This window comes from Chlorocebus sabaeus, chromosome 3 (assembly GCF_047675955.1).
Source record: "Chlorocebus sabaeus isolate Y175 chromosome 3, mChlSab1.0.hap1, whole genome shotgun sequence".
In the NCBI taxonomy this organism is placed as follows: Eukaryota; Metazoa; Chordata; class Mammalia; order Primates; family Cercopithecidae; genus Chlorocebus; species Chlorocebus sabaeus.
Genome location: NC_132906.1, coordinates 51,547,303 through 52,700,735, shown reverse-complemented (window position 1 = coordinate 52,700,735; position 1,153,433 = coordinate 51,547,303). Strand labels below are relative to the sequence as shown.

The window sequence follows — 1,153,433 nt, the reverse complement described above, 5'->3', positions numbered from 1 at the left end:
TGGTTAAGAATATTCCTCAGTTGATAGTTTGTTCTTCCTAAAACGTTGCCTCTAGAGAAATGCCTAATGACAACCACTCTTCTAAGCACTTTATTACAACTGCTTATCAATTAATTAATGAACAGAGGAATATCTTTAATGAAGCTTCTCACCTTTTTGGGAAGGCCAAATTAAAATCAGAAATCCCCTCTAGTGTGAAATAACAATTTTCCACTTTAAACTAAATGATGTTATCAAAACCAAAGCACCAACTGGTGTGTTTGCATTTACTGGCATGTTTTTCAGTGTCCATGATTTCCAAAAAGTATGGCACCGTGTGTATGAGTGTGTGTGTGTGTCTGTGTACATATGTATACCCATACACATATATGTTTGTGTATATATATATGTATAGAACAATTATATACGTATACACAAACACATATGTGTGTGTGTATGTATATATAGACATATATGTACACATACGTGTGTGTGTGTATATATATATTTTTGGTCTAAACACTTTTCACATAACTCACTAGAGTAAAATTGCAAACCATAGAGAACATGGTTCTTTGCCAGTCATCATGGAATAGAGATAAAAAACAAATCTCTCAGTATAAAGAATTTCATCTCACAAGTATATAGCTACCTACAAATTTTGTATGGTAAGGAATTAACCAGATGGTGTAAAAATTGCAAAATTAACAAGGAATTTCTGTTCTAATATAGAATCATATTTCCAATAAAATGTATTGTTTTCTGGCTTTCTTTCAAAATAATTCTGATTATTATATCAACATTTTATATTGTCTACCAGGACAATTAATCAGTCAATTAATTTAATTAACAAAACTTATCAATAATTTAGGATTGAAAAGCACCCCTTAGCCATGTGCAAGAGGAAAAATACAGAATAAACTTCCCAGTATCTTTTTTGAATAGACAAAATAACATTGGTTTAGTCAGTACGGTTTTCGACATTCACTCAAATATAAATTTATTTTTAGTTAAAACGAAACTAAGCTTCATAAGTGAAGGATAAATTCACTTTTAAAGGATTACTCTGTATCCCTAAATTAAATATAACATTCTTTAAAATGCATACATTTAATAGACACTTATTTGTATTATTAATATTCCTCTTTCATAAATAAACTGTGACCAGAGAGGGTCGCTCCCAACAAGGAGACAAAGAGAAGGTAAACAGCAAAGCTGAAGCTGTTTGAGTGCAGATTGAGACTTTACTTTTTTACCCCTCATGCTATGCTGCCTATTTTGGAAAAAAAAAATCTTTAAAGCTTTCCATCTGATTACTTTTTAAGCCATGTTTCACTATCATTGTCATCAAAGCATCAAAATTATACAATCTGTTGTATAAAAAATTAGACACATGGTCTTCCTTCTAAGAGGTTCCAGTTAAGAACGGCCCTGATTTATCCAAATGTAACATATGACAACACTCATACTATTTTTGAATTTTTTTAGTTTGCTAAGCATCTTCCCACTGTAAAGAGAAAATTATTAAGAATACTGTCCAGTATATTTTTTTCCTGTACCTGTAAAGGAATTTCCATGTCAATTTTCTTTACTCTTTCTTTTCTTTAAATATGTGATGTGTTTTTTCCTGTGGCTAATGAAAAATTGAAGATTCTTGAATGTCACTTTTGAGAGTTCAGATAGTATTTACTGGAAATCAGTAGTTATCAAATATGTTTTTAATCACAAGAACATCAAAAAAATCTGCTCTTTTTTGGGCAAATCATAATGCACTGGAAAATATAATTAAAGTGACTTACTCTAAAATCAAATGAAAAACTGCCCTTTTGAGATTTATCTTTAAAAGCAGTGACAAACTAAGGGCAGTGAGTATATTAACAATATTTATAATCTCGAACTTATTTTAACACATTTGAAATTTTGTTTCTGATAAGAGCTATTGCTTTCTTGCTTAATTTCCTGATTAAAGTACAGTAAAATATGTATATAACAATAAAATTGTGTTGTATTAAATATTTCTTAGGCATAACATCCTTTTTATTGATTAACATTTATGTGTGTGTTAATAATACCAGAAGTATTACTGAAGTCACATTTGAAACTATGTGAAATAATTTAAAATTCTATCAGTAAATTACTGAAAAAGAGGAAGAAATTCGATATTTAAAGAGGGGTTGGATTTTCCAAGGTTTCAGGATGCTGTTTATCCAAGAATCCATTTGGAAACTATACCTCTTTATTCGGGATTCTGCCAAAACACTTTTGTTGAAGCTTCTCATAATGTCTCTGTATGTTTGTGTATTTGGGCTAGCTAAACTAATTTTCATTATTAAATTTTAATCACATCATTTAAATATTAATAATATATTTTACCCACTTAAGTTAGCTACACTATTTTTCTGTCTTTGTTGTCTTCTCATAAAACTGAAATACTTGAAAGTAGTGGCAAAAAGTAGATTTGATCAAAGCTTTTCCATATCTTTATGCTGTATTATTTTGGGGATATACAGATAAATCAGTCTTTGCCTCCCAAAAACCACAAAATTAAATGGAAAGATGAATAAATAAAACTAAGTAAATGTAATAAACGCTCCAAAAGACATTCATTCAGAATGAGTTATTATTTTTGACAATCATGTACCTCCTTTTCAAAATTCTACTTTTCATATTTTGTTTTCACAAGTCCATATGCAAATTACACATTTATTAACAAAATATTTCCTTTACTATTTCATTTTTATTAAGAAAATAATTATTTGCTTACAAGCAACACATAGCAAAAGACATTACAAATTTGATTTTGGATGTGAAATATGCTGTTGACTTTTTTGTTGATACTAATGGTATTTAAATACAATATTTGGATGGTTCTATTTATAACAGCTAATAATTGCTTATTGAAATTAATGAAATCTGATCTACAGCAAACATTCCATTGAAATGTTTTGGTAATGATTCATTTCTACTAGAATGGACAGCATGTGTAGTTTACAGATCACGTCGTTAGAGAAGGAAGGGACCTATTAGATCAGTAAGTCTAGACTGCCTGCCTTAGTCCCCAAATAGAGGACAAAGCATTTGATCTTAGCCAAAAGGCCATGAACAAAAGCTATTTTAATTTATTGCAATTAAAATGAATGGGATTCAATCTAACACATTTATGAGGATGCGATAACTATCGAATCACATTCATTTCAGTGGGGTGTGTTAGTCATCCAATTCTATTCATTTCCATGGGGATCCATTATTTATCAAATCACATTTATTTAAATGGGGATTCATTAGCTAAAAAATCTAATTAGTTTCCATGTGCATGCATTAGCTATCATGTCATCCTTCCTTTCAAAGACAATTCTCTAGTTATCAAATCCCATACACTTATGTTTGGATTGGATTCTAGAGTTTGAAAAAGCTGTTACTCTTAATTAAATGGTGGCAATAAACTGTTATTGTTATTATACTGTTGAATATTTAAGAGTATTTTCTAAATATCCAAAGACATAGTCGCCCCAATTTTCAATAGCTAAATGAAATGTTCTTTCAAACAATAAAGCATTTAATTTAGCAGGTGTCCAAAGGACTGGTATGATTTTATAAAGACATGGTATTATCTTTTCAGCTAAGGGTGTATCACTTTTTTTTTCTGAAGTCTAGCCATTAAGTGAAGTTTTCATGTTCAGAGGGATTTGCAAAACGAAGGAAAAATGTCAGCCTGCTAAGACACCATAAGATTAGGTCAATAGATTTATGAATTACGTACACTAAACCCATGCAATAGTATATGTGTCACTATAATTATCATTAGATTGATTCTATTATTATTTATTGGCCACAATTTCACCTTCTCAATTTTTTTTAATTCATGCTTTGGGAAAACCAGAACTTTCTTACATCAGGTTTCCTCGTACCAAGTTAAAAAAATCACGGGATATTATCCATTGTTGAGATAGATTAAGTAACAAATTAAGTTACTTAGGCCAACATATATGCCTTTCTTAAATTATCCCAAGAAATCTCCAATATATGCAGACAACTATAGATTTCTTTGGCCTTAAAATAAATTATCTTTCAAGTAATAAAATGATTTAAGTTACTTTAGTTTATAAAAAGTACATAAACTTACTATAATGTGAAAATATTATGAGTAATATCTTCAGCTTGTGTTAATGCAAGGAATCCCTTGGATTATTATGTGTTTACAACTTTGAGGTAGTTATTGAATTATTTAGCTCTTTTTCAGTTGTAATACCATATTTCACTAATTGGAGGACTGTGAACACTTTATTTCATTTACTTTAAATATAGCAATGCCATTATTTTCTTGAAACCAGTTTCTTTTTTAGAAAAATACATGAAAGAGGTAAGAATTATAAGTAGGTATAGTAGGTACTTCTTTATATAATAAGCATAAACATAAAATTTTGTGTGCCAGCTACTAATCATTTTAGATTCTTTTTCAAATTCAATCTCTTTATAGTGAAAATTTATGTATTTCTGCATATTTATTTAATGCTAATTTAATATTATAATTTTATATTAACCATATTTTAAAAGTAAAAACAATAGAATGAAAAACAAATTAAAAATAAATTTATATTGACATATTGAAATGTCAGAATATATAGAATTGAATTTCACTAATGCCATTTGTAATCTGAGACCTTGACAACATACTTTGCTGGAGTTTCTATTTCTTCATCTGTAATACAAAGGAGTAAATCAAAGCTACGTCCTAGATTGTTGTAAGAATTGCATGACATAATCCTTGTAAATTGCTGTTGAAGCTCAGAAAATGATACCCCAAAGTATGGTGCATTGGCATGCTGAGTATTTTTAATTAAAGGTAATTGAAAGGCCTTAGAAGCTCCTTCAGAATCAATGTTTCTCTGTGAACTTCTTTTCTTTTTCTTCTTCCAAACTCAAGGAAGCACCCTCTCTGATGTTCCCTTTTCTAACTGAGGAAATTTCTTCCAAAAGGAATGCAATTGTCTTGAGCTCCATTACTAGGAACCTCATCAAAAAACAGTGAAGATTAATCACCAGAGGAGAGATTGAAAGTCATCATTATTCTCAGATTAAACCATTGCCTATTATTCAGGAGGCTACCCCAACACAATTTTATTAGCTGAGGAAATGTATCTGCATAATACAGCAACATTTCCTTGTCATGTAGTTTGTCCGGTTTTCCTCCTGTGACTTATCACCACCTCCCCCCAAATCCTCAGACTTCTATTCCTTTATGCTATATAATCAACAATCTGGCCCCTCCTTTGAGTGACGCATTCTGTGAGGCTCCTCTGCACATGCATGTAATTAAAAGGGTTTTTTTTTTTCCTGTTAATCTGTCTATTGTCAGTTTATTTCAGCAGACTCAGTTACTGAAACTTCAGAAGGAAAGTTTAAACTTCCCTACACTGCTTAATGTAGTACTTGTATGCATGCCCCCATAATACCTGTATAAATCTGTAGTACCTTTAAGAATATAGTACGTGCTTAATATGTTAGCTATTTTATTTCTAGTAAATTTTTAAAAGATAAAAAACTCAATTAATAATCAACCATAAGCCAGGAAGAATTTTTTCATTTTTTCTTATGTATAATAGATAAGATCAGTCATATTTTAAAATGTAATATCATTATAATTCAGCAATATATCTTGGCAGGATTATCAATATTTTATATATTCACTTATGTATGTGAAATGAATATTTATTTTTGTTTGTTTGTTCATTTTGGGACTGAGTCTTGCTCCATCAACCAGGCTAGAGTGCAGTGGCATGATCTCGGTTCACTGCAACCTCCACCTCCCAGGTTCAAGCAATTCTCCTGCCTCAGCCTCCCAATTAGCTGGGATTACAGGTGCCTGCCACCAGGCCCAGCTAATTTCTGTATTTTTAGTAGAAATGGGGTTTCACCATGTTGGCCAGGCTGGTCTGGAACTCCTGAGCTCAAATGATCCACCTGCCTCGGCCTCCCAAAGTGCTGGGATTATAGTTGTGAGCCACTGGGCCCAGCTGTAAAATGTCTATTTGTAACTGAAGCAAATAAAGATAATACCAGGCTTACCAATAAATTACATTCTACAATTATTTTGAAATGTAGAAGTTTTCTTCTCATAGATATAATATTCAAATTGTAGTTGCAATCTTCATCTCAGTAAAACATGGCATTGATGGGAGGATATTGAGTGGCTGTGGAAACCATGTAGATAAATTAGCATATGAATGATGCCCATGGGACCTTAGGTTTTCTCCTTTCTTGTGAGTAAACATGGAGGTGCTAAAAGGTTTAATAAGCTTACAGAAGTCTTGAATTGGAGTAAAATGTCTCTTTATTCAGACAATTCAACACTAGAGTGAAATGATCAGTGTCTTGCTCTAAGGAAGTAGGTACAACCATGTTTCCTGATGGACTATTTGTCCACATATGGTCAACTAGTGATTTTAAAGAGCATCCTCCACTAAGTCTCATAAGCCACATTTATCCTTACCACCTATCTTTTAAATTTATTACCTAAATGTTATGTTGAAAAGAAACAGAGAGGGCAGAGTGCAGTGGCTCACGCCTGTAATCCCAGCACTTTGGGAGGTCGTGGTTGGTGGATCACGAGGTCAGTTCAAGACCAGCCTGGCCAACATGGTGAAATTCCGTCTTGACTAAAATTACAGAAAGTAGCCAGGCGTATTGGCACGTGTCGGTATTCCTAGCTACTCAGGAGGCTTAGGCAAGAGAATTACTTGAACCCGGGAGGCAGAGGTTGCAGTGAGCTGAGATCATAAAACTGCACTCCAACATGGGTGACTCCATCTCAAAAAAAGAAAAAAGAAAAGAAAGGAAAAAAAGAAAAAGAAAGAAAGGAAGAAACAGAGAAGAGATGAGATTTTGAAAGACTGAGCCTTTCAAGCACCTGAATTTAAAGGGGAAGTCTAAAGTATTGAATCTAGTGTAGATCAAACTTCATCAGATTTGATTTTCTTCTCTCCCATGCCTGTGAAGTATAAGATTAATTGTGGAAAAATACAGAAGCTTTATTTTATTTGAACATCATGGGGTTGAACATTGATCTTAATCCTACAATACTTATTTAACTAATTATTATACCTTACACATTGGTTTGGCAAACTTGCATTCCAGATATCACGAGCTTTAAGGTTACACAACCTTTAAGCTCAAGTCCCACTTTAGTAAATGGTGGGAGTTGACTATTTTGTTAGATTTTTTTACTCCATCTATTTTTAGGAATCCTCAAACAGGAGACTTTGAAATTTGCAGATTTATCCACAGGGTAACTTGTCTCATCACTATTTTTCTTTCATAAAATCATCTATTTTATTTACTGTTTGCAATTTTCTCCTATATTTAATATTCACTAATCAATACATAAAATTTAAAAACGTTCAATCAAGATTCAATACCAAAAGGGTCACAGATCACATTGACCAATAGAGCCTTACATTCCTCTTACCTTAATTGACAGTCAATAGATTTCTCCTTGATATGGACCTATAGGGCTTCTACTTTCTTGGAGCACTTACTTTAACTTTCCATTGTAAATTTTTTCTCTACTCCTTTAAGATGTAAATCTTCTTCCAGTCTCTTGCTAGTTTTCCAACCCAGAATATTTTCTCTAGGACTTGAGAGCCATCTCTTTGAAATGTAACCATCAACAATGATAGATTCCCTATTTCTCAGTCTCTGTGGGAGGGTAGAAACCTAACTTTGATAGTAAGCAATTAGTCAGCACAAAGGGCCTGATCACAGCGACTAAAGTCCCCCCTCAGGCTGTCTTCCTGTGTTTTCCCACTAGCTCAACCTAGCACTTAAAAACGTCCCTAGTTTTTGCTTAACACAGTTCAGTCTCTCTACCTTATTGCAGTAGTCTTGAAGAAAGTCTTCCTAGTCTAACATCATCCAGTGTAATTTTTCTTTGGTGGTGTTTGTCTTATTCATGACTGTGTACCCATTAGTTAGCAGATTTTATTAATGAGTACCTCTTCTGTACTACACTAGAAATACAATAACAAGATATAGGCCTATTTCTTCTCTCAAGGATCTCACTGTCAGCTGGAAGTTACAGTCCCATAAACCATATAGAGAATAGTGTCACTACTTTACCTGAATTAACCTATGCTTTCCCTAGATATTAGTGATTGACCCACTAAAGTTCATGGAAGAAACGCTAAAATATAAACAGAAACCACAGCCAGAGATCCAGAAGCCTATTTGAGAGAATTACAGGGCACACATTCACTGTCTTTTGGCTTCCCTGTTAGGAGAAAGGCAGCTATTCTAAAATATGACCGTTTAAGTTTTTCTGGAAGAGAAAAAAAAAAAAATGGTGATGAGCAGACAAGGAAATATCTCTGGACTTAACACAGCTCCATCTTTGGGGCAAAGACAAATTTATAATTCTGGGACAGTGGGAAGATCAGACTTTAGTTATTTTAGTCTGTATCACGGATATAATACTTTAAAGACCATGTTTATATTGCATTCAAGTACTTATTTTTAGCCTATTTCAGAAAAGAAGGCAGAATTCATAGTATGATGGAAAATTATAAAGTTATAAGATCTGCGTTCTAGTCCACGTCCTTTCAGGAGTAACTTTAAGACACTGGGAGAATCCACTATCTATATGAATTTCTCAATATTCTCAGTTATGAACTGAGAAATGTTGAAGTACCTAAATACAAGATTCCATATATACTAAAAATATTTAACTATTTGTGATTCCAGAAAACAGATGCATGTGAAATATTTTACTATATTTCTGGTGACTAGTTTTTGTTTGTATTTTAGTGATTTTCTTTAATATTAATTATTTGGCCTCTTACCCTCCACTGCCACATAAAACTCTTAAAATTCTAGTTCTAATCTATCTCTATAGCTTCCTCTCTGTCAACAGTCCTCTCTTATTCCCTGTGATCCATTCATGCTGAATTTTTCATGAATGTCTCACATGCCAGGGCCTTTTATATTCCCTGTGATGGAACTCTCTGACCATCTTTTTTTTTTGCCTGACAAAACTCTTCTACTTCCTGACACAACTCAACTTCTCTCTCCTCTGTTAATCAGCCCTGACACTACTCCTCCAGGCAAATGCCAGTGGCTGCCTTTCTTGTCAATTGTTAAACAAAAACTATGGGAGTCTGTTGTTTTGGACTGCGTTCCTACACTAGGTCCCAATAGATCAGAACAAACCAAAATGGAGTCACTCATGCTACATGCCACACAAAGAGACTGAAATTGGAAGGCAGCAAATAAATCTCCAAACAGATCAGTTTGTTTTTTCCTGAAAACAGGAGATTCCAGTTTACCTGAGTCAGTGTAATAAGGAACTCCCCTTTGCTTGAACCCTTAGGAAAAAGTAGCCTGAAGTAACCTGATGTTAACAAGGAGCTTTTGGCTGATGTCCTGTTGCCTTGTTCCCACCTTTCAAAACCCATTGTTCTACTATTGCTCAATGGGAGCGCTAATTCTATTTTGCAGAAGGAAGGCTTAACCATTTCATGAATTGCAAAAAAAAGCCCATTAGATCTGTATTTTTTCTTTTGACTCTTTGTTTCCACATAGTTGGATCATACCTCTATAAAAACACCCTGTAAAACAAGATAAAGTTGTAGCATCATGAAAATAGTTAACTCTAGTCAGAGAAACCCAATTCCCAATTGGAGCACTGTGTCTTTGTGCTATGCCTAGGAGGCCAATTTATTGAATCTCTCTTAATCTTAGTTTCTTAACATTCAAAAGGAAATGCATATTTCTGCCTCACAATGTTATGATTTTAAAACTATATATAATGGCTCTAACACACAGTAAATGCCCAATAAATGATGTTTTTCAAAATGTCTGACAGTAGAAGAAAAAAAATTATCTTATTCATGCTTTGTAATTTAGGTAAACAAAATTCTCTTGTGTATCTTCTGGATCACAGAGTCTACTTTTATGTTTTCATCATGCAAACTAACTAGAGTTCTAATGTCATACTCCGTCTTGGTACAAACATGGTAATTGTAACCTGTCAAGGTATTTGCCACTTAGCTTATGCAAGAGTCTCCGTTGTGAGTTCAGGTTAAACCTTCTTCTACCTCATCTTCTCTATTCCAATGCTTGGACTGAGAGGGATCATTTATGCCCTCAGCTATTCCAAAAGTGACAGTCTTCACTCCACCCTGGGGTTTCCTTCATCACTAGAATTGGCTCATTAGATAGCATTAGAATTCATGGTGGTGGTAACAAGGAATCTTCAGCAATTATCAGGAATAACCTCCATTTGGTAAGGCATCCATTGTAGAAAATAACTTTTCACTGAAAAACCATTAAATAACACATCATGTAGATATTTTACCATGGAATAAGAGATAAAGAACAATGGTAAAAATAAGTGAAGACTGAAACCCCAAATTCAAACAGTTTGTGTAACAAATGTGTTGAAACATCAAGTAGTCATCACTAGCAACATGGAAACGTGCAATCTATATCTTAAGGGGTTATGACAATAAAACACCTGATCTGTTGATGTGTTTTGGTTATGAACCCAGTAACAGTTTTAATTGTCTTATAATTATAGGAGGAGATATGGAATTAGAAAAAAAGGGTCTCTGTTACACATCTGTTGACTATATAGTACTGCTAGGAAGGGCTTTCATTTTTAGGACAAAATACTACAGTTCAATTATCAATAATTACTTATTAATTAACAGTAAATTTAATATAATAAAAAGCTAACACATGGGTAGGAGCAATGAAAGGCTTTGAAATATAATATTATTCCCTACAATGTTAAAATATATATTTTATATATATATATACACACACACACACTTTTCTCTGTGTGTGTGTATTCAACATATATAGTATCATGATTTTATTATATAGGTATTTTTTGTCAGCATATTTGTCATAACAAAATTGTAACACTTATGCATATAGCAACAAATCAGAACGCAAAAATAGACCTTAATTTCAGAGTCAGAATATTTCTGGCTTCTATTGATAACAGTTAGATATTTGCAAAAGAACCATAGCCTATATCTAAATTCTCAAAGACAGAACCATATGAACTATAGTGTTATATGCTTTTAATTGGCAATTTTTAATACCTCGTACTGTAATGATGACTTTTTTATGCTAGAATACCTCCTCCAATTTTTCCTCCTGAGAAGGTGCACCACATATCATATGGCTGATTCCTGGCATTTTAATTTCAACCAATTGGCTTTTGAAAAACACTGTACAACTCACAGTTTCTGTTTTGCTATCACTGTAACAGCTTTTTGAGATATGCAGCCATACACACTAGGCATTTTAGATTAGAATCTGTCCTCCACCACCCCAACACCCTCCCCTACCACCACCATTTTTAATCATTTAGCTTTCTAGGAGCTTCATCATTTCTGTTAATGGAGAGAAGACATTTAAACATGTATGTAATAATTGTATTTGCAGTTTTATCCCTACGCTAACTCTAGTACAAGGACATTTGGTCATACATATTATGCCACCTTCTTTACAGTATCCCTTACTATTCGTTAAACAAGAGAGATTATTTTTTCATCTACAAGATGATAAAATAACACACTTATATTTGGGAATTAAATTACTTAACATATCTGTCTCAGAAATAATTTCCTTTAGATAGCTGTGCTATTTACTTTCTAGTGATTAACAACTCATTCAGAAAACACATTTTGTCATTTGAATTGATGATTTTATTTTTGCCAGAGATTTTGAAACCAGCTGAACAAATTGACTTGAAATAGTTTTGTATTTTTCCTTAACAGTAAAGTCTCAACCTTTCCAATTGTTTTTAAAGTGACAAAGGACAATTATAAAATTCCGCTAATATTTTTGTGTTGGTTATTTTAATAAAGATTACGCTTATTTTTTCACTCAAAGTAACAAGAGGATTCAAAATAACAGTAAATGATCATGATAAAATCAGTTTTCTAAAAATAATTCCTTATGTAACTATACCCCTCCAAGTAACATTTCAATGTAGATATAACAAATATAGGTTATTTTCCCTTGACATCATTTTGGGAGATAATTTTTAAAAATTAATGTTTCACACAATGTTCAATATGAATCTTATGTTTTAATTCAACTGAGTAGCTGTTGTATTCAAAAAGAAATAATGCAATTTTTAAAGCTTTTACTTTTCAAAAGATTAGTTTTCAAAAATAGAGAGTAGTTTATCCTTTCTACAAATACTCACTGCCATCATCACCTTTTAATGCATTAAAAAATTGAGATATTTTGGTACATCTTAATCTATAGATTAATTTGAAAAAAACATATAAATCTATTTCTAATACATATTTGTTTTAATGCATATATGAGGAGAATTAGAGTGATTCCTCTCCCAAATTTATAAAAATTTAAAACCTAAGCATATGACCAATACATAATTTGAAATTTATGCCAAATCTGTTTTCAAATACATTTTCTCTGCGCATTTTTCTGATCCTGTTAGTTTTATTTCGTCTGAGAGGATAATGCAAAACAACTTGGAACTTACTGTTGATTTTATTTTCTATGTGTTACTATAAATATATACATGTCGAACTGATAACATGAAGTGAATATATTTTTTTGGTCTAGAAATGAGTTTCACAGTAAGAGAAAAAATACTGGGCCGGGCGCGGTGGCTCAGTCCTGTAATCCCAGCACTTTGGGAAGCCGAGGCAGACGGATCATGAAGTCAGGAGATTGAGAACAACCTGGCTAACACGGTGAAACCCCGTCTCTACTAAAAATACAAAAATGAGCCGGGTGTGGTGGCAGGTGCCTGTAGTCCCAGCTACTCGGGAGGCTGAGGCAGGAGAATCACTTGAACCTGGGAGGTGGAGGTTGCAGTGGGCCGAGATCGCACCATTGCACTTCAGTCTGGGTGACAGAATGAGACTCTGTCTCAAAAAAAAAAAAAAAAAAAAAAAAAACCAAAAAATATTTAAGGACAATTTCTCAATCTGTACTACTGGATTGGTGAAAATATATTTATTTAGAAAAACATGTGATTATGGCAAATTGTGGAATGGTGAGATGGAAAATATAGGCCCAAATTTAAAACTATGGCAAAAGGAAAACATTTTAAAATTCATTTCTAGCAGACTAGAATTTAGTCTTCAAAGACTCCAAAGTCAAGTCATTAAATAATAAAGTAGTTTTTATTGAGTAGAAATGTGGGATATCCAATATAATTAGGTAGTAGGCCCTGGAGGATTTACAGGATTGAGGAATTTTTTAGCGTTAAAGAGCTAAATAAGTCAGTACTAAACGACCTGCCCCTAATATGAATAAATCCCACATCTGTAAGCTGTTTTGGAATTTTGCTTTGAACCTTGTGAGATGCTGAAATGCAACAGTCCTTTCCTTCCCGTGGGTTTCATTTGTCTTTAGTTATATTGGACAGTTGTGTGGTGGGTCTTTCCACTCTCCCTCTCTCTTTATATATATTTTTAAATGTCTCTGTCTTTAAATGTATGTATAATTCTCTCCAAATCATTTAAATTAAGTCCTAACATATTTTCAATACCAAGAGGTTATTTTCAGATTTTAAATGTTGCATCATAGAAATTTTGTACCACTTTCTTTCTCATGATTTAAAATGACAATATATTTCTTTCACAACTGTATTCTCAACATAGGCATAATTTTTCAAAGTATTTATGATGAACTCTTAATTTAGGAAGGGAAAACAAAAACAATCTGATTCAACATGTGATAGGGAATTGTATAGGCAGAAAATTCAATAGCGGACCAAAATACGTTTTGTACTCTGATAGGCATTCTGAGGCATTGTTTAGATTTATTATATTTCTCTCCAGTTCAATCTCATCTTGTAGCTTTTCTTGTCTCCCGTGGGCCCATTTCTCTTGGTTTGCTTTGTCTTTAGGTCTAGATCTGGAAATTTCCTTTCTTTATTTTCCCCTATTCTTTCTTTACAAGAGATTTCTCTATTTAAGTGCTTTCTAGTCATTTTAATTTTTTTAAACAAATAAAAGAGGGCTGCATGCATGTATTAATCCACTTTTAATAGCCACTACTGAAAGACGGGGGCATTTTCTTGGTATTGTTTTGAATTGCTATTATCTAAAAACAGGTTTATTTTTATCAATATCTATTGTGACATCCAGTTAAAATGACAAAGACTCCCATGCTGAGCAAACTGAAGCAACCCTTTAGTTCACTGAATAAAAGCCTGAGACTGGCAGCGGAGGATTTTTAAAATATATTTTTGTTCATATTCTACTGATGCTATGGTTCCCCTTAAATAATTTTCATGTACTATTAAGAGAACATGGTATTTAGTATACAGATAAGTTTTTCACAATGTTATTAAGTTATGTAAGATTTGGTGCGTTGCTGCCATCTATGGATAGAAAAGTGAATATTAATTTTAACTTTAAATGTGTGACATTTTTACATATATGTTCGTAACCTTTTGTAAACCTCTAGGGAATAATTATACATTTATTAATACATGTAGAGAGAGTCTACTTACTAACATCTATTCAAATTCTGAAAATAGTTAATCCGAGAGAAACCAATTCAGTGAGCACAGGTACCAATATCATAGCACTGTATGGCTATAGTGTATTAGCTGACAAATATTTTCATATACCCATCTTTCAAGATTATAGATGAAAGAAATACAATTATTTACTAGCCTCACTTTAGAAATCAAGAAGCTGAGGCTAAGAGAGTGTCAATGATTTGCTCAAGTCACTGAACTGATCAAGGAAAGAATTTGCTTGAAAGTAAGTCTACTGGTCCATTCTCTGGGATCTCTTTTCAATCTTTCACAGTGCTTGGGCTTTCAGAACACTTATTCCTTAGTCCTTGCTCAAGTAAACTATTAAGTGTTGGCCATTATTACATAATCAGAGCTCTGTTCATTCAGTCGCAAATATTTGAGGGTCTACTCTGAAGCAGGAAATGTTCTAGGAATTGAGAAACTGCTGGGATCAGGAAAGACAAGGTCCCTGAATTCTTTAAGTTCATGTTTTAGTGCAGAGAGATAGAACGAAAGTGTGTACATAAATGGATAGTCAAGATCGCTTCAGAAAGTGGTAAGAAGTATAATTGAGTGATATGATAGCAAAGATTGGGTATTGCTAATCATTATGGAAATATAAAAGAAATAAAAGTGCAGTCAATCCTTTTAGGAAATTATAACCTAATTATTAAGACAAAACAAATGATGCTATAAATTATGGTGCAATACAATGATGTGAATATCAGAAAATAGTTTGAAAAGGCACGTCACTGTATTTATACCTCACCCTGTGCTTTACGGGTACAGAATTAATAAAGCTCAATACTGGCTAGAATGTTAAAGGATGGCTTCATAAAGGTCAGAAGTCTCAGCAAAATCACAAAAATTGTTATGACTACATTACTGAGGCAGAGGAAACATTTTTTGCAAAGGCATGAATCTGGGGAATAATGAACAAGTGAACCTTGTAGGATAAAGATACAGAAGCATATATAGTTTCCAACATGGGCATTTAGAGCAACCTCAGGCTTTTTTAGGTATTGTACTTCCAAAATCTTGAAGGTTTCTATTTTTGGCCTTGGCTCAGTTTCCAGAACCACATTTCTAAAATAATCTTATTTTGATCAAATTTCGTTTGTCTTTTTTTAAAAAACAAAAATCCTACAATGTTGATTATTTTTATGTGTGTATTCTGATTTACATTCCTGAAATACTTAGGAAGTACTGATTGAAAAATATAGCAAGGAAATTAGCATGTAAAAGGAAATATAATGTAGCAAGGAAAAAACAATTAGTAAATTAAGTAAATATTTGCTAATATGTGGTGGTCGCTGCATGTGGTGGGAATTTCTTACTGAAATATTTCACCCTTATGTGTTGTTTTTGTTTTGTTTTGTTTTGTTTTGTTTTGTTTTTGAGAGACGGAGTCTCGCTCTGTCGCCCAGGCTGGAGTGCAGTGGCGCGATCTCGGCTCACTGCATGCTCAGCCTCCAGGGTTCACGCCATTCTCCTGCCTCGGCCTCCGGAGTAGCTGGGACTACAGGCACCCGCCACCACGCCCAGCTAGTTTTTTGTATTTTTAGTAGAGAGGGGGTTTCACCGTGTTAGTCAGGATGGTCTGGATCTCCTGACCTCGTGATCTGCCGGCCTCGGCCTCCCAAACTGCTGGGATTACAGACGTGAGCCACCGCGCCCGGTCTCATCCTTCTTATATTTGAATGTAACTTTCTATAATATGGCATAAAATATCTTATTTTTGTTTATTGATGAATTCAACTTAAACTCCCATAAGAATAATTGATTACTTAGAAAAATATATGCACAGAGTATCTGTATTCTAGGACACTGTAAACTAATTTGAGAAATTAGATATTTTTTGGAAATAAAAGATACAATTTTATTTCCTCCTTGTTAAGGGCTCCTCATTCCAGTTCTAAAGTGCATCACTGAGGAATGTAACACCTTTCTAAATGTGAAGAATTCAGATCAAATAGCCGTAAGCAAATACATGGTAACTTTCTTCCTCTTTGTTATGTTAGGTATGAAGGTAGGCACATAGATGTTTGAGATAGCGCCAATAGTTTTAAGTGATTTGTAGATATATATTTACTTTCAAGTTACGTTCACAGAGTAGACATTTATCATTGAACTGGTTAATTGGTTCAGTGTAAATAATCCACCCTGAATCTAAAACTCAAAGTGGTTCTTTGGGTATGTAATTGAGCCAATGAATTGACAAATTGTCAGTTCACCTCTCTATGCAATTTGGCTGCACTTGACTCTGTATAAAGCAATGATACTAATTGAAAGCACTAGTACATTTAGCCGTTACTCAGACACGACACACAGCAATAAAACAAATTTTCTAGTTTTATTCATCTATCATGCATAATGTTATTACTATGAAATGCATTATGCAAGCTATGTTCTATTTTCTTCAAAAATTGCATAAAATGAAATCTGAACCGCATATACAGCACACACTATAATGAGTATTTTTTATTCAAGTCCTTTCAATGTTTTGCCCTGCTATTGAGTCCTGACTGTTTTTTTACTCCATTACTAACTTAAAATGATTGACATTGTTAAGAAAAAGACTATAATATACTGCATCTGACCTTTTTTCATTTAAGTATTACTGTAAATAATGCTGGGCATGCCCGTGAAGCATGGATAACACCTCCTTCAATTCTGTTTCTAATTTTCTTAAAATACCAGGAGATGCTCTGCATTTTGTTCCTCCACATCAACTTTGTATCCATTATTTCCCCTTGCTTTTCTGCATATGTCTAATTTCTTGTAACATTTGTTTTCTTATAGTTTTTGGATATACACACATACAGAGACACAGGTAAATCAGTTTAAGAGTAGGGTGCAGTAAAAGAAAGTTTTCTCATAGAAGGTATATTTCTGCTTTGAGGATTATTTATTGAAGTCGAAGATATTATATATATTAAAGTCTAATATAGTTTACATATATATATATATAGAGAGAGAGACAGAGAGAGAGAGTGAGAGAGAGACTATATATTAGTCTAATATATTAAAGATAAAGGGCAGGAAGGACGGGAGGCAGGGAGTGAGGGAGAACGTTCCAGGACAAGAAATGAAAAATGAGAAAGAAACATATGCAAAAATATAAAGGCATGGATAAGTTTAAGGTCTTATAGCAGTATCAATTGATATCAATTAATTTCTGGATCAAAAGATGCATGAAGAAAAATACAGAAATATGATCCCATAGAGTGAGATGGACTCTGAATCATGAAAGTCATTGAATGCCATGTTGAGAACTATAGAGTTTATTATTTTTCAAAGTCATGGAGAGAAGAGAGGGAAGGAAATACTTTGAAATATTTTATCGGAGAAATTATGAAATTGTTAGATTCTACTTTAGAAAAATCTTTTGATTGAAGTGTGGACAACGGATTGAGTGGAGTCAGATAAATTAATAGTCCAGGTTATGATGACCTAATGTACTATCTTTAGGTATTTAGAAGAGGAGATAGAAGTGTGGAACACTTAGATGACACAATTATCCAGGCCTGTTTAACAAATAAATGTGAGAGCTAAACAAGGCAGAAGGTTTCTAGGATAATCTCGTATGTACTGGCTTGAGCAGTTAGATGGATGATGATATCCTTAACTATAATAAATAATATGAAAAAGGAACAGATCTGGAGGAAAAAAAGATTAACTCCTTTTACAATATGTCAAATGTCCTAAATAGGAAAAAATATATATACAGTTAATTTTATCACCCAGGGAAAATAACAACTAAATGTGTACACAAATATCATTTTGAAACATATAATGTGTTAAGCACCATGAGAGAGGTCCTGGGTCAGGGGGTATTAGCAGTGTGATGAAGAGGGCTTATATATTTTCTGACCACATGTTAGGTTCCTCATCTACATTTGTTGAATAAATGATCAAATAAATGACGTGCAAGTACTGGTTCTTTGCTAAGAACCATGGAGAAGACACAGCACTTCCTTTTAATAAGTTTGTGGTTGATTGGAGGAAATAGAAGTACAAATAGATAACTACAAAACAGAGTGATTAACGATATAGATGTGATTAGTTGTACTAGAAGATATACTCAAGGTCATCTGAGAGGAAAGTACATATGATGGATCCAGGAAAACCACTGGGCGATTCACCTAAGGCTTACAGGAGAACCAGGTTCAGTACAGGCAAATCTGCTGCAATATCAGGAATGGACAGAAAGGGACTAAGATGGCCTCAGCGTTCCCTTCAGCCTGACCAAACTTTAGACATATTTCTATCTGACTGTAAGTTCCTGACCTCCACCGCTTGTTTTTTTATTTTCAAAGCATTTACTTTAGAAAACTCAAAATTGTAAATTGTTTATCTTACTCTTTGAGATATAAATCTTCTAGAATCCAGGAATGTCTTTCTGGAAGAGTTGGAAGCCATCTTTCAAAATATAATCAACATAGAGCCCCTATTTCCCAGTTTCTGTGAAAGTGTAGTAATCTATCTTTAGTAAGTGCTGGTTAGCAAACACAGATGGCCTAATCACATTGACCAAGTTACCCTTTGACTCCTTCATTACTTTTTCACTAGCTCACCCTGCACGTAGAAACTTTCCTGCCTTTTGTTTCAGCCAACTTGACTTCGATGTCTTTCCACTATTGCAATAGTCTCTCTCCCCTTAAATCAATATTGTTCTGATTTCCCCGATTTTACTTGTACTCATTTGTGTGGATGTATATGTGTGTAATTAATTCTATACAACTTTATAACATGTGTAGATCTGTTCATCCATCACACAGTCAAGATACAAAACAGCTCCATAACTATCAGGATCCCTTGCATTGCCTTTTTATAGTCACAACAACTTCCATCTCACCTTCTTCCTCCCTCCTGCCAAGTCCTTAACTTTTGGCAACCTCTGATCTGTTTATTATTTCTATAATTTTGTCACCTTGAGAATATAATATAAATAAATTCATATGTAACCTATTGTAGTTGGCCTGTAACCTGTTGGAGTTGGCCTTTCTCTTTCAGCAAGATTCTCTGAAGATTCATACAGGTAGTTACACGTAAGTAATTGCTTTTCATTGTGGAACAGTACTCCGTGCTATTGATATACCACAGTTTGTTTAACCATCCAACCATTGAACAACATCTGGATTATTTTCAGATTTTAGCAATAACGAACAAAACTACTATAAACATTTATGTACAGATTTTTGTGTACATATAACCTTTATTCCTTATTGATAACATAAAAGGCCAGGAGTGCAATCTTTGGGTTCTAAATTAGTTGCATGTTTAACTTTTTTTTAATTTTATTTTATATGTTTGCCGGTAATGCATGGGTGATCCAATTTTTCTGTATCTTTATCAGCATGAAGCATTTTCATAGCTTTTAATCTATTTTTTCAGGATGGTCATGCCAAAGATTCACTTTTATTTCATTAGGATGCAAATGTACAGTGACCACTGTCACAGAAAATATTCAAAAACCTTACAATCTACCTAAAACAATATAGCATGAAAATTATTTTTATAGGGCTTTTAGGATGTTTTCTAATTAATTTTATTTATTTATTCATTTTTAAACATTACAGCTGTTTTTAGATATGGGGTCAAATGTGCAATCATCTTCCATGAGAATACTGAATGAAGTTGAAGTTTGCGGGTACGAATCCCAGCAACCAGGTAGTAACCATAATACCCAATTAGTAGTTTTTCAAACTATGCCTCCTGCCTCCCTCTCCCCTCAAGTAGTCTATAGTGTCTCTGCTCCCATAATTATGTCTACGTGTGTTCCAATTTTAGCTCCCACTTACAGGTGAGAACACATCCAGTTTGGTTTTCTGTGCCTGTATTAATTCACTCAGGATTGTGGCCTCCATCTGCATCCATGTTGTTGCGAAGAACGTAACTTCATTATCTTTATGGCTTCATAGTATTCCATGGTGTGTATGCACCACATTTTCTTTATTCAATATACCATTGAGGAGCACCTGGTTGCGCTCATGTTTTTGCTGTTGTTGATAGGGCACCAATGAACATATGAATGCATATGAGTATCTTTTTGATAGAATAATCTATTTTCCTTTGGTTACATACCCTGTAATGGAATTGCTGGGTCAAATGGTAGCTCTGTGTTGAGTTCTTTGAGAAATCTCCAGACTGCTTTCCCCAGTGGTTGAACTAATTTACATTCCTAGCAATATTGTATGAGCATTCCCTTTTCTCTGCAGCTTCTCCAGCATCTGTATTTTTTTTTTCTTTTTTTTTTCTTTTAGTGTAGCCATTCTGACTGGTGTGAGATGGTATCTCATTGTGGTTTTGATGTGTATTTCTCTGATGATTAGTGATGCTGAGCAGTTTTTCATATATTTGTTAGCCACTTGTATGTCTTATTTTGACAAGTATCTATTCATGTCCTTTGTCCATTTTTTAATGAAGTTATTTTTGTTTTGCTCACAGCTTTTTATTTAGTGATTATGACAGGTTTAGTCATGTACTATGATTTTTATGTTTCTCTCCTGGTAGATAATGTTAAACATATTTTCATGTACTTATTTGCCATCTGGTTTCCTCTTCAGTAAAATGTGCATTCATGTTTGGAACTTTTGGGGACTATAGAAAATTTATATTATTGCAGTAAACCAAAGGGAAGAGGATGGCAGCCAATACTAGAAAAAGATTAAGGGCAAGGAGGAAAAAGATTCAATTTTAATATTGGTTCTTTGGAGGTGAGAATGTGAAGATGAGTAAATTCATGTATGACATCCAGGTTTCTGATCAACTCATTATAAACTGAGTGGCCAATTCAGTTGGTTGAGGAGAAAGTTTAAGGGAAGGTATAAGAAGAAGAGAATAATCAAGAGATTTTAAAAAGAAGTTTGACATAGCCATGGAGATACGTGAGGGCATTTTACTATTGTGTTCAAGAAATCTAAACATCATTTTAGTATGTGATTCAATTTATTCATTGGATTTGGTTATTTCAATTTTTCAGTAAAGAGTGACAGCCTAGGAACTGGTTGAGCTTTTCTGGAAAGGTGATTTAAGATGGAAAAATAAATGGCTAAAAACAAGAAACAAAAGCAGATAATCCACATAGGAACATTTGAAAATATATTGTACAATAAACACTTTTATCCCTTGTAATCAAAGAATAGAGCTTGATAGTCAGTCGATCAATACATAATTCCCCATATTTATTACATGGATTACTATACAATTGTAAAGCCCTCTTCAAACACACAAACATAAATCACATTTCTACATGTAAAATGACATAGAAAATAAAAAGTACTTCTTTCCAATTTCATTTGCATATTTCTAATAAGAGTACTGTGAGGCTACAGTATCTAGATATTTGAAACAATTCTATGTAACAACTGGGGAAATTAGAGTCTTCTATACAAAGAAAGTGGAATACTATCCACTTTTTTGGCAACTTTGCTATATAAGACCATGTAGTTTTGGGTCCTTGAATCATAGGAAAATAAGCTACAGATTAAAAGATCATAGACACTAAAAGACAAATAAATACTTTCATAGATGAATCCTTCCACGGTGAACCCTGCCACAAAGTCTGCAAGATGCTAATGATTCAGTTGATGTTAACTTGATAACACTGGGCAAATGATTGTACTCAGGAGGAGTCGAAAAAGGTTTAAAGGTTAATGGCTGCTTGCATAAGTATGCACATTGTATTTATATAGACATCAATTCTCTTTATAAAGAATTGTTCCGGTGAGACTAGTAATTTCTAGTTACCAGGCTTCAAGCCTAGTCCTAGGATAAAAGGTAGGTCAGAGTATCATAAGAAATGTTCATACCATATTATCTTCAATGATGTTGGTGCCTGTTTATGTGTTTAACAAATTTCAAAGTGAAACAAAATTTATACAATTCTAAAATACTTGTAAATTTCAAATATGCAAAACATCAACTAAAACCCTGTGGGGTGATAAAAATAAAATACTGCAATGAAAAATAGCAAGGCTTAAAGACTAGTGTGTTCTCTATAGCAGAGGCTAATTTAAATCTGCTAATTACTCAGAATAGTGAACAGTAGTTTGTGCAATGTGCATTATTATTGAAATATGCTATGGAAAGCAAAACTATACAAGTAATAAATTAGCAAAAAAAGAAAAAGAAAGAGAAATTCTAGTACTCTGATCCATGAATGATGACCAATATTTGTATTTGCTATACATTTAGTCTTTAAAATGTATCATGTAAATATCATTCCCCTTACAATGCACTGTTAGGGTGCCTATCTTATTTTAAAAGTTTGTAAAATTTTATATTACATATAACAAATCTCAAGAGATAAATATTTCAATACTTTTCATTGACAGTTGTTTCAAATATGTTTTATATTTTTTCAACATGTAACTTTTATGATCTGTCGATTTTTGTGGAAACGTTAAACTCTTCGGCATCCTTGCTTTGAGTTGCACAGACCCACCCCCAGCCAAAAGTTCAGCTAATGACTTTAGAATGGCTGTGCTTATTTGCATGAAGATATTGATATGCCAGGATTCTCTCAGATACTGATCTGTCAGTCAAACCGTTTATCTTGACTTCCACAGTATAGAAAGCTGTCCATTTATCTAAGGCAGTCCCAGGCAGGCATGTGCTGTCTTGAACTACATTCTTTCCTTAATATATAACCCATGTCTCTTGAATTGTCAGGTAATTTGAAAGGAAAAGTATCACTGTACATCTTTCTCATTCAAATTACATTGTCCATCTTCTTTCTCGTAGCCTGTACTCTGCCTATATCTCCAGGAACTCTCTCAGCATATAAAATTAACTAGGCAAAAAATAGGAAAGTTACCTATACCAGTTATTGAAATATGAACCTAAATTGTCTGTCCAATTCTTTTTGATAGTCTGACACATCATAAGAGCACATAAGCAATTTAACTATCCATTATCGTATATTCAGGGAGTGTGGAATTTATAAGAGAAATGCTTATTTGCTAAAAATGCTCAAATGTTTAACTCTCTGAAGCAGAGAGTAGAACAGAAGGAAATATTTTGCTTTGGTTATCAGAAAAGCAGTGTCTCAGTTAGTTAGTGATGGGCAGGGGGGTGGGCCTGGAGCATAAAGATAGTGTTTATAGTGAAGTGGGAACAAATTATAGGAAGATCCAGGTTCGAGTGCCCCAGACTGTGCTATAATGAAGTGTGTTCCCATAAATGCATTATGGGAACAACTTGAGTTGTGTGTGCATGTGTAAAACAGGCATGCACAGTTTTGAGTAATGTTTTTAATTGAAAAAGGTTATTGAGAAAATGAAAGAGGTAATGAATTCATTGAAAATTCATCTTGTAGCTAGTTAGGGAATTTAGGTCATAGTTTTAACTTGGCTTGGGCTATTGGATTCTTCAGAAAATTTTAAATGGGGGTTTTTCTTGGAAAAAAGCATCTATAGTTTAGTAAGATATGTGGAGGTTTGTGTGACCATGATAACATAATGACCTCTGATTTAGTGAAAATAGAGACAAACCAAAATTATCCTGGACATGTTTTGGGGCCTTCTATTATCTAACAGAATTCATAAAAGTCATACAACAAACACACAATATGAATTTCGGGCAATTCTTGCTTGTTTGACTGGATTACTATTTGTTTGACTGGGTGTTGGAGTTAGATTGCCAACAGTTTGAGACTGATTAGGAAAGCAACAGGAGCATGCAGTGATTTGACACATAGGGAGGAAGCCAGGATAAAATAGAAAGTTGAAGGAACTCACAAATGTCTCTTGGTAAACTGCTCATTTTTTTTTTTTTTTTTTAATTCACCACTTCCTTCTCCTATTACTACTTAAGATAGAAGGTACCTTGTTCTTGCTGCCTTAGGCGGTATTGGCATCATCTCTACACATTGGGAGAAGCCCTCCACGCGTAACATAAACAGTTTTTTTTGTGTGTGGTGTGTTTGTGTGCACGCGTGTGTGTTTTGTTTTGTTTTGTTTGCTTGTGTTTTGAGACAGAGTCCCATCAGTTACCAAGGCTGGAGTGCACTGGTACGATCTCTGCTCACTGAAACCTCAGTCTCCTGGTTTCAAGTGATGCTCTCACCTCAGCCTACTGAGTAGCTGGGATTACAGGCACGCACCATCACACCTGGCTAATTTCTTGTATTTTTAGTAGAGATGAGGTTTCCCTATGTTGGCTAGGCTGTTCTGGAACTTCTGACCTCAAGTGATCCACCCGACTCAGCCTCCCAAAGTGCTGGGATTACAGGCCTGAGCCACCATGCCCAGCCTGTAAACATTTTTTACATATCGTTCTAAATATTGTTTCCAAAGACAACTGGAAAGTAACAAAGTCTTAATTTTGTTGTGTGTTTATATGTTGGCAGTGGTGGGGTACTTCATTTGTTTCCTATTTACAATGAGGAATTAAAAATACCTTAAAGGCGTTTGGTCTCAGTACTGGCCTTAAGAAAAAGACTTCAAATAATACTTAATAACTATGGAAAGGCATAGATTTTGGAGGAAATTACAATAGAAAAATGATTTACGTAGTCCAAATTATACCTTATAGGATCCTTTAGTATTTTTCATTAAATTGATCAAGCTTGGAGAATACGTGAAAATGAACACTTTAACATGTTTGATAAACGTGATATAATATATTTAATTGGGAGACATCTGTTTACTAGACTGGTGTTTGTGCAAATTATTCCGTAAGCTGCTCTTTTATCAGAGACTCACATAGTTTGGACATCTTATCATGGTCTTTAAAGACGATTCTAGATATTGGATTATACATATTCATAAATATCAATATGCTTTTAGAATGTGATATTTTTCAGAGTGGATTATAGCCAGCTAACAGAGAGATGCGAGCAAGCAAGTGAAAAAGAGAAAGTATAAAGAAGAAAGAAAAATAAATCGAACTTGGAATCTATAGAAAGAGCAACAATGAGCTCTAGTGGCAGGATGTTATCATGTCAGGCACGGGTGAAATTCAGCCATGATAGAAAGTTTTCCCTTCATGCATTTAGTAAAGATTTCTCAGTCCTCAAAAATGAAGATTAATTTGTAGAAATAATCATTCCTCTAAATCATAATCTCATTAACTTCTACATAATATTAACTACCTGGGTTGTATGTTTATAATTTAAATATTGCATATAATTTATCTGTTATAGTTTTTTTTTTTTTTTTTTTTTTTTTTTACAAAACAACACCAACACAATTATTCTATTAACAATATATTTTATGTTTGAGGTGACATAACTGATAGTGCATCTCATCAAGTCATTCTTAAGTTTAACTTGGATTTTAAAAGACTATTGATTTATGTGCTAAGCACTTGATAATATATGTGTACCATCTCCTCCCTCTGCTCTACCATCTGCTCTCTTCATGCACAAAGGCAAATTTTTAAAACAAGAAAAATGCTGCTTCTCTCTCAATCTGACAAAACTATATTTTAATTCTTTAGTTCAAGGCAATGGCAATGTTCAAATATAACTTACTACTTATGCACCAGACATCAGTTCAAAGAAGGCCTGAGTTTTATCCGCTCTTACAACTTTGGACAAAAAGGAGGTTTTATTTATTTGTTTTTAGTGAAGTCTTTTTATCTTCAAGTTATTTTAATTCCAAGTAGTTAATCATAGGAGCAACTAATGTCTCTACCTTAATGTAGAATTTTCAAAACTCTTTATTCATGGAATACTTATTAAATAACCAACATTTATTAGGAACTATGATAGATGTTAGATGACGTTCACTCAGTGTTTTACAGAATTTTACCTGAACAGCAATGATTATTTTATTCACATTAATCCCACTTTCCTTAAAGAATACTAAAGTTTGGAGAGTTTCAGTGAAACACAAAGCTTGTACATTTTAGATCTAGGCTTTGAACTCAGATAACCTGTCTTCAAATCCGACTTTTTTCTACCATACCTCACTGCTACTATCTTAGTTAATTTTTTTAAGGCAATTTATCCTAATAGATACATCAAAACTACTACCAAATATACTGCTCTATTAGACTTTACTCTTTATAACCTGTTCTATTATTCTTTTTAATCCTATCAGAATAACCCATGAACGTAAGGTAGGAATGTTATTTCACTCATGAAGTTCTCATTGTGAAATGTCTACCACTGTAAAAGGATTTTTGAACAACAAAAAGATGCATATGTTAATTAGCTATATTTAGTCATTCTGAAATGTTGTATACTTTAAAACATCATGTTGTATGCTGTAAATACCTACCATTTAATTTGTCCATTTGTAAATAATAAAAATAAAAAATAAAATACATTAAAAAATGCATCTGATCTTAACGAACACACAAAATGAAATTATCACTACCTTAATCCTGAAACAGAATGTGGCTAGCTATGCTTATGTGAACTAGAGAAAATTAGGGGATGAAGGGGGGACGCTAAACTCAGGTATGATATATTGTTCACATTTTTTACAACACTTTCAATTGCAAGTCTAAATTAATCAGGGATTTTTATCAGATCCAAACGGAAGGAATTTTGAACATGGGCAGTTCTACCATATGGGATAACAGCATGGGGCACATGACAACCGCTTCCCACTGGACAAGAGAGTAGAGGTTTGCTTAATACCTGCTAAATACATCAATTAAAAATCCTCACTACTGGTAAGAAAATGGCATTTAAGAATCACGTTATTTCACAGCTGTTACATTACTTTCCCTGCAGAATTATAAAACTACAAATCCCACTTCAGTCCAGTCTAGAGAGATTACCTGTCATGTTTTACCCAACAGGCATATTGTATCTCAGAAAACCTTCTGGACCACATTTGTACGTTAGTCTCGAGTTAGCTTCTAAATCAACATACTTCAGTAATTTTGCCTAATCAAGTTTTGTGTAAATAAAATAAACACACACACAAGAATGATAGTAGAATCTATACAGCTCAGTTAATGTGATGGGGTTGGGAACTTTCAATTCTCACACAACCCCTTTGGATTCTTACTTTGAAGCTTTCATTTGAATGTTTCATTAACAAAATACAGCTGTGACATGTTAAGATCAGCAAGGAACGTTCCTCTATGTAGAAACCATTCCAATTCTTCCCGTTTTCTTTTCCTTGCTCACCATCAAACAGTTTTGAACACCGCTAAGTGCAGGGCACAGAGGGCGGTGGCAGAGACAGCCTGACACCATTTCCCTTCACATTTTCGGTAGCACCGAGAAAGACTGAATGCAGTGGAGAAAATAGTTGAACTAAAACTTCGAAGACTTCTCGGTGTGGCAAAGCTGTAACTGTTTCCCATTAAATAATAAAAATAAACTTAAATGAATTATTTACTTAAAAATTCTACAAATCTGTGTTCAGTGTTAAGGCTTCCTTTAATTTATTTGTGCTTTTTAAATTTGAAACTAGATATCATTGTTGTCTAATATCAACATTATTTCTTATCAAACAGTTTTATTTAAGCTCTGAAGGATCACATAATTGTCAATATAATTACATTTCAGAACAAGAAAATAATTAGGACATTTCGGGTTAAGACTACATCACCATCAAACAGCATTTCTTTATGTAAATCTCTCTCTCACTCTGTCTTGCTCTTGTCACTCTCACGTTCATTCTCTATCTCATTCTTTCTCTCTCATATTAGGACACTGAAGTACCTACAATTCAATACACTCTTTCATAGTTAAGTATTTGGATTCATCAGATTCTAATTTTTTATTTTTATTTTTTATTTTTTATTATTATTTTTTGAGACAGAGTCTCACTCTGTTGTCAGGCTGGAGTGCAGTGGCACAATCTTGGCTCACTGCAATCTCTGCCTCCTAGGTTCAACTGATTCCCCTGCCTCAGCCTCCTAAATACCTAAGACTACAGTGCACACCACCAGGCCAGGCTAATTTTTGTGTTTTAGTAGAGACAGGGTTTCACCATGTTGACCAGGATGGTATCAATCTCCTGACCTCGTGATCCGCCCGCCTCAGACTCCCAAAGTGCTGGGATTACAGGTGCGAGCCACCGCACCAGGCCCTAAATTGTTTTCATATTTAGGTAATTCTAAACACATTCACTGTTAGAGAAGGTCAAACATTAATTCTTTTGAATTGTATGACTTTAGCTCCTTCATTAGCTTCTCCTTTAGCATCTGTAATATATTGCATCATTTATTTTCAAACTACCATCATTTAGAAAGTCTATGAGCTTCTAAGTCTTGTCAAAAATTTTTTATTTATAAATTTTTAACCAATAGACTGCTGTGTTTAACATGAATATCTTTCAGAAATGCCTTAGCCTATCAAATACAGAAACATAATGACATTTCAAGGACCCAACATTTACATAGTGCAAATCAATATTGTAAAAATACATTTAAAATGTGTTATTGAGAATATTTTCTAATGGACATTAGTGTTGTACTGTTTTATCATTAAATTCTTAAAATTACATAAAACTGATAGAAATAAATCATTACAAAAAGATAATATGCCCAGTTCCATTTATTTAGACAGTGATTCACGTAAGGCGATTAGATACTCAACAAGTTTTTCTTCACTTGCACTGACCCTGCTTTAAATCAATTTATTCTCACAAAATAAAATTGATATTAGCAAACCACATCTACTATGTGCTGACCACAATGCTCTTCTCTGCTTACTAACAAAACGTTTTAATGAGAAACATGGTAGATCCAATGAGACTGGTTCATTGATTTATTTTGGAATACTAGGCTGCGTCTCTTCAACTCTTCCCACAGCAAGGAATGAAGTGATACTTTTTTCTTTTGGAAATCTAAAAAGCCTTCAGGGTGGATCCCTAGGTTGACTTTCAAGGAATTGCTCTGGAATTTTGATTCAGACCCTTCTATTCTGTGAGATATGCCATTGCAGCTGGTCACAAATAAAATTACACCAACTTGTTGCCCATCATTTCTAATATCAAATAATGAACATACCTCAGTGTTACCTCATAATTCCTAGCTAAAAACAGAATCTAGAAATAGATATAATCAATATTCTAGCTACAGGAAATATAGTACCCAGGATATGTATTTATTTGTCTTTAAACTTTTCTTTAAGCCCGCATAGAAATAATTGAGGCAAGTCCTCAATTGCTATTAATAATTCAATAGTACTGACTGTGCAAGTAGTGACATATCGAGCAATGAAAATCTGGCAATTCATATTAATTGATATCCTCTAATAAGCTTCTCCAGGGCATCTTTAGTAGTTTGTACCACCTTTCAGCCAGACCATTTGCTTGAGGGCATTGAGATTTAATAGTAAAAGTCTGAATATATATTTCCTTTTTATCTCAAATGAAATCATTGAAGACTCATTTTCAGGAAGAGTAGAGACTACCAACTCATTTAATGCTAATAAGAGGTACAGATCTATAATTAGAGAAGTTGAATTTTAAATTAAACTGGAAACACATTTTTTTGAAGAGGTTGTTTTCTAAGATTAAAACAACCTTTTTAAAAAAGCCATTCTGCAAACTTCTTGAATTTCAATGGCAAATAGGATGCCTACTGTAAGATCACCATGAATATCAGTATTCTTTTTTTGAGGTCATTGTCATTACACAATTAATTTAAGACAAGTGACAAAACTTCTTCCTGAAGAGCGATAGTGAACAATTCTTAAACTTGACACATTGAGTGCGTCAAGATAACGTGAGACTATCATCTGAAGGAAAACTGTGTTTTCATCCAAACACAGAAACTCCACAGCTAAATTGCTCATGTTAAAACCTAAAAATTGTTTTTATTTCCTCAAGTATCTTATATGCCAATTAGCAGCTTCACATTCAATGTGACATTTCCTTTTTAAGAAGTGGCCCACTCTAAAATCCTGTATCGTTACAATGTGATCTGTTCGGCCTGAAAGGGTAGGTCAAAGAAGACTTCTTATATAACTCCCAGGGAAGTTGACCCAGTACAATCTGAGAATGTCAGTGGCAGATGGCTCATAGAGTCTGCCTGAGCTATTACTCCCTCAGGCTTTGAGACAGGTGTCTGGTGATAAGCATTGAACAACAACAACAACAAAAATCTACACTGAATGCATAGTACCACAATTAACGGTTTAAGCTTAGAAAATAATTCTCAAATAGAATTACGATCCATCTATGCTAGAGGCAACTGTAAGTACTGGTTGCTTTTTAAAGAAAGAGACAAAGATAAGTAGTTCTTGATTTTGGGATTCTTGATAATATCAATATTCTCACCCTTGAAAAGTAAATCGATCTTCTGTAGCTGTCATGGGTCCTTAGTGGAATGCATAAGTTGATGTCTCAGTGATGGCTCTAGGGAATGGTTGAATGTAACTGAATTTGGATGTTTAAGTGAAGGACTTGATGAATTTGTATAACTCGTAAATTATTTGTCTTAGAGTCTTTTACTTAACCTGTTTATTTTTCTTGGTTTTCTTATCTGTAAAATGGAGCACAAATAGCATGTCTGTCCAAGGGGGATGTTAAAGAAAAAAAGGATGTGGAAACTTACCTTTAAACTTACTCTTAAAAGAGTACTTCCTGTAATAAAATGTAATCCGTATGTATATTTCTTGAGTTAGCTTCAAAAGTATTGTTTTATAATTCTAGAAATTTTGAAATGGTCACTCATTGTTAGGAAAAACATTATTCACCTTTTATTGCACAAAAGTTTTAAGGTCTTTCTAATGTTATAAGTATATAATATTTATAGTATCGTTATAGATGTTAGATAAATGGAATTCAGATGAGAAAAAATGAAGACAGGTAAGAATGGCCTACAGATTTGTATGCCCAAGACTCTATTCATCCCTACGTCCCAGCAGAAGTTTGATGCCTTTAGTAGTTAAATAAAAGAGAACAATGTTTTCACAATATAACGTTCATAAACATAAAATCATAGATATTTAAAATAAACAGTTTTCTTATTGCTGAGACATTTTCATAAAGACTTCAGAGTAATTAGTTAAAAGTCCTTGAAAACATTTTCACAAGACATGCAGTAAAGGATTTATGTGACTCTTAACAGAGCGTCTCTAATGCATGTAGATAATATAATAAGGGAACACTTTTAGGATATAAAATGTTGTGTTTTATTTTCTGTTTATTGAGATGTCACATGTTGGCACTTTTATAATCTCTTGTGACAACAATGGTGACTAAGAAACCTATCATTGCCATCTTTATGGTGTTTAAAATTTTGTGGAGTGAGATGAAAATTAAAATACAGGTAAGTCAATAATGTAATTCTAAATTGTGATCTGTGCTGTGAAAGAAATTTGAAAAGAGACATGAGGTCAGATGCAACTGAAACTATCCAAGTGAAAGGTGTTTGGTGGCTGCATTAGCCAGAATGGTAAAAGAAAGTTTTTACAATTAGGTGAAACAACCTGAGAACCAAATGATTAGTATAAGCATTTAGGTCTGGACAGGGTAAATCCAGAGGTAATGCCTTCAAAGAGAAAAAATGGAATGCTCAAAGGACCAGAGCAGAAATGAGATTGGTATGTTCAACAGAGGAAGAAGGGCAGTGTAGGCAGACACAGCAGATGGTGAACAGTTCTTAAACTTGACATATTGAGTGCAATCAGTGTGAGAGGAGGTTGAGGAAGCAAATTAATCAGGCCATGTTTGGTCTTTTAGGCTAGATTAACATATCTAAATTTCATTTTAATTTGCAGTAAGGACTTATTGTAGATCTCTAAGAAGAAAAGGGGTGGCACACACATTTAGCTTGATAAAAATTTTAAATTAAAATTATAAAATATAAGAGAAGTATATTGACTATTTTTACTCAATTCTTCCATACAAGTTACTTCTTTTAACTTGGCTTTTGTCAAGGATTTGAAGGTATATTCTTAAATTTATAATACGAATAATATTTGAAGAGTAGGAATATATTTTCTTGCTGACCAAAATTAATTTTCAATTCATATATTGCAATTTATTGCAAAGTTACATGTTGCAATTCATAGAGTTTATGCCAAACACGAATAATACTCTCTCTGGTGGTGAACGAGCAAGATACCATAACAATCAACAATCTTCAAAGCAAAACAATGTTTGAAGAATAAATTTTTACAGTGCACTGAGAGGAGAAAAATGTTAATACATCCAAAATAGTCTAGAAAGTATCCTCATATAGCTAAGTATAATGTAGTATCATTCATCCTTCCAGTAAGCAATGAAGGAGCTAAGAAATCACTGCATTTATTCAGATGTGGTAGACATTAGATATCCTATTGTGTCTTAGGAAACTTGCTTTGCTAAATTGTTTCTGAAGTACACTCCCTGTGCTTTCATACAATTTCTTTTGGAATCTGGTGAATAGCAATAATATTAATACTGAAGGTTAATAAAGTTACAGTGAACATATATTTTCAATACTCTATAGCTGACCTTTTTTTTTTTTTTTTTTTTTTTTTTTTTTTAGATGGAGTCTAGCTCTGTCGCCAGGCTGAAGTGCAGTAGCGTGATCTTGGCTCACAGCAACCTCCGCCTGCCGGGTTCAAGAGATTCTCCTGCCTCAGCCTCCTGAGTAGCTGGAACTATAGGCACGTGTCACTACCCTCAGCTAATTTTTTTTTTTTTTTTTTTTTTGTATTTTTAGTAGAGACGGGATTTCACCATGTTAGCCAGGATGGTCTCGATCTCCTGATGTCGTAATCTGCCCGCCTTGGCCTCCCAAAATGTATATCTTACTTTTTCACTCTACAGGATGCATGAAGATGGCATGAGTTTGCATGTAGATGTGTGTATCATCAGAACATCAGTAAAAAGAAAACATCCTTCTTATACAATCAGTGTATGTTTATTTATATGAATATTCTTATTTTGAACAACTTCATACTTTAAACAGCATTTGTACTAAAAACTGTGTCTTTAATTTCTGTGACACCATGTAACTGCATATTTTCCCTCATGGAAAATTCAAATCTGTTAATATTAACTGTCCATTGTCAAACTACTCTCAACTTACCTCAAATAACTCATTTGCTCATTCCTCACATTTCAGCAACATAGGCCCTTTTTGTTGTTTCTTTCTTCTTTTCTTTTTTGCTGCTGTTTGTTTTAAAGCCATATTGTTTTTCATTTTGTAATCCTGTGTCTGTAACTTAAATGTTCCCTGCTCATAAAGTCTTTTGCTAACACAACTTTCCTTCAGACCTATTTCTTTCCTTTACAGTTTCCACCTTATTTTAATTACATAATGTCACTCATTTAACTTTGTTCTTATATTGTTTTTCTCGTTTGATATCTGCCTCTTGCTCCACTCCTCAACTGCAAATATAAGTGTGTAAGAACCACATAGAAGTTTATATTGTCCATTCTGGAACAGTGCCTGGCTCATGTTAGATATTCAGTACATTTTGCTGAATGAAGGGTATTGTAGATGGAAACAGAGTTACAACAATCCAAGTTCACGGTTCTTTAAATTGTCTTCTCTTTAGTGAAGAAAAGGGCCTGAGTGACCTTACTAAGATATATTTCGGTCCCATAAACTGATGGGTGTTTTTGCTTCACACAGAATGAAAATTGCTTAACCTTTAACCCCGGAAGCTATTGAAGTCAAATAAATATAGAGACTCATCTTTAAAATGAAAACATTTTATTTAGGAAGAAAGAATGGCAATTTGTGGCATGCACGCACACGGGATGGTCTTAAGTATGTCTCAATAATAAATAAAAGGCTAGAGCTTTTATTTAAAAAAGAGAAATATTATGCTTTGTTCTTTGAGAAAATTCATTGCCATTAGTAAAGTCTTGGGGAGCTGGCAGCTTTTGACTGGCAAGTGAGGGCCTTAGATAAAATATTCAGGGTTGTTTCAGTGGTTGTTAGATAAAACTGGTTTCAGGTTACAACAGGCAATTTCAGCAAGTTGATTTGTAGGAAATTATCTTCCTGGAGCAATGCTATGTGCTCTGAGTGCTTTCTCCCCCTGGCTTTTTGACTCTGTTTTAATTGGGTATGACAAAATGATCTAATTTGTATGACCAAGTTTCATAAAGCAAATTGACTAATGTTAAGTGTCTGTAACAGATTCCAATGTAGCCATTTTAAGCACTGAGTATGCTCAAATACTAAGTTAGAAGTCAGTAAGACTTGCTCACCATTGGCTAAGTATAATTATGCTGTCTCCTTCTTTTTTGACAATTCCTTACCCTTACCGACAACAGATTATGTTTTGGGAAATTGTGAAGGAACACAGGATGAGCAGACTTTCGTTAAACAGCCTTTGTTTACCTAAATGAAAATCTAAACAATAAACAAATGAAAATCTAATTATAACCTATTTCAAACTTTTGAAAGAGAATATAGTGAAAGCATAGTATACGTAAGTATACCTTACAGTTCCACGTTTGCCTTTTCTTTTTAAATTTTCTTTCAGGTTAAAGGGTACATGTGGAGGTTTGTTACATAGGTGAACTTATATCACACCCAGGTACTAAGCCTAATAACCAATAGTTATTTTTTTCTGATCCTTTCCCTCCTCTCACCCTCCACTTTCAAGTAAACCCTAGTGTCTTTTGTCCTCCTCTTTGTGTCCATGTGTTCTTATCATTTAGCTCCCGCTTGTAAGTGAGAACATGCGGAATTTGGTTTTCTGTTCCTGTGTTAGTTCTCTTAGAATAATGGCCTCCAGCTCCACCTATGTTCCTGCAAAAGATATGATGTCTTTTTTATGGCTGTATGGTATTCCGTGATATATATGTACCACATTTTCTCTATTTAATCCACCATTGATGGGCACCTAGGTTGATTCCCTGTCTTTGTGATTATGAATCGTGCTACAGTGAACACACAGGTGCAGGTGTCTTTATGGTAGAGTGATTTACATTTCTTTGGGTACATGCCCAGTAATGGGATTGCTGGGTTGAATGGTAGTTCTATTTTCAGCTCTTTGAAGAATTGCCACACTGCTTTCCACAATGGTTGAACTGATTTACACTCCCACTACAGTGTATAGGCATGTCTTTTTCTCCACAACCTTGCCAGATTCTGTTATTTTTTGACTTTTTAGTAATAGCCATCTGACTGGTGTGATATAGTATCTCATTATGGTCCTTATTTGCCTTCTCTAATGATCAGTGATACTGAGCTTTTTTTCATGTGCTTGTTGGCTATGTATGTCTTCTTTTGAAAATTATCTGTTCATGTCATCTGTCCACTTTTTAATGGGGTTGTTTTTTTCCTTGTAAATTTTTTTAAGTTTCTTATAGATGCTGGATATTCGACTTTTGTCAGTGCATAGTTTGCAAATATTTTATCCTATTCTGTAGGTTGTCTGTTTATTCTGTTGACAGTATCTTTTACTGTGCAGAAACTCTTAAGTTTAATTAGATCTCGTTTTTCAATTTTTGCTTTTGTTGCAATTGCTTTTGGCATCTTTGTCATTAAATCTTTGCCCCTGCGTATATAAAAAATGTTATTGCCTAGATTGTTTTTCAGGGTTTTTATAGTTTGGGGTTTTACATTTATGTCTTTAATCCATCTCCAGTTAATTTTTGTATATGGTGTAGAAAGGGGCTCAGTTTCAATCTTCTGCATATGGTTTGCCAGTTATTCCACCACCATTTATTGAATAGGGAGTCATTTCTCCATACATGATTTTTGTCAGCTTTGTCAAAGATCAGAAGGTCATATTTGTATGGTCTTATTTCTGGGTTCTCTATTCTTTTCCATTGTTCTATGTGTCTGTTTCTATAGCAGTACCATGCCATTTTGGTTACCGTAGCCTTGTAGCATAGTTTGAAGTTGGGTAATGTGATGCTTCCAGCTTTGTTCTTTTTGCTTATGATTGCCTTGGTTATTTGGGCTCTTTTTTTATTTCACATGAATTAGAAAATAGCTTTTTTGTAGTTCTATGAATATCATTGGTAGTTTGATAGGAGTAGCATTAAATCTGTAAATTGCTTTGGAGAGTATGGTCATTTAATTTATTGATTGTTCCAATTCACATTGCTTGTAAAAATTGACTTCATTCTCAAATCAAACTCAAATAAGTTGAGAAGTTGTGTATATGTAAATAATTAATACTAAAAGAGACTCTGTGCCTTAAGCATTATGCACATGGGTTTAGGAATCAGAAACTGAACTTGAATCATGGTTTTGTAATTTACTAGTCTATGACTTTGGAGAAGTTATTTTAATCCCCTGAGGCATATTTTCATCTGTGAATTGAATGTAATATTGTTTGCACAGAGATTATTGTGAGGATTATAAGAGATCACCCTTACACAGTGCCTGGAGCATTGTTTGGCACATAATAAGTGCTCAATAAGCAGTAGCTTTTATTGTCATTATCTTGAGTTATTGATATGCTGAAAATTTCAACTTTTAGAGAAAATCATTATAACATAAAATAATTTAATAATATAAATATTCATTGTTATATGTAAACAAGTTAAAATTCAGAGATATGCTCTAAAAATAAAAGCCCCATCAAAAGCCCCACGGAATTCAATTTCTCAATAAGAATAGAGTTTTGAGAGTCTAAATTAGGAGCTGTGCTATATAACAGTGCTTAGAATGACTCCACACTAAAACATGTTGTCAATATCAAAGACATTGACCCTAAGAGAAAATCTTACACCAAACAAAATTAATCTTCAAATCCTTGCCACCAAATAAAGTCTTCTCGTATTCCCTAAATAAACACAAGTGGAATGTTTGCATATCAATATTGATTGATTTAATATTACATCATAGGACATAGTTTTTCAATATGATTTTTGAATATAAGAGTATCACTATGAAAGAAAGATAAAATTTGTTTTAAGAAAATATATCTTTTTTTTAAATTTATTTATTATTATTAAACAAGAAAATATATCTTAAATACTACACACAATAAAATATATAAAACTTATTCTTTATTTAGTGATTCTGGTATTCAAAGAAAAATTAGAAATAAACTTTCATCCCTGATTTTTAAATTTTACCTCCTAATCTGTTCTAGTTGCAACTTTTGTTTCTTCCTAAGCCTCTCTTTGCTGTAAAATATATAGCATAAAGTAAATGGAAACATTAGACAACCCAAAACCCAAACTAAAATTTCCTCTTTTTCAATGTCTCTCTCCATTATATATGCATTTAATAATGCAGCTAATTAAGGTTAATGCCATTCAATCAATTGTAGTCCAATCAAGTCAACATATTCTTTTCTCATACTGTGTTTTTATTTTAGAGTTGATCAAATATTCTGTACTGAAATGTGAAAAGGTTGTTAAAAATATTGTGTTTGAATTATTTGGATATTCAGGAATATCTATAAATCAACCTCTAGTTTGAACCACTAACACTGGAATGAGAAGGTGAGTACCCAAAAATATTCAGTGGAAATGTTTCATGTATAGTAACAAAATTGGTAGTGCATTGGCAATATCCTTTCTTGTGATGGCAACATACTTCACAGTGTCACAATTAACTCAGAAGATTCATACAGGTAGTCACACATACGTCATTGCTTTTTATTGTGGAACAGTATTCCGTGGAAACAAACATATTGAGCCTGCCTTATTATGCTGTACAAATATAATTGTAGATTTTGCATGAGCCTATTCATGCATTCTTTGGCTCATATAGACAGCAACCTACTCTTTCCTTTGCTCAGTTTATTAATTTTAGAAAAAAGGAGTCTTTAGGGCTTTCATCTCAAAGCAACTAGAATAAGCATTAAAGAACTGGCTATACTCTTGAGTCCACTAAGACCAAAAACAACATGGTCAAGGTTCAGGAACTACTTTTAAACTCCAGTTACAAACACTTTGTCGATTTTATACTGATCATCTTAGCAAAAAAATAAAATATGTCTCTCTAGGCAGAAATAGTTTTACAAAGTGCATAGACCTTGTGTACCCAGTGACAAAATAGATGATAAATATGGAACAGGCCCAGGAGAAAAATCCCCCAGCTTCCCTGCACCAGTGTATCCATTATGCTAGCATATAGAAAAGGCCATGTACTCTGGAAAGTAAAATCTAAATGATCCATTCTTCATTGTACTCTTTACCATTCATACGTCGTGTGAATATTGTTCTACCAAGAAATGAAGAGCTCCAAATGTGCATTTAAAAATTCAATTTGACTGGCATTTATTAAGCATTCACTATGAACTTTGCCAGGCATGGAGAATTATAGAGATAAAGATGACAAAACTTTGAAACACATGCATTCTCAAACTAGAAATAAGGTAAAATATTTTATTTTTAGTTAATCATTAAAGATATAAACCTCATTTCATAAACTTTGGGCCTGAATTTATGAAATGTGAACACCACTACTCTCTTCACTTATGTAAGTCTTTTCACCTTCAAGTATTATATATATTTATATATTATATTTACATAATGTATAGGTATAAATTATATGTATAAAATATACACTATGTACATATGCTGAGTAAATATTTCCCTTCTCATAATGTTTTATTTATTTATTTTTAAACTTTTTCCTCATTTTATTTTTATTGAAGGACTGATTGATTTTTATTTCAATAGCTTTTGGGGGAACAGGTGGTTTTTGGCAACATGGGTAAGTTTTTTAGTGGTGTTTTCCCTTCTCGTAACCCTTAATGTCACTAAGCATCTAGTCAATTTATTGGAAGATGCATAGGAAAGGGTTTTTGTAAAAAGTAGAAATATTAAGGCAAAAATGCCTTTTTAATGGGCACATTTGCAACAACACTGTACAGTTTCAGATTATAAGCATTCTATAATTATTCATCCTATTGCCAAAGTTTATTTTTAAATAAAATATTTTTATTTAGAAAAATAATTTCTTTTATATTTATAGTTTGTCTCAGTAGAATAAGGCATTTAGCTTTCACAAATGACCATAAATGATCGAAAATGTGAACAATTTGGGCAAAAAAATAGAGTTTATCTTTACAGCATGTATTATTCTCTATGCTAAAAGCATGTAACCTAGAAATGAATTTTACATATGGTATTGTATTTTATAGAGAATTTCGTAGTTTACACATTTTAGTGACATATTTTCTTCAGATTACTTTCTCAAAGCTGTTAATTTGAAACCTATACAATTTCTGAATTTAAAAGATTGCTCTCAAGAATTTGTCCAAAAGTTGAAAATAATTTAGAAGAAATCAATTCTTTAGCAAATATTATTTTACAAATTAAATTCAGAGGAAAGAGTATAGAAGAGGGAACAGTGGGCTCCCCTAGAAGACACAAACGTTAATTTATATCATTGGTCTTTTCTATGACCTTAGGAAAACCATTTAATATTCAACATACTTAGTGTTATTATTGTAATTTGACTGTTCTCTAGCAACATTTTACAAGTTGTCTATAGGAATTCTGAAATGCTTACTGTTTGTAAAAGGAAATATATTAGGGAGTATGCAATCTGCTCAAATCTTGTTCTATAATGACAATTCACTAAACATGTTCCACAAAACCCAAGAGTTCCATACAGACTTTCTGGGGGATTCCCTGTAGTTCACACTCTTTAAAATAATAGTGCGGAACATCATTTCTCATATCTACTGAGTTGATATATTCACTGGTCATGCAAAAGCAATGAAGGGTAAAATTGCTCATGCCTTAGTATGATTCAAGATACTAAAGCTTGGTCTAACTAGTAGTTAGTCTTTACCAGCACACACTAACAATAATAGTAATGCTAAAAAAAAAAGAAGCCAAATTTGATTTACGAATGCCCTGATGAAGCAGCAAAAAGTCACTTTTATAAATCTCGATTTTTGAATACAGCTCTTTTTAATAAAATATTAGATAAATAAAAACTAGATATATAAAAGACATTAAAAGGGTGTGAAAAATGGAAAGTACAAATGAAGTACTTCTGCTGCATATGCCACTGCAAATTATTGTCTCAAGCAAAAAGCATTTACATGACTGTGAAATTTAGCATTTAACTGCTACTATTTTCATGAAGAGTTCTTTTTACTTCGAAGAACATTGATAAACTATGGTTATTTAGATATTGGTATTTAGTAGATGCTTCTCAAAAATTAATGAAATGATCCTGCCACCTCAACAAAAATAATAGTGTTTTTGTCAATGATAAAACTGAAATTTTCAAGTGCAAGCTAGGATTTTGGAAAAATAGCACCCTTCCACGTAAGCTTAACATCTTCCCAATGTTAAATATTTTTCTCATGAGCTATGGTAATATTAACAGATGTGATTTTAAAAATATATTGTATATTAAAATGTTTAAGTATTGTGGTGGCTTACACCTGCAATCCCAATAATTTGGGAGGCCGAGGTAGGAGGATCGCATAAGAGTTCAAGACTACCCTAGGCAGCATAGAAAGACTCCATCTCGGTACAGTGGCTCATGCCTGTAATCTCAGCACTTTGGGAGTCCAAAGTGGGCAGATTACCTCAGGCTGGAAGTTCGAGACCAGCCTGGCCAACATGGTGAAACCCGTCTGCACTAAAAATTTAAAACTTAGCAGTCTGTGTTGGCACATGCTTATAATCTCAGCTACTTGGTAGGCTGCGGCACGAGAATCACTTGAACCTGTGAGGCAGAGGTTACAGTGAGCCAAGATCACACCACTGCACTCCAACATTGGTGGGGGGCGGGAGGGGAAATAAAATTCAAAAAACAACTAGCTGAGCATAGTGACACACAACTGTGGTCCTAGCTACTTGAAAGGCTGAGGTGGGAGGATTGCTTGATCCTGGGAGGTCAAGGCTGCAATGAGCTGTGATCATGCCACTGCACTCAAACCTGGGCAAAAAAGTGAGGCCCTGTCTCAAAAACAAATTTTAAAACACCTTCAATAAATGCATACATATATTTGTAAGTAAATATTGGTAGATGTGTATAACTCAGTGAACCAATACTTTTTAAAAACAGTATTTTTCAAAATATATTGCCTAAGATTTTGAAATCATGTATGGGTAAAAACTGCATTCAATTGGCAAGATAGAATACTGGATAAATGTAGTAGAATACAGTAAATTCATTTATGTGGTTTAAGATTCTACATTGCAATTTATATTAAGGAAACTACCACTTGTCTGTTTAGTGGAGTTTCAAAAAGAAATACTCATAATTATCAGAAAAGGCTTTTAAATTCACTTTCTGTTTCTGAAAGGATATAAACATGAGGCCAGATTTTCTTTTCATATTTTAGCCAAAACATATATATTATAGATACAGTGCAGTAGAATATATGAAAATCTAATTGTTTTCTAAAAAGACAAATTTGCCAAGATACGTTTCTCAATAATAATTGCATGGGAAAATATGTTTGTTTTTATAAAAATATGCCATTTTTATTTAACTGTAATAGATTCATTAATGTTGGTAAGTGAATTAAAAATAAGTATTTTAAAAAGTATTGGGTATAGTATTTAATTTAGTAAATATTACTAGATAAAACTCAAAGGAACAAAAGGGTTTTGGGTCTCCTTAATAATTTTTAAAAATGTAAAACAGCTGTGGAAACCAAAATGTTTAAGACACTCTACTTCTAAGGAACACAATTTTCCCTCTCAGTTTATTATCAGTCTCATGTGACCACTGCGTAATGCCATTAATACTAGATAATATCTGTAGCAAAAAGAATGAAAAGTCCACATTAAGAGAAACATACTCCAAATTAAAAAAGAGTTGTCTGGTAATATTGATGTTGCAAACTTTTTCTGGTGTAGTATTCCTTGTAAATATACAATTACTTTTCAAAAACTTAGAAATCAGCTATTTATGTCTTTGTCTGTTAAGGACAATAATTTAGAAAAGATAAATATTCTATAGAATATGGAAATATTTGAAATAATTGTAGAATAACATACATATTTGAAATATTGATGGAATAATGATGGAATGAAATAGTGATGGAACAATGGTGGAACAAGTATATTGAATTGTTTGATAGTAATTTTCTTAATATCAAATATATAAAGGATGTCAAATTTAAGACTTGTTAGTTCCATTTAATATTTTGCTATAAAATAGAATAGAATTTTTTGAAACATAAATTAGTATAGTTATAGTCAAGAAATGTATATACACACACACATATATATATATGCATATACATATGTAGAGAATAATATTTCATTCCATTCTGTATTTTTTCTCACATACATATGGAAAATGCACAAAGCTCTTAATGAAAACAAGGAAATTTTCTAGGGAAATCCAATCTGCCTGTTGCATTTCATAGGTTGTACAGAGTATAAAAATACACATTTGATTCTGAAGGTGATAAATGAGAAGCAGTAAAATGTGCTAGCACTAACATTTACACACATACAATATGTAATGCTGTGTAGAGCAGCATTTTAATTAACACTTCATGAATTTAATAGGAATTATAATTTATGTTGGTATCAATATTCACTCAGAGGAATACCATTAGTTTTGATTTGTTTCTGTTCATGCCTGTATCTAGGGGTTCCTGTGCTGTCACTTTGAATCATACTAATTTATTTTATTTATTTTTTATACACATTCAATTTGACATTTTTAAACACTCTGTAATAGTGTGAGATGGGTAGAAATAGTATTATAGACGCCATTAATTAAATCCTTTTTACATCCTAATACTTTTTCTTACAGGTTTCTATCACTTTTTGCTGATCATTTAATTTGTTCTAGCAGGAAGAATTTAATTTCCTGAAAGATAAAAAGATCCAGGAGTTACTTGTGATTTTTCTGTTGCCACATTTTATGTAGCTCAGATTGTCATACGTAGGTTGTGAGCTTTTCTAAGGCACAACTTTGAGTTACAGTTCATATGTACTCCAGCCAGACCCTGGTATGAAGTTGTTTATTCATATGTTGTGTGCTCTGTGGGGGTGCTCTATCAGGCTTTATGTTAACTACCTAGTAAACAGATATAAAACAAAAAATTCTTCCCTTAGAAATTCATGGGCTACTGTGTAGATTAAAAATCTACATGCAATTAAAGTGAAGTGTAATCAGTGCTCTGAGGTTAAGTACAATATAGTGGTATGAAGGAAACAGGCAATCCCCCAGACACAAAATTTTTGGCATTTATTGAGACCAACTGATTGAAAAATGTTTTCCAAGAGGGGAAAAAAACTAAAAGAAGTTTGTCACTCTCAGCGTTTCTGATATAGGCCAGTGACAGAAACAAGGAAATATGGCCCGTGAAAGTGATGAGGCGTTATGAGTTGTTATGGTAGATAGTAAATTTGAAACTGGGAGGATATCACTAGCAAATTTAAATTTAGATGTTGATTTACTCAGGTTGCAATTTCCAGGGACTGTCCAAAGGACTTCAAAGGCCAAATATTGTAGCAAGTGAAGAGGAAGACCTAGTGACTCTCATAGGTACAATAAGATTCAAGTATAGGGCAGAAAACCTACTTCCCTACTTTTATACAATGCACTTTTACTGAGTCTCGATTTTATCCTTCATGTACATGTAGCACTATTAGGTCTTTGAGGTAGGGGCACTGCAGAAGAAAGGGAGTCACCTGAATGAGTAATAAATAGCCCTTGACCTCTAGTATGGAACAAAGACAAATACACCAATATGGACCATATATCAGAATAAATACTTTAAAATTGATATATATCAGCTATGGAATTTTAAAGAAAAGATTCTTAATGTTGGCTCTAGATGATTAGGGAAGGCTTGCAAGATAGAACGTTTTAGAGGTGTACTTTTAGGATAGATAATTGTTAGTAGTCTAGAATTAAGGGGGCAATGAAATTATCTACACATATGTGATGAAATTAACATCATAGTAGAACACAGGATTTCAGAACTCAAGAGTTTTTAGAGGTATCTTAATTCAAGCTCCTTGATGGACAGATGTGAAAACTGAGACCCAAAGAAATAAAGTGACTTACCTAAGGAAAACCTAGTGAATAAATAAGAGTCATAGGACCATTACTCACATTTCCCAGTTGTCAGAATTGGTTTTTTTCCCCACTATTTTCTTCTTTTACTTCCTTTGCTGATGAATTCACAAATATGCAGTTTTTCATGAACAACCATTCAATATTATGTACCTCTGAGGTCTTTTCATGGGTTATGAAAACTCATAACTTACAACTTATAAAATAAAATATTCATAAAATATTAAGACTGCAGACTCAATGCTTAAAAATATACTATACTCTAGAGTCATATAACACAGTCCTAATGATTTTGAACTACACTACACAGTGACCACTATTAGCTTCAATTTATAATAAGGATTTGATTCCTCCCAAGGCAATGAGAGTAAATCCCCACACAATTTCTTACTCTAACTTGTTCCAAGCAATTTTGAGGGGTGGATTAGTCAATGAAATGTTGCATGCTTTTGCTGCATTGTATGATGTGACTTGAAATGAATTGAAACAAATAGGTTTAATTTGCCATGGAAAAAGTGCCATTAAATGGCTGAGAGCTTGTGTTTTACCACACAGAAGACATGTAAAAAAAATAAGCACTAAGGAAAAATAACTTAAGCATCATGATGTAGTTTTGTCTCCCCCAGTCTTCTCAGGTATAATAGCTTTCACTTGATTTACTTTTTGCTTGTAGATTGACTGCCAATACTATCTATGGTATTGACTAAAGTGACACAGGAAAGCATTATCAAGAAATTGATTAACTTTTAATGTGTTGTTCCAATGTATGAATGTTTTGGTTAGATTAACACATCTTAATTTTAAAATAACAACAATAGTCCTAATAGACCCTGGAGTTTATCTAAGTTATTTTAAAAAACTGCATTCATGCCAAAATATTACCTTTAGTAAGAATTCCAAAATAAAGTATTATTCTTGAATAATCTGGGCTTACTTAAGTTACTTTTAAGAACATGTATGTGTTTGCCAACAACTTTGTGTGACACAGTAGTGTACTACTTCAATTAATAGAGACTAATGAGAAAAGAAGGTAGATATACTACATAAATGATGATTAATTTTAGCCTGGGGAAAGGTGTAGATAATAATGAATTATTCAAATGATCACGGTATATGTTAGTATAGAAATGCTAGCCTTCATGGAACTATTGTCAGTAGTGGCTACTGTCATAGTGATGTTGAAAGAAGCTTATTTTGTTTCATCAAAACAGCATCATCTATCACATGAAATCGATGACGTTTTAAATGTGGTATTTTGTAGTTAATTAATTTGGATTTATGTTTGTTAGAGTCAGAAGAATATGTAGTTTACAAGTACTTTTAAATTTGCTACATGATGAAGTATATTATAATAAAATAATTTAATTAAAAAGTAAATGTTCATGTGAATATTTTACTAGGTTTATACAATCCTCACATTTTGAGAAACAAATATATATTCATCTTTAAATATATTTAAAGACATTCTAAGTGGTATTAATTATGTAATAAAATTTCAAATTCTAATAGCATATTTTTAGTGTTATTCAATTAGATACTATTAATCATAATAAAGAGTACCTCATTTTATACAATATTTTAGGAGAATAGAAGTTGAATTTTACCAATTTATTTTCAATCCCTATTAGAATAAATTTTAACCACTTTATTAAACATTAAATATTTTCATTGAACATTATAATTGATTGTACTAATTGACTTTCTAACTTTTTTATTACCCTGAAAAGACTCTTATTTGTCTATGGTTATCCATTATTTTATTTTACTACTGGATTAAGGTTCTAGTGCTTTTTCCTAATATTATTTGCTATTTTTTCTAATATTATTATTTTCTAATATTACTTTTATAATGTTATTTGAATGAATGCTTATTTCAAAATTATGCTATTTGAAATATATAATCATAAATTTAATAGAAAAAAGTTTTAGTCTTTTGTTTATATTGAACTAGATTACTGGACATGAAAATGATCAGCATCTTGAGAGCCTGAGAGAATTTTTGTGATGCCATCTTTAGATGTAGTTCTTTAAAATAATTAATTTCACAATATCGTATTTATTGTATGCATACACTTCGCATATTCTATTTTCTCTGAAAATTTTAATCACGTTTATAAAACAAGTGCCATTAATTTTAAATGAGACTATATTGCTCTGTCCTGCATCATTCATGTTTTTACTTTTTGTCCCTTGATTAGATTTTAGGTTAAATTTATTTCTTTTGTATTGCTTATTTTATCAAAATGCACTTTTTCAAATGTAAAGTATTATATTAAATTATTATCCATGTTTTATCCATGTTTTCCTGTTTCATTAAAATTGTTTATTTGATTTTTTTCTTTAAATTCATAAGTAATATTTAATCTTTTGTTGATAAAATATATATGGTATAATGTGATTCAAAAATGAGCAAAATAATAATGATAATCCTATAGACCTTACATGTATTTTCTTGTTATATTTTATTTTCTATTTTATTGAATGTTGTTTTGGTGCCATATTCTACTTTTTCTTTTCCTTTCAAATGGTTACTTTATTTACTTATTTATTTTCACTTCTATCACTATTATTTGAATTTACTATGTCATTTGCAAAAAGTATAGACTGAGTAATTTCTAATTGGGGAAATTTATCAAAGTTTTATTTAAGATTATTGTATGTTTACGTAAATTTTACACAATTTCACTGTTGAAGAAAAAACGGAAAAGGAAACATTATCTGCCTATAGCACAAATTGTTAAAGTTCTAGCTATTAAATATATCTTAGTGATTTTATTGTTTTAGTTATCTGTGTTCTTTCCTTTTGTCTAACTTTTCCTTCAAAATGAAAGCTAATATTTTGTTACTCTCACATTTATTTATTTTGATATTATAATATTACTTAGAGTGCTATATTGTCAATCACGGATGTTAAAAATAAATGATCTTCCTAAAATAAATTAGAAAAATTGATCATTTTTCTTTATTCTGGAATATATTAAACTAAGTATGTGGTGAGTAAATATTTATTCATTGTAAACATTTGCAATAAAATATTTTATTTATCATGAATATTACCTTCTCAACACATTTATTGTAAAAGTATTTTTTATATAATATAAAATTTGCATTTGTTATGGATTTTACTTTAAATCCTAAGACATAATTTGTCATTTTAAAATTTTTTAATAAATACTCAGCTCAATGAGTGGGAAAACCATGCGTAAGAACAAAGGAATATTTTTTACTTGCTTATGATTTCCTTTTCCTAGGATGATGGGTTACAGAAACTCATAAATAAAGTGGCATATCTTTAACTACAAGCAATAAAAATGAAAAAAAAAAAAAAATAGAATGCAGATGAATGGAGAGTAAAGCAAGACCTGTGCTTGCCATCATGGCCTATGCAGTATTTTACATGAGTCATCAATTTGGCTCCAGGATTTCTGATAGCTAGTGTGGAAAGAGAAACTCTGGCTATCAAAATACTTTTGTCCACAAGATAATAAATAAATAAACAATTTAAAAACCTACTTACTCATGAGAATTAAAGCTGTTCTTGGTACTTACAGCAGTGGGGAAGTAATCTAAGGTGCCCTAGTTAGGGGACATTAAATAACTACGCGTTTTTGAATGAGAAACATTATCATCTTTACAGTGCATTTTATAGGATTCTTTTCAGAGCAGACTTCAATATTACTCAGTGACTTCAAATCAAAGTAAAAATAATGAAAGGCAGCTGAATGGGAAGCAAATACAATATGATCAAATGTGAGTGTGAGGATGCTGTAGAATGTTCTGGTCAGGAAAGCTGTCGGAGATTTATAAAACAAACAAGAACAACCAGCTGGTCTCAGTCTATAAAACTGAGAGAACTTGATTGCCCAGGGGTGAATCAGAATCTAATACTCCAAAATTGTCTTCCCTAGCCTCTTCCTTCTGGTAACATTGATATGGAATCTAAAGTCAATTTTATTCCTTTTCAGAAGGAAATTAATGATTCTTGTCCAAAATGACACTGACATGTGTGATCTAGACTATCTCATCTTTGGAAAGCTTATTGGTGAAACACTCAGAGAAGGAAATTCAGAAATTACCCTGGAACAAGATAGGTGACAGAGGACTGCAGATTGTCCTTGCTTGACTGTAATGACGAATCAGTATTAGATATAAAGTTGCGATTGCTAAGCAGTTTTCTTCCTTTCTAAAGTTAATTTACTCCTAAAATGTTTCTATCATATAGATTTTCATGTGGACATTTCCTGAAATGTAGACAGCTCCTCCTTAAAGAATTCTTGTGTGCTGGGCGCGTTGGCTCACCCCTGTAATCCTAGCACTCTGGGATGCTGAGTGGGGTGGATCACTTGAAGTCAGGAGTTCGAGACCAGTCTGGCTAACATGCTGAAACATTGTCTCTACAAAAATACAAAAAAAAAAAAAAAAAAGAAAAAAAAAGAAAGAAAGAAAGAAAAAAAATTAGCCGAGCATGGCGGCGCGCGCCGGAGGCTGAGACAAGAGAATCGCTTAAACCCAAGAGGCAGAGGTTGCAGTGAGCCGAGATGGTGCTATTGCACTCCAGCCTGGGAGACAGAGCGAGACTTCATCTAAAAAAATAATAATAACAATATTAATAATAATAATTCCTATCACGGAACCCCATGCGTGGGTTTGCAGAAGGAAGAATTGCCAGAATTATGAGCAGTGTGTACCAAATCTTGTAAGAATAGATTGTGATAAGGTATTTATGGCTCTGATATAGATGAGTATGATTGTTGGTCTGGAGTTGTCAAATGAAGATGTGGTAGCACAGTGATTTTGTGGTTTATTGAATTATTTTTATTCCAATTTTAACTCCTATTTGATAGTCTTTAAAATACTTCAAAAAGTATTGTTTTCCACATTAACAATGACCTTGGAATTTTCCTTAGGAACTTGTTTAAATTCTACCATTTGTTCATTTGATTTTACATAATTTTTTAACAGTCTCTAAATTTTTAAAATTTATAGATTGGTTTATTGGATGCTAGAAATCAGGGACTAATTCTTCCTATGACAGATTTTACTAAATTTTCATTAAAATGTAAAAAGCTGTTTGAATACGTCTTATGATTATTAACTAATTCATAACTTCAAATTAGGAGTCTGTAAAGAAAAAATAATGAAAATATTTTGTGTAAAATTAAGTAAATAATTACATAATAAGTGAATAGAGAAATTATAAGTAAAAGTATAGTCTATTCTCCAAGGAGGGTGAAAAATATATAAGAAGAATACTTTTCCTCATTTTCTTACATGGTGATGTTTTCTTTTATCTTTACAAACAACAGATTACTTTATTTTTGTTATCTACTTTGACAAGAAAAATTAGTTTAAAAATGTAACACATATGCAAAAGATACATAAATGTACATCTCAATGCATTATATCACAACAAATAGCGATGTAATAATGTTAGTACTCCAGAGCAGGCATTGCATGTTCTCCTTGAGTCATTGCACAGTTCTCACCCAAAATAATTATTGACTTCATGGTAACATTTTTCCATGTCTTTCTTTTGTTGTTTAGCAACTAAGAATGTATTTCTTAGTAGTATAGTTTAGTTGTATAGTTTAATTTTTAATGAGGGAAATATTTTATACATTCATAGAAACATTTGTATATGTATTAAGGCTTATGTTATATTATATTATAGAACTAATCATCTATATACATAATTTTGTGCATACATAACTTTGCACACTTTCTTGATGCACATGTATTTCTATTTCAATGTTACTACCTCTAAAAGTAGAATTGTTGGCTCATCTCATAGGCAAATCTCCACTTTTAAAATATAATGCCTAACTGATTTCAAAAATATTTGCCAATTATACTTCCACCAGCTAAGACGAAAGGCCCTTTTGTTTCAGGTTCTCAGCCAAACTTTACAGTCAAGTTTTAATTATAGCTACTTGGCAGATGTGTATTAGCACTCCATTGTCTATCTGCTTTCTCAAATGTATCAAACATTGTTTTTTACTGAATGAGAATACTACATAAAAGTACTAATTCAAAAACATAAATATTTAGCAATTACAATTTTACATAATTTCATTTATTTGATTTGAACACAGTTATTTATTTTTCTCTTATGAACAAAGATGTCAATTAGCAATGAATAATGTTAATTGGTTAGTAATATGCATAACAAAACTCATTATTGAGTCTATTAACTAGGAAAAACTTTGGTATTTCCCAATATAATAGAATGGTTTACACAACGTCTTTTTTATAGTATCTATTTTATATAATCATTTTCAGCATGTTATACAATTTTGGCATTTCAACATTATCATATTTAGTGTCCCATAGTTTGGTACTTTATATGAACCAATTCCATTTATGAGCCTTAATTTATTTTCATATTAGTTGAAAAAGAAAATCAAATGCTATTAAATCATTTTTGTAAAGTTTGAAATTAGGGAACAGTTTTTGTTTTAATCTGAAACTCTAAAATTATTGGAATGTACCTTAGATCATCACTTTTATTTTCAAAAGCTGCTTTCAGTGTAGCATACTCATTTAAATTGTTTTTGTCAAATCCAATTTCTAAAGATACATTTTTGCTAATATTAAACTAATAGAACAAACATTTGACTAGTCATGGAAGCCCTTCCAGAGAAATGTGCAAAGTGTTAAAATGTTTTGTAACATCAACCAAAAAAAAAAAAAAAAAAAGAAAAAAAAAGGTAAACCTTAGTGTGCAGATGTCTTATAATGGCAACCCCAAATGGCTAACCCTTGGAGGAAATAACAAATTCCATTTCTTTTCAACAGTTCAAAACACAAAATTGGTATCGTGTTCATATATCCTTCTGTAGTATAACACTCTCGTGCTGTCTTATTCTGTGCTACTATAACAAAATATAAGTAACTTTTTTAAAGGGAAAATTTACTTTCTCACAGTTCTGGAGGCTGGGAGGTCCAAGATCGTAGCACTTGTAGTCCTCACATGGCAGAAAAATGGAAGAGCAGGCTAGCAAGCTAGCTGAATGTGGTATGAAACATCTGTCATAAGGACTTTCATCCCATTAACAAGGAAGACACTTCACAGCTTGATCACCTCTTCAAGTCTCCACCTCTTAATACTATTACATTAGCAACATCTGAATTTTGGAAGAAACACATTCAAATCATAGCACATGTCATGCATGTATTTGATCAAGGAGAGCATTAAACTTTTTGTGGTTCAATGCAGTAAGTGAAACAAACAAACAAACAACAACAACAAATCTAACCCAGCCATTTATAACTTTTTGAAGAAGTGTGGTGTGCTATCCAGATTTTCTCCTTCAGGAAGGAAGAACTCATTGTCCTAGATGCTGGGAGTACTGATGGTTGAAAGTTCTCGGCTGAGTTACCTCTTTGCAGTTGGCTTGGACTCAAGAGAGCTTCCTTGCCCAAACTTTTGCTCACCGTTTCCGGGCCAGGCTGAATCCAGTGATAGCGCAATGTAATGTATAAATGTCCTGATCCCCTGACCTTACTTAGAGCAATTTTGTAAGCCTAACTCAGCTCTAGAGCTCCTTGAAGAATTAACTAAAACTTTTACTCTTACTTCAGTACATTTCAACTTTTCCCTCTTTCTCATCCTACAGTTCATCCTAAGAACATCCATTAACTTCTTGCATGACTCTCTCTTAGAGTTATGCTTTCAAAGACATTTACCCAACCAACTAGAGTCATTGCCAGGAGAGGTCCAAAAGAACAGACTCAAAACTAAGATTTTGGAGTTAGATCATTGTTAGCAGGCAACGAGAACCCCATCAGTGTTTGTAGATGGACTATTCATAGTCCTTGGCATGTGGTAGCAGTACAATTGTTAAAAATTTCACTCAACTAAGGTTACGTACTGGAAGTAGAAAATGAAATGCCTGATGCAACATATTAAGAATTCAAGATGTAATGGAGGAATCAGAAAACATAATTGTAAGGGAAACAGAATTGGATAGCTGTTGCTTGGGTGTTAAACACTTTAGAGAAAGACAAGAGAAGTGTGAGCCCAGAAGGTCCCCTTAAAAACTATAAATAGACTCTTATCTCCTAAAATCAGTGGGCAGAAAATCCAAAGACTAGGTCTAGGACTCAATATAGGAGTAAGCAGGAACCTAGAGAAGGTTGAATGATCAGTCCTAGAAGATACACCACACTAACATCAGGTTGAAAAGTAAGTGTGTAGGATAAGTGATGGGAAGATCTGGTTGAAAATTTTGAATTTCTGGATTTCCCTGAGAATCAAATTTCTCTGAAGTCATAGCCTACATCCGGCTATTAAAGGCTAGCACTCTCCCTGTTTTGGAAGATAATGCAAAGGGCTCTTCATCACAAGACAGGAACTACCCTAGGTATCTGGACAAATAAATAAGGACGTAAAATGTAACTTAGCCAGCATAGTGCTAGACATCCTAAGGAAAAAAACATAAAACTATATCTAAACCCAAATACCCAGTAAGTAAGTATTCACATAACCCAATAAAATAAATATAGGACTGCATTCTGAGGGTACTGAATCAAGAGAAGATATGTAGATAACAAGGTCAGTTAAAAGAGAGTTTATCAATATGGAAACATTGTCTTATGATACAAAATGTAACATCCCGGCAAGGACACTGACATGCTCTTAGGATGGCTATTAGAAGCATAAAGACATAGCTGTAAACATTGAGTTAAAATGCCAAAACTGCTCTGGTAGATGGTAACAGAAGAAATCAAAAGGTTCAGATAATTGGATATTGTAGAGTGCATATATTCTGTAAGTTTGGAAAACACACGAAGTGGACATTCTGTGAAAATGTGTGAACATGGCATTATAAAATCAGTAAGTGACTCTTTTTTTTTTTTTTTGAGGCAGAGTCTCGCTCTGTCGCCCAGGCTGGAGTGCAGTGGCCGGATCTCGGCTCACTGCAAGCTCCGCCTCCTGGGTTTACGCCATTCTCCTGCCTCAGCCTCCTGAGTAGCTGGGACTACAGGCGTCCGCCACCTCGCCCGGCTAGTTTTTTGTATTTTTTAGTAGAGACGGGGTTTCACTGGGTTAGCCAGGATGGTCCCGATCTCCTGACCTCGTGATCCGCCTGTCTCGGCCTCCCAAAGTGCTGGGATTACAGGCTTGAGCCACCGCGCCCGGCCCCAAGTGACTCTCTTAAGACAGGCACCAACATCACCAAGAGAATCAGTGGAGGTTGTGCTTGTAGGTTACATTTAATGATGGCAAAACCATCTGTGAAAGGGCACTCTAACTGTACTCAGGCTTTTATAGTCTGTGCCAGGCTGCCGACCTGTGTGAATGCCTCCTTACCAAACGTAAGCTTTAACACCTCATGCTTGTTTGCTTTATTTTGCCTGTGTATTTATTACCCAACATGTGATGATCACGCACTTTGCACTTGTCCATCACCCTCCTGCACAGATATTCTTCTTATCTCGCTTGAGTTTAAACAACCTGCTTTAGACCACCAATACTCAACACTCCACACACACACACACACACACACACACACACACACACACACTCATGCAGACACCAGCTTCTGTCCTACTTAATGGATTTTCAACGGATCTATTCAGGAAGCGAAAGCTAAGGGGAAGAAAGGCAAAAGTGAAAGATGCAAGAAAAATGGAAGAAGAGATACAAAGAAAAAAAGAAGACTTTACATTATTGTCTGAAATCATATTGTTCTTGCTTTTACATTGTTGATTTCTTTGTGCTTTTAAGTAAGATCAAGTTTCAGCTTTTTTTCTAATTTAAATATTTGCTATTGTTCTAGAATAATGTATGAAAGGTTTCATACTTTCTTTCTACTTTGGAGACCACTTTTATTCCAATATGTCTTATATTAATCTTTCTTTTTTAAATTTTCTTTTTATTATTATACTTTAAGTTCTAGGTTACATGTGCACAACGTACAGGTTTGTTACATATGTATACATGTGCCATGTTGGTGTGCTGCACCCATTAACTCATCATTTACATTAGGTATATCTCCTAATGCTATCCCTTCCCACTTCTCCCGGCCCACAACAGGCCCCAGTGTATGATGTTCCCCTTCCTGTGGCCAAGTGATCCCATTGTTCAATTCCCACCTATGACTGAGAACATGTGGTGTTTGGTTTTCTGTTCTTGAGATAGTTTGTTGAGAAGGATGGTTTCCAGCTGCATCCATGTTCGTACAAAGGACACAAACTCATCCTTTTTTACAGCTGCATAGTATTCCATGGTGCATATGTGCCACATTTTCTTAATCCAGTCTGTCACTGATGGACATTTGGGTTGATTCCAAGTCTTTGCTATTGTGAATAGTGCCACAATAAACATAAGTGTGCATGTGTCTTGATAGCAGCATGATTTAGAATCCTTTCGGTATATACCCAGTAATGGGATGGCTGGCTCAAATGGTATTTCTAGTTCTAGATCCTTGAGGAATCGCCATACTGTCTTCCACAATGGTTGAACTAGTTTACAGTACCACCAACAGTGTAAAAGTGTTCCTATTTCTTCACATCCTCTCCAGCACCTGTTGTTTCCTGATTTTTTAATGACTGCCATTCTAACTGGTGTGAGATGGTATCTCATTGTGGTTTTGATTTGCATTTCTCTGATGGCCAGTGATGATGAGCATTTTTTCGTGTGTCTGTTGGCTGTATGAATGTCTGCTTTTGAGAACTGTCTGTTCATATCCTTTGCCCACTTTTTGATGGGGTTGTTTGTTTTTGTCTTGAAAATTTGTTTGAGTTCTTTGTAGGTTCTGGATATTAGCCCTTTGTCAGATGAGTAGATTGCAAAAATTTTCTCCCATTCTGTAGGTTGCCTGTTCACTCTGATGGTAGTTTCTTTTGCTGTGCAGAAGCTCTTTATTTTAATTAGATCCCATTTGTCAATTTTGGCTTTTGTTGTCGTTGCTTTTGGTGTTTTAGACATGAAGTCCTTGCCCATGCCTATGTCCTGAATGGTATTACCTAGGTTTTCTTCTAGGGTTTTTATGGTTTTAGGTCAAATATTTAAGTCTCTAATCCATCTTGAATTAATTTTCGTATAAGGTGTAAGGAAGTGATCCAGTTTCAGCTTTCTACACATGGCTAGCCAATTTTCCCAGCACCATTTATTAAATAGGGAATCCTTTCCCCATTTCTTGTTTTTCTCAGGTTTGTCAAAGATCAGATGGCTGCAGATGTGTGGTATTATTTCTGAGGGCTTTGTTCTGTTCCATTGGTCTATATCTCTGTTTTGGTACCAGTACCATGCTCTTTTGGTTACTGTAGCCTTGTAGTATAGTTTGAAGTCAGGTAGCGTGATGCCTCCAGCTTTGTCCTTTTGGTTTAGGATTGTCTTGGCAATGCAGGCTCTTTTTTGGTTCCTTATGAACTTTAGAGCAGTTTTTTTCCAATTCTGTGAAGAAAGTCATTGGTAGCTTAATGGGGATGGCATAGAATCTATAAATTACCTTGGGCAATATAGCCATTTTCACAATACTTATTCTTACTGTACATGCGCGTGGTATGTTCTTGCATTGGTTTGTGTCCTCTTTTATTTCACTGAGCAGTGGTTTGTAGTTCTCCTTGAAGAGAAATGGCTGGTACTGGTTGTTCCTTTCCATGTTTAGTGCTTCCTTCAGGATCTGTTGTAGGGCAGGCCTGATGGTGACAAAATCTCTAAGCATTTACTTGTCTGTAAAGGATTTTATTTCTCCTTCACTTATAAAACTTAGTTTGGTTGGATATGAAATTCTGGGTTGAAAATTCTTTTCTTTAAGAATGCTGAATATTGGCCCCCACTCTCTTCTGGCTTGTAGAGTTTCTGCCAAGAGATCTGCTGTTAGTCTGATGGGCTTCCCTTTGTGGGTAACCCGACCTTTCTCTCTGGCTGCCCTTAATAATTTTTCCTTCATTTCAACTTTGGTGAATCTGACAATTATGTGTCTTGGAGTTGCTCTTCTCTAGGAGTATCTTTGTGGCGTTCTCTGTGTTTCCTGAATTTGAATGTTGGCCTGCCTTACTAGGTTGGGGATGTTCTCCTGGACAATATCATGCAGAATGTTTTCCAACTTGGTTCCATTTTCCTCCTCACTTTCAGGCACACCAATCTGACATAGATTTGGTCTTTTACATAATCCCCTATTCCTTGGAGACTTTGTTCATTTCTTTTTACTCTTTTTTCTCTACATTTCTCTTCTCGCTTCATTTCATTCATTTGATCTTCAATCACTGATAATCTTTCTTACAGTTGATCGAGCCAGTTACTGAAGCTTGTGCCTTTGTCACGTACTTCTCATGTCATGGTTTTCATCTCTATCAGTTCTTTTAAGGTCTTCTCTGCATTGATTATTCTAGTTATCCATTCATCCATTCTTTTTTCAAGGTTTTTAGTTTCTTTGCACTGGTTATGTAGTTCCTCCTTTACCTCTGAGAAGTCTGATCGACTGAAGTCTTCTTCTCTCAATTCGTCAAAGTCATTCTCCCTCCAGCTTTGTTCCATTGTTGGCGATGAACTGCATTCCTTTGGAGGGGGAGATGCACTCTGATTTTTTGAATTTCGAGCTTTTCCGCCCTGCTTTTCCCCATCTTTGTGGTTTTATCTGCCTTTGGTCTTTGATGATGGCGACGTACTGATGGGGTTTTGGTATGGGTGTCCTTTCTGTTTTTCAGTTTTCCTTCTAACACTCAGGACCCTCAGCTGCAGTTCTGTTGGAGTTTACTTGAGGTCCACTCCAGACCCTGTTTGCCTGAGTATCAGCAGCGGAGGCTGCAGAAGATAGAATATTGCTGAACAGTGATTGTTGCTGTCTGATTCTTGCTCTGGAAGCTTCTTCTCAGGGTGTACCCACCCTTGTGAGATGGGATGTGTCGGTCCGCACCTAGTAGGGGACGTCTCCTGGTTAGGCTACTCAGGGGTCAGGGACCCACTTGAGCAGGCTGTCTGTCCTCAGATCTCAACCTCCATGCTGGGAGAACCACTCCTCTCTTCAAAGCTGTCAGACAGTGACTTTTACATCTGTAGAGGTTTCTGCTGCTTTTTGTTTAGCTATGCCCTGTCCCCAAGGTGGAGTCTACAGAGGCAGGCTGGCCTCCTTGAGCTGCGGTGGGCTCCACCCAATTCAAGCTTCCCGGGGACTTTGTTTACCTACTTAAGCCTCAGCAATGGTGGGCGCCCCTCCCTCAGCCTCGCTGCCACCTTGCAGTTAGATCTCCGACTGCTGTGCTATCAATGAGGGAGGATCCGTGGCCATGGGACCCTCTGGGCCAGGTGTGGGATATAATCTCCTGATGTGCTGTTTGCTAAAACCCTTGGTTAAGTGCAGTATTAGGGTGGGAGTTACCCTATTTTCCAGGTGTCGTGTGTCTTAATTTCCTTTGGCTAGGAAAAGGAATTCCCTTCCCCCTTGTGCTTCCCAGGTGAGGCGATACCTCACCCTGCTTCAGCTTTCACTGGTCTGGCTGCACCTGTGGACCAGCATCAACTGTCTGACATGCCCCAGTGAGATGAACCTGGTACTTCAGTTGAACTATACTACAAGACTAGAGTAACCAAAACAGCATGGTACTGGTACCAAAACAGAGATATAGACCAATGGAACAGAACAAAGCCCTGAGAAATAATACCACACATCTACAGCCATCTGATCTTTGACAAACCTGACAAAAACAAGAAATGGGGAAAGGATTCCCTATTTAATAAATGGTGCTGGGAAAATTGGCTAGCCATAAGTAGAAAGCTGAAACTGGATCCTTTCCTTACTCCTTATATGAAAATTAATTCAAGATGGATTAGAGACTTAAATGTTAGACCTAATACCATAAAAACCCTAGAAGAAAACCTAGGTAATACCATTCAGGACATAGGCATGGGCAAGGACTTCATGTCTAAAACACCAAAAGCAACGACAACAAAAGCCAAAATTGACAAATGGGATCTAATTAAAATAAAGAGCTTCTGCACAGCAAAAGAAACTACCATCAGAGTGAACAGGCAACCTACAGAATGGGAGAAAATTTTTGCAATCTACTCATCTGACAAAGGGCTAATATCCAGAACCTACAAAGAACTCAAACAAATTTTCAAGACAAAAACAAACAACCCCATCAAAAAGTGGGCAAAGGATATGAACAGACAGTTCTCAAAAGCAGACATTCATACAGCCAACAGACACACGAAAAAATGCTCATCATCACTGGCCATCAGAGAAATGCAAATCAAAACCACAATGAGATACCATCTCACACCAGTTAGAATGGCAGTCATTAAAAAATCAGGAAACAACAGGTGCTGGAGAGGATGTGGAGAAATAGGAACACTTTTACACTGTTGGTGGTACTGTAAACTAGTTCAACCATTGTGGAAGACAGTATGGCGATTCCTCAAGGATCTAGAACTAGAAATACCATTTGAGCCAGCCATCCCATTACTGGGTATATACCGAAAGGATTCTAAATCATGCTGCTATCAAGACACATGCACACGTATGTTTATTGCAGCACTATTCATAATAGCAAAGACTTGGAATCAACCCAAATGTCCATCAGTGACAGACTGGATTAAGAAAATGTGGCACATATGCACCATGGAATACTATGCAGCCACAAAAAAGGATGAGTTTGTGTCCTTTGTAGGGACATGGATGCAGCTGGAAACCATCCTTCTCAACAAACTATCTCAAGAACAGAAAACCAAACACCACATGTTCTCAGTCATAGGTGGGAACTGAACAATGAGAATACTTGGACTCGGGAAGGGGAATATCACACACCGTGGCCTATCATGGGGAGGGGGTCGGGGGAAGGATTGCATTGGGAGTTATACCTGATGTAAATGACGAGTTGATGGGTGCTGACGAGGTGATGGGTGCAGCACACCAACATGGCACAAGTATGCATATGTAACAAACCTGCACGTTATGCACATGTACCCTAGAACTTAAAGTATAATAATAATAATAAAGGCACTTAATGAAAAAAAAATAAAAATAAAAATGCAGAAATCACCCGTCTTCTGTGTCGCTCACGCTGGGAGCTGGAGGCTGGAGCTGTTCCTATTTGGCCATCTTGGGCCATATTAATCTTTCATAAAGTCATGGAAGTTTCTGCACTCTCAATTTTACCTCTTTTGCTATTTATCTTCATTACTGTAGTTTTATTATATTTTTTGACATTTATTAGACTAACTTCTCCCAGTTTGTTCTTTTCATTAAATGTCTTTAGATATTCTTGGTCCTTTGCATTTCTGTGTACATTTTATAATTAGTTGCCTAGAATTCCCTTTATTATCTGCATTTGTCATTATCAGAAGTGGAACATTTATTTTATTTTTAGTATTCTCCAGGCAAATAACTTTAAAGCCATTCTCTTGTAACCTAGTGCAATGCAGAAAACATTACATTTCCTGAAAAAATTATTAAGTGCAATATTAATTTGTATTCTATACTTTTAGTAGTTCAATTTGTCTCTAAATTTAATGCAACTTAGCTAACATAAAATTTTCCTATACTTGAAAAGGAAATTAGTTCCTTATATTCTTTCATTTAGGTCTTTCAGATTTTACCTTTCTTTGATTCTAAGTGGTGACTAGAGTGTTTTCTAGAACTGTTTTGGAATTTATTTGTAGGGTTATCTATAGAGTTTGTTTATTTTTGAATAAAACAAATGCCTATTACTGTAAAATTACCTAAAAGTTCCTAATTTTTATCTCACTATTTATTCATGTCCATTTCACCATACCCTTTTCAACTCTTAATACAATAGAATGCTTTTGATTAATAAACACTGGGTTTCTTGGCATTTTACTGTTGTACCTGCATGTTGGTGAATTCTCTCTGTCTGCTATTTTCACAGTCAGGTTTCCTTATGGAGATACATAGTTCTGATTTTGTTATTCCTAGGTTTGCTGCTTATTACCACTTTATACATATATTTTAAAAACTTCTGAAAATACCCTTCCAATAATGTACAATTGTGAGGGTCATTTGACATTAAGCAAAATTCTCAGGCCACTGATCAAAGTGTTAAATATGAGATCTAGGAGTATCCCCCACTGGATATTTTAAAAAATTGTTCTTCAGTTTGACATTGATTAACAACTATGTAAACAAGGAATACAGTGTCTTGTGGTGTGTAGGAAAGAGTGAAAATTTATGGTATTGATTTTGTTCTAATCGCAAAGATTTTTTATGGAATGAGATGTTTACTTATTATAAATACCAATAGTGGTGTATTCAAATAAAGTAATTTATTTACATTAGTGTTACTTTGTCATAATGTAATTATTCAAAATATAATCCATGTGTAAATCAAATTAATTAATATCATAAAACAATAGACACAACAATTCCAATTTTTGCAGCAATTGCAATCAATAATATGAAAATGAGAAAGTAAATGTAAGTACAACACCAGCCTCTGTTGAAAGTAAATAAGCACAAGCAATGCAGAAAAATCAATTACAATATTAACTTGATTTATTCAGTAGGTGACATTTTATTATTATATTTGCTTAACTACATAAAATTAATAGTAATTATAAGCAGAGTATTTGAAAATAAAAATGAAAAAACATAAAATGGTTTGTTATTGTCTAAGTTCTTAACTGCTTTTTGGAAAAAAGAAAGTGGGGGGATGTATAGGGAGAAAAGAAGGAAAGAAGAGAGGAATGAAGGAAAAAAACAGAAATTTCACCTAGGATTTAAATGAATTCTGTACTTTCACTGAAACTATTTCCAGTTCAACTACTGTATAGATGATTTTTCTTTAAGATTCTTTGAGATTCTCAATTAATTTGGATTAGAAAATAATACTAATTTTTTACCACTTTAGTCCATTTTATGTAAAAGCCTATGCCTTATTTAAGGAAATATTAATAATGCCCCAAATTAAGAGCCTATATGAAATTTCACTAAGTAGACCTGACCAGCTTCTCATCATAATTCTGTTTGCTAGTTATGCAAGGGGAAACATTTTCTGAGTTCTTTACATGTTCCATAACATGTTCATGCCTGAATTTAAAAAAAAAAAAAACACCAGTGCATGCTATTGTTAACTAATAATTATAAATTATCTTTCATGTAAATGAAGACATTCGTTGTTCTACTGAATGTTTCCTATTCTAATCCAATTTGAGGTAGTATTAATGTAAGAAGTGTATTTCACCCTAACAAAAATAATTTGTATTTTTATAGTATTTTTAATGAATCTTTCAAACTGCATCATGTGTTTTATTTTACTTATATTATTTAAAGCAATTTTTCCATTTTGGTATATAAAAATATCATAGAATTAAATAACACTAACTTTGAATGTGTGTTTTATCAAAGATGAAGACACAGCTATATTTCTAGTGTTAAAGAGAGGCGATCTTATATTTAAACTATATTTTATATCTTCATGAGTGTTCAGAATGGATTGAATTTGTTTAAAAATATGTTAGGAAGGGCCAAGCGTGGAAGCACATGCCTGTAATCCCAACACTTTGTGAGGCCGAGAGTGCAGGATTTCTTGAGGCCAGGAGTTTGAGAATAGCTTGATCTATATGGGGATTTTTTGTCTCTAGAAAAATAAATAAATATAAATAAATAAATAAATAAATAAATAAATAAGCTAGTTTTGGTGGCATGAGCCTGTGGTCTCAGCTACTTGGGAGGGTGAGGCAGGAGGATCCCTTGATCCCAGGATGTCTAGACTGCCATGAGCCAAGATCACTCCAGCCAGGGTGAAAGAGAAAGGCTCTGTCTAAAAAAAATAATAATAAAATAAATAAATAAATAAATAAATAAATAAGGAAGAATTCAAGCACTTGATTGGTGGTGTTTGTGGTATCTTAGTTAGAATGTATTTAAGTTATCTGAGAAATAGTAGTACATAAATATTTGATTTAATGCTTATGTGCAAAATACTAAGAGATAAAAAGAAATATAAGGTTCCATCTTAAGTAAAAAAATTCAGAGATTATATGGAAAGAGAAGATACATGTACATGTATATGTATAAATTTATGTAAGTAACACCCTGATTTTAGTTTGAAGAAAGTTAATGATTTACCAAGTGAAAGTTACAAAAACTTAGTTTATTGATTTTAAAGTGAAATAGATCATGCTTCCACCTGGGGTGTTCAGTAAAAGTTTCACAGAGGGAGAGAAACCTGAATTTCCCAAAGACTAATTAGATCAGATCTGGCTTAGTTTCTTCCCAGATGTTTGATATGAGAATCACATCCCTAAGATCAGATGTGGGTGGGGATGTGTAGTTACTTGAACTGGTGAAGAGTGGACATTGTCACATGGCTTAATCATTGCAAAGCACTGATTGCATAAGTAAGAATAACATTTCTGGCACAACAAAGGGTTCACAAGACAAGGAATGATGACAAAAACAACAGGTCCAGAAGAGGTACTAATACAAAGACAGAGGGGATACCAACAGAAATAGGGAAAACAATAGACTGGGTCAGATTACAATAACAACGACAAAAAATAGTGCTGGAGAATTGAGCATTGTTTTTGATTCTGACCACCTATACAGTAATTTCGTAGAGAAGGATAGGGTTTTTGTTGTTGCCGTTGTTGTTTTTTAAGTAACCATTTTACTTACATAGATTTCACGTTTTCTTTAAAACTTTGTCAAGTATCTGCGAAAAACAATTTCATGACAAATTTCTGCGGCAGTGTGGTTTAAGTCTAAAATGATAGGTGTTCAAATGAACATTGAATTATTAGATATATTTTAAATTTTAAAGATTAATTTGAAAGATTATATTTTATTCCTTTGGCAGTATGATTTCTGTACCTGCAGTTGCCCAATTTCCCTCATAAGTGAGATATTATAAAATTACAGGACAATATTACAATCAGGAAATTGACAGTGACAAAATAAAGATACAGAATATTTCCATCATTGCAAGGATCCCTCATTGTGCCTGTTTTTGTTTTGTTTTGTTTTGTTTTGTTTTTTGTTTTTTGAGACGGAGTCTTGCACTGTTGCCCAGGCTGGAATGCAGTGGCACTATCCAGGCTCACTGCAAGCTCCACCTCTCGGGTTCACTCCATTTTCCAGCCTCAGCCTCCCCAGTAGCTGGGACTACAGGCACCCACCACCACGCCTGGCTATTTTTTGTATTTTTAGTAGAGACGGGGTTTCACGGTGTTAAACAGGATGGTCTTGATCTCCTGACGTAATGATCCGCCCACCTAGGCCTCCCAAAGTGCTGGGATTATAGGCGTGAGCCACCACGCCTGGCCCATTTTGTCTGTTTTTGGCCACGTCAAATTCCCATCTCCATTCCTTGCTTAAACCCAGACAACCATTCATTTTTTCTCTATAATTCGGTCATTTAAACAACAAATGTTATGTTAATGCAATCATACAGTATGCGACCTTTTGGCATTGTTTTCTTTTTTTTTTTTTTTCCACTAAGCATAATCCTCTGGGGATTCATCCAGGGTTTTATATGTACCAATGGGTGATTGCTTTACATTGCTGAGTAGTATTCCATGATATGGATCTACTACGGTTTGTTTAGTCATTCACCCATGTACAGACATCTAGGCAGTTTCTAGTTATTGACTACTGTGAATAAAGCTGCTATATTCAGTCATGCACATGATTTTTGTCAACATAAGGCTTGATTTCTTTGGGATAAATGTTTAAGAATGTTATGGCTGAATTATATGGTAGTTGCATATTCAGTTTTATGAGAAACTGCTAATTGTCCACAATAACTTTACTAATTCACATTCCCACCATCAGTATATAAATGATCCATTTGCTTTTCATTTTCTCTAGTATTTAATAGTATCATCCATTTTTAATTATATACATTCTTACAGGTGTGTGCTAATATCTCATTGTGGTTTAATTTGTATTACCCTAATGGGAAATGATGAGGATCTTCATGTGTTTATTTGTCAGTAAAATGTCTGTTTGTCTCTTTTGCCCATTTTCTAATCAGATCCTTCATTTTTTTTTAACTCATGAATTTTGAGGATTGTTTATTTATTCCAGATACTAACATTTTGTTGAATATATGATTTGCAAACAATTTTTTCCAAGACGTAACTCTTAACAGGATCTTTCTTAGACCAAAAGTTATTTTTTTGATTAAGTAAAATATATCTTAAATTTTTTTTATTTATGAATTATGCATAGTATCAAGTCTAAGAACATTTTCTGCCTAAACATAGGTCCAAATATTATTCTCTTATTCTTCTTTCTGAAATGTTTATATTTTTAATTTTTCATTTATAGTGCATGGTTTGACTTCTTATAACCAACAGACATAACTCATTTTGAGTTAATTTTTGCACAAGTCTTAGAATTTTTTCTTTAATTTGGCTATGGATATCTAATTTTTTAAGTAAAATTTGTTGAAAGGTCATATTTTCTTTATGGAGTTACTATTGTTCTTTTGAAAAAATAAAACAGGCATATTGTACAGGTCTATTTCTTCTTTCTCAGTTGTGTTTCATTGATGTGTGTGTCTCACCTTCTAATAAAACAAGTCGATTGAGTAGATTATTCCTCTTACTTTATATTTCTTTTTCAAAATTATTTTGCCATTTCTGGTTCCTTTGCCTTTCTTTACACGTTTTAGAATAATCTTGTCTATAGTATATTTGTCTATTGCATATTTATGTACAAAAATTAATCTTCCTGGATTATGATAAGAATTGCATTAAACTAAAATATCAACTTGGGGAAAACTGATATCTTTATTAGGTTGATTGTTCTAATCCATGTACACTATTTGTCTCTTCATTTATTTAGATAATCTTTGATTTCTTTCATTGACGTTCTAAGTTTTCAACATGAAATTCCTGGGTGTGTTTTGTTAGATGTGCACATTAAGTGTTTAATTGGTTTAATTATTGTAAATGCTATTGCATTTTAAATTTCAATCTCCACATGTTTACTGATAGTATATAGAAATACAAACTGAATTTTAATTTTTATTATATATACACAATATATTTTAAATTTGCCATGTTGACCATTTTAGCTATACAATTGAGTAGCATTAATTGGATTTACAATGTTAACAAACATTTTCATTAGCTATTTGCAAAACTTCTTCATCATCACAAACAGAAGCCCCGTAACCATTAAAAGGCAATTCCCAATTCTTCTCTACAGCCAATGGTAATCATTACTTTATTTTGTCTCTATAAATTTGCCTACTCTGGATCCTTACTTCGTACAATTGGTATTAAACAATATGTGTCTTTTTGTGTCTGGATTACTTTACTTAGCATGTTTCCAAAGTTCATCCTTATTGCAACATGCATGAGAATTTCATTCCTGTTTGTGGCTGAATAATATCCCATTGTATGTATCTACTACATTTTGTTTTTTATTTATCTATTGACAGAAACAGGAGTTATTTCCATCTTTTGCCTGCTGTAAATCATTTTGCAATGAACTGTGGCCTACAAGTATCTGTTTGAGTCCTTGTTTTGAATTATCTTGTGTATATACATATAAATGAACTGCTGAGTCATATGCTAATTATAATTTTAGTTTTCTGAGGAACCACTAAAGTGTGTTCCACACTGGCTGCAACATTTTTCCTTCCCACCAGCAATGCATTAAGCTTCCAATTTCTCCACATCCTCACCAGCACTTGTTATTTTCTGTTTTTATTTAAAATAATAGCCATTTTAATGTGTGTAGTATGATATCTCATTGTGCTTTTGATTTACATTTCCCTAATTACTAGTGATTTTTCTTCATGTACACATTGGTCATCTTTATATATTCTACAAATAAATGCCTATTCCGATTCTGTGACCATTTTTTAATTCGAATGTGTGCTTCTGTTGCTGAGTTTTGGGGTTTTCATACATTCCACATATTAATCACTCACCAAGCATATAATTTGCAAATACTTCCACTCATTCTGTGGGTTGCCTTTTTACTCTACTGATGGTGTCTTTTAAGCTGGTAATTTTAATGAAGTCTAGTATATCTATTTCTTTTTGTCTTGTTACTTATGTTTTAGGTGTCATCTCTAAGAAATAATTGCCAAATTTAATATTCTGAAGGTTTTTCCCCAGGTTTTTCTTCTAAGAGTTTTATAATTTATTTCTTACATTTAGGTCTTCACAATAGGTTTTTACATATTATCTTATATGTTACCATCTTGCTCAACTAACTTAGTTCTAGGAATTTCTGTGTGTGTGTTTTACAAAACAGGAACTTCTATGTAGAAAATCATGTTATGAGCAAGTAGGGACAGTCTTTTATGTTTTTTTTTTCTAATTTGTATGTCTTTTATTTCCATATTTCTTATTGCACTGGTTAGAACTTCCAGCACTATATTGAATATATAGAATGAGAGATGACAACTTTGCCCTATACCCATCTTAGAAGAAAACCATTTAATCTTTCACAATTAAGCAAAGGGTAGGGTGTTCATATTTCTGTACATTACATGCTATTTTATAGAGTTGGGTAAGTTCCTCTCTCTCTTTTTCTAAGAGGTATTTTTGTTTCATTTAATGTTGTGTGTGTGTGTGTGTGTGTGTATTTTTTGTTGTTATTTTGCATTATGAATAGATGTTTAATCTTGAAAGCAAATTTTCTTCTCCATCAATTAGTGTGACCATCCATTTCCTCTTTTACTGTTAATATGGTGCATAATATTTATTGACTTTCAAATGTTGAACCAGCCTTTGATGACTAAAATAAACCCTATTTGTTCAAGAGGTATAATTATTTCTATATGTTGGTTTACTTTTTGGCTAATATTTTATTAAGGATTTTTATGCCTACATTTATGAGAACGTATTGGTCAGTAATCTAATTTTTGTGTATTCCCTTTGTCTGACTTTGATGTCAGAGTAATACTAGCTTTATAAGAGAGATTTTGAAGCTTTATTTTCACTTCTAATTTTTCAGAAACATTGTGTATAATTGGTGATTTTCTTTAACAACATTTGAACTGGAGAGTTTTTTTCGGGGGGCAGGAGGAGGTGGGTGGTATTAAATGATAAATTTACTTTCTTTAAGAGTTATAAGGCTATTCATGTTATCTATTGCACAGTGAGAGAGCTGTGGAAGTTTCTTTTTTTTTTTTTTAGGGAATTGTTTTATATTATCAAAGCTGTCCAATTTAACTGTCCATATTTATTCAAAATATCCCGCTATTCTTTTAATATCTGCAAAGTCTATAATGGTATCCCCTATTTCATTCCTGTGAGTTTTCCTACTGTAGCATGGAGAGTTACTGTCTAGAAGTTTTCTGTGTTTCCAGCTGGCTCCTTTCCTGTTCCTTTGGCTAGAGAGAGGAGATCTTTGTTAAGACTACTTTTGCTTGTGCCTTTGGTTCTTTCCAGCTTGCTCACTCCTTGTTTTAAATCTGGGATATATGGGAAAAAGAAAACTCAGAAAATTCACCACCATACCATTCTTCAAACTCTCCTTTTTAAAGAGTTTTCTTATGTTTTTGTTGTATATAGTGTCTAGGATTTTCAGTTGTACTTAGTAGAAATAATAGACAACAGTTCATCTTCATCTTCCTGAAGCGGCATTTCCAGAAAGTTTTATGAGCAGTTTTTTGGTTGATTCTACCTGAGATTGTAACCTAATAGGATTAACCCAGTAGAACACTGTTGGAAAAATAAGTATCACAATTCTGATCCTTAGTCTATCCTTTGACAAATTATCTTCTATGGCGTTCAATTTGTTTATTTGTCCTTTATCGGTAACGTAAAATATACTACAATATAAACGGATTCTAGAAACATTAAGATAGTTACTTCTTGGCTCAATAAATGCAATTTCACTGATAATTCCTTTTTCTTCTCACTGAGATGGCCCAAGAGGAGAATTTTCCACACAATTTAAACTGCATCAGATTGCATCTCTAGCCTTGCCACATAGATTTTGTTCAATATCTCTTTGCTTATTCCATGGAGACCTACTTGTATCCTGCTCCATTATTAATGAATTCAAATGGAAACTTCCCATGAAGTGTGAATAACTGATCCTATTTTAAAATTTTGTTTCTTCTATCATCTTGACTACCATCCTCAATTTTCTTCATATCCCTGTCATTTCTTGCTGCATCTTTGCTGCTCCAAGATTGCTATCCTGTGACAATATCCTTCAAGAAGGGAGAAATTCATTCTTAGATAAATGAAACCTACTATGGTTTGAATGACATCCAAAGTTCATGTGCCAGAAACTTACTTTCCAGTGCAACAGTGGTGAGAGGTGTGTCCTGAGAGGTGCTTATGACATGAGAACTCTGATCTCATAACCGCATTAATTTTGTTATGGTGGAAATGGGTTAGTTATTGTGAGAGTGGCTTTCTTATAAAAGCAGTTTTTGCCACTTCTTGCTCTCAGACTTCTTTGCCCTTCAGCCATGGGATAATGTAGCACAAAGGCCCTTGCCAGATGGTGGTGCCATGCTCTTAGACTTTACAGCCTCCAGAACTGTGAGCCAAATAAATGTCTGTTCATTATAAATTACTTAGTCTGTAGTATTCTGTTTTAACAACACAAAAGAAACTATGACAAAGTATAAAATAATTTTAGACATCACACATGCACTAAAAGAAAATGCTGAATTATGTTCTTCAGAAAGAACAGAAGTTATACCAGAAGAAACAAAAAATATTATAAATAAAAGAAGAGCAGCAGAATGGTAAATATTTATATAAATGTAAAAGACTATTCTCCTCTTGAGTTTTTAAAAAGTTTTATGGTTTAAGGCAAAAAAATAGTATTATTGGATGAGTATTTCAATAAATGTAGATGTATTACACAAAATGTTATAGCATGGATGGGGTGGAGGAAAATCTCTATTGTTGCAGTAAAGTTTCTATATTCAAAAATGAAGTTGTAAACTACTAATTCTAGTTAGATATTGAGAAGTTAACTACTACTATTTAATCACTAGAACAACCATTAAAATATATAAACAGAGATATTTTCAAAGTCATGATATATCAATTAACATAGAATCCTAAAACATTCAAATAACCCAAAAGCTGGCTAGAACCTCTAAAGAGGGGAAACACAAGCAAATAAACACATAGAAAACATGTGATGAACTTATAGACCTATATCCAAATATATAAGTAATTATATTAAATATAAATTCTCTAAATACAACATACTGTCAGATTAGACTTTTAAAAATGACCCAACACTATGATTTCTACAAAAAATTCAAATGTAATAGTATGTTAAAAAATAAAAATTGAAGAAGATATATCAAGCAAGTATTAACTAAAAAAAAATAGAGTGACTATGTTAACATCAGTTAAAGTGGACTTCAGAGTTAATAAAATAAACACCCAGGGATAAAGAAGAACATTACCTACTGATAAAATGATCATTTCACGAAGAAGATTATGATGATCCTAACTGTGTGTGCACCAATAACTGAACTTCAAAATATGCAAAGCAAATAATGACAGAAGCAAATGAAAAAACAAGTAAACTTATATACAAGTCTACAGTTATATTTTGTGACTAAAATTATATTCTATCAGTAGTAAATAAAACCAATAATGGAGAATACCATCAACAACAACAGAAAGAACTAATACCACCAATCAATAAGATTTAATTGATATTCATAGAAACTCCATCCAACAATAGTAGAATATACATTCTTCACAATAACAATTGACCCATTCATCAGCTTGCCTATATTGTGGGTCATAAAACAAACTTGAATAAATTATAAAAATTGAAATACTTAAAAATACTTGCTGATTATCATAAAATTAGATTAGAAATCAATAACAGAAAGATATCAGGGCAATAACCAATCATTTGGATATTAAACTACATCATACTAAATAATTCATCAGTATAAAGGAAACTTCCAAAGGAAATTGAAAAATATTTTTAAATTGTGTCCCCACTGAAATTTCAACTCGAATTGTATCTCCTAGAATTCCCATGTGTTGTGGGAGGGACTCAGGGGGAGATAATTAAATCATTGACACTGGTCTTTCTTTTGCTACTCTCGTGATAGTGTATAAGTCTCAAAGATCTGATGAGTTTATCAAGGGTTTCCACCTTTGCTTCTTATCTCATTTTTCTCTTGCCACCACCATGTATGAAGTGCTTGTCACCTCCCACCATTATTCTGAGACCTCCCCAGACATGTGGAACTGTAAGTCCAATTAAACTTCTTTTTCGTTCCCAATTTTGGGTATGTCTTTATCAGCAGCATGAAAATGAACTAACAGAATAAATTAGTACCAGGAGTGGGGTGTTGCTGAAAAGACACCTCAAAATGTGGAGCATCTTTGGAACTGGGTAAAAGCAGAGGTTGGAACAGTTTGGAGGGCTCAGAACAAGACAGGAAAATGTGGAAAAATTTGGAACCTCCTAGAAACTTGCTGAATGGTTTTGACAAAAATGCTGATAGTGATATGAACAATAAAGTCCAGGTTGGGGTGGTCTCAGAAGGAGATGAAGAACTTGTTGGATCTAGAGCAAAGGTGACACTTGTTATGTTTTAACAAAGAGACTTGTGGCATTTTGCCACAGCCCTAGAGGTTTCTGGAACTTTGAACTTGAGAGAGATGACTTAGGATATCTGAGGGAAGATATTTCTAAGCAGAAAAGCATTTAAGAGGTGACTTGGGTACTATTATAAACATTCCATTTTAAAATGAAAACAGAGAATTAAAGTTTGGAAAATTTGGACCCTGATGATGCAATAGAGAGAGAAAAAAAAAAAACATTTATTTTTAGGAGAAATAGAAGCCACCTGCTGAAATTGCATAAGTAATTATGCATAAGTAGCAAGGATCCTAATGTTAATCCCCAAAACCATGGGGAAAATGTCTCCAGACCATGTCAGAGAACTTCCCAGCAACCCTTGCCATCACAGGCCCAGAGGCCTAGGAGGAAAAAATTGTTTCATGGGTTGGGTTCAGCATCGCATACTGTATTCAGCCTAGGGACTTGGTGCCCTGTATCCCAGCGGCTCCAGCCATGACTGAAAGGGCCAATGTACAGCTCAGGCTGTGGCTTCAGAGGGTGGACGCCCCAAGCCTTGGCAGCTTCCATATAGTGTTGAACCTGAAGGTGCACAGAAGTCAAAAATTGAGGGTTAGGAACTTCTGCCTGGATTTAAGAAGATATATGAAAACACCTGGATGCCCAGGCAAATGTTTGCTGCACATGTGGGACCCTCATGGAGAACCTCTTCTAGGGCAGTGCAGAGGGGAATGTGGAGTCAGAGCCCTCACACATAGTACCTACTGGGGCACTGCCTAGTGGAGCTATGAGAAGAGGGCCACCATCCTCCAGACCTCAGAATGGTAAGTCCACCAAGAGTTTGCACCATGTGCCTTGAAAAGCTGCAGACACTCAACTCCAGTCCATGAAAGCAGCCTGAACGGATGCTGTACCCTGCAAAACCGCAGGGTAAAAGATGCCAAAGACCATGGGAACCCATCTCTTGCATCAGCCTGACCTAGATGTGAGAAATGGAATCAAAGGAGATCATTTTGGATCTTTAAAATTTGACTTCCCAGCTGTATTTTGGACTTGTACGGGCCCTGTAACTTTTTTGTTTTGGCCACTTTCTCCTATTTGTTATGGCTGTATTTACCCAATACCTGTACCATCATTGTATCTATGAAATAAGTAGCTTGATTCAATTTTACAGCTCATTGGTGGAAAGGACTTGCCTTCTCTCAAATGAGACTTTGTGCTATGGACTTTGGATTCATGCTGAAATGAATTAAGACTTTGGGGAACTGTTGGGAAGGCACAATTGGTTTTGAAATGTGAGGACATGAGATTTGGAGGGGCTGGGGCAGAATGATATGGTTTGGCTGTGTCCCCACCAAAATCTCAATTTGAATTGTATCTCTCAGAATTCCCATGTGTTGTGGGAGGGACCCGGGAGGGCGGTAATTGAATCATGGGGGGCCATTCTTTCCCATGCTATTCTTATGATACTAAATAAGTCTCCCAAAATCCGATGGGTTTATCAGAGGTTTCTGCTTTTGCTTCTTCTCTCATTTTTTCCCTTGCTGTGGCGATGTCAGAAGTGCTTCTCGCCTCCTGCCATGATTCTGAGGCCTCCCCAGCTTCTTCTCTCATTTTTCCCTTACTGTGGCCATGTAAGAAGTGCCTTTCTCCTCCCACCATGATTCTGAGGCCTCCCCAGCAATGTAGAACTATAAGTCAAACTAAACCTCTTTTCGTTCCCAGTTTTGGGTATGTCTCTATTAGCAGCATGAAAACAAACTGATACAAGCACTAAATAGCAAAAATTGCAAGACTTAGCCAAGATATTGTTTCAAGAGAATGTATAGGAATAAACACATATACAAAAAAAAAAAAAAAAAAAAAAAAAAAAAAAAAAAAAAAAAAATTAAAATATTGGTAAAAAGAGTGGAATAAATCCAAATCAACCTAAGAAAATAAATAATTAAGATAATAAATATATTAAACTGAAAACAAAAGAATAGTTGAGAAAATAAATGAAACCGAAAGCTGTTTTGAAGGGGTGGCCTGCCCCTCCACACCTGTGGACGTTTCTCATTAGGTGGAACGAGAGACTTGAGAAAATAAATGAGACACAGAGACAAAGTATAGAGAAAGAAAAAGTAGGCCCAGGGGTACCCACGCTCAGCATACAGAGGACCCACGCAGGCCCAGTCTCTGATTTCTCTCAGTATTTATTGACCATTATCTTTACCATCTTAGAAAAAGGGAAGTGGCAGGATAATAGGATCATCATAGGGAGAAGGTCAGCAGTAAGACATATGAATAAAGATCTCTGTGACATGAATAAGTTTAAGGAAAAGTGCTGTGCCTTGATATGCATATGCAAACATCTCCATAAACCTTTTTAGTGCATAAAGAGCAGCACTGCCGCTAGCACATCCCACCTTCAGCCCTAAGGCAGTTTTCTCCTTTCTCAGTAAACAGAATATACAATCAGGTTTTACACCGAGATGTGACACCTTCTTTCCTCTTATACTAGTCCTCTTCATCACAGACCCTTCACAGATGTCAGGCTGGGGGACGATCAGGTCTTTCCCTTCCCATGAGGCCATATTTCAGACTATCACATGGGGAGAAACCTTGGACAATACGTAGCTTTCCTAGGCAGAGGTCCCTGCGACCTTTGACAGTGTACGAGTCCCTGGGTACTTGAGATTTAAGAGAATGATCATGACTTTTCATGACTGCCTTCAGGCACTTGTTTAACAAAGCACATCCTGCACAGCCCAAAATCCTTTAAACCTTGAATCACCACAGCACATGTCTCTTGCAAGGACAAGGTTGGGGGTAGAGTCACAGATTAACAACATCTCAAATACAGAATAAAATGGAGTCTCTTATGTCTACTTCTTTCTATATGGACACAGTAACAGTCTGATCTTTCTTTTCCCCACACTGTTTATTTTAAAAGATAAATAAAATTGGTAAATCTTTAGCAAGACTGACAAGACAACGACTCAAATCAGCAATACCAAATATGAAAGATAAAGTATCTCTATGGACACTGCAAACATTACAAGAATAATGAATGAATACTGTGAAAGCTGCACACATAAATTCAATAACCTACATAAAATGAAGCAATAATTGGAAAAGCATGAACTACCAAAGCTAACCCTAATGAAATAGAAAAGTTAAGTAATCCCATAGCTATTAAAGAAACTGAATTGATAGTTAAGATTTTCTGAAAAAGAAAATCTCTAGGTATAGAGCATTTCACTGAAAAATTTGCCAAACATTTAAAGAAAGAATAACGCCAATTCTGTCCAATCTCTTCCTGAAACTGGAAACTGAAGGAACCTTTCCAAACACATTTTTGAACCCAGCATTACCCTGAAACCAAAACCAAAATAATTACATAAAGAAAATTTTAGACTAATACTCTGAGAGAATATAGACACCAACATTCTCAACAATACATTAGCAAATGCAATTCAGAGATATATAAAAAAAATACATCATGGCCAAATGGAGTTCTTGCAATAATGTAACATTGGTTCAGTTTTCAAAAATTAATCTATGTAATTCACCATGTTAATGATTTAAAGAAAATAAAACATAATTGTATCAATAGACGTAGAAAAAACATTTAACAAAATTAAACACCCACTTATCATAAAAACTCTAAGCATTCAAGTTTAAAAAGAAAGAAACTTATTTAACTCAATAATTGGCATCTGCAGTATACTTGCAGCAAACACCATTGTTAATAGTGAACGTGAGAATGCTTTTTCTAGATCAGGAACAAGCTGAGAATATTCAGTCTCACTACTCCTATTTATCATAAGACTCTAAGTCTTAGTCAAAACAATAAACAAGAAAAAGAAATAAAATATGTAACGTTTGCAAAGTAGAGATAAAATTGCTCCCATTAACAAATGACATTCTTTTCTGTAGAGAAATCTCAGGAATATACAAAGATTTTCCTAGACATAATAAGTACTTTTAGTAAAGCTACAAAATACAATGTGATCAAACTAAAATTCATCATATTTTCATATTGAAGCAAAAAACAATTGGAAACCATACTTTAAAAAATACCATTTATTGGCCAGGTATACTGGCTCATGCCTATTATAATCCCAGCATATTGGGAGGCTGAGGTGGGCGCATTGCTTGAGCCCTGGGCAACATGATGAAACTCCATCTCTGCAAAAAAAAAAAGTTACCTGGGCATGGTGGTGAGCACCTGTGGTCCTAGCTATTTGGGGGTCAAATGTGGGAGGATAACTAGAGCCCAGGAGGTCAAGGCTGCAGTAAGCTGAGATCATGCCACAGCATTCCAGCCTGAGCGACAGAGTGAGTCTGTCTCAAAATAAATAAATAAATGAATAAATAATAAAATAAAGTACCATTTATAACTCCAAAAAATATAAAATAAAATATTTTGAATATTACAGAAGGTTTATATAAACAGAGATAAATACTATGGAAAATTCAACACAATGAAGATGTCAGTTCTGCCCAAACTAATCTTTAGTCTTAATACAATACATGTCAAAATCCCAAAATCCCATGTATTTTTGTAGACATATAGAAACAGAATCTAAACTATATAAGGAAAAGAAAAGGAATTAGACTAGTGACAATAACTTTGAAATACAACAGTGTTTGAAAATAAGCATTACACAATTTTAAGAACATTTAGTATTAAACCTACAGTCAACAAAAATTGTATATTTGCAAACAGATAGATAGGCACATAGATGAATGGACCTGAATAGAATCCAGAAAGAGACCAACACAATTATGACTTTTTCATAGCGCTCCATTTATTCTCACCCCACTGGTCTATGAAGCACATCTTCAGTGTTGTCCAACTTGTCATCTGTCAAGAGTCCGGAACCGGCACGTCTCTAGTTAATGTCTCTAAAAATGGTCCTGAGTGATAATTTTATATCCTCAACAGCCTAAGGTTAACACTCAGATAATCCAGAACTTCCTAGGTGATTTGTAGAGGTAACTCAGAGTGCAGAAAGAATCTTCAATGGAATGGCCTAAGGTTGGAGATAATGAGATTCAAATTTGAGAAACCTCATGAATAAAGACTCCATTGGGGGTGGGATATTTCAGTAGCAGTTCCCATCACAATGCTCCCATGTTAGGCAAAAGGTGTTGCCTTTAGTCATATTAGCACAGGACACATACTGATATAGTTGCAAGAAGCATATCTTAGCATTGTGTGTTAATCTGCTCTCACACTGCTAATAAAGATATAACTAAGACTGAGTAATTTATAAAGGAAAGAGGTTAGATTGATTCATAGCTCCACATGGCTGGGGAAGCCTCACAATAATGGCAGAATGCTAATGAGTAGCAAAGTCACATCTTACATGGTGGCAGAAAAGAGAGCTTGTTTAGGGGAACTCCCATTTATGAAACCATCAGATCTTGTGAGACTTATTCACTGCCACAAGAATAGTATGGGAAGAAACTTCCCCCACAATTCAATTGTCTCCCACTGGGTCCCTCCCATGATACATGGGCATTATGGGAGCTACAATTCAAGATGTGATTTGGGTGGGGACACAGTCAAACCATATCATTCTGCCCCTGGTTTCCCCAAAATATCATGTCCTCACATTTCAAAACCAATTATGTCTTTCCACCAGTCCTCCAAAGTCATAACCCATTTCATCATTAACTCAGAAGTTCACAGTCCAAAGTCTCTTCTGAGACAGGGCAAGCCCCTTCTGCCTATGAGCATGTAAAGTGAAAAGCAAGTTAATTACTTCCTAGATATAATGGGGGTAAGGCATTGAGTCAATACCAAGATAAATTGGCCAAAACGAAGGGACTAAAGGCTCCACACAAGTCTGAAATCCAGTGGGGCAGTCAAATATTAAAGCCCCAAAATGATCTCCTTTTATACCATGTCGCACATCCAGGGAACACTGATGCAAGAGGTGGGCTGCCATAGCCTTGGGTAGCTCTGTCTCTGTGGCTTTGCAGGCCACAGGTCCCCTCCTGGCTGCTTTCACTGGCTGGCATTGAGTGTCTGTTGCTTTTCCAGGCACACAGTACAAGCTGTCAGTGGATCTACCATTCTTGGGTCTAGAGGACAGTGGTTCTCTTCTCACAGCTCTACTAGGCAGTGCCCTAGTGGGGACTCTGTGTGGAAGCTCCAACCCCACATTTCTCTTCTGCACTACCCTAGGAGAGGTTCTCCATTAGGGCCCCACCCCTGCCGCAAACTTCTGCCTAGACATCCAGGTGTTTCCATACATCCTCTGAAATCTAGGTGGGGGTTCCCTAACCTCAGTTCTTGACTTCTGTGCACCTGCAGGCTCAATATCATATGGAAGCTGCCAAGGCTTGGGGCTTACACCATTTGAAGCCATGGCCTGAGCTGTATCTCAGCCCCTTTTAGCTATGGCTGAAGCAGCTGTGATGTAGGCACCAAGTCCTTAGGCTGCACAGACCAGGCAGACCCTGGAACTTATCCACGAAACCATTTTTTTTTTTTTTTTCTCCTAGGCCTCTCAGTCTGTGAAAGAGGGGCTGCTATGAAGTTCTCTGACATGCCCTGGAGACATTTTCCCCATTGTCTTGGTGATTAACATTAGGTTCCTTACTACTTACGCAGATTTCTGCAGCCTGGTTGAATTTCTCCTCAGAAAATGGGTTTTTCTTTTATATCACATCATCAGCCTGTAAATTTTTCTAACTTTTATGCTCTACTTCCCTTGTAAACATAAGTTGCAATTCCAAACCATATATTTGTGAATATATGTAACTGAATACTTTTAACAGCACTCAAGTCACATTTTGAATGCTTTGCTGCTTAGAAATTTCTTTTGCCAAATGCCCCAAATCATACCTCTTAAGTTCTAATTTCCACAAGTCTCTAGGGTAGGGACAAAATGCCAGAAGTCTTTTTGCTAACGCATAACAAGAGTCACCTTTGCTCCAGTGTCCAACAAGTTCCTCATCTCCATCTGAGACCACTTTGGCCTGGGTTTCATTGTCCATATCATTATCAGCATTTTGGCCTAAGCCATTCAGCACATCTCTTGAGAGTCCCAAAATTTCCCAGTTTCCTGTCTCCTTCTGAGCCCTCCAAACTGTTCCAACCTCTGCCTGTTACCCAATTCCAAACTTACTTCCCCATTTTTGGGTATCTTTACAGCAGCACCCCACTCTACAGGAACCAATTTACTGTATTAAACTGTTATCATGCTGCTAATAAGGACATACCCAAGACTGGGTAATTTACATAGGAAAAAAATTTAATTGACTGACAGTTCCACATGGGTGGGGAGGCTTCACAATCATGGTGGACAGCGAATGAGGAGCAAGATCACATCTTACATGGCAGTCTGCAAGAAAGCTTGTGCAGGGATACTCCATTTATAAAACCAACAGATTTCATGAGACTTATTCACTACCATGAGAACAGTGTGGGAGAAATCGCCCCCATGATTCAATTATCTCCCACCAGTCTCTCCCACGACATTTGAGGATTATGGGAGCTACAATTCAAAATGATACTTGGGTGGGGACACAGACAAACCATGTCAGAGAGGCCAATGAAGACTCTGAAAACACTAAACAAAAAAAGTAGATTGTTCACTCCTCTCCTCTCTCCCTGTATAATCTACACACATTTTCTCACGAAAAATTGCTACCTGGGAACCTGACCAATAAGGAGCAAACGGAGAAGATCTTTTAAAGCTAAAAGAATATCATTGAGAAGTTTGAATTTTGTATTTATGTTTTCTCAACTCCTGCTTGAATTAGAGTTGCAAGGAATCAGAAAATATGATGCTATAATCATATGCCTGCTGCATAATATTTACAATCCATTTCTTTTTTTTTTTTTTTTTTTAATTTATTTATTATTATTAAACTTCAAGTTGTAGGGTACATGTGCACAACATGCAGGTTTGCTACATATGTATACTTGTGCCATGTTGGTATGCTGCACCCATCAACTCGTCATTTACATCAGGTATAACTCCCAATGCAATCCCTCCCCCCTCCCCCCTCCCCATGATAGGCCCCGGTGTGTGATGTTCCCCTTCCCGAGTCCAAGTGATCTCATTGTTCAGTTCCCACCTATGAGTGAGAACATGCGGTGTTTGGTTTTCTGTTCCTGTGATAGTTTGCTAAGAATGATGGTTTCCAGCTGCATCCATGTCCCTACAAAGGACACAAACTCATCCTTTTTTATGGCTGCATAGTATTCCATGGTGTATATGTGCCACATTTTCTTAATCCAATCTGTCACTGATGGACATTTGGGTTGATTCCAAGTCTTTGCTATTGTGAATAGTGCTGCAATAAACATACGTGTGCATGTGTCCTTATAGCAGCATAATTTATAATCCTTTGGGTATATACCCAGTAATGGGATGGCTGGGTCATATGGTACATCTAGTTCTAGATCCTTGAGGAATCGCCATACTGTTTTCCATAATGGTTGAACTAGTTTACAATCCCACCAACAGTGTAAAAGTGTTCCTATTTCTCCACATCCTCTCCAGCACCTGTTATTTCCTGACTTTTTAATGATTGCCATTCTAACTGGTGTGAGATGGTATCTCATTGTGGTTTTGATTTGCATTTCTCTGATGGCCAGTGATGATGAGCATTTTTTCATGTGTCTGTTGGCTGTATGAATGTCTTCTTTTGAGAAATGTCTGTTCATATCCTTTGCCCACTTTTGGATGGGGTTGTTTGTTTTTGTCTTGAAAATTTGTTTGAGTTCTTTGTAGGTTCTGGATATTAGCCCTTTGTCAGATGAGTAGATTGCAAAAATTTTCTCCCATTCTGTAAGTTGCCTGCTCACTCTGATGGTAGTTTCTTTTGCTGTGCAGAAGCTCTTTAGTTTGATGAGATCCCATTTGTCAATTTTGGCTTTTGTTGCCGTTGCTTTTGGTGTTTTAGACATGAAGTCTTTGCCCATGCCTATGTCCTGAATGGTACTACCTAGGTTTTCCTCTAGGATTTTTATGGTATTAGGTCTAACATTTAAGTCTCTAATCCATCTTGAATTAATTTTCGTATAAGGAGTAAGGAAAGGATCCAGTTTCAGCTTTCTACTTATGGCTAGCCAGTTTTCCCAGCACCATTTATTAAATAGGGAATCCTTTCCCCATTTCTTGTTTCTCTCAGGTTTGTCAAAGATCAGATGGCTGTAGATGTGTGGTATTATTTCTGAGGACTCTGTTCTGTTCCATTGGTTTATATCTCTGTTTTGGTACCAGTACCATGCTGTTTTGGTTACTGTAGCCTTGTAGTATAGTTTGAAGTCAGGTAGCGTGATGCCTCCAGCTTTGTTCTTTTGACTTAGGATTGTCTTGGAGATGCGGGCTCCTTTTTGGTTCCATATGAACTTTAAAGCAGTTTTTTCCAATTCTGTGAAGAAGCTCATTGGTAGCTTGATGGGGATGGCATTGAATCTATAAATTACCTTGGGCAGTATGGCCATTTTCACGATATTGATTCTTCCTATCCATGAGCATGGTATGTTCTTCCATTTGTTTGTGTCCTCTTTTATTTCACTGAGCAGTGGTTTGTAGTTCTCCTTGAAGAGGTCCTTTACATCCCTTGTAAGTTGGATTCCTAGGTATTTTATTCTCTTTGAAGCAATTGTGAATGGAAGTTCATTCCTGATTTGGCTCTCTGTTTGACTGTCACTGGTGTATAAGAATGCTTGTGATTTTTGCACATTAATTTTGTATCCTGAGACTTTGCTGAAGTTGCTGATCAGCTTAAGGAGATTTTGGGCTGAGACAATGGGGTTTTCTAAATATACAATCATGTCGTCTGCAAACAGGGACAATTTGACTTCTTCTTTTCCTAACTGAATCCCCTTGATTTCTTTCTCTTGCCTGATTGCCCTAGCCAGAACTTCCAACACTATGTTGAATAGGAGTGGTGAGAGAGGGCATCCCTGTCTTGTGCCAGTTTTCAAAGGGAATTTTTCCAGTTTTTGCCCATTCAGTATGATATTGGCTGTGGGTTTGTCATAAATAGCTCTTATGATTTTGAGGTACGTTCCATCAATACCGAATTTATTGAGCGTTTTTAGCATGAAGGGCTGTTGAATTTTGTCAGAAGCCTTTTCTGCATCTATTGAGATAATCATGTGGTTCTTGTCTTTGGTTCTGTTTATATGCTGGATTATGTTTATTGATTTGCGAATGTTGAACCAGCCTTGCATCCCAGGGATGAAGCCCACTTGATCATGGTGGATAAGCTTTTTGATGTGATGCTGAATCCGGTTTGCCAGTATTTTATTGAGGATTTTTGCATCGATGTTCATCAGGGATATTGGTCTAAAATTCTCTTTTTTTGTTGTGTCTCTGCCAGGCTTTGGTATCAGGATGATGTTGGCCTCATAAAATGAGTTAGGGAGGATTCCCTCTTTTTCTATTGATTGGAATAGTTTCAGAAGGAATGGTACCAGCTCCTCCTTGTACCTCTGGTAGAATTCAGCTGTGAATCCATCTGGTCCTGGACTTTTTTTGGTTGGTAGGCTATTAATTATTGCCTCAATTTCAGAGCCTACTATTGGTTTATTCAGGGATTCAACTTCTTCCTGGTTTAGTCTTGGAAGAGTGTAAGTGTCCAGGAAATTATCCATTTCTTCTAGATTTTCCAGTTTATTTGCGTAGAGGTGTTTATAGTATTCTCTGATGGTAGTTTGTATTTCTGTGGGGTCGGTGGTGATATCCCCTTTATCATTTTTAATTGCGTCGATTTGATTCTTCTCTCTTTTCTTCTTTATTAGTCTTGCTAGTGGTCTGTCAATTTTGTTGATCTTTTCAAAAAACCAACTCCTGGATTCATTGATTTTTTGGAGGGTTTTTTGTGTCTCTATCTCCTTCAGTTCTGCTCTGATCTTAGTTATTTCTTGCCTTCTGCTAGCTTTCGAATGTGTTTGCTCTTGCTTCTCTAGTTCTTTTAATTGCGATGTTAGAGTGTCAATTTAAGATCTTTCCTGCTTTCTCTTGTGGGCATTTAGTGCTATAAATTTCCCTCTACACACTGCTTTAAATGTGTCCCAGAGATTCTGGTATGTTGTATCTTTGTTCTCATTGGTTTCAAAGAACATCTTTATTTCTGCCTTCATTTCGTTATGTACCCAGTAGTCATTCAGGAGCAGGTTGTTCAGTTTCCATGTAGTTGAGCGGTTTTGATTGAGTTTCTTAGTCCTGAGTTCTAATTTGATTGCACTGTGGTCTGAGAGACAGTTTGTTATAATTTCTGTTCTTGTACATTTGCTGAGGAGTGCTTTACTTCCAATTACGTGGTCAATTTTGGAGTAAGTACGATGTGGTGCTGAGAAGAATGTATATTCTGTTGATTTGGGGTGGAGAGTTCTATAGATGTCTATTAGGTCTGCTTGCTGCAGAGATGAGTTCAATTCCTGGATATCCTTGTTAACTTTCTGTCTCGTTGATCTGTCTAATGTTGACAGTGGAGTGTTGAAGTCTCCCATTATTATTGTATGGGAGTCTAAGTCTCTTTGTAAGTCTCTAAGGACTTGCTTTATGAATCTGGGTGCTCCTGTATTGGGTGCATATATATTTAGGATAGTTAGCTCTTCCTGTTGAATTGATCCCTTTACCATTATGTAATGGCCTTCTTTGTCTCTTTTGATCTTTGATGGTTTAAAGTCTGTTTTATCAGAGACTAGTATTGCAACCCCCGCTTTTTTGTGTTCTCCATTTGCTTGGTAAATCTTCCTCCATCCCTTTATTTTGAGCCTATGTATGTCTCTGCGTGTGAGATGGTTCTCCTGAATACAGCAGACTGATGGATCTTGACTCTTTATCCAGTTTGCCAGTCTGTGTCTTTTAATTGGAGCATTTAGTCCATTTACATTTAAGGTTAAGATTGTTATGTGTGAACTTGATCCTGCCATGATGATATTAACTGGTTATTTTGCTCGTTAGTTGATGCAGTTTCTTCCTAGCCTTGATGGTCTTTACATTTTGGCATGTTTTTGCAATGGCTGGTACCGGTTGTTCCTTTCCATGTTTAGTGCTTCCTTCAGGGTCTCTTGTAAGGCAGGCCTAGTGGTGACAAAATCTCTAAGCATTTGCTTATCTCTAAAGGATTTTATTTCTCCTTCACTTATGAAACTTAGTTTGACTGGATATAAAATTCTGGGTTTAAAATTCTTTTCTTTAAGAATGTTGAATATTGGCCCCCACTCTCTTCTGGCTTGAAGAGTTTCTGCCGAGAGATCTGCTGTTAGTCTGATGGGCTTCCCTTTGTGGGTAACCCGACCTTTCTCTCTGGCTGCCCTTAAGATTTTTTCCTTCATTTCAACTTTGGTGAATCTGGCAATTATGTGTCTTGGAGTTGTTCTTCTCGAGGAGTATCTTTGTGGCGTTCTCTGTATTTCCTGGATCTGAATGTTGGCCTGCCCTACTAGGTTGGGGAAGTTCTCCTGGATGAAATCCTGAAGAGTGTTTTCCAACTTGGTTCCATTTTCCCCCTCACTTTCAGGCACCCCAATCAGACGTAGATTTGGTCTTTTTACATAATCCCATACTTCTTGCAGGCTTTGTTCATTTCTTTTTCTTCTTTTTTCTTTTGGTTTCTCTTCTCGCTTCATTTCATTCATTTGATCCTCAATCGCTGACATTCTTTCTTCCAGTTGATCGAGTCGGTTACTGAAGCTTGTGCATTTGTCACGTATTTCTCGTGCCATGGTTTTCGTCTCTTTCATTTCGTTTGTGAGCTTCTCTGCATTAATTACTCTAGCCATCAATTCTTCCACTTTTTTTTCAAGATTTTTAGTGTCTTTGTGCTGGGTACGTAATTCCTCCTTTAGCTCTGAGAAATTTGATGGACTGAAGCCTTCTTCTCTCATCTCGTCGAAGTCATTCTCCGTCCAGCTTTGATCCGTTGCTGGCGATGAGCTGTGCTCCTTTGCCGGGGGAGATGCGCTCTTATTTTTTGAATTTCCAGCTTTTCTGCCCTGCTTTTTCCCCATCTTTGTGGTTTTATCTGCCTCTGGTCTTTGATGATGGTGATGTACTGATGGGGTTTTGGTGTAGGTGTCCTTCCTGTTTGATAGCTTTCCTTCTAACAGTCAGGATCCTCAGCTGTAGGTTGTAGCTGTAGGAGATTGCTTGAGGTCCACTCCAGACCCTTTTTGCCTGGGTATCAGCAGCAGAGGCTGCAGAAGATAGAATATTTCTGAACAGCGAGTGTACCTGTCTGATTCTTGCTTTGGAATCTTCCTCTCAGGGGTGTACTCCACCCTGTGAGGTGTGGTGTGTCAGACTGCCCCTAGTGGGTGATGTCTCCCAGTTAGGCTACTCAGGGGTCAGGGACCCACTTGAGCAGGGAGTCTGTCCCTTCTCAGATCTCAACCTCCGTGTTGGGAGATCCACTGCTCTCTTCAAAGCTGTCAGACAGAGTCATTTGCGTCCGCAGAGCTGCTGCGTTTGTTATTATTTACTGTGCCCTGTCCCCAGAGGTGGAGTCTACAGAGACAGGCAGGTTTCCTTGAGCTGCTGTGAGCTCCACCCAGTTCGAGCTTCCCAGCAGCTTTGTTTACCTACTTAAGCCTCAGCAATGGCGGGCGCCCCTCCCCCAGCCTCGCTGCTGCCTTGCCGGTAGATCACAGACTGCTGTGCTAGCAATGAGGGAGGCTCCGTGGGTGTGGGACACTCCCGGCCAGGTGTGGGATATGATCTCCTGGTGTGCCTGTCTGCTTAAAGCGCAGTATTGGGGTGGGAGTTACCCGATTTTCCAGGTGTTGTGTGTCTCAGTTCCCCTGGCTAGGAAAAGGGATTCCCTTCCCCCTTGCGCTTTCCAGGTGAGGCAATGCCTCGCCCTGCTTCAGCTCTCGCTGGTCGGGCTGCAGCAGCTGACCAGCACCGATCGTCTGGCACTCCCCAGTGAGATGAACCCAGTACCTCAGTTGAAAATGCAGAAATCGCCGGTCTTCTGTGTCGCTCATGCTGGGAGTTGGAGACTGGAGCTGTTCCTATTCGGCCATCTTGCTCCGCCCCCCACAATCCATTTCTTATAAATGACGCCCCACTAGAGAAGGTTAATGAGAAATTAAAGGCAGTATTTTCTTCAGGTTAAATTAACTATATATTCTACACATATTTAGCTAGTAGCCTATTGTATTATGTTTTAAAACTCTCATAATAATAAAACAAATCAAACAAACACAACTTATTTTAAGAGTGCCTTTGTCTTATTAAATGATTTATCGATTATACAGTGTTTATTAACTTAGTTGTGTTTCAAATGAATTGAAAAAACAATTATTATTTGGACAGTATGAATGCTATTAGTTTATCCTATATATATAACAGTTGGGTACATCTTTTGTCCCACTTTCTGAAACTTAAAAATCAGAAAAACATTTGAGGTTAAAAAAAGTTAACATTTCCATAATAATTAAGTTAAATAATCCATTTAAAATGTGCTTGTAAATTGAAATTTATTTGTACCTTAACACACTATCTTCTTTGGCTCATACCACAGATCACCACCAGATGGTGGTAGAAGACTGACTGATACTTTCAATATTATCAATGGGCAAGGCATAGGTGCTTGGCTTTTTTCAGTCTTCTTTTCCACATACAAATAATTTCTTAATTCTTTACTATTACAGCTTTATTCTATGTATAGGACTGAGGCTATTGGGACCTGAGGGTTGCTAGGATTATACCCATCTAAATTTAAGACAATGGAACTCTCAGGAAGGAGATTAAAAGATTAGGGAAACATTTGTTAAATTTCTTATTTTCAAATAATTTTAGAAAAATATAGAATATATTTTTCTATATATAAATACTATATTTACATATTCTGTAGATTCTTTATACTATGTACATATATAGTACAGGTATTATATTGTAACATGTATAATACAACTGTTCATAAAAATAATGAAAAACATCTACTGTGTAAAACCTACTACTTCAGCGTGTACATGATAAGAAGTTTAGAATTCTTTTAATGTTCTATTATTGTTTCAGTATCTAGCACCACAAAAATACTAGAGTCTTACTTTCAAAAAATATAATTGACCTTGTGGTACTTTCGTATTGCACAACACACAAGTGTGGCTTTGTATATACACAGGGAAGACACATGACGGAAAATAAAGTAAGAGTCAGGCTAATCTTTCATGGTAGAACATTGTCCACACTAAAAACGAATTTCATATTTTTTAACTCTTCCAATCTCTTTGAATTATTTCTCAATTTGACCCATGACCTAAAATTCTTAATCCATTAACTCCACATTAATTTTAATTTTTTCACAGATATGTTCATACAGAATTTTAAATGTTTGAAATTCCTGTGTAATGTGAAATCTAATCTTCATGAGAGGTATTTTTTCATTTTCCAGTAAAAATTCCTTAAAATGTGTTTTTATATTATTTTCAAGAATAAAATAAAATGTATAACAAAAATATTTTTTGTTATTTTAGGATTCCTAATACATTCTAGAGTAAAGGATTATTTTTGTTCTTTTGCTCTTGTATTAAATACTTTAACAAATCACATCTTTAATATTTTTATCGCAGATTTTAATGTTTTTTTCATGTTTTCCATAAACAAGCATATTCACAAACCTATTCACTTCAGCCAAAGGTCACCTACAATAAAAGTTGTGGCATGACGTGATTAAAAAATAGGATATATTTTGAGAGTTTAGCAGTATATGATTTAACAAATGAAAATAATTTATGCATTTATATGACTCTCCTGATAAATATTGCATTTGATTTTAATAAGAATGTGTCTCAATTTATTTTATCTCAAATTAACAAGTGGAAAAACATGCTTTTTTCATTAATAGACATTGTTCTACATTTCTGAGAAAAACTTCAAGAAAGCAATAGATGCTAACATATAATATTACATTTTAAATGTTTTTGTTTTGGTAGTTAGCTCACTGAGGACTTGACAGAAATATTGCACACAATGATCTAGGTAAAATGAGATGGGTTTTGATTGAGTTAGTTCTTATTGCATAAATGTGGAATACAAGTTACTAAAATTTGACAATATCAATCATATATAATTCTTATTTTATTTTCCTTTATTCTATTTTGGCTTCTTCTGTGACTACCTTCAGATACTTTCAAGACAGCACAATGTTTATTTCAGTTTCTGCAGTAATGCCCTGTGGACATTTCAAAACTTGAATGATCAGCCTAAAAGGCAGACTACTGGACTTACTTAAGTTCATTTTTAAATACTTGGATTTAAAAAATGTAATAGTTATTATTCCTCTTTTTTCTCTAAAATATTATATAGGGAAAAAGCTAAGTCTGTATATCTGTTGGGCAGCAATCAGCTTAGAGTTGAGGGTTGGCTGAGCTGTTTAGACTGAGTGTGTATGTCCAGTTCCTCAAAGTTTATATCTTTACCTTTTGGATTCCTAAAAAATTGTTCTTAAATGTCAGTTATCATTTATTATCACATTACTGCTGTTGTCTTTACTAGAATTGTGAAACCTTTTTTATGTCATTGTGTCTCTCTCAAAGATGAAAAATAAAAGTTGGTCAAGAAACGCGGCAAGAAATATGAGATAAAGTGTATAAACTGGTATGAGTGAACATTCTTTCTTTGCATTTAGTTAATAACTCTTAAGCTCCTGTAGGAACAGAAATTTGTTACTTCCATTTGAAACCTGTCTGAAATAATACCATGCCTTAAAATTTACCTGTTCCAAGAAAAGTTATATGGCTACATTTTCATCACCAAAAAATACAATGTAACAAATAGTTTCTAAATTGTTGCTGGATAACTCTGGCATTACCAGAATACTTCTGTATGCCTATGAGAATTCTTGGACATCTATCTTTTTCCTTTGTTATTTCAGGTAACATACATTTTTTTAAGCAGTAGCTTTTTGGAATAAATTGTGATCAGCTTTCTATAGTTACAACTATAATGGAAGATTTCAGATAAATAGCAGGCAGATGAGCTGTCTTGTTAAAAAAAAAAAAATGATGCTTTGTCATTACATTCAAGATATTCCAAGCAATTTTGAATAAAAAACAGGATTCTTTATCTCAGTTTATCGCTTCAGATTTTCAGAAAGTACCTCTCCTAAGCATTCTGAGCTTTAGCCACAGAAAATTACTAAATAATCCTGTCATGTCATATGCATATATTACCTTCAATAATTTTTTTGTCTTATTCTTGAATTCAGGAACACTTCTGAATTTCCATCAATTTTTCAAAATCTTGTTCAATGGTTATATATTCTCAAAAGTTGTTGGTCCCTAGCTTTCAAAGATTAGTTATTTTCATATTATTTTCTTCCTAATTCTAATTAGAAAACTTTTTGTAATATAATTACTTATTAAAATATCAATTATACATTTAATTCATAATTCCATAGCACTGAATACAATATATGGCACATAGTAGGGTTTAATAAATTTGAGCCTTATTAAAATAATAAAAAGATAAAATTTAAATATCAAAGTAGATGTGAAAAAGAGAAAAGTTTAAGTATATATGTTAAATCCAAATTCTCAAATTTTCTGCTCCTGTTGGAGGTACAGACTCTGGAGCCTAACTGCCTCGGTATAAATATTGATCACTTTGTAGCTGTATTCTCCAAGTCAGGTTTCTTAACACTTTGTCTTTTTCCATCATTGTTGAAATGAGGATGGCAATAGTTTTTATTTAAGGATTGTAATCAGGGTTAAAGAAGTCAATATATACAAGGGCTTAGAAAAATGCCTAGCAATAATGCATACTCTGTAAGTATTTATTATAATTAATATCATTGAAAAGTCAACATTTTGAAGCACTAAACATTTTTTCTGACCACTTAAAATATTAATGCAGACATTTAAAAATACGGTTTCATGAATGTTCTGGAACACAAAACGGGATATTTAAAAAGAAAAGAAGTATCATGAAATAATAATAATAAAAAAGAACAAGCTACTATGCAGGCAACAACTTGGTTGAATTTTAAAGAAATTGTGCTGAGTGATAAAAACCAGTCTTAATAGATTGAATACAGTATTATTCCATTTGTTATAATATTATAGTAATGGAGAGCAGATCAATGGATACTAGGCTTAATGAAGTGGGTGGGATGGGGAATGGTTATAAAAAGGCAGCGTATGGATCCTCCTGGTGACAGAACAGTTCTGTATCTTGAATGTAGTGTTGGCTACACATACATGGACCTAAATTTGATTAAAATGCACAGAAATAAATGTACACACACTCTCTCTCTCTGACACACACACATACATACACATACACACACACACACACACACACACACACTCTAAACATAATGAGAACAACTTGGAGAAGCAAATTTGAAAATGATACAAATGTAATCAGAGATGTCCTTACAATGACTATGCATATATCAACTACATGAATGAAAAGAATGCTAACTTCAACAAAAACTTGGAAAGATTCTGTGGGAAATATACTTAAATTTAACAAATTTGGCAAGGAGAAACAGCTGTCTGATTTGCTTCAGGAATTACTTTCACTGCCAAATTGTACCAGGAAACCTGACTCTGTCTATACCTTTCTACTTGAAAACAAGTACTCAGTGAATATCTGAGCATTTCATGCTAATATATTTCTTATTCCCTTGTTTTAGAAAATGTCATGTCATGTCTTTCTGTGGATAAAGAGAAGACATAAAAATAAGTATAAGTAAGGCTTGGGACATTTTAAAAAGTTTGGCTGCTTGAATCAATACCAGCATCCTGGTTGTAATATTATACTAAGTTTTGCAAGATACTATCTTTAACAAAACTGGGTAAAGCATACGTGAGTTCACTCTATACATTAATTTTACATCTCCATGTGAATCTATAATGATCACAAAATGTAACATTTAATTAAAATTTATTAAGGATCAGGCTCATGATTGGTTCCAAAATGTTTCAGTAATAGTTAATCGTCTATTTCTATTTAGGGATTAAATTAGGTAGTTACATGTACTATAAAAGAGTAGGATCAAATGTTGATCTTATTACCATCTCCTTTTGCTTTTGTTGCATTTCATGAACAATAAAGAACAGAAGAAGTAAACTTAATGGTATTTATATATTTCATACAAGCTGTTATTAATTAAGCAGCCCATATTTATTAAAATATTAATTAATTCAAATCTGAAATGATAATCTTCTCTTAATGGTTATCCAGCTGATTAATTCTTTTACATGTACTTTCATATAAGAAATCCTCATCTTTGAAGATTAAATCCTCATCTTTGAAGATTAAATATTTTCCCCACCTTTCACATTTGAGGTAAGGAATATCTAACAAAACCTAATGCCAGGCAATTTCTGGGTAGTACTGATCAGACAATTATTAACAACTTAGAAAAAACAAAAGATTTATCTGGAAAAGGAGTGATTTATTACTAACACTGCTTGAAACTACCAAGCCATAGTGAAAATACAAAGCAGTTCAGCTTTTAGATGATTCGATTGCTATTTCTGAACTCTGGATGGATAATGGAATAAAGACCCTCCCCTAACACCCCACGTTCACTGTCTACCCTTTCTCACCCCTCATTAGGCCTTGGTCTTTAACAATGTTTCTCACTTCCTTACCTGCCCTTAGCATGGTATATGAATCCTAGACCAAAACAGAAATCATATCTATCCTAGAGTCAGCCCAATCATGTTGTAGAATTCAGAAAAGGCATAAAAAATCTAGCAACTTCCTGGGATATGTCAGAAGAGGTGACTGAAGGAGATGGCCATGGAAAGAAAAGAGAATAATATAAAGAGTTAAATAAAATGATGTTAGAAGTTATCTGATAAGGTAATAAGATCATAGGCCATTTTATCTGCACCTTTCAGAGGGTTGCTAGCCTTAGATTTTTGAGTACTACATATATTTTGCATACTGGACTTGGGGAGGTTAAATGACACACCTGAATTCATATTGGAATTCATATTGAATGAATTGCAGACCAAAAACTTAGACTCAAGTCACTTGTTGACTCATCGATGCACAGCATATTAAGTGCATAGAACTTACACCTTGTAAATAAATACTATCTTTACGTTTCATATAGTTTGCACATGATAAAACAGAATCAGAAAAATCAGGGAAAAAACCACTTTATGAATTAATATATTTTATTGTTGTTTTAGTTACTTTTATAAGCACGTACTATCAATAACTGGAGAAAGGGAAGCCCACTTACCTTTTTTGTTCCTAATCTTATTGTACAGCGCACCAAGTCAAGGCCCATTACCATCCCTGGAGTGCAGTGGATTATCTTCTAAGCAAGCTCACACTTGGACATTTTACCCTTTGACCTCCTGCATCTCACTGATCTGGGTACCATACCAGAGACTTTCCTATAAAAAAGGTTTAAGGATTTTAAGATCCATAGTGACATAAATTAAATGAGAGCTGTCTCTGTGGAACAGTAAAACAAAAGCCATTTAACTCTTACATTTACTGACCTTTTGCTCCTGTATTTGCAAAGAAAGTACTACTCAATCAGGTTCCTGGTTTCCATGAAACTGTTGAAATGGGCCCGCTAAAGCTTTTAGTATTTTATTAGAACATTTTGCTACCTATTCTTTGTATCCATCTCTCAAGGGGTGAGAATTTGTTTATGAGTGATTTTTAGAAGTATGTATATAAATATGTTTTTTTCTAGCTTTAGTTTTCTTCAAAGTGGTTTTATTTTCCCTTGGGCTTGATGATAGTACATTAAGTTCTACTTGCAAGAGGAAAGGTATTTGTATACTTAGATTGGAAACAATATTTCTGACGTTAAATAAAATTCCAAGAAAAAGTTGACTTACCTTTATTGATATAAAATATTAAAGCATTTATTTTCAAGTATTAAACTTGAAACAAGGTCACAGGATTCCAGGTAAGGTCACTTGAGATTGATTTGGTTTAGAAAAATATGTGGTAAAGAACTGCATCTTGGGATAGCCTGCCCCCATGATCAAATTTTTAGTCATTAAAACAAATGTTTTCAGACTCTTCTCTTGATATTTTTATAAGAATGTGGGCAGAACTGACAAATAGAATAAAACCTTAATGCAAAATTTTATAAATAATTTTTAAAGAAAAGTATGTATACCAGTGTGTTAAAAACATTTTAAATATTAGATTGCAAACACCATGAAAGCAAATTAAACTTTTGTAAGGTCATTCAGTGTTATTGTCTACCATGATTGAATGGCCATACCCCTAGTTCAGATAACCAACTTAAAAAACTTCATGAACGGTATAGGTTTCTGCAAGACGATGCCAGATTTTTTAAATCATTTTTTCTAGATCCATTATTTCTGTCTCAAAGTGACATATATTACCTAGTGCATAACTAAATACTAATCTTCAGTACAACAATACAAACTAGAGCATGTATATAGCTCCATGTCACAAAATAAATTATTAATGTAGTCAAATTCAGAAAGGCTCATTTGATTTATAGATAGATCTTAGAGAAATAATTGCACATGCTTTTATTTTGTTTTATTTTCTCCCAAATTGGACACTCTGCTATTCTGTAAACATTTAATAAACATTTAATATAATACAATATTAAAGATGGCAATTTTAAGAAAAAAAAAAAACCTGGTAAACTTTTCTAATTTTTCTCATTGCTTGTGTTATGCTATTTTTCAGTAAATATATTGAAATCACATGATTATTGCTGACACTATTCAGTTAAGTTGGCATATGTAACACAATTGTTTCCTATGTTGATCTTCATTTATTCTTCCATTTACTTTTCCATTAATTCATTCAGCACCTATATCTTGGGTAATTTCTGTGATTCACAACTAGTGCCAAACACTGTTGAAACACACAAAAAAGTATAGGCTGTCAGGGCCTATTTTTTTCATGGAGCTTGTCTTTGTTTCATGTTGCTGTAATGGAATACCTGAGATTGGGTAATGTACAAATAAATTAGGTTTATTTGGCTTATGATTTTGGTGACTGGCAAGTCCAAGTTTGGGCACTTGCATCTGGTGAGGGCCTCATGTTGCTTGCACTCATGGTGGAAAGCAGAAGGACAATGGGTGAGTGCAAAGAAATCACACGGTGAGAAAGAAAGCAAAGAAAGAGAAAACCAAGGAAGCCTTTTTTAACAACCTACACTGGAGGAAACCAATCCTTTGGTTCCAATCCTCTTGGAACCTTCTTTAGAACCAATCCTCTTGCTTTCTGTGAAACCAAGAACTCATTCACCCTCTCTGGAAGGCATTAGTCTATTCAAGAGGGATCTGCTTCATGATCCAAACACTTCCCATGGGGCCCTGCCACCCAACACTACCACATTGGTAATCAAATTTTAATATGAATTTTTGTGAGGCCAAACAATATTCAAGCCATAGCCAAACTCATGGCTAAAAGTGTTAGCAAAGCAAACAAGCAAGTGCTTTGCTGCATATGAAAAATTCGATGGTGCTTTAAAACAAATAGGCAAAATGACCGTAGAGGATCAAAAAAAGCTGACAAAAGGATTTGGCAGCTAAATTGGCACCTGTATGAGAAACAGGAGTTTAGATGGTCAAAAGTGAGAAGGGTGTTTCTGGTAGAAACAAACCAACAACAACAACAAAAAAAAAACAAAAAGGCAAGACGGAGGAAGCAGAGGAGGGTAACTGATAAGTATGGCTTAAGAGTTTTTACAAAAGGAGTGGTAAAGGCAATGACCAGGGGCCAGATCATAATTGGCTCATCTAAACTTTGATCTGTTGAAGAAAGGAGTAATCGAATATGCAGGAATTGAATGGAACATGTCCAAATAACAGATTAAAATGTAGAATTATTCTGTTCAGATAACAGATAAAAATGTAGAATAAAATTATTTCTGTTTATACTACACACATAGTATTTTGGATATCATATTGAAATTTAGAGAACACATATTTGTCCATCATTCTTTGTCAGAAAAAATAATTCTTTCAGGACCCTGGATCTAGGTTGATTTTTGAAAGTAAAAAGTTACATTTAAAAGTGCAGAGTGAAAGATAGAAACAATAGATGAAAATTCAGAAAAAGAGCTGGGCATGCTAATATCAAGATCAGTAACTTTATTTCATATTTTTAATATAATTATTTTCTTCTGCCAACAAAAAGACAATTAGAAAAGTGGCCTGTTCTATCTCCTGATTTCTGTTTTCTCTGTGAACTCTACATTTCCATTTTCATAGGCACAGAGCGAAATATATATCCCTATCTATATATGGCTATATATGTATAAATAGATACGGATGTGTGCAGAATTCTATAGCAATATATGATTCAGAAAGGACTGATAAGAAACAAAATATTAGAGAGGTATTTAAATTGTTTTGAGGAATAAAATATTGTAATTTTAAACACATTGATTTAGAAACTGTTTATTTTCTGAAGTTTATTTATAATGATAAATCCAGCATTAATGACAGTTCAGTGTATAGTATCAGAAGGCTGTCTTTATAAAGGTTTTAGAGTTTATGTGTTTTATGACTTACAACTATTAATCAGGGTTATTTTCAGTTTTTTTTTTTTTTTTTTTTTTTTTTTTTGATGGGGTTTTTAACTCAAGGCTGCTTCTAACCTCTGTTTTCAAGACAACTGAAATTAGGCAATTAACAACATTAGTGTATTGATGGTCTTGTCTGTAGGAATGGTAATAGGCTTCAGAAGATTAATAGCATGGGTATAGTTTCATAATGGAACATCTGCAGAATAACCATTAGGCATATTTTTCATGGTGATTTTTATTGCGGCACCTATAACAGAATTCATGATATTCAGCTAATAATGTAAACTCACCAAATATGTATGTGAAAATCTTGTTCCCCCATGGATACAGGCTATAGAATGAGGGCATTAGTACTTGGGTTATGAATAATTCAAATATAACATAATTGACCAATAACATTACAAATTCAATTCACCTGTATTGTGCCTTGAGCTGAATATTAAACAAAAACCAATAAACTTAACTAGCTAATTAATATTTTCCATCAATAAGAAAATTTCATACACACATTTATTCATTATAAATACTAACTGAACCAATTTTTTTTAAAGTTTTCTGATTATTTTAACAAAGGAAATACACTTGCAAAGTGAATTATATTTTTCTTTTTAAATTAGGAATATACATAATAGCCACATTAATTATAAACATATATGCAGCTCATACGATCCTTTCAAGCTCAATAGGGTACAATAATGCACACTAACAGGAAACATGAAGAAGCAAATCCTCCATTTCTGTCTATCCAAGTAATGTCTGATGAATCCATTGCGTATATCCATCTTAGTTGAAAGGTCTTCCTTTTACCTAAACCCATTTTTTTTTCTCCATTTCAGATCCATATGGGAAGCTTATTCAAAGCAAGCAGAGAAAAATGACTGTGTGAGTACAGTCTCCTGTATGAACACAAATTATTGTTTTTGGCTTTCATCTTGCCTTGTGTTCACATTTGTCCCCAGAGGAAATATGTACCATTTGCCAGTACCTTCTTAATGTTCCTGGTAGAGTAATAAAAGGTATCATTTAGAAGGACATATTTAAGCTGAGTCAAGCTCAGCAATGATAGGTCAAGAATCATGAAGTAATTGGGAATTTTGTGGGGATGATGAGAAGTTCAGTGTCATGGGGTGATTCCATGAATTGTAAATTAAAGACAGGATGGTGATAGGGCAAGAGTTTACGATAAAGAGTTTATCTGAGTTTAGGTTATAAGCATTGCTGTTCTCCACATTAATGTGATTTGATATTAACCTGGAGATAATGAAAATAATTAAAAGAAAGAGCATTACCCATTCTGGTGGCTATGTGAATAGTAGCTTAGTTGAGAAAGGATCACCAGAAAAATTTTAGGAGGCTACAATCACTACATGATTGTAAATAGGAGATGATGAAGGACAATGAAGGCCTAATAAATAGGGACTAAGACATAAATAAATAAGGATTGAGAAATTTGAAAACTCTAACTGAGGTAGATTAGACACATTTGATAATAGACAGTGCAAAATAGCAGGGAGTGAATGGAGAGTCTAAAATGGTGCCAAATTTTCCAGTTTCGGAGACAGGGAAGTGATTACTCTATTACAACAGAAATTAAAAATTGAAGCAAATGCTTACCTGTGAGAAAAAAAAGTTTGACTTTTGATTTCAGTTTGAAATCCCTATATATTTAAGTAAATAGGATCAATTCATCCTATATGGACACAAAATTTGGAAAGAAAATTTGAAGCTCAAGATAATAATCATAACAATGGGAACAGATTACATCATCTGGGGAGAAACAATAAAGAGAAAACAGAGGAGTGGAAAATCTCAGCTTAAAGGAAGAGGTATTTTTGTTTTCTGTTTCTACCAAAAATGGCATTGGAAATTTGATAGTGATTGTATTTAATCTGTAAATTGCTTTAGAATATTTTAGCAATTAATTCTTCCAGTTCACACATATGGAATTTCTTTCCATTGACTTGTGTCTTCTTCAATTGCTTTCATCAATGTTTATTGTTTTTAGTGAAAAGATTGTCACTTCTTTTGCTAAATTTATTCCTAAGTACTTTATTTTTTTGATGGTATTATAAATGGAACTGTTTTCTTGATTTCTTTTTCACATAGATTTTTATTTATGTGAAGAAATAATAATGATTTTTGTATGTTGTACCCATAACTTTACTGAATCCATACTTCTAACAGCTTTTTAGTGAAGTATTTAGGGTTTTTTACATATAGGATCTCTGACATCTGCAAACAGGTATAACTTTACTTCTTTCTTCTGATTTGGATCCTTTTATTTATTTTTCTTGTCTCATTGTTTTTGTTAGTACTGGAAGAACTGTGTTAAATACAAATGGTGAAAGTGGGCATTTTTACTTTGTACCAGCTCTTAGAGGATAAATTTTTGTTTCTTTTCCCATTGATTATGGTATTAACTATGGGCTTTTTAAAATGACTACTTTAGTGTTGAGAAAATATTGTTCTATACCTACCTAATTAGAGTTTTTATCATGAAAATATGTTGACCTCTGTCCAATGTGTTTTTTCTTGCATCTATTTAGAAGATCATGTATTTTATACATTATATTTCTTTAGTGTGATACATCACATTGAAGGCTTTGCCTGTAAAATATTAAACCCTGCATCCTAGAGAAAATAATGAATAGCCAAAACCACCTTGAGAAAGAAAAACAAAGTTGGAGACATCATATTATTTATTTCAAATTATTAAAAGTAATAGTAATAAAAAGAGGCACACAGACCACTAAAACAGAGTAGAGAACCCAGAAGTAAACCCAAGCAGTAATTTTTTACAAGGTCGCAAAGAAGGCACATTGGGGAAAGGACGATATATTTCAGGGTTAGAAAAATTGAATACCTAAATGCAAAATAATAAAACTGGACCCTTATACCATACATAAAAATTCTCTCAAAATGAATTAAAGACCTAAATGTAAGATGTGAAACCATAACCTTCTAGCAGACGTAGGGGAAAAGCTCCCTGGTATTGGTATTGGCCATGATTGTATAGCTATCTCACCAAAAGCACAGGCAATAAAAGCAAATAAATAAATAAATAAATAAATAAATAAATAAATAAATAACTGGAACTATGTCAAACTAGAAAGCTTCTTCACAGCAAAGGAAATATTCAACAAACTGAGAAGCCAACAGATTTGGAGAAAACGATATGTGAACCACATATCAAATAAGGATATAATATCTAAAATATATAAGAAACTCATAAGTCAAAAGCAAAAACACAATTTTCCGAACAAAGCATGAAACATATCCAACAGGTGTATTAAATGGTGCTCTAAATCAGTAATCATCTGGGAAATATACATCAAAACCACAATGAGACATCAACTCACATATATTAGAACAGCTGTGATAAAAAAGACACGAGGTAAGTATTAGCAAGGGTGTAAGAAAATAGACAAAATTTGTCCTTTGCACACTGTTGGTGGCAATGTAGACTGTTGCAGCCATTGTGGAAAACAATATAAAGATTCCTTAATCAATTAGAAGTAACACTGCCATATAATTCAGCAATCTCACTTATGGATATATACCCAAGAAAATGAAGTTATCACCTTGTAAACATATCTGCACCCTTATATTCATTGCAATATTATTCATAATATCTCAGCTATGGGGAAAAATCTGCATCTACCAGCAGAGGAATGGATAAAAAAAAAATTGTGATATACATATACAATGAAATACATTGGCCTTTTAAAAGGAGATCCTGCCATTTTTGACAACACAGATGAACCTAAAGAACATTATGCTAAGTGAAATAATCTAGACACAGAAAGACAAATATTGCATGATCTCATTTGTATGTGGAATTAAAAAAATAAACAAAACAAACCCAAAATAAACAAACAAAGCAAAACTTGAATACATAGAAACAGAGTACAACAGTGGTTACTAGGGTCTGTGGGTGATGGGGAAGAAATGAAGAGATGGAGGTTAAAGGCCACAGAGTTACAATTATGTGGAATTAGTAAATCTAGAGTTTTAGCGTACAGCATGAAGTCTGTCATCAATAATACTGCAATGTGGCAGGGCGCAGTAGCTCATGCCTGTAATCCCAGCACTTTGGGAGGCCAAGGTAGGTGGATCACTTGAGGCCAAGAGTTCAAGACCAGCCTGGCCAACATAGAGAAACTCCATCTCTATTAAAAATACAAAATTTGCTGGGCGTAGTGGCCTGTAATCCCAGCTACTCAGCTAGCTGAAGCATGAGAATCACTTTAACCCGGGAGATGAAGGTTACAGTGAGCAGAGATCACGCCACCACACTCCAGTCGTAGGAGACAGACCCTGTCTCAAAAAACAAACAAAAAAAGGATGAGTTCATGTCCTTGGTAGGGACATGGATGCAGCTGGAAACCATCATTCTCAGCAAGCTATTGAAAATGTGGCACATATACACCATGGAATACTATGCAGCCATAAAAAAGGATGAGTTTGTGTCCTTTGTAGGGACATGGATGCAGCTGGAAACCATCATTCTCAGCAAACTATTGCAAGAACAGAAAACCAAACACCGCATGTTCTCACTCATAAGTGGGAACTGAACAATGAGATGACTTGGACTCGGGAAGGGGAACATCACACACCGGGGCCTATCATGGGGAGGGGGTGGGGGGAAGGATTGCATTGGGAGTTATACCTGATGTAAATGATGAGTTGATGGGTGCCGAGGAGTTGATGGGTGCAGCACACCAACATGGCACATGTATACATATGTAATCAACCTGCACGTTGTGCACATGCACCCTAGAACATAAAGTATAAAACAAAAAATGAACTAAGTAGAATAAACAAGGAAAATCACACACACACACAAAAAGAAATAAATAAGCATTATGATTATCCAAAACAAACAAACAAACAAACAAACAAACACATTACATTGTATACTGGCAATTTGCTAAGAGAGTAGGTGTTAAGTACTTTTATCACAAAAATGGTAACTCTATGAAATAATCAATATGTTAATTTGCCTGACTATAGTACATGCATATCAAAACATCATGTGTATACCTTAAATATATACATAATTTTTTGATCTAATGTGTTTATTAGCACATTGAATAAAAATGCACAGTAGTCAAAAAGTGGAAACAACTCAAATGTATACTAACTGATGAACAGATAAATAAAATGTGATATATTTAATTTTATATGAAGTTAGGCAGAAGTAGAATATCAGCATTGGAGATCATGGTAAAATGTCAGAGATATTGGAGAAGCAAAGGAGACAAAAGCTGCATTGAGGCCAACAAAAGGTATATAAAACGGTATTCAGAAATAGAGTCAGTCAGCATTGCTAGAAGGCATGAAGTCCTTTAGGATAATTAATAAAAGATAATGTTAGCCTTTGGTTGTAATAATTAGCAGGCAATTAGTTATCTTAAAAAGAAAATTTTCAATAAGTGGTTATGGTAGTCATTTAGTATTTATCTAACTCACCAACTTTTAACTACTTTTGCATCAAAAAATAGAAAAATTAATTTTTCGAAGAGCTATTTTTTATTTCAAAGCAGACAATGCAAATCTACCCACTCAAATAAAGTATTTGAGGTAGTTTAGATAGACAGTGGAATAATTATTACCCTGTAAAAGATTTTGTTTAAATTTACCTATTGACTGTCTAGGACAATAAAAATTAGTTAAATAATAATTAAACCTTTTGTGTATTATTGCTGATCTGATATTCATAAAGCAGGAATGACAGAAAATATAATTAGGTCATTCCCCATGTCCTTATAATATGGCAAAGCCAAGTGATTTGTATGCACATTACATCGCCTTTGAACCTTGCAAAATTATTTAGCACCTTTATCAAATTGACACATGAATATACTATATTAAAAGAAGCTAGACTTTAAAACAAAAAGAGAGAATCCTAAGGAATAAAGGGAGTCTGCAAAATCACCTCCTCCAAATTCGCAAATATCAGGCTCCCAAAGTTTAACTTACTTAAGGTAATATATTTAATCATGAGATGGCTAAACCTAGAACCCACATGACCATCTTTCATATGCTTTTATTCCTTTCAAAAGGAAGATGCAAAGCTTGGGGTACTGATCAAATATTTAACTTTGTTACAGGTAGTTAGATAGGCATGAGCAGGGCAGGAGAGGGCTCTCCTCACAACCACTAGAAATGCTGGGGGATGATTAGGCAGTTATCTCATTGCCTCTGTAAACATGATAATACAGTAGCCAGGGAGAGAAAATCTCCTGATGGTCCACACTTGTTAACATTAAAAATGTTAACCGAATGCATATCCTGGGGAGAAACAGCTTCCTAGGCATGCGCATTAAGAGACAAAAATGGTGAAGCATGATCTTTTGGGTATACTCCACCAGAAAAAGGAAGAAATCCTCAGGTGAGTATGTGTATAACTCCCTAAACATATTGCACGTGTTCACTTCCCAAGGGTAAGGAGGGTTCTGTGCATACGGGCAGCCCACCCTAAGAGAAGAATCATAGGAAAGAGAAAAGCTTATAAAAGTCCTAGGATAATGGTTAAACGGGGCACTTGACCTTCTCTCTTTAACCTTCACATGCCCAATTGGGTCTCTTCCAAGTGCACCTTCTCTTCTTTCATGTTCTAAGGCCTTTTTAAATAAACTTCTATTCCTGCTCTGAAACTTGCCTCGGCCTCTTTTCCTGCTTTATGCCCCTCAGTCGAATTCTTTCTCCTGATGAGGTAAGGACTGAAGTTACAATGGACCCATATGGATATGCCACCGGAAACTCGGTGTAACTTGGATCTCTTCCACCAATAACAATTTAACATGAATCATTTTATTCCACTCATTTGCACAAATGTGTATTATTTGTCTTAAAAATGCTTTAAAGGTTTATATTAACTTTCTCAAATTACTTCCACTTTAAAAAATGCTTTAATCTCAAGATGTTATTTTAAAACAAATTTAGATTACAGGACTGATCAGTAATTAAAGATTATCATTGGATACAATTTACTTAAACTAGTATTATAGTCATAGGATTAGCTCTATTATGCTAAGTCTTCAGATGTATGGGGCTGGAGAATTCATTAAAAAAGATTAAGGTACAAATAACAACGCAAGGTCTCCCTAGAGTACAGTGCTTGAGTCACAAGCCTCCAAGAATAGCAAGAAGACTATACAATTTGCCCACCATCTCTACCAACCCTTTTTCAATTATAAATTTGTGTTCCCATAGCATTTATGATGTCTTGAGGGGAAAACTAATACAGCTCAAGTCCATCTTAAGACATATTATAGTGAAGTAAAAGTGGCAACTGAATTAACAGACTAATAAATCATTTTCAAAACCAAGAATTTTCTCATCTCATTTCTGTTCCAGTATAACAATAGATTGTCTTTGTTGTAATGAATCATTGATGCTGGAATTTCTACTTAGTAGTGTCATATTTGCTAGATGAGATCTGAGTTCAGTTGGCCATTAAGAAAGTAGTAATTAGGTTTTGCCAACCCTATCATACTAAGCATCACCATTGTAGATGCAAGTCAATGCAGCTTAGGAATGTGAGAGTTTGGCTGATACTTGTAGACTTCAAGCCTCTTAAACAGTGAGAGCATAGGTTCTATATTTGAGGCCCAATCCTTCAAAAGTTACCAGTAAACTTTGTGAGCACTCTTCAGAACCATACTTGGCTTTGAGATGCCCACATCCCTGTAGACAAGATCCTAACATGATTTTGTAATCATTTCCTTCAGTTTACATACAGACACTCACCAGTGAAAGCTGGTGAAGTCTTGGACCAGAACTGGTCCTGTATCTACCAGTGCACAAAATCCTAAAGGTGATTTTTGTATTCCTCCCAAAAGACCACACAAGACAGCCAAGGAATGTATGATGTTTTTAAACTTCTTGAATCATAGAACGACTTGTCGCATACATTCATCCCAGAGGTACATCTATGTAAATATAGAACAAGAAATTTTTCTCAGGAAAGGCAGCTTCTGCTTCACAGTGATTTTCCAACTCTAAACATAAAGAAAGAAAAATATAAGAAAAATAATTTTTCAACAGACATTGCTTCCAGAGTCTTCTCACCCCAGTTCTGGAGAGATGTGCAAACCCACATGCAAAAAGAAAAAGAGTAGTAGACATCCAACATCAGCAAAGTTTGTGAATAGATTCTACACAGTATCGGTGCTAGTATAAGCTTTCTTATTATGGGACTGAACCTTGGTTTATCTATTGTCTACTTTGCTGAGTAATTTCCTCTAATTCACAGCTTTGTTTTTTGATCTATGTCTTCTTTTCCCTCTAATTTGCTTAAACTAAAGTATTAGCAAAGGAATTGACTTTTTTCTCCAAATCCCCATCCCAATCTAGGAATATTTTAAAAAATACTTGAAAACATTCTAAAATGCATGAATTGAGTTGAACACTTGCACAGTTAAAGTATTAGAATCATTCAAATCTTATAATAAATTGCTTCCTTAGTCCTGCTTATTTGGAATTATATGTGTAGAATTCTGCAAATGAAGGGGAAATAGTTACTGTAAATGTTCTATTAAACCCAATTTGTTACGGATAAAATTTCCTTTCTTCTCCGTGCCTTTATTCTTATCTCTCTTGTTTTTCCTTATTTCTTCTTTTTCTACCTTCCTTTCCTTTTCATTTTGGTATTGGTTTCGTTTTTACCATCTGAGAATTTTGGCATACAATTATATTTTGTACTCAGAAGAAGAATGCAGCGGTAGAGTACTATTGTTACTATGTTGTGTTTGGGGGTTTGGAATGGTTGCAGGATATTAGCTTGTCCAGGAGCAACTTTTCCCCTAGAGTTGAATTTGCATCAAAGATGGATATTAGACAAAGTCTGATGTACAAGCAGTTTATTCTGGCAGTCCTCTTACAAGCCGGATAGCAGGAACAAGCTGGCATGGGCTAGATACAGTCAGGGAGTCAGATGATTACCTGACCAGGAGGGTCTCCATCTAGAGACCATACTGAGTTTGAGAAGTTCTTCCTCCTTTTTTGTACTCTTGTTCAGCCTGGATCAGTTACCAGGTGTCCTTTCAAAAAGGGAGTTTTAAGTTATACCTGTAAGGGTAAGCTCTGTTTTAAAGGTTCTAAGAGCTGCATCTTTGCTGAGGTGGTCTTGTCTCCTGGAAACCTCCAGATCAGGTGGCTTCATATTGCTGAGTGACACGTAGTGTTGGCCCTGTGATATGCATGAGTGAACCTTATGGCTATCATCAATCTTATAGTCACATTACCTCCGTAGTAATAGTATCAAGATCAACACAACTATTATCCTTTTCTTTACTATGATCATTTACATCTTAACTCATGCAAAAGTTGCCTGATTTTATTTTATTTTATTTTATTTTATTTTTTATTTTTTTATTTTTGCAAGCTCCGCCTCCCGGGTTCACGCCATTCTCCTGCCTCAGCCTCCCGTGTGGCTGGGACTACAGGCGCCCGCCACCTCGCCCGGCTAGTTTTTGTATTTTTAGTAGAGACGGGGTTTCACCGTGTTAGTCAGGATGGTCTCGATCTCCTGACCTCGTGATCCGCCCATCTCGGCCTCCCAAAGTGCTGGGATCACAGGCGTGAGCCACCACGCCAGGCCAAGTTGCCTGATTTTAAATGTTAGCATCATGTTTCCCTAGATGTGTAGTGAAAGTCTCTTTCCTAATTTATGAAAATGCTACTGTGGAATTAAAAGCCCAATGATGCAATTTAGGAATGATCAATATCTGTATAAAATAGGAAATTAAATACACAGTGAGAACTGGTATATATGTTTTTAAACATGGTGACAGAAAAAAGGCCCTCAATATTATATGCTAGATTTTAGAAAATTAGGAGATCTAATAAATTGTATTTTGCAGGAACTTCATTTGAAATGATTCCACTTCTTCAATATAGTAGAAATTAACTAGAATTATAGCTTGTCTTGAATTTTTATAAAATGTCTACATGATATAAGGTTAAGTTTATATGGGCTGAAGGCTGTATATTACATTGATGGATAATTTAAAATTAGAATAAAAGGTAAGTTCAAAGTATCAATTTATTTGTACTACTTTCTTTGATTCTCATGTTCACTTTAAATATATGAAATGAATTGCTAATTCAGTAATAGATGCAATCAGGCTCTAAATAAATAATTCAGATATCCAGAAATAAGGAATTTAATTATTTCACTTACAAACTTCCCTGCTTTGAAAATATGTCATGATAGATGATGGATGAAATATATTCACAATAAAGGAAAAGCTTATCGTATTATAAAATTGTAGAAATATATTCAAGGAAAAGTATATAGTAAACATAAAGAAACTGGAAGAATATTTTATAAGTCTACTGTGCTCTGCTCAAAGATTGAAATCTATTGTGTTTTGGAAAATTCTAGATATCAATCTATCAGATTTGCATGAAATTAAATTACAAAGTATCTTTTAAAAATTAATGATGCATTAAAAAGATTTGATTTTAGATTATAAAATGCAATTTGAAACATTAATTGAGGACTTATAGATACATACAAAAATTTAAATATTTATACATATGAAAATCAACTTTATTCACATTCTTTCAAAGACATTTCTAAGATCTATCTTTTTTTCAATTTTCTTCTATAATTTTAGAAAGTATAAGTGTACTGGCTATATATATTTATATGTATACAAATATAACATTAGCAAAATTAATCTAATTTTCACAGAAACAGACAAAATTTTGTTTTCATGCTACACATACAAGAAGTGAATCTTCAGGGGCAAATGGACTCAAAATTTTAATTGGGCTTATTTAATTAGAGCACTTTGTCCTTTGATGAATTTTGATACCTATTAAAATCTCCCCCAATGATAAACTTCTACTAAAAAGAAAAAAAGCTGAAAATTTCCTATGCATTATATAATAAACTTTTAAAATAGAATTTTAACAACAAGAACAACAAAAGAAATGCAAATTGCATCATTAAAACAGATATTCTGGTCTATCTGGAAAGATAGCAAGAATAACTTTTCAGCATCAATTTAGGAGACATAATTTCCCTGTCTAGTCACTAGCTTTCAGTTGCTAAATTATAAATGTCAATTAATGTTCTATGGGTGGAAAAAAAAAAAACCCTCCAGAGTCACATATCTAAAGAGTTAGTGTATTTTAAATGCCACTAACATATATGGCATTAGGTGATTTTGCAGGAACTTCATTTGTAATGATTTCAATGGTGATTTATGAGATTTTAGTGCCCCCATCACCCGAGCAGTATACACTGCACCCTATTTGTAGTCTTTTATCCCTCAACCCCTCTCCCACCCTTCCCCTCAAGTCCCCAAAGTCCATTGTATTATTCTTATTCCTTTTCGTATTCATGGCTTAGCTCCCACATATCAGTGAGAACATGTGATGTTTGGTTTTCCATTCCTGAGTTACTACTTAGAATAATAGTCTCCAATATCATCTAGGTCACTGTGAATGCCATTAATTCATTCTTTTCTGTGGCTGAGTAGTATTCTATCATTCATATATACATATATGTATAATGTATATATGATGGAATATATATCATATGATATATATGATGAAATACTACTCAGCCACAAAAGGAATGAATCAACGGCATTCACAGCGACCTAGATGATATTGGAGACTCTATCTATCTATCTATCCCATAGTTTTTTTATCCACTCATTGATTAATGGGCATTTGGGTTGGTTCCATAATTCTGCGATTGTGAATTGTAGTACTATGAACATGAGTGTGAAGGTATCTTTTGTGTATAATGACTTATTTTCTTCGGGGTAGATACCCAGCAGTGGGATTGGTAGTTCTACTGTTAATTCTTTAGGGAATCTCCACACTGTTTTCCATACTGTGGCTGCACTACTTTACATTCCCACCAGCAGTGTGGAAGTGTTCCCTGATCACCATATCCACGCCAACATCTACTGTTTTTTTTATTTTTTAATTATTGCCATTCTTGCAGGAGTAAGGTAGTATTGCATTGTGGTTTTGTTTTGCATTTCCCTGATCATTAGTGGTGTTGAGCCTTTTTTCACATGTCTGTTGGCCATTTGTATATCTTCTTTTGAGAATTGTCTATTCACATCCTTAGCCCATTTTCTGATAGAATTTATTTTTTCTTGATGATTTGTTTGAATTTGTTTCAGATTCTGGATATTAGTCCTTTGTCAGATGTATAGATTGAGAGGATTTTCTTCCACTCTGTGTGTAAAATCTGTAAAATCTGTTTACTGTGCTGACTGTTCCTTTTGCCATGCAAAAGCTCTTTATTTAAATTCCCGCTATTTATCTTTGTTTTATTGCGTTTGCTTTTGGGTTCTTGGTCATGAAATCCTTGCCTCAGTCAAGGTCTAGAAGGAATTTTCCACTGTTGTCTTCTAGAATTTTTATAGTTTCAGGTCTTAGATTTAAGTCCTTAATCCATCTTGAGTTGATTTTTGTATAAGGTGAGAGATGATTATCCAGTTCATTATTCTGTATGTAGCTTGCCAATTATCTTGGTACCATTAGTTGAAAAGGGTGTCCTTTCCCCACCTTATGTTTTTGTTTGCATTGTCAAAGATCTGTTGGTTGTAAGTATTTGGCTTTATTTCTGGGTTCTCTATCATATTCCATTGGTCTATGTCCTTTTTTTTTTTTCTTTGACAGAGTCTTGCTCTGTCGCCAGGCTGGAGCGCAGTGGCGTGATCTTGGCTCACTACCTCAGCCTCCCAGGTTCAAGCGATTCCCCTGCCTCAGCCTCCCCAGTAGCTGGGAATAAAGCCACGCGCCACCACGCCCTGCCTAATTTTTTGTATTTTAATAGAGACAAGGTTGCACCTCATGATCTGCCCACTTTGGCCTCCCAAAATGCTGGGATTACAGGCATGAACCACTGTGCCCGGCCTATGTGCCTATTTTCATATGAGTAACGTGCCATTTTGGTGACCATAACCTTATAGTGTAGTATGAAATCAGGTAATGTGATACCTCTAGATTTGTTCTTTTTGCTTAGTCTTGCTTTGGCTACTCAGGCTCTTTTTCAGTTCCACATGAATTTTAGAATTGCTTTTTCTAAATCTGCCAAGAATGATAGTGGTATTTTGATTAGGATTGCATTGAATTTGTAGATTGCTTTTGGCATTATGGTCATTTTCTCAATATTGATTCTACCCATCCATGAGTATGGGATGTATTTCCACTTGTTTGTATCAACTACGATTTCTTTCAACAGTGTTTTTTAGGTTTCCTTGTAGAGGTCTTTAGTCACCTTGGTTAGGGGTGTGTGTGTGTGTGTGTGTGTGTGTGTGTATATATATATATTTGTTGTTGTTGTTGTTGTTGTTTTTGCAGCTATTGTAGAAAGGGTTGAAGGGTTGAGTTCTTGATTTGATTCTCGACTCGGTTGCTGTTGTTGTATGGAAGAGCTACTGATTTGTGTACATTAATCTTGTATCCAGAAACTTTGCTGAATTCTTATGTCAGTTCTAGGAGCTTTCTGGAGGAGTCTTTAGGGTTTTCAAGGTAAACAATCATATCATCATCAAACAGTGACAGTTTGACTTCTTCTTTACTGATCTAGATACATTCTATTTCTTTCTGAGAGCAAGACACTGTCTCAGAAAAAAAAAAAAAAAGAAATATGCATTAAGTATTTGTTTTTGTTAGGCATTGTTTTGGTTTGTGTGGACTGCTATAACAAACTATCACAGACTTACTGGCTTATAAACAACAGAAATTCATTTCTTACAGTTCTGGAGTCTAGAAGTCTGAGATCAAGGGGTCAGAGTGGTAGGACTCTGCTGGGATTCGTCTTCTGGGTTGCATTCTGCTGGCTTCTGCTTGTATACTTAGATGGCAGAAAGAATGCAATGTAGCTCTCTGGTCTCTTTTTATATGAGTACTACTAATTCCATTCATGGGGACTCCACACTCATAATCTAATTACCTCGAGAAAGCCCACATTCAAAGAGTATCACATGGGGCTTAAACTGGGGTTAAGAATTATATAATAGAAGGGCACACACACTTATTCCATAAGCATTCCCTGAACCTGAGCTTCCTAAAAACTACTAAAATCATTCTAATATTTGTAAAATGTTACTTTGTTACCGTGGTGTATACAGAGGTGGAAGCTTACATTTTATTTTAAATACTCTGTTTTTGCTTAAAAATTTACAAAAATTTGCATTTCATATTATGACAAATCTGCATTTCCCTGAATATAAAATAAAAACTCCCTAGATATTTTAGCAAAATTGATTCTCCACGAAAATGCACTGTTTGGCTTATATCTTTAAATTAAGCCTTGGACTTGAGTAGTCCATCTTCAAATCAAGCAATATAAATAGGCTTGTGGCTTGACGGTTTAATTCATAGACTCTGGAGCCCAACTGCTTCAAATCACTGCTCTTCTACTTACCTTGGGCTCCTTTTGAAACTTCTTTAAATGTCAGCTTTGTAATCCGTAAAGTGGTTTGGGTAATAATACTTCTTTTATAGGGATATTGTTAGAACTATTGGAGTTAGTCTGTTCATAATGCTTATACAAAAATATTAGTATTAGTATCATGTGGAACTAACACTCTCTCTTACATTACTGCACAGATGTCACATATTTAGGGAACTCATCAGATCCTTTCAAAAACCATCTGGCATATAGGAATTACTTAATGTGCAGTTCTTATTCTGATTATTATTGGCCTTTCAAAGTCCAGAGAAGAAACTGCTTATCTCTAAAAATCACAAGTAAAATGATTTACCAATCAGTTACACCATTGATTAGTCCATATGTATTTTTATTTGAGGGAATTATAAACAATTTATAAAAGTTATTTCCTTTCCCTTCTGAAATATGTGAATAGAATGTATCACCTTTTTCGCAAATAATGAACATTTTCTATTCGAGTATTTTTATTGTTTGAATTATGTTCTTATACTTAATAATTTGTGAATAATTAGAACATTAGTCAAAACATTTCACATATATATAAATAATATATTATTTCTTATGTAGTTACATTTTCTTTAATTCACTCCATAGTTCAAAATTTGGCATGTTTTTCTGTGAGAAAAGGTTAAAACTTAGAGTTTCATAAAATGGGACAGCTGATTTGAATTTCTGGCAGAGAAATTCACAACTTGATGTTTAAAATGCTGCTTTGCAAAATTGACCACTCTAGTTTTAGCTGAAATTATCTTTTCTCTAAGCATTTTAATTTTTTCCTGTCCTGGTATATGTCTCAAATTTGGAGTATAAGACTAGTACCCAGGAACTACTTAAATTCATAAAATTTATATAGAAAAACAATTTAACATTTTATGCATATTTTGCTGCACTAACATGTATTCATAAATTAAAATACCCTTATTATTCTGCCTAACAATGAACCTGTCTGGTTAAAACATGTTGGTTAAATATGATATTGCAGGTCCTCCTTTAATTGAAACTCCAGAATTTCATTTTGGGCTCCAGTGAACAATTCTAAGTGCCACTCAAAATGACAGGTCAAGTCTGCTATTTTTGGTCACCCAAATCTGCAAAGCTTCCATGTTTTGGAGATGATCTTCAGAGAGGAAGAGGGTAAATGGGGTGAAGTCAACTGCTTGCTGGCTGTGACAATACAGTAGCTGTCCACATAGATTTCATGGTCCTCTAACACATATCCTGCTTGTTTTTTAAGCCACTAGACTAATTAATGGAGTCCATGAAGTTCCACTAGAAACAAAAACTGCAACTAGTATGTGTAAATCAAGGCTTGATAAGCCATAAAAAGCATGTGGCGTCTAGGTTATAGCACAGGCTTTAGAACTCAGCAGAACTGGGGTCAAATCTAGGTCCTCATCACTTAAGGTTTCACTTTTGAGATTCTAAGACTTGGCTCCATTTTCTTCAGTTGTAGAAGGGCAACAATAAAAATTATCTCACAAAATTTGAGGACAGATTAAATAATCACGTATTTGTACAGTGTCTGAGGCATATTAGCACCAAAAAGTAATCATTTTATAAAATGTGCTGGTACTGGCTGGTACTGCCACAGGTGGTAGAACCATTCAGGCTAACAGCTCAACTCAGACCATTCATGGCAGAATGAAAGCCATGTCTAGATTTTATTTTAAGAAATTCTGTCCTTATTAGTGGGATAGGACAGTGGTTTATGTTTTCTGCCTCAATTAAACCCACATTGCCTCTGACTTCAGAACCTCACTACCTGTTCTCCAGCTGTGCTGCTGGAGTACCTTGCCGCATTTCCAATGTGGGCTAAGAGAGTCTTCTTAGATATGATTGGTGATTGGTCAGGACATGGGTTTGAGTTCTCTTGAGTAGGGCTTTGACAGATGTCTTGGTTTAATTATCTCTCATTTTGTAGCAGACCATTCTTTAACTTTTTGGCTCAGCTGTTGGCTAAATTCTTGTTTTCACTTAGGTTTATTATACTACCTGGTCACCAAAATCTTGCCCTAGAACTTGGGTGTTGCTACCACCCTTCTAAAGATGAACACCAGCAAACCCATTAGAACTCTGGATCATAGCCCTCAAATCCTGGAACTAAGTCTCAGACTCTCTTCTATCCTCAAGTCAGTTCTCTAGTTTGCCTCTTTGATTCTTGTTCATAGCTGTTGCCCCTGTCTAATATAGATGTGGGATCTCTGTATCAGAGCAATAACCCTTTCTTCACTACTACCATCCTGCCTTGGTTGTGAATTGTGATTGGCAGACCCCATTATACTAACCGTATTCCCTTCAGTAATGGTTGATTTAGGTGTGCTCATGTAACCTAGATTTCACCAATAAGATCTAAGAGGAAAACTAATGAGAAACTTCTAGAAAAATTAATCATCACAGAAAAAGATTTTTCTGAAAGAACAAAACTCATTTTCTCTTACTACCACATTTTACTATTTAGAATATTGTTATGTAAGAAGATCCAAGACTTAGAGCTGAGGCATTGATCTTTCAAACATTAGATGACAAATCTGGTGATAAAAGTCAAGGCCATGATAAAATAGAGAAAGCAGGCAAGGGTCTAGGTCCTTGAAGACATAACTGATGTATCAAAGAGCCCAGTGGCTGCCCAACTGAAGGTTTTCTGTTTGCATAATTTGACTAAACTATGAATATGACCTTCAGTTGCTGTTAGCTATACTATCCCACTGACTTAAACAATATGCTTAGTAATAATGTCGAGTTCAATTTTAAAATTGTATTAGAATTTAAGTAATCTAAACCTTCTTTTTTATTCAGTGAATCAGAAATTTTCTACTTTTTCATGAACAAGTCACTATGCAAAAAAGTATTCAGAGGATTGTTATTTTATTGTATTTCATTTCACTTGATTATAACTTCAGTATTTTTCTTTCCATAGGGAAGAATGTTCACTCATTCAAGAATCTTATCACATTCTTAGTGTATTCTATGTTGTGTACAAGGCATGTAACAAAGAAATGCCCTTAAGGAGCAGATAATTGACCAGAAGAGATGAAAGTTGCTCATAAATAACTATAATACAAAGCAATATGAGATACATATTGCTGAAAAAGCAAGATATGGGTTGTTGTAAAGTAGAAAGATTACTTCCTTTAAGTTCATTCTAAACCAAATATATTAAAGAAGTAAAATGGGAATCTTGAAGTAATGAAAAAATTAAAGGTTTTGAAGTGGGGAAAATATTTGAATTCAGTCTGTAAGAGCTTACCAAGTGAGCGATTCTGTACATGTTAATTAAACTCTCTGTTTTAAAGTTTACATATTTGTAAATTGAACATAATAATACCTTTATTTAGGGAATTGTTAATAGATTAAATGATGCATATAAACCCTCTGGGGCATTGCTGTGACACTATATATTTTAATTTTCTCATTCACTTTGGATATATAGAACAATTGTTTTAGGATAAGGAATGTCATTTTTTTTTATATCTCTATTTTGCACTGATATGTATTCTTATACATTCATTAGCTTTTTTTCTTAAAACAATCCTAAAAAGTAGGCATTAGAGTTAGCATCATCGATAATTTTATAAAAGGGATTTATATTGAAGGGATTTTGTATTGCTTTGTGAAAGGCCAACAAACTGGGAACCTACATGACCTATGATCCAGTCTCGTTTTTTCAGTAATCTGTCCAATGACAATGGGTGTAAGATATAACCTCTCATGTCCACATTTAACACTTTATAAACAAGAAATATTCATCTAGATAATCTCCAATTTCCTTGATAACTCTTTAGCTACTAAAATGATGTAGCCTTCAAAAACAAGAAACCTGGGCTTGAACTTTGAGTCAGGTTCAGTTTTTTTTTTTTTGGCAGTACATGCTAATAATTGAACTGGTAATTAATAAAAATTTAGTCCACTTCAAAAATAATAGTTTAACCTCACTTTCTACCTTCAATGCCTCTGATACACATTTATTACTATTAAATCATTCAGAGTTTTAGTTTAAAAATGATTTACTGTTATATATACAAATATCAGATAAGATGCTTTGAAAAAGAATTTTACGGGAGCAAGATGGCCTAATAGGAACAGCTCCAGACTCCAGCTCCCAGCACGAGTGACACAGAAGACAGGTGATTTCTGCATTATCAACTGAGGTACTGGGTTCATCTCACTGGGGAGTGCCGGACAATCAGTGCTGGTCAGCTGTTGCAGCCCGTCCAGTGAGAGCTGAAGCAGGGTGAGGCATCGCCTCACCTGGGAAGCGCAAGGGGGAAGGGAATCACTTTTCCTAGCCAGGGGAACTGAGACACACAACACCTGGAAAATCGGGTAACTCCCACCCCAATACTGCGCTTTAAGCAAACGGGCACACCAGGAGATTATATCCCACACCTGGCCGGGAGGGTCCCATGCCCATGGAGCCTTCCTCATTGTTAGCACAGCAGTCTGCGATCTAACCGCAAAGCAGCAGCGAGGCTGGGGGAGGAGCACCCGCCATTGCTGAGGCTTAAGTAGGTAAACAAAGCCCTGGGATGATCAAACTGGGTGGAGCTCACAGCAGCTCAAGGTGGCCTGCCAGTCTCTGTAGACTCCACCACTGGGGACAGGGCACAGCTAAACAACAACAACAACAACAACAACAACAACAACAAAGCAGCAGAAACCTTTGCAGATGCAAGTGACTCTGTCTGACAGCTTTGAAGAGAGTGGTGTATCTCCCAACACGGAGGTTGAGATTTGAGAACAGACAGACTGCCTGCTCAAGTGGGTCCCTGACCCCTGAGTAGCCTAACTGGGAGACATCCTCCACTAGGGGCAGACCGACACCCCACACCTCACACGGTGGAGTACACCCCTGAGAGGAAGCTTCCAAAGCAAGAATCAGACAGGTACACTCGCTGTTCAGTAGTATTCTATCTTCTTCAGCCTCTGCTGCTGACACCCAGGCAAACAGGGTCTGGAGTGGACCTCAAGAAATCTCCAACAGACCTACAACTGAGGGTCCTGACTGTTAGAAGGAAAACTAGCAAACAGGAAGGACACCCACACCAAAACCCCATCAGTACGTCACCATCATCAAAGACTCTGCAGAGGCAGATAAAAACACAAAGATGGGGGAAAAGCAGTGCAGAAAAGCTGGAAATTCAAAAAATAAGAGCGCATCTCCGCCTCCAAAGGAATGCAGCTCATCACCAGCAATGGATCAAAGCTGGACGGTGAATGACTTTGACAAGATGAGAGAAGAAGCCTCCAGTCCATCAAACCTCTCAGAGCTAAAGGAGGAAATACGTACCCAGCACAAAGAAACTAAAAATCTTGGAAAAAGAGTGGAAGAATTGATAACCAGAATAATTAATGCACAGAGGCCATAAACGAATGGACAGAGATGAAAACCATGACATGAGAAATACGTGATAAATGCACAAGCTTCAGTAACCAACTTGATCAACTGGAAGAAAGAGTATCAGTGATTGAGGATCAAATGAATGAAATGAAGCGAGAAGAGAAATCTAAAGAGAAAAGAAGAAAAAGAAATGAACAAAGCCTGCAAGAAGTATGGGATTATGTAAAAAGACCAAATCTACATCTCAGTGGGGTGCCTGAAAGTGAGGGGGAAAATGAAACCAAGTTGGAAAACACTCCTCAGGATATCATCCAGGAGAACTTCCCCAACCTAGTAGGGCAGGATAACATTCAAATTCAGGAAATACAGAGAATGCCACAAAGATACTCCTCGAGAAGAGCAACTCCAAGACACATAATTGCCAGATTCACCAAAGTTGAAATGAAGGAAAAAATGTTAAGGGCAGCCAGAGAGAAAGGTCAGGTTACCCACAAAGAGATCAAACTAACAGCACAAAGAGATCAGAAAAACAGCAGATCTCTCGGCAGAAACTCTACAAGCCAGAAGAGAGTGGGGGCCAATATTCAGCATTCTTAAAGGAAAGAATTTTAAACCCAGAATTTCATATCCAGCCAAACTAAGTTTCATAAGTGAAGGAGAAATAAAATCCTTTACAGATAAGCAAATGCTTAGAGATTTTGTCACCACCAGGCCTGCCTTACAAGAGACCCTGAAGGAAGCACTAAACATGGAAAGAAACAACCGGTACCAGCCATTGCACAAACATGCCAAAATGTAAAGACCATCGAGGCTAGGAAGAAACTGCATCAACTAATGAGCAAAATAACCAGATAATATCATAATGACAGGATCAAGATCACATATAACACTACTAATCATAAATGTAAATGGACTAAATGCTCCAATTAAAAGACACAGACTGGCAAACTGGATAAAGAGTCAAGACCCATCAGTCTGCTGTATTCAGGAGACCCATCTCACATGCAGAGACATACATAGGCTCAAAATAAAGGGATGGAGGAAGATCTACCAAGCAAATGGAGAACAGAAAAAAGCAGGGGTTGCAATAGTAGTCTCTGATAAAACAGACTTTAAACCATCAAAGATCAAAAGAGACAAAGAAGGCCATTACATAATGGTAAAGGGATCAGTTCAACAGGAAGAGCTAACTATCCTAAATATATATGAACCCAATACAGGAAAACTCAGATTCATAAAGCAAGTCCTTAGAGACTTACAAAGAGACTTAGACTCCCACACAATAATAATGGGAGACTTCAACACCCCACTGTCAACATTAGACAGATCAACGAGACAGAAAGTTAACCAGGATATCCAGGAATTGAACTCATCTCTGCAGCAAGCAGACCCTATAGACATCTACAGAACTCTCCATCCCAAATCAACAGAATATACATTCTTCTCAGCACCACATCACACTTATTCCAAAACTGACCACATAATTGGAAGTAAAGCACTCCTCAGCAAATGTACAAGAACAGAAATTATAACAAACTGTCTCTCAGACCACAGTGCAATCAAACTAGAACTCAGGACTAAGAAAATCAATCAAAACCGCTCAACTACATGGAAACTGAATAACCTGCTCCTGAATGACTACTGGGTACACAACGAAATGAAGGCAGAAATAAAGATGTTCTTTGGAACCAATGAGAACAAAGATACAACATACCAGAATCTCTGGGACACATTTAAAGCAGTGTGTAGAGGGAAATTTATAGCACTAAATGCCCACAAGAGAAAGCTGGAAAGATCTAAAATTGACACTCTAACGTAACAATTAAAAGAACTAGAGAAGCAAGAGCAAACACATTCAAAACTAGCAGAAGGCAAGAAATAACTAAGATCAGAGCAGAGCCAAAGGAGATAGAGACACAAAAAACCCTCCAAAAAATCAATGAATCCAGGAGTTGGTTTTTTGAAAAGATCAACAAAATTGATAGACCGCTAGCAAGACTAATAAAGAAAAAAAGAGAGAAGAATCTAGTAGACGCCATAAAAAATGATAAAGGGGATATCACCACCGACCCCACAGAAATATAAACTACCATCAGAGAATACTATAAACATCTCTACGCAAATAAACTAGAAAATCTAGAAGAAATGGATAATATCCTAGACACTTACACTCTCCCAAGACTAAACCAGGAAGAAGCTGAATCCCTGAATAGACCAATAGCAGGCTCTGAAATTGAGGCAATAATTAATAGCCTACCAACGAAAAAAAGTCAAGGACCAGATGGATTCACAGCTGAATTCTACCAGAGGTACAAGGAGGAGCTGGTACCATTCCTTCTGAAACTATTCCAATCAATAGAAAAAGAGAGAATCCTCCCTAACTCATTTTATGAGGCCAACATCATCCTGATACCAAAGCCTGGCAGAGACACAACAAAAAAAAAAGAGAATTTTAGACCAATATCCCTGATGAATATCGATGCAAAAATCCTCAATAAAATACTGGCAAACTGGATCCAGCAGCAAATAAAAAGCTTATCCACCATGATCAAGTGGGCTTCATCCCTGGGATGCAAGGCTGGTTCAACATACGCAAATCAATAAATGTAATCCAGCATATAAACAGAACCAAAGACAAAAACCACATGATTATCTCAATAGATGCAGAAAAGGCCTTTGACAAAATTCAACAGCCATTCATGCTAAAAACTATCAATAAATTTGGTATTGATGGAATGTATCTCAAAATTATAAGAGCTATTTATGACAAACCCACAGCCAATATCACACTGAATGGCCAAAAACTGGAAAAAATTCCCTTTGAAAACTGACACAAGACAGGGATGGCCTCTCTCACCACTCCTAGTCAATATAGTGTTGGAAGTTCTGGCTAGGGCAATCAGGCAAGAGAAAGAAATAAAGGGTATTCAGTTAGGAAAAGAAGAAGTCAAATTGTCCCTGTTTGCAGATGACATGATTGTATATTTAGAAAACCCCATCGTCCCAGTCCAAAATCTCCTTAAGCTGATAAGAAACTTCAGCAAAGTCTCAGGATACAAAATTAATGTGCAAAAATCACAAGCATTCTTATACACCAGTAACAGACAAATAGAGAGTCAAATCATGAATGAACTTCCATTCACAATAGCTTCAAAGAGAATAAAATACCTAGGAATCCAACTTACAAGGGATGTAAAGGACCTCTTCAAGGAGAACTACAAACCACTGCTCAGTGAAATAAAAGAGGATGCAAACAAATGGAAGAACATACCATGCTCATGGATAGGAAGAATCAATATCGTGAAAATGGCCATACTGCCCAAGGTAGTTTATAGATTCAATGCCATCCCCATTAAGCTACCAATGACTTTCTTCACAGAATTGGAAAAAACTGCTTTAAAGTTCATATGGAACCAAAAAAGAGCCTGCATCTCCAAGACAATCCTAAGTCAAAAGAACAAAGCTGGAGGCATCATGCTACCTGACTTCATACTATACTACAAGGCTACAGTAACCAAAAGAGCATGGTACTGGTACCAAAACAGAGATATAGACCAATGGAACAGAACAGAGTCTTCAGAAATAATACCACACATCTACAGCCATCTGATCTTTGACAAACCTGACAAAAACAAGAAATGGGGAAAGGATTCCCTATTTAATAAATGGTGCTGGGAAAATTGGCTAGCCATAAGTAGAAAGCTGAATCTGGATCCTTTCCTTACTCCTTATACGAAAATTAATTCAAGATGGTTTAGAGACTTAAATGTTAGACCTAATACCATAAAAACCCTAGAAGAAAACCTAGGTAATACCATTCAGGACATAGGCATGGGCAAGGACTTCATGTCTAAAACACCAAAAGCAATGGCAGCAAAAGCCAAAATTGACAAATGGGATCTAATTAAACTAAAGAGCTTCTGCACAGCAAAAGAAACTACCATCAGAGTGAACAGGCAACCTACAGAATGGAAGAAAATTTTTGCAGTCTACTCATCTGACAAACGGCTAATATCCAGAACCTACAAAGAACTCAAACATATTTACAAGAAAACAAACAAACAACACCATCAAAAAGTAGGCAAAGGATATGAACAGACATTTCTCAAAAGCAGACATTCATACAGCCAACAGACACATGAAAAACTGCTCATCATCACTGGCCATCAGAGAAATGCAAATCAAAACCACAATGAGATACCATCTCACACCAGTTAGAATGGCAATCATTAAAAAGTCAGGAAACAACAGGTGCTGGAGAGGATGTGGAGAAATAGAAACATTTTTACACTGTTGGTGGGATTGTAAACTAGTTTAACCATTATGGAAAACAGTATGGCGATTCCTTGAGGATCTAGATCTAGAAGTACCATATGACCCAGCCATCCCATTACTGAGGATATACCCAAAGGATTCTAAATCATGCTGCTATCAACACACATGCACACATATGTTTATTGCGGCACTATTCACAATAGCAAAGACTTGGAATCAACCCAAATGTCCATCAGTGACAGATTGGATTAAGAAAATGTGGCACATATACGCTATGGAATATTATGCAGCCATAAAAAAGATGAGTTTGTGTCCTTTGTAGGGACATGGATGCAGCTGGAAACCATCATTCTTAGCAAACTATCGCAAGAACAGAAAACCAAACACCGCATGTTCTCACTCATAGGTGGGAACTGAACAATGAGATCACTTGGACTTGGGAAGGGGAACATCACACACCGGGGCCTATCACGGGGAGGGGGGAGGGGGGAGGGATTGCCTTGGGAGTTATACCTGATGTAAATGAGGAGTTGATGTGTGCTGACGAGGTGATGGGTGCAGCACACCAACATGGCACAAGTATACATATGTAACAAACCCGCACGTTATGCACATGTACCCTAGAACTTAAAGTATAATTTAAAAAAAAAAAAGAAAAAAAAGAAAAAGAATTTTACACCCAGCAATGAACACAAACAATGCCCTGAACTTGGTTTCTAATGTCATGCTCTATAAAAAGAATAAGAGTTCTGTGGATGATTGTCTGGATTTAAAGATTGGTGAGGAAATACAATATGAGGTTGGAGCACCTTTTCGTCACAAAAAATGTAAAAATGTTTCAAAAATAAAAATGCAGAGCCTTGTCTAAAGGACATAAGTATAAACCTGAAAGAGCTTCCAATGCCCAAAGCTGAAACAATTTGAGCAACAAAATAAATAGCATATATTTTGAATAGCATTTATAATGAACTAGATTATAGCATGAAGCATAAAATACATAGTTATGAATCCATATTGATATAAATGAAGAATCAAATAAATAAATGTGGTACAACAGATAAATCTTCCATGTAGAAATATTCCACATAATTTATATAAGTGCACCTCCAAGCAGTGGAGTTAAATCCTCTCCCACTCCACCAGCATGGGCTGTATTCAGCTACTTTCTTCCAAAGAATAGTGCATTCAAGGCATGGGAGGGTGAAGGTGGAGTAGGAGCTGGCAGTAATTTCACAGAGGAGAAACCTGGCAAACACTACGTAAGTCAGTGACTAAGGTTTACATCGACCATGTTAAGTCATGTTATGTCATGTAACCCTGATAATCATGTAATCAGAAGGGCATTTTGTCTAAATGGTATTTTTCTCTCAAACCTTAAAGCCCAATATAATCAGAAAAATCTCAAACAGACCAAAATTGGGAAATATTCTATAAAATATCTGAGTCCCACTCATCAAAATTGTTGAGGTTATGAAAAAGAAAAAATGATGGTTACAGGCCAGAAGAGCTTAAAGAGACATGATGACTAAGTGAATTAATGCAATAAGGTAACCTAGAAAGAAACTTGAAATAGAAAAAAAATCACACGAATGTAAAAAACTATTAAAAAATAAAAAAATAAAGCAGGGATATACCTAAGAGTAGCATGCTAAAGTTGGTTAGTTGTGACAATTGTACCATAGTAATGTAAGCAACAGTGTAAGCTTGGTAAGGAATACACAGGAGTACTCCATAAATCTTTCTGTAAATTCACAGCTATTTTAAAATTAAAAGTTTATTGAAACAAAAAGAGATTTGGGGTTATTATAATTCTTCTTATATTTTAATTTGTGATAAAAATATAAGCATGAAAATGAATTGTCCTGTATGACAGATGATGAATTATACCCTTCAGTGACCTTTAATAAATATCTTTGACTTATGGAAAATTTGCACTTTCAGCTCAAAATGTGTTGTGTGTATGTGTATTAAAGTATTTATGTATGAGTTTGTATATATTGCAATTATCCAAGCATTTTAATTATTGTCACTCTGGATTTCCTGGTCACTAGTGTCACAGATGAACATTTTTTTTTCAGTTACAATACATTAACAATGAAAATCTAGGGCTGACAGAATTTATGACATGAATTCTCATTAATGATGTATTTTCCCCTAGCAATATAATTAGTGGAAAAGTAAAAAACAAAAGTCAAAAATAATTCTATAAAAAATGAAATATTGTCAAAAGGAAACCTAACTAGTGTAGAGCAAAGGGTTTGAGGAAGAGCCCTTAGTCTCTATTTCTTGGTGTTGACAGGAACCCACAGTTCATCATGGGATAATCTCATTTTATGCACATTTCTTTGCAGGGACATCACCTGGATTTTGCACCAGGAGTATCCTGTATCCCAGTTGCTTCCCTCTTGTTTTGGGGTAATGTGTATGAGTGACCTTTCAAGTAGAGGAGGAAACATTCTAAGCCTGAGTACCAACTGCTTGGGGAAATTGCACACCAAAGCTGGGAATATCAGCTGTCCCAAAACTCAGACATGGAAGATTTCTTCATCCTTTATAATTAAACACAATTCCTACCCCTATCTTATCTACTTTAAATATAAGTCCTACTTTGTGGGGAGGCCTCTTGGCTTGGATCATATCAGGTTTCAGGGAATAGTGTCAAGTGCAATTGGAGATAAGACCAATATATATGACTATCACATCATATGTTAATGTTATCATTTGCATTGACCAAATCTTTAGGCACATCCAGGTCTGAAATCCTCTGCTGCTATATAATGATTTTTCAAGGATTCTTTTGCAAGCCAACCTAGATTTTTCTTTAAGATTTTTATCTTGCACAAGTTCTGCTACTCACCTCATAGACCAGTCAGAATAGCCAGAATTCTAAGTATCTAAAAACATCACTATCTTTGTATATCTAGTCTTCTGAGGAATCTCTTTACAGTCCATCAACAATAGACTGAAAATGTAGAATTACTTTATTGCTTCTTCAAAGGCATTTCTCTATGTCCAAAAATGCTTTTGTCCTATCATTTACTTTCTTAAAATATTTCTAATAAATGTTAATTTGGTCCTTCCAAAGACAACAGCTATAAGGGTGTACCCTAATCTAGTCTGTCTGCCATAAAGTAACATCTAAAAACTCTTACCAGATTGAGAAGTGACAAGGGACTAGAAAAAAATGCTTCTAAGAAATGAAAAAGACAAACACACATAAACACATAAACTAATGTCTTGGATGTGTACTTTAGTTACCCATGTTAAAGCCTTTATGTTTGGAATCATGGAACTAGGAAGCACGAGACAGCCTGCTGGCCCAGGGAGGGTTAAAGAACACTGTAAAGTAACTGAGCAACACATTTGAGAGACCGTGATAAACACCAGAGTTTCTCATATATGTTGTGACTCCGTATGGACAGATAAACACCTTTGTCTTACATGATAATGTCCTGATTTGTAGGAGGCATTTCTAGACAAATGCATCATTTTGGACTAAAAATGAATGCTTTTCACTAGCTGTATCTAATGGCAAATATCAAATTCAAGAATATATTGGGTTGAATGAACTTTTCATTTTGTAATTTAGGAGAAGTACAACAAAACCTACCATTACAAAAAAAGGTTGAAGATTTTGAGAAGAATATAATTACTGGAAGGACAACAATTAGGTATTAACATAGTATTATTTTAGTGAAAAGGAAAATGGAACAAGAAAAAACACATCAAACTTTTGCATATCATAAAGAAAGAACAAATATCTATGCAATAAGATAAATCGGCATCTTAAATTATTGACAGAGGAGGGCTGAGCATGGTGGCTCAGGTCTGTAAACCCAGCACTTTGAGAAGCCAAGGCAGGTGGATCACCTGAGGTCAGAAGTTCAAGACCAGCCTGGCCAACATAGTGAAACCCTGTCTCTACTAAAAATACAAAAAATTAGCTGGATGTGATGGTGCGCACCTGTACTCCCAGCTACTCAGGAGACTGAAGCAGGAGAATCACTTGAACCCAGGAGGCAGAGGTTGCAGTGAGCTGAGATCGTGCCATTGCACTCCAGCCTGGCCAAAAAGAGTGAAACTCCATCTCAAAAAGCAAACAAACAAACATTTAAAATAAATAAATAAATATTGACAGAAAGTGAAAAAAAAAAAAAAAAAAAAAAGCAAAAACACGCTATGACAAATTCGAGGGTTAAAATGTGTAAAAACAAGAATAAAACAAATACTGACCGATGATGGGAACCCAAAAACACTGGCAATGAGTGAATGCCCTGTGCAGAAAATGTTAGGAGGTTATTTCCTTGAAATAGAAATTTGAAAACCACAAATTAAGTTGCTGGATCCAAATTGTCAAGGTTGCCCAAGTAGGATCTAGGCAGTGAAAGACATGTTATGTTTGAAAATTTAGTGGTCCTAGAGAGAGTGCTAGTGACATTGGTTTTTAAAAAGATACGGTTTAATTAGAGTTTGGTGAAAAGAACGAAACTGAAAGGACATGGCATGGGAAGAGGCAAGAAGATGATGCAGTGCGTGCATAGACTGCACTTTCAGGAGGTTTGTTCATGAATGGAAGGAGAACCAGGGCTTCTGCTTGAAGGCGATAAAGGTCTAAAGATGCATTTACCTAGAAACTTTTGAACATTGCTGTAGGTCAGAGAATCATCAGTGCCAAGGCGAAAAACAGAAGCAGAAAACCAATGAAGACTGATACGAATAAAGCCCTCGCCGATGTGGTATGGGACAGGGAGCTGCAGTTCTTTTTGAAAGGGTCAATATGAGGACGAAGAAAAGCTGTAAGTTTAAAAGTAACCACAAAAGAAGCACGGAAAATTTTTCTGTGAGACATCTATTTTCTCTTGGACTTGACTGTGTGGGTGTATACATTTATTTGCAACAGAGAATCTGGCAACAATTTGTTCTTTGGGAAAACAATTTGTAAATATTGGCAAATATTTGAGAGTGAATTCTTGAGAGTTTTTTCTGAGTCCTGATACTTTAAGTTTTTTACTTTTAGTAATTTTAGTTTCTTTTGGATCAATATTGATATCCTTTCAGGATATCTCTGCATACGAAGTTAAAATGAAAGTATGTGGGATAAAAAATAGAGTTTTCTCATAATTATATACCACTGAAATGATACAGATTTGTATTTCAACAAAATAGCTAATATAAACAGGAAAAATAGGAGAAATGAGAATATAAAATCTGCAACCTACTACTGTTAGTTCCATTTTCATGCAATACTAAAATGAAAACATTGCAAATGGAAAATAATTATAATAACCAATATCACAAGTGAGCTTCAGATTATCAAAAGCCAGTGGTTTCATTACAGGAAAATGTCATGAGCTTTAAAATGTTAAAGTAGTCAAATAAATGGAAAGACAATAACCAAAGGTATGAAATTTGTGTTTCCAATTCAACAGTCCTTATGCTAAGTTCCTATTTAAATTTTCTCTTTAGTGTTTACTATCAAATCAAACAAACTAAAACAATATAAATGTGAAGCCATGATAATCAATACAGGATTGTTATTTCTGGCATCTAGCTAAGAGTTTAGAAAGTCACACTGAATGTGTGTTAGAATTTAAAATTACATGTGTGTTATATGTTAAGTGTCTAGTTCAATTGCTATATTTTAAAAATAAGGTAATTAAGTCCAGGCAAGTAACTAACTGTTAATATGAAAATGAATGTTAGACATTGTGGCTCACCACTTCTGGGAACATGCAGGGATGAAATTTATTCACATCATTGAACTTAAATGTGGCCACGTGGTTGATTTGGCCCATAAAATTTAAGCAGAGTAGATAGATATCCATCCTTTTTGCCAGGAGGCATTTAGGAGGCAGTGCTTGGGTTTTCACTCCCCTTCCTTCTGTTATTAGTCTTAGAAACACAGGCCTATATATCTGAGGCCTCCCTATGAAGAATAAATAAACATTTAAGGTGATGAACTGATGAGATTATGGATTATTTTAGAATATGCCAGCACATCCTAACTTATCTTAAATTATATAAGATGTTTAATTTTTTGTCAAACATTTTGATATCAATTTATATAAGTGAAGTGTAACTGAGAAGATTCCACGAGATAATATAAAAGAAGACCTGGCTGAATAAATTTTAAATAAATGTTAATTACTTTCTATTCATATATATTTGATGCATATTTGATAGAAGATTTAATTTTATAATGTTTTAAATATTTTTATTATCTTTCTATGTACTTACAGTGTGGTTAATATAGATGGCATCCAATATTATCAAATACTGTGTCAAAATATTAGATTATAATATAGATACTCTGCAGTTTCTCATGGGGGTATGTCCTGGTAATCCTATCATAAATTAAAAAAAATATTGTAAATAAAAAATGCACTTGATGACTGGATAAACCCTTTGTAAAATCAGTAAGTCATAAGGTGAACCATCATAAGTCCTGAGGCTCTTTGGCCTACAATAGGGTTACATCCCAATAAGCCCATTAGAAAGTTGAAAACTACTAAGACAGATCATCATTAGTTGGAAAATGTATTTCTTCTAAGGAAGCAGAAATAATTTATATGAATGAGCGTATTGTTTTTATCATATACGTACATAGTGTTAGCATGTAATTTATTAGTATAATTTTAGCCTGTGTTTCAGAGAAATAGCCAAAAAAGGATATTCATATTTTTATAATTGTGTTAGAAAGCTGAGTGTTTGAAAGATAAGTTGTGCAGATATAACCTAAATATCATCCCTGTGAAAGAAAAATTGCACTATACAAATTTAAAAGGTAAGGTAGACTTTATTCAAGATTATTACAGTGGGGTAGAGGGATTGACCTCAACTCCACAGAAACAAAAGGCAGAAGGATTTTTAAAGGCTGCAGAGAGCTGATGGAAAAATACTGGAGGATTCGTGGGGAGGGCCATCAGTGTTTGCTGATTAGTACTTATCAATGGTAGAGCCCTATCCTTCCACAGAGCCGGGGAGACAGTGGCACTGTCTTTCTTGACGATTACATTTTGAGGAGACGAATCCCAGCAACTCGAGAAAGATATTCCTGGGGTGTAAAACTGACAAGATGCTGGAAAAATATTTACATCTCAAATGGACAGAGAAAAAAATTACAATGCAAGTTTTCTAAAGTAAATGCCATTAGAAAAGGAGGTCAGTGGCCTATGGTCAGGGAGAAACTTGTCTAAAATTTCGTCAAACTGAGGGGAGTGTTAAGGTCATCCTGGTCAGCACTTATCTCATCATTTTTATTATTCAGTCATGATCTGTCTTCATGGAGACACTTCACATACCTCACAGTATGAAGAAAATATTTTCACTCCCTGAAACCCAGCCTCAGCAATGTAACCTTTGTATATAATGAGGTGCTTGGACTATATTAGTGGGAAGAAAAGAATCATTTACATGAAAAATGATGAATGCTTTTTCTATCAAATTAATAAATGGCTATATTTGAATTAAAATAGGCTTAAGGGATTCAAATTATCTGAAATGCTCTAGTGTTAACAATTTGTATAGTATTAGTGTTCATAAAAAGAGAAACAGTCATGTAATAGATACATCATTGGAGGTATTTTGTTTCTTCTTCAAAGGCAGGAACAAAATTCATCATTTGAATCATTATTTAATTTATTGAATCAGACTTTCTTCGAGCATTTTAAAATGTCTCAGTAGTGGCAGGCATTTTAAAGTTCCTCTGATTCGCAAATACAAATTATAAATCTGAAGACAATATAGTAAACTCTAGAACTTAGTTTATCAGACAAGCAGAAAAGCTAAAAAAAAAAGAAAAATGAGATTTTAACTTTCAATTTTATTGCTACTCAATTTCTTTTGCTCTGGAGGGAGGCTCCTACGACAAGCCAGTCAAAATAGTAAAAGAATCTGGCTCCAGTACAAAAGTAGCCTTGTCATTTTTTTACACATTACGTACTCTTCACCACCAGTTTTTCCCTGTCATGTGCTGTCATTTAAACATCCTTTAAATTTCACTCCAAGGAACGGTTCCTCATTTCCATGGTTAATGTATTTTTACCAAATATGAGCAACCCTTTTTTAACCAATGAGATGGAAAATATTTCACAGAGTTCTGCTGCTCTTTGCCATTAATTTTGGTGAATCCTTTTGGTGAACTGTGCTGAACTTTTTCATAGAACCTTGTAAATATCTACTTTCCACTTTAAAAAAGTTAAAAATAGGAGTCCTTGAAGTATTGAACTAGAGAGGTGAATTAAATACAGTCACTGCCTTCAAGGACAGTAGAGTCTGAATGGGGTGGGAGGATCAGGCAAACAAATTAAAATATGATATAATATTGATTATAAAGATATGTACGTGATGATGAAGAAGCAAAGAGGAAGAATGCCTAACAGTCTGGTCATCTGAGGAAGATACATATTTTATACCGTATAGTTGTAAATTGGTCATTCTTCCATGAGCCTGCATTGATGAGTGACTATGTATTAGAGATATTACCACTCCCTTCAGGCTCCAACTACCAAATAACAATTAACAAGTAAAATAAATTAAGTATGTATCTTTGTGGTGTTAACTCACTAATATATGGGTGTCAATTTTTTACCACAGCATAACCAGCCTATACTAACCAATACAGAAATTGTGACTTAACATAGGGTGGTATATTAGTCCATTCTCTCGCTGCTAATGAACACATACCTGAGACTGGGTAATTTATAAAGAAAAGAGGTTTAATTGACTCACACTTTAGCAGGGTTAGGGAGGGCTCAGGAAACTTACGATCATGGTGGAAGGGGAAGCAAGCACATCCTTCTTCATGTGGCAGCAGGAAGAAGTTCTGAGCCTAAGGGGGAAAGCCTCCTTACAAAATCATCAGATCTTGTGAGAAGTCACTCGCTCTCAGAGGAACAGCATGAGAGTAACCACCCCCGTGATAAAATTACCTCCTTCTGGGTCCCTCCCACAACACCTGGAGATTATGGGAACTACAATTCAAAATGAGATTTGGGTGGGGACACAGCCAAACCATATCAGGTGCCATCTTAAAGGTTAGCTAGTAGCTATTGAAGATTCATAATGAATGTTTTCCAGAAGGAGCAGTACTCATTCTAAGTTCTGAAATTCAAATAGATGTTAATCAGATGGAATGCAGAGAAAAGTCATGCTATTTAGACAACAATATTATGTAGAACTCTTTGATAAGAAAGAACAGATAATATTTAGCACACTCTGAAGAGTAGTACAGGAAGGTAAATGGATGGAGATAAGATTATTGGTAGGGGAGCAAACTGGATAGGTAGGTATGTTATGTATTATAACTGATATTATATTCTGTGAAAATAATCTCAGATTTTTATCCCAAGTATTATGTGGAATGTTTGCACATAATAAGTGTTATAAATTTTAATAATTATTAAATTAATTTTATATGTGTCATTACATATGAATTAAATTTAATTTAGTAGTCACTCTTCATAAGTTACTTTCTAATACATTGTCTTCTTTTTCTTAAAAATAAAAATAGACGGGTTGAATGTGTTTGATAGTGAACTTTCAAATCAATTTCATTTTAACTATGGGAATTCCATTACATTATGTAAGGTTTCTATAATTTTAAACATTTACTTTAGGTTCCATGGGTGAAAGTGGAAATCACTGTGCTAATAGAGCATCACGGCGGTTATTCTGTCAGCCATGAAATATAATTATTAGAAAAATGAGGAAGATAAATACAAAATATCAGTTCCTTAAATGAAAAGGCTAAGCAAATTTTAAATTCATGAAGTCCCATGGATATTATGCTGCTTGGAAATAGTAATGTGAATATTATGGTGTCCAAGTTTCATGATAAGTGGTTACTGAAAAGCTGGGTTGCACTGTTAGCCAGTTTTTGGCATGTGACTACATTAATCTTGAATGCAGGGCTGTATGAATCCATCTTACTTTCTTCTCAGCAAAAATAAGAAATATGTCCTCCTAGAAACAAGCCTTTAAACAGGTCAGCATGAATTTGAAAGCACATTAACATCAATGAGGAGGAACAAGAAAAAAATGTGTCCCTGTAGAACATGAAGATGTATTGTGGCAGAAGGAGAAGTTAAGGCACCTAGAGAAATGAGTTGCTGACTGCGTGTTTGTGTAAATAAAACATTGTTGTGTAGAATTCATTTTGTAGAGTTGATATGAAGTTACAAATTAGTAACTCACGTCAAGGCCAACCATATAAGGAGATCTTTATAGTTACAATAAATTTTATGTTCTCTTCTCAGTTAAAAATCTGGATATACTTCAATGAAATATGTAAGAGTAGAGAATATCAATATACATATTTTTAAAAAATAACCATGAAACATGAAAAAACACATTGAAAAAACTTGAAAAGCGCAACCAACTAATTATGCTAATGCTCAAATATCGACTTTGGAGTGCTTTCGAACTATGTGTATGCTATATGAATCATTATTGTAGAATACTTGTCCCATGTAATCTATTGAACTTGGATACCATTTGTTCTCATTTGCTTTACTTTCAAAAATTTAACTTTCTAGGTCTTAAAGAAGATGTAATTGAAATTTAGCCCTGCTGTTAGTAGTTGCTAAATTAGACCAAAAATTCATGCAACAAAACTTAATGTATAGGCTTATTTTCTGAGTTATAGTATGATTTTCTTAAATAATTCTATAAATTTTATAGAGTGCCAACAATATGGAAGGTACTCTTCTAATCTAGGGGTGTACAATTTTAGAAAACATAATTATTATGCTTATTGTGTATCTATTGCAGTAAAAGATGACTGATTAGTTATAAATAAATACAATTCTGATATGTCAGGTGACAAAAGATTTATGGAGAGACATAAAATGTTCATTGTATTGGGGGGTACTTCTGATCAGATAATGTTTCAGCAGCAACAGTAAATGTATTTTGATTACAAAGTTAAAAGATATGACATTCAGAAAATATACAATTAACATGATAAAGAAGTTAAAAATATGGCTTTCAGAAAATATATAATTAACATATGTCAATGCTTTTATTCAACCTACTAATTAGAGAAGGGAAAAAGAAGATGGTAACACTGATTCCAAAAGTATTTTGAGAATATGATCTTTTATAGTCATATTGAAAACAAAACATGTTAGAATAAAACTTTTAAACTAGATGCAAACCTTGGTTAATATCCTTTACGACAATAAAGCACAACTTGTGGGATCATCTTTTCATCTAAACAGTACTTTACAAGTTAACATGTAACGTAACTGGAGTTTATCTCTGTCAAATAGGAAATAACAGAAAATTTACCCTAGGCAATTAAAGAATCCTTAGATGAGCTTCTTAATCTGCAATGTCCAATATCCCTTTGATAGGACAGAAAGTACTCTTTTTGATTTCCATGTTTCTGATAATTTTTATTAGCAATTCTCTACCAATATTGATTTATAATCATGTATTTTCCTTAGTCGAGGTATATGACTATTTTTGGCTAATAAGATAAGGGTAAAAATTATGATAACTTTCTTACACTGTGTTGCTGTACTAAAAGTCACTTGTGACGTTTTAACATCTTCCTTGCTCTGGTATGCCAGCTGAAGAAGATACGTATTTTATACTCTGTGACTGTAAATTGGTTGGTCCTCCATGAGCGTGTATCCCTGAATGACTGTGTATTTGAGATATCATCACTCCCGTCAGGCTCCAACTCCCAAATAGCAATTATCATGTGAAATAAATTAAGTATGTAATTCACTAATGTGTTAATGCACCAATATTTGTGTGTCAATTTGTTACCATAGCAGCACTAGCCTGTACTGATGAATACAGAAATTGTGACTTAAAATAGGGTGGCATCTTAAAGGTTAACCAGTAGTTAATAATTAAGATTAATAATTATAAGAAGTTGAAAAAATGATTTTCTAGGTACATAGTCCAAAATAGTTAGTCAAATTCTCGTCTGAGTTTCCTTGGAAGGCAAATCACATATTCTATAAAACTGTATTTCTAGAGAAATAGGTTGGAACAATGATAATAGTACATGCTTGTTGCTGTTATGGTCTGAATTGTGACTGGCCGATCCACCCCCAAAAATTTATGTTGAAGCACTAACCCCCAATATGACTGTATGTGGAATTTAGGACTTTAAAGAGATAACTAAGGTTAAATGACATCTTAGGATGGGTCTCTAATCCAGTATGACTGCTGTCCTTATAAGAAGAGACACAAGAGATGCACACTCGCAGAGAAAGGGTCATGGGAGGACACAGAGAAGTGAGCCACCTGCAAAACAAGGAGACAGGCCTAGGGAGAAACTAAACTGCTGTTGATCCTGGACTTCTGGGCTCCACAACTGCTGGAAAATAAATGTCTGTTGTTTAAGCCACCCAGTCTGTTCTGTTTTGTTATTACAGCCATAGCAAACTAATGCAATTTCTACTGATGTCATTTGGCAAAGGATTACAAGAAAAACATTAGCTCAGAAAAAAAAAAAAAAAAAAAAAAAAAAAAAAAAAAAAAAAAAAAAAAACCACGACTGGTTTACTCCCTCAATTTGACCTCAATTTTTCTAAGGCAGAGAGAGGACTGAGAAAACTGTGTGTCTCTCAAGGAAGGCAAAGAAGTCCCCAAGCACACTTCATATGTAACCAAACAGGATAAATGCAGAGGAAAAAAAGAATCTCCCAGAAGACAGTTCTAAGAGCAACATTAGAAATGACAATTCTTCCAGGGAGCAAAATCAATGCCTAGTTAACACATATTTAGCATTCCAAGGGTAGAACTCTCATAATTGCTAGAGTAATTGCTGGATATCTTCCAGTCATTTCCTTTTCAAATATTTGTTATTTCTGTTTGTATTTCTAAATTATGCATTATTTGGAATTGGGGAAATAAAAAATTTTTCTTTTTCAGTTTGAAAGAAACCCAGCTGGACTGGATGTAGAGTTTACCACATATCACAATTGAATCCCAGGCTATGCCATAGATTCAATGTCCGGATGGAATTTTTGTTTACTTCCACTGGGAATAAGTTGATTATTCTAAATGTGGGAGAAAGGAAATGATGGGAAATTTGATGCACAAAGAGGATCGCAGTAGAAACAGTGATGCTGATTTATTGCTCTCCTTTATTTCAATTATTATTTAAGTTAGAATGGAGTAGATGATAAGTACTAGAAACAAAACGTGATTGGACATGTCAAATAACATTATTAGACTAAGGCTATAAAATTTGGAAGTTCATTCTTAACACATCATAAACTAATAAATAGAAGCAGAAACATAAAGGAAGCTATAGATTAGCTTATGCAGATATCTGGGAAAATAATGTTCCACACAAAGAGAACTAGGTTTGTACAGTCTCTGAATTAAGAGTATGATCAATCTTTGTGAGGAAATTTCCATCCTTACATGCGATGCTTTGGTATTGTGAATATATTTATCAACATTATAACCTCATTTTACAGCTTAGACTAAGCATTGAGTTATTATGCCATTATCGAATATTTTTAGATAAATATGAATGTAGATTAATTTGAACCTTTTGTAATTAATGTTAACTATTTTCTATCCAACCACATTAATCATTAACTCATAGACATCTGAAGATGTGTTCATAGCTTTTAGTCTGGTTCAAATATTATAATATTAAGACCCTAGCTACTTTTTAAACATCTTAAATACTTTCTACCCATTTAAATAAGAGCTTATTAACTCTGTCTAGAAACATATTGCAAAAATAGAGGAAACCTTGATTTGTTTTTCTGATCCTACCATTCTTACTATTTATAAAACTTTTCTTTATTTACCTATATGACAAAGAAAAAAATAAAATTTAATTGGGAGATATGCTTTATAAGGAAACAACCCATTACATATGTTACTACTAATATTTTTTTATTTTCTCAAGATGGGGTCTCACTTTGTGCCCAGGCGGGATTGCAGTGGCACAATTACAGCTCACTATGTCCTTGAATTTCCAGGTCGTGTACCCCTCCTGCCCTGGCCTCTCAAGCAGCTGGGTCTATAGGTGTGCACCACCATCTCCAGCTAAGTTTTTGTTTGTTTTTCAACTTTTGGTAGAAATGAGGTCTCACTGTGTTGCTCTGACTAGTCTCAAACTTCTGGGCTCAAGTGATCTGCTTGCCTCAGCCTCCCAAAGTGCTGGGATTATAGGCATGAACCACCACACTCCGCCTATTACTATTTAATACTCTTTTTATAACATGAACAAAGCACCAACAAAAATACATTTCTACTATAAATATTCAAAGATGGCTTTTTTCTTACCAATTAGAATGTCATTTTCCTATTTTGTTTCTATTTTGTCTTATGGTATTTAACTCAATAGCTGAGCAGTTGATTTGTATGAAATTCTGTTTCTAATGTCCTAGTGTTATTAGGGATGAATTATTTCAAATATCTAAGAAGTTAGAAAAATTTCTCAGTGGGTATTTAATCTTGACAAAAATAAAGCATTTTAAAATATCAATTAAATTTTCATTTTTAAAAAGTATTTTAAAACAAATTTTATGCTATATATTTAAGATATACAACATGATGTTATAAAATACATACAGGTAGTAAAAAAATTATTATATGGATGCAAATTAAGGTATGCAGTATCTCATATAGTTATCTATTTTTGTTTGTTTGTTTGTTTTTTGTGGCAAGAACAGCTCCAATGTACTCATTGAGCATGAATCCCAAATACAGTTTAATTGTATTACCTGAAGTCCTTATTGGATTCTAGACCTGTTTAATCTAAATAGCTGTTACATTGTGTTCTTTGATCTACAATCTCCCCATTCTCCCCAGAACCCACCCCTAGTAACCATTGCTCTCTGTATACCGTTGACCTTTCAACAACACAGGGTTGAACGGCATGGCTTCACTTATATGCAGATTTTGCATCTGGCAGCAACAGAACACTGCTAATGTGCACTCGCTCTAGTGTGCCACACGCTTGGCGTCTGTGGGAAGCAGGGCACTGCCTTGGCCATGGTGCCGGTTGGGTGGGAGTGTGACTGCTCTGGTTTGTAGGAGGCCTGAAGTCCCTTGGTGTCTATCTTAAAATATTTTTTAAAAAACTTTTATTAAACTATTAAGGCTATTCTGAAAATTTATTTTCTTCTAAAACTAAGGTTAATCCACTTGTCATCCTATAAATATCCAAACAGAATCAAAAGATTCATTACTTATTGCACATAAGTATGTTCACGAGTCTGAAAGCACCTCAAATTTTTAAAGTTAATTACAGTAGACTATCAATGTGGATTGGTTTATATTATGATTTTATTTATTATCATACCACTGAGGAAATCAGACACTCCAATGGGATATTTATTCTGATAGCAACAGAATTATCAAACAGTTATGGTCAGTACACACAACAGATTTTTAAAAAATATTCTGATTTTTATGACCCCTTTTTCATGTTTGTGTGTATATGTGTATACCTGTGCTTGTGTGTACATTATAAATCCTATTTAATGATCACGATGGCCTTATGAGGGATTATTATAAACCTTCATATTACAGTTGAGGAAACTGAAACGCAATGAGATTAAGTAACTTTCTTGTTCTTTTCTATTTCTGTGTAAAATCTCTCCACAAACCTAGTGACTTAACATGAATACTCTGTTTTGCTTACGAATTTGCAGATCAAAAATTTGGAAACGTCATGGTTGAGTAACTCTCTGATCAAGACAAAGTTTATAGGCAACTGTGGCTGGAAAATCTACCTCCAACCTAAAATGTCTTCGCTCACATCCTAGATGCCTCACTGCCTCTGTGCATCTCTTTTTATATATGCGCAGTATCCTTGCAGGTTGCACTTATCAGAACATGACAATCTCATTAACAAAAGTAAATAATGAGAAGATAGTGAAACCTTCAATTACCGTCAATAAAGGAAGTCAGAGATATTAGCATAACGAGAGTTTCAGATCATATAAGAACACCTTTATAACTTACGTAAGTCTTTTTTAACCTCTATTATTTTAAAATGAATAGCAAAATAATCTTAAGATACGTTTATTTTCAAGACAATAAAAGTAGAAGTAATAAAAGACACCATCACTTCCCTACGCAGAATTTTTGGGAGTAGAAAATATGTAAAAAAAATTTAAGATGAGGGAAAATTCCTGTGTTCATAGGAACTGTTTGGGAGGTGGGGAAGCTAATCAAAGCAGTGCGCTAAGCAGTCTTTCCGCAAAATTAACATTTAGAGTTTTGTAAATTCCTCAAATACACGAGGAAAATTTGATTTACTGTTAATTATAGAAAAGATTTACAACAGTCTTTTCTTACAATATTCTATGTCTTTTACCATCTTGTAAGCGGAAAAGATCATACAACACATATAAAATAATTTCTTTCAGCGTTCTTTCACATTTAAATTAGTATCATCGTTCCTTTCTCTTTGACAAAATTTATCACTTTAAGAACCTGTATAACAAATTTGTGTAAGGAGATGGGCTTTGCTGCTAAGTATACTTTGACAGTAGTGTGACTGGAATTTGTGGGTTCTTCGTCTCGCTGACTTCAAGAATGAAGCCGCGAACCCTCACAGTCAGTGTTACAGCTCTTAAAGATAGCGTGTTCACAGTTTGTTCCTTCAGACATTCAGATGTGTTTGCAGCTTCTTCCTTCTGGTGGGTTCCTGGTCTCTGTAAAAGTGAAGCTGTATACCTTTCTGGTGAGTGTTACAGCTCTTAAGTACAGCGCATCTGGAGTTGTTTGGAGTTATTTGTTATTCCCTGGTGGGTTTGTAGTATCGCTGGCTTCAAGAATAAACCTGCATACCTTTGTGATGAGTGTAAGACCTCACAAGGGCTACATAGACCCAAACAGCGAAAAGATAAACCTCCCACAGCTTCGAAAGCTACTGGAGAGGACTGAGGCTGGCTGGCTCAGGCAGCCTCCTTTTATTCCCTTATCTGGCCCCACCCACATCCTGCTGATTGGTTCATTTTACAGAGAGTTGATTGGTCCACTTTACAGAGAGCTGATTGGTCCGTTTTGACAGAGTGCTGATTGGTGAGTTTACAATCCTTGAGCTAGACACAGAGTCACAGAGTGCTAGTTAGCTAGATACAGAGTTAGCTAGATACAGAGTACCAATTGGTGTATTCACAAACCCTGAGCTAGACACAGAGTGCTGATTGGTATATTTACAAATCCTGAGCTAGACACAGAGTGCTGATTGGTGTATTTACAAACCCTGAGCTAGACAGAGTGCTGACTGGTGCATTTACAATCCTTGAGCTAGACAGTCACAGAGTGCTAGTCCTCCAAGTCTCTGCTAGGTTAGCTAGATACAGAGTGGTGATTGGTGCACATATGATCCTCCTCCGTGTAGATATAAAAGTTCTCCAAGTCCCCATCCAGTTCAGGAGCCCACCTGGCTGCACCCAGTGGATTCTGCACCAAGGCTGCAGGCGGAGCTGCCTGCCAGTCCTGGGCAGTATCTGCACTCTTCAAGCCTTGGGCTGTCGATGGGACCCGCAGCCAGGGAGCAGGAGGCGGTGCCCCTAAGGCTCAGACCGCGTGGGAGCCCACCGCAGGGGCGGAGCTCAGACTTGGCGATCTGCGGGTCCCGAGCCCTGCCCCCCGCCGCAGCTAAAGCCTGCTAGAATTTGAGTGCAGTGCGGAAGGGCCAATACTGCTGGGGGACCCGGCGCAAACTCCACAGCTGCTGACCCTGGTGCTAAGCCCCTCATTGCCCTGGGCCAGCGGTGCCGACTGGCTGCTCAGTGTGCTGGGCCCGTGGAGCCCGCGCTGGCGCCCGCCGGAACTCGCACTGGCCCGCGAGCGGCGCGCAGCCCCGGTTCCCACCCAGGCCTCTCGCGCCTCCCGCTCCACACCTCCCGGCAAGCAGAGGGAGGAGGCTCCGGCCTCAGCCTGCTCAGAGAGGGTTCCCACGGTGCCGTGGGGGGCTGAAGGGCTCCTCAAGCGTTGCCAGAGTGGAAGCCGAGGCCGAGGAGGCGCCGAGAGCGAGGGCTGCTAGCACGTTGCCACCTCTCAGTAGTATCAAGTTCCCTGTGGAATGAAGAATATACTCCACTTGATAAGAGAAAAGAGGCGCAGGGCAAGGTGGCTCACGCCTGTAATACTAGCACTTTGGATTACTAGCACTTTGGGTGGCCCAGGCGGGCGGAATGCCTGAGCTCAAGAGTGGGAGACCAGCCTGGGCAACAATGGTGAAACCCTGTCTCTAATAAAATACCAAAAATTAGCCAGGCATGGTGGCATGCGCCAGTAGTCCCAGCTACTCTGGAGGCTGAGGCAGGAGAATCGCTTGAACCCAGGAGGCAGAGGTTGCAACGAGCCAAGATCGCGCCACTGCACTCCAACCTGGGCAACAGAGCAAGATTCCGTCAAAAAACAAACAAACAAAAACAACAAAAACAACAAAACAAAACAAAACAAAACCAAAAAACACAGAAAAGGAAGAATGGCCCTAAGACTGGGGTTTGGGAATAAAGACTTGAATAAAACAAGTCCAATCGGAAACTTTCAGTGAAATGCTAAGACCTGGGTCATGTCACCCTTCCCAGTCATCACCTGCTCTTCTTCCACTCCACCAATTATGTAACAAAATTGCAAAGTTATATTATGCTTGATTTGATTATATTCATTGTGAAAGCTCAATCAACAGTATGTTTATATCCACCTTGATACCTGACTGAAAACTGTAAATCGGAGGAAATTATAGATGGGTTACTATCTGCCTGAATATGTAGCAGAAAAGTGTATGGAAGAATTTTAGTTAATCAATTACTACAACAGGATGTCAGATATTTCTAAACTTATAAATTTTTAAAGACTTTCTTAAATTTTAAAATATTTAAGATAAATTATAAAATTTTAATGTTAGCTATAGTCACCTTGTGGTGAAAGAGAGCACCAAAATTGATTCCTCTTTTCTAATTAAAATGTTGTACCCTTTGACCAACATTTCTTTCTTCCCATCCTCCTGCCATGCCCTGGTAACCACCATTCTACTCTCTACTTAGGTAAGTTTGAGTTTTTAAGATTCCACATGTAAGTGAGATCAGGCAGTATTTGTTTGTGCCAAACTGATTTCACTTAGCGTAATGTCCTCTACATTCATCCACGTTGTCAACAATGACAGAATTTTGTTATTTGGAAAGGCTTACTAGTATTCCGTTGTATATATATACCACATCTTAAAAACCCATTCATCTGTTGATTCTGAGAACTTAGGTTTTTATTCACATTTTGGTTGTTGTGAATAATGCTGCGAGTAATATAGTATAGCAGACATCTCTATAATTATTAACAATAATGTATCGTATATGCCAAAACTGGTAAAAGAGTAGATTTCAATATTCTCACAACAATGGAGTGATAATTATGGGTGGAGATGTGTATATTGATTAGCCTGATTTGCTCATTCTACCATTCACACATGTATTGAAACATCACGTTGGACTCCATAAACATATACAATTATTATTTTTCAGTCAAAAGTAAAATATATTTGTTAAAATACTTTAATATTGGAATTGTATATGGATTTTTAAAATTTATACATTGTAGTTTCTATTTCCTGAAATAAGGGGAAATAAAGCGTGGAAGTACTACATTGTGTTGATAAAGGTTTTGAATAGGAATAATGCATATTATTTCTACACATACTTCCATTGCATGCCCATATGTAACTGCATGTGAGGCTAGGATATGTAGTTTTGCCAAGTGACTGGAAAGAAGAACAGGTGTTAGATTAATAGCTAGTGGTCTCTACCCCATGTGGTAAGAAACCATGGTGCCTGCCTTTTTATCTTATATGATCTGGCCATAGGAATATATCTGCACATGTCTGTGATCATGTGCACCACTTTTAACCAAGATGATTTTGAAATGATTGTTCATTGCTTTAATTTTATAATAAATATGAATTATTTTAGAACAATAAATATTTAAACAAAGAAACAAAACAGCCATTTTGTCAAATGTCTAATACAACCCAGACACTTTTCTAGGTATTAGGACTTTGGAGATAAATGTTGATGTTCTTTCACATTTGTAACACAGAAAACTATCTAATAAAGTATACACAGAATTTTATGAAAACAAAAAAATACAAACTTAATACATCTAGAACATTCAAAACTAGTTTCTTGGAGACGATAATGTCTACTATGCATCATGAAATACAAATATAGTCACAGTCTGGGGGTGTGAGGACAGGAGAGCACTTACAAATTCTCCCAAAATGTGTAATCTATATGTTACATAGAGGATATACAAATGCCACCATGTTCTAATTTGGTCACAGAAAATAAAATGATAAATTTTCAAAATGTGGGTAGAATGAATATAACTTTATCATATTTGTCTTCAAAAAGTTCATGGAAAAATGCATATTATGATAAAACACTATGCATCGGTTTAAAATTTTCTTTTGTACCAAAATAAACTCATATTAACTTGTTATAGCGTGGCTGAACAGGGTCTAGTTTGAGGCACTGAGAAAGATAACACATTAGTTTGAAAAGAACCCTTATCAGAACAACATGGATTATGCTAAAATTTAAGCAAGAACAACATCAAATTTATGGTAAAGCTTGAGTAGAAGAATGGTGAAATCATGTATGCTTTCCAAAATTTGTGGGAACAACATCCTGAAGAAATTAGCAGCCTACAAATGGATAATATGATTTAAGTAGAAACGAGAAAATGTTGAAGATAAAGCTAATAGCAGCAGACCATACACATCTATTTGGGAAGAAAAAGTTAATCTTGTCCGTGCCCTCGGTAAAGAGGACTGATGATTAGTGGCACAAACAATATCCAGTACCACAGACATCTCACTCTGGTCATCTTACATATTTCTTAGTAAAAAATTAAAGGAGAGCAGATGTTCCACTGGATAGGTGCCCAAACCACTCCTTTCAGATAGCTACAGAAAAGAGAAGACTTGCTTTAAATTGTAAACAAGTGGGATCAAGATCCTGAATCAAATCTTCAAATAATTGTGACAAGAGGTAAAACATAGTTTTACCATCCTGAAGACAAAGCATAAGCAAAACAATGGGTACTAAAAGATGAAAGTTATTTAGCAAAGCAAAAGCAGATGGTTTAAGAGCAAGGATCATGGCAACAGCTTTTTGAGATGCTCAAAGCACTTTGCTTGTTGACTTTTTGGAAGGCCAAAGAATGATAGCACCTGCTTATTATGAGAATGTTTTGAGAAAGTTAACCAAAGATTTGTGAGGAAAACTCCCAGGAAATCTTCACCAGAGAGTTATTTTCCACCATGACAATGCTCCTGCTCATTCTTCTCATCAAACAAGGGCAAATTTCTAACAGTGTCAGTGAGAAATCATTAAGCATCCACCTTAAAGTCTTAATTTGGTTATTTCTAGCTTCTTTTTATTTCTTAATCTTAAAAATTCCTTTAAGTATGTAGCATTAGTATCCTATCATCCCTTACAAATTGGCTTGAATTTGGTTGAGAAACAAAGTTTATATTTCTTATTTTTATATTTTCCTTCCATTTTCCATGTACTTTTTGAAGTCCCCTATATGATAGTGTAGTATTAAATATAGTAGCATATATAATTTGTATATAATATTAAAATACACAGAGAGTATTTACAATATAAATAGTAGTTTATATTATATATATTAGTATACATATATGTATCACTTTATAGTGTAATGTTACAGGTAGGTTATTTATACTATGTATTACATAAAATATGTTATATGTGCTGATATTTAGTAAAACTCCATTCTTGTTATTCGAAGTTTCAAGAAGAAAAAAGCAATCTAGGAATAATTTTTAAGTATTTTAAACAAGAAACATATAATTACAAAATAATGTTATTAAATACAGGGATTTTAATTATACTTTTCACCTATATTTTTTCAAAGGTAATGACATATTAGTAAGTTTCTATTAAAATTGGTCAAAATAAGTTAGTATCATCATACTTTCTCCAACATTCCTTTCCTGCATCCTAATTTTAAATATGTAAGTACATGTTATATGCTTTATGTGTGTAGTATATGTATTATGTATGCAATCTTTATATACAGTTTATATTGTGTATTTATTCTTTAAATGTTTATGTCATTTATATTTTATAAATCCACAAGGTGGATAGCTTTAGTTTCACAGTTAAGTACATTATTCACAATCAGTTCTCTTTCCCAAACCTTTCCCATTTCTTTTCCTTCCTTCCTTCCTTCCTTCCTTCCTTCCTTCCTTCCTTCCTTCCTTCCTTCCTTCCTTCCTTCCTTCCTTCCTTTTTTTTTTTTCTTTTTTGAGTTTTGCTCTTATTTCCCAGACTGGTGTGCAGTGGCACAATCTCGACCCACTGCAACCTCCTCGCTGGTTCAAGCGAATATCCTGCCTCAGCCTCCCAAGTAGCTGGGATTACAGGCGTGCACCACCACTCCAAGCTAATTTTTTGTACCTTTTTTTAAGTAGAAACAAGGTTTCACCATGTTAGGCAGGCTGATCTCAATCTCCTAACCTCAGGTGATCCTCCCCCCTCAGCCTCCCAAAGTGCTGGAATTATAGGTGTGAGCCACCACACCCAGCCATCCTTTTCCATTTTAAGTCTTTTGAGTTATTTTTTTGGTTTGCTGAATTTTTTACTTAGTAATAAAGTTTATATTTAATTTCAAAAAAGTTAATGAGTACTCTATTCCTTAAGATCTTGAAAGTGTTAATTTGTCTGCTTTCTACGTTTATAACTAAAGGAAAATTTTATTGACATGAAATTATTCATCATACATTCATTTCTAAATTTTTAGACATTTTGCCAATATATACTGTCATAAAGAATTGCTCTGAAAAGTCTGAGTCTAATCTCTATTTCACCCAATCCCATTCATGACTTTCTTCTGTCTTGATTTTCAAATATTTTTAAAACTTTGAATCATTTTTTTAGATCACAATATTCTCTTTCAATCTCCAAAACAGGTATTCTTGCATGTCATAATCTATATCTTTGATGTTTTAAAATGTATTCTATGTGTTGTTCACTTTTTAAGAAATATTCATTATTAATATATCAGTCTAACATTACACATCTATGGTCTTTTTTGTATTTTATGCTTGTTTTTGTTTTCCACAGTATATATTGTGTAAAACACAGTTTTAATTCATGTTTATTTGATTTTTCTGCTATTTCTAATATGGCTTTTATGTTTTCATTGTTTTCTTGAAATTTGCTCATGTAATCATTTCACTTGGATACCTAAAGATTTTGTCTTTGACATCCTATATTTCTTCCTTGATCTCTTCAAAAAATCTGACAAACTCCTTAGATGCCATAGAAACTATTTTCTTACTTCCTTTGAAAATTCTTGTCAGTTTTTTTCATTTTCCTTGATTTATTTTCTTGATCTTTTTCTCTCTGTGTCTTCAAACAGACCTCGTATGCTTTCTTTTTCTCTATTCTTTCTTAATTTTGCATGTAAATATCATTTATATACTATTAAGAAGAAGTGAGGCAGGCTATTATTTATACTTGATTCTTACAGAAACCCCCTTCACTGAATCCTTTACACTACAATATTTCTCCCCTTGATTATTGACATTTATGGGTCTGTGGCTTACAGCAAAGTCCTCTAATTACAGTCTATCTGCGATGAAATCTTGGAATGATCTTCTTATTTCATTGCTTTAGCCTATATAACTTTTGGGAATATCTACAAGCTGCAGTTTCAAAAAAAATATAAATTAACTTATCCTAAATAGCAAAACTCTGTTAGCACTGAAAATGGAACTTAAGCAAAATTTTCTGATACTGTGTTAAAAGAGAGAGAGAAAAAAAAAAAAAAAAAAAAAAAAAAAAAAAAAAAAAAGACCAAGAAAGCAAACAACTTAGCTGATTGCTGCAGAAAATGCTTTCTGAGAAAGACAATACTGTATCAGGTTTTTTTTTTTTTTTTTTTTTTTTTAAACATGAAAACTAACAGCTCACTCAAAATAAAGTTCCAATAAATAGCCTGCTTACCAGGACTGCTTAAAGATCTTTGGTTTCCTATGCCTTTAGAGCCAAAGCAATGATGTCATAAGTTCTTCGACATCTCAGTGAGTTCTCCACCTTGTCAAACTCACTCTACCCAAGCAACTCTCTGCCAATGTTACTTTAGCATCTTGTCCCCTTTTGTTTGACCTCTTTTTGAAACTTAATGGGGTAGAATCAAATCTACCTCAGTAATATTTCCCTCCTTCAAAACCTAATCACACTCTTGTACCTCCATTTAGGGGCCAAATAGAGAGGGCTGCTTTATGAACAAAGCCTGAAGAGATGTGTGTTTGCTTTTAGGGTTCTTTTATTTATTTTTTTTCCCTTTTCATTTTAGTCTACATTTCACTGCACTGTTATAGAAAAATATACATTACAGTTTTATTGTTTGAGAATTGGGCTTTTTCCTGTTTGCTTTTCTATTTCAGGCAGGATCTTACTCTGTCACTGAAGCTGGAGTGCAGTAGCTGGATCAAGGCTCACTGCAGCCTGGAACTCCAGGGATCGAGTTATCATCCCATTTCACCCTCCCTGGTAGCTGGGACTACAGCCAAGTGCCAACATGCATAGCTATTTTTTTTTTCTTTTCTTTATTTTCTTTTTTTCCTTTTTTGTTAAGACGGGGTTCCTTCATATTTCCCAGGCTGGTCTCAAACTCCTGCGCTCCAGCAATCCGCCTGCCTCGGCCTCTCAAAATGCTGGGATTACAGGCACGAGCGACCACGATCACCCTGTTTGCTTGTTTTAATAAAAATGGGGCTGTTTATATGTTTTTTCAACAATGCAATGTTATTGCATTGTGTCTTTGAAGATGTAGTTGTTTCTCTGAATCCTTTTTTGTTGGAGGGAAATGAAGAACATGTATACTCACCAATTTTAATTGGAATTATCTCAGTAATGCATTATTTAAATAAACTAGGCATCAGTATGTTGAACAAGAAAACAAGATCACTATTTCAAGATTTTTATTATTTAGATGGAAATCCATTGTGTGTGTGAATATATGAAAATCCTCAGAATGAATTTTCACACTTTATCATTTCACAGATGAGGAGATTGAGTTTAAAATTGCATCTCTTCTTAAAGTTTACATTTCCAATAGCCCTGGAAGCACTAGGTTTTAGTCTCTGTCCCATTTGCTTATTTTGGTTGTCAGAGTTCCTGAATTCCAACCAGAAGAATTAGTTTCTATGGCAGAATTAGTTTCTGTTGATCTCCATGCCTCCTCACTGACTAAACTATGGTTGGTTATAAAGTTTCATTTTCTTACTATTAGCTTCTATATGCTAGAAGTTTTTCTTTTTATTGTGTTCTTGAATTTTTTTTTTTTTAAAGGGAAATAGGATTTTGCTATACACATAAGTATTCTAAATTTTCTCTGTAATCAGAAAACAAGCTACCTTGCTGGGTATTCACACATTGCTTATTGGATCCAGTTATTTATTATAATTAAAATACATGAAGAAAGGTTTTATGATGAGGGATTGTGTAGTTAATCACTGACCATGGCATTCTTGAAAAGGAAATCGTGAAACATCTTTACAAATTACTTCTTTGGGATAAAAATACAACCAGTTTATGGACAGATAGCCAATGCAAATTTCTCAGCAGTGACAGAAAACATACTAGAGTTAATTACAAATCTGGATTTCTTAGCCTAGAATAAAATAGCCTTTCTTAAGTCTAAAATTAGTTCAAACTAAATGTGATCTAATTCCCTTTCTTTCTTTCTCTCTCTTTCTTTCTTTCTTTCTTTCTTTCTTTCTTTCTTTCTTTCTTTCTTTCTTTCTTTCTTTCTTTCTTTCTTTCTTCTTTCTTTCTTTCTTTTTCTTTTCTTTTCTTTTCTTTTCTTTTCTTTCCTTCCTTCCTTTACTGTTCAATTTTAAAACTCAGAGTAAAAATTGGGATATTTTATAATGCTAAATATTCACTATTTTTATGTGTTTCCCTTTTTATGTTGAAAACAAAGCTTTACATTGGATTATGTACTTATTAAGTACATTTACTTACATAAATGAACATAGTAAAATGATTATGTCTTGGTATATTAATTAAAGAATAGCTTCTGATGTGAAATATTTCAAGTAGAATCAGATTGTATTTACCAACATTAGGTTTGATAAGAGAAATAACCAGGATGAATGAAAGAAAATTAAATATTTTTCTCTTTTAATTGATTCAGTTTTACTAGACCTGGCATTGATACATAAATAAATATGGAGAAAGAAGGCAACGCTTATCCTTTGTCAGGACTGATATCGGAGATACATGTTCTTGTCTCCCCATTTCCCTGCGCTGAACTTTGCATCCACTGACACAAATACATTTTGTTTATGGGATGAATAGTAGCTCTAAGTGCTTTCGATTTAAGGAATAGAAAATAAGACTTTCAAGTGGCCAGCTGATTTCCTGGATACACTTAGAGATATATTTAATAGAAAATGACAAAGCTGTTGACTAAATTGTTATATTAGAATATATTTAGCTGTCAGTGACTGAAAATTCAAAGTAATAGTGGCTTATCTAAAAGAATTTTATTTCATTTTAATATAAGTAAAACACACCAAGTGATATGTTGTCCAGGTCTAATGTTTTTGGACCGTGGTATCAGAGATATTTCTTTCTATTTTGTTCTCTACCATTCACATATTACAGCTTTATGTGAAGTGATACAGCTCTCACCATCATAATCTTACCCCAGACTCCAGAAAAGAGGAGAGAAAAGGGAAAGGAATAAGGGAAAAATTCTCCTGAAAGTGCACATTCCACTTGCTGTTAAATCCCGTTACATAATACTCACTCATTTTTCTATATCTAGATGCTAGGGATGTCAAGGTATGTAAACGTTATTTTGGGTGTTCATAGCCCAGCGAAAACATGGAGAGTTTTATTACTGAATAAGGGGGAGAAATTGATTTTGAAAGACAACCAGTGATCAGTTACACTGTTACATATACTAAGCTTTTAGACTCAATTAGGAAATATACGGTAACATGTAAATTAGAATGTAAGCTTCTTGAGAGCAAGGACTTCTACTTCTCAGTTTTGTAGGTGCTATATCCCCAACATGTAGCAGCCTATCACATCATAGGTAAGTAACAAAAATTTGGTGTTTTAACTGCTTTACTGAGATATGATTGACATAGTAAGACTCTATATATTTAATGTATATAATTTGATGAGTTTGGAGATAGGTATAACCTTTGAAATCATCATCACAATGTATGTCACAAAACTACTGTAACCTAAAAAAGTTTTCACTCATCTTCTTTATTTATAATAACAATTATTCTTTGTATCATTATTTTGTGATATGAACACTTAACATTTACACAAAAAATTTGTTGAAGGAATACATGTCCTAATAAAGTGGAATAAGCTCAGAAATGATGAGACTTAGATTTGAATTTGGGTTCTTAGATTTTTTTTTTTTTTCTTTGCTTGAATACGTGCCCATTACTTAGTGTCTCAGTACCTTAGTTTCCTTTTTTTCAGTAGGGTTTGGTCCATTTATCCCAGGAGACTTTTTATAGCACTAATCATGACCTGAATTATCTAGAAAAAAAGGCCCAACCTGGATTCCTAGAATTTTTTAAATTGTAAAGAAAATGTTTAGAAAGAATATTTTTTATTAAAGTACTTTTTGCTTATAGACAAGTACACATAAACGCATAGGGAAAATTTTCACAAATTAAACAAGTCTCTTTAACCAGTAGACAGATTAGGATATAAAATATTTTTGACATCCTCAAAGTCTTATTATCCCATCCAGTCACTACATTCCAAAGTTAACTACTAAAATGACATTATCACCATAGATGTATTTAAAAAATTTTAATATGTTTGGCTTTTTTCCATTAGGATGATGTTTTTGACATTCACGTAATTTTGCATGTAGCAATATCTTCTTTATTCTCATTGTTGTATTCATTGACCATATATCTATATAGCACTGTATATCTTCTCTATATTATTATATACATATAATAGCTATATACATCATATATGTATCTATATATAATATATGTCAGTTATTTCATATATTTATATATCTTTATATATGATGTGCATGTGTATTCATACACACACACACACACACGCATTCTAGTGTTGATAGAATTGTGGATTATTTCCAGTTTGAGCTGTAGATATATACATATGCATTCTAGTGTTGACGGAATTGTGGATTATTTCCAGTTTGGGCTGTTATAAAAAGTGCTGCTGAGAATATTCTCATAGATAATCTTCTGGTGGTGACTAGAATTTCTGCTAGGAATTATTTCTGTATCATAGGAAATGAAACATTTTAACAGATATTGCCAAACATTTTCTCCCAAAAGTTATACGATGTGTACTCCCATTATCATTACGTGATAGTTGCTGTTGCTCTACGTGATTATCAAAAATTGATCTTAACTTTCAAACTTTTAGCCATTCTGGTAGGTATGCGGTAATATTTCATTGTGCTTTTAATTTGCATATCCCTGCTGAGTCGTGCTGATGGGATTTTTATAAGGTTTTTAGACATGTGATTTTTTTCTTCTGTAAAATGTGCAGTCTTTAATCATTTTATTTTCTTAATTACTGAGACTTTAATATTCCATGTAGATACCAGTCATTTGTTAGATATATGAATTATAAATATCTGGTGCAGTTGTATAGTTTACATTTTTATTCTCTTAATGTGGTACTTGAGTGAGTAAAATTTAATAAGTCAAATGTACATCAATTTACATTTTTTCTTTATACTAATACTTCTTTAAAAAACTTTGACAATAACAGGTTCATAAAGATATTCTTATATGTCCACCCCAGAAGCCTTATTATTTAGTCATTTTCATTTAAAACTGTACTCTATTTGGAATACATATTTTTATATGGTAAAATACGTGGGTTAGTATTCAGTACATGTAGTGTCTTAATCCATTTTGTGCTGTTATAAAGAAACACGTGAGTTTGGGTCTAAAGAGGTTTATTTGGTGCGTGGTTCTGCAGGCTATTCAAGAAGCATGGCACCCGCATCTGTTTCTCATTAGGGCTTCAGGCTGCTTTTACTTATGGCAGAAGGCAAAAGGAAGCTGGTATGTGCCAAGTTCTCATTTCAAGAGAGAAAGCAAGAGAGAGAGAAGGGAAGGCACCGGGCCCTTTTTTTTTTTTTTTTTTTTTTTTTTTGTAACCAGCTTTCTCAGGAACTAATAGAGCAAGAACTCACTCGTCAGGCCTGACTCCAGCACATTAATTTATTCATGAGGCATCTGCTCCATGACCTAAACGCCTCCTATGAGGTCCCACTTCCAACATTGGGGATCAAAAGTTAACACAAGATTTGGTGGGGCAACACCCAAAATATACCACATTGTCAGCTAACTGATCCAGCATATTTGTTCAGGAGCGTATGCTTTTCCCACTGCACTGCAGATAAAGCTTTGTCATGTGTCTTTTGATGTGTGTATATGGGTCTCTTTGGGCACTTTTGTTCCATTCCATTTGTCTATTTGTTTTCTTGGTGTCAAGAGATACATATTTCTTGTTATATTTAAACATAAGTTTTGAGATCTATTAGTTAAGGTGTTAATTTTTTTCCTTCCTCAATATCATCTTGGCTATTCATTTTTACATTTTCTTATAAACTTAAGAAACAATCTGTGAATTTTCATATAAACAGATAATAATAATAATTATTATTACTGCTATTCTTATTATTGTAACTATTATAAACCTTTAGGGTTTTTTTTTTTTTTTTTTTTTTTTGAGATTGAAGTGAAACTGTAGTTTAATTTGGGTACAATTGACATCTTTAAAAATAATTCAAAAATATTGAAAACTCCAGTACATTGATATGGTTTCTGTGTATGTATCTACGCCTCCTTTAATGTATCTCATTCTTGCACATACTTTACTTTTAATTATACATTTGAGATTTAATCTCAAGGATTTTAACCTTTCAAGTATTGTTGTCTTGACAATGTAAAACTCTGTTTTGTCTCTCCCAAGTTTTTGTTTTTAATTTGCTTATTTACTTACTTGTTTTCCATATATTATATGTTATAAATATTATGATGATTCAGGAAATAAACATACACAATCATTTTTTTCTATCAAAATGAATACTATCTTTTTTTGGTATTTTAAATATACATTTTAAATAGTTATGATGTATATACAACTCACCATCCTAGTTTTTCATTTTACCTATGGCAAATATTATATAATATATCTACATATTTTCTGTTACTATCACTTTTTAAGATTGGATAACATTTTTCTCTAGTGAACGATGCACAAATTTTATAATAGTCCCCCTGTTAATAGATATAAACATGTTTTATTTTTTATCAAAAGAAACTGAAGATTCTGCCCATAAGCATTCATATTTCAGATAAATTTCTTAAGGCATATTTTCTGAAGTACAATTATCTGGTCAAAACTATGAGCACTTTGATATGATACGCATGATATATCCTGCTATCTGCTATGAAATGGCTTTTACCTACTCACAGTACCAATAACAGGATGCAAGAAAATAGTCATTTCTGTACGCTCACCATCTGTATGCAACACTATTTAAAAAGCAGTAACAAAAGACCTAATATATCTTTGATTATCTTTTATTTTGCTTGTGTTTACATTGAACATTTTAATCTATGTTTGTTCACTGGTTATGTTTCTTCTGTTGTGTATTGTCTGTTAACCGACTAAGAGTCAGAGAGAAACCTTGACTAAATTTGTGCATGTTGGTAACCTTACTGCCATTGCTTTAGGAAAAATAACCTTTGACGGAACAATAGTGTTTTTATATGCAGCATTGCAGATCAATGCAGATATCTGCTCCCATGAATTTTTTTTTTTTTTTTTTTTTTTTAAAAAAAAAACACTTTAAATTTTTTGAGTTTGGAAACTGGGCGACCTGGAAGCTGACACTATAGATAAGGAACCGATGAAAGAAGTTCAATCAGAGCTTCCCTGGAGTTGAACTTCTCTCTAGGGCTTGGATATCATTGTTTTCTATAGAAATGAGGACACCGACATTCAGAAGGTAAAGACAAATTCTGGGGACCTGAGATGGGTAGTATTGACTGTTGTGTATCTTCCTTGATGCTAAATCCAGTGTCTTAATCTTCTCAGTATCATTGGTCCAGTCAATGCCCAGACGTAGCACAGAGATTTCCTCGATTTTCTCAAACTTCATCACAACCCACGGATACCCTTGGGTAAGTATAACGGATTGTGGCTTTAAATGTCATATCAAGAGGGACAAATGCTAATGACCCAAACATGCTCTGTCTATGGCATGACCTCTTCACATTATATGGTATATTCTCCATAATGTGCACTGTGTCTAGTATCTCCTCACGTAAATAATATATTCATAAATACTCTTACACATGCTCTCCTTACATGTTACTTTGTTACATGATAGATGCATGTATATTTCTTCCATGTACTTATTATCCCCAGAGTGTAGAAGTAATTAGGCAGACTTATGAATGCCCTGTGGTTTTAGAACACAAATCCAACAAAGATAGAACTAAAATGCTAGCAGCTTATTTCTTTGCTTGCAAAAAAGAAGATATTCTTTTATCTGAAAGAATTTTTTTATACATCTTTCTATTATCTATTTCAAAGCCATGACATTCTAATATACATCTGGGTGCCATATATAGTGCCTGCAACTGGGTCATAAATGGAATTCAGCATACTGGGGACTGACTGTGGCTCCAGGGAAATGTACTAGCATAAGTCACCAAACCAGCTGTAAGTCACCAATCTGTATTCTTGATAGGACAGCCTTGGAGCAACAGCAGCTTCTCATAATCCTGGAGGTGCTTATTCCCCTTATAAGTCAGTGTTCTTGCAAACTTGTCTACTTGTTATTAGAAGGCTCATATGTCACCTGTTCTGGAGGAAAATTGAAGCATAAGTGAGAGAGTTTTGGTTTTGTCATTGTAGACTTTTCCTAAGAGGATGGAAGGAGGCTTAAGAGAAAAAAAAGAGATAAATCCCCCTTTTCTAAATGCACATACATCCTTTCTATCTTCTCTCAGATACTACCTATCCTTTGCCAGCTCTCTGCAGAAAGGCAGACAATGGTTGCTGGGCATCAAAGGAGAGTAATTCTGCATGTGACACGAATCATAGTGAGAGAAAAATCCTACATGGTAACTCATCCCCATCCTTACTGCCAGATCACAGGAGCTCTGAATCTGAAGTGACTTAAAAACTACCTAACATTAACAAACCTACTATTTTGTTTCAAAATTAAATTATATTGGCTTTTCCTAATTACCTACTTTAGTATTCCCTTTGTAGAAATGAGTATAATACAAAAAATATAAAGAAGAAAGTAAAAATTAATATTTTGTCTAAAGATAATGGCTATTAACCTTCTGAAAAACATAAGTCCAAGTGTTTGTTCTCTACACATACTATATATATTTCATTCATAAAATAAAATAACATGCAATCTTTTGTAATGTGCATTCCTTACTTATTAATGTGTTGTGAGTATTTATGGCAGTAAAACGTACTGTTCTGCTTTCAGTAAGTTGTATAAAATTCACTGTATGGATGTATCAAACTTTATATTACCAGTCCTAGACTAGCAAAAATTTATAAGGGCAAATTCTTATCTTAATTCACCAACATAAGTGAACAACAATAGGAGCTCCAGTTGTCTTCCATGTCATTGGTGATTAAATGGCCTACTTCACTTGCAGGTTCTCCTCAAAGGTGTAAAGAACACACATTCACAATACTGAAAAATAAATACACAACATTTAGCACAAGTGCCCAAATGCACCAACCCTCTCCTCTTTCCCTCACTTATGTGGGCTACTCTTCTCTACCAAAACTCGAGAAAGATTAGACGTTTGTCTCATTGATGTGGGGCAGTGTCTGTTTACAGTCTTAGAAAACAAAAACTGTGAATGTCATCTGCAGACAAGAAAACAGAGATTTAGGATTCAAAAAGAGGAACTTTTTTTGCGGCAAGTGGGCAGAAAAAAACAATTGAACCTGCAGGAAATTATCCAGCACTGAATAACACACACACACACACACACACAAACACACACACAACACAAATTAACCATTAAATGAATTGTCCTGCCAAATGAGGCCAAAGTAGAGATGCACTTGGGGACAGAAATATTGAGAGCTCTTAAAATAAGTGTATTCTGAGGAGGTAAGAGACTATGCTAAGAAAGAAAAAGGTGAACCAGTTCAGTATCCAAACCTCAGCAAACCAGGGATTCACAGTTCTAAGCTTGTCTACAGCAACACAAGGGGAAGTTGACTTTCAACAGTGAAGCTGACAAAAACATCTTACTAAAATCTTTCAAGGAGTAGGGCAAGATCATACAAACATTTCTCGGTTTAAGACTTTAGGAATTTCTGTTTTCCAGCCAAAGCCAAGTGATCATTAAAAAAAAAAAAAAAAAAAAAAAAAAAAAAAAAAAAAAATTCCTACTCTTGAAGAAGCCCTAGGGAAGGCATTCTGCAATGGGCTTTACAGAGCAACTTCTCACTGAAACATCACCTAAGAAAGTTCCTGAATTTGCATCAGTATGTACACTGGTAAAAAGGAACACAGGTAGAGCAATAGGTTAATAACATGTTTATTTTAAATAATTCCCATTAGTTAATTTGAGAGGACTTATAATTCACTGCAATAATTTTATCAACTCTGATGCACAGGAGTAGTAAATCTAAATTTAATTGACTAATCATAAACAAATATGAGATATAAATTGTTTAATAAATCTTTACTGCTAGAGTATTGAGAAAGTAACATTCGAGGACACTGTTTCACAGACTGAAAGTATAAAAATGTACAAAACATGCAAAACCTCTGCATTTGGGAAATACACCTTCTGTTGAGGAGAGGGGCTGGGCAATGGTTTCATGAGCTGCAATACGTATCAGCAATCAGTGAGAAGCAGGTATGTTGGAATGGGAAACAAGCAATTATTCTCACTTAAGGATTTTTCCTAGTGAAAAGAGACTGCCAGATAGCAAGTTTTACCATTAGCAACTGTGATAGTTAATACTGAATGTAAACCTGATTGGATTGAAGGATGCAGAGTATTGATCCTGGGTGTGTCTGTGAGGGTGTTGCCAAATGAGATTAACATTTGAGTCAGTGGGCTGGGAAAGGCAGACCCACCCCTAATCTGTGTGGGAGCCATCTAATCAGCTGCCAACTTGGCTAGGATATAAAGCAGGCAGAAAAAAACGTGAAAATGTTAGAATGGCTTAGTCTCACAGCCTACATCTTTCTCCTGTGCTGGATGATTCCTGACCTTGAACATCGGACTCCAGGTTCTTCAGTCTTGAGACTCAGACTGGTTTTCTTGCTCCTCAGCTTGCAGATGGACTATTGTGGGACCTTGTGATCATGTGAGTTAATACTACTTAATAAACTCCCCGTTATGTATATATTGATCCTATTAGTTCTGTCCCTCTAGAAAACCCTAATTCAGCAAGTATATAATTTATAATTGTGCACTAATGTACAATGTAATGAAACGAATTATATTTAACCTATATTGTAATTTTTAAATAATTTTTAATACACTTTTAAATGTCTTCAGAAAGTAAATTTCCCAGGTAAAACTATGAGGTGGCAAACTAGCCAGCCTCTACTGAATTTGATATTTAGACTTTAAGCCAGGGCAGACTAAATGATAACCTGCAATGTAATAATGCCTGGATGGTCCTCTGTCATTTTTGGGTGAATTTCCTCTTCCATAATAAACTGAAACTTGTTAATAAATATTGAACCATAAAAATAAAATAATTTTCAATTGAAAATCTAAATTACAAGCATCTGAAAGCCTTTGTATCATAAAACAGATTATGCAAACATGTTACATAGGATGTAAACTTTCTGCAAATATTTTATTATTTGAGCTGTTGATTCTGAATAGATATGCTAAATTTGAACTATCTGTGGGAAGAAATATGGTTCATTATCTGATGTGAATGAGTTGACAATCTGCAAATGAAATTTAGTCATTTGTGGATAATTGAATTTCTTTGTTTAATAGTTATCTATTCTAAGTTCCCATTCCCCTAATTATCCAGCCTTTATTATTTATCCAGCAACTTAAGACAGATTTATGTTCCTTTGGGAAACACAAATGGTCAATGTCTTTTGTTTTTTTCCAGCATCACCATTACTAAAACAATGAAAATGCCCATTCTCTGCCTCTTTCATACATACCCTGATATTCAAGGTTATTTGTTCAGCAAATATTTAGTGAGTCCCTGATTTATTTAAATTTTTTGTAGCCACAGGGTCTTGCACTATTGCCCAAGTCAGTCTTGAACTTCTGTGTTGGTCTCCCAAAGTGTTGGGATTACAGGCTTGAGCCACAGCACTGGGCTGAGGCCCTGATTTGATCCAGCTTTTGCCTTCTCTACTTTTTGGTGGAAATACAAATGAAGCAGTGTTTCTTCCTGAGGCCTTAAAAAATTCACAATGGTAGAATATATAGGAAATTCAATACATAATAATGTTAACACTGGGATGATGTCTTATACAACTCTAAAAGTCATATAAGCTAATATATAGGGGAACAAGACAATTGGCAAAGAAAAGCTGATGTTTGACTTACATTTCAGTGGGGCTCACTGGCAGAATATAGATGAGAACAAAAAACCTCAAAAAATTTCCTGGCAGAGAAAACAACATAAAATAAGGAAAATGTGTCTATGGTCCAGGATATAAAAACGAAGACAGAGATGATATGTAAGATACTCAGATTTCTGAGGACTGTGAATACAACAATAACAGAATTGGATCTGTTATTCCCTAGAGTACCTGGCATTGAGACTGGTACAAATCGTTTGCTCAATTTAATGTCTGCTTTCATTTGTTAAAACTAAATTATTTCTCTTGAAGTTTCAAGATCTCAGATTGAATTGATCTTTCTTGTTTTACTTCATTATTTTATTTGGGATATTCTTATTCTATTCATCAATTTCTACTACTCATCCTTCCTTTATTTCTTCTTTAGTATTCATGATTCGATATCAGTACCTTAAAAAAAAATTTATATTTACTCTCCTGGCATGGTGGCTCATGCCTGTAATCCCAGCACTTTGGGAGGCTGAGGCAGGTGGATCAATTGAGGTCAGGAATCCGAGACCAGCCTGGCCAACATGGTGAAATCCAGTCACTACTAAAAAAAAAAAAAAAAAAAAAAAGAAAAGAAAAAATTAGCCGGCATAGTGTTGCGCACCTGTAATCCCAGCTATTCCACTGGCTGATGCACGAGAATTGCTTCAACCCAGGAGGCAGAGGTTGCCATGAGCCTCATGAGATTGGGCCACTGCACTCCAGCCTGGGCAACAGAGTGAGACTCTGTCTCAAAAATAAAATAAAATAAAAATAAAAAATTAATTTATGTTTTTCCTCTACATTCCTTAATCTACATTATTTTATTTCAACTTCTTAATTTGCTATATCTTTGTATGCATATTGTCTCTCTTAGACAAGTCCATTCAAAGCCTTCAGGTACTGACAAGGACTCCCTTCCTGACCAAACTTTAGTGAGAATCATTTGAGCGCTCTACTTCAATAAGTCCCAACCTTCAACCTGCTGTCCCGCCCTTGGCCTGCTGAGTGCAGTTTTAACAAAGAATTCTGCTAAATTAGCACGTATTCTCCCACTGTTGATGTTGATATCTGATGATATCCTCATTCCCTGTCCTTCACATCTAAGTTCTTGGCCTAATTTTAGAAAGAATCCTGTTAAGCAAGTTTAGAGAATCCCTCTATCCTTGACGTCTAGTCACATTCCTCATAGTAATTTTCTATCCACTCACTACCTCACTCTACTGGTTGGCCATAAATCTCCAGCTTTCTTTGCTGTAGTCAGAGGTGAGTTTGATCTCTCTTCTCTACTGCAATATTATCTTGTCTATTGCAATAGTCTTATACAAAGTCTGTTTGACTGCTTTAAGCATGAGTCAGAATAATTTTTCTATTACAATTCCACCTCCATATGAATAGCTATCACATAATTATCCCAGGCTTGCATTACTACCTGCTCTCTTTTTGAATACAAATTATCTCAGTCAGTTCTCAGATATATCATTATATTCCACCAGATCTCTTAAATGGACTCAGTGTTTCTTAAAGATATCATCTGTTTCCTATCTCAGGCTTGGAATCTTAATATCATTCTGGAATCACAATTCTACCAACCTTTCCCATCACGTTCCAGTTATGTGCATTATTTATTATACGTATCTTCTACATTCATTCACCCCTCTCCTTCTACCTGCTAGCTATCTAATTTAAGGTGTCATCAATCCACGTCGAAACATTTCAAAAGCCTACTTATCAGTCAGTCTCTTTCTACTGTTTCTCACTTTTAATATTCTTATAAAATACCATCAGCTTACTTTTCACAAAATCAAGCTTAAATCCTATTCAACCTTGCTCGAATGTGTTTATTGCTCTCAGTGCCTAAAGATGTTGTGCTTCCCAAAGACTGTATGCAAACATCTGGTGACACCTAAAATAACCTAATGTAGCTAATAAGCATAAATTTATAGAAATATTATTATTACATATTAATATGTTATATTCAGATAACAATTATAATATTATAAAATAACACTATTTTATGTGCATCTCAAATTTTTTTCTTAATAATTCACTAATTGAGCACTACTAGTAGTTAACAGCTGTCTAGTAGAAAAGACAGATATAGGACAGTGAAGGAGATCATGAATCCCTGGCTCAGAATCACAGTTCTTTTATTTATATGCCCTTTGCTCAATTATTTATATCTTATATTTCAGATTTCTAGTTTGTAAAACAAGAATAATTATAGAATGTACTTGATTTGGTTGTTGTGAGAAATGAGTAAGATAGTGCTCACAGGTTAGAACAATGCCTAGTAATTAATGGATAATTCAAATTAATGTCAGTTGTTAGTATTGTTATTCACTATTAAGAATCCATAATTGTATATTAGAATTTGCATTGTGATCTGTTTCTGTTTTGTTTGGTTTTCTTCTTCTCTCTCTTTTGTTCAACATCTCGTGGGCCAGAACTGAAAAAATAGGATTTTCAAATTTATATATATATATATTTTTTAAAAACAACTCACCTTGGCATATAGAGAAAGCACTTGTCACAGCATCACAAATGAAGATTTAAGATAAGTACTTAATAATGCTGTTATAATTGTCAATCATGTTAAGATTAGGTTAATAAATTTGATTTTCTTTTAACTTTGTGAAAAGATAAATAGTACTTCCACACAACGTGTCTTTTATTATAAAACTTGTTGACTTTCATAGAGAAACATCTTCACTTACTTATTAAGTTGTGGAAAGGAATTCATCTTTCAAGATAAGATATTGAGCCCATGATATAGTCCACAGAGCTGGGGCAGGCTTTGCAGATTAGCATAAATAATTTGAACCAATTAAACTTCTCACAAAGCAAATTTATGACAGGCATATTATCATGAAGAGGAATGAGTATGATAATTATAAAACTCAAATTATGTGATCAAAACTGTGATAAGAATGAATCAGGTGCATTATGTTATCTAAAATGTAAGATTAGGAGTTTATCTGAAAAATCATAGAAAATATTTTAAACGTTCTGAAAACCCTTTAAATTACCTAATTAAAAATTGATAACAGGTATAACTAGAAATAGAACACTTTTATAATATTTTGTGAGTATTCCCAAATAAGTAAATAAATTTAGCAGAAAATATAAATCACTAACAATTTTCATAGTTGTATCGAAACAAATGTTTGTTTACGAATTATTTATATAGTTTTGGAAAAATTTTCTAGAATTCAACTCTATCAAAAAAGCTATTTTTAAAAATGTTTTATTTTGAAACCGAGGAAATGTAAAGATAATGCAGAAAGTTCTAGTATGCCTTTTACCCTGCTTCCCCAATATTCACATATTACATAACCATGGTATAAATATCAAAAATAAGAAATTGACATCTTATGTTATTATTATACATGTTATTATTATGTTGTTATTATTATTATTATACATGATTGTTAACTAAACTACAGATTTTACTTGGATTTTCCCAGTTTATCTACTAATTTTATACAATCCATTTAGGAGTTGGCTGTCACTTAACAAAATGAATTTATGATTCATGTTGTTACTTGAACGAAGTTGTCCCTTTTCTTTGTCGAGTAATATTTCATTTTATGCTATGGTTAGTCCTTCATCTTTGGTTCATTTAGTCCTTCATCTTTGAGACACACTTGACTTGTTTCATTTTAGGTTTGGAAAGATATATAAATACTCATCGACAGCTTTTGTCTGTGAAATCCATAGTGAGAAAGCAAACATCTTAATTGAAAATAACTTAAAGAATTTGAAGAGTCACAGCTAATGTATGTAGGGCTTAAAACATAGGTGATGAGTTGATAGGTGAAGCAAGCCACCACGGTACACGTATACCTGTGTAACAAACTTGCACATTCCACACATGTATCCTGGAACTTAAAGTAAAATCAAATAAATAAATAAAAAGTAACAAAACAAAATAAGTAAAATAAAAAGGAATCTGAAGTGTCAACTTAGCAGAGAAATACAAAAGGCAACAAGCATTACTCAAAAATTTTCAACAGTGTTAGTCACTAGGGAAAAGCAAATAAAGCAAATTAAAACCACAATGAGATCCCAGTACATCTTTTTTGTTGTTGTTTGTTTCTTTGCTTTTGTTTTTTCTTTCAGACAGAGTCTTACTCTGTCACCCAGGCTACAATGCAGTGGCTTGATCATGGCTCACTGCAGCCGTAACCCCTCAGACTCAAGCAATCCTCCTGCTTCAGTCTTCTGAGTAGCTGAGACTACAGGCACATGCCACTACACCAGCTACTTTTATTTTTTTCCTGATTTTTGTAGATATGAGGTCTCACTATGTTGCCCAGACTGGTTCAAACTCCTGGGCTAAAGTGATCCTCCAACTTTGGACTCCAAAAGTGCTAGGATTACAGGCAGGAGCCACTGTGCCCAGTCTCACCACACCTCTTAAAGTGATTTTTTATTTTATTTTATTTTTTGACAGAGTCTTGCTCTGTCACCAGGCCAGAGTGCAGTGGTGTGATCTTGGCTCACTGCAACCTCCGCTTCCTGAGTTCAAGTGATTCTCCTAACTCAGCCTCCCAACTAGCTGGGACTACAGGTGCGTGCCACCATGCCCAGCTAATTTTTGTATATTTAGTAGAGACGGGGTTTCATCATATTGGCCAGGATGGTCTTGATCTCTTGACCTCATGATCTGCCTGCCTCAGCCTCCCAAAGTGCTGGGATTACAGGCGTGAGCCACCGCACTCCGCCATTTTTTTTTAAGCTGACAATTCAAGGTGCTGGTCTGTATGGTGGTATACATAAATATAACTGACCTCTGCATGTTAATCATAGTAGCTAAAACTTCCACTATGATGTAGAATAGGAGTGGTGAGAGAGGGCGTTTTGCCTTGCTCTCCATCTTAGGGTGAAAATATTAAATCTCTCATCATTAAGTATCATGTTAGTTGTACCTTGTGTTTGGATGATCTTAATAGATTAAGAACATTTTCTTCCATTGCTAGTGCGCAGGAAGAGAGTTGTGTTTTTCTTTTTTTTTTTTTTTAAATAAAGTTCACTGACTTCAAATGTTGGACTAACTTGCATCTTAGATAAACTCCACTTGGTCATAATGTATTTTCATTTTTACATTTGTAAATATTGCTGAGTTTGATTTGTAAATATTTTGTTTAGAATTTTTGTGTTTAGGTTCGTGAGAACTATTGGTTTACAGATATTTTTAAAAATGTTTATGTCTTATTTGGGGAAATATCTATTGAAATATTTTGCCCATTTTTAATTACATTATTCATTTTTCCACTATTGAGTTGTATGAGCTCTTTATAAATTTTGAATATTAACCCCTTATCAGATATATGGTTGTAATTTTTTTCCCAGTCTATCGGCTTGCTGGCTTCTGAGTAGAATTGAGAAGTGTCTACTAAAACTTAAATTTTCTTAGTAGATATATTATTCTTCACATTACCATTTTTTGAGTGAGTCTCTGTATGTTAATACAAGTGGTCAAGCTTTCTTTTGTGTAGTGTTTGCTTGATATCTTTCCCTATCCTTTTACTTTTAACCTACTTATGTCTTACATTTAAAGTGAGTTTCTTGTAGACAACATATAGTTGAGCCTTGCTGTTCTTTTTAATACAACCTGAATATGTCATCACATTTTTATTATTGCTTGTTTAACTTGAAATATTTTTCAACAGGTAGTAAATTTCTTAAGAAATATGTTTTGTATTTTCACAATTTTATTCTTAAGAAGCAGCATATTTCCTTGAATATAAAAATGTCAACAAATATTTGTATAATAAATACATCACTGGAGAATTATAAGTACACGTTCTTTTAATAAGAGTTAGGAGAGGTGGCCTTTGGGTCTAGTTCAATCATTAACTAGCCATGTGAGTTGAAGTATATCACTAAATTTCTCATCTAATTTTCTCACCCTTTAACCGGTTTTTTTTTTTTTTTTTTTTTTTTTTTTTTTTTTTTGAACAATCTGATATACAAGTTGAGTATCCACTATTAAAATGTTTGGCACCAGAAGTGTTTTGGATTTGTTTTTTTTTTTTTTTTTTAATTTTTATTTTGGAATATATTTATATATAGAATGAGATATGATGGAGGACAGAATCCAAGTCTAAACCCACAATTCATTTATGTTTTACATTCACCTTATTCACATAGCATGAGGTAATTTTGTACACTATTTTTAATAATTTTGTGCATGAAACAATTTTGTGTTGAGTATTTCATGTGTGCAGTTTTCCACTTGTCATGTCATGTCTATGCTCAGAAAGTTTCAGATCATTTTCTTTGTGTGGGAATGATAATCTATCACTGGAAATTGAGGTTAACTGAAATAATAATATTGGAAAAATTTCAAGTGTGACATTGCAGAAAAACCAAAATATATGTTAAATTTTTAAAAAGCAGCTATTAAAAACTGTCAATTGAATATCTGTAGAATGATTTTCAATTAGCTAAAAAAGAAACCACAAGTATAGGAAAGAATCCCAGTATAGATTAAGTGAGTTACAATCAAAATGGGAAGATTTCTGAATTCAATCAGCTCAGTAGAAGCAGCAAAAGTTTTGTTAAGAGTTGACTATAAAGCTTATAAAAACAGGCTCTTAGAAGGACTTGCACAAAAAAAAAAAAAGTTGTGATAAAAATAAAAGTAACATTGGTTGAAAATAAAACTTAAATACTTAACAATGCTCAATGAGCACATGACACACTGGGTTTCAAGAAATTAAGTGGCAAGACTGAGGGATCCTAGGATCCTAGGTTGTCACACTGCTGTACTTGGCAAACATGGCCTTAGTAGAGCCACTCCAATCATTAACTGTTTGTGGTCGACTCATGCTGCAAGTCACATTTAGTGCCATATCCTGGTCACCAGTATCAGATAATATTGAAATATCAGGAGTCAAGTTGGAAAATTTTCTCTCCTTCATTAAGTAAGTAAATGAGTAATACTGAAATGAAGAATTTAATTAAATAGGTATTTAAGTTGTGTTAGTTTTAAAGAAAATATTTTAACTATTATTGTGCTGATGTGTGTGTTTGTTGTATTATTTCAGATTTTTGAAACATTTAGGGAACTAACATTTTAGACTTATGCTTTTAATTTTAAATACTGAAGAGAATTTGAGCAATTAAAATGTTACATATTACATTTGTGTTTGAAACAATATTGTGCATGAAACAATTTTGAGTGTAGTATTTTATGTGTGTGATTTTCCACTTGAAAGTGTTACAGGAGGGGTGGAGCAAGATGGCCGAATAGGAACAGCTCCAGTCTCCAACTCCCAGCAGGAGCAACACAGAAGAAAGGTGATTTCTGCATTTTCAACTGAGGTACTGGGTTCATCTCACTAGGGAGTGAGGGACAATCGGTGCTGGTCAGCTGCTGCAGCCCTTCAAGCCAGAGCTGAAGCAGGGTGAGGCATCGCCTCATCTGGGAAGCGCAAGGGGGAAGGGAATCCCTTTTCCTAGCCAGGGGAACAGAGACACACAACACCTGGAAAATCAGGAAACTCCCACCCCAATACTGCATTTTACCAAGGATCTTAGCAAATGGGCACACCAGCAGATTATATACCACACCTGGCCGGGAGGGTCCCACGCCCAGGGAGCCTCCTTCATTGCTAGCACAGCAGTCTGTGATCTACTGGCAAGGCAGCAGCCAGGCTTGGGGAGGGGCGCCTGCCATTGCTGAGGCTTAAGTAGGTAAACAAAGCTGCTGGGAAGCTCCAACTGGGTGGAGCTCACAGCAGCTCAAGGAGTCCTGCCTGTCTCTGTAGACTCCACCTCTAGGGACAGGACACAGCTAACCAACAACAACAACAACAACAACAACAAAAAGGAGCTGAAACCTCTGCAGACGCAAATGACTCTGACAGCTTTGAAGAGAGTAGTGGATCTCTCAACATGGAGTTTGAGATCTGAGAATGGACAGACTGCCTGCTCAAATGCGTCCCTGACCCCTGAGTAGCTTAACTGGGAGACATCCCCCACTACGGGCAGACCTACACCCCACACCTCACACGGTAGAGTACACCCCTGAGAGGAAGTTTCCAAAGCAAGAATCACACAGGTACACTTGCTGTTCAGCAATATTCTATCTTCTGCAGCCTCTGCTGCAGATACCCAGGCAAACAGGGTCTGGAGTGGACCTCAAGCAATCTCCAACAGACCTACAACTGAGGCTCCTGACTGTTAGAAGGAAAACTATCAAACAGGAAGGACACCCACACCAAAACCCCATCAGTACGTCACCATCATCAAAGACCCCACAGAGATACAAACTACCATCAGAGAATACTATAAACACCTCTACGCAAATAAACTAGAAAATCTAGAAGAAATGGATAATTTCCTGGACACTTATGCTCTCCCAAGACTAAACCAGGAAGAAGCTGAATCCCTGAATAGACCAATAGCAGGCTCTGAAATTGAGGCAATAATTAATAGCCTACCAACGAAAAAAAGTCCAGGACCAGATGGATTCACAGCTGAATTCTACCAGAGGTACAAGGAGGAGCTGGTACCATTCCTTCTGAAACTATTCCAATCAATAGAAAAAGAGGGAATCTTCCCTAACTCATTTTATGAGGCCAACATCATCCTGATACCAAAGTCTGGCAGAGACACAACAAAAAAAGAGAATTTTAGACCAATATCCCTGATGAATATCGATGCAAAAATCCTCAATAAAATACTGGCAAACCGGATCCAGCAGCACATCAAAAAGCTTATCCACTATGATCAAGTGGGCTTCTTCCCTGGGATGCAAGGCTGGTTCAACATATGCAAATCAATAAACGTAATCCAGCATATAAACAGAACCAAAGACAAAAAGCACATGATTATCTCAATAGATGCAGAAAAGTCCTTTGACAAAATTCAACAGCCCTTCATGCTAAAAACGCTCAATAAATTCGATATTGATGGAACGTATTTCAAAATAATAAGAGCTATTTATGACAAACCCACAGTCAATATCATACTGAATGGCCAAAAACTAGAAAAATTCCCTTTGAAAATTGGCACAAGACCGGGATGCTCTCTCTCACCACTCCTATTCAACATAGCGTTGGAAGTTCTGGCTAGGGCAATCCGGCAAGAGAAAGAAATCAAGGGTATTCAGTTAGGAAAAGAAGAAGTCAAATTGTCCCTGTTTGCAGATGACATGATTGTATATTTAGAAAACCCCATTGTCTCAGCCCAAAATCTCCTTAAGCTGATAAGAAACTTCAGCAAAGTCTCAGGATACAAAATTAATGTGCAAAAATCACAAGCATTCTTATACACCAGTAACAGACAAACAGAGAGCCAAATCATGAATGAACTTCCATTCACAATTGCTTCAAAGAGAATAAAATACCTAGGAATCCAACTTACAAAGGATGTAAAGGACCTCTTCAAGGAGAACTACAAACCACTGCTCAGTGAAATCAAAGAGGACGCAAACAAATGGAAGAACATACCATGCTCATGGATAGGAAGAATCAATATCGTGAAAATGGCCTTACTGCCCAAGGTAATTTATGGATTCAATGCCATCCCCATCAAGCTACCAATGAGTTTCTTCACAGAATTGGAAAAAACTGCTTTAAAGTTCATATGGAACCAAAAAAGAGCCTGCATCACCAAGACAATCTTGAGTGAAAAGAACAAAGCTGGAGGCATCACGCTACCTGACTTCAAACTATACTACAAGGCTATAGTAACCAAAACAGCATGGTACTGGTACCAAAACAGAGATATAGACCAATGGAACAGAACAGAGTCCTCAGAAATAATACCACACATCTACAGCCATCTGATCTTTGACAAACCTGAGAAAAACAAGAAATGGGGAAAGGATTCCCTATTTAATAAATAGTGCTGGGAAAATTGGCTAACCATAAGTAGAAAGCTGAAACTGGATCCTTTCCTTATTCCTTATACGAAAATTAATTCAAGATGGATTAGAGACTTAAATGTTAGACCTAATACCATAAAAACCCTAGAAGAAAACCTAGGTAATACCATTCAGGACATAGGCAAGGGCAAAGACTTCATGTCTAAAACGCCAAAAGCAATGGCAGCAAAAGCCAAAATTGACAAATGGGATCTAATTAAACTAAAGAGCTTCTGCACATCAAAAGAAACTACCATCAGAGTGAACAGGCAACCTACAGAATGGGAGAAAATTTTTGCAATCTACTCATCTGACAAAGGGCTAATATCCAGAACCTACAAAGAACTCAAACAAATTTACAAGAAAAAAACAAACAACCCCATCAAAAAGTGGGCAAAAGATATGAACAGACATTTCTCAAAAGAAGACATTCATACAGCCAACAGACACATGAAAAAATGCTCATCATCACTGGCCATCAGAGAAATGCAAATCAAAACCACAATGAGATACCATCTCACACCAGTTAGAATGGCAATCATTAAAAAGTCAGGAAACAACAGGTTCTGGAGAGGATGTGGAGAAATAGGAACACTTTTACACTGTTGGTGGTACTGTAAACTAGTTCAACCATTATGGAAAACAGTATGGCGATTCCTCAAGGATCTAGAACTAGATGTACCATATGACCCAGCCATCCCATTACTGGGGATATACCCAAAGGATTATAAATCATGCTGCTATAAAGACACATGCACACATATGTTTATTGCGGCACTATTCACAATAGCAAAGACTTGGAATCAACCCAAATGTCCATCAGTGACAGATTGGATTAAGAAAATGTGGCACATATACACCATGGAATACTATGCAGCCATATAAAAGGATGAGTTTGTGTCCTTTGTAGGGACATGGATGCAGCTGGAAACCATCATTCTCAGCAAACTATCGCAAGAACAGAAAACCAAACACTGCATGTTCTCACTCATAGGTGGAAACTGAACAATGAGATCACTTGGACTCGGGAAGGGGAACATCACACACTGGGGCCTATGATGAGGAGGGCGGAGAGGGGAGGGATTGCATTGGGAGTTATACCTGATGTAAATGACGAGTTGATGGGTGTTGACAAGTTGATGGGTGCAGCACACCAACATGGCACACGTATACATATGTAACAAACCTGAACGTTATGCACATGTACCCTAGAACTTAAAATATAATAATAATAATAATAATAATAATAATAATAATAATAAAATCCTAACTGAAAATAGTTTTTCAATAAATGATTAATTTTTAGACTGGATTAATAGACATAAGTGCTAAATAAATACTATTTTCACTTGTTTTTTCCCCAGGTGGGAACAATAAAAGGAAATGTCAGTCAAAATGTTACTTCAGTTGAGTCTCAAATATGTCATAAATTTTAAAATTACAAATTAAGATTAGACAAAACATCAAGAATCCAAAAAATATATTTTACTGCAAAGGGAAAAATAGTTTGATAATTGTACCTGCAAATTTCTATGTCAGTAGAGAGGCAGTAAAACAGTGGTATTACAATAAAATATTCTAAAGCAAAGCATACTTATATTTTAATCCAGTTTATACTTCTTTACTAACCATTAAGTTTGGGCATTTTACTTCAAATATGAGTCTTCTTCAAGAACCATATAAATAAGGTAACAAAAATATGTGAGTGTATACTACATCTCAAAATGGCCATTTCAAGCAGGTACAATTATATTCATCCCCATTTCATACTTAAGAAATTTGAGAAACCAAATAATTAAAATTTTGTTCATGATTAGCTAGGTTTTAAATAGTAAAGCTAGGTCTCAGCCTTAGTCTGATTCCAAAGTCCATGCTTTATACCACAACTATACTGCCTTTAATAAGGTGCTGTATGATTAGTGGAATAATTATATAAGATAGTGCTTTTAAATTGTGTACAGTTATTGCTCAATAAATATTGCTTCTATTTTTGTTCTTAAACATAAAAAAAAGAAAGTGTTGCATTAGTGTTCAAAAACATCTGACTTGTTTGATTAAGTATTTGATCAATTACATATTAATTAAAGCACAAGCAACAATAATTATTCTTATTATTGATTATCAAAAGGTGCTAAAATACATAATTGTCAATGAAACTAGCATAGAAAATAGAGATTGGATGATTTTATAAAACTTACAGTAATTATAAAAATTAATTTAAAAAATTATAAACAGGAGAGACAATAAGATTTCCTTATAAATAAAAGTGAAGCAAATAAGGATGTTGTTAAAGACTTACTTGAACCACCTGTATAATTCTGCTTCTAAGAATAAATGTTTGATTAGTAGCTATTGCATATAAAATTTAAATAATTACTGGCTAATATATTATTGTGAAATTTATGACAACATTGGTTGAGGAGGTCATTTTGACAATGTATGAAATGGAACTTGGTGGAAAGAAAAAAGACTTTTAACTTTTTTCTAATATTTTTGGCCTTTAAATCTAACAATGATCAAAGGTAGATTTCTTCAGTATGTACTGTGTCAACTGACATATTTTTTAAAGTAGTAAAAGTATTGATTATTATTTCATACTGTTACTATTTTAGGTCTTGGACTGTGACTTACAGTTTAAATGCACCATCCCTCTAAAACATATAGCCATATTTGCACAATTAGCTTTTGTTTAGCTGAAGGCAGATAGCCAATCCTAAACACAGGAGGCATAAAAGTTCTGGGGACTGAAAGACTTTTAATTGGACCACATGCAGAGTAGATGTTCAGTCAGTGCCGAATTATGTCTAAAAGCTTTTACTTGGTACAAGCAGTTATCTTTTGCTGATTTGTAAGTAACTGTTCTTCCACCATCCCCGTTGCTAATTTCCTTTTCTACCTTCTTTCCAAGACATTGTGCTCTTTCACCTCTCTCTTTCTCCTCTCTTCTCTAGCAGGCTGGCTATGTTATTTTTCTAATTGCTAATAAAATTTGTTTATAAATGATACAAAACTGTGTGTGTGTGTACTTGCTTTTGGGTTTGGTTGGGAAGATTAATTTGACTGCCCCTGGATGTTTATTATTGCGATTATATGAGAGCACACAAATCTGTTAAGATATTAGAGGTATTGTTTGGGCACAGCTTTACTAAAGGAAAAATGTTACTTTTAATCTTGAGGGTCACAGAGCTGCTACCTAAGTATTCTCCTTCCATCTTGACCCTTATTCTTTTACTTTCCTTGCTTCAGCATACAAGATTCTGTCTTCTGTCTCAATTCTCAGCTCATTGTGAACCAAAAATCTTGGTCTTCTGTGTCTTATGCAATGTCACTGCCTTAAACTAGTCCTTTGTCTTATAGAGGATGTGAGTGCTCATGAATGCACATTAATACCTATGTGAGTAATTAGTAGACATGTAATAGTACAGGATATTAGGAACACTGTGAAGCCTGACATTATTTATAGAAATTAAATGTAGGGGCAAAAAAGGAGGAAAGAGAAATGTCATTTGTGATGCAGAACTTTTTTTATATTTAAATTTCAATACAATGCTAAACTCATTTCAAGGTTTTCAGTTTAAGTCTTCACTAATCTGAGCCCTTGGTGCTCATAAAGCAATTTTAAGAGCAGGGAGGGAGATAGGTGGAGGTCAGATGGCAAATGGGGATACATTCTGAAGGTTCCCATTATAACTAAGAGATTTCTAATGATTCACTAAAAATGTGTTTATTTTACATTCAAGTCTATTTTATGAATACCAATGCTTATCATTATGACAAGCTTTTTTTCTTTAAAATTGGCCACCATTCCAGGAAGATTCTGAGAATTTCTGTACATAAGTACATTTATTTAGTCAATGACATATACCTCCCTAGGAGTGGATTTATGTACCAGTTTAAAAATCATGAGTGTATTCCTATGCAGAAGTTTAGCCATGTTCCTACAGGTAGTACTTTAAGTTATAACCTAAGATATGGGTGCTCAAATGCTGAAATTATAAGCATCTTGGCAAGGAAATTCTTCCAACACATCCATTTATAAGAAAGCCTTAATTATTCCATTCATCTTTTTTCTAAATAACTGAATAATTTGAATCTACGATCAGGAAGCCAAATAGTGACATTCAACTAAGTGTGGTTCTTCAAGGGTGGTTAAAAACTACATTGCCAGAGAAAATGAGTTGGGAATAAGACATTTCAGATAGCAGATCTGAGACCTCAAAGAAGTAAACAAATTGTTCAGTAATTATACCCACATTCTATAAGGAAACATGCATCTATCAAAGAAAATTATAGTTCCTCTATACAATTTCAAATGAATGTTAAATGGTATGTGAAAAATATAAAGGCTGTATTTAAAATATATACCTTTATTCTAATAAAAACATAATATGCACCTTTTTTCCTTTTATGTAAGCAATTTAAATCGAGGTAGTTTTGCAAAACACACACACTATTAGTTATATTTCCATAATAGGAGGAAATAAGATTCAGGATGCTTTTAGTTCACATGAGTAAAGATTAAAGCAAATATCAATGCTATTGACAATGCAAGCGTTCTGGCTGAAGACTAAATGTTTAACATTTGAAAGGTGCATAACCAACTAGAGAATAGAAAATAACTTAAAAAAAAACTGAACTTGATACATTTAATATTTGTTCTAACTGTGTTTAGAAGTTTAGTTGTTACTTTGCATTTATTACATCTATGCCTCTCAAGTACTCTCTCTGAAGCTACAGATAACATTAAGTTTTAATATTAACAGAAGAAAAATAACTTTCCTCAAACAAACTCATCACAGACAATGGAAGATCAATGCCAAAATGAATTGTTTCACAGTTCAGCTTGCTGTACTAGTTATAGCATTGCTGTTGACATACAAACACATTGATATAACTGATAATCATCTCTTCTTATGCTTCTAGCACTGTCTACCTTGTTTGTCAACTGCAAAGGCCCTATTGATTTATATGGGGCTAAGAAATTTGGGACTATATTTTCTCCTCCTTTGAGTTACAGAATTAGTTTTGAGCACATTCACCAGAAAGAGAAAGAGATTCACTCCACTAAACATACATGCTGAATGACCTAGATGTTGAGTTAATGAGTCAATCAGAGGAAGCAAGGCAAGAGTTTCCCATATCATTCCCTGGGATACAGAAAGACCTGCTAGCAAGACTGGGAAAGTCTTGCTTTTTGCCCAGCTCACTCTGTAGGCTTCAGTTCATCTTATTAATATGCATTCAGGGGAACACTGGGTTAAGTAACAAGGTGTCATACTAAAGTGTGAAGAAAACATGCTATGCTACATTTATTCACAGGAGAAACAGAGGACCAAAGGTTTTCCCATTTGTCTCACAAATGGAAGGCATTTGTAGGTACTGGAAAATATTTACAGATAAAACTGATATGTTGTTATAATTTTGCTTCCATACTTTAGCTTTTTTAATAGATATAAAGAAGCGGGGAGGAAATGAAAAGCAGTAAGTTACAAAGCATATACTTTTGAGGGCAATGAATCCTGCTCCATCAGGCCTTCCCTTGCTAAAATACTTCAAGAATTTAACTTTAAAATTTTCCAAGAAAGTCTCACAGAGCCACCCACCAATGAGAAAATAATTATTTATTACAGCTTTAGTTGTTAAATAAACAAACATAAAATTGAGTCCCAGATATTTCTATAGTTATCAAATTTTATATTGCCAAATTACACCCACTGCTTCATATTAAGAAGTGCATGTGTTAATTAGCATGGTGGTGTAACTATGCTATGCAGCAGCTTGTCCAAGTAAGCTATAATTGGCAAATTTATCTTTGCCAATTACAGATTACTTTTTTCATACATAAAGGTAAAAATAATTATAAAATACATTATATTTTTTCAAGCATATTGCCTATTATTCAGGTAACAGTAATTTTTGAAGGGAAATAATCAATTTGAAAAATTATACATGGATTCAATTTTCTTGAGGAATAACATGTGTTTTCCCCAAAAGATCCTGATGGTGAGATTGTAGGACAGCTGCAATATATTCATGATGTTTGTTATAACAGACATAAATACCAGACCCCCTGAGTATCTGAAGTATAAGAATTCAGAGGGAATTTGGCAACAATTAGCTGCCGGATAATTATTCCATTGAATAGTAATCATATCCTTCCATTTTCTTGATAGCCCTAATTGTTTTTCCTAACCTTTTAAAAATAAAATGATAATAATTTATTTCTACAAATCTGAACATTCTACAAAAAGTTAAAAACTTCTTCTTCAGATTCTCTAGCAAAAATTTCAGTACAAAAGTTTTGTAGATAGAGTACTGTATTAGTCCATTTTCGCACTGCCATAGAGAACTTCTCTGAGACTGGGTAATTTATAAAGAAAAGAGGTTTAATTGACTTCCAGTTCCACATGGCTTGGGAGGCCTCAGGAAACTTACAAACATGGTGGAAGGGGAAACAGGCCCCTTCTTCACAAGGTGGCAGGGGAGAGAAAAGTGAAGGAGGAGCATCTAAACACTTATGAAACCATCAAATCTTGTGAAAACTCACTCAGTTCATGAGAACAGCATGGGGAAACTACACCCATGATCCAGTCACCTCCCTGCCTCACACATGTGAATTACAATTAGAGATAAGATTTGGGTGCGGATACAGAGCCAAACTATACCATTTTGCCCCTGACCCCTCCCAAATTTTATATCTTTTCACATTTCAAAACCAATCATACCTTCCTAACAGTCCCCCAAAGTCTTATTTCAGCATTAACTCAATTGTCCATAGCCCATAGTCTCATCTGAGACAAAGCAAGTCCCTTCTGCCTATGACCCTGCAAAGTCAAAAACAAGTTGGTTACTTACTAGATACAATGGGGACACAGGTTTTTGGTAAATGCTTCCATTCCAAATGGGATACATTGGCCAAAACAAAGGGGCTATAAGCCCCCTGTAAGTCCAAAATCGAGCAGGGCAGTAATTAAATCTTGCAGCTCCAAAGTAATCTCCTTTGACTCCATGTCCCACATCCAGAACATGCTGATGCAAGGAGTGGGCTCCCACAGCCTTGGGAGCCTCCTTCATGAGCTGACATTGAATGCCTGAAGCTTTTCTGGGAGCACAGTGAAAGCTGTTGGTGTATCTACCATTCTGGGATTGGAGGACTGTGGCCCTCTTCTCACAGCTCCACTAGACAGTATCCCAGTTGGGACTCTGTGAGGGGCCCCAACCCCATATTCCCTTTCCACACTGCCCTAGCAGAGGTTCTCCATGAGAACCCTGACCCTGCAGAATATTTTTTGTATATAATACAATTAGATATACTTTACCAGTTTTGATTAACATTTTAAATAATCTGACATACACAATGAACTGTGTCAAGTATTGGTATTCTAAAAATTAAAAAATATATATTATTTATATATACCAGGACTATCTATCTATATATATGTAATATATCAGGACTATACATTATATATATCAAGATTGTATGTATAAAATATAAATAGGACTATGTATATTATATAATATATTAAAACTATATATAACATTTAAGTCAGGGCTCTGTGTATATATATATATGTATCTCTCTGTGTATATATATTTAAGAGACATAGTTTACAAGAAATGGATTCATAAACATAATTTTGGTGGAATAAATAAGGAGTAATACAGGGGACACTAAAGAGTAAAGATCCAGGTTTTCATATTACACAAACACTCTCTCTCTCTTTTATTCAACCTTACAGTAATACAATGATGAATGGATTGAGCAATTTTTTGTATTCCCAGGTTTATGATGTAAATAGCATTAAAATTTCTACCCCTTCAGTTGCAGCAAGAGAAAATCCAGCATAAATCCTACTGAAGGTTCATATTTCAATTTTAAATGCAGGAATTTGAGCTGTAGTGACTTACCTGAGAGTAAGTTATTTGTTCTGGGAATTCTCCTGTTACTAGTTTAAGACAGATGTTGGTACAAACCTTTATAAGACATTTCTAAGAATCTCTCTTACCTCTTGCAAATGTCTTTTAAATACTTATGGAAAAGAGGGAGCACATCTTACAATGGACAGGAATGTTTTGCAATTCCCAGAAGTGATTTTCCATGTTTTCTTATAACTACTTGAATCTTTTTAGACAATGACTATAGATGTTAAGGTCCTCCTGACCCACTTATTTCTTTCATGTTGTAATTATAATTGAAAATTCAGATTTATAAACCCAAAAGAAAGAAAAGGTAATCTCTTTTGGCACACCAATGTTGAGTAGTCTGCACTGGTTGGCTGAGGTCATCTTCCACGACAAATATACAAATCACAGCTGGCCTCAAGTGTAGATTTATTTTATGGCGAGCGTTCCTTGGTAGGAATTGTTATAACTTATATCTTAAAAAATATCTTTAACTATTATATAACTGAAATAGAGGATAGTGGAAAATAGTTTAAGTCATTTTCCTTATAGCAAAACCACAGAGGACAAAGCACTTCCTTTAGTCACTTTGACTTTATTAAGAATTCTCCAAGTATGCTTGTAATATAGAAATGGCACTTCTCATGGCATTGGTTTATTGAACAATATGAAATGAATATATATTTTTGAACTAAATCCCTCAAAAGCATTCTTTCTTAGTAAGTACACATTACAGATTTTCAGTTATGTTGAGGTATACAGTTAACAAATTAGAAGAGCATTGTAGGAGATTGTAGTGGACTAGGAGAGATTTATAGAGTGAGCTGACTTTAAGAGACATCAGGTTTATGAGTTTTCTTGAGAGATAGAGTGCCTTTTTTATTTACTCAGAGGGACAAAAACAATCACACCATAATATCGGACCAATATTACCAATGGGAAAAGAGTAACTGCGGTAAAAATGCACTTTGCTGCATGAAACAAAATGTTTATATATGATAAAAAAATTGTCTTAGGAAATGAAATGAGAAGCCCCAAGGGACTCAGAAATAAAAACACTGAAAACCAAATATCACATACTAAAGTCCTTTAATTACTCTTTGTTCACTGAAAGGTATCTTGCAGTAACAGTTTTATTAAAACAGACTTTTAAAAATTGTGTTCTAAACATGAAATAAAATAGTAAATACTTGACATGAATATAACTCAATATGACACATCTCCCTGACCAAAAACTAATTTAAGATCTATTTTATTATTATGGAAAATCAAATGTGTGCATCTTTAAGTAGCATAAAATAGCAAGCCACAAAATTCAAGGTATCATTTCACACGTCTTTTCAGAGCCATATGCAAGTTAGTTCTGGCCCACAGGGAAGAAATGTACTGTTAATATTACTATAACTGTGAGTTAGTGAAACAAATGCTTTATGGAAGCTTTTTAAAACAGTTCTAGCTCTAAGATTTATCATTTACTGGCTGTTTGAGGGCATATGCTCATTGATTTAGCCCCTAGAGGAATTATTTTCCTTTTCCGTTAAAATAAATAGTCTAGTAACAGCTGTCTTACATTGTTGTATCTGGAAAAAGAAGTGTTCTATGTAAATTGAAATAGTGCCCCAGTTGACAAAAATACCTTGTATTTGTTCAAATAAGTTTATAATTAAAATTTAGTTTCACTTACTACTTTCTTGCCTAGTATCTCCACCACAGCACAAACCATGGAAATGTAAGATTGTATTTATGGTGGAAATTCATTTTGTCAAGCAAAGTACTCCAAAATAAGTTAGAGACATAGGAAATGAAATAAAGACCTGTGACAATTATCCAGGTGATTCATATTAGAAAATAACTATCAATTCCTTTTAAAAAACAAGAAGTAAAAAGACTTTTTTACTGGGAATTAAACATTCATCACCTCCTGTTACCCATATGTTTTTGTTTATTGCTATAGTTATAGAAATACACACACATGTACACATATGTATATAGTAGATGTAGGAAGATGGCTTTCAAAAATTATGGCAGGGTAGGTATTTGTCTCTCACATAAGCAATCAGTCACTTTGTCTTTCAATCTTCTAAATTTCTCCTGATTTCAATCCCTAACATACTTCCTTTTCCAAATCCATTACAGTTCTCTGATTTCTGATCTGAGATATCTCTTACATGAACTGCTGTAATACATTTCTAACTTGATATACAGACTCTGGGTCTCACTCTCTTCTTACAGAGTCCTCAGAATTTCAGTTAAGCATGACCATTTAAAAAGTGTTCTTACCACAATAAATATAAACATAGCATTTTATGTTTAATAAACCTATACCTTTAATTTCATTATGTGATTTCAAATTATTTTCCCAAATGAATATTTACTTAACAAATAACAGTTCTCAAATGGTTTTGTGCTCCACATACTCCCCAATATGAGGTATTGCAGACTTGCTAGTATTTGCAAAATTAATGAATGTAAAATGGTACCTTTTTATGGTTTTAATACAAGATATCTGATGAGAAGAAGTAAAATTGTATTAAAAATGAATGTATACATATGTACAAACACACATACATACATAAAAATAAAATATAATGCTTCTTATAAAATGCCTCTATTTAACAAGAATTTCCACTAAGGACTCTGAGGAATATGTTTAAAGATCCTAATTCAGGTTCTTTTAAAATGTGAGCACTTTCTAGCCACAGGGATAGCATCCTTGATTTATATCCTGTGTGCCAGTCATATGAATTGTTTCTTAAACACGCATGCTTGCCTATATTCATCTTCATTACAAGCATGACCTTTTCCATTTTGGTGTCCAGTGAATTTCAACCCATCGTTCAAGGCCAACTTCATGGTAACATCTCCTTTTGAGCCTTTCGAGTTCTCACTAACTCTCCCTCCTTGAAGCAAGTTTTATAGTTCTGTATCTGATGTTGAACAGCATCTTATTCACAACCAGTTGGTAAATCATTCTATCACACTGAAATATGGGGAGATACACACTATTTCCATTTCCAATTTGTGTGTATGTGTGTTTTAAATCAGGCACTATATGCTATATATTCATCTGTGTATTCTTAATCCTTAGCACAATGTCAAGCATAGCAGATGCTCAATACATTTGAATTGGATTCATTTTGGAATCAATTTTTCTTAATGAATCAATATGTGGTTAGGCAAAACAGGCTCTGGGCAAACACATAAAATATACTTAGTTCTCGATAGTTGCAGGTCTACTTTAAAATATGGGTAGTTTAATTTTTTAATTGCTATTACAATGTTTATAGTGTAATAAACCAAAGAGGAATTGTATTTTTTTTATTTTTTTAGTGTACAGTATTGTTTTAGTGTGTATATTTCAATTGTATAACATGATAATATTTTTGTTTGTTCATTTTGTTTTCAGAGACCAGGTCTTACTCTGTCACGCAGGTTGGAGTACAGTGTCTCCATCACAGCTCACTGAAGTCTTGCGTTCCGGGGCTCGAGATCCTCCACCCTCAGCCTCCCGAGTACCTGGGTGGGACTATAGGCATGTACCCCACCTGCTAATGTTTTTGAAAACTTTTTTGTAGAGACGAAGTCTCCCCATCTTGCATAGTGAACTGATTATTAAAGTCAAGCAAATTAACATATCCTTCATCTCACATAGTTACGTTTCTTTTATTGAGTGTGATAAAGCGTACTTAAAATTTACTTTCTGAGCAGATTTCCAGTATATGATACAATATTATTAACTACTGTCTTCATCTTGTACATTAGAACTCTGAATTTATTCATCCACAGAGGATGTTTAAAACATATATCAAAAATTGCCAAATAATTTAAGGAAGGCTATCAAGTATACTTTATTAAAATATATTGACTATTTAAATGCATTTACATAGTATAAATATACACAGAGATGTGATAATGTTAATCTAAGGCTATTTGTCTTCCAGAGAGGCACATGATTTATATTTCTTCAAATCTAAGACACAGTATTAAGAAGGTTCATTATTGATATAGCAATAAGTAGAAAAAAAACCTTATGCAATGTTATCATCTATAATTTATCATATTATATGTTATAATAAGTTATTCAATAAGTTATACTTAGTTAAATGCAGATTTGATATTATCCTAAAAAAACATAAAAATGGAAACATATAAGCAAACTAAATTGGATATTTCCCCAGCTATTTTACATTTAGAGTCAAATGCTTCTGAAACACTGCTACTCTGAGTCATTGATGTCAATTTTTTCCACACAAGACAATTCCATCAAGAACATTGGTGTGACAACACTCTATGGAATCTCTAAAGAACTAGTAGCCATTGAACTGCATTTTCAAGCTTATTAGCACTTACACAGAGTGTAATTACACACGTTTGATTCTCGTTTCAGGAATATTTTTAAATGGATTTCTGTATCACCACTTCCATCTCTTCCTCCTCTGACTGTTTTTCTCCCTGCAGTTAATGCTCTGCTATTGTCTTGAGGATTTTGCTCAAAGTCACTGGTATTCATTCTGGGTGTCTTCATGTTTGCAGTTTTGAAAAGTTGTACAATCACTGAATCTACTTCATAATTGTTACATAGATTAAAAACTACTGGAAGATGCCACTGACTATAAAACATATCCCAGCTTGTGATCTGAAAATATGCAAAAAAAAAATTGTGACATACAGTTTGAGGAATATAGCATATTTACTTATATTAACTGCAGAATTTTACATTTTGTGTTGGATTAGGTATTAATATATTTTATAATGTTCTCATTTTCTGATTATTAAACAACTAAAAGGTCTCAAGCATATACATAAATCTCATTTTTTTTATAACAACAGTATTGTTGTTATCTTTTCATGAATTAAGCACAATATTTTTTCCTCAAACTGTCATTTAGGTCAGGAATTGAAGCAGAAAGTTCAAACGGTTTCAAAGCTTTGAATCATTTCTTTCTTTAAACAGGAAAAATACATTTTATTTAGCCAAGATATCGCTCAAAAAAAATATTTTTTACGGAAGTACCTCCCCATCAACGGAAGATCTATCTACATTTGAGTAACTTCACCAGGAAGACATTTCTAAAAATTAGTCAAAATCAAAGCAATCAGAATAAGGTACAGTGAGTTTCCTAAACTAAGCCATGTATTTAGTTACTTCGGTATATATCTATATAACATTCAGGGGTTCTGAGGTCAATATACTGACTACAAGAACTGATAAATACTCCTACAATGCTACTAGAGTTGTAATGATTAAAAATGTCTGTTTTTTTTTTTTCATGGAACATTTTTGCAATTCTTTAATTACTAAAACTATGTTAGCTCACCTGATTCAATAAGTCTGTTAATCAGAGTAGCTTCTTTATAAAGGAACATTCTGCTAGCCAAGAAGATAACACTTAGAACCGTACCGAGGCTGTTAATTTCTTATACCCTTCCACTTCTCTGCCTAGCAAAGTCTTTGCTTCTGAGTTCCTCAAACTTACTACATCATTTTAAAAGGTTAACTGGGTATGATTCTCAACTATGCAGCATGTACAACATCTTTCAATTTTTAGAGAAGTTAAATTAATATAGATTTAGAGCCATTTTTTGTTAAGGCAGTGTTTAGGGGAGTGAGGATGGGATGTTGTGCTAGTCCAAGTCATCGGTTCACAGAAGTAAGATGTTAAGTTGCTTCATTTGCATCTCTTGGCTTCTTCCAGTCCCTTTTCGTTTCTCCTGGCTTATCCAAAATATCTATGGGGTATGATTACCTTTGTGTTGCTTTTGTCGTGCTACATAATTGAAATCTGTCATAAGCATAGACGAAAAATCTAAAAGTGACTTTTTGTGGAAATCAGGGATACGAAGTGCATTTTTGCTTTACGAGAATTTTGTCCAAGAACTAAAACAAGGAAACCTCCATATGAAACTTACCAGTCTTATCATTTGCATCTCTTTCCATTTCTTCTGATACTAAATATCTACTATAATTTCCATAAATATCCCAGGGTCATTTCCTGTTTCTTCTTTCCACCTTTCTTATTTTCCCTCCTGACTTATTTCTTCTCCTTTTTTTTTTTTTGTCTGCTTCCCTCTGATCTTTCCTCCTCCCTTTCTTTCTTTCATTTCCTAAATGAACTTCTCTCTTTCCTAAGACAATTAATATACAGCTTATTGTCTCCTTACTAGTGGGTAGAAAACAGAAAATTTTGAGAACAATGAACTCTGGTGAATATCATCTAAATACTAGCCTGCCACCCCTGCTGTAGCACATAACAGAACTAGAGCCTGAGTAAGAGGAGATTTGAGAACAAATCATAAACGAATGAAACAAATACATAAAGCTAATATTTTCACTGTTTTTCTAGATTCTTAGAAAAGATCTTCGTCTAGAGATCGAGAAAAGTTGTCTTTTGGGATAGGAAAGGTAAAAAGCAAATAGAAGAGAAAAGTATATAAAGGTAAGTACAGGTAATGCTCACTACATACAAGGGGAGTTGAAAGAGTGTTAAGCAGAACATGGAAGCTTGCTACTGAAGAATGCACCCTGGCCATACTTTCACCCATGACTCCAGACCTGAAGGTGAGCCGAATCTGGAAATCCTTGTCTTTCCTTCCCCACGTATATTCTCCAGGTAACCTGAATTCTGTAACTAGTACAACTATTTTATGTGTTTTGATATGTGGAGGGTGGAATTTGAAAAGTTCATCCCTTTCAATCTAATTGTTCTTTGTGGACTCTTCTTCCTTTGCATGCACCAAGAATATGCTACATCAATAGCATATTCTTTCAAATAAATTAATTGTACTCAAGTTCTTCTGAAAGAGAGAAACCAAAAGATAGGCATTGTGGAATTTAGGGTAATAGAATACAAATATTCAGATGATTATTCCCCCCTCAATATTATGGTGAAATGCATACATTTAGTCAGTTTAGCTATTCATTAGACATTTAACACCTACTGTGTGTCCAGTATGTTCCTAGGTGCTAAAACTTGGAAAATCGCTTCCAAAGTCAAAAAGATCTGAGTTAAAATCTGAAAAGATATCCAAATACATATGCGATTCCTCATCTGTGAAATGACAATAAAGCGTGTGTTATAGAGTTACTGTGAAGAGTAAGTATGATAATGCATGCAATGCTTAGCAGAGTGACTGGTTTATAAAGGACTCTCTACATTTACTAGGTTCAATTTTTCTTATCCCACCTCTGATGGAAGAGACTCATTCATTGTTCAGGGTATAGGAATACTCAAAGAGATTAGAAAAGGCTTCATAAAATAAATTATGTTAAAACTAAACACTGCATGTTCTCATTTACAAGTGGGAGATAAATCATGTGAACCTAGGAACACGAAGAAGGAAACAACAGACACTGGGGTCTATTTGAGGGTGGAGCGGGGAAGTGAGAAGGGGCAGGAGGGAGAGGGGCAGAAAATTTAACTACTGGGTGCTGGGCTTAATTTCTGGGTGATGAAATAACCTGTATGACAAACCTCCATGACACAAGTTTACCTATGTAACAAATTTTCACATGTACCCCAAACCTAAAGTAAAAGTTTAAGAGTATATAGTCAAGCTGAGTCTGTTTGTTTTTCTTCAGATTTTTAAATCAATTTCACAATTTTTTATAAAATAGCTTTTGATTATTAGAAACGATATATGTCCAGTGTAAAAAACTGCAAAGCTATAATATTAAGAGCTAATATTGATAGAAGGTAATGTTGTAATCCTATAAGTTAAAGTTTTATTATTATGTAAGTATTCTAACTTGAGAGATAATAAAACTAAAGTATATAATTGTTATATAAATAGTTCTGTGACACAGAGGTGCCAAGGGAAGAAAGTAAAACTCAGGCAAAATCCTACTACAAGGAAATAACCATTGACACTGACGGGCTAATTCTATGTTTAGATTAAAATATAGTGGTATGCTTAATAAATTGTATATAGTAGTCTGTGCTTATAAATAAAGTGCTCTCTTATGCATTTTTCTCTCAAAGATATTTCCAAAAGTACCTTTAATTTAAATATAGTTACAAGTAAACAAGATCACTTTTAGTGGCTGTATGATATTCATTATATATATCACTCATTTACTTAAACAAATTCCTAATGATAGAACTGCAAAATTGTTCCCAAATATTCACTTTGGTAGAAAACAAATGAAATTAATATCCTAGTGTCAATACTTTCCCTCCACCATTTCTGAAGTAAATAGATTTGCTGGAGCAAGGGTTTTAACTTGCTGATACATATTGCTAAATACCCTCTACAGCATTGGAACTGATTTACAAAAGCTTTTAAAATAGCCATTCCCTTTATCTTGGTGAAATCTCTGTATCATAATTGTTTGGTCTATTACCAGTAACATTAAAAAGAAAACTTCATCCTGACTCTGGACTATTATTTATTTTTTAAGGATAATTCTGTATGTATTTTGCAGGTGGACTATAGAAATTTTTTACCACATACAAAAATATGCTCTTTTAAGATTTTTTTTCCTTTGGTTTAGCATTGATTTAGTATTTAAGGAGAAATACATATTTATAATATTGAATCTTATCCAATAACATTTGTAGATTTTTCAAATTTATGCAGCATTCATTTGAATCTTTTAACAGAGTTTTATCTTTCTAGAGTACAAATCTTACACATTTCTTACAAGCTTTATCACTAGGTACACAAACACCAGGCTAGGATGGAGGGTAGGTCTGAAAGTTATGAAGAGTACATTCTAAACTAAAGAAACACATATGTAGATCATGTGCAAATTCTTAGCCGAACATCATTATGGGATATTCTAAAAGCTTCATATTGGTGAGCATGACTGTTGGACAGGGAAGTTAAAGAGAACACCCTTTCTTTTCTTGTGACTATGTTTTAAGAAAACTATATATTTTTTATTTTTACTTTGCCCATCAAAGTTGTCTAAACTGGTTGCTGTTTGGATAATTATAGCCTAGTGTATTATAAAGGCCAATTTGGGCCAGGCATGGTGGCTGACACCTGTAATCCTAGCATTTTGGGAGGCCAAGGCAGGCAGATCATCATGAGACCAGGAAATCGAGACCATCCTGGCCAACATGGTGAAACCCCATCTCTACTAAAATACAAAAAATTATCTGGGCCTTGTGGCACCCATCTGTAATCTCAGCTACTTGGGAGGCTGAGGCAGGGAAATCACTTGAATCTGGGAGGCAGAGGTTGCAGTGAGTTGAGATCACACTGAGAGGTGAAGCCAGTTGGACTTTCCCAGAGGAATGGAGAACTTTTCTGTCTAGCTAGAGGATTGTAAATGAACCAATCAGCACTCTGTGTCTAGCTAAAGGATTGTAAAGGCACCAATCAGTACTCTGTAAAACACACACCAATGAGTGCTCTGTGTCTAGGTAAAGGATTGTAAATGCACCAATCAGCACTCTGTAAAATGGACCAATCAGCACTCTGTAAAATGGACCAATCAGCAGAATATGGACGGGGCCAAATAAGGGAATAAAAGCTGGCCACCCCAGCCAGTAGTGGCAACGCATGGGTCACCTTCCATACTGTGGAAGCATTGTTGTTTTGCTTTTCACAATAAATCTTGCTGCTGATCACTCTTTGGGTACACACCACCTTTAAGAGCTGTAACAGTCATCACGAGGGTCTGGGGTTTCATTTCTGAAGTCAGTGAAACCACGAACCCACCAGGAGGAGCAAACAATTCCGGGGGTGCCATCTTTAAGAGCTGTGACACTCACTGTGAGATCCGCAGCTTCTTTCCTGAAGTCAGCTAGCTGGAGAACCCACCAAAAAGAAACTCTGGATACAGTGCCACTGCACTGCAGTCTGGTGACAGAGCAAGACTTCATCTAAAAAGAAAAAAAAAAGGCCAATTCTGGCTGGGTGCTGTGGCTCACACCTGTAATCCTGGACTCTGGGAGGCAGAGATAGGTAACAAGGTCAGGAGATCAAGATCATCCTGGCCAGCATGGTGAAACCTTGTCTCTACTAAAAAAGTACAAAAATTAGCTGGGTGTGGTGGCATGCACCTGTAATCCCAGCTACGCAGGAGATGGAGATTCCAGTGAGCCCAGATCACACCACTGTACTCCAACCTGGCAAGAGAGCGAGACTCCATCAAAAACAAACAAAAAAGTCGAATTCCATTTTTGATGTTTGGGAATTGATGGTTTTCAATTCTCATTCTTCACAGCATGCACATCAGAGTGACTAAACAAGGCCCTCTCACTTTTCGCCTCTATAGGAAGGTGGGAATATCAAGCAGAACAGCATCTATCCCAAGGGCAGGACATCCCTACCCTGGCTCCACCCCGACTACAACAAAAGCTGCAAACAACCCCCACCCTTTACTGACCTTCTCGCTAGAGCCCTGCTTGAGCTCTTCCCTCTTTCCCTTTCTGGGACTTTCAGGCTTGTTATAAGTATTAAATACACTTTATTCATAGTCATAGATGAGTATCTTAATGACATCTAAATCAATATCCAAATAAATTCCTGGTTGGGCAATCTTCTGCCTCCAGTTACACTGATCAGTGATTTGCAGCTTAGAATAATTGTTTTCCTTCCCGTATTTAACATGATGAAGTTTGGGTCAATGGTGTAGGTCAAGATGATGCATTATACTTCCAGACCTGGCTCAATCTTTACAGCTTCGTCTTAGGGAGTATTTTCTTTTCCTTTTTATGAGATGGAGTTTCACTCTTGTTGCCCAGGCTGGAGTGCATTGGCATGGTCTCTGCTCAATGGAACCTCCACCTCCCAGGTTCAAGCGATCCTCCTACCTCAGCCTTCCAAGTAGTTGGGATTACAGGTGCACGCCACCACACCCAACGAATTTTTGTATTTTTAGTAGAGATGAGGTTTCACCTTGTTGGCCAGTCTGGTCTTGAACTCCTGACCTCATGTGATCTGCCTGTCTCAGCCAAAGTGCTGGGATTACAGGCGTGAGCCACCACGCCCAGCCTTAGGGAGCATTTTCTTCTAAATTCTTACTGGTGAGATGCTGATAGCACAAGGTGTAAGGATGTGTAGATGATGGAAGCTCCTGTTATGCTGAGTCCGCAAAATTAGTGATTGAGCCCAGCCTATTTTCTATCTCTGCTACCAGTTGTGGTACTTTATGAGATTTTGGAGTTTGTCACAGCAGCTAGCATTGTATTAACTAGTATGCTTCTCATAATATACAGTTAAATAAATTATAACAAATGTTATTGAGGACAAGTATTTTGCCTCTTCACATTACTGGAAATTTTCCAACATTATTTTACCAACAGAACTTGTGAGTGCCAACTCAAAGAATGTGGACTTTTAAATAAGTAATATCAAAATAGATTGAAGCATTTTAGCTATATTAAATAATGTTTTTATAACAAACTCATTCATAGATATTCAAATTTACCTTTACTTAAATTATTCATCTGTAATTACATAATTGCATCACTTAATTTTGAATATTTAAACTTTTCTTCAGAGTCCCAAGCATTATAAGAATGCAATGGCAAACCAGACTCATGATGATTATTTTCCTCTGAGTATTGCGTTGATAGAAAGATGTAGAAAGACTGACAGCTGTCTGAGCGTGGTGGCTCAGGCCTGTAATTTCAGCACTTTGAGAGGCCCAGGCAGAAGGATCACTTGAGGTCAGGAGTTCAAGACCAGCCTGGCCAACATGGTGACACCCCATGTCTACTAAAAATACAAAAATTGCCTGAGTTTGGTGTTACACACCTGTAATCCCACCTACTTGGGAGGCTGAGGCCCAAGAATCGCTTGAACCTGGGAGGCAGAGTTTGCAGTGGGCCAAGGTGCAAGGTTGCAAGATTGCGCCACTGAACTCCAGCCTGGCCAATAAAGTGAGACTCCGTCTCAAAAACAAAAACAAAAACAAAAACAAAACAAAACAAAAAAACACTGATGGTTGAAAAGGAAGATTGAAACCCATCTTTCAGGAAGCAAGCATCTCAATAACCCTCTGATCCATTGGGATTAATTATTTTCTATTATTATTAACAGATTTACCACTTATAAAATACTCTTTATCAAAACACACTTTGGCTGGGCCTGGTGGCTCCTGCCTGTAATCCCAGCTACTCGGGAGGCTGAGGCAGGAGAATTGCTTGAAACCAGGGGGCAGAGGTTACAGTGAGCCAAGATTGCACCACTGCATTCCAACCTGGGCGACAGAGCGAGATTCCATCAAAACAAAACAAAACAAAACAAAAACAAACAAACGAAAACAGTGCATATAATAGAAAGAGAAGTAATCAGGAGAGAATTTCTGTTTTTTTTATATGTTGTGTCACTGAGTTTAAGAATAAACAGCTGAGATAATTCAATGAATTCTAGCTGAACGTATGCTTTAACATAAAAAAAATACTTTTCTATTTAAAAATATATTCTGTATATATTCTGGTGAGTTCAGTGAGAGCTAAGCTCAAGTAATGCAAAGGAATACTCAGATTTTTGTTTCTTGTGATGTGTCTTTGGTATTATTTCCTAAAATGTTAGATAACAAGTAGTGAAAAAGTTTACAGTAAGCATTAGCTTATTCTATTACTAATCGTCATAAAACTTCATTAAATAAAATAAAAAAAAATTAAGTGTAAGTTAGCTGGGCACGGTGGTTCACATCTATAATTCCAGCACTGTGGGAGACTGAGGTGAGAGCATTGCTTGAGGCCTGAAGTTCAAGACCAGCCAGGGCATCATCATGAAACCCCATTTCTACAAAAAAAAGAAAAGAAAAAAATGAAATTATCCCGCTGTGTGATGTACAACTGTGGTTCCAGCTCCAGCTACTCAGGAGGCTGGCGCTGTGGTGATCCCAGGAGGTTGGCGCTGTGGCGATCCCAGGAGGTGTGGCGCCAACCAGGAGGTTGGCGGTGTTGGCGCCATTAAAGCCTAGGCAACAGGGTGAGACCCTGTCTCTAAAAACAAACAACAAAAAATACCAAAAAAACCCACTTCAGATCAAGGGAGAAAATTATACTTATGAGGGTTGAATGAGCCTCAGAGTGTTAAAGGGTTTGGGTTTAACTTGCCAGAAACTTACGTTTTTATCTTCAAAATTACATGTTTTACCTTTATGAGCCTCCTTTTTCCGTGAAACCTCTTACATTTCTAAAATTCTATTATGTGATATCTTAAACAATACTTAATAACAAAAATATATGAATGAATCTGGAAAAATCTTTCCGGTTTTCTAGAGTTAGCTTTCATCTCTCACTCTTCTTCATATTTCCTAAGTGCTCTTAAGTGAAAAATACAGTACTGTCTTTAAATGGCCATTGAAAAGATAATAGTATTCACCACGAAGTTAATTTTTTAGGGAACATGTAAAAGAAACCTAGATGCCAGGATTTTAAAGATAAACACTTGGGATTTTTGAAACTGTACGCAGCATTTTATGTGACTGCATAAAGTCTGAGAATTATGTTAGCATATCTTTTGTGCTGAGAAACTCCAGTTTACAATGACAGCTCTTGATAATCAGTTTTGGGATAAACATTATTCTGGATCCTTATATTTTTAAATGGTGCTAAAGTCAACATAAATAGATGAAATACGCTATAGCAAGGCATTTTCTAATTATTTTCTAAAGATTCTTGATGCAAAAACAGACTTCCAAGGGAATATTAAAATAAAAAGACTTGTTTACAAATTTAAAATATGAGAATATATGTAAATCCAGAGAAAATATAATAAATCTCTTCTAACCTATCCTCAGTCCAAACCTATTTTTAAGTCAAGACTTAGCTTATTTTTTTCGAGGATAGCATAAATATGCATGAAAAATGCAAGACCTTGATATTTCAGATTTTGACCTTTTTGAATATGCCTTATGAATTTATTTCCACATATTGCCTTTTAAGTTCACTTTCTTGTGTCTTAAGTACACATATTTACTGACCACTTAAATTACTTACCAACACTTATCCCTGAGAGTGTATTTACTTTTCATCTTTATCTATAACTGACTTTGTAACTGTTCTCGTTCTAGAATATATTATTCCCTGACCATGCTTTCCTTTGGATCACATTGAAAATCAGTTTCAAATACCTAGAATTCTGGCCTTTTCTATTCTCCAATATTATCCTAAAGTTCAGGTTTTTGTTTTGTTTTATTTTGGCCTTTGTTTTGCTTTTTTTTTCCTCAGTATTTTTGCCAAGTGCTTTAGTGTTAGGAAAAAAATCTTTTCAATTCTGGCTCTGTCACTTATCATCATATGAAATCAGGGAGATTTAAGGCTTTGAAAATTGTACAAAAGCTTTCCTTATCTGTCAGTATAGCAAATGAAATAATGACAGTATGGAAGATAGTGTGGTGCTGTGCTGCAAAATAATAACTATTATTATTTTCTTATTATTATTACTCTCATTTTTATCCAGTGATGTTTGCATTAGAATTATTCCTAAATCCAATGAAAAAACTATATCACTAGGATCACTGATGAAAAAATAGAAGACTTTGTAGTTTTAGAATGAGGTCGGAGCAGGAAATTGAAAAAACTGCCCTAAAGATCCATGCACCCAACCATGGGAGACCTGCAGAAGTAGCTGGGAACCCTGTAAAGATGTGAATTTCTATAACCTTACAGAATTAATATAAATGCCATTTTATTGTTTCAGTAGCTCTATGGTAAACCTGAGCATAATGGTTAATCAATACTATTATCAATTTCATTTTTGCTGTATATTAATATTGCCATCATTGCAATTGGACAAGGTATCGTTGGTATGAAGATAAATCCTTATTAAAGCACCACAAAGAACACTTTCTCATTAATAAGCATGATTAATAAATGTGATTCTACCACTCAAGTGAATGAAGGATGGAAAAAAGGAAGGGAGATAACACGTGGGGGTATTTTATCTGCTCTATTGGTATTTTCACTTGTATTACATCATCCTCTCAATACTTCTTTTTTTGTGGCACTAATACATACTGTCTTCACAATAAACTGCAAAGTTTCATAGTAGCTTTCCAGATAGTGATGAAAGCACAAGGGTATCTTGCCTTCTAATACTGGTTTGTGATATAACTGAGTTCCTCTAACTGCAAAGTCAATACCATTCTATTATACCATATAGTGTGGATATAAGTCTAAGTAAATGTCAGCTATTATATGAGATAATTATTTCAATGAAAATAACATAGAAGAAATTGTCCCAATAATGCCCTAAATTAATTATCTCAATTTCTGTGTAGATAATATTTCTGTAGTTTGTTATGGAGTATAAAGCTTTATAAATTTTTTATAAATTCAGCAAATATTAAAAATAAATTATAGAAGAGTTTAATATATTATCTTTAAATTATAACACTTTTTCACTCATGTTGTAATATTACTTCACGTGGAAACTATAATTTAGAAACTATCTAGTTAGTAGAGTTTCTTAAAATGACCTAGGAACTTTTTATGCTTTTGTAAGAAAGAACTCCAGACTAAGATATTAAAAGGTACACTAACTTATTTGCTAAGTTACTCTGTTTCAGGCATTTAAAAATTCTGGAAACTAGAAATGTTTGTAAATTATTTTTCCCTTTATTTTGAATTATCAGTCTGTTATTAAATTTAAGATATTTAAGAATAAAATCAGAATATTTGTGTATGTTTTGACTCTGGATGTACAGACAAAGGAATGCGCATGTATATATTTTCTGATCAGATTGATAACCTGAAAGATAACCACAAGTTAATGAATTACTTTATTCATACAACAAATTTTAATTTAACATTACTATATGCCAGTAACTAGATTAGCAACCATGACTGTGAGTGGAACAGTCAGAGTCCTTGTTATGAAGCCTAAAATCCAGCCTGGGCAGTAGCTGTTAAAAAAGGAAGTTGTACCATTACATATAAATTACAAGTATAAGACATGGCACATATTGCGAAGAAAGAGAAACTTCTAGTCTCCTGAAAACCCACCCAGTGTAAGTCTTTTGTGCTAATGCCTGATATAATTTATGAGCAATTCTCTCACTTTTAAAAATGTCTTGGTTTGAAAATACGTATAACAAGAACTGTAAGTAACTTTCAAACATCCTATTATTACTGAAATGAACCGTTGATCATGACATATTTTTGTTGATTTGATATTGTCTTCTGCTTGCTAGTGTTTTGTTTAGAATTTTTGCATTGAATATGCATAAGCGAAGTGATTGTTTAGGATGTTGTGTGTGTATGTGTGTGTGTGCAGTCTTCATAAGATGAAAGCAGTAAAGTTATATTTGCTTTTTCTATTCCTTTAAGTATCCTTTACATTGCTTGGTTTGGAATTTGGCTTTTTTTTTTTTTTTTTTTGGTAAAATCACTTTTTGAGGGATCTTTGATAACATTCTCTATTTGTTTTCTGTGGAATTAACTCTTAAGAGTTTTTTTTTAACTGGGGTAATATTGATAAATTATAGTTTCCTAGAGAGTTATCAGTTTCTTCAAAAATATTTATATGACGATGTTAAACTGATATCCTAAGTGTTTTAAGTTTTTCTCCTTTGATGATGATTCTTTTAGTTCATATTTTGTATATTAATGATTTATATATTAATATTTTTAAAATTAGGTTAGTAAGATATGGTTTGTTATTTCTAAGTGCTTTGTTTTCTACTCATAAATAAATGTATTTTATACTGAACAGATTTCTTTCTGTTCCCTTTATTTTGTTCTTTTTCTAAGTTTTTAATTTTTAAGGAAAATTCTTCTTTTTACTTTTTTTTTTCCATGCTGAGGCTTATTTTGTGGCATACTATATGCCAACTCCAGCCATTGTTTATTGTTATTCTTGCTGTTTTTCTTAACACTGCTGTGTAAACTGATTTTTGTGTGTAAGTATGTACAAAGTCAAAGGTGTCATAAGCCAAGTCATTCACTTAACCCCTCCACAAAGCAACGTTGGACTCTTCAGTAGTTCTCTTTTCCAGGTGACATTGAGAGTATAATAAAAGACTTCACTTCGATGAATTTAGGCACCAAGAAAATCTATAATGTAATTCAGCAGCAGTGCTCAATATATAGAAAACGGTATTTCCCAACAAGACACTTAAAAGTAAAACTTGCTTTAGAAAATTTGTCACATTTAAGTCTGAAAAATCAGGACAAGTGTGATCCACTATATAATGATTTTCTATTTTAATTTATGTATGTTAATTTCTACATCACTTTTCAGAATCTATGGAGTTAATTAGGACAAAGTATGAAATCAATTTTGATAACCTTTTCTTCTTAGTCACTAATATTCGTTCTATCTTCATGAACTTCCACTTCTATCCTATTATAAAATTAAGAGTAAAATCACATAACTTGGCATCCAGTGTCATTGCCCTAGTGCAAAAACCATTGTTTTTGGTCTGAGTAATTGCAATATACCCTTAGTTATTCTCCGTGTTTTCACATTTGTTTTACTCAATTCATTCTTTCATTGTAGCAAGAACAATCTTTCAAAACATAAATCTGATAATTCCACTTCAAATTAAAACATCTCAATGGCTTTACATCCTCTTAGAGGTAAATCTGAAATCATTAATATGAACTGCAAGGCTTGTGATGAAGAGAACGCACCTATGCCTCTAATTTCATCAGATTCCACTTTTTGCCTCCCTTACTTTGGCTTTTATATCAATTCTTCACATATGACAAGTTCTTTTTCCATCTAGGAACCGTGTGCACTTGATTACTTTCACCTATAATAGTCACATCTTTAATTATTTCTCTTTTTCTAGGTATACATCTTTGTGTCATTTTTCTCAGAGAACCATATCATAGCCATTCAATCTGTAGCACCTCATTTTTCTATCATTTATCACAAGTTGTAATTAAAGATTTAATGATATGATTATGTACCTTCTGCTTTCACTATTCTCTTAATTCCAGCTGCATGAATTTTGTCTGTTTACCAATGTATATCCAGAATATCTTAGCATAGTGGCTAGCCGTAGTCCCTTGAAAAATGTTGTTTTTGATAGATGGTTTGAATATTACCTTACTTCTAGTAAATATCTTTTATATCGCTATCTTGTTCTATGACAATCAGGACTGGCAGGTTATCATTATTTATATGTTGTATATTAAAAAAAGTGAATATTAAAAGGCACTCTAAATCCCAAAGTCATATAAAATCAGAAGATAAGCTTATTTAAATTTCCATTTCCCATTAACTACAGTGGTGTTTATTTATTTCTCTTCTTGTAATGAGCTATTTAATTGGACAAATCAAGAAGGCCATGAAACTCCATAACTGGGCTGACCATAAAAATTATTACATTTTAAAAAATAATTGTTCTGAATTTTATCGTGAATGACATAAAAACTAACCTTTGAGAACTTCATATGTAAAATGACTGTGCATTTATTAATGATGCTGCTGTATTCAGACCACAATACTAGAGTGAAAAAAATTATACTATCTACCTCATAATTATTTTGATATAAATTTTCAATTATAAAAAAGTTTGAAATGCTCATAGTTGCTCAAAAAATATGAAAATAGAAAATTGAATAACAGCACATGTTAAAGTACAAAATGCATATTAGAAGTGAACAGAAGATTAAAACAGAATTCAAGAGAAATTAAGATTTTCCCAGCCTTGAAACATAAGAAACATGGCTCTCCTGAGTCAACATAAAGAGAACATCATGCCAATTAATGTGTGGCATCTTTAACAATGGTTCCATAGTAACTACCATAATGAGTTTCCTAGGGGTGTGTATTCACTATTCCTCAATATAGCCAGATGGAATAAAAGCAAAAATTAGGTCTATGTGGAAATAACATGATAGAGTCTTAATAAATTGAGACAAAACCATCATTGGGTTTTTTTGTTAAGTCACCTTATTTGAGAAAACGGAATTGCAAATTAAATACAAACAAGCTTATTGTGGTTATTTAGAATATGTTATGTCAAGCAATAAGTCTATTCTAAAAAGAAGTCTCAAGTATCAAATTTAAATAGTTATTTCTGCTTTTAAGTTAATCATTTTTGTTCTCTGTGTATACTCTAGTGAGTGACAAGAACAGCTAGCAATAGATAGACCAGTATTACTCTCGGGAGGTTGATATGACAAATACAAGATTGTCTAGGAACCAATCATACCATAGCTCTTTCTTCAGTTTTAGTATATTGAAAAGATTCCTTTGTAGTTGATTTTAACCTTTACATATAGCCTGCCATGTTTGATATTTCAGGTAAACTATTCTAAAAGACTATTTGAAATATCAGTATTTTTATTTAATATTAAGCTTGTTACGATGGCCATTTTGTCATCTGTCAGGTAACAAAGTTGCATTGTCCTGCAAGGTCAAAACTAGGGCATGTAATCTGAAAAAATGTAGCTTTATTTTTTCCCTTGGATTCTCAAATTTTGTTACGAAGAGTATTGTAATATATATTAGCAGTTAAATTCACATGCTTAATTTGAAGTCAGATACAACTCTATTATATGACTATCTTGAGGATTACTGACTAGAGTAGTGAATTTAGCAGATAAGATTAGATGATATCATGAACTATCTGAACAAGTTATAAATTCTATGACTCAGTAGCCTCATTAGTTTCTGTATCAAGGGCTCAGAGGCTAATGATCTCACACATACCTAAAATAAGACAGAGAAAGCAAAACAGTTCTTTACAATTTTGTCACCCTGAGACAATGTATATTATCGTTATCTGGTTATTTATTGATGAGAAATGTTAAAAACTCTAGTTAAATTTATGCATTCCCTCCTGAAGTCAGATTGTTAAAAACACTAATTTTATGTATTACCTCCTAGAGCCAGATTGATAAAACTTGAGGTGTTTTAGGTTGGAGTGCATAAAAATATTCCACAACTATTAAAACACTGAATGAAAGCTGTTTTTGATCAAAGTTAAGTTTTATTTTATGAAACATTTAGCTAGAATTTGTCACAGTAGATTGAATTTGGTTTAAACAGAATGTTATATAAGCCTTTAATAAAGATTTAAATGAAGTTTAGGAACAAGGCAACCAAACTAAAGCTAATTTTAGTTTCTCTATCATTTTAAGTTATTGCTTCCTAGAATAAAAGCCTGTAACCAGTAAGGCTTTTTTATGTCTTATGCAAACGACAAATAGCAATGTTTTCAAACGTGTTTGCTAACAATGACAAACAATAAAGACGACTTCCTATAATCCTAAAGCCAACAAGGAAGAAAAATTGTTTCAGCAGCATATGGTAGAAATAGGGTTTTTGTCACAGCAGAAAAAATAAATGATTGACAACAGGTTCAATTTATGAATATACACATGGAAAATGTGTGATAACTCAGTAATTAAATTGTAGACAATAGCATATCCCCAAGTGTAAGGTGGCATAAAATGTTATCAACTGCTAGGTGAAATTATCCAGCTTAACACATCATCCAGAATATGATAAACTAGGTAAGGATAAATTACTTTTTTCAAGCTGCATAAACAAAGGATAAGGAGCAAAATAAGAGAATATTACTGTTAAATAATTACTGATATTTTTAATTTTCAATTAAGAGATTTAGTCATCTGTTCATTCTAAGAATCATAAATTAACATAATATCAAAATAATATTTTTTCTGCTTATCTGTATATACAGAATAGTTTAATAGCTAGAAAATTAATTTGTTTAATTAGTTAAGATTACTCAATGGAGACTTTCTAGTGGAGTGAAATTGGCTCTTTAAATATAAATTCTACAGTGTGTTATATATAGTAAACTAAAAGCAAACTACTTAAATCTAGCTAAACTCTATGTATAGTTTTTTCACCATAATAGTGAGATAGCAACAAAAATGGACATAAATTTATAGTTAGAACTAAGATATCATATATAAAAAACAAAGCCAACAAACAAAAATCCAAATTATTTGAACATTAGTCACAAAGTGTTATCTGTGAACTGAAAGATTTAACCAAATATAATTCGTATTTATTCCTTTTTTGACAGAGTAGTGTATTTTGAGCCATTCTAATTGAAATTTTTCTTAATGAGCTTCTTTTACTTGAAATTTTGGAAAAAGTAGAAATAGTTCATAAAATTCAGAACCACTATATATGGATGACTTATACACAGAGTTACTATTAGTTGATTTTGACATATACATTCATTCCAGTAATATTATAATTGTGCTTCTCATTTGAAAGTGAATCTAACCTCATCATTAGAAATTTCATTTACTCTACACATTAAGAGCATCTGTCTTAGTATTACCTTGTTAGCTTTCACAAATATTCTCAATTAATTGATTGTCTTTTGAAGTATACAAACTACAGACGGTTCTGCAATGACAATTTCTCACATATAAACTATGCTTTCAACAAAGGTCTAATATCCAGAATCTATAAGGAACTTAAATTTACAAACACAAAACAAGCAACCTCATCAAAAAATGGGCAAAGGACATGAACAGACACTTCTTAAAAGAAGACACACATATGGCTAACAATCATGTGAAAAAATGCCCACATAACTAATCACTACAAAAATGCAAATCAAAACCATGAGATACCATCTTACACCAGTAAGAATGACAATTATTAAAAAGTAACAAAATAACAGATGCTAATGAGGTTGCAGAGAAAAGAGAATGATCATACACTGGGGATGGGAATTAAATTAGTTCAGCCACTGTGAAAAGCATTCTGGAAATTTCTTATGAAACTTAAAACAATTACCATTCAATCCAGCAATCCCATTACTGGATATATACCCAAAGGAATGTAATTCATTCTGCCATAAAGACACATGTGCTTATATGTTATTCTCATCACTATTCATAATAACACAGACATGGAATCAACCTAGAAGCTCATCAATAGTGGACTGGATAAGGAAAATGTGATACCTATACTCCATGGGATACAGTGTGGCCATACAAAGGAATGAAATCATGTCCTTTGCAGCAACATAGATGGAGCCAAAGGCAATTATTCTAAATGAACCAATGTAGGAACAGAAAATCAAATACCACGTTTTCACTTATAAATGGGAGCTAAACATTAAGTACACATGGATACAAAGAAGGGAACAATAGACACCAGGGCCTACTTAAGGCTGGAGGGGAGAAGGATGAGGATCCAAAAACTACTTATTGGGTACTATGCTGATTACCTGGGTGATAAAATAATCTGTAACCTCAACCTCTGCAACATGCAATTTACCCATGTAACAAACCTGCACATGCACTCCCAAACCAAAAAAAAAAAGTTGGAAAGAAAAAAATAAGTACATTAATTAATTAAAACAAAATAAAAATAACATTAAACACAGGTCATATTACATCATTCTTCTGTAGTCAAATCAGTAATATTATCATGAACATTAAAAATATCATGTTTTAATTTTTAAATTTCAACTCACACTCTGGTACTTCTTTTACTTAGAAATGATAATTTCTAGACGATTTCTAAGTTTCCTTCACAGGCCACTGTTTTTTCAATTCTATGTATGTGAGTATTTCAGGTTATGTCTTACATTTGTTAGAAATAAAATAGAGCAATTTTACAATTTTAATAATACCAGAAGCAGAAAGATAAACTATAAAAATAATTTTTAAACCATGTTTTGCTCTCTATTTTACAGAAAACACAGGATAGAGATAAAAATAAAAGACTCCTACATTTGAAAATAAACATGGATTTTAAATGTAATCATCATAGGCTTACAAATATAGAAAATCCTAAATTTAGAGTTTATATGTAAAGCTGCTGTGTTTTTCAACATTATTCATGGGACTCATCATGTTAACATAGTAAAGTCTATGAATCCAAAATATAAGCTAATATTATTATATGTGAGGAAATTAATCAATATAAATATATCTTGGAAGCTCATGTACAGCAAAAAAAAAAAAAAAAAAAACAATATTAAAGAAAATGTAAAGATAAAATACAATCTTTTCCAATCTGCATACTTTCAAAATGCTATAGAAAAGTATTTCCAAAGTGATGAGGCTCTGTTCACTTCTGGCTCAAGTCAGGTTCACAACTCAAGCCTGTTTTGTCAGCCTCTATTGAAATACATCATGTCAAATAATTCTTCTTTGAAAAGAGGTTCATTAAATATTTATGTTCTTGCCCCATAGGAAAGGTTTTTTTTTTTTTCTATTTGCATTTAATCTAATCACACATTCAAGTAAAACTTCCCATGATAGTAATCTGAACAATTTCAGCTTCATTTTTCCTTCAGTGTGTATGGTGAGGCATGAAATTCACAAAAGCAATGCTATTGCTTATGGAAAACATATATATACACACATATACACACACATACATGTATATATGTATACATATGTACATATATACACATATATATTGAATGTTGAAAAACACAGCAGCTTTACATATAAACATACACATATATATGTATATATACACACAAAAGTGTATATATGTATGTGTGTGTGTGTGTTTCTGATTTTCTCAATGCCTTTATATTTTTTCTGGCTTGCAAATCCCTGAGGTTAAAATCCTATTTAAAGTTCACATTTGAGTTTATAATGACTCTGTATGTGTACTGATTTAGATTTAATCAGAATGCAAAATAAAAAGAACACATAACATTTTACATCTAAAATGGACTACATAACATTTATAATTAATAAGCATTACTCCATGGGTAAATGGCATTCTTCAAGACAATTTTATAGCATCATTAATATCAATGGAAAATGTCAAAGTACCTAAATGTCAAAGCATTTTATTTACCTTGCGAATATTCTACTTAGAAAAAAGGGTGTCACACCTGTGAATTGATAATAAAGTTATCACTGAATTTGGGAAACACTTTACAGGCACATAATGAAGGAGTTAAATCATTACCTAAAATTATACGAGAACTCCATGAATACTGTGTTTTTAAAAGCTGAATTTTTAGCTGAGTTTGTAATGTCAATTTAGAATTAATGAAGGTATTGTAGTGTGCAAACATGTGATTTTCCAGGGAGAAATAAGAATGATCCAACAATTTGCTGAATATGGATTCAAATCAAACTCTTAGGCTATGGTAATTGTAACTGAAAGCTTCCTGAGGCCCCACCAGAAGCCAAGTGAAGGCTGATGCCATGTTTGCACAAACTACAGAACCATGATCCAAATAAACCTCTTCTCTATAAGTTAGGTATTCCTTTATAACAATGCAAAACAGACTAACACAGTTCCTAAGTTCTAGATTTCTTACCTATAACACCTAGCTGTCCATTGTACTGTCCGCATTGGATTCAGGAGTGGGGCAGTAAGAAAAAATGTGGATATTAAAGTTCAGGCTGTTTCCTCCTTTGTGGATAAAACAGTCTTTTGCCTCTGACCAAGGTTTCTCAACGCATTTGTGAAACTGAGACACTCTCACTCATTAGTTTTAAGTGAATATAATTTCAGACCCAACACTGTTCTTGATACATCCTTCTAGAACAAAAGCCTTAATTTACAGAGAATAGGAAATATTGCTTGTTGCTCTTAGATTACTGGAGTAAACACCGTGTAGCTGAGGGAAGCAAATAAAAGAAGATTTTAGTTTTGAAGGAGGATCAGGAATACATGTTCTGCCCAGAACTTTATGTCAGGAAGAGTCAGGGCCACTGAGAAGGCCATATCTCTGATACTCAGGATCCCAGGGCTTATCTAAGTCTGAAGCTTAATCATGACAGAGAACTCCTTCACCACCCCATCATCAAGCTAACAAGCATCAAATGACAAGCAAAACACTTAAAGCTGAAGGAGGGGATGATTAAGAATAATCTCTGGCAAATGAACTCCTACCTGAAAATACATAGTAAACTAGAAAAAACATGAAGCCTGTGCTGCACTGAGGATACCATAGCAATAATAATGCCCAAATCCAGTCGCATTTCTTACTAGATTGATTACAACCCTCACACGAAAAATACTAACAGAAGAAAGACATGTTCATTTTGAGGGCATAAAATATAATAATCTCAGGTTTTTTCTGTCTAATACAAGATGTCCAGGTTAAATTTTTTTAAAATGACAATTAAAAGGCAAGAAAACCCCCTGCCAAGAGACAAAGCAATCAACATAGCAATACCTATATATAAAATATTTGTGTGCCTATAGAGAATTTTAAATAGCTATCATTAATATGTTAAAGGCTCAAATGGAAAACATGGGCTGTGTGTAAGATAGATGAATAATTTTGACAGAGAGATGAAAATTATAATAACAAGCTTAACAGAAATGCTAAAAATAAAATTATTTAAAAAGATAATAGAGATAAAAGATACCTTCAATGAATTACTCGACTAATGTTAAAGAAATAATTAGTCAAGCTTGAAGATAGGTCAGTAGATATTTACCAAGTTGAAACAAAACAAATAAAAGAACAAAAAAGTAAAAACTCATAGTTGTGGGACAATATCAAACAGCCTAATATATGTTATCCAAATTCCAGAAGAGCAAGAGAGAGAAAGAATTCAGCAGAAGAAGTATTTGAAATATAATGGTTGAAAATTTGCAAACATTAATGAAAGACAATTATCATAGATCAAATATGTTCAGAGAACACCTGGAAATATCAACAACAAAATATATGCATGGGTATTGTATTAGTCCATTCTCATATTGCTATAAAGAAATGCCTGAAACTAGGTAATTTATAAAGAAAAGTGGTTTAATTGACTTATGGTTCTGTAGACTTTATAGGAAGCATAGCGGCATTTGCTTTTGTAGAATCCTCAAGAGAGCCCACACTCATGGCAAAAGGTGAAGGGGGATCAGGAGTGTCATAGGGCAAAAGCAGGAATGAGAGAGAGGAGGGAGATGCCACAGACTTAAATGACCCAGTCTCATGAGAATTCATTGACTATTGCAAGGACAGTACCAAGGGGAAGGCAGTAAACAATTCATGAGAAATCACCTCCCATGATTCAATCACTTCCTGTCAGGCTCCATTTCTATCTTTGGGGGTTACATTTCTATATGAGATTTGGGTGGGGACAACATTCAAACTTTATCATAAATCATATTCGAATTCCTTTAATCCAAACAGTAACAGAAAATCTTCAAGGCACACAGGGAAGAAATACACATTTACAAACATATAAAAAAAAGATAATAATGACAAGCTGGCTTCTTATCATAGCCCATGCAAGTCAGAAGACAGTGACATGTCGTCTAAAAATTCTGAAACAAATGAAAAATACTGTCAACTCAGAATACCAGGCAAAAATATATTTCAGAAAAGTAGGAAAATGTAAGACCTCAAACAACCAAAAATCCGAGAAAATCCTTTGCTAACAAGTGTGTACTACAAGAATATTTATAGAAAGGTTTTCATGAAAATACAATATTAAATAAAAAATAAATCTTGGATCAACATGAAGAAATGTAGAGCACTAGAAATGGAATAAATAAAAATAAATTATGTATAGTTTAAACCACTCCAAAAGGTAAGTAATTGTCTAAAGCAAAATCATTAGAATCATAGTGCTAGTTCATGTCATTTGTTAAAGTAAAAATATATGATAACACTAGCACTAATAATGAGAGATAGTAATTGTCAATATAGTGTTATAAGCCCTTTATGCTATATATCAACTGTTATTAAGATAGACACTGACTAAACAAAGATGTATAAACTCAAGGGCAACCATTAAAATGATATTTGAATGAGTAAAATAACAAGTCTATAATGGAGATAAAATTGAAACATAAAATTCTCATTTACCCTATGAAAAGACATAAAGAAGATAAAATATATAAAGAACAGATGGAAAAATAAAAACAGCTGGCAATTTGAACTTAATCCAACCATATCAATCAACACTTTCAGTTAGAGTGGTATGAATATACTAATTAATAGAGTTGTCAGATTTGATAAAAAAGAAAAACAGCAAGACCCATATACGTACTGTCTAAAAGAAAGCTGATTTAAATGTAACTATAGGTCAAAAATATAATGATGGAGAAAAATATACCAAATTTGACCAGATGAAAGCTGGATTATCTATGCTAGTATCAGAAAAATTGGACTTTAGAACAATGAAGATTTATCACGGATGAAAAGAGGTATTATATAATCACATAGAAGTTAAATCTCTAAGACATAGCAATACTAACAGGTATTTACCTAATAACAGATTTTCAAAATAAAAACAGCAAAAACTGTTAGAACTGGGAGATGAATCGACATAGCTGCAATTTTAGCTAGAGACTTTAACATTCTTCTCTTAGTAATTGATCAAATAAGAAGACAGAAAATTATTGTGTAAACATAGAAGATATAAAGATTATCAAACAACATAACCTAATCAATATATACAGAGAACTTCAAGAAATATTATTTCAAGAGCACAGTGAACATTTTTTATAGGGACACAAAAAATACACACTAAAATCGACCATGTATTTTAAAAACAACTTAGAAATGTTAAAGGATAAATATAATAGTAGGTATATTAGTCCATTTTCAAACTTAATTTCATGAAGAAATACCCAAGACTGGATAATTTATAAAGAAAAAGAGGTTTAATGGACTCAAAGTCACACAAGGCTAGGGAGGCCTCATAATCATGGTGGAAGACTAAGAAAGAGCAAAGCCGTGTCTTATGTGGTGGCAGGAAAGACAGCTTGTGCAGGGGAACTCCAATTTACAAAACCATCAGATATTTAGAGACTTACTCACTACCATAACAGTAGTGAACAGTATGGGGGAAACTGCCCCTATGATTCAATTATCTCCACCTGGTCCCCACCCTTGACATGTGTAATTCAAGGCGAGATTTGGGTGGGGACACAGCCACACCATATTAGTAAGGTTATTCTCTGAAAATGATATAATTAAAATAGAATTCTGTAATTAGATGTCTTGAAAACTCAAAAATATTTGAAAATTTAAAATTATTCTAAATAACCCCTGAGTCAAAGAGAAAGTGTCCAGCAAAGTTGTAACACATGAACTACATGAAAAGAAAAATACAGCAGCAGGTTCTTAAATAGTTGTTTTGTTCAAAATCCCGTGTTATAATGTTGATTAGAGGAAAAAAATTGATTCACGGTCTGTGTAGTTTGCTCATTCGCCCCATGTCTGCGTTGTTTTTTTCTGGGTACTCTGGTTACCTCTCACTTCCTAACGATCTGCACATTAGGTGAATTTTCACTTCTTGGAAGCATTCCAGTGTGAATGTGTGATGTGTGTGCATGTGTGTGTGTGTGTGAGTGTGCCCTGTGATGGGATGACATCCTGTCCAGGGTGGTTCTTGCCTTGTACCATGAGCTGAAGGGATAGGATAAAGCTGCTTACTACCCTGAACTGAAATAACTGGGTGAATAATTATCTTATTTGTTTTAATTAATCTTTTTTTTTTAACTGCATGTGTAGCTCACATTTATTTGAATGATTAATATTAGGCATATTTTGGTCTTTATTCAGAAGTTTACAGATTTTTTTGCGACCAGAAAACATATATTATAGGAACTTAACTCTTGTTTGTATAAATTCGCCTGTGGTAAAACTGGTTTCCTTATACATCATTTTGCCGAAATGTGCAGTTTTAAAGAACCTATAGGAGATGTTAAGTGATGACTCACTGTGCACAGTATCAGAACTGGTAGGATATAGCTAAATCACTGCTTAGGTGTAAATTTATAGAATAGATGCTGTTAGAAAAGATAAAAGTCTCAAATCAGTAAGTTCAATAATATGAACTCTTATCCTAATAAATTAGAAAAAAAGAATAAATTATACCCAAAGAAAGACTGATTCAAGATTTGAAAACCAATTATTATAATTTATCATATAATGGACTAAAGAAGAAAAATACGACCATGTCAAAAGATATTAAAAAATAATCTGGTAAAAATGAACATCCATTCATGGTAAAAACTCTCAGCAAATTTGGAATAGCAGGATATCAGACTTAATAGTAAAGATGGATAGTTTTCACAATAAGATCAGAAACATAATAATATCATTCTTACTACACTGATTTAACACCCTACTGGAATTCCTAGTCAGTGCAACAAGGCAAGATAATAAATGGTATAAAAATATGACATGAAAAAGCAAAAACACAAAACATGTCTCAATTCACAGACAGCATGAATATCAGAATATCCCAATGTTTATATTAACAGAATCAATTCCCAGAAAGTTCCCTAAATGAAGCCGTCACTTAAAAAGGTAGTATGTTTAGTCATGTTTGCTATTTATTCCATGGTCTGAATGGTGAGAGGTGTTGCATTTAGAATCAGTCAAATCTACTGAACACAAAGAATCATCTGAAAATACACCTTTCTGGAAAACTTTCCTACTAAAATCTAACTTTTATTAGAATCTATTAAAATTTGGTTTGGTTATTTCCCTTATAAAGCAAGGTCTGTAGAATTTCATGGCATTCCTTCCTATGTTTCTTGAAACAGGATATGAGCGCCGAATGAATCTTTTTAAGTACGAATTACTTTTTAAATAGTTTTTCCCTATGCAAACCCTTTGACCATGGAGACTTGAACAATCACTGCTTTCCAAGGATCATGATAGTAGTGATGTCTCACCTTTATGTGGAAACCTGGATAACCACTAGAATACGCTTTCTCTTTCTGAAAAACAAATGATATATACACATTGATCGTCTCAATAGTCTGAGGGAAGGAATGTAATGAAACAAGATTCCTCAGAACCAGTAAAAAAGGAAAGGAGTTCTTATTATTTCTACACCCCTGAGCACACCACACCCAACTGCAGCCTCAGCAATACCTTGAATCTGTGTCCTTTTAGTCCAGGCCACGCTCTGACAAATGGAATATTTTCAGCTATTAGGAACTTCCCTGACACGTTTTCTATGCTTTGAGCTTGCATGCAAAGCTTTCACTTGAGATATAATGAGCAAAATGGCAGTAAGGTGTCAGCAATTGGAAGGTGTTACTTAAGGGATGACTTTTCCTACACATCCATTGTAAAGGTGTGTTAACTATATGGCTTTAAAAATAGATCCACTTCCCCTTTTGTCTGCTTAGATTTGATCCTATTACATTCAGGAGAAAAATATATTCTCTATAGAATGCAAACTGTAAAATGTTACCAAATCTTTAGATTTGAGGTATTACATGTAATAATGAAAAAATCATATGGAAGTTTATGAAGTCTTTTTTAACACATAGAGAAATATACCTAATTGAGAAGCATACACACAGAAGCAAGAATATATAAATCTTAATTTAAGTATTGTCTTTTAGGTCAACCTTTTATTTTTCACGCTTTGTCGTTAAGAGACAGATGAGAGGAACCCACCGAAGATATTTATTCAGTCTGCCATGCTGGGCTTTTGGTATCTAGAACATACAAATGATTTTGACAGCTATCATTTATTATTTTAATAAGGATATAATTAGACAACTAATGGATAATAAAGGATAGAATAAACGATTGCATTTTAATAAGAAAAAAATTACATAGCTAATTTTTATAGGGCCCATTAATAGATTCTTTTAACAAATAAGAGTTTCAACATATTATTTAGAGAAAAAGTGAAGTCTCTACACACATTTACAGCTTAACATACATACTCACACACACATCCTATTTTAAATATACCCACATACAAATACATGTAATGAATTTCTCTGTTTCATTCCACCTAGAGGGCAGTTCAGCCTCATCTTCCATGCCAGCCCTCCTCTGTCATGCTCCTCGCTGCTTCCTAGCCTTCATTTGTGATCTTTTTTTTTTTTTTCATCTTTACATCGCTAGAGTTCAAATTCAAAATCATTTATCAAGGAGCTATTTTCTTACTTTTTAACTTAAATTTTATAACTACCCTCCTTCCCTTATTCTTATAATGGTGGTAATTACTTACTATCTGTCTATTATTAAATACCAGTCTCCCTAGCTAAATTGTGAGTACTATCATGATAAGATTATTGTGAGCTTGGTTAATCATTTTATGTCTAGGGTCTAGCAGAATGCCTGGCACAGAGAAGATGCCATCGTCAACAACTGCTTCTTCCCTAATTTTTCTCATTTTTGGAAAGAGGATAAGGGCTAAAGATGTGCTTCCTCTCTTTCTTTCTCATTTCTTAGCCAAACCATTGGAAAACCCTACCCAATCTTCTTTAAATGTGCACTATCTTAAAATATGCTCTATAAATTATACATCTGAGTACTTTTCACTCCCTTTGCCACTGACAGACTCATCCAATCCTTTATAATCCACTGCCTGGGTTGCTGCAATAATATTCTAAATAATTTATCTGCTTTTCCGCTTGTTCCCAATCTCTAGAATTTTTTTTCCCAGTAACAACAGGAATTACATATAATAAAAAGATAGATAGATAGATAGATAGATAGATAGATAGATAGATAGATATGTATATCTGCATATATAAATAAGATCATGTAACTTCTTTACTCAAATCTTTCCAATGTCCTTCCTTCACATTTAGAACGAATCCAATGTTCTTCTTGCAGTTAATAAAGTTCTTAATGATTTGCTCCCTAACCTGCCTCATCTCTACCACCCTTGTTTTTGCTCTCCCCCTCCAAATATGCTCCTGAAACCAACCAATGGACATGTCAGCGCCAATATTCTTATGGTTCTTATGTGGAACCATAAGAATATTGCATGCCACGCCTACTGCATGCTCCTTCCCTCGTTGGCCACGCCCGCCGTCTATGCTTCGCTCGGTTCTGGCCACGCCTGCTGTTTGCTCACTCCGGCGTTTTCCACGCCCACCGTCTAATAATATGTGAGTATACTACGCACCATACTCATGTGTTCGTTGCATAAATGTAGCATCACAGGAAAGTCTTAAGTGATCATACTCTCCCAAATATTTCCTTTCACAATCATTTTCTATTAACCATTTTTTAATGTAGTGCAACCTCATACTCTCTAGCATTTGAGTATTTATTTTTTGTCTTCTTTTCACTGAAATACAAGGTTTTAGGAGTATGGACTTTTTAAAAACTTGACTTAATTTTCAAGTAACCATTAGATTCTCAACAAATAAGTTAAAGTGAATAAATAAAACTTTAACACATAGTTCTTTGAAACAGGAATGAGTAAATAAGTAAAATAATGAGTGCATGAATGATAAGTTGGGACAGACAAATCAGGTTATGCAAGGAGACATTCTCTTTTGCAAGCAATAAGCTATACTCAAGGAATATCAAACTTTCAGGTTTTAACACTGTTCTCATATATTAAACATGCATTACTCATCAGATTTATTTATTACATCCATGATATGTATTAGTTATGTTAGTCCATGTTTTTATGATGTCACTTATCTGCTTCATAAAAAAGACCCTGAATTTTTATAAGCCATCATATTCCATCTAATTTATTTTGATGAGTATTCAAGTTTATTTATAATCTGGTTGTAATCTGCTTCATTGATCACATTATCAATGTCACTTGCTGTAAAAATCTCTCATACCTCTTTTGTATCCTCCAGTGTGTTAAACATTTTGCTGACACCAATAACCCATATCCTGGTTTCTATACTATTCTCCAATACAAGAAACTGGAACCCTTTGGGGACATGGCTAATTCTAGGGTTAGATAATGGAACATATAACATGATTCTGGAGCATTTTCTAATATCAGAAAGCGGCACTGTACTCAATTAAAAGAAAAACACAGTAATACCAGTATGACAAAAAGCACAAGAGCTATCCAAAAAATTTCCAGCGGCCAAAGCTGGAACAATGAGAACAAGAACAACAACAAAACAAGTAGAATTGAATTAAAATGCCATGTATAAAGTACATATCCATATGTCCACACTGATACAAACAAATGATTGAATAAAAGTGAGAGAATAGCCGCATTGTTTATGCAAAAGAAATCCAAAAAAATCCATCTATTTTCTCTGCCCTCAAGAGGGTGGAGCATGACTCCCCATTCCTTAAGTGTGGGCTGTACATAGGGACTTATTTTCTAAGACTGCAGTAGACAAAGGGAAAAAACTGTAACTTTACAATGGAGAAACCTGACAAATACTAATGTAGCTAGATGATCAAGGTCCACATCAACAGTAATATGTCATATTGCCAGTGTGTACCCTTAATATGCTGTGATGAAAATGACACTTTATCTCTTTGGCCTTCCCTTCCAAAATATGTAACTTCTGTCTAATCATGAGAAAAAAAAATCAGGCCATTCAAAATTGAAGAATATTCCCAAAATATCTGGCCAGTACTCCTCAACTTGTCAAGGTCATCAAAAGAAAGGAAAGCCTGAGAAATGGCTCAGAGGAGGCTGAGAAGACACAATGACTCAATATAGTGTAGTATCCTGGATGGGACATTGGAATGCAAAAAAAAGGACATTAGAAAAAAAAATGAAAGATACCTAAATAAAGCACAGACTTCAGTTAATGAAAGTATATCACTATTTGTTCATTAATTGTGATAAAGTTACTATGTTAATCTACTAATAATGGGTGAAGTTAGTATTGCATATATGATAACTATACTAACTACAACTTTTCTATACATTAAAGAATCTTATTAAAAATATTTATGCTGATCTCCAAAGCTGGTACATGATTAATTGCTAAAGCTAGAATTAGAGTCCAACATTTTATCTATAAACAAACGGAGGCCAAAGAACTTCCACAGCTACCTAGACATTTTAAATATATCTTTCATTTTTAAGCATCTCTATGTCATGTGCACTTTTTGTTTTGAGTTGTATTTTTCCATGTCAATTCCAAAGATGTTCCCTAATGAAGGTATACTAGGGACCAATCTTGTAAAAGTGATATGAAGCTGGAAAAGTTAGAACATTGATCTAATAGTTAAGATTTGGGAAAATATATCTACCGTATATTTCTGTGAGTGGTATTCACTTGCTGACTAAAATCATATTCCTTCTTCCACTCTATTGTTACACAGTAATTTTGCAAGATTTGTTAATGTTTCTTATTATTTTGAAGTAGTAGAATACAATTTCCTAGTTTGTATTGGGGAACTTGATTATTTCTCAAACTATGCCTATAGAAAAACATACTTATTTTGTAAAGTCCAATATATTTTTCTACTGAACTCTCTTTGATTCATGTCACTGATATGAGCCATTAGAAAATTGTTTCTGTCTTTCACAGCTTTGTATCAGATGTCAGTTTTACTTTGACAATGGAGACCTGACCACAATGTAGCATGTGACTAAGGAAACAACTTGCCATTTTCTCCCCCTTCTTTAGGGAATTGCTTTGTTTTCTTGTATTGGCAGAGGAAGAGAATGCTGACAAGATGATATTGAATCAGACTCAAGCCAGCTAGTTTGGGTCATTAGCTTATGTGCCAAGCAACAACTTCACATTTGGTCTGCAAACAAAGTCATTTTTTTAAAACTCCTAGTGCCAAATATCTTTAATAATGTATTAACCTTATCATCATCATTACTTTAGCACTGCAGAAATGCCACTATCATAAGCCTTCATTTTCATGTTATGCTTTAAAATTTTTGAATCTAAATAAAAGTGATGAATCAAAATAAATACAATTAAGTTAAAGAGATATCTCTAAAATTTTTTCCATAACTCCTTTTAAAAAAGTTTCATCTAGTGCCTGTAATTTGTTTTCTCATGCAGACTTTTAAAATTTAATATATATTTATAAAATTTTTGGCTGGCTGCAGTGGTTCACACCTGTAATCGCAGCACTTTGGGAGGCCAAATTGTTAGGATTGCTGGAGTCCAGTAGTTTGAGATAAGCTTGGGCAACAAAGCAAAACCCAGTTTCTACAAAAAAATTGAAAACTAGGCTGACATGGTGGCATGCACCTGTAGTCCTAGTTACTCAAGTGGCTGTAGCAGGAGGATCCCTTGTGCCCAGAAGTTCAAGATTGCAATGAGCTATGATCCCACCACTGCACTCCACCCTGGGCGACAGAGCAAAAATCTGTCTCAGAAAAATGAAATAAAATAAAATAAAAATAAAATAAATTAATAAAATAAGATAGCCTTAAATAAAGTAAAATAAAATAAAATTATTGAAGACAACAAGGAAGACATTTTGAGTGATAATAACAAAACTTTCAGGCACACTTCTATTTCTGCCAAGATTGTCCTACATTGATTTATGCATTTATTTTCAGCAGCATACTGACCTATGCCAAACTACAAGTCCAATAATTTTTAGGTCTGAGAAGTTAACTCTTAGTTTTTATATGAAGAACTTAGAATAAAATGTTACAATTGACACAATAATTATAACTCTTGGCAAACAATGTATTATTGTTTGGCAATATACCAAATTACATCACAACCTCCACACCAGGATGTTAATGCTTTTGTGCCTGTAGTGATGTCTTTTAATTTGTCATAATGACAGGTACAAATATGTTAGCATTTGATGGTTCTCTACTATGTAATAGACAGTAGTGTTCTGACTTTGCTCTTTGTGTCTGCTAACCCATCTATAGTGACTCATCCCTTCTAATCAGGTCATTGGTTTTTGCAATGATATGATACTATACAGGAATACAGACATCACAAGATGACTTTTAATGTAACTGAAATGTTCAATATTCATATTTCATTATAGTTGTTATTATCTAGCCCCCTTGGCAGAGGTCTTCTGACCAGAGTGACTCTATCTTGAATAGGGGCTAAATAAAATGAGGCTGAGACCTACTGGGTTGCATTCTCAGGAGTTAAGCATTCTTAGTCACAGAATATTTACCGCTAAGGGAACAGGTTAATAATGTTTACTGAACAGATCCAGGAAATACCTGATGTCCTCATATCTTAAGAACAAAAGCATTCTTAGTTTAAGAATAATTTTGCTTTAAAGATATTAATAGAGATTCTTGTGGAAGATGATATTTACACAAAGACTCCGTTGATAAAACAGGATGTAATAAAGAAGCCAGTAAAAACCTGTCAAAACTAAGATGGAGACAAAAGTGACCTCTAGTCATCTTCACTGCTCATTATACACTATTTATAATGCATTAGCATGCTAAAAGACACTCCCGTCAGTACCATGACAGTTTTCAAATGCCATGGCAACCACCGGAAGTTACTCTATTTGGTCTAAAAAGGGGAGGAACCCTCAGTTCCAGGAATTCCCTGCTCCTTTCCCAGGAAACTCATTAATAGTGCACCCATTCTTTAGCATATAATCAAAAATAATTGTAAAAAAAATTGTAAATATACTTGGTCAAGCAGCCCATCCCGCTACTCTGCTTGTGGAGTAACCATTCTTTTATTCCTTTACTTTCTCAATAAACTTGCTTTCACTTTACTCGGTGGACTTGTCCTGAATTCTTTCTTGTGTGAGATCCAAAAACCTTCTCTTAGAGTCTGAATCAACCCGTGATATGGTTTAGCTTTGTGTCCCTACTGAGATCCCATCTTGAATTTTAATGCCCAGGTGTTTAGGTAGGGACCTGGTGGGAAGTGATTGAATTATGGGAGTGGCTTACTTCATGCTGTTCTTGTGACAGTGAGTGAGTTATCACAAGATCTGATGGTTTTCTTTTTCCTTTCCTTTTAGTTTTTATTTTACTTTAATTTCTGGAGTACATGTGTAGAATGTGCAGGTTTGTTACATAGGTATACATGTGCCGTGGTGGTTTGCTGCGCCCATCAGTCCATTATCTAGGTTTTAAGCCCTGCATGCATTAGGTATTTGTCCTAATGCTCTCTCTCCCCTTGCCCCCTACCCCGCTACAAGCTTTGGAGTGTGATGTTCCCCTCCCTGTGTCCATGTGTTCTCATTGTTCAACTCCTACTTATGAGTAAGAACATGCAGGGTTTGGTTTTCTGTTCCTGTGTTAGTTTGCTGAGAATTATTGTTTCTAGCTTCATCCATGTCCCTGCAAAGGACATGAATTCATTGTTGTTACGGCTGTATAGTATTCCATGGTGTATATGTGCCATATTTTCTTTATCTAGTCTATCACTGATGGGCATTGAGATACCATCTCACACCACTTAGAATGGTCATCATTAAAACGTCAGGAAACAACAAATGTTTGCAAGGATATGGAGAAATAGGAATGCTTTTACACTGTTGGTGGGAGTGCAAATTAGTTCAACCATTGTGGAAGACAGTGTGGTGATTCCTCAAGGATCTAGAACTAGAAATACCATTTGACTCAGCAATCCCATTACTGGGTATATCCCCAAAGGATTACAAATCATTCTATTATAAAGATATATGCACAAGTATGTTTATTGCAGCGGTCTTTACAATAGCAAAGACTTGGATCTGGTGGTTTTATAAGTGTTTGACAGTTCCTTCTTCACATGTTCTTTCTCACCTGCCATCATCTAAGACGTGCCTGCCTCATCTGATAAGGTGACTGTAAGTTTCCTGAGGCCTCCCTAGCCATGCTGAACTGTGAGTCAATGAAACCTATTTTCTTTAGAAATTGCCCACTCTCAGACATTTCTCTATAGCAGTATTAAAACAGACTAATACAGAACCCTTTCTGGTAACACCTTGGTTTATACTGATTTGTACAGTGTTTCAAAGACATGCAATATAATTCTTCACTGATTAAATACCATTCAATGCCTTTAGTTCTATTTTTCAAAACTCTATTAATTCATTAAATAGTTATAATGGAAGCCTTAACACACTCATACTTCTTTTAGGGTTTATTTTTATACATGACTAATAAAGTATGTGGCATTTTTTTTAAATGAAGGTTAAAATTATTTGTTTATTATTTTAATCCTTCATCACCAGCATCACCTATGCTTCTGTAGTGCTTAAGAGTTGACAGCTTTCAATATCATTTTACTCATTTTGTCCTCACAAAATTTTCATAGCCAAGTGGCAGTGCAGGAACTGGGCCTCAGATTGCCTGAATTTCAGTCTTTTCACTATATAGTACCTCTTTTCAGAAAAATCTTCGAAATATGTGACATATATCATTTTCTTATCTAGGATATAATTGGGGGGCATGGTAAACTAAAACAAACCTTATATACTTGTTACACGTAGTTAGGCATGAGCAAGGGCTCTCCTCCAACCCACTAGGAATGTCAGGTTATGGTTTGGCAATTATCATATTATCAGTTATCATATTGCCTCTCTAAAAGTGATAAATTGGCAGCTGGCACCAGGGAGAGGCCATTTCCTGGTGGTTCACACTTGTTGCACTACTAAAGTGTTAATTGAACACAGATACCAGGGATAAGCAACTTCAAGGCTGTATGCATTAAGAGACAAAATGGCAGAGTATGACCTTCCAGGGGCACTCCACCGGAAAAGGGAAGAAAGCCTCAGATGGGCATGCATACAACTTCCTAAACACACTATGTGTGCTCACTTCCCAAGGGTAATGAGGGCTCTGCACATGTGGGCAGCCCACCCTAAGAGAAGAATCATGGGAAAGGGGCCAACCTATAAAGTCCTAGGACCAAGGTTAAACATTGCACTTGATGTTGGTGCCTGCTTGGGTCTCTTCCAAGTGTACTTTCCTTTTGTTTCTTTCCTGTTCTAAAACCTTCTATGTAAACGTTCACTCTTGCTCTGAAACTTGCCTTGGCCTTTTTTTCTGCCTTATGCTCCTCAGTAGAATTCTTTCTTCTGAGGAGGCAAGAATTGAGGTTTCTGCAGACCCATATAAATTTACCACTGGTAACTCAGATACCTTCTACCAGTAACATACTTATTCCTTATAATACACCAGGGACTTTATGAATGCCTGCATTCAGTAAAAAGTTTCCTCTAGCTTGAAGTTGCTGGTTGGCATTTCATACATAGCAGAACATGCTTACATTCATACTATACTTATAAAGCATGAAATGCGTATGTATCTTTACCCAGCATATTTAAATTTTTCTAATGTATAAATCAATGTTTGGCCAACCTAGATACTCACCAGAACAAGTGTAGAATTTTTAAAAACACACAGATGACCAGATCCAGTCCTGTGGAGTTAAAAATTTGAGGAAGAATTAGGCAGTGGTGTAGAAAGACAGTGTCAAAGCAAAAATTGCAACTGAGTTAAACAAGTAAAAAAATACTTTATTCAAGGCTATTTCAAGTTAGGAGGGAAACTGAACTCAGCTTCACTAAAACAAAGAACATATTTAAGAGCTGGATCCAGAAGAACGGTAAGCCACCTAATGGTTGTTAATTGGATTTACCCAAAGGAAAAGTAAATTTCCCATATATGTATGACAGAATGTCATAAATTTTGTAGCAAAGAAACTCACCAAAGTTAATCTCCTATTCTCCCAAGGGTACTAGGAAACAGACACTATCTTCCTAGGTGATTATATTTTAAAGAGATGGCTCTTAAGGCCTTGAGAACTTAAGTCCTTGATACTCCTGAGTTGTAAAACTGTTGAGAGACTTTAAAAAGGATTTGTATGTCAATGGGACAGGGAAATAATTTATAACTGCAAGTTTTCTAAACATGCCATATGAAAAGGGAGTTCAAGGGCCCATAATCCAAAAGAAACCTCTTCAAAGTTTGGTAAAGATAATGAATAGATAAGGAGATACATAGACAGACAGATAGATGAAAAGTTCTCAGATGATTTTGGCATGTGATAATTCTGGAGCACTACTGTTCTAGAGCAACTTCATTGGATGGTTTCCTAAGAATAGATTTAGAGTATTCAGGGGAAAAAAAACTGATAAACAACCTGAGGTCAGGGAAGAGATATTTAGAAAGAAGATCCCTTCTCTATTCCCACTGCTTCACTTGACTAGACTTAAAAGAAAACATAACATTAAGTAAACAATAAAAAGAGAAGGTTAGCTAAGCAATAGGCACATTTCACCTTTTCTTGAAGGTGGGGTAACTTAGGGAAACTAGAAACTGGAAATGATACTTTGCTGTCTGATACGGTTTGGCTGTGTCCCCACCCGAATCTCATCTTGAATTTTAGCTCACATAATTTCCATGTGTTATGAGAGGGACCCTATGGGAGGTAATTGAATCATGGGGGGCAGTTTCTCTGATACTGTTCTCATGGTAGTGAATGAATCTTACAAGATCTGATGGTTTTATAAGGTGTTTCCCCTTTCTCTTGGTGCTCATTGTCTCTTACCTGCCACAATGTAAGACATGCCTTTTGCCTTCTGCCATGACTGGGAGACTTACCCAGCCACATGGAACTGTGAGTTCATTGAACCTTCTTTTCTTTATAAATTACCCAGTCTCAGTTATGCCTTTATCAGCAGAAGCATGAAAACGCACTGATACATTGCCATCTAATACCTCCTATGTAATTCAACTTTCTGAGGTCCTGAAATCTCACAGCCATTTTTTTTTCTTTTCCTCACCTCAAACCCTTCTCCTTCTACGATTAAGTGTATGATTTAAATGATTATATTATTACTGAGATAGGATTTGATGAAGTAAATATAGAGAAATAATAAAGTTTGCCAAAGGTTTCCCAGGTAGGCAAGACAGAACACACTGGAATGAGGAGTAGAGTACCCAAAGATGAGGCTAATAAATTCCATAGATAGATTTTATGTTTTCTACATATGTACTAGCATTTGGGTTGGGTGTTTCTGCTTGTTTTGATAATATTACCTCATAGCAACCAAAGGTGGTTGAAGAGGTGAAGATTCTGCAACCCAAACCCCTTTGTCACACCCACTGTGACAGAATCCATTTATCAAAGTACATGATCATTGGGCGGGCATGGTGGTTCATGCCTGTAATTCCAGAACTTTGGGAGGCTGAGGCGGGTGGATCACTTGAGTTCAGGAGTTTGAGAGCGGCCTGGCCAACATGGTGAAACCCTGTCTCTACAAAAAAAATACAAAAAAAGTAGCTGGGTATGGTGGCACATACCTGTAACCTCAACCACCTGAGAAGCCGACTCAGGAGAGTCGCCTGAACCTGGAAGATGGAGGTTACAGTGATCCAAAATGGCGCCAATGCACTCCAGCCTAGGTGACAGAATGAGACGTGGTTAAGAAAGAGAGAGAGAGATAGAGAGAGAGGAAAGTAGGAAGGAAAGACAGAAGGAAGGAAGGAAGGAAGGAAAGAAAGAAGGAAGGAAGGAAGGAAAGAAAGAAGGAAGGAAGGAAGGAAAGAAAGAAAGAAGGAAGGGATCAAAACTTGCTTTTTACAATTCCTATAGCTTCATTCACTAGATTTATGGTCCAATCAGTTCTTTCATTCTCCCATCCATTTGGTACCTACTGGAGGTTAAGAACACAACGATAAAGAAAATAGAGTCCCTTCTTTTCAGGTTCCTTTGGGAAAACACATTTATAAATGAATAATTATTACTACATTGTGATTACACTATAAAAAATTATAGGCAAAGAGAGCAAGGAAATAAGATTTCATTTTTTCAGTTAAGAATTTGCTTTATTAAAAACTCAAACTGGTACAGACCTTCAATTAGAAGTAAAGGAATATAGAGTATGATAATAAGAAGATAAAAATGGGCAGGCCAAATGAAGAAATGACGTATTCCCAAGGAATCCAGTGAAGTAGTTCATTTTGGCAGAATGTTTGTCTTACAGCATTTTTATTACAATACAGTTAAATCCTGTCCTTTCGTGCTTTGGTTATCAGTTATACACTTGAACAGGATTAGCAGAAATAAGATAGAACTGGTGAACCACAAAGCAGGAAAAAGTGCACAGGTTTTGCATTTACACTGTTGGATTGGTTTCTCTATCACGTGTAGGCAGATGCCTTTAGATTAAACTGATTGTTAATTTTTTCTGTAAAACGTGAATATTATAATTTAACCATTATAATTTAATCATCACAGGTGTGTGATGATTAAATGTATATATGTAAAGTTCTCAGTAAGGTGATTGCTAACAGAGCTAAGTTGATTTGGGTGCTATACTTACAGGTATTGAATAACTTGGAGTCCTGTAGGCTTGGATGCAATCTTAAATCCTATGAAATTTAATAAACTGACCATTTAATTGTAGTAAATTAAACATCAGGACTCTAATGTGATGGAATAGCTAATGTCTTTCTAATTAAACGATTTATTAATCATGTGACTCCCTCAATCTGGACAGACATGCAGATGTCTAATAAGGTGATCACATATAAATGAAGTATAAACATCATTAATATTTGAAAGATTCAGTCAATATCAGGAATTTTATGGCAATATAAATCTGCTCTTCCTCTAAAGCTATAGCGGCTTTCAAAAACAAGCTTTCACATTTATTTATTGTCCTGGTAGAGTCAATGTGATCAAATATACTCTCTCTCATGTGTATAATGTTATTTATATACAAATGTGATGATCCAGGATCCACAGTATAGGTTCTTTACATTATTTCAGTACATAGATATGTTTTCTCCTACTACCAACCATGAAAATGAGAGGGAAAAGGAAGGCATGCTTTTTATTGAAAAACTGAGCCCCTAATAGCTCCTACTTGGCTACCCTATTCATTAGAGCGCCTCTGAGGAAACTAAAGAGTATTCGTGAATGTCTCAGGAAACATTTTACATGTAAGAATTAAAGATAAATCACAATTAGAAAGTCTTATTTTCATGAAGTGACTTTTTAATTGGAGGGAAAAAAACAAGCTCTCAATCACAAGTCAGTGAATAAACAACTTTCACAGACCTCCTTTCCGTATCCTCCTTGCCTCTTCTAAAGGCTTATTTTTTAATTATTATTTTAAGGAGAAAACATGTTGTTCATCTAACACTAGATGTGATTCCTATATTTACCATCCTCTATTTTCTTTTTAAACCAATATTTTAATTGTGTCTGTACATTTAATTTATGGCTGGCTTTGAAGGTTTAGGAAACACACACATACACGCACCCAACAGAAAAGGTTTATTCTACATTCTGGAAAAAAGAAAAAGAAAAGAAAAAGAAATAAATGAAAACCAAAAAACACAACAGCAGCTAAAAAAAATTTGACAAAATATATAAAACAACAATGTTTAGTTATTGCATATCAGGCAACACAGGGGAATATTACCTCAGAGGGAAGAAACAAGAAACAAAATCAGTTCTGTTAGTTGTACTACTATACTCCTTGAAGAAAGATTACAGACCTAAGCCATAAAAGAGAGTTGGCGGAGCCCAGTAAACTGCCTGAAATGAAGAAATGGAAGGCTAAAGGAGGAGTAAAGGAAGGCCAGCGTGGCTAGAAATTCATGAGGCAAAACAACAGAGAAAAGAGAACTGCACTGGACATCTGCAAAGTGTTCCCTCGGAGTCCTCAGCTAGGTACTAATCAGCACTTGTGGTGAGGACGATACCAGGTGTTGGGGAAAGAACCACCTAAAAAGAGTAAGGGAAAATGTCCTCTGAGCTCAGAGAGGATTGTAAAGTGTTCATGTTACCGTAAACCAGAGGGGAAAGCCCCAATTCGTGAAGCATTAAGGATGCTCACCGGGAGGATATAATAGTCCTAATGATTCAGGCAACTATTACAAACATAAAACAGGTGGAGTAAAAACAGGTGAAGCAAAACCCTATATAACTGAAAGAAGAAATACACAAATCCACAACCATAGTTAGAGATGTCAGCATACATTTCAATAATTGCTAAAAGAATTATAAAATTAGGAGGGATGTATAAAACTTCAACAACACCTTAAACCAGGCTAAAGTATCATTTTGATAAGGTATTTTGTGTCTATATTCATTAGGGATTCTGGTCTCAGTTTTTCGTACTGTCTTTGGCTTGTTTTTATATCAAGGTAATCTTGGCTTCATGAAGTAAATTGGGAAGTTAATATGTTTCAGCTGTGCTCCCACCCAAACTCTCATCTTGAATTGTAATCCTCTTAATCCCCACAGGTCAAGGGAGAGAGCAGGTGGAGCTAATTAAACCATGGGGGAAGTTTCCCCATACTGTTCTCCTGAGAGTGAGTGAGCTCTCACGAGATCTGATGGTTTTGTAAGTGTTTGGTAGTTCCTCCTGAGTTTATTCTCCTTTCTTCTGCCTTGTGAAGAAGATGCCTTGCTTCTCCTTAAACTTCTGCCAAGATTATAAGTTTCCTGAGGCCTCCCCAACCATGCTGAATTGTGAGTCAGTTAAACCTCTTTGCTTTATAAATTACCCAGTCTCATGCAGGGTTTTATAGCAGTGTGAAAACAAACTAAGATAGAATGTTTTCTGCTTTTCCAATACCTGAAGAAATTATGTAGACTTGGTGTTAATTCTTGTTTAAGCTTTAGATATAATTTTCTAGTGAAACTAAGCCTGTGGAATTTTTTTTTTTTTTTGGAGTCAAATGAAAAATTCATTTTCCTTTTATTGTACTAAAGGCTATGCAAACTATTTTATATTGTGTGAAGTGTGACGTTTTATGTTTTTCAAAGAATAGTCCATTCTAAGTTGTCAAATTTATGTTTTGAGAGTTATAGTATTTTTTTTTTTTTTATCATTTGATGTCTGCAGGGTCTATAGTGAAATCCCATTTCATTTCTGATAATGGTAATTTATGTCTTTTTTCCTGTCAGTCATGCTACAAGTCAGTTTTGATTGAACTCTTCAAACAGCCAAATTTTTATTTTATTGATTTTTCTCTATTATTTAACTGCTTTAAATTTCAATGACTTACTTCATTACTTATTCCTTCTGCTTTCGTGGTTTTTATTTTGCTCTCTTTTTCCCTCAGGTTGGGGATTAGATTGATTTAAGAGTTTTTCTATTTTTCTAATGTATGTAATGCTATAAAATCCCCTCTCAGCACTGCTTTTGCTTTATCCTATAAATTTTGAAATGTTGAATATTCATTTTCATTCAGTTCATTGTATTTTTTTCAATTTCACTAGAGATGTCTTTAAACTACAGATGACTTAGAAATGGTTTGGTTAGTTTCTAAGTGTTTGGAGAAATTCTCATTGATTTGCTTGATTGTCTGCTTGTCTTTGTTGGTTTTCAGGTGGTTCCATTGTGATTGAATGATTTCACCTGTTTTAAATTTGGTATTCCATTCTGTAATGTGTACCATGGGTACTTGAAAATAATGTATATTCTTCTGTTTTAGTGTAAATTTGTGGATAAATGCTGACTAGATTCTGCTGGTGGATTAGATTAACTTCTATACCCTTGCCAGGTATCCGTATAATTGCCTATCAATTATTGACAGCTGAGTGTTAGTTTCTACTGATAATTGTAGATTTGTCTATTTATGCTTTCTGTTCTATCAGTTGTTTTATGAACGTTTTGCTTTCCTGTTTGGTGGATACATATTTAGGATTGCTATGTTTTCTCGGTGAAATGATTCTTCTATCATTATGCAGTGCTTTTTTTATACATGGTAATTTATTTTGTTCTTAAATCTACTTTATTTGATATTAATATAGCCACTTTTACTTTGATATTTGCATGATATATATTTTCCAGCCTTTTATTTTCAAACTACCTATACTGTTATATTTGAAGTGTTTCTTATAGACAACATACAGATGGGCTATGTTGTTTAATCTGTTTTGTCAATCTCTCTTTTGTTGTGGTATATTTAGAGCATTTACATGTAATCATTGATATGTTAGGCTTACTTTTGCTATTTCATACTTGTTTTCTGTTTTTCTTTTTTAATTTCCACTTTTTTCTGCCTAATTTTGGGTTACTTGAATATATTTTGGAATTCCATTTTCACTTATTTTTGGATGTTTTCATATAGCCTTTTAAGTGGTTTCTCTAGCTGTTAGATTAGATTTACATTCCTAATCACAGTCTGCTATTTCATCAGTTTGAGTCATCTCACTACATTCCCTTACCTTCTCCCACTTATAATTGTGTTCAGCACTTCTTCCACAAACATTTCAAACCACAGTGGTGTTATAGTTTTCACTTTACCCTTAGTATATGATTTAGAAAAATCAAGAGAACAAGGAAATTCTATTTTATTTACCTATATTGCATGTGTTTGTCTTTGTTCCTTTTTAGTGTTCCAAACTTTCCTTTTTATTGTTTCTTTTCTTATTAGAGAACTTCCTTTAGCCATTTTGTTTTGTTTTGTTTTTGTTTTTGTTTTTGTTTTTGAGATGGAGTCTCAATCTGTGGCCCAGGCTGGAGTGCAGTGGCACTGTCTCGGCTCCCTGCAACCTCCACCTACTGAGTTCAGCCAATTCTCCTGCCTCAGCCTCCCGAGTAGCTGGGACTACAGGGGCGTGTCACCATGCCTGGCTAATTTTTTTGTATTTTTAGTAGAGATGGGGTTTCACCATGTTGGCCAGGCTGGTCTCCAACTCCTGACCTCATGATTTGCTCACCTCCGCCTCCCAAAGTGCTGGTATTACAGGCGTAAGCCACCGTGCCTGGGCCCTTTAGCATTTTTTAGAATCAATCTGCAAATAAATTCTCTTAGGTTTCCTTCATTTAAGAAAGTTTTAATTTCTGAGTGTACACATTCCATCTTCCCCAGGACTTGAAAAATAGTTATTTTCTCAGGCAGTAGTTTCTATGGGAAATCCAGTCATTCTAATTGCATTTCCCATTATAGATAGCGTGATGCTATTCTCTGGCCGCTCTTAAGACTTTTTGAACAGTCTTCCATTTTCAGAAATTTAAATATTATAGACTTCCTCAGTAATTTTTTTTTTTTTAATTTGTGGCAGGGTCTCTGTTGCCCAAGCTGGAGGGCAGTGATGCAATCAAGCTCACTGTAGCCTCAGCCTCCCAGCTCAAGTATTCTCTCTCCTCGGTCTCCTGAGTAGCTGGAACTACAGGCACGCGTGCCACTACACCTGGCCTTTTTTTTTTTTTTTTTTTTTTTTTTTTTTTTTTTTTTTTTTTTTTTTGAGACAGGCTTGCTCTGTCTCTCTCAGGCTGGAGTGCAATGGTATGATTTCGGCTTACAGCAACCTCTGCCTCCTGCTTTCAAGCGATTCTCCTGCCTCAGCCTCCCGAGTAACTGGGGCTACAGGCACACGCCACCACACCCGGCTAATTTTTGTATTTTTGGTAGAGACAGGGTTTCACTATGTTGGTCAGGCGGGTCTCCAACTCCTGACCTCATGATCTGCCCATCTTGGCCTCCTAAAGTGCTGGGATTACAGGCACGAGCCACAGTGCCTGTCCCACCTGGCTATTTTTTTTTTTTTTAATTAGTAGAAACAAGGTCTTACTATATTGCCCAAGTTGGTCTCAAATTCCTGGGCTCTAAGTGATCCTCCCAAGTGCTGGGATTACAGATGTAAACCTCTACTCTTAGCCTTAATTTCCTTGATATTATTCTGAGATTTGCTTAGCTTTGTGAGTCTGTAGGTTTATTGAATAATTGATTGATTTAGTCCAACCTGGAGCGGTTTCAGCCATCATTTTCTTAAATTCTTAACACCTCCCTCTTCCTTTCCTTCTATGATTTCAATCACATAAACACTGGATCTCCTGTTAGAGCCCCACGAGTTCAAGAGTCTCTGTTATGTTTCAGTCCATTCTCCTCCAGATTGGGTAATTTCTATTATTCTATCTTCCAGTTCATTAATCCTATTCTTTCTCTCCTTTCTGCTATTAAGCTTACCCATTTTATTTTTGTATTTATTTTGTATCTTATGTTTCAGTTCTATAATCTTCATTTGGTTCTTTATGTCCTCCATATATTTGCTGAAAGTTTTTCTTTTTTCCTTTTCTTTTCTTTTCTTTATTTTATTTTATTTTTATTTTATTTTATTTTATTTTATTTTGAGATGGAGTCTAGCTCTATCGCCAGGCTGGAGTGCAGTGGCTCGATCTTGGCTCACTGAAACCTCCGCCTCCCGGGTTGAAAGGATTCTCCTGCCTCAGCCTCTCAAGTAGCTGGGACTACAAGCACCTGCCACCACATCCGGCTAAGTTTTTGTATTTTTAGTAGAGATGGGGTGTCACTGTGTTAGCCAGGATGGTCTCCATCTCCTGACCTCATGATTCATCTGCCTTGGCCTCCCACAGTGCTGGGATTACAGGCGTGAGTCCCTGCGCCCGGCCGAAACTTTCAATTTGTACTTTTGCTTCAAGTATATTCATAATTGTTCCTTGAAACATTTTAACATTGCTGCTTTTAAATTACTCTCATATAAATCTAATACTTCTATCATGTCAGTGTTGGCATCAGTTGATTTTTTTCATTCAGTGTGAAATCTTCCTTCTTCCTGTTGTTCGTATAATGAATGATTTTCCATTGTGGGTATTATAGTATAAGAATATAGACTTCATTTAATTTTCTGTTGTACCTTACTTTCCCTGACACCATTTTCACAGGAGAAAGGAGTGGGGCACTCTATTACTGCCAGTTGAAGACAGTAGTCTAAATTCTCTACTTAGTTTCCATTGTCATACAAAATGGGAGAATTCCTCCTTGCTACTGGACAGAAGTTCCTATTGAGACTTCTGGTCTCTATGCGGGCTCCATGATGGAGATGGCTTTATTAAGTCTGAGTGTTGAGAAGAGTCCTGGCTCTCTACCATCTTCTGACACAGCCCAAGTAGAGAGGAGCAAAAGTACCTTATTAGTGCTAAAAGGGATAGTAGTCCAGGCTTCCCCTGTTTATCAACACTGACATCACACATGTGGTACCCATTGCCAGTCAGTGAAAATGAAATTCCTAAATTCCTACTTGGTCTTATGACACCAGGCTTGCAGGAATTAGGTGAAGCTTTTTGTGGCCTCGTGTGAAATTCAAGGCTTCCCACTTGCCGTTTGCTGATGTAGATGACTGTAGAACCACAGATTTTCTGTGATGTTTAGCTGGATCACAGCAGTTACTATTTAAAGTTAATGTCTTGATAGGCTGTCTCTTTGGGCTAGAGATAACCTCTTTTGTCAGGGAATTTTTGTCTGTTTTTATTGCCATCTTCATCTTCTTCAACTCCAAATTCAAGATTTAGGAGGCAAAAACAAAATACAAAAGACAGTCTTCCTTCTCTCTATCTTTCAGTGTCTTATGTTTTCTCCTTAAATTTTAACACCAATATTTCACAATTTTAAAATAATACAAATTTTTGAAGATTGCTAAAATACTACAACTTTATATACTAGTACAGTAGTCTCTGCTTGTCAGTGGTTTCACTTTTCAATTTCTATTACCTGCAATCAGTCAAGTTCTGACAATATTAAATGGAAAATTCTGGAAATAAACAATTTATGATTTTAAACTACACACTTTTTTGAGTAGCATGATGAAGTCTAACATGTTCCTGCTCTGTCTTGCACAAGATGTGAATTATCCCTTTGTCCAGCATATCCTTGCTCTCTAAGTTACCTGCCCATGAGTCAATAAGCAGCCCTTTGGTTTACAACATTGATTGCTACAATATTATAGTGCATGTGTTCAGGCAACCCTCAATTTACTTCATAATAGCCTCAAAGTGCAAAAGTAGTGATGCTGGCAATTTGGATATGCCAAAGAGAAGCCACAAAATCCTTTAAGTGCGGAAGTAAATGTTCTTGCTATCATATGGAAAGGAAAAAAAAAAAAAAAAAGAAAATGCTGAAGTTGCTAAGATCTACAGTAAGAACAACTCTTCTGAGAAATTGTGACAGAATACTTTTATAATTGTTCTCTTTTATTGTTAATTTTTACTGTACTAAATTTATAAATTAAACTTTATCATAGATATATATGCATACAAGAAAACAGTGTATATAGGGTTTAATACTATCCATGGTTTCAGGCATCCACTGGGTGTTTTAGAACATATACCATGTAGATAAGTGGCAACTAGTGTACCTCCAAACTACTTTTCTACTTTATTATAACATATATCAGTTGGCCAATGATATTTTAGGTTGAGATATATATATGGAGATATATATATGTATGTGTGTATATATATATACTGCTAATGTACTCTTGAGGGGTTAGAGAGATTAAAAATTTTCAGTAAGCTACCAAAAACAATTTGTAAAAAGCCTTTTTATATAATAAGCAATAAAAATTAAATGGAAAATAAAGATGCAATATATTTATATATAAGTGATAGCTATGACTCAAAGCAATGAAAGTAACACTACTTTTTTTTAAAGTCAAGAAAATTAAGAGAACAGACTGAAGGCAAACGATGAATAAAAGCGGAGACAGTTCAATCATATTAGCAACCAAAGTCAACAATAGTTGTTCACCAGATGTTTGATAAGTTTGTACATGATGCTGATAGGTTGCCCTCTGATAACATACTCATGTATTGCAAATTGGAATGAAAACCTATGTTTTACAGCATTTTGCCAATATAAGACCCCTAAGAACTGTTTATACATTAGCTCAGTATATCCATTGATATATCAGAATATATATATCATATATATATCAATTATCAGAATATAACATCAGCAAAAAAATGCATATATGTTATAGCATTTTTCCATGATACATCAATTGAAATAGACTGCTGTCTAATAAAATATTTACGTTTTTTCCTCTGTGATGTTTAGCTGAACCACAGCAGTTACTATTTAAAGTTCATGTCTTGATAGTCTGTCTGTTTCATGGTCCTTTGGGCCAGAGAGAACATCTCTAGTCATCAGGGCATTTTTCTGTTCTTACTGGCATCTTCAGCTTCAGCTCCAAGTTTAAGACTTAGGGAGCAAAAATAAATAATAATGTTATGAGATATATGTGGTATCTATTATTGAAAGTAGTGCTTATCAAAATATTTAGTGGCAAGGAAATAGAAAGGAAAGATTAGACTATAGAATAGTAGCTACAGAATGAACTCAGCAATGTAAAAAGTATTATATCTATATACTGATTACGTACAACCATTAGTTTCCTAATAACAGTTTTAGAAAGATTGAGAGTAATAAAAACACAATTAATGCCATACTAAACTATTACAGATCTATATGCTTTATTTTTGGTCCTGTTACATTTCTAAGTGTTTTTTGTTGCTCTTTTCCATAGGTCTCTTACGTTTTAAATTTCTTTCTGCTTTTTAAGAGCATTTAAATCACTTTATTTTAATACATCAGTCACATTTCATGAGATTTTCTTTTAATCCAATATTTTTGTGAGGGATTAAACAAATGTCTTTCAATATATAATAGTTCTCACAAAGCAAAGTCCTTTGGGACATGCACAAGTTTAAATACAAAGTAAGAAAGCAACTTTAAGTAGGAAAAAGCAGGCCGGGCACAGTGGCTGACACCTGTAATCCCAGCACATTGGGAGGCCGAGGCAGGCAGACCACCTGAGGTCAGGAGTTCAAGACCAGTTTGTCCAACATGGTGAAATCACGTCTCTATGAAAAATACAAAAATTAGCTGGGCATGGTGGTGGGTGCCTGTCATCACAGTTACTTGAGAGGCTGAGGTGTAGTGGAATCACTTGAACCCGGGAGGCAGAGGTTGCAATTAGCTGAGACCACACAATTACACTCCAGCCTGGGTGACAGGGCTAGACTCTGTCTCAAAACAAACAAACAAACAAACAAAACACCTGAATAAATACCGATTGAAAAGAAAATTAAGCATTTTGGTGTTAGTTCAAAGTTAATATTTACTTTCCATTTTAACATTTTAAAAAGTGTTTATTGATTATGAATGTTGATATGTAATATTTCTAAGTCACTTTAAAAAGTAAATATTTGACTAGTAAGGAATCTGCAGCAAAATGATGAGAAACAACAAAACATAAATTTTTAAAACTGAGTGAGCAGTGATTTCTGCATATTCCAACATATCTACATTTTCTAAATTTGAAATATAGCCTACTTACTAATTTAAAAATTACAAAAACTAATAAAGTTAACTATAAACAAATCATTTGAAGGGTACTGATCACTGTAGACTAAGATGAACTTGAAGGATCTATGCAGATGTGTCAGTGAATGATGCTAAGCAAATTTAATAATGCCTCTTTTGGTTAATCCCTGATAACCCTTCAAACAATTTTGTGGTAGGCTCACTAGTGATGCCCCTGAACAGTAGTCTTCAAATCAATCAAGATTTTACTTCACTTTATTAATTCCTATTACTTACAGAACTTCCCTTAAGAATAGTCTTCTGTAAAGACTCTCTGCCTGATCTTTCGGCTATAATGATAACCTTTAGTATAGATTGTCAAATTTTGTATTCCCTGGATGTTAACGACAGAAAATTTAGATTCCCCATCTCACAAGAAGAAAACCCATACACAGAGCTTACTAACAGTAAAAATGAAAACAAAAATTGACTTTGTCTACATATGTATTTAAAGAAAATCTACATGGCTATGCATTTTTAAAAATCATAAAAATGTTGTTAGGGTACTCAGAGTCATAGTTTTCACATATATATATATATATATATATATATATATATATATATATATGAAAAAATATATATATATTGAGATGGAGTCTCGCTCTGTCGCCCAGGCTAGAATGCAGTGGCTCAGGCTCAGCTCACTGCAACCTCCACTTCCCGGGTTCAAGTGATCCTCCCACTTCAGCCTCCTGAGTAGCTGGGATTACAGGGGCCCAGCTAATTTTTGTATTTTTAGTAGAGATGGAGTTTTACCATGTTGACCCGGCTGGTCTTGAACTCCTGACCTAAGGTGATCTGCCCGCTTCGACCTCACAAAGTGCTGGGATTACAGGCATTAGCCACCATGCCCTAATAATTATATTTTTATGTTATTCTTCAGAACACATTCACATAATTATGGTGCTTGATAGATGGAATCATATTTAAAAGGAATGTGTTTTACAAAGGCCTTCTAGGACACATTTTAATAATTATTTCAAAATGCAACATATATTACTTTGAGCTAGATGTCAAAGAAGCAAAAATACAATAGTAACATGAAGAAACTGGAAAATACTGGACAATTTGACATCCAATGACTAATATATCTGAGATCAATATTTTTCTATAAAAGCTTTGTGAATATATTAAATGTTTTTCTTAGCCCTGTATAGTTTGTACACATTTAAGGACTGAATGATAACATAAAAAAAAAGCACACAAATTTTTCAAATTAAAACACAAATTACTTGAAGTTATACCTTTAAAGTGTATTTCTATAAAATGTATAAAAAGAATATATGGTGGTTTAGAACTTTTAATTTAGGGTGAGAGTTATTTAATTGATATTCTGATTTCTACACTCAGACAATTTTGTTAATGTTATAGAAATGGACAACTTTAAAACTAAAATATTTTCAAATGTCCTTAATTGATGACAAATTTCTGATATACATCTTTCAAACAAGATTTTGATTATAAATAGAAAAAACTGGAAAAAAGCCAAGTTCTTTGTAACTTTTTATTAGTATTTTTGTGATTATTCATATGAAAATTTTAAGATGGGTGATATGGTTTGGCTCTGCGTCCCCATCCAAATCTCATCTCAAACTGTAATCTCCATGTGTAATTCCCATGCAATACCAGGAGGGACCTGGTGGGAGGTGACTGGATCACAGGGGTGATTTCTGCCATAACATTCTCTTGATAGTGAGTTTTCATGAGATCTGATGGTTTAAATGTGTGGCACTTCCCCTCTCTGACTCTCTCAAGATGTGCCTTGCTTCTCCTTCACCTTCTGCCATGATTGTAAGTTTCCTGATATTTCCCCAGCCATGTAGAACTGTGAGTCAATTAAATCTGTTTTTCCTCGTAAATTACCCAGTCTCAGGTAGTTCTTTATAGTAGTGTGAAAACAAATGAATACAATAAGTGAAATCTTACATAAATTAAAACAATATCAACATTTCTATTATAATTTAAAGGTATTTCAAAGTTTTCCTCCAGGATTTTAAGGGTTATTTATATGACATACGATAAGCAAAATTATGGAGTAAATAAGCAGTAGCCTAAGCATGTGCCCATGGAGTTATGCAGTACAAGATAAGAATAAGGAAAAGTTGAAAAGAGCATTGTATATACACCACTCCTGTATGCAATGAATCAAATCAATTCTATAATTTCTATATTACTAAATATCACTAAAAAATTTCAGAGTACCTAACTATGTCTTTATATGCATAGGAGGAAGAGTCTTTTGGAAGTAGCGTATTGCTTCAAATAGAGAAACTTTTGATAGAAGTGGAAATAAAATTCTATTATATATACAGTCATCAGCCAATTGCAATATTCCAATAATTTGCTTAAAATATATACCATTACTATAGTCAACTATACATGAGAAGAGTGGATGCATATAACATTTCTCCAAACATTGTGATAATTATTTTGTGATGCTTAAATACAGAGGTAAATAATTCAAACTTCCCTATTTAAAACTTTTTTTTTTGAGATGGAGTATCCCTCTGTCACCCAGAATAGAATGCAGTGGCGCAATCTTGGTTCACTGCAATCTCCACCTTCTGGGTTCAAGTGATTCTCCTGCCTCAGCCTCCCAAGTAGCTGTGATTACAGGCACCCGCCACCATCACTAGCTGCTACTTACATTTTTAGTAGAGATGAGTTTTCACAATGTTTCCCAGGCTGGTCTGGAACTCCTGACCTCAAGTGATCTGCCTGTCTCAGCCTTCCAAAGTGCAGGGATTACAGGCATGAGCCACTGTACCTGGCCAAAAACATGTTAAAAACAGACTAGATTATAGGCTTTTCAAATATATTTCTGGTACAGTGTTTGAGTGCTAGCAGGCTCTCAATGGATGGATTTTGAATAAATGCTGCTAGATTGTGCAGATTGGCTCATTTGGCACCCTCTCTGAATCCTTTCTCCTTAGCATTCCTCTGTTATTGTGGTTGAAATCCAGGAGCAAAATTATCTATTTTTTCACGGCAAGGACTCGCCATATGACCTCAGTTAGGCCAAACAGATGTATTATATCTCTATAAAACTTGGGAAGCAGAAGTTAGTAATGTGATATGGTAGCTCTATATGAAAACATAAATACAAGTGTTTAGTTCTCTTAGGGAAGATCTAGCAGACATTTTTTTTTTCCCCCCAGGAAATGATTTAATGGTATTTCCCAGGAAGTGATTTAATGGCGTTTCCATTAGGACAATCTCATTTACATTTGGATACTGTTTCTAGTCATATTGTTCCAGCGTTGCTGCGTTACTGTATAGGTTTATGGCAGGCAATAGTATTTATCATGCTGTATACCCTTACTAAGCTATGTATTCAAAGAGTTTGTTTAGAAGGAAATATTTTTCTAATTCATACAAATTTGCCCTATGGGCTTGTTGCACCAACCTCATTGCTAACAATGTAGTATTCAACCTTGTTTTGTCTTTCTAGAAATTTTGTAGGCAAACTAATACAAGATTCCCTTTTCTGTTTAAAAGGATTACATTGGACTCTGTTTGCAACTTACAAACTCTAACTGAAATGAAGTTCTTACTTCATTACCCTCTTACTGTATAACTGGTAATTATACTATTTATACTATTGCAATTATACTATTATACTATTATAATATATACTATTATAATATTATACTATTATACTATTATACTACTATTATACTATTATACTAATTATACTATTGCAATTAAATGAAATTCTTTTTCATGTTTCCTGTTTACATACTTACAACACCTACATTAAGGGAAACATTTGAACCAATAGTCTACGATATTGGAAATGCTTTTCTTGGTAGGTATTCTCTTTCACAGCTCACCAGGGGAAAACTATTCAGTATAATAGATTGTATGAATGCTCACATCTTATTTTCTTACTTTTTTTTTTCTAATTTATCTTACATTCTTTGAATTGAAACCAAGCATAAAATCCTATGTATGTGAAACTAAGCAAAAAATGACTTGTTTGCTTCAGGAAATACTTGTTACTGTAAGATAATCTAGAAAACATCTAAAACCACTTCCTTACCAAGACTACAGTTTCTTCATTAGAACTATAGTCACACATATCTTAATGTTGGGAGAAATGTGTTCTCAGAAATGTGTTTGTAGATAATTTTGTCATTGTGTGAACATCACAAAATGTACTTACACAAACCTAGATGGTATAACCTAGTGCTCCTAGGCTCCAAACCTGTAGAGCATGCTACTGTACAGAATACTGTAAGCAATTGTTAACATAGTGGAGAGTATTTGTATACCTAAACATTGAAAAGGCCAGTAAAAATACAGTACTGTAATTTTAGGAGACTACTATTGTATGTGTTGTTCATCACTGACTGAAATGTCATTATTTGGCACAGGACTGTATTCTAGTAAACTTCTACTTCATCAAGATTTGCTTCAAAACTCTTATATTCCTTCTTTATTAAGAGCTATTATGTCTTTAGTTTTGCTCAATCTTAGTGATTCAGAAGCTAGACAGAAATTATTTAGGCAGATAGTGAAGGTAAAGAAGTCCTTGGCAAGGCTTCCCTTTTAGTAAAAAGCAGCTCCCCAATCATTTTCTTTTTCTAACAAAGAGTAGCCTGAAAAACTGAGCTGCAAATATAGATAAGCAAGCTGGAAGCTTGCATGGGTGAGTCCTAGCAGCTGTGCCAATAGAAAAGGGCTTTCTGGAAGCCAGGTATGTTCAAAATGGAGGCTCCATCTTCCCTTTTGTTACCATGTGTACAGTAAAGAGGCAGGCAACATGATGCTGGCCAGTGAAGAACCTATCTGCAAAATAAAAGACTAGGGGGCCGGGCAGCCAGCTTTGTGCACTATGCAAATAGCACAGCTTTTTCAACCAATCTATCTTGCCCTGTGTAAATCAGATACTGCCCCCTCAAGCTTGCCTAAAAAACCTGGATTTCACCATGGAAGTGGCAACCCATTTTCTCTGGGACTCCTGTCTGCTCCCAGAGTTCTTCTCTTTCACCTATAAAACTTCCACTCTTAACCTCACTCTAGTATGTCCATGTCAGTTTTCATGTCTGGGGTACTACCCAAGGTTTGATGACCCACAGTCAACAATGTGGCTTCATTAGTACATTCTCTGCCTTTCAATGCCTTAAAATCACCCAGTCCAAGACTTATTTAATTAAACTTAAAATTCCCTTGGGAAAATTTTTTTTTGGAACTAATGAAATCATAAAACAATGTTTACAATTCCTTGTTCCTAATACATTCATTATAACTTAAATATAAAGTTTACATTAGTAAATCTTTAGCAATAAATCTTATAAGTTTACTTATTTTCTTTTCTGTAAATGATTACTGACTGGACTTCTGGAGACAATTTCTTGACATATAGGATTTATAATTTATTAGCCGACTGATTTTTAAGTCAACAAAGTAAAATAAAACAAAACTAATAATGTCCTATGAAGATACAATTTCTAAAATTTCCCCCATTAACACATGTTTAAACCTGACTACATACTAATTGCTTATTTAATTTTAAATAAAAATGTTTATTGTCTTAATAGTCCTCATTTGAATGTTTTGTTCTCTAATATTTCAACAATCAAATATAGTTATATGTGTGTGTGTTTATGCTGAAATATAACCTAACTTCAAAACACTTTCCTACGAGAATCCAAAAAAAAAAAAATTAAAGACAATCTACAAAATCAAAGAGTTGCCAATAACCATCAATGACTGTAAAAATACTATGAATTATCCATTTCAAGGGTCTTTGGATTTACAACAAACTGAGTAGTTCATTTTCAAATATTTCTTTTAATTCAATTATCTCAATCACCCTGAAGCTCATACAGCTGGCATGGTTTTTCTTGAGTTAATTATCAACTTCATACAAACCTAAAATGGTATCCTTCACCTGAGGTCATATCTCTGGACAGACATAGAAATCATTATTGTTTCTGTTACACTTAAAACATCTACATGAGTTAGTAATAGAGAAGTTTCCTTAAACCTAGTGTAGGGTTGCAGGCATGAACAAGGCATTTAAGTTTCCTTAAAAGAAAAGCATTAGGAATTTATTAATGTACTTTAGGAAAGCTGACTTCATCATTTTCAGGGGAAAAAAAAAAGCCCTTAGCTCAAAATAAAAATCATTTACGGCGGACCTTAAATTTTTTATTTAAAAAAGGAAAATAATTCAATTCTCAAGGAAAAAGTGAATAAATATGTCTCCAGGAAAAGAGTTCATGTGTTTTGCTGGAAAGATATAATTGAAAAGAAAATCTCTCAACCTTGAAAATCTCTCCACAAAGGCAATCAAGAAAACAATTTTATTGTTGAACAAGCATTAAACCAGAATGTAATGTGCAATACAGTTAATCTGCTAAAAGAGTTCAAATACACAAAGACCTCTCACCATCAGAAATTTTTATGAAATAACAAATCATTTTTAAAAAATCCTTCAGCCTCTACCAACTTAGGTTCTGTTCCCTCTCTCATGTTTCTCATTTACACTCTTGTAACAGAAAAACCTTTGTACATTCACATGCATCCATAAGCAAGTTTCCTCCCAGATTAAATAAATGTTTTTATTAATCTCATTTTTATATAACTTATACATATTTAAATCAACACTATAAAATGTATTTTTTGCAGTAATCACGTGTTGAATATTTTAGAAACTAAACCTTGGTGCAACCCTGTCTCTACAAAAATATTACAAAAATTAGCCACACCTGGTGGTGTGTACCTGTAGTCCCACCTATTCAGGAGGCTGCGGTGGGAGGATCACTGGAGCCCAGGAGTTTGAGGCTTCAGTAAGCAGTGATCCTGCCACTGCACTCCAGCCTGGGTGACACAATACGACCCTATTTCAATAAAAAGTAAATTTAATTTAAAATTAAACCTATTCTTCATCATTGTAAAAAAAAAAAATAAATAAACCCTGTTCTTGTAAAGATGCTAAATACATTTACTAAATGATTAGGTAAGGTTTCCATGAAAAGACTTTTTTAGATAATTTCCAAAATTATCATTACATGGCACAGTAAAACATGAAATACAGGAAAAGAATGTCTTTGACAGACTAGCCTTTATTCTTTGCCTTGAAATATTTTCTTACAACTTTCCTTGGGGAAAATGTGTCCTTGTTGAATATTCCTGTTTTAATGTCCTATAAAATAGTTATGTTACTTACTATAGAACAATTTGACTAGTTTATGCTCGCACAAATAGAACTGTAGTGTTGGTATATCTAAGATCTGGCAAAATGTTCTTGCCTACTACACTGAAAGTGCCCATGATCTTCTATTGTTTTTCTTTAAATATTTTACGCTCTTGACAGAAATCCAATAGTGCTTGCATGGTTTGATGTTTTGGGTTTTCAAGGTCATTTCAGTGGTTGATAGAGCATGATATCTATAAATACACATGTTGCAGCTCCGTATCTGGTGACCTGCCACTGTATAAAATTAGAAATTGTTTTCAGCATAATCCTGCTACTACGGCTGATCCTTCTGATAAACAATTATAGTTTTTTATGAATGTATTTCCATTTTGAATTTTACTGTGAAGTGGCAACTTTTGTCATTTAAGATATCAAATTTAGTAGTTATAAAACAGACTATTACAATGGCTCAAGAAAATATTTGAAATAAATGAAGTAGTAGGTATTTCATCTTCAATGAGGGTGGATAGGTATCTATAGGTGTGAAAATATATGCTTTTAACAAATACTTAAATGATGATTTACAGATCAATGAATGTAAATCAAAGGAACTTAAAATTCACTTTGCTATTAGCATAAACTTCTTTGATATTGTTCAGTGAAATATACTTTTCCCATTATAAAACCAACATCCTATTTTATTCTTCAATTTATTTCATTCAAATACCTTTGGTCCCTTCTTGTGTGGGACCATTCATACTTTGTGAATTCTGTCTGTAAGACCCTCTTAAAAATATAGCAAAGATAAATCAAAATGTCTCTAAGGACCAACTAGAGTCAAGAAACATCTTGGCACTTGGAGCAGATCATCAAATTCTAGAAATATTTCCCACGTTACCAAGTCTGACAGCTAAAATACAATTTTAATGATACATTTTAAGAATATACAGCAACTATTGCTTGTTACCTGTTTTTAAACTTCAGTCTCATTCTACCTCCCTACTACCCTACTTTTCCAATCTAAAAACAAAGCAAAAGAAATTGCTTTTACAGGAGTTCGACATTCTCACATACCTACCTCAAAACATTTTGTGTGGATTTGCGGTGGGTCTTTTGAAATCTCCAATATCTTGTTTCAGAAGAAAAGATATGCCAAATAAAATGCTCAAAAGTGCAACTTTCTTAGAAAGGAGGTATTCCAGACTTGGTCCCAGTGATTCAATAGTATATTACCCTTGGGTGGACAAACGTTTCTGTTGTAGGGTGGTCTGTTTCCTGCCCGTGTGTGGAAGTGTTTGATGTTTGAAAAGGCAATGCATATTATAAAGAATTAAAATCTTGTCCCCAAAAAGGATTGAGACTAGGGATATGAAACAAATAATTCAATTAAATTGATTCTGAAAAATCTGAGAAAATCTTACACATGGATATGGACATATATTTGGTACTCCCAAAAAACATGAACATGATTATCACATGGTAGAACAAGTTTTTAATTAAAATACAGGTTTTAAGAAGTATTTCAATATTGAAATGCCTTGTCACTCAGTTTTAATGTCTATTACAGATGTCCAATGAACATACGCAATATCTATAAAACTATATGTAAATAAGTGTTTAAAATATAAATGCATTTTTATCTCTTTTGGAATATAAAATGTGAAATTGTTAAGTATTTTACAAAAGTGTCCAAAAGCCCAACTACTGTTAAAAAGGAAAGAAATAGCCTATTAATATTTTACATTTCTGTGCTTAAAAGGGTTATTTTTAAATATAAACAGAAATATATGCAGAAATTGTAAATGTAGGCACCTCAAACAGTAGCACATTGAGGCATTTAAAATATACATTGTTCCAAACAAAAGATGACAGTCGGCTCTTCACTGCTATGTACATGTGATTGAGAGGTAAGATGTGTGATCAGCCAATGGACTCAGAGAGGCTATAACTTGCTTTGTTGTCAGACTATCTAGTGAGCTCTAGTTTGGAGCTATTTGCAATTGCTAGTTTGTTTTGCAAGCTGCATAATGCTTTTATTCCAACTAAGGAAGGTATTGGATACTCAGGATCTAGCTTTCTCTTGAGGAAGACTGACAGAAACATTTTCTGTACTCTGCACCTTGAGATAGTGTCTTAACTAAATGACATCATTCTCCCTTGAAATATTTTTGTATAAATATCATACATATACATCATTTGGCCTCAATTAGTATTAAAGTAGTTATTAATAGATGTTTCTATTTTAGCTATGTACCAATACCCCATCCATTACCAATGAAAAAATTTCAAATTCTTGGTTTAAATTCTGTTAGAATACACTCTTAGTAGTAAATTCCAAATATATTATTGGCTTACAAAGACTTTCTTCATTAGAAGATTCTACTTGGTAATATCTAGCCCAGCTAGTAAGTTTTATCAGTTTATAAATTAGCAGTTGTCACTGCTTTGAAATATATAATTTATTGTTATTGCATTAAAAAATTCTTGGAATATTGGTTTAGGTCATTTTACACTTATGCACTTGACCTTTTCAGTACTAAAATCCCTGATTCTTTGGCAGACTCTCAACAGGCTGTATAGTGCTTAATTTTTGTTCTCATAAATTGGAATATAATTCAGTAATATAAATTACTTATCCAAAATTGATCTGACTCTGGAAGCTAACAAATTAAGCACATCATTTAAATGAGTTACTGCCTATTATGTCAGAAAATTTCATTCATTTTCATGATCTAATTACATCAATCAGTTGTATCTGATAACTTTTAAAATAGGCTTGCTATAAATCATAAATATATGAAGAACAAAATCACATCAACTATCAAGAGATCCAGTTTTATGAACTAGTATGCCAAAGTTATGTCATAGCTATTTTACTTAATATGTAATTAATACTGTTTAAAGTTTGCCAATGTACATTGAATTTTAAAGGCTGTACAATTATAACAACAAAGAAGAATGCCTTTAACAACATTCTCTGAACATCGCTTTGTACTTTTAATCCTCGAAACCAATAATTTAAATTGAAAAATATCTTGATATCAGGACAAATGAAATAAAAATAATTCTTCATTTAAATGCCTTTGTTATGCTCTATTTCAAAACTCCCTTTTACTTCTCTGGAAATCTCTTCATTCTGAATGGATTTATGTGATATTCCTTCTAATATTAGTGTGAGTTACACCTATCTAATTTGCATTGTTTCAAAATGACTTGTAGAAGCAAGGCTATTAGAAAGGATGCTGATAATACAGCATGAGCCCTCAAAGGTATATTTTTGGAAGAATCATTTCCAATTATCCTGGAATCATTTTCCCTCACTGTGATTCCCAAATAATTTTATTGTTACTGGACAGTTTTCTTATTTGTCCCCTCATTAATTATTCATGAATTATCTTATTTTCCTTTTTCAACAGCTAGACCCTAAATTTCTTGTTATCTTTTTCAACAGCTAGACCCTAAGTAAGTTTCTTGTTGACAAGAATAGTATATTTCATCTAAGTGCTCATCACAGTGTTTGGACATAGTGAGCCTTAAAATTACCTGTTGCGTTAAAATACTTTCTATGTAAGCATACCTTCATTTATTTTTTCAGTTCCAGCCTACAGATTTCAGATGAAATATCTGAATTTTTAAACAACATTTTTTCCACTTTTTCCATAGTCTGGAACCTCAATTCCATTATGGAGATACACTATGGATTAAGAATGTTATATAATCCTAACTTTTTTTTTCTTTTGGGAGTGGAGTCTTCCTCTGTCACCCAGGCTGGAGTGCAGTGGTGGAATCTTGGCTCACTGCAACCTCTGCCTCCCAGGTTCAAGCAATTTTTGCCTCAGCTTCCCAAGTAGCTGGGATTACAGGTATGCACCACCATGCCCAGCTAATTTTCATATTTCTAGTAGAGACAGGGTTTCACCATGTTGGTCAGGCTGGTCTCAAACTTCTGACCTCAAATGATCTGCCCATCTCGGCCTCCCAAAGTGCTGGAAATACAGGCATGAGTCACTGCACCTGGCCATATAATCCTAGCTTTTCTATCCTCACTGTGAAAGGGACAAGTGTATGTTAGTTAAGAAGTTTATCATGGCAACTTTGGCATAGGTTGCTTGTTGTGTTATTTATTTATAATTGGTTTTTAGCAAAATTAAAATACAGAGACAAAAATGTGGATGAAAGTAATGCAAAACAGAGCAACTGTAATTTAAAAATGAGGCAAGAGCTACAAACAATGAGGAGGCTGTAATTTGCCATGGAGAGAGTATTGTTTGCTACACTTATTCTGTGAGTACACTCTGTTTCCTCGTTGCTGAGCTTTCTGAGAATCTTGATGTTTTTACATTACTAAGGCATCTCCCTTGACTTGTATTCCCAATGACATTCTCTCACGACCCTAATCTAAACTAAGTTTCCTTTAGTATGAAATCTACCTAATTAAACAAAAACACTCACTGTCTTACTATAGTGAGATTTCAGGAAAGCATTTGGAAATATAAAGGTATAATATATGTAGCATATTAGTATCCAAGGTTGCTCAATATGAATGTTTTATTGAATTTGTTTTTAGAGCAGACTTCAATCATCGATATATCTGCTGCAACTCTTTTTAGCTAGTGTGGAAGAATATGTAACTCTCTGAGAAAAGATACACCACCCCACCATGCACAGTTTTGGAGAGGAAATCAAGGCTCTGTCTTTTAAAATCTTATAGTGAGAGAGTCATTGTTAGGCTAACACAAAACACAAAGCTTATTGGAGGAAGCTACCTTCCTTAGCATTTCAGTATTAAATAACACTTAGAAATACCTTGTGGAGAAAAATGCACTTAGACACTGAGAATCATCTAAAACAAGAAATTGATTATCCAACACTAGATATGGAATATTAAACCTAAGACATGCAGAAGAAGATATATAGACCTGAAAGAAGTTTCCAGGTATAGTAGGAAAAATTCTAAGGATGACTCTCCCAACATTCTCATAACCTGGGTTTTACAATCAAGCATAAATCTAGGTACTAATTTGAAGAGATTTTGCACGTGGAAATAAGGTTACTAATTAGATTTGCTGACCTTTAAATGGAGAGATTATTCTGGGTTCTACTAAACTCATTGAACGCTGTTATCTAATTATCCTTTAACTCTTTGAAGTATTTGCAACTATTGATAAATATTACATTTTTCCTTTCTTTGGTTTCATTTGTCCAATTTTTTTTCTGTTCTGAAATGTCTTTTTGTGTTTTCTTCACTGTCTTCTATTCTTTACATCTCTCTCTCCCTAAAGCTATGCCCTATACTTCTATGTGTTTACCCCTCTATCTCAAACAATTTTTAGTTTCATGCAATTCTGTGTCTTTAACTATTACCACTTCTAGCTACATATATCCAATACATATTACAAAATTAATGGAAGCCAAATTACACTGATGTTTTGAATTTTTACTGCTAAATCTAAAGATGTGTTTCATCTGCTTGCTCTATATTTTCCTCCAGATTTTCCACTAACGTTGTCAATTACACATGTCCCAAATCTCCTTTCCAATACAATCAGTTCTTTTTCTTTACTATATCTACAAAAGAACTATCCCTTAAGAAAAAACAGCTAAATTGCTTTGCATGGTCTTTTACAATTTGAATTTCTTTATCCAATTGTTTTCAAATTGATGTAGCATCTACCTCTACTACTTCTCTCATAAATAATTCCTCCTTCCCATTCTGATTATTCTCTTGCCATGCTTATTGCAAAAGTATTGTAGATAATTCCACATTTTTCCACATTGTCCTGAATAATGCTATAGCTTTTAAAACACATCACTACTTTGGCCACTCGGCCAAAATATTTCTAACCACATTGTATGCAAATTCTCCTTTCTTCTCTTTGTCCCCACCTAAAGTATCATTTTAAACTTTTCTGCCCTCTGATTTCCTATATAATCATCCATATAAGCATGTCCTGTATCTTCCTGCCTGGAGGAATTTCCTAATGTGTTACTCTCTAACAGAAATTCCAATCTCCTGGTATTATTAGCCCCTGGCCCCATTCTGTCTTTTTATAAATTTCTTTTGGATTTCAAAACTACATGATGCCTATTTTTTTTTTTTTTTTTTTTTTAAATATCCACTGGGCCTCGTTTTTTTCTTTTGGTCTGTCTCTTCATCCAGGCTGGAGTTCAGTGGCATGATTATGGCTCACCACAGCCTCGACCTCCCTGTGCTCAGAGGATCCTCTCATCTCAGCCTCTGGAGTAGCTAGCACCACAGGCACTCCCCACCATGCCCAGCATGGTTTGTGTGTGTGTGTGTGTGTGTGTTTTGTATTTTGTACAGATGGGATTTCCCTATGTTGCCCAAATTGGTCTCAAACTCCTGGGTTCAAGTGATTTGCCTGCCTCAGCCTCCCAGTGCTGGGAATGCAGGCACGAACCACTGCGCCCGGCCCGCTGGGCTTCTTTAAAAATGTTGACTTTACTTTGCCTTACCTTGAACTTTCTCATGTTTATACCTCATGTTCTCATGTCAAATTATATTTTTATATGCAGCCCCCAAAACATTGCCTTGTTCTTAGAACATATTTAAGACATTTCTTTTTATTTAATTTATTGATTTGAATGAATAATTGAGTAAAATAAACTGCTAAATTTACCTTAAGAATAAATAATGCATTTAAATTTCTTTCAAAAATATTTTGCCTTTCTCTCAGTAAGTGTGACAAGCCATCTATTCATTTACATCATCCCATAAAAACTTCAGAAGGGCTTCAGGAAAAGTGACAGAACTATTGGCATGTCTTGACTTCTGCAGTATAGAGTAGTACAAAGTTTATTACTCTGTCAATTATTTCCCAACAATGATCATTCTTTCCTTGTACTGGTGAATGTGTACTCTAACAACTCTAATACAAGCTGACACTAAATGGAATTAAATGACAGAATAAACTAATATTAGAAAAAGACAGTATGTTTTTGTTGACCTGTACACTGAAACTGGCTCAAAAATAAAATGCAAGAGCTGGAATTGTCTTTCCACAATGTGATATTTATTTTGATTACCACTTACCACTTTGGGGGAAATTTTCTATAAGATAACATAGAAGTGTATATATAGCAGCAGTAGTATATATGTATGTATATATATACACATATAGTGTGTGTGTGTCTATATATGTATATTCAACACAACTGAAAACATTAACATACCCTTATAAGGTATTTTAAAACTCTTTTTTTTTTTTTTTTTTTTTTTTTGAGACGGAGTCTTGCTCTGTCGCCCAGGCTGGAGTGCAGTGGCCGGATCTCAGCTCACTGCAAGCTCCAACTCCCGGGTTCCCGCCATTCTCCTCCCTCAGCCTCCCGAGTAGCTGGGACTACAGACGCCCACCACCACGCCCGGCTAATATTTTGTATTTTTTAGTAGAGACGGGGTTTCACCGTGTTAGCCAGGATGGTCTTGATCTCCTGATCTCGTGATCCGCCCATCTCGGCCTCCCAAAGTGCTGGGATTACAGGCTTGAGTCACCGCGCCCGGCCAGGTATTTTAAAACTCTTGTTAGTCATTTTGATTCCTCACGTATCAACTTCATTTGGTTTCTGTCAGATTTTTAGTGTGCATATTATACAGGGTTTCTTAGTATATAAAGTGCTCATGTATCATGCAAGGTTATTGTGAGTATTCGGACACTGTAGCTCTGGGATAGGATATGAAATTCTGGATTTTTAAGATGCTTTAATACGCTACAATTAATTGAATTAATTGGCAGTTAATGCTAGTGTTGTTGATATAAAAACTGCTTTTAGAAGCAAGAAAATAAGCAGTTTAACCTGTCATTTCTTTATCAGCTCTAAAAAACTCAAAAATTCCCAAATCTATCTCTTGAGGGAATATGAAATCTGATAGAATTTAAAGGGATGGCAAGAAAATTAATGTGTCTCTGGGTCACATTTTTAAATAATAGAAAGTCTTTATATTTTGAAAGAAAGTATATCCTGATTTATAGAGTGATCATTAACTCTGGAACAACATCATAATCATGTAACAAACTTTGAAAGAACAATACTTTTATTTTCTCAAAACAAGACTTTTGTTCTTGCAATGATGTAGTAACAAGTAATAGATGAAACCTTTCACCTTATTCTAGAAAATTGGACAAAACGTATGAAACAATTTCCAATCATTAAGGTATAGGAGCACAACATCATGAACCCTGAGAGAACTCGGGAAACAGAGGCTTATGAGTTCTTTGATTTCTGCCAGGAAACATACATGGGTATCTCAAGGGAACTTGGTGGACTTGGTGAGTTGGGGACACAGAGACTAGTGTTCAAAAAGTCTAAGTGGATCGAATTTGTGTGGAAGAGTTCTTGATATAATGAAACATGTCCCAAAAGAGTTCCAGAAATCTGCATGAAGGGATTTGAATCTCTGTTTAAAAATAAGATGTGGGCCGGGCGAGGTGGCTCACGCCTGTAATCCCAGTACTTTGGGAGGCCGAGGTGGGCGGATCAGGAGGTCAGGAGATCAAGACAGTCCTGGCTAACACGGTGTAACCCTGTCTCTACTTAAAAAAGAAATACAACAAATTAGCCAAGCATGGTGGCGGGCGCCTGCAGTCCCAGCTACTCCGGAGACAGAGGCAGGAGAACGGTATGAACCCGGGAGGCGGGGCTTGCAGAGAGCCAAGATCGCGCCACTGTACTCCAGCGTGGGGGACAGAGCGAGACTTCGTCTCAAAAAAAGATGTGTACATATAGGACATAACCCCATAGTCTAATGAAAGTGTGACTGAAGAGTTATAGGCTAAACAGTTCCAGAACACATCAGTTAGAGTGATGTGTCCTTGTTGAACACATGGGATGCTCTAGATGTTCTAGAAGGGCCACACGTTGGTGGAAGGGGTAAACTCACAGAAGTGAAAAATGCTCTGAGTAAAACCTATCCCTGGCACATGCCAAGAAACGGGACAATATAATCCAAAGCATGCTCCCGAAACAGGCACTCAGGAAAGATAAACCTAAATGTGACAGAAATGATAAAAATAGTAGACAAGGAATTTGAACAGGTATTATAACTATGTTCAAGATTTAAAGAAAAACATGGGCATAGAAAAAAATGAGGCTATATTAAAGAATCATATGTAAATATAAAAATGAATAATATATCTGAAGTGAAAAATAAATTCCTAGAGGCAATTAGCAGCTGATTAGGCAAGAGAGAAGAGTTGATTAATAGAGTTGAATATATAACAATTAGAACAATTCAAAATGAAGCCAAGTTAGGAAAAAAATATAAAAAGTAATTAACATATTCTCAGTACTCTGTTACAGTAACAAGCAGTCCAAAAACTTGTATTTGAATTTCCAATAGAAAACAAAAACAATAACAAAAGAAAAACAATGAGAGAAAACAATAACAAAAAGAAATAATGACCAGAAAACTGATAAAACTGGAAACCTAGTGATCCAAGACACTCAAAACGCCCTAAAAGAATAAACAAAACCACATCAAGACCTATTGTCATCAAATTTGTGAAAACAAATGATAGAAAATCTAAAAAGCAGGAGAGAAACAATATCATACTAGGCACAGAGAAACAAATATAAATAAAACTGCAGATGTTTTCTAGAAACCAAGCCACAAGACAACAAAAGAATATATTCAATTGCTGAAAGAAATGTAACCGGTCAACCTAGATATCTATACTCAGTGAAATTTATTTTTCAGAAATAAAAGTGAAATAAATACTTTAGAATGAATGAAGACAAAATTTGTTCTCATCAGGTTTTGACTAAAAAATGCTACAAACTTCTTACAGAAGAAGAAATATGATAGTAGAAGACTTGGATATATACAAAGATATAAAATTTTCATTGAATAGCAATAAATATAACTAGTTATTTTCTATTTTTATTCTATTATGAGACATTTGACTGCTTAAAGCAAAAATATCTTGGACTTCATATGCAGAAGTAAAATAAAAAAGAGGAAGAGGAAATAGAATTGTGGAGTTTTCACATTATATGAAATAAAATACTATGTGAAGGTAAATTTGATGGGATAAATATGTACATGTTATACCTTAAGGGTCAACTAAAAAATAAAATACGTGTTTTCAATAGATCAACTTTGGATAAAATAGAATACAATAAAATCTGTTATTCCAAAGAAAAGAAAGAAGAAACAAACAACACATGCGAAAATTTGGTTATTAAGAGAAAGATAGTATATTTATACCTAACAGAGATTATAACATTGAAATAAAATTGTCTATACACTGCACATAAACTTTCCAATTCTAATTAACAAGAGGAGATTGTCAGACTGGATTTAAAAGTAAAGCATCACACACTATATCCTGTTAAAAATAACACTTTACAACCAGACATAGCGGCTCACACCTGTAATAGCACTTTGGGAGGCCATCACTTTGGTGACGTACACCTGTAATCCCAGCTACTGGGGAGGCTAAGGTGAGAGTGTAGCTTAAGCTGGGAGGTCAAGGTTCAGTGAGCCAAGATTGTGCCACTGCACTGCAGTGTGGACAAGAGAGTGAAACTCTGTCTTAAAAAAATATTAAACTTTAAAGGCAAAAGTAAAATAGAAATAAAAGAACAAAAACATGTACCACAAATCACTAATCATATTAGTGTTTGAGTGGCCTTGTTAATATCATGCAAAATATATTTTAGTAAAATAAATATTGTGGGAGATAAAAATGGATATCTGATAATTGTGTTTGCTATTTAAGAAGGCACAAAAATCTAAAACGTATACATACCTAGGAAAAGCTTCAAAACACAAAGCAAAATCCAATAGAACTGAAAGAAGAGAGAAAAATTGACAATTACATTCATAGCTTTCATCCCTTTACATTTAGTAAATACTAGAAAAATTAGACAGAAACCAGTAAGTATATAGAAGACCTGAACAACACTATTAACCAACTTGACCTAATTGACATTTATAGTACCCTCTAGCCAGTAACAGTGGAACACATATGCTCAGTGCACATGGAACCAATATACAATATAAATGTATTTAATTTTCTTATATATTACAATAAGTCTGTTCAAATGGGAGAGTATTCATATACTTAGGAGTTGCATGTTTGAGAATACAGGAATACAATGCCTGCCACTACAACCCAATGCATATGTATATAAAAGATTATAATCACTTGATCTATTATACTGACTTCTTAGAATGAGAGACTCAGTCACACAGTCCTGATACACAAGCACTGTTAGCCAATAAAAAGAAAACTATACATGTTAATCATTGTTTCATGCAAGCACTTCCAACTCATTCTTGCACTCACACACATACTATCGCAGACACATACTATCACATAACATAGCTAGCCCCCACTGTCACTCAACTACCTTCCTGGACTCTGATCACACACAAATAAACACACACATTCAGACTCTAGTCATGACATTGGGGTTTTAGCATTACTGAAAACTTTTGGCTTTGCTAGTCTTGGTTCTTTAGCTTTTGGTAAGGACTCTCTGTTGTAATACATTGTACCACTGCACCACTCCACATGAACTAGAACTTTGCTACCCACTATATGACTCTAGGACCAGTAGCATTAGAATCACCTAGAAGCTTGTAAATCTCAGAACCCAACTTCAAAGAATCTACATTTTAGCAAAATCCCCAGTAAATTCTTATATACATGGCAGTTTGAAAAGCACTAGGTTAAAATATAAGCTTCATAAAAGTGTAAGTTTGTGGCTGGGCACAATGGCTCATGCCTGTAATCCCAGCAATTTGGGAGTCCAAGGCAAGTGGATCACCTGAGGTCAGGAGTTCGAGATGAGCCTGATTAACATGGCGAAACCACATCTCTACTAAAAATATAAAAATTAGCTGGGTGTGATGGCGGGTGCCTGTAATCCCAGCTACTCAGGAGGCTGAGGCAGGGAGCATTGCTTGAACCCGGAAGGCAGAAGTTGTGGTGAGCCAAGATTGTGCCACTGTAGCATTCCAGCCTAGGTGACAGAGCAAGACTCTGACATAAAAAAAAAAAAAAAAAGTGTGAGTTTGTATATATTTGTGTGTGTTGGTGCTATGGTCTGAATATTTGTGTGTTGGTGCTATGGTCTGAATGTTTGTTTATACCACTAAAATGTATCTGTTAGAATCCTCACTGCCAATGTGATGGTCCTTGGAAGGTGATTAGGTCACTGGGGTACACCTTCAAAAATTGAACTATTGTTCTTATAAACGATGCCCAAGAGAGACTCATCACCTCTTCCCCCATCTGAAGATGTAGTGAAAAGACTGCTGTCCATGAAACAGTAACTGGGTCATTCCTGGACATTGAATCTGTTAGCATCTTTTTCTTGGAATTCTAGATTCCAGATCTGTGAGAAAAATATCTGTTTTCTACAAGCTACACAGTTTATGGTATTTTGTTATAACAGTTTAAATGGACTAAGAAAATCAGAGAATGTATCTTTTTATTATTTTATTCCCATAAGATATTAGAGTTATCATTATATAGTCATACTCAATAATCATGGGGAAAGTGAATGTATAAAAAGAGGAAGGAATAAATAAATACATTTAAGGTAGCTGTAGGCTATATATATAGTCAGAGAAGTAAAGGAGCCTGAGAAATTTTATTTAAAATGACTGAATTTGTAGAAAGGCTGAAACTTATCAAATCAAACAAAAGTGAACATGATTTTCAGTGCAATTTTTTAAGCAAAGCCTATGAAACATAGCAGGATTATTATTATTATTATTTAAGATGGGGTCTTGCTACATTGCCCTAGCTGGACTCAAACTCCTGGGCTCAAGTGATCCTCCCATGTCAGCCTCTTGGTGAGAGCGTAAACACTCACCACCAAGCCTGGCTGAATTATTATCTCATGACTAAAATATCTTTATTTAACTGTTACTTATGTGCTTAATAAAACTACAAATCTAGTTTATATTTTATATGTGTATGCTGTATACATAAATGCTAATTTTATGCTATAATTTATTTTTCCGTGATAAGGAAATTTAGAGCACTTGAAGTATGATTTTTCTCTTACTTTGTTAAAGAGCTATCATGAGAAAAAAATGAATGATTCCTGCCGATATTATAAGTCACTCAAAGTGTTATTGGAAAAACTGAACAATAAAATGTCAAATCTTAATTTCATTGAAGTTGTTTAATAGTACAATGTGTTTAACCACTATAAGTTAAATAGTTTTTTTTTCTCATAATTATATTTTGATATGTATTCTGGAGTCAAATACTACTCTAATTCATTGTGAAACTGCATTGATGTTCTATTTGCTGACCCGTTTTCCAGCATGAGTCATCCACTTATTACAATTCTCTTTTCAAATTATTTCTATCAGGTTTCATCTATATCACTCTTTCAAACAGATCCAGACAATTGTTCTTGAGTAGCCGATGTAGTATAAGGTAATTCATTTGAGAATGAAGATGTGGATCCTATACTTAAAGTGGTACACTGTTTTGGACTCGTAGGGAAGAAACTGTAACACCAACACATTTTTTTGTGTCAGTAATGAAAACAAAAAAGAAGGGTTTTCTTTAAAAATATTAAAATATAAACATATTATAAATATACTTTTTTAAAGTATAAATATATTTATAATATATAATAATCCCACATGTTACTTATTTATCTATAATAATTCTTCTTTATTGCTTTTCAACCCTTTGAATCAACCTATAGTCAAAACACAGATTAGCTAATTATGATAAGAGAGTAAGGAAAAATCTAGAAGAGATAAATAAGTTTCAAGTACATTATTTAAGGGCATACAATAGAAGATATAATAATACTGCATTGCTGCACATTTTAAGAAAAGGGAAGAGAGAAAGTGGAGGCAGTATAAGTCTGCTAAATCCTCATCTTTCATGCAGATTCCATAGACAACCACTACAGTTAAAATAAAATGTACTTGAAAAAAATTTTAATCATTCTACATTATTTTATTCTTACTAAGTCTGTGACATATTACAAATATCTATAACACATAATAAAAATGTGCCACTTATATAATGCTAGCTAAATCAAATTAGTTTAGAAATATCTATAAGTAAGGACATAAATGAATATCAAAGCGTTTGCGGTGAGAAGTATTTTAGAGTTATAGTTATGTTATTTGAATTTCTTCTAATACTCTATCAGTCTTAGGACTAGATGTAGTTTTACATGAAAGCCCACTGTCAAATCTTTCCTGTGTGCTAGATACTGAATAAACATTTCCTAGATGAACAAAAGAATGCATGGATAGAAAAAAGAAAAAGGAAGTGAAAGTAACAGAGAAAAAAGAAGCAAGCAAGAAAGACAGGGAAAAAGGAATCAGATAGGCTTGGAGAATTCAAGATAAACTTTCTTATTTTGTAATTTTTTTCACTGTTATATAGAAGAAAATAATTTAAAACCTAGGTGAGGTGAGGAAGGACACATTTGCTGCTTGTAGCGTCTGGCAGCAGAGCTCCGTAATGAACACATATCTTCTCACTGCTCCTAAATGTTTTAAACATAAACCTTAGAATGTTCATACACTTTGTACATGAATACATTTGTTAAAAATGCTAAGCAAAATTTACTGAATCGGACCATGTTCTCATGCTGCTTACATCCATCAGTTTGAATTGCTTTATTTCCTCACCTCAAAATTCCTGTTAAATCTGTGACAACTGAGGTGAATAGTTTCTTCATTCTTTACATTTTGTTGCCTAGAAAATGTTCACTTGATTTCTCATTTGAGTAAAAACCACAATGACTTCAGTGAAAAAGTAAACATCTTTATATAGATAGTATATTAGTCTGGGTTCTCTTAGAGGGAAATAACTAATAGGATACATATATACTAGTATACACACAAACACACATACACATATATGCACACAAGTATGTATATATGTGTATATATATGGAAGTTTATTAAATATATATATAGGAATCTATTAAGTATTAACTCTATTAAGTATTAACTTACACGAACAATCACAAGGTCCCACAATAGGCTGTCTTCAAGCTGAGGAGCAAAGACAGCCAGTCTGATTCCCAAAACTAAAGAACTTGGAGTCTGATGTTCAAGGGCAGGAAGCATCCAGCAAAGGAGATAGATGTAGGCTAGGAAGCTAGGCCCATCTCTTCGCTTCGTTTTTTTTTTCCCCTGCTTTATATTCGCTGGTGGGTGATTAGATGGTGCCCACCCAATTAAGGGTGGATCTGCTTCCCCAGCCCACTGACTCAGATGTTAATCTCCTTTAGTAACACCCTCACAGACACACCCAGGATCAATATTGCATCCTTCAATCCAATCAAGTTGACAGTCAGTATTAACCATCACAGATGGAAGGCTTTTATCAACTTACATTGTCAAAATGAGAAATTATTTTCAATATAGAAAGCCAGAGAAAATAGTATCTTTCAGAATTCTTTCCCCTTTACTCGTCCTAGAAGTTTTAGTTTATTTAATTGTATTTGTGTTGAACTGAAGCCATCATTTACAATGATTTTCTACTTGTTTATGTCCTTAATCCTAAGCCTAGCCTAGTGTATTTTCTTTTATTATTATGATTGGATTTCAGCCACATCAAAGATGGTTCAACACCCAGAATAAGTACTTTGTTGCTATAATAGGGCTACATTGATTTGGTATTAAATACATTCACTTGAATTAGTTTGTACAATTTATCTTCTATCCTGTGTATCACCTCTTCCTTAACCACAAGTTTGCAAATAAAAAGCCAAGGGAAAGACAAAATCATTGCTCTGTACTTATATATTCTAAGTATTCTTAATTTTTCTTATCCAAATTGTTTGCTTATAATTCATATGTACATTAATTTATGAATTTTTATATGTAGGCTCTTGAATATGTGAATTGACTCGCATTTTTATGTTTATATTTAAGCACCTGTAATGTGTTTGAGAGATGTAGAGGCTGATCCCTCAAAAGGAAAAATACATTGCCACAAGGAAGCCGTAACACATAACAAGCTTTAGTTAAGCATCATGTTGACAGGATAACATGAAGGAGCAGAAGAAAGTCTTACCACAGCACAAAAACTTCAAGAGGCATCAGTATGGGGCCATGATCCAGAAGGCGAGGAGAACTCACAGGTAGAAAGATTGGAGCGAGAGCTCATGTATTACGATAGGGAGTCTTTGGGTCAGAGTATTCCAAATGACATATAAAAGGCTTAGGTCTATTACAACAACAGGAATTATTTTATCTATGGCTAGCAGATGTTGGGTGCAGTTTGGCTGAGTATACAAAGCAGGCAGACTCTAATGGCTTAAAAAATTTGTTTATAGAGGCTACGTTTAACACAACTGGATTGTTGACATTTGAGTTTGGTATCGGTAGGCTTTTGAGCCTACTGTAAACAACAGAAGGTCACATCTTTAAACCATTTCTATAACTGTACACATAAAAGTAGTTGGTAGATAATAAAGCTTCAATATTGCTGTCAAAAGTAAATTGTTAATTATAAATCAGAAAATCATAACTATGCCTTTTGTAACTATAGAAGAATCTGATTTTATTCAATTGAGTTCTTTTCAGCTATAATATTACAAAGGAAAGGAAACTATTAGGAAAAGAAAAAAGTATGAAATGTAAGTATCATTTTAAATGGTTTAGGTCTTTGAGAAATGTGTAAGTTTCAGACCTTGTTTACCATATTTGTTCTTACTGAATGAAAATGATGCAAATAGCATTGTATTCCTGTGCTTTAAAAAATTAGGTCAGAGGCTTGGCATAGTGGCTCATGCCTGTAATTCCAGCACTTTGGAAGGTCAACATGAGAGAACTGTTTGAGCCCAGGAGCTCCAGACAAGCCTGGGCAACATAAGGAGGCCCCATCTCTACAAAAAATTAAAAATTAGCTGGTGTGGTAACACAAGCCTGTAATCTCAGCTACTCAGAAGGCTGATGTAGGAGGATTGCTTGAGCCCAGGAGGTCTAGAATGTAGTAAGTGGTCACTACTGCACTCCAGTCTGGATGGCAGAAAGATCCTGTCTCAAAAAATAAAAATGAAAATAAAAATTTAGGTCAAACTTTCATTTCCGAAGTGTTTAATACTTAGATTTCTCAAAGAACTAAACATCCCACTACTATCTATCCAAAGGAAAACAAATTCTTTTATTAAAAAGATACCTGCACTGGTAAGTTTATCATGGCACTATTCACAATACCAAGTCATAGAGTCAACCTAAGTGTCCATCACTGGTGGATTAGATAAAGAGAATTTGGGACATAATGCATCTAGGAATACTACACATCCATAAAAAATGAAATCCTGTTCTTCACACCAACATGGATGCAGGTGGAGGACATTATCCTAAGTGAAATAACTCAAACAAATCAAATACCACGTTCTAACTTATAAGTGGTAGCTAATCAATGGGTACACATGAGCAGAAAGATGGAAGCAAAAGACCCAGGGAACTCCAAAAAGGAAAAGGTTGGAAGGGGTATGGGGGTTAAAAAACTATGTAGTGGGTGCTATGTTCAATATTTGCATGATGGGTTAACTAGAAGCCTAAACTGCAGCATTACATAATATACTCCCTGCACGTGTACCCCGTGAATCTAAAAACAACAAAAAACAATAAAAAAATTATCATCAATGGAAATTAAGATCACAAATCTTTAAGTTCCAAATCATACAGATAATTATACAAGATTACTATTAAAGATATTATGTAAAGATAACTGTTACAACCTTTTTTTTTTTTTTTTTTTTTTTAAGACGGGGTCTGGCTCTGTCGCCTGAGCTGGAGTGCAGTGGCGGCATCTCAGCTCACTGCAAGCTCCGCCTCCCGGGTTTACGCCATTCTCCTGCCTCAGCCTCCTGAGTAGCTGGGACTACAGGCGCCCGCCACCTCGCCCGGCTAGTTTTTTTGTATTTTTTAGTAGAGACGGGTTTTACTGTATTAGCCTTTTATTTTATTATTTTTTGAGACGTGGTCTTGCTCTGCTGCCCACGCTGGAGTGTGGTGGCGCAATCTCGGCTCACGGCAAGCTCCGCCTCCCGGGTTCACGCCATTCTCCTGCCTCAGCCTCCCGCATAGCTGGGACTACAGGCGCCAGCCACCTCGCCCGGCTAATTTTGTTTGCATTTTTAGTAGAGACTGAGTTTCATTGTGTTAGCCAGGATGGTCTCCATCTGCTGACCTTGTGATCTGCCCGCCTCAGCCTCCCACAGTGCTGGGATTACAGGCTTGAGCCACTGTACCTGGCCTACGATACATATTTTTTAAAGATTACATATTTTTTAAAGATTCAATAAAATGTATGGCTAAATTGCTTTTCTGTATATAAAGATTCATCTGCTTACAACAGTTAAGGGTTTTTGGTCTATCAAAATGTTGTAACATTTATTTCATCAAAATTTTTGTTCTTTTGTCCATTTCAACAATGATGAGTCTGTTTTCAAATATAATTTGAGGGATTTAACTTTAATGCTAACATAAACTTTGGTTCTATATGAAGGTTTTCTGTCAACTGTCAGTTTTTCTTCTCTACCCTTCAAGCATGTCTTTGTATTTAGTGGAATATGAAATTCATAGCCTGTAGAGTATCATTCTTTACAATTTTTTTTTTTTTTGTATTTGTTAGGTAAGAACTTGTTACTACCCTTTTATTTATTTTTTTCTGGTGGTTTTGTTGGTCCTCTTCCTTTCCCTCTCTCCTTCCTGTCTGTCTTTGAGTAAAAGTGATTTTTTTTTTTTTTTTTTTCTGGTAGTATGTTTTAATTTCTTTTTATTTTTTGCTACTAACTGCTATATATTTTTTGGAATTTTTATAGGAAGAATATAATTAGAAATTCTAATTTTTATAGGAAGAATATAATTAAAATTTTTAATTTTTATAGGAAGAATAGAATTATTTTTATTTTAAAAATAAAAAATTTTAATGTCAGAATTTTTTTCTATTTCTAGGTCAATGGCAAGATATTACAATATTAAATACCATTTTAGGTTTCCTTGATGTATTTTTATTAAAAATATTAATCCATAGCACTTTTACATGTATACCTAAAAGATTTCTTTGACATTTTAACTCCTAAGAAAATTATATAATTTTATTTAAATAACCATAATCTTCATATTTCTTAAGAATTTTAATGACCTAAGATGTCATGCAAAGTGACTTTGCAATAATCTAGTCCAATACATTTTATCATATTTTGAGAGGACTTACTCTAGTTTTCTGGATCCTAATATAACATGGACTCTTGTTCAATCTAAAAAAATTTAGTCATAATGCAGGGCCAATCGTGTTCATTCAAAGTGAAAATAGAAATAAAACATTCATCTTGATTCTTGGTTATTTTAATCTCATGGGTTGTGTAAGCCATTTTCTGGTCTTTTTTATGGTGATGAATCAAATTAAAAATTTATGTTATGGAAGTCCATAAATATGTCTGACTCTTTTTGGAGTTCACTATATCACATTTGAGTCTATAGGATCCCTCAAATTGTTCTAAAGATATTTCAAAGATGTTCCTTCTCTCTGTATGTACTCTACCTAACAGTCCTCCAAAAAATAATCTGATAAAACCAAATACATACAAATTTGGACATTTGTAAATCTACATGTTTTCGATTCAAAGAAAAAAAAGTAACACTATAATCTCCTGTTATATTTTATAAAGCTCTCCCAATGATAAACTCTATTGAGTTACTTTATAAAACTGACTATATAGTATCTATAGTTTAAAATATATAATACATATTATTTAAAATGTTTTATAAATTTATTTTTGTCTATCTATATAAAATATGCATGATATTAAAATCCACTTGTGATGGAACACACGTTTTCATGTACTTTAATTTTTAATTTTTGTGGGTACATAGAAGGTATATATATTTATGGGATACATGAGATATTTTGATACAAGCATACAATGTGTAGTAATCACATCAGGATAAATGGGGTATTCATCACGTCAAACATTTAGCGTTTCTTTGTTTTACAAACATTCCCATTATAGTTTTAATTAAAATATGCAATACGTTATTAACTATTGTCACCCTGTTATGCTATCAAATACTAGACCTTATTCATTTTTATATAATTATATATTTCATGAGAACACATGCAAATCTCTTCTACCAGAAACAATCAAAACGGTCAAAAGGGGGAATATTCAATAATTAACTTGTCTCAGTGAGGATGTATTCAATTCAGGTTGGGCCTTCTTTTACTTAGAATAGCCGATACATTTTTTATTTAAAGTTCTTGGCCTTATTTTTAAAAATTAGTATTGCATTAAATATATTCAATAGTTTTTATGGCATAGCTGCTATAATAAAATGTTTTTTAATTAAGCATAATTGGCTCTAAAAATCAAAATGCAATATTGTCAATACCTATGAAGGACATCATATATAAAATGAGAGTAATATAACTTCTATGTGTAGAAGGGTATAGTAAGATGAAAAAGTATAGTTGAGATTTTACATTCTTCTAATGTAAATAACTGTTCTTATTTCTTTATGATCCATGAGTCCTTAAAATACACTCTTTTGCATGTATTTTATTTATTTCATTATTCTCTCACATGTTCTCACAGTATTCTCTCACATTACTAACAACCAAAATATAGATTAAAAATAAACTCTGTGGTCTAACACCTAATGCATTGTTTATGCATAAAAACTTGAATGGAGATGTGTTAGTCTATATCATTCTAGATTTACATCCCACTTGAAGTGATGGCATATAATGGGAATACATTCTCTGATTCTTTTTTACTAAAGAGAAATATGTTGCCAATCAGCAATATGCTGCATAAGCACTCATCTAACAAAAATTTTGGAAAATAGGTGTCAATATTTTGTATGTTAAAAAAAAGTAGAAAAAGGCAAGTAAGAAAAATTGTAGTTACATTTCAATGAAAATCTTGTTCAATATTTCCTTCCTAGGAAAATACTGTTTGTAACTTTTGATTACACAATGAGAAAAATATTCAATTTTATTTGGTAATTGGGCTGCACAAAAGTCTGCTTCCTTACTGATTTTTTCTAATTTTATAACTTGATGAATGTAAATTTTAAAACAACCTGATCTATTCTCAGAAATTTGATTGAAGTATTGTTTCCTTTTCCAATAAAGGATGTGAATTTTCACAGTGCTCTCCTCTGCTCTTCTATATGTCATATTTAATTTCATTTCTGTTTTCTATTTCCTTGACTGCCTTTATCAGTCCAGTGCTTGATACAGGCAAACAGCCCTGACATTTAAAGTAGAAGAACTTGAATACCATGAACTTGGCATTCAGAATTACATTTTCCCGGCTGGAAATTGCTGACCCTAACATCTTTCTAAGCACTAAACCATTTATTTAGAAAATCTTATCAGAAAGCAATATTTACTTCTTTGAATCCTATCCTGTTTTCAACCAGTACAAACTATCTAATACCAATGAAATATTTTATTTATAGCATTATTTAAACAGATTTATATGGTTCAAAACAACAAAACATTCATTTTCATTTCGTTAACTCTGTACTTGCAAAGATATTACTATTTTTTCAAGTAAATATAAAAGTACAATATGCCTAGTTTAAATTAATTCATTTAAGAATATGCACATTAAGGGTATTGAACACTCTCAAAATTAAAGAAACTATTCTATTGTTTTTGCCACCATGTGATAATATTAGATATTATAACCCAATTTTATATGCCACAGTCAATGCTATGTTTGCTGTTTAAAATTATTTAAAAGATCCAATTATGAAGAAACATATTATGTTCAATAGGTGAAATGAATTACTTTATTTTGCTAGAGATAACTAGTTTGTTAAGCACTCTAATCAAACAAATTCGTGCTTTAGGTGAGAAAATGTAAAATGTAATAAACATGAAGGAAAGCTTTCTCCCATCTGTTTGTACTTTTTGTTGTTGTTATAATGTGTAAATGTAAGAGATCTGTCTAGTGAAATACAGAAGAAAGTATAAAATTTGTGGCTGCATTTATTTAAAATTACTAAATTAATTTTACTACATACCCCAGACACATTATGAATGCATCTTATTTAGAATTACTGAATGTATTGAAATAATGTATATTCAAAATCAAAATGAATTATTTTATATAATATGCAAGCTATATTTATACTACACTGAGGGAACAAAAGCATTTTTAAACAGCAAGCTTTAGTTTTAAAGATAGTACATTTTCTTCTGCTGGGTGGTAATACATTTATTCCATTCTTAATGTTTTCTGGAATCCAAAGCAGTGCTTATATATTTAGATCCTTTACAGTAAATTAGAGTACCAGCTTAAGAATTTAAGTATAATTAAAAGTTTGTCATAATCAATAATAAGATAATATCACCCAAATCCTACTCCTTTTTCAGGGATCTCAAAACAGTAGTAGGACCAGATGACTATTTCTATGATGTGTCTGTCTATTCAGGTGTCTTGTTACCTCCCAAAGTAAGGTCCCTAGCCCAGCAGCATCAGGTCACCTGGGCACTAGCTAGAAATGTGAGATTTTAGGTCTCAGATGATTGTGATACATGCTAAATTATGAGGACCACTGGCCTAGAGCAGTTTCTACCATTTTTCTGTAATCAATTCTAAATATAGCTATAAAAATTTCCCTAAGACATGTAAACAACCACAACTTACTTAGAATAATGGCTTGTCTTAGAAAAACAAAACAAAACAGAAAAAGCTTAATGGTCTCAAAAACTAATTTGTTACATGTTATGATATGCCTACACGTGAGTTTTCATTTTGTTTTGTTGTACTTCATATGCTAGTACAGGTTCATGCCATGTGTCATAGAACATGATCTTAGTTTTTATTTATTTACACTGAGATTCAAGCTATGATACTCTATTACCAGTCTGATCTGAAAGCTCTCCTAATAGTACTTTTCCAACTAATAGGAAATGATATCCAAGGGTTTTTTGAAAATTAATTCTTGCAAATTGTTTGGAACAATACAGGTGACCAATATGTGATTGTCTTTTTCCTATGTTTTTCTACCTATAACTTCTCCTTTTTCTTGCAAATATTTATATTTAATTATAAGCTGAACCCCATCTTTCTAAAAGGTATAGCTTAATTCCAGCAGCTTTCATAAGTATAAAGTATGCTCTTGGTTATCGACCTCTGAATATGTAGCACTTCCTCAAATTTTCCTATTTTATCCAATTATATTCACACATGTGTGCAACTTTGCCCAATCTATGTTGTCTTTCTATGGAAGTATCAGAACTTGAGAGTAGGAAGTATTATTAGCTTTCACTCTTAATGCCGCATTGTCTAGTTAAAAGCTTCGCAGGTGTTGGTCAACATGTTGAAAATAGACTATGTCCTCTTACCTGTACAACATTCTTTTCATCTTGGAAGAAAAAAATACTTAGGCGTTGTCATAATTGTCCTTCACTTAATTCTACAATAATACAATCTCCAAATACCAATTTTACTTTTCAAATTTTAATTACTACTTTCATTCTGCTTTCACAAAGATCAAAGTTATTTTTCTTACCTTGGTTTAAGTTTTAGTAACCGTGAGCAAGTTATTAACCATACATTTTTTTTCTTTGTGTTCTACCAAAGCAAAAAACTTTGCCACTATAACTTTTTTATTTCCTGTCACATATACTTGAAGATATTTTATTATTCTACAATTTTCTGAAGTCATATTTTATATTGTCAGTGACCATGTAATCTAACATTCCCTTTTTCTCTTTAGTTCCAACTTCACATTATGTTCTACAGGACTTAATAGTAAAATGGTTTTCTGTCTCTTATTTCCTAATGTCTGTTTTATTTCCTTCAGGATCATTTTTATGGCCTGGATTAACTCACTATTTCAGTCATCTCCAATAGATATTAAAGCAGAAATCCATTAAATAAGTACTGAGGACACTAGAGAGGGTATGACTTTGTTTTCTTGAATTTTATGATCAAGAAAATCATGTCTAAAATTTCAAGAAACATATTCTTGTGAAATGAATCCAGGTACTATGTTCTGTGATGAAATACTTTTTCTTTTGCAACATTATTCTGAGTATATAATTAAGAACATAAAAGCAGATACAGGTAATCATCACATGATTAACAAAAACAAAAGAAATATATGTAATATATTTCTCTAAAAAAAGCTAGAGAGCATATTGGAAGATCGCGTTCTTAATTACATACTAATGATGAAGATTTATCAAGAATTACATAAAACAAAATATTTCAAATGATTTGGACTGTCACTATATTGCTCTTTTATATCAGTCAATACAAACTTCTGTAATATGACACTTGAACAGATTCTGAAGGAAGTGTGCGATCGAGCCATGTGAATATCTAGAACGAAAACATGCTGGGTGAGGGGAGAGCAATTGCAAATACCCTGAATGGAGGTATGCCTGTTGAAATTGTGTAAGTACAAAGAGGCAAGAGTGTCTGAAAGGCAGTGAACAAGTGATGAGGATATTGGGAAATGAGATTCAGCAGATAGCAGGTTCTACCTCATAAAATTCCTTGAAGACATAAGGACTTTGGAATTTGACTAAGATTCAAAACTATTAGAAGGTTTTGAGTAGAGCAGTGGCATGATGATACATAAATCTTAGTAAGAATATATTAAGAGAGAATAGGTTTAAGGGCAAACTGGAGGCAAATGGACCAGTTATGGAAACTGATTCAAAAGTAAAGAGAAGATGATCGTGGAAGAACCTGGTGTTCGTGATGTAAACTGTAGGTAGTGACTAGTTTTTGAATAAATTTCAAGGAAACATCAACAGGATTATTTTGTGGAACGGATGCAAAATGAGGAGACTCAAATATGACTATAAGTGTTTGGCTCAAGAAAAATATGGACTTATTCACAGAGAAGAATCCAGGGAAGGGAAGTTGTTGATCAAGATGTGGGGGGTTGGGCAGGTGGTAAGTGTTCAAGTTTTTTATATATTCTGATAGGATGCCTATTTTACATATATTATAAATAAAGATGTATAGTTTTCAATTAGCTATGTTAGTGTGGACTTGTGAAGTAAAAGCTGATTCTTAGGCTGTATGATAGTTATTTTAAACACAATTATTAGACCTCCATTATTTAAATGGGTTACCAATTTAGAATATTTATTTTTAGGGCTTAGGAGTCCTGAATTTTGGATATAAAATTATTTTGCATATCAAGACATCCTGAGAGTTCTTTGCAAATGCCAAGTGAATGGAATAGGAACCCAATTAGTCCCTCAGTGTGACAGACACATAGAAGTAGGCCCTCCCTAAAGAAGCTGTCACATTTTTAAAAAATGAGAAAAGACCCATCATACCGAATATTTTTTTTTTCTATTTTTGTACAAATTCTGAAAGCAGAAAAATGTGCACTAAGTCAAAAATAAGTTAACAAAGACAGGTCTGTTTATTCTACCGCTGTATCTACTATTATAAATGAAACCTGGTGAGTAATTAATGCACTTAGCAGAATGATTATTTATGTTCTGAAGCAAACACATTTCAATGTTTTTAAATAACACACAGAAAAATCACATGATTTCTCTCTCAAATGCCACCTTTCTGATATCAAAATAGTTAAATTTTTATACAAATATGTTTATTTTTTCTTTTTAGAAATATTTCCAAGTTCGTATGCCACTTTGTACTAGATATGTATAAGCTCATTCTATAAATTTTACGTATAAATATGTAATTTTCTAAAATATATTCATAGTATATCTTTGATGAGTGTAAATGTGGAGTTATCCTCTACCAATAATTCCATTGTTACCTTATTCTTATCTATAAAACTTATTAAAATTTGTTTCTCCAAGTGCATGCAGCTAATATAACTTCCATAATAAGATAAATATTGTCAGTCATCGACCCATCATGTTATAAATTACAGTGGCAAACTTCAAATGGTGTTCCTTACATTTTTCAGACAATGTCGTTAAATTACATTGAATAAATATTCTACTTAGCTCCCTGGAAAAGTGGTACAGAATTTTTAAGTCTACTTATCTGTTTTATACATTATGAAAAGATTTTTAAAGGTAGATACATTTTGCTTTGACTTAATTTTTGAACATGCATATCTAGATATAAAAGATACCTAAAAAAGAATATATACATTTGTATATGTAAACAATACCATAATCCTGATATAACTTGCATTTCAGCTTATACTCATGTTGTGTATCTTTTACTGAACTCTAAAGTATTGCCTTAGAAGATGTATGATTCATCAGTTTTGGGACTTTATGTATTATATATGCCTAACGACAGTTCAAACTTATAGAACATTTGTAACATATTTTATGTTTTAAATTTTAGCTCAAATTTTATTCATGGATGATACATGTTTGCTTATGAATTAATAAAACTCATTTATGTGCAGCCATTCAGTTCTACCATGGTTGTTCAATCATAATTTGCATTCCTAATTAATCATATTTAAGCATATAGTGAAAAGCCTAGCCATGTGCATTGAAGTCACGTTTGTGAGTCATATAATTCTATAGGGCATACATGGTTATTCTTTATAAGAGAAGTCAATTGCACAAAATTTTCAACTTAAAAGAAGTAATAAAAAAGGAAATATATCTCCAACTATATTTAGATATACATCCATATTCTCTCCTTTGAGTCTTAATTGAATCTCAAGTAAATAAAATCAGCATTTTCAAATGAAAACGAACTTATTAATATCTGAATAGCTTAACTTTAAATTTTCAAAGTAAGCAATTATGTAAATATATGACAGCTAAATGTGTGGCTATTCTTTTTTCAAAAAGAGTAGAGCCCATGATTCAAGATATAGACACCATTTTCTAGTTCATATTTTTGTTAATCAGTTTTATGCTGATTAGAGATGAAGGCTTTAATGCTAAAATTTTGTATTTAAAAATTCCCTCACTTTACACTGAATATTTGATACTTTTTTTTTTTTGTAAATCTGTGCATGTTTGTGTGTGTGTGTGTGTGTAGACAGCAAAGTGCATATACATTGCTGTTGCTCTTTTACATTTCTTTGGCTGTTCCTCAACTAGTTTTATGTATCTGTTGGCTACTTAGTCACTCTTCTAAGAAATAAATTGCTTAAGGAAACTTTCTGTATTCTAAGACCATGAAGTATGTTATAATTTATTCTAATACCTTTATAATACGGTTTCTTAAATTTATTTAACTGCTTTCAATGTACTGACATTAAGTAATTCAGAATATTCCATTATTACACTTTTATCTTTAGTGCCCATTTTATGTTTCATTCCTGATACTAGTAGGAGTTTTGGGCATTGTTTCTCTCCAGTTGTGCAGGTCAAATTAGGACTTATAATAAGCTGTCCTTCTATTTCAGTTCTAGGAACACCATAATAAATTCATTACTGACAAATATCCCTGAACTCCAGTCTGGTTCCTGCTTAATCCATGCTGCTCTTTACAGTCACTACCTTGTTTGTGGCAGTTAAGTGCTGCTACCAGAACTCTGCTCTTCTGGGAGCTCCTACTTACATTTATATCAGGTTGCCCTTTTTAATGGTAATGTCAGCTATTCTTCTATTGTCAGCTATTATAAATATTTTTGAGGATTTGTGAACTCTTTCACCAATGAATTTTTCCATGCCTTGGTAAAGAGAGTTATCTCCATGCCCTCTCAGTATTAAAGGGATGAGTAAGTGAGTCAAACATAATAAATTTACTTTAGCATTTCTAATGCCCAAAGACTTTGGATTCATATCTCTGCATTAGGAAAAGAAAATCCTGGCATCTTAACCTGTTTAGATATAGGTCACAAGTTTATTACAATTTCCCATAAACCAATCAAGCATGTGGTGAGCAGCTCTCACAGCTATTTATGCAAGAACACAGTGTCCTGATCCTCTGGAAGTGCAAATGTATCTTTCTGATCTAACATTACAGAGACATTTTTAGATCTGGACCTCAGATTTCTACACTGAGTTTTAAATAACATTATGATGCATTACTAAATATTTATTACTAGTCATATTGGCAATATATCCTCTATTATTCATTTATATTTTTACATTTGTTTCAAGTCAAAATCCTAAGAGTATCGAGATTAATGCCATCATAAAGCTAAGTGAGGCGGTGTCAAAAGATAAAAGATAAATTCATGTTTCTGGCTGTTAATACCAATGTGAATATATGCTTGATGTTGGCATAATCTTATCTGCCTTTCGGCTCAGAGCTGTCTTTGGATTCTCACCTTCCCTGACTTCTTGGTTTCAAATTTGTCTTCATCATGTGTTTCTTCCTTTAATCCAGGCCCCGCATTTGATTATTGAGATTTTTGTCTTGTTAAATGTTGCTATCCTCTGGGACACAACCTCTAGATGCCCACTGGTTCACAGGCATTTCATCTTGTTTTTTCTTAATAACAGGAAAAGTGTATTGGATTAAAGTTTTATGCGGATGTATACTTCTTAAGCCTTATGTTCTTGCATTAACTTCCTATTAATGTCAAATCTATAGTTCAACTGAGATGGATTTGCTTAACACTCATTCTAAAATAGCATCTGGATAAATCTCCCTGTACTTCTATTTCCTCTGAAAGAAATAATCTTTAGATTGGGTTTACTACCCAGGAATATAAGTCAGAAGTTGACATAAAACAACAAAACCCTAATAAATGCCAGTGTGTCTTAATCCATTTGTACTACTATAACAAAATATCAGAGACTGGCTAATATGTAAAGAAGAGAAATTTATTTTCTCACCATTTTGGAGGCTGGGAGATCCAAGATCAAGGTGCTGGTAGGTTCAGTTATGTGGTGAGGGGCATTTTCTGTTTCCAAGATAGCATCTTGCTACGTCCTCTGAAGGGAGAGAAAAGCTCTATCCTTATATAGCACTAGGCAGAAGAGCAAGAGAGCCAAAAGCTACCTGAAGTATCTGTTATATAAGCTTTAATCCCATTCATGAAGGAGAAGCCCTCAGGGCTTAGTCACCACTTAAAGGCCCTCACCCTTTTTTTTTTTTTTTTTTTTTTTTTCCTTTAGTTTAAAATTAAGAAAGATAAAGTTTATTCTAAGGGTGAACTCCAAAAGTAAGAAATATCGGAATATATTAGAACAGGTTTTAAAATGCATGATAAGGAAACACAATACTGATACAATATTCAGCACAAGTTAAAAAAATTCTGGTATAAAATATGTTTCATGTTAGTTTAAAAGGATAACATGTTAATGCATTTATTAAGAGAGAACCTAGGAAAAAGTAAGGAAGAACTAAGAGCATGGCTATTAACAGGCCACAGTATAGAAATTCAAGTGAAATGAATGAAGGGATTATACTATTCCAGGGGAATGGATAATACAGAGTTTGAATTCTCTGGGGGAAAAAAAAAAAAAGCAGGGTGGTGGGATACAAGGTGGAGCAGAGAATTAGGCCAGGAAAATTGAAAGGAGGATGTTCAACAGGTACTAGAAATGAAGCCTTATTATGATACTTAACCTTAAAGCTAGTTCTACAACTGCAGAGAAACTGGTAAAATGACTTATAGGAAAGAGTATATAAACAATGCAAATGCTTAGAATTGAACTTATGATTATTAAAATAAACCATTTAGAAAGTTCATAACAAAAAAACGAATTTAAGTGTTTTATATTCTTTAAACAAACAATTATGTTCTTAAAAACAGGATGAAAGAAAGAAGAGATGAGTGTTGTATCAGTCTGCCCTTATTTGATTTGCCTAAAGAAAATCTAAAATATTATGTCCATTATGTTAATCTGATGATTTATCTGGGGAGAAGATATTCACTGTAATGTATTGTTTTTTCCTTTTCTCAAAAGGAGGGTCCAGCCCTCAGACGCTGACCTGGCGACACATGAGAGACGTACACTGACTCAAATATTTTGCCTGACAGTCCTGCTAAGAGGCTCTGCTCTGAGTCTGAAGCATTGCTCAGATAAGCCAGCCAAATTTGTACTTATTTAGTTAGATTAAATGGCAAAGGCTTTGAGTCAACACACCTGTGGCAACCTGGTTGCCCTCCCCCAAAGAGAGCCATCAAAGGTTAGTCTTAGCACCACATAAGTAAACAAGTTATTTAGATACACTCCCTTGCATTCCTTTGTACCTACTTTAAACTGTCTACTCAAGGTAAAGATTAGGCTGCCTTCAGTCAGATCTATTACTGAAGCTATGCAAACCTTCCAGCCTTCCAGTTAGGTTTGTGTCTCTATCCTATAATTTCATCTTACAATGTTTCTAACCACACCGACTGATCCCCTACAAACATGATACCTGAAAAGACATTATGAGCTGGAAAAGCTATGAATGATGCTTATCAAGATAACAAAATCTTACATAAATTAGCTGGTACAAAAGCTAGGCATGCATTTAAAAGAAAGCAGATTAAGAAGATGGTTGAAGTCCATCAAAATTATGAAAGTAAATGTCACAAGATGGTAGAGAAAGTAAAGATAAACAAAACGATTTGAATGGGAATATAATCGGAACTAGAGACATTTACAGAGGACAAAAAATTACCTCATTGAGAATCGTTAAAGTTAAGAGTACCTGTACATAAAATTAGTGTGAAGCTAGGAGGTGAGAAGTCTTGTGAAGACCCATGAAGAGTTGAAGGACACCTGAATACTAGAAGTCAAAGGGAAAAGAAAGCCCATTGGCTGACCTGCAGGAGATATTCAATAAATACTTGCGGAAAAAAATGAAATCAATTCCAGGACACACTCAGCCCAGGGTCAACAGATGGGAACATCTATTGTGGTTAGAATGTAGTAAATAGGTTAATTGACAGTAGGCAGAGATAAAATCAGATTATAACGAGTAGGAAGTAGGTAGTAGGAGGGGAGCAAAGGGGCAGGCTTGCAGCACTGGAGGTGGAAACAATCAAGAAAATCCCTCATGAACCCTAGAAAGAAGAAAGTTATAATTAGTTTGCAATACAACACATGTTGTATCAAAATCTGAGCTGGAAACTTTGCTGCCTTTCCTGCACTTGTAATTCTACAGTCTTTCTAAACCACTGTAAATACTTTTGCCAAATGAATTGGGAAGAAAAATATGCTGGTGTAATCAGTTTGCCATAAAAGTATTTGTAGATAAAGCAAGAAGTACACTGTGAACATGTTTCTGTATGGAGACCCTGATACGAGAATGAGTAAGATTGCTGACTGTTAAAACAAAAAACACCTTGTACCCTTCATATGTAGGTATATAGGAAGTGGTATTTGTCATTGCTAGTTGAGAGTAGGACTAATAATCCTGTCCACTTCTGACTTATTAATTTTAAATGGTTTCAACCAAGAGAAATGTAACAGCTTTTCACAATGTTTTCTGTTATCGCAGCTTGGGTGTTATCTGCGGTGTGAATCTATTCAACACCAGCAGCAAAAATGAAACCCTAATTTTGTATTGAAATTATATGGGGTCAGGCATGGTGCCTCATGCTTGAGACCAGGAGTTTGAGATTATAGTGAGCTATGATCACGCATTCCACCTGGGCAACAGAACGAGACCCTGCCTGTGAAAGTGGGGCATGGGGTGGGGGAAAGAGAGAGATGGAGAAAGGAAAGAAATAAATAAACAAACAAATAAATACCTCTTCGCTCTGCAATTACACTGCCTTTTAGAGGTCTGTATTCTATCTACAACTGCACAACCTAGATAGGAAGACTGAAAATATCCAAAAACTAGACAGAACAATGATCTACAGTGTACATTTGCTTTGGATATAGACTGAACTTAATAAAGATGAAGGTTTAATGAGTATAAAAACTATGGCTAATTATAGTACTATATTGTTTTGAGGAGTTTTGTGTTTTCTTTTTTTCACTGTAGGAGGTAGAATGTGATCTACATCTTGAAAAATGTGTTGGGTGATTCTTTTATTCTTTAATTATAACTTAAGTTCTGGGATACATGTGCAGAACATGCAGGTTTGTTATATAGGTATACATGTGCCATGGCGGGATTGCATTAGGAGAAATACCTAATGTAGATGATGGGTTGATGGGTGCACCAAGTCCCTCACCTCTTAATACCATCACACTGCCATTAAGTTTTAACACCTGCATTTTACAGGGAACACATTCAAATCATAGCAGTGTTTCCAAATAGTACTGTCCAATACAACCAAAAGGTACAAATTGATTAACAAAAAAATCATTTGAAAAACTTTTAATATATTTAAAAAGCTGTATTAAAAAGATGACTTAGTCCTGGTATTTAGAGAGTATACTTATGATACAGATCAAAATGCATTGAAATTTTAAGAAAAATTAGAAATAACATATGGCCTTTGGATAGCAACAAAAGCACAATTCAAAGTAATTAAAATCCTGACTATAGATGTTATTTAGGATACAGTTCCCTTTATCTGATGAAGTTATCTCCTAGGAATAGTTAAATCCTGAGTTATTCCATCCTGTGCATACATAAAGCAGGAAAAATTCAGGTGCTATCCTAATAAAAAGACACTATTGATGTTTATTAATGCCTTACCTTTGAATGAAGAGTCTGTGTGGCGGAAGCTTTTTGAATGTGACTTCTTTCCATCCAGAAACCTATAAATGAAGAAAGACAAGTTATGTGTCCCAATACACCCAAATAAAATGATGAGACAAGAATTGCAAAACTTATCTGTACATATTTGCAAGTAATTACACTGGGCACAATTGCAATGCCATGAAATTTTACAGTGTATACTCACATAAGTTTCTAATAAATGTAAAGAATATGGTTCAGCCACAGAAAAAGCTTAAGCAAATACAGAGAGGTCCCAGTGCCCCAGGTGCAGCTCCTAGAGACCTTTCTAGGAGATAGAAAATATGTTTTGTGTTTGGACAGTGAATTCCCAGGATATATCTAAGATATATTAGTCACAAAAGCCAAGGCTCAAGTTTACTGAGGAATCTTTTATATCCCATTAGTAGAATAACCAATATCCTGCTCTATAACCAAAGTATGTTTTAATGATTGGTATATACGTTTTCAGTAATAAACTTGAAACTTATGCATCCCAATAGGGAATTTCAGACTTTAAACAAATATAAGTCATTGTCTAGTATGTTTCATCCCTACTTTGGCCAAAGACAAGTACTTGAGTTCCAGGCATTTCTAGCTATCACTATAGAGCTACCATAGACCAGATGCATATTAATCCTACCCACTTCAAAAATAAAAGAACAGTAAGCATAGCAGTCCCTGATCCTGCTGCAGTACAACTATTTTCAGTTCTCTGAAAAAGGAAATGTGTTTTCATTAGGGTCTGGTTCTTCTTCCTGAGAGTTCATTTCTATTACATTATCCTCTCTTAATATAGCCTGCATTCTCTCGGCTCTTGTTCCTGCCCTTGAAAACATATTTTATTTTCCATAAGAAATGGTGCATATTTGCAGCAGTTTTTTTCTTAGTCTGCATAAAATTAGAAGCTCAGAAACCTTTTGGCAATGTAAATAATCACAATTCCATTTAGCCTGAGGCTGATGGCTTTTGGCTGATACAGCTTTCATACAATCTTCGTGGGATTTCTATGTATCAGAAATTTTATCACCTCATGTGACAAAAGCCACATCCACAACTATTTCCTAGACAGACTGATTTCACTTCAGAGTGGCTTTTCAAACAGCTGAAGCACAATTCCCATAAGATTATTTGAGTTCCCTTATCTAGTGTTTGTGGTGGCAGTTATAGATCTAATGCATCATCTACTAGGCACTGGCTTAAATCTTTCAGTGTTCTTGAGGGTCTGGCAGCCACATTCTTAATTTGAGCTTTGGTTCCAGGCCTCATATTGCTTTAAGAATATATTATTAGCTGGGAAGAGTACTGATGATAGACAGTTTTATTTTGCCAAACTGGCAAGTCCTATCTCTTCTATGTTGTCTCTAAATTTGGCTTGCAAATGGAGGATTGGTTCTTTATGCTCTCGCTCTCGCCTATTTATCATTCACAGCTAATAAAGCTAAACTGCCACTTGTAGTATTTGGTCCTGTGATCTCCTTAGTCAGATCTAAACATCGTTGAACACATTTAGTTTTTTCCAAGATACCACACACGACAGTTTGGTCATTTCTATTGTAACTGTGTAACATGGACAGGCACAGATGGGAAAAGGATAGAAAGAACTACCAGCAAAGGTGGAGAAAATAGCAAGCCAATGGTTTTCAGGGCTGAAAAAGCAGTGAGGTAGGTAATTGTGATAGCAGTCTGGAAAATGGGATGCCTGTCGTCTTCTCCCAAAAATGCCACATGTTTAAGGGGCGTGTGTGTATGTGTGCAGCAGCATTATTCTTCCAGGTAACAATTTTTATACGAGTTAGCTATTGTTGAGACATTAACCATCCCAAATCTTAGTAGCTTTAAAACATGGTCATTTATTTAGATCATAATTCTGCTGTTACTGTGTTACTCTAGTCTAGACTAAGTTCAGCTGATCTGACCTGACTTGCTCGTGTGTCTGCAGATAATTGACAGATTGGCTACAAGTGAATTATTTCAGATGACCCCACTCCCAAATCTGGAAGCTGACTGGGAGACGATAGCAGTTACACTTGTGCTGTCCATTACCCAGCAGACCAATTCAAGCTCCTACTGGTGGCGGCGAAGGCCCATCAGCAGCGGCTAATGTAAGGACACCAGCTGCAATGAGGGAGGCGTGACTGGGGCTGTGTGCTTCATAAAGCTGGTGGGAGTCAGGGACAGGTGAGAACCACACCCCCTACCAAATTGGCAGGCCAGAGCCCCGTGCTTCCAGGCACAGCTGCAGCCACTCAACCTCTGCTTCAGACACGGGCATCCCTGTGCTCTCAGGGGCCCAGGACACCTGCCCTCACAGGCTTGAAGGTGCCTGTTCCCACTCATTGGCCTCTCCCTACTCCCAGCACCCACGCCAGAGTGGGACAAAGTTGTGGCTGAGCCTGGACAGTGTCCCAACCGGTACAAGTGTACATACTCAGGGAACACTTACACATCAGCCCCCTGCCACTTCGCTCCCCTCCAGACTTTGGGTACTAACAAGCGTGGTAGGGGGATCTGGGTGGAGGGTAAGTGCATCTCAGCACAGGCCTGTGGGTGCCTCTCAGTGTAGACAGCCTGGGTGCCATGGATGGCATGTTAATAGCAGACAGGTTCCTGGGCAGGAAGAGGTTGGTTCCCAGTGAAACTCCACCTTCAGGCCAGGGACAGCCTGAAACCTGGAGACCAGGCTGCCAGTTCTTGGTGAGAACTTCATTGAGGACCATTTGGCCAATCGAATGATGCTTTTTCCAGACCTGCTTGTGACTGCCCATGGACCAATCAGCATACACTTCCTCCCTTCCGAGCACATAAAAACCTCAGAATCAGTCAGGCTCAGACATTCTTTGGGACAACGTGCCTGCAGAAAGGAGCCAGCCACTATGGGTTTCCTCTCTGCTGAGAGCTGGACACTCAATAGGATGACCTGCCTGCAGAAAGGAATGACCCACTTCTGGTCTCCTGAGAGCTGTTCTGTGGCTCAGTAAAGCTCCTCTTCACTTTGCTCACCCTCTAGTTGTCCACATACTTCATTTTTCCTGGACACAGGACAAGAACTTGGGCCCACCAAATAGCAGGACTGAAACAGCTGTAACACAAATAGTGCTTGAAACACAACCGCTTGCTCACCGTGTTGTAAGTGACGAGAAAGAGAGAAAAGCTGCAGCCCTTCAGGGATCCCAGACCTAGGGACTCCACAAGCCAGGGCTATGACACCCTCTTTGGGATGCTACAGTTCCTGGCGTCTCCAAGCTTCTGGGTACCACTGTGTTCTTCTCATCCAGACACAGGTGCCTGCTGCAGAAACCACTTGTGGTACATCTGATCCAGCCACAGCCTTGCATGGAGCTGGCACCTGTGCCAAGGCCTAGAGCTGAATACCCCACCACAGCAGCTGGTGTGATTGCCTGTGCCCAGTGGCCAGACCCCATGCCTGCTCACTGACACACCCCTCACCTCACCTCTCCACACCTGGCTCACCCTTGGCAGCCATGGGATCCAGACCGGTAGCATGAGCTGAGCTCAACCTACCAGACCAAGTGGGTAGAATGAGTCCAGCAGGCCCAAGCAAAATAGGTAAAGGCACCACCGGCCACAGAGGTTGGCTGGAAAAACAACACCCTAAGGATCCTGTGACTCTACCGTGGTACATTGATCCCAAAACTGTGAAGAAAAATTTGTAGGCTGATACAGTTTGGCTGTGTCCACGCCAAAATCTCCCTCCTGAATTCCCATGTTGTAGGACGGACTCTGTGGGAGGTGATTGAATCATGGAGGCAGGTCTTTCTCATGATGTTGTCATGACAGTGGATGAGTCTCATGAGATCCGATGGTTTTAAAAAGTGGCATTCCTCTGCACAAACTCTACCTGGTGCCGTGCATGTAAGACATGACTTGCTCCTCCTTGCCTTCACCGTGATTGTGAGGCCTCTACAGCCATGTGGAACTGTAAGTCCATTAAGCCTCTTTGTTTAGAAAATGTCCCAGTCTCAGATATGTCTTTATCAGCAGCATGAAAATGGACTAATACACAAGCTTTTGGGGGCTTATATTAGGAACTTAAAGTTACATCCACCATATTCTAATGGTCAAAGTAAGTCACATGGCCAGCCAAGAGTGAGGACTTAAGCTTAACATCTTTGTCTTTTTGGAAAGGAGCTACCTGTTTTGGGTTTCTAAAACATCCTCTGGGCAGTTTTTGATTACATCACTGATCAGAGGAAACTACAGGAGCTCTACTCTTTATCCTAACCTGGTATTTCTAAAATGATCTTGGAAACTAGAACTTGACTATTTTTCTATTGATACAAGCCTTTTCCTTGATCAGTAAAATCACAAAGCTTGTGTTAAAAAGTATAATTTTCATTCTCACATGCCAAAAGAAAATCATATAGAACCACATTATAAACAAAGGTTTCAGGGTGACTGAAAATAAAATACATAATTTATTGCTTATTAATTTTTTAACTTATATGCTACACTTTATTTTTCAGTGTGCTAAGAGTAATTATATGTTAAGTAACTATATAACGAAAACTCTGCTGTAAGTAACATTTGATTAATGAATGAATATGAATGTGTGTGCTGGATGGTTATTCTTTTATAATTTATCCTGTATGATTTGTGCTTTCTAAATTATTTGAGGTGAAAAATATGACAGCTCAAATTTAACTAGTAATATCCCAGAATGATGACATCGAGATAATGTAATGAATGACGACCTGTGGACAGTTCAATAGTTAGAAGCCAAAGATAGGATGAATGATATAAATTCATTTTAATAACATTTAAATACTCACTGCTCAGGAAACAAAACACTGAAGATACACAAGTACATCTTCATGGTACTATTGAAAATCTGAATAACGTATTTTTTCTTCTCGTTTTTACTCTGTTTACATAAACCTTGCTTCTGAATATGTTACCTTGTGGACTTTTATATGGTTTCCAGAAAACTGCTTTTAATTGTGAATTTGAGAACCATGTAGATAAATGTGTTTAGAATATTGTCTTTTTCAGGTTTATGAGAAGTATCAAAACTACCCTAGTCATAATTAGAATGTAACACTTTTAAATTATCAACATAATATTTTTCATTTGTATATTGCTGTATGTTATGTACTTTAATTCACAGGAGAAATATCTTCCTATTTAGAGTTAAAATAGTAAAGTTCAGTAACTAGACCAATATACTAGTTTGCAAGGGCTGCTTTGATAAAGTACCACTAACTGGGTGGCTTAGAACAACAGAAATGTATTGTTTCATACTCCTGGAAGCGAAGTTCAAAATCAAGATGTTGGTAGGTCAATGCTCCCTAAGAAGGTGCTAGGGAAGAATCCACTCCAGACTTCTCTTGTAGCATCAGGTAGTTCTTTGACTGGTGGAAGTATAGCTCTAATCTTCACATGGCATTCTCCCTGTGTACATGTCTATTGACTTTCCAAGGTTAAGTAATCTTATTTTATTCCCTTAAAATGTTATATTAGGATTTGCAATAATGTGTATTAAAGTTGATTTCTTAAAAAAATTGTTACCAGTGTTTATAATCAACCAAAAAAGCATTTTAGTTTGTGTGTGGCAAAGCATAGACACCACATGTGCTACTTTTGGGGTGCTCATTGTTAAATAATTTTATTTGTAAATGCATCTTTGTGGAAAGGTATACAAATATAAATACAACTATTAAAAGATATAATTATACCTTTGTTAAAAAATAAAATTACCTAAAATCTGATAGTGGTGAAAATCTAGGATTTACAATAACTACAATTAAGGTCCCTATGGCTTTAAGACTACTAAAGCATACTGGTTGAATATTATAAATAATTTTTGAAGTTTTACTGATGGACAAATATGATATCAATTTGTCTTCGTTGTCAATAGTAGGAGACTTGACATTGATGTGAATATGACTACCCTGTATGGTATAACTCTCTTAATGATGAAGCAAAGACAAATTTGAGGGTCAACGCAAAAAAGTTGGATTGGGCCTAAAATGCTTTACACTCTCTACTGAGCACCTCTTCTGCTATTAGTATTGACTACAATATTATTAAAATGTCACAATTTTAGTGAATAGTTTTGTGAGAGATATTTGCTGCTACTGCTCATATCTTCTGTGAAACTCACAACATGGAAAAATTAGCATCTATTCTTCATCCTATAAAAGAGATAAAATTTTGTGAAGAAGTTCTCTTGGGCTGTTTCAAATGAAGAATATATTAATTTATTTAGTGCATTGCTGCTCTAGTGTTAAAATAGTTAGAAGAGTAAAACATGTTATGGACCTAAAACAAAAATCCTTAGATAAATATAGATATTTAGACTTAGAAGCTCTATAGGTTTCATTTATATAACCTTTAATAAGTCATAAACTTCTAAACAAAATAATGAACTTTGTTCTAGAAAAATCAACACATACACTTTATAACAAAGTTTTACCAAAAAAAAGTCATGGATTTCACGGACTATAGACTGTAGACTCTGCAAATGTGCTATCTGTAGATACCTGATTTCAGGCCTCTCTGCAGACCTCTGCTAATTTTGTATATTGTTTGTATATATGTACCCATAAAATAAAGCACTCTGATCCAATCAAATCCTTTAAGATTTTTGAGAAAGATGAAATTCAAGAACTTTAATAAGGTTTTATAGGGGATACAGTAGCATTTAAAAAGATAATTTGCAAAAACCACTGTGTTGAATTGAGTATGAAAAGTAATATTAAGTTTTTGTTTTAAAATAAATTTTTTGATGAACCATCTGCTTACGAGTTGTGATAACTATACTTCACTGTTATTTACTTCATGGATTATATATGTCATGTAGTATAAGCAAAACAGTGAAAATTTTAAATACAAAGTGAATAACCTTTTATTACCATAGTATCCATTAATCCTAGAATAATGATTATCTCAACACAAAATAGTGTCCTTCACAAAGAAATATTAGATAAAACTAAGCTGTGCTGTAATTAGCAAATAAATTTTATGAAAATTTAAAAACAAAATAAGAAAGAACAAAAACATATTTAAGCCTTGTTAAAAAGAAGATATTTGTCACCAGAGTAAAGCAATAAATTATTATGATATTTTGACATTATTTACATTCAATTTTGTCTGATTGGTGTTGAGTTAATAATCAAACAAAAATATACTAAAATAAAGCCAATTGTATACAAGTAGGCTTTGAATAATTGAAAAGTGCAACATTTTAAAAAGTGTTGACTATACAGGTAGTTAAGGTAGATTTCTTGACTCTGCTTACCTGTTTTCAGGACCAGTAAATTAGTCATAATTATAATTTAATGACTATAAAGTACATTTTGTCCACTTATATAATAAATAAGGAAATAAATGTTGAAGTGTTATTGAAAACACTCTTAATTCAACCATGTATTAAAAAATATGTAGGTTCTGCTACTTCTCTGAACTAATTACCAGTGTCATCTCCATAATTATGTACCATATTCATTTCACAGAGCAACACTTAAAATGGAAACAATATAATTTATCATACCCGCTTCAATAAACTGTGTAGTTGAAAATATGCACGAATAAATTTTAAGGTATATGAGTTCTTGAATCAGTTGTGTCACAAAATGGGAAGTAAACATGAATATTGTCAAATTAGTTATTCTAACCTTGAGCTCATGACTTTGTGTACTCCTTTATGTAAATTCAAAACAGTATAATAAGCTTCATGCAAATTATTCTATTCTGAAATCTGTGATTATGTAGATAGAAACTGAGTTTAATTTTACCTTTTCAAGGAGATACTGATATAAGCATTATGGTCTGTATTTCAAGAAAAATGATTGCTTTTTGATAAAACTTTGTAAAGCACTTTTAAAGCTTGAGAGTGACTTGTCATATGAAAGAAGTAACACAACGAATTCAACATATTCTTCAGTAACTAACATGGCAGTTCAGAAACAAACATTTCTTGAGCTGGGGCAATAGGGGCATAAGTTCTAGAGAAGCAACGTGATTTTAAGTATATTATATCATTTAATCCTAAAAATTAACACCAATTAAGGGCTTGGCAGAGACTCAGAGAAAAGTGAAAAAAGATTATAAATATATTGGGAAATAAAGTTTGATTATCGCCAACTGTCTTTCCTGCTCCCATCTCCCCCATGCTCTGCACTCTAGTTGCCAGAACTGGAATCCATAAAATCTCACAGGCTAAACATTAACAGAGAATCTGGAACCAGATTATAGTTGTAAAGTTCCATTAATGCAAATCAGTTTGCTCTATTTGCCAGACTTGTTTATCTGCTTTATCAGCTCAGACAGTTAACCAGATTTTTCTAGAGAGGGATCCCTTTCCTGTTCTGATGGTTAATACTGTGTCAACTTGATTGGATTGGAGGATGCAAAGTATTGATCCTGGGTGTGTCTGTGAGGGTGTTGCCAAAGGAGATTAACATTTGAGTCAGTGGACTGGGTAAGGCAGACCTACCCCTAAATGGGTGAGCACAATCTAATGAGCTGCCAGAGAATATAAAGCAGGCAGAGGCTGGGCATGGTGGCTCATGCCTGTAATCCCGGCATTTTGGGAGGCCAAGGTGGTTGGATCACCTAAGGTCAGGAGTTCAAGACCAGCCTGGCCAAAATGGTGAAACCCCGTCTCTACTAAAAATACAAAATTAGAGAGAGATGTGTTGGCACATGCCTGTAATCCCAGCTACTTGGGAGGTTGAGGCAGGAGAATCATTTGAACCTGGGAAGCAGAGGTTGCAATGAGCTAGGATCACACCATTGCACTCTAGCCTAGGCAACGAGTGAAACTGTCTCAAAAACATAAAATACAATAAAATAAAGCAGGCAGAAAAAAGTGAAGAGACGAGACTGGCCTAGCCTCCCAGCCTACATCTTTCTCCTGTGCTGGATTCATCCTGCTCTCAAACATCAGACTCCAAGTTCTTCAGTTTTGAGACTTGGACTGGCTCTCCTTGCTCCTGAAGCTAGCAGACAGCCTATTGTGGGACCTTGTAATTGAGTAAGTTATTTAATAAACATCCTATGTATATCCTATTAGTTCTGTCCCTCCAGGAAACCCTAATACACCCCTGTTAACTAGGCTTAGAATTCTGGAATGGAATTTCACTCTCAAGCCTCAGCCTTCATTCCCAGCTGGCAGACCTTCCTAATGTTCCCCCTTTTACCAGAATTGCAGCATATTGCCTGCTTTCAGATTCCCATTGCTGTATTACAAACATTTGCAGAATATCCCTATTTGCTCTGCCCTTCCAAATATGTTGACATTAGAGATTGCTTCTCTGTCTAGACACTGATCCTTGGTTGCCTTTTGTAGGTCACTGGATTTATTAGAAAACATGACTTTTTCTCATTAAGTGATGCTGAACTAATTTAATAAACCATTTATTAGTTTTTTGATTGAAGCTGGATTAGGTGACCAAAATCATTTTCTTTGTTCTCTCTGACCAACACTTTTGATTTTTTTTTTTTAATTTGAGGATTCTTGGTAAACAAAAATAGCATCAGTTGTAACTAAGAATGCATATGAAATAATTTTGACTCATTTACCTAGAATTATTCTGAGTGTTGGAGAATGTTCAGTAATTTTATCTTAATTTTTCTACGGCTTACTTTTTCAAACTATAAAATAAAAATTTATAGGATTGTTTAAAGGACCAGTGCAATTAAATTTAAAATTACATTTTGTCAAACATACACATATAGTACATAAACTATATTTATAAATTTTGAATTTTTACTAAAATATTTGCATGTCAAAAATGTGTCCAGAATGGTGCCAAGTTCATAACTGAAATAGATGACATTGTCGGCCCCTGACTATATTGCAGATTAGCGTAAAGACCGATATTAAAAAATAATTTCTTGCATCTGGTAAATACTGCAATTAAAATATGTATAAGATGCTATGGTCTAAAAAGGACATCACCAATGCATGGAAAGAGTACAGTCTTGCACGCTGTGGTACAATTTTGACTTCGCTCTCGAATTAGCAAGAAGCATTAAAATTTTTAAACAAGCAAATGAAATGCTATGGACATTTAGTATACAAAAATCATTTTATTCCTGCTCAAAATGTCACTAGATATTTAGGATTCTTATAATCCTAAAATGAGTTAAAATGTGTGAAATTAATAGGTCTTTTTTAAAGAAAATATATCTTTAAGATGTAGAAAATTTGGACAATATGTTAGACTTAGTTTTCTTTTAGAGGTTTAGAATCCCAGGTATTCAGCAATTACTTTAATGTCTATATAGCTTTTAATAAGAATAGAACTGTAATTCAACAGTAGTAGTAGTTTAAACACTAACACAAAGGAAGGATCCAAGAGAATATAATATCAACTCTCCTTTAGTCCTCTTAGTTCATCTCTAACTGAACCCATTTTGTTTTCTAACTTTTTGGGTGATGGGCATTTTAATGCAAGGCTGTCCATCCCGTTGATTCTGCAAAGCCCAACTTTGACTGGCACGCCAGCACTTTATGGCTCGATGAGCAGACAGGGAGAGTGTTTCATAATCTATTGTTAGATTTCAAAAGTTTTGCAAACAAAAACAAAAATGCACATATACTTTTTATCTCTTTATCTTTTTAGAATCTTAAGACATTCACCCTAAATGAAGGCAAAATATACAGAAAACCTCCCCCATAAAACATACATTTTTAGTAACCAGTAACACAAATTTTCCTAGTTAGTGTACATCAATTTTCTCTTATTTGAATAATTGTAGTTCACATTTATCTGCCCGTTCATTTTATAGCTGATTTCATTGAAAATTGGAAAATGTGAAAAATAGCATCTTTCGAAAATCTATGTATATGAAATTAGAACTTCAAAATACATAACATGGGGATACTTTATAACATATTGGAAAAATAAGGAAAAGGTAAAACAATATTTTATATACTCAATTTATATTCTAAAACCATTATCAGTTGGTATAAACTACCAACAAGCCATTTTACTTTTTAATGTCTATTCTCATCGATAACACACATATATATACACACACACACACACACACACACATATATATATATATACCTATGCTGCTATATTTGCTAATCACCATTTATTTCATTTCATTTAACTCATGCAAGTAAGGTTAGTATGTGGAAATGTCTGGAATAATACCTGTCTTGTAGTATGTCCTCAAAAGACTCACCTTCCTTTTGCGTAGTCCCAAAGTCAAGCTATTTCATCCTTTCATTAAAGATGGAATGACAATAATGATTATTTTGAGTATAACAACTGTTTTTTAAAAAAATTATTTTCATATGCCCAACAATCTACTTTTAACTTTGCATGTATTTCTCATAACGGCTTTGTGTCAATGTACTATAAAAATATAATAATACATTTGTGTATCTGCATAATTATTCAATTAGTAGACAACTCTTTTTAACTACCATATAGCAGACCATTTGTGGGATTATTCATGGTCTCTAAGAGCTTTTATTGCCTATATTGGGAAGATATAACATGTAGAAGATAAATAAAATGCAAAAATCCTCTAAAATATGTAAAGGACATTATACAAGCACTGATAAGGGAGTAGTCCATTCTAGGGGAATGAAAATCAGGACTAGTAGCCATATATCCACATAAACAGCTGTTAGAGTCAACTCAAATCATGGCCAATGGTTAATAATACAAAAATAATTTTAGCACCACAGTTTTTATTCCTATGAATTTTTCATCTTAATGTAGCAGAGTATGATTGACCACATTTCTCATGTGGCATTGTAGCTGTCATAATTTAAATAAAATATCATTAGTACAAGGTCCACAGGAATACACAAGTCTAATTCAGCCCCTTTGATAAGAGAACTAATCCCTTTCACGAAGGCTTCATCTTCATGATCTATCTAACCACCTTTCAAAAGCCCCATCTCCTAATACCAATGTTGAGGATTGGGATATCAACATATGAATTTTGGCAAGACACAAACATTCAGACTATAGCACAGAAAAATTTTAAAATAATTAAAATATTACTCAATTGTAATCATTCAGACATTTTCATATACAGATATGGGACTCAAACAGATTTGTACATGGCCTACCAATAATGAATTTTTAAATGAAGGGAACTGTTTAGCAATTAATCAAATTCTGTGCAAGATATGTATATTTTTAGTTTCCTTCTATTAGGATCATCTTATTTTGGACGTCCTGGGCATTTTGAGTTAGAAGGATGATGTTTTAAGTGGGGACGTTAGCAATTTTGATGTGATCTTTGAAAGTAACCTCTGTAAATATCGAATTTGAGAGACTTAAAAGGAACATTTCGTGGTGGAACAACAAGGTTATGAAGAATTGAATTCAGAGAACAATCAGTCATCCTCCATTTCTTTATAGTGGTATAACCTGGACTGTATTTTCTAACTTTACAGTATAAGAATTAAAGGTGGACATGTTAGTTTTAACAGCATCAATTACATATTAACAATAGAGTACTTTTAAAGGTCCAAGTTCTTGTGTTTCTATGATCTCAACCATTAATTGTCAAAGGCATTTTCTCAGGGTGGTCAATATTGTTTGAAGGTAGATAGATTTTATACTTAAGAAATTTGGGTTGTGTGGATGTAGATGAATAATGGTTAGTGAGCTGTCTTTATCCAAATTATCTAGGGTTCAGTGGAGAATTAAACCTATCCCAGGGTCTGCAATCTCAATTACTACCCAGGCAAAGGGATGGCTAGCTTTAGAAGAGAAAATTACTCCATCTATAATTATCTACTACTTTCAACTCTCCTAACATCTGCCAGCATAAGTCTTCTAATTTTATAACTGACTGCATTTTAGACAGATTTCAGTGCTGATTTTTTTTTTTCAGTTTTTTTAAAGTCCTTTGGAAGTGAAAAGTCCTTCCTTTGTCCTCTCCAAACTCCCAATGTTTCACATCTGTAATCAGTGCAGTAATATGAAAAAGTGATGAATTTGGATATCATCTATGCATTACCAAATTTCACATCAAACATCTAATACCTTATTAATGTTGTGGAGAAAGCTATGCCAGTGGGCAGAATGGTTTACTTAAGAATTATAATCTTTAACGTTCTAAATTAAATGATTGTTAGCAGACTAGCATTAAATACATATGGCCAAATTTGTCGATTTGCCAGTTATTAGATGGGCATGCTGAGCCATCTCTGTACTACAAAAAGCACAATTACAAAAACATTTGCCCTCTAATGATGTGATGATTAATACTGAGTGTCACCTTGATTGGATTAAAGGATGCAAAGTACCGTTTCTGAGTGTGTCTATGAGGGTGGTACCAAAGAAGATTAACATTTGAATCAGTGGACTGGCAGAGGCAGATATACCCTCAATTTGGGTGGGAACCATCCAATCAGCTGCCAGCATGGCTAGGATAAAGCAGGTAGAAGGACATGGGAAGACTAGACTGGCTGGGTTTCCCAGCCTTCAACTTTCTCTCGTGCTGGATGCTTTCTGCCCTTGAATATCAGACTCCAAGTTCTTCATCTTTTGGACTCTTGGACTTAGAACAGTCATTTGTCAGGGGCTATTGGGCTTTTGGCCACTGACTGAAGGCTGCACTGTCGGCTTCCCTACTTTTGAAGTTTTGGACTTGGACTGATCTACCACTGGCTAGCTTGCAGATGGTCTATTGTGAGACTGTATTGTGATGGTATGAGTCAATTCTCCTTAATACACTCCCTTTCACATATACATCTATCATATCAGTCCTGTCCCTATAAAGAACCCTGACTAATACAAACAATGAAAAGTTTATATTTTTTAAGTAGATATAAAACATATATATGAACTAGAAATATTTAGAGTATAGAGTGGGTTTAAAAACAAAGTATTGTATGATGAATATTTACAGATTTAACTTTATCCACCTATATATTTTTCTGTTTTCATTGATTGCCCATTACATTTAACATATTTACAATTCAGTGCAGGTGCAAAGTAGACTGCAAATACAAAATATATAGGTCAATGTAAATAATAAATGAAGAATTTGACATGGGAAAACAAATAAAATACAATATGAAGAAAAGGTAAAAATAAAAACCCACAAATAACAAAGGCACTATAGCTAATGATTTAAGAGTAAGGACTCAACCAATGACTTCGGTTCGAAGCTCACCTCTAAAACTGGAGAGTTATATGACTTTGAGCAAATTAGACAGCTATTTCCCTATTTCTATAGCCCCATATTTCATGGTGAGGGTGAAGAGTTAATATGTATGAAGACTTCAGAACAACGCACACCACAAAATGAAAGCAATGTGTTTGTTACTCAATATGCAAATAAAGTGTCAATGATTGCCACCATTCAGCTTAAATATAACTCAGGTCTTTCTAGCAATAAAAGTACAAATAGTACAGTTTTTTTTTTTTTTTTTTTTTTTACATTTTTCCTGTTTAAAATTTAGTTTTCTTATGTAAGATTTTTTTGTAAGAATTTTAAAGCATATAAATGTATGGTCTTACATACATTGCATACATTTGCTATCCATTAACTGTTTGGCATTGTTATTATCATATAATTCTCAGAACATTTATCAATTTGAAATGAACAAAGATTGTTTTATGTTTTTGTTTTTACTTGTTGGCATTTTTTTTTTTTTTGCTAATTTATAGAATTAATTTTTGATGTTGCAATTAGGAAAATAGTATTAAAAAATGCCAAGAACAGTTCTTCTGAAAACACATAACTGTCCAGGTGTGGTGGCTCATGTCTGTAATCCCAGCACTTTGGGAGGCTGAGGCAGGCAGATCACCTGAGGTCGGGAGTTTGAGACCAGCCTGACCAGTATGGAGAAACCTCATCTCTACTAAAAATACAAAATTAGCTGGGAGTGGTGGCGCATGCCTGTAATCCTAGCTACTCAGGAGGCGGAGACAGGTGAATCGCTTGGACCTGGGAGGCGGAGTTTGTGGTGAGCTGAAATTGCGCCACTGCACTCCAGTCTGAACAACAAGAGCAAAACTCCATCTCAAAAATAAACAAATAAATAAAAACCACCTTAACTGATATTACATGGAATTTCCTAAGTATCTTTTGATAAATGTTGAACTAACAATGTTTAAATACAACTTAATACATATAATTTCTGAGATAATTTCAGTTAATATATGAAGATATATACATTTGTATATATACATATATACATTTGTATATATACATAGAAACAGAAAAGTAAGAGCTATGTTCTTGAACTATATGTATACATGTATATATGTGTATACATGTACATATACTTCTGGATAGGTTATATAAACCATGTTACATACAATTTCTCTCAGGAGGTTTTAGACAACAATTGGTTAGCAGACAGTTTAAAACTGAATCACTTGTAAGAGTTTACAGTCCTGAAATTCTTTGTTATTCAGTAATTCTAGATACGTGTACTTTAGAAAAATTACAATGCAAAGTTGTATGTATGTGAATGCATATGAATGTTGTTCCTTATGTTTAAGTCATCTAACAAGGAATCCTGTTGATGTCATGAAACTCATTATCTCCATATATATGAGCTCTAGAAGTAAAACCTTATCACTACATAAATGTGAATAAAGCCAGTTTTTTCCAGGAAAATGTCATGGTTTGCAACAACAAAAATCAAAACATAAATTATATTTACCTAAAACTGCCTGATATCCTAGAGCCAAGAAAATTTTAGTTTGGACTTTTTCATTGTATTTATTATTAGTGTTCTATAATACCTTTACTAGAGAAGACCCTCAATAGTGTAATCTTTCAAAGCGAAGTTCAAAAGAAGAATTTATCAGTTAATTCTACTGATTCTAAGGTGTTCTTGTTGCAAATGAACATCAGTGATTAAAGCACACACCAAAACATCTTACTATTTCAGGTGATTATATTTAAATCACATTTTGGAGTGTATTTTTAAGGAAAATTTTGTTTTATATTATTGTAGAATACACCGCTATAATCCCTTCTTCAGTACTGCAGTTAGCTATTCACTTTATTTGCAATAACTTAAAAATTCATTACTGTGAGAATTTACTTACCCGTGAAATTAAAACGATTTCAAATAATAGGGACAGAAGTGAAATAAATTGGAGGGAGGCTGGCATGTCTTTCTTTCCCTACGAAGATCCCCATGTGTTTTTTCAGGATCAGAGCTGAAGACTAATGGTTTTACCATCCTCTAAACTCTAGTGTTAAAATTCAGGCTGAGACTTGCATTATTAGCTAGCATTTTTTTGTAAAATTAGTATAGATTAGGTAGTAACTACCTTCTGCCCACAGAGTCAAAAGCCAATAAAAAAATCAATAGTTTCAACCACTCTTATTTTTGATGAAATTCTAGAAATCGAGTGTGTAGCATAGATAAATAGTTGAGTTGTATTTCTAAAGCCCACTAGATTTTACTATAAAATGATGGCATAAAAATATCGGTGTTTTAAAAAGAAAATTGGTACCACACGTAGTAGACTTTCCTTCAAAGTATATGTAAACAATTTTTGAGGGATTGAACTATTTTCCTTTTGAATCAAAAATAGACATGAACTACACTTTAAGTTTACCTTTCTGAGAATATAAACATAGAATAAATTTGAATGAGCTGTTTTTTAACCTTTTACCACTATTTTGATATCTAAACTTAAGAGCCTTGGTATTCATTCCTAAAAGTAAAAGGAGCCTAATGATACAGAAGAGAACTTGAAATACATTATTTTAAATAATTATCCACAGAATATTCTGAAAAAATCGCTCCATGCCCCTACCTCACTAAATGGGTAAACTATAAAGAAACCTATATTACAATTTGAGCTGGGAAAGATAAGTTAACATAGAGGAAGAACATAAGTAATAATAAGAAAACAGAAATTGTGTACTTTTGAAAACTTTGAGACAGAAATGATCAGGATACATTAAGGGATAATGTGGAAAGTATTATCTGAAAGTAAAAGTGAAAGCTTCTATTCGTTTAGTAAGAATAAACAGCTAAAGAACAAGGCAAGAGTTCCCAGTCTTCTGCTGTGCTGTGGCATGAAATTGATATCTGTAGTTCAAAGAATAGAACCCAGGGATTCTATTATTTGTAAATATGCAATTGTGCTTATCTATTTTAGTTTACTTTTATATAACCTGTTTGTTATATAAAGAGACAATTATTTGTCATAGGGAGGCCTGTATCTTAAATGAATTAAAAGGAAGAGAGAAGAATTTTAAGTTTTATAGACGAAAAATAAAAATTTCTGAGCCTACAGAATACAATGATTACTAAAGTCAGGCTTTACCTAGAGGAAAACAAAAAAAAAAGTTTTTGACAGCAAATACTTTACTGTCAAGAGAGAAAATTGGCCAACCTAGGAATTATAGAATTTTAACATAACTTACAAAATAGAAGTAAAATTGGGTCTGGCATTAAGGGAGCTCTAAAGTACAGGAGGAAAAATTGTCAAAGTCTTTCCTTTCTGATTCCGAGGGAAAATGTAACATTATGGAGATCAGGTGAGACAGTATCACGCTTCTCTGATCTATGTTCTGTGTATGTCTAATAATTGATAGATACATTTGGAGGAATAGATATGTTAGAACTATGTACCTAACTAGTGAATGAGAAAATACTTAGGCCAGTGGGCTGCATGCCTAGTCTGCATAAATCTTCAAGCTTTTAGTAAAAGCTCAACATTTCACTTAGTTTCTGTTGAGAATACGAGAGCAAAACAACATCATGAAGGATTTTCTACTAAGCCTAAGATAGCCCAGTGGTTGCCTATGGTTTTCATATGATGTGGGAATTCTTACTTTTCCCTTACCCTAGGAATAGACAGATTTCTGAGAGGAAAGGTGCAAAAACAGAGATCAAGAATTTTTATTTATTTTATTTTATTTTGTTTCGTTTCGTTTCGTTTCGTTTCGTTTCGTTTCGTTTCGTTTCGTTTCGTTTCGTTTTGTTTTATTTTGTTTTGTTTTGTTTTGTTTTATTTTGTTTTTGAGACGGAGTCTCGCTGTGTCGCCCAGGCTGGAGTGCGGTGGCCGCATCTCGGCTCACTGCAAGCTCCGCCTCCCGGGTTCCCACCATTCTCCTGCCTCAGCCTCCCGAGTAGCTGGGACTACAGGCGCCCGCCACCTCGCCCAGCTGGTTTTTTGTATTTTTTAGTAGAGAAGGGATTTCACCGTGTTAGCCAGGATGGTCTCGATCTCCTTACCTCGTGATCTGTCCATCTCGGCCTCCCAAAGTGCTGGGATTACAAGCTTGAGCCACCGCGCCCGGCCTGATCAAGAATTTTTAATATGAAGTTCCTGAAAGTGGGAAACTTTAAAATGTTTAGGTTACATATTCAATAGGAGGGAAGTAAGAAAATACATAAAAGACTTGTAAAAACAACCATATCACCAAGAGATTCAGTGTGGTTAGAGACCAATTACAGGGGAAAAATGAGATTAAATATTTAAAATAAAAGAGCAGTGAGTATCAAAAGGCCAATACAAGAAACTGTCATGTAAAACCAAGCCACATATCCGTCAACTGGAAGCTATGTAAGCGGTAAAATTTAGAAAGATTTCAATTCTAGAGAACTGTATCAAAATATTATAAATGCTTTTGGCTCTGACTATTCATCACCTGACAATAATGAAATGAAAACAAGAGAGATTTAAACAATATTCCTTTTATGTAGCTTAATTTAAGAAATGAAATTAATACCAGTGGTGAAATAACTCAGTAACATCATTAAGGATCTAGCAAGGTCCAAAAGCATTTTTTCCTCCTGTTTGGCTATTCTGAAAGAGTTGCCATGCCATCTAATGAGAGCAGGATGACTATTGAATCAACAGCCTCTGTGTTTTCATTCAAGGCTAAAAGGAAAGTGATGAACAATTCAAGCAAGTACTTATTGGGCCACTGTGTCTTTGTTCAAGCTTATTATATTATATTATATTATATTATATTATATTATATTATATTATATATTATTTATTTATTTATCCCAAAATCTCCACCAAATGAGAAAACATCCTTTTGTCTCATTGGTTAAGAGTAAGAAAGTCTGTTAAAATAAGTATCTAGATATGGAGAATGGGATGAGCATAATTGGCTTTAATTCACCATAATTTATTCCCTGCAGATAAACATTGTTGTCTCTTAAAAAGTGGAAATTTTTTCTGGGCACAGCAACTCATGCCTGTAATCTCAGTACTTCGGGATGCCAAGGCAGGTGGAGCACGAGGTCAGGAGATCGAGACCATCCTGGCTAACACGGTGAAATCCCATTTCCACTAAAAATACAAAAAATTAGCCAGGTGTGGTGGCACGCACCTGTAGTCCCAGCTACTCAGGAGGCTGAGACAGGAGAATCGCTTGAGCCTGGGAGGCAGAGGTTGCAGTGAGACGAGATTGTGCCACTGCACTCCAGCCTGGGCAACAGAGCATGACTCCATCTCAAAAGAAAAAGTGGAAATTTTATCAGCCTTGAAGACAGAACTATTGGCTCTTGGGTGGCTTGCTAACATATCAGACACAATAAACATTCTCTCAAAAAACACAGACACTGGTGATAAAAAAAAAAAAATAGTGTTGTCCTTGCAATATAAGCAGATTCTTGCACACTGTTAATACTGTAATCCCTTCTAGCAGAGAAGAAACCTCTACATAATGATGCATTTTCTCCACCCTTATGTGTCACTCATGACCTCTGTTATTGTTCTGAGTGAAAGGCTGCTCATGTGTACTTCCATAGTAGTTTAGATTTTGCTGTCATAAAACTTTTAATTGATTTGCTACTTATTTTACTATCTACCAAGCTAAATGTGGTAATATATATCACATAGATACATTCTGTCAAAATTTAAATACCGAGAAATGACTAGAGATGGGGATAGTAACAGTTTCATGATCCTTAGCTTGAGAATAGTTGAGAGTGATAAGAGGTATTGAATCTACTGCAAAAGGTAAAGGCAGATGAAGGTGAGGATTAATAGAAAATATGTGAAATCCAATAAACTGTGTTCACAAAAGTACCATAGAAAACATCCACAGAAAAATACCATAGAAAAATTCCACAGAGCATGGCAGAAGTGATGAGTAAACGGGTAGACAAGGAAGAAGGGTGTCTGAAAAAGGTTAAGTGGTAATAGAAATCAAAGTATATGAGGAGGTTTACAGGGCGGAAGCAAGCTCTAGGCTATGTATTAGAAACTAAGTTTTCGTCTTGGGTTTGATAAACATACATTTTCACCCATCAGTTTTCAAAGTACGGTCCACCAACCTCTAGAGATCACTGAAATTTTTCAGGTTTATGCAACTCTTACTGGAAAAAAAAGAAAAGTACCAAAAAGTTATTTCCTTGTTTCATTGTATTAGCGTTTTTATTCATAGTACAAAAACAATGGGCAAAAATTGTTACCTTAGCATGAATCAAAAATGTGGCACCAAATGATATTCATAATTATTATGTTACCCTCTGTATGTCTAAGGTAAAAAAAACAAAAAAAAATCTCACATAACACTGTTCTTGATAAAGTGGAGTAAAAATCATTAACTTTATTAAACTATTATCATTTTAATATTCCATATGCCACAATTATAAGTATGTATAATGCAGTTCTAAAACATACATGCCAGTGCCATCGTTTTCTCAAGGAAAATATGTGTGCAATTATTTGAGTTGCAATCTGAACCAACTTTTTTTTCCCATGAAACACTATTTTTACTTGAAAAAGCATTTGACAGCTATGATTATTTGGATGTGGGAATTTACACAGATTTTCAAAAAGGAATGAAGTGAACCCTTCAAGAGAGAAAATAAATGACAGCATTTGTTGTCAGTGATGAGCATTTTCTTTCAAAATCTTCATAGTTAATCTGTATGTTCAGAAAGTATTACTTTCCTGTCTTTTTACATTAGTAGAACTTTGGAAAGCTTATTTATCAACACATAAAAACTTCCCCGATGAGACTGATGGTGATATAAGCAGTTGTGATACTTAAAATATTTTATAATAAAATATGTCAAGCTCTTGTATAATATGTATAATTCAGTGAACTGATGTTTTCCCTAAAACTAATCTTTTTTTACCCCAAAAATGATGGGTAAGGAAAAGTTCCATTCAAAATGCAGGATAGACCCATGGATCTTAATATAATAGAGTAAAGAATTTTAATAGAGTTTCAGATACCAAATCATAACCTAACTTAAAAAAAATGACCACATGTTGAGTTTTGACATAGTATCAAAGATAAATATCCACAATCATCCAAAAAGGATAGTGGGATAGCCACAGAGGTGCAACACTCCAATCCATCTTCAGGGAAACAAAAACAAAGCAAAACGTAAATCCTGCAGTGAAGAATATACTTAGTTAAGGAGCATTCAGATGCAGTTCCACTGAGACCCCTGCAGCAATCAGGCTTAGGCTGCACTCGCTGTCAGATGCTCCCAGCTGCATCAAGTGTGGGCGCTAGAACTGGGCCACTTCTCTTTAAGTTGGGACTTTTCAAATGGTCTCAGTTTTCTGTTGCCCCTCATCAGTTTCACCAAAATTTTCTAAAAGTTACACTGATGTCTCAGGCTTTTCCTTCCAGATATTTCGTCCTTTCTTCTCCCTTATTCGGTGTCATACCAGGAACAATCTGAAACCTCTCTCTGACTAATCTCATACTCTATCTGGTACATCTTTCAAAGAGGTCTCCTCCAATACATAGCTTGTGCTATTCTATCTTTGTATCTGCTGCTTATCTAGTACACTGTTCAAATGCACTGCTAGTTCCAATTAAATGTGCATGGAAGGTGAATTTTCTTCATGTATGCCAACCAAAACTATATATCACAATCGGATGAATGTAAGTGGATAAGAAAATCCAGCTGTCTTTTATTAAGCTAGATATTAAATGATTCACAAAAACATAAGCTAACACTACTCTTTTTTACCACTCTTTTGGACATATAATTTTATAATCATGCTAATATAATAGGTATTTATATTGCTGTTTTAAATTAATACATATTTTTAAATGTTTAAATACATTATGTATTAGTGTTCCATTTGCCATGAAAGAAAACATATTCTTAGATTCCAAGAATTATGGTGTAGACATTTTTAGGAAAGGAGCATAATTCTGCATAGCATACAGTGCAAGGATAAAGAGATTTAAGGAGGTTGGGATCTAACTTAGTCTTCCTAAGAATGGAGAAGAGTACAGGATGCTATAATTTGTTTTTCGAGTTAATCACTTTTTGTGTGGACAGTTGAGCAAAGTAATAACATTTTATTATCATCATTTTGGTACTGGAAGACAAGCTTTTAAATCTGTCCATTATATTGTTTTTAATTAATTGCCGTATCAATCATTTATCTTCTGAAAAATCATGCCATGCTAATGTACTGCGTTACTTGAATAGTCTTATTTTCTCCTTTAGAATTAAATAAAAAATTATCCTTTAATTTCAAATGCCAAGGAGATTGAACAATCTGTTTCTCTAGATTAGACAATATCTTTCCTGTAATAATGTTTAAATAGATTTTTTCTCATTTTTGATTTATCTGGGGAAAAGGTTGCCCTGAGGATTGTGTGAGACAGGAGTGACATAAAGAGATAAGAGTGATGATGAGAAAGCATCATCATTTGCTAATGGCTAGTTATCAGTCTCCAAAATATCTTGAACTGAGGTTAGGCTGTTGCTTAACTTTATTTCTACAAGTATGCTTCTACCCATGAATCATTTTCAGTTTGACCTGAAAGTCCTTTAAAAATATTATGGTATATGCCCACATGATATGTTGGAAATAGCACTGTAACATGAAGGAGTTTTACTTTAGGTTAGAAAACTGTATACCTCTGTTGCCTTTGTTGAGTTTGTCAAATTTTTTAAGTCTCAGCTTCCCCATGGCAGATGACAACTGCTTCCTTCTGTTCCTTCAGGATTATTTGAATAAAGAATGTCATTATTTCTGTGGAAGTCATTTTTAACATTTAATTTTACCATTAAAATATTGCAATTTGTCAGGAAGTTTCTACGTATTCATTTTTTCTATCCTCTCTGTGAATATTATTGCACTAATAGCTAAAAGATTTACGTTATTTACTACCCAAGGCAATGGCTGATATTACTTCATTAGGGTCTGAGTCAGAATCGTTAAGTGAATCATTTCTGTAAATCAGATATGAGTAATATTTCAGAGGCTCTCAATTACTTGAAAATATATGATAAGTTTTTAAAATTTCTCTTTATATGATTATATTCAGGTGTTTTTCCCAAGGCTAAATCAAAATTTTATAGTCAACTATGTTGAGAAGATGCTGCATGTTATTTTACATAGCACAATTTGTAATAAATTCAATTTAAATGCAATTCATGAAGAGATTTTTGCTAAATATTTTAATTATGAAAGTAACTTCAGTTTATAGTTATAGAATTATAAATGTTCAGGTTATCAGGATGTAAATTCTTTTTTAATAGTGATAAACTAACTTTATTAAGTATTTTAAATATGCATTAAACATATATTACATAAATCACCCCAACAATAGATTATTTTAGAAAAAGAGTCTTAGTGAAAATAAAGTTATACATGAAGCTAAGCTTCTTAAGAATACACAGTCACCACTCCTATATAACTTATTGGAAATACAATTTCTAAGAGTTTCCGTTATTAGACTTCTTGCATTTGAGCTTTATCAAGTCTTACATGTTCTCTCCAAATGTATATTTAGAGAGAAAACATTTATAATTTTACTCATGATTATCACCAGCTCTGATGCCTTCATACTTTCATACAAGGCTCATGGTTTGCTTCTGTGTAAACCATGCTTCTTAAAATATGGTAGAATATTTTCTATTGTGATATATAGTTTTGGTTGGCATACATGAAGAAAATTCACCTTCCATGCACATTTAGTTGGAACTAGTGGTGCATTTGAACAGTGTACTAGAAAAGCAGCAGATACAAAGATAGAAGTAATAGCACAAGTTATATATTGGAGGAGACCTCTTTGAAAGACATACCAGATAGAGTATGAGATTAGTCAGAATATTTTCTACCATATTTTAAGAAGCAATTTCTCCAAATATTTTCTAATTGATATTATTTCAGGTTTATACAATTTTATGTTTACTTTGGGGATCATAAGAAAGCTAATCAACTTTTAGTTTGTAGAATGTAACAGGGCATAGTCACATAAGCTTATACATACTTTCCTATATTTAATCATAAAATTTAAAAATACATTAATTTCAATTTCAGTACTCAACCAAAAGATCGTTATCTATCCCATATAAGCTACCATCCTTTCCATACTAATTATTACCCAAGGGGTGACCAAGAGGGGATAATCTCTTTGTGAGGAGGGTCACATTTATTAACCAAATTGACTTAGGTACGTGTATAGTCCTAGAGGGGGTGAAAAAAACAGAATCAGAAATGTTTTTCAGTTGATTTTTCTTTTACTGTAGTAAAATACACATACAAATTACCATTTTCACCGTTTGGTGTGTAAAATTCATTGACATTATATATGTTCACATTGCTGTGTTGTTATGGGAACTAAACATATTTAGAATCTTTTTATTATCTCAGAATGAAACTCTGTACCCACTAAACAACTCTCCATAATTCCCTCGCCCCCGCCCCCCTCAGCACCTGACCATCATTATTCTACTTTCTGTTTCTATTAATTTGGTTGATTTTTGAAGAGGTCATTTTAATAGGCAAAATCACCTGAAGCTTGAGTATGGAAGGAAGCATGGAATATACATCAAACTCTTTGAATAAGGTTCACTGCTTCTTAACGTTTTCAACAAAAATGGCCTATTGTCAGGGTGCAGATGTTCTGGAAAGATGAATACATTACATAGATTACATTAGAGAGCCATAATGATTTGGCAAGAGTAGGCCGATTGGACTGGACTAATAACAGCTATAGTAGCCAGATTTCTAAGATAACTCTCAAGATTTTCCACACTGTTTCCCTTATGTAGAATTCCTCTTAATCATTATCTTATGTGGCAAAGTTAACTTAAAATAGAGATATTATCCAGGTGAGCCTCACCTAGCCACCTGATCCCTTTTAAAGCAGTTTTCTCTAACTGGTGACAGAAGGGGGAATTAGAGCTTTACAGCTTGAGAATTTTATCTACCGTTGCTGGCTTGAAGAGAGGAGGGATCCATGAGTCAGGGAATGTTAATGGCTGCCAGTAACTGAAAACAGCCTCAATTTGACAGAAAACAAGGAAACAGAAAATTCAATTCTACAACCACAAGTAAGGCTTGTATCAAGAATAATATTACTAGAAGCAGATTTTCTCCCATACTGTCTGTACAAAACCCCAGACTGTTAAATACCTTGATTTTGACCTTGGAATGCCCTGAGAGAGAACCCAGCCATGTCAAGCCAGACATATAACCTATAGAACTTTGAGCCAACAAATGAGCAATAAGTATAGTTTTTTTTTTTTTTTTTTTTTTTTTTTTTTGTGGTAATGTATTACACAGCAACAGGAAACAAATATAAGAGCATAGACTGATGAAAGTGTCAAAAGTGATGAGACAGTGCAATTATGGCTCCAGATGTCAACGGTCTTGAGCTTGGCAGTGCAGATGATGATAGGCAGCTTTATTCTAGTGAGTGACTTCAGAGGATGGGTCTTTACTGTGGGCATCTGTGAGTGATGCAGACTGACCAGTAACCTCACATTTCTGAACAGTTTGTGGTCCCAAACAGGATATATTTAATAAGGCAGTCTGTAGTCTTTCCGGTGGCAAACAAGCTGGCTAGGCCATTGGCAATAGTCCAAGAATGAGTAAAAATATAACACAGTTTATCTAAGGCAATATTGGCCAGAGATATGAAAATGACCTTTGGTTCTAACTAGTGACCAGAATAACCATATCCAGTTTTATTTTTACATAACTGGCACTAAGGTTGAACAATAGTTGAATCACAACAGCCACCATCAGGTTTTAATGTAGCCATACCAGCAGTGAAACATGGCCAGATTTTTAGGGTAAGTTGTATCAGTCAGGGTCGACCTAGAACCAGTGGCTTTGCTTCAGGCAGTGGAATGGAAGGGACATAAAGTTTTTTCTGAAGGGATAGCTGTACTCCATCATGCAAAATTGAGATAGTATTAGGGCCAGGCCACATGCAATTTTAATTTTTTTGACAACTGAAGTTTAAAAGTTTTAAACTTTATTTTATTGATACATAATAGTTGTACATATTAATGGGGTATATGTGATTTTTTGATAAATGCATACAATGTGTAAGGATTAAATGAGGATATTTAGTATATTCATCACCCAAAACATTTATCAGTTCTTTGTGTTGTGAACATTTCAAATCTTTCCCTTCTTGCTATGTTGAAATCACAATGAATTATTATTAATGATATTTATTCTACTGTGCTATCAAACACTAGAACTTATAACTTCTTTCTTCTAGATAGCTGTATGTGTTTACCCATTAACCAACCTCTCTTCATCTTCCTATTTCCAACTTTCCCAGCCTCTGGTAATTGTCATTCTTCTGTCAACCTCCATGAGATCATACTTTTTAGCTCCTATGTATGAATGAGAGCAAGTGATCTTCATCCTTCTGTGCCTGGCCTATTTCACTTAACGTGATGTCTTCCACTTTTATTCATGTTGCTGCAAATGACAAGATTTCATCCATTTTTATGGCTGACTAATATTCCATTGTGCGTGTGTATATATGTATATACACACTATATATACACACATGTATGTGTATATGTATATATGCAGATATATGTACATATGTGTGTATGTATGTATATATACACACTAATTTATTAAAAATAAATTGGTATATTGATGAGATATCTCCTCGTTTATGTTTATCACAGTACTATTTACAATAGTACATATATCTGTGTGTATGTGTATATATATATATATCTCACATTTTTTTATCCGTTCATCCATTGATGGATACTTTGGTTGATGTTATACCTTAGCTATTGTAAATAGTACTGTGATAAACATAAATGGGGAGATGTCTCATCAATATACTAATTTATTTTTTATTTTGGATATATACCTAACATGGGGTTGCTGGATGACAAGGGAAATTTGTTGGGCTTTTGCACCGTGTTAGCCTTTAGTCAGAGTTGACCCATCTTGAAATAGGAATATCAGCCAGAAAGTCACAAGGTCTTTATAAGTCAAACGTTCAGTTTTAATGAGAGAACAGTAGCAGGTCAATAACTGCTTTACACAGGGTTTTGTCTGGTAGCTGTGTCAGGAAAGCAATGTGTCCAAAAACCCAAAGGATACCTGTGGAGAAGTTTGCTCACTTTTTCTGGAGGCTCCAAGCAGCAATCAGTGTAGATAAATAGGGGCTCAACCCCCCAGACCGTGGGGCTCCAAAGTTATAGTGAGCCATAATCTGCAGGTAAGCTTCCAACACAGCCCAGGCACAAAAGGAAAAGGCTGATTTCTTTCTCAAAAAACATAATTCTAAATGTATTTATTTGCCACTATTTCAAATGTCACAGAAACCTTATTTTTATACTTTTTAAAAAATTGCTTTATGTATTTTATATTTTGTAATTTCAACTTTTATTTTAGATTCAGGGGGTATATATGCCAGCTTATTACATGAGTATATAGCATGATGCTGAGCTTTGGGGTATGACTGACCCTATCATGCTGGTAATGAGCACAATACCCAATAGTTTTTTAACCCTTGTACACCCAACCACCCTCTAGTAGTGTCCAGTGTCTACTGTTGTCATCTTTATGCTCATGTATATCAAAAGTTTAGCTCCCACTTACAAGTGAGAATACGTGGTGTTTGGTATTCTGTTCCACTTAAGATAGTGGCCTGCAGCTGCAACCTTGTTGCTGCGAAGGACAAGATTTTGTTCTTTCATATGGCTGCGTAGTATTCCATGGTGGATATGTACCACATTTTCTTGATCCAATCCGCCATTGACAGGTATCTAGGTTGATTACATTTCTTTGCTATTGTAAGTAGTGCTGCGATGAACATACAAGCGTATGTGTGTTTTTGGTAGAATGATTTATATTCTTTTGGATAAAAGCCCCGTAATGGGATTGCTGGGCCTAATGGTAATTATCTTTTAAGTTCTTTGATAAATCTTCAAACTGCTTTCCACAGTGTTTGAACTAATTTACATTCCCATCAACAGTGTTTAAACATTCCAGAAAAAGGCTGATTTCCAGGTAGCCAATATAAAGGACCAATTAAAATGCCCAAACTAAGCATATACCATTTCTAATGCACAAACAATTTTATATGATGCTAAACCTTTTGTTTTTAGCAGTGGAAGGTCAATGTGACAACAGAAGAATTATGACATATTTCCCAAAAAAACATAAATTTGGTGAACAGGACCCTGAATTTTGTTAGAGTTTATCTCAAGCACTCCTTTTGGTGGAAATGGGATTATATTGCAGTCAGAGCTGAGAGTGAGGCTTCTGACTTGTCAACCAACTGGACCTCCCCTATATAGTAAAAGCTTTGGAGCTCAGAGAGTACAGATTTTTGTGCCATGTCTTGAACCTCCAATAGTAGCAAAGGGACAGAAGTTTAAGTATCCTTAGGGGTGCCCTGCAGATATATATCAAAGGCCTTGTAAAATGAATGTGAATTAGTCTTGGTTCTCAAGTGCCAGTGAAAATTTTTAAAAAGTGCTGGAAATGTCCAGGACAGCATGTTATATGCCATGGATCTCTGCACCGGATAAAGTTGTCAGATTCGAACAGCTGAGACTACATGAGCCAAAACTGAATTTAGTTGATGATATTTGAGTATAAGTCTCTGGCTCTTGTCAGCTTTTTCACTGGCCATATGGGGATTGTTGCATGCAGTAATGTATCTCTTATTACTACTGCTGCCTTTCGTTTCTTAATCGGGATTTTGATTTTCCTTTAACCTTCTTAGATTCTATATTGTTTCTGTTGGAGCACATGGGAGAGGACAGTAAACACTTCACTGTTTTTTGCATAATTACTCAACATCCACAAAAAGAGGAGAATATTCTCAAGAGAAAAGACAACCAATGGAGACTGAATTTGTGATAACCCAGATGATGGAATTAACAGATTAGTAACTATTATCACTATACTCAAGGAAAAAAATACTAATAGTCTACAGAAAGACAAGAAATACCAACTGAAAATAAAAACTCAAAAAGAATGGAAATTTTACAACTGAAAACCTCAATTTCTGATTTGGCATATTAGCTTCTTAAACCATATGAGTGGGGAGAGAGAGAGAGAGAGAGAGAGAGAGAGAGAGAGTGTGTGTGTGTGTGTGTGTGTGTATGTGTTTGTCCCCTGCAGGAATATAAAGTTTATCCCTTCTTAGCAGGTGTGAGTGTGGGGCAAACAGGAAGGCAGGGGAGCCTTACCTGTGGGGAATGATCTGGAAGGCTTTGTATCTCTTGGCTTTTTGCTTTCAGAACAGCACTTCCTTCTGTGCTGTGTATCTGATGGTTTCTGTCAGTGTTCAGGCCTAAGGGGCTCATTTTGCCCTCGGCTCTGTTGATTCCCGCTTTTAACCACCTCTGCACATAGCTCCTCATTAGTCACAGTTCTGTTGCCTCTCAGAGGGGAAGTGGGGGAATGGCTGTCCCTTTGTCAAGATGACTTCTCTTTATAGTCCTATCCTAAGAAGAGTGAGCAATATCAAGGTACTGTCCTGGTGGCTTATCTTTATCCTAACTCATATTGCTTAACCTCTAAACTTTCCCTCACAGACAGGACAGCAGAGAGCTCTGACTTCAGTTGAGTTCTGAGGGATGAGAAAAGAGCTGGCTTGGTGTCCAGTCTCCAGGTAAACGTCATGAGGAAAGACATATTGTAGCAGACATTTACTCAGATTTGAGGCGTAGAGCTGCAGATATCTACAGCATTTTTTACTGCCTCTGGATTTATTTCAAAACTGACAGATTTTGCTGATGGATTGGATGTGAAGTGTAAGAATAAGTGCAGAGTGAAAAATGACTCCAAAAATGTTTAATCTGCTCTACTGTATAAATGGAGTTGATTTTTAAAAGTTGAAAAATATTATAAGATGATTTTATTTACAGTAAGTTGATTTAGGATTGGACTTATTTTTTTTCTCCCATAGTCTTCACTTTGTTTTAAAATTTCCCACCAGCTTTCTTAAGGTATAATCAATCAATAAATAAAAATTGTATATATTAATGGTATATAATATGATGTTTTAATATATGCCAGAATTGAGGTTTTAATGTCAGTTTGATAAACTGAGACAGGCTTCAAAACATTGAGAAAGAAGTGTGATTTTAAAGATTAGCCATGGAACCCAAGGAGCAAAGAAGGGAGAATCCAAAAATGTTGAGGAATTATGATGAAATAGAAACAATGGTTTGTAGTTGTGATGGAACTGAAGAACTATAGGTCACGACATGCCAGAAGGAATTATCTAGAATTCAAGAACAGAATACAAGAGGTGTTATTAGGGTGGAATGATTAAAAATGTGACTTCAGAGTTGTCTCTCTTATGAAAATGACTAAATTATTTGTATCCAAGTGTATTCATTTTTTATTGCTGTACAACACATTATACATAATTAATAGCTTAAACCACATGTGTTAACTGTGTTGTTATAGGTCAGGAGTCCAGACATGGTCTGCCTGAGTCCTCTCATCAGAATATCACAGGCTGCACTAGATGCAGGCAGGGCATTGATCTCACCTGGACTTTTCAACACAGGAATATTCCAATTCCAAGTTTTATTCAGGTTATTGGCAAAATTCAACTCCTTGTGGTTTTATGAGTAAGAGTCCCGGCTTCTTATGGCTGAACCTACAGTTCTCTGTCACATGGCCCACTCTTTAGGCAGTTCACGACATTGCTGTTGGCTTCTTTAAAGCCAGCAAGATGATATTTTATAGTAATCTGCTAAAATGGAGTTCTATATAATAAAATATATTCATGCAAGTAACATGCCAACACCTTAGCCATATTCAATCCCTTAGAAGCAAAGTTCCATACACCCTCAAGGAGGAAGATGATGCATTGTGGATCTTTTTAGGGATTATTTGATAAAAAATGTGTTTGGGATTTAATTTTTATTAATTAATAATAGATAAATGATGAGAAGATATATTCAGACATGTAAGTCTATTATGTTTGCTTTGGATTCAAAGAATAGTATATTTTCTTTTTGTTGTTATTGAAATTTTGTACTCCACTTTCACTAACACTGTTTTGTAACTTTCAACTAATATCTACACATGAGATTCTCAATCTACTAATTGAATATGATAAATCTACAATTACCTGTTATTCTTTTATTGAGAATTTTTGATGCAATAGCTATAAACCAATTTGAAATTTTTATCCAAGAAATTTCCAGTAGATAAGCAATGTGAATGCAAAAAAATGTAAGAGTGAAAAATGGCCATGACCTAAACTTTTGTTAGTCATTCTATTTATGGAAACAATCTATAAAGACATTTCTACTTAATTTGATTTATCATAGATGTTCTTTCTAGTTTTCCACAAAATTTCAGTAACCTGCCCTATATACTATGAAAATATATTGAAAATTAATTTCTGTTATATTGAGTTGCTTATCAATAACATACTTTAAAAATACTTGAAAATCTCAAATGTCATTAAAGTTGGAATATTTCTAAGTTTTCAGATCATGTTACTAGAAGTTTCCTTTTAGTTTCCTCTTTAGAAAGATCGTTCTCATGGGAGAGACTTTTAAATATTTTCATATAATTAAATTGATGTTTTGCAGGAGAATTAAAATTTCTGAAATCTATCTCAAGCACATATTGAATTAAACATTTAGCCTTTAGGCTGTATATTTAAATGATATAGGAAAAAAACTAACATCATTCAAGCTACACTGATGACTGCTGTATCATAATGACTAACATTATTTTTTCATAATAATATAATAAAGATTGATTTCCCTTACCAACTACCAGTCATTATTCCACACATATTACATGTATTACATATAATAATTCAATTAATATTTACAACAAAGTTTTGAGTTAAGGTCTGTTATGCCCATTTTATACATACAGAAACTGAGATTCTGGAAAGTTAAGAAGTATGCAAAAACTCATAAACTGAAATAACTGGCACAGTCAAAATTTGAATATAGGTAGTCTGACTGTAAGAGCTGCATTCTTAACAATATGCAACACACCAACACCAGATATTTTCGACAACTACTAGTGTCATTTACCATCATGAGTTAGTACTGAATGTTGCCAAAAGCTTGTATTAGACCATCAATTAGTGGCCAAATTTTTACTTAATGTAACTATATTGTTCCACTGTACATACATGCACACACACACACCATTTTATCTTGTTGATACAATGTATTCAAAATCAAGAAAGACAAGATTTAAAATTGTCTTTTATTAAGTGTTTTTACACATAATTTATTATTTTGCATGAAAAAAAACTAGATACCAAAATCCCTCACAACATTCAAGGCCTGAATAACTCTAATCTTAATTGTGAAAGTTCTTTGTTTGTTTGTTTGTTTGTTTTGAGGAAGAAGAAGATGATCTCATATGCGCTAAGATTCTTGTCTAAAATTAATCACATAAGCATAATAAAATATTTGCAAAAGGTCATATGTGGAAAAATTTTGATAAATTATTATTTAGCTTTTGAAATTATTAAAATATATTACCTTAAAGTTAAGTAGTTATTAATAAGAATTCATCTGGAAACTTGCTGAGAAATGCATCTATAAAAAACTATAGGATATTTGGAGAATCTATATAGCTAAAATGATATTGCTTTATTTTAAAAATGAAAAGCAGTTGAACGCAATTGTACATAGAAGAAGTTAAAGGAATGAATAAAAAAGTATATGTGTGCATATAAATATTTGTGAATAGTAAATAAAATATATGCAGACATATACATTCTAAAACAAAATTTCCATATGCTCTATGTACTAGAATATTTTTTTCTCCAAGAAGTCAGCATTTATGACAACCCAAAATTTCTTACAAACTGAAAATTGTAGTACTTTCCTTATATATATTCAACAACTGTCCAGAGTTCAATAGGTTCGTATGAACCCAGAAAGAGGTGAGGCTAATAAAACTGGAAACTCTTTATGTTTTAAAAGGTGATGACCATGGAAGTAGAAGTGCAGTCTTTCAAACTGACAGGTAGTGTCAATCTATGCTAATAGTTCTGGATATAGACCTGTCACAGATAAAACTGTGGACTGGAGAGAGTACCTAGCAGTAGTCTTAAAAAAATATTGTGTGGTGTGGAAAGGAATTCCTGTTCAATTAAAGTGAGGGATGCCTACTTTTGCCATTAAATGTTTAAATGAAAGGCAATTATGTGATGGTTTAATAAATATTTCAATGGCTTAATTAACTTCCTTATACTATTATTTATTTGATTCCCATTATCTGAAGTGTAAGTGAATTTTGTTATGTGTGTTTCAGGTAGAGAGATTATCTATATATATATTTTCTGAAGTGAAAACATATTTATTTAAAAAATAAGTGTGAATACAGATTTTTAAAAAATTCTCTTTTATGTCTCTATAGCCAACAGTAAACATACAGAAAAAAAAAAAAATGTTTCCCATTTTTATATAGTCACTTGTTATTTTGCTATTTAGTTTTTTTGGGATTTCTATGTATGTTGTACATTAACTCTTTGTCAGAGGTATAGTTTGCAAATATTTCCTCTCATCTGTAAATTGTCTTCTCATCCTGTTGATTGTTTCTTTTGCTATGCAGAAGATTTTCAGTTTGATGTAATCTCATTTGTTTACTCTTGCCTTTATTGCTGGTGGGTACTTCAGTGATCTTATCCAAATAATCCTACCTAGACCAATGTCATGAAGTGTTTTTCCTGTTTTCTTTAGTAATTTCACAGTTTCAGGTCTTACATTTAAGTCTTTGATCAGTTTTGAGCTGACTTTTGTATTTCATGAGAGATAAGGGCCTAATTTCCCTCTTCTGCATGTGAATATGCAGTTTCGTCCACACCATTTATTGAAAAGATTGTCCTTTTCTCAATGTATGTTCTTGGTACCTTTGTTGAAAATTAGTTAGCTATAAATGCATGGATTTATAGCCAGGATCTCTATTCTATACCATTGTTTGTGTCAGTTTTTATTCTATTGCCATACCGCCTGGTTACAGTGTCTTTGTAGTATATTTTGAAATCAGTTAGTGAGATTATTTCAACTGTGTTCTTTTTGTTCAAGATTGAATTGGCTATTTGGGGTCTTTTTTCATTACATATGGATTTTAGAACTCTTTTTTTTCTATTTATATGAAGAACATTGTTGGTATTGTAATAGGGATTGCACTGAATCTGATCACTTTGTATAGTATGCACAGATATTTCTCAGAAGATGTGTAAATGGCCAGGTATATGAAAAAATGTTAAACTCATTAATCCTCTGGGAAATGAAAATCAAGACCACAATGAGGTATCATCTTACCCCAATCAGAGTGGGTATCATCAAAAAAATATATATAAAATAAAAATAAAGTGTTGGTGAGAATGTGGAGAAAAGGAAACCGTTTCATACTGTTGGTGGGAATATAAATTTGCACATACATTGTGAAAAACATTATGACAGATACCTTAATAAATGCAAAGTAGAACTACCATATGATCCTGTAATCCCACGAGATCATATAGTAGTTCTATTATATATGGTGACTTTGATGAAACTGTTAGACAAATCAATTAAACTTTGTTTATATATAACCATTAGCTACTTTTAAACATTAAATGATTAAATAAGTATGTACTTCATTCTGGAGGGTATATGTTTCTGTTACTTCTGAAGCTTTTATTTTGTTGTGTTTATTCTTTTCATACATTTCTAATAGTTAAGCTTATATTCCCTTCATCTATTAATATATGTCATATTGGCATATGGCAATATGCCAAAACACAATTTAATTACACAGTTTAGGAACGTAAAAATTGTTATTTTTATGATAATATTATTTATACTTAGCATAGTTTTATGACCCATATATATCCAAAGAGATAGCTTCGATAGCTTCACTTTCTTGTATATTGTAGGTCTATTCACAGTAGTCCAAATATAGAACCAACCTCAGTGTTCATCAGTAAATGAATTAATAAGGAAACTGTGGTATATATACACAATGGAATACAATTAACTCATAACAAAGAAGGAAATCCTGTCATTTACTACAACATGAATGAATCTAGAGGACATTATGTTAGGTGAAATAATCCACACACAAAAAGACAAATACTGCATAATCACACTCATATGTGTAATCTAAAAGAATTTCATGTAATGGAAGTAGAGAGTATAATAATGGTGGTTATCCGAAGCTGGAGTGTTTTGCAAGGAAGAGGACATGGAATATTTTGGTCAAAGGATGCTTAAGTATAATTAGATAAGAGGAATACATTTATATGTCTTAGGAAAGTATTTCTTTCTTTCTCTCTCTCTCTCTCTCTCTCTCTTTCTCTCTTTCTCTCTCTCTCTCTCTCTTTCTCTCTTTCTCTCTCTCTCTCTCTCTCTCTCTCTCTCTTTCTCTCTTTCTCTCTTTTCTCTCTTTCTCTCTTTCTCTCTCTTTCTCTCTCTTTCTTTCTTTCTTTCTTTCTTTCTTTCTTTCTTTCTTTCTTTCTTTCTTTCTTTCTTTCTTTCTTTCTTTCTTTCTTTCTTTCTTTCTTTCTTTCTTTCTTTTCTTTCTTTTCTTTCTTCTTTCTTTCTTTCTTTCTTTCTTTCTTTCTTTCTTTCTTCTTTCTTTCTTTCTTTCTTTCTTTCTTTCTTTCTTTCTTTTTCTTTCTTTCTTTCTTTCTTTCTTTCTTTCTTCTTTCTTTCTTTCTTTCTTTCTTTCTTTTCTTTCTTTCTTTCTTTCTTTCTTTCTTTCTTTCTTTCTTTCTTTCTTTCTTTCTTTCTTTCTTTCTTTCTTTCTTTCTTTCTTTCTTTCTTTCTTTCTTTCTTTCTTTCTTTCTTTCTTTCTTTCTTTCTTTCTTTCTTTCTTTCTTTCTTTCTTTCTTTTCTTTCTTTCTTTCTTTCTTTCTTTCTTTCTTTCTTTCTTTCTTTCTTTCTTTCTTTCTTTCTTTCTTTCTTTCTTTCTTTCTTTCTTTCTTTCTCAGAATCTTGTTCTATTGCCCAGGCTGGAGTGCATGGGAAGATCACAGTTCACTTCCTGGGCTCACGTGATCTTCCTGCTTCAGCCTCCTAAGCAGCAGGGACCACAGGTACACACCACCACAGCAAGCTACTTTAAAATTTTTGGTAGAAAAGGAGTCTCACAGTGTTGGCCAGTTGAGGCCAGTTTGAGACTGGTCTCAAACTCTTGGCCTCAAGTGATCACCCTGCCTCAGCCCCCCTCAAAGTGTTGAGATTACAGGCATGAACCACCATACCCAGCTCACCTACTGCCTTGATATAGTAATCAATTGCATGCTCTCCAAGAACATAAACCTATACTTGCATAATGTGTTGAACAAGGAAATAAGGAGTCAGTGCTTGGAAAATTACACTAATGTGATTTTACCTGATCAAATTCAAATTTCAACATAAAATTAACTTCTAAAAAATGTCAGAGGCCAGACGTGGTGGGTCATGCTTATAACAGATCTGTATATTGTAGATCTATTCACAGTAGCCAAGATATGAACAAACATAAGTGTTCATCAATAAATGAACGAGTAAGAAAGTATGGTATATTTGGGATGACTTTGGGAGGCCAACGTGAAAGGATTGCCTGAGGCCAGGTTTTCAGATAAGCCTGCTGACATAGCAAGAGCCCATCTCTAAATAAAATAAAATAAAATAAAATAAAAATAAATTAAATAAATAAATTAATTAATTAAATTAGCTGAGTGTGGTGGTACATACCTGTAGTCTCCAGCTACTTGGGATGCTGATATAGGAGAACCATTTGAGTCTGGGTGGTAGAGGCTACAGTGAGTTGTGATCTTACCTCTACACTCCAGCCTGGGTGACAGAGCAACACCCTGTCTCAAAAAAAAAAAAAAAAAAAAAAAAAAAAAAAAAAAAAAAAAAAAATCAGGACATAATTTCTGTCTGATTTTATTTCCCGGATCACCAAGTGGACAGATCTCCATGGCACATTATAAAAATGTATGTTTCTTTAGAGTAAAAAAGTTGTTCAATAATTTTTACTACTTAAAGCAAATATAACCTACTTTAAAGGTCTGTCATACTAGCAATTCAATTTCAATTTTATTTTCTTAACAGAAGATTTCACAATTTTTCTAATCACAATAACATAAATGCTGAACTATATATGCAATTTATTTCAACAAGAACATAATGTATCATTCATCCCTGTTGAAATTTAAATTGATACTAATGTTTTCTGATACGTCAACCTCATATTTGTTGGTTCAGTCAACATCCCAGTGCAGTACTTATTAAAATATATATACATTCTATAACACTGAGGAAATAAACTCTAAATTGTCCCTCTGGGCCTTCAGGAATCAAAGACTGGGAAAGATAAAAATAAGCTCTACGTTATGGTCAATCTAAAACAAAACAGTTGTTAATATATTCAACAAATATTTATTCAGATCTTCACTTACAGTTTAAGGAACTGTGTCCCTAAATCACAAGAGAAAATAAAGATAAAATCTACCTTTGCGGCAACAAATTATTAAAGGTAAGGGATAGTATTTCTTAATGATTTACATAATAATACCTCACCACTTAATGTATATTATGGATCTATAGGTGAGTGTTTGTATATGGGGCTGTATGTATGTGAATTGGTTTGGGTATATGTGGGGGTGGGGTGCAGGGTGTGTCAGTATATGTGCGCACGTGTGTGTGTGTGTGTGTGTGTGGCTGTTTGGATGTCAAGATGTGGACATGTGTATGTGGGTGGTTTAGGGGTTGTGGAAATAAGTAACAGTGTGCACATGTGCATGTATGTGTGCACTTGTATACATAAATGTGTGTGCATGTCGCATGTGTGGAGTTCATTTGTGTTGTTGGTTCTCAAACCAGAAGAAATTTTGCCTCCCAGGCAATGTTTGGCAACATCCCCATTCATTTTTGGTTGTCACAATAGGAAGGGAGATGTACTACTGAATTCTAGTGGGTAGAGACTAAGGAGTTAATCACTAGATACTGCTTAAACTCTTGCAATGCACACTGTCTGCAACCCGACACAAAAATTTTCCCACAGACAGCAGAAATACCAACAGTGCTGAACTTGAGAAACACTGGGGAGGGGTGGGTGGTGTGGTGGGGGAGTTATGAGAATGTTGTAAAACTTGCACAGTGTAAGCCAATCAGTAATGTTTTCTGTGATTTTATGCTTCATGTCATAAACAAAACCTGAGGCTATCTTATCATGTTGCTTTGCATCATTGTTATCCAACACACCTGGGGAAGATTTTTGCTATTCTTGCCTGACAAGCCATCTATGAAGAAACATTTAACACCTCTTTAATGTGAGTAGGAGACTTATTAATTTTTTCCAAAACCATAAAAGAAACTATACTCACAAATATTCTTTTCAGAGACCCTCAGAAAAAAAAAACCAAAAAAAACAAAAAAAAAAAACAAAAACAAAAAACCTTTTTTTAAAGCTACTGAGAGATACTCATTGAATTTTGCTACCAAGACATTAAGTCATGCTTGATTAAATAAGAATTCTGGCATGTCTAAGATTGAGTTTCTTTGGAAATAGTTGACTCATTATTACTGGTTTTATTACCAAAAAGATAACTTCATTAAGTTGGAGTCTGTATGTTGTTGGATGTAAAATATTAAATATATTGGAATGTAAAATTATCTTTACATTTTCTTGTGTATAGTCCATGAAGAAATTTTAGTATTAAAAATAACATTCTCTCATTATGGTTTTTTTTTTCTAGGAAAGTTCTCTTTGTCAGCCATATCATAAGCTATATCCTAGGTAGATGATTTGATATTGGGTAGATTATTTAATGCCACAACTTTATTATTATTTCTGTTTTTCTCAGTTTCCGGATTTTTCAGGATCCTCTTGATAGGAGAAAAGGCTGAAAATGATATTCTAATTTATTACTGCATTTGTTTGGGGCACTTTTTTTATTGAAATGACACTAAATCCACTGGGAAGTAGAAACTATGGGTTTGATGAAGTTGGAGCCCACACATCTCTGAGCAAACCTTTGACTGTTACTATAGCTGTCAAAATAAACTGATGTGAATTATGAAAAAAGAGAGTTACCATTTTTAACTGCTAGATGTCCTCCTAGAACATATTTTTTTGCTTATTATATTTAACAAATATACTTTCTTTGGCATGAATTTGTAAAATTCCTACTATATAGAGATTGTGTACCTGTTGAAGGCAAGTTTGTTTATTTGCACAAGGGACATGCATGCTACAATCTCAAATACAGGGTTATATGGGGCAGCCCTTATACAGTTTACTTTTAAAGCATATATTTATAATAGCTACATGCTGTCAATTTCTTCCTGAAATGGTAATGCACAATGTCACAGATGATATTTAACTATTGTTATCTTGTATAAATGTAATGTTCTTTTTTCCCTTGGTTTTGGCAGAATGCTAACTATACACCTTTTGGAAGTCCAGAGGAAAGAGGCACCATTTTATTTAATTTGCACTTTCTCTTCCATCTGTAATGGCATCCAAGTGGAAATATAACCATTAGGGTAGTCCATCCATGTTCTAAGACAGTTACTGTTGTTTAAAATAAGCCAACTGATATAAATAAGTTGATGTATTCAGTTTGCGTGGTTGTCTTTTGGTCTGTCAAAAATGCTACCATTTTCTTGTCCTCTTTAAAGCATTTTACAAATACCTTATAAAGAAATCAGAGAGAAGGGACATACAAATCAGACCAATCTTTTGCCTGTGGGTTTATCTTTAATACATTATTATATGTCTATTTTTTTTCATTTTGACAAGCAAGGAAACCCAATCATGACCAAAGTCATTTATTTCTTGAGGCTACAATCAGTGCATTGCTGCTTCCTTGATGAGTGAATATATTCACTGGAAGGAAAGACAAATTGGCATCTTAATTCAGGTTAAATAAGATTAGACAAAATGGTTATCAACTGTCAGTCACATATCACTGAAAATAAAGCTATTCTGGTTTCTTCTACAAAAATATCTGAATTTAAGCTTCTTACATGTTCATGAAATTATTCTGGGTCATGAAAATATATGTTGAAGAATTTAAAGAGACATGAGAAAACTGGCTTTCAGGTAGCAATTAGCAGACTAAACATAGAATTAGAGAATTAGGGGCTTCCTATCTTATTAACAAATGCTTTTTAATTAGTGCAACAGACGTCGATGGATGATAAAGAAGTCTGTAGTCCATGATCTACATGAAAACATTTAGCTGACGTGTTATTTTATTCTTTATTCTTTTTTTTTTTTTTTTCTCCCTCAGGATATTGTCTCCCTCTGTTGTTCAGGCTGGAGTGCAGTGCCACAATCTCGGCTCACTGCAACCACATCCTCCTGGGCTCAAGTGATCCTCCCCCCATCAGCCTCCTTAGCAGCTAGGACTACAGGTGTGTGCCACCCACTGCGTCTGGCTGACAAGTTCTTTAGGTTTTCCCATTTCTTTCATATTTCCCAGGTCCTTGAACAAGATTTTGCTGTGAAAGGATAAATGTTACTCCAGTGTTCTCAAATAGGCCAAATATAAAGTCATACTGTACTAGTTATATAGAGATCTATACATGTTACCAAGAAACTCTTTAAGAGATTTAATATTAAAATGAGATTACGAAATAAAAAGCAAATATTTCCTTTCCTATTAATAATGTATCTAAATTATTATTTGAAGAAAATAATATTAAAAGTAACATAATTGCATTTAGGATGTGTTAAATATTTAATGAGAACCACATAGAGAAGCATGAGGGTACAGAATGATGAGGGCCATTTTCATATAATTTTTGGAAGCAAAATACATATGAAGTCAAAATTTCTTAACTATGATGCACAATCACTAATATTGGTAGTTACTTCAGTGAAAATATTACATATTATATAAAGTCATTAATTATTAAAATAATGTTTATTTATTTATGTATTATTATTATTTTGATGTGGACCTGCTCTTGTCGCCCAAGCTAGAGTACAATGGTGCAGTCTTGGCTCACTGCAGCCTCAACCTCCCAAGTTCAAGTGATTCTCCTGCCTCAACCTCCTGAGTAGCTGGGATTATAGGCACCTGCCACCACGCCACGCTAATTTTTGTGTTTTTAGTACAGATGGGGTTTCACCATGTTGACCAGGCTGGTCTTTGAACTCTGGACCTCAGGTGATCTGCCTGCCACAGTCTCCCAAAGTTCTGGGATTACAGGCGTGAGCTACTGCGCACAAAATAATTGCTTAAACACCTAAATTTGTTGGTGTAAATCATAATAATGTTTTACTCTTCATTTGTTTTAAATCTAGAAATGCCATCAGGATGTATATCAGAGATAGAGTGGAAACTCAGATTCAAACATTTGTGCACTTTATATGGAGTAACCTTGGGCTTGTCACTTTGTCTAAGTTTTCATTTATACAAGAAAATATGTGAACTTCACATGATTATTTTGATGGCAACACAATTTGTGTTAAACCTTTCATAAATACTGAAATATGTTAAAATTCGAACAGGTATTTATTATATGCCGTAGAGCAGAAGTATGCAACATACTGAGAGACATACAGGCAAATTAAAAGTAGTTCCTTATTTTACATAAGCTTACATTTCAGATAGATTCATAGACACATAGTCATAAGTTCAATGTTAAGAACTAAACAAATAGCAATTGAGTGAAGTATCAGCCATTAAGATCCAACTGAGTTTAAAAATACTTTAAAGTATGATTATTACCTTAAAATATTTATCATTTTCTGTTCATTTTATTCCTTCAAAGCAGAGTATTTTCCAGTATTTTTCCAGTGAAGGTCTGATATCAGTAAATTATTTATGCTTTCTATTTTTTGAAAATTTTAAAAATTTCATATTCATTCTTAAAGAATGCTTTTGCTGGTCTAGACTGACCTTGTCCCCGCTCTCCCTCCCATTTTCAGCATTTAAAACTTGTTCTACTTCCTTATGTGTCCACTTTTCTTAATAGAAGTGAGCAGTTTGAGTATTTATAGCATTGTTCTTTTGCATACCATTAGCCTTTCTTTGGCTAGTTTCTATATATTCTCTTAATCTTTGTTTACAGTAGATTGACTATAGTGTGCTTAAATGTGGTTTTCTTTGTATTTCAAAAAGCCCAAACAGCAAAGACAATCCTAAGCAGAAAGAACAAAGCTGGAGACATCATGCTACCCAACTTCAAACTATTCTACAGGGCATATTAATCAAAACAGCAGGTTACTGGTATAAAAAGAGACACACAGCCCTGTGGAACAGAATAGAGAATTGAGAAATAAGGCTACACATCTACAACCACCTAATCTTTGACAAACCTGACAAAACCAAGCAATATGGAAAGGATCACCTATTCAACAAATGTTGATGCGATAAACGACTAGCCGTATGTAGATTAAAACTGAACCCTTTCCTTACACCGTATACAAAAATCAACTCAAGATGGATTAAAGACTTAAATACAAAACCCATAACTATAAAACCCTGAAAGACAACCTAGGCAATACCATTCTGGACATAGGAACAGGCAAAGATTTCATCAAGAAGACACCGAAAGCAATTGTAACAAAAGCAAAAATTGACAAATGGGATCTAATTAAACTGTTTCTGTACAGCAAGGGAAACTATCAACAGAGTGAACAGACAACCTACAGAATGGGAGAAAATTTTTGCAACCTATGTATCTGACAAGGGTCTAATATCCAGTATTTATAAGAAACTTAAAAAAAATTACATGAAAAAACCATTAAAAAAAGTGGGCAAAGGACATGAGTAGACATTTTTCAAAAGAAAGTATACATGCAGCCAACAATTACATGAAAAAAAGCTCAATATCATTGATCATTAGAGAAATGCAAATTGAATCAACAATGAGATACCTATTATGTATCCTAATAATGTCAAAAAATAACATGTTGGCGAGGTTGTGGGAAAAAAATGCTCATACTCTGTTGGTGGGAGCGTAAATTAGTTCACTCATTGTGGAAGACAGTGTGATTCTTCAAAGACCTAAAAACAGTAATAACATTCAACCCAGCAATCCTATTACTGGTTATATACCCAAAGGAATATAAATTGTCCTGGTATAAAGACACATGCATGTGTATGTTCATTGTAGCACTATTCACAATAGCAAAACGTGCCATCAACCTAAATGCTCATCAGTGGTAGACTGAATAAAGAAAATGTGGTGCACATACATTATAGAATACTATGCAGCCATAAAAAAGTGAGATTATGTGCTTTGTAGAAACATGGATGAAGCTGGAGGCCGTTATACTTAGCAAACCAACACAGGAACAGAAAACCAACTACCGCATGTTCTCATTTGCATATGGAAGCTAAACGATGAGAACGCATGAACACATAGACAGGAACAATACACACTGGGGCCTATTGGAGGGTGGAGGGTGGGAGGAGGGAGAGAATCAAGAAACATAACTAATGGGTACTAGGCCTAATATCTAAGTGACAAAATAATCTGTATAACAAACTCCTGAGATACAAGTTTACTTATATAACAAACCTGCACATGTATCATTGAACTTACGATAAAGTTTTTAAAAAAGAGTTCACTTCCCTTGAAATATCTGTAAGTTTATGTCTTCAACATATTCCAAATATCTCAACCATATTAAAAGAAAATTGCCCCAATGTTTCACTCAGCAATTGCTCCATGTAGGTTCTATGTAGCTTTCCGTGTGTGTGCATGTGTGTTTCCATAAATTACTGAAGTTCTGTTTGAATTTTCCACATTTTTATTAACAAATCTACATATTTGCTGGTTATTTTCTTCAGTGTCATCTCCATTCTGCTTTTAGCCTATGTAGCAAATGTTTTTATATCAGAAATTGGAGTTTTCAGTTGTAACATTTCAACTATTTTAGAGTTTCTATTTTTCTATTAGTATTTTTTAACTTCTCATTTGCAATTAATATTTTTTCCTTGAGTATAGTGGTAATACCACTAATCTACCAATTCCAACATCTGAGATATCATAAGTTTAGCCTCCATTGGTTGTCATTTAACTTGAGGACGTCACACTTTCCTCTTTATTTGAATGTTGAAAAATTTTGTATTATATCCTAGATACTGTGAGGTTATGTTTGGAGTCTCTGAATTCTGTTAACATTCCTTCAAAGATCCTGCTTTTTTCCCTCCCTCCCTCCATCCCTCTTTTCCTCCCTTCCTCCCTTCCTTCACAGGCAATCAGATGGGTAGGAATGAAACTGTTAGCAGCCTTGTGAGAAGTGGCTCAAATCTCAGTTCAGTTTGTTTACAGATGGGCAGCTTGAAGCCAAACATCTGTGGCTCAGGAGTTAGTCAAACTTTTTGGATTTTGACAGACTGTATTCACAAACTTCAGAACACTTGTCCTTTTTTCTGTCCTTTCCAGAACTCCTTACACATTCAATTTTCAATGGATGTGGTTGGCTTCAACTCCTTCCAATGGTTTTCCAGGGCAAAAATACTATGAACTTTTAAAATTGCCATTTTAACCATGTGGCATGGTGAAGACTGCAGACCTCAGGCTAGAAGCCATGAATAGTGAACCCTCAATACCATTCTCTTATTCAAAACTTAACCTCCCTCTAGAATCTGCCTGTATTTGGTTGCTTTCCAGTGAGGTCAGATATTTGCTGTCGTCGTTTTCTTTTCTTCTCATTTTGTTAATAGCTTATAGTTGTTATCTTTGTTGTCTATGGGATGGTTTGGCTAATAATACCCTATTAGACAAAATGAAAGTTTGAAATTCCTTCATTTCAAAATTATAAATATTACTTTTTCTTTCCAGAAAAGATAAAGTCTGCAATGCTATTCTGAAAAAATAAAACGACTATTTTTCTGTTACCAAAAGGATTATTTTTTCCTCAACAAAGCATAGACTGTGAAACTCAGATGATGAGAATTTTTTTTTACTCACTGCCTTCCAGAAATTTATGTAACAGTAAAACAACCTACTACTGCAAAATAATACTCCTATTATTAAGGACAGAAAAAAAAAATCTCACGAAGCATATCTGCCACACCACAAAATATGAATCGATATTAAGATCCTAGGAGTTTAGACATAGCTCTTTAGATTGTGAACTGGCTAAAGACTTCTTCTCATTTGTTGATAATTCCTACTTGAAGTAGCACTAAATTCCAGCCCAGAGCTTTATTTGGCATTTCTGAACAGGTTTCCTCATGCAGAGCCAGAACTAATATTCAAGCCATATACAACAGTATGAGGGTACTGGATATTAAAATCTTGAAATGCTTCAAAAACTCCTGGTAGGAATCTATTTCCTGTGAACCACATGCTGCTTTGACCATGGTAAACCACCCTCTGGGAATGTTCTTGGGTTTTATTTTTAAAATAAACTTAGTGAAGTATAAAAAGCAATAAGAAAGTAGAACAAATCATGAATACACAAATGCACAAAAGGTCTTAAAGTAAACACACCTGTGCAACTTCACCAAGATCCAGGCACAGAGTAGGGCATTCCAGATGCTTCCTTGTGCAACCTCATGAAATATTCCCACGCTTTTCCTGAGGAGTAACTATCATCTTGACTTCTAGTGCCAGATTGGTTTTCCTTGTTTGTAGACTTTATGTAAATGGAATTGTAACATTTGTCTTTGTGTGTATCTGGTCTCTTGCAGTCACCATTTTTAGTTTTGAAGTTTATCATCATTTCATTGTCATTATGTTTTCTATTATAAGAATGGTGCTCAAATTATTCATTCCACTATTGATGAATATTTGTGTTACTTCCATTTTAAGGCCTTTAACTTTACTACTGTTACAAATATTCCTGTCATGTTTCTTGGTGCTTATATTTGCTAAATTTCTTAGAGTGAAAATTAAGGATCAAAGATTGTGTGTATTTAGCTTTATTAGATAGCGATAGATAATTTTAAAAAGGTATTTTTCTGTTAATATCTCACAAGTATTGTACCAGTGTTTCACTTAATCCAAATCTTTTGACAATATTTAGTACTGTTGGCCTTTTACACTTTAGTCATTGTTTCTCAGGAGTATAGTGGTATTTTATACTTTTTTTGAAGGCTAGTAAGATTAAATACATTTTAATGTATTTATTGGCCATTTGGATAGCTTCCTTTGTGAAATCCTGTTTAGGTTGCTTGTTCTTTTATTATTCTGTTAATTTTTTCTTTTATATACCTTACAAATTCAAATTATTTGTCAATTTGTTAAACGTATCTTCTCCTACTCTGTGTCTTGCTTTTTTATTGGTACATAATTATATATATTTATGAGGTAAATGTGACATTTTGATACATGCATACAATGTTGAATGAACAAATCAGGGTAATTGAAATATTCATCACCTCAAATATTTATAATTTCTTTGTGTTAGGAGCATCCTAATTTTTTCTTTTCTAGCTGTTTTTTGAAAAATACAAGAAATTATTGTTAACTATAGTCATCTCACTGTGCTATCAAATGCTAAAACTTCTGCCATCTATCTAACTGCATGTCTGTACCCATTAATCTATCTCTCTTCATCCCTCTCTCCTCACTATCCTTACCAGCCTCTAGCGACCACCATACTACTCTCTACTTCCTTGAGATCAACTTTTTTACCTTCCCACATATGAGTGGGTACATGTGATACCTGTCTTTCTGTGCCTGGCTTATTTAACTTCACATAGTGACCTTCAGTTCCATCCATATTGCTGCAAATGTTGATCCTAAAGAGATAGAGAATATTCTATGGCTTAATTTTTTCTCTCTCACGAATTGCTTTTGGTAAACAGAAATTCTCAGTTTAGTGGATCTAATTAACAATCATTTCTGTTAAAGTTAGTGATTAGTGTAAACTTTTAAAGAAATATTTAACAACTATAAATAATAAAGGTACACAACTACATTATACTGTAATCTTTCCGATTTTGCCTGTAATTTTTGTGTATCCAATGTATCTGGAACTGATTTTTTGTTATTATGATGGGAATTCTATTTTTCCCAAATATTTAACCAACTTGTTTACTTTCATTTATTATAACTACCACATTATCTAAATTATAGAATTAGAGAGTTTTTCAGAATTTTACCGTATATCTAATTATGTGCTTATGTTTTGCACAGTGTTTTGGTATACAGCTTTTATTCGGGTTAGAAATGTTTTGGTTTTTTTTTTGTTTGTTTTTTGTTTTTTGCGTTTTTTTTTCTATCCCAGATTTAATAATGTTTTAAATTGTGACTGGAGGTTGAGTTTTATTACATGCTTTCACTGCCTCATTGAAGGTAATATGACTTACCTTCACTAGTTAATTTTAAGATTTTTTTTTTATATTTGGTTTGTAACAGTTTTTTGTGTATGTGTGTATTTTAGTTGGTGGAGAGTGGTGTTGGAGGTAGCTTGGTAGAGTTTTCTTTTTATTTAACCTACTTGAAATTCATAATGATTCTCTGATACATTTTTGTCATCTTTGAAAAATTTTCAAACTTTACGTCTTCAAATATTGTTTCTACCAACCTATTTTCTCCTTCTGGTTCTCAAAATATTCATCAATTTGGCCAACTCACTGAGTTCTTGTATCACATAAATATTTTTCCTCATCTTCCTTTTCTTTGTTTTCTTCATGCTGTATATCTATATGATTTTCTGACTCATCTTCCAGTTCACTGTTTCTCTCAAATAAGACTCATTTGCTTCTGTTACATTCTTAATTTTAGTTTTTGTATTTCTCAGTTGTAGAAATACTACTTTCCTTTTGTAATTCTGTCTAGCTATTTCTTCACATTCTTCATATAATATTGTCACATTTTGAATATATATTCATCATAGTTCTGTTAAAATTTATGGCTAATCTAAATCTGAATCTCCTTTAGTGTCTGTCTACCATAGTAAATAGATAGAGAGGGTTTCCAGGGACTATAGGAATTCAGCTGGCTTGAGCAATCAGCCTGATTTATAGTTTTCTATATTACAGCCTGCTTTTTGCAATACCTGTGTGGTGTGCAGTCACCTACTGGGTTGAAACCAGTTCCCGACAGACCTCAGTAACTTACAAGTGAAGGCCAGTGAACTTTCCGCATTACCATGCTAACATCTCCACCCTGGAAGGATCTGTAGCTTCATTTCCATGACATGCAACCCACATGGTGGCAGGGTGACTCACTGAGTTTGTGCTACAGGGACCCCTCCTTTACATGAGATAATGTACCCTCTCCATTGCCCCGTAAAGCCCTCTTGTCACTTTCCCTTGAGGAGACACTGCTTTGGAGACTGTTCCTGGTGTTGTTCTTACTTTTAACAAGTAATAAAACTCCTATTGATCAAAACCTGCATTCTCATGAATGTTTGTCAAGTAAATGAACCCTGGTTTTGGTGGGGTGGGAGTGACATAAACTTTTATTCCTCTTCATTTTTGTTAAATGACTATCTTTTCATATACTTTGTTACTTTTGATTCAGTGCTGGGCATTGCATATAAATAAATTTAAGAATAACTTAAGGTAATGGTTGCTGCTATCTTTCTTCAGAGATAATGTACTTTTTCTTATAGAAAGTAACTTTGTTGGAGGCAGAACTAATCCAATCAGGTAGTGAATGGATTCAAGTCTTGGTTTCACTCATCATGAGGGCTGATCCCTTAGAAGTTCATCCTCATATCCTGTGTGTAGCCCTTCAAAATTACCAACTGAATACCTGGTTGTGTGTTAGGTCTCTTCTTGGACTCTTAGCAGTTAAAAATGGTAACTCTCTTTTTTCATAATTCACATCAGTATGGTTTGATCAGAGATGTGTGGGCTGCATCTTCATCAAACCCATAGTTTCTACTTCCCAGTGGATTTAGTGTCATTTCAATAAAAAAGTGCCCCAAGACAAATGCAGTAATAAATTGGAATATCATTTTTAGCCTTTTATTCTATCAAGATGATCCTGAAAAATCCAAAAACTGAGAAAAATAGAACTAATAAAGGTGTGACATTAAATAATCTACCCAATATTAAATCATCTACCTAGGATATAGGTAATGATATGGCTGACAAAGAGAACTTCCCTAAAAAAAAAAAAAAGCCATACTGAGTGAATGTTATTTTTGACATTAAATTTTTTTCATGGACTATAGACAAGAAAAGGTAAAGGTCCCATGCAAGTATTGGCAACTGCGCTCAGCTTCTCAGCCTCACTTTTGGTTTCATAGTTGGCAAGTTCTTCAAAAGAAGAAGTGGTGCCACTTGTTGGTCTTACCTTCCCAGATTCTCCTTTGCCCTGATTCTTAGTCATTGAGAGTTTTGCCTCCCTTGGTAGCTCTCAAATGCTTTATTCATTTTTGAAAAACTTTGTACAGTTCTTTTCTTTACTCTCTGCTGTGAATTTAAGTCAGTCGGTCCACCATTTCTATAATTAGAAATCTCCATGTGGAGATGTCTTGCCAAAATTTAGCCACTGAACAAGTGACTTTGCTGACTTGGCACAGCAGGGGATTCACAAACTTTTCAGAAATAACAATGTTATCTGTTCTGCTATAGTTTCCATGAAGTGTTAATACTTTTAATATATGTAATATGATATTATGTTAAATATAATTATATTAAATAACTAAATATGTTATATATTTAACATATTTTAATCCCTTTAATTTTCAGTGTAATACTATATGACATTAGTATATTTCTTGTGTACATGTCTATATTTTGAGAATACTAACAACTAATTAATACATAAAAGTTCATTTATTCAAGCTTTTAAAATGTGTCATGTAATCCAAATGAAGGGTCCAAACAGCATTTTCTGAATGTATGGGACTTGTTTATGAGCACCCATTATACCATCTTTATAATTTTCTTATATAGCTTAAAAAAGAAACTATTTAGAGAAAAATTAAATATTGAATGTAAAAATACTTCAAAACAGATGTTTAAAAATCTAATTACCACCTTAACCATTGTTATGTAATACAAATAAGTTAAAGAGGGTATTACACACAATGCTCTTAATTTATATTATTTTTATATTGATATAATTGGGCCTTTTTAATCCTTCTTAATTTATAATTTATCTTTTTATTAAAAATAAACATTGAATATTGTTGCTTTACTATTGTTTTTCTTTAGTTGTATTTATAATTTTTATGTAGTATTTTGAATGTAATGTATTCTATTGCTATTTTTTAGTGGTTAACTTTTACTTTTTAACAAATATACTTAAAATTATAATATAGTCAACTATAAGGTATTAGATAATTACTATCACCTCATTACTTTTAAAATAAAGGATTTCCTCACAGTATCCTACTTCATATGTTTTGAGTTTATCATCTAGAGTTGTAATTGAGATTGCACAATTATTTTAATGTAATTATTGATTTTTATAATTAAATTATTTTACCTTTATCTTATGAGTCGTTTTATTATGTTCTACATCATTGTTTGTTCTAGAGAAATATCATATTTTCTATGAAGAAATATTAGTTCTGATAGTTTTTACTTTATGTATTTCTGTGCCTTGCTATTTCAACTAACATTGTTTTCTTGCTATTAAGTTCTTTATATAAGCTGGATGTTAGCCTCTTATCAGATACATGGTTTGCAAATATTGTTACAACTTATTCTGTACATTGTCTCTTCACTCTGCTTATTGTTTCCTTTGCTGTCCAAAAGCTTGCTAGTTTTATGTAATCCACTTTATTTTCCCTTTTGTTGCCTGTGCTTTGGGATTTATATCCCAAAAATTATTGCCCAAACTAATGTCATAGAGCTTTTCCCCCTTATCTTCCAGCTGATCTTTGACAAAGTCAACAACAATAAACAATGAGAAAAGGATACCCTATTCAATAAGTGGTGCAGGGAAAACTGGCTAGCCATACGCAGAAGAGTAAAGCCAGACTCCTACCTCTCACCATATACAAAAATTGACTCAAGATGAATTAATGATGTAATGTAAGACCTCAAACTATAAAAATCATAGAAGAAAATTTAGGAAATATTCTGCTAGACACTGACCTAGGCAGAAGCAAATTGTGAGTTTTTGTGTATTTGTGTGGTTTAAGATTTCCTTCTAGTATGAATTTTTATTTCACTGTGGTCTGAGAGATGATTGGTATACTTTTTTTTTTTTAAATTTATAGAGACTTGCTGTATGACTGAGCATAAATCTTAGAGTATGTTTCAAGTGCAAATGAGAACATACATTCTGTGATTGGGTAGAGTATTCTTCAGATGTCTATTGGACCTAGTTTGTCCAATGTTGAAATTAAGGCCAGAATTTCTTTGTTTCTGCCTCTATGATCTGTCAAATGTTGTCATTAAGTCTTGAAGTCTCTGCTGTTATTGTGTGGCTGTCAAATTATTTCCTTACTTCTAGAAGCAATTGTTTTATAAATCCAGGTGTTCCAGTGTTTGATGTGTATATATTTTGGATAGTTAAGTCTTCTTGTCAAATTTTTACTATTATGTAATGCCTTTCTTTGTCCTTTTTTACTGTTGTTGGTTTAATGTCTATTTTATTTGATACAAGAACAGTGATCCCTGCTCTTTCTTGTTTCCCATTTTTGTGATAAATCTTTCTCTTTTGCTTTACTTTGAGCATATGGGTGTTGTCACATGTGAAGTGGGTTTCTTGAAGATAGCAGATGAATGTGCATTTTTAAAAATATCTAATATGCCACTCCATGTCTTTTAAATTGAGAATTTAGGCCATTTATATTCAATATTAATATTGATATCTGAAGTTTTGTTCCTGTTGTGTGTTTACTTAGTTGCTTTGTTGTTTCAATTGTGTAGCTGCCTTACAGGATCAACTGGTTCTGCATTTGTGTGTTCTTTTGTAGTAGCAAGTATCATTCTTTTCTTTCCATGTTTAAAACTCTCTTAACCATCTCTCCTAGGGTCAGTCATCTGGTGATGAATTCCGTTAGTGATTGCTTATTTGCTAAAGATTTTACTTCTTCTTTTATGCAACTTAGTTTGGTGAGACATGAAATTTTTGCATGGTAGTTCTTTTGTTTAAAAATGCCCTCCTCCACCCCGCGCCCCCCCCCCCCCCCCGCCCGGCTCTTCTGGCTTATAAGATTTCTGCTGAGAAGTCTGCTGTTAGTCTGCTAAGTTTCCTTTTACAAGTAATAAAACCCTTTTCTCTAGCTACCGTTAAGACTTATTCTTTTGTGTTGACCTTGGATTGATTACCATGGGTCTTGGGGATGGTCATCTTGTATAGTATTTCACAGCAGTTATATGGATTTCTTGCATCTGTATGTTAACCTCTCTAGCACGATTGGAAAAAGTTTGCTAAATTATATCCTTAACTATGTTTTCCAAGTTGCTTACTTACTCTCCTTTTTTCTCAGAAATGTCAGTAAGCCATAGATTTGCTTGCTTTATGTAATGCCATACCTTGAAGGATTTGTTCATTATTTTTTGTTATTTTTTCTTTATTTTTGTCTGACTGAGTTAATTTGAAGGATGAGTGTTTGAGCTCTGAAATTGTTTCTTCTGCTTGGCCTAGTCATTGTTAAGGCTTCCAGTTGTATTTTGAAATTTCTGTTGTGAGTTTTTCAATTCCATAAATTCTGTCTGGTTCTTTCTTAATACAGCTGTATTGGCTTTAAAAATCATAAAAAATTTGTTTGGTTTATTGGTATTAGATTTTAACTTTATTTTGGATTTCATTGAATTTCCTTGTTTCATTGATCTTTTGTATTTTTTGTAGTGTCCATTTCACTTATTTTTTCTGTAATCTAAATTATTTCCTTCATTTTACTAACTTTGGGCTTAGCTTGTTCTTGTTTTTTCCACTTACTTGAGGTGCAATGTTAGGTTGTTTATTTGAGGTCTTTCTTTTTTCTTGATATAAGCATTTATTGCTATAAACTTCCTTTTTAAATTTTAAAATAGCTTTTGCTATATTTTATTGGATTTGGTTGAACTCTATACTTTAAACAGGTGAACTTTCTATTATGTAACCTATGTATCATATTTAGTGCAAATGTGTTCCAAGATTAGTATTTTTTTAAGTTAACAAGTTATTCTCCTGGAAAGAAAATTTACCTTATGATGTCCATGGTGATTATTCTTCAAATTACATTTTCACTGATACTAAAATTGCTGATTCACATTATTATTGATTAATATTAGGAGTATACCTTTTACTGTATTTTTATTTGTCAAATATACATACATACATACACACATATAGCTTTTAATTTGCTTCTTATAACTTAAAATATTACTGAGACTTTGAGTTTTTAACATTTTATTTTTAAGAATTAGACTAATTTGCATTATTTATTATAATAGTGTTCTTTGCATTTTTTCTCCTTACCTTCACTAACTTGTTAGATTTAATTTCCATCTTTGTGAAAATATTTTATTTGCAAAACTAAATATTTTGTAATTTTTAGTTATTCAACTGATTGTTTTCTACTTTATAGCTATATTAGAGTTTATTATTTTGTCATTGTGAAGCAGCTTCATGTTCTGGGGTAAATACCTAGGGTTTGTTGTCTGGTGCCAGGAAGATTTAGGACACGGACACGTAGGAGGAGTTTAGGAGCAGAGGTTTAATAGGCGAAAGAAAGAGAGAGAACAGCTCTCTCTTTAGTGGTTTCTGAAAGGAACGACCGTCCAGTGGCAGAGTTCACAGGATTTTATAGGCAGGCTTGAGGAGGCAGTGTCTGATTTATACAGGGCCCACAGATTGGTTCTATCAGGTGTGACATTTCCATAGGATGGGGAAGCCTGGCCACCCCTCCCTAATCTTATCGTGAAAACACGTTTTCCACTTGACAGGCGCCATCTTGTCTGTTCCTTACTATATACGTGGCTGGCAAAGGGAAGGGAAGATGGAGCTGCCATTTTGAGCTTCTCTAGTCCTAAGTAGCTTTTTCCTGCTCGTATTCACCCCTGTAAGCTTCCAGCTTGCTTATCTATTGCTGCAGCTTGATTTTACAGGCTGCTCTTTGTTAGAAAATGATTTTGAGGTTGCTTTTCATTAAAAAGGAAAATCTTACTGAGGACTCCCATACCCTCACTATCTGCCTAATTAATTTCTTAACTCCTAAATCAACTATTTAATAGCTTAAATTGTTTAGGAAACTAAAGCTTGGGAATCTGAGTAAATTGTTCAAAAAATATACAAGAAGGCTAAAAATTAGGCCTAAAAATCTCTTCATTGTATGTGGTCTATATTACAAATTGTTTAGCTTATATAAAAGCATGAAACTTTTGGTAATATGGCACAATTTATGGTAACACATTAGAAAATATTAAAGCATATGATAAGTGGAGAAAAAATTAAGTAAATTAATATTGATTGGGTACGTTTTACAAGATATTTTCAGATGGATATTCTCATAGAATTCCAAGAAAAAAACTTAAAATACTAATTATCATCTCTATTTTCATACATATAGAATTAAAGTTTAGAAAAGACACATAAATTATTCTCATCACAATGTTAATAAATTATAACCTGAACTCATAATTTAAGATTGTGAAAGCATGAGGGTTATTTTTAAAGTTTTTTTGTTTTTTGTTTTTTGTTTTTTCCTTTCCTTTTGAACATTATAGCACTTCTTGTTATAGATGGGTGGGGGATTATTGAAATTCCCTCTCCTCTTTTTTTTATTTCCTCAGAACAATATTTTCTAAATCATGTTTGTTTTTCTTTTCTTTTGCTTTAATTAAGAATTTCCATCATCCACCCACTTATATTCAAAGACCAGCAGCAGACTTCAAGCTGTCTTCTTCCTGACTGATCATTCACAGGAAATATTCTCTCAAGGGACAACAGATCATTTCTATATGAAAAATGAAACGGATGTGTCATATGGAGGGGGACTGTCAAGCATAAAACATACAAAGAAGTCCCTTCTCTCAGTTTCATGTCAGTTATTTTTTACTTCCTATAAAGCAGGCTGTGTTTTAAGGTCTTAGGCAAGTATATTAGAATATTAAGAAATTAATAATTTATTTTTAAAATTAGGAGTAATTAAGAAAACTGTTTGTATTTTATGTCCATTTTATCTAAGATGTTATTACAGTATAATTTTGGATTCATAGTCAAATGTTTACTCAGTCCAATTAAATATTTTGACATAACTTTTGATGCATTCTGCTCCAGGCAATAGACTATTCTACAGCAGTTCTAGGGCATAAAGACTATTCTCTACTTACAAAAGTATCTCATAACTGACAGAGACTCTCCTTGAGCAAACTTTAGTCAGGCTTCTGTGAATCCTCTTCTCAACTAAGGTTTGACTTTTGTACTTCCATGTTCAAAAGACATCACACAATTATAGAATATTAGCACAACTTTAGCAAGAATCCTGTTAAGTTGGTTTAGCCACAATTCCCCACCCTCGATATCTGATTAGCCTCAATATTTGGCCAGCTTCCCTACTAATGCCCCACCATTCGATTGATATCTGATCATACTGGACTGCCTTTCGTGAGAATCCTGTTAGGTGACTTACCTACTATCTTAATAAATTTTTCTGTCCCCTGATCTCCAGATCTTTCTTCTTGCCTATAGAGTTTCACTTTTCTTTTCTTTTTTTTTTGAGACAGAATCTTCCTCTGTCACCCAAGCTGGAATGAAGTAGAATAATGGTTCACTGCAGTCTTGACCTCCTGGGTTCAAGCTATCCTCCCACCAGTTCCAGCTAGTCTCCGGAGTAGCTGGGACTACAGGTATATACCAGCCCACCCAGCACTGGAATTACAGGCATGAATCACCACATGCAGCCCCACTTTTCTTTGTTGTATTCAGAATTGAGCCTAGTTCTATCCTGAGGTCTCTTTCCCCCTACTACAAGGTACCAAATACAATCTATTCTTCATACTTTCTAGCTCTGTCTGTAGACAGTTTCTACCACTGTCTAGCTTTGGTTTTCTTCAACAGAACTCAACCATAATTTTGTTTTTAGAGTAAGGAAAGAGTTTGACAATGTAACTTTCAACTTCAATTGTTTTATGGTGCAGATAAAGCAGCCTAATATCTCATGACTTTAAAACAACAAATCTTTATTTCTGTAACGTGAAGTTTGTGGACAACTTCACATCCACTGGATTCAGTGAGTTCCATTGGGTTTTGTTTTGGCTTTACATGTGTACTCTTTTCACAAACCCTGGCTGCAAGAAGAAGTCTAGAAATGAAGAAAAAAAAAAAAAAGGATAATTCTGCTTAGTTTTTCAGAGCAAAAGAATGGGATCTGGATTAAAAGACAAACCTTGACATTTAAAAAATGATTGAATAGGTAGTGAGAAAGTTTTTTCGCTTGATGTGTAAGTTTACTTTTCAATGGAGGGGGTGTGAAACTCAAAGCCATGAGGTCAGTGGTTTATATACCAAAAGATAGTAAATGACTATGGAGCAAAGATTTCTCTCCTTCTGTCAGAAGGGGAGAGGGGACCGCTGTTCCATTACTATATAAACTGCCAGATTCATTATTGCACAGTTTCACCCCTGTGGTGCGAGAAACCCACATGATACATGCTGGTTTAACCATCTGGCATTCATATATCACCCCAGAAGGGAGAAAAAATGGGGTGTAGTGAACTGCTTTAGTTATTGCAGTAAATTATAATATGTCATTGCTCCAGAAATATTATTTTTACATTCAGGAAGACAAGAGCCAATATATACACTAAAACTTATTTGTAGCCACAGCAAAGGAGCAAATAGAGTAGCACAAATATGCAGTGTCTTAAAGCTTATGCTTGCAACTCTCACATTATGACTTATGCTTACTCTATTGGCCTAAGCAGATCACACGTCCCAGCACAAAGTCAATGGAGTCAAAGTAGCATGCCAAGGATAGGGAAGAAATGAAAATTATGAGCAAATATTACCATCTACTATAGTCTATTGGTCTCAAATAATTTCCTCTTTCTTGTACATAAAATATGCTTATCTTTTTAAAAATACATCTCCAAATAATCTTAATCACAGCACCAACTTTAAAACAAAAGTTGTGGCTTAAGTTAAGATCTAATTCATTTCTGGATCTGGTGACTCTTGATCCAGAAATCTAAAAACTAAAAAAAACAAATGAATTGCATCACAATCTCTCAAATACACAAAACCCCCCATAGTGGAAGAGAGACATAATATGACTATAATGCATTTTCATATTGAGAAAGATGAGTAACAGGGTGCACATAGACATCCCCTGGTTCATGGAAATTTTGAAATCCAAGTAGCAAGACAAATGTTGCAATGTCACTCTATTCAGTTAGAATTTAATTTTTGACTGAAGCTTCTTCCTCCTGTCCCCTGAGTTTATGTAGTCAGTACTTTAATCTTCATAATTTTTGACTCCACACATTAAGTCCTTTATTTTCCATTATCCTTTTGGACTAGATTTAAAAGAGAATTAGGGAATACACCTTGTTTGGTAGCTGAGCTGCTGCTTCTGCTTGTTCCCTGCCAAAGAAGTTTGAGGTCTCTGGGGTTACTTTACATCTCAGAATCAGCATCTCTTTTAACTCAAATGAAAGGCATTAATAATAGAATTCTTTAAAACATGTTGGTGACTATTTTAGTCCACTCGGCATCATCTGCAAATAGTCACACCCATAATTCACTTAAGGATCTGTCTCTTTTTTTCTCTCTCAACTTAATTAGAAGTACTTTGACCTTGTCAGGTTTTCATGGGATGACACGTTGTGATTCTTCTACCTAGACCATTTATTTAACTGAAAAGATTGCTAGAGTCACTTTATTCATTTCAATTTTTTTTTTAAAGACATAGGAGTTTTGTTCTTGATTTTGCCATTGCTCCTGATATAGTTTGGACATTTGTCTTCACCAAAATCTCACTTTGAAATGTACTCCCTAATGTTGGAGGGCCTCATGGCGGGTATTTGTATCATGGGAGAGAATCCCTCATGAAGGGACTTGGGCCAGCCCCTTAATGAGGAGGTCATCCTCCTGTAAAGCCTGCAGAACCATGAGCCAATTAAACCTCTTTTCTTTATAACTTACCCAGTCTCAGATATTTCTTTATAGCAATGTAAGAACAGACGAATACAACTCTTATGTTTCATCCTAACTAAGATTGCTGGAAAAATAATCTTTAAGTTGGCAGGTAAAGTCTTTGTACTTAGACATAATTTTGAGTATGCATGAAAACTATGCAAATCATTGAACCATGTATTTTTCACTATGCTAATCACTAATCTGGAAAGATAAACTCTTCTTTTGATTTTTCAGGCATTCTTCATCTTTGCTAGGCAAACATTTACATAACAGTTTTTCATTTTATTACAATTTGGATAATTTTTAGATAAACATAATTATTTCTGTTCTTTTTATTATGGCAATGAAGTAAATCTCTGTCTTATCTCATGCCATTTTACAAAACTCAAAGATAGTTTAAGCATGAAGGATCTAACAGAGTTCATTGTTAAGAATTTGGGAAAGATGAAATCAACATTTATCTCATAACTATCTAAAAAGAAATAATTATTGGTAACATAATGAAAATAAGTAGCAATAAAAAAATTGTTATGAGGAACCTAACATTTTAATGCAAGAGATTTTTAAAAAATTGTGTTGAAGTATACTAAAAAGCAATGAGAGATAACAGAATAATTGGGTGACAAACGGAAGCTCTACTAACCTGATCATTACACAACTTGGTACTTGGTAATTTTACAGAGAGAAGGTCTCAATGAGAACATTATTCTTTAGTCATTGCTCACATAAAAGTTTGCCCTTAAGGATTTATTATAACTTTACATGTATGTTTAGGCAGTATCAGATACATAAATATATAATGTGTAACAATTTCAAGCTTTTAAATATAGATTTTGAATATTAACTCATCAGTATAAAAAATGAAACCATGACATAATTCATATTAAAATTTCCATCTTATTAAAATTTCCATCTGAATAAATTATAATGGCAGTGTTAATAAACAGATGGTAAACTCATTCGTTCTCTTATATTTATATGAATTTTAATGAAATTGTGTAACTATGATTAACTATGTTAATTATCAGGCTTAACTAAAATAAATAATATAATAATATAATTATATAATTATTACATATTATATAATTATAATAATAATGCAAATGATAACTACATAAAAAATTAAAGCTAGCTGTTTTTCTCCACACTTATTTCATTATTAAAAATTTGTGGAGCAAACATAACTATTTTTGCCCAAGGTCTGGTTTCTGGCATAGCAAACAGTTCTAGTATGCACACATACTACAGAGTAAGTAGAACAATCCATGACTTGTTAAAAAATAAAAAGAAACAAACAAAAATCAAACTTTACTTTCTAAAACAGATTTGGTTTAATTATAGGCCATGTGTTAATTGTCTGGGCTTTATTATCTAGTATTCTGGCTTCAATGCTTGTTACAAAAACTAGTAATCTTTTCTTTGCTTCTGGAAACTGCATATTACAGTTGGTCAGTGTGTTATGTCCAGAATCTTAAATGCTACTATGCAGCCATTGTCACATCAGATAATTCGACAGCTCGCCTGAGAACACAAGGAGCAGGGAAGATCAATTCTGGTTCCGCTACAGAAAGTGTACTCTGAACAAACTCCTAATCAGGAAAATTTTGACAATGGTGAAAATCTGGATATCCCTGGTAAATGTCATATTGCCTCACTTCCTCTGCCAGTGACCTACACGAAAGGAGGGGCAAGGGGCAAAGGAAGAGAGAAGGAGAGCGGGAAGAATTGAGAAAGATATAAAGAGTACCTGACATCCAGGAACTGACATGACACAATTCGGCTTCGGTTTTTAAGGAGCTGGCATTCATAGCTAGGCTGTGCTGTTTCGTTGATCAGATGAAGTGATGACATGACCGAGATAAAGCTAGACAAAAAATAGCAGAACACTTCATATTCTTGTCTGATTACAGCCAAAACAAAAACAAAGTCACTGTGGAAGTCACAGAAAATATTAATATCCCTGAAACTCAGTTAATATGAGTGGTTGCTGCCTCTTTCTTAGTTATATTTTAACTTCCATCTATTCTTCACTCCTTATAGCTAGATTTAAGATACTATCATAAAATTATGCAAAATCACACTTACTTGAGCTTTACCCAAGTCACATAACAAACTCACAAATCCTATAATACATTTTTTTCTAACATCATCTTACTTAGACATCCCATACTTCTCTATTACTGTGTTCTTTTTTATTACAGCAAGCAATCAACCTCACTGTTCAGCTACAGGTATCATGAGGGTTGAGAATGATTCTGTTTGGAAATTATTTATTTGAAGAAAATAAATAAAGCTTTATACTTATTTCGAGATGCTACCTTTTCTCTTTAGTGGTACTAAGCTTTATCTAAAAATGAACTAAAATTAAATATGAACTCACAGACAGTCAAATCCAGGAAAATAGACCTCAGTTAGTAATGTTTTAGGATTTTAAAAGTCCAAACCAAAGAGTAAGACTACTGAGTAATATGGACCTTTGCAAATCAAACTCCTGCCTCTGACAGAAAAGTGTGGAAAATAATGAAACTCTTATAAATGATTTAAACTCTAATCATGAACTTAAAATATCCCAACTATTAGTCTTATGCCTGTAAAATATAACAGAGTTGTGATACTGGCAAAATTTAGGTATCTTATACAATTAATCACTTTGTTAATCTCATCACCTGCTATATTTGTTCCATAGGAAGACATCTACAACAGAATTATTGTGTTTCAGATTATGGTGCAAGAGTAGCAGAACAATATTTGTTTTTACTACCAGTTGGTTTCTCCTCACATCCTGTTCATTAGGTAACTGTTTAGGTGTCAGGGTATTATGGATGTTAACTTTGAACCTTGTATTAGTCAGGGTTCTCCAGAGGAACAGAACTATTAGAATTTGTGTACATATAAAAGAGAGTTTATTAGGGAAAATAAACTCCCTAATTTGTGATTGCGTGGCTCACACAACCACAAGGAGAAGTCCCACAATACGCCGTCTGCAAGCTGGGGAAGAAAGAAGCCAGTAGTGACTCAATCCAACTCTAAAAGCCTCAAAAGCAGGGAAACCAACAGTGTAGCCTTCAGTCTGTGGCCAAAGGCCCAAGAGATGCCAGCAAGCAACTGGTGTAAGTCCAAGTGTCCAAAGGCCAAAGAACCAGGAGTCTGATATCTAAGGGCAGTAAGAGAGCAGTAAAACATCCATCATGGGAGAAAGATGGAAACGAGAAGACTCAGCCAGCCAGCTTATCCCACCTTCTTCCCTGCTTTATTCTATCTGTGCTGGCAGTGGATTGGATGGTGCCCACCCACGTCGTGGGTGAGTATCTTTCCCTCGCAGTCCGCTGATTCAAACGTCAGTCTCCTATGGCATCACCCTCACAGACAAACCCAGAAACAATACTTTCAGCTATTTAGGCATCCTTCAATCCAATCAAGCTGACACCTAATATTAACCATTACAAACCTTCCATACAGTTGACTTTGGGAGGATAAGAACAGACTGGTTTTGTCTATACTGGTTCTTGGTGATAATGTAGAAATCATCACTACCACCCCCCACCACCACCTCCACCCACTCCCCAACCCCCGCTGCAGAAATGGTCTATGTTGCAGGACAGGCTGCATGTGGCCTTGGCTGACCCAGCTTCAGCACTCCTCAACTTTCCCCTGCCTCATGCTTGTAGTTCTTAAGTATTAACGTAGAATGTGCTGAGCATATGAGAATGCAATATCGTGAGATAAGGAGGAACTGTCTAGAACATCCAGACTCTATTCTTGTCCCTTCTAGAATGGGGGTCCTACAACATTTTAGCCCCACAATTAACATTGCCTGTGGGATTTAAAATCCAGAGTGGAGTGCCTTTCAGGGTTCCTCAGCTACAGTTTGACATGGGGCATGCACAGTTCAGACTCCATCCATGCTGTGCAGCTTTTCTGAACCTTGGGGTACTAGCCCACCATGAATCCTAGGCTTCTATTTTCCTTTATGCCTGTCTGTTAGTAAGAACATTGCTTAAGTGGTTTTATTAGTATTTTTTCTGACTGGATTCCTGCAAGCTGTTTGACACTGGTGTACGGTGTTGGTAAAATGTTTATAGTTCTCCCCTGGAACTCACACCTGTGTACAGTGAACCTACTTTGCATGTGTTACTGAAAGGGTTATAGAATCTGACTTATAATTTGTATATCGTTATTCATACTAATATTATTTTTCACTAAAATACACATTTCTATCTAATAATTTCTATAAGCTGTTTCTTCCTCTTTTATTATTATTTCATACTATTTGAGTGTTCACATGTGATAAGATTATTGGTTTAAGGAAATCATTATTGGCTGACAATGAATCACCGCTTATTCAATTCCCTATGACAAGTTAACTTTGCAAAAATCTGGAACGTTTTCAATTCTGAGGAGCAGGCAGAAAAAATAATATATATTTCAAGTTAAATAATATACTAGAGTTTGGATATACTTGTTTCATTCAATATTGCATATTGAAGAATGAATGGTTAAACTTTAAGACTTTGAATATTATATAATTTGAGAGAAAGTGCTTCAGTGAACATATTCTCTTTCCATAATTTCATACAAATAAAAGAAAAAACATTTAAAAGATGACTAAATTATAGAGTTGTTTTTTAGTTAATTTAAGGTGCCTGTCAATTCATTTACATGTCAACATCAAGAAGTCTGATTTATCACTGAAACTATTATTTTGACTACAAAGGAAATCTAAACAAATCAATTTTTCTGGATATATATTATATTATTATGATTAATAAAATACATATTTTGATGAGGGAAACATGCCAAAATTATTCAGGAAAAGAAACCTGTTTTGGTTTATAGGAAGAAATATGAGGAAAATTTTAAATGACAAACTCATTCATATCTGCATAGAAAAAATCAATAATAAGTGATAATATATATTGAAAATTCACTGTAAGTCATGTGCTCTTTTGACCACTTAATCCTCATAGCTCTAAGAGAAAAATTATCTTCATTGTACATAATTTAGAATCAAAGAACAGAGACATTATGTAACATGCCCAAGTTAATCTAGAAAGTAAGTTGCAAAGCAAGCATTCACAACCAAGCAGCTTAACTCTATAACCATCACTCTAATATTTGTATTATCTTTGTTAGAATTTAGGTCTAGTGGATATGGCACAGAATTTGAAAACAAACTTTATATTCTTTTTACTGTTTGGTACATTTGGTACAAGTACATAAAATTTATTCTTATTTCTTATTAAATAACGGACCATTTTACAATTAAGAATTTTAATTCATAGTGGGTAGGAGCCACGTACCTAACCATCATCTTTGTATTGTTTATAAATGGTCTGAGTATAGAAGATATTCAATGACTTGCCTAGGATCACAGAATCATTTAGTGCCACAGTCGGTTAATAATTCAGATTACTTTAATTTCAAATAGAAACGGAAAGTAGAAAAAAGCAGGGGTTGCAATTCTAGTTTCTGACAGAATAGACCTTTAAACAATAAAGATAAACAATGCAAAGAAGGGTATTGCATAATGGTTAAGGGTTCAATTCAATAAGACGAGCTAACGATCCTAAATATATATGCACTCAATACAGGAGCACTCAGATTCATAAAACAAATTATCAAACACCTACAAAAACACTTAGGCCTTCATACAATGATAGTGGAAGTCTATAATACTCTGCTCTCTGTATTAGGCATATCATCAAGACAGAAAATTGTCAAAGATATTTAAGACTTAAAGTCAGCTCTGGACCATGTGGACCTGATAGATATCTACAGGACTCTCCACACCCAAACAAGTGAATATACATTTTTCTCTGTGTCACATGGCACTTACTTTAAAGTTTATCACATAATTGGAAATAAAACACTCCTCAGCAAATGAAAAATAACTGAGATCATAACGAACAGCCTCTTAGACCATAGCACAATCAATTTACAACTCAAGATTAAGAAACCCACTCAAAACTACACAACTACATGGAAATTGAACAACCTGTTCCTGAATGACTCCTAGGTAAATAATGAAATTAAGGCAGAAATAAAGAAGTTCTTTGAAAATAATGGGAACAAAGAGACATCATATCAGAATCTCTAGGACAAAGCTAAAGCAGGGTTGAGAGGGAAATGTATAGCACTAAATGCCCTCATCAAAAAGCTAAAACGATCTCAAATTGACACCATAACATCACAACTAAAGAATTAGATAACCAAGAACAAACCCCAGAGCTAGCAGAAGACAGGAAATAACTAATCTCAGAGTGGAATTGAAGGAGAGACACAAAAAACCCTTCAAAAAATCAAAAAATCCAGGAACTTTTTTTTTTCCTTTTAAATGAAATAGATTGCTAGCTAGACTAATAAGAAAAGAAAGAAGACGCAAATAAGCACAATCAGAAATGATAAAGGGGATACCACCACTGACCCCACAGAAATACAAACAACCATTAGAGAATACTATAAACACCTCTATGCAAATAAACTACAAAATTCAGAAGACATGGATAAATTCCTCGACACACACCCTCCCAAGACGGAACCAGGAAGAAGTTGAATCCCTGAATAGACCAATAACAAGTTCTGAAATTGAAACAGTAGTAAATAGCCTACCAGCCAAAGAAACCCAGAACCAGATGGATTTACAGCTGAATTCTACCAGAGGTACATAGAGGAGCTGGCACCATTTCTTTTAAAACTATTCAAAATAATTGAAAAGGAGAAACTCCTCCCTAACTCATTTTCCGAATCCAGCATCATCCTAATACCAAAACCTAGCAGGAATACGACAAAAAAAGAAGACTTCAGGCCAATATCCCTGATGAATATCACTGCAAAAATCCTCAAGATAATGCTAGCAAACATAATCCAGCAGCACATCAAAAAGTTTATCCACCAAGATCAAGTCGAATTCATCCCTGGGATGCAAGCCTGGTTCAACATATGCAAATCAATAAATGAATTCATCACATAAACAGAACTAAAGACAAAAACCACATGATTATCTCAATAGATGCAGAAAAGACCTTCAATAAAATTCAACATGGTTTCATGCTAAAACATGCAATAAACTAGGTATTGAAGGAACATACCTCAAAATAATAAGAGCTGTCTATGGCAAACCCACAGCCGATATCATACAGAATGGGCAAAAGCTGGAAGCATTCCCCTTGAGAACTGGCACAAAACAAGGATGCCCTCTCTCACCACTCTTATTCAGCATGGTAGTGGAAGTTCTGTCCAGGTCAATCAGGCAAGATAAAGAAAATAAGTGTATTCAAATAGGAAGAGAGGAAATCAAATTGTGTTTGTTTGCAGATGTCATGATCCTATATCTGGAAAACCCCATTGACTTAGCCCAAAAGTTTTTTAAGCTGATAAGCAACTTCAGCAAAGTCTCAGGATATAAAATCAATGTGCAGAAATGACAAACTTTCCTATACACCAACAAGAGACAAGCAGAGAGCCAAATTATGATTGAACTCCCATTCACAATGGCCAAAAAGAGAATAAAATACCTAGGGAAACAGCTAACAAGGGAGGTGAAGGCCCTCTTCAAGGAAAACTACAAACCACTGCTCAAGGATATCAGAGAGGATACAGATAGGTGGAAAAACATTCCATGCTCATGGATAGGAAGAATCAATATCGTGAAAATGGCCATACTGCCTAAATAAATTTATAGATTCAATGCTATTTCCACTAAACTACCATTCACATTCTTCACCGAATTAGAAAAACTGTTTTAAAATTCTTATGGAACCCTAAAAATGCTTAGTACAATCCTAAGCAAAAGGAAACAAAGCTGGAGGCATCAAGCTGCCAGACTTCAAACTATACTCTAAGGCTGCAGTAAGCAACACAACATGGTACTGGTACAAAAACAGGCCCATAGACCAAAGAACAGACTAGAAATCTCAGAAATAACGCCACACATCTACAATCATCTCATCTTCAAAAAACCTAACAGAAACAAGCAATAGGGAAAGATTTCCCTTTCTAATACATGATGCTGGGAGAACTGTCTAGCAATATGCAGGAAATTGAAACTGAACCCCTTCATTATACCATATACAAAAATTAACTCAAGGTGGATTAAAAACTTAAATGTAAAACCTGAAACTATAAAAACTCTACAAGAAAATCTAAGCAATACCATTCAGGACATAGACATGGGCAAAAATTTTATGACGAAATCGCCAAAGCAATTGCAAGAAAAGCAAAAATTGACAAATGGGATCTAATTAAACTAAACAACTTCTTCGCAGCAAAGGAAACAATTGTCAGAGCAGAAAGATAACCTATAGAATGGGAGAAAAATTTTGCAGTCTATCCATCTGAAAGAGGTCTAATGTTCAGAATCTTCAAGGAACTTAAGCACATTTACAAGAAAGAAACAACCCCATTAAAAAGTGGGCAGAGGATATGAACAGATAATTTTCAAAAAAAAAAAAAAAAAAAAAAAGACACACATGAAGCCACCAAACATGGAGAAAAGCTCAACATCATTGATCATTAGAGAAATGCAAATCAAAACCACAGTGAGATACCATCTCATGCCAGTCAGAATGGTGATTATTAAGAAGTTAAGAAACAACAAATGCTGGCAAGGTAGTGGAGGAATAAGAATGCTTTTACACTGTTGGTGGAGTGTAAATTATTTTAACCATTGTGGAAGAGACAGTATGGTGATTCCTCAAGGATCTAGAACCAGAAATACCATTTGATCCAGCAAACCCATCAGTGGATATATACCCAAAGGAATATAAATCATTCTATTATAAAGATACACACATGTGTATGTTCATTGCAGCACTATTCACAATAGCAAAGACGTGAAATCAACCCAAATGCCCATCAATGATAGACTGGATAAAGGAAATTTGGTACATACACACCATGGAATACTATGCAGCCATAAAAGGAACAAGATCATGTCCTTTTTTGCAGAGACATGGATGAAGCTGGAAACCATTATCCTTGGCAAACTAATGCAGGAGAAGAAAACCAAACACTACGTGTTCTTACTTATAAGTGGGAGCTGAACAATGAGAGCACATGGACACAGGGAGGGGAGCATCACACACTGGGACCTGTTGGGGAGGGGAGAGCATTAGGAAAAAGAGCCAATGCATGCTGGCCTTAATACCTAGGTGATGGGTTGATAGGTGCAGCAAAACACAATAGCACAAGTTTACCTATGTAACAAACTTGCATATCCTGCACAAGTACCCTGGAACTTACAAAATAAAATAAAATAAAACACAAGTGTATGTTTTCAACTCAGAACTTTCTGTAAATATAAAGGTATGACAGGCTAATTCTTATTTTTTCATTTTTCATTACCAACTTAAGATGTAATCTTTTTCTTTTGACTCTACATGCACTCTAGATCAGGATTCCCCAACTCCAAGGAAATAGACTGGTACCGGTCCACTTCCTGCCAGACCCTAAACCGAGCAGCCCAGCAAGAGGTAAGCAGCAGCAAGCGAGCAAGCATTACCACCTGAGCCTCCTGTCCTGTGAACAGTAGCATTAGATTCTCATAGGAGCACAAACCCTATTGTGAACAGCAAATCCAAGATGTAGGCTGCATGCTTCTTATGAGAATCTAACCAATGCTTGCTGATCTGAGGTGAAACAGTTTCATCCTTCCCATCTCATGGAAAAATTGTCTTCCAGGAAAACTGTTACTGGTGCCAAAAAAGTTGGGGACCACTGCTGTAGGTCTATTGTCTACCTCTCTTTGCGTTTCTCTGTCTTCCTGGGAGTTGGATTTTCATGGACACATGAACCAGGCTCACTTCTCTGGTGGTTAGATTCAGTTACTCAGTTAGGAACAGAGATTAGAGGGTAGGCAGAGAAGTGGAATATTATTTCCACTCTCCTTGGCTACCTTGTTATCATTTTGGCAGGGATTCTCAATCTATGTCTCCCCCGCACTGCTTCAAACAGACTTCCCTTTCCTTTCTTCCTCAGTCCTCTGGTAACAATTCCTGTCTCTTGCTGGCTGCTGGGTATCTCACTACCTTTGTTAGTTTCCCTTAACCCTGATCATTTATTTTTAAATACTCACTTTATTTAAGTTTTCATTAATGAGACCCTTTGTGTGTTTCATCTACTTCCTACCAGACTCTAAATACACATTAATCCAAAATTAAAATTTTTAAAGAAATGTCCTCAATGTACATTCTATATTTCTTATTTGATCTTAGACTCCATTAAAGCTAACAAAATTATTTGGTTATATTTTTAAAAGCCTGTACCTTATAATATAGCTTGGCATATAGAGGAAGTTTGATAATATTAATTTTAATTATTTTACTTTCCTTTTTGTCTCTTCTAATTAATCATTCACCTAACTCTCTCTTCTAATAACTCTCTTTATTCTTAACCTCATGCATTGCATCTCTCACTTCATTCTGCCTTGAATGCTGTTGTAGATTTTGTTTCCTGGTAATAGATTGTGAAGCTGAGATTTGTTTGCCAAAGTTTATTGGGCATTTTATCACACAAAACAATGAAGAAAGCAGGATCGGGCAGAGGGGGAATCTGACTTGCAATGTGATTTTAACTGAGGACTTCTGCTGATTTATGGGGAACTCTAGGGCTGAACTGACTTGCAGAATTCTTTCAAACTGAGACCAGGGTTCCTTCTGCATCATCCATTTGATAACCATATGCCACACTCATAAAGGACACCTTATCTTTGGAAAGATAGTTTCCTGCGTGCAAGAGCAATTTTCAGTGAGGAACATAGCTGAGAGTCAACAGGTACTATCTCCAGCAAGCACAGGATGAGAGCCTTGATCATATGGTAGAATACAACAGTATCCACTATTAACATTTTTCCACACTTTAATGATTCTTTAAAATATTATTTTAGATGTATTTTTTTATTTTGATGTAACTTCAGATTTTATGAAATCATCTTATTGTGAATTTAGATTATTATATAATTTTAGCATTACATTCATGATTCAATCAATTCTAAAATAATTTTATTAACAACATTAGGCCTGTGTTTCATATCCAAGATCATGTAGAGTGAATTGGGCTTGTCCTTGTCTGCTGCAAATGAAAAATAAATGCTAATAAAATCTTTGATGTGGTAGAAAATAATGGAAAGTTCTAAGTTTTCAAATCCAAGTAAGCAGGCACAAAATATATTCTAGGTGAAACATCCAGGGCTGACAAAACGAAAGAGGCTGTATCAGCTCCACTATGCAGAACTTGAGGCAGAATTTTACAAAAGGGGTGACCCTGTCCTGGAGTGGCAGCTGTGGAGACCTTGTGCAAGAAGATGATTTTCTAAGACGCAGACCTTTTTTTTTTTTTTTTTTTTTTCAGATAATATTATTTCCAGTCACCATTATTTTAAATGACACATTTCATCTGTTTCTCATCAAGTCTATTTGGCCAAGTGATTTTACTAAGAAATACATGGAAAATGAACATTTAAGATGCAGTTTGTTTATAGTAATCAATTTTTTTATGTGAATTGTTTTACTAAACTTAGCCTCCCAGGTCTCATGGTCAAAATCAGTTCCTTTTGCTCCTTCACAAACTCTAAGAGATATTCTTCTATTATAGCTCTGCTAAACCAAAGAGAGAGATTTTTTTTTTCTCCAATTCTAACTTTCCACATATAGGGAGGTATCCACCAGCGGTTTGAAATAACTTATAGTCTTTCTTTGGCAAAACATGGTTTATGGCAAATTCCAAGCATTCAGTGCATATTTTTTTTCTTAATTTTCCTGTCAATATGCTGACTTCAATGAACAAGAAGCAAGCCACTGCCTTTTACCTTTCACCATGTAGAAGTTTAAGTATTCTGAGTGGAAGTAGTTAAATAAATTAAAAAAAAAAAAAAAAAAAAAAAAAAAAAAAAGATGAGGTTTCAGGTTGCAATTATTACTCTGAGACTATGAGAAACTGGTGTTCCAGTTTAGGATTTCCACATGTTTTTGACAGTGACAAAGTCCAAAATTTATGATAAAAGGGTATTCAGTGGCAAAGGCTGTAAGGGAGAAGGGGAATGGTTTAATGACATTTCTTGTCTCTTTTATTTTGGTCATTTATCTCTTTCATAGACATAAATTGGGTGTTTATTATATTTTGTGTTGGCTTATCTACTCCATAAGGCTATTTTCTCCCAGTATTTGTCACATGTGACAATATCTTAATTTCCTGTATTGTTGTCAACTAGGCTGGTTTGGTAGGTTTTCAAAGGTATTCCATCAGGAAGTGGGGGTGAGAAGATATGACAAATCTCTCTAGCTAATGTTACCACTTAGAAATCTCAGTAGTATGTTTGCAAATTGTTTAATATATTGTCATATTCTCCTTGCCAAATCTCATTAGAAGTATAATTTCCAGGTGGAAGTAGTAGATTAAAATATCCTTTAAAATAGGAAATTCTTGCCAGTAAATGAGAATGCATATGTACTTGGAGAAGTAAGTGAAATGAGCACAGATGGTATGGAAGCAATGAAGAATTAACTTGTTGTCTCAGAAGATGATAACTTCTACTAAGTAACATAAAGTAGTGTTTTTTGTAATGACAACCATTTCACAAGAACATATTAATAATTAGTGCACAGATTCCATATAATATGCATCTTTCACATTTTAAAAATGACATGTTAAGCGGATTTTTTATTTACTCTATTCCTTGAGTGGCATTAGAATATGTTGAGTATGTCATAGATACTTTAGTGATCTGCCCTTTTAACGATAAACACAAATGTACTTGCTCTCTTGAGTGCTTGTATTTGATGATCTTTTGTCCTCCAATTTGTCTAACATTTTCATAAGTGGATCTCATATATAAATCCTTACTGTAAGCAGACAGGATTATGAGAATATAAAACACTATTGCTACTTTTACTTCTTAGCAAAATATGCTATCTTTATTTCAAAACCATGCCACAGGTTAAGTCAAGAAATAATGAGATCTAGGCTTCTACGATTCCAGTTTCGATTTCTAGAGGCTTTCTTTCTGGTTCTGAGAATCAAACATTCTTTCTTGTTACCATTTGCTACAGGAAAAATAGTCCTCTCACAGTATTGCCAAATGAACCCTCTGTTACTGTCCTATTTAGTTTAAGTCTGCACCTTTAAGAAGTCTCCACAAAGCCCTTTGGAGAACTATTCTTGTTAATAATTGGCACTAAACTCCCTTTAGCTCAGGAATTTCTAAAACTTTTTATTTATCTTTTAAGATCTTATGACCTACACCATTTGACCAGAGCGAGTGAAACCCTTTGCACATGTGTAGCTACTCACAAGACTGCTTTATTCTCTCATATGACTTTGGGTTTGGGATTACCATGGTATATGATTCCAAAAAGAAAGGAAATATTGGTTATTATATCTTCTATGCAAAGGTCAAAGCTTACTTTAACCAAAAAGAGTACAAGAGCATCTTCAAAGTCCTAAGGGAAAATAACTGTCAACCTTTTCCTGCACCAGAAAATATATATGCCATTTAAGAAAGAGGGCAGAAAATTTTGGTTGAATGAAACCTAATAGGTTTCCTAGCACCAGACTCTGTCTAAAGAAACTTTCAAAAGAAAAATAATGCCAGAAGAAGAGGAAGTATCAATTACTATCTCAAGCTAAAAAAAATGAACGTACAGAAAAATCATTTTTAAAAGATTATAGAAAACTAACAGCTTATTATTTGAAAATCTAAATATAGTAATTGGAACTAATAACCCATAAAACGGGAGACTGAATCAGAATTTAGAGTTCTTTGTATATCTTGAATTCCAATCCTTTACCAACTATATGTTTTGCAAACATTTCTCTCAGCCTTTTGTTTGTCTTTTCTTTCATGTAACGCTGTCTTTCACAGAGCAGAAATTTTCTAGCTACTAGCAAACTAGGAATAGAAGCTATCCTCAACTTGAAACATGATATAGAAACTCTACAAAAACCTATGGCTAATATACTAAATGTTGACAAACTGGATGTACTTTTTTAAGGTCAGGAAAAGGTAAGGGTGTTTTCACTAATAACTCCTATTCAGCATAATGCTGGAAGTTATGTTTACTACAATAAGACAGTAAACAAATATAAATTTGTACTGATCGAAAGGGAAGAAACAAAATTGCCATTACTTGCAGTTAACATGTTTGTCTATGTAGACAATTTCAAAGAATCAATAAAACATTCTGAAACAAGGCAGTATAGCAAGGTGGAAGGATACAAGGTTAATAAAAGAATGTTAATTGTTTTCCTGTATGCCAGTCTCAGGGGCCTTTAATCCAGAGCAACTCCATCCTGAACAGGGTCTGGGTAAAATAAGACTGAGACCTACTGGGTTGCATTCCCAGGAGGTTAGGTATTCTAAGTCACAGGATGAGATAAGAGCTCAGCACAAGATATAGGTCATAAAGACCATGCTGATAAAACAGCTTGCAGTAAAGAGGCTGGCCTAAACCCAGCAAGACCAAGATGGCAGCAAGAGTGACCTGTGGTTGTCCTTAGTGCTCATTATATACTAATTATAATGCATTGGCATGGTAAAAGACACTATTATCAGTGCCATGACAATTTATAAATGCCATGGCAACATCAGGAAGTTTTTCTAAGTGGTCTGAAAGGGGGAGAAACCTTCAGTTCCAGGAGTTGCTCAGCCCTTTCCCGGAAAACTGATGAATAATCCATCCCTTGTTTAGCACATCATCAAGGAGTAACAATAAGTACAAGCCGCTGAGCAGCCCAAGTCACTTCTCTGCCTGTGGAGTAGCCATTCTTTATTCTTTTACTTTCTTAATAAACTTGCTTTCATTTTACTCTATGGACTTGTCTCTAATTCTTTCTTGCACCAGATCCAAGGACGCTCTCTTGGTGTCTGGATTGGGATCCCTTTCTAGTAAGACCAGTAATAAAAACATAGAGATGTTAAATTTTAAAAATTATTTAGCATGTCACCAAAAAATGAACTAGTTAAGTACAAGTTTAGTAATATATATCAAGGATCTGTATGAGGAAGCCTATTAAATGCTGATGAAAGAAATCAAAGTTCTGTATAAATGGAGGTATATCCATAGATAGCAATACACAATATTGTTAAAATTCCAGTTCTTCTCAACTTTCTGTAGATTCAACACAATCCAATCAAAATAACAGGAAGCTGTCTTGTGGAGAGCAACATGATCCTAACATTTAAATGAAATGGTGAAAGACATAGCATACTCAACACAATATTAAATAAGAATAATCAATCTGGAAGATTCATACATTCCAATTTCAGTGCTACAGTACTCAAGACAGTGTGGTGTTGGTGAATGAATAGACACATAGATTAACAGACCAGGGTAAAAAAATTCAGAAATATAGTGCAGTGATCATTGACAAAGGAGCAAAAGCAAGTCTTTTGGGAGCTTATGTGCATATTGGCATGTGAAATAAACTAGTTTTGACAAAAGTAAAGAGAGTCTTTTCAAGAAATGGTACTGTAACAATTGGATGTTCATATGTAAAATGACTTAACACACAGATCTTACCCATTTCACAAAAGTATACTTAAAATGGTCAGAGACCTAAATGAAAATAAAAAACTGTGAATGTTCTAGAAGAAAATTTATCATCTTAGATTTTATATTGAATATTAGATATAACACTAAAATTGTAATTCACAAAGGGAAAAAGAAAAAAATTGATAAAAGTTGAATCTTATTAAAATTAAATACTTCTGCCCTATAAAATATACCATTAAGGAAATAAAAATAAAGTGAACAGATTGGGTAAAATATTTACAAAACACACATCTGATGAAGGACTTGTATTTAGAATATGAAAATAACCCTTAAAACTCAACAATAAGGTAAACGCCTACATTAAAAAAAAAAAGGGATAATGTTCTACACAGACGCCACACTAAATATATATATAATATGTATATAATATATAATTTACGTATGTATATGTATACATATAAACTCAACAGTAAAGTAAATACCTAGTTTAAAACAATGGGATAATGTTCTACACAGACACCACACTAAATATATATATAAAATATATATATGTATATGTATACATATAAACTCAACAATAAGATAAATACCTAGATTAAAAAATGGGATAATGCCTGGGATGCAAGGCTGGTTCAAAATATGCAAATCAATAAACGTAATCCAGCATATAAACAGAACCAAACAAAAGCCACATGATTATCTCAATAGATGCAGAAAATGCCTTTGACAAAATTCAACAGCCCTTCATTCTAAAAACTCTCAATAAATTCGGTATTGATGGAACGTATCTCAAAATCATAAGAGCTATTTATGACAAACCCACAGCCAATATACTGAATGGGCAAAAACTGGAAGCATTACCTTTGAAAACTGGCACAAGACAGGGATGCCCTCTCTCACCACTCCTATTCAACATAGTGTTGGAAGTTCTGGCTAAGGTAATCAGGCAAGAGAAAGAAATAAAGGGTATTCAGTTAGGAAAAGAAGAAGTCAAATTGTCCCTGTTTGCAGATGACATGATTGTATATTTAGAAAACCCCATTGTCTCAGCCCAAAATCTCCTTAAGCTGATAAGAAACTTCAGCAAAGTCTCAGGATACAAAATTGATGTGCAAAAATCACAAGCATTCTTATACACCAGTAATAGAGAGCCAAATCATGAATGAACTTCCATTCACAATTGCTTCAAAGAGAATAAAATACCTAGGAATCCAACTTACAAGGGATGTAAAGGACCTCTTCAAGGAGAACTACAAACCACTGCTCAGTGAAATAAAAGAGGACACAAACAAATGGAAAAACATACTATGCTCATGGATAGGAAGAATCAATATCGTGAAAATGGCCATACTGCCCAAGGTAATTTATAGATTCAATGCCATCCCCATCAAGCTACCAATGAGTTTCTTCACAGAATTGGAAAAAACTGCTTTAAAGTTCATATGGAACCAAAAAAGACCCGGCATCTCCAAGACAATCCTAAGTCAAAAGAACAAAGCTGGAGGCATCACGCTACCTGACTTCAAACTATACTACAAGGCTACAGTAACCAAAACAGCATGGTACTGGTACCAAAACAGAGATATAAACCAATGGAACAGAACAGAGTCCTCAGAAATAATACCACACATCTACAGCCATCTGATCTTTGACAAACCTGAGAAAAACAAGAAATGGGGAAAGGATTCCCTATTTAATAAATGGTGCTGGGAAAATTGGCTAGCCATAAGTAGAAAGCTGAAACTGGATCCTTTCCTTATGCCTTATATGAAAATTAATTCAAGATGGATTAGAGACTTAAATGTTAGACTTAAAAGCATAAAAACCCTAGAAGGAAACCTAGGTAATACCATTCAGGACATAGGCGTGGGCAAGGACTTCATGTCTAAAACACCAAAAGCAACAGTAACAAAGGCCAAAATTGACAAATGGGATCTAATTAAACTAAAGAGCTTCTGCACAGCAAAGGAACTACCACCAGAGTGAACAGGCAACCTACAGAATGGGAGAAAATTTTTGCAATCTGCTCATCTGACAAAGGGCTAATATCCAGAACCTACAAAGAACTCAAACAAATTTACAAGGAAAAAACAACCCCATCAAAAAGTAGGCAAGGGATATGAGCAGACATTTCTCAAAAGAAGACATGCATACAGCCAACAGACACATGAGAAAATGGTCATCACCACTGGCCATCAGAGAAATACAAATCAAAACCACAATGAGATACCATCTCACACCAGTTAGAATGGCGATCATTAAAAGGTCAGGAAACAACAGGTGCTGGTGACGATGTGGAGAAATAGGAACACTTTCTCACTGTTGGTGGGATTGTAAACTAGTTCAACCATTATGGAAAACAGTATGGCGATTCCTCAAGGATCTAGAACTAGAAGTACCATATGACCCAGTCATCCCATTACTGGGTATATACCTAAAGGATTTTAAATCATGCTGCTATAAAGACACATGCACACGTATGTTCATTGTGGCACTATTCACAATAGCAAAGACTTGGAATCAACCCAAATGTCCATCAGTGACGGATTGGATTAAGAAAATGTGGCACATATACACCATGGAATACTATGCAGCCATAAAAAATGATGAGTTTGTGTCCTTTGTAGGGACATGGATGCAGCTGGAAACAATCATTCTCAGCAAAGTATCACAAGAACAGAAAACCAAACACCGCATGTTCTCACTCGTAGGTGGGAACTGAACAATGAGATCACTTGGACTCGGGAAGGGAAACATCACACACTGGGGCCTATTATGGGGAGTGGGGAGAGGGGAGGGATTGCACTGGGAGTTATACCTGGTGTAAAGGACGAGTTAATGGGTGCAGCACACCAACATGGCACAAGTATACATATGTAACAAACCTGCACGTTATGCACATGTATCCTAGAATTTAAAGTATAATAATTTAAAAAATGGGATAATGTTCTACATAGACACCACACTAAATATATATTTTATATAAAATATACCCATCATATACATATATGTATATTATATATTATAGCATATAATATAGATGTATATAATATAACATACATACATATAATATGCATATGTGTATATTAGATATATTTATACAGCAAATAAGCACATAAAATATGTCAACATAATTTTGTTGTTAGAGAATTGCAAATTAAAATAAAAATGGGATACCACTACATACCCATTAGAATAACCAAAATTCTCAAAACTAACAATACCAATTACCAAAGAGGATGCAGAGCAACAGAAATTCTCATTCACTGCAGGTAGGAATGCAAAATATTACAGCCTCTTTTTAAGACAGCTGAGTGGTTCTGACAAAGCTAAATATAGTCTTATTATATGATCCAGCAATTATACTCCTAGGTGTTTCCAACCGATTTGAAAATGTATATTTGTATTAAAAAAAAACCTCCACATCAATATTTTTAGCCACTTTATTCAGCTAGTAAATCCTGGAAGTGATCAAGGTGTACTTTGGTAGGTAAAAAGGATAAACAAATTTTGGTACATTCATACAGTAATTTATTGTCCAACAATATAAAAGAATGAGATATTAAGCCACAAAATGACCCTGAGGGAGCTTATATGTATATTGGCATGTGAAAGAAACCAGTCTGAAGGACTACATACTACAAGAATTTAATAGTAATAGGTTTTGTAAAATGTAAAATATATAGATAGTAAACGCTGCCATTTCTATGGTTTTCCGTGAGGGAAGAGAGTTATATAAGTCAAATGTAGGAGATTATTTAGGGCACTCCAATTATTTTGTATGATATTGTAATGCTGGATACATTATTCCATTAAAAAAAAGTAGAATGACAAATGTGTGCGACAACAACATTGAAGCAGTCAGGGGAAAAGTTGATGGCCTATGTATCCTGGAAAATGAGTGGAGTCTGTTATATTAAAGGCAACTTATTTGCATATAAGCACCATACTCTAGGTAGTAAAGTTGTTCCACAATGGGGTATGAGTTAATGATTCCGATACCACTGTACATGTATACTGGAATGAGCAATGAAAGAAATGGATGATGAATGATAAGTGCCAATTATGTGATCCGTGAAAGGGCTGTATATGCAAAGTGACCCCAAAATGCACAGGGAGCCAAGTAATTAATGAAGGGGGAAGATAAGTCTAGTGTGTCAGTTTTGGTTGATTTGGTAGGGGGACTACAGACAGAAGTATGTTTGCAGGGGCAAAACAGGTGGATCTCTGTACCACAGACCCAGGGCTTATATGTTGGGGATAAAGCATATGTGGTTTGGACAGAATGTATAGGGGGCTACAGATGTCACACTCTATGATTTCTGCAATGATGAGAGTTGTTTTAGAGGAAACTTACAATGAATAGATGTTCCTACTAAAGAGTAATTCACCAACTAGATATTTTGGAGGCATTCCTGAACTTACAGTTAGTCAAAAGTTGGATGGCAGATTAGCATAGAAAAAAAGGTCACTCTTGTTCCCACATATGACACTGCTGTTATGGGAATACATAGAAAAGTGAGGACAGGAGGCTGGAATTGCACATATCAATAGATCAGATGTGGATACTTTAGTAAAAACTCATGTTTAGTTAATATAGATAACAGGTGACTACAAATAGAAACATTTATAGAACTGTATATAAATATGTTATACATATATACATATATAGATATGTGTATAGAATATGTTAGTATAACACATATATTTCCTTGTTCGGTCAGGTGGGAAAGGCTAAAATCAGTAACACCCCAATAGTAACAAGCACCCCAGCACAGACCTTGGTTTCTAATACCATGCTTCATTACATAGAATAGGGTTTCTTGTAAAAGTTTCTGATTCTGGACGGGGGCAAGATATATTTATGATGAACCTCTTTGTATCAGAGAGTAAGGAAGTCCTAACAAAACCCAAAACCTCACAATGTTCGAGGTGTGTTGAAGAGCTACAAGAGCAAACTGAACAAGCTTCCAATGTCCAAGCCAGAACAATTCAAGCAACAAATTAATGTTGGATTTTAATCCGAAGTTTTAAATAAATATCCATGAGTCAATACTCATATAAACAAATGATTAAAGAAATAAGTAGGGGAGAATAGACATCTCTTGTGCAGAATAATTCAAAATAATTTATTTTGATACTCTGCCCTCTAGGGGATAGGACATAACTCTTATTCCTTAAGTGTGGGTTATGCCCTGTGACTAATTATTCAAAGAGTACATTATGGGAAGGGGAGGGGGAGTTAAGTAACTTTATAGTAGAGAAATCTGACAAACATTTCCCCAGTCAAGTGATCAAGGTTAACATCAATAGTCATGTTGATGGTGTGATAAAAATGTCATTTTGCCTCTATGATCTTCCCTGCTAAAACCCACCGCCATAGTCTAATCACAAGAAAAACATCAGATGAATTCAATTTGAGAGTTATTTTACAAAATATCTGACCAGTACTTCTCAAAATTACCAAGGTCATCAAAAACAAGAAAAGTCTGAAAATGTCACCGCCTAGAGGAACCCATGGAAACGTTACAAATAAATATATTGTGGTACCCTGGATAGGATCTTGGAACAGAATAGAGACGTTAGGTAGAAAACTAAGGAGTTCTGAATACATTGTGGACTTTAGCTGATAATAATCATGTGTCAATAATGTATCAATACTATAAAAATATATCAATATTGGTTTGTTCATTAGTATGGTGACAAGTGACCATACTAATGTAAGATGAAAATAATATGGAAGTTAGATTTGAGACATATGGGAATTCCTTTTCTTCACAATTGCTTTGTAATCAAAAACTTTAAAAACAAAAATGTTTATTTAAAAGAAAACCTAAATCACTACCCCAAACATAAATGTATTTTTCATATATGAGATGCAAAAATACAATTGCATATATTTAATTTTGTTACTGATTATTTTATTTAACGAAATTTATTGTTAATGATTGAGAAATTGAGAGCTCAACACTAATGTTTTTGACTGACATGAGGTGACTTTTTCTGGTGACTACAATTTGCTTTTTTACTTCATATTAATAATTCATCTTTATGGAAATGTAATATTTAACTGACAATTAAATGTTTTGATGGATGTCTATCTGAAATTACTCTTGAGCTTTAAATTATGGATTTCACAGCTGATGTGTTCCAGTGTGTGTCAATAACAAATGGAAAACACCTCTGTATCATGGCCAGCTAAATGATCTCTATTAACTTGATAGTAAATATCCCTTCATGCTGTGTTTGCACAAAGCACAGCATACATTAGAGATCAGGTGTATGAGAAATATATTTAATTGGATATTAGTGAGACTGACATGCACATGAAAAACACATCATTAACTTAGAATATAATGTGAAGGTTACCTCTCCATTTTTGTACAAGGAGTTTGTGTGCATTAATAATGCTCTTTTATATTTAACGCTCAGGAGTTTCATGCTTATATTTAATATAAAAATGACATGAACAAATTATTACCTGTTACTCAAACCAAATGCAAAAGGTTTCAACAGTAGACATACTTTGTTATCATCATGACCTTTAAATATCCAAACAGCTTATTATCCGCAATTTTTTTTTTTTTTTTTTTTTTTTTTTTGAGACAGAGTCTCACTCTGTCGCCCAGGCTGGAGTGCAGTGGCACCATCTCAGCTCACCACAAGCTCCTCCTCCCAGGTTCATGCCATTCTCCTGCCTCAGTGTCTGGAGTAGCTGGGACTACAGGTGCCTGCCACCATGCCCGGCTAATTTTTTGTATTTTTAGTATTTTTAGTAGAGATGGGGTTTCACCGTGTTAGCCAGGATGGTCTCAATCTGACCTCGTGATCCGCCTTCCTTGGCCTCCCAAAGTGGTGGGATTACAGGCGTGAGCCACCACTCCCAGCCTATTATCAGCAACTTTAATATTTAGATAATTAATCATTCTAATACCCAAATATATGAATTGGTTATTAAATGAATCAATAACACAAATGTAGAAGTTCATTAGGAAGTGTAGGGTGGTGTGTATTTCTTCATGATAGGGACACTGACAAAATAACAAAATAAATCAGTCAAAGATTGAAGTACACTGTGAAATTGAAAGAGATTGGCAAACATACCTCCAATGTGGACAACATATTGTTCATAGTGGTATAGAGCTTGCTTATTAGACAACAGTTTATGTATTAAGACTCATTTCAAGACTCTTGCCTCAGCCTCACAATGTTCCATTATCTTGAACTATTACATCACAACCTTTTTTCAAACCTAAGCATTCGTCCACCTTAAAAACCTGCATTAAATCACTTCAGTCCAGAAACCAAAACCTCACAAACAAGTTTACTCAACACCTTCTGCAATACTACTCAGACTTTGTCACAACGGTGTGCACCCTTAAAGTAAGAAGTTGGTCTAATTAACTTCTTTTGATAAAATTTTTTTTTCTCTTGGACATTTTTAGATTCAACTGTTCATAATTCAGTTTTCTGAAGTACTGAAGCATTGTAAACTTATAGTGATACAGCTTTTGTGTTCAATAAAAGTGAGAGCCTTGGATGCCCTATGAAAAATGAGCCTGACTGCAGAATTGTTCTTTGCTGTTTTAATTTCTCTCTCTTTGCTGTCATTGATGGGGAAACTGAGCACTGCTACTTGCTTAAGCTCGGGGAAATGATAGAGGCATACCTTAGTTATCTACCCTTATTTCTAACCTATACTTACTGCCCCAGGGCTTCTAGATTACAGCTGTCCTTATCCATTTGATCACAATAACTCCTTAAAGGCTATGCTTTCACTATAATTAGACAGGACTAAGGATATATTGCATTATATTAACGTGTACTCCAAGCATTGCAGTTCAGATATGCCTCCTATAGCCAAACTTTTAAAGGAAAAACAATCTTCCTTCAGAATGCCAGATGTAAAACACATTTGATCCCCAACTACTTTCCAGAGCTAGAACCAATGAGTTCATATGTTGTTGATCATAGGGCAGAGAAAAGGGATTCCCTATCCTCCAGTGCTCATTTTAAGATCTGTATATATTTGTCCTCAAATTTGGTAATCTATCCTTGGGTGGTTCTGAAAGGAAGGGGTCATACGAATATTGCTCTCATAAGACCCCTCTGCTTCTATGTAAATGTGTGAGTGAAAATAAAGGCATAATTAAAAGGGTTACAGCTAACTCTTCGTTTATCAATATATGTATATATGCATATATGTGTGTATATATGACTATGTCAGAATGAGGGTAACTTGGGAATGCTATATATATATTCTTCCAAATACATTTCTGTGTGTGTGTGTGTGTATGTATGTATGTGTGTTAGATTGATGAATCAGAAAAGATAATTAGTCTTCCTTTGATTGAATTGAATGAATGCATTGTGACAAAATGACCATTAACCATCAAACTGTGGTTAATGCTAAAGGAAACACAAAGAAAGATGAAAAAGGAAAACATTTCTTTTCTCTCAGATGGTGTATCACTTTCCTGTGAAATTCTTAAAATTGAACTTTGAATGGTGTGAATCTTTTAAATAACCATCACATAAATCTAAGTTTGTTTTAGAAATAGATGTACACCAGGGGAACATGACTTTTTTTCATTCAAGAAATGTTGGCTAGACATGGCCTTCTTTGTTGGGACTTTAGGGAACACATGATGCCATTTGGTTTGCCAGCTCAAAATGGTGGTGATGCGTTTTGGAGGAAGAGCACAACCATCTATTGTAACCTTCCATATTAGGTAAAATCAGAAAAGCTATTGATTACTACATCATTCTTTTGTTTCCATTCATCAGTAGTTGATTATTTCTTATTTGCAATGTATTTTCATCCCATTATTCTTACACCTCTTTTTAGTTTGAACGTTTCTCAATTTTTAAGTTATTTAATTTGTAATTGGCACATAATAGTTGTACTTATTTCTAAAATAAAATATGATGTTTCGATACATGTATCCATAGGGTAATGATCAAATCAGGGTAATTATGATACCCATCACTTTAAACACTTCTTCGTGATGCCAGCATCCAAAGTATTTATTTCTAACTATCTAACTAGGAATATATGCTGCATTGTTATTTGCTATACTTACCCTACTGAGTAATAGAACATCAAAGATTATTCTTCCTGTTTAATCATAACTTTGCATCCATTGCTCATCCTCTCCCAGTCTTATCTTTCCCCATCCCTCCCCAGACTCTGATAAACACCATTCCACTCTTTACTTCTGCCATTTACATGGACATGGATGAACTAGGAGGGCATTATGTTGAGTTAAATAAGCCAGGAACAGAAGGACAAGCACTGAATGGTTGTACTCACATGTGAAATCTAAAAATTAAAAAAAAAAAAAGATTTTATAAAATAAGAGACAGTTTTTCTAAGTAATATTTAGTTTTTCAAATTGTGTCACATTCAGGCTTTCCCATTTTTTAAAATTTTAATTAACATTTCTGTTGTTTATTTTCCCACTAACGTCAACAGTATAATCAAAGAAAACAAATATTTTGAACAATCAGAACATCAATTCCTGGAAGCAGGTTTAGGGAGCAATGAATAGAACACAGTGACATTGTAAACCATTTCATTTTGTATATGCACAGTTGCTACCTAGATTCATGAGGAAGCTTAAGGGAAATTTCAATAACACATATAAGCAAAATATACCCATAAACTTACTTAATTCATTCCTAAAGGTGTTTTAAACTAATATTCTTGATTCTGGGCAGATCCAATTATTTTTCCCTTGGTAAAAATAATGTTTACTCGTGACTAGATGGAAGCAGAATGAGTGAAAACTAACAGTCGCTCGAAATTCCTGGGGACTATTAACCTCATTTACTCCTCAAGATAATATTTGGTTATGATAAAGAAACAGTGTTACAAAGAAAAAGTGACTATTTCCACTTTAATATTCGGCACAGTATAGATTGAGATAACTCAGATTAAATTGCAAGGATAACATTCCAACAAAATCAATTACTTCATACTACACAGGTTTATTTTTTTCTCACAATTTGTATCCATTTCAGTTCAATGTGTATGGCCAGGGATGGGGGTGGTTTGTTGATTACAGGACATTCATTTATTTCATTCTCATTCAGGGACTCAGACTGATCTGGCATCCTTAAGAAACACTACTTAGCACCACAGAGTGTCAATGGAAAGAAGATGGCTGGGGTTTAAAATCTTGCCCATGCAGTGATCAGCAGCCTCCTATTTGTGGAACAAGTCAAATAGCCATCTTCAACTTCATAGAAACAAGAAAGTGCAACTCTACCACCAACATGCCAAAAAAGATACAATTTAAAATCAATATATGTTAATAGATTTAGTGAGGTCTACAGGTACTATGCATATTTTTATATAAAAGCAGAAAACAGTTTAAAAAAATACTGAAGGCACTTTCACTTGAAGTTGTATAGCTAAAGATTTTATATTCCTAGTGAATCTCCAACAATAGAATTTCTAAATTGCTAAGCATGTGACATAATAGTAATAGACTGAATGATAATTAAAAATCAATACACTACAAATATTGTTTGGATACTCATCAATTACAGAACATTAAATACCTGCAGCAATCAATCAAGTGGCCAGGGTTACTGGATATATAGGAAGGCAGTCATGAGAACATAAGAAAAAGCCCACCAGGGGGAAGCACGAACTCAGTGTCTGGCTCTGATATGCAATTATGTTTGTGTATAAACCAAAGATCCTACTGGTGCCTTAATACAACTAGTAACTAGACTGGGCTAAAAGAAAGAGGTGTTTCTTCCTCTACCTCTTAGTACATACATCACAGTAAAATACCAGAGAACACCATACTGATACATTCTACTTTTCCAAATATGCTTGGCTCTCAAGAGTAATGCTTGCTTCTCTGCTTTGCAACAAACCCTTTTATTTTTCCTGACACCCAATCAGTCATGAAGAAAAACTTCATTTGATAATTTTCATTTAACTATTACATGTGATACACTAAGCACTGAGTTACAAAATAAAAGAATGAAACATGAAGTGTTCATGACCTCTGGCCTAGAGGAGCTTGCCGTGAGGGGTGAAGGAGAAAAGCAAAAAAAATTACCGTACCATATGGTTAGTGCTAAAACAGCTCAAACCTTTATCAAAGGGACAAAAACACTTAACTTTGCTTGAAGGAATTTGAGGAGCTTTCTGTGAAAGCGATTACAGAATGAAATTAGAAATTTTCCAAGTGCAAAAGGTGGAGGTCTTTAACAGAAGGAAACCAGTATGCACAAAGGATATTTGTAAGTATTGTAGCATAGCACTGGCATTACAGACCAGAGAGTAATGAGTGGTTTGCAATGAGGAATTCACAGAGGTTTTTATTGTTGTGGTTGTTAGGATTATAGTTTTAGTATTGTAGTTGTTTTAATTAAAGGATCCAGATGATCAGATGTGTTTTAAAAATTATTCCATAGCTAAACAATTACTTTAGCATTTTTATCTTTACTTTGTATTTAATTATACTAGCCACTCAGTGCTACTTCTTGCCAGTTCCCTCACAGACTCTTATAGTACTTCCCCTTCATGGTCCTAACCACTCAGGGTATTGCCCTGTCTATAGGTACTTTCTTTCTTGATCACCATATCTAACACAATTTCAGGCAATATTTCTCTTTTCCTTAGACCCACATGGGCTGTCTTTTGTTTCAATATTTCATTCCTCATTTAAGTTCCTTTCCCTTTCCTTCCTTTTATTTAACTAGCAGTTTTGGGACTATATGTGTGTGACTTTTCCTTAATTATAGATCCCTTGTGGATTATTTTATCCTGGTTTTAATCTTGATAATATGTTGTAAATAAGGCAAATAATATTATTTCTGCATTTTGAAAACCTCATTTGGTGGGCTATCTCAATGAACTGTTTACCAATTTTGCTTAGGGAAAAACAAAAAGGGTAAAAGTATATTTTCCTTACCCATCTATTCCACTTCCATTGAGTATCAAATAGGACTTTTATATTGAAAATATATCAGGAAGCAAGTCATAAAATGTGACCAAACAACTATCAGAGAATCTTGTCATTTAATATAGAGCGTGTCATATTTTCTAAAGGAATGGATGGTTTAATTTTTATATATAACTAACACCATGCTCAGTAAACAGTTGTGTGATTGATTACTTCATCCTAAAATTGTATTAATGAAATAGTAATGGTTTTCCCTGTTAAACATGCCACTGTTTTTAATATTAGAATTTACCTGACCTAACAGTACATAGAGTATTCAATAGTCAATTATTCTACTTGGAAGTCAGAATTTCATCCATAGATTATCAGAGGTTTGATAGTGTGTGTCCTTGAATCTCCATGTGCATGTTAATGTCTTATTAAAATTAATATTTTTTAACTGTACATGAAGCATATTTGGTTTGAAATACAGTGTTAACCATCTTACTATCCTATTTATAATCAGATGGAACATTAAGTCATTAACCTAGAAAATACTAGTAAAAGTGGATGTATGTTTTATAGTCTAGCACAGATTATCTCCACGACCCATTTCTCAATGAACCTCTCTGTCCATAACCTATTACTTTAGGATCTGAAAGTGTTATGATCTTCCAACACCCACTTCTGAGACGACCTGACCCTTCACCTGAATGGGTGAAATTCTGTGCAGTGTTTTGAAACAGAATTAGCCCCTGACTTACAAATGACCATTATACTCACTTTATGGGCCTGTGTTGTAAAATGATCTTTGCAGAAGACATCTGCCATCGCAATGGAAGCCACCAAGGAAATAAACATACTGAATGTATGTTCCCAGTAAGGAATCCTCTATCACTGTCTCGTACTGGGTCACACTCAGGATGAAACTGATAGAAGGCTGTATAAACCTATTTTAAAAATTGGGGATTCTACCCTGATCATTACTGGACATCATGCTCCCTTCTTAGTGTACATCAAGGTGCTAGTTTTCCCAAAGAGCTACAGCAGACACACAGAAATCAGCTTTAGCAACCTGGTTCCTCTTATAGGATTGATATGGTCCTAGATCTTAAGTAAAATGACCACTTGCTTTAGTAAACTGCTCTCTCATTCTCCCTAAAGTACCCAACACCAGCCAAAGTGAGAGTACAATAGTTATATGTAAATTTATAAAAATGGTTTTGGCAATCTAGCACCAGGCAATTTCGAACTGAAAGTTTGGGTATGAATATGACATGACTAAAAAATAGGTGAAGTTATACCTATTGGAATAGAATGCACTGATTTTGCAGTAACAATGTGTGAACAAAAACCCCTGATCCTGTGGAAGGAATATTTTAGGTACTAGGAAGTGCTGAGGATAAAGAGACATTAATGATTTTTGTCTTTAAAACACCCTTGAAACTGGATCCTCATCTCTCACCTTACACAAAAAGGTATTTTTACTATTTTTGTACCCGCTAACCGTCCATACACACCCCCCAAAACCCCCATTGACCGTCATAGCCTCTGGTAACCATTCTTCTACTCTCAGTGTCCATGAGTTCAATTATTTTTATTTTTAAATCCTACAAATAAGTGAAAACATGTGATGTTGGTCTTTGTGTGTTACCTAGGATGTTTGTTTCATCTTTCAGCATCAATGAAACTGTGACAGATTAGCTATTTGGTTTACAAGTAGGAAAAAAAAAAATCTTACATCCTTCACAGGTTTTGACATAGAGCAATTTCCAACTGCAAAAGAACTTATCTGCCTCCAAAATATGTTTTAATTCTATTCACTGTTTTCCTGTCTTCTACTACTTCCTATTCCAACCTTCATTTCGTCTTTAAATTACTGTAAAATCTTTTATGCCCCACCCCATTTATATTCAAGAAGGCAAAATAAAATTTTTAAAACATAAATTAATTATGCTATTCCAGTTGTTGTAACCCCTTAATGATTTTTTCTCAAACCTAAATCATAACCCTCATGCTTTGCCATGACCTACAATGTTCTGTGTCATTGGGCTTTTGACAGTCTTTACAAACTTATAGCCTAGCTCTATTCTCCTTGCTCAGTATTTTACAGCAATACAAGCCGATAATAACGTCCTTGAATATATACAGGTTTTCTTTTTCACCAGGTCTTATCACATGATGCTACTATATCTGACAGCAAAAGATTTTCAAGTTTACTAAAAGGTGCATATTATCTCATCACCTAGATGGGATATCACATCCTTGGAGAGGCATCAACTAAGGCATCCTACTGAAGCATATTACATTCTGTCTTATTTGTTTTTTTAATAATTTGTAGCATAGTGATTTTTTATACATTTTTAATACATTTTCTACATTTACCTGCATATTAAAACCCTGTTTTTATTAAAATATAAGCATCATGATAACTGGGATTCTATTTGTTTTACTCCTAGTTGTATCCAGAGATTAGCACTTTTATGGGGAGAATTCTGTTACCACCAAAGATTCATATGAAGACCTAACCTAAGTACCTAAGAATGTGGCTATATTTGAAGACAGGGCCATTAAAAGGTCATTGACTTAAAATGAAGTAGTTATGTTCAGTTCAAATCCAACCTTACTGGTGTCGTTATAGAAAATTTGGGTACCCAGAGACACCCCAAAGATGCAGGCAGGGAGGAAAGACCACTAAGGACAGTGTGAGAAGGCAGCCATCTGCAAGCGAAGGAGAGAGGCCTCTGGAGAAAACAAACTGTATTAGTCTGTGCTCATGCTGCTAATAAAGACATGCCTAAAACTGAGTAATGTATAAAGGACAGAGGTTAAATGGACTCACAGTTCCACATGGTTGGAGAGGCCTCACAATCATGGCAGAAGCGAATGAGGAACAAAGTCATGTCTTACGTGGTGGCAGGAAAAAGAGCATATGCAGGAGAACTCCCCTTTATAAAACCATCAGATCTCATGAGACTTATTCATTCTCATGAGAACAACATGGGAAAAAACCTCTTCACATTTCAAAACCAAGCATGCCTTCCCAACAGTCCCTAGAAGCCTTAACTTATTTTAGCTTTAACTCAAAAGTCCACAGTCCAAAGTCTCATCTGAGAGAGGGCAAATTCCTTTTACCTATGAGCCAGTGAAATCAAAAGCAAGTTAGTTACTTCCTAGATACAATGGGGGTGCAGGCATTGGGTAAATACAGGGAGAAATTGGCCAAAATGAAGGCACTACAGGTCCCATGCAAGTCCAAAATCCAGCAAGGCAGGCAAATGATAACCTCCAAAATGATGTCCTTTGACTCTATGTCTTACATCCAGGGCACACTAATGTAAGAGTTGGGCTCCTACTGCCTTGGGCAGCTCTGCCCTTGTGGCTTTGCAGGGTACAGCTAACCACATGACTGCTTTCATGGACTGGCCTTGTGTCTGTGGCTTTTCCAAGCACATGGTTCAAGCTGTCAATGGATCTACCATTCTAGGGTATGAAGGAAAGTGACCCTCTTCTTACAACTCCACTAGGCAGTGCTCCAGTGGGTATTCTATGTGCAGGCTCTGACCCCATATTTCTCTTCTGCATTGCCCTAGCAGAGGTTCTCCATGAGGGATCTGCCCTTGCAGTAAACTTCTGCCTAGACATTAGGCATTTTCATACATCTTCTGATATGTAGGCAGACGTTCCCAAACCTCAGTTCTTGACTTTTGTGCACCCACAGGCTCAATACCACATGGAAATTGCCAAGGCTTGGGGCTTGCACCCTCTGGAGCCACCGCCTGAGCTGTTCCTTGGCCCCTTTTAGCCATGACTGGAGCAGCTGGGAAGCAGGGCACCAAGTTGCTAGGCTGCACATGGTAGGGAGGCCCTGGGCCCAGGCAATGAAGCTATTTTTTCCTCCTAGGCTTCATGCCTCTGATGGGAGGGGCTGCCACAAAGGTCTCTGACATGCCCTGGAGACATTTTCTCCATTGTCTTGGTGATACACATTGGTAGCCTTGTTATTTATGAAAATTTCTGCATCAGGCTTGAATTTCTCCCCAGAAAATGCAGTTTCCTTTTCTAGTGCATCATCTGGCTGCAAATTTTCCAAACTTTTATGCTCTGCTTCCTCTTCAACACATTGCTGCTTAAAAATTTCTTCAAACAGAAACATTAAATCACGTCTCTCAAGTTCAAAGTTCCACAGATCTCTAAGGCTGGGGCAAAATGCCACCAGTCTCTGTATAGCAAGTGACCTCTACTCCAGTTCCAACAAGTCCCTCATCTTCGTCTGAGACCACCTCAGCCTGGACTTTATGGTCCATATCACTATCAGCATATTGGTCAAAACCATTCAACAAGTCTCTAGGAATTTCCAAACTTTCCCACATCTTCCTGTTTTCTGATCCCTGTTCCAACCTCTTCCTGTTACCCAGTTCCAAAGTTACTTCCACATTTTTGGGTATCTTTATAGCAGCACCCCACTCTACTGGTACCAATTTATTATATTAGTCTGTTCTTATGCTGCTAATAAAGACATACCCAAGACTGGGTAACTTAGAAAGAAAAGAGGTTTAATTGACTTACAGTTCCACATGGCTAGGGAGGCCTCACAATCATGGCGGAAGGCAAATGAGGAGCAAGTCACATCTTACATGGTGGCAGGCAAGACAGCATGTGCAGGGAATCTCCCTTTTATGAAACTATCAGATCTCAAGAGACTTATTCACTAACATGAGAACAGCATAGGAAAAACCCACCCCCATGATTCAATTACCTCCCGCCAGGACCATCCCATGACACAGATAAGGAAATATTGCAATTCAAGGTGAGAGCCAAACCATGTCACAAACCAAATCTTGATCTGACTTCTACCTTCCAGAACTGTGGGAAAATAAATTTCCAGTGTTGAAGTCACCTAGTCTGTGGTATTTTGTTACAACAGCCCTAGCAAATGAGCATAACCATTATATTACAACATGATGCATACTAAATTTATATGTATTAAACCAAGGCACTAAAAACCACAAGCAGAAACTCATAAGATATCCATTCTCCAATGCTCATGTCTGAGCTACCAAGAAATGTTATTTTAGTGTTCATCATAGTGGAATAAGAAAATAACTCTTTTCATTCAAAAATGTTACAGTCAACTTTACAGAACAAGGAAAAAAGAAGGAAGATCGATGATGTTCTCTTTGCTGCTGACAATGCTAAAGATGGAGTCTACGAGATAGCACAGTTCTTGATAAATGATGATACAGTTTTGTCCATAGGATTTTTGAATGATGGGGCCTATAGTCAGTGATATCAGAATATTACTTTTTGCTTAAGGTGTTTTATAGAACTAAATCTAAATGTTATCAGAGTAAACTACATCTGGATAAGTGAGCAGAACATCAAAGAAAATCTTTCTCTGAGATATTGCATTGAATACAATATTTATAGATTGCCATCATCTTTATCTTTAAGAGCAAAATTTGTTCTGGGTCAGAGTGTACATTTGTTTCTGTACCTCTTGTCTTTTAAAGCTCTTTTCCTTTTCTCATATTTACAATTTTCTAATCACCATTTTTATCCTTTCCTTGGTCAAAACTGCTTTCAGGAAAGAATAATTTATTCTTTAATGTGAATAACTATTTAACTGATCCTGGGGATATTTATACATTAAGTCATATCTTTAATTACTGAATAGAAAAGCCTTATGAAAACAAACTCAATGAGCAGATTTGGGAGTTGGAAACTTTTCCTTGGGAGTCCTGAAGATATATATTTCCACCTTTGCTTCTCTAAACACCAGGCTTAAATCCAATATATTGTAATGAAAAGCAAAGGTCTAGTCAGGTTTCACAGATTATCTTTTTAAAAGACTCTTATCTTTGTCATCTAACAGTCTATGTTTGCGACATTTTTTGTATATGGGTTACAACACTATTATGGACCACAGCTAATTAGGCCAGGCATAGACAACTTACAGGAAGACAATTTGCATTGCCTAATGTGGTTGCAAATGAAAATTCTTCACAATAGGTAAACTGTTAACTTGTTTCAATTAGCAAACCAAGAATTTTCTCTCTGAGATTTTGAATATAAGACATCAATGAGAAATGCATGAACAGACAATGAGGGAGACACATACTGCAATGCAGATGAGAAGAGACATTAATTTATTTCACATTCAACAGGCACTTCTTGAGTAAATGTAGGGAACTGTGCTAGATACTAGACATCAAGAAGAAAAAAAGTAAATTAACACATGCCCTAAGTAGGAGCCATGAGTCAATAAAAAGCAGAAGTAATCAGTATCTAAGAGGTATATTTTGCTTAGATATTAAAATAAAGATTTAGTATTTTATCTTGCAAGAGTAGAAAAGGTATTATATTAAAATCCCAAATATACATCACCAAATATTTAGAAACCTATCAACAGTCTTATTTCATCTGTGTGCTATCCATGGCATAACTCAGCCCCTTTTTTCAGATTATTTTGTCCCAGATAACAAATCATTTTACACGAATATTTAAGTATCTCTCCCTAAATGATTGGGACTCAAAAACTGAAATCCATTATAGAATTATTCCACCTAAAATATTTAACAGTAATTTCTCAATAATATTAAAGTTCCAGTCAGTTTTCACATATCTGTGATTGCCTAATACAGTAGCTCCTAAACTATTTGACTTCAAGAAACCTTCACCCTCTTAAAGAATATTGAAATTCCTAAACAATATCTTTTGCCTTTATGTGAGTTATACCTGTTAATATTTATTTTATCAGAAATTAAAAGAGCTCTGTTATTCATGCAAAATATCAATGAAATAAATCAATTTTAACACAAATACCACCTTTTATAAAAAAACCGATTTCTTTCTTAAATGTGTAAACAGCGATATTACATTTGACATCCCTTCAATATATTGCTTAACAAAAGATTGTTACATTCTCATATCTAATTTTGTATTCAATATGTTGCTATATATTGTTTTGCTAGGTGTGTAAAGACATTTTGGCCTCCCACACATAGGTAGTTAGAAAAGGAAAAAGTATTTTGAATAGTATTTTTCGATTATTGTGGATATTATTCTTTGCCACTACACCAAAGTGAGACAAGTGAGAATTTCTTAAAGATTATTTGAATTGTGAAATCTGAACTATATCAATGAGCTTTTTAAAAATTACTCTATGTTAAAATCCATTATACTATCTAATATGGTTTGGCTCTGTGTCCCCACCCAAATTTCATCTCGAATTGTAATCCCCAAGTGACCACGGAGGGACCCGGTGGGAGGTCATTGGATCATGGGGATGGTTTCCCCCATGCTGTTCTTGTGATTGTGAGTGAGCTCTCAGGAGATCTGGTGGTTTTATAAGTGGCAGATTCCCCTGCTCTCTCTTTCTCCTGATGCCTTGTGAAGCAAGTGCCTACTTCCCTTTCTGTCATGATTCTAAATTTCTTGAGACCTCCCCAGCCATGTGAACTATGCATCAATTAAACCTCTTTCCTTTCTAAATTACCCAGCCTTGTGTAGTATCTTTATAGCAGTGTGAAAAGGACTAATACAATATTTTGTATATAGAATAGATTTTTTGCTGTTTCATGATTTTGCATCATCAAGTAATGATCATTTTGAAAGATTTGATTTCTGCATTATACAGGTCATCCAAATATTAACACATTTTAGTATATAGTATTTAAAAGCCACATTTTTAGGATTAATCAATGATCTCCTAATGCATGTCTTTAAGTATTGAGGTAAAGTCATGCTAATAACGGTGATGCAATATTTTAAATCTTGAATTTTTTCTCAAAAGTGCAATTGTTTTCATTGGTAACAAATACTATCCAGTTGTTTGCTTTAATGTGAAAAGCTCACTCTGTTTATTTTTCAATAAAAATGGCCAATTATAAATAACTATAGAGTGACAGTATTTTCTTCAGGTCAAATAATAAGTAACTTTTTTTTTTTTTTTTTTTTTGAGATTTACTTCAGAGGGCATATGTGTTTTATTCTTCCTTTCCATTTAGTCACACATTATATTGAAAGCATGCAAGGGTCAAGACTTAATAGAATTAATTATTTTTATTGCCTTATCAAGAATATTCTTAAGTGAAACTATTTTCCAGATCAGTTTAATATTTATTAGGCATAATTATTTTTTAAATAAACTATTTGAAAGTAGTTTCAGGTTTTCAGAAAAGTTGTGAAGTTAATACAAATAATTCCTTTTTACCTCACACCTAGTTTCCCTACTATTTATATCCTACATAAGTATGGTATATTTAACCCAATTAATGAGTCAATATTGACAAATTAACATTACCTAAGATCCATAATTTATTCATATTTCCTTAGTTATTACCTAATCCCCTTTTCTGTTCCAGGATACCATGTTACATTTACCTTTATTATTTATTATTTATTATTCTTTGCCTGACTTATACATCTGAGTAGTCATGACTCCTTGGGTTCCTTTTGACTGTGGCAGCATCTCTGGTTTGGCTTTTTTTTTTTTTTTTTTGATGACTTTGATACTTTTGAAGAGTTCTGGTTAGATATTTTGAAGAATGTCTGTCATTTGGGATTTGTCTGGTGTTTTTCTCATGATTAGAGTGGTGCTATGATCTTGGGGCAATAAAGTCACATTTTCATTGCATCATATGAAGGGTACATACTATCAACATGATTTATCACTGTTGATACTGACCTTGATTACCTGGCTGAGGTAGTATATGTCAGGTTTCTCCACTGCAAATTTACCTTTTTAAAATGCTTTCCATACTGAAAGCATTTCCATACAGAAATAAGACAGTTGCTCAGTCCACACTTACAGACTGGGGAGTTATGCTTTACCTCTTTGAAAGTAAAGTAACTGCACGTTGTGCACATGTACCCTAGAACTTAAAGTATAATAAAAAAAAAATTTTTTTTTAAAAGTAAAGTAATTATTTGAGATTCTTCTGTATGGGGTATATGTTTATTAGCCTTTATTCTTTTAGTTTACAATAATTTATTTATAAAATTGGCTTCCTTTGTGATTCATACTCAGGTGTCAGTATTTTAACCAGCTTTGCTATTGTAACAGTGCAATATTGAACAGTGAGAAAAGGAAAATACCATCGTATTTACTGCACAAGTAGTTTTAACCTTATGAATATTCTGAAACAACCTGGTTGAATCCAAGGTCTATGGGCCATGATTTGACCTTTTGTGTTTTTTGTTTGTTTGTTTGTTTTTTGTTTTTTGCTTTATTGCATTTGTTTGTGTTGATTAATTTTAGGTCCATGCATTATGGTTGGATAATATGTAGCTGAGGCCTCTTTTTATTCATAAGTTTCTGCCTGTTATGACCTGAATTATTTTCTACCAAAATTTGTATGTTGAAGTTCTAATCCACAGTACCTCAGAATGTAACTCTATTTGGAGACAGACCTTTAAAGAAGTAGTTAATGTAAAATGAGGTCATAATGGGTGAGGTCTAATCTAATCTAACTGGTGTCCTAAAAGGAGAAGAGATTAGGAGTAGAGAAGACAGAGGAAGACTGTGTGAAGACAAAGGGACCAGACAGCCATCTACAAAGGAGAGAAGCCTCAGAATGAAATCAAACCTGTCAGCACCTTGATCTTGGACTTCCAGCTTTTGGACCTATGAGGAAATAAATTTCTGTTGTTTAAGCTATCCAGTTCACGGTCCATTGTCGTGGCAGCCCTAGCACAGTAATATACTCTCCATCCTTTTTTTTTTTTTTTTCTCTTGTTCTTTTGTTTCTTGTCATGTTTGCTAAAGAAATGTGGTTATTCATACTGTAGAATTTCTTACCTTGTGGATTGTGATAAATACACACCTGAGATATTATTTAACTTGTTCCTTTGCCTTAGGTATTGAAGGAAATTGGTGGTTACTTATACAGGAAGCTTTATGAGCATTTTTTTCAATATTACTTCATAAGCCATGTTATATATTTTCATGAGGATTCACACAATGTCTGGGAGAAATGTATATTTTTATGAACTTAGCAGTCCTTTATGATTATTGTATATAAAATATAACTTAATTTTTAAAATTAGAAACCATCTAAATGCAGACAAGCCTGAGTTGTGGGAGGACTCAATTTGATAAGGCATGTGAAGGCATTGGCATCTCACTTCCAATGCACTCCTTCAAGGTACTTATTGTTGGAATCCATATTCTATAAAGGAGAAAACTGAGCTTATGGGAGGTCAAGTGGTTTACCTGAAATCACACATCATTATTACAGCTGGGATATGAACTTATGTTCATTTACATGCCTGTGCTCTTTCTCCATCACTGACTTCCTGGAAGACATAGAAAAATATGAAGAGGATGTTAGATAATGAGAGCAGACTATGTAACAGAAACATTACTAATAAAATATTACATGATTATAAAGAAGGATAAATATAGAAAATGAAAGCATATTGATTTCATTGTGATTAGCTTGATTAAGAGAAAATTTCTTTGTAATTCCTAGTAATATTATTATCTTATTTCAAGATAGCAATGGAGGTATCTGGTTTATTTTTAACCACTTTGAATAACTTTTGAGTGTAGATTAATGTGGGATGCCAGTGAAGTGAACAGATCATTCAAAGAGAAAGCAGTCTTTTCTGAAGAAAGATGAATGCTGAGTATGACTGCCAGGTTTCATCAATCAGTTATCATTTATGGTACAAATTGTAGCTCGAGTAATAGGTTTTCTCCCCTGTAACTGACAATGATAATAATATATAAGTCAAACTGCTAGTGCAAATATCAGTTATATAAAAAAGTAAAACAACCCTATGCTTTAGAAACTAAATATATCCATATATGTTTATGCATATATATATTTACAATTTGATTTGAAACTCATGACAACATTGAGATGTAGGTACTATCATAATATTAGGTTGGTGCAAAAGTAATTGCTTTTTTGCCTTTAAAAGTAATGGGAAGTATTTTATACCTTATAGAGAAAGATCAGATACAAAAAAATGAGGTTCAGAAATGTTCAAGGTCACTTTGCTATGAAATGATAGAACCAAGAAATTACAGAATGGCATCTGACAATGTTAGATTAAAAATCCTATGCATTACACAATGTGTATTATAACTCACATACTACCTTAAAATATTATATCTAGAGCTGTCAAATTGCTTGAACAAACTGTTTCTTCAAGTATTTGGATTATTGTGCCTGTATAGATTTAACAGCAATGTACAAGCCATATATTGTGTTTTATTTTAATTTTTTTAAAAAGAAAAACCTTGTCACATTTGGAGGAAGAAAGTAATTCCACTAAGCATTAGCTTTGTAGAGATCATCTCCTTTTTTATACTTCAACCAATAATTACATTTGATATTGGGATCCATTCATTTTAATCAAACTAACAAGCTTATGTATTTCCCGGGAATTCTTCTATAATGGAGTTTAACTCTTAGGAGGAAACCTATAACACCATAAAACTATGTGCTGTGGAGACCTTTTGTCCTATTATTGTTCGTTTATATACAATTCTTTCATATCTAGTACTCACAATATAATGAGAGAACTGAAGCAGAGAAACAAATGAAAGATGAGACCTTGCAAGCTATCTAAATCAACAAATAAAATTTTGTTCTACGGAGAGTAAAATCAATAAAGAACATAAGATTTTAACGTACCATCTGTTACGGGATCTCTGGGGTATATCGATTTTTCTGGCCGATTTCTGGCCAGAAACCTCTGCGGCTATGGCACCTTTGCCTGAGTTCCTGTCCCGCATCCAAGAAGAATGAGGTACGCAGACAAGCCAGGGGTGAAGAAGAGTTTTATACAGCGTCAGAACTGCTCAGAGGAGTGGGTAGTTCCTCTGCCAGCAGGTGCTCTCTTCAGCTCTCAGCCAAGAGGGTTCTCCTCTCTGCATCTGGTCGTCCCACTGTCTCCAGCTATCAGCAGAGAGGGTACTCTCTGCTCTCCTTGTCCTCTGGCAGTCCTCTGTCCTGCTCTGGCTGAGCCCAGGGATTTTGTTGACCTCAGAGGGGAGGAAGTGTGTGCTGATTGGCCCATGGATGGCCATGGGTTCCCCGAAGAGGCACCATGAATCCCCATTCCAGTCTGGGGGATTGGCAGTCCGGACCCAGTCTTCAGACCCTCCCTGGCCTGAAGGTGGGGCCTTACTGGGGACCCACCCCGTTCTGCCCAGGAATCAATCTGCCTCCCGCTGCCATTCATGGCCTCAACTCCCACTCTGAGATCAGAGCAGGTGCTGGGAGTGGAGAGAGTTCAGGCAGACACCACCAAACCTGCAGGGATTGGGGGTCCTTCCTGAGGCCCACAATGGTGCAGGCTTCAGAGACGCCTGGATCTGGCACCTGGGAGGGCAGCTGAAGCTGCACCTGGGAGCTCTGGCCCTGCCAACTGCGAAGAGGCAGGCCTCCTGCTTGTCCCTGGTTTCTGCCAGATTTAGGGGGCGGGAGGCCTAGGTCTGCAGCTGTAGGTCCGATGGCTGCAGATGCACCCAAAAAGGCAGATCCTGCCTGTTCCTGGCTCCCCCAAGAGCACAGGAAGGCTGGCATCCACAGCTGCAGTTTGGGCTGCTGTAGTCCCACCCAGGAGGCCGGGCTTCTGTTTGCTCCCTAAAGCAGAAGGCCTGGGTCTACAGCTGCTGTTTGGGTGACTGCAGCAGCACGGGGAGCTCCTGTTCAGCTCAGAAAGGGTACTGCTCCCACTGGCCGTATGGAGTGTGCAGCCCCAGCCTTGCTTCCCTGCTGCAGCCAGCATGATGGCAGCAGCCACTGCCATCACCCCCAAACCCCACATTTAAGGATATTTTGGTGTATTTTAGCAACAGACAACATAAACATAAAGTCAACTTTGAAAAATAAATGACCCTAAGCAGCACCTAAGTTTAAGAATTTATGTCATATATATGTATATGTATGTGTGTATTTATAGTGAATATAGTTATAATTTCAGAGGAATATTAGTATCTGGGTTTTGTTTAGAAACAGAAAGTATTGAAATTTTTGGAAAATAAATAAGCCTATCAGTATATTACAGATAGTTATAGAGCTACAGGACAGTTAAAGCCGAAGAAAAGGTCAGAAAGACTGCTGTCCAGAAATGTGGATGCAGAGACCCAGGGATTCAGGGAAGCTGCTGACAACCATCTTAGCTGCTTCTTAGAGCAAAAATTGAACATTTTCAGAACAACCAGAGTCCGTGGATGTAGGGTTGCAAAATAAAGCACAAGATGCTCAATTTAATGTGAATTCCAAATAAACAACATTGTTTCTTAGATTAAGTATGTCCCATTTATTGCATGAAATATACCCACGCTAAAAACGCTCATTGTTTATTTGAAATTCCGATTTAACTGAACATCAGGTTTTTTGTTTGTTTGTTTGTTTGTTTTTAAATTTTGGTAAGAAGACATGAAATGCACCCCATAAAAAGATTTTTAAATATATAATACAATATTATTGACCAGAGGCACAATGTTGTACAGCACATCTCTAGAAGGTATTCATCTTGCATTACTCTTTCTTTATACTAATTGATTAGCAACTCACTATTTCCCAGTGCCCATTGCCCATGGCAACAACCATTCTACTTTCTGCTTCTGTGAATTTGACAATTTAGATAATTAATATAAGTGGTATCAAACAGTGTTTTTTTGTGATTGACTTATTTTACTTATCATAATATCCTCATGTTTCATCCATGCTGTCACATATTGCAGGATTTCTTTCCTTTTTTTGAAAACCTGAATAATATTTTATGGTATGTACAAACCATATTTTCTTAATCTGTTCATTCATCAGTGAACATTTAGGTTGTTTCCTTATCTTGACTATTGTGAATAGAGCTGCAGTGAACAAGGGAGTGCTAATACCTCTTTGAGATACAGATTTCGATTCTTTGGATATGCATTCTGAAGTAGAATTGCTGAATCATATGGTTGTTCTATTTTTAACTTTTTGAGAAACCTCTATACTATTATCCAGATTAACTGTGCCATGTTGCACTCCTACTAACAGTTTACAATGGATTCGATTTCTCCAAATCTTCACCAACACTTGTTTTTGTCTTTTTCATCAGAGCCATTCCAATAGCTGTGGAGTGATATTTAACAGTAGTTTTAATTTTCATTTCCTTGATGATTTGTGACTTGCTGGATGTCTTTTCATATAACTGTTGGTCATATGTAAGTCTTTGGAGAAATGTCTTTTTAATCCCTTTGCACATTTTTCAATTGGATTGTTAGGTTTTTTGCTATTGAGTTGCAGAAGTTTCTTATACATTTGGAAATTAACCCCAGTTTGATATATAATTTGCAAATATGTTCTCACATTTCATAGATTTTCATAGATGGTTTTTTCACTCCATTGATTGCTTCCTTTGCTGTAGAAGTGTTTTACTTTGATGTAATCTGATTTATCTATTTTTGCTTTCTTGGCTGTGCTTTTGGTGTTGTATCAACTGAATTCACTGCATAGACAAATGCCATGAAACTTTTTTCCTATGTGTTCTAGTAGTTTTACAGTTTTGGGTCTTATGTTCAAGTCTTGAATACATTTTGTTTGAATTTTTGCTATGGTGTAAAATAAAGGTCCAGTTTCATGCTTTTGCATAAATATCCAATTTCTCCAACACAATTTGCTGGGAAAAGGAGCTATTGTGTATTCTTGGCAAACATGTTGAAGATCAGATGAACTATATGCATGGATTTATTTCTGGATTCTATTCTCTTTCAGTGGTCTATATGTCTGCTTTTAGTTCAGTATCATACTGTTTTAATTACTGTAGCTTTGTAATATATTTTGAAATTACAAAGTGTGATTTGTTCTTCCCTCTCAGAGTTACTTTGCATATTCAACATCTATATTAGTCTGTTCTTGTGTGCTAATAAAGACATACCTGAGATTGGGTGATTTAGAAATAAAAAGAAGTTAAATGGACTCACAGTTCCACATGGCTGAGGGGGCCTTACAATCATGGTGGAAGACAAAGGAGGAGCAAAGTCATGTCTCACATGGTGGCAGGCAAGAAAGACTGCATGCGCAGGGGAACTCCTCATTATAAAACCATCAGATCTCATGAGACTTATTTACTATCATGAGAATAGCACAGGAAGGACCCACTCTCATGATTCAGTTGCTCCCCACTGGGTACTGCCCATGGTGAGAATTATGGGAACTCCAATTTGAGACTTCGGCAGGGATGGAGACAAAACATATCATTCCACCCCTGGCCCCTGCCAAATTTCATGTCCTCACATTTCAAAACCAATCATGTCTTCCCAACAGTCCCCTAAAGTCTTAAGTCATTTCAGCATTAACTCAAAAGTCCACAGTCCAAAGTCTTATCTGAGACAAGGCAAGTCCCTTCTGCCTATGAGTCTGTAAAGTCAAAAGCAAGTTAGTTACTTCCTAGATACAATGGGGTACAAGGATTGAGTAAATACACCCGTTACAAATGGAATAAATTGTACAAAACAAAAGGGCTACAGGCCACAAGGAGATATAAAATCCAATAGGGCCGTCATTAAACCTTAAAGTTCCAAAGTGATGTTTTCTGACTCCATGTCTCACATCTAGGTCATGACAATGCAAGAGGAGGGCTCCCACGGCCGTGGGCAGCTCCACTCCTGTGGCCTTGCAGGGTATAGCCCTTTTCCCTGCTGTTTTCATGGGCTAGCAACGAGTGTCTGCAGCTTTTCTAGGTGTACAGTGTAAGCTGTCGGATCTACAATTCTGGGATTTGGAGGATGGTGGTCCCCTTCTCACAGCTCCACTAGGCAGTGTCCCAGTGGGGACTCCCTGTGGGGGCTCCAGCCCCACATTTTCCTTCTGCACTACCCCAGTAAAGGTCCTCCATCAAAGCTTTGCCCCTGCAATAAACTTCTGCTTTGACATCCAGGTATTTCTATACATCCTCTGAAATCTAGGTGGAGGTTCCCAAACCTCAAGTTTTGACTTCTGTGCACCTGCAGGCTTAATACCACAGATAAGCAGCCAAGGCTTGGGGCTTGCACCCTCTGGAGCCATGACCTGAGCTTTACCTTGGCCCCTTTTAGTAACAGCTGGATAAGCTGGGATGCAGGGCACCAAGTCCCTAGGCTGCACACATCAGGAGGACCCTGGGCCGGGTCCATGAAATCATTTCTTACTCCTTGTCCCCTGGGCCTGAGATGAGAGGGGCTGGTACAAAGGCCTCTGACAAGCCCTGGAGATATTTTCCCTATTGTCTTGGTGATTACCATTGGTCTCCTCCTTACTTATGCATATTTCTGCAGCAGGCTTGAAATTCTCCCCAGAAAATGATTTTTTTTCTATTGCATCATCAGACTGTGAATTTTCCAAACTTGTATGCTCTGCTCCCTCTTGAACATTTTGCCACTTAGAACTTTCTTCTACCAGATACACTAATTCATCTCTTTCAAGCTCAATGTTTCATGGATCTTTAGGGCAGGGATGAAATGCCACCAGTCTCTTTGTATAGCAAGAGTGATGCTTACTCCAGTTCCCAACATGTTCCTCATCTCTGAGACCACCTCAGCCTGGACGTTACTGTCCATATAACCATCAACATTTTGGTCAAAGCTATTCAACAAGTCTCTAGGAAGTTCCAAACTTTCCCACGTTTTCTTGTCTTCTTCTGAGCCCTCCAAATGGTTTCAGCCTCTGCCTGTTACCCAGTTCTAAATTCACTTCAATAGTGTCGGTTATCTTTACAGCAGCACCCTACTCTACCAGTAACAATTTACTATATTAGTCTGTTCTCATGCTGTTAATGAAGATATACCCAAGACTGGGTAATTTATAAAGAAAAAGAGGTTAAATGGATTTGCTATTCCATGTGGCTGTAGAGGCCTCACAATCATGGCAGAAGGCAAAGGAGGAGTAAAGTTATGTCTTACATGGTGGCAGGCAAGAGAGAGAGCATGTTCAGGGGAACTCTCCTTTGTAAAACCATCACATCTCATGAGACTTATTCACTATGATGAGAACAGCATGGGAAAGACGTGCTCTCATGATTCAATTACCTCCCACCAGGGCCTTCCCACAACATGTGGGAATTATGAAGGCTTCATTTTGAGATTTGGATGGGGACACAGCCAAACCATTCAGCATCTTTTGTGATTCTGCATGAATTTAATAATTTTTTTCTATTTGTGTAGAAAAAGTTATTGAAATTTTGATAGAGATTATATTAAATATGTAGATTGCTAAGGAAATTAGGAAAGTAAGCCCATTTACAATGACATGAAAAATAACACAATGATTTAGGTATAAATTTAAGATGCAATAGACATACACAGAAACATACATAAATTAAAGAAATTCAATAATATTCAAACAAATGGAAAGACATTTCACTTGCCCAGATTGGAAGGCTTACTAATTGTTACAGGACATCTTGTATTTTTATTCGTGAAATCTAGCAACTGAACCTGGAAGCTACCACAGGTAATCCCAGCTACTCCCATCTATGCAGCATATTATACACCAAAGGATTTGGGGAGCCAGAAGAAACAACTGCCAGTGATCTCAGTTGTCTGTTTATAACTGCCAAGAGCACAATGGCTTCTTCTACTCTACTGGGAAAGGAGTTTAGGCTTTTCTTTTCTTTTTTCCTTCTTCTTTTTTTTTTTTTTTAGAAGGAGTCTCACTCTGTTGCCCAGGCTGGAGTGCGGTGGTGCAATCTCAGCTCACCGCAAACTCCACCTCCTGGGTTCAAGTGATTCTCCTGCCTCAGTCTCCTAAGTAGCTGGGATTATAGGCACACGCCACCATGCCAAGCTAATTTTTGTATTTTTAGTAGAGACAGGGTTTCACCACATTGGTCAGGCTGGTCTTGAACTCCTGACCTCATGATTTGCCCACCTTGGCCTCCCAAAGTGCTGGGATTACAGGCATGAACCACCATGCCTGGCCCGAGTTTAGGCTTTTCAGGAGAAAATAGATATGGGGATGGTGAGGAGTTGACAAAAATCAATCTACTATTTTAATTTATGTGGCATAGTCATAGCTCAAACACAAATATTTATTAATATATTTTACTTCCAATATTCATTACTTTACTACTTAAGTATTATTGTTTTGGTAAATGCATATCATTCCTTTAGCTTGAAATAACTCTTCCTACATTATTGGATATTTAGGTTGCTTTTAAAAAGTATTTAAAGTAAGATGAATGTAATTACACATTAATGAATAGAAAAAGTAGACAAGTACTATTAGAGATAGTTTTCCAAATGAAATAAAATGTGAGATGGTCATAGCAAATGGAAGAACATAGTACAAAAACAAAGGCAGGGCAGAGACATAAAAAATCAGAGTTAAGAATTACAAAACAATGATCAAATGAATAAAAGAAACATGAAGCCATTGAGTTGGGAAAGAGTTGTTTTCATGGCAAGCAGTGACATGCCTTAACAAACACTCTTTAAAAATATTAATTCAAAGAAGCAATAGAATTAAGATTTTCCTAAGGTTTAGATGCCAATAATATTCAGCAGTTAATGTTTAATATTAATAATTAAGAATATTTGCAGAGTTAAAATATAGAACCAACCTTCAGGAAGACAAGGTCTCAAGTTTCAATTCACTCATCAGCATTATGATACTTCGCCAATCATTTAACTTTTCTATACTTCAATTTCTCTCCTTATTGGAACTACAGCCATACTTCCCCATAGAGAAATTTAATGTGTACAACTATTGAAGTCCTTAAGAACTTTTAGTTCAAGCTAGTCCTTTGTATAGAAACTTCTCCAGTGAAGACTGAATGGAGGCTTCAAAGTTGTATATGAAACAGTTGCTGGGATATACACAATTTCACTAAAAATTTAGTTTCTTAAAAAGTTCTTTACCTTTTTCTCCTAATAACCCCTAATTATCCCTCTCAGTTTCATAATTAACCTGTTTTTAAGGTGCAGTAGCCCACACAATATTTGGAAAAAGCAAAATCACCTTTTCATTTTGAAATGTGTCAGGTTTCTCTATTATGTGGTTTCCAAACTTTTGTCTTTCTGCACATCTTCCTTCCAATGAAGTTTGTCTAGCATGGAATATAATCACATTCTTCAGCTTGAATAGTATGACTGATAACAATTAGCAATGATTTTTATGTTTTGAATTGTCATCCCTAAGTCAAAATTTGGTTGTAAAAATAACCCAATAAAGGTCTTTTTATCTTATTTTTAAATTTTAGAATGAATTATATTATAATTTAAGGTTATGTAGGTTAGTTTATATTTTCGATGTATAGCACTATTACCTGGTGATGGAAATAAACTTTAACTTTCTTTTCTTATTATTATTATTATACTTTAAATTCTGAGATACATGTGCAGAACGTGCAGGTTTGTTACATAGGTATACACATGCAATGGTGGTTTGCTGCATCCATCAATCCGACAACTACATTAGGTATTTCTCCTAATTCTCTTTCTCCCTTACCCCCCAACCCAGCGACAGGCTCCAGTGTATGATGTTCCCCTCCCTGTGTCCATGTGTTCTCATTGTTCAGCTCCCACTTATGAGTGGAAACACGCAGTGTTTGGATTTCTGTTCCTTTGCGTTAGTTTGCTAAGAATGATGGTTTCTAGCTTCATCCATGTCCCTGCAAAGGACTTGAATTCATCCTTTTTTATGGCTTCATAGTATTCCATGATGTTTATGTACCACATTTTCTTTATTCAGTCTACTATTAATGGACATTTGGGTTGGTTCCAAGTCTACTATTGTGAATAGTGCTGCAATAAACCTATGTGTGCATGTGTCTCTATAGTAGAATGATTTACAACACTTTGGTTATATACCCAGTAATAGGATTGCTGAATCAAAGGGTATTTCTGGTTCTAGATCTTTGAGGAATCACCACCTTGTCTTCCAGAATGGTTGAACTAATTTACCCTCCCACCAACAGTGTAAAAGCATTCCTATTTCTCCACATCCTCTCCAGCATCTGTTGTTTCCTAACATTTTAATTATCGCCATTCTAATTGATGTGAGATGGTATCTCATTGTGGTTTTGATTCGCATTTCTCCAATGACAAGTGATGGCCAAATTCTACCAGAGGTACAAAGAGGATCTGGTACCATTCCTTCTGAAACTATTCCAGACAATAGAAAAAGAAGGACTCCTCTCTTACTCATTTTATGAGGCCAGCATCATCCTGATACCAAAACCTGGCAGAGACACAACAAAAAAAGAAAATCTCAGGCCAATATCCCTAATGAACATTGATGTGAAAATCCTCAATAAAATACTGGCAAACTGCATCCAGCAGCACATCAAAAAGCTTATGCAACACGATCAAGTTGGCTTCATCCCTGGGATGATTCAAAATACACAAATCAATAAACATAATCCATCACATAAACAAAACCAATGACAAAAACCACATGATTATCTCAATTGATGCAGAAAAGTCTTTCAATAAAATTCAACACCCCTTCATGCTAAAAACTCTAAATAAACTAGGTATTGATGGAACATATTTCAAAATAATAAGAGCTATTTATGACAAATCCACCGCCAATATCATACTAAATGGGCAAAAGCTGGAAGCATTGCCTTTGAAAATCAGCACAAGACAAGGATGCCCTCTCTCACCACTCCTATTCAACATAGTATTGGAAGTTCTGGCCAGGGCAATCAGGCAGGAGAAAGAAAGAAAGGGTATTCAAATAGGAAGAGAGGAAATCGAATTGTCTCTGTTTGTAGATGACATGATTGTAAATTTAGAAAACCCTATCGTCTCAGCCCCAAATCTCTTTAAACTGATAAACAACTTCAGCAAAGTCTCAGGATACAAATCAATGTGCAAAAATCACAAACATTCCTATACACCAATAATAGACAAACAGAGAGTCAAATGTTAATGTTTAAATTTTTTAAAAATAATATTTTATTTTATTTTATTTTATGTGAATTTCTTAAGGCAAGATTTTGTTCCTGAAACATGACCTTGATCTTGTGTTCTAGTCACTGTGATCAAGTGAGTGTTTTGGTAGACAAAATTTGGTAGACCAATTAATAGATTGCCAGTTATTTCTAATATTACTTTTACTTCAGTGTCATTTAAATTTACCAATAAATTTATACCTTGAATATAACCAATTTAAATTTATAACATTTTTCTTTCTGTCCTTTGTAGGCCAGGATATAGCATTTATATTTACAATGTCAATTAAATGTAGTGGATACTTTTGTTTTGCTGAATAAATCAGCATTTGCAATATGCTGTTTACTTAACCAATATTTGTTTGAATTTGATGTAGTTAAAACTATTATGTTCCTTGATGCCTTAATTCTCCAACCAGTTTTCTCTCTTTTAATGACTGTGGAATCTTCATTGGTTCCACACATTAAGATGTCATGCCCGAAGTAAATTCCAAAGTGTTCCTGACCTAGAAATCTATGGCAAAATATGAATTTTGACATTTTCGTATGCAAAATGTAAATCTACTTTAGTAGGAGATCTACTGCTATGATAGAGAAATTGTAGATGTGAAATGCAAACCATGTACTTATGTCGCATTTGAAGTTTTATCTCGTATTTCAAATCCACTTAATTGCATATTCTCCAGTGTTATTTATATCAACAAATGACACTTCCTTTAAGGCAATTTCCCAGGAAGGATTTCAGAGATAATTCTTGATTGCTTTTTTCTTCCTGATACCCCTCACCAAGTTTTCTTTATTATGCCTTATGTATTTTTGAATAAAATACTAAGTATACGCTTTTGTGTTCTTTGTTTTTATTTGATGGCCTTCACCTCAAATATAGGTTGAAGAACAAAGTCCTGCCATATCTCTCTGCCTTGACTCATATGTCCTTTATTCCATGAATCACAGTGTAGCAAGAGCATTTTTTGCTTTAAATAACAAAACTGATCATGCCATGGCCTTGCTTACAACCCTTATTGACTCTTCATATCCCTCATTCTAACTAAATTTTAATGTATGTTTTTAAAACTTAGAACCAATTCCATGCTTATTGAAAGTTGCAGGTGTGGTACAAAAATATTGTTCTCTTCTTGAGCCACGTAAATGATATTCATACCTGTTGACCCATCACCACCACCCCAAGGTACATTAACAGGTGTTTTCTACAGACAAACATGTTTTTCTACATAACCTCTGTAGAAATATTCACTTCACAATTATGTATGGTATTTCATTGTCATATTTCTTTAGTTTCTCTTGATATGGAGAGGGTTCCTCGGTCTTCCTCTGGCTTCTATAACGTTGACATTTTTTAAGGAATGCAGACCAGTTTATTTTGTAGAAGGTCCCTCAGTTTGTATTTGTCTGATGTTTCCTTATGTGTAGATTTATGTGTTGTATCATTGGGCAGAATGTCACCAAACTAACGCCATGTTCTCATTGAGTGGCACATAATATAAATTTACCCTATAAATAATGATGCTTACTTTGATCATTTGATTAGCTGGTATCTTCCAGGCTTTACCTCTATGAGTGAATACCTTTTGCCTTTTGTAATTGCCAGGCATATTGCCAACAGCTTGTGGGAGAAATTTTGATGATAATATCTTATTTCTGGTTAAAATTTTAACGTGTTTATTTATTTGATTATTTTGTATTTATATTTTGGTATTTTATTCCATGGGGTATAAATCATTACAATAATTATTTCCATGTATATAATATTGTTCACATTTTGCCAATACAACTTTGACATGTTTGTGGGGTATCATGTGATGTATCAATAAATGTATATATTGTGTAATAATCAAATCAGCATAATTGGCATATTCATCTGCTCGAACACTTATTTATAACACTCTGTGGTAAAAACATCCAGAACCCTCTCTTCTAGCTATTTTGATACATACATTACATTATTGTTAACTATATTTGCCCTAGTGTGCAGTAGAACACAGATCTTCAGATCTAACTCTAACTTTGTATCCACTGATCAACCTCTTCTCATCCCCTTTTGCCTACTCTCCTGAGACTCTAGTAACCACTATTCTACTCTCTACTTCTTTGAGAAAAACTATTTTAGATTCCACATATGAGTGAGATCATGCGGTACTTGTCCTTCTTTGTTTGGTTTATTTCAATTAACACAATGTCTCCTAAGTCCATCCACATTGTCGCAAATGACACAATTTCATCCTCTTTTAATGACTGATTAGTATTCCATTGTGTGTGTGTGTGTATCACATTTTTTTAATTCATACATCTATGGCTTATCATTCTTAGAGCACTTCATTAAATTCTCCTCAAGAATATGTTCCAGGCTCATATGATACTTTCCTGTCCCAGTCCTGAAACCAGCAGTTTCTTGAGGGAACCGTAATTTTGCTAGTTGGTGGTAGGACCTAAAAACCATGATTTGGTCACTCTGTGTGCTCATTGTTGTTGGGTTGTTGCTGCTCCTGGACTCTACATGGAAAGAACATGAGAATGCACACACACATGCACAGTCATTTACATTTGTATTTACCTGTATATATCTAACTATTGAAGATCATGAAGTCACAATGATAATTACAACCTAATACAAATTAGAGGATTCATTCCAGCTTTCTCTTTTCATCTTTATAACCCATGTTTCTCAAATAGTGAGAAACTTGGTGCCTAATATCCTTATTATATTTCCTTATTTGATCATTCACCATGCATGTATCTAATCTCTCACTGCTGCTGCCAATTACTCTTCCTTTGTGAAGATGTCATCTTCATCATATTCAGACTGTGATACGCCTAATTGGGTCATTCAATCCCCAAAACTCTGCTGATTCTCTGTTTACTTTCCCATTTTTTTCACATCCCAATGAGAAACATCCTGTACTGTGAAAGTCCATCTAATTTTGTCTTGCTCTGATACCCTCTGTGCCCACTCCACGAGCATCCTTATCACCCCAAACATCGTTCTAAATAAATTAGGTAATTATAATGAAAACACATGAGCTTTCCTTACTGAGATTTTTGTAAACATTTACTGTATACTAAACATTATCCTTCACTGTGATTGTGCTTATTAGACTCACACAAGGCCTTACTGACGTCACCCTATGGGACCTTGTTGACAACACCATGTTGAAAAAAGAAAACAGTCACATGGAAATGAAGTAGATTTCAAAGATTGCTTAGTTTTTAAATGGTAGAGCCTGGATAAAGTTCAAATTTCTCAACTTGGTAGATAGTTTTCTGTATGATCTGCGTTCAGGCTTTGTGTCTTAATAGTTACTAAGTTGAATTATATAAAAGTACCAAATTCAACCATTTTTACACCTACAAAAGAGAAATTTCCCAAGTTTCCTCCTATTTTTATTCTCATATTTCCTGTTAATATTTTTCTTCCTATTGCATTGTAACCTACAACCTATGTAAGTATTTGAAATTTCACTATCGTGTCATAGTGACACGCACCTAGATCCTTGAGAATGTTGCTACAATAGAGAATGTTTCACACTTCCCTGCAACTGTTCCCTTGGTATATATTTATTACTATTCCAGGACCTAACTTTTATCTCCAGCTCTGAGAAGGTTTGCTTGATTTCTCAGATAGAATTAAATACCTGCCATATATTCTCAAGTTAGTGTGTTCTATTACTACATCTATCATTATACATTGTAAACTAATTGCTTATTTTCTAACCCTCCTATTTATTCAATAGGTCTGAATGTTTTATATATTTTTCTACTGAATAGTAGAAATAGTATTAATATATTTTAATAATAATAGTAGTAGTAATATATTTTCTACATTTCTTAATTCTTATTCTTTGCTGTGTTTTCCTAAACTCAAGTAGAAAAATATTTTTTTTCTTTTGCTTAGCCTTCTGCCTTATCTTCTATTTCTATTCATAACCCAGTTTCTGTTCCAAAAGTTGACTGACAGTTCATATTTACTGAAACTAAATTTCTCACTCTTGAAGAAAATGTAAATATAAATACATTTGCATATGTCCTTATTTCCTCTAAGGGAACAGATGGATGGGGAGATTGTAGAGTGACTTGCATTTACCTAACAATCAATGTCATATACATAAAACTATATGTAGAATAAACATAGCACTTCCCATATAATTTTGCTGCTAGTGCACTCTTTATACATGCCACTTATTCATGAAGATTGAGTATGACCTTTTACAATCTCATTTGGAAAATGGGTAGATGAGAAATCAAACCTACTTTATAAAAAATACTGTTACAGGACCCATTTGTCAACCAGAATATATGATGCTTTTGTATCAATCTGTCAGCATAACTTTTTTAGTGGGCTTGTAACTTCACTCATCTATCTTTATCTGCTATGAAACTTCATGTTGTATTAGTCCTACAGCACAATAAAACAAATGGATACTTTATGACTTCCAATTGAAAATAAATGTTTCACGAAGATCATTTTTCTCTTCACAGAACCAGCTGAAATACAAGCATAGGATTACTTTTCTTTGTGTCAACAGATTTTTAAGAGAAAAATCCACTAAAGTTAGTTTACTAACTATTCAAAAGAAACTGTACTATTATTCAAAGGTGCATTATCCTCAGAGTGGTATTACTCCACTGACAATGGGTAATGAGCCTTATAATCAGTGGGAAGTCTGTGCTGTTAGCCTGTGATCAAAGATGAAAGGCGGGAGTAGGTTTGTGTAGAGCCAGGTGTCATGGAATTTGCCTGAAATTTGAAGCCTATCTAATATCTCTTTCCAATTTAACCAAATTTTTCTTTCCTTATTGATGTAACTACATTTTTACTATTTTTGGATCTTTAAATTTCATATAGTATTCAATAAATCATTTATGAATGAATAAGTTATTTAAGAAATATACTAAAAGTATTTTGATTAACATTATTTCATATATATCATCTGCGTATTGCACATTGTAATAAATACTTATAAAGGACATACATTTAGTTATATCTTTTTTCTGCCTTATAAACAAACAAAATTATGCCAATTTGAATATAAATTTCTTATCATCTCAATATTCATATGATCAACCGAATAGTTACTTTCCTGCTTTCTTTATCTTACATATTTTAACCTTCAGGTAACTTCTTATCCTGATTTTATAGATCTTGGAGTTAATAAAACATGCATTGTCCAAAAAAGTAGCTTTTTTTTTTTTTTTAATCTCTTGCAATCCTCTTTATGTAAGACTCAGTAGTCTTTTTGTTCCAATTTACATATTCATTATTGCCTCTCAAATCTTAGCCATCTGGGGCATAGTTTTGATCATAACACTAAATACTGGGTAGTAGAGATAATAGTTTAAGAATATTAATATTACATATTCTTGACTATTTTTTTACCTTTCCTGTAATTTCCATTTAAGAGCCAAGTCTCAATGATTAAAAGCAACTTCCCCTCTAACCCTGAATACGGTAGATGTCTCAACTGTAATAACAGGCAGTTAGGTTACATTTTCTAGAAATGATGAAAATAGAAAGTAAAAAAATGTTTAGGTACAGAAATGGAGAAATGGAAAAATCTAACTCTTCTCACCTGGGAAGAATATGAGAAAGGAATGGGATGAAAGGAAAAGTTTATGGTTACCATCAGGAATTTTAGTGGATTTGAAGAGCAACAGTGAAACAACTGGGCAGCATAGATTCAGTGCTACAATTAGCACATTCAACAGAATAAAACTGGTATCTCAGTGTTGCGGTAAAAGAGGCCCAGTTAGCACTCTTAACCCTTTCCCAGATCCTTCAGTTTCATAAAACAGACTCAGAAACCTTTGTGAGAATTCAGGAGGTAATCAAATATTTAGGCTGGTAAGGTGGCTAAAGGGACTTTCAAAGCAGGAACAAAATAATGTTGCAGATGGAGTTGCTGGACGATTGCATGAGTCATGGGTGAACTTGGAAAACAACTTGACATCTAGGATTATCCCCAGTATTGGCGGGGGCAAAAGTCCAATCAATCCAGTAGGAGCCTTTTTCAAGGTAAGAGAATACGACAAAAATGTGCTGGTCACAGATTTCTGTACCAGATGATAGCAAGGCACTGGTGATTAAACATCAAAGTGATATTGCGAAGGAAATCAGAAGAACTCTAACCCATTGACATTATTTAAGGCCCTCACAACCCCTATGTAAAGAGAATCCAATGCACAGATAAGTAGCTTGACATGCAGAAAATCTAAAATACTGAACATTTACCCAACTAAGAGCAAATCATCCACAGAATGATAGAATTTGTACTGGTAAATTCTAAAATATGATTTCTCGATTTACTTCCCTGATTCTCAAAAGAGTATCAGGAAATACTTGTCCATGGGTCTTTCATAGTTCTACATGTATTGGGAACAGAGATCATGGTGGGTTTTCATACCGGGCTGTCTTTCAAGGATGTTTAGGCAGCAAACAGCCTTGGAAGATAGAGACAAGGCCTCCCTCTGGACAAAAGGCAGGTTTGTTTGCTTACCAGTTTAACAAAGATAATCTCTTTGTCTAGGAGAAAGATTGGGTAGGCTTATGCACACCACATTATAAAAAGTTGGTCTTTCCTAAATTTGGGGTTACCTGAGCTGTGATAAACCCACTGTGCGCACAGAACATACCCAGACTATTTTGATTGTTCCCATGGGGCATGAGGGATGGGAAAACCAATATGACGATGAAGCTCATGCTGCCCGCTGTGCTATGAGCAAAGATTGTCCCATTTAAAATGTGGTAGACTACGTTTTTAGCTTGGTACTAGGGAAAAAACTTACAGAACTTCCATTCTTCATATAAGGTAGAAAGTGGATGAGGAAGACAGGCTCAGATTTAGTACACATAAGAAAAATAAACAGTGGGAGTTTATGTATACATATACACACATATGCACATACACATATAAATATATGTACATAGATACATCATAAGGAAATAATTTAAAAACTAAGATTTTTTTATGTCCTCTGCATGTCCTTTGCTGTTGATATGGGGCTAGTAAAGTGTTTTTCTATTTTAATCATTTAAATTGGCTCTAACTCATACTGTGATCTCCAGTAAATTTTAAATGATATCTATGTCTTATTCACTCTCTTCTGTATATTATTAAATCTCTTTTTCAACATTTCATGATTATAAAATTAGTAACCATTATAGAAAAATTTGAGTTATAATAATTTCAAGAATAATATAATCTTTTTGCTATTAGTATTCAGAGGAATGCCTGTTAATTTATTTGTGTATTTACTTCTAGTGTTTTTAACACATTTTATTTCTATTTTGTTATTGAGATCATTACTCAAATACAGTTCTGCATTTTTACAGCCTTGGCTTCAGTAGTACCTTTGTCTGCAGTTGAGATTCAGAAATACCCAGGTCCTCTTGGAATCCCTTTGTAGAATGAATACCTGGGAGAAATTGTGTTCTGAGGAAACAGGGCTGACACAAAAGCTTGGCTGAATAATAAAGACCCATGTTTTTGGAGGAAATGATTATATTAAATTTAGCATGGTTTCTGTAATTCAGAGTTTTTACGAATCTCATCTTTCATGAGTTTATCCCCCTAGGTAAATCCACGCAAACATGGTCATTGTTTATTTAAAGATGGTCAAACTTGGAGAGGAAAATAAATTTCTTGGGATTCTCTCTTAATTGATTTTAATACAAGTGAAGACGGAAAGATTATCATCAATTACAGCATTCAGCACAGCAAAACTGTATCATTTTAATGATTTAAACATATCAGCAAGGGTGATAGGAGTTTCCAATGGGTGATACGGTGTAAAGCAGAAGCAGCACTGTATTCCACAGTAAATAGCAACCCCACCGTCACATCATGGGTTGAGATGACATTACCCACTAGTCATAATAGAAATATCTATTAGAATTATCAAGATGGGGTTTCACTTCAAGTAAGGAGGGGTAAATTGTATTTTTTCCTTTTTTCTTTCTCTTCCTGGGAAAAAAAAAAAAACCTGACAACTATCTTAAAAAACAACAAAAACCTGAAGACACTGGGCAGTGAGGAAAAGCAGATAAAATCAATAGGGGATCAACACTTGGAAGACAGAAATGGCACTGGGCAGGTTTCTCATGATTATAAGACTGGTTTGAAAGCAGGAGCCAACCAGTAGGAGCCCTGCTGAGAATCTGAAACCTGAGTCTTTACTGGCTAAGGAGCTGGATTACTTAATTTGGCATAATCACAACACATGTGAAATATATTTCCAAGATGTTCTTGGGTGTTTGTTTCTGAAATCATACTTTACAAGTACCACAAGTGATGCTCTATATTGATACTGTAAGCCTTACTTCTCTCGGTTATAGTGACTATTCAGCTGCGCTGAGAAAAAAATAAAATAGCCGAGAGAAACCATATAAGGTCCTTCATACAAGATTTTAATGTGGAATGTAATGGATTATTTTAAACCCCTAAAAGTCTGTTCTCCTAAAGCTGGTGCCTTCTTGTACATCATGCTACAAAGAAGAATGTCAGCTATTGAATTTAGTTAATAGTTTTGTATCAATATTATATCAACAAATGTGCCACATTAATGCAAGATGTTAACAGGATACAGGGAGAGAATAATTTGAGAGGGTATATGGGAGCTACGTATTTTCTACTCAATTTTTCTGTAAACATGTAGCTGTCAAAAATAGTTTAATAATTAAAAAGAGCATTCCCAAGGATTTGTAAATAAGCAGTTTTTATGTAAATGGCAGAGAAAACCATTTGGTCTATTGTTAGGTAAATTTGTGAAGAGTAATGTTTATTGATAAAATCTAACAGATTCAGTTGCATAATTGCCACCACTTTGGCAGCACCTTCATCTTTCTTAGACAGTATATAAAAAATAGAATAATACAATATTTGCAATGCTTGCTCTTTACTGAAATGACTTTCCTATATTTAATCAATTAATATGTCTCAGTAAAATAATCAAGAATCATCACAGTGAAGCAGCAGACAATTACATTTAGATTTACACCAATAAAATTATTAATAAACATTTGTGTTTGCAATCTAAAAAATGAAGTAACACTGCAACTTGTAAAGCACATTACTAAATAAGCCATGAATTCACAACAGAGTTTACAGTTTGCATTCTGCAATAGTAAACACAATCTAAACAAAAATTTATTCACTATAAGGGATGAATGGTTTATCATTGGCTAAAATTACGATGTCATGCAATGAACCAGAAACTGAAAATAAAGAATTTAGAAATAAAAATGTATGTGTTTTAATTGATGACATTAAATTTATGTATGGTAATTAGTACATCAATCAAAAACTTTAAGAATACTTTTAAGACTTATTTGTGCCTTACGACTCTTGTATTATAGTGACTAATTATGATCATGTATTCTATACCATGACAGCATATTTCACAAGCTATTTTTAGTTACATAGTAATGTATGTTATTGCTGCACACACTGTTTAAAATTTAATTTACAGTATAAAATTTAGTTACACCCAACATAAATACAAAACTCCAGTGTAATAGAATTCATGCTGACATTGAATTATATATTACTTCAAAAACTGCTAATAGTGGTACACATTTGTAACAAGATTTAATTGTAACTAAAGTTCTTAGGTTTTAAGTATCACAGGAGTTATATAAAGCTTTATACCAAAGAAGATAGAGAGATACATGAACAGGTAGGCTGACATAACACCACAATTCATTATGATATGTATATGTACACACACACACACACAAAAATGCACACACACACACCATTCATTTGCAGGAACAGAAGTAAAAATAATGTGAGTTGAGCAAATTGCCACAATTAATAATGATATATTATTTCTTTATATTTGTATCAGGGCATTTTAATCTCTAACAAACTAACCAACTGATATGGTTTGGCTCTGTGTACCCACCCAATTCTCATGTTGAATTTTAATTCCCAGTGTTGAAAGGTCTGGTGGGAGAGGATTGAATCGTGGGGGTGGACTTCACTCTTGCTCTTCCCATAATAGAGTTCTCATGAGATATGGTTGTTTTAAATTGTGTAACACCTCCCACATCTCTTCCTCCTGCTCAGGCCATGTAAAATGTGCTGTCTTCCCCTTTGTCTTCTGCCATGATTGTAAGTATCCAGAGGTCTCCTGAGCCATACTTCCACAGTCTGTTGAGTTGTGAGTCAATTAAACTTCTTTGATTCATAAATTACCCAGTTTCAGGTATATCTTTATAACAGTGTGAGGATGAACTAATACACCAACTAAATGAGACTCAAACAATTTATATTAAATATAAATATACATATTTATATGTATATGTACATAACCAGATTTCCAGAAGGATAATAGTCTGGAATTGGTATGGCAGCTCAAAAATATCATGAAGACTTAGGATTTTTTTATTCTTTTTTTAGACATCTCTATTGTATTTGTTTTTGTTGTCAAGCTCATATGCTTATCTTCACAAGAAGGCTACAGAAGATTGATGCATTATATGTTCTTAGAATTTTATTGAAAACATGAAGAAAGATAGTGCTTTTTCCTGTTCCATCTTCCTTTTTTATTATGGAAAATTATATTTCCTAATAATATCAAAAACCTTATACATGATCAAAAATAATTTAGCCTTATATCTACACCTACACCAATTATAGTCAAGGGAAGTGATTTTCTCATCATTGGTTAATGTACTGTTATGGCTATTTCACAAGCCTAGGATAAGGAAACCCTTTATTCCGAATATACTGCAGCTTGATATCTGAGGAAACTCAGCAAGTAGGAAGATGTTGGGTAATATACAACTAGTGTATCAGATAGAAAGCAAATTCACATGTGTACTATGAGATAAAAAAATATGTAATTTGGATTTACATAATTATATGAGAAGCTAGGGAAGTAATTCCAGAAGAGCAAGATGGCAAATAAGACAGTTACTGAATCTAACAGCAGATTTGGTCAAAACATAGTAGACACAGAAGCAAATTCAAATCCAGTGTTTATTGCAAAAAGAACAAAACATTCTGATTAATAATAGAAATTTTTATATGATATTTGTATACTATTAAAAACTGAAAGTTCTGAAGTTTAAACTGACTTAGAGACAGACAAGTTAATCTAACACAGCTTCATGAATATTGGTTGAAAACATGAGACCCATGGTTCAAACATGAGAGACATATTAGTAGCAGCTAATCAATATTTCTGTTCTCATTCTCTGAACTTCGGTCCTCACTGGAGGATGCAGAAGGGGCTAGATGACACTTGCATACATACTAAATAGTGCTAAAGTAAAGAAAACATGGACCTAGAAAACTTAAATAACTTACAATGAACAATAAGTACATCTGCCCTTTGTTCCAATATCTAACTTCTAAGGCTGTAACTAAGCAGACTATTAACTCTGTTACAATAAAATGTCTCTATTTCCCAAGACTGTTGGTGTAAAGCCATCGTGGAAGGCAGTCCTGAAAAAAGGACAGTATATTTCTTATTCACAAGAAAGAAATTAGACAGAATTATCTCCCAACAATATTTCTAGAACATCTTGGCTTCCAGTGACTATTCACACAAGTATGTCAGTGTGTTAGCCACTCTGATTGACTTACAAAGCCTGGGACAAAACCATTAAATTTGTCTCATGCAGGGTTTCAAACGGCTATCAACATGACCCCAAACAGCAGGATGAGGCCCTCCTGCAGCATTGACCTTAACCATGCTTCACCAGGTCTTAGATGAAAATCAATGCGCCGCTAGAATCTACCTTAGATATCCAGGTAGCTGTCTCCCTCAGTTTCTGTATTGACCTTTCCACTTGTCCCAAGACACTAGTCTCCTTAGAGTAGGAATTATTAGCAACTTTAAAGACTACAACTTGACTCACAAGGATTAAAAACTAGGATAATTCCATAATCCATAACAATCCTGGCCAGTGAGTTAAAGTTGACAAAAATGACCTCCATGACTGAAGTAGTATTAACACTTACTTCAAGTAGGGTGAGGGACAAATTTTAAAACATCTCTTTTATTTCCATGAACCCATTTATAGGAAAAGTTGCCAAAGGTATACATGTAAATAATGAGTCAGTTATTCTTCCAGTAAATTCCCATGGATAACCAAGGGTAGCTTCATGTTGGAGAAATCTCTGTAGTCATCTAAGGTTTACATGATTTACTGGTAATGTTTACTTAAACATTTGAAAAATATCTCTTGGACTCCTTTACTGTACAAGTCATTGTATTTTTAGGAGGTAGTTAATGTCTTCCTTCCATAAGAGAAGTACATCGTTAAAGGTACACATGCTAGCCCAGAAAATAAAGTTAAAATCACTGGGGATCCCCAAGTATTGAACTACATTAATTGAGGTGCCTAGGTTGACATTACCTGCAACTTAAATTCCCAGCTGGTTCAGATTGGTAGTTGGTAGATTTCAGGGATTAAAGTTCAGTCTGAATAAATGATTCTAGTCTTGTTTTGAAGGAGCTGCATAAAGGCAGACAGTACAATCTGTGCTGTTAGTGCATGCTGCCAACTTGATGGCATTCTTCTGCCTCACAGAATGTCTAAGTGATGTCTTCTGGAATGAAACCTTGAAAATATTCAAAGGTAGTTAGAAGTAATTTTGCTGGAAGAACAGGATCTGGGGCTCTCACCAACTACTTCTGATCAACTTTAGTTAGAGATGAGGGGAGTGGCAGTCAATCATGGTTAAAGCTGTCTGGCCAGGGACAAAAAAGCAGTTTATTAAACTCAAGGTTTTTGCATTTTTGCAACATTTGGGGAGAGCTACTACATTTTTTTTCTTTAAAAAGACTTCAGAACTCTTTAAAGAGACAAATATCAACCTTCATACTTCTTTTAGTTTTTTGGTATTGCATTTCCAAGTGTCAAGGTCCCATTACAGGAAACAACATTCTTTATTATTATTTTTTTAATCACTCTCACTTGGACCCAGAACTTTAATTTGGTAAGGGTCAGGTGCAGGAGGGTTAAAAGCATATTGTACCAAACTTAAAGGAAGTAATTCAATTTAACCCATGTTGCACACAGTAGAGTAGCAGGATTTGTGATTAACTCAATTTAGTCATGGACATCTTTTTATCAGGACTATGTCAGCCCAACAAGATAATCGAGATTGCAGATCAAGAATTAAGTTTGAATCCTGTAAGTCCCTATTGTGTCATGCTTAAACCTACAGCTATGTCAAACCAGGTTGGTATGAGGTTGCTATAAAGGGAAAGAAGGATTAACTTGCCCCAAAATAGCCAGGAGAGAATCTTGAATTTTCTAAATACTCATGTAATCCTTCACCCTTTTTTTCTTCATAATTAACCAGGAAGCAATCCAGAGGAGAAAATATCTTCTTGGGACAGCCATTTGATTACCAACCTACCTTTCCAAACACTTAGATCAAGAGGGGGAGATGGAGATAGAGTTGACATGGTTTTCAGTCTACTTTTGAGAAGGTATTTCAACAACATAGATGCCTATGGAGTGTGCCTAGAGAGTGTGAATACTTAGTCAAATACTTTGACTATCAGTCCATTTTTGAGTGTTATAATTAAAGGCACTTCATTATCATATTGAAAATAATCAGGAAAACTTAAAACATAGCGTAAAATTATATTCAAGGGTCAAAATGATATGGCAAGATTCAGCAGATTGAACTGAAAGAACAATTCTGATCTATGAATAATATGTCCAAATGTATTATTTTTCTTAAACTATTGCTTCCTGAGATGAGCTATTTTAAAATTAATCCAAATTTTACCTTAGTGTTTCCATATACTGATGATACAACTAGAAAGAACAAAAGTTATGTTTTGACAAATTAGATGTAGATTCTCTTTGCAGAGGAGAGATAATTGAGTAAAATATTTCCTTTGAAACTGTATACTATGTCATATAAAAGAGAGTTGGCTAGAAATTAGCTTCAAATAGATATTTAAAATAGTGACCATTGTATACTTGTCTCACAATATCTCAGTGGTTAACAGTGTAAATATTTAACTCTTAAATTTAACCATTTTTATTGTATGTTCAAGATTATATTGAAAATATTTTTCAACTAGGACTACAAAGCAGAGAACCTTAAAAATGGACACAGACCAATCAGAATGAACATAAATGAAAAACTGTAGCTCTACTGGAGAGTACTGGCTTATATGAATTAAGTATGGACAGAAAAATATTTATGTAGACAAATTTTTTTATTAATTTGGAGTGTTGATTTGCTTCCAATGAATCTTAGAAGTCAATAAGAGGAAAACTCATCCCACAAATATTCATGGCAAAATATCACTGGGATAATGTACTTGATATCACTGAAATTTAAAAGCTTGGTGACACAGAAATATCACATCTCAGGTGATATTTTAATTTTTACTAATGCTCTAATATGACCAGAACATGGCTCCTTTACATACATTTTATTCTGTCTCTTACTCTTGCTTTCTTCTGCATATTACTAAAAATAGTATGTGTGTATATGCATGTTTGTGTGTGAGAACTTACAGCAAAAGAGAGCTATTGGAGGCATTCTAATCACAGTTTTCATACTGCTGTAATATCTGCACGATGAAAAAGACATTTAGAGTAAAATACCAACAGGTATAATTGTAAGTAGTTTCAATTTAAATATGAAAATGAACGGGCATGAAAATAATTCACAGGATTCAGAGATGGAAAGGCTTTTATTACAGACCTTTACAAAGTGTTAAGATATTTTGCCAGTTTATATTATAATGACAATAGGTATGATGGTATTCAAGCATCAGATTTTATTTTTACTTGGTTTGAAACATGCATTTTAATAAATAGCATAATGCTGATATTAAAATATTATCTAACATCAATCGTATCTTAAAATATTTCCAATCAGGCCTAGAGTGAACGTTGGTTTTTGTTAATATGACTCTGGCATTAAGTAGTACATTAGAATAAAAAGGAATTAATAATCTACTGAGCTTTCATATGTAGAGTACAGATAAAATTATGTAAAGAATGTGGGTTTTGCCATTGTAAAACAAGTAGATATTACAATAGTGAGAGAGAAAGTATCATTCTAAGTATCCTTAGATGTTTCATTTGAGGTATTTTTAGCTAGATAAAATGGAGTTAGATACTATTATTATGGTAAATGTAATTTTACTATTAAATTTAGAATTACAGGAAATTTCCTTTTCATTGTTTTAATGTTATGATTTATGTCCTTAGACAGATTAAAATATTTTAATAATTTCATAACCTGTGCTAAGTTTTGCTTATTTGCAGGTAATTTTCCATAGATGTCTGATAAATGAATTTTCTGAAATTATTGCTGAGAAATAGGTTCAATGGAAGCTATTAGTAAAATTTAATGTTATGAAATATTAGTCCTGTACTGAGTTCAGATGCCTATACTAGACTGATGAGGTAGCTGCATGACCTTGGCAAAATTTGAATGATATTTTTTCTAACTTTTGTCACTTTCAACATGAGGGAATGTACCATCATGTATTGAAACTTTTATCCTTTTAAGTTATAAGTCATAAATGAGTGTCAAATGCTTAACAACCTCTTTAGAGTCATAGTTTAAGTCAGGACTATTTAAACTTTAGTTATAACTTAAATCAGGATTTCAGTAACGGTTCCATTCCCTATCCTGGCCTAAAATATATTTGTGTTATAGAAAAGTAGTGTAGTCAATAAGAAAAATAATGATTCCACCTTCCTCTCCTGCAGACAATCTTTTCTATTTTTTTGAGAAAGGAAAAATCACAAGTGGAGCTCCATTAGAAACCAGACATTATTTTTTTCACCTGATTGAAGCCTTTTAGGCCTTACCCTAATTATAAATGTGATCCCCTCATTCCCAGGTTTTCAAAAAGGTTTGAATGTTTTTGTCCCCTCCAAAATCCGTTTTAAAATTTAATTCCCAATGCAATGGTATTGGGAGGAGTGGACTCGAGGTAATTGGTGGGATTAGATACCCTTATAAAAAGACTTGATGAGGGGAGTTCACACTGTTTTGTTCTTCCACCTTCTGTTCCATGAGGCCATAGGTTCTTTCCTTCTTGAGAATGCAATCTTCAAAGTGTCTTCTTGGAAGCAGAGACCTTGTCTTCACCAATCAACTTGCCAGCCAGCACCTCATCTTGGTGCTTGGAGGTTGGACTTCCCAACCTCCAGAACTGGGAGAAATAAATGTCTTTTCTTTTTGAATGACCCAGTCTGTGCTATTATGTTATACCAGCACAAACCAACACTCTAGGGAATACATATGTTGTAGTACTTAACAACTTTGCATCCCACCAAGGTTATATGCCTAGGATACTTTAGAACAACTGGTCTTCTGGGGTTCTTCCAGAATATTTTCAGGGGCTCCTCTGAATATGTGGAACCAATTCTCATAAATATTTCCTGCAATTACTTCTTTATTACTTCTTTAGTAATTCTGACTTTTATTATATGTGAAGCAGCAACCTATCCTAATCTGTGTCTTCCCTATTTACAATTAACCTTTATTGTCAACTAATATTCTTGTCCTTAGCTAGCCAATGATGTCTGTCAGTACTAAAACATATTTACACCAATTTCTGATTGTACAACAGTTTCCTATGATCTTACAATTAGCTATCAGTGGAGGCTGTGAATCTTCATGCTTAAAATTACTTATTCAATGTCTGTCTTCTTAATTGGCCTTAAATTCCAAGAATGAAGTAGGTTCTCCCTCTTATTCATACTTTTTCCTTTGAAGCTATTATGGTGCAGGTGATATACAAGCATTTGTTAAACGGATAAATCAACATGGAAGAAGAAGTTCTAATAACAGTCTACCCCTTAGATGTGTTCTACTTATTCCTTGGGTTATTCACATTCAAAGTAAACGTTTATTGTTGTTCTTGCTGCTGCTGTTTCTGTGTTCTTCGTTACTGACATCATAAATTGAAACTAGAGTAGAAGCAATATTTCTGGAAAACCATAAATGCAGAGAGTTTAAAGGCTACTTCAATAAGAAATGATCATGCTTATGATATTATTAAATTGTGGTTTAAGTTTGTGCAACAGTTTTTACCTTAGATCATTTTAATCTCACAATAAATCTTATAGCATAGATATTATTATCCCCTTTAACTTACTACACAATATTTAAATCTGTGAATATTTAGTTTTGATTACCAACCTATGAATATGTTCATGTATTTATATGTTTTGTCGATACAAATATTCTATATTTGGAATAATTCTCCATAATTGTCAGTTGTACCCATATTTAATGATTGCTTGTACTTAAGAAATGAGCTTTTTACATGCATGTAGTTGATAATATATTAATACATGATTTGGATAAAGGTTACAGAATGGAAAATTTTGGAGAAATATTAATTATTGTGTAAACAATATAATTTTAGGGAATAATCATGGTCCATGAATTATATAGTTAGATGGTAGCAAAGTGGGAATAAGACACAGACACTCAATTTATTCTTTCCAGTATTCTACAAACATAATCTTGCCTCCTATGGCATCTTTTTGCAAGTTCCTGTGTTCATCTTTGGCAGCACTGTGATGCCACTTCCTATTTTTAGTGGGATAAGAATTAAAAGTACTCTGTCCAATTCTGTATCACATGCCAACATTTTCTATTAAATCTGTGAAAGAAACAGACTAGTGTTGCCGTAACAGGGGAAGGCAGTAAGTATAGCTCACCATCAGCATGCCCTGAGTTCAAGCATCTGAGGGAATCTTTGTTCTTTGTCTATGTGTTGCTGTGGCCAGCATCAGAGGTTTGATTCTTACGTAACCCAATTAGCTGTGTGTTGTTCCATAGTTGCCAGTGGTGCAGTTCATTTAATTTTTTTTAGGATGATATCTTTATAGAGACACTTTGTTTTCAAAATCCCTCTTATAGCAAGTTTCAGACTCCAAAAAGAAATTATGTTTAGAATAAATTGCTTTTATATTAAAGAAATACCGTGGAGATGTATTATGCAGTGACTGAAGGAGAATTGAAGTATTTTAAATGTTGAACCATTATAATTTGTGAAGTTAGTCACGTAGATTTAAGAGGTATTTCTGCCATCTTTTAAGTTTGTACCATCGAATTTCTGGAATGCATGTTAGCCAATGGAACATGAATGAAAAAACTAAAATCTTCATTTTCAAATGTGAACATCAGAGTGGGAATGTTTATTTTATTCATGATTGACATGTTTGATTTTTATGCAGAATAAAATAAAATCATCATCTATAATATGATTTTACATATAAAGTAACTTGAAAATTTCATAGAAATTAGAACGAAAACTTTAAATTTGTTATTTAAAAGCATCTTTTACATATATATTTTTTAGTTAAAAATTGACTCTCTCAACTAGGATATTGTATGTATCTATGACTTTCACATAATAAAATGTCAAGAGAGTAAGCAGTAAAGAAAAAGAAATACATGTCATTCATAGAGGTACAAAGATCTTTTATTACAAAACTTCTAATGCCAATCTTCATTAGTACAGATGTCATTTTTAAAATTCAATATTAATAATAAGTATATCAGACGTTCTATGGAAAGCATTCCTTAATAACATAACTTTAAGTTTGTAAATCATTGTTTTTTTCTACAAAATAAGACGTGATTATGAAAACTAATAGCAATGTTACACTTTCTGTAGATTTAAGTATCTACAATACTTAAAATACCAAGAAGGATATTTTTAAATGTAGTGAAAATACACATTTAAATTCAGACAGCTTTTCTATAGCAATTCTATTGGATCATATATCATGTAGTAAAGTAAAAGCATCTAATTGCCATATTCTTTTGGGAAGTTAAAAGAGGTCTGCTATAAAAATTACATGTAATCAATATGAATGCAACTATAAAAGTCACTACATATGGCACCCTGCAATTTAATTCTCTTTTCATAATTACTGCTGGTACCAGTTTTATATTTAGAGTGTACATAAGAAATGAATACTTTGGTATCAAAAACTTCCCCTATTTTACAACGATTTTAACCAAATAGATAATTTCTCTCATCAACAAGTTCATTAAGTTCCTTTTTGAGAAAAAGTAAATTAATACTTAATTTGTATTTATCGTTTAACATTTAAAGACAGATATTTCTGCTTTTACAATGAGAAACATCAATTTATCCAGGAGAAACATCATGAAATTATCTGTAACATTAAAAGTTTTGAATTAATGAAGAGTACAATTTAGAATAAATTTGAGTGACACTCATTCTATAATGTATACGTTTCTAAACATTACATTGCATACCTTAAATATATACAATTTTTGTTTATTACATCTTATAAAGCTGGTAAAATAAATAGTTTTAATAAAAGGTTGTGGGAAAATAATCTGATTGTCCTGAAAGGTAACTATACTGTGCAGAGTTCACTTTTACAGCGTGACTATCCCAAATTTTAGAATTTTTAATTCAGTTTTATACCAATCACTTTGTCTGAAATGACAAGTTGCCTTTGCAATGAATTATCACAGTGAATCGTCTGGTTTTACATGTGGTCTGAAGAACTATTTACTACTTAATGGTTTTCTATACATTTTCTTCATAATTTAGTACTATAGCTACAGTTCCTGTATGGAAATTATTATAAAATATTGAAACCCTACCCAGTGCCAGGTATTGTGCTAAAAATGCTCGCCAATCTATCATGTAAGTACTATGATTATCCACATGTATTCAGGAGATATGACAGATTAAATAAGATGCTCAAGGTTAGATGGAGGTAAGGGGTGGGCAAGTAGTAATTCAAACTCAAATAGTCTGATTTATTGGATCAACCCATTTATCTCACTGAATTTTAGTCAAATTTAAGTTGTGTATACAATGTTAGAGCTTTAAAAAGTTATTTGAGGTATTCTTTAAAATAATTCAGCATATTATTTATTTATTTAAATATTTAAAATAGCAATGTGAAATATTATTTTCAAAAAAATTGAAACAAAAAATCAAGCAGCATTTATTAGGTGTATATATATACACACATATACACATGTACTTGTGTGTATATATATACACATACACATGTATATGTATATAACCTAGTCTGTTTAGAAATAACATATAGATCCTACTGTGTTTAGAAATAAATACATTTTCTGGAGTCCAATATAATAATCTCATTTGTAATTGAGGCTTTAAAATAACTGAGTATAATAATTATCAATATGATTGTTGATTAACATTTAATAAAATGAATATATATCATCAATATATAAATATATAAATATAGTTGATTAATATTTAATAAAATATATTTATAAATAGATATGAAATTATATTTTATTATATGTATAAATATATTTTTAAATATTAACATAATTACATTATTGTATTATGATTATATGATATAATTTAATATATTATTAAAATAATGGTAGCATATTAACTTTTTTCATTAAAAAGCTAAGCTTATCATTAAGACATTATCATTTCTTAAGCTAAGTTATTCTTATATTGTAGCCACCCAAATTAAAAAAAAAATCCCATTTTTCTTTGAGAAGGGTTCCACTTTCCCACAGCTAGCCCCAACCTTTCTTTTATCTTCGATATGCATTCTGTTCATTATTTCAGTATGCCTACTTTAGCTTTGTATATTTTTAAAAATCATTACATAATCCATCAGAGATAGCACATTCACTATTTCCTAAGTACTCTTAGAGTCTTTGACTTTTATGTGATGGATTCATCATCTATGGTCTTTTAAAATGTCCAGTTTTTTCAGAAGCCTTTTTTTGCTATTGGGGACTTAACCAAATGTTTCTCTATGTCCATCATTTTTCAGTGCGGTGCTCTGGGAAACTGGTTGGCATTTTGTACTCCACGATCTTTTTTATTAAAATCATTTATATCTGGATCATCACCAATATGCTTCTAATAGCCTCTAGCAGCTGCTTAGTATTAAGATTTTTCAAGTTATCTCCAGCTCCTCACATTCCAAATATTGTAAATTACAGCTCAATATACCCCACGTTTGGACTCTGTGGTCATGTGTCTAAGGCTTAAAGGAAATGAAGGAGAGCCGAAGAAAAATTAGGCAAAATGCCTAGAAGCTTAGATTCCTCCCATTCCGTTTTTCAAAACGACAATCTGCTATCTGAACAGTGAAATATATGGGCACCAGATTGAACATAATTGTAGAGTTCTTCTGAATTTTCTTTCAGCATAATTTACTTATTAAATGTTGCCTCTGTCAGTCTCCATGTTAAACCCCTTCTACCTGTTGCTATTTATGTTTCATTGTTATTACTTGGAAAGGCAGCAGTGGAGGTGAGTTACTGGGGAATTCCTTTCTGACCTTTTCTTCTGCAGTTGAAATGAGCAGAGTTCTGAGAGGACATTTCTGACAACAGAAACAGCACTAAAATAGAGGAACCATTTTGTCTCCTCCAAAGTTCTAAAAATAGAGAATCTTCCACCTCTAGGAATAGGTTTTTCAGTGGAAATTTTTCAGAGGCAATGCATTAAGGATATAACCTGTCTGGATATTTCTATACACCTTTTTTTTTCTAAAGCCTGCCATGATACAAACAAAATTTTCAGGCATAATATACAATCTAAAATTGACTACAACTCCAATTATTGTTTAACCATAATTCATTTAAGTATGCTAATAATGGTAATTGTGTATTAATTTTACAATTTTAATTGCATTATTTGTTGTTTGATTTAAATCATATGATCATATGTTATCAACATACAAAAATTAACAGAATATGAAGTTAAGTGACTTTGACTTCTTAATGACAATATAATTGAGCATATCTGGCTTTAGGCTATGAAATTTGCATGTGACTGCACCACATCATACTAGTTTTACAAATTCAATAATAAGTAATTAATTTTTGATACAGCTCACTTGCATTTTTCTAATTAACTTGATATAATTAATTCCATGACGTGTCATTGATTATCTCAATAGAAAGTGTATCAATCTAATATGGCAAAGAATTCAAATGACTTATATTAATATTTGTTTAATTTTTCCACAGGAGTGAATTTGATTGTTAAAATATTTTTTAAAAACCAGTGATTCAGAAGTACATGGAAATTATATCTGTTCCTCCTTCTACACATTCTTCAATTTTACCTTTTGTTGGAAATAAGTATGTTTTAAAGACTGCATAGGTTTTTCTCTGGCTGTTCCTCCTGTGTCTGGCTTTAAAGAACATGTAATTATGCAGAATCTCTGAAGGTCCTTTTATAATTGGAAGTTTTAATTTCATCTTAGAAAAACATTGAATATTCCAATGGCAATATGTAACAATGCAATTTATTTGCTCTGGATCTATCATCCACAACCTAACAATGAAAAAGTGTTTTGTAAGAATCGCAAAGATGATTCCAACTTCATATGTTTATTTTCTCACCATTGTTGATTTAAAAAAAATCTCTTTCATTAATAATATCATAAGTGCTATAGCACATTTTTGTTAGCTAGGCTTTGGGAATACTTTCTGTCTTCTTTCTGTCTCATCCGTCCTCTTTCTTTTATTAGGGTGTTAAAGTTTGCTTCTCTGGCCCAATGGTCAGGGAATAGAGTGGAGAGAGATTTAAAAGACTTCTAACTAAATGCTTAACTAAAAGTGTTGCCCAATACCAAATATTGCCAACAAGGAATAGTGATATAACCTAAATATTATAGAAGTTATTAAGCCAGTTTTTTTTCCCTGTCTTTATATCAAAGATTTTGTGACAGTAGCATCCCAAAAGAGGCTTTGAAAGTTACATGGATAAAAAAGATGTGTGCATTATGCCATTATGCCTCGGGTCCTATCATTGTCCTTTCTTAGACAGTCATAAATTAAAGGTATATGTTTAATGATATGCTTTACTGATTTGCAAAAACTCAAATTTTTCACTTCATTTTCTATTTTAGATGTTTATAATGATAATGTCAGGGAGACTAACTGGTCTATGTTTTTCAAATAAGTTACATAGATTATTGTGAGATCTAGGCTGATAAAAGAAACATGCTTAAAATTGTTTCATGGCATTTCAATGTGAAATTTAAAAATCCTTTTCTATTAGATATGGAACTGATACACAATAACACATAGGTGATTATTTATAAATCTTGTTGAGTATTCTTTATTAAAGACAAAGAGCAGTTAGAATTAGATTTCTCAGATCTTATTGTGTAATTAGTAAAAATGTCTAAATTGTACACATTGTTAAGATATCTAATACCATGAGAAATTTAAATCTAGAAGTTTCCTGAAAACTTAAAAGTTCTGTACAAAAAGAGGAGCCCTGCTTACTCTCATGCTTTTCTCAAAACAAAACAAAACAAAATGTATTCCATTTTAAATAGCACGAAGTAAGAAAAAGTCTACCATCTTGAAATTTCATTTTACAAAATAAATTGGTAAAAAATTATATTGCTGATGTTTGAAAGCTCTCTTGGGGAAATAAACCTTCTACTGACAAATTAGTTCAGTCAGTTTAATGGAGTTTTTCTTTGCAAATTATTGCAAGCTTAATTTCATTGAAATATTTTAAATGTGTTACAATTCACAGAACATCATCTTTACTGACTGTATATTTTAACATGTTCATGACTGTTGTTATCAAGTAAACATACAAATTTCAACCAGCTATGGCACATAGAAATAGTAATTTCCTTTAAGTATTTTGTATTCAGAATGGAAGTCTGAAAGCAATAAAATGAAATCTTAAATTATGAAACTTCTTGGGAGGAGAAAAATGGACGTATACCTGGAATATATTATGTGCTACTTAATAAATATTAAATAAATTAATAATTAGAAAGGTACAACTGACTCCTCTGGCTTCACATACCAAAAAAACTGTGAGGTTTTCTCTTCTCTCCTTTTGAAATTTAAGGCCATAAGTAAATGCTCACAATTTGGAAAAAGAAAATCAAAATAAATGATAAGCACAGTTGTAATAGATTAGATTATTGTTCAACAAATATTCACCTCCCCTCAAACACTATCTCCATGGCATATGCCTGTGACATTGGCTTTGGCCACAAAACTTTTTTGGCCAATGGGATTGTGGGCAGGAATGCCAGTGTGCTATTTTGCATTTTTTCCTTCTGACATTTTCCGAAAGCCCTAGAAATAACAAGTATGGGAGAGACCTAGATTTTAGATTAAATCAGAGCCACACCATCCCCTCCATGGAATTATGAGTAAGAAATAAATGCTTAATATTTGCCATTTAAATGTTGTGCTGATTTCTTGCTCAAGGAAAGCTGACTGATACAATGAATTTTAAAATAAAGCTTACCTGTCAGGGGAGGCGAGAGGAAGTATGCTCCTACTTTAACATAACATACTTACTTTAACATAAAGTAGGAGCATAGGGGTAGATGAAAAGTATTCTTGGTTTTCTAGCACTTAAGTTGGATAATGGGTCAAGAATTTATTTTATAATTATGCCATTAGTTTATAAATAAGACATTTTGTAGGCACAATATATTTAAAAATTAAAAAAGCAAAGAGAGTTTTTAAATTTTAAGAGGTACACAATAAATCAGTGTTATGCCTATATATAAATTTCCAATGAGATAATATATCTGTGAAAATACACATGTCCATATTACTTACATCATATATGGACATACCTGTGTTAATTTTTTTTAAAAGTTACTCAGAACAATTCAAAATCATTAGAAACTATAGTTTTCGACAAAATAAAACTGAATGAACTTAATTGGTTTCAAAAATTAGTTTCATTTTTCTTTTCAGAATCATAAAATTAAAGTTTTAAATATATTAGGAACTCTCTGAAATACTCCACACGAGACTACGAAGTATCATCTACATACGTAATAGCTTTGCATATCCTTATATTTTTCAAATGCTGTTATTCACGTATTTATATTGAATAACTTTGCACATTTGGGTGAAAAAGATATATATGCATTACCTTGAATAATTTTTCACTACGAGATCGCAGGACTTTTGAAATATTTACTGAAGTGTATTGTTTGATACAAATTCTTTCAAGATCTTACTGTAAGATCAAGATCTACTGAATTATTTTAAGATGCAAATTATTTTCAGATAACTTTTAATGATACATATTAAATATGTAAGTTAACTATTAAATAATATTAAATTAACTACAGTATATATGTGGTATATACTCTATTTGTATAGTCTATAATTACTGCTTTTGTAATTATAAAATTAGTGATACAATAAAAGTTTTAAAAAATTTGCTTAGCGTTTATGATCCTAAACACTGTAGGTCTCATATAGATACACTATAACTTACTATAATAGAATAGTATTACCTAATTTATATTTATAGATGGTATTCAAAAACTGAAAATACAATTGAGAAATATGAGTACCAACTTCATTCATAAAACCATGATAATTCAAGTTTGTTTTCAATTTAAGAAAAAAAAAATTAGGCCAGGCACAGTGGCTCAAGCCTATAATCCCAGCACTTTGGGAGGCGGATGTGGGCGGATCACCTGGAGTCAGCAGTTGCAGACCAGCCTGGCCAACATGGCAAAAACCCGTCTGTACTAAAAATACAAAAATTAACCAAGCTTGGTGGTGCATGCCTCTAATCCCAGCTACTGGGGAGGCTGAGGGGCAAAGATTCGATTGAACCTGGGAGGCTGAGATTGCAGTGAGACCTGGCACCATTGCACTCCTGCCTGACGAACACAACAAGACTCTGTTGCAAAACAAAACAAAACAACAGAACAACAACAACAAAAACTTGTTTCCTATACTTTCAAAACTTTGTTATTTAAAGTCAGGTACTTTATTTTGCATTCCCTGTCACATTCAAGATTGAGTTTTGTTCTTAATATTTCAGAATCTGGAAACAAGAAGTGAACTCTCACTCTTTAAGAGTAACTTATTTATATTAGTGTCAACAGAAATAATATCACGATATAAAATCTGGGGAAATTTATTGAGTGATGTTGTGTCCAGAATTTGCAGGTGCTTGGCCTCACAGATTTCAAGAATGAAGCCGCAGACCCTCCCAGTGTCACAGTTCTTAAAGATGGTATGTCAGGAGTCTGTTCCCTCAGACATTCAGATGTGTCTGGAGCTTCTTTCTTCCAGTGGGTTCATGGTCTCTCTGTCACGAGTGAAGCTGCAGACCTTCATGGTGGGTGTTACAAGTCTTAGAGACAGCGCGTCTGGAGTTATTCATTTTTCCCTGTGGGTTTGTGGTCTCCTTGACTTCAGGAGTGAAGCTGCAGACCTTCCTCGTGAGTGTTACAGCTCATAGAGACAGCCTCGACCCCAACACTCAGCAGCCGCAAAATTTATTGCAAAGAGCAAAAAAACAAACAGGAGAAAGGAGACCGGAGCACGTTGCCACTGTTGGCGCTGGCAGCCTGCTTTTATTCCCTTATTGGACCCCACCCACATCCTGCTGATTGGTTCATTTTACAGAGAGCTGATTGCTCTATTTTACAGAGAGCTGATTGGTCCATTTTGACAGAGTACTGATTGGTGCGTTTACAACCCTTTTGCTAGACACAGTGCTAGACAGAAAAGTTGTCCAAGTTGCCACTAGGTTAGCTAGACGCAGAGTTAGCTAGATAGAGTACTGATTGGTGTATTTACAAACCTTGAGCTAGACACAGAGTACTGATTGGTGTATTTACAAACCTTGAGCTAGACACAGAGTGCTGTTTGGTGCACATACAATCCTCTGGCTAGATATAAAAGTCCTCCAAGTCCCCATCTGGCTCAGAAGCCCAGTGGGCTTCACCTAGTGGATTCTGCAAAGGGGCTGCAGGCCCAGCTGCCCGCCAGTCCCCAGCTGAGCCTGCACTCATCAGCCCATCAGCCCTAGGGCTGTCCATGGGACCAGGCAACACGGAGCAGTGGGGAGTGCCTGTTGGGGAGGTTGGGGCAGCGCCGCAGCCCACCGCAGGCGGGGAGCTCACACATGGTGGGCTGCAGGTCCCAAGCCCTGCCCAGTGGGGAGGCAACTAAGAATTTGAGTGTAGTGCCAGCGGGCCGGCACTGCAGGGGGACCCGGCGCAACCTCCGCAGCTGGCCCTGGTGCTAAACCCCTCACTGCCCTCAGCTGGCAGCCCCGGCAGCCCGCTCCATGTGCGGGGCCGCTGAGCCCGAGCCCGCCCCCGCCGGAACTTGCACTGGCCAGCCAGCACCGCTGGCAGCCCCGGTTCCCGCCCGCGCCTCTCCCTCCACATCTCCCCGCAAGCAGAGGGAGGCGGCTCCGGCCTCTGCCAGCCCATAGAGGGGCTCCCACGGTGCCATGGCGAGCTGAAGGGCTCCTCAAGCGCCGCCAGAGTGTAGCGGAGGCCGAGGAGGCGCTGAGAGTGAGGGTTGCTAGCAGATTGTCGCCTCTCAATGTTATAGTAATTCTTTTACAATTCTAAGGGAACTTCAGGTGAATGAACTTGGTGCATTTGAAGGAGGCTCATGTTTCTTTTCTTTTTTGAGACAAAGTCTCACTCTATCACCCAGATTGCAGTGTAGTGGCACCATCTCTGCTCATTGCAACCTGTGTCTCGCAGGCTCAAGCCATCCTCCCACCTTAGCCTCCCGAGTAGCTATAGGCACACACCACCATACCTGGCTAGTTTTTGTGTTTTTTGTAGACAAAGGGTTTCACCATTTTTTCCCAGGCTAGTCTTGAACTCCTGTCCTCAAGCAATCTACTTGACTTGGCCTTCCAAAGTGTTGAGGTTACAGGCGTGAGCCACCATGCCCAGCCAGGAGGCTCATTTCTAAATTAACATGTAAATGTACTTTGATCTTTAATGTTCATAAACTATGTTTGTATTCCTTAAAGTTTTCTGAAGATTTCAAATTTATCAATATAGGCTTATATTAACTTATTAATATAGGTTTCCTTTAATAATGTAGGAGATAAAGTGAGAAAATATTTTTCTATAATCTACTTAAGTTTATATGAAAGTTGTCGTTAATTTTTTATACATTTATTTTAATGTAATTGAAGCTGTCCTTGGTAGATTATAGGTAACCGGTTCCACAAGATGGGACTGAAAGGTGACCATGGACAACTCTTAAAAAAAAGATTTTCATAACCTCTTTGATCAATACATTCCTTATTTTCCTTTTTCTTTATATGAAACTTAATATATTTATACCTTTCTTCTATGATACAGCCTGCCGTCCTGACCTCTTCCGTACTTATTTGTGAGTAAGTTTCTATTTCCATTGTGGTTGTTGTGGTGACCTCTATAAAGCAACTATATCTAACCTTGCATTCTACACAAGTAATATAAAATCTTAACAAACTAGTTATTTTATATATTTTATAACAATAACATATCCATTATTTAAAAAATTAATTTTTTTAGAATTTATCAAAATTATATATTCTAGCTTATTTTTTCTCAGTGTTTTACTAAAATGTAGCACATTCTGCTTCAAAGTTACATTTTGAGAAAAATCATACATAATCATCGAGTTGTTAATACAGTTATACATTCTTAAGTGTTATAATGCAGTTATACACTGTAAGTTGTACACTCTAAGTGTACAAAGTGTTATATATTTGTCACATAATTAGTTTTTTAAGTTATTTCTAGGTTTTTCTTCCCATAATCCCTTATATATTTTTAATTTAAAAGCCTATTGAGAATAAAATAAATGTGATTCAGAATATTATATTTAATACTTGCTTATAATAAGTATAAGATAAAACAGTGAACATTGATGGACAATAGAAAAATCAGTTTTTTCTTTTTTTTTTTTTTTTCCAAGAGAAACATTAGCCGATGACACCAGAACTTCCTGTAATTAGCCCTGGCAGGACTCACCTGTTACATAGTTCATAGCATGTAGTATTCTAGCCCCAAATAATCTGTCACAGTTTAATAACTCTAAACATTAGGATGTAAAATTATCAGAAATAATGGGGTATATATAAAACTCTAAGGTCGTGATTATTCACATGGAAAATGGCAATCTTTATTTTTAACAGCTACTTTGACAGGGTTGTTTAATGTGTGTGTTTATTGAGTAAACAGATAACACTAAGAACATCATCATTAACATAGAAAATAACCATGCTTGTGATTATTAGCTATTTTGGAAGCTAGAGATGTTTTATGCTTATGAGGGAACTTGTGTAACACTGAATATCTTCCCTCCTTAATCTGATACAAGAAATCCACTAAAATGCATCCATCAACCATGCATGACATTACTTGTTGCCTTGTTTTATATTTTGAATAAGTCTGCTCAAGTAGTGGACAAACAGAAGTTATCTTTGGAATTGGAGACTGACTGTCCCCTGCAGGTATGCACCTCTATTCCAAAATGCCATGATCTAGAAATAACAAATGGAATAAATATCTACAGCTCTGCTCCTTGGGAAGTTTGTATGCCAGGATAAACCCAGCTTTCTTCATAGACCTCCATGTTCTGTATCTGTGTCTTCTCTAAATTTGTTTCCCCTGTCCTCCATTGGCATTAGTGAGATGAGTAATGAAGACTTTCTCCTTCTTGGTGGTTGCTCAATTATGTTAGACTGCTTTCTGGTGGTGTAGTTTTAAGGACCTAGACTTTCTTTAGGGATATAACTGCCACTGGCTATTTTTTCAAGACAGGTATGTGCATATAGTAGACTTCTGATTTATTTGCTTCCAGTCGCAAATGCAAGCAACCATAGGCAAAGAGCTTATGTAAACAGATTATTTAAGATTAAAGTATTTTATGTTTCCTGTATCTGTGCATTTCCCATCTGTACCTCTCTGAAAATTGAGGCCATCTGAAATAATGAGCTTAGATAGAAAAACAACACCCTAAATTGCCTCTTTGCAGCAGAGTAATAGTATTTCAGTAAACTATTACTATTAAATCTGTGGCCCTGCTATCTATCATCTATCTTTACTGTGCTTAGCAGCATCCTTCCAAAATTCATGATCATAGGAAATCTCAGAAAATATTCTTATTTGGAAATAGAGATTATCTGGCAGATATTATTTGTTAAGATGTGGTCATACTGGATTAGGGTGAGTCTTAAATCTAATGATGGCATCTTTTTAAGAAGCCCATATGAAGACAGAGAGAAACACAAGGAAAAAAAGTTTATGTGATAATGGAAGTAGAGTGGTATGATTTCAGCTACAAGCCAATAAATGCCATGGATTGCCAGTAGCTACCAGAAATCAGAAGAGAAACATGGAACAGATACTCCCTCAATGTCTCCATCAAGTGCTCACCCTAACACTTTTATTTTAAACTGCTAGCTTCCATAACTATGAGATAATTATTATTTTTTGTTTCAAGCCACCAAGTTTGTGGTAATTTATTATATCAGCCCTAGAAAATTTGTCTATCTATCTATCTATCATCTATCTATACATCCATCTATCTTTCTACCATGCATAAATACACATCACATCTAGGACAGAAGCTGTTGACTTTTTAACCTAGAAATCTGCAGTATAAGGGAGTCTTATTTCTCCTTAAAGATAGGCTTCTCTTACGTTGAGTCAGTAACCATTTTGCAGTATTTTACCAAAAGCAGCAAGCAGCAATCATGAAGTGATCCTGTGACTCCCTTTACAATTCCGTGTAATAACACCACCTTAGCCAGCCTGCAGTTTGCCTTCCAAAACATAAAATGCAACAGTTTGCCAAAATTGTTTGTCAATGCAAAACAAAGGTCTAGGCAGGTAGCTTTTAAAGCTATTACTCAGCATCTGGGTCTTTGCTTGCATTGCATTTCCACAATTAACGAGGGTTCAAGTTCCTTCATATTACTGCTTTTGTATGTGATTGCATATGTATTACAGCCAGCAGGTAATAGAAGAAAAGAAGGAAGATGAAACACTATTTCCTTAAGAATGATTCCTGAAAGTACTATAAAATTGGCATATTTATTTACCAGTTTTTAGTTAAATGGTCCAAACTAGCAGCAAAGTATAAAATTTTGTCTTTTACTTGGGTCAATGGCTACCCCGAAAAAATGAAGTTCTCTTACTAAAGAATAAGAAGATCAGACAATGCATTAAGCAATTTGCAATCTATCTGACATACGTCTTTTTATTATTGCATGAAATAGAAAACATAATGATAAAGTAGCCATTAATATGGGGATTAAATTATCAATTATAAGAGATAAGGTAGTTATGTGAACTTTTATAAAAAATAAAATCAAATCATTGAGGGCTAAACAGTAAATTGTAAAACAATATATTCAATGCACAAAAAACATTTATATAAATATGTACACATAATATAATTATCTGTAGGTAAGGTAATAAAATTGGGAGTGGCGGTGGACCAAGAGGAAACATTACATGCTTTGATAATATGAAGTTCTAGTTGCTTATGACAAAAATGTTTTAGTACTAGAAAGGTGTTACTTCCTAAACATGCGATGTAACAAAATACAGAATTGAATGTATATATATGTGTGTGTGTGTATATCTAAATACATGTAATACGTTTCTATATCTATATTTGTATACGTTTCTATATTTTATACTTTTAAATACAGGTTTTCGTGTATAAATTCAGATAATTAATCCACCTGAAAATGTTTCTTTATTTGATGAGACCTGACTTTATTTTTATCATATGACTATTGAACACATTAGTAAAATAAAGGAAAACAATACAAAACACTCAATAGAAAAAATAACAAATAAAACATTTTTATTTTGTTTTATTACATTTAATTGACACAGAATAATTGCATGTATTTATGGGATACAATGTGATACAACCTGGAATGATTAAATAAATCTAATTAGCATATACATCACTTCACTTACTTTTTGGGGTGAGATATTTGACATTTAATCTCTTAGCAATTTTGAATATACAATGCATCATTAATATGATCAACCATGTTGTACAATAGATCTTAAAAACATATTCTTCCTGACTAACTGAAACTTTGTACCCTTTGACAAACATTTTCCCATTTCTTCTCCTGCCTCCACCCTCTCATAACCAACATTTTACTCTACTTCTATGAGTTTGATTGTTTAAGGCTCCGTATGTAAGTAAGATCATGTGGTATTTGTCTTTCTATGTCTGACTTATTTCACTTGATGTTCTCCAGATTCATCCACGTTGTCAAAAATAACATAATTTCTTTCTTTTTAAAGGCTGAATAACATTCCATCAGGTTTATAAAACGCATTTTCTTTATCCATTTGTCTGTTGTTGAGCATGCATTTTGATTTCATATTTTGACTATTGTAAATAATGCTGCAGTGACCATGGACATGCAGGTATCACTGTGATATATTGATTTCAATTTCTTTGCGTTATATTTTTATTTTTAAAAGTTCCCTCTGACTACTGAGTGAAGGTTTTATTGGTGCTAAGTAAGGGTGGAAGGAGACTCTAGTTTCAAGGATAGAACTGACATTGACTTAGAATTAGGTGGTGGCAATTGGGATGAAGGAAAGTAGATTTATTTGAGCCATATTCGGCATGGGCAGAATTTGCTAATAGATTAAATGGGAGAGATACATGTAAGTATAATATTCCAAGGATCAATCTCTAATTATTTATTAAGATATGTACCAATGAGCATGTTTATCTCTTCTGAAGATTGTCACCTATTTGAATACTTTGTAATTTGTGGATTTTTTAGCTGAAAAAATATTTATAAAGTTTGAATTAAAGAAATGTATTCTGATAAAACTTCATCCCAGAGAAATGTATGTTAAGAATATTAATTTCTAATAGATAATTTACTATATAACAACTCAATTTGTTATCAAAACACTAGGGGTTTAGTCTAGGCCCTGCTACTCACCACACAGGAATTCAATCAAGTATTGCTAAGTAAGAAGGCCTTAATCGGGTGCTACAGCTGAAGAGATGGGAGCGCAATCTCAAATCCATCTCCCTGAACCACTAAAACCAGGAGTTTGAATATCAGGGGAAAAATGCAACACTATAAGAAAAGAGGAATTAGGAAGGGACAAAGAAGCAATCATGATGAATGAGGGATCTGAAGTCTCATTATCTGGATGTGGTGATCTGGTGAGTTTCAATTCTTTGATACATTTTTTTTTTTTTTTTTAAGAGGCCTGAAGGTTCTTTCTTGAGGAAGGAACTCAGATAAAACAAATATAAATTTCAAGCTTTAAGAACAGAAAGGTCAATTTCTATGTTTATCCGAAAGATCAATCTATGGGACTATTGGGTCAGTTTCAAATTCAAATGAGAAACATCAGAAAACTGATAATTAAAGTCCAATGTTTCTGAAGCAACACTTGTGTAAGTGAACCAGGATTAAATAAATTTGAATCTATAATAAATAATTATCTTTAATTATTAATATAAGACAATCCTTACTGGTTAGTCTGTACTAGGGAACTTTCCTTACATGTGCTCCAGGACATGCATCTGGGGAAAGGTTTCTGGTAGTAAAGGGATTAATCTCTACTTAGAAATCATTATTGTCTTTAATTTCAATGTTCCCAAGTCTCAATTTACAAATCAAACGAAATGAACAATGGAAAAGTTAGTAGTTTTGCCCATGGAGACTGATTTTATTTGGAACAGAGTATGGAAAACCACATGCCAAAAGAATTGTCAAAAATGATTAAGATCTTGGTGGAGAGTGTTTAAGAGGAGGGTAGTAGCTCCAACATACGTGCAAAATGGCAAAACAGTCAGCTATTTAATGGAACCAGGAAAAAAGACAGCCTAAAAGAGGCTTCCTGAGAACCAGATTGACTCTGTGTTTCAGAAAGACCATTCACGTGCTCGAGGTTGCACCTACTCAGGAGTAAGTAGAGAAAGACATGGGACAGTGTTGAAAGCATTCATGAAGCTGTACACAGACCCATCAACATAAGGTGGAAATCTAGTAATACAAGGCACTTAAATGCAACCTTTGACAAAACACTGAGTGAAAAATAAGCTGCACTAACCTAGCTACATAGGACTGTTTCAGTGCCGCTTCACCAGCTGGAAGCCTCTTTGGCCACTGGCACCTCTGTTTGAGTTTTGCTCACGACAGCTGGGCTGGCTCCACTCAGCCTGGCAGGCTGTGCTTGGTTCGTGCTACCAGCCCAGATCCCACACTTCCCCGCGGGTGAGCCCAGCATGGAGCGATGAGGGATGTGTAAGCGAGGGAGCACAGGGTCCGGCCACTACGCGAAGCCAGACACACTGTCTTCTGCAGTGGGACGGGCAGCTCCAGGCACTGGCACAGGCATAAGCTCCAAGCGAGACTGTAGCTGGACCAACTGTGCCTCCAGTGTCTTCTGCCTTGGCTGCCGCTGTCTGGACTAGGGGAATGCAGTGGTGTCCGAAGATTCAGAGAGACCAGCAATGATGGAGCCCCAGGAGGCGTTACACCGTTTCATGTCTCTGGCTCGGGGAGTCCCAAGATCTGGGCGCCCAGAAGGGTCACAGCTCTTCTCTCCAAGTCTGGCAAATAGGAGCGTGTCACGGCCAGCAGCCCGGCAGGCAGGCCAGGAATGTGTTTTAGCTGGTTTGCGTCACAGCTCATTTGGTCCCACTGCCCCACTCAGGCCCATGGCTTCTGTGCTTTCCCGGCCTTACCACTGCTTCCTGTCATGTGGAAGGGCTACAGTGTTACAGCTGTGTTCGCACCTATGGTTCCGGGTTCTTGTCCTGTATCCAAGAATGGTGTTACATGACAACTGGAGAGTGAGCAAAGTAGAGAAGAGTCTTACTGAGCCACAGAACAGCTCTCAACAGGGAACAGCTCTCTACGGGAGAGGGGACCCAAGATGGGTTGCCCCTACCCCAGGGTGAAGCCAGAAAGTCCCTAAATGTGACTGAGTCTGGGGTTTCTATGGGTTCAGAATGGGGGTGTCCACGCCGATTGGTCCATGGGCAGGCCTGGAAAAAGCAGCATTCAGTTGGCTAAAAGGCATCAAGGAAGTTCTCACTCTGGGTCACAGACTGCAACCAGAACTAGCAGCCCAGTTTTCAGACTTCAGACTGTCTTTGGCTTGAAAGTCGGGTTTCACTGGGCACCTGCCCCTTTCTGCCTGGCGATTTGTCTTCCTTCTGCTGCTATCAGCAGGAGGAATTCTATTAAGTGAGAATAAAAATTAAATTACACTTATCCCCTACAGTCTGGAAGACTGTGTGCATGCCCAAGACTTTGCAAGTATAGAAGTGATCATAGAGCAAACATCCAAACCTCTATTTATAGGGAAATGTGGGGCAAAAATCAGCAACTACTAGAGCTGTTTGTGTGGCCCTCAAGCCACACAAACATCCACTAGTGAAGAGTAAAAATCTAATGAGGTAAAGTAGCTTAACAACAACTTTTGACCAGTAAATGCTTATGTCAACCCAGGGGCAATTTCTAGGTAGCTAGAATAAATGATAGAGGGAGAGAAAAGGAAACAGAGCAGGTACATGAGAGGCAGAACACTGCAGGGGATGTACACTACAGAATTTGTATAGCCAAGCCTCCAGACAAATAGATAACCAAGCAAAGAACGTAAACAACAACTTCCAGGAAGACATCATTATCGAGTATTATTGCAATATTTTATCTAATATATCCAATTTTTAGCAGCAAGAAAAACTGAGGACATGTAAAGATACAAAGTGTAACCCACGCACAGAAAAAACAAGCAAACAAACAACAACAACAAAAAAACAGGTAATAGAATCTCCAAGTAGAATAAACTCAAGGACATTCACACCCAGACACATCATAGTCAACAGTGAAAGCCAAATAAATCAATACCAGAAGGAGATTTGATGAATTCGTGCATTTGTAGAAATTAAGTTGCTCAACTGCATTGCTCATCAGGTAAATTCAAATCAAAACTAAAATGATATACCACTTCCCAAGCACTAGAATTGCTATAAGCAAAAAGACAATTTATAACAAGTACAGGCAATCCTCACCCTTTTCTGGTGGGAATGTGAAGTGGTACAGTAACTTTGGAAAACAGTCTGACAGGTCCCCAAATGGTTAAACACAGAGGTATCATATTACCCAGCAATTTCACTTCTAACTATATAATCAAGAGACATTTGCACGTGTCCACACAAAACCTGTACATAAATGTTTATGGCAGCATAAATTATAATGGCCAAAACTGTCATAACTCAAATGTTCATTAATCAATAAGTAAACAAATTTTGTATGTCCATACAATGAAATATCATTTAAATATAAAAAAGGAGTATCCTACCAATATTTGCAAAAACATGGATTAACAAAAGCCTTAAGCTAAATGAAAGAAGTCAGATACAAAAGGAAACATATGGCATAATTCCATGTATTTGAAACATCAAATAGGCAAATACATAAAGTCAGGATGTAAATTAGTAGCTGCTGGGAGGTGGAAGCAGGATGGAGAGTGACTACTTACTAATGTTTATAAGATTTCCTTTTGGAGATATGACAGTGTTCTAAAATTAGACGGTGATGATGATTGCACAACCTTGTGACTATAGGTAAGACATTGTATACTTTAATAGATGAATTATAGGCTATATGAATCCCATCTCAATAAACCCATTAAAGTTGAAAATAAGCCAATTCTGAAGTTGTATTTGTCACTCCTTTATCATGCTTACGAAGACGCTAAATTTTTCAAAACACTAAAATTAAATTTCTTTTTTTTTTTTTTTTTTTTTTGAGACAGAGTCTCACTCTGTCACCCAAGTTGGGGTGCAGTGGCGGGATCTCGGCTCACTGCAAGCTCCGCCTCCCACACCACCTCCCGGGTTCATGCCATTCTCTTGCCTCAGTGTCCCCAGTAGCTGGGACCACAGGCACCCACCACAGCACCCTGCTAATTTTTTTTTTTTTGTATTTTTGGTAGAGACGGGGTTTCACCATGTTAGCCAGAATGGTCTTTTTTTTTTTTTTTTTTTTTAAATTTATTTATTATTATTAAACTTTAAGTTGTAGGGTACATGTGCACAACGTGCAGGTTTGCTACATATGTATACTTGTGCCATGTTGGTGTGCTGCACCCATCAACTCGTCATTTACATCAGGTATAACTCCCAATGCAATCCCTCCCCCTTCCCCCCTCCGCATGATAGGCCCCGGTGTGTGATGTTCCCCTTCCCCAGTCCAAGTGATCTCATTGTTCAGTTCCCGCCTATGAGTGAGAACATGCAGTGTTTGGTTTTCTGTTCTTGTGATAGTTTGCTGAGAATGATGGTTTCCAGCTGCATCCATGTCCCTACAAAGGACACAAACTCATCCTTTTATATGGCTGCATAGTATTCCATGGTGTATATGTGCCACATTTTCTTAATCCAATCTGTCACTGATGGACATTTGGGTTGATTCCAAGTCTTTGCTATTGTGAATAGTGCTGCAATAAACATACGTGTGCATGTGTCTTTATAGCAGCATAATTTATAATCCTTTGGGTATATACCCAGTAATGGGATGGCTGGGTCATATGGTACATCTAGTTCTAGATCCTTGAGGAATCGCCATACTGTTTTCCATAATGGTTGAACTAGTTTACAATCCCACCAACAGTGTAAAAGTGTTCCTATTTCTCCACATCCTCTCAAGCACCTGTTGTTTCCTGACTTTTGAATGATCGCCATTCTAACTGGTGTGAGATGGTATCTCATTGTGGTTTTGATCTGCATTTCTCTGATGGCCAGTGATGATGAGCATTTTTTCATGTGTTTGTTGGCTGTATGAATGTCTTCTTTTGAGAAATGTCTGTTCATATCCTTTGCCCACATTTTGATGGGGTTGTTTGTTTTTTTCTTGTAAATTTGTTTGAGTTCTTTGTAGGTTCTGGATATTAGCCCTTTGTCAGATGAGTAGATTGCAAAAATTTTCTCCCATTCTGTAGGTTGCCTGTTCACTCTGATGGTAGTTTCTTTTGCTGTGCAGAAGCTCTTTAGTTTAATGAGATCCCATTTGTCAATTTTGGCTTTTGCTGCCGTTGCTTTTGGTGTTTTAGACATGAAGTCTTTGCCCATGCCTATGTCCTGAATGGTACTACCTAGGTTTTCCTCTAGGATTTTTATGGTATTAGGTCTAACATTTAAGTCTCTAATCCATCTTGAATTAATTTTCGTATAAGGAGTAAGGAAAGGATCCAGTTTCAGCTCTCTACTTATGGCTAGCCAATTTTCCCAGCACCATTTATTAAATAGGGAATCCTTTCCCCATTTCTTGTTTCTCTCAGGTTTGTCAAAGATCAGATGGCTGTAGATGTGTGGTATTATTTCTGAGGACTCTGTTCTGTTCCATTGGTCTATATCTCTGTTTTGGTACCAGTACCATGCTGTTTTGGTTACTGTAGCCTTGTAGTATAGTTTGAAGTCAGGTAGCGTGATGCCTCCAGCTTTGTTCTTTTGACTTAGGATTGTCTTGGAGATGCGGGCTCTTTTTTGGTTCCATATGAACTTTAAAGCAGTTTTTTCCAATTCTGTGAAGAAGCTCATTGGTAGCTTGATGGGGATGGCATGGAATCTATAAGTTACCTTGGGCAGTATGGCCATTTTCACGATATTGATTCTTCCTATCCATGAGCATGGTATGTTCTTCCATTTGTTTGTGTCCTCTTTGATTTCACTGAGCAGTGGTTTGTAGTTCTCCTTGAAGAGGTCCTTTACATCCCTTGTAAGTTGGATTCCTAGGTATTTTATTCTCTTTGAAGCAATTGTGAATGGAAGTTCATTCCTGATTTGGCTCTCTGTTTGACTGTTACTGGTGTATAAGAATGCTTGTGATTTTTGCACATTAATTTTGTATCCTGAGACTTTGCTGAAGTTGCTTATCAGCTTAAGGAGATTTTGGGCTGAGACAATGGGGTTTTCTAAATATACAATCATGTCATCTGCAAAGAGGGACAATTTGACTTCTTCTTTTCCTAACTGAATCCCCTTGATTTCTTTCTCTTGCCTGATTGCCCTAGCCAGAACTTCCAACACTATGTTGAATAGGAGTGGTGAGAGAGGGCATCCCTGTCTTGTGCCAGTTTTCAAAGGGAATTTTTCCAGTTTTTGCCCATTCAGTATGATATTGGCTGTGGGTTTGTCATAAATAGCTCTTATGATTTTGAGGTACGTTCCATCAATACCGAATTTATTGAGCGTTTTTAGCATGAAGGGCTGTTGAATTTTGTCAAAAGCCTTTTCTGCATCTATTGAGATAATGATGTGGTTCTTGTCTTTGGTTCTGTTTATATGCTGGATTATGTTTATTGATTTGCGAATGTTGAACCAGCCTTGCATCCCAGGGATGAAGTCTACTTGATCATGGTGGATAAGCTTTTTGATGTGTTGCTGAATCCGGTTTGCCAGTATTTTATTGAGGATTTTTGCATCGATGTTCATCAGGGATATTGGTCTAAAATTCTCTTTTTTTGTTGTGTCTCTGCCAGGCTTTGGTATCAGGATGATGTTGGCCTCATAAAATGAGTTAGGGAGGATTCCCTCTTTTTCTATTGATTGGAATAGTTTCAGAAGGAATGGTACCAGCTCCTTCTTGTACCTCTGGTAGAATTCAGCTGTGAATCCATCTGGTCCTGGACTTTTTTTGGTTGGTAGGCTATTAATTATTGCCTCAAATTCAGAGCCTGGTATTGGTCTATTCAGGGATTCAACTTCTTCCTGGTTTAGTCTTGGAAGAGTGTAAGTGTCCAGGAAATTATTCATTTCTTCTAGATTTTCCAGTTTATTTGCGTAGAGATGTTTATAGTATTCTCTGATGGTAGTTTGTATTTCTGTGGTGTCGGTGGTGATATCCCCTTTATCATTTTTAATTGCGTTGATTTGATTCTTCTCTCTTTTCTTCTTTATTAGTCTTGCTAGTGGTCTGTCAATTTTGTTGATCTTTTCAAAAAACCAACTCCTGGATTCATTGATTTTTTGGAGGGTTTTTTGTGTCTCTATCTCCTTCAGTTCTGCTCTGATCTTAGTTATTTCTTGCCTTCTGCTAGCTTTCGAATGTGTTTGCTCTTACTTCTCTAGTTCTTTTAATTGCGATGTTAGAGTGTCAATTTTAGATCTTTCCTGCTTTCTCTTGTGGGCATTTAGTGCTATAAATTTCCCTCTACACACTGCTTTAAATGTGTCCCACAGATTCTGGTATGTTGTATCTTTGTTCTCATTGGTTTCAAAGAACATCTTTATTTCTGCCTTCATTTCGTTATGTACCCAGTAGTCATTCAGGAGCAGGTTGTTCAGTTTCCATGTAGTTGAGCGGTTTTGATTGAGTTTCTTAGTCCTGAGTTCTAGTTTGATTGTACTGTGGTCTGAAAGACAGTTTGTTATAATTTCTGTTCTTGTACATTTGCTGAGGAGTGCTTTACTTCCAATTACGTGGTCAATTTTGGAGTAAGTACGATGTGGTGCTGAGAAGAATGTATATTCTGTTGATTTGGGGTGGAGAGTTCTATAGATGTCTATTAGGTCTGCTTGCTGCAGAGATGAGTTCAATTCCTGGATATCCTTGTTAACTTTCTGTCTCATTGATCTGTCTAATGTTGACAGTGGAGTGTTGAAGTCTCCCATTATTATTTTATGGGAGTCTAAGTCTCTTTGTAAGTCTCTAAGGACTTGCTTTATGAATCTGGGTGCTCCTGTATTGGGTGCATATATATTTAGGATAGTTAGCTCTTCCTGTTGAATTGATCCCTTTACCATTATGTAATGGCCTTCTTTGTCTCTTTTGATCTTTGATGGTTTAAAGTCTGTTTTATCAGAGACTAGTATTGCAACCCCCGCTTTTTTTTGTTCTCCATTTGCTTGGTAAATCTTCCTCCATCCCTTTATTTTGAGCCTATGTATGTCTCTGCATGTGAGATGGGTCTCCTGAATACAGCAGACTGATGGGTCTTGACTCTTTATCCAGTTTGCCAGTCTGTGTCTTTTAATTGGAGCATTTAGTCCATTTACATTTAAGGTTAAGATTGTTATGTGTGAACTTGATCCTGCCATTATGATATTAACTGGTTATTTTGCTCGTTAGTTGATGCAGTTTCTTCCTAGCCTTGATGGTCTTTACATTTTGGCATGTTTTTGCAATGGCTGGTACTGGTTGTTCCTTTCCATGTTTAGTGCTTCCTTCAGGGTCTCTTGTAAGGCAGGCCTAGTGGTGACAAAATCTCTAAGCATTTGCTTATCTGTAAAGGATTTTATTTCTCCTTCACTTATGAAACTTAGTTTGGCTGGATATAAAATTCTGGGTTGAAAATTCTTTTCTTTAAGAATGTTGAATATTGGCCCCCACTCTCTTCTGGCTTGAAGAGTTTCTGCCGAGAGATCTGCTGTTAGTCTGATGGGCTTCCCTTTGTGGGTAACACGACCTTTCTCTCTGGCTGCCCTTAAGATTTTTTCCTTCATTTCAACTTTGGTGAATCTGGCAATTATGTGTCTTGGAGTTGCTCTTCTCGAGGAGTATCTTTGTGGCGTTCTCTGTATTTCCTGGATTTGAATGTTGGCCTGCCCTACTAGGTTGGGGAAGTTCTCCTGGATGATATCCTGAAGAGTGTTTTCCAACTTGGTTCCATTTTCCCCCTCACTTTCAGGCACCCCAATCAGACGTAGATTTGGTCTTTTTACATAATCCCATACTTCTTGCAGGCTTTGTTCATTTCTTTTTCTTCTTTTTTCTTTTGGTTTCTCTTCTCGCTTCATTTCATTCATTTGATCCTCAATCGCTGACATTCTTTCTTCCAGTTGATCGAGTCGGTTACTGAAGCTTGTGCATTTGTCACGTATTTCTCGTGTCATGGTTTTTGTCTCTTTCATTTCGTTTATGAGCTTCTCTGCATTAATTACTCTAGCCATCAATTCTTCCACTTTTTTTTCAAGATTTTTAGTTTCTTTGCACTGGGTACGTAATTCCTCCTTTAGCTCTGAGAAATTTGATGGACTGAAGCCTTCTTCTCTCATCTCGTCGAAGTCATTCTCTGTCCAGCTTTGATCCGTTGCTGGCGATGAGCTGCGCTCCTTTGCCGGGGGAGATGCGCTCTTATTTTTTGAATTTTCCAGCTTTTCTGCCCTGCTTTTTCCCCATCTTTGTGGTTTTATCTGCCTCTGGTCTTTGATGATGGTGATGTACTGATGGGGTTTTGGTGTAGGTGTCCTTCCTGTTTGATAATTTTCCTTCTAACAGTCAGGACCCTCAGCTGTAGGTCTGTTGGAGATTGCTTGAGGTCCACTCCAGACCCTGTTTGCCTGGGTATCAGCAGCAGAGGCTGCAGAAGATAGAATATTTCTGAACAGCGAGTGTACCTGTCTGATTCTTGCTTTGGAAGCTTCCTCTCAGGGGTGTACTCCACCCTGTGAGGTGTGGGGTGTCAGACTGCCCCTAGTGGGGGATGTCTCCCAGTTAGGCTACTCAGGGATCAGGGACCCACTTGAGCAGGGAGTCTGTCCCTTCTCAGATCTTAACCTCCGTGTTGGGAGATCCACTGCTCTCTTCAAAGCTGTCAGACAGAGTCGTTTGCGTCTGCAGTGCTGCTGCGTTTGTTATTGTTTACTGTGCCCTGTCCCCAGAGGTGGAGTCTACAGAGACAGGCAGGTTTCCTTGAGCTGCTGTGAGCTCCACCCAGTTCGAGCTTCCCAGCAGCTTTGTTTACCTACTTAAGCCTCAGCAATGGTGGGTGCCCCTCCCCCAGCCTAGCTGCTGCCTTGCCAGTAGATCACAGACTGCTGTGCTAGCAATGAGGGAGGCTCCGTGGGTGTGGGACGCTCCCGGCCAGGTGTGGGATATGATCTCCTGTTGTGCCTGTTTGCTTAAAGAGCAGTATTGGGGTGGGAGTTACCCGATTTTCCAGGTGTTGTGTGTCTCAGTTCCCCTGGCTAGGAAAAGGGATTCCCTTCCCCCTTGCGCTTTCCAGGTGAGGCAATGCCTCACCCTGCTTCAGCTCTCGCTGGTCGGGCTGCAGCAGCTGACCAGCACCGATCGTCTGGCACTCCCCAGTGAGATGAACCCAGTACCTCAGTTGAAAATGCAGAAATCGCCAGTCTTCTGTGTCGCTCGCGCTGGGAGTTGGAGACTGGAGCTGTTCCTATTCAGCCATCTTGTTCCGCCTGCCAGAATGGTCTTGATCTTCTGACCTTGTGATCCACCCACCTCGGCCTCCCAAAGTGCTGGGATTACAGGCGTGAGCCACAGTGCCAGGCCTAAAATTAAATTTCTGACACGCGCTGGATCTAAAATTAAATTTATATCCCTTCATATATCAAGGGATATATGAAGACAGTCAATCCACAGTTCTGAAGAAGACACATGGCTTCTACATAAAATTTATCAAATTAGTTAATATGTATGTCATTTTTAAGCAATTTGATATTTTCATTTGGCAATTTTTATAAAACCTATCAAAATTTTACAAAAACATAACGTTCATAGATCACAGGTGTCATATGAAATCAGTACATTGATATCTGTCAAAGCTAATTTTTAGAGACATATGGAGAAAACTGCTTTCTAAAGCGATTTCATTATCTTATTAAAAAAAATAATTTTGCAAGCTTACTTTCCTGAAAAAGCAACTGCCACTTTGCTTTTAATACTTGGTATACTTAGCAAAAAAAAGACAAACTGGGATTTTACTATATGCTATGTTTTTCCAAATGTTAATGTTTACTCTTATGCTAGAGCATAGAAATTCTATGAAAAAGTTTGCTTATCGAATGTGTAAAATTTACCTGATGCATATTTTTGGAATCATAACTATTTGAGATAATTACGTATAATAATATACTTTGATTCCTAAATTAGGTAACCTGTCAAGAGTTCATACAATTTTTGAATATTTTCATATCTCAATTATGTAAAATAATTTCTGTTACTCAGTGTTCATATTCTCAGGATTAAAGGGCACTCTGAAAAAAATCTATGTAATACTTTTCTGCTTAATTGTATTTCTAAATGTTGACTTACCACAAAGACTGTTAAACAATACTTTCTTTGTGATATTCAAGAGGAATTTACTAGTATGTGTTTTCTATAAAATAAACTGCTAAGATTCTGAGAGTTATGCTACAATAACTTTCATATAAAGGCACATATATTTATGTACTACCACATGATTGAAAGACTAAAATTTTTATGTTCTGCATATACAAATCCATTTCCCATTGTCTTTGTTGTTTTCAGAAATAAGGATTTAGTAAGCTTAATTGTGTTTCCCACAGAGAATTAAAATCAATTAAATCCTTCCTGTGAAATGAATAAAGGCAACATAAATACCTTTTGTTCAACATTCAATCATGCAGAGAAATGGCACATTTAAAGGCCTCCATGTTGGAACCACTGTTATAGCCCAATATGTTAGCCAAAATTTAGTCTGATGTTTTAGAAATTAGTTAAGATTTGTCTCAATTTATTATACTTCCAAACATATTAAGAGAATCAGTATATTGCCCCAGTGCCATTTGGGCAAATACATAAAAATAGTCCAGTTAGAGAAAGCTGAATGAGGAAAAGCAATGAGAGAAGGCATGCTTCTTTTCAGAGAAATCGAAGTAGATAAGAATTCAAGAAACAAAGTTTCAGGGATACACAGGCAGAAGATTAAACTTAAGCAATGGGCAAGAGCAGATTAAGAATACCAGGCCCTGTCATGTTAATTTTCATCCTGATATAATGGGAAGCCAATAAATGATTGTGAACAGGGATATCATATTACAAATTTTCTATTTAGAATAATTAGTATGATAAGAAATATGAATATTGAAAATATGAAAAAAGAAATGAAGCTTAAGACTGAAATATGGATATGGAAAATATGGATATATTAATAACCCAAGCAAGAGATGACAAGGTCATGAATTATGGAGTGTTAAAAAAAATTGACAGATTTTTAAGATCTAAAGTTAATATGACTTAGATATCATGGTAGTTTTGTTACTTGTGGCAGAGATCTGAGTTACCCTGTTACTGTCTGCCCATCTGTATGGGTCCATAGCAACTTCAGTCCTTGCCTCGTCAGAAGAAAGAATTCGACTGAGGGTCATCAAGTGGAAAAAGAGACCAAGGCAAGTTTCAGAGCAGGAGTGGAAGTTTATTAAAAACACTTTAGAATAGGAAAGAAAGGAAGGAACCCTTGGAAGAGATCTAAGTGGGCACCTGAAGGTCAAAGAGAGAAAAAGGAGCCCCTGTAACCTGATTCTGGAATCATGGGAAATGCTCCTCTCTTTCCCATGATTCTTCCCTTAGCGTGGGCTTTCCTCATAAGCAGTGCTTTCCTTACCCTTCAGATTGAGCACGTGCAGTGTCCTAAGAGTTATAGGCATGCCCATCTGAGGCCTTTTTCCATTTTCTGGTGCCATGTGCCCCAGAACGTCATACTTCACTATTTGGCTCTTAACACTCGTGACCAAGAAGCTGCTGCTGCCTGGGGCTTGCATTCAATGAACCCTTTTAATATTAACAGGTGTAGACCATCAGGAGATCGTATCTCGGCCGGGCACGGTGTCTCATGCCTGTAACCCCAGCACTCTGGGAGGCCGAGGCGGGCAGATCACCTGAGGTTGGGAGTTCGAGACTAGCCTGACCAACATGGAGAAACCCCATCTCTACTCAAAATACAAAATTAGCGGGGCAAGGTGGTGCATGCCTGTAATTCCAGCTACTCAGGAGGCTGAGACAAGAGAATCACTTGAATCCAGGAGGCGGAGGTTGCCGGTTTTTGCGGCATTGCACTCCAGTCTAGGTGACAAGAGCGAGACTCCGTCTCAAAAAAAAAAAAAAAAAAAAAAAAAAGATTGTCTCTCCCTGGTTGCCGAATTATCATTTTTAGAGAAACAATGCAATGATTGCTGAACCATCGACCGACATTTCTAGCGGGTGGGGGATAGCCCTCTCCTGCTCTGCTTATGCCTAACTACCTGTAACAGCTTCATTGACTCTAAATCATCTTCCAAACTGAAAAGGACACTGAAGGTAATAGAATCTAGGTGAGAGTACATGGGATGATTTTTGAGAGGAATATGTTGAACTTCAAGTGGAAATATCCAGTACGATTTGGGGAAAGAGTCTGCATTTCACTAAAGCAATCTGAATTGGAAGCATCTAATTATCAAATATGGGTAGCAGAAAAAGACATGTAAAGTAGACATTATCAAGTAGTAGAAAATAATAGAATCAAGTTAGTAAAATAAGAGCATTTAAAGTTTATGCTATCAATAACTTCCACATTCCTACCTCTCTGTCCCATCTTCTCGACATGTCAGTTGCTATAGTTGACTTCTCTTTCCTTGAAATTTTATCTTCATATGACTTCGCTTCTGTGATACCTTTTTTTCTTGTTTTATCCTATCTCGTGTACAGTCTCCTTTTCTACATTCTCTTTCTCTGTGACTGAAAAAGCCTAACGCTCAGTGTTCTGATCTCTTTTCTTCTAAAGCTATTTACTAAACAATGTCTTTACCCAACACATGCCCTCTCAATCTAATTATCATAGAATAGTCAGTGATAGTTTTAAATATAATCCAGATATTACTCCTCTGCTTAAAATCTCCAGTGGCTTTCAAACACATTCATAAGGCAATGTAAGTACTTACAATGCCCTATGAGGCTCTGTGTTATCTGCCCTCCCAAAACAGGTTCACTAATAACCAGTCACAAGAAAATACTCTCACTGCATAAAGCGCAGAGATCATCACTAGGCGAGCTACCAGGAATAGGAGTCGAGCACTTCCACGTACACCATCCTCCTCTGTAACGTTTCTAATACCTGAGTCTGGTGAGACAGAACACACTTACGTGCCATAGGTTGTATGAGGCAAGTTTACTATGTGCACATGGCTGCAAGGGAAAAGGTAAGACGATTTGTTTGTGAGCCATTCCCCCAAGGCTCAAGAAAGCTGACTAGCACAGACAGTGCATGTGCCTCCACTTACACTACAGCTGAAGGACTCTGAAAGGCAGCCTGCCCAATCTGGGTTATATGCCTTATGGGCCATATGACTTGCTGTGCAAAACTTTCAAGTACATCCTGCTTCCAGGGGAGAGAGAAACAAAACCTTGACTGATCTGGGCAGTTCCTTCCTGACTCAAAATGGTACATTCCTTAACATGGACAGGAACAAAGCTTGGGCTGTTTCAGGCAGTTCCTCCCTATCTCACGCTGTTGTGTTTTCTAAGCACATGACTCACACTGACACGTCAGAGCCTTTTTACTTACTGTTTGCACTGTCTACAGTGTGCCTCCTCCAGAAAGTCACAGAATATTTTGGAGCCTTAGGTTTCTCATCAAATGTCCCAAATAAGAGAAGTCTTCCATGCATATCATACCTTAAATAGCATCCTTATGCCACCAGTTCCTGAGTACTCACATGCTCTACTTATATTTTCCTCTGTACAATGATCACACAGGAAATATTATTTTCTCTCTCAGCCCACAATATGATCAACACATGAAGGCAGTGTTTCTGTTTAGCCCTTTGAAGAGTTCCTGGTATCTGACATTTATAGGTACTAAATTGATATTTCTTGAGTGACTAAACGAACAAATATAATTAAGTTCCAAGTATAGGGAGAAGATTCTGCAAAAGCAGCTGGAAAGGTATAACTCAAGATAAGGAGATAAATCTATCGGAGCTCATAGCTGCACAAATGAACACCCACTTTAACTTGTTTAAACAGGAAAGTAATTTATTTAAGGACATCTGGTAACTCAAAGGATCTCCCAGAAGACCAGATTTTTAGTCTCAGAATTAGGAACTGCCTAGTACTCACCACACACTGTGGTGGTTCTCCTGTGGAAATTCCACAACTGGGCACAAACAGTCCAGAAGACACTGCTTACAATGGGAATTGGATAATAGATCCTTGGCATTGTTGCCCTAAGTCTTATATGAAGAATGGATACCATGTGGTGCCCATTTCTTCACATTGTTGATTGTTACATCTAAATTTCACTTAAGTGTATCTAATAAGTGGAGCCCAAATAGCAAGATAACATCTGTATGTACTGCAGGTGGGGAAAGTGAAATCTCTGATTTCTACACTGGAATGGCAGCCTTTATAAACTGAACTATTAGCACAATTAGGAAGAGTATTTGAATAGTGTTTGAGAACCCCTAGAGGAAAAATGAGGAGAATGGAAACAAGTTTTAAAATAACAATACAAAGGAGCTTGATATCAAAGTAAAACATTAGGGGAAGCAGTTAATTCTTCAAGCAATATTTATTGAATGCTTCCTAGCAAGAAATACCTGGACCCTACACTACAGTAGCTGGCAATGATGGGAAAGATTAACATCTAAGCAAACAGTTGCCACCATGGAAAGTCTTTGCCAAGAGAATTATATTATGCTGTAGTACCAAGTCTGTAAGGGGAAGGGGAAACTTTTTGGAGGAAATAATTTTAGCAGATCAATTAAAAAATTTTTTTCTTTTCTTTTCTTTCTTTCTTTCTTTTTTTTTTTTTTTTTTCTCTGTTAAGTGCGAAGCCAAAAAAGGGAAGGGGAGTTTAAGGAGAGGAAGCAGTGGTGAGATTTCACATAGCTTTCAGGTACAAGAATCCATTTAAGTACTGATAGTGGGGAAAATGTGGCAGTTTTGAGTAAATGATAAAAACTCATTATGCCAGCACTTTGGGAGGCCAAAGCAGGCGGATGGTAAGGTCAGGAGTTCAAGACCTGCCTGACTAACATAGTGAAATCCCTTCTCTACTAAAAATACAAAAATTAGCTGGGCGTGGTGACACGTGCCTGTAATCCCAGTTACTCAAGAGGTTAAGGCAGGAGAATTGCTTGAACCCAGGAGGCGTAGGTTTCAGTGAGCCAAGACCTCACCACTGCACTCCAGCCTGGGTGACAGAGTGAGACTCTGTCTCCAAACACACACACACACACGCACACATACACACACACACACACAACGACTCATTATGTCTGATCGGGTTGAGTTTTACAACTAAGATGGGCTTGATGCCTTTTTCCGGAGCAGTTCTGGAGAATAATCTATGTGGAATAATCCAATGTTTTAAAAATTAACCAGATAATAGTAGAGTGAAGAGAAAGTGGATCATTTATTCTAAAGGCTTGAATAATAGAAGAAGGGAAACTATAGTGAGACAAATGATCAGACTGATTTTAAAAGAGTTTAATATGCTATAAGAAAAAAGCTGGGATTGTAATGTAATAAACACTAGAAAAGGAATGATGAATCCAAAATGATTATTGAAACAAAAGCAAGATGAGGCCATACCTGGGTAGAAGAGTTTGCTTATGAATGAAAGGGGGATGACTCTTCATGGAGATAAGGAAAATGCAACACGCTGATGAAAACCTTTGTCAAAACAATCTATTACTGAATAAAATGATGGAACGCGTGTCTACACATTACAGCATTTTCCATATAAAATTCATTTTCTGTGTTATATATAAGAGGTACTCTAATACTTGTCTCCTATAGTGCGGGTTTTTATAGTAAAACAATGGTAATAAAAAGTTCTCCAAAATCAATGATTTTTGTACTTTTAAGATTATTGGAAATTTGGGAAATTGTTAAAAATATAACCTTTCTGAGCCAGGCACAGTGGTGTGTGCCTGTAGTCCCAGCTACTCAGGGGACTGAGGCGATCGTGGTGCTTGTGAATAGCCACTGCACTTTAGCCTGTGCATCATAGCAAGACTGCATCTCTAAAATATATAGAAATAAGCCTGAGCAACATAGGGAGACCCTGTCTCTTCAAAAAACAAAAAATATATATATTAGCTGAGGGTGGTGATGCTTGCCTATGATCCCAGCTAATCTGAAGGCGGAGATGGGAGAATTGTTTGAGCCTGGGAGGCCAAGCCTACAGTAAGCTGTGATTATATCACTGCATTCCTGCTTGAGCAACAGAGTGAGACTTTATGTGTGTGTGTGTGTGTGTGTGTGTGTATATATGATATTTGGAAATTTTTATATATAATTCTTTGTAATACTTTTATATAAATATATATAACTGTATATAAATATATATGACTATATATAACTATATATACCTAAGATATATATACTTAAGACACACACACACACACATATATATATATATAGTACCACAGACTTAGTGTATGGCAAAGCACAAATCCTGAGATTATGGAAATTTTCCAAACTAATTTCAGTTGAAATCTATTCAAATAAATGGACTGCAAAGCAAAGGATTGAGATGAGTTCCTTGAACAAAATCACACTGTGTTATGGACTGGAGGCCTATAGGCATAGTGCCGTCTCGCTGTGTGTTTTTCTTAAGCACTATAAACATGCCAAAAGGCTGCTCTTAAAGGATGGAAATATTGGTATATTTCCCTCTTGTTATATTGTAAAGGTGCTTTTGATTATCTTTCTAAGATGTATCCCCTTGATAGATACAGCTTCTAATATTGAGAATAAACTGTGATTTACTGTTTTCCTTATGACATATACCCTTTTAATTATCTCATCTCCTAATTTTCTTAACTGTTGTGAAAGCTTCACATATATCTCGTTGATGTATGAGGACACATCATATTATTTCTCCTGAGGTTATATTTTAGGTTTTTAATCACCTTTTTTTTTTTTAATTAATGGCAAACAAAGACAGATGAGTGGAGAGTAAAGGGGTTATTTGTACACATATTTTACTGCAATAGCCTAATTTTTTCCAAAGGTGATGCTCACCTCCAACTTGAGTTATTAATTAGTTTATTTAAAATCCTATTTATTAGGCCAGGCACTGTGGCTAATGCCTGTAATCCTATCACTTTGGGAGACTGAGCGGGAGAGGATCACTTGAGCCCAAGTGTTTGAGAGCAGCCTGAACAACATAATGAGATTCCATTTCCACTAAAAAAATTTCAAAAGTAGCCAGGCGTGGTGGTGCTCATCTGTATACACACACACACACACACACACACACACACACTCTCTCTATTATATTCTAAGTCTTATGTGCATGACAACAGAATGCAAAGAAAAGTAAGGTAACTACCTATGCTCAAGAACTATACAGTATATGTACATTAGGGGAAGAAATTACAACTTACCACTAAGAATTCTCAAAAATCATGAGAGAGAATTAGGGCATCTTATTCAATAACTCTTTAAAAATCTTGGTATTTAATCTATAGTCCTTAATCAACAATTCAACAATACAATAAATTATCATAATAATTCACTTCATGAATGTCATCAGAAATTGGAGGCATGGCTATGTTTTGGTTTGAAAGTGATATTTGGATGGCTTATGCCTGTAATCCCAGCGCTTTGGGAGGCTGAACTGGGCAGATTGCCTGAGTCTAAGAGTTTAAGACCAGCCTGGGAAAAATGGTGAATCTTTGTCTCTCCAAAAAAATACAAAAACTAGCCTGGGCAACAGAGAGAAACCCTGTCTAAAAATCAACCAAACCAAACAACAATATTTGATTCTAAAATTCATTTTTATAAGATTTTTCTAATACTGAGTCAACTTAATCCACTTTTAAGAAACTTGACAAAAATAGACAAATACGTTTTTATAACACATATCATTTTGTATTATATTCTAGTAATGTTAAGTATAATATATACTTTAAAATAATATTTTATACAAAATCCATTATGCGTGTGGAAGGATAATAAGAAATATATCGAAGGGTTAAAATGCAATAATGCATCTTAGTTGTGATTGTAAATGTCATATACTTTTTAAAATTATATGCAGCAGGATGCTTTAGAGACTTACCTTTCTTTGAGAATTTATTTTTTTCACTTAAGAACATAATAAAATAATAATCATATATGAAGTATTTATTAATATCAAGCTTTTTTTGAACTTTGTACCTTTTTATTCTTTTTGGTTTTTGATTATTTTATTATACTTTAAGTTCTAGGGTACATGTGCACAACGTGCAGGTTTGTTACATATGTATACATGTGCCATGTTGGTGTGCTGCACCCATTAACTCGTCATTTACATTAGGTATATCTCCCAATGCTGTCCATTGCCCCTCCCCCCTCCCCACAACAGGCACCTGGTGAGTGATGTTCCCCTTTCTGTGTTCAAGTGTTCTCATTGTTAAATTCCCACCTATGAGTGAGAACATGCGGTATTTGGTTTTCTGTTCTTGTGATAGTTTGCTGAGAATGATGGTTTCCAGCTGCAAGCTGCATCCATGTCCCCACAAAGGACATGAACTCATAATTTTTATGGCTGCATAGTATTCCATGGTGTATATGTGCCACATTTTCTTAATCCAGTCTATCATTGTTAGACATCTGGGTTGGTTCCAAGTCTTTGCTGTTGTGAATAGTGCCACAATAAACATACGTGTGCATGTGTCTTTACAGCAGCATGATTTATAATCCTTTGTGTATATACCCAGTAATGGGATGGCTGGGTCAAATGGTATTTCTAGTTCTACATCCCTGATGAATCACCACACTGTCTTCCACAATGGTTGAACTAGTTTACAGTCCCACCAACAGTGTAAAGTGTTCCTATTTCTTCACATCCTCTCCAGCACCTGTTGTTTCCTGACTTTTTAATGATCGCCTTTCTAACTGGTGTGGGACAGTATCTCATTGTGGTTTTGATTTGAATTTCTCTGATGGCCAGTGATGATGAGCATTTTTTCATGTGTCTGTTGGCTGCATAAATGTCCTCTTTTGAGAACTGTCTGTTCATATACTATGGGGTTGTTTGTTTTTTTTCTTGTAAATTTGTTTGAGTTCTTTGTAGGTTCTGGATATTAGCCCTTTGTCAGATGAGTAGATTGCAAAAATTTTTCACCCATTCTGTAGGTTGCCTGTTCACCCTGATGGTAGTTTCTTTTGTTGTGTAGAAGCTCTTTAGTTTAATTAGATGCCATTTGCCAATTTTGGCTTTTGTTGCCATTCCTTTTGGTGTTTTAGACATGAAGTCCTTACCCATGCCTATGTCCTGAATGGTATTGCCTAGGTTTTCTTCTAGGATTTTTATGGTTTTAGTCTAATATTTAAGTCTTTAATCAATCTTGAATTAATTTTTGTATCAGGTGTAAGGAAAGGATCCAGTTTCAGCTTTCAACATATGGCTAGCCAGTTTTCCCAGCACCATTTGTTAAACAGGGAATCCTTTCCCCATTTCTTGTTTTTGTCAGTTTAGTCAAAGATCAGATAGTTGTAGATGGGTGGTATTTTTTCTGAGGGCTCTATTCTGTTCCATTGGTCTATATATCTGTTTTGGTACCAGTACCATGCTGTTTTGGTTACTGTAGCCTTGTAGTATAGTTTGAAGTCAGGTAGCATTGCAGTTGCATGGCCTATTGGATAAAGTGTATGATTCTGGATCAGGAGATTGAGGGTTCGAGTCTTCGTGGTCGTATCCTTGCTATTTTCAGGAAATATCAACCTTTTAAAACCATTTCCAAAATGCCAAGTTTTCCTATAACTTGCATAATAAATACTTTTATATTTTTATTTAAAATATGCATTTATTTTTTCAGTATGATCTTCTATCATAACATTAAAATATTAATTTTTAATATATATGATATTAGTTCAGCAAATACTATAGGCACTTATAAATTTGATTATTGTGTACTGTTGACCATTCTTTATGTAGGAATTGTATTAGCATGTTATTTCTCAGATTTAATGTATACAGTCTTTGTATCAATCTTTGTCCTTTGAGAATGTGTTCATTTTCTGTTTCCATTGTTCCTTTCCTGATTGGGAACCTCTTAGCTTACTATCTGCTAGGCTTTACATATATAGATATGGTCTGTGGTAATATGTAATCAAAAATATGGAATACCTTGAAATTGAATATATATGTAAATATTTTATTTAGGATTACATGTGACATTGAATGAAAGTGAATATAAAACTAATGTCTAAATAATTATAGTACAGTAATGTACATTAAAATATATCATCAGCCTTGAAATTCACTGAAATGGAAATGAGACATATGCAAATATTGTCATTAATAAAAATCACCGTGGGTATTGTGACAGCATTAATACCACAGAAGTGAATGGGATTGGCTACATATTAAGTTAAGTCAAAGTGAACCTTTCCATAAGATATTGCAATTAAAATATTTTATTAACATTTCTGTGTTTGAGAAAAGAGTTTTCTATAATTATGACAGATGAGGTTGAGCTTTCAAAGTGTTTTGCATAGGTAGGTAAACAGATTTAATATTTTGAATAAAATTATAAACAAAGGTGTTGTGTACTGTACAGCTATGCCAGGAAAGGACATATAATTCACAACACTTCTTTTTCATCTTTTCTCATATATGTGTATGTGTGAGAGAGAGAGTGCCTTTGTACGTTCTTGCATGCTACAAAAAGGACTTGTTTGAGTGTCTGAGGAATATTACTTGCCTCTTTTACCAGTAAGCAAACTTTAAAATGTTGGCTTTATTAATTTTATCTCAAACATTGCTTTGCTCTTTATCTCTTGCAATGACTGCTTATATCTAGCAAGATCTTTATAAAGTTGAAAGGTGAAGACTTCACCTTTTGACTTTACAATACAGCAGGTCATTTCTAAGAGACCCCTATTTATCATCAAAATGCTGCTTTTATGGTTTGAATGGGATCCTTGACTATTCTTTGTATTCATTTTGGCTGTATGTGGTAAGCAACTATTCAATGGAAGAGGAAGACAATAACACAAAAGAAGACATGTGCCTAACTTCAGAAAACATTATTCTTTGTGTTAATGCTAGTGAAATTTCAAGGTCTATTCCACAATGCTCCCCCAGTGCTAGAGTCACCAAAAGAAAACACAGTGAAAAACCAGTGTAGTATGTAGTCACTCTCTCCTGCAATAGACAATACTATTTGTAGTAATGTAAATATAGGCAGTTTCTTTTCTCCTTATTTCTATTAATTTCTACCTTCAACTAGACCTGAATTCTAAATATTTTAACACTTCCCTACTCCATAATTAGCTTCTGCCACTGCAACTTAAATGTGAGGAATGGCACTTTTCTCTCCTTCACTAATATTTCCCATATTGCCACTATTTAGAGATTTCATCATAGTGCTGAGAGTAAAAATTATCCCATTGTGACAGATGGGAAAAATAAAGCTGAAAATGTTACATATTGGCTTCAGTTGGTAGTTAGAACAAGAGCTCAGAAACTCAGGCGTTCACTCCCAATCTGTAAAACTCAGTAGGCCAAAGGAATAGTATTTTGGATTTTTTTGTTGTTTCTTGTTTTACAAGTTGCTATTTTAAACAGTCCCAAAGTTCACATCTGGCATGCTGGAATGAGGTCTTTAAAGTGTTCATTTCACTGCGTGAACCTTCAGCTGTTATCTTTGAATAGAATACAGTACATGTCTTGAGGAAGGAAAAAGCTTCTGAACCACAACAACCCTGAGTGAAAGGCTTTGGCACTACACGCCAGTGTTAATTCCACTTTATTTCAAAGGCTATCCTGGTGAGAAAATTTTAAAAAGGAAAAAAAAAAAAAAAAAAACCACAAAAAGAAATATCTTAAGACTACAATCTGTCACTCTTTATGAAACATCCAAGAAAGTAGGCTTCAAAACTCTAGGAAAGATTATCTATGTTCATAAAATCCTGATTCACTTCCAAAGGTGCATCCTAGTTACTAACACTACTGTTCTAAAATTTTCCCTCTAGTCTACTCAGTAAAATTTCATGAAGTAGCATTCTTAGGAATTTGTCATAGTAACAGACAGACCAAGAAAAAAGAAACAAATAAAAGAAAAGATGTATTTTCAAGAAATATTTGTTAATTAAAATCAATAGCTTTAACTTTGAAAAAGATGCTAAAATACCATAATATTATTAGAGTGTACCCTTTTGGGGGATATCGTGATTAGTTTAATGTAATCTATTTCTACAATTTCTTCTTAATGATTTTAATCCCTTGGTGACAGGTGAAGAAATGTGAATCTTCAGGAATGACAACAGAGATCCATTTTAATACATGTAAATGACTGGATAAAATGAGGAAAAAATTACACAAAAGATAATTTTTACACTTCTTTACCAAGCGTATCTTTCATAATTATGGACTATGTCATCATGCACCTTCAAAAATGCTAAATCATTTTACTTGTGGGAGTCAAAGGTGGGCAGAGAAGATACATTGCTAAACTTGGCTATGTGTTGTGCAGGGTAAATGCCAGATGGTATATACAAAGAAAGTGGTTAAAACTAACAGTGTTTTTGCTGTTGTCCATGTGTCAAAGAGAAGAAAGTGGTCTAGCATAGAGATAATTTCTCAAGAATTCTGTGGCCCATGTAATGAGGTTGAGAATGGGGTGAGACTGGAGAGAATTACCTATAGCATACTGTATATGCCCTCAAGAAACCTAGATCATTTGCCTTTTAGTAAACATTTCATTATATCAAGGAATATTTAGTAGAAATAGATTTGAAACATTTGCTCTCAGAAGTTGTTAGTAAGACTAACAATGAAGAATCTCCAGGTGGTTATGGGGTTAGCAAAGAGCATGCATTTATCTGCTAAATGAGTCATTAATGCATCCCTGAAACACTGGGAATGGAGGGCAAATTGATGTGATAATAAACGCTAAAGAGCTTCACAAAGGCACCCTGTAGATTTATCTTTTTTTTTTCCTTGATAGAAGAAACCAAGAAGTCATAAGAAAAGTAACTTAATTAGACAGTGACATCTTTTTTACCTAAGTCAATGAGAGTGTGGGTACTGAGAAAGGCAGAGAAAAACAAGTAAGACTCACAAACCACGTGTTATAGAAGAGCCTGTGTTAAAAATGTGTGAGCTAATTGAAGAATGTGTCTTCTGAGTTTCTATTGCCTCTATTCCAGTTATCTAAATTTGCATTACACTCTATTTCCGAAGATAGATAGATATGTGTGTGTGTGTATTCACTTTACAGTGACAACATAATAACATCAATAAATCTGTAGTTTGTAAATGTGAGAAAAGTTTTTCCCTCTAAGAATAATGGTTTAATTTGTTCTATTACTTAGGTTTCATTTAAAAGTGTTAGTGTACCAAAATGAATCATGTATATTGATGTTTTTGTTTGTGTTTATACTTTAAATATTACTTGAATATCAACCTCCTAATGACAACAATCATTTCATTCACTTCCTAGGTATTTTGAAGGTAATAAGTGGCAATACACTGCTTGAGAAATGTATGAATTTGTTATTTATCGAAAAAAAATTAAAAACTTAGAAATCCATGTAGACAAGTATATACATTACTAATAGGGTTTGATTGTTTTACTACATAGTAGCTACCATTCTAATTCATTATATATTTACTTAATGTTTACGTTAATCTGCCTAGTTTTCGGCACTTTGAACATAAGACAATAATAATATGTCTATGGTGTAAGCTTGTATCCCACATTAGAAAAGGAGGTCTGCATTCAGGGAATCCTCTCTTCTGAAATTTTAGACTATATTTTAATGCTAGCCATTATCTTTTTTTTTTTTTAATTTATTTATTATTATTAAACTTCAAGTTGTAGGGTACATGTGCACAACGTGCAGGTTTGCTACATATGTATACTTGTGCCATGTTGGTGTGCTGCACCCATCAACTCGTCATTTACATCAGGTATAACTCCCAATGCAATCCCTCCCCCCTCCCCCCCCCATGATAGGCCCCGGTGTGTGATGTTCCCCTTCCCGAGTACAAGTGATCTCATTGTTCAGTTCCCGCCTATGAGTGAGAACATGCGGTGTTTGGTTTTCTGTTCTTGTGATAGTTTGCTGAGAATGATGGTTTCCAGCTGCATCCATGTCCCTACAAAGGACACAAAGCTAGCCATTATCTTAAAACTTCTATTCCTCTTGTCATGAAGAAGTCATAACAAGATGTTATACATACTTCAGAACCAATTCATGGTTGAATATATGCTAGATCTAAAACATTATTGTTTATTACTTTGTAAGATACAGACAAGAACTCCCATAGAGGATAAAGAAAATTGGAATCCCTAATGTATGAACAAGTAGTAAGATGTGTATATATTTTTAAAGTAATAAATCAGAGTGAAAAACATTTTACTACTAAGAAAATAATTATAATTAAAGACTAGATCCCAGTTTCTCACAAAATATGTTTTAATCATTTATATAATTCAAGCGTATGCATTCATTAGGCCTCAGCAATTATAATTATAGCTTATATTTAGTGTTTTCCAACTACTTTACACTGTCTCTTGAAACCTTTATCAAATTCCTATAATTATTTTTTAAATTTAATTAATTAATTTATTTATTTTGAGTCTTATGCCATCACCTAGGCTGGAGTGCAAGTGGCACAATCTCAGCTCACTGCAACCTCTGCCTCCTGGGTTGAAGCGATTCTCCTGCCTCAGCCTCCCCAGCAGCTGGGACTACAGGCGCGCCACCACACCCAGCTAATTTTTGTATTTTTAGTTTCACCGTATTTGCCAGGCTGATCTCGAACTCCTGACCTTGTGATCACCCGCCTTGGCCTCCCAAAATGCTGAGATTACAGGCATGAGCCACCTCGCCTGGCAATGTAATTATTACTAAATGCATTTCACAGATGGAGAAATTTAATTCTATAAAGTTTAAGTATCATTCAAAAAAACAGAGGTAGAAAGTTGTAAACATACTTTAACTTCAGATTTTTCTGATACCGGAAATCCTCTTTCATCATTGGGGTGGGTGTAGAGGTGAAGTTAAATCATGCAAAAAAAGAGCAATGGCCCATCCTAAACAGGTAGTAAAGCTTCTCTGGGAGTCTTTGTTACCTGAGTCAAAAACAGCTAGACTTTGTTGCCCTCATAATTGTATCCATAGTGACTGCAAAGCTGGGCATGCAATAATAATTTTTGTATTAAATGAAAATGTTCACCTATTCCCAAGTCATTCCTGCATATTGAGTTTCAGAACCATGATCTTAGATCCACAAGCTATATAAATAAGTATATAATATTTCCAATCACAATTACAACTATAAGAGATAAAATTGGAAATCTACATATTACTTTTTCTAAAAAATATGATATTAATATTTTAATAGCCCAAAATAAGCAATAGTATTCTCATTGACATTTTTATTTTCAATAGATATTTCTTCTATCTTGTGAGACTATAGATTTCTTCAAGTGGGTATCAATAAAATGATTTTCAATTCAAGTAAAAAATATTTTTATCTCCCAAGATAAAGAGAGTTCATGTTCTACATAGTTTCAATGAAAATAGGCAGAAAAATATTTATAAACAGAGAAAATTGGTAGAAATAACACAGTGATCACTCACACAGCACTAATGACTTTGTAACTTCAGTATATTCTACAGCAAAAGCAGAGGGTCTCACCCATAATGAGAACGAAAGTTGAAAATTTATCAGAAAATAGAAATGCATTAATTGTCAAAACATTTCAAAGACAGAAAAAAGATGAAAACGATCATCGTCCCAGAGTTATTTAAAACTAAGAATAAATAAATTCTTACCTATATTTGCTACAATGATGGTAAAATATTACTGATATTACTGAAAGAAAGGAGTTCCCTGATCCCGTGATAGGACTTGCAACAGGGGTGTGGCTTGTTTGTTTTGCTGCCATAGGTTCAAACCGCTTATGGGAGGGGGACCTGCAGACACACAGGTGCAGGAGCCAGGGCTCTGACCCCATGGTAACATCTAAGGTTGTGTTATAGTTAATGCTTTTTTAGCAGTTGCCATCAGTAGACGGCTAAGTGTTAAACCAGCTCAATAGAGAGTCAGGGTGACAGCCTTTTACACCCTGCCCTCTTGGTACCTGAGTCTTTGTCTGGCATACAGGAAGAATCAGGTCACTCGTACTTGACAGATGGTAAATTCAGGGATTTTCTTGTGTGGTAGAGGTGGCTCTCAGTGGGATGGATGAGGAGCCGGAAAGAGGATAGAGTGGGAAGACTTCCTCCCCTGGAGTTCAGCCATCCAATGGCTGACTTCCTCTCCAACCATCCTTGGCCGAATTCCTCTCAACGTTCAGATACCCCTTTTCTTCTCCTCTTCTATGCCACGCTGCTTTGCTGCTCTTCTGCACTTCCACTAGTGGAGCCTGGAGTTTGGGGTTTATATGGGTACAGGATAGGGGGGTGTAGTGTGCCAAAAGTCAACATTTGGGTAGAAACACGGGAATGCCTGTTCCCATTTAGGGTTGCGAGTTTCCGGCTTGAGGGTGGGGTTTTTGCCAAGGAACTGCCCTCTTCTACCCAGTAGTTCCCTGCCTCCAGTCCGTATCATTACAGCTAGATATTATATGACTAGGTATACTTATTTGCATCCCCACTGCCTCTTTTCTGTTTACTGTCCCTACAAACCGTTTCAGCTTTTGCAAAAATGTCTGTGTCTAAAGGATTCTACATAAAATTCTTCCTGTTACTCAAGCATTTCTTAGAAAATTTAGTTGGAAAACATTAGCAAGTAAGTGCAGATGTGTTAATTGCAGCATTTTCTGTAATAAAAATATGATAAAGCAGTATAACTTTCCACTGGTGGTAGACCAGTTCTGCATATCCTGATACATTAATGAAATAGGCTATTTTTCAACCATTAGATAAAAATCTGGTAATTAGCATGGAAATCCAAGCAAAGTGAAACAAAATAACTATCTGAAGAATTCATTGCAAAATAAAATTACAGAATAATCCAAATTTTTATAAAATGCAACACATTGTGTTTACATAAATGTATTTTGCCTGTCTTATACATATGCATAGCATGTCATCCACTGTCCCTCCACTTAAATTTTCAACACTCTCTCCTTTCTACCTGTATACCTGGGATGTACTATACATTACAGCTACTAACCATTCCTTGAGCACGACTTTTGCTATAAAAATAATGGATTTCTTTTTTCATTTTTGGTGGGGATCTATTCAATAAATACAACAAATTTATCGTATTTTACCCCAAGTCTGCCTTTTGAAATCCTGGAAGCATAATCCCCTCTTATCTGTGACTGATACTTTCCAACCTGAACCCATAAATAGTGACAGATCCTACATATACTATATAGTTTTTCTACACATACCTACATATGATGAAGTTTAAGTTATAAATTAGGTGGAGTAAGAGATCAAAAACAATAATTAATAATAAATCAGTAAGTAAAAATAAAGGTTACTTCAACATAAGCACTGCATACCACAGCCAGAGATCTGATAACTGAAATGGCTACTAAGTGACTCATGAGTGGATATATTGGACAAAGAGATAATCAATGGCCCAGGCTAACTTCGTTCAAGAATTCATCACATTACTCAGAACTGCACAAAATTAAAAACATATAAATTGTTTATTTCTAGAAACTTTTAGTTAATATTTTCCCACCATAGTTGACCATGGGTAACTGAAACTGTGAAAAGTGCAATGTTGGTTAAGGGAGCACTACTGTGCTTCTCTATGGTAAACTCAAATGTGACCTCTATTAGGACGATTTTCATAATTCCCACAGGGGTTATCAAGCTAGAACTACTTAGTTTTTGACCCAAATAGTTTCTTGTTGTAATGGCTGTCTTGTGCATTATAAGATGTTTAATAGCATCCCTGGCTCCTACTTGCTGTATTCCACAGCGCCCTAGTTATGAAAACCTAAAATGTCTACAGACATTTTCAATGTTCATTGTGTGTGTGTGTGTGTGTGTGTGTGTGTGTGTGTGTGTGAGAGAGAGAGAGAGAAAGGGGGAAGGTGTTTGTTTCTTTTGTCTGCAAAATTTATCCTGGTTGAGAACCACTGTCTTAGTAGAGCACTGTCTCAATCACTCTTCACACTCTTATGATACTTTATTCGTACAGAACTTCTCTCTTTTAGCAATATCATATTCATGTCACATTTTAGTAAGCTGTGTCTTCAATCATCTCTCCTATTTTGTATGAGGAACTATGCTTAATGCATATTTCATACACAGTATTGTACAAAAGTATTTTTCAAATAGTGAGTGCATTTTTTATTATGTATAATTGAATCCAAATGCTTATTCACTATGTTTAAAGATAAATTCAAGAGCTCAAGGAGGCCTGCCTGTCTCTGTAGAGTCCACCTCTGGGGACAGGGCACAGCTAAACAACAACAACAACAACAACAACAGCAGCAGCAGCAGCAGCAGCAGAAACCTCTGCAGACGCAAACAACTCTGTCTGACAGCTTTGAAGAGAGCAGTGGATCTGCCAACATGGAGGTTGAGATCTGAGAACGGACAGACTGCCTGCTCAAGTGGGTCCCTGACCCCTGAGTAGCCTAACTGAGAGACATCCCCCACTAGGAGCAGACCGACACTCCACACCTCACACGGTGGAGTACACCCCTGAGAGGAAGCTTCCAAAGCAAGAATCAGACAGGTACACTTGCTGTTCAGCAATATTCTATCTTCTGCAGCCTCTGCTGCTGATACCCAAGCAAACAGCGTCTGGAGTGGACCTCAAGCAATCTCCAACAGACCAACAGCCGAGAGTCCTGACTGTTAGAAGGAAAACTAACAAACAGGAAGGACACCCACACCAAAACCCCATCAGTACGTCACCATCATCAAAGACCAGAGGCAGATAAAACCACAAAGATGGGGAAAAAGCAGAGCAGAAAAGCTGGAAATTCAAAAAATAAAAGCGCATCTCCGCCTCCAAAGGAACGCAGCTCATCGCCAGCAATGGATCAAAGCTGGACGGAGAATGACTTTGATGAGATGAGAGAAGAAGGCTTCAGTCCATCAAACTTCTCAGAGCTAAAAGAGGAATTATGTACCCAGTGCAAAGAAACTAAAAATCTTGAAAAAAGAGTGGAAGAATTGATAACTAGAATAATTAATACAGAGAAGGCCATAAACGAACTGACAGAGATGAAAAGCATGACACGAGAAATATGTGACAAATGCACAAGCTTCAGTAACCGACTCTATCAACTGGAAGAAAGAGTATCAGCGATTGAGGATCAAATGAATGAAATGAAGCGAGAAGAGAAATCTAAAGAAAAAAGAAAAAAAGAAATGAACAAAACCTGCTAGAAGCATGGGTATGTAAAAAGACCAAATCTACAACTGATTGGGGTGCCTGAAAGTGAGGGGGAAAATGGAACCAGGTTGGAAAACACTCTTCAGGATATCATCCAGGAGAACTTCCCCAACCTAGTAGGGCAGGCCAACATTCAATCCTTGAGAAGAGCAACTCCAAGACACATAATTGCCAGATTCACCAAAGTTGAAATCTCACATGCAGAGACATACATAGGCTCAAAATAAAGGGATGGAGGAAGATCTACCAAGCAAATGGAGAACAAAAGAAAGCAGGGGTTGCAATCCTAGTCTCTGATAAAACAGACTTTAAACCATCAAAGATCAAAAGAGACAAAAAAGGCCATCACATAATGGTAAAGGGATCATTAAAACAATCATTAAAACAGGAAGAGCTAACTATCCTAAATATATATGCACCCAATACAGGAGCACCCAGATTCATAAAACAAGTCCTTAGAGACTTACAAAGAGACTTAGACTCCCATACAATAATAATGGGAGACTTCAACACCCCACTGTCAACATTAGACAGATCAACGAGACAGAAAGTTAACAAGGATATCCAGGAATTGAACTCATCTCTGCAGCAAGCAGACCTAATAGACATCTACAGAACTCTCCACCCCAAATCATCAGAGTATACATTCTTCTCAGCACCACATCACACTTATTCCAAAATTGACCACATAATTGGAAGTAAAGCACCCCTCAGCAAATGTACAAGAACAGAAATTATAACAAACTGTCTCTCAGACCACAGTGCAATCAAACTAGAACTCAGGACTAAGAAACTCAATCAAAACCGCTCAACTACATGGAAACTGAATAACCTGCTCCTGAATGACTACTGGGTACACAACGAAATGAAGGCAGAAATAAAGATGTTCTTTGAAACCAATGAGAACAAAGATACAACATACCAGAATCTCTGGGACACATTTAAAGCAGTGTGTAGAGGGAAATTTATAGCACTAAATGCCCACAAGAGAAAGCAGGAAAGATCTAAAATTGACACTCTAACATCGCAATTAAAAGAACTGGAGAAGCAAGAGCAAACACATTCGAAAGCTAGCAGAAGGCAAGAAATAACTAAGATCAGAGCAGAACTGAAGGAGATAGAGACACAAAAAACCCTCCAAAAAATCAATGAATCCAGGAGTTGGTTTTTTGAAAAGATCAACAAAATTGACAGACCACTAGCAAGACTAGTAAAGAAGAAAAGAGGGAAGAATCAAATAGATGCAATAAAAAATGATAAAGGGGATATCACCACCGACCCCACAGAAATACAAACTACCATCAGAGAATACTATAAACACCTCTACGCAAATAAACTGGAAAATCTAGAAGAAATGGATAATTTCCTGGACACTTACACTCTCCCAAGACTAAACCAGGAAGAAGTTGAATCCCTGAATAGACCAATAGCAGGCTCTGAAATTGAGGCAATAATTAATAGCTTACCAACCAAAAAAAGTCCAGGACCAGATGGATTCACAGCTGAATTCTACCAGAGGTACAAGGAGGAGCTGGAACCATTCCTTCTAAAACTATTCCAATCAATAGAAAAAGAGGGAATCCTCCCCAACTCATTTTATGAGGCCAACATCATCCTGATACCAAAGCCTGGAAGAGACGAAACAAAAAAAGAGAATTTTAGACCAATATCCCTGATGAACATCGATGCAAAAATCCTCAAAAAATACTGGCAAACCGGATCCAGCAACACGTCAAAAACCTTATCCACCATGATCAAGTGGGCTTCATCCCTGGGATGCAAGGTTGGTGCAACATACGCAAATCAATAAAGATAATCTAGCATATAAACAGAACCAAAGACAAAAACCGCGTGATTATCTCAATAGATGCAGAAAAGGCCTTCAACAAAATTCAACAGCCCTTCATGCTAAAAACTCTCAATAAATTTCGGTATTGATGGAACGTATCTCAAAATAATAAGAGCTATTTATGACAAACTCACAGCTAATATCATACTGAATGGGCAAAAACTGGAAACATTACCTTTGAAAACTGGCACAAGACACGGATGCCCTCTCTCACCACTCCTATTCAACGTAGTGTTGGAAGTTCTGGCTAGGCCAATCAGGCAAGAGAAAGAAATAAAGCATATTCAATTAGGAAAAGAAGAAGTCAAATTGTCCCTGTTTGCAGATGACATGATTGTATATTTAGAAAACTCCATTGTCTCAGCCCAAAATCTCCTTAAGCTGATAAGCAACTTCAGCAAAGTCTCAGGATACAAAATTAATGTGCAAAAATCACAAGTATTCATATACACCAGTGACAGACAAACAGAGAGCCAAATCATGAATGAACTTCCATTCACAATTGCTTCAAAGAGAATAAAATACCTAGGAATCCAACTTACAAGGGATGTAAAGGACCTCTTCAAGGAGAACTACAAACCACTGCTCAGGGAACTAAAAGAGGACACAAACTAATGCAAGAATATACCATGCTCATGGATAGGAAGAATCAATATCGTGAAAATGGCCATACTGCCCAAGGTAATTTATAGATTCAATGCCATCCCCATCAAGCTACCAATGAGTTTCTTCACAGAATGGGAAAAAACTGCTTTAAAGTTCATATGGAACCAAAAAAGAGCCCGCATCTCCAAGACAATCCTATGTCAAAAGAACAAAGCTGGAGGCATCACGCTACCTGACTTCAAACTATACTACAAGGCTACAGTAACCAAAACAGCATGGTACTGGTACCAAAACAGAGATATAGACCAATGGAACAGAATTGAGTCCTCAGAAATAATACCACACATCTACAGCCATCTGATCTTTGACAAACCTGAGAAAAACAAGAAATGGGGAAAGGATTCCCTATTTAAAAATGGTGCTGGGAAAATTGGCTAGCCATAAGTAGAAAGCTGAATCTGGATCCTTTCCTTACTCCTTATACGAAAATTAATTCAAGGTGGATTAGAGACTTAAATGTCAGACCTAATACCATAAAAACCCTAGAAGAAAACCTAGGTAATACCATTCAGGACATAGGCATGGGCAAGGACTTCATGTTTAAAACACCAAAAGCAATGGCAACAAAAGCCAAAATTGACAAATGGGATTTAATTAAACTAAAGAGCTTCTGCACAGCAAAAGAAACTGCCATCAGAGTGAATGGGCAACCTACGGAATGGGAGAAAATTTTTGCAATCTACTCATCTGACAAAGGGCTAATATCCAGAACCTACAAAGAACTCAAAGAAATTTACAAGAGAAAAACAACCCCATCCAAAATTGGGCAAAGGATATGAACAGACATTTCTCAAAAGAAGACATTCATACAGCCAACAGACACATGAAAAAATGCTCATCATCAGTGGCCATCAGAGAAATGCAAATCAAAACCACAATGAGATACCATCTCACACTAGTTAGAATGGCAATCAATAAAAAGTCAGGAAACAACAGGTGCTGGAGAGAATGTGGAGAAATGGAACACTTTTACACTGTTGGTGGGATTGTAAACTAGTTCAACCATTATGGAAAACAGTATGGCGATTCCTCAAGGATCTAGAACTAGAAGTACCATATGACCCAGCCATCCCATTACTGGGTATATACCCAAAGGATTACAAATCATGCTGCTATAAAGACACCTGCACATGTACGTTTACTGCGGCACTATTCACAATAACAAAGACTTGGAATTAACCCAAATGTCCATCAGTGACAGACTGGATTAAGAAAATGTGGCACATATACACCATGGAATACTATGCAGCCATAAAAAAGGATGAGTTTGTGTCCTTTGTAGGGACATGGATGCAGCTGGAATCCATCATTCTCAGCAAACTATTACAAGAACTGAAAACCAAACACCACATGTTCTCACTCATAGGTGGGAACTGAACAATGAGATCACTTGTACTCGGGAAGGGGAACATCACACACTGGGGCCTATCATGGGGAGGGGGAAGGCGGGAGGGATTGCATTGGGAGTTATACCTGATGTAAATGATGAGTTGATGGGTGCCGAAGATTTGATGGGTGCAGCACACCAACACATGTACCCTAGAACTTAAAGTATAATAATAATAAAAAAAGATATATCTATGTCCAAAAAAAAAAAAAAGGATGTTTGTATAGTTTTTTTTTTTTTTTTTAAAGATAAATTCAGATTCATTAATGATGTCTATATCTTTTGTTGTGGTGGTTGTTATACTGCCTATTAGTAGATGTGGGTTTATAATATTAGGGATCAAGAAGCTATTTGGTATTATCTTTCTTGCTTGTATCCCTAATAAAAGGCCATCAGATGAAGAACGGCATCATGATTTTTATAGCTTAGCTAATAACAAATGGTAACATGTCTTCTGAGCTAATTAATAATACTTTAAATAGATACACCCCTTTTAAAAACAACAAAAATTTATTAAGGATAAGTATATTGAGGATCAATTATTTGGTTCATAGTGAAATTTAGAGTAAATTATTTCTATGTCTATCTCCATATTTATGATGTATGTAATGAACATTAGGAGGAAGATAATACACATAAAAACATAGAACATAGATTACTGCATTTTTACTATTTAATGCTTTTTAGCGTAAACATTTTTTGCTCAAATGTTTAAAATATTTTAATTTTAAACTGTATTTTTCTTGTTGACAGAAACCTTTTCTTTTTACAGTAATTTTATTCTCCTTCAAAAATTAAAAAAAAAAGCATATTATAATTGGCTATGTAACTTACTCTTCACTCCTTTATTCTGGTAAGTATTATTAAAAATTTAATGAATATTTTTTATCATTATTCCCTGCCTATTTTCTTAGAGAAGAAAAGATAGTAAATTAGAATATGGTAGGAAATTTAGAGCCAAGGCCACTGGCAGCCAAGAAAGTGACAGGTTGTCATTGGCAGGATGACACTGATGAAGAAGGTAGGAGTTACAGCTTACTATGTTTGTCAGGACAATAACATGTTGATAATATTGAGTCACCAATAAACATTTCATGTGTGTTTACTATTTTGTGCTGAAGAAAGCAGAAAAACCTAATGTATGCTATAGAAACAATTCTTTCTTTTGTTTTGTTTTGTTTTGTTTTGTTTTGTTTTGTTTTGAGATAGTGTCTGCTCTGTCGCCCAGGCTAGAGTGCAGTGGCATGATCTTGGCTTACTGCAACCTCTGCCTCCTGGGTTCAAATGATTCTCCTGCCTCAGCCTCCCAAGTAGCAGGATTTACAGGTGCCCATCACTGTGCCCGTCTAATTTTTGTATTTTTACGTGGTTTCACCATCTTGACCAGGCTGGTCTCGAACTCCTGACCTCGTGATCTACCCGCCTTGGTCTTCCAAAGTGCTGGGATAACAGGCAACGATTCCTTCTTAAATAGATTTGATATTTTAAAAAACTACTTGAAAAAGTATATTCAGTTAATTTTTAATATTTGAAAAATCTGCTCATATGTATACTCAATTCTAAATATTCTTGACCAACAAATAATGGCTAATCAGAAGATACAAAATAATACATAAATGCTTAGAAAAAGTAGATTTGTCTGCCTGAGACTTCAGGCTTGTTTTGCGAAAACAAAACAAATCCCACAGAGGTAGATGAAATTAAAGGATATTATATGTAAAGGTGAGTAAAGCAGCACAGTTAGTGACAGTTTCCTTTGGGGCACAGCATGTGGTCCATCTCTCTCTTTTTTTTTTTTTTATACTTTAAGTTCTAGGGTACATGTGCACAACATGCAAGTTTGTTACATATGTTTACATGTGCCGTGTTGGTGTGCTGCACCCATCAACTCGTCAGCACCCATCAACTCGTCATTTACATCAGTTATAACTCCCAATGCCATCCCTCCCCTCTTCCCCCTCCCCATACTGGGCCACGGTGTGTGATGTTCCCCTTCCCATGTCCAAGTGATCTCACTGTTCAATCCCACCTATGAGTGAGAACATGCGGTGTTTGGTTTTCTGTTCTTGTGAAAGTTTGCTGAGAATGATGGTTTCACTTACACATTTAATTTTATTTGCTTCTATGTTTTGTTATATGATTACAATCTCTTCAATAGAAAAAAGTAAACATTAAGACCAGTATTGTCATCATCAACATCTGATATAATTTTCAGAGTGAAGAGTCTGAGAAAAGTATACTATTAGAAAATAACTTCCACTTGATCATCTTACATATTTTTTCTTTTCAATGTTTAGTTTATATTTGCCATACATTTGTGATTTTACCAGATTGTCTTTCCTGGTAGGCAAACAAGTATTTATTTGTATTTATCCATTAATGGACATTCCCCAAATTTATATTTTATGGGAAGAGTTAACATATCAGTTCCATAAAATATACAAAGATATTGTGTTTAATAACACTTTGTTAGTTTTAGAAACTGCATTACCTTTGCTGTGTTGGGGGAAAATTGTCTACCGGTTGATATCATTTAGATTTAAGGTCTCTTTCTTGATGAGTCTTATTTTTGAGGGATGTTCCTGGCTCAACAGTTTATTCTCTTTTTCCACTGTCCCAGTCTCTGTAAATTTTCTTCTATTTTTTTCTGATATTGAAAATAATTCTCTTCATTTGTTCATCTCAGTGTTGATTCAATTTATTTTGAATAATGCAATAATAATGATTATTTTTGATAAATTACATCTTACTTGTTACTTAATATTTTTACTTTGTTATTGAGTTGATATTATAATACAGTTTGATTACTAACTACTTTACAGCATCTTGAAAGCAAAATAGACTACACAGAAAAATGTTAACTGATGGTCCCTGTTTTGAAGGAATTTGAAGAAAACTGAATTCTTTCCAAAGCATATAAAGGATCTTAAAATATAATAGCATAAGATGTAATAAATTGTAGAATTGCAATGTAGAATGAAAATACATTTTGAAAAGGGGAATAAAAAACTTCATAGGCAATTAAATTTTGAATTGAGGCTTAAATATCAGGTAGAAATCTGATAAGCAGAAGTAGAGAGAAGGCAGGTATTTATTTACTACCAGAAACAAAAGCTGTAAGTAGACTTGGAAGATAAATTAAATAGTAAAGTAGAAAAGTATTTGCAATGATGCAGGAGACAAAAATTTTTATACCTTCAATATAAAGAGATCTAATAGAAAAGCATGAACAACTCAATAAAAATGGTAAGAACTAAGAAATGGTACAATTTGTGATAACCAATAAATATACTAAAGAAATGTCCAACAAAATATTTACTCAATATGTTGTATGCTGTGTTAGTCTGTATGGCTAGCAAAAAATAAATAAGGTTATAATATTTATGACTGATGAGCTTTCTATATATATAAAACAATAAGTACAATGGACACATCCATACACATATAACCACACATAGATTTTATTTAGAACTACAATTTCACTTAAGATTTAAAAGACAACATACATAGGAATTAGAAGTTCAGTTTGCATCTGAACTGCTCAAGTTTAATCCCAGTCATAATTTTCAAAATTTATTCGACACTGTATATTCTTTGATATTGTGTCCTCAGTTTTAAAATGATTATATTATCTATTTTATATATATTTTTAATATATTTTTGAATAATGGGTAAGTCATGTCTAATCTATAAAAGAGATTTTTCTTTAAAATGATTTCTTATTAAATATTTACTACTATGAAACAATTAGAAAAAATAGAAATATTTATGTGTTTAAATTTTAAATAAAATGTGCTAAGGTATTATTTATATACAGTATTCTCCATTCACTTAAAGTGTAAATGCAATGGGTGCAGAAAGTTTTAGACACCGTCAACTACCTTCACAATCAAGGTGTAACTCCAAAACTCAGGAAAGATTTCTTGTGCCACTTCACAATCCATTCCTCCCTCCACCCCGACCCGGTTAACCACGATCTACCTTCTGTCACTGTAGGTTAGTTGGCATTTTCTAAAATTTTATGTAAATAGAATTAGAAAACATGCATTTATTTTTCTCTGGCTTATATGTCTTATTTCTAACAAACTCTTTATTTTAAAATAATTTTTGTATTATAGTTAATTTACAAATACAGTACCAAAGGTTTCATACACCACTCACTCAGTTTTCTCCATTAGCAGCTTATATTACTATGGTATATATTTTAAAACTAGGAAACCAACTTTTGAAACATTGCTCTTATTTGTATTTCTCATTTCTCATTAATATATTTTTTCTGCTTCATTATCCTATTCGGGGTATCATGTTGCATTGAACTGTTGTGTTTTAAACCTCCTATGATATCTGACAGTTACTCAGTCATTTCTTTCTTTCCTGTGAAATTTACAGTTTTGAGGTATAGTGGGCAGATTTTGCAGATCTCTAGATTTCATTTTAGTTGAGCTTTTTCTCCCAGTAGGCTGTTATTACAGTTTTAGGGTTGAATATCACAGTGGTTAAGTGCTCTTCTCTTCGCATCAGATTACTATGTGTCTCAGTCCATTTGTACTGCTAGAAAGGAATACCTGAGGCTGAGAGATTTATAAAGATCATAGTTCTGCAGTGTCTACAAGAAGCATGGTGCAGGCATCTGCTTTTGGTGAGGGCCTCAAGCTGCTTCCACTCATGGTGGAAAGATAAGGTGAGCCAGCATGTGCAGAGACCACATGTTGAAAAAGGAAGGAAGGGAGACAGTGAGGAGGTGCCAGGCTCTTTTTAACAAGCAACTATCCCAGGAAGTAACGCAATAAGTCACTCACCCCCACACCTACCAGGCAAGGCATTTATCTAAGAGGAACACATTCCCATAACCCGAACACCTTCTGTTAGGCCTCCACCGCCTACCTTGGGATCAAATAGCAACATGAGGTTTGGGGAGACAAATACCCAAACTATAGCATGGTGGATATATGATATCTACATGAAAACAGTGGTGACGTTAACTTTGATCATTTGGTTAAGATAGGTTTAGCTCGATTTCTCCACTGTGAATTTACTATTTTTCATATCCTATATTCTGTTCTTTGTGAGTGATTCACTAAATCCAGCTCACCCTCGAGATGGAATGGAGAAGATTAAGTTTCACTTCATGGGGAGGGGGAGAATATCTATGTAAATTATTTGACATCCATTTGAAAGAAAGATTTCTTTTTTTCCACTATTTATTTTATCAATATGGATTCATGTTCACTGAACTCATAATGGTGAGTTATAATCCAGTACTATGTTTCTTTATTGCTGGAATTGCTTTAGCATTGGCCATTACTTGCCTACTTTGTGACACTACAAGATATCTCACTCTTATTTTGTATTTGTTTTCCCAATGCCTATAATCAACCATTTCTCTAATTGCTCTTATTCTTTTTAGTTGAAACTTATCTTTAGAACCCAAGTCTAGGCACTGAGTGTGCTTAATAGTCTTGCAGTATCATTGCTTCTTGGTCTCCTAGAAAATAGGACTAGGTAAAATTGTATGTATATACCAATACATTTATATACATATGCCTATGATTATTTCTGTATCTATCCAACTGTACATGTTTTAAGCTAAACATATTTGTATATTTTTAAACATGCCTCTGATAGAATGCACTTATATGAACCAGATTTTATTTCATTTATTCCTCACAAAAACTCTAGGGTGTGGGTACTATTCTTCACCCCATTTGTACTTGAAGAAACTACATGGATTGTTGTGCTGAAAGTCACAAGGTCATGCCTGGGATCTTAGCATAATGCTATGATCAGTTAACAATGCCTGCCAAGGACACCAAGGATGAGTGGTAGTGCGTTGTATTTAGCAACTCTGTAACACCCCATTTTCTGTATTCATAGCTTTCAATCAATCATGTAATTCTCACAACCTAGAATTTAGTGCACTAGATTAATTTTTTTCACTTATATTCCCCACAAAACTGTAAATGTTATGAAAAAGTAATTCTATCCATCTAAGTTACTTTTGCACTCAGGGTGTCCAGTTTAGCCATACTACATAAATTGTAAAATCAGAAATAATAAAATGCATAGCTTACTTTGAAATCACTTGTGAACAAATAGAACCTTATTAATGAACAATACACATTGCCACGTTTAAATTATTGTGACAGTACAATGTTCTCAAAGGTCATCTGTGAATTGCTAGTATCCTTACCGTAATTTAAATTGAGATGTAAAATGGCAAGTGAAAGTTTCCAACACCAAATCTTTTAACATCCATTGTAGCAATAGTCCTATATAATCTCATTATTGCTGCAACAGTTATAAAGCCAATGGCTTGTAAAGTATATGAGGTAATGAATATTCATGTTGCACAGATTGTAATGGAAATGCTCTAGAACTCCACCTTCCTTTCTAATACATTCTAGTCATGTAGTACTCTCTCTGGGATAGTTTTTTTTTTTTTTTTTTTAAACCATCTATTGGTTGATTCATGAATTTACACAAAAGCATGGAGATGAATCCTGTAACCTGAACAGATACTATGTGTGTCTGTGAAGTATTAAGACAGAATCATCGGAGAATCTTACGTTGTTTTAGGAATACGCTACCTTTTTATGGGAGAAAAGAGAAACAACTTCCATCCCACACAAATGCAGACATCTATATCACAGAGTAAATGGAGACAGAGAAAAGGAAATATCGAATTTCTGTATCTGGAATAAATATATAATACCACAGTCAGTGATATTTCGTTTATTTATTTCAGTATGTTAACCACAACATTAAGGTATTAGTTTTAACATTAGGATTAATTTATTTCTTTTTCCAGAGACTTAAGACAAATCCATGACTTTTGTTTTGTCTGCAATATGACCAGAAGAAATAGCTATGAATGTACTTGACTTTTCTGATAAAATGCTAAGTAATAAAATTATTCACAACTATTGATACTGAAAAAAAGAAGATTGCATATTAGAATATATTTCCTATCAGTGCTTTTACAGCTTATGCTACATTAGGATATGTAGAATAAAAGGAATGATGGTAAAGCTAAAAAACAGATACATTTTGAAAAAATGCTGATCTTTAGTTTTCTTTGAGTGACTACATTTTAAAAAATATTTTATATATTTTCCAATTTTCACCATTACTTTAATTCACAAAAAAGGTATCTATCTATCTATAATGAAGGTGCAATTATCAAGAATATAAAATCAAATATAATTTCTAATTGATAAAAAAGAATATAACGTGAGCTCAATTTAGTAGATAATTTAGTAGACAGAGTATTTAAATTATTTTTATTATTGAGATAATATAGTCTGGCAGTACTAATTTTACTGACAATTAAAATGAATAATTAATCTGTTCATACCACTATCATGTTTTGCTTCTACTGGTGTAATTAAATAGTAACATTAAATATAAAACGTGTCCCTTGAAATAGCATTGCTATTAGTCAATTATATGGTAACGTAAAATTAAAATTAGATGAAACAGAGTAAATATCTAGAAAAAGACTATCTATAAGACCTCTGTAGAAATTTTTAAGTGTTTCCCATTTAGTATATCTTGCTTTTACATCTAGGTACGTAATTTTATGTTGCTGCTGTTGTTTATTTTTAACATGTGCTAGAAAATTCTCTGTAGTGATTTACTGTTGAGAATCTTTTAAGCTTCATTTTTGTAAGCCTGGAGGTTAACACAGTTTTTCAGAGTTTCTAGTCACTCTTATTATTATCATTTTTATAACCACTAGCAATAAGCAAGGCATGATCTTTCTCAGCTTGTAAATGTCAAGTGGGCTGCTGTTAGATAGCATGTTTTCAGCCATATATTAAAGTCAAGAAATGCTTATAAAATGTTTCAGTTAGAAGATATTTATCATCTATCCACCTGCAAATAGCGAGGCATCTATGTGAAAAATTTTGCAGTGTCTATTTTAGTTGTGTAACTGATACAGTGCTTATTTACTCCTTTAATGCTGTTTAAGATTTTTGTCCTGTAATTTATGATATAACAATGTCAAAATACAAACAGAAGGCTATGACACTGGCCTTTCTTTCTGGTGATGTGACTATACAAGTAAATTCAAAATAACATTTTTTGACAGAAAAATGTAACTGAAATTAAAGAAAAAGCAGCTTGCAATTACTTTCAAAAACATTTAGATCCATCTACAGAAATTCATTCGAATAACCAGAATCGTCCAGGTGCGGTGGCTCAGGCCTGTAATCCTAGCACTTTGAAAGGCTGAAGTGGGCATATCACTTGAGCCCAAGAGTTTGAGAGCAGCCTGGGAAACATGGCGAGACCCTGTCTGTACAAAAAAAAAATGCAGAAATTAGCCAGGCATGGTGGCACACGCCTGTGGTCCCAGCTACTCAGAGACTGAGGTGGGGGATCACTTGAGCCCAGGAGGTGAAGGCTGCAGTGAGCTGTGATTGCACCTCTGTGCTCCATCCTAGGTGACAGAGCAAGACCTCATCTCCAAAAAGACAAAACCAAAAAACATTACAAATAACAAGAATCTGTTTTTTTGCGCTCAAACACAAGAATATTAAAAACAAGCAGCCCTCAGTTACATAATATAAGATACTAACGTACAACAGCACACTTTTTTCCTCTGTACTTTTTACTTGTCAGTGTTCCTTCACAAATATTTCTTCTGAACTTCACAATTCTTTTATGAGGTAGGGGAACCTAGTATTACTGTGACCATTTTACTCATCTATGAACTTAATGCTAAAAGCTTTGACTAAATATCTATTATTTAAACAAAACTGAATCTTAAATTTCCACATTTATATTCTAGTAAGATTTCCCTAAAAACACAAAAGTATCTAATAACTCCACTTTTGCTGTTTGCTGACAGCTTTGAAGTCCCACCACCCCTCCTTCCCTTCTGCCCCACTCCAAGGCAAGCTAACTGGAATCCCCAGCGCTCTATCCTTGGGCACTGGTGGAGGGAAGTTCAAACCATGCCTTACCCAAGCCCCACATCAAAGTCACAACAAAACCCAAGCCAGTCTCCTTTCCCTTCTCTCCTCAAGTCAATTTTGGACCAACTTTAAAGACTGCCCTGCTTTTACCTCGAATCCTCATTATGTGAGTAATAAACATTTTCATGTGTGGTGTCATCAGTCTCTGCGTTCAATCACCTTTTGGGTATGTGCAAGAGTATATTTCACCTTTGAAAAATGGCCACAAAAAAAGACATAGATCTAAGTTTCAATGTATTTTCATAAAACTGTTCCTTCCCAATCTCTACGAATAAAGCCCTCCTCCTGCTCGCTTCTCCTGTGTGCATCCCTTGCCTATATTTGTGCCGCTATTTTGTCTTGAAGATTCTTCCTTCTGAAACTGCCTCTTGGCAGTATCGTTCTTTCCACCCCATCTTCCTTTCAAGCCTGCAGTCTTTCCCTGTCCTGTTTTAAAAAATGTGTGACAGTATACATTTCTTGATCTTCTTACAGTAAGAAAAATTGTTACACAGGAACATATGGATTTGCATTTTTTAAAATTAATTACTTTTGTAGAGCAGGGTTTGGCAAACTTTGTAAAGAACCAGTTAGTGAATATTTTAGGCTCATGGGCCATATCGTCTCTGTCATAACTATTCAACTCTACAATTGTAACACAAAAGCTGCCATAGACAATATATGAAGAAGGAGGTGTGACTGTGTTCCAATCATATTTTTAAAAACAAATAAATAAGGTGCTTGTATTGCCTTTGAGTTGCAGTATCATAATCCATGTATTATAAACATGAAGTTTACTATAATGAGGAGCAAGCCAAAAAGAGACAAAAAATATCTCAACTGGTATCAACTTACTTACTTTAATTAGCTTTCTTAAGTCTTCAACACAAAAAAACCCACGTGAGAAATAGGCTAAATAATAAAAACATAGATGTTGTAAGTGAACACAGTCATGCTTTTAATTTTGTTCAACACCATATTCCTAAGTGTTCGTAGAAAACACTAGGTATCCAATAACTATTTATTAAGTAAATGAAGGGAAAGCTCATCACCCATGACTGGAAACATCATATCAGTCTTAAAAGTATATATTTGGTATTTAAAATGAGAAATCAGTAAATCTTCAGTTGAAGTAACTCAGAATACATCCAACTAAAAATATGAATTCATTAGTTTATATTTCAGGTGTGCTACAACTGTGAACTATCTGATCCATGTGAACTGTGAACGGATGTTCGAATTAAATAGCTCTAGCAACGTAATTTTCTTTTTCAAATAAATATCGTCCTCTATTATTCTAAATACATTTATGGTTTCTAAGAAAAATTCACCCATTTTAGCAGATTTAAAACATCACTTCGTAACTGCAATAACACATTCCATTGAGCAATTCTGAAATAACTGTAAAGCTTTGCTAGTTAAATATGTTTGGCTTTGGTTTACGACCAGTAGCACATCCAAAAGATTAGATCTCCAATAAAACAAGCCAAAGGCTTCAAAATGATGTTAAGCTAGCTGCCTACTTTGCTTTTGGTTGTTAGTTTCCTAAAAATTCTCATTTGGCTCTAAATGTGATCTCTGAATAAGGTTTTATTTTGAAATGTAACCCTAAGTTTTTTTAAATCGTTGTTAAGAAGATTTTGGAATTAGAGTAATGACTTTCTTTATCTTTATTCTGAATTCTACTTTCTATCTGAACCCAGGAATAAGCAATTTTGTAACAGAAACTCATGAAAAATGTGTATACATATGAGGAACATAGAGAAGGTTTTCCTATAATAGTTATCTATTTATATCATAGACAAATACATGTTTATCTCCAATATCCCTGACATCAACACCATTAGGAATTTAAAGGCAAGGGAGATGTGTGATTTCTGCATTCATAGAGTTTTGAGTTAATAGAAAATCCAGAACATATATGGAAAATTACAATATATGGCATGATGAGATATTATTTTGAGATGCTTGTCTAAGTTTGCGTATATATATATGTACACACACACATATACACGCACACACACATCTTAATTTTTTGTCTTCCTATTCAATCATCCTCAGATTTCCTTGCCTTTGAGAAAAGAGAGTGAAAAAGAAATAATACAGAAATAGCCTTAGTATCTCTTTGGTTTTTCATTTTAAAAGTCTAAGCCCTTAGGGAAGTTTAGTGTTTTTGTGGCATGGGTTTAAGAAAGATGATTCCAGTCACATGACTACAGTCATTTGCATAAACATTTTATGAATGTGATACCACATGCCCTATTATCAGAAGGTACTACTCTGAGAATAAGGGGGAAGAGAAAAGTGAAAAATATGGGGTTCTCTTAGACTACCAAAATTATCTAGGAGAGTTCAAGAGCCTTGAGAAAAAAATAAGTATATAAATATATAAATATAAATTTATATTATACATATAAATATGTAATAAAGTCAGGCACAGTGGATCACACCTGTAATCTCAGCACTTTGGGAGGCTGAGGCAGGCGGATCATGAGGTCAGGAGATCGAGACCATCCTGGCCAACATGGTGAAACCCTGTCTCTACTAAAAATACAAAAATTAGCTGGGCGTGGTGGCTCACGACTGTAGTCTTAGCTACTTGGGAGGCTGAGGCAGGAGAATCACTTGAACCCAGGAGGCGGAATTTCCTGTGAGCTGAGATTGAGCCACTGTACTCCAGCCTGGTGACAGAGCAAGACTCCTTCTCTAAATAGATAAATAAATAAATAAACAGACAAACAAAATAAAAATGTAAATAATTGTATGCATACATATAAAATATATAAATATATATGTGGAGATGGGTCAATTCTGTCTTTACAGAGTTTCTGTTCTCAAGTCTGGCATAATGAGAAGCAAAGAATTACCACACACTATGACCAGTGCCCAGCAGGTCGTTGACCATGTCAGCTCCTCCCATGAAGGCCTGATGTACGGTGCAATTCTCATGGTAGTACAGAAGTCAACCCTTCCCGACAAAATAGTCTCAACTTCAGTGGAAGGAGGAAGGCAGACTCAGTGAAATACTCCCCCATGCTGTCTAAAGTAACTGAAATTAACATTTAAACCACCTTGTAAAATATTTAGTTTCTTGGATACCTGGTTTTGAGGTCTGTGATTTATATTTTCTAGTATTATAGCAATTACTCTGACATATGATGTGTGGAACATATAATTCAGACCTAATTAGTAATTAGGAAGGTAGTCAGGGCTCAGGAACTGCACTTAAGTTTTAACTTAAACAATTGGACATATGTTGGTGCTGTTAGATAAAACTGAGGAGAATGAAAGTGTATCTTTTTGGGGGTAGGATGTATTTTAGGCAATACCAAGGCATATGAGTGTACGTGAAATTTCAGTTTGTAAGTGTTTGGCACAGAAGTATCAGCTGATGCTATGGCATGCAGCATTCCAGGGAAATTGTGTAGACTGAGGAGAATAAGAAACGTAATGCAAGGCCCCAAGGAATTTTAGTTTTGAAGACATGAGCAGGGGAGGAGCATTCCATATTGGAGACAGCAAGTGAGCAGTCAAAGCTTTTTGGTGGAAGTTCTGATGGGGTTTTATCTCAGAAGCCAAAAAAGTGCTTTATAAGAGGAACACTGGGGCTGACAGTTCCAAATGATGCCAAGAGATCAAGTAAAATAAGGAAACAAATGTGTCTTTCGGATTTGACTAGAAAGTCATTAGTGACTTGGAATTAAACAGTTTTAGAGGAGTCATTTTATCAGTGACTGCTAATGGGAAATAGAAAAATAAAAAAGCATTGCTTCTTTTCTCAAGAAGTTTAGAATTTCCAAATTTCTGTAGCATTTGTTTACCAGTGTCCTGCCATCAAAAGTAAGAATAAATAGTTACATAAGTTAAAAGTATCATTGCTATGTGTGGACAATATTGGTGCAGCAAAAGAGGAAGAACCTTGTTGTACTGATTAAGGACAAACGGAAACTTACTATGTATCATACAAAGAAATGTTCTCTGGTATCTGAAAGCTACTTTGCACCATGCTCAACATAGAATTTTCCATTTCTGTGATTTATGCAATTATCTGTTATGAATTTTGTGTTTTTGCAGTATATTATTCAGGTAATATCTGCCATCCCTCTGCTTAAAATACTCTTTATTTTGTCTACTATAAAAGTCAATAATTCTAGTAGAGCTTTCAAGTCCCTGAATGATGTAGCCCACCTCATCTCTTATGACTCTCCACTTGTCTCTTCTTGTGTCTCAAAAAATATGTACCTTGGTCATACAAGCCATTTATCAAGTGCTTAATAGTCCTATGCAGTTAGAGCCTAACAACTAAACACAGTATTGTATAAAAGGAGGCTATGTTGGTACTATGGGGACTAAGAACAGTAACTAGTATAGGCTTAGTGCTTATAAACATTCATTGGCTGAACAAATCACACTTGTTTTTGGTGTGTTATGCCCAGGGTAATTACAATATGTGGAAATTAGCATCAACCATTTCTAATAGAAAAAAAACGTTTCCCTGTCTCTTGGTGGAGTTTTGACTGATAAAAATGTGACGCCATCAATATATATCTCAGTTTTTCTGCCACAAATAAATGCAACATTTTAATTGTAATAATTTCAAAGGTATGTCTTCTAAACATTCATAAGTGTAAGTTGTTTAAGCCATTGAACAGAAATGTGTTTCTTCTACTCTCTTTATATTAGTAGACACACACACACACACACACACACACTTTCAAGTTTTAGAGAGGCATAAAATGTACGGTAGTCATAGGAGATAAAACTTACAATAAGGTTACAAAGAAATTGAACATAAATCTCTGACTGACTAAAGAATACTCCATTTGACACAGTGCATTTGCAACATGATTTTGAGTCTCACTTTGTAAGAATTAAAGCAAGACAAATTTTGCCTATTTCCAAACTACCCACATTGTTAGCTACATTAAACTAGACTGATACAGACTAAGGCATTTTTTCCAATGTTTCCGTTATCTATATTGTGTATATGTTCACTTATTTAAATCCTCTTTTATCTGGCAGATCGTAATCTCTTCCAGATCAGATACACAATTTTCCTTTTCCAGTGCAGGTATGCATTGGACATGTTTGGATTTATAAATAGATGACAGGATATTATCAGAAGTTTTCTTGCTATTAGCTGGCTTGTAATTTTTTTTCATAAATATTAAAGAAGGGATGCAATAAACACTGGTAGAAAAAATAGCTGATGATCTCTTCCTTTTCCTTCCCTTTTATATTTTAAACATTTCCTTTACACAAATAAGCCAGGGATCATACCTGGTGTGGGTAAAAAGTACTCAATGTATATAATAACTATTCTGAGTTCTAGGAGAACAAAATCAAGGTACCATGAATCTAATCACATTAAAATGTAAAGTTCTTATGACATTGCCCAGCATATAATAGGTTCTTAACATACATTATATTTATTTATTTACTTATTTCCTAAAGTATGTTAGGATACCTAGCTCTATAATGCACATATAATGTATTTCTCATTTTTAAGGATAATTGTGATAATACTATAAATCAATATAGTTTATTTTTGAGATAGTTAATTAAATTTTAACCTTTGAAATGACATGTGAAAATAATCCCTGAATTTTGTGTATGGAAGCTCTAATATCCTTTGTATAAATGAGCCTGAAAGACTTCAAATATATGTCTTAGTAGGACTGTATATCAAGTTATGTCATTTTTTTCTGGTTAAGATTAAATCTATCTGGAGATTTTCAAATTAATATTCCTGCTACAACTTATTTGATCTAGTATAATTTTGATGACTATTTAGAAAGTTTTGCATAACATATACACACAAACAAAAATCTCTTCCCTATTATACAGTACATATCATGTTGACTCTTTTGTTTCTTTAATACTAAACGATAAGAGAATTAAATAGCATGCACATGGAAATATAGTATAAAAGTTAAAATAATCAATGACATAAGAAGCTCTGACCTCATATTGGCTCCTTTGTTTCTTTAATACTAAATGATAAGAGAATTAAACAGCATGTACATGGCAATATAGAATAAAAGTTAAAATAATCAATGACATAAGAAGCTCTGACCTCATATACTAAGATTTTATGTTATTTACTAATAGCATTATACAGATTTCTCCCTAGGAAAATTAATTTTGTCCTATGTAAGCCGATGACATAAGAGTCATATGATTACATAATGGTCCATTCCAGCAATGTCAACATCTCTGCACATACAGTAACAATTTTCCTGTCCTGGTAATGCCATATGTTGCCCTTGTAATCTCATCTAAAGGAGTGAAATGTAGCAGATAATACATAACAATTAATGCAAATTTTGAACAAAAAAGCACTAACTTTAAGTTAAATCCCATGTTTATTGAACAGAATCAGTTCAATTTTTTGTTTTAATGTAATGGAGAAGAAATACATAAAATGGAGAACAGTGTTTAAAAATTAATATTTATTGATTACCATATTTTTGACAACAGTGTAGTAGGTTGCTTTGAATCAGGCCTATTTATGAGCGCAATTTAAAAAATCTGTGAAAGATTAACAACAATAAAAAAGCAACAACAACAATAACAAATCCTTAGATGGTAGAGAGGACTTGAATACCAAGATCTCAGGAGAAAAAAAAAAAAAAACAGTAAAAAAGTATTTGATATTTAGCATTTCTGTTTCATTGAGTCAGTCATGAGTTTGAAAGTCAAGAAGAAGCTGAGCAGAGCATTTTATAGTTTCATGGGTTGAAGGCACAGAAATTGTAGCTCAGGACTTATAAAAGTAGAGGTAACTAGGAATAGGCCCCAGGTTTTCAGCTGAGACTCTGAAGGACTACACAACTGGAATAAAATTCAGAGAGAATGACTCTCACATGGAATAAAAACCAGCATCAAATCAGCTCCAAACTATTAACTGTGAGGCGTTAAGGTAAAAATAGATAATAAAAACTACTAGAAACATTAAAAAATATTTAATATCGCTAAACATTTTTTAAATAAGTAATTACAATAGAAACTGAAAAATAGTTGGCACTAAGTGATAGTCAACATATGGTCTGTCAAAATTCATGGAATGCTAATAAGGAAGTGCTTAGAGTACAATCTATAGCTTTCAAAACATGGTAGAACATCAGAATGGTTGAAAAATACAATAATCTAAGTATACATCTCAAAATCACAACAATGAAAAATTAAACTAAAAAACAAATAAATGATGATAATAGAGGTAAGAATTAAATAATAGATTGCAAACATAAAATAGAATCCAGAAAATCATAGCTTGTTCTTAGAAAGGAAGAAACACAATTGACAAACTACTGAAGAAACTATCAAGACAAAAAAAAAAAGGAGGAAAAACCGCACTGTTTAAAAAATTTTTCGGCCAGGCCCAGTGGCTCAAGCCTGTAATCCCAGCAATTTGGGAGGCCGAAGCTGTTGGATCACGAGGTCAGGAGATCGAGACCATCCTGGCTAACACGGTGAAACCCCGTCTCTACTAAAAATACAAAAAAATTAGCCGGGTGTAGCGGTGTGCGCCTATAGTCCCAGCTACTCGGGAGGCTGAGGCAGGAGTATGGCGTGAATCAAGGAGGCAGAACTTGCAGTGAGCTGAGATCGCGCCACGCCACTGCACTCCAGCCTGGGCGACAGAGCGAGACTCTATCTCAAAAAAAAAAAAAAAAAAAAAAGAAAAAAAAAAAAGAAAAAAAAAGAAAAATTTTTTCAAGTATAAAAAATGTACAAATTGGGTTTTTTACTATTGATATGTATTAAGCAGCTCTGAATATAAAGGTACAACCATGCAATAAAATGTTCTTCAACTGCCAAAAAAGTTGTGAAATAGTGAAAAATATGCCACTCAATTCAGGAACAAATTGGCAGTGATCTTTTGTATTCAATATTGTGCTGGAGTTTGTAATTGGTGCAACAGGATAAGAAAAACAGATGAAAATCTGCCAGTTATTAAGTTCTTCTTCTTCTTCTTCTTCTTCTTTTTTTTTCCTTTAAGTACTAACCCTTTATCTATACTTCATTCTGTGATTCTGGGTTTGGGAGTAGGAAAACCACATTTCTAACTTGCCAGTCAGCTTCCTATAGGTTGTGCCAGTAAGAGAACCTATAAAGACAATGCAAGACTGAAGGAATACACAGGCACTTATATTCGGTTGCTTTCTATAAGCTTCTTGACTGCTTTTCTTACTCTAAGTATCAGGCTTTAAATGATTCTTCATTCCAGGAACAACATTTATTACTGATTCCAGTATGCAACTCATTTACAACTTTAAGTCCCAGACTAATTGTGCCCCACATCAGAGCCAAAGCAGCAAATGCAGCAAGTTCTGCTTTTCGGATATCTAGATCGATCTCAGCCCAATAGAGCACTCCTATGAACTTAGAGATACTAGAACCAGCTGAGCTGTACCCACTCTGTAGAAACAGTTCCATGCAGCCTGTCTTCTAAGTTTTATAAATTCCACTTTGCTCCCCTGGCTGTAGGTGCAGTAGGGTGAGGGTAGCTGCTGCTTCTCATTTGCTACCTATATAATACCTTAGTTTTCTTTTCTTTTCAGTTACTTATGTAGCAACTTTATATGTAATTAAAATGTATTGTTTTCTTTGTTCAAATAAGCGGTGTAGGTTCTGTATCTTCATTAGTCCCTGAGCTATTTAGAAATATTAAAACTAAATAAGTAAAACATCAATATTCACAATATTCATGAGTTTGTGCATAAAAATCCAAAATGATCTGCAATCTCACTATAAGAATTCATGTGTATTCACGTATTAGTATAGTTGCTGGATACAAAGTTAAAATACAAAAATCAAAACTTTAAAAACATATAAATAAAACATCAAATACTTTGGAATAAATCTGAAAAAGGTGCTTATTTCTGTTACACAGGGAAAATTATTAAGATAAAATTTAGAAACTTTAAGTAAAGGAAAGGTTATACCACATTCATGGATTGGAGCATTGTAATAATAGTTATGTGTTATTGCCTCTTCTTTAAAATTGGGTTTGAGTTTTAGGATTTTATGAGGCTTTAAACCATATGGGTTGTGAGTGATGGGTAGGTGTTAGATTCAGTTCTTGCTTATCCATTCATGCATATAGCTTATGTGAAACATTGACCAATGCCCAAGTCCACATACTCCATTCATGCCTGGAAGCTCTGTGGTTCTTTATTGTGCAGTTCCCTAAGCAGTCAATCATGCTGCAACTTTGTCTAGTTATTTTCAGGCAGTAATATATGGAATCAGAATACTGATGCCCTCTCCTTTGTTGACCCAGAGACATCTTGTTTTTTCACTTGTTTGTTTGTTTATTTTTGAGTTTGACAAATTTATTGGTACTTTAGTAAAGACATTCATCTCAGTCATTTCTCTCTCCCAGCTTGACCTTAGGTTAATATTTCATTTGGGTCAAGAAAATGATATGTAGGAGAGGTATGTTATTTTAACAAACAGGAAAATGGACAAAAAATGGATAGTTTGCCTACATTAAAGTAAGTGAAATTCATGTATCTTGATATAATTAAATCATGTAAGAACAAAGAGTTCTATATACATTTCCATTGTTTTACTTGGGCTTATTCTAAACTTAAATGCTAGTGAACAAAATGTTAGGAATATACACAGGCTGCTTCTCTGGAGTTATTACCAACTAAAAGACCTCAGCAAGCAGTTACCACCAATAAAACAATCTGAAGCTGCCTCCAAATATAATATTGTAGGAGTTTTCAAGGAAATTTTTATACTGTATGCTTCTTTTGTCTGTGACTATGCTATTAAAGATGTGTTTAACTGTTACATTTAAAATAAAGTTCATATACAACACAAAAATACAAAACAAACACGCTACAATACAGAAATCTAGCAAAGTACACGTGGTGAGATTCCAAAAAATGTTGAAGATGCATTTTCTTTCCTTCAATTTCAGTATCTAAAATGTGCTTTTTCAGAAGTCATTGGTCAATATATACACATTTAAAATAAACTATACAATTTTACTAGTAAGAAAGCCGATAGTTAAGTTCAATTCAAATTGGAGTTCACAGGTTAGTAATTTAAATCCTTAGACAAGGTTACGGAAAGTGCATCTTCTTGTTTTCCATCTTCATACAATGTTATTATTATTACTTTTTTGGTGTTTATACCTTTTAAAAACTAAAAACAGCCAAATACTTAAGCAATATGTACATTTAAATTTTTGGTGGTGGTTTGTGTTTTAAAAGAAATAGCTTCCTTATGATTTGTCAAGTTCTGGTGGAAATGCTTACAGGAACTAGCTAATAAACAAAAAACAAGAGAAGCACATTCAAAATACTGATTTACTTTGGTAGCAAATGGTTTTTCTTTGAAGACTAATGAAGATAGACAAGACCCATTAAGGTGAAGTGGGCTATTTCAAATATTCAACAGTTTACATTTAAAAAAAAAATTCTTTTAAGAACTAAGCATCTGTATCCACTGATGGCAATGCAATACCTAGTTTATGATGACTTGAAACAAAACAAATGCCCACAAGGAAAAAAGCTGTATTTTATCTAAATTTACTTTCAGTGAATACTTCAGTAACATTTTCCTCCCAATACAATACTCCCTCTCTCTATAAGGCTGTTCCTGGGAGCCAGACAAGTTTAGGTAATAAGTGAGTTAAGAGAGTAACCGCTTGCAGTTTTAAATAGACAATAACTTTTTGCTTCCCTCTTAATGTGCTAATAGTTGTGTCTAAAAAAATATGCAATTCTTAAAAAGGTACCATTTCTGATTTCTTTATTATCTGTAACCTTTGGAAACTAATCACATGAAACAACAAAATTAGCAAATGTCTTGAAATCGGTATATAAAACATAAATTACCTCTAATTTCAAACTCTCATTAGTGTACCACTCAATCTTTTAAAAAAATGAAAAAGAAAAAAAAAAAAGCGGCTCTAAGATAGTCTTATACCATTCTTTAAAAAAGGAAACTGTTCCTTTTAACTTTACATGCACCCCACACACCAATTTCAAAACATCATTTAATTGTCTTGGTCATGGACATTTCCAAGATGAGATTTTATATTTCGCTCCCACAGCTTCTGGTTATCAGAAAACCCATGTTTTCCTTTATTGAAGGAGTTTGGTCCAGCTGATGTTGGTGTATTCCTTCCAATATTCTTCATCCTCATCTTTGCTTCTGGAGGCATTTCCTCTGGTTCACTATCTTCATCTTCATTAAAAGCTGCTGCTACTATGGCAAATCCAAACTTGGAGATTTTTGTAGGCTTTTTTGGGAAGTTGGCAGCTGCTTCTTCAGCTGATCGCTTCTCAGCGCTGCGACCGGAACTTTCCCCTGCATTACTGGAAGAAACAGTCTTAATTTTTACAGGTTTTTCTGCTGCTTCTTCAGGTCCTCCGGCAGCTCCAACTCGCTGCGACTTTTCAGGCTTCTCCTCTCCCGCCTTCCCGTCCGCCATTTTCGCTTGTTTGTTTTTTCACTTGTTTTTTCCTCTCAGTACCCTAACCCGGAAAAATTTCTTTTAAACTGTGAGAGGCAATCTTTCTCCCCTCAAAGCAGTCTGCCTACTCTAGAAATACTCTTTTTTTGTATTTTTCTCACATATTCTTTTCAACACTGTAAGACATACTTCCTGTCAAAAAAGAGTCTCCCTAGGACAAGAAAGCTCAGAATCTACTACCTGTTAGAAGGTGGCCAAGACATTTGGAAAAATGCAAGAATAAGAAAAAAAGTTGCAATAAAAACTATTATAAAAATACACGCAGATTGAGAGTTTTATGATTACGTTTAAACTTTTTTGAGAGTTAAAACATACTTTTATTTTTAATCTCCCTGAGATATCTTGTGCATGAAAATAAAAGATTGTTAAGATATTGTGAGCAATGCAGTTCACACATCTATTCTAATTGTAAGAATCCTTGGTTTCATTTCTACCAAAACATTCAAAGGGACAAAGATCTTTAAATAAATACAGTTTGAAAGTTTTCTTGTCTCAAATTCAGAAACTTCTTATAAAAGAAGTAAAATGCCTAAATATTTCATTATATCTGTGATTAAAGAGAATTTTATTTATTCTGGATGTCTAGAATGAGACGGTGTGGAAGTCATTCCAAGATTTTTGCCACAGAGATAAAGCAAAAGGTAATGAAAGGAGTACAGATAATTAAAATAAATACAAATGTATTAAACACAGAGGCTATGGCTCAACGAAATATTCATGATTTGTTTACAATATAATTAGCATATCATAATAGTCATTATTTAATAAATTACTTCTTTTCTTAAGCATATTTACTTTAGTTGGTGTACTTCAGCATTTTTCTTATTTCACTATTAAGAGAATGAGATTTTCTTACTGACTTTTGAAAAAGAAAACAGAAAAAAGAGAAACAAAAACCAGTACTGGTCAGCTAGGGAAAGAATGTCAATCTTAGGATAATACTGTTTTGTTTTGCTTTTTTTTCTTTTAAGCCTCACAAGAAGTCAAAATCAAAACTCATACGGAAATCAGATTTTTCCTTATATCTCCTAATGAGCTGACCGACAAATACCCTGTCTACCCTCTAGACAAAAAATATCTGTTTGAGAAGTTCCTGGCAACATAACAATCATAGGCATATGTTTTTATGTATTTAAGGAAAATATAGAATTTATTTCTTGATAAATCCTTTTGTTCTCTTTTGTTCCTTCAGCAAGAAAAGGCTAAAGAGTACTATTTTTTGGCCACCTCTTAATTGACCAATAGTTGTTTTTTTTTTTTTTTTCATCAGTACCACCATAAAAAAGATAGAAAAGAATATACGACTTCCGGACTACATAAGAAATGAAATACAAAGGTCATGTATCCTAGGACATTTCTTATTGGATATTGTTCAAAGATAAACAGAGATTATACTCTAATTTCTCTAGATTAGTATTAAAACTAGATATTATTAATAACCAACATTTCTGAAAAGTATTTTCTTAAGCCTGTTACAAACTAAAGACTTAAATAAAACTTCTTATAGGTTTTTTGTTAATAAACTGTTATTTATTTTCTGAGTTTATGTTCATTCAAACATTAAACACGTATTTGTTGACTATTTACTATATCCAAGCACTTGGGGCATTTTGTGAGTAGAGCAGTGATGGATTCTGCTCCCATGGAGCTTACGCTTTACTGAAGAAAATAACAAAATCAAATAAGGAAGTAAATAAATGTATAAATATAATTGTGATACAATGATGGAAACAGAATTGTTATGATGACAGAGAATAATAGAGAACATATTTGTGACTGTCAAGGCAATATTTTTTAGGCAATTCTTTCAAATCTGATGAAACGTATTTGAAAGACCCAGGTATAGGTTAATAGTGGTGAGGACGGACAGCATGTCATGGGAAAGCACAGACTTTGTAAAGGTCCTAAATTGTGTTTTTTTAGTGTATCTGGAAAATGATGGACAAGGGGGATAATGACGAGATGGAGATTATAGAGACTAGCAGAGATTTATGCTACAATTTTATTCACTATTGCATTGGCATACCTTCAATTCTATCTTTATGTTGATGGTCACCAAATCCATATAGAGCCAGCCCAGATTTTATGAAAGACCTCTGATACAGAAATACTATATTGGGAGCATATATGTGTTATTTAAAGCCACAAGACTGGGAGAGAGTGCTAAATAATGAAAGATTGAGTGTAGAAAGAGAAGAGCCTTTAGGTCTGTCAAATTTATTGAACTGGAAGATAAGAAGGAACTGGCAAAAGATACCAAGAAGAAGCAAACAGATGGGTATGAGGGAAATCAGCAGAGGGTGGTGACCCAGAAGCCAACTGAAAAATGTCCATCAAGAATAAGAATGTGATCAAATATGTGAAATTGTGATGAATGTTTAATTAGGAGAAAAAGTTTATTCTTTTAAAAAAATAAAATGAAAGTCATTTATGATCATGACGAAATATTTTTGCATAAACACAAAGGGAAAAATTGTAGTCAATTATTCGTGTGTGTGTTTTTTACTCACAATTTTTGTTGACCAGTTTGTGTATGAGTGTACATGTCCCCATGTGTATTCTGTTAAGGCATTGTGTTTTAAAGGATAGCAGAAGAATTTATCAATAAGTATAGGGGGATGGGCTCAAGAGAACAATAATTTTGAAGACAGAAGTAACATGTGTTCTCCTTTGATGACGTATTAGAGAGAGAAAGACTGTTTATATAGAGACAGAAGAGAATGATATGACTTGAAGATATTCTAGACAGTAGAAGGATAGGAAGAGGTCATTTAATATATATGAATTATTTTTAAAATGGCAAATAAAAACTTTGTAAGCTACTATTTCTATACTATATTCACTTTCAAGATTAAGATTGAATGTTCATTGAATTATCATTATTGTAATATAGTTAACCAAGAAAAGTTCAATCTAATAGTAGCAAAAGTAGTGATAACAGCAGCCACAATAGTAGTAGATTTGATTCCTAAATAATAAGGAATTTGATGGTGGATACTTTTCAATCTCATGTTTAATTAAGTAATATGTGTGCATTTTTAGAACAAGAACAGGAAATTTGCCACTCAAATACTCTCTGCTGATATACATGTAGGATTCCCAGTACAGTGAGAGAGTGGCAGAAAGTTGGATTAACTGACATCTTAAGATACCTTTCTCTTATAAACTAATATTATGTCAAAAAATAAATAGACCATTTGCAGCTTCTTAATGAAAAAATGAAAGTTCGAAGTAAATTTTATGCTAATTGAAAGGAGTTCAGATATTTATACATAAATACTGAGAACTCTAGAATAAAATGTAATTAAATTATTGCTTTTAAGATTTAAAAAGTTATATATTTGAAAACTTTAAATATATGTATATGTTGTATCTAGTTTTAGTAAATAAACTGCATGTAACTAATATACCAGAATCTTCATATTATATTATTAATTCATTTACATTTTCCTCAACATGGGCATAAACAATTTATTAAATACTAACAGTTTTCCAACCAACTTTTGGTTTTTCCTAGTCACTCATCTACATATTTTGGGGGAACAGAAAACAACGATAAGAATAACTGATAAGTTCGTCATTTGAAAATTTAAAAATGTTTCGAACATAAACTAGTTTATTCGATGCTTTCAGAAACTTTGGATTATTTGTTTCTTGTACCCATTTTACAGATGACAAGAAGCAGCAGCAAAAAGAGTGAGTACGCAAGTCTGCACAGTTAGTAAGTGACAAAGCAGAAGTGCCAAACCTGGACATGGGAATCCAGATTCTGTGTGTTTTCTATTCTTGCATATATAGCAAAAGTTTTCTGAAAAGTCAATTTAGAAACTAAACAAGATTTGTAAACTATGGCATCATAATGCTAGCACAGAGATCAGTGATAAAGTCAGTTTCAACTGTTAGCTTCCAACTTTGAACTTAATTATGCCTCTCAATGGAATAATGAAGAGTGAAGAGAAGTGGCAGAGCAGTAGTCTTTCTTTGACAAAACAGTTTTTTTTCAAAAAAAATGACTGAACCTAATAGAAAACTGTAACATATCCCCAAAGTACATAAGTATTTAATTATAAGTCTAAGAATAACTCTTATTTTTGGCCTAGTATTTTTGAAACTGGGGCATATGGTGAACTTAAAATTTTTCCAATATCTTTATGTTAACCTACTTTTATTAAAACATTTTAGAATCATTTCCTAAATATTTAGTGTTTTTTGTCTAAATACAAAAAAGATGGAACATCTGATACATGTAGTAGCAATAGCAATACTTGTTTTGATTTTAATGATATATGCTGTTGAAGGATGATTTATTTCCTTTAAGTCACATAATAAAAACTATTTGATTATGTTATAATCAATGCAGTTCTAAGCAGTTCTAAACTTGGGAAATATAAAGGAAGTAAAAGGAATGGTTCCTGATTTAAATGATTTTACTATGTAATTGAGGAGGTAAAATACTTTGTATATAATTTAAAAAATGAGAAGACTCTTTATAATTAAATTGTAACATGACATATCAGAGGCTTAAGGGCAATAGGAAATAAGAGGCAAGAGAATGAGAGCAATCTCGGAAGTCAATGCTAGCTGAGGGCAAGGGACATGACCTTGACTACTTCTATATAACCAAAGTAGATTTACACAGGATTAAATGTTAAATCAGCTCTGTTTGTCTCTCTCTAGATAAGATGCCACCATGAGCACAGCCAGATGTATAGTTACTTTTCCCAACACTTAACTGCATTGACAAGCCCTGGTTACTATTACAACCAACATTTGAAGATAATTTATATTTTTGAGGACTATAACTATAAAAATTAATAAAATATTAGTAATATTTGAACAATTTGAAATTGACATCTGCCTACTGTAAGCAAAGGATAAACTATATATAAACATGTAATCAATAAATAACAATATTACAAATGTTTGAAATCAAGGGCCAAATATTTTCAAATTGCCTTATTCAAACATGCAAAAGACACATCGTAATATATATTCATAAACATCTGTAATGTGAGTTTTAAATAATGTCTCAGGTGTGTGATCATTGAACCAAGGATTTTAAAAACGTCTCAGATATGTGATCATTAGATCAAAAATTGGATAATCCATATTTGGAGGTAGACAATCTGAGTGACAATGGTAAGTCACTTAGCCTATCTGAATATTTTTCTTATGAAGTGATATTAATGACATATACTGTTGAGATGCCAAAGCACCTTTGCTAATGAACACATCATAGAGAGCATTTGTGAGTCGGCTGAAGTTTTTAATACACATGTGATGTGCCCTGAGCCAATGTTAGTTGTCCCTCTTCCTTATTTGTACTGCAGATGTCTTCTTAATTATAACAACAAACCTGTATTTAGCATTTAATGTGTGTTAGTCTGAGAGTTTCATGTATCTTACATTAGTCATCTGTTATTATCCTCATGTTTCATATTAGTATTTTCATTCTACACAGAAGGAAAGTGGTCCACAAAGCAACTGGGTAGTTTTTCAAGATTACACAGATAGTATGGACCAGAGACAGGTTGTGTGTGACAAAAATATGATTTAATCCCAGCCCCTCTGATTCTACAACTTGAACACAGAATCATTGTGCCATAGTGCCTCTCAGGATTTTTCACCTGTAATAAAATGGCTATATTTTTATCAAGTTAAGTATAAACTCATTTTTTAAAGTAGAATTGGATAACATTTAAGATTAAACTATTTTGAAAAATTTTTGGGTAATTTTAGTTTTTTTAATATAAGGATTTTCAAGTTAAAAAGTTTATAAATTATCGTTTCAATACCTAAAACTCAAATAAGAAAATGAACACTGGCAGAGCTAACTAATCATCTCTGACCCACTTTATGTTGGTCTAGAAGTAACACACATTTATAACATTGAGCATATCCTTGCCAATGCAAATAAATACAACTTTGACTCTCATAGATTATTTGTTTCTGTTTTGCTAAAAAAGCAAACATAATATATGCAATCTGCTTACGTCATCTAACATGGTTACCCTTAAGAATTAATAGATTTAGAACTAAACTTATTTTTATCAGATTATTTTATTTAGACATATATCTCTATAAATATTAACTAATATTTATATATTAATATGCTATTTCTTGATCTATACACATGTATGAAAGTATATACCAAAGGTATTATACTATGCATGTTTCCTTTCCAAGAGGCATCTTTTTTCTTTTATAATCACAATTCATTGAACCTTTTCCATTCTTTTCAAATTCCATTACAACTCACAAACAACATTATCAGTTTAAGTGTACCTTCCTTCACTGTTATTCATGCTCTCATATGAGTATTTTGTAGGCATATATTTTTGACATATCTATAAACATATAGGAACAAATATATTAATATACACATACTAATTTATTGTTATTTGCCTTTTAAAAATATACAATATACAAAATTGTTCTTATATAATTTTTTTCTAAGTTAATATCTCATGAATAACCTTTGAAGTCAACTGGTATATTTTATACTTTTCTTTTAGTTTCATAATATCCGAATGTGTAGATGTACCATTATTCTCTGATCATTTCTTTATCAATGGATTTACTGGAATACGACAGATACAGTGCTGTGATAAAGTGATAAACATAATTATATTCTCAGCCATTTGTATTTTTTGAAGTTCTTTGTGATAGATTCCCAGGGATAGGACTACAGGGAAGAAGGATGGGGATGTGCGTTTTATTTTAAACGACATTGACAGATTGCTTTCCAGAAATGCAACAGCAGTTCACCTATCCACTAGCAATGTATGAGAGTTCACTTGCATCTGATGCGCCATTAGGAACAGGAAATTTTTATTTAAATTTTCTTATTTCAGGAATTTTTCTAGGACCTGCCAAGATTTGTATTTTCTCTCATTAGTCCTGTCTGGAATTAGATGACCACTTCAACACACAGACTTAGGTATTTCATGAGCTCTGAGGAATTTCATCTGTTATTTCCTTAACATATCCCTCTCCTTTTATCTGTGTTCTTGTCTCCTGATATAATTGTTATCAAGTGCATGCTAAGTCCTTGGGTTTATCACTTACTTTTTCAAGCCTCATGGTTCTTATATTTTTTCTCTTTTTCTATGAATTTAAATATTTTTACCACTTGTTTTTTTCAGTCTGCTAATTTGAGTCTTGTTAGATACTATTTTCCTTTTAGGGTGGAGACACTTTTAAAAAAAATTCTAGTGAAACTTTATGAACTTTAAAACTTATGAATGTTTTTAATTCATTTATTCAAGTTATCACTTAGAGGAAGCTAATTATCCTGAATTCTTGTCTTTGATTGCAGGATTCTCTTCTGTTGTTTACTTTTTTTTTTGGTCATACTTTTTTTTGTCATATTTGTTTCTGATCTTGATTATTCTTTATAGAAATAAATGTATTAGGTAAAATTAATGTAGCATGTATATTTGTTCCTTTCACGTTCCAAACCAAATTGGGGTCCAAAAGGATTTGGTGGACAGGTGGCAGGTAGCTGAAAGATCACTCGAGGGACTGCAGGCAGGTGAGACATGGCTCTCTTCTTCTATCTCCCCTCTACAGAGTCAGCAGTGCAGTTATATTACAGACAATAGTGGCTCAAAGCCAGGTATGAGCTCTCACAAACAGGTTACATTAAATGGCTACAAAATGCACCAAGTTGTGCACCTGCGCTCCAAACCCACTGTGTCACGGTGGACCAGATGTCTGACTCAGCCTACTCCTGACTGAAACACAGTCATTTTCTCTACAGTTCCTAGTCTCAACCCTGCCATCTCTTGTCCCAAACACAGGTAACAACACTCCTAAATTTGTTGTTTATCACTTGCATGCATCATTAGATCATTTTATTAAATAGTTACCCACAGACAGTATGTGGTCTAATTTTGCCTGTTTTTTCATCATATACATGTGTGTTGATGTGTCCTTGCATCAGTGTATGTATTATAATGTACACATATCATTGTCAACTTTAGTTTTGGAAGTTGAGATGTATACACATTGATGCATATAATTCTACTTACAACAATTTTAATGCTTTCACCAGTCTTCACCACAATATCCGACAAATGTAGACTGCTTCAAATGTTTTGATAATACAGTTTTGTAATGAACATTTTCTATATGTTTCTTTGAGTGCATCTATGAGAGTTTCTCCAGTGTGTTGTATCTAGAAGGGCAGTTGTTGGATTATCGATTTCGTACATAAAATCTTTACTAGATATCGCCAGGCAAATTTCTCTCTAAAGTAATGCTATCAAACTACACATCAACCAGCAATGTATGAGAATGCCTACGTTTCCACTTCACTGCCAGCTCTCCTTGTTTCCAGACTAATTTATGTATATACACATACATTGATACATATACGCCTAATGAATATATATGGATATATACACATACACGCATATGTCTTGTGTGTGTGAATATATATCTCTGTTATATTATTAGCTTTTTATTAGTTTTTGCCTTAGTTTTCTTTAGTGCTTTTAAAATCCATGACTTTATATTTTGAATCTTCCCCTTATAAACGATGTTTATACAATATGAAAATTGATATTTTAACATATTGCTGTGAGTAATGTTATATTACTCCTTTACTCTTCATACTTACAACTTTGGATCCCCTAGATTAAATCATGGCCAATCCTGCTCATTTTACGACAGTGGCTTTTATTTCCATTTTTGCTACCAGACCTTCCAGCTCTTGATAATTACAATTTTTTAAACCAAATTCAATTGTTTATTTAAAATATTTATCATGTTTTATCTTTTATAGTATGTATTTTTAATAAGAATTTTTTAAATGTTTAAATTTTCTGAACTCTGAAGATCAGGAGTCTATTCTTGTGAATGTAAATTCACAGGAGTTCAGGATTGCCTGCCAGGGGGCCTCAGAAAAAAGTCCAGACACAGTCTAAGATGTAATTGTAAAGTATTGCAGCAGGAAGTTTTTCAGTTCTGTATGACAGTACCTGGAGAAGGTCTCTTTGCTCTCCAGTCTCCTGAATTTCTCCTTATCTTGGTTTGGGATGGGCTGAGGTCATTCATTCTGATTTTTGAGACTAAGGAGACTTGCCATACCCTTCATTTTTCTACTTATCTTCTTTTTTCGGACCAGAGATCTGTGTGAGACAGGTGTGCTCTGAGTCATGTTATGATACTTGTCTTGGAAATGCCCCAGGCTGAGTGCAAGGCTCTTGTTTTATATAGAGTAAAGATAGACAAATAACAACAACCTAGTTGACTCTCTCCATATGGTATTAATGTACTGGAATTGGTGACTTGAACCAGAGGCCTTGAGTGGGTTACACTGCCATCATCATAGAACACTCCATTAAGTTTCATTTTATTGTGATATATTAGATGTGTAAGAATAGTTATACAAATTGTGTGAATTGTGGCATGATGTATTAATTGAATTGTTTCTATCTTTATTATCATAAAAGATAGTATGGTAGGCATGAAAACGGAAATTTGTAGTTCTTTAAGAAACTATACAGAATATAATATCATCATAAAAATATCTTGTTCATTTTTTCTGAGAATTGAGAGATCATGGTATATGACACATACTTGTATTACTTGAACTTAACTGTGTAGAAAAAATTCAGGTTAACCCAAATCTGCACAAGCTCATACCAGTACAGTATATCTTTTAAAGCCCTTGAGTTTAAATGCTGACTCTGAGTCTCATTACTTTGATAACTTAAAATAGCATTCAGGAGTCTAGTATACTGTATGTAAAATGAGGATAATCATACTTGCCTCATCAAAGGCACTATAGTTAATACATAGCAAAATATAGAGCACGGTGTCTGGCTCATGCTAAGAACTCAATGGATGAGAACTAAGTCAACCTTATATAATCAATAAACATTTAAACTTGCAATGTATTTTCCAAATGTAAGAACTATGTTTATAATTGTAATTTGAAAAAAAAAAAAAAAACCCTGTGATTTAATGCAGAGCATTTTAACAGCCTAAAGTAAATAGATCTTATCTCCCCCTCACGTGTGATACTGTGTGCAAAGGAATAAGATATAAAGAAGTATACTCAGGATTCTCTCATATGCAATTCTTCTGAAATGAAAACATAATAGGCATGTGGGGTAGATGATGATAAACTGATTTAACTGTTGCTAACAAGTATTGGCTGATTACTAGAGGTGAAGACCTTACAAGGAGAGGCTAAGAGTTAAAATAATCAAATCAGGACTTTTTTTCGTATCATCAGCAGCATATTGGACATGGAAAAGAAAAATCCAAGGGACATAACTGCTGTAGTATAAGAGGAATTAGAGAAATAAAATTATTAACAGTAAGTTGTTGAAAGAAAACTCTCACAAATATGGCTTCACCTCCATATACTTCATGCATTAATTAGTTTTTTATATCTGTGTTATGGAAAGAGATTTTGCTATTTAATTATTATGAAACTTTGATGTGTTCATAAAAACTATTGAAAAAACCACTTTCTCTGTATTATGCACCTTGTTATGTTTATGCTATGCAATATGATACTCTACTGAATAAAAGTTAATACTTTACAGATCATTTAGTATACCATCTGGGCTTCAAAAAATGACAACATTTTTGCCTGAATTTTAATGGGAAATAATACGAACTATTGAAAACATATCTGGAGAATTCAAACTGATACAAGAGTAGGTAAATAATCGTGTATAGAAAAATTTGTGCTATAAAAGGGAGAATTAACTCTAACCTTCTCCAAAATAGTTGCCTACTTTTCTTCACTTCTCCTTTTTAAAATATAGGTAACCTTTAAACTTTGACTTTCCCATAAGTAAAAATGATTATTATTTCAGTACTAACACTCATTCTATGTTTTAAAAGGTGCACATTGAGAAATGCTATTTAAAATTTTATTTAAAAATTATTTTATCACACTTCAAAAATGAAAATTTTATTCAATTAAATTTAAGAAATCAATATTGAATACATTTTATATGAATTAAAAATGCTTTATTTCTCAATTTCATATTACAATGTACCTGACAGTGGTGGGAAGGTCAAGGTATTTAGAATAATATATGGAGAAATCATAAAAATAATTTAATAACATTTTAAACACAGAAACTGAAATGTTCAAATATATGAGGCAAAACGAGAAACAATGAATGCTGGCTGTGCGCAGTAGCTCATACCTGTAATCCCATCACTTTGAAAGGCCAAGGCAGGTGGATCTCTTGAGTATAGGAAGTAGAGACCAGCCTGGGCAACACGGTGAAAAACCGTCTCTACTAAAATATTCTAGCATACCTTAGGAAATAAAATTTTAATAAATAATGTATTTTCGAAAAAATAAAATTCAGAAAAGTCTATCTACTTATTTTTTGTAACTCAGAAAAGTTTATTGATATCCATTATTATTATTATTATTATTATTATTATTTATTTATTTTTTGAGATGGAGTCTTGCTGTGTCCCCAGACTGGAGTGCAGTAGCATGATCTTGGCTCACTGCAACTTCCAACTCCTGAGTTCAAGCAATTCTCCTGCCTCAGCCTCCCGAGTAGCTGGGACTACAGGCATGCACCACCATTGATATCCATTATTAATGACAGAGGACATTGGTTGAGATTTCATAACACTTGTATGCCAAGGGGATTTATTTTAATGACCATTAACTATATAAATATTTAATAATTATATAAATTATAGTCCTGTAAATCTAAGTGCATCAAAAACTTAAAAATACCAACATGGAATATGTATACGTATGTAACAAACCTGCGTGTTGTGCACATGTACCCTAGAACATAAAGTATAATTTAAAAAAATACCAAATGAATGACATTTTCTTATGTTTAAGAAAGAATAATAATTATTAATATAATACTCTTAATATAAGTCTTTCTCATACATTAAAAAAAAAATGTTGGCTAGGTTTTATCCAAAACAGTTGGAATTTCATTTCTGTTAACTGGTCCTACAGTAAAACTAAAGGGAAGAAATCAATTACCTCCATATGGAAGGAACTGAAATTTTTAAATAGAGTACTATATTCTACTCAGTCACTTATTCTGTCACTCTTTTGCTTCATTGCTTTCTTATTGTAACTCTCTTCTCTCTCCAACACATACATACTTATACACACAAACTCACACTTTCACATTTCCCAAAATATAATTAATGATAACAAGCATTTAATACATATTGCATATATCCTAGGTATTGTCCAGCGGTTTCATTAACGGAAAAGTGTGAAAGACTGTATTGTAAATTTTACTTTTCAAACAGCCCACAGAATAAACTTTAAGAACAAGGCACTTAGCCCTACTGAATTTTGATAGACATATGGCTATATCTATGAAAACTGGAAACAAGTTGAACATCTAAGAAAAATCTTGAGCCATTTATCAATAACAACAAAGAAGAAAAGGAAAATAATATAATAATTAGCATATCATTGTCATATATCTCAATATTATTTTCTGTTTAATTCTCTATAAGCAATAATTTTCACTTTCTTGAAATAGATATTATTAGTACTCTATTAGCACTTAATATTATATTCCCTACTGATAGTAAGACATAGGTCACAGACTTAAACTTCTACAACTTTAATTCTTCAAAAAGATTCATCATCTCTTTTGTAAGCAAGCTGTTACCTGCTGAAAAATTCAGAGTGTACACAGGGGGAACAACACTTTTATTTCATTTGTAACAATTATTCTTTTGAAGTAAACATACTTCTTCCTTTACTGCTTATGTTGTATTGAATAATAACATGCATATAGAAAAGTATACAAGTCATGATTTTTACAGCGAACACATCCATGTAACCAGCACGCTGATCAAAATATAGAACACTGCAGCATCCCAGAAGACTCCCAGCTCCCAGGACCCATTCATTCACTGAGCACTCAAATGTACCTACTTTTATAACTTCTTTACCAAAGATTCATTTTGTCAGTTTTTAAGAGTTATATCAATGAAGTCACACAGTGCACACAATTTTGCCTTTGTGTCCTTTTGCTCAACTTTATGTGAATGAGAACCATCCATTTTATGTATTATATTTGTGACTGTGTGCATATTAATTCTTCCTGAACTAAAGTAAAAGTGTTAATTGAGTGTTCATCATACTAGTTTAAGTCCTGTCGAGGATACTATATATCAGAGTAAGGGATTTTCTTTCTATTCCTTTTAAGTCAAACATTTATTTTAACTATCAATTGATCTGAAATACTGTAAAAAGTTTATTCTTCGTATATTGTGATGATGATACATTTTTCCTTATTTCTCTTTATATGATAGATTAAACTGATTTATTCCTTATATTTAACTTTACTTGCATTCATAGAATAAATGAATATATTTATTCATTTATTTTTAATCTTTTTAAATATATTATTGAACCTACTTTTCAATATTTTGGGTTTTTTTTTTAAGAATTTACAACTATTTGCATGAGAAGGATTATGTGTATTTTTTCCCTTGTTATATTATTGCCAGTTATGCTGGCCTTTGACTTGAGAACACTTCCTTCCTTTTCTGAAAAAGTTCATGTAAAATTGTTGTTCTTTCTTTCACAATTAGAAATAATTTATTAGAGAAGCAAGTTAACCTGAATTTTTATTTGTTTGTGGGAATAATGTACATGTAGGTTAATTTTCTCAAATACATATAGAAGGCTTGGAATTACTTTTTCTGGTATTAATTTTGGTAAGTTGTGTTTCTTAAAGAATTTATGTTTTTCCTCAAAATATTCCAAATTATACACATATAGTCATTCATCATATATTCTCATTTATTATATGTTCATTCTATAATTATGTCTCCTCTTTTGCACCAAATATTAGCAACTGCATACTCTTATTTTTGTCTGTATAATTGCTTGATTATACACTTTTTTTATGTGTATAATTGCTTGATTATTGATGATTCCAAATAAATGACTATGTTTTCAATTACTGACATGCATTATTCATGATTTCTTCTTTTCTAATCTATACATTTTAAGTTATAAATGTCCCTCTAAAAATGTATTTAGCTGTAATCCACTAGCCTTGGTACATTACATATTGATTTTTACTTGACCCAAGAATTCACATATAACAATATTAACCTTAAATGTAAATGGGCTAAATGCGTCAATTAAAAGACACAGACTGGCAAATTGGATAGAGTCAAGACCCATCAGTGTGCTGTATTCAGGAGACCCATCTCACATGCTAAGACACATATAGGCTCAAAATAAAAGGATGGAGGAACATTTACCAAGCAAAAAAAAAAAAAAAAAAAAAAGAAAAGCAGGGGTTGCAATTCTAGTCTCTGAAAAAACAGACTTTAAGCCAACAAAGATCAAAAAAGACAAAGAAGGGCACTTTATAATGATAAAGGGATCAATGCAACAAGAAAAGCTAACTATCATAAATATGTATGCACCCAATGCAGGAGCACCCAGATTCATAAAGCAAGTTCTCAGAGACCTACAAAGAGACTTAGACTCCCACACAATAATGGTGGAAGACTTTAAAACCCCACTGTCAATATTAGACAGATCAATGAGACACAAAATTAACAAGGATATCCAGGACTTGAACTCAGCTCTGGACCAAGCGGACCTAATAGATATCTACAGAACTCTCCACCCCAAATCAACAAAATGTACATTCTTCTCAGCACCACATAGCACTTATTTTAAAATTGACAGCATAATTGGAAGTAAAACAGTCCTCAGCAAATGCAAAAGAATGGAAGTATAACAGTCTCTCAGACCACAGTGCAATCAAATTAGAACTCAGGATTAAGAAACTCACTCAAAACCATACAACTACATGGAAACTGAAAAACATGCTCCTGAATGATTACTGGGTAAATAACAAAATTAAGGCAGAAATAAATAAGCTCTTTGAAACCAATGAGAACAAAGACATAATGCACCAGAATCTCTGGGGCACAGCTAAAGCAGTGTTTAGAGGGAAATTTATTGCACTAAATGCCTGCATGAGAAAGCAGGATATCACCACTGATCCCACAGAAATATAAACTAATATCAGAGAATACTATGAACACCTCTACACAAATAAACTGGAATATCTAGAAGAAATGGATAAATTCCAGGACACATACACCCTCCCAAGACTAAAGCAGGAAGAAGTTGAATCCCTGAATTGACAAATAAGAAGTTCTGATATTGAGGCAATAATTAATAGCATATCAATCAAAAAAAGCCCAGGAACAGATGGATTCACAGCTGAATTCTTCCAGAGGTACAAAGAGGAGCAGGTACTATTCCTTCTGAAACTATTCCAAACAATAGAGAAGGAGGGACTCCTTTCTAACTAATTTTATGAGGCCGGCATCATCCTGATACCAAAACCTGGCAGAGACACAAGAGAACAAGAAACTTTCAGGTCAATATCCCTGAAGAACAATGATGAGACAATCCTCAATAAAATACTGGCAAACCGAATCCAGCAGCACATCAAAAAGCTTATCCACTATGATCAAGTGGGCTTCATCTGTAGGATGCAAGGCTGCTTCAACATATGCAAATTAATAAACATAATCCATCACATAGACAGAGCCAATGACAAAAATCACATGATTATCTCAATAGATACAGAAAAGGCCTTGGATAAAATTCAACAACCCTTCATGCTAAAAACACTCAATAAACTAGATCGATGCAACATATCTCAAAATAATGAGAGTTATTTATGACAAACACACAGCCAGTATCATACTGAAAGGGCAAAAGCTGGAAGCATTCCTTTGAAAACAGGCACAAAACAAGAATACACTCTCACCACCCCTATTCAACATGGTATTGGAAGTTCTGGGCAATCAGGCAAGAGAAAGAAAGAAAGGGTATTAAAATAGGAAGAGAGGAAGATAAATTGTCTCTGTTGGCAGATGACATGATGGTATATTTAGACAACCCCATCATCTCAGCCCAAAAGCTGATAAGCAACTTCAGCAAAGTCTCCGGATACAAAATCAATGTGCAAAATCACAAGTATTCCTATACATCAATTATAGACAAACAGAGAGCCAAATCATGAGTGAACTTTCATTCAGAATTGCTACCAAGAGAATAAAATACCTAGGAATACAACTTTCAAGCGATGTGAAGGACCTCTTCAAGGAGAACTACAAATCACATCTTAAAGAAATAAAAGAGGAAAAAACAAAAGGAAAAACATTCCATGTTCATGGATAGTGTGAAGCAGTATTGTGAAAATGGTCATACTGGTCAAAGTAATTTACGGATTCAATGCTATTCTCATCTAGCTACTATTGACTTTCTTCACAGAATTCGGAAAACAAAAACAAAACTACTTTAAATTTAATATGGAACCAAAAAATAGCATATATAGCCAAGACAATCCTAAGCAAAAAGAACAAAGCTGGAGGCAGCACACTACCTGACTTCAAACTATACTACAGGGCTACAGTAACTAAAACAGCAGGGTACTGGAACCAAAACAGACATATAGACCAATGGAACAGAGCAGAGATCTCAGAAATAACACCACCCATCTACAAACATCTGATCTTTGACCAAACTGACAAAAAAGAGCAATGGAGAAAGGATTCAATATTTATTAGAGGCTGTTGGGAACACTGGCTAACCATATGCAGAAAACTGAATCTGGACCCCTTCCTTACACCTTATACAAAAATTAACTCAAGATGGAATAAAGACTTAAATGTAAGACCTAAAACCATACAAACCCTAGAAGATAACCTAGGCAATATTATTCAGGACACAGGCATTGGCAAAGACTTCATGAGTAAAACACCAAAAGCAATTGCAACAAAAGACAAAATTGACAAATGGGATCTAATTAAACTAAAGCGCTTCTGCGCAGCAAAAGAAACTATCATCAGAATGAACAGGCAACCTACAGAATGGGAGAAAATTTTTGCAATCCATCTGACAAAGCGCTAATATCCAGAATCTACAGGGAGCGTAAACAAATTTACAAGAAAAAACGAACAACCCCATCAAAAAGTGGGCAAAGGATGTAAACAGACACCGCTAAAAAAAAAAAAAAAAAGACCTTTATGCAGCAAAAAATATGAAAAAAAGCTCATCATTACTGGTCATTAGAGAAATGCAAATCAAAACCACAATAAGATACCATCTCACACCAGTTAGAATGGTGATCATTAAAAAGTCAGGAAGCAACAGATGCTGGACAGGATGTGAAGAAATAGGAACACTTTTACACTGTTGGTAGGAGTGTAAATTAGTTCAACCATTGTGGAAGACAATGTGGCAATTCCTCAGGGATCTATAACCAGAAATACGATTTGACCCAGTAACCCCACTACTAGGTATATACCCAAAGGATTATAAATCATTCTACTATAAAGACACATGCACATGTTATGTTTATTGTAGCACTGTTCACAATAGCAAAGACTTGGAACCAAACCAAATGCCCATCAATGATAGACTGGATAAAGAAAATGTGGCACATACACACCATGGAATACTATGCAGCCATAAAAAGAATGAGTTCATGTCCTTTGCAGGGACATGGATGAAGCTGGAAGCCATCATTCTCAGCAAACTAACGTAGGGACAGAAAACCAGACACCTCATGTTCTCACTCATAAGTTGGAGTTGAACAATGAGAACATATGGACACAGGGAGGGGAACATCACACACTGGGGCCTGTTGGGGGTATGGGGGGCAAAGGGAGGGATAGCATTAGGAGATATACCTAATGTAGATGACAGGTTGATGGGTGCAGCAAACCACCATGGCACATGCATATCTATGTAACAAACCTACACATTCTGCACAAGTATTCCATAACTTACAGTATAGTAATAATAATAATAAATAGCTATTTTTAGTTCAGATTTTCAGAAAATAAATTATCTATGCTTGTCTGCACAGCCCTTTATTTCTTCTTTACCAAAAATAGTTTACTTTTGTTATATATTTACTTCAGTTCTGTCATAGAACACATAGTTCCTCTGTATTCTAGTTTTTTTTGTTTGTTTTTTTAAGATGGAAATTATCTGAAAATCAGAGTTACTTCTTAAGACAAATGTTAGCAGGATAGGCTGTGGGATATATAAGAGATTCTCATTTGAAAGACATGGATGGTCATTCAGTCACCAGAGGTACACTGAAATTCACCAGAGCTATACCTCACTCTTGAGTCAGCTCTGTTCCTGATCAAGGTGAGCAGTCATTACAATCTCTGCCTAGCAGAGAGATAGATCAACCCTCACTGGAGAAAGATGATAGCATCGGGAACCTACAAGACTTTAAGACACAATTTTCAGTATTAAACAATAGAAACATATATTAGTTGTACCAAGGAAATAAATCCACATGGCCTAAATATAAGAGACAAAGAGAGAATGATAGAGAGAAAAACTACAGTTGATTCAGCTATCGGAGTTACCTGAAAGACACTATAACATAACAAACTTATATTAGAAAACAATTAAAAGGTGGGAAAATAGATGACAATATGTGGAGATGATGAGATAACTTAATCTATTAAAACTCAAATGGAAATTATATGTTATAAAACTTGATATGCAAAATTAAGAACTCATTAGTTTGTTTTAATAAATTCAGAAGAGTAAGAGATGTGACTAGTGACTTTGAAGAACATGTTTTCAGAGAATATAAGAACTTAAGCATGTAGACAGAAAATAATAGAAGAAAGTAAACAAGAACAAAAAAGATATAAGAAACAATAAAAATATAAATTTGTAATTTCAGATAATGTCACAAGTGAGAGACAAAAAAGAATAGACCAAAAGAAATATCTGAAGATATTTGCTGAGAATTTCCAAAATGGTCAAAGACTTCAACCTACATAATTGAAAAGATTCTGTTTAATTTTTGTAGGATAAATATATGTATAAAGAACATATACAATATTTTAATATTGTGAAGTACACAACAAATTCGTTAAGTTCATAAAGAACACTTAAAGCTAGATTTGGGAGGGAATGGGGAGTTGATCAATGAGTACACAGTTTCAGATAGGAGGAATGGTTTTTGAGATATATGGCACAGCAGGGTGACTATAGTTAATAATAATGTACAAAATAACCAAGAGAGTACATTTCAAATGTCTCTCCATAAAAAATGAAAGGGAAATGAGTGATGAATATAATAATTAACTTGATTTAATCATGCATAGAGTATACATATATGAAAATATCACATTGCATCTCATAAATGTATACAATTATTTGGCAATCAAAAATAATGAGAAAAAGCAGATATGAGAAACAATTCTTATATCAGAGAAAAATAATGTATGTACTTTTAAAAGAAATAAAATAGACTCTCAACCGACTTCTTCATAGTTTTCTATAAAATCCAGCTTGACATTAAATTTAAATTTTATACCATCTTTGCTGAAATGCAAAAAAAAAACCCAATCTGTATTTAAATGTCATTGATAATGTGCTTTTTGGTATCACACTGATCATAAAGCCAGAGAAGATGTACATTAGGTAAAATAAAAATGTATGTCAAATCGTATTGTTTTGTTTTTCCCATTGAAATGCCCACATTTGTGCAACCCCACTTTTTCATTTATCCAGAGTACATCATTGCCCGAAGGCTAAATTCCAGATAATACTTGATGTTTTCTGTCATTATAGATGGGATTATAATTGAATCTATGTTTCTAGGTGTACATGAGAGTATTCTTAATTATTAAATGAATGTAATTGATGACTTATTTGCAAATTTATGTTATAGTATGCATTATATTCCATAGAAAGTATATAATTACATATAACTCAGTCATATTAAATTACTGTGCTTAAAAATCCAGCCAAAATGTATGCATGCATCCCCATATGCATGCATGTACACACACACACACACACACACACACACGTGACAAGAGTCATTGAATTGAGTATTAGAAGAACAAAGATATATTTCTCATTTTGCCATTAAATCTCTACATGAAATCAGTAGGGAAGTGTCTGATTTGGTTTCTGTGGAATTTGTTTCTCTCAAATATTATGGAGGAAGGAGGAGCTGGTGCCCAAAGTTTGTTTTGTTTATCAATTCAAGTGGGCTGTTTCTTGTAGACTGCACATTCAAAGGCTAAAATATAATTTAGTCTTATGTTGAGTCGGGTAACATAAGATATTCATAAATTTTCAGATCAGTTCAATTTGCTTTCTCTGATGTATTGAACTGGAGGAGCAAAGGGCAGTGCACTGTACATTTCGCCTCTTAAAATAAATATGTTGAAGAAAGATATACTAAAGATTCTTGATGAAAATTACAGTGGATCTAATTACATCAGATGTTTCAGTTTGACTTTTATTTGAGATGACAATGAACTGACCTGGTGATCTCATCACTGGAGAAAGCTAGGTTAGCAAAGGACCTTAGAGTCCTTTCTCTTGAGCAAGAGCTGTGTATTTATTAACAGTGTTTTCTTAAGGAGAAAAATGGGCAACTGTGAACTTTTGGACTATCCTTTCCAGCCTCACAATATGACATAATTATTAAAGTGAATAATAATATAAATATGCTTTATGCACATATTAATAATGATTAGCTTTTTATGCTTTAACCTTGAACTATAACTGAAATAGTTCAACATAATTTTACTGAGAAATAGGCATATACAACTTGAAAGGGAGGTTCTAAACTTTTGTATTATTTAAGCCAATTCTGATTTTTTCCATACAATATAGAACAGATATATATTTTTGGAATGTGTTTTATTTAGTATCTGAATTTTACTGATTAAGGCTTGTTTCATGTATTTCATGTATTTGTGGAGTTGATGGCGTTTGTGTGACAATCTGTTGGTTCCAGAAAAGACTTCTTACCCAGAAATATGATATATTTCTCTACTGGTAGAGTGTCATTGTCTCTCCAATGAGGAAGAAATGTTGAAGTATGTCACTGAAAAAGCACCTGCCTTAGAGTCAGGTCATATGACATGTAGTTATGGATACTAAGGTTGGAGAAGCAATGGTTTAAAAAGTGTATAATAATTAACAACACAATTGCCCTCCAGTCCCTAGCACTAAATGTAGCCTGAGGAATTATTTTCTCTCCCTCTCTCTCTATCTCTCTCTCTCTCTCTCTCTCTCTCCTTATTCCATCCCTCTCTCATCTTTGCATTTGTCCTTCTCTATTTATTTATTTACTTATTCTTTTTTTATTTTTTTATTTTTTTTGGTGTGTGTACTCACCTCATTCCACTTCACTATTTAGTATCACAATGAACTCCATTTCCAATGCTCGAATGACAATTTAGTTACTCCAGACAGAGACCATCAGGAACACATGTGTGGTTGAATGACTTAGGTAAATTGTTTGTGGCAAGAGGGAGAAGACAATCCAATGGATGCCTCAAAAAGAGATTGTTGAAAGAGATAGATTATAGGACTTGGGTTTGGATCATGTTTCAATGAGTTAAAGAAGTTGCACTTTGCTGTAATTAGATGCTTTCAAGAAGCAAGGGTATTTGATTCTTTATGAACTTTAGGAGGAGGTTGGACAAAGGCATTAAAGATGCAACAGTTCACTCTGATGGTAGTTTCTTTTGCTGTGCAGAAGCTCTTTAGTTTAATGAGATCTCATTTGTCAATTTTGGCTTTTGCTGCCATTGCTTTTGGTGTTTTAGACATGAAGTCTTTGCCCATGCCTATGTCCTGAATGGTACTACCTAGGTTTTCCTCTAGGGTTTTTATGGTATTAGGTCTAACATTTAAGTCTCTAATCCATCTTGAATTAATTTTCATATAAGGAGTAAGGAAAGGATCCAGTTTCAGCTTTCTACTTATGGCTAGCCAATTTTCCCAGCACCATTTATTAAATAGGGAATCCTTTCCCCATTTCTTGTTTCTCTCAGGTTTCAACCTACAGAATGGGAGAAAATTTTTGCAATCTACTCATCTGACAAAGGGCTAATATCCAGAATCTACAAAGAACTCAAACAAGTTTACAAGAAAAAAACAAACAGCCCCATCAAAAAGTGGGCAAAGGATATGAACAGACATTTCTCAAAAGAAGACATTCATACAGCCAACAGACACATGAAAAAATGCTCATCATCAGTGGCCATCAGAGAAATGCAAATCAAAACCACAATGAGGTACCATCTCACACTAGTTAGAATGGCAATCATTAAAAAGTCAGGAAACAACAGGTGCTGGAGAGGATGTGGAGAAATAGGAACACTTTTACACTGTTGGTGGGATTGTAAACTAGTTCAACCATTATGGAAAACAGTATGGCGATTCCTCAAGGATCTAGAACTAGATGTACCATATGACCCAGCCATCCCATTACTGGGTATATACCCAAAGGATTGTAAATCATGCTGCTATAAAGACACATGCACACGTATGTTTATTGCGGCACTATTCACTATAGCAAAGACTTGGAATCAACCCAAATGTCCATCAGTGACAGACTGGATTAAGAAAATGTGGCACATACACACCATGGAATACTATGCAGCCATAAAAAAGGATGAGTTTGTGTCCTTTGTAGGGACATGGATGCAGCTGGAAACCATCATTCTTAGCAAACTATCACAAGAACAGAAAACCAAACACCGCATGTTCTGACTCATAGGTGGGAACTGAACAATGAGATCACTTGGACTCGGGAAGGGGAACATCACACACCGGGGCCTATCATGGGGAGGGGGGCAGGGGGAGTGGGGAGGGATTGCATTGGGAGTTATACCTGATGTAAATGACAAGTTGATGGGTGCTGACGAGTTGATGGGTGCAGCACAGCAACATGGCACAAGTATACATATGTAACAAACCTGCACGTTATGCACATGCACCCTAGAACTTAAAGTATTAAAAAAAAAAAAAAAAAAAAAAAAGATGCAACAGTCACTCCAATTAGCCATGGTTGATGAAGTTGGGTTATTTTTGTTGCTTAGATATTGCTGATGTTTTATCTCTTTGGACAGGATTATGGAGTGGCCTTGTTTTGTTTGAATTCATCCTGGACACATAGTAATATTATCTGATGTTAATATTTTGTGAAATGCTATGTTTAACAGATGAACACCGTAGTCAAGCTGAGAGTACAAGACCAGATATTAGTTTTAGTGAATATTTTTCTCTTTTCACTAGCAGGCTGTGAATCTTAAGCACTCCCTCCTTCCAATAGCATAGGATAGTAGTAAAAAATATACATACTCTTGAATCATACTGCTGGGTTTGTTTGAATACTAAACTTGTCCTTTAGTCACCTTATTAATGCATACTTATTTGCTAATCTGTACTTTATCTCCTTCAACTAAAAATTGGACATAATAACAATAGCTTTCTCAGAAAATTACTGTGAAGGTTAAACAAATTAGTACACGCAAATTAGTACACAGTAATGCTGTGAAAATCTTAGCTATTATTATTTCATCAATTTTTCTCTTCACAAGTAAACATTAGAATGCCTAAAGACTTGTTCATATCATATTCAAATCCTGCTTATCACTATTTTCTGTATAAGCTATTGGTAAACTCAATCCCAAATGCTTCAAAGCCCTCAGGTCACCCTCTAGGTTAGAGCCTTGACTTAATACGCACAATAGCAAAATACTCTCCACCATTGCTTCTAGTAGACATTAGATAAATGTTTAGTCAATAAATGAATAAATGATTAGATTTCCAGAACTTTTGACAACTAGACTGGAGGTAGGGTTCAGGACTTGTAGAACTGTCAGATGAATATCCTACTATTTGTTTTGTTTCGAAGAAAACAGAGAAATTCATTATTTTATGGCTGGCTTGAAATATGAGTTTAGAAACACATCCACCACAAACTTGTGGCTATATACATATGCGTGTGTGTGTGTGTGTGTGTATGCGTGTGTGTATATATATTTATATATATTATTTATATATTTATGTATTATTTATATATTATTTATATATGTATACACACACACACACACACACACACACATACACTGCTTTAAAATTATGTATCCCTAAACAAAATAACAATAACTGCAGCAGAAGAACTAGTACTGGTAGAATTTCAACTCTCAGGGCATACTTCTGTGGTTGCCTTCTTTGATAATTTTATATAATCATTAACTCTCCCACGAAAATACTGCCAATTTCTTCACTTTCAAGTAGTGACAGCATGACTAATGGCACTTTCCTGGTGAGGTCATGCTTTCTCACACCTCTGTGCCTTTGCACATGCTGCTCTTAGGCTTCAATGCGTTCTCTCCATCTGCACCTGGCTAACTTCCAATTCGCAGTTCATGATTTTGCTTAGGAATCTTATCCTCCAAAGAAGCTTTACTTAGAAAATGATTTTTAGTAGAAGAGAGAGACTGAACACATTTGTAGGTGTCTAAAAGTAGGAGTTAAGAAGGGAAAGAAACACAAAGGAATGATTAAAATAACTAATAAAATATTTTATTACTTCTGAATTTCGCCTAGATTGATCTTATCTATATTCAACTTAAATACATTTAAAAATTGTATAGTACAGTTAATTCATATTAAACCAAAAAACTCAATGCCTTAACTGATATTGTATCTATATATTAATGTTCAGATCTCATTTTTGAAGTCAAATGATATCTTGGGAATGTGACTATTGCAGATGAAAACTATATGTGTATGTATAGTCAGATTATAGCATTAGATAATAAAATCAAAACTTGAATTGGAGGATAGTACTCCAGAGGAAACAGAATTTTAGAATCCTATGTGAATCCCTTATATTTAGTACTCTTTATTTTGTTTGTACCATTATTTTGTTTTTCAAAATAATAATGCTATCACTATAACAGAACAATTGATGAACTTTCTACCATTTGTTAAGATTATTATCAGTTAATGGGGAACAATTTATTATAGTAATAGTTAAGGTATTTAAAACTTATAAATATCATATTACTGTAAACTAACTTTACATGGACACACACACACACACAATTTTTATGTCTTTTCAAGGTAAGGCTTGCTAACAATTATTGCAGCAATATTTTACAGCAAAGTTGTTGTCCATCTCTTTAAATGCATCTTCAATCCTTACTTCATTATGCAGGCTCTCATTTCTCTCATGGTAAAATTTATTCAAAAGAAGAAATTAGGGTTCTCACAGTGTTAGTATTAAAATGGATTTTAAAAATTATCTAATTCTAACTTGGTTAACTAAGATTAACTAGTAGATCTCTTGGTCGCTGTCTGTAGGTATGCTCCACATCATAGGTATAAGCATTACCAAATTCCAGTTTTAAATAATAGTAAGTGTAATGATTAATTTTATGAATCAACTTCGCAGGGCCATGGTGCCCATGGCCAAACGTTATTCTGGCTGTTTCTATCAGGGTGTTTTCTTCGGTTGAGATTAAGATTTAAATTGGCGGACTTTGAGTAAAGCAGATTACCCTCCATGATGTGAGCCTCATCCAATCAGTCGAAGGCCTTAGAAAAATACTGACCTTCCTGAGCAAGAAGAATTCAACCAGTAGATTGCCCTTAGACCTGAGCAGCAAATTTTCTGTATATTTCCAGTCTGCCAGCCTACCCTGAAGATTTTCGACTCACTAAGCCTTCATAATCATCTGAGTCAGTTTCCTATAATCAATCTCTCTTTCTCTCTACACACACACACTGTTGGTTCTGTTTCTTTGAAGAACCCAGTTTAATATATTTAGTAAAGGATTGTCCAAAGTCCAATCCTAGCTACAGTATCCTAGGAAAGCGTGTGTGTGTGTGTGTGTGTGTGTGTGTGTGTATGTACTTGCTATTCCATAGGGCTACTTTGGGATTGAAGCAGTGGTGCACAGACTTTTGGGCAGAGGAGAGGGAAAAAAATGGAGCTGTATATTTTCAAAATCTGAATACCCACAAAAAGCACTATGAGCAAATGATGGAATGTTATCCCTGGTCACTAAAGCCTATTAAAAAACTTTTCTGACCTAAACTATAGCATGGGAAACTAACCAGCATAATTATTTTTGCATTTCTATTAAAAACTATTTATCCCTTAGCAAAAATAAACTTTAAAAGAAATCTTTAGGAATAAGTCTGTCAGCTGAGGGTCCATGAATAAGTCTGGATTTGAATCAGGAAAATCCATATTTATTTGTATCAGATTGAGAATTGTGCATATTTTGATTACACTCTTCTGCATTTGAAACTTAAGTTTTATAATTTATTGATATTTATTTCTGATTATATGCTGTCCATAAAAATGTATAAAATATAAAATATATTCTATGCTCACTGCATTACTCTTTGTGCTGAAAACACAGGAGAAAACATATAAAACACCACCTCAAAGTTTAGCAGTAATTTAACTTTCTGTCAAGCAAACAAGTAGGAAAAAATGTATAGAAAATATATCTTAGCCCTATACTGTAATTTAGAAAGCCTAAAGTTAGTCGTCATTGGTCTAGGCTATTGACAGAAAAATATTCAGGAATAAAAAATTTTAGAAGTTGTTTATTTTTAAAATCAGTATCTTAAATTCAGCGTGAGTATATGAGTAAAAGATTTATATATGCCGATGGAGTTAATTATGGACACTGTCAGAAGTTCTGTAATGGCTTCATGGTAAGCTTATTCATGGTTGACAAGAAATTATTTTAATTGTGACATGCCATGGTACTACCTATATTTTTTTCAAATTTATTATCTTGGAAGAAACACATTTGAATTAATGTAAAATATTGGAGAGTATATCAGAGTGAAGCTAGAGGCAGAGAGATAAATTAGAATTAAATTGACTATCGATTCTCCCTTTCTAGAAGATAGCATAGGCTAAAGCACTGGGAAAGGCATAAAATGCCTCTGTCTGGTTCAACTCGTAACTCATTTTATACCCAGAATTGTACTTTTAAGATAAATAAATAAAATTGAGAACTTAAAAATATCATGCATTTTTTTTTGCATCACCTCCAGGGGTACGCTTGGAAAGTTATCTGAGAAAAAAATACAGTGGAAGACTTTAAAAAATCTGTATATCACAGGAATAAATTTTTTTCTACATTGATCATAAGAATGTGTATTCAATTGGAACACAGAAGTCTTTGCAAATAGTTCTTTAAACTGACAGGTAATTGACTTTGACTGAAGGGGAACATGACTGGTAAAATCCCGGGAATGGAAGGCTTGACTGTCTATAGTATAACTTCATCACAAGTGTTATTTGTAACCTCTGTACTATGACTATTTTCCACAATTGAACAAAATCTAGTTAAAATTAATGAGGTACGAAGAACTGCATCTTCAGCAGCTTAGCTAATTCACTGTATAAGAATCCAACCTCAAGTAAAGAGCAGATTCTCAAGTGTGCCTAGGGATGACTATATTATAGATTCTAAAAATTCATCACACCTTCTATAAATGAGTGACGACCTGAAGATGAAGGTATCTGGAGTGCGACATCATTTTTTAATTTTAAGTTAACCTTTAAGATATGTTTTTCCAGGTACCTATTTTCTAAGATATACTTACGAAATACTTTAGATCAGTTTAGATATCATATTTTTCAATATGTGTAATGGATTTCATAGTAACACTTGCAAGTTTATATTTATTTTATATACAAATATTTTGTTATGTACATGAACATCACTGAAACCTCTATTACAAGATCAAATATATTACAGTATTATCTTAAAATATGATTTATAAGTTTAATAACATTAGGACTATGCTAAATGGAATTTCTCCTGCCTGCATATCATAGACTCCTGAACTTGTATGTATGTGTTAGTTGTATGTATATGTTAGTAATTTGTATTTAAATTATAGCTGTTTATGAATTTAACAAGGATTCTACATGTTAAACAAATGATTCAAATGTGAATTAAACTCAAAAGAAAGTTTAATATTTCAAAACAAGACAGTTCCATATGCATCAATATTCTCTGCTCTCCAACATTGTATGAAACTTATAGAAAGTACATAAATTACAATTAACCAATTGCAACAACATTCATAAAAATCAATAATATGCTTACCTTTAATAAGGTACCTTTTGACCTTTCATCTTTCAATGTAGGTATTACGTTGTGAACCTCATGAATATTGTGTCTTCAAAAAGGGACAATTTTTGAAAGGGCAACTTTCAAGCTTTAACTGGAAAATATTATTTTCTTTTAAGGATGAAATGTAAGAGAGAAAAATACTTTAACAGTTTCTAGGTTTCTGTCTTATTTTGATAATGTCCAGATAATCACTTAGTAAGAATATTTTAAAATACGCTATCAAAATATTACCCACACTTCGCCTTTATAATATAAAATAAACAATTTTTAACAAATTCTAATGTTAAGAGGTGAAGTTTATTATGTGCTACCACATTTGTGGTATTGTTCTATATGCCTTATAAAACAAATATTCTATTTAATGCTATTTCCAGATGATAAAATTAAGGTAGTTATTAAAATGTACAACTTTACACATTTTGTAAGTCCAGAGCCAAAAAAAAACACTAGATGCATTTTTAATTAGTTTATTTTACTTTATTAATTTTTTCTTTAACCACTGTCTTAACTACTGTGTCCTCTACTGTTGTTCTAAATCTGGTGGACACAAAAATTATTCAATAATTTGTGAAGATACTATAAAATATGACATTTCAAAGATAGTCTTTGGGCTAAGCTGATAAAAGATGATTTGCTATTTGTAAAAATCTAATTGAATTCCGATTCCACAATGTATTACTTCTGTGATGGTGGACAAGTTGCTTAACCTCTCTATGCCCCGTATAGTTTATCTGCAAAATTTGTCTAATAAACATAATTAAGAAAATATTTACTATTCATGTTGTTTTGAACACAAATTACATAATCCATGTAATTTGTGCAATTATATTTTACATTTTTGTATTCTCAGAATTGAACAAGGTGGTTATTATGTAATAAACAGTAAGTAGGTGCCTAATACTACCAGCAATATTCTTTTTTGTTGTTGTTTTTTGAGACAGCGTCTTGCTCTGTCCCCCAAGCTGGAGTGCAGTGGCGTGAACTCGGCTCACTGCAAGCTCCACCACCCGGGTTCACGCCATTCTCCTGCCTCAGCCTCCCGAGTAGCTGGGACTACAGGCCCCCACCACCACACCCGGCTATTTTTTTGTATTTTTAGTAGAGAGGGGATTCCACCCTGTTAGCCAGAATGATCTCGATCTTCTGACCTCGTGATCTGCCCACCTCGGCCTCCCAAAGTGCTGGAATTACAAGCGTGAAGCACTGCACCTGGCCTACTATTAGTAATATTTTTAGTATTATTTTAACTGAAAACATTGTTCACAACAAAAAGAACATTGCACATAAAAATGGTACTCTACTTGGTAAATTTATGGACATATAGGTTAGCAATTCTAAAAATACCTATTTACAAAGATAGAAAGGTTTACAGTTAAGAAATTAATGTTAGATAATGACAACTAGGCTTCTTACTGTCAGAAAACTTCTAAATATCTCTAAATACTCCAAGCTCCAAGAGATAGAGCTTAATTTTCTCTCCTGTGAAGTGTGGACTGGACAGTAAATCACTTCCAAACAATAAAGTATGAAAAGTGAAAAATGACAACTTTAAAAGGGAAGCCTGAAACACATAACCAAGTGATCAAAGTTAACATCACCAAGGATGTCATGTGGATATCACATACCTCTGACATGATGAGATGAGAAGGGCATTTGCCCTCTGTAGTGTTCTTTCCCCAGACTAATAACCCTTTTCCAGTCATGAGGAAAACATCTAACGAAATCTCAAATGGGAGCCATTTTACAAAATGCCTGACCAGCAGTCTTCAAAACTGTCAAGCCAGTGAAAAACAAATACTGAGCAACTGTCACAAACCAGAGGAGAATAAGGAGATAAATAAAACTGAGACACAACATGAATCCAGGATGGGATCCTGAACCATAAAAAGGACATTAATATAATATAAGAACTAGTAAAATCCAAATAAAATCTTGATTGTACTTCATAGTCATGTGCCATTGAAAACGTCTTGATTTTGATAAATGTACCCTGATTATTTTAACATTAGTGGAAACTAGTTGAAGTGTATATTGAAGATCTCTGCACTATTTTGCAGCTTCCTGTAAATCTAAATGTATTTTAAACTTAAAACATTTTAAAAAATACTGATGATTCTAAAAATCTAACTTTTTGGATACATTAAAGATGGATTGCATAAAGCTTACACATGAAATAATAAATCTATAAAGGATAAATTTATTTTTTCTGTTGTAGGATAGTGCTCTGATTTTGAATGTAGCATAATAATATATAGCAAATTATGACTTTGAATTTATGATTATGAACTTGCTAGATTAACATCATACAATTTTTTTACCTAATCAGGCAATTATGTCTGGACTCATCCAATAATTTAAAAAATGTCCTAGAAAAGTTCTTATTTATAGATTATGAAATTATTTTTCTTTTTTCAAAAGGATATTTGGCATTTTCAATATATTATTGTGCCTTTTCTGTATTACTGTACAGGAAATCTTTGGAATATGTAACAGTGTACGCATATAAAGTGTTTAATATAGGCTGGCTGAATCGACTAATAAAAGTTCATTCTTTTGTCCCCCTTTAATCTCAAGAGGAAAAGAATTTCAAAGCATATGAAATTCCAAACAGAAATCAAGTATCTGAAAATTTCATGAATCGTATTTTATAAAACTTGCTATTATTTTAAAATTCTATTTTGTAACACATCCTTAAATTCAGTACATGCAAAGGAATATATTATTTAAATTCAATAGCTTCCCAATTCACGATAATCTCTAGAAGCCTGGAGATTTTTCTTTTGCTGCTTCTCCAAACCATTTTCTTCTTCTTACATTGTTTCTACTCCATTAATTCTGGTGGTTTTAAAATATTGTTAACCCATTTAGCCTTATTTCTTGTTATGTGGCATTATTTAAATGAAGGCATTAGAAAGAGTAGTTATATTTCAGACTGAAATGAATGTTTTGATTTTTGAAGCATTCATTAGCTACTAAAATATTTATTGCTAGTGTTTAAACATCATGCTCTAAAATACAAAACCTTGCCACGTGCTCTTTGTATAACTAATGTTCGAATAGACACAGTAGAAAGATAAGTTGCTATGAAATCTATTAACTCATGCATGTGAATTATTTAAAACCCTACCTACTAACTTTATTTTGCTTTGTAAAAATCTTTCTCATGCCCAATACAGAATACAGAGGAGTATTCATAAATTGGAATATTTATATAACATTTGCCCCTAATATCAAATTGTATGTTAAATTCAGAGGTAACCAGGTAAGAATGCTTCTTTGGGAGAAAGTTAGCTTGAATGTAAAGGTAAACTTCTCTCAGTTGGCGGTCTGACTTATCTATTATGTGAATTTGAACAAAATTTGTGTGTTATAGGATCATTGAGTTAAGATACTTGACAAAAGAAAAAAAATTGACATGCATTCAGCTTAATATCCCTCGGAAAGAAGCTTGTTTCTTATTAGAAATCAATTTCATCACTAGGTTAGAAACTGCTATGTGGAAAGATCAGTAAAAATTTTTCATCTTCCAGTAAAAATAAAACAAAAACAAAAATGAAATAACAGAACAACACATACACACACAATACATTGAACTGAAGAAAAAGTAGGTTTAGCCTGAGGAAATGAAATATTTCACATAGAACCAATAGTATGCAGAAGGATGATAGCATCCTTTTAAGAAAGCACATCATGAATTGAACTAGGAAGCCCTAACATTTACCTTTCGAGAAATCCGGAGAACTAGAACTTGAAGTGCATGAAATAAAAAGAAGAAAATTAAAATAATAAAACCCCCACAGCAGATAGAATACCATTCTTACTCATTTTTGTACTTCATTCTCATTTCTCACTTAATATTCCTACATGGCTTATTTTTTTAAAAAATCAACTACTACTATATATTTTATATCCTGCTTTAATTATTAAACATATTTATTTCTCATTATGTATTCTTAACTCTATACATTTCATCGAAACTTATTTTTAAGTATTTCCCTGTCACTGAACATTAACCAATAGGATGGATGCAATTTCAAGCCAGTTCAGGCAGATTTATCAAGAAGTAGTAAACATTCCTATCCCTTTGCTTCTACTTTCTCTGAGAACTGAGAGACAAGATTATTTGCATATAGGGAGCAGAATGAAGAAGCATAAAAGGATTTCTATCCACTTATCTAGGTAGCCCTAAGTGTGTATTGGTGCCAGTTTACCAATTATCCTTATGATATAGGGCAGAATGCAGCTACATCTACAGATATGAAAAGGTCAGATGGTTAGGTTCAACTTGGACTCCAGTTTAATTTCAATGCTAAAAGAACAAAGACAGGAAAGTTGAAGGGCTTTGTAAGGTTTTTCGTTTATTTGTTTGTTTTGTTTTTAGATAAAAGCATTGGAAGCCAAATTGTATAGACAGGTAGATTAGTCAGGTAAAACTACTAGAGCAAAAAAATGTACCATAGACTTGGTGGCTTACAAACAACAGACATTTATTTCTCAACACTCCATAGATTGGAAGTCTGAGATTGGGGTGTTAGTGTGGTCACATTCTAGTGAGAGCTCTCTCCTAGGTTTGAGATTGCCAACTTTTAATTGTGTCTTTCCATTGTGGAAAGAGAGCTAGGACACTTCTTGGGGTCTCTTTTCTAAGTGTGCTATTCTCATTCACGAGGGCTCCCTTAGCACACCCTCATGACTTAATTACCTCCCAATGGCCCCAAATACCATCACATTGGTGATTAGATTTCAACATAAGAATTGGGGATGTGAACACAAACATTTAGTTAATAACAGTAGGAAAATCTAGATAGGAGTGTATCTTCAAACAAAGAGAAAGTTGAGCATGCAACAATTAGTTCACATACTCATTTACGGCAGAAACCTAGAGAATCCTCACTATACTTGGATAGGATCTTCCTTTCACCACTATGATAGAGTCAAAGTATGATTTATAAATATATAATGAATACATGTTAAAGATTTATTTAATGAGAAAATCAGCAGGATAGTAAATCTGGTTGAAAGAAGATTTGAGAGAGATTAATAGTCAGAAAAGGCATGCTATAATAAGTCTGATAAATTGGAGACAAAACTGTAGCTTTGGAGGTATCCTGTAACTTTGGAGGTATATTGTCTGCCAAACAGAAATCATTTTAGTTTAATTTTTATTGTGAAACAATAGACAAGTAAAAGTATAACAATAAAGAATCTAGGCTCTTATTAATAGTAAATAACAAGTCCAAAAAAAAAGAGTGCTTTTCTCAGATAATTAAATATTCTCTGCATAGACTTTTTACATAATGCTCTAGAACGATATTGGGAAAATATTTAGTGCATCCTCTTGCCTTATACACAAGTTTGAATACTTTGCTTAACAAAAGCAATATAGAGTATCTCTTAAAAACCAGTAACAAACCTATATCCTGATTAGACTTTTTCCTCTCCTTAACCCTGACTAAACATAAGGCGACTATAGAAAGTAGTCTTTCACCTATTTTCTAACCAATTATTCTTTGTTAGATTTTCAGTCTCTTTCTGAGATTTTCAGTTATGGGAATACTGACATAAAGCCATGAAGGGTCATGGGATTTTCTATCTTTTCAGGCTATTATGAATCAAAGGCTATGGAGGTCAAGCACTGAACCCCAAACCAAATAACCCCACCTGCTCTCTAATGTCAAGTCATTCAAAAATTGGTATTGGTTGTCCATGAGTTCAGTTCTTGCATTGCGAAATCCCACCTTTTTGTGTCTCAATAGGGATTTATCAATATTATCTCATTACCTAGAAAGTGGACACCTCACTATATAGTGTGTCTCCATTCATGAGAACTAAAAGCAACACAAACCATTTCAGAGGTTAAGTTGTCCCATATCGGAAGCCTGTTTTCCATAGATTATAGTCCAGTGTTATGAATTTTTCTTTCACATGAAATAACTAACAGAAGTGTGTGTTTATATTTGCCTATCCTCCTCAAATAGTTTACTTATGAAGTAGATTTTGTTTTTGTTGATATTTTGTCACATAAAATATACTTTGGATTTAATGTGGTGGTTTTGAAATTTATCTTAAGCAATTTGAACATAATCTTAATAATTTTTTTGTGTTATGTGAATAAGATAACTTTAGAAGTGGTCAGAGAACCAAAATATGAAAAAAAAAAATGTGCTGTTAATCCTGGGACAGTTGCAGCCTTTCATAACATTCCACATAGTCATGAATTTTTAATGAATGTTTATGAATTCATATTTCTAATTATTCATTAAAATTCATTGTTAGATGCTATGATTATGCTGTGTCATGAATTTCCATGAATATGAAATGAAAATCAATGCACATGATGTTAAATCTTCAGAAACATTTCTCCAATATGATACTAGAGTTCATAGTTATAAATACTTTATAAAGTCTCATATCTATAATGGTACTTATAAATCAAAATTAATTGCATGTATTTGCACATTAATTGTCTTCCCAAAATGCTAGAATTAATTACTAAAGTAAAATAAATAAATAAATAAATAAAGTGTTCTTTCATGCCAGAAAGTATTATCCCATGAAGAGTGTCTAAGATGAACCACCACTATTTCACCTGTGGAACATTAAACACACACAAACACAACAACAAGAGTAGCATAACAAAACAAATCTACCCAACATCGTCTTTGTGAACATAAGTCTTCAGGGATGTGGGAAACAACTACATGAGGGTACTTTTTGCAGATTCACAGATGACTTGCATGTAAGTAACCTTTTTTCTTTGGCATTTATAGCATTTTCTATTTTAAATTTCTTAGCATTTTTTAAAATATCAATTACTTATATAAACAAAAAGGACTATGTCTTCTTTAGGTATTTCTATAGGTACATGTTTACTTGATCAGCAAATATTTATTAGAGAGCCTGTTTTACTAGGATTGATAATTCAACAGTGAACCAGACAGAAAAGGTCCATCTCTCATAGTTCACATTCTGTTAGGGAGAGAAACAACAAATGCAAACACAGATACATTTATTTATACATAATATTCCAGCTAGTAAAGGTAATAAAGGTAAAGCAAACATGATAGATACATAATGGAAGGAACTAACATTTAACATGGGACTGTCAGGGATGTAATATGTGAGGAGGTGGTACCATACTGAAATTTAAATAAATTGAGGGTTCTGCTGCAAGTACTAACAGATATATAGGGGAAGAACATTTCAAGGAAAAACAAAAAGAGCATTAAGAGCAAAGGACCTGGATAAAAGTGGGCTTAGAATATTCACAGAGCAGGAAGGTAAGTAATGTCCATGTGCGAGACTCAACATGGGAGAAGGTTGTATAGGTCAATTTCAGAGAGGAGATTGAGGGCCAAATTATAAAAATAATAATTATTAATTAATTAATATTTATTTATTTATTTTGAGACAAGATTTCATTCTTGTTGCCCAGGCTGGAGTGAAATGGTGTGATCTCTGCTTACCACAGCCTCTGCCTCCCAGGTTCAAGCAATTCTCCTGCCGTGAGTAGATGGGATTACAGGCATACGCCACCACACCCAATTAATTTTTTGTACTTTTAGTAGAGACGGGGTTTCTCCATGTTGGTCTGGCTGGTCTCGAACTACTGACCTCAGGTGACCTGCCCACCTCTGCCTCCCAAAGTGCTGGGATTACTGGCGTAAGCCACCATGCCCAGCCTAAAAAGAATTATTTTGTTTATTTATTATTATTTTTTATTTTTTCTTTGTAAAATACCTTTAACATCTTATTAATTAATTTATTTGTTTTTTATTATACTTTAAGTTCTAGGGTACATGTGCACAATGTACAGATTTGTTACATATGTATACATGTGCCATGTTGGTGTGCTGCATCCATTAACTCATTATTTACATTATGTATATCTCCTAATGCTATCTGTCTCCCCTTCACCCAGCCCACAACAGGCCCCGGTTTGTGATGTTCCCCTTCCTGTGTCCAAACATCTCATTGTTCAATTCCCCCACCTATGAATGAGAACATGCGGAGTTTGGTTTTCTGTTCTTGTGATAGTGTGCTGAGAATGATTGTTTCCAGCTGCATCCATGTCCCTGCAAAGGACATGAACTCATACCTTTTTATGGCTGCATAGTATTCCATGGTGTGTATGTGCCACATTTTCTTAATCCAGTCTGTCGTTGTTGGACATTTGGGTTGGTTTCAAGTCTTTGCTATTGTGGATAGTGCCGCATTAAACATACGTGTGCATGTGTCTTTATAGCAGCATGATATATAATCCTTTGGGTATATACCCAGTGATGGGATGGCTGGGTCAAATGGTATTTCTAGTTCTAGATCCTTGAGGAATCACCACATTGTCTTCCACAATGGTTGAACTAGTTTACAGTCCCACCAACAGTGTAAAATTTTTCCTATTTCTCCACATCCTCTCCAGCACCTGTTGTTTCCTGACTTTTTAATGATCTCCATTCTAACTGGTGTGAGATGGTATCTCATTGTGGTTTTGATTTGCATTTCTCTGATGGTGAGTGATGACGAGCATTTTTTCATGTGTCTGTTGGCTGCATAAATGTCTTCTTTTGAGAAGTGTCTGTTCATAGCCTTGCCCACTTTTTGATGGGTTTTTTTGTTTGTTTGTTTGTTTGTTTTTTAATTGTAAATTTGTTTGAGTTCTATGTAGGTTCTGGATGTTAGCCCTTTGTCAGATGAGTAGATTGCAAAAATTTTCTCCCATTCTGTAGGTTGCCTGTTCACTTTGATGATAGTTTCTTTTGCTGTTCAGAAGCTCTTTAGTTTAATTAGATCCTATTTGTGAATTATGGCTTTGTTGCCATTGATTTTGGGGTTTTAGATATGAAGTCCTCGCCCATGCCTATGTCCTGAATGGTATTGCCTAGGTTTTCTTCTAGGGTTTTTATGGTTTTAGGTCTAATATTTAAGTCTCTAATCCATCTTGAATTAATTTTCATATAAGGTGTAAGGAAGTGATCCAGTTTCAGCTTTCTACACATGGCTAGCCAGTTTTCCCAGCACCATTTATTAAATAGGGAATCCTTTCCCCATTTCTTGTTTTTGTCAGGTTTGTCAAAGATCAGATGGTTGTAGATGTGTGGTATTATTTCTGAGGGCACTATTCTGTTCCATTGGTCTATATCTCTGTTTTGGTACCAGTACCATGCTGTTTTGGTTACTGTAGCATTGTAGTATAGTTTGAACTCAGGTAACATGATGCCTCCAGCTTTGTTCTTTTGACTTAGGATTGCCTTGGCAGTGCAGTCTCTTTTTTGGTTCCATATGAACTTTACAGTAGTTTTTTTCCAATTCTGTGAACAAAGTCATTGGTAGCTTAATGGGGATGACACTGAATCTATAAATTACCTTGGGCAGTATGCCCATTTTCACGATATTGATTCTTCCTATCCATGAGCATGGAATGTTCTTCCATTGTTTGTGTCCTCTTTTATTTCTTTGAGCAGTGGTTTGTAGTTCTCCTTGAAGAGGTCCTTCACATCCCTTGTAAGTTGGATTCCTAGGTATTTTATTCTATTTGAAGCAATTGTGAATGTGAGTTCACTCATGATTTGGCTCTCTGTTTGTCTCTTATTTGTGTATAAGAATGCTTGTGATTTTTGCACATTGATTTGTATCCTGAGACTTTGCTGAAGTTGCTTATCAGCTTAAGGAGATTTGGGGCTGAGACAATGGGGTTTTCTAAGTATACAATCATGCCATCTGCAAACAGGGACAATTTGACTTCTTCTTTTCCTAATTGAATGCCATTTGTTTATTTATTTATTTATTTATTTATTTATTTTTTGAGACGGAGTCTCGCTGTGTCGCTCAGGTTGGAGTGCAGTGGCACGGTCTCGGCTCACTGCAAGCACCACCTCCTAGGTTCACACCATTCTCCCGCCTCAGCCTCTGAGTAGCTGGGACTACAGGTGCGTACTACAACGCCCGGCTAATTTTTTGTATTTTTAGTAGAGATGGGGTTTCACCGTGTTAGCCAGGATGGTCTCGATCTCCTGACCTCGTGATCCACCTGCCTGGGACTCCCAAAGTGCTAGAATTACAGGCTTGAGCCACCGAGCCCGGCCGCCATTTCTTTCTTTCTCCTGCCTGATTGCCCTGGCCAGCACTTCCAACACTATGTTGAATAGGAGTAGTGAGAGAGGGCATCCCTGTCTTGTGCTAGTTTTCAAAGGGAATGCTTTCAGTTTTTGCCCATTCAGTGTGATACTGGCTGTGGGTTTGTCATAAATAGCTCTTATTATTTTGAGATACTTTCCATCAATACTGAATTTATTGAGAGTTTTTAGCATGAAGGGCTGTTGAATTTTGTCAAAGGCCTTTTCTGCATCTATTGAGATAATAATGTGGTTTTTGCCTTTGGTTCTATTTATATGCTGGATTATGTTTATTGATTTGTATATATTGAACCAGCCTTGCATCCCAGGGATGAAGCCCACTTGATCATGGTGGATAAGCTTTTTGATGTGCTGCTGGATTCAATTTGCCAGTATTTTATTGAGGATTTTTGCATCAATGTTCATCGGGATATTGGTCTAAAATTCTCTCTTTTTTTTTTTTTTTGTCTCTGCCAGGCTTTGGTATCAGGATGATGTTGGCCTCATAAAATGAGTTGGGGAGGATTCCCTCTTTTTCTGTTGATTGGGATAGTTTCAGAAGGAATGGTACCAGCTCCTCCGTGTACCTCTGGTAGAATTCAGCTGTGAATCCATCTGGTCCTGGACTTTTTTTAGTTGGTAGGCTATTAATTATTGTCTCAATTTCAGAGCCTGATTTTGGTCTAGTCAGGGATTGATTTTCTTCCTGGTTTAGTCTTGGGAGAGTGTATGTGTCCAGGAATTTATCCATTTCTTCTAGATTTTCTAGTTTATTTGCGTAGAGATGTTTATAGTATTCTCTGATGGTAGTTTGTATTTCTGTGGGGTCAGTGGTGATATCCCCTTTATCATTTTTTATTGTGTCTATTTGATATTTAAAAACAAGGTAAGGACTTAAGATTTTATACTAAGGAGTAACACATCCTGAATTATAATTTTAAAATGCTTTGCTGTGTAGAAAATAAAACTCTAAACATTAACAGTACATTAAAAAAAAAAAAAAAAAAGAGAGACTAATTAGACAGTGATGGCAAAAGACCAGGGCAGATATACTGGTGGCTTAGACTGGAGTGATTCAAGTAAAGGTCATAAAAATGGTTATGTTCTTATATCATGTACCTTCTACAGACATCAAAGGCTTGGCTGTCCGTGCTATTTGAGTTACACTTTTAGGAAATCTAAACAGCAATGTTTGAAATAAAGTTTTAAAAATTCTTACTGTATTAGTCTCTTTTCACACTTCAACGAAGACATACTGAAGTCTGGGTCATTTATAAAGGAAAGAGGTTTATTGGACTTGGAGTTCCACATGTCTTGGAAGGTCTCACAATCATGGCAGTAGGCAAAGGAGAAGCAAAGGTATATCTTATATGGCATCAGGTAAAAAGAGAATGATACATGTGCATAACGTGCAGGTTTGTTACATATGTATACTTGTGCCATGTTGGTGTGCTGCACCCATCAACTCGTCATTTACATCAGGTATACTCCCAATGCAATCCCTCCCCCCTCCCCCATCCCCATGATAGGCCCCAGTGTGTGATGTTCCCCTTCCCAAGTCCAAGTGATCTCATTGTTCAGTTCCCACCTATGAGTGAGAACATGCGGTGTTTGGTTTTCTGTTCTTGTGATAGTTTGCTAAGAATGATGGTTTCCAGCTGCATCCATGTCTCTACAAAGGACACAAACTCATCCTTTTTGATAGCTGCATAGTATTCCATGGTGTATATGTGCCACATTTTCTTAATCCAGTCTGTCACTGATGGACATTTGGGTTGATTCCAAGTCTTTGCTATTGTGAATAGTGCCGCAATAAACATACGTGTGCATGTGTCTTTATAGCAGCATGATTTATAATCCTTTGGGTATATCCCCAGTAATGGGATGGCTGGGTCATATGGTACATCTAGTTCTAGATCCTTGAGGAATCGCCATACTGTTTTCCAAGTATAATTAAAAAAAAAAAAAAAGAAATAAAAGAAAGTCATCACTGCAGATCTACATAAAATTATAGCATGATGACATGAATAGCTTTATGTTAATGACTTTGTTAACTAAAATGAAAAGGATATAAAACTGTATCTGCATTATGATTACTTTTACATAAAAGTGTGTGCATATATGTATTTATGTGCACATATATTTGTATTCAAGTAAAAAAAAAAAAAAAAAAAAGAGAATGAGAGCCAAGTGAAAGGGGAAACCCCTTATAAAGCCATCAGCTCTCACGAGACTCATTCACTACTATGAGAACAGTGTGAGGGAAACTACCCCTGTGATTCAATTATCTGCCACCAGGTCCATCCCACAACATGCGGGAGTTATGTGAGCTACAATTCAAGGGGAGATTTGAGTCAGGACTCAGCCAAACCGTATCACTTACATTTTTGATATTAAACACTATTTTAAATTTTATGTATATACATTGAATAAAGATACTTTCATAAATTGCTAAATATACCAGAAAGAAACAACACAAATCCTACTATGTAAAGATCACAATGTATTGTTTGATCTTAGTGTCATTTCTTCTATAGATATTTATGTATTTTAATCGAAAGGCTACTATTTATGTAGTTTGGGAACCTGTTTTTACTTATATTTTCACTCTTCTACTGTACACAAAACATTATGGCATTATTTTTACATAAATTTTTCAATGCTATATAAATATTTTTTACAGAGGTACATCAAAATTTACTCAATCAAGGTATTTTTTTCCAACTAAGATTTGCATAAATGTCTTAAAAGGTTGCTCAACTAGATTCATAGCCTGGATGAGTGCTCCGGGTAGTTAATAAACTTTGGGATTCCCTAGAGTTATCTCCTCAATCCTCTTCTTTCCTAGCTTCATATGTGTTCCTAGTAATCTCCATTTAGTTGCCTGGTTTAGTATTCAATTAAATGTATATCCCTAGTCTATTTTCCAAGCTGCAAATCTTCATACCCCTATATAGATTATAGTTCACAAGTACTTACAGTGTTCCTGCATATTGAATACTAAAATTTTCTTTCTCATTCCATTTCTCTAAAATAAAATCTTCTATTAAATTTCTATTTCAGTTGATGACACTCATTAATCTAAATTAGAGAACTGCCACACCTCCAAGACACTTGTCTTTCTCTGATTTCATTTTTACAAAATCATTTCCATAGGTGAACATAAAGACTTCTCTAAATTGCCCTCATGTCACCATCTATTATAATATCTCCTTAACTTCAGTTTTCTTAATCTTTCACATGGACTCTTGAACTAATTGTATAACTTCTTCTTCTGTCTCCATCTTTGTTTTTCATAAGCTATTATTGTTATTGTACATCCGTATATGTCATACCTATATGTGATTATTTTTTCCTATACTCCTATACTTTCATCATTTCTGTACTTTCATCCTTCAATGATTTCTCAATATCTTTATGATAATTTTAATCTTTCTAGGTTACCTACTTCCAAACTAGATTCAATTCTCCTATCTCTTTCTAGGACACCACATCCAACAGTAATGTCAAAATAATTTTCAGTTTTTATACCTGCCATGTTTAAAACTTTCTCTTCCCAATATGCTTTTTTTCCTGTGTCTACCTGACAAAACTATTTTTTTTTTTTTCAATTTATTGAAGTTCTAAGGCTCAAAACAAAGGGACTGAATTAAACTGACTCCATTTACTCTGTTGGGAGTTTCACCTCCTCTAAGACCAACACCTTTTCTCCAAGCAGACACAATTAATCACCAACTTCTCTGCAATATATGTGAACATTATATATATATAGTTTAAATACTTCATTTATACTGAGTAATACTCTTAGAATGCAACTTTGTCTTTTTTAGACTAGTTTTTTGAGGTAAAGAATTGTGGATTGTTTACTTTTGTAAATCTAGTGCCTTACACAGTGGCTGCCATAAGTAGAAGTAAATTCTTTGTAAATCAAATCTAGCAATAGCTGAGTGAAACTAACATAGATGACTATTTAAAGGCCTCTTTTAAAATCATTGAACAATCTCTGTCCCTAAGCTTGTTTGATCCTGTTCTAGAGTATCTACTTTTGTCATGTGGCTTGTGTCAATGGTGGATTACCTTCCAACTCTGAGGACAGTATTTTTCTCATGTGGTTTGACCAATATTGTCTTCTTGTATCAAGGATTAAGAGAATTCTCAGTATCCACAGTTCACATATTAAAATGCAGAAATGTCATCAGCCAAATTTCTCTAGTTCTGTCGATTATTGTTTTCCAATTCAATACTGCTCGGATAAATTGGCAATTTAAAATTTTAGGTATGCATCTTATAACCAATACATGCTTTAAAAATTACCTGTACAATTGCTTTCACTGTTGAGCAATATAGGAAATGAGTGATTTCTAGGCAGAAAATGTCTTTAATAGATTTCCTCCACTACGATTTTGAAAAAAAGTCCTCAGTCATTCCCTCCGCTACACAATAGAGTGCCCTACTGTATCCTAACGCTCGCCTCAACATAGTCTGCTGGATTCTACTAACTAATACACAGATAATTCATAGCAGTTGAGATTCAGACAGGAAATTAGAAACTATGCCAAATATTTTAACTGAAAAATTAATATAAAGAAATTAAACAGTAATTAAAGGACAGAAAGGCAGAGGGTAAAACAGAGGCGTAATAGAAATGATATTTATGGGAAGCAGCTACTGCATCTAGGGTTTTGTGATGAAAGAGCAGAGGTTAGTGTGTGTAAGAACCCAGAAGCTTAGAAAAGGGCCCAGACTTCTGTTAATAAGACATTACCTACATAGGACATGTGTATTAGGAATTCAAAGCAGGACTACTGATCTGGGATTTTAACACTGGAGAAGGGGACAGTGCCTTGATGTTGTCTCTGATGACATCCATGAAGCTGGTTCCAAGAGAGCAGAAAATACATTAGAGAATAGGCCAGCTGCTTGTGGTGGGGTAAATAATTTTTGTTACAATGACACTGTCAGAACAGTTAATAAATACAAAAGTAATGAGTTCTTTCTCTCTCCTCTTCGCTTCCAGGCTCTCTCTGGTGACATATATTTGACCAAAATCCAACAGGGAATGATCTACCAAAGGAGAAATGTGGTTTGCAAAATCTCAGTCCCAGTGCAATAAAGTGGAGGCTGAAAGCAGGGATTTGGAGCTGAGAGACAAAAGCTGAATATCCAACACAAAAACTTTTAGAGGCCTCTACCACTAATTTGATGGCCTGATGAGCATATCGAGTGACAGTTAAATTTAAATTTCAGACATGATTAGGTCCCCTAAACACAGGTTTCATTCTGTGATGTGAGCAGTGTCTGCAGTGCTGTCAATCTACAGGTATTAATAACAAATATGACTGATTCTTATTCCTGGTCAATTATTTGTCACTCAGAGATGCAAAGGCAAATTCTTTGGAATATTTTCATTGGTAAGCAATAAATAATTTTCCCTATTTTGTTTTCCCTCTTTCAAAGAGATAAAACCGGCCTAAATGTTTCACAGAATACTTTAGACTAAATCAATTATGAATTAAATTATTCCCATGCTGATATTCATCACCACATTCCTCTGTATGTGGACAAATACCTAACCAGATGAATTTCATGACTTAGATGAGTACACTTGTGCCCTATGATAAAAGCTGCATGAGTACATGTGCTAGAACTGCACTTACCTGCAATTGACCTGCCCACAATGTCTAACACAGTGCCAGTCATGGAGTGGGCCCTCAGTATATTTTTGTTGACTACGTAGATGCCATTTATTTTTTAAAATCTCACCTTGACAGACTTATTTACTAATTTCAGTGAATAGAACATCAGAAATTTTTTCAAAATGCCAGTGACTAGAAAGTGTTAAACTTATTTCTAAAGTTTCATGCAGAAATGTATGCTTTTTGAGTCTCTGACTTCACAAGACAGGCAATTTTTTTTTAATGCCTATACAATGTGAATTCGATACATATGATTTAATGTTGATTAAAAAGCCTGGTATTTTTAAGTTTCTGTATTTTCATTAAGGAGAATAAAAGCTGCGGGCTGATCTGTTTCTTTCAATCATTCAGTTTCTCATTAAAATACACTTAAAATGTGTTATAAATCACAATCCTCTCTGTAGTCAAATGGAGCACAGTGTGTGGAAGGTTGAAACTACTCTTCAAAAGTATACACCTGAGATGTAGCATGGAAAATAAAAACATATGTATAGATACTTGCATATCTGCATACAATGCATACATATATGTAAATGCATATATATACACATACATATTACATATAGTCATATTCGCTTGGAAAATCTATTTACATAAAATATTTGGTAATTGCTTATATTGATAAAAATATTTAAACTATATAATAAATATACTGTAAGATATGCTATCTTCTATATATTATACTTTATGTTTTATTGTTGATATCACTTATATATTTCATATAAATATATATCTATCTGATTTGGTTGTATTGTAACCAATATTTACTAAGGGCTAACTACAGTGTACTCATGGTATAATATATGGTGAACACAGAGACAAATAAGACAGTATTTATCCTCAAGGAACTTGCTGCTTTTAATTTTTATTTTTAAGTCATAGATCTCTCAATCTTTTACAGCATGTTACAAATATATTCTTACATAGCGGAATGTTAATAATAGTAATCAATATTTGTTTATTATACTTTAAGTTCTAGGGTACATGTGCACAACATGCAGGTTTGTAACATATGTATACATGTGTCATGCTGGTGTGCTGCACCCATTAACTGATCATTTATATTAGGTATATCTCCTAATGCTATCCCTTCTCCCTCCCCACACCCCACGACAGGCCCTGGGTATGTGATGTTCCCCTTCCTAGGTCCAAGTGTTCTCAATGTTCAATTCCCACTTATGAGTGAGAACATGTGGTGTTTGGTTTTCTGTACTTGTGTTAGTTTGCTAAGAATGATGGTTGCCAGCTGCATCCATGTCCCTACAAAGGACATGAACTCATCCTTTTTTATGGCTGCATAGTATTCCATGGTGTGTATGTGCCACATTTTCTTAATCCAGTCTGTCATTGATGGACATTTGGGTTGGTTCCAAGTCTTTGTTTTTGTGAACAGTGCTACAATAAACATATGTGTGCATGTGTCTTTATAGCAGCATGATTTATAATCCTCTGGGTATATACCCAGTGATGGGATGGCTGGTTCAAATGGTATTTCTAGTTCTAGATCCTTGAGGAATTGCCACACTGTCTTCCACAATGGTTGAACTAGTTTACAGTCCCACCAACAGTGTAAAATTGTTCCTATTTCTCCACATCCTCACCAGCACCTTTTGTTTCCTGACTTTTTAATGATCGCCAATCTAACTGGTGTGAGATAGTATCTCATTGTGGTTTTGATTTGCATTTCTCTGATGGGCAGTGATGATGATATTTAAAGGAATAACAACCATAATAATACCTTGAATTTCCATAAGGTGGTATTTTTTTGAAATGCTGTTACATACACTTTTCTATTTCATCTGTGCTTCACTGCTAAGATGTAGAACATTTGCATATTATGTCTGTTTTACACGTAAGAAAAATAAAGTCAATGAAAGTAAATAATATTATTTATATACAGTCATCCTACACATTACAATGTTTCAGTCGACTATAAACTACATATACTAGGTTAGTTCCCTAAGATTATAACGGAGCTGAAAAATTAGTGATATAGTCGTAGTAATGTCGTAGCACAATGCATTGTGGTGTGTTGTGGTGATGCTGACATAAACAATGGTACTGCATCATGAATCATATTAAAATGTACACAATTATCCTAGGCCTTCACATCCATTCACCACTCACTCACTCAGTGACTCACCCAGAGCAATTTCCAGTCCCGCTAGCTCTATTCATGCTAAGTACTGTTAAAGTTTAGCTTAAAGTTGCCTCCTTACATATACTAAATGATGCCCAAAGGTTTCTCAGGACATAGTGAACTGTAACCTAACTGGATGTGTAAATAGACTGTAGTCTATTCGTGTGCCCCTCTGGCTTCCGCCAGCCAACTCTTCACACTGTGTTGGAAAAAGGCAAATGCTAAATTGTAACCTAATCAGCAGTGGCTGTACCTCACTTTGATTTTCTCCATGTCACTTTCCTTTTTCTGTCCGTAAATGGACCGTAAGGCGGGCCGCACCTCTCTAAACCTATTCTGGTCCAGAGGCTGAATTCTTCTTTGCTCAATTAATCTCTGTTACATTTAATTTGTGTACGGCTCTTCTTGTAACAGTGCCCTATGCAGGTGTACCGTTTTTTGTCTTTTGTATCATATTTTTACTGTACTTTCACTATGTGTAGATACACGTACAGTCACCATGGTGTTAACGTCCTGCAGTATGAAGCACAGTAACACGTTATACTGGTTTGTAGCCTGGAAGTGATAGGCTCCACCACAAAGCATAGGTGTGCAGTAGGCTGTTACTTGTAAGTAGATTATATGATGTTCCTACAATGACATAATCGCCTAATAATGCATTTCTCAGAACATATCATGGTCGTTAAATGATGCGTGACTGTATTGTAATCATTTTATATGTAAATACATTTAAACGTTGAATTTTAAAAATTGTTTTCACACTTAAATTACATTATTTATTCACATACCATAAAAAACTGCAGTTTTCTGGAATTCTACACAAAAGCTTAGTTTGCTGTTTTCCCTTGAGATGGTTAGGTTGTCTAAAGTTTCCAAGTATAAAAGCCAATGTAAAACTTTGGTTATTCTTTGACATTCCTTCAGGATCTAATTTATGTGTTTCCTTTTGTGATTCCCTGCTCCCAAAGCAGACTGCATTGCCTACTCATCTGTGCTCCAGCAGCAAAATTCTTAATTCTGCCTTAAAAAATGTATTGCATATAAACACTTTTCAGATCTTCTCAGACAAATGTTGAGGTTATTTTATTGGATATTAAAGGAATAAAGACCTTAAACCTTTAAGGTTTTGAAGACACTTAGGTTACATTTCTCTATATAAACTCATTCATATGTTAGCAATTCAGGATGGCATCTGAGATCCTAGATCCCCTAATTTGGGTCTTCTTACTGAAGGATAAATGGTCAAAGAGATAAAACAAAATACCTATTAATCTAGACAAGCGTGTGATAGCTCTAAATACAGGAAAGTTCCAGCAAACTATAATGGAACTAAGGCAAGACACCTGTAAACATTACTTTGTCAGTGTAGTCGATGCTTTCTCTGGCTATTCACAACCACAGTTTTAGCCAAGAGAACAAGGAAATACCAATCCCAAGTACACCTAAGAGAGTAGCAGTAAAGGCATGAAAGAAAGTCAATTTGGGCAGAAGAAGGTGGCTCACAATGCATTTACAAGTAAGGATGAATTGATTCTAGGAGCTGGTGTGGAGCTGGGATGGTTCTTCATATTTGTCCCAAATAGAGGCAAGGACCAGGACTTAATCTTCTCACATCAGCCAGCCGATGACTATAAGCAGACCCCTGGAAGGTGGTGTAACCTTGGGAAGACTTTGTCCTATCACTGAAGGCACGTTTTAGTGAAAGCCACAGGAGTATGCATTCAACAGATGATATATTTCTTAGGAGAGGGATGGATGTGTAGCCCCTTAAAGAGAGCTTTAGACAAATCATCAGTTTACTTATGACAATACTCTTTCAAAGATTAAACGTTTTCTGGCCGGGCGCGGTGGCTCACCCCTGTAATCACAACACTTTGGGAGGCTGACCGGGTGGATCACAAGGTCAGGGGTTTGAGACCAGCCTGGCCAACGTGGTGAAACCCCGTCTCTACAAAAAATACAAAAATTAGCTGGGCATCGAGGCAGGTGTCCATAATCCCAGCTACTTCGGGAGGTTGAGGCAGGAGAATTGTTTGAACCCAGGAGGTGGAGGTTGTAGTGAGCTGAGATCGTGCCATTGCACTCCAGCCTGGGTGACAGGACAAGACTCCGTCTCAAAAAACATACAAAAAGATTAAATGTTTTCTTCTATTTCTTGTGAGGTTTATTTCTAGGATGCTATTCTTTCGTTGCTACAAATAATGCAATTATTTATTTCCTTACACTTTATAAAACATTTTTAATGTAGGAAAACTTTTGATTTTTGTCTATTAATTATGTAAAAAGCCATTTACTGAATTTAAATTCTATTTTATTATCTTATGTATATGATAATCCATCTACATTATCTAGTCTATCCCTGACTTGAAATAGCAATCTATTCCTGGAAAAACAAAACTAGATCTATTCTCATCATTAGAACAATAAACATCAGTGACATTATTGGTTTACAATTTCTTCTATGGTTAACAAACCAAACAACAATGTGATAGTCAATTTAATTGAAACTATAATGCAAAAATATACAAAAGAACAGTGCAGACAAAATAAATCAATACTAACAAAGCAAATGATGCATGGACTACTGTACATTCACAAAACGTGAGTCTTCTGAAGGAAGACCTTAACACTATGGTGCCAACAACTCACCTGTATGAATGGTGAAAGAAAATATGATATATACAATGGGATATTACTGGGACATGAAAAGGAATAAAAGCTTGTCATTTGTAGAGACATGAATAGAAGTAAAGTTTGCTAAGTGAAATAAGTCAGAAACAGAAAGACAAATGTCACATGTTCTCCCTCCTATTGGGAGCTAAAAAAATTGATCTCATGGAGATAGAGAGTAGAATGATAGTTACTAGAGGATGGGAAGGCTGTATATGTGTGGGGCGGGGGCGGTGGCAGTGGTAGGGGATAAAGAGAAGTTGGTTAATGGTAGAAACATACAGAAAGATAGAAGGAATAACTTCTGATGTTTGCTAGCAGAGTAGGATAACTATAGTTAACAACACTGTATTGTATATTTCAAAATAGCTAGAAGAGATGATTTGAAATGCTCCCTACACATTTATTATATAAATGATAAATGCTCCAGGTGGTAGATGCCCTAAACCCCCTGATTTGATCATTACATATTCTGTGCATGTAATAAAATAAGACGTACCCCATAAAAATGTAGAAACATTATGAGTCAATTTCATTGTGTCCATTTATTTTTAAAGAAGGTAACTACTGACTGCTTTCCTTTTATTGTTCTCAAACCTTGGGAAATCCAAATCAATTCAATCATGCAAAGAAGTGCCTCCCAGCAAAAAACAAACAAACAAAAAACGTATATGGAACGTAATTATCTGTAATGTCAAATGCTTATAAGCCAAGTGGGCATATTAGAAGTTACATATGTTGGCCGAGCGCAGTGGCTCACGCCTGTAATCCCAGCACTCTGGGAGGCCGAGGAGGGCGGATCACAAGGTCAGGAGATCGAGATTATCCTGGCTAACACGGTGAAACCCCGTCTCTATTAAAAACACAAAAAATTAGACGGTCGTGGCGGCGGACGCCCGTAGTCCCAGCTGCTCGGGAGGCTGAGGAGGGGGAGAATGGGGTGAACCCGGGAAGCGGAGCTTGCGGTGAGCCGAGATAGGGCCACAGAACTCCAGCCTGGGTGACAGAGCGAGACTCCATCTTAAAAAAAAAAAAAAAAAAAAAAAAAAGTTACGTATGTTGTGATAGTATTTTTACTCTTTTTGAATTTTTATATTATTTTAAATTTAGTTGAAAGGAATTGGTTTACAATAGTCAGCATCTTATCCTGATCCTTAATGAGATATTCATGTGCTTCATCATTAATTATGATGAGAGATTTTCCTCTATCTCACTCTCATTCTTTTCTATTTATGTAAAGACATAAAGATGAAATAGAGAATGAAATATATCAACAATCAAAGGAAAAGGTGTTAATGAAGTATTCTAATTTCTCATTGTGCTCTAAACTAATTGATGTGCTATTATTATTTTACTTTCTGTGCTGTTAATGCAGACACCATCATTCATTGTATTATTATTTTGTTGTTTAAATATTTTCCTTGTTATTTTTCTCAAGGACTCATGAGGACTACAATCCATTTGTATGCAAATATTTCCACATGTCTTCTGTTATCTTCCAAGTTGAATGGGGTTTAGGTTAGAAAAACAATTTATGTAAATTTTCTGAAATTATTAGAATTTGCTTCCCTGTGTTCTATCAGTGATCGCTGCTATGGATAGAGCTTAATCTAGCCTGATATTTCTATTTTTAGTTTTTTTACTCATATGTATGATTTCTGGTTTGGATACTCAGATAATTATTCACTGATGAATCCTAACAAATTTTAAAAATTTATCTTGCTATAAATATATTTGAGTCATGTTTGCCAGAAGTCTGGTTGCCTGCTTTTAATATTTACATTCAAGTTTTATTGAAAATATAGTATTCAATATGTTTTTTAAAAATATTTTTCTATATTTATTTTTATTTGTTCTTTTCTCTTCTTCAAAAATACTGATTATACAACTAAGCAGGAATAACCTTTATCTCTTTAATGTGAATTATATGCTCTTGTCTCTTTCATTTTCATTACTATTTGCTCTCCTAGTGCAACATATCTGTAACTACATTTAAGTTCTTATTAATGGAGTTATCTTTCTTTTCTTTTTTTTACTCTTCTATGCTCTTATTTCCACTCTTCCTCTTAAATTAACAATACACTTTCATTTTCCTGATAACTTTTCTTTTTCCTTGAATTTATTTTCTAAGCTTTGAAAGCTCAAAACTGATTTTACTAGTTTTGTGTAATTTCTTTCTTAAGCCACTGTAGATCTTTTTTGAAGCCTTTAAATTCAGAGGCCATATTGTAAGTATATTCTTAGATTTCATGGGAAATATTTTTTATCAGAATGTTTGCCTTTTAGAGTACTTTAGAGTGTCACTTTTCTGATTTGGTAATATTTCTATGATTTCTTATTCTTGTTATTATCTTCCTTTTTTCCTATTTCCTGTGCAACATTTTTAGGTACTTTTCATAATTGTTTCTCTTTTTTCAATTATTGTGCTTAGTTGAATATAGGAAGCTTATCATGGAGCAATCATTTTCTAGAAATACAGTGAGGAGGTAAGGCCAGAAGATGGATAAAGGGCTCCAGGCAACTTGAGCAAAGGAAACTGGTGTTTCATTATAATGTCTTGCCAATTTTTCATTCCCAATCTTGCTTTTAGGCATTCTTGTGAAGGTTAATATTAATCCTGACACACTGAAAACATTCCAAAGCATATTTGTGATAAATTATTTGTATTTGTAACATTTTATCCTTCACTTATGCTCAGATGACAAAGATAGGTTGCTGCATGTGTCTTTCCCTTATATTCTCCTTCTATCCTGCCTTATATTTATATATTTTTGTACAAAGATGAAATATCTTAATTTTTTTAACTTTCAGAAGACAGGTTCAATTTCACGTGGAGAATACACATCCAAATTTGTTTGTTGCAAATACAACGTTTTTATTTTGGTCTTCACGGTATCTTACCTGCTTGGTAGAACTCTTTGCTTTGCCTGCCTTGTAAAGCAAAAGAGGAGGAGAAGGAAGATGTCAAGAGGCGAGAGGGATAAAAAGAGTGAAAGAGAGGATTAGTTTATTTGAAATTATATTTTAATATCATTTTTAATATATTTCAAAAAAGTTAACCTTGGGAAATCTAAATTTTCAACTAGAGTTAGAATGGGAAAAAATAATGATAATCAAGAAATAAGTGACAGAGCAGTGCTTTGGTTATTATTATCATTATTATCCTGTTCTCAGGTTTTGGAAACAGTATAATAATAATAATAAAAACTTCCAGCTTACAAATTCTAGGAGAAAAAAATTAAAACTGATTCAAGCACCATACACATCCACATTGAGCACATTCTTAGTGACGTATGTAAAATACCACTAAGTGGGGAAAAAAATACGTCATATATTTATTCTATCAGGCAAAATATTAAAAAAGAACCATGATATCCCTTGAATGTTAAAGTGCTCAAACAAGAAGAGTGGTTGACTGCAAGAAATATAAAGCCAAAAGTTAAACTATTCAAAGATATTTCATTTAAAAACTCAAACATTTTTGAAATTTATATAAATTTTAACCTAATGATACATTTTGTAAAAAATAGTCTCAATCAAATCTCTACACATTGAGATAATTGGGTGAAAGCTCTAGGTTTTAATGACTTTTGGAGCAACTCCATTTGCTTTGATTTATTTTCAAGAATAATAGCAAGCAATTTACATCTTCATTTTTCAAGTTCCGTTGAAATTAGTATCAATTAATTTTAATATTTGTAATTTGTTAGAATGTGATGTCCGTCTATCAAAGGTAGAGGAAAGAAAAGACCAGCAGGGAAACCTTAATGTTAATAAAGTTACAATACCCAGTAAGATGACATGGTGACAGTCTCATGGGGTGAACAAATGGGCAGTCAAAGAAAATGCTGTTCAAGGGAGATGATTTTGTGTAATAATTAAGGTCCTGGACTTAGATGCCAGCCAATGTGATTAGAATCTTTTCTTTCCCACACCAGCAGTGAGATCCACAAGGTACATAAATGTTCTGTCTCATTTTCCTCATCTGTAAATAGATGATAATGGTAATTACTGCTTGGGGCCAGTTGGATTATTAAATGAGCTAACTCTTAACGTTATTTAGAACCATAACATTTACATTGTAATTACTATCAGGGTTTGTCATAATTCCTATTATTGTTATTATAATTATTAATAGCACTAGTAATTTACAATCAAAGTTGTAAGAAGAAAAATAATTTTAAATATGGGGGAAAAAAAAGGGAGAGAATAGCAGAAAGTTTTGAAGACAGTAGTGTCACTGAGTCTTGAAGGCCTGTGGCCAACCTCAACTTGCTATGATTCAAAATATTGGGCTCAGACCTACAAGATAGAGGTTTGGGTAAAGTTCATGGAAAACTAAACAGAAAAGAAAATTAGTTTGCGAGATCTAAAAAAATTGGTGTAATTTGCGGGCTACTGATTCAAAGATTCATGGAAGAGAAATAATAACTTAAATTCAGTTAATCAAAATAAGACTTAAGTGGTTGGTAGAAAAAGACTTTCTAAAACCTAATTATAGTGACAAAACATCAGAAGAAACTAAAAGAAAATCTCACTTGAGATTGTGAGGTCTAGTATTTTGCCTAAGGCTTCCACAGTTTCTTATATCGAACTGAATTTAGGGTACAGAATTTGCAAAGACGGTTCTGTGAGTATGCATGAATCTGTCTGCCCCAGCAGATCTAGTCTCTCTCCTCCTCCATTTTTTCACCAGGAAACTAGCCTGCAACAACACCTCCCTGCTTCTCTGGCTTCTGCTTGGGTTGCACAAACAGAATAGCATCAGAAGAATATTGAAGAAAAAGATCAAGTGTGCTTATTCACTCACTTGGCTTTCTCCCTGTGAGATTGGTTCAGGCTGTCTGTATCCCTCTAGGGGGTTTGTTCAGCTGCTTCTAAAGGTTCTTCAGTCCTAGGAATGATGAGAGAGCCCTACTGTTACTGGCCCTGAGGTGCTGATCTCTGCTCTTAGGTTTCCTACACATTGTCTGTTTATTTTTAACTGTCTTTAGTTTCAATCTCATTGTGCTAGCTGATTCCTGTAAGACCCTAAGAAATGCAACGTCTTCAAATGTCAGGCTAGTGTATGTGCTTATTAGAGGTTATACTCATAAACAAACACAATTTTAACTCAATGTGCACCCTCCACCTCTTCCTTCCTCTCCTTTATTCTCTCACCATCTACCTTTCTTCTTTTCCTCTTTTTTCTTTTCTTTCCCTTACTCCACTTCTTCTATCTTTAATTTATAGATGTTTTTAGAGAAACTTTAGTTTTACAGAAAAAGTAAGCTGAATTTACAGAATTTCTGTATTTCCTTATCTTCCATCCCCCTAGTTCTCCTTATTATTAAAAGCTCTCATTTGCATGGTGCATTTGTAAAAATTGATGTCAATATTGAAACACTATTATTAACTACATTCTATAACCTACATTAGTATTCATTATTTGCATTGTACATCCTATGATTTATTTTTTCACTCAACAAATACTTATACCATAACTACAAGATGTTGGGTATTCAAAAGGCAGAAAATGAAACAGAGACCGCCTCTGGTTTCATGGAGCTTAAATTTATGCAAGAATACAGAAAATAATCAAATAATTATTTAGTGTGTTAGGCAATGATATTTACTTTGGAGGAAAATAAAGCAGGGTTAAGGAACAAATTAGTGGGTTGGGCTATTTTAGAAAGTAGTCAGAAAAAGTTGTTCTGAAATAATGATGCTTAAGTACAGAAAGAAGGCGTAGAGCTAAGTGAGGAACTGTGGATCATATAGATTGCCTAGGAGAAGGGCATTCCAAAGAGAAAAACAAAAAAGCAAGTCCTGACATCTACTAACAAAAATAGATGCTTCTTTTTCTGCCTTTGTAGCTAAGGTGAAAAAAATTTATGCTAATCTGATGAATTACAAAAATCAGAATGCTTCCTGGAAACACAGTAAATGAGGCAAAATAGTAGAATAGTTGGTGTTTTACTATTTAGTATATTTGTTTTCTAACTATACTACTTTAAATGATGCTATATGGGAACACTCTGTATGACAGTGGGTATTTTTTCCGTTTAACCTTAGATTTTTTTTTTCAATTCAATCATTAAAAACATTTAAATCTTACAATATTTAGTTTACTAGCTTACTTTCAAAGAATCCAATTTTAAGATAATTGAAGTTCACAGCAAGTAAGCTCAGAAATTTTCTAGTAACAGTTATATTTAGAAATCTCAACTGTAGATTTGCCTTGATATGTCATAATAACATCCTAAACACATCTAAACTGCTTTAAATTATATCGGTCTGCCTGAAAATTAAGATTATTTCTGTATGCATTATAATTATTTTATATTGAATTCACTTAAATAGGTATATTTTATATAAAAAGACATGTATAATAAAATATAAATAAATATATATTTATATAATCTCTACCAAGAATATTTTGTTTTTTATAAACTTCTCTGATTTTATTATAATACTTACCAATTAAGACTATAAACATGCACAACTATGTGTAAAACTGCATTTTCATATTGCAAATATAATTATGACTGTTTATTAAGGCTGGAACAGTATTTAAAACACTAAGAAACTTTTTCCAAATTAATGTCCATAGAAAGAAATATGCTAACTTGATGCCAAATTAACTTCAGCCAGGAAAAGTGTTGTCACCAGACACTGCATCTGTGGACAATTTCATCTTGGACTGCCTAGCTTCCGGAACTGTGAGAAAAACATTTCTGTTGATATAAGCTACTCATATATTAGATTCTACATGTTATAATGATAAACCAAAATTGATAAAATAATGGTCAATGTCATGAAACATGAGAATAACATAAAGTAAAGCTACAATGAGATGCAAATATATACTTATTATAATTTGAAAAATATATAATATACAAATACAATATATGAAAATCCAGTAAGTCAACAGACCAAGTACTCACAAAAAGTCAACAAAAATGATACCATCATTCATTGCTGGTGGGAATGCAAAATGGTACAGCCATTCTGGCATATTCTATTTTAAGTTAAATATGCAATTAACCGTAAGACCCAGCAATCCCACTGCTAGGTATCCACCTTAGATAAATAACATCTTATGTTCACGCAATAATCTGTACATGTGAGTTTATAGCAGGTCTATTTATAATTGACTAAAGTTAGAAACAACCTAAATACACATCAATAGATCAATGGATAAACAAACACACTGTACATACACATTCAATTTATTACTACTAAAAAGGAATAAATTCATTACACATGCAATGTTGTGAATGAATTTCAAATGCATTATTCTGGCTGAAAGAAGCCAATGTTAGGTTATATACTGTATGATTCCATGTGATATTCTGGAAAAGATAAAACTGTAGGAAAGAAGAACAGGTTGGTTGTTGCCGGGAATTGGGATCAGGGAAAGTTTTGACTACAACAAAGACAGCTCCATGGAATATCTTGGAATTATAGAATTGCTCTGTATTCTGATTGTGGTGGTGGTTATACAAAAGTACACATATGCTAATGTCCCTGGAACTGTACACCAGTAAAGTAAATTGTATGGTATGCATACGGGAATCCATAATAATCATAAAGTTCATGATAAACTGGCAATAAAAAAAATAATTCGATAAAGAAAACCAAAAAGTAGAATATCATATTCAATAGACAATTCACAAAAACTTCCCCTGCCAATGAGCCAAGAGTGTCTAGTAGTACTACTTCTGTAAAGCATTATACTAAAAGTCCTCATCAGTATAAAAATTGTAAATAAATAAATAAAACTTTTATTATTGCTGGTGACATGATTTTGTACATAGAGAATCTAGAATAACTACTGAATAACTATTACCTCTCATATATGAATACAATTTAATTCTTCTATATGTTTAATAAAACATAAGATAGAGAGAAAGGCAGAGAGAGAGGAAGGAAGTGGTGGAGGGAAGGAGAGAAAATAAAATAATCAGTAATTTGTAGGGAGATCTAAAATATGTTGAAATATAGTATTATCTAGTAACGAGGATATTTTAATCTTGAGAAAATGAAATGAATCATTATCCAGGATAAAGCATAAAGGTAGAAGAAATAGAAATTTTCTCATTGAGGGAAAATGCAATAAATGAAGGATTACATTTTTGTTCATAATATTCATAGTTTACTTCTAAATCTATTTCATTAAGCTAAAGCCTATGTTAAATGCACAGAGATTTGAATGAACTACAGAAAAAAAGTCATTTATAAAAGTCACTGAAATAAAATGAATTCCAAGTGCCAGATCTAAGAGCAAAACTATCACTCTTTTTTTTTCTTTTTTCTTTTTTTTTTGTATTTTTTACACATGTATACATATGGAAAAAAGCTATCACTGTTAGAGTACACAACTGAAAACTTGTTCAAGGCAGAGACTGATGTACAAAAAGCATCCTGTCTAAAACTCAAAGCATCGAAGAGAAAAAGTTAGAAATAAGAGAAAAAAAATTTAAGGTAAATAAGTGTGTATAAGTATGTTTAACTGCAATTATTGACAGAGCTTAGACGAATGTATTAATATAATTTTTAAATTCTGTAAATCTAGCTCTATGCTTTATCTTTTTTCATTAAAATCACAACACTATGAAATATGATGTATTAAGAGGAAATATCAGCTTTCTCCTGATTTTCCTATTTAAAAGTCTGACTTTCAGTTAACAATTTTTTTGATCTTTAATATACGCCTGGCAACATTGAATAACAATCCTTATACAGATAAATACACGAAAATATACAAACAAATGCTTTTTAGCAATAAAATGCTACCCAGATGTAAATATATAAATATAAGCCTGGGCGCGGTGGTTCATGTCAGTAATCTCAGCACTTTGGGAGGCCAAGGCGGGCGGATCACTTGAGGTCAGGAGTTTGAGGCCAGCCTGACCAACATGGTGAAACTCTGTCTCTACTAAAAAATTGGCTAGGCATGGTGGCAGGTGCCTGTAGTCCCAGCTACTTGGGAGGCTGAGGCAGGAGAATCACTTGACCTGGGAGGCAGAGTTTGCAGTGAGTCAAGATTGCACCATTGCACTCCAGCCTCACTGACAGAGCGAGACTCAGAATCAAAAAAACAAAAATTATACATATATATATACGTATACACACATATATGATATATATGATAAATACATGGAAATTCATAATAATTATTACGAAGTAAAATATTTGAATTTATATTTGAACTAATTTCCTCCTTTCATAAATTCAAAGCTTGAGCTCTTAAGAGCCGTCCTGTAACACAGAGGTTAACAAACTATGGCCCATGAACTAAATCTGGCCCTCTGCCTATTTTACAGCCCATAGTCAAGACTGGTTTTGATGTTTTTAAATGGTCAGTGCAAAAATCAAAAGATATTGCATAATATATGAAAAGTATATGATATTCAAAATCCCATAATTCAAAGTGCCCATAAATAATGTTATACCGGAACACAACCATGCTCATTTGTTTATATATTGTCTATGGCTTTTTTCCTGCTAAACTGTAGTGTTGAATGTTTGAGACAGAGACTACAGACGGAATGCAAAAATGCAATATCCAAAATATTTACTATCTGACCCTTTACAGAAAAAGTTTTCTGACCTGTGATTTAGCACATAGTGCACTGAGAGACGATAACATTGCCATGCAGACATATAGTTGAAAAGATTGATGGAGGCAGCTGAAGGATTCTAATATATTGTACCGTCCTATTACATATTTCTGCTCTTGTTATTTTTGTTGTTTGTTTGAAATGTAAGATGTTTTAATATTATATTTAATATTATATTTTCATATTAAGATTTTAATATTATATTTATACATTTGTTTGTTGCTCTGTTGCCCAGGCTGGAGGGCAGTGGAGCAATCTCCACTCACTGCAAGCTCCGCCTCCCAGGTTCAAGTGATTCTCCTGCCTCAGCCTCCCTCCCGAGTAGCTGAGATTACAGGCGAGCGCCACCACGTCTGGCTAATTTTTACATTTTTAGTAGAGATGGGGTTTCACCATATGGGCCTGGCTGGTCTTAAACTCCTGACCTCATGATCTGCCGCCCTCGGCCTCCCAAAGTGCTAGGATTATAGGTGTGAGCCACCACACCAGCCTCTGCTTTTCTACCTTAAATAAATGTGGAATAAGCCTATCTTGAGGCTTTTCACAGCAACTTTACGCACAATCTCTTCTTTAGAGAATCTGGTAGTATCATACAGATTAACTCTCTTACTGAATGAATGAATCTGTGATTAATGCACATTTTGCTTACTAAACGGGATTCTCATGGCTCAAATGATTTTTTGCAAGCTTATTTCATGCATGTACTAATTGGAAATTTTAAATCATGGATAGTTTGCATCCATACTCCATTTCATTAATTTAATGTAAATATATATATTTTTGTCTTCCCTGTAGGCTTTCTTTAGGGATCCATGCTTCCCCTATTCCATGCAGAAGATCAACAATTAAGTTAGGCCAGTTGGAGTCAACTGTCTGTTGTCAGGTGGAATTTTTCTTTTTTAAGTCTGTTTAGGATCTTGACTTCTGAGCACAATCTAAGGTTCTCTGTGTACCAGTATTCCCCAACTATGTGTTAAGCTGCGTTCAGTAAGAGAGAATGAGCTCCACACTCAGAAATGCTGAAAGTCAGAAAAAAGAGAGAGAGAGAGAGATCTAAGAGCATTCTTTCTTTACTTTCTTTCTTTTCTTTTCTTTTTTTTTAAACCACTGGTACAAGAAGTGCAGGAAACAAGCGAATCTCTGGATATCGTAGTCACGTGAGTCCAGTTAATTGGCTGCCTTCTTTCTTTAGGATCATCTAGTTGCAATTTGTGGTTTAATTCTTGTAAACAATGTATCCTTGCTGAAAGAGTCACATTCTGGATTTGTATTTACTTTTTCAAGATTTTCTCCTTTTATGATTTAATGAATATGAAAAAAATTATGCTCTTTATTTTTAAACAGAAAGAACTCCTCCTATCAGTTTGTCAAAACTGTTTCTTGAGATACAACATTCTATTTTAATAACAGATATAGTTCATGTAAAGGCTTTCCTTTGTTTTTTTAATCCTCATTTATGATATAGTAAAATATATATCTGATCCAGTTTCTAAATTTTAAAATAATGTTGTTATGAGCCTTTAATCACAAAATCTGTATGAAAACTTAGAAAGGTAGAACAATTCATCGGATTGCATTAGCATTTTCATTGGTTTATTAAAGTGACAATTCTTTTGTCTCCAATTTATTATTATATTTATATCTATGGTATGATATTTCTTAATTTTAAAGTGTGTTTTGACACTTTGTTTCATTTACTGGTAACTAGAAAAATGTAACACACAAAGGGCATCACAATATCATGCTGTTGGCCACCTGATTTCATGTCTTCCATGACTACTGATGGAAATGTCTTTGGGCTTAAGTAGGTAGCTGAAAGTGAAAACGGAGATAGCTTATTGGTATATCCAATAAAAAAATGTTGAAGACCTTGGAAATAAAAATTTGAAGCTAATTGGATAGTGTGGTATGTCCTTTTTCAATAACGCTTTACTTATTAGGATAGTTTATGAAAACTCATGCTTCTCATAGAAAACATTATAACAAAACTTGAATTTGTCACTAATTCAGAATACTAATAATATTTATTTCACTGGCTCGAGTTTTTTTAAAAAAGAGTAACATGTTGTGAATGATTAATACACCTCAATTTTACTTTATATACTTAGGAATTTATCTTCTCAGGAAATACATAAATACCTTAGGAGCTTATTTTCTTTATATGCAGAAATTATCATAAAATACAATATTATTTTTTATAGTTTTAATCTTCAGAAATTTTTAACCATAAACAATATGGAATAAAAGTAAAATAATTTTAGTATATGAAACATTTTAGTGGTAGATTTCCATAAAATTATGCAGCTAATTTCCAAATCACTTCTCAGATCTGCTAGAATTTGAAACACAGAACAGAGTAATTTACTTGGAAAACTAATTTACCCAATATAAACACACACACACATACACACTCATACCCACCTGTGCTCACTCAAGTCTGCTCTTGAAAGAAAATTGAAAGAGTAGGAAAAAATTGCCAGTTATGGATGCTGAAAAAATCATTTTTTTTCATATTATTGCATAGTCCAGGCTATTTATGAGCAAATAAATATCAAAATTTTCTTTCTGTTCATAAAGTTGGGAAAACCAGCTTCTTTTTTTTATTGTTAGTTAAAATATGGCAATCTCATTTGATAACCTTTATATTGCATTGACAGGGATAAACAAGCATAAAACCAAAAGGCATATAGCAAAACACAAATAGAATTTTTAAAATAGCATGTTTAAGCATTTATATAAGAGAAAGAAGCAGAAAAATAAGGAGTAGCAAGAAATAAAAAAGCCTTTTTTTCTGGTGGTACACTATATAACAGAAAGTTAAAATTGAATTCTTTTTTTCTTTTCATTTTTTTTCTTTTCTTTTTCTTTTTTTTTTTTTTTTTTTTTTGGTCTCAGTTTTGGCCAAAAAAAAAAAAAAAAAAAAAAAAAAAGAAAAATTGGAATTTTTAAAGTATCCTCAGATCCTAAACTGAAGAGGTGACCCAACTATGAGAAGTATATTATGACTATGAAATGGGTTCTGCTATCTTTGGTTTGCATAAAAATTGAAGATTGAAATATCCTGTTAGGAGAGATAATTTCAGAATTCTGGCTTTGATCTTCTTTTTGGGAATGGAGAAGGGTGTTTCTCCCTTTTCTTAAAACAAATATAGAGAAGCTTTAAGATAACCACTTAAGAGGCTTTTACGTGTTCCCTGAAGTTCAAGAGACACTGGAATACTAGTTGATTCTGGCCCAGAGAACTCTTAATATGACAATGGAATGTAAACCGGCAGCACAAGGATGGTGTATTTCTATGTCCTATATATTGGGTATGTTTCTTACGGACCAAATTAAGAATTGGGTAATCTATCTAGGGTGATTCTAAAAAAGATCTCGCCTCAAAAAATGCCTAGAGGTTTAAAGAGGGGAAGATTTCTGGAAACTTGAGGACTGAGAAGATAGCAGAAACTGTCCACCACAAGGAACATGTTTGTATCAAGGAAACTGTGATTGGATCAGAAATTAGAGAGCAAGACCCATCAATTGCATGATTACCACGTAGGGTACTGTTGCGGGATTCAGGAGGACGAGAGAGACCTCGGGTTGAAACAGGAGAATCTTTACTGAGTTCACTCAGGCCCAGCTGACTTATGTCCAAAAGACTGGGCTGGGAACAACGACAGCACCTGACTTTTATACACACTTCACAAAAGGGGGTGGGCTAGCTTGAAGCAAGCTTACAGTGGCAAGAAAGCAGGGATGCAGAGGCAAGACTAAGACAGAATTGCACATGTCCATTGACAAGAAACCCAGATATCCATTATCTAGGTTTGCCTGGGCACGGGCTCATCCTATAATCTTCACTATGGTGCCCAGACAGCGTAGTTCTGGCCTACTCAGGCGACTCATGACCTTCGTTGTACTTCTTAGATAAAACAGAATACTTGAAGTCACTAGTTACAGAGAACAGGAATCTATAAACTCATTTCATAAAATAAAGACAAATTTGTTTTTCTTCTCTATGTTAAGGGAGTGCTGGGAGAGTCTCCAGAGCACATTGGATAATATTATCAAGACCTTTCCTGGGTCTGGGCTATGCCTATTGCTGCCTTGGCGACAAGTCAGCCTAATACAGGAAAACTTACTTCTCTTTCTTTAACATTTCAGGCCGGGCGCGGTGGCTCACGCCTGTAATCCCTACACTTTGGGAGGCCGAGGCGGATGGATCACGAGGTCAGGAGATCGAGACTGTCCTGGCTAACACCGTGAAACCCCGTCTCTACTAAAAATACAAAAAAATCAGCCGGGCGCGGTGGCGGGCACCTGTAGTCCCAGCTACACGGGAGCCTGAGGCAGGAGAATGGCGTGAACCCGGGAGGCGGAGCTTGCAGTGAGCTGAGATCCGGCCACTGCACTCCAGCCTGGGCGACAGAGTGAGACTCCGCCTCAAAAAAAAAAACAAAAACAAACAAACAAACAAACAAAAACCCTTTTTTTTCCTTTACTTTCCTGCCTCAGTACCAACACCAAAAGATACATCTTCAGTAATATAAGAACCATTCAGCACTTAAGTATTCCACAATCCCTTATCCCACCTCCTCCAACCTTGATGAGTCAAAAATAGCAGATTCAGAATTAGGTAGAAAGAGAAGGAAAGAAAGAAGCAGCAGCAACCCCTCTGCAGGTTTTATGACCTGAGGTAAGATGGAGTTGGAATTGGGGAGAAATGTCAACCCAAATTTTAAAATGAAGCTTTAACAACAAACAAAAAGGATTTATTTAATTATTGGAAAGAGATTCTACTTGTGATTGACATGGACTGGGAACAAAACTTTATTCAATTCCCCACCCCCACACACCTCTCAAAAATTTAGAGCATTGTTTTAAATATATGTGAAGAAATAAAACTGTGTGTGCTAACCCTCAACTAAGTCTCACTTGTTCAAGATGGTTAAAATGGAATGCCTAGGGTGTCACATGACAGAAATAAATGAGACCCTAGAGACCATTTGAGAATGAAATTGAAGGAATGTAGCGGGACAATTAGAAGAGTAATAAGTACAGGCCAGGTGCAGTGGCTCATGCCTGTAATCCCAACACTTTGTGAGACCGAGGTGGGCAGATCGCTTGGGTCTAGGAGTTTGAGATCAGCTTGAGCAACATGGCAAAACCGTGTCTCTACAAAACATAAAAAGAAAGAAAGAAAAAAATATATATATTGGACAGGAGTAGTGGCAGGCGCCTGTGATCCTAGGTGTTTGGGAGGTTGAGATTGGTGGATCGCGGGAGCCTGGGAAGTCAAGGCTGCAGTGAGCTGTGACTGTGCCACTGCACTCCAGTCTAGGTCACAGAGTGAAACCTTGTGTGAAGAAAACAAACAAACAAAAAAGAAAACCAACAACAATAAAGAAGAGTAATCCATATATACTGTCAACATATTATGCTAATTCCAAAATTTTGAATAAAATTTTTTTAAATTAATTAATTATTTTATTTTATTTTATTTGGAGTCTCTCACTGTCTCCCGGCTGGAATGCAATGGTGCAATGTTGGGTCACTACAACCTCCGCCTCCCGGGTTCATGCAATTCTCCTGCCTCAACCTCCTGAGTAGCTGGGATCACAGGCACACACCACCGTGCCCGGCTCAGTTTTTGTATTTTTAGTAGAGATGGGGCTTCACTATATTGGCCAGATTGGTCTCGAACTCCTGACCTCATGATCTGCCTGCCTCAGCCTCCCAAAGTGCTGGATTATAGGTGTGAGCCACTGCGCCCAGACAGGATGGTTTTCAATATAATTTCAAGTTTTATCTCCCTTTTGACAAAAAATGAAGCCAAAAAATTGTATTACATTAAATGCTTGCCTACTGTATTCACTATTTAGTTACTAATTTCCAGTAATGTCTCTGTTCTCAGAGATGTTCTGAACTCACTTAAATATTATTGTAAGACGTGCTTTTTCTCTTTCTCTCCCGCTCTACCTCTCTCTTACGCATTCATATACCTCTTAATAGTCCACACACACAAACACACACACACACACGCACACACAGACACACATACAGATTTTTCTTATTCATTCTCTAACTCTATTTTTCCTTCTTATGACTTCTGATTAGGCTCCCTCATATTATTTTATAAATGTGTTTATTGGTTGGTTTTCCCTTTTCTCTGTTTGCATGTGCTTAGTAATCTAGTAATCTCTTCCTTTGACTCCATGTAAAATGGAATACTAGAATACTATGCTGCTGGGAAAAATAAATGAGTAAATAATATGAAAATACATGAATAAACAAACCAACTTCTTAATCTTTTTGACTACTCAATGATAAATAATCACTTCTGGAGATGAAACCCAGCATATTTGTAACAGAGACAATTACTACTGCTAAATTAAAAGATGTGAGCTGCTTCCTCAATCTCATTTGTTTATCATAAAACAGTTATTGATTATCTCCTCCATGCCAGATGCTACACTAGGCATAGGAGCATCATGCATGATGAACTAAATGAAAAAAGATGAAAAAAGCCCTACATCAATGGTGCTATAGGAGCAAAGGGAGACTCAACTAACTTCAATAAAATTACACACACACACACACACACACACATATACACACACACACACGTACAGCTGGGATAGAAGATATAAAGAAAACATTAATGTGCTAAAATGTCAAAGTGTACAGTACTCAGATGGGAATCTCAGAGAGTCCTTTCTGAGACTTCAAGTTGGAACTTCAAGGATATGTAGAAATTGGCCAGGTGGAAAGAAACAGGAGCATCCCATATGAATTTACTGTTTCTCTGAAAGCACTTAGGGAAAAGAAACTAAGAGCTTTAGAGAAGTTATAAGGAAATTATTATGAATGGAGCAGCGTACAAAAGGCAGAAGTAAGTGATACAAGATTACAAGAGGGAAACAGGTAAGAAAGTTTTAAGTTATTAAGGATTTTGTAGGTCAAGATAAAGATTCTGAAACGTATGCTAAGTGTAGTAGATGAAAACCATTGAAGGGTTCTAAATTGATGCATGAAATGATCAATTAATGTTAAATTTACTGATTTTACCTCAATAATGTATCTCAAAATGATTCTATGTTCACCATTCCAGTAATCACCATGCCTAGAGTTCTAACAGATCCACTAATTCAGGTTGTTGTTACTCTTCACTGGGATTATTACACATGACTTCTAAAACACATATCAAATTAAATTTTTGTTGAAATACAACTTTAATCATCTCTCTCTCTTATTCAGTGGCCTCCAATTAACTAAAGTATATGTTACCTTATTTCTTTGCTTGACATTCAAAGCTGTCTATTGCTGGTTTTCTTTTTTGTTTTACTTTCCAACTTATGTAGTAATCATCTTGAACATCTTGTAATTTTCTGCACATTATTGACTTGCAACTAACCTTCCTATTTTTTTGTTCAAGTTGTTTCTTGTGCCTTTACTTCATTCTTCTCTATATGTTCGTTTTTATCTCCAAAGGAATATATAGCCCCATTTACAGCAAAAGTAGATGAACCTGGGAGATATTATGTTGCGTGAAATAAGCCAATCACAGAAAGACAAATATTGTATGATTTCTTGTAGATACCTAAAATAATCTAACTCAGAAGCAGATAATAGAATGTCGGTTGCCAGGGGAAGGGTGGAAGAAGACATGAAGAGTTGTGCAATGTATAGAAAGTTTCAGTTACACAAGATAAATAATTTCTGGAGACCTGCTGTTCAACATGGTGTCTATAAGTTAATAATACTGTATTGTGCACTTAAAAATTTTAAAGCGTAGATCTCATGTTGTGCTTTTACAGCAACAATAAACAAAAGCAAAAAACAAGCCCAAGGAAATGTTTGGAAATGATAGATATATTTATTACCTTGATTGTAGCCATGGCATCACCAGTGCAAGCACATGTCCAAACTCATTAAATTGTATACACTAAATATGTGTAGATTTTTGAGTGTCAATCACACCTTGATAAAGCTGTTTTTAAAAAAATATAGCGCCAATGCCTGCTTTGCCAGGTACCTTCCTTGAGCAACTATTTTTCTGTTTTTTAATGTGAAATGCACATAGTTTTTAAAATAAAATGAATATGACAAGTTTTGTGGTAGTGAAGCATGGCTTTGCACCCCGGTGAATAGTGTGTCATGTAGTGTTATAATTTGATGACTCCTGTACTAGAAATATACTCCATCAATGTGTTAGCTCGAAGAGGAATCACTAAATACTTCCTAGAGGAGTCAGTAATTACTTTAGAAAGAAGATGGGCTTAGTAGGCCTTTCAAAAGACATTAGAATATTTACATCAAATGGGGCCAAAGTCAATCTAGAGAGTAGGAATGTCTGTTTATGTCTTACAACTTATCCTAGAGTATATATACCCAGACATTGGGAGCTGGGTCTACGTCATCATTTTTCACTAGCTTGCAGTCTCCTACTTTATACACAGAAACAATAATCTCTTTCCGGACTAACATCTTCAATTATAGACATGGAAGCCTGGAAAGCTCATGAAGTCTTTCTTGTTACACCTGGTAATATATTCTTAGGCAATTGTTGTTACCCTTGTTCAAACCCAAGCTCATCACTGTTTTCAAGCAAACTTGACCATACTTCCTCTTAGAATAGAGAAGTTACTGGGGAAAATAATCTCCACTCTTGACATTATCTTCCTTGAGGAGGGTCATCCATAATCATGGTAGTCTTAGCTCTTCTCTCTCACTTCCTGATTCATGAATAGGAGGAGTAACTTTATTGAATATGAATTTAGGATCAGAAGCCTGGCAAGAATGGTTCTGGTCTTTCAATTCTTCTTTTACTTGGGAGTTTAACTACTGCCAAAAGTGTTCCTTTTTCTCTGTTCTTAACATCATTCATGTTTAAGGGAAGACCTGAGATGTTCCTACAGAAGCCATAGAAGGTTGTCTGTGAGAAGATAAGAAAGTCTGTCTAGTTCAGGAATTCTCTATTAGGAAAACTGTTTCTTCCTTCTTCACTTCTTCTCTGCCTTCATTGTTTCCTCTTTAATTTCTTTGTCTTTTTTTTTTTTTTTTTTTAACTGAGATAAGCAATAGTCTCCACAAGAAAAAAAAAAGTTTTTGTTTGTTTATTTGATGTATCCCTCAATCCTCACTAATACCCACAGTGGTTGTTTTAATTGGAATGGCTAATCATTCCCTGCATGCCAAATTTTAGTCAGATAATGTCCCTAGCCCCGGCAGTAGCTGAAAGATTTCCAGCTTTTTCCCCGATGGCATGCTGTTGTTATTCCAGATTGCCTGCTGCTAATCTATTATGGATCATGATAATAGTGATATTTAGTAAATATGTAAGTAAATGTCTTCTGACTGCTCGTCTATAGTTATCACACAATATGATAAAGTCAACATTTTTATAGTTATTTTCTTATTATGTGTGTAAAATAGGGATTCCAGCAAATAGTTTCTTGGAAAATTCTGCTCCATTCATGTTATTATTATGTTTACAATGAATTAATTTCTGTTAACACCTAACTAAAGGCAACTTAATCATTGACAATGTCTCTAAATTTCATTTAATGAAGAGTAAAAATATATACATAATTTAATACTATTACAATACCTATGTTTTCCTACAAAATGCAATAAAATGATACATTCTACAAATTTTGAATTGCGCTTTCCTTATAACCTATGATTTTGATTTTAATTTTGTTGGTTTTGAAGTGCAGGAGTAATCATGAAATGACTTACATCTAACACTTCAAATGAGTCTTTCTCATTCTTCAATACACAATTAGAAAGGGAAATTCCAGTTACCCTTAGAAAGGAGAAACTGCAAAACAATATTAAATTCTACTAAAATGTTTACACAGTGGCATCAACATTAAATAGACTATCTCTAGTTCAGACCAAAAGCTAGTGTGAGCGTTTTTCATGTTTCTGAAGAAAAGCATCTAAGAAAAAATGTGTTCCTTTTTATTATTTTATTAGTTGAGATTAATATTTACATTCATTTTTTTTTAAATTTATTTATTATTATTAAACTTCAAGTTGTAGGGTACATGTGCACAACGTGCAGGTTTGCTACATATGTATACTTGTGCCATGTTGGTGTGCTGCACCCATCAACTCGTCATTTACATCAGGTATAACTCCCAATGCAATCCCTCCCCCCTCCCCCCTCCCCATGATAGGCCCCGGTGTGTGATGTTCCCCTTCCCGATTCCAAGTGATCTCATTGTTCAGTTCCCACCTATGAGTGAGAACATGCGGTGTTTGGTTTTCTGTTCTTGTGATAGTTTGCTGAGAATGATGGTTTCCAGCTGCATCCATGTCCCTACAAAGGACACAAACTCATCCTTTTTTATGGCTGCATAGTATTCCATGGTGTATATGTGCCACATTTTCTTAATCCAATCTGTCACTGATGGACATTTGGGTTGATTCCAAGTCTTTGCTATTGTGAATAGTGCTGCAATAAACATACGTGTGCATGTGTCTTTATAGCAGCATAATTTATAATCCTTTGGGTATATACCTAGTAATGGGATGGCTGGGTCATATGGTACATCTAGTTCTAGATCCTTGAGGAATCGCCATACTGTTTTCCATAATGGTTGAACTAGTTTACAATCCCACCAACAGTGTAAAAGTGTTCCTATTTCTCCACATCCTCTCCAGCACCTGTTGTTTCCTGACTTTTGAATGATCGCCATTCTAACTGGTGTGAGATGGTATCTCATTGTGGTTTTGATTTGCATTTCTCTGATGGCCAGTGATGATGAGCATTTTTTCATGTGTCTGTTGGCTGTATGAATGTCTGCTTTTGAGAAATGTCTGTTCATATCCTTTGCCCACTTTTTGATGGGGTTGTTTGTTTTTTTCTTGTAGATTTGTTTGAGTTCTTTGTAGGTTCTGGATATTAGCCCTTTGTCAGATGAGTAGACTGCAAAAATTTTCTCCCATTCTGTAGGTTGCCTGTTCACTCTGATGGTAGTTTCTTTTGCTGTGCAGAAGCTCTTTAGTTTAATGAGATCCCATTTCTCAATTTTGGCTTTTGCTGCCATTGCTTTTGGTGTTTTAGACATGAAGTCTTTGCCCATGCCTATGTCCTGAATGGTACTACCTAGGTTTTCCTCTAGGATTTTTATGGTATTAGGTCTAACATTTAAGTCTCTAATCCATCTTGAATTAATTTTCGTATAAGGAGTAAGGAAAGGATCCAGTTTCAGCTTTCTACTTATGGCTAGCCAATTTTCCCAGCACCATTTATTAAATAGGGAATCCTTTCCCCATTTCTTGTTTCTCTCAGGTTTGTCAAAGATCAATATCATACTGAATGGGCAAAAACTGGAAAAATTCCCTTTGAAAACTGGCACAAGACAGGGATGCCCTCTCTCACCACTCCTATTCACCATAGTGTTGGAAGTTCTGGCTAGGGCAATCAGGCAAGAGAAAGAAATCAAGGGATTCAGTTAGGAAAAGAAGAAGTCAAATTGTCCCTGTTTGCAGACGACATGATTGTATATTTAGAAAACCCCATTGTCTCAGCCCAAAATCTCCTTAAGCTGATAAGCAACTTCAGCAAAGTCTCAGGATACAAAATTAATGTGCAAAAATCACAAGCATTCTTATACACCAGTGACAGTCAAACAGAGAGCCAAATCAGGAATGAACTTCCATTCACAATTGCTTCAAAGAGAATAAAATACCTAGGAATCCAACTTACAAGGGATGTAAAGGACCTCTTCAAGGAGAACTACAAACCACTGCTCAGTGAAATCAAAGAGGACGCAAACAAATGGAAGAACATGCCATGCTCATGGATAGGAAGAATCAATATCGTGAAAATGGCCATACTGCCCAAGGTAATTTATAGATTCAATGCCATCCCCATCAAGCTACCAATGAGCTTCTTCACAGAATTGGAAAAAACTGCTTTAAAGTTCATATGGAACCAAAAAAGAGCCCGCATCTCCAAGACAATCCTAAGTCAAAAGAACAAAGCTGGAGGCATCACGCTACCTGACTTCAAACTATACTACAAGGCTACAGTAACCAAAACAGCATGGTACTGGTACCAAAACAGAGATATAGACCAATGGAACAGAACAGAGTCCTCAGAAATAATATTTACATTCATTAAGTGTGTGTGTTAAAAGCAAATTATAGAATGTTATTCCAATTTGCATTTGAGACAGAAATTCTAAAACTATACCCTGCTATAATCTTTACCAAAATAAGTTCTACATAAGCCTATTGATAGAATAAAATATTATATTGGCCCTTAAAAAATCACATATTTTCATTTGCTTGTTTTCTTAAATAATAAAAACAGCTACAAATTCTTGATAGAGACTAAAAATACTTGCCTAGAAAATTCTTCTCCTGAATTTCAGGATAAATTTTAGTTGACAAAATTTTTGACTATAGAATTTCAAATGATAAAACAAAATGAAAATATTCTTACTAGAGAAAAAGGAATGTAGAAAAATAATTTTTCTTTTTATTTATGAATCTACATTAAAAGTATACCCCCCTCCAACTTACTGAATCGACCCATCTCTCAGCCTAGGGGATTCTTAAGTAACCTGAAAAATTAATTCAGGCCATGATGAGAAGGGTGGTGTTGAACATGCCTCATATCCTTTCTCTTTTGGAGTTTCAACAAAACTGAACAATATTAACATTAAAAGAGAGCTCGTAAGACTGACAGAGGAGATTCGTTGTATTAATAAAATGCCAAGTCCAATCCGACTCTGGATGGATAACAGGCCCTAAAGGCAATCAAAGTATTTTACAACAAAATGTATTTTACTGACATATTTTGAAATGGCCCTGCAAAGCCATCTCTTGTGGGATAATTTTATACTCTGTAGAAAATCCCTTTCATTTCCAGGTCTTTTCCTGATCCAGAAAAGATTTCACTAAGAGTGTGACATCTTCTAAGTCAGATAAGAGACATTCAAAGAGACATTCACCCTCTATTCTATCTGAAGCCTGCTACCTGGAGGCTTCATCCACTGATAAGAACTGTAGCTTCCACAACTCTCTTCCATTCTTACCTTAACTCAAGCTGACTTAAATTCTTCAGACAGAGGTTAACTTCTTCAACCAATTGTCAATCAGGAATTGAATCCATCTATGACCTGGAAGCCACCGCTTCAATATGTTCCACCTTTCTGGCCAAATGAATATATACTTTACATGTATTATGTTTTTGCCTGTAATTTCTGTCTCTCTAAAATGTATAAAATCAAACTGTATCCCAACCATCTTGGGTACATGTTCTTAGGACCTCTCAAGGCTGTATCATCTTGGACACATGTTCTCAGGACCTTCTGAGACTGTGTCACAGGCCATGGTCCTTAACCTTGGCAAAAGAAACCTCTAAGCTGGTAGAGACCTGTCTCAGATATTTTTTGTTTTACCACTGAAATTTTATATAATACATTCTGATATTTAAAAAATAGTATTAGTGACATCTTTATTTTTGAAATATAAGGAACAATAAATAATTTGATTTAATTCAGATAATTGGGCACCATATATACTTCTTTTCTCTTGATTTGAATGTCATCGGGCTCAATTTCTATCACTCATGCAATTTGAGACAGGATTGGCAGTGAAGGAAACACTGAAAAGAGTAACATATGCTCCATCTATATAATGACAGACCCAGCTAAGCCATTAAATGGAGGCAAATTTTGGGTTTCAACAGATTTAAACTCCTTCGCACTTTATCCAGATATAGAACTAGGAAAAAAAAGGAAATTCCAATTAGTCACAGTCCTTTCAAATTATACTTATTTTCTCTATAACTTTGGCAGGTTTTATAAATTCACATCATGGAAAGTTTAATTAGCAGTCTTATATTAGTTTTTAAAACAGTGAGCAATATTTATTTTCTAGAATGCAAGTCCCTTTTAGAAATTAGTTGTATTATCTTTAATTCATTGTCTTCAGACAATACATTGTATTTTGACTTACTTATTTTCACTCTTTTGGAATCCATTTGTAGCTATTCAGAAACATATCCAAAAGAAGACACACAACACAGTCATTCCCATTTGCCAAAATGCATACTTAATTTTTATGAAAAATAATTGAAAATACTGTATTTTTGACTTAATAAACATGTCTTACCAACATCAAGATATATTATGTCTATGACACTTTTTAGGCAAGGTGTGACACCTTGACATAGAAAGAAATTGGATTAGACACTTAGAAATTTGCTTTACATATCTACCTAGCCAAAAAACAAGGCAATATTATACCTTTCAAAAAATAAATCAAAATGTATCACAGATCTAAATGTAAGGGGGAAAACTATTAAACTCCTGGAAGAAAACATAGGAGAGAGTAACTTAGATGATTTAAGTTTGGTGATGCCTTTTTAGAAATACCAAAGGCACAATCCATGAAATAAAAAATGGATAAGCTGAATTTCATTATAATTAAAAATTTCTGCTATGAGAATGACATTGCCAAGAGAATAAAAGACAAGGCACAAACTAGTAAAAAATATTTGCGAAAGACATATTAAATGACTGTTATCTAAAATGTAAGAATAACTCTTAAAACTCAACAAAAAGAAGTATCCCATTTGCATACATACTGTAAGCATTGATTTAATTCCATTTCTGATTAAGAGAATATTACATGTTGGACTCTATGCCTGGTTGCTGGGTAGTAAAATGAATAGACATTTTGCAACTTCTATTGAAAAAATAAAAATAAGACAAATAATTACTCAACTAGGTTACTAGGACAAAAAACAGTTGGTATAGGTAAATTTGAGAAGTTCAAAAAACTAGTAATGACAATTAGAGCCACATTACAGGTCACGCAAAGAGGGAGAATTTCCAGGTAACCTGTGAAATGGGAAGTATTCATGCGAAATGTAAACGGATAGAGAAAATTGTCTTAATAAGAGACAGTGAATATGTGATAAGCCATTTTGATAATGGGATGAAAAATGTGAAAGGGACAATAAGTCACACAGATAAATATTTCTGGGCAATAAGAAGATAAAAATATTAAAATGTAATGTTTACCAAGATTTTGTGTCAGACACTGGATTATGTGCTTCACCACAGTAGTCCCAATTCATTTTCCCAAAACCATTCTGTGATAATTTTATTTTCTGATAAAAACCAATAAAGGTATAGAATCAAATTATCTAATCTTTTAATTTACATACCACTTTGGCTATACATAAAAACAAAAATTGGTAAATAAGAATTTAATTTAATCTTTGAATGTATCGTTAAATCATTTTAAAATATAACTATGAATTTCCATGTCAACACACTTTGTGAAAAATAACTAATTTCCACACTCCCAAACTTAAAATGGAAGTCTTCCAATATAAAAACTTATTTCTAGAGAGATCAAGCACTTAAAAACGATTTCTGCCATAAAAGTCTTCATAGAGTTCTAGTAGTATATGTAGTATTTAGATTTACCGCAATATAATAAAAAAACATTTATGTCCAGAAAATTTAAAACAGAAGTGTGGTACCCACAGCTCAACCTAAGTTTTCTCTAGTTAAGCACAGGTACACACATATAGTTACACACATAGGTACACTAAGATTATATAGTTAGTCTCACTTATGCATGAACTTATTTTGAATTTGCAGAAAGTATATATCATAGTAAGGAAAATAACCTTAATTTTCATTTTACATGAGCACAGAACACCAGCAGAAATAGAGAAATCAGCTTATAATAAGGAACTAATTTAAATAATCTCTCTCTCTCTCTCTCTATATATATATATATATATATATATATATATATATATATTTAATACTGATGCTTCAAATTTGAAAGAAAATTCTCAACATCACCAATTTGGCAAATTCCTCTGGGTGAAACCTAAGGCAACAAGCATTTTAGAGGAAAGGAAAAGGAGAAGGAAAGTCATCTGAGGAAATTTAGATTAAATCCAAGAACATTAAAAAGAAGGATGTAAATAGAAAAACAGAATCTAATATTTCAAATGTGAACTTGTTTTAATTATTTATCAGCAAGTTGGTAAACTATTTAGAAGGAGATTAAACATAGTAACATGAACATTCTGTATATGTAAATGTCATGTACTTTTTATATATATATATTTATTATTATTATTTTTAAGATGGAGTTTCGCTCTTGTTGCTGGAGTGCAGTGGTGTGATCTTGGCTCACGGCAACCTCTGCCTCCCGGGTTCAAGGGATTCTCCTGCCTCAGCCTCCTGAGTAGCTGGGATTACAGGCCTGTGCCACCACACCCGACTAATTTTGTATTTTTAGTAGAGAGGAGGTTTCTCAATGTTGGTCAGGCTGGTCTCAAAATCCCGACCTCAGGTGATCCTCCTGCCTCAGGCTCCAAAGTGCTTGGATTACACGCATGTGCCTCCGTGGCCGGCCCTATTTATGAATTTACATTGCAGTGTAGTATCTATTCATATTGGTTGCCTATAAGTATTATTCCTTGAAAAAAAAATCAAAAGTTGGCAAGATAATCTGGTTCAGAATGTAAAAGACATTTTCTCCTAAGATCTATGCTATCTAGTTAGTCAAGAACATTGTCTAATGGTGATTACAGCAAGTAATTACCATTTCTATGGCGCAATTATGAAGCCATAGACATATAAAGAAAGTTTGAGGGCACACCTTGCAGGCTAATACATATAAAGTAATACAAACATCACACTACACAATTGCTAAAACACAGCTCTAATGAGGACTTAAAGAAAGTCTAGATCCTTCCTGAGGGAAAGGTTTTGAATCAGTTGTATTCAGCATTATAAAAAGTGATGACACTCTCTACCCCTTTAAAGGTAAACTAATAACAATTTTAAATGTAAATGCAATGTTAAAAACCTTGGAAGAAAAGCTTTAGCCTAAAGCCCAGTGGACTCATAACCCCAAGTTATAAATAAATTTATTTATCACAAAGTTTCATTCAGATTTGTTTTTCACAAACTTGTACTAGAAACACACAAATACCCATGTTCTGTACATGTTAAAATATATCCAGAGTCCAGGCGCAGTGGCTCATGCCTGTAATCCCAGCACTTTGGGAGGCCAAGGCAGGTGGATCACCTGAGGTCAGGAGTTTGAGACCAGTCTGGCCAACATGGAGAAACCCTGTCTTTTCTAAAAATACAAAAGTCAGCCACGTGTGGTGGTATGCAACTGTCCCCCCAGCTACTCGGGAGACTGAGGCAGGAGAATCACTTGAACCTGGGAGGTGGAGGTTGCAGTGAGCTGAGACCCCACCATTGTGTTCCAGCCTGGGGAACAAGAGCAAAAAACTACATCTCAAAAACAAAAAATACTGTGTGTGTGTGTGTGTGTGTGTGTGTGTGTGTGTGTGTGTGTATTGAGAAGACTCAACCCTGCTATTGGTTTTATCATACTGACCTTCAAACATTCTATTTTTAATATAGTGTAAGTAATATTTAATAACCAGTATTCCTTATAAATAGAATACTGTTTTCACCATTTTGATCAATGAATAAAAATGTTGTAATCAGTTAACTGGCTTTTTTTGGAGTTTGAGTGGGACAAAAAAATAACAAAACACTTTAAAGTTAAGAGAGTGAAATAGTTACACACACACACACACACGTATGTATATATACATACATATTTGTGTATATAAATTTCTTCCAGATTGGTGAAGGTATTATAAGTTATCTTTTTCCCATAGAATACTATATCCTCTTTGTATTCTGCAAATAATAAGTTCCACACACATAAAATAATGATGTTACAAAAATATATTTGAAGGGTTAAAATATTTTGCAGTTATAAATACTTTCATTATGCCAAATGTCCACTCAAACAAAAAATATATGGTAAGAATTTGGAGGGGGGTGCCACATGCAGTTGGGCAAGTTGAACACTGTGCAATATGTAAGGAGGTGTTATTCAAACTATAGCCATTGTAGATTTAATATTTATTACAACATATTTCCAAAAGATAACAGTAAAATATATTGATGAAGAAAGAGGTATTTGTTATGATAGTCTTAACAGATAAGAACAAGGAAACTGGAGGAAGAACCAACTTTTTCTCATTAACATAAAATTACCATAAGAACTAGGGAAGCCTTGAGGATGTACAGAAATAAAATACCGTACACGAGAAGGCTTATTAAGGCTTTGAACTCATCACTAAATATAAAAATTAAATATGATCTTTTGTTGTTCAGACTACAAGTAAATGGCTCAACTATTGTAGGAATGAGACTCAGTTTATCCACTGTAATCACTAATCCCAACACAAACAGGAGTGGTCCTGTACAACTATGTCCATAGTAGACAGCCTTGTCTCTGCTGACCATAGTATTTGATCTTAAGTAGAAACCTGGCCAACAAAGACCAGTTCATAGAACAAACTGGAACACTTGGTGTCTTTTTTTTTCTTTCCAATAATTTGAATTTGAGATTACTAAAACAGAGATAGGTGGCATTAATTCAGGAAAATGATTTAAAAATATTTTTCACTACATGTATAGAAAAATGAAGAAAGTTCATCTGCAGAAGAGATAAATAAAGTGCCTAAAGAGAAATACTCATTCAGAGGATTCCTGAGTTATACATGATTGGGTAAAGATATTCTATGAGTGTTGTCATAGCTATGAACCATTGAATTACTTTTATTTATGACTTTAACATTTCTTCTCAGTTTTTTTGTTTGTTTTTGTGTTATGGTAGCCAAATTCTAGGAGAAGTGAAATTAGTAAATCTGCACATTGTTTAAAACACATGTCCTAAATTTTGGCATTATTAGTTACAATAACTCAGTGCATATACAGAATGAAAGTATTTAAGATAGAGATAGGCTCACCTAGAGAAGAAGTAGAGTGGACATTGTTATTACAATAATAAAAATAAATTCTTCAAATTTATCAAATACTTATTCCAGTAACTTTTTAAGATGGTCAGAAAATACAAAAATAAATAAATAACTTCTTGTTGACAGAGGAACATTTTGGTCATATTTTATTATAATTTCCACATAGAAATAACAAATTCAAAGCACTTAGCATACTTTGACTCAGTATGTACTTGTAATATGCTAATTCCATCAGTTTCCACCACTGCTCCCACTTTCAGTGCAGAGTAATAATTAGGCTCTGAGTTTTTCTTAATTCAATCAGAGAATTTTTCATGACGAGTTATAGCCCTAATTACTAGCTACTAAGTTTAAAAAATTAGAGTGTGTTATTTTTTTCATTTTTTGGTGTATGGGGAGAACTATATGGGTTTAGGTTCCAGCAGATTATTATCTATAACCTGTCTACATTAAAATATCCTAAACCTTGAAAATATCCAAAACTTTCAAAAATTTTGATTAAAAAATAGAGTTAGGAATTCATTTCTTGCTTACTCTAGTAAAGAATAGTTGTATAGAAATTTCAGTGATGCAAAAAGGTACTTTTATAAAGGAAAATAAAGCATTCATCCACTTAAATAATTTATGCTATGCACCTTCTATTGGGAGCAAAATGACTAATATATAGTAAATACTGTTTCCTATGCTCAAACTCTGAGAGAAATTGCACTAAGTATATTAGTTACTACAATTTTCTTTGATAAATATTGTGTTTGAGGAAGGCTAGTGAGGATTAAGAATGTACAAAAGAGAGCAACTAACTCAACATCAGATAATTTTTGGAAGGATGTATTGAAAAATCAATTCTTTGTTCATAAATTCTTAAGTAAGAGATAAGCAGTATGAGGAAGTATGGAAAAAATAATATATAATAATTATAACATCAAATAGTAAAATATGATAATATGTAAAAAAAAAAAAATTGCAGCAGCAGCAGCAGTAGTATTAGTAGCAGTAGTAGTAGTAGTAGTAGTAGTAGTAGTAGTAGTAGTAGTAGTAGTAAAGCCAGGTTTTCTAACATGAAGGACCCAGGGTCTTGCCAAGTAATTGGGAATAGGGCTGCAGCCAACATAGTTAATCTCTCCGTGGAAGCTGGGAGTCAGAAAAAGCAACCTGAATGCAAGGACAAATGAGGAAATACTAGAGAATATCAGACACAGACTATAGAATGTCTCAGAAGTAAAAACTAGAGTGGCAGGTCAAGATGGTTAGTCTGGAGCCAAGAACTAGGAAAAAACTAAAGGTATTATTTACCAAAATATGCTAGGTACTTCTCATACTTCAATAAATAATTTAAGATAAATGTGTAGACATGTAAGAAGTACTGTATATGCAATTCATACTGCATTTTTCAAAATGTAAAATTACCAGTGACTTCATGAATATTACCAATGAGAAAAACAATAAGGCTGGTAGTGTGGCAGATCTCAGAAATTATAGGCATTCATTCCCATAAGTCTTTCAGAATTTCAGTCATTAAACCAACCACTATAACTAGTTGGTATAATTTAATAATTATAATTTTATAATTATTTATTATTTATTAATAAATAATTATAATTATAATTATTATAATAAATAATTTAAATTATTATTGAGAATTATTATGTACTGGACTTCATTATAAATTTTTACATTGTTTTAAAGGTTACAATGTTACCTCTATTTACTAATAATTGTTTAGTATATGAAATTTGTATAAATATAGAAAGTATAGATTGGTATTTAGTTATGTTCCCCTCCTCTCTCCTCTTTCATTCTGGAATGCATATTATATTAGTGATTTTTTTAAATACCTAAATATTGAAATCATGAATATTATTGGTGATTGTGAATGAAACTACCAAATATTTGTGTCTGTTGAGTTTATTGATGAATCTATAACACCTAGAACTGAGACACTTAATAAATATTTTCTGAACGAATAAATATAATTAGGTTTATAAAACTCAGATCAAAAAACAATGACAATAAAACCTATTTTTTGCGTTTTAAAATGTTCAGTTTTAAATGAAATAAAATAACACAAATTTGATAAAAAATATTAACATTTAAAATTTAGATTTTAGCAGCTTGGTAATGAAAATTGACTTACTTTTTTAATTTAAATCTGGTCTCATCTTCTGGATCAGAGCTATCCAACCTGAAAAATCTCTTCAACATACAACAAGTAATTGAATTAAATTTAATGTATTGTTAAAGCCAAGTCTAAAATTTCAATAGTCCTGATAAACAATATGTAGCACAACAGGGGGAAACATTGCAAGTGATATGGTCTGGTTCTGTGTCTGCATCCAAATCTCATGTTGAATTGTAAGCCCCAATGTTGGGGGAGGGATTTGGTGGAAAGTGATTGGATCACAGGTGCAGATTTCCCCCATGTTGTTCTCCTGATAGTGAGTGAGTTCTCTCAAGGTCTTGCTGTTAAAAAGTGTGTAGCACTTCCCCCTTTGCTCTCTCTATCCCCTGCTCCACCATGGTAAGATGTGCCTTCTTCCCCTTGACTTTCTGCCATGATTGTAAGTTTCCTGAAGTTTCCCAGCTATGCTTCCTGTACACCCCGTGGAACTGTGAGTCAATTAAACCTCTTTTCTTCATAAATTATCCAGTCTCGGGTTGTTCTTTATAGCAATGTAAGAATTGACTAATACAGTAAGTATTAAGTAGTTATTTTATAATATTTAATTGCAAATCTCACAGCAATTATCACAGTTGAGTTAATTCTCAGGGCATTATTAAACCTGCTTTAAAATGATCCAGAGCCAGAAAAACAATAGCATTGCTGAAGTACAGTAGTTCTTCATTTTGGAATTAGAGATGCATTTAGAAATGTAAATTATCTGTAATAATTCAAATCAAAATAGTATACTACAAACAAAACCTGATCATGTCAGTTCACCTAATCTTTTCCATTTTGTCAGATGAAAGATAAATAACGAAGTCCATTTAGCTCTGCCAAACTAGAAGGACCCATCTGAAAGGAGAATATCTTTTAAAATGTATCAGTGCCTTCACAGCAAATATCAGCATAGCATAGAAATAACATACTGAGATAAGCTGAACCAATAAGAGGTGTTTCACATAGATAAACTGTTGCTCTTGCTACAAAATCTAGCCATGAATATGACAATTTGTCCCTGGAGATACAGAAGTGTTAAGATAACTACTTAAAGTTGTTAGACATCTTAATTGCATTAAGGAGCGATTTCACTGAATTTTAAAATTGTTTGATAAGATTTTTAAAGAAATAAACCAGTGACTATTAATCATTGTTGCTTTATACGGAAGTTTATAGGCTGTTATGTAAGAAAAGTTCTGGATATTCTAAATTTCGAAGAACAAGTCTTTCTTGATGAAATTGTTGATCTTCAAGGAACTTTGAATGATTGGTAGTGGAACTGCAGATCTCTCTCATGTGCTAAGTCTTTCCTGACAGTGATCACATCTCAGAAGGGATCCTCCTTCTGGCCAGTATAGCAACTAAACACTGGAATCTTGTCTGTGATGTGGAATACCCTTCTATTAAACTGAACAAAATCTAGTAAAATAGTCTTGTGGTTCTGAAGTTTTAATTAGTTCTGTTCATTTCCCTACAAAATGTATATTTTATATTGTTGTAAGTTGAAATAATTTTACTCAATACTTTTAATATAATAATTGGTTTAAGTGTATGTTAAAACCTATTAACTAGAGCTAAGTTTGGCTGAAAGTAAAAGAAGCACTCAAAAGAACTGTGTCTTGAGAAAAGCAAAACTTTCTCTCTCTCTCATATGAGTCTAGAGTTGGGAGGTCTAGGTCTGTAAGGGAATTCTCCAGCTAGTGGTCTTGATGATTTGCTGAATATGAGGAGATTTTAAAATTGTAAGAATTGGAATAACTGTAAGATTTAGCTTGGGCAAGTGCGTGGCATGAGTACCATTAAGTGAATACTATTAAATGAAGTAATTATACTTAATATTATAAAAATTTATATTACAAATATTAATATAAAAGGCAAAAAAGTAGGACAAAATTTGGTTATGATGTGGTGAACTTATATAGAATTTTAAAATGTATATTTGGATCTTGGAGGACTGTTTTTGTATTATTAAATTAAAAAATAAGAGACCTCAGTTAATGTCTGAGGCCATCTCTGTACTTTGAGTTGCTATACAACGAACTGCAACCTAAATTAGTACGAAAACAAACCAAAATCTAACTTAGGAGAATATTATTTCATAACAAATAGCCAGGTTTCTACGAATTATATACAACTGAGCTTCAGCCAATCACAGGCAACCAACTGATCAGACTTTCTCCCTCAAAACAAATGCCTCTTTGCACTACCAAATAAGGCAGACACCTAACTGTAACCAATCAGAGGATTTTCTAATTTGCTTCTGTGTTTGACGTCTAAAAGCCCACTGTTCACGCTGCTCAGCAGAACTCTCTGCATCTGTTCTGTTTTTGAGTGTGGCCTAATTTATCAATTGTTCTTGCTCAGATAATCGTTAATTTAATTTGTGTAAAATTTTTATTTTAATGGTCTGAAATGCCGTATTTGAAAATCATCTTTTTACCACTGGTAGTTTTGTTTGTTTTGTTTTTTAGAAAAATGATTCAATTTTATGTCTTGTACTATATATCTGGGTAGTCACTATAAATTCATGATAAAAAAATAAGTGGCAAAAGAATCTTAATAGTGAATAGGTGGGACACCCAGGAGTGTCACCAAGATAATTCTGCCCTGGATTTCCTATCATGTAATTTGTACATAGATAAAAAATGCTGTTATTAAGGGAAAGGGAAGTAAGAAAAAAAAGTTCAATATCGACCCACGTAAATTATAGATGTCATCAGAACTTCCCAGTAGGAAGCAGAAGCATGAGTCCATACTCAAGGAAGAAGGTGATATTAGAAATAGAAATCTGGACATTATCATAATTAAGATGGCCGAGTACACCATAGGAATAGTTTATCAAAAAAGGGAGTGTATAGTGAGAAGATAAAATTAAAAAGGGATAGAGAAATATTAAGTAAAAGACACAATAATTAATGAGAACAGTAGCCATATGGTCAATGAAATAGGATGAGGAGTTTGGTGTCATGGAAACTGGATTAGTAGCTTATAAAAGAAGTGGAGAAATAGTATTGACAAACCTGAACTGAAGATCTGACATGTCACATAGGGGCCCAAAAAAGAAGGGGCAAGTTCTCCCCTTAGGGGCCTTGTGAGTGCAGTGAAGTAATGACTTATAATGGGTTTCTGGAATACTCAAAATGATGATAAAGAAAAAGTCAGGCAAGGAAAAGGAAATTGAGGAAAAGTGGATTGGGTGGACTTGCAACCGCTGTTCAGAGCCCTAGTTTATGATTGTTGGGATAGGTAGTCTCCTCCTTGCAGTCTTTGACTTCTGCTCAGCCACATAAGAACAGGAACGGGCACTGACTGGGCCTGAAACACTCCTATCCCAAGAAAACAAGAGTCCACACAGCCTGTGCTGGGCTTATAATCTGTGTAGGGATATCTTTTCCCATTTCAGGCTCAAAGTGTGCGCCTCCTTTATCCAGGCTAAGCATGTATGTCAATGACTCTCAGGTATGCCCCAGATTTTGGTACTTCCGACTCTATGGGGAACAGGTTGTAGTCCTTCCATTCTGGTAGATGTAAGCCAGTTTCCCTGTGTTGCTTTCCAAGGGCACCCACTAGCCATGGTGGACTGAGGCATGCCACTGGAGCTAATCTAGCTCTGTCTCTTCTCTATGGAGGAAACACATTGTTGCATCCAGTGCTTGCCTTTATCGTGTTTTCCTTGGCAATTCCCATAGGAAGTTGCACTGAGTAGACGTGTTTAGATTTCTCTTCTCATTGGCTGGCTTTGGGATGACCTTTGCTATCCTCCAGGTAGTTGGAGTCCTTCCCTGGCATGGAACCAGTGCATGGAGTTTTGCTCAATGAGTATCCTTTCTGTGAAGGCAAGCTGCTGGCCACCACAAGATGTGCACCCAATTCTGTACCTGCCTGTGAAGCATTTAGTGCTATGAAGATTATGTCTCCTATAATACTGAGGCATCAATGTTCCATTCTTTGATCAGCTTGCTATCACCACTAAACACAAACTGAAATATAAAACGCTTCACTCAGTTTTCTGTGCATGGGAGAAAGATTGCAATTGCTCTTCTCTGAATCTTTATTGCCTGAACCCTAAGTATATCTTCTATGTTTTGTAACTTACACTTAGTTTGATAATATGGATGGCCTACAGGTACCTGTTATTTACCTGTTGGTCCATTCAAATATGTAAGCTCCTGTTAGTAAGTGATATTCTCAAATGAGAAAAATCCTATTATTTAGTTGATTCTTTATCCTTTTCATTATAAGACAAAAATAAAATAAAATAAAACACAACAACCCAATATTTTTCTAGAAATATTGAGAACAGCAAATAAATTTACTAGGCCAATAAGTAAAATGTGATTCCAGCTTGTTTAATTTCTGGAAGGATATGACTGACTTTCTATATTGTTCTCGCCTTAGAGGACTGCCATAACACAGTGCCAGAAAGTGGGTGGCTTAAAACAACATAAATCTATTGTCTCATAGTGGTAGTTGTGGAGGCTAGAAGTCCAGAATGAAGATGTGAGCAGTACCATGTATTTTCTAATTCTCTAGGGAAGCATCTCCCTGACTCTTCTAGTGGCTGGAAGACCCGAGCATTCCTTGGCTGTAGCAGCACAACTCCAGTCTCTGCCTCTACTCTCATGTGGTCATCTCTTCCTATGTCTGTATTTTTTCAAGGCGTTTTTCTGTGTTTCTGTTTGCGCTTCTTGTAAGAATAGCAGTCATATGGAATTGGGACCTACCGCAAATTATTAGGACCTCATCTTAACTAATTATATCTGCAAAGACCTAATTTCAAAATATTGTTACCTTCACAGGTACACGGCATTAGGAAGTAAATGTATCTTTGTGGGGAAACACAGTTAACCCCAGAAACTTCTCGTTACTAAAATCCAACACTTAAATATTACAGTACATATTCCTTTATGCTATTTTTTTCACTGTTTCACTGTTTAAGTGGCATGATCATAACTCACCGCAGCTTCAAGCTCCTAGGTTCAAGCAATCTTCCCACTTCAGCTTCCCAAGTAGCTAGGATTACAGGAGGACACCACCACATCTGGGTAATTTTTTAATTTTATTTTTTTTTACTTTTTGTGGACACGGGTTCACTATGTTACCCAGGCTGTTCTAGAAGTTCTGGCTTCAGGTAGTCCTTCTGTCTCAGCCCCACAAAGTGCTAGGATTACAGGCGTGAGCCTTCGTGCCCAGCCACCTTCACCTATTTCTGATACACCCATACACTGCCTCTCCTAGCTCTACAGAAATGAGGCACAACGAGGTGATTGATTACTGATCAATGCAATGATAGTTTAAGCGTTGAATATTAGTCCTAACCCTGGCTATAGAGATTTTAGAGGCCACAACTTTTAGAAGCCACAAGTGGCTTCCATAACAATGTAATCCACTTAGGTGACAGAGCCACATTTAGGAAAGAGGTGCCAGACACTTCCACGTTGGACTTTGTGTGGGGGAAAAAAAAAAAAAAAAAAAAAAAAAAAAAATATATATATATATATATATATATATATATATATATATAGAGAGAGAGAGAGAGAGAGAGAGAGAGAGAAAGACTTTCATTGTTAAGTTAATAAGGTGCAGACAGCCTACCTTGACTAATATGCCCATTTATATTAAGAGGTTGCATTGTCAAATGTTCATTATAGAATTACTTAACATGTTATCTAAAATGAAGGTCTATAAATGTGTATAATTCTCTCAATCACACAACTTAGGGTTCATGTTATATTCATAGAACTAATCTCTCAAGATGTAGTCTATCTCAATGAGCAATATACATATATTTTTAATTTTCAACTTTTATTTTAGATTCACGGGTACATGTGCAAGTTTGTTACCTGGGTATATTGTGTATGCTAAGGTTTAGGGTAAGAATGATCCTGTAACCCAGGAGGTGAGCATAGTACCGAAGAGTTAGTTTTTCAGCCCTTTTAATCCATCCCTTCCCCATCTAGTAGTCTCCAATGTCTATTGTTGCCATCTTTATTTCTATGAGTAATGTTTAGCTCTCACTTATAAGCAGTATTTGGTTTTCTGTTCCTGCATTATTTCACTTAGGATAATGGCCTCCAGCTGCATCTCTGTTGCTGCAAAAAAAAAAAAAAAAAAAAAAAAAATCATAATTTCGTCATTTTCTATGGCTGTGTAGTATTTCATGGTGTATATGTACCACATTTTCTTTATTTAATCCCCCAATGAAAGACACTTAGGTTGATTCCATGTCTTTGCTATTGTGAATAGTCCAGTGAGCAATATATTTTTAGAGTAAAATAAACCTGTGATAAGCAAATATGTCCCTAAGTATTTTCAATGATTATAAAAGTGAATGAATAATTTTAACATAAATGGCATTTAAATATCTGGAAAGTAAAAGTTTTACCAGATTTTTCTTCTGGCAATGATCAATTGTGATTCTCCTTCTTATTTATTTGGAACACATATAGGTATGTGCCATGAAAACGTGTTTAGACTAGTATATCTGTATTCACACATCTTTATTCATTTATACATTCACACAATGGCTTAACAGATATTTTGGCACCTATTTTGTTTAATACTTTGTTAGGAGTAAGGTGTCATATAGTGAAATAAATAGGCAGATTCAGCTTGCATTGAGTTTACAGAACATGACAGAGAAAGGAAATTAAATAAAAACAAGAATGCAGTTGTACACACTTGCAAAAGTGTTATGAAGGAAATGCAGAGGGAGGTTTGAAAGTATACAGCAAGGGAAAATTATCTAGTTTGGGTTGGCCAGAGAATGTCTCCATGAGAAAAGGATATCTGAGCTGAGCTCTAAACACTGAGGAGAATTAACTGAACCGAGGGAAGTGGTAAAAAGTATTTAATGTGGAGAAAAGAAGCAGTCAAAGGCATTCGGGGGAAAGTTATATTTAATTATAGGAATATAGAAAGCATATAAAAAATATGTAAGATGAAACTGGAGCAAAGGTAAGGGAGAGAAGTGACTGGAAGCTGCTGGACCTGTTTGAGTATATCTGCATAGAGGAAGTAGTATTAGAAAGAAAACCTGAGTGTATCCAAGGACCAAGAAAGAAATATCGGCAACCTTCTTCGATTAGTGAAAACATAACACACACACACACACACACACACACACACACACAGAAAAATACAAGCACTAATATTATTTTTAATCTGACAGTTCATAATCCAATTGTGATTATATTTAAGAAATCTGTTAACAACATACGAATCCTTCAAATAAACTATTATGTTGAAAAACACAATGCATTTAAAATAAATAACTATAACATATGCCAATATTATTGTTGTATACAATTTATCTGTTCTTCAAAACATAATGAACTGAACAGCTCTAAGAATTGATTTTTGTGGGCCCGGCAAGGTGGCTCACGCCTGTAATCCCAGCACTTTGGGAGGGTGAGGCAGGTGGATCATCTGAGGTCACGAGTTTGTGACCAGACTGACCAAAATGGTGAAATCCTGTCTCTGTTAAATACAAAAAATTAGTCAAGTGTGGTGGTGCATGCCTGTAATCCCTGCTACTTGGGAGGCTGAGGCAGGAGAATTGCTTGAACTCGGGAGACAGAGGTTGCAGTGAGCCTGGACTGCGCCACTGCACTCCAGCCTGGGCAACAAGAGCAAAAGCAAAACTCTGTCTCAAAAAAGAAAGAAAGAAAGAAAGAGAAAGAAAGAAGAAAAGAAAGAAAGAAAGAAAGAAAGAAAAGAAAGAAAAGAAAGAAAGAAAGAAAGAGAGAAGAGAGAAAGAGAGAAAGAAGAGAAAGAGAGAGAAAGAGAGAAGAGAGAGAAAGAGAGAAAGATGGAGAGAAGGAGAGAGAAGAGAGAAAGAGAGAAAGAGAGGAAAGAGAGAAAGAGAGAAAGGAAGGAAGGAAGGAAGGAAGGAAGGAAGGAAGGAAGGAAGGAAGGAAGGAAGGAAGGAAGGAAGGAAGGAAGGAAGGAAGGGGGAGAGAGAAAGAGAGAGAGAGAGAAAGAAAGACAGAAAGAAAGAAAGAAAGAAAGAAAGAAAGAAAGAAAGAAAGAAAGAAAGAAAGAAAGAAAGAAAGAAAGAAAGAAAGAAAGAAAGAGAAAGAAAGGAAAGAAAGAAAAGAAAGAAAAGAAAAAGGTGGGGGGGGGACGATTTGTTGTTGTTGGCCAAATCTAGCATTTTAGAGCCATATTTCACATACATAAGATACCTTAAAGAGAGATAGGAACATTGAGGGCTTCAGGACACTGGGGGGGGAAGAATCTCAATATTTTAGCATATAAAAAAAATAAACACAAGAGTAAATTTTGCATTATGGGAAACAGTACACCAGTTGGTAACACTAGTTATATTCCACATGTGCTTGCATTTTTAAACATGGATTTATATCTGAATCAATAATTCTGAGCCTTTGAAAGGCACTACTGAGATGCTATATTTTTTTGTTTTTTATTTTTAAGCTCAAGTCAATAGAAGCTCATCTTAATGCTACCTCTAAAGTAAGGTGTTTCTACTTTTCACCAAGATCATCTGCCCTCCCCTTCTTAGTACAACTACAGGTTCAGCCTTTTGATTCCTTCAACAGAGTTAAATGAAGAAAGAAAATGAATTACACTGTAAAAGACAGTTATGGGGCACTAATATTGAGAAAGAACAGTGGGTATGAACATCATGTAGATATCCAACTGTTAAAAAGAATCTTGGTAAAGTGAACCCCAGCTGTGTTATTCCAGACGGCCATTTTCACTTAATGACCATTAGACAGGCAATAAAGCCATTAGTGGAAGTCTGTAATGAAGGAAACAACTGTCAGGTAAATCATGTTTTAAATGGCTAAGCTTGTAAGGCGAAATAAACAAAAGTATGACAAAAGGTTATTTTTCAATTAATGCAAACCTTCTGTAAACTGTTTTTCATACTAACCTGTGCCTAGTAAAATTCATATGTAAGTATATGAATTATATGTAATTTAATAAAATAGTGAAATAAATATGTAACAATATTGTTGATTATATAACAATATAAAATGAAAGTACCTTAAAGCAGGAAGGAGTATTAGTGAAAACTAGCTCACTCATTTATCACACATTCTCTTAAATCATGAATTCTATCTACAATTAAGTAAACAGGTGAATAAATTGTCATCTGTTTAGCCTCTGCTTGGATAATTATGAAAACTGAAATGCACTGCTTATTTTTTAGTAGACAGTATTGCTTTTTAACAACTTATGATTAATGATTCAATGTCTGTACTCTCTAACTACCCCTACAAAATTTTCACTATGCTCTATAAGGCAAAGAAAAAAAATGTTTGCTTTCATATGACAGGCCTCTAGATACTTGGTGAAAGTGTGTGTTGCGGACAGGTAGAACCATGGCTTTTTTCTTCAATCTGTTTTCTAATGTCAATATTCTCAATGCCTTCAAATTTTTATTTTTATGAAATACATGATTATAGAAATCATGATCATATAGCTTAACATTTACATATATACCTCTCTGTTAGTTTATTTTTAGAACACTAAGTTAATTTATTTCAATTAATTATGTGCATAATTCTTAATATTCTTTCCATGATATCTAATAATTAAAACTAGAATAAAGGATAACAACATTTTACTATGCTTAAAAATCTTCATATTAAAAATGTAGTTTTAACCTCATTATTAAAGAACAGCTAGCAATACTCTTACTAAAATCACAAAGTTAATAGGATCTAGCTCTCCTACCTTGAGCAATTTCCATCTCATTAGGTCATAGCTATTTTAAGGTTGATGCGTATCTAAATAATAGAAATAATTAAGTGACATAAAATGAGATAAATTATTGACCTATTATATAATTTGGATTTATTTGCAGTTTTTGATTTCAAATTTTCTATTTCTGTCTCTCTCTATCTCTCTGAGTGAGACAGATAGATAAAGACATAGAGAAAGAGACAGAGATAGAGTGACAGTTTAAGATTCATAATCCAAAACTGCATATAAATCCAAAACATATTATAGATTATATATGTATTTATAGATAGATATATGTATATATAGGTAGGTATATATAGATATACAGATGCAGAGTTACCGATATATAGTTATCTATAGAAAACTCTATAAATGTGTAAACTCTATATCTATTGATATATAGATACAGATATACAGACACAAAGTTATCTTTATTTATATATAGATATATATATCTATAGAAATCTGTAGATCTAGATATCCATTTATATCTATTTATAGATGTCTATTTATAGATTTGTAAACTGTATGTATCTATCTAAACTATAATATATCTATCTACCTAGATATAGTTATCTGCTTACAGATATATCTATCTACTTGTCCATGTAAGATTTCATATACATATATATATAATAGACACGTCTAGATAGATAGAAATAGTTTACATTGATTTATTTATGTATATAATGTATATACAGATAGATAGGTATAGAGAGATAATATGGTTTACTCATATGTGTATATCTATCCATCTACCTGTATGGAGAAGGAGAGAGCACAACTTAGCCTAATTTATGTTTAGAAATAAATAGGCCATGTATTGAATCTATCAGTCAGTTTAACAACCTTACCTACATCATATCCTACCATGAATTCCTTGATATTAGAGGAAATGTATGTGTTTAGCTTTTTTTGTACAATGAGAAAGTCAGGTAATATTAGCTATCCATATATCTATTTATGAAACTTATATCTTTGTATTTATGTATGCATATCTATTACTTTGCTTGCAGTGTATCATGAACAGGAAATAAACTTTTGGAAATATTGAAAAGGTAGAAAGATGATGAGCTTAAAACGGCCAGAGAAAGTCAGATGTTAACACTTGTACAAATATATAATTGTGGAAATGGGGACACTCCTAAGCATGCTACAAGCACAGATTCTAAAGATAAAATAAAACCAGGGAAGTCCTTCTTGTAATAGTCAGCATGGCAATTGCGAGCCTGCATTAGTAGCACTAGATGATTTGGCCCTTTTCTTTTGCATTACACCACTTGTCCTAGCTAAAGTAAACAGGCATGTTTGTAACTCTGTCCCTCTGCCCCCACCCCCGCTCCCCGGTGGTGGGGTTTGGAAGCAAGAGAAGCAGAGCAGGTATTCTAGGTTATACGTAAAGTCTAGGAGGAATGTGGAGACCTGACATTCAGAAACCAGCACAGACCAGCTGATCCCTGGCATCAGTATTTGCAACTGATTGATAGAGATGCAATCAGAAATTCTCATAGCAAAGATGAGCAGGCAACCAAACATCATTTTGAAAACTCAACACTGCCTAAAAGAAACAAAAGCTCACCCAAGGAAAAACAAGCATTCCAGTTCATGTGTAAAATAGTGGTTTAGGAATTTAAAATATGGGCATCAACAAAAACTCAGTATGGTAGAGAGCCTATTTGAGTGTTAATTCGAACAAACAAACCTGGAGAAATATCAGTTAGATAGGGAAATTTGAGTACCCATTGAATACTTGGTGATGTTATGAAATTATTGTAATTTTTGTCTGATTATGATATGGCATTCACCTCGTAAGGGAAAGATCTCTTATTCTTTGAATGCACATTAATACGTTTGTATCTGAAATGACGTAAGTTCTGGGATTTTCTTCAAAATATATTGACAAGTAGTTGGGTGATGCGGATAGAATTAGAAATTTAAGAAGATTGTCCATAAAAAGAAAATAAAGTGTGGATGAAGGGTACATAAGACCTAATAATACCATTGTCTGTATTTTGCATATAGTTGATATTGAGAAATAGCAGAGGATACAAAGGTAATGAGTTACAGAAAAGATTTTTTTAAATTAGGGTAATTGACAGCTATACCCTAAAAATTGAGTGGTGAATGAAACCTCCATAATTTACAACTTAGTGTAATTGATATTCGAAGAGGAAGGAGTAAAATATGTGTGTTTTTTAAAAGGAGCTGAAACCAAAAACAACCACTAAGAACTTCAGCACAGCCCATTGAGTTAAATTAGAATGAATGCAAGCCAAAAAAAAGAGAAAAACCCTCGAATTACACACATTGTAGAATAACGTTAAATGAAAGAGAATAAATAAGAAATTAAAAATCCTTTAAAGGTAATTAAATGGAAGATTGGCTATGCAAGAAAATATATATCTGTATTTTAATGCTAGACTATTAGTGTATAAAGGAGATGTCAACAATATATCTTCGGTAAATAGTTGTTAAAAAAAATACTGAATTGATTTGCGAGGCTTGGGGAAAATCAGATTTCGGGGAAAAAATAAAACAATAACAGCAACCAAACAAACAAAAAACAAGGGGACTAAGTGCTACTGAGATTTTCTGTCACTATAGTTCAGTTAACTGAGTCATTCATTTAATTACTTTTCCTCCCTTTTATTGTTTTTCTAAGGTACCAAACACATGGCTAAAGTTTTTTCATTTGCTTTCCTCATGCCTGTTGGTAACTGTTAAACTCCCGTCCACCCTCCTACCTATTTATTCAGGCTTTTTCTCAATTGTGATATTATCAGAGAGGCTTTCTCTAACCATATTACCTAATGTAACTGTTGCAGCTCCACTCAGCATTCTCTATTTATTTGGTGGCTTCATTTTTATACACACAACCTCGTGACATTATTTACTTATTTATTTGCTTGTGTATCTTTCCCCACAATGACGTAAGTGCCATAAAACACCCAGAATTGGTTTGACAAAAGTGTGAAGTAGGTGATATAATTAATTATTTAATATTTTGGGAAGGAATGAGCTGAGACTGCTCACCAATGTTTCCTTGGGAAATGATGGTTACTTGCTAATACACAAAGGCAAAAAATAATACAGGATTGTATGTTCTTTATACTTTCTTTAAATGCTAAGGAAATAATATAAAGAAAAATGGCATGTGAAATTTAATAACAAATGTTTTTCACTAGATTTAATGTTGTGTCTCTAAATCTATTATGTACAAACTAAATTAACAAAATAAATTCAATCCTGTTTGTATTTCATCAAGGAAAATCTTATTTTCAAAAAGCCTACATCTTAAATTTAACATACTCTGAAATGACATTTTAGCAATTGAACTGTAAATTACAAATAACACCAATGTTATAGATTCTTTATATATTCTGATCTTAAATAAATACAATAATTCAAAAAAGTGAGATCCTTGGTGACAACCTTAGACACTGAGTTAAATATTTATTATGAGAATTTTCTATGTACAAATAACTCCTTTTCTCCTAGACTTCTCTTTTTGATATGTATTTTTCATTACTTAATGGTGAATTGTTATTGGCTTAACATAATATACTTGGAATTTTTTTTCTCTTACCCAAATACTTCTCATTTGCTATCTGTGAACAGAATATAGGGATCTTACCTATCAGTGGCATCTTCCAATTTCCTCTAAGTTTAGCAGAGTAACAGTGTTACAAGCCTTCACCATCTGTCCACTGCCTTAACAAGGTGACCTTTACACCTAGGCTATGTAGTAGGAAAATAGGGGTGCTTACACTAAAAATGGGTAATATCTTCAATAGTAAATACAACTTTGAACATTCTTCACATTCATTCTTAATATTCACTCTAGTGACTAGAGATGATGACCAAAGATTTTAACAACATAAATCTTGCTGTACTTTACTATTAGTTAATCAATGTAGTAATCCTAAAGAGTTTATTGTTAAGGTGCACAATTATTCCTTGATGTCAACTTCAATTAGTTACAACTTACGGGCACCAATGAATCACTTCAATATTTAACCTGTAGTAATATTTTCTATCTATAATATCTGGCAAAATGTAAGAGTTTTGTATTACATAATAATGTATTTATCACGGAGAATTTCAATTTAGAGACAGGATATAAGAAGACATGGATCAATATTTGCTGAGTAACTTCTAGATGTTGAACCTTATTATAAAACGTTTATATAATCTATTTTTCCGCAAATGCTTGTGAAGTATTATAACTTCAGTTTTACAAATTAGAAAAGAAAATCTCTAAGAAAATTTGGAATTATTTCAAGTTTACGCAAGTTAGTAGGTTCTAGAGCTGGAATTAAAATCCAGTTCTTGTTGCTTTCAGAATAAGATCTCTCTGTATCATTTTCAGATTTTGGTAGATTTTTATAACATTCCTCTCATTTAACCAAAATCAAATGCCTATCTTTGTATCTTTCCCTTTGAGTCATTTCCTTGAACCCTTCTTTATTTCAATTTCTTATCTTTGGACTTTGTTGAATTCTATTATCTTTTACATAAACTGTTTTGAAAGAATCCTCAAATATACATACCACGGTTTATAAAAATGTACAAATATTTATGTTTCTTTATAAACATTAGAAGAAATGCCATATTTGACTCATGGAAAGTTTCAGTTTATTTATTTCTCAGCAGTACACATTTGTTTTATGAATCTATTCTTCTCTGAGGTAATTTTGATGTAGATCTCTGTCTAAGAAAGAAAGGAGATAATAAATTACATGTTTCATTCAGTTAATTTTCAAGGATTTGTAAGTATTTACAATCATGTTTTATTTAGAGCTGTATAACTCTCAAGTTAAATCGTAGGACAAAATGGACTACTAATGCTTTAGTGTTAGAAAACTTTGCATTTAGGAAGTTTAAATTGTAGGTTAAAGATACAATGCTAGATGAAAAAAAGACAATAAAATTGAGTTAATCTTCAGAAGAATTGAGGCTAGACTGGTGGAACAGTCAAATTTTTTAGATTGCCCAGTTTTTTGGGACACATGTCAGTTGTACTCCTATATTGACAATATAGGTTTAAAATCTTGTGTTCTTTCTTGAGATAAAGCATATTGGATCATGAATATCTTTCCTCAATTTGTGCAAGAAGGGATTAGTGTGGTATGGTGCTTTCAGGATATCTAGAACATAATTCTATAAATGCAAGACACAAATAAAAAATGTGCACAGGTTACATAATTTTTAAATCTTTAGATTAATAATCTAAAAATAACAATGACTGCCACTCTTGTCTTTCAAATTTACTTCCTCCTACAAAATCCTTTCAATCCATTCATTATACCAATCTCTTTCCTGACCAGACTAATTGCACATAGCATTTCTCCTTCTTCTTGCTTTTCCCATAATGTACTGCTTCTCATCTCCAAGGTCTTACCTTTACTCTCACTTCTGAAGATCACTATTTGCCTTTTAAAAGTCATCACAGTTTATCAGATAAGATAATATATGTTAAGGTACTTGAGAATATACAATTTCTTATGCTGTAATTTATATCTATGAAATATCAATTCCAGTTCTATATTTCCTAAAATAAATTAAGAGATCTCATCTGTATGAATGTAAGCATTAATACCCTCCAGCTTCCTATTTCTGAACCTTGTTATTGAATGATTCTCGGCTACATTATTGAGTCTTTGGATGAAGAAAAACAAATTTCCAGATGATTCATTTCTTTCTTTTGACTGTTGACTTTCTCTAATCCAATACAGGTCACCATTCTTAAAATCTGAAATTACACACTCATTCCCTCCTTAAAACACTTCACTCAATTTCTATTGGAGATAGAATTAAAATCAAACTCTATGCTATGAAATAAAACTCTCTAACACTATCTCTTCCTTCTCCTCCCACGCTATCATGAGCAGTGACCTTTATTTCCTTTGATATCCCATCCTCTTTGCTACCCGAGTGGCTTTCAATGGTCATTCCCTCTCTAGTTTGTGAAGTTTCCTGCTCTTATGTTGATCATTTCCTTGTATTTTTCAGATTCCATTTCTTTATTTTCTTTGGCTTTTCTGTCTTTTATTTTACTTTTTATCTCTTCTGTCCTTTAGATCAGCTCTAATCTCAAGTTGACAAGGATGGCTCCTCTAAAGATTTTATTTAAAGCAGGGAACTGTCAGTGCATTGTCATTTTCCACCTCACCAATTGGTTACTTACCAAAACATTGAGCTATTTTTTATTGTTTAGTTGTTTATGGCTTTTCGTAGTAAATAAAGTGCAAGCTCTGTGTGGACAGTGGAAGCTTGCTTTATAGTGCATGGTTACATGCCTAAAGCAAGTGTTCAGTAAATACTGGTTCCATGACTGAAAAGAGTCCAACAATTTAATGACAAATATTTAATGGCCTCCTCCTAACAGTCTAAATTATTATTAAAAATTTAACTCTGTCTATACTGGATGGTCATGTTCTGACCAAATGTTAGATTAGTTAAATCACTAACTTAATTAAAGACCATCAGCAGATTTCTCCTTACTGATTAATTCCCTACTTCTTGTACAGTAATTCTCCTGAATCTTTTTGACATCATTAGAACCGTTGCTCAACTACATCTTAACATTCTTAAAATTCCTTTTTATTTTCTTTTGGGATATCCTACTGAAAGGGGCTATATTAAAGGTCACTGACACCTTAAAACTCCCATAACTTCCATGGTAATGATAAAATAACAATACAAAATTGCAAATATGTGGAGTTCAATATCTGCTATAAGTTGATTCCACTTAAATTATTTACCTTTTTAATGCATATAAATTCTTACTTGTCACATGAGTTGAACGACTGTCTGTCAAAAATAAGTAAATGTCAAACTGCAGGTTAAATATACATATTCCAAAATGTTTGGGACCATAAATGTTTTCAGATTTGGGATTTTTTTTGGATTTGAAATATTTGCATATGTACCATGAAATATCTTGCAGATGGAACCCAAGTTTCAACATGAAATTCATTAAAGTTTCATAATCACTGACTTTATACACATAGTCTGAAAATAATTTTACATAATATTCAAGGTTTTTTGAGCATGAAGAAAAGGTTTGACTGAGCTTTGACTTCCACCTGTCACATGAAGTCAGGTGCTAAATTTTTCACTTAAGTCATCAGGTCATCAGTCAAAAAATTCCAGATGTTAGAGCTGCTTGGGTTTGGAATTTTCATATTAGAGATGTTCCACCTGTATTTTTTCACTTTAAAGTTATTGATTTTTATTATTCACTGTAATTTGAATCTCTTCAAACTCCACGTGCATGTATACACATATGATATTGTTTGAATAGGGAACAATTGGTTCACACTGGAATAACAGCTTTACTCTAAAGAGTTATTAGAGATCACAACCCAGAGCAGAGGAAAATGGGGCTCCGAACTGGGTCTGGGTCAGAGAAAGACAATCTTATAAGAGAAAGTAGGCAACTTTAAGAGTTATTATGTTGCATATGAAAATTAAAATTTTATAACTCTCTATAGTCTGTAAAATTCTCTCTTGAGAACACTTGGACACAGGAAGGGGAACCTCATAGACCAGGGCCTGTCATGCGGTGGAGTGAGGGGGCAGGGATAGCATTAGGAGATATACCTAATGTAAATGATGAGTTGATGGGTGCAGCACACTAACATGGCACATGTATACATATGTAGCAAACCTGCACTTTGTGCACATGTACCCTAGAACTGAATAATAATAAAAAAATAGACTGCTGTAGGACTGACTAGAGGTCTAGAGAAGTGTGTGATTGCTAACTAGGCCTCTCCGAGCTTCATTTTTGTAAGTTTGAGAGACAAGCAAGAGAAATAATTGTGAAAAATTGCTGCATAAGCTGTATGTACATTATAAGAGTAAGGGTTTAAAACATCTTTTTGTGGGGTTAGTTATACTTTAAAATTTTTCTTGTGTGTGTGTGTATGTCTTCTGCCAAGATATGTCCTTATCCAGTTCACTGCACAGTGCTGAGCACACAACTGATTCTCAATATTGATTGATTTATTGAAATATTCTGTGGTTTCAATTAGCATTTGCATGACTTCACATATTTTTGAGTGCTAGGAATCTATAGTCTGGGTTTGCAATGCTTGTACAAAGTATATATCTGAGCTGAGATGGCACCATTGCACTCCAGTCTGGGCAACAAGAGTGAAATTCCATCTAAAAAACAAAAAAACAAAACACAAAACAAAAAATATATATCTGTAAGAGTATATCAAAAGCAATAAATGAATCTTCTGGTAAGCTTGTTCTGTTGAATGTAAGTACCAATTTTAGTTTCCACAGGCAGGAATCTACAAAATCAGAGGAAATTTTAAGTCTATTTGATAATATAAATTATTCTAGCATTCTATGATACTCATAAAAATGATATAAGTGTAGAAAAGTTAGCTTACTGATAGCTTGTTTCTTTAAAACAAATTAATTTTTTTAAAAATTTCCAGTCTCTATATATATGTATAAAAATGGAGTAAATAAATATATATATATGGCATTCTTATTCAAAACCAGAAATGTGACTAGCATTTCATTTGAATAATTTTTTTCTACCAAAAAACCCCACAATGATGGCTTTATAATGCATTATATCTGGTAGACAATATCCATAAATTCCATATACCCAGTTCAATAAATATTAATGGTCAGGTTTCATAACTGGCAAAATAACCTCTAGTGTTACCAGTAAAATTTATTGTTTCACTCACACTATCAGAGATTTACTTAGTGAAATGTCATTTCTCTTAAGTTCCTTACAGTCTATTGCCAAGATTTTTTTGTAATCTAAATTACTTATTCATTAATTTCTCATTATTCTCCCAACTCACAAGAGAGGATAAAATTAACTTAAGTGATTTGTCAACTGAAGCAAATATTTTATTACATTTCTCCTACTTGAAATGATTTTAGAATATCCCTAATATGCAGGCATCTATGAATTCTGACTATTCCTAGAATAAAATTATGTAAAAGATTGATTTTCAATTTTTGTTATTGACTTACAAAGCTACAAGCTCACCAAAAAATCAATGCTGTGATTAATCAGTGATTCTACGTTGTGAATACTCAAGTGGATAGTAATCTGGATATTTTACAAAATGCCTTTGAAAGTTGCAAAACCAACTAAGTATTGAAAGCTTTATTTTTAAACTTTTTTTTTACAACAATATAAAGGTTATTTAAATATACAAATATTTTCAAACTAGATATCAATATCTACCTTTACTTAGGCACCAACAATGTGCTACTTGTTTAACAGGTTAACTTTATTTGATCTACATATTAACTTCTATTTTGCAGATAGGAAAGCTGAGACTCAAAGAAATCAAGTACTGTGCCCAAGGTTATACAAATTGCAAGCAGCGGAGAAGGGTTTGGGTCATGATTTTATTTCAAAGCCTGTGACGTTCCATTCTAAAATGTTGCTTTCCAGTCAGTAGACAACTAGGAGGAATAATGCACCTACTGTTTTGCAAATGTTATAATTTAAATGCTTCGTGCAAATATATTTATAGGGTGTGCTGCTCAGGCTCTGACTTCTTGCACTGCCCATTGCATTTCTGTCAATCCTTGAAGAGTGAGGAAGAGCCTTGATTATCCCTCTAGCCAAATTTGAAATGCACCAGGAAAAAGCATAGTTCTTTTCATTTTTATAATTGTATGTATTTAAAGTATACAACATGATGTTTTGATATAGGTATATATAGTGAACTGATTACCACAGTTAGGCAAATCAACATATTCATCACCTAACATGGTTACTTTTGTGTGTGCATATGTGTATGTGTTTGAGAGAGAAGGAGAGAGACAGAGAGAAAGGAGAGCATCCAAATCTGCTCTTAGCAACTTTCTAGTGTAATACAACATTGTTAACTATAGCCCTTATACTGTAAATTAGGTATAAAACATATTCGTATTGCATAAGTACAAGTTTACACCCTCTTTTGTAAATCAGGATAAAATATAAATTGCTTTATCTTGTAGGAATATATAGACCTGACCATGCTTTAGGTTTATGTGAGCATCCTGCATCAGTGAAGAACAGAAAAAAAATAGAGACATTAGTTATTTTAGGGCAGTAAAAGATAGACAAGACTATCTATAACATAGCTTCCCATCTAAAAATGAAAAGAAAAGACCATGAACTTTAAGGAAAATCGATTCCCTATGAATGCTAGATCTTGCCACAATGTCTGGTCCACATTTACATCATCTCTTAGATTCTTTATTCTATAGTCTGTCCGTTGTTTTTCTTTTCTCTACCTTGCTTTCTTCTGTTTATTCCCATCATGTCTGCCAGAGTGATCTAAGAAAATGGAAGTCAGTTGCTATCACTCCAATGCTCCAAATCCTCCAATGGCTTTCCACCTCATTCAGAATAAAAACTAATATCTGTGCACTTGCCTAAAAGATCCTGCACTTGCCTAAAAGAGCTGGTGTCTTGTCTGCTGCCTCCTTGAACTCCAATAGAGCCCCCTTCCTTTCTGCTCACTCACCTCTAGTACTTATGACCCCTTAAGTACACCAAACTTTATCGTGGCCCCAGGCCCCTGCTTTTCTATTCCCTCTGCCATAGCACTGTCACTCATACACGAACAGTCCATGCTTTCACTTCTTTTTGGACACAAGAGAAATGCCACCTTATCAGTGGAGCTTAAGCACATAGATTACTTAAAGCTCAGCCCCCTTTCCTTCAAAACTCCCTATATTTCTTATATGGTTTATTTATCTCCATAGATGATGTCTCCATCATCTGATACACTTATTTATTTGTTGTATTTTAGTTTCTATCTCTCACCTCAAGAATGTAAAGTCCTTGAGGGCACAGATTTTGGTCTACCTTTTTTTTTTTTTTTTAACTGATACATCCCTGTCACCTTGAACATGGCTTGGCACAAAGTAAGTGCTCAATAAAAAATATGTTTGAATAAATGAAAGGATGATAATGCAGAGATGGAATTTTTAATGTAACTAAAGCTTATGGATTTAAATGTGAAGATTTAAATCTTTCTTGATTTAAAAATACAATTTTAAGAATTACAATAAAAGCACTTACTTGCACATTGCATTGCCTTTTTGACAAAATGAATATGCATAATATATGCTGAATTTTTCTTGAGTATTTTATAGTACTTTAGAAATATAAGTGAAAGCCCCAAAATATTCCGAAACCACTAGTTTTATAATTCCATTTGTTTTCACACTAAATAATTGTAGAACCACAATTTCACAGTACTTTTAAAAAAAGTATTACGTTTCCTGACCTATTCTCCACAATAAAGTGTTATTACCCTTATCCCATTGCTCATTATGATAAACTCAAAACTATCCATTGTTTACTGGTGTTTCATGTCATCATAGACAGTTAGGCACTATGACTTCAAAATTAAATAAGACATGTTATTTGCCCTACACAACCATCCTAGTCTAGTAAGACTATCTTCATTTTCCAAAATTTGTTGCCCCCACAAAATAAACCATTATGTTTGTTTCTATAGAGATATAGCCACCCATGTATCTGCACAAATACAGTAACATACATATAGACTTGAAAATAATACACACTGCTATGGTCTGAATGCATTTCTTCATATTCTTCTATTGGAAACTTAATCCCTAATGACACTGTGTTAGGAAGTGAGCCTTTTGGGACGTGTTTCTGTCATGAGGGCTCCCTCCCCTGTGAATGGATTAATGACATTATAAAATGGACTTACAGGAGTAGGTTCTGTCTCTTCTGCTCTTCTGCCATGTGGAGACACAGACTTTGTTCTCTCTCTTGCTCTTCTGCCTTCTACTATGTGTGTTCAGAGTGAGAAGATGTTCTTTAGACCAAATTCTAGTGCATTGGTCTTGAACTTCCCAGCCTCCAGAACTATGAAAGAATAAATGTATGTTCTTTATAAATTACCCAGTATGTAGTGTTGTTATAAAAGCACAAAAGGGACTAACACACCCACACATGCACATGCATGTGCACGTGCACACATACACACACACACACACATATGTTAGAAAGACAGCTCAATTTTGAGAATACAAGGAGTCTCTCTTCTCTGAAGCAGAGTTCACACAGCTCATGAAATTATATTGAGAATCACTGCCTTTAATGAGTTTGTCATTTTTTTAAGTTCTCATATGTAAATTATAAAACAGAAGAAAAAGCACGACTTATGGAGAGTGTCTAAAACAACTAATAGAAGAAAATATTAGTGGCCAGTAGATTCTACTTTTTTTCATATTAAACCTGTTTTATAATGCCTACCTAAATAAGATTTTTATCAAGATAGAATGAAATCATTGTCTGGCACTTAGTAGGATGTTGTAAAATAGTAGTACCTTTCTTAGTTTCTTTAGTCATTATCCAATGAAGAAGAAAATAATAATATGATCTTTAAAATGTTTCATACCTCACCATTGAAGAAAATACTCTATATTTAATCTGGGTATCTATCTAGTGTGAAGAAATTTAAAGAATGTAACATAATCTGAAAACTCATCATTCCTTTTGCCGTTATTATTTTACTTGTGATTTTGTCCCAGATATAACATGAAATCTTAAGTAGGCTACAATTTCAATAATTATGTGTAGTGCTTTAATTTATAGATTTATCTGTTTTAATATTTTTTAGACTTTAGTGTATTATCATGTGAAGTCCATGTCATATTTCCTTTGAGCAATAAAGAATGAGAATTTACATGTGTCCTGATGGCCAGTAGCTAGAGCTGTACAGAAAGGGAGCAGTCACCACATTTACAAGAGACAGGCTTCAAGGCAAAAGGTCATCTTGTTAGCTTCCCATGGGGCTGACAAGTAATATTCTTTTGGACTGGTGAACCAAAAGCATCCTGACTGGGTGTAAAACTCAGGAAAATATATTAAGTGTCAAGTTGTGATTTTCCAGTTAGATTTTGTAAGCCAAATTACTTACAGTAATGGTGTTTCAAAGTAATTTGATTTCTTAGAATCATCTTCCCAATACTCTGAATATATAATTTATTTGAAATAAAATTCACAGTACTATTTCTAAAACAGATTACAAAATTTTGTTCTTGGGTGTTATAAGTTCACATATTACACATATACTTGTGGAAAAAAAGAGCATTTGAAAACTATTTATAATTTATGTTATATCCCTAATTAAATTATGTTAAGACAAGCTAGATCTTAGCTTTTAAAGCCATGCATTTTTGTCCTAGATTTTTAAATGATCTAGTAATAATGCAGGCAAATGAAAGTATAAAGTTTTGGCAAATATGTCTCAAGATAGAAAGTGAAATGTAGTAACCTGAATCGAGAAAATATTTTAAAGTCTCCAAAAGCCCATGTCTCAAAAGAGACAACAGAAAATAAAATATCCACAAAGTTATGTTATCTATGTTTATATGAATATCTTACACTCCTCTAACTTCCAAATCTGTACTTTATAAACTATAATTTTACTATTTTATTTTGATCATACTGATTAAAGTTTCATGGGACTCACCTTACCCCATAGTGATACAGGCAAATTTTAAGTGCAATATGCAAAATGATGAAATTACTTTTTTAATACTAGGGAAATCTTAACGCTTTGTAAATAAGTATTAGTTAAGCAGTTTTCTTTTTAAAATATTCCAGTGTTATACAAAATAGGATATCATGCCACCAAATTGTTTTACTCATTAGAAAATATTATTGAAATATAATTACATATTAAACATATATATATTACATTTATCTATATCTATATGTGTATATATATATATTTGTTTTCAATCTAGAAATATTTTCGTAAAAGAGATAGAAAGTGTTTTAAAAATCACATCATAGGCCAGGTGCTGTGCCTCATGCCTGTAATCCCAGCTCTTTGGGAGACTGAGGTGAGAGGTTCACAATGTCAGGAGTTTGAGACCAGTCTGGCCAATATGGTGAAACCCCATCTCTACTAAAAATACAAAAATTAGCCGGATGTGGTGGAGGGCACCTGTAGTCCCAGTTACTCGTGAGACTGAGGCAGGAGAATCGCTTGAATCCAGGAAGCGGAGATTACAGTGAGCAGAGATCATACCACTGCACTCCAGCCTAGGTGACAGAGTGAGACTCCATCTCAAAAAAAAAAAAAATCCCAGCACTTTGGGAGGCCGAGACGGGCGGATCACGAGGTCAGGAGATCGAGACCATCCTGGCCAACACGGTGAAACTCCGTCTCTACTAAAAATACAAAAAAAAAAAATAGCCGGGCGAGGTGGCGGGCGCCTGTAGTCCCAGCTACTCGGGAGGCTGAGGCAGGAGAATGGCGGGAACCCGGGAGGCGGAGCTTGCAGTGAGCTGAGATCCGGCCACTGCACTCCAGTCCGGGCTACAGAGCAAGACTCCGTCTCAAAAAAAAAAAAAAAAAAAAAAAAAAAAAAGTCTTGTGGAATTAAAACCTTAGCCTATGGGATCTGGCACAAATTCCAGGTAAGCAGTGTCACAACTGAATTGCATTATAGGACACTGAGCTCGTGTGGGGGAACTGGTTAGTGTGGAAGAAACGTACACACATACATCCAGTCACACAAGTGTCCTGTGTTGTGTGTTGAGAATATAGCAGGTGAAAAAAGCTTGTTCATTTTCTCCTACTATACACTCCCCCTCTCCCACCATGTGCTAGACTGCCATTGAACCAAATGAAGACTCTTTTCTCACCAAGAAAAAATGTCATTAGTTTTAATTAATCATACACAGAACTATCGCTGCATCCTTCCTATCCCAAGAACAAGCTTTCAATCCTCAATCAGAATGCCCACCATGAAATGCCTTTTTTAAAAGCGGAAACCCATGACATTCCCTCTCCTCTAACTACTCAGTGAAATTCTTCACGGGTATGTTCTTAAGGGTGGCATATAAATGAACCCAGACCTAAGAAAAAAAGTTTTGTTTTATACCGGCTTCAGTTGCTTTTGTGGTACCTTTGACATCTGTGTTTAGGATACTAATTTAATTCTTTATTCATTTAGACCTGAAAATAAACTAATCAGAATAAAGCTGACTTAATCTTAAGCTAAATGTTTTATCAAATATTAACTCCTCTGATTACGAAATTGTTATTGTCATCTTTCTTTTACAATTGCTTAGAATAACTGTCCCATCTTTGATATTTTTAAGTCATAACAAATTCAAAAACAGGATTTTTCCCTTTATTTATCTTCCTTTTACTTTTTGTGCTCATGACTACAATGTCTGTACTCTTCAGACAAGGCTTGTTTTTGTGTTTTGCTGTTGTTGTTTGAGTTTTTAAAAAATCCTTTGACAAAACCTTTGTTTCATCCTCCACTGCATAGTGTACGTATCATGAATGTATCCAACTGAGCTTGATTACATGAAACAAAGCCTCTAGAACTTGGGAAGTACTTTCTTTTCTACTTACCCCACTCAAAAAAAAAAAAAAAAAGAAAGAAAAGAAATTGGAGTAATTTTTTTAATGGACTTACTGTGGGCTTGCTGAGGACTGTGTGAGAATGTGGTAAATAAACCAAGGATTTAAGTGAAAAAAAAAAAAAAAAATGTATCATAAGTCCCTCAGCAGTGTGATTAACCAGACAGGACCCAATACAAAAGTGAAAATAACGGATGTTCACAAACCACTGTCAATATTCTGCACAGAGTTTGGGGAAGTAAAAAGATACACCAATAAAACTGGGCTCATCATTAATAGAAATTCATTGTTTTAATGTCATTTTGAATTCACATACTAATGAAATTAACTCAACAATTTATGTAAGAATTCCTTAACTATACACACATATTGCCAGATCTAAATCAAAAGGTCAAATAAACCAAGGAGGTTGAGTGGATTAAAATGGCCCCTGGGGATCAATGAATACCTACAATTGTTTATTAAGCAGTCACTTAATTGCTGCTTAAGTAAAGTATACCTATACTGTAATGAAGATTAATAGACCCTGAATGGTTATGTGTATTTCTTTTAAGAGGTAGGAAACCTTGATTATGCATGAGATAACTTAACATTAGTGCTATATGGTATTAAGTTTCAATCATTTTGGGGAAAAAAAAGTCACTGCAAAACATTTTTTATTTAATGTATACATAGAAAATTCTATATAATTATTTTAAATGATATTCTTTAATTTTAAATAATATTTGTATTAATGTATGATATGGTTTGGCTCTGTGTCCCTACCCAAATCTCATGTCAAATTGCAATCCCGGGTGCTGGAGGAGGAGCCTGGTGTGAGGTGACTGAATCATGAGGGTGGACATCCATCTTTTTGTCCTCATGGTAGAATTCTCATGAGATCTTATTGTTTGAAAGTGTGTGGCACCTTTATATTAGCTCTCTCTTCTTCCTGCTCCAACCATATAGGACATGTGTGCTTCCCCTTGCCTTCTGCCATGATTATAAGGTTCCTGAGACCTCCCCAGAAGCAGAAGCCTGTATACCCTGAAGAACTGTGAGCTGATTAAACTTATTTTCTTTATAAATTACCCAGTACAAAAATGGACTAACAAAATGTGCATGGATACATCTTATTAAAATTAATCAAAGACAAAAATCACAGGAGCCATTTAAGGCATTAACTTTCAAATTTGAGCATAATTAGCTATTCAAATGCTTTTGTTGAGTATTATCATGTATACGCAAATTCCTGGATGTTGTAGAAGGCTTGCTAAAAAGATACAAAAAATCAAAATCACTTTTCCTAGAAAAGTGTACATTTAATTTCATTCGCTTAGAAAATAGTCACTAAAAGTGAGAAACTTTCAGTCTAGAAAATTCTTGAATGGTATGAAGTTTTGTCCATTCCAAAACTCATGTTGAAATTTAATCTCTGTTGTGGTAGTATTGAGAGGGGGGGCATTTAGGAGGTGATTGGGTCTTGAGGGCAGAACCTCATGAATTAATAAATTAATGGGTTATCATGGAAGTGGGATTAGTGGCTTTTTAAGAAAAGGAAGAGGGACCTGAGATAGCATGCTTAACCCCATTGCTATGTGATGTCTGTGCAGCTCCTGGACTCTGCAGAGAGTTCTGCACCAGCAAGAAGACCTTCACCAGATGCAGTCCCTAGACCTCAGGCTTCTCAGCCTCCATAACTATAATAAATACATTTCTTTTCTTTATAAATTACCCACCTTCTGGTATTCTATTACAAGTAACAGATAATGGACTAAAACAGATCTAAAGCCGATTTTGCTTATTGTTTAAATATTTGAGTTGTAGAAACTTTCAGTGTGATATATTTTACACCATGCTTGACTTAATAATTATGCAGAGATTTTTGTATTTGGGTATTACAGTAAATACTTGAATATTCTACAGATTTTCTGTATCCTGAATAATCTTTTTTGCTTACACACTTTCAGGAAACTATGGCAACCATATGGATATTCATTTGAAAGACTGATTGATTCGACTGACAGTTCAATTTAATTCAATAGTGTTAGAATAATTAAATAGTTTCTGTCTTTAAAACAAAGTGTGTTTGTTAGGATTGTTAAAAGTGGTCTTTACTATGTCAATGTCTTCTTGCCTATAAGCTTGGTTATCTTAAATCTTAATTTAATTGACTCACAAGTCAATTATTAATTGTGGCTGGTTAAACAATCCTCTTTCGTGAGTTCTTCCAGCAAGCTGCATGTAACCAGTTCCTTCGTATTTGTTACTAGTTTGCACTGGACCTAAGTGATCAATCAAAGTTTTTTATTTTTGAATAACAGATTAACAAATTAATTAGTGTAGTATTTTACAAAGTATATTTTTCAAGGATTTTATCTAATATGCCAAGTTAAGCCTTAATTCCAAACAAATTATTTTCCTTCCTCCTTTCCTCCCTCTTTCTGTCTTTCCCTCTCTTGCAATCTCTCCCTCTTTCTTTTTTCTCCTTCTCTTCTCATCCTTCTCACTTTCCTCTCTTTCTCCCATTTTTAAAACATTTTATTTTCTCCTTCATTTTCTACATTACTGTAGTACGGTAACAATCAAGTGAAAATAATATAATCATCTTTGTCAATCATTTCAGTTTAACATTACTTCATGAATAGTTTATTTCTTAAATTTGAAATATTTTCATTTGATAATTAAATTGAATTTTCCCAAGAAGAGTGATTTTTTCAAACTTATATATTGTATGCAGATTGACAAATATAGAAAGGTACCTATATTTACATAATAGGTTATGGCAGTGCTTTAAACCTACTAAATATTACTACAAGACTAACAAATAGTCATCATTCATTATCTGCTAAATGTGACAATATTTTTAATTCAAGTTTCTTTATACCACAAATTAATTTTACATGTCCTTTGGGTTATATAAAATATTGTCCTCTAAACATATAACTTTTAACTGTGGAATATTCTTGTTAGTATTGCAGAGAAAAAGGAACTGCAAAATTAAATTTTAGAATAACAGAAAATAAATTTTATAGTACAGATTTTGAATGGTGATGGATATTAACTAATGAAAAATATAGAAAGAGACTTGAATTATTTTATATTATTTTAAATAAACCAAGTGAGATAATCCATGAAGCACTGATTTCTATATAAATTAATTACATGCACTTCAACTTTCAACATTACTTCTGATGGAAAGTGTCCTCTGTCCTTTGTGATGTGTAATTTCATATACTATTTTCTTCCCTATTGGAAATACTTACTTGATTCCATTGTTGGATAAAAATGATCTGTCACCAACATTGGCTTTAAAGGGGTTTTGCTTAATAAACGAAAAACAAACAAAAATGACTGAATACTGAGAGAAAAATCAAGGCACAAGGGATTGCAGTCCAGCTGCTGTGGCATAAATCAATATTTAAAAAGCACTATAGTAATTTTTTTCCACTAAAAATAGGTCTTTTGTGCACTTAATTTCTTATTTTATTAAAGTCTTCAACTTTGTCTAAGGACTCCAAATTTAGCTTTGGTTTCTGGTTGTGTTTACAGTTCAACCTTGGGGGTAACTGAGCAGTAGTGTAACTGCACTTCAGTGGTTAATTCCTATGCTCTGTTGGGGGTTACCAAAACTGTGAATTTCATGACTGGACAACAACCATATTCCTGGTTGAGTTAGGGAACACGTTGCATCTCTGGTCCCCTTGTCTTCAACAAAGATTACCAGGTTCTATTTTATTTTTTATTTTTATTTTTATTTTTATTTTTATTTTATTTTATTTTATTTTTTGAGACGGAGTCTCGCTCTGCCACCCAGGCTGGAGTGCAGTGGCGCACAGTCTCTGCTCACTGCAAGCTCTGCCTGCCGGGTTCACGCCATTCTCCTGCCTCAGCCTCCCAAGTAGCTGGGATTACAGGCGCCCGCCACCATGCCCAGCTAATTTTTTGTATTTTTTTTTTTTTTTTTTTTTTTTTTGTAGAGACGGGATTTCACCATGTTAGCCAGGATGACCAGGTTCTATTTTAATGGCTCATTAAAGGAAAGGTTAAAATATTCCAATTAGTCATGTCCTGAAAGTGATTGCAATCATCACCATTCTAAATATAGATACGAGGAAAAAACACATCTTCTCCAAACACCCATTTGCAAGATAGTAAGTAGACTTTGGCTATTCTCATTTATTGCCTAAACTCTTCCATGCATAGTATACAATAATCTATGTACTAGAAGGTTATGCCTTGAAATTATCTTTTATCATTTTATTCCATTCTTGATTTACACTGATAACAGCTTTCATTCCGAGGCTACACACCAAATGCACTGATTTCGCAAACCCCGTCTCCCGTGTTCAGATGTCCATCTTCAAATTTCTACCGTGTGCCTCTGGCCCCAGGGGTGAAGCACTGCCTGGGTGCATTAATAGCAGAATCACAATGTAAGTGTCAGGATGGTGGCATCATCACATTTTGACGCCAGCATCCCTGTTTCTTCAGTGTCTCACTACAGAGAAACTAAGGCTAAAGGTTAAAAGATACGGTTTATTAAATAATTCAAGCCATTAACCTGCAACCTGCAAACTGATGGCAGCCTATTAAGTTTACACTGCCATGATTCATGCGTAGTGTTTACTGATGCAAAAGCATAATGCCTGTTTTCTTTCCTTGTATTGCTACACAGTAATGTAGTGAGGAAGGAGGGTGGAAAAAGGTGACAAGACCCACGCAAGGGGACAATAAGAGCAGCAGTCTCACTTGCATAAAGAAGATTGAAGCCTTCCCTCCCTCCCTCCATCTCTCCGTATAGGCCCCAGTGCACATCTGCGTCACTTACGGGGGAGGAGGAGGCTCTGAGGCAGAGAGAAAATTGTACTGTGAGGACCTTGACAGCTTCACAGGCGGGCTTTTTCTTTTGCCTCCCTATATGCGTTAGAATATCTATTTTTCTCTTTTACCAACTGACTATATAAAACCACCTCTTCTAGCATTGCAGAAAGCAATTGACTTTCTCAGAGCCACCCGGCAGGCTATCAGGGCATCCTCGAAAAGGCCAGGGACAGGGGCGCAGGTGTACCAAGAGAGCTGGCGAGGGGTACGCTTCCTCGAGACTTGGGTCTCTTCTCTCTGCGCTCTCCAGACACTGAACTCTGAGCTGCAAGGACAAGAACGCCACCACCTTCCCTACTAAGGCTCTGCCACAAGCGCATTCCAGAGAGGTGTATCCATCTGCAGCCGCCTCCGGAGCTTCGGAGCGCTCAGACCTCCCTCCCTCACGCATCTCCAGCCTAAGGGTTGTCCCATCTCGCCATAACCACGGGGCTCCCGCGCGGGCATCGAGGATTCTCAGCCTTTGGCGTCCCAGTCCTGCCTCTGCTCCTGCCTGGTGGTGTCCCCACGCCCAGGTCCTGTGGACCCAACCGAGGCTGAACCGCGCGGCTTTGCCGTCCGCGCTCCAGCCTTCGTCTGACAGGGCGCGCAGCCCGCCTCGCGTCTTCTGGCTTTAGGGGTGCAGAGGGCGCATCCCGCTTCTTCCTCCGCCCCCGGGCTCCGCTGGCCTACCCCACCTGCTGACCAGCCTACTCCTGCGTGAGCTGCTAGCCTTTTGGCTTCTGTGCGTAAAGCATGTCAGGCTCTGGGCGAAAAGACTTCGATGTGAAGCACATTCTGCGACTCCGCTGGAAACTCTTCAGCCACCCGTCACCGTCCACCGGCAGCCCGGCGGGGGGAGGCTGCCTGCAACAGGATGGCAGTGGCAGCTTTGAGCATTGGGGACCCAGCCAGAGCCGCCTGCTCAAAAGCCAAGAGAGAAGCGGTGTGAGCACTTTCTGGAAGAAACCTTCCTCCTCTTCCTCTTCGTCGTCCTCTCCGTCCTCTTCCTCCTCTTCCTTCAATCCGCTGAATGGCACCCTGCTTCCAGTTGCCACGAGGCTGCAGCAAGGGGCTCCTGGACAGGGCACCCAGCAGCCAGCCAGGACTCTCTTCTATGTGGAATCCCTAGAGGAGGAGGTGGTGCCAGGCATGGACTTTCCTGGACCACACGACAAAGGGCTGGTTCTGCAAGAGCTCAAAGTGGAACCAGACAGCTCGAGCCAGGCAACAGGTGAAGGATGTGGACACAGGTACAGTAAGTCCCCATGAGGCTTCCAAGCGTCTTTCAATTTCCACTCATTTCACAGCGTGTGCTCTGTGGTTACTAAGTCTAAAATGTTTCAGGTTGAAAATGTGCGTTAAGAGATGCCAGCCTGGTTTTGATTACTCAAGTTCTAATTTCATTACAAGTTTGCTCATTAATTTCTATTGGTTCAGACACATCATTTTTCTTTTTGGAAGTTTTCAAAGTTATAGCCACCAATTGAACTTACATTCATTTTTGTAAGTCTTCAAATGGAGTAGTTCTCATATTCCTGAGATTATGGTGTTCTTCTGTCATATACATTATATCAGTTGTTCCGTTATATGGAGGTGAAAATTTGCTTTACACATCATCAGAATGCATCTCATATATTGGCCTGGTAACTGACTTAGCATATTGTCTAAGGTCCCTGTGGTTTGAATCTATTCCAGGAGTAATGAGGTGGACAAAATGAGGCCACTGGACAGCAACATTATTTTACCTGTCTTTTTGCTCCTGAAATGCAGTCGTCTTATTCTCTGTCCCAACTTCTCTTTTGGTCCTTTTCCTTTGTGTTCACTCTTGCCTTGTTCAGAGTAAGTCTTTGAATTAAACTGTTGTGGAGTCCCTTCACATTTAGCTGTTGTGGTTTGTTGGCTCAGTATTGAAATTGTGTCTCCTTGGTAAGCAGCTCAGTATTTATTTCTAGTTTATTTCTAATATTATGCTTCTTTGTGTAGAGTTCTGCTACTTTAAAGACTTATAGAAAATCCTTCACAGACATAAAACTCCCGAGTTTTACATTTTGAGAGAATTGACTCATTAGTATTCTAAACCACATCATTGCTAGTTTTGGAATATAGTCAGGATATGAAATGATTTGCATTTAGATTCATGTGATATCAGAATACATTATTAAAGAAGAACTACAGGAGAAACATAGAAAAATGATAATGAATATATTAAGACATTTTAGTTACTACACAATAACAAATTAGTAACAGAATCATCTTTTTAAAACTTTTGGTTGATTGAATCAGTTTCTTATAAATTTGATTAAGTAGCAAAAAGAATAGATAAAATTATATATGTATAACCTATATGTGTATATATATGTGTGTATGTATATATATGTGCTCCCTAATTATGCTGACATATGTGGTTATAGGTTTAAAAATATCCTTAATTTTTTTCAATTATATGCATTATATATATTTTAGTTTTAATTTCAGAGATTGAACATATTCTAATATTATATTAAGACATGTACTATAATGTAAGATAATTTTAATAAGGGAGAAGTACAATCTGGAATGACCAATTATGTCAATGGTTTTTCTATATATAGGAGACCTAAATATTAGTTTATCTATTATTCCATTAAGTGAAATATTTTATGAAAAATAATTGCAACTTTAGGTACTATGAATTCTATGAAGTGATTAAATGTTACCAAAAGTTATTTAATATAGTAGTTACTTAAGATTTTATAATTTAAAAAATAAAATGTACTGAAATGTTTATACCCTTTTGTTGAGTAAATATAAACACTTTTTGTGGGGAATTATCCAGAAACATTAACCAATTCACCTTATATATTTAAAAGGAAACTAGGTTAAGTATTTATCAATTACTATTCTATTATAACTGATAGTTGTTAGACTCTAACAGCTCAAGAAGAAATTTATACATTATGTGTGTTTGTAAATTTTTAAATTCTTAGAATAAGCTCCTAGAAATATTGATGTTTCATATTTTCTTAAAGTTTACTTTGTACCAAATACATTTAAAAATAAACAAGGCATATTCAGAATTAGTAGTTTATAAAGACTTTCATGTAAGTCGGAGTTTTGAAAACATTAATGGAGTAGTGACTTAAGAAATTATAATAAATTAACAAATATAAAACTAGTAACAGAACAAACAGCTTAGGAAAAAAACACCAGACTTAACAAGTTTCTTACTTTTGAAAATACTTTATTATTTTTATTCACAAAGAGTTGTGAGTGATAAGAATTCCTAAATTAACCCACCTACCGACCAAAATCATCTTCAATGTTGGAATCAAATTATCTTATGAGATTTGGCATGTGTAAACTCTTGAAAATCAGGTCCAATTTTATTTTTAGTCTAGTTTCTTACTAGACAAATCAGTTAGCACTGTATGTATTTGATGGATTTATATGTTCCTAAACTTTCATAGAGAATTGGTTCTGTGCTCATGATTGAAAACCACACTAATACAACTAGTAATTCATCATTATCAGTATATAATATTTTAATATGCAGTAAAAGTAGGAGTCACTGCCTAGAAGAGACAGCATTTCCAAAGTAAAATACTGAATGGAAATTTTATTATGGTTTAGAAATTTATGCAAAATAATGAGTAATGTGGATTTATTTTTTTTCTGTGACCGCATATCCAGAAAAGCTACATAGTGTTTAGGATGATCAGCAACAACATAAACTATATGAACTCTGTATGATAATTTTTATCACTTAGGTCATTATTATATCACCAATGATGTCATTTTTAATAATGAGCATTGTGTTTCATAAATTCTGACATTTCTGCTAAGTTAATACTTACATATAAAACATGAGTTGGCCCTTTCTCTGACCTTGTATTTATTCACTGTATTGATCTTCTCTTTATTCATTTAGTTTCATATTAGTTAGAACATTGCTTTAGACAAGTATGACTAGCTCAGTTGAGTAAACTGGTTAGAACAGCAGATGGAGGACATTTGGGGAAAGTTGCTCACAGTCTCAGAATTCTGGAAAGGTCAAATTATCATAGACTTGAAACATAAAGGTAGTGGGAAATATTGTGGTAAACCAAGTCAGGGCCAAAACCCAACCTTTTTCTTACCTTACTAAATTAAATGCTCACTACCTGCATTCCACCCTAAATAAATCTCAGTGCTCTACTAACTTGACCACATAAACAATACTTTTTCTATAATAGTTTACTGGCCTATTAATCATTAATTTCTCTACTTCCCTGTCTAAATGATATGATTTCCTGGATATTCAGATAACCATGTATTTTTGTTTTGGATATTTCTGTTCAAGATTCCATATGTAGTAAACTAAAACACCAAAGAGCAATATTTATATTCTTGCATTTTATAGTGATGTGAGTGGGAGAAGACATGTCATGTTTAACTGCTTGCTTTTTTAGATTCTGAATTCTTACAAAGTGCAGTCATTTTATCCCATGGTTTTAGCTACCATCCATAAACTGTCTTTTCAGATTTGCATCTCTAAATCTAGCCTTCCTCTCCTGAACTGTAGTCTTACACAGCCACCTCTCTTCTTGACCTCTTTGATGGATGTCATAGGGTCCATTCAAATATAACATGTATAAAATTGAGCTTATAGTTCTTATTCTGTCTTGTTCAATTTCCTTCTACTGTATTTCAGAGAATAGCTTTCTACAAATTAGTTTGTGCAAGCCAGAATTCCAGGATCACATTGGTCAATATCTTCTTTCCCCTCAATTTCAATATGCCTCCAATAATTGCTGCTTTTGCTTAGAAAATCTTCCCTATACATGTCCCACATCTCTTCATAGCTATTCTCTGCACCTAATCTAAGCTACTATCTTCTTTCAACTCTAGTTTTGCAACTTCCATCTCTTATCACCTCCCCTCATTATCTTTGCCTCCTCAAGTCCATCCTCTACACTGAAGTGGATAAAAATTCAGAATGGTGAACTATTTTTCCACATCCCTCACTCCCTCATTCTGCTTTTTCTCCACCAAAGGATTTTCAACACGCCTTGACAACAGTTTATACTATGGACACCATCTGATTACAATCTTTACCATGGATTACCTGGTTCTGAATGACCTGTCCTTTGTCTGCTAGGTAGGCCATTCACTTACCAACCTTCCCCTTACCCTCTGTTTTCCAGACTTAATATCCTTCCCTATAATTTTTCACTGCCTCTGGAACTCACAAAGTTGTTTCCCCTCTTTGCATAGAGACTATCCTTTCCTTAACTGCTCCCTTCCTGAGTGCGTCCATATTCATCACAGAGATGTCATGCATAAACGTGCTGTACCTTTCCCAGGAAAGGAGTTCTTGATCACCCAAACAAATTCATATCCTGTGTTTTCTCTTCTTAGAAATCTCTTCTCTACTTTTTAAAAATTTTCTTATTGAAGCTTGTAACCATATATTAGTATCTATGTTGATTTTGTCTGTAAGTGAATTTCCAAGTGGAGAGGAGTATGTCTGTTTTACTCATCATTCTACCCCTATCATGGAGCAGGTAGTTACTCAATAAATACTGTCAAATGAATAAATATTTGATATAATCATATTGAGTGGCATTGATTAAGAACTTGCTTTTTGCCAGTTAGCATGTTGAATATTTATATGCGTAAGTTAAAATTCATAACATCTTATAATCCTGCTACATTTATGTATGTCCCTGGTATAATGATTACAAAAATAAGATGACTGAAATGTAAAGACGGTAAGTAATTTTCCTAGAATCACAGACTTCTTAGTAACAGGGCGGGACTTTAACCCTTTCTATTTGACTCCAGATACCATATTGGCCATTGTGCTGAATCTTATTTCTCTATGCTTAGACAAACAAACAGAACTAAAGAAAAGAGGCAGTATCTGAGGTTATGGAGAAATAATTTTCTTTTTCCCTTGATGGAGATTATGTTTGAATGTTTAAATAGACTTCTTAAAATGACAGTCATAGAAAAATTCTAGGTAAGTCTCACTCAAAGATGACTTCTTAGCCCAAGTTAGAAAACACTTTATTATTTTCTAAATTATAGTTCATTTAGTGTATTTTATGTTATAATTAATAAACAATACGCAAATATAACCTAGAAATGGAAAGAAATAATTATTTTGGAGACCAAATTAGAGCTTTAGGATAGAAAATGTGCTTATGAAGGTTGGAACCATTGATAAAGTATTGTCAGTGAAAGAGAGCTTGCACCATTAAAATCTCATGGAGGTTAGTGGGACATGTACCAGGCACTTGTTTAAAATAATAATCATCTCTGCTTCAGTCAAGGGGAAAACCAACTTTGAAAATTATAAAGGACTATTTTCTCAGGAATGTGGTTCTCAAAATGTACTTTTATGAAATTAAAGTGAAATAATATTCATCTTCTTTACCACCCCAAATTTTAGAGTGAAAAATAATATAATGGAACAATCTTACTACATTTTACTTTTTTTTTTTCCTAATTTATCCTAGGTTTCTGTGTCATATAGTTTACTATTATTTAAACCAAAACTAGCAAAAATAAGACCTTATTTGAGAAACCTTATTTTATCTATGTTAGGATGAATTTACAAATGCTACATGGTATTCTACCCAGGAGCCCACAATGTCTAGGCACCCCACTCTCTGACCAAGTGTGCTTTAGAGGAACTAAAACGATCACAAAAAATAGAGCTATTCGCCGGGCATTGTGGCTCACGTCTGTAATCCCAGAACTTTGGGAGGCCGACGTGGGTGAATCGCCTGAGGTCAGGAGTTCAAGACCAGCCTGCCCAATATGGTGAAACCCTGTCTCTACTAAAAAATACAAAAATTAGCCAGGCGTGGTGGCAGCCACCTGCAATCCTAGCTCCTTGGGAGGCTGAGGCAGGAGAATTGCTTGAACCCTGGAGGTGGATGTTGCAGTGAGCCGAATCCTGGAGGTGGATGTTGCATCACACCACTGCACTCCAGCCTGGGGGACAAGAGGGAGACTTCATCTCAAAAAAAAAAAAAAAAAAAAAAAGAAAGTAAAAAATATATATATATAGCTGTTGAGTTGGATTTACAGGTACCCAAAACTCCAGAACTATCTGTGAGAAAGATAGTATAAACCTTGTATAAACTATACTTTATACTATGCTGTACTTATATATGAATATAAGTACAAGATGCAGTAGGAATTTTAAATGAAACATGCAAGTTGAAGGACAATACTGTATTTTTTCTTCTATAAATGTTTAATGAATATTTTGTAAACCATATGATTAGCCTTTCTATGGTACTATTTCAAATTGTTTAGAAAAATAAAGAAAGCCTACATATCTAATCAAAATTGGCATCTGGCTAACATAGAATATAATACTTATCAGATATTTGTGTTTGTTGGTTTCTTTTTACGAGTCTCCAAATATAACTTATGTATCCTCAGATATTATGCTTCTCATGACTACATGTTAAGTCAAATTTTGATTATTTTTGACCAAGAACTCTTATAGAATATACAGAAAACTGTTATCTGTGACATGTGTTGGAATTAAATCAAGTTTCTGAGCATAAAAATGGGCAGCATTTTAATCAGAGTCTCAATGTCATGACCAATACATCACATTATTGATTTTATTGTACCATCTAAAATAACTTTAGGTATGTTTGTGGTAGTTGTAAAAAACAAATGGTCTGAAATTTACAGATTGATTTAGGTCAGATAAGGATTAGTTTACTTTTCTTCGTTTAAGATAGTTATTCAAAACTTTAAAGAAAATATCTGATGAAGATGCAGATAATCTGAGCAAAATTAAAGATGGTTTTGAAGATCTTGAAATACAAGTACAGGCAAAAATCCTGTTGTATTAAAAAGGCTAGATGCTAGCTACGTTTGCTGACTTTTCAGGATCTGAAAACAATATAAATGTTAAAGAAAGATCCACAAAGGTCAGCCTCACTAGGGAAAATGATGCACTATGATTGCAGGAGTCCCTGAAAAATAAATTTTGAATGGAGAACCTCTGAGGCAGATCATTTTGACCTAAGATCCTGTCACAGAAATGATGCTTTTTGAGAATAATCTGAGAATATTCAATAATAATGAAAGGTGAAGTCAGTATATATTAATTCTAAATACAATCTTTTTTTTATTATTTAGGTAGTTTTGTCACAATTCTGATAAGGGATGCTTATTGAAACTCTTTCAGTTGTGTTTCATACTATTTTTGTTGCTGATACTGTACCCTGATAGCTTCTCTTGCCATCATTTTTTCTAAGTGTTACATTTGCTCATGTAAACTAGCATTTAATCTTGACTGAAATATGAAGGAATAACTTAAATTATACAATCAGAAAATTGGGATGGTTTATACTACAGGGGAAGGAAAGAATCCAATTATTTTATATTTTTTGAAGAGCTGGATGTCAATATCTCTTTCAAAAAGAAAACATCTGTTTTTGGTTTGTTTGTTTGTTTGGTAGATTCTAATTACATTCAAATGCACAAAGGTCTCTTCAGGTTAGTATTTCCATCTAACAGAGCTTCAGAAAAAATAGAAAAATAGGTTATGAGAGGAAAAGTATCTTTATAATTTTTATATTTAAATTTAAGAATATAAAACATTCTGAGATTCACCTTTGAATTCTACTATTTTTGAAAGTAAATATGTAGTCATTTTCAGTTGTAATAAAATTTAAATAAGATTGCTACTTTTTCAGCCACTTTCCCTTTGATATAGCATTAATAGTATATAACTTAATCAAGCAATTATATAAATTTAATAACCAGACATAAGTCTTTTCGTGATTCACTGATAATTTATAAACATTTATTTGTGTAATTTACTCTTCAAAAGGCATGACATTTTTGTTTGTTTGTTTTTACTATGTGGTAAACATTGTGATAACCACTAAGAAGTTGTATTTACTTTTTATTTTCGTATTTTTTTCTTTTAAATTTTAATTTTAGTTTTGGGGGTAAATGTGCAGTGTGTTACATGAGTAAATTGTGTGTCACAGGCGTTTGGTGTACATATTATTTCAATACTCAGATAATAAGCCTAGTACTCAATAGGTTGTTTTTTTGATTCTCACTATCCTCTGACCCTCCACCCTCAAATGGGCCCCAGTATCTATTGTTCCCATCTTTGGTGTCCACGTGTACTCAGTGTTTAACTCCCAACTGTAAGTGAGAACATGCAGTATTTGGTTTTCTGTTTCTGCATTAATTCACTTAGGATATCGGCCTCTAGTTCCATCCATGTTGCTTCAAAAGACATTATTTCATTTTTTTTTTTAAAGGCTGTGTAGTGTTATATGGTATATATGTACCACATTTTCTTTATCTAGTCCATCACTGATGGGTATCCAGGTTGGTTCCATGTCTTTTTTTTTTTTTTTTTTTTTTTTTGAGACGGAGTCTCGCTCTGTCGCCCAGGCTGGAGTGCGGTGGCGCAATCTCCACTCACTGCAAGCTCCGCCTCCCGGGTTCACGCCATTCTCCTGCCTCAGCCTCCCGTGTGGCTGGGACTACAGACGCCCGCCACCGTGCCCGGCTAATTTTTGTATTTTTAGTAGAGACGGGGTTTCGCCGTGTTAGTCAGGATGGTCTCGATCTCCTGACCTCGTGATCCGCCCATCTCGGCCTCCCAAAGTGCTGGGATTACAGGCGTGAGCCACCGCGCCCGGCCAGTTCCATGTCTTTGCTATCGTGAGTACTACTACAAATAACATGAGTGCATGTGTCTTTATGGTAGAATGATTTATCTTACTGTGGGTATATACCCAATAATGGAGTTGTTTGGTTGAATGGTAGTTCTATGTTAAGTTCTTTGATAAATTGCCAAACTGCTTTCCACAGTGGTTGAACAAATTTACTTTCCCACGTGTAGTGTAAAAGTGTACCATTTTCTTTCCAACCTTGCCAACATCTGTATTTTTTGACATTTTAGTAATAACTATTCTGACTTTTTAACAATGTATATTTTTATTTTTTGTGAATGGAAGGATGTTCTTGATTTGGCTCTCAGCGTGGACATTGTTGGCATATAGGAATGCTAAGCATTTTTGTACATTGTTTCTTTTTATCCTGAAATTTTGCTAAAATTGTTTATCAGATCTAGGAACCTTTGTGCAGAGACTATGGGATTTTCCAGGTATAAAATCATATCATCTGTGAAGAAAGATAGTTTTACTCCTCTTTTCCTATTTGGATGGTTTTTATTTTTTTCTCTTGCCTGATTGCTCTAAGACATCCAGTTCCATGTTGAATAAGAGTGGTGAAAGTTGACTTCCTTGTCTAGTTCTGGTTCCCAAGTGGAATGCTTTTAGCTTTTGCCCGTTCAGTATGGTGTTGGCTATGGGTTCATCATAGCTGTCTCTTATTATTTTGATGTATGTTCCTTTAATGCCTAGTTTGTTAAGGGTTTTAAACATGAAGTGACACTGAATTTTATTGAAAGACTTTTCTTCATTTATTGAGACAATTGTGTGGTTTTTGGTTTTAGTTTTGTGTATGCAATGAATCACATTTTATGATTTGCTTGTATTGAACCAACCTTGCAACCCAGGAATAAAGTATACTTGATGGTGGTACATTAGCTTTTTCATGTGCTGCAGGATTGAGTTTGCTAGTATTTTGTTGAGGATTTTTGCATCCATATTAATCAGGGTTATTGGCCTGAAATTCTCTTTTGCATTGTATCTCTGCCAGGTTTTGGTTTCAGAATGAGGTTGGCCTCCAGTGAGTTAGGGAGAAATTCCTCCTCAGTTTTTTGGAATAGTTCCAGTAGGATTGGTACCAGCTCTTCTTTATATAATACATCTGGTAGAATTTGGCTGTGAATCCATCTGGTCTACGGATTTTTCTCGTTGGCAGGTATTACTGATAAAATTTCAGAACTTATTGGTATGTTCAGGGTTTCAGTTCCTTCCTGGTTCAATCTTTGGAGGTTGTATGATTCCTGGAATTTATCAGTTTCTTCCAGGTTTTCTAGTTTGCGTGCATAGAGCCAATCATAATAGTCTCTCAGGGTATTTTTTGTGTGTGTTTCTATGGGATAGGTGCTAATGTCTCCTTTGTTGTTTCTGATTGTATTTGGATCTTCTCTCTTTTACTTTAATAGTTTAGCTAGTAGTCTATCAAACTGATTTATTCTTTCAAAAAACTAACTTTTGATTTTGGTGATCTTTGTATAGCTTTCTGCTTTCAATTTTGCTCAGTTCAGCTGTGATTTTGTTTACTTCTTTACTTATACTAGCTTTGGGGTTGGTTTACTCTTGATTGTCTGTTCCTCTAGGTGTGATGTTCGTTAGTTAATATGAAATCTTTCTAACTTTTTGATGTGGGCATTTAACACTATGTTTTCTTCTTATCACTATCTTAGCTGTGTCCCAGAGATTCTGGTATGTTTTATTTTTGTGGGTTTTTTTCCCATTATTTTTAATTAATTGTTTGATGTCTGTCTTAATTTCTTTGCTTGACCAAAAGTCATTCAGAAGCAAATTTTGTAACTTCCATGCAATTGAATGGTTTTGAGATCTTCTTAAGTGGTGATTTCTTCTTCTATTTCACTGTGGTCCAGGAATGTCATTGGTATAATGTTGGTTTTTTGTATTTTTTGAGAATTGTTTTATGTCGGAGTATGTGATTGATTATTGATTATGTGCCATGTGCAGATGAGAAGAATATATATTCTGTTGTTGGATTGACTATCCTGCAGAAGTCTGTCAGTCCCATTTAGTTAAGTGTCAAATTTAGGTCCTGAGTATTTTTGTTAGCTTTCTGCCTCAGTGTTCTGCCTCATACTTTCAGTAGTGTGTTGACGTCTCCCACTTTAATTGTGTGGTTATCTAAGTCTCTACACAGTTCTCTAGGAACTTGTTTCATAAATCTGGGTGTTCCAGTATTGAGTACATATATATTTAGGATAGTTAAATGTTCTCATTGACTCAAACCCTTTATCATTATGTGAAGCCCTTCTTTTTTCCTTTTAGATTATTTTTGTTGTTGTTGTTGGTTTTCCATTTGCTTGATAGATTTTTTTTTTTCATCCCTTTACTTTGAACCTATGGCTGTCATTACATGTGTGATGAGTCTCTTGAAGACAGCATAAGGTAGGGTGCTGCTTCTTTATCCAACTTGCCACTCTGTGCTTTTTATGTGGGATGTTTAACACATTTACTTTCAAGGTTAATAATGATATGTATTGATTTGATGCTGTCTTTGTATTATTATCTAGTTATTTTGTTGATCTGATTTGGTAGTTGCTTTATAGTGTCAATGGAAATGTACTAAAGTATGTTTTTGTGGTGACTGGTAATGACTTTTTGTTTCCATGTTTAGCACTTCCTTAAGGACTTTTTGAAAGGCAAGTCTAGTGTTAACAAATTCTCTTAGCATTTACTTGTCTGAAAATGATTTTATTTCTCCTTTGCTTATGAAGCTTACTTTGGCTGGCTGTGGAATTCTTGGTTGAAATTTCTTTCGTTTAAGAATGATGAGTACAGGCCCCCATCTTCTGGCTTGTAGGCATTTTTCTGAAAAATCCACTCTTAGCCTGATGGGATTCCATTTGTAAGTTACATGCCCCTTCTTTCTAGTTACATTTATTCATTTTTCTTTTGTGTCAATCTTAGAGAATCTGATGACTATGTGTCTTGGGAATGATTGTCTTGTATAGTATCTCTCAGGGGTTCTCTGAATTTCCTAAGTTTGAATGTCAGCCTCTCTAGTGAGGCTGGGGAAATTTTTGTAGATAATATCCCCAAATAAGTTTGCAAGTTGCTTTCTCTCTCACACTCTGTTTCAGGGACATTAATGTGTTGTCATTTTGGTCTTGTTGCATAATTTCTCAGAAGTTTTGTTCATTATTTCTCACTCTTTAGTTTTGTCTGACTGAATTGATTTGGATAACTGGTCTTCAAGCTCTGAGATTCTTTCCTTAGCTTGCTCTGTGCTGCTGTTAACACCTGCAGTTGTGTTGTTATATTCCTAAAGTGAGTTTGTCAGCTCTATCATATCATTTGGTTCTGTCTTAAAAAGGACGATTTTGTCTTTCAGCTCCTGTATAATTTTATTGGATTCCTTGGATTTATTGGGTTGAGTTTCAACTTTATCCTGAATTGATAGTCATCAGAACATGTAATGATCTTCACTGACATTCAGCCTCTTAATTCTATTATTTCAGCCATTTCAGCCTGATTAAGAGCCATTGCTAGTGATCTAGTGCAGTTATTTAGAGGTAAGAAAACATTGTGGCTTTTTGAGTTGCCAGAGTACTTGAAGTGGTTCTTCCTCACCTGTGAGGCATGATGTCTTTATTTTTTGAAGTTGTTGTTACTTGAATAAAGCTTTTTGCTTTTATATTCTTTGATGCCCTTGAGGGATTGACTGTGGTATAAGTTAGTTTCAATTAACTGGCTTTGTTTATGGATGATTTCAGGGATCCCAGGTTCAACTTTGCACTCCCGAGCTGCATGATCAAATGCAGGGGGACTGGTATCAGACCCATGACTTTGTTCTCTGGTCTCTCAGTCTTAAGCACTTGCTGCTCTGGAGGGTCCAAGGTGTTCCTTGTCTACTGGCAAAAATTTGCAGATGGCGGGTTCTCTTAAAATTGCTTCATCAGGGCAGCAATGTGACATGGTCCATGTGTACATGGACTGGAATTAGTGGAGTGGTGATTCAGTGGAGGAATGACATTTTTGTTCCATAAATATTTTATAATTCTGCTTTGTAATGGTTTTATTAGCATTACTAATGTGCTCATTTCTATCTGGAAATTAGAAAATTTAAAAGAACCAATTAAAATTTCAAAAAACCCTGGGTCAAATAATATTTTAATTATTGCATTAAAGTCAGGATAAAAGAGCTAAAGCTCTTACTTTAGGCTGAGTAGCAAAAGATAGACTGGACTTAACCCTCACCTGAGATAACAATGACAAATAAAGAAGGAAGAAGAAAAGAGAGGTAGGAAGGAAAAGAGGGAGGGAGGGAAGAAGGAAGAAAGAAAAGAAAAAAGAATGAGAAGGAGTAAAAGAAGGAAGGAAGGAAGGAAGGAAGGAAGGAAGGAAGGAAGGAAGGAAGGAAAGGAAAGGAAACAAAAGAAAAGGAAGGGGAAAAAAAGAGAAGAAGGAAAGAAAGAGTAGAGGGATTGGAGCTAGGGAGATAGGAAAGCAGGAGGAAGAAAGAAGAGAGTGAAGGAAGAGGGGCATAAAGAAAGGAAAGAAGAACTTTTTAAAGACATTGAACATCAGGCACTAAAGAAGAGTGATTTCCAAGATATGATAGTTAAAAAAATGAGACAGCCTTAAGATTGCCCAAGCTGACTGTCTAGAGAGAGATTCCAGTCAGTGATATAGGAGAGGGGAAATCAAAAGAATAAGTTAGAGACCTGCCTGGCCAACATCATGAAACCCCGTCTCTAATAAAGATATACAAATTATCTGGACATGGTGGCAGGTGCCTGTAATCCCAGCCTACTCTGGAAGCTGAGGCAGGAGAATCGCTGGTGCCTGTAATCCCAGCCTACTCTGGAGGCTGAGGCAGGAGAATCGCTTGAACCCTGGAGGGGGATGTTGCAGTCAGTGGAGATCACAGTATTGCTCTCCAGCCTGGGCAACAAGAACAAAACTCCACCTCAAACAAAACAAAACAAAAGAAGAATGTGATAACCAACCTAGATTGAAGAGATGGAGTTGAGTGTCAAGGAATATCAGGGCTATGTAAGATTACGGGACAAAATGCCAGGCAAGAGAATAATGCACAGAGAGAAAATTACAGAAATCTGTAAAAGGCTCACATGAGTATTAAGCAGATTAGTATCCAGTAGAATAATGACAGATACTTGTGTTTGAAGAAACTTCCCAAGGCTTGGGAAAGAACCACATGAGAAGAATAGAAGAATTAGTGTTGGTCATTCACATCAGAATAGAAAACTCTCATGATTCATAGTATTAGATAAAGTTTTTTCAAAGGGTCTTCTTGCCTTAGCAATGGAAAATATTCATAACTATCCCTAAAACACACAATGTTCTTGTTCCACTTAACAAATCTTGAACGGAAGACTTGAGAGGATCAAACTGTTTCCAACTATTGTAACTGTGCTCAGAACAAAGTTCAAGAAGATTCACATATTCAAAAATAGTCAGTATCAAAACATGGTAACATTTGCTATCTTTCTCTTCCAGAGTTTACCAGGCAGCAAAGAGGTGGACAAATATAAACCATACAAAGACCACCAAAATCAATTAATTAAAACTAATCTAACATGGACATTATTAAATCATGTTTAAAAAGTCATATTCTAAATATTCAAAAAAATTAACTAGGGAAAGGTGTATATGAATAAGGCAAACATGAAACTTCCAGACCAAAATTAAATTTCAATATATAATCTTGGAGATGAAAAATACACTAGATGAAGTTAATGACAAAGCAGAAATTGTAGAAAAATAATAGTGACTTTGAAGAAGTAGCAATGAAGCTATGCAAAATAAGGCAAGGAAGAAAGCTTTTATAGAAAATAAGACAAGGAACAGTGAGCTATCTGATAATTGTAAGAAGCCTAATAAATACATAATTGAAATGCTCAGTAGAGAGTAAAGAGTGAAGGGAAAAATATTTTAAAAATAATGACAGAAATTTTCCAAATTTGATAAAAATTATAAATTCCTAGATTCAACAATCACAATGAATTCTAAGCACAAGAAATATGAAATAAATTTCCACAGGTACATTATGATCAAATTTTCAAAAACATTGATAAACGTAAAAATATTAAAATATCCAGAAAAGTAGAGAGGGATAAAAATAAGTATGATGGGACATTTCTCATTGGCAATGGTGCAAGTGAGAAGACAGTGGAATATTTTACAGTACTGTAAGGAATAAAAAGAACTGTCCTTGTAGAATTCTATATACATTTAGAATTTTTCTCAAATTTAGGATCAAGTAATATTTTCAGACATGGAATTGTTAAATTAATTTATTAGCAGCAGATGTGCTCTACAAGATATATACTTCAGACACAGTAAAATGACACTAATTGTCAAAGTCTATACAAAGAAATAAAGAACAGCAGAAACGATAACTATATAGACAAAAAAAACTTTTAAAAATTATGTAAATTTGGTAGATTTTAAAGGTAAAGACTGAAACAAAACGGAAGACTATGTTGTTACAAATTTACCATATGTGTATAATGACTATATGACAACAATAGCATTAATACCTCAAGAGAAGAAGATAAAATAACGTAAGGTTTTTATACTAAATAAGAAGTGGTACATCATTTGAAGATAGTCTAAGGAATAGATTATAAATCCTAAAACAACCATTAAAATAATAATGCAATAAAAATAGTAAATCAAGAAATAAGAGATAATGAGCTCATAAAATTATTCAATTAGTTTAAAAAAGGAAAAGAGAAAATGGGGACAAAGAAAAGATGGAATAATCAGAAAACACATAGCACAACAATAGCCTGAGCTTGGTATATCAACCATCGTATTTAGAGAAACTGGTGTGCACCTTCACAATAAAAAGTCAGATTATCAGATTGTACAACAAAGATCCTTATGCTGCTTACAAGAAATTCATATTAAAGATAAACACACAAATTGGTTAAAAGTAAAGGTATGATAGGTTTAGTATGCTAACTAGCAGAAAAAATGTGGGTAGATAATATTAATACTAATCTGTCATCAGCAGTGGCATTAGGAGGAGCTCAGGCAGTAACACTCACTTGCCCACTGCTTACTTCTTGCTGTGTGGCCCAGTTCCTAATAGGCCACACACTGGTACTGGTCTGTGGCCCAGGAGTTGGCGACCTCTGTCTTAGGACAATGACTATCTTATTAGTCTGTTCACACAGTGCTGTAAAGACATCCCTAGGAGTGGCTAATTTATAAGGAAAAGAGATTTAATTGGCTCATGGGTTTGTGGGATATACAGGCTCCTGCTTCTGGGGAAGCCTCAGGAAACTAACAATCATGGTGGAAGGCAAAGGGGAAATAGACACATATTCACATGGCCAGCAGGAGGAAGAGAGCTAGGGAATAAGGAAGTGCTACACACTTTTAAACAACCAGATATTGTGAAAACTCATTATCATGAAAACTGCAAGAGGGACCTCCACCCCCATAATCCAATCATCTCCCACCAGGCTCATCCTCCAACATTGAGGATTATAATTCGACATGATATTTGGGTGGGGACACAGAGCCAAACCATATCAACTATCAATCCCCAAAACTGAAACTATGAAAAACCTACAGCTAAATCATAAAATTAAAAAACTATGTTCTTTGTAAGATCAGGAACAGATAAGGAATTTTTTTCTTTTTACTACTTTCATTCAACATTGTATTTGAAAGGCTTTGTTCAATAAAAAAGTAAAAAGCAAAAAAAATATGCTGTGGCTCACACCTGTAATCCTAGCACTTTGAGAGGCCGAGGTTGGTGGATCACGAGGTCAGGAGTTCGAGACCAGCCTGGCCAACATAGTGAAACTTCGTCTCTACTAAAAATATAAAATTTCTTATTTGAAGACAAATTGATAATCTCTGTAAAAATGAAGAAATAAAACTTTTTGCAGATACAATTGTCTATAAAAAAATTGAGGAAATGGACAAAGAAATGTAGCAAGTTTAGCAAAGTGGCAGGATACAGAATAAACATACAAACTTCAATTGAATTTCTATATATTAATGAATAATTGGAAATTTAATTGTAAAGATGATACATTTTATAATGTTAGTAAATTATGAAATAATAAAAGTGAGAAAAGATGTGAAAGACTCATACACTGAAAAACCATGCTGAGAAGAAAGAGTCACATAATGAAGAAATATTAATATATAATATTCACAGATCAGCAGACTCACTACTAATGTGGTTAATTCTTCTCCAGTTGATCTATAAAATGAACATATCACTGAAGAAAATCTTTGCATGCTTTTTTTTTGGTATAAATTGATGAGTTCATTCTAAAAATTCACATAAAAATTCAAAGGACCTAGAATAAACAAAAGAATTTTTTGAAAAATTAAAAAATTTGGGGACTAGTATTCCTGATTTCCAGACTTGTTATGAATCTACCTTAATCAAGATAGTGTTGTATAAGTGTAAGAATATATAAATAGATTAAGAATGGATAAATACATCTGTTAGTAGTCATATAATGAATTACTATTCTGCCATATAAAAAATTTAACAACTTTTTAATTAAACCTTAGTTTAATGAAAGCTGTTCATTAGTTTAATGTTTAAACTAATGTTTAATCTTAGTTTAATTAACAACTTTCATTAAACTAAGATTAAATGAAAAATATTATTATGAGACAAAAAGCTTACTGTATGGTGTATTTCTTTTTAATGTTTATTATAAATCACATAAACTTATCCATTGTATTTATTATCCTTACTTTGCATAAAAATGTAAATCTCCCTTGCCTTGAATCATATGCTGGGGTCAAATACTTCTTGAGTTTGGTATATGGCCCAAAGAGTCATCCATTATACTTACTTTACAGAATTTGAAGCTGAAGTATGTACATTGAGTCTTGCTGCCTTCTTCTTGACAGGAAATGAGAAAGAGGGAAATCAAAATAATTTTCTAGTATGCATCTCTGCACAGAAGGCTTTGCTGTGTAACCACAGGAAACTTTTTTCCTTTATCTTCATTGCCAATACTAGATGAATAATGAGAAATATGAATACTGCTCATATGCTTTACATTAATGGGGCAGCATTTTACAATGTAAATTCTGTGATGAAAGGAAGAGAATGAGTGAATTTTTACTTATACAGAATGTCTTGAATAATAGTAGTGTTCACTGTATAGTGCAATTTATAAAAATGTGTATTATATAATTACATTGTAGTAAAACTTAACTTCTTGTATGTGTTTATATCAGAGAGAAAGGTGTAAGTAAAATTCCACATTTTTATATTTGTTACCAGAAAATTATAATACTGTTTTCTGTGTTCTTGACATGTTACACTGAACTTTATTGCTATTATTTTTGAGTAAGAGGTTAAAAGTTACAAAATAGTAAATTTATTAAATATTGACCAAGTATAAAGCATGTAATCCATCTCAAAATTAGATGTACCATCTATAGGTGTCCTTAAAACTGGAAAATTTGCCATCTAGTGGTTGTTTATTAACATTGAAGCTACCTGGTGCCTTGAAAAAAATGTAAGAAGAGATGATCAGCAATTAAAACTACAATATAATATAGCAGGTATATAGGAACATCAAGATATCCTACGATAGTAACAGATGCTCTGTGAAATCCTTTAACTCCACTTCTTATATCCAATTTTCACTACACTAAACATTAAACAACTCTACTTCTTGATGACAATTTAAAAGGACATCTCCGGAAGTTACTTTATTTAATTGAATATACTTTATTAATAATTACTAAACGTCCCGCTATTTCAAGGAACTTTTGAAACTTATACTTCAAATAAGTCTTTAATCCTCAAACTTTTCAAATATTATCAATATTTACTTATTTTTTAAAAATCGAAAGATAATTAAGAGTGTCTGTCTCATAAATTGTAGTAAATTTCAATGACTTAATATCCTGCATTAGTATAATGTATAGCTTTTAAATGGTACTACCTGTGTTTCAAATAAATTTTGCTGTTTTCAAAAGAATATACATGCAAATTACACAGGCAACATTTATGGAATCTAGATAATTAGCAAAAATAGATATGACACTCTTACAGCTTTTCTAAATTACTCTAAGTTTATGACTTCATGAAGAACGTGAGGTCACCAAGTCAGCCTTACTTACCTCTCTTGAATATTTATTGAGATAATCATAGAAGAGTGTCTGAAAACACTTCGAGAGTTTAAAACATTATATCATATCAGTTGAGCTAGCAATGTCGTAGTATGGTCTATAATACCAGAGTTAATGAAATTAGATAGAAAATGCTTGCAGCATGTGACAAGTCTTCATTCAACAGAGCTTTATCTAGGCTTTAATATTTTAAAGGTTAATTAGCCAGAAAATAGTTACATACAGCATCATTATTCTGACATGTAACCTTGCAACTAATATTATTTAATAATCTGACAGTATTTTTCACAATGATATCTAGCCTATTATAATTAAAATAAAACACTAGGCCCTCTTTAAACTAATCCTTTCAAACAGAAAGGAAATCAAACACTGGGTCCTCCTTAAACTAATTCTCTGAATGTTTTTTGAATTTTTAAGTACAATTTCTGAAGAATAATACCAGGAGAACTCTTCAGAGTTTATATATCACCAATGTGTTTGAAAGGCTAATTCCATCTTAAGGAGACTACCTTGCCTTGAAGTTTGCAACTGTAATAGTTAAAAAAAAAAAAAAAAAAAAAAAAAAAAAAAAAAACCCACATGTAGACTGTGAGACTTAAAAGAAAAAGAAAAGCTTATTTCTGAACATAACTAAAACAGAAAATTTATATCTGTTTATACTCTGAATAAAACTCAAGAAAGTACAGATTCTACATAAACAGGTCCAAGATTACATTGCAGGCTGAAATGAAAAGGGGTGCTAATTGTTGCTTAAGTAATTCAAATTAAGTTTTACCTTCATTCACATCAGGTGATATTAGATAGCTGGTCTTTTCTTTATTGTTTATTACAGAAGAGATTCTAAACTGAAAATCTGCTAAACACATATTTCTCCTACCTTGTACATGAAGACAAATTATACTACGCAGAGAAAAGAAGTTTTCCACTGCTTTGAGGATTTGTTTTTGTGGTTTCGATTTTATTTATTTTTAAATCTATTCTTGATATAGCAAATGCCTTATAGGACTCACATTTGTAAGATTTTTCTTGTTAAGTACAAACTCTTGCCAACTCTCAAAATGGAATGGTTGCAAAATATCATGTTAAGATTTTTACTGAAGATAGTGGGGGAAGTTCTCAAAGTCCCATAATGTATGCTAATTACCCTAGAACTGAGCCATTATACTGGATGTGCCTTTAAAGTTCCAACTCACGTAAGCATTTTTCCTCCAATACATTGGATCATGGATTCATTTTACACAGCATTTGAAGCAATATCTAATCTACCTACAAATTACCTTTGAGTCAGCTATGAGCTGTGGAATCTAGATTATAATCTTGCTGTTCTTTTTAGGACCCTCCTGTTGGTGATTTCTTCCTTTTTTCTTGCTGCTATCTTTTGCTGAGAAGATTCCCTCTATGCTTTCCCTGCAGTAGGAGGTAGCCCGCCATCTTGTGATTTCTCTTCTTTAAGATTATCTGGAAATAATCACAAAATAGTGTCATATTTTTACGGGATATTACTTCTGGCAGAAAAAAAAAAAGCAAGAGAAAATGACATGATATTTTTGAAAAGTCAAAAATTGCTAAGATTCCTTAAAAAAAGCTACCTTTTAAAAATATTCCTGACAAGCTCAAACAACTCAATAGGAAAAAATAAAACAAAAATAAAACAAACTTCTGCTGCCAGAAGTAATATTAATAATCAAATTAATCTAACTTAAAATGGACAAAGATAACAATAGACATTTTCAAAAGAAGACATACAAATAGCCAAAAGATATATGTAAAAGTGCTCACCATCATTACTCATCAGATAAATACAAATCAAAGCTATAATGAGATATAATCTCACCCCAGTTAAAATGACATTTATTAAAGACCAGGAAATAGGGGATACTGGCGAGGATATGGAGAAAGGGGAACCCTCATATGCTGTTTGTGAGAATGTAAATTAGTACAACCACTTTGAAGAACAGTATGGAGGTTCCTCAGAAAACTAAAAATATAACTACCATATAATCCAGCAATCCCTCTACTGGGTACATATCTAAAAGGAAGGAAAGCAGTTTATTGAAGAAACATCTGCTCTCCTGTGTTTATTGCAGCATGATTAACAATAGCTAAAATATGGAATCAACCTAAGTGTTGATCGCTGGAGAAATGGATAAAAAATGTGGTACATATATGCAATAAAGCATTATTTGGTTGTAAAAATGAATGAAATCATGTTAATTGCAGCAATATGGATGGAACTGGATGGCCTTATATTAAGTGAAATAAGCCAGACACAGCAAATAAATATTGTTTGTTCTCACTCATATCTGGGAACTAAACAAAAATTTGAACTCATGGAGATAGAGTGTATAATGATGGTTACCACCATCTGGAAAGAGCATTAGAGAGTGTGGGGGGTGGGGTGGAGGGAGAAGGGACAGTTATTCAATACAAATATACAGTTAGATAGAAGAAATAAGATATTGTGTTAAATAGCACAATGGGATGACTATAGTTAACAGTAATTTATTGTTTATCTCAAAATAACTAAAAAGGTAGACTTGGAATGTTTCTAACACAAATGATAAATGCTTAATGTAATGAATGTTTCATTACCCTGATTTGATCATTACATATTATATGCTTTTATTAGAGTATTATATGTACCTCATAAATATGTACAAGTGTCATTTATCCATAACAATCTAAAATAAAAACTTAAATGTTCTTGCCAGAACTGACTTCATGGGCAAGCAATTGGCCCAGTCTCACTGCCTGGGATATAGATGAATCCCACACTTGGTTTAATACTCTAGTGTGTCATTTTTGAAACTCTTAATGATATTAAATAAGATTCCATGTAATTTTATTTTCCAATAGGTTCCACAATTATGTAGTCAATTCATGATAGTCCTAAGAATCTAAATAGAACAAATCTCTCTCTTTCTTCCATATCATTACATTTCCTCTTGAGAACTCTGCCAATCACTATAAAACATTTTAGTCTGGAAGTGGTGCAAAAACCTCTCTTATAGATGGTCCCCAAATCCCATGACTTTCCCAAATTTCACTTAGATCTCTAACTGATACCGTTGATTATGTTGGGTAGATCAGTGACTGAAGAAACACCCAGGATTTGAAGCAGAAATTGTGCTCTCAATCACTCTTCAGACCATACAAATCAATTCTATGTTGGAGGAGCTACAACAGTAGCTGTAAAAAGAGAGATACCCAGGCTCAGACATAAGGAAAAAACTACTTTTTGGTAGCAGTGGGGACTGGGTAGAGGAGATAGCCATTGATGTTTATTCTACTGGCTACTTTCTCACTTCTCTTGTCATTAAGTTCCTTCATTAGCTTAGGTTCTAGGCAAGTTGAAAGACAGGGATGATTCTTAGCTTATCTGGAGAGGATGAGAGGAAACACAGGTAGGTAGAAAAAAGGCTGATAGTGATGGAATTCCAATGGAGTGGCAGTGGAAGATGTGATGGATATCAATAGAATGTCTTAGAATCACTTGGCCAGCTAAGGAAGCCACACTGAAATTGCCACAGAATCATTGAAGTTCTGTAATCTTCTCCTAAGTAAATAAAAGCACATCCAAAGTAAAATGGCTCCTCTTGCTTTAGTTGGAGATATGCAATGTGGTGGTTCACAGATTAATTCTATGCTCTTCTAAGTATAATCTGCCCGAAAGCTTACCAACTTTAAAGAATAATAAACTTTTATTTTGGTTTACATGAGACTACATAATTTTATGAGATATATTTTTGCTTCTTCCCAAGCAGCCTTCCTTTCCAAAATTCAATCCAGTCATCAATGATTGAGCCAATATATTCATATATATGTGTGTATATATATATATAAGATGATTGCATTGTATTTGTTTTACATGAATTTAATTTTTAATTTTAATTTTATCTTGTTTCTGAGAAATGGGGTTTCACTCTGTCATGCAGATTGGAGTGCAGTGGTGTGATCCTAGCTAACTGCAGCCTCAAACTCCTGGGCTCAAGTTATCCTCCCACCTCAGCCCAATAGCTGCGACTACAGGTGCATGCTGCCATATCTGGCTTACATAAATTTTAGATTTTTCTAGATGCTTTAAGACTAACTAATCACCTCTGATAAGTGGGTACTTTTCACATAATATCTTGTTCAAAGAATCTAACTTTCTTGTGTTAGAAAGAACTACTGGTAAGTTAAAGCAATCTTAGTTTTCATGATTGGTTACATTAAACATAGCCCTTTACTATATACTACTTTTAGTAAATATATAATTTCATAATCAAATATATATTATCCTAAAATGATATCATCAAGAAATTCTTCTTACTTGATTAATTATTCAAACATGTTAATTAACTTTATATGCATATGATCTTGATAAAGTGTAAAATAAGACAGTTCACAGTAAAACTGCAGTTCTAATTGCCAAATGGATTTAAAACTAAGGTTCATACTCCATTCCTCAATCACCAGGAGATGAGCTATCCATTTGTGGCACAGGTCTTTACATATGATGTAGTTGGTTCAAAATACCTTGAGAAAACAAAGTCATAAAATACTTTGTCAAAACAAATGTCAAATACAAACAAATTTAGAGATAAAGATAATTTGATAAATTAAGTAATATCCCCCCATATACACAATTTCTGTGTCAAAGTATCTCTATAAATATCTTTTTCTTGTGATTAGGAAGATATTTCAGGATATCAAGGGAAAGACAATGGAAAAAGAGAATATGATATTTTTTCTTTAACTAAGATGCTCAGGAATTACATAGATTTTGTTACTACTATTTTATTACTGTTAAAAATGTATTACTCTCTTATTACTATTTTATTACTACTATTTCTTTTCTCTATCTCTAACTAAGAGTCTTTGGTTACCTAAAAGTACTTCAGAGATGGACCATCTGGTTTAACACAGTCTTTGAAGGTATGTATCAGAGGAGGTACAAAAACTTGCAGATGAGCATCTTGGAGAAAGACAAAGTCCACTCCACTATGATGATGGGTTCTTGATTCTCCTCTTTCCCTCACTTCGTCTTGCCTTTCTTGCCTTTCTTCCCTTCTCCTTTTCTCTCTTCCCTTGTCCTCCAATCACATTTTCACCTCTTCTAAGGTATTCAATTCTAGACAATCACGTAATTATGTAATGGAGCATCATGTAGCTTATTTTCATTTTATAAGGTTAAATAATTACAAATGCTGAAATAAAAGTGGAAGTCATTAATGCTACTCAATATCTTTAAAAATAAAATCATAATGTATTATTTAAAATTATATTTTATTTAAAATGTATACATTTTGGGTATAAAGTTTCATCAATGTTATTCTACATTAAAAATTATCCTGTGATGATGCAATTATTTCATAGCTGCACTGTTCAGTACTGTAGATTCTAGCTGTGAGTGATAATCAAGCACTTAAAACATGGCTACTCCTCTGGAGAGCTAAATTTTAAAATTTGTTTAATTTTAAATATTCTAAATATAAATGAAAACAGCCACATGTAGATAGTTGCAAGCATGTTTCACAATCACACTCCTATACTGTAAAACATGAGTAATTTCTCTATGTTTTTAGTATGTTAAAACATCGTGATCAAATTAAGAAAGTAACAAATTAGCTCATAAAACTAATTACAGGTATTATTGTAAAGTTTTATAGGTATATATAATCCATTGGATGCTTTACATTCTACAAATCATTATAATATCAAGTGCTATTTTTCATTAATTAAACTTTGTATCTAATAATATAAAAGCTGTGTGCTATAAAATATAAGCAAAATATTACTTTTGTTATGAAATATATGCTTTTAACTTTATTGGTATACCTAAGCAAAGATGACAGAGTTTAATATTTTATTTTAAAGAGAGAGAGTGTAAGGCTTTGGGAATGCATAGAGCAGTGAATCAAACACTTGAAATGGAGTAAGCAACGTGAACAAAGTCATATAGGTAGAATTCAGTGTAGAAGAGATGAGTGATAGCTGACAATTAAAATAGTAGATTTGGGTGGTACAATAGTTTAGAAAACTGTATTCATTTTTTATTGCTATATAACCAGTTACTATAAAATTTGTATTAAATCAACAAACACATTTTTTTCTGTTTCCATGAGCAAGGAGTTGTGTCCTCTGTGCAATCACATAGGCTGAAATCAAGGTGCCAGCTGCTTTATTTCTCATCTGGTGGAAACTATTTCTAGTCTCACTCAGATTATTGACAAAATTCATTTCCTTGGTGGCTGTATGACTGAAGATTTGGCTTCTTATTGGCTGTCAGCTGGAAGCTGGGTTTAGAGGCCCCGGAAAAATATATGTAGGTGTTCCCCACCACACCCTACTGCCAGGCAGAAGAAGATTCTTCTCTAGAGGAAGTGAACAGTTACAAAAAATCGATCTACACCTCCATGTGAAAAATTTCAGAAAGAGAGTCTATGAAAATTGAAGAATTTTGATTTTATGAAAGTTAGCTCTAAGATAGTTTAGGGGCACCTACTTATTTGTAGAAGAGACTGTAGAAGTAGAATGTAGAATTAAACTCAGAATGTAGAAATAAACTGGTTATTTCAAAACCACCAGTCTCCTGGAACTGGTAGGCCAAAAGACAAAATAAATAAAAATGAAAAAGGTTGTAGCGTGTAAAATTGATGTACTCCTGCAGCAGACTGATGAATTAGGATTTGAAGGAAAGGTAGAAGAAGGCCAAGGAATGATGAAATTAGTTGGACTGTTAAGAGAGTGAATTTTAGATCCACAAACTTCACCATTGAAAATTTTGGTGCCCAAGAAAAACAAATGAAAATTTGTGATGTGGATGGACTCTTTTAGAGAGTACGAGATGGTCAGTCCCAGGTAGATGACTATTTGCCGAGAGAATAACATGTGATTATGTAGAATTAAAGCTACTGGTGAAGTAACAAAAGTTAAGATAAACAATTGAAAAGACTGATCATAATAAGAATTGTAAGAAGGAGGAACAAATTGAAAGAGGAAAAAGAGTTGGAGAAATGGAAGAAAGATAAAAAGAAAGGGCTCAAGATAGAGAAAGAAGACAGTGACAAAGACATTGACAAAGTAGGTACACAATCCAAACTTGTGAATGAAGATGAAACAGCTCCCAAAACCCCAAAAGATCACAAGATAGAGAATTAAAGCTGAAGCAGAAGTAGAAAGGAATAAAGGAGAAGCATGATAGAAAACAGAGTACTCCTATTCAGGATCAAAGAAGATAAAAAAGCTGAGGTTGAAAGTCATAAGCACAGGAAAAAAACTTGGATCAGAGAATAAGATAGAAAATCCAAGTAAAAATAAAAGGTTATCTGATGACAGAAAGAGAGAGAAAGGAAAGAGTAGTGTGAAGTTCAGCAGTCAAGGAGAGGACTGTAATTACACATAACACCAAATTTCATGATACTATATTTCATAGATGTGCTTTTCCATCATATTATTTTTGATTTCTATAGCTATGGTTTACTAATTTAATAGGAGGTTGTCACAAGCTGCAGTTGAAAGTTGTATTTCCACCTTAACCTTGATATTCCATTTATTCAACGTGGATGTTTCCCAGTAATCTGCTTGGTTTGTTTAAGTTGTAGTTATGTGATTGCTTTATAATACTATGCATGGTGCAGGACTGACTTAGGAGGAAATAGAAAGTTTTAGATCTTCTGTCTGTGCCTTGCACAAAGACCTTTCTGGTTTCTGCTCCCTATATGGTCATGAGAAAAGGATTATAGCCAGCTTTATATTGTGTGCCTCACATCTGTCAGAGAAAGCAAGAGAAAGAGAGCAAAGGATAATTACCTGTCAATCAATAATACTCTTAACTTCTCTGTTTTTTTTTTTTAAATAAATCTTGAATATGGTATTTTTCTAAGTTAGCCTTAAGAGAGGTTTATATATTTGGATATCTACACCTTTGTACTTTTGTAGAGTGTCTTTTTCCCCAAGTCTTGTTACTCATTATTAAAAAGCCTTCAAACTCAGTACTTCTATGAAGCCTGTTCTCACTTCAGTAATTTTACTCTTTTGAGTCTCAGAAACACTCACTAGGCAGATCACTAATTTGGCATTTGTCACATTCTGCTTTTATAATTAGTTACTGTTTGATATGTCTTCTGTATTTAGTTACATTGCCATTTCCTGTGGGTCAGGAGTTTTCATTGAGTATCTCCAACATATAAATAGACTTAGTTAACGAATGCATTCAGTAAGTTCTTATTTAGAAATCACAATTCATTTCCCATAGAAAAGCAAATACAGTTAGGATTCCATGACAGTTAATTATATTAGCAGTATTAGTGATTAAATGGGCTTTTCAGAGGGGAAAAGCCAGTAAAAATATGAATGGGGTTTATGGGTTGGGCATACCAACATATCATAACTAGCATTGGTTACTTTAATGTAATACATTACATTTTCATAATGGAGGCATTAACAATTTCTCTCTCACCATTCCACCAACCCTAGAGTACTGTCTTGGCTATAAGTAGGAAGTAGAAATATGATTTGTTTCACACTTCTGTTCTACAGTTTACTTCCATAACTTAAAAATGGAGGCAAGTACATCATCTCTTGTGAAATATACCTAACGTTGTTTTTAAAGCCAAAAATATATGTTTGGAAAATCATGAGTTAAATCTGCAGGACCTAGATTTATGTTAACACTTCAGCACAATGTATAAATTGATAGAATTATACATTTAAATATCTATCCATCTATAAAATGTATGTATATATAATATATAATTATGTAAAGTATAAAGAAAATAGGTATTAAAGATGTAACTTAGTGTTGTATCACGCAAGCTATTTTAACAATCTGGAGGTGTGTATTTGATGTCATTGCCAATAAGATTAAAATTAAATTGGATATGTTGGCCAAGAAAGCAGTCAACATGCGTTGAATATTATATTCCTGCTATTAACGTTCTCTAAAATAGGGTTTCTATTTTTAATATGCTACCTGTTCTAAGGATCTTCTAGTGACACATTAGAAACAATAACAAAAGGCAAAACAACAACAACAAAAACAAAACAACCAACAGCAACAACAGTGAAAGTAATGTTGCCCAATTATTGTAAAGAGAAGCATCTGACATTAGTCAGCATGAGAATATGAGAACAGATAAGATGTAGAGAAGCAATTGTAGCTGTAAATTTCAGGAAAATGGGGAAGTAATAGCAATAGATTCCACCCCCCACCTATTCTTACATTCATTAACAGTATGGATTGTGGCCTCCTATGCGAGTGTCTCTAGGCTAGCATGCCATAGTTAGTCACTGGCTAGTAAACTGAAATATCACTGCCCTATTGGATTTTCTGATTTTCTAGAAGGTACTGATAAGAAACAACAAAATAAATACATGATTTAAAAATATTAAGAGCCAACCTACTTATATAAATAGATTTATGAGCTAAGATTGTTTTCCCAAATAAAAAATATATAAAAAGCTCTGATGAGTTTTTTTTTAATTTTTCTGATGAGTTTTAAAGGAGAAATGTTATTTTTTATATATGTACATGAATATAAAATTATAAATGAGTAAAATATCTAATATGTTTAAAACTTTAATATTACAGTTCAATGCAAAAGGCAAAATCTCATTTCAAATTGTTTTTTATTTCATTTTATTTATTTGTTTGTTTATAAAACAGGGTCTTGCTCTGTTACCCCAGGCTGGAGTGCAGTGGTGTGATCGTAACTGACCATATCCTAAAATTCCTGGGCTCAAGTGATCCTCTTGCCTCAGCATCCTAAATAGCTGAAGATATAGGCATACACCAACATGCCTAGCTAGTTTCATTTTTTTTTTTTTTAATAGAGTTGAAGTCTTGTTGCTTTGTGCAGGTCTTGAACTTCTGACCTCAAGCGACCCTCCATCCTCAGTCTCCCCAAGTGTTGAAATTACAGGTGTGAGCCACCACACCTGGCCTTTCTTTTTTATATTTGTATATATTTTGGATAAAATGAATTATCATACATTATCAAAGGTCTCCTATGAGGAAGGTATCATTATCATTTCCACTTTACACATCTGTTGATTGAGACTCATGGTGATAAAGTAACTTCTCCAGCCTACATTTACAGAGCATCTATTTGTTGTTGTTGCTGTTGCTTTATAATAGAATTTTGTATTTATCAATCCTACTTCCATAAAGCTGGAAAAAAAATCAGCAGAATTGAAAGTTTGTGGTGCTCATTATTTACTTAAACGTGTTTGAGCTTCTTTCTTTAAAAAAAAACCTTAATTTTGTTTTATTTTAAGTCCTGGGATACATGTGCAGGACATGCAGGTTTGTTACATAGCTAAACATGTGCCATGGTGGTTTACTGTACGCATCAACCCATCACCTAGATATGAAGCCCCACATGCATTAGCTATTTATCATGATGCTCTCCCTTCCCTATGCCCCCAACTCCGACAGGCCCCAGTGTGTGTTGTTCCCCTCTTTCTGTCCAAAAATCATCCATGTGTAATCCTACTTCCTTCTAGAAAGTGCAGGTTCAGAGATAGATAACAGCTATCTTGATTCTTCTTTTGTCCTGTCATTCCTACATCTTCTCACTAAGAAGTTCAGGGAAGGAGCATCTATTTTATTACTCCATCAGAAGGCCTTGTTTCCAAAAGCTCTGGTTGTTTTTCTCCACCATTTTAAATCCCAGTGGCCCCCACTCAAAGGATATCTGAAAAGAAACAGTGGACTTTGTGTTTGCTGGGCCAAGACAAAGCACTGGGTTTGGTCGCTGGATTTGCAAAGTTCTCATCACAACCAAGTTTTTTTTTTTTTTTTTTTTTTTCAAGTCCCTTTAAAAATCTTTTCATCTATGCACAGTGTCTTCAAGGAAAGTTGGACAATCTCCTTGTGAAACTCCTGTTAATCCTTCGGGCATTGTTCGTGTTATAGTTGTAACACATGACTATGCCATTTTTACTACTCTTGGTTGACTGTTAGGTTCTCTACGTGCCTCAGCCTACCCCAGTGATTATGTATTTGTACCCATTATGTGGTCTGCATGTAGCTGTTTGGACAGTGAATTTGTTATTTTATCCTCAAATTTACTATATTTTTTCATTTCCAATTTTAATATAAATAGTCTAAACATTTATACAGTTGACAAAACTAGAAACCTAGGCATCATCGTGAAACCTGACTTTTCCTATTCCACTAAGAGCCAGTAATTTAGCAGTTGTTTCTTTCACTTATAGTAGTTTTTGTACGTTTTTCCTTCCTTGATGACAATACTTCAGTGTAAGCCACTCTCACTGGACTGTACGCCAGCATTGGTAATTGTCTCTGGTTCTAGTCTTGCCACATATCAGTCCATGATTCACACAAATCATGATTATCTTTCCAAACTCAGAATCAATCATGCCATCCCCCCGCTACACCATATTGGTTTACCAAACTGTTTTTGGGTTCCACTCTCATCTCTTGCTCTTTCTATAGCTGTATCCTATTTGACACTTGCTGACACTGGCGTTGAAGGGATTCAGGAAAGATGAAGTCAAAATGATATTTATTTCAGCAAAACTTAAGAAAGATATCAAGGTATATTAGCATACTCATCACACTGTAGTTTGCCTACCTGCAGGCATTATGTATAGGAGGTAAGATTTGGAAAAAAAAAAAAAAAGATTCGAAAGGACAGTCATGAGCTGTGATTAATATCTAGAAAACAAAATAAATATATCTTGTTTTCTTTTCTTTTTTTTGACAGAGCCTCCCTCTGTCACCCAGGCTAGAGTGCAATGGCAGGATCTTGGTTCAATACAATCTTTGCCTCCCAGGCTAAAGAGATCCTCCTGCCTCAGCTTTCCAAGTAGCTGGGATTGCAGGTGCCCGCCACCACCGGGCTAATTTTTGTATATTTGGTAGAGATGGAGTTTCACCGTGTTGGGTAGGCTGGTCTCGATCTCTTGACCTCAGGTGATCCAAGCACCTCAGCCTCCCAAAGTTCTGTGATTACAGGCATGAGCCACCCGCCCAGCCAGGTCTACTTTTTTTTTTTTTTTTTTTTTTTGAATGTTTTTCTTTAACCCTTCATTCTGGGGCTGAGATAAGAACTTCAGAACATCTCTCTCACTACTCTTTAATCTACTCTTTCCTGGCTCCCTGACAGGCCGTGTTGTTCTTTCTACCCTTTATCTCTTTCCTCAACAGAGACTTCTGCCTCTCAGTATGTGGAGATCCACTGTAGGTACATTTCAATTAGATAAGATGGGAATAGTAATATGGCATCCTACTTGTACTTACTTGTATTCCTATTGGTAGAAATAATTATGTAAGTTATATAATTTAAAACATACTTAACGAGAAGTAAAGCAAATTTTACTTAGCAATATAAAATGTCTGTCATCATATACATGGCTAGACAGACTCATATAATCCTCTCTATTCAGTGTTTTTTGTTTGTTTGTTTTTTGTTTTTAGACACAGTCTTGCTCTGTCGCCACGCTGGAGTGCAGTGGTGCAATCTAGGCTCACTGCAACCTCCACCTCCCGGGTTCAAATGATTCTCTTGCCTCAGCATCCTGAGTAGGTGGGATTACAGGTGCCTTCCACCACACCCAGCTAATTTTTGTATTTTTAATAGAGACAGGGTTTCACTTGTTTGGCCAGGCTGATCTCGAACTCCTGACCTCAGATGATCTGCCAGCCTTGGCCTCCCAAAGTGATTAGATTACAAGCATGAGCCACTGCGCCCAGCCCATTCAGTGTTTCTAAAATATTGATTAATAATTTTAGGGTGTCTAAATATTGAAAATAGCAAATGTAAATAAATATAAAAGAATTAAACATTTAAAATCAGCACTGTCTTATTCTGTGGCAATCTTTGTTCATCTTCCTTCAACTTACATGTTTCCTTTTCAAGGTAGATTAAATCTCAAAAGTATGCTTAAGTTTGACTTTGTTGAAAATCATCTGAAAGCTTCATACAGTACATCGGCTCTTGTAATGATGAAACATCTTTTTAAAATGCAATAAAAATGATCAACTGCTATCACTTCAAGGTCTATAACTTAATTGTATAATAATAACAATTTTCCTTACTTCCCGTTCTCTCTCTCTCACTGTCTGTCTCTCTCTCTTTTTGTTTAGCTTTTCTGTCTGTATTGCTGTCTTTCTTTTTCAAGAGATATGCATACATTCCCACATTCATACATACATGCACATACATATATCCATACGCACTCAGATACTTGTTTTTATACACCATATTTATGGCCACATACGGATATATGATTTTAGCATCTTCATTTACCATATTCGTATCATCAATGGATGGTATGATTTTGATTTCCACAAACTCAATTCATGTGTTAACTGAATTGAACTCTCCTACATTTTATTTGCAAAAAGTACCTGAAGAATTTGCTTCAAAATTCCTCATGTTTTAAATCTTGTTTTCTTTTAAGAATATTACATTCATTACAAGAAAACAGAATCTGTGAACAAAAATACTTTTGGTATTCTTTAGAATTTTAATTATGGTTTGAAGTGGCTATAGAAAATAAGAAATAGACTAGAAAATATCACTTGGAACGGCAATAATAAAGCTGAAATATATTTCATGCTTTCGTTTTTACTTTGTGCTTGGAGATATAAGTATTCAACTCAAAAAGGATCAGATTAAGAGGGAAAGGTTTAGTGATCTGTTCAAGTATATCCCCTCTGCTGGGTATAATTATAAACTACTTAGTATATACTAGGTACAGTTCTAACATTTGTGATACATTTTTCCTTGACTTCTCAACAGATTAATTTATTGTATGTGTATACGTGTGTGTGTAATTTAAAGTACCTTCCTCATGACTGGAAATGCGTAATTATGAAGTTTCTTACAATGTTGCACTAGACTAAATTTTTGCATTAAAATCTACTTTAATATTAACTGTAGCTTTTGATTTTATTAACAACTTTTCATAAAGCACATGTTGTTATCTACTTACTCTATCATTTTTGTGTTTTAAGTGACTACCTTCTAGAGTATATATAAAAGGGTATTTTTTAAAATTTTATTATTATTCTGTGGTGGATAGTCAAGCCATACTTTCTATATTTTATTTTGTTATGTTTGATTAATATTATATTAATTGAAAAATCAAAACTATATATGTATGGCGTATAATGTGGTGTTTAAATATATGTATGCAATGTAGAATAAAATGATTTACTTTTAATTCAGACATAAATTTTGTAAGTGGAGTAGTTAATGCAATACACATATTTATTGTAAATATTAATTTATTTGTATGTTATTACATCATCTTTTAAAAACATAGTTATCAAATTTTCTATGCTTAATTTAGGCAATTATTTTCTTTGAGTAAAGTTTTTACTTTTTTCTCATATAATTTAGTCAGCATATACCCTATTTAAGATCTTTTTGTAGTTATCTTCACAATATTAACAGTTAATCTATGAAGTCTAAAATTAATATGTATATCACTAGTCTAAAATTAATAAGTATCTCATTCTCCTTCAGAAATAAACAAGGCCAGGTACATTGAGCTATGTTTGTAGTCCTGGCTACTCAGCTAAGGTAGGAGGATTGTTTGAGACCAGGAGTTAGTTCAGCTTGGGCAACATGGCAAGACTCTGTCTCTAAAAAAGAAAGAAAGAATTAAGAACTTGCATTTGACTTTGGTGGCCTTTCCCATCTTACATGATGTTACTGTGGATTATTTTACTCCTACATCATTATCATGCCTTCCAAATTAGAAGTGATGACAATTTGTAATTTTGGTGAATGTTTATTGAGATTCATTTCTGTGCTTAACAGTTTAAATGGTCACTATTGCTTCTTTCATATCAGAACTTAACTCTAGGATTTTTTTTTTTTTTTTTTTTTTTTTTTTTTTTTTGCTTCTTACATCCACCTTTAAGAATCTCCTTTAGTGAGGAGTCTATTGTTACAGACCACATTCGTTTTTTATTTTTCTTAACATTGCTTAATATCCTTTATATCTTAAAATAGTTTTTCAACCCTGGGCCTCTCGTTTCCTCCTTGTTAGTTTCTAGTGTCTATTGTTCCCACATTTATGTCCACATGTTCCATGTTTAGCTCCCAATTATAAGTGAGAATATACAGTATTTTGTTTTCTGTTTCTATGCTAATTTGCTTAGATTAACAACCTCCAGCTGCATCCATGCTGTGGCAAAGAACGTGATTCCACTGTTCTTTTTGTATAGCTGCATAGTGTTCCATGGGGTATATGTACCACATTTTCTGTATTCAATCCACTGTTGATGGGCATGGGCACCTGGATTGATTCTGTGTCTTTGGTACCCCAAACTTCAGCATCACATAATATACCTAGGTAACAAACCTGCACATGTATCCCCCTGTACTTAAATAAAATTGAAATTATTTTTTAAAAATAGTTTAACTGGCTATAAAATGTTCATGGGGAATTGTTTTCTGTCAGTAAGTTGTATGCATTTTTCTACTGCTTTTGGCTTCAGCTGAAATATAAAAATTATGAAAAAAATTTGGATTGTGTCTTAGTTCTACTTCCCTCTTTGGAAAAGCCTAATTTTGGTCCCTTTCCCCTGCCTGAGCCTTAAATCCCAAGTCTCCATCCACCTAGAGCAACCACCTACTATTGTTCCTTTGTGTGTGTGTGCGTGGTAGGTCCAAGGTGGGGGGCGCTACTGGTTGTAAACTCAAGAGTGACTATATTATTCCATTCTTGCACTGCTATAAAGAAATAACTTGAAACTTGGTAATGTATAAAGAAAATATGTTTAATTGGCTCACAGTTCTGCAGGCTGTACAGGAGGCATGGCTGGGGAGTTCTCAGGAAACTTGCAATCATGGGAAAAGGCAAAGGGGAAGCCAACACATCCTCCATGGCTAGAGCAGGAGGAAGAGAGAGCAAAGAGGGAAGTGCTACACACTTCAAACAACCTGACCTCCTGAGAACTCAGTATCACAAAAACAGCAAGCGAGAAGTGTGTCCCCAGGATCCAATCACCAGCCTCCTCCTACCACATTGGGGATTACAATTCGACAGGAGATTTGGTGAGGACATAAATCCAAACAATATTAGTGACCAACTCTATTAGTTTTCCATTCTGCATAACAAATTACCACAAACCCAGAAGTTCAAAACAACACACATTTTTAAATCAAACAATTCTATTGATTGGAAGTCTAGGTGTAGCTTAGCTAGGTCTTCTGCTTCGAAGTTTCACTAGGCCACAATCCAGGTATTTGTTGGACACTGACATTCTGTAAGAAGCTTGACAATGGAAATTTCTGTTTAAACTCTATTGATCATTGAAAGAATTTATCTTAATAGAGAGAGTGTCTCCCTCCATTTGTACCTTAGAAGAAATGAGATGGCAAGTTGTAAGAAGACCAACGGAGAGATCTCCATAGTGTGAATCTGTTGATGACCCCCAGGAATTGAGAGCAGCCTCTGGCTGACAACCAACAGGAAAATGAGGACCTCAGTCCTGCAGCAGCAAGGAAATGAATTTTGTCAACCGCTGTAATAAGTTAGCAAGTATATTCTCCAATTGAGCCTATAGATGAAAAAGCAGCAGACCCAAAATCTTGATTGCAGCTGTGTGATTCCCTGAGTAGAGGACTCACAGTTAAGACATGCCCAGACTTCTGGCTTAAAAAAACTGAGATATAATCAATATGTGTATGGTTTTAGGTTGTTAAATGTATAGAAATGCACTATACCACAGTAGAAAGTTAATAAGCCAATAGTACCAGTTACCTAGAGCTGAAGCAGTTCCCAAGACATGGGACTTTCAGTTTTAACATTTGGACAGTCTTGAACAAACTGGGACAAACTGATTATCTGAAAATCATCTTCTTTCCTTGTTAAATCAAATGTGTGTTTTAAAGGACATGGCATAATTTTTCCCCAAAATTTCTAAGGATTTTATGCAAAGGGTATTTTTATGATATGCACTTTGCAATATTTTTTTGGGGAAGAGAAGTCACTGGAACCAGCTGGATTTAAAGGAATGTAACTTGTTATATTCCAAAGGATAATATTATGACCAGAAAATCATCTTTTAAAATGGTAGAAAGTCCGGGCATAGTGGCTCACGTCCCAGCACTTTCGGAGGCTGAGGCAGGAGGATTGCTTGAGGTTAGGAGGTTCAGATGAACAGCCTGACCAACATGGCAAAACCCCGTATCTACAAAAAATGTCAAAAATTAGCCAGGTGTGGTGGTGTGCATATGTAGTCCCAGCTACTCGGGAGGCTGAGACTGGAGAATCACATGAACCCAGGAGGCAGAAGTTGCAGTGAGCCAAGATCGTGCCATTCTACTACAGTCTGGTGACAGAACAAGGCTCCTTCTAAAAAATAATAAAATGATAAAATAAAATAAAATAAATAAAGTAAAATGATAGAACAACAAACAACCAAACCTAACCTGGTTGCAGCTGGCCAATGTATTATTTTGTCAGCATATTTATAAAATTAATAGGAACCTTGTGAAAACAGAACATCCAGCAAAGAGGAAAGGTAGCCTCTAGGTTTATCTGGTAGATACAGAAGGATGACTTGTTTTGAAAAAATGATTTAGTTTTAAAGATCGTTCCTCTAATTATCATACCTTTTTCTGCCTTTATGATTTCATTTTGGGAAATATAAACGATCCTGTGGTCACTTAATGGCTGCACTCTCTGAGCCCTTGCCAAGTGTTGACAGGTGTCTTTAAAAAGAGCCAAGCCACGTTGGCATGCTCCTCAAATTCGTTCCCTGATCCAATCAGCTGGCAGCACTCAGACTAGCAGACACACACAAAGACAGACTGAGATTCATGCCAACACATATCCTTTCAGACTCTGCCAGATTCTTACACTAGGCTGCATGTTGTCTAATGAACAGTATGCTGTATGGCTCAAAGTAAGTGCTGCAAGAAAACACATCTTGGTACCTATCCATAAATCCCTTCTTTTACCTACTGAGCCAGAGAGTGAATCAAGAACTATGGGATTCACCATCACATCCTGGTGTGAACCTGCACTAGCGATCAGCAAGAAACCATTCTAAAAAACAATTTACTTCTAAAAAACTCTTCACTTCTAAAGACTGAAATAAGTTAAAATAATCAGACAAAGTATGGATTCCAAGCTCAGTATGCTGAGTTCAAATCCAAGCTCTAACACCTAGAGACATATATCCATGAACATATTAATTAACATCATTAATGGTTCTTTTTCTCATTCATGAAATAGAAAGAATAATATTACCGAGTTCACTGGGTTGTTTTAAAGACTAAATGAATTAATATGCTTAATGCACTGATAACAGCATCCACAATATTATTATCATTGCAATAATCATGATTACTGCTATTCCTTTATTGAAAATGTTGAAAATACAGGTATATAAGTGGTCTCAAAAACATTAGTCTGTTTTTGTAAACTGATGAAACTAAAAGAAAAGGCATTACTTCTATTTATTTTTAGATGGGATATTATAAAGATAAGTAATTTTTGAGACATTATAAGATGGAAAATGAAATTGGCATCATGAATAGATTTAGTGAGTTGTATATCTTGGTACTTAAGTAGGTACTCACTTTAACATACATGCTATGGGTTACAAACTTCAACATACAGGGGAATTACCTGGGGAATTTTGAACTATAACAATTCGTAAACACCATGCTGGGAGATTCTGATACAGTGAATCTGGGTTGAGTTTGAGGAATAGGGATTATTAAGAAGCTTCTTAAGTGAGTCTCAGGGTCAACCAGGTATAACTACCATGGATCTGGAAAAAAAAAAATTACTGAAGATATTGAACCTACCTTAGTCCAGGTCTACATGCCAGGAAGCCTTAGATAGTCTGTATTAATTGCAGTTAAGTATGACTTAGTTCGTGATTGTCTAGTTTGCATTTCTGTCAAATACTCTGAAGCATTCCATGTGTAATTACTTGCTTCAATGTCTTAAAACTATTCCATTCCTCTGCTAGCAATAAAACTGCCCAGATAATCAAATGGAAGAGCTGAGAGTTTGATGCTAATGAGAAAACCAGTGTGCACGCCTTGAGATAGATCATTTTAGAGGACTGGTTGTGTAAGTGGGTTCATTTCAACAGACTCACTTTTCATGCTTTTGTTAAAAATTTAATGAAGTATATTAAGTCACTTTGCATATTTATTTATTTATTTTCATTTTGGTGAACAATTCCAGTTGAAATATGCTTATAATTTTTAAAAACCACATTTGTGCCACTGGACTAAATAGTATGATGGCATTAAAATAACTGTGGAGCTCCCAGTGGTTGCAAAGATCAGCTGGACCTACATTCTCCTTTTATAGATTTGAAGGCAAAAAGGCTAAGACTCTCAAATGTTAATTGACCTTTACAAGGTCTCAGATCTCATTAGTGGCTTTTCAAATTCTAGAAAACTGTTTGTCTGACTGCCAAGCCAATACCCTTCACTAAGCTCTGTGGCCTTCAAATAACTCCAAGTTCACATTTTTGTTGCATGTTTTATTAATATTTAAAGAGAAAATTTGAAAGTTATACAAGTGAAGGTTTTCTATGATTCAATTTCTCATTAAAAAACTAATGGGATATTTAAATAAGTCTTTGAACATCATTAATTGCGTAATTCAAAATATCTTATTTTTGTGAATGAGAATTCTATTTAATATGACCTTTTTAATATAAACGTATGAAATTGAATCTACTTTTCTGACTGCAAATATTGTATTAAGAAGGTGGTTGGCTAGTACTTAAGTAGTCTAAGAATCTCTATTATATTTTATTTATTTATTTATTTTGCCCAGATTGAGTTAGTTCCCTTCATGCTAGACAGACATGACAGTGTGCTAGACAGACATGAGAAGCTAAGCTCTATCAGCTCTGTAAATCCTCCTTTCTCAGCTAAGGCCAGGTAAAACTGATGCAGAAAAAAGAAAAAGAAAGAAGAAAAAAGTCCATTTAGAAAGGCACCTGTAGAGAACAGGTTAATAGAATATTTGCCAGTACAGGATTTTTAAAAGAATAATAAATATGGACTGAATTTTACTTGACCTTTTATTTAATAAGAAGAAAAACTTTCAAAAGAACACAAAACCCAACAAGGTAAATATCACAGAAAGGGCACAGAACATATCCAGGGGTTTTGCATGATTTTAATTTTATCGGATAAGATAGTATTTTTCTTAACTTTTTGTGCATATATGTTGCAAAATGTTCAGCTTATTATCAATTTTGAAATTAATACATTTTTAAAAGCAGTTATATTTTTACATAAAATTTAAGAAGAAACTACAGAGGATTCCCATATACTCCCTCCCATTATCCTCCACTTTCCCCTATTATAAATGCTTCATTTTCATATGGTACGCTTATTACAATTGACGAAACCATATTGATGCATTGTTATTATCGAAAATCTATAGGTTTGCACTTTGAGAAATACGGTTTTATGTATTTTGACAAATGCATAATTTCATGTATCCATTATTTTAGTATCGTACATAATAATTTTACTGCCCTACAAATCCTGTGCCCCACATGTTCATTATTCCCACCATACTCTTCAACAACTAATTTTTAAAATCTCTGTAGTTTTGCCTTTTCCGGAATGTCTTATAGTGACAGTCATAGAATACATAGCCTCTGTGAACCAGCTTATTTTATTTAGCAGTATACATTTGAGTTTCCTCCATGTATTTTTGAGACTTAGGAGCTCATATCTTTTTATTGTTGAATGATAGTTTTTGTATGGGTGTACCACTGCTTTTGTACCCATTTCACTTTTGAAGAACATCTTGCCTGCTTCTAGTGTTAAGAAATTATGAACAAACCTGTGCAAAAATTTGCATGAATCCACGTTTTTAACTCATTTGAGTAAATATCTAAAAGCTCAATTGCAGTTTCATTTGGTAGAATTATGTCAAGCTTTTTAAGGAACTTCCAAATGTTCTTCCAGGGTGACTTTACCATTTTGCATTTCCATCAACAATGAATGACAGATCCAGTTTCTCCACACCATTAACAGAATTTGGTTTTCTAAGTATTTAGCATCTTGGCAATTCTGATAGATATATAGTGATATGTCATTGTAGTATTAATTTGCAGTTCCCTAATAACATATAATATTGAATATATTTTCCTGTGCGTATACCCGACTTACTGAAGTGTCGGTTTAAATCTTTTGTTAACCTTTTAACTGAGTTGCTTCTTTTTTTCACTGTTGTGTTTTGGAGTTCTTTGTGTATTTTAGATGCAATTCCTTTATCAGATATATATTTTATAAAAATTTTCTCCTGGTCTGTGGCTTTACATTCTGTTGATTCTGTAAAAGAATCAAAGACAGAAAGTTTTAATTTTAATTAAGCCCAACTTACAAAATTGGTCTTTTGTTTTGTTTTGTTTTCTTTCATGGATTGGGCTTTTGGTGTTGTGTCTAAAAACTCATTGTCACATTGTCAAACCTGAGGTCACGTAGATTTTCTCCTATATTATTTTCTAGTGTTTTATGATTTTTTGTTGTACATATCTATCTATTCCCCTTTTGTGAAAGCTGTAAAGTCAGTGTTTAGAAAATATTTCTTCAATTTTCAAAAATGAATTGTAGAAAAATGGCATCATTTCTACCTTAAATATTTAGTAGAATTCACCAGTAAAAATATCTGGGCATTCTGTACCTTCCATTTTGGAATATTATTAGTTTTTTATTCAATTTATTTAAAAACTACACAGATTATTTTTTTCTCCTTGTGTGAGTTTTGGTCAATTGTGTCCTTCAAGAAAATGGTCCTTTTTGTCTAAGTTACCAAATTTGTGGGCAGAGTTGTGCATGATATTTCTTAGCTATACAGTTAATGTCTATGGGATCAATAGTGATGGCCCCTCTTTTATTTCTGATATTAGTAATTTGTGCCTTCTCTGTTTCATCTTGGTTAGTCTGAGTAGGAGTTTATAATAAATCTTCAAACAACTAGCTTTTGGTTTTTTTGATCTTCCCTGTTTTTGTTTTCCTAGTTTCAATTTAATTTATTTCTGTTGTGAATTTTATTATTCATTTTCTTCTGCTTACTTCAGGTTTAATTTTCTCTCCTGTTTCCAGTTTTGGGGGTCTGAAGAATAGATTATTAATTTAGGTCTTTATAGACATACTTTCAATTTTCCTGTATGTACTGCATTCCATGCTTTGAACATACATTGGTTGGTTGAATTTTTATTTTCATTTAGCTCAAAATATTTTTAGATTTATCTTAAAATTTCTTATTGACCTGTGTGTTAGTTAGGAGTCTCCAATAACTCCAAATATTTTGAGATTTTCCAGCTATCATTTTTTATTGATTTTTATTTTAATTACATTGTAGTCTGAGAGCATACTTTTCATTATGTCCGCTTCCCCCCCCCCGCTTTTTTTTTTCTGATTCGTTAAGTTCAGTTTTATGGCCTGCAATGGGATGGGTCTTGTTGAGTGTTTCATGTGAGCTTGAGAAGATCGCTTATTCTGCTGTTCTACAAATGTCAATTACATGATGTTATTTAGTTCAACCACAGTTTTACATATTTTCTGCCTGCTGTATCTGTCCATTACTTACAGATGTGTGTTGAAGTCTGCAACATGGTGGGTTTATCTATTTTTCCTTGGAGTTCTGTCAGTTTTTGCCTCACATATTTGACACAACTGTTAGGTACATATATATAAAGGACTGTTGTGTCTTCTTAGAAATTTCACCTTTTTATCTTGTAATGCTGCTCCTTATATCTTCTAATTTTTAAGCCTGTTTAGTGTGAAAGTAATATAGTTACTCCAGCCTGGTATATCTTTCCCCATTGCTTACTTCTAATCTCTCTGTGTCATTTTACTTAAAATGGACTTATTTTATTTATTAATTTTTTCAAGTCTCAGAGTCTCTGCCTTTTAATTATTGGTTTTAGAATATTCATATTTAAAATGATTATTAATAATTTTATTTCTAAAATTATTTATTTCTAAAATTAAAACCTACCATGTTTGTAACTGTATTTTATATATTTCCTTGTTACTTTTTTGTCTTCCACTTTTTTGAACCTTCCCTTTATTTTAATTGATATTTTTATATAATTCAATTTTCTCCTCCATTAGTCTATCAATTCTAGTTCTTAAAAAAGAAATGGTTGCCCTCGATTTTGCAATTTACATTTACAAGTAATTCAAGTCCCCATTGCAATAACACTGTATTGCTTCACAGGTACAAGCACCTTCTCATTTCCTTTCTCCCATTACTTATAACATCACTATCAGTTAGTTGGCTTATCCATGAGCTAGAACCAACAAATACAGTGTTGCTGTTATTAATAGTTTCTATTTAACTTTTATTTCTTCTCCCACATTCTTCCTTTCTTTTTGTAGGCCTGAATTTATGATGTATATTATTTTTCTTTGTTCTGAATAACTTCTTTAACATTCTTATGAGGTAGACCTACTAGCAACAAATTCTTTCTATTTTTGTTTGCCTGAGAATTTCTTTATTTTTCCTTAATGTTTGAAGGATAATTTCTCTAGGCACGGAATTCTGCATTGGTGGATTTTTCTTTCTTTCTTTTAACATTTTGAATATTTTGCTCCGCTCTCTTTTTGCCTGCATGATTTGTGATTGAAGGTTCAATGTAATTCTTATCTTTGTTCTTCCATAGATAAATGCTTCCCCCTTCTTCCTGGCTTCTTCCAGTGTGTCCTCTTTCTCCTTGATTTTCCGAAGTTTTATTATGAATGATATGCCTAGGTAAAGAATCTTGGGATATTTATCCTATTTCCTTTTCTCTTACATTCCTGAATCTGTGGTTTGGTGTCTGCCATCAACTTTAGAAAATTCTCAGTAATTATTACTACAATTATTTCTTCTTCTGCTGCTGCTGCTTCTTTTTTTTTTTTTTTTTTTTTTTTTTTGACATGGAGTCTCACTCTGTAGCCCAGGCTGGAGTGTTGCGGCGCCATCTCGGCTCACTGCAAGCTCCGCCTCCTGGGTTCACACCAGTCTCCTGCCTCAGCCTCCCAAGTAGCTGGGACTACAGGTGCCCGCCACCACACCCAGCTGGTTTTTCTGTATTTTTAGTAGAGACGGGGTTTCACCATGTTAATCAGGATGGTCTCGATCTCCTGACCTCGTGATCCACCTGCCTCGGCCTCCCAAAGTGCTGGGATTACAGGCATGAGCCACTGTGCCCGGCCTCTTCTATTTCTTTCTCTCATTCTTCTCCGTGTATTTCCACTGTACATATGCGACATCTTTTATAATTGTCCCACAGCTTTGGACTTTATATTTTTTTAATCTTTTCATTTTAGTCTGGAAGATTATATCAACATATCTTCAGGCTTGCTGATTATTTCCTTGGTTTTGTTCAGTCTTCCGATGAGCTTATTAAAGGAATTCTTCATTTCTTTTACAGAGTTCTTCATTTCTAGCATTTCTTTCATTCTTTCTTAGAGTTCCCCTCACTGTGCTTATATTATCCATCTGCTCTTGCATGTTGTCATTTGTTACCACTTAATCTTTTTAAATTCTTAGTTTTATAATTCTGAATTCTCTGCCATATCTGAGTCTAGTTATGGTGCTTACTTTGCCCGTTTGTGGTTTCGGTTGTTTGTTTTTGCCTGTTTAGCATGCCCTCTAATTTTTTGTTAAAAGCCACACATGATTTGTCAGTTAAAAGAAACTGAGGCTTTATGTTTCTCTTGCTAGGAGTTAATATGTGTTTACTATTTGCTGCAGCTGTGGTTTCACAGGTTAAGACTCCTTCTGGTGTCCCTGTTTTTGTCTGACCTATTATCTTTGGGTGTTCCTAGAACCTACTTAAACAGTGTCAAAGGCTTTCAGTGTTTGTTAGCTGTAATCTCCTTTTTATTATACAGGACCACTATTGTTTGATGGTAGCGTATGGGGGTTGTGGGAGCTTTCCAGAGTCTTATGGCTAGGTCTCAGTCTTTTAGTGCGCCAGAGCTGAGTATTTTTCACTTCCTTCGCATCAGTTATATTTTGATAAAATCTCAATAGATTAGTTCTGGCAAAATAGTTTAATAGTTTGCCTTGAGGTCAGGCCTTGTTAAGGAGAACAGAGTGCTCCTAAGGTATTTTGATATAGTGATTTTTTTCTTCTTTCTCTGCCAGAAGCAAGAAGGTTTTTTCCTCAGTTCTTCACAGTAAGAACCTTGTAGGGCTCCTGGAGGTAAAACTCAGGGAAGTGTGACTCCTCCCACCTCACAAGACTGAGCTCCTAAGACATTTTTCACTCATAAGCTAAATTCTTAAATTTTAAACTGCCTGTTTGTTATTTTTATATGGAGGAAAAACTGATAGTATTAGCAAACAAGATAATCTATTAAATTATTTACATTAATTTGTTACTAAACTAACATACCAGAATTTACATAAAGCCGCAAGCGATTTAGATTTTTAGAGATAAACAGAAACAGCTGTATTTCCACTCACAAAATAGGCACATTTTTACACACTGTAGCATGTGCATACCCACTGTATAAAATTACTAGAAATATAATATTGGAAGTTCATTGTAGCTGAGGTAACATTTGTGAAACTTAACTTGGGGTCTGAAACTCAAATATGTGCCACTGTATAAGAAATAAGTAATTTAATGTATCCAATACATTGTATACAGGTCCTAATAAAATCATAATGTATTAATTAATGTTGCTGTAAATATAATTTTTAAAATCTTTTTTTTTTCTTTTTTTTTTTTTCTGAGACAGAGTCTTTCACTGTTGCCCAGGATGGAGTTCAGTGGTACGATCTCGGCTTACTGCAAGCTCCAACTCCTGGGTTCATGCCATTCTCCTGCCTCAGCCTCCCGAATAGCTGGGACTACAGGCACCCGCCACCACGCCCGGCTAATGTTTTGTATTTTTAGTTGAGACGGGGTTTCACCATGTTAGCCAGGATGGTCTTGATCTCCTGATCTGTTGATCTGCCTGCCTTGGCCTCCTAAATTGCTGGGATTACAGGCGTGAGCCACTGCGCCAGGCCCATTTTTTTTTCTTTTTTTTCTTATACTAAAACCTTAGTGAACAACATGTTATTTACCATAATCAAATAAACATTTGAAAAGAAACAGTGTATACTGTAGACTTGCCAATATTTCTGGAATTTTCCTTCTTACTAGACTTTGTGAGGTGATAATTGTAGCTTCCCAGTTCTTCAATATATCCTTCTATGTTTGAGTAAAATTTTGCTCCACTGGTTGTCATATTATTGGAGCAATGGTTATGATGGAATAATGATTATGGTGGAGGAAACAGGAAAAGATGGTAGCTCTCACTGATCTCAATGCCAGTTCTGGATTCCAGCAGCTCTTAGAAAGTCTCATTGATTGTTTATTTGAGATTCTTTCAAAGAGATACGGAATTCAAAGCTACATCAAGAACCGTTTAGTTGTTGTTGTTGTAGAAATACGTCATCTGAGCCCCTGTACTAAGACTGCCTGCCCTTTTATCCGTCCTGGCCAAAGAAATTCCATTTGAATGATCTGCCATATTAAACCACAGCCTGGGCATAAGATCATCTGCATGTCATGCTTACCCTTCATTCTCCACTGGCTTTCCCCATGCAAGGTCCAAGTCCCTATGTAACCCTTAATGGCTGTGTGACATTTGGCAATTCTTTCCCCTTCACATATCATTAATATGCTACCTAAAAAATAGATATAAATATAAAATAAAAATAGTATAGAAATAGTAAAAAATAGTACCTGTCTCACAGGGTGTTGTGAAAATTAAATGAAATAATGCTATTAGTTCAATGTATTTACATACAATAAACAATGAGTAGGAGGGTGCTTTTACATGTTACCTTTTACTTTCCAAAGTATAATTTGTAAATGCTGGGACATGTTTTATCAGTTTTTATTAGTGTGTTTTAGTTTGACATTGGATACTTGTTCAGTGTTCAGTAACTGTTTGGATGATCATGTAATAAGAGGTTTATCAAGCTGAACCATTTATAAAGCTGAATCTTGCAGAAACTAGAGTACAGGACTTGATTCTCTTAATGTTATTCCCCAAGGGCCTTAGTAAGTGCCTAGAGCTTACGAAGTGCTCAATAAATATTATTTTATACTTAAAACACTAAAGACTATGCTCCCAAAATCATAAAATAACACAACTCTACAAATAAATGAACATGTCTAGATAGGCAAATAGATTATTATTTTAGAGCTGTTATATAAAATGATATTTTTTCATTCTCTTAAGATAAAATTTGACCACTTTCATCAGAAGTAAAACATGGATGGATTGTGGTTATAAATAAAATCCTGAGTTTATCATAGGCCATAATGTGCCGGCAAATTACCCATTATAATTCCAGCTTTGACATTTCCAAGGACTCTTGGCAGCAGGGTTGGTAAGGCCAGTTTCTAATGATAAGATGAATCAAATAAGAGAAAATTCTCCCAGCATTATCAGTCTCTGGAATCAACATTTCTCACTACTGAGGAAGGATTATGAATCCATGGCCAAATGGAGGTAGTAAACAGTTTCTGATTCCCAAAGCAGTGTTTAATATAGCACAGAAGAGGAATTCTGCTCATTTCTCTGATGTCATAACTCATTGACCTGTACATAAATCACTCGGCAAAATTTTTATTCTGTCTCTATTTTTATTCTATTTGCACTCTACATGTCTTACTTAAGTTCCTATCTCTAGGTTTCACACAGCTTTCAGCGTATAGTAGGTGTTCAGTAAAGGCTTGTTAAACTTGCTTCATACTGATTTTTAAAGAAGTAAATCTCTCATTGCTAGATGATTTAGACAGACTAAATCAGTAATTTTAACCTTGCTTAATATGCTTCTAAAACACACTTCAATTTTCTACCACCTCTTGAGAACTCGAAGCATGAGTGTAAATTCACAGTGCAGACAGTAAAAAGCACAGCTGGTAAACCACAGGGCAAATTTGCAAACCCTTGTGTTGCTTGATTTAGTTCGGTTAATTACTGTTTATTTTGAGTAATTATGCTATAGTCTGTAGTTTAAAAACATTTTTGTCTGAGCAAATTGATAGAAATATTTATCAATGTCTTTAGTTAATGCCTTCATTTCCCCCAGATAATCACTGTAGAATGCAAAATTTAGCTCACTAGTCTACATAATAGGACTTGATATATGCTTAGCCTTCTCTTTTAAATAGTTTTTGCTTTATCTTGGTTTTGATGAAGCAATGAATATTAGTGGTAAACCTGGGAATTCTGACTACCATCTGCTAATCCACCTGCTAAGCCTTTACATGAACTGATGTTCAAGTGTCATTGAACAAAGACACTGTTTTGGGCATTAAACTAAATCTGTAAATGTTCTGGTTTGGACAGATTTACATTACTCCTCTTTACAGTTTGTTGTCTCCAAGCACATATACTAACAAAATAAAATCCAAAGGGAAATGTTTTGTTCCCTAAAATTTTCTGCTGTCCTTAAAAAATTTGTTTTAAATGGTAGTTCCTGCTGCAAGATGTCTTTTCCAGTGTTAATAAAAGATGAAGTTACATGAAAGAATGGCTATTTTCTTGTCACTTATTGTGTTAAGAATAGGTAAACACCTCATCATTCAGCCTCCTGCTGTTAATCAGATGTTTTCCATATCTCCCCACTCTATTGTACTTTCCCTAATATGTCTCAAGGTATAGGAGAATTGGTTAGCATGCCATGATCTAGAGTGATTTGACTAAGAATCTAGAGCTGGCCATGATGCCATTGTCATCTCCTATTGGCATGGTGCTTGACCCTCAGTCACTCAGGGATATGAAATCCTATAAACAAAAGTATGGCCAATTTTTAGTAACTTACATAATATTTTATTTGGCCTTTGGTGATATATGCAGCATAAACTATTTTGTTTTCTTTTTTACAGTCACAAAAGAATCACTGGAGGAAAAACAGTGGGTAGGCCAATATTCAAGTATCACTGTTCCTGGTGGTTCCTGGTGGCTGTGGTTCCTGGTGACACTGTTTGAAATAAATAGGGTTAGAATATCAAGTCAGGATGATATGATTATGACCTATATACTTGCCAAAATCACCCTCCCTATCCTTTAAAACCCTGAATTATTCTTATAAATGCACTCTTTATTACTATAATTAAATAATAATTTGAAGGAGGGTTGACTGCAAAGGGGTTCAAAGAAACTTTCATAGATGATAGAAATAAAATGTAAGATGGGATGGTGGTTTCATACATGTACACATCAGTTAAAATTTGTCAAACTGTAGACTTAGTGCCCAGGCAACAGTGTCAAGGAGACATTTTCTAGTAGTCAGTTTCTCTCACACTGCCTTAGTCCTTAGTCGTGGGTGACCAGGCAAATCTGTGTCATATTAGCATTAGCAGGTGGCTAAGTTAATTATTTATTGTATTTCTATATTTTTCAGAATATATGTATTGTACCAGATACTGTGTTAGGCATTATAAGTACAATGGTATGCAGTAGTCACTTACCTCGTGAAGTTTATAGTTAAGTGAATATTAATCAAAAAATTGAAAATATGAAACATTACTACCATGACAATGAGATTTGTCACAATAGGTGAGTGAGCTAACATGAAGCAGCAACTTTTGAATGACAAGTTATAACAACTCTGTAAATGTTAACATAGAACATACTATATAATTTGTATTTATTTAATATTCGCTTCTGAAAAGGTCATTTCACCTCATCCCCAACTTACTATATTATGGTGAGGTAAGTACACAGTATCTTTATTGATTTCCCTGTTCACACTTACATTTGTGAAATTTAACCCATTTTTTAAAATGTGTGTGTTTTGGCTGAGATTATATTTCTAAAAGACATTGCAACCCCTGAGGGCAAATGCTGTCTTATTAATCTTTTTATCCAAGAAATATAGCAAGTTTTTTTTTTTTTTATTGTTGTATCTGGCTGAAATAAATACTTCTTGTTTTGTTCATTCTGTTTCCGTGCTGGTTAATTAGTCCCCATAGATAATTATTGATTTGTTCAGCCTGTCTCTGTGTTCATTAATCTGTCCTCTAACTAAAGCTTGATAATCAATTCTGAGGATAAGTATTTTCTATAACCTATATTTCAGTGGGTGTTTGTCTGATGAAAACAACATTGTATAATTTTGATGTTTTGGGTAATTTTGAATTAGCTCTGCAGAGTGTAAAAATGACTTAAACCCTAGGAAGAAAAAGAAAGCATCCAGTTATATAAACCCACCTATAGATATAATGTAAGGAAAAACTTGATATTTTCCAAATTTATTTTCCAAAGCAGCATGGTTCAAATACAGCTAAGCAATTACAGTCCATTGTGCAGTAGCTTGTAAGCAATGTATTATCACCAATGAAATACTAAGCATTTTCAAATGCATTTTTAAAAAATATTATAATAAATTCAGTATTATCCTGATATTTTTTCTTTCTTTCTTGGATTTCCTTGGAGTCAAAAGGTGAGATTACCACATTGTAAAATCAGAAATGTTGCAATCATATTTTACTTATATTGAGGTTTCTGATATAGTATAATATTAAGTGAGTGGAAATGGAAAATTATCATTATGTTTGTTATAATTTTAAATAACAAAATGACATGGCATATTAGAGTGTGAGTGAAATTAACAATGTAAACACTATTATACACAGTTCTAGTGATCAAGTCAGAAGCCATGTGATGGTGCCAATAAAGTTTTAGTAAGTGTTAAAATCTATAAAAGCTGTGATTGCAGTTTTTATAAAGAACGTAAGATTTATACTTCATGATGTAAAAATTATGCACTTGTTATTCATGCAGTCTGTGGAGTGGCTCCCTGAAATAAAATCACTCTTAGAAAAAAGACAGTTTTGGAACATGGAAAACACTTGTATCTCTTAAGGGCCTTATGCATCCCACCTAGCATAGTCTACTTAGAAAAGTAATCAGAGCTGGATTTGGATGCTTAGAGTTTTAGGTAAAAGGTTTGGAATCACTGTGGAATTAAACCTGGGTTCTGTTCAGGGGAATCTGAATTGCAATTATGAAAAGACAGAATCTGTGGCCAAATTTGACAGTCCTAAAATTTCATGGAGGCAACTATGATGTGAATGGGAAAGGTGAAGTGAAAAAGAAACTTTAGATGAGAAAATAAAATAATTAAGGTAAATAAAAAATCAAGGAAAGTTTCACATAACTTTGAACATGAACAAAAGTAACTGAAAAGGCAAATACATTTAATTTTTCACTTTTTCTCTTGTCTAACAAATGTTAACTATGTTCATGTAACCAAAATATAATTTTGTTACACAGACGTGAATTGGAATGAAATTATTGAAACTGATAAAAACAATATGCTTGTCCACAGAGGCAAGTTTAATCCATTAAGAAACAAGAATGATAACTAAGCAGATAAAAGTCTGGCTAAATAGGCATGGACAGATACGACATTTACTCACTCATCAATTTATTAATTTATACACAGCTTATTGAGTATCCACTTTTTATTGTGCACTAATTATTATTGTTTATTATACCTTAAGCTCTGGGCACATGTGCAGAATGTGCAGGTATACATGTACTGTGCATGAATTCTATGTGAACATTTGAAGTTTTATTTAAATAGAATGGCAGAAAATAAGTTGTGTACCTTGTGGTGAGAAGTTTTTATCTACATTTCTAGTTCAAATATTTTTGCACCATAAATAATTTACTTAATAGGTTGTATGTCATTCAAATATACTTAGAGAATCATCATTTCACTTTTGCATCTAAATTATCCAATAGTTTGGATGTAAATACAGATACTGGTAAATACAGATAAATAAATCTCAAATATAAATTGTTCATAATTATCTCAAAATTTCTCATGAGCTCAAGATAGGTAATTCTATATGAATTTTCTGCTGCCATTCAAATTTGTTACGTTTCAAAAAACACAAGATTTATGCTTCCGATTGTATTGTAGTAGCTGGAATCAGATACCTAGCAGATGGGAAAGGTAGCGGAGACAGGAAGATGGGGAGAGACTGGTCAAGGAATACAAAATTACAACCAGACAGGAGGAATGAATTCTGGTGTTCTTCAGCACTGCAGGGTGAATATGGCTAACTTTACTTTATTGTACATTTTCAAAAGCCTAGAAAAGAAGATCTTGAATGTTCATAACATGAAGAAGTGAAAAATGTTTGAGGTGATATATATGCTGATTACCCTGATTTTATCATTACATGTTGTATACATGTATCAAAACATCACTCTCTAGCCTATAAATACGTACAATGATTATGTATCAACTAAATATAAAAGATAAAAAAGGTAAGCCAAAAATAAACAAACATGCAAACTAAAAGAGAAACCATGATAGCAAGGAATTTGAAAATGCAAGAACCTGGAGTGGAGAGAAGGGAATTGAGATAAGCCTTCATATTCGCTGCTACTTTTTACTCTCAATTCCTTTGCCAATTCACAGGGTGGGGATTGGACTCTAAGCAAAAAGCTACAAATTGGAGTATGGCAGCCTCACAGTGAAGAGAATATCAGACTTAGGGCTACTAACTCAGGCACGACTTGAGGATCCAAGTCCTTGGATAAAGGGATATAAGGAGATTGAGACTGATATGCTGCCCACACTTACTAACTTAAGGGAATTGCTGATTAATATACTGTTTATGTATTGGAAGTGACTCCAATAAAGCAATAAAAAGCCACTTAAACCAAAAATAAAAGAAAATTTTAGAAACCTCATGTTACTAGTCAGAAAAAAAAAAAAAAAAAAAATGGAATTCAGGACTGCCAAGGAGAAGGGAGTAAGGACAAAACCCAAGGCTTTTAATTGTGACTCCTGTGTAGCTACATTCTAAGACAAATTCCAGTAGATTAAATGATAATCAATCTAACAAAAGATGTGAGGGAATTCAACACTGTAAATTGTGATGATTACTAACAGAAAATTTGATTAACACATTAAGTAAGCAGAGAATATACCACAGAAGTGGAGATGGAGATAACCATCCTCTTCTCCCTCCCCCAACGACCCTTCCCAGTCTATGGTACCCTCATTCTATTCTCTATCTCCCTGAGATCAATTGTTTTAATTTTAGCTCCCACAAATGAGTGAGAACGTCTGAACTTAGTCTTTATGTGCCTGGCATATTTCTGTTAACATAGTGTCCCTCAGTTCCATGCTTGTTGTAACCAGTGACAGGATCCCATTCTTTTTTATAGCTGAAGAGTACTCTATTGTTTATATATACCACATTTTTTTTCCTTTCAGACGAAGTTTCACTCTTGTTGCCCAGACTGGAGTGCAAGGATGCCATCTCGGCTCACTGCAACTTCTACCTCCCAGGTTCAAGCGATTCTTTTGCCTCAGCCTCCCAAGTAGCTGGGATTACAGGTGTGAACCACCATGCCCAATTAACTTTTTGTATTTTTAGTCAAAATGGGGTTTCACCATGTTGGCCAGGCTGGTCTCGAAGTCCTAACCTCAAGTGATCCACCTGCCTCAGCCTCCCAAAGTGCTTGGATTACAGGTGTGAGCCACTGCACCTGGCCTATTATACCACATTAGAGTTTTTTGTTTTGTTTTGTTTTGTTTTTTTGTTTATTTGTCTGTTGACAAATAGATTTGCTTCAAAAGTTTTTCTATTGTAAATAGTGTAGCAATAAATATGGGAGGGCAGATGTGTCTTTGAAATACTGATTTTCTTCCATTTTGGTACGTATCTGGCAGTGGGATTGCTATATCATATGCTAGTTCTACTTTTAGGTTTTTGAAAAACCTGCCTACTGTTCTCCATAGTGGTTGTACTAATTTACAATCCCAACAACAGTGTACAATGGTTCCTCTTTCTACACATTCTCACCAGCATTTGCTATTGCCTGTATTTTGGATAAAAGCCATTTTAAAAGGGGAGAGATGATGTCTCATTATTTCTCTTATGATCAATGATGTTAAGCACCTTTTCATACACCTGTTTCCATTTGTATATCTTCTTTTGTAAAATGTCTATTCAGATCTTTTGCCCATATTTGATCAAATTATTAGATTTTTCCTATTGAGTTTTCTACATTCCTTATATATTCTCTGTCTTGTTAATCCTTTATCTGATGGACAATGAAATGGTTTGGATTTGTGTCCTTGTCCAAATCTTATGCTGAATTATCATTCCCAATATTGGAGGAGGGCCCTGGTGGGATGTGATTGGCTTATGGGGGTGGATTTCTCCCTTGCCGTTCCCATGACAGTGAGTGAGTTCTCATGAGATCTAGCCGTTTAAAAGTGTGTAGCACCTCCTGCTGCTCTCTCTTCCTCCTTTTAAGTCTCAAGTCCTCCATGTAAGACTTGCCTACTTCCTCTGCCATCTGCCATGATTGTAAGTTTCCTGAGGCCTTCTCAGCCATGCTTCCTGTACAGCCTGTGGAACTGTGAGTCAATTAAACTTCTATTCTTTACAGGTTACCCAGTCTCAGGTAGTTATTTATAGCAATAAGAGAATGGACTAATATGGATAATTTACAAATATTTTCTTCCATTCTGTGCGTTGTGTCTTAATTTTGTAGATTGTTTCCTTTGCTGTGCAAAAACATTTTAACTCGATATGATCCCATTTCTCCACTTTTGCTTTGATTTCCTGTGCTTATGAGGTATTACTCACGAAATATTTGCCCAGCCAGGTGCAGTGGCTCACACTCATAATCTCAGTGGTTTGGGAGGCCAAGGCAGGTGGATCACTTGAGGTCAGGAGTTTGAGACCAGCCTGGCCAACGTGATCAAAACCCCTCTCTACTAAAAATTAAAGAACGACAACAAATGAAAAAAAAAAAAAAGAAAAACGATTAGCTGGGCATGGCGATGCGTGCCTGTAATCCCAGCTACTTGGTAGTCTGAGCCAAGGCAATCGTTTGAACCAAGTAGGCAGAGGTCGCAGTAAGCCAAGGTTGTGCCACTGCACTCCAGCCTGGCTGACAGAGTGAGACTCCATCGCAGAAAATAAAAATAAAAAAAAGAGAAATATTTGTCCACTACAATGTCCTGGAGATTTTCCCAGTGTTTTCTTGTAGTAGTTTCATAGTTTGAGGTTTTAGTATTTAATCCTTTTTTATTTTATTTTAATATATGGTGAGAGATAAGAGTCTAGCTTTATTATTCTGCACATGAGTATCCAGTTTTCCCATCACCATTTATTGAAGAGACTGTCTTCTTCCCAATGTATATTATTGGCACCTTTGATGAAAAGGAGCTCACTGTAGACATATGAATTTGTTTCTGGGTCATCTATTTTGTCCCATTGGTCTATGTGTCTGTTTTTATGACAATACTATATTGTTTTGGTTACTATAGCTCTGTAGTATAATTTGAAATCAGGTAATGTGATTCTTCCAGTTTTATTATTTTTGCTTAAGATAGCTTTAGCTATTCTGGCTATTTTATGGTTCCATAAAAATTTTAGGATTTTTTTTTTTTCTGTTTCTGTGAAGAATATCATTGGTATTTTATAGGAATCATGTTGAATCTAAAGATTGCTTCTACAGTACATTTTAAAAATATTAATTATTCCAATCCTCAATTTCTTTAATCAATAGTCTACTCTATACTTTTCATTATAGAGCTCTTCCACTTCTTTGGTTAAGTTTATTCATAAGTATTTTATTTATGACTACTATATGTGGGATTACTATTTTTATTCCTTTTTCAGATTTTTCACTCTTGGCATACAGAAATGCTAATGATTTCTATATGCTGATTTTGTATCCTACAACTTCACTGAATTTATCAATTATAATAGCTCTTTTTTGTTGGAAGCTTTAGGTTTTTACAAGTATAAAATCATATTATTTGCAAACAAGGATAATTTGATTTCTTCCTTTCTAATTTGCATATTCTTTATTGTCTGATTGCTCTAGAGAGCACTTCTAATATCATGTTGAATAACAGTCGTGAAAGTTGGCATCACTGTCTTGTTCCAGATCTTAGAGGAAAGACTTTCATCTTTTCTGCATTCAGTATGATACTAGCTGTGGGACTGTCATATATGGCTGTGTTGAGGCATGTTCCTTCTATATTCTGTTTTTAAATTTTTTTTTTTCATGAAGGAATGTGAATTTTATCAAATGCGTTGTCAGCATCAATTGAAATTATCATATGCTTTTTGTCCTTTATTCTGTTGATACGATGTATCACATTGATTGATTTGTACATTTTGGGATAAATCTTAGTTGTTCATAGTGAATGCTCATTTTAATGTGTTGTCGAATTTGGTTTTCTCATAATTTATTAAGGATTTTTGCATCAATATTCATCAGAGATATTGGCTTTTTCTTTTCTTTGTTTTTCTTTCTTTTCTTTACTTTTCTTTTCTTCTTTTTTTTTTTTTTTTTTTTTTTTTTTTTTTTTGATGAGACTTTGTCTGTTTATGGTATCAGGGCATACTGGCCTCATATAATGAGTTTGGAAGTATTCCCTCCATATAGTTTTTGAAATTATTTGAGTAGAATTAATATTAATTATTTAAAGGTTTCATAGAAATCAGCAGTGAAGCCATAAGGTTCTAGGCTTTCATTTGCTGGGAAATATTGTATTACAGCCCAAATCTCAATACATGTTAATGGTCTGTTGAAGTTTTGGATTCCTTCATGGTTCAATCTTGGTAAGTTGTATGTGTCTAGAAATTTATTCATTACTTCTATGTGTTCAAAGTTATTGGCATATAGTCACTCTTGTCAGTCTTTAATGATCATTTGCTTTCTGCAGTATCAGTTATAATGTCTCCTTTTTTATCTCTAATTTTATTTATTTGAGCCTTTACCTTTTTTTTTTGTTTAACATGGCAAAAAGTTTGTTGATTTAGTTTGTCTTTTCATACAACCAGCTTTTCAATTTTTTGATTTGTTTGTTACAATTTCATTTATTTCTGTGCTGATATTATTTATTTTCCTCTACTAATTTTGGTTTTGGTTTGCTCCTGATTTTCTAGTTCTTTAAAATGAATTGATAAGTTGTTTAGCTTTTTTTTTTTTTTCCTTTTAAATGCAGTTGTTTATTAAAATAAAATTTCTTCTTAGGACTGGCTTTATTAGTTGTCACAGTTTTTTGTATGTTGTGTTTCCATTTTCATTTGTTTCATGAAATTTAAAAAATGTCTCTCTCAATTTCCTCATGAACCCGTTGGTCATTCAGAAGCATATTGTTTAATTTCCATGTCTTTGAATAGTTTCCAAAGTACCTTTTGTTACTGATTTATTATTTTATTCTGTTGAGGTCAGAGAAAATATTTGATAGAGTTTCAATTTTTAAATGTTTTAAGACTTGTTTTGTGACTAGTCGTATGGTCTATCTTTGAGAATGATTCATGTGCTGAGGAAAAGAATGTGTATTCTGCAGTCATTGAATGAAATACTTTGCAAATATATATTAGTTCCATTTGGTCTATAATGCAGATTACGTTTGATGTTTCTTTGTTGATTTTCTTTCCTGATGGTCTTTCCAATGCTGAAAGTGGGATGTTGAAGTCGCCAGCTATTATTATATTGGGGTCTGTCTCTTTATTTATGTCTAATAATATTTGTTTATTTATCTGGGTGTCCCAGTATTCAGTGCATATATATTTACAATTGTTATTTCCTCTTCCTGAAATGAACCCTTCATCATTTATAATGAACTTCTCTGTCTCCTTGTACTACTTTTGTCTTGTATTTTACTCCTGGTCTTTTTCTGGGTTTCCATTTCCATGGGATATCTTTTTTCCATCGCTTTATGTTCAGTCTGTGTGTATCTTTATAGGTGAAGAGTATTTATTGTAGATAGCAGAATATTGGTTCTAGTTTTGTATATTTGTTTCTCTGTTTTTTATCCATTTAGCCACAGCATGTCTTTTGATTGGAGTTCAGTTCATTTATATTTAATATTATTATTGATAAGTAAGGACTTACTAGTGCTATTTTGTTCTGTTATTTGTTTTCTGGTTGTTTTGTGGTCTTCCTCCCCGCCCCCCCCGACCCACCGCGCTTTCTGTCTTCCTTTTTCTGAAAGTGATTTTTATCTGGTAGTGTGATTTAATTTGTTGCTTTTCATTTTTTATGCATATGTGATTAAGTTTTTTTTTTTTTTGATTTGAGGTTACAGTGTGACTTGCCAACAAAATCCTATACTCCATTATTTTAAACTGATGACAACTCTCATTGTTGAAACAAACCAATTAGCAAAGAGAAAACTGTTAAAAACTCTACACTTTTACTACATACTCACCACTTTTTAAATTTTGTTGTTTCCATTTATGTCTTATTACTCAATCTATGTCTTAAAAATTTGTTGAATCATTATTTTATAGGTTTGTCTTTTACCCTACCTACTCAAGATATTACTAGTTAACACAAAACAGTCTTAATGTTACAATATTTTGTATTTGTGTATTTACTGTTAACATTGACTTTTGTTTTTTCTGAGGGTTCCCTTTTGCTTGTTAATATCTTTTTTTTTTTTTTTTCAAATCGAAGAACTCCTTTTTGCATTTCTTGTAGGCAGGTCTGATGTTGAAATCCCTCAGCTTTTATTTGTCTGGAAAAGTCCTTATTGTTTCTTAATGTTTGAAGGAAATTTTTGTTGAATATACTTTTTTAAGGATAAAATATTTTTTCCTTCAGCATATCAAAATGTGTCATTTGACATATTGACCTCTTCTGGAATGTGGTGTTCTCACTGATAAGTCTGCTGTCGGAGGTATTGCAGCTCCTTTTTATGTTTCTTTCCTTTTGCTGATTTTATGACCCTTTCTTTATCCTTGACCTTTGGGACTGTGATTAATAAATGTCTTGAGATAATTTATTTGGGTTAAGTCTGTTTGATATCCTATAACTTTCTTGTTGTTTAATACTGGTATCTTTCTCAAGATTTGGAAAGATTTCTGTTATTACCTCTTTGAATAAAATTTTTAACCCCGATTTATGTCTCTATCTCCTCCCTAAGGGCAATAACTTAGATTTGCCCTTTTGAGGTTATGTTTTAGTTCTTTCAGATATGTTTCCTTTTTTCATTATTTTTTTTCTTTTGTCTCCTCTGACTATAAATTAAAATAACTTGTCTACAAGCTCACTAATTTTCTCTTATGCTTGATCAATTTTACTGTTAAGAGACTCTGATGCATTCTTCAGTTTTTCATTTGAATTTTTCAGTTCCAGAATTTCTGTTTGATTTTTTTTTAAATATTGCAGTAAATTTTAAAATTTATCTGATAGGATTCTGAATTGCTTCTCTGGGTTATCTTGAATTTTGTTTGGCTTTATCAAAATAGCTATTTTAAATTCTCTGTCTGAAAGGTTACATATTTATGTCACTTGGAGGTTGATCACTAGTACTTGTGGACCCAAACACATAAAAAGGAATGTTCATGACAATATTATTTGTAATAATTTAAACTGGAAACAAATATCCATTAACAATAGAATGGATAAAATCAATGTTACATATATGTCCGTTGGGCTACTATAATGCAATAAAAACTTAACTACTGCTACATGTAGAGGATGAATCTCACAGAAATAACTGACAAACCCCTAGAAATATAATAGTGTGTATACTGTACACTTACATCACATTAAAGTCCAAAACAGAGATGGGCTTATTTAACCTGTGAAAATTTGATTTGTATTATTTAAAATTTACCAAGATAGATATCTCTTATAATTTTCCCTACACAAAATTTAGATAATAATACCTATTTTATTACTGTTTCTTAGCATTATCACCAAATGAAAATGAGACAATCTATGTAACTAGCACAGTGTGTAATGTATAGTAAATGTCAAGGAAGTTTCTTCTCTGGCTTTTTCTTGATTTATAAAGGTAACTAAGCAAAGTGACAGAAGAGCTAATGCCATTAAAAGAATGTTTTTGATACTCACATTTCTCCCAGAAATGAGAGGAACCAAATGCCATCAAAGGCCACACAAAATCTGTCACATTCAGGGTCAGGAAGCAGAGAGAAGAACTGGGACTTTATGCCTTTGTGACTACTTAGCACCAAGTAAGTAGGTAGATGCATTCCCTATTGGACGATAAGAAGAAGTAGGCAGGTCAGGGTTGTTACCTGGGGAAATTGTAATATAGTATGACTTTCTTGTGTCCACCAAAACTAGCTTGCAAGGAAAGTGTAACAAGTGTAGGCAATTGGTCTGATCATATTCTTCAGCAATCTTATGTAGAGGTTTACAACAATAGAAATCAAGTAGCCAATACACAGTCTAACACCATATTTGACAGAAAACCTTGGAAGATAATGTATTGAGTCTCCTTCTTTTATCTTCATACTAAATTCATGATTAATTCCTTTTATCGCAGAAATGTCTTATGACTGTTTTTTTAGATTTTTCTTTGATCAATTGTTTTTAATAGACTTACATAAGAATATTATAATTAATTTCCTTATTTCTCTGTCTTTAATAAACTTTTTCTGCTAAAATATTCTATTGACAAGAATTCTCTTGAGTTGTTTCTAAATCACAGATATTATTTTCACTTCCTCACACAGCTGTTCGTCTCTCGCATTGCCTATTTTCCTAAAAGTAAATTCCTTAATAACACATATTATGCTCTCCAGATCTGGCCCTAACTTATTTTTCATATTTTATGTTACTCATTGGCCATTTAAGACTCCCTCAGATCTAAGTGTTACATTTCCTGTAAAAGTCTTGCTGTTAAATAATTTGTTCTATATGTTCTATTCATAAAATCTACTATATTTTTTGTTTTCTTGACCCTGTATCTATTTTTTTGAAATTCTGTATGTTTCTTTTAAGACCACACTTAAATTTCACCATTTATACATAACTTTTTCATTTTTTCCTCAATCTAAGTTTTCAGTCTGTTTCTCTGCATAAACAAATTTTTGTCTGGTAAATTTATTGTAGCAATTGCTTTCTGCCTTGTTTGGATGTCCGGCAATTGTGTACTTATCTGTTTATTCCCACTCAAGATTTTTTTTTGTGAGTCCATATCATGGAAATTGTGAATATCACAACGGATTTATCATAGATGTAAATGTAAAGGATAAAATAATAAATTATTTAGAAGATAATATTCAAAATGTGTAATTTATCTTCTTATATTCTCCGTATTCAAGAACAGTTCTTTGCACTTATTGGTGTGTTTCTTACCCCTAATTATGTTGAAATCAACTTAAGGCCTATGTATATGCATATGAGAGAGAGAGAAGGAGAGCCTGTTTTAGAGGGAACAAAAAATCTGAGTTAGATTTGTTTTATCTTTGAAGGAGAAATAAAAAGGTTATTTTTTAAAATTTATTTTAATAGTTTATCAATACATAAGGGCACATATAATTAGCTATTCAAACGATTTTTAAAATTAAATAATATTAAAATATGACATTTTATTAAAATCAAATTTTAAGTAGTGTCTTCAAAACGAAGAAGTCCTCAGTTTGATAGTGATTTCTAAATTTGGAAGATAATAGATATAAAGGTTTTTTTTTCTTATAGTTTAGCTATTATCAAAAAGCATGCATCTTTCTTTGGTGTATACCTGCTCCAAACACTTGTCACAAATACTGGAGAAATGATAGAAATAACTTATTTTTTTTTTTCCTGTCTCGTCAGTTTACAGAGGGCAAAGGTAATGGTTTTATTTTGATGTTTCGTGGTTAGTAGGATGATTTGTTCCTTAAAAGAGTAATAAATATACTACATTGACAAGAGACCTAACTCATATTTCCATTGTGGCTTCATTCATTTTGAATTCTGGTTCCGATTAACAAACAGTTTCTGTGCATCAGAAGTTGTGCTGCTTACCAGGAATTTGGATTCTGATTGGAACTGGATTGAACTTCAGTGGCCTATTGCACAGCTAAGAAACTAAAGATCTAAGATAAATATTAGGAAATCTAGGTTTCTGAAATATTAAAAATATTTCTCATATTTAAGAATAAAAAATAATTTCTACAATGTGTTTTAATAGAGTTTGAGAAATGAAGAAAAAAAGGTTTCTATAAAGCCAAAGATGGGAAAAAAAATCTTCATTTTCAGTTCTCGGTTTAGCATTGTTTTCTTGTAGTCTATAACAAAACAAATGTAGATATCAAGTATTTCCTTGGCAATCTACCATCATCTCTGAAAAGTCAGTGCAACAAATTGGTTAACACTCTCTAATGTCAGTAAGGATACATAGCATCATAAATCACAGGTTGAAATGACCCACAATATAATTATGTCATCCACACATCTAATCTTAGTAATTTTCCTGCAGCTGCTTTATCACATGCCCCATAAACTTATATTTAAACATTTCAATTCATATGTAACCCACTACCTCCTTTAGACAATATCAATGTTGGACATTTCTTCTTTATATTGAATTAAATTTGATTCATGAATGGTCTGGATAAAGTGCTTGTCTTTTAATAAGATATATCCATGCACTTTTTTTTTATGGTGAATATCAATTATGTGCTGCATTGTTTTTTCCAAAGTAAACAATGTATATGAACACTATGCAGAAAGAACTCTAGAAAAACACTAAGATTTTCTCTAATTTCAAGTAAAACCTGATAAGCTGAAGGCAATTATCAATAATAGATGTAACCATCTGCCATTCATTTTCATGTGCAAAGGATACACAGAAAAAGAATTGTAATCAAATGATCATCCTGTGAGGCTTTCGTTATTGGAAACACATGATATTACTAATTATGATTAAATAAAATTTCATAAATTTTCAACATTATACAATTTTAAGAATAATTTACAAGTTCTCAAAATTTTGTGTGAAAACATTTCTTAATGATTATTTTGTAGAATAATCTAACGTGGCACTACACACATCTATTTTTGTAGAAATATACGAATTAGACATTTCCAGTATCTTTCCCAGTGACACATTTTATATTCCAACTAAACCTGGCATTAGAGCCTGCATGACCTCCTTCTAGTCAGTAATGCTAATTTCTTTTTAAAATTCTAAGTATGAAGTTAGAGAAAGAGGTACTTATCTGCTCCAATTAGCTCTGAAAAATATGAGATTCAATTTAATTTCCTAGGGATAATAATTATCACCACAAAATTAGTTAATGCATATAAAAACACTTACAAAATGGTAAAGTGTCACTCAAGTATTAAGAATTATATGACAAATAATACTGCAAAATTGCTCTCATAAAAACATGTTATATTTTTGTTATGATAGGTAGCAATTACCAGGTTGACAATTATCTTTTGATCGTGATTTAAAATATTTTTAGAATGTAGAAGCAGAAATTTGCATCACCATTGTTAAACTCAGATATAAAAAATATTGTAATCAAAATCCATGTTGAAAATGGCCAGATTAATATTTATTTTATCTGATTTTTAGATTGAATACCAATTATGACACATAAAAGGGAAATCAGTCATCCACTCTTGTCCTGAGGGGAATTTCTGAAGTGCAATGTATTTCAGTTCTCATACTCTTTATGAAGAAATGAGTAAGGGTTTTTAAAAAGGAAAACCTCAGCTCACTTTTTAACTGAACATATCAGAAATTCAACCTTAATTTTAATATTTTATAATCTTAAACCTTATAAAACTTTAACTTTCCAGATAAAAGTTTAAATCAAAGGTAGAAGCTGGCTTCTGAAGAAGAATTTTATGGGTAGATTTTTTAAGAAGGAAGAAGGAATCAGAAATATGTAAATATTTTATGTAACACAAGTCAGTTTTGATCAAAAGGTTTCCTTTTGATGACATAGAGCATCAACAATAAATGTTAAACTTTGAGTGGATTCAATTACTAACATGAATATTATAAAATTAGAAGCTGTTTGTTTTTTACAGTGTCATCTGCTCAATTTAAATAATGAAAGGTAGCAATATTTTTACAGTAAAAAGTTAAGACAGTAAACTGATTCTTTTAATTCTGTATTTTATATTCTTAATTTTTTGTTTGTTCATTCTATATGAATTATCTATTAGTCTAATTCATTTTTCATATTTTTCTCCTAGCTTAATATTTTGCACTTTTAGATGTATCTGGCAATAGTTTAGATTTCTGTCAATATTAACTTTCTGTCAGAAGAGTAAAAGTAAATCTTTTTTGTTTTGTTTTGTTCTGTTTTGTGGTAAGCCAAAACAAGTTTGAAAAATACTAAATTTAAATTTTTAACATGATGTTCTCAAAATACCACATTTTTTATCTTGGTCTCATTTTCCTCATATAAATAGCGACCAAAATGCCCTTCCTTTTTACTTCTAAGTTTATTATGGAGTTAAAATAGGATAACGTACTGTATATTAAAATGCATCATAAATTATAAAATCTGTGTAAATAAACTATTATAAGTTTATAGGACATAGCCTATATTAGTATGTAATAAATTATAAATGCTTGCTTATGGTGATAGTAATTACACCCTTCACCAGATGATGGGAGCACAAGTGAAATAGCTGCAGTCCATTTGTGGGCTGATTTAGAAGCATGCTCATGTTTTTTCTTCGTAATTCTGATTGAGGTCAGGTAGTATATGTGAGAAGAACTCTGAAATCTCATAAAGTGTTACTTTAATATTTTAAAATTTGGGTAGTAAAATTTCAAAAGAATAAATGTAATTTGATCAAGAACTAATTAATTATTTTTCTTCAACTTCTAGATAACAAGAAATAAAAGAATTAGGTTTGGTTTACACAGAATAATTTTTTTTTTTTTTTCACTTAGCTCTATGATGTTTACTCATCTGAATTTTCTTGGCCTCAATTTTTCATATCTATCAAATGAATTTTAATAGTCTCTTCCAGGAAAAAAAGTTATAGAAAAAATAAAATTAAAGAGTTAAAAAAGTATTTTCTAAACTATAAATTGTTATTTAAATATTTATTATTAGTACTAATGATATTGCATTCAATGAAATATGGCCAAGCTATCACAAATGAATTTCTGTTTAAAAGAAAGTATACTTATAGCAATGATGTAGACTAACTCCAAGCAAAACCAAAGTAGATAAAATGATTTTTCAAACCTAACATTATACCTGGCTTCGTTTTGCCTATTTTCTGCCCCTTTCAAAGTACTGTTTATAACAGTGGTCCCCAACCCCCGGCCCACAAGGTCTTTTAGGAACCAGGCCACACAGTAAGAGGTGAGTAGTAGGCTAGTAAGTAGAGCTTCATCTGTATTTACAACCGCCCTCTATCGCTGGCATCACTGCCTGACCTCTTCGTCCTGTCAGATCAGCGGCTGCATTAGATTCTCATTGAAGGACAAACCCTGTTGTGAACCGCCCATGTGAGGGATCTTGCATGCTTCTTATGAGAATCCAATGCCTAATGAAACCACACCCCTCCTCTACACTAGCCTGCCATCTGTGGAAAAATTGCCTTTCACAAAACTGGTCCCTGGTGTCAAAAAGGTTGGAGACTGCTGGTCTACAAGTTTCAAAATCTTTCTTTTATTATTATTATTATTATTATTATTATTATTATTATACTTTAAGTTCTAGGGTACATGTGCATAACGTGCAGGTTTGTTACATATGTATACTTGTGCCATGTTGGTGTGCTGCACCCATCAACCCTTCAGCACCCATCGACTCGTCATTTACATCAGGTATAACTCCCAATGCAATCCCTCCCCCCTCCCCCCTCCCCATGATAGGCCCCGGTGTGTGATGTTCCCCTTCCCGAGTCCAAGTGATCTCATTGTTCAGTTCCCACCTGTGAGTGAGAACAAACCTACAGAATGGGAGAAAATTTTTGCAATCTACTCATCTGACAAAGGGCTAATATCCAGAACCTACAAAGAACTCAAACAAATTTACAAGAAAAAAACAAACAACCCCATCAAAAAGTGGGCAAAGGATATGAACAGACATTTCTCGAAAGAAGACATTCATACAGCCAACAGACACATGAAAAAATGCTTATCATCACTGGCCATCAGAGAAATGCAAATCAAAACTACAATGAGATATCATCTCACACCAGTTAGAATGGTGATCATTAAAAAGTCAGGAAACAACAGGTGCTGGAGAGGATGTGGAGAAATAGGAACACTTTCGAAATCTTTCTAACTGGCTGCCTTGCCAGACAAATTGATCTTGTATCTACCTATAGTTATTGAGTGATGTCCTTGCTTACCAAAGAATATGAACCAAACCAATCTGTTCTTCATCATTCAAATGTAGTTAAAGATAAGTGTAGAGACCATCAGAAAATTTAAAATGAATCCTAAATTGTGTTCTGAATTACACAGAATTTGGGTAGTTATATATTCTAAGCAGCATCAACATTTTTGACAGATGGAGAATCACACAACACCATGTTCAGGATTTTCAAAGTTCCCATTTCTTGTCAGGACTATCAGCCTTTTTGAAAATCTGGGGAAAGTATATTTGAGAAACGTTGCTAAAAATGTAACTTGTGCAATAATACGATTTTTTTTTAAAGATTTTCTTTGTGACAGCATGTCACATTTTGGAGTGACCTATGCCAGTGATGAAAAGCTAAAGTCCCACCCCCTTACACACAGAAAAAGTAATGAAAGCATAGCTTAGGCTTTGGAAAAATATCTTATCAGTGACTTCTTTAAATCGTTCCGTCTTGTTCTAAGGGACTCAGGCTCAGAGACACTAAACGCCATATCCCAGATTTTAGAACTGAGCACCGAAAAACACCAAGACTGCACTTCCCCCTTTATATGTGGTGTTTCTTCATGCTACCTCTCAACACTGACCTGCTTCTGCTTAGAAGTTTAGAAGCAGGCAGAGAACAAGAAATAGTATATAATTGCAAACACCCAAGGAAGGAGGAAAGTTACATTTTGAAGTTAAGAATGTAACTGTTTTTTTTTTTTAAATTTCAATTTGTGTATTTAGCTGTGAATTTAAAGTACCATGTTCAGAATTTTGCATTGAAATCACTAAAATGTGACAATGAGAACACTGGCTTAGAGGTTAGAAGAATTTATCTTTTCAATGATATCATATCAGAGTTTTATTCTCAAGGAATGGGTTGTCTACATTATTATCGAGAAACAGTGAGTGGGGTAAGTAATATGTCTCTAAAGAACATGGCCACTAAAGTTTTATACTATATGGGACAAACTGTCCACCTATACAGGTGTGTGTGTGTGTGTGTCTATATGTGTGTGTGTCTATATGTGTGTGTGTATATATATGTGTGTGTGTATATATATGTGTATATATATGTGTGTGTATACACACACACACATATAGACACACACACACACACACAGATTTGCATTTTGTGCTAATTCAGGAGTAATGGGATATCTGTGAACAAAACACTTATTTCTCTACTGGAATACAGTCTCTGTTTTTTCTTTTTTTTTTTTTTTTTCTTTCAATTAACCAAAAGCTTGTGATTTTTTTTTTAAATCAAGCTGGTCAAACCAAGTTTTGTAAAGTTTTCTTATGTTTCTTATCTACAGTACTGTGTTTTTATGAAAAGATTCAATGTAAGCACACATTTTAGACCCTGAGCCTATTCCTGTATTCTGCCGTGGTCAGTCCACATCAATGCTATAGTGTTGACATTAGATCGGTTTGATTGCAAGGCTTGGTCGGTGTGGTTGTATTCTCTCAATACCAGGATAAGCATTGTATTGAGCACACTAATCAACACTTCTAGCACAGGGTAAGTATTTGCAGAATAAGTTTATTAAAAGCAGTCCACGTAACCTATGTTTGTTACTGTGAAAAGAGGATCAAATACCAATGATCCTGAGCAAAACAATTTCCTTAATGCTTTGGAGAGAGGAAAAGAGTCCTGATTATAGCTTCGGTGCTTGGTGGGGTAAGGTGTAAACACATGAGCTGGAGGCCGGGTGTAAGGGCCTTTAATTCCAGAACTTTGGAAGGCTGAGGAGGGCGGATCACTTGAGGCCAGGAGTTTGAGAGCAGCCTGGCCAACATGGTGAAATCCCGTGTCCAACGAACGAACAAATGAAAGAAAGAACGAAAGAACGAAAGAACGAAAGAAAGAAAGAGAAAGAAAGAAAGAAAGAAAGAAAGAAAGAAAGAAAGAAAGAAAGAAAGAAAGAAAGAAAGAAAGAAAGAAAGAAGAAAGGAAGGAAGGAAGGAAGGAAGGAAGGAAGAAAGAAAGAAAGAAAGAAAGAAAGAAAGAAAGAAAGAAAGAAAGAAAGAAAGAAAGAAAGAAAGAAAGAAAGAAAGAAAGAAAGAGAAAGAGAGAGAAAGACAGAGAGAGAGGGAGGGAGGGACGGAAGGAAGGAAGGAAGGAAGGAAGAAAGGAAGGAAGGAAGGAAGGAAGGAAGGAAGGAAGGAAGGACGGACGGGAGGGAGGGAGGAAGGAAGGAAGGAAGGAAGGGAGGGAGGGAGGAAGGAAACGTTAAAATTAGCCAGGTATGGTGGTGCACTCCTGTAATCCCAGCTACTAGAGAGGCTGAAGCACGGGAATCGCTTGAGCCTGGGAGGCGCAGGTTGCAATGAACAGAGATTGTGCCATTGCACTCCAGCCTGGGCAACAGAGTAAGATTCTGTCTCCAAAACAATACAAAACAAAACAAACAAACAAAAACAATAGACCATGAGGTGAGATGAATCTGGGTCCAAGTCTAGAATCTGTTACTCTGCACCTGTGGGATTTTGCCTTTGATTGATCTTCTGAGTGACATGTTCTTCACTTGTAAAATTAAAGGAATTATCCTTATCTTCCAGAGGATGTATGAGGATTAAAAGCAGTAATTCATGCCATCCTAAAGTCTGCCACTGCAGTCCTCCTCACTATATTTCCCATCTTCCTCTTCATGACTTTTTTTTTCTCACACTCATGCCCCAGGGACAAACATAAGAAATGTTACTGCTCCTTTTCCTGTCTTTTCACTGGTTTTATCTTTTGTCTAAAATGGTCTATTCCACTGGCTTTTTGGCCAACTTGACCTGGTACCCAAAGGAGATTCAACATGATTTCCACTTTGCATTTTAGAGAAAGGGAGTAGAGAAATAAATTACAAAAAAACAACTTAACTAGAATATAGTTATTTAATGAAATCAGTTGAAAACTTGATTAAAAAGGAAACTTTCACCAGGATGAGGCAATTTTCAGGCATAGGGTTTCAATGTGATTAAAAGCTTTGACAAAACAGAGGAAAGTTGCTCTGTTAATCTGGGAACTATGCAGAGACTCTTAATCTTATGAAAGAGTGGAGGTGGGGCAGCATCCCTACACTTCAAAGAATTAATGTGAAACATTTGCTTTTACTAAGTAAAGAGACATGTGTTACAGGAATGTCCTTTATTTACTTAGGAAAAAAATATTTCTTTAAAACTCCACGTGTGTTTATAAGAATAAATCCAGCAAGCTTTCAGCTACTTGTACATATACTACTACCAGTCATCCTTAGAAGTCCAAAGAGGATTCCTTGTGTGTGTGTGTGTGTGTTGTGTTTTTTAAATAAATAATATCAAAATTATAATATGTATTTATTAGTTATTTTCTCCACTTTTTTGCTTCAGAGTGTGACACACTCATCTATGTGGCTTCTACTTCTAGCACTCTTTCTGACAGATGGTAACTTTTCCATAAATGTGGAATAAAAGAACAGTGGTTTGTTTTTAGGATAAACTAAAAAAATACCTTTAGAATCTGTTTGCTAAATGATGAGTATGCTTGCAATTGAGAAATTGTACAACAAAAAGTAAAGACTTAAAAATCAAAATAAAAGCAAGAAAGGGTGTATGTGTGCTTAATGTATTGGTTTAATCATATATTATTTTGTTGTTGATTGTAATATGTTTGACTTAAGGATTTTAGAAAGTAGTCTATTTTTTTTTTCTTAGAAAAACCATGTAACTTTTCAGATGATGGATGTATAAGTCAAGGCAACATTCCTCGAGTTGTGTCTTGACTTTGGGGTAACATTTCAAATAGTAATTAGTACTATGTGTATATAAAGAACTTCAAAATGACTTCCTATATGAATATCATGCATAGCACCCAGGAGAGTTAGGTGTTGCTGTATCTTTTTCATGATAAGATAACTTGGTCACAGAAGGTTAAACGACTTTCCCAAGGTTATTCTGTGAGTCATAGGAAAAACTGGAAACAGAGCCCAGGAGTCCAGTTCAGTTCTTTAACTTCTGGTGTGCTGACTATTGAAAAACTGACAGATCGGCTGTATTGGCTGGAGTGCCAAGGATGCAGGAACATTTCTTCTAAATAATAGAGGTAAATTGTCTAGTCTTTAATCCTAAAATATAATTACAAATTAAAGTACTAAGCGAGAATTTGTAGTAAGTCAAAATAATACCAACACATTCATTTAAATTAATGTATAGAAATGGATACGTTTTTTCCAATCCATAGGTCATTTATTTACATATTGGAGAATGTGGATGCTCTTCACCAAAATAATGTCCCTCACACCAAGGCAAGTATCTTGGTACAGGGTATTTTAAAAGAAATTTTCCGTAACAGATAAAACAAAATTAAAATGTTATGTGTATTTTTTCATGTAAACTTGTTTATTTAAATAATTAAATACAAATAATATTTATTGAGTGGATACTATTCTGTTGTTTCTGTTACAAAATAAACAACGTATTTTGATAGGAAATGGCTAAATGGTAGTACTATTCTAGACAGACTGGCTGATAAGAAACCTATCTGTGAGATTTAACTTGAGCAGAGATATAAATTCAATAAAGGGATATGCAATGTCAATTACTGAGGAAGTAATTTTTAAGAAAGCAAAGAGCAAGTGAAGTGCATATACGTGGGAGCAAATCTAGAGTTCTAAAAATACAAACAGACTCCAAAAGGCCAGTATGAACTGGGCTGTGAGAAGTAGTAAGAGAAGAGATAAGAAAAGAAGGAAACTAGGTAACATAAGGCTCTGTGGATCACAATAACGCATTAGGATGTTATTCTGAGTACTATGGGAAACCATTGAAAAGTGTTGAGAACAGGATGACAGGAATTTACTTTTTATAGGATTGCTACTGCTATGGAACAAAAAATGTGAGCATGAGTAAGAATTGCAGTGAAGACACCAGAAGTGCAAGTGAGAGATGATGAATCAGAGTAGAAGTGGTGGAGTTGCTCACAATGGTCAGATTCTTGAAGTACAGTCATGTGCTGTTTAACAATGGGCATAGATTCTAAGAAATGCATCTTTGGGCAATGTTGCCCTTGTGCAACATCAGAGAATATAATTATATAAACTGAGATGGTATAGCCTCCTACACACCTAGGTTACATGATATAGTCTATTGCTTCTAGGCCACAAACCTGTATAGCTATTTACTTTACTGAACATTGTAGGCAATTGTAACACAATGATATTTGTGTATCTAAACATAGAAAAGGTAGAGTAAAAATTACATAAAAGATTAAAAAATGGTATATCTGTATAGAGCACTTACCATGAATGGAGCTTCCACGACTGAAAGTTGCTCTGGGTGAGTCAATGAGTAAGTAGTGAGCGAATGTGAAGGCCAAGAACATTTCTGTACATTACCGTAGACTATAAACACCCCGTACATTTTGGATACACTAAATTTGTTTATTTTTCTTTCCTCAATAATAAATTGATCTTAACTTTCTGTAACTTTCTTAACTTACAACATTTTAACATTTTTAACATTTTGACTCCTTAGTAATAACACTGAGTTTAAAATACAGATTGTTCAGCTGTACAAAAATATATTTTTTCTTTACTTATTCTATAACTATTTTTCTTTTTTTTTTTTTCACTATTTAAGCTTGTTTGTTAAAATATAAGACACATGGCCGGGTGCAGTGGCTCATGCCTATAATCCCAGCATTTTGGGAAGCCAAGCGGGTGGATCACCAGAGGTTGGGAGTTCGAGATCAGCCTGGCTAATATGGAGAAACCCTGTCTCTACTAAATACACAACATTAGCTGGGGGTGGTGGTGCACGCCTATAATCCCAGTTAGTTGGTAGGCTGAAGCAGGAGAACTGTTTGAATCTGGGAGGCGGAGGTTGCAGTGAGCTGGGATTATGCCACTGCACTCTAGCCTGGGTGACAGAGTGAGACTCAGTCTCATATATACACACAAGGGAAAGATCATCAATATTACTGTCTACCACCTCTGTATCTCCATATCTTGTCTCACTAGAGAGTCTTCAGGGACAATGACAAGCATGGAGCTGTCATCTCCTAGGATAGCAATGCCTTCTTCTGGAATACCTCCTAAAGGACCTGCCTGAGGCTGTTTTACAGTTAACTTATTTTTAAATAAACATAGGAGTGCATGCTCAAAGAATAATAAAAATTATATTATTGTAAATACATAAAATAGTGACATAGTCATTGATTATAATTATCAAGTATTAGGTATTGTACATAATAGTATGAATTGTATTTTTTGTAGAGTTGTCAGTGCAGTATGTTTGTTTATACCAGCATCACCAAAAACATATAGGTAATACATTGTGCAGTTACTTTTTGGTGGCTTCAATGTGACTAGGTGATAGAAATTTTTCAGCTCCATTATAATCTTATGAGATCACCATGTATATGTGGTACACCGTTGACTAAAAATGTGATACGATTGTGTTTTCAAAATGTAGCCAGACTTCCAAGAATATACACATATTCCTACCTATTATTAAAGTTAATTATTACTAAAGCCCCAGTTAAAAATACACACACACACACACACACACACACAAACACACACACACAGAGATATGTAAAAAAATGAAGACAGATTGGTTAGGGTATTTAGGAAGGCAGATTGGGATTCCAGGTTGAGAGTCCCAAGCAAGGACACAATGGTACTTTCTCTTGGTTTCACTTTTTTTTCCTTATATATCCCAAACTACATTATGGAGAAGTCACTAACATAGAAATGCCAACAAGAAGGGGGAAGAAAAAGCTCTAGGATAAACCTGCTTTTTCTAGAACAAGACTATAAATGAGAAAGTCTAACAAGACAGAAAAATTTTAGACAATGAATAATCTACTTTAACCAAACACAACAGAAAACAAACAAACAAACTAGCAAACAAACAACAAAAATCCTGCAGTCCACTGTTATTTCCTCACTCCTGCCAGCAAATGGAGCCTAGACGTCCATCCGACAGTGGTGTTGTCAGAGAAGGCCAAGTAGCAAGCCTGGTATTCTGTCCCAATGTGGCAGTAACAAGGCCTCTGGCCAAGCCCTCCCACTCCCCATCAGTCAGTGGAGACCATGTCGGGATTTCTAGCCTGGATTTCTAGGCCCACCAAGGAGTGACAAGGCATTTCTACCCCACTCCACTAGGGTGGTGTCAGAGTAGCACCAGTGGATAGTCAGGATTTTCACCACCATTCAGTGTGATAAGGCCACTACTGCACTGTGTCAGTGGATGCCAAATGGGAAGCAGTTACACCTTACCCTACCAGTTCCAGGCACAGTAGTATAGACCTAATAGAAACAAAATAGGGAGCGTGAACTCCCACTTTACCCATACCCAGGAGTAACAAAGAGTCTCTTTCCTCCCTGTTCCTTACGTTGTCAATGGAGGCTGACTGGAGAATTGGGAAAAGCCCAACCTGGAAATAAAAAGTTGGTGCCACTTTCACCCAAAGACCAATGTCTTGTGCTAAAGCACAGATTTAAATTAAATCCATACTATTGTAATAGAAAATGTGTAACACCTGGGTTGCAATTAACAGTCACTCATTATACTGATAATCAGGAAGATTTCCAACTGAATGAAGAAAGATAGTCATCATAGACCAGCTCTGAGGTGATACAGGTGTTAGAATTATCTCAAACTTGGCCGGGCGCAGTGGCTCAAGCCTGTAATCCCAGCACTTTGGGAGGCCGAGACGGGCGGATCACGAGGTCAGGAGACGGAGACCATCCTGGCTAACACGGTGAAACCCCATCTCTACTAAAAAAATACAAAAAATTAGGCGGGCGCCTGTAGTCCCAGAGGCGGAGCTTGCAGTGAGCTGAGATCCGGCCACTGCACTCCAGCCCGGGCGACACAGCGAGTCTCCGTCTCAAAAAAAAAAAAAAAAAAAAAAAAAAAAAAAATTATCTCAAATTTTAAAACAGTTATTGTAAAAATATTCCAAGAAGGAAGATAAACATGCTTATTACAAATCAAAAATTTTAAAAATTGAGTAAAGGTAAAGAGACAATGAAGAAGAACCAAGGAGAAATATTATACAACATACAATTAAAAATATAATATCTAAAGTAAAACTTGATTGATTCATTAACAGAGTGGAGATGTCAAATGAAGAATTTCTAAACATGAAAATATATCAGTGGAAGTCACCCAATCTGTAAAACAGAGAGAAAATAGACTGGAAAACGAAACTGAACATGGCCTCAAGGACATGTAGGATACAACGACATATCAAATATTTGTGCTTTTGGGGCCCCATAAATTGGTGAAAATGGGGGTAAAACCTAGAAAGTTTTCCAGCAAATAATGACTGAAAATTCCCCCAAATTTGACAAACAAAACAAAGGTCACAATATCAAAATTATACCCACAAATTCAAGGTGAGTGAATCTAAAACAAAATAACCCCCCAAAATCCAAATTATGGCACATTATAATGAAACTTATGAATACTAAAGACAAAAAATTTGTGAAAGCAACCAGAGAGGAACAAAGTCTTAGCTATAGGGGAAAGACAATTCAGATGATAGTGATTTCCCATCAGAAATCATGGAAGTCAGGAGGAAGCAGTACAATAGTTTTCAAGTGCTAAAGAAAGAACTATCATCCCAGAATTCTATATGGAATAAGAAAAATGTTTTTAAATATTGGATTCACAGGTACATGTGCAGGTTTGTTACATGTGTATACTGCATGATGCTGAAGTTTGGGCTTCTAATGATGCTGACACCCAAGTAGTGAACATAGTGCCCGATAGGTAGTTTTCAACCCTTGTCCCCCTCCCTCTTTTCTTTCTCCCTTTTGGCATCCCCAGTGTTTATTATTCCCATCTAAAAGGAGAAATCTTATAATATTAGGAAGAAAGACAATTATCAGTAAGGAAAAACATTCCATTGACCCTTGAGTTTCCTTAAATATGTTTGATGGTTAAGCTAAAAATTATAACTTCATCTACTGTCATTACCAATGCGTGTAGACAAATGAAGGAGGGTAAAAAGACATAAGGGAGGTACGATTTTGACATTTCATTACAACTGGTGAAATGTTGACATAAGGAGATTTTAAGTTTTTTTATACAATTAAACAGAGCAAACACTGAAAGAGAGTTATAGAAAGAGTTACACTGGAAAAACCTGAAGATAAATCAAAATAGATATTTTTTTTAAAGTTCAAATAATTCAAGCAGTTTGGGAGGTCCAGGTGCACAGATCGCTTGAGGTCAGAATTTCGAGACCATGCTGACCAATATAGTGAAAACCCACCTCTACTAAAACTTTTAAAAATTAGCTAGGCATGATGGTGCACACCTATAGTTTCAGCTACTCAGGAGGCCGAGGCTTGAGAAACTCTTGAGTCCAGGAGGCAGAGGTTGCAGTGAGCAGAGATGGCATCACTACTCTCTAGCCTGGGAGACAAAGCAAGACTCTGTCCCCCCAAAACAAAAAAAAACACGGTTCAAGGAATCCAAAGCCAGGCAGTATTAACAAAACAGAGAAACAAAAATCAGAGGAAAAAATAAATAAATAAAATGGCAATTAAAATATTTTGCCTTTTGAAAAAGCTTAAAAAGTTAAAAAAAAATGAGCATTAATAAGTTAATTTTGGAGAAAATCTTTGCCAATCATATATTGGCCAAAAAATTATTTATACCACATTAATGAAAGGGCACTCAAAACTCAATCATAAACAAAAAATCTAATTAGCAAATGATGAAAGAGGCCAGGTCTAGTGACTCATTCCTGTAATCCCAGCACTTTGAGAGACCATGGCAGGAGGATTGCTTAAGGCCAGGAGTTTGAGACCGGTCTGGGCAACATAGTGTAACCCTGTCTGTACAAAAAAACAAAGAAACACACAAACAAACAATTAGCAGGGCATGCTGGCGTGCACCTGTAGTCCCAGATGCTTTGGGAGCTGATGTTGGAGGATCTTTTCAGCCGAGAAATTCAAGGCTACACTGAGCTATTATTGCTCCACTGCAACTGCACTCCAGCTTAGGCAATAGAGGAAGACCCTGTCCATTACCAAAAAAAAAAAAAAAAAAAAAAAAGAAAATGTGCAAAGGATATGGAATAAGAGTTAACACAGTTAATATGAAAAGATATAAAAATGGCCAAAAATTACATGAAAATATGTTCCACAATGGTAGTCATTAGGGAAATAGAAATTCAGACCATAATTGGATATGAAGATAAGTGTATTAGAACAACCAACTTCAGGACCGGGCGCGGTGGCTCAAGCCTGTAATCCCAGCACTATGGGAGGCCAAGGCGGGTGGATCACCTGAGGTCAGGAGTTTGAGACCAGCCTGGCCAACATGGTGAAACCTTGTCTGTACTAAAAATGCAAATATTAGCCAGGCATGGAGTTGGGTGCCTGTAATCCCAGCTACTCTAGAGTCTGAGGCAGGAGAATACTTGTACCCGGGAGGCAGAGGTTGCAGTGAGCTGAGATCTCATCATTGCACACTCCAGCCTGAGCGACAAGAGTGAGACTCTATCTAAAAATAAAATAAAATAAAATAAAATAAATTAAAATAATGACAATCCCAAATGCTGGCAAGAATGTGAATAAAACGAATCTCTTTTACATTGTTGTTGGACATGTAAAATAACACAACCACTCTGGAAAATAATTTGGCAGTTTCTCAAAAATTAGTAAATATACACTTAGCATATGACTCAGCAATTGCCCTCTGGGATATTTATCAGTGAAAACCGAATACTCATGTCTGCATAAAAACCTGTGCACCATTGTTCATAACAGCATTATTTATAATAGGCAAAACCTGGAAGAATCCAGATATCCTTCAACAGGTATTAAAAAGTCATAGTACATTCATACCACAGAATACTGCTCAGCAGTAAAAAGGAACAAACTATTGACAGATGCAACAACTTGGATGGATCTGAAGGGCATAATGCTGAGTAAAAACAATAAAATCTCAAAGGTCACTTTACTGTATGATTAAATTTATACATAGCATTCTCGAAATGACTTAAACGTGAAGATGGAAAACAGGTTAGTATTTGTCAAAGGTGAGAGATTGCAGGGAGGTAGTCCTGCAGGGAAAAGGTAAGTGTAATTACAAAGCAGTAGAAAATGAGAGCTTTACTAGTGGAATGAAAGCACAGAAAAATTATGCTCTCATATGAGAGTCATTGGAATTATCAGACCAAATATATAAAATGTATATAAAAAGTCTAAAGTGGTAAAAGGGAATTATACATATAATGAAGAAATATGAGTCTGTCAAAAAATGCTACACATATTGGCAAAAAAAACCCTCAATATGTAACTTTAAGAAGTGAAGAAAATAATTGAAGTTAGAAAGCCCAATTAATGTGTGTATTTTAGGATTGATGAAAAAACTTATGAACTGGAAATAGTTATGAGTCTCTTTCATGGTACACAACAGAAGAATGAAGAAGATATTTAAAATAAACTAAAGTTAAGAAAACTGAGAATGGAGGGATAAGTTCTAACATATTTAATTGAATTACCAGTAAAAAAGGAAACTAAAAAAGAGATAAAAAGATACCAAGGTAAAAGCTATTTAGAAATAAAGATATACATTCTTAGGTTTTAGATAACAAATTACAAATAAGATAAGTGAAAAGAAAGTCATATTGAAATAAAGCCAGGTATACAATGGACCATCAAAGACAGAAAGAAGACCCTTACTCAACCAAATGTTCAGACCAGAATTGCAATACTGATATTGAGTTCTCAACTGCAACAGCAAAAGCCAAGAAATACTGAAATTATATGTTCAACGTGCTTATAGAATGGAAACTAAAAACCTAGCAGCATCTCCAGTGTCATTACATTTCAAGAAAGTTAATAAATAAAGCCATTTTCAGAAAAAAACTGAGGGACTTTACCACAAACTGTCACCACCAAAACTTTATCAAGAATGCATGAAAGAAAATATTCCTAAAAACGAGTCCTGAGATGAAAAATATATGTGTGAGCAAAAAATATGAAAAATAGCTTACTAAATAAAATTATCATTACAACAATCAACAGTGATTAATATGTAGCAAAAATACCCTAAGGTTATACTCAAATTGTGAACCAGACTAGAATATAAACCAGGAGAGAGTGACTAGAATGAGACAATTCTAAGGTTCTTCTCTGGTTTGAGAAATGGATTATTATCTTGATTAACTTTATAATTTGTTAATATCATTATAAACATTAATTTTGGGGTAACACTAAAGAACAGAAATTGAATGCTTAGCTTTAAAAACTGAGATGGAAAAAAAAAAAGACTATGGCATTAAAATCAAACCAAAGATAAGCTAGATAGAAAAACATAAAAGGAAACAAGAAAAGTGGGATGAATAAAAGTTTCAAAATCTAATGAGAGAAATGAACACAAATTTAAACAAGGAAATTTAAATAAGGGAATATCCTACATCATTGAAAATGAACAATCTACTGCTACACATACATCAACATTTACTAAACTAAAAAAAAATTACATTAAGTAAAAAAGCAAGTTGAAGGTAAATACATATTATATGATACTGTTTCTGTGACAATAAGCAGAACTGAATAAAACATTTCACATATAAACCCAAATACACATATATATGTGTACTAAAATTATAAAGGAAAGCATTGATTGATTGCAAAACTAATTGTTACAAAACTAATCAGGATAGTTATTTTATTTGGGACAAAACTGGGATTTAATTGGAATAAACTACAAAATGTAATTTAAAATTTCTGAAATATACTAATTTTCTTCATATGTGAACATGAATTTCCTATATTTACAGACACCTTATATGTCCTCTTTTGCACATATGTTTGTTTATAATAAAACAGAAAAGGGGGGAATAATAAATAAATAATAATAATAATAAAACTGGTAACCTTAGCAACAGTGTTTCTAAAAATCCCCATATTCACCTAGATACAACTGGTGTGTGTCATTATCGGCAGTCAATTCAGTGTGTTATTTATTCTCAAGTAAAATAAAATTATAAAAACAAAATGAATGGTCACTATAACTACTTTAGAAGTATGATTATTATTTCCAAATGTAAGATTATGTGTAATCACTGAAATTATTCAATATGTTGATATTCATCATTGAAGCATTTATAATGTAACCATTATTAAATAATAATCTGTTACATAATTGCTAAAGCAATGATATTATAAATTAAATCCATCACCAATTGTGCTTTTTGACAGTTTTTTTATTTCTATATCTATAGATGAGAATTACTGTTAATTAAAATACTAGACATATCCATTTTGTTAGCATTATTCCTGGTTTAATTTTATATCAGACTTGATAGAGGCCTCATACTCTCATTTGATTCTCTCAAAATGAAAAGTTAACATAAAGCTTTTGCCCTTCCATCAGTAAACTCAGGTGCATGTGCTCCTGCTTTCTAGATTACCAAAACTACATCAGTCTCCTTTCCCTAATTTTCTAAATCTTTCATCTGTTTTAGAGGGAAGCAGTTGCTTTATCCATGTCTTTCCAAACTTTCATGAAAAGATCCATTGGTAAACAAATTACTTTTTTAAAAAAAATATTGTTTACTTTGTTTCACTGTCAAATACTAGATCTTGTTCATTTTTTTCTAATTATTTTTTGTACCCATTAACCATCCCTACTTCCCTCCCAATCCTTCTCTACCCTTCCCAGGCTCTGGAAACCATCATTCTACTCTCTATCCTCATGTTTTCAACTGTTTTTATTTTTAGCTCCCACAAACAATTGAGAACATATGAAGTTTATCTTTCTGTGTCTGTCTTATTTCACTTAATATCATGATCTCCAGTTCCATCCATGTTGTTGTAAATGACAAGATCTCATTTTTTTATGGCTGAATAGTACTGCACTGTGTATGTGTACCACAGTTCGTCTGTTGATGAACACTTAGATTGCTTCCAAATTTTGGCTCTTGTGAATAGTGCTGTGATAAACATGGGATAAACAAAGTATTCTTGACTCAAAAGTTACCAATAATGATCCTCCTTCAAAAGTTATTAATATAATAACATATTTAATAATGATATTTTATTTAATTACCATGCCAAGAAGTGTGCTTAATTATTCTATAAGTACCACAAATACTAATATTTGTAACTACACAAAACACTTTATTTAAATTGTACAATGGATTTTGTGAAGGACATATATCTTCATTTTAATTCCATGACCCTATTGTAACATTTATTTTCGAATACACATAGAAAGATTAGAGATGTATTTAACTATTGTCTAACCTGATAATCTGATTCAATTTCAGTAAGTCAATTAAGATGTAAAATATATTGATCTCATTCTAAACTTTACATAGCTGTTTAAGAAATCTAGATATACGTATATCCGGAGAAAAGAACGATGGTGTATAATTTCCTAAATGATTGCAACTTTCCCGCTTCCTCAAAATACACATGCACCTCTTCCCCTCTACACAAACATGTAGATATACTGCATATTATTTTTTCTGATAAAAAAGGTTTCAGAATTATATTTTTCTGTGTTTTCTGTTTCTGACAAGAGAACTTTTTTTCTCAGTTCTGCTTCTGATCTGGTATAGTCAGTGATGCACATAAATGCAGTTGCCATGACAACTGTTCCACAAACTTAAGGCAAGCCCATATGGGCACTAACTGCTGAGTCCCATTGGTCAATGAATAGCAACATGCTCAGTAGGCGGATGGAGACCCCAGGTTCGTATCTTTCATTTTTTCCTCACTCCTCGGACCTAAAGAATCTGGTCTGGAATAGAGAAGAGAATTGATGTGTTTTTGTTTTTCAAATCAGATTCAATAGTAGAGTGTTTTCTATAGTCAGAATTTGTCAGTTGTGTGAACAATTTTGTTGTAAAGCATTTGGGGAAAGTTCAATGAGATAGCAACAATAATTCATTTAGAATAAATGTAGATTGATAGACAACAGTAAAATTTTGAGTTATTAATGAATTCATGATACATAAGTTCCGGAAAGTTTTTGAAAACTTGGCTACATTTCAGTGGTGCACTTGAGGTGATTCTCAGAACTTAAACAACTAAAGCAGTGCTATTTTTTGACTCTATTTAGGGAAGTGCTGTGATTCCCAGGAATGTCATGGGATGTTTCTGAGTAGAGAATGTGCCTGAGGATTTTATATGTAGTCTGTATTAGGGCTTAAGGATTGTATTTTCATCAATCAATAACTTATTAAAGGCCAGGCGTGGTAGCTCACGCCTGTAGTCCCAGAATTTTGGGAGGCAGGGGCAGGCAGATCACCTGAGGTCAGGAGTTCGAGACCACCCTGGCCAACATGGTGAAACCCCATTTCTACTACAAATATAAAATTCAGCGGGCTATGGTGGTGCACACCTGTAATCCCAGCTCCTCCAGAGGCTGAGGCATGAGAATAGCTTGAACCCGGGAGGTGGAGGCTGCAGTGAACCAAGATGGTGCCACTGCATGCCAACCTGAACAACAGAGAAAGATTCTGTCTCAAAAACATTATACACACACACACACACACACACACACACACACACATACATATACATACACACACTCACACACATATATTAGAAGCCTAACAGCAGTTCCTACTACTAGGCTTAACAATGACAGAAAATTACAAATGGGACTTTTCCCTATTTACTTACATAGGTAAAGCAGATAATATCTTTTCTTTCAACATAGGTCAATGAAATGAAAGTATTCAAGATTTACCAAAATTGGAAATAAACCATTCAGAATAAATTTTTATTTTAGGGAGAAAAATATAATTAAGATGTAGTGAAGGGCACATTTAAATAAATATCAGCTTGAAAAATTTTATTTACAGACTGAGATTAATAAATGCTAATCGTCAAAAAGCAATCCCACTGAATTCAAAATATTTATGATCAGAAACTAAGAGCTGCAATTGACTTTTAAGTAAATTGAAAAGTAATAATGATATTTAATAACCATAAAAATGGCAAAACTCCTATGATGTTTGCAACAACCAAATAGTTACCTTAAAAAGATCTAAAACTTCAATTATGACATTTGAAAAGTGATTTATTTTGGTCATGATTTTGAGTGGAATTCAAATCAACATAGATAAATAACTTTTGAATGCATATATTTGATGTGTTTCTAAATGCATAAAATAATACTTAGGGATTATTTCAAAATTATTTTAATTTTCTGAAGAATTTTTCAAAACTATACATTTTAAAAATAAAGAACATTTAATCATTTAATGGTTGTGGAGGTATAGGATTCATTTTTAACCTAATGTCGTAAGATACTAAATTTTACAGGGAACTTTTACATAGCTTGTTTGACAGAGAAACATACAGACACTGAATGGTATTATACTTGTTTCTTGTTATGTCATTGGAATCCACTATACTCATTTTTTCTGTTTGCTCTGTCATTGTATTTTCTGTCAAGTTTTATCCTGAAATAAGATCTAATAGAATATTGTCAAAATGTAAGGGTTGATATTTAAGCACATTGACTTCATATTTTCTCTTCTTTATGCTGAAGGAAGAACACTCTCTCCTATCCAAGCTTGTGGACGTTGGGGATTTTGTGTGTTTCACACATTGTCACAACGATTACTAGTTTCTCCCATCAAGTCTTTCTTATGTCCTTGCTCCACTTCACCATTCCATTGTCATAGCATCTATTAAGTGTGCTAGATTCTATCCTTAACACTAAACAGATGATACATTTTTAAATGTTTACAATAAACCTTTAAGATATCATAAGTATCCACGATTTACAGACTGTGGTCACTGACGTGCACAAAAGTAAAATTATTGACTTGCCCATGCCTTTGTAACACCTAAGTGACATAATTAGGATTCATCCCCAGGACTTTCTCATCCTAAATCTCATCTTCTTTCTTCTCTACACATCTTTCTCTCCCTGGAAACTCTAGGTAGTTTGACTCATAATAGTTCACTTGCTCTTTTCCCTGCTATTGTCAGGCTTACATTTTGTTAACCCATTCTAGTTGGAATCAGAACAACCATATTATTAATTTGTTTTATATCTTTTTTATTTATTTATTATTATTAAACTTTAAGTTGTAAGGTACATGTGCACAACGTGCAGGTTTGCTACATATGTATACTTGTGCCACGTTGGTGTGCTGCACCCATCAACTCGTCATTTACATCAGGTATAACTCCCAATGCAATCCCTCCCCCCTCCCCCCTCCCCATGATAGGCCCCGGTGTGTGATGTTCCCCTTCCCGAGTCCAAGTGATCTCATTGTTCAGTTCCCGCCTATGAGTGAGAACATGCAGTGTTTGGTTTTCTGTTCTTGTGATAGTTTGCTAAGAATGATGGTTTCCAGCTGCATCCATGTCCCTACAAAGGACACAAACTCATCCTTTTTTATGGCTGCATAGTATTCCATGGTGTATATGTGCCACATTTTCTTAATCCAATCTGTCACTGATGGACATTTGGGTTGATTCCAAGTCTTTGCTATTGTGAATAGTGCCGCAATAAACATACGTGTGCATGTGTCTTTATAGCAGCATAATTTATAATCCTTTGGGTATATACCCAGTAATGGGATGGCTGGGTCATATGGTACATCTAGTTCTAGATCCTTGAGGAATCGCCATAGTGTTTTCCATAATGGTTGAACTAGTTTACAATCCCACCAACAGTGTAAAAGTGTTCCTATTTCTCCACATCCTCTCCAGCACCTGTTGTTTCCTGACTTTTGAATGATCGCCATTCTAACTGGTGTGAGATGGTATCTCATTGTGGTTTTGATTTGCATTTCTCTGATGGCCAGTGATGATGAGCATTTTTTCATGTGTCTGTTGGCTATATGAATGTCTTCTTTTGAGAAATGTCTGTTCATATCCTTTGCCCACTTTTTGATGGGGTTGTTTGTTTTTTTCTTGTAAATTTGTTTGAGTTCTTTGTAGGTTCTGGATATTAGCCCTTTGTCAGATGAGTAGATTGCAAAAATTTTCTCCCATTCTGTAGGTTGCCTGTTCACTCTGATGGTAGTATCTTTTGCTGTGCAGAAGCTCTTTAGTTTAATGAGATCCCATTTGTCAATTTTGGCTTTTGCTGCCGTTGCTTTTGGTGTTTTAGACATGAAGTCTTTGCCCATGCCTGTGTCCTGAATGGTACTACCTAGGTTTTCCTCTAGGATTTTTATGGTATTAGGTCTAACATTTAAGTCTCTAATCCATCTTGAATTAATTTTCGTATAAGGAGTAAGGAAAGGATCCAGTTTCAGCTTTCTACTTATGGCTAGCCAATTTTCCCAGCACCATTTATTAAATAGGGAATCCTTTCCCCATTTCTTGTTTCTCTCAGGTTTGTCAAAGATCAGATGGCTGTAGATGTGTGGTATTATTTCTGAGGACTCTGTTCTGTTCCATTGGTCTATATCTCTGTTTTGGTACCAGTACCATGCTGTTTTGGTTACTGTAGCCTTGTAGTATAGTTTGAAGTCAGGTAGCGTGATGCCTCCAGCTTTGTTCTTTTGACTTAGGATTGTCTTGGAGATGCGGGCTCTTTTTTGGTTCCATATGAACTTTAAAGCAGTTTTTTCCAATTCTGTGAAGAAGCTCATTGGTAGCTTGATGGGGATGGCATTGAATCTATAAATTACCTTGGGCAGTATGGCCATTTTCACGATATTGATTCTTCCTATCCATGAGCATGGTATGTTCTTCCATTTGTTTGTGTCCTCTTTATATCTTGCATTTCCTTACTTAATAGCATTCCTGCAGTTAGCATACTATCACTCTAGAACAAGTGGGGGAAATACAGTTTCCAGTCAAATAGCCTTTGTACCTGTTTCTCTGTTAAAAAGCAATAGTTAGATTGATCGCCACTGAAAGTAGCTTATCCCCATCCTGCTCAGGATCCTGTTACCTCAACACAGATTTATAAATAGTATGAGGAACTGTAACCTGTCTTTGGCTGATATTTGGGAACCATAATTTTAGACCCCACTTTGTCTTTAACAATATTTTAGACAATGCCTAAGGGAAGGAAAAGTATTTTTCTCTAGGCCATTTTACTTCATGGCATGAGTTAACTTTTAATCCAAATTTGGAGTAACTGTTAACCTCTCTGCATGTCAGTTACTTTTATAAACATTATTATTATTATTATTATTTCTCATCCAGAGACTTAGGGGCCTCTTGAAGTAGTTCTGCTGCAGGCTGAGGGTTAGGATCAGGTTATCCCCATATATCTTTAGATTCTGTGTTACAAGATGAAAGAACACCTCCAATGTGAGATGTGATGTTTGCAAGGTGGTATGTATAGGAGCTTAGGAGAGCTGAATGATCTTTGTGATGCTTCTTAAAGCTTCTGCATAGAATTGCAACACTGCCATTTCTGCCTTCTTTCCATTGGCCAATGCAATTTATTGGATAAAGCTAACATCTAAAATTTCGAATATCAGGCTTCACATTTATCAAGTTGGAGTGTAAAGTGGAGAGTCAACGTTTGCTTAGCAATACTATATTCTACCATTACCACCCTTTTCAATGCCATAGAAAGTCACTTTTCAAATTTCTTTCTTCTGCCCATATATTCAGCCATTCTCAGTGAAAGCATCCTAAAATTATTATCCAAACCTATCACAGGCTACAAGTTCAGGATCTCATAATAGTCTCCACTTCATTCCGGATGTGTGTTATCGGTCCCCCCACCACAAACACACATTCACACACTCAACATAGAATGGTGACAGAAAGTGAAAATAATTCCAATAAGCACTCATTATATAGCAGTTACTGATCATAACAATCCTTGTTTTTGTTCTAATAATACAAACTTTCCCTAATTAGAAATAGTGAATTTTTATTGTTTTTAACAAGTTCTCACTCTACCATCCAAGCTGGAGTGCAGTGCAGTGGCGCAATCACAGCTTACTGCAGCCTCTACTTCCCAGGCTCAAGCGATCCTCCCACCTCAATCTTGTAAGTAGTTGAGACTACAGGTATGTGCCACCAAGCTTGGCTAATTTTTATATTTTCTGTAGAGATGGGATTTCACCACATTGCGCAAGTTGATCTCAATCTCCTGGGCTCAAGCAATTGTTTTGGCCTCTCAAAGTGCTGGGATTATAGGCATAAACTACCATGCCCGGCCTATGAATATTCCTTGATTATACCCACTAATGCTCCCTGAAAAGTGGTTCCCCCATTAATATCTCTTGATTTCTCAGAGACAACATTGCATTTCCATTTTCCCCGTTGGCCATCTTTAATGATAGAATTGGGAAATATTCATTCCTTATGACCAGGCAGAGTTCCTAGACTGCTTTTTGCCTGTAAAATATGTCACATTTTGAACTGCCATGGGTCTCTTTTAATCCAGACTACCACTATAAAAACACAAAACAACAATATGAGATTTTTAAAAATGCAATCCAAACACTTCTATGTGCTCATAATCCCACCAACAATTATCTTCAAGACATAACTCTCTCTATGTATACTGAATTATAAGTGCTTTCAGATTATTGGTTTTCCATGGGCCACAAAGTAATCTCTCTTTATTGAGTGATTTTGTCCAAATAAAAGTATTTGCTAGGGCCATATTAATCAAATTATAATTCTTAAAAAAAGTATTACATCTCAAAGCATATCCAGGTTTTATACTTTACTTGTAGAGAAGGGCAATGTTTTTTCTAATTTCATCAAATCCAGGACTTTCTGGATTATTTCCTACCCCTTTCACTTCTTCAGAGAACAATTTGTTTTTCTGACCTTACGTACATCTTGTACTACCTTATGCAATGGAATTAATAAAACACATCTACTTCAAGTAACTTTCTTTTAGGAATTTCTTTGACCATGGGTATAAATTCATTAAATATGTTTGGCGTCTCAAATTTTCTCAGACAATAAGTTTACCAAATACTTTGTCACTGCGTAACACGGCCACGATAACTCCAGCCTCTAAAAACTCTTTACTGTGCGTGGAGTGGCTCCAGAACCAATTGTAAATATTTCAGGTTATCTACAGTCAGCTTGTTCAATGATAAAGCTACTTAATAAATCCCCAAATCTCAGAGGCTTAAGACAATAAACATTTATTTCTCACTCACAGAATGCAAGCTGTATAAAGAGGTTATGCTCCAAGCTGACAAACAACAGCGTTTTTGTTCAGTTCATAAAAAAAAACCCTTATATTTTGCACTTCAAAAATGCCCTCTGTTAGGTGACATTAAAGGACATTTGAGAGGGTAGCAATTGTCATGGTAGAAAAGCAATATCACCTTTTGTTATTGTTTTCCCCCCTTTGCTGTATGAAATGCAATCATATCACATGACTACAATATAGCACTTATATTTGTATTCATACCTTGCCTTGGTTTTGTGACTGCACAGTTCTATCTGGAAGAAAGGTAGGCTGTGTTGGGACTCATGGATGAAGGGAAAAAAGCAACATCCACTTTTAACTGGTTCTAAAGGGATTTACGCTCCTATGGTTCTCTTTAATGATATATTTATTGGCACCAAAGTGGTCACTGTATCTCCGTGGCTTCTTACTTTGTCTCTCTTTTTCCAGATCAGTTCTCAGGAATATAATGTTTGTAAAGGGGAAGTAATTATATTTATCTATTTTTAAAATGTTACACTTTTAAAAACAGCCAAAAATATGATAATAGTTTTATTTTAATGTTTTAAAAATCCTAAATCATTCTGTTATCATTCTCCATTTAGTATTTCATATTTATTTTTGTATTTGAGAATATTTCTTTACTACACTCTAAACTCAAAATTTGTTGATTCACATTATGAAGCACCTGAATTTCACAATTCAGGGCATAAAGTCAATAACTATTTTTATTTAGAACACTTTTAAGCATAAAATTGAAGGAGCATGCACATTTTGTAACATTGATAAATCATAGAAAAATAGCCCAACTGCATAATTTTCTAACAACTTTTAGTCCTCTATTTGTCTTTTTTTTAAATGTATACCTTGCTTTCCCCTTTTCACTAGATTTTATCCTTCAACATGCAGTTCAGATTTTGCTTCTTTATCATTTGTATTCTCTTTCTCTCTCTCTCTCCCTCTCTTACACACACACACACACACACACACACACACACACATCCTAAGTTCTTAAATTGACAGCAACTCTTTCTCCATCACTTTTGAATTTCTAGCCATTGCAAAATTCTGGGCATTTATTAGTAGCCTTATAAATATATGTTGTCTTATTTTTACTCATGAGGGAAAGGACTCAAATAGGTTAAGTAATTTATTCAATAGCAGAGTAAACTAGTGACAGCTTTAGGGTAAGAATCCAAATACATTACGCTCAATCCAGTGTTGTTTCTTATGTAATACATAAATAAATGTAATAGATAAATACAAATTAGAGCCTTGTAAAAATCACACTGTATTTCTGAGCTCTTAAAACTGAATTGCTAAAAATTGTGTTATGTTTTCTAAGAGAACTATATGTAGTACTATTTTTAGAGTTGAACTAATGATGTCTAAAAACAATGGGTATAGTAGTATCAATTTTATATCATCTAGGGCCTTTCTTTAAAAAATTAAATTATAAAAAATTAAATTATACCTTTTATAACATGATGAAACAATAGTGATTTGTGATTGTTTTAAATTTCTATGTGGAGCCCTCCTTGGTGCTATCAAATGTCCATTTGCCTAGATTATTTATTTATTGCTGATCTTGTTATGGTTAGACAAAGAAGCTCTTTTAACACACAAATGGAGTGGACAAAAGGATAGGCTCTTTGCCTTTAATTTCAGAATATCCCTGCAGTGAGCAGGGCATTTTGGATTATCTCAAATGGAAGGTCAATGTGAGGAGACAAGGCTTGCGCTGCCTTTCCTGAACCTTCAAAATGTTTCACCTGAGTCAATGCTTTGGGGATTGGTGCTTTATTAGCTCTAGTGCTTCCACTGAGAATGTTTTGTCTTTGTTATTTTAACAGCTGAGCAGTCAATGGTAGGCATAAAGATGATCAGAGGCGGTTTACATAGGTAGGACAATTTATTCACTCAAAATTGCATTTAAAATTGAACAAATATAAAAATACATATGTGTGTGCATATATATATATATGCTTGTACATATTTTTAAAACATATATTTTACTACATGTATGTCATATGTATACTATATATATATATATATAGTAAAAATGGTTTGTGAAAGTCACATGTTTACAAATTGGGAATATGTTCTGAATTCAAATAGCATCTCCTAGTTTACTTTTTCTTAGCTTGTACATATATTGGAGTTTAATCCAAATACTTTGGGGGAACAACTTTCTCAAGAAACATAATCAATTACCCTAGGGCCTACAAGTTAAATATTTCATGCAGGTTCTTGTCTAGATGTTCTATACACTAGGAAAAGTGCATAAAAAAACAAACAAACAAACAAAAAAATGACTAACTCCCATTACATGACAAATGCCAGAATTTTTAAAGATAATAAATAAATAAAATATCGGAGAATCTGTATTGATGCATAAAATAATTCCACCTCAAAGTCAACTAAATGAGATAAGCACTAAGAATTGCAGTGTGTGTTTTGGTTAAGTAGGCACCTTGATCTTCTTCAGCACATTGTTTAAAACATACATGAAAAACATTTATTTACCACTGTATACAATTCTGGACCAAATTTAAGAAAATTAGTCCAAAGACCTTCACTATAATTTACATGAGTGGCAACTTCAGATAGTGGAGGCAATGAAGGGTTTGGAGTCCTCTGACCTGGTTATATTTCTGTAGGATCACATAAAATTCATGTGAGTGTAAACTGAAGCTTATACATTAGAAATATAGTATCTCCTTCAAAACACTGTTGTGAGGCTCACAAAAAAATATCTAAAGTGTCTGGCACATATTAGGAGTTTACAAAGAGTCAGCCTGGCACATATTAGGAGTTTATAAAGAGTCAGCTATTATTATTCCTGGGATTGTCCTTCAGAGCAGAATTTTTCACACCGGTGTCTGCATATCCTTAGAGGCACAGGAAGACTCTTCTGGTGCTAAAAATGTTAAAAAATCTTTAAGGGAATCAATTGCAGTTCTTCAACTTTCTTGAGTACCCCTTCCTAAATTTGATCTGTATAACAATGCATTTGTGCTGTGCGAGTTCTCCTCTTCAATTTCCGTTCATAATTGTTCCCTCCTAAACTGAAAGAGAAAGAAAGAAAAAGAGAAAGAGAGAGCCAGTAACAGAGAGAGAGAGAGAGAGAGAGAGAGAGAGAGAGAGAGAAATCTTTTCTCCTCACCCCTAACCAGAATCTTGCAATGGGGCATTGGGGCAATAGCCTCCTGAATACTAACTAAAAAGACAATTCTAGAAAAAACTTATGTTGAGGAGAAACTTCTAGAAAACAAAGCAAAGCAGAGCAAGGAGGACTTCTGTAGGAAAAAAAGAACACTGGCACTCCATTTTATCCTGGTGGAAAACACTCCTAGCAAGTCCCTTGAGTTTTTTCTCAATCTCCCTCTCTTCCCCCTTTCTCACTCTCTTTCTATCTAGGTCTTACAATTCAGAAGTATTATGATTATCATGAAAGTATAACTAAGGTTTCTCTGAATTAAGAAGTTGTCAAAACTTTAAAAATTAAAGTTAAATTTAATTTAGCTCGGTCATTTGCTAATTCAGTTAAGTGAGAAATATTTTCCATACACTAAATAAGCTATTTTGTTTGGTTCAAGGTTTTGAGAAAATGTATTTAAAACATATCAACGATCTTTAAAACACCCTAACACATTTTTTTTTGCAACAAGTTAAACTCATGATAAACATTTTTGACAGACATCAAGAGAAAATGCTTGAGGAAGCTAATTACTAAGGAAAAGCTGTATACGTTTCTAATGGAGTCATATGGTAATTACCCCTTTAGTAAGTTATTAAGCTTACTATAACTAAGAGGGGACAACCCGACATGTTATGACACTTGTTTGAGGCAAGTTATCCACAGAGTTGCCAAAAATGTTAAGTTTTAAAATCTGAGTAGTCATTTACTGGCAATATAAAGGATAAACAAACAAGCTAGGAAACACCATGAGAAAGCAGTCAAACAAACCCATATTGTGAGACTTTCTGTGAAGCACTGTCATGATTGATTCAACAAAGTTAACCAGGGACAAACCAAGAAAGGAAGGTTTGAAGGATGTAAATGAGGCTTCAGACTTTTAAACGAGTCCAAACAGATACAAAAAAAAAAAAAAAAAAAAAAAAAAAAAAAAAATTGACACTTCGTGAGCTTGCTCGTTCCTAGATTAAAAAATCATAACAGAATAAAATATTTTGTGGCACTTAGAAAAATGTGAGTATGAACTTAAATGATGTTATGGAATTATTATTAATTTTCTAAGTGATGAAAATCGCATTGATAATACATTACAGAATTGTCTTTGTTCTTAAGGAACTTATACCAAAATATTTTTAGGTGAAGTGTTATGATGGTGTCAACACACTACCAAGTGTTTCAGAAAATAACAAATATTTGAGTAGGGAAGAGGACACTCACGTATACACACGAAGAGAGAGGTATAGAGCAATAAAACATATGTGACCAAAATTTGATAATGAATATAGTGATAGGTATATGAGGATAGTATTTTTATAACTGTTTGATAGATTTGATAGAGCTGATATGTTTGAATATTTTCTAAAAGAAAATCCAGTGATAATGTTATCTGTAACTACTCAGAAAAGCATGAGGAAAGGTATATTATTTTTCCAACACTCTAGGTATAGTGAATAAAGGTCTGTGTGAGTGAAAAACATGGAAGAACATTCTTTAACCAGAGGAACCTTTTAAGAGGATATGAATGTGTTATCCATATGGAAGACATGATCCAAACTTCAACGTAAATAACAGTGATATACTTCTGGGCTTTGCAATGTATAGTTTTACTCAGTGTAAATTTTATCTTTCTTGAAAATTCTTGATACAGTTAAAATTTGCCAGATTGCTTGCCTTATAAACTATGCATCAAAGAAAGCATGAGATTAAGGCATAAAAAATGCTTAGGCTTCAACTTGTGCTTAGAGAATAACTTGACATATTTCCTTTTCAGATGGTAGCATGTTAAATAGCTGGCTCTATGTTTTGCTAAATTCATCCAACCTCACCGTGTAGCCCACTGATTTGCATACATAAGAAATCAAGGATATTTGTTGGTCTTGTGTAGTTGGATTATACCTATAAAATCATGTAAATAGTAATTTCAAAGAAAATCTAGAAATAATTCATCATTCTATCATTCTTTATTTTTTTCATAATATTCCTGTTTGCATATTGTATTAAGTATATATATATTTTTATTTCTTATGTAATATTTAGAGTACAATGAAGACCATGCTGCAGAATATTTTGATGTGTTTTGTGGATAACATTTTTTCTCACTCCATCCCCCAAAATAGGTGAGTATCATTAGTCACAGTTGTGACAAAAAGAAAACATAGGAACTAAGTCAATGGAGTAGAATAGAAATCCTACAACCAAACACACACACACACACACACACACACGTAATCAACTTACCTTTGAAAACAGAGCAAAGGGAGAAAAAGTGTTTTCAACAAATGGTGCTGGAACAACTGGATAGCCACATTTAAAGAAATGAATATAAACAAACCTTATACCCTCCCCCAAAATTGATACATAATGAATCACAGGTCTAGTTGTAAAAGGTAAATCTTGTAATCTCCTTGAAGAAAAAAAGGAGAAAATCGAAGTGACTTTGGGTTTAGCAATGTTTTTGTATCTATAACACCAAAGGAATGATCTCTGAAAAAATTGATAAGTGAGACTTCACTAAAATAAAGTTTCTGCTCTGCAACAGAGAAGGGAATGAAAAGGCAAGCCACAGGCTGGGATCAGCTATTTGCCAAAGGCATATTTGAAAAAGGACAGTTTTTAAAATATACAAAGAACCCTTAAAGTTCAACAATATAAACAAAACAAAACAAAACAAAACAAAAAAACGACTTCTTAAAAATGGGCCAAAGACCTTAATGAATACCTCACCAAAAAAGATAGGCAGATGAAACCAACCAAATGAAAAGATGCTTCACTTGATGAAACATCTGTGGGGCTTCACTTGGGCCACCTATTAGGATGCCCCAAATCCAGGATTCTAATGCTGGCAAGGATGTGGAAGAAGAGGAACACTCATTCATTGCTGATAGAAATACAAAATAGCACAGCTACTTTGGGAGACAGTTTGGCAGATGCTTACAAAACTAGACGTACATTTACCATGAGATTCAGCAATCATGCTTTTCGGTATTTACTCAAAGGCGCTGAAAATGTATGACCACACAAAAACCAGCACGAGTATGTTTATAGCAGCTTTATTAATAATTGCCAAAACCTAGAAGCTATGAAAATGCCCTTCAGTAGGTGAATGGATTAATAAACATTGGTATATCCAGTCAATAGGATATTATTCAATGCTATAACATAGTGGCCTATGAAGCCATGAAAAGCCATGCAAGACACTTTAATGCATATTACTGAGTGGAAAACGTCAATCTGAAAATCATACATACAACCATATGACGTTCCAGAAAAAGCAAAACTGTGGAAACACTGAAAAGTTTCAGAAGATGGGGGAAGCAGGATTGAATAGGAGGAGGGCAGAAGATTTTTAGGGCAGTGGAACTACTCTGCATAATATCATAACGGTGGATACATGTCATTATAAGTTTGTTCAGTCCCACAGAATGGACAGCACTGAGAGTGACTCCTAATGTAAACTATGGACTTTAGGTAATAATAAGGTATCAATGCAGTTTCACCAATTATAGTGAATGTATCATTTAGGTGGGGAATGCTGATGATAGGGGAGGCTATACATATGCAGAAGCAGGGGATATGTGGAAAAACTCTGTACCTTCTACTCAGCTTTGTATTGCATGCAGTGCTCTAAAAATAAAGTATGTATATATAAAGTAAAAAGTATAGAATGCATACAAAATGAATACATATGTGTTTGTATATGTATGCATATACACACACACACACATATCTCTCTCGCAATATGAAGACAAAATATATTAGCCAATATTCTATTGATATACCAGTATTGTCACTTAGGTATATGTAAAAAGGAAATTCCACTTAATGCATTCAGCCGACCTGTGAGGACTGCCTTTATGTACCTGAGTTAATCTGTGACTTGGGAATCATAGATAAAAGGTACAGCTTCTGCTCTCCAGGTAGTCTCATGATACCTCATCATAACTGGAAGACAGCCCAGTTAGCCAATGATAAGAGCACAGTTAAGTATGCCGATAGATCTATATCTATGATATAGCATGCTGAGGAAAATGCTTAACTCTTAACATGGAGGCAGAGAAAAGGGGATGACAAGAGACTTTTTAATGAAATGTGATTATGTGAGGCATGAAGAAATAATGTAAAAATAAATGAAGTGGCAGAAGAAGAGCAAAATATACATATATGTTTATATATAATAATTACTTATATATACATGTAATTCTTTGAGCGATATCTGCTAGTAAACCATTCTGGAAAATATTATGCCATATTTGCATATTGATGCCTCTATAAGTGTTTCCAACCTCAATTTATGTATTGAAGCTGTTAGAGTATAACTTTGGTTTTCTTTAAACAGATCTTTTTGTCCATTTATCCTAGTCTGTTTTGTGTTGCTATAATAGAAAACCTGAAACTGAGTAATTTATAAAGAACAGAAATTTATTTCTCACATTTATGAAGGCCGTGAAGTCCAAGATCAAAGCAATGGCATATGGTATTAGGTGAGGGCCTTTTTGCTGCTTCCTTAGGTGACAGAAGGCAGAAGAGCAAAAAAGAACAAACTCTGTTTTCAAAAGGTAGAATAGCAGAAGAGTGAATTCACTCCTGAAAGTCCTTTTTATGAAAGGAGTAATTATTCATGAGGATGGAGCCTTCATGACCTAAACACCTCCCAAAAGCCATACACACATCTTAACACTGTTGCAATTGGGATAACGCTCCCAACACATTTATTTTGGGACATATTCAGAACATAACACCATTTAAATCATTAAAGATTTGTAATATTCAAGAGACAGTGTAATGTATGGATAAATGCATGAAGTCAAATTCACACCACTATCATTTATAAACCATATAACTTTGGACAAGTTATTTATCTCTCTTTTGCTCAATTTCATCATTTGTAAAATAGAGGTAGCAATAGCAACTACTTAAAATAGTCCTGAAGATTAAAGTGATAATGTATGCAAAAGATTTAGCATATCGTCTGGCATGGAGTATGTAGTGTTAAATGATACTATTGTTCTTTCACCAAAGCCTCTGCCCTCCCACTAGCCCCTCACTATCCGTAGACAATAGGACCTGCCTCTTCACTGAGATAAGTGAAGCTAGCTGGTGAGAAAGTACTCGACTTCCTCTTACTTCCTTGCTTAGTAGACCTTCATTCACTCCTTATAGCTTACTCAGTTCTGTGATTCTTCTTCCTCCAGCATTCAGTATCTTTTTCTTTCTATTAGTCCATCTCCCCAGCCTCATCCAAGTTTTCCCTTAGACTTTTCAACATATTATGTTTCCACTTGTTCTCTTCTTTTGACTTGCAAACACTTCTGCTGCCTGATAACACAGAGACAAATAACCTTTCCTGAATTAGATGCTTCTCTCTGCCTAGCCCCTCAAGGCAATTCATGGTTTAAGAGCCTTGAAAGAATGATCTACACTCAAGTATCATTTCTTGGACTCTGACGTCAAGTCAGGATATTCTGTCGAAATAATTGACATTAAATGATCAAGACGTAAAAAATGCAATGAATATTTAATTTGAAATGTTACGTGGACTTACTATAGCACTTGATTAGCAGATATCTCTGTTTGAAATGCTCTCATTAATTTGCCTCAGTGACATTAATCTCTTCTGTTTCTTCCTGTCCTTATGACTTCAATAATGTTTCGTTTCCTATAGGTTTTCTGATACTTTACATTTCCTATATTTTTCCCACTTGAGTAGTAACTTTGTTCTAACCATTGATTCAACTTCTAAGAGTATACTATTGAGCCCCAATTATTTACTTTAAGAAAAATACAGACCTCTCTGTAAATCTTTAAACCCTTTATTTGATTGCCTTTTGGAAACATCTCTTTGGATTATTCACATGTGCCTTTAACTCCACATTTTAACAATTGAATTAAGTGTATTTTTCCAATCTGTTTCTTTGAGCTTCCCTTTCAGTCTCACTAAACAGTACAGTCATCCAACAAGTCACCTAGGCCATAAAATTCAAAATCACTAGAAATGTGTCTCTCTGCATCAGTCTCTAAATCAGGTACTAATCCTCATAGATTTCAGCAGTCCATCTGTTTAGATGAGTTCCTTATTACTTTTGGTGTGTACTGCTAGAACAGCTGCTGAATTAACTCTAGGGGCAAGGGTGGTATGGAGATTCAGAGACCGGACATAACCCCACTATTTGAGTTCAAGTCTCAGCTTTGTCACTTTATACTTTTATGACATTGGAAAATTTATTTTATCTTCCATTTATCAACTTCCTAATTTATAAAATTAGAATAGTAATAAAACCAATTATTATAGGGTACTTGTGAGTAACAATTGTATTAACATATGCAAAATCATGGTGGGCATGTGGTAAATGTTATATTAGGATTAGTTGTTATTTAGCTTCCCTTAAGTTGTTCACTCATAGATTCCAATATCTTATTCTTTCTATCTAACAGCATTTTCACAGATTTCACAATAAATTTTCAACATTTTTTTCATTGCAAGTGAAGACTTGTTTGATAGTGACCTCACCCTTAAATTTTTGGAATTATTTCTTGTTCTATCCATCAAGCACTCCAAGGTTTAGCCACAATATTTCACTTAAGCTCTACATAATTTTTTTGTGTTTTTGTTTTCTTTCTATTTATGTACCTTGACTTCTGCTTCCTTTGCTTTTTAACATTAGGATTTTGTGGTAGTGATAGTAGTGAGCTTATGCACATTTGTGTGTGTACACACCTTCTGTCTGAGCATTGCTCATACCTCCTGGGCTCATGCTGCCTCCTCTGCCTGGCAGGCTGCGCTCAGCTCTTGCTACTAGCCCAGATCCCACACCTGCCAAGGGCAATCCAGGTTCAGAGCATTGAGGCATATGTGGGTGAGTGAGTGTTGGGTCCAGCTACTGAGAACAATCAGGCAAACTAGCTGCTGCAGTGGGGTGGGCAGCTCCAGGTGCCAGCACAGGTGTTGGCCCTTTGTGAGGTTGCAGCTGGACCAGATGTATTGTATGCAGCTTCTGATATGGGCAATTGTGTCTGGATGAGGAGAATGCAGTGACTTCCAGAAGTTGGGAGGCACCATGAACCATAGAGCCCCAAAGAGGGTGTCACAGCCCTGGCTCAGGGAGTCCCTATATCGGGGCTTCCCAAAGGGCCACAGCTCTTCTCTCCTCATCACTGGCAACATGGCAAGTAGGGTGTGTGTTTCAGATCTGTTTGTGTTACAGCTCTTTCAGTGTCTCCATTTGGCGGGTCCTGAGTTCTTGTCCCATGTCTAGGAGGAATGAGGTAAGAAGAAAACTGGAGGGTGAGCAAGGTGGAGAAGAGCTTCATTGAGTGGCAGAACAGTACTCAGGAGAACCAAAGTGGGTAACTCCTTTCTGCAGGCAGGTTGTCCCTATGAGTGTTCAGTTCTTAGTGGAGAGGAGAACTACAGTGGGTAGCTTATTTCCACAGGCAGGTGGCCCTCAGGTCTGTGTGATTCCAGCTGAGTCTGGGGTTTTTATGGGCCCAGAAAGGAGGAAGTACATGCTGATTCGTCCACGGATGACCATGGGTGGGCCTGGAAAAAGTACTATAAGTTCTCACTCCAAGCCCCAGACTCCACCTAGAACTAAAAACCTGGCCCCCTGACTTGAAGGTGGGGCTTCACCTGGGTCCTGCCCCTTTCTGCCCAGGAGCCTGTCTGCCTTCTGCTTCCATCAATAAGTCATCCATGGTGCCCAAGCTATTTGTGCTGAGGGGCACCTGCAGGCCTGTGCTGAGCCACCCTCAGCCTCCCTTTGATGGTCATGGGTGCCCACAATTCAGAGGAGGCTGAGACAGAAGGGAGCTGGCATACTAGCACTGCCTCAAGCACAGGCACACTTGGCCGGGTTGTGACAGCACCCAGGCTCAGCCACAACTTTGCTCCAAAATCAGAGTTGGCACCAGAAGCAGGGAGAGGCCAGGGAGCTAGAGCAGACACTTCCAAACCTGTGGGGACGGGGGTCTTCCTGGGCCCCCAATAGTACATGGATTCCCTCATCTTGGTCCAGAGTCTGAACTGGGCTGCCACAGATGTACCTGGGAGTATGGGATTCCCACCCTTTTAACTCAGTAGGGGGCAGGACTCTCACTTGTTCCTGGCCCAGGACAGCTCTGGAGTATACAACCCTCACTGCAGCTGGCATGTGTCAGTGGCTGCTGCAAACATCATTTAGGTTAAATTGGAGAACTATTGGAGATTTTGCTGGGCTTGAGCATATAACGCTTTTTGAGGACAAGATTGATTAGTACTGGCCTATGTTTTTGAGAGTATTCTTTCTCATATAGAGATGAGTGCTTTATTTACAAATATGTTTGAGTTCTGAAATTGATATTCTCATTAAAATGCACTATAAAACCTTTAATCTTTCTTTACATTATTTTTCTTGATATTTAAATAAAATAATTTAAAACTTAAGGGTCTACCCCATAGAAATGTAGTCAAAGTGAAATGATGCAATGCACACAAGAAAATGTTCTTGAAGGAATAAAAATATATTCAGTTATGTTATGATAATATTATATTTCAACCCTATCATATGTATGCAGTTTGTACAGATATGCCTTGATATATAATGGGATTATATCCAGTAAGCCCATCATAAATTTAAAATATCATGAAGTGAAAATTAATTTAATACATCTAACCTATCAAACCTCACAGCTTAAGCTAGCCTACCTTAAAGGTGCTCAGAACAATTGCATCACCCTACAGTTGGGCAAAATCATCCAGCATAAAGTTTATTTTATAATAAAATATTCAACCTCTCATGTAATTTATTGAATACTATACTAAAAATGAAAAACATAAGAGTCATATGTATATTCAAAGTATGGTTTATGCTAAATGTGCATTGCTTTTGCACTGTCAAAAAATTGAAAAATTTTAACTCAAACCATCTTAAATCATGGACCATTTTTATGTATACACACAGTTATGTGCTGCATAACAATGTTTTGGTCAATGACAGACCTCATAGGTGATGGTGGTCACATAAGACTATAATACATATGTTTACCATTTTTATGTTTAGATACACAAATACTTACCTTTATGTTACAATTTCCCACAGTATTCAGTATAGTAACATACTTTTCAGGTTAGTTCCCTAGGAACAGTAGGTTATGTCATACAGTCTAGGTGTGCAGTAGGCTATACACAATAGGTTTGCGTAAGTCCACTCTATGATGTTTGCTGAAATTGCCTAAAAACATTTCTTTGAACATATCCCCATCATTAAGTGGTACATGACCATATGTGTATATGTGTGTGTTTGTACATAATCTACTTTCAGATCAATATGAATTATGATTATGTTTGTGAACCACTTTTCATTAGTGTAAATCACTTTAACCTCCTACATTTTTAATAATTTTTGCATGTTTGCTTAATGTTTTGTTTTGCTTAACTTTTAATAAATCATATGCTATGTATTATAATATTGTATGTGCTGTTTTAAAATTGTTTAACACAGTGTGCATCAGCAATACATACTTCTGGATACCTACTCCAATTAAAGGGGAAAAGTGAGCTAACATATCATTTTCTAGCATGTTTTTCCCACTACAGCAAGCATGTTTTGACTGTCTGTTTATCTGTTTAAGTCTACTATATTTCATCCCTAGAAGCTCACTGAAAATTTGTAAGCCACTAACATTATCATCATCATTCATAGACTATATTTTTATAAGATTTCACAATACTTTAAATACATTGATATTACATAAAGATCCCACAGCAATTGGAATAACATTTTGAATCTTGGAGATTTTCATTATACATGCATGGATGATAATATGAAAAGTATGAAAAACACCTAGACTTTATTTTGCACTTTCTTATCATTTTCAATAGCTTCAATTTGACAGACTCAGTGATGATTTTCTTAACTGTCATTTCTATATTCTTTCCCCTCTACTTTTTATCATCTGATAAATGCTATTGGAATACTTTTTTATGGACTGCAACAGATGTATTCTGACATTCTTTAAACAAACAACAGTGAATTGTATAGCCACATAAATGTATTGATTTTTGACAAAGTTGTACATTAATTTTAGCTTCAGTGTTTACTCTCTTTTTTTCCCCTGCAGAGATCATTATTAGCTTTTCTTACTGTGAAATGCTTCTTCCCTATTATTTAAACAGAAAATTAATATAAGCACTAGAAATAACAAATTCATTTCAGCTAATTTTTCTTGTCTTAGTTCTTCAGGAAGAAAAACCAATTCTTTTTCTCATTCAATGTGTTACTCCACATAAATACCTGAGAAGCATAGATTTTATTATTTTTATTGTGTATTAATACTTCTTGTTAGTATTCTATTTTGTGGAGTTTATGTCCTTAGAAACCACATAAAATTGAATATATTTTCTCTGTTCTCAAATTTGTTTTGCAGCAACGCTTTTATTAGCCACCAAGCAAATACAGCCTGTTCTACAGAGAATTGTTTGTATATTTTTGCAGTTGTAAACATTAAAGTATAATAAAATCATCAGAAATCACTGCTTTGAGTCTATAACACATAGTGAGAAAGTGCTTTATAAAACTTGATTTTACTACATATAAAAAAGCTCATAGTTTGTGGGCATGGAATTTGTTTTTTTAATTGGCTCAAACTGTATCAGAAGTATCTATGTGATAACAAGCTTCTACTCCACTAGAGCTAAAATAATAAATCCCAGAAATTTGTTTCTGAACAGCTCTCAAATATTTTATAGTATTTAAAATGCAAATACGACACTGAATTTTTATTAAGCAATTCTAAGGAAACATGATTCATTGTGTTCACCAACTCAGAAAAAAAAAAATAAGTATTAAAAATCAAGAAACAATTGCAGTCTATTAAAATACAAAGAAAAATGCTTCAACTTCATGAGGTATTTTCTACCCTGATGCAATTAAGCTGGAAATAACCTACTGTTAAGCTATTACCTTGCCCTTTCTCCAAGTTAGCAACAAGGAAAGAAACTTGTGGTGAGAGATGGAAGCTTTGGGTATTGTCTGAGCTAGTTTAAAAGAGATATGGAAAAACTCCTCTGCAGTCAAACAGAGTAGCTATGTAATATATCATTACCATTGGTACTTGCTGATGGGTTCTCTCCATTTCCTTTGTTTTCTCTTTTTTGTTGGAAGTACTTTTGCAAGTATTATTTTAAAGTATAGAATTGCTTTCAGTGTTGTACTTTGAAGTGTCCTTTACTTTTGTGATTCTTTTCTTGTTTATATTTCTTGTTTATAGTGTGAGTTTCTATTCATTTCCTTCTAAATTAATAGAGTGCCAGAATTTGATGTACTTGGCCATCATTCCCTGATATCTTTAAATGTTTTGTTTCAGTATCTGGAATTCTTCATGGAAGATAAATTATTGTATAAATGCAAGAACTTTTGGGAAAATAGTACTTGAATTGAAAAATAAAAAGACAGATGATAAATAAGTTTAGATTCAAATTATTAAAAGTATAGTATAGAGATTGATTTTTAAAGCTCTATGAGTTTCTAGTATAATCTAATCACAAGTTTAATAATAGGCACTAACATTCAAATAGCATCTTCAAGCCCCCCTCTCCCTCTTCAAAGACTGCCAAACAAGCCCCCTTAATTGGCGTTCCTGGAATTCACAGGAAGGAGAACGTTCCTCAGACAAAAGCTACCTTGAGAACAAATAAGTTAAATTTTTGTCAATAAAATTAAGTAAAAATATATGAATATGTTAATAAAATGAAAAGTGGAAAATACAGATAAATACAATTTCAAGTTTCCAGCCTGCAAGGTAGACATTAGAGGGTGAAACTAGTGAAGAGAATATGAACTTGAAGCAATAAAAATTAAAAATATAAACTGAAAGGAAGGCAGAGAGAAAAGTTTTGTTTTGAAAAAGTTGAAGAATGCTGTGAGACAATTTAACAATAAGAGACCTGATATGGTTTGGCTGTGTCCCCACCCAAATCTCATCTTTAATTTCCACGTGTTGTGGGAGGGACTCGATGGGAGATAATGGAATCATGGGGTTAGGTCTTTCTCATGCTGTTCTCGTGATAGTGAATAAGTCTCATGAGATCTGATGGTTTTATAAAGAGGAGTTCCCCTGCACAAGCTCTCTCTCTCTTTGCCTGCTGCCATCTATGTAAGACATGACTGGCTCCTCCTTGACTTCCACCATGATTGTGAAACCTCCCTAGCCACGTGGAACTCTAAGTCCATTAAACATCATTCTTTGGTAAATTGCTCAGTCTCAGGTATATCTTTATCAACAGCATGAAAATGGACTAATACAGGACCCACAAATTTAATTCAAAATTGCCTGAATAGAGTAACAAATATTTGGAAGAGGAGAAGCTGATTCCTATGCCTAACTTTTCTAAGACCTCTATTTTCCTAACCAGAAATATCACCTGACCAGCAATGTCACCTACCTGGTCTTTTCTCTCAAATGGGTGTCTACCTCTGCAAAACTAATTTCAGTACAGTAACTTTCAGAGCAATACTATCAAGATAGGGATAACTCTATCTCTTGAAACAAATAGCCGAAGTTGATGGCTGATAGAGAAAACCAAACTTCTAGTTTTCATTTATTCTTTCTTCTTTGCAAAAAGAAATGCCCTTCAAAATGGAAGAGCATAAAATTTATTATCGAGGGCAAACAAAGCGTCAATAAGGAAGAAAAAGAAATAACTACTCAAAATGAGTTACTGTCTGGCCCAGGTATATTGTATTAAAATACTAAGCATTCTATATTAATCATATTTTATTTTGTGTAATTTATAATGTCTATGTTGACAGGTTTCATGGTCATGTTTCTTTTCTTGAATTAATGGATACTTCCAAAGCACTTAATGCAGTTTCTCTCTTCACATTTTCTTTGCTTGGCACTTGAGACAACAGTATATCTTGGCTTCCCTCATTTCTCACTGGCAAAGTCTTCTTAGCTTCATTTGCCAAATTTTCTGTGGACTTTGTTCTCAGACATTTTACTTTTGGTACAGGTAGTCATTAGGTGCTCTGACCCAATGACAATTAAAACTGATGGCTTAAATACTGTCAATAACAATTATGAAACTTGAATTTATTACATAACATCTTAACTTGCCCCAGAACTCAAGAATGTTTATCCAATAGCCTAACTGATGTCTCCATCTGTGTGTCTACTGACACTGAACTCTTTATTTTATATTATTATTATTATTATTATTATTATTATTATTATTGAAACAGAGTTTTGCTTTTGTTGCCCAGGCTGGAGTGCAATGGTGGAATCTCAGCTCACTGCAACCTCCGCCTCCTGTGTTCCAGCGATTCTCCTGTTTCAGCCTCCCAAGTAGCTGGTATTACAAGTGCCCACCACCAAGCCCGGCTAATTTTTTATACTTTTAGTAGAGATGGAGTTTCACCATATTGGCCAGGCTGGTGGTCTCAAACTCCTGACCTCAGGTGATCCAACCATCTTGGCCTTCCAAGTGCTGGGATTACAGGCATGAGCCACCACGCCCAGTCTGAACTCTTGTTTATATATCTAATTCTTCTGTTTTTTTCTCCATCTCTCTATGTCATATTTACTATGAACCCCCAGGTGGCTGGAGAGGCCTCACAAGATTTACAAGTTGCTAAATTAAAAAACCTTTGAATAATTTTGAGTTTGTCTTTCCTTCTCTTTCAGACATATTCCATGCTTAGAACAACCACACTCTCTCAGCAGTACTTTTGGAAAATGCCCCAAACCAAACATTAAAAAAAATTATTTTCTTTCTCTGATTTCAAATCACCATCATTACTTACAGTGGTATTTTATAACAGACTTCTGATTGATGTTCTTCATTCCGCCTTTGTCTGAGTAATGTATTCTATACATAACACTAGTGATATTTCTAAGGCAATCTGTTAATAGCTTTCCAACTTACGTGGAATAAAATCCCAAATTCTTACCTAGGCCTGCAAGACATTACAGAATAAAGTTTCCTTCTGTTTTTCTGAGTTTATCTTCTATTGGATTATCTTTTGTTCTTCCACTCTAGCTACACTTGCTTCCTTGTTGTTTTGAAACTACCAAGAATTCTCATGTCTTGCTTTTTTATTTTTTTCCTTCTTGTAATGCACTATTCATAGATATACACATTTCCTCCTTACTCCTTTCCTTTGGTTACTCTTAAAATGTGACTTTATTATACAATGATATCTTCTCCCTTTTATCCAGTGTTTTTTTTTTTTTCTCTCTATTGACTAGCATTATTCACAACTTGGATTTTTTTCTGACCTTTTTTGAACCCAATAATATGTTACATGAGAATAGGAATTTTTCTTTTGTTTCTTACTATGGATCCAAAGTACCAATAAATCCAGATACATAGTAGCATTTAACATGTATTTGATAAATGAATGGATTAATGAATGGCAATGAAATATACATATTAGTTCCACATTACAGATGAAAAAATTAAAGCTCACATGGAGAGAGGTTGTCTTGACCAAATTTACATATCCTTTAAGTAACACAGCCAATATTTCAACATTCATACTTCTTTTCCAACTCTCGCGACCCAACAATGAAGATGCCCATAGTCGCATTGCTGGAAAGTAGTAGAATATAAGTCCTTATTTTAGTGTTCAGGGTCCATCTCCTAAGTTTCCACCATAAAACTCACTTTTTAAAGTCATAGTTAAATAAATTGGGTTTCCTGCATATTTTGTACAGCTTATAAGCCTTTAAGCATACTCTTCTTGTTGAGAAAGCTATGTCTTCCCTGCCCTTTACCTATGCAACAACTAGAGTTTTCGTAAACCACAGTTCATTAATACTCTCCTCCAAGAAGCTTTGAATGACATCCTCTGCCCTCATGCCCACAGTCTGAATTGAGTTAAATTTCACCCCTATGATTTCATTGCACTGTGTAGTCTTCGTTCAACGCACTGTGACGCTGCTGTCCTTGGTTTGTCTATCTTCCCAAAAGACTTATTAATAGAAGAAGTTGTGACTTATGTAAATTTTATACTATTTTTATTTTCACCACTTAATAATTCACATGCTTATGGTATAAATACATAAGGTTTTTCAAAATCCCCCAATTATTCTAAATGTTTAAAAATTAGTGAATATTATAATCTCATCTTTACTTTTATTGAAGCATCATATAAGCATGAACATTAATGACAAATTTAATGACAAATATAAAATCCAGAAGGAAAGAGAAGTACATTGTATTGTGACAAGAATTATAATAATATTGATCCATTTTTGAGGTTGCTTTCTATTACAAGTGTACAACTTTCTAAATCAATGAAAATTAATTTGATCACATCAAAATGGCAGATTCATACTGGTGAATAATTAAATTGCTATCTTTGTTTTGGCCTATATATTCAGTGCAATTCAGATAATTAATAGAGTTTTGTCTTCAAGTCACTGCAAAAATATAAATGATCATTTTTTTTTCAGCATTTGAGTGAGAGAAAAGAGCAAAAGATGTGAGGAGAATAACTGTGAGTTGTAAATGAAAACCACACTCTTATGGATGGGAAAACTATAGGAAATATAGGAGAGATACTAAGATAAATGACCAATATTACCGTACTAATAGCTTTTCAATGATTATATCAAATGGTTAAAAACATGCATATTTGGGTGCGTAGCCAATGACGCACATGAGTGTATCATATATGGGGGCGCACACTACCAGGCATAGTAAATAGATACATACACACTTATATGTTCATAGAATGACAAAAACTTCTATGACCTGAAAAGATATGGCCTCAGATATGCGTGAAATCAAGCTGTGAGGCACAAGTGCATGTTCTCAAACCAATGAAGCAACTTTAAGATTTTCATAAATTGTATTCTCTATGGATCAGAGAAGAATAAAAATAATTCATTTTAATGTAAATATTACAAAAGAAACCTATAAATACAATTATGACAACCTTATTTTCCTTACAAGAAAGTTAAAATACAAATAAACTATCTCATAGGTCTTGTAGAAAATAATACTCTAAAAGGTTTAGAAATTGAAAAATTTACAGCTAGAAATCTTGTAAAAAGAGTATACCATGATACTCCAGAAAACTGAATAGTAAGAGCCAATCATCAAAATAGATCAATATCTATTCATGCCATACTACATTAATTTTCAATATAAAATTGTAAACACTATAATCTTATATATAAGCTAATGTGGCATTTTTGGGGCTGCTTTTGATCAACAACAGATTGGCTAACTATAAATTATCTACAGGACTCAGGCAGTACAAAAAATATGTGTCTTAGCCTGTAAAATTACTCTCACTGAGAAAATATTCACTCCTCGAGAGAGACATATGGGAACAGAGACCTCTGTGTTTGTATTTGTTTTCTTGTTCTGTGTTTTAGTGAATAATTATGGTTTGTGAATATTTATTTTTTTAATTTAACTTGTAAAGTAAGACTTGTAAAGATAAGAAATTATCTTCTATATAATTTTTCACCAACAAAGCTTAAATAGATAGCTTACGGATAAAGACAGATCCTATTTCCCATGACTATTTTTAGCATTTCCCTTTATATTATTTAAAAGTATAACTAACTCTTCAAGTCTCAGTATTATCTGTTGTAGGCTATACTGTTTTTACCTAGATATTTATCATATGTATACCAGGAACTCAAAGTTTGAATTTCACTTTAATAATTTTACTTTTTTATTTTTTGAGATGAAGTCTTGCTCTGTTGCCCAGGATGGAGTGCAGTGGCACATAATAATGTGTATCAATATATACCTACATAGATGTATATGTATTTGTGTCTATGAGTGACAGCTGGGAAATTGTATTTTGAGCAGAATAAAATTACTGGAAGAAACTTATAAAATGTCCAACGTCTAGAATTATGTTGTGAGTCTTGAAAGTAAATGTTTTTCAAATAAAAATACACGTTTCATTTATTGCAAAATGACACATTCCAAATAAACTTTTTCTATTTCTGATTTGTATTATCACAGTTTGTTGATAGGTTCTCGTATTGTTTTTGGATTAACTTTCCAACAGCATTTCCCTTGAAACCTATGAAAGATGTCAAAACAGTAGATTCATAATTTCAATCCGGTTGTTTTCTCTGCACGCCAACAGTAGCATCATAGCTCTTATGGTTATCATCAATAATGTTATCAACTTTTATTAACTATAATCAAATATAATACTTCGTATTTTGATATAAAAACAAAATGAAAAATAATTTGTACATATGCAAGAGAAACTTAAAAACATCATATGATTATAGTTTTTTAATTAAGAAAACATATATTGTTTGCAATTAATTTTTACTTAGAATTCTAGATTTTGAGCCTGAAAGCTATTATTCTTTTAGCACACCTTTCAAGGAAATGATTTAACATTATTAATTAATTCTGCTAAGATTTTTTTATTTTTCTTCATAGGAAATGAGGTGATTGTTATTGCATAATGCTATGAGCTTCTTATTAATAAACTATGCTAAAATTGGTAATATTATAAACATCAACATCTGAGTAAAAATGTGAACTATTTTATTATGTTTCAGAAAAATTTATCATTTAAACATTATAGGTTTATAATTATGGGTCTTTCATGACAAGCATGTGCATTTCAGAATAAATAAGTTGAACACAGATTAAATGTAAACATATTGAAACATACCCTTTTATGTAGCACTTTCTATTTTTCTACTTCTGTACAACACACCAATTCATCTGTGAAGTCAGAATCTTCTAAAACACAAATGACACATTGGTTCAATTTAGATACATATGTTTTGAGTTTACACGAAGCAATAAGAGAGTTTAATTATTAAATTATTATAGTTTTTACTCTTCATCAAGCTATATATTAATTTAAATAATTAAGAAATATTTAAAATATTTCTAATACATGTGATATAGACTATTACACATTTTTTAATGTTAAATTATTTAACTTTTTTTCTAATTGTATTTTTCATATGAGCTTGCCTGTTTCTTCTTAATTGTTTTCCACCGAATCATCTGCCATAGATTCTAAGATCCTTCTGTAGGATCAATAGGACACTGTACAGTTTCTGTTTAATTTTATCAGTAGAAATCTTTAATTGGTATCTGACAGTAGAATACTTAAGGTATTTGTTGATGATACAGAAAAAGTGACTTTAAGCTTATTCAGATGTTTGAATTAGATAAGTTTACACACATTGAAACATGTGGTATAATTATCACATTATATATATAATATATCTACATACGATAATTTTTCTTAATATTGTGCCTTTTTATTATTATTTGTAGTTCTATCACAGTTTTCTAAAATCACGTAACAAAACAGAATGGAAATATCTATCTTGCCATTCTTATGTAGCTCACTCCCACAGTGATCAATTTAAAACTGATAGGCATAAATGTTTTCTTTTGAAAAGTGTCTGCTCATGTCTTTTGTCCCCTTTTTGATGTGGTTGTTTTTCTCTTGTAACTTTGCTTAAGTTCCTTGTAGATTCTGGATATTAAACCTTTGTCAGATGTATAGATTACAAAAATTTTCTCCTACTTTGTAGGTTGTCTGTTCACTCTGATGACAGTTCTTATATGGCCAACAAACATATGAAAAAAACTCAGCATCACTGATCATTAGAGAAGGGCAAATCAAAACCACTATGAGATACCATCTTATGACAGTCAGGATGGCGATTATTAAAAAGTCAAGAAACAAGAGATGCTGGTGAGGTTGTGGAGAAATAGGAGCACTTTTACACTGTTGGTGGGAATGTAAATTAGTTCAACCATTGCGGAGGGCATTGTGTCAATTACTCAAATATTTAGAAGCAGAAATACCATTTGACCCAGCAATCCCATTACTGGATATAAACCCAAATGAATATAAATAATTATACTATAAAAATATATGTATGTGTATGTTCATTGCATCACTATTCACAAGAGCAAAGACATGGAATCAAACCAAATGGCCATCAATGATAGACTGGATAAAGAAAATGTGGCACATATACACCATGGAATACTATGCTGTTATAGAAAAAGAATGAGATCATGTCCTTTGCAGGGACATGGATGGAGCTGGAAGCCATTATCTTCAGCAAACTAACACAGGAACGAAAAACCAAGTATCACATGTTCTTACTTATAATTGCTAGCTGAACAATGAGAGCATGTGGACACAGAGAGGGGAACAACACACACTGGGGGCTGTTGAGGGCAGGGTGCAGGGAGGCAGAGCATCAAGAAAAACAGCTAATGCATACTGGGCTTAATACTTAGGTGATGGGTTGATAGGTTCAGTAAACTACCATGGCACATGTTTACCTATGTAACAAACCTGTACATCTTGCACATGTACCTCAGAACTTAAAATAAAAATTACATAAATAAACAATAAAACTGACAGACATTTTCTCTTTGCTAAATTAACAGGAAAAATTACCAATTGCAAAATGTACTTTTAAAGTTCATCTTGAGAACAGTCACTCAGTGTTGTGACATATTATAATATTTTTTCTATCAAATGGCAAATGTTCATTAATGTAAAAAACAATCAATTTTTGGTTGTAATTGTTGTAGTGTGAAAGGATGGGAAATTCATATCTACATTTATCATAGAGGAACAAAATTGACACAGTTTTGCAATGCTTATTTCATTGCTTTTTCATTTACATGATTTAGAAATATCTATTTGAAAAAATGAATTAGCAAAGCTAGAAAAAAGAATAAGTTTGTTGAAATGAATTAAAGAGTATATCAAATAGTATGTCAAATAGTAAAATAGAAATTTAGAAAAACAGAAGATTAAGGATAAGAAGAAACAAATGGAGCACAAATTAGTATGCACAAATTTACATTGCAGTTTTCATAACTGAAACACACATTTGACTGTAGATTTTCTTATGTATATGAAAATTCAAATGTTGAATTGTTCTCGTTTGAGGAAAAAAAGGACTGATTTCTTAGGTAAGCAAAGGTAATCCTGGCACTTACATAAAGGAAACAGTGCTTCATGTGGAGTAAACTGAGAGAATAACAAATAGCATTATTGTACTAATGGTCCAATCAGTCTCTAATATATTGACTTAGTCAAAAACCGAGAAGATAATCCTAAAATTTAATCTAATAAAATATATATTAAGTGAAATAAAATTAATTAATGTTTATCTATATGTAATGTTATGCTATTTTAATATTGCCAGCAAAAGTATTCATTCATTCAAAAATATTAAGAACTTGCTATATATTGGTTTACTTGAGTAATTGCTTAGTGTAGTATGATAAGTAAAAGACAATCCCTGAATCTCAGAATTTAAAACTTGAGATCTAAAACAAGTAAAATAAAATATGTGTCATTCATGCCAATATATTGAGAATACAATGTAGTACCATTAAAATGGAATACCAAGATATGATTGCAAAAGTAGTAAAATCCAAGACTCAAAATTTAGTACAAAATATATCAAAAGCAATAACACAATTTTATACTCTATTTTCTCCACATGTGTTTATACCTATGGCTTCCGGGTCAGATGAGCTGCAGAGTGTAGCAAAAACTATAACAGATCCAGGAATCTGATTCTACTCACTGTCACTGCATTCAGAGATATTTAGCATAATTTTAAAATGAAGTTTGAGAGAGCATTAAATCTTTGAATGGCTCCAGTTCATCCACAGGATAACTATGAAGCAAAGAAAGACTTTATGATATGAATGCTGTTTATATTGCAGAATGTATCACTTACTACACTGTTTTCCGTGTCAAATTAATTGCAGTTCTTTCCTCAAAAGTTTATTGTATTAGTGTTTCTCTGTCCTTGCTTACGGGCATTCTTCGATCTGAAATACCCAGTTGTACCCTTCTATCACACATACTTGCATATCTTTTGAGCCTTAATTCAAGGTTCATCATTTTTTTGAAGGTTATCCTGAATCCCCAAGGCATAGGGACCTTTCTTTCGGCATTTCCACTAGACTACATATAGCATCTATTACGAAACTCTACTTGTCGTATTTGCAGATTTAAAGAACATATGGATTTCCAAATGTGTATTTATGTTACTTAATTCTGGTATAAATTATGTTATATCAAAGCTGTCTTCCAAATTTCATGTTAGTAAGGAAACTATTTTTCTGTTTATCTGAATTGTAATGGAATAAATGGAATAATAATATCTAGTGGCAGATTAGTTTTATAGACAATTTAACATTGCTCAATGAGAAATATATTTGAAATTAGAAAACGTCTTTATTTATTTGTTTGTTTATTTATTTATTTGTTTATTTATTTATTTATTTATTTATTTTGAGACACAGTCTCCCTCTGTTGCCCAGGCTGGAGTGCAGGGGCACAATCTCGGCTCACTGCAACCTCAGTCTTCTCGCTTCAAGCTATTCTCTTGCCTCAGCTTCCTGAGTAGCTGGGGTTACAGGCATTCACCACCACACTTGGCTAATTTTGGTATTTTAAGTAGAGATGGAGTTTCACCATATTGGCCAGGCTGTTCTGGAACTCCCAACCTCAGGTGATCTGCCCGCCTCAGCCTCCCAAAGTGCTGTGGTTACAGGCATGAGCCATCACACCTAGCCTATTTATTTTTACTTTTATACAGGACTTCAATATAAAAAATTCAGTGGAGACCAATATGTCCTGATGATTCACAAAACAGAGTTATGGGAGACATTTAAAATGTTATTACATATAGAAGTAATTGATTCCATTTGATTTAATGTTTAAACTTGAGAATTACAACTGCATAAATAATTATTTGTTAAGATAAAACTTGCATTTAATGTATAATAAAAAATGAACATCTTAAAGATGATTATACATAATGCTTAAAGGAATACATAAGTTTATTAAATAACTGAAAATGAAATGTGGTATAGCCATAAAATTACAGCTGCTTTAGGAAAAATGGCTAAAGTAATTTTCTATCATGTACTTCCAATTAATCTTTACCCATGAAAACACATTTCCACTTCGATCCTCATGATTTTTTTTTTCAAATAAGATAAATGCACAGAAAATATTGTAGAGAGGTTTAACCCCATGTTAACGGATCCAGTGAATTCTTTATATACGTTAAAAATAATTGTTTATTTTATGAGTAATACTCAGAGAAAAGATCTTATCATGGAATAAAAAGTACTTGGGGAATATTCTGAGGGCCAAGATGAAAGACAATCTCATTTTTAACCAAGACAAATACATTTAGTCATTGAGAGAACACTTTTTAGCAAAGTACTTGATGTTAAATTGTAACGTTCATCTTCTCAAATGTTTCTTATGTCCCCCTTCTCCCTTTATTTTATTCCTTAGCCCACATTCCCCAAAAATACAATATACATTTTTTATTACGTTAGTGCCTGTTTGCCGTCATTGAACTATAAGCTCTGTAAATGTTTGATCTGCTGTAACCATAAGACATTTTAATAGAATTTCATTGAATAATAATTGAGTGAACTAATTTGTGATGCATAGAAAGGATATGATGTTTTGTGTTGAGTGAATAAAGCATAACGTCATCTGGAATGATATTAATGCCACACTGTTTTGACTTAAATGGGAGTGGTGAGAAGTGGAAAACATGGGTTGGTCTTGATATACTTGTTATTTAGTCTGGCTATCTGAAAAATGTAAGTACTTTACAAAAGTTTGCCTAATTAACCAAACATGAAGCATGTCATATGTTGGCTTTGGAAATAATCAGGGAACCCTAATCCTAACCACATTCATAAGACTCAAGGAACTTCCTTAATGCATATAGTGGTCCCTTATCTCTTAACCCTTTAACATTTATAACTCTTTTCTGGAGACAGTGGCTTTCGCTTGATCTCTTTATTTTCATTTGTATCTTCAAGTAGATATTCTCTCAGTCCCATAGCTCACCCTAGACAAGCCCCCATTGCCTGCTATTGGGGAAAAGGATTATTTTCTGTCCTACATCTATTATTTTCCTGAGCACTGATCTAAATATACACATATGATCTTTAAAAGAGATTAAAGTAATTATTTTCAAGGTCTGTAGTAGTGAAACTAAGCCATACATATTGGATGAGTAGGTTTGATAATCCTCTGATCATTAGTCTTTTTTCTTAAACTTACAAATTTATAAGAGTATGGATTTCATTGCCGAAGTCTCAGGTTGTCAACCCATGGAAGTTCGATGGGCTGAAAAACAGTGCCCAAGGTGAGTGCTGTGTCCTTTCTTCCTTCTCTCCCTTTTTCTCACGACTACTTCTAGAGGACTTTCTGTCCTTTTAAGAACTTTATTTTTCTTGAAGTCCCTCTCTTGTTTTCCTTGCCCCATTAAACTTCATTCACAAAACTTCCTTCACAATTTAGCCAGCCCAGGTTTCTTGATGTATCTTATCAGTATTGATACCCTTATTTTCAGTTATGAGTCAAATATATTTTCTCTCCCCTTTTTACTGTTTTGGGGAAGAAAACAAAGGAATATTTGTCTCTTCTATCAAAGTACTAAAAGAGAAAGAATATTTTTGGGGGGGGTTAAATTTGTTATTATTGTTTTTTGTTTGTTTATCTTCATCTGTTCCTAATATTATTTATCTCACATAATCAAGAGGAGGAAAAAGCTACCTGTATTCTAAAGTGGACGATTACCCTATTTTCTGTGCTACCTTCAGATTCAAATCCATATCTTTCCCATTGACATTAACCAGCATATATATATATATATATGTGTGTGTGTGTGTGTGTGTGTGTGTGTGTGTGTATACGATTTTTTAATGGAAAAATTAAAATTTGTTAATGTTTAAAAAGAAGAGTAAAGAGTCTAGAAAAACAGCCCTGGTTAGATATTGGTGAATGGAGTTCAAAGAGTTAAAAGAATAGCATTTCTTGAGGGAATTAAAAAGGTGTGATGTAATAAAGATTTTTGAAAACTGAGACACATTTCCAAAAAAACTAAAGACTTTCTAAAAAGGGGATTTACTTAAAGGATGAATTGTGAAGTCACATCATTTAAAAAAAAAAATCTATCACAACTTGTTGATTAATTAGAAGTCCAGCTATTCAAAAATCTTTACAATCTTTTCCGTTTAAAAAAACAATACTTGTTTTTATTAAACTAAATTTTGAGTGAAGAGCTGTGAAGCTTCTATATCCTCCTAAAATGGTTTTTATACAAGAGTGTTTTGTTTGGGCTACTCAAAAAGTGCTAACAAGCATATAAATAGAATAGCTCCTTTTTCACCCATCAATGACAGAAAATATTGTTCTATCCTTAAATGCTAAATAATGATGAAGGGATCCACTTACAGATAACAGTTAAGCTAAAGGAATAATAAGCTTGTAGTCTTGCCACACTTTATCCCTTTCCCCAGTCAGAGGAGAGAAATACTCTGTGTATATGAAAATGATCATTGTATATGTGTATAGGAAAATGATCAGGTATCTACCTGGACTTGTGAAAATAAGCACAGTTGCCAACCAAAAATAAAACTAATTCATCAAGGAGGAATAAAAAGAAATTTTACAGTGAATAAACCTGAAAAATAACACTTCAGCCAGGTGATCCAGGTTGATGTCAATAGTAACCTAGTGCAGTTAGCATGTACCTTTGCCATGTGTCTTTGCCTTTGGAGTCTTTCTCCTTAAAACTGGTAATAACCTCAATATGTCCATGAGAGAAACATTCAACCAATTTCCAGTAAGGGGCATCTTATAAAATATCTGATGAACAAACCCCCCCCCAACAATGAAAGCCCCACGACAAATATCTTCACTGGTGGAGTCTACCAAACATTTAACAAATAACTAATATCAATCCTTCTCAGATTCTTTGGAAAAAAAAAAAAAAAAAAACAAAAAAAAAACCTTGAGGGGGAATACTTTCAAACATATTGTGTAAGGCAAGACCTAAAGCCAAAGCTAGGCAAAGACAATGCAAGAAAGAAAAATTACAGACCAATATTCCCGAATAAAGATGCAAAAATCCTCAACTAATTACTAGCAAACCAAATTCAATAACAGAATAAAAGGATCATTCACCTTGATCAAGCGGGGTTTATCACAGGAATAGAAAAATTGTTCAATGGTAAACCACATTAATAGAACGAAGGATAAAATTCATATGATCACCGCAACTGTATAGTAAAAGCATTTCAAAAAAAAAAAAAAAAAAAAAAAATCAACCCAACAAATGAGGCATAGGAAGGATATACCTCAACATAATTAATGTCCCAAGTCCACAGCTAACATCAAACTAAACAGTGACAAACTGAAAGCTTTTCCTCTTAAATAAGGAATAAGTTGAGTTTGCCACTCTAAGTTCTTCTATTCAACATAGGATTGAAAATCCTAGCCAGAATAATATTCAACATAGGACTGAAAATCTTAGCCAGAAAAAATAGCAAAAATAAAAAAAAAAATAGAAATAAAGGAGATGAAGAAAAGAAGAAGGAGAATGGGAAGCAGGGAGAGGGAGGGGGACAGGGAGGGGAGGAAGAAGAATAAGAAGGAGAATGAGGAGGAGGAAATAAAAAAGAGGAGGAGGAGGAGGGAATCCAAACTGATTGGAAAGGTGAAGTAAAATTGTCTGTGTTTGAAAATGACATGATCTCATACACAAAGCCCTAAAGACTCCACCAAACAAACTCTTAGAACTAATAAACAAATTCGGTAAAGATACATGATAAAAAATTAACATACAAAAATCAGTTATATTTTTATAAACTAATAAAGAACTCTCCAAAAAGAAATCCAGAAAACAATCCCATTTATATCATCAAAAGGAATAGCACACTTAAAAATACACTTAAGAATTGTAAAGATTCTTGAGACTTGTACAAAAAATACAATTAAGAATTGTAAAGATTTTTACAATAAAAACTACAAAACATTAATGAAAATATTAAGAAGACACAAACAAATGAAAAGATATCTTTATCCCATTTTTCTGAATTAGAATAATTACTATTGTTAAAATATCTATGTTACTAAAAACAATCCATAGATTCAATGTTATACCCAACAATATCCCAATGCCATTTTTTTACATACATAGGAAAAGAAATTCTAAATAAATATGGAAACACAAAATACCCCAAACAGACAAAGCAATCTTAAGGAAAAAGAAACACAACAGGGGGGATCACAGTATCTGACTTCAAAATATGCTACAAAGCTATAGTAATCAAAACAGCATGGTACTGGAAAAAAATAAAAATAAAAATAAATGTCCCAGAAATAATTCCATGCATTTATAGTTAAGTTGCCTTTGAGAAGGGTACCAAGAATACACAATAGAGAAAAAGTAGTATCTGCAGCAAATGTTTGAAAAATTCGATATTCACATGCAAAAGAATGAAGCTAAACCTTTATCTTATACCACATACAAAAATCATCTCAAAAGCGATTAGATTTAAATGTAAAACCTGAGGCGGCAGGTTTTATAAGAAAACATCCAGGAAAATCTTATTGACATTGGTCTTTGTAATGATATCATGAATATGACCCCACAACAACAAGCAACCAAATCAAAAATAAATGAAATTATATAAAACTACAAGTATTCTGTAGAGCAAAGAAAACAATCAAAAGAGGGAATAGATAAACTACAGATTGCAAGAGGATGGCTATAAACCATTTATCTAATAAGGGGTAACGTCCAAAATAAATATGAAACTTTTACAATTAAATAGTACAGAAACAATGAATAACCTGATTACAAATGGGAAATTGATTTGAATTGCTTTTTCTCCAAATAAGACATATAAATGCCCAACAGATATATAGAATGATGCCCAACGTCACTAATCATGAAGGAAATGAAAATAAAAACCACAATGAAATATTACTTCCACTTGTTAGTAACACTATTATAAAATGGAAAGATAAGTACTGGTGACACTGTGGAGAAATAGAAACACTCGTACACTCAGTGGCAATGTAATATGGTTGATGGACTATGGGAAACACTAAGAATGTTTTTTCAAAAAGTTATGAATAAAACTACCATATAATTCAGCAGTCACACTTCTGTGTATATCTAAAAGAACTGAAGCCACGATCTTAAAAGGCATATGCATTCCCATGTTTCTTACAGCATTATTCATAGTAGCCAAGCTATGAGATTAACCCAAATGTCCATCTATAGGCAAATAGACAAAGAAAATGTTGTATATGGGTACAACAGAATATTATTCAGCCTTAAAAATAAAGACGGAAATTCTTGTCATTTGCAACACTATAGATGAACCTGCAGGACATTATTCTAAGTGAAATAAGCAGGACAAAGAGGGACAAATACTACATAAAACCATTTATATGATGAATCTAAAATAGTCAAACTCATAATACCAAATAATGAAATGGTGGTTGCCAGTGACTGAGAGAAAGAAGAAAAATGGTGTATCATTGCTAAATAGAAGTAAAGGTTTAGGTATGTAAGATGAAAATGTTCTAGAGATCTGCAGTACAACATAGTCCTATAGTTAATACAATAATGAGCACTTCAAAATTTGATAAAGAGAGTAGTTCTCATAAGAGTTCTTACAGCAGTGATTTTCGTTATTTTTACTAATATATGACAATATTGATTTAATGGGAACAGCTTGAGAGGATATTTTGATACAAATAAAACAATGTCTTTAATTATTCTTGTTTTGATATTTTTCTCTGCTATACTTGGGCATTTGTTTCATTTAAAATATAAGATATTTTAATCAAAGTGAAATAAGAAATATGTTTGTTTCTAATTACTAAAACAAACCGTGTTTATCTTGTACATATGATTAATACTACATACGTTAACATATATCTAAAATAAGGAAGTCTAATCTTTTGGCTACCCTGGACCACATTGGAAGAAGAGTAATTGTGTTGAGACACTCATAAAATACACAAACACTAATGATAGCTGACGAGCTTTAAAACATTGCAAAAAATAAAATCTCATAGTATTTTAAGAAAGTTTGCATCAATTTGTGTTGGGTCACATTCTAAGCTGTCTTGGGCTGCATGTGGCTTGCAGGCTGCAGGTTGGACAAGCTTGATAGAAAATGAATTGTTTTCCTAGACTATTTTGCACAGCAGGGATATATTAATCTTAATAAATGTAATTTGGTCAGATAAATATTTGCATTTTTTAAAGTATTGCTCATGGAAGTTTTTCTCAAAATTTAGTCTTCTGAATTTACTAAATTATTTTAGTTATTTATTTTAGATACAAATGTTTATTTGCTCTGTTTAGTAACCACATAATTTAAATTGAGCTATTTATAATGTGTGTATATGTATATACTTGCTTTGTAAGTAATCCTTACTATTTTATTTTTGTGTGTGTTATCATTCTGCAATACAAAAACCTGTATTCTAAAAACATAAAATCCTACAAAACTGGGACTCACTTTATGAGTATGACATTGCATTAACTGGCTTTACTTTTTTAATTAAAATTACTTGTAATATTTGTAGATAGGTAATAGATGTAAACATAAATACATAGTCATCTATAAAATATTAAAATGTATTAATTATAATTATAATTTTCAAAGTAATTCAAATTTCATGGTTTGCAACTAGTATTTTAATTCATACAGTAATTTTGATTTATTTAACCCCAGAATGACATTCAATTTTACATAATAAATTTATTTGAGTGGAATAAAAATGTAAAAACAATCACAACATTTTACCCGAAGTGTTTTTAATGCAGAAATGGTTTGCCTTTAAGAATTATCATACAGTTTTAAATTATGTTATGTAAAGTCTTTGTACATATTTAAATGTGATGCAGGAATATACTGATAATATTGAATTTATTAATTACATTAAATAATCAACAAAGAGTATAATACAGAAAAAGAAAACATGGACTAATTAAAGGGGATGGCAAGATAAAACTAGTAATTGTGGTATCTTCCAATTAGATTGCAATTGCTATAGGATCAAGCTATAACCTTCTAAGACAGTTTCCATGACCATAGAAAGGGTCAGGACATAGCTAAAAGCAACATGATCTTGGACGCTTAGCATTTCATGGGTTGCTAACTAGATTATTAGTGAAATGTTTTTATGTTCCTCTTTCTTGTTGTCATGTGTCATGGGGGTCTTTATTTATTTGAGGTCCTACTTTTTTCTAAATTTCTAATGTAACACAGTAGTTGGTAGATTCCCCATCCTCAACTTTAGCTCTATTTCCAACTTTTCAGGACTGACCTTCCATTTATATTCACCAATCATTAGAAAATAAAATTCTGTTCAGAGTATCAGTTAAAAACTTCTCATACATATCACCTATCAGCCATTAGTTGACCTTAAAGATAGGCCTCAGATAAAAGTTGTACCCAGTATGAATAAACTAGTAACCATGTCTAAGAGGTATTGTGTATGATTTAACAACTGAAGATGAGTTCATACAAATATATATTGAATTTCAGATTTTGTAGATTTTTATCCTTGTTATATCTCCTCTTGTACATTCTCTTAGCAGTGTCTATATGTTAAATTTGATGTGATCCAGGTCTTCATCATCTCTTCCCTTGTTTGCTATAATAGTCTCCTAATACATCGCCCTGTCTACGATCTCTTCTACTTATATTCCTTACTCTAAATTATCTCATTCATTTACTTTTTAATGATTAAATGCTTAAAACAGATATTTTCCATGTGTTATGTAGTGCAAAATTTCATGAAATATTAATAGGGGTTATCCTTTGTGCCACCCTGTTCCCTGAAAAATAAACAAGTATAATAAAGATTAAACATTATTTCAATGATAAATGCATTTGGTAGAATGAAGCTAAACACAATTAAACTCATTTTATTTCTTTTATATCCTTTGTTGTTTCAAGTGTAACAAGAATCTCTAAAGGGAGGCAGTGAACATAGCATTCTACACATGGATTCTCGCTCTCTAGTTTGATCTCATGACACAAATATTCCATGATGCACACCTCATTTTGATTCAGCTTAAAAGATAGATTTAATTTATTTAACATGTCATTGAAAATACTTTTCTCCTCTAAACTCCACATATCTCTATAGGAATCAGGCATCTGATTGCTTCTTCTTATGTGAAAAAAGTATCCACTTTTTTCTGATTCTTTTGTATTTTCCCTTGAAGTTTAATTAATTCTTATTCATCAAAGTTTTCATCATGTTTCAAGGAAAAGCTTGAATATGATTTGATCATCAATCTTTAAAATATTTGCAATATTATGGAGAAAAGATTTATTTATAGTTTGTATGCTTATAATTGTTATTTAAGTTTGAACATATTTTCACGTTTTTGTTTTCCTTTTTACTCTTTTGAATTAAATGAAAATATATTTTGTTCACTTTTCTATTAGTCTTTTAATTGTTGCTTTTTAAAAAAGTGCTTTGTAAAATCTAGGTATTATTTCTTTGCATATCTACAAGTTCAATATATTCTCCAAGTATGTAGATAGTTATTAAATGTATCTCATTTTCCCTAATAAAATCAATGAAAATATTTATGTTGTTATTTTTGCTTTTGGACATCTGGAATTTGTAACTTGCTTAAGAATGTGTTTCAAGCAGATCATGTAAAAATATGCCCATTCTCACACTGATTTCTCTTCTACTTGTTAATAGTTTCCCTTTTTATGCTTAGTACGTTAACATATTTGAAGTTTATGACATCAAATAGTGACTCAAGTTATTTCAATGTAAAGCAAGTCATGTTAAGATCACTTCTTGAACAACCTATGCTTTTGTCATTGATATGATGTGCCTAATTGAGGTTTATGTTATATATATCCTGACTGGGGTTCACTGAGATTTTGGGATCTGTAGATTAAAGCATAAATTAAATTTCAGAACTTTTATTATTATTGTTTATTTAAATGTTTTCTCCCTTGCCTCCTGGGACTACAATGACAATATTGTATATCCCTGGATATTTTCTAATATGTTTTTGAGGCTCCGTTCATTTAAAAAAAAAATTTTTCTCCCTTTTTATTTTTTCCTGACCCTAACTTCTGCTAACTCCAACCAATCCAATAGATTTTATCTTCCTAATCTATTCATATATTAAGATCCTAATTATCTCTAAACTATTGAACACATTAATAATTCTTTAAAGACCTTGTCAGTTGTTCAAACATGTGGACCATTTTTGCATCTTTTTCTATACTTAATAAATTGTCATATTTTCTTCTTCTTTGCATGTGTGGTAACTTTAAGTACATTATAAACATTGATTTTATATATTAAGGAGTACAGGTGGAGTAATCCATAAGGAGTATGTTGATCTCTTCTAAAGAGTGCTGAATTTTGTTCTGTCAAGCAGAACCAGTTATTTTACTAATAGGCTGCTTTAATATCATCAAAGATTGATTTTAGGCTCTGTTAATGTAGATATAGATTAGCTCTTACTTTATTTTCTAGTTCTTCTAAGATATGGTCTTTCTGGTCTCAGTAGAATGCCAGATCTTATAAGGTTTTCCACTCTGGCTGAACCAAAATTATAAAGTCAATGTTTCCCAAATCCATTTGGCCACAAGACTCTCCACTCTTAGCTCAGTAACAACCACTCTCTAATATGCTTCATAAAGTCTTAGCCTATACATGGGCATCCCAAACCTTGGCCAAGGACCTTCAGGGAATCATCCCACATAGTTCTAGACACCATAATTCCCACCTGGACCTCTGGATAGGCTTTTCCTTTCCAGCACACTGTTCCATAAGTGTTGTTGCTTTAACAACCCCAACTCCAACGTTTGCATCCTAGCTTAACAGAACCTAAGTCTCTGCTTAGTCACTATCTCCCTATGCCACAGGTGGGATGTTGCTTCCACACAGGAGCTAGAGGGCAGCTTGTCTTCTCTGTTTTCCTTCCAAAAGAGATTGTAGCTCATTGTCCATGATGCAACACCTGAAAACAGTTACCTCAAGGGTTTGGTCCAATTGTATACTTGTTTATAGTGGGAGGGCAAGTCTGGAACCCCTCTTTTGCTGTGACTAGAACCTATCTCTGACCAGAACAGTCAGCTGTGATTAGATTCCCCTAGGTATGTATTTCAATCACTCTTCTCTCCTTTTCTCCTGATTTGTTTCACTATCACAATATTTTTAATATCGACTTATGTTCTATCCCTTTATTCTGCTTTTTAAAAATTGTCTTAGCAAATTTTAGATAAACATGAAAAGCAGTTCAACTTTACAATAAGGTGTGCTGGCATTTTGGAATTGACATCAGTATAATATCAAACTTTGTCATTTGAGAAAATGAAGTAGCTCTGTTTATATTCAGTTTTTCTCTTTTGATTGTGCCTGTGTATTTAAACACAGGTTTTACATGTTTTCTACTAGGTTTATTCTCAGCACAAATTTTATGTATTTGTTAGTATTTGAGTAATGTTTTATATTATAAATTATGTTTACCATTTAATTTATGAATATGTTGGGTTCTTCTTAACATTATCTAGACCAGAAACTTCTGATAAATTTTTTGAAAAACTTCTCTTTATCTACATGTTGATTGTCTTTCTACAGTTATTGTTATCAAATTGCATTATTCTCTAAAATTCTTTTTATCAACCAAGTTGTCAGATATATTTACATAGCGTTGGTTTAAAAAACTTACTATTTTTAACTTACTAACTTATTGTTTTGATTTTCTATAATTCTGCTGTTTCTGCCTATTACTTTTCTCAGATACCACACATATTTCCTTTGTTGCTAACTTTAGTTGTAAATTAGATATTAAGCCTTAATTAAGTATAATGTTTTCTCTAGTTTCTGATAGACAATATTAGTCAAGTAAATTTAATGAATACGACATTTTAATCAAATAATTTTCGATTTCATGGTCTACTGACAGAGTTTTATGATATACATTTTAAAATACACTAATGTGATCTATTTAAGATAGATAGAAAGATGATAGATAGATAGATAGATAGATAGATAGATAGATAGATAGATAGATATCCCAGTGTTTAAATGCTCTTGCAAACCTGAGATAAATAATATTTGGAATAATGTATTCTTTTTAAGTACAAGTTGTATAATCCATTTTATATGTACGATTTAGCTTATACTTTCCTTCTCTCATTTTTGTCTTTTGTTATTGAAATTGAATTATACTAGGCTCATAATGAGGTGGAAATATTTCCATATATTTTATTTAATGAGGATAATTCATATAATATATGACATCTATGGTTTTTAAATGTTTGCAGAATTCCTAAGTTAAATAATTTCAAATTGTTATTTTTTGTAAGGTAAATGTTTGAATAAATTTTTGTTTTCAATTATTCTCAGTTTATTTCTATTTCCTAAATATTTCCTGTTTCATATTTTCTTAGAAAATCTGTCATTTCAGAAAACAATGAAATTCATCTGATTCCTGTAATAGTACTAAATTCCTGTAATTCCTGTACAATAGTATCTCTAAAATAAATGACTAAACAACAAATAAATACTACTTATAATTATTTATACAATAAATCATTAAATATATATACCATTTCTTTACTTTTTGTCTCTAATATCTTTTATATCTATCTTATCTGTATTTTCTGAATTGTATTTGCCAATTACTTTCCTGTCATCATTGATCTTATTAATATACTGGCATTGATTTTTGTTCATTTTCCTTTGTTTCGGTAAGTTACAGTTTATCTTTACTAATTTTTTTTAATTTAATCTTATTATTCTGAATTCTTTTTTATTTGATTTTGGAACTTAAAATTTGTTAATATTTACTTTTCTTTTTTGAATAAACATATATAAGGCTGTATACTTCATTTAATGTAACATTTTAGCTGTATTTTACAGTCACTTTAAATCTAATGCTGTTATTGGTAAATTTTATTGTCATTTGTGACTTCTTTTAGGTTTAGTAATTATTTAAATTATATTTTTAGAACTTCTTATTAGACAAATATGTTAGCCAAATATTCTTAATTTCCGGTGATTTTGCTTTGTGGTCAGAGAATGTATTTCATGTCACTTGTTCTTTATGTAATTGCATTAGTACTTGCATTAATACAATTAATACTTGTATTAATATTTAAAATATGTGTGAAAAGATCAATCAAACTATGTTATGCAATAGGTCTCTCTATATTTAGTAAATCATGCTTACTAATGGTATTATATAACTAATGTATATATGCTTTTTTCTTGTTGTATTAGCTTTGGGAAGAAACTTGGTGGATTTTTCTTAATGTTTTTATACTTCTAGCAATTTGGAGGATTTGAATTTAAAAATCTTTTAGCTACTTTCATTTTCACAATTTCTTCCTGACAGACTTTTTGGTAAATATGAGCTACTCTTTTTTGTATTTATTAATGGTTCTTACCATAAGTTATTTGTGTCTAAAATTAGTGGTTCCATCACCTCTTTATTTTGTTACAATTTGCCTCATGAATGTTTTCCCCCTTTTGTAATTTCATCTCTTGGTGGAAGGCAAGTGGAGCCAGCCTGTCACATGGCAACAGAGGAAGCAGGAGACAGAGAAGGAGGTGCCAGACTCTTTTAAACAATCAGATCTCATGGGAACTAGCAGACCCAGAACTCACACGTTATTGTAAGGATGGCAGCAAGCCGTTCATGAGGAATGTGTCCCCATGAACCAAATACCTCTCACCAGCCCCACCTCCAACACAGGAGATCAAAGTTTAATATGAGATTTGGAGGTGACAAACATCCCAGCTATGTTAGTAGCCATACAAGGAAAGTGAAAGAAGGTAAATTTCATGTCTGGTCAGCGACCTGGGTTAATAATCTTAACCTTTTTAGACAACCGTATATTCCATATACATCTTGTCCTCTGACAATACCATATTTTGTCAGAGATACTTATCTACTAGGGTGAACCAAGTCTTTCTTTACTGGATATAGGATTGCTAGGTGCCATCCCAGTCAGTCTCCTGGTTTCCAGACAGAATCTTCCTTAGCTACATCTTACAAACAACCTGATTTGTCCTTAGTTACTGGTTTTAACCATCCCAATCCCTTACTCACCTATTGATTCAGTGGCCTGGGGAGCCCAGGATGCAGAAGGGAAAGTTTATACTTGAAATTAGGACTGTCAAACCTTTCAAGCTCAAGGTTTTTATAATTTTAAGCAAAAATTATTTGTATTATAACAATGAGAGGGAATGCTGATACCAGGCCCATGCATAAAGCAGATCTATGATTTTACCTTTCAATAAGTCATTGGAATCTTTTAATGAGGACACAGACTCAGGTGACCACTGATGATCTTTGCTTTGTAATCATGATCTCATCTAAGCCCTCTTCTTAAGTATGGGCAGGACCTGAGACATGATTCTAACCCCTATAACATGACAAAGATGTTACAGTGAGAATTCTATGATTATGTTACATTATATAATACATGTACATAATACATATATGCTACATAGTACATATGTTACATTACATAATACATGTACATAATACATCTTATTATTAGACTCACTCACTCTAGAGATCCTCTGTGCTTACTTGATGGAGAAAACAGCCATGTTGCGGAAGTCTATGTAGAAAAGAAGTGTCAGTGGCCTCTAGGACCTCTAGGACCTCTAGAAGTGTGGGTGAGAGTGTCATCCAAGACCTGAAGACATCATGTGGGAAGTCAAAGCATCCTCCAAATGAAAGCCACTAAGAAGCCAGAGTCCTCAGTTCTAGAGACACACAAAAATGACTTTTCCAAAAAACGGATGTGCTTGGGTGCATATTGTTTCATGAGCCTTCAGACTAGAATGTAGTCTGGCCAACACTTTATTGCAGCCTTCTGAGACTATGATCAGAGAACCCAAGCCATCAGAGAACCGATTTCTGAACTACTGGCCTACAGAAATTAGTTGTTTAAAATCGATAAGTCTATAGTCATCCATTACTATTAATAGCAAACTAATTAAGGTACTAGTTTATTGATTGAGGTAGAAGTGATGCAACAGCAAAAATAAGTACCAAGGGGATTAAGTAACATTTCCATGTGATTTACTTCTAGACCTGTTCACTCTTTTTCAGATATACCATTTGTATGTAACGATGGAATGCTGATGTACATAATTTATTTTATGATTTTTGAGAGGCATAGTCAGTTAATGGGTTCACAGTTGATTCCTAGTCCCCATTCTCTCTTAGGAGATGACTCTCAGACAGAGAATGTTTATTGCAAGTTAAAGTATAATTGTGCTTCCATACAATGGCTTTCTGGGCTCTAAATCTTCAATTGGGCTAGCTAGAGAATCAATAGATCATTCCTTTTAGTCATTAATATTTCTACTACTATTTGATCTTCTGCCTCCTAAAGCCAAAGTAGCAGAACACCGTGTCCTAAACCTCAGACCTAAAGCAGAGGCTTCTATTGCTTTGGACCTGAGACAAAACTAGTAGACCAATGAGTTTATCGGTAAATTGGTGGATGGAGAACACTTACATTTTATAGGCAATGTCTTCAATAAAAGGACCTATCAAAATGTATGCCTTTTTCTTAGTGTAAAATTGTGCAATCGCCATAGAAAACAGTATTGCAGTTCTTCACAACATTAAAGTAGAACTATCATGTAATTCAGTGATTCCACTTCTGTGTATATATCCGAAAGAATGGAAATCAGGATCCTGAAGAGACATATGCACTCCTATGTATATTGCAGTATTATCTTCAGTAGTCAAGATATGGAAACAACCTAAATGTTTATTGACAGAATAATAAATAAAGAATATGTGATATATATATATATAAAAGAATGTGCGATATGTGTATAAAAGAAATTATATATTATTATATTTTATATTATGTTATACATTTATATATTTATATTAATACAATATAAATGTTTATATAATATGTAATATGTTTATATAATATAAATATTATTTATATTATGTGTTTATGTAATATAAATAATATTATTTATATTAATAGAAACAGAGAGTAAAGTGGTGACTTCCAGTGGCCAGAAGGGAGAGAAAAACGAGAAGTAGCTGTTTAATGGACATAAGTATTTAGTTATGCAAGGTGAACATGTTCTAGACATCTGCTGTGCAACATCGTACCTATAGTTACCAAATACTGCACTGTACATTCAAAAAGTTGATGAAAGATATATCTTACCTTGAATATTTTTACCAAAATATTAACTGATTAATTAAAAATAAAAAAAAAAATTTGAATAAAATAAAAATTAATTGTATTATTTGTTCATTTATTTTTGGGACAGTCTCACTCTGTAGCCCAGGCTGGAGTGCAGTGGCTTGATATTGGCTCACTGTAACCTCTGCCTACCAGTTTCAAGTGATTCTCATGCCTCAGCCTCCAGAGTAGCTGGGACTACAGACCTGCACCACCACATCCAGCTAATTTTTGTACTTTTAGTAGAGACGGGGTTTCACCATGTTGACCAGGTTGGTCTCAAATACCTGACCTCAGGTGATCTACCTACCTTTGCCTTCCAAAGTGCTGGGATTACAGGCATGAGTCTTTGTGCCAGCCAAAAAAAAAAAAAAAAAAAAAAAGAATAAAATAAGAACTTTTCATAAAGGCAATTTCTTAACACAGTCAAACTTATATACTTATTTTCACTAATGTCATAGGCCACTTAAAGTTTGTAAGATTTATCTCCTACCCTCTGACAATGAAGACATCTAGCATACTGGCTGTTTTTTGCCCTCTACATTTAATAATCACAATATCACATATGGAAAAGTGTGTTGGTATATGCATTATCAAGGTAATTAAAGTTCTTCCTAAGTATATGAAAAAGGAGAGTTGTGATTCTTCTGTAACAAAACATTGAAGTGAAGCTTTTCTCCCCTTTAGCAGAACATAAACAAGTTTGGATTTCCCTAATAATATTGCTTTTTTTACAAAGTGTTATGGGAAGTTGACAGCTTCATACTAAGTTTCATGGGATATGTGGATTTTCTGATGTAAAAATATCACATCTGGAGTATCAGCTTCAATTATCTTCATTGCCTGATTATATTAGTGATAATCTAGTTATTGTCTGAAATCCATCTGGCATTTTTATCTTCCAAATAAATTAATTTGTAATATAATGGAATCTCTACTCTTTAATATTTCATTTTTTTCTATTTTTATTTATTTACTTTTTTTAAAACAGAGTCTCGCTCTATCACCATGCTGAAGTGCAGTGGTACGATCTTGGCTCACTGCAACCTCTGACTACCTGGTTCAAGCGATTCTCCTGCCTCAGCCTCCTGAGTAGCTGGGTTTATAGGGACGTGCTACCACGCACGGCTAATTTTTGTATTTTTAGTAGAGACGGGGTTTTGCCATGTTGGCCAGGATGGTCTCAATCTGCTGACCTCGTGATCCACACGCATTGACCTCCCAAAGTGCTGGGAGTACAGGCATGAGCTACTGCATCTGGCCTATTTCAAGTTTTGAATGTGATGGTGATATCTGAAAATTCCTTAGGAATGCAGTATAGCTTTTTGTGTAGCACTGTGTTAGGTGCCTGGTGATAGTTCAACTGACACATTTTTTCTTAATACACCTGACTCTGTGTGAGTCAAGACCTCAATATGAGAACTGTGACAGTTTCTGAATATATCTTTTCCAACTATGTATTCTGAGACTGAAGAAATAACTAAGTTTAGCCCGTCCATCTAATGAAACACACTAGGGTATGGATGTGAGCAAATATACAATTTATTACCTGGCTTTCAAAGGTTTAGTCTCTGTCTGGTGGATATTGTGGCATTATAGGATTGTGAGGTACTTACTTCAATTCAGGGATCATATTTAATAACTACTGGAATGTTTTTGATATTTTTCATTTTCCAATATCTAATGCTTGCAAAAAGCATGGATAAATATTTCCATTATGGACCTGCAGCAATTTTACAGCATTCTTTCTTAAAGAGTCCAGCCTTACAATCAGTGAAGCCTCTGAATTTCTGAACTAATTTAAATAAAATAACTTGCAGAGAGAGCATAATAATATATGATGACTCAATGTAGATTTCTACACAAAAGATCTGTATATTTTCTAATTAAATAGACAAAGTAATAACTCAGTGGACTGCTCAACTGTTTCATACATGATACCTTCATATATTCATACCTCATGATCAATTTTTTTTACCTCCAGAGTTGTACGTACACTCATAAATCAGCACTCTACCCTTAGAATCATAACTGGAGCCACCAAATTTTTGGGGGTAAAATGCCAGATTGTAAATCATAGAGTAGTCTTTGGGAGTGTGGTATATGGTCTCTGTGATAATCACTTGACTTTGTTGTTGTGAAAAGAAACCAAAAATAGATAATGCATAATCAAATGAATGCAGCTGTGTTACAATAAAATTGTCTTTATCCTTAAAAGCTGACCAGCTTAACTGGGCTACTAGCAGGGATCTATGTTGACACTAGTGTCTGCATTGTCTTTGGTACAATGTTGATAACAGATACCAAAGAGCTCAATTCAGTACTGTCATCAGAGTCCATAGTTTGCTTAGCAGAGAGTTTTAAAAGTTCACTATAGGTTTTCTTGTCAGTGAATGTCTTAAAATGTCATAATGGTTTGGCCTTGATAGATTCACTGCATAATTGCCATATATATTAATATTTTTTTTAAAAAAATCCTCTACAGTATTCCTGGGAAATATTAGCATTACAAATTCTAGAACTCCTATTAATAGAGGCTTACGTTAACCCCTAAAAGAATTAGATCCTCACTTTTGGATTCTTTATAAATAGAATCATACCAATTCATTTCACCCAGTTCAACCTTAATCTGACACCCTTTGAATCTTTTCCTATAGGTATTCCCAAGGTTCTTTTCCATATGTATTAGCACAATATTATAATTTATTTGATGTGTGATATATCTTGTAAGTACAGAACTTGTGATTTTCGCTTTGGGCCTAAATAGAAGGAGTAAGCCTGGAGAGTATAAAGCATGGGAGGACAGATCCTAAGGAAAAATAGGCATCATATTGCAAAGCATCTGCTCCTGGTAAAATCCTGGTGAGGATTTTGAAGAGATTTGCTTCAAGAGTAGGCAAGTTTCCTCATTGGGGGAGCTGATGCTTCTGCAATCAAAGAAGACTTAAGGAAAAGTTCAAGTTTCTTGGCTTTGATCATGCCCTCTAATTGTCTCCAAGTCTCAGAGGTCTACTCCTACCCAACCAGGCCTCATTCATAGCATACTTTTATGATCTTGTGTAGTAAACAGGCATTATGTTGTATATCACAATTAGATTTAGGACGGGATTCTTCCATGTGTTTGTCCTGATGCTACTAGAGATAAAATATATTTTAGGTCATAAAAGCTTCCCAGTTCTTTATCTGTGCCTTGAGTTTGGAGTCATAGGCCTGAAGCTTTTCATTGATCCTTTGTACATTCTCAAGCCCAGCCTACACTCTTTATAACTTCCATTATTGCTAAAGCATTTTTTAAAACATCTAGTTAATGACCCACATCTTTGTCTTTGATCAGCTCTATATTCCATGTCTCTACTTTGGATATTTTGAATAAATGTGATCTCTATATTTCTCAAACATGTTAGGCTTTCAAATTCCCATTCTGATGTCGGTATCTTGGGGTCATCCCTAGTACCAAACACTCAAATCGGAAAATGTATTTACATTTCCTCAATGTAAAATGCATTTACATTGAGGAAATTCATCATGGTTGTTTCCATTGAACATAATGAATGAAGAAATTATTTACCTAGGTATTGCAGTATTTGGGGAACAAATTAAATAATAAGGCATCCAGTTGAGAAAGGTGGAGTCCATTACTACTTCTAGGCCTGAAGGGAGAAGGGGAAGAAATAATATACCTGGAATTCACAGTCAGCATGGCAACATGAGTGACTGTGTTGCACGGACTAGCTCTTGGAGGAATATATGAAGGGAAAGTGCCATATGAGTAAGGGAATAGGAAAAATAATACACCGACCTCTTTTTCATTCTTCTTTGTTCAGACATGTGTTTAGAGTCCTGAGCTAAAGAATCCAGGAGTGACCAACCTGGAGATTCATTCCTTATCTATGAGGAACCCCATCCAATCCCATGGAATGCAGGCTCTACAGGGGATGAAGGCCCTACCTTTGGAGTTAAATGAAAGTTGCCAGGTGGAGATTATTAGGTGAAGAGTGCTAAGCGAAAATGCTATGTAAACTGCATGCTGTTTACAAGCATTGGTGGTTCTGCTATATATCTCCCTGCCACTGGACCATTCTTGCTTGTAAGTTCCCCTCGATAAACCCTATATCATTCATTGATTTTCGGTCTCTTCTTCAGCCTCTAGAACATAGTGTTATTCCTATTGAAGTCAATAGGGATCCAACATGACATTCATTCAATATAAGATTGAAAAAGTATATATGTATATATAGGCAAATAAATAGTAGTAGTTGCCACTAAAAATAGGTGTGCTAATGACAGTTTATTTTTTTTCTGAGATGATTTACTCATCAATATTATTTTAAAATTTCAGCTGAGTTACTGACACTCTAAGAAAGATATGTGTTTTTCCCTCTGCAGCAAATTTATATAGAGAGTAAAAAAATAAAAACATATTATCTCATATTGACTATATGCCTTTCTTCACTAATTTATTTAAGTAATTCATTTTATATCTTATTTTGTGAGTTGTCTTTCAATGACATATTGGATCAAAGGAAGAGCTTTAGTATAAGAATGAGGTAGTCTCAATGTAGTTCTTGGTTCAGCCTTTCACTAATAATATTCCTTTAGCTGATTTATTTTTTTATTATTATTATTATTATAATACTTTAAGTTTTAGGGTACATGTGCACAACGTGCAGGTTTGTTACATATGTATATATGCACCATGTTGGTGTGCTGCACCCATTAGCTCGTCCTTTGCATTAGGTACATCTCCTAATTCTATCCCTCCCCACTTCCCCTACCCTAGGACAGGGCCCGGTGTGTGATGTTCCCCTTCCTGTGTCCAAGCATTCTCATTGTTCAATTCCCACCTATGAGTGAGAACATGAAGTGTTTGGTTTTCTGTTCTTGCGATAGTTTACCGAGAATTATGGTTTCCAGCTGCCTCCATGTCCCTACAAAGGATATAAACTCATCCTTTTTTAAGACTATACTTTCAGGGATCATTTCTATAGTTTGTTATTAGCTGGTTTCTTTACCTTTTGGAATGATCAAGTAAAATAAGGAAAGATGAAGGATCAATCTGTATCCAGAAGTATTGACTTGAATTCCAGACTAATTATTTTCTAGTTTTATGGTCTCATATGATTTTTTTTGGTCTTTTGAGTTTTGGTCTCCTCATCTACAAAGTAGATTGTGATAACATCAACCATCCACTTATACTCTAAATCTAGCTGAGGCACATATTTCTCCACACAGCCCTCTTTCTGTTTTAACAATCTGTGTACAAATTCAGGTGGTTCAGCTTCCTTTCTTGATTCAGAGCCCAAATTATTATATTATGTCAGCACTTATCAGTTAGTTCTTATGTTTCTCTTTTGATCTTTCAGTCCTAGAATGTCAGCCCTGAGAGTAGGCACTCAATACATTTGTGGTGAATTAAACTGAATGGATTATTAGAAAAAAAAATGACACAGATATTTAAATTATAAAATAACACAAATTTTAAATAACTTAGTAAAATGAAGTGTTTCAGTAGATTTCAAAGTTTCTGGCCAGGACATATATTAATTCTCTGTGTCAGTAATTCTCAGAGTTGAGCATCCAACAGAACCTCCTAGAGGGCTTGATTCAGTAGGTCTGAGTGCCTAGTACTTTGCATTCCTAGCAAGTTCACAGGTGATGTTGATGTTCAGGGACAACTTCAAGAACTATAGCTTTAATATTAACAAAATAGAAAGTACATTTTGTGCAGAAGTGGGTAAAATAATTTAAAATAATCCATATATAAAATGACCTTATTCTTTATAACGATAAATTCTCCTATCATGTTTACCTCTGGCTCTCACCTGAGTGACTTCATAGAATGAGTTGAGGAGGAGTCTCTCCACCTCAAATTTTTTGGAATAGCTTCAGTAGGAATGTTCCTCTTTGCACATCTGGTAGAATTTGGCTATGAATCCATCTGGTCCCAGGATTTTTTTTTTTTTTTTGGTTGGTAGGTTATTTATTACTGACTCAATTTCAGAGCTCATTATTGGTCTGTTCAGGGATTCAGTCAATGCATATGTCCAGGAGTTTATCCATTTTTTCTACCTTTTCTAGTTTGTGTGCATACAGATGTTCATAGTAGTCTCTAATGGTTATTTGTATTTACTGGGGTCAGTGCTAATGTCTCTTGTGTCATTTCTGATTGTGTTTATTTGGATCTTCTCTCTTTTGTTCTTTATTAGTCTAGCTAGCAGTTTGTTGTTGTTGTTGTTGTTGTTGCTGTTATTTTCAAAGAACCAACCAACTCCTAGATCTGTTCTTTTGTATGCTCTTTATTTCGTGTGTGTGTGTGTGTGTGTGTGTCTATATTCTTCAGTTCAGCTCTGATTTGGGTTGTTTCTTGTCTTCTGCTAGCCTTTGGGTTGGGTTGCTCTTGTTTTTGTAGTTCTCCTCGTTGTGATGTTAGGTTGTTAATTTGAGATCTTTCTAACTTTTACATATGGGTGCTTAGTGCTATAAATTTTCCTATTAACAATGCCTTAGCTGTGTCCCAGAGATTCTAGTATGTTGTATTTTTATTCTCATTACTTTCAAATAACTTCTTTATTTCTGTTTTAATTTCCTAATTTACTCAAGAATCTTTCAGAAGCATATTGTTTAATATCCATGTAATTGTATGATTTTGAGCACTTTTCTTGCCTTTCATTTCTATTTTAATGTCCTATGGTCCGAGAAAGTGGTTGGTATGATTTCAGTTTTTTTGAGTTTGTTGAGGGTTGTTTTATGTCCAATTGCATGGTTGACTTTAGAGCATGTTCCATGTGGCAACAAAAAGTATATATTCTGTCATCTTAGAGTGGAGAGTTCTGGAGATGTTTATTAGGTCCATTTCGTCAAGTGTTGAGTTCAGGTCCTGAATCTCTTTGTTCATTTTCTGCCTCAGTGATCTGTATAATACTGTCAGTGGGGTGTTGAAGTCTCCCATCATTAGTATGTGTGAATCTAAGACTCTATGAACTTGTTTTGTGAATCACTGCTCCTGAGTTGGACACATATAGAATTAGGATAGTTAGGTCTTCTTATTCAACTGAGTTCTTTACCATTATGTAATGCCCTTCTGTGCCTTGTTTGAGCTTTGTTGGTTTAAAGTCTTTTGTGTTTGAAATTAGGATTAAGACTCCTTTTTTTTTTCTGTTTTCCATTTGCTTAGTAGATTATTCTTCATCCCTTTATTTTGAGACTATGCATGTCATTGCAGATGAGATGGGTCTCTTCAAGAGAGCATACCCCTGGCTCTTGCTTTTACATCCAGCTTGTCACTCTTTGCCTTTTAATTGGAATATTTATCCCATTTACATTCAAGGGTAGTATTGTTATGTGTGGATTTTATCCAGGCATTGTGTTGTTAGCTGGTTATTATTGCAGACTTGCCTGTGTAGTTGCTTTATAAGGTCACTGTCTGTGTACTTAGGTGTGTTTCATAGGGACTGGTAATGGTCTTTCCATATTTAGTGCTGCTTTCAGGAGCTCTTGTAAGGCAATTCTGTTGGTAGCAAATTCCCTCAGCATTTGCTTGTCTATGAAGGATCTTATTTATCCTTTGCTTATGAAGCTTAGTTTGGCCAGATACGAAATTATTAGTTGGAATTTATTTTCTTTAAGAATGTTGAATATAGGCCTCAAATCTCCTCCTCTAACTTGTAGGGTTTCTGCTCACTGAGCAGTCAGTCAAGAGAAAGAAATAAAAGGCATCCAAATAGGAAGTGAGGAAGTAAAACTATCCATTTGCAAATTACATGTTTCAATATCTAGAAAAACCCATAGACTCTGCCTCAAAGTTCCTTGAGCTTATAAGCAACTTCAGCAAAGCTTCAGAATACAAAATCAATATACAAAAATCAGTAGCATTCCTATACACTAACAGCACCCCTGCCAAGAGTCAAATCAGGAAGGCTATCTCATTCACAGTTGCCAATAAAATACCTAGAAACACAGCTAATGGGAGTGGTGAAAGATCTCTACAATGAGAATTACAAAATACTCCTCAAAGAAATCATAAATTACATAAACAAATGGAAGAATATTTCATATCCTTGAATAGGAAGAATCAATATTATTAAAAAAGCCATACTGTCCAAACCAATTTATAGATTCAATGCTATTCCCATCAAACTACCAATGATATTCTTCACAAAACTGAAAAAACTAATTGTCAAGTTCATGTGGAACCAAGGAGCCCGAATACCGAAAACTATCTTAAGCAAAAAGAACAAACTAGAGGAATCATGCTGCCTGACTTCAAGCTGTACTACAATGCTACAGTAGGCAAAACAACATGGTACTAGTACAAAAAGAGACATATAGACCAATGGAACAGAATAGAGCCATGAAATAAAGCCACATACCTACAACCACGATTTTTCACAAAGGTGACAACAATAAGCAAAGTGAAAAGGACTCCCTATTCAATGAACGGTGCTGGGATAACTGGATAGCTACATGCAGAAAACTGATACTGGGCCCCTTCCTTACACTATATACAAAAACCATCTCAAGATGGATTAAAGACTTAAATGTAAAGCATAAAGCTATAAAAATTCTGAAAGATAACCTAGAAAATACTATTTTGGACATAGAAATTCTCATGATTAAAATGCTAAAAGCAATTTCAACAAAAGCAAAAATTGACAAATGAGATCTAATTAAACAGCCTCTGCACAGCAAAAGAAGCCATCAACAAAACAAACAACCTACAGAATTGGAGAAAATATTTGCAAATTATACATCTGACAAAAGGACAAAAGCTCTAATATCCACAATCTATAAGGAACATAAACACACATGCAAAAAGCAAACAACACCATTAAAAAGTGGGCAAAGACATGAAGACACTTTTCAAAGGAAGACATACTTGCAGCCAATACTCTTATGAAAAAATGTTCAACATCACTAATCGTTAGAGAAATACTAATAAAAATCACAATGAGATATTATCTCACACCAATCAAAATGGCTATTACTAAAATGTCAAAAAATAACACATGCTAGCCGGGTTGCAGAGGAAAGGGAATGCTTATACTCTACTGGTGGGGAGTGTAAATTACTTCATCCATTGTAGAAGACAGTGTGGTGATTCCTCAAATAACTAACAACTGAACTACCATTCAACCCAGCAATTCCACTACTGAGTACATACCCAAAGGAATATGAATTATTCTACCATAAAAACACGTGTATGCATATGCTTATTTCAGCACTGTTCACAATAGCAAAGACATGGAGGCAACCTAAATGCCTAACAACCATAGGCTGGTTAAAGACAATGTGGTACACACACACCATGGAATACTATGCAACCCTGTAAAAGAAAGAGATTATGTCCTTGAAGGAACACGGATGGAACTGTAAGCCATTATTCTTAGCAAACTAACACAGGAAGAGAAAACCAAACACCACCACCACATAGTCTCACTTATAAGTAGGAGCTAAGTAATGCGAACACATGGACAGAAACAGAACAACAGACACTGGGGCCAACTTGAGGGTGTAGGGTGGGAGGAAGGAAAGGTTCCACTCCCCACAAAAAAAATGCTATTTAGTATTATGCTTGTACCTGGGTGACAAAATAACCTGTACACAAAACCCTCGAGTCACAAGTTCACCTCTATAACAAACCTGACCATGTACCACTGAACCTAAAATAAAAAATAAATTAAAAAAAAGAAAATTGAAATAAAACACAGTCTTTGCACTTGTTTGTAAGTAGCAGTTTATTCTACTTAATGTATCTTTTCATACTAAATTTTATTTTAGTTCCATTATTCTGAAACTTTTGTATTAAGGATACCTATACATGTATAAATATCTATATGTATATTACCCATATTATTATAGCTATTTATGTTTCTATTTTTATCTGTATATTTTACTCTAAGAGTAATTCATATACATTTCAAAGAGAATCAAAACAAATCTTTAGTGTAAGAAATCACAACAGTTGTTAACATTAGGTACAACAATGGAAAGTAGTTATTTAGCAGTCCTTCTTTCATTCCTTCCAAACTTCTTTACTGCCACTGTCCCTCCTTCCCTCACTCCCTTTAATCCACCCTCCCTTCCTTTTCACTTCCTTTTTTCTTTCCTTTGACCTAGATTAAAGTTACTTAAATGTTTTTATTTTGTGATACTTCACCAGGAAAGCAGAAAAAAGCTGATTTTTATTGAATAGCTGAAAATATAAAGGATATTAAGTTCATTTGTAATTTTCAGTATCCGTTTTGAGGTTCTACTGAGTTTATCTCTCCAAAGTGATTGCTAGAAGAAAATAGTTTTCTTTTGTTATTGCATCAGAGAATGTATAGAGCAATACTCATAGCTCAAAGAGTTTCTGCCTTAGAAAGAAAATAGCTACTTTTTTTCTGTATTCTGGTTTATTTGAGAACAGAAGTAATATCATGGGTTTAATTAGTATTTTTATTGTAGTCAGAGACACGTTGTGAATGGCGAACTCGAATAGAGCAAATATGTTTCATTTCTGGCAAACACTAAGGTATTTTAAAGGAAATGGTATTTTAGATGATATATAAGAAATATTTTATAATAATTTCAAATAGTTTGGTGTACAGCTATATACGTATAAACATATATTTTTATCTTGTTATTCATGATCTAAAAAAAGTACAGTTAATTTATCATAAAATATTATTTACTGTTGGATATCTAATACAAAGACTTCTTGCCTATTATGAAAATATCACTACTATAATAATCATTAAGTTAGAATCTCATCAATTTTGAACATTAATGTTTACAAATAATAAGTATGTCAGAAGTTTAGGTTATTAAACACCTCAAGTATCTTAACATCACTTCAATTTCTTTTCCTTTGATTTCCTATCCCCCCAACACTAAGTCATCTCTAAGAGTATAGAATTATGTAAGCAAAACTTTGGTAGGAAAAATATTTTTCTGAATATACATATTTGGATAACATTCAAAATTTCTTACCAAACATCAACGTATCTTATTTTCACAATTGAACATTTTTTGGCAACATTCCATAAGAACAAAACAAGTAGCAGAATATAATTAGCATAGTTGTCTAAATTTATGGTAATTATATGTTGAAGTAAGAATAATTTAATATCAACTATAGAGTGAGATTCACTTGACATTCAAAATTTTTTTTTGTTTCTAATTGATACATGATAATTGTACATATTTCTGGAGTACGGTGTGATATTTCCATATATGTATACAACATGCAATGATAAAATAAGGACAATTAACATATCCATCACTTCAAACACTTGCCATTTCTTTGTGATGAGAACATTCAAAAGCCTCTCTTCTTGCTATTTTGAAATATGCAATAAATTACTATTAACTTAGTCACCCTACTGTGCAACAGAACAACAGAACTTATTCCTCCTGACTAACTTTGTATCAGCTGATCAATCTCTTCCCATTCTCCTCTCCAGACATTCTCCTCATCCTCTGGTAACCACTATTCTACTCTTATATGACACCAACTTCTTTAGATTCTACACATAAGTGAGAACATAGTAACATTGATCTTTCAGTACTTGGTTTTATTTTACTTAAAGTAATATCCTCCAGGAGATCCTATTACTATTACTAGTAATCACTATTACTATTAATCACTATTAGATCCTGGAGCATATTACTTTAATAGTATTCCACACAATGAAATATTATTCATCAATAAAAAACAATGAAATTCTGTAATTTGCGACATGAATGACCCTGGAGGATATTACTTTAAATAAAAAAATATATATGTGTGTGTGTATATATATACACACACACTCTTATATATATACACACACACAATGGAATACTATGTATACATATATACACACACATAAGATATATATATATATATTATATATATATATATGTAATCACATTTTTGTTTATCCATTCAGACTTTGATGAACACTTAGGCTGATTAGCAATTTTGCCTATTGTTAATAGTGCTGTAATAAAATGGGGTTGCAGATATATTTTCAACATACTCATCTCATTTCCTTTGGACATATACCCTGTAGTGGAATTGCTGGATCATATGGTAGTCTGTTTTTTCTTAAGAGTATCCATACTGGTCTATAATGGCTGTACTAATTTACATTCCCACCAATGTAATACAAGAGTTTCCCTTTCTTCATATTCTCACCAGTATTTGTTATAGTCCCTTTTTGATAGCAATCATTCTAACAGTTATAAGGTGATATTTTGATTTTGATTCGCATTTATCTGATAATTAATGAAGTTGAGCATTTTTCATTTTTCTTCACATATCTATTGGCCATTTGCATGTCTTCTACTGAGAAATGTCTATTCAGTTCTTTTGCCTATTCTAAATTCAGATTGGTTTTTTCTTTCTTTCTTTTTTTTTTTTTTTTTTTTTTGCTATTGACTTGCTTGAGTTTCTTATGTATTCTGAATGTTATCCCCTTGTCAGGTGCATAGTTTGCAAATATTTTCTCCCACAAGGTAAGCTGTCTCTTCACTTTTTGATTGTTCTTTTTTTGCACAGAGGCTTTTTGTTGTTGTTGTTTGCTTGTTTGTTTGTTTTCAGACAGAGTCTTGCTCTGTCACCCAGTCTGGAGTGCAGTGGTGCAATCTCAGCTCACTGCAAACTCTGCCTCCTAGGTTCCAGTGATTCTCCCTGACTCACCCTCCTGAGTAGCTGGTATTACAGGCACCCGCCACCATGCCTGGCTACTTTTTGTATTTTTTTTTAGTACAGACCAGGTTTCGCCATGTTGGCCAGGCTGGTCTTGAACTCTTGACCTCATGTGATCTGCCCACCTTGGCCTCCCAAAGTGCTGGGATTACAAGTGTGAGTCACCACACCTGGCCTGCACAGAAGTTTTTAGGTTGATATAAACATGAAGTGGCATTGTTTGGGGTAATACTCGAGGTCCCTTGCCTCATGCCAAGGAAATCAAGTACATAGACACACATGGAGTGAAGTTTAGAGTGGAGGTTTAATAGGCAAAAAAAAGAGAAAAGAGAATAACTCTCTCTCCTGAAGAGATAGAGGAGTGCCCAAGTGGGTCTTCCAGTCCGTGGTGAAATGCACGGGTTTTGTAGACTAGCTATAGGAGGTGGTATCTGATTTACATAGGGCCCAAAGATTGGTTGGGCCAGGTATGACATTCACCGAGCTCAAAGAAGCTGGCTGCCCCACCCTAATCTTTTATTATGCAAATAGGTATTCTATCTGGCAGGCATCATGTTATTTGCGCCTTACTGTACACGTGGTTGGCAATGAAAACGGAAGATGGAGTTGCCATGTTGAACATGCCTGGCCTCTAGGTAGCCTTTTCCTGTTGTCATGGTTGCCAACATTCACCTGGGCAAGCTTCCAGCTTGCTTATCTGTGTCTGCAGCTCGATTTTACAGGCTGCTTTTTTTCAGAAAAAGAAATGATTTGGGGGCTGCTTTTTATCAAAAGGGAAACCTTACCAACAACATCCTTACCCTCACTATCTGCCTAAATAATTTCTTTATAACTCCTATACCATTCCCGCTTGTCTATTTTTACATATGTTTCCTGTGCTTTTGAGATCTCATCCAAAAAAGTCCTTGCCCAGACCAATGTCATGAACGATTTTCCCTATGTTTTCCTCCAGTAATGTTATAGTTTTAGGTCTTACATTTAAGACTTTGTCTATTTTTAGTTGATTTTAAGTAGTGAGAGATAGGGATGTTGTTTCACTCTTCTGCATGTGAATACCCAGTTTTCCAAGCCTCATGTATTGTGGGATCTTTGTGCCTTTGTCAAAAATCAGTTGGCCATAAATGCATAGATTTATTTATTGGTTTTCTAGTCAGTTCGATTGGTCTATGTATCTATTCTTATGCCTGTACCATGCTGTGTTGGTTAATATTGCTTTGTAGCATAGCTCATTTTATTTATTTATTTTTGAAATATGGGCTTGCTGTGTCACCAAGGCTAGAGTGCAGTGATGTGAGTACAGGTCATTGCCGACTCTAACTCCTGGTCTCAAGTGACCCACCTGCCATAGCTTCCCAAGAAGATAGGATTCCAGGAGTTTACAGGAGTTTACCATCACACACAGCTTTTGTTTTCTTTTCTTCTTCTTCCTTTTTTTTTTTTTTTCTTATTTTTGTAAAGAAAGGGTCTCACATTGTTGTCAGGCTGGTCTCAAACTCCTGGCTTCAAGACATCTTCCTGCTTTGACCACCCAAAGTGCTAGGACTACAGGTGGGAACCACCACACCGAGCACAGTATATTTTAAAGTCAGGTAGTGTAACGTCTCCAGCTAGTTTATTTATTTATTTATTTTACTCAAAATGGCTTTGGATATTTGGGATCTTTTCCACATAAATTTCATACAAATTTCAAGATTGCTTTCAGCATTATTTGAAAACTGTCATTAGTATTTTGATAGTGATTTTATTGAATCTGCAGATCACTGGAGGTGGTATGAGCATTAAAATAATTATTATTCTAACTAATGAACATAGGATAACTTTTCATTTATTAATCTCCTCCAATTGCTTTCATCAGTATTTTGTAGTTTTCATTGTAGGAATCTTGCACCCTCTGTACTATCTTCATATTTAGGGTCTTTAAAATAGATGTTATAAATGTGATTACTTTATTGATTTCTTTTTCAGATAGTTTGCTGTTGAGTAATGATTTTTACATTTTGATTTTATATCTTGAAACTTTACTGAATTTATTTATTATTTCCAACAGATTTTAGGTGGACTCTATAAGGTTTTCTACATATAAAATCATCATCTGCAAACACGGACAATTTAATTTTTCCCTTTTCAGTTTGAATATCCTTTCTTTTCATGCCTAAATGCTCCGGTGAGGATTTCCACTGTGAAAATTTTTATATCATCTTGCTGAATTGACCCCTGTATCATCATATAATGACCATCTTTGTATTGTCTTCCTTTTTGTCTTAAAGTCTATTTTATCTGATATAACTATTAGAGTTGGTCCTGTTCTTTTTTGGTCCTGTTAGTTTTATAAGTGTATCCATTCAGCTAATCCCTGTCTTTTAATTTAATTATTTTCGTTAAAGGTAATTATTGACAGGGAAGAATTTACTACTGCCATTGTGCTTGTTGTTTTCTGGTTGCTTGGTAGATTCTTTCTTACTTTGTTCTCTCTTTCAGTCTTCCTTTGAGGTTAAGTGATTTTTCTCTAGTACTATGTTTTGATTTCTTGCTTTTTATTTATTATTATTATTATTACTATTATTATTTTAGAGACATAGTCTTGCTCTGTCGCCCCGGCTGGAGTGGAGTGGTGCAGTCTTGGCTCACTGCACCCTCCTTTTGGGTTCAAGCAATTCTCCTGTCTCAGTCTCCTAATTAGCTGGGACCACAGGCGCACAGCACCACGCCTGGCTAATTTTTTAGTATTTTTAGCAGATACAGGGTTTCAGCGTGTTGCTCAGGCTGGTCTCGAACTCCTGAGCTCAGGTAATCTGCCCATCTTGGCCTCCCAAAGTACTAGCATTACAGGCGTGAGCCATTGCGCCAGGCCGCTTTTTATTGTGTTTTTTTTTTTTTTTAAATTTATTTATTATTATTATACTTTAAGTTGTAGGGTACATGTGCACAACGTGCAGGTTTGTTACATATGTATACTTGTGCCATGTTGGTGTGCTGCACCCATCAACTCGTCATTTACATCAGGTGTAACTCCCAGTGCAATCCCTCCCCCCTCCCCCCTCCCCATGATAGGCCCCGGTGTGTGATGTTCCCCTTCCGGAGTCCAAGTGATCTCATTGTTCAGTTCCCACCTATGAGTGAGAACATGCGGTGTTTGGTTTTCTGTTCTTGTGATAGTTTGCTAAGAATGATGGTTTCCAGCTGCATCCATGTCCCTACAAAGGACACAAACTCATCCTTTTTTATGGCTGCTATTGTTAATGTATCTATTATAGGCTTTTGCTTTTTAGTTACCATAAGGGTTACAAAATACACCTTATAATAACAAGTTATTTTAAACTGATAACAACCTAACTTTCATTGCAAAGTAAAGAAACAAGCAAAAACACTGTACACTTTATTCTCTCCCAACACTTAAAACTTTTTATGTCACTGTTCACATATTGATATTGCCTATTTCTGAAAAAAAGTTATTATTTTAATAGTATCCTCTTTTAATCTTTTTATTCTAAAGATATATGTGGTTTATCTACCATAATTACAGTTTCAGAATCACAATCACATTCACATTCTTTTGGTTTGAAGAACTCTTGCTAGCATTTTTTTAGATGTATTTTATTTTTATTTGGGGCACTTTTTGAACTTTGAATTTTTGAACTTTGATTTTTTTTGTAAAAATGACTCCATGTTGTTTAAAATAGTGTGTGTCTGACACAAAATATGTGAGCATTTTTTAAACGGTAGAAAATGACAAATGTTCAATTTCCTACTACTCAGAAGTATTTTTTAAAATTAAAATACATATATCTCGAATGCAAATATAATCCAAATACATATATATATGCATATATATATATCCTGAAATGCACACTAAATTTGCTGGACTCAAAAAAATAGTTAAATTTTTTCACTTAAATAAAGTCATCTTTTACTATATTCAGGTCTTTGCCTAAGAACTATATATGTAAGAGTGATTTCTTTATCTGATATTTCAAAATGTTCTTTAAAATATTTTTCTTGGCCTGGCATGGTGACTCACACCTGTAATCCCAGCACTCTGGGAGGCCGAGGCAGGCAGATCGCAAGGTCAGGAGATCAAGACCATCCTGGCTAACACGGTGAAACCCCATCTCTACTAAAAATACAAAAAAATTAGCCAGGCGTGGTGGTGGGCACCTGTAGTCTCAGCTACTCGGGAGACTGAGGCAGGAGAATGGCATAAATCTGGAAGTCAGCTTGCAGTGAACCGAGATCGCACCACTGCACTCCAGCCTGGGCGACACAGCAAGACTCCAACTCAAAAAAATATGTATATATACACACACACTTATTGTAATATATATTATATAAAAATATTAATATATGTATATTATATATATTTTTGAGATGGAATCTGGCCATATATATATATTTGACCCTTATATATATAGGGGTTAAAACAAAAGCTAACCCTTATCACTTAGAAAAAAAAAAAACTGCTTTCAAATGTATTTTGCCATTTTCGTTAATCTCTTAGTCACTCACATTAAAAAAAAAAAAAACAAAACAAAAAAAAAAAAAACTAGCCATCCAGAAATTCTTGTTTGCAATTAATATATCTTATGTATTTAAATGATTCTAAAAGTATTTTATTTACTATATTTACTGTAATCTTTAGTATTGTCATAATGGACAAAATTGTGCTGCTAGAGAAATAGAAGTATGTATGTATTCTGGTTACAGCAGTTATTTTACCTTTTGTTTGTTTCTCATGAGCTCTGGAAACTATTTAATATTCAAAAATTACAAATTATGCCACAAATATTTACTAAATCTGTGTGCCACACATTGTTAGGTTTTGGGATATAAATTCTATTGCTTGTTTATTTAGTGGTAGCAATTCGAACAACACATTTGTGTGGTCTACGGAAACTAAAGCGAAAAGTAAACAAAAACACATAAACTTAAATTAGTATCTGACCAAAGTATCTTGTCATAAAATATTGTTATGCATTTATTCAACAAATAGTTGTTGAACTCCCAGAATGTCTGACATGGCAGAGATGTGTTTAAACCTATATACTACATGTTAGGGTAACCTCACCTCCCCTCCACCAAGCAGTAAGGATTGAGATAAGGATTTCCCCTCAGCACCACACAATATACTTATGTAACAAATGCACATATACCCCCGACTCTATTTTCAAAAGTAAAAATAAAAAACAGTACACTGAAAAAAAAAAAAAAAAAAAAAAAAGGCCTTCCTAAGATAGCGATACTTAAACTGAATTCTGAAGGAGTAGTTAGCCATGGGAATGTCAACGTGTTGTGCAGGTTCGAGGTACACAAAAATGTGTGTGTGTGGAATGCTATAGAAGAAAGTGGTGTTGTGTCCGGAATTGGTGGGTTCTTGGTCTTACTGACTTCAAAAATGAAGCCGTGGACCCTCGCTGTGACTGTTTCAGTTCTTAAAGATGGTGTGTCCGGAGTTTGTTCCTTCAGACGTTCAGATGTGTATGGACCTTCTTCCTTCTGGTGGGTTTGTAGTCTCGCTGACAGCAGTGAAGCTGCAGACCTTCGTGGTGAGCGTTACAGCTCTTAAAGAAGGCGTGTCTGGAGTTGTTCATTCTTCCCGGTGGGTTTGTGGTCTCGCTGGCTTCAGGAGTGAAACTGCAGACCTTCACAGTGAGTGTTACAGCTCATAAACGCAGCGTGGACCCAAAACAGTGAGCAGCAGCAAGATTTATTGCAAAGAGCAAAACAACAAACTTTCCACAGTTTGGAAGGGGACCTGAGTGGGTTGCCACTGCTGACTCCAGCAGCCTGCTTTTATTCCCTTATCTGACCCCTCCCACATCCTGCTGATTGGTCCGTTTTACAGAGAGCTGATTGGTCCGTTTTGACAGAGTGCTGATTGGTGCGTTTACAATCCCTGAGCTAGACACACAGAGTACTAGATGGAAAAGTTCTCCAAGTTCCCACTAAGTTAGCTAGACACAGAGTTAGCTATATACAGAGTACCAATTGGTGTGTTTACAAACCCTGAGCTAGACACAGAGTGCTGATTGGTGTGTTTACAATCCCTTAGCTAGAGGTAAAATTTCCCCAAGTCCCCACCAGACTCAGGAGTCCAGCTGGCTTCACCCAGTGGGTCCCGCACCTGAGCTGCAGGCAGAGTTGCCTGCCAGTGGTGCCAAGTGCACCCGTACTCCTCAGCTCTTGGGCGGTTGATAGGACCAGGCTTCATGGAGCAGGGGGCAGTGCCCCTCAGGGAGGCTTGGGCCGCAGGGGAGCCCACTGCCGGGCGTCAGGGGGACTGGGGGCTCAGACAAGGTGGGCTGCAGGTCCTGAGCCCTGCCCCGTAAGGAGGCAGCTGAGGCCCGGCAAGAACTCCAGCGCAGTGCCGGCCCACGGACACCCTCTGCAGCTGCTGGCCCGGGTGCTAAACTCCTCACTGCCCTGGGCCAGTGGCTACCGCCCACCCACTCCGTGTGCAGAGCCCCCCAAGTCTGTGCCCGTGCCCACTGGAACTCCTGCTAGACTGTGAACGTGAGGGGTAGCTCCAGTTCCCACCCACGCCTCCCCCTCCACACCTCTCTGCAAGCAGAGGGAGCAGGCTCCCGCCTCCGCCAGCCCAGAGAGGGGCTTCCACACTGCTGTGGCGTGCTGAAGCACTCCTCAAGCGCCGCCAGAGTGGACCCTGAGGCGGAGGAGGCGCTGAGAGTGAGGGCTGTTAGCACATTGTCGCCTCTCAGTATGATGCATTGCAGAAACTGGAATTATTTAGTGTAGCTAAAATTAGAGCTTGGTTTGAAGGATCATACAAATTGTAGAAAGCATCAGATCATACAGGAACTTACAATGAGTGATATGGATTTATGAAAAAGAAGCCATTGAAGACTGAGGAACTGGTTGGCAATGGGAAGAAATAATAACAATTTTAGATTTGCACTCAGTAGGTAGGTCGTAAAGTAAAAAAACAAAACAAAACAAAACAACAACAAAAAAACCGAGTAATTATTTGTTTTATATATATTTTTTCTTATTAGTAAACAATCTATTATTGCAGAAATAAATATTTCCTTGAGAAAGTAACTAAATTATTTCTGATTCCAATATTGTTTAACAAGGAAATAGGGAAACAGGTTTCATCTCAGAATCGTTAGGTACAGCAAAAGTAAAGAATATTGAGTCCTGAACTGTTTAGAAGAGGAACAGTAAAGTATGTTGGTCAGTTCTCAGCAGTTAATGAGAGGAAATTAAAATAAATGCTACAGTTAGTCACAAGAAAGACACTAATGTCCTTGTAAAGAGTAGTTCCGTTAGATGGGCAATTATGGAAATCAAATTGCAATAGATTAAGGTGTATTAGTAGGGTCAGGAACTGAAGTTCAGACGTGAAGACAATTCTTTCAAGACATGTGGGTATTGAAGGAAATGAAATAGTATACCTATGGTTTGAGGAGTTCAAGAGATCAAAACAACTTTATTCATTTTATTTTTATACATGTTAGGTTGAAGAAGGCAAACATGTCTTTAAATTTGATAAGAAGAAGTCATATTGCACTTTTAAAATTGTATTTCTTGTAACTTCAAGGTTTGTATTATTGGACCAAAATAAAGACAAATGTTAGAGTTTCAGATCATTGTATTAGGGACTCTTAGATTGGAAAGAGACTACAGTTTTGTTTTTTTTTTTCAATTGATATACAAAATTGAACAAAACAATGAAATAATCCACTGTCTGTTTTTTATTTAATACCTATAGAAAACATGATAAATACATAATGTAAATTTACTAAAATGTTAAAGTCTCCTTTTTAAATTAGTAGGTTGGATATGTAATGGGAAGAAGGTTAAATAATAAACATTATCTTAAAAACTGTAAATGTTCTTATGTGAAAATTCATTTTAAAATTCCGTATTTCGTATAAAGTTGAGGAGAAAGAATCCTACTAAAGTCTTAGATCATGAAATGATATGTGAGGAAATGTGTGAGAGAAAATCAAGGGAAACAAACATAACCATTTATCTGAAAGATCAATGACCTTGAAGAGAAGTAATTTGTTCTCCGATATAACATGAAGAGACTTAATGCATAAGAACTTTTAGGAAAAAAATCCAGGAGAGAACTTGAACTTATTTATTTATTTTTTTTGAGCCTTGTATCTAACTCTCTGTTCTTTTAATCCCACTCTTTCAAATTGCTTTCAAATTTGTCAGAAAAAGTCCAAGTCTACATTATATTTGAGATTGATTATTTTAACTAGATTAGGTAAAAAAAAAAAGGTACTATCTTGACAGTAGTTAACTTTTTGACTTTGAATAACTCTTTTCAAATACTATGTCCCCGCCCCCCATACCTCCCACCCCCACCACCCCAGGGTCTCACCAAGCTCTATTTCTTTCTTTTCTATTTCTTTCTGTTCTATTTATGCCACTCTTTGCTTTAATAGTACACCCACCACAACTTGGACAACTAAAGACAAAGTAAATTAAATAATTTTCTTAATAATTATTCCTAGATTATGAAATCTTAATCAGGTATATAAATTTCTACCCAGACTGGGCACGGTGGCTCACACCTATAATCCCAGCACTTTGGGAGGCCGAGGTGGGCAGATCACCTGAGGTCGGGAGTTTGAGACCAGCCTGACAAATGTAGTGAAACCCCGTCTCTACTAAAAATACAAAAATGAGCTGGGCTTGGTGGTAGGCGCCTGTAATCCCAGCTACTCAGGAGGCTGAGGCAGGAGAATCGCTTGAACCTAGGAGGCAGAGGTTGCAGTGAGCCAACATCGCGCCACTGCACTCCAGTCTGGAGTAAGACAGAGTGAGACTTTGTCTCAAAAAAAAAAAAAAAAAAAAAAAAAAAAATTGCCAACAAGAATATTTCATTTACCCTGTGGTTAATTAATATAAGGACTTACGTAGAGCTTTTATCTCAAATCCTATTTAAATTAATCTGGAGCCATTCTTTAGGGGTGTTTCTCATATCTTGAATTTTAAACCCTTATCATGCAGTCTGAGTACCTGACCGGAAGCATCAGGGTTTCCTTTTGGAGCAGTTTTGGTCTATTTGGCAGCCTTCAAATCCTGACTTAATTATCCTTTGTACTTGAGAGTCAGTAATATGGTCATTTTAAAACTTAAAATGCACTCTGCAATGCATATTGTGACTTTTCTATTCAATGTGTTAACATGTGGAAGAACTCTGCTATTCTTGCTACACGTGCATGAGCCTGAATTCTTAAAATATGCTGAGAAGTGGCCATATTCTTGGGTTGTAATTTGCAAACTTGTGAAAGGCAAACATATGGTTCAGCAAAATTTGTATTAATTTCAAATATTTAAAGGAGAGCTTGTAAAGTCTGATGAAAATAACCATGTTGTGTGGATAAATACTGCAGATAACAGAGAAAACACGTAATAACAGTGGATTTAGAATTTAGTAAGCCTTTCTGTCATTTTTTTCGAATTTTCTATGTGCACAAACGCATCTTCTGGAAATAATATCAATTACGCATTTTCTTATTCAAAAATAATGGGTTGATTATTTTGTTGTTTACATTTTACTGGTAAGGCTCTCCAGATTTTTTTATTTTGCATAGCTGTGGTTCTGAATCTCAAGAGGAAGAAGTTCAATAAAATATAATGTTTTCCAAATAAGTATATTAGGTGGTTCTATATGATTAAAACGTGTTTAAGTCCAGTTTCGCTGGAATCTCTTTCCTGACGTATCTAACAAATTTTCGAAAATTCTTGGCTGCTATTTCTTCAGATAGCTTTTGTCCCATCATCTCTCCCCCGTACTTTTAAGATTACAAAATATAGGCCGGGCGCGGTGGCTCAAGCCTGTAATCCCAGCACTTTGGGAGGCCGAGACGGGCGGATCACGAGGTCAGGAGATCGAGACCATCCTGGCTAACACGGTGAAACCCCGTCTCTACTAAAAAATACAAAAAAAAACTAGCCGGGCGAGGTGGCGGGCGCCTGTAGTCCGAGCTATTCGGGAGGCTGAGGCAGGAGAATGGCGTAAACCCGGGAGGCGGAGCTTGCAGTGAGCTGAGATCCGGCCACTGCACTCCAGCCTGGGCGACAGAGCCAGACTCCGTCTCAAAAAAAAAAAAAAAAAAAAAAAAAAAAAAAGATTACAAAATATATTAATTACATGAATATTATAATTTTACTGCGTTTTGTTTTCTATTTTTTAATCTAAATAACTTAGTTTGAGTATTTTCTATTAATTTATTTTTCTTTTTTTTCTTTTTTCTTTTTTTTTTTTTTGAGACAGTCTCGCTCTGTCGCCCAGGCTGGAGTGCAGTGGCGGGATCTCAGCTCACTGCAAGCTCCGCCTCCCGAGTTTACGCCGTTCTCCTGCCTCAGTCTCCCGAGTAGCTGGGACTACAGGCGCCCGCCACCTCGCCTGGCTAGTTTTTTGTATTTTTTTTAGTAGAGACGGGGTTTCACCGTGTTAGCCAGGATGGTCTCGATCTCCTGACCTCGTGATCCGCCCGTGTCGGCCTCCCAAAGTTCTGGGATTACAGGCTTGAGCCACTGCGCCCGGCCTAATTTATTTTTCATATCGTCGTTTTTGTTTTTTTTTTTCTTGTCTTTTATCTACCAGTTAATTTTGCGTATCAGAATCTTAAGTTATTGTATTGCCTTATTTTTTTTTCCATTTGATATTTTTCATATGACTTGAAATTATCCAGCTTATTATCTGTATTAAAAGATTAATGAAAGTTATTTTTACGTCTATTAAGTAATAATTGTGATCTATATATTCGAACGTATCTGTAGCACCTGGGAGAATGTTTCTGTTGTCTGTTTTTCTTAATGTGTCCAGTTTTTCTTAATGTGTCCAGTTTCTCTACAGACCTACTATTTTTTTTCCTTTAATGACAGGCATTATATATAAGAAATCACGGAATCCATATAAGAATGTCTTTTTCTAAATAAAAACTATATTGTTTGCTGGTACTTCAGTTAAAAGTTCAGCTTAATGAAATCAGAGATTTTCACTGATACGACTCTAGGTTTCAGTCTTTGTATTATCCTCAGAAGAACTGCTTAGCTGCCACATTATGTTGAGCTCCTTGGACTCTCACCCTATGTGGTTAATAACTAGTAAATACCTTGAGAGGGAAAGAATACAAAGGGAATAACTTTTAGATGGATGACTCTAATGAATTTATCTGTATTTCAGGATCTTGGTTTTCTAAGTCCTGATTGCCTCAGTAGATCCTATGGAATGCAAATAATTATTTTGATATTGTATGTAACTTTTTTGTGGTTTTCTTGGAGAGGGATTTAGTCAGCTGCAAATTACTACATTGCAGTTGGAACCAGAATTCTCCATCTTACTTTCTAAGATATTTATCATGAAGTAAGCAATTTTAGTATTAATTTTATGAACCCAATTAATATTTAATTTTAGGCTATTTAAGGAATTGTCATCAGAAGACTTGATTGGGTCTGCTAGGCTTTGTCATGTGTCTATCATGTAACTTGAATATTGAGTCTTCCCTATGGTGGAGTATGGCATTTATTAAAGTTTTTTTTTTTTTAAACAGTCTATGCCATTAATACATGAAGTGACAAAACTCAAGTATCATGGACTTTTCAAAATCATAAAGATTATTAAAATAGTTATTATTGATTAGTTATTCTAAGTACTGAGCTAATACATTCTATTTTTTTTGTTTAATAGTGGGGTACGGAACGTGGAACTCAATAATTCACTTACAAATTTAAGTGTCAGTATTATTTGCAAACCAGGTTTCATATTTTTTCATGATAAAAATCACCTATTTCTGCAAAGCAACATTTACTATGACATCTCAATAATCCTAACTATTTAGAATAGTATAATTATCTTCCTCAATATCAAATGAATGAAATTAGCATTTCATTGCTAATTAATTTTAGAATGGGTATGTAAATAATTTACTATTTCTGTGATATTTCAGGTTTACTAATAATGTCCTAATCAATACGGACAACATATTTTTAAACCTTTTTTAAACAAGAAAAAAGAACTTTTCCATTTATTTATTATTTCCTAGAGCAAATCACTTAACCCACAATAGATTATTTGGACCTTTGTTTATTGAACTTGTATTAAAATATAAAAATAAACACAGATATATTAGTTTTCTTAAGAAAATGATAACAACCTGTATGTTATTCTAGATAATTGGCTCTTTATAAATCCCTTTATTATTTTGTGTGTGTGTGTGTGGTTTATAGGATGTCATCAACTGGACACTCAATGACACCTCAAAGTGATTTGGACTCCAGTAGCTCTGAAGAATTCTATCAAGCTGTTCATCATGCTGAGCAAACCTTCAGAAAGATGGAAAGTTATTTGAAGCAGCAGCAACTTTGTGATGTTATCCTGATTGTTGGGAACCGAAAGATACCTGCACATAGGTACAGTAGTCTGCCTCTACTGGAAACATGCATTCACATGTTTAAAAGTGACAGACTGGCTTGCAGATTGCAAAGTATTATATGATTACGGAAATAAGGATTCACATTTTTAAGAGATGTTTTTGTTGTCGTTTGTTTTATTTATACTTGTTTTTTTTTTCTTATTTTTCTCTTGCAGAAAGGTTGAAATGCTATTTTAGGTAATAAATTTTTGAAAAACAAAACAACTATAAAGTGTTTAAAACTAAAACTACTTGTAACTAGGGCTGATAGCTATGGAGGAAAAATGTTCTTATCTGGGACTGTGGGATTCAAAATCATACTAACTTTAGGCACACTAATTTGGGAATTGTGCCTAAAATCTGAAATGAAGTATGCTATTCCATCAGAAACTAAGGAAAGATTATCTGAGTTATATATTTATATCAACTAATAAATTAAGGTTTTCCCATAGACATTTTCATTTAATATTTATTTAAAATTAAATCGTTTCATACTGATATGATTTTTAAAGCCATAACACATTTGAAAGCTAATAGTTCTATGCATTCAAATGAATCCAGAAAAACATGGCTGTATATCTACCATGATAGAAATATTGCAATATGGACGTTGAATTTAAGTCGGTGTCTTGAAATGCATGGGGAAGGACATTTGACACAATAACTACTGTAGGTGATTTAGAGTCCAATCTGTCAGTTAACTATTTAAAGCATTTTGATAATATATTATTGATTTTATTTTTCAAATATAACTGCGAAGTTGAGTTACCATTTGCAAGAGAATTCACAAATAGTCATTATTATTGAGATAATTATTCATTGTCATAATATGTGTGGCAAAACCACAAATTATCCTGAGCTAGCATCTAAATAGCATCTAGATAATAATTCAATTATATTCTTCAGAGTAAGAGCTATTCTTGAGAGTGTAATTAAATTTACTTCACTTAACTTATAAATTAAATCATATTGTATGTATTTTTTGAGAAGACAGGAGGTGTCAGTCAACTCAAAAATATATTAACACATCAGATGTTCATTAATTTTTTTAAAAGAAAAGTGTTTCCTATAATTTCTACAATCTTGTAGTCTTTTATTGTTCTTAATTCAATATTTTCTTTTTCATTTGAAACATTTTTATCCAATCCGGTGAGCAATTATTCTATATTCATAATATTCTACATTGTTTTCATTATTACTCTTTATATACATTAGTTATTTCCTAGTTTATTTAGTTATGCAAATTGTTTACAATATTGTTATTGGATGAGAAATCAATATTCTTGTTTTATATTATTCTAAAACATTTGAGCAATGTATTACTTTTACATGTATTATTCTGAACATATAAATATTTAATATACTTAGACTATATTAAACTAAATACATTATTATGGATCATTGATGTGTTTCTTAAGAATGATACAAAAAATTAGTTTTTAAAAATCATTATGGCTAACTCAATTCAAATAAAGTTTTATCTTTTCTTTACACTGTTAAGTGATAAATTTAGGCACATTACTATTTTAAAGAGTTTATTTGAGCAAACAGCAACTCATGATCAGGTAGCACAAGAGCACAAGCTGTTCAGGGTCCCACTTAAAGAAGACCAGAGGAAAGTTTTCATAAGACACTTGTGGAAACAAGACAAATAAAATATTTGATTGGTTAAAGCAGGACAAGAGCGTAGTTAGAGGTTGGTTGGTGGTTTCTGATTGGTTGAATTACTCTGAGTTGGTTTTTGCTTGGTTTAGGTAGAAAATAAAAACCTGGAGATGTCTCAGCCTAATGACCTCTCAATTAATTTTTTAACACTATAGTTTAAAACTTTAGTACTAATTATTTTACAAGTAATGTACATCTTAGAATTCTAAGTTAAACAAATATTAATAAATATAAATAAATATTGTGTGACACTTGAAAAGAACAAGCATTGTTGTGAATCATTGCAGGTATTTGATACCACTTTATTGATACTTTTGCCTGATGAAACAGTTGTAATTAATGCACAGCTGGCTCTTGACTTAAAATGAATAATCATTAGTAATAAACTAATACATTTTAACACTTTTATTATATTTTGGTTAGTACAACTAAATATTGTCTTTAAGCAAAATGTATCTGGTATTGGAATCATTACCACTAAAAATTGTGTGGCTATTATAATAATTTCAAATAATATAAAAATAAATAATTTTTATGAAGATTTATAGCTCTTTCAGTAAAAGCATTGCTAGCTAATGTTATTGACACTCGCTCAGTATTCATTCATAATTATATATGTTTAATTTATATTAATAATATTATCATTCCAAACTGTCAAATTTTGGTTTTAGTTAACATATTACCCTCATTGAAGGAATCTACACAAAATCATTTATTTATGTGCTGGTTATGTTGTATATGTTTTTAACTTGATACTGGTCAAAATTATCAATCGTTTTATGAAAGGTCATGTTTATGTAATAGTTTTATTTACTGTTAGGCATATTTTTAAGTAGGTAAGGTCTGAAAGGCTAATAATATTTCAGATAACACATCGATATATTTTTGCACGAAAAATAATTAAAATTCTGAATTTCTTTGTGCTTTAGGCCTTGAAGGAAATCTAAGATGAATATAACTTTCTCACAAATAGCCCAAGATAATTGATCAGCAACAAGTAAACCAAAATATTTGAATGTAAATCCTTGAATTTCAAACATGAAAAATTTTTTATAGGTAGGCTACCTTTAATCTGAGGTTTAGATGAGGAAAATTAGGCTGACACAGTTAATATTAACAATTGGATATTTGAATTTTCAATGATAGGAAAATTAGGAGGTGTTCACGGCCTTGTCTGATATAATATACAGATATGAAGTGAAATATGATTGAGCTTGTGAAAGTTTTCTTCCCCCTTAGCCATTATTAAGAATAAGAGTATTTTGCAGACATAAAGGGGGAAATCTTATGTAGCTAACATACTTACTCTTGAGTTGGAAATAATGTTATTTATCATTTTATATTCATCGAAACTGTGTGGAATGATATGTGTCAAAAACTTAACAAATCTTATTCCTGTGAGGTAGGGCTCATAAGTAGGAAAGGACGTGTGGCTAACTTTTTTTCTGAAATGTATAAACAGATGTATTATTTAAATTTTTACAGCAATCATGCAATACGTTCATGATCAAATGAAAGCTTAAATGAAGAACAAAATGATATTTGATAGATAGAAAAGTATCCTACAGAACAAAAACCTTGGCATTTAAAAATGTGTTATATTCTTTTTTCACTGTTTGTGCATATTTGACAATAAATTTAGCTATTTCAAGAAAGTGTTTATTATTTTAATGTTCTTTATAGTGCACTAGTATATAGACAGATGAGGCTAAAGTGACAATTGAAATGATGCATTTAGTAGCACTTAAACCACAATTAAATATATTAAAAAGAAATTACTTACATAAACTACATATATTAATACTCAGGAGTAGGCAAATGATATTGCTTCTCTGTGTTGATGGAAATTTCATTTACATAAATTATCTTTAATAGAAGAGGAATAACATTTCTTTAATTTTACTAAATCATCCATCCACCTAAATCTCTCACTCAGTTTGATAGTTTAAAATAGCTCTGTAGCAACTTCAAAAAAAAATAATTATGAAGCTGAAAAACTTGTTTTCTTGATCACTTGGATATCACTTTAATGTTTTGCTTATGTCTATAGTAGATTGTCAGCAGTCCATGAAGCATTTTTCTTTGCACTAATTAAAACAAACAATTATCAAACATAACTCTAGCATTGGCCTATGCCCTGTTGGTGATGCATAATGATTATAAAACATAATGCTTTTCCTTGTAGAGTTTTCAATATACTTGAGGACTTAAAGATAAACCATAAGATAATTAAATAAATTATTATAGTTGTAGATAGCTGCAAGGTAGAATATATGGTTCTAATTCCAAGTTCAAGACATAGTCAATAAGGAAATGAGCAGCATATGATAGAGTATTATGAAAGTTTTTCAGAGAAATTGAGTGTGAGGTAAGCCTAGTGGAAAATACATGGCATACTATTTAAGTATTATTAATTCAATAATACTATGGAAAAAATAGAGAACTAAAAAGTTTCTGTTTGCAAAAATTTCAAGGATAATGACTTGGTGGAAATAGAGTTTGTATTGTAAATAACTGGGAAATTAAACCATAAAAATAGGACAAATATGATTATGATAGACCTTAAGAGCCAGGAGATGAGTTTTGTACTCGAAACAGTATGTTTAATTAGAAGCTAATGTAGGTTCTTGAGGAGAGGAATTACATAACTGAGTCAATGATGATGATGATAGTTAACACTTACTGTGTTGATTATGTTCCAGGCCTTGTTTAAAGTGGCTTGCATTTACAAATCATTTTGTCTTTAAGAAACAGAAAATTCTTAATTTCTGACTTTTATCTATAATATGGAAAATGGAGGCATGGAAAACATTTGGAATGTACCCAAGTTATTCACGCAATAATTGGTGAAATTAGAACTCAAACCCAGGCAATCTGGGCACTGAAATAATGACTTTAACAACCACAATAGACTATCATAATTTAAAAAGGTAGTTTTGAAATATGGTATGGGTTTAGAAAATGTGTAAAAGACAGGGATGGCAGAAACTAATGATCTCAGAAGCTGTTTTGGTTAATTCAGGCATGAAAGAAGAAACTATATAAACATAAGGTATGAGCTGAGCAGTATTTTGAAGGACGCTGTCATAAGCCAGGTTCCCTCATAACAGAGCCTGAGCCTGGAATTCAGGTCTTCATGACTGATTTAAAAGCTGACCTCAGAAGAAACAGAAGCAGGATGGGGCAGAGGAAGGAAAAAATCAAGGATGAAGACTTGCTTCATCTTTCTCTCTCCGGAAGCTCTGCATATGACTTCCTGCAGAATGAGTCACACCCCAAAGCAAGAATTTATCCTTATTCTTAGTCAGTGCTTTAAGATCCACCCACAGCTTGAGAGTCAGGAGAGGTGGTGGCAGTTGAAGGATAAAGTGTGAGAAGCAGGAACACATAGACTCCCAAGGAATAAGGAGCTCCTATTAGGTCAAGTCCAGTTCTTGAAAAAAAGGAGCATCTTGGTGCTGTTAGGTACTAACATCACTGCCCTGGGGACATGGGCAGGCCTCATGAAGAGGGCAAGAACACATTCAAACAGAAAGATGGATTTTACATCATATTTGATATAGGAAATAAAGTAGAAAGAAACATAGTGGTAATTTCATAATTTTGACTCTGAAAGTTCATAAATTCGATTCTGGAAGTGCACCAATTAGAAACAGGGAAGTATAAAGGAAGGAAATATCAGTGGGAAATCTTCGAGTTTAATTTAGTTATAATGAAATGCTCCTAGGATATGTGATGAGCAGTTCTACAGGCATTTGAGATACAAGGTTAGGTTTAAAACCACCGTAAAAATAATGATTAAGGCAATGCTCAAGAATGATTCTGAAACAGTGAGCGTCAAGGCAAAATGTAGAGGTCTGAATAAAGCCTACAGCAGTGACAGGGTTAAAGAGTAGAACCAAGAAGAAAAGTCAATGAATCAGAGGTAAGCTGAGATAAGAAGTCTGCACAGCTTTCGCTAAAAAATAGATTTAAAAAAGGAATGGGAGGTTAACAATATCAAACACCATAATAAATTGAAGTGGAACTTACAAAAGTTTAATAGATTTGGAAGGAAATAAATTTGTAGTGATCTCAATAAAAGATTTTCTAGTGTGGTTGCATGCATGTGCTTCTTTATGTATGTTTTACTCCTGCTTCTCTGGCATTACTAGAACTAAATATTTACATATAAAAATATTAATTTATGTTATGCATTAAATCCCTCTCCTAAAATTTAATTCATATCTTATGTTACCAAATCTAAATGCAGTATAAACTTTTCTGCACGTTTTTTTTTGTTTAGTTTTTTCTTTTTTTTTTTTTTTTTTTACTGAGTTAGTAGGATTTAGTATATTGTAGTTGACCGAGAAGGTATTATGTAATTATTTAAAATTGAATAATAGAGGTTATAATATTTTGCTCTGTAGAGATGTGGCATTGCTGCAACTATAGACGTTGTATGTGTAAGATTAAGCTGGTTAAATTTATGTTGATATATTTCTTATGCATAGGAAATATATTTATCTTCTAGTTCATGATCGTTTGTTTGTATCATACAATGTTTTAATTAATGCTTTTGATAAAACTGACCATCTGACACTAATTTATCTAATTGGTAAGTAATAAATATTTGAAGATATCTGTGTCTTAATCATTTTTTCAAATTCTGATATTATAAAGAGTTGACATTTTAGTTACTAACTGCCTGAAATAAATGCATAGGGAACTGAGAACTTTAAATATGTCTAACATGTTACAATCCTCAGCATTAATATTAATAAAATATTTAAAACCACAAATCTTATAAGGTATTTCTTAAATGCATAAATTAGATAGTTAAGTCATGTTTTCCAATTAAAAGAATGTATTTTGTGTTCAAGTTAAATTATAACATGCCCTTCCGCTTCTCTTGTATATAAGATAAAATATATAGCAGATAAAACTTCAAAATAAATAAATGAAAGAAAAAAGGCTCCTGAAAAGTTTTAGATAATAATTTCCTGTGTTGATCTAACTTCCTATCTTTTCTCTATAGTGTTCTTAGGAAAAACAAGCATTCAAATTTTACTGTGGTTTTGCTTATACGTGTAAGCATCACTATAATTCTTTTGACATATTCCCAACTGTTTGAGCACTTCTTTACTCTCTGCAACAAAAGGTATTCCAGGCTGATTTTATGCTTACTTTGCTCCACTCTGCAGTCTGTTCTTTTTCTAAGGAGTCTTTGACAGACATGCACACATACATACATATGCACAAACACAAATAAAATTCATATATTTTATGTTTAAAACAATTTATATTAATACCTTCAATTTCAATCCATAATACCTTCAATTTCACAGGTTTGATTTTTTTTAAGTCTTCTGCCTTTCCATACAGGAACATCTTGAAGGTATTGCAGGTTGGATTCTAGACTACCATAATGAAGTGAATATCATAATTAAGCAAGTCACCTATATATATACATATTATATATATTATATATTATATATTATATGTTTATAAATATATATGTTTTTAACAAATATATCAGTTCTGTTTACATGATACTGTAGGTCTAATAAGTGTGCAATAGCATTACATCATCATGTATGTATGTGTACATACAGTCATTTAAAAACTGCTTTATTGCTAAAAAATACTAACAATCATCTGAGCCTTCTGGGAGTGTTAATCTTTTTGCTAGTGATGGGTCTTAACTCCCTGTTGATGACTGCTGATTGATCAGGGTGGTGGTTGCAGAAGGTTGGGGTATCTGTGGCGATTTTTAAAATAGGACAATAATGAAATATGTTGCAACAATGGATTCTCCTTTATTTATATATATATGTATATATATGTGTGTGTGTGTGTATGTATGTGTATATATAGCATGGGTTGCTGTTTGATAGCATTCTATCCATGGTAATCAATTTTCTCTTCAACCCTACTGCTGCTCTGTCAATTAAGTTTGTGTAATATTCATTTTTTTTCTTTTTTTTTTTTTAATTCAGCGTCTTGCTTTGTGGCCCTAGGCTGGGGCACAGTGGTGTGATCTTGGCTCACTACAATCTCCATTTCCCGGGTTCAAGCGATTCTCATGCTTCAGCCACCTGAGTAGCTGGGATTAGAGGCACATGCCACCATGCCCATCTAATTTTTGTATTTTTAGTAGAGACAGCATTTTCCCATCTTGACCAGGCTGGTCTTGAACTCCTGGCCTCAAGTGATCCACCAGCCACCTCCCAAAAAGTTTAGATTACAGGCATGAGCCACAACGCCCCGCTAGTTTGTGTAATATTCTAAATCCTTTCTTGTCATTTCAATGATCTTCACAGAATTTTCACCAGGAGTAGATACCATCTCAAGAATCACTTTCTTTGCTCATCCATTAGAAGCAACTCTTCATCCATTCATATTTGATCATGACATTGCAGCAATTCAGTTACATGTTCAGACTCCACTTCTAGTTCTAGTTCTTTGGCTAGAGGTTACTTCTAGTAAGGTTACTTCCTCCACTGATGTGTTAAACCCTTCAAAGTCATACTTGAGGGTTGGAATCTTCTCTTTTTCCAAACTAGTTGATATTTTTACTTCCTCCTATGACTTATGAATGTACTTAATTGTATGTAGGACAGTGAAATTTTCCAGAAAGTTTTAAATTTACTTTGCCAGATGCTTCAACTGAATTACTATTTACAGCATCTAGATATTTATTTTTCAAAGAACTAACAATAAAACTACCATTCAATTCAGCAATCCAACTACTGAGTGTCTACCCAAAGGAAACAAAATCAATATATCGAAAAAACCTGGTATATTAATTGAACCTCTATTCACAATATCAACTATGTGGAATCAACCTAACTGTTCATCAATGGATGAGTGGATAAATAAAATGTGATATAGATACATATGGAATACTATTCAGCCATTAAAAAAGTGAAATCGTGTCATTCATGGTCACATCGATGGACTTAGAGGTCATTTTAACTGAAACAAGCCAGGCACAGAAAGACAAATGTCATATGTCCTTACTCATAAGTAGTTGCTAAAAACTGTGATTACATGGACATAGAGAGTTGGATAATAGATAATGGAGATCCAGAAGAGTGAGGAGGTGGGAAGGAGAAGGAAGATGAAAAAATGGTTAATGGGTACAATGTACATTGTTTAGAAGATGGATACCCTAAAATCCCTGTCTTGACCATTACACGATCTATACATGTAACAGAGTTGCATGTGTATGCAAAAATCTGTACAAATAAAAAGGAAAACAAAAGAAATGAAATATACTTTTTAAAAATAATATGATTTGAAAGTCAAAATTGTTTCATATTGAACTGCACAGTGGACATGTTAGCAGGTCTAAAGACAACATTTATCTCCTTGTACATCTCTGTCAGAGCTCTTGAGCAACCAGGCACATTGTCAATGAGCAGTAAATCTCAACTGTGGGCTTAAAATCCTCAGTAAGCCATTCTGCAAACAGATGTGCTGTCGTCCAGGCTTTATTGTTCCATTTCTAAAACATTGGCTGAATAGACGTAGTGTAATTCTTTTTTTTTTTTTTTCTTATTATACTTTAAGTTCTAGGGTACATGTGGATAATGTGCAGGTTTGTTACATATGTATACCTGTGCCATGTTGGCGTACTGCACCCAAAAACTCGTCAGCACCCATCAACTCGTCATTTACATCAGGTATAACTCCAAATGCAATTCCTCCCTCCCGCTCCCCGTGATAGGCCCCGGTGTGTGATGTTCCCCTTCCCGAGTCCAAGTGATCTCATTGTTCAGTTCCCACCTATGAGTGAGAACGTGCGGTGTTTGGTTTTCTGTTCTTGCGATAGTTTGCTGAGAATGATGGATTCCAGCTGCATCCATGTCCCTACAAAGGACACAAACTCATCCTTTTTGATGGCTGCATAGTATTCCATGGTGTATATGTGCCACATTTTCTTAATCCAGTCTGTCACTGATGGACATTTGGGTTGATTCCAAGTCTTTGCTATTGTGAATAGTGCTGCAATAAAGATACGTGTGCAGGTGTCTTTATAGCAGCATGATTTATAATCATTTGGGTATATACCCAGTAATGGAATGGCTGGGTCATATGGTACTTCTAGTTCTAGATCCTTGAGGAATCGCCATACTGTTTTCCATAATGGTTGAACTAGGATACAATCCCACCAACAGTGTAAAAGTGTTCCTATTTCTCCACATCCTCTCCAGCACCTGTTGTTTCCTGACTTTTTAATGATCGCCATTCTAACTGGTGTGAGATGGTATCTCATTGTGGTTTTGATTTGCATTTCTCTGATGGCCAGTGATGATGAGCATTTTTTCATGTGTCTGTTGGTTGTATGAATGTCTTCTTTTGAGAAATGTCTGTTCATATACTTTGCCCACTTTTTGATGGGGTTGTTTGTTTTTTTCTTGTAAATTTGTTTGAGTTTTTTTAGCTTTTAGATATTAGCCCTTTGTCAGATGAGTAGATTGCAAAAATTTTCTCCATTTCTGTAGGTTGCCTGTTCACTCTGATGGTAGTTTCTTTTGCTGTGCAGAAGCTCTTTAGTTTAATGATATCCCATTTGTCAATTTTGGCTTTTGTTGCCATTGCTTTTGGTGTTTTAGACATGGAGTCCTTGCCCATGCCTATGTCCTGAATGGTATTACTAGGTTTTCTTCTAGGGTTTTTATCGTATTAGGTCTAACATTTAAGTCTCTAATCCATCTTGAATTAATTTTCGTATAAGGAGTAAGGAAAGGATCCAGTTTCAGCTTTCTACTTATGGCTAGCCAATTTTCCCAGCACCATTTATTAAATAGGGAATCCTTCCCCATTTCTTCTTTCTCTCAGGTTTGTCAAAGAACAGATGGCTGTAGATGTGTGGTATTATTTCTGAGGACTCTGTTCTGTTCCATTGGTCTATATCTCTGTTTTGGTACCAGTCCCATGCTGTTTTGGTTACTGTAGCCTTGTAGTATAGTTTGAAGTCAGGTAGTGTGATGCCTCCAGCTTTGTTCTTTTGGCTTAGGATTGTCTTGGCAATGCGGGCTCTTTTTTGGTTCCATATGAACTTTAAAGCATTTTTTTTCCCAATTCTGTGAAGAAACTCATTGGTAGCTTGATAGGGATGGCATTGAATCTATAAATTACCTTGGGCAGTATGGCCATTCTCATTATATGGATTCTTCCTATCCATGAGCATGGTATGTTCTTCCATTGTTTGTGTCCTCTTTTATTTCACTGAGCAGTGGTTTGTAGTTCTCCTTGAAGAGGTCCTTTTCATCCCTAGTAAGTTGGATTCCTAGGTATTTCATTCTCTTTGAAGCAATTGTGAATGGAAGTTCATTAATGATTTGGCTCTCTGTTTGTCTGTTACTGGTGTATACGAATGCTTGTGATTTTTGCACATTAATTTTGAATCCTGAGACTTTGCTGAAGTGTCTTATCAGCTTAAGGAGATTTTGGGCTGAGACAATGGGGTTTTCTACATATACAATCATGTCATCTGCAAACAGGGACAATTTGACTTCTTCTTTTCCTAAATGAATCCCCTTGATTTCTTTCTCTTGCCTGATTGCCCTAGCCAGAACTTCCAACACTATGTTGACTAGGAGTGGTGAGAGAGGGCATCCCTGTCTTGTGCCAGTTTTCAAAGGGAATTTTTCCAGTTTTTGCCCATTCACTATGATATTGGCTGTGGGTTTGTCTAAATAGCTCTCATTATTTTGAGATACATTCCATCAATACCGAATTTACTGAGCGTTTTTAGCATGAAGGGCTGTTGAATTTTGTCAAAGGCCTTTTCTGCATCTATTGAGATAATCATGTGGTTTTTGTCTTTGGTTCTGTTTATATGCTGGATTACGTTTATTGACTTGTGTATGTTGAACCAGCCTTGCATCCTAGGGATGAAACCCACTTGATGATGGTGGATAAGCTTTTTGATGTGCTGCTGGATCCAGTTTGCCAGTATTTTATTGAGGATTTTTGCATCGATGTTCATCAGGGATATTGGTCTAAAATTCTCTTTTTTTGTTGCGTCTCTGCCAGGCTTTGGTATCAGGATGATGTTGGTCTCATAAAATGAGTTAGGGAGGATTCCCTCTTTTTCTGTTGATTGGAATAGTTTCAGAAGGAATGGTACCAGCTCCTCCTTGTACCTCTGGTAGAATTCAGCTGTGAATCCATCTGGTCCTGGACTTTTTTTCCTTGATAGGCTATTAATTATTGCCTCAATTTCAGAGCCTGCTATTGGTCTATTCAGGAATTTAGCTTCTTCCTGGTTTAGTCTTGGAAGAGTGTAAGTGTCCAGGAATTATCCATTTCTTCTAGATTTTCTAGTTTATTTGTGTAGAGGTGTTTATAGTGTTCTCTGATGGTAGTGTGTATTTCTGTGGGGTCGGTGGTGATATCCCCTTTATCATTTTTTATTACGTCTATTTGATTCTTCTCTCTTTTCTTCTTTATTAGTCTTGCTAGTGGTCTATCAATTTTGTTGATCTTTTCAAAAAACCAACTCCTGGATTCATTGATTTTTTGGAGGGTTTTTTGTGTCTCTATCACCTTCAGTTTTGCTCTGATCTTAGTTATTTCTTGCCTTCTGCTAGCTTTCGAATGTGTTTGCTCTTGCTTCTCTGGTTCTTTTAATTGTGATGTTAGAGTGTCAATTTTAGATCTTTCCAGCTTTCTCCTGTGTGCATTTAGTGCTATAAATTTCCCTCTACACACTGCTTTAAATGTGTCTGAGAGATTCTGGTATGTTGTATCTTTGTTCTCATTCGTTTCAAAGAACATCTTTATTTCTGCCTTCATTTCATTATGTACCCAGTAGTCATTCAGGAGCAGGTTATTCAGTTTCCATGTAGTTGAGCAGTTTTGATTGAGTTTCTTAGTCCTGAGTTCTAGTTTGATTGCACTGTGGTCTGAGAGACAGTTTGTTATAATTTCTGTTCTTGTACATTTGCTGAGGAGTGCTTTACTTCCAATTATGTGGTCAATTTTGGAATAAGTGTGATGTGGTGCTGAGTAGAATGTATATTCTGTTGATTTGGGGTGGAGAGTTCTATAGATGTCTATTAGGTCTGCTTGCTTCAGAGATGAGTTTAATTCCTGGATATCCTTGTTAACTTTCTGTCTCGTTGATCTGTCTAATGTTGACAGTGGGGTGTTGAAGCCTCCTGTTATTATTGTATGGGAGTCTAAATCTCTTTGTAAGTCTTTAAGGACTTGCTTTATGAATCTGGGAGCTCCTGTATTGGGTGCATATATATTTAGGATAGTTAGCTCTTCCTGTTGAATTGATCCCTTTACCATTATGTAATGGCCTTCTTTGTCTCTTTTGATCTTTGATGGTTTAAAGTCTGTTTTATCAGAGACTAGTGTTGCAACCCCTGCTTTTTTTTTTTGGTCTCCATTTGCTTGGTAGACCTTCCTCCATCCCTTTATTTTGAGTCTATGTATGTCTCTGCATGTGAGATGGGTCTCCTGAATACAGCAAACTGATGGGTCTTGACTCTTTATCCAATTTGCCAGTCTGTGTCTTAATTGGAGCATTTAGTCCATTTACATTTAAGGTTAATATTGTTATGTGTGAACTTGATCCTGCCATTAGGATATTAACTGGTTATTTTGCTCATTAGTTGATGCAGTTTCTTCCTAGCTTCGATGGTCTTTACATTTTGGCATGTTTTTGCAATGGCTGGTACCAGTTGTTCCTTTCCATGTTTAGTGCTTCCTTCAGGGTCTCTTGTAAAGCATGTCTGGTGGTGACAAAATCTCTAAGCATTTGCTTATCTGTAAAGGATTTTATTTCTCCTTCACTTATGAAACTTAGTTTGGCTGGGTATGAAATTCTGGGTTGAAAATTCTTTTCTTTAAGAATGTTGAATATTGGCCCCCACTCTCTTCTGGCTTGTAGAGTTTCTGCCGAGAGATCTGCTGTTAGTCTGATGGGCTTCCCTTTGTGGGTAACCCGACCTTTCTCTCTGGCTGCCCTTAAGATTTTTTCCTTCATTTCAACTTTGGTGAATCTGGCAATTATGTGTCTTGGAGTTGCTCTTCTCAAGGAGTATCTTTGTGGCGTTCTCTGTATTTCCTGAATTTGAATGTTGGCCTGCCCTACTAGGTTGGGGAAGTTCTGTTGGATGATATCCTGAAGAGTGTTTTCCAACTTGGTTCCATTTTCCCCCTCACTTTCAGGCACCCCAATCAGATGTAGATTTGGTCTTTTTACATAATCCCATACTTCTTGCAGGCTTTGTTCATTTCTTTTTCTTCTTTTTTCTTTTGGTTTCTCTTCTCGCTTCATTTCATTCATTTGATCCTCAATCGCTGATACTCTTTCTTCCAGTTGATCGAGTTGGTTACTGAAGCTTGTGCAATTGTCATGTATTTCTCATGTCATGGTTTTCATCTCTGTCCATTCATTTATGGCCTTCTCTGCATTAATTATTCTAGCTATCAATTCTTCCACCTTTTTTTCAAGATTTTTAGTTTCTTTGCGCTGGGTACGTAATTCCTCCTTTAGCTCTGAGAAGTTTGATGGACTGGAGCCTTCTTCTCTCATCTCGTCAAAGTCATTCTCCGTCCAGCTTTGATCCATTGCTGGCGATGAGCTGCGTTCCTTTGCATGGGGCGATGCGCTCTTATTTTTTGAATTTCCAGCTTTTCTGCCCTGCTTTTTCCCCATCTTTGTTGTTTTATCTGCCTCTGGTCTTTGATGATGGTGATGCACTGATGCGGTTTTGGTGTGAGTGTCCTTCCTGTTTGTTAGTTTTCCTTCTAACAGTCAGGACCCTCAGCTGTAGGTCTGTTGGAGATTGCTTGTGGTCCACTCCAGACCCTGTTTGTCTTGGTATCAGCCGCAGAGGCTGCAGAAGATAGAATATTGCTGAACAGCGAGTGTACCTGTCTGATTCTTGCTATGGAAGCTTCCTCTCAGGGGTGTACCCCACCGTGTGAGGTGTGGGGTGTCAGTCTGCCCCTAGTGGGGCATGTCTCCCAGTTAGGCTACTCAGGGGTCAGGGACCCACTTGAGCAGGCAGTCTGTCGGTTCTCAGATCTCAACCTCCGTGTTGGGAGATCCACTGCTCACTTCAAAGCTGTCAGACAGAGTCGTTTGTGTCTGCAGAGGTTTCAGCTGCTTTTTGTTGTTGTTGTTGTTGTTTAGCTGTGCCCTGTCCCCAGAGGTGGAGTCTACAGAGACAGGCAGGTCCCCTTGAGCTGCTGTGAGCTCCACCCAGTGGAGCTTCCCAGCTGCTTTGTTTAACTACTTAAGCCTCAGCAATGGCGGGCACCCCACCCCCAGCCTCGCTGCAGCCTTGCTGCCAGATCGCAGACTGCTGTGCTAGCAATGAGGGAGGCTCCGTGGGCGTGGAACCCTCCCGGCCAGGTGTGGGATATAGTCTCCTGGTGTACCTGTTTGCTAAGATCCTTAGTAGAGCGCAGTATTGGGTTGGGAGTTACCCGATTTTCCAGGTGTTGTGTGTCTCAGTTCCCCTGGCTAGGAAAAGGGATTCCCTTCCCCCTTGTGCTTCCCAGGTGAGGTGATGCCTCGCCCTGCTTCAGCTCTCCCTGGTTGGGCTGCAGCAGCTGACCAGCACTGATTGTCAGGCACTCCCTAGTGAGATAAACCCAGTACCTCAGTTGAAAATGCAGAAATCACCTGTCTTCTGTGTCGCTCGCGCTGGGAGTTGGAGACTGGAGCTGTTCCTATTCGGGAATCTTCGAGGTAGTGTAATTCTTAAGAGCACTAGGATTTTCAGAATGATAATGAGCATTGGCTTCAATTTAAACTCACTGGTGCATTAGTCCCTAAAAAGAGAGTTAGCCTGTCCTTTGAAGCTTAGAAGCCAGCCATTGACTTCTCTCTAACTATGAAAATCCTAGATGATATCTTCTTTAAATATATGGTCAACATTGAAAAATTTGTTGTTTAGTGTAGCCACTTTCATCAATGATCATAGAAGCTGCAGCTTCTATTAGGTTGGGACTAAATTAATTGCTGTTTTTGACATTAAAAATAGTGGCAAAAACCATAATAACTTTTGCACCAACCCACTTGCTGTTTCACTTTGTACTTTTATGTTATGGAGAAGACTTCTTTCCTTAAACTTCATAAACTAACTTCTGCCAACTTTGTACTTTTCTTCTGCAATTTCTTCACCTCTCTCAGCCTTCATGAAATTGAAAGAGTTAGGGCCTTGCTCTGGTTTAGGCTTTGGCTCAAGGAAATGTTGTGGCAGGTTTCATCTTCTATCCAGATCATTCACTTTCTCCATTTCAGGAATAAGTCTGTTGTGCTTTCTTATTATTCACATGTTCACTAGAGTAGCACTTTTAATTCACTTCAAGAATTTTTCCTTTGCATTCACAACTTGACTAAGTGTTTGGCACAAGAGGTTTAGCTTTTGCTCTTGTTCCACTTTCTACATGTCTCCCTCACTAAACTTAATCATTTCCAGCTTTTGATTTAAAGTGAGAGACATGCAACACTTCCATTCATTTGGACTCTTATAGGGCATTGCAGGGTTACTAGTTGGCCTAGTTTTTAATATTGTGTCTCGAGGAATAGGGAGACCCATGGAGAAGGGGAGTAATGAGGCGGTGGCCAGTTAGTGAAGCAGTCAGAACAGTACTTATTGAGTTTATTGTCTGATATGGGTTTATGACACCCCCACACAAGAAGAATTGTAACATCAAAGATCACTAGTCACACATTAATGTAACAGACATAATAACAATAAAATATTTGGAATATTTCCAGAATGACCACAATGTGTCGAAGATGCATGAAGCGAGCACATGCTGTTGGAAAAATGGTGCTGATGGGATTGCTAGATAATGAGTTGCTTTAAGCCTTCAATTTTTTTTTTTAATTGCAACATCTGAAAAGCACCGTAAAGTGAAATGCAATAAAATAAGGCATACTTGTATTTGTAATTCAATTTTCTATCAGATAAACCAAATAATTTTACTTTATTTTTAAAGCCATCAGAAAGCTGTGAATATACCAATAACAACCAAAACAAAACAAAACAGAGAACAAATAACAACACCTAAGAACTAAAGGCCAGTTCCCTTTTTAGCCTCTACTTTTTTGTTGGGGAATTACAATATCTGTTATACAATCAAATTTGACTGTAAATGGAAAAAGTGGGAGAATGTTATCGATGGCTCAAATAAAAATCAGTCAATGGAAATTGACCAAGAGATGGCCATGATCTTTAAAGTATTAGAAAAGAAAAAAAAAAGTAACTATCATAAATAATACAAAATATTTATAGGAAAAGATCGATAATAAAGAATAAAGCAATTGGGAATATAAAGACATTTGAGAAAATTCAACTGATTAGAAATTACCTAAAGTAAAGCAGAGAGCAAAACAAAAATTGAGTGTAAAATGAATTAAGATTGAATAGTCTATGTAGCATTCTCAGTTGTTGAACCATATATGCAATTTGAGTCCTAGAATGTGTCAGAGAGGTAATTTGGTGAAAATATGAGTAATTATTTGCAGATAATTTTCAAAAATTGCTTTCAAAGATCCATTCACTGCTCCAGGAAGTACAGAAAATCATATGGTGAGTAAATATTAAGTCCCACTTATAGCTAAATAACTAAAACCCTAAGATCAAAAGAAAAAAGTTGAAAACAAAAATAAAGGGCATATTGCATCAGAAGAACAACTGTAAGCATGAAAGCTAGCTTTATTAAAAACAAGGTGGTCTGGGTGTAGTGTCTCGTGCCTGTAATCCCAATGCTTTGGTAGGCTGAGTCAGGACAATTACTCTAGGCCAGGAGCTCCAGACCAGCCTGGGCAACATAGCAAGACCCTGTCTACAAAAAATACAAAAACTAGCTAGGCATGGTAGTGAATGCTTGTGGTCCTAGCTGCTTGAGAGGCTGAGGCAGAAGAATTACTTGGGCCCAGGAGTTTGAGGAGCCAATGAACTATGATTGTGTCATTGGACTCCAGCCTGGGTGACAAAACAAGACCTTATTTTTAAAACAAACAAACAAACAAATTGACAAAAAAAAATTCCAGCACTGGTGTCTAATTTATAATGAAATTCTATATTTCAATTTAAAAAAAAAAAAAAACCTCACCCTAGAATTCTATAACATGCGTAAATAACTTTTAAAACGTACTAGACATGTAACTACATAAAATCATCTTCAAATAAATGAAAGCTGTATATATATTTTTTTATTTTTTTGCCATCAGACTTATAGTACAAGAAATAACTAAAGATATTTCTTCCAATATTGATATCAGATTAAAGTCGACTTCGAAAATGAATGGAAAGCATCAAAAATGGTGAAAAATGCAGTAAATTTAAATATATTTTTGCTATCACAGTTATGTTCTTCCTTTAGATTTTTGACTAGCAGATGGAGTGTTTTATGTTGCAAATTTCTTACAATATCCATGAAGGTAGATTGTTATTGGTTAATGTGATCTCTGGACAAATTTAGCAAATATCCGAGCAGGGGCTGAATCTGCTGTGCAACTCGTTTTTGTGTAGACCATAAGCTAAAATTCATTTTTGAATTTTCAATTGATTGAGTTTTTTTTAAAAGGAAAATATGCAACAGAGATTATGTGTATAATTCTCAACATGTTAAATATTTCCTATTTGGCCCTTTATAGAAAACAAATTTCTGGTTCCTGCCATAGAGCAACCACTTTAAACACACATGTATGTGCATACACACATGTGAAAAACATGTAGTCAACATAATGAATGATATGAAATAATTACTGTGTAAAGATTCATCCAAAGAACAAATAGAACAAATTTAAAACAAATATAAATTGGTACAACTAAAACCAAATGTAATTTTGTGAACAATATACATTAAACATTTTAGAACCCATGCTGGATGTGCTGTTTTGTGCATGTTGTCCCAGCTCAGGAGGCTGAGGCAAGCAGATTGCTTTGAGCCCTGGGGTTCAAGGCTGCTATGAGCTGTCATCACGCCACAGAACAACATCCTAGACAACAGAATGAGACACTGTCTTTAAAAAAATGTTGAAATTATAGACAAATAAATTAATGTTAGGATTTAAATAAAGTGAAAAAAACTTTGGAAAATTTAAGATGCAAAAGTGAATATATGAAGAAATAAAGCATTTGAATAAGCTTTGTGAGTTAGTAAATAATGGAAATGATATTAGAAAAGTCTTCTTCAAAATAGCCAAATGTAGACGGTTTTTCAGGTAATTTCTGAAAGATCTTAAAGGAAAAAGTAATTGCTTTATTCTAAAAGTTGTTACACAACATTAAAAGGTTGTAACTCCCAGCTCATATTATGAGACCACTATAACCTCAATTCAAAAATCTGGAAAATACAAGAAAATAAAATTAGAGATTTATTTATCTTATAATTATACTTGAAAATATCATACTATTTTTTCATTTTAAAAGTATCATTCAAACATTATAAATTTTAATACCCAAATATTATAAAAATTGTTTGCAAAACTAGAAATTAAAGAAGTTTTTCTGACTTAGTAAAACTTATATTCCAAATCTATTCAGCAGGAATCATACTAAAGAGAGAAATTTTAGATGCATTCCTGTTAATATAGAAAAAAACACAAAATGCCTCTGTCACAGCACTGGAGGTGGTAGATGAGGTTGTAAGGAAAGAGAAAGAAGAGGAGTTACACAGAATGAACAGGAATAAGTCAAAAGAATATCACTTGCAGATGATGTAGTCATCTACCTAAATGTAAAAAGAAATAGCAGAATCAAAAGAACTAGCAAAAATAATTCACCAGATGTACCAGATAAAGGATGAATCTATGGATTTCTCAATAAATTATAACAGAAAAACAAACCAACAAAAATAGAATGAAAAGTAGATAGTATACACAAAGCCAACAAAATTGTAATGATATAAGAATCAACCAAAAATCTATATAGCAATTTTCAGGAAAACTTTAAAATTGAAAAGGAAACACAGTATCCTGAATATAGGGATAGATATTTTATACTTTTAGATGGAATGAGTTCGTATGAAAATTATACCAAATCTCCCCAAATAAAATAAAAAAGTTAAAGCATTTTTAAATCAAAATGCTTTAGGAATTATTTTTAAAACTTAAAATATTACTTAAGACTTGAAAGCCTAAAACTCTACTTATTGAATAATAAAATGTTACTAATAGTTAAATTTAAAATATTAAAGAAAGGGATTTGCCTTATGGGTTATAAAGACAGATATATATTTTTAAAATACTATTTTATTGGCACAAGAACAGGCAAATAAACAAAACGTAATAGAAATCTCACCAGCAGATCAATATACATTATGCGTTCAAATTCACGATAGTTCAATGGGGAAAGTTAGCATGGTGGAAGGTGGGTCATTATATAAAGAAAACTATAATGTATTATTTAAAAAGCCTGAAGCCCTAAATGTGAAAGACAAAGCATCTTTAAAGTGATAGAAGGAAATGTATGAGAATGCTCTATTACGAAGAGTTAGGGGAAGATTTATTCAATCAGTTTTGTAAAGTACAACTCATGAGGCAATAAATAAAATGCATTAACTGATTGATCAATAGATTAATTCTGTGCTCTGTGTTGCATTCTGGTTGACACAGTGATTTTCTGCCTTACATTCACGACCTAAATTAGAACCTGTGACTCTTTCAGGCTTGTTCTGAGTTCAGTCTCCGACTATTTTGCGGCCATGTTTACAAGTGATGTTTGTGAAGCCAAGCAAGAGGAGATCAAAATGGAAGGCATAGACCCCAATGCTCTCTGGGACCTTGTCCAATTTGCATATACAGGTATGGCAAAGTAATTGTAACATCATACTGATGTCTTTTAAATTTTAGCTCATTTCCTTTAAGTACGGGATTTAAAGCTTTTAAAAAAATTCTGTATCTTTTCAGTTGAATACTATTTAGTAGATCAAAAATCAGACTTTTTATTATCAGTGAAATTACAAATGTTCATTCTTCCACAAAGGATTTAAACTGGCTTACATAAATAAGTAAATAGTAGAACCTGGGAGAGAAACAGGGTGGATACAAATTATTGAATAAAAATTTGTTTATGATCATGTTTGCTCAGGAAAGAAAGGAGATTCTAATTGTCTTTTCTTTTGGAAATGATGGGTTCAAATAACTTTTTCCCTGAAATGTCTTACTTTAATGTAAAAACTTTCACAGAATGTTTAATGTGGACTTAACAAATCATTTGAAATGAACAATAGATACTTAGAGTTGTGCAAATGATATTTTTGAAGTTTTTTTTTTCTGATCTATTATGCTGACATCTGTTGATCTTTGTATTGTGTTATTGGTGCATTCAAATAATTTTGCCATTGTAGCAAATATTTGTTGAATGTTACTCAGTATGCAAGTATTAATTGTGTATGTAGAGAATAACTAACAAATCTATGTATTTGCCCTCGTGAAGCTCACAGACCAAATGAACAGAAGATGTAGATGAGGACATAAATGTGATATAATGCCAAATGTTAAGAGAGTTAGAAGGCGTAAAACATACAGAGCATTATCAGGGCTTACACTTTTTAATAACTGTTTACATTTAGCCAGAAGAGGAGGACATAAAATCTTGTGAAAGAAACCAACGCAGACAGTATATATTGACGGTTTGTTTTATGTATTATTTCTTATAGATGGAATGTGGTTCACTTTACCTAAATTCTTAATACTAGTGTAAGATGAAGATAGACAGGTTCTGGCCTAGTTATCAAAGCAGCATGAATGTAGTTTAAGGAGTTTTATTTTTATAGCATTTCTGCTAACAGAAAAATGAGATGACATTGTGAAGATCAGTCACTGGAGTCCAAACACCTGGGAACGAGGAGGACTCTGTCCTCTTTAAGGATTTCACTTATACTGGAGAAGGATTTGCTAACACTAAGATAATACTCAGTAATATGCTTACTGGGGAAAAAAAAAAAAAAAAAAAAAAAAAAGGGTCCACATACTCTGGCTGCTTAATCTCAAAGCATCAATGTGAGGAAAATACTTAGACATTTTTTGGTCTTAGCAGTTTTAAAGTAATATTTTGATGGAGAAAATCATACTAGACAAAGTTAAACAGGTAAAGAAGACTTTATTCAAGGATATTGCATTAGGAGAGAGACCCAAACTCAGTCTGAAGTTTACTGAAATGAAAGAAGGGAGGATTTTTACGTGCCAAGGTCAGAGGGAGAGCACAGGCCCATCTGTGTTTGTTAGTTGGTTTTACTAAAGAAAAAGTAAACTTTCTCATCTTTGCGAGAGGATAGTTTTACAACTTGAAGCAATGTGTTCACCCAAGTTAGGCTTCTACTGTCCTCCAGAAACTGAGGCATAGGGGAGCTATTTCCCTTAATGTTTACATTTCAAAGATATGATGTTCAGGCCTTTGGGGGAAAAAAAAAATTACTGGGTTGTAAAACTAGCAAGAGGTTTTTAAAAAGACTTAACATCTCAAAAGATTAGAGAAAAAATTACAATTCCATGTTTTTTAAAATGAGTAGTCTGAAAAAAGAGGAGTCAGCTTAGACTCAGGAAGAATTCTGTCCAAAGTTTAGTGAAATTGAGGCAAATATTAAGACCATCTTGGTCAATTTCAATTTGCATACAACCTGAAACAGTCATATGGAGGAATAGTTACCTCTGAGCCAAGAGGTAGCAAGCATAATTACATTATTGTTTCCTGGAAAGGGAAGAATCATGAAGCTAACATTTTAGGAATCCTTTCAGCAACTAAAAGACATAGATCTAAGAATCCTAACACTTCCAGGCTCTATGGTCTGGCAGTCTTGCATTTCCTGTGTGTAAAACTAGGTCAAAAGACACTCAGCATCCTGCTGTACAAAGTTGGAAGGTGTTTCAAAACTCCCTGCTGAATATAATGACCCAGATTTGGCTCTGCTTTGTAGAGGGCAGACAGGATACAAAAAATGCCTCTCAGCTGCCACTACCACTTTGGCCTGTGCTCCAATACCTTAAATTTTTAGTTGTGAGTTTACAGAAATGTGTTAGATGAGGAAAATATTTATGGGGTGTTATTGGAAAAATTGCAGGCATGGCATAAGACAAATATCTTGCTTTTTGTCATATGCAATGTAACAAATTATAACAATAGAAAAGGGCGAGTGATCAGCTGCACAGAAAGGGAAGCATGGGAGGTAACTGCACTATCTACCTAACTCAACAGCTAACTAATATCTAAGACTTTTCTTTAAGGAAAGCTAAAAATAAATATATCCCAGAAAACAAACAAAAATGAATGAGAGGGAATAGATGTAAAATTCCAGCTATTTAAGAATATATATATTTTTTAATCTTAAGGTTTGAGAAGCTTTGGTGAAACTAAAGAGGATCAACTATGTCAATGACTGATAGTTAATTATTAGCTCTAGAAGCAATGTGTTTAATAGAGATAGGTCAGAGTGTTTTTAAATGATTTAAATATATAATATTTTATGAACTCGGAAAAATGTGTAAGATTTGAAGGAACCAGATGTAGGTAATTTATCTTATTAACTTAGAAATTAAGGACAAAGTACATGAATAAAGTGGGCTTAGAATGAATGTTTGAGATAAGCTTCAATGATTTTAGTTTAATAGTGTTTGATTGAAAAAATAATCTCTTATAGAATTTTATGTAGTAAAAAATTGTACATAGTAAGATATGGGAAACACTCTCTCTATTTAACTCATCCAACATTTGTTACCTGTAGTCCAAAAAATTAGATGAGAAGCAATTAGATCAAGTTCTTCAGAGAAATTCAGTGAGAACTAAAACAAACATGTAGGCTTTTAATATTATTATTATTATTGTTATTTCTAGGTAATTGGTAAGAATGGCCTTGGTAACATTGAGAGACAGCAGTGGTGATAATAGTTCAAAAGAAGGTTTCTTAAAAGACAAAAGTATACTCATGAAAAGGTTAATACTTAGCAATACGTACAATAGAGTAAAAATCCAGTAAGGTGTTTGTGTCAAAAGAATTTTAAAAAATAATAATTCTTGGAACTATTTGGGATAATAACGAGGTTGTGAAACAATGATGACTACTTTTAAAGTATGAAGTTAATTTCTTTACTTAAAATAAAAGACACCATAAGGTCAGTTTTTCCCTCATTGTAACAGTTCAGAAATGGAAAGAACATTTACACTGGTGTTAGAGAAATTATGATATACTTAATATGAAGTTCATGTCATTTTTCTAAATTCTTAATTAGCAGTATGAACAATTTCAAATTTTTTTCTTTTAAGGCTTTCTATTGGGTTTTCTTCACCGTTTTCTGCTAGAAAATCTGTCTGTGATCTTAGCCATTTGTAAAGAGCAAAGGTCCATTTTTGGCAACAGTGTGTGCTTTAAAGTAGTGCTGTTTTATAATTGGTATCTTAAATTGTAAATAAAATACTTAGTTGGAATTCAGATTGTATATCAGTACTTATAAAATTGTATATCAGTTTTTCAAAATCAAATCATAATTCTGCTAACAATATTTGAGCACTTATGGCATGAATAGAGTCACAGTGTGTATTAGAAAAAGATACCGTGTAAACTATATATATCCATGCTCCTTAGCTTGCAATGGATTTATCTGGATGTGCTACCTTCTTTGTCAGTCAAGGAATACAGTGAATGCATATCACTTTCATGCCATCATAATGTCCAAAAATTGAAAATCAAACCCTGATAAGTCAGGAACCATCTGTATAAAAAACTGGTAGAATACAGCTTAAAATGTCATAAACCTTTAAACCAATTTGGCAACGCACAGGATTATATGGAGCAGGGCATAATGCAAAAGTTCTTTACTTTTGTTTATAAAAGTAGCAAAATCTATGTATCACTATACACTTTTTGGCATTCTCAGTTTTGATGTGTCAAATTGACTTAAAAACAGCTTTGTGAGCATTTTCCTATGCCTAATGCATCTCCTGTTCTGTAGTTCCATTTTTCTATTAGGTTGAATAGAAATGAAAACTGAGATATTATTCGTTTAATCTTCAATAAGCCTTTGATTCAGCATAGTGAAGTTGAAGTTATTCAGTAGTTATTCTATGAATCATCCTCAGAAGCATGAGGTCAGAGAAGAAAAGATAATTAGGCCTTACAATATCTTACGTTAAAATCACCTAGAGAGGTAGCAATGTCTAGAACTTCAGATATTCCATCCTGAACATTATACATTTTACAGAGGAACGCTTTTCTATGCTAAGCATGTTCAAAGCAGAAAAATTAATTTTTTTGAGAATTACATATTTCATGTTTCAAATAAGCATTTATAAAATCTTCTTGAGATAGATCACAGATGTGTTGGTCTGCTTTAAATTAATATGGGTACACAGATATATATTCAAAGCCTCTAAATTTCTTAATGCTGCCCAATCAATGAGGTAAAAGTTACCTTAAAATGATCAATAGTAAGTTGTGGACTCTGTTACTGGAATAGGAACGTCAGAACATGAATTGACTAGTATTGTCTCTATCAGATTTGTGTACTTTTATAGAGTATCAATTATGATAGGAGTTCATTGAAGTGACTCATAGCTGTCTTGCTCTCAAAATAGTTTGAATAGCTTAAACCGACTCTCATATTGCTATATAGTGGTTCAGTACAGGTTTGGTTCATAGTTTCTCCCCATCTAATGCCAGCTCCCTTTAGGTAGCAATGGTGCCTGACAATTCAAGTATATTAATGCCTGACGGTCTTTGTCCTGTGAATACACTGAACAACTCTCAAGTTTTACTATATTTATATGTCTACTATGTACTATGCCTTATGATGAGGTCTGAAAAACAATATGCCAAATTGTACGTGTTCCTTGCCTTTAAGGGTCTTCAAATTTATCACTAAATACAAATTTTTGTTATCTTATTTTGGTATAAACATACCTTTTGAGATATATATATATATATAAAGTATATATTTGATATATATGAGATATATGTACTATATATATATACACACACACACACATATCACCTAGTATTTCCTCATTTAAGAATAGAACCAAATTTTGAAAACGACAGATATTGATTTTGAATCCACTTGCACACACATTAGGATTTGAATCACAGCCAAAAATGGATGTTCACATTTTGAAAAGAAAAGAAAAACTATAATATATTTGAAAAGGATGCACTGAGGTTCACTGTATTTTTCAGTTACTTTTAGACTGATAGAAATTTCCTCCTAGTTTATCTCTTACATAGTCCCTACTATCCTGACATACTTGAAAATATACTGTGTTCATTGATGTGTAAGAAAATAGAGTTCTAACAAATATGGGAGATGGAATTGCAAGGTTACTAACAAAATGTCAGTTCCTGTAGAGAACTGATAAGGACAAAGTTTAAATAAAGGAAGCTGTCCATCTAGTAGTGGTATTAAGAAGAGGGGTAGGAAATTAAACTGCCAAATGGCAGACCTTTAATCATATTGAAGCGTTAACTTCCTTGTGAAAAAAGGTTGTGTGCCACTGAAGTTAATTAAAGTCTTCGTACATGCTAAGAAATGTTAAGATAGCTTCTGCTTACTGCTAAACATTGGAATGAAATAAATATACACACATAGGGGCTGAGATGTTTAATGTCCTGCTTTAATATTAAAAAGTGTATATCAACCTGGACTTTACCATTTAAACTCCTTTCAGAATTTTTATTGTAATTAAAAGTAAATTATTGTTTCATTTTTATTACTGGTTTAATTCAAGTGGCATGAATTATGCAAGCACATTAGGACATTATTAGTTTTAAACTTAAGGCTTTTAATAGATGGAAAATTCTATTCTCGATTTACGAAACTGAGTTTTCAAAGACTAGTTTTATGTATTATTATTACCCATTGTTTAAAAGTATAGATTTAAGTAATTTTCAGAGGATGTTTAAACAACCTGTATATTCAATTAAAAAAGTAATAAAAATAAAATCAATAACATAATTTGTATGTCACCATCAAATCCTTACCTTTCCATCATTTTAGCAGGAAACGTATTTCATTTGTGCGTATATATGTTTAAAATTGTGTGTGTGTGTGTGTGTAAAACATTGAGTACTATCATATAAAACGAATTTGGGAAAAATATTGTGCCAAAATAGACAATAAAAACGATTTCTATTTTGTGACTCTTATGAAGCTTTTTATTGTTGTTATTGAACAGTGTTTTGGCTTTGTGCCATGAGGCTTAATAGAGAGACTGCAAAAGAAATAGATATGTGACTTTTAATATTTAGGAGTAAGGGTTATGTATCTATCATAGTGTAAGTCACAGTTATTTTCTGGGTTTTGAAGTAAGAAAAATCTCTCAGGTCCCATAATCAACTTTACTTTCTTAAACAATCTGTTTGGATTTTATTTTTCTGTTGCTCTCAGTCTTATAATTGTTTTCATTTTCCTTTACTTTGTTAAAAGCTGGGAATTGGATCATGAATTGAATTCAGTCACCACTTTTCCAAATGTTCAGGGTACCTGCTATGTATTTTCCTACTTTAATCATAAGGTGCACTATATTTCTTAGGATTTTTCCACCTGTACTTTGAAAACACTTATACACTTTATTCCTTTGTATTTGTAAGTGTGGTGTGTAGAATTTGATACGAGATATCCAGGACCTATTTTGACCTTCCCTTGAATTGATATGCAACTACCACTCAGTGTGATGTGGGCAGCCCAAAGTTCATTCTGATTCTTGGACATTTATTCTAATTGGCATGCACCTATTTCTTGCTTCTTATTAAGTACTTGAAATATCTCTTGGACTTCCCCATTTTACAGTTATGGATCTTGGTCAAATTACTTAACTTTCTGTAGTCTTAAGATTCCTTAAATGTAAGAAAGGGAAAATAATAGTCTTTAAGTGAGAGGGTTACTTTAAGAAGTAAACTTGTAAAATTAAGCTAGTTTAGCATAAAGTTTAGCATGTAGCAAACACTCAATTATGATGATTATGCAGAATATGTGATTTTATAAGTACAAATCCTTTGCACAATCTTTCATAAGAATAACAATAACATCTGAGAACTGGGAGCATATATTCACTTTGCTTATCAATCATTTATTAATTTTGAGTCCAATTTATTATATGTTTCAGCATTATAATGTGTTTTTTATTCATATGTATGATTTGGTATACATATATAATGGTACATTTTTTTAAAAAACTAGCTTATAATTTTGCTACCTTGTGTATTTGAGATGGATTTTTATTGTGTATTATATTCATGATTTTGTCATGTTTTATCTTAATTGGTCCTTACATCAATATTCTGAGATAGGTAGGTAGTCAACATCATATTGTCAGATACAGAAATAGCACCTTAGCTACATGTCAACAAAATTATTATAAGATGTAAAATAATGGACTAATTTTTCCATGGACATTTTGACATCTTTTCTACTAGATCTAGAGTTATTCAGCATTCTGTCTGCTTAATACGAAAGGCAGTGCTACTCATAATTACTTATATCATTGCCACATTGAGTGAAAAGCACGACTTTCCATTGACCTAGTAACAACTGCCATCATATATATATTTTTTTACAATTAATATTGTTGTATATCAAATCATGAGTAGTCTGAGGAAGTTATATAAATGATACCCAAATGGAGAATTGTGATTGATGCTTCTTAGCACTATTTAAAATGTCATCCTCAGACTTGCACATTCATAATTTCATAATTTTAAATTTAATTTTATTTTATCATATTTATCTAAAGACGAATCATAAAAAGATTACAATATTCAATTAGTAGCATTTTCCAGAATTTTCCATGAAAATCTTAGCTATGCCTCACAATATTCAACTTTATCTTATAATTTAAGCAACTGAAGCACCAATTTCCTAAATGTTTTTAAATAATACTTTTCTTTGAAAACACTATTTTACTTCCATTTTAACTATTTGTTAATATCTTCCATTTAAAGTTTGGTAGAGCTGATATGATTTGCTGATAGTATGGGGGAAAACAAGCAAATAAAAACAAGCAAAACAATCCTGTCGTTGCACCCTTCTTAAGACTTCTGCAAATTACCATTTTGCCATTTTTAATGAAGAGTTCACTTTCCCATTATGCTTGGGAAAGGATGCTTATAATGGGAACACTAAGCACTTTAATTTTAAACACTTTGTCTCCTTCAGTTGAGGGATATTAGTGCAATCCAACCAGGAAAACACATTTTAGCCGGAAGTGGACTGCATGCTGAAGACTTTCTGAAGGAATACCTTGGTCACTGATTCCTTTGGACTGTGAACTTGAGTTTTAGTCTCTGCATATTCTGGCTGTTATTGCACTCCTGTCACAATACTCAACCAGAGAAAATGTCCTAGTCAAATGGCACTTACATGAGTCTGATGAATCTGTCCCACCTCATATTTTTTTCTCTACAGAAATGTTTAGGTGTGGTGAGAGGAGAGGATAATGCAAAATAAAAGTCAATAAAGAAATTCTAAAGACTGGTAATGGGATTCAGTCTTACAAGAAAAATATAAAAACTATTTTGCATTCGTCTAAAATATAAGTTTATTCCTGATAGATCCATGCCTGAAAAATGAAAATACTACTTGGAAATATATGTCATTAATTATTTTCATGTATTTTCCTGGGCTATGCACTCTGCTTTCTGATTAATGAGCATTTTTGATTAACTGACAAATTTGACTAATTCAAAAATGATGTAATAGGACTTTTTGGATTATTTTTATGAATTACTATTTTACTTGACAAATTCAGTTAAACAAAATATATCTAGAACCTTTTAATCAAACCCCCTTGCTTACATTTATTTAACTTGTTTTCCACATCTTAAAATGGCTTCAAAGTGGGGAACAAGTGGGGATATTTCCCCACTATCCAAGTGGGAAAATAACAGTTATATGACCTATGACATAACTCAGTGTGCTGGGTAGTGTTTTCGGAAAGAATTTCATACTTATCGGAAATGCTGTATCTGTATGCCCCCTTGGTAGCACTCTGTAACTATTGCACTTCCAGTTCACTGGGGCTAAGAAATATTGATTTTAAATATGGATTGTGAGATGTGAAGCTTTCAAGAAAGGCATGAATGTTCGCAGTCAGAAAATAAAAGCGGTGATCTCTAAAAATGACTTATAATGGTAGCAGCAAGGTAAGGAGGTAACATATGAAGCATATTTTGGAAATCAAATAGAGCCTCATAAAAAATTACCTGTTAAACAAAAATAAAAGAATCTCTATCAACACAGAAACTCAAGAGTGGAGAGGAATAGGTATGGCGGACTCTCCGAGGGCAGGATGGTAGAACTCACAATCTGGACAGAATGTCAGATAAAATATCAAAACTGCCAACATTTTTCTTTCTACATCAAATCCACCCAAGTTACTGTATAAAATATTTAAGCATCTCAAGATGGAAGAGCTCTGCAGATAACTTCAATATATCCTGGTTCTACAGAAACATGCTCCTACTGACATACTTACCCCTTTCTATCTCCATTCTAGTTTCCTGATGAAGTAGAGTACAGCAGACGAAAACAAATTCAGCTATTTACATAAGCCACCAAGTTATGGCTTTTGTCCTAGTTTTATTTCTAAATATCCATGGTGTATAAGGCTTTATAAATCAAACAGAAAATACTTGGAAAGACATTCAAATTCAAATAAAAACACCTATGGTATAATTTTCACAATAAATAAATGTCTTAAAACTCTGTTTGTATTCATAGAAATGACATACCAATTAGTTTTTCTTCTCAGTCACCAAGACAAAGAGGTAAGCATAGTCAGTTACATTACAAACTAAAGGCAAACATTTTCCTCACCATATACATGGGTGTTGTTATATTAAAATCTGAGAGAAATATTTCATTTGAGTATTCTCTCTCTCTCTATATATATATACACACACACACATACACACACCACTGTATACGCTACTTTAGACATCTTCACTATTTAGCCAAAAGTGGATATGACAATGAATTATAGAACTGTTGCTTCTGTTGGCTGATTCAAGTTCAAATTATTTTGTCCAGGAGCACAAGTCTCTAATAATTTCACACATTAAGCAACAGAATATTTAAATCTGAAAATCAAACTCAACTGAGTTCAAAGTACAATTAATTTAAAGGGAATTGAATTGTCTCTGCATGTTCTACATAAAGGTATCCTAAATTAAAATAATGACCAAAAGGACACATCTGTGATAAGTCTGGTTCTTAGTTAGACACATTATTTTACTTAAGTAAAGATTTAAATAACTTCTGTGACCATGAGTTAATCATTTTTTTTTTTTTCGCTGCTCTTACAATCAAAATTTCCTCGAGTGTTGCATGACATGCTATTTTAGGTTAAACTCCATAGAAAGTAGTAAGAGTGGGAAAAAAATCTATGGAGTTGATTAGGTACAGAGTCATAAAGTATAATAAATTTGAAGATAAGACATGTACTCTGTTGTTAAAGTTGAGGGAGCTTAACACCTATGTATCGATGTGAGTCAAGAGAATGTTGCTTTTACTCTGAAAATGATTCCTTGTTCTTTTCAAATGATGGATATGTAATTAGAGTATCTTTAAAGCAATTTAAGTAAATTTGAGCTACTGGCATGTTTAATTCTTACCTATCACGCAGTGGACTTTTATAGGAGTAAGGTGGACAGATAGAAATTAAACGAATAATGGCTTGTATTGTCACAACTACTTTTGAACTGCTCTTTGCATAACTTTTTCTCACTTTTTAACAGTTTCTCTTGAACTCTGATATGTATTTAGTTCTCAAAAAACAAAACCATGTCTTTCTTGCGACTGGAAGGCATGTATGACTTGGTTTATAGATTAATTAGCTCTAGGATTATATAATTTCATAGGTAGAACTTGTATTCTGTTTTCTAAAATCAGTTTGCTGTAACTTTTAGAAGATAACTAGGATTTTAGAAGATAACTAGGACCTGAGAGAGAGGAGGCCAGAGTGCCAATAAGGTGGTACAAGTTGGCAATAAGGAATAATTTGATGATAGCAAAATTCTAAATTACGGTAAAATTTAAATTCCTTTAACTGTTAAAAATATGTGTAAATTGCCTGAACCAAATCCCTTTAACTCTCTTTCCTTTTTTGAAACATTTTTTTTCAAAAAATTCTATGAAATGATTGATATAAATAATTAAATATACCAATAAATGATGGGGAACAGACAAATTTCCCATGTAGAAGAATTCGAAAGTATTTATGCCAGTTATTCCATCCTTATGGAGATAGAGTACAACTCCCCTCTCCTTAAGTGTAGGCTGTGCATAGGGACTTTTTTCCAGAGAATACAGTATGTAAAGGTAATAAAGAATAACATTACAGTGGAGAAACCTGACATACACTACCTCCACACATGATCAAGATGACTGTCACCAATGATAAGTCACATTGATAATGTTTCTTTGATAGCATATGATGAGACAGAAACTTCATTCATAACCCCAGTCTAATAATAATCAGCAAAATATCAATTGAAGAACATTTTATGAAATATTAAATTAGTACTCCTCAAAACTGTCAAAGTCATCAAAAAAAGGAAAGTCTGAAAACTGTCACAGCAAAGAGTTGCCTAATGAGACAGAATGAGTAAATGAGATGTACTATTCTGAATGGTATCCTGGAACAGAAAAAGGGCATTAGGTAAGAAAAGAAAAAAAAAAATCTATGAAATGTGAATGGAGTACAAATTTTAATTGATAGTAATGTAACAACATTTGTTCATTAATATAACACATATATGCATGTAAGATGTTAATAATGGGGGAAACAGGTATATGTTATATGGAAAAATCACTGTACTATCTTCGCAATTTTCTTTTAATCTAGAAGTATTTTCATATAAAACTATATTTTAAAAATACCTGTGAGTTACTAAAAATATCAATTTTGAAGTTTGAATTTCTAGAGTGACATTGACATTGTTTCTCTCTTTTTTCAATTTAACAGAATGATAGATAAATTGAATTTATTTTGTGAATTTTATAGGCAGTTTTTGCACTTGTCTGGTAGAATGCACATTTCTAAAACAATACTTTTGGAAATATGCGTTTCCAATATAACATATTTTGTAGATGAAATATAGATACTCTGTGCATTTGTTAATAAGGGATGATGTGTCTAATAAGAAATAGAACCATATCAATACATATTCTTTTATAAACTTCACTTTTTCCTTCCCATTCTATTTTATATATTTTTATGTCAGTGAAGTACAAATTCAAATATCTTATAGAAAAACACAGTTTAAGTCTACTCATACATATTTGGAAGATTTAGTGGCCTTAGCATTTACTTAAGATATAATTGTGGATAAATGTAGCACACCTTATTGGTACTCTATTCAAAAACTATTCCCCGTTTAGTCCCCCAGTTGAATCAGAGGAGGGTGACTCTTTTTATAAGCAGTTTATAGGATCAAAACCAATTATTTGTATTTCACTCCTTTCCTAATGATTGAGTTAGGCATGATTATGTGACACAATTTTTGCTAGGGCAGCTTGGAGAAAAATTTCTGGGGATTCTTTGGTAAAACACTGATGTAAGAGATATATACATAAATAAATAGTTCCTCTTCTGCTACATGTTTTCCTGTCTGAATCTGAAACCTGAAACTATGGCAACTATGACAGAAATTGAGGAAGTCACTTGAGGAGATGCCTGTTTCCTGATGATGTGTCGACCCTCTCAATTAATTAACTCTGGAGACAAAGCTCCTCTGGACTTGCTAAGAGAGATTATAAACATTTCATTTTTATTTGAAAACAATCTCTAAAAGTTGGCTGTTATTAGAAACATCAACTTCTTAGGTATCTCAAGTTTAATATGGCTATTGTGTATTTTTAACCCAGTTTTCTATGGCACCTAATTAAAAACATGTAGATTGTCCCTTTTAGTAAGCTTATTTGAGAACGTTATGCCTTGAAATCAACTGTGAATGAAAATGTAGAATTACTTTTCTTTCCATTAGTAGTTTTCGTGCTTTTTAAAAAGTTAACTTTTAAGTCAAATACTTGGCTACTCTTTTTCTTTTTACATCTAGGTCTGTCTGAGCAATGGCCAGGTTACAGATATAAAGAAACATAGCATGCATGAGGTAGCTTAATTTATGTGCATTGAAGCTTGACGCCGGCTAATATTCCATTTGTGCCTCTGGCTTTAACAAATAGATTCTTTCATTGGATACATTCCAAGTTTTAGAAAATACAATATTAAAACTATTTGAAAAAAACAATGGTTATAATACTCAAATTAACCTCCAAAGCTAGCAATAAATAAAAATATTATTCTACGGATATCTTGTGAAAATTCTTTGTTTCCTTTTTTGGGGAAATAATTAAGAGATGCTCTGAAAAAGTTCTGTCTGAATTATTATGAAGTGTATTATTATCAGGGGTTTGAATTTAGACTGAATAAATTTGTTTCAAGACAATATCGTAAAAACCCTGTAAGTATGTATACTGCTGCTGAATCTTTTTTCAAGTATTGATCTGGGAAGGTAAAAATACACACACATATAAAGAAATATAGTAATATACTTTTCCAATATAAATGGTCAATCATATGCCATTTGCCTGGACACCCAAGCCAAACTATGTGGAATCCTCTGAGATTTTATTCCTTGCTGTCCACATCCAGTATTCACTTTATCAGTCAGAGTCCTATCAGAAAACAAATGAGCTTAAGGGAAGAGAGCATAATAGAGAGATCAATATGGGTCAGAATGTTCAGAAAGTGATGGAAACACACAAGAATTAGCCACAGTGATGGAGTAGGAAGATCTTCTCACACATACACACACACACACACACACACAATTTTGTATGGCAGGCTCAATTTTTTTTTTTTTCTTTTTCTTTTTTATTATTATACTTTGAATTCTAGGGTACATGTGCATAACGTGCAGGTTTGTTACATATGTATACTTGTGCCATGTTGGTGTACTGCAGCCATCAACTCGTCAGCACCCATCAACTCGTCATTTACATCAGGTATAACTCCCAGTGCAATCCCTCCCCCCTCCCCCCTCCCCATGATAGGCCCCGGTGTGTGATGTTCCCCTTCCCAAGTCCAAGTGATCTCATTGTTCAGTTCCTACCTATGAGTGAGAACATGCGGTGTTTGGTTTTCTGTTCTTGTGATAGTTTGCTAAGAATGATGGTTTCCAGCTGCATCCATGTCCCTACAAAGGACACAAACTCATCCTTTTTGATGGCTGCATAGTATTCCATGGTGTATATGTGACACATTTTCTTAATCCAGTCTGTCACTGATGGACATTTGGGTTGATTCCAAGTCTTTGCTATTGTGAATAGTGCCACAATAAAGATACGTGTGCAGGTGTCTTTATAGCAGCATGATTTATAATCCTTTGGGTATATACCCAGTAATTGAATGGCTGGGTCATATGGTACATCTAGTTCTAGATCCTTGAGGAATCGCCATACTGTTTTCCATAATGGTTGAACTAGTTTACAATCCCACCAACGGCTCAAATTTTTAAGATTATATTAAGAATATGTTTTTCATATGATAGGTTGGTGCAAAAGTAATTGCAATTTTCTCATTGAAAGTAATGACAAAAACCACAATTACTTTTTCACCAACCTAATAATAGCATATGTGAATTGTCATGACTATAATCATGTTTCATATATTGCAAACACTCAGAAAAAATTATTGGTCAGGCATGGTAGCTCACACCTGTAAATCTCAACAATTTGGGAGGCCAAGGCAAGAGGATGGCTTGGGAACAGGAGTTCTAGACTAGCCTGGGCAACATAGCAATACTTAATTGCTACAAAAATAAAAATAAATAGCCGAACCTAATGGTGCATACCTGTATTCTCACCTATGTGGGAGGCTGAGGCAAGAGGATAACTTGAGACAGGGAGTTCAAGGAAGCAGTGAGCTATGATCATTCCACTGCCCTTCAGCCCGGATGACAGAATAAGACCTAGCCTCAAAAAGAAAAAAAAGGAAAACAAAGAAGAAAAAAAATCACACAACCCTCAATGTAAATTATAATATCGTATATTTGTTTGATTTTTATTTGCATTTAAGCACTCAGAATATGTTTCTATCTACTTGTCAACTCAAATCATTTATTAAATATATTTTGAAAATACAGTTGAGTATTCTTTTTAATGCTTTATTGATGAATAATCGAGATATAATAAACTGTACATACACAAAGTGTATAATTTGATACGTTTGGCATATGTATATACTTGCCACAAATTAATGAATATATCTATAATCATCAAATGTTTTCTCATGTCCTTTTGCAATCTATCTTGTTGTCCTTCCTTATCCCCACCTAGTACATAAGCACCAGTGATCTGATTCCTTACACATCAGAATTTTGGGGACTTTCAAGAATTTTGAAGTTAATCATAGAGTTTGTATTTATTTTCTGTCTGGTTTCTTTCACTCAGCCTAATTATCTTGCACTCAACATAATTAATCATGATATTTCATAATCAATTTATTATTATTATTACAAACTATTCCATTGAATAGACATACTCCAATTTTGTTTAGACATTTACCTGTCAGTTAACATTTTAGTTTTTTCCAGCTCTTGGCCATTGCAAAATAAATTTTCTGTAAACATTCATGTACAAGACTTTGTATCAGCATATTCTTCCTCTACTCTTGAGCAAACACATAGGAGCAGAATGGCTGAGTCATAGGAGAAAGAAAACTGCAAAATTGTTTTCTAAAGTAGTTTTACCATTTCACATTTCCGCAAGCAGTACTAGTAGAGGTGTTGTGGTGTGTCATTGTGTTTGTAATGTGCATTTTCTGAAGCACTGAAAATATTAAGCATTTTTTGTTCATACGTTTTCTTTTGTGGGTTGTCTGTATAAATCATTTGCCCAGTTTTTCTTTTAATTTAGTTTGAAAATTCTTTAAATATTCTATATATAATATTTTATCAGATATGATTTGCAAACTTTTTTCCTAGTTTATGGTTCATCTTTTTATTCCTTTAATAATACATCCTACAGTGGCCTTTTTTTTTTTTTTCCTTTAAATAGAAGCAGGGTGTCATTCTGTTACTCAGGCTGGAGTGCAGTGGCATGATCTTAGCTCAGTCTTGCAGGGAATTGTATGAAGTCTGGTTTCTCAATTTGTTCTTTGAGAAATTATGTTTTTGATACTTTATCAAATAAATTTTTAATTAACAAAGTTTGTTTATAGAAGTTTTATAGTTTCTGGGCTCGGTGGCTCACGGCTCTAATCCCAGCACTTTGGGAGGCTGAGGCAGGTGGATCACAAGGTCAGGAGTTTGAGACCAGCCTGGTCAACATAGTGAAAACCCGTCTCTTCTAAAAATAGAAAAAAATAGCTAGGCCTGGTGGCAGGCGCCTGTAATTCCAGCTACCTGAGAGGCTGAGTCGGGAGAATCACTTGAACTCGGGAGATGGAGGTTGCAGTGAGCCGAGATCGCACCATTGCCCTCCACCCTGGGTGACAGAGCGAGACTCCATCTCAAAAGGAAAAAAAAAAGGTTTTATAGTTTAATGTTTGAATTTGATTCATGATCCATTTTGAGGAAATTTTGTATATCATTTGGGGTATGCATCAAATACAAGTTTTCGTTTTTGTACACATATCTGACTCATTCAAAGACAATCTTTTCTCAAATGACTTACCTTTGTGCCCTTGCATAAACTTTGTAATCAGTCTTAAAATCAGGTAGTGCTCTCATTCTCACTTTGTTATTTTTCAAAATTGTTTGGACTATATATTGTAGGTCCGTTGCATTTCCATATGAATTTTAGAATCTGTTTTGCAATTTTCATAGGATTTACTGAGATTCTAAATGTGATTGTTGTGCATCCATGGATTAATTTGGTGTGGAATGAAATCTTAGCAATACTGATCTTTGAGCTTCTGAGCACAGCATATCTCTACATTCCCCTACCACCTCAGGACTTCTGATTAGAATGCTATGTCGGATGATCCCCAAGACTAACGCCCAGTTCAGTGATGAACTGGGAAAGTTCACAAGACTCACCATATAGTTTTACCAATGGCTATGAATTGTTATGGCAAAATAATACATAACAAAATCAGAAAAGGTAAACGACCTATGGGGCGAAGTCCAAAGGAAACCAGGTACAGACTTCTAAGGGTTCCCTTCCAGTGGATGGCCACTGAACATACTATTTTACCTTCAAAGAGTTGTGACAAAGTGTGTGAAATGTCAACCAAGGAAGCTCACTAGAGATTCAGTGCCTGGAGTTTTATTAGGTGTTGATCGCATAAACCTCTGTCTAACACAGACCAAAATTTCAGACTCCCAAAGAGGAAAACTGTGTTCAGCATATACCATATTGTTTGTACAGTTTAGGCACAGTGAGTCAATTTTTATCAGTTAATGATGAGAATCCTCTTGAAATCTAAGTTCTCAGATACCAGCTGGAGCAAACCTTGAAAGCAGGCCTTTCAGAGGATAGTAATGGTTCAGGCCTGCTGTGCTCATTCTTTTCTGCATAAATTATATTGAGAGAAATAGTTAATTAGATTACAGGAAGTCATCCTCCCAATGTTCTAAAATCACAGTAAAATGAAATCTGTAAAAACCGTGCCATCAGCATGTAGGCCTTCCATCTGATTTTCTCTCAATATCTATGCTAAGACGCGTGCAACCATCTTCTTGACAACTTTACTGAACAATATAGGTAAATTTCCTCTGAGATTTTAAATCAAAACAATATGTTGAAGGTGTATATGAATAAAAGAGTGTTGTAATCTGTTTAAAATTAATAACAGATTTTAATGTGTTCCTCTTATTTTCTCTATTTTAACTTTATTTTTATAACAGCAAGTACACTTTAAAAAAAACTAAAATTGTTATACAAATATAAGTTTCTGTAACCTATAAAATACTTTTTGCTCAATCTTGCTATGGTATTTTATAAACCTTAAAATATATATCATTAGTTATTTCTGATGTAATTAATCTTAAAATCATTCAAATCCATATAAATACCTCAACTTCAAATGAAGATCTTGACAATATTATTGTATGATAATGTTTTTGATAATGTAAAATATAAACACCTCAAGGAATTTTATTGCTATAAATATCTCCTCTAATAAAGTGACTTATGCTCCTCAACCTTCTACTTTTTGATAATATCTCCACAGCAAGGTTTTATAAGTTAAAATTAAAATTTTAGAATTTTCAATAGCTTTTAATTTTTATTATTGGTGTTGTGTTCTCTTTTTATATCAAAACTAGAATTTATGTATCTAATTTAAGTGGAAATTAATATATAATAAAAATACTTTCATATTACTCTAATCACTATATTTTCCAACTGTTTTCTGCAGTGTATCTGTTCTTCTTTTTCCTTCATCAACTCACTTTTATGCTTGGAGGCATGCTTTAGATTTCTTTATTGTCTTCTTTTCAGTTAAAGTCATAAATAAAACATAATAGTCTTTTTTACCTATTAACCATGTTGTCATATTTGAAAGCAAAGGTATCTATCACCCAACAGATCATTCTTTAATTATAAAAAAATTATATGAAGAAATCTGTAAGATACTGCCTAAAACATTCTATGACACTTAAAGCCACCAAAAATAGGGCACACTGACATCATGAGCCTCTTGATCATGATGGAGAAGGGCAAAAGATCACCTATATGGTGTCCCTGCAAAAAAAAAAAAAAAAAAAAGAAAAATAAAAAAAAAAACACTATAATCTAATAAAGGGGAAATAATATAAGTCCAAAAGGAAGGATTCTACGAAACAACTAGTATGGATTCTTCACTAACATAAATATTATAGATGAAAAAATGTCAGGGGAACAGTTCTAGATAAAAGGAATCTAAAGGAACACCACAAGTAAATGTAATGTATAATCCTTGATGAGATCTTGAATTAAAAAAAATAAAGCTACACAAAAAACTATCTGAATATATGGGAAAGTGTATGTCATAGCAAATATATCAATTTCATATGTGATAATTATATTGTCACTCCATTGGAGAATACCTTTATTCTTAGATGATGCATACTGAAGTATTTAGGGGTGACATGTGATGGCTGAAAGTAGCTCTCTACTAATTTTGCAGCTACAACATTAATACACACATACACATACATATGGCAAAATATTAACACTGGGTGAAGCCAGATGAAGGGTAAATGGGTGGGTTTTGCAAATTATTATAGGTTTAAAAATTTTCAGAAGACAAAATTTGGTATGGAAAACAATAGTTATTATGCATAAAGGACTTTCTTAATAAATGTTCTGTCCAAAAGTTTTGAATGTAGATAACATTTTTATTATGTCGTAAAACTATTCATGATGAAAAGGAGAAACTTAAGAAAAAATGGTAGTAACATCACAAAGTTAAAAAATATCCACAAATTGGCAATAATATACTTTCAAATTTCAATTAAATAGCAACATAGTTATAGTTAGATAAAATTACATTTTTCCTAAAGTCTTATAGTCAAATTTCAAATTTCGTGCAACCTGCCTTCCAAGTTCACACATAAACTAAGATAATCCCCGTATGTAGGCACTAATGTCTGACATTGATTATTAAAAGCTGCAATGTAGGCTTTACTAAGGCAAATATATATATATATATAAATGAAAATATAAATGAAACAATTCGAACTTTAGTCAAATTTGGAAGACTCAGAAACATGAATAAAACAGGATGTTATTTTCTCAGGTTTAAAATTCTTAAGATTTTCCTTTTAGAATAGTTTCAGTAAGATTGGCACCAACTCTGAATGTCTGATAGAATTGAGCTTTGACTCCCTCTGGTCCTGGAATTTTGGGGGAGGTTTTTGTTTGTTTGTTTGTTTTTTGTTTTTCTTTTTTACTGTTTCAATCTCAGTAGTTGATAATGATCTGTTCAGAGTTTTTATTTCTTCCTGATTTAATCTAGGAGGATTATGCATTTTCACGGATTTATTCATCATCTCTAGATTTTCTATTTCGCGCACATAAGGTGTTCATAGCAGCCTTGAATGATCCTTTGTATATTCCTGTAGTATCAGTTGTAATGTCTCCCATTTCATTTTTAATTGAGGTTATTTGGATCTTCTCTCTTATTTTCTTGGTTAATTTCACTAACGATCTTTTTTTTTTTTTGAAACGGAGTCTCACTCCGTCGCCCAGGTTGGAGTGCAGTGGCGCGATCTCGGCTCACTGCAAGCTCCGCCTCCCAGGTTCAAGCCGTTCTCCCGCCTCAGCCTCCCCGTAGCTGGGACTACAGACACCCACCACCACGCCCGGCTAATTTTTTGTATTTTTAGTAGAGACAGGGTTTCACCGTGTAAGCCAGGATGGTGTCTATCTCCTGACCTCGTGATCCACCTGCCTCGGCCTCACAAAGTGCTGGGATTACAGGCGTGAGCCACAGCGCCCAGCCACAATTTTCTTCATCTTTTCAAAGAACCAGGTTTTTGTTTCATTTATCTTTTGAATTGCTTTTGTTTATTTGTTTTAATTTCATTTAGCTCTACTCTGATCTTTCTTATTTATTTTCTTCTGCTGTGTTTGGGACTGGTTTGTTCTTGTTTCTCTAGTTCCCTGAGGTGTTACCCTAGATTCTCTATTTGTGCTCTTTCAGACTTTTTGATATAGCATTTATTGCTATAAATTTTCCTCTTAGCATCACTTTTACCTTATACCACAGGTTTTGACAAGCTGTGTCATTATTATCATTCAGATTAAATAATTTTTTTAAATTTCCATCTTGATTTCATCATTGACCCTAAGATCATTCAAGAGCAGATTATTAATTTCCATGTATTTGAGGTTTCCTTTTGGACTTAATTTTGAATTTTATTCCACTGTGGTCTGAGAGGATACTTGATACAATTTTGATTTTCTTAAATTGATTGAGACTTTTGAGACTCGTTCCTGGTCTATCTTGGAGAATGTTCCATGTGTTGATGAAAAGAACATATATCCTGCAGTTTAGGGGCAGAATGTTCTGTAAATATTTGTTAAATCCATTTGTTTTAGGGTATAGTTTAGGTCCATTGTTTCTTTGTTGATTTTCTGTCAACAAAGACCAATTATTCCTAGGTTTAGCCATTTAACATATTTCAATATTTCGTGGAGGCTTTGTTAATTTTATAAAAATTCATTTTTCTTTGGCTTCATCTGATTGGATTAATTTGGAACTCAGAGCATAAATGCATATTTTGGGTTAATTACGATTAAAATGAAATTATATAAAGATACAGTAAGAGTTGAAGAAATTAATAGTGAAGACAAAATGTAAATATTATTAAAATCTCTTAAACTATCTTTGTGTCAAAACTGCTGTTTGTGAATGTATTAAAATTCTGTGATGCCAGTAATTCCCATGGGAGAAATTTCTAGAAGTAAAGGTTGCATAAATTATTATGAAGTGATGAGTAAACAGTATGTTAGATATGTCAAAGGAATTAGCCATGAATTCGAATCTTCATTTAAGTTAAAAAAATAAGGTTATACAAAAAAGTAGATATGCCAAAGAGAGAATTAGTGAATGCAAAATATGAAAAACTTACAGACATGAAAAGAAAGAGAAAATTCAGTGTACCCCTCAGGAATAGACTATAAGAGAAAATGGAGGACGCAAAGGTAGAGGTGAAGAATGATTTAAATAAAAACGGGAATAATTTCCAGCATTAGTGAAAGTGCATATATTCATATTCAGTAAGATGAGTGATTTCTAATAAAAATTAATAAAAAATTATACTCCTTAAAAATCCTATTAATATTACTGCATATTGCTTATTAACAAAAATTATAGTTAGAAATCATTATTTAATTAGACAATCCACTGAAAAGTTTAATTTTATAATATAGAACAGAAGACAAAAATAAACAACATATAATATGAAAAAGTTTACATAATTACAGGTACTGACTAATTAGAATATACTTCCTATGTGTCTTCCATTCACTTAAGTTTTATTAACTCCTGTAATTAGCTGTTATAAGAGAAGGAGAGAAGATGCCCATCATAATTGCCTTGGTCTGGTAGTAAAACACATCCTGTTCCTCATGATCCATTAACAAGAGCTTGTTAGATGTCACACCTAACTCAAGAGAAATGTAGTCTGACTCTATGTTCAGAAAAAAAAAAAAAAAAAGACTGGAGATATTTGTCATGAAGAACTAGTAGGCTGTGCCAGAAAAGTGGACTAAACCAGTTCTGAGATTGTATAACTTGTAAAACTCACTCAGATACAGATAGTAAATCTAAATGATAATAAAACCATTGAACACATTGTATTACTAATTAAAATGTAACTCCAGATGATTAAGTCCATAAAACTTCAAAGATAAGTTCTAAATTATTCTGGATATTAGAAAAACAGAGGAAACACTAAAGCACTAAAGAGTTTTGTTTGTTTGTTTGTTTTTGTTTTTGTTTTTTGTCTTTAAGATAAAAGGGGAAAGAAAAACAAAGAAAGAAAAAATAAAAACCGAAATTATAGACAATTTTAAACATGAGTACAGTGGGTTAAATACAGTACTACCAACCTGCAACACATGCATTTATAAATGTACGGACATGTATTAATCATCCACAAATAGATATTTTATATTCAGATACAATTATATACCTTGTCAGATACTTAGCGAATCTCTGCTCTCCTAAGTTTGTAGGCATATATTCTGCACCTTATTTTTCTCTCTATATTCCTTATTTCACAATCAAAGGAAGAACTACCATTTCTGCTAGTATACAGATGTATTGATTGAAACTGCATTTCTATCTACTGAGTGATTTTGAATATTACGTGAAATACGAAATGCAAAATTCTTAAAACAATTGGTGACCTTTACTGAGTTATATTTATCTTGATTATCAATCTCAGTTTAGATCTGTTTTAGAAGATTGTCCTAATGTTTTGAGTAATATTATGATACGTATTATTTCATGTTTTAAAAATAGTTTCATAATTATCTTTGCTTATGTTTAGGCTGCTTGGAATTAAAAGAGGACACCATTGAGAACCTTCTTGCTGCAGCATGCCTTCTTCAGCTTCCACAGGTGGTGGAAGTGTGCTGCCACTTCCTCATGAAGCTTTTGCATCCATCTAACTGTTTAGGAATTCGAGCCTTCGCAGATGCTCAAGGATGCATTGAATTAATGAAGGTGGCCCACAGCTACACAATGGTAAGGAAACTTAATCTTTTAATAATGGAGACATATTCTCTGTTATCAGAGGTAAAAATAATTACTGTCATGGCATTAGCAAGTTTTTTAAGTTTAAAATGAGTTTTCTATGCTTGGCACATTTTTTAGTATGAACTATAGTGTACCATAATGTATATTCTAATTTTAAAAACCACATTCTATACGGATTTATTGTTCTTTTGTGGAGTTATTTTTTATTTCATTTTACATTTATTGGTTTATTATAAAAGATATTGCAAAGGATACAGATGAAGAGATGTGTAGGGTAAGGTATGAGGAGAGGGGTACACAGGCTCCAGGCTCTCCCTGGGCACACCACCCTCCAGGAACCTCCACGTGTTGCAATCGGGAAGCTTCTTTATGGCTCTATGCTCACTTAACAGGCAATACAGATAGATAGATAGATAGATAGATAGATAGATAGATAGATAATTAATAAAGCTATTTAAACCGATTTTCAAAATTGTCCCAGGTGTATATACCTTTGTACATTCACTTCCACAGCTTCCCTTTTATACACTTTTTCCGCATTTTTCAAACCTCTCCATCACAGCATATTATATTGAGTGTGGCTATGCCAGTATGATTTTATAGAAAAAAATTAAGCCTATTTTATATGTTTTCCCTTTTGTTCCCTGTATGTGTGTGTGTTTATATATATATGGATGTGCATATTTAACAGCTTTATAGAGAATCTAAAAGTCATTTCAATTGTACAGTTTAAATTTGTGTACTTTATAGCATGGAATTTTTAAAATATTAGTTCCATTCTAGGATAAAATAACCAGTTATAAGTCTCATACCCATCATATTACCTATCCTAGAAATAATCATTCTAAAAGCACTTAATAGAGTGAGTGCCTGGCAGAGAGGCCCTGTATCAATGCTACCCATTTCTACTGTGATATTATTATTAATATTATTAATGTTTTCATTGTTATTATTGAAACAACCAGTAAAGTCTTATGGAAATTTTTCTGTCCAACTCAAAGAAAGAATTAAAATGAGATAAATATTGTTAAGCTTTATGGTTGCTATTTATTTCAAATTGAACACTTTTTCTGATCGCTAATGAGTCAACCACTTAAAAGTATTCTGATTGCCATTTTGAAACAGAGTCTCAAAATTATTTTCTTTTTCCTTTTTAATCCTTTAAGCAGATTACTAAATTAAATGAAAATATAGAAATAAAAGGAAGAAGATACATGATTTGTAATTCTATTGTCAAATCCTTCTTTAGAAGTTTTCCATGACAGGCACGATGCTACCTTTGAAATTATATGAACCATAGCAAATCAAGGTAAACAAATAATTCATCAACCAAAATATCAAAGTCCAACTGCCACCGTTTAATTAGGCATATTTCATTACCTTTAGGAGCTCCTGGCTTAACTAAGCCAAAGAACAATATGCCTCCATATCCAGAGGGATAATGGTCCCTTCTGGTCTAATTTCAAATTATTAATTTAGTAATGAAAATGTGTTCCTTGCAGCTGCTTGGACTGTTCTGCAATTTATTACACAATAGTAACACATTTTTTTCTTCAGAGACTTTAAAATGTATGCTTCATAGGAAAATATATTTAAAACAGAAATATAGAAGATTTCTAAGGTACTCAACATTCTGAATGACTCTATATTAATTTATTTCTTAGACTCTATATTAATTTATTTCTTGTGACATATAATATCTGCTGAAATTTAAATGATTTTGAATTATTTTGAAAATCTGGTGCTCTGGTATTCTATAGATGTTTACAGTAACTATTTTACAGAAAAATTACTGACCAGTTTTCTTCCCGGATCTATATTGTCCCTTCAGTTCCAGCAGTTTAAAATGAGTGTTTTGCATCTGATAATGTGATTTCTCATCACATATTTGCCTCTGATCCTTGTCCAATCAGGCATATGTTCTCATCTAATCTACCCAATCTGTGCTTTGAAAGCAAACATATTGTGCTGTTTTTTTGTTTTTTGTTTTGTTTTGTTTTGTTTTTTGTTGTTGTTTTCTCCTTAACTGCTTTAACAGCAAATCATTCCATGTATTCTACTGCATGCAGAATAAACTTCTCTCTTGACTATAATTATTTGTCTGATTGCTTAATACATAAGTAACACTTCTAAAATGTTTAAATTTCTTGCCCAAACTCTTTAGATATAAACTTGATCTTCAGAGACCAAAGGTCTGGTCTACCCAGAATTTAATTTGCTGCCTGTATTTCTCTTCTTCATTATTTATCATCTTTCCTTTGGCAATTTCACTTACGTATTTGGCTTCAGCTACTGATTTTGTGCAAATAATTCCAAAATCTTTCGGGAAGGTGATCCAGCTTGGCAATGAATCATGTGCAAAATACTGGAGAATTTTGATTGCAAGCTCACTATCAGGTAGAAGTGTAAAATTAATTCTGAAACATCAATGTAACTATGTCTGCATGAATATAGAGATAGTGCCAAAATAACATCACTGAAGGAAATAGTCTCATTGTACTCTTACATTACATTATGAAACCTGTGCTTAATTCTGGATATAACATTTTAAAAACAATCGAGAGTGGCAAACAGAAACAGATTAGAATAACAAGAATAGTAAATTTTATGTGATTGTGTACTATGAAGAAAAGCTGAAAAAATGGCTGCCTATGCCAGAATAAAATTAAGGCATGACAATGGCTGTCATATATTTAATAGAATGGACTTGTGTTTAAAGCAGGGGTGTTTAAGTGTTTTTCATTCTGTTTTTAAATTTATTTTACTAATGCAATTCTCTGTTCAAATTAAATATTATATCAAAGTATCATTTTAGAATTGATCTGCTTTGGGTAAAGATGGACAAAAAGTCCAGAGTCTCCTTCCATCTCCCGATCTTTCCTTGCCTGCTGAGTTTATTTCCGCTGATCAGCATTGCTACTTCCCTCCAAAGTCAGCTCTGCCTTTTGGAGGACACACGTGGACCATTTTTATCCAGCAATCCTTTCTCTAGACGGTTCTGGGTTAGAACTTACCAATAAGAGGCATTCATATAAGATATGAAAGCTAGAAGAGAAGCAGCAGCCATTATTCTTCACAGGCAGTTGGAGGAAGATGTGTAGGCAAATGGAAAAGTAAAATAACTTACAAGTGAGTTATCAAAGCTATTGACCCCACTGTTGTAGGCTGACATCATTGTTGGGAGGCCTCTGGAGGTCCTTGAGGAATGCAGTGTCTTTGCAGAGTGCTTTTGAGAAAATTCATATTGAAATGAAGTTTGAAATCTTTAGTAGAAACTTCCCTGACCTTCATAGTTTTTTCAATGGCTGTATAAACCTTCAATTCTCTATTCATATCTTTTAAACTTAGAACATTGAGTGTTTTATTTTCTTAATTACAAAAAATATTCAGAATATACCCCAACATAGCATGTATATTCAATCTCCATATATATACACATATATGTGTGTGTGTGTGTGTGTGTGTATATATATATATATATATTTTGACACAGAATATCACTCTGTCCCCCAGGCTGGAATGCAGTGGTGTGATCTCAGCTCACTGCAACCTCTGCCTCCCAGGTTCAAGCAATTCTCCTGTCCCAGCCTCTCAAGTACCTGGGACTACAGGCGCTTGCCCCCACACCTGGCTAATTTTGTATTTTTAGTAGAGATGGGTTTTACCTTGTTGGTCAGGCTGGTCTTGAACTCCTGATCTTAGGTAATCTTCCCACCTTGACCTCCCAAAGTGCTAGGATTACAAGCGTGAGTCATCAGGCCTGGCTTCCATATTCTGATATACATAGTTCTCCATACCTAGCTTCTAAGCTGCTACCCAGGCATTTTTTCTCAATATTAGATGCAGTTGCTCTCATTCCTGCTAAATATGTGTTGTATAGTTCCTTCACTGTTACTTAACTCAGATATTTCTCTTGTTGGAATCATTATCAAATTCTGAATAATCCCTCCCTGTTTCTAGTTCAAGTTCATTCATGCCAAAGAAATATCTTTAAACTTCTCAGGGCATTACCTCTCACAATTGAGATCTTAGTATTCCTTTCTTTAGGATTGTGTGATATCATCATAAACTTTCTTATACAATTAATTATTTTTATTTCTTTGCGACTAGTCTTTACAAATATATTTTTGCAAATTTCTTTATGATAAGAGAAGAAGCCTTATCCATTGAATTTTTTTATTCCATCAAAGTGTCTAGTATCTTGTAAGACGTTCATCAATTCCCTGTTTCCCTTGGGTACTTTTGTAGAGCTTTCTTTAATGCACTCATTCAACAAGACTACAAGTGTGTGCCTTTGACATTTTTTTAAAATCACATTTTCTGCTATTATTTTCCCTGTTCATACAGTTCTAGTCACATTAACCTTCTTACTGTTTTTTGACGACACTAAGCATAACTTCACTTGTGGAGTTGTGTGCTTTTTCTTTCTTCCCTCTGATGGAAATACTCTTTTGCCAAATATTTATATCTGTTTCTTCTCTACCTCATTCAGATCTCTGTCAAATGTTACTTCCATAGAGACCCATTCTCTGAAAACTCCATGTAATGTGCCAGTACCTTCAAAACTCTCTATTCCCTTACACACCTTTATATTTTTTAGGGTACTTAGTTCCTGGCTTTACAATACATATTTGTTTTTGTTTTTGTTGTCTACCTGCCCAATTAATATATAGTAGCTTCTTGATAACATTAAAAAACACTTTTATAACATAAGTGCCTAGATAAATCTCCATATATACTATTAATTACTAAATGAATAAGGGAAGGTATAGTGACTATTGACTGCTATGTACCAAATTCCCTGGGTGCTACCAGTAGGTGGCATAGGGAATGCAGTGGTGAACAAAATAGAAATGATATTGCCCTTAGAGTCAAGGTTGATATATTGAATGAAAACAAATTATCATTACAAATTATAACTATTTATGCCTATATATGTGTGTATGTATAAATGTGTGTGTGTATATATGTGTGTGTATGTATATATATGCACACACATTTATACATACACACATATATAGGGGTAAATATATATATATCATGTGTATATATGTGTGTGTATGTATATATACACATATATACATATAAATACATATGTATTTATATATAAACACATATATAGGCATAAATATATATGTGTGTGTGTACATATATATGTACATATATATACACACACATATATATATACACACACACGGTAAATTTTACAAAGAAAATTTATAAGGGGCAATGGGAAGTCTAGGCCAGGCGCGGTGGCTCACGCCTGTAATTCCAGCACTTTAGGAGGCCAAGGCAGGTGGATCATGAGGTCAGGAGATCGAGATCATCCTGGCTAACACGGTGAAACCCCATCTCTACTAAAAATACAAAAGAAAAAAAAAATAGCCAGGCGTGGTGGCGGGCGCCTGTAGTCCCAGCTACTTGGGAGGCCCAGGCAGGAGAATGGCGTGAAACCGGGAAGCGGAGCTTGCAGTGAGCCGAGATCGAGCCACTGCACTCCAGCCTGGGCAACAGAGAAAGACTCCATATCAGGGGAAACAAACAAACAAACAAACAAACTCTCTGTCTCTCTCTCTCTCTCTCTCTATATATATATATATAGAGAGAGAGAGAGCGCAATGGGAGCTCTCCCATAAACCAGAAAAATACTCTTTAAATAAGTGAAGTTTATATGAATTGTAAAATTGAGGTAGAATTAGTCAGGTATAGATTTGGTTAAAAACGTTCGTAACAGAAGAAAATGGATGTGCCAATGATCTGAAGTGGGAAGGCAATTGTTCTGCTTAATGAAATTCAAGGTAGATGGGCTGGTGGAGTGGGACAAGAAGAGAGATAGTTTATGAGGCTGGAGATTTAGGCAGAATCAATTGTGCAGGGTTATGGAAACTTTATAAGGAGTTGGGGATTTATCTGGAGTATAGTAATATGCCATTGAACATTTTGAACAAGCAAGGACCAAGGTTTAATTTTAAGATGAGTCATCAGACTGACATAAAAGGAAGACAAGAAGAGAAACTAAGAATAGAGATTAGTATACCCTAGAGGTGTATATCCCTGCTCACATAATTTGTTTATAATGATAAATTACCATTATAAATGACAATTACATATGCCTATATATATATGTATACGTGTGTGTATACATATATGGTAAATTTTACAAAGAAAAATTATAAGGTGTAATATAAGATGTGATATATACTCACATCCACATATTAGGAGAGTGTAAAAGAAGAAAGAGAGTGAGGTAACGCTACCTTCTGCCATTGTGCTTGGCACATAAGCAGCAGCTTTACTGATGGCAAGTCTTACCACCAATGGTGCTGGTGAGGGCACATGTAAAGTTTAAAATATTGTCCTATTGCCACTGTAATTCTAGGTGTTAGATATATTCATTAAATTTGCTCTTTTCAAAAATCCCTGCAAGGCAAGTCTTATATACATTTTAAAAGCAGTAAATCTGTGATTCAGGGATGTTAAATAATTTACTCAGGATCAATAAATAGACATGCTAGAATGGGATAGTAAACTCAGGACTATCTCACTGCAGATTTCATGCCCTATTCAATATGCTAATGAATATACCATGATTACATATTGCCCATAATATTAAGTGAGATTTCTGATACCCAGACACAAGATATGAATTACTTCAGACAAATGGATATCACAAACCTGAAAGAGAAATGAGACCAAATCACTTTATGATTTTTTTCTCAGGTATTTTTTTTTTCCCCCTTCTCTGTTTTCTGTCCGGTGCTACCAGTATGACTTAGAACATTTCGTTAGGTTTAGGCTGGAGGCAGAGGCAGTGGCACTAGGCCTAATTAGAGGCTACCTTGTTCGTAAGTATCTTTGAAGGGTGGAAGACTCACACCTGCAGCATAAAGCCTTCCAGAGTCAGTGTAAGAATAGCTGCCCTTCAGAATCTCGGTAGCACTAAAAACATGCTACACATCCTTCACTTGTCCTTCAGAGACACTGGAAAAAATACCTGAGAGAAGAACAAACCATATAAATGCGGTCTGTGATCATGGTTTTAAAATACCTGACATGTTTCATTGATTCTAGCTAGCTACATGCTTTTAATCTTAACCAATAACCCTGCTAATAAACCATAAATTACAGTTTGCCTTAGAAGAATATTTGGAGTATAACTTTAAATATTCTTGTTTTATAAGTCATAAAAATAAAGTTTACTTCATTTACATTTTTCTCAAGACTATTACATGATACATTAGTACTAAATGATTTTTAATATTATCTTTTTTCTTTTATTTAACATTTTGTGTTACTCCTTTCAGTGTCTCACATGCCCACATGGTCTTAGTAACAAGTTATATACAATTGACAAGTTGAAAATTATCAAAATTTGGCTTTCAGCATGTCTTTGTAAATATATATGAAATGAAAAGATCAGGGTGAATACAATGAGTGTTTAAGGGACAATGACTGGTGATGTCTAATGTTCAAAAGGACTGAGTAAAAATGTGGCAGACTGGGTGCAAAGGAAATTTCTCTTCTTCCTCTCTTTTTGTTTTCATATTTCTTAACATTCTTTGTCCCTGAATTAGATGGATAACTCTTTCTTTTATGGTTTTCAAAATCAAATTAATTAACACATCAATTGCTACCCATTATGTACCTTAGATACCTAGAACTTACTCACTTTTCTTTGCAGGCAGTGTGTACTTGTGTTACAAATTGGAGTCATTGGTAAAATCATTGTCCTTATTTGCATAGTTTTATATTATTTGTTCTACTGAACTTGGATTTCTAAAACATTGAGATATAGCACATAGCTATATCTCACATATAAAACTGCAACACACACACACAAGCACAATTTATTAAAAATATCTCAGGTACAGTAGTTTAAATTTTTTAAGAGCTGTCATAGGTCTCAAGCTGATGCTGTGACAACAATATAACTAACAAAGTTTCAAGAAAGAATACTAACATTTAAAAATATCCTGTAAACACACATTTAAACCTATAAGTAGTACCTAAATATTTAATGATTTCAATCATTTAAGATGTAGTATTCCCTTCCGGATAAGAAATATTCTTACATTATTGAGTGATTCTAAAAGGACTTCTTACGATAGGTCAGAAGGAAGAAATGTCAGGGTCCTCCAGGGTCCTTTCAACTTACAAAGCACAGTCTTCCACAGATAAAATCAATAATTTGCTTTTTTTAATGAGAAAAAATCTGTTTTTATACATACAAAGATCCCCCTTTATTATAATAATTTGCCTAGTATGAACCAATGTTGTAAAATATTTATATTTTCTGATCAGATAAAAATCAGTTATGCATAGAGCTAGAGTGCATAAGACAACACACAGCTGTCCAGTTCACAGCCATATTCTTAATGCTTAGTATAGCACCTGTCTCATTTTAGGCACACAATAATGAATCTGAAAGAAGGAATTTATGAATAAGTACTTTCACATATTGATAATTTGAAATATACAATTAGATATCATAATCTTAAATAAAATATGAATATAGGTAATTTGTAGTAAAATATTTTCTCTGCATCCTATAATAATTTAAAATATTTATTTTGTGCCTAATTTTATTTTGTACCTCCTCATTAGAAAATGTAATAAGAAATAAATGCATAACAAGATGCATCCATGATGATTAAAATTCATTAACTTTTGTTATTTATTTTAAAACTTTTTAACACGCAACATAATTTCCCATCTAATTTGTATTCCTGTTTTTAAGTTAAAATAAGTGTCATGGATCTATATTCTATTTAATGTATACGTTCAATATTTTTGCTTATTTCAAATAAATGGTATCTTTAGTTAACTTTTCATTTCATTGAAGTATCACCATACTATTGAGGAACAAATATAAAATCTAGTGAACCAACAAAGAGGTCACATACTAAAGGAAGATATAATACTAAGCAAAACGTGTTATATTTTCCTATGATTGAAGATTATATAAAATAACACATCGTAATAGAAAATTGCTGGATAATAGTAAGTAGACAAGGACAAAACTTTAAAGAATGGGATTCAAAGCCAGAACAATATACTTTAGGTTGGGGGTTTATTTCCAATAAGCAGTCGTGTTTAATGCAAGACAAAGTTAATTTAGGCAACGAGGTGATAGAGAAACTTTAGCTCAATTAAAATTGTGTGATTTACAATTAGCAAAATGGGTGACTTCTTTTTTTTTAATTATACTTTAAGTTCTAGGGTACATGTGCACGTGCAGGTTTGTTACATACGTATACATGTGCCATGCTGCTGTTCTGCACCCATTAACTCGCCATTTACATTAGGTATATCTCCTAATGCTATCCCTCCCACCCCTCCCCACATTAGGACCCCTTTCTGCATCCAAGTGATGATCCCCTTACTGTGTCCAAGTGATCTCATTGTTCGATTCCCACCTATGAGTGAGAACATGCGGTGCTTGGTTTTCTGTTCTTGCGATAGTTTGCTAAGAATGATGGTTTCCAGCTGTATCCATGTCCCTACAAAGGACACAAACTCATCCTTTTTTATGGCTGCATAGTATTCCATGGTGCATATGTGCCACATTTTCTTAATCCAGTCTGTAACTGATGGACATTTGGGTTGATTCCAAGTCTTTGCTATTGTGAATAGTGCTGCAATAAACATACGTGTGCATGTGTCTTTATAGCAGCATGACTTATAATCCTTTGGGTATATCCCCAGTAATGGGATGGCTGGGTCAAATGGTATTTCTAGTTCTAGATCCTTGAGGAATCGCCACACTGTTTTCCACAATGGCTGAGCTATTTTACAGTCCCACCAACAGTGTAATAGTGTTCTTATTTCTCCACATCCTCTCCAGCACCTGTAGTTTCCTGATTTTTTAATGATTGCCATTCTAACTGGTGTGAGATGGTATCTCTTTGTGGTTTTGATTTGCATTTCTCTGATGACGGGTGATGATGAGCATTTTTTCATGTGTCTGTTGGCTGTATGAATGTCTTCTTTTGAGAAGTGTCTGTGCATATCCTTTGCCCACTTTTGGATGGGGTTGTTTGTTTTTTTCTCGTAAATTTGATTGAGTTCTTTATAGGTTCTGGATATTAGCCCTTTGTCAGATGAGCAGATTGCAAAAATTTTCTCCCATTCTGTAGGTTGCCTGTTTACTCTGATGGTAGTTTCTTTTGTTGTGCAGAAGCTCTTTAGTTTAATTAGATCTCATTTGTCAATTTCAGCTTTTGTTGCTGTTGCTTTTGGTGTTTTAGACATGAAGTCCTTGCCCATGCCTATGTCCTGAATGGTATTACATAGGTTTTCTTCTAGGGTTTTTATGATTTTAGGTCTAACATTTAAGTCTCTAATCCATCTTGAATTAATTTTCGTATAAGGAGTAAGGAAAGGATCCAGTTTCAGCTTTCTAATTATGACTACCCAATTTTCCAACACCATTTATTAAATAGGGAATCCTTCCCCCATTTCTTGTTTTTGTCAGATTTGTCAAAGATCAGATGGCTATAGATGTGTGGTATTATTTCTGAGGGTTCTGTTCTGTTCCATTGGTCTATATCTCTGTTTTGGTACCAGTACCATGCTGTTTTGGTTACTGTAGCCTTGTAGTATAGTTTGAAGTCAGGTAACATGATGCCTCCAGCTTAGGATTGTCTTGGCAATTTGGGTTTTTTTTGGTTCCATATGAACTTTAAAGCAGTTTTTTCCAGTTCTGTGAAGAAAGTAATTGGTAGCTTAATGGGGATGGCATTGAATCAATAAATTACCATGGGCAGTATGGCCATTTGCACAATATTGATTCTTCCTATCCATGAGCATGGTATGTTCTTTCATTTATTCGTGTCCTCTTTTATTTCACTGAACAGTGGTTTGTAGTTCTCCTTGAAGAGGTCCTTTACATCCCTTGTAAGTTGGATTCCTAGATATTTTATTCTCTTTGAAGCTGTTGTGAATGGGAGTTCATTCATGATTTGGCCCTCTGTTTGTCTGTTACTGGTGTATAAGAATGCTTGTGATTTTTGCACATTGATTTTGTATCCTGAGACTTTGCTGAAGTTGCTTATCAGCTTAAGGAGATTTTGGGCTGAGACAATGGAGTTCTCTAAATATACAGTCATGTCACCTGCAAAGAGGGACAATTTGACTTCTTCTTTTCCTAACTGAATCCCCTTGATTTCTTTCTCTTGCCTGATTGCCCTAGCCAGAACTTCCAACACTATGTTGAATAGGTGTGGTGAGAGAGGGCATCCCTGTCTTATGCCAGTTTTCAAAGGGAATTTTTCCAGTTTTTGCCATTCAGTATGATATTGGCTGTGGGTTTGTCATAAATAGATCTTATGGTTTTGAGATACGTTCCATCAATACTGAATTTATTGAGAGTTTTTAGCATGAAGGGCTGTTGAATTTTGTCAAAGGCCTTTTCTGCATCTCTTGAGATAATCATGTGGTTTTTATCTTTGGTTCTGTTTATATGCTGGATTACGTTTATTGATTTGTGTATATTGAACCAGCCTTGTATCCCAGGGATGAAGCCCACTTGATCATGGTGGATAAGCTTTTTGATGTGCTGCTGAATCCAGTTTGCCAGTATTTTATTGAGGATTTTTGCATCGATGTTCATCAGGGATATTGGTCTAAAATTCTCTTTTTTTGTTGTATCTCTGTCAGCCTTTGTTATCAGGATGATGTTGGCCTCATAAAATGGGTTAGGGAGGATTCCCTGTTTTTATATTGATTGGAATAGTTTCAGAAGGAATGCTATGAACTCCTCCTTGTACCTCTGGTAGAATTTGACTGTGAACCCGTCTGGTCCTGGACTTTTTTTGGTTAGTAAGCTATTAGTTATTGCCTCAGTTTCAGAGCCTGCTGTTGGTCTATTGTGGGATTCAACTTCTTCTTGGTTTAGCCTTGGAAGTGTGTAATTGTCCAGAAATTATCCATGTCTTCTAGGTTTTCTAGTTTATTTGCCTAGAGGTGTTTATAGTATTCTCTGATGGTAGTCTGTATTTCCATGGGGTTGGTGGTGATATCCCCTTTATCATTTTTTATTATGTCTATTTGATTCTTCTCTCTTCGCTTCTTTATTAGTCTTGCTAGCAGTCTATCAATTTTATTGATCTTTTCAAAAAACCAGCTCCTGGATTCATTGATTTTTTTGGAGGATTTTTTGTGTCTCTGTCTTCTTCAGTTCTGCTCTGATCTTAGTTATTTCTTGCCTTTTGCTAGCTTTTGAATGTGTTTGCTCTCGCTTCTCTAGTTCTTTTAATTGTGATGTTAGTGTGTCAATTTTAGAGCTTTCCTGCTTCCTCTTGTGGGCATTTAGTGCTATACATTTCCCCCTACACACTGCTTTAAATGTGTCCCAGGGATTCTGGTATGTTGTATCTTTGTTCTCATTGGTTTCAAAGAAATCTTTATTTCTGCCTTCATTTTGCTATGTACCCAGTAGTCATTCAGGAGGAAGTTGTTCAGTTTCCATGTAGTTGAGCGGTTTTGATTGAGTTTCTTAGTCCTGAGTTCTAGTTTGATTGCACTGTGGTCTGAGAGACAGTTTGTTATAATTTCTGTTCTTGTACATTTGCTGAAGAGTGCTTTAGTTCCAACTATGTGGTCAATTTTGGAATAAGTGTGATGTGGTGCTGAGAAGAATGTATATTCTGTTGATTTGGGATGGAGAGTTCTGTAGATGTCTATTAGGTCTGCTTGGTGCAGAGTTGAGTTCAATTCCTGGATATCCTTGTTAACTTTCTGTCTCATTGATTTGTCTAATGTTGACAGTGGGGTGTCAAAGTCTCCTGTTATTATTGTATGGGAGTCTAAGTCTCTTTGTAAGTCTCTAAGGACTTGCTTTACGAATCTGGGTGCTCCTGTATTGGGTTCATATGTATTTAGGATAGTTAGTTCTTCCTGTTGAATTGATCCCTTTACCATTATTTAATGGCCTTTTTTGTCTCTTTTGATCTTTGATGGTTTAAAGTCTGTTTTATCAGAGACTAGGATTGCAACCCCTGCTTTTTTTTTAATTTTGTTTTCCATTTTTTGGTAGATCTTCCTCCATCCCTTTATTTTGAGCCTATGTGTGTCTCTGCACATGAGATGAGTCTCCTGAATACAGAAAACTGATGGGTCTTGACTCTTTATCCAATTTTCCAGTCCGTGTCTTTTAATTGGACCATTTATTCCATTTACATTTAAGGTTATGTGTGAACTTGATCCTGTCATTATGATATTAGCTGGTTATTTTGCTGGCTAGTTGATGCAGTGTCTTCCTAACATCGACGGACTTTACATTTTGACATGTTTTTGCAATGGCTGGTACCAGTTGTTCCTTTCTACATTTAGTGCTTCCTTCAGGATCTCTTGTAGGGCAGGCCTGGTGTTGACAAAATCTCTAAGCATTTACTTGTCTGTAAAGGATTTTATTTCTCCTTCACTGATGAAACTTAGTTTGGCTGGATATGAAATTCTGGGTTGAAAATTCTTTTCTTTAAGAATGTTGAATATTGGCCCCCACTCTCTTCTGGCTTGGAGAGTTTCTGCTGAGAGATCTGCTGTTAGTCTGATGGGCTTCCCTTTGTGTGTAACCCGACCTTTCTCTCTGGCTTCCCTTAACATTTTTTCCTTCATTTCAACTTTGGTGAATCTGACAATTATGTGTCTTGGAGTTACTCTTCTCAAAGAGTATCTTTGTGGCGTTCCCTGTATTTCCTGAATTCCAATGTTGGCCTGCCTTACTAGGTTGGGGGAGTTCTCCTGGATGATATCCTGCAGAGTGTTTTCTAACTTGGTTCTATTTTTCCTGTCACTTTTAGGGACACCAATCAGACATAGATTTGGTCTTTTCACGTAATCTCATATTTCTTGGAGGCTCTGTTCATTTCTTTTTCCTCTTTTTTCTCTACACTTCTCTTCTCACTTCATTTCATTCATTTGGTCTTCAATCACTGATACTCTTTCTTCCAGTTGATCAAGTCAGTTACTGAAGCTTGTGCATTTGTCACATAGTTCTCGTGTTATGGTTTTCATCTCTACCAGTTCCTTTAAGGTCTTCTCTGCATTGACTATTCTAGTTATTCATTCATCCATTATTTTTTCAAGGTTTTCAGTTGCTTTGTGCTGGTTATGTAGTACCTCCTTTAACTCTGAGAAGTTTGATCGACTGAAGCCTTCTTCTCTCAACTCGTCAAAGTCATTCTCCGTCCGGCTTTGTTCCATTGCTGGTGAAGAGGTGCGTTCCTTTGGAAGGGATGATGTGCTCTAATTTTTTGAATTTCCAGCTTTTCTGCACTCCTTTTTCCCCCATCTTTGTGGTTTTATCTGCCTTTGGTCTTTGATGATGGTGACATACTGATGGGGTTTTGGTGTGGGTGTCCTTTCTGTTTGTTAGTTTTCCTTCTAACAGTCAGGACCCTCAGCTTCAGGTTTGTTGGAGTTTACCTGAGGTCCACTCCAGACCCTGTTTGCCTGGGTATGAGCAGCGGAGGCTGCAGAAGATAGAATATTGCTGCACAGCGAGTGTTGCTGTCTGATTCTTGTTCTGGAAGCTTCGTCTCAAGGGTGTATGCTGCTGTGTGAGATGTGAGGTGTTGGTCTGCACCTAGTGGGGGATGTCCCCCAGTTAGGGGACAGGGACCCATTTGAGCAGGTAGTCTGTCCGTTCTCAGATCTCAACCTCCATGCTGGGAGATCCACTGCTCTCTTCTAAGCTGTCAGACAGGGGCATTTACCTCTGCTGAGGTTTCTGCTGCTTTTTGTTTAGCTGTGCCCTGTCCCCAGAGGAGGAGTCTACAGAGGCATACTGGCCTCCTTGAGCTGCTGTGGGCTCCACCCACTTCAAGCTTCCCGGAGGCTTTGTTTACCTACTTAAGCCTCAGCAATGGTGGGCGCCCCTCCCCCAGCCTTGCTGCTGCCTTGCATTTAGATCTCAGACTGCTGTGCTAGCAATGAGGGAGGCTCCGTGGGCGTGGTACCCTCTGGGCCAGGTATAGGATATAATCTCCTGGTGTCCCATTTCCTAAGACCCTTGGTAAAGCGCAGTATTAGGGTAGGAGTTACCTGATTTTCCAGGTGTTGTGTGTCTCAATTTTCTTTGGCTAGGAAAAGGAATTCCCTTCCCCCTTGCACTTCCCAGGTGAGGCAATCCCTCACCCTGCTTTAGCTCTCACTTGTCAGGCTGCAACCGCGGACCAGCGCCAACTGTCCGACGTGCCGCAGTGAGATGAACCCGGTACTTCAGTTGAAAATGCAGAAATCACCCATCTTCTGTGTCGCTCGTGCTGGGAGCTGGAGGCTGGAGCTGTTCCTATTCTGCCATCTTGGGCGTGCCCCCATAATGTGCGATTTCTTAAAGATAATGAAGAACAAACACTTCACAAAATTAACTATTTCACCAGTAGTAAATCTTAGTAGATTTACTTAACACTGAATAAATATTCAGACTAGATATTATAGTAACCATTTCTTAAAGAAAATTTTCACATTAATTGAATCTAAAATTAAAATTATATAAAAAGTTTCCAAATATATATAGAGAGATGGAAATTAGTTTCTCTGCAGTTATATTTGTAAAGAAAGTAAGTGAATTATCATTTTATAAAGTAGTGTTTCTAATTTGATGTCTGATATATGGATAAGAATAAATGATAGTAACTAATTAAGGTAGTAATAGTACATACCATGAAATGTAGAAGGTACGTTGACAAGTAAATCTTATATATAGCAGTTAAACTAGAAGAAAACTGATGAAGTTAAGATTAGGGCTTTTTATATGTAGTCACTGATCAACGCATATATGCATAATTTTACATACATAAATAGACACCTGTATCAGCATTAACTGATTATATAAATGAGAAAAAGGCTATAGTTTTAAGGAGTGAATTCTATAATGGCCTTAGTTTGAGTTATTTTAAAAATCCACACTTTCCACAGATCATATATTATACACTTGTGTTGTCATTATCCTATTAACTTTCAGATTTTATGCTTTTATAAATTTGATACAGAACTAGAAAAGGCATAAATAAAATGTAAACAACAATGGCATATTGCCTTTATTAGTTAAGGTTGCTTTGTTGTATGTGCAGAAAAATATCATTTGAGGATGAGTTGATATAGTTTTGTACTCTTTGGAAGGAGATTCACAAATTGTGTTTTCTTATTTATTCAGAAAGACTATGAGAGAGTATGTCATAAAATATTGAAAACTTGAAAATCCCAACTATTCTCAAGTACTCTAAACTTGGTTTTTAAGTGACCAATGATGTGGTGTGCATTTGAAAAGCTTTTGGTACTTTGTAATTGTTTAGTTGTCAATAGACTGAAACATCACTTTGCACAGAATATTATTCTACTAGAACATTTAGAATAAAAAATTGTTTGATGAACTCACTTGAAATCCATCAGAGTAAATGGATACCCTTTCTCTTTCTTTCACTTTTTTTACATCATAAAATGCTCTGAGGATTATTACCTTATTGTATCTCATGAAGGCAGAAATATAAGTGATTTATTTCATATAAAACTTGCTAATAAACATAAGCTAAACAACAGGATCTATAAATTTCTCAAAATGTTCTCTTTGGAAACCTATGCAAAAGAGGTGTGAATCAGTGATGCTACTATTTCCAACCTAAAATAAATAATTTTTCTGATACCTTAACAGCTGAAAAATTTACCAACTTCCCAAATCAGCTTGAGCGAGCAGGATAACACCAGCCAACCATTAATTCTTCATTGAATAACCTTCAATATCAAACAACATTATTAAAATATATTTATTTTATTGACCAAATAACAAAATCCTGAGTATATATGGTAATCAAGTGTTGCCACTGTTTTATTTAGAAAAGGCAATGTAATGTCTATTGGAATTTGATTTTGAAAAGTCTATAATCCCGTGCAAATAATTTTGTTGCCATTGCTGTTTTAACCCAAAAATATGACTAATAATGATATTCTTTTACAACTAGTATAATATATTTTAGCATTAAATATTGATCTAAAATTTAATTAATAAAATATTAGAATTTATGACATTCATTGAAGTTCAATTTTAAAATAATATATGAGATGATAGAGCACCACCAAAATTAAAGGGAAAATGTTCAAAATCTTGGCATAAATAATTCAAGTAATTCCAACTAGGTACACATAGACTAAAGTAGATAACTTATCACATCCTTCTTTAAACCATAGGCCAAAAGTCTAGGCTACCCTTTTTTATTTGTTTATTAATTTTACCCTGAATTTGTTTTTACTGTTCTGTTTTAATGTGGGACAACAGTCTTATTTTTACCTTGATTATTTCAATTTTTTAAATTATCTTCCCAATTACTGAAAGCATTTGAGATTTCAATACCTACTTTGAATATAAAATGAAATAAAGCACAGAATAATTTCAGTTCTTGAAAACTAGAAGACTTGACTTCTTAACAATGTTTAATACAACTGGGTGTCTTTGAATAGCTCACTTGACATGTTTATCATTAACTGTGAAACAATGAAGTTTGTTTAAGATCATCAAAATGGTCCGTTGTGGTTCTTTGCAGCCTTATATGACTCTCCAAATATCTTGTGAAATCTTAAATTTTATAAAATGCAAATGCATATCTGGATAATGTTGATAAGTGCCATCTTGTCATTAAGTAATAAAACCATTATATCCCCACGAACAAAACATTATTTGAGCAAAAGAGGATCAATAATTGGTGAAGAATGAATAAATATTTTTCTACTTTCATCTAGATATAAATTTCTTATCAACTATATGATTTTCAAAACATTTATTACATTGTGTGGGTCATCTTCTCACTTTCGTGATAAGAAAGTGTTTTCTCAATGAGGACAAAGTTTTAAATTTCAATGTTGTCAGATTTATTCATTTTTTTTGCATTGCTTGTGCTTTTGGTGTTACAGTTAAGGCAACTTTAATCCAATGTCACAAAGATCCCCACATATGTTGTCTTTTGTGACTTTGGCTCTTATATTTAGCTCTGTGATTAATTTTGAGTTAATTTTTACATGGTGTGAAGTAAAGGTCTAACTTTATCATTTTGCATGTGTGTCTCTGGGTATTCCAACAGAACATGTTGAAAATAACATTTTTCTCCATGGAATTTTCATCAAGATAAATTGACTATAAATATGAGATTTTATTTCTGAACTGTCAATTATTTTTCACTGATTAATATGTATATCTTTATGCCAGTACCACTGTCTCTTGATTTACTGTAAATGAAATTGGTAAAAATTTTGAAATTGGGAAGTATAAATTATCTGTGTTCTTATTCCAATATTTTGACTATTTTTGGTCCCCTATATTTTCATATGAAATTGGTACTATCTTGCCAATGTCTTCAAAAAAGCCAGCTTGGATTTTGATAGGCATTACGTTTAGTCTACACATAATTTGGAGAATATCATTATCTTAAAAATGTTAAACTTTCTGATCCATGGACATAAGATGTTTTATGAGGGAATTGAGTTTCTTATTTTATAGATGTTCAGGTGCTTTTTTGGCATACTGATATAATTATTTTATTCTAACTTGAGCAATTAGCATACTTGCAGTTAGCCTTCCCATAATGTTTATTTTTTTAAGTCGTGACATTTAATATATTCTTTTTAAATAACTTGAGCTATATAATAATCCTTGAATTTCCCATCAGTTGCACTTCTGACTGGTTAGGTGTGCACAATATGCCACACTTCGACCCTGCAGATCAATCCACATCACAGAAAATACATGTTGCAGGATGTTTGAGAGTATCTTCCCCAAATCAAACCAAATAGCTGTGATGATTAAAGTTACTTTAATAATAAAAAACTAGAAATGTTTATTGAGATAACATTTACAACTTATAGAATATTGTGCAAGATTTAAAGAGAATGAACTTGCTATATAGACTGACTTGAAAGGAGATCCAACATTAATTAGTGAATGCATATGTATTGTATTTGACTATTGTTGATATGCTGCTATATGAGGTGAAAAAGTAACTAGTGAACTTATTAGCAACTAGGCACACATTTTCAAGAAGTTAAAACATGACTCTAATGCAAAGTAAAAGCCATAACTCACACAGTGTACAAGCTAAATTATTTATCTCATATTTATCTCATGAATGAGAGTCACAACGTGATGGTAATATAAGTTTAAGGAGACCAAACTCACTACAAAAAATAATGTTGAAAAAAACTTGCAAAGACAAAAAGTTAATGTTATATAAGGCAATACAACTTTAAACGTTAATTTTTTTCCAGAGGGCAAAATTCATTTACTACTCTGTCTTCTGCAAGTTAATATGTAATTTCACATAGATATGGTAAATCATACAAAGTTATAATCTTCTAGTAAATTAAATAACCCTTCGACAGTAACTGTCAATGTTCACATGTGATATTAGTGATACTGTCATACATACGTTTTATTTATAAGTGCTGCATATTTCTTAACAATGTGAAGAGGAGCAAGAGAAAACAATTACAATTTATTCATGATTGCACTAAAATGTTATTAATAATTATAGTAATAGATTACTATATGCCAATCTATGTTCTCCGTCTTTTACATGTATTATATTAACTACTTTCATCCTAATGGTGCTGGAAGTAGCATCTTTACAGCTAAAATATTGAAGCACAGACAAGGTCATTAGCTCACCCAACTGCACTCAGGAAGTGTTGGAGCTAGAATTCAAATTATGAAAACTAGACAAAAAATCTGAAATTTTAACCATAGTACTGTTAACGGAATCCTTGGGATGTTGCTTCACCAGCTGGAAACCTCTGTGTCCCGTGGTGCCTTTGCCTGAGTTTTGATTGAATCTGCTGGGCCCACTCAGCCTGGCAGGCTGCCCCACGCTTGTATTACCAGACTACCAGCCTGAATCCCATGCTTGCCAAGGGAGAATGGAGTGGCAAGGGGTGTGTGAGCAAGGGTATATAGGTTCTAGCCACTATGCACAGCTAGACACGCTGGCTGCAGCGGGATGGGCAGCTCTAGGTGCCGGCACAGGTGCCTGTTTCCTGTGAGGCTGTGGCTGGACCAGGCGTCCCACAAGCAACTTCCACAGCTGGCACTGGGGAACACAGTGGTACCTTGAAGCTAGGAGATGCCAGGAATCACAGAGCCCCAAAGAGAGTATCACAACCCCAGCTCAGGGAGCTCCTAGGTCTGGGCTCCCTGAAGGGCAACTGCTCTTCTCTCCTTCTTGTTGTCCACAACGTGGTGAGCAAGGGGCATGTTGCAGCCCTGTTTGTGTTACAGCTCTTTCAGCCCCGCCATTTGGTGGGACCTGAGTTCTTGTCCCATGCCCAGGAAGAAGGAAGTATGTGGACCAGTGGAGGGTGAGTAAGACAAAGAGGAGCTTTACTGAGTGATAGAAGCAGTGGGTAACTCCACTCTGCAGCAAGAGTGTCCCAGTGAGTGTTCAGCTTTCAGCACAGAGGAGACCCTGGAGTGAGCAGCTCCTCTCTGCAGCTGGTCATCCGATTGTCTCTCTGATTCTGGCTGAGTCTGGGAGATTTTATGGGCTTCAGAGGGCAAGAAGTGCATGCTGATTGCTTCATGGGCAGTCATGGGCAGACCTGGAAAAAGCACAATAAGTTTCCATCCTGTTCCATCAGCACAGCCCTCAGGCTTCAGTGCACCCTGGCTCGAAGGTGGGATTTCACCAGGGACCTACCCCTTTCCATACAAAAGCCTGTCTGCCTCCTGCTATCATCCACGGTGCCCAGACTGTTTGTGCTGAGGAGTGCCTGCAAGCCAGCACCAAGCTCCCTGCAGGCACATCCACACCTGAGGTGGTAGGGTGGGGCTTCCCAGGCCCCCAAGAGTGAAGAGATGCCAGGTCCCACAGCTGCCGCCTGGGCGGCTGCAGCTGCTCCCAGGAAGTGCAAACTCCTGCCCTGCCAACTCAGAAGGAGGTAGGGCTTCTGCCTGTTCCCAGCGCCTTCCAGGTCCATGGCACATGTAGCCCTGGCTGCCCCTCCTCCGCTGCAGCTGACATCATCGCAGCAGCTGCTCTAAATGGGCTGCCACTGCCATCAGTACTATATTGTCTCTCACTGACTGTCCTCTTTATATTGTGATTTTTCCTCAACTATTTTATTGTTGTAAATGTGTCTTCCTTCCCAGAAGCACCAACTAAAATCACCTCAAAGATAGTATAGTAGTAATAATAATTATTTTAGTTCAAAATGACACTTTAAGAATATGTATAGATAAAAGCACCTTAAGAATGTAATTTTTTGATTGATCTGTAATAGACACTCTTTAGTATTATGTGCTTCCCCTACAATTGCAAGAAGACAAGAACTTTAGCACCTGCCCTCCAAACCAGATTACCACCTCTGAGCAACTCCAATGGAGACATACTTGAACCCCCACTGCAGCATAGAGTCACCTTCCACCAAGCTACAAAAGTGCTCTGCAAAGTGGGCCAGCGACTCCACGGTTTAAATATTTAACTTTGTTTTTCTGTTCCAATTTTCATCAGTATTTAACATTAATAAACTATGTCTATTTGAGGGTTCCTCTGACCTTGAATTTGCGGACAGTCTTTACTACTATTCTTTCTGTTTTACCATTTGTTGAACCTGACTCCTTCCCATTCTATCTGGTGTTCACCTTTCTGTTAAGTGTCTGATTCTGAGGAGGGTAAGGAGGATGGGAGAATAGAGAGGGTTGCTTTCGCTTCCATCTTCTGTTTCCTCCCACCTAATTGCTTAAATAATTCATTACGTAATATTGAAATTCATTTGCAATGCTCTCAAATATTTCATCTTTATGTATTATTTATTCACTTTTGAATATTTTATATAATATTTGAAATTGAGAGTATATATTAATGTGATAAGAATTAAAACTCTAGCAACTTTCTATGAAAGTACTACCCAACTTAAGGACTAGGACTTCTTAACTACAGTTCTACCTCTGCATGCCTTGTATCCTCTCTACTTCTCTCTCAATGCTAAAACTCTCCTTTGAGAATAGTGAGTTTTGTGTTTTCTGTACATTTGTTATTTGTAACATATTTACCAAATATATCTGTATCCCTATAAATACATTGTTTAATTTTGCTTGTTATTGAGCTACATAGGAGTTTAATTAAATCATACATTTTCCCAGTGAAATGAAATAGCATTTTATTATTTACTTCTCTTAAATTGGGAGGTTACTTTCCTTAAATCCAAATCTAATTAAATCTATTTCCAACTTAACATCTTAAGTGGTTCCTATCAAACTTAATAAGTATAAGCTATTAGCAAACAGTCTTTTTTATAATCTAGCACCTACTTTTCCAGTTATGTGATCACATTTTCCTGTAATACCTGCTATTTTACTATACCAGATATTCACTGTTCTCCACCATTTCACACTTCACCACTTTGTGTCCTTACACGTTATTCTTCTTCTACCAAATATGCCTTATCTTTTCCTCCTTTGTACCCTTGAAATTTTAATTTTCAGCTCTGAAATATAACTTCCTAGGCCAGTGTGATGGTTCCTACAAGTAATCCGAGCACATTGGCAGGTCAAGGCAGGAGAATCCCTTGAGACCAGGACTTAGAGACCAACCTGGGTAACAAGGTGAGATCTTCTTTATACTAAAAAAAAAAAAGGGAGGCAAATACATTTTAAAACTTAGCCAAGCACTGTGGTGTGCACGTTTAGTCCCAGCTACTCAGGATGCTGAGGCAAGGGAATGACTTGAGCCCAGTAGTTCAAGGCTACAGTGAGCTATGATTGCACCACTGCACTCCAGCCTGGGTGACAGAGTGAGACCATACCTCTTAAAAAAAAAAAAAAAAAAAAAATCAATCATTCAACAAAAATCTATAACTCCCGAAGTACTCCTTTATCCCTTAGCCTCCCAGAAAGCTTATTATTACTATGCTTTTGTATAACCTTGTTCTTATATCTATGCAGAACTGACTACATCTTATGTATATTATTTATTCTTAATTTTCATTAGACACCAATTTTTAAAATCTAGAAGCTATTGATCCACCTCAACTAAAATTTGAAAAAAAAATATTGTTTTGATTGAATGGACAAATGAATGATTATTGGAGTGGGGCATGTAGAAGGGAAACAGAGGAATAAAATTCCCCAAAATATATAGAATAGGTGGAAGCAGGAAGAGGGTTAGGATTTGAAGGTTTGTCTTCACAATGAATCGGTATGGCCAAGTTTTATTAAATAGAGAGGACAGAGCTGTAAAGAGAGATTGACTGCATGAATTTGGAACACTATAAATCACTTCAGAAATAATTATAAGTCTGGATTAATTAGAATAAGCAACTCTCCTTCCATATGTGACAACATTTATGTAGCAAATGCTCATTGGAAACACCTGAACCACTGCTGTGCAAGACTGAGATCAGCTGGATAGAATCCCATTATGGCACTCACAATGGAGGACAGGGATTGTGTCTGCATTAATAGATTTTCTACAAGAGACATTCATTATAAATGATGTTGCAGACAATAGGAGTGACTTGACCTGCTGTGTAACCTTATCTTATCAGATTCCAGTAAGATGTTTATGTTTCTTTTTGCGAAATAGGTTTTTAGTTTATTCTAAAGAAAATGCTATTGCAATTGCAACACTGTTTAACTCTCTACTGGACAAATTTTATTCTGAAAAAAATAGTAATCACTTGTTATTTGGTCATTAATAACATTTACATTTTAATATACAGAGGCTTTTCATTTTATCTGCCAAGTTGGTGCTAAAACAGCATGAGTTGGTTAATTGTTATGCAGAAATAGACGTTATAGATGTGTTATAGCAGGATAGAAGTTAGCATTTATGGCTGCTTATGTATTTTTTATTTAATATCCCTGTTTATTTCATGTGCAATCTTTATGAGTGCATACAGAGGAGAATTAATGTTTGGAGTTGTTTTTTGTCTGAGATAATATGTAAACACATATTTTTGCTGACCTTTTCTTATTTTTCTTGAGTGAAATTGTGAATGGAAAACTTCAATGAACAGCACCATTTTTCATTGATTTTTACCTTTTGTTCTGTGACATTTTAAGTATGAAAAGGTATATCTGCCTAAAGATTTCAAGGCTGCCATAATTTATATAAATTTCTAAGGACATGTGAAAACAAACATAAATATCAAAAAAAGCCCGTTTATACATTGTTATATTGCTCCTCAGTATAGTTTTCTTAATTAATTCAATCCAAGGATATATTTTACATTACTTTTGTCCCCTTTTCTGATACGTGTTAAGTAACTTTGCCAAATTATTCATACTGGCATTTAATTTCAGAATATCATTTTATTATACCATTTTATCGGGTACTGCCTAAATATTTATTAAAATAGCACTGTGAACCAGAAATGGATTAATGCTTCAGATCTTTTAACATGCATTTTCTTCCCAACTTTTCTTTTAAAATGATGCTATAAGATTATAGTAATCATATACTATTTTCCAAAATTTGGAAACTGACATTCTCACATATATTTTAGTGAATTGGCATTCTGGGAAAGGTGGTAAGCTGTTTCCAGAACTCTTTAATACAACTCTTTCAAATGAATAGAAAGAATCAAAAACAAAGCAAATTTTATCTATATTTGAGTCAGAGAATTATAATAATACAATATTGTAAATTGTTTTCCGAAGGAAAAACAGCTGCCTAATCTAATAAAATTAAGCCAAATGGAAAAGACAGGTAATAATTTTATATATATGTTATTTAATTTACATCATGAAACAAGCAAGCAGGTGAGTTATGTGAAGAAGTGGCTTCTAATGTGGAGACATGAAAGGACACAGCTGGACCATAAGATAAATGAGTATATTCCATTTATTTTCCATCAGCCTAATTAGAATAATAGAATAGTCAGAACTGAAATAAACATATGTGACCTTTTTTATTTTTATTTTTTACTTTTTGCCAGAAATTATAACCTAAACCTAAATACAAGCCAAGGCCAAGTATAGAACAGAAAGCCAAATATCTGAGTAGCTTGTTTTCGTAGGTGGGCTCTGAGGATTGCTTCAGGCTGTTTTGACCTGCTTGTCCAGTAATGGGGCAAGGTTGAAACCTCAGAACCCTATCTTGAACTTCCTATTAGACCTCTGGACAAAGCTGGCCATGCTAGTTCCATCAGGGACTCCATATAGTACACTTCTCTACTACTAGTTTCATTAGTCTTTTCCACTCAACCATTTCTGAGCTGAACAAAAAGAAACATACATCAGCAATATCTAAGCATCCAGTTTAAATTCTATGGATAGAATTCAAACCATGTCAGCTAAAAAAAAAGGATTCAGTAAAGAAAAATTTATGTCTGTCCTAATACATATCAGTCCCAGATACAAATCTCTATATTCAAAATAATGATAACGATAATAAAAATAAGCCTTAAGAGCAAGCACAGATTTCTACAAATAAATGGAGGAAATAAATATTGCATGGGAAACACAGATGCTTTGAAAGAATGTTCTTCTCAGTATAGAAGAGAGAATACCATTTCTATCTTTCTTTTTATTAAGTGTAATATTAAAGAGTAGAAGAGCGGACTCTCAGATTGTTGCTGCTCCTCAGGCAAAATGTCAAATTAGACCATTATGGTGTTAGACAAAGTAGACCACTTCTTCAAAGTTCATCCTCCAGATACATATAACCAGGACACAACATCACTTTCTAAAATTTCAGAGATACAAAATATTGGTCAGAATTATGAAGAGTTTGCTGTGTTTAATCACAGGTTGTGTAAGGATAAAAATCTAGAAAATTGGGAGATGATGAAGAGTTAAAAGCTATAGTTGAGAATGACACAACCTGTGTTTTATAAAGATGATGGAGAGAAGAAGGTAATTAATTGGCTAGAGAAAGGACACACTACAAACTGGAATAATTGTTGTAGGCCATTGTGATAATCTCACAAAATAGCTTTTAGGAAGAACAAGGATTTGAAAAATTTTACAGGAGTGAAAAGCAACAGTTGAAAATTGGAAACTAAGTTCAACCTCGCCTTTTATTATATTGTCTTGTTAAGGAAGACTCTAATTATATTAGGTTTGTGGTTTTATGAAGCATCTAGTTATTGAAAACATCTGCAGTTAGCTGCCATTAACTAAGTGTATAAGATATCCCTTTAGGAAGTGCTGGCAAGGGAGGTAAAGGAAAGGAAAAAAAAGCATTTACTTTGTTTATTTTCTATGTGCAAAATTCAGTTTCATTGTAATAGATGATGTTGTCCAGGGAAAAATTAAACAGTGCATATAAAAGTTTGTGCAATATTAAATGAAATATGAGTACTATTTTGGGAGAAAATATGTAGTCTTTAATAAAAAAAGATCACTCTTTGTAATAGACATCAGTTTTACAAATCATTTTTAAAGAGAAATCAACTAATTAAAATATGGCAATACATAAAAACTAAAGAAGCTATAGTACTAATTTAATTATATTTTAAAATAAAATTTACAAAACTATTAAAGTTTAATTATTTAGCAGTACTTAACTTCAGATGAACAAAATGTATGTCAGATAAACAATCAAGAAACCACAAAGAAATTCTGCTTTTGTCCTACTATAAATAATTAAATATAAGGTAAATAGAAATATCACATTTATTATTGAGAATGTAAATTCTGCAAGTTATTTGGCCTTTTTGATCAAAATAGCAAGTGTGGGGTGCCTTACAACATATCAATATCAATTTTAGGAATCTGTGCTATGGAGTACATGTATGAATACAGATATGTAGACAGTAAAGTACCTTTCAACATTCTTAGTATAGTGAATAACTGAAAAGACAAAGCTATCTGCAAGCTTCACATGTGAATGAAAATACAGTGTTTTGTGGTTATCACTATGAATTTCAGAATTTACTGACTTCAAAAGATGTGTGGAATGTTATGTGATACCAAAATTCAAAAACAAACCAAAAAAATTTGCAAAGACCTGTATATGGAAGAATGTATTTAATTATTATCAAGGTGGTTTATGTTTGTTTATAAATGTTTGTGTACATTTGCATGTGTGTATATGTTTATGTGTTTGTGTGTGAGTTGTAATTTTTGAGAACTTCCTTGTTTGCTGGCACAACAAAATACTATGGAATTTCCTTGCCACAGAAATGAAATCAACCATTCCTCCAAGGGGTTTTTGTTCCTGTTACTGAGTAATGGTATTTAGAAACCAAGTTCTGATTACTTAATGTGCTCACTGGGACTGGGGTGATCTTAATTCTAGCCCACTTTTATAGGTAGTTTAAAAAGTAGACATTTACAATCATTGTGAATGTAATATGGAGTTTCTTACTTTTGTATATTTTTTTAAAATTCTCTCCTATCACTTCATATATAATTTTGTGAATTGGTTGATTTTAGTTTCAGTTTTTGGGAACCCCTTTTGGTTTTAAGCATTTCATTTTATTTGCCTAAAATGTAAATATTTATATTATTTACTTGTGAAAATGGCATAGAAGAATATTCAGATAACTCTACTTCTCATAAAAGTTTTCCACTTGCTACAGTTTACTCTTTTTATTACTTTATTTTTTATTCAAGTTGTCACCACAAATCTGTGTGTATATGCATAAAATACACTTACATGTACACATGTGCAAACAATACACCTATACTTGCATACACACATATATGTACACATCCATGTTTCTCTTTCATATTTTTTCTTATATTTTACTCAAAAAGAGCTTACACACTCTTCTGCACCTTGTTCTTTTTGCTTGCACTATATTGTGTATATGGCTTCTAAAAAAATACCAATATTCTTATAAGATTCTTTGTTTTCTAATATTCTGTTATCAATATAAAATTTACCAATTTATATATGTTTCACGTCATTCTGTCCTAAATATATCCATTTACTATGTGCTATACCATTTTTGCATTTCAATGAGCAGTACCATGAGTGCCTGCTTCTTGAGAGATTTTGAAAATTATTTGGATTTTTGACATTCTGAGAGCCAAAAAATGATATGTTAGTGTTGTTTACATGTCTATTTCTCTTGCATTAATGAGGCTTTCTCTTAAAGTGAGTACCATTTACACTTAATTTTAATGTAGAAAATTTGTTTATATCTTTTTAAACTTAAAATTTGTTTGATCTAACAAGCTACCAGCTTGTTAAATTAAGAATTCCTGTCCTAAATGATTGAGTCATGCTTACCTAATTTCTAGGAAAGGATTGTAGATTGTTTTCATGTATACATATATATATATATATATATAGTTTATATATGACAATTCTGAATGAGTTAAAGTGCTGTATAGTAAACAAAATAATAAGCTAAAGCACATGAATACAGCGCAGATTGGCTGAATTGATTCTGTCTGATAACTACAGATATGTTTCATTATCTGGCAAAATAACATTTTTAGTGGTTAGTTAAAATTAATAAATAATATCACCTGGCTTTTAAATGGTGCAGATTCTGCTGTTAAGTTATTTTCTTTAAGATTGCTGTATTTTGTTGCTTTAGCAGAAAATCTCCTGGATTATTCCTTGTATATCAATAGAAAGTCACTGAGGAAACAGAAAATGAGAACAGTTTTTGCATGTCTATTCCATGGAGACAAATGGATCCATGGAAATCACTAAACATTTGATAATAATAATGATTATTAAGTTATATGCCATAATTTAGACATTTTATTGTTGAATAAAACTCCAGTAGAAATGTACAATGTGAAGATGTGTGCTCTGTGTCTCAGTCAAGTTTCTCGAGAGGGACAGAACTAATAGGATAGATGTATATATAAAGAAGAGTTTATTAAGCAGTGTTGACTCACAGGATCACAAGGTGGGGTGCCACAATAGGCCATCTGCAAGGTGAGGAGCAGAGAGCCAGCCCAAGTCCCAAAGCTGAAGAACGTGTAGTCCCATGTTTGAGGGCAGAATGCATCCAGCACTGGACAAAGAATGTAGGCCAGAAGACTAAACTAGTCTAGTCTTTCCACATTCTTCTGCCTGCTTTATATTCTAGCTGTACTGGCAACTGATTAAATTGTGCCCACCCAGATTAAGGGTGGGTTTGCCTTTCCCAGTCCACTGACTCAAATGTTAATCTCCTTTGGCAACACCCTCACAGATGCACTCAGGAAAAATAATTTGCATCCTTCAATCTAATCAAGTTGACACTCAGTATTAACCATTAGGCTCTGGAATAAGTGAATTTGTATGTGTAGCCACTAGCACATTGATTTACACCTAAAAAGAATAGTGTAAATAGAAACTACAATATTGCAGTTTTGTAATTCAATTTCATCGAACAAACAATCCATTCCCTCCTAGTGTTAAATGGGTTGTCTGTTAAAGTTTTGCACATATAAACTTTTGCACCTTTTCCCTGGGAATCACATTTTCCAAAATATATGAAAAGTATTTCCAGTACAAAATGATATATAGCTCTGTTTACTTCATTTAAAAAAAAAAAAAAAAAAACTGAAGGAAGCAGCAGGTTCCGGCAGCATCTTTCAATTGTCTCTCCATCATGTGCACCACCAGACCCAGAGGTCCCTAAGTGCCTGCTTATGAGGATGAAACCCTGCCCCGGGCCCCTTCTCTGCTGAGCAAGGAGCAGTGGCTATGGTGGTGCAGTATGCACTGGTAGTGCAGGTGCTAGTGGACCTGGGAGATGTTGGCAAGCTTGGAAGGTGGTCTCCAAGGGGCTTTGGATGTAGCTCCCTGCCTCCTGGGAAGCCAAACTTGGGCTTGCTGGAGAAGTGCTGCGGCTTCCTTGCCCTAAGCCCTGGTGGGTAAAGTGACTTGGAGTCCAGTTTGAAGGAGGAGCATAGGGGGAGTGAGGTAACAACATGAAAAACCCAAAGGTCTTAATCTGTACGAGACCTCTGGTAAAGTATGAGCACTGTGAGGGTGGAAGGCACAGCTGGGTGGGGAAGCACCTGGGCCTCCAGTTTGTGGAGTGCATTATCCCCATGAGGGACTAGATGGTGATGTCAGGAGCCTTGCTTATTGATGACAAAAATATCATTTGAGGTCAAAAGGAGACCCCACACTGGGTACACATGTTGCTCACAATGCTGCCCACAACCAGCACCTAACCTTGTCCCCATAAGGAGAGGGCTGCTGTCCTGGGGTGACCACTGAAGGGAGATCACAGACAGCAAGCAGGTAGTCTTCCAGCAGGACCCAAGCAGCATGGGGCATCTTCAGGAACCAGCCAAGGGACCGTGGCAGTGGATTATAGCTGAAAAAAGAAAAGGCCAGTCGACAGAAAATCCCAGCAGAGTTGAGAGAAGGGGCAGTGTCTGGCGGTGACTTGGCCTAATGGAGCTGGGACACACCACAACAGCTGTGTTCTTACAAACTCAGCCCCCTGATACCTCCCAATATAGTTGCATCTGGAGATGACTGACATGGAAATACTGTGGGGAAATCAGTCAGGAATCTTTTAATTAAAACAATATTAAAAAAGAAACTTAAAAAGTAGAATTCAGTGCTGCACGCCTTACTCATAGAAAAGTTGTGAAGGAGTTCATGAATAACTTTAAAGTTAATAAGAAATAGCAAAATAGCTATTAGCAAAATTCCTGTACCAAAAGTAGCAGGTCATTCGTTTAAAACAGGCAAAAACCCAACTAAAATTTGTTTCATGTAACTGAAATGGGAAAGGGTGAGTTTAGCTTTAGGTATGACCTAATGTTTTATTCTGTTAGAGATTAAGTTATCTCTCTTTCATACTTGCATTCTGTTGAGTTAACTCCAACCCCAAATTCAGCATGGCTCATGTTATCATTACATCAATTTCCTGGAAAAGCAAATCTACCTCCACAAGAGTCCCCTAGTATTCACAGAACTATACTGATTGGTCCACATTGGCCTTATTTAGGACACATTCATTCCTGAACCTACCACTGTGGCCAGACATTATAAAATAGACTGGGTTTAGTCTACATAATGCACTCTTCTTGGGGAGCCAGAGGTAATGTCAGCTCTCTTAGAAGAAGCACTTTGCCTCAGAATAGAATGGATATGGTTCTCCTGAAGTAAAAATTAATATCCTTGTTTTTTAAAAAATGGAGCCAACTCTATAATTTCAACTTTCTTCCTACAAAATGTCATTTAAGTTTTATTTCACTGAAAATGATGTAAACATGCAGTTGCCACTGTATGTACAGACTCTAGATATTTATTTTTATAATTAAATAAGACAATGTGCAGAGTGTGGATTAGATTTTGGCAGCTATGTGGTACTCATATGATAGAGAAGTATCTTTAGCTTATCACAAAAAATTCTTGCTGAAAAATAACCATTATTCATTTGTTTAATAGTCTTGACTAGTATAATAGATGGGCAAAAGTGTTATCAGATGGATTATTACTTATGAAATTCATTCATATGTATGCAGGAAAAATCTGTCACACAGATCAAGAGTGGTTAATTCTCAATGTCAAACCCATACTATTTTATTTGCACAGAATGGTTGATTTCTGATGTTTCTTTTGTAAAATGATTACTTCCTGATACACTGTTGAAAGAAGTTATGAAAATTATGATTGAATAATGGCTATTGAGTTTGTCATTGCAAGGTAGTGCAAAGAGAGAAAGCCATCAAATACAATACATTTTTTTTCTGATACTACCGGCAATGAGTGTTACCCTTTTTTTCTGAGATTATTGATCAGAAGTCCATTATATCAGAAGAGAGAAATGTACTCGGTTTGTTAGTAGAAATGGACTACATTATGTCAGTGGATTTCAAGCAGAACTTGGATGAAACAGAGAGGAAGAAACTATCAACTTTTTCCACTCTACTGACATGGCAAACAGAAGCTTTGAGTAAAGAGTAAAGAGAGAAGACCCCATATTATATATATGGATGATCACCAGTTTTAAAGCTATCTCTCCCCTCATTGTTCTGAGGTTCCATTTCCAAAGAGCAATTTCACATCTTTATCTCAACAAGTTGAGACTCTTCATTCTAATTGTTTTCTGAAATTATTTGGGGAACTTCAACCAAATAGAACAGAGATCTGGTTTACACTTCCGCTTATACTTCAGCTTGCCCCAGTTTTAGGGACCACTCCTCGTCTTATTTAAAATAATTGTTTTACATAATGTGGGCAGTAATTAGGAATGAAGATTGGTTGTTGTCTAGCCTAATCTACCTTGAAGGAATGTCACAAGTAAATTCGGGAGATTTTGTAGAATTGACCAAGAAAGAGATTACAATAGAAAAAAAAACTGTGTTTCAAATCAATGAAATATAATATGTGGTAATATACAACATAAATGAGTCCTTAGTGCACAGAAGATCCAGGACTAGGAAATGGTAGAACTGATTTTCTTAGCATTGTTTGAGTTACGATTAGTGCTTTGGGCTTTTTTTTTTTTTTTTTTTCCTTTTTTAATGATATTCCTATACCTAGCTGCGGCCACGAAGATTTGAGCCTACTCGCGTAGGTACTGAATATTTGTAAAGAAATCCATTAGCATAACCCCTAATAGATTGCTTAAATGGAGCTACTCAGCAATATATTTGGTATCTGAATGAATGTAAACTAACCACTTCAGAGCCAGAGGGTCAAAGTTTTTGATACCAGAATCCTAAAAGTATCACTCTTTGATTTAAAGAAAGTGAGTTTGATGCTTTTTCAACAATTGATTTTCTCCCAACATTGAGAAATTATGTTTAACTAGACATACTAAAAGTAATATTTGAATAGTACAATTTAAAATAAAAATGTATTAGGAATCCATTCATTGTTATCTATTATAAAAATTGTGAAAAATTTTGGAATGGAAAATGAAAGAATGAGAATTAAAGAGAAAGACGGAGACAGAAGACAGAGAGACAGAAAGACAGACTGATTACTGACAATTCTAGGGAATGGTAGCAGTTATCTAGTGCATTTTCTGGGTTGTCTGATTCTACAGTGATCTTTGAACTATTTTGCTCTCAAATTAATTGCATTGCTGATAGTACTGCAGATTATTCTTGCCTATAGAAGTGTAAATAAATGTTGTACAAGGGAAGTAAAGTTTCCTTCAGAAGTCACTTTTTCATGTACTAACAAATTCATTGCTCATTTCCTCATTGCTCTTATATGTGTCCACTGGCTTCTCCTTTGAACTAATTTTAACACCTTATCAGTTCCCTCCTTAATTAGTTAAATGAACTATTGTTTATTTTATATTTGTATGAGCATCATGATTTTATCTTTTTAATGAAATTGGGCTTTATCATGTCTATCCAGTGAAAATATTTGGTTTTCCAGTATTTGAGTGCTTTATATGAATTTTGTGTCTGATAAAGCATTTATAATGGTCCTAGATGAGAAATTTTCCCATAATTTCTCAGTTTATGTAGGAAATCTAGAACATTATTTGACCTTGTCTGCTTTAATATTGATCTCCTCAGCCATCCAATACCTGAAACATAGTAGCTGTTTTCTTAATAAATAATTTTGATGGCTGTGGTATGAATAAGCAAACAATTGAAAACCCTTATTGCTTTTCCTAATAATATGTAAGGTAAACTCTGATTTAGTAATACATCAAACAGTCAAAAGTAAGACAAGAAATGACTAGTATGATTGACATGGGCCCCAACTTAGAGGAAAACCATTCTACATAGAGTGGTGTCTATATTTGTAATGACTTCAACAACATAACACTTCTGACTCATATAAATTAATTATTTAATACATTTTTAAATATTCTATTTCATTTTTATCTAAATGATGTCATGGATCTTTGAATGTATTTTTAACGTAATATAAAATTATTTGTAGTGCACTGACCATCTACCAAGTGGTGTGCAAACACAAGGAATTCGTGAAGCAGTCTACTAAATTTTGGAGGCCAGGGAAGTCCAGTAAATATACTTTAAGACCTAGCCACATATGCATTATTTTATAGACGATGATAGCAAAGTGGAATACGACAATTTCTTTTTCTACTGAAAAATGTTTCAGACAGTGAGGTTTGCCAAACCTTGTAGAAACCACGAAGGAAAGGATACCTAACGCTGTGAGAGGAACTTAAGGAAGACTCCGCAGATGACTGAATGCCTGACGGAGGCCTGGGGAAAAACAAACACAACAAGCAAAAACAGTATAAAAAGTTTATAATGGCATATTAATTAGTGATAATTTTGGGGTATAATAAACTGCTTTTACTAGATTTTCTTTCTTTACTAGATTCTTTACTAGATTTCTTTACTAGATTTTACTTTCTTTACTAGATTTTCTGAATTTATTAATCTTGAATAAATTCAGAGAATACATTTTTGTATATTATCTCCACATAGTTGTATCTTAAATTATAGGATCTTTTATTCTATTAAAATAATCTAAAAGTTGACCCCAAAACTCATGCATGGAATGAATAGGAGAATTTTATTTATCTAAATTATTACTATGTGTAGGCCGGGCATGGTGGCTCACGCCTGTAATCCCAGCACTTTGGGAGGCCGAGGTGGTCGGATCATGAGGTCAGGAGATCGAGATCATCCTGGCTAATATGGTGAAACCCCGTCTCTACTAAAAAACTACAAAAAAAAAAAAAATTAGCCGGGCGTGGTGGCGGGCGCCTGTAGACCCAGCTACTCTGGAGGTTGAGGCAGGAGAATAGCATGAACCCGGGAGGCAGAGCTTGCAGTGAGCCAAGATTGCGCCACTGCACTCCAGCCTAAGCCAGATAATGTCTCAAAAAAATAAAAATAAATAAATAAATAAATACTCTCTGGCGACAGAGCCGGACTCCATCTCAAAAAAAAAAAAAAAAAAAAAAAAAAAAAGGTAAATAAATAAATACATAAATAAAAATAAAATAAAATAAAATAATATATTACTATGTGATAAATTATTGAAAAAGTATTTGGAAGGTAACGAGAAAACATCTGGACTTTTGATTTTTTTTTTTTTTTAATTATCCCCAAAAGAAAAACAATAAAAATCTGAATGCTTTGCTTTGGATTGCTCAAGAATGATTTAATTTAGATTTAGTGGACTTTCTTTTCTTTACTTTAAATGTTTGCAATTTTAGCCTCTTTTGCGATTAAAAACATTCTTTGGAATAGTATAATGTAAAATGTTTTACCGCTAGGTTATTTCTTCAGTCTAGAAACATTATTTATATGGATGTAGATCCGTTTGGCATAAATCCTCCCTGCATGTGTAAGTGTGCTTATTCTGCACAAGCTTTGCCATAAAGTAGAGGCAGTTAAGATTTCCTCTGGGCTAAAATATGACAAGTGGGCATCTAACTTACAAATATATTCCACTTTCTCTGTCTCTCTTTCTCTCTTGAACATCCACTGATGTGTTCTCCTTTTCACATAGAATTCTATTATATAATAGGATATATATATAATTTTACATAAATACCATAAACATGTGTACTAAATATATGAGGTAAATAACTAGAAGTTGTTTTACTTTAGATGAAACCATATTTAGGAACTAAAAATATCCTTTACAATGTAAGTACTATTAAATTGGTAATATTTATTATACCTAGAATAATAAATTAATATTATAGAATATTTAAAATATATGTGGAAAATGACAGCCTAAGAAAGGAAAAATATTCTTTTAACATTGTAAAATATTGAACCATATACTATAATAAACTCTACATTACTGGATGAAGTCCAAGGAAGTATTGATAAAAAGGAATTTGTTTATTATTCTGCTCAGCCTTTATTTATCAAAGGAGACAAAAATAATATAAACCAGTGTTCCCTGTGACTTTGGAAATTGATGTCTATATAAGCTATGGCAATTCATAGGCATTTTTTTTGGTCAATAATTGTACAAGATATAACATTTGAAAACATGCAATAATTCATAAATGAAATATATCATATATTTCCTTTTATCTGTCTATAAATTAATCTTTTATATTTTAGTGAAAATGTTTTTTATGTTTTCTTTTCAAATTTTTTGCATACTAGATTTAGGCAGTAAATGAACTATGCAGTTGCTATCCTTCTGGGTTTATAGAATTTACTATTTAAATGCTAATTCGAGATGTAGAAAGAATATTTCAGGAACATGTTTTTTGTCAAATCTTCTCTCACACCCTTTGTTTATGGTATTCAAACATAAATTACACTACTAAGTGAAACTTACACTTTAATCTGCAGCTTCCCATCTTCTCGGCCAGTTGAAATTATTTCTGTTTTTCCTCGGCTACTCTCGCTCTATTCCTCTCACTCACCCATTTCACACCAAACTTCATGGTTCTGGCCTCTCTTTTCTTCTCTTACAAATCTATACTCTGCTGGTATACCCATAGCCCACATTTCAGCAGTTATTTACAAACTACACCACAAGCTACAATCTCATTTCTGAGTTCCAGAGCCCATTCTTCAATCTCAATCTCTGTGTATGACAACTACTGATATTTAGCATATACTAATCCAACACGTTCATCTCACCTCCTGAAATTTACTATATTGGCTTGGCTATCTACATGGTAACTTATGCTAATAAATTGGTGGCTGAAATAGATTCTCCCTTTTCCTCACTCCCATCATCCAGATAACTTCCATATATGAAAAATCTTATTTTGAAATGTCATGTAACTTTCTTGTTAATTGTCTATCTCTACCCATGACTTTCAATGTCTAGCCAAGTATTTATATAAGCAAAACAGTTATTCATAATCTAAATTTACATGTAAACACAAACATTATTAAAAATTGTTAATATACAAGTAATATATAAATTCTTAAAATGTTTAAGTTTCTCTAAGCACACAACTATTATGTAAATAGAGGAAAGATTCTACTTCAGCATATTACAATAGATATTTGCCATTTTAGAAACACTGTCAGTGTCAATGTCAGTGCTGCTTGTGGTATTTGAGTTGTCAATCTAACATTCATCTTTTTTGCTTTTATACCCATGGTTCATCTACAAATAGTGATATATTTATTTAATACACCTAAAGGTCAAATTTTTTTGTTAAATTAAAATTGTGTTTTAGAGCTTTGCTCACAAACATAAGCCACCAATGGACCTATGTTACCAACCTATCAACTGCTTTTCTGTTTTTAAATGAGGTAGAGATTAAGGGAAAACTTTGTTGAGAAATAAGTGACACGGATTGCAAAAGTATTTTATACTTCTAACATTTAAAAGAACGTTTGAAAATCATAGACTATATTATTAATGTGGAAATAAGTATTTTAATCAGAAGAGTGAAAACTCATTTTCTTTGTAGAATAGCATAGATGATTTCAAAATATGGTAATTTAGTAATATTCCTAAAAACTGAGAAAGCTTGCTAATGTAACCTAAAATTCAAACTATATTTTTTCTATTCCAGTGAGAGTTATACTGTCTTCAGTAGACTTGATAAGATGGAGCAAAATGTCAAAAGTATGTATAATAAATTCAGTCATATGAATTTTTATTATAAGTGAAGAAAGGATCATGCAGAAAAGTAGAATATAAATTTTTGTCTCTTTTGTTAGCCTGCTATTCTAGGCCTGAAAGAATGAAGCTTTAAATAAAACATATTTAAAAGAAATTGTTATTCAAGATAAAATCAGAGCAATAAAAATGTTATCCTAAGACTGCGTTTTCTCTTGTAATTAATAAGTATTCCATAAAATTTAGAAAATTCAAACCAAACAAGCAGAATTAAAGAAAACACTCAATATATCAACACTAAAGGGTAACAATTTTAATATTAACTTGTATGTTCTAACTCTGTTTTCCTGGTTTGCAAATATAACTGATACCTTAATCAAGTGGGTCTCGAAGGATGAAAACAAACAAACAAACAAACAGAGATTCTTCCTATAACTGTCCCTGTGAACCTACGCCTTTACTTGCCCACTGAATAAAATCAAAGACAAAGACCATTATTTTTCTAATGAGTTTTAGGTAATAAAAATTCCCCCAGGAAACCTGAGTCACAGAAATAGCTTCACTTCTGTAATTAAAATGGCCAATCTTATTCAATACTTACGAGGTGAATCCTCTGGAACCCCAGTGATTGCTTAATAAGTGGATAGTTCTCATGGGGTATTGAGAAGGAAAGAAAGTGTATAGTGTATTTACCTGCTAAAAATTCCCAATGTGAAGCCACTTAACTAATCAACATTCTTTACCCAGTTACTTTATTTCCTTGAGAGATTTCGAAACACTGAGTTAATTTGGGGGCATCAATTGATTAGCATGGTCATCATGTTAAATGATCTCCTGGGTTGCCGTGATAATTTACAAAGAATCTCTCATGTGTGAATTTTCAAAACTTTGACTTATGTCCTCCAGAGCTCTATTCCAAGCCATTTATCAGCAATTATTTTAGACAAGGAGAGTGTGTCGTGTGATCCTGAGCATAAACTTTTGTAGATTCCCTGAATTTTAATATGCCCACTTAGAAAAGCTATTAAAAGCAAGAAACCTCATTATACCTCACTGTCCTCATCTAAAAAAGGAAATAATGATATTATTGTTCACTGAATTATTAGAATTAAATAATATATTTAACACCTTAAAAACTTAAAGTATGAAATCACAAGTTTATTACTCTTGCAACCATATCAAATCTTATGCAGCTGGCAGGAATTCAAGGTTTTCTCAATAGGCTAGATCAATTGAATTTGGTCTCACTTTTTAATATCCAGAATTTAATATCAATTTCTATCATGGAGTTGATGATCAATAATTTACTTAATTCATGAAAAGGGGTGATTGTCATATTACTTTTCCATATGTGTAATTATAAGGGATATGTAACTAATGCCAGCATTTGGTCAATTTAGACTATAAATGGAAGAAAGAACATCCCAAGATCAGTGCATGGTGCTCTTATTGGCATACAATTTTAAAAAGTTAGTTCAAAATTAACGGCATGATTTTAAATTTATAAAATTCAAACAGCACTTGTATATTATCAGCATTATAACTATATATAAGCAAGTGGTCTTCACACCACATATTAATAACCATCATGTAGATTGCATCACATTATGTTGGACTAGGCAAAACCATTGCTTGAAGATTTATGACAAACATAATCTATCCTAACCTTGGAATTGAACCAACCCAGATAATCACTTCTATTTTCTCTATGTGGTTTGGAGGTAGGAAGCAAATTGAATTTACTGAAAACAAAGACTGTAAGAAGAGCAGTTTTCAATGCGCTCTTATTTTCTCTTTCAGGGTAGCCATGATATAGTTAGTTTTGCAGTTTTTCCATTTGCTAGTCTTTTTATTAAGACGTATTATTATTGAAGAAAATGCAGCTATGGGAGTCAACAGAGATAACAGATTAACTACAAGTCATTGGTAATGAATATTCCAACAGTTAAAGGAATCATATTATGAGCAGTGATTTAAAAACTCAGTATAGTTCAGCAGCATTTTATTTAAACCATACTGAAAGACAACATAACTTAATGATTAAGCATAAACTCTGGAGTTAGACTGTCTAGCTTTGAAGTCCTTCTCTTTCACACACTGTGTAAACTTGGATTATTTACTTAAATTGTCTGGATTTGAGTTTTCACAAGGGGCAATCATGAATGGCCAAAAAGATTTTGACTTGTAAGAGCAATTGTGAGAATAGCATGTACAAAAAATGAGTTACTAATTGTTGTGTAAAGTTGTATCTTTATATAGTACCAGGGCTAATGGGAATAAGATGCAAAAAGAATAATTTCAATTTAGTATAAAGACTATATTACTAGTGAACTTCAGCTCTTTCACTTGGTAGAAAGTTTCCTTTGACAGGAGAAACAAGAATGTTGGAGATTTATAAAGATATTGAAGAGGGATTTGCACAATAGAAATCTCGCTGAAATATATATACTTTTTTATATTCATATTCCATTATTCACAAGGTGAGAATCTTTATAATGATAACTTCAGAGGTACCTAATAATACCCCGATTGAGACTCATAAAATTTAAACAAGGTAATATTGTCAGGAATTCTACTTTCATATTTCTTGACTTCAGCAAAGTTTAAACTTCTAATCTTAATGCATTTTTTCTTATTAAATGATAACTATTAAATTATTTTCATGAATGTTAAGATCATTTTAGTCTTCAAATTAGAAGATGAAAGTATCTCTGCATATTAATATAATAATATATAGATTAAATTTATTTTACTGATCATTTCAAATGTGTCTCTTTAAATACATAGGGCATATAGTAAACATTTCTTCAATAAACATACAAAAATAAGTATATCAAGAATATGAGGGCCGGGTGCGGTGGCTCATGCCTGCAATCCCAGCACTATGGGAGGCCTAGGCAAGTGGATCACCCAGATCAAGAGATTGAGACCATCCTGGCCAACATGGTGAAACCCCATCTCTACTAAAAACACAAAAATTAGCTGGGCGTGGTGGCACGTGCCTGTAATCCCAGCTACTCGGGAGGCTGAGGCAGGAGAATCGCTTGAACTCGGGAGGCAGAGGTTGCAGTGGGCCGAGATTGCTGCACTCCAGCCTGGTGACAGAGCAAGACTCCATCTCAAATAAACAAACAAACAAAGAATGTGAACAAGGGTTTCCTGCAAAGGAATCTGCAAAAAAGTGATGTTATTCCAGTGAGCAGTTTGCAAATGAGAGACAGCCTCTGGTATAAAAGGAAGGTGCATTCTAGAGAACGAAGAAAGGGTTTGAGTTTTATAGCAAAAGTTGTCAACCAGATTTCAATCAGGCTTGTTTATGCAAATGAATAATTCAAACTTGCTAAGTGCTGACTGGCCACCACAGCTGAGTTCTGATTGGCTGGGGTAGATGCGCTCAAATGAGCTTAGATTGGTCGGTTTCCAAGCCTCAAACCAGAAGTCTCTGTGAGATATTTCTTTCAAAAGGCAAGTGGGGGTATGGCGGGTTCTGGCTGCAGTTTATCGTAGCCCCGGCAGCAGGAACTGGTTTGGCTTCATTACAGAAAGAGTGGTCCTGTGATACTTTTACGACATCTTTCTGAGAACTGAGAGTACATGACCAATCTCTCGCCCAGCCATGGCTGCTTACTTCTGCTTCAGCTCACTTCAGTTAGCCACAGGGAGACCATCGAGGATTCATGTATTTGAATAGATCCTCCATAATAGATCCTTTAATAAGACTTGTTGCTTTTAAGATGATAAGGCACAATATATTCGAAATATGTAACAAGCAATCATACATACTTTTCATTATGCATATAATGGAAAAGCTATGGTATTGAATTCTCTCTTTCAGTACTGTAGTTCTCCAAAATTATTTTAATTCTTCACTATCTACCCTTTAAAATGTTACAATGAGATCGTAAACACATCACTTGACTGAGAATACTCTTCAAATATACCATGATAAATCTATGTCCTTTTTCTCAGTTCTCATTGTCCATGAGCTTTCTCTTTTTATTAATTAACCTCTCCTTAAAATGTTCCTGTTGTTGCGTCTCTATCTCATGAGAATCTCCTTTTCTTCCTGTTCTAGGACCAGCCCATATTGGACAAACATGAAAGAAATTTAAAACTCCAATTAAGAAGTCTTACCTTTCATGAACTTAAATTTCTGGCTTTCTGTCAAATATTTCCAATATATTCTGCCTTATCATTTCAAAAGCGACAAGTCTTATACAGACTCATTGTGGGCTGGGCACGGTGGCTCATGCCTATAATCCCAGCACTCTGGGAGGCTGAGGCGGGCAGATCACCTGAGGTTGAGAGTTCAAGACCAGCCTTACCAAGATGGAGAAACCCTGCCTCTACTAATAATACAAAAAAAATTAGCCAGGCAAGGTGGTACATGCCTGTAACCCCAGCTGCTCAGGACGCTGAGGCAGGAGAATCGCTTGAACCTGGGAGGCAGAGGTTGTGTTGAGCCGAGATTGTGCCATTGCACTCCAGCCTGGGCAACAAAAGTGAGACTCTGTTAAAAACAAAAACAAAAACAAAAACAAAAACAAAAACACTCATTATGCTCCACAATATGTTAACTATCTCCTGAACTTTTCCACTACTGCAACAGATATCATCAATTTATTTTGCAACCACATTGCAAATTTGTTTCAAAATTTAGGTCAGCATTCAAAAACTTCTTCACTATTTACCCTTTAAAATGTTACAACAACATTGTAAAGACATCACTTGACTGAAAATACTCTTGCCCCTAAACACTTTCTGCTAATTTTTTTGTTTTCTTTTGCCAAAAACATGTAATCTGTCTACCCCTGACCAGAGTCATCATTATCACCGAAGCATATCATAGATACTTCTTTCAAATTGTCTGCAACTCTTCCTTCATTGTTACATTTAATTTATCCCTCAACTCATTCTTGGAAATTGCTTTACCTACTCTAGTCCTTAGTACTATACCAAGAAACATAGTTAAGTGTAAAGGTGACTTAGGTTAAAGTGCCTGCATGGTAAAATAAATATTAGTTACGTTTATATTCTTGATAATGATAGGGCATTTTCTTGTGATGTGGGTTCTTTTTCACTGTTTTTTCTGTTTTCACAATTAAGAATTAAAATGTTAACCAAAATATCATAATATAAATTAACCAAATAAGTCTTTGCATTTAACCCATGCTCTGTAAATGTTGTTTCCATTCTATTCTATCTATTTGCATGTACAGTGTCATACATATGTAAATATGACATGAGTTTCTTGTTTCTGTTTATGGTAATAATTAGATAAATAATTGATTATTTCACAAAAGGAAAGATGTATGTTTTCCCTGGAACAGAACCAAAGACAGAAGCTAATGCACCAAGTTTATATTGGGATACACAGTCTCAGGACTACAAATTTGAGGGGGAACAGGAAAGGAGGACAGAAAGTAGGGAAATCAAATGCAAGGTAATGTATTTCTCAGCTGTTCACAAATTAACAAGAAAATGGAGTTAGTGGTTTATAAGGACAGATGCCTTCTAAACAGGCCACATGGACCTACTGTGATGTAGAGTTGTCAATCAATGGGATAAAAGGAAATGAATTATCTGCCAAATAATGTTGTCTTCTTTTTCTCACAGGTCAGAGTTTATCCCTCTGTCCATGATGTCTGTCTCTTCCAAATTATGTTAATCAACTCTGTTGGGCTGGTTTATATTCTAGATCCTAGTGCAGTAAAACTCTTACTGTGTCTACTAGCAAAAGTGCCCTTTCTACTAAAACCCAGCATCTCTTGCTCTACAAATCCTAAAGGTATGAGAAAACAAAGCACACATTCGTAAGTGGATTACTGGGAACAATGGTGAAAAAGGCTAATCCTAAATCCACATTTTGTTTCCCTTATCCGTAAATTCTAACAACTGGGGATACATAACCAAATGTCAGCTGTTGGTTCAATTCACTTGCTGTATGTTGGAGAACCATGCTGCACCATGCATTGAGCTATATTCAAAGCTGGTGTTTAACGTGAAGTTTCATGAGGTATGTGGTGAGAACAATGAACATTATGTGCATGAGCCCATTGTTGTACTGTATTTGTCATAAAATATGTTCGCTTTTCCAAGGAATATTTTTTAAGTATATGATACCAATGAATCAGAAATTTTATAGGCAATCCAATGTTATTGAAGGGCATAGAGGGAAACTCATATCCAGAGTATTTATCTATTCCAGAAAACATAAACGTCTGCACCTCTCCAAGGTTGAAGGAGACCTATGTAGTTTACTTCCAACAGCTGGCTTATCTCTCCTAAAGAAGTGTGCCATATTAAGAATTCACAATGTTACACAACAAGTTCAGCGTTTGTGAGGGAAAACTCATATTTTTAAGTCCATTCATAACTTCCATTTTGCTGTCATGGTCCTCTGCTTGTGGGCCTATTGTAGCAACTTTGAAATGGCTAAAGAGTGAAAATTGCTGTTGTTCATACTAAAAATTATTCTGTTTACCTGATTGTGGAGAGCCTCCTCTCTAATGGATACTGTCTGCTAAGCACTCAAGAAAGATTCTTTGTGATCACTCCAGGATTGCCATTTGGTTATCCCAGACCTCCTTGCCTAGAAAGCCATGTATGTTCCTAACTTAGGCCGTCTCACTTTTTCTTCATACAGAGTAGGCATCCAAGTGTGCTGTTCACAGCTTTGTCTACAAGATTGATTTCCTTGTATAACTGTCATGATTAGCATCAATATATCATGCTAATGCACTTCTCACCTAGGACTGAATTCCCTCCTTTTTCACAAATTTGTTGTAAGGGGCCCTATTTAAGACTGCAAGATTGCGGTGAAGAATAGGCATGTATTCCTTTTGCAGAGGATGACCTTGCCACAGAATTTTAAATGAGTGAACCAGATTTTATGAATAAAAATAGCTTGTTTCTTTTCCCAACATTCTCATCCCCATGTATACTTCCGGAACTAACTGATTTGCACGTCATATTGTACAAACTTCAGGGAAGCTTGCATAACCACCTGGATTTGCTTGCCCTTGCCCCATTAGAAATGGATAGTCTGAAGAGCCATGCAACAAATAGAGTTGAATCACATTTCTAGGTGCTTTCAAAATTCAAAGATTTCCAATAAATTTTGTGCCTCATTTTTTTTTTTCCTGGTTGGACATTGCTCTTTACCTAGAGGAGCTCTACTGCTACGTTCCAGACTAAATAATTAATGAAAAGTATACAGATGCAGAAGATTCCTGAAAATCATAAAATTAATCTCTCAACTTTTGGCATACATGTGCATAACTAGGTTATGTAGAATAATTGCTAGTTTCTATTGAGCAAATCCAATTACCATGGTGACATTTTCAATAGAGTGGATGCCTGTGATGTTTTGTAGAATGTCAGGCCAATCAAGGTTTTGTAGACTGTATTATGTAAAAGAACAACAGCTCTGAGAAAGTGAAAGAGCTCTGTGAAAGTCTGCTGTCATCTTTTCATATTAAAACAAGCTGCTTTTGCACCTCCCTTATAATTTTATGATAATGAACCTTGAGAAGAAAGCATTTGTCCAATCAACAGTCTTATACCAAAGCCCTGGGCAACTATGAGGCTATTTTCATTTCTGGGATTATCACCTGAGGGTTGCTCCATGCCTGAGGGCTATATTCTTCCTCACTACAATCTTCCTGAGTTTGGCTTGTGTTTCTTTCTTATGGCTAACTCTAGACACCCTCTGTAGATGAATCACAAAAAAAAAATGTGTAATTTTTATTGCATCTGTGATATCAATTGCAGCTGACCAAATTCCTTCAGCTTAAGTAATAATCTTTATGACAGACATGTCAGATGTCTCTGGCACCAAAGACTGAATACAGCATTGGACCATTTATAATCAATGGTGAGTCTCCAGGCCTTGTGCATAAGCCACATGTGGCATTGAATCTTTGTGCATAAGCCACATGTGGCATTGAATAGAAAAAAAAAATGTCTCAAAGACAGTTTTTTTTTTTTTTTTTTTTTTTTTATTCGTCAGAACACTGATATTGTTTTAGAGAGACAATGGCACTAGGCATCATTAGTTGGATAGGTTCACAGTTTTCCATATGCCCCACTAAGATATCCCTAATGTGAGCAAGTCCTTTCAGGGTTTGTGGGTAAAGATGAGCAGAAGTACATATAAACAATGCATATATACTAATAACATATTCAGTGGTGGGGCCATAACATTGAAGTTTACAGGGGTTCAAAGAACTCACTCTTATCTGAGCCTGGCAAAGGTCTCATTGGTGGTGACCTCAGATCCAAAAGCAAAGAGATTATTTGTTTCCCTGCATCCTAGTGCCAAGTGTTGCAAGTGTCAGTGTCACCTGTGCACCACGTAGCGAAAAGGTCCAAGAAGTGAACTTCTTTCCACCTCTCCATTAAACTCTGATCTTGGCATAAGACCTCTGATCTCCTCCGGGGAGCATAAGAACTCAGGCAAACTCCTTGTCTTAGTTTTAAAACCCAGTCCTGAGGTTCATGTAAAAGTTTTCAGGGCTCTACAATTCATCCTTAGGCTTATTGGGAGGGGACGAAGGAATAGCATTTGTGTCAGTAACAGAGGCTATCCTAGAGCAGACCGTAGGGGGCCACCTAGGCAGGAATTATTGGGTGGGGAGCATTATTAACCATTATTATTATTATTAACCACATTCCGAGATCTCTTAGGGAAGACCCTTGACTAAGCTGATCAGGAGAGGGCACCCAGTGACCACTTTATGCTGCACTTTCTACTGGTCAATCTTTGCTGATTTGACCATAACTACTTTTTCCATGGTGAGGAATTTGTCAGTTAAAACTTGGGTTATGTAGAAGTTCTATTGACTTGAGTTTCTGAGGAGGTTTAACTGGACTCAGTAACCACAGGGAATGGTACAGATAAACCAATAAATCTAAATCTGGTTAATGATCTCATCATGTGATAGTCTCATGCTTTCTTTGTGGATCCAAAGGACAACAGAGTGACTTGCACGGCTTCTGTATCCACTACGAGACATGTTATTCAGTGGTAGCAGTGGACTCACCATGGGTGGGTCAAACCTGTTGGGACTCAAATAGTTATCAACTGAGGATGGTGAGGGTATCAGGTGTTTGTGTCCTCTGACAGCCTGCCTTTCCCTTCCTCCTTAGGCAGTCAACGCACTCTGGAGGAAAGGGACATTTAGTGACACACCCAGCAAGGCACCAATGTCCCTCGCTAGGTTTAACAATATTTTCTCATTTATTGTGAAGGCAAGTTTAACTATGTTTCAAACACTGTGTTTCACAAAAAAAGGGTGATTTTTCATGCACAACAAATACCTATAAATACATAAGTAAATAATTGTACATTTCTTTATTATTATTATTATTATTATTATAATACTTTAAGTTCTAGGGTACATGTGCATAACATGCAGGTTTGTTACACATGTATACTTGTGCCATGTTGCTGTGCTGCACCCATCAACTCGTCAGCACCCATCAACTCGTCATTTACATCAGGTATAACTCCCATTGCAGTCCCACCCCCATCACCCCTCCCCATGATAGGCCCCGGTGTGTGATGTTCCCCTTCCCGAGTCCAAGTGATCTCATTGTTCAGTTCCCACCTATGAGTGAGAACATGCGGTGTTTGGTTTTCTGTTCTTGTGATAGTTTGCTAAGAATGATGGTTTCCAGCTGCATCCATGTCCCTACAAAGGACACAAACTCATCCATTTTGATGGCTGCATAGTATTCCATGGTGTATATGTGCCACATTTTCTTAATCCAGTCTGTCACTGATGGACATTTGGGTTGATTCCAAGTCTTTGCTATTGTGAATAGTGCCACAATAAACATACGTGTGCATGTGTCTTTATAGCAGCATGATTTATAATCCTTTGGGTATATACCCAGTAATGGGATGGCTGGGTCATATGGTACATCTAGTTCTAGATCCTTGAGGAATCGCCATACTGTTTTCCATAATGGTTGAACTAGTTTACAATCCCACCAACAGTGTAAAAGTGTTCCTATTTCTCCACATCCTCTCCAGTGCCTGTTGTTTCCTGACTTTTTAATGATCTCCATTCTATCTGGTGTGAGATGGTATCTCATTGTGGTTTTGATTTGCATTTCTCTGATGGCCATTGTGATGAGCATTTTTTCATGTGTCTGTTGGCTGTATGATTATCTTCTTTTGAGAAATGTCTGTTCATATCCTTTGCCCACTTTTTGATGGGGTTGTTTGTTTTTTTCTTGTAAGTTTGTTTGAGTTCTTTGTAGGTTCTGGATATTAGCCCTTTGTCAGATGAGTAGATTGCAAAAATTTTCTCCCATTCTGTAGGTGGCCTGTTCACTCTGATGGTAGTTTCTTTTGCTGTGAAGAAGCTCTTTAGTTTAATGAGATCCCATTTGTCAATTTTGGCTTTTGCTGCCATTGCTTTTGGTGTTTTAGACATGAAGTGTTTGCCCATGCCTATGTCCTGAATGGTACTACCTAGGTTTTCCTCTAGGATTTTTATGGTATTAGGTCTAACATTTAAGTCTCTAATCCATCTTGAATTAATTTTCATATAAGGAGTAAGGAAAGGATCCAGTTTCAGCTTTCTACTTACGGCTAGCCAATTTTCCCAGTACCATTTATTAAATAGGGAATCCTTTCCCCATTTCTTGTTTCTCTCAGGTTTGTCAAAGATCAGATGGCTGTAAATGTGTGGTATTATTTCCGAGGACTCTGTTCTGTTCCATTGGTCTATATCTCTGTTTTGGTACCAGTACCATGCTGTTTTGGTTACTATAGCCTTGTAGGATAGTTTGAAGTCAGGTAGCGTGATGCCTCCAGCTTTGTTCCTTTGACTTAGGATTGTCTTGGAGATGCGGGGTCATTTTTGGTTCCATATGAAGTTTAAAGCAGTTTTTTCCAATTCTGTGAAGAAACTCATTGGTAGCTTGATGGGGATGGCATTGAATCTATAAATTACCTTGGGCAGTATGGCCATTTTCACGATATTTATTCTTCCTATCCATGAGCATGATATGTTCTTCCATTTGTTTGTGTCCTCTTTCATTTCACTGAGCAGTGGTTTGTAGTTCTCCTTGAAGAGGTCCTTTTCATCCCTTGTAAGTTGGATTCCTAGGTATTTTATTCTCTTTGAAGCAATTGTGAATGGAAGTTCATTCATGATTTGGCTCTCTGTTTGTCTGTTACTGGTGTACAAGAATGCTTGTGATTTTTGCACATTAATTTTGTATCCTGAAACTTTGCTGAAGTTGCTTATCAGCTTAAGGAGAATTTTAGGCTGAGACAATGGGGTTTTCTAAATATACAATCATGTCATCTGCAAACAGGGACAATTTGACTTCTTCTTTTCCTAACTGAATCCCCTTGATTTCTTTCTCTTGCCTGATTGCCCTAGCCAGAACTTCCAACACTATGTTGAATAGGAGTGGTGAGAGAGGGCATCCCTGTCTTGTGCCAGTTTTCAAAGGGAATATTTCTAGTTTTTGCCCATTCAGTATGATATTGGCTGTGGGTTTGTCACAAATAGCTCTTATTATTTTGAGGTACGTTCCGTCAATACCGAATTTATTGAGCATTTTTAGCATGAAGGCTGTTGAATTTTGTAAAAAGCCTTTTCTGCATCTATTGAGATAATCATGTGGTTCTTGTCTTTGGTTCTGTTTATATGCTGGATTATGTTTATTGATTTGCGAATGTTGAACCAGCCTTGCATCCCAGGGATGAAGCCCACTTGATCATGGTGGATAAGCTTTTTGATGTGTTGCTGAATCCGGTTTGCCAGTATTTTATTGAGGATTTTTGCATCGATGTTCATCAGGGATATTGGTCTAAAATTCTCTTTTTTTGTTGCGTCTCTGCCAGGCTTTGATATCAGGATGATGTTGGCCTCATAAATTGAGTTAGGGAGGATTCCCTCTTTTTCTATTGATTGGAATAGTTTCAGAAGGAATGGTACCAACTCCTCCTTGTACCTCTGGTAGAATTCAGCTATGAATCCATCTGGTCCTGGACTTTTTTTGGCTGGTAGACTATTAATTATTGCCTCAATTTCAGAGCCTGCTATTGGTCTATTAAGGGATTCAACTTCTTCCTGGTTTAGTCTTGGAAGAGTGTAAGTGTCCAGGAAATTATCCATTTCTTCTAGATTTCCAGTTTATTTGCATAGAGGTGTTTATAGTATTCTCTGATGGTGGTTTGTATTTCTGTGGGGTCGGTGGTGATATCCCCTTTATCATTTTTTTTTTGCGTCAATTTAATTCTTCTCTCTTTTATTCTTTGTAGTCTTGCTAGCGGTCTGTCAATTTTGTTGATCTTTTCAAAAAACCAACTCCTGGATTCATTGATTTTTTGGAGGGTTTTTTGTGTTTCTATCTCCTTCAGTTCTGCTCTGATCTTAGTTATTTCTTGCCTTCTGCTAGCTTTCGCATGTGTTTGCTCTTGCTTCTCTAGTTCTTTTAACTGCGATGTTAGAGTGTCAATTTTAGATCTTTCCTGCTTTCTCTTGTGGGCATTTAGTGCTATAAATTTCCCTCTACACACTGCTTTAAATGTATCCCAGAGATTCTGGTATGTTGTATCTTTGTTCTCATTGGTTTCAAAGAACATCTGTATTTCTGCCGTCATTTCGTTCTGTACCCAGTAGTCATTCAGGAGCAGGTTGTTCAGTTTCCATGTAGTTGAGCGGTTTTGATTGAGTTTCTTAGTCCTGAGTTCTAGTTTGATTGCACTGTGGTCTGAGAGACAGTTTGTTATAATTTCTGTTCTTGTACATTTGCTGAGGAGTGCTTTACTTCCAATTATGTGGTCAATTTTGGAGTAAGTGCGATGTGGTGCTGAGAAGAATGTATATTCTGTTGATTTGGGGTGGAGAGTTCTATAGATGTCTATTAGGTCTGCTTGCTGCAGAGATGAGTTCAATTCCTGGATATCCTTGTTAACTTTCTGTCTCGTTGATCTGTCTAATGTTGACAGTGGAGTGTTGAAGTCTCCCATTATTATTGTATGGGAGTCTAAGTCTCTTTGTAAGTCTCTAAGGACTTGCTTTATGAATCTGGGTGCTCCTGTATTGGGTGCATATATATTTAGGATAGTTAGCTCTTCCTGTTGAATTGATCCCTTTACCATTATGTAATGGCCTTCTTTGTCTCTTTTGATCTTTGATGGTTTAAAGTCTGTTTTATCAGAGACTAGTATTGCAACCCCCGCTTTTTTTTGTTCTCCATTTGCTTGGTAAATCTTCCTCCATCCCTTTATTTTGAGCCTATGTATGTCTCTGCATGTGAGATGGGTCTCCTGAATACAGCAGACTGATGGGACTTGACTCTTTATCCAGTTTGCCAGTCTGTGTCTTTTAATTGGAGCATTTAGTCCATTTACATTTAAGGTTAAGATTGTTATGTGTGAACTTGATCCTGCCATTTTGATATTAACTGGTTATTTTGCTCGTTAGTTGATGCAGTTTCTTCCTAGCCTCGATGGTCTTTACATTTTGGCATGTTTTTGCAATGGCTGGTGCCGGTTGTTCCTTTCCCTGTTTAGTGCTTCCTTCAGGGTGTCTTGTAAGGCAGGCCTGGTGGTGACAAAATCTCTAAGCATTTGCTTATCTGTAAAGGATTTTATTTCTCCTTCACTTATGAAACTTAGTTTGGCTGGATATGAATTTCTGGGTTTAAAATTCTTTTCTTTAAGAATGTTGAATATTGGCCCCCACTCTCTTCTGGCTTGTAGAGTTTCTGCCGAGAGATCTGCTGTTAGTCTGATGGGCTTCCCTTTGTGGGTAACCCAGCCTTTCTCTCTGGCTGCCCTTAAGATTTTTTCCTTCATTTCAACTTTGGTGTATCTGGCATTTATGTGTCTTGGAGTTGCTCTTCTCGAGGAGTATCTTTGTGGCGTTCTCTGTATTTCCTGAATTTGAATGTTGGCCTGCCCTATAGGTTGGGGAAGTTCTCCTGGATGATATCCTGAAGAGTGTTTTCCAACTTGGTTCCATTTTCCCCCTCACTTTCAGGCACCCCAATCAGACATAGATTTGGTCTTTTTACATAATCACATACTTCTTGCAGGCTTTGTTCATTTCTTTTTCTTCTTTTTTCTTTAGGTTTCTCTTCTCGCTTCATTTCATTCATTTGATCCTCAATCGCTGATACTCTTTCTTCCAGTTGATCGAGTCGGTTACTGAAGCTTGTGCATTTGTCACGTATTTCTCGTGTCATGTTTTTCGTCTCTTTCATTTCGTTTATGACCTTCTCTGCATTAATTACTCTAGCCCTCAATTCTTCCACTTTTTTTTCAAGATTTTTAGTTTCTTTGCACTGGCTATGTAATTCCTCCTTTAGCTCTGAGAAGTTTGATGGACTGAAGCCTTCTTCTCTCATATCGTCAAAGTCATTCTCCATCAAGCTTTGATCCGTTGCTGGCGATGAGCTGCGCTCCTTTGCCGGGGGAGATGTGCTCTTATTTTTTGAATTTCCAGCTTTTCTGCCCTGCTTTTTCCCCATCTTTGTGGTTTTATCTGCCTCTGGTCTTTGATGATGGTGACGTACTGATGGGGTTTTGGTGTAGGTGTCCTTTCTGTTTGATAGTTTTCCTTCTAACAGTCAGGACCCTCAGCTGTAGGTCTGTTGGAGATTGCTTGAGGTCCACTCCAGACCCTGTTTGGCTGGGTATCAGCAGCAGAGGCTGCAGAAGATAGAATATTGCTGAACAGCGAGTGTACCTGTCTGATTCTTGCTTTGGAAGCTTCCTCTCAGGGGAGTACTCCACCCTGTGAGGTGTGGGGTGTCAGACTGCCCCTAGTGGGAGATGACTCCCAGTTAGGCTACTCAGGGGTCAGGGACCCACTTGAGCAGGCAGTCTGTCCCTTCTCAGATCTCAACCTCTGTGTTGGGAGATCCACTGTTCTCTTCAAAGCTGTCAGACAGAGTCATTTGCGTCTGCAGAGGTTTCTGCTGCGTTTGTTATTGTTTACTGTGCCCTGTCCCCAGAGGTGGAGTCTACAGAGACAGGCAGGTTTCCTTGAGGTGCTGTGAGCTCCACCCAGTTGGAGCTTCCCAGCGGCTTTGTTTACCTACTTAAGCCTCAGCAATGGCGGGCGCCCCTCCCCCAGTCTCGCTGCTGCCTTGCTGGTAGATCACAGACTGCTGTGCTAGCAATGAGGGAGGCTCCGTGGGCATGGTACCCTCCCGGCCACGTGTGGGATAGAATCTCCTGGTGTGCCCATTTCCTTAAAGCGCAGTATTGCGGTGGGAGTTACCCGATCTTCCAGGTGTTGTGTGTCTCAGTTCCCCTGGCTAGGAAAAGGGATTCCCTTCCCCCTTGCACTTCCCAGGTGAGGCGATGCCTCGCCCTGCTTCAGCTCTCTCTGGTCGGGCTGCAGCAGCCGACCAGCACAGATTGTCTGGCACTCCCTAGTGAAATGAACCCAGTACCTCAGTTGAAAATGCAGAAATCACTGGTCTTCTGTATTGCTCGCGCTGGGAGTTGGACACTGGAGCTGTTCCTATTTGGCCATCTTGCTCCGCCAATTGTACATTTCTAATGCCTGAAGAAATAATAAATAGCCATTTCCAGAATTGAAACCATCCAGGATGAAAATGTGAGGTATGAACTTCAGTCCTTGTTTATTTTTCCTGCATCTTAGTTATAAAATATATTAATGCTCCATGCATTTATATTTTGTACCAACTTTCATATTTAGTGCATCATATATAACAATATATGTTGTAATGTAGCTAGTGGTTCTTTTGTTTGCTGAGAGATACATTAATAGCAGGTACTAAATTATTGTTTGACAAACTCTTGAGAAATATTTCTTACAAATTTGTGTAGCTACCAAGAGGATTATCACACTTTATTCCATTTTTTTTTTTTTTTAAAGTAGAGTATATACTTTCATTAGTTTCAATTTTGGGGTTTTGTTGGTGTTAATTTTTATAGCTTGTTTTTCATTTCCTCCTGAATTTCTTTGATAATTATTGTACTTATTTCTACTATTAAGAAAAGCTTCAAAAATAGGTTAATATAAGTGTTGTGATTTTTTAATGTTGGTTGCAAGAAACTAGTAAATTATTCAGCCCAGAAGGGAAATAATCTAAATCCTTTTATTAAGCAATAAATGAATGCAAAATCATAATTAAAATTTTACATGCTTCTGTGGAGACCATTTAGACCTTAAATTGCAAAATTGTAATGTATTCCTCATTGAATAATGCTAATGCTGTCTTTTACTACAAAATAGTCAATGTGGTTATGTAAGTAACTTCTGTACTGACTTCTTTCTTTCTACACATGATTTTTATCCCAACTGTCTAGCTATTTCTGATTATGCATATAACAGGCTTTCCTGAAGTATCATTTACGCTTATAAGCATAAGGACAAAAGACTAAATAAATCTTAGGTTGACAATAAAATTCTTTAGTTCGTGGAAAGTTTTTTTTGTTTTGTTTTGTTTTGTTTTTCTGAGAAGATAGGGTATATACTTTTTTTTTTTCAGTTTTCTGTAAGTACAGAACAAGCACCACCTGACACAATATACATACTTTCTTACAGATCAAAGTAGATTCTTCCAGCCACTTTTCTGAAAGATGTCCTAGAGCAGGAAAAGCAGAGATCCTGTCTTGCATTACAAGTTTTTTTTTTTTTTTTTTTTTTTTTTTTTTAGTAAGGTTGTAGAGGAGCATTATTTTTATTCTTTCATCAAGCACTGGAAATCATTTCAGAAAAATTCTATGATCAGGTGCCCTGGACAGTTTACTGCAATGAAAAGAAACAGGTCTCAATACATAGGTATGTTACTGTCTCATGATTTAATTTTCAGTGATACTATTTTCTTCTAAACTGTCAAAAACATATGGCTTTTATAAAGATTGTACAGAGATTTATCTTTTCTCCTAAACTTTCTAGCCCCACCATTCTCAATGACTTTGCTAGACACCTAAAGAATATTGGCAAATACTGATGTTCAGCAATTTATCAAGCAGACAGAAGAGATAGGTTTATACTCTACCAGGAAGTTAATGTATCTAATATTACTAATTATAAAATAAATACTACTACTCTAATAATTTATACATGTATATTTAAACTTTGCAAAGTAATTAACGTATTTGAGAAGTTTATTAGTTTTGTTAAATCAAAAAAATAGAAGTAGTATAGTTTAGCTGACTGGAGTATTTTTTTAAATAAAATTTATAAATCATTTCTACAGGTTCCTTTCTCCTACATTAGTAGACAATAGATATCACATATTAAACTTTTGACCAATATATATCCAGTATGAGAAACGACCAAATTATTACAAGAATTAATCTTCCCAAAATAATTGCAAATGTTTTGCATAACATTCCAAAGTTTAAATATTATTTTTTTCTAATATCAATTTATATTCAAAGCAAACCAGCAAAATGTTTATTAACTAGATGTGGTTATAAAATCTATATTCAAGGTGAGGAGATGATGTCTTAGAATTATTAAATGCATTTTGCCTGGGAAATCTTGACTAGAAATGATCAGAATTGGAATAGCATTCCTTTCTTATTAAAAAGTCAATGTTGTTTCCACTGTAACTTCTAACTCCTCTTATCTATTTAACAGCATTTTGTCTGAGACCACTTACAGTCATAGAATCACATATTTTTAAGGGAGTTATAATAACAAAAATATATTTTCTCCTGTATGATAATCTTGAAGAATGACCACCAGAAATTATTTCTGACACTAGAAACAGTCTTGAGATAATTATAAATGCTTCTTTTTTAAAAAAATTAATACTCTCATATTTTGTAAAAATATAGTTACTATGAATTAGGGAGCCACCACTTAGTGGGTACTATAGAATTAATAAAGAAAACTGAAAACTGGCAGTCATTCACTTCAGTCCCAAGGAGTTGTATCTAGGTAATTTTGCTCTAAGTAAGGGAAACTCGGCAGAGGGTTCATGTGTATGATAACAAAACATGTATGGCATTTAGTAACTTTTCTGCATAGTACCATTATTAAGGAAGAAACTAACATATAATTTCAACACTTAAAAAAATTATATTCCATGTTTATTTCTTAAGAGCTGATAACAAAATACAGAGAAAACAGGAAAACACCATTAAACCTATACATATTAACATCTCTTTGAATACTTTTCTTTGTCGTGTAATTTAAATAATATTAATTAAACAAGTATATGTTTGTGTATATATGATTAAAATGTATGCATATAAGCAACATATAGTCAAAAATATCTGCTGATTGTTGTTTTATTTATCATTTCTAAAGCAATAAGAAAAATGCAGGTATATTCAGAGACATATATAGTTTCAACTAAAACTATATATTTAGTTCTAGTATCCTTTCCTGGTTTTGAAAATTAGGACCTTTTATACAGATAAAGAATGGTAGTTCTTTAGCCTTTACAATGAGATACGTGTGTGTGTGTATACATATATATACACACATATATATATAGAAGAAAAAATATTAATCTGCAGGCATTTACAAAGGTGATAAACAGAATAGTAATTGATTTGCCCTTGGATGAAAGAAAATTACAAGAAGGCAGATGTTACTTCAAAAATCGGACAATTTTCTAATAGAGCTATTCAGCAGTGATAGGGGCTTCCTCACAGGGTCATGGGTTTTCCATCACTGAAAATAATTACTGAGTAATCAGTGCACAGAAAAGTGCATGGATTGTGAATTAAATTAAGTGATTTCAAAGAATGCTTCTAATTTAAGGATATGTTAGATAGTGGTAATTCCTATTTGATATTCTGTCTAGATAATGAGAATTGGACCAGATGACACCAGTATTTTCTTAGTGCTTTTTGAATCTATGATATATTACAAACATTTTCTTTTTTGGAAATTGTTATTGCAGAAAGGACAAAAATGTAGTCTGGTCTCTTTTATTTCACTTCTGTTGTCATCCTCTTCAAATCACTAAATTTTTCTTCTCATTATAAATGGATGTAATTATCTTATAATACTATACTGTCCCCCTCACTAGAAAGTACAATTCTTAAGGCCAGAACCTTTCTTTTATTAATTTCTGTATTTCTAGTATTAAGCATATACTACGCATAAAGAAAGAATCCCGTAAAACATAAATTGAATGTTTTGATTATTTGCCTTGCCTGAATATTTAATCCCTGTGTCAAAGTTGCTGACTGAACTGTTGAACACTATCTTAGAATTTCAAAGGGAATGGAAACTCATTACGAGATTGTCATAACTTGTTATTTTACTGGGGAGAATGCTGAAGCTGAGAGGAGCTCACATATAGTCATACTCATGGCCAAGATAAGGCTAGGATTAGAAACTCAGCCTTTTGTCCTTAAGTCTATGACACTTCTCATTATACTACGTGGCCTATCTATTTGATTAATTTTTTTCTGGTTATCCTCACCCATCAGCTTGAATGCCTGAATAATCAGAAAAATAGAGAAAATAATGTTAATGTAGCCTCTAGAGCTAGCAAGAGGAGGTTGAAGTGAAGGGTAGGGTCAGATGCAGAATAGTAATGGCTGACACTTACGTGTTCCTTTCTATGAGACAGGCACTCCTCTAAGGATAGTAAATTTAATTTAGTCTTCATACCTAATTCTGATAAGAATGCATTATCATGGATGCTGTTTTCATTCTCATTTACATATAAGAAACCCAACTCCCTAATGTCACACAGCCAGTAAGTAGCAGCGTTGACATCTAAATCCTGTCCAACTCTCCAAATTAAATCACCCATAATCACCATACCATATTGTGAGACCCAGAAATATCAAGAGTTGTAAATAAAATCCAGGTGAGCATCTCAAGAGTAAGGGTGCATATATGTCACATAGGTCAAAGTAAGACATTAAGCTCAAAATAGATGGATGAGGAGAACCAGGAAAAAAAAAAAAATCAAATAATAGATAGGCCAGGTAGTATAATGGGAAGTGTCATAGACTTAAGGACAAAAGGCTGCATTTCTAATCTTAGCCTTATCTTGACCATGAGTATGACTATATGTGCGCTCCTCTCAGCTTCAGCATTCTCCCCAGTAAAATAACAAGTTGTGACAATCTCATAAAGAGTTTCCATTCCCTTTCAAATTCTAAGGTAGTGTTCAACAGTTCAGTCAGCAACTTTGACATAGGGATTAAAAATTCAGGCAAGGCAAATAATCAAAAGCCCAGGAAAATTTGTTTTAAAGCCTGAAAAAGTTAGAATCTTGACAGCAATATGTCAGTGAAGCAACAATAAAGTAATTATTACTAAAAACACTTGATACTTGAAGGGAGATGCCTTTCTCAACTCTGTATTTTTAGAAAGTTTAAATTCTCAAAAGCAATAGAAAATTATATATATATATATGTACATATATATATGACCTATGCAACAAATGCACATATATGCAGCCTTACTCTCAAGGTGCTCACCTGGATTGTATTTACAACTCTTGATATTTGCTATCCTCCATAAGGGACATGGGAAAACTAGTATTTCTTAAAGGCATTACTCCATAAAAGAAATAACTTAGAAATTCTTAAAGATTGGAAATAGTTGTGATGCTTTCTTAAGTTTTTGAGATTTTTAAAGTCAGTTTTTTAAAATTATAATTTTTATACATTTCTCCAACGATGTGTGTTAGTTTCCTACATCTGCTGTACAAAATTCCACAACATGGGTGGCTTAAAATACATTACAATTACTTTTTCACAGTTCTAAAGACTGGAAATTCAAAGACATTGTTCCTGGGGTCATGTGTTTTCCTAAAGTGTCTGGAGAAGAATCCTTTCTTGCTTCTTCCAGCTTCTGTTACTGACAGTCTTTGTTATTCCTCAGTTTGTGGTAGCATAACTACACACAATCTCTGCCTCCATCTCAGATAGTCTTCTTCCCTTTGTGTCTCTCATTTCTTCACACTGAGTTCTACTCACTGTGTATCTGTATGTCTCAAAATGTCTCTTGGAAAGACCACAGTCATTAGATTATGGTCCATCCCAATCCAGTATGACATTTTCTTAACTTAATCAACTATATTTGCAAAGACCCTATTTCCACCTGAGGTCATATTCTTAGGTTAATGTTAAATATAACCTTTGGAAGGGATGCTGCTATGATTTGTGTCCCCTCAAATTCCATATGTTAAAACCTAATCCCCACTGTGGTTATATTAAAAGCTAAAGGACATGGTGAGGTATTTGGATCATAAGGGCTCTGCCTTTATTTTTTTTTATTTTTATTTTTAATTTATTTATTATTATTAAACTTCAAGTTGTAGGGTACATGTGCACAACGTGCAGGTTTGCTACATATGTATACTTGTGCCATGTTGGTGTGCTGCACCCATCAACTCGTCATTTACATCAGGTATAACTCCCAATGCAATCCCTCCCCACTCCCCCCTCCCCATGATAGGCCCCGGTGTGTGATGTTCCCCTTCCCGAGTCCAAGCAGCCATAAAAAAGGATGAGTTTGTGTCCTTTGTAGGGACATGGATGCAGCTGGAAACCATCATTCTCAGCAAACTATCACAAGAACAGAAAACCAAACACCGCATCTTCTCACTCATAGGCAGGAACTGAACAATGAGATCGCTCTGCCTTTATAAATGGGATTAGTGCCCTTGTAACAGGCCAGAGGAAGCTTGTTTGCTCCTTCTGCCATTTGAGAATACAGCAAGAAAATGCCATCTATAAGGAAGGAGTCCTCACCAGACAACAAATCTGCTGGTGCCTTGATCTTGGACTTTCCAGTCTCTAAAACTGTGAGCAAAAATTTTCTGTAGTTTATAAATTATCCAGTCTAATATAGTTTTTATAGCAGCTCAGAAAATAAGACAGACAGAAATTGATACTGAGGGGCAAGGAGTTACTATAACAAATCCCTAAAAATGTGGAAGAGGCTTCGGAACTACGTAATGAATAATGGCTGGAGGAGTTTTGAAATGCATGCTAGAATAAACTGATATTGCCTTGAACAAACTACAAAGGGAAATTTAGGTGAGACCTCAGAAGATAACAGTAGAGAAAGTCTCCGATTACCTAAGTCATTGCGATCAGAATGTTGGTAGAACTATGACAGTAAAGGCCATCCTGATGAGGTCTCAGATTGAAATGAGGAATAGGTTTTTGGTAATTGAAGGAAAAGTGACCCTTGTTATAAAGTGGCAAAGAACTTAGCTGAATTGTATTTGCATCCCAGCATTTTGTGGAAAGAAGAAATTGTGAGTGGCAAAATGCTTGGCAGAAAAAATCTCTAAGCCAAGTATCGAAGGAGCCACGTTGCTTCCGTCAACTGCTTATAGTAAATTTCAAGAAAATGGAAATAATTCAAAGACAGAATTTAAAATCAAAAGGGAAGCAGATCTTAAAGATTTAGAAAATTATCAACCTGGCCTTGTTGTAAAAAATGAAAAAGCTGTTTGGTAAAGAACACCAAAGCTGTGGCTAAGGTTTACCACCTGTGCCCTCTGGGGAAACAGCCACTGTGGCCTACATTGTATCTTTGGATCCAATGAAATAGAAGACTGAAAATTTCATTTCAATCTAGTACATAACATAACAGGAAAAACATTGCCTCCGAAGTCAAAAGATGAATTTTTCAATCTCAATCCTTAAAATAGTAGAACCATGCATATATCATGAAACCCTCAAAACTTCGCTTGCAAAGGATGCTTACAGAATTAGAAATTTTTAAATCTTTGACCCAAAACATTAGACCCAAAGACTATATTTTTCATACTTACCTAATCAACCTCAACTAGAGGATGTAGCCAAATTCCAGTATCCCCTTTTGTTTTTACAGGTACTTGGCATTATGAGCCTCCTAAGAACTCATCTTTCTAACCAATAACTATTTAGACAGATAATTAAATAAATTCTATAGCCTCTGGTGCATTGAAATGAAACCAGAGATTGTGCAGTGGTCTGACAAAGGATTTATCTTCCTTCCATAATGCTTAGAACAGTGACTAGGAGTTGACTGTAATTAACTAATGGTCACAGAATATAAGATGGTAAGACATAAGTCTTAACTCAGTAGACTTCCATGAAAGAGAGATTTCTTAAGTTAAACATATAGTACATAATGTGTTGGTTTGATATTAGCTGCTCATTAAGTAAACAAAATTAAAGTTATTTAAATGATAATAAAATATGTTGCTATAGTTTAATATCCATATTTTAAACCTAATAACAAAAAGATTATAGTTGAAAGGATTTACTTATGTTGTTTGATACAATAGTACCATTAGTTTTCAGCTAATTTTCAGATAAAAAAGTTACATTTCTAATAAAATTTCAAAACAGTTATATTTATATTATTAACAATAATTAATCGGGGGAGACCATAATTTAATTAATGCACAGAAGAAATGAATATTAGAAAATATGTTTATATTAAGTCCAGGAAATCATTAAACAAACAAAAAACCGGTACAAAACTTCCGTCTATTCAGGATAAAACAAAACTACATTTTTTTAGCTAGAAAAATTATTTTAAAATGTTATGAAGAAACCAGAGTAAATAGTAGTTTAGCCTTTATTTTTGTAACTATCCTGTTTTATGAAATGGCAACTTACATTTGTTGCCAAAATCTTTCTTTATAACAAGCATTTTTAACCCATATGTAGAAAATGGGTGTATGTATGTATGTGTGTTCATATGAGATTCAATATATTCAACTATGGCATCACATCCTATACTCCCTGCTATTATGTCTTTATATGGATTTCACTGGCCAGAATACCATATGTCTCCATTTCCCATTTTCTGGTTTAAACCCCTTTCTAATATTCTAGGTACATTTGAAAAGCTGGATTCTACAGTTGACTACTATCATTTTCCAGATACTGCACTTTTTATAGGTGTCTCCCACACGGCGAGTTTTTTATTCAAATCCATTTTGTCCTTACGATGATTACCAGGGCCATATATCAGGGTTTCAATAAACCTATGCCGAATGGATGATTGAATAAACCTAAGAAAGAGATTGTACAAAAGGCAACCAGGCCTCTTGTTATATGATCTTCATAGACAATAAGGAGTTTGCTAACATATGCAAGCAATGTAAGAAACTAATTGAATTTATATTTCCTCTTTTAGCAATAACACATATTGATGTTAAAACAATCAATTTCCAGAACCTACATTGTAGGTACAATAAACAAAGTATCACTAAAATGAGGCTTGATGGAAAAAAGAAAACAGCAAGGAGAACTTGAGAAATTCAATAAAATGTAGAAGAAAAAAAATTAACACCTACGTAATAATATGTAGGTAAGTGTGAAAGATCTGATACCAGCTCCTAAGGTCCCATTTACTTACAGCAGTTTGTAGAAACACTGCTGCTGGTACCAAAGGATTTAGTGTAACTTCTAAAAATACAAAATTACTGGAATATTCTCTAAGTTAGATGCAGAAATAAAAAGAAAAAGAAAAGAAAAGCTGCTCTAGCGGTATTAAATGAAACTATTATCAGAACTGTCTGAAAAAGAAATCAAACTATAAAAGTCTATAGCCTTCCTACCAGATAGATTTCAATTTGACTCTTAAGTTTTCTGGAGGCCAAATAAAAAGAGAAATCTGATGAATTTCATAATTTACAACATCCATGATAAAAGCAAACCAATTTACTCAGGAGAAGTGCAATTATTCTTTCTACTAAAACCTGAAAGAAACTTCTCCCAAGGGTCATCATAAAGAGGACACTATAAAATATAATGAAATATGCCTTGAACAGTATCTTTATGACAGATACCACTAGGAGTTTCAGAGAGCTGTTTTTTATGATGTCACTCACTATATTCTGATGGCCTAGCTATAGAGTTCTGTGTGTATTTTAATTGAGGCATAGATTTTTTAGTAACTGGAAAAACAGATGGACAAATCTTTCAAAGATTCCTCAGAACATCTTTAGTTTAATGTAGTTTTTTTTTTTTTTTTGAAAAATCTGATGGCAAAACATCCCAGAACACTTAATTTGTTAATTACGTGAATAGTTATTGGACATCTATAATTTACATAGCGCCCAAAGGAAACACAAAGAACAAAACAATTTCCTGGAACCAAAATAACTACTTTCAGTTATTCTGGGAAGTCAATTAATATAAATAAAGACATTATTTACAAATTGTATTATTATTATTATGCAATTAATATAAATGTATGACAGACACCCTGAAAGAAAGTAAGTTAGTGCCCTTTTGTGAAAGCTGAGGTTACTTCAGCTCCAAGGATATACTATAACACAGGCCAGGTTTCTCCCCAAAAAATAAATTTGAAACTGCTCTAACATACAGATTAATGGTTACTTGCTGACTCCTCTACTCTGTTTAGCATAGTCACAATACCTTCTTTGCAAGAGTCTTAGTGTCACTCTACTGCAGTTTTTATACTAAAATACGTGTCCTGTGGATATTGCTGCCACCACGGTGGCTTTAAAACTAGAACCTGAGAAGTGTTTGTTATATAGTGGAGCTATCCCACGAGACATGGGGAGAGGTGGAGCAGAGAAGGCCAAACAACGGAATCTCTGTCTTCTCTCTAAACATGTATCGTCCACAGAAGACTTTTTGCTTAAAATGTAAGAGAGTTTTTGACAAGTAGTTTTAAAAACATGTTGTTAAAGCACTGTACTATCCTGTGCTGTTTCTACAATTTTATTTTTCTCTATAGAGATTATCAATTCATGTATTCAGCAAATATGTACTGCTCCTCTGCTGTTTTCTAGGCTTTGTGCCAGGATCTAGATATACAAGGTTATATAAATCAGGGTCTTACAGCTTAAAATTTGTGAAAAGATTTCTACATTTACCAAAGATTAGGCTGCAATGTGGTATCTGCTGTGGCAGAGATACACCCACTACACACCATAAGGGGATAGTGAAGGCATCACCAGCTCAAATGGGACTCAATAGAAACTTGAGGAGCCATATATAATAGGTAGCTCTTAAATTGAATCTTGGAATGTGGCAGAAATTTAGAAGAGCAAGGTTGATAAAAGTCATTTTAAGTAATGGAGTAAATGAGGGAGGACATGTCAAACAAGATGGCAAATTGAAAAACAAAGAGAACCAGAAAAGGTATGAACAGCAGCTTGCTAAAGCAATAAATTTGAACCAAAAGATAAGGAGAAATCATAAAACAAAACAAAACAAAACAAAAGCTTCAGAATAAAACCACGAGCACATTTATGTTTTGGAAATATTATTCCGGCATCATGATAGAGGATGAAACTGAGAATCTAAGAATAGAGTTAGGCAGAGTAATTAAGAGGTTATGGGAGCAATCAGGAAGAAAATAAATGGGAATATGAATTAAGCCAAATAAATTGTCATGAAAGGAGGGAGGGAAAAGAGATAATAGCAGAGTGGAACATACTGGATTTTGTGACTTCAGTGGCTTATATGTCCTACTCTTTCTCTTTTGAATAAACAATGGTGCATCTTATAGTGCTACTTTTATCTATACAATTTTAGTGTCATTTTCTGATTCTCATATATATGTCTATATATATATAAGCTTTTAAAAATGTGAAATGTTATTTTTTCCTGTTCACCAAATCTTATATAGCAGTACACTTGAAACTTGAACATTTAATCACTTAGTACGTTCTGCCTGCATAACAAAGCTCAGCATTATAATCCTCCACTTATTACAAGATCTGTGCTGTCTGGGATACATTTACACTTCAATTACAATTACAATGCTTTCATCTTAACAGTTTCTAGTTTCTGAAGGATTGAGTCTCAAGGATTATGTTATAATGAGAACAAAGGTTATTGACTACTTTTCTTATTTCTTTCTGAAATGCTTTACTAGCTAAATAAAAGTGAAACAGAATTTATGCCAAGATGTTTTCTCCCTGCAGGAAAACATAATGGAAGTTATCAGAAATCAAGAGTTTTTACTCCTTCCAGCTGAGGAGCTCCACAAACTACTGGCCAGTGATGATGTCAATGTTCCTGATGAAGAAACCATTTTCCATGCATTGATGATGTGGGTCAAGTATGACATGCAGAGTAGATGCAACGACCTGAGCATGCTCCTTGCCTTTATAAGATTGCCACTGCTTCCACCACAGGTAATGATGTGTGATGCTCTTTCAATAGATTCAACGTACTGAAAAACCCTATATTAAAAGTAAACATCAAAACACATTTTAATTATGTATTCACATTTTTAAATGTCTTTATCAAATACTATTTTTAATTGAAATGTGATGGTGGAAAATGATGTATGATGATGGATCATGGATCTAAATCCTATCTCTGCCACTGATTGACTTATGGCCACTTATATGATTATGATAAGATCACTTAATTTCTCTGATATTCAGTTTCCTTATCTATAAAATATGATCATACTGCCATACAAAAGTTTTGTGAATATCGGTTAGATAATACATGTAAAATGCCTAATCATAATACAGTGTCTCCTATCAATTATTTGACCTAAGATGTATTAATGTGATCATCCATTGATGTAAATGCATATTCTGTGTGATTTTCAAAGCTTCAATGCATGGTATTTCAGCCTCTGCAGAGGAATAAAACATACTTGAATAGTAGAGAGTTATGATTAAACAGTACTTAGCAATTAGAATTATGGAATATTTAATAATTGGAGCTAAGGAGCCTCTAGACACCAAGTGAGCCAACTTAACTTTATTGATGAGTTAAGTAGGGTACAGAAAAATTAATAAGATCATTAAGCTCACTCAACTTAGAGGAAGAGTGGCTAGTTCTCTTTGATTCTGAGTCTTGTAAGTTTAAATTAATTTGCTACAAAATTCTCTATGTACAGCATTGTTAATTCAGGGTTTCTGGCTGGTAAATTTATCCAAAAATAAGCCTGAAGGTGACCCTAACCTCTAAGTTGATGGGTAAACTTGTTTGTATATATAATTTGTGTGAGGGAGATGGGAGGCTTATATCATTCATCAGATTCCTCATTTGAATCTAAATCACAATCACATTTTTACTAATCCATATGTTACTAAAAATGTAAAACAGAATTAGGACTTTTAGTTAAAGAACAGTAGACCAGTATGAAGTGATAACAGTAAGTGTAGAAGTGGGATTTATGGTCATATATTAAGAATGGAAAGTTAGAAACACATTACCATAATTGAAAAAAGAGAAGCTTTATAAATAGGGTGATAATTATATTTCCTTTGGCTGCTGAGATGAGTACAGGAAAAAAAGAGAAAAATAATTTATGGAACTCAAATTATGTGAGGCTATCATAACAACAGGCTCTTACAAAGAAGCGGAAACATGCATTTACATAACAAGACAAAGAAGAAATTTCAATGCTAAGTACTGAATTTTTGTAAATCTCCCACCTTAGGTTCTAATGACAGGTAGTACCTATTAGAGTCTGGGAGGGTAATCTTTTGGGGAGGAAATAGCCAATGATAACTATTAGCCAGAAAGCCAATGATAGCTATCAGTTAATGACAGATGCTGTGACAGTGGGTACCTTTGACTCTGGCATAGTCATTATTCTCTACCCATTTCTACTGTTGGTTGAAATGTGGGGAGTTTAGAGTTATGTTGACCACGAAATCAGAAACAGTAGAACACATATGAGAGTAGGCCAAGAATGTGACCAGATGCCTTTTCCTAGGGTATGTCATTCTTTTATGCTCTCATTTCCTACTCTTCTGTCATCAGATATAGGGAGATTCTGCCACCTGTGCATGTCATTAAATGGTTACATCAGATCAGAGATGTCCTGTTGACTTTTTTGTTCCTAAGACTATATATTATATGTGGAATTTTATTTCTTATTGGTTCAGCTGCTTTATCTTGCTTAGTGAAGTAATATTTATTAAAATTAAGGTATGAAATATTCTTTTGATGTAACTATTAACAGAATTTAACAGAATTTTAATCAGTGTGCAATAGATATAAATGTAGCATATGCCTATTCTCCATTCCTCGTCTCTCAAATTGGGGCTATTACACCTTATAACTTTATATGTACTTTCACAACAGATGCGCAGGAGGAATGAATGAAAATATTTTCTGTTTACAAAATATTTTCATATAAAAGAGAGGTTACTACTTCCATAACTAATGTTAATGAATTATGTGTCATTATAAGCATATTGCATATATTTATAATATTAAAAAAAGATGCAAAGTAAAGATTATTAATTGTATTACATAGAGGAATATTAGGCTCAATGAGGTTAAGTGATTTTCGAAGTTCATAGAGCTAGTAGAAAATCAGATTTTCCTGCAACCATAGGTTGGCCAGATATGAACATACACAGAGATATTTCTGCAATAATGAGTGCCATTTCCCTGTTTGATCTCTAACCTGGAAGATCATAAAAATGACCTGAATTAATCAATTTTGAAGGTTCTTTTAAAGCTACTGAGGATGGAAGAACAGCAGTATGATAGGAACTTAAAGGGATTTATTTATTTTTTTAGTTACCAAATTATTTTACCTTATTTAATTTCTATAAAATCTCCATGTAGTTGATACTGTTATTCCCATTTGACAAATGAGTACTTTGAGAATCAGCATGATTACCACCTTCTTTAGTTTTAAATATCGGATTTTACTCCAGTTGGGTCTGACAGAAATGTAGATCTTCTTTCACTAAGGGGAAAAGGGTACAATTTTTACTTAGGGTTGGTTTGATATTTACTTCAATGTCCAACTAGAGTGAAAAACAATTCATTGAATAAAAGATTTTACAGACTTGCACATGGACTTTCAAAGCTGCTAAACACCTCGGGTCCTTGTGAAAAGCTATGAAAATGGTCAGGAAACATGTTTTGCCAATCTTGGATTCATTAATATAAGGTTTGTCCATGTTTTTTTCCAATGATTAATATATAGGTCGTTTATGACCTTTAAGTGATTTGTGTGCATATGTTGTATTTACACATGCACGTGAGATGTCTGTGTGTTGTCACCAAGAGAAGATAGAATATGTGGAATTTCAAACACAGTATGTTAGATGAATGAGAGAAAAATAGGAAAAAAATAGAAGAGTTGTAGTTGTAAGGGAAGTTATTTTGAGAATATATTACAGCAATATTATAGCATACATGACAGTAGAAACGTTAAAAGTACCATAAATCAAAGTATTACATAATACTGAAGTAATCACATAATTTAAATGGTCAATCTTTCTCTCTCTCGATATAAGTGTAGACACAGATATCTCCCTCTCTCTCTCTATATATACACACACACACGTACAAATACATGCACATATTTATATGTGTATATAAACATGCATATGTAATATGGTACCTATAGTGTAACAATAATTGTATATATTGTTTAATTAATATATAACAAAACACAATATTATATTTTAAAATACTAGCAATATTTAAAGGAGGTAAATATTTTTCCAGTGAGGTAAGGAATTACTTTCGAAAGGAAACAGTACTTGGACTAATTTTTGAAGGAGACTTGATAAATTGTTGTGTGTGTTTGTAAGGTAATTCCTGCATATGCAAATGACGAATTTCAGGTGAGTGACAGAACAATATTTGAAAGACTCAATGTGAGCTGCTTACAAAATTCCTCACCAAAACATAACAAAACACTGACCGAGACAAGAGTATAACAGTTAAAGAAGATTTTAAAAGATATTTAAGACAAAAATAAATTAGTTAAAAAAATAGATGTTTCCAGGACAGTGTTAAGCCATATAATCTGTAAGTACTTTTTTTTTTTTTTTTTTTTTTTTTTTTTGAGACGGAGTCTCGCTCTGTCGCCCAGGCTGGAGTGCAGTGGCTCAATCTCGGCTCACTGCAAGCTCCGCCTCCCGGGTTCACGCCATTCTCCTACCTCAGCCTCCCGAGTAGCTGGGACTACAGGCGCCCGCCACTGCGCCCGGCTAATTTTTTTTCTATTTTTTAGTAGAGACGGGGTTTCACCATGGTCTCGATCTCCTGACCTTGTGATCCGCCCGCCTCGGCCTCCCAAAGTGCTGGGATTACAGGCGTGAGCCACCGCGCCCGGCCTGTAAGTACTTTTATAGCAAGGAGTAGCTCTGATTGTATTTAGTAAATGCATGAAAACATTTCTAGAATAAAGAGTAAAAATAAAAACAATGAAAGAGACTTCATCAACAAAGGGAACATGTTGAAAGAGACTTCATCAACAAAGGGAACATGTTAAAAGAATGATTAGTGTCAAAAACGAATTTAGCTTTAATAGCCTTCTCTTGTGTTCAGGAGGCAACTGAACAACTTGACTTGGAAATATTTCAGTTCTATCATTTCTGCGCTCCCATGTGTTTTATTAGTAGACCCATTATGTGTAGCTGGGCTTTGTTATTTCTTAAGTACATAGAGAAAATCGGATATTCTTTTTTGTTTTGTTTTGTTTTGTTTTGTTTTTTAAGATGGAGTCTCGCTCTGTCGCCCAGGTTGGAGCTCAGTGGCCGGATCTCAGCTCACTGCAAGCTCCGCCTCCCGGGTTTAGCCATTCTCCTGCCTCAGCCTCCCGAGTAGCTGGGACTACAGGTGCCCGCCACCTTGCTTGGCTAGTTTTTTGTGTTTTTTAGTAGAGACGAGGTTTCACCGTGTTAGCCAGGATGGTCTCGATCTCCTGACCTAGTGATCCGCCCGTCTCGGCCTCCCAAAGTGCTGGGATTACAGGCTTGAGCCACCGCGCCCGGTCCGGATATTCTTTATTAATTATAAATTAGCACATTAAGTTATGGTAATTTGGTGTAGAAAATATAACAGAGGATATGGATTTTAGATTAGAGCAGTGGTAGACAAAAGGAGCTCAGGAAAGGAAGACAAGGTATGAAAAAGAATCAGAAGCAACACTGTTGCTCTCTGTCCTCTACTGAAATATAATAATTAATCCTGAAATAAATTCAGTTATTTGACTTTGCTGTAGACAGAACCAGAGAAAAAAGAAAAATGATAGTGATAGATAACTGAGTTATGATCTAAGAATGAATTATACTATTTTTAAAAGTAAGTTATGAATGAAATTTTATGTAATAGTTTTCATATTTTTCCTAAAAAGCCAGAGGCTTCACAATTTCAGCAGTATTGGAAAACATATAGAAATTTATGTCCTTTTAGAGAATGACTGAAAATATATATATATTGTTTAGTTAGAGGCTACCTGATTTGATTTACTTATTATTCTGCTGTTTTTCTTTCTGGGATTCAACAATGTACCATGTTGCTATAAAATAAATAACATGTTTTAACATTTTATAACAATTATTTCCACTGATTTTAATTGAATTCATTAGATATTTATTTGTAGTATGTACTTAAATATTTATTATAGATGAATTTTAAAAATAACCATAAGTATCAGATTTTTGCTATATTATTTTCTAATGAATGGCTTAAAATGTAAAAGTATGTTGTTTAACAATCAAGAGAATATAATTGCACACATTATCAAGTCAAAAGGTGCTCAGGGGAATTCAGTTTTTTCATGGTCAGAGATTATTTAGAAGGTTGGAGATATACAGATAAACTTTGCTTCCTAGCTCAGAATTGGTAGTGTTTCTCTCTCTCTCTCTCTTTTTTTTTTCTTTTTGAGACGGAGTTTTGCTCTTGTTGCCCAGGCTGGGGTGCAGTGACACAGTCCTGGCTCACTGCAACTTCTGGCTCCCAGGTTCAAGGGATTCTCCTGCCTCTGCCTCCTGAGGAGCTGGGATTACATGCGTGCACCACCATGCCCAGCTAATTTCGTATTTTTAATAGAGACAGGGTTTCGCCATGTTGGTCAGGCTATTCTTGAACTCCTGACCTCAGGTGACGCACCCGCCTCGGCCTCCCAAAGTGCTGGGAGTACAGGCGTGAGCCACCGCTCCAGGCCGGTATTGCTTTTCTCTTTTAAGACAAAAGGAAACATTTTTCAAACTTCCTAACAATCAAACCTGCTGATTCTTAAGGGAAATATATAGCAATGCGTGTGTGTATTTGTGAGTGTTTATGTGCACGTACATTTATTTTCTGTAGCAAAAGGTAGAAGAAAAAAAGCTTGCAATGAAATAATAGAATATTGCCTAGATTTAGAAGAATATGTTATTGTTAATCTAATAGCAAGCACAATAAAATAACAAGGACATTCAAGTATGTAACTTTAGAAGACAGATGCTGTCTCTACTTTACATGATTTAAGTCTTTCTGTGTAAAACTGAATACATTATTGCAAAAGATTACTTGTGGTAGTAATAGCAGTACAAGAAGGAAGGGTGAGGTCTCCAACCTTTTTCATTGGAAAAGTGACTATTGATCAGATACCAGTGACATACGGACTCTTCATGACCATAAAAATTATAGCTACAACTAAAAAATCTGATTTATAAAAACAGTTACAAAGACTAAATCAATATAAAAAGAGAATTTTCAAATCATAGTGTAAAATATACAGAGCAGATTGCACTCAAGAAATTTATATGTTTTATTTTACCTCTCCAAATTACTCTTTGGTAAGTATCTCCAAGGCTAGCTGCAAAAATCCTCACTGTTTAATGTATTCTGTATGTTATCTTTACAAAGGAAAAAATTAAAACTCTTATTTACAAATGACTAAGGCCAAAATAATCAAACCCACTAACACAATCCATTAACAGTCATTTGACTATGTATCTTCCCCCCTTTGATTTGCTGGCTGTCTGATTAGTTAATGATTATACTAGGCCATCATTATTGAGATAGTCTTCTCTACAAAGCTAGATTGCAGCAGTATGAAAAAAAAAAAAAAAAAAAAAAAGGAATAGGATTATTTTTCTCCAAAAGAAAATTAAAAAAAAATACAATTAAAAGAGAAACACATAGATAATATTTATTGCTTCTAAGATCAACAAATTTATCCTAAATAATACTTAGATTCATGATCATTTAGCCCTCTTGTGACATTCACAGTTCAAGTTACAAAATTTAAGTAAATACAAAGAGTTTTGTTAGCAAGCTTTAAGTCAGCAAAGGTATTAATATAATAAAAGATATGCAAGGACATTCACATGCACAAACTCACACATATACATGTTACTGTCTTTGGCATAGCAAAAAGAACAGAGAAGAATTTGGAACATAATCTGAAAGTCTTTATTTTTGTTACAATATATTAAGTGTTTCTGCTTGAATCAAGGGTTGATTTCACTGTATCTATTTTGCATCCCATCTTTCTTGCCAAAGGGGTTCCTCTACTTCAATGAGCACTTCTTATATTACCAATTTTTTGAATTTTTAATCTATTTTGGTTAATTCTAATCAATTTATGAAGTTCTGTTTTTCAAACACAAAACTAGTCATATTCATTTTCACTAACTGTTCCAGCTCTCTGTTGCCTTTCCAACATAATATGTAGTTATTTTTTATAATTATTAAATGTACTTATACATAACCATCATTCTCTCTTCAACCCACTTCAATCATTTGCACTAGTGAAAATCACCAAACACTTCAATGGTGTAATTTTTCTCCCAATCTCAATTGTATTTGACACAGTTGATTTGGTCACTCTTGCTCAACTGTCATTGCTAATTTGTTCTACTCTCTGATGTTACAGTGCCCCAGAACACTATATTTTTTTGTGGAGAAAATATTTAATTTTATAATTTTAAATGCTATGTAGAAACAAAGTATAAAAAATTTACCTGTGGTCCTAAATTTCTTCTGAAAAACAGATTCAAGTGCCCAATTAACTACTTGACAAGATTTATGCTCTTAGGACAAAATCTTAATATATCTGTCCTACGAGGCCCTACATCAATTACCCCAAGACTACTTATCTGAACTCATATTCTGCCAGCTGTCAGCATTCTTCAGCCACACTGAACTTCTTTCTATTTCTTGAGGAAGTCACAGTTATCCAAATCAAATTAGTTTATAAGCATTTTAACATGCTACAGAATATTATACATAGCATTTACCAAGAGAACACAAACTGCAAGAAGAGTTATTTTTCTCAATTAAGCATTAAAGGAAGTTCCATTTCTTATTCATCTATATCTTATATTAAAATGATGACATTAATATAGGGTGTAATAATTTGTAAGAAAAAGAAATATTGTTAAACATCTGCAGTAAAGCAAAGGCCATTTAAATCATTAGACCTTCTCCAGTGATTTTAAGGTTCTGGAAAAACTGAATTAATTAAACTACTTTAATATTTTAAGTGGAGATATTGAGTAGATAGTCAAATGCACCATTCAGGACTTGTAGAAGGATGGCAAGAATGTATTAATTAAGATGCTGATAGCATGTAGACATAATTTAAATATATAACATAACATGATATTCACCAAAATAGTGAGTATAGAGAGATAAGGGAAGAGGGCTATGTAGTCCGTTAGTACCAACTGATTCTGGAATCTAGAAGCAATGGCATTTAAAGGGGAGAGGATCATAGTGGCAGGCACACACCGTGAAAGGGGAAACACTAAAGGGAGGTGCATAGTCTAGAGATAATTTTTTAAAATTATTGCATTATTCATGTGAATACTATAACAAATTACTGATAACATCCTCCTACCTGTTACGATGAACTACCCCACTCCACCCCTCAATCGAGCTTGCCTACAAGGTGATCACCCATCATGACCAAGTCTTTTTATTAATCACCTTTCAACTTAAATGTTTACTCTTCTTATTACTTTAAGCTACTATATTCTTGCTTAGTTTAGTGTTTTATTTCCCTTCTTACAACTATATTTTTGAGAAATACAAATGTAAAGGTCTTTTCAAAAGTTCCTGGCACAGACAATACTCAAATTTTTACTGAGTAAACAAATACAAGTTTATCCTTGGTCTTAGCAAGTTTAGTTTCATTTACTTTTTAAAATATGTATACTTTAAGTTCTGGGATACACGTGCAGAACATGTAGGTTTGTTACATAGCTATACATGTGCCATGGTGGTTTGCTGCACCCATCAACCCGTCATCTACATTAGGTATTTATCCTATCTGCTCATATGTTATTTGTCTGGAATGTGAGAGAAATCTTTATACGTTTATGTGACAGTGGAGCTAACAGTGGGTGCTAAGAACACTGCCGTAAAGAGTTATTAGAGCATATTGATTCAGACTTGACTAAAAATCCCTTACTGAATGGACAAGGGGAAGGCAAACTTAAATAAAATGTAATATCTCATCTTGTCACTCTATTAGGTAAATTTATAAAATATAAATATATCAAAGTTCCTCTAATACCTAATTTGATAGTGTATTAAAACAACAGATTGGCTACATAAAAATACTGTTACATTTTCATTGGTAGTGTAATATAGTAGAAAAACAAAGTTCATTCCTTAAAAAAAAACTGAACTTAAAATGGACTGTAAGCAATTTTACATATACAGATTATTATACATTACATTTACTGAGAGGCCACAAAGTGCAAGAGCAATTATTTTTCTCGATTGAACATTAAAGGAAATTTCATTTTTTATTCATGTATATTTTATATAAAAATGATGACATTAATACAGGATATAATAATTTGTAAGAAAAAGAAATATTGTGAAACAACTGCAATAAAGTAAAAGCCATTTAAATCATTAAGACCTTTTCCAGTGATTTTAATTTAAGATTTTAGATTACTGAATTAATTAATTAAGCTACTTTTTTGGGGGTTGGACAGAATCTTGCTCTGTCCCCCAGACTAGAGCGCAGTGGCATGATCTCTGCTCACTGCAACCTCCACCTCCCGGGTTCAAGCAATTCTGCCTGCCTCAGCCTCCCAAGTAGCTGGGATTACAGGCACCAGCCACCACACCCAGCCACTTTTCTTATTTTTTAGTAGAGACAAGGTTTTGCCATGTTGGCCAGGCTGGTCTTTAATTCCTAATCTTAGGTGATCCGTCCATCTCAGCCTCCCAAAGTGCTGGAATAACAGGCATAAGCCACTGTGCCTGGCCAATATTTTAAGAGGAAATATTGAGTAGACAGTTAAATGAATCATTCAGGAGTTGTAGAAGGATGTCCAGAAGATATTAATTAGGAGTCTGTTAGCATGCAGACATAATTTAAAGACTTAATATAAAATGATATCACCAAAATAGTGAGTATAGAGAGGTAAGGGAAGAGGACTAAAGATGAATTTCTGGAGTTTCATCATTACAAAGTTAGAAAGAAAAAGCAGAAAGAACATGAACTAAAATGGAGTAACTACTCAAATAAAATAAAAACCAAAAGACCTTGATATCCTGGGATTTCAGGAAAGAAACCATCACAGAGGATTGAGTGATCTGCTAAATAAAATGCTGCTGAGAGATGTCTGTTCTGTGCAATAGAGCTAAGCAAAAATGGGAATATTGGAATTTAATAGAGTGAATACAGAGTCTTTAAAACTGCAAAAATTGACAGAAAATTAGGTCATAGGTAGCTGAATTTAGCTAATTATGTTCAATAAAGAGAAACACGGGCCAGGCGCGGTGGCTCAAGCCTGTAATCCCAGCACTTTGGGAGGCCGAGACGGGCGGATCACGAGGTCAGGAGATCGAGACCATCCTGGCTAACCCAGTGAAACCCCGTCTCTACTAAAAAATACAAAAAAGCTAGCCGGGCGAGGTGGCGGGCGCCTGTAGTCCTAGCTGCTCGGGAGACTGAGGCAGGAGAATGGCGTGAACCCGGGAGGCGGAGCTTGCAGTGAGCTGAGATCCAGCCACTGCACTCCAGCCTGGGCGACAGAGCAAGACTCTGTCTCAAAAAAAAAAAAAAAAAAAAAGAGAAGCAGCTCCTACCTATAGCACCGAGTTGGCACACTCAAGGAAGAGCCCTCCTACCAGTACCAGCTGCCAGAGCTTTAAGAGGGAACAGCTGTTATTCACCAGCAGCGAAGTCACCGACATGTTGCAGTAGCAGAAATTGCTTAAAATCCATCTGGAACTTACCACATTTCTTTTCAGTAGCGTAATCACTTGTTCCCTAAATAGGGACTTGTAAGAATGGCCACAGGAGGGTTCAGCTGTCTATTATTTTTAATCAGTGAAATTGACCTATCCATGAAGAGGCAGATATAAATAAATAAGACGAGGAGACCCTATGGAGCTTTAATTTATTAATGCAAATAAAACCTCAAACAAGCCTACAGGTCCTAGCCTACTATCCCTACATTAAAAATTTTGGTTGGGATGACCTAGGAGCATAGTTCAGCCTCCAAACAACCTAAACTAAGACCACAGTAGGCCAAACAAGTTTGGATAGATAGATAGATAGACAGATAGATAGATATCCAATAATTTTATCAATGGAATAAGTTACCCTAGGGATAACAGCTCAATCCTATTCTAGAGTTCATATCGACAATAGAGTTTACAACCTCGGTGTTAGATCAGGACATCCTGATGGTGTAGCCACTATTAAGGGTTCGTTTGTTCAACGATTAAAGTCCTGCATGATCTGAGTTCAGACTGGAGTAATCCAGGTTGGTTTCTGTCTATTTAACATTTCTCTGAGTACAAAAGGAAAAGAAAACCAGGGTCCACTTCACAAAGCGCCCTCGCCCCATAGATGATGCTATCTCAATCTAACACATCATCACACACCCTATCCAAGAGAAGGGTTTGTTAAGATGGCAGAGCCTGGCAATCGCATAAAACTTAAAACAATAATCAGAGGTTCAATTCCTCTTCTTAACAACATGCCTATAATTAACCTTCTACCACTGATTATTCCCACTCTACTCACTATAGCATGCCTTACATTCATCAAATGAAAAATCTTAGGCTACATACAGCTACGCAAAGGACCTGACATTGTAGGTCCCTATGGGCTGCTTCAACCATTCGCTGACGCAATAAAACCTTTCACCAAAGAACCCTTACGGCCCTCAACATCTTCTATTACCCTTTATATTATTGCTTCAACCCTGGCCCTTTCTGTTGCTCTCCTCTTATAAACTCCCTTCCCTGTACCGGATTCCCTAATTAATTTTAATTTAGGCCTCACATTTATACTAGCCACATCAAACCTAGCCGTCTACTCTATTCTATGATCAGGATGAGCATCTAATTCAAAATATGCACTAATCAGTGCATACGAGCTGTAGCCCAGACAATTTCATATGAGGTCACCCTAGCCATTATCCTGCTATCAGTTCTACTGATATGAGGCTCATTTAACCTGCATGCACTCATCACAATGCAAGAAGTCCTGTGACTGCTCCTACCATCATGGACTCTAGCTATGATATGATTTATCTCCACTCTAGCAGAAACTAACTGAGCACCCTTTGATCTGACAGAAGGAGAGTCACAGTTAGTCTTAGGCTTAAACATTGAATACACCGCAGGCTCATCTGCCCTCTTCTTTATAGCAGAATATATGAATGTTATTATAATAAATGCCCTAACTACTACTATTTTCCTAGGAACACTACACACTTCATATTCACCAGAGCTCTATACCATAAACTTCATTCCCAACACTCTTCTTTTAACTACTCTGTTTTTATCAATTTTAACAGCATACCCTTGATTCCACTACTGGGGACACTCTACTACAAACTCCTCTAGGAGGGAGATTAGGTAGATGCTGCTTTCACTACAAGAACCTGGTGAGTGGGTACACCTAAATCAGGAAGCAAAATCTTTTCTCCTACAATGTTTCTCCAGCATCCTCTATTTGAGAAAGCACACTGTAACATCAGCTGGCAAAGAGAAAATGTTTAAAGGATCGACGTCCATTTTTAAGTATCAGTTAAAAAAGAGCATTTTAGCCAAAGGTGGATAAATTAATAAAAGGCAAGCATGGAGAGTGAGGTCAGGCGCGTTTGTATGCTCATGGGTATGATCCAGAAGAGAGGGAAAATGGACTGATGTAAGAGAGAATACAATTGTTGAAATAGTTTTTGAATATGTTACAGTGTATGATATTTTATGTGCAAGTATATGGATCAAATTTAGAAAAGATAATTGGAAAATTATTTATATCAATTAAAGACATAAATATGTGTTTGCAGATGTTAGTAGGACAGGAGACCTGACAATGTGTCTGTTTATTTGATTCCTACTTTTGACTAACATTAGTTCACTATTTCATCATGGGAAGTATATTAAGTGTCATTGGACCACAGTGTCCACATTTGGGCAAGGAGGAATTTGAACCTACAATTTTAAGGAATTATTTTGACAGTAACACTCTATGAGTAAAAATAAGTTAGAGTTTCCTAAGAATTGATGTCTATTCAAAGTTAAACTGCAAAGATAATTTTATAAGGAAATAAGATGTGTATGCCTCCTATTGTAGTTTGGACATTCATCCCTCAAACCTCATGTTGAAATTTAATCACCAGTGTTGGAGGTGGGGCCTAATGAAAGATGTTTGTGTCACTGGGGCGGATCCCTCATGAATGGCTGGTGCTGTCCCTATGGTAATGAGTGAGTTATCACTCTATTAGTTACACAAGAGTTGGTTGTTAAAAAGAGCCTGGCCCCTCCCACTGTTATCAAAAAAAAATCCCCGTTTTGTTCTCCTGGCAAGTAACAAATTATTCTCCATGAGAATGTAGATTTTGATCAACAGTAGATATATTCTTGGCACAAGTAAGGAGGCCACTGGGAGTATTCTCAAAAGGAGTGTCTCCCCAAGAGAAAGTGACAGGAGGGTTTATGGGGTGATGGAGAGGGGAGAGGGTGCATCATTGCGTGTAGAAAAGGGGTCTCAGTTGCACAGACACAGTGAGTCATCTTGCTAGCACATGGATCGCATATTATGGTAATGAAGCTATAACTCTTCTCAGAGTAGAGACTTTGGCACGGTAATGAGGAAAGTTTACTCCAGTGCATCTATAAGTTGCTGGGATCTGTCAGAAACTAGTTTTAACAAACTGGGTAACTTTATGTCATACAAGCTTTAGAAAGTAACAAGCTACAGGGTCAGAGGCTGTAAAACAGGCTGATTGCTCAATTTTATTAAATTACTGTAATCCCTGGAGTCCCCCCTATGTACTTACATCCTCCCTCTCTCTTGCTTCCTCTCTTACCATGTGATGTATGCATATGCTGGCTTACCTTCACCTTCTGCCATGAGTAGAAGCAGACAGAGGCTCTCACCAGAGGCAGATGCAGGTGCCCTGCCTTTTGTACAGACTTCAGAGCTGTAAGACAAATGAACTTGTTTTCATTATAAATTATCTAGCCTCAATATTCCTTTATAGCAACACAAAACAGACTTAGGCAGAAAATTGATACTGAGAGTCGGTGTTGCTATAAAGATTTCTGAAAATGTGGAAGCAGCTTTGGCACTGGGTAATGGGCAAAGGTTGGAAAAGTTTGGAGGGCTTCAAAAATAAACCAAGAAGAGGGAAATTTTTGGAACTTCTTAGAGATTGCTCAAGTGATTATAACCACTATGTTGATAGAAATATAGACAAGAAAGGCCATACTGACAAAGTCTCAGATGAAAATGAGGAACTTACTGGCAACTGGAGCAAAGGTCACCCTTGTACCACTACAGCAAAAAAAAAAAAAAAAAAAAAAACCACAAAGAAAGAAACTTGGCTGAATTTTGTCCATCTTCTAGGGTTTTCTGGAAGGCTGAACTTAAGAGCAATGACCTAGGGTATATTGTGGAAGAAATTTCTAAGCAGTAAAGTGCTCAAGAAGTGATATGGCTATATTTAACAGCTTGTAGTCATATCAGCAGCAAAGGAATGACTAAAGGTGAAATTTATAGTAAAAAGGGAAACAGAGCATACAATTTTGGAAAATTTGAGCCTGGTCATGTGGTAGAGAAGGAAAACACAGTTTCAGAAGAAGAATCCAAGGATGCTGTGGAGCAGTCACTGAGTAGAGAAATTAGCATGACTAAAGGGGATCCAGGTGCTAATAGTCAAGATCACAGGAAAAAGCAATTTCAGAAAGTTTGGAGGCAGCCCCTCCCATCACAGGCCCAGAGGCCTAGAATGAGAAAATGGTTTTGGGGGACAGGTTCAAGGAACCACTTCCCTGTGCTACTTCGGAGGGCTGCTTCCCATATCCCGCTGCTCCAGCTGTGGCTTACAGGGCCCTGGGTACTGCTTAGGCCATTGTTCCAGAGGACACAAGTGGTAAGCCTCTGCAGCTTCCACAACTTGTTAAGTCTGCAAGTGCCCACAATGCAAAAGTGGTGGAAGTTTGGCAGCTTCCATCTAGATTTCAGAGGATGTATCAGAAAGCCTGGGAGTCTAGGCAGAGGCACCACAAAGAATAACTGCTAGGGCACTTCCCTGTGGAACTGTGAGAGCAGAGCCACTGCTCTCCAGACCCTAGAATTATAGAGACACTGGCAGTCTGCACCTCAGCCTGGAAGAGTTGCAGGAAGTCCATTTCAATCCCTGAGAGCAGCCACATGGGCTGCACCAAGCAAAACCATGAGACCATGAGAGCCCACCTGTCATCTCTCACACTGATATGCCCCAGATGCCGGACATAGAGTTACAGGAGATGATTTTGGAGTGTCAAGATTTAACATCTCTCCTGCTCGATTTTGGACTTGCATTTGGCCTGTTACCTCTTACTTTGGCCCAATTTGTCTCTTTTGGAATAGGAATATTTACTCGATGCTTGCATAATCTTTGTATCTTGGAAATAAATAATATGTTTTTTATTTTTAGGATAACAGCTATAACTTGCCTTGAGTCTCTAATGAGACTTTGACTTTTGAGTTGAGGCAGGAACAATTTAAAACTTTTGGGGATAATTGGAGTGGAATGATAATATTTTGTATGTGAAAAGGTACAAGATTTGACGGACAAGAAGAGAAATGCTATGGTTTGGATGTTTGTCCCCCAAAACTCATGTAGAAATGTGCTACCCACTGTTGGACTTGAGGTCTAATGGGAAGTGTTTGGATCATGGGGTAGATCCCTCATGAATGTCTGGGTTCTGTCCTCATGGCAATGAGTGAGTTATTACTCTGTTAGTTCTCTGGAGAGATGTTGCTAAAAAGAGCCTGGTACCCCTCCCAGCTTCTCTCTCTTGCCGTGTGATCTCTGCACCAGCTGGATCCCCTTAAACTTCCACTACGAGTGGCAGCATATTGAGACTTACCTAAAGCAGATGCTAGGCCATGCCTCTTGTAAAGTCTGCAGAACAGTGAGACAAATGCAACTATTATATTTATAAATTTCACAGTCTCAAGTATTCTTTGGTAGCAACACAAGCTGATTGAGACACCTCCCGATCTTAAAAGCATACATTTTTATAATGTCTAAAACCTATCAGTTTACTAAAGGAGAACAAATAAACGAAAAACCCTGCAGAACTCTCTTTTTGCTCAACAAATAAATGATCTCATGTACACATATAGGTGCCTTCCATTGTAGTATTTGTTGTAATAATCATTACTCGCAACTTCTGAATGACAGAAAATGTTACAATTTAAAATTAAATAAACTGTGTAAAATTAGTTTATAACTTCTGTAATTTAAAATATTCCTTAGAGGGAAGGGAGCCATGTGATGTGACGACAAGTAAGTTAAATTTTCTCATACATATGTGGAAACAGTTACTACTAAGATTTTAATTTCTAAGAGTATCAGAAAATCTGGTTTATTATTTTAATGACCCTGAAAGCTGAAACAAAAATGTCCTAGAGACAAGCAATTCCACACTAAGTATTCAGAGAACCACATATACACACTTTTCCATTAGAATTAAATGGAGAATGCCTTGAGGTCACCAAAAACAAAAGTTTTTACTTTAATAATATTCAAAAAGTAATTGTTATTAAAAGTGATAAATATTTGTATAGAATTTTGTCATAAATATTCAACATTCATTGGATTAGTCTTTCAAATTAAGAAATAGTATCTTAGAAATAATCTCGTTGCTGCTGAGTTTCAAGTGATTTGATATTCTAAACATTAAGAAAATAGTGCACATATTAAGTTAATATTTTCCACATATACATCAAAATTTCTGATTTAATACTCTGAATAAATTGGAAGAGATTTTATTTACTTTCCATATGATAAATTTTAAGTTAACGTAAATAATAAGGATCTGCTATTATCAGAAAAATTTTTAAGGCTTCTATCACTTCCTCAGGTAGAATTTATTAATGGATACATTACTTTCCCCCTCTTTTTCTTTTATATTACAACCAGTAATTTATAAAATATTTTTATGTTTGTTGATTTGAAGTTAAGTTTACCCCCAATATTTTCTAGCTGCTGTTAACTTCCTTATCAGGGCAATTCAGTTCAGCTTAGAATTGAGTTTTTCATAATTAAAAGGTGAGTGAATGATCACGTGACGCCATACTGAAATGTGTACCCACCTTACTTTCATAGATTATGATTGCAGGAAAGAGCTTCAAAACTTGTCCTATAATATTTTTTTTTTTTCAGGTAGGAATTGATGCTCTGAGAATTAAAGTAGACTGTATGTTAGGTAACATTCTAAAGCTCATTAATCACTGATACATGTAAAATCAATTTGAAAATCCAAACTCTAAAACAACGTTTTATTCCTGTATGAGAACGAGCTTTCAAACAAACAAAATTATCTTTTGACATTTATGTCCTAACATTTAGCACATGTTGAAATATAAGCTATCATCATGATAACTGTAAAACAAATAACAACACAGATATTGAACGGCTCAATTTTTCAGGTTATACATTAAAGGGAAAGTTAGATTATTTAAACTACAAAGCCTAATTTTATTGCAATTGGAAGAAAATTGTTTCCAAAATATTTAAGTAATAGTAATCCATAAATGTGTCATTTAAATTTATAATTGCATAATTGTTGTTAACTGAGCCTCTTAACATTCATTATTACCATCATCTAAATATACATATGTCCATGTCATTTATTTTCTCTAACAAATACTGTCTCTAAATATAATTTATTGCACCATTAATGAAAAGTTACCATGTTTATATTTTAAACTACAGATTATATCTTTTAAATATGTGTTGTGTAGGTCAATATTTATTATTTTCCATATCCATGATGTTTTTAATTTATTTAGCAGTTAAATATGCTGGTATAATGCTATGTGCTTTCGGCATATTTTGTCACTAAATATTTCACTGTCTGCTGTATTTTGGATATCGATTTAACACATAAAGAAACTGGGGCTTAGTTAAATTACCCAAAATCAAGTATTGTAGAAAAGAGATTAAAAAGAATGTTACATTATGAATATTTAATATTTTTTCCAAAATTCTTTAAATGTGATTATCGAAAAGTATTATTTTGTTAATCAATATTATGTATGCTTTTTCCTTTATTATAAATTACTTATAGGAAAATAATCTAAAAGTACTATAGTGATCATTTAAAATATTTTAATATACTTATAAACCCTCTCTTTTACTAAAGTAAATATGTCTTTATTTGGCATGAAATGACGATTTAGTAAATACATTTTTAAGTAATCAGATTAATTATAAATTAAAGGGCAAAATGTTTTCTGAAGAAGATTTAAAAAATAAGTCTCAAGTGTCAACTGACTGAAAATTTGTTTTTTAAATAAAGCATTATATAGAAGATATTCTATCACGAGTTTATTTTTCTGGTGTTGTTTAAAGGACATGGCTACATATAGCTTTCTTATTCTCAAGTGTGACAAAAAAACTGCAATAACTGAAACAAATAATGATTGTGGGTGAAGCAGAGCTCATCAATGATAAGCCAAAAGTATAATTAGAAGAGAGAGTTTATTGGAAGATAATTTTCATCTTCAAATTGTCATTTATTATGCTATAGAATTTAGGATGAGCAAATCCATATTTAGAGGTACATGTTATTTTATCAAAATACTTAAAATACTTTCTTATATAAGAAAACTATGTGATAGACTCTGTTAAGGACACCTTTAACTGTTTGCTTTTATTTCCACCTGAGTTTTAATAAAATAATGTTTCAGAGGCTATCCATTCCTATTGTAAAATTTTCCCAAAATTCAAAACCTAATAATTCTACAGTTTATCTCTTGCTGTTCTTTTGGCATTTGAAGTAGCCTAGAGTTAATATTGTTCAATATTTGGACAGATTAAATACAAAATAAATATATGTCTAATGATTAAACATGTGATAATTTGGTCAGAAAATGTTTCCCTCAGAAAATAATGGCAACTTTTTCAGCTAAAACTATAAATTACAACAACAACAACAAAACATGGTGTTTTGAATTATGAAGCCCTCCTATTACCTCTAAATTTGTGTCTGAAATGTTGTCAGTGAATTGCACTAGATAAGCATTTCCCAGTGCTTTGTCCCTGGGAAAATATTACTTGAAGGTATTCATTACAAAAGCATTTCATGCCAAAACAATAGTTTATAAATGCATAAACCCATTACACCACATCCTCATTTTGAAATTTTACAGTGAAGATTATCGCCATAACATCTCTCAAGTATTTTAATTAAAAACGAACTTAACTTTAACTCGTGAAATCCCTGGCTTTCCTGTAAAACATTTATTCCAAGTAACATCTATTGAAGACTCATGCAAAGGAAGATCCACAGAAACACTAGGGAATCACGGTCCTAGAGGATTTTTGTTTTAGCTTTCGGATTCTTAATGGTAAATGTTAATAAGTAATGGGTTTTCATTTAGAGTAAATGATCCTGCATTGATGGTGTTTTCGTTTTTTTCTATTAAAAATTAGCTTTCTTTAATTTCTATGAGTTTGTCTATCATAAAATTGGCTTTGCTGAGCTGGAAAACCAGATATTCAGTGAATTCAATAAGCCGACCTGAAAAGACCTGGAAATAGAGTCATAAATAATAATGAATGTGTTATTCTCGATTCACTCAGCTGTGCGGGTTTTCCAAACCATTAAACAACTTCTCAATTTGCCACAATTCAGCATAAGTGCTGTACCCTTTTCCAAAGAAGGCTAAGAATAAGAGATGGCAAATATGAGGTAAGAATTTAGGGAGTGATGAATAATTAATCACAATAAAACCCAAAATGTTGTTTCAATGAGTAGTCACTTATACTATTCATCTATTATAAAAGTAAAAGATGGAACTTTTATCCTGACCATTAGATTTCACCTCATGGTAATATATATTCATGCTGATGTCCTTTACTCTCAGAATACATTAAAATACATACAAAATTGGGTAGATAAGTAAATTATGCCTGAAATAAAAAGATCTATTTAAATACTAAATGCTCATTTCATCTGATTGATCAATTTCTTAGGAGAGTGGAATAACATTTTGTGCTTATTCTATGTCCAGTAACAATGCCTAGAAATGTGTTTTCTCTTTAAATAAAGGTTTTTCTCAACAGCTATTGTTTTCTTACTCCCTGTATCACCAAGAAATTCTGTTGTTTTAAAAATGTGCACCTTTAAAATGTTTTAAATCTCCACTTTCTGTGTACGATATTATTGTCTTTAGATTAGGCCTTATCATTTTTATGCAATGGACTCCATGTTAATTGCTAAACTCCTGTGACATCTTTTCCCACCTGTATTCATTGTTCATGATGCCTTCTATCTTGAGTACATTTTTTAAAACACAAATTAAATCCTAATGTTCAATGACGTTGAAATGCACACATCATTTACATGTAAATAACATACCATATCCTTAGAATCATATATGTTGTTCTTATTTATAACCTTTTTAAATGTAGTTATTAAACTACTTGTAGAAAGCAACATAGCCTTTTGAAAATTCTTCTGGTTTAGCACATGACAAGCCTTCTCGCATGCACTTCCATACCCTAGCCCTCACACTCAGACATGCGCACACTTAATTAACACCTCGTTTGCCATTAAAAGCTCAACTCAGGGCTCAATGCAGTGGCTCAGGCCTGCAATCTCAGCACTTGGAGAGGCTGAGACAAGAGGATTGCTTGAGGCCAGGAGTTTGAGATCAGTCTGAGCAATGTAGCAAGACCTCATCTCTACAAAAATATTAAAAAATATACATGCATGTGGTGGTGCATGACTGTACCTCCAGCTACTCAGGAGGGTGAGGCAGGAGAATCGCCTGAGCCCAGGAGTTCAAGGTTACAGTGATCTGTGATCACATCACTGAACTCCAGCTTGGACAGCAGAGCAAGGTCCTTTATCTGAAAAGAAAACAAAACAAAAACAAAACAAAACAAAACAAAAACTCAAGATTCACTTTCCTAAGAAAGATTTCCTTGTCTGCTACTAGAGCTCTTCTTCAGGGTTCTTGTAGCATTCTGTTTTAATACCCTTTCTAGAATTGATAATACTGCATTTAGATTATTAAGAGATATATGTCTTTTTGCCCTGATATGTTGTAAGTTCCTTAAGATTTTTATCTCCAATATTTGACATACATTGGGTACGTAATAACTGGCTGCATCTTGCAAAGTAAAGGATTTTGAAAACAATTGTTTATCAATGTACAGTTAAATTTTAAACAGATGATTTTGAACTTTATTAGTAGTCTTTACCTTGTGGGTATGGAATTTTTTTTGAAACAGTAACTATATTTGAAAAATTGAATTTGATTTTTTTATATAGTGCTATATAAAATATTGAAAAAACAGGAAATATGAAACAACTTAATTCACAGCAATACATGTTGAAAGTAATTACAATTTGGGTTTAAAAATTTCATTGTTTTGGTATATTTAAGTTTCAGAGTTTTGATTTTTCTTTTGTGTGTATACATATATGTATATATAGTATACATTCATATACATCTATATCAATGTGATACATTTATGCATATATGTTTACCTATGCAGATAACATACATATTTAATGATTTTTCTTATAAGTATAATATTTTAATTTAATGTATTTTTTCAGATGAGTGCTTTAATAGCACAGACTATTATTCTTCACAGAAGAATGGAAGTGAATTCATTTTATTCTTTTTTATGACCATGACAGTTTTTACCCAGTAAACAAGGTCATCCTATTTCTTGCTTATATAAAAGTCCCCAGAGTAACAGATAGATGCTGTAAAAACAATATTCTTTCAGAAAAAGAATTTTTTTTTCAGAATAACATTGACTGGGTGACACTTGAGTGTTTCATGACTCTGTTCTTTGAGACAAATCTAAGTATAAATTATTGTATTGTTTATTACAGTTTTCAAATGTAATTTGAGCTTTTCAACATATTATTAATAATTAACAACTCATTGTTTATTATATACAATACATAAAACAATTTCAAGGCAAGGTTCATAGCTCAAGAAAGGAGACTATCAGCCTAAATAAGTTATTAAAATATTAATGAGAAAGAATTATTACTGACAGTTAAGTTGAAATGAATGCAAGACATTGGAATACAGATGTCCAGAGAGGAAATGTATGGAAAGACATTTCCTGTTGCAAGAACAACTGAATCTGTTTTTTTGCATCATTCAATAGACACTGAACATGAATATTAGTATTGAGAAAGTGACAACTGAAAGAAATACAGATGAATTCATTCATTCAGTGCTTCCACAATATTAAGATTATTTATTCTTAAGAATCATGGAAAGCAAAAAAAAAAAATCATAAATTCAAATATAAAAGAAGTTTTGCAAGCTGAGGTCCAGGTTTTACCAATCATGAAAAATGCAAAACTTTTTATTTATTCTTATTATTTTTTTTCCATATACACTGTATTCAGCATTCATTCAACACCAAATTCTCCAAGGAGGAAAAAATGAGAAGCAAATGACATATGTTTTCAGACCTTAACATTTTACTGGTGTCTAGTCTTCTAGGATCCTCTTTTGTTTTAATTCTCTGTACTTGACATCCTTTGTATTTGTAGTTTTCTATTCTATTTGCTTCCTAGACCAGGACTTGAGTTTAAAACATTTTCTGGTATTTTAGTTTCTCTAGTTAAAATGTAACTACTAAATATCTTATCATTTCAGCATCTCTGAGTATTTATTAGAATATATGAGAAAAAAACAAAAATAAAAGTGAATAATTATGACATACACAAAATGCCAATACAACTACATAAGACTAAGTACTGAGAATTACCATGAACATTATAGAAGGTCTTTAAGACATTTCACTAGAGTGGAATAAAAACATTTTAGTAATTACATTGCAAAGCTGGAGAATAGTCTTCAAAGATAGCTAACAATACACATAGAGTAAAAGATAAATTTTAACTTTGCTTAGACTGTTGTAAATCAAGTGTATAAGTGTGCTTCGGCTTACATAAAAATCTTATAGACTAGGTGGCTTAAACATCAGAAATGTATTTTGTTACAGTTCTGAAAGCTAAAATCCAAGATCAAGGTGCCTGAAAATTTAGTTGCTAGTGAGGATTCTCTTCCTGACTTGCAGACAGCCTCCTTCTCACTGTGTCCTCACAAGACCTTTCCTCTGAAGAAACAGGGAGAGATCTCTCTCCTCCTATTCCTATATAAACATCAGTCCTATTGCATTAGGGCCTAACCCATATTACCTCATTTAGTATTAATTGTCTCCTTAAAGACCCATTCTCTAAAAACACTCACCTTGAGGTTAAGTCTTCAACATATGAATTTTGAGGGGACACAATTCAGTACATAACAACAGGTATAAAAGTTTCACTTTCTATTAAGGTTATATTTGCCTTATACTTACTTTAATGAGTTGTGATGATCCAATGGTAATAAAGAACATTTAATAACAAAACAAAGTTTAAGACATGCTTTTGAAAGTATTTCTCACATACCTTAGATGTAGATGTTCTCACATATACTTAGATTAAAGTATATGTTTTACCATCTGACATTACCCTGTGCCTTTGGTAAAATGGAACCTCAGAATCCTAAGTTCAAGATTTTGTTCTTGGATCTGCCTTTTCTCTAATATTTGCTTCTCTCTCTCTCTCTCTCTCTCTCTCTCTCTCTCTCTCTCCTCTTGTGTGTATGTATTGTGTGTCTAAAGACAGTACAATTACATACATTTATTATGAATGAGAACTGTATTCCCTCTATCTACCTCAAGATTTTCCTCTAATTACAAGTAATTTGCTTCTCTAACAAAACTTCTTCAAAATCTTTATGTTATCATGTGATACTCATGTTTTAAAAGATTAGAGTCCCTTATTCTAATTCAAATATTTTGTACTTTGTAAAAATAAACAATAATATTCATTGCTAATCAACTTCAAGTATTTGCTTTTATTTTATTTTATTTTTATTTTATTTATTTTTTTTTTTGAGATGGAGTTTCGCTCTTGTTGCCCAGGCTGGAGTGCAATGGCGTGATCTCGGCTCGACACAACTTCGGTCTCCCGGGTTCAAGCAATTCTCCTGCCTCAGACTCCTGAGTAGCTGGGATTACAGGCCTTCGCCACCATGCCCGGCTAATTTTGTGTGTGTATATATATATTTTTTATTATTATTTTTGAGTAGAGACGGGTTTTCTCCATGTTGGTCAGGCTGATCTTGAACTCCCAACTTCAGGTGATCCACCCACCTCGGCCTCCCAAAGTACTGGGATTACAGGCGTGAGCCACTGCGCCTGGCCTTGCTTTTATTTTTCCTGTCTTTGAGGACAGGATAAGAGGTTAGGTGGACCAAATACGAAATCATAAACTTGTTTGTAAAACATTGCATATATATGTATGTGTGTGTATATACATATGCATATATATACATAAAACATTAGATATATATGTAGTAGGGAGTCATGATGTTATTTTAAAAGCTGATAAACATCAATATGAAATCATGAGCTTGTTTGTGAGACATTGCATATATATGTGTAGTAGGAAATCACTGATGCTATTTTAAAAACTGATAAACATACTGAGATAATTTGAAATACTAGCAAAATGTTCATTGACACAGAAAGTATCTATACAAATTTAGAAGCAAAAGCCCCAAAAAGTTGGCAAATTTAAAGAGGAAAGGGCGAAGGAAAGAAAATAAACTTAGACTTTCAGCAGATAATCTGGATACTAGAGATTTAAAAGAAATTTGCCACCAGGGCCTATCATGGGGAGGGGGAGGGGGGAGGGATTGCATTGGGAGTTATACCTGATGTAAATGACGAGTTAATGGGTGCAGCACGCCAACATGGCACAAGTATACATATGTAGGAAACCTGCACGTTATGCACATGTACCCTACAACTTAAAGTATAATAATAATAAATAAATTAAAAAAAAAAAGGAAAAGAATAAAAAAAAAAAAGAAATTTGCTGTATTATTGGTTCATGAAGTAATTTCACTTCTCAGTTGACAGGGTAGACTAAAAATATTAGAAAGTATCACATAAAATAATATTTACCAGTTAGCGTTACTTTGGCCATTTCTAAAACAGTTCAGAGACACTATTAAAAACATATTTTATTTTACTGATTATTAGAATCTCACAATTTTCTATGTTTTGTGATCATAACTCACCATATGGACAGTATCATACAGGAGGTATAATTAATTATTTTTATAAACAACACCCCTATTAATATTTTACATAGAAAGTTAGCTTATACTTAACCAAATTTCCTTAGTATGTACTTATTAGAAATAATTATATTAGTAAGTTTCTTTTAAATATGCAATTCTAAAGATATCTAATTATAATTATATAGGAATTAATAAGAGTTCAATAAATCAGATAAAATAAAAACGCATTATTTTTTATTATCTATTATTGTTCATCTTTCTTAAATGGAATCAGTAAACCTTGAGCAATATTTTTAAACAATGATACATGACTTAAACATGTACAAAATATTTGTTCATATTTGATCTCATTTTAATATAATGTTTTGAGGAATAAAATAAAATTATATATAAAGGAGTTAAAACTAATGAAACTGAATTAACTTGTTGATGTTTATTAAGCTTAAAAGGATTGTAACCAGATTCATATTTAAGACTTTGAATCTATAAACATTCATGAATCTATAAACATTCCCTTCAACTTATTCATTTTTAAATATGTGCTAAAATTGTATGCTATATTATTCATAGATCTTGCGGACAAATCTGATCTTTTTTTATAAAAGAGGCAACTATCTTACTATGCCACTAACATTCTGTTTTTTCTGAGAATCTTACCATTAGAAATTGAGTCAGTTACACATGCTTAATACAAGAATACTTGTCATGCTCATTCATGTTGGTTTTCTACTTGTTTGTCCTGAAAATGCTTTTTTGAACATTTAGATTTTTCATATCTTGTGTATAGAAAGTATATATTCTACTACTCAGTATCTTCAATTGTACCTAGTGTAGTACTGAGGATTTATAGACATTTAACATATATTTTGTGTAATATTTGTGGCTGCTGTTAGTGAAATGAACCTTTCATTAAGTCAAAATTTATATCACACATATAAACACACTAAATAGCTGCAAACTAATGATGAGATTGTTTCTAATCCCTAACAATTGAGTGAATCTGTAATGGGGGAATAAATCAGGAATGATATCATACGAAATAGCTGTTGTTTAGGCCTTCAGATGATAGACTGAGCTTTTCTGTTGTAATTTCTTCTATTATTCCTGAGGTGAGTCCTTGCTTTTGTACGCTTACAATGTGATAATGATCACTTAGCCTAAACTTACCTGAAGTTGACGCTAGATTTGCCTATGCAAAACACATTCTACTGACATATTAATGTTTTATTGGTCATATTTACTAATTTATGTTTTTCTTCTTCTTGGTTAACTTTAGCTAAGAAAATTCCGACTGTTGCAAATCTAACTGGTTTCTGTTTGTATTGTTTCTAAACGTTTCTGAGAGCACAAAAGTGTCGATCATTTTTAGATAGATTTACTGAGCATATCCCTTTTATACAATAATTCATTCACATTGCAACCTGATATAATAATTCACTCACAGGGATATTGAGGACTCAGAGAACTCGAACTATGGAGGAAATGTGGCAATCTTTTTAGCATATCCTAGAAGAAAGGACCAGAGCTGTCACAGCGTCTGCCCTACTGGAGCTTGTAACCCATACAAAGACACCACTACAGCCACATATTGCAGGGAGTAGAGAAAAAATATTCTTACCTCTCCTCTCACCCTCTGACCTTCTGCTTATAATACACATTAGCTAGACCCAGTCAAAAGCAAATCAGCGAGGAAGTTAAGTGATGCAGTTCCGGAAAGTTTAGTCTCCAAAGGCACTAAACAGGAAAAAAAAAGAATAGTGCAAAATGGATGAGGAGGAAGAAATGAAATATAAACAGCCCTAAAAAGAATGATGAGAGCACACACACCAGTCAGAAGGTATTACAATAGTTGAGGTGGTGGTGATCTTAGTTTTTTCTACAGTTACAGTCAAAATATATTCTGGATATATTTTGAAGGTAAAACTGCAAGTTTTATATAGTGCTTTTGATGTGTTGAATGAAAAGGAAAAGAGTAAGAGAGACTTCAGGGTTATGTAACTTAATGTATGAGATGGAAGTTTGGATGGACGCATATATGAATAGGTGAATCGAGATAGATATAGACAGAGAAAGAACAAGAGAAATGTTTTAAGAATAGAATATCTTATTTTGAATAAGTATTATTATTTTGCGTTCTACTTGATTTCCTTCTATCATTCACCTGAACATATTGTGTTTCTTTCTGAAATAGCCTTACTCTTTTCAATGCTTGGCAAATCTGTACTTATCATTATTGCTTAAGTTTATGCAAAACCTCCTGCTGAAAGTGTTTATCACATAACACCTGTCTTCAGTACATTGAATATCTTTATCAACAGTCATCTCTACTAATAGAAGAGTTTTCATTATTTTCTTATAGCTATGTGTCTTTTTCTTAGTGAGTTATGATAGTTCAGAAAAAAATTGTATCTATGTTTATATTTTTAAGACTATACCTCTAAAATAATGGGCAAGAACATGATAAATGTTCATTTCAACAACTAATTAAATATACTCTTCTAGATGTTAGAATTAGTCACTTTAACTCATATTTTTACAAGGAGAAAAGTAATTTAATTTTTATAATGAATGTCATCTTGTTTTCAAGCTTGCATTTGTACTAATGACAGAACGATTTATACGTAATATTTAGAAGAATTAGAAACAACTCCATGTGGTTAACAGTTATGTCTTTCATTAAATTAGAAGTTCAAAATCTTTTTTAGAGCTGTCTCTCCTCTCTCAAAGAGTCTCACCCAACCCCTAGTCTTTCTCTTCCCTAAGAGGGTGGCTGTTGAAAGAAGAGGCTTGTATGTCTTAACGGTAGTGAATGGAGATGTTTTTCTTCCACATACTATTCTCTGGGTCCTGAACGACATGGCTGAAATATCTCTGGGTGTCCTCTGTGGTAGCTGCTGGTGCCCATTGATGTCTAAATCAAACTTGTCAGAACTGACTGTAGGGCGTTTCCTCTGCCCTTATTTACATCTGTTTCTGCTGATGTGTCTAACAACTGGTGTAGTCAGTTGAAAACCAGTTATTGTTCAAATTCAGAATACAATCCTTTTTTTTTTTTTGTAATTCATTCAGAGCATTGTATGAAATATTTATCTATGGCACTAGGAATCACCCAGGTGAGTATATTTTTCATGCTAAGATTAATTTCATTTTAAAAATACATTTCATTCTAATGTTGTTTCCTAGCCAAGGATATCAATAAGTTTTTTCCAAATATTAAAATTACATTAACTATTTTTTCTACTGCATAGTTAAATGCTTTACCTTAAATTTAGCCCTGAAATACTTCAGAGAACAAGCATTCCACTTAAATCTTGTATAGAAAATACTGTGCTAAGTGCCTAATATTTCTTTCTGACTGAGCATATACAAATAAATAGGAAAATAAAATCAAGTATAGGGATACATCCTAGGAAAATACATATTCTTGTGAGTATTTTATCAATAATATGTTTTAAATCTATTATTTATTCATCACCATACATTAATGTCAACTCTGTGGTAGACCTTTTGCTAGTCACGGGGCATATAATAATAAGTAATATGTCCACTAGAGGGAGACAGAGACAGAAATAAATATGTGCAACTACATGTTGAAGGTAAATTTGAGGAAAGTAGGTAGATAATAGGAGGCACAAAGGGAGGAATAGTCAATATTCCCTGGCATCAGGGAAGACTTCATAAAGGAGGTGACGTATGTTGTGTTTTGGAAGAGAAGTAAACGTTTGTCAGGAAGGAGGGTTTTTAAGTAAAAGGAGCAAATTCATTGCAGCATAAAATACATATCATAGTCAGATTATTACAAGGTGGTTGGCAAATCTACAGCATAGAAGTCATGCAAGCACAATGAAAGAATACACTATAAGAATTAGGAGACAGAAAACTGAGAGTTTTCTACTGTATTCTATCAGGTTCGGAGTTTACTGTTGTTCATTGGAGGAGCCATGATTGTATTTGTATGAGTAAGGCTGGAACAGTAGACAAGTTAGGACATTATATCAAATGCTAAGAGAAGTGACTGGCCTTAGACAGCAGCCATGATCTTGGGGAAAAAAGGGGGTTACTATGAAATTGTAAGGAATAAAATGGGCCACATTTTATCTTGAAATTAAAGTGGCAAATTCGATAAAGAGAAGAAATATAACTTGATGCCTACTAGCATTTTCCTAGAATTATTCATTATCATTGTAGTCTCATTTACTGATTAAGGAAAAAAATACAGAAGTTTAGGGAAATATGCACTAGGTATTTATTATGTAAGGTACAGTGTAATACCTTACATAATAAATACATATTATGTTATTATACATAACATGTATATGTATATACATATATGTTACTATGTTACTATACATAACAAATTTATTATGTATAGTACAGTGTAATAGCAAAGTAAGGTGATTGCAGATAAAAGTTTTTAACAGGCAGATGAGCAAAATGTCTGGAATGTCTAGAATTCAGAACGTACTGTTATCTACTCATGTGAGAAGGGCTGAGACCTAGGGTAGTGTTGAGAATTGTAAGGATCTGTGATTTTACCCTACTTGCAAGCTAACAATTAGTCTGCCAGTGTTTAATGGATGATGGCAGAATTTATACGACTCCTGGATCAGAGCAAAAGACTGTGTTATTCATGGCAATAGTAGTAGCAAGAAAATCAGCATTTTCTCCAGTTCCATAAATGCCAATTACCATGCTGTGACATGAAGAGGACCAAGTGACACCTGTATGTGTAACAGGATGCATTACGAAAAAGTAACCTTGAGATTAAAGAGTCTAAATATTGTGGAATGGGCAGTGAGTATAACTGCCTTTTGAAATGAAGAAAGTTTTTTTTAAATTTATTTTTCCAGTGAACAATAAACAAATCTGTCTTTTGCTTCAGAAGAAGATACTATCTCTAGTTTCCAACGTTGCTTGATATTCAAACATTCATGAAAATAGTCCAGAAGAAAGGCAGTGAATGTGTCTGCTCACAAACTGGGCAGAGACATGACAGGCCCATGAAGAACTCTCTGCCAACAGAAAGTAATAGCAATAACACTCTCTCTCTCTATATATATATATATATATACACACACACACACACACACACACACACAAAATATATGTAAATATGTAACATATAATTTTATATATTATATATAAAATACTACATATATATTTTATATATGTATATGTATGTATGTATATAGTATTAGTCCGTTTTCACGCTGCTATAAAGAACTGCCCAAGACTGGGTAATTTATAAAGGAAAGAGGTTTAATTGACTCACAGTTCAGCATGGCTGGGGAGACCTCAGGAAACTTACAATCATGGCGGAAGGTAAAGGGGAAACAGGAACCTTCTTCACAAGGCAGCAGGAAGGAAAATTGCTGAGTGAAGTGGGGAGAGCCCCTTATAAAATAATCAAATCTCATGAGAACTCACTATCATGAGCAGAAAAACCGCCCCCATGATTCCATTATTTCCACCTGGTCTCTTTCCTCTCCCTTGACAAATTACAATTCAAGATGAGATTTTGGGTGGGGACACAACCAATCCCTATCACATCTCTACCTCTACCTCTACCTCTACCTCTACCTCTACCTCTACCTCTACCTCTATCTGTATGTATCTATCTATCTATCTATCTATCTGTCTATCTACCTACCTACCTATCTACTTATCTAAAATTAGTACTAGTGATAAAATGCTTAGTCCAGCAGCGATTCTGGCATCACTCTCTGAAACGAAGTATCTCTACACTCTAACTAGTCGGCAGTCTGTTTTATGGTTCTTTATTAGTACTTAGTTCTACTGATGAACAATTCCTCAGTTCTCAATACAGATTTCAACTTTAGCATATTATTTTCTAATACTATATCTGCTATAATTATAAATGCTTTCATATATATGATAGAATATTACATATTTGGAATTCCTATATGTAATACATATATTCCTATACATATATTTCTTAGTACAAATAAGTGTTTTCATTAAATATTCATAACCAACAATTTTTTCCTGTAAAAATATATTTCCAATATTTCCAGTTTGCACTATTTCAAAAATAGGTACTTGAGAAATGAAAAACTGGATGTTACAATTAAGAATTTTCCTGGAATTCTCGTTCTACCTCTGGCAATTATGGCCTTCACATATAACAGTGTTTTGTGGTAGAAATGGATCACTTTAATGTGTTCAAAAGCCTATTTAAGAACCAATTATAATTTTGTGTTCTAGAAACTGGAGCAAATTTGTTAGTAACAGAAACTCATAAAACAAATGGCTTTAATTAATAAGCAGCATTTATAATTTCAGAGAAACTGATAACATTATGCATAGGAATAATATTACATAAATTTCTATTTATCTAATTACTGTAGTTTGCCAAGAAGATCATAAATCTCCTTAAGTCCTTAGCCTTCCTTCTGTGCTTGTGCTGTGGCTTGGATATTTGGCCTCTCCAAATCTCATCGTAACCAATGTGGGATATGTTTGGGTCATGGAAGAGGATCCCTCATGAGTAGCATGGTGTGCTCCTTGTGGTAGTTAAGTTAGTTTTCACTCTATGCTTTCCGGGGAGAGCTGGCTGTTAAAAACAGCCTGGTACCTCCATGCTCTCTCTCTTTTTTCCTTTCTTACTGTGTAATCTCTGCACACACTGGCTCCCCTTCATCTTCCTCAATGAATAGAAACAGCCTGAAGTCCTCACCATAAGCAGATTTTGGTGCCATGCTTCTTGTACAGCCTGCAGAACTATGAGCCAAATAAACCTCTTTTCTTTATAATTATGCAGTCTCAGGTATTCAATTCTAGCAACACAATGGACTAAGACAGCCTGATAAATTAATAACATTACAAGTTAGAAGTGAAAGACTTTAAAGATTACAAAATCAAAATCATTTCCAAAGTTAAATTTTGCCTCTAGGATCAGGATGGATCATCTTTTCCTGAGATGGAAAGTAATTTCCCTTTATTTCATTTGGAATAGGTTTTATAAATCTATTAGAAGAGAGCATTGAAGGGAAAGGGAAAGGGAAAGAAGGGTTAGTAATATTGGTTGAGTGATTATTGTTAAGCCTTATGCTAAGCAAAGTCTCCATATTCTATTTAATCTCACACACTTTGAAGAAGATGCAGTGTCTTCATTTTACAAATGAAATAGAGATGCAAAAATGAAACAAAACAAAAACAACATACCTTATCCAGTTATATCTATGAAAAACAAGGTGGGACTCTTTCAGAGTGACATTATATCTGGCATCGTAAGAATACAGCAAGTTCTCATCACAAGAAACTTACCATATTACCACATTCACTGGTGAATACCACTTTAAACACTTACCTTCCACCATATATCTACACAACAAATTGATGAAAGTAGCTGCTTGCAGCGACTTTCTACTGCTATGCAAGTCCGGGAGGACCATGTGTAAAGAACAGAAGTATAAGTAGTTGTATTACTTCATTCTCATGCTGCTAATAAAGACATACCCAAGACTGGGTAATTTATAAAGGATAGAGGCTTAATCGACTCACAGTTCAGCATGGCTCAGGAGGCCTCTAGAAATTTACAATCATGGTGGAAGGAGAAGCAACAACATCCTTCTTCATATGGTGGCAGGAAGGAAAAGTGCCGAGCAAAAGGGAGAAAAGCTCCTTATAAAACCATCATGTCTCTTGAGAACTCACTTACTATCAGGAGAATAGCATGAAGGTGAACGCCCCCATTATTTAATTACTTCCCACAGGGTCCCTCCCATGACATGTGGGGATTAGGGTAACTACAATTCAAGACGAAATTTGGGTAGGGACACAGTCAAACCATATCAGTAGTTTAACAATTCTTGTTTTGAAAAAGTCAACCAACTGAAAACTAGGTTGTCAGATGAAAGTATAGCAGGAATTTTCTCAGCACAGCCTAATATACTGCAGCTTAGCTGTAAGTACTAGAAAATAATAACCATCTGCTAAATTATATTATAAATTAAGTTAGGAACCAATAAATTATCTTTGCACACTCCAAAGTGTCTAGCATAGAGTTTGACACATCCTAATTCTATTAATGCCTTTAGTATCAAGATTAATAAATATATTTTCATTTATTCCTGACTTTTTTTTCAGTAAAGATGTTTGAACAACTCATTTCATACCCAAACTTTAAAAACTCTACAAAGTATATGCCCAGTGGGATTTTCTTTACTTGGGAGAATTATTTTAATCCTTTATTGACTTGCGTGATGCATCTACCTTGATGTTTTCACAGGAACTTATTTCACTGATGATGATCAAAAGAGTTATGTTGGACTTTGATCAGAGTAAATCTGAAGAAAGCTGGAAATCTGCAAATATAAAGTGATTAAAATTTTTTCTCCATCTTAGTGAAATGAAGAAGCAAAATGCTGGATGATACCTTATAATTAGTGTGAGTCAAATTAAAAGGTTTTAGTTAAAGATAATTGAAATAGGGCTAAAACAAAACAAAAGCTTAACACTAGGTCTATATAATTATTGAAATCAGAAAATTCAGTTTTTCCAATTAGTCAACTGAATGTTGTCTCTTCAATTGTTGTTCAAGGTATTTCTGGGACCATCCTACCATCCGAGTTAACATTTCTAAAATAAAATGTGGGAGAAGTAAGGGAAGAATTCTCAACCTTTCCTATAGTGCCAGATGCTTTTTACAGATGTGAGGTCATTACCTATTCTGGATGGAGTGCGAGGAGCCTGGCAGATTTATCTTTCTCAAGGAAGCTATGCTTAAGGTTGACCATTAAATTAGTACATTTTTCTTGTTAGCTAGTCAGTCTAAGGCTGTGGATGCTTACTCTTATCTCTTAATTCAGAGCAATTTCTTATAAGAAAAACCAACATAGATGCAGGATAATATGCATAGATGCATATTGCAATATTTTTTTTCTGTTTTATAAGCATTTTACTCGTAAAAAGATTGTTTGAATCCAGGTTATGATTTAAGACCCCATTTAGCTAATACAGTTCATCAATTTCAAGTAATAATTTCAAGTATTGAAATGCAGTTATTTCTACAAACTATTAATTAGTAAAACTATCTGACTACTAGTCGTTAAATGTTTTTAAGATTTTTTTTCTTAATGATAGTGATCATCCTAGTCTTCATGAGTTGCAGATACATGAGTTCTGCAAGAAAGGATGATCCAGAAACTTAGTGTAAATGATAACTTGGGAGCTTGTCTGGGACAGGAAAGGTCTATAATAGAGAATAGGGACATAGCAGCATGCTAGACATATTTAGAAAGAGAGAGGAGTCCAGGAAAAGGAAGGAGCAAGGGAAATACCACTATCTATTAATAATTTTTATTCTAAGAGAAGATTAATTGTATTGATCCCTCAAAAATATTTATCAAATGCTATGTTAGTAGCTCAATACATATTTGACATGCTGGAAGTTATTACTTCATGCAACTCTAAAGTCTAAAATGTCTCCAATTAATCCAGTGCTGCAGATCAAGTAAGTTTTCTTTCATAAGACTCATATTGTCCTCAAAAAGCATGAGTGTGCAACTTACATTCTTTTGATTTTGAGTCCTCTTCTGACTCCTCAGTGAGCTTGCAAAGATGGCCTACCAATTCCTATAGTCTGTGTTGCCCAGTCAGAAATAATTTTTTAAAAGAACTAAAGGAAGCATAATAGTTTCTCACGATAAATCTGCATGTTTGAACACATCCTTTTCTAATTATCTTCTTGCAAAATATGATTACAAATAACAGAATTTTATAAAAATATACTATTTCAATTTCAACCTTAAAATTCAAGTAAACACAGTTAGGACTTTAAAAAGAGCCAGCTATCTATAAAAGCACAAAAAATAAAAAATAGTATATATGTATGTTTTTCAGTTGGTGACTACTAAGTATAAACAATACAGTAATAAATTGTGAATTTATATTCAGTACAGTACAGTAATAGTACAGTAACAATACAGTAATAAATCTACACAGAATGTGTAGAAAATAAGGCCTAGTCCTGTGGAGATTTGTTTATAGATAAAATAAGGATAACCTTCAAACGCTATTTAGAAACACAGGGTAAAACAAGTACACTCAACTAGGAGTCAGTCAGTTCAAAAGAAGAAAAAAGCCACATTAAAGACAAAGTACGAAAATTGTTCATGTGAAGGATAATGTATAGAACAGCCTTGACAATGTAGAAGGTTAATCTGGAGGCACAGTGACAAATAAGCCTAAACAAGGTGCTTTAAGTTACATTAGGAATTACTTTCAGTTGTAGTACATGGAATTAAAACAAGACAGCAGGAGAGTGAATGATCAACATATATATATATATTAGGACACTGTGGGAGTAGTTTGAATTCTGTACATGATTGCTGGTATCAAATATAAGAATTTAAATAATTGATCTCTCTCAAAAATTTGGAAAAGTGTTAATGAGAATTTCAACTAGGGAATTGGCTTTTGGAATAGAAAGCAAGTAGTGAAATGAAAGGGTCATAGACAGTTTCATAGTAATCAACAGTATTTGGGATTAGTGAAATGGAAGGGTCATAGACAATATTACAGTAATCAACAGTATTTGATGACTGAATGTGAGGATGACCAAAGAGATAAAGAACTTTGCTAAGTGGAATTATCAATGAGTCAGGGATCTCAGGAAAGAAAACAAATTTTGAAAATATGTATTCATATATCATATTCTCAAAAAAAGTTTGAAGTAACTTAGTCGAAGCTTAAAAATGAAATGCAGGTAATTAAGCACCCTAAATCATCAATAAAAATAGAAGACAAAGTCAATTACAGGAAGAAGAAGAGTAATGGTAAAAATAAGTTCAGATTTAAATATATGAGTCTGAATTGTCAGTGGAATATTCAGGTTAAAGTTTCTTAGTTAAGAGTCAAATCATCTCACAGTGATGTCTGTGAGCCCAAGTTATTTCTGTAATGGATTTTTGCTATTGAATGTGACTGAAAATAAACATGCTATCAACTGGCTCTGGAATAAATCATGCTATTTTAGATATTTGGTTGGTTGTTTAACAAAGAGGTTTCTAATAGACATAAATATTTATAATTATTACTAACTTATGCATTGAATTTGAGATGTGATATTGAACCTATTTCTGCTTATGTATTATGTTTTTTCAAACTTTGGTAATGAATAAATTATGTAAAATAAATTAATAGATTCACAAATGATAGTAAATGATCAATCACTTAAATAGTTCTTGAGCAAATCATGGGGCCAATACCTCTGTTAGTGGTACCAACAATAAATAGCAGATTTTTTTTTCTGATTTTCTGCAAGTTTATATTTTAGCATATGTATGAGGCCTTTAAGTGACTACATATCTGATTACTGTTTAAAATCTGATATGACTGATAAAACTAAATGCTGACCGTAACCTGAGTGATGAAGTAAATCCTCATGAAAGTAATAGGACCTTAATCTAGACTGTGAAGATTCGGGTCATATTTTAATAGAAGCCCCAGAGGAAAAAGGCATTAAGGACAGTAAGATAGAGAGAGGGGGAGAGAGAGAGAGAGAGAGAGAGAGAGAGAGAGAGAGAGAGACAAAGAAAGAGAGCATAAGTGTGCTTGGCTTAAGAAAATAGCATGATCTATTCCAATGAGAATAAAGAGATCAGAAGAGCTAACATATAAAATGTAGAATAATGCGCATCAGGGTATTGGGGAAAGTGACTATAGATTAAAAAGAGATATTATAGAATTTTTGGCATACTCATCTAAATTTGTTGAATAATGACTTACAAACAATAACAAACTAATGTATACTCTTAAGTATTGCCTAAACGAGAGAGAATTAAGATGTTTTAGGGGAACAGGGAGAAGGTTGGACTTGAGTAAAATAGATTAGCGGTGAGTGAAAATGATGTTATTCGAGACCTATTACAACACCTTGAACAAAATAAGCACTGACTAAATATTTAATGAAGGAAGGAAGGAAGGAAGGAAGGAAGGAAGGAAGGAAGGAAGGAAGGAAGGAAGGAAGGAAGGAAGGAAGGAAGGAAGTCCTAAGTCCAAATCGGATGCAATTAAATCATTAAGGATGAAGGCGATGTTCATATAGGGCAGAAGGTTAACTTATTTTACTTTCAGAAATTCTGAGCTTTCAAAATATGGAACAGTAAACCCATGTTAAATAAATAAAAGTTAATCAAAAATTATAGCATCACAAAACCCATTTTACTAGTTGCTAATAAGAACTATCATTTGAGTTAATCTTGTGAGCTCTAGTTATTTTGATTATGTCATTATTCTTCTGAACTTATACTGTCAGTTTAGCCAATTATTATTCATGTTAAAGCAATCAAGTATTTCTGTATTCAGAATAAAATTAATGAACCTGCTACTTATTTCATATGCATTTTTTTTTCTGGTTTCCTCAAATGCTTGAGGAGGAATCATTTAGATGTATCTGATGTAAGTTTTCGCATGTCATTAATTTGTGTTTTCATTTTGAAATGACAGCCATGGAAGATGATTTTGAATGCTCTATTGTATCTACTGTTCTTTCATTTTTTAATATAAATAATATTCTCAAATAATTTGACCAGAACAGTAGTTATGTCAGTAGGATGGATTGGGAAATACTACAGTCTTTTAAAATTTCAAGATTCAATTCTTTGCCAGGAGGAACTATCTACTCCTGGATGGTACATTCTTTAGGGTTGTAGGCTGATATTGACTATGGTAGAGTTAGTCCCACTTGTGGAAACTAAGGCTGTTGGCAATCATGTCTACTCAAATAGTCACTAATGAAGTGCTACAAGCTTTGGTGAACAAACTGTCTCATACTGCCCAGTTTTCAGCATAATTGTCCATTTTTCTCTCTGTGATCTTTGAACATAAATAAAGTCCGAAAGGTGGGGAAAGGTTAAACAAAGCTCTCTAGATATGAGGCAGTTGCTGTTTTTGCTTGTACAGTGTGACAGCCCTAGCCATGGTCTCACTATTTATTGTGTTTCTGGAAAGTTCTGTAATGACTGAACTCTTTCCTTTCACCGGCACCTTAAATAGTCTCAGGATTCATTTAGCACTGAGTATGATCATCGTTCCCCTGTGGAATGTCTTAGACTGCCTTAATGCAAATACTTAAAATTATTTTATTTGTATTAGATATAAGACATTGAAATAAAAATCATTTTTCTGCAGCTTATGAGATAATATTTTATTATTCATGGCTTTCATTTTATCAGGCACAAAACTTGAAAGACAGGATATGAAACTGTCATTTATTCTCTAAGGACTGTCACTTCTAATAGGAATCAATTTGGTTTTATAGATTCAAATTCTATGAGTTTATTTTTTAGCACAAGATTCAATAGGAAAACAAAATGTTTTGATATTATGAAATAAGATGAAGTACATGAAATTTTGTCACTTTATCGTGAATGTGAGAATGTTTTCATAACTGTGATAGCCCAAGGATATAGTTTTAGAAGAGTTAGTACTTTTTCTTTGGTCTACAATATATTTAAACTTATTTTTCTTTAAGTATTTATTCCATATTGCCTTCCATTTTGCAGTGGACTCCATGAGCAGATGAAAGGTATAGATGTGGTTGCTGTGCTTGGTATAGCTCCTGTTTTCTTGCCTTTAAATTATGCTTTTTTGTTAATGCAGTATTACTCTTACTTAAGGAATAGCTTATGATGTAGATCTTATTTCTAGACAAAAACTGTATAGTAGGGTGTTCCTATAATTTATATTTCCTAAATTATATTTTAGAAGGCTGTCTGTAATGCAAGTTTTTATACTGTAAATGTTTTCTGACTTTTACTATAAAATTAGAGTGTGTGTCACTTATGTAATAAAAGTAGGTCATCCAGCAAAAATAAATTCATGTATCTTGTTTTATTTACTTATGATAATATTAAAAAGTTACTTACAATGTCAAGGCAGCATCTATGCATGCAATATAGTGCAGAGAATCATGACAAGGATTCTAGACAAGAGGGTATTTTTCTTGACACATTAGATAATTTTCACAGAAAGAAAACAATGTTTTTGAAAGACATGAAAATTGATTCTATTTTATTGTTTGTGAGGGTGCAAAAACACTGCAAAATCTAGATACTTGAATGAGGCATCCTATTTTATGAAGCAATACTTTCAGGAGATTATTTGAAATACCTTCAGCATCATAATTTATGTATTATTACAAGCATTTTTATATAAAATCATATAAATATTCCTGGAAAGCTGCTATTTGAGGATTGTCTATGTAAGCACACAGGATTAAAACACTCAACAATGCTTTAATGTTGCTAAACATATGACTATTTTAATCATGTGGTTCAATTTATGAAACCATCAACAAGTAAATTATGGTGTATTATAGTAACAAATTTAACAGTTATTAACAATGAATAATATTTTAACAAATGTATTTATATATATATATATATATTTTTTAACCAAAATGAACTTGTTAATAAAACCAATAGAGCTTTAGAAGGATATGTGAAAAGAAAATAATGCTTTCAAACAGACAACTGAAGGGAAAATATTTATTCTAATTAAAAGTTCATTATATCTGGCAGCTGGAATGCTCTAACAAATTTATTGTCAAAAGTTCTAGCTATAAATGGCTAAATTATTCTGATTTTTCATATTGGTAAATTCTGAAACTTGTGTGAGATTATCCTATACATTTCCTGGTCATGTTTGATTCCGCAGCTACTGGGTTACCCTATAACACATCAGTTATTGTTTTATCACAAAGAAAACTGACAAGGTTATAAGGAGATAGGGCATATCTGCAAAGTGACTGCCTAGCTGACAGAGTTGTGAACAAAAGAACACATTGCCTGTAGAAAAGTCTGATGCTCTGTACCTTTTTATCCTAAAATTTGTATATACATAAACCAGAACATTGGAAATGTTTAATTCATTTGGATAGCATAGAACAGGATTTTTAAAACTTGTTCTTTAGTTTGTTGTCTTATATAATAGAAGTATATTATTATCTCCAGATTACCTAATTAGGTTATAAAACAACTTATTAATGATTTTATTTTTCTTGCAAAGAGACATTTTCCTGTATGTAATATAGTAAACTATTATATTATAGTTTAATACATATAACAAAGCAAACCTCAAATATTGACTTTTTAAGATTTTTTTTTTCAAAAATCTACATCTCTGAGCCCACAGGATCTAGAAACAGTAATATTAGAAATGAGAATTTAAAACAGAAATCAAGTATTCCATTGTAACTCCACTTAATTATGTTTTCCCTTGATACTCTACATGATTTCAGGATATTTTGTTCATTACCTTCACAGAAATATTCATGCTAGTATTAAATTTTATCATCATTTTCCAAAGAGCAAGTGCTAGTTTAAGTTATAGAAAGACAGTATCATTGTTTTGTTTATAAAATGTACTTGAAATTTTGCCATATATATAGAAACAATATACATGAAATAAAATAATAGATACTTGTAATTTAAACTATATAATACAGTTTCATATTTAAGTTGAAATTGCTCACAGAGTAAACAATACCAAAAACTAGCCAAACTTTTATTTCTGCTAAATTTTTGCATAATATAAATAATTGAAACATGTTTTTGTAACACTAAAATGTACAGCAGAATGACAAAGTGGGTAAGTTTTCATTCTATTTGATTTTCTTCTCTGAGAAGTACATTCATTGAATTTGCAATTTGTTTGTAACTATTATTGGTGAAATGTGTTCAGTGTTAAATTCCTATAAGACAACAAAATAAGTTTTGTAATAAGCAAGTTGACTTTATTATACCTATTGCAGTATGAAACCACACTACCTATACAAAGCCTTGTTGTATAGGTCACAGGAAGATATTTATGATTCCAGTGCTTGGCCTGGGTTATTTCAAAGCAGCCTTTGCACTGTGGTAAAATGGTGGGGCTTATGTACAGTTTATATCATAACAGCTTAGGATTTGTGTGCACAGCAAGGTTAGGCTCTTGAAGTGAGTGTCGGAGGGCAAGTTCTAGTCTCTCTAGCTATTTTTGTGAGTTCACAGATGTCTCATCTACCAGGAGTAAATATTTCCAGGATCAAATACTTACTTTTTTTAGTTTTCACCATAAATTGACATAGGAAAAAAGAAGCAGTCCTGTACCAGTTCAAAGATGTGCACTAAGAAAATAGAAATTTCTTTTGTATATATGAAATGAAGGGATTTAGATTTTTGGTTCTTATATACTGTGATGTTTGTTGTCTTAAAAACAAAACAAAACAAAGCCCAGAAGAAAAATCTTATTCCTTGAATCAAATTACTCAGAAAATGAACATTTTGTAACAAACAGGCAATAGGAAGCTGGATAGTACTCATAATAAAATTATGATCAAACTGTAGTCAGGTATTGAGTTATTACCTAGTAGAATCTGTTATGGGCTGCTATTTGTATCCCACCCAAATTCATATGCTGTTGTCCTAACCCCCAAAGTAATGCTATTAGGAGGTAGGGTCTTTACAGGTGATTAGGTTTAGATGAAGTCATTAGTGTTGTCAGAGGAGATGAAGTGCAAACACAGGCTATCGTGTTTATAAGCAAGAAATTTTTACAAGTAATAATTTAAAAATACACAACAATAGGTTACAGTGATTATGAAGAATTTAGTTTGTCAAAATGAGTAGGAGTAGGGCAAAGTTACATTTTAGATAATATTTTATTCATAAAAAGGAAAATGGTATTTGAATACAGAATAACTTGGACATTTTATTAAATACAATACACATTTTTATTTTATTTTATTTTATTTTTATTTGCCATGTCATATATTGAAGTAAATAATTCTTAATATATTTTTATGCGTATATCTATGGACATTGAACTTTGTATTTTTCTTTAAAATTTATTACTTTAAAGTATTACAAACCTAGACACATAGAGTTGATGATCTTTCAATACTTTATTTTTACAGAATTTATTTTTTCTTTTATAATTATAAAATTTGATATAATCCTTATATATCTTTGCATGTATTTGTAATGTTTTCTTAGAAAATGAAAAGTTATTCACAAATTATCATTAATTAATCAATAACATTAGCCTGTTATCTTAAAGTTGTCCAAATAAAAGTATAAGCTAACACATTAAGTCTTTTTTAATTTGTAGCTGGACAAGAATTCACAAGATTAAACCTCAGTAGAAGATACCACTTACTGAAATTCCATTTAATCAATCTTGTACTTTGGCCATCCTAAATCATTTTTAAAATTACTTATAACTTACTGTACCAGTAACATATAATCTTTAAGCATAAAATATGAGAAATTAAACCCAAGTACTATTAGTATAAAAATACTATGCTAAAATTATTTTTACATGGTACTAAAATCAAGAAGGCATAGTGTTACTTGTAAGCTAAAATTAATCCACCCTAATTAGTTAAAAGAGTCACCTAAATATTAGGGATAGAATATAAACTCATTTTAATATAAATTATTGTCTGCATTAATATTCCAAAATTTAAAAATATTTGAATCTATGTCATTAATCTACTTTTCTAAAACCTAAGCTGTTTCCAAACTCTTGGATTCACTTTTTTATTCTGTTATAATTTTGCAAGAAGAAATATGAAAAAGGAGTACATTTCTAATGTTTTTCCTTTTTTTTTTTTTTACTTATTTATACAAATGTATGAAGTACATGAGAAATTTTGTTACATGCATATAGTGTGTTGTAATCAAGGCAGGGTATTTGGAGTGTCTGTCACCTGAGAACAATACATTTTTGTTAGGTATAGTCACCCTACTCTGCTATCATACATTGAATTTAATCCTTCCATCTTACTAAGAGTTTTACCCTTTAACTCAGTTTGCTTCCTTGTCCTCCATGTCTCCCACTCACCCTTTATAGTCTCTGTTATCTGTCTTTCAACTCTCTACCTCCATATAATTAATTTTCTTAGCTCCCAAATAAAAGTGAGAAAATGTGATATTTGTCTTTTAGTGCCTGGCTTATTTCACTTAAGATAATGACCTCCAGTTCCATACATGTTGCTACAAATGGCACAATTTTATTCTTTCTTATGGCCAAGTTGCATTCTATTGTGTATATATACCACATTTTCTTTATTAATTAACCTATTAGATTGATTCCATATATTTGCTATTATAAATAGTGCTGCAATTAACATATGAATGCAGATATCCATTGATATACTGATTTATTTTCCTTTGGGTAGATATCCAGTAGTAGAATTGCTGGATCAAATGGTAATCCTACTTTTAGGTTTTTGAGAAATCTCCACATTGATTTCCATAGTGGCTCTACTAGTTTGCCTTCCAACAAACACTATATAAGTTCCCTTTTCTCCTCATTCACACCATCATTCTACTTTTTGACTTTTTAAATAGTCATTCTGACTGGTATAAGACAGTATTTCATTGTGGTTTTGATTTAAATTTCCCTGATGATTAATGATATTGAGCATTTTAGCATATACCTGTTGGCCACTTGTATGTCTTCTTTCGAGAATTATCTAGTCATGGCCTTTGCCCACTTTTTAATGGGATTAGTTTTTTCTTGTTGAGTTGCTTTTGTTTCCTGTACATTCTGCATATTTTTCCTCTGTTGGATAAATAATTTGCTAATATTTCTCCCATTAAACAGATTGTCTTTTCACTTTGTTGTTTTTTTTTCTTTGTTGTGCAGAAGATTTTTAATTTGATATACTCCCATTTGTCTTTTTGTTGTTGTTGCCTGTGCTTTTGATGTCTTAGTCATAAATCCTTTGCTTAGACCACTGTTTGTGAGAATTTCCCTGAGGTTTTCTTCTAGTGTTTTTATATTAACAGTTTTGCAACTTACATTTATGTATTTAATTCATTTTGAGTTTATTTTTGTATATGGTGACAGACAGGAGTCTAGTTTCATTCTTCTGCATGTGGCTATCCAATTTTCCCAGCACCATTTATTGAAGAGGGTGTCTTTTCCCAACTGTAAGTTATTGTTGACCTTCTCAAAGAGCAGTTAGCAGTAAATATGTGGCTTTATTTCTGGCCTCTCTATTTTGTTCCATTGGCCTTTATATCTATCTTAGAGAAATACCATGTTGCTTGGGTTAAGTCAGGTAATGTGATACCTCCAGTTTTGTTCTTTTAGATCAGGATTGCTTTGACATTTGGGCTCTTTTTTAGTTTGATATTTTATATATATATATTTTAGAATTGCTTTATCCAATTCTGTGAAAAAACGACTTTGGTAATTTGATAGAGATTGTGTTGAGTCTTTTCAAAACTTTCCATTGGAGATCTTCTATACTAAAATATATATGTGTGTGTGTATACATATATATACACACACACACACACACACATATATATAAATATAAAGATCGTGTTAAAAATAAAAGTGGGTGGAAAGGCAGCTATTAGTATAGAACAAAGGGAAACTGAGCCAAGAATGCAATTAATCATCTTCACTTAAGTAATTCCAAAGCATCTAGTAACTAATATTATATTTCTTATTCAGATTAAAACTGTTCTGGTCCAGGCACAGTGGCTCACACCTGTAATCCCAGCAATCTGGGAGACAGAGGCAGGTGGATCACCTGAGGTCAGGAGTTTGAGACTAGCCTGACCGACATAGCGAAACCCTGTCTCTACTAAAAATGCAAAAATTAGCTGGGTATGGTGGTGCACACCTGTAATCTCAGCTACTCAGGAGACTGAGGCAGGAGAATTGCTTGAACCCAGGAGGCAGAGGTTGCAGTGAGCCGAGATGACACCACTGCACTCCAGCCTGGATGACGGAGTGAGACTCTGTCTCAAAAAATAAAAATAAATAAATTATTCTGTGTAATTATTCTATACTCTTTATGGCACCTCTAATGGTTTTAGATATTAGGTAGGCTTAAATATTTTAATTAAAGCCATAATTTTAGTGTTCAATTTAATTAGTTAAATGCTGCCATTTTTATTCATTCAATGAACATTTGTGTACAGATGTGGTACAATTTTTTATCAATGTACAAGGGAAGGTCAGTGAGTAAATGCTAAATTTTCTACTTATTAATTTTCTAAATCTATGGGACACATTTTAATGCCACTTAAAGTGAAACAGGATCCATTAAAAAAGAAAAGGAGAGACTAAAAGAATCAAGGAGAAAAAATTCTAAAGAGCGAGAAAGTGGAAAATAAAAAATACTCTGGATGTGAGCAAATAAATGTAAACAAAATAATTTGCAGAGACAATAACCTATTATAGCAAAAAAATATATACTTTAAAACTACTGGTCTCACTCTCTTGGCCTCTTGGGTGCTGAATTTTGGTATAAAATTTTCACTACTGGAAACTATTACTTTGCCTAATACACAATTTTTAAATTCCTTATATAATTAAAGAAATGTTATGAGGAAATTTTTTTCATCTTTATTGAATTATTTTGAATTTAAAAGGTATTTAAATTATACTTGACACATTTTACATTAAATATATGAACACTTATGATAAGCTTGTAATGGATTAACTTGTTGAGGTCTATTTTTAAATGTTTTTCCCCTGACGTGTTTCTGGCCAACACAGGTAACTATACTTGATTTTCAGACAGCTTTCATAAAAAGAAAGTGAATGGAAAAACTGATCACTATAGGTATTTGTTTTTACTCTGTGTGGTAAAATGATAAATAATATTGAATCAAAAATAATATCCATTCTGTCTCTATTGAAAGCCATTCATTTCACACACTTTTATTTGTTGCTGTAATGAATTCTTACTACACCCTACATCCTGCTCAATATAAGGATAATATCGTAGACATTAAACTTCTAATTTTAAGTAATGATCTAATGTTCATCCCTTTGAAAAGATTATTAACAGTGATTGTGTATTATTCACAGATATTGGCTGACCTAGAAAATCATGCATTATTTAAGAATGATCTGGAATGTCAAAAACTGATTCTAGAAGCAATGAAATACCATCTATTGCCAGAAAGAAGAACTTTAATGCAAAGTCCGAGAACTAAACCCAGAAAATCTACAGTTGGAACTTTGTATGCTGTAGGAGGAATGGATAACAACAAAGGTATATAATTTTGGATTTATGTAACTATACATCCTGTGTTATATTGTGATGCAGCTTTAATATTGTAATGGTTAATATTACAAAAATTTACATAAACTTAGCTTTAATTATTGTTATTTCAGATTAAGGGAGAAATTAAATATCTCTTATTTTTGGTCTGTAGTTGCTTTCTGCTTCTCGTTCATCTTTAAGTTCCTTATTCATTTCCTGTGCATTATGTACAAGATTTCATATAAAATAAAAAAGAGATTTGAGTCACTTAACACAGGCCAAACAATTTTTTGGACATATTGAGAATGGTATTTCAATGTTAAGAAATGTAAAATGCTAGGCAAATTCTTCCTGGGATCTCAATTATGAAGAGAATCTCTGAGAAGTTGAGAATGTCACATAGAAGCCAGATAAATAAGTAGACAATTATAACGAAGTATAAGAATGGTGAAAGTTATAATTTATAGTTTTAATTGTGTTTACTAATTTAGTCCTTCAAAAGAAAGTGAATCATTTGTTTAAAATTAAACATATGCATTTAAAGATTTTATTCTTATGCTTTTAGAGTTATTGGAAAAATCTCCAAAAATTTGTCCTCTTCAGATTTTCTTATGTCTGGCTTAATTTTCATGAATAAGTACACAAGAAAAATAATATTTAAAAGGTGTAATTTTCATGTTTATTTCTAATAAATGATATAACTAACCATAAGATATTTCTAGTAAGTATAAAAAAACTGAAATTGGCAACAATAGAGTATGATCACATATTCAGCATCTTTTTTTAAATTATTAAGATAAATGAGAACAACAACAACAAAAAACAAACTTACTTCAATCATTGTGAGCGGAGATTTCAAAATTGTAGCTGAAGGGAAAAACTTTTGTAATCAATAAGGAATGACACATTCTTATTTGTTATCTGTCAAAAAGATATCCTATGGCTGTTAGATGGTTTTCATAGTTTATTTTTGGAAAACAGCAACTCCTGTAACATATGAAAATGCAGAAGTCTAAAGAAATGAGATTTCTTTTATAAGTACATAGCAAATCTAGATAGTAAAAGGGCAAAATGTTTGTCATCACATGGATGAATATAGGCACACATAAAAGAGAATATTCGTCCTGGGATATTTAGAATATTCTAAAGCTTAGAATACACTATTATTGAAGTAAGAAAGCCTTAGACACTTCTTTAAAACACAATAAAATATCTTCTGTCTGGGGTAGTCTCTTTCCCAAAAGACAGAATCTGGATGGTGATTTTGATGTTTACTTCAAAAAACATCAGATATATAATCTATATCTCTATATCTATATCTATATATGTGTATATATACACATATAACTATATATATACCCATATATAACTATTTATATTTCTATAGAAATATACATATTTATCATGATATTCAACTTCCTCTCTCGGACATTATATAGCTAGGCACCTAAATATAGGTATATATAGATTTACTAACATCCTTGAAGTTGTTACTTTTGTTGCTTGTAGTCATTACTTACATTGTATGCGTGAAACTATGTTATTACATTTTTGAAAGACACTTCGAATTGCTTACTAATTATTATTCACATGGAAATGTCACAGTTTACTTGAGCTCAACCCTATTATTAAACACTTTGCTGGGATTCAATTATTTTTTATATACATAATGCCACCATTAGCATCCACACACATAAAAGTTTATCCTAATCGCTGAGTATTTCCTTAAATAGACATCTAGATGAAAAATTAGTGGGTGGGAAAGGAAAGCCTTTGTGACATATAAGCTTATTTCTTTTTAGAAAATATATAAGAATTTATAATATTACCAAGTTATATAGAATGACAGTTTTACTGTCTTTTCAAACATTTTTTTATGAATAAGTTTTAACATAACAAAATATAGAGTCGTATAATCAATCCCCAAGTGTTCATCATTACATTTATATTTCTCTTCTTATTAGTGAGATTGAACTTTTTGTATTTTAATTTTTATGCATTTAATCACACATATAATAATGAATATTGATATATTAGTACCTGTCTTCTAATTATTGCATTTTTTGCAGTTTCTTGAGCATTGTTTGGTCAGTAGTAACAGCCTATGGTACAATCCCATCATTTTCTTTATTTTAAAGGAAATAATTTTGATACTTCAGAAGCCTGCTGTAAATATCTAGTAGGTAATATAACACACCTGGCAATGTTTGAAAGAATGATGGATATTGTATAAGAAAATATATAGATGCTCTGGATAATATTAAGTTTTCTAAGACAGAATTTACTTTTTTTTAGGCAAACACTTAGAGTAAGAGAAAATTGCCTTCTTCCAAGCAAGAATTGGATGATTTGAGACCAAGATTTAGTGTTTGTGAGGACTGCCTTACTCTTGTTTCGCTTTCAATATTTATACCAGGGCCACTCATTCTTGGTGAGCCCTGAATGCTGTTTCATTTTTAACTCAGAACTAGCTTTGCTTAGTTCTGAGATAAATCTATGCCTTACAACTATTTATAAGCTAAGTTTATCATCTTAACTTCCATTTTCTGCCTGGATCTCTGTCTTTTACTGTGTACATCTTCAAAATCAGCGAATGCCCAGAGAAGACAAGCAGTGTTGCCCTGCCATTCTCTTTACTAAAGGATAGGAGTCTAAGGTCCTGACTGCCTTGATTGCCCTGAACTGCAATTTGTATCTTTTCAGCCTCATCAGACTGCCTGGTGGCCTCAGCCCACATGTATGCAAAGTCTCTTAGCCTAGAGCTGCTTGTGAATCAATCATTTCTAAAGGCAAAAATGGTAAAGAATGTCAGACTCATTTCCATTCACGTCCCCTCTTTCTGGGACTTCAGATTTTTAAGTGTTAGCTGTATTTTTTAGTCGCTAATGTCTTTAAACACCTAAATTTTGTACTATGAACTGAAGCTTTGTAATTACCCATGTGGGAACAGTTTGTCTGATACAAACTAATCCATCATGTTTAAAAGCAGAAGCTCCTGTGTATTTGTTATTTTGAGGTTGTTTATATCTGAAACTTCTTGAATTATTTTCAGATTTATATATTTATTTATGAATTTCAATGTTCTTTTTTTTTCATTCTGTCCATTATTTCTTAACAATTATACATTTTATTTTAGATCCTGTGGCTAATAATTTCAGCATCGAAAATGTTGGGGTCTAAATCTGTTGTTTGTTGCTTCTGACAACTCTCACTCATGTTAGTTTGATTCCTTTTGTGTTAGGTAATATTATTTTAAAGTTATAATTAGTTTTCTTTACTCTCTGGGACTTCTTAGGTGCCTAAATTTTGCAGATGCCTTCCTCTAATGAGCCTGAATTTGCTTCAACCCAGAACCAAAGGCATCACTAACATAGGGGCATGTCAGCCCCCTTTAACCTTCCAGGCTTAATACAAGATCTGTGGTTCCTTGTTCTCCCACCTTGAGTTTGGCCCAAGGCAGATGCCCCAGATCTCATTGTTGGAAACCTCTGTCCACAAGAAATGCTGGTTTTTGTATTCCTTTAGGTCTCTCTCTGGTTTCACCTCACTGTTCCTTCAGCTATTTGACTGCCCTTGAAAATTTCTCTTATTTTCATGTAAGATGAGCAATGCAAATAATTTTTTTTTTTTTTTGTAATTTGCCCAAGTGGGCTGGTATTAGAATTAGAGGGCATTTCAGCCTGAGTCTTCTATTCTAAAACAGTCAGAAGCATCCTATTTCTCTTTTATTCTAAAGTTTTCTCCATAGATTATTTTACTTGTTTTATGTCCTATAAATTTTGGAGAGTAGATATTTTGTCTATAACTAAACCATTAACACTCTGAAATGTTTCAAATATTTTAGATATTTGTAAGGTAGACTCCTTGATATTTTCATAGTTAATTAATTTTGGAATATTCACAAATTTAATAGTATTATTTTCAGTTATAACTTCTACATCTCTAAAATGTGAATAATAATCCCACCTCAAATTTTAAATTCTAACATGTATTAAATTAGAACATATCTAATTACAATGTAAATAACCATTCATTAACAATTTGATCAAATCCCACGCTTCTAATAGTGAGTGTAATTCAAAATCTGGAGCCTAAACAGGAATTGATACATGTCTTAGAACTGAGTGATCATTAGAAAATATTCAAAACTACAAGTACAAATTATTGAATACTCATTTGTTCTCCTGTTATACATTAATTCTCTTTTTCAAATGATAGACAACTTCGCAACAGAAACTACATGTCTCTAATTTTAGAAACAATATTAATTGTGATAACACTTGTGATCAATTGTAGACTTTCAGTAAACAACTACTAAATTTAAATTGTAACTAATTTAACTGATCTAAATGGATATCCAAAATGGACAAATCTCTCATATATTTATGAATTATAAATTCACTTTGAAGTATAATATACTATTTATCAATATAAACTATGTTAATATGAAATTCACCTTTGTAACATTTTGAAGATGTGAAAAGCAAAATGTAGTTAGAAGATCTCTGTTACCTACACAACTCTTCCCATAGGACCCTTCAAGCAGAAAAGAATTTTATGGATCTAGGACACTTTTCCTCAGTAACTGATTATTTGTAAATGATAGATATTACATCAATGACATAAATACACAAATATGTACATTTAATTGAAATTTTATTTTTTCTCCCCCCAATTTATGTATTTATTTATTTATTTTTATTTCAATAGGTTTGTGGGAAACAGTTAGTGTTTGGTTTACATAGATAAGTTCTTTAGTGATGATTTCTGAGATTTTGGTGTACCCATCACCTGAGTAGTGTACACTGTACCCAATGTGTAGTCTTTTATCCCTTAACCCCCACCCTTTCATCCCTCCCCTCAAGTCCCCCAAGTCCATTGTATTGTTCTTATAACTTTGTGTCCTCATAGCTTAGCTCCCACTTATAACTGAGAACATATGATGTTAGATTTTCCATTGTCGGGTTACTTCAGTGGGAATAATGGTGTTCAACTCCATCCAGGTTACTGCAAATGCCACTATTTGGTTCCTTTTTGTGGCTGAGTAGTATTCCATGGCATGTATGTATTTGCATGTGTGTATATCTATACACACACATTATATATACACACACATACACACATACATACACACACACACATACACACCATTATTTCTTTATCCACTCATTGATTGATGAGCAATTGGACTGGTTCCATACTTTTGCATACTTTTGCAACTGCAAATTGTATTGCTATAAACATGCATATGTGCAGATGTCTTTTTCATATAATGACTTCTTTCCATCTAAGTAGATATCCAGTACTGGGATTGCTGGATCCACTGGTGGATCTGTTTTATTTTTTTAAGGAATCTCCATACTGTTTTCCATAGTGGTTGTACTAGTTTACATTCCCACCAGCATTGTAAAAGTGTTCCCTTTTCACCATATTCATGTCAACATCTATTATTTTTTGATTTTTTGATAATGACTATTCTTGGAGGAGTAAACTGGTATCACATTGTGATTTTAATTTGCATTTCCCTGATCATTAGTGATGCTGAGTATTTTTTCATATATTTGTTGGCCATTTATTTATGTTATTTTGAGAATTATCTATTCATGTCCTTAGTCCACTTTTTGATGGGATTATTTATTGTTTCTTGCTGATATGTTTGAGTTCTTTGTAGATTCTGGACATTTGTCCATTGTCAGATGCATAGTTTGTGAAGATTTTCTCCCACTCTGTGGGTTGTTTGTTTACTCTGCTGATTATTTCCTTTGGTGTGCAGAAACGTATTTAGTTAAATTAAGTCCTATCTATCATTTTTGTTGTTGTTACATTTGCTTTGGAGTTCTTGGTCATAAAGTCTTTCTCTAAGACAATCTTTAGAATAATTTTTCTGAGGCTATCTTCTACAATTTTAATGACTTTAGGTCTTAATTAAGTCTTTGATTAATATTAAGTTGATTTTTGTATAAAATGAGAGATGAGGATCCAGTTTTGTTTTACTACATGTGGCTTGCCAATTATCCCAACAAAATTTGTTGAATAGGGTGTCCTTTCCCCACTCTATATTTTTGTTTCCTTTGTCAAAGATCAGTTGGCTGTAAGTATTTGGCTTTTTTTCTGGGTTTTCTATTCTGTTCTGTTTGTCTGTGTGCCTATTTTTATAGCAGCACCATGCTGTTTTGGTGGCTATAGTCTTATCATATAGTTTGAAGTTGGGTGATGTGATGCCTCTAGATCTGTTGTTGTTGTTTAGTCTTGCTTTGACTAGGCAGGCTGTTTTTTGATTCCATGTGAAGTTTAGAATTCTTTTTTAAGTTCCATGAAGAATGACAATATTTTGATGGGAACTGCATTGAATTTTTAGATTGCTTTTGGCGATATGATTATTTTCCCAATGATTCTACCCATCCATGAACATGGGATGTGTTTCCTGTCTGTCATCAATGATTTATTTCTGTCATCAATGATTTCCTTCAGCAGTGTTTTGTAGCTTTCCATGCAGAGTCTTTCACCTTCTTGCTTAAGTATATTCCTAAATATGTTATACTATTTCTTGGCAGCTCTATTAAAAGGAGTTGATATCTTGATTTAATTCTCAGCTTGGTTGCTGTTGGTGTATAATGGTGGTACTAATTTGTGTACATTGATTTTGTATCCTGAAACTTTACTGAATTCTTTTATCAGATCTAGGAGCTTTTTGCATGAGTTTGTAGAGTTTTCTAGGTATATAATCATATCATCAGTGAACAGTGACAGTTTGACATTATTTTACCAATTTTGATGTCCTTTATTTATTTCTTTAGTCCAATTGTTCTGGCTAGGAGTTCCAGTATTATGTTGAATAGAAGTGGTAAAAGTGGGCATCCTTGCTTTGTTCCAGTTCTCAGGGGGAATGTTTTCAACTTTTCCTCATCCAGTATAATGTTGACTGTGGGTTTATCATAAATGGCTTACATTATCTTAAAGTATGTCCCCTCTATGCCAGTTTTGCTGAGGGTTTTAATCATAAAGGGATGTTGGATTTTGTTAAATGCTTTTTCTGCATCTCTTGGGATGATGATGTGATTTTTGTTTTTAATTCTTTTTATGTTGTGTAGCACATCTATTGACTTGCATATGTTGCACCATCCATGCATCCCTAGTGTGAAACCAACTTGATCATGGTGGATTATCTTTTTGATATGCTGTTGGATTCAGTTAGCCAGTATTTTGCTGAGGATTTTTGCATATATGTGTATTAGGGATGCTGGTCTGTAGTTTTCTTTTTTGTTATGTCCTTTCCTGGTTTTGGTATTAAGGTTATGGGAGTTTCATAGAATGATTTACAGAGGATTCGCTCCTTCTCTATATTTTGGAATAGTTTCAATAGAATTGGTACCAATTCTTCTTTGAATATCCGATATAATTCAGCTGTCAATCCACCGAGTCTTGGACTCCTGTTTTTTGACACTTTTTTTAAAATTACAATTTCAATCTTGCTCCTTGTTATTAGTCTGTTCAGAGTTTCTATTTCTTCCTGGTTTAATCTAGGACAGTGGTATATTTCCAGGAATTTATCCATCTCTGCTAACTTTTCTAGCCTGTGCATGTAAAGGTGTTCATAGTAGTCCTGTCTGATCTTTTCTATTTCTGTGTTATCAGTTGTAATATCTCCTGTTTCATTTCTAATTGGGCTATTTGGACCTTCTCTCTTCTTTTCTTGGTTAATCTCACTAATGGTCTTTGAGTTATGTTTGTCTTTTCAAAGAACCAGCTTTTTGTTTTACTTATCTATTGTATTATCTTTTTCAATTTTATTTAGTTCTGCTCTTTTTTTTTTTTTTTTTTTTTTTTCCTTCTGCTGGGTTTGGGTTTGGTTTGTTCTTGTTTCTCTAGCTCCTTGAAGTGTGACCTCTGATTGTCTGTTTGTGCTCTTTAGACTTTTTGATGTAGGCATTTAACACTATTAACTTTCCTTTTTCATTGATTTTGCTTTATCCTAAAAGTTTTAATAAGTTGTGTCACTATTATCATTCAGTTTATATAATTTTTTAAATTTCTATCTTGACTTCACTGTTGATCCAACAATCATTCAGAATCAGATTACTTAATTTCCGTGTATGTGCATGAGTTTGAGGGTTTCTTTTGGAGTTGATTTCCAATTTTATTCCACTGTGGTCTGAGAGAGTACTTGATATAATTCCAATTTTCTTAAATCTGATAAGACTTGTTTCGTGGGTTATCATTCAGCCTATCTTGGAAAATGTTCCATGTATTGATGAATAGAATGGATATTCTGCAGTTGTTGGGTAGAATGTTCTCTAAATATCTGTTAAGTCCATTTGTTCCAGAGTATAGTTTAAGTTCATTGTTTCTTTGTTGACTTTCTGTCTTGATGACTGTCTAGTGCTGTTAGTGGAGTATTAAAGTTCCCTACTATTATTGTGTTGCCATCTATAACATTTCTTAGGTCTAGTAATAATTGTTTTATATTTTTGGGAGCTCCAGTGTTAAGTGCATATATATTTAAGATTGTGATAGTTTCCTCATGGACAAGTCCTTTTATCATTATGTAATGTCCCTCTTTACCTTTTTAAACTTTCATTGCTTTAAAGTCTGTTTGTCTGATATAAGAATAGCTACTCCTGTTCACTTTTGGTGTCCATTTGCATGGAATATCTTTTTCCACCCGTTTACCTTAAGTTTATGTGAGTCTTTATGTGTTAAGTGAGTCTCTTGAAGATAGCAGATACTTGGCTGGTGAACTATTATCCATTCTGTAATTTTTATGTGGGGCATTTAGGCCATTTACACTCATTGTTAATATTGACATGTGAGGTACCATTATTTTCTTCATGCTAGTTTTTGCCTGAATACCTTCTTTTTTTTTCCCACTGTATTATTGTTTTATAAGCCTGGTGAGATTTATGCTTCTATTTTGGTGTATTTTGAGGTTTTGTTTCAAGATTTAGAGCTCCTTTTAGCAGTTCTTGTAGTGCTGGCTTGGCAGTGCCAAATTCTCTCAGCATTTCTTTGTCTAAATATTATTGTATCTTTTCTTCATTTTTGAAGCTTAATTTCACTGGATACAAAATTATTGGCTAATAATTGTTTTGTTTAAGGAGGCTAAGATAAGACCCCAATAGTTTCTAGATTGTAGGGTTTCTGTTGAGACATCTGATATTAATTTACTAGGTTTTTCTTTATAGGTTATCTGATGCTTTGCCTCACAGCGCTTTAATTTTTTTTTACCTAGTTTTTGACCTTTCTCTGGTGCCTTCTTGAGTAGCTTAATAACCAACCTTCTGAATTCTTTTTCTGGAAATTCAGAGATTTCTTCTTGGTTTGTATCCATTGTTGGTGAGCTAGTGTGATTTTCTGATGGTGTTATAGATACTTGTTTTGTCATACTCCTGGAATTGTTTTTCTGTTTCCTTTTTATTTGGATAGACTATGTCAGAGGAAATATCTGGGACTCAAGGCTGCGTTCAGATTATTTTGTCCTGCACAATGAATCCTTGATGTGGTGCTCTCTTCTTCCCCTTGAGATGGAGTTTCCTGAGAGCTGGACTGCAGTGATTGTTTTTGCTCTTCTGAGTCTAGCCACCCAGCAGAGCTACTGTACTCTGGGCTGGTACTGGGGAGTGTCTGTGGAGTCCTGTAATGTGATCTGTCTTCAGGTCTCTCAACCACAGACACCAGCACCTGCTCCAGCAGAGGTAGTACAGGAGTGAAGTGAATTGTGTGAGGGTCCTTGGTTGTAGTTGTGTTTAGTGTGCTGGTTTCCTCAAATGCTGGTTGTGCTAGCAGTTTGTTGGCCTCCAGCCAGGAGGTGGCACTTTCAAGACAGCATCAGCTGTTATAAGCTCGCCCTAAGATTTCTTGGATAAATATACCTTGGGTTTCTCAGGCAATGGGCAAGGCCTTAGAGCTCCTAAGAGATTATGTCTTTCGTTTTGACTACCAAAATAGGTAGAGAAAGGCTTGGTGGGTGCAAGGTTAGGCATATCTGAGCTCAGACTCTCCTTGGGTAGGGCTTGCTGTGGCCACTGTGGGGGATGAAGGTGTGGTTCTCTGGTCAATGGAGTTACTTTCTCAGGGGGATTATGGCTGTTTCTGCTGCGTCATACAGGTTGCCAGGGAAGTGGTGGAAAGCTGGCAATGACAGACCTCACCCAGGTCCCACACTGGCCAGTCTTATTCCCACCTTGCCCCACCATCGGCATGGAGTTTATATCCAGGCAGCTAGTGAGCAGGGATGAGATCTCGCCCCAGGCTACAAGCCTACCTGCTGAGAAAGCAAGCAGGGTTTTTAGGCCTTACCTCTCCCCACCTGCTTTAGCCTCTGTGTTCCTATGGCCTGTACTTCCCATTTGCACTCCACCCTGGATTGTACCCAGGAATAATCGTATTTAGTCAAAATTATTAAAAAGTTCAGCTGGAGGTTTTCTTCTCCCTGTGGTCCTTTCCCAATTCCACTGACTGCCCTCACCAAGAACCTCTGTGAGATAAAGTTAGAAATGGTTTCTCTGGGCACTGGGAGTGCCTACAGGGCTCATCCTGCTTCTCCTTCTATTTTTATATTTCTCTTGGCTCTCTAAATTTGTTTCAGCTCTAGAGAAGGTTAAATACTTCCTTTGTGATCTGGATTTTCAGGTTCTGTCAGTGAAGTGAGGGTATGTGCTTGGAGGCTGACTTTCCCCTCTCACATTTTAGGCACTCACAGTTTTCTAGCTGTCTCATGGAGTGTGCTGTGGCAACCCACTTCTTTCAAAGGGACTGTGAATTCCTTTGGTTTTCCTGCTGTGTGCCTGCACCAGTTCTTGGAGCAAAAATTCATTATGTGAGTCTCCTCATGCCGTTCTGTCCATCCGAGTGCAAGCTGCAAATTAGTCCTGCATCGTATCTGCCATTTTCACATCAGTGACATATATTTTAAATACCTCCTTCCGAACACCATCATATGCAACATTTTCTTTACTTCCTACAACAAACTTATCTTGAGAGTATTTTCCAAGCTCATTTTGATTTTGAAGAGATTGAGAAACTTTTTTAGTTTCTACCATTTAGTAAGTAGAGTTTAAATCTAGGATTGTATGTAATTCCAAAGTTTGTATTATTTCTTCTGCTCTTTTGCTCACATTTAACCTGTTAATGATGAGATGTGCTAAGAATAACACTTTTTTTTTTTTTTTTTTTTTTTTGAAACGGAGTCTTGCTCTGTTGCCAGGCTGGAGTGCAGTGGCAGGATCTTGACTCACTGCAACCTCCGACACCCAGGTTCAAGAGATTCCCCTGCCTCAGCCTCCCGAGTAGCTGGGATTACAGGTGTGCACCACCACACCCAGCTAGTTTTTCTATTTTTAGTAGAGACAGAATTTCAACATGTTGGCCAGGATGGTCTCTATCTCCCGACCTCATGATCTGCCTGTCTTGGCTTCCCAAAGTGCTGGGATTACAGGTGTGAGCCACCATACCCTGCTACTAAGAATGACTTTTTTAAAAGGCCTGCTAAATACTTGATATACATTAATTCTTATTATATTATTTTTATTTAGAATTTTACTAAAGATTAGACTCAGTTCTCAAGTGCAGTGTGTGAAGGAATAAATCTCAGGCCAGCTAAATAAACCTTATGATTTCAGGAAACATATTAGAAATATAAAAAATTATATAATTTAAAAATTATATTTGCTCTATTATATTTATTTCAATTTCATGTTTTATAAATTAATTTTATATACCCAAATTATAAATATATTATAATTTTACCTTATTTTCAAATTCTGTTTTATTAATTTCCATTGAGATATCCCTTTTAAAAACATGTTTTTAAAATCTGATATAACAGATATTACATTAAAATTCAGCCCACATTTTAAAATTGTTCTAATTATAGGCATGAAGAACCACGAAATTAAAATCTTTAAATGTCCAAAAATGTAATATGAATGTCCAGAAAATTTTTCTAGACAAAATTCATTTGTCTAGAAAATGAACGTCCAGAAAATGAATACAAGTTTATAAAGGTCTCAGTTAATATATTCTTATTAAAATAAAAATCTTACTATAAGTATCCTAAAACACTCATTTTTTAAAATTTAAATTTCATGGCCATATATTCTCTTAAAAGAACAATTATTTATGTTAAAAAAAGCAACTTTTATTTATTTTTCAATTTAAAAATAAGGGTTTAATATATTTAAGGTTTAAAACATGATACTTTGAATATGTATATATTGTGAAATGGCTCAGTCAATATAATTAACATATAAATTGCCTCAAATATTTTTTCCCTGCTGAGAACAGCTAAAATCTACTCTCAGTAATTTTTTTTTTTTTTTTTTTTTGAGACAGAGTTTTGCGCTTGTTGCCTAGGCTGGAGTGCAATGGCAGGATCTTGGCTAACTGCAACCTCTGCCTCCCAGGTTCAAGAGATTCTCCTGCCTCAGACTCCTGAGTAGCTGGGATTACAGTTGCCCACCACCATGGCCAGCTAATTTTTGTGTTTTTAGTAGACACAAAGTTTTACCATGTTGGCCAGGCTAGTCTTCAAATCCTTTCCTGAAGTGATCTCCTGCCTTGGCCTCCTAAAGTGCCGGGATTACAGGCATGATCTCACCAATTTTCAAACAGACAACACATTGTTTTTAACTATAGTTATGTCATAGAGATCTATTGTATAATAGATCTCTAACTTATTCCTTTTTCCTAACTAAAATTTTGTGTTTCTTGACCAACATTTTTCCAGTCTTCACCACTAGATTCTCAGCTCCTAGTAACCACCATTCTACTCTCTGCTTCTATGAGTTTGACTTTTTTTATCTCCTACGCAAAAGTGAAGTCATTCTGTATTTGTCTTTCTGCGCCTGGCTTACTTCACTTAACATAATGTTCACTTAACAAAAGCAACTTTTAGACACAAAATAGATAGATCTTACTTTTTTGTAAGTATATCTAGGCCATAATATGTTGTATAAATGTCAAATAAAAGTTCTATAGTTCAATACAAAGTCATTATATTTCCTACTTTCAGAGAACTATCAATATACTATCTGGGATACACCTTATCAGCAATATTTCCATCTAACTTGGCTTCAGACTTCAGTTATCAGATTTGCTCTGCCCTCTGTGGCTAATTAGTTATTAAGGACTGTCTGATTTACATCAGCATTTCCACTACTTTAGTTGAAGCTTTATCACCTCAGCTCTGCAGTCCTGGGATAAAACATGTGCTTCTCAAATGGATTCATTTGTTCTTACAACACAGAAATATGTTAGATGGTGATCTCCATATCTGCAGTCTCTCTCTCCAGTCCCATCCACCTAGCTCCCTACTATCAAATTAATTTATTATGACTTTTAGCATGATCAGTAAAATACAAAATATAAACATAGATAAAATACAGTAAAAACTTTCATTAGATCACCATTCCTCAGGTAAGGACTAATATTCTTTGCCCATGAAAATTTAATTATTTTATTATTTTTGGCTTATATATAGACTTTAGAGCCTAACTCCTCATCAACAACTCCAAATACCTTTGGGTGCATGATATTCACTTATTTTAATAAAATTGAAAAAGTTGTGTAACACTTATAAACTTTAGTAGGGTAATTAAGTATTGTAAATGTTGGTGTTTCTCATATGCAAAATGGGATTAAAAACATTTCCTATTTCTTTGAGACATTTTGAGGTATATACTGATGCAAGACCAGAGGTTTACATGTTAAGTTGTTTTAAGTTAACAACTTAACCAAATGTTGATTCAATAAATGATGGAAACAGCTTTATTTTGAAATATTATGACATATATGATTCATTTGTGGCAATTTCTCTCACACTTAAACCTCTACTCGTTGGAGGTGAAGCTTCTATTCTTCACAGAGCAAATACAGTTAAAATGCAAGCTCTTGCTAGCAAGCTTTTGATGTCTTAACAGTTTATCCTGAGAGAAAGTTTGTGAGCAAAATAAGTTCGGTTATAAAAACATAAAGTTATATTCTTGAAAAACTGAATTGCACATATATATTTTAAATTCACTGTATTAGCCATGGTTTTCTAAATTTTATGTGCATTAAAATTTTAATATCAATATCAATTTAATCTTTATCAGGTAATTATATTAAACCAGTTATTCTATATTATAAGCTTAATATAATTGATTGTATTTTATAGCAATTATACACATCATTATTGTCACAAATATTATACTATTCTTACTAGATACTTCACCTATTGTTATAAGGTTCTAATTTGAGGTATTTTTGTTGCACATAACTTGTAATATTTTTGTAAGTGGCTCTATTGGAGCTATTTCTTTTAAGTGACTCAAGAATCTCTACTGGTGCCCATTGCAATACCCACCTCTGAAGTGTGGGTAGAAATAAATAATGACTTCATATATTTGGAAGTCTAACTAATTATAATCATATCATACAATTATTTGTTTAGGTGCTCACGTGTTGAATAGACAATGCCACTTTCTGATAATGCTGCTGATATTTTCTCCCAAATCAAAAACATGACCTTTTAAAAATGTTTATTTCAATAATTAGAAATTATTAATTTTGAAATATAATTAAAATGATATCCTTTCGATTGTCTGCTCCTTATGTTTCGTGGATTTCCAGATTATAAACTCATTCTTTTAGGATTATCTAAATCTGCTACAAATATTCATTGAGTGCCTACTAATTTCTAGTCACTGTTCTTTTTTTATTATTCATTTATCTGTTTGTTTGTTTATTTATTTATTTATTTTCAGATGGAATCTTACTCTGTTACCCAGGCTGGAGCGCAGTGTATGATCTCGGCTCACTGCAACTTCCGCCTCAAAGGTTCAAGCGATTCTCCTGCCTCAGTCTCGCAAGTAGTGGGATTACAAGCGCCCACCACTACACCCATCTAATTTTTTTAAATTTTGGTAGAAATGGGGTTTCACCATGTTGGCCAGGCTGGTCTCGAACTTCTGACCTCATGATTTGCCTGCCTTGGCCTCCCAAAGTGCTGGGATTACAGGCATGAGCCACTGGGCCCGCCTAGTCACTGATTTTAGTGCTAGTGAACAAAACTATAAAAATTTCTACCATGTTTTAGCTTAAGTTCTATTCATGAGGCCATAAGCAATAAAAGTTAGTAGAAAATAGTTTATGTGATGATTATTTATTCAGAAGTATAAAGTAAAAACGGGGGAATGGAGATTACAAAATGAGGGGACAGTGTTGATATTTTATGTAGCGGGGAAGGCCACTTTGATAAGTTAAATCACATATACAAGTTGCTATCTGAAAATTTCATTAATTTCTTTCTGAAAATGAAGAGCTCTTTAAATTATTATGACCAAGGCCAGGTGTAGTGGCACGCCCCTGTAATCCCAGCACTTTGGGAGGCCAAGGAGTGCGGATCAACTGAGGTCAGGAGTTTGAGACCAGCCTGGCCAACATGATGAAACCTCATTTCTACAAAAATTAACCAGGCATGGTGGCGCACACCTGTAATCCCAGCTACTTGGGAGGCTGAGGCGTGAGAATTGCTTGAACCTGGGAGGCAGAGGTTGTAGTGAGCCAAAATCATGCCACTGCACTCTAGCCTGGGAGACAGAGTGAGATTCTATCTCAAAAAAAGATTAAAAAAAAAAAAAAAAAAGACATAAATAAATTATTATGACCAATGAACATTTGTTAAGCTTTTTTATTTTCATTTTCTACTAATAATTTATAATTTATGGATATTTTTAAAGCAGAGTTTGTCAAACTATGGCCATATCTAGCCTACCATTTGTTTTGTATGGTTTATGTACTAAGAATAGTTTGTACATTATAATCATTGGAAAAAAAATTTCATAATGCATTTTTTATGTTTTAAAATTCAAATTTTAATATTCATAAACTTTCATTGAGTTTCACCTATTCGTTTACCTGTTGTCTATGGCTGCTTTCACTCTGCAGTGGTCATGTGGTTGCAAGAAAGAAATACACAAGATGATCCACAAAGCCTATGACTTTTACTATTGCCCTTTCCAAAAAAAAAAAAAAAAAAAGAGTTTTAGTACTGTTATTACAGAAGAAAATAAATCTCTACTATATTTTTCTTGGAAATTTCTAGTGCCAAATATCACATTTGTTTGACCCAAATGTAATTTAGCAGCAGCTGGAGTGGGCAGTTTCTGCGCAAGTTCACAATGTCACACCACGGGCAACCTCCTGTTCTACCTACTATTCTACCTAAGAGCATTCTTTGAGGTATTCAGAGCAAGCTCAGCCTGCATGTCCCTTGAACAGGCATCCCAGTAGTGGGAGAAAAGGATGAGGTTGAATCTCCAGAGGCAATTCTCAACTAACTTGGTATGAAAGTCTGTGATGCTATTCAAATTTCACTGCTAGTATTATCACTTTCCCTTTTTATACTACACTTACATATCTGTTGGCCAATTTCAATTATCCTTTTTATTTTTTGTAAAATGATAGCGAGCTTATCACTTGGAGACAGAGAGTAAACATAAAAGCCTGTGCATGAACTTGCTAATGATCACCTTCAGACTTTGACAGAATTGACACGATGAATTATTGATGGTGATGTGCATCTGTTAAGTAATGCCTTGTGGACTGAAGAGTTAGTAGTAAAATTTGTGCTTAATGTAATTACTCACAGTGAATATATTATGATAACCAATAGGTAAACCCTGTTATTGGGGGACTGGTGTTACTTAACTAAACCATAAGTAACTGAAATTCATGTATATCAGATCAAAGTGAGAACTATCTGTGTCTGAGGAGACAATATACAATTGCACAGTTTGATACAGAGAAATAGAACTGGTTTGGCAGGGTATGGGGTTGGTGGGTCCTCAAGATCCTACTTAATAGGTACAAGCCCATGAAAGAGCAGCCCTCTTTTGATTTGACTAAAGGGGAATCCAGATTCTTAGATGGACTGCTCTCTTCTTGACACAGGAAAACAATGTCAAATGAACTTTCCTACATACTGAATGACAGCTGGCAAGCAGAGAGCCCTCTGGCTTTGACAAAGGAATTTGTAACAGATTATTTCATTCTAAAGTAAGAGTAAACCAAGTAAAAAGCTGAGACTCTCAAACTGATCTTTGGAGCCAAAGCAGAGAAAATAATAATAAAATTTAATTATCACATTGTTCTGTTTATCACCTTATACTTGATAGCTATGAACAAAAAGCAGAGCCTAGGTAAAAGAAATCCTAAGCATTCTCGTGGCATGTTAGGGCAACAGTAGCAATGATCAGTCCTTTTGGTACGGATTAATTGAGTGGACAAGTGAAGAAGAACTAAAAGTCTCTTATTTCTACTTTTCTTTTTTTTTTTTTTTTTTTTTTTTTTTTGCATTACCTCCTTGTTGAATAATGACTTACAGCCATAGGTCAATTACTGATTTTGATTAACAGGCAGGTGTCTGTTCAGATAGCACTAAATCTTTCATGTGAATTCAAAGCAAATGTTCTCAGTGTGCCTCATAATAAGAATGCTGGGAAGGTGATGAAGAAAAATATAAGAAGTGAGAAACTTTAATTCTTAAGTATAAAATAAAAGCTTAATTTCCCAGAGATTTTCTATTGAATCATTTTACTATGGAGAGTGTATTATAGTCTTTTAATGTTTCATGCATGCCTCGAATTTTCATATAATTTAAATTAATAAATTATATAACTTTAAGGATGAAACTTCTGATATCTTTCTCTTTGTATTCAAAGGACTTGGCCAGATCATTTATCCTGAATTAATCTCATCATTTTTTGCATTATTATCAGTATTGTTGCAAGGCAAAAATGGAAAATGAGATATTTTGACCTTATTTTTACTCTCTTGACTTGAACTGGACAAGCTACACTATCAGGAACTTTTTAAAGAACAGCCTTTCATACAGCAGTTCTGTAACTGGATAATTTTTGCAGCATTTAATTAATAGTAATCATCCTATGGCTTTGAGAAAGAAAATGATTCACTTACAATTCTCTGTCAGAGAAACCTGACCATTTGCATTTAGGTTGGAGAAATAACATTAAAATACTGTATGACTTTTTCTGAAGAAAAGCAATATAATAAAAGAAGCATTATATATATATGTGGGTGTATGTGTGTGTGTATATATATTTTATATGTATATATTTATATATATTTATATATATATATATTTATATATATTTGCCCTTTTGAGTACTGCCCTACTTGATGTTTGCCTCAGTGACTACATTCAGTCACTTTGGTTCCACTTCAACGCTTTCTCTTTGAACTTGTAGTATATCACTGGAGATTACTTGTTCAAGGTCATTAGTTTGCACACAACTATAGAAACAACTCAAAACTATGAATAAAATCATGTCAGCCAAAGCTCAGTTCCATTTCACACACAAAGAATTTTCTTCTGAAATAGATAGTCACTTACTATCTTGCTAAGGGATATTGTAGAGGAGAACCATACTTCCCCAAGCATCCCAAGGGAATAACTAAATTAAGATAGGGTATCTGCATTTGTATCCATCTTTAGAATTTAAAAGGATGCCTATGAGTTAAGTTAAATTCTTATTTATGTCATCCCCTGTGAGTGTTTGGACGAGAGACTTCCAGCCCCCAGAAGCCATGTTCTTTATCTGAGAATAAAATAAGGCTGTCAGACGAAAAGTGAAGTTTTCTTTTACAGCCTTATCTTCACGATAAAGAGACAAATCTTAGTGACTAATTCAGCTCTAAATATTTCCGGGGCCTCTGCTGAGGGTGGTTCAGAGTAAAACATATAGGTCAAATATTTCTAAATTCAGACTAATAGCTTTATTTTGCCTCGTAATAGAGGATTTGAACCTCATCATTGTACATTCTGTAGATCTTTCTAGGAATGGAGACTGTATGAATGCAGACTGAATAAAAAATTCATGTGTTATGATAAAAGGCCTACCATAATTATAAATTCTTGAGTACTCAGTACATTCTTTTTGATCAATCTCCCTGTGAATATACAGCAAATGAAAATAAACATATCTTTCTTCCACACTAAATCTCCCTTAGTAGATTCATGGGGTAATAAGTCTGAGTGTGTTTTGTATATATTTCATGAATACGTGATCTTAATTCTCCAGTGTGTGGCTATTCTCTGGAAAAGAGAAAGAGTCTCCCTAGGGCAAAATTAAATTACTTCTATGATACAGACTTGCAGAGAATAAGTAAAAGATTTAGAGATAAACAGAAGTTACCTAATGTGGCACCAATGTAATCCTGCATTTTGAAATGAGTAAATCTCAATGAATCACAGAAAGCCTTCAATTAGAATAATTTAGTGAGGTCAGGTGCTCATTTATGAAAAAGGAAAACATGTATTTTTTACAGGCTTAGAGTTTAGGTGGAGATCACTGGAACCTCATATTCTTTTACTATATGTCTCTAAAGACATTTTATGACTTCTCTTTTCGCCATACAATCAGGAATACTAGAACCGAATTGTCATGATTGCCATCTTTTCCTTTCATTCCAGTATCTATATTTTCAACAAAAGCTAGAAAAATTCACACATTATATGGAAGATCTTTACTGGGGCATAGGGCATTTTAATAACGTAAATAGCAAGGACTTGCTTATTTTTGGCAAATGATGTTAGTTATAAAAATAAATATTTTATTTGAAAATGTCAAGTAGCATGACTTTATGTTCAGTAAGCATTTTTAAGATGAAAACGTAAAAGTCTCACAATAATATTTTAATATGAAGAGTGCTCATTTGTTGTAAAGCTTTTTTTATTATTATTTTTATTTTTATTTTTTATTTTTCTGAGATGGAGCCTCGCTTTGTTGCCCAGACTAGAGTGCAGTGGCGCGATCTTGGCCCACTGCAACCTCCGCCTCCTGGGTTCAAGAGATTCTGCTGCCTCAGCCTCCCAAATAGCTGGGACTGCAGGCATGTGCCACCACTCTCGGCTAGTTTTTGAATTTTGTTGTAAAGTTTTTAAAATATGAGTTCTTTGCCATAAAAAGGTAGCTAACTAATAATGATAGAAATAATAAGTTTAAGTTTTGGTTTATCTTTTTAAAAGTCTCTTTGTTGTGACATCATTACTAGCAATAAAAGCTGCTTTTAAAAATAATGAACTAGAACTTTAATTATAGCACTAAGAAATATTTATGGTACAATATTTAAAATAGGTAGTTACATATTAAAAAATTCAACCTCCAGGCCAGGCATGGCGCCTGTAATCTCAGCACTTTAGGAGGTCCAGACGGGTGGATCATTTCAGACCAGCAGTTCAAGAACAGCCTGGTCAACATGGTGAATCCCCATCTCTATTAAAGGAAAAAAAAAAAAAAAAAAAAAAAGGCCAGGCACGGCAGCTCATGCCTGTAGTACCAGCTACTCAGGAGGCTAAGGCAGAAGAATCAATTGAGCCTGGGAGGCGGAGATTGCAGTGAGCCAAGATTGGGCTACTATACTCCAGCCTGGGTGACAGAGGGAGACTGTCTTAAAGAAAAAAAAAGAAAAAAAGTTATCTCTTCTCTAAATTTACTATGTACTTAATTGCATTCACACACAGCCATCCTAAAATGTTGCATTGATTTAATGTTAACCAGCTGATTTAGATGTGAACATCAAAATTATGTATCTTCTAAATCTACTGAAAATCTATAAAATTATTTAATTATTAGGAAAGCCTAAGTAAATTTTCTGATATTTACCTATTACATTCACATTAATTCCCTGCTTATACATTAGCATATTTTTTATCTTTATGTTTCTATTTTTCTTCTTGATTAATATGTTTTATATACCAACAAAATATAGCCTTTTCATATTTCTTAAAAGGTATAGTTGATTTGTTTATCTTTCAGTTTTTTGTTTCTCTATTTGTATATTTTTGATGTAAATATATTTTATATTCAGATGGTTGGTGGTTATATATTTATTAAAATATACCTTATAACTTCTGGGTTTTGTGGCTTTCCCTCACAAATCTTTCATCGTGGGCCCACCTAGAAGTGAAAGTTAATCATCTACTTTTTAATATTCTATTTCATTTACAGCTTTTTAAAAATTTTTAAATTCAACAGGTACACGTGCAGGTTTGTTGCGTGGATATATTGCATGATGCTGAGGTTTAGACTTCTGATGATCCCATTGCCCAAAAGGTAAACATAGCACCTGATGGATGACAGTTTTTTAACACTTTCCCACTTTCCTCTTTCCCCAGTTTTGGAATCCCCAGTGTTACTTTTTCCAATTTTCTGTCCTTTTGTACCCAGTGTTTACCTCCCACGTACAGGTGAGAACATGTGGTATTTGGTTTTCTGTTTATGTGATAATTTGCTTAGGATAATGGCCTACAGCTGCATCAATGTTGCTGCAAAGGGCAGGAGTTCATTCTTTATTATGGCTGCATAGTATTCCACAGTGTATATATATACCACATTTTATTTATTCAATCAACCACTGGTTGGCACCTGGGTTGATTACATGTCTTTGCTATTGTGAATAGTGCTGCAGTGCAGTGAATAGTGCTGCAGTAAACATATGAGTGCAGGTGTCATTTTGGTAGAATGATTTCTTTTCCTTTGGGTATAAATCCAGTAATGGGATTGCTTGGTTGAATACTAATTCTGTTTTTAGTTCTTTGAGAAATGTCTTAACTGTTTTCTGTAAGGACAAAAGTTATTTGCATTCCCTCCAACAGTATATAAGGAATCCCTACTCCTCACAATCTTGTCAATATGTTATTTTTGACTTATTTTATTTTATTTTTAAAATTTTATTTATTTATTTATTTATTTATTTTGAGATGGAGTCTCACTCTGTCACCCAGGCTGGAGTGCAGCGGCGCGATCTCGGCTCACTGCAAGCTCCACCTCCTGAGTTCACGCCATTCTCTTGCCTCAGCCTCCCGATTAGCTGGGACTACATACGCCCGCCACCACGCCCAGCTAATTTTTTTTGTATTTTAGTAGAATGTTAGCCAGGATGGTCTCGATCTCCTGACCTTGTGATCCGCCCGTCTCAGCTTCCCAAAGTACTGGGATTACAAGCGGGAGCCACCGCGCCCGGCCTTATTTTATTTTATTTTTTAAAGACGGAGGCTCACTCTTTTGCCAGGCTGGAGTGCAGTGGTGCACACTCGGCTCACTGCAACCTCCACCTCTTGGGTTCAAGCAATTCTCCTGCCTCAGCCTCCCAAGTAGCCGCCCAGCTAATTTTTGTATTTTTAGTAGAGACGGAGTTTCACCATGTTAGCCAGGATGGTCTTGATCTCTTGACTCGACCTGCCTTGGCCTCCCCAATTGTTGGGATTACAGGCATGAGTCACCACACCCAGCCTTTTTTTACTTTTTAATAATAGCCATTCTGACTGGTGTGAGGTGGTATCTCATTGTGAGTTTGATTTGCATCTCTCTGATGATTAGTAATGTTGAGTATTTTTTTAATGTTTCTTTGTCACGTGTATGTCTTCTGTGAGATGTATCTGTTCATGTCCTTTGCTCACTTTTTAATTTTACTTGTTGATGTTTTTAAGTATCTTAAAGATTCTGGATGTTAGTCTTTTGTCAGAAGCATAGTTTGCAAATATTTTCTCCATTCTATAGGTTGTCTATTTACTCTGTTGATAGTTTCTTCTGCTTTGCCAAAGCTCTTCAGTTTAATTAGCTCCCAATTGTCAATTTTTGTTTTGGTTTCATTTGCTTTTCAGGACATAGTAATACATTATTTGCCAATTATTGGCAAATGTCTAGAAGAGTATTTTATAGGTATTGTTCTATGTTTTTTATGGTTTTAGGTCTTACATTTAAGTTTTTAGTCCATCTTGAGTTAATTTTTGTATGTGTGGAGAGGTAGGAGTGCAATTTCATTTTTCTGCATATGGTAAGCTTGTGTTCCCAAAATCATTTATTGAACAGGGTATTCTTTACCTATTATTTTTTTAGTTGTCATTGTCAAAGATCAGTTGGCTGTAGATGTGTGGTCTCTATTCTTTTCCATTTGTCTGTGTGTTTATATTTGTACTAGTGCCATGCTGTTTTGGTTACTGTAGCCTTATAGTATAATTTGAAATCTTTTTGCTTAGGATTTCTTTGGATGCTTGGACTCTTTTTTGGTTCCATATTAATTTTAGAAAAGTTCTTCTAAGTCTATGAAAAACAACATTGGAAAGTTGATAGGAATAGAGTTAAATCTGTAGATTGTTTTGAGCAGTATGGACATTTTAATGATATTGATTATTCCAATCCATGATCATGGAATGCTTTTCTATTTGTTTGTGTCATCTATGATTTCTTTCAGAAGTATTTTGTAGTTCTTGTAGATATCTTTCATCTCATTGATTAGACTTATTCCTAGGTATTTTATTTTTTGTGTATATTGTAAATGAAATTGGATTCTTGATTCTGTTCTCACCTTGAACATTATTTGTATATAGAAATCCCAATTATTCTTGTACATTGATTCTGTATCCTGAAATTTTGCCACAGCTGTTTATCAAGTGTAGGGTCTTTTGATAGAATCTTCATGGTTTTGTATGCATACAATCATATCATCAGTCAAGAGAGATAATATGAGTTTTTTTCCCTACTTGGATGTCTTTTATTTCTGTATCTTGCCTAACTGCACAAGCCAGGACTTCCAATATTGTTGAATAGAGGATTTATAGTGAACATCCTTGTCTTGTTCCAGGTTTTAGGCAGAATACTTTAAGCTTTTGCATATTCAGTATGGTGTTGACTGTGTGTTTGTCTTAGATGACTCTTATTATTTTGAGATATATTCCTTCAATGTCTAGTTTGTTTAGGATTGTTATCAGGAAGGGATGCTGGATTTTATCTAATGCTTTTTTTTTTTTAATCTATTATGATTATATGGTTATTTTTTAAAAATTCTGCTTATGTGGAGAATCACATTTATTGATATGCATATGTTAAATTATCCTCATATCCCAGCAATAAAACCTATTCGATTGTGATGAATTAACTTTTGAGTCTGGTGCTAGATTCAGATTTGTGAGTATTTTGTTGAGGATTTTTGTGTCTATGCTCCTCAGGGGTATTAGCTTGTGGTTTTGTTGCTGTTGCTGTTGTGTCTTTGCCAGATTTTGCTATCAGGATGACATGAGTTTCCTAAAATGAGTTAGAGAGGAGGCCCTCCTCCTTGATTTTTTTGGAATTGTTTCAGTAAGATTGGCACCAACTCTTCTTTGTATGTCTTGTAGAATTCTGCTGTGAATCCATCTGGTATAGGGCTTTTTTTTTTTTTTTTTTTTTTTTTTTTTTTTTTGGTTTGATAGATGTCTTAATACTGATTCAATTTCATTACTTATTAGTCTGTTCTGGATTAATGTTTTTTCCTAACTCAGTCTCAGGAGGTAGTGTTTCCAAGAATTTATCTATTTCTTATAGATTTTCTCATTTGTGTGCATAGAGGTGTACAAAGCACTCTCTGAGGAGCCTTTTTATTCATGTGGAATTGGTTGTGATGTCAACTTTGTCGTTTCTGACTGTGTTTGTTAGTATCTTCTCTCTTTTTTTTCTGTTAACCAACTTTTAGTTTCATTGATTCTTTGTACAGTTCAATTTCATTTAGTTGTTTTCTAATTTTAATTATTTCTTTTATTCTGCTAGCTTTGTTTAGTTTGTTGTTGTTTTTCTAGTTCCCTTAGATGTTCGGTTAGGTTGCTAATTTGAGATCTTTCTGTTTTCTTGATGTAGATGTTCAACACTATAAACTTTGATGTTAATATTGCTTTTGCCACACCTCAGAGGTTGTGTAATGTTGTCTCTATTTTCATTTATTTTTTAGAACAATTAATTTCTCTCCTAATTTGGTTTTTTAACCAGAAGTCATTCAGGGGCAAGTTGTTTAGTATACATGTATTTGCATGGTTTGAGAATTTCTCCCAGTATTTATTTCTATTTTTATTCCACTGCGAGCCAAGAAGATGCTTCATATAATTAAAATTTGTTTTTAATTTATTAATACTTGCTTTATGGCTAAGCATGTGGTAAATTTTAGCATATGTTTCATTTGAAAACAAGAGAAATATACATTCTGTGGCTGTTGGTTAGAGTATTCTGTAAATGTCTATTAAGTTCAATTGTTCAAGTGTTGAATTTAGGTCCAGAATTTCTTCGTTAGTTTTCTCCCTCAACGATCTGTCTAATGCTGTCAGTAAGATGTTGCAGTCTGCCACTATTACTATGTGGCTCTCAAAGTCTTTTCTTAGGTCTACAATTAATTGTTTTATAAATCTGGGTACTTTAATGTTGGGGGCATATATATTTAGAGTAACCGCGTCTTCTCCTTAAATTGAGCCCTTTATCATTATCTAATGCCCTTCATTTTCCTTTTTTCTGTTGTTAAACTCTATTTTATCTGATAAAATAATAGTGATCTTCCTCTTTTTTTTTTTTTTTTTTTTTTCTTTTTCCATTTGCATGGGACATCTTTCTTTATCCCTTTACTTTGAGCCTATGGGTCTCTTTACACATGAGATGGGTCTCTGGAAGACAGTGGAAGGAAGGGTCTTGTTTTTTTTGTTTTGTTTTTTTAAATCCAATTTACCTCTCTGTGTCTTTTAAATTGAGTATTTAGGCTGTTTATGTTCAATGTTGATATTGATATTTGAGATTTTATCCTTGTCATGTTGTTAGCTCGTTGCTTTGTAGTCTCATTTGTGTAGTTGCTTTGTAGGGTATATGGGCTATGTGCTTTTGTGGTAGCAAGTGTAATTCTTGCATTTCCATGTCTAGAATTCCCTTAAGCATCTCTCATAGAGCCAGTCTGGTGCTGATGAGTTCTCTTATTGATTCCTTGACTGGGAACGACTTTATCTCTCCTTTATTTATGAAGCTTTGTTTGGGAGAATATGAAATTCTTGGCCAGCATTTCTTTGCTTTAAGAATGCTAAAAATGGGGCCGGGCGCGGTGGCTCAAGCCTGTAATCCCAGCACTTTGGGAGGCCGAGACGGGCGGATCACGAGGTCAGGAGATCGAGACCATCGTGGCTAACACGGTGAAACCCCGTCTCTACTAAAAAATACAAAAAACTAGCCGGGCGAGGTGGCGGGCGCCTGTAGTCCCAGCTACTCGGGAGGCTGAGGCAGGAGAATGGCGTAAACCCGGGAGGCGGAGCTTGCAGTGAGACGAGATCCGGCCACTGCACTCCAGCCTGGGCGACAGAGCGAGACTCCGTCTCAAAAAAAAAAAAAAAAAAAAAATGCTAAAAATGGGCCCTCAATATCTTTTGGCTTGTAAGATTGTTGTTAGTCTGACAGGTTTCCCTTTATAGGTAATGTGACCCTTTTTCTTAGTTGCCTTCAATAATTTTTTCTTTTGCATTGACCTTGCATAGTCTGATGACTATGTGCCTTGGGACTTATATTCTTGGATAGTATCTCGCAGGAGTTCTCTGGATTTCTTGCATTTTCATGTCTGCCTCTTCAGGAAGATTGGGGAAATATTCCCGAGTTATATCCTCAAATATGTCTTCCAAGTTGCTTGCTTCCTCTTCTCTCTCAGGTACGCTAATATCGTAGATTTTGTTGTTTTACATGATCCCGTATTTCTTGAAGTATTTGGTCATGTTTTGAAATTCTTTTTAATTTATTTTTCTCTAACTAGGTTGATTTAAAGGATTAGTCTTTGATCTCTGAAATTCTTTTTTCTGCTTGGTCTAGCCTGCTGTTAAGGCTTCCAACTGTATTTTGAAATTTTTGTAGTGAACTTTTTAATTGCAGAAAATCTGTTTGATTTTTTCCAATACAACTATGTCATCTTTTAAATTTTGATTTGTTTTCTAGCTTCTTAGTGTTGAATTTCAACTTTCTCTCAGATCTTATTGAGTTTTTTTGCCATCCGTATTCTGAATTCTATATCTGTCATTACAGACATTTCATTCTGGTTAGGATTCATTGCTTGGAAGCTACTGAAATCCTCAGGAGGTGACAAAACAGTGACTTTTTGTATTGCTGGAGTTTTTGTGCTGGTTGTTTCTCTTCTGAGAGCTGACACTTTGTATTTTGTTTTAAATTTGCTAACATTTGGATGTGTCTTCTTGATTTTTTATCCTATTTTTTACCTGGGGGGTATGACTGTGGTGTATATGGTATTTCATTTATTGACTTCATTTCTGGGTGCTTTCAGAGTGCCAGACCTCTGTAGGGGTTCCTTAGTTGCAGAAATGTTTGTGTAGTGGCTTTCTAAGATGTTGTTGGTTGTAGTAATATAATTTTGTCTGGTGATGTAATTCAGGCTACAGTCTACTAGGTGGTCCTTAAGAGTAAGAGGCAATAGGTAGCAGTGGGAGCAAAAGCAACAGAGAAGGAAGAAAAGTACCCTCCCTCAGGATATATTCGCCTTTAGTCAGGGTAGAGCTGCTAAAGAAGCCCAAGAAACCGTCTCTTTCAGCCCACACTTCCTGGGTCCAGAGGGAAAAACCACTACTGAGTCTGCAGCAGTACACTGAGGTGGGGTGTAGGGGGAAAGAGGTGACACGCTTTCCATATCTATTCCTGGGCTTCGGTGGTATTCCCTTCAACAGCTGGTGTTATACTTGCATTTTCATTAACTCATGGCAGACTTTGAGTAGCTGCACTCCATCCTCCCTTGGGGACAAATCGCACAAAGGTTTCAATCTCCAGGAGAGTGGCATCTACCTCCTTCTTATTCTTCAGAGCTAAGGAGCACTGTCCCCCAAGTGACCAAAAGAGTAGGCTGGGACACCCAGCAATGACCCACACAGACAGATTTCAAGTTCCAAAGCTGCCCTGGCTGCAGTCTTGCCATCTGCAAGAAACCTCAGCTTCAGCAACACTCCTCACACTCCAGTCCTGTAATGGAAGACAGTCTAATTCCAGTGCCAACTGCTGGAGCACTCTCCACGCCCACCACTCATTGCAGCTCTGAAACTCCTTCTCCCCGTTCCAGAACAAGCTCTCCAGTCTCTTTAGTCTTGAAAATAAAATGCCTGCCATTGCCAGCAGTCACCAAACAACATCTCTACACACTCAGAATGGTGTCAGGTGTGGGATTATAATTGGAGAGAGTGGGGTCCCTCTCGGGTGAGCTACATGGGGAGTGTGGTTTGCTCATGTCTCAGTCTAACAACAGCAGTCTAGAAGGTGGTCCTGAAGAGTAAGAGGCAGTAGGTAGCGGTGGGAGCAGAAGCAACAGAGAAGGGAGAAAAGCACCCTCCGTGCAGAGCAGTGGATATTGTCCTAGGCATACCTAGGATGGCCTTATTTCCCTGTCCCTTTTTAGCTAGGCAGCAGCTGCTGCCATATCATCCTAAGCTCAGGCCAAGGGTGGGCTCGGTCCAGCATTAAACTCTCTAAATGGTACCTTAGGCCTGGAGAGGGCAGGGCGCCATTCAACCAAGCAGTGTGAAAAGAAGCCATGGGGAGTGCAGTCCAATTACAACTGGGTCTCTCATTGGTCCCTTGCAGAGCAGTGAGTATTGTCCTAGATATGCATGGGATGACATGGTTTATCTGTCAGTCCTTTGTCAGGTGACAGTTGTGCTCATGTCAGCCTGAACTCAGGCCAAAGGCAAGGCTCAGCCCAGTATTAAACTCTCAAAATGACATATTGGGACTGGAACTAGAGAAGGTCGGAGCACCACCAAGGCATGTAGCATGAACTGTGGAGTGTATGGTCCACTTGCATCTTAAACTGATCAGCAACTTGTAGCAGAGTGGCAAGTACCCTACCAGAGGTTGCCTGGGTGTGCTTATTTGTCCCTGTTCCTCCTTGGATCATTGCAGTGGCTGTAGCCATGTCCGTAGGTCCCCAGTATCTGCACTCTCAAAATGGCTTCCCACTGAGATTACTCCAGGCTCAAATACCTCTGAGTTTCTGTGTGGGTTCCCTTTCTGGAGCAACATTTCTGGGAATCTTTAGGCAGCTCCCTATATCAGGCATGAGGCCCCAGTGGTTGGTCAGGGGTTTCTCCCATGGCCCAGATTGTTAAAGCCGATTTCTGAGCTCTGTGGGTTTCTATCTTACTGTTTCCCCACATCCAGGATCTCAGCTGGTTTGCAGCTCTCAGTCTGTTCCTAGCTGGGTAAGCTGCCTGGAACACTATCTTTACTTACTTCTGGCACTTCCCGTCTCTTCTCTGATGAATCCAATTGTTCTCTCCTAGATGACCTGTACAGTGTGAGTATGTACTTATTACTCTGGTTCGTCTCTGTGGAGGAGGTACATGCTACTTGAGTCTAGTCAGCTGTCTTGATCTGTAGTTCTCTTAAGGATTTATAAGACTGTGACTCTTATTCTAGAAGTTAACTTAAACTCTGTCTTGGTTAATATATGTGAACCCAGAGAACAGAAACAAACATTTATCAAGTTCTGTGGCCATATGAGCTGTGCTTGAGTAATCAATTCATCTAAAATTCATTCTGGTATAAGGAATAAGACAGGAATCAAGATTTACTTATTTTTCTCAAAAGAATAACAAATTATCTTAGTTTTTTATATAATAAGATGCTTTCCATTGATGTGTATAACCACTTTTATTACATTAAAAATACTCATATGTATTAGGGTTATTTCTGGCTTTCGTTCATTCATTAATGTAGCTATTCTTCTTCATCAGTAATTTGGTTTAAAGAAACCTCTATAGTTATATACTTTTTAATATCTGGTAGGGTTTTTTCCCCGTGAGCATCCTATTAGAAATTGTCTGGTTTTAAAGAATTTACTTTCTAATATTATACAGTTGAATTTCCAAAGAAATATCAGTATAATTTTATAAATTCCTTGTACAAATATCATTATTATTAATATATTAAATATCATATAATAATAAATTATGCAATAATATCATTCAGAATCAGTGTAGTTTGGTTTTTTTTTTTCATTAATTCAACAAGCATCTCTCAACAGAATTTTAGTGCTGTTTTGTTTTTGGTTTTGGTTTTTTTCATCTAGAGCTGACACTTATCTTGCTAATTTTATTTTTAGATCATTTGCTCTTAATGGTGCTACCTTAAATAGGTTATTATCTTCTTTCTACTCTCTAAATGGTTTTAATTTTTATTTAAATATTGTATTGACTTGTATTCTGCTTTTCTGATTTGCCTACTTCTGGAAGTGTTTTATTTTTTCTAAGATTTTAAAGGTATTAATTATTAGCTATTAAGGTGAACTATTACATGTAATACATACAATGGAAATGTGTTCTATATTCTTCGTTTCCTTGGTTATGAGCCAAGAATTAGACTTATTTTTGTACTTCCTCATATCAATGAGATTAGTTTAATAGCAAGCAAAATGCTGGATTTTCAAAATTTATAGATCTACTTCAACATCTAGCATTAAGTTTAATGATAAACTTCAATTTATATCTCTACACATGTTGCTCTATTAATATTTTATCAGGGATTGTTATGGAATATTTTGGTTCCTTGTTTGGCACATTTGGAATTATTATGATGATTTAGAAATGTTTTCAAAGCCACTCTTATATAACAAATTACTTAGAAAATAAAGACTTTTATTTGTGCTGGAAAAACATTTCTCCTGCAATGATACATTTTGTACAAGTATAAAAATGTTATACTAAAGCTTTATTTTTCATAAAAATATGAATACATGAAAGTTAATGAAATGCATATACTATAAGACATTGAAAAAATAAGTAATTCTTTATAATTATATTTTTTAAAGCTTGAAGTCTCATGTTTTATGGATCATTAAAAAATGTTTTATTTTAAAGTATTCCAAAATGCTTCTCACTATTTACTGCTTTTTAAAAGACAATACATCAAGCATAACAACTTTTTCCTAATGATTTGATGGCATCAAGGTCACCAAAGTGTTAGGCCAAGCTCTCTTTTAGGTATTATATAATATGGGTTTTATCATTTGTTGCTGTTGTTTAATAACCATAAGTGATTGTTCTATTTAAGTCGATGCATTCTTTTCTCCTGGTTATTTTCTCACTGCCACACATTGCTGCTTTAAATTGTCTTAAATCATTCGGCTTTATGGGTTTGTAAAATGGCTTTGAAGTCCAGTTATTAATATTACACTGAAATTGTAGTTAAAGCATTGTGAGAGCAGGTAAAGACCTCTCTGGTGAGTTGAATAAGAGAGCGTTATCTTCTTTTTAGGAACTTTTTGTCATATCTCTTTTGTCAATTCATAAAACTTTTTACCACTGAATTCTGTGCTGTATGCAAGATAAATGAGGCTGCTATTTGCTTGCATTATAGATATAGGCACAAATTCTGCTGTCTATATTGCCAAACTATAGTGTATAAACATTAATTACTATTTCCCCCATAAAATATTGTATTTGTCTATATAAGTGAATATCTCCAGAGAGACCCAGAACTGTACTTTGGATAACATCTGGACCATTTTTTCTCAGTTTTATATTTTGAGAAAGGAGTCTACTGTTTGTTTTGTCATGAGGAAAGTAGTTGTATATTTGTATTATATATAATATCTTCTGGTTAAATTATTGAACTTGAAAAACCAATGCTTTATAAATTGTAAAAATGCACATTTGAAAGAATTGTACTGTACTGCTGCTGTAACAAATTACCACAAACAAAGTGGCTTAAAACAACTGCCATCTATTACCTCAGAGTTCTGTAGGTTCGACGCCTGGGGTGGCATGTCCGAATTCTCTGCTCAAGATCACAAAAGGCTGAAATCAAAGTGTTAGCTAGGCTGTACTCTCATCTGGAGCTCTTCCAAATTTATTCTGATTGTTGACGCAATGTATTCCTTGTGGTTGTAGAACTCAGGTACTGTTTTCTTGCTGGCTGTCAGGTCAGAATCACTCTCAGCTTCTAGAGACCACTTGCATTCCTTCATATATGGCCCATCTTCAAGCCAGGAATGGTAAGCCAAGTCCTACTCATGCTTCAAATTCTCTGATTTTCCCTTCTACCACTAACTGGAGAAAGCTCTCCTTCCCCTTCTACCACTAGGGAGAAAAATCTCTCACTTTCAGGGGATCACATCATCAGGGTCAATGAGATATTATTCCTATTGTAAAGTCAGCAATGCTTTATAGTATGGCAGTTCATGGACTGATAATTCAACATATGCACAGGTTCTGGAAAATAGGTCATGCAATCTCAGGAAGGGGAATTTTTAAACTTCTACCCACTGCATATATTAATTGCAATTAACTCTTTCTACATCTGGGATAAAGTTACAAAAAGAAGTGTTTCTCAGAGTGGGCTCTAGAGCCAGGTTAATATTGTGGATGTATCAGGTGTTAACTGAGAGACACTGTGCAAGTAATTACAGTTTTCTGTAATTTGTTTTTTATTATGTAGTATTGACACAATAATATGCATCTCATCAGACTTTTATAAAATGAAATATACTAATGTAGGTAAAGTCCTTAGAGCAAAGGAAATACTCACTAAATATTATTTATTAATATCTTATTTATAAACTCCCTACACAAAACACCTTTACTCAATATTTAAGAAGAATATTTCAATTAAAATATGCATAAAGTATCAAGTAGCTCTTAATAACATATGTATCATGAATTCTTTTGGTTTTATGAATACTTCTATTTAAGGCTAATCGAGTGAAGTAATGGGAATGGAGAATGAACAAGGGAACCTGTAATTGGTTATGATTGATTAGTTGTAAATGCAATTGCATTCAGACCAGGCTTATGAATACTTTTTATAGAAAATGATCAATGGACATTTCAGGAATTATTTCTAATAACTCAATACCAAAATTTGATATTACTATAAATGCTGTACACCTAGCCCTTAACTGGCATATAGTCTCTAACAATTTATCAAGTTTATAAAATTGCACATAACTATATCATATATAGTCTTATATCAAATAGAAAAATTCCTAATATTATTTCAGATTTCTATATATCATGAATGAGATCCACCACCTTTGAATTACGTAAGTACATTAGGTTAAGATACTTTACAGATCCTTTTAGATTTTAATAAATCATAGTATACATTTTACAAAATATTATTACTATACAAAAGCTCACAGAATGACAATATAATTTCCTACTAAAGTTAATGCAACCTTAACATGTTTGTAATGGCAGTGGTCTTGAGTTTAAGAGGAAAAACAATGAGGATATAACCACTCCTAATCATAGTTCTCTATGGCAGATGTGGCCATGTGTTTGTTTCAATGTACTTAAACATTATTTAAATCAGTCATATATGCTTATTGTTTGGAGATTGCACATTTTAAAAATCTAGATTTCTGCCTCCTCTTCATAAGTCAAAAAAAACCTGGCAATACTAAGCCAGAATTTCTAATGGCAACAACAAAGTGGCAATTGTTATTTTTCAGTGGAGTGGGCATTCTTCAGTTAACAAAAATGGTCAGGATTCTGTCATGCCTGTGGTCACACATTTCATTATATTTTTAATAAATGTATGGGGTATATATGTGCAATTTTGTTACATTCACGGATTGCATTGTGGTCCAGTCAGGGCTTTAAGTAGTCATCACCTGAATAATGTATACTCTATGCACAGAGTAATTTGCCTTCACCTTGTAGGTATTTGAGATACCAGTGATGGCTTCATTAACAGAGTAACCCCAAAGTAATTATGTCTTAAAGTAAACTTTCCTTTTGAATCCCTTCCAAGTTTATTACATACCACTGCAGCAGTCCACTCTAACTTGTCGTCTGTTTGTAATCTATATTATGATAAATATTGCTTCTGCTCTAAGGGACAACAAAGGCTAAAATTACTCAAAACTGGCTTTCCCTTTTCTTCTGACTCAGAAAATAGCCAGGGGAATACATACACTCTTATAAACAAAAGAAAACAACAGAACTCACAAATTGATAAACTAATAATAATAATAGAATTAGGAGGCTTAGATAGACAGCTAATAAAGTATGTTGGTTAGGAAATTCTATAAAGGATATTATTATTAATAATAATTTTCATTTAAAAAGAGAAAGCATATCTTAATTTTATTCTTCTTAAAAACAGGATAAAGCATTTACAATACCTGCTGACATTTGAATAAGAAAATCAATTATATTGGCTAGTATGAGTAAGTTCTACAAATGTAAAAGATCCTTTTACATTTTGTATTGCTTAATTTTATATAACTAAGCAAGATTGAAGACTGAAGTATAAATAGGCCTTGGTTTCTGAGGTAAGCTGAATAATGCACCTCCCCCTCAGAAAAATGTCCATATCCTAAACCCTGGAACCTGTGAATATGTTATGCTACACAGCAAGACTGAGATAAAGCTTGTGAAGGAATTAAAGTTGTTAACCAGCTGAATTTAACATAAACAGATTGTTCTACATTATGTCTGATTAAATTGGTATGAACCCAATGTCAGAGAAATGCAATGTTGCTGACTTTGGGGATAGAAGATGGAGCAACAAGGAATGTGGTGGCCTCTAGAATAGCGGTCCCCAATCTTTTGGGCACTAGGGACTAGTTTGGTGGAAGAACATTTTTCCATGGACAAGGGTGGGGGAGTGGTTGGTTTTGGGGTGAAACTGTTCCACCTCAGGTCATCAGGCATTAGATTCTCATACGGTATGAACAACCTAGATCCCTCCAATGCACAGTTTACAGTAGGGTTTGTGATTCTATGAGAATCTAATGCCACGGCTGGTCTGACAGAAGATGGAGCTCAGGGTGCTGCTCACTTCCTGCTGTCCGTCCTGGTTCCTAACAGACCACGGACCACTACTTGTCCACGTCCTGGATGTTGGGGACCCCTGTTCTAGAAGATGGAAAAGGCAAGAGAACTGATTTTCTCCTGGAGCCTCCAGAAAGGAATGGAGTCCTGGCAGCATTTTGATTTTAGTGCAGAAAGAACCATTTCAGATTTCTGACCTCCTGAACTGTAAGATAACAAATCTGTGTTATTTGTCACTAAATTGGAAATATTTTTAACAGTAGCCATAGGAAATTAATATGAATTCTAATTTGAAAAATGAAGATGGAAACGAGCTCCTATTTCTGCTGTAGCTACTAGGATAAGTGAGTAGGTCACTTTTGAAGATTGAAGTTACAGGAAAAACTGTAAAGGTTAAAAATTCTGTCATGTATTGAGATTTAAGACAAATCTAGTTTATTTGAATGAGGCTTTGAAATCCAAATCAATTCCTGAGTTTTCCTTTTTGAATTGCAACTCCTTTGGTTGCTCAGAAGTCTTAATTTCACTCATTCCTATTTCTTCTGAGGAGGGTAACTGGACCTCAAATTCCCTGCAAAGGTTTTCAGCAAGGCTTTGGAGGCTGTGAGAATTATAATTGTTCAAATACTTTCTTCCTTGTCCACTCATACCAGAAAATATGAGCGTAATGAGATTTTGTTAATTAGGATTAGATTACATTCTTCTGCTCCCGTTGGTCAAATATAGTCACAAGAGACAGATATCTGTGTAACCCCCCCTTTTTTTCCTTTATCTTTATGCAACTGAGTCTTACTCTGTTGCCCAAGCTGGAGTGCAGTGGCATGATCTCAGCTCACTGCAACCTCTGCCTCCCAGGGTCAAGGGATTCTCTTGTCTCAGCCTCCCAAGTAGCTGAGACTATAGCCATGAGCCACCATGCCCGGCTATTTTTTTTTTTTTTTTTTTTTTTGTATTTTTAGTAGAGATGGGGTTTCAACAGAGTTCAAGGCCAGGCTGGTCTCAGTCTCCTGACCTCAGATGATATACCTTCCTCGGCCTCCCAAAGTGCTGGATTTATAGTCATGAGCCACACTCCAGGCCATCTGTGTATAACTCTTAATTTTTAGTTATGCATTCATATAATATCAAAGTTGTCAAGCTTTGAAAATCCAGATGACTTTGAAGTTATTCAAATATGTAGTTTGCTTTAGAATTTTGATTCAAAGGCAAATGAATAAAACATTCAATATTCAATATAATAAATATGTTAAAATATAAAATAAATACATTTGTTTAAAATATTATACATGTTAATAAACAGTATTGAATAACTTTTGTGAAAGTTGCAATTTATTTTTATCCTAACAATAACAATAATTTCCTAATACTTCAAAATTAGTTGTATATTTAAATGAACCTATATTTTTAGCAATATCAGAAAGCAGATGTGACATATCTAATTATTGCTATTACCTTTAAGTAAAAATTGTCATAAATTTTATCATTTTTACTTTAATTAGCAAAACTTCTGTTACGAAGGTGTTTATGTTCATTTAGTTCATTACTAGCTAGGTTCTGAAGAGTAAATGAGTCCCCAGAGGAATATATTCCCTAGATTTGCAAACTTTTATTACAGATAAAATAGATCATCAGTGCTTAAGTGAAAGTACACAAGAATGTTAATTTCCTTTGTAGAAATGTTTCATGATCGAAGGTGTAATATTGGTGAAGGTGAGTCTGAACATTAAGTCAAACACTACATCAAGATCAGTGTCAGCTTATATCATATAAACATTTGGGAGCTTGTTCTACACAGCCATTTTTAATGAGAATTGAGTAATTAAACCCATTAAAACAAGTCTCACCATCAATTTAGCTGCTTCTTTCAATTTCTATTTTATTAGTCAGAGTTATTGTATTTCTCAAACTTATATGTAAAAAGCTTTTAGGGCCGGGCGCGGTGGCTCAAGCCTGTAATCCCAGCACTTTGAGAGGCTGAGACGGGCGGATCACGAGGTCAGGAGATCGAGTTCATCCTGGCTAGCACGGTGAAACCCCGTCTCTACTACAAAATACAAAAAAATAGCCGGGCGAGGAGGTGGGCGCCTGTAGTCCCAGCTACTCGGGAGGCTGAGGCAGGAGAATGGCGTGAACCTGGGAGGTGGAGCTTGCAGTGAGCTGAGATCCGGCCACTGCACTCCAGCCCCGGCGACAGAGCGAGACTCCGTCTCAAAAAAAAAAAAAAAAAAAAAAAAAAGCTTTTAGGAAATATAAGCTATATTATTTAGAATCCTAACATGATTGTTCAGGACAGAAGATCATTTTGTAAAATTCTATTAAGCTATTCCCCAGATTATTTTTTAAAAGCTGGTTTAAAAAGCATAGCAAATATTTGCTTATATATCTTACATTTGACTTTAAAAACTTTCAGTTATTTAAGGCATACGACAAATTTAAAGAAAAATATGGTAATATTTTATTGAATTAACTTTCAGAAATTATACAAATAACATACATAACTTATTTATTTAAAAGGCTTTCATAAATATTTTTCAAGCAGGGATTATGTTACATTTTTTAATGACAAAAGTGATAGAGGGAAGTTGTAAAATCCACTGACAGAACTGGGTCATGCTCACCAATGTTTCTACCAAATCAATAGTTTAGCATAAGACCATTATGTAAGTCAAACAAGATGAACATTTGTGTCTATTTTGATCATTCATGCCTGCCAAGAAGAGAAAATAAAGTAGTTGAATTACTATTCCCTTTGTTTTTCTGTCACTTCTTTAAAAAAAAAAAATGAATGTGACAAGAGTGTTTTTATATCTTAATTTGTACCCTGCTTTGGCAGGCTGTTTGTTGGATTTATAGCAATTGGTGACTTTTTGATTTTATGTTTTATTAGGAGCTACAACTATAGAGAAATATGATCTGAGAACAAATTTGTGGATCCAGGCAGGGATGATGAACGGCAGAAGGTTGCAGTTTGGTGTGGCTGTTATTGATGACAAACTCTTTGTAATTGGAGGTCGAGATGGCTTAAAGACATTGAACACTGTTGAATGTTACAATCCCAAAACCAAGACATGGACTGTCTTACCACCAATGTCAACACATAGACATGGTCTAGGTAAGATCTCTTGCTTTATTGATATTACATTTAGAAACATGTTATTGATAATGTAAGCATATGATAAAATATATATTATTGATGCCTGTCTTAGTAAATTTGTGTTGCCATAAAGGGATACGTGAGACTGGGTAATTTACATAGAAAAATTTCTTGGCTCATGATTCTTTCAGCTGGAATATTGGGCCTTTACTGAAAATTTCAAAGTTTCCACTCATGACAGAAGGCAAAGGGAGGTCATGTATTCAGAGATCACGTGGTTACACAGGAAGCAAGAGAGATGGGAGCAGGTGTCAGGCTCTTTTTAATAACCAGCTCTTGAGGGAACTAATAGAACAAGACCTCATTGCCATAAGGACAGCACCAAGCCATTCATGAGGGGTCTGCTCCCGTGATCCAAACATCTTGCAATAGGCACCACCTCCAACACTGGAGATCCAATTTCAACATGAGTTTTGGGGAGACAAACATCCAAACTATGACAATGTCATCAGTTATCGTTATCTTTAAGTAAATTATGGGCTTATTTGAAGCATATTTTTTTATTTAAATTTCTTGACATCTTCCTGTGTCTGCTAATCTTAATTTAAACTGTTGAGATAGACGTTAAAGTTCTCAAAAAGAGTAGATCCGGAGTCATCCTCAAAGCAGACCTCAAGCTGTCCTCAAAGATCATACGATATGTAAAGATGAATACGGAAAAATGAAGTAAGATGGAAAGGCCAAAGTAGTGCAACCCAGAGGGAAAAATAGTTAACGTGGGTTGAGCGAAACTTAAGGTAGCTTTCTGTCACATTATTGAATAAGTAAATCTGTGTCTTTTCACCTAATTAATTTCACTGTGAAAAATCTGTGGGAAAAACGGCAATAAAGATTTAGAGAAAGAGCAATGCATTCTCCGGCACCATAAGTCATTATGATAGGATTTATCTGTTCCCTGCTATGGGGTAACCAGGAACTAGAGATAACTATATCTGGATTCAGATCTCTATGTGCATCTTGAATTTATCACTTTCTATTTTCATGATGCTGGGCCAGCAATAAACTCAGCCTTGGTTTCTTGATTTGCCACCAATTCAAGTATTTAAGCAGACAAAAATATAATAATTGAAATGACTATGAAATCATTTCATAAATTGTAAAGTCCTATATATATATTATAAAGAGCAATTTAATAAAGACTAACAGTTCTTGAATTTACACTTTGTCTTATGAGGATTGTAAGGAGAAGTACAAATTGCTTTTTTGTGAAGATCTAAAATATGCCAGCAATTTGACTGATTCCTTTCCTGTATTTAGAATATACATATTAGACAGATAACAGAGTTTAATTGCAAATCCACAGATTTAGACATTCACAGGTAAGCAAAATTAATACTTTTTCAATGTTCATGTTCCCAGCACTGTATTTTGCATTCATGTATACTCCACCATCAATCCAAAGTAAAGTTTAAAGAAATTAAATATACACAGATTGATGGGGGAAGAGAGAGAAAAGGAAAGAAAGAGAGAAGGAAAGATGGCTGACAATGCCCTTGTAGAAAACTACCTTTGATTTACATGCCAATAAAAGGTTCAGTCAGTTGAAGCCAGATTGATGGAGGCACAAGATATCTGTGTTCTCTGATGAGACAAAGTGCTTCCTTTATAATGTGATATTCTTTTATGATCAGTTGAATCATAGGAAGTTTGGCATTGTGTATTGTACTCAAATACAATAAACATCCTTGGTCTAAGATTGCTGATCTTCCAATGTAAAGTTTCAGCCTTTGATTTACCTTCTTCCGTCTTCCAGGGACTTCCATTGCATAGATGTTGATATTCCTTAATCTACCATATTATTTTTATTTTATATTTTTGTCTTTATCTTTTCCTGATAGATAACTTTGATATCTTAATGTCAATTAAATTTGTTTTTTACATTCTTGCTATCCCTACTTGGTAATTCATTATAATTGCTTTCTTCTTCTTAGTGATTTTCATATTCTCCCTTATCTCTGTAAGGCTATGTACTATTCCTATTTCATTATAATTGCTTTCTTCTTATTAGTGGTTTTCATATTCTCCCTTATCTCTGTTAGGCTATGTACTGTTCCTTTTTCAAATTCCTTCCTGCTTCCTTAACTCTTCTTTATTGCAGATTCATCTTCCTCCTCTCTCCTTCCCCCAACTCTTTTTTAAATCTCTCTCTCTTTCTCTGTTGTTCATCCTTTTACTCCTCTTTCTTTTTTCTTTTTTTATCCTACTGTTTCTTTCCTGCTCTTCTTTCTGTTCCTCTCTCCCACCATTTCTTAACCCTGTGTTTATTTCTCTTTCTTTCTCTTCTAATGCCGGTTAATGGCAGTTGCAGCCCCTGAAATACATAATTCTTTTATGTGAGTACTCATGTGGCCACTATCAGATACTTTGGTTAATTCTGTGAAGGGCTAAGGCATATGATATGTTTTCGTATCTTACTAAAACATTCAGGAGTAGATGGGGGAATTACAACTGGGCATGAAGCCCTAACCCTGTAAGCTGACTTGCTCAACCTATTTGCTGTTATCTCTAGTATGTAGGCCTCAGGGGGTTACATCTATTTACTTCCATTTGCACGTAAGTCCTCTTGAGATTTTCTTTCTTATCTGTGGATGCCTTAACCTTAGAGCTCTTAGCTTAAATGAGAAGGTAATATTCATGACCAGCAAGTCTGTTTGCTTCTGCTGTTCAAAATTCCTCCTTCAAGCTGGGCTCTGATGGCATTGTGATGTTAACAATTCAATATGGGGCAGTAAAAAAGAACCTGTCAAGTTTTCCTCCCAGATATTCACTCAAGGCATATCTCTCAAGATATTCTCTAAATTTTTGTCTTACTCAGAATGTCACAAATGATGTTAGGCTCTCAAATATATATGACTACTCTCTCTTCAGTATAATCGGCAGGATTGGATTTGAGTGTGAAACCAAGTTTGTGCTAGTTTTCTACTTGTACAGAAACTAAAATGTGTCATTTTATTTGCCACACAATTAATTTGTATCTATGTGTGGTATGTAGTGGTTTTACAAAATTGAATATATAATAACATATTATACATTCAAGTGAAAAGAAGCTAAAGTCTAAAGTGAAATTTTAAAATTGAAAAAAATGAAAACTCAAAATGTGTTTTCACTTATCTAGCTTTTTTCCCTTTGATTTATGTAAAAAAAAATCTCACATGGTTTTATGAGAAAGGCGCATGAGTTCTGTAGTTGCTAAAACTATATGGTTTTAAAATGTTTCACAGCTATTGATAAATGATCATTCTGCTGGATAAAGTGACATATACAAATTTTATTCATTTAAATTCTGTGACATCAAGGGAGAAAAGAACTGTCTAGGGAATTAAACAAATTAAGACCACTGTTTTCTCAGTATGCTACAAATTTTTATTTTATCACGTAAGTCTTTAAGCATATAATTGTATATATTATCTTTTTTCACATTTTATATCATATAAAATTGAATAAGACATTACTACAATGCACTATTTCAGTTAAGTGTTTTGAGGAGAAATTGGTAAAGCATAACAGTGATTGTTTATTATGGACTTTTATATGCTATGCAACACCTTATATGTTAAATATATGGTTGTTTCTGCTTTTAGTTTGGTTTCAATTCAGATATAATTCACATATCATAAAGTTAATTAAATTTTAAAGTATAGAAATCAGTGTGTTTGAATATATTGAGATGAGCAGACATCACCACTAGCAAATTCCAAAACATTTTTGTCATCCTAAAAAGAAATCCTGTACACAGCATATCATCAGTCTTAATAACCCAGTCTTTCTTAGCAGCAATTAATCTGCTTTTTGTCTCTGTGGATTTGCTTATTCTGAGTATTTCATGTAAAAATAATTATACAATTTCTGGCCTTTTGTGTCGGGTTTCTTTCATGTAGCACAGTGTTTTAAAGTCCATTCCAGGTAGTGCATATCGATATTTCATTCCTTTTATGGATGAACAATATTCCATTATTAAGCTTTACCGCATTTGTTAATACATCATCAATAGAAGGACATTTGGATTGCTTCTACAGTTTGGCTGTTATGACTTAAACTACTACATATGCCTTTTTGTTTGAACATATGTTTTTAGTTCTTTTTGGTGTACGCCTAGGTGTGGGATTATTGAGTCCCGTGGTTAACTCTTGGTTTCACTTTTGGAGAGACTGCAAAATTGTTTCCCAAAGTGGATGCACTATTTTCTATTCACACCAGCAATGTATAAGGGTACCAGTTTCTTCACATTTTTGCCTACAATTGTGATTTTTTAAAATGATCCCAATATATTTGAAGTAGTATCTCATTGTGAGTTTATAAACATTTCTCTAGTTTCTCATTTCTAATTATATTTGAGAATCTTTTTTGTATACCTTCTTTGGAGGAAGCTCTGTTGAAATATTTTCCCATTCTTGTCTCGGGGTTATATTTCTTTTTATTGTTGAGTTATAAGTGTTCCTTTTACATTTTGATACTCTGGTAAGATGTAAGATTTGTAAATATTTTCTCCCATTCTATGAATTTTATTTTTTTTTTTAGTTTTAAGTTCTGGAGTCCATGCGTAGGATGTGCAGGTTTGTTACATTGGCAAACGTGCCATGGTGATTTGCTGTACCTATCGACCCATCACCTAGGTATTAAGCCCAACACGCATTCGCTATTTTTCCTGATGCTCTCCAATTTTCTTAATAGTGCCTTTTGTAGCACAAACGTTATTAACTTCATGAAATTCTATTTATTTATTTATTTATTTTGCTTGTGGCTTTATTGGTATATCTAAGAAACTATTTTCTAATCTATGTTCATGAAGATTTATGCCTATGTTGTCTTTTTAAAGTTTTAGATTTCAAACATTTAGAGTCTTAAATTAAGAAATATGATCCAAGCTTTGAGTTAATTTTGTATTTGTCATGAGATAGCAGTTCTACTTCATTCTTTTGCATGTTGTCCTAGTTTCTTTTGTTGAAAAGACATTTCTTTCCCACTGAATTCTTGGCACCCTTGTAAAAATCAATTGGCCATACTGTGAGGGTTTATTTTTGTATTTTTCAATTCTATTACATTAGACTATGTGTATATCTTTATGCCATTACCACATTTTCTTGTTTACTGTAGATTTGTAGTAGTTTTTAAAGTCATGTCATGTGATTGTGCCGTCTTTGGTTTTTATTTTAAGAAGTTTTGTATATTCTGGGTCCCTTGCATTTCCACATTTTTTAAAAAAGATCGGTTTATCAGTTTCTACAAAAAGTTATCTGGGATTTAAATATTGCTTGCTTTGAATCTCCAGATCAATTTGTGAGTATTGCCACATAAAAAAAATAAATCTTCCAATCCTGTATATGAGATGTCATTATGTTGAGTTAGGTCCCTAGTCTTATACCTATTTTGCTAAATTTATTCCTAAGTAATTTATTTTTGATATTATTATCAATATGATTGTTTTCTTCATCTCATTTTCAGATTTTTTTATTGCTAGTGTATAGAAATATAGTTTGTATTTGTAGATTTAACTTATATCCTGAAATCTGGCCAAACATGTTTAATAGATTAATATATTTCTTTGTATTTGTTATTATTTTTTCTTTTTTCCGTGTGTGTGTATGTGTGTGTGTGTGTGTGTGTGTGTGTGTATTTTCCCCCATGGCACTGGCTCGACCCTCCCGCACTCACTATACAAGTGACTTTCACTATTAAATATGTTTCTCCTTTTTTTAGATAGATGTTTTTATCAGGCTAAGAAAGGTCCCTTGTATTTCCAGTTCAATGAATGTTTTATTTTTTGTTGTTGTTGTTGTTGTTGTTGTTGCTTTTAGAAATGGGGTTTCCCCATGTTGACCAGGCTGGTCTTGAACTCCTGACCTCAGGTGATCCACCTGCCTCGGCCCCTCAAAGTGCTGGGATTACAGGTGTGAGCCACCATCCCTGGCCCCTAGTTCAATGAATGTTGTATCATGAAAAGGGCATTGGATTTTCCTGTATCTATTGAAATATGCATGTGATTTTTGTCTTTTTTCAATTAGTAGAGTATATTAAATTAACAATTTTCAGATGTTAATACACCTTGTCTTTTTAAAAAGCATTACACTTAGTCACAGTGTAGAACCCTTTTTATATTTTGCTGTATTTTATTTGTTTGTATTTTGTGGAAGATTTCACATCTATATTCAGAAGAGATATTGGTCTGGAGTTATCATGTCTCTGTCTGGTTTAGGTATCAAGGTAATACTGGCATCATGGATGAGTTGGGAAATGTTTTCTCATCTTCAGTTTTGTAGAATATTTTGTAGAGGATTGGTGGTAACCACATTACGGAGAAGGAGATAAAAATAAACATATTTAAACCTCACTGTTATCTAGATTTCGCTGTTTCTCTTGAATATATGTTTCCTATATTGTTCCCAGCCTTTTTTTTAGTTTCCAGAGTTTGATTTTAAATTTTTTGCCAGTGTTCTTATTATTAGTAGATATTTGGAGGTTGTTATCCTGCAATTCCTGCCAATGCCACTGTAAGAGGTTGCTTTTATATGGGTACAAAAAGGATAAACTAAGTGATCCATAAATAAGAGGAATCTTTTGAAAACATAATTGTTAGCTTATAAAATTGACCAAATACGTCAGAACTGGCTAACACCAAAGGAAGCTTGATAATTAAATAGAGACCACAATTCCATCTTGGTGAATGCCTGATGAGGACAAAGATGTTTCTAGGAAGGGACACTGGATGCGTCGGTTGGCATCTCTGCCTCTACCTACTGTAGATGTATTAGGTAGCTCTAAGTTACATTCTCCTACAAACTTAATGTTACTTCAACCTTTAACAATGCAAAAACAAATTCAAAACAAAATATTTTTCCTTCTTTGCTTTGGTCACTCCAGATGTAAAGTCTTTTGTTAGAAGCACACTATTGACCTTATGTTTTCAAGGTGAGGAAAGAGAAGTAGCTCAACTTATTGTCATCAATAGTGAAATACAAGCCTTGCTTTCCAAGAGCACTGATATGTATATATGTTTGCAAAATAAGAATGATCAGATATTGGGACAGGGGAAGAAAAAAAATGATCATTTGTTCATTCTACTATTTATTTGTTAACTGATTAAATTCTCACAACTACCTTATAATACCAATACTGTTGTTGTCATTTTAATTATTCAAAAAGTGATGGAAAAGGTAGCCAATTAACTTTTTCTATTTCACATCACTTTACAAGGAAAACTTTGGATTTAACCTCAGATTCCTTGACTCAATAGTCATATATTTTCTAACTTAACATGTTGTTGCCAAAAAAAAAGTAAATAATAATACTGCAATAATAATTTGATTTTTTTTCTATTTTTAATGTATTCATTAAGACTTATTCTGTCAACTTACCCATACAAAATAAAAGACAGGTAAAAAAAACTTAAAAAAAATAATTTAAAAAAAATGCTGAAATTCAGTGTCTGAGTGAAACTGATAGCATAGAAGATCAATGCCAAAGATTCCTGTGGGATAAATTCATGGAATGACTTAATCAAAGTATTTTAAATTTAGAGGATAGATACAGATTTTAATATAGTCATAGATATAGACAGATGAATATGTAAGTAGATAGCTAGCTAGCTAGATAGATAGATATCCTGTGGAGTCCAGTATTCATCTTTCTCTTCTGAATTCTCCTGAGAGGGATAAAGAGGAAAACAGTGCTAGAACTATGACTGTCGTTTTTGTAACAGCCATTGGAATATCATTAGAATAATAGAGTTTATAACTAATAAATCAGAAAAAAGTCCCCTGTGTTCTTCAGTTTAAAGATTACCTATGTTCTAGGCTTGTCTCCAACCCAATCTTTCGAAAATCTTCATTTTATCCATCACTTCTATGTACTTGGAGTTCCAAGTATTTATAGCTTAATATTATTGATATACCATCTATCAAGATTCTAAGGCTATGAGTTAAGATATACATACATGTAATATTTTCTTAAAAACCAGACATAATTCATCTTCCAAGAGAGAGCTTAAAACAGAAAAATAACACACATTGATTTGGCATCTTCAAATAGATGCCATAAGATATTCACCCTTGAAAACAAGAAGTTATAAAAAGAGAGAAAATAAAATTGTAAGAAATGTCTCTTCAAATTTAAAATGTTTGCTGCAATTGAGTATTGAATAAAAGTTTTAGAAAAATATAAAATTGATGTCATCTCTTTAAAAATCAATAAAATGACTATATATTCAAATTATGGGAAAACAGAGGAGATAAAAAGCAGTAATTAGAAAGTTAATATCCCGTTTATAGCCATTATAGTAGACAAGTAAAGTGAAAGTGGGAAAGAAAAATAAAAAAAAAATTTGATAAAATTAATCTAAAGTACAATACAGAGCTTCTAAAATGATTCTCCTAGAAAGCAATCAGAAAAACAATGAGTGACAAAAAAAAAGGATTTTATGCGTTTCAAATTTTGCATCCTATTTCAGAATATCATGGTAAAAAGATGATTACAATATCTCCCACAGTGAGGGAAAAGAAAACAAAACCTAAGCTAATGAGAACAAGCATGAATGAACAGCAATGAAACAGCAATGAAATTCCTGTCAGCTAAAAGGAGTGAGAATCAGACTGGCATCAGGCTTTTGAGCATCAATCCTAGATGCTAGAAAATAATGAAAGGATACTTCAAACTTCCGACAGGCAAAGGTTTTCAACTTACTTCCTAGTCAAGCTGTTTCTCATGTATGAAGAAACAAAAAGACATTTTCATGCGTTGTTGGTTCTGCCATTCTTAGCAAGAATATGAACCTCAAAAATCCCTTCTTGTGAATTTGATATTTGAAAAAATAAAACAAAGGAGTCTCTCAAGAAGCATATTCTAGTGTTAAGATTCAAAGACCTCCTTTCCCTTTCAGGAAAGGTAGAAGATAAACTGTTGCACACTCACAGTGTTCTTCACCTTATGGGAGACATAGTCAGTATATGGTCTCTGCCAAAAAGCAAACACGGACTGTCTCCCCCTGCAAAGATTTGGGCAGTCCTAATGTATCACAAAATTGCCTTCGTCCTCATTGCTTAAAGGAAGTCTGATTCCACTTCTGGTCCATCATATTACACTGGAAAAAACTTACTAAAATAATCTGGGGATGCTCCAGTTAGATCAGGGGGTGCGACAAAGGTGGAGTGGAGATACCAGCCTCTTTGCATCCAGAAATGCTCATGTGGCAGGGAAACAGAATCAACGAGGTTTCATAATGGGGGAAACGTGATGTTAAAATATGAAATGGGATTTTCAAAACAATATGAAGTACTTGAAGAAATATTTCTTGAGTATATATGTAATATATAGGAATGTGTGTGCATATGTGTGTGTGTGTGTGTACACATATATGAACAAAGATAATTCAGAGTTAAATTTATCATCAGTCTTTTCCTTGGCTTCTAGAAAGCGTGTATATAACAACAAGTAATTAATGAACTGAAAAAAATCAGCATAATACTATCCTTGTATATATTTGTAATATAACTCATTAGACTAGAAAAATCAAATTTTAGGCTGTCAATTTTCATTGTCTCGAAAGGAATACTTGTTTTAGTGCAGACACTATTTCTCTAAAAACATCATATGTGTGCGCCCTCTTCATGTCTCTTTTACTTAAGAAATCACATTTGTTACTAAATCAAGACAATATATTTCTTTAAAAGAATTCTCTCTTCAAAATTTTATAAGTTTTCACAAGGAAACAAAATTTAAATCTATCCACTCAGTACAAAGTATCAAACATTTTTAAAAAATGACACAGTGAAAACAACAGAAAGGAGATAAGTTGGAGAAGCAAATAAAAAGTTAAGTATGTCAGTAATGCATGCTTGTATCCACATACTCAAATCACATACACAAATATACACACTGACACACAGTTTTCTATACTTATGGATATCAGATTGATAAAATAGAAAAAATGGCTGGGCGCAGTGGCTCATGCCTGTCATCCCAGCACTTTGGAAGGCCGAGGCGGGTAGATCACCTGAGATCAGGAGTTCGAGACCAGGCTGGCCAACATGGTGAAACCCTGTCTCTACTGAAAATACAAAAATTAATTAGGTGCAGTGGTGGACGCTGCTAATACTCGGGAGGCTGAGGCAGGAGAATCGCTTGAACCTGGGAGGTGAAGGTTGCAGTGAGCCGAGATCGCACCATTGCACTCCAGCCTGGGTGACAGCAAGACTCCATTTAAAAAATAAAATAAAATAAATAAAATAAAATAAAATAAAATAAAATAAATTTTGCGCTGGAAATAAAACAAATTCTTAGAGCAGATAGCTTTACCATCTTCACTTCCAGCATAAATATTGACTGAACAGAAAATCATAATAATGTTACCTTTCTTACTGCTAATGCAGATTTGATAAAGATATAGACATATGTGTTTACTATTTCAAATAATATTTTGGAACTATTTTTTTTTCATTTTATCACTTTCTGTTAGAAATATTGTAGACACACCATTAGTAATACCAGCAAAAGAGAAATAAATTAAAAAAAAAAAGAGGGAAAGAAAAGGAAAAAGGACAGGAAAGAAGGAAAAAGGAAAAAAAAATGTAAAAGGAAAGGAACAAGGAAGAAGGGAAGGAAAGCAGGGAAGAGGAGAGGACAGGGGAGGAGCGGGGAGGTGAGGAAAGGGGAAAGGAGTGGAAGAAAGAAAGGAAAAAAGAGGGGAGGAAGGAAGGAAGGAAGGAAGGAAGGAAGGAAGGAAGGAAGGAAGGAAAGGGACCTTTCTTAACAGAATGCAATCTTACATACTCTCATTTATAAATTGTAAAAATTAGGAAAACCCTTATTATATCTTGGTCTTCTGTGGCCTTTTGAATTCTTAAGTTAGATATTCCCTGGTGTCTTTTCAATGCGTTATGTACTTGTTCAAATAAACATTTATTGAATAATTTTTAATGCTAGAAATTCCATCAGGTGTTGGGGAAAAGAAGAATAAAAAAGAATATCTGGCCAGGCCAGATATTCGGTGTGGTGGCATACACCTGTAGTCCCAGCTACTCGGGAGGCTGAGGCAGGAGAATGGCGTGAACCCAGGAGGCAGATCTTGCATTGAGCCAAGATTGCACCACTGCACTCTGCACTCCAGCCTGGGCAACAGTGGGAGACTCCATCTCAAAAAAAAAAAAAAAAAAAAAAGAAAAAAGAAAAAAAAATAAAGTAAAAGAAAGAATACCTGCCTTCAATATTATATACAGTAGATACAAACACTAATTTTATACACTGTTGCAAACATTCTCTTACAAATAAAATTATTTATTCAGTTATAGAGATTTTGTGCCTTCTTATTCACTAATCAAGCTTTTACCTAACCTGTTACTCATTACCTGAAGCAAAATTTTATACCGCAAAATATATGAGTAATCTTCAACATTATTTCTCTGAAATCTATGGATATCTCTTGTAGAATCAATAACTATGGCTTATCTGTCTTGATAATTTTCTATTAAGGAATATAAGATACTATATTAGGCAATGATGTTAAGAATTTGTGGACTGAATAGAAATGATTTCTTTTTCTGTTTTTGCTTCCATAAGATGCTGATCGCCTATAGCATACCTTTTAGAAAACTGGCCCTTTAAACTAGAAACTGGTTTTGAATACTAACAGTTTTCTTTTTATAAGAAACCTTGAGAGATATAGCAGTTTGATCTGAATCACAATATTAATTTTATCTTCCTGAGTAATTGGTCAGTTTTTAGCCCAAGGACATCGTAGATTATATAACTAACCTAGGTTTTACTCTGTGGTTTAAAAGTCTGGAATTAAATTTTCAGTTAGATAATAACAAATATCTGCAAATTTTATAGCTACCTCATCCTTAGCTGCATTTTAAATCTCTTTAATTGTTTTGCTATCTTCTTTAGTGCCTATTTTTAATCAGATATATCCATCTCCATTTCACACATTTTTACAATTATCTTAATTTTTAATAATAATATGAAGTATAAATATTACACTAAAGAAATTTAGGCTAGTAGAAGTAGCCAAGTTAAATATGAGGAACATTTTTCTAAGAATGTTTACTTGTTAAGTTATTCCCTCATTCAACTACCAGTAAAATGGTACTACTGCACACTATAATAAACCAGAATAAAAAGTAAGGTATTGTATTCAAGGACTTTACACATGAGTAGGAAGTCCAGATTTGTTAATGGACAATTTAAACAAAGAGTTATACATACAATGAGTAAGGGTGCTCTGATAATATTGTTTCAAATCAGAATAGTCAATTAGGAATGATTTCCAAAAAGAAGTGATGCATAAGCTGAACTATGAAGAATAGTTAGGCAAATTTAAAAGGAAAAATTACATCTCATCCAAAAAAGTGAAATGTGTAAAAACACAAATGTGAAAGGGAAGATAGCATATTTGCATAGCAAACCACAAATTTTATTGGAACATAAATTAATTTAAATTATATTGGATTATCTCATGAAAATATTTAAAAATATTTCAAATATCCTTTTGCAATACAAGAGATATAGGGATAATATCTGACATGACCTCTATAATCCCACTGTAGGATAATAATTCAATTAGTATCTTAAATTTAATAACCAAATATTAATTTGGGGCAATTTATTGTCTATGTCTGACCCTATATACTTAAAGGTTAGCCCAAATTTCAAATAATAAAGGTGTATTAGTCTATTTTCATGTTGTTATAAAGAAATACCTGAGAGTGGGTAATTTATAAAGAAAAAGAGGTTTAATAGACTTATGGTTCCACGTGGCTGGGGAGGCTCACAGTCATGGTGAAAGGTGAAGGAGGAGCAAAGGCACATCTTACATGATGGCAGACAAGAGAGCATGTGCAGGGAAACTGCCCTTTATAATACCATCAGATCTTGTGTGACTTACTATCACGAGAACAGCATGGGAAATATCCACCCCCATGATTCAATTATCACCCACCCTGTCCCTCCCATGACACATGGGGATTATGGAAGCTACAATTCAAGATGAGATTTGGGTGGGGACATAGCTGAACCATATCAAAAGGTACAAACTAAACTGATAACATTTTATTATTGAATTAGAAAGCTTTGCGATTTGATTTTAGAAGACATAAGGACAATCTAGTTATTCAGGTAAATCACACAGAAAGAGCTGTTAACAGAAGAGAAAACAGTAATAATTTTACTACAGAAGTTACCACCTGAATTCCTGTTATTCTGATTTTGAATGCTAATTTGTAGTTTGCTTTTGTTTTTGTAAGTTTTTCTGAGGAAATTATTTTATGTTATATTTTTCTTGTTTTTACAAATGCCTTTAACCTGCATGGGCATGTAAATATTCCGTGTGTCAACTTAAAGTGCATGCTAAACTTACGTTTAATAGAAAATTTCTCAGCCCTAATAATTGCCAACTCTATGTGCATGTGGTAATGGAATGCTAAAGCAATCAAACAAAAATATAATTTAGAATAATAGTATTAAAACCTAGAGGGTATCTAAGAGAATATTTACTTCAGAATCTTAATTTTACAAATGAGAAAACTGAAAACTAGAAAGACTAACTAGTTTGTTGAAGTTCATACAGCTCATTAGCGGCAAAGCTTGCTCTAGAATTCTCTGCAGATTTGAGGTTGTTTTGCTTTGCTTCATTTTGCTTTGCTTTTTACAATGATTTTCTACTCCCTTTTGATTATTTGTGTATAAATATTCCAGCAATACATCAAGTTCATTTTTCATAGTAAGCTTAATGAGTCTCGGGGCAGAGCTATGTTTTGTGGAGGTTAAAGATGAGATTCTCCGTAAGAATAATTATTATTTTTATTTATTTATTTATTTATTTATTTTCCAAGACAGAGTCTCACTCTGTCGCCCAGGCTGGAGTGCAGTGGTGCAATCTTGGCTCACTTCAAGCTCTGCCTCCCGGGTTCACGCCATTCTCCTGCCTCAGCCTCCTGAGTAGCCAGGACTACAGGCGCCTGCCACCATGCCTGGTCTCAATCTCCTGACCTTGTGATCCGCCCACCTTGGCCTCCCAAAGTGCTGGGATTACAGGTGTAAGCCACCACGCCTGGCCTAGAATAATAATTTTTTAAAAATGAAGTTAACACCTAAAATTGGGAGAGCCGCTTTCCGGGCGCTGGAAAGAGAATTGCTTGAACTCAAGAGAGTGACAGTGAGATAAGATGGTGCCACTGCACTCCGACCCTGGTGACAGAGCAAGACACTGTCTCCAAATAAAATAAATAAATAAATAAGGAAAACAAAAACCCTTAGGCGTTCAGGAAAAATACAGTTCACATAATTTACTCAAAAAGAATTCTTTATGAAAGTAAAACAAAAGATAATATTTTTGAATTTTAAGTGAAATCAAATGACCCTTCTCCATATCTTTACTCCAATAACCCTGGCTAGAATGTAAGCCCTAATAGAAAACAGTTCTTGTTTTTTTTGTGGTCTGTTATCTTAAACATTTGTCATATATAGAAAATCAAATATTTGTGAATACATTAATAATTTTTAATTAAAATAGTATACCCTTTAAATGGAAAGATATTGATATTGAAAGGTACTAGTTATTTGTGTAAATATTATTATATTAATAGATGCTTATTTTTACAAGACATATATAATATAAACTTTTTATTCAAATGTTCAGACGTTTTAATCACCAGTACCTCTTTTTTTTTTAATGACAATTGACCAACAGTATAACCTTGCTCCATCTCTTTAGATGTCATTTGTGGAAGGTAGCAAACTTTCCAATGCATCATATATTTAGGCAGGAATGCATCAGCAACTCCATGTACAGGCAACTAGTCCTGCTTGTAGTAGTGTCTTATCTATTAGATACATTGGACATGTTTTTTCATTCAGCACTCCCAGGAAACGACTTTAAAAAACGCATTGGTATTTTTTTTTCCTCTGTGCTCAGGAAAAGAGAGTAGATTGTCAGATTTAATACAGATTAAAGTTTGTTCCAAAAAGCATTTCCCCTTCACAAGACATGAAGCCTCTGTTCAAGAAATAGTAAAAATGAAAAATGATATCCTAGCAACTTTTCGTTCCTTGATAGTTTCAGTTAGAACATAGTTTTCAATGTAGAAGTTCAAATAGAATTCAGTAGCAGCTTTAATGATAAGTTAGCTTGTACAATAAAAGATAACACACAGGTAGTCAGTTCAATGATTTCCTCAGAGGCAACATATCCTGCAAAGTTAATATACCAGAAAATATTATTGCATTATTTTATTACAATTGAACAGAATACTATAGGCTATTTCTACTTGCTTGTGTGTTTTTTTTTTTTTATTAAGTGAAGGCAAGTTTATTAGGAAAATAAAGGAATAAAAGAATGTCTACTCCTAAAGCAGAGCAACGCTTGTTTTTTAATCATTTAGATTCACACTGCATTTTAAACTTTGAGATAAAAGGAAAGAACAATGAAAAAATTAACTCATACCATTTTTCACACCTGGGAAGAGTGAGGATATGGCAAAAGTCATTTCCATTATTTTGTCAAATTATACTATTTAAGATTCTGAAAGAATAGCAAATGCATAGGAAGATTAATATTGTTATAGGCAAGATACAAAAATATAATACATTAAAGTTTAACAAGTAAAAACCAATCACAATACTTTATATCCATGCATAGAGTTTTGCAACTATTTATTTGTACTTTTATGTCATAAATTTTATTAAAACCTTTTGAAACAGACACTTTATTTTATCTTGAACTCTATTTGTATCTGTGAGTTTGTATGTTATTACAAAAAATAGTTCATTATGATTAATTTTTCTCCTTTACTGAAAAGACCTGATTATTAGGATTCTAAATATGTTTAAAAAAAAAAAAAGTAATGCTACTGTGTTACTATTCTTTTGAGCACTCAGCTGGACTTTTTCGTCACTTGGTACAAACTTTTTAAGAAAGGTTAACATTATTTTTGTTATTTCTACAACAAAATTAGTTACCACAATTGTATTTGTGAAAAATAATTAGCAAAAACATTGAATTTGTTATGGCACTTACAGATAATTTAAGCTTAACTTGATATTTTATTATAGTAGATTGAAACTCCCACGATAAATTTTATTCTACGTGTATAGCCAAGGACTTCTCTGGGTGCCAGAGAGAAAATTGTGAACAAGATAAACACGATATTGCCCTCACATTGCTTTGCATTTAACAGAGTAACAGAAAACTATATATTTAGTAACTCTTGGCCTGAAATACAGGAAATTTTCAAAAATTGTATTAAATTTAATTGTAGAGTGTCATTTACTAATTTAGGTTCTGTGCTCCATACTCAAAAGACCTTAACTAAATTGTAGAACCACCTACTGTAGGAGTTAGAGGGTGCACAATGAAATTATCTCTGCAAATTTAATTATCATAAATAAACTAAAAATTATATATTTAGAATAACAATTCTACATGTTCTTTTATTACCATTTGTTACTGAGTTCTTACTATTTGATAGACATACTTAAGAAACATATTCTAACAGTAATATTAAATATGCAGTCATGTCTCATAGAGGAAAAACATAGGAAGTTCTCTTCTCTTCTAGCTGGGAATAGAGGAGAGAGCAAAGTGAATTCATGGAGTACTGATGCTTGATCAAACTTTCTGACTATTCATCAATTTTCATATGCAAATAAGAGCCAATAGTAAATGTCATTACACATGATGAACGTAAAAAATTTCCAAAGGACTTTACATTATTACAAAACTTTATCTACATTATATTCCCTTAAAGTGTATAGCAGATATTATATTTTTAGTTTAGGAAAAATAAAATAATTTAATATATACCTCTTGTGCATGTACAAACATAAAACAAATGCTTCTATCAGAGGACATAGCACACCACTTTCCAAACCTTAGGGTTTTATTTTATTTTTTCCTCTGCTTGTTCTGTTTTCTTCCTGTGTAATGGTCTACAAAACATCAAACACTTTCTCACCCAGTTCTACTTCCTGAAATTATTCTTGCTTTTTCAAGAATACAAGAATATTCCTCTTAATGAAACCTTTTTTGATCAACTTTGTTAAAAAACTCTCTCCATCACTTGAATCATACGCTCTAGTGCTTTGTTTACATTTATCAAATGAAAATTATCTCATGTTGACATTTATTAATATTTAATTTTTTTCTGTGTTACTGGAAGCTGGTTGATGACACAAGCTCTTTTTAAAGCATTTTATTCAGATACAACAGTTTGTTCATCCAGAAACAACTAAAAACAGCTACCGTTGCAACCAAACCCTATTACCTACAAGATACTTTACACATAGTAGGTGTAAGAAGATACTCTAAAAGAAAAATTCTAAAAGTAAGACATATTTTAGAGCATTCGTGTTGATCAACATAATAGTTGAAATATTGTGGACAAACTAGAGTAGATTTAGAAAACAGGAGCACAGTTTAATTCAATTTAGTTCATTGAGAAACAGCCTTAATTTGTTTAGATTTAATGAGGTGTGATAAGTGTGACCTTATCACTGAGAAATAATAGAAAAAATTTTCAAAATTTAAGTACTTCTGTTTATCTTACATAGGAAATGCTTATTTTATTTTCTCCCTAACAAAAATGAGAAAAAAATTTGCTGTTCTATTATAAATATTTTTTTTGTTCTAGGACAATTTCTTTCTGGTTTTGTTTAAAGAAGAGAAAATACTACACTTATAAATAAAATATGTACAGTATTATAATAGGTTTACCATACCATTAGGGTTTCCAATGCTTTTCTATAAAACGTTTATTTGAATACTATTAACTTAAAAAAAAAATAAAAACATCTTGGCCAACATGGTGAAACCCCACCTCTACTAAAAATACAAAAATTAGATGGGCATGGTGGCAGGCACCTGTAATCCCAACTATTTGGGAAGCAAAGGCAGGAGAATTGCTCGAACCCAGGAGGCAGAGGTTGCAGTGAGTCAAGATTGCACCACTGCATTCCTGCCAGGGCGATAGAATGAGACTCCATCTCAATAATAATAATAATAATTATTATTATTGTACTATTTATTGATAAGTCTTGCAATACTGCAAAGATATACATCAGAAGACAAGTGAGTGGTATTTGCTATTTTGAAGTCATGTCTCCACATTTTGATTTGCATGTCTTCCTAATTTGACCATTTTTTCAGAGTAAAAGACAAATATTACACCATTATCATTGTTAAATAGAATTCATTCAGAATTATTTTTAAAGTATATGACAACTAAATCTGATCAATTAAGAAGCCCCGAAATCTAAAAACTGTGCACCCACATATCTTCACCGCTAGTATCTCTTGGCAGTAAAGGAAAAAAAACAGTATCTGTTTCTCAAGTTAGACTTTCATAACTACTTCTTACTAGAATCAGCTAAAGTGAATCTAGGCTAACAAAGGTCAATTGCTACTAAAAGTATAAGGAAAGCATGAAATGACAGACAAGAGACCTTAGTTGAGAAGCCTATAGATGGAATTTCTAACCTTGGCCCTTACATCTGGAAATGTGTAGAGGTATATTAACCTTTCAGCATCCCTCTAAAAATTTTAAAATGAGGAGATGAAGATAAGTAGCTCATTAAAAGTAAGTTGTGGCAGTTGATTCTTACTGCTTAAGCCAACTTTAAACAGAATAGATAAAAAAAGTTGTCATTCCTATAAGGTATCTTTTTTTTTTTTTTTTTTTTCCTCTGAAAGTTGCTGAAGGCACATGGTGTTAGACAATGGGTTGTAGAGAGAGAACAGGCAACACAGAACAAAAGTCTGCAAAGCATGGAAGAGGTAGTAAACTCAGATTAAGGTGAAGATAGCGATGAGTAGTTGGAGACGTCTTGATTTGAAGACTTATCAGGCAGAGAAGAAAAGGTTGGTAAAGCCCAAAAGTATATATGGCAGCAGACCAGCATTGTCTTGATCGTATATTACAGTAGTGAGATGAGCAGATCACAGCTCCCAAAGAACATTCTAAAGATAATATGTTTTACATTTGCTTATGCCATTCATTCTTGTAATATATAAACAAGAAATAGACTAGCATCTACTAAAAATACAAAATCTTAGCTGGGCATGGTGGTGCGTGCCTGTACTCTCAGCTACTTGGGAGGCTGAGGCAGAATTGTTTGAACCCAGGAGGCGGAGGTTGCAGTGAGCTGAGCTCGTGCCACTGCACTTCAGCCTGAGCAGCACAGGGAGACTCCATGTCAAAAATAGTGATAGTAATAAATAGAATGATTAGGATCTTACTTATCATTCTGTTGTAGAGCTGAGATATTTATTACTTCAGACTCTCATATCTCTCATTCAGTTCATTTTCACAATAGAAAGATTAATGTCTTAGGACAGTGGCTCACACCTGTAATATTAGCACTTTGGGAGACCAAGGAAGGAGGATTGCCTGAGGCCAGGAGCCCAAGACCAGCCTCAGCAACATAGTGAGCCTTCATTTTTCAATAAAAAATTAAATAAATAAATACATAAAAGCAAAGTTAATGTCTTAAAACATTGTTTACCTGTCCAGAAACTATAAACTCCTTAACAATGCATTTACAGCTTGTCAATGACACAGGATACTTTTGGTGCCACTTTGCGAGCCAGAAACCTCCGTGGCCAGCAATGGTTCTGCATGAGTTTTGTTCATGCCTGCTCGGCTCACTCTGCCCACTCGGGCCAGCAGGCTGCGCTTGGCTTGCTCCCTGGCCCAGATTCTGTGATCACCTCGGGATCCGGGCTTAGCCCACATCTGGACCAGGCATGCCACGACTGGCTTTCACCTTGGGTCCTGGCATCTGGCTGAGGGGAATGCAGTGGTGCCTGAAAACTGAGAGACTCCAGCAATCATGGAGTTTCACGGGGGCGTTATGGCTCTCTCCTGAGGAGGCCCAAGGTCTGAGCCCCAAGAAGTTCGACAATTCTATCTCATTCCCACTGTTCACAGCCCATTGAACAAGGGCATGTCACAGCTCTGGCTCAGGGAGGCCTGGGGTCTGGGCCCCCAGAAGGGTCACCACTGTTCACTCCCATAGTTTGGCAAACAACAACATGTCACTGCCCACAGCTTGGCAATTCGGCTAGGGATGTGCTTCACCCCTTTTCGATACTGGCATTCAGCAAGGCAGGGAAGAACTTTAGTGAGTGACAGAATAGCTCTCAACAACAAAAGGGGACCTGAAGTGGGCAGGCCTTTTTTTTTTTTTTTTTTTTTTTTTTTTTTTTTTTTTTTTTTTTTTTTTTTGTGAAAAGGGGCCCAAAAGAGGGTAGCTGTCTATGTGGATGAGTCCTGGGCTTTTGTATGTTTGGAATGAGAAGGCACAGGCTGCAGGTAGCCTTGGAAAAGGCAACATTTGATTAGTTAAAAAACATTTTTCGGAAAAATACAATCAGGAAAGAGTGGTGGCAAACAGGAATAGAAGTTCTCACTCCGCCCATGGACTCTATCTGGAACCAGCAGCCAGTTTTCAGGCTTCTGCCTGTCATTGACTTGAAGGTTGGGTTTCACTAGGGACCCACCCCTGTCTGCCTAGGAATTTATCTGTCTCCTGTCACTGTCCACAGTATTTTTCCTTTGCCTTTTATGCTATCCTAAACTCTGCCACTCCCCTCTGCTACTATACACTGAGATTTGGAACATGAAATATTTTACCAAGCTGGAAACACCACAAAGCAGTTTTATAACCTACTTTGTAAAAACTGTTGCCTCTACCCAGACTCACCCTTCTTTTATTCCCTGTCCAGAGAAAAATCTTTTTCAAACCTTAGCAGTTGGGCCTAATGTCATTCCCTTGCTAAAGTCTTCCTTGACTTACAGCCCTGTGCAATTATAGTAATTCTCTTCTCTGTACTCCTGGTACATAGTGGACATGTTATAGCACACATAATTGTCGATAATAATTAGTTAAGCAATTTTTCGCACTTATCCTATTAGTTTCTAGAATGAGACTTTGTCATATTCATTTTTATTTAACTTTCCATGAGTTCCTAAACATTGCTAGCTTGTATAAAAACTGCATTATTGAAATACCATTGATGGTGTAAAATCATAAATAGAAACATTAAAAAGAATGTTAGTTCCCTGTAAAGATAAGAACCACACTTGTTAAACTTTTATAAGCACCTAAATTTCAAGCATTATTTTTGCTTTTAGTCAGTAGAATCTAGAGTAAACTCAAAAAATCTAAATTCAGTCAAGAAATAAATAGCAATCTATAAAAATATAAAGTGTATTAACTAATGAAGTTATTAATTACTAGGTTTTTGTTCATATCTGTTCAACATCAATGTATAAGAGATTTAAATATAATCAAAATTAAATTAAATTAAATACAATGCAGAATCAGTATAATTTTTTCACAGGGAAATTTTTCTCAATGCTTTATCTTTTAATTTTCTTTCAAACTATTGTACTACCCTTTCCACATCTTTAGAGATTGTGTTTAACATTACATGCATCATTTGAAAACAGTAAAGAAAATTAATTTGGTATTTATTCTAGGCTTAAGTTTCCCTGATTAGGCAATTCTTTCATTCTTCCCTTATTCCTCCATGCTTTGTTCACTCATACCTCTAGTGGACATACATTAATTGAATGTCCACTAGGTCCAAATCACAGCTGTATATGCTTTGTGAAATGTAATAATTTCACATATTTAAAAAAAATTCACAGATTCTGTAGTCTCTTAGAAGACACATACTCCATACTCTAAATTCTTTTAATACAATCTAGAAAAAAATACAAGCTTTACAAAAAATTATCAAACCATGGTTGCATTCTTTGCAGCTTGGTAAGTTAAAGAAATCTTGATCTATGAATATTTGGGTTGGCATTTGAATGATGGATAATATTTAGCTATTACCACAGGAGAAGCTCTTTCTCAGCACAGAGTGCAATGTAAGAAATATGTAAAATATGATATATGGAATATAGATGAAACATACAAACCATTGTATTTTACTAATTTAGGTATTTTGTAAATATACTACTTTATAAATTATCCTTGATATAATTTGAAAAATGTTTGAGGCCAGATACTGATTAAAATATTATGTCATAGTATGAGATTTTCTCTTTAATATTTTCTAGACAGTGGAAAATCTTTGAAGTTTTTGAGCAGCAGTAGTCTATGGCACTAGAAGACTAATCTGATAGATACATCAATCATTGAAGAGTATGGATATGGAGGTAGTAAATTGAATTAGAAGGCTCCTGAAGACTATGATGTCAGAGTTAATTAAGACAAAATACTGAGAAAACAAAAGAAAGGACAATCTCTCAAAGCTGTTCTAGAAATATAATCTATCGGTGTTATCAATAGATCAATCTATTCAAATTCTGTGAAATTATTATTATTATTTTTTTTTGAGACGAAGTCTCGCTGTCACCCAGGCTGGAGTGCAGTGATGTGATCTCGGCTCACTGCAAGCTCTGCCTCCCAGGTTCACACCATTCTCCTGCCTCAACCTCCCAAGTAACTGGGACTACGGGTGCCCGCCACCACGCCTGGCTAATTTTTGTATTTTTAGTAGAGACGGGGTTCCACTGTGTTAGCCAGGATGGTCTTCATCTCCTGACCTCGTGATCCACCCACCTCGACCACCCAAAGTGCTGGGATTACTGGCGTGACACACTGTGCCCGGTTGTGAAATTAATTTCAATGTAAGGATTGTATATAGTGATTATATTAGTATAGACTGATATTTCCTGTTTTTAAAAGTTTTATTTGTGTAGGAACAGGTTGTTGGTATGTTGCCCAGGCTGGTCTCAAACTCCTGGCCTCAGGTAACTCTCCCACGTCAGCCTCCCAAAGTGCTGGGATTACAGGCATGAGTTACCGTGCCTGGATAACTGATAATTCTTAAAAGAGAAGAGAGATTGCTAAAACAGAGTTTTTATTTGTAAAAGTGTAAAATTTTTTAGTATGCAAGTCCTGTATAATAAACTTATGTTTTTCCTAATGATGCATCTGTTGCTCAAAACTTATCCACATGCTTTTAATTTTTTTGAATTTTTACATCGGTTAAAATACATTTTGCTTTAAGCAAATAATTCAACTTTAGACCTGAAACAAAAAGTCATGCTAATATATCTTTCTTTTATTTCCAACATTTATTTAGTAATTAAGCTATTAATAAATATAGCAATAATTAAATTAAAGTAGGGTATATCCACACCTAGTATCTTTTTTGTTTCTTTTCTGAAGTAAGGAGAAAAACTCTACAAAAATACTAATTGCCCCTTTGATATGGGTAACGTATACCAAATTTGTCTATGATGTCAATTGTCAATTTATAGAAGATAACCAAATATATAAAAGTATATTAATTATTTTCCATAAAATTAGTTTGTACTAACATTTTTACTATACATAAATTTTTTATTCCAGTCATGCTTGTCCAGGTTTGCAATCTTTAGGCCAGATGCTGCTGATGGCCTATTTACCAGCAAGTTACCTCATTTTATCTTTTCTACAATAACTCAGTTTCTACCTGATGCAATATTAAACCCAAAAATCATAAAGAGAATCTAATCCATTTGCCAGTCAGTAGGCTATAGATAGACTTGTGACTGAGCTTTGGGCAATAAAATACGGGAAAATCTACTGGAGATATTTTCCAGAGTTTCTTCCTTGACAAGACAAAGGATATTTATACATAGTGCCTTTTCTCTCCTATCTTCTTTTCCATTCACATTTCTGAAGTAACTGAAGTATCATTATTATTTTTTGCTCATTTAATTATAAACAGAGTCAAGCACTCTAAATATAAATATAAATATATATATAATTAGGTGAAATAAAATAAACTTAATATAAAGATAAAAATTGGGAGTTTAAAAATAAATGAAATGCGTTTTTACTCTATTTTCTATATTATATGCACACACATAGACACACACAGAGAGAGAGAGAACCTACTTTCATTAGACAAATATAGGAACTCAACATTTGCATATTTGAAACAGTTAATGTATAGTAATGAAAAATAACTCTTGTAATTTATGAAAAATTTATACCTTTGAGGGTTAACTCCTCCTATATTTGATTGCTCTTTTCCATATGATGTGTGTCCTCCAAGCTAAATTTGAAATCTTATTTCATGGTCAGTAATATTCATATATAGGAAATGTTAAATTCATGAGGCAGTTTACTGTTTACAGATTATTTGTATCACTTTTGAGATGTGTTTGGAATATAGGATTTTTTCCAAAGCAAAATTAGTACATGTAATAGAGATTGCCAATGATTTGGGTATCATCTACAAAAGCAAAGAAGTTTAAGGTTCTTCCCCAGCTGAATCTGTTAGAATCTGTTAGTCAGCTGAGGACAGTAAAATCCAAAATAGCAATAACTTAAGTGAAACAAATTTTTCCCTGCAGTAAAGTCAGGAGATGAGCCTCTGTGGAGCAAAACCACCATTCAGCTTAAAGCCCTTAGAGCATCAGAGGTCTTCTCGCTTGTTTATTCTCTGTTTAGCAACAGACCGGAGGGTCGCTTATTGCCTGGGTGGTTGCTTCAACTCTATCCATTGCATAGCATTCCAAAGTGTACCTCTGCTCTGGTGAAATCGCTCTATCTGTAAAAGACTAAAAATTATGTATTTTATCTTCTTATATGGCTATATAGCCAGATAAAAAACCAGTGGCTCTATTAGGAAAGGACAAGGAGAGAAAGTGTGGTGGCCAATTATCAGTCTCTGTGACATGGACATTGTGACAAGGACTTTGTAGGAAAAAAAGATAATTTTTAATATGACCTAGTAAAGTATTGACTCTCATTATAAAGCAATTTTAATTTTGAATCAAGCTCTCATTATCTTACCTGAAATTAGCATGTGCCTATGTGATAGCAAAGCAAAGGATAATCTGAGAAATGGTCTTTAACATTTTGTGTAAGATATCTATTAGCATAGAAATCTTGAGCTTTTACGTCAATATGTGTTTCATATTATTCACAAAGTATATAAATGTATTAATGAGCTAAGATTACCAACACTACAAAACATGCAAAGATAAGCCAGGTGCAGTGACTCATGCCTGTAATCTTAGCACTTTGTGAGGCTGAGGTGGGCAGATCATCTGAGGTCAAGAGTTCAAGATCATTCTGGCCAACATGGCAAAACCCCATCTCTACTAGAAATGTAATAATTAGTCAGGCATGGTGGCATATGCATGTAATCCCAGCTACTCAGGAATTTGAGGCAGGAGAATCACTTGAACCCGGGAGGCAGAGGCTGCAATGAGCTGAGATTGAGCCACTGCACTTCAGCCTGGGCGACAGAGCAAGACTCAGTCTCAAAAAAGCAAAACAACAACAAAAAATGCAAAGATATATGTGATATACATGAAGTCATGAGAAAAGGTAACTTCTAATATTTTATTTACGTATCCCAAATGATTGCATTATGCACCCTCTACGGTATAGATTCTCCTATTTGAAGAACGTAGATATTTCTTTAAAGTGCATATGATTACCTTGGAATCTTCTTAAAATTCAGATTAGAATTGAGTTGATCTGGGTTGAGAGGTATTCCGCATTTCTAACATGTTCCCAAATGATGCTGATGTTCTTGGTACCAGGATCACTCACTGAGCAGCAAGAATCTAGAAGACTTTCTCCTAAAGACTTACATTGGCTTCAATCTTTTGTTTCGTGGAACTCTTACATACTTACTTATGATAGTGTTACAAAGTATTTTTTCTTCGTGCCATTTTTTAGCAGAAACAGTATGAATTTAGGACTTTATTCATTTATAGATGAAATAAGGTCACATCTCTTCTACTGAGTAGAAATCGATAAAACTTAAGACGAATAAAAATTTTAAGAGTTTAACTGAGTAAAGATTGATTTGAACATTGGGCCTCCCTTTGAACCAGAAGAGATTCAGAGCAATTCTGTAGCTGCCACGTGGTTGGTTAATATTTATGGAAAGAAAAGGAAAGTGGTGTACAGAAAACAGTGTACAGAAACAACTTGATTGGTGGCAGCTGGACATTTGCCTTATATAAACATGGTTTTAACAGTTGATCACCTGTGATTGGCTGAAATTCTGTGATTTATACAGTTCACTATGAATAAAGAAACATTTAGGGCAAACTTAAAATATGTACGGAAGCAGCTTCAGGCTAAATGTAATTTAACGATTTCCCCCATTTTGTCAACCTCTCAATTTTGAGGGATTGATCAAAACTTCAGGCATAGATGTCATTTTGTTATGATAGAAAGTGGACTTATTTGGTATCAAATCCCACTAGGCAATACAGCAGTGGTTTTTGTAAGGTGGAAACAGGAAAATAGAACAATAGAGAAAAAAAAAATGGTTACTTTAGGTCACGTTTTTGTAACGGTTACAGCAGAGGAGACTTTCTTATTATGCTGGAATATCCTGTTTTCTGGAGAAAAAATAAAACACTGCTCTGTTTTGGGATCTATCTTATTCTTCAACATTTCTGTTTGATTGCATAGCATTGAGCATGAGTGACTCCATTTTAATTTTGTCTGTGGGGGCCTAGTGCAAGAGCTCAGTCCAAAACAGTAGCTTCCCATCATTTTGTTGAACAATTCCACATTTTTGTCAGGTTCTCACCTAGGTGAGAGTGTGACCAAAACGGGGCTTTAGTGCTACTACCAGTTACTATCATTTATGATTTCTGGTCTCAGCACATCATTCATAGGTTAAAGTGTCCTCATGATCACACATTTATCTGAGTTTTTGTCATCCCAGTCAAAGAGAGAACATTTGATATTCTACATATGGATACATATAAATATTAACAGCTTTTGAGAGAAAACAGTGCACCAGGGACACTCCTATTGTGACCATCAGGAAGATAATATCGAGAGTTTAGAGGATGCTCCTTAGCAACAGTCTCCATGAACCAAACCAACTAATTAAAATAGATCAAAGAATGAGCCAGATCTAGGAGCTAGTGTATTAACCTCCTGCAACTGAGCCTCTATAATACCCAAACTAGTCATCCGTGTACCACCAGAAGTGTCAGCAACTGCACAAATTGTTTTCTATTCAGCCAGTAAGTAATCTAGGTCAATTCTATTACCTAGCACAACTCTAGCAAGAAAATTTAACGAAGTCTGTTATGCAACCGTGACCTTTGCAGTAGAATCTGCTATGGAGCCTTTTATGAGGGATGCATTTCTAATTCTTGCCTCATTTACTCCAAATCATGGAAAAAGAAACCTAACAAAAGATACTCATCCAGAAGAGTAAATGTTTCCTGGCAATTTCTCTTAAACTTATCATGTAGGTTAAGAGGAGTGGACAAATGTTCTGCTTCTGATCGATTATGGAGCAAGAAAATTACTATTAAACTTCCTCATCCACATTGGTCCTTCATTTCCCATCAATCAAAAGCATAATTTTGCCTATGCATAAGGTTGGACACAAAATCCTCCACAAATAAAGATGTACCCCGTGGATGCACACAAGACCCCTTTTCCACTTCTATTGTTCATAGAGACACAAGAAAAAAATGAGGTAAGAGTCTCATGATGGCAGAGAAGTCTTAACTTACGATCTAGGGAAAGCTGTCAATCTAGGATGCTGTCTGCTTCTGGGGAGAAACTTCCCTGATTAGCTTTACCTTAGGGTCTTCAATGGGTGTACAGTTCCAAGAGTCTGGAGAAGCCTTTCTGATTTCTGAGATTGTGGGCTCAAGGTTCAAAGTTCTGAAATTTTCCTGCAGTGTGGACCTCAAGGACACTCTTTCTCTGCTGTTGTTTCCAGAAGGCATGGATTTTAGATCATGAAGAGTTTGATTGTCCTCAGTTGGTGAATCATGAAAAGCATCCTTTACCTAGTGAAAATACACTTTGGCATAATGCAGTAAAGCCTTGCAGCATTTAGTCATATCAGAGTTAAGAAGATGATCTAATTTTAGGGAATAGGCCTTCCAATGGCTATCTCATAAAGGATCAATTTTTGTTTTCCACGGGAAGTGGATTGATTGTTATCAATCATCAATACCTTTGACCAAGAAAATTCAGTTAATTCAGTTAGCTTTGCCTAATGCCATGGTGTCTGTAATACCTTATTTACAGATTTTACTTCTTGTCTAGTGAAGTAAGTACTTCTGTTGCTGAAGATTTCTTCAGAAATGCCCCATGAGGGAAACATATCATCTAATAAACTTTTAGCTATAGTTAGTATTTGGTCTCTTGCATGGGAAAGTTTCTAAACAACCAGAAAAGGTGCACTGAAAAATGCATTGACAAATTTAATGAAATTTGTCTACATGATCAAATGGTAACAGAAATATACTTGAAGTCCTGATTATCTTTCAATAATTATGGGTTTGACAAACTAAAGATTGATCATAAACCATCTTAGCAATTTAGAACAGTCACCCATCAACGAGTATTTTAATATAATTTGGATCATTTTATCTATTCCATGATGAGTTATTGAGTGCAGAACTTTTAATAATGGAAGCTTCAAGGATTCAGGAAAAACCAGTCATTCATTCAGACTCCCCATGAGTCAGCACTTAACATTGGACTTATATTCTTTCAAGGACCAATTTTGTTTCTCCAATTCAAGTGCATGGCACTATTTATTAAATGTGTTATCATTGGTAATTTGACTTGGACCATGGAGTTTATACAAAGGGCCTATCTTAACAATTTCAGTACTGACTGATGTAGCATGAAAATCTGGCAAAGTATTTTCCTGATATTTGATTAATTCTTGTCCACCAACCTTTCCACCAACTTATATATACTATTAAATGAAGTTTAGCCTAAATCTGCCTCCTCACATCAAGTTTAGCCTAAGTTTCATCATACTTAGTAAACTGTAACCTAACTGGAGATGTAAACAGGCTGCAGCCTATTTTTGTATTAATAATAGAGTTTCAGCCCACCACAGGCAGCCAACTGTTCAAACTGTGTTCAAATAAAGTAAATGCTGACCTGTAACCAATCCAGCTGTTTTCTGCATCTCAATTTCTGTTTTCTATATATCATTTTCCTTTCTGTCTACAAATATTATTTGACCATGTGGCATTCCCGGAGTCACTCTGAACCTATTCTGGTTTGTTATGCTGCCAGATCCTTAAGTTGTTCTCTGTTCAATTAAACATTTTCAAATTTAATTTGTCTTAAGGTTTTCTTTTAACAGATGGTGCCAGAAGTGGGATTTAAAGTTAAGCTTCTTCTGGCAAATCCTAGGAATACTGAGTGACCAAGTGAGGTATCAGCTGGGCCCATTTTGTCCATTGCTCTCTGGCAACAATGGGAGATTCTGTTGTGGGTATACTTCTCTCTGATTCCAAAGCTCCCAGAATTAGGCCCCAGAAGCAGCAATCACAAAAGTGGCAAAATCTTACTAATGATAATTGAAAATTACAATGGGACATTCAAAATAAACTATACTGTATTTTAAAAATTGCATTTAAAATTCAGGACTCCTCCATTAGGCTCATCCAGGGATGCTTAATGATGTGCAGAAACATCTAAAAATATTTCAATGTTTGTATTGCCTCTTAAAAAAAGTCTTTATAAAAAGCAAATAAACTGCTTAAGTGACTAATTGATAACAAAAATTAAATCTTGTGGCAGTGTGCAGTGGTTCACGCCTGTAATCCCAGCACTTTGGGGGGCTGAGGCAGGTGGATCACCTGAGGTCAGGAGATCGAGACCAGCCTGGACAATATGATGAAACCCTGTCTCTACTAAAAATAAAAAGTTAGCCAGGTGTGGTGGTACATGCCTGTGATCCCAGCTACTCAGGAGGCTGAGGCAGGAGAATTGCTTGAACCTGGGAGGCCGAGGTTGCAGTGAGCCAAGATTGCGCCCTTGCATTCCAGCCTGGGTGACAGAGTGAAATTCCATCTCAAAATAAATAAATACTTAAATAAATAATTATTAAATCTTCTAACCTTGTAGTTTAGTTACTATCCTGCCCCAAAGATGAACATAATTCTGGATAAGGTGTTTACAAAAGGTAGTTTCTCAGCTAAGGCTCTCAATCCCTGGTTTCTTTGTTCAGTTATCCGTATTGAGTATAGGCAGAGAGTGTGCTTTCTTTGTCTCACGCCTTAATAGGCTTAGCACTGAATGTAGTAGTTTTAGCTAAGAATCAGAAGCTAAGTTTAAAAGTCTGTTTATGGAACTAAATTGGTATTCAAAATATCATTTTTGACACTTAATAGGCTATTTAGAAACCTTTTGTAAAAGAAGAGGTTTAAAGAAAACCTCCATTCATAAGGGTGTCTGTTTGCCTATGTACTCTGGAAGAGAGGAGGGTTTGAGTCACTAGAAACTCTTACTATTGTTTTAAGTTTAATAACGACTAATGACAATTTGTTAAGTTTACCTAACCAGTCTTACCTTTGTTTCCGGTGCTTCACCTGGCAATCTTTTTTTAACTGGGTCTTTACTTATGATCTTTCTCCTTGGTTTGTGCAAATGACGACACAATATTTAGGCGTGAAGTATCATCTCTGAGTTTTTGAGATATAAATTTTTTTTATTTCACCCTAAAAGTCATCCCTTTAGAAATGTGAATTTAAGGTTGCCTACCTAACAATTGAGTAAAGTAATGAAGCAGGTAACTAGAAGATGGATAGTTTTCTTTTCCACATTCAGACTATCTGTAAGTTGGCAAATAAAAAATCTTAATGAAAGTGATAAGATCTACTTTGTCTCTGTCTGTATGTCTTTATGTTATGTGTATGTAATATTTCTTTGTGATCTAAGATAATGTTTAGTAAATAAAGCTAACTGTAAAATTGGTAAAACAAAATAGAAATGTCTCCAAATTATCATGATTAAATGCAATTTACACATTTTTGCCTGTGTCTTCTGGTTAGACAGATTTATATGTTCTCTGCTACATGTTCTTAGGTTATAAAACTATTGGTTATATAATATTTTTGATACCTGCTTGAGTTGTTTATGTGCTAATGCTGTCAAAGATGACTGCTGGCCACCCCCAAAGCCTGGCACACATCTTACTGTGAGCTTATGCCTTTAGTTTTGAGTCTCTAGGTTCTTAGGTCTGGACAGGTGGCCATGGTGAGGCTTGGGAAAATGTACTCTGTGCCTTGGTCAACAGCTACAAGGCAGGGTGAATCTTAATATAGACCCATTTTCCTTGGCCCAGATTTGCCTCCCTGCTGGGAGGTGTTCCCTTTCCTGACTTCTACACCAGGTATGTAAATTCTGGACATAGACAAGACCTGTTCTTACTTTCCATCCATGGCTACCATGTAGGTACTTGGGACCTAGAACACCTGGGGGAAACATTACGGAGGGTACCTGTGTCATAGTTTCAAGCTTATTTTCAGCAACTTAAATTATTTAAGTCATGTTATATTTAATTAATAGATAATCATAAATGAGTATTTTCTAGGTAAATAAAAATACTGAAACAGTAATTATTAGACATAATTTAGGTCTATTATACACTCAGTCATCTTATTTTTATATGGTATGGAAAGCTAAATATATTTAGATCTGTCAATAAACAAAACAATTGAGGAAATAGCTCTCTAAAAAAATTACGAGATGGCTCTTTTCTATAAATGTTCTTTTAAAACAGTTCAGAATCACTTCCTAAATTTTTCACTGGAAACTAAGATTACTAACAGTGAGAATTATACTTAATGTATGTAATTAAAACTACTAGATATGACAATCCTATATACAGACTTTATAAAGAAAGATGTGGTTTTAGTGAAAAAGTTTATTTAAAAAGGCATGAAAATGTGATTTTTATGTAAGAAAAGTCATTTTGTGTAGTTTAGAGGTTATTTAAATATTGTATCAAAATGAAGGAAAAAATGGTACAGATAAAACAAAATGGATCTAAACAGTTGAGGACAACAGAAAAAAAATAAGAGCTTATAAAAGGTTTATGGAAATCTTATCTTGTGTAGTCAAAAGCTGACCAAGATTAAATGAATTGTTTTATAGGATTATTAAAATTAGCTTTTGTATTAGTAATACACTAATATAAAAGTAAAAAATTGGTTTATCCTTTGAACAAGAATTTAATGTATCATTAATAAGAGATAGTAAAAGATTTTTGTTCACCTTTTGAATAAACTCCAAAAAAAAAAAGAAGAGAGAGAAGAGATGGATTGTTTCATGCTGTCTCAGATCTCTTGATAGTTTTTGATGGGTTGAAAAACTAAATATCTCCATCAAAAAATAAAGGTTTTTACTTTTTAAAAACCTTTTATTACCACTTTAGCTAAAAGAATGATAATTATTGCAATGACCTGTGTTTTGTTTTTTTGTTTGTTTTTTTGAGATGGAATTTCGCTCTTCTTGCTCAGGCTGCCGTGCAGTGGCGTGATCTCAGCTCTCTGCAACCTCTGCCTCCCAAGTTCAGGCTATTCTCCTGCTTCAGACTCCTGAGTAGTTGGGATTACAGGCACCTGCCACCACACCCAACTAATTTTTTGCATTTTTAGTAGAGACGAGGTTTCACCAGGGGTTTTGGCCAGGCTGGTCTTAAACTCCTGACCTCAGGTGATCCTCCAGCCTGGGCCTCCCAAAGTGCTGGGATTACAGGTGTGAGCCGCCGCCAGGCCGACTTGTGATCTTATTTTTATTAACTGCTTTAAATCTTTAACCTATTTGACAGCCTTCCCCAAATCAAATTTCAAATTCTAAAATTAAGTCTTCTTGACTTCAAACTAACTTTGTTTGGGATGCTCCAGAGGGCCACTGAAGCATCCAAAATAGAAATGATAAACGCTCATATTTGACATATTAAGTTATATAGGGACTATTGTCAAATAATAAATATACTTAACCTTTAAGTTATATTTTTATGGCTATATTATTAATATGTGTTCCAAAATTTTACAAGATTCGTAATATTTGAATGTCTTGATATATGTTATCAATCAAAATTTTGATTATTATGTTAAATTATTTTGGCCACAGAAATGATGAAATTGTCTTGTTAATTGCATCTTTAACAATGACCATATTTGGTCTTGTTCATATTCTTATGCATTTTCTGTAAGTTCCTTACAAGCAAGTAAAATCCTAAAGTTTTGTGTCTTCAAGGAGGTTCATGGAAATGACAAAAAAGGTTCCTGATAATTATTCTTGAATGTAAGTTTCTAAAAGATTTAGGCTCATATCACTTGGACTGGGTAAAAATTCTCAAAATTCCAATGAAGAGACTGACTGGTTTATAAAAAAAAACAACCAAAGCAGGACAATAATTAATTGAATATCAAGAAAATACTTTGCCAGATACTTTGCTTAATAACTGGAGTTTTTTGTTTGTTTGTTTCTGTTTAATTACCAAAAAAGTTGATGATATTTGCAAAGGATAACCTTAGTGACACTTGTCTTTGCTAAATGTTCCTAGCTAGTGCAGGACAAAGGGGGATTTATTAACTATTTACATGTGGATTTTCTTTGAATTATTTTCATGATTCTCTGATATTTAATACATTTAGTTATAATTGTTTTTGTCAATAGGGATTTATACACACTGCTGGAGAGCACCACAGAGACCACATCATGGAATCCTCAGCTAACACTCTTGTTGAATCATCCCAGATAGTTTGATTCTTAATTTACTTAATCTACCATGTTAATTTAGCATGTTGAATCTTAAGTTTTCTATTTTGCTAATTTTTCACATTTTTTTCTACTAAAATATTTCTGAATTTAGTGATTATTACTTTCGTGTTTATATATACAGCAAGTTTTAAAAGCTCAATTTAAACAATTTAATTGTAAGAGTCTGGTTAATAATGAAAAAGTAATTTCTGCAAATTACTACTATTGGAGGGCAAAGTTTTTTGTTAATGATGACCATAAAGAATTTAAAGAGAGAATCAAGAAAATATTGATCAGAAATTCATTTTAGTCACAAAATATAATATGAAAATATATAGAAGTCTTCAAACTCATTCCATTTTAAACCCAATATTTTGCACTAATATTTTCTCTTTCTGTGTCAGGTATGGCTACATAAATTATCAATAGGCACCACAGAGTCATCCAACTTCAACATATGTAGATATTATGGTCTTGGAGTAAGGGTGTGACAAAGACTGTTAACAACTGCCTCATTTGGTGAAAGATGCTTCCGGGGAAGGGTGGGGGTCAACTTACTTATGTGGCTCAGGTTCTTTCTGAAGTGACGGGATGGAAATCATCCAGATGTGAAGCAGGGGGGATACATTGAGGCAAACTAAATAAATTCCGCTAACGGCCCAATGGCAAGGAAAAACAGTGAGGCCCCTGGGACAAAATACTCCCAGGGAACAAAATTAACACATCAAGAATCAAAGAGATTAAGAAATTTTCACAAAATCCCACAGCTAGTAAGTGATTAGGCTGAATGCAAACAGTCAGCTTTCAAAATCTATGATTTTTCCACTACCCACCTGTTATATTTTATTTACTATAAATGAAGAGTAATTTCCCCAGTATTATCTAATTTAGTAATTATTGAAATATAATAAAAGTGTAAGCAATGGACTGTACATCTGAGTGAGGCAAGATAATCTTGTTGAATTACTTTTTAATGTTAAATGCATTACAGAATTAATTTTCTCTGCAGTGCTTTTATAAGAAGAATACTTTTGAGATGAATTCAAATATAAAGATGTATTAGTTACATTAAAATAGTATCTCTACTAATTCAGGTCTATCATATTTGAAATATGTAACAAATATAAAGTAGAAGCTTTTATAATGTTACTGCATAAGTAATACTTTAGTAACATGTGTTTACAAATTGTCCAGTGTTCCTGTATGTTATTTCACTTTTGAATTGCTATAATGAAATACCAGAGGCTGGGTAATCTATAAAGAAAAGAGGCTTAATTGGCTCATGGTTCTGCAGGCTGTACAGGAAGCATGATGCTGGCATCCACAAACCTTTTAGTGAAGCCTCAGGAAGCTCTTGTCACGTGATACACCAGCTTCCTCTTTTCCTTCATCCCAGAGCAGAAGCTGGTGTATCACCTGGCAAGAGTGGGATCGAGAGAGAAATGGGAGATGCCACACTATTTTAAACAAATATATTTCTTGTGAACTCAAGGAGCTAGAACTCACTTATAACCACGAGGATGGCACTAAACCCATGAGGGATCCACCCCCATGACCCAATCACTTCCCACCAGGCCCCACCTCCAGCAATAGGAATTACATTTCAACATGAGGTTTGGAGGACACAAACATCCAAATCATTTCAGTCTGTAACATCTCATAATAAGGATTCAAATAAGCAAAGTATTGCAGGGTCATAGATACAGGAAGAGGAAAATCTTACTGAAACAATAGAAAATCTTACAGAAAACTTCCCATTTGAGTTAGATCGGAAAGAACAGTGGAATTGTATCAGATTAGCTGAGGTCCAGAGTGTTAAAATTCAGGAAACATTGAGGTAATAGCAAAATACACCAAATGATAAAGGATTTAGAAATGTAACAAAAATAAGACTAGAACAATGGTGTAAGGCCAGGTTTAAAAAAAGTCATTGTGCAACAACGGAGAGAATGTAAAACATGGGTATGAGCAGGAAGGTGCCTGATGGCATTTGTATTAGGATGATTTTTTTTTTTTCTAGTGGCAATATGAAGAATGAATTGGGGTTAGGAGAGTCTATTAGGTGCTACGGAGAATGCATAGTGTAAAACACAGGCCCTGTTCTTACAGAGCTTACAATCCAGTTGGGAAAGTAAAATACTAAACTTTGGAAATATGTAATAATAACAATTATCATATGACACAAACTTTGTGCATTTATTTGCCAAAACTTATTGAACTTCAAATATTTGGTAGGTGTTATGGTAAGTTCGGATATTTGTATATACAAAAATGATATGTCCTTGTCCCTTATTAAATTGTAAACAAATGAGGAAAGAAGTATAACTGCATTTCATGTGTTTTGGACTTTACATTTTTAACATTCCTGAATAGCATCAATATGTGATAATATATTTTTGAGAATAATTACTACAACTCTCAGAAGAGTTGGTTGTCCTGAAAATAATATTGTGTCTCATTAATTTTATTAATAATCCTATCCTCTCTTAAAGGGTAACTCTTACTGAAGAACATTCAGAATATTATTTTTTGGCTGGGTGCAATGGCTCACACCTGTAATCCTAGCATTTTGGGAGGCTGAGGCAGGAGGATTGCTTGAGCCCAGGAGTTTGAGACCAGCCTGGGCAAATAGGGACACCCCCATCTCTACTAAAGCACACAAAAAATTAGCCAGGCATGGTGGTACATGCCTCTAGTCCCAGCTACCTGGGAGGTTGAGGTGGGAAGATCATCTGAGCCTGGGAGTTCAAGGATGCAGTGAACTGTGATAGCACCATTTCACTCCAACCTGGGTGACAAAGCCAGACTCTGATCTCGAATTTTTTTTTTCAATTATTTCTATGCCATTATGGAAAATGAACGTGGAATGTCAAGATGCTAATATTGGTATACACGGAACCCTGCTATAATGCAGTAGAGAATAATCTTCAAGTAAGACAATTGCCTAGACAGTAACCTTACACCTACTGAATTTTTAATGTTTTTGCCAATGATTGAATAGAATAGCTTAAACTCAATTTCTGTTGAGGAAAAATTTAACACATATTCTCATTTGATTTATCTGTCATATTGAAAAATAAAATGGGCCGGGCGCGGTGGTTCACACCTGTAATGCCAGCACTTTAGGAGGCTGAGGCGGGCGAATCACGAGGAGATCGAGACCATCCTTGCTAGCACGGTGAAACCCAGTCTCTCTCTATATATATAGCCAGGCGTGGTGGTGGGCACCTGTAGTTCCTAGCCACTAGGGAAGTTGAGGCAGGAGATTGGCGTGAACCCGGGAGGCGGAGCTTGCAGTGAGCCGAGATCGCACCACTGCACTCCAGCCTGGGCGACAGAGCGAGACTCCATCTCAAAAAAAAAAAAAAAAAAAAAAAAAATAGTAATAATAATAGTAAAAATAAATAAATAAATAATAAAAATAAAATCTATATCTGACCCTACTATCTTTACAATTTGTTTCCATCTGTATTATTTCATCACAGTGATTCCATTTCCACTTTGTCATCTTCATTCATTCATTTAAACAGAACAGTCCTGTTTTTGTTTGTAATAACATCACTTGTCTCCTTACATATTCCCTCTAATGACCCTAAAGTTTGGAGCCAGGTCAAACGAATGAAAGTTCAGTTCTTTTTTTTTTTTTTTTTTTTTTTTTAAATTTTTTTTTTTATTATTATACTTTAAGTTCTAGGGTACATGTGGATAATGTGCAGGTTTGTTACATATGTATACCTGTGCCATGTTGGTGTGCTGCACCCATCAACTCGTCAGCACCCATCAACTCGTCATTTACATCAGGTATAACTCCCAATGCATTCCTTCCCCCCTCCCCCCTCCCCGTGATAGGCCCCGGTGTGTGATGTTCCCCTTCTCGAGTCCAAGTGATCTCATTGTTCAATTTCCACCAATGAGTGAGAACATGCGGTGTTTGGTTTTCTGTTCTTGTGATAGTTTGCTGAGAATGATGGTTTCCAGCTGCATCCATGTCCCTACAAAGGACACAAACTCATCCTTTTTTATGGCTGCATAGTATTCCATGGTGTATATGTGCCACATTTTCTTAATCCAGTCTGTCACTGATGGACATTTGGGTTGATTCCAAGTCTTTGCTGTCATGAATAGTGCTGCAATAAACATACGTGTGCATGTGTCTTTATAGCAGCATGATTTATAATCCATAAAAACCCTAGAAGAAAACCTAGGTAATACCATTCAGGACATAGGCATGGGCAAGGACTTCATGTCTAAAACACCAAAAGCAACGGCAACAAAAGCCAAAATTGACAAATGGGATCTAATTAAACTAAAGAGCTTCTGCACAGCAAAAGAAACTCCATCAGAGTGAACAGGCAACCTACAGAATGGGAGAAAATTTTTGCAATCTACTCATCTGACAAAGGGCTAATATCCAGACCCTACAAAGAACTCAAACAAATTTACAAGAGAAAAACAAACAACCCCATCGAAAAGTGGGCAAAGGATATGAACGGACAGTTCTCAAAAGAAGACATTCATACAGCCAACAGACACATGAAAAAATGCTCATCATCACTGACCATCAGAGAAATGCAAATCAAAACCACAATGAGATATCATCTCACACCAGTTAGAATGACAATCATTAAAAAGTGAGGAAACAACAGATGCTGGAGAGGATGTGAAGAAATAGGAACACTTTTACACTGTTGGTGTGATTGTAAACTAGTTCAACCATTATGGAAAACAGTATGGCGATTCCTCAAGGATCTAGAACTAGAAGTACCATATGACCCAGTCATCCCATTACTGGGAAAGTTCAGTTCTAGTGATACCATTCTCTTGTGAAAATTCCTGACTCGATTCCTGAGTCTCACATAATCTTTACTTCATTTGATTATCAAAGCCTCTATATCCTAGCACTAAACATATTTCTTTCAGCCTTTTCTACAACCTTTTTCTTTTAACAGCTATGAAGGTTTGGGTTCACTGAGCAGAAGAGTCCATGAGATTTATTAGAGTAAACACTCCTGAAAGGCAGAGAGGAAGTGAGCAGAAGAAAATGGGGAGAAACTTTAGAACTAACTCCTATAAAGGCAAAATGGGAGGAATGAGGATTGGGTAAGAAGAATCTCAGACTGCAACATACTTTCAAGAAAAGTTCAGCCTGTTCAGGAAGACCCAAGTCTTAAAATAATGGGCCTGCATTAGTAATTCCACCATGCATAGTCACTCTCCAGAAATGGTTAATAAAAGACGTGACTTTGGTGCAAGGCAGCAGTGAATGCAGAAAGGCTGTATTCAGTTATGATTAGCACATTTAAATGGTTGCTACAACAGCCAGTTATAAAGTACCTGTTTGCTTATAGCCATCTATAGCCTGAGTTTTATTTCTGTGTTCTGCTCAAGTGATTCCTTTCACTTAAAATGGCTTGCATCTATGGTTGTCAAAATTCTACATAACTTTTAAACCCCCAGGTCAATGACCTCATCTTCTGAGATATCTCCCATTGGAGCTTGTAAGCCCTACAGCATTTATCAATGTCACCTCAATAGTGATTTCTGTTTTAAAAGAAAACAACACTTAGCTACATGGAAAGCTGACATTTAGAACTAGAAAACCAAAGTTGCAAACAATTGTTATTTGTTTTATTTTCATGTTATAACATTCCACTTTAAAACAATATCTATGAACTACATGAAATCATCCTTGAGATTTTCATGAGACATATTATTTATTAAAATATTTATTAAAATATTTTTACAGGATAATATTTGTGGAAGATTCTGGTACAATATTTTTAATTGCTTAGATAAATCAAATATAGATCGAGTCCTCAGAAATAGAGGCAACGGGGTGCATTAGCAATAGTTAAATCTTTAACTGATTCCTTCAATAGTCTCTTCCCATATCTCTACAGTGATACTATAGACTGAAGTTTGATTCGCAGATGTAAGTTCTTGATACATTGCTATGATATTTTTCAACATATTGAATACTGATACAATGTTAAAGATGTGACAAGCACTTTTCTAAGTGCTTTGTATACATTGCTTCATTAAACAAATCCTTGTAACAACCCTATGGGTTAGATACCATAACTACTCCATTGTGCAGATAAGAAACTGAGGCACAAGAAGCTAAATAATGATTTCAAGGTCACATTGCCAGGTTGTAATAACAAGCTGTGTTGATGGATAGATGAGGGAAGAATGTAAGCAAAGAAATTCATAAATATGTCCTCTTCATTTGCAAATATTTCCTGAGTCCTTCATTTTTCCTTAGATCAACTTGCATCATATCAGGACAAGCAAGACACTATCACCTCTCACATATATTATTTGGCATGGTCACATCTATTCTCATTTTTCCACACCATAGCCAGTGTGACATTTTTTTGAAAAATACATGCAGATACATCATGTCCCTGTTTAAAACATATTAGTAACTTCACGTTACTCTTAGGATAAAAAAAAGTCATATTGGCATAGGAGACTCCACATTGTATCATCTTTTAATGATTTAGCCTTATTGTACATTATTTGGCCTCTTCCTCAACTCTCCAGTTTTCTTGCCACACTGGCCTTCTTTCAGCTCCTCAGAAATACTCTAATTCTTCTTACCACAACACTAATGTTTCTTCTGCCAAGAATTTCTCATCCCCACATAAATCTTAATCTTCCCCCAGATATTAGCTCAGTCATCACTTTTCACCTTGAATAAGAACCGTTCCTTCATCACATGGACAGATAGTAAGGTAGCACCTATTTGTGTCCTTCAGCAAGTCCTATCTTTCCCCTTCACATTCACATGTACATTCTGTGAGGGTATCAACTTACAGAAGGTAGATCACAAGTATTGGAAATATGGATTGATGAAGAATGAATCCATGAAATACAAGTTGCATAACAATGAAATTGAAAGTTAGCAAACTGCTAAACTTACATGACAGCCTTGATTTCATACACCTACACATAACACATGCCCACATGCTCCCAACACAGGTACACACACACACACACACACAAACACACACACACACACGACATAAATGAAAGATATTAGAAGCTTGTAAGATAGGCACATTATTGGCTGGGGACAGTCTGCAATGATACTAGTACTATCACCATGTTTCACTGTGGCAGTTATTATCAATTGCGAATGTACATAAAAATCATCTCAGGGAACTTTTAAACATCTCTGTGTCTGGACCTCATTGCAGTTCAATTAAATTAGAATCCCCATATTCCAGATGTATTTTTTCAAAGGTTCCCGGGTGATTTCAATGTGCAACCACGATGGATAATCGCTACTGTCAGCCAAAGAAATAATGAAATAAATTATATATAAATGCTATAAATTATACTTTATTCTACAGTTCAAGCAAAAAAGAAATCTTAATGCTACATAATTTAGTAGAATTATGTGAAAACTATCTATACAAAACACTACATTGTATTAGGCCCATGATCAGCATTTTAAAATAGTGTATGAGTCAATCTGTTGATATTTCCATAGTACTTACACAGATATAAAAATTTATATAGAATACTTGTATATATTGTATATTATATGCTTATATATTTGGGGGATAATTTTCATAAAACTATGCATATATATATACACAAACATGCATATATATACACACATACATGTATATTTGATGTCTAACTGGAATAAATTTATAATTTATATAAAATGTGTATAATTTTACTTATTCATTTCTTGTTTCCTTAATATGTGAGTTATTTTGTTTAATTCCTTGCACAGAAAAACACTAAGGTGTTCAATTTTATGAACTAGTACTTAATTATTTCTTGTTTCTGAAGTAAAACTATTTGAGAGCATTGGAATTCAGTCACCCTAATCACTGATTATACATATTTACTGGGTGATACTTTATACCTGATGAGGATTTTTACAAATAATTTTGAAAGGAAGATTTAAAATAAGTTTTACCTGGAAGGTCATGTATATATTATGAAGCCACTGGTGATTTAGATATATTTTGTGACTAATATGATGAATAATAATTTAGTAATTAACACAATGATGAAATCAAAATAAATTTAAATATGTTATTATTAATTTAAAATAAATATATTCTACCTAGACAAAAGGAAATACGTTTTACAGGCTAATGCTTTTCAAATTAAGATACAATTAATGGCTAACAGACAAACAGTAAAGCAATATTAAAAATTAGCTTTTCATTGTTATTATTTTGCATTATTAAAACCCTTTTTTATTGAAACAGTTTATAGCTTAGAATAGATTTAGCAATATTCTGAATGGATAATATTAACAAGCGTAAAGAAAAATAACAATTTCTTTTTCAGGAGAACCAATTAATTGGGTGAATTGTTACAGAAATAACAATTAGTTTCAGCGAAATTATGAATGGCTACCTTTTGCTAAAACTTGACAGCATTATGGGGAATGATCTGTATAGACAGATTATCTTCCTCAATTCATTCTCCATATTCAAAGGCCAACATCTTCATCGGATATAGTTATGTGTTCTATAACCCATATGGGAAGTTATTTGATTTTAACTTGTGCCATGTTACATGAAAATTGTTTATTTCAATAAACTATCTTAAAATATATATATAGAAAAATTCTGGTAAATATTTTGCTGCAGAATTCTCAAGGGGAATATATGCAAGAAGTTACAGTCCAAAAATTATAAGTAATCATATGTACTGGAAAAGGTACATTTTTGCAACATAAAATATCTAAAAGATATTTTAAAAATTATCAGAAGTCATCATGTAATTATTAAGCTTGAGTTGTATGAAAAGTGACTTTAGATGTTTCTCTTCTATTAGATAATTATTTTTAGAATGTAGTTTTAATATTGATACTGAACATAACACAGAAAAATATTTTTAAACTCATAACCTTGCTGCATCTGTAAAGATATTTTTAGTAACCATTAGGAAGTAGTTGAATATATCATTTTGATTTTGAAATTATTCTAGTCCAACTATTCACCCTCCTTAATGAGCCCATTCTGCAAGGAAATCATCACAGCTGCAAGAAATATGAGAATCACATAATAAGGCACCTAGAGTTTGAAAATACTGTGGCAAGAATATATTCCTTTAGAAGTGGAAGCATAAAGTATGAATATTTTCCAGGAAAACATGGATACTTTCAAAACATAGATATTTAAAATAAACAATCCTGGGAACATGTTACTTTCTAAACAATTTAATTTAATTATAGTTAGAGATGTTTGAGAGAGGAATTTAAGTTTTGAGAGTAATGACATATTTCACACTTGCCCTATCATTCTGCTTGCAATTTTTAATTTCTTAGGTTCACTGACCACCCCTAAGACAGACCATTCTGACCATTTGATTTATATAACAACTAAAATGTACTAAAACTTTATCATTTGCCAAGCACTGTTATATGCATTTTCTATTTAATCTTCACACAAATGCTATGAGTTATATACTCTTTAAGCATGAGGATACTAGGACTCAAAACATTTAAATATCTTTCTCTGATGTCATACTGGTAGTGATATGGTTTGGCTCTGTGTCACCACCCAAATCTCATCTTGAATTGTACTCCTATAATTCCCATGTGTTGTGGGAGGGACCCGGGGGAGATAATTTGAATCATGGGAGTGATAATTTGAATCATTGGGGCGATTTCCCCCATGTTGTTCTCATGGTAGTGAATAAGTCTCACGAAATCCAATGGCTTTATCAGAGGTTTCTGCTTTTGAGTTTTCCTCATTTTCTCTTGCTGCCACCATGTAAGAAGTGCCTTTCACCTCCCGCCATGATTCTGAGGCCTCCCCAGCCATGTGCAACTGTAAGTCAGATTAAACCTATTTTTCTTCCCAGTATCAGGTATGTCTTTATCAGCAGCATGAAAATGGACTAATGCAAGTGGTAATAATGGATTGGGATTAGGGCCCAAGAAGGTAGACTCCTAAACCAGAACTCATTGGCATTTTTCTCTGTCCCCTCCTCTGATAGTCTCACAGGCAATAACTTGGTTAATTAAAGGATAGTAATATATAAAATCCTTCAGTATTTGTATGTTTATTGTCTATATTCTCTTCTAGAATATAGGCTCTATTGCATCTCCAGTAGAGAGATGGTAAACTTTCTAGTATTTAAAGCAAAGGATAGATACCTGTGTTGAAAGATTAATGGATAATGTAAATGTTCCTTTGCTTATTATATTAAATATTCTCTAGTCTTTGCATTTAGTGTATTTTGCTGTGTATAGTAATATATTTTTAATTACAAAATATTTCATATTTCTGTGAAAGCTAGATTACAATATTTTCACTAAGGATAGTTAAATTTATCTTCCTAATTGTGTTCCTAAGTTTCAATTCATCAGCAATATAGAAGACTTCTCAATTCCTAATGTTCTTAGCAACATTTGATATTGTCATGTTTTAAACTTTTTTGGTTGGCTAAAACTTTCTCCTAAAGATATTTTATTTTAATATACTGGTTGTTCTACTTACTAACACTATTGAACATTTTTATATACTTATAGGATCTTTATATATTGCCTTTCATGAATTTCCTTTTTATATTGTCCCTGAGGCTTGAGTATGAAGACAGTAATATCAATTACAATGGTTTGCAAAAAATTGAGTGACTGCAATGAATCAGATTCTGTTCTAAGTGTTTTACATATTAATTATTATTATCTTCATCATAACACCATGAGATAATTATTCTAGTTGTCCCCAGTTTAAAGTAAATAAATTACAATATAGACAGAAATAGAAACCTGCCTATATAAATGGTAGCTGTAGAGGAAACTCTTACTGACATATAAACAAAAACTAAAACATTAATGACAATCAATACAGTTGATTATATTACATTATTAAATGTTTACATTAAAAATAAAGTTAAAAGGTAGCTCACAAATTTAATTTCTGGCCTTGATGGAGTATCTGCTATCTGAGTAAGCTTCCTAATATGTATAACTGTAAAAGCTAAATAAAACACACAAATCAAATTCTTGAAGTCATCAGAGAGAAACTAAGGAAGCCTGGACTTGAGAACAGGATGTGAAAGGGGTGAGAAGAGTACAAAGGTTGACTCAACATTTGTTTCTACTTTCTCCATGCATTTCTGGAGAAATTTATTTATTTCTTCCTTCTTCAGTCAAAAAGTCAAACTGAAATCTGGCATCTAGGGCTAGCTACAGTATCTGAATGACAGAGGCATCAATTAGAATTTAGCCTTTTTATGAAGGCTCACACAATGTGTCAAGATCCTGGAAAGAAAGGAAGGAAATCACTAGGTAGAAAAGTCCTAGACATCTATCGGTTTTTCATATGCTTCAGAATACCTTTTTTCCTTGATATTATTAGCAAATCTTGGTTATGCAATGTGGTCTCTCATTTGTGGGAGCCTTATGTGATAATCTTACTACCTGTTTGACAAACTGAATTATATGTGTTCTCTCAACAATAAGGTGACACATGAGGAAAAGGAAAAAAATGAAATATTTTACTCATAGAACAATAAGAGCAACAAAAATATTGGAGAAAGAAAATGAGAAAAAAAGTTGATGAAACAAGAAAATATTAAAATTGTATCTAATAAAATCAATTATTACATTGAGTATAAATACATTAAATAACCAAAGTCAAAGATTAGCATATTGGAACTGAAAGAACCTTAGTGTAGCTGATTAATTAGATGAATTAGAATTTATCTAATTCTTAGTGTTGCTGATTATTAAATTAATTAATGTAATTAATTAGTACATTAATTAATTACACTAAACTTTAGAGCAATACGCATTACTGGAAAAAAGGAAATATTTGACAACTTAAAACAATCAATTCAGCAAGAAGAATTTTAAATGTCAAATATATGTCATTGAAATAAATGTCATTGAATATAATGTCATTGAAATAAAGCAAAAGAGAACTACAATGTATAGTAAGTATATTGAAAGAAATACAACTGGCATTATTCTGGAATGACATAATTGTTTACATAGAAAATACAAAAGATATGTGGATTATTGTGACAATTATTTATAAATATTTCACAAGGCTACTGGATATAGTCAATACATAAAAACCTATTTTCTTTCTATTTATTGATGGAACAAATAAAAAATAAAAAATGCCAATTGTAATAGCATAAGTAAATCAAATGCAAAGTGATCATTTCAGTAATAGATATAAAATGTTATAATAAAAGTTTCAAACAAACATTACTCCAGAAGTTAAAATCTTAATAAAATGAAGTTATATACCACATTCTGATTAGAAGAGACAATGTTGTAAAGACATTAATTATCTAAAAAATGTTATATATTCAATACCATCTCAATCAAGATTTTATCAGTATTTTGGGGGAAAATTGGGAAAATTGCAAAAACAATTCATATGGAATATCAAAGGGATATTAATTTTTATATTTATAATATTTTAAAATTTAGAACAACCATTTTTCATGTTCTGTTTGAGAAATATTTGTCTTCCGCAAAAGACAATGCTATGGTTATCTATTTTAGTTATGCTTGTCCATTATATTATGAAAAGATTATTGTTTTAATTTTTATATTTAATTCTATGATCCATCTAGATTGACTTTTGTGTATTGGCCATGGTCCATTTTTATATTTTTTGGATATCAATTCCACCAATGTTAAATTTTATTATTAATTTTATTTTTAAAATTAACAAAGAATTTATATCCATAATATTTAAAATTGATTACAAGAACTGCTACAAATTGATAAGATGATGTAATTAATAAGAGATATCCAATTAAAAATGAAGATGTTTTTAACAGGCTTTCACAGAAAGGGATATTCAAGTGGCTAAAAATCACGTGAAAAAATGCCTAGTTTTGTCAGTCATCAGCTTGGTGCAAACTAACAGAATGATGAGATACAATTACTCACTCATCAGAATGACTAAAATTAAAATGTTTCACGGTGACAAGTTGTGAGAGGTTATCAGAAAACGGGGTTCCTCTCCTTTACTGAGGGAAATAAAAATCGGTTTTTTAAAAAAAAAAAACTAGAAAACTTTTTGATACATTTACTCAATTTCAATGTAAGTATATTCTATGACCCAGACATTTTACATCTAGGTAAAATGAATTCGTATGTGCATCAAAAAACTGTACACTGCAGCTTTATTTTGAAAATATTAGAACTGGAAACCATGCAAATTTTCATCAACAATAGCATGGAGCTATAAAAGTGTCATAACTATACAGTGTAATAATATATGTAATTTAAAAATGTTACTATCTCACCTAATTTCTGAATAAAAATGTCACAGATACAACTTTAAAGGAATTTTTTTAAATTATATTAATTTATAAGTTCAAATCAGGAAAAACTTCTTATATGAGGAATTAATTCAAAAATTATTGTTACCTTTTGGAAGGTATACTGACTGGGAAGTTGCATGAGAGGTTTTGGAGTGGAAGTGATAGTCGGTAGGTATACAGTGATATTCTTGTAATAAAATACCATTAAACTGAACACTTACAAGGTTTTCATTATATATACAAGGTAATTTAATATATATTTATATATTATATATTAATGTAATATACATATATATATTATACTTTTGGTGAAACATTTTTATAAGGCCAAGTAACCTCCAGCAATTAAGAAAAACAAGGCACATATGGATGATATTTGTAGGATATATAACTTAGTAGTAACCAGAATGGATTAAACCATGTGCAGAACCTATTTTTAAATCCTATATAAATATGCACTTGGTCAGAAATATGAAAGCCAATGATTAGCCCATCCTCCTAGAAACTTTCTCCACTCTTACTTTCCAAATACCAAAAGCTTCTGATTTTCCTCTCACCTATCTGGCCATTTCTTCTCTATCTTTTTTGTTTTCTCTTCATGTAACCAATACTAGAGCTAGTTAAAGCTAGATTATGGTCTCTGTGTCTTCCTAACTGATTATATCTAGGATTATGATTTTAAAAGCCATATAATTATTGATAACTCCAAAATTTATACATATACTTCTAACACTGTCTTGAACTGTAGGCATGTATATTTAACTGCCTATGTATTTGCCCCATTTAAATGTGTAATAGTCCCTTTAAACATGATATATCCAAAATGGAGTTCTCAAATGTTCCCCAAAAATAATTTTCAAATTTTTCTACCCTTTAAACTTCTCAATTGTTTAACCAATTTATATATCTCTAATTTAATCTTTCTTCTGTTTGTTGTTGTTGTTTTTGTTTTTGTTTTTTTCTGAGACAAAGTCTCATTCTGTTGCCCAGGCTGAAGTGTAGTGGAGCAATCTTGGTTCAGCTAATTTTTGTATTTTTAGTAGAGATGAGGTTTCGCCTTGTTGGCCAGGCTGGTCTTGAACTCCTGACCTCAAGTGATTTGCCCACTTCTGCCTCCTAAAGTATAGGGATTACCGGAGTGAGCCACCACATCTGGCCCTGATTTGTCCTTTCCATTCATACAACCCTATGCATTCTGTTAATAAATTCGAACAGCAATACTCCCCGAATATATTTCAAATATTTTCACTTTACTCTGTTTAAACTGAAACCCGTTAATTCAATCTACTACCTTCTACTTTTTGAATTTCTGAAATTTTCTTCTAATCATCTCCTGACTGCCACCTAACCTAACCTGACTCCAATCAATTTGCTATAAAACATCCAGAATAAATTTGTCATAACAGTCACATCCCTATTATGAAACATGCCGGTGATTTTCCATTGCTCTTACAACAAAATTTAAATCTATTAACTTTATTAAATTATCCTAGTGATCTGGTCCTTTCAGATAGATATAATATTCTCCAGAAAAGCATAAATCAATCAAAATATTTTCTACCCAATCTAAGGCACACAACCTATCCTAAAGTCTACTCTGTATCTAATTGGTGCTCAGTAAAAAGTTGATTTCAGCATCTCTTTGACAACTTCACTGATGTTTTCACTTTAATCTCCATGTAGTTAATTATTGTTGATACATATATCTACCTATAATTATCTAAAAAGCCTATGAGATATATCATCTCCTTTTGAAATAACCTCAACCTTCACATTTATGCATCCTTTCTAATCCCCATTTCCTACCTAATGAAAGAATAAAATTTGAAGTTTGTGCTTTTTAATTTTAACTATGACTGCACTCAAAACACGATCCCTCTATATGCATAAGATTGTGTAAAATAACATTCCTAAGTTGAATGTGTGTTGTAGAACATTTTTAATGTTATTTGGCTACATTTTTTAATAAATTATACTTGTATAATTGTGTAATATGTGTGAAGCATGCTTACTTATTGGGAATAATGCACTTATTCCATTTTAGTTGATTCATTGACTGCTATAGGAGCTCGCTGTGGGCAGATACTTTGTCTGCCTAATTCATCACTGTGTCCTCAGTGCCAATAATAATTTCTGACACTTAAAAGTCATTCAATGAATAATAGTTAAATGAATGAATGAATAAATGAGTTGTCATTTTATTTTTACATCAGTTTTGGGAGACAGTTCTTCATGGGTCTCTCATATTTCTGCACATCTTTAAAGTCAAGTTACTGAGTGCCCTTTGTTCCTGAATATATTTAAAAGGAGGTTGTTTTAACAGAAAGACTAGGAACAGAGAGATATTTCCTGTCTCCAAAATAAAATGCAATCATGCTTAAAAGCATAAAGATAATATCTCCTTCCAGAGCAATCGGTTTGCATGTTTATTGGCCATTATAAATTATAGTTCTTTTCCATAATACAATCTACTGCATGTATAGGTTTCAATTAACCCTTTTCAAAGCAAAAATTGTATGAGGCAATTGTAAACAGGCAAGACATTTTATTGAAGGCTTGCAGTAAGGAAGAGAGGACAAAATTGACTGAACTACACTCTTCTAAAACAAAGGTGGTAGAGTTTTTGGGAACTAGGTTGGGTAGGTGGATCATACCATAGGCAATCTGTGTTTGCTAATTGGCCTTACTCAAAGGAATAGTCAACTTTCTGTTATCTTTATTTCAAAAGGTAGTTTTATAGCTTGTGGCAAGGTACCAACTGAAGTTAGGCTCCTATACTTTCAGGAGTCTGGGAGATAGAATACCTTAACGAATACATTTCAAAGGAACAGCAGCTCCCAAGTCCTTGAGAAAGACAGTCCTGGGTTGTGAAACTGGCAAGGGGTTTTATCAAAGGTTTACATCTAAAAGAAGCAGAGAAATAATTTACAGTTATAAGTTTTCTAAAGTAAATGCTCTAAGGAAAATGAAGCCAGGGCTCTAGACACAGGAAGAAACTGTCTAAAGTTTGATCAAGAGAAGAGAAAGATTAAGGCCATGTTGATTACCTTCTTTGAATCACCCTATGGGAACTGGGGCTTGGGGAACCAGCAACAGAAACAAAAATTGTTGATACTCTGACTATTGCTGTTGCTATGAGTAATAAACTGTATTTCTTCTTTGATACAGGAGTCATGTCTTAATCAATATGCATAAATTTGTGGCAGTCTAATTTGTTAGCTTGGTAGTAGGGTAAAAATCACAGATGCTTCAGACTTCTTTATAATCAGCCTCAAATTGTGCTCTTTTAGGAAATATTCATCAGAATTTCTCAACAGCTAAAGAGAGCACATCAATCAATATTAACATGATATTTAAATAGTTAGCAACTGTTGAGCATTTAAGAAAATTTATTTATGAAGATATGAGTTTACTAGAAAAGCAATGAGTACTAGTTGTATGTATCTTCCCATGGATGGCTCTCTATTAATTGTATTTGTTTCAATTGCTTGTATTTAGTAATTTTAGCTAATAATATGAAATATATCATATATTCTAAGCTTTATATAAGTTTATTTTAACTTAATTTTGGGAAGCCAAAGTACAGAGAATACTATTCTGAAATTCAAACTGGTAATATTACATTGCTTTAAGGTAACATTGTTGTAAGTAACAAAGTATTTTAAATAGCAGTGTAAAAATGTTCTTTAAAAGTAGAGGCCCAAGACATCTTACCTTTGATTTTTAGTATCCGTTTCTTCATATGGTCATAAACATGGGAATTAGTATTATTTTATAAAGCATCTAGGTCATAATACTTATTTTTGGCTCCCAATTTTGTTTTCACTTTAATGGAATGATTCAATTAATGGTAGGTAGTTTCTATGAGATTACAATAGTTCTTTCACAACTGAAGTCTATGCTAAATGAATTCATAGTTTTGTACTGTTGCTTTAATTTTTAAAATCTCATTGTGAAATAAATCTATTCAAATTTTATTTTAGTTTTTAAGTTTATGGTATTAGGGACACATAACAGGAGATCTACCCACTTAACAGATTTTTAAATGTTCAATATGATATTAACTATAGTCATAACAGTCTTTTATGTAATGTTTTAGGCGTAACAGTACTTGAAGGCCCTATTTATGCTGTGGGAGGCCATGATGGCTGGAGCTATCTGAATACAGTGGAAAGGTGGGATCCACAGAGTCAACAATGGACATTTGTAGCCAGTATGTCAATTGCTCGGAGCACAGTTGGTGTAGCAGCATTGAATGGCAAGTAAGTACATTTTTTTCTCATTTTTTAATCTTAGAAAAAAAGTTGTGTAAATATTATTTGAAAAATAAGTTTTAATAAGCTGATAAAAATTGCTTTAAAACATTTTAAGCTGTTGATATTTTTAAATTGACAAATAAAGACTGGTGCTCTCGCTATAGACAACAGAACCCAAAATTTATTCACATTAATTGATTATTAAAGAAGTATCAAATATATTTCATAGGAAAATTGATATCATTTTTGGAAAACTATTTGAGTAGCCTTCAAAAAACTACTCAAATCTGATATTCAATATATCTTTTTTTGCATAATTACATTAGGTTACTTTTCAAGCATCTTCATTGCTATCCCTCTAAATCAAGAATTCTCAACCTCAACACTATTGACATTTGAGGCTAGATGAGTCTTTGTTGAAAGAAGTCTACTGTCCTGTGCATTTCAGAGTGTTTGGAAGTGTCTTGGTTTTCTACCCACTGGATGCCCCTCACCCACCACCTCAGTGTGACAAGCAAAAATATCTCCAGACATTGCCTAGTATTTCCTGGGAAGTGGCAAAATACAGCCCCTGTCTTCCCTGTGAGAACCACAGATCTAAATCAAACTAGTGTCACCTCTTTCCTAGATAACTGCAACAGCTTCTATTCTGATCTTTTTACTTCTTTTCTCTGCAGTCTTATTTATGAAAGCTTCCAGATAAATCCTTTTACAAATGCAAACAATAAATCAGTCTTCTTCAAGGACTTGTCTGTTATGATCTTTGTTGATTTAAAGTCTATTTTCTCAGAAACTAGGATTGCAACCCTTGCGTTTTTCTGTTTTCCATTTGCTTGATAAATTTTCCTCCATCCTTTTATTTTGTGTCTGTGTGAGTCTTTGCATGGGAGATAGGTCTCTTGAATACAGCATATCGATGGATCTTAACTCTTTATCCAGCTTGCCATTCTGTCTTTTAATTGGGACATTTAGCCCATTTATATTTAAGGTTAATATTGTTATGTGTGAATTTGATCCTGACATCATAATGCCATCTGGTTAATTTGCAGATTGTCTATGTAGTAGCTTCATAGTATCACTGGTATGTATAGTTAAGTGTGTTTTTGTAGTGGTTCATAACAGTTTGTCCTTTTCATATTTAGTGCTTCCTTTAGGAGCTCTTGCAAAGCAGGCTTGATGGTGACAAATGCCCTCAGCATTAGCTTCTCTGAAGAATATTTTATTTCTCCTTCACTTATGAAGCTTAGTTTGGCCAGCTACGAAATTCTAGGTCAGAATGTCTTTTCTTTAAGACTGTTGAATACTGGCCCCCAATCTCTTCTGGCTTGAAGGGTTTCTGCTAAGAGGTCTGCTATTAGTCTGATGGGCTTCCCTTTATAGGTGACCTGGCCTTTCTCTCTGGCTGCCCTTTGCATTTTTTCATTAATTTCGACCTTGGAAAATCTGAAGATTCTGTGTCTAGGGGTTGGTCTTCTTGTGGAATATCTCACTGGGGTTCTCTGTATTTCCGGAATTTAGATTTTGGCCTGTCTTGGTAGGTTGGAAAAGTTCTCCTGGACGATATCCTGAAGTGTTTTCCAGCTTGGTTCTGTTCTCTCCATCTCTTTCAGGTAACTCTACCAGATGTAGGTTTGGTCTTTAAACATAATCTCATAGTTCTTGGAGGTTTTGTTCATTCCTTTTTATTCTTTCTTCTCTAATCTTATCTGTCGGCCTTATTTCAGCAAGATAGTCTTCAAATTCTGATATTCTTTCTTCTGCTTGGTTTATTCATCTGTTGATATTTGTGTTTGCATTGTAAAGTTCTGTTATGATTTTCAGCTTCATTGGGTAATTTATTTTCTTCTCTAAATTGGTTATTCTGGTTAACAGCTCCTATAGTGTTTTATTATGGTTCTTAGTTTCCTTGCAATGAGTTGGGGCATAATCCTTTAGCTCAGTGAAGGGTATTGTTACCCATTTTCTGAAGTCTGCTTCTGTCAATTCATCCACTTCAGCCTCAGCCCAGTTCTGTGCACTAGCTGGAGACATGTTGCTATCATTTGAAGAAGAAGCACTCTGGCTTTTTGAGTTTTCAGCATTTTTGTGTTGATTTTTTCTCATCTTCATTAGTTTATCTAGCTTTGATCTTTGAGGCTGTTGTCCATTGGATGGGGTTTTTATGGGGTCTTTTTCATTGATGTTGTTGTTGCTGTTGCTTTCTCTCTGTTTTTCTTTTAGCGGTCAGGCCCCCTTTCCATAGGAATGCTGCAGTTTGGTGGTAGTTCACTCCAGACGCTATTTGCCTGGGTCCCTCCCACCCCTGGAGATACCACCATTGCAGGCGGCAGACCAGCAAAGATGGCAGCTTGCTCATTCCTCATGGAGTTCTGTCCCAGAGGGACACCAACCTGATGCCAGTCTGAATACTCCTGTATGAAGTGTCTGGAGACTTCTGTTTGGAGGTCTCATCCAGTCAGGAGGATCAGGATCAAAGAGCCACTTAAATAAGCAGTCAGACTGCAGCTTGGTGGGGCAAGTGTGCTGCGCTGGGGAAAATCCCCCTCGTCTGGGCTGCCCTGACTCTCCAGAGCCAGCAGGCAGAAAAGACTAAGACTGCTGAGGCATGATACTGCAGCTGCCCCTCCTCCTATGGGCTCCCTCCTCTCAGGGATATCAGAGTTCTCTTCATAAATCCCTGGCGGAGGATGCTGAAATTCCCATGGGGAGGCCCCCTCTAGTGAGAAGGAGTGGATCAGGGTACTACTTAAATAAGCAGTCTGGCCACGAACTCTCCCAGTCACTGTGTTCCCCTGTGAGAAATTGCTCCCAGTCCAGACCACCCAGTCTTTCTGGCACCAACAGCAAAAGGAAGCAGTTGACTGGAGCACAATGATAGCAGCAGTCCCTCCCTCTTTGGGAACTCATCTTCTTAGGCAGTCTCTAGCCTGCTGTGCTAGCTGGCAGAGATTCCAAGCCAGTAGGTTTTAGACTGTGAGTTTCTGTGGGAGTGAGGCCACTTGGCTCCCTGGCTTCAGCCTCCTTCACACGGGAGCGGACAGATCTCCTGCCTCATAGGAGTTTCAGAGAAAATACTCCTGTATCCCAGTGCCAGCTCCAGTGGCTGCCCACTCAAGCAGCCACCATGAGTCTGCACAGCTTTGTACTTGTGACAGAAGGCCCTGGTGGTGGGGACCTCCTGATCTGGGGATCACAAGGGGAATGCAAGGATCTGTGGGAAAAGCATGGTTTTCATGGAAGGATAGCACAATCCCTCACCACCTTCTTTGACTAGGAGAGGAAGCTCCCAGTGCCCTTCCTGTACAGCTCCAGGTGGGCCCTTGCTCCACCCTGTTTTTCCTCACTCTCTGTGGGTTGCACCAACCACCTAGTCAGTCCTAATAAGAGAAACTTGGTACCTCAATTAAGGATGTAGAATTCACTTGCCACTTTTATCTTCTCTCTAGCAGCTGAGAGTAGAGCCATTTCTATTTGGTCATCTTGGCCACTCCCTACTACTGTATTATTCTTATGCCTTTGTATCCTCACAGCTTAACTCCTAGTTATGAGTGAGAATATGCTACGTTTGGTTTTCCATTCCTGAGTTACTTCACTTAGAATAATGATCGCCAATTCCAACCTAGTTGCTGCAAATGCCATTATTTCATTTTCTTTTATGTCTGAGTAGTATTTCATGGTATACATATATATCACAATCTCTTTATCTAATCATTAATTGATGGGTATTTGGGCTGGTTACATATTTTTGCAATTGCAAATTGTGCTGCTATAAACATACATGTGCAAGTATCTTTTTCGTATAATGACCTCTTTCCTCTGGGTAGATGCCCAGCAGTGGGATTGCTGGATCAAATGGTAGTCCCACTGTTAGTTCCTTAAAGAATCTTCACACTGCTTTCCATAGTTGTATTAGTTTCCATTCCCACCAGCAGTGTAAAGGTGTTCCGTTTTCACCACATCTATGCCAACATCTATTACTTTATTTTCTTTATTTTTGGATTATGATCATTCTTCCAGGAGTAAGGTGGTTAAATCCACTGTGGTTTTGATTTGCATTTCCCTGATCATTAGTGATGTTGATAATGTTTTCATATGTTTGTTGCCCATTTGTATGTGTTCTTTTCAGAATTGTCTATTCATATCCTTAACCCACTTTTTAATGGGATTGTTTGTTTTGTTCTTGCTAATTTGTTGGAGTTCCTTGTAGATTCTGGATATTAGACCTTTGTTGGAGGTATATATTGGGAATATTTTCTTCCGATCAATGGGTTGTTTGTTCACTCTGCTGATTGTATCTTCTGCTGTGCAGAAATGTTTTAATTTAATGAAGTTCCATTTATTTATCTTTGTTTTGATAGAATTGGCTCATAAAAAGTGAATTAACACTGTATATGTGCCTACACACAGATATACATATAAAATTAATAAATATTCACATTATACATTTTGTTTAATGCAAAGATAAAGCATATTCTTTATAATAACTGTTTTTCAAAAGTTCTTTTGGTTAGTTATCTTTTAAATTGTTTTTTTGTTGTTGTTTGTTTGTTTGTTTGTTTTTTTGACAGAGTCTTGCTCAGTCACCTAGGCTGGAGTGCAGTGGCACGATCTCAGCTCACTGCAAGCTCCGCCTCCTGGGTTTATGCCATTCTCCTCCCTCAGCCTTCCGGGTAGCTGGGACTACAGGTGCCCGCCACCACGCCAGGCTAATTTTTTGTATTTTTTAGTAGAGATGGGTTTCACTGTGTTAGCCAGGATGGTCTTGATCTCCTGATCTCGTGATCCACCCACCTTGGCCTCCCAAAGTGCTGGTATTACAGGCGTGAGCCACCACTCCCACTATCCTCTAAATCCTTTTTTATAAACTTCGGTATACATTTCTCAGATTTTAAAAAGTCACTCTTAAACATCCCTTTAGAATTTTCTCTGTAAATAAATATTTACAGATTAGTTTGAGAAAGATGTGGTATCTCTAAATTTTAAATGTTAGTATTTTCTACTGAGAAGATAGTTGTACTTTTATCTTTTAAAATTACTTTCCTTGTATTTTAGTGCTGTTTAATTTTGGCAAAGTTATTCTTTTTTTCTGAGGTTATTCATGTTTATTCATATTTTTGAATATTTTACCTTATTTTGTGTTTATATCTATTTAAACATTAATCATTGCACAATTAAATTGTAAAAGATAATTTATATATAACCATTTAACTAAATGTGTATGTTTGTTGTATTTACTATTCAATTGATGATAATACATTTTCTAGAAAGATAAATATTTAATAAACTAATAAAGAAACTTTTTCTCTGTTTTCTTAATATATATTTCCTTTTTATTGTGTTGTTTATATTTTTAGAATAATTACCTAAATAGTAGTGATATCAGGTGTCCTTATCTATCCATTTTAATTGGAAAACCCTTATAGTGCTTTATAGTCTCTAATTTCAGTTGTTTCATATACATATATTGTTTAAGGTTAAAAGCAGTATTTTACTGTCTGTAGTTTCCATAGTATAAATTTTATTTTCTAAAATTAGCATGCATTTTATGAATTTGTCAAGGTGATGATTGTTTTCTTATTTGATCTGTTTATGTGGTAATTTGCATAAAGACTCTATAAATCATATTACATATCTAAGTAAATCCTTCTTGCTCGTATTGCATTAATTCTTTAATTTTTTTGCATTCCATATTCTAGCAATGATTTTGGATCAAAGTTGCTTATAAATTATTTTATAACATTTTTCATTATGATATGAATCTTATTTCAGCATAACATCATGGCATGAATGAAGCAGCTTCCTACAATTTATCTGCTATAATTGCCTTAAATAATGAGAAGCATAATTTTGTTAAGCATGAGAAAGAAATAACAGTTGAAGTTTTATGTACACTCTTATATATAGTACCTTTAACATTTCCATTTTACTGATATTCTAAAATTTAGCAGATGGAAGTCACATATCACTTCTAATTTCATCACTGCCACGAATCATTTATTTAGTATTGCTATCTCCTCATTCTATGTTGTGATTGTGCTAATTTGTTATTTTTCTCTGTTTGTGTTATCACTAATTTTATCTTGTCCTAGCATTTGCCAGTGTCATTATATGGTTTTGTTTTTATTTGTAATCAAACAATCATACACAGAGGCTATGTGTATTTTTTTCCTTATTTTCTTAATTTTCATTTGATTTAGTTCTACTTACTCTTGTCTTTAAATTCAGAATTTAACAAATTATAGTATTAATAGTTGTTCTTGAAGTTTATTTTTCTTTATTACTGTGTTAGTCCATTCTCACATTGCCATGAAGAAATACTCGAGACTGGGAAATATAGAAAGAAAAAGGTTTACTTGTCTCACACTTCTTCAGGCTATATAGGAAGCATGATGTTGACATCTGCTCAGCTTCTGGGGAGGCCTCAGGAAACTTACAATCATGGCAGATGGCTAAGGGGGAGCAGGCACATCATATGGTCAAAGGAGGAGCAAAAGATCCAGGTGGGAGGTGCTACACACTTTTAAACAACCAGATCTCACAAGTACTCCCTTACTATTGTAAGGACAGTACCAAGAGGGATGGCGCTAAACCATTCATGAGAATCTGCCCCCATGACCCAATTACCCCCACCTCCAGGACTGGGCTGTACATTACAATATGAGATTTGGGTGGAGACACACATCCAAAGTATAACAATTATTATACTACAAGTTTATTCATTTTCCTACATTCAACTACTGAGTGTAGTTGGATATTTAAGTTATTTCCTCTTCTTGATGATTAAGAATAATGCAATTATGAATATTCTTATGTATGTCTTTTGGTGAACATACACACACATTTTAGCTGGTTGTAGACCTAGAACTTAAATTACTAGGCTTTACTTGTGCTCAGTTTTAGTAGATACTGCTCAAAAGTGTTTGTAACTGGTTTTCCTAATTTGTCCACACATTAACAGATTTTTGAATTCTGAATGCTCCCTGCACCCTACTGACTTGGTGACATCCGACTTGTCTTTTATTTATCATTCTCCATTCTGGTGAATAGTGTTGTCACATTCTCCAAGAACTGATGTGATCAAAAATCTTTAATATATGTATTAGTCATTTGTATATCTTCTGTTAAAGTTTATTTTCAAAATTTTCTCTGTGTCTATTTCTGTGTGCTCTCTTTTTCATTTTAATTTATGGAGTTCTTCGTGTATTCCAAAAATTAATAATTTCCAAGTGAATGCATCTCACTTTATTATTATTACTTTCCAGGAAGTATGTGTTGATTATGTAATTTATTAGATTCTATGTCTGAAAGGGACTTTCCTGTGTCTTTTCACATTGTTTGCAAATTAGCTTAAGTAATTTAACATCTCTGCCTTGTATTTTTAAAATTCAATAGATATTATTTACTTATATTTTGTCTTTTTTGCAGAGTGGGGGAGATATGTAAGTTCAGTGATTTTTTTTATCTTTCATATGCATTTTTATAACCCAAACCTTTATTCTTATAGATGTTTTTACTATGTTTATATTAGTTAACATTCATTCAAGAGCCAGACATCAGAACAGTCATTTATCATTTATTCTAAACAAAGATATTTTAATATTAAATACAAAGTTTTGTTGAGTAAGTATAAAAATTTACTAGTTAACCAAAAAGTCAACAAAATAACACTATATTGTAAATTAATCAACTCAAAATAATAGCTACTTCTCCTGGGGGTGGAGAACTAAAAGACAAGTTGAAAATGATTAAGATTTAGAAGCTTGGGGAAGGGGCCTGTGCACTGAAATTTAGTCAACTGCGATTTGGGCCACTGCTTAGCTGGAGCTAGTCTCAACAGGAAAGACCTGGGACCCAGAGCTCTGAGGAGCGGATGCGAATCTGCTGGTGCTGATGTCTTAGAGTAGTCTCAATGAAGCCGATGGCGTATCTTAGAAAAACTGCAAACTAGGGATGTCTGATGCTACAGAACAACTATTGCTGCTACAGTGAGAAAAGGATGGGGTGACACTTGTAGGAAAAAAAAAAAAAAAAAGCAAGCAAAAAAACAAGACTCTTTACTCTCCTCTAGTCTTTCAGTCTTTGCCACCCACTGATGTCAGATCCTAATAGGGAACCAGCTGGCAAAGCAGAAAAGCGGTTTCCAGAGATTTAGCCCCTATTTCAGAAGCAGAAAATACAGGAGAGGATGTAGACCTGAGAGACAACAGCTTAAAAAGCTTGTAATTCCTCCTGAAAAGTCAAAATGTTTCTGGGGTACAATCTGAGGCCTACTTCTCATTCTTTTAAATTACTATTTGGAAATTTATTTTAACAATCTCAACTCTTTCTTCTGCTTAGGAAAGTTTTTAATCTATTGAAACTTGTTTCTTTAATTGTTCCTTTTCCTATTATTCTAGTTCTCTAGTTTGAGATATATTTTAGTACATACTTATGTTAATGGTTCCATGTGTGTTTTAAGACTGATTTCTTTGCCATAAGTCTCCTTTGCCAGTTAAAAAAAAAAAAAAAAAAAAAGAATGAATTCAATCAATGCCAATTTGTTTACGATCATTTGTACTTCCAATGCAGACTTAAAATTTTTGCATTTTAACTTTTCTTACACGATATCTTTATTTGATTCCCCTCCTTCCAATCACCTTTATAACCACTTCACTTTGAGTGTGTTATCTTATGTTTAAAGCATTTTTATCATCTTTATTTATTTATTTATTATTATTATTATACTTTAAGCTCTAGGGTACATGTGCATAACGTGCAGGTTTGTTACATATGTATACTTGTACCATGTTGCTGTGCTGCACCCATCAACTCATCAGCACCCATCATCTCGTCATTTACATCAGGTATAACTCCCAATGCAATTCCTCCCCCCTACCCCCTCCCCATGATAGGCCCCGGTGTGTGATGTTCCCCTTCCCGAGTCCAAGTGATCTCATTGTTCAGTTCCCACCTATAGTGTGAACATGCGGTGTTTGGTTTTCTGTTCTTGTGATAGTTTGCTAAGAATGATGATTTCCAGCTGCATCCCTGTCCCTACAAAGGACACAAACTCATCCTTTTTGATGGCTGCATAGTATTCCATGGTGTATATGTGCCATATTTTCTTAATCCAGTCTGTCACTGATGGACATTTCGGTTGATTCCAAGTTTTTGCTCTTGTGAATAGTGCCGCAATAAGCATACGTGTGCATGTGTCTTTATAGCAGCATGATTTATAATCCTTTGGGTATATACCCAGTAATGGGATGGCTGGGTCATACGGTACATCTAGTTCTAGATCCTTGAGGAATCGCCATACTGTTTTCCATAATGGTTGAACTAGGTTACAATCCCACCAACAGTGTAAAAGTGTTCCTATTTCTCCACATCCTCTCCAGCACCTGTTGTTTTCTGACTTTTTAATGATTGCCATTCTAACTGGTGTGAGATGGTATCTCATTGTGGTTTTGATTTGCATTTCTCTGATAGCCAGTGATGATGAGCATTTTTTCATGTGTCTGTTGGCTGTATGAATGTCTTCTTTTGAGAAATGTTTGTTCATATCCTTTGCCCACTTTTTGATGAGGTTGTTTGTTTTTTTCTTGTAAATTTGTTTGAGTTCTTTGTAGGTTCTGGATATTAGCCCTTTGTCAGATGAGTAGATTGCAAAATTTTTCTCCCATTCTGTAGGTTGCCTGTTCACTCTGATGGTAGTTTCTTTTGCTGTGCAGAAGCTCTTTAGTTTAATGAGATCCCATTTGTCAATTTTGGCTTTTGCTGCCATTGCTTTTGGTGTTTTAGACATGAAGTCTTTTGCCCATGCCTATGTCCTGAATGGTACTACCTAGGTTTTCCTCTAGGATTTTTATGGTATTAGGTCTAACATTTAAGTCTCTAATCCATCTTGAATTAATTTTCATATAAGGAGTAAGGAAAGGATCCAGTTTCAGCTTTCTACTTATGGCTAGCCAATTTTCCCAGCCCCATTTATTAAATAGGGAATCCTTTCCCCATTTCTTGTTTCTCTCAGGTTTGTCAAAGATCAGATGGCTGTAGATGTGTGGTATTATTTCTGAGGACTCTGTTCTGTTCCATTGGTCTATATCTCTGTTTTGGTACCAGTACCATGCTGTTTTGGTTACTGTAGCCTTGTAGTATAGTTTGAAGTCAGGTAGCGTGATGCCTCTAGCTTTGTTCTTTTGACTTAGGATTGTCTTGGAGATACGGGCTTTTTTTTTGCTTCCATATGAAGTTTAAAGCAGTTTTTTCCAATTCTGTGAAGAAACTTATTGGTAGCTTGATGGGGATGGCATTGAATCTATAAATAACCTTGGGCAGTATGGCCATTTTCATGATATTGATTCTTCCTATCCATGAGCATGGTATGTTCTTCCATTTGTTTGTGTCCTCTTTTATTTCACTGAGCAGTGGTTTGTAGTTCTCCTTGAAGAGGTCCTTTACATCCATTGTAAGTTGGATTCCTAGGTATTTTATTCTCTTTGAAGTGATTGTGAATGGAAGTTCATTCATGATTTGGCTCTCTGTTTGTCTGTTACTGGTGTATACGAATGCTTGTGATTTTTGCACATTAATTTTGTATCCTGAGACTGCTGAAGTTTCTTATCAGCTTAAGGAGATTTTGGGCTGAGACAATGGGGTTTTCTAAATATACAATCATGTCATCTGCAAACAGGGACAATTTGACTTCTTCTTTTCCTAACTGAATCCCCTTGATTTCTTTCTCTTGCCTGATTGCCCTAGCCAGAACTTCCAACACTATATTGACTAGGAGTGGTGAGAGAGGGCATCCCTGTCTTTGCCAGTTTTCAAAAGGAATTTTTCTAGTTTTTGCCCATTCAGTATGATATTGGCTGTGGGTTTGTCATAAATAGCTCTTATTATTTTGAGGTACGTTCCATCAATACCAAATTTATTGGGCTTTTTTAGCATGAAGGGCTGTTGAATTTTGTCAAAAGCCTTTTCTGCATCTATTGAAATAATCATGTGGTTCTTGTCTTTGGTTCTGTTTATATGCTGGATTATGTTTATTGATTTGCGAATGTTGAACCAGCCTTGCATCCCAGGATGAAGCCCACTTGATCATGGTGGATAAGCTTTTTGATGTGCTGCTGAATCCGGTTTGCCAGTAATTTATTGAGGATTTTTGCATCAATGTTCATCAGGGATATTGGTCTAAAATTCTCTTTTTTGTGTGTGTCTCTGCCAGGCTTTGGTATCAGGATGATGTTAGCCTCATAATATGAGTTATGGAGGATTCTCTCTTTTTCTATTGGTTGAAATAGTTTCAGAAGGAATGGTACCAGCTCCTCCTTGTACCTCTAGTAGAATTCAGCTGTGAATCCATCTGGTCCTGGACTTTTTTTCGTTGGTAGGCTATTAATTATTGCCTCAATTTCAGAGCCTGCTATTGGTCTCTTCAGGGATTCAACTTCTTCCTGGTTTAGTCTTGGAAGAGTGTAAGTGTCCAGGAAATTATCCATTTCTTCTAGATTTTCTAGTTTATTTGCGTAGAGGTGTTTATAGTACTCTCTGATGGTAGTTTGTATTTCTGTGGGGTCGGTGGTGATATCCCCTTTATCATTTTTAATTGCATCTATTTGATTCTTCTCTCTTTTCTTCTTTATTAGTCTTGCTAGCGGTCTGTCAATTTTGTTGATCTTTTCAAAAAACCAACTCCTGGATTCATTGATTTTTTGGAGAGTTTTTTGTGTCTCTATCTCCTTCAATTCTGCTCTGATCTTAGTTATTTCTTGCCTTCTGTTAGCTTGTGAATGTGTTTGCTCTTACTTCTCTAGTTCTTTTAATTGTGATGTTAGAGTGTCAGTTTTAGATCTTTCCTGCTTTCTCTTGTGGGCATTTAGTGCTATAAATTTCCCTCTACACACTGCTTTAAATGTGTCCCAGAGATTCTGGTATGTTGTATCTTTGTTCTAATTGGTTTCAAAGAACATCTTTATTTCTGCCTTCATTTCATTATGTACCCAGTAGTCATTCAGGAGCAGGTATCATCTTTAAAGTCTTTTTATCACCTTTAAAGTCTTTTAAGTCTTTAAAGTATATGTTTTTAGGTCAGGATAGAAAATATTTTTACATGATGGAAAAACTTCTACATGCTTTGTTTTACTTTATTTTATTTTATTTTTCTATTTACTACTTGTGATTTTCCCTGTCACGTAATATTTAAGTCGCTTAATTTTTTCAAGGTACATTTATTTGCTCTCAAAATCATCCTCTCAAATGTTTTGCTAGAAGTTTAATTATTGTCAATATCCGTTATAATTTTTAGAAAGCTATTAGATAAGAAATGGTGAACCAGAATCACAAAAAGCCAAAGCAAATCGCTACTTGTCAATTCAATTTCTTTTTTGTATTTGGTAAAGCTTTTGTCTGCAATAATGTTCGCTATCCATCTTTACACTATAATCACTCTCAATATCAAAAAGTATCTGTAAACATTTCTGCTAGACTTCTTTTGGCTATAGTTGCTGAGGAAAACTCCAACTCCTACTATCACCACTGCTTTGGAAGGATGCTGTGTAGAAGTGAAAAGAAGTTAAAATCATACACAGCCTATAGTGATGGGGTGCTTGCATAAACAGTGGTTGGTTATTCTTCCATTACCTTCTGAGGAATACTGAGATTTCTAGGAGAGGCAATTAAAATATTTTATTACCAATTTTCATTCTTATCTGCAAATTTTCTAAAATAAATTTCTTGAAATTGTTTCTGTATGAAATAGTTACCTCTGCTTCTCACTCCTCTCAATACAATTTTTATTCTGTTGTGCCTTTTAATGACATTCATAGAAAAAATATTTACGTTTGTGTTAATATTGTCACTTTACTCAATAGAAAATGTAAATATTTAATAATACATACATTTTATTAACACTGCTTTGCATAACATGTAAATATGTACATTTATTAATAATACTTTTTCTACTTATATTCACGTTTTCTCTTGAAAAATGATTTTTTTTCTTAAGCATTACAATATTTTTATTTAAAAACACTTAGTTTGGAAGTTAATGATAAAATTTAACATTTTTCAATATTAAATATTAAAAGTAAAACTATCCGGTGGGTATATCTATTCGTCGATAGTAAAATTTACAATAATAGAATGAATGTTCTCCGTCCAGGCACAGTGGCTCACCCCTGTCATTCCAGCACTTTGGAAGGCTGAGGTGAGAGGATCTCTTGAGTCCAGCAGTTTGAGACCAGCCTGGGCAACATAGTGAGACCCTATCTCTACAAATAATTTTAAAAATAACTGGGCATGGTGGCATGCTCCTGTAGTTCAAGCTACTTGAGACGCCGAGGGGCTGAGGTGAGAGGATTACTTGAACCAGGAGGTCGAGGCTGTAGTGAGCTGTGGTCATGCCACCTGCTCTATAGCCTGAGTGATAGAGCAAGATCCAATATCCAAAAAAAAAAAAAAAAAAAAAAAAAAAGGATGTTCTCTTGGATGTTAATTTTTATAATTCTAATAGAGGATAATAGAGGAAAGCATAATCCTTTTTGCCTTTTTATATTTTCTAATCACTATTTATAAGTAACAATCGGTTATTTAGTGAATTTTTTTTACCATTTACATTGACACCAATTGATTTATTCCTGGTGTTGTTTAGGGTATCTCATTAACACAGCAAATTTGCCCAATATGGGTGAGAAGTATACTGTCCTTTCATTATCTTATTCACTTGTTACATCATTTTGTAATGAAAACACACACACACACACTCACACATTAAAGTGTTAGTACATTACTTATCCATATTTTTTGGATAATTAGCTTGCATTATAACTTTGTGACCTTCTTTATGACTCTAATTTGAATCAACTTAAAATATGTATTTTATTGTAAACATTCTCCAGTCTTAATCAGAAATAAATGAAGAAAATATTTAATGCAGAGTCTTGTTTCAATTTCTTACATGCTGTTATGACTAAATTGTCTATCTAGTTTCTTCTACTGCACCTTTTAAATTTACTATACATAGAAATCACTATTCAGATTGCTTTTCTTGTCCTTGTATTTTTTGGTCAGCTAGAATATATCATACATTAAGAAATCCTGTTTGCTGTAGTATCATTCTTCATAAAAAATATCAGAGTGTGATATCAATACTCTTTGAAGTTTTAAATTTTTACATTGCCAAAATTGCTTACATTTTAATTATGAATTTTAATTCTATTCTGTGAAAATATTTTGAATGGTTCAATTTTTTACTTGAATTTTGTTTTCTTTTAAATTGAATTAGTAGAGATTTTGCCTGGCATCTCTTTCTTCCCCCGGGTATGATTTAATGGCCTTAAAATTCTGTGGTTTGATGACTGGCTATTAATGTCTGGGTACTTTTCCTGTGTTACTCAGACAGAAACATAATCATTAGAAAGTGACCTTTTACTTCAGACCCATAGCAGAAAATTGTTTTAACACCACCCTCTTACATTTTTGTTTTATTTTTTTTTTTTCCTCACCTCTGCTGATGTGATTTTTTTTCCCCCTTGTTTTTCTACCACATAACACTAATATGTCATTCTAACCTGGCTATTGTTTCCCTAAATATTATTTTCAACACTTTTTCCAATTAAGAGTATTAAAAAACAATGAACACTTATCTTAAGTTTAGGTTATTTATGATACTATTTGTTGTGGGGAAAAAAAACCCAAAAAAAACAATAAAACAAGAAATTGGTTTATGGCTTAAAATTAATGAGTGTGTTCTGATGGATTCAAGACCAAAATTGCATCAATTTCATGTAACAAATTGAGTGAATCTTCTAGTAAGACAGATTAAACTAAAGGGTATATATGCCAGCACAGCCAAACTTACTTGGTGAATAAAGAAAATACAACAACAACAACAAAAAAGTGAAAAAACGTGGATGTGTGGTGCTTGGCCAGATATAACCTCAGATTCCCTGAACAATATATACATTAGTGTTTCTTTTAGTTTCTTCTTCGGTATCTGCTTTGGCTTGGTTCTTTCACACTTTACATTCTAGCTAAGATGTCTTCTTGTGCTTTTTAAAATTTTTCTTAGCTCACAAAGCAGTTAGTGATTCTGCCTGAACACATAAGTAGGCTTGAATTTTAATAAATATGTGGTACCACTCCTTTAAGAATCTGCAAAACATATGAAAACAGAGTTTCTTTCATGATTTATTATGGCAAAATGGATTCATTCATTTATTCCTTCAAATCTTCATGTTAATTTTTTTTTTTTTTTTTTTTTTTTTTTTTTTTGGAGACAGAGTCCTCGCTCTGTCACTCAAGCTGGAGTGCAGTGGAGCAATCTCAGCTCACTACAACCTCCACTTCCCAGGTTCAAGCAATTCTCCTGCCTCAGCCTCCTGTGTAGCTGGGATTACAAGCATGTGCCAACACGCTTTGCTTTTTTTTTTTTTTTTTTTTTTTTGGCATTTTTAGTAGAGACGGGGTTTCACCATGTTGGCCAGGTTGGTCTCCACTCTTGACTTCAGGTGATCTGCCTGTCTTGGCCTCCCAAAGTGCTGGAATTACAGGCATGCAAACTTCATGTTAATAATTCTGGAACCCCGGAGGCAGAGGCTGCAGTGAGCTGAGATTGTGCCACTGCACACTCTAACCTGGGTGACAGAGTGAGACTCTGTCTCAAACAAATGAACAAAAAATAATTCTAACAAAGCAGTTGTAATTTCTGTTCAGTCTGAAGCATATACAGCTTAAAGCATTATGAAAGCTGGATTCATTGTCTGTTGTTTTTCTAATATGTCCTAATACCTAGCACAGTGACTTAAGCCTCAAGGCCTATCACATGCATAGTGCCTTCCAACACTCTGTTTCTAATTTTTATTCAAATTTTGGTATTCTTCTTCTCAAAGGTGGCACCTGAAATTGTATAAGTTTTAATTCATCTTAGACTCACAAATTAAAAAATAAAGAAAAATAAAAGAAATTGCTGTTAACTGACTCTCAGTTGGGGCTACTAATGAGCTCAGGAGAGTTTTAATTCACGTACTGAAAAAGATGAGTTTCTAAGGGACCTGACTGATTTATCAGATATCCAGCATAGATAGGTGATGGGGGGGATCATTCCAGTAAGAAATAAAAATTTGTATCAAGTCCTTGAATATAAAATGCAAAATTTAAGTTTGGCAGGAACATCATGAAAGGGAGTGGCCCCAAAGATTGAATAGAATGGCAGGCCCTCAGATCATATCGTAACTTGGCGGAGGTAAAAATATTGCAAAGATTAAAAAAAAAAAAAAGAGCAATGACATGTTTGCATTTCAATTTTATAAATATTCACTCTGGTTGAAGAGTTGTTTCTAATTGCTCAAGGAAACTGTACAATTAGTAGACTTTCATCACAATAGTTGACTGGCTAAGATATATGCCAGTTGTTGAAAGGTATTATTTAATAAATTATGCCTCAGAATTAAAATGTGCTTCAACAGCTCATTTTGGTGCCCTATTTGAGCATGGTCACTGTCAGGTTCTTCAATCTGGAATATAGTGGTTTTCATGGCTTAGACTTCACTTTCTTTCTCCATTCTCCTTTCTCACCACCTGCCTTACAAACACCTGATGTCCCAGCCGTACCAAATTATTCCAGTTCCCTGAACCTACCTAGATTGTCCACACCCCTTTGCCTCTTCACTTACCCATGTTTCTGCCTAGATTTCCCTTTAATTTCTTATTTATTTATTTATATATATATATATTTATTTATTGAGACAGAGTCTCTCTCTGTCACCCAGGTTGGAGTGCAGTGGCACGATCTCTGCTCACTACAAGTTCTGCCTCCTGGGTTCACTCCATTCTCCTGCCTCAGCCTCCCAAGTAGCTGGAACTACAGGCACCTGCCACCATGCCCGGCTAATTTTTTTGTATTTTTAGTAGAGATGAGGTTTTCACTGTGTTAGCCAGGATGGTCTCGATCTCCTGACCTCGTAATCTGCCCACCTTGGCATCCCAAAGTGCTGGGATTACAGGTGTGAGCCATTGCGCCGGCCCTGCTTTTTATTTCTTATTAACTTGTGAGTGTCCACTATTCACTGTCCACTTAGTTTCCTGCTCAATATTCACTTGATCTTTGAATACATTTGAAAACTCTAGACTGATAAACAAACCCTTGTCTAGCCCTCTATGTGCAAGATCTGTGTGGAAAGATCAGTATTAACAGGACTGAATTTATTGTACTTGAAAAAAATAGTGTCAAGAAAAGTTAAAATATATTAAGACCTGCTTTTGCTTAAAACAGAAATAAGATTATTTATATTTTCCACCATCCAAAGCATAGTTTAATCTGTGCCTTTCCTGTGAACCCTTTTTGAATCCACCCAGTTAAAATTAATCTTTCCTTTCTTCCCTACTTTTGTGTTCCCAAGACACATAATTAATAATTTTCCCTGCCATTTGTCAAAGTCTTGCTTCAGTGGAACTTAAACAGGTGCTTTTTCATTGATAAGTTTCCACAGATGAATCACTATTTTTCTATAATTAGAAACAAGTGCTTCATTCATTTTTTTTTTTTAATTTCACAAACATGTTTTGGCCATGATGATATATCAAAGAAGATAAATAAATTCTGTCCTCAGAAAGCTTACATTATACTAAAAGGAACTACAATACAATAACAAATAAGTTGCAGAATTATAAAATGCATAGAGTGGGAGCAGAGGAAATACGGAGGGATTAATGTTGAACTGACAGTTTTGGGTTGGTGAATTCTGTGAAGCTTGGGTATATGATGAATTGATCTAAATTAATTCACATGTTTATAACTGTCAGATTATTTTCATAAATTTGGGTATGTTTAAAAAATAAAGGTAGGTGGACTCTATCAGGCTTCACAGCCTCATTTACCAGCTATGTGCTATAATAGTAGTAAGTGTCAAGAGGAGTTTGCAATACACACCATCATTTTTTAGCAAGTAGAAAGAAAAGCAGTCACCAATGTATTGTTGTAGCTTAGTGAAATCCCGTTAACTGTCCTGTAAGGCACGTTGACAAGTACCTCCCACAGAAAGGCAGATATAGGAGCAATCTGACAGCAGGATTGACAAGCTTTCTCATGGAATCAGATTAAAGAGCTCTTCATTAATTAGGAAACAAAGGACCAAGTTAAGTTCTGAATCTAGAGAGTTACTTCAACAGTACTGGAGTTGGGGGATTCTAATGCTTTTATTGTACAACAGAAAGGATGCCTGAACACTTTCTCTGGGTAACCAAATACAGTGAGTGAAAATTATATTTAATATCCCAAACTAGTTAGCAAAACATTCTAATATTTACATAATGGTATGGGAGTGCTTTCTGTGCACTTTCCTTGAAATATGCTTTATTGGTAAAGTATGAAAAATTGTAAATAACTATACCTAGGATACAAATTATAAATAAAGTTAAATTTCAGGGAACAAGACAAAGTGGGATCAGAAAAGACTTTCTGGTGGAGACACAACCTCAGTTGACTAAGAGATGGGTAGAAATAACCCTGCATATGTAACAAAAAGCTACCTATGATAAAGTAAATATGAATGCACCATGCTACATAGGGCTAGAAAAGATCTAGTGCTATGGCACTAGCTCTTTCATCTGATGCCATGAGAAAACTTGTCAATCCTACTGTCGGATTACTTCTATATCTGCCTTTCCGTGGGAGGTACTTGTTAACGTGCCTTACAGGACAGTGAACGGGATCTCACTAAGCTACAACGATACACTGGTGACTGCTTTTCTTTTCACTTGCTAAGAAATGATGGTGTCTATTGCAAACTCCTCTTGACACTTGCTACTCTTATAACACATAGCTGGTAAATGAGATTGTGAAGCCTGATAGATTATGAATGAGTATGGATAATTATCCACCAATGCTCATTCACTCCTTTTTATATGACAATATAAACACACATTATTAGTGAGGCATCTAAAATAAAGATAAGACTTTCCAGCATTTTACCAACTAGGTACAACCATGTGTCTGGTTCTGACCTATGAGATGTGAGAAGTGAGTTGTGCAGCCTAAAAGGTGGACTCTCTAAGGGAGAGATTGTACTCCTTCTTCCAATTTTCCTTTATCCTGCTGTCTGAACCATGGTTGTGGTAACTGGGACTCCACTTTGGGACATCAAGACATGAGGGTTAATAGACAATTGTCCATCGGGTTTTAGGATTACTGCACATTTTCCAAACAATAATTACTGGTGACTGGTTTTCATAACATATTTTCAGGATATTTGTAGATCAAAGAGTTGGAAGATAAAGATAGTGACTTCCTTTCGGTCAGAGAGTAGAGAATTGTTCCTTGGCCAGAATCATAAAGATAATGTCTCCCTTCAGGGAAAAGGTTGGGCAGGTTTTCTGGCAGCCCCTTTAAAGGATTAGAGTTTCCAAAACTCAGAGATCCCTTAGAGGTAAAACAAACCCACCACATGTGCAGCATTCACGTGAGTATCTCCGAATCATGCTGGTGAGGCTTGGGGGAAACAAGGAGTGCAGATGTAAACATGAAATTTATGCTGCCTACTGTATTGTCAGTAGCAAAGTCACTTCTCTCTCCCCCATGAATCTTGTTTCTTCTGCCAGCATCCATGAAACTGGAGCAGGCTAATTTGTTAGCTTGGAAGTAGGGTAGAATTTCAGATTCTTCACAGTTCTTGACAATGCTCATACTCTAGCAATGCAGCCTGGATCTCATCACTTGTAAAACCATGTTTACACACATTCAGACACATATCCTAATCAATACAGGATTTGTTTTCTTGAGCTGCTGTATTGTATGTAATAGAATATAAAATATATGGCACTAACTTAGATGAGTACCTGCTAACTAGGCCTCAAGACTTTGAAACCTGTGGCTGAACATTAGTTAAAACTTATCTGTATGCCTGTAAACACATAAATAGGCGAAATAGCAGGGAAGTCTCAGATTCTTGCAATTTTCAGCAAGGTCCTAGAAGAGTGCACTTAGTCAAAAATATTTCTGGATCTCCTGTCAAATCCTGGCACGTAAGGATATACTGGTCAATATTTATAGCAAATGGAACTATGAAGCTGATGGTTTTGAAGAATGTTATTTTTCTGTCCTTAACTCACTGCCTTGTAATGAAGCTTTAACTTCATAGCATATCATGCAACTCCCTTCATTCTCAATCTAACCTTCTCATCCTACAAGCTACATATCTTTCATCCCCTCCTTTACTACCATCCCTTCCATCAATATGACGTACCTGTCACTCTTTATTTATCAACTGCTATGACCTTTCATGCCCCTGGTCTTTACATGTAATGCTTTCCTTGTATGTAAAGCTTCCCCCTGTTTTTTCATCTTACAAATTTTTACCCATCTTTCAACTCAAAGTGAAAATGTCACATTGCCTTTCTGGCTGCAAAACTGTCAGCTGTCACTTTCTGTGCTGCCAGCGCATTGACTTCCGTCATCAGATTCTTCTCTGCTCTTCAAATTCTCAACATCTAATTTGTCATTTCAATGAAAGAAGCAAGGAATCAGTCTAAACTATGAGTAAATAGATAGTGAGGGGGAGATCTAAGAAGATTATCTTTGATGATTGTTTTTGTTTTTGTGTTTTGAGACAGGGCCTCGCTCGGTCGCCCATGCTGGAGTGCAGTGACATGATTCCAGCTCACTGTAGCTTTGACCTCCTGGGTTCAAGTGTTCCTCCTGCCTCAGCCTCTGAGTAGCTGGGACTACAGGCATGTGCTAACATGCCCAGCTAATTTTTGTAACTGTTTTAGAGATGGGGTTTCGCCATGTTGCTCAGGATGGTCTTGAACTTCTGGGTTAAAGTCATCCTTCCACCTTGGCCTCCCAAAGTGCTGGGATTGTAAGTGTGAACCAATGTGTTTGACCTGATAATTGTTCATGAAGACATCTATGTATATTATAGCATATATTCGAACTGCTCAGCGAGAATGTGCCAGTAAAGTCATTTGATCCTGGGCTTACTTTCTGTTTTTGTTTTTGACACATAATAATTATACATATTCATGGATTATAATGCTATGTTTTGATGCTTGTATATATTGTGCAATGAACAAATTAGGTAATTAGTATATTCATCACCTTAAACATTTATTATTACTTTGTTGTGAGAACATTTGAATCCTCTCTTCTAGCTATTCAAACTATGCAATGCATTATTGTTAGTTGTGGTCACTCTAATGTGCAATAGAGTATCAAAAGTTATTTCTCCTAACTGCAAAATTGTACCCATTGACCAACCTCTCTCCATCTACCCCTCCCCACTTGTTGTCTCCAGTCTCTGATAACCACCATTTTACTCTCAAATTCTATGAGACATTATTTTTTTTAGAGTACACATGTGAGTGAGATAATGTGGTATTTGTCTTTTGGTGCCTGGCTTATTTTGCTTAACGTAATGTCCTTCAGGCTCATCCATGTTATTGAAAATAATAGGATTTTATTCTTTTTATGGCTGAATAGTATTCCATTGTGTTCCAACAAATGGAGCACGTTTTCATTATCTATTTATCCATTGTTGAGCATTTAGTTGATTCTATAATTTGGCTATTGTGAATAGTGCTGCAATAAACATGGAAGTGCAGCTGTCTCTTTTATATACTGGTTTCATTTCCTTTGAATATATACCAAATAATGAGATTTCTGGATCATATGGTGAATCTACTTGTAATTTTTTGAGGGATTACCATACTGTTTTTTGTAATGGTTTTACTAATTTACATTGCCATAAACAATGTATAAGAGTTTCCCCTTTTTCACATCCTCATCAGCATTTATTATTTTTTTGTTTTTTTTGATAATAGCTGTTCCCACTAGAGTGAGGTGATATCTCATTGTGGTTTTGATTTGTATTTCTGTGATGGTTAGTGCTGTGGAGAATTTATTCACATATCTGTCTGCTCCTGGACTTTTCTTTGTTGGGAAGTTTGATTACTGATTCAATATCCAAAATCTGAACAGACCTATATGTAGTTTGATACTAGATTAGACAGATATAGGTCTGTTCAGAGTTCATATTTCTTCATGATTTAGTCTCGGTGGGTTGTATGTCATCATTACTTTTTAATGTAAATTCAGGTATATATTTATATAATTTTTGAAATAATTTCAGAAACAGAAAACTGTGATCTATTATGGCCTAGAACTATTTAATTATTATCAACATTTGGTTCAAATAACTCAATAGTATAATTTATCAGAGTAATGTTTATGAATAAATAAAGCAGCTTGAAGTAAACATTTCCTTTAAAACAATAGAATATAAGAAGTTCATATCGTGTTTATTTATGAACTATATACGAGAGCTATGCTAGGTATCTCACAGAAAGATGCCCATAAGTAAAGTCCTTGAAAAATACATTTAGTTACATTTTAATATCTTAGGGTTACTCCATACTTCTTTTGTGTTAAATCAATTTAAATGAAACAGAAATAAGTGAGGTTCAGATTTCATAAGGTGTTTAGGATGATTAAAAACTTATAAGTGAATAATTATTTGACTTTTGGGTGTTTTTGCAAGCTAAATTGTTCAATACTTGCTTTTTTTTTTTTTTTAATGTTCCTATTGGTTAATTTTAGCATACTACAAGATTGAGAGCTAGCAGACTACTTGTGAGTAATCAAGCAAAGAGGTATTACACACATAAAGGGAACACTTGGGCAATCAGATATATTTTACTATGGCAGTCATTATGAAAAACACAAACAGCTTTAAAAAAAAATTCCTAGGATTTAAAATAATTTTGCATATCATATTTTAGAGTTATTATATGGTATTAGAGCAGGAATTTGTAAATCTACATCTCGATTGATTTATGTGCTAAGTAATACTGCCTTCCTATGCATTTATTTAGAAAGTATTATAGATTTAAGTTTACTTGTAAACATATTATATTGGATATATTGTCCATAGTAAAGAAAACACTTCATCTGCAAACCCCAAATATCTGAGACAGGTCTCAGTCCATTTAGGAAGTTTATTTTGCCAAAGTTAAGGGCTCGTGGCCATTACACAGCTTCAGGAGACCTGACAACCTGTGCCACAGGTGGTTGGGGCACAGCTTGATTTTATACATTTTAGGGAGATATGAGACATCAATCGATCAATATGTGTTCCATCCAGAAAAGTGGGACAAATCGAAATGGGGGGGGTGCTTCCAGGTCATAGGTAGGTAAGAGACAAGTGGTTCCGTCCTTTTGAGTTTCTGACTAGTCTTTCCAAAGGAGACACTCAGATATTCACTTATCTCTGTGAGCAGAGGGATGGCTTTGATTTATGTCTGCCCTTTGTCCACAAGGAAATTCCTTGTGAGGAAGGTACATAGCTTTTTTTTTTTTTTTTTTTTTTTTTTAATCTTAGTAGCTATCTTTTCTAGGAATAGAATGGGAGGGCAGGTTTGTGCTAAGCAGTTCCAAGCTTGAGTTTTCCCTTTGGCTTTAGTGATTTGAGAGTCCCAGGATTTATTTTCCTTTCACACATCTAATCTCATTAAAACACAAGCAAATCATATCCTCCCTCTATTCAAAAACCACAATGGCTTCCTGTTGTACTCAGAAGAAAAGTCTACATGCAGCTTGTAAGCTGCCATTCACCTTGAACTACCACTCTCATATCAGTCTCTGTCCCAGCCACTCTGGCTTCCTTCCTGTTTCTGAAATTCTTCACTCACTATTTAGTCATCCTTAAAACTTCCTTCCCCACATATTCCTGAAGTCACCCTCAATCACTACCACGATCTTCCAAGTTTTTGCAAAAGGTTTCACTGAGAACTTTTCTGGTTACTTATTTAAATTGTATTCACAATCTCCACCCTCACCAGTTGCATTTCTGATCCTGCTTCTGGACTCTATGTCCATTGCACTTTGCACCTTCCCCAGTAGTAAATGATATTTACGTTTACTTTGTATATTATGTCTATCCCTGCTTCAGTAGAATTGAGTGCATGGATTTTTTTTTTCCTGTTTTGTTCATGGACATATCAATAAAAGTTTTAACAATGTGTGGCACACACTAAACATTCAAAAATAAGTAGTGAGCAAATGGATAAGTAAATAAATGCAACACGGTACCTTACTGTGATAAAATAATGACTATGATTAAATGGGGAAGAACTATTTTATTAGGATTAGACAATGCATTCAAATTATGTTAGTACCATTTATGATGTATAACTTATTTTGGGGGGTTTTCTATCATACTTCTCATTAATAAAATAATTATAGCAAGATGAGTGTATCAAGTAACCTTCAGCAATTTCAATCATACTAACATTGTTGCATTCTTTTTTCCTGTAAAGTCTTGTCTTTAGCTCTAGTATAGTCACTGATTAAGAAAGTTGTTGGTAAGATAATACTTTTAGTTTATTACATTTATTCATTGTTCTAAACTGTGAAGTTGGAACACAAGGCGCAGGCATGTGTTACATACTGCCAAATCACTTGCTTATCAACAAGTAGGATAATGCCTTTCTCCTGTTTATGTTCATTGTCTTACATTTTATTCTGTATTTTAATAGCCATTTCTTAATATTTATTAAACTAATATACCAATATTACTTATTACTGTAGTATGCAATTTAAATCTATCCAACTTTCTAGAAATAGAGGTTAAAATTATAGTTGTTTTAATTTCATCTAGTATACTTCAATTTCTATACAAAAATAGAAATTTCTAGTATATATGATCATTTATTGAGTATCTTTAACAAAATCTCCCTGCAAAGTAATATATTTCCAACACATTTGAGTCTCATACTATGAAGATTTATTTTAAAAGACCTTTTTTTGTTCTCTATTTTGTCATCCAGACTATGATATCAAATCATGTTTTTCCAATTGTGTTTTAGGCTGTATTCAGTTGGAGGTCGTGATGGAAGTTCCTGTTTGAGTTCAATGGAATATTATGATCCTCATACAAATAAGTGGAACATGTGTGCTCCCATGTGTAAGAGGAGAGGGGGTGTCGGAGTGGCCACATGTGAAGGTTTTCTTTATGCAGTAGGAGGTCATGATGCTCCTGCTTCAAATCACTGTTCCCGGCTACTGGATTATGTAGAAAGGTGAGACCCCAAGGACACTTTTATAGTGAAAGAGACAGTGCAAATCACATTGATGCCTGATTCAACTGTTTGGAAAAATTGCATTATTTAGGAAAGTTAAATTCAACACCTAGAGATACATTTTTTAACTCCTTTCTCTCTCTTTCTTTCTCTCTCACATACACACACACACACACACACACACACACACACACACGTGCTTTCTTTTATTTTCTTATTCTTGTATTCCTGGCTTCCTCCCTTCAACAAATATTTATTTAAATTTCCACAATGATTTTTTGCAAGTCCTTAAATAATCTTTAAATTTCTTCTTGATATACTTTCAAAACATACATTAAAAAGAAGTTTTGAGTGATTTATGAAATGTGAATATTTGTTAATGCTTTTAAAAATATTGGATATTTTGCTTCTGTGTTCTATTCTTCTGTTCAAGTTTGTTTTATTACCCTTTCAAACTCTCAAAGGTGAATTATTAAGTTCTTATTTTATGACAAATCCTTTTTAACATAAGACAGACTGATTGGAGCTATATTTTTAATAATCTTGGTATATGAAGGAAACATAGGTTCTCTTATAACTCTTTCTAAAATTGACCAGGTGCACAGAAGCTAGAGTGGGATAACACCTTGGCTTCAGGTCTAGGAATGCAATGCAGAGACTTCTGGCACAGCTATCACTGAGTTCTCTTTTGGCTGTGCGTTGCTTAAAAGTATTATATGGTATGCAGTAAGGACTGAACAATCCTTAGTAAGATGCATAGTAATATTTCCTATTACATAGGATCCATAATGATCCATGGGGAAATGAGGATAAGGAATATTTAGGTCAATTGGTTTATCAATCGGTATAAGATAAGTAACTCTACTGTAACAAATAACTTTAAAACTCTCAGTGGTTTAATACCATGATGCTTTTTTTCCTCATTCATGCTACATATCCATGATATTATCACTCTGGTACTCAGACTGACACATAACCTAGAATATTGGTCATTGCTGGTCTCTATGTCAAAAGGAAAAAGCCAGAGAGTAGTAAATTGTTCACTGGTCCTTAAAGATTTCACCTGCAAGTAGTAGAATTCTCTTTTGTTTGTACTATAATGACAAACCAATAACATGGCCACAGAAAACTTCATGGGAGTGTGAGACTAATACCCCAACTTGTATCTGGGAGAAAAAATGAGATGTTTGGTGGATAGCACTGAGAGCAGAAAAATTTTCCTTTTTATATTAGGAAAACACAGCCTGTATCCTGATGCCTGTAAGTGGTATAGATAATAGAAAAAGGATATTCTTTCCCACTTATGACAGTTTTTTCTAAGGATGTGTAATTATTTTTACTGAGGATAAGTCCATTGGCAAGAGATGGTTTTTGGTAAGCAGGCTGTGTTCAAATTAGATAAAATGCAGAAACAATGTTTACCAGTATTGCTACTCTGTGAAATGGACTGTAGCTTTATGGCTGTATTCACACTGAGAAAGGCATTAAGTTCACTGAATTTTCACTTTAATATTTTCTAGTCCACTGAAATTAGGAACTACAGGTGTTACAATGAAGACAGTGGCCAGTGTCCTAATAAATAGGTTTATACTTTTATACACACAAATGTGCAATCATTTATTTTTTAAAATGCTGCTAATAGACTGACAACTAACCCACTTACATTTTCTCTGCTAAATTCTTGAGTAAACGAAGAGATGAATATGATGAGCCTCCTACTTTTACCTTGAATATCTTATATAAATTCTGCTAATGAAATATTTCATCCCAATATTCTCATCCAACCCGACTGTATAATGTATTGAAATGTTGTTTGTGAACAGAGGCATAAATAATTCAGTTTAGGAATATATTTATGTTGGAAAATTAGATTTATAAGCATGGCTATTTTGAGTTATAAGAGTGCAGTGGATATGAGCAGCTTAAGTAATGCAGAAGCACACAGCATTATCATGATTCTTATCCTAGCTCATACTACCCGTCAGATTAATAGCACTTTTGCACTTTTTATAACATACTTTCTATGCTGACGATTTCACATGTAACTCCTCAATAAATCAAGATATGCAACTGTGCCTCTGTGAAACCACTTTGCACATAGAAAGTAAAAATGTTTTTTAGTACGTAATCATAGGCAAACATCATTAGAAATAGCAAGAATAGTGTACAATGCTATGTTTTGTAGAGAGATGGATAGATCACATTTTATTATAGCACAATGATTTTTTATAGAAATGTAGACTATTATATAATGGCAGTGTTAAGTCCAGTTTTATAATGCTTATCAAAAATTGTTTGCACTCAGGTATTGTAAGCACAAATAATACTGGCACCTCAAATCAGAGAAGGTAGAAGGCAGGGACTGAATGAGAATGAGGACTCTAGACTAGTTTATGGAACAGATGAAAACTAATTTTGTGACCGAACCTCACCCTAGTAAGAGCAACCTGGTGGACAAAATCAGTGTCCAAAATGTGCATTGAGTTTCAGGAGAAATGAGGTCCAGAAGATGTGATCTATTAGGCAAGCAACATTCATTCATTTATCTATTTAGTCAACAACTATTGTTTTTCATGTATTTTGCACTATGCTATACAGAGCTTACAGTATTAGAAGAAAGAGACAAATAAATAAATAAACCTTTAAGATACCAAATGAAACTGGAATCTAGGCAACAGATAAGAAAATATGCTCAAAGGCATCAGTACCGCTGCTGAGTAATAATAGATCAGAATCACCTTTGCCCTCACATCTGCATCCCGGTAATGAGGGCGGGTGAAAGAAGGGTGTCAAGATAATAGGAACCTTCTATGCCAGACTTTGTAATACCCACTTCTACATCTTCCAATTCATTCTTCTTATAGTTGCCAGAGGGATCATTTCATAATGCAAATTTGACCAAGAAGAAAAATTGAGATTTATTTCTTGGTACTAATTATTAATATTATAATTAAAATTCTTTTTACATCAGTTTTTTTAAATTAAACTAGGTGCCATGGGTTGAAACTGCCCAAGATAGCTTTCCACTCAGCTCTATATTATTGTGCTTTGTACAATTTCTGGCACAGAATAGGCACATAACAAGAATGTATTGAATCAATCAGACACTAAGAAAAATGAACCTCAATATTCCCACAAGGAAAACTTTCTTGAGATAAACTGTAAATAGGATGTTATACAGACAAATGAATTGATAGAGAAATTGTAGATGATAAATGGATAGATTGATAGAGCAGAAGAATGGGTGAATGTTGAGATGGACTCATGGAGAGGCAAATGTAAGCATTTGAGGTTTACTTTATGACCGAGAATATTATAAAATTTGGTAGATGTTTGTTTGGTATTGCAAATCCACATTTGCATTTGCATCATCTTGGCGGAGTATTATTTCCATATACTTTAAGCAGAAAATTGTTGAGATAGATAGGGCCTGAAAAGCTAAGCAATTGTTCAAATACTGATTTAAAAGTATATCCTTATACCTTATCTAAACACTATTAACAAATGAGTAGTAAAACAATTTTGATATATTATTGTGATGTGCTGCTTCTCCCCTTCCCCCTTCCCTTTCCTCCCCCAAACCCTTTCTCATTCAAGATACTATTGCTGGAGTCAGCTGCATGAGTGCAGGGAGAAAGGACTAGCTAGTTTGTTGCCATCGTTTTTCTGTTACTATGCATTCATAATGTTTGCTATTGGCTAGCAAATTATGCTCAAATTTTGGATAGACTATGTTAATATGAGGATTATATTAGTCCATTTTCACACTGCTGTAAAGAACTGTCTTAGAGTGCGCCGAGATCACGCCACTGCACTCCATCCTGGGCGACAGAGCGAGACTCCCTTTAAAAAAACAAACAAACAAACAAACAAAAAACTACCTTAGACTGGGTCATTTATAAAGAAAAGAGGTATAATTGACTCATAGCTCCACATAGCTGATGAAGCCTCAGGAAACTTAACGTCATGGAGAAGGGGAAGCGCGCATGTCTTACATGGCAGAAGACAAGAGAGAGTGAGCGAAGGAGGAACTTGCCAAACACTTATGAAACCACCAGATCTCATGGAAACTCACTCACTGTCACAAGAATAGCTTGGGGGAAATCACCCCCATTATCCAGTCACCTTCCGCCAAGTTTCTCCCTCAGCATCTGAGGATTACAATTCAAAATTAAATTTGGGTGGGGACACAAAGCCTAACCATATCAAGGATTCTATGCTAACCTAAGTATTTAGGAGCCTTGCTTTATAAGTAGATGCAGCAACGTTAGCTGATACAATAGCTATACCAATTTAATTCTGTGATTTGCTATTTCCCTCAATGGCTTATGAGGAGCGACATAGAAAGGAGGTGACAGAATAACCTGCTGTCCTTAGATATGCTGCCCAGAATTATTCTGGCATCATGATAATTTATCTGCATATTTTGAGGACGAAGGATTATGTGGAAATACAAATATGTACGAATAAATGAAACATATGTTAATCTATACAGATAGAAGGATATCGGCCAGGTCCAGTGGCTCACGCCTGTAATCCTGGCATCTTTGGAGGACAAGAAAGGTGGATTGCTTGAGCTCAGGAGTTTGAGATCAGTCTGGACAACGTGGCAAAATCCCATCTGTATTAGTAATACAAAAATTAGTCAGGTGTGATGGCACATGCCTGGGGCCCCAGCTACTTGGAAGGCCGAGGTGGGAGGATCACTTGAGCCTAGGGAAGTTAAGACTCCAGTAAGCCATCATTTGCCACTGCACTCCGGCCTGGGTGACAGAGTGAGACCCTGTCTCAAAAAATATATAAATAAAATAAAATAAAAGTAATTTGGATTTATAGTGCTAATTGTGGTTTTCTGTCGTACTAGTAGAGGAAGTGATTATATAAATAATCTATTGCTTTTTAGTTTTGAACTGTTAAGGGGTATCCAATTTTTAAAGTCTGTTTAAACTGGCATTCAGATTTCCTGGGTATAATCCATGTTCTGCTGACTGAGAATAGTTAAAACAATTTTTAAAGGTGTATTGTGACAACTGCATCTGAGAGGAGTCAAAGAGCTGTTTAGCTTTTCCTTATTTTCTTTTTGTTCTGTCAACAACTCATTTCTCCTCTCCTCAACCTTGAAAAATTGATGTAATAAAATATGACATAAGTCAAAATAGAATTTTTCACTCATCATTATATAGAAATTGAAATCAAATTAACTTTAAAGTTTTTTGGCATTGAAAATGAACAACAGATATTGAGAAGGGAAGCAGAAATTTATTTTCTCCATCTTCCTTTCTGAATCATTCTATGCCCATTATGTTTTTAAGAAGGGGATTTAAAAAGTTGGGAGAATATCAATAAGTACATCAAAAAAGACTACACATTTAAAGTAGACATTAAGCATATCATCGGCATAAGAGCCTGAAACACACTGAATATATTGAGGAGATTTTTTCTAACATTGTGCTGACTGGTTTCTCCTGTCTTGGGGTTAAAATTAACAGTGAATTCAAAACCACTTCAAGGTATTATAATCATCTGAGGTTTACTTTATGACCCAGAATATCATAAAATTTGGTAGAAAATCATGTGTACCAACAAATATTGTCTATAAGGGTAACCATTATACCACTACCATTATTTATATGCTTTTAGAAAGTTATATGTTATAAACCAAAATATGAAAATTATTTTCATTTCAAATATATTAGGATCTACTCTAAAACTTTAATTCTTAGAATTCTCTTAGGACAGAATCAGTTTGATAAAGCATGTATATAAATCCAATGTGAGTTTATCACAGAAAGGCACATTTGGTTTAATATTGAAAAGAGTAATAATGTAACTTAATACAATGACAATTAAATGAATGTCTGAATAAGTGAATAAATGATAAAAGTCAATATCCATTATAAAAATGCTCCCCAAACTTGAAAAATAAACTGATGTCATTAATTTGATAATAAGAATCTACAAAATATTCATAGTCAAATATTGAAATATTTTGTGTTTTTCATTAGAATGAGAAGAAAAACATGACTGCTAATACCATTTTTATTAGACATGTTAACAGAACAACTAGCCATGTTAGGCAATAGAAAGAAAGCAAATTGCCACCAATTGGAAAGGAATACATAAAAATGCCATTATTCAAGATTATGTGATAAATATCTAATAGTTTCATATGAATCAAACTAGAAACTGTTAGATTGAAATAATAAGATTGCTATATACTCAGTCAATATATGAAATTAATTGGGCTGGGCATAATGGCTTATGCCTTTAATTCCAGCTCTTTGGGAAGCCAAGGCAGGTGGATCACTTGAGCCCAGGAGTTTGTGACCAGACTGGGTGACATAGTGAGATCTCATCTCACTAAAACTTGAAAACAATAATAATAAAAATAAAAAGTTAGGCAGGCATGGTGGCACATGCTTGTAGTACCAGCTACTCTGGAGGTTAAGATGGAAGGTTTTCTCAAGCACCAGAGCTGGAGGTTGTGGTAAGCCAAGATTTCACCACTGTCTGGGTGACAGACTGAGGCCTTGTCTCAAAAACAAGCAATCAAACAAACCCCAATCCCCCCCCCAAAAAAAACAAAAACAAAAAACGAGCAAACAAAATTTATAAATTTAATGCAGTCTTTTTAAATTTAAATTTTTTCGTGTAGTTTCATTGTGACTGTGTGTACATTGGAAACATGATCCTAAAATTTAAATAAAAGTGAAAAGCGTCCTAAGTTCCAAGACAACCTTGAAAACCTATATATAAAAGCTTCTTATTAAATTATTTTAACTAGACATTGTAGTAACAATACAGTATAAATAAGCAGACAAATGGAATAGATTTGTGTTCAGAAACACAATCACACATGTAAAGAATCTTGATTATGGCAAAGGAGAAACCAAAGAGCAGTAAGGAAAGGCCCGCCAGTGTGACAAATATGGCTGGGTGATTTGGATATCTCATGTGGAAAATCGTAGTCTTATCCTCTATTGCATATTACATTAAATATCAACTCACACTGGATTTTAGGTTTAAATGTGACCCATAAAACAATAAAGCTGTTAGAATACAACACAGGAGATCACCTTCAAAAAAAATGAAGTGTGAAAGATTTCTTAACCTAGACCTACATAGGATCATCTATAAAGAAAGTATGACAGTAAAATGTCTTCAGAAGATACCATTAAGAGGGTAAAAAGTTGTTGGAAAGTGGGGAAAATATTTGCAATGCATATAACCAACAAAAGCATTGTTTCCCATATATAGGTAAATTCTAGATATCATTTTTAAAAGAACAGAAAAGCTAGGCAGAAGGTTTGAACAAGAACTCTTCAAGAGGTGATATCCAAATAGGCAATGACTACTGGTGGGGGGGGGGGGAAGATTGGATGGCATTAGTTATCAGGGAAATGCAAATTAAAATTACAATATTATACCATCACCTACCCACCGGAAAATCTAAAATGAAAAAACAAATAATACACATAATACTGCATGTTGGAGAGAATGTAGAACAACTGACACACGCTCGTTACAGTGATGGTAGGAGTGGAGTGTAAATTAACACAGCCTCTTTGTAATACCAGTTGTCAACATTTACCACATTTCAAAGTATACACTGTCTTTGACCCAGAAATCCCATTGCTAATATCCATTAGAAATGCATACATACGAAAACATCTGAATGAAAATGTGTATTAGGAACATTATTACTATTATGCAGTTATAAACAAATAATTTGTATTGAAATTAATTGTTTTATATTTCTAGAAAATAAACAGTTTTAAAAGTCCAGGAACATTTCCTTTGATAATGTCATGAAATCTGGTAAATGTTGGTTTTCTTTACAGGAAAAAATAAAAGTATTTATTTTTAGCCAACACTGTTGTCACTCTCGATTGCTCAATTCACATCTGATTTCTTAAAGTTAATTAATATAGAGATTTTGTGATTAATATACTTGAAATCTTTGTGCCACTCTTTTGAAGCAGGCTATCCATTCTCACAGCATGGATCTTTCTTTATTTTTTTGTTTCTTTGGTTTTTAATTTGATTTTGTTTGTTTTACAGGCAGACCTGCTGGACTATAAATCACTTCTTTATTGTTTAATCTGCTCTCTATCTAAATATCTCCTGTACAAACTTGCGAAAAGAAACATTCTCAATTCTATTTGTTAACAAAGTAATGTGTTTATATTTAAAACAATTTTCCTCAGAAATGTTAAGGCCAATTATCACCCTTAAAGTATGAAAATGACACTAATGGTTGAAAATTTAATGGTTTCTTAAAAAATTCAATTTGGTTTTACAAAGAGAAATTAACTTTTATTCTGTGACTATCATATGCCTTTAACAAGTTTTCATTTTGTAGTCAATTTTAACTACTATATACTGGCACTTCTTTTGCTTGAAGGCTATAAACTTTAATAGAGTCTCTGATACGGAGCTCACACTCTGACCAGGAAGGCCAAGGTAAGATGCAGGAAAGGCAGACAACCCAAATACAGTAAGACCCCAAACCCACCACCTTATTTAAAAAAAAAAAAAAAAAAAAAAGCTGGCAACTAGAGGCAAAAAAAGGCTGCTTAGAATTCAAGGTTTTCAGAAACATGACCTGAAAATGACAGAGTTCACTATTAGTAATTCTTTGGACAATGCTTATACATCTATAGATTGTTTATTTCATTTTCGTGATAATAACTTTGTATGTGCCAGGCTGAGAGGTGAATCCCAGAGTTCCTGAATATAGAAAAATCTATTTAAAGTTATCATTCTGAGAACAAGAACAATGGCTACTGGGAGATTTTAAATTTGTGTGATCTCTTCCTAAATAACTGGGAGAGTGTGTCTATGTCAGATGACTCAGATTTTGTTTTGGTTTGATTTTACTGGTAAAATATAAATTTAAATATTATTATCATTAATATTAATGATATTAATTTAAAGATAGTTATTACACATTTCAGATATGTTACCTACTACTGAAAACAGACACATCTAATTCAAAGATTTGTATTTTCCAAAAAAAGCATTAAAATTGTAAAATTACTTTTTAGAAAATTTAAAATATATATGTATATATTTCTGATTGCAGGTTAGTATTTTTTAAATATGTATCAAAATTTAGGACAAACTAGTATTTTTAAAATTTCCCTTCCAACATTTGAGTTTTACATGAAGAACTAAACCTCTGGAAATTAGTTTATTATTGCCTAGCACACTAACGTTTGCTATTCTCTCAGTTCCCGTGACCTATTAAATAAATAAATTAATATATATATATATATAATTTGCAACATGATAAAGTCTGCTTTGCAGACAATATTTGATATAATTCTATAGAGCTGAATAATAATTAAATGAGGATAATATGACTTCAGAAAAACTGCTCGTGTGACATGATGGTGACAAAATCCAGACTGTATTCTACGTAAACTATTCACTTGAAAGTTATTTGTACTAGAAAAATTTTCTGACAAACAAAAAGCAAATGATACAGTTAACTCCCCTATACTTATTTTCCTGCTTCAACAACTATAATAAATTTGTTCTTATTGTTTCATCCATTTTTCTGCCCTGTGTCCCTCCTTTTTTCTCTAAAGTTTTATAGAGAAATTTCTGAACATATTTTCAACCCAAAACATTATTGAATTGTTCTAGAAGCAAACAAAGGTAATAAGGACTTTATTTGTTAATGTAACCCCAAAGTTATTATTCTGCTAATAAAAACCTCAATAGTTGCTTATTTAAAGGTAATGCCTAGGTTATACTGATATTCAAAAATGTCTCAAACATTTTTTAACAGTTGGTATGTTTGAATTAGGATCCAGGTAAAGGTTACTCACTATATTTTGTTATATTTCTAATTCACATTTAACTTAGAACAGTTACTTCTCCCTAATTATTTACTCATTATCTTTTGCCATTGATTTATTAAATATTCAGTCAGTTACTTTATAAAATATTCCACATTCTGGATTGAACTATTTTCTCCATTGTAGTATCTTTTATTTTCTCATATTTAAAAATCTTTGCATATTTAAAACTATTTGTGGACATTGTTTAAATATTTTTAAAGGAGATTTTGATGGCACAGATTATGTATTTCTGTTGGTGTGTGTGTCTATATACATCTGCATCTATCTGTGATGTTTTGTGTTTATTAACTACAGCACTAAAAATTAAATTTTTACGTGCTGGGCAGCCTATGCTTCAAGGTGATCCTGATTTTCTAGCATTCAACCAACACCTCACTTTACACATCAACTTGGCAGTGGACAAACTCCCCAACCACAGTGTGCAAATTCACATCACATCGTGGGAAATATGAATATTCTCTGTGAAACAGAAATTCCACATCTTCTGTAACAACCTTCTTTATTTTCAGTAAGGCATAGGTATTTTTGTTTATTCATTTGTTTTAGGAGTGTTCAAGTTAAAAATTGAATGGGTGAAAAAAAAATGGAGCAGGAAAACAAACTAAGAATTTGTTTGTTGTGTTTTCCGGAAAATCCTTTTTCACAGTTTTATTTTATATTCATTCTTCTGGATTCTTACTACCTTTTCTGTTTTTGTATCTGAACCTGCAATTGTGGGCCAAAGGCAAAGGTATATTTTCATCATTCATTCAGAGTACATTTATTAAAGGAGTCTTCAGGGTTTTGCCACTCAAAATGTGAAATAACTGTATGTGCTATATGGTTATGAAATTTTATTGAAAATAATTTTTGTTTGAATTTAATAACAATAACTTCAGTCTTCTGACTTTGATCTCTTGAATTACTAGTCTCTCCCTCACTGTGAATCCTGATAAATGTCACTAAACCCAGTTGTGTTCATGTTATAATTATTTCCCCACTTTCAGAGGCTACTTTTCTATTGAGTAAACTGAAAGTACCTTCTTACCCGGGGAATCAAACATCCCATAAGCTAACCAAAACTTACATCTGGAGACACACCATTTCCTCAGTCTTTCTTGAACATAGTCACGCTACTTACCTGTTTCCTCAAAGCTGACCATGCATTAAAACGAAAAACAAAACAAAACAATGCAACAACAACAATAGCAAAACACTACAGTTATTTTTGCACAAATTTTTCCTTTTTTTTTTTTTTCTAGCAAATTTAGGCTAGACATTCAGAATTTTAAAGGAAACTTCATCTATCGAATATTCCATAATTCTCCCAGATTTTTAATCATTTCTTCTACTTCATTACCATAGCACTCTGCAAACATCTGTTTCAAATACCCTAATTCTACTGTGGATAATAGTTATTTATATATCTGACACTTTTTTGTAGAAAGAAATCATGACATGTATTTCTGTTGAATGAATCTGCATTCATCTATGAGTCTGGATGCATTTTTAAAATATCTTAAAATTTAGGAAGCAATCTACTCATCTGACAAAGGGCTAATATCCAGAACCTACAAAGAACTCACACAAATTTACAAGAAAAAAACAAACAACCCCATCAAAAAGTGGGCAAAGGATGTGAACACACATTTCTCAAAAGAAGACATTCATACAGCCAACAGACACATGAAAAAATGCTCATCATCACTGGCCATCAGAGAAATGCAAATCATAACCACAATGAGATACCATCTCATACCAGTTAGAATGGCAATCATTAAAAAGTCAGGAAACAACAAGTGTTGGAGAGGATGTGGAGAAATAGGAACACTTTTACACTGTTGGTGGGATTGTAAACTAGTTCAACCATTATGGAAAACAGTATGGCGATTCTTCAAGGATCTAGAACTAGATGTACCATATGACCCAGCCATCCCATTACTGGGGATATACCCAAAGGATTATAAATCATGCTGCTATAAAGACACATGCACACGTATGTTTATTGCGGCACTATTCACAATAGCAAAGACTTGGAATCAACCCAAATGTCCATCAGTGACAGACTGGATTAAGAAAATGTGGCACATATACACCATGGAATACTATGCAGCTATCAAAAAGGATGAGTTTGTGTCCTTTGTAGGGACATGGATGCAGCTGGAAACCATCATTCTTAGCAAACTATCACAAGAACAGAAAACCAAACACCACATGTTCTCACTCATAGGTGGGAACTAAACAATGAGATCACTTGGACTCGGGAAGGGGAACACCACACACCAGGGCCTATCATAGGGAGGGGGTAGGGGGGAGGGATTGATTGGGAGTTATACCTGATGTAAATGATGAGTTGATGGGTGCTGACGAGTTGATGGGTGCAGCACACCAACATGGCACAAGTATACATATGTAACAAACCTGCACGTTATGCACACGTACCCTAGAACTTAAAGTATAATAATAAAAAAAAATTAGGAAGCTAGACATAATGGATGTTCATTCTAGAATACAAGCTCAAATGTTTGAGCCTTTAGAGAAAAAATAGTTTCCTTCTTCATGACAGGCTTTGCAAAAAGTAAAATTTTTATAGTAACAGTTGAATGTGATTAGAATATGTTACATACTATTGTCATTGAATTTTAGATATGATCCCAAAACAGACACATGGACCATGGTGGCTCCTTTGAGTATGCCCAGAGATGCTGTTGGGGTCTGTCTTCTTGGTGACAGATTATATGCTGTTGGTGGCTATGATGGACAGACATACCTCAACACTATGGAATCCTATGACCCACAAACTAATGAATGGACACAGGTAAGATTGTCATCGGAATAATTCACTTCAAGGATAAGAATTTATTTCATTTTCTTTCTGTGGAGGAGGGGTATACAAACAGTAATCTAGTAAAAGTATCCTAAACCCAAAATGATTGCATTTGACCAATATTGTGTTAATTTTGTAAAAAGTTCATTAAATTATACATTTTTATGTACTTTTTATTACTACAATACCAATAAAATATTTATTAAAAAATGACATACATGTTTAATGAGATTTCCATTTTCCACAATAAGAAACAGAATCTGAATTTGAGTTACTGAAGTAAAAAATAAAAGTGTAATATATTGATTCACAAAACCCTAACTTTAGAATGTTTGGTTTTAGAAACAATATAAAGGCTGCAGAAATCAACCTTTTTGGCATTCATTTGTGTTACTGTTTATTAGGTCCATTTTTATCTGTTGCAGAGAGAATTTTCCACCTGGTGGTGCTGCTGGAAAGTCCAAATAGTAATCCCCACAGCCATAAAGAGAAAATAACTTTTTAAAAATCCCAGTTCAATTAAAAGAATAAACAAGAAAGGGCTTTGCATAGCCTGTCATGTAATGAGTGCTCACTCCTTGTCAATCATTTTGTCCAGGAAGTTGGAGTAAAATGACTGGCTTATCTTAGGTGAGGCATTATCTCTTACATACACACTGTAGTTAGAGACTCAGGATCTTGCTAGAATGAAACAGCTCCCATTGTAATCACATAACTAGAGGATGTGTGTTGTTGTGTGTGAGTGTGATGGGAGGATGAGGCCAGGGCAAACTAATTATAGTGGAAAACATCTTAGCTGCATAGCTACTATGGCCTTGCTTATGATGGAGGAAATCGATACATTCTGATTTGTGCCCTTACATATTTGATTTCTCTTTACTTTCATTCTTCTCCAAGTCTCTCAATATTTCTATTATTTCTCATTTTTACCAGAAATCTAAAAGTAAGATACTCTTCAGATAAATCATTTCCATCTAAGAGTGCAGTGCAGCTCTAAAGCTTTATTTAATTGAAGCGGGATAATAACCACATCTCCTCATATTGCCTCCGTGGGTGGAAGGATCTGATTTTGGTCACAGAAATTGACTACAATTTATCTAAAGAACTTGAACACCTGATTAAAGTACATTTGTTTTGAAGATACTTACTTTTAATGAAACATGATTTCCTTGATTTTGCCAGTTTTGATGGTACGTGTTCAGCAACAATATTTAGTCAGACTAACTTCAGAGTACAAAACCAAATTCCTAATGGCTAGACTAAGGTACCTGCATTGTGAATTTATTCTCCTCTAAAGGAAAACTCTTGACTTCAACAAAAATAGGTACATGTAGCCAAGTAAGAAAAAAGGAGGAGTAGAGAAAAGAAGGGAAAATATCAAGAGATCTAAGTCTTGTTATTTTCTACATTTTACTTTAATTGCTAGAGAAGAAGCATTTCTTATTTAAAGAGCACTGTATGTAAAAAGAACTGAGTAATTATTGCTTTTCACATTATTGCACTAAAATTTTGAAGGATATATTTTGACTCTGTACCTTTCTGAGTCCCTAGTGTTTCCAAAGCAAACCCTGCATGCATAAATTAACGATTGTTGATTTACTAAGAAACTGTACTAGCTAAATGTGTGTATTTTAAATGTTCCACTTAACAGAACATTAAATAAAGGAAGCTTATGTTTATATAAGTGATGTAATATAATATCTGAATACATATTTATAATAAAGAGTCATTATGCTTATCATTCCTCTAAAATTGAAATCAAAACAATGTATGTAGTAATAATAGGTAAAAGACTGCTAAAGATCATTTTCCTTAATCTGTATTTTATTATACTTTTTTGGATTATATAGTATCTTAAAAATAGCAAAGTGGCATTTAAAATGTTTTATAACAAGTTTACTTTAATACAATAAACATTAAATTTAAAACTATTAAATTACTTGAAGATTTTGCTTCCATATCTTCTCATTATTTATATTTTTAAGGCTCTCGAGGGATGAGCAGCAGACCCATACAAAATCCCTTTAACAATTTTCAGGATTCTAGCCTACTTGAAAGGTTTCCCATATTTGCTAAATTCCTGTCACTTTCACTCTATATGTCCTATAAGTGGCATAAGTTGATTATCCCATATAAGTTGATAATCACCCACAAAAGGCTGATTATTAAAATAAATAAGCAAACTATATTAAAATATCCAAATATGTGGATATTTGGAAAAATACTCAGGTTAGCTTGAGTTGGAAATAGATTAGGAATCGATTGCCAGTTTTGTTGCTTTGTTTTACAGAGAATGTATACACACACCATATGTATAGATACATGTGTGTATCTATGTATGTTTTAAATAAATTTGACTTTTGTCATTTAACACTGGGCTTATTTTTTGTGTTTGAGTTGAAAAAATGATGCACGTGCTTCAAGACATATAAAAGAACTTTAACCCATTTCCCCTTGCCTAAGTAAAACTGCCCTTTAATGTACTCTCTTGGTATATTCTGATAGCACTATCAGGCTGCATTCATCTGCAAGTTATAAGGAATCAACGACAATGTTTCTTTTATTGTGGGGTCTCCAAAGACTAGCAGAGTTGCTGGCTCAGAGTAGGAGGTAGTATGAATGTTTCTCAAATAAATTGAGAAGTATTGTTGCAACTAGGTATACTTTTTGTGTATGCATTTCATTTATTTGTACACAATAGATATATAAGATATATTGAGAATGATACATTGCCAAATTTGTTACAGAGAAGCCTGGTGAAAGATCTACATTCAGCATTAGTTTTATTTCATTGGTTCTGTGGCCAACCTTTTTAGGTTATCATACTACTCATGCTGAAGGGTACAACCCCTAGAGGGAGAACAAGGGCAGATTTTTAAAAACATATATTAAATAAATCTGGACCAAGAGGAAAGAAGGATAACTTTTCTTAAACATTTAAAACATACTTATGTAGAAAAATATCAAATGTTTAAAATAGCATGATTAATTCTTCGGTAAGAGAATAGCACTATGATAGAACTTAAGTGCATTGGGCAGAGAAATATTCTTTCAGGAAATATGTGGAATGAGGTCTGACAAATGAGTAATAGCTAACCAGATGAAAATATAGGAGTGTTTTGGCTTAAGGAACATTATTTGTAACAGCCAGAGGAAGAATACTTGGTATGTCTCACTGAGCAAGAAAGAGAATCATTAAGTTTTGAGAGATAGACATGGTTTACATTACGTAACCTGAGCTATGTGGAAGACTGAAGAAATGGATAGAATTAAACTTGTTGGAGATATATTTAGAAGGCTTGATGATTCAGATTTAGGGTTGAGTGAGGTAAAAAGAAGGGTCAAGGATTTTGTCTTGAACAACTGGGTGGAAATGGGTGTGTCATTTGCTGACATAAGAAACACAAGGGGAATATCGCATTTTGGTTTTTGGAAAAACAGAAAGGATTCATTTTCACATACACACATACACACAAACATTCATTTTCACATACACACATACACACAAACATATATAGAGATAGAGGTATAGATGTAGATGAAGATATAGAGTTAAGTTACTCTATATGTAGTCTAGTACACAGTACTGAGTATTGAATGGACATCAGGTAGCCTTTGGGACAGTTTCCAAAAATACAATTACCCAATATTAATCCCAAATTTCCATTTAGTGATGGGGTTTGTGCACATATACAGTCATGCGTTCCCTAAAAATGAAATACAATCTGAGAAATCCATCCTTAGGAAATCTCATCATTGTGCCCATACTACAGAGCATACTTAGACCAACCCAGATGATATGGCCTTCTACACACTGAGGCTGTATGATATAGCCTATAGCTCCTAGGCTACAAAGCTATGTAGTATGTTACCTTAATGAGTATTCTGGGTAATTGTAACAGAATAGTGTTTGTGTATCTAAACATATCTAAACATAGCAAAGGTACTATAGAAATGTGGTATAAAAGATAAGAAGAGGTACACACCTGTATAGGGCATTGAACCTGAATGGAGCTTGCAGGACTAGAAACTGCATTGCATGAGTCAGTGACCGAGTGATGAGTGAATGTGAGGGCCGTGGACATTACTATATGCTACTGTAGACTTGAAAAACACTCTACGCTTAGGCCACACTAAACTTATTTTAAAATATTTTTCTTTCTTTAATAATAAATTAACCTTAGCTTACTGTATCTTTTTTTAACTTTTTAAACAATTAAATTTTTAAAAACTTTTTGACTCCTTTATAGTAATAGTTACATTAAAGCACAAACACATTGTCCAGCTCTAAATTTTTTTCTTTATATCCTTATTCCATGAGCTTTTTTCTATTTTCAAAAAAAAGCAATACAATAGGTTTGTTTACACCAGTGTCACCAGAAACATTTGAGTAACGCGTTGTGCTTTGACGTTAAGAGGGTTACGACATTACCAGATGATAGGAATTTTTCATCTCCATTATATTATGGCACCACCATTGTATATGTGGTTCATCCATGACCAGAACCTCAAGGATGAAAATGCAGCTATACAGTGCATGACTGTATTTTGTAAATGTTTCTTAAATGACTCTGATGTGAAACAATCCATGAAAATCATTAGATAATAAAAGAAAGACCAGGGAAAGTGCATGCATTTTGGAGTCAGGTAAACTTAGGTTTGCATACATTGATGCTGTGGGATTAACATGTTATCTTCTGATACTGTATTCACTACTGTCTCTCTCATGGACATAACAGTATAAGATGTGATTACGAAGATAACAGTGATGACCTATAAAAACTATTCTTCACACAAATATATCACAAATATATTCACATGCTCCTTCCCAACTCTCATTTTGTGCAATAATTCTATGAGGAAGACAAGTGATGTTACATTGAATTAGCTTTTACAAATAATCCATTAAAGAATAAAAAATAAATATCATGTGGATTTTTTTAACCTACAGTGGGATGATGGGTAACAACAAATACATTCAAAATAACTGGTAGAAAACGGAGGTAATTTTTATATTTAGAGTGTAAGAATATGTCCTTTTTCAATCAATAAGATAATGTAGGTGATTTGAGACTACTTTGTTTGCAGCTATTTTATTTCTTACATTTTATACACTTACTTTTCACTCTGAAATAATATCATGTAATTTCTAGTCTACCTTGATATTTTTATAAAACTGTAATAAAAATTATTGATATCAAAAAGCTCAAATTATCAAAATGTTGGCTTGTCTCCAAAGAATACATTTTCACTACAAACTCTGTAAAAATTATTGCTTTTAATATATTTCTAACCATTTTCATATTCAACATTATTAAAAAAATACTCAGTTCTCATTTCAGTGATTGTCATAAGATGGAAAATTTTTAATAAGCATGTAGCAATTATAATTATGGCCTATTTATGGCAAAATATTGAATTTATTTCATTGTATGTCTCTGTCTAAAATGAATGAATAACACATTTAATTCAATACAATATCTGGGGAAATAACTTCAAAATGATTGCAGTAAGTGTAATAGCTATTTCATCTAAAATATACTCCAAGCTATCACTATGAAATATTATCACAAATGTGTCCGTGCAAGCTCCAGAATAGAGCTTTGATGGAAACTTTTCTATGGCAGGTTAATTTCAATAAAAATCATTAAATATTTTAATACTGTTTTTAAAAACTCCATTAAAATTGTAGGCTTAAAAATTTTCAGTATATAAATCATTGCTTTTTTTAAAATGCCATTTTCAGTGTTTTCACTGTTATTGTACTACTTCTGGCTAAAATGCGAAAACGAGCACATTTATTTATGATTTTCCTGTATATAATCTTTAAAATATAAGTTGCATATTTTTCTATGACAGTAAAACTTGTCTTAAGTTGTGTTTCATCTTTTTTAACAGATGGCTTCCTTGAATATTGGGAGAGCAGGTGCCTGTGTGGTAGTCATCAAGCAACCTTGACTTATTGATATTTTACTTGGAAAGATTTTACTTGCTGGAGTGGTTATTTTTATACTGAGTGGCAAGAATGAGAACTTCCGGAGATAAGAACTCTTCAAGAACAAGAATCTCTGTAGCGTTACCTATTGATGTTGAAAGACTTAGTAGATCAAACAGAATAGTAGGAAACAAGAAAACGTTAAACTTATACAGGAACAATGTCTGGCCATATGTTAGTTAGTTCGGGAATGGTTATTGGTAATTTGTTTTGTATTATAGCATACAATAACTAGAGTTACCAAAGGCTTGTTTTTTCTTGAGCAGTTGAAAGGAGAGACCAGTATTTGTGACATGGATATTTTCATGACCACAGCTCATTCAATCATTTTATAGTCTATGGCAATATCCAAGAGATTGCCAAGAGTAGAGGACAGACTATTTCATCTGACAGAATCTGATTGGTTTACTGTTTTTCTAATCATATGTGGTCACACTGGGAAGCAGAATTATGCTTTATTAAAATAAACCTGCTTCTGTCTCATTTTCCTAAGCTATGAGAATGATTAGAGAAACAGACTCATGCTTGTATCTTGCATTCAGAAGACAAACTGTCCTGCTAATCAAAGCTGCATCAGAGATAATGGTTGAATTTTATTGCAACCATACTGGCAATCTGAAACTGGCAAACACAAAGGATTGTTTTCCTTAGGCTTACCATGTTGCTTTGCTTTTTTAACACACTGAGCCAAAGATTCAGTATAATTATGAGGCTTTTGCCTTATGTTGAGTTCAGTGTAAGCATGGAAGCTAGTGATTCTGAATGTTATATATATCCATTGCATGTTGAACTCCTTTAGCATTTTGTTCTTAAACAAACTTAGAATATCAAAAGAAAAATGTATGATCCGTTAAGTTAGAGTGTTTATGATTATTGCTAGAAAGAAGGAAGACTTCATATTCTCATCGCCCATTTTTCAATCTTGTTACATTGATCTGTACATTATTTTAAGCTACATGTTTGTAATTGTTTAAAACATAAAGTGGAAACATTACACAATGTCCTTAATAAATAGATCCATGTAAATTTTAATTACAGTTAATAAATGATCAAAAATTTGCATTTATCAGTGTATTTTTTAATAAATTGTAAATCAAATGTAAGGTTAAAGTCAACAAGGTAGGTACAGAGAGAGGCAGTTATATTATCTGACTTTTCAAATTTAAAGAAGTATGTATCTCCATAAAACCATAATACTTATACTGATGCCAAATGTAATTTTAATTGTTGTTTCTTCTGTATTCACCCACTTGAGACAGTTATCATTGGTGCCCAGAAAACACACATTGCTTAATAAGAGTGCTAAGACTAGTGTAGGAGCTAGAAGAGGCAAGAGAAACTTCTTTGATTAAAAAAATCAATGAAAACTATGAAATGGACTTTTATTGTTAGGTAGCCAAAGTATTTGAAATCTAACAACTGAGGAAAATATTAAGAAACAGTTTGTCTCAAGGAAACATGAGGAAATTTGAATTTTCTCGAAATGAACGCATAGTCAAATGTATTAGTTTATTTCAGAAAAATGATGCCATTATAGCTAAAAAAAAATGGTAATATCAATGATAATTTTTACATTGTGGTGAAAAACATGTGATATCAAATTTACAATCTTCAGTATTTCCAAGTATACCATTCAGTAGTGTTAAACATATTCACATTGTTGTGCAACCAACTGATTTGCAAAACTGAACCTCTATGCTCATTAAACGACTCCCTTTCTTCCTCTCCCTCCAGCTCCCGGTAACCACATTCTACTTTTTGTATCTATGAATTTGATTACTGTAGAGGCTACATGTAACTGGAATTATACAGTAAGTTTTGTAACTACTATATTTTACTTCACATAATGCCTCAAAGATAATCTATGTTGTAGTATATGACAGAATGTCCTGTTTTAAGGCTGAGCAAAATTCTATTGGATGTGTATGCAATATTTTTAAATCGATTCATCTATGCATGGACACTGGTTTTCACTTCTTTACTTTTGGGAATAATGCTGCTACAAATATTGGTGTGCAAATATCTCTTCAAGATCCTGCTTTTAATCCTTTTAACCATATATAACAAAAGTGGAATTGCTGGATCATATGGTAATTGAAATTGCTTTTGTTTTTTTCTTAGGAAGCACCATACTGTTTTCCATAGTGGCCATACCGTTTAGCATGCCCACCAACTGTGTGCAGAATATCCTTGTCAACATTTTTTGTTTTAGAAAGTCGTCTTCATAATGAGCATAAGATGATAGCTATTGCCTTGTGATTTTAATTTGCATTTCCTCAATCATTGCTTGCTGGCTATTTTTATATAATCTTTGGATTAATGTCTATTCAAGTCCTTTGTGCATTTTTAAATTATTTATTTATTTATTTTTCTTTTTATTCTTCTATTTTATTTTCCTAGGCTTTAGGGGAACAGGTGGTGTTTGGTTAATGAGTAAGCTCTTTAGGGTGATTTGTTAGATTTTGGTGCACCCATCACTGGAGTGGTATACACTGTACCCAATTTGTAGTCTGTTATCCCTCACCATCTCCCATCCTTTTTCCAAAGTCCCCAAAGTCCATTGTATTATTTTTGTCCCTTTTTATCCTCATAGCTTAACTCCCACTTATGAGTGAGAACATACAATAATTGGTTTCCCATTAATGAGTTACTTCACTTAGAATAATGGTCTCCAATTCCATCCAGGTTGCTTCAAATGATAATATTTTGTTCCTTGTTATGGCTGAGTAGTATTCCATTGTGTATGTGCGTGTGTGTATAGATAGATAGATAGATAGATAGATAGATAGATAGATAGATAGACAGACAGATAGATAGAGATAGAGATATAGCTCTATCTCACAATTTTTTATCCACTAATTGATCAATGAGCATTTGGACTGGTTTCACATTTTTGCAATTGCTAATTGGGCTGCTAAAAACATGTGTGCAAGTATCTTTTTTGTACAACGACTTCTTTTCCTCTGAGTAAATACCCAGTACTGAGATTGCTGGATCTAATAGTAGCTCTACTTTTAGTTCTTTAAGAAATGTCCACACTGTTCTCCATAGTAGTTGTACTAGTTTAAATTCCCATCAGCAGCGTAAAAGTGTTTCCTTTTCATAGTATCCCTTCTGACATCTATTATTTTTTAATTTTTTTATTATGGCCATTCTTGCAGGAGTAAGGTGGTATCACAATGTAGTTTTGATTTGCATTTCCCTGATCTTTAGTGATGTTGAGCATTTTTTCATGTTTGTTGGCCATTTGTACATGTCCTTTTGAGACTGTATATTCATGTCCTTAGCCCATTTTTTGATGGGATCATTTACTTTTTTCTTGCTAATTTGTTTGAGTTCCTTGTAGATTCTGGATTAGTCCACTGTCAGAAGTATAGATTGTGAAGATTTTCGCCCCCTCTGCGAGTTGTCTGTTTATTCTGCTCCTTGTTTCTTTAGCTGCGCATAAACATTTTAGTTTAATTAAGTACCAACTATTTACCATTGTTTTTGTTGCATTTGCAAGTCAATAAATATGATACAACACATAAACATAATTAAAAACAAAAATCACATAATCATTTCAATAGACACAGAAAAAGCATTTGAAACAATTCAGCATCCTGTATGATTAAAACCCTTTAGCAAAATCAGCATGGAAGGGACATACATTCTCGTGTGTTAATATTACTTGAGGCATTCTAAATGAAGATTGTACTCATGTGTTCTTCATTTAAATATAGTATATGGTTTGTATATTTTAAGACCTATATTTATGACAGAATATTTTTCCTAAGCTCAATGTAATTGTGACAAAATTAATTTTAAATTATTTATTTCCCATCTTTATTTTGTAAATTTATCTCCTTATACTCAGTATAGTTTTAGCGATGGCTAATATAATGATATGATTTAATGAATAGTGTAAACTATTAACTATTATCCATCAAAAACAAACAAAAAACTAAACAACTGTTAAAAACTTTTCAAAATTAAATTAAAACATTTATTTTAATTTAAAATATGGATAAGGCCGGGCTCGGTGGCTCAAGCCTGTAATACCAGCACTTTGGGAGGCCGAGACGGGCGGATCACGAGGTCAAGAGATCGAGACCATCCTGGATAATACGGTGAAACGCCGTCTCTACTAAAAAAATACAAAAAAAACCTAGCCGGGCAAGGTGGCGGGCGCCTGTAGTCCCAGCTACTTGGGAGGCTGAGGCTGGAGAATGGCGTAAGCCCGGGAGGCGGAGCTTGCAGTGAGCTGAGATCCGGCCACCGCACTCCAGCCTGGGCTACAGAGCGAGACTCCGTCTCAAAAAAAAAAAAAAAAATGTGGATAAAAGGTGATAACTTAGTTTTCACCTGAAAATATTGAAACATGATAAATGAAATAAAAATTATTACATTTTATAAGATGAACAAAGCAACTGAATAAATTTATTCATTCCATTTATACTCTACAATAACGTGCTCAAAATAGTACTGATGTCATTTAACTATTACAGGGATTAAAAATCATTATTTAAAAACTTAAAATATTTTTAAATAAAGAAATTTAAAAGATAACATTTTATGGACTAAACAATCAACTAAGTAAATTTATGTATATCCTTATATTCTACAAACTGTCATGTGATCAAAACAGTACTGTTAATGTTTTACTATCGTAGACATTAAAGTTTTAAACCTTAAAATTCCTATTTATATTAAAGAGTACTTTTCTCATCTATTCAATTTGTAATTAAAACATCCAGTTAACAGTTATAACAGTTAACAGTGATAAAAAAATAGTAAATTTATATCAAGTAAAATATGTTGCATTTTTTCATGATTATAGATATGCAGTACATCACGTGGTATCATGTAACCATAATTAAGTGTTAACCTTTGTTTTAGTACATTATATTTCATAGGACCTTGGCCTCTTCCAGTTGGTTCTGATAGTATTGGCTTGCATCCCTTTGCAATCTCCTCCCAGTGTACACCATTTATTCTACTCACGTATTTTCTCCAACAGACAGAACATGTATATAATATTAGCACTCTGAAATGGATAAATTAATTTTCAAATCTTAAAGAATAGAGGAAAAGATAAGTTGATTTATGTCTGTTTAAAAAAATGGTAAAATATTGTAGTGGTCATATTAAAAAAGTTAACATTAACAATTTTATAAATGATTTTATTTTCCTGAGAATTTTCTCCAAACTAATTTGCTACATTCAATCATTTTTGTATACAGAATATATTAGCCAAATACTGCTTATACTGCCTGCAGTAATTGTGTGTATCAAATTTATCATAAGCAGACTATGAGGAGTAGTTTGAATAATGAATTCAAGCCATTATGAAGTGTTTTTCTAGGACAAAATAAACTAAAGTAATATTTAACTAACAACATTTTCAATACATTAATTGTAAATTTTTTAAAGCCAATGTGATGTATCAGGGCAGAATTCACTATTTTACTTCCTGATAAATTTAGAGGAATTTCATCCAAATTGACATCATATAATAAATAATTCCATTTATCATATTCCTTTCTCTGTCTGTCATGTATTGTTTAACCTATATTGTTAGTGAGGAAAGTGAATTATATGTAATAAAATACTTTAGTTAACTAAGAGTTACTGGACGTGCCAATACTGAAATTTCAGTACCACAAATGTTAATTTAAAATGTGCCAGTAATTAAATTAACATTTTATAAAGAACTATAGATGTAGAATGTGAAAGCTATTGTCTTTTAATACCTTATATAAAGTAAAAGTTATATGTGTGAACATGATTTCCCACCTTAGTAAATCTCTGATCCCGGTGTATGTACCTGTGTTTTTTATGAATACATATAAAAAAATCTAGTTTTAACTATTCTGATAGTATCTAAATAAGAAGATATTTTATTTACAAGTACATTAAAGATAGTTTCTAGAGAAAACTATATATGTAAATAATTGTAAATCACACTTTTTCCTCTCTTCATTTACCCAGAGTTCAAAAATTAAGAATTATGTTTGATATAAAAAATACAACTTTATTTTGAACTATTTATTAATAGATAATAAATCCTATCATCCCCAAAATCAATTGACAATTTTTTAAAGGCAATCCGTGGTAGACTTTATTATACTTTGAACACAAGCATTTAATTCATTCAGGCACTGTGTGTATACTTTTAATGAGATTACTCTGGAGACCAAATTGAGAATTTGAAATGTATATTCTAAAAGCATTCCTGGCTAATTATGTTTTCAGCATTACTTCATTGTATCAAATGCTGTGGTCTTAAATGACAGTTCAGTGGCTATAGTATATGGAATAGTTTTAGTTTAACTAAGTCACTGTTACATTTATAGGATTATTGTGAATTATGCAAATAATCATATTTTACTTTTGCCTTGACCATTAGAAAAGTTCTCCCCAAATGTAGGTCCTATACCACTATTATGAATTGAATGTTAGTGTCCTTCCGGATTCATATGTTGAAGCCCTAAATGTCACTGTGGCTGCATTTGGAGCTAGGCACTATTAAAAGAGAACATAGCTAAAGGCTCTAACCTAATGGAATTAGAGTCATATTTAGAAGAGTCACCAGAGGGCTTGTTTCCTTTTTCTCTGCTGGCATGCACTAAGAAGAAAGGCCATGTGAAGACAAAGTGGACATCTACAACGCAGGAAGAGAACCCTCACCAGAAATTCAACCCTGCAGGACCTTGATCTTGTATATCCAGCCTCCAGAACTGTGGGAAATAAATTTCTGTTGTTTAAGCCACCCAGCCTGTAATATTTTGTTACAGCAGACCCAGCAGACTGATACATCCACAAAATGTTCAGAACCCTCATAATACTTTTTGAACATGCTAATGAAAATTTCATTGTTTCATTCTCACTACCCTGGTTTTTCCTCTGCAGGTATTCTCTGAAGTCTAAAGAGAGTAATGCACAATTAGTATTTAAACTCAATTGAATACATTACTAATGAAAACAATTCTTAAATTGTATCAGAAAGCCGTAGAGAAACACATATAGTTTCCAAGAATAACCCCAGAAGTAAAACAAACCAATAAATAAAAATATGAGCTATCAAGTGACATTATCTCATAAACAAATGTAATTATAATATTAATATCAGAACATTTAAACATTACAAAACAGAAAAAAAACAACTCAACTATCTTGTAATGATTATTACAAATCTTTTGTTTGTTTACAGGTGTATCTTCTCATTGTGCCCAGGAGAATATAAAACTTTTGACAGGCAGCCTATCTACCTTCCTAGTAGTTGTATTTCCATTACACAACATAGTATCCTGAGAAAGCTGTGTAGACTAAATGGCTGAGTGAATATGTCTTTGACAAATTAACTAGATTTAAAAATACATATGAGATTTCAAACGACAAATAAATAGTTTCAATTTTAGGAGTATTCCATCCTTGTAACTTAAAACATCTATTTTTTTATCCTGAGTTTTTATGGCATACTTAAGCAATAAAATAAGAAAAATAAAATTTTAATAAAGGATACAAAAACTGTCAGTGGTCTATGCAAATTCATGAGCAATTAATGTGTGAAAATAACACGCAAATGATCAAAGAAAACAGAATGCATATATTTAGTATACTGTCAATGTGATATCACAAGTATGGAGAGAAAAGTAAGTTTTGTTGGAATAGACTCTTAAATCTTCCAAAGGAATTAAAATGTGCATACAAGAACATAATTTGTACTAATAAGAAAAGGAAAAGAATATTTTAAAAATCACAAAGGAAAACCCAACAAGCTGTACTGCACAAAAATATAAATTTCCAAAAATAGGTAAATAAGAAACTACAAAAAGATGTTTATTAAAAAATGAGCTGTGATTCTTTATATACAACGAGGCTAGATGACAATAGAACATATTACTTGGGTTTGAATTTATTATCATATTAGTCTTCTTATTCGGACTTAGTTTAAATACAATCTTAGTGCCTAATTACAAAATTTATAAGAACCTACAAGCCTTAATTTCCTTATCTGTTAAATTTAGGAGTTTTTATTTAAGAAATGTGATGCCCCAGGCCGGGCGCGGTGGCTCAAGCCTGTAATCCCAGCACTTTGGGAGGCCGAGACGGGCGGATCACGAGGTCAGGAGATCGAGACCATCCTGGCTAACCTGGTGAAACCCCGTCTCTACTAAAAAATACAAAAAACTAGCCGAGCGAGGTGGCGGGCGCCTGTAGTCCCAGCTACTCGGGAGGCTGAGGCAGGAGAACGGCGTAAACCCGGGAGGCGGAGCTTGCAGTGAGCTGAGATCCGGCCACTGCACTCCAGCCTGGGCAACAGTGAGACTCCGTCTCAAAATAAATAAATAAATAAATAAAAATAAAAGAAATGTGATGCCCCCTTGAAATATAACTCAGTAATAGGTAACACTTGTCCTGTAATTTGAAAAGGAAACAAAACTAAAATCTATTCATCGGTAGACAAATTATGTAAATAGATTTTTAAAATAATAGTGTCTAAAATATAAAAATAATAAAAAGATAAAGTTTTACTCAATTACAAGACAGGTAATCTGTGATGGTAATTGTGCATTGAGAAAGTTACACTTATTATTTATTAATTGTGACATAAATTATAAAACTTTTCCTGTAAGAAATTAATCCACAAGTGTTAAATGCCTTTAAAAAGACCATTCCATCTTTGGTAACAAATTAATTTCGTATTCCTATGCTTTATCTCAGGAGACTGCTTTGGATTTTATCCTATAGATAATGAGAGCAACATTTCTTAGATCTCTAAACTTCCTTAATCTCTGTTCTCAGCCTTAGTTTCTATAACCTTACCCCTACTGTATTATAAGTAGATTCTGTCACTGCCATTTCAGTGGAGGCTCCCTGCATCATTGTCTCTTTGATGCTATTTACTCACTCCCTCTTTAATATATGCCAATATGTGGTCTCTCTAATATATGCTAAGTTTCTACTTGACCTCAAACTTCTATCAATTTACATGGGATATGCTGAGTTTATGGGATATGCTGAGTTTATCTGTCTACCTACCTGTCTATCATCTATCTATCTATCGAAAAATATTGTTTTGCAAGACCCAGATCACACCAACCCAGTCCAATCTAGATGTTACCATGTCTTCCTTGAATTTTTTGGTAAATTTTTAGAGGGTTTATGCTTTTAAAGACATTTTGGATTTAAGTTTCTCCTACCATTGAATAAGTTTTGTTTTCAAACTGCTGTAACATGCCACCAATGCTATTCTTCTTTTGCATAATTTATTTTTAAAAATCATCTTCCGCGCACAAAGCACTGTAAGATGTCCTAAGGGTGCAGAAGTCAATAAGCCAAAGAAGTCTCTGACAATAACTTTATGATTTTACTATCATTTAGAAGGATAATCAATGAATTTCAGAAGAGTATTTCCCGAGACCAGGAGCGTCTAGGGAAAAATCTCTCTTCACATTATAAGGAACATACAAAAGATGTATTCTATTAACATCATTTTTAAGGATTCAGACATAACATCCACAAAATTAAGCCAGATGCCCCTGACATGTGTTTCCATAGTATCCTAGAAGTGATTTTTCCAACATTATTGACATGTGATTTAATCATACATGTATTAGTTTGTCTTCTCTTACATCTGTGAGCCTCTTGGGTATAGGCAATGTGTGCTGTGCGCAGTGCCTAGTACATATATGACTCAATACCCACTCTGAACAGATAAAATAAATGGTTACATTTTCACAATTTATTTTCGTATATTCTGAATATATAGATGGATATTTTATATTTTCCAAGTATGATAATATGGAATTGTCAATAATTTTTTCAATTGCCAAAAGCCATAAGTTAATATGAAATGATAAATGTAAAATGTTCCAACTATATCAATGTACATGATCTGTGAATGTAGTTTGAATTAATATCTGTGTATATGTGAAGTATCTAATTATTGTGTCTATCAAATTCTAGAAACATAGAACAAAATATGTATACAATATTTGGCTAATCTCAAGATAATAGTTTTACAAATGAGGGAGCTGTACTTCACAAGATGTCACACTTTTAGACCTTTTGAAATTATCTCCAAGAGTAATAGTGGAATATTTATGAGAAAGTTACATCTTTGTAGGAGACAAATTAATAAAGTTGCATAGACTATTATTTTAATTTTCAAAATCATTTCCCAACCAAGAAATTATCTCCACAAAGTTAGTTGCTAAATCTATTTTATTATTGAATGAGCATTAAACTAGAATGGGATGCACATCACAGGAAATCACTAAGACACTGCAAAAACTGGAAACAAATCTAGCCACTGTATCTAGCCAAGTAGATGCAATCCACTGCACGTTTTCCAAGATATACTAGTCCTCAAGTAAGAGGACTTGACAGCACCATATGTAACACAGAATTCATTCTAGCTTTATCTGGTAGTTGGAGTGACCATCTGTGTTAGCTAATCAGCTTTACTCACAAAAAAAGCACATTTTTCAAAACTTTATAACAGCTGGTAATTTGGCAATTTGGAGCAATGTGCTAAGGGAAGTTAGTCTCCTAACCTCCCACAGATACTGGGAACTAGGGATGCTCTCTTCCTTATGCCTTACATTTCAAAGGAACGGCTCACAGGTCTTTGAGAGAGACATCCCTGCATTACAAAGCTCACCAAAGACCTATCTAGATTTTGAAAGGATTTTTATATATTTCTATGAGAGGAAAATTACTTAGAATTTGACGTTTTTTAAAAGTAAAAAGTCTGAGAAAACGGAGGGGACAGAACATTTTGTCGCTTATTCTTAACAGGGAGAATTAAGCCTCTGATTTTTAATTTGTATTTCTTCTTACAATCGACATTACTCTATTTTTCCAGTGGTTTCTCTATGAAAGCTTTGGGACATTTGCTCTTTGTCTCTATCTGCCTTTACTAAGGCCACTGTAAGACGAAAATCTAGGTTGGGGGGTTGCAATAAAGGAGGCACAGGTAAAATCCTGGTGCATGTTATCTTATCTGTGAGCTCAGAATGGGTATTCACCTCTTTAATAGTTGACAAAAATGTCAAAAGAAAGATGTTTTATGGCACATGAAAATTGTTTGAAACTCAAATTTCTATGCCTGCGAAGTATTATTTAAGCACAGTCATTCCTATTCCTTTACATTGCATTGGCTGTGGTTAATTTTGAGCTACACTAGCAGAATTGAAGAATTTCAAAAGAGACCACCATGGCCCACAAAGTCTAAAATATTTATTGTCTGGTCCTTCACAGAAAAAGTTTCCTAACATCCGGACTAGGTCCTTACTAACCAAAGTCGTAGGAGCTTATTAGAAATTCTGTATCTGAGGGCCCAATCAGAGCTACTAAATGAGATCTTGTTTTTTAACAGATACCCTAATGTGGCTTATTAAACTTTGTGAAACATCAATTTCAGTAATTATTTCTCTGCAAACTCTATTTAGTTTCTGGTTCTCTCAATGAAAGCATCAAATGAAGAGTTAGCAACCTTGCTTAGCTCTGTCATGTAATTTATGCACCTCAGTGTCAGCTCTATCAGGAATAAGATTAATGTTTTAGTTCTCAACTGCTTTTTCCTTTTTTATTTTTTAATTGGTTCTGAAAATAGATGGGGAAGAAGAGGACTGCTTGGATTTATCCCAAGCTCCAGCAGAGAAATAGTAACTAGCTAGGTAAAATGGGATATATGATAAGCAGAAATTTACAGCTACAAAAAGCTACAATTTTTAAAAAGGAAGATGCAAGAAAAAGTAGATTTTATGTTTCTACTATATCCATTGTTTTACTGTCTCTTTTAGTCCACTGAGACTGGAGACAACAGAAGTAGGCTTGGACTCACAGTCAAATCTCTTAACTTTTACCAACCAGCACCTCACCAACTTCAGTTATTGAGATAGTAAGTTCAGTTTATGTGAGCATTAAAACCCAGCTTGCTTAGAGGGGCAAAACTATTTTCCTGCCTAGTGAAGAACTTGTGTTTTGGAAATCTGAAAGGTTTAGGATTGATATATAGATGATGAAGTAAATCAAACTCATAGCAGCAACAATTTGGTATTAAACTGGGGGATTATATTTAAAATGGTTATATCAACAGATTGTGATGTTAGAATTACAATCAAAATTGACCTCAAATTATAATTTAAAAGTAATTTTAAATTTAAAATTTTATGCAGAAAAGTTAGAAATGGCAATATTTATAAATAATTTTAAAAATTACAAACTGACCATTTAATATATAATTTCATTACGTTGTAGTTTTAGAGTTGACTAATGCTTTGAAGTTTGTCTTAGGATACGTACTTCAAAAGCTTAAAACAAAAGTAGGGTGTATTTATGAATGTAGATTAAAAGGTTTCAAGGAGTTAAAATAAGCTGTAAACGAGAATTTTTAAGGAATTTTAATGTACTTAAATATACATAAGCACCTTTTTTTTTTTTTTTTTTTTTTTTTTGCGACGGAGTTTCAGTCTTGTTGCCCAGACTGGAGTGCAATGACATCATCTTGGCTCACTGCAACCTCCGTCTCCCAGGTTCAAGCGATTCTCCTGCCTCAGCCTCCTGAGTAGCTGGGATTACAGGCATGCACCACCACGCCTGGCTAATTTTGTATTTTTAGCAGAGATGGGGTTTCTCCATGTTGGCCAGGCTGGTCTCGAACTCCCGACCTCAGGTGATCCGCCTGCCTCTGCCTCCCAAAGTGCTGGGATTACAGGCGTGAGCAACCGTGCTTAGTCATAAGCACGTGTTAATCAAGGTTCCCCTAAAACAGATTATCTATATTTCCTAGATTTATGACTAAAGCAATAAGACTTTGAAAGTTATATTTGCAAACTTAGGAAAAATATTGTTTGTTGATATAAGTACTTTAAAAGTTGATTTGTATTCTATGAAAAAGAAACTGATACTCTTTTTTCTCAAGCACATAAAACACTCACTCAAAAACATAAAAATATATTTGATATTTATAAATTACTCTTATAGGTATTATTAATTCATCATTATCTCCCTATTAAAAATACTGTTTTATCAGAGATACACTTTACCCTTTGTAGAACTAAAAACATAATTTTATAGTATATATCGGTCCATCTATTTTTCTAACATAATTGTGAGAAAAATGCTTAAGCTATTAGCTTAAACCATTATGCTTATTTTTGGATACCAGATTACTTGTAGTAAAATATGTAACATATTTAATTGTATATAAAAGTGCTACGTTAATTATAACTTGATATTTTTGCAAAAAAATAGTATATTTCTACTCTATCACATTATTCCCCAACTTAGGACAGATAATCTTTGCTAGTTAAGATAGCTGAACATAATTTTGAATGTCAATTTCTGCTTAGTTGTAATTTAGAAAGTTGAGCTTAGACTGTTTACAAATTTTACAAGTCATTTCCCATACTTTCCATGCACACAGATACAAATGATGTTCTTTTAAAAATAATATGTTTGAATATCTATATTTTTTCAAATGTTCAAAAACATTTTCCTTTTCCTCACTTCTAATACCAGATATAAGTGATATGCAATAATTAGCTTATATTAATGACATACTTAGACAATGCATATAAAAGATACATATCAGGAATTAACTTTTAAGTTAAATATTTGAAGAAGGAAATTATGTGAAAGCTAATTTGATGTCAGTTAAAAAATTGAGTTCCTAAAGGACTGTAGAAAACAGGCCATGAGGTGTAACATTCAGGAGAATAAATTGCCTGTCCAAGTACTGCTTTGATTGATTTTTACTCTGATCTTCTCACCAAATTAAATTTGCAAAAGTAACGATGGAGACTAAAAGCTTGACTGTTGAATTGACCTAACAAAACAATGCCAAATAATGTAGTAAAAGTTGAGGCGATTTCAGAGTCAAAAAGCTGTCATATTTTAACATCTAAATGTGTGATATGATGTTAATTTTTCTAAAACCTAAGAAGTTAACAGCCCCTAAGTATTATGAGGGAGAATAGAAACATAAGTAGATTTAGAGGTCAACAAAACGCTTCTGCTTTGGTGGTTAGTCTTTAATTTCCTATGCGTTTCCTGTTTAGAAGTTTAGCTTATATAACTACATTTCTTTAATAAATGCTTCGCATTCTTAGAGGTACATTTACAGTCTGAATTAATTGTATCTCTGACTGTAAAATATATTAGTAATCAAAAAACTTTGTTAGTCTAATGCTGCTATTCATATATTATGCTATTATTTTTTTTTTTTTTAGTTTATCTACAGATTTTTTATTTATTTATTTTTTTTTAAATTTATTTATTATTATTATACTTTAAGTTGTAGGGTACATGTGCACAACGTGCAGGTTTGTTACATATGTATACTTGTGCCATGTTGCTGTGCTGCACCCATCAACTCGTCATTTACATCAGGTATAACTCCCAATGCAATCCCTCCCTCCTCCCCCCTCCCCATGATAGGCCCCGGTGTGTGATGTTCCCCTTCCTGAGTCCAAGTGATCTCATTGTTCAGTTCCCACCTATGAGTGAGAACATGCGGTGTTTGGTTTTCTGTTCTTGTGATAGTTTGCTAAGAATGATGGTTTCCAGCTGCATCCATGTCCCTACAAAGGACACAAACTCATCCTTTTTTATGGCTGCATAGTATTCCATGGTGTATATGTGCCACATTTTCTTAATCCAATCTGTCACTGATGGACATTTGGGTTGATTCCAAGTCTTTGCTATTGTGAATAGTGCTGCAATAAACATACGTGTGCATGTGTCTTTATAGCAGCATAATTTATAATCCTTTGGGTATATACCCAGTAATGGGATGGCTGGGTCATATGGTACATCTAGTTCTAGATCCTTGAGGAATCGCCATACTGTTTTCCATAATGGTTGAACTAGTTTACAATCCCACCAACAGTGTAAAAGTGTTCCTATTTCTCCACATCCTCTCCAGCACCTGTTGTTTCCTGACTTTTTAATGATCGCCATTCTAACTGGTGTGAGATGGTATCTCATTGTGGTTTTGATTTGCATTTCTCTGATGGCCAGTGATGATGAGCATTTTTTCATGTGTCTGTTGGCTGCATGAATGTCTTCTTTTGAGAAATGTCTGTTCATATCCTTTGCCCACTTTTGGATGGGGTTGTTTGTTTTTTTCTTGTAAATTTGTTTGAGTTCTTTGTAGGTTCTGGATGTTAGCCCTTTGTCAGATGAGTAGATTGCAAAAATTTTCTCCCATTCTGTAGGTTGCCTGTTCACTCTGATGGTAGTTTCTTTTGCTGTGCAGAAGCTCCTTAGTTTAACGAGATCCCATTTGTCAATTTTGGCTTTTGCTGCTGTTGCTTTTGGTGTTTTAGACATGAAGTCTTTGCCCATGCCTATGTCCTGAATGGTACTACCTAGGTTTTCCACTAGGATTTTTATGGTATTAGGTCTAACATTTAAGTCTCTAATCCATCTTGAATTAATTTTCGTATAAGGAGTAAGGAAAGGATCCAGTTTCAGCTTTCTACTTATGGCTAGCCAATTTTCCCAGCACCATTTATTAAATAGGGAATCCTTTCCCCATTTCTTGTTTCTCTCAGGTTTGTCAAAGATCAGATGGCTGTAGATGTGTGGTATTATTTCTGAGGACTCTGTTCTGTTCCATTCGTCTATATCTCTGTTTTGGTACCAGTACCATGCTGTTTTGGTTACTGTAGCCTTGTAGTATAGTTTGAAGTCAGGTAGCGTGATGCCTCCAGCTTTGTTCTTTTGACTTAGTATTGTCTTGGAGATGCGGGCTCTTTTTTGGTTCCATATGAACTTTAAAGCAGTTTTTTCCAATTCTGTGAAGAAACTCATTGGTAGCTTGATGGGGATGGCACTGAATCTATAAATTACCTTGGGCAGTATGGCCATTTTCACGATATTGATTCTTCCTATCCATGAGCATGGTATGTTCTTCCATTTGTTTGTGTCCTCTTTGATTTCACTGAGCAGTGGTTTGTAGTTCTCCTTGAAGAGGTCCTTTACATCCCTTGTAAGTTGGATTCCTAGGTATTTTATTCTCTTTGAAGCAATTGTGAATGGAAGTTCATTCATGATTTGGCTCTCTGTTTGTCTGTTACTGGTGTATAAGAATGCTTGTGATTTTTGCACATTAATTTTGTACCCTGAGACTTTGCTGAAGTTGCTTATCAGCTTAAGGAGATTTTGGGCTGAGACAATGGGGTTTTCTAAATATACAATCATGTCATCTGCAAACAGGGACAATTTGACTTCTTCTTTTCCTAACTGAATCCCCTTGATTTCTTTCTCTTGCCTGATTGCCCTAGCCAGAACTTCCAACACTATGTTGACTAGGAGTGGTGAGAGAGGGCATCCCTGTCTTGTGCCAGTTTTCAAAGGGAATTTTTCCAGTTTTTGCCCATTCAGTATGATATTGGCTGTGGGTTTGTCATAAATAGCTCTTATGATTTTGAGGTACGTTCCATCAATACCGAATTTATTGAGCGTTTTTAGCATGAAGGGCTGTTGAATTTTGTCAAAAGCCTTTTCTGCATCTATTGAGATAATGATGTGGTTCTTGTCTTTGGTTCTGTTTATATGCTGGATTATGTTTATTGATTTGCGAATGTTGAACCAGCCTTGCATCCCAGGGATGAAGCCCACTTGATCATGGTGGATAAGCTTTTGGATGTGTTGCTGAATCTGGTTTGCCAGTATTTTATTGAGGATTTTTGCATCAATGTTCATCAGGGATATTGGTCTAAAATTCTCTTTTTTTGTTGTGTCTCTGCCAGGCTTTGGTATCAGGATGATGTTGGACTCATAAAATGACTTAGGGAGGATTCCCTCTTTTTCTATTGATTGGAATAGTTTCAGAAGGAATGGTACCAACTCCTCCTTGTACCTCTGGTAGAATTCAGCTGTGAATCCATCTGGTCCTGGACTTTTTTTCATTGGTAGGCTATTAATTATTGCCTCAATTTCAGAGCCTGCTATTGATCTATTCAGGGATTCAACTTCTTCCTGGTTTAGTCTTGGAAGAGTGTAAGTGTCCAGGAAATTATCCATTTCTTCTAGATTTTCCAGTTTATTTGCGTAGAGGTGTTTATAGTATTCTCTGATGGTAGTTTGTATTTCTGTGGGGTCGGTGGTGATATCCCCTTTATCATTTTTAATTGCGTCGATTTGATTCTTCTCTCTTTTCTTCTTTATTAGTCTTGCTAGTAGTCTGTCAATTTTGTTGATCTTTTCAAAAAACCAACTCCTGGATTCATTGATTTTTTGGAGGGTTTTTTGTGTCTCTAGCTCCTTCAGTTCTGTTCTGATCTTAGTTATTTCTTGCTTTCTGCTAGCTTTCGAATGTGTTTGCTCTTGCTTCTCTAGTTCTTTTAATTGCGATGTTAGAGTGTCAATTTTAGATCTTTCCTGCTTTCCCTTGTGGGCATTTAGTGCTATAAATTTCCCTCTACACACTGCTTTAAATGTGTCCCAGAGATTCTGGTATGTTGTATCTTTGTTCTGATTGGTTTCAAAGAACATCTTTATTTCTGCCTTCATTTCTTCATTATGTACCCAGTAGTCATTCAGAAGCAGGTTGTTCAGTTTCCATGTAGTTGAGCGGTTTTGATTGAGTTTCTTAGTCCTGAGTTCTAGTTTGATTGCACTGTGGTCTGAGAGGCAGTTTGTTATAATTTCTGTTCTTGTACATTTGCTGAGGAGTGCTTTACTTCCAATTACGTGGTCAATTTTGGAGTAAATACGATGTGGTGCTGAGAAGAATGTATATTCTGTTGATTTGGGGTGGAGAATTCTATAGATGTCTATTAGGTCTGCTTGCTGCAGAGATGAGTTCAATTCCTGGATATCCTTGTTAACTTTCTGTCTCGTTGATCTGTCTAATGTTGACAGTGGAGTGTTGAAGTCTCCCATTATTTTTGTATGGGAGTCTAAGTCTCTTTGTAAGTCTCTAAGGACTTGCTTTATGAATCTGGGTGCTCCTGTATTGGGTGCATATATATTTAGGATAGTTAGCTCTTCCTGTTGAATTGATCCCTTTACCATTATGTAATGGCCTTCTTTGTCTCTTTTGATCTTTGATGGTTTAAAGTCTGTTTTATCAGAGACTAGTATTGCAACCCCCGCTTTTTTGTGTTCTCCATTTGCTTGGTAAATCTTCCTCCATCCCTTTATTTTGAGTCTATGTATGTCTCTGCGTGAGAGATGGGTCTCCTGAATACAGCAGACTGATGGGTCTTGACTATTTATCCAGTTTGCCAGTCTGTGTCTTTTAATTGGAGCATTTAGTCCATTTACATTTAAGGTTAAGTTTGTCATGTGTGAACTTGATCCTGCCATTATGATATTAACTGGTTATTTTGCTCGTTAGTTGATGCAGTTTCTTCCTAGCCTTGATGGTCTTTACATTTTGGCATGTTTTTGCAATGGCTGGTACCGCTTGTTCCTTTCCATGTTTAGTGCTTCCTTCAGGGTCTCTTGTAAGGCAGGCCTAGTGGTGACAAAATCTCTAAGCATTTGCTTATCTGTAAAGGATTTTATTTCTCCTTCACTTATGAAACTTAGTTTGGCTGGATATAAAATTCTGGGTTTAAAATTCTTTTCCTTAAGAATGTTGAATATTGGCCCCCACTCTCTTCTGGCTTGAAGAGTTTCTACCGAGAGATCTGCTGTTAGTCTGATGGGCTTCCCTTTGTGGGTAACCGGACTTTTCTCTCTGGCTGCCCTTAAGATTTTTTCCTTCATTTCAACTTTGGTGAATCTGGCAATTATGTGTCTTGGAGTTGCTCTTCTCGAGGAGTATCTTTGTGGCGTTCTCTGTATTTCCTGTATCTGAATGTTGGCCTGCCCTACTAGGTTGGGGAAGTTCTCCTGGATGATATCCTGAAGAGTGTTTTCCAACTTGGTTCCATTTTCCCCCTCACTTTCAGGCACCCCAATCAGACGTAGATTTGGTCTTTTTACATAATCCCATACTTCTTGCAGGCTTTGTTCATTTCTTTTTCTTCTTTTTTCTTTTGGTTTCTCTTCTCGCTTCATTTCATTCATTTGATCCTCCATCGCTGACATTCTTTCTTCCAGTTGATCGAGTCGGTTACTGAAGCTTGTGCATTTGTCACATATTTCTGGTGTCATGGTTTTCATCTCTTTCATTTCGTTTATGAGCTTCTCTGCATTAATTACTCTAGCTATCAATTCTTCCACTTTTTTTTCAAGATTTTTAGTTTCTTTGCGCTGGGTACGTAATTCCTCCTTTAGCTCTGAGAAATTTGATGGACTGAAACCTTCTTCTCTCATCTCGTCGAAGTCATTCTCCGTCCAGCTTTGATCCATTGCTGGCGATGAGCTGCGCTCCTTTGCCGGGGGAGATGTGCTCTTATTTTTTGAATTACCAGCTTTTCTGCCCTGCTTTTTCCCCATCTTTGTGGTTTTATCTGCCTCTGGTCTTTGATGATGGTGATGTACTGATGGGGTTTTGGTGTAGGTGTCCTTCCTGTTTGATAGTTTTCCTTCTAACAGTCAGGACCCTCAGCTGTAGCTCTGTTGGAGATTGCTTGAGGTCCACTCCAGACCCTGTTTGCCTGGGTATCAGCAGCAGAGGTTGCAGAAGATAGAATATTTCTGAACAGCGAGTGTACCTGTCTGATTCTTGCTTTGGAAGCTTCCTCTCAGGGGTGTACTCCACCCTGTGAGGTGTGGGGTGTCAGACTGCCCCTAGTGGGGGATGTCTCCCTGTTAGGCTACTCAGGGGTCAGGGACCCACTTGAGCAGGGAGTCTGTCCCTTCTCAGATCTCAACCTCCATGTTGGGAGATCCACTGCTCTCTTCAAAGCTGTCAGACAGAGTCGTTTGCGTCTGCAGAGCTTTCTGTTGTTATTGTTTACTGTGCCCTGTCCCCAGAGGTGGAGTCTACAGAGACAGGCAGGTTTCCTTGAGCTGCTGTGAGCTCCACCCAGTTCGAGCTTCCCAGCAGCTTTGTTTACCTACTTAAGCCTCAGCAATGGCGGGCGCCCCTCCCCCCGCCTCGCTGCTGCCTTGCCAGTAGATCACAGACTGCTCTGCTAGCAATGAGGGAGGCTCCATGGGTGTGGGACCCTCCCGGCCAGGTGTGGGATATGATCTCCTGGTGTGCCTGTTTGCTTAAAGCGCAGTATTGGGGTGGGAGTTACCCGATTTTCCAGGTGTTGTGTGTCTCAGTTCCCCTGGCTAGGAAAAGGGATTCCCTTCCCCCTTGCGCTTTCCAGGTGAGGCAATGCCTCGCCCTGCTTCAGCTCTTGCTGATCGGGCTGCAGCAGCTGACCAGCACCGATCGTCTGGCACTTCCCAGTGAGATGAACCCAGTACCTCAGTTGAAAATGCAGAAATCACCGGTCTTCTGTGTCGCTTGCGCTGGGAGTTGGAGACTGGAGCTGTTCCTATTGGGCCATCTTGCTCCGCCCTCTATGCTATTAATTTAAACTGAATATCTATCGTAACAATTCGGAACTTTTCAGGAAAAAATTGGCTTTGAAATTGTATAAGCATGTGGAAATTACAGAGCCATATTAAAATGAATAACTAATTATGTATTATTTACAGAATAAAGATAAATGTAATATATTCATAATGCAATATATTTATCTGGCAAATATTTACTGAATTTCTTCTATAATGCCAGGTATCCAAATCAGTGTTGAAGGCATTGTCTTAAATGCATCATTCTTTACATCAGGGATAACAGTGAGAAGGAAAACATATATAGGTAATAATTTCTGTAGCCTGTGTAAGTTCTGTGATGGATTTAAGTGCCAGATATAAAAGAGGTTGATGAGGGAACATTAAATTACTTTGGGAGATAAAGAAGAATTTACTAAGGAAAGTCTCATTTATAAGAATAGAAAGGCTTGGAGGAGACATTCTAGGTAGGTTGGAGAAAGAAGTAAAAAGCAATTACATATATTTTTCTCTAAGCAATTTCCCTCTCTCCTCTGCAAGCCTACCACCACTAACCCTTGGTAAAAGGAAGGTATTTCTGCCAGGTCCTTTCTTCACAAGCTCAGAAATAAATCCCAAATTGTTTTCTAATGAAGTGCTCTGTGAGGTTTAATTTTATGTATTTATATGAATGAATCAAAGGATGCCCAGATAGCTAGTAAAACATTATTTGCGGGTGTGTTTGTGGCAGTGTTTCTGAAAGAGATTAACATTTGAGTCTGTAGACTGAGGGAAGAGTAAAGGAGAGTGCCCTCACCAACACAGGTGGTCATTGTCAAATCCACTGAGGTCCTGAACAGAACAAAAAGGCAGAGAAAGAGCAAATTTGCTTTCTCTGATAAAGCTGAGACATCCATTATCTCTTGGCCTCAAACATTGGCTTTCTTGGTTCTCACGCCTTCAGGCTTTGATTGGGACTTACACCACAGATTCCTCTGGCTCTCCAGATTGAAGATGGCTAATCAAGGGATTTTAGGTCTCTATAATCAAGTGAGCTAATTAATAAAACGAAGCTCCCATATATATGACACATATGAATCAATGAACTCTATATATATATATATCTTTATCTCTCTATATAATATATATACTCTCTCTATATAGATAGATTATATTAAAGAGATTATATATAAAATGCTAGGGAAGAATTTCCAGAATTTCTTCTGGGAATATGTATATATATACACATATGTTCTGTTTAGAAAACTGGATATATCTAGAAGGAGAAACTGGTTCTGTTTCTCTGGAGAACTCTGATTAATACAGCCTAGGAAATGCAAACCATTTAATGTCATTGAATTTTTATGTTAACAGTATTAAGTAGCCTATATTTGGAAAAATTTAGGGTGCCTTTTTTTCTGTTAGTCTTTCAGAAAAAGACTATGCATCAATTAACCTACTTTTATTTTCTTTGGAACTATAAATTATAGATCAAAATTTAAATAGTAGTAATGACTGGATGAACTACCAGCCAGTTTATATTTTTCTTACATTTGTAGCTAGTTCAATAATACATGTTTCAAAAAATATGTTCTTATATATTCAGAAATTTTTCTTAGTAGCTAAAAAATTATAATTTGAATTCAGATCACACAAAGAATATACTAAAAGAAAAGCTAAGGTGATTCCAGAGTAAAAGAGGTATCATGTTTTAACATATAAATAGGCAATGTGATGCTAATTTTTCCAAAACCTAAGACATCAACATCCCCTAAATGTTATGTGAACCTTGTGTCTAGTTTCTGCCTTTTTCCAGACGTAGAACTTTAGAAACCTTATTTCTTTTTTTCTGAGTTTCCTAATCTATAAATATATTGAGAGGTTTAATTGTCAAAATCATCTGTGAATGCATTAGTGAGGTTAATTGTAAAAATTATTTAAACTGCTTAGCCCTTCAGTGTTTCAGGAAACAACACTCCCAAATAACAGCCTCAGAAGCAGCTCTCTCTGACCTTCTCCTGCCCTCCTGTCTGGCCTCTCATTCTCCCACAGGGCTCACCAAGGTAACTAGAATTCCACTTGTCCAAGACAGATCATAGAAACCAGAACTCACTTCCTGTAAAGCCAGTCATTAAATATTATCTTTACTTTCCCCTACCTTTCTATGTAAAAATTGGCAGTAAATAAATTATCTGATCAGGTGTGGTGGCTCAGGTCTGTAATCCCAGTGTTTTGGGAGGCAGAGACAGGAATATTGCTTGAGCTCAGAAGTTCAAGACCAGCCTGGGCAATATAGTGAGACCCTTTCTCAATAATAATAATAATAATAATAATAATAATACAAATTTAGCCAGGTGTGGTGGTGCATGCCTGTTGTCTCAGATTGTTGGGAGGCTGAGGTAGGAGGATTCGTTACGTCCACTGAGCTCCAGCCTGGGTGACAGAGTTAAACCTCATCTCTACAAACAAGAAAAGTTGAAAATAAAAGATTAGAAAGAAGAGAAATAGTCTGGCCTAACTTATTTGACTGTAGGTCATAAAGTCGCATTCCAGAGAGGGCCTTGCTCCACACCCAGAAGAATGTGGCACGCAGAGGCAAAGAAAAATGTAAAAAACAGACCTTGTGTTTCACTACCCCATCTTTTAGCATCAGATTATGCACTTGTCCTCCATTAATATTTCTCCATGACTTTTCATAATTTGTTTAACCTAAGCATAAAAACGGACAGTTTCCCCTGTATCTTTGAGTCTTCATTCTGAAGGCTTCCGTGTCACGTGAAACTATGATCAAATAAATGTGTATGCCTTCTCTCCTATTAATCTGACCTTTGTCAGCTGATGTTCAGCAAACCATCAGAGAGTAAAGGGAAAGTTTGCCCTTGGCCCCTACAGTTCAGTGACTAGCCCTAAGCAAACACTTGAAAAGTATTTAAAATCAAAACAAAACAAAAATCGAATAAAAAGGCCCTTAGAAATGTAACAATAACAATTTATGGCAAGTTATTGAGTTGATAGGGAAACTCAAAGTGAGGAAAAAGAAAAGGAAAATTCAGTTAGGTGAACAGCTAACTGGGAGAAGTAGCCTGCCTGAAAAATGACAGCTACAGGCAAAAGTAGAGCAGCCTGGGGAAAACTCAAGCCGCACCTGCACAGATAAGCAGGCAGGGTCCAGCACAGAAGCCTTTTGCTCTTTGTGGTATTAGTGAGCTCCCAGGAAACAGTTTCCTCCCCTTTTCAGCCATATATACCGTGGGCTCCATGGGAACTTACACAGGGAGGAGGGGGCTTACCTAGAGCAAACCCACAGTTATACAAACAAAAGAAACTGTGTGTTGTGCCTGCCCAGAGACATACCCACAACAACATACCTAAGGGGGAATCATCCAGACAGCTTTCCAGATAAGAGAAGTTATTCAAACAGCCACAGAGATGAGAAGTTTTTTATAAAAGCTTTTGAATTCACCTGTAAAAACAGCAACCCACTTGAGCTACCGTCTCCGTTTCAGAGAGCTTTCTTCTTTCGTTCATTAAACTTTCATTCTAACCTCACCGTTTGTGTCCATGCTCCTTAATTCTCTTGGCTATGAGACGATGAGCTTGAATAACAACTTAGGCAACGAGAGCAGTAACCCTTGCCTGTTTCAAAAGGTATCATATGGCAAGAGTTTGTTTACTGATAGAAAACAATTTTAAGACTAGCCATAGTATAAATATAACTTTTATTATTTTCCTGAGAAACACATGTCTATTAACAGAGCCCAGATTAATATTAATATCAAGTCTGAATCATGAAAAAAAATATTAGTTTAAACATAAAAGAAGCAAATAACTACACCACCAAGTAATTTTATGCATTATGAGAGCAAGGTTATTTGAAGTAAGGTCAGAGAAAAGGTAATTTTTTTTAAAGAAATAATATATTTTTTTCCTAAAAGAATAAAAACAAATAGTTAAAAATTATAATAAAGGTATAAATATTTAAAGATTATCTCCCTCTTATATTTGGTAATATTATAAAATATTATCCAACATCTAATCATTTACCAAAATTCATAACCAAATTCTATTAACTTTATTAATAAAAGGTCTTGTTAAACACAAAATTCATTGGAAAATTACAGAGATGATTTTATTCAGGTTGCAGGGAGAAATTGTAGGGTCTCATAGAGTCAAGTAAACAAGGGAGTCTTGAAGAAGGATGACAGTGAGTCTGATTTTAAGGATGGAGAAGCTTAATTTTCAGGGTATGTCAGGGTTGAACAACCTTTTGCAGTAAGTCATCTCTCAGAACACAAAAGGAGAGGAGAGTATTTCTCAACATGCATTCCAGGAACATAGGGCTCAGATAATGTTCAACACAATCATTCCTCCATTTGCTGAAAATTAATATCATTCATCACTGAACCATTCAGAGGCAAACCTAAAAATCCTGAGTAGAATAAATCAGAATCTAGGGAACCTAAAAAATATCCTCTCCACGATTCTTGTTGGCACTGTTTCTGTGAAAACATTTAAGCCCTCTGTTCAGAAGTGGTGGCAGACAGTTGCTTTAGAGTCCTGGTGATCAGATTAGGCATCTTAAAAAGGGATGATTCAAATGAGAGAGAGACAGAGAAAGAGAGAGAGAAAGAGTTTGGACTAAAGTAAAAAGCCAATAATTGTGCCCCAAAGATTACCAGTCCATCGAATTCTAAGAATCAGTGCAGAAAAATCTTCAGCAGAAGACAAAATAATTATAGATAATTCTGGGAATTTCTTCACTAGCATTTTTAATGTGATTGGCCACAATAAAGATATCAGAAAAGTTAAAGGAAAAAATCTGCAGCAGTTGTTTCTGACCACTGCAAAGACACCCCTAAGGAGGTCAGAATCAGTGAGTTCTATACAGCATGGTCCTTTGAGGTTCTCAAAGCTCTAGAGCTAGAATTCCGTTGTTCCTGGTGATATTGCACACAATCTTCATTACCTCTTCTATAAGGGCATGCATGCTATAAGTATTTTGCCATGCTTTCTTAGTGGCCAAGACAGAGGCTTATCTAGGGAGAAATCTGTTCCAGGCAAGATCTAGTGCAATAATTTGTATTTTGAGGTTTTTAAGAAGTTGTGAAGACTTAATCCATAAGGGTTCATGTCTTGGTGAAAACCACCAGCTGCAAGACAACCTAGAGTCCTGAAAGGGAGCTGGGAAATCAAGTTTCAGTTCTTAATGATGCTAAGTCAGGTGGGAGGGAGAAAATAATAATAATAATAATAACTGGAAACTGATTTGGTGGGATGTTACCAGGAATTGAAGGAAACAGGAATAATTTTTAATTTGGGACAAGGGAAGAAGTTCTGTGAAATTTTTATGTAGGTAGAAAAATGGTATCCCACAGAACAGAAATTAAATTGTCTTTGCATAGCTATCGGGTATCTGAAATTTGCAATGCAGTGCAAACAAGATTAAACACAGGGGACAGGACCTGACAACCTGAAAGGATTTGTTACAGAGAATGCATGCTTTCAACCAAAACTAAATTTTTCTCCCCCCATTTTCATAAACATAATCATGAAGAAAGATTATTTTTTATTATAAAATAAAGTTGGCCTCATTTTTATTTGGCAGAAATACTTTCATAGATGGGTATGGCAATTATAATAATTTTCCATATAGGCCTTCATAAATTTGCTTTGCTAGAAGTTCTTATAACAAATATCATATTAGATTTTTTAAAATTCTCTGGAGGCTAGGAAGCCAAACTAGAAACTTGTCATCAGATTTATTCTGTAGTTCTTGGAATTTGGGTGATTACCTTTCTCCTATAGGTTCCAGAAATATCCTTATGTTCCTCAACCTACCAGATAGTAAACTTCCTTACACATGTGCAAGGATGGGAACTCTATAAGACAGGTACCAGCAGAGTTTTATCAAATGGGCTTTATAACTGTTAGTTCCATAAAGTTAACTTTATTTTTTAAATAAATATGTAGTCATATCTGATTAGATGAGCATTATTGTCAAATATGCCATTACAGGCAATGCCTTTATTCCATTATCGATGTTTTTAATTATGTCCTGATAAGAAGGAGGACAGATTCTTATCATACCTGTAAAAATAAAGACCACTCATATGAGAATGAGCAAAAGCTATTTATTGAGAGTCTGTCATAGCAAAGAAGCCAGCCACCATCACTTGAGTTTGTCAGAGACAAAAATATGGGTAAGGAAGTGAGAAATTTTTATAATGTTAAAAAAAGAAAAAGCTTCAAGTATGCCCTGGTTGGGGGTTCCTGGCAAGAGGAAGTATATTAGTCTGTTCTCATGCTGTTAATAAAGACACATCTGATACTGTGTAATTTATAAAGTAAAATGGTTTAATTAACTCACAGTTGTGCAGGGCTGGGGAAGTCTCAGGAAACTTACAATCACACTGGAAGGGGAAGCAAACGTATCCTTCTTAACGTGGTGGCGGGAAGGAGAAGAAATGAGCAAAAGGAGGAAAAGCTCCTTATAAAATCATCAGACCCTACTAAAAATACAAACAACTAGCCGGGCGAGGAGGCCGGTGCCTATAGTCCCAGCTACTCGGGAGGCTGAGGCAGGAGAATGGCGGGAACCTGGGAGGCGGAGCTTGCAGTGAGCTGAGATCCGGCCACTGCACTCCAGCCTGGGCAACAGAGCGAGACTCCGTCTCAAAAAAAAAAAAAAAAAAAAAAATAAATAAATAAATAAATAAATAAATAAAATGAAATAAAATAAAATAAAAATAAAATAAAATAAAATAAAAAATAAAATAAAATAAAATAAAATCATCAGACTTTGTGAGAACTCACTCACTATCATGAGAACAGCATGAGAGTAACCACCTCCGTGATTCAATCATCTCCCACCGGGCCCCTCCCATGACACGTGGAGATTATGAGAACTACAATTCAAGATGAGATTTGGGTGGGGACACAGACAAACTGTATCAGGAAGCTAGAAGCAAACTATCTAGACGTGATACATATTATGTGATTGGTTTGGGGAAAAGATTTTGCTTTTGATATCAGGATTGAAATATAAACTTTTTCTTGCTCAAGTTTATTTAAAGGGGCTTGGGGAAAGTCGTGCCTGCAATCCATAAAATATGTCTAAACAGGTCTTTGTTTTACTCAATATATTGTGGCATACTCTCCCAACCTGACTCTGGCATTGCATCATATGACAGATAACAAATCTCTTTATCTTAACTTAAGCAATTCCTTTCTGCTAACTCCCAAGTTTTTTAAAAAGTGGAACTCTTGCAACTAATTGCTAACCAAAATATCCCTAAACCCACCTATGACTTTTAGTAAGCCCCTGCTTTGACATGTCTCATCTTTTCAGGCCAAACAAATGAATCACTCACATGTATTGATTTATGATTTTACTTGCAATTTCTGTTTCCTTGGAATGTATAAAAACAAACCATAACCCAGCAGACATTCTCAGAGCCTCTTGAAACTATGTTTCTCCGGGCTATGGTCACTAGTATTGGCTCAAATATAACTCTTTAAACATTTGGCCGACTTTGGTTGGTTTTTACATTGTCATCTGGTTGGCACTGAGATGGAAGCAGGAAAATAAAATAATAGGATAAATATAGTAAGGCCAGTTATCTCATACGTTTAAATATTCTTTATAACTCAGAAAAATTATCTTACTGTTTTCTGGTTAAAACCCTGAATCAAAAATACAAGCAAAAGTTATAAATTGGAATCTTGAGAACAACTCTGTTCATTTGATGAGGTACAATGCTGGGAGTTTGTTTGTTTGCTTGTTTTGTAAATAATGGTAGCAAAGTAGAAATTTGAGTTAGGTGAATGCTAACTAACCTGCCATAATTTTGCTATGATATTATAAAAGAAGCAAGTCTTAAAATTGAATGCTGCCACATATTGAGAATTTCTTAAGCAAAAAGTTACATTCATACAGTTATGAAACAATTCATCTGTTTTCTGTAGGCTCAATGAAGTCTAGCTATTTGTCTTTTTATACTACCTTTTTGAATGAAAGGTTAACTGGAGTAGATAATACATATTTCCAAGGACAAGAATTAACTATGACATTTATAGCCAGTATCAGAAAACCAAACTATTTGTGTTCCAATATATGAGCACAGGATAATTTGAGGCTCAAAAGTCAGATACTGTCTTTAAGATGTAGGTTACAAACTTGGTAGATTCATTACTCTTTTTGAAAGAGTGGGCATTGTCTCTAAAATATTTTAGCCAATCCAAAAATTTCAGTTTGTTTTAGCCACAAAATGTTAACAAATTTAATTTCTCCAGTGAAAAGTGATTTACAGCATTCACTGTTAATTACTGAATTCTAACATACAAATCAAATTTATTTCTTTACAGACTTCATTTTTCTATCCAAATCACTTTTTTTATTGCAATACAGGTCAAAGGAGAAAAAGTCAAGATGACTGTTTTCAATTATTAAGGCATGATCTTATGCTCTAAACTCTAAAAACAGTCTATATGAAAGCAACCGTAATATTTACAGATTTGATACAGTGAGGTTTTCCAAATTTTTCATTTCTGAATAGTATAGATTTTCTAAATTCATGTTTTTATTTCTAATTTTGTCATCCTGATGTTTTTAAGGGTACTCTTTAAAGGGAATAACAAGTTTGATATTTCTGTCACACATTGTGATGTTTTGCATTTAAGAAGGTGAGTTAACATTTTCATTTTGTTAAAATACAATTTAGTGGCATAATGTTTCTTATTAGGAAACTCTGATTATTCTTTCAGATTTCTAAAATTTACAAAACAAATCATAGTTGCCTGAGAGATTTATTGAACTTAATGACAGCCAACAGTATAGCTGTATTTCAATTAGAAAAAAATAAATCCAATGATACCTTTCCCAGTGCTCAACATCTATCTAAAACTAGAAAGAATACAATTTTCATTTCTAGTTTTTTAAAATACTTTTTGCTATTGTTGCATTTGTTTGCTGTAATTGTTATTATTTTATTTTAATTTAGTTCCATTTTTCTTCTTTTGTTTTTGTTCTAAAACAAAATTGTTTATTCTTGAAAGCCATATTAAATAGGTGCCAGTTCCTATCTGTGAAATGGGGTTGTTATTCTTTAATATGATTTTATGTAGTACCTGGGAGGAAGTAAATACATAAAAAAGATTAGTTATTTCTGTACAAGACACATCCAATAATTGTAGTGTTATTTACTTTTTAATGAAATGTAATTTAATTGTACTGCTTGTGAAAATATCTTGGCTATACATCACTGCTGTTTCAAGATGTCTTTATCTTGTTCATAGTAAAGGCATTAGTGTTTTATTTGTTTTGAGAATTGTAATTTAATTATATCTACACTTTTCTCTTAGTTAAATGCTCTTTATCCTTAAGATTTATATTCTCTTCATATCTGACTGAAAAAGACTTCCAATTCCCCTGAATGACAGAGCCATGCTTTATCTTTTAGTAGCTGTAGGTAATAACAAAGCTGTTTCTTTATTTTTTTTCCTGCATTGTTCATGGTCAGCAGTAAAAAGAGAAGTCAAAGTACTCATTAAGTTGTATATTTGATAGACTTTATAAAGTAATCTTCAATAGCAAATAAAAAAGAAACAAAATTGAGCAATAAATAAAGCTACAAATTGAAATGAATTGCACATTGCCTGGAAAATCACAAACACACAAAATAAAAATATTCTGTTTGTGAAGCATGCATTGCTTGCTTGCTTTTTTTTGTTTCACAGAAGCCATCTGGGAGAGAAATATTTATATTTCTACAAATATATGTATTTTTGTAGAAGAGTAGTAATTATTATCTTCAAGTTTCATTTTACCTTTTGCTAAAAGTATGATGTAATTATTTAGTAGCTTGACTGTTGGGCCATTAACTTATTCCAGTATAAAATCCCACTACTACCACACATGTACAGGAACTATAGGAAGCATAATAACTTTGAGTCCCTCTTCTTTCTCTCTCTCTCTCCCTTTTACCCTTTCCTCTTCGCCCTCCCTCCCTCTAGGTTATACAAAAACTGCAACTAATATTGACCTGTTTTCTTGGCCAAAGTTAACATGTTCTATGGTAGATACTTGTCCATAGTTGGACCTATCAGTATACACTCACATCACTAACTTGGGGAAATCCCAGGACCAATATTTCAGCAAAGAACCTGTCATCATCTCTGTTAGAGTCTCTAGAAAATCATATAAGAGTTTCATATTAGGTTTTTAGAATATGTTTAATACAAGAAATATAATTTTAAAAATAGCTAAAGTGAGTTCCCTGATTGATTTTCAGGATCAATAGAAACAGAGTACACAAAGAATGACTTTCCATATCTATTTAACCATTTTAGTTTTTCTAGATAAAGTCCACAATCCATCAATGCAACTTTTATTTATGAATGGAAATAATAACACAGATAAACAATACATATCACCTAAGCAGTCTCAAATTATCTGTGATAAAGATACTTTAAAAATCCAAAATATTACAGATTACTGCTTTAAAAAACAATAAAAATATGTCATCGTCAAGTCCTCAAAATGTTTCTAAATGTTTATTGCCTATTTCTGTACTTAGTCTATCAAAGACCTATAACAAATAATTCATAGCAGACCACGCTTTGAGTAGCACTGCCCTGAATATCTTTATTCCCATGGAAATGTCACAATATCTAGTTGGATTATATTTTACTGGGAGGACCAAATTAAGAGTGTCATAAATGAGAGATGATAAGAATATATTTATATTTCACATAAAGTCTGAAGGTATGCCTACCAGGGCTGCTGTGGAAACTCTTCCTCATGGAGACCCCAAGCCCCTTTCACTCCAACACTGATACACCTGAACTCCATCAGTTTTCTCTATGGGGTCCATGAGGACTTTAGCACTTGTCATCACTTCTGTATAAAGGCAACAGGAGTGAGGAAATAAATTCAATGAGGAAAACCCCCATATCAGCTATCTTTTAAAGAAATTTGAAGCTGACACATGACACTTCTCTTTTCATCCTATTAGCCAAAAATTAACAATGTGGCCACACCTAATAATAAGAGAGTTTGTGAAATGTAGTCTTTAACCTGGGGAGTTTGATTACTTCCAAAATAGGGAAGAAAAAACTGTAAACCATACTTGTTATATCATTAAATAGATAAAATTTTATGTTTTTAAGAGTTCCCAGCAATTATGCAATTGATTCATTATTTTAGAAATTTCTATCAAGTTTATTTGTCCTTCAAAACTTCTGAAATAGTAGAGAAGTAACTTTCTGTTCCAAAATTGGAATTATGGTAGCTCAGTTTCTGTTCATATTCTGTCCATTCCAAAAAATAAAATGTGGATTTAATTTTAGTACAGTTGAGTGACTCTCTTTATTAGATATGAATGATAAAGTTCATTTTATTGCCTCAGTGACTTTGACATAACTGGACAATCATTTCCCCAACAGTGTCATTTACTGAAGAGACAAAAGGAAGATACAACGTTATCATTTTAATTTTGACAAGAGCATATGACTTCCGGGATGGATTAAGTTCTGCCATGGAAAATTTCATGATCACTTTAGATATTTCAGGTAGAACTTTTATAACATATGCTCTTTAAGGAACTAATACAAAAAGGTAGTGCTTAAACACACCTAGAGGACTTTTTCCCTAATAAAGTTTATGCAGTCACATTGCCTAAAGTCATTGTCAACAGAATTTACTATTCCAAATGGTACACCATAAAGAACAGAATACTCATATTTATTCTTAGGCATGTGAAGATGAAACTTATTGATAAAAGAGATATTTGATTTTTTTGTATTTTGTTAAGAAGCTTGCCCAATAATTTCTGCTTTGCTCTAAACACTTTCTTCTTCAGTGCCCACACCAAGGACAAAAAAAAGGAATAAAAGATGGTTTGGCTTAGAATATACTTGAGGGCACTATCGAGATTACATTTATTAGGACTGGACACTTGATTATATAAATATTTATGTACTAGAATAAATGAGTCTCTGTAACACTTTTGTTTTTCTGAGATTGGCAGTTTCGTGTTAATTATTCATTTTCTCACTTTGTGGCCTTAATATTTGAGTCACATTTGGAGTTCAGAATGAAGTAGTTTAGCAGTCTACCTCAGAGATTATTAGATCTTGGATGAAGTCAGTGATAGTAACACTGAACAAATGTGAAAATTTTGAAGTTATTTCTTGGAGTGTACCTCAAAAGGCTTGATGATGGATTGCAGTTGGGAGAGAGTCTCGGGTGATTCCTAGGTTTCTAGGTGCTTGAAACTAATCAGATACTGGTACCATTCATTGAAATATTGGATGTAAAAAAGGAGTATGTTTTGAAATCAGTGATGCAAACAGTTTCAGAGTGAGTGTTACACATGGAATGATATACCACACAAATTCAAAATAACATATTCTTGGAATAGAAAAAGTAACTTAGATGTCATCTAATCTGTCATCTCAGATAATGACATTTAAACTGTTTCTGCTTGGATACTTCAAATGATAACATTCTCTAAGCTTTATAAATAGAGAACACATTTTAAAACATATATCAGTTTTTGATATTCTGCTTATGATAGGGCCACATCTGCCTCTTTGTGTAATATAATATATTGATGTAAAAAGTAGAGTTCTATAGAACTTTACCTGTTCAAGGTGATATTAACATTTCTTAATAAAATATTTATTAAATATATACTATAAAAACATTTATTTTTTCTGTATGTTTATTTCTTATTAAAATATACAGTATTTTATATTTTGTAAAATGTAAAATATGCTCTGTAAACAAAAATAATTGGATGATTTTTTTCCTAGTTTCTAGAAGGTAGCCTCTAAATCCATGGAATAGTCTAAGGATATTTGTTGTTTATGCTGGGCCCTTCAAACTATTTTGCTGATGAGATGAGTCATGGTGGGCCCCTACAAAGTTTATGCTAAGAAAATGAGTCAGAATGATGGCAGACCACCAGAAGGACCAACTGAATTACTAATAATTCAGTAAATAAAGAAGTAAATAAATTAATTACTTAACTATATTATTTAGAGTGATGTGTGATGTTAAGTAATACTGTTCTGAGAACAGATTATTCTTTTTTTGGGGGGTCGAATATTGTAGGTATTATAATAATAATAAAGTATTAAAGGTTTGAAGTCTTTTTCTAGTTGCAAGCTAATAAATTAGTCTGCCACAATTTTATATATATTGAGAGATATTTCAGACTGCTGGATCAGAGAAACATACCATGTGCTATTATACACACCAAAAACACCACGCCAGAGTAACATCTTAGTACACATTTATTGAATCCCAGTCTTCAAGCAGTGAGAACCAGATATCTGGACATGCAGTGGGTTTGCATCACAGGAGAGGAACTCCAAAGTTATGCCCCTCAGTGCTTATATAAGGACAGCCAGTATATCTGCCTGTTTTTCCTTCCAGAGAAAGAGACTTCATCTTTAACCTGGAATATCAATAGATCTTCTCTGCTTATGAGGAGGTGAAGCATTCTGGATTTATTATCTTGACAAGCTATTATTCCTTATATAACAGAATTCCTGTGTTTGTTGTTTAATCTGGATAAATGTGTGTGTATATCTTTATAGACACATTTGCATATATATTTCACTAAGAATTTCCTTACATATGAATAGGATCACATATATGTATAGTTGGAACCATATCTGTGTGTGGTTGTATACATCTTATAAATCTCCACTATCCACGAAGACCACCGTCTATGAATGAGGAAGTGGGCCCCCACCAGACACCAAATCTGGCGCATTGACCTTGGACTTCTCAGCCCTCAGAACTTTGAGAAATAGTGTTTGCTGTTTAATCCATAAAGTCTATGCTATTTTTGTAATGGTAGCTAAAATGGACTAAGATTACAGCCTGCATAATTGATGCACTTAAACTTTTGACATATGAAGAAAATAATTGATAAATTGAGATAAATATTTTGTATTTAAGAAATAATTTCTGATTGATTTCAAAATCTTTATATGAACTGTTGAAGTAAAACAAGAGACTCCAGATGTGCTCATTATTTTTATTACAATATATAACAAGAAATCAAGTGAAAGGAAAGCCAAGAAATAAAGTAGGAAAGGAAGAATTACTTAATTTGTCAATATACAAATCATTTCATTAAAGTGCTTGCAAAGCAGTTGTAAAATATTATCTTATTTCAGATTAAAATGGAGATTTACCAAAAAATAATACAGCCTTAATTTTTTAAGTGAATTGGGATTTTCTGAGTGCTTGGTGTTTTGTCTTTGCAGAATCAATCCATCTCCTTTGTTCTTAGGTGGTAACAGTTGAATTAGAGATTATGCCTCTCTTTTGAAGTCCATTATAAAGCCTAACAGAGTAACCAGTCAATGTCAATTGGTGTGTGCCTTTGCAGGTCTCTAAGGGCTTGTTTTATGAATCTGGATGCTCCTGTATTGGGTGCATATATATTAAGGATAGTTAGCTCTTCTTGTTGAATTGATCCCTTTACCATCATGTAATGGCCTTCTTTGTCTCTTTCCATCTTTGTTGGTTTAAAGTCTGTTTCATCAGAGACTAGGATTGCAACCCCCATTTTTTACGCTTTCCATTTGCTTGTTAGATCTTCCTCCATCCCTTTATTTTGAGACTATGTGTCTTTGCATGTGAGATGGGTCTCCTGAATACAGCACATTGATGGGTCTTGACTCTTTATCCAGTCTGCCAGTCTGTATCTTTTAACTGGGGCATCTAGACCATTTACATTTAAGGTTAGTATTGTTGTGTGTGAATTTGATCCTGTCAGTATTATGTTCGCTGGTTATATTGCTCATTAATTGATTCAGTTTCTTCATAGCATAGATGGTCTTTACAGTTTGTTACAATTTGGCCTGTTTTTGCAGTGACTGGTACTGGTGGTTCCTTTCCATGTTTAGCGTTTACTTCAGGAACTCTTGTGAGGCAGGCCTGGTGGTGACAAAGTCTCTCAGCATTTGCTTGTCTGTAAAGGATATTATTTCTCCTAACCAACGGAGGCTGCAGATCAGTAAATATTGCTGCCTGATCCTTCCACTGGAAGCTTCATCCCAGAGGGGCAGCCAGATATATGAGGTGCCTGTCGGCCCCTACTGGGAGGTGTCTCCCAGTTAGGCTGCTCGGGGGTCAGGGACTCACTTGATGAGTCAGTCCGTCCATTCTCAGAGCTCAAACGCCATGCTGGGAGAGCCACTGCTCCCTTCAGAGCTGTCAGACAGGGACATTTAAGTCTGCAGAAGTTGTCTGCTGCTTTTTGTTCAGCTATGCCCTTCCCACAGAGGTGGAGTCTAGAGGCAGTAGGCCTTGATGAGCTGCGATGGGCTCCACCGAGTTCGAGCTTCCTGGCAGCTTTGTTTACCTACTCAAGCCTCAGCAATGGCAGATGCCCATCTGCCAGCCAGGCTGCCTTCTCACAGATCAATCTCAGACTGCTGCGCTAGCAGTGAGCAAGTCTCCATGGGTGTGGGAGCCATCAAGCCAGGCACAGGAGAGAATCACCTTGTCTTCTGGTTGCTAAGACCTTGGGAACAGCACAGTATTTGGGTGGCAGTGTCCTATTTTTACAGGTAATCTGTCACAGTTTCCCTTGGCTAGAAAAGGAAATACCCAGTACCCCTTGTGCTTCCTGGGTGAGGCAACACCCCACCCAGCTTCAGCTCATCCTCCATGGGCTGCACCCACTGTCCAACCAGTCCCAATGAGATGAACCAGGTACCTCAGTTGGAAATGCAGAAATCACTCATCTTCTGCGTTGATCACACTGGGAGCTGCAGACCAGAGCTGTTCCTAGTCAGCCATCTTGGAATGCCCTCTGTTTAAACTTTCAGGCCCTTGTTTCAGTCAGCATTCTCCAGAGGTACAGAGCATATTACAGAATGTGCGTGTGTGTGTGTATGTGTGTGTGTGTGTGTCTTCTGAGAGTGAGAGAGAAAGGAGAAAGAGATTTTAAAGAATTTACTCAGAAAATTGTGTTGGCTAGCAAGTTTGAAATCTATAGGAGATCAGGCTGAAAATTTATGTAAGAGTTGCTATTGCAGTCTCGAATCTGAAATCTATAGGGCAGGACAGTAGGCTAGATACTTACCTGGGCTTTCTATGTTATAGTCATAAGGCAGAATCCCTTATTTCCAAAGGGAATTCAGTTTTTGCTCTTAAGGCCTTCAACTGACTGGATGAGGCCTGCTCACAATATGAAGATTAATTAGCTTCACTTAAAGTTAACGATTGTAAATGTTAATTACCTCTTGAAAATGTCTTCACAACAATGTGTAGACTGGCTTTTGTCCACACAACTGGGTTCTGTAGAATAGACAAGTTAACACATAAAACTATCACAGCCCTCAAATTAAAAATAAAATAGATGTAATAAATATAGTCCAAAAATATATTAAAGATCTACGTGCTGTTTTTATAATGTAAAATGTATTTAATAATATGTAAATATTGTTTAAAAACTCAAGTATTTCTAAAAGAGTTCTCACCAAAACCATCTCTTCTTGACACCTAGTTCCACAATATAGAAGGATACATACTACATTAGCTGTTTCTTCTGGTGGTTATCTCCATAACAATTACAATATCCCATGCTACTCTTTCTTGTTTCACTCACTTTGAACATTATCTGTGACTTACTCTAATGATAAACGGGTCAGATTCCTAAGAAACTCAATACGCTTGTGCCATTCAAAGCCTCCTAACCATGATCCTTCTTTCACAGGCAACTGACACCCACCAAGCAACCAGTTAGCCTCCCCTCTCTCTCAGCACCCTACTTCCTTAGGCATTGGGAATGCCAGCAGAGATGTCTGCTCAATGCCCTGATTCCTTAGAGGCTGATATTTGTGGGTTAAAAGGGGACATAGAAGAAGGGGAATTTAAAAAGGAAAGTAGGGGGAAAATTTGAAGAAGAGAGAAAATGGTAAAGGCCATAATTTTTTCCTTGCAAAGTAACATGTACAAGAGACAGCTCTTATTAGTAATCTATCTCAAAATCCTAACTGATTAATAAAGATTTCCACCTTTTTAAGAAGTTTTAAAAATTATTTGAACCCTTTATAAATATCATTTTCTTAAAATATACATATTCATATCTACAGACACATCCACATATATATACAGATATATTCAAAGATACCCTTCCTTCCCTCTTTCCTTTTGTCCTCCTTCCCTTCCTCCCCCTTTCATTTTCTTCCTTTCTTTGTCTTCTCCCTTTTTCTATCATGTTGCTATCTACCTACCCATCATCTATCATCTATCTACACATATACAAACATACATTTGTATATATTTTAAAAGACTGGAAACTATTGAACAAATGTTTGGTGTTTGATTTGGCAGCACAAATACAAATATAATTTACATACCTCTGATTCAATAATTTCTATTAAAATATAGTCTTTGTAAATGCATACAAATATATTAATGCAGCATCATTATTAATATTGAAATTTGTAAGTAATCCATTAATAGAGGAATAAAGAAATTAGTATACTGTATTGTGGGATATTATATAGTCACTAAAAATAATAAAGTACTACTTCTTTCATGCAAAAGAATGTGTATAATATTATGTTGAGTACAAATAGCAAGTTGTAGCACAGGATATAAAATATTTTGTAAAAAAGCAAGCATTGTACGTATGTGTATATAGATTGTACATATAATATAGTCATATATCACATAGTAATTTACAATATTCTGATATAAATATGTTTAAATGATTTCAAATATATAATAGCCATTCATTGATTTTTTAAAATTTTATTTACTCATCTGCTGTTAAATACATGTTGAATGCTTGGCTAGCAAAGCACAATGCTAAGTTCTGGAGCTACAAAGAAAAATAAGACAAGGTTTTATCCTCAAAGAGTTTAATAGTGAGAGGAGCTGGGCTAGAATAAAACTGAAATATACTTAAATGTTATTTGTCCCAAGATGGAAGTTCGTATGCCATACAAATTCTGTGCAAGGGGCAAAGTAGGCATTTCCACCTTGTAAAGACTAAAGAAAAAAAGGTTCAGAGACAAGGTGGGAAATAAAGGCAGGTGCTAGAATGTAAAAAGTTACTTCACAGTGGTTAAAATGGTTGAAAAGGCTTTGAAATTGTAGGATAATCTATTAAGTAGAGAATATAATGTGCTATTTACTCCATGATCTTCAATTTTGTTTGCCTTACTATTTATAATTAGCATATGAGAAATGTTCAGAAAGTTTTTTAAAAATTCCATAAAAATTATTCTAGGTTTAGAAAATTAATACAACATGATTTCAAAATTGTATGATTAAACAAAATGTAGATGTAAATAATTATTAATATAGAGTACTCATCACGGACATCTTGAAAGGAGATCTACTCATAATTACAATATTGCATTTTAAATTATGCCAGTTATTTTATATTGCATAACACTCATAGCCTCAAGAAACAATGTCATTCAAAATATACAACTGATAAAATTAGAGAATAAAATAAAAATAATAAAAAATACTATATGAGAAGTCAGGTAAGTTGTTTACAACAGAAGTTTAGAAAATCGTATGTGAATTTCACATGAGGACTGTAATTGTAAATAGAAAGAACTTATTCACTTAAAACTAAAATTTTGAGGCACAAGATTTTGATTTTTCTCTCATAGAAGACAGTCTAAATGCAAAGTGGCATTGTCTTCAATTTAACCACAGACCACCACAGAACTTTTGACATCCTGAGGATTCCAATAGTAGTCACTAGTAGCCGGAAAAAAAAAAAAAAAAAATCAGCTATCAAAAGTAAAAAAGAAGTGCATTGGTATTCTTCAGAGTAGTTTTAAAGCCTAGCTAATGCAGTGATATTCACTGGAAGCAAAATAGTTTCCCCAAAATTAGATGGATTTCTGGGGATTAGGCTGCATACAGTTGTTTACAAAGCGGCAATGTCCAGAAGCTACCATAAAGAATCTTATTAGGAAATGCTGGTGAACACATCACATATGAGATATAATATATGAACATTTTATGAATGTTGGATGTGGCTCAAATTTTGTATCAAAATGAAACAGGAACCATAAAGATGGGTCTTCACATATTTTGATCACTTGAAATCTCAACCACCAATAATGTATTTGTGAATGCTTATAACTGTTTACAATTATTACTTATTATTTAATTATGGTAAGCAACCATCCATTGAAGTCTATAATGTACCAGTGCTTTTCACATCGTCATCTAATTTATACCCTACAACAACCCAACAAATTTGTTATTATTGTTTTAAACTTGCATAAGAAGAAACAGAAAAACCAATGTTAAATAATATATGAAGTGTTTACAGCACTCCTGATATTTAAAACCCGCTTTATTGGAAGCCAAAACTATATACTCCACTTTCTACTTAGCCTTGAGTTATTCTTAAAATAGTAATACACACAAGGCCCTAAACACATCGAACAATGCCCAGAACATAAGAAGCACTCAATAAATATTTTTGGATAAAATTAGCAATACGAATGTAATTTGAACAGTCTTTACTCTCACAGGTGAATACATAAATTCTAAACCAAGATTGAACACAAAAGTGATTGTCTCAACTCTGATGATACCTTGCAAAAGGAAATGGCTGGTTTTTCTTTTCATTATCCAATAAGAACATGTGCTTTCTGCCAGGTGCATTGGCTCACAGCTGTAATCCCAGCACTTTGGGAGGCCGAGGCGTGCGATCACGAGGTCAGGAGATCGAGACCATCCTGGCTAACACTGTGAAACTCTGTCTCTACTAAAAATACAAAAGAAAAAAAAAAAAAAAATTAGCCAGGCACGGTAGCAGGCGCCTATAATCCCAGATACTCGGGAGGCTGAGGCAGGAGAATGGCGTGAACCCGGGAGGTGGAACTTGCAGTGAGCCGAGATTGCACCACCGCACTCCAGCCTGGACAGCAGAGTGAGATTCCGTGTCATAAAAAAAAAAAAAAAAAAAAAAAACAAGAAAAAGAAAAAATAAAATGTGCTTTCTCTTTTGAGATATCTATTTTCAAGCACTTGTTCCCCACTTTTCTAAACTTATTCGAATATGTAAATTGACTTTGGGATCAGCAAATGTATTCAAATATTTAAATAATTTAACCCTTTAGGGGAAAAATAGTTAATTTTTTAAATTGTATGTGTATTTCATTTTTGTTAACACAATGAATTACTTAAAGAAAGACAATTTCGGTGTTTACAAATATGTCCTGGCTTGCATGCTTGGAATAGACTGCAGCCAACTCGATTCTACTAGTCAATACTTATTGATCACAATCAGAGTTATTTATTCAGTTATAGTGGCCATAAACTCTAGCACTAAAATTTATTTTATGCTAATAAATTACAACTTTAATTAGAAGCTCTTTCATGTGATTATTTTCATTTGTGAGGATAACTTTATTGTTATTTAGAGCCCTTATGTACAATCAATACTCTATTAAGCCCAAAGCTAATAGTTTGTATGAATCAAAAATTCAAAAGCTGTCCTCAATGAAAAAATCATTATCATTATTATCTTGTTGTTTAATATTTATTGTGGACCACATTTCTTCACTAAGCTTTTACATTATTTATCTTGGTTATAGAGGTCTCAATAAAATATCCAAAACAAAAGTGAGAAAATTTCCTGTTTGCTCAAGCTTGAAAGGTCATTACTTTTTACCTTGAGTTTCTCTATGTGCTGAAATAGATAAAATTTTATTTGAACAAAGAAGGTCAGAAAAGTTAAGATTTATATCTTCACAGGTTTCTAAAGTACGAAAGAAAGTTCCTCTGTATGCTTTTTGCCTTTTACTTCAGTATTATTCCAAATCAATTATTAATCAAGCCAATTAGCAAGAGATATTGTACTTCACTCTTCCATGCTAGCTGCTCTCTTTTGGTTTTACTGTTTCACATAATATGTAGAAAACAATCAATTATTCATAAACTCCTGTGTTTTCTGATATAATCCAACATATACAAAATATTACATTATAAATTCTGCATAATTCTGAAATATAGATGTCACTAAAATAGAGATAATTATTCAAACAAATATCCCTAATAGGTAGTTACCATGTAATTCCCTAAGGGGCATACAAAATATAAGATCCAGCTTTGAATTAAGTTGGAAAAGGATGTACACACAAATACATATGTGTGTGTATATATAACAAAATATATAGAAGACATAATAAATGTGAATACAGAATTAACAAAGATAGAGATTTCAAAAGGCAATTCATGTGTTGGTTGCCAATGAAAAGAGATAAACTCTATAAAACGTTTGAAGAGATTTATTCTGAGCCAAATATGAGTGACCATGGCCAGCAACACAGCCCTCAGGAGGTCCTGAGAACATATGTCCAAGGTAGTCAGGGTACAGCTTGGTTTTATATATTTTAGGGGGGCATGAGACGTCAATCAAATACATTTAATAAGTACATTCATTTGGTTCAAAGCAGGGGCTTCCAGGCTATAGATAAATTTAAACATTTTCTGGTTGAGTTTATCTGAAGACCTGGGATTATTGGAAAATAACATTCAGGTTAAGATAAAGGATTGTGGGGACCAAGTTTTATTGTACAAAGCAATCTCTCAGCAGACTTAGAGAGAGAGCTGGTTGTAAAATGTTTCTTATGGGACCTAAAAGGGTACCTGGCTCTTAGTTATTGTCTCCTAGATCTGGAAATAAAGGAAGGAAAACACAGGGGAAAGGAGATTCTCTATAGAATGTGGATTTTTCCCACAAGAGACTTTGCAGGGCAATTTCAAGGCTTGGCAAGGAAATATATTTTGAAGTTAAATGTTTTTTTCTTGTCTCATAGTGTTACGCCAGAGTAAGACTGAAAGGCAAGTCACAATATACAGGGTCAAATAAAACCCACCTGATAAAAATCCATGATTTGTAGGGCATGATTCCCCAGACCCCTTAGGTAGGAATTTGGGCAAGATAAAAAATCAGAGCTTAGTCCTCATGCTCAAGGTGAGAGATATTATTTTGGAGCCCCTTTGGATTCATTTTTATTTAACAAGTAAGCACTACCAGTTAGGATTATATTCAGCTCCCACTAAGAGATATTAAATCCCCCTAACAGTTTAAACTCTCAGAATATCTGGGGGTATTTATTTCAGGACAGATATGGCATACTTTTCTCTACAAAGCCCTCACAGACCTAGAAGCTCTTCTAATCCCAAAATATAGCCCATATTCTTATAGTCCAAAGAGTATTCCACATTCCAGTTATTAAGAATAAGGAAAAGAATAAAGGCCAAAAGTCACATATATTCATGTATCTTTTTTATTAATTTGTTAAATGCCATCAAGACTATTTTCATAATTTGCTCCACTTGACTAAATTTAGACACGTTTCTTTCTGACTATAGGCCCTGTATATGGTTTGGTTGTGTCCCCACCCAAAAATTCATCTTACATTGTTATCTTCATGTGTCAAGAATGCCACCAGATGGAGGTAATTACATCATGGAGTGATTTCCCCCATGCTGTTCTCATGATAGTGAGTGAGTCTCAAGAGATTTGATGGTTTTATAAGCATCAGATATTTCCCTGGCTTGCCCTCACTCTGTCCTGCTGTCCTGTGATGAAGGTGCCTGCTTCTCCTTTGCCTTCCGCCATGTTTGTAAGTTTCCTCTTGCCTCCCTAGCAATGCACTCCAGCCTGGGCCACAGAGCGAGATTCCATCCAAAAAAAAAAAAAAATTGAAATGGCCACCCATATAAAATAGGGAAAGAAAAGAAAACATGGAAAAACAGACACACTTGAAGCAAAACTATAGTCATCCCTTATGGTTTAGTGTGGAAAAAACATAACAGAGCCCTAGACTTGGTGTACTGCTATAGCAGAGATCAGCATATGGGAAACATTTACTGTTGTTCTAATGTGCCGGATGCAAGGAGCCCTTAGGCTGATAGAGAGGAACAGAGTTACTTCTGTGGCTGTACATCCTACTGCCTTCTCCAGTCTATCACTTAAAGTTATGTATATAAAAGGAAAGACACCTTCAGCTATTTGGCGCATATATATATATATGTTTATATGTGTTTTTATATATATATGTTTACTAATGAGATTGGATATTATTTGTGTTGTGTTGAGTCATTTGTATTTCTTCATTTTAAAATTATTTCTCTTTCCCTGTTACAAGAACAAAAGCCTGTCGTTACCTAGACACGTATGTCCAAATTACATCCTACGTTCACGCTTCATGGGATAAACATTGTGAGGTCAAGGAACAAAATTTGATGACTTTTTAACATTCAGGTTGTACATTCAATTCCTCTGAATCTAGGGATGGATTTTTTTCACCTAACTTACTCAAGTTTCTTTGAATTTACTCAAAGAAAGTCAGGAAACCTTTACCAAAACAAAATGAAATGGACTGCCAGAAACAAGTTTTCCTTTGCAACTAAATTTTACTTTATTTTATTTTTTGTCATTTAACATTCATTGTAAGTAATTATGCTGAAGTAGATTTTTACCGGAGATTTATCTTTAAAGTGTTAACTAATTGATTAATTACCATTATTAAATACTCATTCAACTTGAAATTTATTTTTAATGTGTATGTCTGTTTTAGTAATCTTTCTTCTGCTTCTTGGAGATCGTTATCTCTCTCTTTCTCTGTTTGACACTAAAATATTGTCCTAGATTGTTAAAGTTTTAATAAAGTGCTTTAATGCACTTTAAGGAAAATATTTCTGTAATACCTCTCAATTTCAATACAGAAATACAAACAAATCCTTTAAAAAACTACTTTTAGTGGTATCCAAACATATACAACTAAATTGTGGTTTTTAGAGAGAAAAAAAAAATGTCTACTTTGTTTACTTATATTTGCCTAATCCTGAAGCTGAATGGTAATTTGGCTTGGGAAAACGAATGTAAACATAATTTTGGCAGTGATTACCTATGCATGGTGAGATTTCAAATGATAATTATTTAGGGAGTGGTAAGATAATTATGTTCTTTATTAAACACATATTAATGTCCTATTTTTATTGGTGAAAAATTACACTATGATTGATTAGCAATGACTCTGGATCAGAATAAACTCCACTAAATATTACAGTATTCGATGAATATAGACTTATGAAAATGATCAAGAATGCCCTTTATAGTGCAAAATCTGAGAGAATTGATCAGGGTCTAAAATAATTTAATTACAAAATTAGAATATTTAGGCATGTCACTCCCATGTGGAAAATCTTATACCTAACACATCTGTAGAGCTTTGCAATTTATTATTTTACCCTATCATTTATTTCATGTCCTACAGTATTGACTTGTTATTGTTCTAAAAGAGATTTTAATCTTGATGTTACATGTTTTAGTAGCCTTATCACCTTTTCATTTCTCAGTCTACACCCATCTCCTTGTTAAGATGATGAGGGAGATAAGTGTAGAAAAACTACAGGCACAACTCGGCATTTGAAACATAATATTTCAGGGGTACATTTTTGGGAAATATCAAGGTCTTAGGTGTTCTTACAATGTGTGATTTGCTAAATAGATATAAAGAAAAAGATTGTGGTTGTTATAGACATATCCCAAATATGGACCATAAGACTATTCCTGGCATCAGAATCCCCAAAAAGCCACCATTACAGCCCAGATTTTACCAGAAAGAATTCTCTGATTCTATGTCTTCTGATAGAAAACAAAAAGTGGACTGCTTCATTTGGAAGCCTTATTATTAATGAGCTGAATTAGAGTCTTTCTAAGCAAGCAAAGATATTCAATGCCTACTCACAATAATACATTTCAATAGAGAGCTAATAGAGAACAAGTTTTTATTTATGTTTACTTATTTCAATGAGTGAGTGAGAATAAAAGTCATCAATGTACTCCCTTAATAGGCTGAAAACCACAAAACATATTATACATAATATTACTGATGGAGGAAAGACACTAACATTTTTCAATCCACAATATTCTTGCAGTGCAAGAAGTGTTTACGTATGTCATCCTAATTAATTATATGAAAAATTGTTAGTGCCATAAATGTGTCATGTATTAATTTTCAATAACATATGAATGATATTCAAAATACTGCTATGTTGGATGAAAAATATAATCATCATTATAGAATAAAATTTAGCATTAGGTTTGCAATATTGTATCCCTGTAAGATTTCTGCTTAAAAAACATTCTCAATAATTAAGCTGATAGATAAACATAATCAAAAATACTTTGATCAGTAATTAATTCAGAAGAGGTTTATTTAAACCAGCAAATTCTGTTGCCTTCCATTTACTTGTTTTCTAGCAGAACTTTATTTTAATCTTTCCTTTTCACCTAATGAATTTCTTATTTAGGGTTAAATGATATTATCTTACTTTTCACTGTTCGTCTCTCAGTTATTTGGCTTCTCTAGTTTGGGTTACTTGTTTATTTGTTTGTTTCCCTAATCTATGTTAAAACTTATTTTAATGCACTATGAGATATGTATAAAACAGCTGAAAGAACAGAAAAAAAGCAAGAATTAATATAATTGAGACTTTAGCAAGAGTATTGAAAATTGCTTAATATCAAGAATGGAAAAGACATTAGAGGAAGACACTAGAGAAGAGAATGTATAAAAAGCAAAGATGTAAATAAGCTATCATTTAGCAAAAATAATCAAATGGCAACCTATTGAATATGAAGGAATGAAAGTACTTAATGAGACCCAAATTCTGATTGGAAGTTCTGAGATTTGATTCAGATTTTTATAGAATATCCTTTTAAATTTCCAAGCAACAATGCACTGAATGGTTTTGTTCAATCAACAAATACATGTATTTATTGATTGAATAGATGCATATGAGTGTCCAATCAGTGCATAATTTTGTAGCTGTCTTTTTTCTCTGCCCTATTTATTTTATTTAGTTTTTTAGGGGAGAGATCAATACAAGAGCAGTATAAGCTATAATACTGCCTAGTATTTAAAAACTTGATAACACATGACCGTCAGTTATTCAATGTGTGTCCTTGTACAAATTTTTATGATTTGAAATGAAAATAATTACACAATTCATTAGTAGGGTTATTAAGAGAACCAAATAAAATAGTGTATATTATGGTTTAACATTACTTTTCTTATTTGCCTGTTACTTACTTCTGAGAGCCCCTCTTCAACATATAAATGAGCACTACGTCACAGGCAGCCAAAGTAAGCAGTATCTTTTGATGGATTCTTTACTTTTTCTTGCAATACCCAAGATATCTTTTATGTCTATACTCATTCTCTAGGTAATCGCACCCAGTCTTATGTCTTTAAATACTATCTGTATGTTTAAAAACTTTTACATTGATAGCTCCAGCTCGTATTTTTTATTCAATTCTTTACAACCACATTTTAAACTTTTCCTACAATGCCTCTAAATGACAAACATCTTAAATATGTCAGAGGCACAACTGAACTCTTGAACGTATCCAGATCCAGTCTCAGTCTGTCATACATCAGTTGATGGTATCCCATCACTCTAGTTGCTCAGGCCAAGAAAAATAAAACAAAACTTTAGCACTATCCTTGAATTCCCTCTTTTTGCCTGTGCTCTCATTCAATTTGTGTGGAAATCTTGTTGGAACTTCTTTCAAATCTTATCCACATTTTGCCTTTCCTATGCACTTTGGTCAAAGCCATCATTTCTCTTGTGGACAATAGTAATAGCCGTTAAATGGAAATAGGCTTCCACATTTGTCTGTCTGAAAGCAGATTTTATAAAAAGTTACAGGAATAAATCTCTCAAAATACAACTCATATCATGTCACCAATCTGTTCAAACTCTGAGTGAAAGCCAATTACCATTATCTCTCTGATCTCATCCCTTGCTAAAGTCTGCTAGGTTGCTGTGCTCCCAAATTTCTTACCTGCTCTATATTATTTTTCATAGCATTCATCACCTTCCAAAATACTTGGTGATTTACTTCACTAACATTTTTATTATTTATTTGTCTCCAATTTGAGGAACAGAAAGTTCCACAAGGGAGGGAGATTTTGTTTCTTTTCTGGTACATTCTAGGTGCTTAGAATTTAGCTGGTACATAGTAGGAGGGCAGTAGGTATTTGTCAAATGACTGATTTCTACTCAGTATTTCAGCTACCTGTGACAGGGTAGACTATTCCCTTCTTTTAAAAGTCTCTTCTCTCTGGCTCTGGTATACAGAACATCTGTGTTTTATATCATGATTCTGGTCACTTCTCTACTTCTACTTCCTATACCTATCTTGACATTCATTCCTAACCTCTCTTCCTTTTTACCTCTCTCCATATAATGTCAACAATTACATAGTTTGAATGCCAAACATATGGCAACAACATAAATTTACATAGGTCTCTCCATCAGAAACCTTAATGTTTCTCTTCACACACATGTATCCAACTTTCTACATAACATATTGATTTGGTTAACTTACCATCATTTCAACTTAACAGAATGTCCCAATCACCTTATTTCTCCTAAAGACCTATCCATGTTGGCTTCAATAAACATGATTATTTGCCAGGCATGGTTACTCATGCCTATAATACCAGCACTTTGGGTGGCTGAGGCAGGTGGATCACTTGAGGTAAACAGTCTGAGACCAGCATGGCCAACATAGTGAAACCTGGTGTCTACTAAAAATACAAAAATTAGCCAGGTGTGGTGGCACATGTCTGTGGTCCCAGCTACTTGGGAGGCTGAAGAGGGAAGATAGTTGAACCTGGGAGGTGGAGGTTGTAGTGAGCTGAGATTTCACCACTGCACTCCAGCCTGGGTGACAGAGCAACACTCTGTCAAAAAAAAAAAACAAAAAAAAAAAACAGCTGATTGCTCTAGGGAGTTGGCTACACAATTGAGCAAAAATCAATACATAACATTAATAATTTTTAGAATGTCATAATATTTTGATGGTTGAAAAAAACTCTGGGGAAATCAAATCAGCCTTCTCATTTCATAGGTAATTTATAGCTCTTAGAAGTTAGAAAACTTAGCAATGGTTACACATAAGCAATGACAGAATGTCACCTAGAGCACAATTATTCTTGCTAGTTTTTCATTATCACTTGACTTTGTGCTTGTTGATTCAGTCACATTGTTTCTTAAGAGTGTATTTCTTCACTTTCTAGTAGTAGTATTTTATTTGTCCAATTAGCCTCCTATTATACTGTAAGAAACACAAAGGTAAGGAATATATCTACACTATATGTGTCTGATACAATCTAGTACAGTGGCAAGCTCATAATGACATATTGAATGACTATGAAAATGTCAATTCCTGCAGGATAGTTCTCTGAGTGGCCGTGGACTGACCCAATTTTTCTCTCTCTCTTACTAGTAGGTCTCAAAAATAACTATAGAATGTGCTGGGAATGCAACATTTTGAAACTATGGGGAACTGGCCAGAGTGGTCTGGTCTCTGTCACACCTAGAAACAGAATGTTTTTCATTGATTAAGTGTGACATGTCATGTAACCCCTAGGGCATAAAACCTAAGGTGGGCTGCATTTTGGGGTCCTCCCACTGTGGTGCAAGTGGGGACACATGCAGACTGATTCCATCTGTGCTGGGAAGCTTTTCTGAGCTTTGAGAAACTGGCTCAAAATGAAGCCGAGGCTTCTGTTTCCCCTTGCTTCCTATCTTTAAGCAATAAATCTGCTTCTTGTAATTTGTGTGAGTTTTCTGTCTCACGGGACCTGTGCAAGTGATAAAAATTGGCATGGTAACCAGTGCACAGTGAACCTGCTTTCATTCCTTGAAATAATACTATATCTTCATGAACAGAACATGTCAATTACAATTTTCAGGGTTCTGAGAAGAATGTGATGCATCGTAACAGTTTATATGTGTATTTTATAGTTTTCTTTAAAACTCTGGGTGCCCTGGATTATTTGAAAATAAAAAATGTTGATTCTTATACTTTTAACTTTAATTTAAAATGCCCAATAATCTTCTTATATATTGAATATATGTGTGAATTATGTCTTCATTCTGGTATCTATGATAGCAGTTTCTGTGAACCAATGAAAAAACCTCTAAAATGAGATTTTGTGTTTTCTAAAGATGATTGTTATTGCAACATAATATTTTAAGCCATGTAATATAATATTATTACACCCAAAAAAGCCTTATCATTACCTAAAATACTATAGTACTTCAAACATAAAGTGTATCTAATGTTTAATTTTACTTTAATAATTCTGTAATTTCCACCTTTGTGTCATTTTTTTACTCTTTTTTTACAAAAGAAACTCTAATTTTTAAAGTGATTTGATTGAAAATTAGAATTGTTTGTAATGTGTTTACCATATTACATTTACATTTAGCAGAGCTCTTCCATATTTCTTTTCTACCACATTCAAATAAATGCTATGTAATCCTGATCAAACATGAAAGACAGCAAATTGTCTCCCCTCCTTCTTCCTGGGCATCAAATAATATGATGAACATTCTCAAAGAAATGGAGATACAGAGTGGTATGCTAGTAGTTTGGGGGCTATCAAGAAAGAAAAATACATCATATTATTTATAAAATTATATCAAGTCATTTAAATATTTTAATATTCATTTTCTTATAGCTTAAAATATGGTTAATATTACTTCAGAAATCAAATATACATTTTAAGACATAATTGGTGGAAAATATCCAATAGCAGATAGCACTACTGATCATGTCTTTGAACTAGTTATATATTATTTACATGTTTTTCTTTCAGGCTTTTAGTACTTTAATAAACATCAAGTTTCTCATACATATAAAACATATGTATATAAAAATGCTATATATACATACGTATATAGTGATTTAACAGTTGAATATCTTATTCTATATACACACACATACAGATGTGTGTGTAGATATAAAGATAGCTCATTAAATTACAAAACAGAGAGAATTATATAGAGATTTTTTGTGGCTCTGTTATTAAATTGCTGAAAACATGAAAGAAAAGCTTGCAAAACATCATATATTTGTTTCACGTTTTATAAAGACATGTGTCTATTGAAGTCCAGCTGATGTGAATTTACTTAAAAAGAACAGCTATGTGTATTTCTGTTTTCCTCTGAGCAAAAACAGTAAAGTGCTATGAGTTTTCTCTAAAAGTTTTATTTTGTTTATTTGGGATACGTGAGTTTAGATTAGACATTGTCTATTATTCTAATATATTATTTCAATAGATCATTTATAAATTGCATTTAGACAACCAGCTAGAAAAATCTAGGGAACTGTGGAAGGATATGCCATGCTTGTGTTTCATTTTAATTCTATGTTTTTACCAAAATCTCATAAATGCTTAAATTTAATATATAGGCATATTAGTCCATTCTCGCATTGCTATAAAGAAATACCTGAGACTAAGTAATTTATAAGTAAAGAGATTGAGTGTGCTCACTGTTTCACCGGCTGTCCAGGAAGCATGGCAGCATCCACTTCTGGGGAGGTCTCAGGGAGCTTTTACTCATGTCAAAGCTGGAGCAAGCATCTTCACATGGCAGGAGCAGGAGGAAGAGAGAGGTGGGAGCTGCTACATGCTTTTATCCCTTTTTTCACTTGCCCTGAGAATACTGCCAGTGGCACTTGCAGCTGCAACATTTACCCTGAGATAACTTTGCCACAAAATATCTCGCTTTTATTATTATTTTCACATTGCTGTTGTATATCAATTCTGGAAACAAAAGACATTATTCTGTTTATAGTACTCTGTTCTTAGTAGTGGTATTTCTGTTTACAAAATATAGTAATTCTTGATCTCTGAAAGTGTCAAATCCTAGAAAACATAGCATTCTTATGTGTGATGTTAACAGCATTCTCGAACAATTGTTCAAAAGATTCATCTGATGATTCTAATTTTTTTCAAAATAGATGATTCTGATAATTCAAATGATTCTGATGTTAGTTCTCCTTGGAAATAACTCCAATAATGGTTTTTATATTTTATTTTCACACTGAAATCAGTCATATTTTCTTCAGCCTAAAAGAGCATGCCTATGTAAAATTAAATACATTCAAAATTTATGTAAAATTAAATGAGCACTGGCAGTGAGATGCACTTATTATTTTTTTTCTAAATGAGAAAAGGGTTATACAGTCAGATATTGTGATAACTCTATCAAGAAAACAGCACAAGGGAGGTAGTGCTAAACCATTCAGGAGGAACTGACCCTATGATCCAATCACCTACCATCAGGCCCCAACTCCAACATTGGGGATTACAGTTTGAAATGTGATTTGGGCAGGGACATAGATCTGAACCATATTATTCCACCCTTGGCCCCAGCAAATATCATGTCCATCTCACAAATCAAAATAGCATTATGCCAGCAGGAGCAGTGGCTCACGCCTATAATCCCAGTACTTTGGGAGTCCAAGGCAGGTGGATCACCTGAGGTCAGGAGTTTGAAACCAGCCCCTCCAACATGGTGAGGCCCCATCTCTACTGAAAATACAAAAATTAGCTGAGCATGGTGGCGTATGCCTGTAATCCCAGCTACTTGGGAGGCAGAGGCGGGAGAATCACTTGAACCCAGGAGGCAGAGGTTGCAGTGAGCCAAGATCACACCACTGCACTCCAGCCTGGGCTACAGAATGAGACTCTTTCAAAAAAAAAAAAAAAAAAAAAAAAAAAAAAATTATGCCTTCCCAACAGTCCACCAAGTTCCTACCTTATTTTAGCATTAACTCAAAAATCCAAAGTCCAAAATATCGTCTGAGACAAGGCAAATCCTTTCCACCAATGAGCCTGGTTAAAAAAAAAAAAAAAATTACTTCCAAGATACAATGGGGGTATGGCATATAGGCATTTGTTAAATACTCATATTCTGAAAGGAAATGGCCAAAACAAAGGGGCTACAGGACCCACGAAGTTCCAAAACCTGGCAGGGGAGTCATTAAATCTTAAAGCTCCTAAATAACCTCCTTTTACTCCATGTCCCACATCTAGAGAACACTGATGCAAGCAGTAGGCTCCCAAGTCCTTAGGCAGCTCTTCCCCTGTGGCTATTCAGGGTGCAGCTCCTGTCATGGGCTAGTATTGAGTACCTTTGGCTTTTTCAGGCACACATTGGAAGCTGCCAGTGGATCTACCATTTGGGTGTCTGGAGGACAGTGGTCATCTTTTCAAAACTCCATTGGGGGCATCCTAGTGAGAACTCTGTAATTGAGGCCCCAAGCCCCAGATTTCCTCTTTGCACTGCCCTAGTAGAGGTTACACACGAGCACTTTGCCCCTACAGCAGGATTCTGCATGAGCATAAAAGCTTTTCCATACATCCTCTGAAATGTAGATGGAGGCTCCCAAGCCTCAACTCTTGCACTCTGCACACCTGTAGGCTTAACACCATATGCAAGCCACCAATGCTTATGGCTTGCACCCTCTGTAACAGTAGTCTGAGCTATACCTGAGCCCCTTGGAGCCACGGCTGGAGCTGGAGTGGCTAGGATTCAGAGAACATTGTCCCGAAGCTGCACAGGGCATCAGGGACCTGACCCTGGCACACAAAACCAATTTTTCCTCCAAGGCCTCCAGGCCTATGATGGGAGAGGCTGCCAAGAAGGTCTCTGAAATACCTTCAAGACCTTTCCCTCACTGTCTTGAATATTAGCACTTGGCTTCTCTTTACTTAGGCAAATTTCTGCAGCCTGCTTGAATTCCTGCCCAGCAAATGGGTTTTGCTTTTCTACTGCATGGCCAGGTTGCAAAGTTTCTAACCTTTTATGCTCTGCTTCCTATTTATTTATTTGTTATTTATTTATTTACTTTTGAGAAGGAGTCTCACTCTTTCGCACAGGCTGGAGTGCAGTGGTGGAATCTTGGCTCACTGCAACCTCCATCTCCCGGGTTCAAGTGATTCTCCAGTCTGAGCCTCCTGAGTAGCTGGATTACAGGTGTGTGCCACCATTCCCAGCTAGGATTTTTTTTTTTTTTTTTTTTTGTATTTTTGGTAAAGACAGGGTTTCATCATGTTGGCCAGATTGGTTTTCAACTCCTGACCTCAAGTGATCTGCCTGCCTCAGCCTCCCAAAGTGCTGGGATTACATGCATGAGTCACTGCACCCAGCCTTACTTCCTTTTTAAATATAAATTCCAGTTTCAGGTCATTTCTTTCTTTATGCAAATGAGCACAGGCTTTTAGAAGCAGCCGGGCCACTTCTCGAACACTTTGCTGCCTAGACATTTCTTCTACCAAATACTCTTAATCATATATCTCAGTTTCAAAGTTCCAAGATTGCTAGAGCAGGAATACAATGCAGCCAGGCTCTTTGTTAAAGCATAGCAAATATGACATTTACTACTGTGCCCAGTAAGTTTCTCATTTCCATCTGAGACCTCCTCAGCCTGGACTTCATTGTCCATAACACTGTCAGCCTTTTGGTCACAATGATTTAACAAGTTTCTAGAAAGTTTCAAATTTTTCTTCATCTTCTATTCCTTTTCTAAGCCCTCCATGCTCTTCAAACCTCTGCCCATTACCCAGTTCCAAAGCTGCTTCTACATTTTCAGGTATCTTTATAGCAATGTCCTATTTCTTAGTACCAGTTTTCTATATTAGTCCACTTTTCTTTGTTAATAATAAATACTTGAGACTGATTAAATTATAAAAAACAAAGAGGTTTAAATGACTCATAGTTCTGCAGGCTCTGCAGGAAGCATGGCAGCATCTCTTTCTGGGGAGGCCTCAGGGAGCTTTTACTCATGGCGTGAGGCAAAGCTGGAGCAGGCATCTTGGCATGGCAGGAGCAGGAGGAGGAGAGAGATAGGTGAGATGCTGTACACGTTTAAACAACCAGATCTCCTGAGAACCCTATCACAAGAAGAGCACTAAGAGAATGGTGCTAAATCCTTGGGAAATTGCCTCCATTATCTAATTACCTACCACTAAGTTCTACCTCCAACACTGGGGATTACAATTCAACATGAGATTTAGGCGGGGACACAGATACAAACCATATTAATAGAAAATTAAATATGTCAAGAAATGTCAAGGTAATGGTATTGCCATATACCATGGGTTGTAAAATGGTTGTAGTGACCATCAAAAACTCCTTATGATTGAATAAAGCACCGATACAGGAAATTTTTACTTATCATAACAAATTCACTGGAATTTGGGAAAAGGAAAACTTTAAGAAGCTACCCCCAGGAGAGAATACAGTGAATGTGGCCAAAAGAAAGAATTCTTTCTTCTCTCCTTCTCATTATCACTCTTTTATTCATTGCAAGCCAATATCTGAATCTAACCAAATCTCTGAGTTCAAGCAAGTTCATTTGAAGATGTCTTTGCTGTCTGCATTGTTATGAATTAATAAATTGGAGAGAAGGAAACCTTAAATTATGAAGCTTAAAATCAATGAAGTGAAAACATTTTTTTTTTGAGATATAATAATCACTGTAGCTAGAAGCAGCAGACAAAAATACTTTTGGCTTTTCGTAAGGACAAAATCGAAAACTGTCAAAATATTGTAATAATCCTTCGTGTTGGTAAAGTTGAGGCAGAGATATATTTTTATAAAGCCTAAAAATTCTACTCTGTATATGTTGAATGTGTATACACAGAAGAGAATTACTTGGAGTGTGAATTCCCAGTTTCAGTGGAGAATCAAAGTTGTAAACATAAAACTAATGGTTACAATATAGATAAAATGTTAGTAAAACAAGCGTACATAATATAGATTTTATTTTAGCCATATTCTTTATTTTCTTAATAATACAGTTTATACCATAAAAAGCACTGAGAAAGGATTTAGATATCAACATAAATAAATTATTTTTTTAATTTGCAAATGATTATTTTTTCCACTATGGATTATTTTTGATAGTGGAAGTAAAGTAAATATAAGAAGTACAGAAATCTGAACCTGTTGTATAGATAGATATATGACTAAAAATAGTTACCATTCAACAATGTCTAAATGTAGTGTAGTTTATTTTAATAGTATGGGAAAATATTTTTGTCATAAGATATGTGTATCAATATATAAGACTACTATCCAATTACTGAATGAAACACTAATTAATTTGAGCAGTTCCTAATAAATTTCTGAGCTATATGCATAAACCTTGGCAGGTGTTAGACAACACGGTAAACTCTGAAATTCTGCCAGATGTCAATGAAAATAACTACTTGACAGTGATAAGTATAAAGTATTAGCAAAGAGAATCACTTCAAGGAGATTATTCTTGTCAAGCCTCAGCTGGCTGTAACTAAGAGTGAATATAAATTTGCTTTGATGTCCCCTAGGGCTTGCTCTCAGAGGAAAAGTGGGTAGAGAAAAAAGTTTCTTCCAATTTCTAGAAAATTTGTCTTCTTTACTAAAGAAAAGAAAACTTAGAACAACATAATATATTATTAATATTACATTTTATTATCTTGGAATATTAAAGGGCTGGACTGATATTCTTGACTTTAAGAACCTCTACAACAAAAGATCTTTTCTACCTCTTTTAATGTGAAAGTTCACTTTAATTTAAAAGGTTTACTATTTTCACCTTTGGGCTTCAGGAAAACGCTAAGGGTTGAACTAATACAATGCTCTTCAGCCTACGCACTAAGAAATATAATCAAACATTTGAAAACGATCATTTATTACATTAGGTAAATACATACATTTTTATGATATGGCTGTTTTCCACCCGCCTTTCCTGTCCTGTGGCATGTATGTATCCCACATTCATTGATAATAAACTAGCTATTTTAAACTCTGTTTTATATTAATGTCTGAGTTGGGTTATTATGTTAGAATAAGATTTGTACCCAAAACATTAACAAAAGAGAAAAAGTTGAATTCTAAATAAATAGAATATAATAATTATTTAATTTTAACCTACACTAAAATTGCATGAGAAGAATAAAGTGAAACTTTTTACACATAGTTATTATTTTTTGGTTCAAAACGTAAGAAACAAAAAGATAAAATAATATATTTTTTCAATAATTCTAGTATCTTTAAGCATTTGAATTTTTCTTATGCAATGTGATAGATTTCTTAATATAATATTCATTTAAAACTGAACTGTTCCCTGCCAATACATAGAATCCAGGCTTCATTTTTTCTCACTTTTAGATTCATGTGGATAGAGTTTACAAATCCATAGGTGCTAAAACAACAGATAACAAAGTGAGGACCATAAAAACTCAGTGAGTTTCCCTCTTTGGCAGTAATTTGCACTTTTTCCATCAGAGTAGAGCAATAAAAATGCTGAGAGAAAAATCTTAATAGGATATATGGCAATTTCCAGCCCTGAAGGCTGAGTTTTAATCTTTTCTATAAGCTGAAACTGCCACTACTCTACTCTTTTGAGTAGTAGATCTACTGTGTGTGTGTGTGTGTGTGTGTGCACGAGAGACAGAGAGAGAGACAGAATGGTTCACAGAACTCCAAGACTTTCAGTGAAGTAGTGGCTTTCTTTCTTAATTTTGTATTATATAAAAGAACTACAACAAAATTACTCGATGAAGGCAATTAATATAAAAAAATTTTGTGTATTAAAATAAAAAATAGAAGCAGTGGAATCAAAATTAATGTACTGTAATTTCATTAATAGCACAATAGTTAAAGGAACTCTACCCTCTTAAATATTTATTTAGTATGTATAGAAACAAAAACTAATTTGTACAATAATGCTTTAGTTTTACAAAGTGAAATCTGAATGTGATTTTAAAAAGTTCAAGTATTACATCACATGAAACTTGTGCATTATCTAGAAATAGCTACCACAAAAAGAAAATATTCTGGGATAGGAAATTATCTAAAAAGAAGAGTACTTAACAATTTGCTTTGAGGTAGTGTAAGATGGCCAAATACAAACCTCCACTGATTGTTCTCCCCACAGGAACGTTAAATTTAACAACTATCCATACAAAATAAAAGCACCTTAATAAGAACCAAAATTCAGGTAAGTGATTATAGTACATGACTTTGACTTTATATCACCGTAAGAGGCACTTCTCAATTACTTATGCTACTCTTCCCTCATCCCCAAGCAGTGGCCATGTTGCCTAGAGAGAATCTGTGCATCTGCGGGAGGTAGCGCACAAGGATTGTGCGACTTTGCATCGGCTGTCAGTACTGCCTTGTCACAGTGGAAAGCAACACTGGGAAGAATTCAGCCAGTGTCCGTGGAGGGAGCTTTTAGATCAGCTCTAGCTAGAGGGAAATCCGCTCTAGCTCGTTCCAATGGTCAGAACCTGAGTTCTCGGAAACCTTGGTACCACAGGCTCAAAGTCTCTGGGGTTATAAATAAACTCAAAAGGCAGTCTGAACTATAAGGACTGCAATTCCTGGGCAATTCTTGATGCTGTGCTGAGCTTCAAACCAGTAGACTTGAGGGGCACACAACCTAGTGAGACACCAGTTGAGGTGGCCAAGGGAGTGCTTGTATCATTCCTCCTTCAACCCCAGGCAATGCAGCTTGCAGCTTTGGGAGACACTTCTTCCTTCTTCTTGAAGAGAGGAGAGGGAAGTGTAAAGAGGACTTTGTCCTACAACTTGTATGCCAGCTCAGCCACAGTAGAGAAGGGCATTGGGCAGAGTCCTACAACTTGTATGCCAGCTCAGCCACAGTAGAGAAGGGCATTGGGTAGAGTCATGAGGTCCCCATTCCAGACCCTACCACATGGATGTCATTTCTAGACACACCCTGGGCCAGAAAAGAACCTGCTACCTTGAAGGGAAGGATCAAGTCCTGGCAGGATTCATCATCTGCTGACCAAAGGCCTCTTGGGCCCTACATAATCAGAAGTGGTAGCCAGGTAGTACTCACCATGGACTTTGGGTGAGACTCTGAGATGTGCTGGCGTCAGGTGTGACCCAGCACATTCCCAGCTGTGGTAGCTCAAGGGAGAGACTTCTGCTTGAGAAAATAAGAGGAAAGAATAAAGGGGACTTTGTCTTGCAGCTTAGGTAGCTGCTCAGCCACAGTGGGGTAGAGTACCAAGTCTGCTCTTGGAGTAACAATTCAAGACTTTGGCTCTTGGACAGAATTTCTGGATCTATACTGGAACAGAGGGGAGCCTATTCTCCTGAGGGGAGTGTCTGAGTCCTGGCAGACTTCACCACAACTTGACTGAAGAGCCCCTGGGCCTTGAGGGAATATTGGTAATAGCCAGGAGGTTCTTTCCATGGGCCCAGGGTGATGGTGGTCATTGGGGGAGACTCATTTGCTTATGGAAAGGAAAGAGAATGGAAGAGACTTTGTATTGTGTCTTGGGTGCCAACCCAGCTGCAGGAGAGTAGAGCACCAGGTAGACTCCCAGGGTTTCCAACTGCAGCCCCTGGATCTCGGATGGCATCTCTGGACCTGGGGCCAGAGGATCTCACCACACTCAAGGGAAAGGTACGAGACTGCCTGGGTTTGTCACTGGCAGATTGTAGAGCACTAGGGCCTTGAGTGAACACAAGTGGTAGCCAGGTAGTGGTTACAGAAAGCCTTGGATGAGACTCAGTGCTGTGCTGATTTCAGGTCTTACTAAGCATAGTACCAGTGGTGCTGACCACAGTAGTACTTGTGTCGCCCCTCCCCAAGCTCCAGGTAGCTTAGCATGGAGAGAGAGAGAGAGAGAGACTCGATTTGTTTGAAAGAAAGTAAGGGAAGAGAAAAAGAATAATCCAGAGAATTCTACAGATAGCATCCAAGACCTCAAAAGCAGTACCTCTATGAGTCTGCAAGAACCACAGTGATACTAGGCTTGCGGTGCCCCCTAATGCAAATATGGCTGAAGTGACCAAAAATGTAGATCACAACATCCAAGGTTCTTAAACACCTGAAAAACCTTTGCAAGAAGGATGGAAACAAACAAGTCCAGAATGCAATGAGTATACTAAATACCCAACTCTTCAATGGCCAGGCACAGACAAACATCCACAAGTATCAACACCATCCAGGAAACACATGACCTCACCAAACAAGCAAAATAAAGTGCCATGAATGAATTCCAGAGATACAGAGATATGTGAACTTTCAGACACTGAATTCAAAATAGCTGTTTTGAAGAAACTCAGGAAAATTCAAGATAACACAGAGAAGGGATTCAGAATCCTATCATATACATTTAATGAAGAAATTGAAATAATTAGAAAGAATCAGGCAGAAATTCTGGATTTGAAAATGCAATTGACATGTTGAAGAATGCATTGGAGTCTCTTTTTCTTTTTCTTTTTTTATTTTTTTGAGATAGAGTCTCATTCTGTTGCCCAGGCTGGAGTGAAGTGGCATGATCTTGGCTAACTGCAACTTCTGCCTCCTGGGTTCAAGCAATTCTCCTGCCTCAGCTTCCTGAGTAGCTGGGGTTGCAGGTGCCTGCCACCACGCCCAGCTCATTTTTTGTATTTTTAGTAGAGACCAGGTTTCACAGTGTTGGCCAGGCTGGTCTCGAACTATTTACTTTGTGATCTGCCCACCTTGGCTTCCCAAAATACTGGGATTACGGGTGTGAACCACGGCGTCTGGCCGCATTGGAGTTTCTTAACAACAGAATTGATAAAGCAGAAGAAAGAATTAGTGAGTTTGATGACAGGCTGTTTGACAACACACAGTCAGAGGAACAAAAATTAAAATAATAAAAAAGGATGAAGTACACCTACGAGATTGAGGAAATAAACTCAAAAGGGTAAATCTAAGAATATTTCACCTTAAAAAGGAGAGAGAGGGAGAGATGGAGTAGAAAGTTTATTCAAAAGGATAATAAAACAGAGAACTTTCCAAACCTATAGAAAAAATATCAGTATTCAAGTACAAAAAGGTTTTAGAACATCAAGTACATTTCACCCAAATACCACTACCTTAAGACATTTAATAATGAAACTCTTAAAGTTCAAAGATAAAGAAAGTATCCTAAAAGCAGCAAGATAAAATAAATAAGCGACATACATGTGTCTTCAATACCTCTGGAAGCAGACTTTTCAGTGGAAACCTTACAGGCCAGGAGAGAGTGGCATGACATACTTAAAGTGCTGCTGGAAAAAAAAAAAAAAGGAACTCAAACCCTACAATGGTATCTTAAGTGATAAGTGAAAATATTCTTCAAACATGAAGGAGAAATAGATACTTAGAAGACAAACAGCAACTGAAGGATGCTATCAACACCAGACCTGTCCTATAAGAAATGATAAAGGGAGTTCTTCAATCCCAAAGAAAAGGACCTTAATGAACAATAAGAGTCTGGGTGTGGTGGCTCATGTCTGTAATCCCAGCACTTTGACAGGGGGCTCATTTGAGCCCAGGAGTTTGAGACCAGCCTAGCCAACGGGGTGATATCTTCTCTCTATAAAAGAATACCAAAAAATTAGTCCCAGCTAGTTGGGAGGCTGAGGTAGGAGGACCTCTTTAGCCCAGGAAATTGAGGCTGTAGCAGGCCAAGATCATGCTTCTGCACTCCAATCTGGACAACAGAGAAAGACCCTGTCAAAAAAAAAAAAAAAAAAAAAAAAAACATCAAGAAATTATTTGAAGGTTCAAAACTCACTGGTAATAAGTACACAGAAAAACACAGACTATCATAACACTGTAATTGTGGTGAGTAAACAACAAAATGTTAAAAAGTGGTGAGACAGAGCTAGTGTGTATAGTTTTTATTAGTACTTGATTGCTAGTTTATAAAATCTGTGTTAAGTTATAAGTTTAAAATAATGAGTTATACAATATTAGTTGTAAGCCTCATGGTAATCCCAAATCAAAAAATATGCAACAGATACACAAAAAATCAAAAGCGAAAAATTAAATCATACCACCAGAGAAAATTACTTTCACTAAAAGAAAGAGAGCAAGGAAAAAATGAAGGAAGAGCAAAACCACAAAACAAGCAGAAAACAAACCACAGAATGGCAGGAATAGGTCCTTACTTAATAATAGCATTGGATTTAAATGGACTAAACTCTCCAGTCAAAAGATATAGTGGCTGAACTGATCCTTTACAAAAGACTCAATGAACTGTTGCCTACAAAAAAAAAAAAAAAGAAAAGAAAAGAAAAACCTTCACCTATAATGACACATACAGACTAAAAATAAATAGATAGAGATATTTCATGCAAATGGAAACCAATAAAAAGCAGGAATAGCTATATTTATATCAGACAAAATAGATTTCAAAACAAAAACTATCAAAAAGAACAAAGAAAATCATTACATAGTGAGGAAGGGGTTAATTCAACAATAAAATATAACTATTTTAAATATATATTCTCACAACACTGGAGGACCTAGATATATAAAATAATAAAGCAAATAATATTAGAGCTGTAGAGATAGACCTTAATACAATAATAGCTGAAAACTTCAATACCCCACTTTCAGCATGAGACAGATCTTCTAGACAGAAAATCAAAAAAGAAACAACCGACGTAATCTTTACTCTAGACCTAACAGACATTTACAGAACATTTCATCCAATGGCTACAGGACATACATTCTTTTCCTCAGCTCTCAAGAATAGATTGTATGTTAGACCACAAAACAAGTCTTAAAATATTTTAAAAAATAAAATAGTATCAAGTATCTTCTCTGGCCATAATGGAACAAAACTAGAAACCAATAACAAGAGGAATTTTGCAAATTATACAAACACATGCAAATTAAAGAATATGCTCTTGAATAACCAGGGAGTCAATGAAGAAATTAAGAAAGGAATTGAAAAATTGCCTGAAACAAATGATAATGGAAACACAACATATCAAAACCTATGGAATATGTTAAAGCAGTAGTAAGAGGGAATTCGATAGCTATAAATGCCTATATCACAAAAGTAAAACAAACAAACAAACAAACAAAAAACAACTTCAAATAAATAACCTAATTGTGCATCTTAAAGAACTAGTAAAGCAACAGCAAACTAAACCCAAAAGTAGTAAAAGCAAAGCAAATAAATAGTAAAGATCAGAGCAGAAATAAATGAACTTTACAAAAGATCAATGAAATGAAAAGTAGTTTTATTGAAAAGATAAAATTGGCAAAGTATTAGTTATACTAAGAAAAGAGAGAAGGCCCAAATAAATAAAATCAAAGATGAAAAATGATACATTACAAATGATACCACATAAATTCAAAGAATCATTAGGGTGTATTATGAGCAACTACATGCCAATAAATTAGAAAACCTGGAAGAAATGTATGAATTCCTAGACACATATGACTTGCTAAGATTGAATCATAAAGAAATTCAAAACCTGAACAGACCAATAACAAGTAAAGAAATCGAAATCGTAATGAAGTCTCCCACAAAGAAAAGTCCATGTTCCAATGGTTTCACTGTTGAATTTTATTAAACATTTAAGAAGAACTAATACAAAACTTACTCAAACTATTCCAAAAAATTGGGAAGAAGGAATACTTTGAAACTCATTCAACAAGGCCAGTATTATCCCAATACCAAAACCAGACAAAGACACGTTTAAAAAAAAAGAAGAAGAAGAAAACTACAGACCAATATCCCTAATGAATTTTAAATCCAAAGTTCCTCAACAAAATACTAGCTAACCAAAATCAACAACATATTAAAAACACCATTCATCATGACTAAATGGGATTTATTCTATTTATCGCACACTCCCATGTTTATTTCAGCAATATTCACAATAGCAGAAATCTGAAAACAACTGAAGCATCTATCAACAGATTAATGGATTAAAAATGTACATATAAACAATGGAGTACTATTCAGCCATAGAAAAGAATGAGATCTTATCATTTCCAACAACTTGGATGTAATTGGTGGTCATGATGCCTAAGTGAAATAACCAGGCACAGAAAGACAAACTTCACATGTTCTCAATTATTTCTGGGAGCTAAAAATTAAAACAATTGAATTCAGGGAGGCAGAGAGTTGAATGATGGTTACCAGAGGCTTGGAAAGGTAATAGGGAAAGAGAAGGAAGTGGGGATGATTAATGAATACAAACATATAGTTAGATATAATGTATAAGATATAGTATTTGATAGTACAACAGGGTGAATACAGTCAACAATAATTTATTTATTGTATATTTTAAAATAACTAAAGAATATAATTGGATTATTTGTAACACAAAGAAAGGATAAATGCTTAAGGTAATGGATACTCTATTTGCCCTGAAGTGATTATTACGCATTGTATGTCTGTATCAACATATCTCATGTACCTCTAAATATATAAACCTATTATGTATCCTCAAAAATAAAAAGTAAAAAATTTTATATAAAAATCAAGAACAATTTGTTTTGATGTTATGCAAGATATTACAGGTATGCTACATATAGCAACTATTATGGCAAGAATATAGGAAATAACTTGTACGAAAAGAAGTAAAACTAGTCATATAACTTATAATACATCTGATGTTGGTCATATAATTCAGTACTCCTACAATGTCACATATATGTGCTTGTATGTTATAGAATTAGAATTATTTTCATTTATTTAAGATTCAACATTGGGTTCAACTTTTATATAGATAGATAGATAGATAGATAGATAGATAGATAGATAGAGAGCAAGGGGCACATGAATTTTCAAAGAACCTGCTGAGCCAAAATCTTCCTTTTATAAACAAAAAAAATTAAACAACTATGTTTTTATATTATTTTCATCTTTTAGAACAGATCTCTATATTACTATTATTATCTATCTTAACATTGTTCAATAACAGAAAAGCAAAGTCAGCATTCCTATCAAAGTGGTTACCTTTTTAACAATTTGACACACTTTAGGTATGCATCATACATTATTTTAAACATTGTATATTGTAATAATAAACATAAAACTCATATTATATTGTTTCAACAAACATAAAACTCATACTATTTTGTTTCAACACATGTTGTTTTATATACAACATTTGGAAGAATTTTCAATTCTATATTATACAAAAAATTAAAATTGATTAAATATGTCTTAAAAATGAGAATTATAAAAATAAATATTCTGGTTAAACTTAGCAAAATTTTATATATAAAGATATTAATTAGCTATGTATTGTTTTTACTTTAGTCTATATCTCATATTACTATTTCACTTATATGCTGTTTGCTAACTGGTTCAACAGCTTATCCTATCCATGCTCTATTCATACTTTTTCCGAAACCATTAGGTTTTTATATAAAAGTAGGACTCGTAATGATCAGTTCTTATTAATTCACTGATTCATTTAATTACTCACATTTTAATCTAGAATTCAAGGCATAAATTCAGCCAGCAAATTTTTATAAAACATCTAATATGTGCCACATAATGTGCTAGACCTTGGATTAGAATGAAGAAAATGCAGTTTCCTACATCCACAAAATTGTTTTGTTGTGAAGGAGAAAGCAAATAAGTAAATAATAACTAACATGATTACTTTTCATTGTTATTGTTAATAGTGTAGGTTTATCTCAAAATATTATTAAAAATGACAATTATAAACACTAGGACTGGTGTGTGCTTCTGAGTATATGTATGAGTATGGGTGTAGTGGTAAAGGAATATGCCTGCAGATTCCTCTCTTTTTCCATTTTTATTCTGTAATGTTGAGATTCAGGCAGTCAGCAAACCTCAGGCAGTCAGCACATGTATTTGTACCCCAAAATCACCACAAAAGTCTGACAACTTTATTTCACATGCTCCTTATGTCTCTCGATCTATCTGAATTTGATATTGTTTCTAGCTTTTGATCCTAGCTCTTGATTACAATCTAATTTCTGCTGCTTAGAATATTCCCTTAAATCCACTTCTTCTTAAATTGGATAATACCTCAAAGATTTTGTTTGAACTCCATTTCCAGCATTTCTACTCTTTGACCTCCTCATCTTGTAAGTTGTTCTCTCGTTGGATGTTTATGTTTATCGTCTGGTGGCTCTGTGTTTGGAGCGATTGATTCTCCAGGGGAGAAATTCATAGAGCCTTCCTTTCTGAGCCCACTCTTTTACTTCCTGCGGTTCCAAAGAAAAAAGCATAAATCTGGCTTTATGCTTTGTCCTTACCATGCTCAAATGGATCCCCCATTGTTAAAAAAGTGTGGACAATGTTTTATGTATTATCATATATTCCTCTGGTTACTACAGCTCTTCAAGTTTATTTAATTTGCCATTTCATATGCATTTCTATTATTAATACAACTTATCCATATAACTTACCTGATTCACCATTTAAGGGATCCTCAGTTTACCAATAGTGAAAGAAAATTATTTGTATGGTGCTTCAGAAAATCATTATCACAACACTTTAATTTTTAAAACAATGTATTTGCAATTGTCTATGTACTGTGCTTTCTATAAAACAATAAAATGAATACTCTAATCTAACCACTTAAATTAAAAAGTAGAACCTTATCAATAACTTTATCATGTAATCTTCTCTTTTATTCTGTCTTTTCCCAGAGATCACTGCTAGTGAATTCTATTTTTATAATTCCCAAACATTTTAATATAATTTAACCTCACGTATTTATAAATAATGTACATTGTTTTGCAGGTTGTAAAGTGCTATATTAAGAGTATTTGTTATTACTATGCAATTTTCTTTTTTTATACAATGCTATAAATCATCCTTCTACATAATTGAAAAATGTGGATTTGAGTAAGTAACCTATTTTATACTCACTATAATATAGTATGCAATAGTAACTTATTTTTTAAATGTAGGAAAAATTTTGTTGAAAAAATTATTTAAGCTGGAGTAATTTTCTATATGATAAATACAGACTTATATTTAGGGAACACTAATGGCATCGTTTAGAAATTCACCATATCCGGCCAGAGCTACCATATGTTGTTACATCTTCTTAGCTAAGATCAGTCTTCCTCCAGTCTCTTATCTCTCTTTTATTTGTTAATTCTGTTAGAGATCTGAATGAGCCTACTTTGATCCAGAGCTTCTTTTCCCCAGGTGCTTGCATCTACAGACAAAAATGTTTCGTGGTGTACATACAGCACTATCAATTATTGATATAATATGGATCCTACAGCTGTTCTACTTTTACAAGTGCTCTAAACCTAAAATGAGAATGGCATAAATAAATAAATAGATACCAGAAATTTTGCTCTTTAAAAAATAATATTCTGGGAAAGGAACTTTTTTTTTTTTGGCAGTTTAGTTATTTCAGCTTGAGTCAGATATTGCTCCCTATGAAGTTTTTGGATGAATTGTGGAATGGTCAGGGTTTTAAATAAAATAAGTGTTGTCTGTGGTAGACTAAAAAAGTTCCTAGAGACTATGTAAAATTTCCGCAATAAAAGCGATATCAGTAGCAGTAGGATAAGGTTTACCAGAAGAACATCTTAAATCAAGAGGGAGAATAATTGTTATAGGCATTGATTTCTTTCTACTAAAATAATTTAAAACTGTTGAACAAAATGCTTATAATGTAGCACTCCTACCGCCATATTCTAAAGTCGGTGATAAACCAACTGTGAGAGTAAGAGAATGGGAAGGAAGGAATACAAGAACATAGAAATATAAACAGCCTTGGAGAACTAGGCATTCTTTCTATTTTATCTTTTTCTTGATGCTAAATTTATCATTAAAACTTGTCACTTCATAAAACAATCATTCATTTTGTTTATTGAGAAAATACTGCATTTGGCCTTCAATAGGCACTAAGAATTAAAAATAGACAAAGTACCATCCCTCATGACGTATATGTGCTACTACTTTCTATGTGCTTCCCATTCCTTTAATTACTAAAAACAAATACCAGTAGATATATGATCAAAGATATTGGTCTTATATTCAGATTACTAAGTTAAAATCAAATATTATTTTGTTTTGACTATTTTGATTATATGTATTATAAAAATATAGCAAGGAAGTTTGTCTAAAAGTCAAAACAAATCAGGAGATTGGGTGGCATTGCAAATAGTAAATTTTAGTAAAAATCTATTTAGCCATCAATTTATATAAAGAATCCTATACACATAGACCTCCATATATATCTGCTGTATGGCATCAGCCTGGATCCTCAATCTTTTCAAATCATGTAAATAATTCTTTCTGCGTAAATTAACTTGTTCTGGGGATTCAAGTATGAGAATGGATCACAGACAAATAATAGAAGGGAATGAGTGTATACTTTCTAATACTTAAATTTAGATTCATTAAATAGCCCTTTCTATTATTAAATAGCCATGTCAAGAATGGAATTTGACATGGCAAGGCAAGAAAATCATAACAAGAAAAGAAAAAGAGAAGAGACACATTTATTTCTGTTAAAAAGAAGATAACTAGTAATATCAATAAAATGGGACTATTTTGGTTGGATTTTTGGGTATACCTATGTAATATATGAGAAAATACTTGGCGTAATAGCAGTTGTGATTAGGCTTTATTGAATGTCCCACCTCGGAGTAGAAAAAATACATAAATAATATTGATTAAAACAAGCCATTATAAAAATATCAAAATTAATGAAGCGTAATATCTATTGTAAGCTATTTAGGTTCAGTATAGAATGGTGAAGTCACTGGTGGTACATAGAAACACAGAATCAATGGCTCAATATATTCAGAAACCATGACCTACCTATTGAATTTGCTAAAAGAAAAATAAAAAGATAAAAATCAATGCTTGTAATGGTCCTGTGCATTAAGAGAATGTAGAGATATAAGTTGTTAAAATCGTTCTGGAAATCTTTTGACAACTTATATCACCAATCTTACATTTGTTCATACCTTTAGAATGTGGCATTTTATTCAATATATTATGAGATAATTTAAAATGCAGATACATAGTTTTTTAAAAAATATCACTTTTAACAAAATTTGAAAAAAATTCAATATTACAAAAAGTATGTGCAACACATTACATTTTTAGTTCAGTCAACATTTACTTTATCTATTATATATTATCTATTCCTATTCTCTGATTATGACATATTTTTCTCTTTTACTGGATTTTTTTCTGTCTGTAGTTTAAATTTAGTGTTATGTAAGGCTCAGTGGCTATTCTATCCCTGTATAGTCTTTCTCGCATGCATCATCGAATTTCTGCTGATATGATAACAAGCTCAAAATTATGATTTTATATCAGACCTCTATCCTGAGCTCTTAACCTGTATTTCCATTGATTTACCAGGTATCTACCCAAATGTCTTACAGGAGCCACGAGGTTAATAATTATCATAAAACTGAAAGTTATTATTTGTCTGAAACCTTTTCCACCATTGATACCTCCTTGGTGAATAGCACCACATTTTCACACTTGCAGAAAGTGGACCCTCATCCTCCTCTACCACTCATATTCAATCATATTGAGTTCCTGTAAAATATGACTCTTTGGTAGTTCCTTCATCTAATTCTTTGTCCAAAAGGACTCATTTTTTTTTTCAAAATTTGTCTGATTAGACAAGTGCCCAGTGTGATATTCTACTAGCTCAATAAATTTTGTTTATTTAATGAAGAAAATGTGTTTAATGAGTGAATGAAATATTTTGGATATATCTTTAGAGATATTTTCATGTAGGTGAGAGGAGCTAATGTTTTGTGTGATTTAAGTTCTACCAGTAGAATGCTGTGATTAAAATTTGGGATACAGAGTGAAATGGACATAGCTGTTGATGAAAATGAACTTTGATGAAAATTGATTTTGAGTTGACTTGAGGTTTTATCCCATGATTATAGATTTTTTAAGAAGAATATAAATTTGGGACTTGACATATAGAATCATAGTAGAGACTCATAATTATCTAATAATATCTCCTCTATTGTTACAATAAAACTTTGGCTTAGCATAAAGCAATTCAACTAGATAGGTTTATAGTTCCTCATCAAGGGTGAATTAAGTTCTGAACAGTAGTCTATGAGCAGAAGTAATACATGTCAATTCCAGATCTAGGATTCATGACAAACATACTTCCTCTAAGTACTCTTTCTTCTCCTGGGTTATTAGAACCAGGTGTGGGCTTGAACCATAAAAACAACAATAGCACCAAATGGGACTGTGAAGTGATTGCTTGAATGACATTTGGGTCTATGCGGAGCAAAAATGGAACACTGATTTAAAACTGTAATGGGAGAAACATTAAATTTTATGTTGTCTATTCCATTTTATTCAGGATCTCTTTGATACACCAACTTTGTTTGACCATAAAATATAAAGACAGTAGAGCCCCTCATATGCAGTAGAATAATTATTTTAAATTATTACTTATTTTCAGTTCAGGGTTAATTATATTGCAAAAAGTGGTAAAATATACAGATGTGAACTCAGGGAAACTATTAATTATGTTAAGCAGCTATGACAGATAACTCTCATCAGAATCTTGGAGATAAACAATTATTATCTTTTATTTTATAAACTTGTCCTTTAATTATTTTGGCCAAACTATTTCCAGAGTTTTCCTCTTCTAAAATCTGCTAACATTGGAACTCCATCCATACTTACCTTTTGCAATCTAAACTAAGTTTAATTTAATCAGTATATAGTTTTCAGTGCTCATGATCTCAGGACATTGATAAAATATAAATTGTGTTTGCTTATTTTGACTTTTATTCTCTCCTTTTCTTTCTAGCTCTTTTGTTACAATTATTCATTATCTACCAATGCTATATAGGTGTCCATAAACACTTTCTGAAGTACATTTACTTCCTCCTTCCTATGTTATTATAATAGTATTGGTAGAAAATTATTGTATAGATTTATCTGCAGGTTAAACTGTTCTCTTCCCCAGCCATATTCAATTAAAGTAAACAAAAAATAATTCTTAAAATTTTTAAGGAATCTTATTTTATGTTTACCACATTTATCCATATCTATATTTAGTACATTCAAATTATGGTCTTCTTAATAATGACTTGAACTCTCTAGTCTCTAGAAGCACAATAAGAATCTGTGTATTGATGCTAGTTATCCCATATAAATCAGAAGAAATGGACAGTAGATACTGAATTGTAATTCTGGTCAGGTTGCCTATCTCCAAAACATGCTTTAGAAAAAAATATTTTCACTGACCCATGAATTTTCAATTGTATCAAGGAGGTAATAAGTTTATATTTTATATTTGTCTAACTATAAAAACAATGTATGCTACCTTCTGCTTTCAGCCATGAAGAAGTAATAGAGGATGTTTTTACCCTCCTGAACTAGGCAAGCAAAGAACTAGATAAAGTACATAAAGCAGCAGTTTTCAGAAACGACACAAAACGCAAGAGAGGGCTATGATATCTGATGGAAGAGAAACAAATGGAGATTCTAGTCTACAGTATGAGTAGAAATATAAACAAAGCCTGGTAGCCGTTTGAGTTGAAGGGACAGTGGTAGAACTTGGGGAGACAATGGCAGCTAGAATTCATAGGGTGGAGCTCCAGAGAGGAAAGAATTACACACAAACAGAAACACACACATACACACATACATACACACAGAGGGAGGGAGAGAGAGAGAGAGAGAGGAATCTAGAGATTCGCAGGGAGACCCCATTGAGTCTTACGTTGACCAAAATCCGAGAATATGCATGGCAAAATATCAGGAGCTTTGGTGAAGAATCTCTAGAAAGAGCAAGTGGAACAATTCCTGACATTAACACACAGCTAGGAATTACTTGTGTTCTCACCAGCCAGAACAAAGATGTCAATAAAACAGGAAATATTAGGTAGAATACTCAGAAGGATGTTGTTTCCATAGTGAGTCAAATTTTACTCTAATAGCTCCTCTGTGCCTGCCTAACTAAACTTAAAACCAAGTCTTTAAAGGATAAAAATGTTTCCAATAACTTAAGTGTGTCACAGAACAAAGGGTAAAGATGTATAAAGAGATACAAAACATTTAACATGTAAAAAAGTAAAATGTATACTTTCTGACAACAAGTTAACAGTTATCAGACATGTAAAAGACAGGAAAACACAAACTATGATGAGGAAAAAGCAATCAATAAAAATAGATAAAAAATAAAACAGATGATAGAATAGTTATTTTATCAGTTATAATTAGTATTCATATGTTCAAAAAGGAGGAACACATAAGAATATTTATCTTCTTTTTTTAATTATAGTTTCAAGGGGTAAATGTGCAGATTTGTTACATATATATATTATGTAATGGTGAGGTTTGGGATTCTAGCATATCCACTAACCAAATAGTGAATACTGTACCCAAAAGGTAATTTTTAACCTTCATTTCTGCCCTATCAGCTCTTTTGGAGTCCCTCATAGCTATAATTCCCAGGTATACCCATTGTTTAGCTCCCACTTATAAGTGAATACATGCAATATTTGATTTTTTGTTTCTGAGTTATTTTACTCAGGACAATGCTTTCCAGCTTTACCCATGTTGTTGCAAAAGACACAATTTCATTCTTCTTTATGGCTGCATAGTATTCCATTGTGTCTATATACCACATTTTCTTTATCCAGTCTTCTATTAATGAACACTTAGGTTGACTCCATGACTTTACTATCATGAATAGTGCTATGATAAGCATACAAGTGCAGTTGTCTTTTTCATGTAATGATTTCTTTTCTTTGGGTAGATACCCAGTAGTGGAATTCCTAAGTCAAAAGGTAGCTCTATTTTGTGTTCAACAAGAATATTTAAAATTGACATGGGAGACACGAAAAAGACACAAATTAAATGGTAAAAAGCATAATAGTGTCTGAGATGAAAAAACACATTGGATAGAATTGAGTATATGAGACACAATAGAAGGAATTCTTGGTGAACTTGAAACAACATTAGTGGTGGTGATGGTGGCCCATCTGGAGCAGTTGCTGCAAGGATGCCAGCTGCAGTAGGGGAGGTGGAGCCAGGAACAGGTGACCTGAGTAGGAGTTTTGTGCCCGAACAAGTCGGCTAGATGGGATCCCATGCTCCCAGGCACCACTGCAGCCGCCTAGCCATGGCTCCAGGTGCAGACATGCCTGTGCTCTCAGCGGACTGAGAAGCCACCTGCCCCGCAGGCTCTGAAGTACCTGCTCTTGCACCCTGGCCTCTCCTCGCTCCTGGTGCCCTCTGTGATGTGGAGCACAGTTGTGGTCAAGCCCTTGCACTGTCATGACCCAGCTGGGTGTGCACACGTTTGGGATGTGGTGCTGGCGTGCCAGCCCCCTGCCTTCTCAGCCCCCCCTCCAGACGTTGGGCACAAAGAGCATGGGAGGGAGGCTGGGAAGCTGAAGGGAGCCCAGTACAGACCTGCCAGAACCCCTCAGTGTGGACAGCCTCGGTGCCAAAGATGGCATGTTGATGGCAGTGGGACACAGGTTCCTAGGTGGAAAGAGGCAGGTCCCCAGTGAAACTTCACCGTCAAGTCAGAGATATCCTGAAGCCTGAGAGCTGGGCTGCCAGTCCCAGGTGAAGTCCGTGACCCAGAGGGATAACTTCCTTGATGCCTTTCTGTCAACTGCTGCTTTTTCCAGTAACACCCATGACTGCCCATAGACCAATCAGCAATTACTTTTTCCATTCTGAGCCCATAAACACCCCATACTCAACCAGACTCAGATACTCATAGGGACTACCTGCCTGCAGATAGGAGCTACTCACTTTGGGTAGCTCCACACTCATCAGGATGTCCTGCCTGCAGAAAGGAGCTACCCGCTTCAAGTCTCCTGAGAGATTTTCTGTTCCTCACAAAAAAAAAAGCTCCTTTCCACCTTGCTCAACCTCCAGTTTTCTATATAACCGAATTCTTTCTGAATGCAGGGCAAGAACTTGGGACCTGCCAAACAGCAGGAGTGAAAGGAGCTGTAACACATTTCTGGCTGGCTTGCTGAACTGTGGGTGGTGACATGCTCCGGGACTGTGGGAGTGAAGAGTGGTGACCCTTCTGGGGGCCCAGACCTCAGGATTCCCTGAGCCTGAACTGCTGTAACACTATAGCCCTCCCACCCTCTGCCAGCACTGGGTGGGCACCTCATGCAATGGGAAGAAGCAGTCAGGCCAGGCCAGCCCAGGAGCCACAGGACAGAGCGGAACAGCAGGACTCAAAGAGCAGTAACACAAATGGGCTGAAACATGACCCCCTGTAATATGCTCCCCCACTTGCTGCACTGCAGGAGACAAGAAAGAGAAAAGAGCAGTGACCCTTCTGGGATCCCAGACCTCAGGGCTCTCCAAGACAGGGCTATGACACACTATAATACCTCTTTGGGGTTCTGTGGTTCTGGTGTTTAAGTTTTGGGTGCCATAGGGTTCCCCTTGTCCAAACATTGGTGCCTATAGTGGCAGCTGCTTGTGGTACGTCTGGTCCAGCTGTAGCCTCAAAGGGGGCCAGTACTTGTACCAGCATCTGGGGCTGCCCACCTGCCACAGCAGCTGATGTGCCTCCCTGTGTGCAGTGGCTGGACCCCATGCTTGCTTGCTCACATACCCCTCGCTGCTTCATGCCTGGCTTGCTCTTGGTTGGCATGGGATCTGGGCCAGTAGCACAAGCCAAATGCCGCCTGGCCGAGTGGGTGGAATAAGCCCAGAGCTTGCAAGTGAAACTCAAGCAGAGGCGCCACTAACCACAGAGGTTTCCAGCTGGTGAAAAGACACGCTGAAGATTTTGTGACATTTCAAATTATCTAATGTGAAGCACACAGAGAGAGGAAAAAAAAAAAAAAAGACTGAAAACATGTTCTGACCAAAAGTAAGGTGTAGAATAACTTCATTCAGCCAAATAGACATGCAATTTTAGTCCCTGAAGCAAAGGACGACACATAAAAGCAGGTTTGAAGAAATAATGGTTGAACATTCACCCAATTTGATGTAAAATATAAACTCCACGTCTAGGTTGTAAAAAAAAATTGAGAAAAACTATACCAAGATACATTACAATCAAATTTCTTATAACTAGTGACAATTATATTTTAAAGAAGCCAGAGGAATTTAAAAAATATGGAAAAACAAAAACAAAGATAAAAATGACCACAGATTTCTCATCAGAAACTGCAATGCCACCCAGAAGATAGCAGAACTACATTAAAGCCCTAAAGAATAATACAGTTGCCTAGAAATCAATATGCACCAAAAAAAAAAAAAAAAAAAAAAAAAAAAAAAAAAAAAAAAATCCCTGGAAAGCAAAAATAAAATATAGATTGACTTAGGTATTTACAAGTTAAGATTTCATCACCAGTAGATCCTTACTATAAGAAATGTGAAAGTCCTTCAAGCAGAAGGAGAATAACAAATGAAAATCTGTATCTACACAAAAAAATAAAGAACACTAGAAAAGGTAAATGGAGGGATACACATAATTTTTCTTAGTTATGTAAAACAAGTCTGGAAAAGACCAAAAGGAGAACAAAGAGCAGATGAAACGAGTAGTAGAAAACAGCAAAATGATATATTTAAGCCAACCATATCCACAACCACATGAAACTAAAGCTTAAATACTTTAATTAAAATACAGAGATTCTCAGAATAAATTTTTTTAAGAAAGCAAAACCCGAATACTACCAACAAGTAATTAACTTTAAATATAAAAACACAAATATGTTAAAAGTAAAATGATAGTAAAAACTATCATGGTAATGCTAATCAACAGGAGGCTGAATGAGCATGTTGATCTCAGACAGGGAGTATTTCAGAGGCAATAATATTACGAGAAGAAAATGAGTCATTTTATAATGATAAAGGGTTAATTCACCAAGAGAACACCGTTAATCTATGACAGAAAACACATTAGTGTTTGCATGTAGTTAGGCTGGGAGACAGAGAAGGATAACAAAGAGATACAAGAAATCTTTGGTGGGTGATGGATCTGTTCTTTTTTTTTTTTTTTTTTTTTTTTTTTTAATTGGGATGATAATTTCAAGATACAAGTGTAAAAATATAAAATTGCACACTAAGTATTAATGATTTTTTGTGCTTTAATTATAATTTAACAAAGTTATATAAGAATAATTCATGCCATCTAATAAAATTCAGATAATAGAACAGTAAAACTGGCATTCTCACTTTGTTTACAATCTTAGGAGAAATTTACTCAGCCTTTCACCGTGAAATCTAATTTTAGTGGCATGTTTGTTCTGAATGCCCATTATTGGGTTGTGTATATTTATTTGTATTCCTATTTTGCTGAGACTTTTGTCATGAATAAATGTTAGGTTTTGTAAAAAAAATTTTCTGTATATATTAAGATGATCAAATCATTTTTCATTTTTAGTCTCTTAATATGGTGATTTGCATTGCTTATCTTTTTTAAAATTTTAAACTATCTTTGGATTTCTGAGATAAACCTCACTAAACCATGATAAAATGTTGAAATTGTTTTGCTAAAATTATGCTGAGAATTTTTGCATCAATGGTCATATTTTCTTGTGTTATATTTTGTCTAATTTTATCCTATGATATTGATAACCTTATAGGGGTGAGTTAAAAAGTGTTCATTCATCTTCAATTATCTGGAAGCATTTACATAAATTGGTATTATTTCTTCCTCAAATGCTTGGGGAAGCTCATCATTGAAGCCATCTAGGCCTCAAGTTTCTTATTAGAAAATATTTCATTGTAAATTCAATTTATTTGACAAACATAGGTCTATTTATATAATACATTAAATATTTCTTTTTGAGTGAGATTTAGTAGTTTGTTTTTCAAAGAAATTGTCCATTTCATAGATGATGTCAAATGTGTTTGCAGTAATTTGTCCACAGCTGTTCACAGCATTATTTTATTTTTCTTTCACTGTGTGTAGGATTTTTAGAGATCTCCCCTTTCTTATTTCTTATATTGAAGAATATATTCTCCACTGCCTCTTCTAGATCATTTCAGACAGAACATAGCTTCAACCCAACAAAAAGATAACACGTTAAGTAAAGCTTCTTCAATTCCTTTTTATCCACACGGATTGTATGTACGTTCACTCAAGTTCTAAAGCACAGGTATGCAAGTGTGCTGACGTGACAAAAAAGTACAAATAACAAGGAAGAAACCATTATTCAGGTTCACAAGAGATACTACCCTTTCCTCTTGACATATATATAGGTTCTAGTCCAGTGACAGGTACAAGAACATGTTTTAAATGCTGTCTGAAATGGATAGCTGCCCTCATTTCAGGTTTCTGTCTTTCAACCTGGAACATAATGTTTTTTAAACATATCTAGATAATTTTAGGTTAAAAAAATCATGATTTTATATCATGCTATCTAACAATCTAAGCCCATAAACAGGGAAGGGGCCTTAAGCATTTGGAATACATGACTTTAGATTCTAGGTACTTGTTATGGAGACAGGGTCCACAGCCATATCTCATCTTGAATTGTAGCTCCCACAATCCCCATGTGTCATGGGAGGGACCCAGTGGGAGGTAATTGAATCATGGGGGTGGGTTTTTCTCATGCTGTTCTCATGATGGTGAATAAGTCTCACAAGATCAGATGGTTTTAGAAAGGCCAGTTCCCCTGCACACACTCTCTTGCCTGCCACCATGTAAAATGTGCCTTTGTTCCTCCTTTGCCTTCTGCCCTGTTTGTGAGGCCTCACCAGCCATGTGGAACTGTGAGTCCATTAAACCTATTTTTCTTTATAAATTACCCAGTCTCTGGTATGTCTTCATAGCAGTATGGAAATGGACCAACACAGTACTATTAAGGTCAGTTTCAGTGATTGTTTTGCTAAGAGAGAAGACCTGCTCCAAACAGAGGGCTTAAGAAAATGTCATCTGCTTGTAAGAAGGGTCTACTTAAATGAATTTAAGGGTCTATAATATTCATCAGCCTGTCCATAAAAGAAAGACTCATGGAGCATTTGGTGTTTTCAAAAATAGTTTTAGAATTTAAAACTGCCAGACTGATTTATTTGTACCACAATATATCATTTTGTTATCATGTTATTGGCTAGGGCTTTCCCAGTAATTCAACCTTTTTTCTTTCCAATCTTTTAATTTGACGAACAGCTAAAACTATCGTACCATTGTGAAAAAGGAAAGTCAGTTGTTGCTAAAGAGTTTTGTTAAGTGATGATGTGATTCATTAAGCAAAAATTCCATACCCTTATGTTAATTTCCCTTAGAATGAATAAATCCAGTGGTATAATTTGCACATCAATAACTAAAGAATTTATTATAAATTGAACTGTTTACTATAGAATTAAAATAAAGTAACAATAGAGAAATCCATCAAGTGAATTTTTAATTTTGACAATAAAAATGAGAAGATACTATTGAAAATATAAAATTGCGGTGAGTCATGGCAAAACAAACAAAAAAATACAACAATCTGCATTTATGTATTTGTTTTAATAAAATTTTTATTTTTTAATAAATAAATTTTTATTTATTAAAACAAAATAAAATGGCACAAAAGGGCCATTTTAATAAAATAAAAATTATTTAGTTTTATTTTATTTTAAAATTTTGTTTTAACAAAATTTTTTCTTTTAATGACAACTTTTAAGATTTAATTTGTATTTATTTATATCCATCTGAACTTACTGAATACATTTCACTAAATACAGTGTCATGTATTGAATAAACTTCCTATATCTTGTAAGTGATATTTGTGCTAAGTTTTTAGATAAAGATTAAAGTACATATCCATTTATCTCCGATTAAGTAGTTCTACATGCAGTTTTAAAACCATTACACCAGATTACCTATGATGTTGAAGTAACTTCTGGTACGGAATTAAAAATTGGAGAAGCTCACTCATCCTTTTTAATCAATGTGAACATGTGCTTTCACTGTCAATGCAATGTCCTTGCACAGCCATAATGCATCAAGCTGTATCTAATTAATCAAAAATCAGACTGAACTTAGAAGAAAAGTAGTCATAAACCCTAATATCTTTTGTAAACCAAAAGTTATCTGAGATAAGTCTCAATCAATTTAGACAGTTTAGTTTGCCTAGGTTAAGGACGTGCCCCTGACATAGCCTCAGGAGGTCCTGGTAACATGTACCCAAGGTGATCAGAGGTATAGTTTGTTTTTATATATTTTAGGGAGACATGAGACATCAAACATTATGTGCAAGATGTAAATTAGTTTGATCTGGTAAGGTGAGACAACTTGAGGCAGGGGCTTTCAGGTCATATGTATGTAAGAGACAAAAGTTTGCATTCTTTTGAGTCCTTGATCAGCCTTCCACTGAATACACATTTTAATGTGTCTCAGGGAGTTTGCATTTTACATAAACCACAGGGCAGAGAAATCAATCAGATATGCATTGAGCCTCAATAGGATGGCTTTGAGTTCTGTTTGTCCTTTGTCCACGAGGAATTTCCTTGTGGGCAAATTGTGAGGAAGGTATGTCGCTTTTTATCTTTGTAGCTATCTTGTTTAGGAATAAAATGGGAGGCGAGTTTGCCTGACATAGTTGCCAGCTTGATTTTCCATTAGCTTAGTGATTTTCAGGTCCTGAGATTTATTTTTCTTTAACATTTTCAGTTAAAAATGAGTGGCTCTCACTTGAGCAACTGCCATAGGATTCTAGCTCTGCCCTCTACTTTCTCCTATCCTTCTTCAACACATTGTGCAAAAAGCAGATGGATATTTCTAAAACATAAATTGTATCATGTTATCCACTTGCTTAATACTTACTGTACTTGGAAAAGAACTGACATTTTTTACTACTGTCAGAAGCATTCAAACCAGAGCAACTCCATCTTGAATAGGGGCTGGGTAAAATAAGGCTAAGGTCTACTGGGGTGCATTCTCATGAAATTAGGCATTCTTAGTCACGTGATGAGATAGGAGGTTGGCACAAGATACAGGTCACAAAGACCTTGCTGATAAAATATTACGCAGTAAAGAAACCAACCAAATCCCACCAAACCCAAGATGGCCATGCAAGTGACTTCTAGTCGTCCTCACTGCTCATTATATGCTAGTTATAATGATTAGCATGCTAAAAGACACTCCCACCAGGGCCATGACAGTTTACAACTTCTATGGCAATGTCAGGAAGTTATCCTATGTGGTCTAAAAAGAGGAAAAACCCTCAGTTGTGGGAATTGCCCACCCCTTTCCTGGAAAACTCAAATAATCAACCCACTGTTTAGCATATAATCAGGAAATATCCATAAAAATAGCCAATAAGCAGCCCTTGAGGATGCTCTGCCTATGGAATAGACAGTCTTGTACTCTCTTAGTAAACCTGCATTCATTTTACTGTATGGACTAGCACCAAATTCTTTCTTGTGTGAAGTCCAAGAACCCTCTCCTGGGGTTAGGTCTAGATCAGGACCCCTTTCCAGTAACACTATCACCTATAAAGACCTATGTCTTCTGGACACTGAGAGCACTCCAACATAATCTCTAAGCACAATGCTCCAGACACACTGGTTGCTTTCAGATTCAATACTATTCCAAGCTTCATGTAATATGAGAGTCTTTGCACAGCATTTACCTTCAGATTGGAACTCTTTTCCTACTGCTTTCATCTTTCTATTCCCTCCAGTTTCAAAATAAATATAAGTTCTGAGAGGTCATCCATGAGCACATTATCCAGAGTTAGTTGGCTTCAGTTACTCTCTAATCTGAATCATTGTAATTTCTTCCTTTCCTAATAGTATGTGTCATACATCTTTGTTATTTGGCGGACTAATTGTATTGCTTTCGTCCCTTTCATACTGTGAACTCCATAAGGATAGGGATTGTTTCTTAGTCTTTATCCATCCACCACCCAAAACAGTGTTGGCACAAAGTAGGTCAACAGTAAATATTTTTAATAAATAAATCATTTTAATCTAATATCTGGAGAATTAATTTTTCCACATCTTCTATCTAATGGAAGAGTGATATCTTATTAATGGAAATGACAACTTATTTTTCTAATAGCCTTCATGAATATGAAAACAATCTACTCATGTCCTTATATTCTTTTCCTCTTGTGACTAATAGCATTCATTAACAAGTTGGTTTTTAACAATTGTTAATGTGTCTGAAGTTTATATAAAAACCAAATTTATGTAATTAATATAATTCCTCCTAATAGCCTCTTGGTAAGAAACTCTAGAAGGTCACTGTGGAGGGCTAGACAAATTTGTGGAAAGCCAAAGGATCCCCTGACAGTAATGGAATATGTATCCTTTCCTTTTAAGTTTTAATGTTATTAGAACATCTGTGATGAACAAAGTTTATCCCAATTGAGAGACATTGAGTCTGCATAATGGAAAAGACAATGAGAGAACAGAGAATCTAGGAAGGTAATCTAGGCTCAGCACGAGGGCCAAAGTGAAATTAGAGAGAGCTGGCTCTGGCACGACGTGTGACTTTTCTGGAAGACTCTGGCAAGATAACCACCCTGGCATTGGGGGAACATTTTGGCAATATGGTTATTCACAAAAGTGTGAACTAAGCCGCCATCCGCTTGGAGGAGACTGTCTGAAAATAAGCCAGGCAGCATGCTATTGTTTTCTGTTGAAAGACTACTGAGACTTTGAGAAAACCCGAATATCAAAGTCACCAACAGAGCAGGGAGCAACTTTCTGTTGAATTGTGGAGGGCTACTTTTCTAGAGTAATCCTAACTAAAGCAACTGCAGCCAAAATCTAGACTGGCAAGTGATTACCCTGTAAAAACCAACTGAGCCCAAGAGTTCTGGCAAGTTAGGTGGGAGAAGATCTGTATGTGGATGGTCCTTGTAATCTGAGTGTTAATAAACAACACAAATTTATTTGAATATCTCTAGCAGACACTGTCAGTGCCCCATCTATATTTTACTGGCTCTTACCATTTCCATGATCATAGGCTCTAGTTCCAAATCCCAGACTTTCTGTTTTCTTGACTGAGAGAAATTTTTGACCATCAGAGTATGCTGTGCTCCAGTGCATACCAAGTCAGAAGTGTTGGGGAATAAAATAACATCCTGGAAACAGTGTTCAGCCAATGGGGATTGGTAGATAACTAACCCAACTTCTGCACCTGGCCAAAAGAATAACTAAGGACTACATATTCTGCTGGTACACAGAATTCCCAGATGGAATTAAATACCAGTGATCCTGAGGATCAGAGCTTGAAAACACACCACATTTGTGGCTTCCTTTCTTTCTCTACCTGCATTCCTTTCCTAAAGCTGCTAAACAAAAGTCACCTCTGGATGACCAGAGGGAGGAAGTCAATGAAAACTTTGTTCATCACAGATGTTCGAATAACATTAAAACAAACTGGAGGACTTAACAAAAATGTATTGATATATTATCTTATGGTTTTGGAGGCCAGATGTTTAAAATCAAGGTGTCAGCAGGGCCATACTCCCTATGAAGGCTCTAGGAAAAAATCCTTCTGTGCTTCTTCCTTGATTATAATGGTTGTCAACAATCGTTGACATTCCTTGCCTTATAATGGTGTCATTTGAATCTCCGCTTCTGTCATCTGATGGCGGCCTCCCCTGTGTTCCTCTCTGTGTCTCTGTATCTAAATATCCCTTTTCTTTCTTTTATAAAAACACAAATTATTGGATTTAGAACCCACCCTAACCCTGTATGACCTTATCTTGCTTATATCTACAAAATCCCTATTTGCAAAGGTCATATACCAAGTGGACATGAACTCTAAGGAAATATTGTTCAATCCAGTACAAATTCTCAATTGTTTTCCTCATATCCGTGTTTCTAAAGATCACTTCACAAAGAAACAACTTGCACAGATATTCTTGTTTTAGGTTCCACTTACAGGGAAACTACTTGCCTAACAACTAGGCAAGGTCTTATAGGAGATAGATTCCTATCAAGATGAAATCTCCCACTTCCCCTCATTGTTTCTAAACTAATATATAGGCTCAAGCCTCATTATGGCTTAATGAGGAAAGCCCTGTCTCTGTTTCACGAGGAAAATGATTATTCACCAAAAGAACAAGAGAATCCAGCTATTAGAAACAAACCAGAACCAACAGATCATAATTGGAATGAACTGTGATGGTTCTGGGTCAAAGTGGGCTGAATATAAGGCTGAATAAAGTAGAGTTCATTAACAATTGGGTTTTTATCTTTTTATTTCATAATTAATATCTTGTCAGAACACCTGGAGCTAGCCTTAATATGCTGGTGGGATGAATTATCCAAGCATACAAAATTAAAACAAAGCAAAACAAAAAGACACAATCAAGGTAATAAGTAGAAATTGAGTGGAAATGCCAGAATTGCCCTGAGACCAAAAGGCTGAGAGGGCAGCAAGCTAGACTAGATTTATTAAATAAGATTAAGGAAACTAGCAGCCGACTCTGATCTCCAGGAGGCCTCTAAGGACAATCACTTCCCCAAAGCAAAAAGGAATGTACTATTGAGGAGCTATCAGCTTTATTGAGAAGCCAGTGGTGGCTGTCCCCAACAGGCTGGGACTGATGATAGAAAGGCTTTTATGTAACTGGATTATGTAATGTCCTTGAGGAAGAGAGGATTCCAAAATAATGGAGGTTATGTTTCAGCACTTAACTATCAGAGACAAGGTGGGCATAATTATGATACTAGCAGCAAGGGTGAAATGACACTCCTGGACCTCCAGGGATCTGTGGTTGGCTAACTGACTATGGTGTTCTTAAGGAAAAGATAAATAGAAAGCTATTGAATGCATTTCTTGAATCCTATAATGAAGAAAGGTAAAGATTGGAGGAGCAAAAAACTAATGTCAACTGCTCTAGTGGAAAAATCACAATCCTTGGCTTAATTTCCAGGACAGAGCTATCCCTCAAACTCAAGGTCCTTTGATTAAAGGAATGCCAGTGATTTGTAATGCAACTACAATATATATAAATAGCAGTAATTATTCCAGTCTATCTCCAGGAGACCTATGACCATTCACCAGAGTAATTGTTTTTTGGAGAAAGAGAAATACCCAAATCTTTTTAGGATTGTTGAAAGGAGTTTGAACTGTTATTAATACTATAGGTCCCTAGTTAGAATGGAGGCTTTAAATTTCTGGTGGTAACTGAGGTACTACTCCAAATTCATCTTACAATGTGTTTGTTCAATAGGTTACGAGGAAAAATGCTAGCCTGATGAAGCATTGGGACAAACTCTTAAAGGCATAGCTAGTGATCTAGTTATGACATTTTTGTAATTGGGGCAATTTTCTTCAAGATGAAAAATATACTAGGGTCCAACAGCCAGTATATGATAATTTTTTGCATTGTGTAGAATATATGAGTCTGGAGTCCAAAAGTTGGAAGAAGAACCCTTTTTTACATATCTCAGTGAACCACAAGTGGAAACTCTGCATCTTCTCCCTGTAAAGGTAAGCCCTGCTTGATTAAAGGCCCTGGTCCCTAAAGGTACTTTCCCCAGGGCCACAGTAAGGTAAAGCTGTGGTGGCTCCTCAGTCACTTTGAGCTCCTTGCATGGGGAAACCAGACAGCAAGAAAGTCACTAAACTGGCAGGGGGAATTGACCATGTACTACATAAACAGCAGAGAAAAACAATGTCTGAAACTTATGAAATTTATGTTTCTGTGACTAGTGACAACTGTGAATGGGCAATTGCATCAGCCATAGCCTGACATAGAAAGGGTCACCAGGGGCTAACCTAGACCAGCAAAACTTCAGGTTGTGGATGAGTGGATGATGTGAGTCTAACAAGGCATGATGGATATTGCTTCTTTGGGACCATTATTCCATACCCCATGGAAACATGGAGTGCTGTAGACATCCCAGTAAAAGTCTTAAGATTAACTTTTTGGGGGACTTCTTTTTTTTTTTTTTTTTTTAATGAAAGTTGTCCAGCAACAATCTTGAAGAAGTGTGAAATGACAGTGTCAAATTAACTTCGTAGATGTGAGTGGTACAAGTTGTCTACTGTGGTAGTTATTGTTCCCCCATCCAAATTCCCTCAGTTACTACTTTACAGCAAGGTGGCATAAGTTTTCTGTCCTGTGTCCCTCTGCCTGAGAATTTACCTGACTGCCAAAATCTACTGAAACTAGAAATTCTGGGGAATCAGCACCACTTTCTTCTCAGGGTCCTTCAACCAATTACTGATAAAACGTAGTAGAATAATACTCCAGGTCCTGGCTCCTCAGATTTTTTTAGTTGAATGAAGTTCTAGTTGTCTACAATGGTTTCTTATTTAATTTGCTTCCTATTTGTTTCTGTCTAACTTCCCAGTTTTTATACAGGTATTTACTGAGATTGACTATTAAATAAATTACTTGCATTTGAATTATTTGTCTTGAGCAAACCATAACAAAGACAACCTTCAACTAGTAATGCAAGTCATACTGGTTTCATAGATACGTCTTGTTTTTTACTACATTTACTTGAAAAATAATGAATCTAGTGCCCTGTTTTTTCTTGTACCATACATTAATATTTACATATGCAACTTGTTTATTAAACATAACTGTGAGCATAAATTTTGAAAGTGTAAATATGTCATATGAGCATAAATTTTATAATTGTAAATATCTAATGAGTGTAAATTTTGTAAGTGTACATATATAATGAGTGTTAATTTTGTAGGTGTAAATATTTTGCTCATGTTTATGTTTTGTGTCTTTTAAAATTTATCCTCAGTTCAAGAATATGGAATCTGACTTCTATAACAAATACTTTAATAAGGTTATGTGATTTTCTAGACATCCTAGATAAATTTCCGTTATTTATTTCAACATAACCTTGTGTTTATAAGTCCATTTTCATGCTGCTGAAAAAGACATATCTGAAACTGGGAAGAAAAAAGGTTTAATTGGACTTACAGTTCCACATGTCTGGGAGGCCGCAGAATCATGGCAGGAGGCAAAAGTCACTTCTTGCATGGTAGTAGCAAGAGAAACATGAGGAATATGCAAAAGCGGAAACCCCTGATAAGACCATCAGATCTCCTGAGACTTATTACTACCATGAGAACAGTATGGCGGAAACTGCCCCTCTGATTCAAATTATCTCCCACTGGGTCCTTCCCACAACATGTGGAAATTACGGAAATACAATTCAAAATGAGATTCAGGTGGGGACACAAAGCCAACCCATATCACCTTCATCAGGTTTAAACATCTGATGCTTAAATCTTCAATTAAACTTCAAGGAAAAGAGACATAGAAACCACCTCTTTATGGAAAGAATGATAGAGAATCTTGATATTACCACAAGCTTCGAGGGAAAGGCCAAGTTATTTGTACTATCTTTAAAATGAAGGGTGCACCTGTAATCAACACTTAGTCCTCAGTAGTGGAACATGTCAGAAGGCCTAATCGACACTTTTTTTTTTTTTTTAAACAAAGATTTACATTTTTTTTGCCCTCATTTACTGGTGACAGAGCCATTTTATTAGTTGTGTTGAGAATACATTAATTTCATTTGTTTGGTTTCACCTGCATGCTATCCTTTTTTGCCTATATTTAGAGTCATTGTTTTGTAAAGTGAATCATCTTTTATAATATCTACAGGAAAAAAAGGTAGAAAAGTAAATATATCTAAGTTAAGTCCTTGATATACTTATTTAACAGATCAAAGCAGTGTTTCATGAAGCAGCCACCAGCTCAAACAGGCCCATCAGTTTGGGCTTCTCCATGACATCCTCTTTATCCCTGCTTCCTCTTATTGTTTTTTGCTACAGGTAGTCAGACAGGCATGAGTGGGGCAGGAGAGGGCTCTCCCACTCAGGAGGGATGTCGGGTGATGGTTCAGCAGTTATCACACTGCCTTTCTGAAAGTGATAAATTGGCAGTCAGAGCCAGGTAGAAGCCATTTCCTGATGCTCACACCTGTTGCATTAAAGTGTTAATTGAATGTGGATCCCAGGAAGAAACAACTTCCTGGGCATGTGCATTAAGAGATAAAATAGCGGAGTACGACTTTCTGGGTGCACTCCACTGACAAAGGGAAGAAAGCCACAGATGGGCACAACTTCTTAAACACACTACATATGCTCACTTTCCAAGGGCAGTGGGGGCACTGTGCATGCCAGCAGCCCACCCTCAGGGAAGAATTATGGTAAAGAGGTCAAGCTATAAAGTCCTAGGTTCAAGGTTAAACACTGCCCTTGACCTTCAGGTACCCACTTTGGTCTTTTCCAAGTGAATTTTCCTTTCCTTTGTTTTGTTTTGTTTTGTGTTGTTTGTCGTTGTTGTTTAAAATGGAATCTTGCTCTGTTGCCCAGGCTGGAGTGCAATGGTGCCATCTTGCCTCACTGCAACCTCCGCCTCCCAGGTTCAAGTGATTCTCTTGCCTCAGCCTTCCAAGGAGCTGGGATTACAGGTGTGTGCCACCACATGTGGCTAATTTTTTTTTTTTTTTTTTTTTTTTGTATTTTTAGTAGAGACAGGGTTTCACCATGTTGGTCAGGCTGGTCTCAAATTCCTGACCTCAGGTGATCTGCCTGCCTTGGCCTCCCAAAGTGCTGGGATTACAAGCGTGAGCCACTGCGCTTGATCTCTAAAGCCTTTTAAAATAAACTTCCACTCCTGCTTTGAAAGTTGCCTGAGTCTCTTCTTCTGTATTATGACCCTCACTAGATTTCTTTCTTCTGAGGAGGCAAGAACTGAAGTTGCTACAAACCCAAATAGACTTGGTGTCAGTGACTGAGGTACCTTCCACCAGCAACAGTTTTAAACCACTGCTGATCTGTTCCATCTTCTTAATATTGTCTTTTGTCGCTATTAAAGTTTGAATGTGGCATTGAACAGAGGAATGACATGGGGACTCTCGGATTTTGTTGGCAAGAAAATCATCTAGAGTAAGAGGGTTTGGGGTTGATTTTGTATTTTTGTTGTTGTTGTTGTTGTTTTTTCTTTTTCTTCTTGCCTTACCAGTATGTTTAATTATCTGTTCAATCAGATAATTTTCCTGCAACAAACTTGTCTTCTCCCTTGAGAGAACAATAGCCTTGCGGAGGCTCAAATACTCCATGTCTGAATAAAAACAGGATTAGCTATAGGGGAAATTATCTGTATGCTGCAATGAGTTCTTCTCTATGACTTTCTTTTGAAATAGATTACCAATATTCTTCACGAATACAAAATTGGGCAGCTGGAATTCATATCATTTTGATGAAATGAATAAATTCAGTGGGGATTACTACTCGTTCTGAGAGTCTCTTAGAGAGAAGAATTTATGCTTCTTTTGAAGACTCTACAGATAAGAACAAAAGATAATATAAGCTCCAAACAGGCAAGCCGATTTCATGTTTGCCTCGGGCAAACCAAATGTTCACTGTTGATTTACTGTTGAATTGTGAGAGCAAAGGGTTATAAAAGCAAAAACAATCTTTGTTCTTCTTTTTATTCCCCATTGTGACTCCTTGATACCCTAAAGTAATATGATTTGCTACGGATGATGTGAAGAAAAGTTGGTTAGACTTACTGTTCTGGAAACTTTCAACCGTTTTAACATTGTGGACATGAAGCGTTGAAAATCAAACCATTTCTGTTAAGAAGGTTAATAATATTTTTACAAATAAAGATAGGGGAATTGAGTTTCAGTGATCGATTTCTATCTAGCATTATTGTGAAAACTGTGAAGTTGAGGTTAAAACAATAACACCACAAAATATTCTTCCTGGTGTCCTGGTGTTCCTTTAGAAATTGCACAAGTTTATAAAACATTAGTTATAAAGATGAGAAAAGTCAAAATATTCAAATGCTCTCATGTGAGAAAGAGAACCATGATTGTTTGAAAATATCTTGCCAAAAATGATGCATCGTTTCTCATCTGAGTGAGACATACCGGTGTTAACATAAATTGGGATAAATCACAATTTTCAAATCACAATTTTCAAGGAGCACTTTCTCCCTCCACATTAAGAATAAAAGACTTTACTTTCCTAATCTTTTTTTTTTTTTTTTTTTGAGACAGAGTCTCGCTCTGTCGGGCAGGCTGGAGTGCAGTGGCAAGATCCCTGCTCACTGCAAGCTCCGCCTCCCGGGTTCATGCCATTCTCCTGCCTCAGCCATTCTCCTGCCTCAGTCTCCTGTGTAGCTGGGACTACAGGCGCCCGCCACCGCGCCCGGCTAATTTTTTGTATTTTCAGTAGAGACAGGGTTTCACCGTGTTAACCAGGATGATCTTGATCTTCTGACCTCATGATCTGTCTTGGTCTCCCAAAGTGTTGTGATTACAGGCATGAGCCACCACACTCAGCCTTCCTTTACTTTAAAAACAATTAAGAAAAACATCATAATACTTCTATATTTTTATAGAAATCTTACTAACCTGATATCATTTATCCTGCCAACAATACCATGAATCAGACAAGAAATAAAACTCAGGAAAGACCTACCTAAATTAGCAGAGCCTGAGAAAGGGCTAAATAGGGATTCAGACTCATATTTTACTGACCTCAAAATCTGATCCATCCTTTTCACATTATAGCTCCTATGGATTCCAAAATGTGTCAGGATTATAAACTTTTCTATAAACAAGGCAACAAATGAGAAAACGTTTTAGAATCTATCTCTCCCGTTAGACAAGAAGTAGAAATCATTAATAAATGTGGGCATCGTTGTAACAATTTCACACATGAATTTTGAATTAAGTAGTCAAATAGGCTTTATCCTCTAAATTATATTATAATTACCATCAGGAGCCATGGAGTTCTCTAGAATTTTCACGTGTTCAGCTTCACACAGTGCATTACTTTTCAAGGACTGCTGTAATAAGTACAACAAAATGGTGACTTAACAGAAATTTACTGACTCAGTTATGGAGGTTAAAAAGTCTATAATGAAGGGGTCAGCACAGTTGCTTCCTTCTGAGGGCTCTGAAGAAAAGACTGTTTAGTTTCTCAAATACTCCAATATTTTTATATTAAAAATCTGTTTCAGGACCTAACAATTTATTATCTTGTTTCATACAAGTAGTAATTGATCCTAGTTTCTTGAAGAATTTTTTATACTTTAAAATCATATGTTAACTTTCTAGTATTTAAACGTGTTTAGATCTTTTCTTGTTTCTCTCAAAAAGCTAAAATTATACTTTAGTAATTATGAGTATTCAATTAATGTGTGAAATAGAATATACAATATGAATCTGAACAGAGTCATATTAATAGAGTATCCAGACTGTTATTTTTTAGTTATCACACAGAGAGTTAACTCTCTAAAGTTAACAGGCTAACATCTAGAAAGTTAGAATACAAATCTTTAGGTCAACACTGGTTTAATTTGTTTTACAAAGTGGAACATTTCTCTACTTACTCAAAAAGTTCTTTTGCCTACTGTGCACAAGGCATCAGTCCTTTTTGAGGAAAATTTATTAAACTTAGAAATCAAGTTTTCCTGTTCATGCATGCAGTTTTATATGTGCATCGCTTATTTACTTCTTATAGGTCTGATCTATTATTTCCCATAGAGTTTTAAAAAGTTATTTTGACATCTGATATAAAGTCCTTTTATTTTCCTTATATTGTTTTTTTTTTCCAATAATGATACTTTCATAGTACTGTAATATTTGAATGTTCTAATAGCAGGCTATTTTCTTTTTGTTTAGAAACTAAAGTACTATAAAACTATCCTTGATACCTGTCTCTCTTATTTGGTGTTGGCTCTGGCTTTTATGTGACACAGATTTCAGAGCAAACATAGTGGTAGAGAATCGTTATTAATCTCTATTCTCCCCTTTTTAGTTCAGAGGGTAGTTTCCTAGATGCGATATCATATTAGAAGAAAATAATATTAACACTGTGACCTAAATTCTTTCTTTAATCTCTTGAACTAGGCTTCTTGACTGATGAATTAGTGAACAGGAAAGCAGTCATGGTCGGCACTTGATGAACATGCAGTGAAGGGTGGAGACTGGGCTCATCGGCTCCTCCAAACCCAGATTCTGGTTATCAAAGTCATGCATTTGGGAGATATAACTCATTTTTTTGGGGGGGGGTGGCATGCCATTTATGAAGAATGCCATATGGAGGGAGGGTTACTACCAAATTCTAAAGTAGTTCTGTGCTATGTCATTGGATATTATGACCTGACAAAATCTATGACGGGGCAAATAATTTCTAGAAACTGTGAGTTAAGCACTGTTAGCCAGGTTTACTTAATTCAGAATTTCTTAAATATCTGAATATTATCATGAACACTGTGAATCACTAAAAGTAGAGATGTACTTCGTAGTATTTTCAAACTTCACAGACATCTACCTTATCTGAATATGTTATGGGAGTTTATTTCAAAATATTTCCCTTAAGGGAAAACAATGACCTGTAGAAATACTTCTAATCCTTTATGAGAGTGACACTTACAGATGAAAAAAAAAAAAAAATGTAGTCTCAAAGGAGATAATCTCTGGAATTTGGTATAACTTGATTGAGAGCATCAATATTGAAAAGACAAGACAAAACCTATACATGTATGACTTGCAAGAGGAAAGTATTATTTTATCAATCTAAAAAGGTATTATTTTACAGGGGAGAGCATTTGCCTATAAGGAAACAATTCTCATTGATCTTAAATAATGATTAAAGCTACTTAATTTTGATATTCATGTACTTTGGTTTGTTTTAAACTATCTGAAAAACATATTGTTTTATTCCCCTATAAATAGAAGTTTTTGTAACTTTAAATTACAATTAGTTAACTATTTTGAATTAAACACGTATAGGCATTCTTTTTTGTTTGTTTTTTTTTTTTTTTTTTGTCTTTTTTTTGAGACAGAGTCTCACTGTCGCCCAGGCTGCCAGGCTGGAGTGCAGTGGTGTGATCTCGGCTTACTGCAACCTCTGCCTCCCAGGTTCAAGCAGTTCTCCTGTCTCATCCTCCCAAGTAGCTGGGATTACAGGCATGCACCACCAAGTCCAGCTATTTTTTTGTATTTTTAGTAGAGAAGGGGTTTCACCATATTGGTCAGACTGGTCTCAAACTCCTGACCTCGTGATCCACCCGCCTCGGGCTCCCAAAGTGCTGGGATTACAGGCGTGAGCTGCCGAGCCTGGCTAACTTTTCTTTTTAAGGGTATAAAATTAAATTCATTAAATGGTGAATAATTGTTTTCTACTTTCACTGAAATGTAAATACAACCAAAAAGTTTTGAAATTTGCATGATGTAAATACCTTGAGAATATTTGTTTTAAATATCAAGAAATGTATTCTAAAATGACATCTGTAAAGTGAATTCTTATGTGGACACACAACAACTGATGGTTTAGTTAGCATGTTTTATTGCCTCAGAGCAGACTACTAAACTCACTGAATATCTTTGATGCTTTCTAGATTCTTCTCTTAAATAAAAAAAAGTCTTGACTAAATACACCAAGTGAAAGCTAACTTTTAAAACATGGTGCCTTCGAAAAATTAAATGTCGTTGCTGATATTCAGAAGAACTGACCACTGTGGTTAAACGTGTCATAAAATGTTAAAAATCATCTTATTTTATGAAGAACTTTATTTTAATTTTCCAGTTCAAGACACTAACTTAGGAATCAAAACTGCTTTAAGCAGCAAATATTACAGGTTAACACCATATAGCTAATTAAGTTTTCTCTCTCATCTTTCAAAATTTAAATTATTCCCTAACCACAGACCTACTTAGGAAAATATTTCTATACTTAACCTATCTCTTGGTACTTTTTCAACCTTGTTTGTTAGTCTAACTGAACCTTAGTTCAGTTGCTTTTTCCTTAGAAAACAATATTTTAAAGACAAGATTCTGTTTTACTGTGTTCAGGGCCCAGTTTTTCCTTAATTTTCTATGTTGGAGATTTGTGCTCAGTATCCATGCATACTAGAGATGTTGTTTTTATTCTTGACAGATGGCAGCAGGAAATGGACAGAATTGTTGCCTCTCCAGCATGCATTCACCATGCCTACTGAGGGCAGCAAGGCAGTTAAGATGAATCTGATCGTACTGTAACCACCCAATTGGTTCACCTTGCCTGTTGCCTAGACAGAGCCAACTTATCAAAACAGGGAAATTGCAATATAGAAGGAGTAATTCGTGCAAAGCTGGCTGTCCTGGAAACTGGAATTTTATTATGACTCAAATCAGTCTTCCCAAGCTTTCAGGGATCTGAGTTTTTAGGGACCACTTGGTGGGTGAGGGGAAGCCAGTGAGCCAGGTGTGCTGATTGGTTAGGTCAGCAATGAAATCAAAGGGAGCTGATAAGGTTTGGCTATGTCCTTACCCAAATCTCATCTTGAATTGTAGTTCCCATAATAACCATGTGTCATGAGAGGGACCCGCTAGGAAGTAATTGAATCATCGGGGTGGTTACTCCCGTGCTGTTCTCCTAATAGTGAGTTCTCATGAGATCTTATGGTTTTATAAGGGGCTTTTCCTCCTTTGCTTGGCTGTTTTCCTTCCTGTTGCCCTTGAAGAAGGTGCCTTTCTTCCACCATGATTATAAGTTTCCTGAGGCCTTACCAGCCATGAAGAACAGTGAACAAATTAAAACTTTTCTCTTTATAAATTACCCAGTCTCGAATATTTCTTCATAGCAGCATGAGAACAGACTAATAGAGGAGTTGAAGCTGTCTTCTTATGCTGAGTCCGTTCCTGGGTAGGGCAACAAAATCAGATGAGCCAGTTTTTCACCCTGGGTGGAGCCAGCTGATTCATCAAGTGCAGAGTCTGCAAAATATCTCAAGCACTGATCTTACGAGCAGTTTAGGGAGGGACACATTCTTGTAGCTTCCAGCTGCATGACTCCTAAACCATAATTTCTAATCTTGTGGCTAATTTGTTAGTCCTATGAAGGCAGACTAGTCCCCAGACAAGGAGATTTGCTTTGGGAAAGGCCTGTTATCATCTTTGTTTTAAACTATAAGCTATAAACTAAGTTCCTCCCAAAGTTAGTTCAGCCTATGCCCAGGAATGAACAAGAACAGCTTGGAGGTTAGAAGCAAGATAGAGCTGGTTAGATCAGCTCTCTTTCACTGTCTCGGGTAAAATTTTGCAGTGGTGGTTTTGATACTCAACTCTAGAGCTTGCTCTGTAGTGTCATCCCTTTTGCCTCCGTAATTGGGTTAAGTCATGCTTATCTCAGTGACCACAAAGCAAGGCTAGGCACCTGCGGTAAGCTAAATAATGGCCTCCCAAAGATCTCTACAGCCTGTGCCCCAGAACTTGTTAATGTTACTTTATATGGTAAAGGGACTTTGCATATGTAATTAAGTTAAGGATCTTGAGATGTGGAGGTTATCCATAATTCTTTGGTTGGGTCCTAACTGTCATTACAAGAATCTTTATTAGAAGGGTTCAGAAGTCAAAGTTTGAGGAGAAGGTGATGTGATGGTGCATTGGAGTGATGCACTTTGAAGAACTCACAAGAAATACAAACATCCACTGTAAAATAACACTCGAGGTTCAAAAAGATGAGGAAACAGATTCTTGCCTCAGAGCCTTCAGAAAGAACCAGCTCTGCAGGCACTTTGACTTTGACCCACTGAAATTGTTTTCAGACTTCTGACTTCCAGAACTGTTAGAGGCTAAATTTGTGTTATTTTAAGTTACAAAATTTGCAGTAATTTGTTACGGTGCTAATGAAAAACTAGTATAGGATTAGGATCCAACTGATGGGCTTTTCTTGTATAGTTGGTTACAATTTTTTCTGTATGGCATATAGAACAAATGTGAGATATGAAACTTTTAACCATTAACCTCTATGATAGAGATCAGCTTGAATTCGAAACTGACAAAAAGTAAAACAACAACAACAAAAAGCAGTAGCATGGCCTTGATCAAAACATGCTTAAAACCTGCAATAATTCAGGACTGTTGTAATAATTACATAAGTCTACAGATTCCTGTGATTATTGAGAAAGGATGTCAGTTACTTGCAGTGAGAAGCAGCCTAATTGATGTAACAGTTTTGCAAAAAAACCCTAAATTTTTAAATAAAACTTCTAATATGCTTTCATAGTTGGATCAAAGAGAAAAAAGCTGTCCTGGTTTGGACAAGTGTATTGAATAGTAAGAATACTGAAAGCAAGCATGGTATCAAGCTGTCTGTCTTGTTTAATGCCATATCTTCACTGTTGAGCACTGTTCATTGAATATGATAGGTGTTTAATAAATATTTTTGGAATGAATTGATGACTGAATATAAAAGCATATTGTATGAGCATGGTATCATTATTATTGCCTTAAAAATTATTGCCAGTATTGCCTTAAATATGTGTTTTGAGCTATATGAGACTGAATATACATATGCACGGTGGCCAGACAGTAAATGACAGTGGAATTCTGATTCATTACCTCTGCCACAACCAGACCTGGAAGACAAACCACAACCTTTGCAACAATTGAATGAATGTAGCCAGAACTTGGTCAGTGATGGCCAGTTTTTCTGTTTTTATACTATACGTCCAACTCAAGACCAACCAAAGAAAGCCAAATATAATCTCCAAACCTTTCACATAAGATACCTATTCATAGTTAGCCTGCCCCCAGTTCTTCTATGCCAATAACCTCCAATCAGACTGAAATGGGATTGCTCCCTGGTCCCCCTCGCAGAGCATGTGACAGGAATGTGGCTCTCTGTTCACTGCCAGTAAACTCAAACCCTTAGTAGGAGGGGGAGCATACAAATTGGCAGGTGCAGAGGCAAGGGCAAGTGCTTTGGGCTCCAGCCCCACAGTAGTGTCTAGGGTTGGATGGCTGTGACTCCAGTGCTATAATGCTCTTTTAGCTCTGCTCTCTGCAGACAGCTCAAGTGTTAACTAGCTCATTGCTCTCTCTGCCTTTCTGCAACGGTAGAGGGCCAGTGTGACAGCTTTCTGTACCCTAAGCTCTTGTCCAGTGTCCCAGAAGAATCAGGTCACACATTGACTTGAGGGATTAATGTGAGAGTTTTACTGAGTTGAAGAGGTGGGTCTCAGCAGGATGGATGGGAAGTTTAAAGGGGATGGAGTGGGAAGGTGATTATTCCCTGGAGTTAGGCCTTCCAGCAGCCGAACGCCTCTCCAACTGCCCCTAGTCGAATGCCTCTTGGCATTTAGATGTTCCTTCTCTTCTCCCTTTCTCTGCCATGCTGTTCTTCTACATGACTTCTTGCCTACTAGCCTCCTCGTCTCCTCATCTGCTCATCTCCTGATCTCCTAATCTGCTCATCTTCTCCTGGAGCCTGGGGTTTGGGGTTTATATAGGTACAGGATTGGGGGGGGGGTGGCAGGTCAAAAAACAATGTTTTGGGTAAGAAAACAGATATGCCTGTTCCCACTTAGGGCTGTGGATATCCAAAGCTTGAAGGTGGGGCCTTTGCCAGGGAACCACCCTCTTCTACCCAGTGTTTCCCTGTCTCTTGTTCTTATCAAGGCCATACCTGAAAGCTTGCCTTTTTGCACTATAAAGCTTTCCTACTCCCCTGCCCTTCGTTCAGCCTCTGCCAAGGACAAGGGATTGTGTCTGACCCCTTTGCCTCTGTTTTTTTTTTTTTTCTCATTTAGTTTGTCTTCATTTGTTTCCATAGCTGTACAAGTAAGGTAGATAATAATCCTTCTTAAGATTGTCTCTTCTCTTTGTCACTTATGTCTAACAAATCATCTCTGAAAAAAAAAAAAAAAAAGGTATCTTCTGAAAAAACAGGTACGTTCTCAATAAAATTAAGCCAAATACCTGGATCAATCTAATTTTAAAAAATAGTTTAAACTATTTTTGAAGTAAATACATAGGCACTAAAGAGTACTTCCTGTCCAAAAATACATCTCCCACTGATCTGATCTTTGCTTGAAATTTGAAAATTGCAGCATCATTTAATTCATTTATTAATGAAAAATGTGAACAAACATTAAAATGTTCCAGGTATGGAGCTAAGAACAATGCCACAGTGATGAATATATTCTGCCCCAATCTCAGGGATTTTACAGTCCTAAAATTAGAGAAGACATTGAATGGCCTTGATATGGTTTGGCCATGTCCCCACCCAAATCTCATATTGCTTCCATAATTCCCACATATTGTGGGAGGGACCCAGTGGGAGGTAATTGAATCATGGGGCGATTTCCCCATACTGTTCTCATGGTAGTGATTAAGTCTCACGAGATCTGATGATTTTATAAGGGGTTTCCCCTTTTGCTTGGCTCTCATTCTCTCATGCTTGATGGCATGTAAGACGTTCCTTTCACCTTCTGCCAAGATTGTAAGGCCTCCCAGTCACGTGGAACTGTGAGTTCATTAAACTTCTTTCTATAAATTAACTACTCTTGAGTATCTTTATCACCAGCATGAGAACAAACTGATACAGGCATATTTACATAAATACATATTTAATTATAACTTCCATAAGGACCAAGGGTAGAAATGCAGGATGATCAAACTATATGGTACAAAGGCTCCAGACTTGACTCTGGGGAGCAAGCAAGAAGGTCACTTACAGCAACTGACACACAGTGTTTTAGTGAGGGATAAATGTATGCAGAGGTTTAAAAATTGCCTGGAGTAATGGTTGAGAATTGATTGCCGCTCTCTCCAATAAAACCTCTGAGATGAGGAAGGGTTTGGAACCCAAATGGCTATGGCTGACTTCCTGTTATTTGGCAGAATGGGACATAAAAATAGAAATGATTTGAGTTATAGAAAAACAAAATTACACTTCTTACATGCTAGAGATTTTGGACTTCGATTCACACCTATTATATCTATATAGCTTGAGTATTAATGATTATATCAGTTTCATTTCCTTCTCTTGTAGAAATATATGTGTTTTAAAATGAAACAAATGTTGCCATTAGCCATTTGAAAACAACCGAGTAAAGATTACTCAAGAGCCATTTGGCTTCTGCAAGACAAAGGACGGACTCTTTAGTAGAGTTTCTAAGAATACTCTTTACAACCCCAATACAATTTGTCTGTAGTTTCCTAAGACTATCTGTCACATCCCTTGGCATGCTTAGCATTTTTGACATGTCAGACTTCTATTCCTTGCTCATGGAAACTGTTTCACAGCTCCATTTTTCCATTCATGTTGGTCAACTTGAAATGCCTTTTTTTGCTTTCTCTGGCTTGATCATTACACAAGACCAGGCTTAGCATGAACTCCTCTGTGAGGTTTTTTCCATTCATCTTACCTCAAGTATAAACTATGAATTGCCTACTTTACTGTTATAAAACAGCATATTTTCTTAGTACTAAATTTAGTATTCTGAAGTACTAGGGCATTGGAGATGAAAACCGTACATTTTAGTTGTCTTTGTTAATAAAATTCCCTGTATGAATGTTCAAAGTTATGTATAAACTTTTAAATCTAGATTTAATTTATTATGAAAACAACTTAACTTATAACAATATAATGCTTTACAGAATGAACCTGTGGTCTCAAAGATACTGATTCTTATTTCAGTTATGTTTACATTTTTGGAAAACCATTTATTCAGTAGTCCCTAATGGAAGAGTAATGAGTATTAATTTATAGTGGTTAGGAGGCCAAGCTCTGAGACTAGACTCTCAGTTTGTCTTTTGGACCTGCCACCTATAGCTATGTGACTATTGGCAAGTGACTTCAACTTTCTGTATCTTAATTTACTTATATGCAATATGAGGACATTTACAGTACCTGACTGACATACAGTGTTTTAGTGAGATTTAAATGTATGCAGAGGTTGAAACAACGCCTGGCATATGGTAATTTTTAGCTTATTTTACCTATTAATATTTTTAGTAATTGTTATTATAATGGTAATAGAAGGAGAAGAATCAGTGTTGATGGTAGTATGTGCCAAATAAGTAGCCCGATATTTCATCCGTCAAGGAGTTATGGTCTACTGAGGGAACAAAACTTAAGGTGATCAATGCACACAACTCTTTGGTGCCACAGTAGAGGAAAGTATATATGAAATTAGGAACTTTGTTAGAGAAGGAACTAGAAAAGAAGAAACACCCAGGGTGACTGATGGAGTTCAAAAAGAAGTTAGCAACAAACAAATAGAAAAGCAGTATTCCAGGCACACATAGACACACATAAATGCAGGTGCTCTGGAAGACCATGGTAGACTGAGTTTCTGCCTGTAGAATGCCTGTGATGTTTTATACTGTGGGCCACTGAAGTAGATAAGTTTCAGATGATGAAAGGCTTTACGTTCCATGTGAAGGTGTTTGGATATTATATAGAAGCCTTTAAGAAAAAATCATCATGAAAATTTTATTTTGGGATGATAATTTTTAAAAGTATATCATTGGCTATTATTGTGGACAATGGGTTAGGAGAAGTGGAGTTTTGGAGACTGGAGTGGTAAGTAAGGTAGAAAGTTGCTACATTATTCAGAAATAACCACAATGCCGTGGAAAGAAGCAGGGGCAGTAAATAGAGTAGAGAGGTATTATTTGAAAACTTTCAATAGTGTTGAGAAAAGTAGAGAAGATATAAACAGAAATGAAAGATTATGAGGTTTGGGAATGTTTGTGTCAATATGATTGTAGTTACAGGGAAGTTTAAATTACGGAAATACAAGAAGGAATATATAGTTGGCTACATGATACTAAATGTTAAATATTTTCAGGCTTAAAACTGTTGTGGTAGTCAACCAGTATCCTGAAATTAGATACCATGCTAAATGGATAAAATGAGAACTAAATAAATATTTTTCACATATATTTATATGTCCACATATTGATTAATATATATTTGTTGTGTGTATACTATGCATCAGATGCTATTCTAGGTAGTGAGGATATAATGCAATATTATTTTGGGAAGCAAAATAGAAGGCAAATGTGTAAGTAAACGCATATGTTTCTAGAATTTTGTTGGATGTTTTATTTATATATTACAACACAAAAACAGTTTCATGAAATGAGTATTTACACCCCATTTTAAAGTTGAGGAATCCGAAGTTAAAAGCATTTAAATCATTTAAGATTAGATAATTAACAAGTGGAGGAGCTCGGACTGACATCTAATTAATCCAACTTCATATTTTATTTCTAAACAATCACACTATACTCTTGACAAAGTTAAAATAGATACACTAGACATCCAACACATCCAACATTGTATAGGAAAGCCTTTCTATCTAGGAGCACTTCTTACAGTGTAAGAAATGTTCCTAATATTAACACATATTAATTAGTACTGGACTCTTAAAGTGCCAACGCTATGATGGGAGTCAGACTTTAAAATATGAAATAGATTTGCTTTGCATATAAGAAACATATAGTCTTTTGTAGTTTAGACCTCAAAGTAAAAAAAAAAAAAAAAAAAAAAAAAGTGACTGAAAATTTTAAAAAGGCAGAAAAGGGGAGCTAAAAATGGTGAAGCAATTCGTCATCAAGAGCACAACCTTGCAATGTTCTGAACTTAGTTTTACCTTTATAAGCATAAATAGAATGTACCTAAAGTTTCAGCTTTTAGAGACTTTGATTATTTTGAAGAAAGGAAAGAGATGCAATGGCTTTCCCACTTGGTAGCCTTTACATGAAAACTTTTAAAATGTATGGCTCAAAGTAATGACAGATCAGAAGGGTATCTCCTTATCACGAGCACCTTAGGCAAAGTCTTTTGACAAGGCTAACTGCTCTCCTGCTGCCTTTATCTACAGTGCACAAGTCAGACTTGCTTGGGGACTTGACATTCAGGAATCAGTTCTTACTGAGGACAGCTGACATTTCAGTTGTGTTCATGAGCTGAACTTTGGTAAACTTGAGACATAATATTTATTCTGTGGGAAAGATATATGTGTATATATATATATATATCAAAGCAGCAGTAATTTCTTATATATGTAGTAATTTTATAAATAAGCAAACACATCTTTTTCCACTTTCTAAATCATTTTTAGAAATGACTTAAGATAATGGTAATTTAACTTGAATAGCTTTTGAAATCAACATGAAGTCATTCTTTCTTCTTGATTGCTTGATTCTGAGTTTCAAATATGCCTTTATATATAATTGTGAACTTCAATTTCTTTCACTAATGAAATATGAAGTAAATTACATGAAGCCTGTATAAAGTATAATTAAACAATTTATACTATCAAGAATATTCTTTCAGTTAATCAAGATTTTAAGCAATGCACAGAATGGTACTTCAACAGCAAAACACAATCTTGTTTTGTGTTTAGAAGAACGGAAGCTATGCAATAACATAAAGGTTAGCACGTGAGGTTTTGGTGCTAGAGTTTCTGGGTTGAAATGCTAGCTCCATCATTTACTATATGTGGGGCACTGGGAAAGCACTTCACTTAATTTTTGCCTCAGTTTCTTCATCTATGAAAATGTACTTTTTTCTTAGCATTGTTATAGGTATAAATATTTTAAAGAGACACTGCATTTGAAGTATTTAGCATGATGCTTGGCATATAGTCAGCATTCAGTTAACATAACTATTTATCCAGTCCATTCCCACAGAGAGATTTGAGGAGGAGTTAGGGCCAACGATGCAGTGAGTTGTATAGCTTTATTTTGTCCCTACAAAAAATAAGAGGGATACTGAAACTGGCTTTTCCTGGAAGAACCACTGTGACATTTTCAGGAATTTTGAGAGTTGGTTGACATTATGCTGGTAGCTTGAAATCAGTCATGAAGGGAGCCAATTTTTATTTTACCAATCAGCACTGAAAGGCAATTGGTAAATATTTACCAGGATGACACTGGCGTTAGCTTTATTATGCAAGTCAGAAGTTTTCTTCTGCTCTGACCTACTGGAGAAATGTAAAGGATCCTTAGAGAGATTATAGAAATTGTGTAAAGATTATGTAGATAACTTGATTCATCAAAAAAAAAAAAAAAGGAAAAGAAAATTGCAAATGTGGCAGTTTCTGATACTGTTAAATGTTTACCTACAACATGACCCAGAACTTCTATGATTAGCCATCATCACCTAAAAGATGAACACATATGTCCAGAAAAGGAATTGCATAAGAATTCTCTAACAATGTTATTCATCATCCCTGCAAGCAGAGAACTCTCACCAGAAAGCATGTAAATAAATTGTGTTATAAATGAAAACTACAGAGTAGTAAAAAGAAGCAAACCATTGATAGAACAAAATGCAAGAATCTCTCAAACATAGAGCTGATTTAAAAAGCCAGACCCTTCACCCACCCGAAAACAGGAGTGTGTAACATATGGCTTTATTTATATAAAGTTTGAGAGCAGTCAAAATTAACGTATGGTGACAGAAATCAGAAGAGTGGTGGCCTTTGGTGCTGGGGTGATTGACTGGAAAGGCACACGACAGGAATCTCTAGGGATAAATGGGCATTGGCTACATGGGTATAAATATTTATCAAAACTTATCAAACTGCACCTAAAGATCTGTCCATTTTACTGTATATTAGTTATGTCTCAAGAAACACATTTCAAAGGAAATGCTGATTAATAATGGATATAGATAAAGATCAAATTCGATGCATAGATAGATAGATTAAATGAAGGCAACATATATGTATAATCTCCACTTCACCTGTTTTCCTAAACTAAATATGTTGTATCCTAATTTACGTATTGTGCCTCAAGTAACATGAGACATGGTTAATGCTGCTGCAATAATTTTCATGCACATCTTAATAAAGGTAAAATTAGCACGTTAATAAAATGCACTGGTCTTAGGTGATGTAAATAAATAGACCTCTTTTTACATTTGCTCTATTTAATTTTATGTCTAAAAAGAATAGCTTCTTACATTTTTTTCTGCAAATGTAAGAGACACACTAGTACATAGCTAAATCACTACCATACCACTTATATTTGTGCGTGTAGCTCACGGTATAATCTGATTTAATTATTCTGGGGCCAACTCTTTTCATTAACTATGTATTAAGATTTGTGCAATTTCTAATGAAATACACAAAAAAACCTGTTATATATCTCATATTAAGATCATAGAATTTTTGTTAATTTCCAAACCTTAATAAGGAGAAAAATACATATTAAATTCTTGTTTTAATGTATATTAAATATAATCTTTCCATACGATGTAGATGAATCAATTTTAGAAAATCATATTCACAGATAAAGTAAATGAGATAAAGGTAAAGTAAAATGAGATTTACAAGATGAAATAGGACTATTAATTTGCAGCTCATTTATATATGGTATATTTCCTGTGCTTTTTTGTAAGCAGGTTTAATCACAGATTAGATAGTATTATGTCTGACAAAAAAAATCTACAATTTAAGGTAGAAGAAATAATTTTTACTTAAAGGATTTGTGATTACAATTGTTATGTTTTCTAAGGAAGGAATTATCCTTAATCATCTGATTTATATACCAATTTTGCAGACAAGACATGTTTTTATGCTTTTGCAAATTGTGGAAGAAAAACTAAACTAAAAATTTTATTCATTTTAATTTTATGATAAATATTTAGCAATTACTTTTGCATTGATCATGTGGAATGCAGTTCACCTTCTGAAATAAACGACTTGGTTTAGCCACCCAACGACTAGGGGCTTAGTTAAGGATACACATTAAATTATTTTTTGTGTACTTTTATTTTTATTGGCTTTTCCCCAACAGTGTTGAACTTTAACTGAGTCATGATTTTCTGAAAAATAAAACAGTTAAGGAACACTCCACCTCACTCCCTTCTCACCCTGCTCTCCCTCCTGCCTTTTGTGTTCTAGGAAACAGCCTATTGCAAAAATCAACCATCCCTTATGGCTTAGATTAATGGACGATCCGCTTGTCTATGAATCATAATGTTAGCCACAGACTCTAAAAATTCAATTTCTTTATCTCATTAATGATCAGCTGAACTATTTGTGCTATCGACCAATATGAAAAAATTCTGGGTTACATAACTTGACCAAAATTTAGTCAGTTTTTTCCAGATTCCTAAACTTTGGTCCTTCTTTTACAAGTCTCTCCTGAGAATCAGCTAACCTGAGGGAAAAATATTTTTTGATCAACTGATTACACCACTTGCTCATCTCACTCCTCCATATCCAGTTCTTTCTGGCCTTGTTTACTCTTCCCTATAAATAAAATATAATTCTGTTTGTCCTTTCTGAACTTTGTAGATCTTATGTTCAGAGCATTTTTTTCTATTGTAATAATTCTCCTACCCCTATTGCAGTAGTCTTTTCCTTTCTGTACCTATATCTGGATTTATTTTTAAATGAATCACTGCTTTTAAAATTATGGTTATTTCTGATTTATGAAAAATTGTTACACATAATAATCATGAAAACTCACCTGCCCAAATCATCAATAGATTTAGGATCACTTCCAAATGTTGATGGTTGTGTATGTATTTTATCAGAATAATCATTCAGTCTTCATTTTAATGCTGGCCTAAATCTCAAAGCACTCAATTTTATGCAATTTACTATTATAACTATATGGAAAAGCTAATCAAGTATCAAAAAAATTAGAGTAGAAAAAGAAGCAAGCTCATTTCATTTTGCATTCTACTGTAGTGTTCTGGTTTAAATATGTACCTCGGAAAAGCTAATTTGCTTCACTTGTGGAGAGGAAAATTTTAGCTATAGTCAGAGGCCAATCTGTGGAGATAGAGTGTGGCAACTTAGGGAGGAAGACAGCAAGACTTCAAGTACACCTGGAAAATCTATTTGTTATTATATCCTGCATGTCTAAACCAGGGCATGACACATAGTGAATGCTAACTCAATATTTATAGAGTAAATGTGTTATACCTTTGACACGAGCAGACTTTATTTTTTATTTTTACTTATTCAAAAGCTATGGTGTCAGTTCTTGGTCTAAGAATGACAAAAGAGAGAATATACATATTTATTTATTGAAGAGAGACAATAGATATGAAAATGGGAAGTTATAGGTACATGCCTTAATATCAACTCACTTTGAAGTCTGTCTACATTTTATGCTCAGTCATGATGAGATGAAGTTTTGAATGACATTATTTTCTGGTCATTTATAGATTTATTTTGAATGTATAGACTGATACTGTCATTTAATTTAATAAATTTATAAACTGATGTTATGCTAGTGATTTGTGAGTTAGTAAACGTAAGTTCCAAAGGTTCTATCCAATTTGAATAAAATTTTTTAAAATTAGGGTCAAATTCAAAAAGTTGAGAACCATAATCTTGACTTTGAAAAAGTTCTCAAACAATATGGAAAAGTCATTGTCAGATGTAATACTGGCCATTCTTGATTTCCTTCCCATTTCAGTATGCATTCTTTATTTACATTTTATATTTGTATATTACAGAACATAGGAAAGTTTTATAATATTATTTGTGTAGAAATTTTTTCTGAATGTTAAATTTTAATTAAATTCCTGAATGTTAGATTTTAAATTTTAATTTAACTTGATTGACATAGTCTTCATTGACATCTGCTTGACCTACAAAGACTTCTTCAATCCTTTTTTTTTCTGTTTTCTCCCATATTGTACTGAATCAGACAGTGTTCCCCCACAATTCACGTCTGCTTGGAACCTCAGAATGTGACCATCTTTGCCATCTTTGGAAATAGAGTATGCAGAAGTTAAGACGAGGTCATCTTGGATTAAGATGAGTCCTAAATCTAATATGACTGGTGTTCTTATAAAAACAAGGAAAATTGGATATTGAAATGCATGCACACAGGGTAGTAAGCCATGTGGACAGAGACAGAGCAGAGATTAAAGTGATGCATCATCTAGAAGCCAGAGAACACCAAGAATTGCCAGCAACCACAAAAAGCTAGAGGGGGCAAGGAAGGATTCTTTCCTTGAGTCTTAAGAGAAAATATGCCCCTGTTGAAACCTTGATTCTGGACTTATAGACTCCAAACCTGTGTGAGAATAAGTCTCTGATGTTTTTAGCCACCCATTTGTGGTACTTTCTTACGGCAGTCACGAGAAGTGATCACATACCCCATACTCAAAAGAACCCTCATGTGAGGGCAGGTGTTTAGAAAAGCAATTTTGTCAAGATGAACAAAATGAGAGAACTCCAGGAATTCTCAGAGCACCATATACATCCAAGAGCAGACAGTGAGGAATTTTCAACTCTGAATGATGACATTATTAATTTCTTCTAGTAAAGGGGAGCAGTGTTTTTTTTAAAAAATAGTGTCTGTATTAAATAAGGTAATGACACTTGCTGAAACATATCCAAAATATGTGATAACTTAAAGTTATTAAAACAATGTTTCTCACTCATGTAATTGTTCAAAAGCAAGAGTTCCTGATTAGAAGCCCAGCCCCCTCCCAGTGGAGATTCAGGGACCCAGGGTTCACCCATTGTTTAGGTCCAATGTCTTCAACACGTGGCTTCAAATTTACCATGGAAGGGTAAATACGCAAGAATGGGAAGTTTTTAATGGGTTAAATTTGAAAGGGACTACATTGTCTCTACCCACATTTCATGGCCAGAACGCATGTTGCATTTGACAACCAGAGAATTGTAGTCCCTAAATACATACCCTGGAGGTAGAGAAAGTGCATTTAGTGAAGAATTAGCCAGTCTCTGACACAGGGATACAATTCATTTTAATACATATTTACTGAGTAATTATGATGGGCAAGATATTAGGACACTGCCTATAATTTAACATTCATAATAATTTAAGCAAAGTTTGAAGGACTCATTTTATAAAATATTAAACATAAGATTGCTATTACATGTTCTATTTTCTATAAGTATTTAGATTTAAAATTTAGTTTAACTTCATTGACATATTCTTGATATTTAAAGTTATACTACCTGTATTCAGTATAATTTTCAATTATCTTCATAAAAATTTTCTGAAAATTAAAAAGTAAATGTCACCTTAATACAGATAAAAGAGAGACTAAGCAATATGTAAATGTGTACTCAATTCCAACCCATAACCACACCAGTCATGTTAAACTTCTATACAAATCAGAAAAGCAAGGGTAAAGAGAATGGAGGGTTTGGAGTCTTCTGAGAGAACTATTTGAAAGAACTTCAGAGTAAACTGCAAATTTGAAAGAATTGTTTACAATAGCTACTGTAGATGCCATTACAAAGAAAGTGTCTTTCTGTAGTATGTGGTAATATTAGCATAGGATTAAATAGTCTTGAACTTCCAAAGCACTCCTTTCATCAGTACTTTTGTCTCAATCATGGGCATAGTATTTGTATGATAAATTATATTTTGGTTTATGAAAGTAAAAACTGTTGACAATATTCTCAATAATTTACACACTTCAAATGCGGTGTGGAGGATTTCAGAGAGGTGACTTTGAACGTTAGCTAATCTGGAACCAAGATATACTGAGAAGTCAGCCGCTGCACTATTTGGACATAAAATTTGGAGACAGAACTGAACGTAGCAGAGTGTTAATATAGTGTGACACTATTATTGTTTCGATCTCTTGCTTTAAAATGAAGAGTTTATATTTGGAATGTTTATTTTCACAGTGTTTTGATCAATGGACTTATATTTGACTGTCCTGGAACAAAGTGAGTTGAACAATTCCTCTCTCTGTCTGGAAATTGATTTTCAGCCCCTTTATTTTAGAAAAAGTTATATTTTGTATGGAAATGTAAAGCTGAAGAATTCATGGGTACATATTATTATCATATCTATAATAGAAAATAAAGCATATTTTACTAAAACTAAATGAAGACTGGGTTAAATTTGTTATTGAAGGGACAACTTTGAAATAAATAATAATGCACGAACTTTTTAAAAACCCAGTATGCCTAAAAAATGTATAGTATGGTGGGTGCTATGGTCTGAGCATTTGTGTGTCCCCAGAATTCTTATCACTCTACCCCACAAGGTGAAGTATTAAGAGGTAGGGTCTTTGGGGAGATGATTAGGTTATGAGAGTGGAGCCTCATGAACAGGATTAGTGCCCTTAGAAGAGACTCCCTCACCACCCAGCCCAGGCTGGGCACTATGGCTCACACCTGTAATCCCAGCAATTTGGGAGGCCAAGGCGGGTGGACTACCTGAGGTCAGGAGTTCAAGACAAGCCTGGCTAACATGGTAAAACCCCGCCTCTACTAAAAATACAGCAATTACCCGGGCATGGTGGCACATGTCTGTAGTACTAGCTACTTGGGAGGCTGAGACAGGAGAATCCCTTGAACCTGGGTGGTGGAGGTTGCAGTGAACTGTGATTGTACCACTGCATTCAAGCCTGGGTGACAAAGTGGGATTCTGTCCCCCTCCTTGCCCCCTAAAAAAAAACAAGGCCTCAGAAGCTGCTTGCCCCTTCCACCACCACATGAAGATGCAGTGAGAAGGCGCCACCTGTGAGAAGAAACTGGCCTCATCAGACACCTAATCTGCTGGCCTCTTATTATGGGACTTTCCAACCTCCAGAACTGTGAGAAATACATTTTTGTTATTTATAAACTACCCAGTTTATGGCATTTTGTTACAGCAGCCCTAAGTCACTAAAGCAATGGATAGGAAGTGTTATAATTATCCCATTTCAGGCTAATGATAATTGTAAGTACCTATCCTAATGGATGCTGAAATTTGGTATCATGAAGTGTCAGATTCTAAAACTGGAATTCTTAGTGAAAGTAGTTTGAGACAATGGGAATCATAATGATCCAAAATAGGGATGATGTAATTATTGCTATCTATTAACAAACAAATGGACAAAATGTTGTCTGTTGTACTTTGCAATATAAACCATGTATCTAACATAATTATGCATTATGGGATTTGGTATGGGAAATTCAGGATGTTAGAATGGGTTGTTAACTTTTTCTCTTCTAATAGAATCAGTAATATCCTATAATAAAGACAGACTTGGGTTGAAATTGGCTCTCTGAAAGAAAAGTCACATTTTTGCCCCTGGTCAGTCTTTCAGGATGGCTGTGATTGTAATAACCTGGAGCCTTGTGGGTATGAAAAAGCTAAATTATTTAACACAAAGCTTATTAGTGTAAGCAGAGTTGAGGAAGCCAGAACTAAAATTGGCAATAAGATTGAGATTTGAGAGAAGCCTGATTCCCACAGGCCCTTCCCATGAATCTCCTATTATGTGCTGCCAGACAGATACAGGAGACAATTATTTTTATTGTGTAAGTGCAGATAGCAGGGACAAGAGCAGATTAACTATGCCTCACCATCCAAACCGTTGTCTAAAATTGTTGAAGGCAGATGCCTCAGTGGACATCATTAAATTGAGGTCTAGGGAAATGAGTATGTAACAGAACTGTAACTAGGAAACATATTCTCCTAATTTCATCCCTAGAATCAGGAAACATGACCCAAAACGTTATCTGGCTTTATTTATCAGTGTCTGCAGTTAAGAGATTGTGATTGGCAATATAACACCCACTCACACCTGCTGACTTCACACTCAAATGAAGACACATCCACACAAATCAGCAGGAATGAGAGGATAAAGAGCTTTCGAAAACCAAATATGCTTTCTTTCAAATTTCCTTTTAAGATGTGGTAGTGGACCACATAAAATAAGGGATTCCTCTTAGAGGCCAAAACCAAAAGCCATGGGAAGTGGGGTGGGAGTAATGGACAAAAATGATCTTTCCAGAAGAATATCTAGGACTCATTCTACTTTTCAAGTAAGATATGAGCTATGAAACAATGACCACTTTGCTTTGTTTCTAATTATTTCCTTTATCCAATGAGTTTAGTACTGTTTTACTGTTTTTTTATCCTTCATTTACTCTCCAAACAACATGGAGACCCATCCTATGAATACTTGAAAAGACCACATTTTATCAGAAGATGTATCCAGTGACAAGATGAAACTTTGAGGAAGGGATGAGTGGTATGTACATTGTCAGGGACATTTTTGGAAATATATGAATGGAAAGGAGGCTATACGTGGATGTCAATTTTCAACCATAATTTTCAAAAATGCAAAATTGTAGCTCTCCTTCAAATATTAAAAAATGTATTTTCAATAAGTTATTCAACATATCAATAAATAACGGTAATATTAAGATATTTAAGATAGGTCCAAAGAGCATTTTGAGTTTCTATAAGCAATTGCTGAGTTTGCTAAATTTGACATAAAACTCTCAATGAACTGTAAGTTCACAAACCATAACCTTTGTTTTTGTTACCAGACAGAAGTTATTTACATCTCTATTGGACAAAAATGCACAACTTGACGTAACAGTTGATTAAATCTGGAACCTTTGAGCTATAGTAAACAATGAATTGAACGAAGTACATTTCTTTAAATTTTAGGAGGATTGGGGTCCGTATAGGATGCTGAAGAAACACATTACTTTTTGAGGAGCATGATTTCAAGGCTTTCCTTTTTTAAAAATACCTTTGTCTCAATCATGGGCATACTATGTGTAGACTAAATTATCTGTTAGTTTATGAAAGTTAAAGCTGCTACAGTGTTCTCAGTAATGTACACTCTCCAAATGTGACACAGTAATATTCTCTGAGGAAAGTGAAGTTGTCACTAAGTTTTAAAGACATTTGTACTTGGTCTGGAAATCCAGAGGTATATCTGATCCTAACTTAATTGTTGTCCTGGTGTGGATGATCTGTTTTTCAAACTGGAAGTCTTTCAGAAGTATTATTTTCATCCTTAAAGTTCTAAAATAAAATTCTCAGTAATATATTGTTTACACTCATTCTGTTGGCCCTTCTGTATATTATTTGAAATTAAAGACCTCTGTGTCCATCCAGGGAAGTTCTGGGTTATAAAAAAAAATCATTTCTTCTTTTTTTGTTTGTTTGTTTGTTTGGTCTCACTTTCTGAGTCATATAGTACAATTTCTGGTTTGATTTTTCTCTGCCTAAATGTGTTTATGTGGTTATTTTATCATTATTCTTCAACAAATTTTGCATTCCAGGAGAAAAATTACATGTCTGATTGTAGACCACTGTACTTCCAGTGTGAAATATTACGAGTATGTTGAATGAATTAATTAATATATTACACATGGGTAAGAAAGTGATTTTCTTTTCTCATCCTATCGTCCAGCATTTGTTCTCTTCTTAAAATAAATGCACCTCTATGGTTAGTGATTACTTTCTTTAGCCTTGCGGACCTCTTTAATATACTGCTTGTATTTTTATTTGTTAATATGGAAATATTTGTTTAGTAGCTCTCACAAGAGTCTTGTCTGAACATTCTTTGTATTCCAAACTGTGATCACAGTTTTATCCTTGTTGTTCTTTTAAGTTGCTCTCATTTTTTTCCTCTAAACAAGGTATGATTGACCCCATCTTTCCACAACTTCTGCAAAGAATTCTTCATTGGCCTGTCCTAAACTGGCTTTATCATCATGTAGTCTAATTTCAATCCAAAAGCATCCTCTTTGATCATCTGTTATGACATTTACAACAATGTTTATCATCACATAGTGAAATTTCAATCCAAGAACATCCTTTTTGATCATCTGACACAACAATGTGCAGCTGCCATTTGCACTTTTCTGAATTCTGATTATATTGTGCAATTATCACATGCGTGTGTTGATTCTACATATTCTTGGACCAAGAAGTGCTGCTGCAGTACAAATCTAAAACTCGATGGGACCTTATAATTAATGAATTGTTGCGTTAATTGAGAAAGTTAAACTCTGTTGAAATTGTATATCTCTTAAGAATGAGGAATCTGAAATTCAGGGAATTGAAGCAAACTTCTCAATATCCCTCAGTAAATAAGTAACTGAACCAGCTTATTTCATGCAATTGTTTTTGGTATGGATACCTATTTTAGACTCCAAATTTGACTGTGTCACTCACTTCCCTACCTAAATTCTTCAGTTGCTCCCTATCACGTAAAAAGGTAAACCAAAATTCATAAGCATGGTGCATAAGCTTTCCATGAATTTTCCCCTTTTTATGGATACTGCTTCATTTCTGGCTATTTTATACCACTAACTTCTTAAAAATGCCTCATGCAATTTATCATTTCACAGTTCTATTCTTTTACTCATAGAGTTTCCTTCGGCAGAAATGCCAGCTCCACATTTTTCTTTAACCTTTATAGTTCTCTTTCTTCAAGTAGCTGCTCATGACTGTTCTTGGTGCTTTCTAAGAATATCTGGGTGATCTAAGTGTTCCTCTTCTGTGCTCTACAGCACTCTGAAGAGCTGCCATATTATGTGTACTCTTTTACACAGAAATCAGTGATATTTTATCCTGGTTCTCCCGTTGACATGTAAAGTATTTGAGGGGAGAACCTTTATTTTCATTACTTCAGTGTTATTATTTCACCATGTCTGCCATGCAACTGGTGTAAAATAAATATCATGTTGAACTAATTTTTAAAGTAAAACTTAAGAAAAGAAGGACTGGATCTTTCCAGGGAAAAAGCACACTGAATCATATATGAATATAGTTAATTTACATAGTAACGAGATGTGGAGGGGTCCTGCTGTGAGAGGGTGGAACCCTGTTTTCAAAATTGTAGAGAATACCAACAACTGTAAGTGACATATTGTTGATAATATTAACGACATTCACTAAACATTCTGTCTGTTCCAGGTTATGATTAGGAAAATACATAAAATAATATATTTCTTACAATAGCTATATAACAGAGGCACAATGAAGATGCCAATTTTTAAGTGAGAAAATTGAAAAGCTGGAATATTAAGAAAATTGACTAATGAACATGATGGCTCATACCTGTAATCCTACCACTTTGGGAGCCTGAGGTGGGAGGATTGCTTAAGGCCAGGAATTCAAAATCAGCCTCGAACACATAGGGAGACGTGTCTCTACACAAAATAATTTAAAAAATAACTTGTTGCAGTGGTACTTGTTTGCAGTTTCAGCTACTACAGGGGCTGAGGTGGGAGGATCCTCTGAGCCCAGGAATTTGAGTTTGCAATGAGCAGTGATCATGCCAATGCACCCCAGCCTGGGTGACAGAGTAAGACCTTGTCTATAAAAAAAGGAAAACAGAAGAGAAAATTGGCAAATTATGAACATTTAGTAAATTATGAAAATGGAGATCAAAGTACTACAGTGTGTCCCCAGATTCCTGGAATATAAACACAACATTATAACTTTAAGCGTCTCAGTTTACACGTAGGATGAACTTTAAAGAGATTCGCTGCATCATGAAAATAACCTGAACAAGTCAGATAAGAAGAGTATGCCAAGAGATCAAAGCAAAACTAACAGGAACGGTTCCGGAAGTTCTATACTTCATGTTCAAAAACTATTGCAACTGAGGACATCACGTTTTCTTAGAATATCGAGAGAATTGTTATAAGTACTACCACAAGAGGGCATTTTTTTAAAACCCTATGACTGTTTTATTTACTTGCCAATTTTTATTTTTTTAATTATTTTATTTATTTATTTATTTATTTATTTATTTATTATTATTATACTTTAAGTTCTAGGGTACATGTGCATAACGTGCAGGTTTGTTACATATGTATACTTGTGCCATGTTGCTGTGTTGCACCCATCAACTCGTCAGCACCCATCAACTCGTCATTTACATCAGGTATAATTCCCAATGCAATCCCTTCCCCCTCCCCCCCGCCATGATAGGCCCCGGTGTGTGATGTTCCCCTTCCCGAGTCCAAGTGATCTCATTGTTCAGTTCCCACCTATGAGTGAGAACATGTGGTGTTTGGTTTTCTGTTCTTGTGATAGTTTGCTAAGAATGATGGTTTCCAGCTGCATCCATGTCCCTACAAAGGACACAAACTCATCCTTTTTTATGGCTGCATAGTATTCCATGGTGTATATGTGCCACATTTTCTTAATCCAGTCTGTCACTGATGGACATTTGGGTTGATTTCAAGTCTTTGCTATTGTGAATAGTGCCACAATAAACATACGTGTGCATGTGTCTTTATAGCAGCATGATTTATAATCCTTTGGGTATATCCCCAGTAATGGGATGGCTGGGTCATATGGTACATCTAGTTCTAGATCCTTGAGGAATCGCCATACTGTTTTCCATAATGGTTGAACTAGTTTACAATCCCACCAACAGTGTAAAAGTGTTCCTATTTCTCCACATCCTTTCCAGCACCTGTTGTTTCCTGAACACCAAAAGCAATGACAACAAAAGCCAAAATTGACAAATGGGATCTAATTAAACTAAAGAGCTTCTGCACAGCAAAAGAAACTACCATCAGAGTGAACAGGCAACCTACAGAATGGGAGAAAATTTTTGCAATCTACTCATCTGACAAAGGGCTAATATCCAGAACCTAGAAAGAACTCAAATTTACAAGAAAAAAAAAAAAACCCATCAAAAAGTGGGCAAAGGATATGAACAGACATTTCTCAAAAGAAGACATGCATACAGCCAACAGACACATGAAAAAATGCTCATCATCACTGGCCATCAGAGAAATGCAAATCAAAACCACAATGAGATACCATCTCACACCAGTTAGAATGGCGATCATTAAAAAGTCAAGAGGGCATTTTAATAGTTCAATGGAGTTCTTGGAGAACTAACTTCATTTTGGAATCAGTGGGGGTAAATCCACTGAAGGTGAGTATGAGTCTTCATTATTCGGTTGCTTAACAGCTTAACCTTATTAGAACTGGTAAATCTGCATATTTTAAATTTTAGCAGGTGACTAAACCTCCTACTGTTAAGCCTGAAAATACCTGCTCCTCTGCAAACTAAGGCATGGACTGATGGCATTCCTTTGAGCAATCTGATACAGGCAGCTAAACTTTTCAATTTGGTCATAGTGACAGAAGGAATCAGGGATAAATTTTTCTGATAATAAACCTGCATTCAAGGGAAGTAATAGAAATGATACCAGCCACGGAATCATTGCTGGAATACTGACCCTATAGCCTGCAGCCTCCAGCTATCAGTAGCCACAACTCACTGGTTTGTTTCTGTTGCATGATTGAAATTTTGATTCAGCCTCTTGATCTCATTTTTCATTCCTATATTTTGAGAATATTTGTACACTATACTTGGATGTTATGTGCAGTAATGTTATTTTAATTAATTCATTTCCTTTAAAAAAATCAGTCTGAACTTACAATCACTGCTAAGAGTAAGAACCGTAACCACCATAGTTGCTGAAATGAACAGATCATCTAGAAAACTGGGGAATCAGGAATTGATCTTCTAGCTTGCATAAGATTAAAGGAAGAAAAAATAAAAAACCTCTAGCCAATATTATAAGCTGGGACTGTGGTAGCCCATTGTGTGCACTGATAAATGTAAAATTAAAATTTAACTGTGACTAGTCATGAAGTAAAGATTTTGGAAAATTGAGTTGTTACTGACATAAAAAAGTATGAAAGGCACCCGGAAAGGTTCTAACGGAACCAGTTAACTTATGAAAGGAGATAAACTCCAATTTCTGTACAACTCAGGGCATGGGCTGAATTTCAGGATTTTTTGTGTGTACTAAGATAATTCTGAGACTCTTGCAGTTGTTTGGTGAGATAACTTGTTAAAAACTGAAATTAAAACTGAACTAAACTAAAAAACCCTCAAAATGTGATTAAGGTTGCTGTATCCCTGGGTCCAGTCAGAGAAAAGCAAATTAGGTCAAAACACTTCAGTTATTTTATTACCAAACACTTATTATAAGGAAAAATAAAAAAAGGTTTTGGAAATTCTGTGGTCTCGGAAGGCTGAGGAGATCCTGATTTGACAAAGAACTAAGTGCAGGAAGGAGCCACCACCACGAGGTCTGGAAGAGCAGAGGGAAGATGTGATTCCTAAAACCTAGAAGCTTGCAAGAGGAGCCCCTGCAAAAGGTCCACTCTAACTTCTGAGGAAGAGCTTGTGCCTTATTAGTGCTGGTATCTCAGAAGGTCAGAAGACAATTCCCTTGAAGCTAAGACTCAGATATGTATAAAGTTAAGCTGGGTCTATTATCTTTGAGGGGGCAATGAGGTTGATTTGGGGAGGGTTAGAAAACATCTAGAAATTTGAAGAAAATGCAGTTGCTTGGTGAAAACCCATCAAGATGATTCACAGCAGAGAGGAAGGACAAGTTGCTTCAATTACTACTTTTTCTTTCATAGCCTCTCACTCACATTCCCTATGGATGAAAAATACTATTGTGGAAACAGGTGGAATTCCAAGAATGCAGTTTGAGCTTCTAGTACTATAAAACAGACTATAAAAAGGTGGGAAACAAAGAAAAAATGAGTCAATAAGTATATCAAAAATGCTTCTATCACTATCAAAGAATTACAAATCAAAACAAGCAAACAGCAACTTGCTATTCACAAATTGAGCTATGATTCAAACAATTATAAAATGCACTGTTGACAGTGTTTGTATAGTATTTAATGTAGGAAATTACTATTTTACTCCAAGCTTTTTGTTTAGCTGTTATGAGAATGGAATGGCAAAAAGTTGGGAGTGTAATAGTGAGTCTGCATATTAATCACCTACATGTACACTTTCAGTGAATAATAGGCAGGTTTTGTATTTTTTTCTAATCCTATGTTACTTCTAAATTATGTTTATTGAAAAGTAATTGAAACGTAACATTTTAGAAAATCAGACTTGTAAAAATATTCAGTATAGACAAGAACAAAATAAAACATTTTCAAAAGAAATAAAGTGAATGTGGAACTGTGAGACAATAGTTCAATAACCAGCAGATATGATTATTTACAACAGTGGTTGAATTTGCCAGCTCTTGAATATGAAAATTAATTGATCAGTAAAGAATTGGAACCTAAGAACTAGAATGTAGAAAATTTGTGGAGTTAGGGAATACCTTTCACTGACAACCCCCCTTTGCTCTTGGCCTTTTTGGATTTGAAGGTGGCATAATATTCATTTAAGTTTTCTTTTCCTATTCACTCACCAAATAACTCAAAAGTCTACTATCCTCACTAGTGAGTAAGAACCTTAACCGACATAGATGCTAAAATGATCAGATCATCTAGAAAGTTGGGGAACTAGGAATTGATCTTCCAGTTCGCGTTAGATTTAAAGAAGCAAATAAATAAATAAATAAATAAATAAATCTAGCCAATATTATAAGCTGAGACTATTGCTAACGTCAAGTAAACAAGCTCTAGCTGATTCAACACATGAAACAGACAATTCTTAAGAGGAGTTGGGGATATCTGTGGCAGAATGGGTTGTTTTATGGAAGATATAGCAAGACTCATTCTTAGAACCTTAAGTCTTTTAAAATAAATACTAGCTACTGAGATCAAAAAGAAAATTTAAACATTGTAAAGGTACAATAATTGATTAGGCAAAACTTCAATAAGATTATCAGATCATTGAGAAGTTACTATTGTACAACCAAAGCAATACATCACAGATGGGAAGTGGGAATTTGGAAGCAAGGACAGAGCAGCTGCTGAAGGAAAAAGTCAGTTGTGTGAGCAGTTGGGTCACATGACAGAATGCCAAAATCTGTTTATTCCTGCCCTTCTCTCAACTCACACCTATCAGATAAGAAGATCACTGTGACTAAAAGAGAGTCAACAAAAAAAGAAAAAAAAAAAAAAAAAGAATGGGAAGGCTTTTTAGATTAATCTACTATATCGCGTGTTTGCTCTAGCCAAGAGTCATTATGCAATAAATTATCTGGCTTTAGTTTGTTTATAAAAATAAATCTAATGTAGATTTGTTTTCAGAAAAATCTCAAAACAAATAGCCAAACAAAGAGCTGTAATGTCAACTCCTGAGCCATTCCCTGGACTCTCAAACCTGTACTAGAAAAAAAAAGAAGTTGATAAATTAGAGCAGTCCTCAAAATGAGACATTATGTCCAATTCTTCTCTCCATTTCCTTGAAGAACCATGGACCAGGGAGTTCCTCTTGAGAGCAAAGCTGGGACAGGATGACTGACAAATTAAATAAATTATTCCACTACCAAGTAAAGAATACAATTTTTAATCCTTATTTGTAGGGAATACCCTACCACTAGCATAATATAATCATGCCCCTTTCCTTTTTTCTTTTTTTTTTCCAAAATGCACTGATTGTATTATAATTGTTTCAATGGTGGTGTAAAATTTATCCATAAAACGTATGCCATAGTAGCATTTTTTGTTTTTGTTTTAAATTTAGAGACAGAGTCTTGCTCTGTAGTTTAGGCTGGGGCACAGTGGTAAAATCATAGCTTGCTGCAACCTCAAACTCCTAGGCTCAAGCGATCCTCCCTCCTCAGCCTCCTGAGTAGCTGGGACCACATGCACGTGCCGTGGCAACAGGCTAATTTTTGTATTTTTTGTACGGACAGGGTCTCTCTCTGTTGCCCAGATTGGTCCTGAACTCCTGGCCTCAAGCGATCTTCCTGCTGCAGCCCCCCAAGGCACCGGGATTATGGGCAAGAGGCGCCTGGTCCTTTAGTTTGTTTTGGTGTCATCATTTCAGTCAATTGAACAAAAAATTTTCTTTGACTTTAGAGCAATTTGACCAAGGCCCTTTTAACTGACCAGCTTCCCCAACATATGGATTAGTGGAATAGGATTGCTATGAGGATTAAATGTAATAAAGCAGTTAGAATACATAGTGTCTTATCAATCTTAAGCAGTAAGTTCATGACATTTACTTACAGAAATGGAGTACATGTATACCCCCATGTCCTCAATTTAGTCCTATTTTATTTTATTATTATTATTTTTTTTGAGTCAGAGTTTCACTCTTGTGGCCCAGGCTGGAATGCAATGGTGAGATCTCAGTTCACTGCAACCCCTGCCTCCTGGGTTCAAGCAATTCTCTGCCTCAGCTTCCCGAGTAGCTGGGATTACAGGCGCCCACCACCACGCCTGGCTAATTTTGTATTTTTAGTAGAGACAGGGTTTCTCCATGTTGGTCAGACTGGTCTCCAACTCCCAACCTCAGGTGATCCGCCTGCCTCGGCATCCCAAAGTTCTGGGATTACAGGCGTGAGCCACCACACCCGGCCTTTAGTCTTCTTTTAAACACATGTATTACTGTCTACCAGAACTACATCATCTCTGATATCTGTACCCCTCTGTCGATATTTCTGCTACTATGACATTTCTGTCTGACGATGACTTACTAAATATAAGCTATAAATAGACAAAAAAAAAAAAAAAAAAGAAACAGGACTTACTTTTATATGGCAGATATTATCAGTACAGAGCCATCCTCCTGGCATAGGTATTTTAAATGAGATAAAAAATAACAATTCTATTTGTTGATAAACACCATTTATGATTGATAAATATATCATAGTTGTATTATAATTTTGTTTGATATAGCCACTGCCTTGATATCCCTTTTTAGGCCTGAAAAGTTATTTGAAAGCTAGTCATACCTCATCACCTTTGGTCTAGTTAAAACTTCCCCTTCCTTTTGTAGTGGTTTGACAGATGCCATGCTTATTTCTAAACTCACTGACCCTAAACCCAGCACATCCTGCAGCTGCTGAACAGGATTCAACCTAATGGTCAACATCAGAGTCTCTGCCCCCACCCCCAATCCACACGCTGGTTTAGTACCCCACTGTGGCTGGATTTTCCACCTGCCCAAGTGGCCACCCTGCTTCTCTCATGGATCTGTGAGTAACAAAATGCTTCTGTTATTTCATGTCTTTTACTGTGCCGCCTCCTCATTGTGATTCACCTGACTGATGTACTTAAACCTAACTCTTCTCCCAGGCAGGATTCTCCTGAATAGCAGCTACCTTGGTATGAATACATTGGATATAGGTCAGACAAAAACCCCAAGGGTGTCTGCCAATATAAAGGGAATCTTTGTCACGAATTGGATACCTAGGCATTAGTTCATGCATCATGATAAAGAAATGTCCCGCGAAAGGCACAATGTAAACACCCACAAACACTTCCTGTGGAGCCTGTCAGGACCGGCCTAGAATTTATAATCATTCTCCCGAGAGGGAGCTCGAGACCAAATGTAAACAAACAAAAACAAGACCAGTTTCATCAGTGGTCAAATTTGACTGATCTGTTTAATATTGAAAAGGCTGAAGATATATAGTATTGCAATGTTACTATGTTTAAGAGAGCAGATAAAGTGTAAAGGATGAAATAAAAAACTTCTGACTCAACGTAGAAAACTAAATCAATTCAAATATTTAAAACATTTTTTTTTTAAATGGGCAATGGAACTGAACCACAATGCACCTTTCCCCTTTCGTATTGTGCATTGCACTGCTGACTTCTCAATAGCTGAGTAAATGTCTCAATACTATTTCTATTTCATCCACCCATTGTCCCCATTGTATGGGCTTCTTTTCTAATATCCTGGCATATTTCTTTCTGCAGCCTTCACAATTTCTTTCTTTGAGGACAAAAGAAACTCAACATGAAGGAACAAAGCATGCAGCAGGGGAATCAATATAGATAGATTCTGCTCACCAAAATACTGAACAGTAGGATATTAGCAAACCAGCAGTGGAAAATGGATATTGGGAAGGATAAAAAAAAAAAAAAAAAAAAAAAAAAAAAAAAAAAAAAAAAAAAAAGAGGAAGGAGAAACATTTAGCTGATAATATATTTAAAAGACTACTTTATAGAAACAAAACTTGGGGCTCCTGATTAGGAAATACTGCCATCTAGTGTGAACTAATTTCACATGCAGTCCTGTAGCAATGGAGTGTTGCCAGTACACTTTATTAAAGATGTAGGGGCCTAAAACTCTAGAATGTAGATTGATTATTAAATGCTGTATTGTTTAAAACAAATCTCATTGATATAATCCCACGTTATTTTAGTTCATTTGAGTATTTTCCACATATCATGAATTTTAAAAAGCATAAAATGCAATACCTTAATAATAAAAACATAATATTAAAACATAAGTGTACCTCAGACAGACTTTATCACTCTTGAGATTTCACTGTTTTCTCTCTTTAATGATTTAGTTATGATCCCTGCTGTGATTCTTTAATGTTACATTCATAAAAAGTATTTTCACACTTAATGAAAAGAAGACTGTGTGTTTTAAAGTATGTTATTTCTTTTTTTATTATTTTGCCAAATGGAATAAAATAAATGTTTAAAAGGAATTATTTTTGCCATCTATTCTGCAAAGGCAAAAAAATCAATGTCTTATTTCCTAAAAGCTGGTAAGGATTAGAATGCTGAAATTCTTGGTGTGACATATTAGAGCAGATGGTATGAATCAATATTTCCTTTTTTTTTTTCTTGTTTTAAGATCTTTCTCTGGAAGTAGAAAGATACATGGTATGAATAAAATAAAATTCTACTTTTCTTACTTAAGACTTAAAACTAGCTCATGTTAAATATTTCTCAATTACTTAATGATATGAATTCAAAATATATTACTTTTAATACTGAGCTAACCTGTCACGTTTAGATATATTTTTAAATATAAAATGTTCCAAAAAATAATGAAACATAGTTTCAGATACAAATAATATGAAAACATTTATCTTTGTATTTTAATGTTTTCTTTATGGATTTAATTCCTTTTGGAATAAAATTTTTAAATGATTTTTTTCACAAACTTTTAAAAACTATAAAAATCCCTTTATTTCACAATGAATCTTAAAAAATAGCAGGTAATAAGATTTTTTATTGGCATTATCATTATATTAATGATATATAATTTTTATCTGTTTCTACAAGGAAATTTCCTTTTTAATCAAGTTGTATATTTTCAAAAATTAATCTTTTATTTCTATTAGATTCTAAGATTTTTCTCTTCATATTTGGTATTCTGCAGCTTCATTACCATGTGCCTAGAAATAAATTGCATTTTTATTTATCTAGATAAGAGCTTTGTGAGATACTTCAACCTCTGCAGCCTGAGAATTAACAGTGACATGGTGGCTGGTAATAATATGATGAGTTGGCTTACTCAACCCAGAGTCCCAACCACCATCCCACACACAGAAAATCTTCAAAAGCTTTTGTACTGAATTTAGGTTTCAATATTAGATGCATTTTACTTTGAAGTCAGGCGTGTCAAACCTCTAGTTTTATTATTTTTGCTAAAGATTGCTTTGGTTATTCAGAGTCATTTGTGTGATTCTATAGGAACATTAAGAGGTTATTTTTTTTCTAATTTTGAGAAAAATGTCATTGGAATTGTGATAGTAATTACATTAAATTCATAGATTGTTTTGGGTAGTATAGACATTTTAATAATCTTAATTATTCTAATCAATAGATAGGGATATATTTCCATTTATTTGCACATTCTGCATTTACTTTCATCAGTGTTTTATCATTTTGAGTGCACAGGTCTTTTACCTCCTTGGTTAAATTTATTCCTAAGTATTTTGTTTTTATAGGTGCTGAAATGGGATTGTTTTCTTGATTTATTTTCTGATAGTTTGCTGTTGGTGTAGAAAGACTATTGAGTTTGATTTTTGTATATTGATTTCATACCCTGCAACTTTACTGAATAAGCTTATTAACACTAATTTTTTTTTTTTTTTTTTTTTTTTTAGAGACTTTAGGGTTTTCTAGGTATAAGATCATGTTAATCTGTAAACAGAAACAATTTAACTTCTTCCTTTCCAATTTGGACGCCTTTGATTTCTTTCTCTTGACTAATTGCTCTAGTTAGGACTTCCAATATTATTTTGAATAGAAAGAATAGGCATCTTTGTCTTGTTCCTGAGCTTAAAGAAAAAGGTTTCAAGTTTTTCTTATTGATTATGATGGTAGCTGTGAGTTTGTCATATATGGCCTTTATTGTATTGAGGTGCATTCTTTCTGTGCCTAATTTGTTGAGGGATTTTATCTGGATAAAATGTTGAACATACCAATTTTTTTTTTGCATCTATTGATATAAACATTTGGTTTTTGTTTTTTACCTTGTTGAAGCAGTTTGTCACATTTATAGATTTCTATATGTTGAACCATCCTTGCATTGCTGGGATGTATCTCAATTGAACATGGTGAATGATCCTTTTAATGTGCTGTGGAATTCAGTTCACTACTGTTCTGTTGAGGATTTCTGCATCTGTGTTCATCAGCAATAGTGACATGTAGTTTTCTCTGCTTGTATGGTTCTTATCAGGCTTTGGAATCAGGATAATGACGGCCTCATAAAATTATTTTGGAAGTATCTCTTCTTCAACTTTTTGGAGGAATTGGAATATTGATATTCATTCTTTCTTAAATGTCAGGTGAATTCAGTGGTGAAGTAATCAGGTCCTGGGCTTTTCTTTGCTTGGAGAGTTTTTCTTGCTAATTCATTCTCCTTACTTCTTATTGGTCAGTTCAGATTTCGTATTTCTTTGTCATTCAGTATTGCTAGTTTGCTTGTGTCTCGAAATTTATTCATTTACTTTAGTTTATCCAGTTGTTGGTGTTCAATTGGTCATAACAGTCTGTTACAATTCTTTACATTTCTGTGGCATCAGTTCTAATGGATTCTCTTTCACTTCTTATTGTATTTATTTGAGACTTCCCTCTCTTTTTTCTTAGTGTGCTTATTTTATCTTTCAAAAAAACTGACTCTTATTTTCACTGATCTTTTCTATTGTTTTTGTACTCTCTGTTTCATTTATTTATACTGTGGTCTTTGTTATTTCCTTCTTTCTGCTAACTCTGGGCTTAATTTTTCTTGTTTTTGTTTGTTTGTTTTAGTTCCTTGACTTATGACATTAGATAGTTTATCTGTAATATTTCTTGTATTTCCATGTACATCTTTATTGCTATAAACGTTCCTCTTCGAACAGCTTTTGCCGCATCCTATAAATTTTGGCATATATTGTTTCCATTTCTGTTTGTCTCAAGATATTTTTTAATGTCTCATTTAATTTCTTCACTGACCTATTAATTGCTCAGGAGCATGTTATTGAATTTTCTAAAATGTGTCTGTTATTGAGTTCTAGTTTCATAACATGGTGGTCAGAAAAGATTCTTGATATGATTTTAATCTTTTAAAATGTGTTATAATTTGTTTTGTTGCCTCATATGTAAATTATTCTAGAATATGTAACTACCTGACTTCAAAATATACTACAAAGCTATAGTAATAAAAACAGCAAGGTACTGGCATAGAAACAGATACACAGACCAGTGGAATCAAATAGAGGGTCCTGAAATAAATTCACCCATTTATGGTCAATATTTTTTGGCAAATATGCCAAGAACACATGATGAGGATAGGACAGTCACTTCAATAAATGGTTTAGGGCAAGAAGATATCCACATGGGGAAGAATGAAACTAGGCCATTATCTCATACCACATTAAAAAAAAACTCAAGATAGATTAAGGGCTAAAATGTAAGACCTGAAATTGTAAAACTACTAGAAGAAACATAGGGGGGAATCTCTATGACATTTGTCTGGGCAATGATTATTTGAATATGAACCCCAAAGCACAGGTGGCAAAAGTAAAAATAGACAAATAGGGTCACATCAAACGGAAAAGCTTCAGCATCACAAAGGAAATAATCAACAGATCAAGGAGACAACCTACATGATGGGAGAAAATATTTGCAAGCCACACATCAGATACGGGGTTAATATTCATAAAAGTAACTCAAACAACTCAGTAATAAGAAATCAAATAACATAAGGACCTAAATAAACATTTCTCAAAAGCAGACATACGCATGATCAACAGGTATAGGAAAAGATGCCCAAAATTATTATCAGAGTAATTCAAATCAAAATCACAATATTTCACCTCATACAGTCTTAGAATTGTTGTTACCAAAAGATTAAAAGTAACTGTTGGAGTGGATATGGAGCAAAGGAATTCCTTGCACACTGTTGGTGGGAATGCAAATTAGTAAAGCCATTATGGAAAACAGAACAGAGGTTCCTCAAAAAATTAAAAATAGAATTATCATATACAACAGCAATCTAACTATGGGGTATATATCTTAAGTATTTGAAATTAATATGTTGTGGAGATATTTGCACTCCCCTGTTTATTGCCGCATTACTCACAACTGCCAAGATATGGATTTAAACTGTCAACAGGAGGATGGATAAAGAAAATGTGGTGTAGATACACAATGGAATGCTATTTAGCCTTAAAAATGAAATAAATTTTGTCATTAAGACAACATGAATGAACCTGGAGGATATAATGTTGAATGCAATAAGCGATGCACAGTAAGACAAGTACTGCATGATCTTATTTATATGTAATGTTTGAAAAAGTTGAACTCAACAGAGAGCAGAATGATAGTTACTAGGAACTCAGGGATAGGGCTTTGTGGAGGTTTTGGTAAAAGAATACAAAATTTGTTAGATAGGAATAATAACTTCAAAAGATCTATTTTGTAACACAGAATTTATAGTTAACAACAAGGTGTTATATTATTGAAATTTGTTAAGAGAGATTTTAATTGTTTTCATTCTCTCCCAAAGGATAAGTATATAAAGTAATGCATATGTTAAGTAGTTCAATTTAGCGATTCCAGAATACATGTTTCCAAGCATCATGTTGTACACAATAAATATATGCAAGTTTTATGCAACAGTCTAAAAAAAATGAAGAACAGAAAAAGGCAGTAGGTAAGATCCAGTCAAGGGACAAATCTTAGTGTATAAAATGTATATATAATATTTAAAGAAAAAGTAAAATTAAAGTGGAAAAATATGCATTTCAAATATCTCTGCAGAGTTTAGGCCATTATTCTTTTCACTTTTATTGGGCCATATCATGAACAGAAATTTTAAATTTTTATGTAGTAAAAATATTCAATATTCTCCCTAGTGTCTCAGTTTCTTCATTTGTAACATGTAACTAATACTTCCTACTTCACAAAGTGATAACAATTCCATGAAATAATTCAAGAAAAGCACTTAGCACAGAAATGATAAGCTTTTAGCTTCTAAAAATAGCTCAGTAACTATTTGCTGTTGTTATTGTTTCCTTTATTATGCAAAGAGATGTTGGGTAAAAGCAAAATAAACCTATATCTGAGACAGGAGAATGAAATGACTCTACTGGCTTACAATTCTAACTCTGCCATCTATCAATCTCCAGATAACTATGAGACTATTTCTGGGCTCTCTATTCTCCTCTAATATCACCCCTACTTTAATTGCTAACTTAATTCATGTAATTATAATCTCACTTTCAACATTTTTCCCTCAGTATTGTCTTAGCAAATTGTGCCATTTGGCTTTTTCATGTAAATTTTAAAATAAAAATGTTCATTTCTATGAAAAATCTATAGATGCAATTGTAAGAAATTTGTAATGTAGAGGTATAGATAATCCATCTTTTTGTTTCAGTTCTTTCTACCAATGCACAAAATGAAGAAAAATTTACTTAGCATTATAATACTATGCAGCTTTCTGGATGCCAAGAGGCAGTTGCCTTGAGAGTAATGCAATTAACTGCAGTTTTTTGATCTTGGCTTGCTAATCTCTTGATTTCTACTATAAAAGTGTTCCTCTCCTGTAACATGACCCAAGGTAAGCTGTCACTTGGCCTTCTTCACATCACCCTATGTGAATTCAAGCTTGAGGAACTTACACCGATGATGATACTCTGATACTCTGGCTATTGCTATCACTGTGGGAAATAAGGGCCTTTTTCTCTGATGGAGTAATCACATGTCTTCTGCCACTATTAAAGAAACTAGAATGCTAATTTGTTAACTTGAGTAAAATCTCAAACATTTCACCTATCTTTACGCATTAAGGTGTATTCATCACTATATTTCCAGTACTGAGCTCAATTACAATAGTATTATTCCTTGCTTTAAAGTCTAATATATTGCTAATTTATATTTTATTCCTTGCTTTTCAATCTGTTTTAATATTCATTTTGAAACTCCGGAAAATTCTCATAAAAACTTTGCTTTAAATGTTGCTTTAAAATAAAACCTTGCTTTAAATATTACATTTTACAAATATTACAATACTCCATCTTCTCAATAATTTTTTGGAACTCTTTTTTACACATATATGGACACATTTATCCTATTTTCCTGGTCTCTTAATTTCTCTTAATTATCATCATGTTTTTCTATTTCATATGTTACATTTTATAATACTCTTAGTTCACCAATCATCTCTTCCTCTGTACATATTTTTAAATTAATCTACCTCAGTGAGTTTTACATTAGAAAGTCTACACTTTTCTCCTATAGAAATATAATTTTGGTTCCTTTTCACATCTGCTTATCATGTTAAACTTTTATATTTCTAATTCTTTAAAGTTTTAGTTATTTTAAATTTTATCATTTTTAAATATCCATTTTCAGATTGAAATACTATTAGCTCAAGTTCCTGAACTTTGATCATTTTTACTCTTTATGCTTATTCTCAATTATGATTGATGACTTTCTATTTGGTAATTCTGAATTACATGTTAGTAGGTCTGTGTTCTCTTCTGTAACACTTATGTAGATACATCTTTTTTTCCCATGTTGATATTTTACTGCAAATGCCTATTTTACAGACTCGACATCTCTCCCATAGCAGCCACACTATGTATACTGCATAGCAGCCGCACCATCCACTCCCTTGCTGTCATGGGGTTCCAAAACAACTCTCAAGTTAATTGATTAGCTGGAATTCTTCAATATCATGTTATGGTAGTAGCTATAATTCATTACATCAAAAAATATAGAACAAGAGCAATGTGAACAATAGATGCAGCTGGTGAAGCCCCGCGGGGTTGGTTAAGTGCAAGTTTCTAAGTCGTTCCCCTACCAAGTCTCACAAAACACATTGTTCTCTCTAGGAGTAAACTCCAGGGACACAGGCAAAATGCCCTGGTCCTGGCAAGTCTATTTGATTCTCAAGGTCCAGGGCTTTTATTTTTTATTTTTTATTTTTTTTTGACAGAATCCATCTCTGTCACCCAGGGTGGAGTGCATTGGTGTGATCTCACTGCAACCTCCACCTCCTAGATTCAGAAAATTCTACTGCCTCAGCCTCCAGACTAGCTGGTATTACAGGCACTCCCCCACCACACTTGGCTAATTCTTGTACTTTTAGTAGCAATGGGGCTCCACCATGTTGGCCAGGTTGGTCTTGAACTTCTAAACCTCAAGTGATCTGCCCCGCTCAGCCTCCCAAAGTGCCGGGATTACAGGCTTCAGCCATGGTGCTCGGCTAAGATCCAAGGCTTTTATGGATGACTAGTCACAAAGACACATTCTGCTACACAACTATTTAGACTATTACAGAGCAGTAAATTTTCCTCTAGATCAGCTTTTATTTTGTTTTTTAATGAAGATTTAGTATCTTTGGGGAAAATTTTACATTATACCTAAATATTATTTTAATATTGACTCTTTATATTTAATATCACTACATATATATATTTTGTATTAAATATATTCTGAACTTCTTGAATTTTTACTAATAATTTCTAGGTTGTTTTTCATACATGTTCATTTGTAACTAGTTCCTCCAGAAGTCTTTGTATGACATTACCCTTGCTATTTGGGTTGCTATGTACCCAGGTTTATTACTTTGCTACCTTAATACAGAATAACTATTCTATTTCACAATTGTTGACAAATATATTCTAAAGATCTGTTTAAGAAACAATTAGAATTAAGCTGTAACAGCCCTAGGTGAATTACCACCGGGATAAGACTAAAAATCGCTAATCTTGTTCGTTCATTTTTTCATTCAATACGTATTTATTGGTCAACTACTGTGTGACCATTGCTGTACTAAACCCTGGGAATAGAAAATCGAGAAGTCCTCATTAATTTGCTGTGTATTTGATTACGCAATACAAGTGATATTTCTGTGCAAGCAGCAATTATGTTATCTCTTGCATCAACTTTTGGAGTATTGTGTTCTTTTGATTACTTGATCCTTAACAATGGGAAAAAAAAAAAGTGTTAATACACATCTGAAGGACAGAAAGTTTTTCAGCAAAGCTAATTCTTGACTGAACCTTAGATTTTGTTTTCAGATGAAAGTAATGTATCAGGTTAAACCATTAATTTAAAATGATACAATGACCTTTTTAACCAGTTCTTATGATCTATTTCCCTCTGGGAAGGAGAGCATGGGGTTGCTGCCTTTTCTGCTTGGAATATTACTCTTTATAACACAATGCATTCTTGCTCAATTTTTAAGACTCATGTCAGTATCAAATGTTTTATGTAGCCAATGGATACCGTCCACCATCCCCAGAGAAGTAACCGTCTCTCTCTTGTGCTATTACTGTACCATATATTCACTTTTAAAATACACCACACATATTATATCACATTTTTCAAAATCTGTGTCCTTTTTGATAGGTTAGGAACTGCTAGAATAGTTATAGTTAATGATGTACCCATTTTTATTTCTCTGAAGCACAAGGTATAGTATCTAACATTTTTGCTCATACAGTAAGATTGTGTTTTATTCTAAATTAATGAGTGAGTGAGTGCCATAAAAATGTTCAAATATTTTCTAGCAGTTTTCTTACCTCTCTGGCCTTCATTGATATAACCTTGCTTAATATGTTTTATTTCTCTTTTTAAAAATTTTTTGAATGTTTGTTTCAGTAATCTATTGAAACAATTCTATAATGGAAAATACTTGAGAGTTTTTTTGTTTGTTTTAGTTTTTTTGTTTGTTTTTGTATAGAAAGCAGAATCTTAGCAATGTGCTGAGATCATATCATCCTTCCACTGACTAAAGCATTATTTTTATTACAAGGAACTAGAATGGAATAAATGTGTCCTATAGAGGCTGGAATAAAATGCTTTAAATGTCTAAGCATTTTTACTTTAAATATCTAAGGTCTTCATAAGTAATGGATATCAAAAATAGGATGAGAGGTATTAAATGAAGGACCCCAGCTAGCAAATTTTTCTGTAACTTGGTCTCTTAAAATAAGTGAGATAGTATATGTTTACTGTCATGCATAAGCTGTACTTTTTAAAATCAACTTTTTAGATGCTTTACATCATTCGCTGGATAATGGGTATTGTTATATCTTCTAGTAAATATTTTCTTCAAAAAGGTCCTTTTCAGTTCTAGTGATGGGTTTTTATGCATGCTTGATTCTTTGTGCACTATGAATAGAGTGATGTGAGCATGGAGTAAGAGGTTTCCAATGAAAAAAAGACATTCAGGAACTGATGGCAAGTTCATGTGGAACAGAGGCTCTTCCTACTAAGAGCTTCATCTTCCAGGGTGAACCTGAACTTTCCGGTGTTTTCACAATTCAAGAATGCAAAAGCTCTTCAAGTTCGGGTCTATAACCCCACCTTTTCCAGAACATTTAAAAATGGAGTGTCTACAATGTGCAGGGTTATACTTAGTGATGAGTGTCATCAGTACTTCAAGAAAAGTTGTCAGAACAGATGATTTGCTCAACAAGGATTGTACATACATTAGTGAGTGGATTGAGAGTCAGAAATGACAACCTTGTTTTGTTATCATAAATGATTATTAACAGATTGGTTAAGTAGAACTGGCCATGACAGGCAATAAGGCCAAATGCAGAAATGTTACACAAAGGTTATTGTACAATAATATGAAAGTTTGTAAATGACACTGATAGACCCAGCTGACATTTTCAAAAGATTGGTATTTTTCATAGATATCATAAAAATATAATAATGATAGGTTTCATATTTTACTAAGCATATTTTCTGTTAAACTAACAAATTTTTGTGCATGTTTAAATTTAATTTTTATATTAATGTTGGACATAGGCTTAGAATCCAAAGAAAACAGATCCTATTTCCTTGATGCCTAGATTATACTGCCCTTAAAGCTCTCTTTTTACTATTTACTCTTTAGGGGTTTTGTTTTGTAGGAGACCTCATTATAGGCCGGGCACGGTGGCTCAAGCCTGTAATCCCAGCACTTTGGGGGGCCGAGACGGGCGGATCACGAGGTCAGGAGATCGAGACCATCCTGGCTAACACGGTGAAACCCCGTCTCTACTAAAAAAAAAAAAAAAAATACAAAAAACTAGCCGGGCAACGTGGCGGGCGCCTGTAGTCCCAGCTACTTGGGAGGCTGAGGCAGGAGAATGGCATAAACCCAGGAGGCGGAGCTTGCAGTGAGCTGAGATCCGGCCACTGCACTCCAGCCTGGGTGGCAGAGCGAGACTCCGTCTCAAAAAGAAAAAAAAAAAAAAAAAAAAAGAGAGAAACCTTATTATAGTAGCTCAAGCAAATACAGATTTATTGAACTCATGAAAAAATAAGTCTACAGGTGAATACACTAAGACTGGAATTCTGCCTCAATAATGACATCAAGAGCTGGTCTCCTTCCACCTTTTGATACTTTGTTCTTAACAATGACTATTAAACTGTTATTTATCACCAGAATTCCAGGGAAGAAGAAGGAGGAGCCATGGAGTTGTCCCCAGTGGACCTCTGCTTTCCTTTCTTGAATGAGATGTGTCCCATGGACACTCTTAGGTTCAAAGAAGTTTTTTAAAAAGTACGAGATTTTTAAAGTTTTCTTGTTTCTCTTTAAAGGCAGGGTAAAAAAGTCATATGATGCTGAGTAAGCTAATTATAGTATCTGTCACACTTTCTTCTGTAATACCAATATATTGTTATTACCTCCAAGTTTCTGGATGACTTTTATTTTCTACAATGACTGATTTCTCTGGATTAAACTTATAAATGAACATTGAAATAAATGATAAGAAAATTGGGTACATTTCAGGAAAGAAATCTACCAATGGTAGGCTTTGCATTGGTTGGGAAACCCATTTATGGCTTATGCACTATCTGCCCTGAAGGGAAGAAAAAATATTAGTGGCTGTGAAGAAGACATAAAGAATATCTTAATTCATTCTGCCTCTTCCCTATGAAGTTGGCTTCTCCTAACACAGCTCCAACCTTTGCCGACTATAATCTAAGTCAGCCAGAGCTTTTTTTTTTTTTTTTTTTTCTCCTCTAGGTGAATCCCTATTTGTTTGCATCTATTAATGAGATTAAATGAGTGTGTGATATGACTGGGGATAGAGGAAAATGGACAGTGTTAATTTTGTGCTGTCATGTATAGTAGGTATTTGTCAAGAAGCATTCTATGTGGAAGATGGAGTCAACATGATTATCATGAGTGAAAAATGCTACACACACACACACACACACACACACACACACAATCATCCTTAAACATTATCACACCCAGATAACCTAGCAGAAAAAATGACCCTGGTTTCTGTGAATCTGCATTAGATGAATGCCTTCCAGGGCCAGAAAATTTGTTAGGGAGTGTGCACGTTGCACTCCAGAACAATTCCAGTAATGAGTGGAACATATGTGTAGCTAAAAGCCAATCATGCATCTGCCTTTAGGCTAGACACTGGCCTGGAAGCATGGCTTTCCAAATAAAGTTATATAAAAAAAGAATTGTATGATTTGTACACATCATAGTTCTAATCTAGAACTAAAAATCCAGAGTACATTAAAGTCTACACAGCAAGGAGGTAGTGAAAAATTACTTTTACAAAATTGTTGTGATCGATAAGTCAAGTTTTAAGTTTTAAGTCCACGCAGAATATCTATAAAAAGAGAATCAAATTACTTTCTTTATTATCTCTAAGCATCATACGATAGAGCTAGAAGAAACACATCATCTCTCCATCCACAGATATATTAAGAAAGTGTGATATCCTCAATATTCCATCATTCAACTGGGTTGGGGATACTTACAAGTCATTTGTTTATGAAAGTCATAAATTTGTCACAAGTTGACAGCCAAGAGATCACATATGGCCCACACATTCATTTTGTTTGATCTACCAAATGTAAAAAATTGCACCAACATTTTTATTTCAAAAAACAGCAAATAAAAATCCACATTTATAATTTCTCAGTAGCTCTAGCTGCATTAATTTCACATTCTGCTTGGCAGCACTCACTGGCATTGTGCAGTTCCAGTCTCCTGTAGACTGGCATGTGCTTTATCACACAGGTTGCTTCAGTTATTTATTTAACCTGCCTGGACCCTGCAGAAGCAGACCTGAATATTAAAAAATAAGATAATCTAATGTGAGATTGGAATAGCCCGAAACTACACATGGAGGGGATGGTTGGATGTGTGGGATTATTTTTCAGGATGTTCAGTACAATGGAGTATAATATTAATGAAATCAGGTTATGAGTCAACAAGGACACAAAATTCTGCTCAGTGGAACTGGAGTACAATATTTGGTTTGTTTCATTTGTTCTCCCTCTCTCTCTCTATACACACACACATACCTACATACGTGTGTGTATATATATATTTATATACACACACATATAAAATGTATAGAAAGCTCAAGATATAAATATATAAAGATATATATATATATATAAACAAAGATATATACACACACACATACACACTGAGGGAGAGAGAGGGGAGAGAGAGAGGAGGAGAGAGAGAGAACAAATAAACCAAACATATTATATATAGTATATAGTACAGTATATACATAATATATATAGTGTATATATAGTATATATAAATGAAATTCATATATAGAGATGTTACATATTATATGTGTATATGTAGAGATATTACATATATTATCTATATAGAGAGAATATATATATTCTTCCATGTAAATGCATTTTAATAGTGCATGTATCACTATAAAAAGCCCTTAGTTCTTTATTGCAGTATCTACTATAAGCAATAATTGAATCAGTATATGTGTTGGGCTTTTAAAATTATTTATTTATTTATTTATTTATTTATTTATTTATTTATTTATTTTGAGACGGAATTTTGCTCTTGTTACCCAGGCTGGAATGCAGTGGTGCGATCTTAGCTTACTGCAACCTCTGCCTTCCAGTTTCAAGTGATGCTCCTGCGTCAGCCTGCCGAGTACCTGAGATTACAGGCGCCCACCACCAAGCCCAGATGATTGTTGTATTTTTAGTAGAGACGGGATCTCAAACTCCTGGCCTCGTGATCTTCCCACCTTGGACTCCAAAAGTGCTGGCATTACACGTGTGAGACACCACACCCTGCCTTGATGGATAATTTTAAGTGTCAACTTGACTAGGCCATAGTACCCAATCTGATTTAAAAAAAAAATAAATCACCTCTAAAAGTCTTCTTATGCCACATTCCAGTTAACAGACCTCCTACCACATCTCCTCTGATTTCTACCACTTTAGATTTGTTCGTGTGTTTCAACTGATTGAATGGAATCACTCAATATGTATTATTTTGTGTTTGGCTTCTTTCACTTAGCATCATATTTTTGAGGCTCCTGTCACTTGTTGCTTATATCAGTAGCTAATTATTTTTAATTGCTGAAAATTTTCTAACATACAAAATACCACAATATATCTACCCATTCTCTCCAAATATTTTGGTGGTTTTCTTTTTTCAGTATTAGTAACTTTAGTCATACTTTTAAATCTGAAATTATATTGTTTGGCTTTAATTTGAGTTTCCCTGATGTCAAGTGATGTTAAATTGCCAAACAGCAGTAAATAATTGATTTTAAAGTTTGTCAATGTTGAGTAAATTTGAATTTTGCTCTTACAATTAGAGTTATTTCTTAATCTTGAATATTAGAATTTTTTGTCATTAGGTGAATTATTGTTTCTATGCCTCACTTTTGCTCTTCAAGTATATCCATTTGGTGTACCACTGGAAAGCCTGAGATATTTAGAAACATTCTCTAATTGGTGAGATTTAAACTATAAAATGTGTCCATCCTGTAATAGGTAAGAAGTTGACATCTTGGCCTAGCTTTTTGTTTTCCTTGACTATAATTTAATTTTTATTCTTACAGCTTTATATAGATAGATATATTTCTGTATTGGGGTCTCCAAAGTAACCACCAGGCTCACTGAATCTCAAGGACTCAAGTAACTTAGAAAGCCTCTTATACTGACTACAGCAAAAGGATTCAGATTAAAATCAGCAAAAGGAAGAGTCACTTGGGAAGAAATCTAGGACAACCAGGCATATTCTTTCAGATGTCACCCAACGGAGTTGCACAGATGTACTTAATTTTCCCAGCAATAATGTGTGGCAATATGTTAGTAGTGCTGCCACCTAGGGAGCTCACTGGAGTCTTGCGGTCCCGGGTATTTTTGTGAGTCGTGAGTGCAGGCATGCAGTAATGGGTCACTGAACCCAGTTACTCAGATTCCAGTGCCCCGTCTCTACAAGCAGAAACAAAAACAAACAGGCATTCACCATAAATCATACTGTTAACATAAATCATCTGATTAAGTTGGCAGAGTGTGGCCCGCAGACTCAGAAATGGAAAAACATTCTCATCAAGCAGAATATTCAAGGACTGGAGATCAAGCAAAAGTCAGTCATGCAGAGAACCTTTTTCTTAGGAGTATGCCGGGTTTGAGAAAACCAGACCTGCTTATCACACTCTTTCCTCCATAATTTTAGATTCCATAATAATTAACTAGTTGACATGTACACTTCAGCAGCTGTAAATCTACTCACGGAGTTGTGTAAGCAACATGACAATCTAATTTTAAAAATCTTCATCATCCCAAAAAGTAACTCCGGCCCATGAGTAGGCATTGACCATTCCTGCTTCCCACTCACCAGAACAGCTTCCTACTGCTAATCGAATTTCTATCTGTACGGATCTGTAAGGGTCCCTTTGGTATTCTGGAAACTAGTTCATTATCAGATACATGATTTGCAAATATTTTCTCAATCTGCAGATTCTCTTTCCCTCTTTGGATAGCATCTTCTGATATAATTTTTAAATTTTTGATGAAGCTCAATATGTTTAGTTTTTGTTTCCTCACTTGTACTTTGGTGTCATATTTAAGAAACCATTGCCTAATCTAAGGTCACGAAAATGAATATTTATACTTCCTTCTTTAGATCTTATATTTAGGCTTTTGGTGAACTTTGAGTTAATTTTTGTATATGGAATGACGTTTGGGTCCACACACTTTTTCCAGGTGGATAGTCAGTTGTCCCAGCACCATTTTTTAAAAAGACTCTTCTTTTACCGTAATTATCTTGTCATCCTTGCCAAAAGTCAATTGGCCTTAACCATGAGAGTATATAGTCTATTTCAATATATTGATCCTCATGCTTATGCCATGTTTTTAGTTAATATTAGTTTAACTGATGAATCATAATTGTTTTACATTTATGGGGTACAATGTGATGTTTTGATACATGTATACCATTTGAAATAACTAAAGCTAATTAGCATATCACCAACTTTCTTCACTTTTTTTGAGATGATCTATTTGAAATCAACTCTCCTCGTTAATTTAAAATATACAATACATTATTATTGACTTGAGTCACTCAGTTCTGCAATAGATCTCAAAATGCATTCCTCCTCTCTGGCTGAAACATTGTACCCTTTGCCTAGAAATCCCTGTTCCCTGTCCTTTACAGCAACATGAATGGAGCTGGAGGTTATCATCCTATGCGAAGTAACACATGTTGTCCTAAGTGACAGAATTCTGTTTTCTTTTTAAGGCTGAGTAGTATTCCGTTGTATATAATATAGCATATTTTCTTTGGCCATTCATCCATTGACAGAAACATCAGTGGAGGAGCCATGATAATCTGAAATGCCTTCAGAGTGATCCTTCCATTGTCCTGATGAATACCATCTGACTTTCTACTATTTATGCTAATCTTGATATCAAATGTTGGCTTTTTCACACCCTTGGTATTTTCTCCTGCAAATACTTTTTTATTTTTATTTTATTTTTTCCTTTTTTAGATAAAAACCTTTATTTTAAATTCATGGGTACATGTGCAGTTTTCTTATATAGGTAAATTGTGTGTCATGGGACTTTGGTGTACAGGCATAGTACCTGATACATAGTTTTTCAATCTTCACCCTCCCCCTACACTCCAACCTCATGTAGGCCCCGGGGTCTATTGTTCCTTACTTTGTGTCTATGTGTACTCAATGCTTAGCTCCCACTTATAGGTGATAGTATGTGGTATTTGCTTTTCTCTTCCTGTGTTACTACTCATAGGATAATAACCTCCAGTTCCATTCACGTTGCTGTAAAGGACATGATCTTTTTTATGGCTGCATAGTATTTCATTGTGCACATGTACCACATTTTCTTTATCTAGTCTACTGTTGATGGGCATTTAGGTTGATTCCATATCTTTGCTATTGTGAATAGTGAAAATACACATGCATGTGTCTTTATGATAGAATAATTTATATTCCTTTGGGTATATACCCAATAATGGAATTTCCAGGTTGAATGATAGTTCTGTTTTAAGTTCTTTGAGAAATTGCTCAAATGCTTTCCATAATGGCTGAACTAATTTACTAATCCTACCAGCAGTGTATAAGAATTTAATTTTCTCCACAACCTTGCCAGCATTTGTTATTTTTTGACGTTTTAGTAATAACCATTCTGACTCGTGTAAGATGGTATCTCATTGTAGTTGTGATTTGCATTTCTGTTATGATTAGTAATGCTGAGCATTTTTCATATGCTTATTGGCCAAGTGTATGTCTTCTTTTGATAAGTGTATGTTTGTACACTTTGCCCACTTTTTAATGAGGTTGCTTGATTTTTGCTTTTAAGTTCATTACAGATTCTATGTATTAGAATTTTGTCAGATGCATATTTTTAAGTATTTTCTCCAATTCTGTAGATTGTTTGCTTAGTTGATATTTTAATTTGCTATGAAGTAGCCCTCTAATTTAACTAGATGTTATTTGTCAACTTTTGCTTTTGGTGTCTTCCTCATGAACACCACCCTGCTCTCTCTAAGTTCAACAGTCACCCTAAGGCTAAAGTCTCCTAGAGGAGCATGGAGAGCCTTGGAGGATGAGCAACTCTGACCATGCTCCACTGCAGCTGTTTCCATGCCATACTCTCTAGGCTGTGCACAATCTGGGATCTTGTACCTGCCACCTCTTTAAGCAGTTCTCCCCGTCAGCTTAAGTGTCTGTGGGAGTTATGGGGTCTCCTACTGTTAGATTCTGGAAGTCACTCCTCACCTTTTCAACTCACCTCTTCCCCAGGAGTCACTGGAGGCCAGGAAAAAGTCTCCATGCTCAGGCATCCAATGCAGAGTTCCCAGCTTCCTCTACCTTCAGCCCAGTGCCTATTTAATCCACTGCTAATTCCTTTCTTCAGAAGATCTGTTCAGAGTATACCAGTCTTCCCAATATCCCAGCCTCTGTGGAAGATGTTCTTTCTGTCTGCCTCTAGTTGGCCATTGTGAATCAGAACCTACTTTTTTTTAATTCATTACAATCTCACCAGGCTAAGATTTTTCCAAATCTTTAAGTTCTCTTTCCCTTTCTATTATGAATTCTATCTTTAAGTCATTTCTCTCTCTTTTTTTTCATTTACTAATAAGCTGCCAAGACAAGCCATGAAGCACGCTGAACACTTTGCTAAGAGATTTCTTCTGCTGAATAACCTAGTTAATTCCTCACAAGTTCTGCTTTCCACAAAACAGTAGAACATTTTAAGACACAATTAGACCAAGTTATTTGCTATTTTATGATAAGGATGACATTTCCTTCCGTTTCCAAAACGTTGTTCCTTGTTTTTATCTAAGACCTCATCAGAATTGCCTTTACCATCCATATTTCTATGAATATTCTGTACATGACCACTTAGATAATTTCTAGGAAGATTTAGTCTCTCTCTACAGCTCTTCTCTTTTCCTGAGCTCTTACCATAATACCCTTTATTTTTCAGACTGTACGTATTACCTAGTTCTAAAGCAGATTCCACAGTTTCAGGTATTTGTTATAGCAGCATTCTACTTCTTGCTACAAATTTCAATCTTAGTTTGTTTCTGCTGCTATAACAAAATAATCCATAAATAATAGAAATACATCACAGCTCTGGAGGCTAGGAGTTCAAGGTCAGGTTGTCAGCAAATTTGATGTCTGGTGAATGTTTTCTTTCTACCTCTAAGATGTACCTTGTCCATGTGTTGAAATGCTGACCCACTGGAGTGGAGAAATGCTGTGCCCTCACGTGGCTGAAGTGCGAAAGGGATTAACTCTATTTCTGATGCCCTTTCTTGTGAACGCTAATCCCATTCATGAGAGCAAAGCTTTCATAGCCTAATAACCCTCTAATACTATCTTAATACTATCACCATGGGAGTTAAGTTCCAACATACAAATTTTGGAGGGATGCATACATTTAAACAATAACATAGACCAAGAAATAAATTAATGAAAATGCTTAATTATAGAACATAAGAAATTGAATGCAGTATAAGTAATCCTCAATTATTTTTAGAGTCACTAAATATTGAGCACACCTGAAATAAAATGAATTCCAAATAAAATTATAACATTAGATTATGATTTGCATAATACCATGCATACTTATAGCATCTTTTGTTTTGCAGAGTAGAAAGAATTTCAACTTTGGTCTATTTCTATATATGGGCTAGTAATTAGTGGTGGTATAATCAAGTCAGTTTTTTTTTTAATAGTTCTTTCCTACATTCATTATGATGAATTACAAAGCAGGAAACAAAGGTACAACTTTAATTTAGCTCTTGAATACTTAGATATTTTTTAATCAACATAGCCATAGGGTGTCTAATTTTCTCCTTTTGATATGATTCTTTTCTGTATTCAAAAACAATTGCAATTGATAATGGTTATGATAATAAAGGCTGCTTTTATTGAAATGTTACTCTGATCTAGGCTCTAAAGCTATTAGTGTCGTATTTTTGTATGCCTAATTTTTTAAATCTCTCTTTCTCTTCCTTATTAATTTATTTCTAAACTCAGACTCTTCCTGCAATCAGAAGAGTGGCTGGTTTATAAATATGCCACAGTTATTAATGATAATATGATTTGTTTTAAGGAAGAAAGTAGCTAGTCTTATAACAGTTGCAAATCAAGGCTTATAAACTGAGGCAGCATCCAATATAAAATGAATTAATGTTTTGGTATATGTTATAATATCATTAATGCAGGATGCTACATGTCATACTACCAAATCATTTTATATTTTGATTGAAAACATAATGCAGCTAAGTTGTATGACTAAGGATACACAACAAATTAATATAAAAGAAGTACTAGAACTCATAAACAATTCTAGGTTTAGTTGTATTTCCACTAAATATTTAAAATTTTTTTTTGCATTTCTATATGAAATGATGTCTTTGACTGTATCAATATGTAAAATATTTAAAATTGCAAACCTAGAATGATGAGAAACCTCAGTCATTAGAAGCAACCATGGGTAGTTCGCTGCAAATAATACTGTGGGATTTAGGCATATAATAAAATTTTGACCCAACATACACTATTCAATAAATTACATTAGATATTAAATACCTTATTATAAAGTAGGTTTTGTGTTAGATAATTTTGCCTAACTTTGACTAGTTTAAGTGTGTTGACCATGTTTAACATAGGTTAAGCTAAGTTATGATATTTAATATAAGTTAAGTGTATTAATTTAATATTTGACTTATGATATTTTCAACCTATGGTGGGTTCATTGGGATATAAGCCCATCATAAGTGAGGAGCATCTGAACATATGTGTGTGTATATATGCATATATATGTAGGTGTGAATGTGTGTGTGTGAACATATATATAAACACATACATATAATCATAAATAATTTGAAATTATCTCAAGTATGTAAGGTTAACTTAAACTTAAAAAGAAACTTAAAAAGAAATATTTTATATGAGTCATCACATTAACAAATAAAAGAACACTATGTAATTATCCCAATAGAAAAAAAGAAAAGTATTACAAATGTTTCAGGAAACTAGAGCTTAAAGATAATTCAACCTACACAAATATCTATATCAAAAACGTGTAACCTTTTTAAGGCCAGGTATGTTTTTTTTTTTTTTTAAATTTATTTATTATTATTATACTTTAAGTGTAGGGTACATGTGCACAACGTGCAGGTTTGTTACATATGTATACTTGTGCCATGTTGGTGTGCTGCACCCATCAACTCGTCATTTACATCAGGTATAACTCCCAATGCAATCCCTCCCCCCTCCCCCCTCCCCATGATAGGCCCCGGTGTGTGATGTTCCCCTTCCCGAGTCCAAGTGATCTCATTGTTCAGTTCCTGCCTATGAGTGAGAACATGCGGTGTTTGGTTTTCTGTTCTTGTGATAGTTTGCTAAGAATGATGGTTTCCAGCTGCATCCATGTCCCTACAAAGGACACAAACTCATCCTTTTTTATGGCTGCATAGTATTCCATGGTGTATATGTGCCACATTTTCTTAATCCAATCTGTCACTGATGGACATTTGGGTTGATTCCAAGTCTTTGCTATTGTGAATAGTGCTACAATAAACATACGTGTGCATGTGTCTTTATAGCAGCATAATTTATAATCCTTTGGGTATATACCCAGTAATGGGATGGCTGGGTCATATGGTACATCTAGTTCTAGATCCTTGAGGAATCGCCATACTGTTTTCCATAATGGTTGAACTAGTTTACAATCCCACCAACAGTGTAAAAGTGTTCCTATTTCTCCACATCCTCTCCAGCACCTGTTGTTTCCTGACTTTTGAATGATCGCCATTCTAACTGGTGTGAGATGGTATCTCATTGTGGTTTTGATTTGCATTTCTCTGATGGCCAGTGATGATGAGCATTTTTTCGTGTGTCTGTTGGCTGTATGAATGTCTTCTTTTGAGAAATGTCTGTTCATATCCTTTGCCCACTTTTGGATGGGGTTGTTTGTTTTTTTCTTGTAAATTTGTTTGAGTTCTTTGTAGGTTCTGGATATTAGCCCTTTGTCAGATGAGTAGATTGCAAAAATTTTCTCCCATTCTGTAGGTTGCCTGTTCACTCTGATGGTAGTTTCTTTTGCTGTGCAGAAGCGCTTTAGTTTAATGAGATCCCATTTGTCAATTTTGGCTTTTGCTGCCATTGCTTTTGGTGTTTTAGACATGAAGTCTTTGCCCATGCCTATGTCCTGAATGGTACTACCTAGGTTTTCCGCTAGGATTTTTATGGTATTAGGTCTAACATTTAAGTCTCTAATCCATCTTGAATTAATTTTCGTATAAGGAGTAAGGAAAGGATCCAGTTTCAGCTTTCTACTTATGGCTAGCCAATTTTCCCAGCACCATTTATTAAATAGGGAATCCTTTCCCCATTTCTTGTTTCTCTCAGGTTTGTCAAAGATCAGATGGCTGTAGATGTGTGGTATTATTTCTGAGGACTCTGTTCTGTTCCATTGGTCTATATCTCTGTTTTGGTACCAGTACCATGCTGTTTTGGTTACTGTAGCCTTGTAGTATAGTTTGAAGTCAGGTAGCGTGATGCCTCCAGCTTTGTTCTTTTGACTTAGGATTGTCTTGGAGATGCGGGCTCTTTTTTGGTTCCATATGAACTTTAAAGCAGTTTTTTCCAATTCTGTGAAGAAACTCATTGGTAGCTTGATGGGGATGGCATTGAATCTATAAATTACCTTGGGCAGTATGGCCATTTTCACGATATTGATTCTTCCTATCCATGAGCATGGTATGTTCTTCCATTTGTTTGTGTCCTCTTTTAGTTCACTGAGCAGTGGTTTGTAGTTCTCCTTGAAGAGGTCATTTACATCCCTTGTAAGTTGGATTCCTAGGTATTTTATTCTCTTTGAAGCAATTGTGAATGAAACTTCATTCCTGATTTGGCTCTCTGTTTGTCTGTTACTGGTGTATAAGAATGCTTGTGATTTTTGCACATTAATTTTGTATCCTGAGACTTTGCTGAAGTTGCTTATCAGCTTAAGGAGATTTTGGGCTGAGACAATGGGGTTTTCTAAATATACAATCATGTCATCTGCAAACAGGGACAATTTGACTTCTTCTTTTCCTAACTGAATCCCCTTGATTTCTTTCTCTTGCCTGATTGCCGTAGCCAGAACTTCCAACACTATGTTGAATAGGAGTGGTGAGAGAGGGCATCCCTGTCTTGTGCCAGTTTTCAAAGGGAATTTTTCCAGTTTTTGCCCATTCAGTATGATATTGGCTGTGGGTTTGTCATAAATAGCTCTTATTATTTTGAGGTACGTTCCATCAATACCGAATTTATTGAGCGTTTTTAGCATGAAGGGCTGTTGAATTTTGTCAAAAGCCTTTTCTGCATCTATTGACATAATGATGTGGTTCTTGTCTTTGGTTCTGTTTATATGCTGGATTATGTTTATTGGTTTGCGAATGTTGAACCAGCCTTGCATCCCAGGGATGAAGCCCACTTGATCATGGTGGATAAGCTTTTTGATGTGTTGCTGAATCCGGTTTGCCAGTATTTTATTGAGGATTTTTGCATCGATGTTCATCAGGGATATTGGTCTAAAATTCTCTTTTTTTGTTGTGTCTCTGCCAGGCTTTGGTATCAGGATGATGTTGGCCTCATAAAATGAGTTAGGGAGGATTCCCTCTTTTTCTATTGTTTGGAATAGTTTCAGAAGGAATGGTACCAACTCCTCCTTGTACCTCTGGTAGAATTCAGCTGTGAATCCATCTGGTCCTGGACTTTTTTTGGTTGGTAGGCTATTAATTATTGCCTCAATTTCAGAGCCTGCTATTGGTCTATTCAGGGATTCAACTTCTTCCTGGTTTAGTCTTGGAAGAGTGTAAGTGTCCAGGAAATTATCCATTTCTTCTAGATTTTCCAGTTTATTTGCGTAGAGGTGTTTATAGTATTCTCTGATGGTAGTTTGTATTTCTGTGGGGTCGGTGGTGATATCCCCTTTATCATTTTTAATTGCATCGATTTGATTCTTCTCTCTTTTCTTCTTTATTAGTCTTGCTAGTGGTCTGTCAATTTTGTTGATCTTTTCAAAAAACCAACTCCTGGATTCATTGATTTTTTGGAGGGTTTTTTGTGTCTCTATCTCCTTCAGTTCTGCTCTGATCTTAGTTATTTCTTGCCTTCTGCTAGCTTTCAAATGTGTTTGCTCTTGCTTCTCTAGTTCTTTTAATTGCGATGTTAGAGTGTCAATTTTATATCTTTCCTGCTTTCTCTTGTGGGCATTTAGTGCTATAAATTTCCCTCTACACACTGCTTTAAATGTGTCCCACAGATTCTGGTATGTTGTATCTTTGTTCTCATTGGTTTCAAAGAACATCGTTATTTCTGCCTTCATTTCGTTATGTACCCAGTAGTCATTTAGGAGCAGGTTGTTCAGTTTCCATGTAGTTGAGCGGTTTTGATTGAGTTTCTTAGTCCTGAGTTCTAGTTTGATTGCACTGTGGTCTGAGAGACAGTTTGTTATAATTTCTGTTCTTGTACATTTGCTGAGGAGTGCTTTACTTCCAATTATGTGGTCAATTTTGGAGTAAGTACGATGTGGTGCTGAGAAGAATGTATATTCTGTTGATTTGGGGTGGAGAGTTCTATAGATGTCTATTAGGTCTGCTTGCTGCAGAGATGAGTTCAATTCCTGGATATATTTGTTAACTTTCTGTCTCGTTGATCTGTCTAATGTTGACAGTGGAGTGTTGAAGTCTCCCATGATTATTGTATGGGAGTCTAAGTCTCTTTGTAAGTCTCTAAGGACTTGCTTTATGAATCTGGGTGCTCCTGTATTGGGTGCATATATATTTAGGATAGTTAGCTCTTCCTGTTGAATTGATCCCTTTACCATTATGTAATGGCCTTCTTTGTCTCTTTTGATCTTTGATGGTTTAAAGTCTGTTTTATCAGAGACTAGTATTGCAACCCCCGCTTTTTTGTGTTCTCCATTTGCTTGGTAAATCTTCCTCCATCCCTTTATTTTGAGCCTATGTATGTCTCTGCGTGTGAGATGGGTCTCCTGAATACAGCAGACTGATGGGTCTTGACTCTTTATCCAGTTTGCCAGTCTGTGTCTTTTAATTGGAGCATTTAGTCCATTTACATTTAAGGTTAAGATTGTTATGTGTGAACTTGATCCTGCCATTATGATATTAACTGGTTATTTTGCTTGTTAGTTGATGCAGTTTCTTCCTAGCCTTGATGGTCTTTACATTTTGGCATGTTTTTGCAATGGCTGGTACCGGTTGTTCCTTTCCATGTTTAGTGCTTCCTTCAGGGTCTCTTGTAAGGCAGGCCTAGTGGTGACAAAATCTCTAAGCATTTGCTTATCTGTAAAGGATTTTATTTCTCCTTCACTTATGAAACTTAGTTTGGCTGGATATAAAATTCTGGGTTGAAAATTCTTTTCTTTATGAATGTTGAATATTGGCACCCACTCTCTTCTGGCTTGAAGAGTTTCTGCCGAGAGATCTGCTGTTAGTCTGATGGGCTTCCCTTTGTGGGTAACCCGACCTTTCTCTCTGGCTGCCCTTAAGATTTTTTCCTTCATTTCAACTTTGGTGAATCTGGCAATTATGTGTCTTGGAGTTGCTCTTCTCGAGGAGTATCTTTGTGGCGTTCTCTGTATTTCCTGGATTTGAATGTTGGCCTGCCCTACTAGGTTGGGGAAGTTCTCCTGGATGATATCCTGAAGAGTGTTTTCCAACTTGGTTCCATTTTCCCCCTCACTTTCAGGCACCCCAATCAGACGTAGATTTGGTCTTTTTACATAATCCCATACTTCTTGCAGGCTTTGTTCATTTCTTTTTCTTCTTTTTTCTTTTGGTTTCTCTTCTCGCTTCATTTCATTCATTTGATCCTCAATTGCTGACATTCTTTCTTCCAGTTGATTGAGTCGGTTACTGAAGCTTGTGCATTTGTCACGTATTTCTCATGTCATGGTTTTCGTCTCTTTCATTTCGTTTATGAGCTTCTCTGCATTAATTACTCTAGCCATCAATTCTTCCACTTTTTTTTTCAAGATTTTTAGTTTCTTTGCGCTGGGTACGTAATTCCTCCTTTAGCTCTGAGAAATTTGATGGACTGAAGCCTTCTTCTCTCATCTCGTCGAAGTCATTCTCCGTCCAGCTTTGATCCGTTGCTGGCGATGAGCTGCGCTCCTTTGCCGGGGGAGATGCGCTCTTATTTTTTGAATTACCAGCTTTTCTGCCCTGCTTTTTCCCCATCTTTGTGGTTTTATCTCCCTCTGGTCTTTGATGATGGTGATGTACTGATGGGGTTTTGGTGTAGGTGTCCTTCCTGTTTGATAGTTTTCCTTCTAACATTCAGGACCCTCAGCTGTAGGTCTGTTGGAGATTGCTTGAGGTCCACTCCAGACCCTATTTGCCTGGGTATCAGCAGCAGAGGTTGCAGAAGATAGAATATTTCTGAACAGCGAGTGTACCTGTCTGATTCTTGCTTTGAAAGCTTCCTCTCAGTGGTGTACTCCTCCCTGTGAGGTATGGGGTGTCAGACTGCCCCTAGTGGGGGATGTCTCCCAGTTAGGCTACTCAGGGGTCAGGGACCCACTTGAGCAGGGAGTCTGTCCCTTCTCAGATCTCAACCTCCGTGTTGGGAGATCCACTGCTCTCTTCAAAGCTGTCAGACAGAGTCGTTTGTGTCTGCAGAGCTTTCTGTTGTTATTGTTTACTGTGCCCTGTCCCCAGAGGTGGAGTCTACAGAGACAGGCAGGTTTCCTTGAGCTGCTGTGAGTTCCACCCAGTTGGAGCTTCCCAGCTGCTTTGTTTACCTACTTAAGCCTCAGCAATGGCGGGCACCCCTCCCCCAGCCTCGCTGCTGCCTTGCCGGTAGATCACAGACTGCTGTGCTAGCAATGAGGGAGGCTCTGTGGGTGTGGGACCCTCCCGGCCAGGTGTGGGATATGATCTCCTGGTGTGCCTGTTTGCTTAAAGCGCAGTATTGGGGTGGGAGTTACCCGATTTTCCAGGTGTTGTGTGTCTCAGTTCCCCTGGCTAGGAAAAGGGATTCCCTTCCCCCTTGCGCTTTCCAGGTGAGGCAATGCCTCGCCCTGCTTCAGCTCTCGCTGGTCGGGCTGCAGCAGCTGACCAGCACCAATCGTCTGGCACTCCCCAGTGAGATGAACCCAGTACCCCAGTTGAAAATGCAGAAATCACCGGTCTTCTGTGTCGCTCGCGCTGGGAGTTGGAGACTGGAGCTGTTCCTATTCGGCCATCTTGCTCCGCCCCCCAAGGCCAGGTATGTTTACAAGCTTGTAACCTCAGCACTTTGGGAGGCCAAAGTGGGCAGATCACTTGAGGCCAGGAGTTTCAGGCCAGCCCGGCCAACATGGTGAAGCCCCCATCTCTGCTAAAAATACAAAAAATTATCAGGGTGTGGTGGCACGTGCCTGTAATCTCAGCTACTCAGGAGGCAGAGGCACGAGAATTTCTTGGACCTGGGAGGCAGAGGTTGCAGGAAGCCAAGATTGCGCCACTGCACTCTAGCTTGGGCAACAGAGCGAGACTCTGTCTCAGCAAAAACAAAAACAAAACCCTACAGCATTTTAATACTTATTAGAGAATTGCTGTCCTGAATTTTCTGTCAAAAGCCCACCGCCAATTACAAACAAAGCACTCCCTTTGGCCAGTGATGGGCAATTTTGCTTTTCCCTCCATAAGTCTTAAAATAATTTCAATAACAGAACTTTAAACTATTAGAGTAGGGCCTGAGAAGTCCTTACTCTGCTATAAACTAAAAATTTACTCCCTATTTCATTTATCATCTCTAATGATCTTCAGAATGCCACCTATTATTCCTCTTGGGAGATTATGTAACTTGTATAAATGACGTTATAGAAATACCAATAATAAAATACTAATCATATTAATATAGAAATTACATTTATAATCTCATATTAGCAAATTCCCAACTAGGAATACAATCTACAAATAAGGATTATTTGTCTATATATTAAATCTACAAATAAGGATTATTTGTCTATATATTAAATCAACAGAGTTTATTCTAAAATTTTTGTTTTTCTAATTTCTTATTCTTTTAATCTGAGCTAGAGATTCTCATTTACTTATGTGCTATAGTTAAGGATTCATTTGGCCGAAGCAAACTCAACTGTGTTCTAACACAATGGGTGTATTAGGCAGGCTTCTCCAGAGGAGAAGAACAAATAGGATGTATATATGTATAGAAAAAAATTGGGGGCATGTTATTGTGAAGGTTGACAAGTTCAAAATCTGCAAAGTGGGTCAGCTAACTGGAGACCAGGGTAGGTCTCATGCTGCACTTTAAGGCTGAAGCCCATTCAGGCGAAGGTTCAGGGGAAAACCTATGCTGCAATTCAAGTCCAAAAATCATGTGCAGGCAGAATTCCATCTTGCTCAAGGAAGTCATTTTTTCATTGTTGTTGTTCTAACAGGCCTTCATCTGATTGGATGAGGTCCACCCATATTAAGTACAATCTACTCTACTCCAAGTCCACCAATGTAAATTTTAGTCCTATCCAAAAATACTCTCACAGCAACATCCAGAATAATTCATGGAGACATATCTAACCACTGTGACCCAGTTAAGTTGGTCCCTAAAATTAAGTATCTCAACTTCACCCTTTGCCCACTTGACACCAATACACATTGAAGTAAACACAATAACAAGGCCATACTTTCACCTAACATGATACGGCTGTCCTGAGTCCAACCAAAAATGCACTAACCCTTTCCTCAGAAGAAGATAAAAAGTCTCTGGGTAAGGTCTACTCTTCTTGACGTCCTAGAACTTAAATACTATGTTATAAAGTTTGCAATATTTAAATACTGATAGAAAATTAACATAACTAATGCTACATAGTAAATAGATAATAAATAGAAGAACATAAATATAAAAACACATTATAAAAACACATAATCATAATACAATAAAGTAGTGTATTACTCCATTTTCATATTGCTATAAAGATATACCCAAGACTGGGTTATTTATAAAGCAAAGATGTTTAATTGACTCACAGTTCCACATTACTGGGGAGGCCTCAGGAAACTTACAATCATGACAGAAGGTAAAGGGGAAGCAAGAACCTTCTTCACATGGAAACAGGAGAAAGAAATGTGTGAGAGCCCAGGAAAAACTATCATTTATAAAACCATCAAATCTTGTGAGGATTCACTCACTATCAAGAGAACAACATGGGGAAAACGTTCCCATAAACCAATCACTTCCCACCAGGTTATTCCCTTAACACCTCAGGATTACAATTCAAGATGAGATTTGGTTGGGGACAAAGCTAAAGCATATCAGGGAGAAATGGTCGTGACAATTACAGTCCTGTTTTTATAGCTGGTCACATGGCATCGCTGGTGTTTATAACTACTGTCTTCCACTACCCATTCTGTAATCCCTGTGCCTTCAGCAAGCACCTCAGTTGGCTATGTTTCTTTACCTTGTGGCATAACCTAGTCTGGAGCATGAGTAGTCCTCCCTGAATTGGGTTGTTATAGTGTTCCATTCACTGTAATTACAGGACATGGTCATGCTGAGGGACTTCCTAAGGAATCTCTTGTATTCCTGGCATACTCTTCTTGATTTCCATTGTAGCATAGTAGTCCAGTTTCCCTTGGGGAATCTGTATCAATTACTCTTTCCAGTACAGTAACTCTCTTCTTTGCCTGTTGATTCCAGAAACATGAAGAGTCCAAAGTTGCTACATGTTAGTCTTATATTCCAGTTCAATGGAATCATTGTTGTGTCTCCTGGTAGAAACATTCTTCTCTTAGGAGCTGAGATTTCTAGGCAAGAAGAGAATAAATTTATGGAGGTAAGAAGCAAAGTTTTCACACTACAGGTATGGTGAGTGCTGTCACTTCCATTTCCATGCTTTTGTTTCTGGACCTGTGAATCCTATCAATAGATGCAGGAGGCAGATAAGGGAGGATCCCCAGAGAATCTCCAACCCATCCCACAAATGTTTATGTAACATGCATTGTGCAGACAAGGGAGCTGGCTCAGGAACTTGTCTGGTTGTGCCCAAAACAGACTGGGGTGCCTGCCTGCACACTGCAAAAGTGGGATGGAGCCACTGGGAATTCATGCCTTGTGCAGGGAGGAGGAGCCTGGCCTCTTCAGCTCCTCCTCCCTGGACAAGGTGTCCTGGTATTCAATCTGTGAGTGTGAGTGTGTTGGCAAGACTCTCTCTCTCTCTCTCTCTCTTTTTTTTTTTGTTTCACGAAGAACTTTCTTTTAATGAATTTCATTCTCCTCACCTTTTAATGTGTTCACGTGCCTAAATTTTCCTGATTGTGTGACAAAAACCTGGATTTTATCTGAACAAAGGAGCAAAAAATCCCGCATCA

General features: G+C 34.4%; 1 protein-coding gene and 2 pseudogenes across 2 annotated transcripts; 2 read left to right on the top strand and 1 right to left on the bottom strand.

Annotated features, from left to right (window-relative positions):
* Nucleotides 1-215,422: 215,422 nt before the first annotated feature.
* KLHL1 (kelch like family member 1) lies at nucleotides 215,423-1,005,781 on the top strand. 2 transcript variants are annotated; one of them, XM_038007727.2, is made up of 11 exons: nucleotides 215,423-215,574; nucleotides 717,588-717,770; nucleotides 738,079-738,215; nucleotides 761,384-761,580; nucleotides 825,789-826,001; nucleotides 872,024-872,210; nucleotides 909,689-909,913; nucleotides 960,843-961,005; nucleotides 985,837-986,049; nucleotides 998,544-998,715; nucleotides 1,004,623-1,005,781. In XM_038007727.2, exons 2-11 carry the CDS (start codon nucleotides 717,589-717,591, stop codon nucleotides 1,004,680-1,004,682), a joined length of 1,749 nt encoding a protein of 582 aa, XP_037863655.2. In that variant the 5' UTR covers nucleotides 215,423-215,574; nucleotide 717,588; the 3' UTR covers nucleotides 1,004,683-1,005,781. The 2 variants fall into 2 exon arrangements, with proteins under 2 accessions (XP_037863655.2, XP_007958747.3); XM_007960556.3 differs by lacking the exon at nucleotides 215,423-215,574 and adding an exon at nucleotides 564,462-566,773.
* LOC103214568 (PEST proteolytic signal-containing nuclear protein pseudogene) lies at nucleotides 455,759-456,315 on the bottom strand (annotated as a pseudogene).
* On the top strand, nucleotides 697,662-697,764 carry LOC119627585 (small nucleolar RNA U3; annotated as a pseudogene).
* Nucleotides 1,005,782-1,153,433: the final 147,652 nt, after the last annotated feature.

Bases quoted from the DNA above. Each gene is read 5' to 3' on its own strand.
- KLHL1 (XM_007960556.3), top strand. From the start codon at position 566,277: ATGTCAGGCTCTGGGCGAAAAGACTTCGATGTGAAGCACATTCTGCGA. The intron at 909,914-960,842 runs GTAAGATCTCTT...GTAATGTTTTAG, and splicing joins AACACATAGACATGGTCTAG to GCGTAACAGTACTTGAAGGC. The intron at 998,716-1,004,622 runs GTAAGATTGTCA...CTTTTTTAACAG, and splicing joins AAACTAATGAATGGACACAG to ATGGCTTCCTTGAATATTGG.